Source organism: Podarcis raffonei, chromosome 6 (genome assembly GCF_027172205.1).
Source record: "Podarcis raffonei isolate rPodRaf1 chromosome 6, rPodRaf1.pri, whole genome shotgun sequence".
NCBI classification, from domain to species: Eukaryota; Metazoa; Chordata; class Lepidosauria; order Squamata; family Lacertidae; genus Podarcis; species Podarcis raffonei.
In genome coordinates this window covers 78,387,251-79,401,346 of record NC_070607.1, presented here as the reverse complement: position 1 = coordinate 79,401,346, position 1,014,096 = coordinate 78,387,251, and the positions used below count along the sequence as shown (strand labels likewise).

The window sequence follows — 1,014,096 nt, the reverse complement described above, 5'->3', positions numbered from 1 at the left end:
CCTCCTGGCTTGGTCCATTCATTCATCATCAATGAGCAGCTTTTATATTCAACACGTCCTGCCAAATGTTCTATCAACATAATAGGTACTGCCAAACATAATAGATACTGCCAAAAAGAAACCTTTCAAACCCCTGCCCCTTCTTGGATGCCCAATTGTACAGAGGAGATGCCCTGCAAAATTTCATTTTTATTTGCTAACCAGGTGATGGCAGCAGTTGATTAATGATCATAGGATTTACTCGAGAAATAGGTTCGTTTTCCTGATGGAGAAAGAGTGGAGTTGAAAGGAAGGCTCCAAATCCATTTCATCATGGCATTGCAGCCTTTCCTGGGAAATTGCTCTTTAACGCCATCAGTGCAGATACAGAGCTGCCTTAATGTAGACAAATTAATTTGAGGCCACAAAAGCAAGTATGACAACACTCTGCTCTGGATCCAAATGCCTGAGTGTGCTCTAATCAAACAAGATGTTGCACTCCAGTAAAATGTGTTTACATTGTACTGCATGTTTAAATAACAGCAACTTATAAATATTTCTGTTGTTAGTTGCTTGATAGGTAAAGGTAATGGTCTGTAGGCAATTCACAACGATTTCAAAAGCATGCAAAATTTTAAAATACGAAACATCATTATAACAGTAAGGAAAAGAATATTATCAGCAGCTCATATCTGCAATAATTAAGATATATCAACCAGCTGTCAAATGCCTGGGAGAAGAGGATAGTTTTAACCTGGTGCCAAAAGGATATTAATGTTGGCGCCAGGTGGACTTCATAGCACGCCTTCCAGATTCCACACACCCCTCCCTTGCCTTGGGCCCCCTCTGTCTTTCCTTAGACTATCAGAAGCCTAGTTTTGGGTTTTTTATTAAAGGGAGGCTACTGAGAGGCTGCATGCAACCCTGTTAAATAAGTGCATTTGTTACCAACACTCGGAACCCAATAAATCAGAAATGGGGAACCATCTTCAGCCCAAGGACCTCATTCCCTCCTTGGCAATTTTCTGGGGGTCCTGTGCGAGTGGCAGGTGGAGCCAGAGAGAAAAGTGGGCAAGGCAACAAAGGTGAATTTTACCTTTGTATTGTAGGCTAGTTTCTGCACATGCTTACACAGCTCCTTTCTATTCTCCATCCAGGCAAGAAAGGAGTGTTATATATACAGTGGTACCTCGGGTTACAGACGCTTCAGGTTACAGACTCCACTGACCCAGAAATAGTACCTCAGGTTAAGAACTTTGCTTCAGGATGAGAACAGAAATCGCGTGGTGGCGGTGTGGCAGCAGCGGGAGGCCCCATTAGCTGAATTGGTGCTTCAGGTTAAGAACAGTTTCAGATTAAGAATGGACCTCTGGAACGAATTAAGTTCTTAACCTGAGGTACCTCTCTCTCTCTCTCTCTCTCTCTCTCTCTCTCTCTCCCTCCCCCCCCTCTCTGTGTGTGTGTACATATTCTTGGGTTACAAAAAAACATGCATTGTCTCTATTTTCAGGCCGTAGAGTCTTTTCTACAAATAAGTTACGTTTGATATGAGGCATTAATGTTGTACACAGCATGAGCGTAGCCAGGATTTTTGTGTGTGGGGGTGGTGGGGGTGGTGGTGGTAAACTTGCATTCTTTTACTTAGTGTATGTGTGGGTTTTTTGTGTCAGTGTCACTTCGGTAGGTTCTATTTCTATTTATTTATTATATTTCCTTGGTAGTGAGAGAGATGGGGGGGGTAGGGCATGGTTGGTTGTCTTTAGTTGGCCGCAGTGATATTTGTTTGTATGTGTGAGAGGGGAGATTATTGGGTCAACTTAGCCATATTGTTTTGTATGCTGTTGGTGGTTTCTTGTTGTTGTCTTGTTGGGCTGTGTATGTAATAAAGGGGAGACATACCAGGGTGAAGGCGTCCTCTTTTATTTGACCCCGTGTCAGTTTCAGTCTGCCGGTTAGCTTTTCTAGTAAGGCTGTTTCCCATATGATTTGGTACCAGCGGTCCATGTTCACTCATGATAGGTCTCTCCAGTGTCCGGCTACGATGCTGAAAGAATCATTCTTGAAGACCAAGGGCATATTCCAGCCAGGCAAAAACCCTCAAGGAGGATGTCAAGCAAAACTAGTGAGGGGTGTAGCCTGGGGAGAGGGGGGCATGGCTGGGGAGTAGCTCAACAGACAGACAGAGAGCTTTGGAGGGCCACACCTGGTCTCTGGTCCTGAGATTTCCTGTCCCTGTCAAGAGACTACCTCTTGTTCTGACACATATTGCAATCATGACTCTCTCACACACAAGCCAACCCCCACTTCTTGCTCAATGGATATTTTGACATTTCTCCAGGATATGGTTGCTTGCAATCTCAACAACTGATAAAACATAACAATGCAGGCCACTGTGTCAAAGAAACTGACCTGGGCGAGGTTTTGCCGCAGTTCCACCCTGCAAGAAAAGGATAAGAAAAGGAAAGTTCCCTTATTCTGTCATACTTCCTACGTACTCGCCTGGCAACTCTGCAGCCACACAGCTTCCAAGAAATTATTGTGGTGTTCCCGCCCACTGAGAAATTATTCCTCTTTGAGCTCCTTCTGCCCTAATTTGAATTCTGTTTTGTGCAGACACCCTCCATGTAACTTCTGTTTTCAAAGAGCTTCACGAACAGTGCACTAATGAAAGAGAATTTATAGTGTTTATAGGGCTACAGTATAAATGGAATTTAATAGCCAAATGTCGGCAGGGAACTATCTAACCTTTATCAAGCACTCATTAGCGGCCAAGGATTTCTGGTGGAATAATGAGCTCCTGTCTGGCTTCTTTCCAGTTTTTTGACAGTGGCACCCATGTAAATCTGCTAACAGCTAGAGGAATACATGCATTAACTCAACTGCAGCTAATTAGTGGCATTTTTCTAACTGAGGAAGTTTGTGTCTTTGAAATGGGCAAAAACATCCAAATCAAGAATGACCACAGGCATTCAGGGAGTACCCAGAGCTTCACTGTGCTAATAAATTGAGGTGGGGGACACACACACTCGACTAAAAAGTGAGACCACCTGGCCTGAATTTCAGTATGTTAGATTAAGGGTAGCCAATGTGGTCGTCCCCCTCCCCCTGGTGTTGCTGGACTGAAATTCTCACCATCCCTGACCATTGGCCAAGCAAACTTGGGCTGAAGTCCAACAGATCTGGAGGGCATCATGTTTTCTACCCCTGCCTTAGATTTTTGGTATAGTGCCGTCCTGTGAATGAGAGAGGCTTGTTCCTGTTCTATATTTGCAAAATGGCTCCTATAATTTCCTGTGTCTCCCAAAATATAGTCATTTTCTTTGAGTTAGGGGCTCATCTAGCCATGGCCGAACCTTCCATTGGAAAAGCTGAGCATTTGTCCTGGGTTCTGAAATTAGGAATCTGGTATGCCACAAATGTGGCACTTCACAGCGAAGCAACTGAACTACCATTGTGTTTGCTTTAATGGAACTGACATGGTGATTGCAAAAGTCAGCAAGAATGGCATAGGCATGTGTCAGATAGCCTATGGACTGGGGAAGATGGAGATGGTGCACTGGGGATAATGGGAACCAAGGCTGACTCCAATGGATGGAAATGGTTGGGTGGATATTTGCCAGGCCCCCAAGATCAGCAGAGAGTCTATTGCCCTCACAGTCCTACAATTTCCACTTGGCACAGAGTATCCAAGAAGACCAGATGCAGCCTAAGAGAATTCTCAGTTTACATTACCCACCTCTTCCTGCTGTGCCCAAGGCCCCCCAAATCTTAGAGACAGGGCTGCCAGCATTAGTAGGTACCTTCAGACAACCTTGAGAATACCTGCAATTACCCTAATAGGGAGGAATTTGGAGACCACACTAGCTGCTTTCTTGAGAAGCATGCCTCTCTCTCTCCCTCTCCCCATATTGACAGCCACCTTTTGGAGTTTTATTCAGTAGACATCTTTCTTGCACCAGTTCTTGCAATCATTGTCATTACGATGGTAGAAATCCTAGTTCGTTTCTTCTGTCCATAACACCAGCCAAGAAAATGATTCTGGGCTTCCTGCATTTCTTTTCCTTTGCAGAGCAGTGTGATGGGAGACTCTTTTGAAGCTAGATCGAAAATAACCAATTATTTTTATGCCCTGAAATATATTCTTCCAAGGTTCACAGTGGAATTTAGCTCTCATAAATGCAGATCCCCTGAAACCCAAGCTGGAGTTCAGAAGGCGTCTGCATAAATTCATCCTCTTCTTTTTTTTAAACCGTTTAGTCATATACAACGTGTGCTCCAGGCACACATGAATATACATTGGTCATGCAGCACATATCTAACAAATTATTTTGAATGAGTTGATTTATGCATGAGTTCAGTTGGCAAGGTGCGCAGCGCTGAGTTGTCTCACTTTCTCTGTGTGTTTTTAAAAGTATTATCTGATTAGTGTTCCTCTGGCTACTCAGAATTTTAGAATATGAATATATATATATATATATATATATGAGAGAGATAAGGGACTTAACATAAAATATAACTGACTATGACTTTTTTAAAGAGCCAGAATGTGATAAAACCCTCCTTTATTAGCTTAGCAAAATGTCCACCATTACTGTGTGAGAGACGGGGGGGAGGGGGGATAGATAGATAGATAGACAGAGAGAGAGAGAGAGAGAGAGAGAGAGAGAGAGAGAGAGAGAGAGAGAGAGATGATTGCAAGGGCCCATGCAAGAGTACATTTCGCTCTACTTTATACTCGTGTTTCTGGAGAACTTTGCTAGACTCAGGCCCTGATGGGCTTGATTGTAACCAAAGGTTTGCAATCTGAGCCGCAGAAGAATTTCTGGCTCACCCTTCCTTTGAAGTGCTGCCCATGGGGAAACTGGATCTGGGTGCAAATGCCGACCCTCTCATCCCACAGGCTGTGCATAAAATGGTGGCCTTTTCCACCACGGTTTTCCTGGGGTGGAGAAACATCTCTCTTGTCCTCCCTAAGGAGATGCTTGTGATTCTAACTGGCTTGGCAACTAACTGAGTGATTTCCTGACTTTGGGGGGGGCAGTGAGAATAGTCTGGCGGGGTTCATTTCCAAGGTGGCCTTGGAGGTGCTCACTCAACACAGAGATGCACACACACTGCATGTGCCCTACAGAAACACCACCAATGAGAGCCAGGCCATCCAGCACACACAAATGCAGTCCTTTATTTTTCCCTATAAAAATGAACAGAAATCACTCTTTTTGTGGGAGGAAGCAAAAAGAAAGACAAGAGGACATAAACAGGGTGGAGGCCACTGAATGAATAAAGCCTCCCTCCCTCTGTGCAGTTCCATCCTGAGTTGTGTTGCTTCATTATGCTGTTATGTGATGAAAAGTTGGGAGCTGGATTTATTTTTTTCTCTCCTTCCTAGATGCACCTGTTTAATTTCAGCCTAGGCATTTACATGGTATGATAGGGAGCACTGTGCAGTTTATGGATGTGCTAGGCAAAAATCCATTAGGCGTGTATGCAGCAAGTGTTTGGCACTGCCGTATCTGTTGAGTTTCTGCCTCCATATGTCCTCCCCTCCCCACTAAATGATGAACTGCAAAATGAAGGCAAAATGTGAGTGCAAGGAGTCTAATTTGTAAGTAGTGTTATATGTGAACCTGTCAAAAGTCTTTATGATGTGGAGGTGTCTTAACTTACATTCCTTGTTTTCTGAAGCATGGGTGAAATTAAAAGCACCTTAATTCCTTTATGATATTGAAGGTTTTAAAATAATAGAATACATTTAGAATTCTCCTTTTTGCATTCTGAATAATTTACTCTGATGGTCTGGCTGGGCAGTTCAAACATCGTTACGATGGCAATGCTGTTATTTTAGTAACCTTGGTTGCTGCTGAGTGGGCTGGCCTGCTCACTTGAGGTCACAAGGGTGATTCAGAATCTTTCTGCATTTTTGGGGATGTCTGATCCACCCAGTGTTTTTTTCCAAGAACAAAGAAGCACAGCTGCAGACAAGAACTAAGTCCTCTTATTAAGAAAAGGAAGGAGGGTATTAAGGAAGAGGGAAAGAATGGATGGGAAAATATTCAGTTGCATTTAAAGGTTCCTGCCACAATGAGTCACTTTGGGCTGATCCAAACAATCTGAATTCAGCCCTAACCCTAAGACGAATTCCAAGCATGTTACAGCTGGGGCAGGGATGAGCAATTCAGTCCATTTTTCTTTCTCTTAGTTTCCTATTTTCCAGGTTTTTTAAACTTTTTAAATCCTCTTGAAATTTCATCAGCATCTTAGTACGAATTTCTCTTGACATACACATTTCTGTAGGCAATTTTGCACGATATTTGCATTTTTATACACATTTCTAGGCTGGAGAACTGCATTGCAAAAATTGAAGAAGTGTAAACTTCAAAGACTGGCTTTGCTTCATTGTGTGTATTGTTTTGGAAAGGGCAAATTGGGCAGGTTCACCTTTAAATGGGAATCGAATTTCTCCTGAACCTCTAAGCTGGACACAAGCAAAACAAGCAATAGGATATCTTATCATGTAGATTCACTGTGCAGTGCGCAGTCTTGTCCTCTAAGTATTGGTCTACTCCTCTTTTAAAGCCATCCAAGTTGGTGGACACCATTGCCTTCTGTGGGAGAGAATTCCATAGTTTAACTACAAGCTGTGTGAAAAAGTACTTTTAAAAACCTATATTTCCAACATTCAGCTTCATTGGACCTCCACAAGTTCCAGTGTTTTGTGTGAGAGAGAAAAGAGGTCAGTACCCTCAGCAAAAAACAGTCCCCAGGATTATCCATAACTGTTAAAGTGGTATAAGGGTGCTTTAAATGTGGTATGGATGTGATCTCTAAATGGGCCTCTCTTCTAGGCCTCTGCTACTCTCCCTTCCTAGAGTCATTTATCTTTAAATGGAACTTGGACCAGACACTCCTTCAAACAGAGGACCCCTTCTAATAAAGGACTCCTTCAAATAGAGGACTGGTGTCTACAAAAGAGGACACAAGGCCACCCTATTTGCTATACGTAGTAAAACACTTCTGTTTCGCCCAAGCTACAGGGTGTGAGGGCCTGTTGGTGTCTGAAACAGTTTGATTGCCAATGACATCTGCTCCTTGGCACAGTCTTTTCATTGGCAACCAACGTTGGTCATGAGCCATGGCGTACCTAACTAGCTCTGCAAGGAGTTTGAAGGCTCTTTGCCAACCTGAGTCATACCTTTGGGTATACCTTACACCTAATCAAACCAACTCAATGCATTCATGGCAAGGTTGCTTTCCATCAGTGCTGAGTGAAAGCTATGTGCCAAGAACATGGAAAAATGTGTGTAATACAGTGGAGCAACAGAGATGTTTCAAACTGGACTTTTTGGTAATGGAACATTGGAAGCCAACTGTGTTACTCATGCCACTAGGAACAGTTTGGTGTTGTCCAAATTAAGGAGTTTCTGGCGGCAACTGGAGTGGTGTTTCTCTTCATGGCACCTCTTAGAGCTTCTGCGAGACTCCAGATCACCTGTTGATTGCCGGACCTTGCTGTCGGACAACCTGTTGGTCCATTCCTGACTTTTCACCCTCCCACTTCTTCTTCGGTGCCCACTTAGCTCTCAGGCCACGACAATGCTAATTGCACATTTCATTTCTGATTCAGTAGCTGCATTTCCTTGTCTATACAACTTTCCCTTTATTCAGCAGGAATTTATTCTTAGTGTGGCACCAGGAGCCCATAGAGCATCTTGTGCTCATTGATTATTTGACATGAGAAGGATTTCAGTCAATTGCACGCCGGGGGTGAGTTGTGGTGGCCATAGCAGAGCTGAAAAACTTCATTAGCATTTGGCTGGTAGCATTATTATAAATTCTTCTTTTCTCCTCTTTTCTTTTTGCAGCCATCACTGGGATGAATGCAACTTGTTTTCTGTGGTCACAGGGTGGCTAGATGGCAGCTCATTTTAGAAACTGGGAGGTGGAGTTATGACAAAAGTAGATGGCACCCCTCTTCCCTTCTCTCCTCTCCTCTCTGCCCCCATCTATACTAGACATTTAAAGCAGCATTGTTCCATTTTAAAGAGCCATGTTGCTGTTGCTTAGTCGTTTAGTCGTGTCCAACTCTTCATGACCCCATGGACCAGAGCACGCCAGGCACTTCTGTCTTCCACTGCCTCCCGCAGTTTTTAAAGAGCCATGGCTTTTCTCAAAGAATTCTGGGAACTGTGGTTTGTTGAAAATGCTGAGAGTTGTTAGGAGATTGCTGTTCTTCCCCACAGCTGTATTTCTGAGAGAAACTCTGAGAAGAGGGTTTAACAATTGAGCCACTGTGAGAATGGTACCAGATCCTCAGGGTCCCTTTCAACTCTGCAATTCTAGGATTCTGTGAGGGTAATAGGCCATGAATGACTATGCTGACTGGGGCTGAAGGGAGTTGGAATCCTCAACATCTGGAGCAAGGTACAAGAAAGGAGATTCTGGCTAAACATCAGGAAAATGTTCTGATCGTAAGAGCTCATTTGACAGTGGAACGGTCTCCCTTGGGAGGTTGTGGACTCTCCTTCCTTGGAGGATATATAATGAAGATGTATAATGAAGGTGCCAGGAGGGTCTTGCTGGGGAGAGCATTCCACAAATAAGAAGCCACCACAGAAAAGGCCTGTTCTTGTGTTGACATGCATGTATAACATCCTCAGTTGAATCCATGTTATTTAGTCATTTAGTTGTGTCCGACTCTTTGTGACCCCATGGACCAGAGCACGCCAGGCACTCCTGTCTTCAGTTGAATCCATAGCCACTCCAGTTAAAGATTATTGGGTAGTTGCAAGGTTTGGCACAACCTCTGGCTCTGGATAGGGAACCTGTGGACCTCCAGAGCTTGTTGGACTCCAACTGCCATCAGCTCCAGTCAGTATGGCCAATGGTCAGACTTTCCCAATAAGTGTTGAGCTCAAAGCGGCCTGATGGGAGTTGTAGTCCAGCAGCTTCTGAACGTCCACTGGCTGCCCCACCCCACTCTGCTCTGCAGAGTCCTAAATGAAAAACCAAGGGCCAGAAAGACAAATGGTGTGATTCCAAATAAGGTAGCTTCATATTTTTGTTCCTCCATGCAAAGAGTTCCACAGATACATGAGGGGGCATAAAACCCAAATTTGTTTGCCTCTCTCCCCCCTTCCACTTTTATTAAGCAATGAGACACTTAGCATCTTGTCCTGTACAGCCAAGTGCATTCCTGTCTTTCTTCCTTTATTTGATTAATGCAAATGAGTTGCCTGGAGCAATCAGACTCTGTTTGCCAAGATAGTCATTATACGGTGACAGAGATTAGTGTGGTACCTAATCAAAAGAAGCAGTGATTGATACTCTGTCAGCTTTGGTCTTTAATCAGGGAAGCTTTCTTCCAATCATCAGCTATTAAAGAGCCTCATTTATCTGATTACTTTTGGGGCACTGCGCATGGGAAAGGGTGCTAAATTAAAATATTCTGAAACACGTTCTGCAGTGACTAATATTATACTTTACTATGCTGTTTGTTGGGAAGTCCTTGTGTACATGTACAGGTGTGTACACAAGTGTGTGGAAGAGGGAGGGAAAAGGAGACTCCTTCTTGCTGACACACCCAGTCTTCCACTGCCATCCTTCCAGTGAAAAGGAGCTGAATGGGGTTTGGAGCCCTTGTCATGGGAAATTCTGCTCCCACCCCTGAGATGTTACAAACCATTGCCCAAATTCTTTCGCAGCCTCAAGAGTAATAAAGTGGCTGATCTGTCAAATGGAAGCCACAAGAAAACTGAGTTCTGTGACCAGTGTAAATTTCTGCACTTCCACGGTGAAATATGAAAAGCCCTAAAAGTGTCATTCATTACTTTATCAAGGCACCTGAGCATCCCAAGTCTGTTAAGGAAAAGACAGCTTGGAGCCCACATTGCCGAACAGGAGAGAGAGAGAGATATATATATATATATGGTGACAGTGTTGTCTTATTGTGCAGACTTCTACCAGACCCTCCAAGTGTCCCTATTTTCCAGGGTTGTCCCTGATTTAGAAAAGCCGTCCCAGTTTCTGATTTGATTCCAGAATGTGCCACTTTTCCTTAAAGGTAAAGGGTAAAGGGACCCCTGACCATTAGGTCCATTCGTGGCCGACTCTGGGGTTGTGGCTCTCATCTCGCTTTACTGGCCGAGGGAGCTGGCGTACAGCTTCCAGCTCATGTGGCCAGCATGACTAAGCCGCTTCTGGCGAACCAGAGCAGCGCACGGAAACGCCGTTTACCTTCCCGCCAGAGTGGTACCTATTTATTTACTTGCACTTTGACATGCTTTCAAACTGCTAGGTTGGCAGGAGCAGGGACCGAGCAACGGGAGCTCACCCCATCACGGGGATTTGAACCGCCAACCTTATGATCGGCAAGCCCTAGGCTCTGTGGTTTAACTCACAGCACCACCTGCATCCCGCTCCTTTTTCTTAGGATGTCTATATTTTCATTGGAGAAATGCTGGAGGGTATGGAGTTATCCAACCCTGGAGCTGTCTGAAGGTGATTCTCTATAGCAGGGGTCAGCAAAATTTTTGTGGCTTGGGCCAGTTTACGGTGGGCTGGGGTGTGTGTGTGCGCGTGCATGCACGCATGTGCAAACGCTGTTTCCGTGCTCCTTCCAGCACGGAGGAGGCATGCACAGCTTTCCATTGGCTGCAGGAGGCATCTCTGCTGGAACCGGCCCAGGCGAGGTAAACCTTGCCAACCCCTGGGCTAAAATGTTTTAAAATGTTTCAAACAGTTCTAATTTTGGTTCCTTTCTTTCATTTTTGTCAGGTTGGTGTTGGTTAAATGTTTACTTGGGGTTGGCGGTTACTTTAATTTGGGTATAACTGTAAACTGTTTATTGTTGTTGTTATTATCATTATTATTATTATTATTGCTATTATTGGTTTTTATTGATTTATTGGTTTGTTTGTTGCTTGTATATGATATCTTTTTTTTAATGTTTGATGTTTTGTTGTGTTTTTTATGTTGTAAGCAGCCCAAAGTGGCTGGGGCAACCCAGTAAGATGTGTGGGGTATAAATTATCATTATGGAATGGGACATCCCTATTTTCATCAGAGAAATGTTGGAGATTTGCTCAGAGTTCCTACAGTTTGCAAAGGATTGTGAATGTAGAGATGATAAGAGAACAGATTCCCATTCAAATGCTTTGTTTGTTTCCTTGCCTGTGGGACCAGTTCATTTCACAGACCCAATGGAGATGGCCTTCTCAGTAGTGATCCCACAACTGTGGGACTCTGTTTATGTAATGATGCATCAGGCACCATCACACTTGTACGAATCTGGCAATGCAGTTCTCCAACCTAAAGTGTTAGAGTATATGCAACAGAACACATATAGTAAAGTCTTCATTAATAGCACACATTATTGAAAATAACATACACAAATTGTTTGGGGAAATTTCTTTTTGAAAAATGTGCATATTAGTCAAAATTGCATAAAAATGTGTATATTCGGAGATTAGTGTGCTAAAAAAAACCTGATGAATTTTCATGAGCATATTTTTTATTGCAAATTGATGTGGAAATGTTGATAACTAAAGTTAAGACTGAAAAAACTGAGAAATGGAGAGAAACCAAACCTGAAAGATTCAGTCATCCTTAGTTAATTCCTGATCATTAGTAAAAATAAAAAGAACCTGTTTTATTTCTAGTCCTTTGAGGCAATTATACTCTGGAACATCCTTTCCTACTAATATTCTTCTCGATTTCTTGATGCTATTGTAGAAGAGCCCATGAACAAAACCTTTACTCTGTTAGAGGCCACTAACTAAATCTGCGAATTCACCACAAGCAGAATAAATTATGCAAATGGCACACATTATGGAAATCCTATTTGGTTATGTGTTCTAATAGAACCAGTCAAATCTGATTTAAAACACACACAAACTCCAATCAGTGTATGGTCACAGCACGTTCAAGGTTGTGGAAAGGAGTTTGCGGTTAAAGCAGGGAGGGCTAGGTTTCAAGATAGACAGATGAACAGGAGGCAGCAGAAACTGGCAAGTCTGGGACTGGGATCCGTGAGTGATTCAAAGAGTGGCTTGAAATGCAGATATCTTGCTACCTGAAAGTCACCAAGGGAGTCTCTAGCCTGTTTTCAGCACCTTATGCTTTTTTTACCACCAGTACTCTGGTTCCTCAGGAGATCGTGCAACCATGAATGTGCCCCAGAGGACGCTGGACCTGTAGTCACAAACATCCTCCTTTTATGGCACTGGTGGCATGCACCCATTGGGCAAGTGGGGAAGAAGGCACGGAAAGTAGCCATTGGTGGAGCCACAGCCAATGATAGGCAGGGTCAACCAATTCTAGTTTTGTCCCCCATCTCACCTTCCCAACAAGGGCAACACTGAGACTGAAGAGGAGAAAGCTCACAGTCAGTGCACTGGTTGTAAGCAGGAAAACAGGCAGGTGAGGGATAGCTAAGGGCAGACTGCGGTTGGTTTGGGCAGAGTCCTGTTTGCCCTAAACACAGAATCATAGAATTTTAGATGGAGCCACCTGCACTGTTTGAAGGTCTTATCAACCTTTGCTTTTCTTATCTCCTGATGGTTTCCAATGGGATACAGTCTAGAGGAATAAGGGCCAGTGCAAAAATTGTGGTTTTGTGTTTGTTCCTGAATGAGCTTTGATGAATTACTGCATCACGCTGGTCTAAATTAGATTGTCAGGCAAGGGAGAATAATTACATAGAAGAGCCTAATGCTCAATCTGAAGCACTGAAACTGGTTAAGAAGAAGAAGAAGTAGGAAGTAATTCTGCAAAGGGTCAAGTGACTGGAGAGGGCAGAAAAAGAATCAGAAGCAAATAAGCTAAAGAGCAGAGTCTCTGCTCTTTCTCTTGCTTTTCATACTTGCATTTCTGTTTCACATACCTGCGCATAGGGACACTCTTGTGCACTTGCAATGCACCTATTCTAACACCAAGGATATTGAACCTCTAACACATTATTACCCACTGCACAAACCAGTGGTGGCTGGTATCTATTGGGACCGGTGGAGTGGAAGGCAGGGAGACCAACAGAACGTGCAACTAGAGCCAACTAATTCTAGCTTTGTCCCTGTCATCCTCCCTGCTGAGTTCTACAAGGGTCTTATCCCATGGTTACCAGATGTTCCTGTTTCCCAGGGACAAATATAGTTTTTTAGGTTTCAGCCTGGCTGGCTAGAACCCTGAATACAACCACTCTACGCTGTAGGTCACCTTTGTACGCACCATATACACTTGACAGGGGAATGACAACAGATGCATGGGAGGAAGAGGCTGGAACAGCGTGACTTCAGTTATGTTATACATGCCTGGCCTTCAACAGCAGATGAGAATTAAGGCTTTTTGCCAAAAGCTTTGGTCTCCATTCATGTAGAACAGAGGAAGCTGCTTTAAACTGATTAGGATCATTGCTCCATTTAGCTCAGCAATTTATATACTGATTTGGCAGTGGCTCACCAGAGTTTCGGGCAGGTAATTTCTCCAGCCCTACACCAACAGACCAGAGACATTTCTACACAGGTTGTTCACAGTAAACTAAGATAAGTTAGAAAGTCTGGTTTAACAATCTATGGGCTGTTAAACTGTAACTGTGATGGTGTTGTTTTTGTTTTATTTTGTTATTATGTTATGCAGTGCTTTTTTCTGGGGGTACGCATACCCCTAAACATTTTGTGAATCTAAGTTTGGCCTCATTGAGGGGCAGTATTTTTTAAGAAAAAAAGCACTGATGTTATGTACTTTTGTGTTTTTATATTGTAAACCACCCTGTGAACCTTGGATGAAGGGCAATACAGTGGTACCTCAGGTTACAAACATTTTGGGTTACAAACTCCACTAACCTGGAAGTAATACCTCAGGTTGAGAACTTTGCCCCAGGATGAGAATGGAAATCGTGTGCTGGCGGCGCAGCGGCAGGCCCCATTAGTGAAAGCGTGCCTCAGGTTAAGAATGGTTTGGGTTAAGAACGGACCTCCGGAATGAATTAAGTTCGTAACCTGAGGTACCACTGTATAGAGTTTTAGCAAATAAATAAAAGTGAATAGAAACTTGATGTTCTTGGATGGTTTTAAAAGAGGATTGGGAAAACTAATGGAAGATACAGCTATCAATGGCTACTAGCAATGATGCCTATCTCCACAACCAGAGGCTATAATGCTTCTGAACACCAGTTGCTGGAAGCCACAGATGGGGAGGCTCTTCTTGTGCTCTGGTCCCGCTTGCTGGTTACCCACAAGCATCTGATTGGCTATGGTGAGAACAGGAAGTCGGACTAGATGGGATGTTAGCCCAATCAAACAAGTTCTTCTTATGTTCTACCAATGAGCTGTGGCCCTTATCCTTGCTGTGCAACTTCACTACTCTCACAACAATTTGAGGCCACCTGCCATGTTCCTGTTGTGGAGAAGGTGCCTTACTCTGGGGCTATTTCTTGGCCAAGCGTAAGCTCCTGCACTGGAAAATGTGGCAAAGAATCCTGAGACAGGTGAAACATTTCAGTTCTACAAAGGAGGGAGGGAGGGAGGGAGAGAAGACTTGATGGCTGACAGGTCGAAATGAGACAATCAGAGCCAATAATTTTGAGTTGATGTATTATAGATAGCAGAATTTATTCACACCAATTATAGTCCCACGGTTGGGATAAAAAGGTGATTCTATTTGGAGGGGAAAACATGATGGTCCCATCATTACAGTCCCTCCAAGACAATGAATATAAATTGCCTTGAAGAAACCCGCAATATTTTCCCTAACTCGATCAGAAAAAATAATACAGGGCTATGTGAGTTTCCCTCGGCCCTGTCATATGGAATTAAGCAGAGCCACAACAAAGACTGAAAGGAGCTCTGATGAATGGTTATGGAGAAGGAGGCACAGAGACTGGTAGTTTGCTGTGCAAAAAAACCCCTAAAAACCACCCCAGCCTGAAGGGAAGAATGACTAATGTCTGTTTCCGCTTAACGCCTGAAAGAAAGCATTGCTGGGAATGAGTTCAGGGGAAGCCTGCAGCAATGGAGAAAATTCTGCATTAAGAATCAGCCTCATGCTGTATTATAAGATATTCAACATAAAATATTTTGCTATTAATTTCCTTAGCAAATCTAAACCAACCAGCAGAATTGGCTTACTGTGCCGGCGTTAGTGTGAAAGGTCTCTTCCTTCTTTCTTTTCTTGTCTTCTTCCAAGGAGCCTAGGATAACATACCTGAAAATTATCCGATTTCACCCTCAGGAAACCTGAGAGATCTATCTTGAGTATTACAGAAACTTAGGAAGGTGCCTCACATGGGTTCCACGTAGCTCAGAATAATATACAATGGCTGGCAGAAGATCACCAGAATTTCAGGCAGGGAATTTCTTCCAGACTTCTCTGGATATGCCAGAGACTGCAGCTGGGACCTTGTACATAGAAAGCAGGTGCTCTAACACTAACTATAGCCGATCTATGAATTGATTCAAATGTGCAAATGCATCATTTGATAACACCTTGATGACTTTCTTTTCTTTTCTTTTTGAAATTTTTTTATTAATAACTTTTAACAAATCAATTTATAAATCAATATAACCAATTACATTTCCCCCCTCCCTCCCTCTCCCACCACCCAGAGACTTCCCTCAGCTCCTCTCTCTGATTTGTTTATACATATTTTTCTCTGCATGTTGTAAAATTGTACACATCATTGCCTTATCTATCATGTTCTACTAATAAATTTGTGGATGTTTATGCAAAACTTGCCAAGGAGTCCAAATCCTTTTGTTGTCTTTTTAGATAGCTTGTAAATAGTTCCCATTCTTCCTTGACATCACGATTGTCCTTCTCACGCAATTTATATGTCAACTTTGCCAACTCCGCATAGCTCATCGGTTTTTCTTGCCATTGTTCTTTTGGTGGGATTTCCTCATTCTTCCATCCTTGTGCTAACAAGACTCTTGCCGCTGTTGTAGCATACATAAATAAGTTATTTATTTTCTTTGGCAGGTCTTGTCCTAAAATCCCTAGCAAAAATGTTTCGGGTTTTTTTTTTTACAAATGTCAATTTAATTTTTTTTCCAATTCATTATATATCATCTCCCAATTTTTTTTGACTTCTGTACATTCCCACCACATATGATACAAAGTACCTTCTTTTTCTTTACACTTCCAACATGTATTGGACCCGGCTTTATACATTTTTGCCATTTTTACTGGTGTAATGTACCATCTATACATCATTTTCATATAATTTTCTTTCAAAAGAGAACAGTTTGTAAATTTCAAATCTACCTTCCACAACTTTCCCCAGTCCTCAAATTGTATATTATGTCCTACATCTTGTGCCCATTTGATCATAACTGATTTGACCTCCTCATCTTTCGTTTCCCATTCTAGCAGAATACTATAGGCTTTCTTCAACAGCTTTGCTTCTTCTTCTATAACCTCCTTTTGAAATCTTGAGGTTGTATAACTAAACCCTTTTTTGTTGTCTTCCTTGTACATCTCATATAACTTTCTATAATGCAACCAACTCTGGACATGATCTTTGATTTCCTCGTAATCTTTTAATTTCCATTTTCCTTCTTAACCCCTCAGTAAATCTCTGTATTTACACTTTGATGATTTTCAGTGTGTGAACAGTTTCCTTTGAAAACTGTTGCATTTGATGAACTTGGGATGAAAGCTCTTGTCTGTGGCAGCTGTTTTGTGGCAGCTGTTTCACTCATGCAAACCATCACCTATGTATTTATAAAGAACCCCAGGATCATGCGGTTTGTACCACTTCTGCAGTCAAAGTGCACATGCAATCAAAGTGCCAAATAATTGGTTAGGTGGTATGGTAAACTGAGGTGAGACTTGAATTTTGGACTTCTATTTCCAGACTTTATTTGGACTGCATTTGATGATGATGATGATTGACTCATATTATTTGTATAGGTTCCTTAGTTCACCTTCCCTGTTCTACCTCCCCTGTCAGAGGCAGTATGCTTCTGAATACCAGTTGCTGGAAATCGCAGGAAAGGAAAGTGTTGTTGTGCTCAGGTCCTAGTTACAATTTTTGTGAGGGTATGCGCTATGCCAGTAAGTAAGTCTAACTGTATTCAACAGGGTTTCCTCCAAGGTAACTGTACATAGGATTGTGCTTTGCTTCCTTTCTCTCACAACATTGGTCCCCATTCACAAAGGAGAAAAAGGAGGATGAGAAAAGCTGGAACCTCCAAGGCAAGGTAGACAATAGACAATAGATGACCCACTAATTTCATTTTCAACAATACTCTTACTAAGGCTGCAATCCTTTGTGTACTCAGAATTAAGCCCCATTGAATTTGATGCGACTTACTCTGCTGGTAAGTGGGGTTACAATTGCAGCCTAAGTCTGGACCCAAGCCTTTGTCTCCTGAATAAGAATGGCTCTTCTGATACACTTGAAACACAGATATATCTTTATAAAAAACGACCTTGATGAAACAAAGGTTCCAACAAATCATATGAATAATAAATTTTAAAAGTTTTTTTTACATTTAAAAATGAATACTTTGCCTTCGTGTAAAGCCAAGGCACATAAACATAAAACAGAGTCTCTAACATCTTTGATCCTACATAATAAGAGTCACAGTGTTGGTTGAGAACAGTAGAGACCGCATCCATTTGGGTGAATGGTGACCTGCCTCACCAACCTCAGTCTGCCCTCCTTGCTAGTCAGCTTCCTCTTCCTTTATCTTGGTGTTGCCCTTCTAGAAGTCAGCAGAGAAAAGAGTGGGAATTAAACTAGAATGAGTTGGCTCCACCTACCATTGGGGTCCCTGCATTCAGCCTCTACCAAACTTATTGGGGACCTGGTCCTTGCAAGTGATGAGTGTCGAGAGAAACTGAGCAAACATAGAGGCAGCAAGAAACAAAGAGAAGTTATCAGCATGCTCTGGGATACCTCAAGGTAAGGGGGCAACCCCCAACATGCCCAGTAGCCACTGAATGCTAAGTGTTAGTTGGAAAAGGAAATTGCAGGTAATAGAATGACCAGCTGGAGGATGTCAGGTGTGCGGGAGCTATTCCATTAGGAAGCTCATATTATTGGCACAAAAATGGAAGCAAGAAGAATTACTGACGAAAGAAGAATGGCGGATGAAATTGATGGACTATGCAGAATTGGATAAATTAACATGAAGAATTCGAAACCTGCGGGACCAGAGATTCTTAGAAGACTGGAGTAAATATATGAACTATTTGAAAAGCAATTGTAATGAGCAGAGTATGCTAGTAGGACTACAAGAAGTTCTGTAAGGAGGACTATTTGAAATATTGCAAGAAAGACTATGAGGAGAATTATTAGTTAATGATAATTAGGAGTAATAGAGAAGTTAAGAAATGCAGAATAAGTGATAAAGAACAAAAAATCATCAGAGGTGTTGACGGAAATTTAAAACATTGTATAAGATAAGAAGTTATGTTGGAAATGATATGTTAAAAACCCCAATAAAAATGTGTATAAAAAAAGGACGTGAGAAAGCTCTGTGACATCTTGTTGCATGTCTCATTTGTCTCTATGTAAAAGGCACCTTGCCTTGCCGTCCCCTGTCCCAGCAAGTGAAAATGACACTGCTGTTTGGAAGGTGGTGGCCCCACCCAGCCAGACACTGCTGGCAATATGTCTCTGAATGCAGTATAACAGAGATGCACTGCCTTCCACTGGTCCTCAATGACCTTCCATTCACACCTGGCCTTTCCTAATGACAGCATTTTGTTAGTTGTGTATAAGAAAGGTTGTGTCTTAATTAAGGAGTGGATCAGAAATTATGGTTTGCTTCTTACACTCCAGTAGTTGCTAGAGGTTCCTGTAAGATAAGGGTATATATCTGAGCGATCTTCACACCCTGAAGATTCACTGCATACCATTAGCTACCATGTGAGTAGGATTTACGGATCACCAGTAATGTGCCATTTGCAATGCTGCACAAAAAAGAAGGAGGGTTTTGCCTAGGCGAGGCTCCTTCTCATTCATGAATTCAAGACCATGCTCAGAGCCTAACACCTCAATATGTGCCAGTCTGAAGAAGTACAGCCTCAGCATATTTCTTCAGGCATTAAATATAAGGAACTCCAGGAGAAAAATCAGTTGCTCAGAATCTCTGCAAAGCAGATAAATTATAACAGGATGGGAGAAATTGTAACTTAAAGGAAAAGGGGGAAAAATACAGAACTCTCTGTGACATACACTGAGCAGACAAGAGTGTCTGTCATATTTAAGCAAATAAAAATGTGCATGCAAGCTCAAGCATGCAAGCATGAGAGATGCAATAACGTGTCTAAAACATAGATATACAGAAGCTTTGTGAAATGCATTAATGAACCATAGTTTCCTGTTACATCCAAACCAGAAAACTAAAGTTATTAACATCTGCACAAGTAAGTATTTTTATTTACTCTTTTAAAAGTTAAAAAAATCACCCCCATATTCCATGCCATCTAGTCATTAAAGAGATAATAATAATAATAATAATAATAATAATAAAAAACAACTATACTTTTTCATCATTGTGTAATGCAGTCTACAAAATGCCCATGGCTATAATTCATGAATAAGATTTCATGAATCACCTCACAGGGGCACCAAGGCAAGGATGTTGCATGAGACATATTGTACCCGAAGGGGCTCCCATTACCACGCAACATAGAGAGCAAGTACGTCTTCCTCCCACAAGGTGCGTCCCTTCACATTTCCACAGATGGGATAAATGGCAGGTTGAATGGACTGAAGAAAAAGCAGGTAAGGGAACGGGGCCATCTTCTTTACACAGCCAGACCTAAGGACAGGGGTAGATAAATCTGTTTCAGCCCAAGAGGTGCATACATTCCATTCTGGTCAACCACATGGAAGTAGGACCAGAGGTGAAAGTGGTCAGAGCAACAAATGTGGGTTTTACCAATGTACAATAAACTAGTTTCGACACATTCTCCTCTCTGTCTTCCATCCAGGCATGCCATAGGCATGGTCGGAATTCAAGGACACACACATTCCTGCCAGGGAAAAACACTTCAGGAAGTTGCAAAGCAGGGTTGGTGAGGGGATTTGTCATTTGCCCAAGCAGGGGATGTTGTCAACCAGTTGATTGATTTCCAATTCAGTGAAGCTTTCATCTGCGCATATGCTACCACCTGCGTGTGCCTGAATGGCATTCCCACCTCCATGAGGAGGTGAACAGCAGCAGAAGAAAGCGTCTTCGAAATACGGCAAAGCAAAATGGCCTTGCACAGTTTCAAGCTGCTATTGTGAACATAACCCAAGTTTCACCTCCTTTTATCCCACCTTTTCCCTTGTTTTGGAGATTGTGAGCCTGCACACAGGCATTGTTTTCACATTCAGTGCCTATTGTATGCAGAGCAATTTTAATAAACGATGGTGGTGGTGAAAGGTGATGGAATTAATTAATTTCCCCCCTGAGTTTTGTTTCCCACAAATACATTCCTTAAGTGCACACTCCCTTGTTATGAACAATAGCAGGCATGGAAGAATCAAGGTTACGCGAGAGGCTTTTGGCATGAATGAAATGTCAAAAAGTGGTGTGTGTGTGTGTGTGTGTGTGTGTGTGTGGAAAGGCGAGGCGACCTAATGGATTAAAACTGTGTAAACATGATAGAAGAGACTAATACTGAGAAGGGAAGGAAGCCAGTGTATTCGCACACAGATGTGAACTCTTTGGCATTTGTCAAGGGTGTTAAGAATGAAATGTCAGTGAAGGGAGAGGGAATACTTAAGAGCAGGTAATTTATTGGCACAACAGGAAGATACTTAAAAAAATAATGTGTGGCTGCAATCCTGTCCAGAGTTACACATTATTCACAGGAGGGGGGCAGAATGCCAAAGGCCAGGGGTCTGAATGTGGCTTCTCTATCTGGCCCGAGGGAGTCTATCCAGGCAAACACCTCCTCCTCTGCATAGGCCACACCCGCTCCTGCCCTGCTTCAGACATCTGTGCATTTTTCCCTTGCTGGAATGCGCCCTTGAAGTCTGATAATGCCTTCTGTTTGTCTGGATGGAGGGTAGAGAGGTTTGTCTAAATAAAACTAGCCTAATGTTCACTTGGGACACAGGTGGCGCTGTGGGTTAAACCACAGAGCCTAGGACTTGCCGATCAGAAGGTTGGCGGTTCGAATCCCCGGGACGGGGTTTAGCTCCCGTTGCTCGGTCCCTGCTCCTGCCAACCTAGCAGTTCGAAAACACGTCAACGTGCAAGTAGATAAATAGGTACCGCTCCGGCGGGAAGGTAAACGGCGTTTCCGTGCGCTGCTCTGGTTTGCCAGAAGTGGCTTAGTCCTGCTGGCCACATGACCCGGAAGCTGTATGCTGGCTCCCTCGGACAATAAAGCGAGATGAGCACCACAACCCCAGAGTTGGCCATGACTGGACCAAATGGTCAGGGGTCCCTTTAACTTTAATGTTCACTTAGGTAAAGTTTACACTTGTTGCCCCACCCACTTTTTTCTGGCCCCACCCACCACTGGCATGTGTCGCTCAGACGGGCACATATTTACACGACTGCTGGTGTCTGTTTTGTACTGCTGTAAAAGCTGCCCCGTCGCGCTATCTCCAGTTACACCGCAGTGAAGGGAAGTAACGAAATGCTAATTTTGTGTTGTTACAAGAGGCGCTAGATAAACTATGATGGCTGCAATCAGAATGATAAGAGGATATTATATTTGGCTGGGGTTTCTTCCCCTCCCGTTACCACCCAAACACTTTGCACCACTTAGTCTGCAGGAAGATAGCTGTTACTTATCAGGTTGGGCTTTCAAGACTTGTCATACTCTCCTCTGTTGTCCACCCCCCCCCTGGATGTAAATAAATGCAGTATTTTCCCATCAACCTGCTGCTTTCTGCCCCACTGACTAGCGGATTGTAAAAGCTTTATTCTTCTGCCCTCCTCACCTTCTCCATTATTGAAAAACCTATATAGGACGCCCAGAAAACAGGACACTCCTCTTCATTAGAAAGCACAACGTTCGGAGTGAATGGGAAAGTCAGCAAGCAAAGGCTGTCCCCTCTGGCAAGGAGAACTCCTCAAATGCATCTCAGTAGGGAATGGAACATCTTTGACCTTCAACTGTCCAATGCTGCTTTGATGAGAACTCTGGCTCTGCCAAATGATCAAAAGATGACAATTAATGCAAGGAGCTGAATGGGCTGCCTCTTTATTAATAGATCGTTCACTTTCATTGAGATCCTAGTCAGGTGAATGCACACAGAATCAAGATAAGAGAACCTGTCTCTTGACTCTGAAACTCTGTTTTATGGAAAACACACTATGCCAATTTTATGCTACAATTATGTTTTATATTCTATTCCTCTTATATCTCTAGACCAGCAGCGGGGAACTTGCGGCCCTCCATGTATTGTTGAGGTACCACTCTCATAATCCCTGACCCTCTGGAATGCCCTCCCATCACATGATAAATAACTATACAACTATTAGAAGACATCTGAAGGCAGCCCTGGACAGGGAAGTTTTTAATGTTTGATGTTTTATTACGATTTATATCTGTTGGAAGTCACTCAGAGTGGCTGGGGCAATCCAGTCAGATGGGTGGGGTACAAATAATAAAATTGTTATTATTCTTGGCCATGCTGGCTGGGGCTGATGGCAGTTGGAGTCCAATAGCAACTGGAAGGTCACAGACTTCCTTTCCCTGCTCTAGATCTTACTTGACCATGCTAAAAATAGTTCATACTTGGTCCACTAACTGGATGTATTAGTTTATAATTGCAAAGATTGACACCAGTAGCTAGCAATGTCAGGGCTTTGCTCTTAATTTTTTTTACAAAGTTGAAGGGGGGAGGGGAAAAGATGAAAAATTTAGACCCATTCTTAGCGTGTTTAAAAGCATGTTTTAAGACAAAACAGTGTTGTCTCTTCTATTGCAAAGTTAATCTATTTGAATGGAACTTGTCAAGGCTTTGAATGAGGAAAAGATAATTGACCAATTCAGATAATCAGAGATCCTGAATTGGAATTACTTTGCTGTCCATTTAACCATTATAAATAACTCTCCCTTTAATACTTAATTAATAAGTGCATCTAGTGTGGTATATTGATCTTTCCCTTTCTGTTTTACCAGAGTTACTTTTTGCCTTTCGCAAACTGAGAAGGGAGGCCAGCTTGATATGTGAGCCTTTCTCCAGGGTAGCTCTGAGGCAGTACATCTTTTTCACCTTGCCAAAATGAACTGAGGAAAGTCTGTAAATCCAGCATGCTCTTAGGTTACAGGGACAATGATACAGATGAATCTCATGGGGCTGAATGTTTCGCCCACCATAGCGCCTAGAGCTTCTGCGTAGGTGATATGTGGAAACACTGATGGGAAATGGAGGACCATATTTCTCCAGGGAGAAGTCTAGCTAATCATCTCATTTTACCTACCCAGCGAGATTATTATTCAGTACCAGTAGCATACTAGGTGTTGAAAAGAACATAGAGGAAATGCTATCTCTAACCAGAGAGGTTATGTTGTATTTAATACAGACAGGCAAAATAGGGACAGCGTGATTTGCAAATAGGTGCACTATCAAGCAGCGAATGTCTCTCTCTTTCTTTGGGTATAAGAGAGAGAGAACAATCTGTTCACACAATGTTTCTCAATATCTCAGTGGTGAGCAAGGAAGTGAAGCTGGCTAGCTTTGGAGGTGCAAGTAGCATCTTAGAATTGTAACGTTGGAAGGGATCATGAGGGTCCTCTCTAGTGATGTCTGGTTACATCATCATGCTGAACACTAGAACTTGGGGTTATCCCATAAAGCTGAATGGTGGGAGACAGACACTTTTTCACACAGGGCGTAGTGAAATACAGAATCAGCTTCCACAAGATGTGGTAGTGGCCCCCAACAGAAATGGCTTTCTAAGGGGATTATCATGAACACCTTCGTGACAAAAATATGGGGCTACCTTCCTGTTTGTTACAACTCTTTGTTTTGAGATTTGAGATAATACCTTTTAGATTTCATTTTGGAAATGAAGCATGAAACTGTTTCTCGCAACTTCCTGGACAACTGATATCATGAGCCAGTAGCACAGGAGGCTCCCACCATTACACATTTTTTTTTTTGCCATTTTAAAATAAATAATCCATTCCACTTTAACTTTGATTACCATTAATAGCCCCTTCATTTACACATAGCCCACATATGCCTACTTTGAATAAGAACACAGTACTGAAATGTTGGCTTCCTCTAAATATTGGAGGGGTATTTTTGGTCTTTAAGAAAATGACTTGAGTTGCCAATGTCTTGAATAATTAGATAGTGTCAGCCGGCAGTGGAGAAGCAGGCAAGGTAAGGTGAATGTGTCTCACAAAAGGCTTTGCCAAAGAAGTGGGTTTGAAGAAGGACTCACAAGGGGGAAAGAAATAGTTACAAGAACCCGTTGATGAATTTACCAGTGGAAATGTCTATTATCAAAACCACTATAGCACCACTATGTGCGATATACAATATGTGCAACCACAGAGCCTAGGACTTGCCGATCAGAAGGTCGGAAGTTTGAATTCCCGCGACAGGGTGAGCTCCTGTTGTTCGGTCCCTGCTCCTGCCAACCTAGCAGTTCGAAAGCATGTCAAAGTGCAAGTAGATAAATAGGTACCGCTCTGGCAGGAAGGTAAACAGCATTTCCGTGTGCTGCTCTGGTACACCAGAAGCGGCTTAGTCATGCTGGCCACATGACCCGGAAGCTGTACGCCGGCTCCCTTGGCCAATAAAGCGAGATGAGCGCCACAACCCCAGAGTTGGTCATGACTGGACCTAATGGTCAGGGGTCCCTTTACCTTTACTTTATTTGCTTAACATTGGTGTAAATGAGTGAAGAAAAAAATCGACTGGGTGATATCCAGCTAAGTCATACTCAGAGTAGACTCAGTGGATTTAAGCCCATTGATTTCAATGAGTGTAGTTTGACTTTAAGCTGGATATCATTCGCAGAGACTGTTAGCAGGTGAAAGTACACTCTGGTGCCCAAGTCATAATTTCATCATAATTAAGTCAAGATGAAGTGGGTACTTTCATCAGAATACATTTGTTTCATGAATCTGTAATTGCACCTGATGCATAGGGTAGTTCTCTCTGGGGGGGGGGTCTACTTGCAACCCCCCCCCCCCAGTAAAGACACTAGAATACTCAATGATCCATGTATGCAAACATTACAGTGCTAAACTGTAGTGCAATTTAGAAGTGAATGGAGCTTTGGCTTGGGCAAATGAGAAATCTGGAGAGCTGGTTCATGCAAGTAAGGAAAGGCATGGGTGCGTTTGTTTGTGTGTGCGTGTGTGTGTGTGTGTGTGTGTGTGTGTGCATGCACATGCTAGACAGCAGTGGTTCCTGAATACTGTTCCACAAAACTAAGGCTTAAAAGTCTCATGCACACAACTGCAAGCCTCAGATCTCCAAAGGACTTTGCACACTGAAAAGAGTGATTGCAATCCTACAGTATTATTTTTTTAGTATATCCATCCATCGTCAGTTCCTAAACTGCTTAGCTGGCCTGTGTTGGGAAAGGGAGGTTAATGGTCTATGACCTCTGCCTGCGAGAAGCATCTCAAATATATCTCTTCTCACAGAGGAGAAAACCATAACAAATCTACGTAGGCAAGCTTGAAATACCTTTGTGATAACTGCAGCCCGTATACAATCCCTTCTCCCCTTTCCAGCTCCTTGTATGTTTACTAGTCCCATCAATAATTGACAAGCACCTACAGTGCACAACGTGATGCTACGTTGAAAGTTTGCCTAGCAACTGACTGGCCCCCACTTCTCAGAAGAAATTACTCTGTGCTGTGGCCTTTGGCCAATTCTGCATCAGTACAGAAATTATGTGCCCTGAACTGCTGACATTCTGATAACAAACACATTGAAACCAAAAAAGTGATTGCCAGTCAATGAGGCAAAGAAATCACAGAGAGAGAAACAGGAAAACAAACATATCTCCTAAGAGGGGTATGAGGAAGGGTCGATTGAGGGTGGGGAAACTGAATCCTGCTGAGTATTTAGTAACCACTGCTCTCTATGCCATGTTTCTTTTTTTCTTTTTTTCTGAAATCATTTTTGTTTGATTTTACAAATATGAATTTATAGCAATCCAAATGCATATCCATATATAGAGATTACTCTGAATCTCGCGGCTTCCCCCCACCCCCATGGGCCTTATTATCAACATTTACGACTGCATATTATTCCATACTCTATTTGTTGTTGTTTAGTCATTTAGTCATGTCCGACTCTTCGTGACCCCATGGACCAGAGCACGCCAGGCACTCCTGTCTTCCACTGCTTCCCACAGTTTGGTCAAACTCATGCTGGTAGCTTCGAGAACACTGTCCAACCATCTCATCCTCTGTCGTCCCCTTCTCCTTGTGCCCTCCATCTTTCCCAACATCAGGGCCTTTTCCAGGGAGTCTTCTCTTCTCATGATGTGGCCAAAGTATTGGACTCTCAGCTTCACAATCTGTCCTTCCAGTGAGCACTCAGGGCTGATTTCCTTAAGAATGGAGAGGTTTGATCTTCTTGCAGTCCATGGGACTCTCAAGAGTCTCCTCCAACACCATTATTCAAAAGCATCAATTCTTCGGCGATCAGCCTTCTTTATGGTCCATACTCTATATTTTATATCAATCCAAATCATCTATGGTATTTGTTACATTACAAGTGGGATTAAAATCCTGCTAATGTTTCCATCTGCTTGCAGTGGTTTCCTAGATAAGTGATAATTTCCCACCCATTCTTTTTTAAAGTTTTTGTTCTCTTGGTTCCTGAGTTCTCCAGTCAGCTTTGCCATTTCAGCATATTCCATCAGCTTAGCTTGCCATTCCTCTCTTGTGGGGACTTTGTCTTCTTTCCATCTTTGGGCTAGTAGCATCCGAGTGGCTGTTGAAAACATTAGCAGGATTTTAACAACACTTGTAATGTAACAAATACAATGGATAACATGGAAAGGTATAAGATATGGATTAGGTAATAGTATGTACGTGAAAATGCTGACAATAGGACCCATGAAGGGGATATTGGGAAGTCAAGGGATTCAGAGAAATCCCTACATATGGTTATGTATTTGGTAATGTGATAACTTTTTTTACTTATAAAATCAAATAAAAATCTTTTTTTTAAAAAAAAAGACATGTAAAACCCAACAGGTTTTGGCCCCGATTGTGCAGGTAATATTCTGGGTAAAATTCAGGAATACAGGGCATGCTAGGAAGCTACGTGATGCGGATTTTACATGCACAAAGAACATGGGAAGTTTCCTTATCCCAAAGCAGACTATTCCTTCCCAACCAGTCAGTACTATTTATTCCAGTGGTGGGTCCAAATTAAGCCTAGCAGGAGTCTTGATGCAGCCCACAAGGGCAAGTTTCTCAAATGTCCACCTGCTCTGCCCCCACATCTGACAGCATGCGTGAAGTCAGGTGTGGGGCAGGTAAAGATGTGGATGCAAAGGAACAGTCAGGAGCCTCGGAACACACTTCAGATTGTTGCTTGGCAAGTGATACTTCCTATCAGCACCAAGCAGGAACTCTGCATTGCAGCTGATACTTGCCTAAAGCAGGGCTTGCTCTCAGTGCGGATCAGTCAACCTTTGAAGGTCCAAAATATATCCATATTCATATGTATGTTTATGTCTTTCTAAAATATATGCATCCATTCCCAATGTATGGCCGGAAGCAAATGTTGTTTATCAGGATGGTATGGAAAGGTGGCAATGTTTGCAAGCACATTGAAGCACAGCACTTATCTTTGGGGGCTGGGGTTAATATCTGGGGGCAAGGTATGTTGCTTATTATTCTTGTTTCTCTTATTCCATTTGTAATTTGAAAGAAATTGGGGTGGGCAAGGAAGATCAACTCACCACCATTCAGCTCAGTGGAGTCTCTGGCCTTGTAGATAAAGAAAAAAACAAATAATTCTGTAGTATCAATATCTCAAATGTATACCCATTCCTAAGGGGAAGCTTAGGCAGTATTTTGAGCCCTAATATTTTGGATTCATGTATATGATATTTTGAAACCATACAAACAGCCATTATCAGCTAATATTGTGTCATGGCATATTAGTATTGGCGTATTAAGTGACAGTGTTATATATAATATCTACATTGCTGTTTTCTTCAAACATTTATCGTTAGCTCAGTTTCTTGAGGGAGGCGTTACTTGATAGTTTGAAATGAACAAACCACCCATGTCCTTGCTTCCAGCTTCATCTGCAAAGAGTAATGAGATCCTAGCAAGGTGACCCTTCAGTCACATCCACACCAAGTACATTTGTAGCAGTTTAAACAGCCATGGTTTCCCTCAAAGAATCCTGGGAACTCTCATTTACCTCTAACAGAGCTACAATTCCCAGCACCCTTAACAAACTACAGGTCCCATGTTATCATTTTGGGCTGTATGCATTTGTGTGTAAACGCCAGAGAGTTCAGTGCAACACTAGGAACGGACAGTGACGATGACGTTAGCCTAGAGCTCAAAAACAATGTTAGAGCATCTTTCAACGGAAATGTGATTCTCTCCAAGTAACAATAATAATGTTATTTTGTTTTATTTACAAAAACATTCTGTCCCATGGCACAGTCTTTTTAAGATGTGAGTTTTAAGCCACGGAGTCAAGAACTACAGCTGGGCAATGGGCACACTGAAAACTTTGCATTTTTTCTTAGCAAGTAGCTGAACTTGTATAGAAATACAGTACCGGCCTTAGTTACCATGTAAGGATTTTTCCTCATGATGCAGTATTTCAAAATGAAGGGATTAACATCCAGGAAAAACACCTAATAAATCAACAGTGTTATGAAGAGAGGGGGAGGGAAACCCCTCTCCTTTTTACTATACTGTGCTTTGTACACTAATAACATTAATTTATTAGAGTTGAACGTCAGAATGTGTTTTTGCAAAGAACTGACACATACAGTCTATATTGCACTCAGGAGATGAAGTTTTCATTACTTGAGCTCCCATTTTTTCCCCTTATAACAGCAGGCTTGAAAGACTAGCGCTGGAGTTCTGAAGTTGCAGCGAGCCGGCGAATGAATGAGGTAACTCCTTTAAAGTTTTAGCACACTGGAGCAATCCAAAGGGATTTAAACGTCAGCCGTATACTTATGGCGCTGGCAGTCGTAAACCTCTGGAATGAGATCTGAGGTTCACAGAGAGAGGCAGGCTGTGGGAAAATTTTATACTGTACAAATCCCACGAAGGTATTGTTGGGAAGGAAGGCCCCCAAAAATACAGAGTTTCAGGAGGCCCCATTCAGTGAGTGGCAGCTCCAAAGAGCTGCGCATCAGATCAATGTGCACCGTTCTGGTTCTGTTGAAATGGATATAGCTTGGGGTGGAGGAATCTGTCAAATGCCGTTCCTCTGTGTTTCTCATTTTTCAAGTCTTAAGTTTAGTTGCTCTGATTTATGCAGTGTGATTTAAAATATATATATATAAAAAGTATGCATTTTCATGTGCATGTCTCTTAATATGTACTATTACTGGCCACCCCGATCTCTGAGGTGCATGAGATTCCAAAGGGACTTGGCACTCAACTAGGGTTTGTGTTCTTCTGGGGAAAAGGAGGCACAACGGATTCTGCTGCGCCTTTGAAATATAATTTATTTACCCTGGAAGATTTCAGTGGAGAGAGATTTCACAGCATTCGCATCTCAGGATCAGCCCATCCTTCACAGCTGTTTGACGTGGAACATACTCCCTTGAGACTCGGTGGTGGACTCTCCTATCTTGGAGGTTTTTAAGCAGAGGTTGGATGGCCATCTGTCATGGATGCTTTAGCTGAGATTCCTGCATTGCAGGGGGTTGGACGAGATGATCCTCAGGATACCTTCCAACTCTACATTTCCATGATTCTAAGTAGATGAGATGGTTGGACAGTGTTCTCGAAGCTACCAACATGAGTTTGCCCAAACTGCAGGAGGCAGTGGAAGGCAGGAGTGCCTGGTGTGCTCTGGTCCATGGGGTCACGAAGAGTCGGACACAACTAAACGACTAAACAACAACAACAACAACAAAGTAGCTTAGGGCAGGACAACTCTGCTGTAATCAGTAAGATGCTTCTCTAGTGATAGCTATGGTCTTAGATTGCTGGTTGTCTTGAACCCATGATCATCAGATTCCTTGACTCCTTGACTGTCTGACCCCACAGATTGCTGTTCATGGTCTTAGATTGCAGCAAGTAGGTCTGATCCATAAGACTAGGTTGGATCCATTGGAACCAATTGAAATAACATGTTTTGCATACTAACCAATGTACTGGTTCACAGTGAGGGCACTAGGGTTCCAGTCAATGTCTAGGCAGCCCTGTGTAAAAGAGAAGTCATTGTTAGACTCAGCTTTATAAAATCCACATTTCCCAGCAACATTCATGCATCTATGCAACCAGAATTTTTTTTATTATTATTTTAAGAACAAAGTAGCATTTTGTTTTTTGTAGCATGCATTGCAATAATCCAGTCTGGAAGTTACCACAGCATGAAGTGCATTGGCCAAATCATCCCTATCCCAAAGGGACTGTAGTTGGTAAACTGGGTGACCTACATCAACCAATGACCTACCTGGGCATAAGGTCCTAACTTGGTACAAGGCAACTTCCAATTTCCATATCCATTCTGAAGGCACGTCAATGTTTCATCAAGAAAGGTCATAGTGTGATAGATTGCTGTGCTATAAAATACTTGCATCATTAATAAAGAAATATAACTCTGCTTTGTGTGCTGGAAAAGAGAAATAATTCCCCTTGCCTCTCACCAGTACATTCAGCCACATCTGCAGAATTAATTGCAGCTTAATACAGATACATGAAGAAAGGAGCTTTAAGAGCTCCAAGCTGGCTTTCTGTTAAATCCATACAGAAATAATATCAGATATTGTTGGATACAATTTCACTGGCTTCCCAAAGTCTAATGGTCCTCAGACTGATAATCAAAGAAGGAACACCAGCTGCCGTGCTATTAATAGTGCTCTAATATCTGCTGAAGTCATGCACAATTGTTATCAATGCACTTGTCTAAGGCTGCATGCGCACCATACACTGAATGCACATCTCCCCAGAAAAGATTCATGGAAACTGTAGTCTATTAAGGGTGCTGGAAATTTTACACTGTGGAGAGTAAACTATAGTTCTCAGGATTCGTTGGGCGTGTGTGTTTGAAATACTGTACTTTTCCGTCTACAGTGGTACCTCGGGTTACATACGCTTCAGGTTACAGACTCCACTAACCCAGAAATAGTGCTTCAGGTTAAGAACTTTGCTTCAGGATGAGAACAGAAATCGTGCTCCGGCGACGCAGCAGCAGCAGGAGGCCCCATTAGCTAAAGTGGTGCTTCAGGTTAAGAACAGTTTTGGGTTAAGAACGGACCTCCAGAATGAATTAAGTACTTAACCCGAGGTACCACTGTATTAGACGCCCCCATGTATAAGACCCCCCTCTATTTTGGGGGACTCAGTTTTAAGAAAATGAGGGGAGATGGCCCAAAATTGTTGAGCCTCTCCCCCCATGCAGCTGTGGGCAGAAAACACTCCCTAGATAATTTCCTGTGTGCAAGTAGGGAGTGATTCCCTCGTGCAGCAGCATCGAGGGAAGTTGCGCTCCAGCCAGCCAGCTGGTTGGCTGGAGGGCACCTTTCCCCATGCTGCTGTGCGCAGGAGATGATCCAGGGAGTGCTTCCCGTGCGCAGCGGCATCGGGAGAAGCTGTGCGCCACTAGCCAGCGCCCCCAGATCACTCCCTGCACGCAGTGGCATCTTCCCCCCATGCCACTATCCGTCTATTGGATGACCCCAGTTTTTTGACATGATCAAAACCTTGTCCAATATATGGGGGAAAAATGGGATATAGCATGTAAGGAAGCCTGACTGTGCCACAAGCAGGTTTAAAAGGTAATGCAAAGTTTACGTTTTTTGAATAGCGGTGGTGAGAGGGAGACAAATAGATCAAGCAGAACAGCCTGGACTGTCCCAAGATATGGGGCCACCTGATGCAGAGAAGCAAATGCTGCCACCTCCTCTTCCACCTGCACAGTGGTCTCTACTGCTTGCTGCTTCTATCCCCACCCCAGCTTTAATGGCACAGCTATCCTACAGCACAATGGCTTGCAATAATCTTTCCTCACAGCAGGGCAACTGGACAAGATCAGACCCTCCAAGTGTCCCTATTTTCCAGAGACATCCCTGATGTAGACATCTCACCCCACCACTGTTGGAGTGTTGTGGTTATCAAGCAGCTAACATTGTGTATTAGTTGGGAATGCTGACTCATGAAGTATGAGTCAGCAACATGAGTGGTTGGGAGTTGGCTAATTAGTCTGTAGCCAGTTAGTACGAAGAGGTATGATTGACTCCCTTCCCGCTGTCTTCTCCCCTGTATGTGATCTCTCCTGTGTACTGTATGCTGGTATTGTAAGAAGACTGCCATATGTACCAAGACTGCAATGGGAATAAAGCTCTTCTTGGAACAAGTTTTGACTCCCGAGTGCTTCATGGGGGTACTTTCCAGCATTCACAGTCTCCAACAATTATGCCTAGCTCCAAAGAAGGAATCCATGTGGCACTTGGGGGAAAACAGTGAGTTGGCCTTGGAGAGCTTTCAAGGAGGACCACGGGCCACTGCTAAACTTCAAACAGTTTTATTACTGCATCCCAGAGAAAGCAGTACAGATGCTCCCCATTGTCACTGTGGCGATCACACAGGGTCCCTGGACGTTTGACGGTCTATTGATCCCTGTGCCACCACTGTGATTGCTTCCCCGCTGCCACCAACCCGTTTCTCTCGGGTACACACTAAGTCCAGACAGTTGTTAACATTAAACCAAATAAACAAGTTTATTTTATAAGCATTAACAAGTTTATGGTTTCAGATAATTTTACTTGTCAGTTTCTTAACCTTGGTTTCTTTACCGGCCTATACCGGCCTAATACCTTCTAAATGATTATCCCAACTGTTTAACTGACTCTTAACAGATTCTCTCACTCTCTCACATCAAACTAGCCCAACCCACAGACTTATCCTCCCTCTCTCTTCTCCAACTCCAGACAGACTTCTTAACAATTCTAACTCTAACTCCTCCCCTTGGGTTCCTATTGGTTAATCATTTTGCACTTAGTTAACCCTTTCCTTATGACCCAGTATGATGTCACACACCTAGGAGGGCAAACACCACAGTCACCTCACCCACAATGCCTCACTCTGGTCACGACTCACTAGTTCCCACCCATTTGCACCCCTTCATTTGCTTTTCATTTCATGGAGGAAGAAGAGTTCCCAGCTGATTGTGCCCTAGATTCTTTGGTGCTAGTGCTTCTGACAATCTCTGCAGTTACCGTATTTTTCGCTCTATAACACGCACCCGACCATAACACGCACATAGTTTTTAGAGGAGGAAAATCCGTAGGCATGCCACCCGTAGGCATTCCCTCCATAACACGCACAGACATTTCCCCTTACATTTTAGGAGGGAAAAAGTGAGTGTTATGGTGCAAAAAATACGGTATATTGTGTAGGCAGTGTGGATGTCTGGGTACATGGGAAGTGTGCTGTTGTGGCCAAACCTTCTTTTCTCCCTCTTGTGAGTCATTTTCTTTCCTTTGGAGCCATTTCCCTTATCCTCACTAATAATCAGGACTACACCCCTGTCATTAGGACTGCTGAGTAGGGCTTCTCCTTTCAGATCTGCAGTATTTCCAGAAGTGCTCTCAATTTGTTGCCATCTGATAAAGGGGAAATTAACAAGCAGTTCTATAAAGGCGTTGTTAGGCATCTTTTCATCTTTGGTGCCCGTGGAAATGTTTTCCCACCTGAGGGAACCTGAATCACGCCCTCCGTCAAAGGATTAAAACAACCTCACGATAATAGCACTCTGGTGCCAAGCAGATTGAATCCTACCCTACCTGCAAACAACAATTAAACCAGAATAGCATTTTTACATAGCAATTTCCTTCTCACTCAGACAAAGGGGATAGTGGGGAAATATTTTGCCACGAGACAAGCCTGGACATCTTTGGAATTAGCAGATATGGTGCTACATACTCCCCTACCCACTTCCAGGCACTCAGACAATAGCTAACTTTCATCACAATGAAACATTTGTATATTACATGTAGGACAATGCATAATCTTCACCACTCAGCAAATGAAGCTGAATAGTAGGCGGTTTTGGAGTCACAGCACATATTTACAGCTATGGAATTTGATTCCACAAGATGTGGTACTGGCCACCCACTTAGATAGCTCTTAGAGGGGATTAGACAAATCCATGGAAAAGAAGGCTGCACGAAACTATCATCATGCTAGCTTCAGGATACGAAGGAAGGTCACTCTGAATATCAGATGCTGGAAAGGGCTGTTGTACTCATGTCGTCCTTGTGGGCTTCCCTAGGGATCTGGCTGGCCACTGTGGAAAACAGGATGCTGGAATAGACAGAGCTTGACTCCAGGGGAGAGGGTGTTCCAGTACCATCAACAGCTTGCCCGCCCCGGGCACTGGCAAACCACGCTATGCCGCTGAGTGGGAGGACTTGCACTGCCTTCTGTTAACAGGGGCTAGTTAATCAAATCTGCCCCACTGTTTCTAATTTAAGAAACAATGTTCTACAAAGGCTAAAGGTTGCAGTTCACTTAGTGGCAAGGAGCAGCAGTTCCTGGGATGAAAAATCGAATTCTGTATTTGCTTCTGTGGCAGAGAGGTGTCAGCGAGCACAACTTTTGCTATTTGCAGTTGAGGGCAACAACAGACCTCACTGTATACTTGCAGGAAAACTTGGCTATGTACTATCGAAGGGGCATAATGAGATCCAGGAAGACCGATCAATAGACCAGGTAAATTTAGGCATGTCCTAGGAGGACTATCTGGGATGATTTACCCGTGTCTAGGGTTAGCAGAACAGGCAAGCGAAAGACAATACATGTCCATAATGATTTGCTAGTATCTGGGGACCAGCAGCAAACAATTGCTTCATGCAGCCTGGCCCATTAGAAAGAGTTACTCTGGTCTATATATGCACGGATATAACAGAAGGGTATATTATGACTACTATTGCTACTACTACACTACTTGTTACACAAAGGTATCCAAGTGACTTACAGCAGATGTTAAAAAATAAACACAAATGCGTTATAGTATTAATTCATATAAAAAGGCATGCAATTCATAAAAAATGTTTTTAATACAGATTTATTTATTTGATTGCTAGGCTCTTGTTGGACATACAAAGCTCTGAACAACTTGGGTCCAGCATATATTAAAGACCACTTGAGCCCTTATATCCCAGCCTAAAAGCCTCTCCCAGCAGAGATTTGGCAGGCATCCTCACTTTTGACTACCACTTTTGGCTCTTGAAGACTTTTTTTTTGTGCTGACAGGCCTGTGCCTGTCCCTTCAGCAGCCAGTTATTGTAATGATTGCTTTGTGTTGCTTTTAAATGTTTTTATAATGTTGCACACTGCCCTGACATTTTGCGAGAGGGCAATGTTGAAGATTCCAATATGATTAAAACTTTTGTTTAAGAGCTTGTAATGAATAGCTTTGCTAAAATGTTGAGCATCTTGCACTGGCGGAGGAACAGGAGTGTGGAGGGAGCGAACTGCCCCTGGCACCACTATTCCGGTAAGGTGCCATTGCGGCGCCCCCCGACACACGCCACGCACCCCTGCACGCCGGGCACCACGCCCCCTCAGGCGGCTCACCATGCCCCCAGAACACGTGCCACACCCCTGTGAGCATACCACGCTCCCGCGATGCGCATCACCCCCCTTAGGGCCTGCGTCACACACCCCGGGGGTGCCAGCCATGCCCCCGCCTGCTCTCCGCCCCCGGTAGTGGAGCATGCAATTTCTCCACTGGCATCTTGTACTGTTTGGAAAATCCTTCTTCACATGATGTCCAGTTGATCATATTATTAAAAAAAAAAGTTTTGTGTTGGGTAGTTGCAGCTCAGCTTGCTAGTGCCGGAAGCTTTATCTGTAGATAAAGGGCAGTCAGAAATAAAACAGTTCGACTGCAAATTGAGGAGCTTCAGAGGACCTTGAGAACCTGCAGCTGCACCATCAGGCCAGAGGTTCAGTCTGGTCTAGCATTCTGCCTCCTCTGGGAAGGACAAACAGGAAGGAATGTGGGTACCAGGGAATGTTTGTATCATGCAGGTCCATAGAACCAAAATTGTCTGCCTTTCTCTCTCCTTTAGGAAGATAGGAAGTTGCCTTATATTGAGTAAGACAAGCTTAGTATTGTCTACAGTGATTGGCAGTGACTCACCAGAGTTTCAGACTAGGGACATTCCAAGCCCTACCTAGAGATGCCGTGAAATGAACCTGGGACCTTGTGTGTTCAGATCAGATGCTCCACCACTGAGCTATGGTCTGGCATTGATTGTGCACTTGGTGGCAACCCCAGGTGTGCTGCTGGGTACTAATGTGTGAAATGTTTGCTTTTAGTGACCATGATTAAGCTGGTACTGGCAATGGAGGCATGGTGGTGATAAGGCACGCAGGGATTAGAAGGGAATTTAATTTTGTTAGCATTATTGATTCACCCTTTTCTCCCGCTCTCTATATAATTGCATGGCTAAGCAATGGCTGAATAATAAATCTCCTTAAACAACATACAATGCAGCAGCAAATCCTACCAAGGTAGAATTGTTGAAGCTGTAAGCACCTATGAAGAAAGGACGAAATCCTCCAACATTATGACAGTATCCCCTTGAAATCCCTAATGAAATGTGTGAGGAAACTTAAAGGCAAACCATTGAAGTAGAAATCCTTCATGAGAAGTGTTTTGCATATCTGCCAAATGAGCTTTGCAGGGTTAGACTGCTCCAGGCTTCCCTCTGTTCCCAGCAATTTCACTTGCACAAAAATCAGAATACAGGCATGTCATGCTGAAAGACGCACCAGAGAGCAAGGCTACTGTCCTCAGAACTTGTTGCTCTGTCATGTTGCATTGCTGGGTGGATGGGGGAGAAAAATAGGCCAGGGCCAAGTGACAGCTATTCAGCTGTGAGGCAGAGGTTTCAAGGTCTTGCCAATGGGATTGCAAATATTTGCTTCTGTATTGCAAATATGTTTCCTGATGTTGCAGAACATTGAACCGACCTGCATCACTGATCACAGAGTCTTGCTTCTCTTCTCCTCTGCATTCCATCTCTTAACTGATAGGTGCTGTGAGAAGCTCTGTTCCAAAGGACTTCTGTTTCTAGACTGGAGTCCGTGGAGATATTTCAATCTGCTGTGATGACCTGCAGGTCAGGCAGCTGAGAGTCAGGACCACAGAGAGCTCTCTGTGGAACAGGCTTTAGGATCAGGTGGAAGTCTACAACAGCCTTCTTCAACTTGGTGCACTTCAGATGTTTTGGTCCACAGATCCCATCGTCTCTGACCATTGGTTATGCTGACTGGGGCTGATGGGAGCTGCAGTGCAGAATATCTGCACTCGAGAAGCAGGGAGCATTGGTCTTGCAATGTATGGTTTTCCCAGTAGTGATGTATGGAAGTGAGAGCTGGACCATAAAGAAGGCTGATTGCCGAAGAATTGATGCTTTTGAATTATGGTGCTCACTGGAAGGACAGATCCTGAAGCTGAGGCTCCAATACTTTGGCCACCTCATGAAAAGAGAAGACTCCCTGGAAAAGACCCTGATGTTGGGAAAGATGGAGGGCACAAGGAGAAGGGGATGACAGAGGATAAGATGGTTGGACAGTGTTCTCGAAGTTACCAACATGAGTTTGACCAACTCCTGGCGTGCTCTGGTCCATGGGGTAACGAAGAGTCGGACATGACTAAACGACTAAACAACAACAACAACATAATGCATGAATGCAGGGCTAGCCTCTTATACGAACATAAGAACCAGGTGCCTATGGGAAGCTCGCAAACATCATCTGAGTACAAAAGTACTCTCCTAATTCAAATCTGTTTTGACTTTGCCCTCTAGCCAGTTATGCCCAGTTCACTAGCTGGTTGGCAGATGCAGGGGACAACAGTGAAGAACATCTACCCTTCCGAATCTTACAGTCTTGTCTTGATAGGGGGAAATGAGTTTGATTTCAACATAGGGTCCCAGATCCAAATCCCTGCTCAGCCATCTCATTATACCCTTGCTTACCTTGCCTTTCAAAGGAAGTGGGATGACAAATGAGCAAGGACTCTGCACTTTCCCCATAAACATGATTAGTAATATTTCAGATCTGCTGCTCTAATGTCAATCTTTCTTCCTATCAGGCCAGTGCTTCAACTATTTCCTTTCTGTCAGTTGGAATTAAATTTACAGTCTCTTCCAGTCAGCTGTCTTGCTTGTTCCTCCATAATGGAAATAGAAATTTCAAGACATTAGTTTTTTAGTTCAAAGATGGTGTCAGGTGGCGTCAGGTGAGCCTCCTGCATTTTGCTGCCTAGATATTTCTGCCTATATTTTTCCAGCATTGCTGGATGGAAGACTGTGACTCTCCATGAGTATCTGTTCCACACTGAGTCCTTCCTGGTAGCTCACATGCTGTTTTGTTAAGGGCAGAGGTTCTTAACCTGTGTTCCCCTAGGGGGTCTATGGATGGTCTTCAGGGAGTCTGTGGAACAGGTGCCCTTTTCTTTTTGGCCCAATGTAATTAAATAAATTATATGGAAAGTTTTGTGTTTATGTGTTAATATTTTTTTTCTGGGAAGTGGGTCAATAGCTTTCATTAGCTTCTCAAAGGGGTATTTGCCCTCCAAAAGGTGAATAATCATTGACTATGGGGCACAGCAGCTATGTCTTTCGGAGAGTTTTAACTCCAGTAACTTGTGCTTTTATCTATAAATAAAATTGCTTGCATCCACCAAAAACTTGACTCTGCTGTTATAGCAGATGAATATCGTGGGGTGTCCAGAACATAGTCTAGTCTTGTTGTGTTGGATGAGTTTCAGTTGGTAAGGCTCAAGGATGTGGACTAGGTGCTTAGATCTGTTCAGGGCGACCACTTGCACTCTAGACCTGTGCCCCTCTTGGCTGATAAAATCCAGCAGGGAGGGAACAGCTGGCTGGGCCAGGAAGGTGATCGGTGCCTCTTTACGAGAGGGGGTGGTCCCTGCCTGTTTGAAGGAGGCAGTGGTAAAATCACTCCTTATAAAACCTTCTCTGGATTCAGAAAACCTAACAAACTACCGGCCAGTTGCTAAACTCCCTTTCTTGGGCAAGGTTCTGGAGCAAGTGGTTACAGACCAGATCCAGGTGCTCTTGGAAGAAGCTGATTTTCTGGATCCATTTCAATTGAGGTTTAGGCCTGGTTTTGGCACAGAAACTGCCTTGGTCGCCCTGTACTATGACCTCTGTTGAGAGAGAGACAAGGGAAACATGTCCCTGTTAATTCTTCTCAACCTCTCAGCAGCTTTCGATACCTTGGATGAGAGCTAACAAACTGAAGCTTGGTTAGTGGGTGGTTCCTCAGACCAGATGGCTGGGAGGTTGCCTGTTCTTTATGGGGTTACGCTGCCCCTGAAGGAGCAGGTTCGTAGTTTGGGGGTACTCCTGGATCCTTTGCTGTCGCTTGAGGCTCAGGTGGCCTCAGTGGCCTGGAGTGCCTTCCGTCAGCTTTGGTTGGTAGCCCAACTACATCCTTATCTGGACAGGGATAGCCCAACTACGGTTGTCTATGCTCTGGTAACCTCCAGGTTAGATTATTGCAATGTGTTATACGCAGGGCTGCCTCTGAAAACAGTTCAGAAACTTCAGCTAGTGCAGAATTTGGCGGCCAGGTTGCTCACCGGAGCAAGACGGTTTGAGCATATTACACCGTTCCTGGTTCAACTGCACTGGCTACCAATTAGCTTCCTGGCCCCATTCAAAGTGCTGGTTTTGACCTACAAAGCCTTAAATGGCTCAGGACCACAATACTTCAAGGACCGCCTCTTCCCATATGAACCTACCCGGACCCTGAGATCATTTTCTGAGGCCCTCCTTCGTGTGCCTCCTCTTTGAGGGGTCAGGAGGGGGGCAACATGAGAACGGGGCCTTCTCTGCAGTGGCTCCCCATCTGTGGAATGCTCTCCCCAGGGAAGTTCACCTGGTGCCTTCACTATACACCACTAGGCACCAGGCAAAAAGGTTCCTTTTTAACCAGGCCTTTGCCTGACCTGATCTACATCCTATACCCTTTTTAAAATGCTGGCTCTTTTAAGGGTTTTTTTTAATTGGGTTGTTGTTTGTATTTTGATTTTATGTATGTGATCCTTTATGTGAACTGCCCTGAGACCTTTGGGTATAGGGCGGTACAGAAATAAAATAAATAAGAAGAAGAAGAAATGAAGTTCTTGCCATTACTTCTTCCATAGATATTTAGGTTCTTAAACTATGCTATGAATATTCAGGATGCTGTTGATGATCCTGATTGGAGCACCTCCAGAGGAGGGCCAACAGAGCGGTGAGAGAAGATCAAGGGGAAATGTGAGAGCTGCCTCCAGTTATAAGAAGGGCTATCATGCAGCAGGTGGAATCCAATTTTTCCCTGTTTTGCTGGAGGGCAAGATTAGAAGCAGCTGGTGGCAACTGCAGGGAAGCAGATTTTGGCTAAACATCAGGGGACGCTTCCTTAATGGCAAGAGCTGTTTCACAGTGGAACAGACTTTCCACAGTGGAAAGTGGTGGGCTATTCTTTGCTGGAGGTATTTAATCAGAGGCTGAATGGCCATCTGTCTGGGATGCTGCAGTTGCAAGATTCCTATACTTGACCAGATGAACTCTCAGGCCCTATCAGCACTATACATGTAAAGCAGTATCATGCCACTTCTAACAGTCATAGCTTCCCCTGGTCTCCTTACAACTCCCAGCACCCTTAACAAACTGCCGTTCCCAATATGCTTTAGTGGTATGATACTACCTTAGGACCTTAAATATTATGATTTTGCGATATGTTCCAACACTGCATAATGCGCAAGGTTTAAATATGGTGGTCAAAATGTCACATCATCTCCACACTTTAGAGTTTATTCAGCACCTTTGTAATTATCCAGGTTACAAAGCAATTGTAGTCCTATGGACCGAAAGGTGATACTACTCACCTATCAATCTTCAGAGTTTCACAACTTAATGAATAAAGATTTAATCATGCATCTGCGAACAGCTGCGAAGACCAGACACTGGAGATCTCTCGACATGCACCTTTTTGACACTTGGAACTTGACCTGGAACTTGATCCTCATGGAGACGACCACCTTTCAACGTAAACACATTGTACAGGAAAGAGGAGCAACCACCTTCTATGCCACATGGTTTGATTTTATTCAACACGCACCATCCATTGAACACGGCTTTTGCCCACCAAGAACACAGCGGACGCTGTGGAATGTCACTTTCAATTAATTACTTTATTGACGCTTGTGAAAACTTAGAGCTGGACAGAGGCTATATCTTACTTAGGGGCAAAATCTGCACTCTGGGAGAGGAGGGCCAGAGGGTGTTTTATTTGCTGTTGTTATTATGTCATTCTGTTTTAAGTCTGAAAAGATCAATAAAATGTGTTTAAAATAAAAGCAAGGCTAATAACAGTTCCAGACTAGAATCCCAAGTGGTCCTTGCATGGAGAGGAATCTGATACATCCATCCAGCAGCTCTTCGCCAAAGTGATCTTTCAGCTGCATCGTTCCCTCCCTCCCACCCGCTTTGCTCAACATGGTAACTGCAGATGATGCTGTTGTGCTTGGCCAATCATGCATCAGCCCCTGCAGAGAGACACTCAGACCCAGAGTGCATTTCCTTATGTAGAGCGACATCCATATTTTAAGAAATTGACTTTTTCTTCTGCTTGGAAAAGGGGAGTGAAATGATTATGATGTGAATGGTAATGGAGCACAGGAAATAAATGAAGCCACAGAAATGAGGAGGTGACACTTTTTAAAAAGCATTTCCTTGCCAGGGCAGGAATGTAATCATCAGGGAGTAGAACTGAAAGAGAGAAAAAACAAACGGAAATAAATATCATTTCACACCTGAATAGGTGGAAGAGAAAGTTCTGCTTTCATCACACCGAAACCAGTGGGAGCTTTGGTGCGGACTTGTTTATGAGAGCTGGAATGGCCGTCATAGGGAAAGGAGTTATGTGATATGCAAAATGATCAAAGCACTGAATATTGAGGAAGCTCCTGGGTCCTTTAAAGGGTGATATAGTAAGAAAAACACAAGCAAGTCAGACATGGCAGAAATATTACCTCTTCATTGTTATAATCTTTTAATGCTGGAAATAATATGGCCTCCTGTCCTTCATTGTACAGGATAATTCAGAAGTGGGGAACCTTTTTCAGCCCAAGGGTGCCATTATCTCATGAGCAACTTTGTAAATCTCTCATGAGCAACCTTCTGGGGACAACAAACCAGTGGTGTGTAAGGCCAGAGGCTAAAATGGGCAGGGCAACAGATGTAACTTGCCCTCTTGTGTAATAGGTTACAGTTCACCCATGCAAAAGTTAGAGGTTTACACACACACACACACCTCTAGGCATGGACAAATCTGTCCATTTCAGTTACTCTCAGTTTCTAACAGTCCCAATCTTAAATTCAGTAGTCCATATTTCCACAACAGCTTGTATTACCCCCCCCGCCCACAAAAAAAGCCTTTGTGAAAATTAATTTGCACTTTACTGTGGATTTCTCCCCGTAGACACATTTATATGTTATTTCATGAACATATGCATTTGTAAGCACCTTAGCATATGCACTTTTATATCCATTACCTGGTTTGGAGAAATGCAGATTTCTAAGGATGCTTGTGTTTGGTTTCTCATATTGTTTGGGGCCATCTCTGTATGTTTTTAATAGATTGTCCTGTCAGGGGAAAAGGCAGGGTGTAAATATGATGATGATGATAAATGGAAGTTAAGTGGGTTCACCTTTAAATGCAAATGAAATTGATTTTCTCCTGCATCCCTAGCCCTCTCTCCATCCTCCATTCAGGCAAGTAGGAGACATTTTCACTGTGCAAAGACAAATCCCAGCCAGGCAAAAGCATCTGAAGAAGCAGAACAGCAGAGCTGAAGTGAGGGTGTGCTCTGGGGACAGGAACCCAAAAGACCTGGAAGACCAGATCTGAATAGATCCATTCAGTCCAGCTGCCTGGTATGGAGAAAAACAAAGGATGAAATGTTTTGCACAGCGCTGGTCAAAATGCATCCAGCATGTGATAATTCTTCAAAGCTTCACCGAACGAATCTGTATGCACATTGTTTTCCAATATCTTTATTAAGAAATTGTGGCCTGCATCCAGGCATTGATCTAACTATTGTTTCTTTCGAAACACTGTTTGATTTACTGAAGGTGAATGGGAGAGGGGGAAGGGGAAGGGGAGAAAGAGACTTCCACTGATGTTAGATCAAATATGAACGCAAGTATAAGCATGACCATACCAACTTGCTCAGAAGCTCCTGTACAATGTTGGCTCCGGCTGGATGGTAAAAAATAATATGGTGGACAGGGAGTGCTTGATATCAGCAAATGACCTTCTGGTCTACTGCAGCAGTATCTATTGCCTAGTTCAACCACTACCTACTGAAATGTGACGTTCAGTAGATGACCTTGGGCCATTCACTCTCTCTCAACCTAGCCTACCTCACATGGTTGTTGAGAGTATAAAATGTGGTGGAAAGGCATGAGAACCAAGTATATGACCTTTAGAGAAAAGGTGGGATATAAATGTACAGTGCTGCCTCGGGTTACATATGTGTCAGGTTACATATGCTTCAGGTTGCAGACTCTGCTAACCCAGAAATAGTGCTTCAGGTTAAGAACTTTGCTTCAGGATGAGAACAGAAATCGTGCTCCAGTGGCACAGTGGCAGCAGGAGGCCCCATTAGCTAAAGTGGTGCTTCAGGTTAAGAACAGTTTCAGGTTAAGAAGGGACCTCCAGAACAAATTAAGTACTTAACCCAAGGTACCACTGTAATAAATGCAATAATTCCTGAAGCTAGAGACCTAAAATAGCTGTGCTGGTGTAGCTGCTGATCCCGAATGCAGCGGGACTTACTTTTAAGTAAACTCGCATAGGGTTGGACTGCGTTACACACACACCTCTTTTAAAATGTCACTTGCATTGAACCCGAGTGGGCTATAATTGTAAATTAAAATGGAACAAACGGGCAATATGAGGTGCTGGCAAAGTATTGCCACATATGGATTCTCTTTTAAATCATCTCTCCCCGTCTCCCAGAAGAAGTAAGACAGCTGTAACAGCAGCCTACGATTTTCATTGCACAGACTACTGGAGGGGAAATTTCTGTCAGTCACCAGCTCTCAAGATAAAAATCAATACGTCATTAGTCCCCAGCCATAGCAACCAGCTCTCTCTATTGAAGGTGACCTGCTAAGGGAACTTTTTTTCCTCCTTTTTTTTATAAAAAAAGAAGAAAATGGCTTATATTGTATTTTGCTCCAGTCTGATGGATGCAAGATGTGAAAGCAATGGAATCTGGAAAGAAGTCACCACTGAAATGTATTTTGTGAATGATACCCACACAAACACACGTGAAGAGCTAGTCACAGGCATTAAGCCCTTATCCAGGAAATGCTTATATGGGTCAGGAATTCTGATGCACACCTGTGGATGTACAATCCTGCTTTAAACCTGCCAAGCTTTATATGGTTCAGGACCACAATACCTGATTGGCTGCCTCTCCTGATAAGAACTTATCCAGACTTTATGAACATCATTTAAAGTCCTTCCTCTTAGAGCATGGATAGGCAAACTAAGGCCCAGGGGCCAGATCCAGCCCAATCGCCTTCTAAATGCAGCCTGCGGATGGTCCAGGAATCAGCGTGTTTTTTACATGAGTAGAATGTATCCTTTTATTTAAAATGCATCTCTGGGTTATTTGTGGGGTATAGGAATTCATTCACACCCCCCAATATAGTCTGGCCCCCCACAAGGTCTGAGGGACAGTGGACTGGGCCCCTGCTGAAAATGTTTGCTCACCCCTGTCTTAGAGGGTGGTCCCAAGGGAGATGACCTTTTAAGTTGTTGCTTCCTGCCTAGGGAATGTTCTCCTGAGTGAGACCCAAGTGGACACCCTTTGGGTTGCCAGGTTAATACCTTCCTTGATGGAATTTGAAAGGTGTTTTTATACTGGATTGCAAATAGCTTAGATACTGCCCTGAGCTAGGCAACAGATAAAGCAAATCACTCATTTCTGCGTGCCTTTTGGGTTTAAACAGATTAATTTCTAGCCAGGAATTCTTATTTGTAGATCTGGTAAACCCTACATCTGGGCTCCTGGTAGACTCCAGTTAACGTTATCTGCAGAACAGTATGTTCTTCTGGGAATGGAATCTGGAATGTGATTCTGGTTTGTGGAACAGAAGTCAAGAGAAGACTAGGGACCAGATTCAAGCTATGAAATCAGACAGGAGAATAAATTAGATCTAGACTGATAGATTATGGGAAGCAGTAGTGGAGGTGTCAAGACCATGGACAAAAAAGGTCTCAGGATGGAGATGGGTCGTGTTGTTCAGACAAAGTATATGGGTAAGTAGATGAGGTTAAGGATTTAGATGTGTGCATCACTCAGATCAAGGTGCTGACCATTCATGTGGCAGGGGGAGGAATGAAGTGGTTATGGGGGAAGAGAATTATATGTATTAGTAACACGTGAAAAATATTATATTCATCAATTGCAGAAATTTTTAACTTCAGCTACCTGACATTTTGCCATTTAATTTTCCAATAAATAATTCAAAAGCATACCTTAGATGGATGTTGCCACAAATGCAACTCGGGTGTAACAAATTGCTCTGAGGTCCAATTGATTATGGATGAGAAGAGAAGTACAATCCGATAAAACAGATTCTAGCTTACTACTTGTGGCAATTGTCTCTCTTTTCCTGTAAAGTGAAAGACAAAATCATATTCGTCCAGTAATTGACATATGATTGAGAAGCGAGAGAAAGATATTCTGGGCGGTGTGGATTGGAGGGACAGGAACAGGGAAAGATCAGCAAGGGACTTTCTGTCTGGAATAACAGAGAAACTCCTGAAATGGAAAAAGGTAATAAGTACATAAAGGGACCCCTGACCATTAGGTCCAGTCATGGCCAACTCTAGGGTTGCGGCGCTCATCTCGCTTTATTGGCCGAGGGAGCCGGCGTACAGCTTCCGGGTCATGTGGCCAGCATGACTAGGCCGCTTCTGGTGAACCAGAGCAGCGCACAGAAACACCGTTTACCTTCCCACTGGAGTGGTACCTATTTATCTACTTGCACTTTGACGTGCTTTCAAACTGCTAGGTTGGCAGGAGCAGGGACCGAGCAACGGGAGCTCACCCCATCGTGGGGATTCGAACCGCAACCTTCTGATCGGCAAGCCCTAGGCTCTGTGGTTTAACCCGCAGCGCCACCCGCGTCCCACAATAAGTACATAGCCAGGCCTTTCTCTTATCTAGCTTAGTATTGTCCACACTGACTGACAGAGGCTCTCTAAGGTTTCAGAAAGGAAGCATTCCCAATCCTGCTTGGAGATACCAGAGATTGAACCTGCACTTTCTGCAAGCAATGCAGATGTTCTACCACTGAGCTATATGGCCCTTCCTTTACACCACATGATATTGCAGTATAAACAGCTTATTAAAGTTTTATTTGTGGAACAAGGGACACTATTGCAAAACAAAAGTGATATTAATATCAGGAGACCTGTGTTTCCTTGTCTAATGTGGCTTCATAGATTCCCATTAAGTTAAATGCTTCTGTTTGTGCTCAGTTTTTATGGTTTTAGAAACAGCATTTGCTTTGCTTTGCTTCTTAATTGCATTAAATGGCTCAAAGGCTGAGGTCAGAGTCAATGCTGTTGTAATGGCGATCTTAAAAATGGATAGGAAAAAGCCACCGTGTTCAGCAGGACTTTCCAGTGTGAAAAAGCCAAAGCATAGTAGCGCGGAGTGCAATGACTCTGGCACTTCTCTGATGGGAGACATTTCACTGCCAGCATGTAAATCACTCTTGATTTGTGGTGACTTACTGTCAGTGCAGTTTTAATTACAATGCAGAGAAACATGCAACCCTGGAACGATCCTTGCTTACGGTCAAGAAATGATGCACAGCTTACTCATTGCTTGCTGCTGAAACTATGAAAAGAGAGGGGAGGAATTTATTATTTGAACCTATTTGGGACGTTTCAGTTTACAGAGGTGACATGATGAAAGTATATAAAGCTATGCATGCCATCGAGAAAAGTTTTTTCTCCATCTTTCATAACACTAGGACCCAGGGACAGACGTTTAGATAGATTCACAGAGGCCATTAGAGGCAGTATTTAAACCTCAATAAAAGAGGTTTAAATACTCTCTCAAGGCAAAACAAAACAAAATGTAGCATAAACAGCAACAACTGGGAAACACTGGCCTGCGAGCCCTCTGATTGGAGAACAGCCTGTACCAAAGGTGCCATGGGCTTTGAAGATGCTCGAACTCAAGACGAAAGGGAGAAATGTGCTAAGAGGAAGGCACACTTGGCAAACCCTCATTGTGATCAGTTCCCACCCAGAAACCTATGTCCCCACTGTCAGTGGCGGAGGAAGGGGGATGCAGTGGGGGCGGGTCGCACTGAGTGTCACCACTGAGAGGGGTGACAAAATGCCAGGTGGCACTCACCGCGAGGCCTGCAGCGCGCCCGAGCCACGCGTCTCTCCTGGGAGTGACATAGTGGCTTGAGCACCTGCGGGTTCCGCGCTGCCCCAAACGGTCTGCCCGCCGCCTCCCTCTCAGCTGTAGGGCGGCTGAGTGGGAGGAGGCAGGCAGACTCCAGAGGCCCCGTGGAGCATCCTGCCCCGGCTTGCCCCGCCCTGCGGGCAGCTGGCCCCGTCTCTGTGGGCGGCTGGCCCCGCCCCTGGGCACAGAGCATGCACACCGCCCCAGTTGCCTGATCGGCTTGCTCCACCGCTGCCCACTGTGGAAGGACGTGTGGATCCAGAATTTGCCTCCTTACGGACTCACTGTTAAAACTGTGCTCATAGAAGACAACCTTATTTGGCCACGAGTGATCGCCAAAGAAGAAGAAGAGGCAGTATGTTTCTGAATACCAGTTGCTGGAAACTGCAAGAGGGGAGAGTGCTCTTGTGCTCAGTTCCTCCTTGTGGGCTTCCCACAGACATCTGGTTGGCCACTGTGAGAACAGGATGCTGGACTAGATAGGCCAGTGGCCTGATTCAGCAGGCTTTTCTTATGTTCTTAGGTCCTCAGTAAGCTTCTGTTGTATAGCAATCTTGTAATGGTGCCCATAACTTTTGGATGACCCGAAGGAGTTTTCTAATAACACCCACACCATTCTTTAATAATTCAATTGCACCTTATATTACTGGCAGGTTTTCTAAGCTTTATTCAGCTGCAGAGACAGTTCTTTTTTTTCTTTTTTTAAAATCCAATTATTTGTTAAACTAAAATGTCTAGCCTGTCCTATCCCATAGGCTTGGCTCAGTAATGATAGATTAAACCTCCTACGAAGTTTCCAATAAAATCAGATTAAAGCAGATTGGTTCTGACCCAACTGTGTGCAAGTGATGAGATGCAAAACTTGCCTCTATGAATATATGGATCGGCGTGTCTGTCCTGACCATGAAAAATTAGAAGGCATTTTATTAAAAAATAGAATTCATCACCATACACTTTGTATTAAGGGCAATACTTCATGGTTTTCATTCACACCATATCAAATTGCATTTCATCTTCAGAGTTCCTATGCGAAATCAGGGTTGACAGAGGGTCAGTTTTAACCTGGCCTGGGTTGTTTTTTTTACCTTTGCTTCATAATGTAAATTTGCTCAGGATCAATTCTAGGTAATAACCAATTTAAAAACTGCACATATGTAAACGAATAACACCCATGCACCCCCCCAGATTCCCCCCCCTTATTGAGGGTGATGGTGTGATCTTAGCTGAGGTCAGGAAGCATTATCAATGTTTTACTCAAAGATTAAAGACCAGGGAGACAAGTTGGCTTGAATATATTTAAAATATCAAGTATATTCCAATGTCAGATTCTGAAACTCTCTATTGGAAAAAGAAAAGTGATATACAAATCAGAAATCAGGTCACTTAAGTCATTATCTTTATTTTTAGGCTAAAATTTAATGTACTGTTAAATGCCACCCAAATCTCCACAGCAGTACAAGATTCCAGGGGTTCCAGAAGATTATCCAGGGTTTGTGTTTCCTTTGGAAAAGAGGCACGGGGAGACCGTGGTGTCTTTATGATATATGGTTTATCTACACATATATGCAACTTGGGCCTACGATGGAGGGGCTTCCAGAATTATACTCCAGGAGGGTTCCATTTCTCCCACTGCTGCCAGCAGTTTGATGCCCCTTTCTCCAGCTTGATGCTGCTTGCAAACCTTAACTAACATTTCCTCCAGCTTACATCAGGCAAATTGCAGTCCTCCAAACAACTGCTCTCCTTCAAAGACTTTTGGCATTCTCATTAATTGTGAGTTGGGGTGGGGGCTCTTATTTGCTCTGGCACTGACCCACTTCCTTTATCCCAGCTAATAGGCTACCAACTCCCTTTATCAGCAGGCTGGCTCCTGGGTTGATTTTTAAACATGCTAAATTCAATGTCTGGAACCCTGGAATTGGAAAAGGGGTTCAGGAATTAAGAGTGGGAGTCCAGGCATCCCACAAACTTCAAGCAGTACTTCTGTTCCTCTTCCAAAATGCAAACAACACTGAACTGAAGTCTGCGTAGCAGGGGAATATAAAAGTTCCTCCTGCCCTTTAAAAACAAAAACCCACAATACAAAAGCTACAGTCTGTTTTACTATTTATCTCTCCGTTTTGTTAAAATCTTGCAATACAGCAAAAGATTTGGTTGCAAACATCCGAACAGATGCTTCTTCCCACCCTAAGGTTAGCAGCAGTTGTGGAACATGGTGTGTTGCCTTGAGAGATTTAAGGATGGCCTCCCCAGGAGATTGTGTTTTACACACACACACACACCAACTTCTGGCAGGTGTGCTTTGAAATGTAGGGAAACGTGCCATTTGTAGCAGGTGGGAGTGGGAAACCATCTTATTAGTTGCACTTGATTCTCAATGAAATTCAGTTTGTTAGCCATCATTGGTGCTGCCAAGTTTGAGGAAGGCCCTGGGCAAGATGCTCTCTGGGGGTTCCTGCTGTACCACCGCACTGCTGCTTCTCCTCTCCTCTCTTCTCCTGTCCCTAAGAGAGCCAGTGTGGTGTAGTGGTTAAGAGCGGTAGTCTCGTAATCTGGTGAACTGGGTTTGATTCCCCGCTCCTCCACATGCAGCTGCTGGGTGACCTTGGGCTAGTCATACTTCTCTGAAGTCTCTCAGCCTCACTCACCTCACAGAGTGTTTGTTGTGGGGGAGGAAGGGAAAGGAGAATGTTAGCTGCTTTGGGACTGCTTCGGTTAGTGATAAGGCGGGATATCAAATCCAAACTCTTCTTCTTCTTCTAAGAATGCAAGGAAGTGCCTGCTGCATCAGGCCAATGGTACTAGTTCACCATCCTGTTCTCACAGTGGCCAACCAGATCTCTGTGGGAAGCCTGTAAGCAGGACATGAGCGCTATTCAGAGGGATATTGCCTCTGACAGTGGAGGAGGAACAGCCCAAGCTCCCCGCTCAGTTACCAGGTATCAAAGCTTTCGAGGCTGCTGTGCTACTGTCTCTCTCAGGCCCTCATGCATCTTTGCTAAATGGAAGTGGGCAGGGAATGAATAAGAAGAAGCCCACCCCACCCGCAAGCTTGCTTTCCAAGCCACAGGAAATGGCCTTTATTTTATTTTCTCAAAACTTTTAACACAGTGTTGGGTGTGCTGTTTCCAGGATCCATTGGCTTCCCACCACCTGATCAGTCTCCGTCTCCTGCCCCCTGCACCTTTCCCAGCAGCCATGGAACATGTGGCCCCAGAGGAACTCAGAGCAATGAAGGAATCTTTGCTCCGCAACAACGGAGTCTTAAAAACTCTGGAGTTGTGCTCCAGAGTCCAGACCACTGTTAGCCAGAATACATCTCAATTCAGAGGGCAGCAAAAGGCGAAAGATTTATACGATCTGAAGAGAAACCAGGGCTAGCTGGCTGAATTGGTCCTACTTGGGCCAGCGAGGAGGCCAGGGGAGAATTAGCTGTGAGGTCTCAGAGCGGGTAAGCTTCATAAAAGGGGAGGGGGAGGGAAGAGAAGGGAAGGGAAATAAAATGTTCCTTTGCCTTGAGGAAAGAGAAACTACTATCAAACCCAGCACTGCAGGATACACATGTGATATTCTTGCGCCCCACAGGCACTGCTGAACAAACCAGGCAACAGTTCCTCCTCCTCTTTCAAGAAGCTACGTACATGGGAAAGCAATAAAATGGGCACTCTTACCCATCCATTCAAGTCTGAAGTGATACAGTTAATTCTACCACTTCAGGATTCCACCACCTCATTCTACTGCTTGTCTAGAGGAAGCCTGAGGCAACAGCAGAGGAAAGAGCAGAACCAGGTGCTGGCCAAATTTCAGCCAGTTGCTTATGCAGGTGGGCAGGGCCAGCCCACCCATGAGGCAGGTGAGGCAACTGCCCCCAAGGAATGCTTCATTGCTGACATGGTGGCAGTGACATGCTCCTTGGAGGCCGGATCTGCCACCTGCTTGGCAGGTACCCCCAATGCCACCTCTACAGTGGCCACAGTGTAGAGGTGCTGTTGGTCTCCTCCCACCCCCATGGAGGAAATAGTGGGGGTTTCCCTCTGGGATCACCTGGGCTCTGTGTCTGCCTGGCATGATTCAGAGTTTGTCCCACCCCCCACAATAGCCTATGATTTCCACTTCAACCATTGGGTAACGTTGATTTGATTTCCCCCACTGTTCCCAATGGAAATCTTCACTCACCCTTTTTTCCATGGGGGGCGGGGACACCATTTTGTGGTTCGCCTCAGATGCCAAAATGTCTTGGACTGGCCTTGCATGTGGGACCTCAGTTTCCAGTTCTGGGAAGGGCTGAACCCTGACATCCTCCCAACCGTCAGCACCCACTGAGCATGCTCAGTTTCCTTTGTACCATCTGGGGTCCAACCTTGAGGGTCTTTCCCCCTGAAGAGTTCTTGAAGATGGGTGGATAGTACTGTTTTGGCTGCGTAAAGACAGGCTCTCAGAATTGAGATCCCTATCAATCTACATTATGATACAATGGAAAATGAAACAATTTAATTCTTCAGGATGGCATGAAGCAAGATGAATGGGAACGGCAGGCTCACATCAGATACAAAAGCACATCTATTTATCTGCTCCCCCCAAGGTATTTTTCCTCCATTTTGTACAGAAAGTAACTCAAGAATCCAGAGATTGACATTCAGATCAATATTGCTGTCTAGGATTGAAGCTTACTGGCAATGCAAAACATTTCCTTGAACAAGAATCTTTAAAACGTATTATCATCAATGAGACACTATGGCACAGTTTTAATCTTGTCTGGTACCCCAGGCTATATTGATTGTATGTAAACACCCTAATGGATCATTCAAAAATATTCTGATAAATAAAAAAGGCCAATACTGCATAAATAGCTATAGGAATAGAATCACTCCATTCTTTCATTCCTTCAAAAGAAAAAGAAAATGGTTATTCTTTGCAGTGTGTGCATAAATCTCCGCTCTTCTGCCTTTTGGCTATCTAATACAGATGGGATTAATAAAGAGAGCCAAGAAATATACCAGAATACCTACAACCTTAGAAGATCAGCCTCCCCCAGGTGCTCTCGAAATGTTTTGGAATACAGCTCCCAATATCCCTGGTTATTGGCCATGCTGTCTGGTGCTGATGGGAGTTGTAATCCAAAACGGTTGAAGAGTACCACTTTGGAGAAGTATGAGCTAACACTTGTTGTCATATCATGCTAGTCAGGTTTGATGAGACTGCCATTACACGAATGCAGTGTCATTGTTTTGATCAGGGCAGCAGCAATTTTAAGGAAGGAACCATATTACATAGATTGGTCAAATAGCATGAATTAGCTTTGGTCAAAACATACAAAATGGAGTTGAATTACTAAGTAAGTCATATTGCATAACGTATTTTAGGTCACTTAGCGCACTTGTGTATTGAAAAAAATGTATGCAAAAAAACTTTTCAAGGTAGAAAGCTGGGGACATTATTTGTATTTATTGCTGAATGCTGTTTCATTGATTTTATCACTCAACACAATGTTGCAGAATGAAGTGTTACTGATCAGGGTACCCAGTTTCATTCCTTCTCCCTCCCAGTTTCCTCTTCCCACTGTTGCTAACATTCAGCCTGGCCACCAAGTGGCCACCAAGCACACTCAGTCCTTGTCCTCACTGAGCTGTTTATGGAGTTCCCGTCATTAGAATTTTTATTTTTATTTGCTAAACTTGTTTTTCTACATCTGCAAAGCCTTAATGGTTTCCCCAGTCCTGCTCTTTATGCATGAGTGATACTGTTTAGGCTATATAAGCAGCCTCTGAACACCCAACAGAGAGAGGGATATTGACCCATCTATTGCAGATGCACTTTTTTTCCTGAGTTTTAGAAATACTGACTTGCTCTCTCATTTCTTACTCTCCTCTCAACTATGCACCGTATCACAAATATCTGGATAACCAGCTTCATCATTTCTTGTAGTGAATGTAACATCCCATGCTAGCCTCGGTTTGGTTCGATTTAGTTTTTATGTGTTTGTCTCATGAATTTCTATTTTGTTATTTGAGTTACATGGATAATTTTAAAAAAATACTCAATTTTTTTTAAAAAAATAAATAAATAGTAGCTTGCATAAGACCACACAGGGATGCTGTGCACAATTTACCACTTATAATGGATCCAACTGCTGGCGTTTGAAGGCGAGTCCACCCATGGTAGCCACAATTCATATGTATCCTGTAGTTTCTCAAGAAATACTGCTGTTGGCTGCATTTTCCCTCAAATCATCTGCCATCTGATTTGAAAATGTAAGCCATGGTTAAGCTGAGGTATGCAGGTATGCCCATTTGAAGTATCCATTGCACATGTGCAGATGACAGCTTCACTCAATGGGAGTTTGGGATGTATGTGTTGCAAGTAATGTGCATCAGATGACAATATCCCTGCCTCCTCTCTGCTGTGTACAAAAATGTAAAGATGCAACCTAAAACACTGGGGCAGGGGGTGCAAGGGAGACAACCTTGCTGTGTTTTAAGCTGCTAATGTACATGTAGCCCTAAGTTTATGGCACAGGCGAGATTTGAATCTTCCTGGTGCAGTTAGTCTACCAACCATAACTTTGCAGAAGAAATAAAACTTTGGGGGTAACCTTGCTTACCCTCAACTGTGGGATGTGAAACACAAGAGTAGTCAAGTACAACATTCCTAGAGTGAACATGTTTACACATGGGGAGGAATATTTGTCCAGCCAGCAGGTAAACTTCCTCTTTCCTTCTGGGCTGGAACAGACTTCCTCTGCATGTGACTAGAAGTGGGTGTGGCCTCACCTGTGCAGGTAACGACAAAAGCACAAGGCAGGGCAGCCATCTCTCTCTCTTCTGACTACATGCATCGAAAAAGCAAAATCTGCTTAGCCAAAGATGCCCTCTTGGCTTCCAGCCAAGAGAGGACAAAGGGACTGTCTTCTTATGAGATAGTTTCTAGGTATATGTTACTTTTCTAAGCTAAGTCTGCCTTCTGGGATCCTACTGTGAACAGAATGATATGTGAGTAAATCTTTTTATACTTTTGTAGAAGACTGTGTTGTGTCTTAACTTTTATGAGGGAATAAGGGGAAAATATCAGGACAGTTATTATAGAGGCTTTAGCAAGCCTGAGCAAACGCATCCACTGCAAGTTTTAAAGGGGGAATGTTACTCTGCTAAATTGTGGAACTTGTTAACACAAGTTGGAAAAGGATATAATCAGACAATATATCCTCTCCTGCATCTCTGAACATTCCCACATCAACTCCCCTCCTAAAGGAAGCAACCAGCTACTGCCAGATGAAAACATCAACAGAGAAGGTTCCACCAGAACATTTCTTGGGAGTATTACTTAGGGTGGAGCTACACACAGGGTGGGGGGGGGCCCACTATAAATAAGTCAGAAATTAAATCATTATAACAAAAGAAAAAAAACGCTATGTAAAAATCACTTATAATGTTTTTTGCTCTCCATCGCCATCTGGTGTTGCATGTTTAAAACACATTCAAAACATTGTGTTGTTGTTGTTTTTACTAATGTAGCTGAATCCTGTGTAATTCACTGACTTAGGCCTGAAGAACATTCATATTGAAATCTCCCTTGAACAACTGAGTGAAGCGACTATGCCAAAGCAAGGTTTTGATGGCTCGCTGTGTAATATCTATCTACGTGACTCACTGTTTAGACCAGGACCATTTATTCAGCCATATAAAAAAAGAGGCTCCTGATTTCTTCTCCTGCTACACTGCTTTTATATGCAGTCAACTGCATTTTTATTGCAGCACCAGGAAGTTAAAAGAAACACCGGCAGGCTCTGTGTGATCATTTAGTACAGTGGCTGTCTAAAATGAGTTTTGTCCTTAGGCCTACAGTTATTTCTCTACGTACACAATCAGTTCACCAGTCTGAGTCTCCTGGATATCTGTACAAAAATCATTTACAAAATGCAGTTCAGCACCAGCTTGATGATTCCCGGAGGGAACCTCTATTATGCATAGCATTGTGTGTGCGTGGTGCATTAACTTCCTGAGATACTGTGGAACATCTATGCATGCTCCTGAAAGGCTAGCGCCAGTCTGGAATCAGCCAAACTAGGGTGGTTAACTCAGAGTAATGCATTTAATTATCTGTCAGGAAGTTGTTAGATCGCCTTCGTTATCTGAAACGCACAAACAGAACTACCAGCATCACTGCCGCTTCGGCAGACGTTTATCTGCTGGACATTTCAATAGCATTTTCCTTGGGCCAATTGCCTAAAAACCAATTACTGTGTCTCACTGGACATGATGGGCAGGTCCCACATGCCAGCCTCAAGTTCACTGTTTTATAAAAGGGGGGCGGGTGGTGATGAACTACTGCTTTTCATCTGGGCAGCTTTGTTGTGGAAGGACTTTGATGACTTTGATCTCTACCTGTAATGAGTAGAGAACTTCTGACCTGACACCACAATACATGTAGCAAATGTATTATATTTCTAAGGAGATAGTGGACTTTGTAGACTTAGACGCCTTGCCGTACGCTATAAATCTCTTCAGGTATTCCTTTCCCACAGGCCCGGCGCTGTCATTTTTATTATTACTTATTCCATTTCTATCCAGCACCCTTCCTCCCGAAGGGGTTTCAGGCCGCAAAACCCAAAATGTTAAAACAGTACAGTCAGAAGTTAAATACAAAATGTATTTTTAAACATGTAGAAAAAATTAGAAACATCTAAAGACATGTTAAAGCAATCACCTACCCTCACAGCTAATATTTCCTAGGTTGCCAGGAACAGTGTCTTTCAGCCATTAAATGCCTGGATGAACAGGAATGTTATTAAATTCCTCCTGAACATTAATAATGAGGAGACCTCGATGAGGGAATTTCACAAATGAGATCAGGCATCCTGAGACATGTGTCTTAGGCAGTGGATGGTCAGAGGTGCAGGATCAGTGCCCCATCTCCTCTCAGTAGCGGACTTTGGGCTCTCATATTTCAGCAGCACTCTGTGCAACACTAAAATTTGGTGCACCCTACCTCTCACACTCTCTTCCATAGCACTGTTATGGTGCCCTCCTGCAGCGTTGATACCCAGTACAGCTGAACTGGACCTGCTACCCTAAAACTGTGTATTCTCGCTGATAGATTCATTCATATGCATACAGTGGTACCTCAGGTTAAGTACTTAATTCATTCCGGAGGTTCATTCTTAACCTGAAACTGTTCTTAACCTGAAGCACCACTTTAGATAATCGGGCCTCCTGCTGCCGCTGCGCTGCCAGAGCATGATTTCTGTTCTCATCCTGAAGCAAAGTTCTTAACCTGAGGTACTATTTCTGGGTTAGCAGAGTCTGTAACCTGAAGCGTCTGTAACCCGAGGTACCACTGTACTTTCCCATAATGTCTCATTGTAATCATCATGCTCATTTTTTAAAATCAGCTTCTATACAACCGTCTTGAGATGTTCACAATAAAAACCAACTAAAAACAGGTGAACACATTTAAAACAAAACTAAAACCATACAAACTAGACACTTGTTGCAAAGACCCATTTATCCAGCTGGGAAAGCTTGCCAGAACAAATTGCTGGAAACAAATTGCCCAAAATGTATATCTTGGTCATTGTTGTTTAGCTGTGGTACTGCATCACAAAATTAGCATAAGTGCAAATGTCAAAGGTTTGCTGTGTTTTGGTTCTGATGTTGTTTCAGAAAGTGCAGAATTAATTATTCACTTTTAAATGCGAACTGAATAAAATTTCTCCTCCATCTCTACCCTTAATTGAGATAATGGGGTGACTTTGCACCTTTTCAGTACCCTCCTTTGCCGCATTCTGAAAGACTGGCTGCTGCTAAGTAGGGATGAGATAGAAATTCAATGTTCTTTGCATTTTAATGAGAACCTACTTATCAAATCAAATGCACAAACTGGAACAGAATTATCCTTTCAGAAATTTGCACTTTTCTGAATTTTGCAGTGGAGTTAGAATCGTACAATTCCAGAGTCGGAAGGGACCCCGAGGATCATCTAGTCCAACCCTCTTTAATGCAGGAATCCCAACTAAAGCATCCATGACAGGTGTCCATTCAACAGTTCACTAACTGAACAACGCATACAAAAAATGCAAAAAGGGGCAAAGTGTGCAAAACATAATAATAATACGCACAAGTTTGTGAAAATAACAAACAAAATTGCATGATGTTTGGGGCAATTGCTTGCAAAAATGTGTACACAACACTGTATACAAAAATGAGTACTTTAGAAGAATTTCACACTAAAATATTGATGCATTTTTATGAGGATATTTTTCTTAAAAGATTAGTAAGTCACAACTTGGAGCAAAAATGTGAACTGGATTTAGGAGTTATACTCTGTTAAGTTATACAGTGGTACCTTGGGTTAAGAGCTTAATTCGTTCCGGAGGTCCATTCTTAACCAGAAACCTGAAGCACCACTTTAGCTAATGGGGCCTCCCGCTGCTGCCGCGCCGCTGGAGCACGATTTCTATTCTCATCCTGAAGCAAAGTTCTTAATCCGAGGTACTATTTCTGGGTTAGCAGGGTCTGTAACCTGAAGCATCTGTAACCTGAAGCATCTGTAACCCAAGGTACCACTGTACTAAGAGGAGACACACTGAAATTAATGCACTGAAGTGAGTCATGTCCATTCTTTCAGTGGGTCTACTCTGACCAAGACTAATGTTAGGCACAACTCTTAAGAATGGAAAAACTTGAAATTGAAATCGAAAGGTTTGTGCATCTCTACTGCTTGGTGACAGCAGAGATGTCACCTTCAGGTGTCCTTGGTTCAACAACCAGGTGGCCCATTCTGAATAATGATGTTTTGTTTTGTTGTTTCTGTTTTGCTCCACTCCTTCCTTTGTCGACCCCCCCCCCACTTTTTGCACCCATCTTATGCTTCACTGATATACGTCATTGTGCTTGCTTCATTAGAACTTCTGTGGTATTTCTTCCCTGAGTCATCCAGATGGAATTTGCTCTTTCGTGAGTTTTGCACATTTTGGGGAAGTGACTTTTATTAAGAGGAAAGGAATTTATTCTTTTTATACCCCCACATCTCATTACTTGAGAGCTTTTATTAATTTAAAAGGTTATGAAAGAGATGAAATAAAATTCTGGAGGAAACTAAGGAGCCTAACTACAACGGCATGAATATTTCTCAGTGGGGAGGGAGAGAAAGAAGACATCCTGTCAGTCAGGAGTGATCCATCCTTGACAGGAGAGTTTTAGCTGGCACCAGCGCCGTGGGGACAGAAGGCTGCTTATTGGCATTTCACACACACACACACACACACACACACACACAGTCATTTGATAGCTGGACCCGCAACAGATAATATGACTGGTGAGGTGTAAAACCTGCAGAAGGAATCCTATTTAGAATTCCATTTTCTGAGTCCCAAGCAGTAGATCTTTGTGTAAAATCTGCCTACCTATTTGCATTTTATCCGGCTCCTTTTGCCTCGTCGGGACTTCAGTATTGTCAATCACTCTCTTCAATTAAAGATCAGATGTTCTCAAGCATGTGCTTCCATTTGCAAGGGCAATGCATCACAGAGTTTGAGATCTGAAGGCTGCATGTGCGCAGGTGTGTATTTCACAATGTCAGCTTCACTGACATTGCAGAATTTGGGGCCACCTCATGAATTACAGCAGAAGTGTAGGTGCTGTTTCAAAATGTTCCTGCATGGCAGTTCCATACACTGGTGTAATAATAATAATAATAATAATAATAATAATAATAATAATAATTTTTTATTTATACCCCGCCCTTCCCGGTTCAGAAAACCGGGCTCAGGGCAGCTAACAACAAGTTTAAAACACTTAATTGTAGAAGCAGCATAAAATACAGTATAAAAACATGGATAACAATAAAATTCAAAGTTTGGGGAAATCAGTTTGGGGAAAATCCATCTAATAAGCATTAAGATAGTCACCAGGGCTAGCTGGCTGAATTAGTCCTACTTGGGCCAGCGAGGAGGCCAGGGGAGAATTAGCTGTGGGGTCTCAGAGCGGGTAATCTTCATAAAAGGGGAGGGGGAGGGAAGAAAGGGGAAATAAAAGATCAGGCTAAATTCAAATTAAAGGCCAGGTGGAATAGCTCTGTCTTACAGGCCTGACGGAAGGAGGTTAAATCCTGAAGGGCCCTAGTCTCATGGGACAGAGCATTCCACCAGGTTGGAGCCATCACTGAAAAAGCCCTGGCCCTGGTGGAGAATAGTCTGACTTCCTTAGGGCCCGGGACCTCTAAACTATGGTTATTCATGGACCTTAAGGTCCTCTGTGGGGCATACCAGGAGAGGCGGTCCTGTAAATACGAGGGCCCTAAGCCACAAAGGGCTTTAAAGGTCAAAACCAGCACCTTGAACCTGACCCTGTACTCCACCGGGAGCCAGTGCAACTTGTAAAGCACTGGGTGAATATACTCCCATGGCAGGGACCCTGTGAGGAGCCTCGCTGAAGCATTCTGCACCTGCTGGAGTTTGTGGGACAGTTTCAAGGACAGCCCTGCGTAGAGCAAATTACAGTAGTCAAGCCTGGAAGTGACGGTCGCATGGCTCACTGTGGCCAGGTCGGGGTGGGAAAGGTTAAGGGACCAACTGCTTAATGCGGCGAAGATGGAAAAATGTCACCTTAGCTGTTGCTGTAACTTGCGCCTCCTTGGAAAGGGAGGCGTCAAGGATTACACCCAAACTCTTCACTCATGACAGGGACACAGATGGATTGCTGAGGTGTAACAAGAAGTTGACCAGGTTGGCCCTTGCTAAGGGTGCAGGCCCAGGCCCACCAACCCCACCCCCAAATTCCACCTCTCCATTCTGGTGTGGAGTGGCGAGGCATGCAAGCTCTTCTGGGTGCCTCAGCGAAGGAATGTGGTCGGTGACATGGTCTGTTGCATGGGCCTCTTCTCAGTGAAAGTCTTGAGTTTCTGGTCCATGGTCTCTCCCGGCTTCAGAGGTGTCGATACAGCTCCTTGCCAAGGGCGCAAGGGAGCCTAGGTACACCTCTGGTCCCATCTACCCTGGTTCCCCTCTGCACCACACAATTCCCAGAGTTCCCAGGGGCCCCTCTTGTAAATTACTCTGAAAATTGTAGCTCTCTGAGGGGAATTGAGGTCTCTTAACTCTCAGCACCCTTAACAAACTACAGTTCCCAGTATTCTTCAGCAGAAGCCATGATTGTTGTGGCATGATACTGCTTTAAATGTGCAGTGCAGGTGGGTCTGCCATACATTTAAAGCACTTTTATGCCACACTAACAGTCACAGCTTTGTTACAGGTGCCGAGAGTTGTTAGGGGACCCCTCACAGAGCTAGAATTCTCAGCACCTTTAGCAAACTACAGTTTCCAGGATTTGGGGTGGGAAGCCATGGCTGTTAAAGTGGTACAAAGGTCCTTCCAATGGATGGTGTGGATGTGACTCCAGTATCTGGGGCCATCAGTCTCTTAGGGCCTCCCTCAATCCCCAAAACATCAGATCCATTGGTAGGGAGCAGCAAGGAGGCAGCAAGGAGTTAAGAAGTGAAAACATGAAACCAAACAGGGAACCTGTCATGTACTTACACACCATGCATTCAATGTACACCATATGCTTAAAGCACATGGAAACACATTTAAAGCACATGGTCCCCGCCCCAGTTCTTGGGAACCATAGTTTACAGAGCTACAATACTCAACATCTGTGATAAACCATAGTTGCCAGGATTTGGAGGTGAGGGATGTGTTTTAATTGTGGATGTGGTCTTAGATGTTGCTCCAACCCTGGCTATTAACTTAATAAGGACTGAAAAGCTACTGCAAGGAAGTGTGGGGTCTTGGCCATGTAACCAACAGGACATGTGCTCTCAGTTAAAGCGGTAGCACCCATCCTGAACCATGCCCTTCAGCAATGCTGGTAAGCTCCCTGACATGTCTATGGGACATCATGGGAACCACCATAGGAACCACATGGTGGCAAAGGTAAGATGATGATGATGATGATGATGATGATGATGATGATGATTTTAATTTCTATACAGCCCTTTATCTGAAGAACACAGGGCAGTTTACAATATAAAAAACACAAAAATACATACATAAGGTGCTTAGGAGCTGAGGAACCCTCTGGATAAGAACTCTGAAGGAAGAAGGACTTTCTCCTGGGCATGGTCGGCCAATTGGTGCTAAAGAAGGACAGAACTTTCTTTATGTATGCTACAACAGCAGCAAGAATACTTATTGCAAAGCACTGGAAGACACAAGATTTACCCACTCTGGAAGAATGGCAGATGAAGGTGATGGACTATATGGAATTGGCGGAAATGACTGGCAGAATCCGAGACCAGGGAGAAGAGTCGGTGGAGGAAGATTGGAAGAAATTCAAAGATTATTTACAGAAGCATTGTAAGATTAATGAATGTTAGAATGATGTTGGAATGAATTCATGTGATTTTAGCAGAAATGTTACAAAGATTTAGAAAAAACAGACTGTTAATTGGTGAAAGGAGGGAAAGTAAATTTATATCAATATCAAGATAAATTTACAGGACAAAAATTTGAAAAGAGGGAAAGGATTTGCTGAAATGGATAACTGACATAGAATACAAAAAAGGGAGGTGTGAGGAGGTCAGGGAAATAAGCTAATGAAAGAAAACAAATGGGAAGATTTGCTGTATTTTTCTTGATTTTTCTTTTTGCTTAAGGGATTTTAATTCTTTTTTCTTTCTTTTTGATCTTTCTTTTTTCTTTTTTGTATTTCATCTTTTTTTGTTTAAAATGATGTTTTTCTTGATTTTTCTTTTCGTACCTTTAAAAACTTTAATAAATATTTTATATATAAAAAAAGAACTCTGAAGGAAGACTTTCTATGAACTGTAGTTAGTTGGAGATTCTTATTCCCCTCACAGAGTGACAGTTCCAAGGGTGGTTTGACAGTGAACCCTTGATGCAGGTGGCGTGGTGGTCTAAACCCTCTTGGGCTTGCCGATCAGAAGGTTGGCGGTTCAAATCCCCGCAACGGGATGAGCTCCCGTTGCCCTGCCCCAGCTCCTGCCAACCTAGCAGTTCGAAAGCACACCAGTGCAAGTAGATAAATAGGTACAGCTGTGGCGGGAAGGTATACGGTGTTTCCGTGCTCTCTGGCTTCCGTCATGGTGTTCCATTGCGCCAGTAGTGATTTAGTCATGCTGGCCACATGACCCGGAAAGCTGTCTGTGGACAAACAATGGCTTCCTCGGCCTGAAAGCGAGATGAGCGCCGTAACCCCATAGTCACCTTTGATTGGACTTAACTGTCCAGGGTCCTTTATTTTTTACCTTCCCAGGGAACTCTGAAAACTGTAGCTCTGTGAGCGAAATAGAGGGTGTCCTGACAACTCTCAGCACCCTTAACAAACTACACTCTCCAGGATTATTGGGGGGGAAGACATATCCATTTTAAGTGCTATGAAACTGCTTTAATGAATCCCAAGCCGGAATTAAGATTGCCAGAAGAAATATCAACAACCTCAGATATGCAGATGACACAACCTTGATGGCAGAAAGTGAGGAGGAATTAAAGAACCTTTTAATGAGGGTGAAAGAGGAGAGCGCAAAATATGGTTTGAAGCTCAACATCAAAAAAACGAAGATCATGGCCACTGGTCCCATCACCTCCTGGCAAATAGAAGGGGAAGAAATGGAGGCAGTGAGAGATTTTACTTTCTTGGGCTCCATGATCACTGCAGCCACGAAATTAAAAGACGCCTGCTTCTTGGGAGGAAAGCGATGACAAACCTAGACAGCATCTTAAAAAGCAGAGACATCACCTTGCCAACAAACATCCGTATAGTTAAAGCTATGGTTTTCCCAGTAGTGATGTATGGAAGTGAGAGCTGGACCATAAAGAAGGCTGATCACTGACGAATTGATGCTTTTGAATTATGGTGCTGGAGGAGACTCTTGAGAGTCCTATGGATTGCAAGAAGACCAAACCTATCCATTCTTAAGGAAATCAGCCCTGAGTGCTCACTGGAAGGACAGATCCTGAAGTTGAGACTCCAATACTTTGGCCACCTCATGAGAAGGGAAGACTCCCTGGAAAAGACCCTGATGTTGGGAAAGATGGAGGGCACAAGGAGAAGGGGACGACAGAGGACGAGATGGTTGGACAGTGTTCTTGAAGCCACAAACATGAGTCTGACCAAACTGCGGGAGGCAGTGGAAGACAGGAGTGCCTGGCGTGCTCTGGTCCATGGGGTGACGAAGAGTCGGACACGACTAAACAACAACAACAACATTACATTTCAGAAAGGGAAGAGGGAAGTAGAGGTAGGAGCTTGAGCTGCTTCTGAAGCACCTTTGAGAGATTTCTGGTTGCTTGCAATGTGTGCATAGCTCTGTCCCCTTCCAGTGCAAACAAAGGGATGCTCATGCATTACTAAGTTCTATTATCGCTGCTTCTTAAAAGATGGAGGCTACCTTCTTCCCCAGTGCAATCAAAATGAAAATAAATTAGTAGACAAAGGGTGTGAGCATACGGAGGCCTTAATTTTCATGTCTCGGTTTGGGTGACTAATCAGCAGGAAGAATGCATTTTCAGAATTAGTCTGAAAACATTAAGAAATGGGGAAAGTGGATGGCAGCCAGTGCTGCTGTTTCCCATTTTGTTTCCATTACTCTTGAATCAATACGTCCAGGGGTTGCTAGGAATCCTTAATTACCATTCCACTTCTGTGTCACATTCCACTGCCGTACATGCTTTAAAGCTCACTCCGTGCGCATCCTTTCGGCAAGATTTCCCCACAGATGTGTTTTCGTTGCATTCATGTAATTTGTGCAGCTGTGCCGCTTCCGAGAAGATGAGCCCAGTAAAATAAAAAAAGGATTTCAGAATGAAATGCTGAAGGATGAGAAATGTGAAGCCTCAATTAGAAAATAGCTTCCAGGTCAATACTTATGTCACCTGTCAAGTCCACACAGAGGAGACACGGAAAAGGGAATCACTGACAGTTTGGCAAAAACAAGAGGGGGTTTCTTTGGGGGGGGGATTAAAGGCAAAGGAGCAGATTTTTCATGATATTACATTTCTGCATGTGCATGTGGGACACTCGCTCATAAAATGAGCATGGTTAATGATGCCAAAGAAGATGCATGCTCTGTGAGTTGATCAAAGTTCCAGTAAATCTTTTGCCATAAATTATTTCAGATTATCACTACTATCTTAAATTCATTTATTTGTCTGGCCTATGGAATTAGAGATGGGAAACCGGGGAAAAACCTGGAAAAATTGGGAAAAAACCCAGCCCCCCGTTTTTTCTAAAGCCTTTTTTCCCCAGAAAAAAATGGGAAAAAACAGTTAGAATATTCCACACACTTTTTTTTCCAGGGGAAAAATGACTTGGGGGGGGGGAAGGTGAAAACCTGCCCCCCCATTTCCCCCCGGTTTTTTCCCAGCCTTCCCATCTCTATATGGCATAGTTCACCTTCTGTTGTCGGATATATCGGTTTTTATGTCTCTGTGTTTTTATGTTTGTACATATTTTATGGGCTAATAGCCATAAATAAATAAATAAAAAATATGGGATAGTCAATACATTTACAGAATTCCTGGTTCAACTGTGTAGGAATGCTATTTAGCACAGGGTTTCACTGATATGAATTAAGTCAGAAAAGTACACAAAGAGCGGTTTCACAGTAATCATTTCAAAGCTTACTGACTGTAGCAATAATGATGATTTGTATGTATGAGTGGACATCAACCCCCAAATGGCAAGTGAACTTTATTACCCGATATCAATTCGAACCAAATAATAATAATAATAATAATAATAATAATAATAATAATAATAATTTATTTATACCCCACCCATCTGGGTGCCACTCTGGGCGGCTTCCAACCAAATATTAAAAACAATACAGCGTCAGACATTAAAAACTTCCCTAAACTGGGCCGCCTTCAGTTGTCTTTTAAAAGTAAAATAGTTGTTTATTGCCTTGACTGTGTAGGGCAACATGTTCAACATCTTTTAAGATATGAAGAGTAGGGGTTGCTTTCTGGCCAAGTTTGATTCTTTTCAGAATGCGGCTGAGAAGCAGAGAGCTTTGGACACTGCACAGTCAGACCCTTGGCTGCTCAGGACTGCAAGCAGCATACATGTTAGTTATTTCAATTCCTTTTTCTGCTGCTTAGAGTGAAAGGTGAGCATCTGGGCAGATAACAAATTAAAGAATAAAGCTCTGAGGAAGCTGTGAGCCAAAGTAATCCCCGGCTTCAAATCACTAGTTAGCTCAAGCCACCTCAGAGATCAGCTTGGCACTCACAGTAGGTGCGCAGATGGTTGCAAAGGTTCCAAGACAAATATATTAGGAGGAGGAATTGGGTTCTCTCTCTCTCTCTCTCTCTCTCTCTCTCTCTCTCTCTCTCTCTCTCTCTCTCTCTCTCTCTGAGCAAAGGAGGAGCTGTCCAGGCTTTCTGAGAAAAGAAGAGATGATTTCCTAGTTCCCACTCGACCCTTAAAATGAGCCACACTGATGTTGCCATTGTTGTGGCAAAAATGTAATTCTCCGCACAAGTCTCAGAGTTATCTGAGCAGAGGGCGACCTTATCCTGAATGTCAGCTCATCAAGGCCTTATATACGATAGGCTTTCGCATTAAAATTTAATGGAGATGACCGTTCAGATAGGAAACAAAAAGCTTCTAACGGGAGCCAAGCAAAGAGCAGACCTGCCAAGACAAATCAGGTACATCTGAAAGGATGGAAAAGAAAATTGCTTCTGACTCTGTTAATATCCTTTCCGATCATTAGAACAAACAAAATTCTTGGTCACCTCCAGACACTGGGTATTTTGCTGGGGGAGCAGCACCTAAATTTCTACAGGTCAGGCAGATCAAGTGCATGGCTGCCCTAGCACAACAACAACAACACACACACACACACACCTTTTAAAACAACAACATTGGCAACACAGACTTTTTGCTGTTAGGATATGCAAGGGAAAGTGCACTTACAAATGAATGAATGTCCCTCCTTATGTTGTACTCTTCCAACTGTCACATTAAAATCTTCAGCTTAAGAGGGCCGCGCAGTCACTGAAGACCCACAAGGGGTACATTTCCAATGAGTTTCTAGACAGCTGTAATGCTGCATTTAGACTTGGACAGGATCCTAGTTGTGGGGAGCAATAGTTTGGAGGATCTCACATTAAAGCGTGTTCTCATTAATAGAGAGCACATGTTGCGGTGGGGTCTGGAAGGCCACTCCTCTGTTGCTGGGCTGGTTAGTTTGGATGACCATCCACAGTGATTGGGCAGTTGGGTTGTTGGGCAAATTTTGGTGTTGCCATTTAGGGGGTTGGACCAAAGGTTATAAAATGAAGTCACCCAGCTCTGACTAGGCACTTTTGCTGTGTGCATCGGATCACCCGCCCACCCTCCCTAATTTTAGGAATCTTGGTTGACCTTGCTATGCCTGTCATGGGGTCGCCTGCTTTTGGGGCAGGGGCCTGGTAGGAATTTTGTCCAAATGGCTGATTGGCTGGTGCCATTTGGTTTTTGCCTACTGCGTAGCAAATCGTCACAACTTGTAAGGTTGCGTTTAGGCATTGGTTAAAAAATTGGTTGGTGGAGGGGCATGGATTGGCAATGCCTGCCCCTCCAATGCTGCTGCGGAAAGGCAATTCAATTAAAGGAATCCAGGGGCTTGCCATTCTTTCGTCTGTACCCCTGAAGGGGGCTTAGGGCTGTGGAAGCCCCAGGGAGCATGGGGGGGGTGAGGGTCTGGTGCCTGGCTCCATGCTCTCCCCAATATTGTTTTCCCTTACTGGCTTTCACTGGAATCTGGAAGTCAGTTCTGTCCCTAGGCGTGGGGATAGATAGTCATAACCAATGCCTAATTTATGTATTTTAATAAAGTTGTGGCCAAAATTATGCCAAAAACCTTAAACAAAAATTATGTGTGAAGCGTGAATCATTTGGGGGTGGATTGGAAGACCTCGACACGCAATTGCTTTTGACCACAGTGCTGCAGCTTCACTAGTGGGGAAAGTGACAAACTCAAGATGGAACACGAATCCTTCCTTGGAGGTTTTTAGGCAGAGGCTGGATGGTCATCTGTCATGGATGCCTTAGCTGAGATTCCTGCATTGCAGCAGGTTGGACTAGATGGCCGTTGCATCCCACGCAGCTGTATGATTCTATGTTACCTAAAGAAATTATTTGATGCAGCAGACAACACTGAAGCGTTCCAAAGTCAAAGCAAAAACAGCGAAATTAAGCAGCAACATGTGGCAGTCACTGGCTCCCTCCCGCCTGCAGCAGGATGTTCCCGACCTGGCAGCTAAGTGAAACACAACTGTTCTTTTCACTGGGCCTTCCATTAGCTATCTTCCTAAAAGGCTTTCTGGGTGCCTCTGCCTGAGCATCAAAATAAATTGGCCTCACTGCTTTTAAGCAGCCTGGAAGAGGATGCGGCACAGGAGATGTTCCCAGTCTCCATCATGGCACACACCACACAGAAAAAGAGGGGATATTGATTGCAGTCAGTTAAGGGTGGTTCCCAGTGCGCTTGCAGAGCCTCCTAGCCAAACCGAGGAAGGATTGCAGCTGACGCCCAATTTCAGACATTGACTTCATTTGCATGTGAAAGGTCACAAATTCCAGTTAATTATAATGGGGACACAGAGCCAAGGTATGGCTATTTATTTCTGATTAGGAAACTCACTTCTATCCCTGCTCTCCACTCCCAGTCTTATTTTCAGTAGCATCTGTGCAGCTGAAGCAAGGCATGCACAGTGCTGCTTAAATACACAGATAAAATGATGACACACTTTGTCATCAAAGTAACTCTGAGGCGAATGGTCCTAGGGTGCATTCAGTCGTGGGGAACGTGGTGTGAGTTTTCCTGATTACAATGTTCCATTTTCTGCTGTTCCTTTCACACTGCAGTACCTGTTGTGTTATGGATGGATATACCAGCAGGTCTCGCTAAATTTCGTTCACACTGGTGGATGCAGTGCAACACGATGAATGGCATTGGGCAACGTCGTTACTCCCCTGCCTTTTCTGGATGTGTGTGCATGACCCCCCCCCCCAAAGCAGCAGAAAAGAACTATATGCCCTCAATCCCATGCCAAATTTTGTCACTTTGCTCTCAAGGTTTTCCAGCGCTGCGAACAGATTTTGGAACCAAGGAACATGGAAATTACCAGTAAATATGCACTACATTCCATTAGATTTCCGGAAGTGGCTTTTATGCCATATGAAAACTCAAATATAATGTGGAAATTAACAGATCGAGAAATGGAATAAACTGATGTGTGAATGCAGCCTTGCTTATGGGATCCATTCCGAGTAGGGGTGCTTATGTGCACTTAAACCTCACTGAGAATCTTGGACTTGGACTTCTGCTTGTGCAGTGGGGCTCCCCCCACCCTCCCTCCATGCACCCCCAAAACTGACTCCCAAAATAGTGGGTGGGTGGAGAGGGGCTATTGTTCTGTCTGCCAAGCTTATGTCTTCCCAGCTGAAATCTCTTTGTCAACGTCTCCCCTCAAAGCTGAAATGGTGCCTCTCTGACTTTTGTTACTCCTTCTGGAATAATAATAATAATAATAATAATAATAATAATAATAATAATAATTTTATACCCCACCCATCTGGCTGGGTTTACAGCACATAAAATATTGTAAAACGTTACACATTAAAAATTTCCCAATACAGGGTTGTCTTCTAAAAGTCAGATAGTTGTTTATTTCTTTGACATCTGATGGGAGGGCATTCCACAGGGTGGGCGCCACTACCGAGAAGGCCCTCTGCTTAGTTCCCTGTAACCTCACTTCTTGCAGTGAGGGAATCGCCAGAAGGACCTCAGAGCTGGAGCTGTGTGTCTTCTTTTTCTCTCTGCTATATGCTCATGAAATTTCCCTCAAGCTATTGTAACTATGCATAAAGAAGCCCTTTTATCCCCAATTTACACGGAAATCAATAGTACCTAGATAAATTAACATACATTTTACAGGAAATGCTTGACAGCAGCCCATTACCTCCATCCTCTCCTCTAGTCCCACCCTTCATTTTGGTAACAAAAGTATTGAGCTATCACTGAGTCTTCATAATACCATCTGCTCTGGCTGTCATATTCCCCACATTTATTCATTCCTGCAGACCTGTCCGTGTCTGATGGGCATCTCCAAGGCATGATATAGTGATCAAGGCACTTCTGCTGATCTCACAGGGTTTCATAGAAACATCATAAAACTTTCCTCTTCCTCTACTTGGGTATTTAAGTCACACACACTCATTTTGAATGCCTCAGGAAAGCTTTAGGCCTCTGCCATCTGTTCCTATCCAGCAGTCACTCTCGACAAGGGAGGCAAGCTAAGAAAACGCATCCATTGTTTTATAAAACAGAAAGCAAAATATTGGTTACCCAATCTCTATGAAGGTTTCCAAACAATGTTTTGTAATAATAAATTAAGAAGTTTAGAGCAGACAACCATTCACTTTTTGGGGAGAGCCCAAGATTTTAGGCCTGTGAGGTGTTGTCGTTAAAGTGTTAGATTAAGAGCTGGAGAGTTCAATGACAAGAGTTCCTGATTAGCATCTTCTCCTCAAAAAAAAAATTAAAAAAAGTTCAGGCATTAAGGCTGGGAAAGGCCTGAGACCTTGGACATCTGCTGCCAGTCAATGCATCCCCTTCCTGTATTGATGAGGCCCAGTCCAGCCTTCCATTTTGAATTGCCCACATTACCTCAGAGAGATGCCAATGCTGGAGCATCTGTGGGGAAACTTTGGCTTGCAGGTGTTTCTGAATTATATCTCCCATCAGCCCCAGCAAGCATGTGCAACGACCAAGGAGTTGTAGTTCAGCAACACCTGGGGATCCTAAGTTTCCCCACAACTCTATTAGAGAGCCATGGGAAATTGAACATGGTGGCTGCTGCCAGACCCAACCAACTGATCTGGGGGCTCTTGGGGCAGCATTAGCAGTGAGCTCTGCTGCAGTACATGGGCTTTGGTAGTTACCCAAGAGCATTTGGTGTTGACTCTGCCGCTATTGCCCCCACCCATGTCACCTCTATGCCCATATCTTCTTCTTCTTTGGCAATCACTCATAGCCGAGTAAGATTGCCTTCCATAAACACGGTTTTAACAATGAGTCCGTAAGTGACTGTGGAGGCCAATTCTGGATCCACATGTCCTTCCACAGTGGGGACATTGGTTTCTGGGCGGGAGTTGATCATGGTGTGGATTTGCCAAACATGCCTTCCTCTTACCACATTTCTGCCCTGTGTCCTGAGTTTGAGTGTCTTCAAAGCCCATGACACCTTTTGTAGAGGCTGTTCTCCAACTGGAGCGCTCGCAGGCCAGTGTTTCCCAGTTGTTAGTGTTTATACTACATTTTTTTAGATTTGCCTTGAGACAGTCTTTAAACCTCTTTTATTGACCACCAGCATTACGCTTTCCATTTTTAAGTTCGGAATAGAGTAGTTGGAAGACGATCATCAGGCATCCGCACAACATGACCAGTCCAACGAAGTTGATGTTGAAGAATCATTGCTTCAACACTGGTGATCTTTGCTTCTTCCAATACACTGATATTAGTTCGCCTGTCTTCCCAAGTGATGTGTAAAATTTTTCGGAGACACCTTTGATGGAATCTGTCGAGGAGCTGGAGATGGCGTTTATAAGTGGTCCATGTTTCACAAGCATGTTCTGCCATTGAGGACTTCTTGAATCATTCTTTGTATAGCTCCTTCCCTTTGACCTTACCGCCTTGGGTGAACCTGCTGGGAGTACAAGATTCCTGATGGCTTCGCTCACAAGGGTCATAGGAACATGCAAGCCCACTCACCATGACAAGGTGATGATCCAGCAAGTGGGATGTCCATATAGCCTGTAAAGAGTCTGTGAGTGAAGTGCTTCACAGAGGGATTGTGCTATGGCTGTCCACGTTGTAGGACCTTGGGGGTTCTTTTCCACTCTTATTATGATGGGCCTTGTTGTTGTTGTTGTTAAACTGATTCCTGCCGCTTCCCCAATTTTTCAGCAGTGCTCAGATCATTCACCGCACATCAGGAGCTGCAATTCCCATCCCATCCTGCCTTCTTCAAGCTGTTGAGGTTGCATTCCATGTCACTTGCTGCAAACAAACCCTAAATTCTCCATCATACTCTGCCCCTTTCTTAGGAGGAGATCTCATCACCACGGCACTAGGAACAGAAAACATGTTGAAAACGTAGGGGAAACGGAGTGGGAATAAAACCTGAAATATCCAGCCCGTTGAGAGCTAAATGCGATTTGCATTATGCTCTGCCATTTCGACACAGCCTTAGTCATTTCCCACCTCTTCAGGAGGTGGCGAAAATTACATTCCTTGAAATTATCACAATGAAAGCTCTAATGCAAAAAGGCCCTTGTGCTGCATTATGCTGTTCTGTTGCATGCTGATTTGCTAAGTTCCACAAATCCTGAGTCAAAATGTGCATCAGAAAGCCGAAGGAAAAGATGCATCTGATGTAGCACTGATATCTTAAATCTGAGAAGGGAGAGGAGGTGCAGCCCCCCTCCCTCCCACAAATGATGAGAAGTCCCAGTTAACCTTTTCCTGTGTTGGCATCATTTCCCTTGGGACTGGAACGGAGTCTATCACAATTAGAGCTTTCATCCAGCACTGTTGATCTCGTGCTGGCTGGCAAAGGTTCTTCGTTGGCAATTAATTCCATGTTTTATTCATCCCAGACTTCTTTAAAGCTGCAAATCAAAATGCCACCCTGTGCATTGCTAACTACTTTAGGAAGCACCAAGATTGCAAATAAAGGTGCCTTTTGCATACCAATCAGGTTAGCTCTTTTCAGAGAAGATGAATTTAGCTCCGTATTTATCTCACTAATTGTATTTGCAGCATTGCAGTCAAAAGCATCTTCTGCCTCCAATTTACATTATGCAAAGCAATTCATCTTTTCAAGTTGCAAATCCAAAAAGTGAACCATACGCTGCCTCCTGAGAGTAGAAAATACATTGTTTGAGCTGCCAATCCATATAAATTAGATTTATCCAGGGTGGGGGGTGGGGTGGGGTGGGAGAAAAGCTTAGATACTATAAACCATCCAGAGAATAATCACCCCAGAGCATGTGGGCACTGTAAATTCACTACTTAAAAGACAAATGTGACAGCTGACCAAGCACATGTTGCTTAATTTATGTCCACAAAATAATTATAAAAATGAAGAGATAGTGGATTTTCCCCTCCCCCACAAGCCGGGCTTAATTGACTAAATACGGTCATATTCTGAATTGTGGGTTACCTAGGCCACCCGAGTATCACTTTAAATGTACCATCATAACTAGCAAACTTTCATTGTCCCAAATACAAGCATGACAAATGAAAATATGTAGAAAGGTACCAATGTTATTGTAGTCTAAAGCAGAAGATGGGCTAAGGTTAAGAGATGCTTGAGAATTCAGTCTTCTTGAACTCTGATATAAACTGAACTGATCCACACACTCATACACCCTCAGCTTAGAATTTTGGGGTAAACTCAACATAGCGCTAAGGCGAATGTTCCATCAGCCCAAGGATTTCTCCTTGCACAACAGAACATTTTCCCCCTCCTCTGGTCTACACCCATCCTAAACATTTTCTGAGTTTTCTCCCCAACCCTCCAGAGCAGATTTGGGGACAGCATGGAGTGTGTAAGGGGGAGGGGTTCCCTTTGCATGAGTGTAGAAAGGTAGTTGAAAACTGCACTTACAGTTGAAGCCTAACCATATTTACTCAGAATGAAGCCATATTGACTGCAACAGTGAGGTCTCTTTATTAATTTATTTTCAACAGTTTCTATTCCGCTTGACGTTTTAGTCTCTAAGCATTGCTTAAAAAGATTGCTTCTTGCGTTGCCCACCCATTCTCATGCTTCCCAAATATTTTGACACAAAAAGTACCATATTTAGAAAGAAAACACACACACACACACACGCACATTTCAAATATGTATTTAAAAATGAATTTGTTGTGTGGATGTTAAATAATTTGCACGTTAGTATGGAAAACAGGACAAACTGGACTCGTAGGCGAATGTACGTGAAAGTGATATCGGCAGGAAAGAGACAGATTCCCCCACGCCCTGCTGGCTGTTGTGTGCTGATGAACAAAGCAAGGCTTGCAAACCTTGCAGGGATTTCCATCGGTGTTGTGGTTCCCAGGGGCATCTTTACCCTTTGGCGTAGTGGCACAGTGAACCAGGGCGCCAAGCTGTGGAGGGTGCCAGGAGGAGAGTCTGGGGAGGGGAGAGCGGGGAGGCAAGGCTGAGAGAGAACAGCTGGTCCAAGGTCATGCAATGAGCTTCTTGGCTGAGTGGGGATTTGACCCTGGGTCATTGGTCGTAGCCCAACATTCTTAACTGCTATATTTCCCTGGCTCTCTTATTTGCTTAATCCTATTTTTTTCCATAAAGGAGAATCCTCCCCCTGTCCGTTATATAGGACAACCTCCTCCACAATGCCAGTTTAACACATGACCTGAGGAAATGAAATATTACTTTGATAGAAGGATAACTTAACCAGAGTTGGATCACTGGCCTACCTAGCTCCATAGTGTCTACACGTTGATTTGATTTGAGTTACCCTTGAAATGAAGCTGTATTTTAATGTTTTAATGTTTTAATGTTGCATTTTAATCTTGTTTTTAAGTTGTATTACAATCAATTTGTTTTTATATTGGGTGTTAGCCACCCTGAGCCCGGCCTTGGCTGGGGAGGGCAGGGTATGAATAAAATTTATTATTATTATTATTATTATTATTATTATTATTATTATTACACTGACTGACAACAGCCCTCTGGGATTTTTACACAGTCCTATCCCAGCATACCTGGAGATGCCAGGGACTGAACCAGGGACCTTCCACATATGAAGCAGATGCTCAGCCGCTGACACCAGTTCTAGACCACACATTTAAAGCACGTGGCTTCCTCTAGAGAATCCTGGGAACTATAGCTCAGTGAATGGGAAGCTACAGTTTCTAGGATTCTCTAGGGGAAATCATCTGCTTTAAATGTGTGTTGAATGTATGATCATAGCTGTCAAATTACAGATTGAAAATAAGGGACCAGCAGCCTCGGAAATAAGGGATCAGCAGCCAAAATAAGGGATTTTCTGGGCACAGGTATGTTCAACTTCTGAGCCCCTCCGAGCCAAAGGCAGAAAGCCCAGCCAGCAGCCAAACAAAACCTCAAGCGGTGGTTCCCACAGTGCAGCAACCCGGCAAAGGGGATGGATGCAGCAAGGAAAACCACCGTCACCTCTCCGCTGGGAAGCGCTGAGCAAAGGCGAGTCCCCAGGCAACACGGCTGATTTGATCGGCACAAGGCATGCAAGCCCCACCCCCCGTCGTTCTTAGACTTCGTATTGGGTGAGCAACGCAGCCAAGCAATACAGTTGGATCCTCCCTCCTCCCTGGCCAGTAGGGAGGGAGGGAGAGGAGCTGCTTCCTTTGAAACCTGGGAAATTTAAGGGACATCATCAATAAGGGACAGCAGCGGGACACGGCGCTGGGATAAGGGAGTTTCCTGTCAAATAAGGGACAGTTGACAGCTATGTGTATGATGTGGGAAATGGGGGGTGGGTGCCGGAGGGATCTTTGTACCCCGGCGCTGGATATGCTTAAGACAGCCCTGCACCTGACCTTACTACGCCTCTGGTTATTGTCCCCTGCATCACGGGAGTCCTGGGCCCGCATCATGCCACCCTGCCAGCCAAAAGGTCGACAACTCTGGGAAATGGGTGGCGGTGGCACTGGAGGGATCTTTGCACCACAGCGCCGGCTATGCTTAAGATGGCCCTGGTGGTTCCTTACAGTATTTTTCAGCGGCATAACCTTACGGAAGGTAGTTTGCGTTAGCACATGATACAGCGGCTTCATGCAACCCAAGGCTCAAGGCAAAGTTACTTAACTGCATGCAGGCCTGCCCTTCACTATGCACTCTCAGCGTGCATATAACTTCAATCAATAAGTCGTTTTCGGTAGTTGTGATGAGTGGCCAGACCTTTGGCTTTGGATGATTGGAGCACCATGCGACTAATGAGGGCAACCTTTGGCTTAGTGCAGGGCACTCTCCAGGTATTGGCACTCTCCAGATATTGTTGGCTTACAGGTTCCATCAGACTCAATCGTTGTGGCCAATGATCAGGGATGGCAGGAGTTTTGCTGCAACATCTGGAGGGCACAACAATGGCACCATCTGGTGTCAGTGCGTAGGGCTGGCAGGTGGGTTCCAAATAGCATTACCAGTGATAAAATAGGTCCCTTTTCTTAACAAATATTTGGGTTTCCATGGTGTTTTATTTGGCACTGCTATAGTGAATGAGAACTTGCATACACTTAGGCAAGCATAGTCCTAAGCCAGCCTTTGGGAACCTGGCTCCCCCCAGATGTTTGGGTCTACAATTCCCTTCAGCCCTGGCCAGAACCAGATGTTCTGGGAGGGGCGGATGGTCCAGAAAATCTGGAAGGAAGCTAGTATGCTGAAGGCTGACCTAGAGGATTTGCTCTTGAGTTCGGGTTCCTTGCAGCTAGTGGCTTAAACTAGACCAAGCAAAGTTTGACCAAGCAAAGTTCAAGCTCCTAATATTATACCAAGTCTAGCCTATCCAGTGGTCTCATAATATATATGACAATAGTAGAAGACATTGCCGCACATTCTTGCCCCTGAAGAAGATTCTGAGGCCAATAGCTTGTTAGGGAATGTCCCAGTCTCAAAGGTTCCTTACTTTTCTTTCAGGTGAAAGCTGGGGTTGTCATGATGTTTCCTAGTGAGCCAGATTTCACAACCCAGATGTTACATATTTCGTCCTGTGTTATGTGACTGCAGCCATGGAACTTTCAAAAGATCCTGTTACCAGATCTTAAGAAGCTACAGAGTTTTTATGCATAAATAGATGCCGTCACTGAAACAAATGAGTGTTCTTTTATCATAGTGCAAACCTGTCCTCTGATTCTGCCCCCCTTCATTTTGAATGTAAAATAACAGACTCTAAAGGAGTTATATGGAATCCACCACTGAGCCAGAAAACCTGGACAAAAACAAAAGAAAACACATTTTGGATTTTGGACAATGGTGTGTAGTACATGCCTGTTTTGTTTTGTTTTTTTAAATCTCTTTGTAAGTTTATTCCTGCTCTGCTCTTTTGAGCAAACAGTGCTTATTCTTTCTCATTAATGATTCCAATGAAGTTATAGGACTTTTCTGCTTGGGATGTCACTCAGAATGGGCATGCCAAATGGATTAGAATCCATAGCCGCAAACATTCCACTGCAAAGCCAAAATGAGCCCAGCTCTTCCAATGTGAAATTAATGTCTTTAATCACCTCTGGCATTTGCAGAAGTAAAGACCATTGAGCAAGAAATTTATCACGCAGTCCATTTGCTTTAGAATCCAAGGGAAACATTACGAACATTGGGCCGTTTACCTACGATAAGCTAATTAATGCAAATGCCACACATGTATTCCGTCCCATCTCTGTCGCTTTAGCTTGTTTGTTTTATGGGATTGAAATCCCACTTAATATGCATTTGCCTTGACAGTAAAACAACAGAGGTGGTGAAAGAAATGGAGGCACACTACCTGTTCCAAATCAACTTCGCAATGCCTGCTCCAGCACCTCTTATTTACAGCCAATTTTGAGCAGCTCATTAGTTATGCTGCATTGAGCTCCAAATGTCATCTCGGAATATGCAAACACTCTGCAATCTACAGAGGAAATGGTTTTGTGCCATGCAATCTCCCCCACCTCCCTGTTTTGGGAAGCACTTAGGAAATCCTTATCAAGGGCAGGAACAGTAAAATTTGGACGGGAGAGCAATAATCATTTGTACACCGGTGTCATGAACAAGAGTTGTCAAGCTTTAGAGAAGAACATTTTCTTGTTGTCCTAGGAGGTATAATTAGATATCCGGCTCATGGGATTATAGGGATGAAAATGTGGAGCAGGTATTTTTAAAAATAATCATTCGTCTTTTCCCCTCTTAATCATACACAACTCTACTTCTATGTGATTATAACATTAAAAATAACTTAATATGCTATTAAGAATGATTTTCCAAAGCACTTTTACATAGCCTAAGTTTTGCCTGGGTTGAACTGAGGGCAATGTATTCTGCTTTCTTTAGCCTATAGCAGCTTTTGCCAACCCGATGCCCTCTCAATATTTTGGAACACAACTCCCATCAACCTTGACCATTTGGAGGGCACCAGGTTGGCAAAGACTGACCTATGGGGTTTTGCAAATTTGTTTCTCCTGAGTTGCTTCAACTGCAGCAGCAAAAAAATACATTTGGGGCACCTGTGGCCAACTATAATTCAAAGCTTTGGACCTGAACAGTATTTCTCTCCTCCCGCTGGTTAGCTGCTAGAGCTTGCTATTAGACTGTTTTGTAGTTTCTTTCCCCTGCACAGCACCTGGCACAAAAACACTGAGAGATCAAGGGGGGAAGTAAATGACGAGGACTGTAGTGTAGGATGGGAGAAAATTATTCCGCTAGGGTGACAGCTGGAAGCTTATTGTAATTTTTTTCTCTAAAGAATGGCACATTAATTAGACATTAGTAGAAACCAGCACTAAATGAAACTAAATGGATCATATAAGTATTAATAAAAGAACGTCCTGAAGATTAAGAGCTCACATTTTCAGAGATTACAAGAACATTACACAATGGGAAAAAAGAATTATGCTTTTAAATGCAAACTTGCAAAGCACACATTTCTCTTTTTTTCCGTGGAAGAAGAGTGCCACTTTTTCTGTGATCATGCATTTTTTAATTGGAGTATAGTATCTTTTTACACACGCCCCACAACTTACCCTAATCACGCTTCAGCTCCATTTATGCACTTCACACAATATCCAATCTCTGTATGTGTGTGTGTCTCTGTGTGTCTCTCTCCAACTCACCCACCCACCCCTCACAAACCCCATTCAGATAAACATACACAATACGTTCATATAAACACTGGAATCTGCCTTATGCCCAACAGACCTTTGGTCCAACTAGTCCAGTATTGTCCATACTCACTGGTAATGGCTCTCCAGGATTCCAGGCTCTGGGGTATTTACAACCCTCCCTGGAGATGCCAGGACTGAACATGGGGCCTTCTGCATGCAAAACAAATGCTCTTACATTCAAAACAGATGCTCTTACACTTAGCCCTTCCCCAAATTTGTATTCACACAAATATAAACTCCATTCATTTGTTGCTTTGAATACTAGGGAAGAGCAGGAAGGAATTCTACAGTCAGGTAAGCTGTTGATGGGAGGAGCAGAGAATCTGGGGAAAGGAGCAGAGAATCATAGCTGTCGACCGTCCCTTATTTGGCGGGAAAGTCCCTTATCCCAGCGCCATGTCCCGCTGCTGTCCCTTATTGATGATGTCCCTTAAATTTCCCGGGTTTCAAAGGAAGCAGCTCCTCTCCCTCCCTCCCTACTGGCCAGGGAGGAGGGAGGCTCCAACTGTGTTGCTTGGCTGCATTGCTCACCCAATAAGGAGCCTAAGAACGACTGGGGGGTGAGCTTGCATGCCTTGTGCTGATCAAATCGGCCGCGTTGCCTGGGGACTCGCCTTTGCTCAGCGCTTCCCAGCGGAGAGGTGACGGTGGTTTTCCGTGCTGCATCGCCTTTGCCGTGTTGCTGCGCTGTGGGAACCACTACTTGAGGCTTCGTTTGGCTGCTGACTGGGCTTTCTGCCTTTGGCTCAGAGGGGCTCAGAAGTTGAACATACCTGTGCCCCGAAAATCCCTTATTTTCGCTGCTGATCCGTTATTTTCGAGGCTGCTGGTCCTTTATTTTCAAATCTGTAAGTTGACAGCTATGCAGAGAATCTGGGGAAACCAGGCCACTCTGCAAAAACTTGTTGTTGCCAAGAACTCAGGTAGAGAACAAGACCACTGCCCCTTAATGATTTTTCTGCTGGCATAGACTTCTTCTACGTTCATTAGACTTCATTTGCATGCATACTTCAATGGCAACCCAGCAAGATGAACAGTGCTGCAGACAGTCTGCAACTGCTGATGCATGCCCCTTGTGGCTGCATTGTCTTCTAAAACCAAAGCATATTTTTCCGCAGATGAGGATAGTGCACCTGTACCTTGACATTTCCTATCATACAAGTAAAGCTAAGTGCAGTTTCCCCTCTTCTGCACACTCAGAGAAAGGAGCTGAGAAATAGGAGAAAGGTTGCTGCGCACTCCAACCACCCTGGCACTCTTCTTTTAAAGGTAAAGGACCCCTGGACGGTTAAGTCCAGTCAAAGGCGACTATGGGGTTGTGGTGCTCATCTCGCTTTCAGGCCGAGGGAGCCGCCGTTTGTCCACAGACAGCTTTCTGGGTCAGGTGGCCGGCATGACTATACTGCTTCTGGTGCAACAGAACAGCATGAAGGAAACCAGAGTGCAAGGAAACACCGTTTGCCTTCCTGCCGGAGTGGTATCTATTTATCTACTCACACTGGTGTGCTTTCGAACTGCTAGGTTGGCAGGAGCTGGGACAGAGCAATGGGAGCTCACCCCATTGCGGGGATTCAAACCACCAACTTTCCGATCAGCAAGTCCAAGAGGCTCAGTGGTTTAGACCACAGCGCCACCCATGACCCTCTGCTTTTAGCTGGATGCGCGCACACACACACAGACATACACACACACACACAGAGAGAGAGAGAGAGAGAGAGAGAGAGAGAGAGAGAGAGAGAAAGAGAGACCCGGCACCCTGGCCACCTAGCCCTTTTTAGACAACCAATCTGAATAGTTCATGCATGGGAAGAGGCAAGGTCTTGGTAGTAGCTCCATCCTGCCTATGTGTGTACAGTTGTTCACATATAGAGGACTCTTTCCACATGATCAAGAAGCCCAAAGATGCATGTTGTAGGAGCCCTACACTCATACAGTTGTATGCACACAGACCCTACACCAATATGTTATTGAACTACAGCTCCCATCATCCATGGCCCATTGGCCATGCCAGCTAAGGCTGATTAAAGTGGAAGTCTAGCAACATCAGGAGGGTCACAGGCTAGCCGCCTCTGTTCTATACAGACCTTCAAGTAAACACATATAAATCGGGGGAAGCATCAGCAGCTGTGACCCCTCCACACTTGTGAATGTTGGAAAATTCAGGCCAGATAAAAGAATGCAGAGTGGTAGGTGAAATGCTGGAGGAACTTTAGGCACAGCACTATCCTGATCTTTCTGGTCTTTCTGGGGGGATTTCTTCAGATCTGATCAGGCAAGAGCAAGTTGTGTGCAGAGGCTGCCCCGTGACATGCGCACACATTAATTCAAAACACAAAAGAACATGGGAGAAGATTTTAAGAGTGCCCACATTAGAAGATTAAAAATGTGGCCTTCATTTTCCTCTTTTTAACAGCCTCCCTTCTGTCACTCAAGCAAGCCATTAATGGCATGACAGCCTGCGTTTTAAGATGTTTGGAGTAGCATGAGATGAGGGAAGAGAATTCATGTTTAAGGTGACTTTCAGCAAAAGACACGGCAACTCTGGATCCAGAATCGGCTCTGCAGCAAATGGCTGCTGACTATCTGCTTGCACTGTGCAGATTTTGCATTCCTGCTCCATTGTGAGGCAGAACCAGATGGTTCCATCAATCACAGCCTGGCAGGTGGACTTACTTACAAAACCGGGGGAAATGCCAACCGCCCTGACAGTACTGATGTTGTCCCATTTTCCTCACCCCCGGCTTAAAATCTATCACAGGTGAGAGTGATCAAAATCACATGCGAAGTCTGTATGCAACAAGCAGATCTGGCTGTGCATAACAAATTAAGGAAAATAGCTAGCGCAAAGCTCTGAATCGCCATTTCTTTTGCTGCAGGTATTTCTCCTTTTTGTTTGTGAAACAAATAAAATTAAATCAGAGGTTCTTATTCCGGGCAACTCCTTCCTTCCCCAAAGGTTCTTCTCTTGTGTAAAACATAAACACAGAAAGGCTTTATGTTACATAATATTGCTATTAATACATTAATTTTCTGAGCTTTACATGCAATAAAACTTGAAGCAATGTTCCAGTTTTCCTAAAATTAGAGATATTTATGTACTCTTCTTTTCCTGGTGATGATGATGTAGTACGTGTCAGAAGACTCACAAACTAAACCTGCCACCCCCAACCTGGTACCCTTCAGGTATTTGGGGCTATAATTTCCATATGCCTCAGCCAGGATGGTAACAGCTGTATTTAAATGGGGGCTCTTTTTAGTGCAAATGCAAGTTGTGTCTAGATCGTGCTGTGAAGCCACAGTACACATGTCTACACACATTAATTGAACATGCAGAAAGGGTTGAAGAGCAAGACAGAAGTGTATGAAATGATAAATCTGGAGCACAGAGAGGTTTGCTAGTCACTCCCCTTTATGCAAAGAATCCTGGGGTCTGCAAGTGAGGGAAGCTGGAAATCCCTAAGAAAGAAATCCTATGACCCATACCTTCCAAGTGCCCTAGAAAGAAATGGGACATTGAGTTTTTTCATGCAAGATCTCAGCAGCCACACTCCTGCTCTGAAAAAGTGCTTTTGGGGGGCCCGTGATCTTGCACAGTGCCCAAAAATGTGTGTTTGGGAAGCAAAACATTCAGCAGTATGGAACTCCTGCCAAACTGCAATAACCAAGATTCTCTGTGGGAGCCATGACAGTTACACTGATATAAATGAATGTAAATTGGTAGATTATGAATGTAAATTGGTAGATAGCAGAGACATCACCTTGCCAACAAAGGTCTGTATAGTTAAAGCTATGGTTTTCCCAGCAGTGATGTATGGAAGTGAGAGCTGGTCCATAAAGAAGGCTGATCGCCGAAGAATTGATGCTTTTGAATTATGGTGTTGGAGGAGACCCATGGGCTGCAAGAAGATCAAACCTATCCATTCTTAAGGAAATCAGCCCTGAGTGTTCACTGGAAGGACAGATTGTGAAGCTGAGGCTCCAATACTTTGGCTACCTCATGAGAAGAGAAGACTCCCTGGAAAATCCCCTGATGTTGGGAAAGATTGAGGGCACAAGGAGAAGGGGACGACAGAGGACGAGATGGTTGGACGGTGTTCTCGAAGCTACCAGCATGAGTTTGACCAAACTGCAGGAGGCAGTGGAAGACAGGAGTGTCTGGCGTGCTCTGGTCCATGGGGTCACGAAGAGTTGGACACAACTAAACGACTAAACAACAGCAAATTGGTAGATACTCAAAGAAGAGTCCCGTGAACATAAATCAGGGCAAAGTGTTTTCAGGATTGTCTTTGTTATTTTTCTATGATCACCACTATGGCCACTTCTACAGGGATAAACATGTACTGTGACTTAGGAGCAAAACATTTACTCATCCAGGTCCTCTGAGGGAGCGCTGCCAAAGTCAACTTGCAATGAACACTGGCCATTTTGTCTCCCCATCCATGACCAAGTAGGCTCACACCTCTGGATGTTCCATCCAGAAATTATGCTCTTGGCTTCAGCTGTCCCCTTCAGGAAAAATATATTAGCATCGAAGTGTTGATCTAAAGGCCTGACAACTCTTTTAGGTGTGAAGGTGGAACTTTGCCAACCCAAATTTTCTGTTTCTTCTTTAACATAAACAGTTGCCTTGAAGTGCTCCAGGCTCATTCAATGAACAAATGGACCTGTTTATATAAAACAGGCTCCGTGAAAATTTCCACATGATTCAAAAGACCTTTTTTTTAAAAAGCCTTTAACTTTTGCTCACAGATTCAGAAATATGAAGGCAAGACATAGGGTTTGGTTTAATTTAGGGTCACATATTGAGTAATCACTAGATCAGCCTTTGCTAACCTGGAAGGCTCCAGATTGTTTTGGACAGCAAGTCCCCTCAGCCCCAGCCAGAAGAGAAATGGACTCTTATTGACCAGAGGCCTTATTGATAAGCCCTCTTCACAGAGTTGACTTTGTGAAAGGGAAGCAGGACCACATCTGTTGGCCATACCTGCTGCAGCCCATGATGCTGCCAGATATCTAAATGCTGCATATGAGTTCTGAAAGGCCTATGAACCATCTTCCTCCAACCTGGAGCTCTCCGTATCAGTTATCATTGGCAGTGCTGAGTGGGGCTGATAGGAGGCGCAATCCAAAACATCTTGAGATGATCAAGCTGTCAGGAGCTCATCCTACTCTCGAGTAGGACCCTGGCAGAGACACATGCCCAAATGGCATGTTCCCTCCCTCCTGGTCGATCGGGAGCTTCAAAAGCTTTCTTCTGCCCAAACATCACATTGACCGATGCCAACAGACATAGGCACACTTAGGGATCCGCAGAGTCTTCGCAGCTTGTGCAACAGACCTCAGCAACTCAGCATTTTGGCTAATCTACTTTATTTACATATAAAAACACACAGAGCACTGCAACATGGCTCCCTCTCTCTCTAGCATCAGACAGCAAAGAGAAAAAGAACAAAGGACAATAGTCCCACTTCACGGAACACAGTAACACAAACATCCTGTCTCCATCGCTTCCCACTTTGGGGAGTCAAAACATACACCATCATGTGAAAGACACCAATCCCATGACTGCAATCATGGAGCAGGAATTCTAACGCAAGCTGGGGGAGGCTGGCTAATCACATACACATGTACCCAGGTAGGTGGCCTCCACAGTCACTTGCAGACTCACTGTTAAGACCATGCTCATGGAAGACAATCTTACTCGGCTAAGAGTGATCGCCAAAGAAGGAAGACGTGGCCAGGAGCTAGGATTTCCACCTTTGGTTGGGCAAAATACGGGCAGGTCGGGCAAAATAAAAGACAGGTTTAGGAGGGGATGGGGGACACACACACTTTCATGACACCAAATCCTCCTGCCCTTTGTGGAGGGGGGTTCCCCACATTCGGCATCCCGCCTCCCTCACCACGCTGGCTCCGCTATTCCCCTCGTCTCATGTAGACGGGCAGGAGCCAGGGGTAGATGGCTGGCTCCCATGGGTGACTTGAGCTGCAGCTCCAGCCTCTTGCCCATGCTAGCATTGGAAGAGCCTCAAGCACGGAGGAGGGAGGAGTAGAGGGCAGGGAGGGCAGTGGAGGGGGCCAAGCAACAGCGAACCTACACCATGCTAGACCAGCAGGAAGCAGCTGAGAAGGAGCACCAGCAAAAGGGCAGGAAGGATGGCTGAGGGAGTGAGTGAGAGGAAGTCGCTCCTTCTTCCTTCTCTCTACTGTCACCTATGCCAGGCTAGGCTGAAGTCTTGTGTATGTAGCAACATTGCACATAAGTTCCCCTTCCCAGTCATTGTGCTGAATTCACAGATGTTGGAGCTGCAGCTGAAAGAATCAGCAGGTGTGGTCAGCCCTTCAGGTACTGAAGCATGTAAAGGTGACTTTTTGAAGGGGGCTTTACTGTTTCAAAAAGCACTTCTACTGAAAGAAGATGAAGTTCCCGCAAAACGTGTTCTCCTTCATGGAGAGCACGTGTTGTAGTGGGGGCTGGCAAGACACCCCATAGTTGTGGGGCCAGCTAATTATGTCATTGGCCACTGTTGTGATTGGGCTTCCCTTGTTGTTGGGGAGAAGTTAATGTTGCCATTTTGTGATTGACAGCCAGCAATGTTAAAAGTCCCAGCAGCATTGAGCTTCCTCTTTTCGCTGCGAGCATCAGATTGCCCGCCCTCCCTCCCTATATTTAGGGCTGTTCGTGTTGACCTTGCTATGCCTGTCATGGGGTCGTCTGCTCTTGGGGCAGGGGCCCAGTAGGAATTTTGTCCATTTGGCTGATTGGCTGGTGCCATTTGGTTTTCGCCTACTGCATAGCAAATCGTCACAACTTGTAAGGTTGCCGTTAGGCATTGGTTTTTGGTTTGGTTGGTCGAGAGGCATGGATTGGCTGTGCCTGCCCCTCTAATGCTGCTGCTGCAAGGGTATTCTGTTAAAGGAATACAGGGGCTCACCATTGCTTTTGTCCGAACCCTGTCAAGGGGCTAGGGCCACGCAAGAGCCCCTGGGTGCATTTGGGGAGGGCTGAGGGCAGGTTCCCTGCTCCGTCGCTATCCCCAAAATGTATTCCCCTTTCTGACTTTCGTGGGCGTGCGAAATGTCAGTCTGACCCCACCGGCGTCAGATAGTCGCAACCAATGCCTAAGCAACCATTCACATTTTTTGTATTTTAATAAAGTTGTGGCCAAAATTATACCAAAAACCTTAAACAAAAATCCTGTGTGAAGTGTGTGTTATTTGGGGTGGCTTGGGGACCTCGACACGCAACCAAGCATCTTGGCGACAAACAAATGGTAGCAAAAAAATAAATAAAAAATAGTGAAATATCATTTAGGCAGTATTTTGGGGGAATCCCTTTAACCGTGAACAGCGGGCTGAAATGAAATTATTTCATTGTTTCACACCTGTACCTTTTTGTATCATGTGTACTATTATTTGGGGGGAAAGTATTACCACTAATCTAAAACCTGTGTGCTGCTTTTCAGCAACAGTATTCTCATCTAGCTCATCTAGCTAAGAAACATATCTTGAAACCAAGCACTCTCCAGCGTATAACATAAAGCCCACCATGATAAGGCCTTGTCCACAGGCCTTTGTCAAAAAACTCATGTGGAAAAAGAGATGAAGAAGGTCTAAAGAAAGACAACGGGGGGAAAATTCCAGAGCAAATGTCAGTGACTTAGAGAAGCACAGGGAAAAGTTCTGAGGCAGTTCTTAAAGTGTAGGCGGGACAAAATCATGCAAATATCTGGAGGCGATGAGTTCCAAAGATAAGGGGCTGCCAAAGAAAAATGACGGAGGCAAAAAAATATATCAGATGTAATCTTCAGTCTAATTCAGAGATTGGTATCAGAAGAATGCAGAGTTCTGGAAGAAGAATAAAGAGAAATTAAAGAATGAACATTCAGGGAAATAACCAGCTGGGTTCATGCTGCGCGTCCTAAACTGAATCCACTCGCTCTATTTTGGGTTGTTGCTATGTGATTCTATTTTAAGTAAGGGGTAAAAATATTGGAATTCTATTTTGGTCAGCAAACCCTTGTGTTTACATATAAGAGTTTACATGGCCGACAAATAGAGATGGGGATAGATTCAATTCATTTTGCTTTTAAAGGCAAACTTACTAAATATGTACATTTCAAAACAATATGCAAACTGAGACACAGCCATCGTTTGAAATCCACACCTCCCTGAATTTTGCAGTTCAGTTTTCCACCCAAGCAATGTGTTCAAAAATGCATATACTAGAGCAAAGGGTGCATATATTGTAAGTGCATATATGCATGAGACCAAAATACAAAAACACATTATATAAGGGGAAATTGCTTTTCCAAAATGTCCATATTAGGAAAAATTGCTTAGGAAAATGTGTGTGTTACAAGAACATCACACCAAAATGCTGATGAAATTTCATGAGTACAGTGGTGCCTCGGGTTACATATGCTTCAGGTTACAGACTCTGCTAACCAAGAAATAGTACCTCAGGTTAAGAACTTTGCTTCAGTATGAGAACAGGATGAGAAATCATGCTCTGGCGGCGTGGCAGCAGCAGCAGGAGGAGGCCACATTAGCTAAAGTGGTGCTTCAGGTTAAGAACAGTTTCAGGTTAAGAACAGACCTCTGGAACGAATTAAGTACTTAATCTGAGGTACCATTGTACTTCTAAAAAGAAAATCGCTAGCTGTTGTGAAAATGTGGAAAACAACTACTCAGAAGTAAGTGCCGCTGAGTTCAATGGGACTTACTCCTAGGAAATGATGTATAGGATTGCAGACTTACTAATTCATAAGCATTGTGTAAGTTCATTAGAAGGATGAGATGATCAATCAATTTCTAGTCCCCTGCAGTGTGTTTCATCTCCAAGGGATGATACACAATGGGAGCAGAGAATTTAAGAAAGAGCATACACTGGGACTAGGCAAGAATCCATGTTCCCGAACCAGATTTTTTGCTGATTCTATTAGAAAATGTAGAATATATGAAAGATGCACTCAGTGCAAGATTAAACCAGAAAGGCCTTCACCCTCAATGAATGTCAAACTATGTCCCTTGATGGAACTTCTGTGAATAGGCTTTATAAAGGAGGACTCAGACAACAAGGCTACTATTCTAATGGTCACAGAACATTTCTCCCAGTATACTCAAGCATGCATCCAACAAAGCAAGAACTAAGCTGGCATTTTATGGGGAAATGTTATTAGTCACTGTGAATTTCATCAGAGAATACACAGTGATGGAGTAGCCAGGCTTACTGACTCAGAGCTTAAGGAAGAACTGCGCAATCTGTGTGGAACTAGGGCTGTGCTCACTCACTGCATATCCAGTGCTGAGTTATTAATGTGTTCACACAATGTTATCCAAAATACATATATATTGTTCACTTTGTTTAAAAAAACCCCAACACTATTGTTTGATGGATTATTCCTCAAACCAGCTTCACACCAACTGGAGTCCTTAAAGCTGTTCCTAATGTGTCTCTAGCCAAGGTGTGAACATCCGCACCAACAGAAGAAACAGGCCCGAGCAGCTCAGTTGATGGACCATCAGACTCTTAATCACACTGTCATGGATTTGAGCCCCATGTTGGGCGAAAGATTCCTGCAATGCAAGGGGTTGGGTGAGATGAACCTTGTGGTCCCTTCCAACTCTACAATTGTATGATTCTGTGAAGTATGTGGTGGGGCAGGGGGAGGAGGAGAAGGAAATGATGGTTGGAGCAGAAAGATGTTTAGAGGAATTAGGGTAGGAAGAAGACCCTAGGAAGGAGTCTGAGAGACGAAGGCAAACCGACAGAGAAAGAGGGAAAGGAAATAAGGAGAGGCTGCAGAAACTTGGCCCTCCAGATGTTTTGGGACTACAATTCCCATCATCCCTGACCACTGGTCCTGTTAGCTAGGGATGATGGGAGTTGTAGTCCCAAAACATCTGGAGGGCCAAGTAGACAGTGCAGAGATGAAGCCCCAAACTCATATACTGATTTGAAATACCCAAATATTTGATGACATGCTTCTGATATATAGACACACTCACTTGCATGTCAGGGTGGCTTAGAGATCAAATACTCAGGACACTGAAGCATATAAATGACACCCAGCTTTACTTACATTCAGTAAAGAACACATTGAGCTTTCGAGTTTGTGTGCTCTGGCCATTACCTTAATTTTTATGACTGCAGCACATGGTGTGTGTGTGTGTGTGTGCACGCCCGTGTGTGCGTGCAGCTTCTGTTTATTTTGTGCTAATTAGGTAATTCAGGTTGTACTTGGCAATCACTCATGGGCAAAATCTTCACACGTGAGCAAAATTTATGAAATGCCCCCCCCCCTTTCCTCTCCTTTTTAACAATTCTGGGAACAAGGCAGCCCAAAAGGTCTAGGCAAAACCACACTAGAGACCTTACAGGATATGAGCTAAGCAAAGCTATTAAAAATTATTTCTCTGTATCTGGTGGTTTGAGCAAGCCAAACTTTCGGTAGAAGACAGGTCTATTCATGGAACGTTAAAGACAAACTCTCAAGGCAACTTTCTTTTGCAAAAGACTCCTGTATTATTAAAATACATAAATCAGCAGATAGACTAGATCAGCTACTGTGTGGGCCTCCTTTTACTGTGAAATGCTGCAGGAAAGGATCACAGACTAAAAGAGCAGAGATGGCCTGATTACACAGTGACTTATTTTCTTGCACATTCCATGAAGCAAGGTAGAGATGGAAAAGGAAACTTTTTACTTCACACATGGAAGGTGGCATCCAGCCAGACTTGGAGTCTCTCCAAGGTGTGAGAAAGTAGACAGAAAGGAGTCCCTTAAAAGAGAAGAGGGAGGAAAGGACCCTCCTAAGCAAGCTAGGAATTGGCAGCTGCTTTGTCTTTTTCCTAGCAGCTTAACACTTGCATTATTCCCTACCATGATAACTATTTCTCAGCAAATGACTTGCACGGATTAGCGCTATATCAGAAACTCAGTGTCCAATGAAGGTCATTGTCAGGGAACTGCCATCGGAACTAGAGGAGGAGGCGAGGCTCCACAGTGATGCTGGAGAGGGGCCAAGCAGGGAGAGAGGCAAGTCTCCGGCTGGGGAAGAAAATCAGCGCAACACCAGGGATAGAGGGGGGCCGATGGGGGAAGCAGAGAGGAGGCTCCAGGACTCTTCGCAGGAGACCAGCGAGGAGAGCACAGGTCCTCCGCTGCCCACACCCGCCCTGCGCAGAAGACTTCCGCGCAGGGAAAGTAGGCGGCGACTTGGCGTCAAAGAACTTCTTTGCTGGAAGAGGTTCAAGAAACGCCCACTGACGGATTCTGCTAGCGACTGAACAGCCACGGAGTGGATGGCTGTCCAGAGAGAAATGGTTTAACCAGGCAACCTAGCCCAGAGTGGCGGTAACTTACGCACAAGCAACCCCTAAAGCCATTACAGTCATCTTTGGGGGCCTTTGCACAACTGTAATAGTTGTAGGAGAATAATTGCTCTTCAGCCTTTAATTCTGTGGACTGCTGAAAAATGGCTGAGGATCTTAGCATTTTTGTTTTGTTATGTTTAACAAAGGACGAGTGTAGCTCATATTTTAACAGTGGCTATCCTATTTACAGTGGCACCTCAGGTTACAGGCGCTTCAGGTTACAGACTCCACTAACGCAGAAATAGTACCTCGGGTTAAGAACTTTACCTCAGGATGAGAACAGAAATTGAGTGGCGGTGGCAGTGGGGGGCCGCATTAGCTAAAGTGGTACCTCAGGTTAAGAACAGTTTCAGGTTAAGAACGGACCTCCAGAATGAATTAAGTTCTTAACCCAAGGTACCACTGTATTTTATTGATTTGCTTTGTTGTTCTCTTGCTTTTCAGACAATTTTTGCCATGTGGCTCATATCAATTAAAAAGGAGAAGGATTCACACACTAGAAAGATGGATTGACACAGGCACATGCAAGTCACAGATGCATCAGGAGAACAAAGGGGAAGGGAAGCATTTAAACTGAGGGACAGGCTAGGCTAATTCCTGTCACATTTAAGCATAGTCTACCATGATGGCTGAATGCATCCATTTTTATTTATTACAATAAATACCAGAAACTAAGTGAATGTTTTCCAGGAATCCTTACATTCACAAACAAAACATTCGTCATTCAAAGTTGAAGGCTACTCAACACAATGTCAAATCAGTCTGTCCTGTAGTCCAACATACACAATCACCCTTTGGGGCCTTTGAGAGGATATGAAAATATAAACATAAATCAAAATGCTATTGAACTTCTGGGAGAAGTAAATCAACATCCCAGGTTCCTCTACTCCACTTACCCAAAGTCAAATAAAAGTGACATCAGCTCAAAAGCGAAGCACAAGAAAACCAACTCTACCTTTCTCCTTTTGTATTCTGTTTATTTATTTAGCCATCCGATTGCTCTCACTAGATCCTGCCACTGCTTGATGGTCTCAACAAGCATCACCCAGAGGCTCTTGGATCTCACCACTGAGGAAGTCAGTTCCCATTATCTTGCTTCAGCAAGATTTAAGGCCCTGCTGCTAAGGCTTGCTGCCAAGGCTTAACGTTGCCACGAAGGGTACGTAAATTGTATTCGGTTGAAACGTAGGTGTGCGGTCTCCCAAGAAGCCCTGGGGTCTTGCCTGTTTAAGAACTTGGAAGTTGGTAAGGAGTCAATCGCTCAGGTATTTTCTGCCTTGGAGCCCAGAGGTAGATATATGTGTGTATTTCTCTGACTATATACAGTAGAGTCAGTCCCCCAAACCAGAGAAAGTGTAGGGAAGGAGGACTAGCACTGAGGCAGCTGCTAAAACCAGAACCTTAAAAGTGTGAGGGGAAAGAAATATAAATATAATTTTTAAACATCACTCACTTAGGTGTCATTTGTTATTACTATTATTTACTTCCTGGTCTCTGAAGCTATAGGCTAAAATACAGTTACAGTGGTACCTCGGGTTACATACGCTTCAGGTTACAGACTCTGCTAACCCAGAAATAGTACCTCAGGTTAAGAACTTTGCTTCAGGATGAGAACAGAAATCATGCAGCTTGGTGCAGTGGCAGCAGAAGGCTCCATTAGCTAAAGTGGTGCTTCAGGTTAAGAACAGTTTCAGGTTAAGAACAGACCTCCAGAACAAATTAAGTTCTTAACTTGAGGTACCACTGTATATTGTGATTGACAAAAGGGTTCCAACAAAGCCATTATTCAAGTAAAAAAACTTCCCACCCCTCTTTTCTCCCTGCAACCCCCTGCAGCCCACCCCAAATCTGCACCCAGAGGGTTGGGGGATTGAGTAGAGCAAATTTGGGAGATGTGCGAGGGAAGGAAACCTCCATTGCCCAAGTGGAAGTTGTTTCAGTCATTCAGTGACTTAGCTGGACAAAACTGCAGTCCTAACCCCAAGGTTGGGGCTGTGCTAGTGTGCCTCTTGAAGAACCAGTTTGGCCCCACTGCTCCATCACACACCAGCCCCATTGTGTTGAACCAAAGGTGAAACATTCCGGAAGGTCTGCAAACGCCACCTTGGTAGTCAAGATAACCCCCAAAATAATGGGTAGTTGCTGCAAGAATGAGCTCCTATATGTTCACATTTCCTTGCTTTGATATATGCTAATTGGCTTGCTTTGATGCTTTGCTTATCTTTGGACCTTGGGATGCTGGGCTCTAGGTCCAGCAAGAGGAGAAGCTTGGGATAGCTGCCACCTATGGCCTCACTGGCCAGGTGTGATGGGAGGTTCTGGACAAACTGCCGTATGCTGCTTTGTGCCTAAAAGTTATTTGCTTCAACACAGACAAGTCATGACAACCTCACACTGCTGTAGCGTCCATCGCACGTCGGTAACAGCAGCGAAGCCCGGCAGATTGATTTACTGTAAGCTTACTCTTTCTTATAATAAAGCACTAGAGCTGATCACTGTGACTTTTTTTGCATCCTTCTTTGGTATCCCTGCAGCAAACCACTCCCACGAGTTCACCTTTGGGCCGGTGGGATCAGGACACACATCCAGGTAAGCTAGAGTTATGCCAGTGTCAGGAAGTTAGCTCTGTCCCTATACACCATGCATAGGCAAACTTGGCCCTCCAGATGTTCTGGGACTACAATTCCCATCATCCCTGACCACTGGTCCTGTTAGCTAGGGATCATGGGAGTTGTAGTCCCAAAACATCTGGAGGGCCAAGTTTGCCTATGCCTGCTATATACTATATATATATATATATATATATATATATATATATATATATATATATGTATGTCCCAACACAGATGTTGTTGACTTTTTAGGATGGTGTGTTGGTTTTTCCCCACTAGCAGAAATGGCTACAGAAGGACCCCACCATGACGGAGGCCCCAGCTTCGCACTAGCAGATGTTCCCCCACCAGTGGTAGCCAGCAGTAAGCCCCCAAACTGCTCCTCAGCCTCATTTAGGTGTCATTAATTCTACTCAAACTGATCCAGAGCAGATTCCAACATATAGTTCGCAGAGTAAAAACTTAAACACGTTGTAGGATCCCCCCCAAAATAGACCAGAGGCAATCAATATTTCATCCAGCAGAGCTTTACTGCTACTGAAGGCAAATGAGCATAATGGCCACAAATCCAATACATTCAGGATTGGCACTGTCCATAAGAAATCTAGTTGCAGCAAACTTAACTTAAACTTACAATAAGACTAACACCTTAACACTAAGCATACTATGCACAGAACACCACACCAGAAGGAGAGAGAGAGAGAAAGTGAAGCCCAGGCTCCTTCTGGCCTTATTATTATAGTCAGCATGAACTTGACAGAAAGAGATAACAGAACCAGTTTAAGACAGCTGTATTCAGCTTCTCTGAAGGAATAACTCAAACATCATGAACCTTCTGCTTGTTCCTAGGCAGAATAGAAACTTACATGTCAGCTAGAAATTTCCAGCTTGCACCAGTTTCTTTCACACAGAGAAGCTTCCAGAACCCTCTAGAATTAATTAGAATAGGAAAAATCTCAACACATCAGACCAATGCTTTCTGTACCAACTGACATTAGGATCACACTTCTCATCTGCCATAGCTGACATGATGTTTTCTAGATGCTTTTGGACTACAACTCTCATCATTCCTGACCGTTGGCCATGCTGACGGGATGGAAGGGAGTTGGCGTCCCATAACATCTGGCTTCTCCTACTGTACACACTTGCCTAGAAGTGGGTCCCCTTGAATAGGGGTGGACTGGTAGTATGGCATTCTGAGAAAGGACAAAATTTGGCGCCCCACCCCTAAGTATTTCTTATCTTCATAATAATTCCTTTTGGTATGGTTGCTTTTTTATGAATCTTCTTAGTAGGTACCCATATAAATGTAGTTTTTATATAGGTGGTTGTTGTTGTTGCATACTCTCCAACATTTCTCTGATGAAAATAGGGATGTCCTATTACATGATCATCACCATAATCATCATTTTTTATTATTTATGCCCCACCTATCTGACTGGGTCGCCCCAGGCACTCTGGACGGCTTCCAACATACATAAAAACATAATAAAACATTAAACAACTTCCCTATACAGGGCTGCCTTCAGATGTCTTCTAAAGGTTTTGTATGTGTGTGTGTAGTTGCATAACTCCATACTCTCCAACATTTCTCCGATGAAAATAGGGACGTCCTAGGAAAAAGCAGGACATTCTGGGATTGAATCAGAAACTGGGATAGCTTCTGTAAATCCAGGACTGTCCCTGGAAAATAGGGACACTTGGAGGGTCTGTAGTAATAGTATTAATAGTAGTTGTTGTTGTTTTGTGCCCCCTTGGCTCAAAACTACCCATACTGCCCTAAATTTGGCTCCGCCCTTGAATTCTGTAGAGTATAAGTAGACATGTATAGAATTGTGCTGTCATTCTAGATAAAATAATCTGTATTTGTGTGTGTGTTTCCATGATTACAGTTGGCTGTTATATCTTACCTAGGAGGAGACTAGGCCCACAGCCCAAATCATTCTAGAAACAGATTTTATTTCCTGACCTTGAGGAATAGAAACTCGTTGTTGATGATGATGAATGAAAAATCAGATAGCCATAAGAGCACAAATGACACACAAAATGTCTTCTATTGCTCGGTTCACTCCAGTGGAATTATATATTTGACTTCAGCTTGAAATGATAGTACAGCCTGTGATAATATTTATCTTCTCCTTAGATTTGGATTTATTTATTTTCATTTTTCTTTAACTTGTTCAGACTGTGCACAATACACAAATGACTGGAATTGCATGGAAAAACTGGAAGTATTAAATAAACAGACTCATCCTTCTGAATGAAAGGTCTCTTTGGCCACATCTCAGCCGTGCTCTGTTTGTTAGAAACTCCCTTCTTGCATGCATTTTCCTTCCTCTTAAATAAATTAACTGTTTCCCCCTTAGAGCTGGCAACAACTGACATAAATTGTGCAGCTAACCTTAATGCACCTTCTCTCCCCACAGAAGAGAGCAATTCATCAGAGTCACAAAGACAAGAAGCATACATGGGTCAGGTCGCGGTCACTATCAGCAGAGGAAATGCTGTAACGTATACAAGCCCTGGTTGAATTACCACCCAGTTGTGACTGTCTTTCCTATTATGCCATTTGGCATCAAAAGATGAGTAGCGGATGGAAGCACTTTTTTTTTTTACCTCTCCATTGCATCACAGCTATTAATGATCAGTAGGAATGGACATATCTGGCAATTTCACTTTCTCCCAGTTTCTCATTTTTCTAATCTTAAATTAAGGCAATCACATTTCTGCATCAGTTTGAGCACGGAGGGGGTGTGATTAAGTCATTGCAAAAAATTACCATCATTTTATGGTGCATTGCTACTAATAGAAACATTTCTGCAAGCCATTTGGTTCAAATCCCTGCTCAGCCATGAAACTCACTGGGTGACCTTGGGGCAGTCTGTGGTTTAAACCACAGAACCTAGGACTTGCCGATCAGAAGGTCGGTGGTTCAAATCCCTGCAATGGGGTGAGCTCCCGTTGCTCGGTCCCTGCTCCTGCCAACCTAGAAGTTTGGAAGCACGTCAAAGTGCAAGCAGATAAATAGGTACCACTCTGGCGGGAAGGTAAATGGCATTTCTGTGCGCTGCACTGGTTCGCCAGAAGCGGCTTAGTCATGCTGGCCACATGACCCAGAAGCTGTCTGCGGACAAACACTGACTCCCTCAGCTAGTAAAGCGAGATGAGCGCCACAACCCCAGAGTTGTCCGTGACTGGACTTAATGGTTTGGGGTACCTTTACCTTTACCTTTACCTTACCTCATAGAGTTGTTCACACATTGTTAAGAGAAGTGCAGATCAGGTGGGTTTTCAGTAAGGTGTGAACCAAGTTGAAGTTCTCATCCTGCTTTCAATTTCCATAGAAGACCCACATTGCCTATGGTGTCTTTCCTCAATGTGGAATATTTAGGAGAACTCCTTTCCACAGTCTCTCAAGGGGTGCCAGTCCTATGGTAACCGAGAAGGTGTCCCAGGGTCCATGGGAAGTTGTGGGTACCTTGGACCTCCCTAGAATATTGTGACCCTCCTGCTCTGCAAGTAGAGAAGGAGGTGTCTGCAAAATATGCCAGCCCTGGAGGTTGCACACTTTATTTTATCTTTATGGCCCTTGGCAGTGCTTCTGCCCCATATTCTCCCTTCCTTGTTCCCACTGTACTGTTTAAATAAATCCCATTAAACAAATCCTCAAAATGTTAAAGTTGTACTGCTGATTCACAGCAATGGTTCATCAAGCCATTCAGATGGTTCATCATTGTATAATCTGCCTTGAAACAGATGCCATAGCACTAACCATTCCATGTTAAATTGAGTTTTTTTCTATTAACTACCATGATTAGTAATCACTGATAGACTCATCCTCTATGTACTTACATTTGTTGTTGTTTAGTCGTTTAGTTGTGTCAGACTCTTCATGACCCCATGGACCAGAGCACGCCAGGCCCTCCTATCTTCCACTGCCTCCCGCAGTTTGGTCAAATTCATGTTAGTATGTATATACATAGCTCCCTCTTTTTTAAAAAAGTAAAGTATGTGTATAATATCTTATGGCACTGAGTTAGGACTTCCTTTTATGCTGCAGTTCTGGGCCTCTTACCTGAGAGGTACATATCAGTGAAATCAACACAACTTACACAACTTGCTTATGATTGCACAGTTGTGGTAGCTTAACTCTGACACTAATTAATCATCTCTCCCTTTCACTGCCCATCCATATCATGGTGGGCTGTTTTCCAGCTCATGGGATATACTTTGCTTTTTAGTAGAAGCCTGTGATCCATCAATCAGCGATGCAAGGTGTAAAATAGCATCAGGAGCACTTATTTTGAAAGTATAAATGATGTGACATGTCATTTGGCCTGCTGCGTACCCCAGATTTTTCTGCTTTCAGCACTAAAATTGAGCACGTAGACCTTCCCCATTCCTGCTTGGCCCCACCCAGGCTTTCTTCATTTCCGCAGCCTAGTTTTAAAGAACCCCTTTTTGGTGCTGCTATTGTGAAACAACTGGGAGTCAGGAATTCTTGCCAGTCTGCAGCAAACCTCTTGGAGAGCAAGCAGTAAATCCTGATCTGCATTCTGTCACCTTGATACATGATTTTATAAGGACCATAGCAGTCCCCCTCCATTGAATCCTTTGTTTAAGCTTAAAAGGAGCAACTGTTCATACAGAAACTGATTCCCCCCTCCCACATCATTCTAATTGCCATTTCTGTACTTTCCTTTTCCCCCTTAAAGGTTCTTTACTCTGTCTTTTCAAACCTACATCAGTGAGAATGTGTAAGACAGCCCCTCTGCGAAGGTTTCCCTACCCACAGTTCATTTGGTCAATTGTGTCACAAATTGCTACGAACTTTCAGCGTTTCTTTTCTCAGACTGAATACAGACTATGTCAGCAAGTCATGGTGTCGCAGCTTGTGGGCTCAGAAGTCAACAGAAAGATTGATTACGGGGGTCTTTCAGTGCTTTGTATTCAGAATCTCCGATTCCTTTAAATGTGTGATATCTGCTGCATACACATTTGCACATTTGACAAAACAATGTCGGGTCTCCCCACCTGAATCTGAAATTATTCATGCTCTTCCTCAACCTATGGCTGAATCTAAATCCCACCATCTTCGAAGGAGGGTGTGGGCAGGGGCGGAGGAAGGGGGGTGCAGTGGGGGCAGGCCGCCCCGGGTGTCACCACTGAGGGGGGTGACAAAATGCTGGGCGGCACTCACCGTGGGGCCTGCAGCGCACCTGAACCACATGTCTGTCCTGGATGTGACACAGTGGCTTGGGTGCCTGCAGGCCCCATGCTGCCCCAATCGGTCCACCCACCGCTTCCCCCTCAACTGTAGGGCAGCTGAGTGGGAGGAGGCAGGCAGACTCCAGAGGCCCCATGGAGCGTCCTGCCACGTGGGCGGCTCGCCCCACCCCTGGGCGCAGGGCACACCCGCCGCCCCAGGCACCCAATCGGCTTGCTCCACCGCTGGGTGTGGATACTTGATACCCATTTGAAAAGCCTCCCTTTGATCAGGTTATCCATGCCTTTTCATCCCTACACATGCCCCACATGAATGAAGAATGAACTGCTGCTTGCAGTCTTGGTATATGCCTACCCACAATATCAACGAGCAGGTGTGGCTACATCCCACATTGCCAGGACCACTATACCTATTTTCAAATGTACACAAAGTGGGATATTATTATTATTATTATTATTATTAATTGTATACCCACTATACCTGCAGGTCTCATGGGGTTCACAGGATAAAATCACACTATAAAAACACAAAATACATAATAAAAACAAAAACAACCCCTGGGTAATGCAGAATCATTCTGCAATGAGTTTTTAATTTCCTGAGTGAACCCAGTTTCTCAAGAGGTGCTTTTCAGAGGCAAGAAAAATGCAGCAGATCTATATCGTGGGTGGACTACAAGTATGTGGTCTCCGTTGATTCTAGAATAAAATGTCATCTGTATGCAGCCATTGGCTGGATCTAGACACATCAAAGAAGCGCGTCAGTTAAATGTGTTGCTAACTTTGTATGATAAATCGGTTTAGCAAAAACGGAACTCCACAGCGCCATCTGGTGTCACTGTGTTAGAATGCATAAACAGTGCGTGTAAAGCGCTTTTTCTTTGCCATTGTAGCTGAGTCCATAGTGCCTAAGACAAATATAGCTGTTCATAGAAAGATGCAAGTGTTGCAACAGCTTGCCTTGAGAATTCATCCAGCATTTGCATGGAATCGCCTGCAAATTTGCTCATTATTTTGGCCTTGACTTTAGCGATTGCTGTCAATTTACATATTGCTTGGAATTTATTGCATATAGCATTGTGTATAAGAGAATGCATTTTAAAGTGGACCTGATTCACAGTCCATGGGCTTATACACAGATCAGAACACAGCAACTGGATTGTACGCTTCTTCCACTTTTGGTTCAAAAAGATGCATACAAAAACGTGTAATTTAGTAGGGGGGGGCATGCAAAAAAGTGCCCATGTTAGGGAGGGAATGTGTACAAATTATATGCCAAGAAGTCAGGATGGAGTGAATGTATTTTAGGACTGTGAAATTGACAGGGAACAGTACAGCTTATCTGTCCATCCTGTGAGGAACATGTTGAGTTTCTACCTTCTTTCTTCACAATACCAGCATGCACAAACACACACACACTCACACACACACACACTCACACTCACACACACGCATGCACATGCAACCCCCCCCCGCTCCCCTCAGCTTTCACCAGTCTGACTTGAAGCTCAACAGAAGGCTGAATTGTTCAGGCTCCATAAAGCATTCAGTGCTTGACCTCTATACTACAACTGTCACTCCAGGTGTCAACTAGCGGCAAGGCAGTTGTGCAGGCGGTTTTTGTGGGTGACCCAGGGGTGAGAGGCTCTGTATTCTAACTAGACCTTCCCCATCAATGTGAAACGGTTGTTAAATCACCACCATGTAAGCAAGTTCCTTGCTTTTTTATGATCTGTTAGGCATTTCATTTTCCACTGATACTACACAAATTGAGTCAGGGATGGGCTTCACATACCCGATGGATAAGGTGCTATTCTATGAAATAGTAAATCCATGGCTATGTGTTGGCACTTAGTGTTGGATTACAGGACTGGGTTTTTAAAGTTGTTCACAGAGAATATGGATATGTTAGCTCCACTGATTTTAGTGGGAGAGAATTAAGCAGATGCTTAAGTATCCCATAGGAATCAATGAGATGGGGTAGCAGATATTCAGCTGAGGTACTGAATTGCAAAATCAGGGCCCATTCATAGAGGAGGAGGAGAAGGAGGAGGAGGAGGAGGAGGAGGAGGAGGAGGAGGAGGAGAAGAAGAAGAAGAAGAAGAAACCATTTATAGTGGCTTGACGGCTTTAAAAACTACCACATTTTAACAATGTATGTTCATGAAATCTTTGTGGATCTTCACCAGCCAATCTTATTTTTGACTATGTTTTGGGCAAATTGGGTGAGTGGTTGACTCAGTGCACAACCAAATATAACACTGACAGCTCAATCCTATGCATGTTTACTCAGAATGGAAGTTCTTCTCAATATGTCCATTGGGACTAATACTGTGCCATTAGCTTTAGGTTGAACGTTCTAGGAATCTAGGATTCTATGACTCTTCTGAAATGATCTGCTGAACGATCCTTCAATGTACACACAATCCAATATTTGATGGATTCTCAATTATAGGAAGAACCAACACTAAAGGATAAAATAAATAAATCAGCATAATTACAAATCGTTAGCTGTTTCAAACCAGTTATCTCTTTGGTAACTTTGTGGTTGGTTTCTCCTATCATAATTACTAACAGCTGGAACATTTCTTACCAGTCCCCTAAATCCTGGCTACGTTTACTTTGTCAAGCTGTAAAATCATTTTCAGGTCTTTTCTATGACAAGCTACAGCAATACCTACATTATATCTAGATTAAAGATTGCATCACACGGTCAAAGTGGCCAAAGTAAGATATTGTTATGAGTTTGTGGATCCCAGACTCCCCTAATGACAGCATTCTAGCATCTACACCAGGGATCAGCAACCTAAGGCACATGGGCCAGAAGCAGCCCGTGGAGGTCATTTGACTGGCACATGAGCTGCCCCCAAACCGAGTCACCCACTCTTGCACTGTACTAAACCAGCATGGCACAGCGTGGGGACTCACTTCTGCGGCATATGCGCAGAGGCTGAAAATTGCATAGACGCCGAAAATCGTGGGTGAGTGCGTGCACACATGCATGCATGCAATCTGGCCCACAGAGTGATCTCTGCGGGACCGATCTGGCCCAGGCAAGATAAACCTTACTGACCCCTGATCTACACCCAATGACAAAATGACAACAATGTCATAATGAGATGCACTTCACAAGGGAGATCATTCCAGGGTCATGGGGCCACCACCAAGAAGGCCTGCCCACTGGTCCCAACCACAAAGATCTCACTGAGTGAGGGGGCCACTATCAGGGCTTCTTCAGCAGAAATTAGCAGATGGGAGGAGATTTTCTTTCAGCTCAGTTAGGGCTTTGAATATTAACTTAAGGAACTTAAGTCTGGCCTGGAAGACAATAGGCAAGCAATGTAGTTGTTTCAAGATTGGTGCTACATGTGAGCACCCTTGGGTGCTTTGGCAGTCACATTTTGCGCTAGTTTTAACTTCCAGACAATCTTCAAGGGCAGCCCTACATAGAGCGCATTGCAGTAGCTCAGCCTGGAAGTTACCAGGGCATGGATAATTGTAAAGATGGGCTGCTGTAAGAATGAACCAGGTTAGCAGACCCATGGCAACAATTTCAGACAAACAATCCATAAGCCCAAATGCAGGAGAGTGGGTGAGGGGGGCGCTAGACAGCCAGTGCTAAGATAGCTGTTGACCAGCCAAAGATCCTGATTCCTTAAAGGTGCTGGGATCTGTAGCTCTGTGAGGGGAAAACTACAGTTCCCATGATGCTTTGGGGGAAGTCGTGTGCTTTAAATGTACACTGGGTGGGCAACTACTCTATTCCAAACTTAAAAATGGAAAGCGTAATGCTGGTGGTCAACAAAAGAGTTTAAAGACTCTCTCAAAGCAAATCTTAAAAAATGTAGTATAAACACTGACAACTGGGAAACACTGGCCTGCGAGCGCTCCAGTTGGAGAAAAGCCTTTACCAAAGGTGCCATGGACTTTGAAGAGACTCGAACTCAGGATGAAAGGGAGAAACGTGCTAAGAGGAAGGCACACTTGGCAAACCCTCAACATCCCTCTGGAAATCTATGTCCCCACTGTGGAAGGACATGTGAATCCAGAACTGGCCCCCACAGTCACTTATGGAATCACTGTTAAAACCATGTTTATGGAAGACAATCATACCCAGCTAGGAGTGATCGCCAAAGAAGAAGTGTGGGCTTTAAATACAGTAGTACCTCAGGTTACAGACGCTTCAGGTTACAGACTCCGCTAACCCAGAAATAGCACTTCGGGTTAAGAACTTTGCTTCAGGATGAGAACAGAAAATCGCGCAGCAGCGGCGTTAACTAAATGAATTAACTAAATGCGGCGGCGCAGCATTAACTAAAGTGGTACCTCAGGTTAAGAACAGACCACCAGAACTAATTAAGTTCTTAACCCGAGGTACCACTGTATATGGAGTGGATCTGTCTCCAATCCTCCAGGCAGGGTACTTCTCCCAGAATTTATTTGCAAAACATTACCCACCTCATCAGGAATATTCACTCTGAAATTACATGCTGTTGGGTGGAGGAGAAAGAGAGAGAAGGGTGGAAGGAGGAGGGCAGAGTCTGTTTCGTTTGCATGCCTGGAAATCTGCCAGAGAGAGCAGGGCTTAAAGTGATTCATTTCATACCTGAAATATTTTATGATGTGGAGAATCTTTCTGTTTCTGAAATAGATTAAAAAGTTTATTTCCCTTTGGGTCTTTCTGCTCACACTGCTGTGTGCCTGGGAAGTGATTTAGATGGATGGGTGGGATAAACAGATCCCCCCTTTCCTTATGAACAGGGAGCGATTTTAATGCACTTAAGAACACAGAGGAGTATATTGTTCCCATATATTTTAGCAGCAGCTGGGGAAGCCTTTCCCTAGATTTGACATTAGTAAAACAGTGCAGTGCTCACAAAGTGTTGCAATGCTGCAACGCAGCGATGTTACTGTTGTGTTTCACCTCTCGGCAATTATTTCTAATTGCCTCATGTCCCCATATATTTCTTTTGATGCCCTGCATGCCAGCTACACTCCTCGCTTTCACATTCTGCCTACTAATGTGGCCTTCCAATTACCCTCATTAGCAGGTAAGCAAAATATTGTGTAAGCAAAATCTCTAGCTCCACATGACAACATAGAAGAGGAAGGAGAAGAAGTGGGGAGGGGAGCTTGTCAGGCTGACACAATTTCCCTGTCGTAGGTAGGTTCATTTCCATAAGGTTTGAGCTGACATCCTTAGGTTTACGACTGACATCAAAGGTAATCACTGGGAAAAAAACGAAAAGAAAAAGAAATCAGGTCTCTTTCAGGATTCAGACAGCTTGAATCCCTAGCCAAACAGAGCAGTCTGCTTGGCAACAAGAAAGGATTGTTGACTTCAGAGGAAAGAGTGTGGGGTCTTGCAAACACAGAATAAGCCAGGTGGCAGGACAGCTGTGTCCCTTTCTCTGCTCAGCATAATATGAAATAAAATTACTTAGCCTAACTCATGGGAGCATCATAGGGTTTAATTAATTGATATTCACAAAGCAAGCAGATATAAGGCCTGGCCAACCTGTCTGTATAAATTCCACTTCTCTTATTGAAGCTTTGTGCTTCCCACAGGTTCTGTAGACATTTCACCAGCTAACAGGAAGGAGACGTTATAGAAAAGCTTTTCAGGGCTGGGATCAGCCACAGTAGAGAGGGGTGGCACAAGGCAAAGAGGTCACAAAGCTATAGGCCCAAGAAGGGCTATGTTTTCTCATAAAGCTTCACTGATGGAAAGAGCAGGCCTCCTGTATATTCTCTGGTTTTCACCTACCTATGACTGATAACTCTCACCAAGGCCAACCCAATACATTGCCTGAGATGAAGGCCAAGATGGCGCCCCCACCACCATTCAATATACCGAAGCCACCTGGATGAATGACTGAATCTTATTTCAGAGGCTGTCTTGTCCCCTTGCTGAATGATAATTCGCCTACTTCTAGAATTCCATTGCGCTTGAGGGCAACAAGGTAGCTGAAGGGGCTCAGTACAGGTTATGTGCCATGCATCCCTCTGTTCTTCAACAATGGAAAAAACAAGGGGTTGAGGAAGGGTAGCCAAGAAGACAGCCACTGCTAGACCACTCTCTCTCTTCTTAAAGGGCCTGTTGGATCAGGCTAATGGTCGACCTAGTCCAGCATCCTGTTCCCTCCGTTGCCAACCAGATTCCTCTGGGAAAACCTTCAGCAGGACACGAGCACAAGAGCACTGTGGCGTTTGCCCTCCTATGTGTGTGACATCATACTGGGTTCATAGGGAAAGGGTTAACTAATTGTAAAATGACTAACCAATGGGAACCCAGGGGGCAGAGTTAACTGTGTATAAGGTTTAAGCACAGAGGTTTTTTGTGAGTGAGTTAGAGTTAGAGTCGTTGAGAAGACAGTCTGGAGTTAGGAGAGACAGAGAAGATAAGTCTGTGGGTTGGGCTAGTCTGGTGTGAGAGAGGGAGAGAATTTGTTAAGAGGAGTCAGTCAAACAGTTGAGATAATCAGTCAGAAGGTATTAGGAAGGTATAGGCTGGTAAAGAAACTAAAATTAAGATACTGACAGGAATATTATCTGAGAAACCATAAACTTGTTTTTTGGTTCACTTTTAACAACTGACTGGACTCAGTGTTTTACCAGAGAGTAACTGGTTGGTGGCAACAGGGAAGCGAGCACAGTGGTGGCACAGGGATCAATAGACAGTTAAACATCTGGGGACCCTGTGTGATCGCCACAAGCACTCTCTCCTCATATGGTTTGCAGCAACTGGTATTCAGAAGCATTACTGCCTCCAACCATTGAGGGGCAGCATAGCCATCATGGCTAGGAGCCACCGGTAGCCTTGTCTTCTGTGCATTTGTCGAATTCTCTTTTAAAACCATCCATGTTGGTGGCCATCACTGCCTTCTGTAGGAGGAAATTCCATAGTTTAACTAGTTGCTGCATGAAGTAATACATTCTTTTAGTCTTTCCTGAATTCTCCAACATTCAGCTTCATTGAATGTCCATGAGTTATCGTGTTATGAGCGAGGGAAGAAAACTTCTCACCATCCACTATCTCCATGTCATGCCACTCTTCTCCATGCTACTGTTTTATGGAGAGCTCATGAACTGCCCAGAGTCTAGAATTACCTGTAAACTGATTGATTCTGCACAAAAGCTTTCCTGCATTTCCCCTCTCTAGTAGGACTGATGGACTGAGCAGCTAATTCCATTACATTTGGGTCTCACTGTTGCATGCCATTCTGTCTGATTCCATCCCATGGTCTGCATGTTGTGTGTAATTTTTAAAAGTAAAATACACCCTTTTAATATAAAATACTCCTGTTTCAATGCTTTTCAATGCATACACCCATAAAGCACATATTGTGTATAGATCATAATGTGTGTGTGTGTGTCATAGCTGTCAACTTACAGATTTGAAAATAAGGGACCAGCAGCCTCAAAAATAAGGATCAGCAGCCAAAATAAGGGAATTTCCAAGCACAGGTATGTTCAGCTTCTGAGCCCCTCCGGGCCAAAGGCAGAAAGCCCAGCCAGCAGCCAAACGAAGCCTCAAGTGGTGGTTCCCACAGCGCAGCAACCCAGTAAAGGGGATGCAGCAATGAAATCTCCGTCACCTCTCTGCTGGGAAGCGCTGAGCAAAGGCGAGTCCCCAGGCAACACGGCCAATTTGATCGGCACAAGGCATGCAAGCTCCACCCCCCAGTCATTCTTAGACTCCTTATTGGGTGAGCAACGCAGCCAAGCAACACAGTTGGAGCCTCCCTCCTCCCTGGCCGGCAGGGAGGGAGGGAGAGGAGCTGCTTCCTTTGAAACCCGGGAAATTTAAGGGACATCATCAATAAAGGGCAGCAGCGGGACACGGCGCTGGGATAAGGGAGTTTCCCACCAAATAAGGGATGGTTGACAGCTATGGTGTGTGTGTGTTGTGTACACATTTTACACACGGGTGGCACTGTGGTCTAAACCACTAAGCCTTTTGGGCTTGCTGATCAGAATGTCGGCAGTTCGAATCCCCACAATGGGGTGAGCTCCTGTTGCTCGGTCCCAGCTCCTGCCAACCTAGCAGTTCAAAGCATTCCAGTGCAAGTAGATAAATATGTACTGCTGCGGCAGGAAAGTAAACAACGTTTCCGTGCATTCTATGAAAAATGGATCAAATTTCTCCCTCACCCCTATTCTCTAACCAGTTTCAATGCCTGAAGCTGAAGTTGCTTTTCTCTCTCCAAAATGCTTCTTCAAGGCATTGAAATTTGATCATCATGATTACAAAACAGAGTATTTTTAAGCCTCCTTAACTCTTATCATTTAATTGTTTACACCGCTCAATTTATGCTAGCTATTCATAAATTGAATATGCATTCAGTTGATCGATTGCCTTCCTTCCAGTGAGGAGTCATATCTATATGCTCACTTAAGTGCCTCATTCATTTCCTTGCAGGATGTTGGAATAGATGGTTGTGTAACTATGAACCTTCTCTATAGAAATAACTCCCTTTAAGAAGCTCTCCCTTATGTAATTGCTGCATCCCACACTATGAACAAGTAACCTGTTATGCTTTGCAAAGAATGAATGATCCACTTGAGGAGCTGATATGCCAATCATATATCATGCTATAGGGATAAGTTTCCAAATGCACATATATATTACATTATTTGCAACTATTTATCAGTTAAGCTGGGCCTTACAGCATGTGTAATATTGTTCAGTCATGTCAAACATTAAGAACTGCTAGACCACACTGGCAAATTGAGGTTCTGTGGGACTGTGATTTGATTACTGGAGGATATAATGTGATATAAAGTCAATTACAATTTGTATATCAATGCTACGTCTTCTGTATTTTCTCCATCTAAGGGCTGGTCCACAAATTCAGGTACATTTCTGAAAAAAATTAGTCATTAACACTGTGAAGAACATGTGCTTATGCTTCTAATATAATGAATTATCTCTGTTGGTCAGATCTTACACCTGGTTTTGATCTATGGTTCAAAGTTCAGACCACTTTTGAAACTGTATTTTGCACCCAAGAATAATCTACATATGCTCTCATTGCTGCTGCATGGAACAATGCATGAAGCAGACAATTGGATTTAGTAAGTAAAGCTTTTAAACTTACTTAAGATTGTGTGGTCTGTTCATTGCTAGAGAGGTAGAGAGAGGGCACAAGCGTTTTAAAGCAGACTAAAGGGGATATGCAAAAGGGTTTAACAACCTATATTCCATACTATACAGCTTGATAATTTTGTTTTTAACTCTCCTGGGGGCTCTCTCCCACTTGAGAGTGTGTAAAGCCCCACGCTTTGAATCTAGGCGCCAAGCTGATTCTTTAGTTAATTATCCATATGTGGGTCAGCTCTATTTTCCATCCACCAAATCTCCCTGCTCCAGAAAAATGATGCATGAAGAAGATTCAGACACTGACACCACCCATGCACATCATAGTCCCAGTCTTGGAGCAGGGTTCCCATGGCTGCCATTTCTTTAACAGAAAAGAACAGGAAAATGAGTCCAGGACAGATGATCATATGGCAAACATATTGACTATTCCAGGTTTAACTCAAGAATAGTGTTTGTGTGTTGGGGGTGGGGGGTGGCGGGGGGGGGTGTAAAACCAATTCGCAATGCTAGTCTTGGAATTTCTTTATGCAAGGTAACATCTGTTTAGTATAGTGCAATTTTGCGTAGTCAGAATAGCAATGTTTGGTATTTCCTTTTCTAAACCAATGTTCCTGTTCTTTTGGTATTGTAATGGAATTCTTTAGCTATTGACACTTTGAATGCTGACCCCAAAATGGTTGCTTTGGGATTGCTTACTCAAGCTCTACAACTATCCTATATAAATGTAGAGGTTGGGGAATTTTTTTTTTAGTTCAAGAACTGCATTCCAGGGGCCAGGGGCCAGTGGCAGGAGTAAGGTAAAGGTAAAGGGACCCCTGACTATTAGGTCCAGTTGTGGCTGACTCTGGGGTTGCGGCGTTCATCTCACTTTATTGGTCAAGGGAGCAGGCATACAGCTTCTGGGTCATGTGGCCAGCATGACTAAGCTGCTTCTGGCGAACCAGAGCAGCGCACAGAAACGCCGTGTACCTTCCCGCCAGAGCGGTACCTATTTATCTACTTGCACTTGACGTGCTTTTGAACTGCTAGGTTGGCAGGAGCAGGGACTGAGCAACGGGTGCTCATCCCGTCGTGGTGATTCGAACTGCCGACCTTCTGATCGGCAAGTCCTAGGCTCTGTGGTTTAGCCCACGGCGCCACCAGAGGCAAAATGAGCAGAGCAACACATGTACATTTTACCTTTGTGCAGTAGTAATAATAATAATAATAAATTTTATTTATATCCCGCCCTCCCCAGCCGAAGCTGGGCTCAGGGCGGCTAACAACAATAAACAGTAGGCTAGTTTCTACATGCACTCACATGCACGTTCGTCCAAGTACCTCTATTATTGCTCTTTTAATGGGGGAGCACCTGATAAGCTTCCATGGAAGTCCAGGGTTCCATGGAACACTGTTTAAAAGCCACTGCTCTGGATAGACCTTCTTAAACCATCGGACCAGTGTTGCCTGCAATACACAAAACTGGTTTACAGAGAAACACCATATTTATGGTTGCCCAGGGACCCTGCTATCCAGTCCTCTGTTTCAAGGCATCATTTGTTTGAAGAGCTGTTTGATGTTGAGTCTGGTTTAAAGATCTGGAACCCTAAAGGAAGGTTTTCCACCAAGAGCTGGCACTCAACAAACTGAGCAGGCATGTGTACGCCACCTGGTCAGAGTTCTTCCTTCCTGTGGTGAGATGTACAGTGGTACCTCAGGTTACATACGCTTCAGGTTACATATGCTTCAGGTTACAGACTCCGCTAACCCAGAAATAGTGCTTCAGGTTAAGAACTTTGCTTCAGGATGAGAACAGAAATTGTGCTCCAGTGGCGCTGCAGCAGCAGGAGTCCCCATTAGCTAAAGTGGTGCTTCAGGTTAAGAACAGTTTCAGGTTAAGAATGGACCTCCAGAACGAATTAAGTACTTAACCCAAGGTACCACTGTACTATATTTATACAGGCAACTCTGTTTGTGTGGCGGTTGTGTTCTGGGTCATTGTGCATGCTGGCAGAATGCGCGAAAGTCCACCTCGTTCGGCCCTGTTCGGCCCCTGTCTGCCCACTTCCAGGGCTAAAAATTGTGTACGTTCGCCAATCGAATGCGTGCAAAATGGTCACCACCTGTATTTATTAATAAATTTTATTAGAGTTGGGGGAAAGGGATGCAAAGATTATTGTTAGGAGAGGCTCAGAACTTACAGGGTTAAGAGTTCTGAGTGATGACGCCTCACATTCTGAGGGCGGGTTTAGAACACTGAAGGGAGTGGTTTTCTGTGTCTTTCAGTGTGCGTGTTTGCTCCGAGAAGAGAGCAGCGATGTGCGAACTGTCGCCAGGAGATTTATAGATGTTGTGTTTTGCTAAGGAATAAAGACTTTAAAGATAAGGAGACTGCTGCGTCCAGCCTGAGTTATTACCACACGACAGAACGTTCCTGCTTCTGCTTCCGCTGTGTTTACGCTCTGCTGAGTCAAAGGTCCCAGGGGGGAAGACCAGAGCCGAGCAGGAAGTGTGCCGGACCCCCCGGACGCCATTGGCCTCCAAAGGTTATGGGAGATCAGCAATAAAGATAAGCAACGTTCGTGCGTGTGAGAGGCCAGCAGCCAAAGGCCAGCTAAGGAGTAGCTGGAGCCAGCTAGAGCGAAGGGAGCTCGCTGGGAAGGATCTGCCGGACCGGGAGGTGCTACTGTACCTGTAAGTAGGCTGGGCCCCCGGGGGAGAGATGGCAGACAGCCAGACGTCGACAATCCCTTTTGATAAGGTGGACGGGAGCAAGCCCTGGGCCGAGAGAAGGCAGGCACTGAAGAAGACAGTGGGAGCCAGGCCAGAGGGGGCTGAGAATTGCTCTGAGGAAGCACCAAGCCCAGGAGGGGCTGAGAGCTACTCAAAGGAGGCACCAAGCCCAGGAGGGGCTGAGGGACGCCCAAAAGGCCCAGAGGGGGCTGGAAGCCCAGCAGGGGCTGAGGGACGCCCAGAAGGCCCAGAGGGGGCTGGGACTGTGTTGGAGGGCTGCCGGAATGCCCCTACATATGAGCTGCATGCTGGAGAGCGGCTGAGAGAGGAGAAGAGAATGGCAGTGGCTATCTCTTCCACTGAGAACTTTGCACCAGAGAATGGGGGTGCAGGCCATTCCAAGAGTCTTAAGAGTGCCCAGGCTGTTTGGCAGGAGCTGGAGGGGGTTTGCAGAGAAACCACAGCAGAAGCCAAAGGCCACGTCCCCAACAGCAGAAAAGCCTCGAGGAGGAGTGCTGCTGGAAAGGTTGGGGGGGCAGAGAAGACCAAAGGCAAGTTTGCAAAGTTTTCCACTCGGCGATGTTTTGTTTGTGCTTCGGCTGAACATCTGCGTCGCAACTGCCCACAGAAAGCAAGGGAGCCAGGGCAGGATGTTTCCAAGGTCGCTTCCCATGGGAACCAGCCGGGTTTCCATGGCAACTGGGCCTGCAGAGGGAGCAGGCGTGGGAAAGCTTATCAGCTGACTGCGTCGATGGCTGTTTTGGAGAACACCTGCAGCGAGTGCCCCAAGGTCGGGGGCAGCAGAAAGTCGGTTGCTAAGGCAACAAAGAAGGACAACTCCGGAGGGGGGAGGGTCCTACGTTGGGTTGTTGACTCGGCTGCTAATGGCCATTTGGTCACAGCGCCACCTGATGGACAAATGTGGAAATGCAAGGCTGTTTCAACTGAGAAAACAGTTAAATTTGCTACAGGTTCACAGGACGTGTAACCCATGTTGCTAACATGTTTATCTCTTTCTTGCAGGATGAACTGAAGGTCTATGTTCTCCCTGAGATAAAACACTGCCTATTGTCTGTACCGTGTCTTTTACAGGAGGGATATTCAGTGAGTTTTGAAAAAAATGTTTGCACAATTTCCAGAGATGGAAAGAAGCTCATAAGTGTTGAAAAAGATCAGAACAACCTCTTTGTTCTGGAAACACCTCTGGAGGGTGAGGGGAATGCTGGGAAAGCCACTGATCACACTCATGTGTCGTGTGCTTGCGTGTGGCACAAGAGAATGTCACATGGGTCCTGTGAGGACGTTCAGATGTTATCAGAGTGCACCAAAGGGTGCAGGGTAAAAGAATGTGGTCAACCTTTGAATTGCAAAGCTTGCAGAAAAGCAAGGAACAAGGGATTTAATGATCCCAGGGTGGAGAGAGTAACCACAAAGCCTTTTGAGCTTGTGCATGCAGACCTTTCTGATATGCCACAGCCAAGTCTGGGCAAGGCCAAGTGGCTGGCGGTGCTGACAGATGATTATACGCGGAACGCATGGGCTTTCACGCTGAAAACTAAGGAGGAGGCAACACAACTTATCAAAGATTGGGTTGCTGAGGTGGAACTAAGGTTCTCCACCAAGGTGCAAGGGTTCAAGTGTGACCGAGGTTCAGAGGTCACTGGGTCTGCTCTAAAGGGTTTCTTTCGCCAGAGGGGGATACGTCACAAGGTGACTTCTCCTCAGGACAGTGGCGTGGCAGAGCTTAGGAGTAAAGCTCTGGTTCAAGCATCAGAGATTCTACTGGATGACTCTGGTTTGCCTCAAAGTTTCTGGGGGGAGGCGGTAAAGACAGCCAATTTCACGATGAACAGGTGCTACAATGCAGTGGTAGGTGACACCCCGTATTTCCTGCTTCATCGGCAGAAGCCGCTTGTGCATTTATTTCGCACTTTTGGTAGCAGAGCCATGGTGCCTGTACCAAAGTTTCTGCAGCAGGAGGGTGGCCCAAGGTACCAGGAAATGATCTTCTGTGGATATGAGCCTGCGACAAAAGGGTGGAGATTCGCATACCCAGAAGGTGATCAGACCAAGCTTCTGGTCAGTAAACAGGCTGAGTTCTTTGAGCAGGATGGTTGGGCAAGGCGCAAAGCGCGCTCTGACGTTCACTCAGATTGTTTGTCTGACTCTGAGGAGGAAGGAGAGCCAGAGCCTGAACCTGCTGGTGGAGACCAGGTCCCTGAACAGAGTAGGGCGTCTCCACAGGTTGTTAAGGGAGTGTCCAAGAGTGAGCCCTCATCTCCTGTGCGCATAATGGAGAAAGCTCACAGACGTGTCAAGTCAGAGGGGGAGTCTTCTGATGAGGAAGACGCACATGCTGGCCCCAGTGGGTCAAGAGGAGCACCCCAGTTTGTGCCCAGGCGGTCATCGCGGGCTACAAAGGGAATTCCACCTGAGAGATTTCAGGTCACAAATGCGTGGGTTGGTTTTGCACAGTGCGAACCTAAGGTTTGTGAGGTTCAACAGGTGCCTAACAACGATGCCAGGAAGGGGCGGAAGGCAATGGGGAAGGTGTTGAACACTCAGAAGTCCTCTCAGAACGTGATTCGAGAGGGGGTGTTAGGAGAGGCTCAGAACTTACAGGGTTAAGAGTTCTGAGTGATGACGCCTCACATTCTGAGGGCGGGTTTAGAACACTGAAGGGAGTGGTTTTCTGTGTCTTTCAGTGTGCGTGTTTGCTCCGAGAAGAGAGCAGCGATGTGCGAACTGTCGCCAGGAGATTTATAGATGTTGTGTTTTGCTAAGGAATAAAGACTTTAAAGATAAGGAGACTGCTGCGTCCAGCCTGAGTTATTACCACACGACAGAACGTTCCTGCTTCTGCTTCCACTGTGTTTACGCTCTGCTGAGTCAAAGGTCCCAGGGGGGAAGACCAGAGCCAAGCAGGAAGTGTGCCGGACCCCCCGGACGCCATTGGCCTCCAAATGCAAAGATTATTGTCTTTTAGCTTTTTTAAAAAAATCAAAACTAAAATATTAGCCTTCTCCCTTATATGCCTGTATTTAAATTATTGCAAGGATTTCTAAGTTTGCAGCTATACATATATACAGTGGTACCTTGGGTTACATACGCTTCAGTTTACAGACTCCGCTAACCCAGAAATAGTACCTCAGGTTAAGAACTTTGCTTCAGGATGAGAACAGAAATTGTGCTCTGGCGGCGCGGTGGCAGCAGGAGGCCCCATTAGCTAAAGTGGTGCTTCAGGTTAAGAACTGTTGCAGGTTAAGAACGGACCTCCGGAACGAATTAAGTACTTAACCCAAGGTACTGCTGTATATATTACCCTATGCAAGTTTTATGGAAGCCTGTGTCCCTTTCTGTCCTCTTTTTCGATGACACGTGAGTCCTCCACCCTACCATATTGCTTTTGGCAAAACATACTCATAAACTGGTTGGCTTACAAGGAGCTTTCCAAAGCAAAACTTGACCCCACAACTTACTGGAGTAGTGGAAAGTATCCTTATTCTGCTTGGGCTTTTATGCTTCGTGAAGGACAAAACTAATCTAAATGCAGCATAAAGGTGCCCCTGAGGACTTGGCTAATGGCCAGCACAAATCACTTGATATTTAACTCCACCCCCACCCAGAGGTCTTTCCCCCTTCTTTCTTTTGGTCTTTTTCAAGCAACACACTGACAATATAATCCTCATGACAGTCTGTGTCTGTCTAGGTTCCTTTTTTTCCGCTGGAAACTACCGAACATATAATTGTATTTTGGTGAGTTATGAGGAGAGAAGAGACACAAAGGAGAGCAAGAAGAAAATAAGTTAAAATAGCTTCACTGTAAGAATTAAAGCAGAATATCTGAATTGATGTTCCAGTTAAATCGCTGTAGCGATTTGGAAACTTGGAAACAGAAGACAAACCCAAACTGATAAGATGAAATGTGTTCTAAAGGCCAAAGAGGTTTTTAAAACAACAACAAGAAGAAGAAATGCAAGATTTGTTTATCCCATAAACAAAAAATGGGAATTCTTCCATTTCTTTTTTCTTTTTGCACCAGTAAAAAAGACTTGACCGTAAAACTTAAGGGAACACATTTATAGCAAACAAGTGACGTCCAGGAAAGAAAGAAAGTTAACAGTACTTTGGCCATATAATATTGACTGTAACATTTTGAAAATGTCACGAGAAGTTCTTTTCACATTCTCAGATAAATCAGAAATACACACTTGCTCCAAAACTCTCCACAAGTTGGCCTCAGAATTTATGGTTAAATGAGCTAGATGATAAGTTAAATACATGCTTGTTTTTAGCATGATTGGAATCAAGGTGTCCAAAACATATTCTCATAATAATACATTTCTATACTGGAATTTTCTCTGTGTTAAATGTTAATATTAAGGTTTTCTTTTATTATTAAAGATTTTCTTGTTTTACAGAAGTGTGTATAATGTCTCTTGTATTTTTTCCATGTAACATTTTTACAAATCAGTTTCATTTGTTGAGACATTCGGGGGGAGGGGGAGGGGGGAAGATGGGTGGGGTGGGGTTGGGTGGCGATGTTTCTATTATGCTTAATGTATGTAGGGTTTGGTGTCAGCGTTGCTCGTGCAGGTTCTCTGCTGTTCACTTGTGTTCCTTTGGTGGTGAGAGAGGTTGGGGTTGGCCTAGGGTATGGTTGTTTGTTTGTGGTTGGCTGTGGTGATCTTTGTTTTCGTGTGTGAGTGGGGTGGGTGGGTGTTTTGGATCAGGTTAGCCATATTGATTTGTATGCTGTTGGTGGATTATTGTCATTGTCTTATTGGGCTGTGTATGTTAATATCAAGGTTGATAACCTGCAAGAGAATCTCTTCACAGACTCTTATTAAGTCTATTCCAATGTTGTTCACAAAAGCCACACAAACTTCGCTGAATCATAACGAGGATTCACAAAATGTACACCTGCTTGTGGAGGGAGCAGCAATAAAGGGTAAAAGTGATTGCTTATTCAGAGCAAGGCCATGAAACATTGCCCAGTCTCTGAACTGGCATTATGACATCATCAGTAACCAAATCTGATTGCCTGTGTGATCACTAACAGGTCATGATTACATGAACAGAAATACTAAAAGGGGAAAAAATGACACCAAAGTAGTAGGTGAGAGAAACTGCCATAAAAATTTGCTCCACAGATGATATGCACAACGAGAAAGGGAAGTTTTCAGGAAACATTTCAATTCCCCCCTCAAAAACCCTAGTTTGGCGCAGGAAAATGTTTGCAACATTAACATTCAATATAGCTCTAATGAAAACACACCTTTTAAATGAGATCTTCCAATGCATTTAGTAAACTGCCATAATAGCTCACTGTTTTCTTATTAGTTGTCAGCTTTAAATGAGATGAAATTGCCGAAGTATTCCTGTCATTCAGTGTCATTTAAATGAACAATGCTTCGTTGATAATATACAAGAAACATTGGAACAAAAGATATTGGCGTGGAAATTTAACAAACTGTGCTATCCATGAGAACAAGCTCTTAATTAAAGTCCTGGCTGCGTGCAGCTTCATTCTTTGAGCGCAGTGAGTGAATCTGCTAGGCACTTAAAAATCTATTTCAACTTGATTTAACTGTTTTCAAGGGGAGTAGTGGAGTGTGAATTCCAAAATGTTAATTTGGTTAAACAATTGACTCAGACCTGAAAAGTATCCTAGTGTTATGAGTTTTTGGGGGGGATGGATAGGCTGTATGTCTCAACCCCCTTCTAATTCCTGGATCCAGCATGGATACAATTCCTAGACTAGCTAGGTTAGTTTCCTGGGGAGTTAATGGCCATTAAGACAACAAAAGTAATGGCTCTGTGCCAGATAGCAAATGGGTGGGCCTCCTCCCTCAACTCCCTGGTAGGTAGAAAGATAGAGGTCAGAGTTGAAAGTTGATTTATGGGAGCTAGAAGCTAGAAGCTGGCAGGCTGCAGGCTGGGCAGTGGGGAGACCGAGCTATGCCTAATTTTGTTGGCATCCAAGGCTGTAGGTATGGGAGAAACAAGACCCTCTTGCAGTGTTAACAACAACAACAACAACATTTTATTTATATCCTGCCCTCCCCAGCTGAAGCCGGGCTCAGAGCGGCTAACAACAGTAAAAATAACACAGTTTACATAAAATCACAATCAATTAATTGTAATACATTCTTATATCAATTCATTCTAAAATCAATTCAGAGTCAAATTAATGGCAACCATTGGGCTAGAGTTCTATGAGGATTACAGAAGGAGGGGGCCAGACTGTCCCTTGGCCAAAGGCCTGGTGGAACAGCTCTGTCATGCAGGCCCTGCGGAAAGATGTCAAGTCCTGCAGGGCCCTAGTCTCTTGTGACAGAGTGTTCCACCAGATCGGGGCCACGGCCAAAAAAGCCCTGGCTCTGGTTGAGGCCAGCCTAACCTCCCTGTGGCCCAGGATCTCCAAGATGTTTTTATTTGAGGACTGTAAGGTCCTCCATAATGCTGTGAATCCCTCCATCATAGACTCAGGTTGTATACATGTGTAAATAAACAATATATCACAAAGATCCCACAGTCTCCGCTATCCCTCATTCCCAAGGAAACATGGGTAAGCACCTGGAATAGGGTCGCCATGCGTCCGGATTTCCATGGACATATCCAGAATATTGCAGTCAACAGCAGTGTTTGGGCGGAAATAGGTCAAATCTCTGGGGAAATGGTAGCCCATTTGTTGGCAGTGCCATTTTTGACGGTTTCCCATAAAAACAGCTCAAAACAGGCATTTTCTCTGTCCATATTTTCACTGTTTCAAACATGGCAACCCTGGAACCCCTGGAATCCCACACCATTCAGTGATTTTTGGGAGGTGGGGCAACACCAGGTTTTCGTGGAACAGCAAGCCTGTATGAGTCCACAGGGTGGTGCTTGAGAAATTTTGGGCAAGCTTTGGGGAAGTAATCAGTAGGGGGAAGGAAACTTAAGAGTAACAAGTGATGGTTGGTCATACTGTGCCTGGACATGCATGTGTTAGTGAAAATAGTGTATAAAATTCATTATATAAGGGCAAATTGCCTTTCAAAAATATATTTATTAGGAAAAATCGCATATAAATATGTGATGTGGAAATGTTGAGGACCAAACTTAGGACTGGGGAAATCAGCATCTGAAGGAAACAAACAAACAAAGAAACAAAAACCCAACCATATGCCTATCCCTAACCATAAGTCGGTTTGGGGTTTGCTTATTTTAGAAAAGCTGGCCACCCTGCATAAGTGGAAATAATGGGCGGCATCCAATATTAGTTATACTCAAAGTAGACTCATTAAAATGATTCAACATGGCCAACTTAGGTTCATAAATTCCTATGGTTCTTTCATACCTAACCTCAATGTCGCAGTCTGTTGGTTTTCTTGAAGCTGATACACCACACATCCCTGACATCAGAGCAACATTTGGTTCTTTTCCATAGGGCTCTGTAAGACCACAGCAATGATGATATTATCAGCAGAAGTTAAGTGCTTTGTTCTGTTAGTCACACACATAACATTTCTTGGGTAGCATGAGCACACCATGGGTGAAAGAAAGGTGATGGCCACAATGAATTCCATGAATAGTTGTTGTGGTTCCTACAGCAGACTAGAAGACTTGTTTGCTTGAGTTTCTTATTCCATCAACATCAATTGCTTACATACCATGTTGTAGTGTCATTCGTCATGATGGACAATCTTGCCTGCCTTTATTAACTTTCCCCTGCGGTCTGGATCTGCCTGAAACTGTTGGATGTCCTTAGGTTACGCTCTCATTTCACATAGAACAGAGACAGCCAACGTGGCGCTGTCCAAAGGTCATTGGACTACAATTCCCATCAGCCCCAGCCAGCATGGCCAATGGTTAGGGATGGTGGTAGTTGTATTCCTACATCTGGAGTGTACCATCTTGACTACTCCTGGTATAGACTGACAATGAGATCCAGACAATCTGGTCAGTGCTTCAGTGAATAGAGCAGACACCCTACCCCGCCCCCCAAAAAATTCACAAATCACCTGCAACATACGTGGGTTATTTAGCAGGAGAACTCATGCCAAAAGTGTTCGCTGAAGGTAGAAAGTTTGAAAAACATTATTCCACACTGCCAGGCACAATATGCTGTGCAGAATAAAAGAATAAATTTTTGATAACCTGAAAAACAGTGTCGCGAGGCACCAGAAAGTCATCTTTTGACATTAGCCAGTGGCAAAGTGGATAGTTAATGGGTAGTTGTGACACCAGGGGAAGCAATTAATGTACTAATAAAGATGCCATTAGTGGGCATAATTTTCTGTGTCATGAGTATTATAACAGCAATATTTCACATCCATCGGGTTTTTATAGGACCAATAATAGATTAGAAAGGTAAGCAGTATGGTTATAGAATACTGGGCTGCACAATGTTTCAGCCAACAAGATACAGGTAATGACCTATTTTTTCCCCTATCCATAAGAATGTGTTATTCTAGCTTTAATAATTCATACACAGGGGGGTTTAAGTTTTATTTTACCATATTTCTGCAATTAAACTCTTCACATTCCAGCAGAGCTTAGCTGAGAAAAGCACATTTAATATTTTTTAAGAGCACATTTGAATAGGAGTCTAATTCTGCTGCTGAAGGACTTTCAACTAATAACTAGTTATTGATAATTCATTCAATGTGCTGCAGTAAATTGAACAATTTATAATGCTTCCTACACGCTTGCATGGCAGAAATAACCACTAAAGGAAGAAGCAGTCTGCTTCCCTACAAGGTAGCTCCTGGTTCTGTATAATCATTGCTCTTTCTTTGCAGGCTGCAAGCAGAATTTCAGGAGTTTTGCATTTTCCCATGTGTACATCCTACTTTGTTCCATCCACACCAGGGGGTATGGCATAATTCTATGTGGGGTTGCCCCTCAGGTTGGCCAGGAAGCAACAGCTAGTGCAAAAAAACCCCAACAACAACCAGTGGCTTGACCGTTACTGGGGCAGAATATTCTCCACCATGTTGCACCATTGCTGAAGGACTTGCAATCGCTGCCAACTAGCTACTGGGCTAAGTTCAAAGCCATGGATAGGCAAACTAAGGCCCGGGGGCCGGATCTGGCCCAATCGCTTTCTAAATCCGGCCTGCTGATGGTCTGGGAATCAGCATTTTTTTACATGAGTAGAATGTGTCCTTTTATTTAAAATGCACCTCCGGGTTATTTGTGGGGCCTGCCTGGTGTTTTTACATGAGTAGAATGTGTCCTTTTATTTAAAATGCATCTCTGGGTTATTTGTGGGGCATAGGAATTTGTTCATTTTTTTTTTCTTCAAAATATAGTCCGCCTGCCCCCACAAAGTCTGAGGGACAGTGGACTGGCCCCCTGCTGAAAATGTTTGCTGACCCCTGTTCAAAGCCTTATACAGTTCAAGATCAGGATACCTAAACGATTGATGGCTCCAATAAAAGCCCTTCCACCTACTTTAATGCCACATCTACACTATACATTTAAAGCTATATTATAGTACAGTGGTACCTTGGGTTATGAACTTAATTTGTTCCGGAGGTCCATTCATAACCCGAAACCGTTCTTAACCTGAGGCGCACCTTCGCTATTGGGGCCTCCCGCTGCCACTGCGCCGCTGCCACATGATTTCCGTTCTCATCCTGAGACAAAGTTCGCAACCCGAGGTTCTACTTCCGGGTTAGCAGAGTTTGTAACCCGAAGTGTTTGTAATCCTGAGGTACCACTGTACTTCAGCCATCATGGCTTTCCCCAAAGAATCCTGGGAATTGTAGTTTGTTAAGGGTGCTGAGAGTTGCTTAGAGACCCTTGTTAGCATGACAGAGCTACAACTCCTTGGGTACAGCTATAGATTGCTCAACCACTAGAAGCTGTCTTTTCTGTGAGGAGAATACATGTCTCCTAAAAACCCTCAACACTGTCAACAAAAAACTAGAACTATGGAAGGCACCACATTGAGCCGCATGAAATGGAAGTCCATCAACCTCACCAAGAAACTTGGACAGGTACAGACTGACATCTTCTTTCTGACTAAATGCAAGAACCTGGACATTATACCTAAGGGTCTTAGAATTAAGATCCCTCTACAATCCACTTACCCTACTGCTTATTTGGTCTCTAAGGTGCTACTGGAAGGAATTTTTAAATTTAATTTTATTTATTTTGTTTTGTTTCAACAAAAAACAGTTTCTGGGATTCTTTTATCATTTTGGGGGGGGGCATGACTGTTGAAAGTTGCATCAAAGTACTTTAAATGTAGCAAGATATGTGGCCTCTGCATGATTTCTATTATTTACAATTATACACCTATTGGTACCTTTTAACCTTCGCACGATGCAAACATTGCAAATTTGCTTTTTTTTCTTGAAGTCAATATCAATTTGGCGGGGCAGCACGGTAAGCAGAGACATGTGTGCATCACCTAAGTATCAAGATGTAACAAAATAAATTACCCATATCAATTTAAACTAACTGGTTATGGACCCTCCAAATTACACACACGACAGCTGTTCGATTTGACTTGAGCTAGCAAACTTGCATAATAGCAGGGAAGAACTGGGCTTGCTCTCAGTCTCTGGAGCTTTTGTCCTGACACTGTGACATCTGTAATGACCTTTTGCAAACCAACTTGAGGATACAGAAATGTCACATAACTGATATCAAGGGCTGCGTGCAGAGAACCAAAATGTTATAACTGTGCAACTTGGATGGCGCCAGGTGACCATGATGCTACAAATAAATTATATGCTCTTTGGGTTTAAAATTTACTTTCCCCCTCAGGACCAGTTCTCACGGGACATTTGCCAACACAAAAAGGGCTGCAATATTTAACTCAGTTAGAGATTAAGCAACTGAAACTTCAGTTGAATAGTTTGGTGGTAGGTAATTTTAATTGTGTGTGGGGGGGAATTGAAGGCACACTCATAAATGTTCTTCGAGTGAGTGGTGTGGCTGTGATATTAGGTAGGTATCACAAAAATCTTAGTTCAGGGAACAGGCAGTCAGACATTTTGTGGAAATGCAAATTATGCCCCTCTCCTCCTAATTAATGGGGCATAAGCCATGAGGGAGTTCTTCCTATATAATCTCAATTGAAAGCAGCACCACACCCATTCATTCGGTGGGGCTGTCACAGGATAGTTTCCTGATGGATTTTGCCCCATATGTTAGGGCTCTCTCTCTTGGCTACCTCACCTTGCCTGTAGGTAGACTTTCCTAAAAGATGTCAGGCAAATGTCTACATACTTTTTTCACAATCTGTTCAGTTCCTCTAAGGGTGATTGGGTTAAAATATATGTATATAAACATATAGGCTAGGCTTCCTCCACTCTGCCCTTACCTCCTTGGACAAGTTGCAACAATGGGGCATTTTGCTCTGTAACTGCATGCTCCTGGAAATAAGGTTTAATTTATGCGGACACAGGCCAAAAGGTCACCCATCAGACAATGGCAACCAAACAACAGCACAGCCTTCACATCCCTCAAATGCTTTGGGTGGGGGGATTTCACCCCAAAGTGGGAGGAATATTTTGCTGGACATTCCCTGGAGTGCTAACCAAAAAGGGTGAAAGCTCAGATGGAGGGAAGCAGGCCCCTAATTTATTTTCTCTTCTTAAGTAAACACATAAGTCTGCCAACTCCTACATGGCCTTAAATGTCTCAAATGATAATATAGGAGATCTAAAAGCAGCATTACAAAATTAAAATTAAGTTCAAATGGAGATGACCTGATTACAGCCTCTTCTCCTTGCTTGTTTATAAACCGGCCACACTCATGGAGGAAGTGGAGTAAGTGTCCTTTTTCTTCCTCTCTTATAATACTACAACCCAATAAAGTCATCCAATGAAGACAAATAGCAGAAGATTCGGGAGGGACAAGAGGTAGTATTTTTTGCACATAGTTGAACTGCGATATTTGCTATCACACAAGGCGGTGCTGGCTATCAAAGTAGACAGCCTTTTTAAAAAGATACGGTAAGTCAAATTCATGGAGGAAATGTCTGTCAGTGATCATGATGGCTGCATGCTACATACAAGATCCGAGGCAGCATGCTCCCTTGCTGGGGGATACCAGCAGGAGAGGGGTATTGCCATCATGCCAAGCTTGTGAGCCTCCCAAAGTCATCCGGCTGGCCACTGTGGGGAACAGGACGCTGGACAAGACAGGCCTTGCTCTGGTCTAGCAGGGATCTTATTATGGAAGGAGAAAGTGTTTGTAGGATTCAGGAGGGCTGTTGGACCAGGCTGGACAGAAGACAGGTATACTGCTTAGAATTTAATCTGAGATGGAAACAGATTTTAGGGAATAATAAATAATAATAATAATAATAATAATAATAATAATACCCCGCCCATCTGCACAGCTCCCAACAGAATATCAAAAACATGATAAAACATCAAACATTAAAAACTTCCCTAAAAAGGGCTGCCTTCAGATGTCTTCTGAAAGTCAGAGTATCATTTATTTCCATGGCATCTGTGTTAGTATTTTATGCCTCCGATACTGCAGATGAGATTGTTGTAAATCACATGCCTGTCTGAGAAGAGTGTGAGAAACGGAAGACAGTCTTATTTCTTCCGCTGTAATGTACTTTCACTTTTACTTGTTCTGTTTTGTTCTTTCAGAGCTGGAGAGAACAGACACCATTATGCCTTTGTCTGTACACAGTGTGTAAATAAATAGTAGATTAGATCTACAATGTCTCACTTTTGTTGCTGTGTTTTGCCAGAAGATTAGTGTGCATACACCAGCTGGTATATGTCTCTGAGTACACTGGAGAAGAGGGGAAATGCCTTTTCCAGGGCTGTGTGTACCAGAGGACGCTCAGAGTTTCAGGGGCTTGCATGCACTCCCAAGGAGTTTTCCCAACAATCTGCTGGGAGGGCGTTCCACAGGGCAGGTGCCACTGCCGAGAAGGCCCTCTACTTGGTTCCCTGTAACCTCACTTCTTGCAGCGAGGGAACTGCCAGAAGGCCCTCAGAGCTGGACCTCAGTATCCGGGCTGAATGATGAGGGTGGAGACACTCCTTCAGGTATACTTACAAATATTGTCTTGTTCTTAAATTCCATTGTATGCTGACACAATCACCATCACCACACCGGATAATAATGATAGCAAATTTGAGATTGGTTTTTCCCACCCCCAATATTGCTTTAAGTTCTCTTACGTTGGTCCTCAAGGAAGATTGTCTTATCAATGGCTATTAACGATAGCAGCCAAATGGAATCAGGTAGTACACTCTAGTACCAGACGATCAGAATGACTTGGGCTTTCATTCTTTGATTGTAAGCATAAGAGTGTTAAGTTGTGGGTGAACATATCAGACGACACAGCAATTCTTCAAACAGCTCTTGTTTATTCACAGGCCAGAACAGAACTGAACTCAAGGGTTCAGCCAGCATGCTTATATAGAGCTCCGCTACAATGCAACAGTAACCACTTTCTGTAACTATCCAATCCCTGAATGTCACTTTCAATCCCTTATTTGCATATGTGGACCTGAGTGAAAACTATCTACAGTATCCCCCTGCTGGCCCAGGGTGAGAACTTCAGTACATAACAAAGAGCATAAGAAAAGCCATGCAGGATCAGACCAAAGGCTTATCCAGTCCAGTATCCTGTCACCCACAGTGGCCTATGGGTAACTCAACCGTATGTCATAGTGCCCTTCCTCTGTTATTCCACAGAAACACCTTGTGGCACAGAGGAATGTATCCAATGCAGCACTAAGTGCCCCATCAGCACAAGGATTCCAGTTTACATAAAAGGACTAACAATGAAACGCAGCGCCGGGCTAAGGGATAACCCTGGCCTTTCAGAGCGAAACAGGGTCCTAGCACCTCCGACGGGTGCTGGAGGCACGCAGGCACCAAGCCCCTGCTGCGCCTCGCTTACCTCCCCGCTCTCCCCTCCCCAGACTCTTCTCCTGGCGCCCTCCACAGCTTGGCGCCCTGGTTCACTGTGCCACTATGCCAAATGCTAAAGACTCCCCTGCATGAAGCTACATGGCAATTCACAGGACGAGAGGGCAAAGGATTAAGACATCAATGTCCCATTAATGCCTCCATTAATATTACCATTTTCTGCTTTTTGTTGTCAAGATTGAATGGCCTACATCAGGTATTTCTGAGCACAACATCTATTCTCTGGTAATGATATTGTGTTTGTACCATGCTTTGATACAACATGAAATATTAGTGCTTCAGCCAGATGCATCAGACACATTTATCTGAAGCGAGACCATGACAGGTGTGATAATTAACAAATTAATAACGCCAAGTTATTTATCCTATTGCGAAACGAGAGTAAAGAGGTAACATTCATGGAGTGCACCCAATTAATGCAAATTTTCCCATTGGCTCAAAGAAGAATGGGACTGTATCTTTTGATTGTGTTTCAATAGCGATATATTAAGATACAGAAATTTAAAAATCTCTTTATAAAAAAACAAAAATAATTGTTGTGAGATCTCAGGGTGGCTCACAACATAAAAATGCAAGATAAAAACACAAAATACATAATAAAAACAAGAACAAGAACAACAAAACACAAATCCATAATCCCCCCAGCCCCTCCCAAAAACACATTTAAAAGGGTATAGACCAGTATCCTGTTACAGTGGTACCTCGGGTTAAGTACTTAATTCATTCCGGAGGTCCGTTCTTAACCTGAAACTGTTCTTAACCTGAAGCACCACTTTAGCTAATGGGACCTCCTGCTGCCGCTGCGCCGCTGGAGCACGATTTCTGTTCTCATCCTGAAGCAAAGTTCTTAACCTATTTCTGGATTAGCGGAGTCTGTAACCTGAAGCGTATGTAACCTGAAGTGTATGTAACCTGAGGTACCACTTTATTTATACTGAAGAGATGTCTTCCCAAGGTGAGAAGAGTGCTGGAGTTCTTCCTCATTCCAGTGCTGTTATTAGGGATGCTGCAGGGCTGGACCGATATATTTTGGCCCCTAAAATGAACTACAAAATAGCACCTCTATTCCTGCCAGTGAAGAAAGGTTTAGTGAAGATCTGCATCAGGAACAGGTGGGGGAATAGAGATTAACTTTGGGATCTGCTGCCCCTGTGGACCCTGCTGCCCAAGGCAGTTGCCTCACCTGGCCTCACAGGTGGGCTGGTTCGGAGAATTCAAATGAAAAAAGGAACGGGGGCTAAAATTGCTGATGATCCTGTCTGGAATGGAAATCAATTGAACAAATACAATTGGTATTCATTGCTGTTGTTGCTTTCAGTCTGCAAACAAGACCTAACTGAGAATGATTTCCCCTGCATTTGCATTACGTTTCCTTTGCATTGAACTGAACAGAGTTGAATAATATAATGACAATGTATTTTAGTGAATTAATCACATAAATTACATAAGATATGTAATTTTGCCACAGCGTACAGTGAATTAAATAATGTAGGATTTTGGGTTTTTTTGCTGAAGACGAACTGCAGTGGAAGAGAGACAGTGCTGCGCACAATGGTGGAACAGAAAATGATGCCTTCTTACATTCCTAGCTGTGATGGGTAGGAAATTTGCTCTCTCTCCTCTCCTCTCCTCCCAGCCAAGCTCTGTGATGGTAGGGAAGGGAAGCTGGAATGTGTGTGGAGGAGGAAGACCAGTCTGGAAACCAAGCCGTATGAGGAACAGTTGAGGGAGTTGGGAGAAGAGAAGACTGAGCAGTGATATGAAAGCCATCTTCAAATATCTGATAGGCTGTCACATGGAAGATGGAGCAAGCTTATTTTCGGCTGCTCCAGAGGGTAGCACGCTAACCAATGGATTCAAGGTAATAGAAAGGAGATTCTGTCTAAACATCAGGAAGAGCTTTCTGATGGGCAGAACTGTTTTGACAGAGGAATAGTCTCCCTTGGAAGGCGGTAGACTCTCCTTAATTGAAGGTTTTTAAACAGAGGTTGGCCGGTCAACTGTCAGGGATTCTTTAGCTGTGATTCCTACATTACAGAGGGTTGGATCCAAGTGATTCTAAGACACTTCAGGCCTCTTTGCCCTCTTGTGCACTAACAGCGCTAGTAGTTTGGAGTGCTCCATAAACAGGAAGAATGGTGCAAAAGAAGAAGAGATGTTTTCCCAATGCGAACAAGATAAAATCAGTCTAGGGAGCTGTCATGCCACTGAGAATAGCTTGGTGAGGAGCCTGGTCCAGACTGCAGACTTGCCACCCCGTATTAGCTTGTATTTACTTGTATTCTGTTAGACTATTCCATAGAATCCTTGAATTTCAAAGGAAGAAGGGATCTCGGAGGTCCCCTGGTCTAACTACACCATCCCTGACAGGTGGCTATCCAGACTCTGCTTAAATAGATCCATCAAAGGAGACCAACCAAGGCAGCCTGGTCTACTGTCGAACATCTCCTGCCTCCCCCATTTAGCTAAAGCCTCCTTCCTCTTCTAACCCTGTTCTACAGAGAAAGAGGCAGCAAGTCTGTTCTGTCTTCTATGTGGCAGCCTTTCTATTTCTTTTTTGTGAGAATTCTGTAAAAGATCCTTATTCCACCCCTCATAGAATTGCAATTCCCAAGATGCGAAGAGGAAAATAGCATGAATATCACTTCATCTCAATAGACATTTGAGACGTGCAGAATTAATAGAATTCTGGAAACAAACTGCTCAGGCTATTGAGATTGATAAAATGTACTTCAACAGCTTGTTTCCATGATTTCCAATACATCTAAGGCAATTTTTTTTTTTAAAAAAGATGCCTTTTAATGGCTGAAGATATTTGGCATATCTCCATTGCAAGAACTATTTGCATATGAAATTAATGGTTGGATGGGCCAACCATGTAGAGTATAAATGTCATCTCTTGTAAATTCTCCCTGATGTGATACTCATTAACGACTCTCACTTTCATGTGGGTTGAGTGGTTGGGTGATTAGGGATGGAGCTAAGGGTTGGCACCCAGAGAACTTTAAACTTTGAGCTTATATGGGAAATTATTACTCTCTCCACAGGGAAAAAAGAATAAACAGCACATGTTTTTAATTGGTTTCACATTTCTGAAAAGCAAATCACTGAGAAGATTCAGAAACAATGTGGCTACATAGTTGGACAGTGGAAAATCTCACCATAGAAGTAATAATAATCCATGTGGGTTTCTTGTTCCTATCTACCTCCTATATAGAAAATACACAATGGGAGGATGCTCCATTAAAAATTAAAAAGAGGTGGTACGAATATCACTCTAACCATACAAGGTTCTGAGTAGACATACATTCATAGTACAGTGGTACTTCGGGTGAGAGACACTTCAGCTTACATACGCTTCAGGTTACAGACTCCGCTAACCCAGAAATAGTACCTCGGGTTAAGAACTTTGCTTCAGGATGAGAACAGAAATCGTGCTCTGGCGGCGCAGCAGCAGCAGGAGGCCCTATTAGCTACAGTGGTGCTTCAGGTTAAGAACAGTTTCAGGTTAAGAACCTCTTTTTCTAGCAAAATAGCACTGGTGGTAAGCAACGGTGTAAACAAAAAACATTCGACCACACAAACACATACAAAAATCCAGCCCAATTTCATTTGTTCCGTTGATCTCATATCCACTGTATTGGGTTGATACACAACAAATCATTGATGGATATGTAGAACATAGTTCTGATTCTGCGTTAAGTATGCTTAGCATGTTCTGCTTTGCAGAGTTCTTACTTGGAGGCCTGAGGTTACACTGAAAATCATCAGGGCAAATTAAGTCCACGTAGGGCTCTAGATCACAAGCCCTTACCACATCAAACGTTTGACAACAGAAGATAAATCAAGCAAAGGGTCAGGCTGTAATAGCAGCTCAAAGAGCGGACAGGTCTTTATTGCTTTGAAATCCAATACTTATAAATTTTCATTCCCCCAAACATATGCCTTTGGAAGATTTTATATAGATCCCTTTTAACAACAACAAAAAAACTCAAAGCGGAACTGCTCAAAGGTCAAACTGCACAAAGTATTCACAAATGAACAATATTTTCTATGCAAGTATATTGGGAAACAGAGCCCCCTCAAATCAAAAGAAAGAACAGACACCCTCTGAACTGAGTTGGGGTTGAAATCAAACCCTGTTTGCAAAAGAGTCCTGGCTGATGTCACCGCTTGCTTATTCGTTTTTATGTCAATTTCCGTTCTGCCATTTCCAAACACAGAGCAGCTATAAATCCACTTTATATAATCTCTTCACATAATGCGACTTCTGGCCTCTCGCATGCTGCTCGTGAGGGGCGTTGATCACTTCGGCAAGCCGCTCTCACTAGAATGCTTGCAATCGGGAATAAAGGAGACAAGGCTCTGCACGCAGAGATGCTTTTACCTCAGTCCTCCAAGGGGCTTGCCTCCCCGCTTTTCATGCCAAGGCCAGGAAACTTAGATCATGGTAGCAGCAAGCATTCAAAGGCTGGCGGAGCTTCTTCTCCTACCAGGAACTGGGATTAGGACTACAAGTGCCAGCATCACAGGCTGAAAACTGATAACTGTTGTTTCCACCAAGGAGGTCCTCAAGCTACTGGGAGTGTTTGACTGGAATCTTTATAAAGTGTTTGACTGGAATCTTTATAAATCTTTATCTATATAAATGCTGGTTGCACGTAGATCCCCAGTGTCTGTACCCATTCTTTGTTTTGCAGATCTCTTTACATCTCTGTTCATAGTATCAGGAGCTGCCAGAGCTGGAACCAGGAAGCCTTGATCTTGGGAACTTGATGCAGGAGTTCCAGAGATAGACCAGCCCCAACAAATGGGCTGCCTAGCCTCTGCTTGAAGACCCCGAATGAGGCCCATCACCCCTCTAGGCAATTGGTTGCATTGTTGAGCTTTTACCATGAAGAGGTTTCCTCAAAGGCTCAGCTGAAATCTACTTCAGGCATGTTAGATCCAATCCTGACTCTGGGGCAGAAGAAAACAAGACTCTGCCTTCTTCCATGTGACAGCCAGGGATGGACGAATCTGTCAACTTTGATTTCTCTCATTCCAACCCCTGACCCCTTGCACATATCCACATCAGTATGCAACATTATTATTTTTTAAATGTTGACATCAGCATTTTAGTGTGAATTTCCCCTAATGCTGGCAAAGCGTGTTCTCCTTCATGGACAGCACGTGTTGCGGTGGGGGCCGCCAGGACACTCCAAAGTTGGGGGCGGGCTAATTGATCGTTGGCCACTGATGCGATTGGGGCTTCCCTTGTTGTTGGGAAGAAGTTAATGTTGCCATTTGTTGATTGACAGCCAGAAATGCTAAAACTCCTTGCACGAGGCTAGGGCTTCCTCTTTTCGACCATGCATCGGATTGCCTGTCCCCCCCTCCCTAGAATTAGGGTTGTTCGCTTTGACCTTGCTATGCCTGTCATGGGGTCGTCTGCTCTTGGGGCAGGGGCCCGGTAGGAATTTTGTCCATCTGGCTGATTGGCTGGGGCCATTTGGTTTTTGCCTACTGCGTAGCAAATCGTCACAACTTGTAAGGTTGCAGTTAGGCATTGGTTTATGGTTTGGTTGGTTGAGGGGCAGTGGTTGAGTGCCTGCTCTTGGTAGGTTGAGTGCTTGCCCCTCTAATGCTGCTGCTGCAAGGGATTCCGTTAAAGGAATTGGGGGCTAACTATTGCTTGTCCACTCTGTCAAGGGGGCTCGGGCCATAGCAATGAGCTCCTGGTTGCATTTGGGGTGAGGGCAGGTTCCCTGCTCCGTCGCTACCCCCAAGTGTATTCCCCTATTTTGACTTTCGCATCGTGCGGAATGTCAGTCTGTCCCCCATGGTGGGGGCAGATAGTCGCAACCAATGCCTAAGCAACCACTCACAAATTTGTATTTTAATAAAGTTGTGGCCAAAATTATGCCAAAAATCTTAAACAAAAAATTCTGTGTGGTGTGTGAGTTATTGGGGTTGCCCTGGGGACCTCGACACGCAATTGCATTTTTGTGTACATGGAGTTGTCCAGTTCTTGAGTTCTTCCTCAGCCTGGAGATAGTGTAGCAAAAAAGAAAATAGGAAGCTGGCTCCCTGCCACCCACCTCTGTCTTGGGTTGGCACAAACTGGCAGGGCATTAGATATGGTGGTGGGTGAATGCCACTCCCATCCTTTGAGGACCCAGGTAAGAATTACTCTGCCAGTCCTTCGCCTGTAATGGATAAATTATATGCAGCATAGCAACATTTAAAGCAGTCAAGAAATTTCTGGAAAAAAATAATAATTCTGAATCATGAAACACCCTTTAGCATTTATAGAAAGACTAAACATAATGTAAAAAGATGAAAAGATAATGCAAGACCCCTAATTATTTGCTTGAAGCTCTTCACTGGGCCCCTGCTGTGAACAATTTTTCATTCGTTGCATTAATTCTCATTCCCAGAACTATTTTTTTACACACTGCCAAACCTGCACTGTTCCTTAGGGCTGCAAATTATCCGCTCAGAGGTGAAGAATGCAGGCCTTGTGTATATAACCCACAATGAAATTGACAGATTTCATGTATGTTTCCAAAGGGAAGTCATGTCCCTTGGCTCCTTCAGGGAGTCTGAGTAATTGACATGAAAAGCAGTCTTTGGGTTAAGGCTCTAAGCAGATTGTGAAACAGCCTCTGGTTGTTTTCAGGATGTCAGCCAGCTTTCTGAACACTTACCTCATGTTGTCCAGCCTTTTATCACCTATCCCTGACACAGTAGGTATACTAAGAGATATGAATCACAGTGGGGGAGGGGGAACGCTTTAATGTCTAAAAGCCTCCTCACATCCACTTCTCGTTTTGCACCAACAATATAAATTCCTAATTAATTTAAGAACAGATTGACCCTGCTGAGAAAACATATGGAAGGGGGAAAGGTATTTCTTATATTTATTTAGTTTTATTTATTTATACAAAGTGTGGGTCGTCCCTCAATTTAAAACAACACCCTGAAGCTGATGTGCAATCTATAAAATATAGATGCCATAACTGCATTCATTAAAACAACATAATAACATGGGAGCAACAGCGGCAGAATATGTACGTGTATAAATTCAGTTACATTTCCATCAGGCTCCCATACCCTTTAAAGGACAGCATGATACATCATTTTGCGAGGGGCTAGAGGCTCACAGGGATTTTAAAAACTATCTATGGTCTTGATCTCATTTTGAAGATGGTAATGATGACCATGATAAATGGAGTGCCTCAAAATCTAGGCACTGTAGAATTACAGGATTTTATTTTTTCAACTACCCGCAGGCTTGCAATCTACGAAAAGCAAGACCGTAAAGAAAAGGGAAGGATTATGAAAGGAAGTGAGAAGACGAGGCAGAGATCAGAGGATCAGAAGGTGATGCATTTTAGGTGCTGTTTAAACTGCTGCAAGGAGCGAAGGAGGAAAGTAAGGATGCTGAAAAGTCCAGAGATGAGGTCTAGAGCCAAGGGGATGGAGGCACAAAGCACAAGATGTAACCAGGGAGGTTTAATATATATAAAAAGGTGACACTTGGCAGTTTGAAGATGATGAGAGGAGAAATGATATGATACAAAAGGGCCAAATAGGAAATATATTTGAAGTGGGGTTGAAAATGGTGGCATATTCCTCAATGCCATTGGGTGCATGTGGAAAGACAAACTTAAGCAGTGAGCAACTCACATCAGGGGATTTAGAACAAGAGAAATATTTGGCACAATGCAGGGAGGAGATTTTAACCCTTCTCTTCCCAGACACAATCCCTGTGAAAATGCCCACCCACATGTAGCAATTAATCCTCAAAAGAATGCTCTCATTGGCACCAACAGGAGCTCCCCGTCCCCCAGATAGAAGGCTAATTGTTGCACAAGCAATTCTTTGTTAGGAGTTTGCCTGCCCTTGTACTCATGTCCTGATGAAAGGGGGGGGGGCTAGTATTAAAACAACAACAACAGCAACAACAACAACACAGCATCTGATGCAGTTGGTAGCTACACAATTAAAGTAACTTCTCCTTTGACCCTGAGGTCTAGAGGCTACAAAACCGTCCCAGTGCCTATCAGTCCAGACCAAACACAGCTTAACCTTTTGCCATTTGCATTTGACTATGGTAATGCCCCTGCCTGGAAAAAACCCCTTCCCTAACCCTGCTTGAGGTGCCACATCTGTCAGAAATTAGTTTCCCTGGTCTGTGCTAAAGCACATTGTTTTCCCTTCCACTGAGTTGTGCAACTCACTTGTTTGTATTCATGCATTGATTTATAGAGAGATTTATGAGTCATCCTTGTACAATGTATTCAGTAAAATGTGAATAAAAAAACATTAAAATGGCACCCAACAGGCTTTAAAGGAGGCTAGCTCAGGTACAGCAACAACTCTTCTGCCAAACCCTTTGGGGGAATATCTAGCTGATACCGGCTTTCGATGGATTTGCTGCCGCTATTATCGTGCTACTGTGTATTATAGTATCTGTTTTTATTGCCGTGTTTTATTATTTTTATGGTTTCTATTTTGTATTTTTATTGTTCACTGCTTTGGGTATTCCTAAATAGAAAAGTGATTTATTAAACAAATAGTTAAGTAAATAAATAAATGGCTTGCTGCGGTGGTGTGGGAAGTACTATGAAAATGGCCTGCTATGCTGTTTTAGCGAGAAGATGCGTTCAAAGTTCATCCGTACAATAAACACACAAGCCAAACTCATGCAAAGTGTCACAAACAGCATTACTTCTCTGCCACATCTCTGAAGAAACATGGCCAGAGTAAGGTTAAAGGGAGCTTTCTATTTTTTCTCCCTCATCCCTGGAAGAAGAGAAGAAGAGAAGAGTTTGGATTTGATATCCCGCTTTATCACTACCCAAAGGAGTCTCAAAGCGGCTAACATTCTCCTTTCCCTTCCTCCCCCACAACAAACACTCTGTGAGGTGAGTGGGGCTGAGAGACTTCAGAGGAGTGTGACTAACCCAAGGTCACCCAGCAGCTGCATGTGGAGGAGTGGAGACTCGAACCCGGTTCACGAGATTACGAGACTACCACTCTTAACCACTACACCACATTGTGGAAACACAATATGGACCTTTGATCTGTTGAGTTAGATCAGTGTTTTCCGGACTTGGGATGCCAGGTGTTTTTGGACTACAAATCCGATCATCCCTAGCTAGGAGGACCAGTGGTCAGGGATGATGGGAACTGTAGTCCAAAAACAGCTGGCAACCTAAGTTTGGGAAACACTGGGTTAGAGCAAAGGTCCATCTAGTATAGCCCCCACCCAGCCTCCCACAGTAGCCAACCAGTTGCCTCCAGGAAGTTTACAATCAGGGTGTGGAGGAAGTAGACTCCCCTACTACTACTGGCCTATGATAACTGGGATTCAGTAGCATGAAGATGGAGAGTCTATAAAGCGATATACTAACCCTTAGGAATGGGAGAGAAATTCACTTGCTTTGCAATACCGAATTTTCACTTCTGCTTTCTCAAAGCTTTGTTTTCTTTTGTGTTCTGTTAGGGGGGAATTGCATGCAAAAATGCACATATTGGGGAATAACTTTAGGAGAAATGCATGAGATGTGTATATATTTCATACAGACTTTTTAAAAACAACAGCACATACATACATTTATGCAGAAATGGGGCGAACAAAACATAAGATTGGAAAAAATGAGAAATGAGTGCTATCAATGGTTATGAGTTTTACTCTGCCTCCACAACTGGAGACAGCAATGTTTCTGAATACCAGCTGGATGGAAAATAATAATAATAATAATAATAATAATAATAATAATAATAATAATTTATTTGTACCCCGCCCATCTGCCTGGGTTTCCCCAGCCACTCTGGGCCGCTTCCAACAAAGATTAAAAATACAAGTGTTCTTGTCTTCCAATTCTGCTCGCTGGTTTCCCATAGGCAACCGTTCAGCCACTGTGAGAACAGGACCCTGGACTAGAAGGTTCTGCAACAGGTTCTTCTTATGAGAGAACACCTCTCTCTGTCTCTCTTTTTTTTAAAAAAAATATTTATTGAAATTTTACAGACAAAAGAGAATTACAGAATAAGAGAAGAAAAAGAAAAAGAAAAAGAAAAAAGACACAAAAAGAAAAATACAAAATACATGAAGAAATAAAAAACAATTAAAAAACAAATCAATCTTTTCATATCTTATATTTCAATTACTTGTTTCCTGACCTCCTCACACCTCCCTTTTTTGTATTCCAATTCACATAGTTAATTCAGCAAATCCTTTCCCTCTTTGTATTTATCTTAATTCTATATCTTAACATATTATAACTTTATATTTTCATCTAATTATCAGTCCATTTTTACATATTCTTTTTAACCTTATTGCTAAAGCCACTTCATTTCAATCCAACATCATTTTAGCATTCATTAATTTTACAATGTTTCTGCAAATAGTCTTTAAACTTCTTCCAATCTTCTTCCACCAACTCTTCTCCTTGGTCTTGGATTCTGCCAGTCATTTCCGCCAATTCCATATAGTCTATCACTTTCATCTGCCATTCTTCCAAGGTGGGTAGATCTTGTGTCTTCCAATACTTTGCGATGAGAATTCTTGCTGCTGTTGTTGCATACATAAAGAAAGTTCTGTCCTTCTTTGGCACCAATTGGCCGACCATGCCCAGGAGAAAGGCCTCTGGTTTCTTCAGGAAGGTATATTTAAATACCTTTTTCATTTCATTATAGATCATCTCCCAGAAAGCCTTAATCCTTGGGCACATCCACCAAAGGTGAAAGAATGTACCTTCATTTTCTTTACATTTCCAACACTTATTATCAGGCAAATGATATATTTTTGCAAGCTTGACTGGTGTCATGTACCACCTATATATCATTTTCATAATATTCTCTCTTAAGGCATTACATGCCATAAATTTCATACCGGTGGTCCACAACTGTTCCCAGTCAGCAAACATAATTGTCAGGGAACTGCCGTCTGAGACTAAGGAGGTGAAAGGGCTCATGGAGGGTGAGAGAGACCATTCAGCGGAGGAGGGGACCAGCAGGGGGAGAAGTGGAGCTCCAAGGGAAAGTGAGTCGGAGGGAGGGCTCAGAGACACTTCAAGCGGGAGCAGCGGGGAGATTTCAGGACCTCCTGTAGGGACACCCACTCCTCGGCGGAAACTGTCACGCCGAGAGTCCAGAAGACGCGTTTCCGTTAAGGAGCTTTTATGCTGGAAGAAGTTCCGTAAACGCCCACTGTCCGATTCAACGAGCGATTGATGGAGTCATGTTTAAGGAGCTCCATCACAGACAGAGGTTTGGGGACTTAGCCAAACTCTGAGGGATTAGGATTTTACGCACAAGCAGCTCATCATCCCATCACAGCAATCGGACAGTCCCTGAAAGCAGCTTGTGCAGAGAGGCATCATGAGTAACCCAGCCGGAGCCGGAGGAGCAGCAGGAGCTGGAGAGGGTCCAAGCCTGGAAGAAAGGTACAGAGTGTTGGAACTCCAGCTAGCAATGCAAACGGCGAGGCTAGAAGAAAGGAGGGCGCAGGATGCAGAAAAGGCAAAAGGCGCTACACTAGCAAGAAAGATGCCAGGAATGGTGCAGAAGTTTGGGGGGGACCCCAGGAACTACCAAGCCTTTAGGACAGAGATGCAGTATGCTCTTGAACTGCAGTTTAATGACTTTCCCGACGAGGCATCGAGAGTGGCGTTTGTGATTGGCCATCTCGAAGGAGGGGCGAGAGATTGGGTCAGACCCCTGATGGCAGGGAATAGTGACATGCTGAAGGACGCGAGGAAGTTTTTTCGCGCCATGGATTTGATGTTTTCCAGCGAGATTGAACAGGGGCTGGTGCGCAGACAATTGATGGCGTGCAAACAGGGGAGCCGATCGGTTCGTGAGTACTGGACTGAGTTTACAATGTTGATACATAGATTGGGGTGGGACCTTTCGGCGGAACCCATTCAAATGCTCTTTGAAGAGGGGCTTTCTTCGGCGGTGAAAGATGAACTTTCCCGGGCGCCCAGGGCGGAGTCTATGGACCAGCTGACCAAATCAGCGCTGACCATTGGAGCACGCCAGGAGGCAAGAGCCTTGGAGAAGCGGGAGGGGAAAGGAGAGCGTTGGAGGGATTTCCGCATTCCAGAGATTCCAGAACCAAGTTTCCCGCCAGGAGAGCCGATGGAAGTTGGAACAGCGCGCGCGCGCGCAGTTTCAAATCCCAGTGAAGGGAGGAAGAAGGAGGGAAAGAGCGCCAAGAAATGTTATCTCTGCCAGCAGCCAGGTCACTTTGCCAGAGTCTGCCCGCAAAGAAAGGAATGGCAAGGGATGGCGGGAGCTGTTGGGGGGAAGGAGGAGGAAGTCCAGGAGCCAGTAAAAGCCAACGCCTGTCTGCCTCTGTCAGGGCACTGCAGACAGGCCAAGGAGCAGTAAAAGTGCCCACTCCGGAACCTCCAAGACCAGCCCTAGTAATAGAGGTGTTGCTAGAGCTGGCAAACGGATACCCACTAAAGACTAAGGCGCTGCTGGACTCAGGCAGCTCCTGTAATTTTATGAGCAAGGAGTTTGCAGCTGAACACCAGATACAGACACTCCCTTTAAGCAACCCCCTGCAGGTCACCACGATCGATGGGAGGGAGCTGCTGGGAGGAGAAGTCAGCCTACAAACCGTCCCAATGGTTATGAGGGTGGCCAGGCACACTGAGAGGATAGCGTTCAATGTAGCCACCCTGGGAGGGGCTCCAGTCATTTTGGGAATGAGCTGGCTAGCGTTGCATGACCCGCTAGTGGGCTGGCATCAGAGAGTGGTCTCCTTGGGGTCAGCACATTGTCTGGAACACTGCAGAGAGGGAAAGGTGCCAGAAGGGGCAAAAGCCTCTCTAGCAGGGACGGAAGTGGCGGACAAAGGGAAGGTGCCCAAACAATACGCTGACCTGAGCAAGGTCTTCAGTGAAAGGGAAGCAGATAAATTACCACCGCACAGAGACTTTGACTGCCAAATTAATCTGGTCCCTGGGGCCCAGCTCCCCGTGGGCAAGCTGTACGCCATGTCAGACAGGGAAATGCAGGAGTTAAGGGAGTTTATTGATAAAAACCTGAAGAGGGGCTTCATCAGAGAGTCCAGAGCGGTGGGGGGGAGCCCAGTGTTTTTTGTGGACAAAAAAAACACGGATAAACCGAGATTGGTCGTGGACTACCGGGCCCTAAATGCCGTGTCAGAACCAGTGACTTTCCCCATGCCCAGGATTGATGACATTTTGACCAGGGTGAGGAAGGGAAAGATATTCACGAAACTGGACCTGAGAGGAGCATACAACCTGATACGAATAAAGAAGGGGGATGAATGGAAAACCACCATGTTCACCCCTTTGGGGGCGTTTGAATATCTCGTTATGCCATTCGGATTACAATCAGGCTCCGCCTGTTTTCAATCGCTCATGAACCACGTACTGGGACCTTTGCTCTACAAGAATTGCGTGGCCTTCCTCGATGACGTGCTGATATATTCAGAGAATGAGGAGCAGCATGTAAAGGATGTCAGGGAAGTGCTGAGCCAGCTGCAAGCAAACCAGTTGTGGGTGAAATTGGAGAAGTGTCAGTTCCACACCAAGGAGGTGGAATTCCTGGGGTACCGCTTATCAGACAAGGGATTAGCCATGGATCCAGGCAAGGTCCAGGCGGTGCTGGAATGGAAGACACCGAAAACGAAAAAAGATGTGCAAAGGTTCTTAGGGTTTGGGAACTTTTACCGTAAATTCATCAAGAACTTTGCCCACTTAACGGCTCCCATCACGGACTGTCTAAGCAGCAAGAAGAAATTCGTTTGGACGGCGGAGGCGGAGCATGCTTTTGAGGAATTGAAAAGGGCATTCGCTTCGGAAGAACAGCTCCTGCATGTGGATTTACAAAAACCCATGAGAGTGGAAACTGATGCCTCAGACCGGGCGGTGGGGGCGGTGCTGCTTCAGCCAGGGAGCAATAAGTCGGAATGGAGACCGTGTGCCTTCTTTTCGCGTAAGCTGAACAAATCCGAGAGGAACTACACGGTATATGACCGAGAACTACTCGCCATTCACGAAGCGTTCTGGAGATGGAGACACTTACTAATTGGCGCACAACATAAGGTGCAAGTGTGTACGGACCACAAGAATTTGGAGTATTGGAGAATGGCACGGGTGCTCAACCAACGACAAGTGAGATGGGCCCAGGAGTTCTCCAAATTCCATTTTGAAATTTGCTATGTGCCAGGTCCAGAAAACATCAGAGCGGACGCTCTCTCTCGCAAACCTGAATATTTGGAGGGGGAGGGAGCGCCGGAAGAGAGACATATTATCCCAGAGGACCACTGGGTGTGTGGTGCGGCCTGGGTGGGGCAAAGAGAGCTGGTAGAGGGAACGGTAAATGATGAGTACGCCCAGGACAAGCTCAGAGGTCTAAGGAGAGAGGGAGAAGACCCCGGGGGTTTTGAAGAAAGAAACGGGGCATTGTATTACAGAGGGGCGCTATATATACCCGAAGGGGAATTGAGGGGGAGAGTACTCAAACAGCTGCACGACAATCCCACAGCGGGGCATTTTGGGCAACACAAGACCATGTGGTTGGTGACCAGGGAGTTTTGGTGGCCCAAGGTGAGGGAGGATGTACGGGAGTATGTGAGAAGGTGTGACCAATGCCAGAGAGCCAAAGGAGAAAGGCGGGCATCAGCGGGGTTATTAGAACCGTTACCCACACCAGAACGACCGTGGGAGGCGGTGTCGATAGATTTTATGACTGATCTGCCCAAATCCCAGGGGAAAACCGCCATACTAGTCGTAGTAGACCTGTTAACTAAGATGGGTCACTTTGTAGCTTGCTCACATGCAGTCACGGCGGAAGAAACAGCGAAATTGTTTGTAGAACATATTTTCAGACTGCATGGCGCCCCCTTGAGGGTGGTTTCCGACAGAGGGAAACAGTTCACGTCCAGATTCTGGAGGAAACTTATGAGCTTATTGCACGTAGAGGTCAACTTTTCGACTGCCAGGCACCCTGAGACCAATGGGCAGGCGGAGAGAGCAAACGGTATTCTCCAACAATACCTGAGGTGTTATGTCAATGACAGAGAGAACGATTGGGTCGAAAAGTTGGCACTAGCGGAATTTGCTTACAATAATGCTGAGAATGTGTCCACCGGGATGAGCCCCTTTTTGGCTAATTATGGGTGCCACCCCAGGGCGTTTCCAGGGGAAGGAGGGGAAAGATGGAGTGTTCCGGCCGCGGAACTTTTTGTAGAAGAAATGGAAGCGATCCATCGTCAACTCCAACTCAACTTAGAAAGGGCCAAGGAAGAATATAAGAGGCAGGCAGACAAGAGCAGAAGGGAAGGTGAAACAATTAGGGTGGGGAGTCGGGTCTGGCTATCAACCCAAGGGTTGCCGTTCAAGGGGGGTTGCAAGAAATTGAGACCCAAAAGATTGGGACCATTTGAGGTCATCCAACAGGTCAACCCAGTGGCGTTCAGACTCGGGTTACCGAACCACATGAAACTGCACCCAGTATTCCACAGGTCATTACTGTCACCATACAGGGGGGAAGGTGAAGGGGTATCCACACGGGGGCCAGCCATAGAAGAAAGGGAAAGCCGCAACCATGTGGCGGAAATCATCGACTCCAGGTGGAAGGGTAATCAGGTGGAGTATTTGGTCGCGTGGGAAGGGGAACCGGAGTCGGAAAACACCTGGGTGAAGGCAGAGGAGGTCCGTGACGAGATCTTGATCGAAACGTTCCACCAAAGGTTCCCCAGGAAACCTCAGCCAGTAGCGAGGTTTCGGAGGGAGTACTTTGGCACCACCGACGATGAGGAGGAACTGGAGGGATTCAGGGAATCGGAGTTGGAAGGAGGAACAGACTCCGATGAGGAGGAGTACTTGGAAACCGGAGACAGCAAAAGGTGGAGGGAAGTGTTCGAAACTTCGGAAGATGAGGGAGGTTCCTTCAGGGGTTTTGCTCCCTCGCCTCCCGCAGAGGAGGGGAGGGAAGGGGGTGAAGGGGGCCCTGGAGGGGAGGTGGATGTCAGGGAACTGCCATCTGAGACTAAGGAGGTGAAAGGGCTCATGGAGGGTGAGAGAGACCATTCAGCGGAGGAGGGGACCAGCAGGGGGAGAAGTGGAGCTCCAAGGGAAAGTGAGTCGGAGGGAGGGCTCAGAGACACTTCAAGCGGGAGCAGCGGGGAGATTTCAGGACCTCCTGTAGGGACACCCACTCCTCGGCGGAAACTGTCACGCCGAGAGTCCAGAAGACGCGTTTCCGTTAAGGAGCTTTTATGCTGGAAGAAGTTCCGTAAACGCCCACTGTCCGATTCAACGAGCGATTGATGGAGTCATGTTTAAGGAGCTCCATCACAGACAGAGGTTTGGGGACTTAGCCAAACTCTGAGGGATTAGGATTTTACGCACAAGCAGCTCATCATCCCATCACAATAATGTTATGACCAATATCTTGTGCCCATTTAATCATTGCAGATTTAACCGTTTCATCCTGCGTGTTCCATTTTAACAGCAAGTTATACATTCTTGAAAGTATCTTAGTTTTGGGATCTAACAGTTCTGTTTCCAATTTTGATTTTTCCACCTGGAAGCCAATTTTTTTGTCCAAATTATAGGCCTCTCTTATTTAATAATAATGAAGCCAGTCTCGCACTTTATCTTTTAATTTCTCAAAACTCTGCAATTTCAATTTCTCTCCTTCTTGTTCCAATATTTCCCAATATTTTGGCCATTTGGCCTCCATATTGAGCTTTTTCTGAGCCTTCGCTTCCATTGGTGACAACCACCTTGGGGTTTTATTTTCCAATAAGTCTTTGTATCTTATCCAGACATTGAACAATGCTTTCCTGACAATATGGTTTTTAAATGCTTTATGTGCTTTAACCTTGTCGTACCACAAATATGCATGCCACCCAAAAACATTATTAAAACCTTCCAAATCCAAAATGTCTGTGTTCTCAAGAAGCAGCCAGTCTTTCAACCAGCAGAATGCTGCTGATTCACAGTAAAGTTTAAGGTCTGGCAGGGCAAATCCGCCTCTTTCCTTTGCATCAGTTAATATTTTAAATTTTATTCTGGGCTTCTTGCCCTGCCAGACAAATCTAGAAATGTCTCTCTGCCACTTCTTGAAACAGTCCATCTTGTCCAAAATTTGCAATGATTGAAACAGAAATAACATTTTTGGCAATACATTCATCTTTATAGCTGCAATTCGACCCAACAAGGAAAGCTTCAAATTTGACCATATTTCTAAATCTTTTTTCACTTCTGTCCAACATTTCTCATAGTTATCTTTAAATAAATTTAAGTTCTTAGCAGTCATATTAACCCCCAGATATTTTACTTTCTTAACTAATGTTAAACCTGTCTCCTTCTGAAACCTCTCTTTCTCAATCGGTGTTAAATTTTTCTCAAGGACTTTAGTTTTTGACTTGTTCAGCTTAAATCCTGCCACACGACCAAATTCTTGAATCAGTTCTAATACTCTTTTCGTACTAGATTCTGGCTCCTGTAACGTCAAAACTAGGTCATCTGCAAAAGCTTTCAATTTGTATTGTTTGGCTCCGACCTGGATACCATTAATCAGACGGTCCCTTCTAATCATATTTAGCAAAACCTCCAGGACCGAAATAAAAAGCAATGGGGAAATTGGGCAGCCTTGTCGTGTACCTTTCTCTATCTTAAATTCCTCTGTCATCACATTATTGACTATTAGCTTAGCCTTTTGTTCTGAGTAAATTGCACTTATACCATTTTCAAACCCTTGACCCACCCCCACCCCTGGAGATTTTTCTTCATAAAATTCCAAGAAATATTATCAAAGGCTTTCTCCGCATCTATGAAAATTAAAACTGCTTTAGTATTAATATTCATTTGCAACTTCTCCAAAATGTTGATTATGTTCCTCGTGTTGTCAGACAAGTGCCTACCTGGGAGAAAGCCAGCTTGGTCCTTATGTATCTCTTCCACTAATACTTTTTTTAATCTATTAGCCAAAATATCAGCAAATATTTTGTAATCCACATTGAGCAGGGATATGGGGCGGTAGTTCTTAAGTTGTGTCTTTTCCGACTCAGTTTTCGGTATAAGTGTAATATAAGCTTCCTTCCACGACTCCAGCGCTTTTTCCCCCTCCAAAATTTCATTACAAACCTCCTTTAGTGGCTGAATTAACCAATCCTTCAAAGATCTATAATATTTTGAGGTTAAACCATCCAGCCCTGGAGATTTACCCAACTGCATATTCTGAATGGCACCTTCTACCTCCTGTTCTGTAATTTTATGGTTCAGCATTATCTTGTTTTCCTGAGAGATTTTTTGTAATCCATTTGTTTTTAAAAATTGGTCTATATCAAACTCTTTCTGTGGCCCTTGTGTATATAACTTTTTAAAATACCTCTGGAAGCATTTTCTAATCTCCACTGGATTCTGAATGTTCTTTCCTTCCACTTCCAAATTAGTGATAGTATTGAGCTTTTGTCTTTTTTTCATTTGCCAAGCTAACAATTTTCCACATTTATTAGCCGATTCAAATGTCTTTTGTCTCGTTTGTTTAATTTTCCATTCAATTTCCTGGTTCATCATCTTCATATATTGCACTTGATATAACTTTATATCTCTCAGAATCTCTTGTGACTTTAGTTTCGTCTTAGTTTCTTCTCACCCTCTTTTATTTTTTCCAAAATTTTATCTTTTTTTTCATTTTGGGCTCTCATCTTTATTGTATTCTGTTGGATCAGAAACCCCCTCATAACTGCTTTACTTGCGTCCCAGATTATTCTTTTTTCAATACTAGTATTCAAATTTATCTCAAAATAGTCTCTCAAGGTTTTTGGGGCCTTCTTAACAACCTCTTGATCTCTAAATAAGGTGTCATTCATCCTCCATCTGAAGGAACCGATTGGTGTTAGTTTCATCTCCATTTTCACAGCATTATGGTCGGAGCAAGTTTTTGGGCAAATTTCCACTTTTTGAGTCTTAGGTGCCAGTCCTCTAGTTATCCATATTTGGTCAATTCTAGTCCATGTTATTTTAGCTTCAGAGAAGAATGTTCCCTCTCTTCCTAAGGGGTTCTTAATTCTCCAAATATCAATCAAGTCCATATTGTCAGTCAGTTCAAAAAAGGTTTTTGGTAGTCTGCCATCTTTAGTTACAATCTGTCTCTGCGACTTGTCCATATTTGTAGATACCACTCCATTCATATCTCCCATCATAATAATGTTGTAATCCATGTAGTCTAACAATGTCTCATGCAATTTTTTTAAAAATTCAGATTTCCCTTCATTTGGTGCATAAACTCCTACTATTAAAATTTTTTCTCCTTGTGATTGAATTTCGATTGCCACAAATCTTCCTTGATCATCTTTAAAAACAAATTTCGGTGATAGGCTCTCTTTGGCATAGATTACAACTCCTCTCTTTTTGACCTTATCCGATGAAATAAACTCTTGACCCAATCTTTTATTAATCAATACTTTCCTGTGTAGCCTTATGACATGTGTTTCCTGTAAACACATTAAGTCCAACTGTTCCTTTTTCAATAAATGAAAAACTTTCCTCCTCTTCTCCGGGGAGTTAAATCCATGAATGTTCCAACTTAGCAATTGTAGAGACATTGTGTAATCATTCTACTTTCCTCCAACTGCTCCCAGTAATTCCTCTTGTTCTGACGGTGGTATCACTTTTGCTGGTTTGTCCAATCCCAAAGATGGTGGTGCTATGTCTAATACTCCTGGTTTTAAGGCTCTTAACTCTTCTAAAGCTTCTTTCTGCAGGTCTTCTTCGTGGTCTCTCAGAAATTTTCCCTTGTCTTCCACTGATCTTATTTTAATTTTTTTCCCTTTAAATGTAAAGGATAGGCCCTGGGGGAATTCCCACCTAAAAACAATTCTGTTTCTTCTCAGCAGGGCCACCAAGTCTCTGTAGTTAGTTCTAAGATCCAGTAAATATTTCAGAATATCCTTAAAAATCTCCACTCTTGAATCGTTTATTTCCAAGCTTTTCTGGTAGTGCAGACTCAGTATTTTATCTCTCTCTTCTTTCGTTCGGAGGGTGACCAAATAGTCTCTCACCCTGTTCTTTCTCCCTCCTCTTCCAAGTCTGAAAGCACTCACTATCTTGAAGTCTTGATTAGCATCCAGATTCCAAAATTTTGCAAATTCCTGCTCAAGGTAGTCACATAGGTTATCTTTTTCAAATTCCGGTACCGCCCTGATCCTCAAATTAGTCTGTTTCTCCCTCAGTTCAATCATAGACAGAAGCGACTGATGGTCCCCGAGCTGTTTGCGCATCGGTTTTATTTCTTCCTCTACTGCTGCTGCTTTTTCTTTTGCTTCCTCAGCTGTCTTTCGATTAGAGGCAGATTCTTGCAACAATTTTTCAATAGATTCTGTATTGGAATTCACCTTCTGTCCCAAGCTATTAATGCTAACAGTATTCTGGTCAATTTTAGTTGTTTGTTCAGTAACTTGTTTACTTAGGCTTTCCAATTTTTCATAAATTTTGCTTAGTACTGAAGTGAATCCCTCTTCTGAGGCCATTCCTTTTAACCCAGCTTGTGCAGTATCTTCCCCCTGTGTCACAGGAGGGCCAGGAACAGATGGTCTACGCTGCTGGGATGCTGCACTAGGCTGCTGCACTCTAACCTTGCCGGATCTTGTTGTTTTTTCATTCATCACCCTTTGTCTATGAGTCAAGGTCAATCCCACGGTAAAAGCTTGCAATGGAAATTCCCCAGAGTTAAAAGTTAAGAGTGGAAAAATCCCCCAGCTGGGTGTATAGTTCCAATGTTCCTCTAGGGGGACACTGTAGCAGTCATTAAAGTTACAATAAAATGTCTTTTCCAACTTTCCAAAGTCCCCCTCAGCAAAGCAGGCAACAGTTTCAAATCCAGAGAAGACCTTTAACAAATATCTCCTTTGCAGAGTTAACCATTAAAAAGTTACATTGTCCATAAGTAGTGCGACTCTCAGTGCAACAATTCTAACAATCCTTGCAGTCCGTTCCCAGGAATTAGGTGGTGGTCTCTATTCCCTTTTCCTTTCTTTTGCAGGCAAAAAAGTCACTTTCCCCTCCTCCCCCCCTCTCCTGCAACCTGGGGAGGGAGTTCTTTTGCTTTAATGTTCAGATTTGGAACTTTGAAGCACCACTCTCCAGGTATTAGCTCAGAGAGTCTTTGCTTTGATCTGTATACAGAAAGGAAGGCAGACTTCCTGTTTACACCTTCCCGCTTCAGTGCCGAATCAATCCCTTTTTTCTCCTTTTAGTCCCAGATCTTAAGCTTCACCTACTCACGGGTAGTTGTTTAGCAGCCGAATTGTCACAGGAAAAAGGTCAGCGCTCTCCGGCAACAGCTGTGCAGCTTCACCCCACGGAAAGAGCAATTGACTCTCAGCACCGCACCAAGCTCCCGTTACGCTCCGGAGCCCCTTGCGGGGTTCCTTCGCAAATCCGGGGGGCGCTAAAGGCGCCCCCCGAGTCCCATGTTCACAGGCTTCTCCTGCCTGTGGTTTTTGAAAAGGTCTCCGCTTCGCCGTAGCGGACAGACCCGATTTCCGCAGAGCTTCCCCCTCCAGACTAGAAGGAGACCGCCATTGCCGTTGGCGCCGCCTCCGGAAGCCCCCACCTCTCTCTGTCTCTCCCTCCACCCATTGTCTTTGTGCAACTGATGGTAGTTACTGTGGCTTTTTTTTTTTAATGTGAGCCATCCACATAGGGAGAAGTGTCAGCCGACCCAAGGGAAAGCCAAGGTATTAGAATGCCTGCAAAGAAAGCACAGAATCATCAAATTGTAGAGTTAAAAGGGACCCAGAGGATCTTCAGTCCAATCCCCTGCAGTGCAGGAATCTCAACTAGTAGTAGTAATAATAATAATAATTTATTATTTATACCCCACCCATATGGCTGGGTTTCCCCAGCCACTCTGGGCAGCTAGATCATCCACCCAAACACAGTCAAATGGGGACTGAATGTGCTCAGTGGTTATGGAGTGTGGAGTGTGTGTTTAGGGCAGGAAGTAGAAAACCAGAGAAGGGAAATGGAATGGAGTGTCCTGGAAGAGGTCCAGTGTCTGGCTGGATCCTGAACTGGAGCACTCCATTCTTCACCCACTTGTTATGACTAATAGCCATTAATACAATGAATGTGAAGAATTCCCCGCTCACCCACATTAGAAGAACAATTAGCAGCTACTTTGGACCATTGCTGAGCATTCAGGAGGGATCCTGTCACTTATCCAGGCACAGCAGATGACAATGAGTCATAGCATAGAAGCCCTAGTTGGCATGACCCAGAGCTTCTTGCTTCTGCCGTCTGTTAGAGGACCACAATTAGGACACTGGGGATAGAGATGCTACAAATTCATGCCAGGCAGCATTTAGACATGAACAACAGGGGAGAAGAAGACAGCAGGCTCTGCATTGTGCACAGGAAGGGAAAGATGAAGCAGGAGTGCATTTTATTTTCCTTTAAAGCTACAGATCCAAACCACACCCCTTAATGAACAACAGGAACATGCATATGTAATAATAACAAAACAAATCAGGAAATCGGGGAGGTTGGATGATAAAATGCACAACACATATCAAAGGAAGCAATATTTTTAAATGTGCCTTTTAATTACTGTATTTTTCGCTCCATAAGACTCACTTTTTTCCTCCTGTAAAGTAAGAGGAAATGTGAGTGCGTCTTATGGAGTGAATGGCGCTGAGCAGAGAGGTAGAGCTGCGCAGCACCCCTTCAGCGAAGCGGGAGGAAAAACGGAGCCCCTTCTGTTCCTCCTCCCAGCTTCGCTTGAAGGGGCGCTGCGCAGTTCTCCCTCTCTGTGCAGCGCCTCTCCTGCGAAGGAGAGGCACTGCGCAAAGAGGGAGAACTGCGCAGCGCCCCTTCAGCGAGGCGCCTGTCCTGGCTTCTGCCTTAGCCTCTTCCGGGCAGGGGGAGCCTTCATCCCGCTGCCCTGAAGAGGCTTGGCGCTGTTATCCCAGAACAGCCACACAGTATCCCAGAAGCCAGATCCCTCTTGCTGTTCTGGCTTCTGGGATTCAAATTTTTTCCCCTTGTTTTCCTCCCCCCAAAACTAGGTGTGTCTTATCGTCTGGGGCATTCTATAGAGCGAAAAATACAGTATATCAAGGGGTGGGTGCTGCTTTTAGCTGTTTAGTTATCATCTTGTCCCTGGGACACTTCACATACACTGCAGCCTGAAATGAAGAGTGAATTCTTGCTTTTCCATTTAAGTGCTATCTGAGTTGTGGGTGCTATTATTTGTGGGTGCAAGTAATAAGCACCTTGAACTGGGCTCAGGGGCTGGGAGACTGCTTGTCAGTCTAGAGACTTAGGAGCTTGCCATGCACAGGCTAGATCCTCTTTGTAAGCATAGCAAGCTCAGGTTGCTCTTTATAATACATTTCCATGCCATAAAGAACTCAGTTTCAAATTTCACACCAGGGACATCCTGGTTACTTGGGTAAACTCTTTTTTCCACACTGATAATAAAGAAGGGAGTGTGGAGATCATAGGCATTTGTCACAATGAGGAGACATATGTGTATATTCATACACATATATTCATACACATATGCATAAAAACATATGAAGAGCCTTTCTGGATCAGGCCAGGCCAAGTGCCCATCTAGTCCACCATATTGTTCTCACATGGCCAACCAGATGCCTATGGGAAGTTTGTGAGTGGGACCTGAACACAACAGCACAGCCCTACACTTGTGACTTCCTGCAACTGGTATTCAGAGGCATACTGCCTCTGAAAGTGTGGTGCAACACTGTCATCATGGAGAACATCCACTGATGAGTTTGTCAAAACCTCTTTTAAAAGCATCTAGCTAGTGGCCATCACTAGGTATATTCAGAGCCTGTATAGTCCATAAAGTAAAATGCAATTGTGTGTACCCATGGTTACCCACACACAATAATACAAAGTTTGATGCAATTCTACTAACACTGAAATATGTTTTACGATTAGTTTTAACAGGAGTAATATTGTACCCATGAAGTATCTGAGACTTGGTGTACTAGTGAATGTTTTCCCAGGAGCCTTAGTGCAATGATCCAATATTATTATATCGCTGTCTCTGTGCTCTCTAGAATATGGACAGTTCATTTCTTAATGTCTGCAGCCTGTACTTTTGCAACAAAGGTAGACATCATTGTACATGCCTGGCAGTTCTTAACAACAGATGAAATCACAAACACTGCAGACTATCATCTATTGCAAAACCTATTTCGAGCCATTTGATTGCACTGGAACACAATCTTCCAAAGATCTGCCACAGCAATGATCTTATATGTATGGCAATATTAAACGCACATACGCATGCAGAGGCAGCAATGTCTGCTCAGAGTTTAATATCCAGAATGCATTGCTGGCATGAGATATAACTTAACCTTGCATTATGAAGTCCTGCTTTCCCTTTCGCCCCCTAACACCACTCTTTCTGGTGTAAATAAATTGAGATGTCCCCATGGAACAGGAGTCAAATATTTTAGAAAAGCTCTTTGGATGCCAATGGCATTTTGATTGTTTGGAATTTGTATTGATTTTCATGACTAAAGGAGGAGAGAGAATGTGAGAGCTGCACAGCAAGTAGATACCTGGTTTTGGGTGCTTTATTTCAAAGGGTAATGGAAATATTGCTGCATTGGGGTTTCTTGTTGCTTATTCTGCAGGCAGGGATTTAGTTATTGGTTTTGTATTTCTATGCAAGACAGGAAACAACATGTTCTCCTGCAATCAATGGATCAGGGAGGTCACTTGCCCCTGGCTTCTACATTCCAATTCTGGGGAGAGAAAAACCCACTGGCCTCTAAATAAAAACGGGAAAGTACTCGATTTCTGACCTTGCTGATAGCCATTGCTACATAAAAGAAAGAGCTGGGGGCTTCCATCAAAGGTCAGAAACAGAATGTGTATATTTAATGGAGCCATTATCCGCAGTGTAACCAAACAGATCCTAAGTTTAGCCACTACAGCAAAATCATGAAGTTTATTTTCCCATTTGCTAAAAAATGGTGCTTTTGACATTTTCCAATACATTGTCCAACAAAGATGAGCAGCTGTTGAGGATGAAATTAATTCCAGTTTCTGTGAAAAGGCTGCTATGAGTTTGTGGGGTGTCGTTCCTGGGTCTAATAAAAGAAGAGTTAGAATTAATCAATGTTTGGAGGGTTAAACGGAAAGCTTTCAGTGTCCAGGAAACCGCCTGGCAGTGGATCCATCAAGGGGAACCACCAAGAGGTAATAACTGGAATGGCTGAATCATTGACCTAACAAAAGACAGGGGAAGAAGTCTCCAGTAAGACTAAGACTGTGTGCTCTGGGTTGTTAGCAAAAGACAATGCCAGCAAGTGGTTTGGCAAGCTGGAAGAAAGTGGGTCAAAGCACCATGTGGGTTGACTGTGATTGGTTGGAACAAAGAGGCAGAGAGCATGGCTGATTTCTCTGCTTCTGAGACCCAAGACTGCTGCACCTATGAGAGAAGCAAGAGACCCTCTTGGAATGTGAACGGAACTCTTTCCATCTAGACCCAGGTCGTGTATATATTGTATATATGTGCACGTAAACCAGATATCATAGAGACACCATAGACTCCACTGTGCCTCATCATCCAAAGGGAAACACAGACCATGGATAAAATGTGCCTGGAATCTCACACCACTCCTGGAGTGGCGTGTAACAATACCTTTCATGGATTGGTATCAAAATGTCCTCTCAGAGATGTCCTCATGTAGTCAAATCTGACTGAGTATATTTCTGGGATGTTATCCACTGGATTCATCCGTTAGGGTCAACCATGTAACTAAGCCATCAGCAGCGGGGTGGGGGGCAGGGGGAGGAATTGATGGCAAAGTAGTAGCAGTCAGGAGTAGCAACTAGGATAAAAAGTTGAACATCCACTTTTGGGCAGAATTCCAATCATACCAAAATTACCAGATTCTACCTGGGAATCAAAACAGGAGAGTATTCACTGCAGCTCTTAATTTTCACAATCTTATTCAGATGTGCTCTCTTTCCCACCCCACCATTTGCTCTGGAATTCCAGAGAAGCCACCAAATTTGGAGCTGATTCATATGATCAGCTGGAGAAGTGCTGGCAGCTTGAAAATTGGTTGTGTTGGATTAGGCAGCGCCAGAGCTGACTTGTAGCTTGTAGGCAGTTCTCCACATTTCCACATCAGTCTGTGATTCCTTTTTTTAAGTCTGCATGAACATTCACAAGCATTTTAGTGCAAATTTCTTCTAATACGTGCAAGTTTGTATGCAACTTTGCCAGATTTACACCCTTTTGCAAAGCAATTTCTCCTAACATGATGAATTTTTTTGTATGCTATCTTTACTAATGTATGCATTCCAGTGCCCATGTTACCCTTGCATATGGATTTTTGTACACATTACTCGACTGGAGAACTGTGTTGTAAAATCTGGAGGAGTGTGAATTTTGAAGGTTGCCTGTATTTCAGTTTGTGTATCATTTCAGAAAGTGAAAATTAGGTAGGTGCACTTCTAAGCGCAAACTGAATTGGATTTATTCTTCATCCCTATCACCACAGGTGGCAATGAAGGGGGGGCACCTGTTTCCTTGCAGTTTTGGTGCCAGCAATTGGAGCCATAAAGTGATTTGGGGAAAGGGAGTGGCCTTAAAATTGTGTCTGGAGGCTTCTTAACCCTTCTCTCTCTTTTCCTGATTTTTCAAAAAATAAATAAAAATTAAACTGCTAGTGGCAGAGCAGCAACGATGGAGCTCTGCTGCTACCACAACCATTCTCCATCCCCCTAAACTCCTCTGGGAAGAGTGCTCAGAAAGGAACAATGCTAGTGGTGGCAGCAGTCAAAAGAGCTTTAAAAAGTGTTTTAAAGAGAAAAATAAAACAGTAAAGGAAAGGTAGGAAGCCTTTCTGCAATAAGTAATTCCTTTTGCACTGCCACCAGTTCTCTCCTTTTGTTTTGAGAGTTTGTCCTCAAATGCCCCACAAATTCAGGAACAGCCCCTCTCCCCACCCCCAGCCAAGGAACACCTTGTTGCTTTGGCAAAACCCCAGCCCAGACAGGAAGCATCTCAGTCTGAATGGGTGGAGCCAGACCAGAGACTACTGTGTCACTGCCTGGGAAATGTCTCACATTAATACTGATTGTCACCATGCAGGGCAGCTGCTTAGAGAGCCAGAGCCTCTTGCTCCTAGTCAACAGCATCTGAAGGGCCAAATCCCTGCATTAGTACAACACTGCTGGTTCATATTTCAGGTTGTGCTGTTTCATAAGTGCCAGTTCACTTGCCTCTAGCCAGCTCACAACAGAAAGGGGACTAATACATGCAGGAACTTCAGGTAGATTCTAAGAGCTGTCATGTGTCAACCTTAGTGATTTCTCCGTGAAGGTTTCTATAGGCCATTACCAGATTGCTTTAAATATCTAAGTCCATCCGCCATCTAACACCGCAAACAATACAGAGAGCTCACACCTTGCAACCGCTCATCGTGGCTGTATTGTGTCATACACAAAGCCAGATAATACCCCACGTTTCCAAGATCATATTGATCTGGAGTGCAAGGCTGAAGCAAATTCTTTTCATTCCCCGCCCCCCTCTTCAAAAATAGACTGTGCAAGTTTGCAGGGGAAGCTGTAGGAAATAAAATCACACACCAACCCCCTTTTGTGCAACCATTTGAAACTTGTATGAAAAAACAGTGGGAGACCTATTGAAAACCTGATGGGAAATAACTGTGAGATGATAGAAAAGCTTTCCAAATCACATCCTTTCCTTTTGTAAGGGCCCTTCGTTTCCACTCTGATTAGGGATTGCACCAGAACAGAGAAGACAACTTCAAGCTAAACTCTCCCTCTCTTTCTTCTTGGAGTGAGTACGAAGCACAGAAAGTCAATCTATTATATAAGGGAAACTTGCCAAGCATGTGATTTATTCTTGCCATAGTCCCTAATTTCCAAAGGAAAAAAAAGGAGAGACAAATAAAGTAGAGATAATATTCCAGCCAATGGCCTGAACAGGCATGCGAAAACATAGACATGGCGATGCTAGGAGATGGCAGAAGAATTACAACCAGCATAACTGTGAAGAAGGGGAACTGCAGACTGAATACACACATACGGCCATTTCACACCTTCTGCAGTGACACACTTGGGATTTACATCCCAGTATATGTTTCATAGGAAACCACAGCCAAGCTTAGCTCTGTGACAAGCCTGGTGCACTTGCACTCAAAGTATGCCCAATTCTCATGCTCACGCTTTGCGCTTAAAGAAATACAATTTTAAAAGCATGGTTTGTGTCCAATGTTGCCCATAGTCAGAGAAGACCTATTGAAATTAATTGGCACATCTAACTTAGTTCCATTAATTTCAGTGCATCAACTCTGGGTGGAAGTTTGCTGGACAAAATCCCCATAATTGCATGCCTAGTAAAAATGCAATGAGTTGTACCCAATGAGTTGCACTTGCACAAGTGCACTTGAAATCCCCCACCCACTCTGCCTGACTGCAGCCCACTGTGCTGCCCCCACCCCATGCAATCTTTCTCTGACTAGTTTTCAGCAATTTCCCCCTCCTGCTGTAGCCTACATCCTAGGGTTTTCTTGGAGGCCACTCAATCTTCATGAGATGCTTTGGAGAAGGGATGAGCATGCAAGGGACTGCAGTGAGGAGGAATTCCTCTTGCACTAGCACAACGTGAGATGCAACCAAAAGCATGAAGAGACCTTTGGAGCACAAGCAAACCTAGCCTGCTTTTTGCTATTACATTTGTTTCATGTAACAGTAAAATCACCCTGTCGTGCTCTAGTAACATTACCCATTAAGAATTCATCCATATGTTACATACAGGATGGGGGAAAGAAACTGTAAGTGTCTCTCATTTTGTCTGAAGTCTAAAGATTCACAGATGCAATCCATAGTAGTATTACTGACCGAACACCTCCCTCCCAAAGGCCTGGGACTTGGAATTGTCATTGTCAGTGAGATAATGGGCAAGAATGGTCATCATATGTTCCTCTCAACAGTAGCGGAGCTTCATGCTCTGACACCGGGGGGGGCAGAGAGCAAGTGGGGGCATGGCTGGCATGTGTCCTGGGGTGTGGCATGCACCCGGAGGGCGTGGCATGCCACCCGCAGGGGCATGGCGTGCGTCCTGGGGGTGTGGCGCCCCCACGGGCGGGGGGCAGTCACAATGGCACCCCACCGGGATCGCATTGCACTCCCCCCGCCCCCTCTTCCTCTGCCAGTGCCTCCCAACATGGTGGGGACAGAGACTGCTCCAACCCTGGTGTCAGCACACACTCTGAATTTTGTAATGTGTATAAAAATGAATATACTAGAGTCCAGTGTACGTATAGGTGCATATATTAGTGAAAATAGCATATAAAAGTACGCTGTGTTATTGGAAACTGCTTAACAACAACAACAACAACAACAACAATTCATTATTTGTACCCCATCCATCCAGCTGGGCTTCCCCAGCCACTCTGGGAGGTTTCCAACAAAGATTAAAAATACATTAAAATGTCACACATTAAAAACTTCTCTAAACAAGGCTGCCTTGAGATGTTTTCTAAATGTCAGATAGTTGTTTATCTCTTTGACATCTGATGGGAGGGCGTTCCACAGGGCGGGCGCCACTACCGAGAAGGCCCTCTGCCTGGTTCCCTGTATCTTTGCTTCTCGCAGTAAGGGAACTGCCAGAAGGCCCTCGGCGCTGGACCTCAGGGTCCGGGCAGAATGATGGGGGTGGAGACACTCCTTCAGGTATAAGCATAGGGGAGAAGATGGAACCCTGAGGCACCCCACAAGTCAGGGCCCAAGTGTGTATTAAGATAAATTCACACTAGGTTTTGTTTTAAATTTTCACAAGGACTTTAAAAATATAGATATTCTCCAAGCAGGGTAGACAGTCGAAGTTAAGATTAGAAAAATGACAAACCAAGAGCAACGGAAATTGACAGATTTGCCCATCTCTAGAGGGAGGTAATAAAAAGGCTAGCGTAACTGGCGCATATGTTTTCTGAGGATAGCTGGAAGACAGTTTTCAGGCAGAGACTGCATCAAGGGGATTGTTCCACACTTGATGAAGGATGTAAGCTGTTTGAGAATCTCTTTTGAGATAAAAATTGCAGGATATAAAAACAAAGAACATTCTTCAGATTAAAACAGGTTAGCTTAACAATGGATGTGATCATACATGTTTGCAAAAACACAGGTATATCATGTAAATTCAGTGGATCAGAACCGGCTGCTCCTTTCTGCTAAGCAGTGAGCATACACTAAATGCAATAAGTCGTGGAATTCCCACAGAGGTGTGCCTGGCTTCTTCACTATATACTGGTAAGAGAGAGGCCATTGCATTGCAAATAAATAATAATAATAATAATAATAATAATAATAATAATAATAATTTAACTTGCATATATGATGATGGTAGTAGTATGAACATTTGCATGAACTGGCCTGTAAGCTTGATAACTTAAAAAGCCCTCAAGAGCTTTGATAATGAATTGGTAAGCACAACTATCAGACATCTACACCTAAGTTCTTCACAAAGTATCCCCTCAGTGAAAAGAAAATGAGGATGGCAAATCTCTGAAGGATGCTGCCTAGTTTCTATTCAACATTCTTTCTCCTATCATCTCTCGTCTCCCCCCCCCCCCCACTTTGGAAGAGAGGGGGATCTTAGTGTGAAATACACTCTTTGCTTTGTGTCTCCATGGAGACAATATAAACACATCTGCTTTTTCTTGGGCTGTGATGAAAGCACCCTGCGCAGAATTTATAATCGAAGGGAATGAAAAACATTATTTCATGCTAGAACATTTTGGTGACAGAAGTCAGACATGGAGAGAATTCAGCTGTGCACTGAATGGGCCGGTTGCAATACATCTCCTTTCAGCCATCGTTTTTTTTTTATCAGAGAGTGAGGAAGGGACTCAAATACCCAAGCTGCAACTTCCAAATATTGTTACTTCAAGAGAGGCTACACAGAATGTACACAATACAGTGGTACCTCGGGTTACAGATGCTTCAGGTTACAGACGCTTCAGGTTACAGACTCCGCTAACCCAGTTCTTATTTTGGGGTAAGAACTTTACCTCAGGATGAGAACAGAAATCGTGCGGCAGCGGCAGCGGGAGGCCCCATTAGCTAAAGTGGTACTTCAGGTTAAGAACAGTTTTAGGTTAAGAACAGACATCCAGAACAAATTAAGTTCTTAACCCGAGGTACCACTGTATTAAGGAGAAAACAGGGTCCAAGACTCATTACTTTTTACCCTTTGTTGACACACCTTTAGTTTCCAATGTTTCAATGATCTCCTTTTTCTTCCTCTGAGGATAAATGATCATAATTATATTCATATCAGTGTCTAAATAACCCTTTAAAAATGTACATCTCCATGTTGCCATTGAAAATGTGCGCTCTCTCTCTCTCTCTCTCTCTCTCTCTCTCACACACACACACACACATTTTTCAAGACTATACTGAGTGTTTCGATTCTTTCTGAATCCAGAGTCTGTGAAGTTACAGCATGAGCCTACTCTCAAAGTAAATATATATACTGTAGGTGTCCACTTTGGAATCTCTCGAACACTTGGGAACCTTCGACAAAGGTGAAGCCATTGCATTGCCTCCTGCTCTTTTCCCCCTTGCGCTACTACTCTCATATTAAGTATTGGATCCAAAAGTAAAACATCATTCATTTCTCTGTGTGTGGGTATTAATCAGTGCCTAGCTTCATCCAGAGAACTGGGGAAAGATGGTGCAGAGAGCTCCTTAGGTCAAAGTGGAGCAGGTTAAATTCCTGACATCTCCAGTTGGAGCATAGAGGTAGCAGATGATGGGAAAGCCCAAGACAGTGGGGAACTGTATGCCAACCAAAATAGGCAATAGCATGCTAGATGGACAATTAGTCATATAGGGTATAAGGCAGCTTCCTGTGTGCATCAGATCCACACTTTCCTACTCTCTTCTCATGCTGAAATGAACCATGTTTCCATCTGTAAAGATTACCTATTCATACTGTCACAGAACTGTAGAGTTGGAAGGGACCCCAAGGCACACCCCTGCCATTTTTGTGTGATGTATTTCTTCCTATATTTCAGGCTATACAAGCCCTTCATGTCATCATGCAGGCACATTTTACCAAAAAGTAGGTGGCAATATGTACAGTAGATCAGAAAGTCCATTTTCCAACGCTGCTGTGAGTGAAGTGGGCAGGTGTGATAACGCCTGCTTCTTCTGTAGGAATAACATTAGGAAGGGGTGGCAGCAAACATGGGAATAGACAGGATCTGCAAGAGGAATGCAGATGTGTAGGTCCTCTATTCTGGCATACAGTTTAGCTCAATCCCATTTGGGTGGAATTCAGTGGCAATTCAGCTGATACAAGCAAACATGCTTTCCAGCATGTAAATTATCCTATCACCAGCTTCGAATAGGCATCAGGTAGCTTCAGCCAGCAGCAGACATCAATTCACCTTTATAAATAAATAAAATGCATAAATAAAACACTTGAACTTTCCTCCACACAGAGCTTTGAGCCACAAGATCAGAGACCTGCTGGACTCGTGTGAAAAGAGCATGCAAAGATATAATCCACATTTTTGTTTCTTTTAGTCTGAATGAGAGGAGGAAGAATCAGCATGCTCTCTTTCTACTCCTAGAGTTGGGCTTACCATTTGCAAAAACAACCCATGTATTAAGAAATCTCCCCAGCTCTTTAAAAAAAAAACAGGGCATAAATCTTATTTTTAAAAATCAATTAATGAAGCTATACAATAAAAAATTTAAAAAACAGAATTTTTTAAAAACAAAATGTTCAGGTGTATCTTTATATCCAGAATTGCAAAAATCATTCATTTTTAGATCTCTGCCACAAGAACATGAGGAGAGCTCTTCTGGGTCCTTTTAAAGGCCCATCTAGTCCTTAGTCTGTTTTCACTGTGGCCAACCAGAAGCCCGCAAGCAGAATCTGAGCACAACAGCATTCTGCCTGCTTGTGATTCCCAGCAAATGATATTCAAAGGAGAGGCAGCCATTGTAGTTAGTAGTAGCCACTGATAGCGACAAGTGTGTATATTTCCTCATCCACATGCAGACTTCCTAAGAGCAATTTTGACTTAGTTGCTTGTAAAGTTCCGTTCAAGGCATTGCACAATTATATTTACAGAACTCTTGGCTTCTCTGGTAAGAATGAAATGCTGGAAAGTCAGGCAGGCTAAGGAACGTAATATATCACTCCAATGTGAAGCACACTTCCTTCTTCACTGGAAGCTGCTTTCTAGGCTGTGTCATATAATTAAGATAATAAAACTTGTCGTCCAACATAGCTGAGAAAGTGATAAACAATATTGAAGCTGTGACTCTGGACAGCAATAATAGACAGCAAGGGTTGATAGTAATAAACTGTTTCTGTAGATGACTTCAAGCATGAAAAGCAAGGCAAGTGTGGGAATCGCTTGCATGCCCTGAGCTGGATTTCCATATATTTTGAGTGATGGCCTCTCACTCCATACCCATCAGGGAAGATAAGATTATATTGAGTGGTAAAATAACATATTTGAATACCAAAGGGATGAGAAACTCGTGTCATCTGAAATCAGGGCTGGATTGGAGACAAAAAGAGAAGCTTGTGTTGGGTTTTGTGAGATGTCTCTGCTGCACCTGAGCACAAGCTAGGGCCAGTAAAGATCTTTTAATATCAGTGAGATCTAGTCCACTTGATTAGTCCAAATATGTAAACCATCTCGATGCCCTACTCTAAATTACTTGGAGTTTCAAAATAATATTCAAAGGCAGTCCCCCATACAACACATTGCAGTTATCCAGCCTGGCTGTTACCAAAGCCTGCTAGCGGGGATAGCCACCTCTTGTAAAACTCCTTTTGCTGAAATTTTAGTAACCAATTTTATAACCACTGCTTTGCTTCTGGAACACAGGGAGCCGGCTTATCCACATTTCTGCTTCTCCCGCCACTTTCCCCCAGGAAAACCCACTATTTACCACTGAATTAGAACAACTGATTTTTCTGTGGATTGATGTTTGTTCCGATTCAGTGGTAAATGGCAGATTTTCCTAGGGAAAGCAGCAGGACAAATGAAAAACCACTTTCATTTGGCACTGGACAAACAAAAGTGTAGACATGCCCTAAAAACCACTAAGTCCTTCCAAGGTAATTGTCAGCAGTCCAGGTTCCCAGCTCGATAACACTGTAAGCGTAGGTAATTAAAAAGGAAGGTTTATTGCAAAAACAAACAATAGTTCTGGACAGCTCTAATGCAGCCACCATCATTATCACTCAAGATGACCCTTCTGAAAAGTCCTTCCGGCGCCTCCAGCAGATATTGAATTTACGACCATTAATTCTCTTGTTCTGCTTCCTATCTAAAAGCCCTCCCCTTTTCTGACTCCTTGGACATTGGATCAGTTCGAACCTCTTCCGGGTCTAAGAGGGGCTTCTTTGCACCTGATTGTGTTTCCAGCGAGCTATGGCTGTGTTCCAGCCTGCTCCCAGCTACTGCCTCATCATCCTGCTTGTCAAGGTCAGGAAGAGCCAAAGGCTGCAGCTGCTGCTGGCTCTGCCCTGTCTCACTCACATCAAAGCCTCCCTGTTCCTGGCTGCTTTCTGTGATTGGCTGCAAACCTTCACTTGGAGCTGGCTCATGCCTGACAGTAATGGAACTTTCCAAGGTTTGGATCAGGCTTAATCAAAGACACTTGCATACAAAAGTAAAATTGCTGAATAGACTTATTACAGTTACTGTGCTTTAATGTTCACCTTGCTAAAATGATTATTAATACTGAAGAAGTTAGCATCAAAACTGTGGGAATGTTGTGGATAGTTGTGGATATATTGATATTATCCTTCCTCGCTCATGCTAGTCAGATCAGGGACTCCCTAAAGTTCCAAGTTGCTCTTTGTGTACTTTGGGGCCAGAACTTGCACTGCATTTCACCATTAAAATAAAGCAAGTGCTGCATTTAAAAAAGAAAGAAAGAGGAAAATCCAGCTGACTAGGAAAATGCCTTCAGTTTGAGTGAAGAGGAGGTGGAGAGGTGGAGAGGATTTTTCGTTTTGACTGGCAGGTCTGGGCTTTAATCACATGGAATTATTTCCCCAGGGCACTCCAATCACAGTGATTTAGGGGACGGATGTTTGCAAACTTTTAGGAAAGCTCAGTGGGGTCATTCCATTTTCCCTCTCCCTCAGTTCAATTGTTGTATGGCTTTTCGGGTGATTTATTTGTTCCTTTTTATTCTAACCCCTTCCTGTTTTCCAACAAGCAAGACTAATTTAATTATTTGTCTTTCGTTCTCGTAGTTTTCTCTTATTTTTCCTTAGATTTGTGCAAACTTCTCTTAGAGTTCTCCCCCATGTTTCTGTGTGTGGATTGTTGCTCTTTTATTGATTTCCAATTGTTCCCCCTCCAATTTTAGTTTGCTGGGTCAAAGTTTTGTCCCTCAACTCCATGAAGTCTGCTTGTTCTTTAAGCAAGTTCCCAGTTGTGCTGCTCTGTTGCCTGCCTGTTATTATCCACAAACACAGGGGCACCTCCCTCATGTCATCAGTATTCAGACTGTCCATGAAACCTGAGGGGTGGCTAAGTGGTTTCTATTACCTACCTCAAATTGGTGAAGTTTGCCCTTGTGGGGAAACCGCTGCACCTGGTCTCCTGAAAATTGGCAAACTTCATCATCTCAGAAGAGGCAAGCATGCCTACAAATTGCATTTGAATCTAGCCAAAAATAAAGACATTAGAGATTTGTGTTTCTTCAAAAAGGAAATGTTGAAAGTTCCCCACATGAAAACGCCTGGCTGGATCTGTCTGCAATTTAGCAGAACTTTGGACAGATGTTCAGATTTTGCAGATCCCGCATAACAGTCAAATATGAAAGACACAGCATGGCTCTAAAACAGATTGAATTGCTTTCCAAAGCTACAGATATAAGGTGAATCTTCTGGGTTGTGAATGTAGCCTCTGATCTTACTTTGTTCTCTACTAATTTCTCTGTTTAACAAGATGCACATTTAGGTTTCCCCAAACAAGCTGGTAATTACTACTGCCACATCATGTTGAGAAATTAAAATATATTTAAATATATTCCAGGTAAAAAGGGAAAATAATTTCTGGTAAGGAAAATTCATCCCACATTTTGCTTTTTGGGTGGGATTCAACATAGCAGTAAGTGGGCAATGTGTCTGAGGAATGAGGTCCAGTTGCCCAACAGGACTCCCCTACCCAACCCCAAATCCTCCAGAATAGATTTTTTGGGAGTAGAGAGATGTGGGTGGGGGAAATTCCAATGCACAATCCAATCTTGTTCTGTGCTCTCAACAACTTAGTTGAATCCCACCTGTTATTTTTAAGTGCCTGGAAACTTAGGGCCTAATCCATTTCTGATACCTACATGTGCACAGATGCACATGTGAGAATCAAGAGAAAGACTCCCCTGCCGTTGTCCCTAGCAGTGCGCACAGAATGGGATTCCTATGTCCTTATCCAGTCATCTCTGTCCCCTGCAAGGCCCAAGCTGCAAGTTACCAATGCTTAGAGCATGGATATATTTCTTATTGTGGCTCTGAGAAGGCCATATGTGCCTAGTTAAGTATATGGGACACACAGCCTCCTGTTGCATTTTGGATATTGTAGGAACATAGGAATTGGGGGGCGGGGCAAGGAAGAAGGCTAGTCCTTCTTGCACACTATTTGGTGACCGTGAGAAAAATCAGTCTGTGGTTGATGCGGCAATAAACTTGGGCCATTTAAGGCATTTGGGTAAGACAGAGAAGACGCAGTGCAAGTAATGGCGTGAAGTAGCTGGCTGAGCTTTGAAGTCCTTACATTCATCTCTAGCTCTGTCAGTGGTATTTTGGCCACAAATATTTGATGATCCACATTTTTTCTTTCCTGCTGCCTTGCACAAGCCTTCCAAAGTCTGGATCTGATGACACACCCTGAAATATTTCACTGTCCTCATTGCACCCTTGAAAGCTGCTTTGTTAATGGATTGTTGTTTATTTCTTATTCCAAGCTGATCAGGACATTTTCCTCTGCCATACACTGAATTTGACTGCTACCATTACAGTAGCACCTCAGCTTATATAACTCTCAGGTTACGCAAACTTCATGTTACAAAAGCAGCAAACCCGGAAGTATCAGATTGGATTTCACCGTGCGCGCATGCGCAGAACAGTGATCCTCAGGTTGTGGAAACCTCAGGATCCAGCCAGACCTCCGGAATGGATCCTGTTCGCAACCGGAGGTACCACTGTACTTGCAATGTCACACTTTCATCGTTTTACTGTTTAAAGACTTCTACTGCTTATTTCCAGCCTAAGCTGGTGTCTCCTTCAGATATTGTTGGTTTCAACATGAGAAAGGAAACCTGTGCTTTTCTAGATTTATTTGGACTATGATTCCCATCATCTCTGAACCTTGGTCATGCTGGTTGGGCTGATGAGAGCTGGGATCCAATCACAGCTACACTTGTCATGACTTCAAATCACCACACAGAGCCAGCCCCCCAGGCTTTGGCTAAACCATTCATCAGCTAATGGCTATTGGAGCCAAAGTCTTATGAATCAGGTACACAAGAGAGTTCACTGCATGCCCAATGCCTGCAGAGGGCAGACTTCTCTTCTACCACCCGTCAGTTTAGTGTTTCCCTCTAAGGGAGGACAAGAATATCACAGGTTTAGTCACTGGCATCTATCATTAAAAGGATGAGGAAGCAGGTAATAGGGGACATCTCTACTGCATAGCCACTACTAGTTACAGCAGAGAAAATTAAGGTAGATGAGTGAATAGTCTCACCTGGTATATGGTTGTGTCCTATGTTTCTAAGTAGACTGAAATGTGACGGCGATGTGCTGAAATGCTTGTGTGTATGTTGAAGTTGAAAAGCACCCATTCATTCAAATGGAACCAATTCTTTTTTTTTTTTATAAAATTTTTATTGGCTTTTCAACATATATGTTGAAATATATAATATATGTTCAAATGGAACCAATTCTTGACTTGCATGAAACTGATGCAATGAACAGCAGCTATGTATGAATTCAACCTCAACTGAAGGTTTAAACTACAATCCCATTGCACGAATAATCCATTGAAGACATTTTCACATTTATGCACACATGGGAACCATTTCAGAATCCATTATGTAGTTGCAAAATGTTATATTACAACTGGTCCAGGTAATTCAGAAATACATTAGGCTTTTTTTCTTTTGCCTTTTTTGCTTGCTCTTCCTTCGATGTTTCATTTGAGCTTTTGCTAATGTCTAATGAAAGCAGGGGCAAGGGGTGAGACTGCTAGCCCTCCATTTTTATTTTCATATCTTTTAAAGCCGTGGGTCTAGAGCAAAGATAATGAGACACCTCAGTATATCTTGTACATCTTGAGACAGGCAGACAATGAGATGTCCAGGCTCAGGCAGGCAGCAAGTCGAGAAAAATGTACAAGAAGAAAACTAATGAGGAGAACCCCTTCGGTAAAGATAAGAAAGGTATCAAATTTGCTATTTACCTTTTTGCAGCTACTCAGTTCTTGAAAAGAGGTTTGTACAGCTTTAAAAAAAATCTGTCCTTATCAAAGACTGCAAATGATTGTGTGTATAGGCTGAACAAATTCCGGTCTCATTCTTATCATCAGCATGTAAAAAAAGAGAAAAGAGTGGATCTTCTTCCTACCTGCCTGCTCCATCTTCTGTACTTAAAGTACATTATTTTTCCAAGAGCACACAAAGGGAGCCTAGTGAGGAATGTATATGCTTGTGCAAATGCTCTTTTTAGCCTAAGTGGGAATTCAAACACAGGTCTCCTGGCTCCTAGTGGTTTGCTCTGAATGATCTCACTTGTCATGCAAGTGAAGTACACTAGTGGTGTAAGTAAACTGCATTTAATTTGCGAAAGCAATGCAAGCGCTCAGACATAATATGAATGTGTGGAGAAAAGAGAGAGAGATCATATGCATCTAGGAATGAACAAATCTGCCAGTTTTGTTTTCTCTCATTTGTGGGAGAAACACAAATCTCTCATTTTTCCAGACTTCAGTTCTCCAAATTTCCACATCTGTTTGCAATTATTAAGATTTTAAAATCCTAATGCAAATTCATCTGGGAAGTTCTCCTATGCTGTTTTTTGCTAATATGTGTGTTTTAATGTACACATTGCCCTAGTATATAGGCTATTCATGGCTGGGGAACTGTACTGCAAAATTCAGAGAAGTGCGAATTTTGAAGTTTCAGTTTGCACATTGCTAGGGACGCAGGTGGCGCTGTGGGTTAAACCACAGAGCCTAGGGTTTGCCGATCAGAAGGTCAGCGGTTCGAATCCCTGTGACAGGGTGAGCTCCTGTTGCTCAGTCCCTGCTCCTGCCAACCTAGCAGTTCGAAAGCATGTCAAAGTTCAAGTAGATAAATAGGTACCGCTCCGGCGGGAAGGTAAACGGCGTTTCCGTGCACTGCTCTGCTTCGCCAGAAGCGGCTTAGTCATGCTGGCCACATGACCCAGAAGCTGTACGCCAGCTCCCTTGGCTAATAAAGCGAGATGAGCGCCACAACCCCAGAGTCGGTCACGACTGGACCTAATGGTCAGGGGTCCCTTTACCTTTACCTTGGAAGCTGCAAATTAAATGAGAACTGAATTAAATTTCTCTCCCATCCCTACATGCACCAAACCTTGATAATGTTTGCAAACATGCATATACAAAAGTAGAACTGCAAAAACAGAGTTCCCAATTATGTAGAAGTACATGGCTTCAGCTGTACATGTGGGGATCTTGCTGACATTATGCTGAACAGAGGGGGCAGGGTTTCTGTTGAGGCAGGTGATTAGCTGTGGGAGGAGTTTGATCCATCTTTTAGATTTAGGGGAGCTAGTCTCAAACGTTTGTTGGGGGAGACCTAGGTTTTTTTGGGGGGGATTTATTTGTCCTGTCTTCACGCTTTTTATGATGGAGGACTGCTGTAGTCACCCCCAACGACACATTCTCAAGATGGAGGGTGAGGGAATAGCCGCAGTCGCCTGCGGTTCCTGCGCAATGTTTGCCATCTTGCCAAAGGTTGCAGGCAGCTTTACCTGCAGCAATTGCATGTTGATTGCCCTCTTAAAAGACAAAGTCCAGCAACTGGAGGAACGTGTAGCTACGCTCCAAAGAATTAGAGAGCTGGAGCTCTTCTTGGAAGCAACAGAGCACACCGTCTCCACCAAGGAGGAGACAGGGGACTCCCCTGAGAAGGAGGCTAGTTCACCAACACAGGAGCCAGATATATGGAGAAACGTGACTCAAAGAAGTAGGAGGCCCAGGGTTCGCTCTGATTGTTTAGAAATACACAATTGCTTTGAGGTCCTCTCCCCTAGCATGGAAGACGAAGAGCAGACTCCATTTGAGGATCTCTCCCTCATTACTGTCGATCAGGTATATGAAGACGAGCAGCAAAGTCAGTCCTCAGGGAATGTGCAGGTGACCTTGGAACGGACAGCTCACGGAAGAACCCCGACCAGACCTAAGAGGAGGCATGTAGTGGTGATAGGGGATTCCCTACTGGGAGGAACAGAAGCAGTGATCTGTGGGCCTGACAAGATGTCTTGGGAAGTGTGCTGTCTCCCCGGGGCTAAGATCCAAGATGTAACTGAACGACTGCAAGGAATCATAAAACCCACTGACAAATACCCCTTCCTCTTGGTTCATGTGGGAACCAATGACACTGCAAACAATAGCCTCCAGAAGATCAAAAGAGATTACGAGGCTCTGGGCAGGAAATTAAAGCAATTAAATGCACAAATTGTCATCTCATCTGTCCTCCCAGTTGAACGACGTGGCCCAGGGAGAGAGGGAAAATAGTGGAAGTGAACAACTGGCTTCGCAAATGGTGTAAACAGGAACGGTTTGGATTCTTAGATCACGGACTGCAGTTTCTTGAAGATGGACTTCTGGCAAGCAATGGGCTGCACCTCACAACGGTTGGGAGGAATGTTTTTGCCAAAAATCTCAGAAACCTCATCAGGAGGGCTTTAAACTGACTAATGTGGGGGAGGGAGACAGTGCTCCTGAAGGTAGGAGTCTATCAATTGATGAAGATGATCATCCAAATATCATAGACCGAATGGAGCAAACAGCACACAGACCTAGTGGTGGGAGGAAAAAATCCTTAAATAAGAGACACGGGGGAATGATTAATGGACTTCAATGTCTGTACACCAATGCGCAAAGCATGGGAAATAAACAAGATGAGCTTGAGCTCTTGGTACAGCAAACTAAATATGACATAATAGGCATCACTGAAACCTGGTGGGATAAGTCCCACGATTGGAATGTAATAATGGAGGGATACAATCTATTTCAGAGAAACAGACCAGACAAGAAAGGAGGAGGAGTGGCGTTATATGTCAGGGATGTGTATACCTGTGAAGAGATCCAAGATTTAGAACCTCAAAGCCAAAGTGAGAGCATTTGGGTCAAAATTAATGGAGAGAAGAATAACAGTGACCTCATTGTGGGAGTTTACTATAGATCCCCAAGCCAAACGGAGGACATAGATGATGCCTTCCTGGAACAGATGGCCAAGCATGCAAAAGGAAGGGAGATAGTAGTAATGGGGGACTTCAATTACCCGGATATTTGTTGGATGTCAAACTCAGCCAAGAGCATAAGGTCAAACAGATTCCTCACTGGCCTTGCATACAACTTCATTGTCCAGAAAGTGGGAGAAGCAACAAGAGGAACAGCCATTTTAGATCTGGTCCTAACCAATGTTGATGACCTGGTTAGTGGGATAGAAGTGGAAGGATCATTAGGCACGAGTGATCATGCTCTTCTGAAGTTTACTATACAGCGGAAAGGAGCAGCCAAGCATACTAGGACTCAATTTCTTGACTTTAAGAAAGCCGACTTCATAAAACTTAGGGAAGTGCTGGGTGAGATCCCATGGACAGTAATACTAAAAGGAAAGGGAGTTCATGATGGCTGGGAGTTTGTTAAGAGGGAGATAGTAAAAGCACAACTTCAGGCAATACCAATGAGACGGAAACATGGAAGGTGCCTAAAGAAGCCAGGGTGGCTATCTAAAGAACTTTTAAGTGAGTTAAGATTAAAAAAGGATGTGTACACAAAATGGAAAAGGGGGGAAACCACCAAAGAGGAATTCAAACAAATAGCCAGCACGTGTAGACACAAAGTCAGAAAAGCTAAAGCACAGAATGAACTCAAGCTTGCTAGAGAGGTTAAAAGCAACAAAAAAGGCTTTTATGGGTATGTTCGTAGCAAAAGGAAGAACAAAGAAACAGTGGGGTCACTCAGAGGAGAAGATGGTGAAATGCAAACAGGGGACACAGAAAGGGCTGAACTCCTCAATGTCTTCTTTGCCTCAGTCTTCTCCGATAAAGAAAACAATGCCCGACCTGAAGAATTTGGAGCAAATGATTCAGCAGAGGAAACACAGCCCAGAATAACTAAGGAGATAATACAAGAATACTTGGCTAGTCTAGATGTATTCAAGTCTCCAGGGCCAGATGAACTACATCCAAGAGTATTAAGAGAACTGGCAGATGTGATCTCAGAACCACTGGCAGTCATCTTTGAGAATTCCTGGAGAACAGGCGAAGTCCCGGCAGACTGGAGGAGGGCAAATGTTGTCCCTATTTTCAAAAAGGGGAAAAGAGAGGACCCAAATAATTACCGCCCAGTCAGTCTGACATCAATACCAGGGAAGATTCTGGAGCAGATCATTAAGCAAACAGTCTGTGAGCACCTAGAAAGGAATGCTGTGATCACCAATAGTCAGCATGGATTTCTGAAAAATAAGTCATGTCAGACTAACCTGATCTCGTTTTTTGACAGAATTACAAGCCTGGTAGAGGAAGGGAATGCAGTGGATGTAGCCTACCTTGATTTCAGCAAGGCATTTGACAAGGTGCCCCATGATATTCTTGTAAAGAAGCTGGTAAAATGCGGTCTTGACTATGCTACCACTCAGTGGATTTGTAACTGGCTGACTGACCGAACCCAAAGGGTGCTCATCAATGGTTCCTCTTCATCCTGGAGAAGAGTGACTAGTGGGGTGCCACAGGGTTCTGTCTTGGGCCCGGTCTTATTCAACATCTTTATCAACGACTTGGATGATGGACTCAAGGGCATCCTGATCAAATTTGCAGATGACACCAAACTGGGAGGGGTGGCTAACACCCCAGAGGACAGAATCACACTTCAAAACAACCTTGACAGATTAGAGAACTGGGCCAAAACAAACAAGATGAATTTTAACAGGGAGAAATGTAAAGTATTGCACTTGGGCAAAAAAAATGAGAGGCACAAATACAAGATGGGTGACACCTGGCTTGAGAGCAGTACATGTGAAAAGGATCTAGGAGTCTTGGTTGACCACAAACTTGACATGAGCCAACAGTGTGACGCGGCAGCTAAAAAAGCCAATGCAATTCTGGGCTGCATCAATAGGAGTATAGCATCTAGATCAAGGGAAGTAATAGTGCCACTGTATTCTGCTCTGGTCAGACCTCACCTGGAGTACTGTGTCCAGTTCTGGGCACCACAGTTCAAGAAGGACACTGACAAACTGGAACGTGTCCAGAGGAGGGCAACCAAAATGGTCAAAGGCCTGGAAACGATGCCTTATGAGGAACGGCTAAGGGAGCTGCGCATGTTTAGCCTGGAGAAGAGGAGGCTAAGGGGTGATATGATAGCCATGTTCAAATATATAAAAGGATGTCACATAGAGGAGGGAGAAAGGTTGTTTTCTGCTGCTCCAGAGAAGCGGACACGGAGCAATGGATCCAAACTGCAGGAAAGACGATTCCACCTAAACATTAGGAAGAACTTCCTGACAGTAAGAGCTGTTCGACAGTGGAATTTGCTGCCAAGGAGTATGGTGGAGTCTCCTTCTTTGGAGGTCTTTAAGCAGAGGCTTGACAACCATATGTCAGGAGTGCTCTGATGGTGTTTCCTGCTTGGCAGGGGGTTGGACTCGATGGCCCTTGTGGTCTCTTCCAACTCTATGATTCTATGATTCTATGTGAAGGTTAGGCCATTATACTCTGTATGTTCAGCTAGCAGTATGGATTGCAATTGCTGGATAATGCAAGGAAATAGTAAAAACGGGGGGGGGGAGGAATAAGGTGAAGGAAGTGTTTCCTTAACTATGTCTTTATTTTTTTTAACATGAACTGAGGAAGCTGCCTTCCTTACACTGAATTACACCAATGGTCCATCTAGTTCATTATTGTCTACACAGACTGGCATCAATTCTCCAGCATTTCAGAATAGATAATTTGTGGAATACCGTAAGCGTGGATCTTACATGTGGGTTACGTTATAGGGATCACACCAAAAGCCAAAATTGTGTTCAGTGGGTTCAATGGTGGGTGGGATTGCCAAAATCATTTTTTCCCCATCCCTTTCCCACCCCTTTTTAATTTTATATAAAAAGTTGCCCCACATGTAAGGCTGAATGTGCACAAGTTAAATGCGTGTAAACTGTGGGCTTGCTGTATTGGGTTCCTTGCTAAATTATATCATCTAGAAGAGGGAAGTCCAACTCCTAAGAGACTGCGATCTACTCCTGGAATAAAAAAGTGATCTACCCACTTTTTCGTGTTGTTGAGGTTTTTTTAGGGGGGCAGGCCAAAACTGTTGAGCTTTCTTTTAGGGGGGCAGGCCAAAGTCGCAGTGAAGCCAAGGATGGGCACCAGGAATGATCTACCAATGCCCAATCACATTCAGGGATCCGCGAAGCCTCTTGTTGGAGTGAACTTGACACAACCTGCCAGCAGGGGCTTCTGACATGCTGGTGTAGCAGGGCGGCAACACCAGTGGCAGATTGAAGACAGACTCTCACCACGTCAGGACGGCACGTGGGTGGATGCTCTTTTTCCCCCGCGGAGGAAAATGAGTCCGTGATCTACTGGTATCACCCAGGGATCGACCTGTCGATTGTGGTCAACTGGTTGGACATCCCAGATATAGAATCTCTCCTTATCCTAGCAGCAGCATCCTATGTGTGCTTATTCAGAGCCCAGTTGAGTTCAATGAGATTTAACTCCCAGGAAAATGTGTATAGGACCAAAGCTTAAAGCTAATTAAAAATAGATATTGTGATGCATATTAACATGATTATTAATGAGGAACTCATTTGGGGGGATTCATTCATCCATCCATTTTGTTTTTTTTATGTTGCAGGTCCTAGAGTGGGTCAGATTTTCTCTCTGATGTGTCACCAAGCTGCAGCGACAGGGCTGCTCCCTGGGAGACAGGGCAAGTGATTAAAGCCAAAGATGTTAGTCATTTCACAGCTTCTTTGGGTCACCCGGTGCCATTTGATGCCTTTCAGAATATTGATCAGAGGAATTTCATGACAGGCCAATACTTTACATGAAAAGGGCACCATAATTAGTTCAAGTCACAGAAGGAGTTTAATTTCTTAATGCTGACATATTTTAAAATACATTATTTAAAAGGGCCAGTATTCTTTGGTTTAATGAAACTGCAGTTGTGATGTTAGGCAACATTGTAACTGGGAAGCGGGGAGAGCCCAAGGGTTGCTTATTTTAGAAAAACAATTCTGTGTAGACTAAATGTACAAGCAACAATTAGGAATCAGAGAGAAGGAACAGTAAACTTGTATTTTATAATGCTTGCAAATCAAGCTGTCCTAAATGTGGGATAACCAACGGCATATAACCAACATGCTTAAGTCTAATTAAAGCATGAATGGGTTAATATCATGGAGTAAGCTGTCCTGCCAGGCTTAGCTATATCCACTTTCCTTACACTGGGAGAAACCTTTGTTCCTCCACTACCCCTTTTACCTGAGGAGCTCAGCTTGTGAAGAGGTTTGAGCTGGTTGCTCCAGCTCAACTGCATGGCTTTCACAAGCCATTCCTGTGTTTCTATACCAAGATCACTGCTTTCTGATTCCTTCTGTATTCCTGCTTGATATGGACCTTCTCTTTCCAACCTCCTTGTTCTTGGGGGTGAGACCTTAGGAGCATAGGAAATGAGTTCTACAAAACAGGTCAATGTATATACACTTGCTGAAAGTTAGGACTTTTTGAGGAATTCAATATTTTGTGAATTCTGGTATAAACTGACTCGATCACTTCCTGGATTGATGTGTGAACTGGAACATAATTACCCACCAGTTGTCACACTTCACAAATGTTCCAATACAATTTTTACCTTTTTTTAAAAAAAAACCATCAACATAAATAGCAATTGCTGTTAAGAGCAAAGGCATGCTTTGAGAGAAAAATACATTTAAACATATTTATTTAAATGCAAAATTGCAGACACAGGACAAAACAGACTCATGAGTGAATACATGCAGAAAATAACAGGGATCAGAGACAGACTAATTCACCCATTCACGCTGAAAACTGTGTAGGTACCTAAAAGTGTGCCTCTCCCAATATCAACTACATCAGGGTCTATGATAGGCAGAGAAGGGCTCATTGGTGGTGGCGCTGGGTGCTACCTGATGCATGTTGACAGGACCTTCTTGGCAGCAGTTTCCCACTTATGGAATGCCCTCTCTAGAGAGGTGTGTTTATCTCCCCCATCACTAACATTTAGCAGGAATTTGAAAATTCACCAAGGCATTTAATAGCTGAAAGATACTGTTCCTGGAATTCTTGGAATTATTAGCTGTGAGGATATGTGATTTTTTTTAAAAAAAAAGAATTGTACTGGGTTGCAGCAGTTCTACTCAGAGTAGAACCGTTGAAATTAATAGGAACATCACTAATTTGGGTTTATTAATTTCAGTGAGTCTACTCTGAATTTGATGGTTTTGCCACTTCATTGTTTGGTGCCCTGGGCTCCTTTAGGAAGAGGGGTGTGATAGAAATTTAATAAGCAAGCAAATGCATAACTGAAATGTACAGTGAGTGCTACAGCAGATTCTTGAAAATTTCAAACACATACACCCCATTTTACAATCCCAATCAGATAGCAAAAAAGAACTGAACTGAGCCCCTGGTGAGTCATCACTGCTATACAGGGCTGATGAGATGAGATTGGCTTGATTGGTCGCAAGTTAGGCCTGCCTGCCTTCCGAGCTGGCACAGCAAGTTTGGGGGTCAGCGTAGTACCCACCAGTGCAATATCTTGCAGCAAGAAGTGAAGTATGCATTGAATGAGCCAAACATTTCCTCCCTGCTTTGGTTCTAAAATTGTTGTCGTCCAATTTTGTTTATGTCCCTTGGTTCTTTTGTGTATGTGCTTCGGCTCCCTTTTCAATTTAGACACACCATTCTTGAAAAGCGATGAGCTTTTGCCACGCGGTGCTCATTTTCTAAAATATTGCTTTAAAAGTTCTTACGGCTTTAGCCGCATAGCACAGGGCTGCGCTTGGCAACGTGAAAACACGGGAGGCAGCAGGAACTTGGTAAAGCAGAAATACACTGGTACAAATACTGATGCAGAGAAAGCACTGCTTTGCCTTTGCCCTTCTCCAGAGGTGATTCCACAGCTGCAAGTTGCCAGATGCTGTCTACATGAATCCTCCCTAATGCAGCTTTTAAGCAAGTGTGATCCATCTGGCAGCTTCCACTATATTATTATAATTCCATTCTTGTTAAGACAGGGAGTTCCTGTTCAGAATTCAGAGCTGCCACAGCAATGACAATTTCAAAGCACAGGGGGTGGGAGTGGGGAGCAGATTTTGCTCTTCTCTATGCTGTGTACCCAGCATCCGAAGAGTGAGATTTCCAGCAGAGATAAATGTGCATCCATCATATATCTGGTCCCCAAAGTCCATAGACACAACGCCATCCCATGCAAGGGACAGATCCACACTATGCACTTAAAGCACATGCAATGCACATTTAAAGCACATGGTGGCCCCCAAAGAATCCTGGGAGCTGTAGTTCATTAAAGGAGCTGAGAGCTGTATCTCTGTGCGGGGGAAACTACACTCCCCAGGATTCATTGGGGGGAATTCATGTGCTTTAAATGTATGGTGCAGATCTGCTTACTGAAACAGTCCCTACCTGTCCACACCACAAATGGTGACTGCAAGACAGGAGTGAGGAACCGCAGACCCCAGAGGCCAAACATGTCCCTCTAGACATCTCTGTCTGGCCTTCAAATCTACCCCAATCCCACACTCCCTCCACAAACACACTCCTCTCCCCAGACCACATTCCTTGATGAACCTGATTTGCACCTTCCTTGTGTGTCTCTCCTTGGCTGCAATGTAATCATACCTTGTCTTGGTGGGTGGGTTAGAAGGGACAGTAGTGTGTGTAGAAACTAGCCTATGTTTTTTGCATCTGGCCCCATCTACCACTGGCAGGGGGCCCTTGAAAGGGAATCCAGAAAAGAATGTGGCTTTGAACCACCCGGGGTTCCCCCTCTCACTCTGTAGGAGAAGTGAGGACTGCACGGTCTTGCTTTCTCAGGTGGCTGCTCTTCTGTTTTAGCATGCAAAGCTGTTGTTGTCAGCCCATCCTCAAGGGGATGACAAAATAGAAAGGGGTAATAAGAAGAACAACAATTCGTATTAATATTTATCAATATGCATTATTTATAAAGTGCTTAAGCACCACACAAAGCATATTACAGAACATATAAAACTGTGAGCTGTCTAGAGAGAATACGCAGAGAGATATTCTTTTCCCTTTCTCATAATACTAGAAGTCAGGATTTGCCAAATGAAATTGACCAACAGTAAGTTCTTGAATAAGAAAAGATTAGTATGGAAACTGCTGTCATATGATGTGCGGGGAATGCCCAGGATTCTTGGATGGGGTGAGTGGGTAAATGTGCTTCCACAGAATCACAGACTTGCAAGGGATTCCGAGGGTCATCTATTCCAACCCCCTGCAATGCAGGAATCTCAGCTAAAGCTTCCATGACAGATGGCCACCCAACCTCTGATTAAAAAATCTCCAATGAAGTCCACAACCTCCCGAGAGAGTCCATTCCACTGTCAAATAGCTCTTACTGTCCAATTCCCCCCCCCCCCCGTATGTTTAGCTGGAATCTCCTTTCTTGCAACTTGAAGCCATTGGTTCTAGTCCTAGGAGAATACAAGCTTTTCCATGTGGCAGCCCTTAAGTTATTTGAAGATGGCTATCATATCTCTTCTTACTCTCCTCTTTTCCAGGCTAAACATACCCAGCTCCTTCAACCGTTCCTCATGAGGCTTGGTTTCCAGACTCTTGATCATATTGGTTGCCCTCCTCTGCACACGTCCCAGCTTGTCAACATCCTTCTTAAACTGTGGCTTTAAGTATATGGTGTGCATGCAGCCCCAGTTGCTGGTGATGATGAGAAGAAAGACTGCAATCATACCCTGTTTGTGAGTTTTTCATGGATGGTTGGCCACCATTAGAACCAAATGCCAGATTGCTTGGGTCTGGGCCTTTGGTCTGATCCAACTTGGCTCTTCTTGTGTTATTATGGAAGTGAGTGTCATTTGGAGGACTGGGGAGGGCTGATGGAGAGATTTGTAGAGAAACCAAGAATGCTTCGAATTTAATTGAAGCAAAAGGGGAATTTAGAGGGATTTGCAATGCTTGTTTGGTCTTAGAGGAAAATTTTACAAGCACCCAGAACTCAAACCTGCACCCAAGCTTGGGAAGTTTTGCTAGTATCTCCACACCAGCTGCTAGTATCCAAAGAGGTCAGGGGCTTCTCCTCATCTGAGCAGACATCACCATACTTACGGTGACTGGCTGCTGTTGGAAACAGATTTCTGAACTTTCTGAGCTTCCAATCTGGCAGGGCTCTACTTTGCCTTGCAATTTCAATGCAGTTTTAACATTTTGTAGTGGTGCAAGCATAGCTGCTGTTACACCTCATTCCTAAACTCTTCCATATGAATTCAGCAAACCTCAGGGTTGGACCATTAATACGATTCTGCACTTTCAAATTGGAGTCGCAACAAAATGTAGCTTCTAAAAATATTTGTAAAGTAACTGTACAATAAGGTGCTATTAAGGATCATTATCTCTTGTCATGCTCCACTGAGGATGGCTTGAACCCACTCAGTGTTATTAAAGAGCCAGATAATGAAAGATGATTATAAAAGTTGTAAGCAGGCACCAATGGCCAATGACAGGAGGAAGCCCCCTGGAGCTGAGAAATTCCTTCTTTTCCCTTTAATGGATTTTACTTAAACTATGTTTAACCAGTAAATTACATTTAAAAACTAGAGTGCATAGAAACAATGCCTTAAATTGCATTCATCTCCTTTCATTCGAAAGAAACAAATGCAACATTTGATGGGAAAGAATATTTAGCAGCACAGAGCTATATTTAATGCAATGGAACAGTATGTCTCCAACCTGATCAAAGGAAGCTTCATTTTATTATGCAGTTAATGTGTCATTTAGGTAAACTCATAAAGAAATTGGCATGAAAATTACTTATGCCAAGAAAAAACATGAATCAGTCCTCGCTTGCTAATTTACATTCTCATCGAGAAAATCCACGGTACTTGAGATCGCATCTGGGCTATTGGTCTGGAGGGAAGAAGCTAAGCTAGGGATTGGAGAAGTCTCAGTCTGGGCCAAAGTAGTGAGTTCTTTGAGTGAAGAACCCACGACAACATTAGCAGCTTAATAGGGGCAAATGAAACCTGATGTGCCCTTGTGTCACCTGATATTGGTTGAGTTACAATGCCACCTATAGCCATTTACACTGGTGCTGCAGAGCTGCAGAAGGTACACAAGCAACATACCCTCCAACATTTCTCCAATGAAAACAGAGATGTCCCCTCTAATATCTCTTCAATGAAAATAGGGATGTCCTACCATACCGTCCACCATTTCTCCAGTGAAGATGATGATAATAATAATAATAATAATAATAATAATAATAATAATAATAATAATACAGTGGTGCCCCGCAAGACGAATGCCTCGCTAAACGAAAAACCCACAAGACGAAAGGGTTTTCCAATTTTTAGCGGCTTTGCAAGACGAATTTCCCTATGGGCTTGCTTCGCAAGACGAAAGCCCATAGGGAAATCTCCGGGGACAGCGGGGAAGCGCAGCGCGCCTTCTCCTCTGTTCCCGGGGCTTGCGGTGGGAGGAGGGTTTTTCCTCCCCACCGCCAACATTCAGAACAGCTACCCCTATTCGCAGCTTGGAGAGCCCTGCGGGGAAGTCCTGCAGGGCTCCCCAAGCTGCAAATGTCTGCCCCGCGCGAGGGGCGCTCTGCTTAAGAGCGCCGCTCGTGCAGGGCAGCAGGCTGCTATCCGCAGCTTGGAGAGCCCTGCGGGGAAGTCCTGCAGGGCTCCCCAGCTGCGAATGTCTGCCCCGCGCGAGGGGCGCTCTGCTTAAGAGCGCCCCTTGTGCGGGGCAGCAGGCTGCTATCCGCAGCTTGGAGAGCCCTGCGGGGAAGTCCTGCAGGGCTCCCCAAGCTGCGAATGTCTGCCCCACGGGAGGGGCGCTCTGAAGCAGAGCGCCTCTCGCGCGGGGCAGCAGGCTGCTATCCGCAGCTTGGAGAGCCCTGCGGGGATCTCCTGCAGGGCTCCCCAAGCTGCAGATGTCTGCCCCACGCGAGGGGCGCTCTGCTTAAGAGCGCCCCTTGTGCGGGGCAGCAGGCTGCTATCCGCAGCTTGGAGAGCCCTGCGGGGAAGTCCTGCAGGGCTCCCCAAGCTGCGAATGTCTGCCCCGCGCGAGGGGCGCTCTGAAGCAGAGCGCCCCTCGCGCCGGGCAGCAGGCTGCTATCCTCAGCCTAGGCAGCCCTGGGGAACTCTTCTGAAGGCTGGCGGCGGGAGAAGGGCTTTTCTTCCCACCGCCAGCCTTCAGAAGGCTGTTCTGAAGGCTGGCGGTGGGGAGAAAAGTCCTTCTCCCCCCGCCAGCCTTCAGAAGAGGTCCGGGGACAGACTGTCCCCGGACCTGGTCTGAAGGCGGTCTCCATAGGAACGCATTAATTGATTTTCAATGCATTCCTATGGGAAACCGTGCTTCGCAAGACGAAAAACTCGCAAGAAGAAAAAACTTGCGGAACGAATTAATTTCGTCTTGCGAGGCACCACTGTATATTATTTATACCCCGCCCATCTGGCTGAGTTTCCCCAGCCACTCTGGGCGGCTTCCAATCAAGTGTTAAAAACAATACAGCATTAAATATTAAAAACTTTCCTAAACAGGGCTGCCTTCAGATGTCCTTTAAAGACAGGATAGCTGCTTATTTCCTTCACATCTGAAGGGAGAGTGTTCCACAGGGTGGGTGCCACTACCGAGAAGGCCCTCTGCCTGGTTCCCTATAACCTCACTTCTCGCAATGAGGGAACCACCAGAAGGCCCTCGGCGCTGGATCGCAGTGTCTGGGCTGAACGTTGGGGGTGGAGATGCTCCTTCATGTATACAGGACCGAGGCCATTTAGGGCTTTAAAGGTCAGCACCAACACTTGTGCTTGGAAACGTACTGAGAGCCAATGCAGATCTCTCAGGACCAGTGTTATGTGGTCCCGGCGGCTACTCCCAGTCACCAGTCTAGCTGCCGCATTCTGGATTAATTGCAGTTTCCAGGTCACCTTCAAAGGTAGCCCCACGTACAGCGTGTTGCAGTAGTCCAAGCGAGAGATAACTAGAGCATGCACCACTCTGGCGAGACACTCTGCGGGCAGGTAGGGTCTCAGCCTGTGTACCAGGTGGAGCTGGTAGACAGCCGCCCTGGACACAGAATTAACCTGTGCCTCCATGGACAGCTGTGAGTCCAAAATGACTCCCAGGCAGTGCACCTGGTCCTTCAGGGGCACAGTTACCTCAGATAGGGACGTCCTAAGGAAAAGCGGGATATTCTGGGATCAAATCAGAAATTGACACAGCTTCTGTAAATCCGGGACTGTCCCCGGAAAATAGGGACACTGGAGGGTCAGACAACCTGCCATGGAAATAGAGGAAGTAAAGCAAAACATTGGTGGTTTGGGCCCATTGGACTGGAAGGGTAGAAGGCAGGGAGACCAGCAGTAGGTGGGGCTAGAGCCAGCAACAGGCAGAGCCAACTAATGCTAGTTTCCTTCCCATCCTCCTCCCTTCTGAGTCAAGAACAAGAAGAGTCCAGCTGAGTCAGGCCAGTGATCCGTCTTGTCCAGCATCTTGTTCTTACAGCAGTCAACCTGATGCCTATGGGAAGCTCAAAGCAGGACCTGAGCCCAACAGCCCTCTCTCCACTTGTGATTCCCAACTATAGGTAGATTCCCAAGTAAGGTATTCAGGTGCATGCTCCTCTGACAGTGGAGGTGGGACATGGCTATCACATCATAGACAGTAGTTTTACAAAGACAACACTGGGATTAAGGAAGAGGAAACTGACAGCCAGTCCTAGCCCCTGGACTGGTTGTAAGAAGGCAGGCAGGCAGGTGGGGAGCTACCCAGTGGCGTAGGAAGGGGGGCGGGCCACCCGGGTGCCACTCTGGGAGGGGTGACAAGATGGCCCCTGCCTCCCCCAGCTGTAGAGCGGCCGAGGGCGCCTACAGTCCGTATGGGCGCCAATCTCGCACTGTGGCAGTATGGGCTGCTGCGCGTGCACAGTCTGTATGGGATGCCACGCGTGAGCAGTAGCCCGTACGGACCGCGCATATGTGGCATTCCATACAGAGTGTGCACACATGGCATGCCGCACATGCACAGTCCGTACAGGCTGTGGCGCCCCGAGTGCCAAGAGGGTTCCTCCGCCACTGGGGCTACTCAGTGCCGGCCCACCCATAAGGCAAGGTGAGGTGATTGTCCCAGACAGCAGGATCCACAGGGGAAGCAGATCCAGCCTTCAAGGAATGCATTGCCTGTTGCCACAGTGGCAGCAACAACTGCAGCATGCTCCTTGGAGGCCAGATCTGTCACTTCCTTGGCAGGCCCCCATCAAAACCACTTCTACAGCGGCTTCTTGGAAAATAGGAGGCAATGCTAGTCTCCTCATACCCTTGTTCCTGATGTAGAACTTCACACCCTCCTTCTTCCTTGGCAGGAAGCAGCACCAGTTTGTGGTTCACCTCAGGTGCCAAAATGTTTTGGGCCAGCCTGGGGCTACCTCTCCCAAGATTCTTGGATGCTAAAATTGCCACCTCCGATCTGGTCCCAAAACTCTCCTTGCCAGCTTGCCTGCCTTTTTAAATGATTCCAATAATAGTTACCCTAGCAACTTGCTGCACAACTGAGTAACATGTTTTGTGTGTTCCTACTTGAAGGGGGGAAATGACACACTTTTCTCCATGCATATTAAACAAAATGGTTCTGGGGAAGAGGGATGGAATAAGAGCAGTGTCTCTAACATTCAGATGATTGGCAAGCCCCTCAACCCCAACAACATGTTTAAAACAGAGATGGTGGTGGAATTTGCAAGCATCAAACTGGCCCCTAGCCTGCTCTCTCTTTGCAAAGTGGTCGTGTTTGCAGGGACCTCTGGCAGATTTCCCCAATAATCATTATAGATATAGATAATTTTTTTTAATATGATGACATTTCATCCAGTACAATTTGGTCAGCTACCATTACCATCAAACATTTTATCTTAAGTGTCTGCACACTGGGTACTGCTGAAATGTGTATTCACTTTAACTTCTGTCTCATTGATTCATTATTGAGGTGATTGTGTTAGCCATTAGCCACCATTAATATTCATAGTTTTATTGCTAACCTTTCTTTCGCTTTTTGGCCTCCTGTGACTTAGCCAAATGCACAAAGAAAGTACAGTCATTGTCTTACGTCTTAATGTACACTCTATTGTAAATTATATATTATATTTTTAATAAATTATATTTATTAATGTAACTAAAATGGTCTTTACTTGTGAGTGTTAAAATTTATGCCTGATACATCTATATTTGTAATAACATTATTACATTATTTATTATAACATTATGACACCACTTAATTTTTCTATCATCCTGATTGTTCCTATTACTTCTCGTTATTAACCCATGCAAAGAATACAAACTCTATATTTTTTTCTGGGTGGGTTAGGGGGTGGAATCACAAGCACACATCCTCACTTGAACCTTGAGGCAAGATACATACTTCAGTGGGCAATTACTAGCTCTTTGAGTTTTTATCGAGCTCTGAAATTGCAATTAAAAATGTTAACAATGACATTGTTTTCCAAAAGATAAAAGACCGAATCATAATAACAAAACGAGAACTGAAGTGATGAACCCGTCAAATCATAATCTGAACTACTAGTACCAAGAATCGGATTACAGCCCTAGTTTATAATCCTCTACATCACAGCAAGAAACAGAGACAGTTCAAGACTCTCCTTTGATGACCTTTTCGTGTTTTCAGGATCTGCATCAGCATTCTCAAAGCTTCTCTGCTAACAAGTGGTTGCATTTCCTGCCAAAGAAGTAGGAGAGGAAAAGTAATCCAAGAACAACATCTAGGAATCCAGGCTTCAACCTTGAAATGTGTGGTGTCTAAACTGCTAAACTCCCACAGCAGAGCTAGCCTGGAAAATAGACACAGGAAACAGATGGAGCTCTAGACTGATTGAGTAGCAGCTTCCAAAGACTACCAGCTGCAATGCATGTAATACGAGCCAGCATCTGCCCAGTGTGCTTTGAAGGTTGGTTAAATTGGGCATGTTAAGCTAGAGAGGGCGGGGGAAGGCTCTCTCTCTCTCTTTCTTCGTTGTGATTGGCTAGTGCCTAAATTAACAATCCTGATCAGAGCAGGTTGCTACTAGGATACAGCAAAGCAATGTATTGTTCCTGCAGCAGGTGAGGTCCTGAAGCAATGAAAAGTATTATTTAGTCCCAAAATAGACATGGTGTTTATGGCACAGCAAGCCCTTGTGTAACTGGTTTGTTTGTTTGTTTGTTTTGTTTTAAGCCACTGCCTGAGCTTCAGAGTTCAAGGACACTTTCTAACCAGGCAAAAATATCCAAGGAGGGTGTGAAGCAAGGCTGGTGGCTTGGGCAAAGAGAGCATAGTTGAGAATGGCATGTGGCTGGAGGAGAGTCTCAAGGGCCAGATAGAGAGCTCAGAAGGGCCTGAGGTTCCCCACTTTGGTCCTAGAGGCTCTGTGACACTGACCTCTTCATGTTGAATTTGGAAAGAGTGAATGTAATAAGGAAGCACATGGGGAGGCCAGATTTTCCTCTAGATATGTGAAGGTTTATTTATAAGCAGTTATAAACCGCTTGGTATTTTATACATCTCTAAGCACAGGTGTCTAAACCACAGAAGCTAGGGCTTGCCAATCAGAAGGTCAGCAGTTCGAATCCCCGCCACGGGGTGAGCTCCCATTGCTCAGTCCCTGTTCCTGCCCACCTAGCAGTTCAAAAGCATGTCAAAGTGCAAGTAGATAAATAGGTACCACTCTGGTGGGAAGGTAAACAGAATTTCTGTGCACTGCTCTGCTTCACCAGAAGCGGCTTAGTCATGCTGGTCACATGACCCGGAAGCTGTCTGTGGACAAATGCCGGCTCCCTTGGCCTATAGAGCAAGATGAGCGCCAACCCCCGAGTCATCCGCGACTGGACCTAATGGTCAGGGGTACCTTTACCTTTAGCTTTAAGCGGTGCACAATCTAGCAGTGCTACCATATTCAGTTTGAAAGCACGCCAGTGCAAGTATATAAATAGGTACCACTGTGGCAGGAAGGTAAATGGCATTTCGGTGCACTCCAGTTTCCATCACGGTGTCCCGTTGCACCAGAAGCAATTTAATCATGCTGGCCACATGACCCAGAAATCTGTCTGTGGGCAAGCAGCAGCTCCCTCGGCTTGAAAGCAAGATGAGCGCCGCAGCCCCACAGTCGCCTTTGACTGGACTTAACCATCCAGGGGTCCTTTACCTTTACCTTAATCTACCTGGTATCTTCCCCAGATCTGCATTGGATAGAAACCTGAATGGTGGGCTGGTCCACTCCTTAACCTCCTGGAATCAATGCAGTCTCAAGGCTTCAGCCTTTTCTGCTTCCTCCCTTGCCTATTAGCCTTCTCTCCCTTTGGCACCAAATGAAGAACTGGGGTACAAAAAGAGATGTTTGGGGTTGCTGATACAGCATTGCTGGCGACGTTAGTAAAACTTAATGTGCCTGATTCGAGTTAACAACTATGCCATCTAGGCTTTAACACTTCATTTCACTTTAATCGTAATACAAGGCAGGCTCCGGGCTTCCAAAATGGTTTCGCATTTTCCCTTCTCACTATGTGCCTGAAGAACTGCTATTCCTGGAAGAATTCAGCTCTATAAGATAAGGGATAATACTTTTTACCCCCCTTTCTTTTTCACCGGTCTCCAAGGCCTGGCGTTTGAATTTAATGTGAATTGAATAAAATCATTTGCTTTTTATCAGCATGGTCCATGAACCATGGTTCGAGGCCAATATGCGACTCCGAGGGAAATGAGTTCAGCTCCAAACCCCTAATCCCCACGCAGGATCATAAAATTGCCGCACATCACTCAGCACTGCTTAGCGAAAAATGACTGCCTCTGTGGTGGTGCTAAAAGGAAAAGATGAATTATAGCCAGTTTCCTCCATAGCTGACAGTTCCTGCAGCTTCAGGTAAGCTATTTGTAATCACACCTAGATGGACTGGAGCAGAGGTGGGCAACCCTGTTGACCCAGGGCCCACATACCTGAGGTTGGATGGCCGTCTGTCATGGATGCTTACGTTGAGATTCCAGCTTTACAGGGGGTTGGACTAGATGACCCTTGGGGTCCCTTCCAACTCTACTGTTCTATGATTCTTTGATTCCAGAGGCCTCGTGCCAGTGGTGGGTGGGGCCAGAGGATTGAATGCAATTTTTACCTTTGTACTACCTATTATTAATAATAATAAATTTTATTTATACCCCTCCCACCCCGGCCAGAGCTGGGCTCAGGGCGGCTAACACCAATAAAATCACAGTAAAAAAATAATAGGGGGGAAAGAGGGGGGGGACCCAATTTAAAATACAGGTTAAAATGCAATTTAAAATGCAGCCTCATTTTAAAGTAGCAGATAAATCAAGACCATAAGGAGAGGGAAACATAAGGGTCAGACCGAGTCCAAACCAAAGGCCAGGCAGAACAGCTGTCTTGCAGGCCCTGCAGAAAGATGTCAAGTCCCGCAGGGCCCTAGTCTCTTGTGACAGAGCATTCCACCACGTCGGGGCCAGGGCTGAAAAGGCCCTGGCCCTTGTTGAAACCAATCTAACCTCCTTGAGGCTCAGGATCTGCAAAGTGTTGTTATTTGTGGACCTTAAGGTCCTCTGTGGGGCATGCCAGGAGAGGCGGTCCCGTTTCTACATTCGAATAGTTTCTACATTGGAATAGTTTCTACATTGTTATTGTTTAGTTGATTAGTCGTGTCCGACTCTTCATGACCCATGGACCAGAGCACGCCAGGCACTTCTGTCTTCCACTGCCTCCTGGAGTTTCGTCAAATTCATGTTGGTCTCTTCTATAACACTGTCCAACCATCTCATCCTCTGTCGTCCCCTTCTCCTTGTGCCCTCCATCTTACCCAGCATCCCTGTTGTTATTGTCCATGGAGTTTTCCTGGCAGGGATACTGGGGTGGATTGCCAGTTACTTCTCCAGGTGGATCACTATGACCTGTTGTCTTGGGTGGCCCTGTACAGCGTAGCTCATAGCTTCTCTGAGTCATTCAAGCCCCTTTGCCACAACAAGGCAGTGATCCATGAAGGGATTTCTACATACACTTGCACAAACATCTCTATCTCTAAGCAAGAAGCAGGATCAGAGTTCAAGGACCAATTCCATCCAAGTAAAATCACTCCCAGGCAGGGCTTTAAAGGAGAAGTAGACAAATTTACGGAGGAGGAGGCTATTGGTGGCTACCACCAGCCATTATGGCTATGCTCTGTCTTCACAGCTGGAGGCAGTAATGCTTCTGAACATCAACCACAGGAGGGGGACATGCTTGAGGGTTTCCCATAGACATCTGGTTGGCCACTGGGAGAACAGGATGCTAAACTCAATGGGCCATTGGCCAGATCCAGCAAAGCTCTTCTTATGTTCCTTACAGCAGATCCTTCCATTCCCAGGTGAGGCTGCCTACTTTTTCTGAGGGGGAAGAAATGGGTAGAGGCGAGTGTAAGTATCTCACCGGTGTAGAGAAGACTGGGGGATTCCTCCCCTCCCACACCCCAAAACCCCCTCCCCCTCTGTATGAATGGTATTGATGCGATAAAGGTGTTAAGTGGCAGAGTCTGTTCTTCTGCTGCTCTTTGCCTTCCCCAGACTAAGCTGATCTTCACAACCTCCCTGTCAGGAAGACTACACCAAGGCATACAAAAGACATTCATTTCAGCACAATAATTCATTTCTGGCAGATGGAAAATTCCACCAGGCATTAGAAAAATAAAGATGACAATGCCTGACTCATTGCAAAACTTGATAACAATCTTGGCGAAAGAAAGGGATTTCCCTCCTCCCTCCCCTCCTTTTCAAATGTAAATTCAAAAGCAGGTAGGATTTCAGATTATGTTTTCCCTGTTCCATTCAGAGCACGTTGCATATAACAAATAGGTAATCTTCCTCCATTCCCTTTTGGGACAATTTGATTTTATATTAGTAAACATAAGGAGAGAATGTGCCATTGCTGCTTCTGTCGACAAAGCTACTTTGCCCTGTGATTTTAAACTGTATGCAAGCAACAAAGAAAAGGGAAATTCAGAAATGGTTTATCCATGTACCTCGCTAATACATAGGAGCATCGTTTTATGGCTGCTCATATGCGGGAGCTGGGGGTTAAGAAGCAAAGGGTCAAAGTGGTAAGGAATCATATTGGGCTGGGAAGAAGACAAAAAGAAGATCTAGGAAAGCATAGGTTGTTAAAGCACTCAATAAGCCATATTTTTCTAGAGCACTATTACAGTACAATCTGATACATGCCTACGCAGAAGCAAGTCTGGCAGAGTTCAGTGGGGCTTTCTCTCAGGTAAGTGGGTATAGTACAGATGCATTGAATTAGCTTGTTTCACTCTTGTTTTTCCATGACACTCAGTATATGGTCTGGTACACCTAGACAGGTTAGGCTAAGAAAGAGTAGCAGGCCCAAGGTCACCTAAAAGGGGGTTTGAGCCCAGGTTTTGTCAGTCCTAATCTAGCATTCTATTTTCCACACTTTGGGGGGGGAAAACACAGGAAAAAACAACCCTATAAGCGAGTCAGAAATTAGATTGTTATAAGAACAATCCCCCTATGGAAAAACGGGTATAAAAATTTCATGCTCTCTGGCGCCATCTGGTGTTGCATGTTTATAGCTCATTCAAATTGTTTCTTTACCGAGTCCTCAGTCTGCTAAAAAGTGATGCTGAACTAGCTCAGTGCCTTCTTGCCTTTTTTCTTTTTCTTTCTTTTTGGGGAGATTAAGAATGCGAGTTATACGTTTAGTCTGCTGTTCTGCCATATTGCGCTTCAAGGCAATTAAAAGCCAATACAAATATAAAAGCGAATTCAAAATATACAATGCAGAAACAATTTTTTAAAAAAACAGTCACACTGAACAGATGAAAACCAATAGTGATCCACAATTAAAACCTGCCAAAGGCTTTGTTAAGCAAAACAGCTTTCACATGGCATTTCAAAGAAATAAAAGAAGGTACCAGAGAAATGTGTTTTGGGAGAGCGTTCCATAGGGACCCACCACAGAAAAGACCCTGTTCTAGGTAGCTCCTTCCTTAACTTTTGCAGACACCAGTATCAGCACCTCAGCAAATAATCTCAGTAGCCCCTTTCATGTGTTCAACTCGAATCAATTGAATGTACATTTCTGGTCTAGAGGACCTTACTGCTTCCAACCCAGCCTTCTATGGGAGCTCAGGCGAGCAGTGGGTGTGGCCACCCCACAGTCTCATACTCTCACAAACATGCACACAGGGCACATAACATGTACCCCTCTTCCCACCCTAGCACTGTATATACTTTGGGGTCCTTTTCCCCACCACTGTCCAAATCACTGTGGTTCTCAGGCCACAGTCCTGCTTGGGGAGAAGGGCAGATGAAGCCATTGGACCAGGGATTAACCACTCCTGGTCTACAGCATGGGCCGGTTCATACAGGAGAGGACAGATCTTTAGTTCCTTTGGTGCCAGACTGTTTAGTGCTTTATTGTTCAATGTCATTACTGTTTACCTCAGTGCACATGGCACTGTATCCTGTGGAAGACCACAGAGGTAGAGGAGGAATAGATAAGAGTAGCAAAGAACAATGGTCAGCAAATGCAGTTACGCACAATTTAGCTCCCAATTTTGTTTCCCACAGATTTTTATAAGTCATATTGAGAATCTTAGAGTGCCTGCTGCATCTTAAAGGTAAAGGTAAAGGGACCCCTGACCATTAGGTCCAGTCGTGGCTGACTCTGGGGTTGCGGCACTCATCTCGGTTTATTGGCCAAGGGAGCTGGCGTACAGCTTCCGGGTCATGTGGCCAGCATGACTAAGCCACTACTGGTGAACCAGAGCAGCGCATGGAAATGCCATTTACCTTCCCACTGGAGTGGTACCTGTTTATCTACTTGCACTTTGACGTGCTTTCGAACTGCTAGGTTGGCAGGAGCTGGGACTGAGCAACGGGAGCTCACCCCATCGTGAGGATTCGAACCGCCGACCTTCTGATCGGCAAGTCCTGGGCTCTGTGGTTTAACCCACAGCGCCACCTGCGTCCCTTTCTGCTGCACCTTAACCCTTGCTTATGTGATCCTCAGCACCCAAAGAAGAAAGTCACACGATAGATTTCTGCTTTTCCATGCTGTTGTGGACAGGAGAGGCCTCTTGAAGAAAACAATGGCTACAACTGGGTTAGGGTTAGAATGGGCTAAGCATCAGGACGCATAAAACTCCCTTGCTACTGCCCTCCTATGCAGAACTGACTTTAAAATGGCGTTTCCAAATGTGCAGCTTCGCAAATGTTCTTTGCAAGAGCTTGCTCGTGCATTTACCACAATGCCATGCTCAGATCCCACAAATCACCCATGCAAATGCGCTCAATTAGCTGTTTGCACATGAAGTTAACCAATTTGCACACAGAAACGTAGAAATCTTGAGTAGATAAATGAAGTGCATCATTGTGATTATAGTCACAGCGCAATTGTCTTGATTACCCTTGCTTAATGTAAAGATTACAGATTTATGGTGTGAACAAAAGTGAATAACGGCCTTGGGCTCTTTATAAGCAAACCATGATCTACAAGGAGAACTAAGGTGCTCAGTAAGAAGATACGGATTCACTGGTATTCACTCCCTTTGGAATTTCCACGGGAAATCCAATTTTAAAAACCATGGAAATTATAAATCTGGATTATAAATAGGGGGAAGGAATATGGCATGGCATTTTGATGAGATTGTCATCATGTAGGTGCTGTGAAAAACTTGCATGCATGAGGAGCACAATAAACTGCTATGTGGAAGTGCCCTTTATAAAGGAAGCTAAGGTACTCTGTGCAAGCTAAAGTACTCTGAAACCACCTATTGCAAGTGCACCCATGGTGTATCATACGCTGTGGCAGCCAAGGGCAGATTAACCATAACACTAATGGTTATAGCCTTAAAGGTAAAGGGACCCCTGACCGTTAGGTCCAGTCGCGGACAACTCTGGGGTTGCGGCGCTCATCGTGCTTTATTGCCCAAGGGAGCCGGCGTACAGCTTCCGAGTCATGTGGCCAGCATGACTAAGCCGCTTCTGGTGAAACCAGAGCAGTGCACGGAAATGTCGTCTACCTTCCCGCCAGAGCGGTACCTATTTATCTACTTGCACTTTGATGTGCTTTCAAACTGCTAGGTGGGCAGAAGCAGAGACAGAGCAATGGCAGCTCATCTGTCGCAGGGATTCGAACCACCAACCTTCTGATCAGCAAGCCCTGGGCCTTAGGCACTCATAATTTTGGGGGGGGCTCAATTTCCCAGCTTAGTCATGAAGCTCACTGGGTGAATCTGGTGTTGGACGAGCAGCAGCAGAGACCATTCAGTGTACAACTTAAGGGTTTCATTCTGTTAGTGTTAAAGCCAGCTAGCCAAGAAGGGAACCAGTGGAGGTGTTGCTTAGCAACCAAGCAGAGTAACATGATATTCACTGGGGTAGCACATACTTTGATTGGCTGCGTAGATCTGAAGGAGTTTTCCTATGTACGTTTGGTTGAATGTCTCCCTGATATTTACAAGGTCTGAACTAAGAAAGGCAAAACCTCTCTTAACCTTTCTCTTCAAATTATACACTGTTTGTTTTCAGTTTCCTCAGTAAAGCGTTATCGGGATTTCTCTCTCTCTCTCTCTCTCTCTCTCTCTCTCTCTCTCTCAACTCTGTTATTTAAGTGACTTTCCTGAACACCTAGACAGTCTGGAACCAGGATAATTAAGAAACTGCTTGCTCCCATATGATATTGACCAGTCACAATATTCTACCATCAGAGGCATGGCTGGTGGAACATATGAGAGAGGTGCTTAAAAAAAATATCCCTGTCTTAGGAGAGCCATATGACACCCTCTCTCATGGTATTTCTCCACCTCCGGAAAACTTTTTTTGTTTCAGCCAAGTCTTTTGCTTGCATGTTGGTTCATGCCTTTCCGTTCTCTTTGTTTTATAATCTCTGTGGTTTTGTCTGATATTTTATCTGTCTGTCATCTGTTGCTTTAAAATATTTTACATGGTTGTGATATTCTTTTTTATTTAATTAATTTTATTTGGGGTTTATGTTAGCTGCCTTAAACAGTTCAGTTTCGAAGTAGAAAGGTGGGGTAAAAATATGCTTAATAAATAATATGTGCATAAAGACAGGAGCCTAGCAATCCAACATGAAGATGAACATATACACAATAAATCAATATGAAAATGGTTTCTGAGTTGTAAAATGATTGTGTATACATAATCATTTAGCAAGAGATAGATGATAGATAGATAGATAGATAGATGATAGATAGATGATAGATAGACAGACATATTATTATATATATATATATATATATATATATATATATATATATTATATATAATATAACATATTACATATTATTATTATTATTAATATAGTTGATAGAGAAATGATAGATGATAGATTGATAGATAGAGGGATAGATAGATACATAGATAGATAGATAGATAGATGATAGATAGATAGATAGATAGATAGATGCAGTGTTTTTTTTTCTAAAAAAATGTTTAGGGGTACTCTCATTTTCCTACTCAAGTTGAAATACTGCCCCTCAATGAGGCCAAACTTAGATTCACAAAATGTTTAGGGGTATGCGTCCCCCAGAAAAAAGCACTAGATAGATGATAGATAGATAGATAGATAGATAGATAGATATAGATAGATAGATATAGATAGATGATAGATAGATAGATAGATAGATGATAGATAGATAGATAGATAGATAGATAGATAGATAGATAGATAGATGGTAGAAAGGTAAAGGACCCTTGGACAGTTATGTCCAGTCAAATTTGACTATGGGGTGCAGCGCTCATCTCCACTTTCAGGTTGTAGGAGTCGGTGTTTGTCGACAGACAGCTTTCCAGGTCATGTGGCCAGCATGACTAAACAGCTTCTGGTGCAATGGGACACCGTGTCAGAAACCAGAACGCATGGAAATGCCATTACCTTCCTGCCACAGTGGTACCTATTTATCTACTCACACGGGTATGCTTTCAAACTGGAGCTGGGACAAAGCAATGGGAACTCACCCCGTTGATATCCTTCTGGGGCAGTTTGTCTGCCTTTGGTCCCCACCCTGCACTCAGCTCTCACTTGTGGCTCCTAGAAGCTGTCAGCATGCATGAAAAGACAGGTTCCAGTGGATGGAGCAGGCGAGGCCAATAATGGGTCCAACAGTCAAGAAGGCCGTTTCTGCACATGCTATAGAGGGAAGAGAGGGGCAGATGGGTCTCTTCAACCCGTCTAAGAGAAGGAACACTCTGATCCTAAACCTCTGCTGCTTTGCAGAATATCTTTGGGAGAATCATAGAATCATAGAGTTGGAAGAGACCACAAGGGCCATCGAGTCCAACCCCCTGCCAAGCAGGGGACTTTCCAGACCTATTGTGGGGGAGGAACATGAAGAAGGGCTTCCTATGGTGATCGCAGACTAACAGATTTTATAATACTAAGTCTGATGAAGTCCACAAAAAGTTTTATGTCAGTCTTTTTAAGGTGCTGCAAGACTTTCCATTGGTTTTGCTGCAACAGATGGCTACTTCTCTGGAAATGAGCGGAGTTGTGGCATTTTGGTTCCTAAAACCGAGAGAACTGAGCTTGCCAAATAGGTCCAATTAGCAGCTCAGTACCAACATAGTGTCAACACTCATTTTTATCAGCAACCAATAATGAGGCCATAGATACTGGAGCAGAATTCCCAAAGCAGGTTGCTCTCCAGATGTTGTGGACTACCACTCCCATCATCTGCAGCCAGCAAGGCCATTAGTCTGAAATGATGGGAGTTACAGTCCAGACCATATGGAGGTCTGGGGAAAGACTGCACTAGGGGATATGCAGTCTGCCAAGAAAGGAATCAAGACAAGCAACATAGACTAGAATTAGAGAGTAAAGCTTCAGTGGCCAAGTACAACACATGAAGTTTCATCAACTGCTTGAAAAGAGTCAATATATTCGCAAGCTGGGAAAATTCCATCAGGTCCGATATTTAAAACCCCAATGAATATTTATTTCCAAAGGGGATGCTAATCTCCACAGCTTGAACACCAAAAACACCCGTCTGACCATATAAGCAGATAAATATTTTGCTTGGGATAGAGAGGGTGCAAATGTCTCTCCCTCCTTTTCACTACAAATAGGCTGTAAAAGCAATAGGAACTAAGTACCGAATTTTTTCCTGGTAATTAATGACTGGTTCTGCTTAATGACAGTTGCCTGTACTTTGGATCATCAACTCTCCTAGCTGGTGGTCATCAATTGCAGGGAAATGCCTTGTGACTCTGTCATTATTACCTAATTGATAGGAGAGCCTTAGCATAATGCAGAGCAGCGAATCCACTTCATAAATTAGTAACAGAAACTGGCGCATCCACCCTGGAGGCTCAGAGAGTGGCCTCGAAGCACCTGATGCAATGCTTTTGTTGAGGCTAAGCAGGCCAGTGTCTACGTGAGAGGCCACTGGGACCTTCACATAAGCGGCTCTCAGCTTTCTAGAGGAGGGACAGAATAAATATATTTGCATAATCAATCTAATATGCAATCGTGCCTAAGAACTATTCTCTGCCTTATTTTTAAGACCATTCTTACCATGCAGGTCTCTGACTGACTGCCATCCTTCCTCATTTCAGGCCATTTGTAATTTTTCATTGTTTTCAGGAGCAGCCAAAATAAGTCAGGAGAGACAAAACCGCCCCCCCTTCCAGTGTCAAGCCAGCAGGTCCTAAGTAAACAGCCCTCTCCACCCCCTTTCCTCCCTCCTTGCCAAGCACTTCTGTTACGTCTCTTTAAAAGGGGAAAAAAAGAAACCATTACTCAGCCTAACATGAATCCTAATTAAAATTTTACACAGTATGTCTTTTAATTAGCCGTGGCTGGAGTGGTGAAAGCTATCAATATGTACCAGGATAATTGTATGAAATGACTTTTCAAAAATGAACAGCAGGCATGAATCCACTTGACAGCAGGGGGTTATTGGAGAGACACACAGCGCAAGACGGGGCGCCTCAGATAATGTGGGCGAGATAATAATGCGCGCAGCAAAACGACACACGCCACCATCTTTTACGCTCTGCTGGCTCCCCTGCGAACAAAAGTTGGCTCTGGCTGCACCCCGGACATCAGGAGGCACACGAGAGGCAAGTGCATTTGCACACAAGAGCCGTGATTTCTAGTTTCCCTAGCTGTTGATTTATTTCAGCTTAAATACAGGGGTATGTTTAATAACAGCAGTCACGCAGAGTCGTGCACAAAAGCTGAGATAATGGCTACGTGCATAGAGAGAACAATGAGCCATTCAGTCCCATAGGGGTGGCGAGAGGGCGTTTGCTGCTTTTAGATTCCTTACACGTAGACGTCAAAGCGGGAACATCAGGAACAAAAGTTTGACCACAGACTACCTTCTGACTTCATTTCAGATCTGCCCAATAAATGTCAATTTCATGCACACCCTCCTCATGTTGAGTTTATCATTTCTTGAGAGACAGAACAGGTTCAGATGATTAAAAAATATATATCCAAGAGGTAGTTCATATGGGCATGCTCATCACACGATAACTACAGCAATTTCTTTTTTTATTTACTATTTAATTTTTACTCTACCCTTCCTCCAAGGAGCTCAGTGTGGTGAACATAGTTCTCTTCCTCCCCATTTCTTTCTAGTCTCACAACAACCCTGTGACATAGCCTTGGCTGAGAGACTATGACTGGCCCAAGGTTGCCCAGTGAGCTTTATGGGTGGAACAGGATTTGGACCCTGGTCTCCCAAATCCTAGTCAGCACACTACACCTCATTGATCCTCAGTAAATGTATGCATTTTCCCCTCCTTCCATGTTGTCCAGTTCTCAGCTGTTTTTTCCCCCAGTTTCAAAATCCATGGGTTGCTCCATCAAACTTCTGACACCATGTGTTGTCTGTTCACATAGAAACTCACTACAAGTGGAGTTAGTCATTAATAAACTTTAACTCATTCCAGATGAGTCCTGGGAACCTGCACAGAGTAGTAACGAACCTCTCTGGCTAGGCCACATTTCTGCCTCAGCTGTCCTGGTGCCAGGGGCCCATCTCTTAAAGGGGAAATTTAGTTGCTACATCACACACTTCTCATATAAAAACACTACTAAGAAAGGCTTAAGACATGAAACAATTCATAAAATTATATAAAACAATCAAAAAGATTTTATTTCCCCACAGGCAGAAAGATGGTAAAATAATCAGCTAGGTGGACCCCATTTAGTTTGAGAGACCCCAGACAAAGTGCCTTCTGGTGGGACCAATCTTGCATTGACCCATCAGGCATACTCAGCGATGGCAGTAGCTGTGCAGTACAGTTGGTTGGGTACCTGCATTTTAATGTCTCACACTGCCCAAAAGAACCCAATGCAGAGTCTCTCCAGGACATTTTAACAACATCTATAGGACCTACGGGACGTGGGTGGTGATGTGGGTTAAACCACAGAGCCTAGGACTTGCCAATCAGAAGGTCAGCGGTTCGAATCCCTGCAACGGGGTGAGCTCCCATTGCTCGGTCCCTGCTCCTGCCAACCTAGCAGTTCGAAAGCACGTCAAAGTGCAAGTAGATAAATAGGAACCACTCCGATGGGAAGGTAAACGGCTTTTCCGTGCGCTGCTCTGGTTCGCCAGAAGAGACTTAGTCATGCTGGCCACATGACCCGGAAGCTTTATGCCGGCTCCCTCGGCCAAAAAGCGAGATGAGCGCTGCAACCCCAGAGTCAGCCTTTATAGGACGTAAGGTCAAGCTATTCATTCGCAAACTATGCATGTAGCATGCAGCTATGTGTATTATTTCTCTTGTTTAGTATTTGGTTTTAGCATCAAAGGGGTTTCTCTACCCCACCCCTGCCCCAGTCTCCAAGCAGTGGAGTGGAGTAGGGAAATCTCTTTTCCAATCACAGTAGGGGAGTAAAGAGATAAGTCGCTGATTTCCCAGTAAGAAAAGATCCCTTCTGCATGTAATTATCTGAGTGGGGTGGGAAGCAAGATAAATAGCTGCATGCCACATATTAAGCAAACATCCAGTTTGGCCCTTATCCCTTGCCCTTTCAACACAGTGGGAATTTATTCTGAGTAAACATGCAGAGGATTGCATTTCACATTGGTTAATCCCTGAAATCAGAAAACCACAATTTAACCTTAGTGATTCAGTTAAACAGCATGTAGAGAGACTGTTCTAGTTTTGGGATCGAAAGTGCTCTGTAAACTCAGGGCTAAAACATTTGAATTTGGGGGCAGCCTCACCATCTTCACAAACATCTTGAATGCCACATCCTTCTCACATTTAAAGTAGTCTAGTGACATGCATCACACAGTCCCGTTGCTGCTGCTATGATGGAGTTCATTGGTGTCATCAACACTCCCATCAACACCACCTCAGATTGCCATTCAATATTGCGCAGCTTTTCTGTATTTCCTGGAAATGAAAGAGAACGGATATTTGCTTTATTCTGCTCCATGTGTTCACTGCTGCCCATGCATTCATAGTTAGCTCTTGATGTACCAGAAAATAATATTCCCAGCAAAAATGAATTGAGTCTGTGCTCCAGTATTATTTCCTGATGGAGATATCGATTAGCTCCACAAAATACATTGGTTTGTCTTGTTTCTTTGAGAGATATTTTTCTTTTCATTCCCAGCTCTCCATTCATAACTGGGCAGGTATTGTGGCTTGTAAACGATTGTGGCTGTATTTTATTTTTCTGTTGTACACTGGCAAGGGTTCACAGTGGAAGGGGATAAGCAGCAGTGGTGAGCAAAAGACAAACATCAGCACCCAAGTTTTTTTTTTAAAAAAAGCTGCAGTGTTGCAATCAAAGTGAACAGGTGTGGTTTTGCACCCAGGGCAACCGCCCCTGTGGTTTCCCTGTGCTATGCCACCTGTATTTTTCACTCTCTGGTTTAACTTTACATTTGTTGCTTCCTGCAGTGATGGCAGCAGAGCTGTCATGCGTGGAGCATCTGCCTCCCCTTCAGTAACTTCACAGATAAGAATTAACGAGCAGTTTATATTTTATAGTCCTATTTATTCAGGCATCAAGTTGCAAGCAAAAATCCACATCCCTCCCCAAGGGGAGCAGTTGGCTACTCTAAATCATCTCCCTTCTTCTGCAACATCCCTGGCACCAACAGCTAGTCCTTCCTCCTCTCTGCATCAGAGCCGTCTTTCCCATTGGTGTTAGTGGTTCATTGTGCCAGGGCACCGGCCTCTCAGGGGCGCCCCAGCGAGTGGGACAGCTGTGCAGCTTTGCCGGCAGCCTCCCCTTTCTCTGCATGCCAACCAGCTGCGCCCTGCCAACTATATGGCTGGCGGGCATGCAGCTTCCTTCCCAAGACTCCACAGGAAGAGAGCGATCCCCGCAGAGGCTTAGGATGGAAGCTGATTACAGCTTCCCTCCCAAGCTTCTGCACCTGCTAAAGTTGTTGTCCTCCTCCTGCTTCCTGGCGAAAGGTGATGCGCAGCGTTCCCGGGCTGCCTTCTTGGGCGCACCGACACCAGAGAGCATGTCTGCCAGCACATTTTCCTGCTTGATTGCCACCACCCCGCCAGGGATCGGGGCAATGGGGTAGGCAGAGGACATTTTCCACTGCCCCCTCCCTTGTTTTGGAGCACGCCAGAGGGATCTTTGCACCACGACGGATATGCTTAAGACGGCCCTGCTCTGCATCCTTTGTTCTCTAATACGTTTGGATCTCCTAGTTAATGACGTCTCTGCTATCTGTCCCCTCCCTTCTGTTTCTCTTGTCATTATCTCATAGCTAGGTAACTCCTGTCTAATCTGCTATGTCTCTGTGTCTCTCCTTGCTTCTGAGACTGCTGGAAATGAGGAGGGTGAATTATCCCCTTCAGCTCCTCTTCTGAGGAAAGCTGATCTGTCTGCGAATGCTTTCTCCCATACTCTGCTTCAGACCATTCCCTGACAAGAGCTCTTTATGGCTACTGCTGTTACTCTCCCCACCCATGGCCCTAAACAAAGTTACATTCTGACCTGGCATCATTCAGGGCATTTTGGGAAGGGAAGAATGATGGCCTGTGGTCAGCATCCATCGAGTGGAGTGCTACAACCGCCACAACCAATGGCAGTGGCTAAAATAAATTTAAAAAATTAAGTGAGGGGAATTTTTTTCTTGGTCATGTTCAGTTGCTTCTGAAGAAATGTTTCGTGTTTGCTTGGTTCCAGCTTTTGAAACTTCATTAATTCAGTGATGCTACAATGCTACTTGATCTATCTTTTATGTTCTCTGGGACCAATATGGCTAGAAGATTCCACTGCAGACGCTTCTGATGGATGCCTCTGATCTTATTGTCCCCCTTAACGTTGATCCCAGGCAATGGAATGGAATTTGTTCACTGCTGCTACCTGTCGGTACCAATTATATCTCCTACAGTGATTTACCCTCAAGCCTAACATTGGTTCTGTTTCCCTTGAAGCTCATAGGTTAGAAAAACGTATCTGTCGTGCCCAAGTATAATATGTATAGGATGAGTCATTCTGGTGATCATGTTACATATTCACCTCCTTCATCAGGCATTAATCTTAATGTCAGTAAAATTAATTGCTAGAGAATTAACTAGGGATTTCTAGAAGGCACTTTGCCCTTTTTTAAGTAAACAAATGTGTTGTTGTATTGGATGAGCCCTGTGGAAAAATACTGAAAATAAAAAGGGCATGTAGCCTAAATCTCAACAGAACAATGGACCCATAAGGAAAATAAAAACTCTTCTGCAAGGGGACATCTCAAAATATAAAGAACCCAGTTTTCCTGAATCTTGCTTATTTCAAACCACCAACACTTGTCCAAATTCTCTTCACTTAGTTCCATTATGTAAGCAATATGGTGCAAGCAATGCATTAGCTTTTTCTACATTTCTCTTCATTTGGGTGATGTTAGTGTGGCAAGTGGGATCCCATTCTAGCACCCATTGTTGCCTAGCTGTCAGATAAGAGGATTATAGTCACTTTTATAAGTGTCACAGTATTAAAAAAAATACTGTGCACCATCTGAGGAGAATAGATGAACTTCTATTTCTGTCATCCAGATACGTCAAGTGGCTTTGATATTTTTTTAAAAAAATAATAATAATGTTCCACACCTTTTCTGCTAAACCCTTTGTTTCCAAACTTCAGTATTTTCTATCAGTAAGAGTTATATAAGACTGGCCCTTTTATGAGGGGGTTCTTCTGAAATAAGAAACATGAATCACAAGTATTCCAGGCACATTTTCGATCATTATTATGTGGAACAGGCATGAGAGGGAGCAAAGGGAATCCCATTAACATGTGCGCCCACCCCCTTTCCCTTCTGTGTGCATAAATTCTTGAAGCCCTGGCTTCAGGAATGGTTGGGCAGTGGCCTGTGAAAAGACGACATCAGGCTGGACCTGAGAGAATGGACCACAGGGAATAGCAAGCAGCTAAACCCATTCACCGGCATGTCATCTGGAGCACCCACTGGGGAATCCGGGAGAGCTGTGGGCCAAGGCAGAATTACAAAGCACTGAAGAACAGTGGAGAATCTTAACTAGGAAAGAAGAAAAGCTTTTGATAGCAAGTAAACCAGCTGGACGCACAGTCAACACCCTCATGTTTTGTGGTTTTGTTTCAAACACAAGGCCCTTAAGCTTCTCTTAAGAGAACCAATGGGGCAACTGTGCCCTCGAAACAAGAAGAAAATTGTGGGAGCTTGCATGCCACCTGTGCTTTGCTAATCTAAGAGAAACAACAAGGAGAGCAATAATATACATCCATTTTGCACCATGAGTGAAAGAGACTTGCCAGTGCTTGGATAATGAACAGCTCTATATACATGCTGAAAGCCAGAGATGTCCAAATGAGCTCAGTGTGGCTGAACAATCTTGGTGTACTGCTGGTTGTGATGATTTCTAGATACCACTTCTAGTCTAGGGCTCCAACCCAGTGCAAATCTCAGCTGCTTTGATCCTTTCATTTTTATGAATACAGATAAACTCACAATGAGTCAGACCACTGTTCCATCCCACCCAGGTAGCTCTCCAAGGCCGTAAGAAGAGGGTCTCCTGTCTCCAATATGCTATCCTATTTTTAACTGGAGATGCCAGGAATTAAACGTGGTGCCTTCTGATGCAAAACATACATTGTACCACAGAGCTATAAGATCCCTGGGGGAAGGTTCCAAACAGAACTGGAAATCCTAACAGAACTAGGAATCCTTACTTCAGAGGAGGCACAGTGAGTCCCTTACTGCAGAGTAGGACATCTGGGCACCCTTCACATCACACATCTCATCTTTTCCCCTCTGCAACTTGAGAATGTGCATTAAATGCTAACAGTTTTTCATGGTCTTTTTAATCATCTGCACAGAATCATAAAATCACAAACTGATGCAGAAGTATACCAAAACTGAGAAAATGAAATTGACAGATTTACCCATCCTTAGTTCCTTATCCTAAACTTGCCCGCTTCAGTATAGCAAGTCCAATTAGGTGAAAACTTTCCCCCCCTTACAACTTCATGGCAGCTTTAAAGTTAATGTTCAGTAAAGATCTCAAGAGCACTCTAAATCTAAATCACTGCCCTGTCCACCAGATATTCATGCCAATCATAGCCAATTGCAAAAGTTTATCAGACAGAATTTCTGGGTCGCATCCAACTCAATTCCATTCAGAGTTGACTCATTGAATTTCATGGAGCTAATTTCATGGATGCTGTTTAATTTCATTGGGTCTGCTCGGAGAATGACAAATGTTGGATACGACAGGATGATTAACCACCAGTAATGCCTAAAAGCCCATGTGGCTCTCCATTATAAAGGATTTCAGCATGGCACAGTTGTGAAGCATGACACGCATATGACTGATCAATAGCAAGCCTGTATTAATGCCACTGCAGATCTCAGTCAAATATATATACATGTGCAACGATAATTGTTTCAGACTTTTCATTTAATGATGTCACTTCCTAGGTGGGATGTTGCTTCTACATTGAGGAGCAAAGTTGCTTCATATACATGTCTGCGTCCGTGCATGTCTGCTGTGTCATGGTACGCTAACCAGCTTAATTGGGTCTAACGTTGTGTACTAAACAGCTGGCTGGTACTCCAGCCACAGGGAGAAAAGCTAATCCCAGTCAGCCTCTGGCAACAGGAATGGCTTTGGAAACCTTTTAAATAACAGGGAATAAGATATCCAGCCATCGCAGCCTAAACTGTGGAGGAAAAGAGGAATCGTTCCATAGTCTTTTCTGTGCACCTGCTTTTTTGCTACTGGCAGGAGATTTTCGTTGTTGATTTCTGTTACATTCACCATTGAGATAAAACTATCACTACATGGGTTTCACATGCCCAGATGGGGTGGTGGGGCTGTGGGGGCAGCCCCACCACCTGCCAACATCACATTCCTCCAACATTTGCACAGACTTAATCCAGAGTTGTATTTGCATATCAAAGTGTACTTTTAGACCAGGGTATCTCAGGTGGGATGCGGGTGGCACTGTGGGTAAAACCTCAGCGCCTAGGGCTTGCCGATCGCATGGTCGGCGGTTCGAATCCCCGCGGCGGGGTGAGCTCCCATCTTTCGGTCCCAGCTCCTGCCCACCTAGCAGTTCGAAAACACCCTTAAGTGCAAGTAGATAAATAGGTACCGCTTTGTAGCGGGAAGGTAAATAGCGTTTCCGTGTGGTGCGCTGGTGCTGGCTCTCCAGAGCAGCTTCGTCACGCTGGCCACGTGACCCGGAAGTGTCTCTGGACAGCGCTGGCCCCCGGCCTCTTAAGTGAGATGGGCGCACAACCCTAGAGTCGGACACGACTGGCCCGTACGGGCAGGGGTACCTTTACCTTTACCTATCTCAGGTGGTGCCCTCCAGATGTTGTTGGACTACAACTCCCATCATCCTTGACCATTGGCCATGCTAGCGGGGTTATTAGAGTTGCAGCCCATCAAGATCTGCAGGGCACCACATTGGCTACTCCTGGGCGCAGACCTTCTCATGCAAGGAAGGACCTTGATTGGGCCAGCATTCCTCCTTGCATGGAGGAGCTGGACATGCACACATCGGTATGTGAGAATTCCTTCTTCTGGCATAGTTTGAGTGTACAGGCATCAGGGGAGTATGGTGATAGCACACAGGTTAGGGGGCAGGCCTTTGCATGGAGCCCCACTTCTGTGAGCAGCGGCGTAGCTAGCTGCTTGGGCACCTGGGAGTAGGGTGAGGTGCCAGGGGGCAGGGGACTCATGGGGCAGGGCAGGGCACACCAGAATCCCAGTGCCTGAGCCCTGTTCCACTCCAGTGCCCTGCAGGCCTGGGTTGCTTTTTCGAGCAGTGTGGAGCTTGCAGGTGTCCGAACCACCGCATCACTCCCAGGAGAGACGCGTGGCTTGGGCGCGGTAAGTGCCGCCCCCATAGTGTGGTGCCCCCTGCGCCCCCTAGCTATGCCTGTGAGATCCATAAATGAAGTGAGGTATAAATGCATCGTGAATGCACCAACCACCGCAGGAGATGGTGAATTTGGATGGCCATCTCCCAAGTGACAGCTCAACCTGGGGTGCGCAGAATCACTTCAGAAGACAGTTCTCTGTGGTCCCCTTCGGATCAGGTTGCATGGGTGTATTCCATTATTGCAAAATGGCTTCCAAAATGACTTTTTTAAAAAAACAAATTCAACTTAGTTTTCCTGCTAACATTTCATTATTACACACACACACACACACACACACACACACACACACACCAAAAAAGCTACTGGATGAGCAATTGTCAGTTTGCAGATTGTGCCTAACTCCCACCATCTGTAGCTACATGAAACCTTTGTTGGTAATGCTTACATTACAATATGCTCTCCCAGCATGCAGTTTCCCAAACCTAGCTAAAGATTCTTCCTGGAGGTACAGAAGCTGCGCCAAATGCTCTTCTGCTAAACCTTCAGGGCATTCAAGCGAGAGATCGCTTGCTTACAGTTCCTGGCTGCCAACTGGATGGCAATGTTGGTTCTTCATCTCATTTCCATGCCAGAAACAGAGAGTTAGACAAAAGTAATTGCTGTGTCATTACTCCTTTCTGGCACGTATTGCCTGGCTGTGTAACTTTCATTTGCTGTAGGCATAGAAAGACCACACAGCTACACTGGGCTTAAAGACCATATGAGTTTGATTCTACTGCTCATTTATTAATGACTGCTGTCTTTTCTCTAGCCGAAACCAAAATACAACCTTTAACCCTCAAGTCGCCATCACCCTTCTTTCTAGCCTTCCTTTTAGCCTGGAACTCTGGATTGAACAGTAGTATGGATTAGATATTAGGTTAGCTGCCATGCAGGAGCTTGCCCTAAAAGGCATGTAATACATACATGGATGCATCCATAGGCATATGAAATCCAGTTTTATAGATTCTACTCTGGATTTTCAGGTTCTGTTTTGGGACTTGGCTGGAATTTGTTTCACATTAGGAACTTGATTTGGGAGCTCCTTCAGACAACCTATTTATCCTGATTTGCTTGTCCAAAGCTTACATGGAGATTATACCTGGTCTTTGCTGAGCATTCATTCTGATTTGTTTTCAGGGAGGTTATACAACAACAGGTGTGTTGTTGGAAGCTGGGGAGAACTCAGAGCCATGGCCTGGGGTGGCTGAACAGAATTCAGAGCAGGAGAGAGAGATAGCATTGTCTTCCAGGGCTAAGCAATGCCTCTGCTGGTGGAAACAGATGCAGCCCCCTTAGCAGAGTTTGCACACGCAGGCTAGACATTCTCACAAGTAAGGTGTGTGCCCTACCTTGGCTATAGAGCTTACCAAGTGGGTGTGACAACTTATTGGGACAGCTGCACTGCTCACATACAATTTTGAATTTTATGCCCAGATCTTGGCTTTTGCAATTCTGACCTTGCTCCTAGCTCAGTTAACTCTTCCATCCCATTTGTAGGAGCTCTGGAACTGAGTTAGCTTTTGCCTATTGCTGCACCTACATTGTGCTCTGGTTTAATAAAGGTCCTTCTCCTACTCTCAAGTAAGAGCCTTTGCAGTTGTGTCTGGGGTGGAAGCTACAGCACCATGGTCATTCAAGAATTCAGACTTCTGATGGGCATTATTTCAAGTCACCCCAGAACCAGAGGTGCCAGCATCTTGAAATAATATGGGAAGGAACTGAGGGGATCCATCTATCCCTGTATGCTGATTGCTGAGGTGGCTGTATTCTGAAATCTGTGTAATCAGAAAGGGTCTAGTCTGCCATACTGCTGGATACCCATCAACTATTCCTGCAGACTTATGTGATGGGATATTAAAATGTGTCCACACTATGTCATTCCTATGTCATTCCAAGAGAAGAGGCCAGGAGAAAGGCAGGCATGAACAGGGTGATATTGATGCTGGGTCTCCATACACTTTTTAGAAAGTTGTGTGTTATATTGCATCCTTAGTCATGGGGCAGAGGGCAGCAGTGGAAAGAAGCTGTGCGCTAGGCTTCCAATCCTCTGAGGGCATAAAAATATCAGAGATCAGGAAAAAAAAATGTGTTCTGTTGAAAAATGGAATGGCTGCTAAATGCATGGCCGGAGGTTTTGGGGTGGGGGGTATAAGGCAAAGCCCCACTTACTGGAGGCCAACAGTTGGAGCACTGTAAGCTCAGTGGTAGTAGTAGTAGTTGTTGTTTAGTCATTTAGTCATGTCCGACTCTTCATGACCTCATGGACCAGAGCACACCAGGCCCTCCTGTCTTCCACTGCCTCCCGCAGTTTGGTCAAACTCATGCTGGTAGCTTCAAGAACACTGTCCAACCATCTCATCCTCTGTCGTCCCCTTCTCCTTGTGCCCTCCATCTTTCCCAACATCAGGGTCTTTTCCAGGGAGTCTTCTCTTTTCATGAGGTGGCCAAAGTATTGGAGCATCAGCTTCACGATCTGTCCTTCCAGTGAGCAGCACCCAGGGCTGATTTCCTTAAGAATGGATAGGTTTGATCTTCTTGCAGTCCATGGGACTCTCAAGAGTCTCCTCCAGCACCATAATTCAAAAGCATCAATTCTTCGGCGATCAGCCTTCTTTATGGTCCAGCTTTCACTTCCATACATCACTACTGGGAAAACCATAGCTTTTACTATATGGACCTTTGTTGGCAAGGTGATGTCTACTTTTTAAGATGCTGTATACTTTTTAAGATGCTGTCAGTAGTTAGCCCACTCTAAGCTGTGGAAATGGAGGAAAAAGACATCCCTCTGGAACATTGGAGAGCTGCTGCCAGCCAGCGTAGATAATATGGAGCTAGACAGACCAATGGGAGCTTCTGATGCTCTTATCAGCTATCATCCCAGGTAGGAAGGCACCTCATTATTAAAGTAGTCATTTGTCCACGGACAGCTAAGATAGGGCCTATCTTCTTAAAGCGTTTCTATTCACACCCAAGGCAAAGGCAGACAAACTGAATGGTCAGACACAGAATAAGCCTTCACTGACATGAACTGAAATTTCTAGCAGTTCTGAATTCTCCTGGTTTAATGAGGAGAGGGCAGGAAGCCAGGTAGGTGGTGCCTCTCATCAATGAGTTACCCCTTTGCCAAATCCTTTCTGCAAGTGCAGGCCCATTTGGAAACTTGTGTGCCAGGAATGGCATTCACAGTGAGCCTGCTACCTAAAGTAGCAGGTGGTGATTCAGTTGCTCTTTCCCTGTCCATACGGTGACTCAGCTGACAGTAAGTGAGATTTGCAGATGCTTATTGAATTTTGAGTTAGTCAACTCAGTTGGTATTCACTCAAATTAATTTTGCAATACAGCCTTTCCTCCCCTCCCACTCTCCTCTCTCCTGGATGTACAAACTACAGTTTTGGAGAGGTTTATTTTTCCTGGTTGTTTGCCAAGGAGACTGCTTCAAAGACTCACTAAAAAGCACTGCAGAAGCCTTTCTTGCATAAACACACATTGTAAACTAATGATATTTTTTATGAACAATTAGCAACTAAGACCTACGTTTCACTTGCTTTAATTGCATTCTTTATGTTCTATTTTCAGTCTTTATACCTTTCCTCCTTAGTTTCCTGCAGGTGAAATTTGTAAGGCAATTCAGTGCAATCATGCAACCTGTCTGGGAACATTAGCAAACTTTGCCAGTAAGTGAACGCCACTGTATATTATATACTGGTTGCAGGGTAATTAAAAAGCTCTTGTATTAGAGTTCTGTTTAAAGGATTTTTGATTTGTATTCAGGCCCTTGGTTTACAGCATTCTCATTGCAGAGACGTATGGCTTGGAGGACAACTGTGCAGGCCTGCAAGCACTGCATGTGAAGATGCTAATGCAGGGGTCCAAAATGTGGTGCTCATAGATGCCATTGTGCCTACAAGTACTTCTTGTGTTGTCCACAAAAGGTCTCCGTAAATATCCCCTTGATAAACCCACAATGTTCAGTCCCTGTTTGCACTGGTTCAGCCTCTCATATACTGGACATTTCCCCTTAAACATGCCCACATTAATTGTATGTCAAGACTGAACACCCACCAGAGCTTCTCCCTGTGGCTGATGTAGATGCCTTCTCCCCATTGTCAAGGAAGATGACATAGGGCATAGCCATAACATATCCATCAACCATCCTAATTTGACCAGGGTATCCCAGAATTAAAGGAGCCATCCCTGTTTCTGACTGGATCCTGGAATGTCCTGGTTCCCACTAAAGTTGCTAAAATTTCCTCTTCTACACCACTCTCAAAAGTGCAGGAGCTCCCTGACCTCTTGTTTTCCTGGTCCGCGTAAACTGCTCAGATATCCAGGTCAGCTGGATGCATTAGGTGTGACTTTGCAACCTTAAACCAAATAAAATCTGTACCTCCAATCTCCAGGGACTTATCCTCCACTCACTCTCCTAAGGATAAAAAGAATAAAAAGTTGGGCACCCAAACTCTATAGAAATTTATTCATGCATGCAACTACAGCGGCAAGAATGTTACTTGCCCCCAAAACGGAAAGATGTAGAAGTCCCAGCAAAGCAAGAATGGATACAAAAACTTATGGAATATGCAGAAATGGTGATCTTGCTGAAAAAATAAGAAATCAAGACAACAAACTTTTATAGAAGAATGGAAATGAATAAATTAGATGAATAAATGAGTAAATCAAGTTCATTTGGAATATGCAGGAAAAAAAGTTAAAAAAATTTTTATTCAGAATTATAACAAGACATATTATAAAAAACATATCATCCTTGTCCCCCCCCATTTTTCCTCCCCCCCTCCCGCACAGAACCCACCCACCCCCACCCACCCCCGACTTCCCTCTGCATGTTACAAAGTTGTATAGATCCTCAAACTATTTAGCTGATTATTATCAATAAAAGGTTTGTGAATGTTTATTCAAAACCTGCCAAGGAGTCCAGTTCGCTTTGTTGCGTCTTCAGATACTTTGTAAAGAGTTCTCATTCATCCTTGAGTTATCCTTGTCCCTAGCTTATATGTCAGTTTTGCCAGTTCTGCATAGTCCATCAATTTTTCTTGCCATGATTCTTTAGTTGGGGTTTCTTCAGTCTTCCATCCTTGTGCTACCAAAACTCTCGCAGCCGTTGTCGCATACATGAAGATGTTTTTCAACTTTTTTGGCAGGTCTTTCCCTACAATCCCCAACAAAAATGCCTCGGGTTTTTAAACAAATGTTAAATGGAACATTTTCTTCAATTCGTTGTAAATCATTTCCCAAAATTTTTTAATTACCTTACAATCCCACCATATATGATAAAATGTCCCCTCCTTTTCCTTACACTTCCAACATATATTTGAACTAGTTTTGTATATTTTCCCTAACTGCACTGGTGTTGTGTACCATCTGTACATCATATTCATATAATTCTCCTTCAATAGGGAACAATCTGTAAAAATATGCAGAAAATATATAAAAAATAAATTTAAGGGACCGCAGAAAGAGGGAGAAGGAAGTCAGTTTCAAAATGTTAAAATGATTGTAAAATTATTGCAATGCATACAATTGAAAATCATAAATAAAATTAAATTTTAAAAAAAGAATAAAAAGTTCATAACAACAATACAAAGTCCAATGCATTCTGACTTTTATTTTCTCTTAATGGAGCTTGTATATTTTATTAGTCAGTACTTTTTTCCATCACAAACTAAGCACAGAACAAAGTGTCTGCTAGTACAACCACCAGCACCTTAACTCTTAACAGCTTGTTTTTTAAAAATATGCTAATTGCGACAGCTTTGCTGTTGCCAAAACAAGTGAACTAAGTGCCTAGTAAAGGTAAACAGAGACATTATAAAATGCAGGGGGGTAATTTTCCAAGTTTCTATTTAGGATTCATTTATATGCATACTTAGGCATGTGTGAGGCACCGTAGGCTGCCAGACTTTAAAATAATCACGCTGAATAGCCTGATGGCACAGAACTGTGTGATGCATCAGTAACTACCCTAACACATATGGGCTCCTAAAACAAGGAACTTATGCAATGGTCCTATGCGAACTTGGAATTAAACTTTGTTCATTGCGGTGGAGCAGGGATAGCAATATAGAGTGGTACGCAATTAAATATTTGCACTAGCAGAAGGATTAGAGCTTGTGCGATGGGATTTCCCCCTCCCCCACCCCCTCGTGCACACCCCAAATCTGCTCAGGAGGGTAGAAGGAACCCTCACAACAGTTTTAGGGGTGCGTGGGAGGAGGAGGAGGAGAGGGCAAGATCATTCCATGATGCAAGCTTAGATTCCTGTGCTAATGGAATGTTCACCTTTAGCCCTACAGAGCACATAATCTGTAAATTCCAGTTGGTTTCTATGGCAGATTCCACAGACGGACCATTTTCCTGCCTCCGCTCTCCATCTTTGTTCATTGCTGTGGGAGCTGGGCTGCCATCTTTGTAAGCTTTTGTAAGCTTTAGCTCTGAAAACACCTGGAACCACAATAGAACATAATTCCAAAAGCGGGTTTATGATGGCAACCCTCAAATTGGATCATACAGACTGTAAAATAAAGTTTATAAACACTTTTTGAAGAGGCAGAGAGAAAGCTTCTGGCTGCATGAACACAGACTGTTTGAAACAGAGTGACAATAAACAGAATTTCATCTGCGCACACAGAACTGGCATGTACCAAGTCGGGCCTTTGACCCATCTAATTCAGTGCCTACTCAAAATGGAATCAAGTTTATGAGACTGTGGAAAGTGTGAAGAAGCCTAAGATGGGTGTGAAAAGATAGACTGCCATTTTTACAGAGGAACAGATACTGTCAACAGGTTAATGGCTGCCTGTCAGACCGGAGAATCGGATCCCTCCCCTGGTGGCAATAAATAAGCAGATCAAATGAAAGAAGCATTCTTACCAGACAAGCTCTTTAATAATCACAGCGAGAGACAAAGGAATGCATATCTCTCTAAAAAATGGCATTGCTCCCAGTAAAGGTTCACCCTCTCCATCCCCATTAATCTACAGCACTCCTACATTGGGTAATCTGAGTTTGTTGCCATTGCGCTTTCTGTTCTATCACTTTCCAAGCCCGCCTAGTTTTAGACAAAGGGGTGTGGGTGGGTGTCAGGAATGCTGTCCAAGGACACTGAATCTGCCAGCTGTCTCTCTCCTGGTATTTCCTCTTCTAGCTGTTCCTCACCCAGTATTTCACAGCTTTCCCCTTCAGGACTATGCCCTTCTGCAAACCACTGTTCTAAATGAATACTGTCCTCCTGCCCTTGGGAAGGTTCAGAAAAAGCAGGGGGCAGTTCCTACCATTCCTCCTCTGTCCAGTCCCTGACACTGCCATTCCAGACATTTCTAGTGTCCCTATTTTCCAGGGACAGTCCCAGATTTACAGAAGCCATCCTGGTTTCTGATTTGATCCTGGAATGTCCCTCTTTTCCTTAGGAAATCCCTATTTTCATCTGAGAAATGTTTGAGGGTATGGAGTTACATGACCCCTGAGCCAAGGAGATCAGTAAGTATACAACCTTCAGGAAACATCTGAAGGCAGCTGTCAGAGGCTCAGGAGCAGAAGCGCAGGGGAGAGAGCAAATAGAGAGCGGAGGAGAGGAATCAGAAGGGAGCGTAGGGGAATATGACAGTGGCCCGAGAGATTCCATGAGCTTCTCCAGCGAATCAGAAGATTCCCAGAAGGGGGCGCCTTTGGTAAGGGCGAGGGGGGTCCCAGGGGGGACGCTCCAGAAACAAGGGACCAGCGGGGACTCCCAAGGGAGCAGCGGAGGATCAGGACCAGTTCCCGCACCAGAGCACAGTGGGGGGGAAGAGTCACATGAGCCAGGATCAGCCTCTCCTCCAGCGGGGAGAGAAGATGAGTCAGGGGTAACCACGCCCCCATCGGGAAGTGGGGGAACGGAGGGAAGGCCAGGTCCAGCTAGCCTCCCCGAAAGAGGGAGCAGTGACACAAGTGTAATGGTCAGAAGGAAAGTGGGAGGCTGCGCGCGCGCGCCAAGTTCAAATGTGGAGGAGCGCGGGACAGCAGAAAACCCGGATTGGGAGCCAGGTCCAAAGGCCCAAAGGAGGGAGGGAGAAGAGTCAGGGGACTCAGCGTCAGAGGAGTCTAGGAGGGCTGAGACTCCGACTAGCAGGCGGACCCAGAGAAGGAAGGAACAGAGGAAGAGGTGGAGTAAGGCTAGAATCTTAAACTGGTGTCAGGGGGGAGGAGATTCAGATGGAACTTCGACGGTCTAAGGTATAGACGTAGCGTTGCGCGCTGCGCGTCTGGAAGTGAAACTGAACTTCAATAAAGACTTTTATACTAGAGAAAGAAGCAGCGTTGGTCTTGTGTGAGCTGGGACCTTGGGCAGCGCTGACAGCAGCCCTGTTTAGGGAAGTATTTTTTAATTTTAAATTTTTATTATGTTGTTATATTTGTTGGAAGCCACCCAGAGTGGCTGGGACAACCCAGTCAGATGGGTGGGGAATCAATAATAAAATTATGATTTATGATTAATATTGTGGAATAGGATGTCCCTATTTTCATCGGAGAAATATTGGAGAGTATGCCATTCCTCTGAATTGGAAAGAGGTAGGAAGGTCAGGAGGTAGGGCTGGTGACAGATTACACTGGGCAACAATTTTTTACTTTTTGAATGTTGTCTAGATTTCTACAACTGATTTAGGGTATTTTTGCACTGCTGAATCAGGAAATGGCATCCGTTTCTCTCCATCAGGTCAGGTTTTCTGTAAACTGAATGGTGGGCATTGATAAAGGTAAGTACACGTAAATTGCATGTTGCTTCACCATTTTTCAAACTTCAGGGCTTGAACATCTGTTTCTTGGAACTCCTGGAATGCTCAGTGGCACGGAGGTCTCTCTTCAGAGTCCAACAGTAGTCAGCCATCACGACTGCATCCCAGCGACCCTGATACCTGGTCTCCATCTCTTTCATGTCCTGATGGAATCTCTCCCCCTGCTCGTCACTCATTGAACCCAGGTTCTCAGGAAACCGGTCCATATGTGAAAATAGGTAGTGCATCTTGACGCTCATGTTGCAGCCCAGGTTTCTGAAAGCAGTCAGCATGTTGTTGACAAGTTCTGCGTAGTTTCTGGCCTTACTGTTGCCAAGAAAGTTCTTCACTACCAGAACAAATGCCTTCCACACTTCCAGTTCCACTTCGTTCATTGAGTTTCCGAACTCTGGATCTCTGATGAGCTGACGGATCTGAGGACCGTCAAAGATGCCAGCTTTCAACTTCTCCATGGTCAATCCTGGAAAAGCCTGGCACAAGTAAATGAAGCAGTCACCATCCTTGTCCAGAGCCTTGGTGAACTGCTTGATTAAGCCGAGCTTGATGTGCAGCAGTGGGAAGAGTATTTTTTCTCTGTCCACCAGAGGGTCATTGATGACGTTCCTTTCTTTGCAAGGCACCAATTCCTCCCGCACAGGCCAGTCCTTCTTCATGTAATGCTGAGCACGGTCCCTACTATCCCACATGCACAGAAAACATGGGTACTTGGTGAAGCCAGACTGTTGTCCCAACAAAAAGTTCACCATCTTCAGGTCAACACAAATAAGCCACTTATGCTGATCATAACCAATTTTCTCCAGCACATAGTTCACCGCTTCATAGTTCTCCTTCAGTGTACTTGAGTGAGCCAGGGGTATAGAGGCAAACTAGTTGCCATGGTGTAGCAGAACACATTTCAGTGATCGCTTGCTGCTGTCAATGAACAGTCTCCAATCTTTGGGTTTGTACTGTGGCACTCCAAGCTTGAGCAGAAGCTGCGCAATATCTGCACAGTACACCAAGTCCTTCTCTTCCGAGAAAAAACGGAGGTACTCTTGATGCCTGTTGCGGAAGAAGCTGATGCGAGCACTGTCAGAGAGGAGGTTTTTTTCCTTCAATCTGGATGCCAACAGTTCGGCAGAGTCCTTTGACAATCTGAGGTCGCAAACTAGATCATTCAACTCCTTTTGGGAAAATGGATGTGGAGCATCATCTTCAAGAACCACTTCTTCTTCTTCATGTCCTTCAACACTGGAGGCATCTTCGTCACTAATGTCAGGAAGTTCTCCAAAGATAGGCACTGGAATTTCATCACAATGAGCTACAGGACGACGTGCTGATTGAAGATCAGGATACTTCGTGGGGTGGCTGCCCCATTAACTTAGTTTTGATCCCCCAACTTTATGCTTTGATGCCCCAATTTATGGAAGATTTCGAGGTTTTATGACTTCAAACTGATCCCTTTTCGACATAATCACCCAGAACTATCGGACCTGAATACTTCTTGTCATTAAAATAATCATTTCCAATCAAAACAATTATTTGACAAGGCATTTTACCCCCACCAACTTCTTCTAAAATGCTCCACACAAGCGTACATGTGAACAAAAACGTAAAAAAAGACATGTGGCCATAGCTCAAAAACTTGACCTGATTGAGCAAAACCAATGTGATTTTGGGATTCAGCGCATCAGATTCGCCCTAAATCAGCTGAAAAAACACAGACAACAAATTTGTTGTTGACCAGTGTTATCTGTGCACCATGAAAAAAGTCATCTCAGCAACCACAAGTCTCAGCAACACCCATGCAAACTGATATACTTAATATCCAGTAGCAAGCTGTGTAGAGGAACTGATGTGAAAGCAGTGGGAGATGTTCGTGTTTGCCTCCCACTGGATGCCAACACAATTATACTGGCATATGTTGGCCTTTGCACCATCACAGCTCTGTCTGTCTGTGGACACTGGGTTCCAGAGAGCATGATGAGGGAAGTGCCGTGATAGCAGAAGACACCTTAGCAAACCTTCTTAACAGATTTGTTACAGCCAAGGGATGTTTTGTGCAAGTGCTTGACCTGTCACAAGAAGGACATTTAAATTTGCTTTCACTTCAGATAATAGGCAATGGTTAGAAGTACTTACGTAGTAAATATGGAAAGTGAAGACTTTGATGATACCACACAAGTCAAGTTGTTAGTGATTGAGTTCAGAATACTGAACTGGAATGGCCAAGTGGCAGTTTGCAGGTCACATCTAGCCTCCAATGTGATTTTGTCAGTCCTCCAGGAGCCCAGGAGTCTGAGCAACAGTATTTAGCTCCTTCATGAGGAATCATTTCCTCTGCCCTCTTAAAGATATAAGGTTAATATGCATAAAATGGTATTGTTTGAATGCATTGTATATAAAATGCTATGCAGAAAGGTTTGCCTTAGGCAGGAAGTTTAACTTATAGCAAATGCAGCAGAAAAGGTTGGATGTTTCCATTAACTGATGACTCATCCTGGAAACCCCAGCAGAGATCTCTCTCAGCATGAAATGAAACCTGATAACTCAATGTCTAAATCAGTTGTTAAAGCTCCATGATGATGATGGTGGTGATGATACAAGCAAGTTGCTTGTATGTGATCTCTCTCTGGGACCAGAGGGGCAAAAGTTATTAAACTTTAACGGTAAAGGTACCCCTGCCCGTACTGGCCAGTCATGTCCGACTCTAGGGTTGTGCGCCCATCTCACTTAAGAGACCGGGGGCCAGCGCTGTCCGGAGACACTTTCGGGTCATGTGACAAAGCTCCTCTGGCGAGCCAGCACCAGCGCAGCACACGGAAACGCCGTTTACCTTCCCGCTATAAAGCGGTACCTATTTATCTACTTGCACTTAGGGGTGCTTTCGAACTGCTAGGTGGGCAGGAGCTGGGACCGAAAGATGGGAGCTCACCCCGCCGCGGGGATTCGAACCGCCGACCATGCGATCGGCAAGCCCTAGGCACTGAGGTTTTACCCGCAGCGCCACCCGCGTCCCTGTATTAAACTGTATTAAGAACTAAAAAGAGGACTGGAAGACTTCCGGGTTAGCGCCATCGGCGGATTCCCTCCGAGCTCCGGAGGGAATCGGCTCCGCAGAATCCGGGTCTTGCTGCTGCGGCAACGCGGGGACCCTCAGAAATCACAGGCGCTGAAGCCTGTGAACTTGGTGACTCGGCGGGCACCATTTGCGCCCCCCCGACCCGCGAAGGAGCCTTTTTAAAGGCTTCGGAACGGGGGACGGGGTGAGCGGCGCGGTGCTGAGAGTCGACTGCTTCTCCTGTGGAGTGAAGCCGCATGCCATGGTCGGAGAGCGCTGACTTCTTCTTGTGAACAATTGGACTCTAAAAGCAATAACCCGTGAGTAATACGGAAATTGGATTTGTAAAGAAAAAATTTTTTTTGAATTAGGCACGATCAGGGAAGGCGCAAACAGGAAGTCCGTCTCCCCGTCTTATAAATAATCTAAAGCAAGGACTAGCTAACTAAGGTCGAGAGAATTTATTCTTCTTTATTGGGTAAAAGACATTAATTTCACGATTTGGCAGTATAAGTAATTTTACTGGAGGATAAGAGCTAATTTTGAGAGCTGAAGTGCCACCCCCCCCCCCGGACCCGGGAGTGATCCACGAGAGAGCCTGTTGAGGAGATATAGAAGAGTTAATGATATGGTTATGAGAAGTTGGCAAAAATAAGATTTAAGTTTTAAGTATTAAGGTTTGCTATAAGACAAGATGAAAATAGATTAAGGTAATGTAAGGACAAAATATTATGAACTATGGAAAGGATTTGCTGTGATAATTATTAACCAGGATACAAGAAAGGGGAGGAGGAGGAGGTCAAAGAAAGAAGGTAATGAAAGTTGAAAATTTGAGAATGATGGATGTATTTTTTCTTTCTATTTTTCTGTTTTGTCTTTTTTCTTTTTTATATATTTTTTTAAAAAATTAATAAATATTATTTTAAAAAAAGCAGAATAGATGAAGAATGAAAGCATGAGGCAAAAGATGGAAGATGGAAAATGTATCTTTCATTGAGATGCCTCGATAGCCCTAGTATTTGTAGAATATATTCAGAATATTTATCCAACACTCCAAATCAGCAGTTGTTGATATCTGCTTACAATGAAACTGAGTTGCTAAATAGGAATAGTAAACATTCCTGGTCAAGGTCTGAATAGTGTTAATTTCCCTTTCATACAAAGAAATAAAGGTGCAGTTTTTTGCTGCAAAGGCTTTTGCTTGCAAGCCGTTTTAAACCCATCCCCTTATCAACACAAGCTATAGTTTCTAGCTATGATGCTGAGATGGAAACATTGTTTATCCTAGCATATGCTCTTTCAAACAGCACTGGCCCAAAAAATTAAAAATAAATAACAATTCCTTTTTCAAAAGGAAGCTTTATATTCCTCTCACAATTTCTAACAGTATTGACACTTCATAAACAAACAAAGCAGGAAACACAATGATCTCTTGTTGAATGAGTGTGATAACAACATTATGAAAATGAGATATCTTCACAGAACATACTGTTTAAATGCTTATCTTTTGGAAGCAGGACACAAAGCAGACCTTAAAGGGGTACAATCTTCCTTTTGTGAAAGTGTGGCTGGGTCATGGGATGGATGCACATATCAGCTGTTGAAAGCAAGGAAACTTGAAAACTACGATATTCATGCATTCTGATACAAACTGACCTGAAATACACCTCCCAGACTAGTGTGCAGAATCACAGAATCACAGAGTTGGAAGGGACCCCAATGATCATCTAGTCCAACCACAAGCAATGCAGGAATTTGCACCCATATAGGGATCAAGCCCATAGACAGCTATTCTTCAGATGTTTGTTCTCTCTGGATTTTCCAGTGCAGTTTTTGGCTCAAAACATACACCTAAAGGCATCTTTTGAGAGAAAATATGTTCAGAAATGAGTATTTTGTGAAGAATTTCATCATGAGCTTTTCTCTAGTTTTGAAGTAAACCCCAATTTTCTATTGAAAAGACTATCACAAACATTTTCACATTTTTCTGTGAAATCCTAAGCATGGCATACATGTTTTCTTTTCTCAGACGATGCACACCAATTGGTCTAGGGGAGGGGAGGGCAGGGAGATGGTTTTGCCAGTTTCAAGCTTACTATTTTTGGTTCCTGACATGTTATGACTATTGGATGTACCTAAATTTTTTGTATCAGCACAAATGCCTGTGGTATTTGAACTCAAAAACCCACAAATAAACATTTTTATAAATTATAAATTCTATACAGTGGTACCTTGGGTTACATACACTTCAGGTTACATACACTTCAGGTTACAGACTCCGCTAACCCAGAAATAGTACCTCGGGTTAAGAACTTCTCTTCAGGATGAGAACAGAAATCGTGCTCCGGCAGCAGGGCGGCAGTGGGAGGCCCCATTAGCTAAAGTGGTGCTTCAGGTTAAGAACATTTTCAGGTTAAGAACAGACCTCCGGAACGAATTAAGTACTTAACCCGAGGTACCACTGTATATCTATTTAAATGTGCATTTTCATGTGGATTTTTAAAAAATGCAGCTTTACATGAAAACAGGATGGGATAGACTTATGAATGAGCACGTGTGAAAGTGACTTGGACTCAAACTAGACTGATCCCCAACTCTAGATGAAAGTTCACTTCTAGTTTCAGGAGCAATTTCATCACAATTGCTAACTGTATCATTTGCAGCTTCCACAGTTAGTCCAGTCTGTATCCAATGAAGTTATCCTATTATCGCAGTGACATTTGCCTGTGCAATGGGACTTCCAATCCCCTCCTTGCAGGCCCCTAAGTTTTCCCCATCCTGCTCTGGGGGGTTGGGGGGAAAACCCAGAACGGATATCAAGTGTGTGAAAGTACATGAGAAAAGGCAAAGGAAATCCAGTTGTGCAGCCTGAAATCTCTGCACTAACAGGATGACTTTGTTGGGTATAACCCAAGGACTGAAGGCTTCTCAAGCAGTGAATTTTGAGTGCAAATGGTGGAAAATGTTATCCAATACACTGTCTCTGGTGTCACTGGGTTGTTAGGGAGAAAGTATCAGTGGCAGCACTTTCAATATGGTAGCTGCACCATAAGAATATTTTGTTAGAGAAGCATATATTCAGACATCCATAAGGAACCGTGCCCAGCTGCCCTCTTATAGAAAGTGCCTTGGAATAGTAAGTTCTTTCTCAGAAAGCAAAAGCAACAGGCATCCCAACATTGTGTTCTGTGATATTTAACACTGTGTCACTTTTAACATCACAGCAATGCTACACTAGAGATGTGCAATGTCAAGTAACACATTTAAGTGTTACTTCACAGATCGATATCCAAAGTTTCCCCCCTCTCTTTGCAGGTTTGCTTTCCCTCACTGTAGGACAGATCATACACAAAAAAGCAGTTGCGTTCTACGTGTCTAAACACCACATCAAAGGAACAATCCTCATTATTCTTTTTGCACACCAAAGGGAGACAGTAGGAAGTGAGAAGAAAAGACCAAAGGTGACTTGCAAACTCCTCTGTCTTTTTCAGCAAAGTTTTGTTGTATATTATTAGGCAACCCAGAAATGTTGTGGGTAATTAGAACTGCACAATCTGGTAGAACAAAGCAATTATGTTTAATGCTAAAATAAAAATACTGATAAGAAATAGGAGTCGTTCTTACAGGCTTCTTCAAAGATGATTCCTTGTTCCCCACAGATATCAATAGCTCGCCTTTTCTAAAGCCTTGAGTTGTAATCTCACCATCGATCCATATTGGGTAAAGCTATACAGTGGTACCTCTGGATGTGAATGGGATCCATTCCGGAGCCCCATTCGCATCCAGAGCAGAACGCAACCTGCGTCTGTGTGTCTGTGCATGCATGAGTCACGATTCGCCACTTCTGTGCATGCGCATGGCATCATTTTGAGCATCTGTGTGGTGTAGATGTGGTGTAGATCTGTGTGGTGTAGATCTGTGTGGTGTAGAGAGCCAGTGTGGTGTAGTGGTTAAGAGTGGTAGACTCATAATCTGGTGAACCGGGTTCGATTCCCCACTCCTCCACATGCAGCTGCTGGGTGACCTTGGGCCAGTCACACTTCTCTGAAGTCTCAGCCCCACTCACCTCACAGAGTGTTTGTTGTGGGGGAAGAAGGGAAAGGAGAATGTTAGCCGCTTTGAGACTCCTTCGGGTAGTGATAAAGTGGGATATCAAATCCAAACTCCTCCATCTGTGCATGTGCAAGTGGCGAAACCTGGAAGTAACCTGTTCCGTTACTTCTGGGTCGCCGCAGAGCGCATCCTGAAAACACTCAACCTGAAGCTACTTCAACCCGAGGTATGACTGTATACGCTAAAGGGTGCATGCAAGAACTCTATTTTAAATGCTTTTGCAACTGTACTGAACTGCAGCATAATCCTGGGACTTACTTTGTTAGCGCATGGGATGCTGTCTAACTACAACAGCATCACCATAAATGCAATGAACTTTGAAGTTGCACCAGCACAACTGGTTACAATTAGAAGACCCATCACAGAAGCAGCGCAGAGATAAACATGGGTAAACAATCAGTCAGGAAAATGACTCAGACTTCGGCAGGCTTAGTTGCTTCTTTGCTCAGTGGATGCCCCTAATGAGAATTCCCTGCTCCCAATATATGAAATAAAATATGATCTGGGGAGGCTGTGTCAGGGATAAAGCTAATAATGGTGTGCCAGAGGGAGGTGGTTTTGTATTTGCAATGTCAGGACAAAGACCTCAGCCAAGCAAAATTTGGCATAGGTCGGAGTCTGGAAAGAAGCAGAGCAGAAAGCTGTGCCACAATGAGTCCAAGGCAGGAGGTAAGTAGCAATAACAAAGTTTCAGGACCTAGAAAATGAAGCCAAAATGTTGCAGAAAGCAGCTGGTTTGTCTCCCTTTCCTCCTTACGTTCAGAGGATAGGTGTATACTTTAGTATATCAATCTGTATTCTCCTCTCCACCCCATCACTTATTAAATAGCATACGTCATATATTACAAATATTATATGTTACCAGTGCAATATTTATGGGATTACCTTCATTACTCTAACACGGTTTGCTGGACAGTTGGTTGAAAATAACTCCCACAGTGTTCAGTGAAACATATTCCCAAGACTTTTATCTGTTAAAACTGTTGAGTTGGGCTTAACTAAGCATATCGGCCTTTAATTATGTTAATTGGCCAGTTTACAATGGTCCAAAAAACCATTAATGCTTACAAGAAGAGTTGTCTGATGCTTGTGTTTAGAAAGCACCCCTTGATCCAAGCATGCATAAACACATTAACAACACCAATACAGCATTTCTTGAAGAGAAGAACAATGGAAAGATTATCCTGTTTAACAAAATCAGATTTGTGGTTTTGTCCTGCAGCTAATGTGATTCATCATACACACAGGTACATGTAGAGTCCAGGACAGGGGTAGGCAAAGTTTTTGTGGATTGGGCCAGTTCACAGCCCCGCAGACGCCACAGTAGGCTGGAGTGCATGCACACACACGCATGCATGCACAAACGCTATTTCCGGTGCTCCTTCCGGTGCAGAGGAGGCATGTGCAGCTTCCCATTGGCTGCAGGAGCTTCCTGCAGCCAATGGGAAGCCAGCCAGTGTCGCGGAAGGCGATCCCCACTCTGCTCTGCGCCGCTTTAGCATGGTGCATGGGAGGCAACCGAGCGGGTGTTGGGGGTCCCCAAGCGGGTGACAGGGGTCCATGGGCCAGTTAAATGACCCCCATGGGCCACTTGTGGCCCATGAGCCTTAGATTGCTGACCCCTGGTCCAGGACATTACAAAGTTTCCTTTTTGATGGGGAGACTTATCTAATAGCCAAGGTGCCTTTGACTATGTGTATCAAATGACGAGATGTACAAATATGCCATTTTTAGATTGGTCAAGTAATTGGGGCATCGTGGACTGTATGTGTAGCAAATATCATATCTCTGTCTCATAGCACAGCACCCAGAAATGGCAGTAGTCCCACATGTCATTGTGGGATTAAGTCATTGGAGGAGTAGATAAATTAATGGTGGAGAAGGATATCAGTGGCTACTAACTGTGTTCTACCTCCATGGACAAAAGCAGCATGCCTCTGAATACCAGTTACTGAGAATCGTAAGTGGGGGGGGGCACACTGTGGCCCCCAGGTCATGCAGGTGGGCTTCCCATAGGCATTTGGTCAGCTGTGATGAGAACCTATTTTGGACAAGGTGGGCTTTGGCCTGACCCAGCAAGGCTCTTCTTAGGTTCTTAGGCAAGTCCATGAGTGAGGACCAAACATCTTTACAGTGCCATTCTAAGCCTGTCTACTCAGAAATAAGTTCCCCTGAATTCACGGTGGCTTCGCCTTACAGAAGCAAAATTGTCCAGTAGCACCTTAGAGACCAACTAAGTTTGTTCTTGGTATAAGCTTTCATGTGCATGCACACTTCTTGGGAGAGTGGGGTGGGGTTTTTCTCAGAAGGGTAGTAGGAGATGGGTGATTGATTCAATTGGATTCCTCTCTCATTATATATGCTAATCATCTGCATACTATCCCTTGCTTTTTCCTGTAGGACTAATTGCAGTCGTCAACAGTTTTACTATACCCATTGAGTCAATCACCCATCTCCTACTACCCTCCTGAGAAAAAACCCCACCCCACCCTCCCACTATATATAAGGGTCTGATGACTTCTGTTTCAGTGTATCTGAATAAGTGTGCATGCACACGAAAGCTTATACAAAGAACAAACTTAGTTGGTCTCTAAGGTGCTGCTGGATAATTTTTTTATTTTTATATATATTTCGACTGCGTCAGACCAACACAGCTACCTACCTAAATAAGGTGGAAAGTCTCCCGGAAACAGCACAAGGTTTAAATCTGTATGAACTATTTACAGAGGCCTAATTGTTCAACCATGGATGAGGAGGCATCTCCTGCAATACACTCATCAGGTATTTTTGAATTCTGCTTTAACTTCAAACGTCTGTTGCTATCATAGCCTTGGGTGTTCTTTTACTGTGTACACCATATCAGGCCACTTACGCAGGCTGCCGTTGTATAATATTGCGATGTCTTTAAATCTCTGTTGACAGCAGAGCCTTGGCAGATAAAAGGCAAGATATGATTTCCCCCTTTAAGGGGTGATTAGCTTGAGCAATGCTAATAGGTATTCTCAGTCTCCAGTCTAACGTCGTCAGCCCTTAACCCACTGTGTCAGTTTGCTATATTTCTATCCCTGGGCGAAATAAAGCATCAGCATCATCAGATACTGTTCAGTGCAACAGAACAGCAGGAAGCCTCGTTGCTCAGTCCCCCCAAAAGCCTTGGCATATATTAAGCTTAGATTAGAACAAACACTGGAGACCGAGTCTTTCACCGGCATTTCCTGTGCCCATTTTGCCAAGTCTACAGGAGTGCAGAGCAACACATGGAATCTGCCTTGTGGCTTTTCATCTGAGCATTCCGTTTGGTCTCACTGATGCATATACATTATCCACAAACAAAACAGATGAGCTATGGTGGATGCATTGTGGTTTCCCTATCCAGGTACCAGAGTCACTGTACACCAACAAAGGAGAGCTGCCTTGAAGGGCCAATTGGATTTATTTATTTATTTATTTAGTGAGCAATTTGAAGGTGTTTCATGGAATTCTTTATCCCTCAACTAAGTGAGATAAATATGGGACGCGGGTGGTGCTGTGGGTTAAACCACAGAGCCTAGGACTTGCCGATAAGAAGGTGGGCGGTTTGAATCCCCGTGACGGGGTGAGCTCCCGTTGCTCAGTCCCTGCTCCTGCCAACCTAGCAATTTGAAAGCACCTCAAAGTGCAAGTAGATAAATAGGTACCGCTCCAGCAGGAAGGTAAACGGCATTTCCGTGCGCTGCTCTGGTTAACCAGAAGCAGCTTAGTCATGCTGGCCACGTGACCTGGAAGCTGTACGCTGGCTCCCTCGGCCAATAAAGCGAGATGAGCGTCGCAACCCCAGAGTCAGCCACGACTGGACCTAATGGTCAGGGGCCCCTTTACCTTTACCTTTAAGTGGGATAAACTTGGCACGCATAAATATAAAAGTTAATATGAGTAAAATCAGCTTGAGCAATTGAAACTTCGGGGAGGTGGGTGCTTTGGAAATTTACTTACCATCATTGCCTTTCCCAGCAGTATGTCCCTTTTGCTGCTATCAGCCCCTTCTGGAGGAGTGATGAGGAAGCCAGTTTTGAATCATAAGAACACAGAATGCTCCTTATACTGCATGGAGCTCAGTATTGTCTACCCTGATTGACAGTGGCTCTTCTGAATTCCAGGCAGGGGACATCCCCAGTCCTACCTGGAGATGCTGGGGAATCAGGATTGTACCTGGAAGCTTTTGAATGCAAAGCATATACTATACTATTGAGCTATTGACTTTCCCCATGCCTGGTGAAAAGATCCTGTCCCCTCCTGAACTATATTTACTTATTTGTGTCCAATAAATGTTTTGTGTTCTGATAATAAGTGGATGCCCATCATGCATCTGAGGTTGAGCAACCATTGGCACTGTACTGTCATGTACCATGACCTTCCTTTCAGGACCCATCTGGAACTAGTTGAGGCTTCCTCAAAGGAGGCAGAGCCCAGCCCCAGCCCATATCAGGACCAAGATGAGTCAATGGCCCCTGATAAACACCCCCAAACTGCCACACACACACTTAAGCAGTCTGGAGAATGGGGGGACCTAACATATCCAACTAGTCACACAGCCCAGCTGCAGACTCACCACAATAATCCACAGGAATCCAGGAGCATAGACAGTGGTCAGTCTGAGCCAAAGTGCAGACCAGTGTACTGTGCATTATATATTTCGTAGCAGAAGGCCTGCTGTCTCTTGAGCCTGAATTGGGAAGAAGAATAATGAAACAAAGTATATCCTGGATCACAAATGCTTCAGGAAAGGGTGGGGCAGACAAATGAGCTGTGAAACCTTTCACTTGTTTCCTGGCTGTTGCAAAAGTTCATTGGATTAGGTCCTTGATGTGAGGTTTCTGGTCTATTTACCCGCTTGGTGAATTCCCCTGCTGTGTCAGCAACCTTGCCCTGTTGGATAGATCCCTTGCCTCAATGATAAATGAAGAATCAGTACAGGAAACATACCCAAGACTCTTGGGTGCCCACTGATTATCAGTCAAAGACCATTATCAGTAGTACCACAGCCCACTGACACTACTAATAATTCAATCATATTCTGGTTGGGAACCATAAAGATCTGCCAACAGCCACATGTGGGAACTTTCACAAAACCTTTTGACTCGGAAGACAAAACACTTTGGAACAAGCAGGCTGAGGTTCACTGGAGACCCAAAATGGTGCTCTGAGTTACATGCAAACTATTTTTTCACAGCTTGTGCTATTGATGAACTGTCAGTTTACCAGGTAGAGCTGTTATAACCTAAAGTGCTTTGTCAAAACAATTCAGGGGCATTTGGAATTCAGGGGCTGCCATTGCATCACAATGAAACGAAGACATGTACACACATATTTATTATGTATTATAAAGCACTTTAAAGGATGAAAAACAAACAAACTATGCTGCATGTAGATTGAATAAATAATCACGCTTCCCTAAAGCTAGCCTTTTCCCCCTGCATTCTTTCCCTTTGAAATTTCTTTTTGTAGGCTTGTCCGCATCCTTCCATATTAAAAGTTGATGCTGTGTTTCCTGGAGCAATATTTGTGGTTGTTGTGAGGGTTTGCTTAGTGTTTAAATAAGCTATTGATTTTATTTTCAGCGTAATTTAAGGTGGTAATACAGTTCTTATTTGATAACTACCAGCCTAATGTGCTCTGTGTAAACAAACACTATACCTCCAATTTGTTATTTTTGTCATCAAAATCGACCAAGCAGCAACTAGCATTGATGTGGGTGGATTCAAGAACTAAATGTTGTGTGAAGCAATAAGCAACATTAATAATGTACAGAAGTGCTACCAAAGGCTATGTAATTACCTGAGATGGGAGGGGGGAGGTGTTATATCCTGCAGTGAGAGAAGTTCAAGATAACTTATCATTATATTTTATCTTAAGAAGAGGAATAAAATTTCTGCCCTGCTCCATCTTTCACTTCAGGATATAATGTGCATTTTAAAACCATATAAAATATCAAATGAAGCCAAGAGAAACAAAATAGAAATATATGCATTAAAGCCATACCCAAAGAGAGACATCTCGTTTACAATCACCACCATTCTCCTCATTCTCTCTTTCCCCCCAATTTTTTAAAATTAATTTTCCAAATTTATAACAAACATAAATCCTAACTGTAATAGTTCCACTTTTGTTAACATTGTTAAATGACTTTCTCGAATCCCCCTGGCTGAGTTTCAATGTATATCATTGTAACAGTTTTCCAAAACTAATTTCCCATAAAATTTACTTAGTCAAGTAACATCTTTCTTTCTTTTCATATCAACTTTAAACATATTTTTCTATAACATCACGTATTTAAATCCTAAGCCAATCTGGTACTTGCAAATATTTCTATTTAAATTATCTTAACATATTTAACTAAATAATCTTAAAATTTCATCCATTCCTCCTGGTGCTCCTCCTCCTTCTGGTCGCGGACTCCTCCGGTCAGGTTGGCTAGCTCCCAAAAGTCCATCATCTTCATCTGCCATTCCTCCACTGTTGGCACTTCTTGTGTTTTCCAGTTCTTGGCCAACAAAATCCTTATGGTATATATAAATAGTATAAATACTATAAAATAAATAAATAAATGAAATACATACTATTGGAGGGATTAGAGTTAAAGCAGCTCCTCTCTATTGGCATGACTGCAGCTGTGCCAACAGTCTTGAACTTGCTTCTTCATCTAGACGAAGAGCAATCAACATCCTGAGCACATGGATTGCTGATGAGTTGTTCTTTACGAGGATGCCAACCACTCGCAAAACAGTATACCAGGAGCAAGTGCCCACTTGTAATTGCAACTGGGCAATAGAAACATTGCACCCTGAGGAACTTTTCTATCTCCTTCCCAATAAATGCTAGAGAACACTGGAAAGGAAACTGGCAGTCAGGACTAACATCCAGAGAATACTTTTCACTGCAGATTGTTGGACAAGTTGGCTCAGGAAAATCCCTTCCAAATCCTCCAATTTCATAATGCAAAAATAGCATTGAATAGATTTTGCATGCTCTCATTCAGTATATATAAATTAATGAAATACGATTCCTTTGCTACTTGTAAAGGAAGGTCAAGCAGGCAATGCTTGTGGCTTTTGCATGAAAATAATAAGGCAAGCATCTGGAGGTGAAAGACATAAAATATAAGCTTTGTGTTCCACAATGGATGTCATTAAGCTTTTAATCCCACTATTGACACAGAAGGACATCAGTAACACAATAATAAGAGCTGGTAGAAACTTTCCAGCAGATTTATACAGGTTGTAGTCCTTGGCAATTGTGTCTCCTGAAGACATTTGACAAAGGGCAGTGGTTCCTACATTAGAATTTATTAGCCAGTCATATTCACTAAGCAAACTAACACATGAACCCAGACCACAGTTCACAGATGCATGCACACACAAAGATCTGGAGTGGATTTCCTAATTTACAGAAGCAGGACAGCAGTGGGCTTATCCATACCTAATGTGCATACTGTAGTGTATCAATCTATATACTGTGGCCATTGGAGATGAGACATGGGTGTGCTGAGATGTATATTTTCCTCCAAACCTCAGTCATTAGACTGAGGGAGAGTGGTGTTTGTGCCAGCTCCACCTTATGGTGGACCCTTGGGCAAGAGGACTTCAGTAGGGCCTTCCCACCTCACTCTTGTAACCACTGGCCTCCTTCACTGAACCCAGTAAGTGCCAGTATGCAGAGGCAGAGGCAAAGGCAGGTGCAGGCTGCTGCCTCCCCTTGCTCCTGTTGCTGCTGGCTCACTCAAAACAAGGGAATAGGCAGTGGCAGCAAGGAACAAGAACAGCAAAGCCAGTTGTTGTCGCAACAGAAGAGGGAGACTCCCTGGATTCTTCTGCAGTCTCTTGACCCCACCTCTGCTTCAGCCTCAGAGTCTGAGCTGTTCCCTGTCACAGGCTCTTCCTGCTCACTAAACCCTGCTGCCCCTTCAGTATCCGGCACCTCCTCCCAATCTTCTCCCTCTGACCTCTCGTCAGTGTCAACCCCCTGGCTCTGAGTCTTCCTCCTCTGGGGTTTCCCTTGGGGTTTCCCCGGCTGCTGCTTCCTATGACTCCCCTTCATCTGGCCAGTCCCTGACACCCAAGTACATGTGAGAGCATAGAGTGTGCAGGAATGCTGGGTCACGTGTGCTGGCTCCGCCTCTAGCATTCCTGCCCATGCCCACTCTGTCCCAGACGTTACTGAAGGGCCCTGAAGGCTAGTATTTGCATGGGACTGAGTGGACTTGGAAGCTTCCTCACAAATGAGATCTTTGCCCTATCAGGACTCCAACTCCATAGAAGACTTCTAAGCACACTCAGCAGAATGTACTTACAAGCTTTCCTCTGACCTTCCTGCTGAATGTAGGGAGGGAAGGGATAGAGCAGGCCGGGACACCAATATTGTGGGCAGGGCCAGCACATGTGCCTCATGCCCGTTACACATTTTATCCCATCACACACTATTGAACACCTGAGCGGGGCTCTTGTTAAGTGATAACAGAGGGCTCTATAACATCAGCATTGGGTTTTTTGATAAACAGGAACAAGGGCTCACACACACAAGCACAATGCTATGGTGTTTTTTTAAAAAAACAAGCCGTTACAGCGTACTCCCCTTGGAGCATTTCATAAAAAGCTTCCAAAAGCTGAGGAAAAATCTTTGCTTAGGTATAGATTTATTCTTTTATCCTCATATCCATACTTGACACTTGCCAAGGACGATACAGGAATTTATGTGCCTGGAGCATAAGTAAATCAGTAATGCGTGAGTGTTCTTCTTTCCAGCCAATATATTTCAGTCTGCTGCATCTCTTTTACTTTAGGAAGAATGATAGTAGTAGAAGTATTTTTTTTTTTTACCACATGCAAAGATTTTCAAACTACATCAATAATTATTTGGAAGTTTTCTTGTTTTGTAAAAAAGCAAAACAAAAAAACACCATCAGCCTTGCCCCAAACTAGAAGAAGGAGGAAAGGAAAGAGAGGTACCTAAATCGCGTGAAGTGGGTCACATGCAGACTATTGGAGCTGGTAGGGTGGCTACATGTGATACTTTTATAGAGGAGGGTCCTCTATATTTGAATTCCTTTATTGAACTTGGATCGAAGTCCAGTTTAAAGGTAAAGAACCCTAAGAAGGGAGAGCAGGAGGGGCCTCAAAGCTGCCCATCAACAGTTTGTGCCAGGACAGTACACTGAGCAGACATGCACATTTCACCAGGTCACTATGGTGGAATGTACTGTACAGTGGTACCTCAGGGTACATAAACTTCAGGTTACATATGCTTCAGGTTACAGACTCCGCTAACCCAGAAATATTACCTTGGGTTAAGAACTTTGCTTCAGGATGAAAACAGAAATCATGCTCCGGCGGCACGGCAGCAGCAGGAGGCCCCATTAGCTAAAGTGGTGCTTCAGTTTAAGAACTGTTTCAGGTTAAAAATGGACCTGCAGAACGAATTAAGTACTTAACCCGAGGTATCACTGTATTTCTGTTTGATTATAGTAATTGTTTTTAAATCTGCATCTATACACATAAATTGGTACATGGCTCATCTTTTGCCCTCTCTTTTGGTAGTGCATTTCCTCTCTTCTTTGGCACCCTAGAGGGTCCATGAGTTCTAGTGTTATGAGAAAGGGGGGAACAGGACATTTCTCTATCCCTATGCATAATGTTGCACGCCTCTATCATATCTCCTCTTACTTGCCTTTTCTCTAAACTAAAAAGCCCTAAATGGAGTTGCTACATCCACATGATCCTTTCGGTTGTCCTTTTCTGAGCATTTTCTAGCTCTGTATTACCTTGTTTGCAGTGAGGCACAAGGTGCAACCACATTGCTGAAGCCAAGCAGGCTTGATTCTGGTCTATGCCTGGATGGAAGACCACCTGAGAACCTTGCCAACTTCAATGGCAGAAGAAAGTGAGGACATACCATAAATGTTCCAAATAAAGCAACAGAAAATCATTTTTTGTGTGTGTATAAAGAGGTAATTAGCACCGTTATAAACTTTAAATAGCTATCATGGGGTTCCCAAATGGGCTTGGGACATGGCCTCACAGGGAGCTTAAACACCCCTCTGCCACAGTCCAGTCAAAAGCTACCCCATGAAACTGTTATTAGCTGCAAGATAGAAATTCCCATCAGTAGCCATTTGACATAAGGTTGACACTTTTGGTAGCAGCCCCATGACTCCTGCAACATGTGGTTCTACCCTAGTAGAATGACCCAGCCAAAGTTGAGCAATCATATGGATCCCTTGGTTTCAATGGGAAGGTTTAATAGGAATTCAGTGGGAAAGTACATTGAGAAGAATCCTGGATGTGAATCTGTATGACTTGCATTTTGATACCTGCATAGCTCCAGAATAATGACTTCTCATTCTCAATTGTCCATGCATAAAACAGGAAATACAGTGGTACCTCGGGTTAAGTACTTAATTCGTTCTGGAGGTCTGTTCTTAACCTGAAACTGTTCTTAACCTGAAGCACCACTTTAGCTAATGGAGTCTCCTGCTACTGCCACACTGCCGGAGCACAATTTCTGTTCTTATCCTGAAGCAAAGTTCTTAACCCAAAGTAATATTTCTGGGTTAGCTGAGTCTGTAACCTGAAGCGTATGTAACCTGAAGCATATGTAACCTGAAGCGTATGTAACCCGAGGTACCACTGTAATGTACCATTTCCTGTTTGAAACATAAACCACTTTCCACATTAAACATGCTGCATCAACCCTAATTAGTTGCAAACTCATCACTTTTTCTTTCTGAGGTCTAATAAACTAACTCCAGAGCTCCCAAGGACCTTCAAAAGTCTGGGCCAACCACCAACTTCCTTTCATTCTTCTCTCTCTCCCTCACCCCACCCTCCCTTATCAGAGCTTCCCCAAATCCCATTCTCAGGTTTGGCAAGAAATCCTACAGCACTTGCCAACAATAAGACTATGGTGTTTGTTACTTGCTATAAACAATACTTTCATCCAAATGGCCAATCGCCCACAAAGCTGATAAAGACAGAATATGCAATTCATTAAGGTCATTAAAGCTGGCAAAATGCTAGTTAAGCCAAAGGCCAGCCCATTCCAGATAATCTGTAACAGGCGTCAGCAATGTCTTAATGCACATCTGTATTCGCACTAATCAGCTAGTCTTAAATCATGCTTAAATGAAACCTTTTGTCTGTGTGGCCAATCAGGCAAACCATTCACGTGGGAATAGATGTTTGTTGCTGATAGTCGTCTCAGTATTGATTAGACAGCCCTCTTAATTCTTAATGCACCAGCAGCAGAAATTGCCTAGCTCATCCTATTTAGTCCTTATTATTGCAAGCAGTTTTAAGCTCAGCCAGTTGTTTATAAATTAACCAGTTCAAAGGTCTTCAGGGTTAAGTGGGATCTGATTGGCAAAGTCACGATCAAAGTCTCTCTGGAAGCAACCCCAGTGACAGGTTCTTGAAGAAAGCCATACTCATTTTGTAACATTGTTTTCTCTTCTTTTTACTGCATCACTGCAAACTATCACAAATGTTTTAAAAAATAGGTCTCTTGCTGAAATTAGCATGATGGACGCCAGTTCTGCTGTCCATTCTCTGCTATCTATCTAGCAAAATGATTCATGGTCATTTTGGGCTGTGTCTGTGGAGAGGAGTCCAAAGGACATTTATTACTCCTTGACCATGTACACAGATTTTGGGAACAGTCAGCAAGCAGACCAGCCACAGGTAAAAAGTTACTATTCTGCCCAAACTGATAACTCATATCTGATCCTGTTGTACAGCTGTAGACCTCATATGATATCTAGGCCTCCAAAACGTACTAAATACAATTTATTACATTGCATTTGGTAAAGGTAAAGGGACCCCTGACCATTAGGTCCAGTCATGGCCGACTCTGGGGTTGCGGCACTCATCTCGCTTTATTGGCTGAGGGAGCTGGCGTACAGCTTCCGGGTCATGTGGCCAGCATGACTAAGCCACTTCTGGTGAACCAGAGCAGTGCACGGAAACACCATTTACCTTCCCGCCAGAGCGGTACCTATTTATCTACTTGCACTTTGACATGCTTTTGAACTGCTAGGTTGGCAGGAGCAGGGGCCGAGCAACGGGAGCTCACCCCGTCGCGGGGATTCGAACCACCGACCTTCTGATCAGCAAGTCCTAGGCTTTGTGGTTTAACCCACAGTACCACCCACGTCCCTTTACATTGCATTAATTCATATTAAATTATATTATATATCACGCACACATCACACACATGTGTAGGAGATGGGGGAGAAAGAGAGAATACATTTGGTGTAATAAATAGTTAATGAAGAGCATTGTGATAGCTCTTTAATGCAATTTGGTGAGCTGCTAAATGCTTTAACATGTGCAGCTGGCATATTTTGAACAGTCTGTTTGTCCCCTAGGATAGCAATTATGGAACACAGCTCATCTCAGGAGTAATTTTTGGAAGTTTTGCATAAAACTTTTGCTAATCCAATTTGGTTCCCCTGGTGGCATGCTAGATGGAAGATAAGGTATTGCCCTAAGACTGGTGCTATGAAAAAGAGAGAGAGAAACTAAAATATGGATTTCTGCTGTAGGCATATTTTGCATCAGATCAAAATTATATGCAACTGCACTGTGTGTGTGTGCACACGAGCGCATGCGCTGCACTAAACAGCATCTAAATAGCAGTTGCTACTGTGCACCTGCATTAAGTAGCACAGTAATAAATCCCATGTCTATCAACACTCAGCTCTTACTCATGACAACTAAATGTAACCTCCAGATCCAGAGGCACTAGACTTCTAAATGCCAATTGCTGGGGAGAAGATGCAGGGGAGAAATATTGCCTAAATGCCCTGCTTGTAGCTTCCTTGCAGTATCTGTCTGGCAGCTGTTGGGGACAAGATCAGGTATCCAATATGGTTGCTCTCCAGATATTTGGGACTGTGGCTCCCATCATCTCCAATCATTGACCATGCTGGGACAAATGAGGGTTGGAGTGCACAACATCTGCAGGACATTGTGATGGGTAAAAAGGTAAAGGGACCCCTGACTATTAGGTCCAGTCGCGGACGACTCTGGGGTTGGGGCACTCATCTCACGTTACTGGCCGAGGGAGCCGGTGTACAGCTTCTGGGTCATGTGGCCAGTATGACTAAACTGCATCTGGCGAGCCAGCGCAGCACACGGAATGCCGTTTACCTTCCCGCTGGTAAGCAGTCCCTATTTATCTACTTGCACCCGGGGGTGCTTTCGAACTGCTAGGTTGGCAGGTGCTGGGACCGAACGACGGGAGCGCACCCCGCCGCGGGGATTTGAACCGCCGACCATGCGATCGGCAAGTCCTAGGCGCTGAGGTTTTACCCACAGCGCCACCCGCGTCCCCTAAAGTAAGTTCTATTGCACAGCTAAAGGTTATTGTGCTACTTAATACTGTAATTACATGAATACTACCATAGGCATATCCACACCAGGCATTTAAAGCATGCCATTTTAACAGTTGTGGCTTTCCCAAAGGAACCCTGGGAACTGTAGTTTATTATTAAAATGCGTGGAATTCTGTGCTCATACTTCCCTTATCACATCAAGACCCCATCTGAACTATGAATTTAAAGCACTATTATACTACTTTGAACAGTCATGGCTTCTCCCAGAGAATCTTGGGAACTGCAGATTGTTAAGAGTGCTGAGAGCTGCTATGAGACCCCTATTCGTGGAGCAGTTTAATGGTCAATCTCGCTTCTCAGGGGATTCTGGGAAATGCAACTCTTTGGGGGATAGGAGCCTCCTAACAAGTCTTAGCACCATTAACAAACTACCATTCACAAGACTCTTGGCAGGAAGCTATGGCTGTTTAAAGTGGTATGGTACTTCTTTAAATATATATACTGCAGATGCGGCCCTAGTTTGACCCTCCCTTATAGAGAAACCTGGCTTTGTAGGAACCCGACTTTTGTAGGAACATGTTTGGCATTATAATTCATAAGCAAAGCTATTCTTGTAATTCTTTTGAACAGTGGACACAGAAAGTACAGAATACAAATGCGAGAAACCAAAACTGTATGCTCCAGATAAGATTTTAATACACAGGTCTTGAAGGCAAAATATATTTTTGTTGTCAAAATAGTGTATTATGAATTACTCACAAGTGTCAAATGACCAACAGGAAATCTATTATCTTTATCACCATTACTATATGGAGAATCACTCTCCTGCTCTACCGAATGAGCTACACAAGTCAAGAAAAATAACACTTGGAATTTTGAACTGATTCTCCAATATACAGTTCATTTCACTTCACTTTAATACAAATGTGAATAGCAGAATTAGTGGAATAGCAGACTAAAGTGTAAAGCATTTTATATGGGTAGTAGACTAACTGGAATCAGTGACACTGAATTTCTCATGCAACAGAGGCTATTTACAGAATCCATATGAGAAATGAGCAGCAACTTACATTATTCAGAGTGCAACAATTATTCCAAGTTCATTGAAATCAATTACGCATTTGCAGGTTTGCAATGTAGATAACTGAAAGGGGCTTATTCTCAAGAAAATGTGGTTAGGATTGGACCCAATTCAAAGTCTGGGCAGATCAGTTTATTGCTAGTTCATTAAATTCACTCCAGTTAGAAGTATTGATGGCTGTCTTCAAGGAGGTTGTGACAAATTCATGGAGTATCAGTGGCTACTAATTTCAAAGGCTATGTTCTACTTCCACTGTCAGAAGAAATATGCATCTAAATACCAGTTGCTAGGACTCACAAATGGGGAGGGGGCTATTGCACAGGTCCTGTGAAACAAAATGCTGGATTAAATGGACCACTGGTCTGATCCAGCAGTGCTCTTATGGTGTTAATTTAGCATAAATTCATTCAGAAATCCATTCTGTTACATTTCCGCATTACCATTAATGTGGGCATTTTGATTTTAAAATCCATATGAAAATTTGTATTTAAATAAGGTGGTATGCACCTAAGCTTTACTTAGAGTTGACCTTTTGAAATAAATGGACCTATTGAAAAGAATTGGTTTCAATGGGTCTACTCTGAGTAAAATCTAGCTGACTACTACTCATATTTTATCTCAATGTACATATTTATCCTAGAATGTGTATTATTAATGCATCTTGGCGCTTTATTTTTTAGTCAAGAACTGTATCGGAAAATTCAAAGACACATGAAATCTGAAGTCTAATTTCATTCTAACCAATGTATTAGTCTGGGAGGTGTAGTTTGAATTTTAAAAATGCAAAGCAAACAAAATTTTCCTGACTGCCTGAACCCCACAGCTGATTTTCAGTTAAAATGAAAAGAACAGGAGATCCAGTTATTGATTTTCCACATCTTACGTGGTTTGGCCTGAAGATCCTGACAAGACCTTCGACAGCAACAGTACTTCCATCAGCTTAAAAGATCTACAGCCTCCATCTGTTGCTACTGTACTGGAAGAAGCAAAGATCATGAGTGTCCAATCAATGATTCTTCAACATCAACTTCGGTGGACTGGTCATGGTGTTCGGATGCCTGATTATCATCTTCCAAAGCAACTACTCTATTCCGAACTTTAAAATGGAAAGTGTAATGCTGGTGGTCAACAAAAGAGGTTTAAAGACTATCTCAAGGCAAATCTAAAAAACAGTAGTATAAACACCGACAATTGAGAAACACTGGCCTGCAAGTGCTCCAATTGGAGAACAACCTTTACCAAAGGTATCATGGACTTTGAAGATGTTCAAACTAAGGACAAAAGGGAGAAACGTACTAAGAGGAAGGGACATTTGGCAAACCCTCGTTGTGATCAACTCCCATCCAGAAACCTATGTCCTCACTGTGGAAGGACATGTGGATCCAGAATTGGCCTCTGCAGTCACTTACGGACTCACTGTTAAGACCATGTTCATGGAAGACAATCTTACTTGGCTTTGAGTGATCACCAAAGAAGAAGACTGTCTTTCTCCACTGTGCTTCCACTACTACCTTTTCCATCAATAAATTAATAACATGCATGCTTTGGTCATGCAAGATTTAGCGATCTGCCTCATTCACTCAGAGTCATGGGCCTACACACAAAAAGAACATGGATACTGTCTCCTGCACAGGAAGCAGAAGCAGTTATTAAGGAAGGCTACCAAGAACAGACTTTCTTAAGCACTCTCAGTATGAAAGCCTTTTGATGGTGGAGGAAAGAAAACAACTGCACCCAAATTTTGCAATTTGAAAAGCTTGGATGTGCCACATAAAAAAATTCAAACCCATTTTGTTCCAAAATTCATTAAAAATGTTTAGACAAGGTTAAATTCTCTAAGAACTCTGTGCTGAATTATTTTGGATTCCATAAAGTGCTATTAAGAATAGATAAAATTGAATCTACTGAAGAGCTTGCAAAAAAGTTCAGCTTGCACTGGGAATTGTCTAGGTGTACAAAATACATCAGTTAAAATAATTGAATGATGTTGCATTTAGGCAAGCCAGTTTTATGGTAGGCTGTGGAGAGAGTACAACGGCAAGTGAGCTGCCTGTGTATGATAATTTCCTTTGGATTTTTTGGGGAACTAAGAATATCACCACAAATTTATGGACAGAGAATAGCTTTATGGTTCTTTTGAGAGAAAAATAAGCATGAGTCAAAACACATGTTAAGCTTGAACTAGCGATTAGGTAGTGTTGACATTATCTCGAGAGTTTTACTCTAACAGAGAAAAATGGAACAAACATATTGCCTATGAGATGAAAGGCTATTTATCACACTTCATCGAAACCTTTCAATAACAGATAATGTTTACTTGCATCTGCTGCAATTTGAAGAGTCGTATTTTTGCATATGATACCTAAAATGTTAAACTATCAAAGGGATAGTAAATACAGTGAGCATGCAGTGAGAAAATATTGTAGTGCTTCCCATTTCAATTACATATTCATATTATGCATAGGAGCTTACACTTGGCAGCTAATTTCTAGAAAGAGAATTGCTGGGCCATATAATTATGAGGAAGCAACATGTTCTAATTCCAGGTATTTGGTGATGGGACCATAGCTCCTCACTGGTGAATTAAACACACTGTGTGCCTGTGATAATACTGGTGATATCTCTCTATCCGGCCCTCCATTCACCTGGAACATTTAAAAACTTTCCCTCCATTGTACTGGATGTTCTTTTTCCTTTCCTTTTCCCTTTTCAATATTTATTTTTCTCTGGAAATATGTACTCATATTCAATAACATTTTTTTAACAATAACAATAATATTTGGAGTGAAATTGAGTAGACCAAAAAAACTCTTTGCAAGCTGGTCTAATCAATTCTACCTTTCCACTGACAGGGAGAAGCAGAGGTAGTTAGCAAACAGGAAAACTGTGTAAACTGTCATCCCCTTTCCTCAGTTATATTCCCCACTCTGCTGTTAGGTCTGCGTAGCTACTAACCAACTAGTACTGGATCAGAGTTAGTGTCATGTTAGTGATAAGGTGTAAGTCAGACCCCTGCAACCAGCAGGATTGAAGCCTGTGCAGAATTGGGCAGAGGGTTCAGTCCTGCGTAGTTTGGCTTTGCATGTTTCCCCTCTTGAAAACAGGCACATACAGCCAAAGTGCAGTGCAGGGCTATTTTAAAGTCCTCTTGCAAAGAGTCCAGTGCTGCTCTTTGCAGAAGTTGCCTGCCTCTCCTTCTCCACCACCCTTTGACAGACTGGATCACCCCAGGTGGGGTCAAGTCAGTCAACGCCCAGCGTTGCCCAAATCAGCTCAATTCTGGATTCTGGCTTTGGGCATGCCAATTTGGCTCACGATATCTTAAGAGGCAACCAAATCAGTGCAGTTTGCAATAGGCCAGTCCTCTTGAGTCAAAAGGGCATCTGACTGTTGAAAAACAAATGAAAGCTGGCTCCTCCATCTCTGGAACTGTCACACCAAATTAGGCAATGATATCTCAAGAGGTGTCTAAATGCATAGAGAACAGACTGACAGACAACTTTTCGAAATATTTAATAGATGAGGCCACTAAAAGATACAATAACTAAAATAAATACCATGTAATGTCTAGTTTGGCCTTACTCAGATGAGCTACAAAATCCAAATTCTGCTGTGTATGAGTAACACAAAACTACAATAAAAGTGCTCCTTGTCTCCAAGCATTGATTTGGGAATATGCTCATAAGCCAGCATTCAGCACAATGATTCAAGGAACAGAAAAGATGCCTCAGGCTCCCATTCAACCTATAAGTTACAATCAGAAATACCTGCTCTATCTCAGGCTGGAGGTGATTTGCAGCTTAACCTAAAGGAAGAGCAAAGGCAGTGTTAAAGTGATCTTTATCAAGCATTCTTTTCTGGGCTGTACCTCCTGTTTTATATTCTTTTGAAATGGAAAAAAGACACCTCCCCTCGCCCCCTTCCCCAAAGATCTAACTTGAAATTGGGATCACCAAATGGGAGGATGGTGTGAGAAAGCTTAAAATGAGAAAGCAGAAAGGACTCAAAATCGAAAGAAGAAAAATAACCCTGTGATGAAAAGGACAAGTCCCCGAAGACAGAGCAATAGCCAAGTGAGATGTGAGAATTTGGAAAGCAGCACACAAAGTATGTAGTTAAAAAGCTCAATAAGATACATTTTCAAATATAAAACAGATGATCTAGGCAGAACATCCCTCTCTAGCATGTGGAGGCTTGAAAGAGTTTCTCCCCACATGCACAAAGCTATAGGGTGCCAGGATTAAAATATATTGCTTTATTTGGGGGTGGGGGGAAGATGACTGCATTCCCTCCGTCATTTGCAACACAAACTATGAGTTGTATGCGTCAGGTTTTCTTCCAATGAAGCAAGTCAATGGTCATTGAAAAGGAGCCAAGGGACTTTCCAGCCACTCTTTCAAATAAAAACAAACAGTGCTAGTCACAGGCGAAGCTTACTTTGGCAGCATTTGTGGACCAGTGATGAAATCTTTCTTTTACCACCCACACTTGACAGAGATCAAATTGTGGGAAGAAAGTGTATAGGGCTCACCCTGAACCTTGTGGTCATACCCTCTCATTCACATCTGCAACAATAAGCCTCTGTGTGCAGATATTTTCCAACTCAAATAACCAATAGCAGTAGAGTGTCCATCTTGCGATGCAGGTGGAACACAACAATCTGTGCACTTTTCTTTCATATTGTCAGGGCAAACCACAAGCCAAATGAGGAAGGTCCTCACCTGACCAATGGTGCCCCTCAGGAGCATGGAATGGAGGTGAAATGTTTGGCCCTCCCAGGTGCCTCTGCTGTCTCACCACCCCAAGCTTCACTTTGATTTTCCGGGCCTGGCCTGGGTTGGCTTTAAATATATCTGGTTCACAGTGAGACTCTGACCTTGCTTGTGTAGCCCTGTAGCCTTGTTGGCTCCTGGAGTCTCTGTCTGGTTCCTTCCTCTTGATCCCCTTCCCCAGAATATCCTGTCCCCATTAACTTCCCTGTGTACATGCTCATGCCATTCTGCTTTAGGCAAGAATTTCAGCTTAGGTCTGATAGATGGTTCTCCCCTGTCCTTCCCCTCTGCACCCCCTTCTGGAGGTTCTCCTGACCTTCCCAAGAAGACCTGAGGGAGGTGTGGTGTTGTAGGGATGCTGTGTAAGCACTATTGCAGTAGCACAGGGGTCAGCAAACTTTTTCAGCAGGGGGCCGGTCCACTGTCCCTCAGAGCTTGTGGGGGGCCACACTATTTTTTTGGGGGGGATGAACAAATTCTTATGCCCCACAAATAACCCAGAGATGCATTTTAAATAAAAGCACACATTCTACTCATGTAAAAACACACTAATTCCTGGACCGTCCACGGGCCGGATTTAGAAGGCGATTGGGCCAGATCCGGCCCCCGGGCCTTAGTTTGCCTACTGTGCTGGTCCTGGGGGCTAACCGAGAGGCAAGGTCCAAGTCCAGTCCGAGGTCGATGGTGCGGTATGGAGGCTGTCCGTTAAAGCTCCAAGGCAGGGAGTTGGGTGGGGTCAGGAACTCTGGCAGAAGAGCAGGACAGGGTCCAGGCAGGAACAAGCTAGCAACAATGTTGCTCCCGCAACCAGGGACTGGGGTTGACTGGCTTTTATCTGCCCTGAGGCATAGGGCGGCCCAGTCCACAGGTGACTTGCCTCTCCTGGCCTGGAGGCGAGCACTCCTCCTGCAGGAACTTAGTTCCCTCCGCCTCTCTGCCCTGAGCCTCTGCAGCTCAGGAGAGGTTGGAGGGTTACTGGACCCAGAGGCAACCTCACCTTCCCCTGACGGGCTGAGAGTGGAGCACCTGCAGGCAATGGATCCTCCATCACCTCAGGGGCCAGAGCAAACTCAGCTGGTGCCTGCACCTGAGGATCCAGCACAGGTGAGGACCCTTCAGGCTCAGGCCCCAGCCCCGGCTCAGCTGGTTCTGGAGGCGGGGACTCCTGTGCAGGCTGGGATTCCTCAGGTTCAGCCTCTGAGTCCGAATCCCAGGCCATCACACCTACCCATGCACTAGCAGGAGACTTCTTTCTGGTGTCTGCTAGCATGCTGAGTTTGTTGAATTGGTCCATTATTCACAGCTGGCTGTGAGAGACAGCCTTAAGAGGGGAGGGCACTCAGAGCAGCTGTGTTTTAAGTTGCTAAAAAGAAATTGCCTGGTCAATTTATGGGGAATACTGGAAAGAGACTCATGGGGAGTGTCTGGCATTTTTCTGATGTTTATGTGTTCTAGCCAGGGATGGGGAACTTACAGCCCTCCAAATGCTGTTGGACTCCAGCTCCCATCAGCCTCAGCCAGCATGGCCAATGGTCATGGATGATGGGTGTGGGAGTCCAAAAAATATCTGGTGGGTCCTGCTTAGGTCCTCCCAAGCTTTCAGAACGGGCTGGGCTGACTTCAATAGCTTTATCCCATGCCAAAGCTACCTGATGATCAGCCTTCTCCACTCACACTTGCTTTTTCCTGCACAGGTCTTCCATACTTTTAATAAAAGATTCTGATTCATTCTACCTAGCTCTCATTAGTATGGAAGCACCTCATTCCCAGCAATATTTACTGTAGAGTTTTATTATTTGCAAATCTCTCTTTGGTGCTGGGCATCCTAAATTATGAAAGCACTTCTGCTTCCTCAACAGGAAATTCCTACCCTGTTTTTCCTATAATGCAATGCAAATCGGAATATGATTAGCTGAGCTATTTGTTCTTTTCGTGGTAGATAAGCGGGAGGCCTCATTCTGTTTGTAAAGATAAGCCACTAATTGTCATGTCTGCTATCAAAATCTGTTAGCAACTTCAAGCTCATTAGTAAATCTTCTTGTGCTCCATCTGTAAGTGAAAAGGCATTTACAAATGTACAAAAGCTCATCTAAATTTTTAATAATGCATTGCATTTGTATTTTTGGCAATCAAAGCAGAATTAGCTTGATACTTGAGAACACTGCATAACAAGGAGAGCAAATAGCTGTAATATTTACCTAATGAAAAATTTAGAGGTGCAAGATAAAGATTTAAATACTAAGAACTATAAACTGGTGGTAGCATTTAATCAGAAGGTGCCTTAGTATTAGCATTTCCCTCCGAGACATACATGCAAAATTCTGTCAACCACAACACAGATAATTGGACGAGGAATGAAAGTGTCTGTAATTAAAGTTATTTAAGGTCGGGGGAATTATGTGTCCTACAAAGTCTATAGATGATGAGATCTCAACTTTGTACTTACCAGGCCCAAAGGCAGACATTACCCTGGAAGAAAACCTTCTTCCATACAATAAACCCTTTTCCAAAGGAATCTCTTCAAGTGCCTTACAGTTCAATTACTATGCAATTTCAGTATAAATCTGACAAACAAAGGAAAGGGACCGTGAGGAGGGGAAAGCAGAGAGGCAGCTTTCCAGTATTGTTTTGAATAGCTATCCAGTTTAACACAGGCAAACTATCACTAATGATGGGCAATTCTCATTGTCTCAATTTGACATTCGGTTCGCATCTGCTTTCTCTCCCGGTTTGTAAACCTTGATGCATAAGCCACACACATGCACAGACGCAATATCATTTTGGCCTCTGGGAATTTTAGCTCTCAGTATTAGCCATGTCTAGGAACCGCTGAGAAATTCAAGTCTCTCTCCCCACCCACCACTGCACCACCTATGCAAAATACTAGTGTTTGTTTTATATATATATATATCCCACCCTGATTTTTGAATTTAATTTATTCTTAGTTAATTAATCCACCTTATAGCCAGCCTTTCCTCATCAAACAAAAGACTGCTTGGTTGAATGTTCTGGTCACTTCACATTCAACCAGAGTTTTGGCAAGGGTAAAAGGCTTAAAATTAAGACTACCATGGGGAAAGAACCGTAGCTCAGCGGAGAGACATGCTTTGCATGCAAAAGGTTCCAGGTTCAATCCGTGGTGTCTCATAAGAACATTAAAAAGAGCCCTGCTGGATAAGACCAATGGCCCATTTAGATCAGCATCCGATTTTCACAGTGCCCAACCACATGCTTCTGGGAAGCCTGAAAGCAAGATCTGGATTTGTCTAATCTTCTTTAAAAGCCATCCAGTTTGATGGCTGCCGCTACTTCTTGTGGGAGTGAATTTCATAGTTTAGCTGTGTACAATACGAAGAAGTACTTTCACTTGTCTGTTCTGAATCTCCCACTATTCAGCTTCAGTGGATGTCTTTGAATTCTAACGCTATGGGAGAGGAAGGAAAATTTCCCCCCATCCATTTTCTCTGCACCATGCATGAAATTAGACACCTCTACCACATCACCTCTTCCTGACTTTTCCTCTAAACTAAAAAAAGCACTAAATGTTGCAGCCTTTCCATTTAGGGGAGTTGCACCATCTCAGTGATCGTTTTCGTTGCCCTTTCCTGAATTTCCTCCAGTGGTAGAGTATCCTTTTTGAGGTGAGGTGGTCAGAACTGTACATAATATTCCAAGTGTGATCACACCATAGATTTGTAGAATGGCATTATGATATTTGCAGCTCTATTTTCAATTCCTTTCCTAATGATCAGTAGCATGGAATTCACATTTTTCACAGCAGCCACACCATGGCTGAGAGAGACTGAACGCTGGTGAGCCATTGTCAACAATAGTGAGCTCAGTGGACTAATTCTGAGCTATTTTCCTGAGTCATGGGGAATGATGCAGTGGTTTGACCCTCAAAGTCTTAGTGATGAGTAGACTCCACACACAAGACTTTGAAGATGACCCTTTACTTGCAGGATGGCAACTATTAACAAGCAGCATTATTTACGCATATGAAGTCCAATACGATGCACTTCTCTCCCTTGAGCTTCCAAAACTCCTTTGTAGCAGTGCATAAACTATCAGTCCATTGCTTGTCTGTCCTCACAAATTCTGAACACAGCATCTGCTTGAAGTTTCCACATTACCACATTCTTGGTCAATGGAACAACTACAAGACAACCACCCCTCTTATCTAAGACACACTTTCAAAGGGAGTCAACAAATGATCAAGGTAATGATTCAACGCTTCTGTGACCTTGATTGGAGTCATAAGATTTTGCAGCTGTTACATTACATATGCTTAGATTTTCTTTTCCTTGGTACAATTTATTCTTTGTAAAACACATTTTCTAACAACAACAAAAAACCCTAGTACAAATACTAACAGCTTTCTATATCTGCTATCCGTAACAAATTTACCAGGGAGTCAACTCCACATAACACAATGGTATTTGTGTAGATGTTTGTATCTACACAAAATGAATTGGATCACACTGCATTTTGGTGTGCCCACCTATGAAAGCAGCAGGCTGTGGCAGAGAAGAAACCTTCTGAATGAAGCACAGCTCCTTGAAGTACAGGCACTTCTCTGAAGAAGCAGAATTTCAGGCATCCACATTTCTGCAGGGGGATTTCAGCTTCAGAGTGCTTAATATATGTAACTCTAAACTTGTTTGCATGTCTCTGTGTTCTTCTAGAGCAGCCTTTGCCAACCTGGTGCCCTCCAGATGCTTTGGACTACAACTCCCACCGGCTCCACCCAGCATGGTTGTGTTGCTGTCCAAAAACTTCTGGAGGGCACCAAGTTGGCAAACTCTGCTCCAGAAGAACTTGTAGGTGTTTAAACACTCTAGAATTATCTACAAAGGTGTTCAGCATTCTGAAACTGACCCAGTACCTGTTAGTTTCTGTTTCCTCACTGTGCAGCTGCTTGCAGTCACAGGACTCTGTTTACATTCCACAGAATCCAGATACTGTTGGAGTCTCATGGGAAAGGGAGACGGGATGTGACGTTACTGCTTTCCTGTTTCCTTTGTTCTGTTGTTTCCTTTGTTCAGTTGCTCTCTGCTCTGATAGAGAGAAGGTGTATATTTCTTTGCTCTGCATAGCTTAGTAATAAAGTATAGCAATGTAGCCCATACTATCTCATCCTTCCGCTGTGGTGTTGTTTTAATGCTCTGCTGGGAGGGCTTGAAGGAAAATGAGCCTTATCAATGCTCATCACCTCAATGCTAACATGCAGAATACAACCCACTTTTTTACTGTGCTTTTAATCCACGCTATCATTTTCTTGTCCCCTCACTGTCTTGCAATCTTCTCTTAAAAGGAAATATTAAAAAAGCAGTAGCAGGGCCAAAACTGTTATCCACCTAAGGTCAGGGTGCAGTCCACCTGCGAATCCACTTCCAGCGGTTGAAGACGAATAGTGCTTCCTGTTTCTTAAAATGAGGCACTGCTGTGATGATAACCCAAACCCCTTCAAACAAACTGCTTCTTTGTCTCTGCACCAAGCACCACTTTTGTCGCATTATTTTTCTCCAGTCTCGCAAACTGCTTAAGCACCATTTCATATTTCAAACTCAATACCAGTAAGTATCAAAAGGGTCCCTAGTATAATGTAATAGGAATTGGATCCTTTGATATAAATTCTAAGAGAATTTGAAACTGTATAGCACCGTGCCGAGAAATTTCTTCTCCAGACAGTTAACTGTCTACCCAATATGATTTACATCCAAACATGCCTTTTATGTTGCAAAATATGCTTACTGCTTACCTTCTCACTGGTATGAGCTGTCTGTTTTGCATTTTGCAGTTAATTTCAGGCCCAAGATCGATTGGGGGTTCAGCTGCTGAGTCACTAGAAAAGAAGCAGCTATTAGGTTGCAAGTATTTGGTCTTGAAATCATTGCTTAAAGAAGGTCATATTCCTTAAATCAGGGATGGGGAACATATAGCCCTCCAGATGTTGCTGGACTCCATTTCCCATCAGCCTCAGCCAGTAGGGCCAATGGTCAGGAGTGCCGTGAGTTGTGGGTCCAGCAGTATCTGAAGTGCCATGGGGCCCTGTGGCAATCCCTGCAGTCCTGAGTGACTCAGGGCTAGGGTAGCAGCTTGTTTGTTTGTTTTGAAATTGAATTGAAATATTTTATTGTCACTTGTATACAGCGAGATAAGGGATGCGGGTGGTGCTGTGGGTTAAACCACAGAGCCTAGGACTTGCCGATAAGAAGGTTGGCAGTTCGAATCCCCGCGACAGGGTGAGCTCCCGTCGCTCGGTCCCTGCTCCAGCCAACCTAGCAGTTCAAAAGCACCTCAAAGTGCAAGTAGATAAATAGGTACCGCTCTGGCGGGAAGGTAAACGGCGTTCCCGTGCACTGCTCTGTTTCGCCAGAAGCGGCTTAGTCATGCTGGTCACATGACCTTGAAGTTGTACACCAGCTCCCTCGGCCAATAAAGCGAGATGAGCGCCACAGCCCCAGAGTCGGTCACGACTGGACCTAATGGTCAGGGGTCCCTTTACCTTTACCTTATACAGTGAGATTACACAAGCACCCCCCACTCAGCTCTCTTAGTCTTAATTCCCCTCCTCTACTGTCACACACTCACCAAACCTGAAAGTCAGTTGCCCTGTTGTTATCTTTTCATTCAGCAACCTAACAGCCCATGGATAGAAGCTGTTCTTTACCCTGTTGGTGCGACTAATCATGCCTCTATATCTTCTGCCAGAGGGCAGGAGATCAAGAAAGTGCCAGCCAGGGTGTGAATCATTCCTGAGAATTTCCCTCACTCTCCTGAGGCAATGTTCTTTCGCTATTTCATCCAGTGGATTCACGGGACAGCCCATAGTATCTTGTGCTGTATTCACCACCCTCTGTAGGCACTTCCTATCAGATGATATCAAACCAGCGTACCACACCATGATGCAGTATGCTGTCAGATGGGGAAGAAGGGAAGACGTGCACAGACAGTGCTGTTGGCAAGGAGTAACCCAGGAGGGAGGATTATTTTGTCTTTAGAGGCCAGGGGAAGAGAGGCAGTCCTGCTGGCTCCCTGACCTAAAGAGCGGAAAGATTCCCTAGTAACAGGGGAGGGTGTTGACCAGCCAGGGGATCAGGGCTGGACAGTCAGAGTAGAAGGAGCTATAGGAGATGACCCCCTACCCATTGATGAGAACTCAGTGTCGCCTCTGCCATTGGCAACAGACCACACCTCTTGGTCAGGGCAGGGGGAAAAGAGTCTTGTGAGTGAGCATGCCACATCTTGCCTCTAAAAGCTGGTGGGAGGGGTTTGACCATTTGCGGAGACAACTTTGCAGCTTTCACCAGGTCTCAGGAGATCTAATGCTGATCTCTCCAGCTGTGCCTTGGATTAATTGTACTTGTAGCCTGATCTGTACTGCTGCAAGCCTTGAATAAAGCTTCTTTCTTGCTCTCCCATAAGAGTTGGGATGGAGCCTGGACAGTCCCTGTCTGTCCCTTAAGTATTCACATGCCTTATATGCCACCTGCCTATAAGATTTATAAGGTATCAGCCCAGAAATCCTACCTGCCCAGTGCCCTGAAATGGAGGAGTGATCTATGGAAAAATCTCCCATTCTTGTTCCTCCACCATACCATACCGTTCTCCCACACTCCTTATTGGTGTCTTACAGTAGCAGGTGCCAGAGGAGGAAAAGGGCAGATCAGCAACAGCACCTATGGCAGGGTAGGGTTGTGGAGCAGTATGAAGCTGGCCAAAGCTCAGGGGTAGAGAAGCTGGTTTGCTTGCAGAAAATCCCAGGTTCTCTCCCTAGCATCTCCGGGTAAGACTGGGAATGTCCCCTGCCTGAACTGCTGGAAAGTTGCTGATAGAGTTAGGTGGTGGCACTGTGGTCTAAACCACTGAGTCTCTTGGGCTTGCCGATCAGAAGGTTGGTGGTTCGAATCCCCACAACGGGGTGAGCTCCTGTTGCTCTGTCCCAGCTCCTGCCAACCTAGCAGTTCGAAAGCACACATGGTGCAAGGTACCGCTGTGGCGGGAAGGTAAATGGTATTTCCATGCACTCTGGTTTCCGTCATAGTATTCCATTGCACCAGAAGCAGTTTAGTCATGCTGGCCACATAATAATAATAATAATAATAATAATAATAATAATAATAATATATTTATACCCTGCCACTCTGGGCAGCTCCCAATCGAGTGTTAAAAACAATGCAGCATTAAATATTAAAAACTTCCCTAAACATGACCCAGAAAGCTGCCTGTGGACAAACGCTGGCTCCCTCGGCCTGAAAGCGTCATGAGCGCCGCAACCCCATAGTCTCCTTTGACTGGATATAACCATCCAGATGTCCTTTACCTTTAGTTTTCACGTAGATGGACCCATTGTCTGATGCAGAGCCATATATTTAAAAGCACATCCAGCATACACTTATTGGAGTGATTGTGTTGAACTTCCAAAAAACGTTTTACAGAAACTGTAGTTCCCATGATTCTTTCAGGAAAGTCACACGTGCTTTCATTGTGTTTTGGATGTGCTTCACATGTATGGTGTATATCTGCTTTCAGTAGATGCATTAGATGGCAGTCACGTTTCTCAGTTTTATCAGCCTCCTTCCCAATTCATCCAACATCTCCAGTTGCTCTTAAGTGCAAACTGTACTTCAACATGTCCTATGCTAATTAAACTGATATGCAAATTAAGTGGTGCTGTCATACACAAGCAGGCCTGAAACTGGTGCTCTATTTGCAGTACAACCTTCATTCTTCAAAAAGTTACCTCACCCTACCTTGACCCCATTACAAGAACAATTTTTAAAATATATACATACATGATGTGTGGAAATACAGGGTCGGTATTAATTTAGAATTTTAATGTTTCCCCCCTTTTTTTCATCTCCCAGTAAACAGCTCTGCAAAAGCAATATAAAATGCTTCCAACTGGGTAATTGTGAAGAATAATACACTGTATATAAAAAAAAAACTGACAAAGACAAAATGCGCCATAAAGTCTAGGACTGCTAGACAGCACTTTGAAGTAGTTTAATCAAAAAGATGGTTATTTGGTTTAAATGAGAATGATAAATTATTTAATGGATTGGGACCCATTAGCAAGTGCCTCGTACCTGCAAATATTTCTTTAACTCGGAAGACAGATCAGAGAAGGAGGGAAGAGAGAGATACTGAAAAGTAGGTCATGCGGTCCTTCGAAAAGGGGAAAGCGTCATATGGGCGAGATGTGCTAACGTTTCATTTTATGATTCCAGCAGCTCTTGATTGCTTTATTAAAAGGTGATTGTCTAAGCACCTGTGAATAATACACTAAGACATTTCTTACCTATTTGGCTCCATACAAGGACAGTTCAAGATAATGAAGTACATATACATACACTTTAGAGTCAGCGATTAATTAATTATTTATTAATTATTATTTTTGCAATCTCGCGATAAAAGACACAAGTACATCACACGTGTGGGGACACGGGTGGCGCTGTGGGTAAAACCTCAGCGCCTAGTACTTGCCGATCGTCAGGTCCGGCGGTTTGAATCCCCGCGGCGGGGTGCGCTCCCACTGCTCGGTCCCAGCGCCTGCCAACCTAGCAGTCTGAAAGCAGCCCCGGGTGCAAGTAGATAAATAGGGACCGCTTACTAGCGGGAAGGTAAACGGAGTTTCCGTGTGCTGCACTGGCTCGCCAGATGCAGCTTGTCACGCTGGCCACGTGACCCGGAAGTGTCTTCAGATAGCGCTGGCCCCTGGCCTCTTAAGCGAGATGGGTGCGCAACCTCAGAGTCGGACACGACTGGCCCGTACGGGCAGGGGTACCTTTACCTTTACATCACTCCCATATGTACTTTTAGGTAGAATTGTGACACACTCTGACTGCTAATAAGGCAGGAACCAGACTGTTCAGGGTTGTTAATCCCATGCTCCAATATTTTATTGAGACTTGTTTTTCGAAGAAGACTCAGGAAAGAACAACTGTCCCTTTTGCTTGCCATGAAGTAAGGTAGCTGGAGTGTTAAGATGTGGGGCTAGTTTTTTGTACAATGATCTGAGTTGCTAACTTTTGACCTGGCCCAATATCCATCCTTACATTCTTTGTAAGGTTAACAGCCAATAATGTTTGTCTTTGTTTCTTCATAGAGGCACAAGATCAGGAAGACTTTTATCCTGATTAGTTGGCCACTTGGAATTTGGGAGAAATTCAATTTAGTCCATGCTTAAAAGGCAAAGCTACCTATTTTCACATTCCAAAATGATACGCAAACCAAATCAGTCATCCTTCAAAATTCACATGTCTCCAAATTGTGCAATGCAGTTCTCCAGCCACGTGTACAAAAATGCATATAATAAAGTGTACATTAAAATGCATATTATTAGTTTAACAACAACAACAAAATGCATTACATTAGGGAAAGCCGCTTTGCAAAAATGTGCATATTGGCCAAAATCATATACAAAAAAATGTATATTAGGAGAAATTTGCATTAAAATGCTGGATTTTCATGAGAACCTTTTAAAGATAAATTTCAAACTGAAGTGGATATATGATGGGCCAGAATCAACTAAGCCAGTGCAATAGGTTCCACTAGTGCAATAGGACTTCCCCCCCATGTTCCCCAGTGCCTCTCAATATCTGCTCAAGAGGATCAGGTGAACCCCCAGAAGAATGTGGATGTGGGGGGGGCGGAGAGAGAAGGAAGACCCTTCCATCTGGCAAACAGAAATGCTTGCACTGGTGGAAGCATCTCCTTAGCACAACATTGAATTCTACCTGAAGAACTGGTAAGTTCAGGAAATCAGAAACTGATAGAAATTAACAGATTAGTGTTGTTGTCCACCCTTGTTGGCAACACTAATCAGTTTAAAGTGCTTCATTTACTTCTAGGGAACCTCAACGTTATCTCTTAAGCAAGAGTGGCTAGAGATAGCTAGAACAATGGTGGGGAACTTGCGGTTGTTGGACTCCGGCAACCATCATCTTTCTCCATTAGACTGGGGCTGAAGAGAGTTGGGAGTCCAGCAGCTTCTTGAGGGCCACAAGTTCCCCATCCCTGAACTAGGAGAAAAATACATTTTTCACAGTAACTGCATCCTATTACTGGTGTAACATGCAGACAGACAGCAGCTATCCTGAGATTAAACTGACTAATTCCTGGATAGAAGTAGTGTACTATATACCCCAAGTCATACTCAAAACTTTAGGACAGGCAATCTTAAATTTGATCATTCAGAAGTAACACACATTAACTGTTTTCCCAGGATATATTCTTTAATGCTTAGGACTTGAGCTAGTAGCTGAATTCTGGATGCGTATACCCAAAAGTAAACCTTACTGGGTTGAATGGGATTTAATTCCAGGCCAGAGCCATAATTTTAATGATCCAAAATATTGGATTATGGACATTTTTATTTGAGTTACATTTTTAGAATCACCCCAACCCATTTTATGTAAGCCATATTGGATATTAACTTAATGGAAGTGTGGGATATAAACTGAAGCAAATCTAGGAACTTGCTTACCCATACATTTATTCACAAAACCCTCCCTCACTTGCTACAACTTCGTGCTGTTATAAGGCATTTTGGTCCTTGCATTGCTTCTCAGTTTAGTCACTTCACTTCTTTTTGTTCTCTCATCTTTAATTAAAGCAGTTCATTGAAACAGAGTAAGAAATAGAGCTGTTTACTGATTAGTCAATTAACTATTCTGTTTATTAGCTGATTGATTATTCAGCTAATTAGCAAGATCAAAACCTTCCTGCTACTTCACTTGCCATGCAGGAGAACTACAGGAGGGGTGATGATGGTTCTGTGTTTGCTCCCCACCCTGTTAACCTTGTGCTGGTGCTTCCACTACGTAGAAGCTTCTACAGGAGAAAGGCAGGTAGGACTGGTTTTATATCCACAAGGCAGAATTCCTTTAACTTTGATAGAGGAGGGACCATAGCTCAGTGGTAGAGCATCTGCCTTGTGTGCAAGAAGGTCCTAGATTCAAACCCTGGTAGGGCTAGGAAAGTATGAGAACCACTTCCAGCCCATGTAGACAGTACTGTGCTAGATGGACCAATGGTCTTGTTTGTTTAGTCGTTTAGTCGTGTCCGACTCTTCATGACCCCATGGACCAGAGCACGCCAGGCACTCCTGTCTTCCACTGCCTCCCGCAGTTTGGTCAAACTCATGCTGGTAGCTTCGAGAACACTATCCAACCATCTCGTCCTCTGTTGTCCCCTTCTCCTTGTGCCCTCCATCTTTCTCAACATCAGGGTCTTTTCCAGGGAGTCTTCTCATGAGGTGGCCAAAGTATTAGAGTCTCAGCTTCAGGATCTGACCTTCCAGTGAACACTCAGGGCTGATTTCCTTCAGAATGGATAGGTTTGATCTTCTTGCAGTCCATGGGACTCTCAAGCGTCTCCTCCAGCACCATAATTCAAAAGCATCAATTCTTTGGCGATCAGCCTTCTCTATGGTCCAGCTCTCACTTGGCAAGATGATGTCTCTGCTTATAAAGCAGGCTTCTTCAACCTTGGCCCTCCAGATATTTTGAGACTACAATTCCCATAATCCCTGACCACTGGTCCTGCTAGCTAGGGATCGTGGGAGTTGTAGGCCAAAAACATCTGGAGGGCCAAGGTTGAGGAAGCCTGGTATAAGGCAGCATTCTTGTTGTGTAAAGCAAGGTTGGAAAAACTCAGCTTCAGGGGCAAATGCAGCTCCGAAGGCCTCTCTGACTCTCCCCAGGTGGCCACACCTCACAGTGGTTCTTCTACTCTGTGTCCTCCTTGAATGCTTGAAGGTGTCGTGGAACTGTGACAATGCCTATTGTTTGCCTGAATGAAGGATGGAGAGATGTAGAGTGGAAGTGTAAAAGCCACATCTATTACTCCATCCACTTTTTGCCTCTGATCCAACACACTCTGGAAGGTTGCCTTTCAGGGAATGTGGCACTCAGGATGAAAAGTCTCCCCACCTCAGTGCAAAATTTTCTATATAAAGGAATTGAAGGGAAGAGGAGAAAATAATGGGCACTTCGGAATGAAAAGTAGCTAATATATTGACACTAGCTGTAAGTTACAATAATTGCTTTGGCTATGATTATTCAATATGTATTTTTATGTTTGGCCTGCAGCAAAAACTTATAGGCCCCAATATGATACAGCAAATTAAGGCAGTGGGGCAGGGGTGGGTTCTGGAGACAAAGAACTCTTGATGATTGACTAGGATTTGCTGCAGTACCAAGGAGAGGGGGGGGGAATTGAATTTTCAGTTCTTCGGAGTTGAAAGATCAAATGCTCTTGGCCCTTGTGGGAATTCTCTTATCGCCTGATTTTCTCATGTAAAGAAATTGATGTTAGTACAAGAAATAAACTGAATAGAAGCAGCTGGGTCAAGGCTTGGATTGACCCAAGGAGCCTCTGACATTTTAAAACTGTGGTTGCTTGGAATAAGACTAGTAGCACTTTGTTATATAGGAAAAGAATAATGTTGCTATAATGTAAGTGAAAAGCAATGCATATGCGTGTGTTTTTAGGGCCATAGAATTCTTCTCTGGAGAATTGTGAAGAGGGTACATCTGTAAGCAAAGCCACTGATTATGTATATATGGGATTAGATACTGGGTTTGCTTCACAGAATGAAAGAGTTAGAAGGAACCTGCCTGGTTAGGCAGGTTTCTGAAATGAAAATGATCAGAATTTCTTCCCAGTGGGACACAGATGCCAAATACATTTGGATAAACGCACACAAAGAAAGAGAGATTGAGATACTTGTGTACTGTGTGGTTTATTTATCCTTTGAGATTTCCCATCATAAAATGGGCGTAGATATGCGCAGCTCATGGTTTTTTTATGTACCAAAATGTTCCAGAAGGATTCTCAAGACTGAATGAGGTCTCCGGTGACCAGAGTCTGCATTTATCTTCTTTAAAAGACAAGTGGGGAAAACCTAGATAGAGCTGTCAAGTTGTTCTTTATCTACCAGGTCTCACAGACACAGTGCCTACTTTAACCCTGACAAGAAGGGTTTTTTTGGTTTGTCATCAAATTACTCCTAAAAACTGTGAATTTGTTTTTAGTTTTTTAAAAAAAAATAATTAAAACTTTCCAAGCACTCATTAGGAATAACAAGAACATCATGAGATGCTTGTACATGTATAAAAGTTAAAAATAACTCATGCCAAAGTACCCTAGGGAAAGCAATAACACAATACACCTTAATACCTTATATCCAACAGACTCAGATTGTTTAATGAAGGCGTGACTCTCTTCCAGTGATTTTCCTTTATTAAACTAAAACGAAAAGCCTATCAACTTGAATGGAAAGAAACTCCTTTTATAACAAATATTGTCCTGCTAAAGAATAGTGTCCCTATTTGAAACAGTGATTGGCTAGAAGATGATGCATAGATTAATTTTGTCTCTTGCCAATGTGTACTTTAACACAGAGATTTATCAATTAACTGGAATTAATCACTTGCTGTGATCGCTTGGCTTTTTATCCACCAAAGGATGTTGTTCAGTTTGATGGAGTGAAAAGATCAAAAGCAGTTAGGTAAAGGTAAAGGGACCCCTGACCATTAGGTCCAGTCGTGACTGACTCTGGGGTTGCGGCGTTCATCTCGCTTTACTGGCCGAGGGAGCCGGCGTACAGCTTCCGGGTCATGTGGCCAGCATGACTAAGCCGCTTTTGGCGAACTAGAGCAGTGCACGGAAATGCCGTTTACCTTTCCGCCAGAGCGGTACCTATTTATCTACTTGCACTTTGACGTGCTTTCAAACTGCTAGGTTGGCAGGAGCAGGGACCGAGCAATGGGAGCTCACCCCGTCGTGGGGATTCGAACCACCGACCTTCTGATCAGCAAGCCCTAGGCTCTGTGGTTTAACCCACAGCGCCACCCGTGTCCCTCAAAAGCAGTTACTTTTCTTTAAATATATTTTTATTGATTTTCCAATATCGTTCCAATAACAGCCTTATTATAACAATACCAATTTTATCCAGTTAATACAATTATTAATGCCAATTATTCAAATGTCAAATTATACAATTTAATTAAACTGGCCCACTCACATGCTATAGTTGATGAGTTCAATCTTCTAATTTTTTTCTGCATGCCAGAATTTTAATAATTTCCATTACATTCCATGCAGATATAATAATCCCTTATATAACAGCTACAATCTTGTGATTTCAATTCGTGTTGGTATAATTGGTAATTTATAAAGTTTCAAGTGAGAAACTTTAGCTGTAATCCTTATTCTTTCCTGCGAGTGACATTTTCCCGCATGATGCTTTCCCATCCATATATAGTGTTGTATCCTTTATTCCTGCAACTGTTGATGGTTCCCATCATGTCTCAGGAGAATCTCACAGTTTCCAAAAGTTACTGCATTGCTTTGTCCTGTGATTTGGCTTCCAGTAAACAAGCCGTGTTCACCAATTTTCCAGCCTAGGAAGAACGATCTGAAACCAGACTGCAGATAGTTCATCCAAAAACTTCTATTCTCAAAGCTGATAGACTCTTTCCCTCCCTGCCCATCATTTATGGCCATTTATCCTTATCTCAAGGGACGTGGGTGGCGCTGTGGGTAAAAGCCTCAGCGCCTAGGACTTGCCGATCAAAAGGTCGGCGGTTCGAATCCCCACGGCGGGGTGCGCTCCCGTCGCTCGGTCCCAGCGCCTGCCAACCTAGCAGTTCGAAAGCACCCCCGGGTGCAAGTAGATAAATAGGGACCGCTTGCCAGCAGGAAGGTAAACGGCGTTTCCGTGTGCTGCGCTGGCTCGCCAGATGCAGCTTGTCATGCTGGCCACCTGACCCGGAAGTGTGCGGACAGCGCTGGCTCCCGGCCTCTAGAGTGAGATGAGCGCACAACCCTAGAGTCTGTCGAGACTGGCCCGTACGGGCAGGGGTACCTTTACCTTTACCTTTATCCTTATCTCAAACACATTCCTCTGTGGATAAAGGAGGTTAGGAAGGATTTTGCTCCATATTTTCAAAGAATAGCATTTCTTCCCCCCTTCCCTCTCAGTTCCTTTCTCTCTCACAAATAGTTCCAATTTTGTTAAATTCATTTTATATTCCAATTTCCTCCATCTTCACTTGTGCATATTTTTTAAAATAAAACTTGCATTCTGCCATATCATAAATGTAGAACAAAACTTTAAGTAAGCAAATCGTGGGCTCCCCTCTCCCCATTGTCTCTTTCACCAAATGAAATCTGCTGTCAATCCAAACCTTTTACATCCTTGTAGCTGGGTTGTTTTTGCAGTTTCTTATCTCGTTGTCTCTGGCACGCACCTTTAGTTTACTCCAATTAAAGTCCAATTAACAGGATAACCTGTGCTTCCAGGAATAGGGGGGGTCATGGCAGCTGGAATGCTCCGTGCACCCAGTGCCTTTGTCTGCCCTCTCATTCCATGGAAAGGGAGTGCCAGGCCGCAAGGGAAATTGTGGATGAGAGCCTGGTTCCTCTTCCAACCGAAGAGGAATGCAGATAATGAATTTCCCCCATCGTAATCTGATTGTCTCTGTCTGTCTCTCTCCCTAGGTGTTGGAAGTGACTCCATTCCTGGCACACAGGAAACAGGAAGCCCCAAAGCAGCTATTTTTCTTGGCTTATGATTATTTCCAACTTCCATGGCCAAGCAGCAGCTGATGGAAGAAACCTTAAAACTGGAGGGACAGTAAATGACCTTTGAACAGGTGTAGTGTTGCAGCAGGTACACCAGCAGAATTGTGCCCTTGGTCATGCTCTCATAGACTGTGTGTACATGGTGCACCAGTTGTTGTTTTTTCCTAGAGGGAGAAGCTGCAGTAAGGCAGCCCTGATTACTCATTGGCTTGAACTGTTGGGGACCCTTCTCAACCAGCAACAAGGCCTTCGTAAGCACTGTTATCTTCTTCAATTGGGTTTTTCCATGACAGATCACTTTTTAAAAAACCAAACTACTACATCTCAGATTTTGATTAAAATTGCTGTACTGAATTAATTCACAGGTCAGTCACTGGTGTGAATAAAAAAAATCCTATGCCTTATAGTTTTTAAGTTACTGTGACACTCCACCTTTACAACATTGGTGCTGCTGATTCTCAAACTTTAGGATTGTTGAAATATATACAACAACAAAAACCAATCAGTTTCAAGACTGATCTCAGTCCACAGATCCACTCCCCATAATTTCTGTTCCAAATCTTACGTTACAATCCTATGCACACTTTCCTGGGAGTAAAGTTCAATGAACACAATGTGCAGAAGTGTGGATTTTAGCTGGTGACACAAATACTACTTAAAAATCATCACACTCAGGGAAGGAGAGCATGTGATGTCACTGCAATCGCAGCAGAACTGTATTTTGCTACCATGAGAGGAGAAAGCTGTTAAAATATTTGATGGTCTCAAATGTTCTCCATCAACATGTCAAGCAGCAACCAGAGCCTGGTGTGGATATCTGTCTCTGCATTGTAAAGGCAGCACTTGCAAAAGGGGGCCATACTGCTACAGCTCACGCATGCCACTATTCATTTAATACTTGGCAATCTGAGCTGTATCAAAGACACTAACTGATTTAAAGCCAATACTCGCCATATATTTTGGAAAGAAATGCATAAATTAAGATAAATAATGGTGCCATATAACGGCTCAAGACATATGGACGAAAAAAGTGAACTCCTTCACGTAATGTGTAATTCATTTATGGGAGTCAGTGCCACAATATGTGGTGATGGTCACTAACTGAGTTGGCTTTTTTTCTTCAGAAAAAATGCGTGACGTCCATTTGTCATGATAGCTAAGTACGCAAAGTTTTAAGCACAATGTGCACTTGGAACACCTCTTGTACATTAATATTTCATTTACCTGTGTATCCTGGGAAATGTTCAATAGATTTGGGTTCATGCAGGGGTTGAAATGGTGCATGAGATCTGCAGTTGTAAGTGCAAGTAGAGCAACAACCAGCGGTGCAATGGTAAATTGTCATTTGCAGGAGATAATCACAACAACCCTCATAGTTGTACCTTCAACTATACACACGCAAAAATACAGACAGTTGTGGTGCTCATGTGTATGTGTGTGAGTGTACACACACACACATGCATATATGCACAAATGCAGCAGCAGTGGTATTGAGGGAACGTGGTTTAACCCTTTGCCCTGGACCATGAAATCGCTCTGCTACATCATCTTATTTTTCTCGACTCACAATTAAATAATCACACATATCTCAGGAGTCTTCTGGTTTTCCCCCCTGGTGACTTACACAATAACATCAGTTAAGGAATGCTGTTGTGCTATATTCAGGAAACTCCTGCCCACCAATACTTGCACAAAGAAATTATATGTGGCTTCTCCTTCTCCTTCATGGCTCTGGCAAAATTTTCAGGTGGTTCACAATTTAGCGGAACCACCTGCAACATCGGGGCCCAGTATGGGCCACATGTTCTCCTGCAATGATTTTGCAAAGTTTTTTGCAGATAAAGTCGCTCAGATTCGGGAAGAAGTAGACTCCACCGTGGGAGCAGGGCCGGGGCGGGAGAGTGCTAGAGTTCTGTCTAGTCAAGTTGAGTGGGATCAATTCCAATCTGTTACCTCCGAGGATGTGGACAGGCTGCTTGGACGAGTGAGACCAACCACCTGTCTCCTGGATCCTTGCCCATCCTGGCTTATAAAAGCTAGCCGGGAAGGACTGGGCGATGGGCTTCATGGGGTGGTGAATGCTTCCCTCCGTGAGGGAGCCTTCCCAGACCCGCTGAAAGAGGCGGTTATTAAACCGCTTCTTAAAAAACCATCTTTAGATGCGGCCACGATGGCCAACTATCGCCCAGTCTCAAATCTTCCATTCTTGGGCAAGGTGATTGAGCGAGCGGTTGCCGAACAACTCCAGGCACGCCTGGAAGAAGCGGACCATTTGGATCCCTTCCAGTCGGGATTCAGGCCTCATCATGGGACTGAAACTGCCTTGGTCGCACTGGTTGATGATCTCCGGCGGGCTAGAGACAAAGGTGAGAGCTGTTTCCTAGTTCTGCTGGATCTCTCAGCGGCGTTTGATACCATCGACCATAACATCCTTCTGGACCGTCTTGAGGGGCTGGGAGCTGGGGGCACTGTCATACAGTGGTTCCGCTCCTTCCTCCTGGGCCGTGTTCAGAAAGTGGTGGTGGGGGATGAGTGTTCAGACCCCTGGGCTCTCACTTGTGGGGTGCCTCAGGGTTCTGTCCTCTCCCCCATGCTTTTCAACATTTACATGCAGCCGCTGGGAGAGATCATCAGGAGGTTTGGGCTGGGTGTTCATCAGTATGCGGATGATACCCAGCTCTACCTCTCTTTTAAATCAGAACCAGTGAGGGTGGTGAAGGTCCTGTGTGAGTGTCTGGAGGCGGTTGGAGGATGGATGGCGGCTAACAGATTGAGGCTGAATCCTGACAAGACAGAAGTACTGTTTTTGGGGGACAGGAGGCGGGCAGGTGTGGAGGATTCCCTGGTCCTGAATGGGGTAACTGTGCCCCTGAAGGACCAGGTGCGCAGCCTGGGAGTCATTTTGGACTCACAGCTGTCCATGGAGGCACAGGTCAAATCTGTGTCCAGGGCAGCTGTTTACCAGCTCCATCTGGTACGTAGGCTGAGACCCTATCTGCCTGCGGACTGTCTCGCCAGAGTGGTGCATGCTCTGGTTATCTCCCGCTTGGATTACTGCAATGCGCTCTACGTGGGGCTACCTTTGAAGGTGACTCGGAAACTACAACTAATCCAGAATGCAGCAGCTAGACTGGTGACTGGGGGCGGCCGCCGAGACCATATAACACCGGTCTTGAAAGACCTACATTGGCTCCCAGTACGTTTCCGAGCACAATTCAAAGTGTTGGTGCTGACCTTTAAAGCCCTAAACGGCCTCGGTCCAGTATACCTGAAGGAGCGTCTCCACCCCCATCATTCTGCCCGGACGCTGAGGTCTAGCGCCGAGGGCCTTCTGGCGGTTCCCTCATTGCGAGAAGCAAAGCTACAGGGAACCAGGCAGAGGGCCTTCTCGGTAGTGGCGCCCGCCCTGTGGAATGCCCTTCCAGCAGATGTCAAAGAGATAAACAACTACCTGGCATTCAGAAGACATCTTAAGGCAGCCCTGTTCAGGGAAGTTTTTAACGTGTGATATTTTACTGTATTTTTGGTTTTTATGGAAGCCGCCCAGAGTGGCTGGGGAGGCCCAGCCAGATGGGCGGGGTATAAATAATAAATAATAAATTATTATTATTATTATTATTATTATTATTATTATTATAGGGGCATCAGTTGAAAAGACAGAAATGGAGAAGTGCTGGCAGGCTTTCCTTGGATCTTATTAGGGTTGTTGTGCTGCAATTTTGTCTTGACATTGGGAAGGGAAGTGCCTGAGCACAGTAGCACAATAACACTGAGGGTATTAACTTTGCTTTCTCTTTTCCTGGGTTGAAATGCCAGCCAGGGAGTCCCCACCATTGCTGTTAGGCAGGCAGGCAGGCAGCCAATGATTTCACAGCAAATAACACAAATCCCATGCTGCAGAATAAGGCTGAGCACCAAGAAAGATTAAAAAGCAACACATTTCAAAAGGTCTGGATGGAAGGGAATGAAGCCCTTGTTAGTAACATGGAAGTTCCAGGAGGGCAGCATAAAAGCACACATGGACAACATACTTGGGGCTCAGAAGGGCCCAACACAATCCCGGCTGCTTCCCACAATTGGGCACTTGTCAGCCCCACTACCACCCTTAGAAGCTCATCAGGTGGAAACCCAGGCTTCCCAAGGTGGAAACCCAGGAGAAGGAATTCTCTGCAGCTGCTCCTAAACTGTGGGATTCCCTCCACAGATTTGAATCTGGCACCTTCATTGCACAATTTTTTGTATGCTAAAGATGCACCTCTTTACCAGAGTTCGACACCCAAGATATGGCAGAGGTTTCTGCCCTATTCTTCTGTTTCTAAATTGTTTTAGCTGATTTTAATATTGTACGTTTATACTGTTGTATGTCACCTTGAGACCTTTTGGTGGTGACTGAGCAGGAAATCCAAATAACAACAATAGTGTATCCCTGGCTGGCGCTTGGCTTTCACAATATGCAGTGTTTGATGTCAAGCATTACGTTTTGGCAATGTGAGCTGGTAGGCAGCAGAGGTTGATTTAGGGGAGTGCAACCAGTTTGCACACACTGGGTGCTGATCCGAGAGGGTGCCACAGTGGACACCGAAACATTGCTGAACAAACAAAGGTCAGAGGCGAGGGGCACTGAATTTTGGCATCGCACAGGGAGCTGCTGAAATTTCAAAGCCCTAAGTCTGCCACTGTAGGCAGTCACTTCTCATCTACCAGCTCCATCTGGTACACAGGCTGAGACCCTACCTGCCCGCGGACTGTCTCGCCGGAGTGGTGCATGCTCTAGTTATCTCCTGCTTGGACTACTGCAATGCGCTCTGCGTGGGGCTACCTTTGAAGGTGACCTTGAAACTACAATTAATCCAGAACACGGCAGCTAGATTGGTGACTGGGAATGGCCACTGAGACCACATAACACCGGTCTTGAAAGACCTACATTGGCTCCCAGTATGTTTCCAAGCACAATTCAAAGTGTTGCTGCTGACCTTTAAAGCCCTAAACGTCCTTGGCCCAGTATACCTGAAGGAGCATCTCCACCTCCATCGTTTGGCCCGGACACTGAGGTCCAGCGCCAAGGGCCTTCTGGTGGTTCCCTCACTGTGAGAAGCATAGCTATAGGGAACCAGGCAGAGGGCCTTCTCAGTAGTGGCTCCCGCCCTGTGGAACGCCCTCCCATCAGATGTCAAAGGAATAAACAACTGTCTGATGTTTAGAAAACATCTGAAGGCAGCCCTATTTAGGGAAGTTTTTAAATGACTGATGTTTTAATGTATTTTTAATCTCCTGTTGGGAGCCAACCCAGAGTGGCTGGGGAGACCCAGCCAGATGCACGGGGTATAAGTAATAAATTATTGTATCATCAGAGCAGACCACCAGCTTGGTTCCCTTTACAAAGTGCTGCTGCTGCTGCTCACCACAAGACACATCTGGGCCTGAAGAGAGATGGGAAAGGGAATGACTGGAAGCAGTAGTGCCCACCCCAGCTGCACTGGGAATGGGACAGTCAGGGCCCATGGTGGCACTGGCCAGGTGTCCATCATGTAGACTCATGTAGTTCAGTGCTGTACCCCACTGAAAGTAGGAGGGCTCTGCTGAGGAAAAAAAGTTCTCAACACTGCAATGTAGCCACTGTTAACACTGCAGGACAGAGGTAAGGCTGATGTTTCATTGTGCTTTTAATATTTTGTTGGGAGCTGTCCAGAGTGGCTGGGGCAACCCAGTGAGATGGCAGGCATATAACTATCATAATCATCACCATCATTATTAAAATTGGCCCCTCATGCCTTCTCCCAGGCTAAATCAAGCACTTGATCGCAGATGCCTTATGGTCCATTGACCTGCATACAGTCTGGTTGCATTATTTGAATGTTCAAACCTGTGCACATGAAGTAATAAGCCAGTTATAGCACAGATACCAATCTTCGATGCTTACGTTTGGTTTTGCTTTTCAACTCCCGCCCTGCTCAGGTAACACATGATAGTGATGTACTGCAACATTTTGTTGCAGGATCTCACATGGCTATTCCATTTCTAAATTTCACCTGTCTAACTTCTCTGTTTTCCCATTTGACTTATATATAATATTTTCACTCCTCCATCCAACCTTTTAGCCTATCAGAAGGACAGTAGAATCCTGGGTAAGTTTCTATTTCTGCTTAATTGCCAGATTCCTAGGCTGAAACTCTGATCCTCCTTTGCAGAAGTTGTTCCTCAGTAGTTTTGATCCTCTTGTGAAACTCTGACCTTTCTGTGCAGACGAATCTTTAAATTATGAAGGAACGATATTATTTAAAAGTATGGAGCATAAATTGGTGGAACAGGTCCCTTTATTCACAAATTCCATAAGGAATCAAAGGCAAAGTATACTTAGAAACAGGAAGAAAAAAAACACTGATAAGTGAATGGGAGGGAGAATGGAATGGAATTGCAGGAAAGAGAGGAAGGGACACACAGAGATAAAAAGGGAGCAGAAAGAACCATCTATTCTGGATAGGTCATTTCCTGCTTCACAGAAGCTACTTTCAAATGCCTGGATGGAACTGAGAACCTCCCATAGAAAATAATAGAGAGTTATATAAATTGCATTTCAGGTTGAACTCCAGTTTGTCCGTCAGCGCGTGCGCGTGCATGTGCGTGCGTGCATGCACACACACACACACGGCAGAAACAAAGATAAGTGTTCCTGCTCTTTCTACCTTACCTAGTGTGAATATGTTGGCAGGAAATTTGCTACTGCAAATGGCCATGCAAACCTATCCCATTCTTAGCCCCTTCCTGAATGTAGCAACTGTGCCTATCTCTGGACCATCAAGTCCCCTATGCCCATGAACTGTGATCTGTTAGCAGCTCCATACCTTTAGTAATAATAATTTTATAATAATTTATTATTTATACCCCGCCCAACTGGCTGGGTTTCCCCCAGCCACTCTGAGCAGCTCCCAAAAGAATATTAAAAACAGAATGAAACATCAAACATTAAAAACTTCCCTAAACAGGGCTGCCTTTTAGGTTGTTGTTGTTTTCAATTTTTCTTTCTTTCTTTCTTTCTTTCTTTCTTTCTCTCTTTCGACATGAATTTTTATTGCTTTTCACAGGTTTTACAAATCTACCTCTATTTCAATAGTTGTTTTTTTTATAAAAAAATGACTTCCCATCCTTACTTCCACAATTTCCTTCCTACCTTATTCCTACTGCTTTATATGACATACTTTAATCTATTACAACTATCCTCTATTTCACTTATCATGGTTTTCATTCTGCTGCTCATAATTTGAACCTCTCCATGTTTTCATTTGACTATAATAGTTCTTCAAATACTCCAAAAAGGGTCTTCACCCTTCCATGAACAGTTCATCTTTTATCTCTTATTTTTGCTGTCAACTTCGCCATTTCCTCATAGCCCATTAACTTTTGAAGCCATTTCTCCTTAGTTGGTACTTCTCCTTCTTTCCATTTCTGTGGGTACAGGATTCTGGTTGCTGCTGTTGCATGCATAAATAGTTTAAATATCTTTTTTCAGGACCTCCCTCTAGGAGAAAAACTTCAGGACTTTTGGGAAGTTTTAAATCAATTTCCATAACAAATGCAACAGTTCCACACAGGAAGACAGAATCAGGTAGCTTAAAATGCACCAGTTAGTTATCAGAGAGCTACAATAGGTATTTTAACATGGTTTTCTATTATTTTGCAGGCAAGTCTGTTAATTGCATCACATATAACTGTTTTCCCACATCCATCAAGGAGGTCCAAATATTTTGACCGTCATATAACAAGCTCTGGATCTTTGAGATTCAGTGCTGTGCCTTCCAGTTTCTATAAGAGCTTGGTGCAAAACACAAAGTTCTATTTAAGGTTGGAATTCAGGGTGCCTCAAAGCTGGCAAGTGAAGAAGTTTCTAATTTCATTTAACAATGTTGTAGGTGTCTGGGGAAAGGAAATTGGCAACCACAATACAATGTGATCAATTGATTTAAGGAAAATGGAACCTTCTGTGGCATAATGACCTTTGCAAAGCCCTGGATTATCATGCCTGATGGATATAATTAACTCTTTGGAAATCTGCAAAAAGTCATGACCAATGTATTTTAAACATTATTTATGAGCCACTGGTGGTGAATTAATGCAGTATAATGATTTCTGCAAAACCCACAGAACTGTTGATTTTGTTCCATTAAAACTCAAATTGTGGTTGCATATTATAGCAACACAAAAGTGGTTTTTCCACCTGTATTGCACTTAAGAAGGTTGTACTGCCAAGCATAGACATATAATTGAAATATTAGTTACTTGACTTAGTTTTCCTTAGAGAATGTTGGCTCTCTTCTCTATTTAGTGTTAATATAATTGGGGGTACTGAACTCTTTTGTCCAAATTTTTCTTAGCCAAAAAGTAAAAGTTGTGTACGGCAGTGTTTAATTGTGTGTTGCTTTAACAGAGTGCAAATGTATTACTTGGTTAACAAGTACAATTCTGCAATTAATTTTTCTCTCTGAAACAGATCACAAGCAATATTTCTCTTCATTCTTGCTGTTTAAAGATGCTTATACTAGGTTTTTTTTCTTTAAAAAGAAAAGCACAGTGCTTCTATGATGTCTTTGACATGAATCCTGTTCACACATACCTGGGACTAAGTCCCATTGAAATAAAATATTGTAGCTTTTTGCACTGACACCATCATTAATAAATCGAGTGTAAAGAATTTACTGCCAAGAATGAATTGTGAGATAATACAGTAGCTGCAATCATTTGCTGGAATTAATGCCAGAGAATAGTATATGAGCACATGTTATTTCCCTCTAAACAAATTAAAAGTAATTATTTCCATTAGTTTCAACTTTTTCTTAAAATATTGCTTCTCACATTTTAGTCCAGGAGCTATGTAAAGATTTAAGGAGTCTGAGTCAAGCTAGAAAAACGGGGGAAATGAAATACCCTAAATAATATGGTTACTTGGTAAAACAGTACATTGCGCTTGGATCAGCAGAATATTATAGGTGACACATTTTTCATGTTTCTTTTATTGAATTTGTAGCCTAGTTCATCCAAAAGCTTCAGAGTTGATAGCAATATTGTGTTGGGAAGCTGAAGTACAAGCCAGTTATAAGAAACAAATTAAATTTATTAAATGGGATACCAGCTTCATAGAAGAATTGGGCTTTGAGGAGGCATTGTTCATATTAATTTGTGGTTTTCACTGCCCCAAGCTGTGGTGAAGGTCATTCACTTAGGCTGCAATCCTGTACACACCTGCCTGGGAATAAGTACCATTGAACTCAGTGGGACTTCCTTCTTAATTGAATTTCACTGTTTGGTGGCTTTAAAAAGGGACCAGACAATGCATCGGACAATTATTAACAGATATTGGCCAGGATAGCTATATAGAACCTCTATGTTCTCTGAATAGCAAATTCTGGAGAAAAGCAATGGGGTGCGTGTCTGTGACAAGAGCGATGCCTTCAGGCCTTAGAATCACAGAGCTGTAGAGTTGGAAGAGACCCTGAGGATCATCTAGTCCAACTCGCTGCAATGCAGGAATATGCAGCTGACCCACAGGAATAGAACCTGCAACCTTGGTGTTATCAGCACCATGCTCTAGCCAACTGAGCTATCCAGGCTTCACAAGAAAATTATCTTGTTCGCTTTTCATTGGGCAACAGTGTTGGACCAGATGGACTCTTGGGTCTGATCCAACCATAGCTCAGCAGAAGGGCGACTGTTTTGTGTGCAGAAGGTCCCAAGTCCAATCCCTGGCATCTCCTGGTAAGGAAGGGTATGCCACCTGTCTGAAAGCTTGGAGAACTGCTGTCAGTCATTGTAGGCCAGTGGTTGCCACTGAATATGTTGCACTGTGCTTGTTCCTCTAGTCTGCGAATGGGCCCATGGGCCACAAAATGTCAGCAAACTCTGGTGCAGACAACCTTGAGCTAGCTAGGTAGACCAATGGTCAGCCTCAGTACAAGGAGGAGAAAGATGACACCACACAGGTATTAAGTTCCAGGCATAGGAGGCAGCAAGATAAATGGGGTAAACAGGCCCTTTATCATCTGGAGGTAATACAATAGTTGACCAGCACACCAAGCAGGCCAGCAGGAACCTTCAGTTACTTAACATGATGGGATTTCATGTTGACATGTTCAACCTCTTCCTTCGTCACCATTGCACTAGGATAAAACTCAGGTTAGCTGGGCACACCAGAAGGCCCAGTGCATGAAATAATTCTTAATCACCACTGGCTAAAATGACCTTATCATGTGGACAAATCCATTCTGTAACCTTGGAGAGTGGTATGAAATTAGCCCACCAGGTCAAAGCTTTTCAATCTCTGCTAGTTGAAAGCTACTCCTGGCTCCCATCCATCCCAACCAACATGGCCAATGGTCAGGGATGACGGGAGTTATCACCTACTAACATCCACAGGCTCCCCATCCATATTTTTTAAAATTCATTTGATGACGTTTTGTATGAGAAAAGTATTTATATATATATAATTTGCTTGGCTGAGAGGCAAAGTGTTACATTTTGAGAAATAAATAAATAAAATGTAGCCACTGGCTGAGGGCAAACTGAAATCGGTGGAGCAGGGCCCATCTGCCCTAATGGACCAACCTCCATTGCCTTGGTACTTTCCTGGGCCAGTAGCCTCTCACCCTTGCTCTCCAAATCAAAAGCCACAATTAACCTCCCTTCTTGTAAACGTCATTAAAGCTCAGGAAGTTAGCACACACACTCTGAGTAACTTCAGAAGACCCGGCTATACCTCTAAACTTTGTTTAAAGCACATTGGAAGCATGTTCCTTCCCTCAAAGAATTCCAGGCGCCCCTAAGCCTTTCTTTTAGGAATTCTAGGTGCCGAAATCCCAATGGAGCAGAAAAGATTGTTTATGTATGCTGTGCATATGTTATTGGCCCAGAGATGGAAAGAAGATAAAGTCCCTACCAGAGAAGAACGGCAGATTAAATTGATGGATTATGCCGAAATGGCAAAAATGACTAGAAGAATTGGAAATCAGGAAGACCAAAATTTTAATAAGGAATGGGGGGAAATTATACTTTATCTTAAAAATAATTGTAAACAGTTAAAATCGTTAGTAGGATTGGAGTAACACCTGTAGTTTAATGGTGAATTTTGGATATAATTGAGATGTAAAGATCTGGATTATTATAAAAGATGCAGGAGAAGTCCAGGAGATTCTATGGAATCTTGTTTTTATGACGTATGTTAGCTATGTGATTGTAAAACTTTAAACTGAAAAACCAAATAAATAAATTTACAAAAATAAAATAAATAAAAATCCGGGCGCTGCACATGGCAGAGTAAACAATTCCCAGTCACCCACAACAACCCAGTTCACTTCCCAGAAATCTCCTGCAACCAATAAGGCCCGGAATTCTTGGAGGGGAAGAATGTGCTTTGAGGTCAGACGTGCAAGAAACGTACACGCAGCTGGACAACGAAAAGGGCTGATAAAAGAGGCGCTGGATATACGTGCCTGGCTTGCCTTCTCGTTAGGTGTGGGGGGGTTTTTTGACTAATTTTAAACTGCTGCTGAGCGCGTGAGGAAAAGGCTATATATATTAGGATGTGGATCGTGGCAGGAAGAAGAGGCACAACAGTTCCCTCTCCTTTCCCCGTTTGGCAAGACCGGCGACCCCGAAGCTCCAAACCCACGCGGTTTGGGGCAGGGGTTGGGGGGCTGGGAGAGCAGGCTGGACTTAGCAGGTGGATACAAAAGTTGGGAAGAGGGGGGAGGAGGGCGCGAAACGTGACTGTGCTCAGCGAGTCCGGCATCTGCAGATAATCCCGCTTCTCCCGGCGTCCCTCCCTCCCCACCCCCGTTGATTGGATGGGTCCGCGGGGCGACGGCGTGGGGGGGGCGGAGAGGGAGTCGGACGTGGAGGCCCCTCTGCAGCCCCGGAGGAAAGGAGGCGCTTTGCAACAGATGGTTCAAGGTATTCTCTCCTCCGGCGCGTCCCGCGCGCGCTCTCTGGCTGGCTGGCTGGCCGGGAGCCCCCTGCGCAGCGCAGGCCGCCAGGGAGGGCGGGAGCGAATCCAAGAAGCAGCTGTGTGGTCCTGCAGGGCGCGAGCGCCGCTTCGCATTGCCTGCCCCGCGCCTCGGCTGGCGCGGACCTTCGCTTCGGGCTGAGGGGGCGCCCATGCCGCTCGCTCGGGCTCTGTCGCCGGGCCAAGCGCCGCCGGCCCCGCCTCCGTCTCCGCTCGCGTCCACTTAAGTCGGCGAGTCAAACAAGCGCCGCCTTGGCCCGGCTGCGAGAAGAACTCGCCCGCTCGCCGGCGGGGAGGGGGCCGCCTGAGGTAAGTTCATTGGCTCGGCTGGATGGGAGGAAGCCCCGCGCCCTCGCTTCGGAAATATGACCTTGTTTCTGCGCTTGAGGCACCGAGGCCGGGATAGGCGCGCTGCTGCCGCTGCTGCCTTCTCTCACAGTGGGGTGAGAGAAGGCCAAATCTTCGCTTCCCGCCTCTCGGCACGCTGTGGTGCCTTTTTAGACGAGGTTCAGGAGAAATGCTGAGAAAGACCTGGCTTTTCCTGGCCAGCTCTCCTCCAGGCAGGTTCCCCTTCGAGGTCTTGTTGTTTAGTCGTGTCTGACTCTTCGTGACCCCATGGACCAGAGCACGCCAGGCACTCCTGTCTTCCATTGCCTCCTGCAGTTTGGTCAAACTCATGTTAGTAGCTTCAGAACACTGTCCAACCATCTCGTCCTCTGTCGTCCCCTTCTCCTTGTGCCCTCCATCTTTCCCAACATCAGGGTCTTTTCCAGGGAGTCTTCTCTTCTCATAAGATGGCCAAAGTACTGGAGCCTCAGCTTCAGGATCTGTCCTTCCAGTGAGCACTCAGGGCTGATTTCCTTCAGAATGGATAGGTCTGATCTTCTTGCAGTCCATGGGACTCTCAGGAGTCTCCTCCAGCACCATAATTCAAAAGCATCAATTCTTCGGCGATCAGCCTTCTTTATGGTCCAGCTCTCACTTCCATACATCACTACTGGGAAAACCATAGCTTTAACTATACGGGCCTTTGTTGGCAAGATGATGTCTCTGCTTTTTAAGATGCTGTCTAGGTTTATCATCGCTTTTCTCCCAAGAAGCAGGCGTCTTTTAATCTCGTGACTGCTGTCACCATCTGAAGTGATCATGGAACCCAAGAAAGTAAAAACTCTCACAGCCTCTATTTCTTCCCCTTCTATTTGCCAGGAGGTGATGGGCCCAGTGGCCATGATCTTAGTTTTTTTGATGTTGAGCTTCAACATGTTGAGCTTCAGCCCATATTTTGCGCTCTCCTCTTTCACTCGCATTAAAAGGTTCTTTAATTCCTCCTCACTTTCTGCAATCAAGGTTGTGTCATCTGCATATCTGAGGTTGTTGATATTTCTTCTGGCAATCTTAATTCCGGTTTGGGATTTATCCAGCCCAGCCTTTCGCATGATGAATTCTGCATATAAGTTAAATAAGCAGGGAGACAATATACAGCCTTCGAGGTCTTAAGCAGCAGAAATCCATCAATGCTTCCTCAGAAGTCAGACCCATTGCTTTCTGTCTTCCTCTCCAGTCAGGAGAGTATAGGATTGCAGCCTTGGTTGACACCGCCCCCCAACTGTTGTATCAGGACATTGTAGGCAGGTCTCCACCCTCCTCATTGTCTTAGTAATGTGAGGGACATCTGAATTAATATTAAAAAAAAGATATGCAGAAGCCCATGCAGAGTGCTTTTTGCCTGCCTCCTGTCATGTCAGTATTTGGCAGGTTTGAATCCTGGTTGCAGCCCGTACACCATATCATTTGAGATGTTGTTCTGTCACAATCTATTGAGACTTGTATATATGCTGCAGACTGCATCAACAGGTGCAGGTAAATTCATTGCGATTGTGGTTGTTCCCTGTGAGCTGACACTAAGTGTTGGGGTGGGGGAACCCAGTGCGCTCGAGATAGAGAAATGGCTTTCAGCCAGCAGGGATTGAAAAGCATTGACCCAGCACACAGGCTAGTTTCATATACCCTCCAAGGTTGCTGAATGGATTTGCCTATGTGATAAGGTAATTTTAGCCAGTGATGATTAAGGGTAGATTGTGAGCATCAGGTTTGTCTAGCTAACCTGAGTTGCATCCTAGTGTGTTGTATGGAGTCAAGACATTGAGCATGTCAATATGACATTGTTCCACCAAGTCAAGAAACCTATGGGTTCCCACAGATCTGGGTGTGATTAAAGGCCTGTTTGGACATGCATGTGCATCACCTGATGACTGCAACGTCAAGAAGTGATGCAAAAGTGGGAAGGAGCCACCCAGATCAAAACATCAAAGACAAAGCTTCCATATCACTTCTTCATAAACTGTTTCACTGCAGTTGGTTCATACATTTCAGTTGAGGATTACCAGTTGTGGAATTACAAAGTGGAACAGATGAATGTGTAGCACACCTACGAAATGTTTGTTATTTCTAGTAATTTTGTTTTGTTTTTGTTTCAATATATACAATTTTCTACTCGAGGTGCATAAAACAATGTACACTTATGGTAAGAATCACATAGAATTGTAGAGTTAGATGGGTCTTCTTGTCCAACCCTTTGTTGAGGCAGATAATTCACTGCTGTATCCAGCCCCTGTTTTAAAAACACTGATGAAGGTTTGTCCACCATCTTCCTGTGCAGTTTGTCTAAAAACAGGCATAAAACCAAAATACTAAAGAAAGTAAAAAACAAAAACAAAATATGAGTTAAGCATCCTTGGTTCGCAGCCTGACAATGCAAAGCTATGCAGGTCTACTCAAAAGTAAATCTCAAACAGTACAATAGGGTTTATTTCTCAGGTAAGCCTGAATTTCTTGGACACAGCATACTCACATGAACGTCCAAGTATTCTGAGACTTTTGTGTGAAGAACAAGCAATGAGGGAGGGATAAAAGTACACTTTGCCACATGTGTTTGCAGAACGTATTTAGTAGGGCTTTTTATGTTCAGCATTTCTGTTGAGTTGTTGTATATGACCTATAGGAACAATATAGAATTACTTTATTAGACTATAACTGAAGGATCTCTTGTACTCTTGTGCTGATTGGGATATTCCAGTGCATATACAGTGGCAGAGCTTTCTTGTTTTTCCCAATGTACATCCTATCTATATCACTGGTCTCTTATCCTATACATATCCCATAAAATTCAGCAGGACTTAACTCTCAGTACACATACACTGGATTGCACTGTTATACTCCAGAGGAAAGTGGAGGGTGAGGGACTTGCCAAGGGATTGTTCTGCGTATAGAAATACACTGAAAAAAATTCTTGCATGCTTTGTTTGGTGTGAAGCCATGGGTGGAGAACTGTGATTGACAGCTCTGTTGGTTCACCCCCTCTAACAACTTGCGCTTTCCACCTGTTCTAGGGAATTAACACCAGATAGAGAAATCCACCGCTACAGAGTCCAGTTGCTAGTACTGTAGAAGAATAAGTCCCTTAAAGAAAGAGAGAGAGAAAGTGGAATTGAAACATTGTTTTTCACCCTTGCTGTGTACATTGTTCCACTGACATATTTAAAGACAAAGCAAACAACTTATAAAGTGCAATATTTAATCCTTTTAGTCACTTCCTGGGCCAGGAGGCTACGTTTTAAAGTAGTCCAAGCTGGAAGTCACAAGTGATCTAGGAATATGACCTAAGATAATGAGCATACATATTTGGCTGAGTCAGCCTGTGTTGCCTTGCCAGTGTAGATAGTGGGTTGATGGTTTCAGGGTTACAAACTTGGGTATCTCATTGTGTAACTAGAAATGATACTTTTCCAGGATGTCATCACTTTTCAGGCAATGTGTAAACAAGCCTGTGAATTACATCAGGTGGGTTGCACATGGCTGAATCTGAAGTACTATTTTAATGTGTTACTTAAAACATTTCTGTACTGCCCTTCAGTCCAGGATTTTTGTGATGATTTGCAGTTGCTAAAAAGCACAATAAAAACTGTAAAAAAAAAAAACCAAACCAATTATAGCAGGAAAATATACATGGGGAATTTTAAGCCTGAAAAAATTAAAAGGAGGTTACATGATGCCAGGTTTGAGTGGGGTCTGGGCAAGATTCTCTGGTGACCCTCCATCATCACTATAGTGGCTAATGCACCCCCCTGGCAAGCTTACTAATAAGCAGTAGGTGTCAGTACTTAAAAAAAATAATGACCCAGCATTGATAGGAGAAGTGCAGAGCTGAATTCCTGCAGTTGCTACCATCGTGAGTTGCCCTGCAATGCTTCTGGATGTAGCATGATTGGTGGCAGAGCCCAGAAGCATGGTTGGAAAATAAGGTGGAAGCTGCAGCCACCTGGCTTGGCTTCCTTTTAGCACTGGGCCATTTAAGAAGTTTTTAAAGCACACACACAGACACACACACACACACTGGAAGACAGTGCCTACCTCACAGGCACTAAGGCACCACTATTCCTCTCAGATTTATCTGGACTGGACTGGACTTTATCTGGACTGGGGAAATGGATATATTTTTTTTTCTTTTATCTATGTTGCCACAAGCCTCTGGGTTGAGACCAGTGTTATTTCACTCATACAGAAAGCTTTCACGCCAGTGCCTGCCAGCTGCCACTAGAAACAAGTGGCACCAATTTGGAAATGCTTCCCAGATTTGAAAAGCACATGGTGTAAGGACTTCTAAATGTTGCCTCCCTCTTCTTGGATTGCTGCCACGTGGAAGCACTTTTTAGAAGCTTCCATATGTTTGAAGCCAGCCATTCAGAACTGTAGGATGTCCTGAAGTGGGTTGAATTATCTGGGGGAAGCTTCCATCCCTTTTAATGTTCTCTGTGGTTCAGAATGTCATATATTCTTTCATTATGTCGCAGAGAAATTGTGAGGTCTCCTTCTACTTAACATTTGGTAACAGTACTGGGTTTATACAACACAGAGCATCAATGTTATGCATCTCTGACCCAGAGAACTTGCTATCTAGTTTCCACCAAGGGTGGGGAAGGAGGGAACTGGGGAAGGGAGGAATGGGGAAAGTGGTTGGAAATTGCCAGTGAATAGTAGGGGTGTAGAGAGAAACTTCATTAAAGCAATAAAAGTGAGTCCAAAGTGGTTCAGTGATTCTTTGGTTGAAGAAACTGGTCTAATAGAGAATGGGAGGAGGAACTTGATACATGGTGGCAGGCTTTGACAGACACAGTGCTGTGGTCTGTATGCCAACCACAGATTAAAAATGGGTGGGGAACATTCCCCCTCAGGCCGGCGTTTGTGGGCAACAGGTAGGTGGAGCCAGAGTCAGAAACTAGTCTTCGTGCCATAGACAATTTTCTACACACACTCACACACCCCTCTCTATCCTCTACCCAGTCAAGCACAATACATTATCGGACACATTCCAGCTATGCAGAATTACTAGATGAGCAAAGCAGGGTGGGAGAGGAGGGTGTCCTGGGGAGAGCTCCAAGGGCCAAAGAGAGAACCCTGGAGGGTCACATTTAACCCCTAGTGCCCCTAGAGCCTGCTGCTCCCAAGCCATGGACAAAACAAGGCATTGGTGCAACAAGGCTTTTCATGTCATCTGAACCCAGGCTTGTCATTGGTTTCTTCCAAACAAACCATGAATGGTAACCAAGGTTTGCTTCCTACCTACAGGTTATTTGGAGATAAGAAGTCACAAACTTCAGAGAACTATGGTGTGTTACATCAGTGGTGCAGCAAGAATGGGGGAGGTGTGCCATGGGTGCTTTTGAGCTGCATGTCCTAGCATGCTGTCCATCCAGTACAACCCTTGCCTGTGGCCTATGTTTCTCCAGATTTTTTGCCCTCATCTACTCTAAAGATCTCTTCCTTAAAAGTGCTTTGTCTCTTTTATGCTTACGATTCCTTTCCAGAACATCAAAATGATGCCACTTTTCTTGTGTCTTTCAAATCCCTCTTCAAAAACCATGTCTTCTGTGGCTTAACCCCCTTACTAGCCTGATATGTGTTAGGCATATCTTATCTCATAGAAAGCAGTGCACTAAAACCCACTGGGTTTAATCTCTTAGTTCACACACCCAACTGAATTTAATTCATTGCATTTACCACCTGTTGTGTTGTGTTGTGTTTAAATTTATACTGCAGTCAACTTGAATCAGGGACCAGACTTGTTTTGGCTTAGGCTGTTCAGTGTTGATATTAATATACCACGTCCCAAAGTTAACACATGCTTGTTTTTTCCTACTCTGAAGGGTAGAATTCAAACCTGTGGCTTCAATTTACAAGAAAGGAGATTCTGCCTAAACATAACGGAAAAACTTTCTGACAGTAAGAGCTGTTCAACAGTGGAACAGTCTCCCTTGGGAGGTTGTGGACTCCCCTTGGAGGTATTTCATCAGAGGCTGGGTGGTCCTCTGCCTTGGATGCTTTAGCGGAGATTCCTGCATTGCAGGGGATTGGACTAGATCATGGGTAGGCAAACTAAGGCCTGGGGGCCAGATCCGGCCCAATCGCCTTCTAAATCCAGCCTGTGGATGGTCCAGGAATCAGCATGTTTTTACCTGAGTGGAATGTGTCCTTTTATTTAAAATGCATCTCTGGGTTATTTGTGGGGCATAGGAATTAATTCACCCCCCCAAAATATAGTCCGGCCCCCCACAAGGTCTGAGGAACAGTGGACCATCCCCTGCTGAAAAAGTTTGCTGACCCCTGGACTAGATGACCCTTGGATCCCTTCGAAACCTACGATTCTGTGATTAACTATGATTAAACAACTTCACCTGTACACAAGCTGTGTGTTTGTGCATGCCGCCCAAACTCTCATGCTTTGCTTTTTTGAGGGGGGGGGGGGAGTGAGCCACAGAGCATCTGGCTTAGTATTACATCTGGACTTGTAGTGTGTTTCTCTCCAGACAAGCCACCATCTGAAGCCAAGGTGTGTCGCATGCGTGAAAGCTACTCGAGCCATTTAAATTATGGTTAGTGACTTCACATTGCAACTGAATGTGATCATATGGGGAGTGGCCAGGAATGGTGGGGATGGTAGCCCAGCCATAGGTTCCCCACCGTATATCAGCTGTAATATATGCAGAGCTCAAAGCTGTAGTCATCTCATCATCTGGGGTATTCCAGAAAATAAACAGTGACATAGAAAGCCTAGTAAAAATGTACTGCTTAGAGACAGAATAGCTTGTAGATCAGAGACATGCAAGGTCCCATTGTATGTTAGGTGTATTTAATGTAGTCTCTGCCTCTTATCCTGTTTCTGATCTGTCAGTGGTAGGTAAGCTTTTAATCCTATGTAGCAACAAAAGTGTTTTAATCACTTTTAGGATTATGATACATTTTTGTGCAGAGTGGAATCAGTAAATATTGCACTTTGTAGTAGACTCCTGGATTGCTTTTCTTTTAATTCTTGCTTTGCTGCTGTCTTGTTCCTCTGTAAAATTCAGGGACTGAGCAATTCTTTGCTTGTGGAATATTAAGAGGCCTCTCAAAATGCAGATGAGTTTTTGCATTGCACTATGTAATAGGCAGATTGTTGTTGTGCTTTCATTAGACTGTGACTAAGAATCCTCTTATTACTTTCAGATCTCCATATCTCACTGTGCCAGGTGCACACTATGTGCAGCTTGAGGTTCTGTTGTTCAGAAGATGCTTTTTGTTTCTGGAGACTTGTTAAGGTGAAGAAAAGTGAGACATTATTTTGCATACAGGCTAAATTGCGGGGAGGGAAAGATAATAAAAAACTTATATAAAACAAGAATGGTTACCCACTGGCGTGCTAACTTCCTTTGGCTAGAACTTTAGTGTTGGTTGTTTGAAAACAGCTGTTCAAATGAACTTTTCTTGCCACATGGTTCCTTGTAAGCTGGTCTGTAAATCTGTACCGGAAAATTGCAAAGTGTAATCTACGTGACAAAAATAATGACTCCACTGAAACTGTAATCCGCATGGATTTTTACAGGCGAAGAATATACTTGGAAATATAATACATGGATACAAAATATGCAAATAGAAATCTAAATGCATTAATCTTCTCCCACTGTCAAATTGTCAGTTGCAACCCAAAACAGAAGGTGGGGAAACACTGGTGGAGCAGCTGTAGCTTCTCAGAGTGAACTTTCCACTGCTAGGATACCTCGATCTGAACATCCTCAGCAAGTGTGTGGCACCCTCTGTCAAGCTGCTGCTACACTGAGCTTCTCCTTCTTTCTTTCCCCATTCTTTTAACATTTCAGTTTGAAATCTGCCTGTCTTTGGCACAGTGGGCATCTGACCTTCACACTTTGCTTCCTCTGCTTGCCACTGGTGCCTCCTCTGCATTTTGGTGGAATATGCCAGCTGTAACCTTGGAACACTTTTCTGTCCCAGTTTTCTGCCTCTGCACTGATACCAGGACCGGTAATGGTGTGCACCTTACATGATTAGGTGGCAGTGTCTGCTGCTAGTAAAGGTGTATGTACATTAATACCAGTTAATGTATGTGCATTAACTGGTATTTCTGCTTTAGGTAAGGGTGTTTTGCTGCCACGAACACAAGCACAATATAGATTTGCTAAGCCTAAAGGGACTGAAGGAGCCCCCCACCTCTCTTTAATGTAAAGAAGCCTCACTGAATCAAGTTTGAAAATGTCAATAAAAAAGATTAGTAAAAAAATAATGAAAATGTGTGCACTACAGGAAATGTTTTAACAGATTTGCTCCAAGTTGAGAAAAACAACAACCACTAAATGGTAACACAAACACTTTGCAGAGTACTCTTCAGTGTCAGGTATGTATTCTTATCCTTCTTGTTGAAGGAAAAAATATATTGCATGAATTAAGTTTGTATCATACGACCAGATACGTTGTGCTTTTGGGGGTTGGTTTGTCGCCAGCATATTTTCTTCAGAGAAATCCCTAGTTACTTGTGCTGTTTTGCTCCTAAAGTGAAGTGGTGATGCGCAAGAACCACATCTTTTTGGAAAACAACAGCAAAGAGTCTTACACCATCTAAAAGAATAACAAATTTATTGTGACTTTTGTAGACTACAATCTGCTTCATCAGATTCATGAAAAGTTATCCTAAGTTACAGGTACACATGGTTTTGCAAGGGGGAGAACAGTTAGCAGTGAGGTCAGAGGAAAATGAAACAGAGAAAAGCACAGTGATGATTATGTAATAATTAATTACACTCTCTGACCTGCAACTCCAAGCTGGGCTTTTATGTGTTGAACACCTGCGTGAAATAACCTCTAAAGCAGGTGTGGGGAACCTTTGGCCCTCCAGATGTCCTCCCTGGATCCCATTAATGTGTTCCTCTCCACAAGAGGGAGGAGGGCTGGCAAGAATCCTGCTTCCCCATCCAGAGCAGATGTATCTTGAGAGAGAGAGAGAGGCACACACCTCCTCCAGCCTGTTTCCTGGTCTCACCTCCACCCCCATGTCTTCCTCTTGTTCTCTAACCCACATCCATCTCTGCCTGCCACTCCATGCCTGAACATGTTAACGCGTCTGGACTCTCAACCATTTGCATCACAATCACCTGCTAAATGTCATCTCCCACCTCCATCAATTTAGCAGAGTTTTCCATGCAAACCTGGATGGAAACTGCTACTAAAAAAAAAGACACCTCCATTTAAACAGGTTTAACATTTTAACATGCAAACATTCCTAAAACAAGAAGGGATGGGTAACTGATTCTTCTGCTAAAATGGATCCCCTCTAATCATCTTAGCAGGGTATTCCATTCAGAGCTGTATGGAAACCCCTATTCACATGATGGGGAAATTCAATTCTGAGTGTGAGTGGGGATTTTGATGTATACCACTCCTTCCTTGAGAAAGGGGTATGCATCATAATTTTCTACTAAAAGAGAGATTCCTCCATCTTTTTTTGCAGGGGATTCCATGGAAGCCCCTTCTAAAATGAAGGGGAAAACCCCTCCTTGGGGTTCCTTGTAAGGTGCTTTGAAGTCCCAGCTTAAGAACCTTACACACAATATCTTTGTGTCATCATGAGACTGACAGATCAAATGTGTCCCACAAGGTCAGTCCAGATTAAGATGTTTCTGTGGAGCCAAAATGGTTCACTACTCATGCTCCAAGGAGAGTGGGAAGTTGCTGAGGTCTAAGGGGAGTTGGTGGAATGGGTGGGGTTGGTAAAGAGATGGGAGGGAGCGTGATGAGGAACACGAGCAGGGGTGCAGTCGCTAGCAAGGCTGGATTAGCTTGAAGCACTATCACTCAATAGAGCAACAACTGGAGATTAATTCTAGCACCAGGTGAGATGGTTCAGGAAAGACATTGTACATCCTTTAGGCTTCCTGTGGCACATGTATGTCTTGATTTGAGAGCTGCATAATAGTTTGCAGCTTGTACAAAATGAGTATTTTATTTTTATGACTCACTTTTCTTCCTCTTTCATTCAGAACTTTTCTTCAGAACTCAAACTGGTTAACACATTCTTTTAAACCAATAGGTAAAAGGTAAAGCACCACTGACAGTTAAGTCCAGTCATGAACAACTCTGGGGGTGTGGCGCTCATCTCACTTTACTGGCTGAGGGTGCCGATGTTTGTCCGCAGACAGTTTTTCCGGGTCATGTGGCCAGCATGACTAAGCCACTTCTGGTGAAACCAGAGCAGCACACGGAAACGCCGTTTACCTTCCCGCCGGATTTATCTACTTGCACTGACGTGCTTTCAAACTGCTAGGTGGGCAGGAGCTGGGACCTAGCAATGGGAGCTCACCCCGTTAAACTAATAGAAGAAAAATAAAATACATTGAAGCAAACAGCAGGCACAAAATACAAATACCAGTCAAGAAACCTTCCCCATCTCAGTAACACTAGTAATTTCTAGCTGTACCTTTCAAATGCTCCATGCATTCCTGCATGGGAGAATTCATATAGTGATAGGACCAAATAGTAAAGGTCATCCCAATGTCTCAGCATCATACATCTCTTCACCTACATCTCAGTTCCTATGGGGACAGCAGAGCAGATGATCTTACCAGAAGCTGCTACCACTTCATCTCCTTGCTTCTCTGGCAGCACAGCAGGCCCATGGGATTCTGCTGCCTGAGGCAGCTGCCTTATTCTGCCTCATGGGCAGGCTGGGCCTGCATTGGAAGGTGTTTTGTACCAAGTCAGATTATTGGTCCATCTAGTCATTATTGTCAACACTAACTTGCAGTAGAGTCTCCAGGGTTTCAGGCAGGAGTCCTTCCCAGTCCTACCTGGAGATGTCAGGTGTTGATTGAGGGACCTTTTCTATGCAGAGTTTGTGCTCTGCTACTGAGCTGTGGTCTTTCCCCATCCTTTTACGTCTTTTCTATATTAGCTTGTGTACTGTGTTTCATTGTGTGACCCTGATCCTCTAACTTGGAACAAGTATCACAAATGGGAGGTTTCTTCTCCATAACTTGTGGCAGGATTTGTTTGTTTCACTTAAATCCTTCCTCAAAATTGCTGAGAATGGTGTGCACATACCGTAGTTCTCAGGTGGTCTCCTATCCAGGCAGCTAACATGGCCAGATCTGCTTGGCTTATGCAGTTGTAACATCTTGTGCCTTCACGCCATTATCCAGGCCTGTGTAAATCAGAGACGTGGTGTGATATTAATGGATCTAAAGTAGCAGCATCAGCAATATTAACTAATTTCCTCATTTGCATCTGAGGCATTTGTTTGGTAAAAGGATCATTAAGCATATGCAAACATTCCACACACTGCGTAAGTTCTTCAGGCTCTGGCAAATGATGAATGGGAAAATTAGAGGTTGCAGGAAAATGTAAATATCATCCTTTGTAAACCTGTCCCCTGGCAAGAATGAAATATTCTCCCTTTGAGCAATGAAGCATTCGTTATATTCTTTTCACATCAGTGAAGAATGCCCAAGACTATTTTACATACTTGATTTGTCCCTTTTACCTTTTTTTTCCTGAGCACTCCTGTTGAATTGGGATTTGTCTTGGTTTTGTTGAACAAGCGCTCCAGCACTGCGCTGCAGAAAGAAGTGCCATAACTCCAATTAACTCCCATGCTATAATCTCTTGAACAATTCTGGACCCGTCTCTTCATGTTTTTCATATTAACAGCCATGGGTCATTTACCAAATGTTTGGTTAAATAATTGCACAGTGGATTAAACTGCAAGCTCACATCATGGTTGCTATTAAATAATTTATGTGTAACAGCAAACCTACCTGAGGAAGACTGGCGTCATTGGGCAATCCAATTAAATCTTAGCTCCAATGGGAAAAGCTTCCCTCCAGTTCTCACTGGAGATAAAAGGATCTGCAACAGATCACAACATTCAGCAAGACTACATTTTCATTTACTGGCTTTCTCTCTGTGGAATAACTGCTTAAGGTCAGTGAAATCACTGTGTTTTATCAAGAACCAGATTTGTCCATACACTGTGAGAACAACCCAGACAACTTCAAAGGACTGGCAGTATGAAAACTCTGTCTTTTATGGTGTGGACAGTGTTGCTAGATCTGGCAGAGTGTCAGAAAACATATGAACATGTACACATGTCTTACATGTGGGAAAGCTAACATTTAAGGAATGTTTCCTGGAGAAAGCAGTATGCACAAAGGTGGAATAACATTAGCTTGGATAACCTGTGAGCCTTGGGCTTGCTGATCGGAAGGTCAGCGGTTCAAATCCCCGGGATGGGGTGAGCTCCTGTTGCTCGGTCCCAGCTCCTGCCAACCTAGCAGTTTGAAAGCACGTCAAAGTGCAAGTAGATAAATAGGTACCGCTCTGGTGGGAAGGTAAATGGCGTTTCTGTGTGCTGCTCTGGTTTCACCAGAAGCTGACTTTGTCATGCTCGCCTGAAAAAATGTCGGCAGACAAACACCAGCTCCCTTGGCCAGTAAAGTGAGATGAGCACCGCAACACCAGAGTCGTTCACGACTGGACTTAACTGTCAGGTCCTTTACCTTTTAGTATTACTGAGCCACTTTTAGGGAGCTGACAATAATCACATTGTTGCAGAAATTCAGGTGTTTTTAAAAAGATTTAAAGGCAATAATAAGCCAGTATGAAATTATTTGGAAGAAATGAAATGGCTTTGTGGTCACTACAGAATAGAAAGGGATAATAATGCATGTATTACCTGGACCAAACTTAGTTACTAAAGCAGAGATAGAGCTTTCCTCCTGGAGCAAGTAACAGTTTGGGACAGGAGTGTGTGGGATATATTGGGACTATAGTGCAGGGGGAAATGGTTAATCCATTCATGGCGTGATACTGACAGGGAACAGGGCTGTCATCGTTTGCTTAAAAAGAAATGAAACAAACAAATGCAAAACAATGTTTTGATGTAACCTCAAATGTGAACAAATTTCATTACTTTTCGGAAACCTCATTTGCCACAGACTGTATCTGCTTCAAGATGCTTGTTAAAATGGCTTTGCAATAGTGAGGGGACTGTAAATGATTACTTTGCAAAAGCATTATGAATCAGTGGTAGAGCACTTGTGTGGGGGAGGATTCCCCTCCCAAGTGTTCTCCAAAGATGCACTTGAAAATGCTAACTTAATTCCAAATCAAGTTGAGAGGAGTATGCTCATCACTGAGCCGAAGTGTTTGGGCGGGTGATTGATGGGTGCAGGCAGTGCTTTGACACCTCAATATTGCATGTGGCTAGCAGAATTGCACGGCACCAAATCAGCCAAGAATAGTCCTGTTCTGGCTTGATCTGAACAGACTTTTACCGTATGAAAATACTTAACTGTGATTACTGTCTCGATGTCTGCCTGATGGTTGGGTGTCCATCCTGTGCGCATACCACTCTCGGGTTTATTTTTGAGCTTCTTCCACCAGACACTAATTAATGGGAAGGCGTTTCATATTGTGGTTCCCAAGTTACTACATTCCTATAGCGAACTCTCATTATTTGTTTCCATTAAGACAGAATACAAAATGCACTCAACATTCGAGAATCCTGTGTACTTTTGTCATTTTGACACTTTCTCTGTTTCATTTACTTGGTCCCTTCATTTGGTCAGTTCTGAACAGGACTCTGGCAGATTTAGAACCATGTGCTTTATTACAGATACCTGATTTTGATTCAGTACTGCACTTTGTGGGCTGCACAAATGAAACCATAGTATATTAAGTTCCCATTTTGACCTCCATCCCCTCCCATAAGCTACTTCATTTTGTCAATGAGCTTTTTCACACATAGCACCAAAATTCGGTTTGATGCTGTGTGAAAAAGCCTTATGCTGCCTTCTCCCATCTTTAAACCCTCCCCAAGTTTGACCAATTGCTTTTCAACAGAGGGCAGTCCAGTGGTGATACCTATTTAGGCATCTTATCTGTTCTCTCTCTCTCTCTCTCTCTCTCTCTCTCTCTCTCTCTCTCTGTGTGTGTGTGTGTGTGTCTGTGTGTGTGATGCTGGGTCCCAAAGTGATATACATAAAGCAGCTTGCCCTAGACAAAAAAATGAGTAGTTGTGGCACAGGTATAAGCATAGTAACAAGCAGAGATTAGTCCATTAGGGCAAATGGGTCCCCACCAATTTTAGCCTGCCTTCAACCAGCTCCCACCTGCCTGTCTTCTTCCTTGTATCCTGTTCCAGGGTTTCCTCTTCCTTAGTCTCAGTGTTGCTCCTTGCAGAACACAGCCCAGGGAAAGATAGGGACAAAACCAGAATTAGCTGACTCTGCTTGTCATTGACTCCGGCTCTACCTGCTGTTGATCTCTGCCCAACTTGTCCCACTGGGCACCAGCTACCACTGATAGTAACTCAGGAAGCTGCCTAAGTCAGACCAGTAATCCATGTAGCTCAGTACTGCCAACATTGAGTGGCAGAAGCTCTGCAGGGTGTCAGACCAGATGGGAACTTTTTTTAGCTCTACTAGGAGATGTCAGGGATTGGACTTGGGGCCTTTTCCAAACAAGGAACATATCATTTTCAGCATGCAGAAATAAGCAAATTGATTTCTTGCATCATCTAATGAGCTTCAGCAGTCCGATAATTAAGTATCATGTTGGTTTAGTTCTTTACATTACTTTTTTCTTTTGTCCTCTCCAAGCTCCTGTGTTATAGATCTGTTGCTTTTGTCTGTACCTGCCTAGACTTTGCTTCTGGGTAGCATTCTATTTCATGGCAGCACATGCCATTATTACAGGACACTTGTGTCTTAGAGGGACAAAGAGATGATATACATCTTTCAGTCCCATTTTTTCCTCCAGGAGCATTTTCAGACAGGACTATACAAAAGTTTAAAACTCAACTGCACTAAGTCGGTCATCTATAGGGGTTCTCAAACATTCTGTCCTCAGGCCCCACCTTGGATGACTGTAAATTACTGAGGCTCACTAGTCACAAAATAGCATCATAGTTTGGCGTAATTGACTGCAACCTAGTGACATCATTTTATAGTGATAACTAATCCCCCCTTTAGCAATTTCTAGGCATTTCACACAGGGATTTCCTTGTAGCTTGGAGTTTACTTTTCCTCAAGTATAGACTTTGGCTCTGGAAATACTGTGACTCTGCTTTACTATTTCAATAAGAATTTGCTGATTCAATGCCTCTAAGTGAAGCATCTTAAGGGGAAAGGTATGATGCAAATGTCATCAATTGGCTACTGATGGAAGGAGAATGCTGAACTAGATGGACCCTTGGTTTGATCCAGCAAAGCAGTTTTTATGTTCTTAGCACAAATCTGCTCAAACTAATGAGAGGATTTAGAGTTTGCACACCACAGCTTGTATCTTAATGCAGCTGAAACCTTGTATTTTTAAAAAAGTGGTAATGGTACCCTTTTTTGTTTTTCATGCATCTCTTCTTTCAAAATCACTTTGGTCCATAGGAAATTGCTCCTCACATTCCCTAAGCATACATGGTTATGTTGGTGACTTCATCAAACTTTACAAGATAACTAATATTTTTAAAACAATGATTTCATGAGAAGTGGTTTACCAGTGTTTCAGTTAATTGTGACCACTGAGAAAAGGGCAGGCAGTTAGATGAGAACTGTAGAGGGGGCTGATTTTTCCTTAAAGAATTAATCTTTGCAGTCCCACACCCCATATTTGAGTGATTCCTTAGTTGGCTCTGGAACATAGTTCATTCGCTGATACTCCCACACAGTTGCTAATCTCATCATTGCCTGGTTCTTTTCTTCTCAAGAGATTCAGAAATTGGTGCTAAGCGTTGGTCTCTGCTTACTCCTGCTGTTGCCCAATTGAATAATCTCTTCCCATGCCTCAGGCAAATAATAGTGATGGATGGCTAAAGCAGGCCACTGAGGGCTACTTTGTACAACTACTGCTGTGCTGTCCTTGTGGCTTAACTGAATTTTATGGTTACCTGAATTTTTCTTCATAAGCACAAAATACAATTTTGCAGTCTGCCTAGTATGGGTTGAGCAGCATGGTGTGCCACCCTAAATATGACATTCTTATTTTTCTTCCCAGATTTTCTTCCCAACACTCGAAGACAATTGGCCACCTGACTAATTCATTGGCCATGTTCACTTATAAGGATAAACCAGATTTTCTCCTTTCTTGTGGTTTAGCTAGTACACACTGCCTTGTCACTGCTCCTTCCTCTCTTGGTCCAAGTGGGAAAAGCAATCCTGGAAGTAGGGATGGAAGGAGCCATCAGTTTTGGTTCTGTCCGTTTCTTGTCCGTCCACCCCCCACCCCATATTAAATTCAGTTTTCCATATTTCTGCAGTGATTTGCAATTTCTTCTTAAAATCCTTATGAAAACCCTTTTCTTCTGTTAGCTTCACTCTGGGTTCTGCACAAGGCACAGATGGAGGAGAAGTAATGCAGAGAGAGGAGTCACTGAGCATGTGCTGCAGCACACCAGACTTATTCCTCTCTCTCCTGCATATGTGTCGTCATCAGAGGCATGGCAGCATGCTGTTTAAAAGGTAAAGGGACCCCTGACAATTAGGTCCAGTCGTGGCCAACTCTGGCGTTGCGGCGCTCATCTCGCTTTATTGGCCGAGGGAGCCGGCCTACAGCTTCCGGGTCATATGGCCAGCATGACTAAGCCGCTTCTGGCGAACCAGAGCAGCGCACGGAAACGTCGTTTACCTTCCCGCCAGAGTAGTACCTATTTATCTACTTGCACTCTGACGTGCTTTCGAACTGCTAGGTTGGCAGGAAGCATGCTGTTTACTGCCCCGCTAACCTGCCACCCAGGCCACTTGCCACCCCTACCCCGCATCCAGGTACTGGGTATTTATTAGAATTGGCTGCAACTTCTTCTGAGTCTGCATTTGACAGCAAACAATGGAATATGTGAAAAGGGTGTGTGGCTGCTAATCCTAAGCATGCTTAGCAGGAGGTGAGTTTTCTGCAGACTCAGCACTTCTCAAGTTGGGCTGTAGTTTAGGAATGATTGTTTATATAATACGTCTGAATATTTAGCTTGAAAAGACAAATAGTCCTTAATAGCTTCCAGCAAAGCAGGAGCAGCCGATCTCAAATTGTGGAACATTAGCACAAGCAACGATAGAAGGCAGTATATCAAATGTGTGTAGACGAGAGAACCCATCAGACATACTGTACTCTGACAGCTTTCTTTATTTTTATTTTTAGGTCAGTATCTACCAGGTAGCTGCTCTGAGAATAGAAATGGCACGATGAGGTGGATATTGCATGTTTTCCTCCCAAGTAAGTGATATATTGTTTTGAACACACCCCACCCTCCTGTAGGTATAGCCAATATATTTTTTCACCACAAAGCAGAAATGTTGGAAGTAGGCTATACTTTTATGGTGTGATTAAGGAGATAATGAAACACTCAGTTGCTTTCTAAACTTGTTGGATATTTGCTGCCAGAATTCTGTAGCCTGGGCAAAACATTAGTGTCTCCTACATGATCTTTTAAAAAGCAGATCCTGAAGACTATTTGTTCTGTAATAGAATGATGCATTGTCTTGACTACATTTTAAATTAAGAAAAATACTTGCATTGGCTCAACTCCACTACAAATTTATTTGTGCTAGGCCTACTTTTTTAATAAAGTATTCTAGCAATAAGTGTGCTACTTGTTTATACAGTGGTACCTCTGGTTACGAATTTAATTCGTTCTGAAGGTCCGTTCTTAAGCTGAAACCATTCTTATCCTAAGGCGCACTTTCGCTAATGGGGCCTCCCGCTGCGCGTGTGCCTCTGGCGCACAATTTTTGTTCGCATCCTGGAGCAAAGTTCACAACCAGGAGCAGCTACTTCTGGGTTAGCGGAGCTTGTAACCTGAAGCATTCATAACCAGAAGTAACATTGTATATGGGTGTGTTTTCTAAGCAAATTCCTTGTGCTGGTGGCAATTCTATCAAGGTTTATTTAGATTGCTCCTGCCTTCTGCTTGTGATACTCTTTTTGATCTGTTAAGGCAGTTGACCTTAACCCCTTCCAGCCTCTTTGTTCCATTGTTCCACATTTAGAAACAAAAGTGAAACCTGCAGTGCACAGTGGTTATTTCCAGGTTTCTGCCCATCATACCCTTTCCAAGGAACTCTGTTTCCTTCTTCTCCTGGTTGGTTTCCATCCATCCCAAACAGGCACTCAGTGTTACATGACTACTGAGCATGTTCTATCCTTATTGAACTATTCTAAGGGATTTCCCCGCCGTGCCAATCAGGGTTCCCCTCCCCTTAAAAAAACGTACTTCTGCAAATCTTGAATTTCCCACAATCCTGATGATGCCTCCTTCTTGTATGTGGATGGTGTTGGTTTGACTCATTCAGAAAATGAATTTGTACATGAAAATTAAATAGCAGGTGATTTCTTTGTGACCCATTTGAAGTAAAACGGTGAGCTCTGAGAATTGAATAATAAGTGTGGCACTTTGGTGTAAGTGCCTTCTCTTGCAAATATGCTAAACTGAGTTAGGACAACATCATATAATAATAAAAAAGATCGTATTTCAACCAGTTTCTTTCAGTTAGGCACAGTATGCATTTAGCTGTTTTAGGGAAGGGCCCTGGTTCAGTTACAGAGCACATGCTTTGTATGCCAATAATAATAATAATAATAATAATAATAATAATAATAATAATATATTTATTATTTATACCCCGCTCATTTGGCTGGGTTTCCCCAGCCACTCTTTGATGGCCCAGGTTTGATGGTTTGCTTTACCTTAAAGGTAATGGTAAAGGGACCCCTGACCATTAGGTCCAGTCGGGGCCGACTCTGGGGTTGCAGCGCTCATCTCGCTTTACTGGCCGATGGAGCCGGCGTATAGCTTCCGGGTCATGTGGCCAGCATGACTAAGCCACTTCTGGCAAACCAGAGCAGTGCACGGAAACGCCGTTTACTTTCCCGCCGGAGCGGTACCTATTTATCTACTTGCACTTTGATGTGCTTTCGAACTGCTAGGTTGGTGGAAGCAGGGACCGAGCAACGGGAGCTCACCCCATCGCGGGGATTTGAACCGTCAACCTACTGATCGGCAAGTCCTAGGCTCTGTGGTTTAACCCACAGCGCCACCCGCGTCCCTTGCTTTAGCTTAAGATACCATTATTACAAAGCCGCCAACAAACCTGGGCAGCAAAGGCTGGGCAGCAATCCATGGTTGGTTGGAGGAAAAGAAACAACCATCCTTGATTTAGAAAGAATATTAAGCCAACCCCTTGCCTTGTGTAAAGAGGGTTCTCTGGCTTTGTGCGCCGGTACACATTGTGGTTTAATTAAGCTTAGTGTGGCATGTGAACATTTTATGCTCCCTGTCTCCAGCACACTCAAGAAAATTGTGCTTTCTGTGTTCTAAAATGTTTCCTCTAAGAATAAAATAGATTAAACCAGATGTTTCAGAACTCCAGTATCCATGTGGGATTGCACACACACACATACCACTTTTCATCTCATCTGGTTCTCGAATAAAGACATACAAAATTTAGAACATGAATAAAACATCAGAACAGCATCCATGGTGAAAAGGCTTCCTGAATTAATTTTCTTTTCACCTGGCATCTGAAACTTAGTAGGGACAGTGCCTGCCTGCTTCCTGATGGGAGGGAGTTCTGTAGTGTTGGGTCCACTACACTGATTGCATGACTCAGTAGCATAAGTTGTGTGTGTTTCTGGTCTGTGGGGGACAACTAATAGTGCTTCCCCAAATAACCTCAATGACTGAGCTGGGACATACCAGGTAAGGCAAGTACCTTCAGCCTAGTCCAGTAGCAGATGGGAAGTCACTTCAGTTCTTTTGATGGTATCATGTGATGGTGGTAACCACATGGAGTACATTGCAGTAATCCAGTATTAAGGTTACCAGTGCATGGACTACAGTAGTAAAGTATATAAAGTAAGTGGAATCAGGAGAGATGCATTTCCTACTGCAACTCCATCATCTTTGTTAGTATAGTAATAAATCTACTTTTGTCAGCTCAGAGCTAGTTCTGTAACAACAGTAAGGGGAAAGTCTCCTTTCTTGTTCCATTGAAATGATAGCTTGTGTACAGTTAAGAATTCTCCATATTTTAGTTGTACATAGGTATCTATAGTTGGTTTCTTTCTGGTGATTTTTTAATGGGTATTTGATCTTTGCAATCAGTTTGAGAGAGAACTCAAGATGAAGATGTTATGCTGAGTGGTTGTTATCCTAAGGAGACTTCCTATCAGTTTGAACAAACAATAATTTTAGCATATTTGGCTTAGTAAAATTAAGCTTTTCTCTCTCTCTCTTTTTACCATCAATTGTTGGATTTTCGTTTTTATTTAATAAGCAAGAATTGTTCCATTTAGCGCACAATAAATGACACAGAAATGAGCAGGAAGCAGCTAATGTTGACTAATAGAGAAAGGTTTATAAGTGCACATAGCCCCTCTTAGAGTTCAGATGAATGTGCCAAGACAGATTTTCAGTTGAGACTTAGCACAAACAAATCATCACCCCTAATCCAACAGGAGAATATGTATATGCAAAATGGGTACTTTATGTGTGTTCCCTGGGCTGGGAAGTCTGATCCAGAAGACTGCATTGGAACAGCTCCAGACAGATAGTTTGCAATCACAGCAATCATTTGTTCAGGGAAGAGAGTGATGCTGTCTGGCAAAATACCAAGAATAAGAGTGTTTGCCTGTATGAATGCAGGTGACTATTTTACCAAGTGGTAACTTCCCATGAGCTGACTGGCTGTTTGGCATTGTCTCTGAACCTGTGTGGGTGACCAGACGACGTCTTGACTGATGGCCTCATCTAGCCAGACATAGTAAGAAGGGCATTACCACATATTAATAGAAGATGTATGATAACATGGTAATTGTGTCTACTCAATGTAGTATTCTGCCAAGTAGTAAAGAGAATTTCATTACACTCTTGTGCGTGATCAGAAATCTGGGGAAACAGAGTAAAACTGACATGATGATACCATTAACCAAAATTTTGTAGTGTTAGAGAACACACACCAGGGGTAATTTGGCTACAGTGGTACCTCCAGTTATTAACTTAATTTGTTCCAGAGGTCCGTTCTTAACCTGAAACCGTTCTTAACACGAGGCGCGCTTTCGCTAATGGGGCCTCCCAGTGCCGCCACACTGCTGGTGCGCAACTTTCGCTCACTTCCTGCAGCAAAATTCGCTACCAGGAGCATCTACTTCCGGGTTAGCAGAGCTCGTTACCTGAAGCGTTCATAAGGAGGATGGTACGTAACCCGAGGTTCCACTGTATTTATATGTACTGAGATGACTGTTTTACTGTGACTTCATGCACACCCTTGTAAGAATTTTACTAGCTGGTAAATTGTATTCACACTGAGTCATGTGCCTTAAATAAATTATTATTTACACTGTAATCCCAGCCTTTCTCCTAGGAACTCAGGGTAGCTTGCAATATGTTTTAGAGGCAGCGTCCTCTCATTATATAGTGGCTGGGTATTTATACCCCAGATGGGTGGGGTATGAATAAATTATTATTATTATTATTATTATTATTATTATTATTGCAACAAAAACCCTGTGAGGTTGATCAAGCTGAAATAGTGTGAATAGATCATCCAGAGTGCATTCACACCAATATCTCTCCAGTTCTAGTCTGGCACTGTAACCGTTAAATCACAATAGCTTTCAAGTCAAATAAGCAGCAGTTAAGCAGGCAAGGTAGAGCAGGTAGCAGGTAAGAACAGGAATTGGGCTTTATTTAATATTAGCAGAAATCCCAGGAAAGAAATGTGAGGTGTGCGTAATCTTAAGAGTGCAGGTAAGAGAGGAGGGAACTGCAGTGCCATGGGATTTTACCACATAGCTTTGCAAAGAGATCAACCTCAAGAGTCAGTGAGTCTGAACAGCAACCAGCCTTGAGATTCTCATCTTAGACAAGTAAGTTCTATAAAGATATGCTTACACAATTCCCCAATGCTGCTGAGTTGTGGTGTCAACCTTTCACTACTGTAACAGTTTTCCTCATATAATGATAGCTGATTTTCCTATTGGATCTTGGAGCTTGAGAATATTTATTTGTTTGTTTGTTTATGTATGCATATGTATCCCATCTTTCCTCAAAGACATGCTTCTGCCCCTCCCCATTTTATCCTCACAACAACCCTATGAGGCTGAGAAACTGGGCCTGGCGCAAGGTCACCCAAGTGAGTTTCATGTTTGAGTGGGGATTTCAGCACTGGTCTCCCAGTTAGTAGTTTCTTGAATCAGGTGGCACACCTCTCCTCAAAGCCTGGCACTTTCTGTCATGAGAGTGAATATTTACCTCTTAAAGCCCATGATAGTATGAGTATCTGGTTATATATCTCATTCCAACCAAAAGACTAGATCAACAATTGCTCTGTGTAGAACATGCTCCTCTCTGTTTCAGGAGACTTGTTCCAAATTGGTTGCTGACAATATCGAAATGTTTAAAGGTCAAGCATTCTCTGGCTAGGTGGAGTCTTTGAAAGCTAGTCTCCTCTGTGCAGAAGTTGTTTTGGTTCTGTGAAGAGGGAAAAGGTTTAGTCCAGAGTCTGTTGCCTTAAATGGGGTTGTGTCAGATTCGTGACTTCTCTTGAAGACAATCCTTTCTTCTGACAAATGGTCCCAATCAATAATAATTCCACTATTTCACAATCTTACACATGCTCTGGTTTTAACTTTCTCCTTTTTGTGGTAAGATGACTTTGCTTTAAGTTCCAGAGTCTTCATCTGAGCATGCTATCTATTTATATCTCTCTGAAGATTATTAAAACAACCAGATATATGAAATGCCCTGGTGCGTGTTCCTGGAATTAATTTTCCTGGAGTGTCGCAAATAACATTTTAAGCAACTTGGATAATGAGGGTGTGTTGCTTTCCCCATTCCACTGGAATGAAAACAGTGATAAATTCAAAGCCTTTGTTTCATGCTAAAGATTTTGCAAGGAATAGTTGTCATTTGGAAGGTAGTGCCAACGTGGATTTTTTTGCAGCACTTTTTAAAATTGAATGTTCATAAGTATTTTCATCAGCACTGGCACTAAAAATGCTTTGGAAAAATTGAACCCTGTTTTCCTCCTTCCTGATTCATGAAACTTGATAGGGGTTTGCTTTCAAAATAAGACAAAGGGAACTCTTAGAAAACAAAGTTACAAACTGACATGGAAATGCAGAGAATTTGAGATTGGAAAAATGTGAAACGGAGAAACTGAAATTGACACATTCTCTTCTCTGTACTTCATAGGACTGGTATCCAAACAAGAGATATAAGCATGTGGTAGAGAACTTTGCACATAGCCAGACCTTTGATCCTTGGTTTTTCCAGCTACAGTTTCCACTGTTGAAGAGGCAGGCAGCTTTTTAAACTGCACAGCAGCTTGTCTAGTTGTGGTTCAAATTGCTGCAGCGAAATTGGGAATGAAAGCTTGGGCTTTCTGCCTCTCTCCCCACCCCTGCCCCTGCCACCATGTACATACAACCTCTTTTGTATCTTGTTCATTAGATAGGGAGGTTGCAAATAGAGAGACTGTCCTATCAGATTCTGCTTCCTCTGGAAAAACAAAGCTGGCTTCAGATGTGTTCTGATATTTGCATCTGTTCCCTCAATGGGGTGATATCATTAATACAGACGTGCAGATGATACAGCGTTGGAGCTGGATCAAAATGATTTCATACACAATATGGTTCACTGCAAGTTCATTTGAAACATTAGCATTTGGGCTTTGACTAGTGTCTAAACCACTTCACTCTGCTTTGATCTTTTATAACAGTTTTTGTCTGCTTGTAGCTGATTATCTTTTTATTCTGCCACAGAATGGAAGAGGGGTCTGGTGGGAGGGAGCTAGAACAGTAGCTAGGCACTAAGCTTCCAGAATGGGTTCTCCCTTTTTAAAAGAAGCCTAGCTGTTAGACACTTAACCTTAGCGAGAAGAAATGTCTTCTGTGTTAGATAGCTTGTGAAATTCCATATCCAAGCCACATTGTAACACATAAGTATTGCGCAGGTGCCTGGGAGATTGCCTAGCTTTATCTCCAAGGTTGCCTCGGGAAGTTCAGAGAAGATTGGTAGCACTCAGTGTTCCACCAATTTTGTGCACGCCACGCTAGCCTTTTCTGCATCGCTGTAGAAATAAATCAATAAGGAAGGGATTGTCTGTTAGGGCCATATCATTAGCATAATTAATGTTGCATATATTGGCTTAATTGGCATCAGACATAGAGCAGCATTGTGCATCTGCAATATGCAAAGTGCAGATGGTGCTTCTCATACTGATTGCTTTGGGGAATATCACTAGGAAATTGTTTGTAATGACTTAAAATGTTACCAGACCTTGTGACTGTTTTGTTTCTTCACTGGGAAACAGCTCCTGACGCACACACACCCCGCGAAAAAAAAAGTGCATTAACAATGGGTTGGATCCAGAGTAACCTGTTAGTTAACTGAAGTTCCATTGATTTCATTGGAAACAAAGTTCAACTAGCTTACTTTGAAACTAATGCCCTTTTGTTCCTCCAGCCTGTTACATGTTACTTTGGTGGGAATCAGTGTTGCCCTTTTGCTCCCCATCTCACTTGCCAATGGTGCAGTTTGAAACACATTTTGAAGCCAGTACTTACAATGAGAGATCCTTTGTACATTTATAAATAATTTTTAAGCAGTCCTGCCTTTCTTCAGGGCCACTCACATTGGCTACTTGTGCTTGGAGTAACAAAGTTCAGGGCAACTGGAAGACAGTATGAACCAGCATTTGATATGACCCCCTCTCTATTCAGAAGCAAGCCCTATTGGATCCATTGGTGCTTACTCCCATGTAATAGGTGTTAGGAATGCAGCTTTGCTTAGTCACACTTTTCTTTTATTGAAATCATTGGGACTAAATCATAGTTTAGGGTGTATTCAACTAAGTCACACTCAAGCATATAGGCGCAGATTTCAAGTGATCTAATTCGAGTGTGATTTAGTTGGATACAACTGTATATCAGGAATCAACTTGTGATACTCAGAAACCAATGACTGAACTTCAAAGCAAGGAACATTCATAGTTTATTTTTTTCTTCAGTGGGTGAAAGTGTGGCAGAAAGTGATGAAGGATAAATACAGATTTTTAGCAGTCCAAAATGAGATTAGCTAAATCAGCTTGTATTGCACAAGATGTATCTATTACAAACTTGTTTCCTGAGCTAAGAAACTGATGTGGTGCATGCATGTTCATATTGCAGTCAATTCACCTGGAAATAATCAAAATATGCTTTGGGTACTCCCTTTGTGGTTTGCTCAATTTGCATCTTGTACTCTTGGCACCACTACATATTCCAAAAGGTTTGGAACTTCACATTATGAGGAAGCATAAATTTAATTCAAGACTCCAAAAAGGGTGGCATGGAATTTCACTGGCATCAAAATATATAATTTCACTTTGGAAATGTCTCAGCTCCCTCAACTGTTCCTCATATGGCTTGGTTTCCAGCCCCTTGATCATATTGGTTGCCCTCCTCTGCAAGATGACGAGGAAGCATTAGTGAGAAATAGTGAAATGAGATTCATCTGACATGACTTGGTTTCGAGAAACCTATGCTGGGTCTAAGTATTCACAACATCCTTTTCTAAGTGCTCACAGACCGACTACAGGCAACAACTGATTAATGCGTGTCTGAAATACATGGGATTGAGCATGCACACATGGCACTAAACTCGGAAGTGACCTGAAAAGTCACTCAACACATCACAAAAAGGGTGGAATGGGGGCGGGGGGTGGAACAGGGCAGAATGGGTGGGGCAACCTTATATGTGCACGGGGTCTAGAAATGGAACCCCCACACAGAATAGTTGTCAACTGTATTTCATTATGTGTTCCATGACCTTTCCTAGCATTGACATAAAGCTCACCAGTTGGTGGTTAACCTGGGTCTTCTCCCCACCCCCTCCCTTTTGAAGATGGGCAAAACTGCCTTGGTGGTCCCTTTGTGATCACAGGAAAGTTTTAAATAGAAGCTGCCATTTGTATCCTTCATGAATCATGCATTCATCTCTCTCTCTCTCTGTATGTGTGTTACATTATTAATCTCTTTTCTGAGTAATTCAAGTGCTGCCACTAAATGCAAAACTAAAGTCAGCTTTTAAAATATCATGGTCTTTTTCTCTTCTCTCTTTCCCTGATATAAGCAGAAATAAAACTACTAGTTCATGTGCATATAAAGAATTATTTCCTAAGATCCAAACAAATTAATAATAATAATATTTAGCATGATGAAATAAAGCTAGCAGCATGACTTCACTGCTGTTAGGTAAAAAATATTTTCTAGAATTGCTGCCGACATAGCAAGTATTTTATCTTCAGATTAATGATCAAAGTTGGTTTTTTTTACTTGGCATATAGTATCGCTCAGGGGTAGCTGTTCTGGAAGGCACAAAATAGGCTGCAGTCCTTACACATGTATCACAATGCTTACCTGCATTTACACAGCCAATAGGAAGGATGTTAATAAGAGAAAAAATAAAACTCTGGAAGGATCTTATCTGGAGTGTTTCTGTATGACCAGTCACCACATTATCAGCAATGGTCATCACTATTGGGATATGAGGAAAGTGAGGGGCTTCCTGTGTTTTTGGACTATAATGCCCATCATCCCTGGCCACTGGTCGTGCTGGCTGAGGCTGATGGGATTGTAATCGAACAACACCTGAGGGCCCACAGTCACTCCTTCATAATGCCCTCTCCAAATCTGGTCTGGAATCCCAGAACAGATTTTGGGGATGCACAAGGGGAGGAGAGTCTTGTTGCAGAAATCCTTTTGCTGATCGGCTGGTTACTTAGCACTACACTGGATGCAAGCCATTTTACTCTTCCAGGTGAGCAGTTGCCCTTTCCAACTGAAACCCTCTCAGGGCTGATTTCACTCATTTATGTTCTTCAGCTGATCTCTAACATTTCAATGGCTCACAGGTGAATAGCTTCCACTTGAAAGCATCGCGTCTGGGTTGGTATGAAATGTTGGACTATGAAATTTGATCTGCAGCACCTGACGTTCCAGTAACCACATGATGAATATCAATGGATGAACTGAACTTCCTTCATATCCTTTCCACATAATCAGGGTGACACAACCACATTTTATCCTGGCATGATAAAATGAGTTGCCCTGGGACAGCAGAAATGAGAAGAGGCACACTCTCGCCCTTACTGCCTGTCCAAGGGACAACGGACAATAGGAGGTTTAGCCTCTAGGAAGAACACTACGGCAAGGGGAAGATCATTGAGATAGAGAAGAAGTAGCTGCAGGGAGTGTGCTTTGCCTTCCAGAAAGAACTTTGCCCAAATTGGCCATTGCCCTAGGAGTATAAAAGCAAAAGGAGCAATGCCCTGGCAACTGCTAGCAACCAGATGAACAAGACCTTTGAGCAGTTCTTTGCATTGCTTTGATGTATTGAAAACTGCTATGGAGATCATTTGGTCAAAAGGCATGGTGTGAATTGGGTCAGGGTGAGTGGTCCACCAGATGTTGCTTGGTTCTAGCTACTGTCTTTTCTGCCCATTGCCCATGGCTCTTGGGGCTGGTGAGAGTTGGGAGTCCAATAATTACTGGTGCAGGGCATATGTTCCCCACCCACTAATATAATGCATTTTTGCATGTTATATATCTTCATTCTTATGCACATTCCCCCCCCCATATGATTTTTGTGTGAACATTGGTTGGATAGCTACATCACAAAATTCAGATAAGTGTCATTTTTTTCAAGGGATTGTTGTGCTTCAGAACACGAACACACACACACATACAGAGAGAGAGAGCGAGAGAGAGAGAGAGAGGAAAGTGTGAATTTGATAGATTCGGCTTTAAATGTGTCCTGAATTGAATTTCTCCTCCAGCCCTAGCTGTGATTAATATAACCTGTAGGTACAATAACACTGATTTACATTGACATGTAGTGCAAAGCACACTGAAGTGCTGTAATGTGAAAATCATGATTGTAGTAGTAAATTATTTACATGAAAATAAATATAATAAAGCACTTAAAACCAAGCCCAGTACAAGTAATTTGGTGTGGATATATAGCTTAGTGGTGATAAGGCCTTTTGCTTGTGAAACTCTTGAGTTCCATCCCTGCCATCTTCTAGGTTGGGCAGGGGAAAGACCCTGGAGAGCTACTTCCAGTCAGTGTAGAAAATGCTATGCTCCTGTGATTGAATTTTTGATTCAGTCATTCAGGCAAATGTTCAAATCTTCAGCCACAAACTTAAGAGCAGTTGTACATCAGATTAACAAAATGCAGCATACAAATATGTGAGATCCCACAAGGTGCCCTAAGTCTCTCCTTCAAAGAAAACTGAATATTGCATTTTGCCCTGTTCTCTGGTTCACAGTCATAAGACAAGGAAGAAACAAAAGAGGGAAAAGGTTATGAATATAGTTCAATTGTATGCTTCCTTTAAAGAGTATGGAGAAAGCCATAAATCATGTTACCAAAAAATGGCACTTTTTTCTTTTTCTCTCAGTGTATAAATAAAAAAAATAAGAAACAATTAAGAATAATAAAACAAGGGGATATTGTTGCTTTTACTTTAAGAAGGGAGTAAAAAACAGAAGACCGGTGGGGACAGACTTCCAGATACATTGAATGACTAGAGTTCATGGGTGCAGATGTTTGACAAATGAAAAATCTAATGCCTAATAAGAGTGAAGAAACGAACAAAAAGATAAAGTACAAGGGGTCTAGTTAATTCAGAATGTAAAAGCTGGAGTTTAAATTTAAAAGGCAAAATAATCTGAACACAGTTAAATAAATTATAGTGAGAACATAAATAAAGTCATATGCAAGACAAATAATGTTTGTGTGGGGAGAATTCTTAAGAGAAATCAATGGTTTACTGAAGACGTAGGAAGGCCAGCAAACAAACCAGTAATCTAGAGATCCTAAAATTTGCTTGTTCGTGTTCAAGATTAAAAACCTCTGTGGTCAATTTAGCCTTCCCACTGCACAAGTAAAAATTAATGAGTACAGTGGTACCTCAGGTTACAGACGCTTCAGGTTACAGACTCCGCTAACCCAGAAATAATACCTCGGGTTAAGAACTTTGCTTCAGGATGAGAACAGAAATCGTGTGGCGGTGGCGGGGTGGATGTGGGAGGCCCCATTAGCTAAAGTGGTGCTTCAGGTTAAAAACAGTTTCAGGTTAAGAACGGACCTCCGGAACGAATTAAGTTCTTAACCCGAGGTACCACTGTAAATCCTTACATTTCGGAAGGTAAGGAAAGTAACGTGCAGTAGAAGACCCGTTCGAGATCATTTGCAGCCATGGATTGTTGGACTTGTAGTAAAGCCCCATGATTCCTGGCAGCGAAAAACACTCTTTCGGTTATTTTCAGCTGAGACGTCCAGTTAACCTTACCTTGGAAAAGCAGGTGATGGTTTAGGGAGATGTAACAGGGAAAGTGGGGAGTGGCAAGCAGCAGCTAAATTGAGCATTTTGATTGTGCTTGTTGAACACTTGGAGAGGTGGAAACCCAACTTTAGATGTATGGCTTTGGGAAGAAGGGTGATAGCTGGCCCAGGGCATTGTGGGAGTGTGGTGTACTCCCGATTTGAATTGGGCTAAACTTAAATGGGGGTTTAGGTCTTTACCCAGCTAAGATTTGAGCTGCCTTATTGGAGAGGGGGTGCATTTTAAGCTCTTCCCCTCTTCAATATCTGCCCATTCAGTAATGTTAAGGGAAAGAGTAGGGGAGTTTAAGTACAGAGTCTGTATAGTTGAAGCTTTATTGCCAGCTAGTACATGCACCCTGAAACAATTAGTCTTAAAACTTTTAGTGTATTTGGGGGCCTAGCCTCCTAATATGCGGCTCTTTTGGGGGAAATATTTTGCTGCGGATACCCACTTATCCCTTTCCATTGTCCTCTTCCATATTTTTGGCAAATGAATTATTTATTGTAAAAAAACCAAACAATGTTCCCCAAGTAACGTTTCTTAGCTGGGCCCCTGATTAATCAATGTGTCTATAAAACTATAATTAGCGACAATAAAAAAGGATTTAGCATTGTAATTTTCATTAATTTTGTTCTCTTGAAGAGCATTCATATCCCTGAAATTTAGACTGGACATTTATATTGGCAAAATCTAGTATGGTATGCATGTGCTAGATACTGACCCAATGCTGTTGAGCTGTGGTGTCAATCCTTTGCTATGGTAACAGCTTTCCTCATATATTGATAACTGGTTTTCCTATTGGGCCTTGGAGCTTGAGAATATTTATTTATTTGTTTATATATGTATATGTATCCCTTCTTTCCTCCAAAGACTTCTGCCCCTCCCCATTTTATCCTCACAACAACCCTATGAAGCTGAGAAACTGGGCCTGGTGCAAGGTCACCCAAGTGAGTTTCATGGGAAACCCATGGGAATTTCAGCACTGGTCTCCTAGTCCAGAACTCTTAAGTGCTATCACACACTGATGTATTCACTGTGTTGAACAGAGGCCCTGTGAATTGGTCGGGAACCATCTTATGCAGTACAATTGTTGGGCCTCAGTTTAGAACTGGATGGTCCCTTGTATGGGAATTTAACGCAAAACTGTGTTATGATGGTAATTTTTAAAAATAGTGTTGAATTGAGATTCACAGTTGGTATTTACCAGGAGCCACTGGTGGTTTTCAGGGACAAAACGCCAATCTAGTCAGTTTTTCTTCTTTGATATTAAAGAAAATATCCTTAGTTCATAGATTATGGGTACGTACAAATATGCCTGATTTCTCTGTAGGGCTGAGATAAGAAGAAATGAGTTCTGCTAATTTCTAGGTAAGACTGACTGAGCACAGGGCAGGCTGACTGGCCAGCCAGCCCATGCAAGAAAGAGACAGAGGACTTTGGTGTTCAAGCAAACTTTTTTTGCATTACTGAGAAGCAAGACATAAGAAAGCGGAGCTCATTGTACCTCAGGAAAACAACCTCTACCAAATCCTGTGTGTAGATTATTCCGGCAATGACTCATGAGATGTGGTTTGCTAAAGGCTACCATTATCCACTGCTGAGTTCCAGTGCTTGGGAAATGCAGCTCAGCACCCTTTCTGGATGACATTGCAAAGCAATGGTGGAGGCATAGAAGGCATGATCTAGTTCAGTATTGTGTGCACTGATTGGCAATTGGTCTCCAGGGTTTCAGGCAGGAGACATTCCTATTCTACCTGAAGATGACGGTGATTCTGCATTCAAAGCAGGATTCACCGAACAAACCCCACCAGTGGGAGGCCTGTGCAAGGACTTCTACTTTCTCAATGGAGCTTTCCCCCTTCTCCTCCCCGTGTGTCCCCTGAAATTGGCTTGTGGGGGTAGAGTCAGGAGAACCACCAGAACAGCCTGTGGAGGGCGGGGGGTGGATTTTTCTGTTTAGCAAGCTGTGGTGCTTGTGGATAGGGAATGATTGTAATAGCATGACATTGAATTCCACCCTTTAAATGTATGCCATGGTCAATCAGGAATTACTACAAAGCTGATTTGAACCTCACTTTTGAAACCATAAACGGCTGTTTCTGAAAGAGTAATCAATGTAAGAATGATAATGGCTTTGCTTAAAATCCTTATCTTGGCTAGAATACACCCCCCTCCCCCATACTAACTAAAACTATTCACATATCTATGTAACTAGCAATACAGTACCTAAAAAGAATAAATCAAAGCAACAGTGAAAATAAAATCAGCCCCTTTAAATGTTATTATTTTACTTTATGAATCACCTTTCATGTAAATCTTAGGGCAATTTACAATATTACAGTACAAACAACTAAAAACAATATAAATAAAACCAGCTGTAAACTTGTTGAAACAAATGCCTCCAATTGTTTCTGGCAAGGAGATATTGTGTGTACCTGTCATATCTCAGGGATGCGGTTCCATAAAGCACTTGAGCTCTATCAGCTAGCCAGATGCTTTTTTAATAAAAAACCAAGAACAAAAACCTGGCCTCACATAATTTCCTAAAACCAAAAGGGAAAGGAGCATAGCTGAACCTCATAGGGAGGTTATTTCAAATTTCTAGGACAGCCACTGCCAAGGGTTCTGAAAGGTGAGGATGTCTGAACTAGGGAGCAAACAGGGGATCCAGGGCTTGCCCAGGAATGATCACATTAGTAGACAGATGTGTTTGTGCTCATAATTGACTCAGAGTAGACCCATTAAAATCAACGAGCTTTATTAATTTCAGTAAAACTTAGCTGAATGATACCCAGAATAATTAACTTGGCTATGTTAATTCTTCAAATCTTAACATATCACAATTTCAGAAAATATAATATAATTTACCTGCTTATAAATCACTAGTCCTGCTATTATCAGTTTAAAACTTGGTTTCAATCAATTGGGGTTGTAATTGTGTCATATTAATTTTAGAAGCAGATTCCCACCCCCCATTTCTGCCCTACATCAGACTTCATTTAGCCACTTCTATGCAATGCAATAGAATCCTAAACAGGTTTACACAGAAGTACATTATACCGAGACTAATAAATTTTATTCCCAAATTAATACGAATTGGAGCCTCTTTGTTGGAACTGTGTTGTTTACAGTGTTTTGCTTCCATGATTTTTACAAATGCTAATAAAAATGTTACTTTTCAACCTTTGTGGTCCCTTTGGTAAGCCAAATGGAATGACTACTGGTTCCCTTGCTATTTTTTATGTGTGTTATTTTGCAAGCTGTTTCAAGACATTATCTAATCAAAAACATTTCAGTCTGCCAGAAACACGCAGAAAAATCTATATTGCTCAAATAGGTAATATTTCATATAGTCTGTTTTCTTAAATATTTGAAGAAAGCATATCAAATTAGGAAATATCATTCCAACTTTTCTAATGGGAGTTCTGTGCATAAATCTATAAACATGTCTTTTTTTTAATCACCTAAAATTTATTTGGCATTTAAATCTTCCAATAAATTATAGAGGCACATACTGGAAACCAGTCGGCAGCAGGAAGTGTGTCTTATAGTTTGCTGCAGGTTTCCCAAGCCCAGTGCTGTGCAGGTGCTTTCAGTTCCCAACTTCCGTCAGCCCCAGCCACCATGACCAATAGTCAGTGATGCTAGGAGATGTAGTCAAAAATACCTGGAGGGCATCAGGTTGAAAAGAACTGGTTAGGTGTAATGTATAACAAGCCTCAGGCTCATAAGATACACCAACTCTCCCTACAGCATAGCTACAAGCTTTCATTTTCAGCTAATTGTAGTTTGTTGTTATTTTCAAACAGTGAACTGTGGCTAGTGTTAGCTATGGCTTACTGAAGGAGTAGGGAACTGAGACCTAGAGGTTAAATGTGGACCTCCAGGCCTCTCTCTCTCTGACCCTTGGGATCCTCCCCAGGCTACACTCCCTCATCAGCCTGAATCCCCTGGCCACAACCCTCACTTGCCCTGCTTCACACCTTCCTCAAGTGGCCTGAATGCGTCATTGAATTCTGATCATGCTTCTGGTTTGCCTGGTTGGAGGATAAAGAGGTGTGTGCAGCAATCAGCCTAGTGTACAACCACCTCTGGCCCCAACTGCCATTGGAAGGTTGCACGGGAGTGTTGGCAAAGTAGCTAAACTGCAGTTAGGAAGCCAAATTGTGTGCAATACACTTCTTGAAATTAATACAATGTCCAAACACTTTTTACTTGCAGAACATATAGCTCAAGAAGAATATATGCAAAGTATTTACATTCACATGCTTATCTAAGCATGGGCTTAGTTTTTCTTAGCTGAAGATTACAGCTTCTTCCTTAAACATGCAAACAAAGTGTGTCTTTCTCTCTTTTCAGTACATGCACTCAGCCTTTTGTACATTACTCAGCTGCAGAGCGGGTGGCGCTATGGTATAAACCACTGAGCCTCTTGGGGTTGCTGATCAGAAGGTTGGTGGTTCGAATCTGCACGATGGTGATGAGCTCCCATTGCTCTGTCCCTGCTTCTGCCAACCTAGCAGTTCAAAAGCATGCCAGCGCAAGTAGATCAGTACAATAGGTACCGCTGTGGCGGGAAGGTAAACGGTGTTTCCGTGCGCTCTGGTTTCCGTCATGGTGTTCCGTTGCGCCAGAAGCGGTTTAGTCATGCTGGCCACATAACCTGGAAAGCTGTCTGTGGACAAACACCGGCTCCCTTGGCCTGAAAGCAAGATGACCGCCACAACCCCAGAGTCGCCTTTGATTGGACTTAACCATCCGGTGGCCCTTTACCTTTACTTTTTTACCTTACATTACTCAGCTAAGCTCTCCTTCTGAGAGGTTCCCACTTTCTCCTTCCAAAAGACTTCTCTTTACTGCTTCTTTGGGAGAACTTCAGCTTCTGTACTTCTTTCTGTCACATATATTCACAAAGAAACTTTAGCAATCCTCTCCTCTATCGCATTTAGAGAGAGAGTTATCTAACACTGTCTCTTCTTCGGTGTCCATGGACATGCAGCCATTCCAGTCAAGTCACTCACACAAAAAACAAAATGGAGAATGGAATAAGATACCTCCCATGTGACCAGAGTTAACCAATCACATGAGAGTTACTGGGGAACATTCCAGAATTTAACACACAGTAATGCATTTAAGCATTCCCACTTTCAGTAAATCAAATCACTATACTTAACAAGGAGGACCTGCACTCCTTTAGCTGAATTTGGTTCCCCATTCCTGATCTAAGTAAACCAGCCCATTTGATTAGTTAACCAAGTTCTATCTACGTGGGCGAAAGCCCCAATCCTTATTATGTAGTATGGATTATCAGGAGTAAACTTGCATATTGAGCCTACAAAGGCTCCTGTCTTTCTTCCCCTGTGCCAGTTATCAGATGCACTATCATTTCCTTAAGGAGAGTCAAGCTACGTGTGTTACCTCACTTGGAGCATTTTCCTATTCCCACTGGAGAGTTACATTACTTCTGGTTAGACAGACCTTCCATCTACCAAGGACAACATTGTTATTTTGCAATTATCCTCCCATTTGTTTTCGTACCAGCTATGTCAAGGATAAAAAGTGCATTGTGGCTGCAGCTTTCCTTGCCAACATATGTGTATGTGCGCCTTTGGTATAATTTGTATTATAAAACTTGTGAAGAAACTAGCTGGCAAGCTGCCAACAGTAATGCCCTACCCACTAAGCAAAACGGTTTGTTTCCTCCCCAGGAGACAGATCAATAATCAAGAAACAAAAAGGGGGAAAGGGGGGGAAATTAAAAGGCAAAAAGCTTAAGTCATGTAAATTAGGGTGAAGGAGAACAGAGAAAAAGCCCCTCATTGGGATTCAGCAACTTCTTCAGACCCCCATGGTTCATTAGCTAATTTCTATTAAAACACACAGCTCCAGAATAAAGAAATGCCAGTGGCTCGTTTCTAAAGGTTTGTCACAACCGAAGTAAACATCTCCCTGTTCCCAGGACACCAGGAGACAAAAAATTAACCAGAGGTTAACTGGGTCATTAGCTGAAGCACAATATAGGTCACTGCAGTTTTAATTTAGCTTGCCTTCAACCAAGGAATCAAATGCAGCAACCAGTTCTCACAGCTGGGAAACAAGTAACTTATCAGCATGTTAACGTATCTTGGATACCAGGCATCAAGCCTGTCATGATGATACATGCCACCCTGTTTTGCTGCCATGTTGTCTGGTGCGCACACAGTGAAAAGGTTTGGTACATGCCAGCATGCAAATATGTTGTACAGTATTCACTATTTGGCTTAATTTGTTTTGTTTTTCCCATTCAGGCTTTTGCAGGTGGGTAGCTGTGCATCAGGTGCAGGTGTGGTTCACATATGTATATTTAGTACAGTCAATGGAGCATTGCCTGCCGAATGTAATGTTTTTAGTAATGGTTAGATCTTACTGTTGTATTTTGTGAAGTGTAGCATTTGGGGGGAGGGGTGTTGTGAACTTCCCTGGGGTCTTGATCGATAAATGGCTGGATAAAAATAAAATATAAATAAATAAATAAATGTTCGTGTGTTTTGCAAACAGTATGCCTCGTTAGTCAGTTTTAGACAAATGATGTTGTTTTGCCACTTTCCCTAAATGTAAGGAATATAAATTAAGCTTCTTATAGCAATGTTAATACTCAGGCCACATTTGGGTGACCATATCTCAGTTTATTAAGCAAGAGTTATAAACGTGCCTTTTTCCCACACCAGTAACCCTTCTCTCCTATTCTTTATCCATCTTGTTCTGTAGCAACAAAGTAAAACCATTCTCTTGGAGAATGTTCTATCCGAGTCAGCTGAGTAGTTTTTGAGTATTTGATGGGAGCAAATGGTATTTGGCAAGGACTCCAGAAGCTAGTGTGCTGTGTAGATCTCCCCCTCTCTTCTGGCAAAGGACAGCAGCCTTATCCTACACCTGAACTCACAGCTGGGGAGAAGGGGTGGGAAGTATTCTTAAACTTACTAGACTTCAGAGGTGCGCTGAGCATCACCAAAGCCCAACATTGACATTGGAAACAACACCCTCCCGCTTCCTTTTAAGTAGGAAAGGAGACCACAAATTTTGACTGGTTACCAAGGACCCCTGCACTTGGTTTTTATAGTTTTTGATGCTTGCAGAAGAAGTGTGTAGTGATTTCTTCCCCCTTTTATTTATTATTACATTTTTATCCCACCTTTCTTCCAAGGAGCTCAAGGTGGTACACTCAGTTCTTTCCAATCCCTCAAAACAACTTTGTGAGGGAAACGTTGACTGGCACAAGATCACCCAGTGGGCATTGTGGCTGAACCTGGATTTGAACTCCGGTCTCCCTGGTTCTAGACCAGCACTCTTAACTACATTACATTCAAAACCTGGCAAAGAATGATTTAAACAAGACTCTTGACTTAAAATTAATAGCACAGCATAATCCTGTGCATCTTTATTGAGAAGTGAGACCTAATGTGTTCAATGTGACTTACTTCCAAGTGTGATAGGACACCTGCCTTGATTACCTCATTCTTAATCTGAGAGATAAAGCTATTTAACGAAGCTGAATTTGTTTCTGAATTTTAACTAAATACCCGCATCAAAAAGATTAAATAATATGTTTTGAATGCTGAAGGAATTTTAAATTCTCCATCCTAAGCGCTTCCACTTTTATCAGCTGCAGCAGATTTTCAAATGGGAACTTCTTTTGTCAGCCATCGGAGAACAGGGAATTCTGCATATGGAAAAACAGCTCCAGTATCTTGCATTAATTTCATGCCTCCCTGCCCCCCTTCATTCCCCCACCTACAGTTTATGAGCTTATTCTGTCAGGGTCTGTTAGTTTTGGTATTGTTAAAGGGTTTAACAGGATTTCATACTTGGTGGTGGTCCTCCCGGGTCTTCACTCCTCTTTTCACCTCAGAACGTTCCTTCTGCTGGGGTGCGCTGGGGGAGGACTGTGAGTGAGAAGATTGCAATGGCAAAGTGTAATTCCTTTGTACATGACTCTAGGGCACTTCCATTCATACTGACCAGAGCAGTGATTGAGAAGTTGCCAACTTTCATTCTTTCTTTGCAGTGCTTGAATAATTTATTTATCATTTCAACAATTTATATACAGTGGTACCTCGGTTTTCGAACATAATCCATTCCAGAAGTCCGTTTGAGTTCCGAAATGTTCAGAGACCAAGGCGCAGAGGGCAGCCTGCAAATTTAATAGAGAAAACTGGGGGGGGGGGGCATATACACTAAGCAGAAGCCATTCGGCTTCCGAGGTGCATTCGAAAATGAAAGCATTTACAAAACGTTCGTCCATGGAGACGTTCGAAAACCGATGTACCAGCATACTTCTGTATTATTATTAATATTTATTAAATTTGTATACCGCCCTTCATCCAAAGTTCACAGGACAGTTCACAACATACAAATACAAAATAAGAACCCAAAATTCATAATGAAAGCAAAAGCAAAAACAAGAACAAAAAACAAAAAACCAACCACTCCCCTACCAAAATTCTATGCATGGCTACTTATTGAGTTCAAAGGGACTTATTCCTAGCTAAGTGTGTGTCTAGGTTTTGAAATACAGATAATCATTACAGCATCTGTTGTAACCATTCTCTAAGTGTTCTCTAAGTGGTGTGCATGCCAGATGTTAAGAACAGATCCAGTTGTTCAGTATTATACATAGTTCAATCCAACAAAAAATGGTAGCGCTAAAGAAAGGAAGAGAGGGAAAATTGTATTACCGTAATTGTTGGAGTCCATATCCCTTCAGACCAAATGAAGGAGCCTCGATTCCTTCATTAACAAAGCTAAGAAAATCACACCATGTCAAATAAATAAAAAAAAGTTTGTGTGTTGTGCATCTTTTGGCTTAACTTTTCAGATGGAGTTAAAAACCAGATAGTATTGTAAAGGTAAAGGTAAAGGACCCCTGACAGTTACTGTAAGTCCAGTCGTGAATGACTCTGGGGTTGCGGCGCTCATCATGCTTTACGGGCCGAGGGAGCTGATGTTTGTCCAGGTCATGTGGCAAAACCAGAGCAGCGCACAGAAATGCCATTTACCTTCCCGCTGGAGCGATACCTATTCATTTATTTGCACATTGACATGCTTTTGAACTGCTAGGTTGGCAGGAGCAGGGACCGAGCAACACCGAGGAGCTCACCCCATCGCAGGGATTCAAACCGCCGACCTTCCAATCGGCAATCCCAAGGTTCAGTGGTTTACACCACAGCGCCACCCACGTCTGATAGTATTATACCAATATTTAAAAGTGGCATTTTCCAAATATTTCCAGAATTTTGTAATAGTTAATATAGCTGATAATAAAAGAGAACTGATTTGCACACACACACAAAATTAAAAGTGCTAGAGACAGAATAGTAAGAACATTTTGGTGAGTAATCTTATGCATATTCTCAGAAACCTGGAATCAGAATCCTTCCACAGTGGGAGAAGTACATGTGGAAGTAAGTAGCTTCTGAGGCCCTGCATCTTCAACAACTTGCGGAGGATGTATGTGTTATATGCAACAATCTAATAGGAGTCAGGTACCATCTATTTATTTATTTTAAGGCTTGTTAGCTGATGCCAAAATCAAACAGATAGGTTAAACTAGATGTAGCCTCTTCTTTGACTGGGTAACTAAAATCTTGTTCCCAGCATTATTTCAGTCTTTGAAGGAAACCCACATCAGTTGCAATCAGTTTGACAATAAATGGGAGTGATCAAGCCATTTGTATCATTTCTTTCAGACAGTGCCATAGTTTCAAATTCAGTCAAATTTCTGGCGGCCTCTAAAATGCTATATTTTGTCAATCCTGTTGTATTCCACAGAAATGAATGTATCCTGAAACAAGTGCCCTTTCTCACTTTGCCTCTCCATTTCAGTGTAAATCATGAAGCCTTTGCATGCCTCTTTCCTCCCTGCCCTTGAAATATTCCATTCTGTTTTTATTATAAATCTGGGGGATGAAACAGGATGGGAGTAAGAGGGAACTGCACAGTAGCCAAAGCTTTCTTTTGGATCTTCCAGATTCTGAGTGTTGTTTTAAAATATAGTTCAGGCATAGGCAAACTCGGCCCTACAGATGTTTGGAGACTACAACTCCCATCATCCCTGACCTCTGGTCCTGTTAGCTAGGGATGATAGGAGTTGTAGTCCCAAAACATCTGGAGGGCCGAGTTTGCCTGTGCCTGATATAGATTAACAGCCCAATCAAAAGTTTTAAGATATGTATCTTAAATAGGTAAAGGTAAAGGTACCCCTGCCCATACGGGCCAGTCATGTCCGACTCTAGGGTTGTGCGCCCATCTCACTTAAGAGGCCAGGGGCCAGCACCGTCTGGAGACACTTCCGGGTCACGTGGCCAGCGTGACGAAGCTGCTCTGGTGAGCCGGCACCAGCGCAGCACACGGAAACGCTGTTTACCTTCCCGCTATAAAGCGGTACCTATTTATCTACTTGCACTTAAGAGTGCTTTCGAACTGCTAGGTGGGCAGGAGCTGGGACCGAAAGACGGGAGCTCACCCCGCCGCGGGGATTTGAACCGCCGACCATGCGATCGGCAAGCCCTAGGCGCTGAGGTTTTACCCACAGCGCCACCCACGTCCCAGGGGTATCTTAAATACATGGTATTAAATACATGGTGGGGTGGTATTAAGATTAAGCACCTTCTAGTTCAAACTAGGACCGTGATATATCTTTCTTAGGAAAAAAGAATGATTTGTCTTAATTGGTTCACCTGAAAATAAAATTTGAGGTTAGCAATTTCCCAGCCACCAGAGGATGCTGGCCTATTCATATACATTATTATTATTATTATTATTATTATTATTATTATTATTATTATTATCATGGACCTTTTGACACAAAATAGAAAGGCTTCAATGGCGCTTTCTGATATGCTCTGTAAAAGTAGGGATTAAAATTAAGGGGCACTTTTTTTCATGACCATGGTACATGAAGTGGGAAGTTTTTAACTTCCCTGCCAAGAGTGCTATGATGGTAATGAAAATCATTCTGAATGGTGAAAGGGGGCAGCTTTATTCCTGATCATAGCATGGGGGGCATGAATGTTTTGGCTTCCGACTAATTGTATCATGATGGTAAGGAAAGTACCCTGATCAGTTGAGGATTGAGGAGAGGTGTGGTTCAAGGGATGAGCTGTGGTCTAAGGGAAGTGTTGGGCATCAGTTGAAGAGGTGAGGTGTACCAGAGGTGCTCAGAGCCTGGTATAAGCCTTTCCCAACTCCAGCACAATTCCTTGTTCCAGGAAGTGCAGCTGCCAAATAACTTTGTACAATGCAGCAAGTATCCTCCTTTTTTTAACATGAGGGCTCCTCTTTTTTAAATGTCAGTGACGCCTAAAGATTTTACTAAATTGCAATAAGAGCTTATTTCAGATACGATCTGGCACTAGCTAAAGTATTAGTGTGGTGAACAGAAAAGAGGACTATGCTCAGTCAGATTATTAAAAAAAAACCCTTTAGACACTTCTGATTATCTGTTGCCTTGCATGAATAACTCCAGCAGCTCAAAGATAGGAAACATTTGGCACAGAGATGGAAAAACTGCAAATCCTTTTGCAACAGGACAGTGCTCAGATTAAGTTTCTGTGAAACCTTTTCTCCATCGCTAATTTCACACTTGAGAGATGGAACTATGAGCAGTTTACAGCACATAAATCTCATTTTAATAACTGCTTCCTTGAGCCCTAAACAGCCTTTTTTTCTTGCCTGCCCTTGTTGCCTTTTTTCCAAATGAAAAAAAGCTTTAAATTCTTTAATGGTTAAGTGCTGTGGATTTGATATTCTCTTTTACTTTTATACCTGTAGATGGGTAGTTGAAGAACAGAGTCAGTATTTGTGACATACATCAATCTTTAATGCATAGTATAATTGGGGTAGAATGCTTGGCTGCAGTTAATTTGCTTGTTTCCCTTGAAGACAGTTTGAGCACCATGAAAACCATTCAGAATCTGGAGCCAGGGTGGATGATGTTAACCTTCCACTCAGTCACTGGATGCATATTATACCAGTGGTTTCTTGAATTATAGAATCAACTTGAATGGCTGGATAAAAATAAAATTATTTTAGATTTAGCTCAGAGTTTAAAGAGACATACTTTGGAGAGTTCTTTACAAGGAGCCTTGCTGGTTGGATGCCAACATCTGTAGTGGCTAATGTAACAAGTGATCAGGGTTCCCAAGAGGCACTAATCCACCACCTATGTCAATTGCCTCAATTTGCCTCATGAAATCATCAGCCCTGACTTGACCCATGATCTTTTTCATGGCATTTGAAGTTTAAATGCTCAACAGAAGTTAACTTGATGCAGAATTTCTGCTGGAGGAGCACATTTTACCCTGGATACAATCACACTGAGACTCATGAGTTTGTAAATTAAGAAAGCTGTGTTTCTTGCTGGAAATACATAGTTGATAGAAAAGATCCCTAGTTCTATCTAAGCGGAGATGCCGTAAGCTATTCTTGCTTTAGCACCTCAGATGAAGAGAGATTCAAGTGTGTCTCCTTTAATGAGGGAGGCATGGAGGAGGAGGAAAATGAAGTGAGGTCAGGTCAGCAACCCTAAGAATATCAGTCTATTGCTGAAGGGAGATCAAGAGGTGAGCACAAGGACAGTCTAGGAAGCCTGGAGATTGCGCTCTACTCTTCATATGCAGGTATGTCAGCCTACAGTGCAAGCAGAGTTGCACCAGATGCTTTCAACCTGTGAAGGAGCTTTTCCTATTCATGGTCCTTTGATGGATAAGACAGTTTTTCTCACAAATCAAAATATATTTTTGGGGCTCAGATTGGATTCAGAGAAACCATTCTAAATGCTGTTCTTCCTCTAGAACATGGGTAGGCAAACTAAGGCCTCTATAAATCTGTCCAATACTCATAAAGTCATGGGTCAGCAAACTAAGGCCCGTGGGCCAGATCAGGCCCAATTGCCTTCTGGATCTGGCACGCGGACGGTCCAGGAATCGCCGCATGGATCGCCAGCATGCGCGTTCTTTCCCTCTCCCTCCCTCTCCCTTACACGGCACCAGCGCCTCCTCCCTCCCTCCTCCTGGCTTCTCCCCGCCCTGCCTAGAGGAGGAAGGGGACTGGGCTTTGTTGGTACCAGCAGCAGCAGAGCTCGAGCAGCCGCCATTTTAAGCAGACCCTCTCCAGAGCCCTTTTGTGCACTGCTCATTGTCCCTCCGCCACCGCCAGCCCCTGCCGCTCACAAGACACAGGTAAGCAGCCACTGGGGTTCGTGCATCATTTCCCCCCCCCCCAATATAGTCCAGCCCCTCGCAAGCTCTGAGGGACAGCGGACTGGCCCCCCTGCTGAAAAAGTTTGCTGACCCCTGCTTAAAGCCAATCAAGATTGTGGCCAACACAACCATAACTTCCAAGTCTAAGGGGGAAAGACTCACTGCTCTCTGCTGCCAGTGTTTGCCAGTACATGTGTTTGGCTCTTGGCTGTCATTTGGGGGAAAGATCTGCATTTAAAAAGAAAAGAAAAGAAAAGTTGTTTTCTGAGTACTTCATGCTCCTTCCTGTGTCCTTTCAGCTGTTCTGGTGCCCAGAACATCCATACATGGAACATTTGCTCCTCAAATTGGTGATTGATTATTACTTCAGGGCTTACTGCAGAGAACTATAACCAAAGAAACTTCATTTGCAAATGCTCAGAGCGTTTATTGGATGCAGTTGTAAAATCTTCACTTTGGTGTGATGCATGGTTGATAAACTTTAATGACAGGCTCTATTAGCAGTTGTTAAACAGGGAAGGATGTCATGGAAAATAGCACATTGTAGTGGAAGAAGCATGAGTTTTCATGGATTTTCATTCATAGACCTGCTCTTCTAAGTGAACAAAGTGATGATGACAACATTCACAATACTGATAATTAACCAGAAAGGAATTGCAATCAGTAAGTTCTTACTTGTGTGCTTAAAATCCTTCAGAAAAGTATATAACATTAAGTCAGAGGTGGATATCCTTTCATTTTATTGGGGCTGCATACTGGTGATAGGAGAGCCAGGAAGGACTAACAAAATTTCACTGATAAGTTTTGCAAATCCATAGTTCTAGTTATATGGAGTATCAGTCAGACTTTGTATAAGGCACCTCCTTTTATTTTCCCATTTGTGTGTTCATGTTTCCTGACATCAGTTTTATTTTTCCTATTTGAATAATTTGGTGTTAGCTTGAGGAGACTGCAAAGCGATTTTTTCCTAATGAGTATTTTTAATTAGTAGTCTGTTGAAGTTTCTGTGTGCAACATGTCTTTGCAATTGCAGGCAATATGCTTGGTCGTATTGGGTTTATTTGCTTATAAAGTAGTGATTTGCGGTTGTGATGTTAAAATGCTCACTGCACTGGGAACTTTGATACCAATGCTATCCTGGGACAGGATGTGTAACAGATGTGCAGCATTAATTGCAGTGTTTACTGCTGGGCAGAGCACTTTATGTAATGAAAAATCAATAAAAGATAATCAAACTGTATTCTCTTGACATCAGAAAAGGCATTGTGCATTTAAGGTGATGATTTAAAAAATGTGTTATGCAAGTCCCATGTTTTCTTTATGAGCCTACCTGTGGTGAACCTCATTTTGCTTCTGTATTCTGCCAACAAACATTTTTACCTTTCAGATTTTCTCAGAGGCAAAGGCTAATAAAGATTTTTTTTAAAAAAGCAAAGCTCTTTAAGTTGTTGCAAAAATGGAAAAGGTGAACTGTAACCTTGGGATGTTCATAGTTAGAGTGTTGGACCAAGCCCTGGGAGAGCAGGGTTCAAATCCCCACTCAGTCATGAAGCTCACTGGGTGACCTTGGGCCACTCACTGTCAGTATTTCACTCTTCCGTTGCTGGATGTGTGATTGCTATATCACATTTCTGTGTTTACTTTCCAGGCTTGGAAAGTGTGAGAATGGAAGCCAGTCTTATCTCTTCCGCTTGTACTGTACAGAGCTTGTCCTCAAAGGATGCTGAGCCATGGCTAAAGGCCAGGAAGGCTGAACTTGATTCCTTAGAAAGGAACAAGCCTTGGGAACTTGTCCCAATAAAGCCAGGTATGAAGCTTCTTGATAGTCGTTGGGTCTATAAAGCCAAGACTGATCAGAAGGGCAAGATAGTCAGCCACAAGGCCAGACCAATTGCATGTAGTCCCATAGTTGGGAAAAACACTACAGGAGTCTGTTATGGGTATGACAACTGTATGTTTGATTGTGTACGGCTGCATTAGCAAATGCAACAATGGTTACCTGAAAAGGGGGAGGATGTCAGCATTTCACTCCTCCGTTGCTGGGTGTGTGATTGCTACATCACATGTCTGTGTTTACTTTCCAAGCTTGGAAAGTGTGAGAACGGAAGCCAGTCTTATCTCTTACGCTTGTACTGTACTTTTGTACTTCTTTACTCTCGGAGGAGATGTGAGAGGACACCATGGTTGCTTTGTCCTGTATATATTGCTTACTAAATCACTTAGAATGCTACACTCATGCTCCACAATCGTTTCTGCTATACTCTGCTAATTGAGCGTGCACATGTCTTTTGATATGTGTTGCTGGTGTGCACCGGGACTGATTTGTGAACGTCCCGGGCTGTGCTTCATCAGGAAGACGCCTCGAGAAGTCTATCCTCATTCTGGGGGCTGCGTGTGTCCCCCATGGGTGTTCTGACAGTCACTGCCTCTCAGCCTACCCTACTTCACAGGGTTGTTGTGTGGATAAAATGCAGAAGGGGAGGTCCTTGTACACTACATTGAGCTCTTGGAGAAAATGTGGAATATAAATGTAAGAAAGAAAGAAAGAAAGAGAGAAAAAGAAAGAAAGACGTTTGGAGACAAGATGGGCAATACCAGAACTAGGAGACAAATGTCCAGTACAGGAACATTGCAGCTGTGAAGAGAGTGTTCAGCTGATTAGCCAATACAACGCCTAGTGGAACCATACTTGATCATCAAAATGCATTTTGAATTAGAAAAAGGGGTCTTTGCCTAATAGGTTTCAATTTTTCCTGTGAGTCCTATAGAGTTATTTACATGTCATCTACATGGTGAGCCCAGAAAAAGTAGCCTTGCTGTGAAGTGGGGGTGTTAAGTATAATTGGTTTAATTGACACTGAAATGGGAATGTCTGTGCATTTGTGAAAAGGTTTAACATGGGGAGATTACATTGAAGCTATAAAAAAGCAAGAAGAGATCTCTCTGAGCTCTTGCTGAGCTGAGAATTAACTAATTGTTGTTTTCTGCTAGCTAACGTGAGTGTTGTAACCTTAGATCAGATGACAAAGGTACGGCGTTGCAAATTCGCCATCTTGGAAGGTTGGTAGCTGGTTCTTCATTCTCTCTCAAACTCTTTGGAGTGAGGATGTAAATGAAACTCTCCAGGAAAACAACTCCAGGCAGAATGGATGCTGAAGGAGAGAGATATTGTCTTATAGGTCTGTTTGGATTATTTCATATTTTATAAGATGCTGAGCCTGTGCTGGACAGCACAGGATATTGTATGGATATATTTGGATGTATCATTCGATGTTCCTGTTTTGTTTTGAAGAGTTCTGCAAGTAAAAGTAAGGGAAAATATTTATTATTATTATTATTTAATCTATTACCCACGCTTCACCAAGCATATTCCAGGGCAGGTTGCAATGATTTAAAATTCAGTATTTAAAATTGTTTTAAAACATATTGTAGGAATAGGGTCACAGAATATGAACTGCCTGTGAAATACTTTGCCATCTTAGCTTATCTCCTAATATGCGCATCTCTATCTACTTCTTGAATTATATATGATAAATATGTTGACATACAGTCTGAGAAGACATGTACAGAGTTGTGTTGTGTTAACATTCAGACATGATGAGGAATACAGATCTGATACCTTACACACACTTGGAAGTAAGTGCCACTGGACTCAAGGGGCTTACTTCTGAATAGACATACAGTGGACTCTCGGGTTGCGAATGTGATCCGTGCGGGAGGCACATTCGCAACCCGCAGCGCCGCATCTGTTCATGTGTGGGTTGTGATTTGGCACTTCTGAGCATGCGCAAAGCACGATTTAGCGCTTCTGTGCATGTGCAAGCGATGAAACCCAGAAGTAACCCGTTCCGGTACTTCCGGGTTTGGCGCGGTGCGCAACCCGAAAACGCACAACCTGAAGCGTCTGTAATCCAAGGTATGACTGTACATAGGTCCATACTGCTGCTGTTGTTGTTGGTCCATACTGTTGTTGTTGTTGTTGTTGTTGTTGTTGTTGTATATTTATTTATACCCCACCTTTTCCCCTGGCATACCAATAATTACAATAAAAACAGCATGGTGCCAGCTCTTTAATTAAAAGCAACTCCAAAATGCCTGTTGGGACAAGAAAGTCTTCTCCTGCTGGCAGAAAGATAGCAAGGAGGGAGCCAGTCTAGCTTTTCTAGGGAGGGAGTTCCACAGTCTCACACAAGGGGCAGACTGACTTCCAGAAGAAGTAGAGCATTCTACTGCTGCAGCTTCGCATCTTGGAGTGCCCTGTACCAGAAGATTGATCTGGTCCTTCCTTGCTATCTTACTTAGAGCAGGTCAAGTCCTTTATTGTCTAAAGAACATTTGGAATGTGTTGCTCTTTTTTTGCTATTTTGTTCTTGTCCTCATGGCTTGTATTGGTTTTGATTGTGTGGGTTGAAGGTTTTATCTTGCTTTGTGTGCTGTGATGATAATGATGATGATGATGATGATAAACTGTATAGAATTATAAACCGACCAATGGCATAATTAGAATGATGTTTGCATGCATCTCTATTTAATCTCTCTTTTAAAACATGCTCGTCTTAAAATAGACAGATTTTTAAAATCTTGTGTGCTACTTCAGTGTTGACAGAGCATCAGTATTCAGCAGGAAACTGCAAATGTACACAGGCAGCTTCATATCTAGCTGGCCACCTGTTAGCAGCAGCTGCTGTCATGTTGTGCACTCAAATGTTCATGAAAATCCTGTTAAAACCTACTTGAGTGTGTTTTGGTGGAATATGACTTTGATAGCAGTTTTGCCCTACTTTACCAAAGTAGAGATAAAAATATTTGCTTCAGAGATAAAACTTGTGAACCAACATCTTTCTTTTTTTCAGATTTCTTTTTCTTTATTTCAAAATTCAAAGTTACACTTTATTTCTCAACAGTTATAATTCTATAATATTAATGGCTTCCTGCTCACCAAACCTTGATGTTTATAATAATGATTGCATACAATTGTGTCTTAAAATTTAATCACATCCTGTTTCATCCTCTTTAACATGTTTCTTCTGCTATTTTTTTCTTAAACTTCAAACTCAGCTGTGGACTTCGCCTATCAAAAAATATTTTTTAAATAGACTACAAAAAGTTTTCAGTCCTTGAATGATTCTAAATTTGTGTCTCTTGTCAGAGCCATCAGTTTTGCCATCTCTGCCATCTCTTTCTTTCTTGATATGCTTCCCAGGTTGATGACTCCAAAATCCTTTTCTCATCCCAAATTTATTTTATTAGGTCCACCCCACTAGGTTTTTAGAGGGGTGTACCCTAAGGATTCTAGGACAGTTCCTTCCAAGCCTTTAAATGCCATTTCTTCCTTCATAAGGTTCCAAAATCAAACCCTCCAGTTCTATGGTGTGTGGTAAAGTAAAGGTAAAGGGACCCCTGACAATTAGGTCCAGTTGTGACCAACTCTGGGGTTGTGGCGCTCATCCCGCTTTATTGGCCAAGGGAGCCGGCGTACAGCTTCTGGGTCATGTGGCCAGCATGACTAAGCCGCTTCTGGTGAACCAGAGCAGTGCACGGAAACACTGTTTACCTTCCCGCCGGAGCGGTTCCTATTTATCTACTTGCATTTTGACATGCTTTCAAACTGCTAGGTTGGCAGGAGCAGGGACCGAGCAACGGGAGCTCACCCCGTCGCGGGGATTCGAACTGCCGACCTTCTTATCAGCAAGTCCTAGGCTCTGTGGTTTAACCCACAGCGCCACCTGCGTCCATGGTGTGTGGTAGTTATGAGCTAAAAAGAGCGGGGATTTTGACACCATGGGTGTCACTCTGGTTTAATTCTGATTAGAAATTCTGGTTCTGGAATGTAGCTGGCGTAACTCTGCATATGTACCATGTATCAAAAATTAATTCTGGAATGAGGAATTTGTGCAATGACTTGAGCCACTGCCATAGTTTTCACTATGGGAAATGTGCAGCAGTCATTCACTTGCCAAGAGCAAGGAAGGTCCATTATTTATCTTGGCAGTTGACATCTTTGCTCCTGCTGTGAAAACCATTTCAGATCTGCATTCCCCCTCCACTACATCACTGCATATCATCAAAAGAAAGTGGCTTGCTCACTAAACCTTATTCACTTAATGAAAATGAAAAACAAGCTGTGTGAAATGTTGGAGGCTACATAAAACATGGCTTTGAGAAAAATAAATCTACCATTGTCCCCTTCCTCTGATATTGACACATTTATGAGAGCATGAGTTTCCCACACCCTCTGGAAGGTTTCAAAAACAATCCTATTGAGCTCCCAGAAGGCCCAACAAAAACATCTCTCAACTGTAGGAAAAATGAATATGTCATTGATACGAAGAATATCTGTGATCAAAATGAATGTATTACCAAAAATGTTATTTTTGTTCCAATCAACAATATGAAATATTCCGATCAACAATATGAAATGTTTCAAAGAATGGCAAAGAGATATTTCAAGATTCATCTGGAGAGTGAAGAAGCCAAGAATAAAATACAAATTGTTAACAGATTAAAGAAAGAGGAGGCTTCTCCCCTCCAGACTTAAAATTGTATCATGAAGCGTCTTGGATCTGTTGGATCCGGGAGTGGATAAGTTTAAAAAATACAGATCTATTGGATCTGGAAGGTCATGACAATTGATTCGGATGGCATGCGTATTTAGGGTATGAAAAGGCTAAAATACATAAGAGTTTTTACAACCATATAATAAGAAAGTATGGGGAAAATATAAGGATTTATTAGAACAAAAAACACCTTGGTGGATCTCACCAATCGAAGAAATATCAGTAAAAAAACCAAATATGGGAACAAAATGGGTAACATATAGAGAATTATTAATCGAAGTAGATAACCATTTAAAATTGAAAGAATATAATGAAGTAAGAGGAGAAGTAAATGATTAGTTACAACATTTCCAGATAAATGAACTATTGAAAAATGACAAAAAGAAAGGATTTGCTCATGAAATCTCTGAATTCCAGAGAGAAATAATAGAATGAGACACTAGAGTGAATGTACAGCTTGTTGTTGGACTGGGAAACGATGAAAAGGTCAAAAGCGTAATGATAAAGTGGGCCCAAGATGTGGGGCATAACATCCAAATGTCAGATTGGGAAAAACTGTGGAAAAACTATTTGAAATTTACAGCTTGCGTATTGTTAAAAGAAAATTATATGAAAATGATGTATAGGTGGTATTTAACACCAGTAAAATTATCGCAGATGTACAAATCAGAAGAAAAGACATGTTGGAAATGTAAAGAAGTCGATGGTAAATTTTATCATATGTGGTGGCAATGTAAAGTTATTTTAAAAATTTGGAAATGATATGTAATGAATGGAAGAATATGTATAAAATAACCTTTCTCAAAAAGCCCAAAGTCTTTTTATTAGGAATTATAGGAAGGGAAATACAAAACAAACAAAAACAAACATCTATTTATGTATGTGACCAGCCGCACAAATATTGACAGCCCAATGCTGGAAAGAGGAAAAAAAATACCCACGAAAAAAGATTGGCAAATTAAGTTAATGGAATATGCAGAAATGGCTAAATTAACAGGAAGACTCAGAAATCAGGACAATAACAAATGTAAAAATGAATGGGAATTTTTATTGCATATATATATATATATATATATATATATATATCAAATCATTGTATACAAGCTGATACATCAGCAGGATTCTAAAAAACATTTGCAGTATTATGATAACAGATAGAATCAGATATGTATAGATGGAAAACAAGATATGGACATGCATGCATGAATAAGAAATATAATGGAACCATGGAGGGGGTAGAGGGAAGTCAAGGGATTGGAGAAATCTCACATCATGATATTGTATTGATGTTTATTTATATTTGTGGCTTAGGGCCCTTGTATTTATGGGAACGCCTCTCCTGGTATGCCCTGCAGAGGACCTTAAGGTCCATGAATAATCATAGTTTAGAGGTCCTAGGCCCTAAGGAAGACAGATTATCCTCCACCAGGGCCAGGGCCTTCTCAGTGATGGCTCCGACCTGGTGGAATGCTTTGTCCCATGAGAATAGGGCCCTTCAGGATTTAACCTGCTTCCGCAGGGCCTGTAAGACAGAGCTATTCCTGGCTTTAAATTTGAATTTAGCCTGATCTTTTATTCCCCTTCCTTCCCTCCCCCTCCCCTTTTTATGAAGATTACCCGCTCTGAGATCCCACAGCTAATTCTCCCCTGGCCTCCTTGCTGGTCCAAATAGGACTAATTTAGCCAGCTAGCCCTGGTGATCATCTAATGTTTATTGGATGGATTTTCCCCTAAATTGATTTTAGAATTTATTGTTATTCACGCTTTTATACTGTATTTTATGCTGTTTTTTTGTTGTATCACAATTAAGTGTTTTAAATTTGTTGTTAGCTGCCCTGAGCCCAGTTTTCTGAATGGGGAAGGGCAGGGTATAAATAAAAAAATATTATTTATTCTTATATTGTTTGTTGCGAATAAAGCAAAGCATATATCTATCTATCTATCTATCTATCTATCTATCTATACACACACACACACACACACACACACACACACATATATTTATACAAACACACAGTGGTACCTCGGGTTACATATGCTTCAGGTTACATACGCTTCAGGTTACAGACTCTGCTAACCCAGAAACAGTACCTCAGGTTAAGAACTTTGCTTCAGAATGAGAACAGAAATCGTGCTCCGGTGGCGCGGCAGCAGCAGGAGGCCCCATTAGCTAAAGTGGTGCTTCAGGTTAAGAACAGTCTCAGGTTAAGAACGGACCTCTGGAATGAATTAAGTACTTAACCTGAGGTACCACTGTATATCTCAAGTGTTATCCTGTGTAACAAACTAATTCTAAACATTTTTTTAACTTTTTTTAAAAAAAAACATTTAAAAAAACATTTTTAAAGAAACAACAGCATTTTTATTTAAAAAAACACACAAAAACACACACATCTAAATACTGGTTGATAACCTAGAGGCTAGCCTCTAAGATGCTCTCAAGGAAAATCTAAAATCTAAAAAAAATAATATTTAAAATGCAGTATAAGCACGGAAAATTGGGAAACACTGGCCTGCGAGCGTCCCAATTGGAGAACAGCCTTTAGCAAAGGTGTCATGGACTTTGAAGAAGCACAAACTCAGGGAGAAACAGGAAGGCACATTCGGCAAATCCTCACCATGACCAACTCCCACCCAGAAACCTATGTCCCCACTGTGGAAGGACGTGGGTCCAGAATTGGCCTCCACACACTCTTACAGACACACTGTTAAGACTGTGTTCATGGAAGACAATCTTACTCAGCCATGAGTAATTGCTGAAGCAGAAGAGAGAGGCCAGCCTAAAAGAAGATATCAGTCCATGGTACAGTGGTACCTCGGGTTAAATACTTAATTCGTTCTGAAGGTCCGTACTTAACCTGAAGCTGTTCTTAACCTGAAGCACCACTTTAACTAATGGGGCCTTCTGCTGCTGCCGCGCCGCCGGAGCATGATTTCTGTTCTCATCCTGAAGCAAAGTTCTTAACCTGAAGCACTATTTCTGGGTTAGTGGAGTCTGTAACCTGAAGCGTATGTAACCTGAAGCACATGTAACCTGAGGTACCACTGTATATTGCTGTAGGCTGGAATAGAGCTTGGAATATTCCTCTTATTTATTTGGAAAAGTTAGAAAATTAAAACCTGATCCTATGCATGTTTACTCAAAGTAAGTTCCAAAGATGGAGAGAAACCACAGTTGACATATTTGCTCATGCCTAGCTAAGCCAGTGCACTACCATCTACAGCCAGGGTTCTGTGACAGGTTGAAGGATATACAGTAGGTACACACAGTTCTTGGTCTTGGAGTAATTTTGAGGCAGGTTTAATGTAAACATACTTTCCCTGTGTATGTGGGGGTTTCCCCTGGTATACAGGAACTTCCTTGTGCTTTCTCCTTCTCTGACACTCCAGACCACCCAGAGCATAGCCATTTTACAATTTATTGGGAATGATAATATAAAGTCCATAAGAAATGTTTAGTCATTTATTGCTATATGAATTTACTTCTAAATAAAGCATGAGAACTATATTTACACTGACAGCAATGTGTTCATTGCGTGCATAAGCAGATTTACACAAGGGCATAATGGGTGCGATACAGAAAAGCGATCTGTTGTGCTGATGATGTCTTCCTCTCCCCTGTGGAAGTGCAGGCATCTGAGAATGGAAGCTGGGAACAAGATCACAGAATTTGCAAGTGCTTCTGTTGATTTCCTTTGGCAAGTAGCATCTGGTCCTATTCATCACAAAGGGTGGTATGCAACATAGGGTTAAACTGAATGTCAATGTTATCATCAGGGTTTCTGCTTGTGCAATGGGACATTCTATCCCTCTCCTCCCTCTGCATCCCCCAGACCTGTTCTGGGGTCCCCCAACTCTCTGGAGCAGATTTGGGACCAGGCATTCTTAGAGGTATGAGGGGAGGGATCCCATAGCATTATTCCAGCTATTTGGTTGCATACTAATCAAGGTGGCTTACAATGTAATATTATTAAATATTACAATGTAATAATTAAAATACTATTTAAAAGATACCTTGAAATAAACTGAAAACAGAGCCAGTGTGGTGTAGTGGTTAAGAGCAGTAAACTCGTAATCTGGTGAACCGGGTTCGCTTCCCTGCTCCTCCACATGCAGCTGCTGGGTGACCTTGGGCTAGTCACACTTCTCTGAAGTCTCTCAGCCCCACTCACCTCACAGAGTGTTCGTTGTGGGGGAGGAAGGGAAAGGAGATGGTTAGCCACTTTGAGACTCCTTAGGGTAGTGATATCAAATCCAATATCAAATCCGGGATATCAAATCCAAACTCCTCTTCTTCTTCTTAAAGGAAGCAGAAAAGTAATCCAAGTTAAACAGTATCAATAGTGCAAGTTTATCTAAACTTAAATAGGGTACTCCTGAAATGGCCCTCCCTTTTCACTGCTCAATTTGCAGGTGGTGAAATGGGCCTATTGTGGATATTCTTTTTGAGGTTGGGGCGATATTAGCGGGAGACCATGAAACATAGCTGAGCTCGGGGTGGCCATGAAATTGCTTGTTCTCCAGAACCCCCCTCAGGATGTTATTACACCAGGACATAACATTACTCAAAGGGTTTTCTGGGAAATGAAACTGGAAGCTGTCGAGGGGAGCTACTGATTCCATGGAAAACCCAGAGAGGGTGAGGGTGAGGTGAAAGGAAAATCTATTTTGCCCCCCCCATCCCCCCAAAAACACCACATTTGCACCAAACATTATTATGAGAAAACTTTCAGATCAGCCCTTACATATTTCTTCTGTGGATAACACACATTTTGGTTTTTATCTATAACTGAATTTGAACTTATGGTACCAATATAACATGCTGGCCAGAGAGGATGGGCGAACATTGATTTTTTAAAAAAGAAAACTTTCTGGGTGTATATTTGGGGGGGAAACAAGCTGGTTTGGGTTTTATACATGTAATGTTTTGCACCGCTGTTAAAAAATATATATATCAAAGCACCATAATAAAGCAAGTGCATTTAGCCTTTTACACAACAATTTTAATTAAGACTGTTCCTATGTTCACTTTTGCTGCAAGGAAGTTAGTGACAGTGCTGTAGCCTTTTGAGGAAATAAATGATTCCTGCTAGTTCGCTATCCTCGTGTCCTCTCCCTAACCTTTCCCTCTTCAGTCCTGTTATGGATGGAGGACCAATGGTTCCACAAGCAAAATGTTTTGCTGCCTAGAGCAGGGTGCGAGCATTTTGAGAATGTACCAGCTGTTTCAGGTCACTTATGGCTTAAGTAACTCATTCCTTCTGAATGATTTATTCGGCTGGTGGCTCATTGAGTTGCCAAAGTTTTACAGACACTATGTGAGGCAAAGATTTATCAGCTCGAGACAAAGGGAGCCATTTGTTAGTCACAGGAAAGGGTAATTAGTCCATTTACAGGGCTTGACATATTGTGTCTCCAGCTTCAAAGAAGGGATGGTGAGCCTCAGCCACATATTCCTGTTCTGAGGTGAGACAATGGAAGGAAGACTTAGAGGGTGGCTAAGTGAGTCTAGAGAACGTGACACAGAGAGGTGCAATATGTTTGTGCACTTAAGACATGACACAATACATGGCTGTACATCTTTCTGCCCAATTAGGAGTTGTTATACCTTATACGTATTTAGTTAGTGCTCATGTATCTGCAATCAGTAAATGGTGTATGGTTTTGTTTATATGTTTATTGGCTGCCCTATACTCAAAGTAATCTAGGCAGTTTACAGAATTAAACAAAACTTGTAGTAAAGCAACAGAATACAATCAGTGCAATACCATAATAAAATCCTCTTTTAAACAGAGAGGATTGTCCGGACTTATGAAACCTGGTATCCTCCAGATGTTTTGGGCTACAACTTCCATCCATGCTGACTATGGCTGATGGGAGTTGTAGTCCAAAACAACTGAAGGGCACCAGCTTGCTGAAAACTGGGATAGTCAAGTAATCCAGATTTAATCTCATCCTCACTTCATTACTTAAACATCAAGTGGTGCCATCTCACATCACAGACAGAAGCCTTATATCACCTCATTGTTTCCCATTTTAGTCAGTCTAGGCACTCTACCACAAGTTCTCAAGTGTTGAGTAATCAAGCTGAGAAGGCAGAAATGGTCCCTAGTGCAAAAAATCAGTATCTTGCATAACATGTCCACAATAACATCCAGTGGCTCTGTCACAAAACCAGATACATACAGACAATTCCCCTTCACACAATCCTACACGTAATCATATACACAGTCCATTTATCAATAATGCACATATTTGACTTCCCATGCACTCATATATGCCTGTACCACATCAGCATTTTTTCCTGGGAGCTCCGGACTTGAGGTCACCTTCCACGTTGAAATGATATTTGAACTTCTCCTCTGAGCTGATTTATAAATTATTTGACTACAAAGATAATACAGCATCCAAAATGAAAAAGATTGTTTCAGACAATTCTCCAAACCCTCCCCACTCTCCACAGTCTGAAATGAGTTTTCAGTTCTAGTTTGAAGCCCAAACCAGTTTAATGAGAAAGAAGCAGATAATACATGAGGAGAGATGGAGGGGGCAGACACAAGGTTTGTTACCAATGTGGTTTTGAGGATCATCCAGACCAAGCCATGCTTTCATGGGGGAGTTATCCAGAACAGTGTGTGTTTGTTTTTGTGTGTGTGTGTGTGTAAAATATTAGAGTTCATCCATTACCCAACAAAATGCATTGAAGGCATGTAATATTAAGATTAATGCCAGTAGAATGAGAAATGCAAATACCTCTTTCATTTTATTGTAGACTTCCCATTGTCTAGAAATTCATGATTGTAGGAGAAGTTAGCAAGGCACATAATGGTCCTGACTTTTTAAAAATTAGGTTATTTTATGACCATTGATAACACTGTGGCTAATTTATGACAAATCTCATGCTTCGCAGCGTAAGATGCTCATTTGCAGGGATTGCAAGAGATGAGAAAAGAAAGGGAAGCCTCCTGATATAATTACTTTTTCAGTTGACTAAATTCATTGTCAGGGGGCAGGGGTAACTTGGCCTCTGGGAGAGGCAAGATAGAGAAATGGCCAGGAACACTAATGCTATGTTGTTTGGGTTTTATAAAATAAAGTTACTATAAAATGAGCACATCTCACACCTTCATGAAAGTGGATTCTGAGAGTCAGACAGTGCTTAGAATTTGCAAAATTAGATTGGAAAGGAACACTTGGCTATATCTATATTGTGACTGAGGAGTCCTAAGGTGAAAGGCTGAGGAGGGGGGGGCGGGAGAGACCTTGAGAAGAGACCTTGTCATTTCCTAGGTCCTACTAATTTGCTCCTGTCATGGCGGAAGGTATGGGAATGGCTTTTTCATTTGTTTTGTCTCCATTTTCCTCCCCTCCCATTTCTCCTTCCATTGACATCAGCAGAAGGAAAAATCACAACACCAGCTGCAGTGTTTTGCCCTTTGGCAGGGCATATTGGGGGTGCAAGGAGCCTTCTGCCATTCACCAACAATGCACACCACCAGTAGTATACACCTAGAGCTGTAGAGCTTTCAGCAGGTGTACTTGAAGATCCTCTGTGGGTGTATGTGGAGCTGGTGGAGCAGCCACATCCTAAGACAAGCATAAGCAAACTCAGCTCTCCAGATGTTTTGGGACTACAACTCACATCATCCCTGACCACTGGTCCTGTTAGCTAGGGATGATGGGAGTTGTAGTCCCGAAACATCTGGAGGGCCGAGTTTGCCTATGCCTGTCCTAAGAGCTTTCAGCCAGCCTTTGGCTGACTTTAGAATAGCAGCCTAGATTTGCTCAATAGTTTTATTGATGGCATTAGATATCAGTGGCTTTACTGCAGGTAGTTTATGGTGACCTCTTCTTTGTCTAGTTCGTAAGTGATCAGGGACTGATTAATTAAGACGATGCCTGCTGAGCATCCAAAAATTAATCTGACCTTAAAAATAATAATCAGCTGTGAACTGACATATTTTCTCTTAGGACTTTTGCATACTGTATGCCATTCATTTCATAAAGTGCTTTAGAAGCATCTGTGTTTGCTGTTCCCCTTACTAATGTTTATGTGCATGCATATTGCTCCATTATTGTTTTGTTCTGTGTAGGTGCTTTTATTTGGGTTTTGTGAGTCATTTTGGAGATGTTGTTCAGCAGAATAGCATGGTAAAAACTGAATAAAAATTTTAAGGCTTGGTGTACAGAGGGTTTGATTTGAAAGATCATGGGCTGGATTCACCTACCCTGTTCTGCTAGTGGCAGGCAGAGCAAGGACTTTTGCTAGTTAGGGTTGCCACCTTTGTTCTGACAAAATACAAGACAAGACTGAGGAGGGGGATAGTGGGGTGATTTTTTTTCCACCTGGCATTGAAGTGACTTCAAAGCAATCCATTACAATTCATTGCAGCCTAACAGGATGGCCCCTCTGGAATTTGACACACACACACACACACACACACACACACACACACACACACATTTGTAAATCTGTCTGTGCTTTGCTACCCAGAGCTTAAATGCATTACCTTATCATTGATTTTGATTATTCTTAAATGGTTGTTTTTAACTGTTTCTACCAATAATTTTGTTGTTCTTTTAGTGAAATGCTTTGAGGTTGTTGTTGTTTTCAATCAAGTGGTATATAAATTTTAATAAATAAGATTCCATATCCTAGTTCCAGTGGAAAGGGGGAGGATAAAGAAATGGTGAATCATCTGCTGATATTGATGACACCAAATTCCATGCTTTAGTATCATCTCACCCCACATCCTCATATTGAATGCGAGGCTTTTAGCTTGGCACTTAATAGGCTGATGGGCAGGTTGTTAATTAGAATTGACTGAAATATTCCCTCTGGCTGATATTTCCACTGTGGTCCTCTATGCTGTGCATCTTGCCTGCCTATGTGTATAATTAACAATTAATGTAATGAAGTGATGGGAACCTTTACACTTTTAATATTTCTAAATACGTTGTCTTCATACGCATGAAAAATATCTTGCCTACAGAGTCTTTCCTGGAAGATCCATACAGATATTTTAAGACTCTGATTACAAAAAAAAACCCCAAACCATCTCTCTCTCCCCCCCCTCTCGGTCTCCCCCCCCCTTTCTTGTTTGACCTTCTGGGTCATGGACAGCATTATGTAAGAACTGGCTGTATCAAAGTTAAGGTTTTTGTTGTCGTAGCTTCCCCACACTCTCAGAATTTCTAACTTTTGGGCTATTTTTTCCACATGGAGGCAGTGTGCATCCGTATGGCCTTCATCCTTGGATGAAGAGCCTTTTCCCAGATATGGACTACAACCCTTTCCCTCCCATGTCCAGTACTGGCTCCAGGCTTTAGTGGTCCATTGAGCAAGGTGTCTTCAGTGGACCCAACTCCTTTCTCATGGTGTTGCTACCGCCCAGTTGCTTGCCTTCTTCCTGTGGACCCAACCCACACCATCACCACTGGGAGGGAAGGAGTGAAACAAGTAGAAGGCACTCCTCCCTTTTTTGTTGTTGTCACCCCTCCTTTACTTAGGACAATGACAGCAAGGAGAAGGAATGATAGGGCCCCAGGTTTTGTGGGTTGGCAGTGGGCTCCCTGCTCATATATGCTAGTCCTGTTGAAGCCTATGCATATGGAATCCCTATTCACAACTCAGTTTCCCACCCACCCCCAAAAAGGTGGAGGGGCAGAGAAAATGAAAAAGGTATTTCTTCCTCCCCAAAGAATTCCCAAATGCCCACTGTCCTAACCCTTCCAAAATGGCCAACAGGTAGTTGTTGACAGTGCTCCATGTATGCTTATCTCCGTGTGTATACCCTTGGGGTATAGCCTGCAACCTGCTTGTACAAATGTGTTAACTTTTAGCTGGAGCTATAGTCAAAAGCCAAATGCAAGAAGCCCGTACATAACATCCGGTAACTATACATATTCGCTGAAGGAATTTTAAGATAGCTGTCAAGGAAGAAGATCTCACTCTGTGTGTGTGTGTTTCTGTAAGCAATCTTTCCACACCTCACAGGGGAAACCTGTCATCATTTCAAATGTAGTGTTACTAATGGGAAGCCACGTTCAAAAGTACCCTGTGGGTAACAAAACAAACCTTGTTTTTAAAATAAACTTTAAGGACATATTTAGCTTATCATATGGAATGCTGATGCATCAAAATGCTTTGGCATCTGTGTGTGTGTGTGTGTGTAGTTGCTTCTTATGGCACTTCCAGACAGTTGTTATTTGGGGGTGGGATTCAAACACATGCCAGTAAATTCAAATCGTGCAATTATGGTTGAGTGGGAGGTCTTGCACAACAAACACACTTCTCCAAAAGATCAGACTTCTTTGTGATAACAAAAGTGATGGGAAAATGTGCAGAATAGTGTGGGATAATACTTACTCTGATGCAACAGCATCTAACCTCTCTGCAAACAAAAAGGAATTAATGCTCAATGAACAGGTTGGTCAGAAGCACCCTTAGAAACAAGCAAAATGCAAGAGCGATTAATTTGTTGCTGTGCTCTATTTCATACTGTAGGTGAAAAGCGAATACACACACATTAAAAAAAAAATAATCTGCCTACTTATACAGATGAAAACTGGACAAAACCCTTTTACTGATCCGTCATATTATTGCATCATAATTTGCATACAGACCTCATAATTTTACAATTCTGGTTATTTATTCCACACCTGTTGTTGCCCATCTAGTGCTTAGCTTTTATTCTACATTATCTGTTTATTCTACACAACTTGTTTTAGTAAATGATCTGCACATGGCGGATAAAGTTCCGTCACTGTTGTTGTTTTCTTAAAGAAATGTAAGAGTTCCACAAAGAAGCCCTGGAGGCCCTAATTAATGGGTATTTTTTTGGCTTGTAACAAAGATATATTGCCTAATATTACATTCCTTGCAGTCATATGCTAATTAAAAGGCGTAGTATATACAATTGCTCTCCATCAAAGTGATTGAAAGCTTACAAAGATGCTTTCTTTTGCCTGTGGGGAGGATAGAAGACACCATCAGTCACCATGACTGTGCCTTAGGAATGAATGCTCCTGTTTTGGATGTAAACTTTTCTTAGGCATTTAAAAGGCTTGAAGGTGTTTCATTTCCTAATTCTGTATGCAGTCATCATGTACCGTATCTTCTTATAACAAGCTATTATGGTGACAAGGAAGGTCTCAACGGACTAATATCCGCATTGTTTTAAATGAATACATAAATGCATACCTGATGTTCTTGATGACGGCATTGTTGACTCTGCCAAGAATCCAAGAGGCCATGTAGACAAGATTTGGCTTCTGTGGTCTGCCTTTCTGTCTGTCTTTCAATATATGCTGATGCAGCTCTCTGTTAATCTGCTTTCAAAAGTAAAATGGGTGAGGTTAGAAAGACTCATTCATAACAATGTTAGGACTCAGAAACCTAATGGCATGCTGTCAAGTTCTAAAGCTCAAGTTGTTGTGGACATACAATAACCTTGTATGATTGCCACCCCTTATTTTTTTTCATATCATTTTTATTAGTTTTACAATAATACTTTCCATTGCAATATCTCCTCTTATATTATACGTTTTGGCATTTTAGGGCCCTGACTTCCTTCAAACCTTCCTTACGATTTTCTATCTTTTATTTCAAATTTCTCATTTTCACTATTTAACCATTGCTTTAAAATCAAAAACATTAAAACATCATACATTCTTATTCTTATCTGCAGTGGTTTTTGTCGGTAATTCCTCTTGTTTCCACTTCTGTGCTAATAAAATTCTTGCTGCCGTTGTTGCGTATAGGAAAAGCTTAATATCTTGTCTGTTAATTTCTGTACCTACAATTCCCAGTAAAAATGCTTTTGGTTTTTTAAAATATATATACTTCAACATTTTCTTAATCTCGTTATATATCATATCCCAGAAGCCTTTCACTTTCTTACATTCCTACCACATATGTTAAAAGTTATGTTCTTTTTCTGCCACCCCTTATAATTTGATATTTTGTGCCTTAATGGAGAGTAACCTTATTTGCAACACAGAGTGTTCTATCTGTGATACAATATGCTTCTATGTGTAATAGCTGAGGAATTCTCTCTCTGCACCTTAAATTATTTTCCCAAACCACAGTCAAAACCAACATGGAGGGCAGTATTCACCAAATGAATCCTGTCAGCAGAAGGTGTATTTGGGGGTGGGGGGCACATATCAGCCTGTGCACTAGGCTGAGACCTTGTAGTGGCACCCCAATGGCCATTAAGTGGATTATCCATGGGAACAGAGGAGCCTCCCCACCCACATATGCCTGCTATGGATCTTGTCTAGTACCTTCAGCATCTGCTATGAGAACCTGCCAGCGAAATATAACAAAATGCAAGCACAAATTACAAGCCACAGATATTGCAAAAGCTCCACATCACAGAGGCCAGTCATGACTGGGTAGAATTCTTATCCAGCCCTGTCAACCAGCAGCTAATCTTTGTGCATAACCAGGTAACAGAGGAGGTAGCATGCTTCTGAATACCTGTTGCTGGAAACAACAGAAGGGGGGGTGCTCTTGTGCTCAGGTCCTGCTTGCATGCTTCCCATGAGCCACTGTGAGAACAGGATGCTGAAGAATTTGGGACACTGACCTGTTCCATTAGGGGTCTTCTTCTGCTCTGTTCTTAAGTGTGGGAAGAATGCCCAGTGATGGATCTCCCAACAGACTGACTAAATATATCCATCTATTGTAAATTAAACACTGTAAAACCCTAGTTCCTTGATCAATCTTGCATGAGCTAACTTAAGGATTTAATGGATGGGCTAATTGATGGTTTTTGTCACATAATGGAATAATGGTAGCTTGATTCATTTAAGCATTATCTTTGTTAAAAACAGTATTTTTGCCCCCAGGCCACTTGATTTAACACACCTGGCACTTAAGCGCTGCAGACATACTTTGTCAACTAATTGCTATATATAATGTTTTCCCTTCTGTACTAATTTTAAAGACAGCAAAACATGTTGCCAAATTACAGGTTAGTTTTATGTGCTACTGCTATTAATGTGCATGATTAGGCATGATTAATAGAAGGTGTGTTAACTTTTTTTGTGGGCCAATGGAAAATTATAGAGACATGGTACACTTTATAATATCATTGCATTCCTTTGATGCACTGCAGAATGGCAGGGTGGCTCTGAGTTGTAAAACCTATGCATCCTTTTAATGGAATGCTTTTATGAGAAGTTGTTCATCTGCTCTACTGGCCTACTTGTAGTTTAACACAACCCAGGTGTTTATATTATACACAATGGTGTTTTGGTTTACAAATTTATTTTTTAAAAAAGATTTTTATTAAAGTTTCAAAAATTATATAAAAGCAGAACGATACAAAACAAAAACAAAAAAAAGGAATACACACAAACAAAAATATGAACAAGTATACTTTCAATCCCTTGTTTTCTTATAACTTACTTCCCCGACTTCCTCATACCTCCCCTTTCTGTATTCCAATTTCTAATATATTTGATTCAACAAATCCTTTCCCTTCATTCTCATTCAATTTTGACCTTTCTTTTTCTTTTACTTATCCATTACAGCTGAAAACCACATAAATTCTAAACCAGCGTCTTTCTAACATTCAATAATTTTACAATAATTACAATATTTCTTAAGATAGTCCTTAAATTTCTTCCAATCTTCTTCCGCTGTCTCTCTTGGTTTACAAATTTAGTTCCTAAATTATTGTGCCTTTTGCTAAGCTTCTACAAAGCAAACACTTAGATTAAGTGTTTACATTTGATGCTCATCAGATTTGCAGATGACACCAAACTGGGAGGAGTAGCCAGTGCTGCTGAAGACAGAACCAGGATTCAAAATTACCTAAACAGATTGGAGAACTGTGCCCAAACTAATTAAATGGATTTCAGTAGGGACAAATGTAAGGTTCTGCACTTAGGCTGTAAGAACCAGCTGCACATATATAAGATGGGGGGGACACCTGGCTTGCCAGTAGTACATGTGGGAAGGATCTAGGTGTCTTCGTAGACCACAAGCTTAACATGAATCAACAGTGTGATGCAGCAGCAGCAGCAAAAAAAGAAAAAAGCTAATGCTCCTCTTGACTGCATCAACAAAAGTATAGTGTCCAGATCTGTCTTCTCCTGACTGCTGTGGTCATCAACTGAGATCCTCTTAGGTATTTCATTAATGCAGTTCCTCTGTCTTGTCATGTCTTCAGACAGGACCTTCTTGGTGATTGTGCCTCACCTTCAGAACTCCCTCCCAAAAGGAGGGTCATCCTGCTCTTAATTACCTTTCGTTGAAGGTGAAGACCTTCCTTTTAGAAAGAGCATTTAATAAGACACATGTAAGCCCTCTTTTATGCTATGGTTAATTATGCTAGAAATAGTTTTGCTGCTACTTTTAAGGATTTTTTTTTATGTCATTGCTTTTATGCTATCAGTTGAACTCTCTTGTTTTAATTATACACCTTTAGGTGCAAGGCAAAAACATTCCTTTTTAACCAGGCCTTGGGTTGATCTGATTTACATCTCCTATACCCTTTTAAAATGTGTTTTTTTGGGGGGGGGGCTGTTGGGTTATTGCTTATATTTTTATTATGTATTTTGTGGTTTTATAGCTTGGTTTAATTCTGTGAACTGCCCTGAGATCCCTGGGTATAGGGCGGTATATAAATTTAATAAAAATAATAAAATAATAATAATATATATTGTTAGCTGCCTTGGACTATTTTTAGGAATGGTGGGCTAAACCTATGAATGAATGAATGAATGAGTAAATAAATAAATAAATAAAGCCTTTGCTAAGTGCATTATCATTAATCTTATTTCCTTTCTACCTATTGCTGCAACCTGAGAGTCCAATCACTTCACTGAATTCACATGCATTTGGAGATTGTAAGCTGAGTGATAACAAAAGTCTGAACTCACGCTCTATCCAGGTCACAGAGTCTGCTAAACCTTACTCCTTTTCTATTCATGCACTCAGCTTCCTTCTCAGTTGCTGTAAAAGCATCAAGTTTCAAAACACAGTGAGAACTCCTTTACATTTGTTTACAAAATTCACCTGAGTTGGTAGCAATCACTTTCATAAAGCCACTGCCTTAGGTGTTGAAGAAAGCAATACAATTTTTGCAACTTCAATTTTGTCTGTAAAAGGGAATCCATATCCTGTTCCAGGTAAGTCCAGCACCAAAGAAGGGAATTGCGCTAAATCCCTGGCAGAACAACAGTAGCATAGCTTTGCTGAATGCAGCAGAGCTGCTGTCAAACATGTCCACAAGGATATAACACAGTCTCTACTGTGCTCTCCTTCAAACATACAGTGACTCCTTTACTGATATTTCTGCATGGTTTGCCCCACCCACACCCCATATTCTTTTTTTTTTTAAGCTTACATTTCATTTTAGATATATCCCATTAATACTCCATTGCTAGGGATGGGTGCAGATTCTATCTTGTCTTGAGGTCAAGTCTGCCTGCCATAATAGAAATTGGGTCCTTAGAGTTGTGGCACCTACGCTTTGGAATTCCCTCCTGTTAAATATCAGACAGGCTTCATCTTTGTTGCCTTTTCAGTGCCTACTGCAAAACTTCCTTTCCCAACAAGCAAAACAGGTCAGTACGAAGAGAAAGTGGGCAAAGTGAACAATAAAACAATCTGAAGTAACATATTTACAGTTCACAATATCTGAAAATCAGTTAGCCTAACATTGTCTTTTCTTATTTTATCTTCTTGTAAGCCACTTTGAGGGTTTTTTGTTTTCATTTTTACAATCAAGCAGTGTATAACTTTTATGAAATAAATGAATAAAGGCTTTTCCAGGATTTGTGGGGACCCAAGAATAACTCCACCTGTGTAAGCTTTTTTAAAAAAACTAAGGCTACCATTTCGGTTTGCAGTGCAAATAATTCAAGCTGCAGCATGAGAAGTCATGGGTTAATTGCGTTCCCTGATCACCTAGCTGTCAGCTAATGCTCAGTTATTATGCACAACTACAGAAGTTAAAAACGGCACGAAAATTGCTACCTTACCTATTAAATAGGTGGAGTCGGAAGCAAGTGGTTCCTTCCGAATAATTCATCTGACAGGCTTCTACAGCATTGAGAGATGTGTGGAGCCGTCATTGCCCCAAGCTTCCATTGCCTGGATTTACTAAATTGCTAATATTGTTCTAAGCAGTAGAGATTATGACAACTTATTATTTTCTTTGAGAATTCAACCCGGTGGCGTTATACTTGGCATTGAAGGGATCACTTTGAAAAGCTTGCGTGTTTGTCCCTTAATAGTTGGTAAGCTATTATCATCCTCCTAACTTTTCATTATAATGTAAATAAAGACTTTAACCATGTTGCTACAAATTTGGTTTCATTAGAGTCCTGTGATAGTTGGGTAAGAGCTGTGCATCTGCTGCTGTTACATCAAACCCCCACATATATATAGGAAAATAGGACACTTCCCTTTCTTTAGGCCCTGTTGTGCACCTGTGATGATGATGTAGTCTGCACAGCAGACCCGCTAAGGTACCTCTGTGTGAAATGCTTCACACAGCACATTGTTGGATTATGGAATTCGCTTAAACAAGTTGTGGTGATGGCCACCAATTTAAGCTTTAAAAGGAGATTAGACAAATTCATGGAGGATAAGGTTACCAATGGCTGCAACTGAACACAAGTTCTAGGATCAGATGTACCCTGTTACTGATACCAGGAGAGTTCTATTGCACTCATCTCCTGCTTGTGGGCTTCCCTTAGGCATATGGTGGGTCCCCTGTGGGAGACAGTAAGCTGGGCTAGATAGGTCTTTGGTCTGATCCATCTGGGCTCATGTTGACTCAACTTTGTGGTCCTTCCCACATGTACTACTGGCAAAGCAGGTGTCTCCCATCCTATATTTGTTCATTTAATTACTCCTGCCCAATATTATTCCTACCTTACATTTATCCTTACTGAAATTCAAGCTGTTAGTTCTGGCCCAGTTCTCAAATCTGTTTAGGTCATATTGAATCCTAATAGCCATCCAAAGTTGTATAGACACTTTCTGGTCCTAGGGTAGCTCCAGGGCCCAGGACCATGAAGTTTCTCCACTTACATTTCTCTGTTTAGCTGTCTCCAACTTGTCTGCCTTTTCTCTGCTTTCTTTGCTGCCTCTGAGGTTGTGGTAAGGTTGCCGCTAAACCTCGGTTATCTGCTGGTGCTGCATTTGTTGATACCACTGCTTGCCTCTCTCCGTGCATCCCGCCTTAAGCTTTTTATGTGTTTATGCCCAGCTGTGTTAGATCTTGCGAGAGGCAGTGGTTAGGGCTTCACCAAGTTGCTCTAAGTATCCTTTCACTGGTCATTGTGCATTACACAGAAGCTACCTTATCTGAGATTGCTCAGGCAAAGGTGCTTTTAGAGAACAAAAAGAGTCCATTCCACAGGGCTACTTCCTGAATAACTGATATGCCTTTTAAAATGGCAATTAAAGCTTTAGTCAATTTTAATTACACCAATTAATCTGTTAAAGCTTGTAGCCTACAGAATATTTATTCCAATGACATGAACTCTAATATGCCTGCCACAGTAGTGCAAGAGAACGGAGGAGCACATTGACTGCCTCTTAGATCTGGAAAATCACAGTATTGTCAGGACACAAGGTCACAAACATGTATCTAAAGAAATTGCAAAACAAATCAAAGGAAAGATATGGAAACTATGTAGCCACCTTTTTTCATCCCATTTGAATGTGCTTTTCAACAAGTTAATTGTTGCTGTATTTTAACTATAGTGTGTTTGTTTTACTTAGCATGTATATCCTCTGATGTTGCATATGGAGTGAGTCATGCATGCAAGGGGGAAATGTTTTAAAATCCAATTTAATGCAATGTTTCTTTTAGTGTTTCCTTCCTTTTCCTTCTTCATTTAAAATTTAACTAATTCTTGCCCAAGTAGACAAACAGCCAGCAAATGAAAAGTTTTCATTCCATTTCCATCAAAGATTTAGCAACAGATGGGTTAGAGGGATGCCTTGTTGCTAGGGCATGTGTGCCTTTGCAAAACCAAACAATAACATTTCTAGTGATGTACAGCATGCTGAGTTGTGATCATAAATAATTGAAACAAAACAGCTGTTCTCCAACGCAAGACATTCCATGAGGAAAGCAGCACTGCTATCCTTTACAATGGGGGTTATTTACTTACCCATTTGTGGTGAGATTTTCTGTCATTTGGCCTAAGATACTATACTATAGATATAGATATAGCTTTTGATATTGCTGTATTTACCCAAAATACTTGTTTGGAAGAAAAAAAAAATTGAAAGCCATTCCTGAAATTGTACTGAGCAAAATTATTTGTATAATTATGCAAAACTATTATGTATAATTGCAAAATTATAAATTTTGCAAAGGTATAAGAATTATCAACACTTAACAACAGTAGGAAATAAACTAGCTCAGGGATGACCTACTGAAATGCCAAATCTAGCCACTAGAGTGATTTTATCTGGTCCCTGGTGACTGTCAAATTTGAATCCAGTATGTTTACCCACAGCTTGAAATGAAAGATGCATTTAGGTTGTAGGAATATATTTTCACACTTTAATGCCCCATCTCTCTCTTGCATTTTATATGTAATGTGTAGATAACATATAAACGTTTGTATTTGAATGCTAATGCTATACCTGAGGATGTGCACTACAGTACTGCGAAATTCTTGCCGCTACACAAAAACAGCTTTATTATGGAGTCTGGAAACTTCTAAGGCAACCATAAATGTACTTCTGGCCCCCAGAATCATAAGTAGCTCCCAAGAATGTAAAGAGGCTAGCATTCTTGGCCATGAAGGCAGGGGTGTGCGTTAGTGTGAAAGAGAGAGAATATTATCATAGATGAGTTATCAGTTTGGCCACATGTCATAAATGGAGCATGAATGTAATAATTGTTCTCCATAGTAAAGGCAATTTATTGCTGAGGATTAATTTCCTAGAGAGAGGTTCTGAATATGAATTTCATGGCTGCTTGTTAGACAGGAGTAGCTTCTTGCCAAATATTTCAGAAGATGACAAATTAATTGCTACTGGGTTTTTAATCTCAGAAAGGTGATTCACAGATAATAAATCTGAACGATACCTTAACCATGGATGGCAAAAATCTGTCAAGTTCAGCCTTATTTACATACAGACTAAATATGTAGGTTGGGATGGGAAAGCACAATGAATTTTCTTCTCCTGCTTCTCCACCCCTAGTATGAGTTGCATGGAGGGCCCTTGCTTGAGGAAGGCATCTGTAGGAATGTTTTAAAACATGCATAAAACAATATAAACATACTTGGAATCTCATCAATAAAGATTAGTGGGCGAGATTCACCTAAAAAGGGCTTCTGCTTGAGAAATGGGGTTTCTCCTCTTCTTTCCCATATGTACCCCCTGAAATTGGTTTGGGGAGGGGGTTGGGAAAAACCCCAGAACATTGTGCAGGGGGAGGAAGATACAGTGGTACCTCAGGTTACAGATGCTTCAGGTTACAGACTCTGCTAACCCAGAAATAGTACCTCGGGTTAAGAACTTTGCTTCAGGATGAGAACAGAAATCGTGTGGCGTTGGTGCAGCGGCAGTGGGAGGCCCCATTAGCTAAAGTGGTACCTCAGGTTAAGAACAGTTTCAGGTTAAGAACGGACCTCCAGAACGAATTAAGTTCTTAACCCAAGGTACCACTGTAATTCTATGTGGCAAGCTGCAGTGCAGGACATTTGTAATAGTCTGATATTTAATTCAGTTGAGTGAAATTGGTTGCGGGGTCCACATTTCTGTGTATTATCACTGAAATTTCTGTATATTTGTTAGCAAATTTGCATTAGCCCTGCATTCCCTTCCTCCAGTTTGTGAATGTGTTATTGTCTCTCCTGGTGGATGGGTGCTGCCTTTTTTTTTTTTTAATCGGAGCATAGTACTTTCTAATATACATAGTCAATAATCACTGAGCAGCCCCCTCTGGCATCATATTATTTATCTTTGACCTGGAATTCCATTTGCTTGTGGTGAACCAGGTATGTGAGGGCTGTTTGAGGGGGCCCTCAGCAAAGTGCCTCCTGGGATGGGGTCACTTCCAAGTTGGTATCCTCTAGGTCAGGTTCAAATTCAGGTAAATGGGCAGAGATACGAAGGTACAGTTTACCTTTGTTCACTAGTTTCTGTGCAGAGAAACAAGAGGCATAGGAATTCAAGAACACATTCCAGTGAGGCATAAACATTTGGGGTATGAAGCAGGCCCTGTAAGTGGTGATACTAAGGGGGTGTGGTGTGGCCATATTTCACCACTGGGCACACACACACAAAGAAGAGCAAGTATACCTATGCACATCCGTCAAATGCTGGGCAATTACAGTGCATCTTCATTACAAGATGGTGTCAGTATGCAGTGGCGTAGCATGGGTTGTCAGCACCCGGGGCAAGGCAAGTAATTTGCGCCCCCTAACCCGTGGATTTGCGCCCCCTAACCCGTGGATTTGCCCTAACCCCCAGATGTTGCGCCCGGTGCGGCCGGCCCCCCTGCACCCCCCACGCTACGCCACTGTCAGTATGAAGCTGTCTAGTACCTGGTGAAATAAAGGAACTGAAGCACATAATCACTGATTCGCTCCACCCCTGGTTCAAATAAACAAATGAAATAAATACATATTACTTTTGAGAGAAGAACACCCACATTTATTTTAGTGACAGAGTTTTGCATTCATTACTATGTTATCTGGGAGATTTAATCAAGCTGCAAAATTTAGTGTCGTTCTTGTTCATCACGAACGCAATTTCGACAGGCAATTTGCAATGACTCTTCATATAATAAATCTTTTGAGATTTATATGCAGAGATAAATGGCTACTGCACTTCTTTTACTCTTTGGGAAAATGGTACCAGAAAAGAAGAAAGCAATCTCAGCAATATATTTAAAATTCCTGAGTGGCTGTAGCTGACTAGCGTAGCTCTGGGCATGCTCAGTGAAATAAAACAAGATTACCTTTGTAAATTTCAGAGCTTCTTTACATTTTGTAAAGAGATATTAAACAAGACTACATTTCCATGGAGACAAGGTGGACAAGTGCCAGTTTTTTACCCTTAGAAGGACTCACAGTGTTGCTCTGATTATCTAGATTAATATGGGGCTCATCTGCAAGACAGAAGTGCTGACCTTCCTGCTGCCAAGTTTGACATTTTAATGATACCTGCATTTTCATTTTGGTTTATCAAAAACTGTATTGAAATTATGCTCTGGCAACTACATTGCTCAGCAGAAATATTAGGATACCCTAAGTATGAAGTATATTTCAGCATAACCTGAAAGGGGGCATAGGGAGACAGATGGAAAACAATCAGAAAGCTTGTACAGATAACTAAAATACATTGATTTGGCTTTCCTACTTCTGCAACTCAAATGAAAGAGATTGACTAATGAGGTGGAGCATTATCCATATGGAGGAAGGTTCGAGAGGCTGGAGTTTCTTAAATTAGAAAACATTAAGCCTAAAGAGGAACATGATGATAGTGCCTTATCAATGGCGAGGTGAGAGTGAATAGTGGAGATGTTATCAAAGTTGGATCTAGGGGAGTGCAACTGGTGTCATCGCACCAGGTGCAGAGCTTCTGGGGCACTGCAGCTATGACATCCAACGGAAGGCAAGAGGTAGGGGGAGGATGCCAAATTTTGACATCACACAGGGCTCCACTGAAGTATGAGACACCAAGGTCCACCATTGAGGTTATTCTATTTCGTTTCAAATGCAAAAGCACCTAGTGGTACAATATGGTGGTAGGTTTAGGAGAAACAAAGGGACCTACTACATAATTAATAGATAGATTATGTATATTGGATACCTTAAGTAAACAGATAAATAGGTAAAATAGAAGACAACCTCTGTTTTTTGCTCCACCACATTATTGCCAGGTTTATTGCCTCTGAACATTCCATGAGATATTCTAGAAGCATCTAGTTGGCCACTTTCGAGAAAGAGTGTTAGAATGTATTTATATTCTCGTGTATATGTATGCAACCCACTGTCTTCGTTCTCTAAAATGCACACCCTATATGCATTTTAAGCAAAAAATTTAATGCCTTGAGAAGTGATGTGAATCTGCAATATGGAAAAGGCAGGGAGAGAGAGATTGGGAAAATGCCAGTGATATTACTTCTCTCTAACTTTTCAGGCACGTGTAAATGTAATCTCTCTTCCTTGCTTTTTTCAGGTTCTGCACTTTTCATCCAGCTTCCATACCTATTCAGGCACCTTGGGGAAAATCTGTTGCCTTTCCCTGCTTGTATGTCCATTACAGACTATTCACTTCCTTAGGAATGAATTGAAGGTAAGTCTTTAAATGAGTTGCTCATGTTTAATGCAGGATTACATGAACTGTGAGTGATAGGAAATAAAAGGCAAAATCTGTATAAAGATGCTTTTGCAATGCTTTTCACCTGCTGTACCTCATGTTGCTTGCATGCACACACACACAAATGGAATCAGTTAAAGAATGAAAATTGAAGAGTGTGCCAACAAGTAAAAAATAGATGTGATCTAATCTCACATTTTGCAATGTCAAAGAGATGTCACAGAGTCAACTATATAAATTTTTGTAGGCATCTAAAGGCAGCCCTGTTTCAGGAAGCTGTTAATATTTGATTTGTTTGTTTTGTTTGTATTCTTGTTGGAAGCCACCCAGAATGGCTGGGGCAACCCAGTCAGATGGGCAAGGTATAAGAAATATTATTATTATTATTAAGAAGGTAATTATTACTGCATGCAAATGCTTCCAATGGTGCTTGTTAAATGTGTAAATTGGTATTTAATACTGCATTTGCAGAATTTCTTTTTGAATCTAACTTACATACAAATTATGTTACCATGTTTCATGGCCTTAAAGAGCCAGATTTTGCAATCTCTGAAGAAATGAACTGTTAAACAAATACAGTTAGCATCCAAATACACAAGTCACGAGTCAAATGACCTAGTTTGCTCTGTTGCTCGGTATCATCCTAGCTTCTTGGCTTCAGTAGTCACCTTTCCTGTATGTTCCCTCTGACCTCTCACTTTAATGTATCTTCAGTGTTAATGTATCTTCAGCTGACCCTAGTAAAAGCAATTAAAAGACTGCCAGTTAATGTTATTTCAGAGGGTGAAGGCAAATAATCCTAGAAGACTTATAGCAAGAAAAGAGCTTGGGCTGAGGCTGTTTTCTGTATGGAAGACATATAACAAGAACTTTCAATTGGAAATGCTAGTTCTGTCCGTGGCATCTTCAGTTTACCTCAGACCTTGGTCATGAATAGAGAAAATTCTATGGTAATTCAATGACTCATTATGGTGTGAATCAGCTACCACTTAGATCCTGGACATAAACTAATAAGCGTGCCAATTAGACTTACTCTCACTAAAGTCCTTCTGGAATGAGGATGTAGTTTTCTAAAACATAGTTTTCATACTGTGTTCTTTCCACTTTCTTAGATGAACATTTATGTGGCACTGCACCAAGTGAAGATCTCTCATGTTTGCCTCGGTTCCAAGTACAGGTTTTCTCTTAAACAGGATTTAGCCTAGAGTGTACATTTCTTCCAGTAACAAAAAGCATCTCCAAAAATGAGTCATACTCTTTGGCTGAGCCTAATATTAGACGCTTGAGAAAGCATCTGATTGTTCACTGTGGGAACAGGATGCTGGACTATATTGTAGATGGGCCATTGGCCTGAACCAGGTTCTTCTTATGTTCAGCCACACTGCGTACATGTTGCTGTTTCTGAACCACCTTCAAAGGCAGACCCACATGGAACCTTGTTGGCCTACTTAACTTAATTAGGAACTATAGCTCTGGTAGATTACAAGCTTCAGATGCAGAAGATCCCCTTTTCTGTCCCTCATGTATTCCCTTAAAGAGTAGTAGGATGATGCGAAAGATGCCATCTCCTGAGACCCTGGAGAGCTACAGTCAGCTAGACAATGCCAAGCTAAATGGACAAACACTTTGACTTTGTATAGGGCAGCGTCCTATCCCTGTTTCCTCTGCCTAAGGAGTATTGTATCTGGGCAGCCAGGCAGATGCTTCCTGTCATGTGTTGGAGTTCTAAAATGATGCTCCCAATATGCTGCAAGGATAAATAAATAAAATGGCCTGCCAGATCCCCTTTTGGTTTTTGCACAAGATGTGCAACCTCTTATTCTTTTTTTACAGAGGTCAAGTTTAGTACAATGTTTTAGAAAAAAGCGAAAGCTTCACATACATCCTCTTTGGATGATCTACATCATTTTTTATTTTTATAATCATAGATATTGTGTTTTTGGGTTGCTGTGTCAGTTGCAATCCTACTTGTACTTGCATAATTTGTGCTTCTCTAACTCCAAGGGCAAAAAGGAATAGGTTGCTCATCTGTGCTTCAAAATCAAGTCTATTTAGACCTCCGTATGCCCTTGAAGCTATGATTAAAGAAAGCTGGATTAAAAGAAATGGAGGCCATGTGCAAATTCCTATTTTGGTGCTTCATATGCCTCAGACCTATAAAACTATTGTAAGTCAACTCCCCCCCCCCTAGTGTAATAGAAGTCAGGGCTTTGAAATGAGGTGCTGCCAATCTTGTTTGTGTGTATTATGGAGCTCCAAGAGCTTTGGAGCACTTTTGCCTCTAGTGTAGAACACTGAGCTGGAGAGCAAGCGGTAGTACAGCATGAAACGCAAGCAGGTTTGCTGACCTAACTCATTGCCCTGACCAAGCGTGCATTCCCATCTTGCCTCTTTCCAGCAGATTCACAAACCTAGTTACATGTGTTCATTGCAGTGCCTATGCAAAGGTTGGTCATCCATCCATTATTATCATTTTCAACATGCCCATGCCCATACAAACAAGCCTACAAAAATGCATCCATAAAAATGCTTCTTTCTTGTGCACTCCATCCTGCCCTATCCCTGAAATATTTTGCAATACCTACAATGCTACCCATCTTCTCCTCTGTCTTGTACTATCCAGTCTGATTTATGGGTATTTCACGATTTTGCAGTTTTATATTATTTTGATTGATCAATTGCATTTATTGGGGTGTTCGCTTATAAGTTTCAATAAACTTTCTCCATAGTGTGGAAAATATGATAACATATTTTGCATAACAAACTTGTAGGTTATTGGAAATGCCCTGGGCCTTTACACAGCATGACACTCAATGGTTGGCAATAGGGACATAAATTAATGGCCTTTAATGATCAGGAGTTACACAAAGCTTCTAGAAATGGTGGTGAGTGCAAACCAATCATGATTGAATAAGCAGTATGGATAGAATTTTCTGATAATTTCAATGTTGAGTGCATCCAAACTGATTTTTTTTTTTTCTAATTCCCATCTTGGAATTAGAAGATTGGAAGTGAGGGGTTTGGGCTTTTCTACTACTACTTTTAAAAATATGAACAATTATTGCATATAATGTGTATTATTATACACATTACTATATGTATAATGTAAGCCTACAGACTCCAGGTTTCCTAAAGTAACTGACACATTAAAAATACATATAACCATGCATATATATTTAAATGCTTATGTATTAATACTTATAGAATTATGCTGAAATTCAGAAAGAATAAATCTGTATAGTTAACCAGATTTCATTGTGCATTGCAATAATATTTGAATAGGGCACATTTTTTGCATTCTTGTGAATATCAGGAAAACTGAAGAGAAAATTGTTGGAGCTTTAAAAGTTTTGCATGCATATATCATTCCAGGCAACTTGGATAAAAGAAGTCAATGAAAACCAATTAACTACAGACTGATTAAAAGGCATTCCCCTACCTCCACCAGAGAATTATAAAGTCTAGTAGTCATTCGGTAAATCTTAAGTGCATCTATCAAGCATCCACTGCAAACTAAGCAAATAGACACCAGTATTTTGTTAATTTTTACTCCAGTTCTGTAGCATCATATTTCTTTTTTGTATTTACTGAAATGTGCATAATTCAAAAGGGTACTTTTGAAGCTGGTTCATAGGTGCATTGTCATCACTTAATGATTGTATTCCTTTGTAATTTGCATGAGTCAATGATCCGCACAGATCCATACTGTGTACAGAACTTTCCTATTACTTCCTGTGCTCTCAAACATAATGATGGAGTCAGTTGCGAGTGACCAAGGGATGAGAAACAGAGGAATATATATGCTGGTGATGACCTTCAAACCTTTAAATCAGGGGTGGGGAACATCCAGTTTTGTGAGCTAATATCCAGATGATACACATCTTTGTTTCTTTGTAATGTTTGAATCAAGAGAGGCTTTGCTTTTCCTAAACTGGTGCCTGGATACTGCCATGGGTTGGATGAAGGATAATAAACTGTGATTGAATCTTGACAAGATGGAGGCCCTGTGGATGGCTAATTCCCAAGTCTGGGAATTAGATTGTGTACCAGCTCTAGATGGGGTCACACTGCATTTGAAGTAGCATACTTTGGGGGTGATCCTAGATCTCTCCTAGACTGTCATTAGAATCCCTGGTGATGTCAGTGTCCTGGGGTGCCCATAATTAATTTGTGTTGGTGTGCCAACTAGGATCATTCCTAGACAGCATAGTCTTGCCATGGTGATTCATGCATTGGTAACCTCCCAATTAGATTACTTTAATGCACTGCCATTGGCTCTACTCCTGTGCCTGATTCGGTAGTTGCAAACAGCATAAAATGCAGCTACTGAGGCAACCAGATTTGCACATAATCACACCTGTGTGAAAAGTTCTGCGCTGGGCACCTATTAGCTACCAAGTCAAGTCTGAGATTATTTTATTGATACTTAGTCCTAAACAACTTGGGACCAGGATACCTTCTCCAGTACAGTCCAGGCTAGTCATATGATCTTTGAGGAAATCTTGCTGATCGTTCCATAATACCACATGTGACAAAGCAGTAACAGGTCTTCTTGGTGTTAGCACCCACCCTCTGAAACACGTTCCCAATTTTGTACACTGCTCAGTTTTATTTGTGATGTACAGTAGCATTTCTATCCAGTTTTTGAGGTAATTGGATGTTGTTCATATTTTTTTAAATTGAATTCTTATTGTAAAGTGTTTAAGAATTTTTGTATTTAATGGTAAGTGTTATAAAAAGAATGAATTTCAAATTAGTGAAACAAGTCAAGTTATTTGGAGAAACACTGGCTTAATCAGAAGTCAATGCCACACTTGTTAACAAAGAACAGTGGTTAGAAATTGAAGGTTTCCCATCTGTATAAATCTGTTTTCTGTTATCTTTAGAAGTGTGTGTGTGTGTGTGAACGTGTACGGGCTTAAATAAACCCTGCTTATCTCACAGGACTTTAGTAACAAAAGAGGATATTTAGAATGAGAATTAATTACATTAATGATGCTGTTTGAATGTTAATACATCAGTGTCTTTCAGATTGCATTTTACATCCTTTGATAAAGCATGCTCCTAAGAATTAACATTTTTATCTTCATCAGCTTCCTAGTGCAATTAAACTATTGGATTTCAGTGGCTGGAAAGCATCTTTAATAAAGTACACCTTGTCAGAAAATGTATTCAGGTGTTAATGCTGAGGATTTTTTTTGCCAGTAAACTCTGCTTACCTGAGCTTATCCATGCTGTCTTGCACTGCTCTAAATGTTAAAGTAGCTTTTCTTTATTTCCCTTTGGCAGAATGATTTAGCTCATACGCAGCAGACGGTGTTCAATGCATGTTTATTTATGTTTATCTACACTTTGTTCTTCCATGCAGCAAACTATTAATCTTCTAGGGAGATGGTCCCTTTTTTCCTTGTCCTGCACCAGCTGCAGTTCTTGTAGATAAGATGGCAGTGTACCAAAAAATTGTAAACCTCATGCATCATCCCACAATTTTGCTTGTCTGTTGCTTTAACTCCATGGACGTAAGAATGTACTGAACTCCCTGAGAAGGCTATGGTAAATTATTTCTATTTAAAAGGTTTTGCTGCAGACTTTGTCTTTTTTTTCTGGTTGCTTCATCGAAAACATTGGGGAAACCATACATTACAAGCTACTGCTGCCTTCTTCCAGGTTTTCAAAGTTGCTGTGCCCTATACCTGTGGCATCAGCTCCTGCTTATGGACAGTGTTGCTTTTTCTGCAATGTTCAAATCTGGTTGAAGAGTATGTAGTACTTGCAGGTCTTCCTTTCTTTGATATAGGTCTGATTAAACAGGATGGGGAGTGCTGGATATTAAAGCAGAAGCCTGGTCAAAAAGTGTTCTATTATTATAAAATAAAAACAATTGGACCCATCTTGGGGAAGTTTGACATGGAGTACCTGTGTTATGACTAATATAAACTGGCAAAATCCTAGCAAAAATCCATTAAGGAATGGCTAAGATGCAGCAGTTCAGATATGTCCCCTTGAAGAGCAAAGTTCTCCTGGTTGTGACCATATAGCACACACCCATACCATAGCATACGTTGTGTTTTTCCTTTTGACAATTTGGAGTCCCTGAAAAGGTAAAGGAAATTGCTGGAACCTTGACCTTCCTGACTTACTGAAAATCCATTGTGTACTCATAAAAATATGAGGTCTTTGTTTGCATCTGTCTGTCTCAAGACACAATCGAGTATGCCTCCTGGGGTGAAGTCAGACCACAGAAGAATCACAGTGCCTGCTGTGGCTGCAGAGACCAGTAACTACTGCCTTCCTCATTGCTTTTGCTGTACTAGCAGCACTGAAGTGACCTCTCCAGGGTGCAAGCCTGGGCAGTGTGTATGGAGGTCCTCGGCTGCCCAGACAACAAGACCGCCTCCCCTCTCAGCCTCGCTGATGTGGTCCAAAGGAAAGCAGAGCAATACATTTGGCACTAGCTTGGCTGCAAGAGTTGCTACAAGGAGGAATACAAGTCTCCATCCAGCTGTCTTAGGGACTCTACTCTGGATTTGTGTAGGGTTTGCTCCTTAGCCTTCTCTTCTCCCGAAGATATCCCGCATGGTAGCAGATAATGGATTTCTCACAAATGAGTATAGCCAAAAGTCAGTGGAGGTTTAGGATCAGAGTTTTGCATCTCCTAGGTCAGGCTTCCTCAACCTCGACCCTCCAGATGTTTTGAGACTACAGTTCCCAGCATCCCTGGCCACTGGTCCTAGCTAGGGTTCATGGGAGTTGTAGGCCAAAAACATCTGGAGGGCCGAGGTTGAGGAAGCCTGTCCTAGGTGGACTACCTTCCCAGGTTGACCAGCCCCATCTGACCCTCACTTCCTTCTACAGCATGTGCAGAAACCACCACCTTGACCATTGGACCCACTTTTAGTCTTGTCCATTCAATCCATCATAGTTCCTAACTCACTGAGGGTTTGAGACCCACTGTCTACCCTCACCTGCTTTAGCTGTCCAATCGAAGCTGTTCCTGAGGGGTGGCTGCTGTTGCACGCTGACAGCTTCTAGGAGCCACAGGTGATAGCTGAATGCAACAGAGGAAACCAACACAACAGTTGTGCTAGCGGAAACTCATTACACAACAGATTGTGCAATCTATTGTGCAATAATGTAACCAGCAAACAGCTTATGCATTCTCGTGTACAACAACATTTTGCAGCAGAACAAGCATACTGCTAATGATTTTAAGTGAGCACTGCTGTGGAGGTAGGGGGTGATTAACAAAATCATTCCTCCTGGCAAACTGGGAATATCCTCCCACACACCCAAGTTTAGGATATTCCGCCATTCTTCAGTAGAGATTCTTTTTCTTTGAGAAAAGTAAGTGGCTCACGTTAATGTGAACAAGCTTCAGTAATAAACAGAGAAAACTGTAACAAAATAACATGATGAAAGAAACTAAATAAAGCAACATGAGGCAAGTCTGAGGCAAGAAGCAAGAAGAGGCAGTTGGTCCCTCTTAACTGACATTCTTAATGGAACACACATTGAAGGGAGGGGCTTATTCCGAAACATAACACACAAGCCCCGCCCACCAGATACAAAGTACTTTACTATTCAAATCCCCCAGTGTTTTTCTTACATGCACTACATTGGCTACAACATAATTTTATTTATTTGAATTTTTCAGTGTACAATTTTGTACACTCATTTTCCCATCAAGCATGCTGGGGGTTTTTAACACTGAAACTGCAGAACTTCAGAGAGGTACAAAATCCTATTGATATAAGTCTGAGATCAGCAAAGTTCACATTAAAATATGAACCAAACTTTATTTCTCCTTGATATTTCATACTAATTAGTAAGCTGGTGGTTTCAGGCTCTGACGTGAAGTCAAAGTTCAATATGGAATAGAATAGTAAGGAAACACATTCTCATGCCCCTTTAGCTTTTCCAGATTTTTTGCCAGATATGTTCCAGATAAAATACCCAGGTTTCTTTATTTCGGGAAATATTTTAATCCAACTAGAAGGAAGCTATTCGGTACGCTAAGCATGTACCTGAACTAAAGCATGACTTTTTTGTTTCAGATTAATTGAATAATATCTATCAGGAATAGGGAAAATATGCTTAACATTTATTTCTGGTGACTATTAACCTTTAAAAGGTTACTTTGTGATCCCAGGCTAATTCTTCTCCACAAGAAAAGTATAATGGAGGCTATAAACCGTCTTGTTCTGAGAACTGGAGAATCTGTGAATACTAAAAATCTAGTCATAACACTAGTAAGGACCATCAGCTCGCTCCATAGAGCAAAGCACACTTTGTGATATACCAGATAATTGTTCTCCTTTTAAAATGCTAATTGTGCAACTTTCAAGAGCTCTTAATAGGCTTATGCTCTGAGAAGTTGATTTGAATGTTACTTAGCTGTTGAGAGTAATAGAAATGATACCCCTCGAGTCCCGGGCAATACAACAGCTGCGGTTTGTACTTTAGGAAGCAACCAAGCAACCTATTCTGGTTAGTTCAAATCAGGTCAACTGTTCCTCTGGCTTAGTACTGTCTAGGGTCAAAGTTTTTTCCTAGCTCTCCAACATAATGCCCTTTAACTGGTGCATAATCAGTATGCAGGGTGCTTTAATGAATTTCCTGAGCAAAAAATGACAAGTCCTTACTGCAATGAATTTGCATTTTAAGGGGATAACTCTTCTCCCTCTCCATGCCCCCCCCAAGTAGGCTCTGAGGGGGTCGAGAACCCTCAGAACAGTGTGCAGAGGGAAGGAGGGTAGCATCATTGCTTGCACAGATGAAACTGTTGGAAGAGCACTACACTGAATTGCACTCTAGATGTAACCTGCATCCTTTAAACATGCCAACATCTTTTGCATTAGCAGAGAACTATGATCTCTTCTGCTCTGGTCAGACCTCACCTGGAGTACTGTGTCCAGTTCTGGGCACCACAGTTCAAGAAGGACACTGACAAACTGGAACGTGTCCAGAGGAGGGCAACCAAAATGGTCAAAGGCCTGGAAACGATGCCTTATGAGGAATGGCTAAGGGAGCTGGGCATGTTTAGCCTGGAGAAGAGGAGGTTAAGGGGTGATATGATAGCCATGTTCAAATATATAAAAGGATGTCACATAGAGGAGGGAGAAAGGTTGTTTTCTGCTGCTCCAGAGAAGCGGACACGGAGCAATGGTTCCAAACTACAAGAAAGAAGATTCCACCTAAACATTAGGAAGAACTTCCTGACAGTAAGAGCTGTTCGACAGTGGAATTTGCTGCCAAGGAGTGTGGTGGAGTCTCCTTCTTTGGAGGTCTTTAAGCAGAGGCTTGACAACCATATGTCAGGAGTGCTCTGATGGTGTTTCCTGCTTGGCAGGGGGTTGGACTCGATGGCCCTTGTGGTCTCTTCCAACTCTATGATTCTATGATTCTTCTCTCATCCCAGAATAGCATATAAGAAATTTTTGAAATTACTGAAACCCAGAACACCATCTGCTTTTACACAGACTGTGTACACACCATACACTTAAAGCATATTTCCCCAGCTGCCCAGAGCCTGTTTGGGGGTGGGGCAAGCCTCACCTAGTGCAAAGCAAACTCTCATGTGGATTGGCTCCACTGCTTCTGAACTGCTGGCACAAAGTCAACTAGATCTCAGTCCTAGTCTGCAGGCTTGTAATTTATTCAGGTCACATCCCAGTGCTGCTTCATCTGATGCTGCTGTTCCTTGCCACAGTATGTTCAAGGTGCTTTTTATAATCCCCATCAGGAACAAAGCAGAATTGCCAGTCTCATTCTTATACAATCCTGTGCTCCCCCCATTCCCCCCCTTTTCTTTTCAGTCCTATCCTCCTTTATCTACAGATTTTGTAAAAAAAATTAAATGCACAAGTAAATTATCTTTACTGCTGCCCCTTCCAATATTCCCCTGGCCTTTGCATGCAATGCATTTTGTTGTGGGTTTCTTTTGTAAGGCCAGTAAGGTGGGGTGTGTTTTTTTAAGGTACCCCTTTTGAGAGTCTTTCTCTCCTTTTGTAGGTGGGTGTGTAGGAAAAGAACTTTGCTTAAACATTCAGAGTGTCCATGAGAGCCAAGGGGATAAAAACGCTTTGAGGAAATTGATGCATTAATTATCCATCTGCCCTATCCTGCTCCTATATAGAAAAGATTATCCTATTTCAATTCCTGGCATGCTAGGGTGGTAGTGTAACTCAATTAGCAAATCATGATTTGATTAACGGAGCTTGCAAGTTTAAGGGTGCTTCCAAATGACCTGTTTATTGAGCATTCATCCTGATTTGTTTGGAGGGAGATTAGACAACATTGGCTGTTTAATGAGTATTCATTCTGATTTGTTTATGGGGATATTAGATGATGTTGCAGCAAAGCAACTGTTATCCCATACTTTCCAATGCATTTTCATCACTTTCCTTATGGCAAAAAGTCATTTCTTTTGGGAAAGTGGGTTTGTTGCCTAAGACATCTGAATCAACTATAATTGCACAACCTGAATGTGCAGGTATGTGATTGAAACACACTTGAAAGGAGTGATAGTCTGGAAGTGCTCAGTCTGTTTAGCTAATGTTATTGAGTTATTTAAATATTTTTGGTTTGTTGCTTTAAGTGTACAAATGCAGCATAGGCTCTAAAATATATAAAGGAAAGAATTTGCTAATATATGTATATGCAAATCAATTTATTAAAGGTTATCTTTCAGTTGAGACTATTGCTTGCTGAGTTCTAAAGTATAGATTCTTCAAAACCAAAACAAGGAAGGCATGATTATAGATGTAGATGGCGAAAGTTGGGATAGAAGAAGAAAAGTACAAGCTCAGGAAAGCAGTAGGCCATTAACATCTTAAGTGGTTTTACTTAAAGCCTCAGCGCCTAGGACTTGCCGATCGAAAGGTCGGCGGTTCGAATCCCCGCAGCGGGGTGCGCTCCTGTCGCTCGGTCCCAGCGCCTGCCAACCTAGCAGTTCGAAAGCACCGCCGGGTGCAAGTAGATAAATAGGGACCGCTTACTAGCGGGAAGGTAAACGGCGTTCCGTGTGCTGCGCTGGCTCGCCAGATGCAGCTTGTCACGCTGGCCACGTGACCCGGAAGTGTCTCCGGACAGCGCTGGCTCCCGGCCTATAGAGTGAGATGAGCGCACAACCCTAGAGTCTGTCAAGACTGGCCTGTATGGGCAGGGGTACCTTTACCTTTACCTTAATCTCTAGAGCAGTTTTAACTTTCTATGACACGATACCACAGTATGTTATCTCAGAGGTTCTTCCCAAGTTTCCTTTGACAAACACAGATGCACAGTCTTACCTTAAGCTGCCTAAAAAATTAATGCTGGGGAATGCACCTGTCTGTTTTGGGAAGGAAACATGAGGACATGGACCTTTAAAAGATGGGCATGCAGTCACATTTCTAAATACATAATCTTGTTGAATGGTCACTTTAAAATGTGAAGGTTCATTATTGTTTCACAAGTTGTGTATGTCTTTAAGGGCCAGGGCAAATAATGAGACCCAGTCTTACAGCTGTGAAACATAGCAGGTGCTGCTAGGTTGTGTTAATTAAGCTGTGTCAGCAATTGGGTAGAGTATATAAAGAGCAGCACCTAGCGCTCTCATCACACTGGGGGATGGGTTGGTGGTTGGGTCATGTTTTTTGTTGTTGTTATCTTTAGTGTAAAAGGAGTTTTTGTTTTTGTTATTAAAACCTTTTTAAAGTTATTTTGAGTTCCTTGTTATGTATGGTCTCCCCAGCAAGCTCTCTGCTGCGCTACTAAACTGCAAATAGCCAACAAATCTGCCTCCTGAAAATTTAAGCACATATCTAATTTTGCCCTGTCCTCTCAGGAAGGGAGCAAAGCATTGGAAGAGGAGTCAGGCTCAAGGAAGATAAGTTTAAGCAAAGTGTATGCTTGGAGCTATGTAATACCTGCCTTCTCTACGTCTGCAGCCCTGTTGAGCACACCAACCAGGGCAGAAGGGGAAGCAAGCAAGAAAATCACTATGCCAGTTTGGAACTGACATAGTGATCAAGCCCAATGCATGATGGTAAAGGGGCTGGCTCAGGGTCCAATGGATACTGGGCTATCTCTACTCCTCCTTGCCCTTGGGGAGAGCAAACTGGCAGTTTTTCCACATTCAGTTTCAGCAGGTGGAATAGAGAGCGACATACTGGTGGAGTTCCACTAGTGCCATTCTGTAGGCAGAGGCTGGAAGGACTGGTTAGGAGGACATCTGCACCCAGTCTAACCCCCAAGCCAACCTGGTACAAAGGGAGTTTGGATTGTGCCCTGATGCCTGAAGTTTATGTCACATCTCATGAACTTCACTTGTCTTCAGGACAGGACACATTGGCAGTTAAAAAGAAAATGAACTTTCATGAGACTAAAAATCTGAGTGCATTTCTTCTTGCTTCATTCTTCTGCCCAGAAAAATATATAGGAGAAAAGATAGATCTATATCTTCTCCTCCTCTCTGATAACACCCCCACCCACAAAGCAGTAGAGGGATTTTCAGCAAAAATGCAGATAATTGGGGAAGTATGAAGCACCCTCTCCCAATCTTGCTGGCCACTTGATCAAATTCTCAGTTTGCAGAGGCTACTTTAGGTTTAAAAAATAAACAAAAAATATTAGGAGAAAAGTACACAGGACTATGTTATGTCTAGTGTGGCCTCAGGCTGCCCAGCTGTATCTCTCTTACTGTGCCCATGAGAGAGCACTAAGGAGTTGTCAGCATGCTAGATTGCGGGGGGAAATAGATGAAATAGAGAACTCATATCACTATAAGTGAAATACTCTGCTGATTAACTTAAATAGTTGTCATCAGCTGTTTGATGTGGTTAGAGCTGGTGAGATTTAGCTGTATGAAGTGACTAATAAAATGTTTTCCTTGCTGTTGTAGAGCATGGTTTGCATGTAAGCTGCTCAAAACTCATCTTAGAGTGTTAAAATTGACGTGGTTATTACCCTTTTCACAAAGCATTTTCATCTATCTCTGTGGCTTTAGATGTAAATGCAAATAGTACAGAGGTTTATGACTCTGAGGTACTTGCCTTATTCAGTATGGTCCTTTACTTGTGATGGCAGAAACTAGAAAGGAAGTCTTTTCTTTGCAAATTTGATTTTTTTTTTCATAACTTCAGAATTGCAAACCTCCTCTGAGAGAGGTCTGGAAGATGGCAAAACAAGACTAAGCCTTTTCTGCAGTGGCTTCCCACTTGTGGAATGCTCTCCCTAAAGAGACTCTCCTGGCCCCTTCGTCACATATTATTTAGGTGCCAGGCAAAAACATTTATTTTCTCCCCACTTTTGCCTAATTAAACAATCTATGGCAATTTAATCGTGTTTGTGCGTGGGGTTTTGTTTTTGTTTGTTACAATGTTAGGCATCTTTGTGTTTTAATATTGTAAACTGTGATCTTTGGACTGAAGGGTGGTATAGAAATTTAATATAATAATAATAATAATAATAATAATAATAATAATAATAATAATAATAATAAATAATAATAAATAATGAAAAAGTTTTAAATTTCACTTGAGAAATTCAAATTCAAATGATATTTTATTGAAATATCCTGGGCGTAGCCATGTTAGTCTGTTGTAGAAGAAACGAACAAACCCCAGTGCCATAAGCCTTTTAGTTGTTTTGTCTCTTTAAATCCTGCACAGGAATTTTAGGGCCATAATTAAATCAAGTTGCCAAACATTGTGCTTTATACCTTGGTCTGGCTGGGTGTTTGTGTGTGTGTATGTCTGTGTGTGTATGTGTGTTTTAACTGATCCTTATTAGGGAATATTTCTTTTTTAAAAGAAAAATTAAATAAGAAGTACATACTGTTAATTTTTATTTCCATGCCCCCCCCCAAATAATTTCAATCCAGCAGAATTTTCTAGAGAATTTCATTCTCCCAATTATTGCAGCTTTGACACAAACTCTTGTTTGGACTTCAACAGCTAAACTAGTCTCCAAACTTGCCTGCCTGGTTCTTCTCACACAGAACTTTTATGTCAGTTGGATTCCATGTTCTACCTTCGTCTCTGCAAAACTGATTGCTGTTTGCCCAGTGTTTATGAAAGCGGGATTCTAGGATGCTATGGGGATAACATTGTCTGTGAGGAACGGAAGAGAATATATTACTTTTGCTATATATTACTTTTGCACTGTCTGATGGATCACAAACTAAATGCATAGTTAGTTTTACCACTACTGTGGTGAAATCCACCTAGTTACTTTTTATAGCACACTGGAATTCTTTCTTAAGTTAAAAATTGATCCCCCCCCCCTTTCCAAGCATTAAAATCGAGTAGGTATCTACTGCACATCTTGCTGAATCGTTTTAAGAGGCAACATAAATTTATGGCTCTATACAGAAACATCATGATTTAATCAGGATGACAAAATATGACTTACACAGGAAGCATGCTTTTTTATATATATAGTTTTTTGGATACTTACATTGACTTTAGTCCCTTGTGAATTAAACCATTTAAAACACGAAATGGAAAAAGTCCCCCTAATCTTCCTTTTGAATGAGCCGTGAAATAGGATCCATGAACTGCCTGAAGTGTGAAGAGGTTAGCATGGCTGGGTTCCAAGATCTTTGTGTGAGATATTAGGAGATTTATTCTCTGCTGAAAAGCTATGGGGGAAATGGTCATAATTTTTTATAAAACCATAAAGTATATCTAAAAATACCTGCAAATGTTCCCTGCGGAAAGTCTTAGAAACTTAAATCCTCCTAGCAAATGTGTGTAAAATAAAAAAAACTAATTTGCAGGTGTATCATATACTTGGTTATAAATTTCTTTTATCAGCGTAAAAACGAATGGCAGTTTAATTGACTGGGTTTAATTCTAGAAATTGTGGCATTGCAGTTGTTTTCTTTCTCATCCAAGATTAAGAAATCTCCGGCAGACTTTTGAACTAGTGTCTACAGTAGATTGCGTCCTATGGAAAAAGCGTTGCTTTTTACTTACTTTAAGGCACAGCTCATCTCCAGATTCTACATTAAATGTTACAGCTGATCCAATAGGATGATACACATTCATGAAAGGGGTGTTGTATGTGCATTTCACAGGATGAAAATCTGATTCAAAAGCTATAAAGATTTAGTTGGTACCACCAAATCCTCTGCTTGGGAGTGAAAAATAGAGAACAGCAGGCTGGATTAAGCCTTCCACCTTCTGTCCTCCTCCTGAACAGAAGTGGCACTGGACACAATTTGATAGCTCATAGATTGGACTTTCAGCCAGGGAAAATACAAACCCTTTTCTTCCAACTGGATTAGAAGCATTTTTTTAAAAAAATCTCTCCCACTCTTCAGTCTAATAGGCTCTCGGAATGGCTTACATAGATCAGTTGACAAACAAGGCAGTTCCTGCCTGTAGATTTGCAGTCTAAAAGACACAACACAAAATGATGAAGGGAAGAGGTCAGTAAGCAGATTCAGGTCCAAATATCCACTGGCTCACAGGTAGGTAAATTGTTCTTCAGTTCTTGGATCCAAAACATGCTTTGGTCCAATAATATGTTTTCACATTTACAAACTATTGGCATTTCAAGCACAAAAGATCAGCTAAGTAAAATTGAATTTATTATATTGGGCATAAGATGTGACAAACTACAATCCGCAACTTGTCAGTTGTGCTTGATTTGATGTGTGTTGACTTGCACAGATTTAACAGTGTTTCCTGTTACCTGTGAAGTATATTTCTCTTAGCAGATTTGGTATCTCTCATAAAGATTTCTTATCCCAACATCATCAAATTACAGCATTCAGAATTACTAGAGGGAAATCACTGGTGTAAAATTGTTATAATTCTTGCTTAATTCTCCAAGGACACTAAGCTAGACTCGAAACACTATACATTTCAGTAGGATAAAGGTCTGTCAAGTTTTCCTCTGTATTTTGCTGCTGAATAATTGAGCAGAGCCAAGAACTATTAATGTCCAGGCAATAATGGTAGACTGCCTAATTTAGTTGTCTTTGCAACCTATTGCTGTGTGTGTAACTTTGTGCAAACGTTTTAAAGCTCTGGAGACTGGCAGCAATTATATGCCCTAATTTCCATTTAGACAATCAGGATTTTTCTCCATAAAAGTTTTGTTTCTTTTCAAAAGTATGAGAGGGATTGACTATTTCCAGTGATCCTAGGATAACAACACATTGATTCATTTCAACTAGTGGATTTGTATCTGTGTTCTAAATTTATTTATTTATTTATACATACATACATACATACATACATACATACATACATACGTACCCCATCCATCTGACTGGGTTTCCCCAGCCACTCTGGGAGGCTTCCAACTAAAGATTAAAAATACATTAAAACATCAGTCATTAAAAACTTCCCTAAACAGGGCTGCCTTCAGATGTCTTCTAAACGTCAGATCGTTGTTTATTTCCTTGACATCTGATGGGAGGGCATTCCACAGGGCAGGCACCACTACTGAGAAGGCCCTCTGCCTTGTTCCCTGTAACTTCACTTCTCACGATGGGGATGGAGACGCTCCTTCAGGTATACTGGGCCAAGGCCGTTTAGGGCTTTAAAGGTCAGCATCAACACTTTGAATTGTGCTTGGAAACGTACTGGGAGCCAATGTAGGTCTTTCAAGACCGGTCTTATGTGGTCTCAGTGGCCGCTCCCAGTCACCAGTCTAGCTGCCGCATACTGGAAAGGGGGAAACTGGAGGTTAAAGTGTTTGAATGAGGGAGAAAACCCCATAATAAATTAGGAACCCTACATTGATTCATCTGTCTGTCTTCAGGTGGAAAAATGTTTACTCTTTTCTGCCTAGCATGTAAAAATGGATGTAATAAAAGTGCAGAGTAATTTAGCGGCCATGATACTATTTTTTCATATGAAAAGCACAGAAAACTTCTTTCCAGGATAACAACTTTAAAAATAAAGTCAGAAATGACATTTGACTTTGTAGTTGTCTTCCACATCTAACTTGATTCAAAGCATAATTGCCATTGTATGGAATCTGTGTAAAGGTGAAAAGTACATTGAAATCCTCCTAAATAAAATTCTGCATGTAAGCAGAACTAAAATAATTTGCAGACATGTCTGCATTTTATATTTAATCTTTTGCTGCTGATTATTTTTAGCTTTGTTTTATAAGAACTGACATTAGGCCTCATAGTGATTACACTCCATGGCATTAATTTATAAATGGCAAGTCACTGACCTTGTCAGTCTTGTGCAATGCTGGGTAGTCTCTAAGAGCACTTAGGCACATCAAAACACTACCTATGAGATCTCCAGATATATTTCTTTATTAGTGATTGGATTTGCTTATAAACACACACATTTCAAATTGATTTGTTTAAAACTGCAAGAACTGTTTTTATTTGGGTAAATAGAACTAGACAAGGGAATGCTAATCTTGCCTCTCTGACTGCCACAACATCTAGCTCCATCATGAATAATACAAAATAGGCTTTCGACATTCCATCTATTTCTGAAGTTTTGAGGCAAGGGCTGATCCATATGTAGCCAAAAGGACACTGATATACACATTAGGGAGGCAGGTTTGTGGGGATCGCAAACAGATTTCAGAGATGCAAAATAACTTTCGGTTAGAAAAAAAATAACTAAGGGAAGAACCTCCAAAACACAGTCCAGCGAGGATTTGGGTGGAGTCAGTGGTCATGGCAGCCTGAGTGAGTTGGGGGTTTATTAGTGAAAAACTGGTGGAAGGAGAAATGGAATTGACTATCGTGGAAAAAGAGCATGGCTGACTGCCTGGAACACTAGACCGGGATGCAATATTTTGTGCAATATTTCACAATGTGGTATTCCACAGTGCAATATTTTGTTGTGGGCACCTCTTATTATCCTTTTAGTCTTGCATTCACATTCATGTTTAAATGAGGCATGTTCAAGATCCTATGTGCACTTTATCAGCTGCCTGTTCTGTAACAGGTGTATATTTGTCTTCTAGCTGGATAAGATATCTGAACTGATCAGACTGTTTGTGTTACACTTCAAATCTTTGTTACCACAACCCAGTTATGAGACTTTCCCCTCCCATGGACACTATAATAGGTGTTTGTTTTGTTTTTTGGGACTTGGGGGTTTGGTTTGGATGATACCTTGTGGCCCCTCCAAGCCTGTGGTTTTATATCTGTAGGATGGGAATCTGATAGCAAAAGGAACTGCTGAAGTGGTCATACCAGTCAGTTTGTTAAGTTAATGGACCTAACCATGCCTGTTAAACATCCTTTTTACATGTCTAAATAGTTGAACAAGCACACATGAGTTGCCATAGAAACAACTAGCTAATGAAGCTTCCAGAAGGAGGGGGAAGGCTTTCCCTAGATTGGGGGTCATTGTCATCCAATGGGTAGGAGAGCAATAGACCAGGGGGCTACTCTTTCCTAGTGTCATCTGGAACTGGGAAGACACAGTAGCTTGACAATCTCTTTCTTCTGGGTCCAAATCTAAGGCTTTGGCAACCCCCCTAAAAACATAAAGGAGGGGAATAAGATTAGTAGGAATATTAGTTCTGTGAGCCCTTCCATATTGGGTTCAGGCTGTATATATGTGTATGTAAAAAGATATAGACACCACGGCTTCCAGTGACCTTCATTCCTGAAGGGAACTTGACACTGAGTTATGTGCTGGAACCTCTGAAATCTCTCGCCACTCAGAGATTGGGGTGCACATTATAGTAATAGTTAAGGCACATTGACATAAGACAGCACAGTGAATTCACTATACTATCACACCATGGATTTATGTTGGTATAGGGGATTTAGTTGCAATTCACTTCAGTCAGCCCAATTCATTTGACTGTAAGCAGGAGGGTTAGTGTCAGTGTGTCAGGCTGCAATCCTATGCACACAGTTGGTCATACCTCTGACCTGCATAGGATTACCTTGTGAAAGACCCCAAAATCTACAGACATAAGAGAAGCTGTAATCTGTCCCTTTTGCTGTATTTTGTGTACTGTGAAATCCGTCAGGCGAGAATTAAATTTCAGCTCACACAGCAGCTTGGTTCATGACTGAAAGCACAACCAAAATGGAAAATATTTATAAATTAGATCTGGTATCTTGCTTGAAATCTTAAGCTTCATGTCAAGGACAGTTACTGACAAGGTGGTTTCAACCAATGAATCATTTAATACTGTCCCCTTTTTCTCTCTTTACCTTGGTTTTTCATCTTTTTTATATAAACAGAATGTTATTCTGCTACACTAATATAATATCCTTCCAAAATGTGCCAGAATCAATTAGCTGGAGTGGCCAGAAGCAGGCCACACATCTGTGGGGGGAAAGGGAACATGGATGGGTTTTTGATTTATAAGATTTCTTAATGCTGTCCTAATGGATTTTAAATGTTTTAAGACAGACTGCTAAATACAGCCAATTCTTCACTCCTTTGTGAGTGTTTTTATTGACAAATTAACTTGAAATAAATAATAGGTTTTGACCAGTTTTGTTCAGAAGGTTTTTCAAAAAATGTTTTGATTCTTAAAACAACATAAAATTATGTGTATTTATTTTTGCATATTCCAAAATACTTTCTTGTACATTGATGCTGTATGTCTCCTTTTCCTTCCCCCATCCCCTGCCACCCCAACGGTGGTTGGTCACTGATCTAGGAAAGCAAATTCAAATTTTAGTTTACACACATTATGTTAACAATTTAGATCTGCCACCTTGGAAACAGCGTCATTTTTTCTCAGAGCAACTGATGAAGGCGGAAGCCAAACTGTTTTGCTAAAAGAATTTAAAATTCTGTTGTATGTAATAATAATATATATTAGCAATTACCGATTCGTTTTTGAACTGTAACTATATGGGCTAGATTCTGATGCAGCAATGTGTGAAATTGCCATTTTTTAATTCCTTTCGAATTCTAGAGCTGCTTTCTGACAGGGGCTTTATATTGCAAACAGTCATTCAGGTGTTATTCTTTTTGGGAACAAAGCTTATGCGTACTCTGTTTTGCTTTATACAGTCATGGATAAGCATTTTTATTATGCCACATGCCAAGCACAGTGAGCAGAGCTTGATGGAATGTATCCAGACTTACGTTTGTTTGTTTTGTTCCTTCAGTCATTCCTGGCCTGCCCACCACTACCTTTTCATGTACCTGTATGCATGCACCATTTTTAAAAATCACTAAAAGTACACAACTGCAAATGTTACCAGGCCTTTTGCAGTGGGCAGAATGGAGGTTTTTGCTCCATATTAATTTGCTTATTTTTTAATCCTATGTATGTTTTGCAATGTGAGGTATTCCTCACATTTACTGTGTGGAGAACTGAAGAGATTAACTCCTCTGAACTGGGTTGTTGAAATTCAGGGGTGCCTACAGAATGTGGTGATAGGTGTAGGCTTTTGGTTTCAGGAGGTCAGTAGAAAGAAAATTACTAGATTGTGCTCAGGAGAGGAGCAAACAAAAGTAGTGCTGTGGCAACAGACACCACCTGCCGAAACAACACCATACACATGACAAACCACCCACTCAAAAAAACGTGTTGAAGAGTGCTTTCACACCAGCAGTGATGGCAGATGTGTAACAGGTTATTTTTACTTATTGAATTTTCCATCATAAGCGGAAATCTGGGCTACGTGTAAAACAAAGTACAGGCTGGCATTTTGAAGAAGATGTTTAGATGCTGCGAAAAAACTTGTGCTCATCAGCAGCACCAATTCCACAATAAACTCCCACGTGGAAACATTGTAGTTTGCCCTGTAGTTATTGAGGCCGCAGCTTAAAACTATGCACCCCAAAAACAGGTCTTTCTTCTTTACTATCTTAATAAATCCAACTTTGGAAATCCAAGATTAGACATGTGCTTATTTCCTGTAGAACCTTAAATCATAAAACGCTATTTTCTAGTTGTCTTCCCTGGTCTGTACTTCTTTCATTGTCTAAAACTATTGCACAAAAGCAACAAAGTGCAATAAACTCTCCACATAGTATACATCTTTTTTATTTATTCCCCTTCCTATATATTTCCATGGTGCATATCCTCAGGCTGATGTTAAGTATGCCAAAGGGCCTATGTATTTCCCAGTGGGATTTTTTTACTTTGGTTGTTGTTGTTAGGAATTCTTCTCTCTTTTAAAAGTGATTTGTCATGTAGCACAAACGGCTCCTTTTCAGAAAACTCAGTTCCAAAGCTCCTTTAGTTGTACAGAACTAGCTGGGTGGTTATTTGGATCCTGCCATATGTATTAAGCATTCTGGTTTTTTAAAAAGAAGAAGCTTCTGCTCTGGAAGCCTTCTTGGTTGCGGATAAAATCTCTCTCTTACTCTCTCAATGTATACACTGGAATCTTTAGCTCACCCCATTAAAAAGGGTAGTAAAACACTTAAACATATTTAAAACAATTGCGTAAACATTGATGTAATTGAAAACTGCAGCCCAAAGAAGGAGGCACATTTGAAGTGTAGACATTTGAAACAGGAAACCCCCAAAATGCTCCCACTTACACATGCAGTGGGAACCTGGTACACAGATGGCATATTTGAGTAGAGCATTTGTGGTCAGTCTTATATCCTAGATTTCTTTTTTTAAAATGAAAGGGGAAAAGAAAGAATGCCACAAGCTTTTCCTACAGAAGGTCTCATGTTGAACCCTCAGCATCTCCAGGTAGGAGACAAGATGAGAGAGGCTCTTGTTTGAAGCCCTGGAGAGCAGTTGCCAGTAAGGTTAGGCAATGCTGAGCTAGATAGACCAATGGGAGATTTCTGTGATCCAGATCTTTCTACAAATCCCATCTTACTATTAAACTATTTTAAATAAGTGCAAAAATGTAATAGCATTACCATATGCATGGGCTCACATTCCTGGGTTGTTTGCACACCTGTTATGAAGTCTGTGTTCCGTGCAACTACAATCACAATATTTGTGTTGGCATTATGTATTTAGTCAACTTATACACTGCTTTCCCCTTCTTTCCTGTTGTTCCCCGGTGGCTTACAAACAATAAACATATAAAGTAATTCCGTAAAACCAAACAGCCTAATTGCAACAAATTTACCCCATAAGAGCGGTGTGGTTACCTAGTATTTGTCTTATACTTTTAAGTAGATAGGTGTGGGAGGAATGTCGCCATAGCTTCTCTGGTTTGTTGGGCCTGTAGGGAATTGTAAACAGCTGTTAAAACAGCTGTTCATCTTACTACCAATTTAAAGAAAAATAGTTCCTTTTAGATGATCAGCTAAATAATTATTGCATTGCACTGCAAGCCACTGCTCTGCATGCCCCAGTGTACAGATCACCATTTGTCTGGTGGCGCAATGGCTCTGGGCAGTCAGGAGGAGAAGTTCACCTGGGAAGATCGCTAATGCATGGTCTGCACCACTGGTCATCTCACATGGCTGTGCTGAATGGGCGCTTCCCATCCAAGTGGAAATAACATTCCAACAGCAAGGGCTATGGCTATGGCCATCACCAACCCTGCTTACCTTTTGTATAAACCCAATAAAATGCCTCTTTTCAACCTGTAGACAGTGCTTTGCTAGCTCTGCTCAATGCTTCCCAAGCACCGAGCATAGGATTGGCAAAGCACTTTGTGCAATGGGTCAATTGATTGCCAGCGCCTGCAAAGCCCCACTGTGTAGCATTCCCAAGCGCCTGGCAATCTGATTGGCCTGCAGGCCAGAGGTTCCCTACTCTTGATGAAAAAGTTGAGAGTGGAAGAACTGTGCCTGGTGACATTGGATATGGAGTCACTGCACACTTTCTGGCTTTTTACACACTTGTGTCTAGACTGAGCAGGGATAGAGTACTCCAGAATGAAGATTATTGAGGCATGAATGGTGTTTGCTAGTTGTGAACTGAAAGGAGTTATAGCAGCCTTTTTATCACGTGGGGAAATGTGAAGCACCCAGGACCAGAAAATACCATTATTATTGCTTCTCTTTATGTTCTAAAATTAAATTCTGAATTCAGTTATGCAGCAGAACTCAAAAAGTTCTCTGCACTTCAAATATACTTGGAGATAACTATTTTGTTTGTTTGTCACTTACCGGTAGATGCCAAAAATACCTGTAGTCAATTATAAGCCTACAGCACTCACTCGGATCTGCTTGCATTGATTAACTGGCAAAGGCCTTGTGAACATCATTAAAATAGTTGCGAACTGAATTTTAAGGGAATTCTACACAAGTTTGAAATTTTTAGCAGGAGTATGAACAATATTTTTTTGTTTGTTTTCTACTATATAAATCTGGCATCTGTTTTGTTTCTTAAATGTCCCCTGGTGCTGGATAATCCCCAAAAGTGACGTCCTCTCAAGGTCTTTAGCTCTTCAAAGCTTCCCAGTAAATAAGATACTTTACAGTATTTTTGGACAGAAACTAGGCAAGATGTAACAAACACCATTTTCTTTTTCCTTTCTCACTGGCAAACATAATTCTCCCCCACAGTTGTTCCTTCACAGTTGTCACAGAAGCAGGTCAAAGAAGAGCAGCTAACCATCCACTGAGCTCATTCATAATCAATCACTTGGCAAGTTGCAAAGCTTGGTGATTAATATGAAATTATTTACAATGCCAGCTGCTGCTTGTCTGAGATGCTGTGGATTCCTTTATAGCTTAGTGACAGGAATGTGGGGTGGGTAGGATTTAGATGTTCTACTTGCAAGCCGTTGGCAGCAATGCAAAGGCCACATTACTCTAGGTTTTAGAGCAAATTCAATAAAAGCAAAAGTGTTGATCCTTGGGCTTTATTGCGAGAAAGCAAATGTGTGCTTAAATTTTATATATATTCAGAGACATATTGTAGCTGACCTTGCTGTGTGTTGCAGGTGACTTAAAACGAAATTATATTTTGTATTTTTTCCAGGGGCATGGTTCCCTCATTCTAGGGTCTGCCAGGGGAATTTTGGGGTCCACAGCCTTTGACTTAGCTTGGTAGCCAGCCATTATTTGTGGTTGCCCTTTCTGTCCTCCAAATCATTTAACACACTTGAAGGACTGAGGAGAGGAGAAGGCTTCTTTCTTTGCACTAGAACTGGGAGGCATTCGGAAGCTGTGATAATGTTCCTTGCCCTTTCTGAAGAAATTTTTTCTGAGGTGAAGTTTTTTCATTTTAAAACATATAAAGATTTTTATACTGAGTGGAATGTAAGGGCAAACAGTTATGTAAACTTTGCCTTGCATTCCTGCTAGGAGCTGTGGAGCTTCTGTGTTTCAGCTGGAGGCCAGTAGTTTGCCTGAGTGACAGTTAAACTGCCATTGTTTTCATTGTTTCAAACAAAGATCATTTTGTGAGGGAGGCTTCTTGTCTTTATATAAAGGATTCAAAGCATCAGAAGCTGGTAAATTCTAACTGATCAGCTGGTGGGCATTCTGCTTTATCCTACTTGAACTTAGTTATATGGCAATGAGGGGGTAGAATAGTAACAAAATTGAAATTATTGGCCCAGCGAACAGGGAGAGTTGTCAGGAGTGTATAAAAGGAGTTGTCAGGCGTGTATAAAATTGATGTGCAGCTGTTAGTTAGCTGAAGAGCTGGAAATTGGAGTTCTAAAGTTAAGACACCAAGTGCCAGATTTAGCCAAACAGTTGTGTTAGCAAGACCCAGCTCAAATATATAATAAAATAATAATAATAATAATAATAATAATAATAATAATAATAATAATAATAATTTATTTGTACCCTGCCCATCTGGCTGAGTTTCCCCAGCCACTCTGGGTGGCTTCCAACAAAGACCAAAAATACACTAAAATGTCACACATTAAAAACTTCCCTGAACAGGGCTGCCTTCAGATGTCTTCTGAATGTCAGGTAGTTGTTTATCTCTTTGACATCTGATGGGAGTCATAGAATAATAGAATTGTAGAGTTGGAAGGGACCTCCAAGGATCATCTAGTTCAACCTTCTGCAATGCAAGATTCTCATCCAATTCGAAACAATACCGGATCCTGCTTTGCCTTGCAAATGTGCTTTATTCCTGCACCACAAGGAGGATCTTCTTACTGTTATAGCGGAGCTTTGCTCCCTCTCCACCTGTGCACACATATATACCCCAACACAACCCCCTGAAATCCCCAGGAATAGCACAGGGATGAGGAGATTGCTCCTTCTGGTAAGCAGAAATGCTTGCACTGATAGAACAATCAGAGCAATGTGAATTAAGAAGTGGCTCAAAGAGGCTTGAGGAGCCAAGAGCTAGGTTCCTTGGGCTAGAACTGAAGATGTTTGTGGGGAAGAGATTACAATTCTAGATGGAGCCTTCAGGTGAGTTCTCCACCCAAGTGTCAGAAGGGCTGCTGAGAACCTGAGGCATCAGTGGGGACTAATGGACCGGGGACAAGACTGCAGCAGAAGTCCGGAGAGGGACTCTGGAGGGGAATGGCTGTGAAGCTGATTGAAATCAGTTCCTAGTTGAGAGGTGTTAACTAGGAGTACTATAGCAGGCACATCCAACAGGTAGATTGTGATCTACTGGTAGATCACGGAATGTCTGTGGTAGATCACTGGCTGCCCCCAAAGAAGCTCAACAACTTTGGGTTCCCCCACAAAAAGCTCAACACTTTCTGCCCCACAAAAATGGGGCTTTCCTCCTCCCTAGAAAAAACCCAACAACTTTGACCTGAAGGGAGTTGATCACTGCCAGTTTTTACCTCTGTGAGTAGATCGCATTCTCTTGGGAGTTGGCCACCCCTGTACTATAGGAACAATATATGTTTGAGGTTTTATGGTGCTTTTAATATTTTGTTGAGAGCTGTCCAGGGTGGCTGAGGCAACTCAGTCAGATGGGTGGCATATAAATAAAATTACCATCGTCGTTATGGTTTGGATAGAGAGAGGAACTAAAGCTCACATAACTACCCTCTTAAAGTGTCAGGGACCATATTTTGTGTTTGCTACGCCTTTTAAAATGGCAGTAATCTAATAGTGTGCATTCTCATTTAAAGTAACTATAACAAAGTAAAGCTAACCACCTGTTTTATTAAGTAACCATACATACCTATCTTTTTATATTAAATATGTTGCACGTCATTTTTACTTTATATTTGAACCTCTGTGCGGTTTGCCCTATTTCTAACCATAGCTTCTGTGGATAAAATGTGGAAGTAGATAAAACGGTTCTGAGATACATGATGGCAACACTCGCAGAGGGTTAAGAAAAATAAGCAATAGGTCATAGCAGGGAAAACTACCTCATTATCATTGAGGGGATCCCCACACCCCTTAAGAGCCAAAGCACAATGCAAGGTGAGTTACGATCTTGCCCTTTCCCCTAAGAACTGCTTCATCCTCTCAAGTTGTGCTGGGGTTTGGGGGCAATTAGGAGCATCTGCTTCTAGTTGTCTTCACAGCTGAAGCCAAATTGACAGAATGACCTTGTAATTTTCCCCAAGTCCTCTGGATGTTGGGAGAAAGGATGGGATCATGTGTTGGAGCCACTTCAAAGCAGCAATTAATGCTTCTTATTCTGAGCCTGTATGAACCCTCCTTTTTCTCCGAGTCTTCCATATATGCCAGTGGACTTATGGAAAGGTTGGGGTCTGTCACTCATCTCCAGCATGAAATTAAAGACTCCTTCCCCTCCCAAGTTTTCACAATGTGCCAAGATCATGTTCCTGAAGCCCTGGTGTAATTCACAGGATTTGAGTTTATTTCTTCAGCTTGCAGTCTTGGTTACAGGAGTGTCTAGAGTACACCATTAATTAATCTATTTATGAATTTGATGTTTTGTTATTTACTGAGATGTGGGGTGGGGTGGGGAATCAAGCACTGTGCAAAGCAGATGGTTTTGGTTTAAATGTTAAGGCTGAATAATTGTTCCTGTGTGTGTATATATTATTATTAATATTATTTTGTATTGCTTAGAAATCTACCAAGTCCCATTTCATTTTCGTTCCTTTGAAAACCTCCCCAGATGTAAACAAATGTTTTTGTTTTGCTTTACAAGAAAATAGCCCTGGTACATGTTACTCTAATATAACAGAACACTATTTAAGAGGAATTCTAGAATAAATCTATAACAAAGAAAACAACTTTCTTCCACCTCAGACTCATGGTAATTTATGTATAACCAATCTTTGCTATTATCTTCGTTTCTTCTTTGAATCCAATTGTCTTCTTTCTTTAGTTTTCTCTCCTTTGTTGTTTTCCTGTTTCTAACTTTACATTGTGTCCTTGACCTTGCATTAATTGTATTTTAACTTACCTATAATATTTTATTTCTGTTTTTGTTTGTTTGTTTATAAAACTTAATAAATACAATTAAAAATAAGAGAAAATAAATCTGTGTTTGGGTCAGTTTGCATATTGCTATTCCATTAATGATTCCCCATCTGTGCTCCTCTCCTAGTTATTTACAAACCAAGATATCAAACCATGGTGTGATCAGGGTTTGTTCTAACTAATTAGAGTTTCAATGAACCAGAGTTTCCCAAGATCGTAATAGGAAAACAGGAAAGTGAAACAGAAGCTTTCACTCTTCCTCTTTACATGGAGAGGAGAAGACGCTATCCTTAGGGTCATTGCTACTCATTGGTGAATCATAAACCAGAAGTGGGAAACTTCTGCCATGTGGCCTAATTTTATCCAGCACTCAACCTAATTTAATGACAGTAGCAGAGAGAGGGGGGGGAGGAGATTGCAGGGAGACAAAAGGGCTGTCCTGTGGGATCCATCCCACCCAAAACTTTCCACCCCAACAAATTGCACTGAGAGAATGGGACCCACACTTCTGCTCCAACCTACTTAGATGGACCTCCTTCCAGGATTGAATCCAAGTTTTAATTCTGGGTATGTTTTATTTTTGCTGTTATTGATATTATGTTTTTGTAACTTTATTGCTAGACCTTATTATGAATTATGTGCTGATAGTTCTATTTTATTGTATACTTACTGTGGTATTTTTTATTTATTGTTCACGACTACTTAAATGTTATATTTTTGTAACTGTTAGAGTAAATCACATATTTTATTATTATTAACTATTTTGATGTTGTAAGCTGCCTTGAGCATATTTTAACCATCATAGAAATAAATGGTGGTGGCAGTGATGGAAATGTGGGCTGACGAATCCCTCATCCATCAACTACTCCTGATGGGCTTATCTGATGGTAGCACCAACAGCAAACTGAGCAGTGCCAGGCAATTGTGTCTAACACCAATTTTAATTTTCCATAGCAGTCCTGACATAGCATTGATCTGGGGCATTGTGGAAAACTTAAATGGTGGCTAGACCCAGTCCCCAACACTGCTTGGTGCTCCAGGGCAGATTATCTTCTTCTTCTTCTTCTTCTTCTTCTTCTTCTTCTTCTTCTTCTTGGAACTCAGGGCAAGTATTGCCAATGGGTCCTCCTGTAGTGTTGGGGCTCCAGCAGATGCCTGAGGATATCAGGATAAATGGTGGTCTGATCTGAGCCACAGACTGTTAGTCATGATTCTTTCACGTTGTTTCCCTTTCAGCATTTTTACTCAACCCTATACAGTGGTACCTTGGGTTAAGTATTTAATTCGTTCCGGAGGTCCGTACTTAACCTGAAACTGTTCTTAACCTGAAGCACCACTTTAGCTAATGGGGCCTCCAGCTGCTGCCGTGCCACTGGAGCACGTTTTCTGTTCTCATCCTGAAGCAAAGTTCTTAACCTGAAGCACTATTTCTGGGTTCGCAGAGTCTGTAACCTGAAGCGAATGTAACCTGAAGCGTATGTAACCCGAGGTACCACTGTATTTGAGTCATTATATGCTTTTAAATGATCTTCTCCATCACTATTCATATGCTCAAAACTATAGGCTCCCAAAGCTGCCTTTGTTTTTGTTTGTTTTTTAAAAAAACTGTGGAAAGATGTACATAGCTGCATGCCATATCTCGTTCGGCCTGTATTTTGTTCTGCTACCTTCAGAACAAATCTGCAGTGTTCCTTACATAAAATGATGCAGAGCTATAACATCACACTTATTGAAACTGTTTGAACTCTTCCAGCAGGAGTGAGGCATTGGTTTCTTAGGTCCTTAATCACCCCAATAATGTAATTCCATGCATGTGTGCATGCATTATAATAAACACTTTTCAAACTGTAATATCCATGGGAATAAGATAAGCATTGTGCGACATGTCACATTCATGCTAATGCAAGCTTCCTGTTTTTTAAGAGCTATTAATGTGGTTCAGATTCTTTGTTATAAAGGACAATACATTCAAAAATATTATTCTGTATGCTCCAAAGGCAAGACTTCCTAAACATTTCTTTATTCAGATCACCTCTTCTCCCTAACCTATTGTATTCATTGCCTACCTACCCAAAACAGTTGACCTAGATATTCTGCTACCAAATACATGTAATATGTGAAGGGTTACATGTCCTTTCCATCCACTGCTTCAAGAAATAAAAAAGGGTTATTGGGCCACATTGCATGCTTTTTCATATAGTTTGGTGCTCTTAATCTTTATTTTCTGAGTTATCTCCCCAGCTCCACATATTTTCAGTCACATATTTGTAATTCTGTACTATGTTGCATCCAACTTAACAGTGTGGACCCCGGCTGCACTTAAATAACATTTGGGGAGCATTCATCTTATAACCAGGATAAAGCAGAGCAGTCAAAACTTTTACGGAAAGCCAGCAGATTCGTAGATGTCATTCTTGGATCAGTCTGCTAGGTAATGCTAGTCTGCCATTTTGGGAAGCACTTAAGCTACAAAAAAAAAAAAAAAGGAAGCAGTTTCCCTTCTTGGGCCTGCATATTATTATTCTGCTCAGCAGCAAATATGTCAGGAAGGTGAGCCAGTCTGATGCAGCGACTAGCGTGCTGGGCTTGAATCTAGGAAACACAGCTTTACATACAGTACCTTCTTGCCTTTGGTCTGGCTCTACCCAAGCCACTATTGCTCAAATTGATCAACTTCATAAGGTTGCTTGTGGGATGAAATGTAACTCAAAGGCAGGCAACAGTGATCCAGTAATTGCAAAATGTTAATATAATGTGTGTATAGATCTTCAGTATAGCTCCTTGCCCCAGTGCCGTGGTTTAGAGCAGAGGTAGCCCTCCATATGTCATTAGACTCTAGTTCCTATCAGCCCTGCCCAGAATGGCCAGTGGTCAGGGATGATATCAGCTGTAATGCAACAATATATGGAGGGCAGTATGCTGGCTGCTCTGGTCTGGATACAGTCTTGGGTGATAGTCCATGTTTGTCTTCAGAGTTGCACTTAGGTGACCTTTATACCATGCATGAGCAAAACTAGGCTAACTGACTGTCACCATCTCACTTCTTTCTTTATGCCCAATTGGTAGTGGATCTACACAGTTGCAACATGTTGTGGATATATCTGTCTTATTTTACTGAACCTGCTGCATTGCTCTTACATGCATTATACTAGTTCAGCTAGATATAATCATAGAATTGTAGAAGCTGGAAGGAACCACAAGGGTCATCTAGTCCAACCCCCTGCAATGCAGGAATCTTTTGCCCAACGTGGAGCTCAAACCTATGACCCTGAGATTAAGAGTCTCCTGCTCTACCAACTGAGCTATTGGACAAGCAAAATGATTAAACCAAAGATAAATGTAGTAAGAAGAGCAAAAAAAGTCAGGAAAGCAATTTGCCTGGATCATTAATACATACGTGGTGGCTCTGTCCAATAATTATTCCCTTCTGGAATGCAACCAATTAAGACTTTATCCTCCATTTACCAACAGCAGCTGAATTAGTGGTAGCAAAAAAATGGGAGAGCTCTAGATGTCTCTGAAATTAGCCTGTAGGAAGATGACAACCTTAGCTTCAGGAGGGGGAAAAATCACATCTAATGGACAGGAAATAAAGACTTCACAATCCTATATGGGTTTTAAAAAGTGCTTTGGAAACCCAGTCTTATTAATGTACAACATGCAGCAAAATCCTGTGTGCATTTATTCAGAAATAAGTCTTGCTATGTTCAATGGGGCTTCCTCCTGAGTAAGTATGTGTTTACCATTGTGCCACTGTGCAGTACAATTCTATATATGCTTACTCAAAATTAAGCCTCAATGAGATCAGAGAGACTTACTTCCGAGTAAGTGAATATAGATTTGCAGCCATTAATCTAGAGGAGAAAGCAGAACCATGAGTCGATGGTTTGAGAATTTTATTTTCAAAAGTAGTCAGTTTTGCCAAAGCTTATACAGAGAGTTAACAGGGAGAGGTAAATTGGGTTCAATTGAAAGGAAAAGCACAGTAATATATATTCAGGAACAAAAGACAGCAGAGTCTGTGGAGCTTGATTTTAGCTTAGGCAGGTTTTACCACAAATATAGCTAAACCTTAATAGATAGTTCAGGCATGTTCCAGTTTCCATAATGCCAATAAAAATGAATAAAATCCAACCAAGCCAAAACAGTACAGCTGTCTTCTTCTCACCTCTCAGTCCCCTCTTGATCAATAAGGAGATAACTTGAGCAATCTAATGGGCACAACGAAGGAGGAAAGTAATGAGTGGTTTGCTGTTCTGCTTAGCCAGCTTCTGTCCCAGACAACTTCCCTCTTCTCCCATTTTCTACTTTTAAGGGAGGAGGAAGTGGAGGAAAAAGCTACATGAGAAGAAAGTGAATTGATAAAACAATTCTATGGCCAGCACTGCTTGCCTTCCTGTGACTCCATCTGCTCCCCTGGCCATGCCCCAGCCCCCCAAAATGTACGGAGCTGTGGTGATCTATCCATCTATAAGCATAGCATGATACCCATTTTACTGGGGTTGTTTTAACTGCAGGCACCTGGGTTCGAATTCCTGCCCAGCTTGGTGAGCTGGAGCCACTCACTATCTTAAGTCTACTCTACCCATTGAAGGGACCATGTGCCAGGCCAGGCCGGTTCCTGCAATCACCAGGCTTGCAACTTTTGCAGATATCACCCCAGCAGATGACATCATTGCTCCTCCTGTGAAGAGAGCTTCAGAGCTTCTTGTGCTGCTTCTCCACTACACCAGGACTCAATGTCACCTCCTCTTGTTTTGAATGTGGGAGACGATGGAAGCTAAATGCCTACAAAGATTGCATGGGAGAGGAAAGCAAATAAATGCTTGGAGAGGAAGAGGACTTGCTCAAGGGGTGAGGCACTAGTGGAGGAAAATCTAGTGGAGGGAACCTTGATATCCTATGGAACTCACAGGCCACTAGATATTGATATAGATATAGATTATAGATATAGGTTACAATACTGTCTACTAGTGGAATCAACTTTTGAAGATAATCTTGGACAATAAATATGTTTAGTTGCTTATTCTGGTTTGTATCGAATGTAGCACTAAATAACTGGCCCACCAGCATAAGGGTTTTGATTGATTGATTTTGATTTATTATATTTCTATGCCTCTTTTCATCCAAATGAATCTCAAAGCGACTTACAACCAATAAATAACCGTAACATAATAAAACATAATAGCACATCACAAATACAGCATACATCATATAAAATAATTAACAAAATAACAATAAAGCAGTAGCAATAATAATAATAAAAGCTTGACAAAACAGCAGCTAAAGAATAAGCCAAACCTCGCAATTATGGCAAGTCATATGATTAACGAATCAATGCGGCATTTAGAATCTATAAAACGATATTAAAAACATTAACAAAATAGCAACTAAAAATATAAGCTAAGCACTAAGTTCATTCACACACTCTCTGCACCCCCATGATTCATACCCTCTTCCCTTTAAAACAAAATAAAACTATACAGCAAAGCAAACCAACAAGACAATAAATACTTATTGAAATAATAAGGAGTACATTTATACTTGGGATGCGGGTGGCGCTGTGGGTTAAACCACAGAGCCTAGGACTTGCCAATCAGAAGGTCGGTGGTTTGAATCCCCGCAACGGGGTGAGCTCCCGTTGCTCGGTCCCTGCTCCTGCCAACCTAGCAGTTCAAAAGCATGTCTAAGTGCAAGTAGATAAATAGGTACCGCTCCGGCAGGAAGGTAAACAGTGTTTCCATGCGCTGCTCTGGTTCACCAGAAGCGGCTTAGTCATGCTGACCACATGACCCAGAAGCTGTACACCGGCTCCCTCAGCCAATAAAGTGAGATGAGCGCTGCAACCCCAGAGTCGGTCATGACTGGACCTAATGGTCAGGGGTCCCTTTACCTTTACATTTATACTAAAACTAAACTAATCCTCAGCCCCATCAAACGTTCATCTCTCTCACAACAGTGAAAAACAACAACAACATTTAAAGCATCATAGATTAACAAGTGTTTTAAACATTTTTAAAAAAACATTTTTGACATACTCAGAGTAAGTGTGGGCCCCACCCCCTAGGCAAGGTAGAAATGGGCCTTGCAGCGGGGAGCGATCTTCCCTTCACACTCAGAGCAGTGCGTGGGGGACTTTTGCCCAATGTGACTTTCTCCCTTCTCCCCCCCTAAATCTGTTCTGAATCTCTCTCCCCCCCCCCCCCACTCTCTGGAACAGATCTGGGATGCACAGAGAGGAGTAGGAGAGGTAGGAAGTAATGCAAATCCTTGCACTGATGGGAAAGATACTTAGCACTAAATTGGACACAACTCCAAATGTTGCTTTCTTTCCCCCCATTAAGTTATTGGATTATTATTAGATGTAGACCTTTTATCAGGCAAGCGCTGTCTCTGTAGCTCTGACATTCTTGGAATTAGCTGTCAAAGCTCTAATGAATGGTTCTTGCTCTGTTTCCAGGGTGTAGCTGTGTTACCTGTAATGCCACAACTTGTTTGCATATAACAGTAATTGATGTCAATTGCAGATGGTGTCCGTGAACTTAGAAATTGGTTTGTTTACTTGCTAGGGACCTTGTGTGTGTGGTCTCCTACTCTCCTGGCTTGTCACAGTGGTATAGATTACATGTGCAGTCTGAGTATTTTCAAGGGACATAAATTAGAGCAATTAAAATGAGCTAGAGGGTGGGGAGAGAGAGAGAAAGATGTATTATTAATTGGTATAGTCATTAAAGAGCTGCAAAGAGCCTTAAAGAGATACAGTGTCAATACTCAAGCACCAGAAGTGACATAGTGTTCTCAGTAACCCAGGATGGTCTTCAGTGCCTCAATCCACTGCGGACGCCGGCAATTATACAGATCCTTATGACTCTGCAGGTGGAGTCAAACTTGTTCCAACTTAGTGACAATATGCTAAATCAGAAGGTTTTTTTAAAACATAATTTTGAAGGAACAATACTTTTCAAATGACCATGGCAGAATTTATGTCATTCTGAGAGCTGTAAGCGTTCGTTTAAGGGTAGAATAGATACTTGCAAAAATAGCTAGCCCTGCATTCTAGTTAATGCAAGGAGGAAATGAATGTTTGTCTTTACTATCCCTACAGAGGGCAAAACATTGCAGAGTGTTATGATTACCTACAGCCTGCTGCATCTCTGTCATTTTTCCTACATGGAGATAATCTCAGTGCACCAGCTGCCCAGTCTGTCTGCTTGTGCCAAAATAAACTTTCATGTTGCAATTTTTCTGTGATGGTGCACACACTTTTCCCTGCATGGAGATTATATTGGTGTGGGAGAAGTGTTGTATACAGAGCCTTTTCCGGATATTTTGCAGGGGGTTCATTTACATGAAGACCCATGAACTCTGAGGCACTTATGTGCAAATTGTCAGGGATCTTGTTTTTGAGAAGCCCCACACTTTAAATGTGGTTTAAATGTATGGTGTGTGTGTGATCTTAGCCTCAGAGCTTTTATCTTGCTTTTGAAAATCATGAGACAGCCAGTATGAGCAGGCTACAGTTTTATTTGCACAGCAATCTTTTTTTCACGAGGGAGCATAGGCAGAGATCTTCTGCGCATTCAAAATGGTAAGAGGGGTGACTATCACCCAGGTGAGTCTCCTTCCACTTTGAGAAGCTTTCCCAGGTTCCTGCTCCTCCATCCCACCTGTTGGGGGTTTCTTCTCAGCCTTGTCATCTTCCTCTTTCAGTTCCCTTTCTTGGGTGCTCAGGAATTACAGGGTTCTCCTTGATTCTCATTATCCTCTCTCCATTTCCCTAAGCCTGGAATTTCCTAGTGCAGTCTTCTAAACTTTTCTCGCCATTCTGTAAATAGGACTCTTATCAGCTCATTAACCCTGTTTTGTATCCTGGATGTCATTAAGTGTCTGATCTCCTAGAAACCCAACAATATTTTCAGCCAACTATTCCCTAACTAGAGCCAGGCAGACTCACACTCATTCCTTCCCAGGCAGCATCTGGACTGTTGCCATGCCCTCCCATTCCCCAAGAAATCTCTCAGTCTTAAATTCTATTCCATGCTATGAGTTCTCTGTTCACTGTCCTTTCTTTCGAAGTCAATTTAATTTTCCATAGAAAAGTACTTAGTAATCCTTCCATCAACGCATATTACAGTAATTCCCCAATCCATAGATAATTATCTTCCGTTTCTTCCATTTCCAGTTGTGATGCAGGAACAGCTAATAGTTCTGTTCAATTCCACATACTCACCTCCCAAATTTTCCTATGAACTGCTTTTATTCTCTCTCTTTTTGAAGAACAAGTTCACTGGAGCTGTGCTTTTAAGAACAGTTTGTGCCTGTATTATTGTATTTACAGCCTTTCAGGATGAATTTTTAACCAAAGTCCAGTATTTCAGTTTGAACCAAAGCTCAAAGTTTCCACTGTTGTCCCATAGTTGCTGGAAGTGGTTAGTATCTAACAATCTCATTTTAAAGAAGTGAATACAAAAACATACTTGAAATAATCATAGCAAAAGGAGGAAATAATTGGAAACAAGGACATTAAACACCTTTCATGGTTTCCATTTTATCAGGATAGATCTACAGGCTCAAGTTTTCTCAAATTTCAGGGTAGGCTAGGCATTTTAGACAAACACAAAGAAGTGGGGTATATCTATCAACTGCAGCTTAGCATGAGTGAGATTTTAGAACATGATACACAACCTAGATTATATGCATCAAAAATATGCAGATTTGCTGCAGTCTTCCAGCTTGTGATATATTTCTAGTGGTGCCTATGGTGCAATTTCCACCCCTGGTCTCAGTGCACAGAATTAAGTAAATAGTCTTTGCTGTGTTGAAAACGAGCACTTTAGAAAATCTTTATTCAGGGCAATCAAATGATTGCAAGTATAATGTTATCAAGGAAGGTAAAAGGAGCTATCTACCCAGGACTCTAACTGTTTAGCTTATATTCTTGTATAGATCTTCATACAGGCTTGCACGCTGAAGAGAAGCAATAGTTCCCTATCCCCCCCCCAAAAAAAAAAGTTTGAAAGAGGACTTGCTGTTTATAATGTGTACAGTTTTGCTTTTAGTAACCAGATTCTGTAGGAGGTTGCATTAAAAAAAACACACACAACCTACCCAACCTGTTAAAATTATTCTGATGCAACAATCTCAGTCCACTAAACCATGGTTCATTAATTGGATTCAGGACAAGCATTTGTGGCCATGTGTTCTTTCCCTGTGGAGGCTGATCCATTAGGGCAAGTGGGACGCTGCCCCAATCAGACTGCCCTCAGCCAGCCTCCACCTTACTTCCAAGCAATCTACTGTGTGGCACTGGCTGTCAACCTCCACCCTTAGTGAAGAACTCGGCAAGAAGGAGTTTGGGGCCAAAACCATAAATAGTTGGCTGACTACAGTTGATTCTGGCTCCGCCAGCCATTTGCTCTGACTCCACCTACTGCTTGCCTCCCTGCCTTAACATCCTACCAGTCCCAAAGGGAACCAACATCCATTCTTTCCTCTTTCCTCTCATGTGTCTTAATGCAAGCATTTCCTGTTATGCCTGAGTGGGAAACTCTGGTTTTAGCACTGACTAGAAACTAGGATTGCAAACTAGGATGAAAATATGCTTTGCAGTCCTGGTTTGTAGATAGCTTTACCCAGAGTTTCCTGGTTGAGACATACAGTATTGAGAAATGTTGGTTTAACCAACTCCAGAAGTATTGTAATGTACTAAGCTATGTTAAGGGAAAGGAGTGGCACGGCTAATATTGTTATGTCTGAACTAGGCCAGTGATACTAAGGAAGTAGCAGGCCTCTTTCAGCTCACCTTCAACTCTTTTAATACTTTTAATACTTTTTAATACCGTCTGTATGCAGTATTAGGACTTATCAAGGCAGTGTGCCTCATGCTGCGCTTGGAGAAAGCATGAGTATAAGAAATGATGCTGGTCTAGGTTTTCAAAAGCAGTCAGGGGTACTTGCAGGCACTGACATATAAAGGTGAAATGGCAGGGGGCCGGGTAGCATGTGCTGCAAGCCAGATTCATTCACTTTAGAGCTTTCAGGAGTCTTCTATGTGTCAGCCCATGTATTAATCCCATTCCGTTATTACATCACCAGTAGAAAGCAAGGGACAAATAAGGTGGCCCCTGCCAATGAATCTGTGGTTGCCTGCACAGTTCAAGGAACACTCTGTTTCCACCTCATCAGAAGTGGTGCCATCAATACACGAAAAAAATGTCAACAAGATTCCTCCTTTAATTAACAGATTCTCAGAACACAAAAGCTATTACCAGTAAGCAGTTACCTTTGTCTGATGAAAATTTTGACACTAAATGTAAAGATGCAGCTTTAAACCCAAAGAATAAGAATTCCTAAATGATTCTTGTTGCCTCCCATTGCTTACAAAACATTTAGCCATTACTGTTTCCAGGAACTCAGATTTCCAGTATCTCTTCTCCTGCCTTCTCCAGATTTTTCAACATTGCTTGTGATTAGCTTTGCTGTACACTTGCCAAAATGAATATTCTCTGTTGCTTTAGAGAAGCTGAGTGGTGTCAAAGTTCAGTTGCTGTTCTTCTGCAGAGGCCTCTTCCTGCCAAATAGGATTCCTCTGAGTCCCTCTGCCTTTAGAAAAAAATAAATTACAGGCCAGATTCTGAATCAGCGTGCAGTTGCCCTTAGACTGGGCAGATGTGCACAGAAGCTGTGAAAGGAACATTCATAAAGATGAACTATTAGAACCAATCCCTTCTACCTAAAGTCAAATTGAAGTGCTCTGTTTTGCATAATACTCTGATTTGTGGTTTGCTAATGAGTGTTTGCTTAACTGTGTGGTTTTCAAGCTGTAGCCCAGAGAACCCTGGGGTTCCTCAGAAGCTTATTAGGACTGCCTCAGTTTGAAGGTCTGAAACTGACTGCATGCTTCCCTGAAAGAAAGATCCCCCTACAATGCCAGACACACTAGTTGTCCTGGAGGGCATACTTGGTTCATGTAGGGTGACCATGAAGCACAGGAGGATGGCCAGCACTCCACGCAAGAATCATAGAATTGTAGAGTTGGGATCTCAAGGGTCATCTAGTCCAACCTCCTGCAATGCAGGAATCACAACTAGAGCATCCATGACAGATGGCAAATCCACATGAACAGGCCTATAAATGAAAACAGAATATTTTGCATCCTGCAGCAAGTTCCACAGTACACAAGCCAATGCAAAGGAGTCCCCGAAGGTAGAAATTTAGAAGTGTGTATAGGATTTTGATAAGTCTCAGACTGAAGCAGAATGCTCTGGACAGATATTGGGCTTTTCCCAGTTGTAGCAGGAACTTTTCGGAGTACTTCAAGATTGAAGTGGGGACCTCCAAATCGATTTGGAATTATTCTGAGATAAAATGAACTTTATAAAGGTGCCCAACACACACACAAAAATACCTCGTCCCATTTTATGTAATTTGGAAGGTTTTACCCACTTAGAAGTGGTGCTATACCAGAAAATCTCATAAAATTATGTAAAAAAATGTTACAATTTTTGTTTAAAAAATCCCACAATAGCAAATGAGGGAGGCATGAAGCTTCATTTTTCTGAATCAGGATTTAGAGTCACAGCTGAGTCCAATCAGGCAGCCTGTGAAGTCATTTGGACTGAACTGAGTTGTTTTTAAAAGTGCCAATTTGGGGTGAGTAACAAATCTGGTGGTCAGTGAACATCCATTGAAAGCTAATAGCTTAGCTATTCAGCTCTGGACAAACCAGTGCCCTGCAATGTGAATATTTTAGATTGATGAATACATTTTACGAAGAAAAAAGAAGAAGAAGGTGGCACTTGCAGGTTGCTTCTGTATTTTGCTAACTGTAGTCCTACATCCACAAGACTGTTTGGAAACCCAGATGTATGTTTTGGAGTCAATGGAGACAGTTTTATTGACTGCCTCAAACCAATGACCAGGTTTCCACAGACACCCTAAAAAACATGCTCCCCGTGGATGTTGCTGTATGTTTTAAAGATTTCTGGGTTGGAGAGGAAGCATTTTATAAAAAAAATGTGTGCAGAAATGAGGATGTGACAAGTGAATAAGGATATGTAGGTTAGATAGTGATGGTCAAATGTTTTTGACTTTGGAGATTGGCAGCATGCCATGATAAACGTCTGCAATATTAATGGGCAACAGTTTCTCAAGTATTTTCACAAGTGAGCTGCCATTAATAAATAAATAAAAACCTTGCAAAACTAACAGTATTTTAACAAAGGAAAAAAATGGTTGGATAGACTTTATGTAGGTTAAGACCCGTATGCTCATATCATATCCGTAGTTCACTCTGATTCCTTCTGCTCATGGGTTGCAAAGGGAAACCAAGACTTCACAAACTTCCATTGACATCACTTGTATTTCCACATGTGTAATTGGGTTTAATATCACAATCTTAAAGGGTGGAATAAAAGTTCTGTCCCCCTTTCTTCAGAGTGAACTGGATGCAGTGGTCTTCACTGAGGTCCGTTACTGCACATTTCCCCACCTATCCAACTTAATTAAAGAAATATCAAGGTAATAGTGTTCTGCCTTGAAAAATCGTGTTACTTGTGGTGACCCACAACTACAATGAATGCGCAGAACAGTGCTAGGAGGGATCGGGATAATAGCACTCAGTCAATTAGATTTTCTAATGTTGCCCTTTCTGCTACTGAGAAGAATTCATTTTATTTAGGTCATAATGAAATGGGGTCATGAAATATAGGACTTGTAACAGCACAGCCAAATAATTCAAAAAGCCACAACTCAACCATTTAAAACTATGGCAGGTTAGAAAACTTTAGAAGAGCCCTAATGGATCAGAAGTATTAGTCCATCTAATCTAGCATTCATTTTCCAACATGGTCAACTGTGTTCCTAGGAAACCTGCAAGCAGAGTTTGAAGGTAATAGACCTCCCTTGCTGTTGTCCCCAGGAACTAGCATTCAGTAGTATTCACATCAGAAATGGGAGGTGGTTCCATTAATCTAATTCCCCTTTAAGGCTGTCTATGCTATTAGCCGTAACCAGATTTTGCGGCCTTGAATTCCATAGGGTGGGATTCAGTGTTGAGCTGTTGCAGATGTTTCATCTGCACAAGGATTTCAGATTGATGAGTCAGTATGGTGTAGTGGTTAAGAGCGGTAGTCTCATTATCTGGGGAACCAGGTTCGCGTCTCCGCTCCTCCACATGCAGCTGCTGGGTGACCTTGGGCCAGTCACACTTCTTTGAAGTCTCTCAGCCCCACTCACCTCACAGAGTGTTTGTTGTGGGGAAGGAAGGGAAAGGAGAATGTTAGCCGCTTTGAGATTCCTTAAAGGGAGTGAAAGGCAGGATATCAAATCCAAACTCTTCTTCTTCTTCTGATGGGCAGAACAGTACCCTGCTCTCATCCCCTGCCCTGTTCGGGGAGGGGGAGTCTCCTGAAACCACCACCCCGAACCCATTTCATTAGTGGGGGAAGGAAAGTGGAGAAAGCTCCATTGTTCAAGCAGAAGTCAACAGGGCTCCTTAGGTGAGTCCTGCCCATTTAGGGTTGTATCCCATGTTAGTTCTACTCAAGGCAGACCCAGTGAAATTAATCGGTAAGGCTAACTTAGGGCCACTAAGTTCACTGGGTTTACCCTGAGTAGAACTTAGTGAGGTACGGTCCACCATGTTTGTTTTAAAGAATTGGTTTATTTTGTCTGCCACAAATACATTATTTTATTATACTCTTCTCTCATTTGATGGGAATGGAAGGGGGAAATAAGTTTTCTCTCTGGTTATGCCATCTTAGTATATCTAATCAAATTTAATTATTCATTATCTGCCTTTTACCCAATTCAAATTTTTAAGTGTCCATCAAAGTATATGTTATTAAAGGAAATGTGAGTTAATTTGCAACTCATTGTGCTACCATTCATAAAAAACCCTCAACATTTGCAAGCACCTGTAATCGGGATCAAGCCAAAAGTCAGAGCCTCCAGCTCTGCTCTCAGTCCAGAGGAATTTGGCCACCCTCCAGGTGCCCGGCTTGATTCCTTATGACCTCCCGTCTGCGACTCCCGGCAAGATCAAAGGAGGTCTCTTCGGCGATTCTCCTCAACGTGAAAAGAACACACCACTCCTCCCCCAGGGAGGGGGAAAGAGACAGACAGAAATATATCTACATGTCTTTATTCCTGTCTTTCAGCAGTACAGAGAAACATGTCTGTACACTCTGCTTCCCACTGCAGAGAGAGAATAAACTCCACCCATGTACTTCCAGTACAGGGTCATGTGCTGCTCTGAGGTAACATCCGGCTCTCAGAGCACTTTACAGACAGTCCCAGTTTCCCACGGGACAATCCAATAACATCCATATCCTGTTTACCATTCCAGCCACCTGGAGCTTGCTTCTGCATTGCTCCTTTTTCGTAACATCCTCCCCCAAAAGAATCAATGCGTGTTGCAGCAAGCAAAGCGTGATCCAGAGAAGAAAACAAACAGTTGTTATACACATAACACTCCCCTGTTGTTTCAGTTCCACCCTTGGAACTCCCCGCCACTGGTTTCCCCAGTGTACCTCTCTGGTTGTCTGGTTTCCAAGGAATGAGTGCATCTGCATTACCTTGGCTAGCAACTCTCTGTTGTGTCTTTGTCTCTGACTTAGACACGGCTCCAACCTGTCCTCGGTTGTTTACAACAGCAACACATGCAACAGCTAAGTTAGCAAACTCTTTTGAGTACCTCTTGGGTGGTTGACCCTTTGTAACTCTCTCAGACCTACGTATGAGGTGCTGATCCTCTCTGCTCACTGGTCCAGTCTCAGGACTCTTTGGACTCTTTGGAGAACCAGTTCCAATGGTAAACAGTGGTTCATCCTTCAGTTGTGAAGGCCTATCTATTGTGTGAGACTTCCTCTCAATGACTGTGACAACTGAGCTCTCCGAGCTATCAGTGTCATCACTTTCTGTACAGCTGATATCAGTGAAATCATCATCATCTGAATCGTCCTCAGTGGGAAATGTGTGTACTATCACTCTCTCCTGTTCAGGAGCACTCTCTAGAAATTTTGTGAGAATCACCTGACCAGATTCAGACAAAATTACTCTGTAGAGACCCTTTTCATACCCCACAAAAATGCCTCTGGCATTTTTTACTCCACCTGGAGCTTCTGTTCTCACATGAGACCCAAAAACCTTGAAATGGGCAACAGAAGGTTTTCTGTGGAACAGTTTCTCAAAAGGAGAACTTCCCAACTCTTTTGAAACCTTTCTCACTTTCGTATAACAGAACGACATTAGAGACTCGGCCCAGTACTCATGTGGCAGATGTGAACTAAGCAATTGCGCTTCCATCCCCTTTTGCAATTCTTTGTTCACCCGTACACAGACACCCCTGTTCCACGCTTCCGCTGAAACAGCAATCTTGTGTCTTATCCCCTTCTTCCGCAGGAACCGCTGGAAATCCTGTAAAAGAAAAATCTGCTTCTCATCTGTGAATAGACAATCAATGTTAGCATCATGCATACTCTTAACTTTGTCACAAAACTCCTGAAACCTCTCCAAGGCTTCCTTTGGCTTTCTCAACACATAAACCCAGACATAGTTAGAGAAATGATCCACACACACAAGATAATATCTTGCTTTGCCTCTAGATGGTTCTAGAGGACCAATCACATCAGCATACACCCGCTGAAATGCCCTGTTGACTCCGGTCTTCTTCTTGCTCACACCTGCAAGAGAAACTAGGTTAGACACAGATGAATTACATTCCATGTAATCACTTTGGTCAAAAGTCAACAAATAAAGTCCATCCTTCTGTTTGGCAGAAAGATAAAGCTCTCCATCTTTGTAGATCTCGCAGCTCTCAGCATCGTAGGACAGTTTCAGTCCTCTCTTTGCAATCTGCGAAACACTCAGCAGATTGAACTTCAATTCAGGAACCAAGTAAACATTGTTTATTGTCAAGTTCAGACTCTTTAGATAGACAGTCCCCACGCCGGCCGCTTCTAGCTCCTGACCATTGGCCTGTGTCACAGTGAAGCTTTGCTTCTTAAACGATGAAAAGAGTTCTTTGTGTGGGGACATATGGACGGTCGCTGCAGTGTCGATAATAAACGCGTTCCCAACATCTGGCGTGGTTCCTTTCGCCATCAAAGCCTTTGCAGGTTCCACCATAGGCTTGGTACGACCTTTGCCTGACGCCTCAGGCTTTGCTGAGCGGCCCTTCGCTCCTTTAGGCTGACGTGGCTTCTTGCAGCTCCGCTGAAGATGCCCAGCCTGTCCGCAAGTGTAACACTGCACAGCATTCAAAGCTACAGCATCCTTTCCAGTAGCCTCATCGGTGGGGGAATTAGAACTCCGTTCCTCCCTCCCCCTGTGCTTTACTTCCAGTGCAGCATGCCGGCTGTGTTCTTCTAGAACCACGGCACCCAGGGGCACTCCCCCCTTCTTGGCATCCATGCTGAATCCAAGGGTCAGCTTTACACTCAATCTCAAGCCAGCTTTCACTTTCCAAGCCAGTAAACTCCAAAAGTTCTCCTTTGTTTACTGCTTCACTGGCAGGCAAAACTTTTGGCTGTTTTTTCAAAACCCTTGCACAGCTGCGCAGATACACTTTCGATTTCCCAGGCTCTTTTTAGCCATTCTTTAACTGGCAGACGTTGCCTAGCAACCTGCTCAGGACGGAACTCCTTATCTAAACCACAGGAATTCCTGGTATGCAAGCTTGCCCTCAGAGCTTGTTTTTTTCAAACGCAGCTCTTCCTTGTGAACCAGAAAATAAGCCTTTCTGCGTTCATTTTTCTCTACCTCAAAAAGCAGCATACCTTCTCCGTTGCCTTGAAACACACTCCTCTCGGTGTCCAGCTGTCTGTTTCAGCTTCTGGCTGCAGGCAGACGCTTTCTTTATCTCCTTAGGTGCAGAGGATGGCAACGATTCATCGACCTCTCACCTCTCATGCAGATTCTCATAGATCAGATATCCATCGGTCTGCTACCAGTTGTCGGGATCAAGCCAAAAGTCAGAGCCTCCAGCTCTGCTCTCAGTCCAGAGGAATTTGGCCACCCTCCAGGTGCCCGGCTTGATTCCTTATGACCTCCCGTCTGCGACTCCCGGCAAGATCAAAGGAGGTCTCTTCGGCGATTCTCCTCAACGTGAAAAGAACACACCACTCCTCCCCCAGGGAGGGGGAAAGAGACAGACAGAAATATATCTACATGTCTTTATTCCTGTCTTTCAGCAGTACAGAGAAACATGTCTGTACACTCTGCTTCCCACTGCAGAGAGAGAATAAACTCCACCCATGTACTTCCAGTACAGGGTCATGTGCTGCTCTGAGGTAACATCCGGCTCTCAGAGCACTTTACAGACAGTCCCAGTTTCCCACGGGACAATCCAATAACATCCATATCCTGTTTACCATTCCAGCCACCTGGAGCTTGCTTCTGCATTGCTCCTTTTTCGTAACAGTGGCATTGTTCACTGTTCATGTGTGTTCTGGTGTATGGGTATAGGGCTCTTCCACATAAGGGGGAATCCTGCATCCTGTGACCCGGTTACACATTCATTCAATATGTGGGGTGGTTTGTACTTTCAATATGAGAAAGATTGTGTGACTGTCTTCTCTGTTACAGTAAGGTCCTGCTTTTATCCAGGGTTTTCTGTGCAAGCTGTAATTAAAATCATTTGTTTTTAATTAGTTTAGGATGTCAACTGTATTCATTGTTTCCTACAGTCAAAGGGAGTCTTGAAGTGACTTTTTTAAAAAATGTGGTTGTTTAGTCATTTAGTCATGTCCAACTCTTCATGACCCCATGGACCAGAGCACGCCAGGCACTCCTGTCTTCCACTGCCTCCCGCAGTTTGGTCAAACTCATGTTGGTAGCTTCGAGAACACTGTCCAGCCATCTCATCCTCTGTCGTCCCCTTCTCCTTGTGCCCTCCATCTTTCCCAACATCAGGGTCTTTTCCAGGGAGTCTTCTCTTCTCATGAGCTGGCCAAAGTATTGGAGCCTCAGCTTCACGATCTGTCCTTCCAGTGAGCACTCAGGGCTGATTTCCTTCAGAATGGATTGGTTTGATCTTCTTGCAGTCCATGGGGCTCTCAAGAGTCTCCTTTAGCACCATAATTCAAAAGCATCAATTCTTCGGTGATCAGCCTTCTTTATGGTCTAGCTCTCACTTCCATACATCAGTACTGGGAAAACCATAGCTTTAACTATATGGACCTTTATTAAAAAAATAAAAATACCAAAATCCAATATATAGAAATGCACCCCAAAACAATACAAGTATACCAAAAGTGCTTGTTCAAAACATCATTTAAAAACTAAAATCCAACACAAGAGCATGAAAGACAGATAAAGAGTATATGGTTTAAAATTGTAACAACTGGAAGAACAAGCAAATAGTAGGTCCTCTGTGTGGAGAAGACAGAGAAATGCTGTTGGGTGACAGAGAAGGCGGAACTGCTTAACACCTCAGCAGCCAGGCTGGTTCCTTTCATGTAAATTGATTAGAAGATTGCCTGCACATTTTACTTCATAATTTTGTGTCTGAGAGGTTCAGACGCCTACTTAAAATGAAAAAAAATGAATCCTGAGAGTCTGGGGGCCCCACTGAACATCACTGTGGACTCCACAGGCAGCAGGCTGGTTATGGCCCCTCCTTTAAGCCATTGGGTCTCAAACTATGTTTTATTGAAGTGTTGGTTTTAAATAGATAAATAAAGCTTGCATGAAGCTCTTTACACAGGGAAGCATTTAAAAATGTCATCTCCCACCTTCGTCCTGAAGTGATATATCTGATTCCACCACCTTAGGATTCTGCCACCCCCTTCCTGCTGCATGTGTAGCTCTTGCCTGTATCATATCTAACACCAGATTATCACCAGGTTGCTATTTGTCAACTCTGCGTTAACAGGAATGCTTACAGTTGTTACTTTCAGTGGTACAGCATTAACATGAAGGGACATGTTTAAAAACTATTATCTTATTGCTTAGGAACATCAAAAACCTTCCGACCTGCACTGTTTCATTTGTTCTTTTTATCTTCTTTTCATTTCTGAGCCAAATTTTCACGGAGGCTAACCCACCTTTAGTTACTTGCCTCCAACTTGAATATGGGAACCGAGTCAAAAAAACATTTTGTCATGCTAAATAATTTGCTGTTGGACTCTGCCAAAACGTCTAGCTTTAATCTCCAGATGGAGACATCAGGGTAAGCCAGGGCAAATGACATGAATTTCCTCCTGCATTCTAGTTCTATCATAAACAGCCATTTGACAGGTGATAACTTTAGGCTGAGAACACCTGATTGTTAACAGCGTCAGTGAAAGCTAGTTAGTCACACTCACTTTGCAATACCTAGTGGAATTTTTCTCGTCATTTTTTGTTTGATTTTGGCAGTCTGGGAATTAAAGATCCTCAGGGGATCTGATGCGTTTTTTGATTGTAATATTAATGGCAGTCCATGAGAAAAAAATGAACCGCTATATCACATATGTTGATAGGTAAAACACAGTTATTAAGACTTATAATCATAGCAGCAGCAATTTACATTGCATTTTTCCGGGTAGCATAAAAGGAGAGGTAGTGGATCCCTGCCCCGCTGAGATTAAAATGTAAAATTTATTCAGGAGGAGACAACAGGGGAAAGGGAGGATGACAGAGGAAAGTGTAACTGGGAGAATTTGTATAAATGCATTTACACACACTTACGTTTGAGTAGGGAATGAAGGCTAAGTGGTGGAGCCAAAGGCTTCATAAAATTGTTAATGCCCAGTTTAGGCTGATTCGCCAGCTGTGGCCATTTCTGGACAGGTCACTTCACGCTCTAGTTAACTCCATTCTGGACACTGTAGTGTGCTGTGTGAGGGACTGCCCTGCCAGGATCCATCCTACTCTCGAGTAGGACCCTGGCAGAGACACATGCCCAACTGGCATGTTCTCTCCCTCCTGGTCAATCGTTCGGGAGCTTCAAAAGCTTTCTTCTGCCCAAACATCACAGCGAATGATGCCAACAGACATCAGCACACTCAGGGATCCACAGAGTATTTGCAGTTTGCGTAACAGAACTCAGCATTTTGGCTAATCTACTTTATTTACATATAAACACACACGGAGCACTGCAACAAGGCTCCCTCTCTCTCTAGCATCAGACAGCAAAGAGAAAGGACAAAGGACAATACTCCCACTTCACGGAACACAGCAATACGAAACATCCTGTCTCCGTCACTTCCCACTCTGTGGAGTCAAAACATACACCGCCATGTGATAGACAACAATCCCATGACTGCAGACATGGGGAATGAATCTTCAACATGCCCTTGGACAGTCCAGAGGCTGCCGCTATTGTAGAATGTGGCTGGTAAGTGTGGCAGTCCAATTGGTCAATTGGACCATGTGTCACCAGCCCTGAAAGCGCTGCACTGGCTGCCAATGAACTACCAGAGCCAATTCAAGATACTACCATACAAGGCCCTAAGTGGCTTGGGACTCCAAGTACCTAAACTTCCCCCACATCAACAGGTGAAGTCTTGCTGGTGGTGTTGTCACTTGGGACTGCCTGGCTGGTGTTGACCTGTGACAGGGCACCACGTCTAGGGCTACCCCAGCTTGGGGTGGGCACCTCACCCAGCCTCATCCGTAGTCCGGGCCTGTTGCCGTTCTGGACTCACATCAGGGAAGAAAGGTTGGATATACTTTTAATTAATTAATAAAAGTGTTTGTTTTGATGAGTGATTTGAAGGAAAGAGACTTTAACAGCTATAGAGATAAAATAAGTGTAATGCTCTGGCAAACCCCACCGATCAATTTCACAAAGCTATTTGCACCTTGGGAAAAAGGTGCTTGTTCTTCTGTTGCATCAAGCGGTATGAGCAGAATTAAAGGTGCACCATCTGATTTTGGAACACAGCTTCTTTTACTGTAATGTAATATTTCAGAATTTTAAAACCATGAATTAGAAAAAAGAAAAAGCAGTGTACATAAAAGCTAACTGAAGTTCCTAGCCCTCGTGGTTTTAGGAACAATGCCTAATTCCTGTTCAATGGATCTTATCATGTCTAATTTCCTCTGGGTCACAGTAATTATTTTCAGACTTGGGACTATGACATTCAAAATGTTATGGTTTTAGATTTCATTATTTGCAGTCATGATTGTAAGGAGCTTGTTGCTCTCCCCGACGTATACCACAAATGTGCTTTCTGAAAGCTGTCATGCCGGTTCCAGTTAACGTCACTCTTGTGGTCAAACATTGTCACTGCTGAGCATTAAACTGTGAACCGAGATCTGAGATGCTCGTTTTTGAATTGTGATAAGAATTCAAAGACACTGAATGGCAAAATCCACCATATTAAGCAAATTGTGTTAATTTCTGAATGGAACATCTACTTTTAGCTTATGAACGTACAGCTGATTGCACCTTGCAAATATGGTGACTTTTGCTGAACATGTCACTCTCAAAGAAAACAATTCCATGATGTTTGATTTGTTCTTTTTGAATGCTGATTATGGCCATAATTGCCGGTCGTTATTAATTTTTATCAGAAATTTGCAGCAAGCTTGTATTTCTGGCTTTTCTTTGCAAAGACCCAAGGCATGGTAGCAGAATCCTAATTATATTGGACATTATATCACATTCATCAGTTACACTGCAAGAGATTTCCAGTGTTGTTACCTTTGTTCACTGACATTGCAAGTAGAACCTGAAACAAAATGCTGCAGTGTGATTAGTCTTTCCTGGTTAGTATTTCAGCCAGGATATGCCATGCCATTTTGCCCCCACCCCATCCCCCACAAAAAATGGTATCACAGGCAAAAATGACTTCCATAAGCAAAATAGCATCCCCATTTCTAATTGTAGAATTGTAAAACAACACAGAATTATTGAACAAACTTTTCATAGAATCATAGAACTGTAGAGTTGGAAAGGACCCTGAGGATCATCTAGTCCAATTTCATGCAATGCAGGAATATGCAGCTTTCCCATACAAGGACTGGAACCTGCAATCTTGGTATTATCAGCACCATGCTCTAACCAACTGAGCTATTCAGGCTTCACAGCACCTGGAATATTGCTTTAGATTCACAATGCCTGGAATATTGTAAGCATAAAAAGTGGTTTGGTGGCTACTTGATTTTAGGATGTGTGTTGGTCTATAAAGTGAGCATGTGGGAGATTATGGAACGTGTAACTAGCCACATGCTTCCAAGTCTGATCTGAACTTCAGAAGTTCAGCTAGCAATCTCCTCATTCCCTGAAATATTTTTCAACTGGTCAAATATGCTGCTTCATTTTCTAACTGTCAGGAAACCAGGCAAGAACTTTATTGCCTCTGTTAAAGAAGGCAGAACAGTAACAGGAAGCTCCTGGCTCCACCCACATACAACTAAATCCAGTGCCACCTAATGGCTAAACTATATTATGACACTATCCACATAGAGGATGTGTGCTTTAATTAGCAGTATATGATAATTTTCTCTTGAAGACCCTTAATTCTATTCCATCATAACTGAGTACATCATCTATTTTTCAGGATTTGCAACACCCCTTTCCTCTCCCCTCATTTACCCATAGTATGTCACTTTTGATTAAGCATTCATAAAGCCTTTCCCCCAGCTTCTAAAGGGTAAAAGTCAAAAATCAATAATGTGCCAGTCCTCCCTGAGTGCAGTAGCAGTCAGAGGTAAATGAATGATTAAACATGATGAATAACGGTGTAATGGAAGACGCAAAGTAGGGGAAAGTGCTCACTTTAGCCTAAACTCTTAGATTTATTGCTGAGTACTACAAATAATGGAATCATCAATCTTCCAAGGACTAAAAAAGGCATCCACTGCAGTAACTTTAAAAAGCGGTAAAAGAAATCTTACCACCTCATCCTTGATAGTTGTCACTGCCCATTTAGTATTGCCACAGTATCCAATTAAAACGTAAATGGGAAGAGTGTTTGTTAACTTGGTGTTGAAAAGAGGGTGTTGATATGGTGGATACTGGTGAGCTAAAGTAGTCACACCTACCACAAAAACAGCCTGGCTAAATTCAAAACTGTCCTGAGTATGTTTGCCATTTAATTCTTACAGAGCAAAAATCTTGATATTGGAAAATGTCTATTAAAATGTTGCACCAATCAAATTAGCTGATATATAATACCTCTGCATTGAAACCTCTTAAAATCATCCTACAGTAACTTTAATTGAAATGGGGGACTGAGACAACTGGTATCATGCAAGATGGATGAGGTGTGCATTTAAAAAAAATAATCATATTGCATTGTGAACCATTTGAGGAGTTATCTCCTTGGCTTAGGGATGGCCACTGGGATAAAAGTTTGAAAATGTCTGTTTCAAATGCAGGAGTGTTTGAAGACATAATACCTTTAAGCCTGATCTAGAAAAGGGACTTAATTTACAGCACGCTAAGACAACTCACAACCTTGAGTGAGAAGCCAGTGTGTTTAAACTTAGCCTCACACAGCAGTTTCATATTTACTCTTAAATTTATTTCATTTCAATTAGAGCATGTTTATGAGTTTGTGCACTTGAGAAATGATTCTCCTCATTTCCAAAGAGATGGCTTAGACTGTTTCAGCGAAAACAACAGCTCATGGCAACTTAAAGAACTAACAAATATCACAGAAGCTATTCACTTCATTCAATGTTATCCCAAGTCCAGTGGACTATAATAAGTGAAAGTTTATGCCATAATAAATGTTTTAATCTTTAAGGTGTCACAATACTCTTTGTTTAGGCTTCTACTAGGCAATAGTAGGAGTACAAGGCTACCTACCACATATTTTCACTGTGCAATCAATATGATAATCTGTATTTATAAGAGCTCATTGTTTAGAAGTGTCCATTTCACCTCTGGGAAATATAGTTTGCCCATGGGCAGAGTAGCTGGAACATTACTATAGTAATGTTCTTCAGCATAGTAGAGATGCAGTACCAACCCTTTTTGTCAGAAGTCCCACACATGTTACCTCTACACCCAGGAAAGCTTTTTGTTAAGGGGAGGTATAGGGGCTCAAGGAGGTTAGGGAAGACTTTCACATTATGTGGGCCCAGACTTCTAATTTCTTCAGAAAATAATTTGTTGCAAAAAAAGTAAATCTATAATCCTATAATCCACTGTATCTTCCAGTCCCCGGCAATGTAGCCTTGCTACTTAAATAAAAAAGAGTGTTTCAATATGGGGTTTGCACAGCAAGGGAATGCACACTCACTGAAGGAATAAAAATTAAGTTCTTATAAATGGTACAGATGTTAGATAATGGGAAGTTGTGTTATTACTTCCAATGATGATACAGAGCGTATGGGGTTTTGCATTCTTCCAGGTATAGAATATAGTGTATCCGGTGATAAAATTGTAAAAGTTATTTTGCAACAATAGAAGTGCAGCTTGCAGCAAAGGAGTATAGTTCAATGAGTAATACAGGGAACACATGGAATATTCCAGCAGATAGGAAAGGTCAAGTCACAGATTGTTCGTGTTTTAGGATATGTGTTTTGTGGGGTCTTAAGGATATGTAAAGGAAAGATAATCATTAAAAGCCAGAATAGCATCTGGGAGACAGAAGGAACAATTTAAGGATAGCAGTGCTGGACTTTGCTGCTGCACACTTAATTCTTGGGCTGACTGTTCAAGACAGAGGATAAAAGTCAGAGGCCAGAAAGTTAGTTCTTTGCCTTAAAGAGGACAGTGTGCCAGAAGTAAATGAGACTGGGAAGCTTGATAAGACAATAGTAAACCTACAGCTCAGGCTCTTTGTCTCTTCTAACCTTGAGTAACAAGAAACGCTTGTACAGTGATGGGAATCTTCCAACAAAAAACTAGATGTAAATAGTTTTAGGGTATTTAATGCCTTCTGTCTAACAGTGAGTAACTGGAATGGTTGTTAAAAGGGAAGATTGCAAAGGTTTCCCCACAAATCCCGAAACCATAGGTGTGATTAAAGGGTGTGCCTAATGTCTAATGTCTTTAAAAAGTGCATTTGCAAGACCTTGCAGAGCTTTAGTAGAGCACTAGTTCCACCATGGTGACCCAGCTGCTGCCCCACGTCTTCCAAAGAGTTGTGCCCTGTGCCCCTGAGTGAGTTGTGGTGCCCATCTCCATCCAAACCATGAATGCCTGCAGTTTATATAGGCTGAGGAGGGATAGGCAAGAGTGGGGGTGTATTTTAATTGGCTTCCAAGGATCTTACCTCTTTTGTGGAGGATTTGTTAGGTGAGTTTCCAGGTTAGACAGGAAGGTGAGAAGATATCATAGAGCAAACTTGTCAGAGTAACTTACGTTTTCCTGCTTCCCAAAAGGTAGCAAGCAGATTTATCTGAATGATTCTTTTATGCTTTCATGCCTTTCTGACTTTATTGCAATTTGGGGTCAAAGAACTAGCACATCAATGCCCTATGGGCTGTTCCTTCCTAACCAGCCAGCCATTTATTGTACAAACAATTAATTTGCCTTGGGATGATGGTATTGATCTTGCATCTCCATTATAGTCAGGTTTGTTCCTGTTGCTGGATCCTGAAATGCTACTGCCTGATCCACGCATTCTGTCTTGTTGCTGGAAAAGAGGACATCCAGATCAGAGCATTGTAGTGTTTTGAAAGGAATGTGCACTACAGTCAGGTCATGGCTAGAATCCTTCATTGATGGGTGCTGGTGCTGGAAAAGAGTGTGAGTAAATTAGTTTTCCCATTAACACTCCTTTGACTGTGACCCTGGACTAAAGGGAAATATTGATGCCATCAGACAGACTGTGCCATGGGAAGTTCAGATCTCTTTAGCCAGTTTCTCCTGCCTTGATTTAGGCTACACAGCATCTGCTGTTACTTGCTGCTTTTCATTCTGTTGCTAACATTTCCTTCTGGTTTTAAATGCAGTCTCCCTCCTTCCCTTTCTTTCGTTCTTTTTTGGACAGTGTATATTTAATGGGGGGGGTTCCCCTCCTTGGGGCTAAAAATGGAGGTTTTCACATGCATTTTTCATGACTCAATTCTGCAGTCAAAAAACATTTTCCTTTATATCTTCAAACACATTTTTTGCCTTTGTAACAACGGAAACTATCTCAAACTCCCTTGTTCATTTTATGAATTCAAGCTAAGAGCGTAAGAGTTGTTGGTTCTTCCAGGGGCTAGGAAAAGCCCATTAATTATTTGCATATATTTACTTGAATTATGCATATTTGAAATTGCCCACTGAGAAGCATGAACACTTAAGCTAGAGAAAGCTGGTTGGTCAGGGAATAATGCTGCATAACCAATTCCATTTTTTAAAAGCTTCAGGATTTTCCTTTATCTGCAAAGAAGTTTATACTTCTGTTTTCGTGGAAACTAGGATGTGCAATCATCCTGAGAGCAGTTCTAGTGGTCTCTTACTTTCATATCATCCTATACAACTGAACCAGTGTCGCTGAGCTACTACTACACATAATCCCAGCTTCTAGTAGTTTTCAGCTACAGCTTGTAGTCTTTCTTTCTTCCTAAGAGGTATAAGTGGAAATCTGATGCTGCCACAACCAGCACATTAGGAGAGAGATGCCAAATTTAGCCTTTTCTCTTGAGAAAATGAGAAAATCCCCCCTTTTTCTTGAGACTTGTACAGGTAGAGGGGAACTTCTATACATTTGTAACTTTAGAAAGTCTTTCGAAAGAGGCCTTATTTCAGTGAATTGACCTTCATTTAATGTGGATATACTGTGGAGAGCCCACATGACTGCTCTGTTGTTAGAGAAGCAGTGGACACCCTTGCTGGCATGCAGAGTGTACACAGAAGTCTACACAGGCATGTGAGGAACCGTCTCATCTTCCAGGCTACCCTGGGAAATGAAAAGCACATTTTCTTCTCCTGTGATGTTTTGAGGTCTTCAATTAAGAGGCAGGGTGGATGGGAGAATCTTCTCAGGAAGGAGACAGGACAACGGTATGATTTCAGCCTTGCTGAAACTAGATCTGAGTCTAGTCCAGGGGTTGTCAACCTGGTCCCTACCACCCACTAGTGGGCATTTCAGGGTTCTAGGTGGGTGGTAGGGGGTAGGGGGTAGCCAGTGTGGTGTAGTGGTTAAGAGCGATAGACTTGTAATCTGGGGAACCAGGTTCGCGTCTCCGCTCCTCCACATGCAGCTGCTGGGTGACCTTGGGCTAGTCACACTTCTTTGAAGTCTCTCAGCCCCACTCACCTCACAGAGTGTTTGTTGTGGGGGAGGAAGGGAAAGGAGAATGTTAGCCGCTTTGAGACTCCTTCGGGTAGTGATAAAGCGGGATATCAAATCCAAACTCCTCCTCCTCCTCTTCTTCTTCTTCTTCTTCTTCTTCTTCTTCTTCTTCTTCTTCTTCTTCTACGGCACAAGCTGAATCCTCCTTCTATTGAGTACTGGTGGGCCGTAAGGCAATTTTACCATCAAGAAAGATGCATTAGTGGGTGGTAGGTATAAAAAGGTTGACTACCCCTGGTCTAGTCAGTGTGGGGATGGGAGACTCACCAAAAAACCAAGTACGCTGCCACCCTGAGAAGCCTATAAGAAGGCAGAATATAAATGTAATACATAATAAATACTTAGCACCCGGCATGGTCATGGCTACTGGATGTTGTATCGTCTTGAAATATAATGCAAATTTGTAGGGAGCGGTTTAATAGTGGCTATAATCTATAACTGCTAAGTGGAACTTCCATGGATAGGGACATTATATCTCTGAATACTTAATGCAGAGAATGAACAGCAGCGGGTGGCCATTATTTCAGGCCTTGCATATAACCTTCCATAGGCCGGACTGCTGGCGGGGTTATAGGGGGCACATGTGTACTCAGTGCCTTTTTTCTGAAGGGACACATGGCCTCATTGAGGGGCAGTATTTCAATATGAGTAGGAAAATGAGAGTACCCCTAAGCATTGTTTTTAGGGGGGAAAGCACTGCATGTACTGAACCCTGAGCCAGCAGGGGGCCCAGACCCTTAGCTTAAAAAAAATGTCTATCAGACTTCTATAAAAAAGGGTTAGAAAGCAAAACATGGAGGCAATGTTCTAAGACAGATACAGAGAAGCTGCCATTGCTAAGGATGCTTAATCAATTAATCACTATTTTTAAGTGTCAGGGACTGACAGGATGTTGACGAGTTTGCATCAGAGGAAGAGGGGCTGGAGTGGGGGGCAGTGATTTGATGGGTTCTGTACCAGCCAGGAGGCAAGTCAGAGGCAGGGGAAATTTCAGAGCTGGAGGGTGGGGCACAGGATGGGTCAGAAGAAGAGGAGGAAGAGGCTAGTCAGGCAAGTGAAGGGACAAGTGCTTCCCCCCAGCCCCACCCCTGCACCACTGTTTCCCAGAACCAGGAGGGGACTGAAGAGGGAAGAACGGAGGAAGCTTGCACACAGGTTTAGTCTCTGGCTGCATGATTTTGGCGTGATCCCTGAAATGTAGCCCCTGTGTAAATTGCGGGTTTACTGTACCCCACTATCGTGTCTCCTCTTTCCTTTTTCCTAAACTAAAAAGTCACAATTGTTGTAATCTTTCCTCACAGGGCAGCTGCTCCATCCCCTTAATCATTTTCATCGTCCTTTTCTGAACCCTTTTCTGCTCTAGTACAAATGTTCTTTTTGAGGTGATGTGACACAGCCTTCCAAGTGCAGCCACACCATAAATTTGGTATAATGGCCTTATGATATTGACAGCTTTATTTTGAATCCTTTTCCTAATGAAAGGCATTTGGCTTTTCCCATCAAACAGTAGAGAAAAGGGTGTCTTTTAAAAGAAAAAAGAAAATCTCAACAGTTCCTCATATGATACACATGATATACCTGCCCAGTGAACTGGGGGGGGGGGGGAGGCTCCATATCAAACTTCCTTTGAAATACACATATTCAGTGAAGTGTTCCTTTTTACAGGAAAAAAAGCTTGGCATCTGGGTTGCTGGTTTATTTGTAAGTTGGTTGTGATGTTAGTTTGGCAGGTTTTATTACCCTTGAAAGAGCAAATTATTGTTGCTATTTTGTTTACCTGTGTTATGATCCAGTGAGCATTTTCAATTAATATTTTAATTTGTGTTAAGCTGCATTAAAATAATGTTTCCAAGGGCTTAAATAATTAAGGAAATGTCATTTTTAAAGGCATGTCAGTTGACTGTCCTGTTACACTAACAGATGACTTGAAATAAATAAATCATTAAAGATGACTGATACTTCACAGCAAAGCACATGTTTTGATGGGCAGGCCACGAGTTGATTCAATTAGGGTAGCAGCAAGCTGTGTTGGTCTTGACAGCTTTGTGTAAAAATGCAGCCCTGTCATGTTGTGGAATTTGCCAAACTGAACTATCAGTTTATTTCAAAGGCTATTTGACATGGACTCCCCCACTGCTCACAGGACAGGTACATCATTCTGAAGAGCTCTTGAGAGTGAGGTGGGTTTTTTATATTAAAACAATCCCTTTCTCCAAACACTGGTGATTATTTGTACAGCAGAACTGTATTGCTGGAAGAACACTGAACATTGAAAGTGGGCCTGTTCAGCTTCAGTCTAAACATCTGGGATGCAGTATAAAATGAATTATGAATAGTGAAGCTGGTCCTGTTCAGCTTCAGCCTAACATGGCAATAAGGAACAGCTTTTACCTTTTAAAAATGCTTTTTAAATGTAGGAGATTTGGGGGTGCTTTGAGGAAGGAATGCTCACAAAGATCAGAGTGAGCACTCAGGGGGTGAGGCTTGGGCGGGGAGTAGTTTGCTAATAGTTACAAGGTGACCTGGGATTTCTTCTTCAGTTTTCTTCTTCCTTAAACATTTGTAAAGGTAAAGGTCGCACCAGCAATACTGCTCCATCCAGCACATTTCATAATTCTCTCAAGGGTTCCTGAAAACTGCAGCTTATCTGTTGCAGAGCCACAATTCCTTGCAACCTTAACAAACCACAGTTCCCAGAATTCTTTAGGCGAAGCAGTGTGCTTTGAATGTAAGGCGTGTATGCAGGCTGGGTCAAATGATTTTCCCCACACCACATTAATGTTCCTGAAGCCCTCTCCCAACTGTCATTGGGTGGAAAATGTCCAATGGGGGTACTTTGCACAGCCCAAGCTATTACTAGCTCTCTCTTTTTGCAGACGGGCTCTCCAGGTAGCACCTGAGTTTTCATTCTTGAACCCTTAAATTCATTGCAGATACTTCATTACATGTGAATTCTATCTGGTCATAGCCCAAAAGACCACTTATGCATATCACTGCAGACTGTGCAGCCTTTACAGCTGGTTCATATGATTGAGCTCAATCCTAAATGGCCGTTCTGATTCCTGCCAAGCCAGGATGCAACAGAAAGGCTGAGTTGAGTTTTGCTAAAAACTACAGAGCAAGTTGACCTGTAAACTTTAACAGAAATGTGCCTTCCCTATTCTTTCCTTTGCTGTCTAAAAGCTAGTCTGGCTAGTTACCAGGTAATGTCTACAGTTTAGGGAACTGCTGTGGGCTCAAATCTTGACAGGTCAGGGATGAACTCAGTAGGTATCCCAGTCTAAACATCCACCTCCATCATTAATATGGAGGAAATATTTGTCCATCTATAAGGGTTGGTATAAGGGTGGCTAAGATAATGCGCATGCAGCATTTTGTGCACTTAGGAAAAAGTGTAGTCTATATAATAATAAATTAGTTTTCATTGTGAAATGAAAAGGGTGTGAACAAGACCACAGCTAAAGTGGAAATTATTCTCATTTTAAAGTGATCACATCAATATACAACCCCTACATCTTCAACCAAAATTTCCTTGACTAGCCTTGCCATACTTAGGAAAGAATTTGTTGTTTATATATGCCAGAGGGGAAGCTACCTGAAATCTGGATATCTAAGGTACATGACACACAGTTCTTGTTTTACTTGTATCTGGAGAATTGATCACCCTATTAGGTTTCTCAGATGTTGCTTAAAAATAAATTCCAGTGCAGACATGATACTCTGCCTGATTTCCAGCACCACTATGACTATAAACCAACAATTATAGTCTCTATAAAATGACTGCCAGGTCCTTGCTTTACAGATCCCAGGATAAAAATGCAACATCAGGCACATTTCTTAATGAAAAATTCTGGAACTCATCTGGTGCTGTTTGCAGTTAAAATCTTCTTTTTCTTAAGTGGGCTTTATGAATAAAGGATAGTTTGGGGTTTTTTTAAAAAAAAAAACCCTTTAGCAGCTGTTTTTCCTAAGCAAGTTCTTCCAAATTCTTCTGTGGTCCTTGCCTTTTATACTTGCCTACATTGTGCCTTTGTTTAGAAATCAGCGGCCTTGCTTAGTGGCTTTATATTCTCTGTGGCTAATGCTCAATCATTTGAAGGTGGAAATACAAATTTTTAATCAATTTCGCTCATAGAAGAACGTAATTTAAAATGTAACCAATATTCTGAGCATAACTTGAATGAAACCCTGCTCCCGAGCAGAAATCACACAAGAATTGCTCTCTACAAAGTGCAGTAGGAAGATAGCAAATGTCACTATGATTCTAAATGTTACTACAGCAAGAAACAAACAACAATAAGTTCCACAAAGTGGCACACTGAGGTGGTGACATTATATCATTCATTTTCTTATTTGTATACATTACAATGTCAAACCATCCTGATCCAAAAGTGCTGCTCTTTTTAGACCCGTCCCTCAGCCTATTTTATTTTGTCAGCTTTTCAACCAGAATTGTATTCCAACGCTTTACTTTTCAAATTCTTGTTGCTGTTTGAGAAAATATTTAATAAAGCTAAATAATGATCTGGTTCTATCTGTTGCTTAGTTATATTTAATAGGTTTCTTACTTCTTTTTCAGGATAAACACCTCTCTCTCTCTCTCTCTCTCTCTCTCTCTCTCTCTCACACACACACACACACACACACACACACACACACAAAAACTTGCTTATTGAGCTTGCCAGGACATATTTCTTTGGAGAACTCAGAATGGACTTCAGATACTGTATTTCTCTCTGACAGTGCAGGGTAGACTGACATTTGCTTATGCAGAAGTTCACAAATCAAGCTATGACTCACTTTTTATAATATCCTAACTTTTCTGCTACTTGCAAATGGGAAAATAAAGTTTCTAGATTTATTCTCCTAAGCCTCGTTTTTTAGATCAGTCCCAGAAATGTGCCATATTGCTTCAAAATTATTTGTTTATTTGGCATATTTGTAGCCTACCATACAACATGGTAGATTTCAGGCAATACTTGAATTACTCAAACTACAATTTGCATAAAATCAGCTTTCAACCCTCACCCCCACCCCGATTAAACAACTGGCACTCTAGGTTATGACAAATAAAAGCAGCAAAGATAAAAAGCTGAAACTACAAAGCTAATAAACAGCAGAGCTAGCATTCACTATCCCAGGAAAGATATGCTGTTAAGTCTGCCACAGGAGGAAAGAAAAAAGAACACCAAAAACATTTGTGGCTCCTAAAAGATTTGGATGAAAATATTATGGCATAAGCTTCCATGGGCTGTGCTTTGTTTATCTGATGTTTTTAATATTATTTTCAAAAGGGTGTTATGTCTGCAGTGGTTAGCTGTTCCTCTGAAATTAGAAAAGAGGAACTAATTAGAGATTCCAGCAGCAGTATATTGTGCTCTGCTCCTTCTTATAGACACAGATGGAGCCCTTTTGGTCCCATACATCACCATGTGCCCCTCTGCTGAGGTAGCTGCAATGCATCCTCTAGTCTAGCCCATGGGTAGGCAAACCAGCGTGTTTTTACATGAGTAGAATGTGTCCTTTTATTTAAAATGCATCTCTGGGTTATATGTGGGGCATAGGAATTCGTTCATTTATTTATTTTTTCAAAATATAGTCCGGCCCCCCACAAGGTCTGAGGGACAGTGGACCGGCCCCCTGCTGAAAAAGTTTGCTGACCCCTGCTCTAGCCACCCCAATCAGTGTTACCAGAAGCAGCAGAGGACAAACCAGGCATTTCCCTGCTTCTGACAAGCTACCACTGTGACATAAGTATGGAACCTGGGAATCTAGTTTGGAGATTTAAGTTACCCTACAACTACTCTTTTGTTTTGATTAGGCTTTCTGTGCATTCTTGTGTGGGGGCTAGTGATTATAGCAGGTGTGGAGGAGCAATGTGGAGGACACTGATACATCTTTGCGCATGTGACATCACACGCTCAGCTTCACCTGTATGCTCGCAATGAAAGTGGAAAGTGGACCCATTTGATCAAATGGACCCAAGACTTTGGCCACAACATAAAGATGTGTCAATGGGAAAGTCTATGGAAAGTGAATTGGAGATTCACAGCATGTTATACTTTAAGGAAGAACTTTCAAAAGATGTTTACTGTTGGTATCTGATTCCTTTTAAGCTTGCTAAAATGTTTAAAGACGTCCCAAATACATGCTGGAGATATGGAGAACCAGGGACCAGAATGTTCCATACGTGGTGGGTATGCAAAAAGATCAAACCCTATTGGAACGACATCTATCTTGAGCTTTAAAAAATGCTAAATATAACCCTTCTCAAAAAACCAGAGTCATTATTACTCAGCATAATAGGCTCAGACATCCCTAGAAATGTAAGGAAAATCTTATTACATGCTACGGTTGCGGCGAGGACACTTGTAGCAAAACATTGGAAGAGTGATAAAATTCCAACTAGAACTGAATGGATAGTGAAGTTAGTAGAATACGCTGAGCTAGCTAATCTCTCTGAAAAGTTTAAAGATAAGTCTAAACAAGAGTTTATTTCAAACTGGGAACATTTTAAGAAATATTTTAAAAAGAATAGTTGCCAAGACTTGAACACAGTTGTAGCCTTTGAGTAACATTTGTAAATAACTATGTTAAAGGAAATTGCAGAGGAACTTTAATACTTTATTATTAAATAGGTAGTCAAATTTATGTAACAAGTTTATTAAAATGTAAGAAATATGGAAAGGACGGGAAGTCACTGGTTGATGGAGAAAATTTATTGTTAAAGAGTTTGTATTTTTCTTTGGGTTTTTTGACAACCTTGATTCATGGATAACAATGAATGTAAGTTTATGTTGTACAGATGTGATTATGAATAATAAAGCATAAAACAGAAAGAAGAAGAAAAGAAAATGGAAAGTGCATCCTGCTTCTGCAACACAGACAGAGCAACAGAGTGATTTAAAGTTTTTGAATAATCAGTCTATATTATTGGGAGTATGTGCATCTGAACTGTTGCTGGGATTCAGTAGTTTTGCTGGTTGCTGATTAAGTTTCCTCCTGAATCTTAGCATGTGGAATTTGCAAAGAAAATGAAGCTGCATTCCATTCCTAGGACCTTTCTTCTTCTTCTTCTTCTTCTTCTTCTTCTTCTTCTTCTTCTTCTTCTTCCTCCTCCTCCTCCTCCTCCTCCTCCTCCTCTTCCTCTTGCAACACTAGGAACAAGTGAAAACTAGGATTTTGATTGGGATATGGATTTTTTAAAAAAACAAAAATATAAACAGCAGGGCTGTGCCAGACAGAGAATTCCTGGGCAAACCAGTCTGGCTGGCTGAGGGAAGAGCAGGGCTGTTAGCATGACGATAGAGAGCCTTCAGGGTCCTCAACAACTCCTTGCCCCAGGTGTGACCATAGACTGGAGATTTGGAAGGTTGTCAAGGTAACTACTCTGGGGGAGGGGCTTCTGGGAAGAAGGAGGAGGAAGAAGAAGGGGATGATCCATCTTGGTGAGGAAGAAGGAAAGACTGCCTGCAATGCTCTGGGCCATGCTGTAAGATCTGGATCTGCTCTATGAAGGGGTAAATAGGTGAATAAACCCTATTTCTTAAAGCACGACAGTCTCCGCCATGTTTTCTTTTCTCCAAAGGAACACAGACCCTGTGTGAGTGCCTGAGATCCTATGTGCTCTAGCCACAGCTTAGCAGAGAGAGGGACAGACGTCGGGTTTCTGTAACAATATTGTTGTTTTTGTGGTCCAGTAGACGAAATATCTGACTCGGACCTCACCTGAACACATGTAGGCTGGGAAAGCAGTTGCACTGTACTTCCTGCCATTCTGCAAAACTTTGCTTTCAGCTCACATATGGATTGCAACAGTAGTTCCCTTTCAGTAAAAGAAAGTTTACTATTCTGATAATGGATTAAATAAAAATTGCCAAGCGTTGTGTATATGAAGAGCTACGACATAAATAGTGAATAATGACAATAATAATATTTAAGAAAGCCTGGCCTTTTTGCCTCTTTCTTTACATTGGTTTGATTATTGGGTGACGTATCCTTGAAGCAGCAGATGTTTAGATGAACAGATTTGTAGCTGTAGTCACTCGTCATTCTGCTGCACAGTGCTTAGAATAAAATACTAATTATAGCCTTAGTGCATGCAATCTGTTTTGTACTAAAAATATTCTGTCTCGCATTCTTTCCTCCACAGGTGCTACTTAGCTTGAAAATAAATGGGAGTCGCATTTTAATATATATGTGCTTTTTATCATTACCATTGCCTCCTTTCAAGAATAGTAGAGAGAGATTTCAGGAAACTATAGCTATTAAGAAAAGGGGTGGGCTGGTGTTTGAGTAATTACTAATGCAATTAGCTGACAAAGAAGTGTTTTGTACTTTTATAATCATAAAGAGGTGTTTTATAACGGGAAGGGGTGGTTACAGTAGCAAATGGACTAGAGTCTCAAATAGTTAGCAACCAGTAATTTGAAATATCTGTGACTGCACTGCTTGTGGAATGAGAAATAAAAGTTACAAGTTTAGAGAAGCAAAACTTTTGCTTTAAATATTGCTTTTCTTATGGGTATCATACTGTTATAGCTGCTTGCAGACTATTCCTTTCTTAGGTCACAGATGGGGAACCTATATGCCTCCATTAATTGCTATCCTCCCATCAGCCCCAGACAGCTTGGGCAATGGTAAAGGACAACGGGAGTTGTCGTCCAAAATGGGCCACAGGTTCTCAATCCCTGTCTTGGACTCAGCGGTGGATGGTGCCCATTGGGACTGGTAGGGCAGAAGGCAAAGAGGCCAACAGTAGGTGGAACCAGAGCCAATAGCAGACAGAGTCAATCATGGGCTTAGCCAAGGGGAGGCAATAAAAATACATAGCTAACTGAGGTTCTGCCCCTCCTAAGAAAAGGCCTCCACCCCCTGGCTATGCCCATGGAGTCAATTAATTCTCCTTTTGCCGCCATTCTTCTCCAGGCTGAGATGCACAAGGGCAAAACGGGAACTAAGGAAGAGGAAGCTGACAGCCAGTGTCAGCCCCTTGGCTGCTGATAAGCAAGGAGGCAGGCAGCTAGGGGCTGGCTGAGAGCAGACTAGGGTTGCTAGGGCAGTGTACCATTTGTCCTAATCGAAAAGTCTCCACTGCTTGGGTGAAAAGTGCAGAATGATTGGCTGATGGGATTTATTGGTTTCGAACTGGGGAGGGCAGGATTGTTTGGTGCATTTGAATGAGTTTAGAGTTTAGCAGAGATGACATCCCTCCAGCTTGGGACTACGGTAAGCTTAGGGGTAGGTGAGTGTGAAAGTGGAAAGAAACATTTTTGAAGATAGATAGATGATAGATAGATAGATAGATAGATGATAGATAGATAGATAGATAGATAGATAGATAGATGCCCCAGGACTGGAAGTCCCCACACCAGCTGCCTGGGTTTCTAGCTGGTTCTCAGACATGCACACGCATGTACATAAACACTTGTCTCCTGCTGTGATGCCATGATGCTAAAAAAAATTTGGTGTGGCCACCTAAGACCCCTTCAAACCTTTTCCATTTAAATAAAAAACAAGTAGGGTTGTAAGGGTTGTGATTGGAGCCATACATTCCTGGCTCCAATAAAAGTTAGAATTTATCAAGGTTTGGAGGAGTTAAACTGCAAAACACTGGACCCCCCCCCCAAGCTTCTGTTAACATGCCAAGCCAGCCTGGTGATAGCTTGCTGAATGCGGGTCATTAGGGGGACAAAGACTGGTAATGACCGATGGAAAGCTATCAGGAGGGTGGAGATTGCGCAAGACAAGGAGGGGTGGGGACCTCCCTCCAGCTGTTTGTTAGTTTGCAGAGACAAAAGGATGTAGGAAGGAAGGGAAGAGTTTCACAGGGCTAGGGGGGACAAGGAAGAGGAAGGGAGCTGTGTAGGCTGACCGTGACAGGCTGTAACCAATAGACAGAGAGCATGGCTGATGATGCATTTTTTTCTCATTAATAAATGGAGAATGGTGGTTTTTTTTTAAATGGGAAGCTTTTGGCACAGCACTAATCAAATTATTCACTTAAGAGTGACTATAGTTGATATTATCCCAGTCTATCTTTGATAATTGAGCTTAGGAAGAAGAAGAAAAGAAATGTGCAGACAATCTATGTTCGTTCAGACACGGCTTAATGACCTTCAGTTCAATATTTGAGCATCAGTATATTTATTAAGAAGCTAAAATTGCAGGACCCAAGGGTTTAATCATTAACAAGAAACTGGATCCGCTGACTGTATCTTCGTCCTCCGTGATTGCTACAGTCAGCGGATCTTGGTTTCTACCTTGTAGATGCCAGCATGCAGTTCTGGCAGCATGCCAGCAAGTTCATTCCAGGTAAATGGAGCATCACTGAAGATGTGTCCTAGTCTATGTACCTAATGCCTTAAAACAATTATTCTGGTGGTGCAGGTAAACACGAGTTATAAATACCAATACAAAATTTGTTTATAATACCTTCAGCATACTGCCCAGTGTATAGGTAAAGGGACCCCTGACTGTTAGGTCCAGTCACGGATGACTCTGGGGTCGAAGCACTCATCTCGCTTTACTGGCCAAGGGTGCCGGCGTTAAGCTTTCGGGTAATGTGGCCAGCATAACGAAGCTGCTTCTGGCAAACCAGAGCAGCACACAGAAACACTGTTTACTTTCCTGCCGGAGTGGTACCTATTTATCTACACGCCCTTGATGTGCTTTTGAACTGCTAGGTGGGCAGGAGCAGGGACTGAGCAACAGGAGCTCACCCCGTTGCGGGGATTCGAACCGCCGACCTTCTGATCGGCAAGCCCTAGGCTCTGTGGTTTAACCAACAGCGCCACCCGCGTCCCTCATGCCCAGTGTATACCAAAGGTTTAAAAGGCACTGGCCCCTATTCTATTCAAGAGTGTTAGTTCTCTAAACCTCATCTGTTAACTGAGAATGTAAACCTGCCTCATGGAGGAGAGAGCTATCAGTGGCAGCTAGACATGGTGGAAATGTTCTGCCTCAACAGTTGCAAGCAGCAATGCTTCTGAGCCATGGGCGTAGCCAAGGGGGGCGGGCAGGGAGGGGCAGCCCCCCCAAATCAATAAAATACATAGCAAACTGAGGTCCACTCCCTAACTAAAGGCCTGCCCCCCAACAAAAATCCTGGCTACGCCCATATTCTGAACAGCGGTTGTTGGAGACCACAGGAGCAGAGAGTGCTCTAGTGCTCAGGTCCTCCTTGCTAGTTTTCCACAGGCATCTGTTTGGCCACTGTGAGAACAGGATGCTGGACTCGATGGGCCACTATCTTGATCCACCAGACTCTTCTTATGCTCTAATTCCTGGCATACACACATACGTTTTGTCTATGAAGCAGGATGGCACTTTTGGCCGCCGTCTTTAGGGTGGCCTAACCAAAAGAGAACAGGACTTGTGCGCCATGTGTCTCCCATCAAGCTGCACCTACTGAAATCTTCTCTTCTGCACAACCAACATGTGGGGCCTTGGTCCTCTTTTGCATTTTCTGATTATTATCCATGACAAAGGGCTTCGCAAAATGCAGAAAGAAAATATTTCACACAGCTGAAACCAGCAGCAATGGGATTTGCATATACCGGTACACATATTTCATAGCTTGTTTCAGTTGCCTGAAATATTATCAGCGTTTTGCTGAAGTGTTGAAGCAGGAAGACAAACTTGTAAGTAGTGCTTGAAATAATAAGGCAGTGGTTTAAATTTTTGGTAGTTTTAAGGGAAGAACAAATTCTAGTACAGTATGCTTTTTGTTGGAAACGACAAGACTTGCTAAGAGCCTGAACATAATAAAAGAGAAGAGTCAAGAAGGACTTCAAGACTTAAGGAGAAGAACAAACAACCACATTCTCAGAAATGAGATATGATGTTGAAAGGGGCTGAGAAGCAGTCAGGGGGCTAAAGCTGTGTTTAAGCAGAGTCATGTTTGAGAAAACATAAAGCACCCTTAAATATAAACAAAAGTGGTCTCTAGATGTGGTGTAACAGGATAGGTGCTGTTTTTCAAAAATATGGGGTAATATTTTTCTTTTTAGGGAAAGGGGTTGTATTTGTTTCCAATAGTTTGCACTTTTCTTTCTTTCCTTCCTCCCTCCCTTCCTTTGCTTCCTTTTGGAACCATAACTGGACTTCATTTATTTGCCATTTATCTTCAGGATCTTTTGTGAAGTTTGCAAATGATCAGTGCATCCAGCCCTTTGCTTTGCAGGAAGCAAATGGGTGGGGGCAGTTTAAGTCCGAATGATAACACCAGTAACACCTGGACTATCCTAAACTTGTTAACCTTCCAGGTATGCTGCAATTCTGGAATTTTTTTGTTTTGTTTGGTTTTGTTTTAGGAGGAAACACAGTTACCAAATAGAATCATTCACAGTGAATGTGAATTCTCCAGTTCTCTATGGAAGGGACAAAATGTTCTAACTGATAACAAAACCCCCCCAAAAACTTGTTGTGGACATAGGAGAAGAAATCAAGTTCAAGTTTGTCCAGCAGGGAGCCTCCAGCTGGAGAGTTGTTACCATTCTCAGTACACAGATGATGGTCAGAACTACGGCTCTTCATTCTAGCCAGGACCATGTGACTTTGAGGTATCAATAGGTGGGAATCATAACAGGAGTCATAGCTAAGTGTTTGTCTGCAATCATACCATAGGAAGTATACAAATCACACTTAAGCCCAAGGCTATGGGGGAAATACTGAATAGGCAAAAGTTTCAATGTATGCTAACCAGATGTCCAGCTAAGGATGTGTACACACCATATACTTAAAGCACATTATTCCCCCCAATGGATTCTGGGATCTGTAGTTTACCCCTCGCAGAGCTACAATTCCCAACACCCTTAACAAGCTCCAGGTGCCGGAGCTTGTTCGGTCAGTCCCCATCCAAGAATGCCCAGTCCAGATGTCACACAAGGTTTTCTTAACATACAATGAGTTGGGGTGGCCCAATACATGTTGCTGCTTGAGACACAGCAGCAAATGGCACCCCTGCCCCTCCTCCCAAGTCAAGGTGCATTGTACTCAGGTTACTTAGGCACCTGAGATAGAAAATCCCCACTCCTCCTCCTGAGTAGTAAAAATATACTAATACCTATGTATGTTCTGCCCTTTTGTGAAATCCAAAATCAACTGCCTCCCTCTGCCTAATGGTAGGACTGGTAGGTCCAGGTCCAGAAGCAAGTGTTGCAGTAATTCTGATTCCCTCACGTAGGGTTTGATGGCTGAGCCACTAAGGTAGCATGAGGATTAGATTGCATAATGTCCAAAGGTCTTCCCCAGATGGCTGGACACTTTAACCAATGTTCTTCTGACCTTATCTCCTCTTAGCAGTCCTGAAAGAACCCCTGCAGGCTTCTCTCATCTTCTTTTCCACCCAGTGAAAGCAGAGGCGCAAGTCAGCACTTGGACCTGCCCTTTTCTGTGGTTATCATTGGTGGGTTGTTTTCTCTGCTATAGTCATCAGCAAGTAGCAGCAGTAGTGGAGCAGGACTACATCTGAAATGGTGTGTGTTGTGGTATGGGGAAGGGCAGGATGGCTTAGTCCAGGTGGCCTAAGCCACAGGTCTTTTTCAATGGGCCCTGGAACTCCTTCCGCTCTTAAAAAAATATCCTTTGCTTACCGAACAGCTGGGAATGCAGCAAAGTGCAGTGCCACTGAGATCCCAGTCACCCTCCAGCTTAATTTGCTCAGAGAGCTAAATAAGCATACATGCACGTAATTAGCATGTCCTAATTTTATGCAAATTTGTGTCACAGACTTCTCTTTTAAGTACTTAGCTTTCCTTCAGTCCCACTGTTTCTCTTTTATTGTGAGCTTACTTGAAGCTATCAATATCTCTTACCGTGTGAGAGTCAGGTGCTGCATGCTACTCTATAAAAAATCCTAGGAAACTGATGTAATTTCATTGATAAGCAAATGCTTGGAAATGTTTCAGACGTGTTTCAGTCCTTGGAGCAAGCCATTCTGTTCTTGCTTCATCCAGCTTTCCCTGAACAGAAGTTAACTTAATAACACACTTGACCTTTAATCTCCTGGTAAGAACATTCCCATGTGTACAATTAAGCTAAGGGAGATAAAGAGAAATATTAATGAAGCTGCAGATATCAAAGGTGTTGGGGAAGCTTTTGAAGATTCATCACAACAGATTTACTACACTGTTTAAAAGTCAGCACTTTGTGGTGTATATGCACTGCGGTGTTGTCAGTCTGTGAAAATCATAGTCTTGTGGATGTGCGGGGGAGCAAGAGAAATAATGGCTATTCACACTCATGCTGGAAAACTTTATTTTAATATGTTATTCTTTATAACAGTGTAGTGTTCCAGTGCACTTGTAAGCAGAAAAGTGCTGTTAAAAATAACAATTTCTGTGGGGTTTGTAGTGGCATATGAAATGCAGCAAGGAAGTTTTCAGTGCACTTATATAACATGACTTTGATGGGACTTACTCCCAGAAGCGGCTCACTGGGTGAGGCGGAGCTATTATGCTAGCTTCCCAGCAGGTGGGTTGCTGTTGCTTACCAAGAGGAAAGGTGGTCCTGCTAGTGCATTTGCTCCACACCAACCTCCCTGGCTACCTTCCCCCGTCCCTCCCCTTCATGCCAGAAAGTTTGTGTAGTGGCCCCATCCCAAATGGTGAGTTGCTTACTGCTTACTACCAGGAAAGTGTTTGAAGGATTGTAGTCCTAACTGGGTCCTAACTGGGCAATAGCCATTCTCTGCCAGGAAGTTATGCTGCACAAATCTCATTGAAATTAATGGGAGTTGCCCCCAGACTGTGCTCTTGCACTGCTGTGGTTCATTTTCAGTTGGGTTTGCAGAGAGAATCTCCCAACGCTCCCAAGTTTTCACTTGTGAGCCATATCTCCATCTCCTAAGTTTTCTGTAGCTATTCAAGCCATCAATTATTTATTTTTAAAGCAAAGGGCCTGCAAGATGATTGCTAATATCCCTGCTATTGCAGAGAAAGAGACATTATACTTCGTTGTAGCTGCCCACCATCAATCTCTTATGTAGCCAGAATTATGCCTCTAGGAATAACTGTTCAAGCCATAATCCTTAGGCTTTATGATAATGTGTGAGTGTGAGTGTGAAATACTTCAGAGATTAAATTACAGAAGTAGCCACCTTCATACAAACACAGATGTAGCAGAGTGACCCATGAGACCATTTTTAAAAAGCAATACATTTCAAGTTGTAAAAGCTACTGAGCCTGGTTATTCTTATCTTAACGTTTATTACACCATTAAACATAACCCAGCATTTCACAAGCACTACCGCAGACCAGTGTAAATGCATTCTGTTTGATTTCACAACCTGAGGGGAGGAAAGACAGTGTGCGTGTGGGTGGGTGGCTATAAAATGTCAGATAAATGGACTTCTCCAGTGACGTAGACATTTATGAGACTTGCGAATGGAAAATGTGGATAGGTGTCCAGCAGATAAACATATGCACAAATATGCAACCTTTGTGGTCAAAATGCAAGTGCTGTTTAGCAAGGCTAGATCCCTGCCGTAACAGCTTTGCCCAAACATTTTAGGTGGTTCCCTACTACCACACTCAATTTTAATAGCCTGAGAAACCCCAGGAAGCTCAAGCTCTTAATACACCTTCTTCCAGCTCAATTGGAATCCTTAGAGCAGTTCTAATGAACTTCCTCTTGGGAGTTCTGTAGATCATAAACTCATACTGGGAGGCACAACAGGGCTTAATTAGCCAATCCACAACCACAGGATTTAAAAACCAATTTGGTGAATTAATTCAAAGCATATGACCCTGCCTAGAAGAATGACCTTCTGCTCCCCTCCCCCTCCATCTAAGTTTAGCAGGAGAGGTGGGAGAGAGAACAAGAGCTCTTGCACTGGAGAACTTGGCCCAGGTGGCATGCAACCTTTCCCTTCACCAGCAGCAGAGGGTGGAACAGTGTCACCTTCCTCTTGGCTGCCATTTTTATTTTGCTTTTGTGGTTGAATAGTGGGGTATGATTTGTGTGTACGAAAGCACCCTGTGATCCTCGGCTAAATGAATGAATGAATGAATGCATCCAAAATAGCATTAGAACAACACAGCAGTTAAGAACTAAGAACTAGGGGACAACTAAATAAATATAAAGGTGCACAATGAGAAGGTGCTTTGGTGATTGGAGGTTTAATCTGAAATCCAGCTGGATTTAATATTGTTGGTGTGTCTTCTGTCTCTTACATCATGGATGCTGGCTTATTTTATGGATGGATGTTCTGTATTGTTTTATTAATACTATTGCTACAAGTTTGTCATCACCTTCATCTAGAACAATTTACTTATGAACTATGCTAGTCATGAGAAAACTTTCTTGAAGTTTTGTATTGTGGAAGGAGGAATTGCTTTGAGCATTTTTTTCTGAAGGGAGGTGGTTTAATAATACAGCTAGAATCCATTCTTGATTACATTGCCATTTAGGAAAAGTCAGGAATCATTGTAATTTAGTGAAGTGCACATTTCTACTTTTCATTTTACCACATTTTCTAACTTCGTAGGGTTTTAATGCCATTTGTGCACATAGTATTAACAGGAAAATATTTATTTTGCTATTAGTTTTCTTTTGGTGTTTGGGAGAAGGGAATACTAAAAAACATGGGGGTGGAAATGACAGGTAAAATTCTGAATAGAGTTTTAGGTTACAAATTATGATGTGGGAAAGGCTACTTTTGAAAGACCCTTAAACTTGCCCAATTGATCTCTCCTGTTTATTTTTTTCTTATTTTAATGTGGCCAGAGGATAGCAAAAAAAAATTACTCTTCTTACTTCACTCTATTATGTTCAGAAGCTGCTGTGACATCATGCTAATTTAGTGTTTTCATACCCACTAAGGATATGTCTGCTTCTGACACATGAATCCCAGAATCCCTAGGAACATACCCTGGTTCCATATTCTGCAGATCAGAAATTACTATACAGTTTGCTATACAATACCAGCTGTTAGAAAATGTGTTGCAATTTCAAAGCCTGCCCATTCCATCATTTTAAGCTAGTGGTTTGGTGCAAAACAGTAGTAATGCCATGCTAACATTATCTTGGTGATCTGTTGGTTGGTTGACAGCACTACATTAAATGTGGTACAAGCTTTATGCATGTAGTTCATAATTGCATTGGCAGGCAAGTAAGTACTCGTCACAGCTGTGTCAGCTCTTAGAAAGATTCTGTCTTGGCCTAATTTGCACATTTAGCAATATTGTACAAGAGCAATATTACAGTGTTTAACTTGGAACTGCATCTTAGACAACTTCAGGGTTGCTTTATTATGTAATCAGAGGGTGTAACTGTCATGCAAGCACAAACAATTATATCACAAAACTTTATCTATCTGGAAATTATTCTTATACATCAGGAAGGAACCTGGAATCTCTGCTTTAGGGTCATCATTGGCCTGGGGTTCACATAACGCTAAACTATGGTTTGTTTAAGCCAGGGGTTGGCAACCTGCGGCCCACGGGGGTCATTTAAACGGCCCATGAGCTGCCCCTGAACCAAGCCGTCTGCTTGGTGACTCCCCCCGTGCTGTGCTAAACCGGTGCAGCGCGGAGTGGGGACTCACTTCTGCGACACCGGAAATCGCGTCTGCGCAGATGCGATCCAGCCTACGGAGCAATCTCCGCGGGAGTGAACCAGACCAGGCAAGGTAAACCTTGCTGACCCCTGGTTTAAGCCATGGTTTGTTTGAACCTTACACAAGATAACCACAAGTTGTATCACAGACAATCAAGCAAACCATCTCCTGTCTCTCCAAACTTTGGTTGTTTTCAAGATGTTCTTGCCATGTGCCTTTATAGCTTGGTGAGGGTCATGGATGGCTAAAGAAGCTATAGTTAAGGAAGTGGGCTGGATTCACATGTAACACTTCACTATAGTTGAAATAAGCAAAGGTTTGTAAGCTCACAAAAACCATGGCTCCATGGTTTAATAATAAATGACTTAGTGCTATGTGAGAACCAGGCATCCACTGCCACAGATTAATCTATATGATTTTAATCATTTGTTTTCTTGCATTTATATCCTGCCTCTCTTTCATGATGGAACCCAAGGCAGCATTCATTTGATTTCCAGGCACTGACCAGACCTAGACTGTTTAGCTTCAGCAAGCAGGTGGGCTCATGTGACTTCAGACCATACCATGGTTTGTGCCTCCACACTATGTGCTACAATGTGCAGAGAAAAGGAACAAAGTTTACCACAGTGATGTGCCTTGGTAGCCCAGAATGTTTCAAATACGATTCTATGAAATAAGTGAGCCAATTCAGGCACTACACTATTGGGAAATCTTTTGTATTTGTACCCCTTTCGGATGAGGATCAAAGGAGGTACAGTGCAAGTTGCAGCCCCAAACCACACAGTGTTTTTTTCATGTACATGTGGCTACAGGTGAGATGCTACATGTCAGAGAAGAGTCTTGTATGCTCTGCAGTAAATGCTCCAATATTTTCTGTGTCCTCATTATGTTCCTTTGCCAAGAAGAAACCAAGCCATTCTTTGCTGCCCAATACTTACTAAAACATAAACATAAAACAATATTTCATCAATGTACATATAACGATACAATAATACATCATTTCAGAGTTTGTGGCTTTCTGGTATGATGAATTGCACAGTGGGTGAAGTTTTCACGCTTAAGCTTTGCTGTTTTCTCTGAAAACCAAATGGGCAGGAATTTTCGCTTCGCATTCTAAACATGCGTCTGTGATTGTCTCTGCCATTATCTGGGTCTACAGATAGGATGAAAAATTAGGTCAGGTTTGAAGATGACTTACTCCAACCATGATTACTAAGTCATCAAGGCTTTTCAGCAACAAGAGAGCAACTCCCAAGTAAAACTTGGCAGAATGCCTAGGCTACCTCATCAGTGTGTGCAGAATATATAGTCCCTTATTTTGGAAGGAATCTGTTTCACATGAAGCTGCTGGTATTAATGAAATCATTAATAGACTCCTAGGGTTGTTAATTCTCCCAGCAATGCAGCAAAGGTGAATGTGGTTTACTATTTATATAGGACCATAAATGTCTGTGGCACTTTACAAACTATTTGAGGACGGTTCCTGCAAAAAGAAAAAGAAAAAAAGGAATTTGCAATGTAGCATTTGCTATGGGGGAGACCACAGAGTAAGAGGACTAGGACAAGATTATATATATATTTTTTTGGTTGCGCATAATTAGGCTTAGGGCCTAACTTCATGTGATGTTTATCGTGTTTGTCCTTAAATGCAAGTTCAGCCCAGATTGGGACTCTCAGTTGGTGGTGGTGTATTTTTAACCATGTGCCCTCTGCTGTGAGTTTTCTGGCTGGGGCAGCTTCCTCGTTTCTGCCAAACTGCAGCTGCTCAATAGCACTAGGCCCAGGGAGACAGGACCAGAAACAGGCATCAGCACTGGTGGACCCTCTTCCCCCGACAGTTCTCTGAGGATGCCTGGTACTACTTGTAGGCTTGCAATCTGGGCGACAATGATTTTTAAATGGAATGATGTGTCCTACTATCTGCTGATCACTGGCTCCTGATGCTTGCCCAGTTGCTTCAGAGAATTTTGAAGGAGAAATGGTGTCCTGGAAAGGCTGCTGCAGCAGGGAGCTTTCTAGATTACATGCCCCCTCTCTTTTTAAAGAAACCATCTGCAACCTGCATTCCCAAGGAGATTCTATTCTCAGATTCACCTTTTCTCTCTCTCTCTCTGTTTATTTTCTCTGCTCCATGCTTTGCCCCTGCTATTATCGAACTCAGTGGTGAAATTGTCATTGATTTTTATAATCACATTCTGTGTGGCCTTTATGCATTGAAACAGAGCTGGAAATTTTCAAATCGTGTCTTAAAAGCAGGAACAGCAGCATGGGCGTGCCATTAAAAACCCAGAAATCAGCAAAATCATCATTTTAAAAGGTCCAATCGGTCTCAATCTGCTTTTGCTTAATATAGTTTCTGTCTCTAATGATGATTACTTTTTTCCTAAAAGGACAAATCAAGTAAGGGGAAGCTTATGCATGTAGAGAAAATGGTGAGAACTTGACACCTCTTCAAGTGAGGAGAGAAATTAAAGCTCCTAATAACTCAGAGACAATGTTGAATAACAAAGAGGACCAGTTGGAATCTGCAGAGCAGTTCGCATTAATAAAAGCAAGTGAGATATAAATCACCCAAATGGGTAATTATGTGATATTTATAACTGGTTGAAACGAAGATAATTAATTATTTTGAAGGCCCCAAATGCCACTGAAGTCAGGATAGTGAAGTAATTATCTCCAGCTTCTGTCAAACATGAAGCTGGAAATAAAATAAAAAAGTAAATAAAAATAAAAAAACCAGGACCACAAAGGAAAGGTAGCTGTTGAAATGTAGTTCAGAGTTTTGGATTTGTTTGAATTGTATTCTTCATTTTGTATAACGCTGGGAACAGGGACAGACTTTGGTCTTTCAGATTTCAGCGGCCCCCTGTGCAAGACCAAAATTCGGCACCCCCACTGCCTCTTGCCTTCCATTCTGCGTGTGCCCTACGTCATACTTGCAGCACCCTATGGTGCCCCCCTCAGTTCAATGCCCAGTGCTGGGGGGATCCAGTTGTGCTGCCCTAAATCTCCCTCTGCTGGGGACCAAAACTTGCATCCAATGTAGTCCTAAGCAACTCTCCCATCGGCATAAGGATTTGTTCTTGTGCAACACCAGAAATCCCCTGCTCCTCCTATGCAGACCCAATACAGTGGTACCTCGGGTTACATATGCTTCAGGTTACATACACTTCAGGTTACAGACTCCGCTAACCCAGAAATAGTGCTTCACGTTAAGAAATTTGCTTCAGGATAAGAACAGAAAGCGTGCTCAGCAGGAAGCCCCATTAGCTAAAGTGGTGCTTCAGGTTAAGAACAGTTTCAGGTTAAGAACAGACCTCCGGAATGAATTAAGTACTTAACCCGAGGTACCACTGTATATGTTATGGGGGGAAACCTGAGACCCACACAAGGGGAGGGGAGAAGGGAAGGTCCCATTGCACAAGTGGAATTCTTTGTGCTCACAGGACAAGGGAGTTGGATATCACCCAAAGGGCAACCCTGATCTGTGGAGGAGAAGGAGATGGGGATGTTCTGAGGTCCACACTCATGTGACATTACATCAATGAATGCAGAGAGCAGCTACTCTGTAATGGTGCTGCAATTCCCTGCACAGAAATATTTTACATTACAGATTTAGGGACATGCAGCACAATCTGGTACATGTTTACACCGTGTTCAATGGTGCCTAATATATAAGTGTACATATTGCAGTCATACGCTGCAATTCTGTACCCGCCTACTGGGATTAGGCCCCACTGAACTTAATGGAACTTTCCCCTGAGTAGACATGAGTAAAATTGGATTGATATTTGAAATCAAGGTGCACCCATAGGTGGAAGTAGAGGGAGGTGAGGAGACACGCCCACCCCCTGACAAGTAGCTTGCCCCCTACCACTTGCCCCTTTCATTCCTGCACCTGTGCTGTAAATTGATGGAGAGGCACTTTTTACATTCAGATGACCACTGAACTGGAAATTAAATTAAGACTGCTATCCTAAGCATAACTGCTTCATTACTCCATGAAAATCAATATGACTTCCTTTAGAGGGGCAGAAAAATGTTATTCCTCCTGAGAAAAATTAATATGTAGGACAAAGCTTCCTCTCCTGAAATGCACTGTGTGTCCCTTATGTACCTCTGCTGCCTGCACTACATTTCATCCTCAAAGATTTTTCATGAGGCAGTAAGCTTTCGATGAGTGCAAAACATCCCATTTGCCTTCCTCTTGCTGGTCTCTATTTGCATCCATTTTGCTGCATTTTGCTGCTACGTTGGCACCATTTTTTTAAAAAAGGGTGTGTGTTTCTCTTCACTGTGTAATCCCATCCAACTGGGGAATCACATAGTGGATGCAATGGTGCCACACGACCAGTTGGCTTCATGGTGACCTCAGTGCAGGCAGACAAAACCGTGCTGCTTTCATTCATCATAAGGTGCATTTGAGCATTCATCTCCATCGAGTGTAATAAAGTGCAGGTAGGCAATATCATCCTGATGCACATCTAAATGTGCATCCATGCTGCTGTCTCTCTGGTCTGCAGTACTGCAGTGTGGTGGTTTCATTACCAAAATGCAGAGCAGAAAAGAATGACGATATAGCAAAAAAACAACAACAGAGGGGTGCTAAAGTGTTACTAAAGCTCCCAGTTTGGCTCAGGTCTAGTTTGAAGGCAAGTAGCCACTAAAAGTATGAGCTATGACCTGGGAAATCCCTGAGTTCAACTCCTTCTTCTGCACTATGGGGATAATAATACCGACCAACGTTATAGGGGACAATGTAAGGAGTAGTAAGATTACATATGCAAGGTACTAGGAACACTCAAAAAGCACAATAATATTAGTTACTGCTAGGCATTTGGGAATCCAGGTGAGTTATTGTTTCGGGAAACTCTTAAGTGCTTCAGTTGAATGTCTTTTTTCCAGTGGTATAGGTTTATTGCTTCTATTTTTATAGTTGGTTCTATTGAATGTCTTATGATGATTATGTTTGTCTTGTCATTCACTGCTTATGGATTAGTTAGAGGAAGAGTGATGTAAAAGTTTTGAAATAAAGTAATAAAAACAGAGTTATAGGAATATGTGTGTGTTTCTGTTCCCGCAGCATTTATTTTAAACAAACCACACAGAGACAATAGCCAATGTTCATGCCCAGTGTCTAGGTCAGGAGTGACAGACCTATTCTGACCTGAGGACTACACTTGCCCTTGATGAAGCCTCTTGGAGCAGCATTGGGGGGCGGTTGCTTGTATTGTCTGATTCACACACCCTGGCCTAGATTATCACTCCCTGCACTGCTGGTTTCCAACAATAAGATCATGAAGAAGGAATCTGAAAAAAGAAGAAACAGGTTATGTGTGTGTGCTTATAGTCCATGTCATGGGCCCCATGGTTCTGTCAGAATCTGGCATACATAGTTTGGCAGCCCCAGAAAGGAAGAAGAGGAAGAAGTAGTAGTAGTGGGGGGCTTGGAGACTAGCAGCTAGAGGTGGAGGTTCTCCCATTATGACTCTAGGTGTTGGCAAGGAGGCATCAGATCTACTGGCTGTCCCTACTTTCCCTCCTGCAGAGTCAGAGGGACAGGACACAGGCTTGTCTCTGAGAACCAGGCACCTCTCCCATGGGTGTTGATCAGACACACCAGCCCAGACAGAGCATGTGTTTGCATGCACAGCAGTCTCATAAGATAAGAGATCCTCATAAGTGAGCTCTTACCACCTCATAAGTGAGTTCACACCACCTCATCTTTAGAAGCTTGGTGGGATGGGCATGACAACTGTTGGGACATCTTCATTGATTCTCTTCAGTTCGACATCCCTTGCTTTGCTTGTGTGCCTTGGAATCATGACTTCTGAACCCTGTGCTTGCTGCTGAGCCTGTTCCATTATTATCCTGAACAAATATCTCTTCATTACTCTCGAGTAAGAGCTTCTGAAGATGTATTTTGAAACAGTATTTTGACAATGCAGGTAGTCCTTCACATACGATGATCCTTCTAATCTTCTGGTCAGCTGTTTCAAAATCTAGAAACGTTCCTAATAGCATAATCACAGGCTATTAAAGGGACAGTCCCTCAACGTTACTAGCACAGAAATACATTTCAGTATTGCTAATGTAAGTACTTAGTAATTTCATTCATTTCAGTCATAGCAGATGCAAAAGACTGTCTGTAGTGCTCCTAAGTTAGGTACAATGTGATCTGTCAAAACAGTTGCAGTGGTGAATCCATGTAATAATTTAAACCCATCAAAGAGGAATTAATTGCTTCAAGGATACGGTGACCTGAAAACTGGGTAACTTTCTCTGTGTCCTGACTGATCAGATAGATGGCAATCTCAAGAAGACAAGCATTCGAACAAGCCTCCTATAAGAAATGCTGTGTAGAGTGGCTGTGACAGCAGTGTGGATGTTGTGCAGATTTGTTCCCCTCATCCAGAGAAAGCAATAAGTAGTAAGACAGTAAACTATGAAGTGATGGAAAACTCTCTGATTTAATGCAGCTGGTGAGTCCAGAATTTCCAAATAGGCAAAGTATTCAAAAAGGTAAGAAACCACATTCAGAAGAAACAACAGCAACATAGAATCCTATGGCGTATGGGTCTGACAAGTTCATTGCAGAATAAGCTTTCATTGGCAAAAGCCCACTTCATCAGATGTAAGTTTGGGATCAGCTGTATAAATAAATTCAACAAGCCCATCTATGCTTAGCTGAAATTAATGCTTATTCTTCTCCTTTGTATCTTGTATTTCATTTCCTTCCCACTCCCCGTGTCAAATTCTAGATTGTAGATCCTTGGGAAAGGAAACTGCCCTCATACTTTGCAACCCACTACGCATACTGGCTGTGCTACCAACATGTGTTGTTCAGTGACCTGTGGGACCAGGCTTCAAATCTCCACTCAGGCTTGAGATAAAGATACAGTGGTACCTCTGGTTAAGTACTTAATTTGTTCCGGAGGTCCATTCTTAACCTGAAGCACCACTTTAGCTAATGGGGCCTCCTGCTGCCGCCGCGCCACCAGAGCATGATTTCTGTTCTCATCCTGAAGTAAAGTTCTTAACCTGAAGCACTATTTCTGGGTTAGCGGAGTCTGTAACCTGAAGTGTATGTAACCTGAGGTACCACTGTAATATAATATAATCTTGCTGTTGTTACTTAAAATACAGCAGTGATTAAGTTTCACCATACCGATGTTCCTGCATCAAATTATTTCTGAAAGCGCTGGTGTGCACACATGTACATCTATCATTGTGTGTGCAAATGCACTGCATGTGTCCATACACACATAGGTCAGCTAATGGCAGCAGCAAAATGCAAAACATCCCTCTCAGCAGTGTGAGGAGTTGAGTGGGGAATGCATAACGTTTGAGAGAGGGCAATGCTTCAGGAAGCAGGTTCATGCCCTGTGGTGCAGCCCTGTGTAGCTGGTGACACAGGACAAGAAAATGAAGGCGGGAGGCCATCCTTAATTATCCACACTGTTGCCACCAAAAGCCTGACAGGGGCTGTTGGTTGCTAGGAACAAGTATACAGAATACATTGTGTGGGTTGGATTTACAGAACTGCTGAGGCAAGCGATCAAGCTAGAATTAATTGTGTAATTATCATGATTGTGAGTACAGTTAGGGTAATGATACATGCAAAAGATTATTTTCATTTGCATTTGTCTATACATGCTCATGGTTTTGCATGCAGTTCCATCCCCAAAGAATCCTTTGCATGGGAAAGGGGGGTGGAGCAGACTGTTAATCTGGATTAGAAGAACACGAAGGGCTACAGTTTTATATTCCAACTCAAAGCTCCAAAGAGGTAGCTGTGCTAGTCTGTTGTAAACAAATCCACAAAGATCCTTGGGGCACCATGAAAACGAACAGCAATCTTGTGATATCCACTTTTTTTAACTTAGTGATTTAAGAAGCACATTTCAGGAACTAATATGAGAGAAAAGGGCAAAATAGAATATTATGGGACATCTGATATATATAGGTTGTAAGGAAGCAGTATTAATAATTTTTGTAAAAAATATAATAAGGGTTAGGGACTCAGGTGGCGCTGTGGGTTAAACCACAGAGCCTAGGACTTGCCGATCAGAAGGTTGGCGGTTCAAATCCCCGTGACGGGGTGAGCTCCCGTTGCTCGGTCCCTGCTCCTGCCAACCTAGCAGTTCTAAAGTACGTCAAAGTGCAAGTAGATAAATAGGTACCGCTCCAGCGGGAAGGTAAACGGCGTTTCCGTGTGCTGCTCTGGTTCGCCAGAAGCAGCTTAGTCATGTTGGCCACATGACCCGGAAGCTGGACGCTGGCTCCCTCGGCCAGTAAAGCGAGATGAGCACCGCAACCCCAGAGTCGTCCACGACTGGACCTAATGGTCAGGGGTCCCTTTACCTTTATAATAAGGGTTATTCATACTAGTATGAAGATTAGGAATCAAGGGGCAGGATTAATAAGTGCATTTTACATTAATAAGTGTATTTTACAGGACATCTGCTTAATACGTTTTAACATATGTATATGTATATATGAAGAGCCTGGTGCATTAGGCTAGCCCTGCAGCCTGTTCTCACAGTAGCCAACCTGCAGGACTTGAGCACAACACCAGTCTTACCCTCCTGCAGTTTTCAGCAGCCGGTATTCAGAACCTTATTGCCTCCAACAGTGGATGCATACCATAGACATCAGAGTTTGCTGCCATGGATAGGCTTATTAATTCCTCTGTGAATTTGACTAATCCTCTTTCAAAGCCAACCCTCCCCCCCATGTTGGTGGACATCACTGCCTCTTGTGGAAGCATAAGTCCATAACTTGACTTAGCACTGTGTGAAGAAGTTCTTTCTATTGTATGTCCTGAATATTCTGGCGTTCAGCATCTTAGGATGCCCATGAGTTCTCGTGTTATGATAGATGGAGAAAAGCTTTTCTCTACCCACTTTTTTCCCCATACTGCCACACTAAATGATCCAAGTTCTTACAAATGTGGAATTGGTATTATGTGGCACCTGTAATTGTGCCAATTCTGCTGATTGAAGGGGTCAAGTGGGCACATGTGGGGTATGATGATCTTGTAGGTAAACTGGTCCCAAGCTGTTAAGGGCTATAGTGACATCTTGAACTTGGCCTGGGAGCAGATTGGCAACCAGTGCAGATCTCTGAGCACAGATGTTTATACTCTGACAAGGTCTCACTCCTGTCAGTCGTTGTGAAAACAGAAGAGCTGAAATATTACATTCAGCAGTGTACCTATCTGGGTTTGTTTTTTTTAAGCAATGCATTGTGCACCATGATATTCACAAAGCTGAGATTCTTAATTTAGTTTTAGTTTCTAACAAATACACATGTTTAGGAATAGTCAAGGATTTCTCTACCAGACTCATGCTAACCTGCACGGTTTGCCCCTCACCTTAGTCCTTAATACAAAATATAGTGTTGTGCCACCAAGTGCCAAAGCAAAGATCTGCACATTTAGTTTGCCGTTGTTTGTTATTTTAAGTTCTTAAACTGACGGCTGCGGCATTCCTCTCCTCACCCCTCATCCCTTTAGCCTCTCTTTGTCCCAGCACATTCCTTTGCTGCAGTTTGCAGTAGCATAGGAACTACTTGTAGGAGCCCCAGACTTTGAAATCAGACAACAAAGTGAGGTTGTTGTTGTTTTTCCCCTCATTATCAGATCTACTGGCCATGAGGGCTCCAGGCTGCTCCCTGGATCCTTCTTGGCATACATTTGGCCCAATCAGTTTCACTTCTCTAAGGGGAGGGGGGAGAACTAGAGGAACCAAATATTTTTTGCTTATGAGTGAAATTGACAAGAACCTAGTTCCTCACATAGCTTCTTAAATGGCAAGCTGTGTTGCCTAGAATGAGGAGGTTACTCTCAAGAAAGCATGCTAAATATAGTAATTTAATTCGCAGAAATGGTAAATGCTTGTTTGCCTTACTACGTGTTTAAATTTGATTGATTGGTAACTGAATTCTAGAGAGTTCTCCAGTAGTTCTCATGTGATTGGCTAATGTTGGTCACATGGGAGCTATCTAATGAAGGAGACATTCCGTTTTGTGTGAAGCAAGATGACTGTGTGTTAGAATCCACTGTGAACACTGCTAAGTTGAATAGAGTGTTGGGGTGCTACTTCTCTGCTTGAAAGAAAGGGAGCAAAGATACAGGAGAATATAAAAATGGAAATCTCTCATAGGAGCTGCAAGGCATGCAAGGCATGACCTAACTGAGATACAGAAGGCTGAGTGCTGAGCTCTGGAAAGAGAGGAAAATACAGTTGCTTGGAAGTTAGAAGAAGGGACTGTAAACCCATGCTTGGAGAAGCATGTGACTGTAAATATTTTGTTTTAATTCATCTATACGTTTCTGCAAGTAAAGTCTGGGCATTGGTTTAATTTCCAAAGAAGGGTATCAGTCATATATATTTGATTTTTTTGCTTCTTAGCTGCGTTTTCACTACCCTTATTTCAACGAAAGCATACTGCCATCTCAAGTGACTAACAGGCAGAGAGCAATGCCCTCACCACAGACTTAAGGCAAACATAACAAGAATATACTGAGGAGGAAGCAAAGACTTCTTTAATGAGTTATGCCTGCTCCCAATGGAAATAAGAGAGGCTACTGAGAGCGGTTGTCAACAGAACAGACAAAAAGACTTGTGCTTTCAACAACAACTTTATCAGCAAAAATCAGCAACAGCAGCTTTTCACAGCATGGAGATAAACATTACCTGCTAACTGGTGTTAATCCAACCATTGTTAAAAGCACAACTACACAAGCTGTAAAAGCTCAAATGATGGCCGCCCTACATACTATTCAATGGTGCTACTGGTGCAATCTCCAGATGCTGTTCCTGAGCCAAGTCTTTGGGAATACAGACACTGCAAACATGCCTTTAATCTGCTGCTATGGAGCTGTGTGTGTGTGTGTGTGTGTGTGTGTGTGTGTGTGTGTGTGTGTGTGTGAAAGAGGCTGTAACTAAGAGATGCAAGTGATTTCCCCCCACATAGCTTTTTGGTTCATTTTTATTTAACTTGTTTCCTTTTCCTTTTCTTGAAATTGCATTAATTAATTTACTAGATTCCCCCCCCCCCGCAGAGTACATCAGGAGGCCAAACCATTCATCTGCTGTCTGTAACTTCCAGGTTTTCTATCCAAACGGCATGAAACTTGCATGGACTGTACCAGCTTCCAAAGACATCAGGCTCCTCAAATTTCAGATAAGGGCCACTGATTTACATTATTTTGAAAGGCGCACCGGCCAAAATAAAAAATAAAATGTTAATTTCACATATGTGCTCATGGGATCTGAATTGGAGGAACCTTGGGGTCATAGTAGATAGCTCAATGAAGTGTGTGGCAGCTGTGAATAAGTCACATTTCATGTTAGGGATCATTAGGAAAGGAATTGAAAATAAAACTGCCAGTTTCTTAATGCCGTTATACAAATCTATACTGTAAATTTCTCTGTGCCTAATTGTGCGGGGGCTGAGATACCAGGGGAGGGGGTAGTAGCTGAGAGACCTATGGTATGGAGAAAAAGCAAATATTATCATGTTTTTTCTCTCTGCATCCACTGTGCACACACACTCTCCTTTTGGTAAGCATTGCTCTGCAGCCTTTAAGATCCCAAAGTGGCATTGGCACACACTCTAATAGATGGACAATCTTGTTCTGTTCTCGTTGAGAAGTTATGACAAGCAAAGAGACACACATACCTTAACCCTTGAAGTGCTTGCTTGAGAAAAGAGCCTGCTCCATCACAAAGGTGACTCTGTGTTAGAAAGAATAGAGACAGAAAGACTATTAACTTTGTCCAGAGCAGGGGGTCAGCAAACTTTTTCAGCAGGGGGCCAGTCCACTGTCCCTCAGCCCTTGTGGGGGGCCGGACTATATTTTGAAGGGGGGAAATGAACAAATTCCTATGCCCCACAAATAACCCAGAGACGCATTTCAAATAAAAGGACACATTCTACTCATGTAAAAACACGCTGATTCCTGGACTATCCGTGGTCCGGATTTAGAAGGCGATTGGGCCTGATCTGGCCTGTAGGCCTTAGTTTGCCTACCCATGCTCCAGAGGGATAGCCGTGCTAGTCGGGTGCAGCAAAAACAACAAGGAGTCTTGTGGCACCTTGAAGACTCTTGAATGGCGCACAGCAAAAGCTTTAATGGTCCCCTTGATCAGATGCACCAAGTATTATCAAGAGAGAATGAGAGGGGGTAGCAATTAGTTCAAATTACCATATGTTGATACTTACTAAGGGGCAATAAACAAACAATCTCATTTGTTCCATTTTCCCACTTCTTTTCAAAATAAATTGCAATCCCCTGGCAGAGAAGACTTATTGTGAAACTGTGCATGTAGAGTTAGAAAATAAATGTAGAATGTTGCAGTCCTATGCATATCACTTCTGAATGAATAAACATACAGTGGTACCTCGGGTTAACTACTTAATTCATTCTGGAGGTCCGTTCTTAACCTGAAACTGTTCTTAACCTGAAGCACCATTTTAGCTAATGGGGCCTCCTGCTGCCACCGCGCCGCCAGAGCACGATATCTGTTCTCATCCTGAAGCAAAGTTCTTAACCTGAAGCACTATTTCTGGGTTAGCAGAGTCTGTAACATGAAGCATATGTAACCTGAAGCATATGTAACCTGAGGTACCACTGTACATAGGAACTGGCTGTAGTCTTTCCTGATCATTCTCAAATCTTTGCAGTTCCTCCTCCTAAACTGCATGCGGATCTTAAAGAGGCTACTTGTAGAAGACGAATAAAAGAATGTGAGATTGGTACTACCTCAGATATTACTTCTTTGTTGTATACAGTCTCCTTTATTAATTCAAACGGTCATTTAATCTGCATCTTCTGTATGGATTTGCACTTGCTCCTGTCAGCCATATTAATCATTTTAATACCTCAATTATACATTTATTAATCTAGCCTATGTCTTTTCATTTCATTGTAGTAATAAGATCTTGTATGTTAATCATATTGGGGGGGGGGGGGTTGTGACCGGACACTAGAGAAAGACAGATTACTATTTTGCTAAGCAGCCAGAAGTGTTGTCATATTAATCAATATTATCTCAGTAATTTAATACCACTTTTGCTATGCATCTTCCCAATCTAATTATTACTAGCCAAGAGTGTGCTGCTAAACAATGGAAATGTATCTTTGTGAGTTATCAGCAGCATTTATATTGAGGCATTTTAACTTGCAAAACCAAGCTCCTGTGCAACTATGCTCACAACTATTGAGTTCAGTAGGTTCTATAGCCTATAGCATAGGATTGAAGCCTTGGTATCACTTTTAAATTCCATCATACAACTAATTTGCAATTCGATAAACATTATACTGTGGTTATTTTGTTCAAAGTGTGAGGCACAAATCCGGAGTGAAGTCCCTAAGGCAGTTGGATGGCGCCTTGCATGCCTCCTGGCAACTCCTGCAGCCAAGCTGGTGCCAAACATATTACTCTGCTTTCCTTTGGACCACATCAGCAAGGCTGAAAGTGGGGGCTTGTCATCTGGGCAGTCTGGGACCTCCATACACACACCCAGGCTGTGCTCTGGAGAGGTCACTTTGGTTCTGCTAGTGGAGCGGCTTGACTTCACCCCTGGAGGTGCACTCCATTGTCTCTTGACACAGACAGATGCCAGCAAGTATGATGTAGAATGGCTAAAGTATTCCTAATTAAGAAGAGATTGTGCGCTGCATTTTCTATAATTCTTAATGGCAAACATAACTACAGTCATACCTTGGGTTACAGACGCTTCAAGTTGCATTTTTTCGGGTTGCGGGCCGCCAAAACCAGGAAGTACTGGAACAGGTTACTTCCAGGTTTCAGTGATCGGGTATGCACAGAAGCGCTAAATCGCGCTTTGTGCATGAGCGCCAAGTCGCAACCCGCGCATGCGCAGACAAGGGTTGCGAATGCTGCAGGTTGCGAACGTGCATCCCGCATGGATCACGTTCGCAACCCGAGCGTCCACTGTATATTTCTGCAGGCAATTTAACTAGATTCTAAATATTGGGCACTGTAATGCTAACCAATGCTAACCAATGCTAAATAGGTACCGCTCCAGTGGGAAGGTAAACGGCGTTTCCGTGCGTTGCTCTGGTTCGCCAGAAGTGGCTTAGTCATGCTGGCCACATGACCCGGAAGCTGTCTGCGGACAAACGCCGGCTCCCTCGGCCAATAAAGCAAGATGAGCACCGCATCCCCAGAGTCGGTCACGACTGGACCTAATGGTCAGGGGTCCCTTTACCTTTTTAATGCTAACCATGAAATTCAGTTTGATACAATGATCCAACAGTCATCCATCTAAATCACATTGTAAGACCAAGGCACAACAAAACTTGGATGCACCATATCCTATAGTGGTTGTTGTACTACTTGCAGAAGATTCCAGTTCACTCTCCAGCGTCTCAAACTAAAAGGATGTTCGCATCAGGATTGGGAAAGATTTCTGCTTGGAATGCCACCATTAGTTACAGTGGCAGAAGCTGTGTAAGGCAGCTTTATAACTTGGATTTCAGCTCATTTCCCCCCTCTTCTCATTTGCCAGACCTTTGATTTATTATACATGTTCACACTTTCAGTTCTCATTTTATTCCACAACTTTATAACTTCCTTTTCTTTCTTTTGCGTTGCGATGCAAAAGCACAAAGGACAAAATTGGCTGGACTTCAAATAATACTTGTGAACATGCAACCAGTTTTGTACGCAGGGAATTCAAAAGTGAAGAAAAGCTCTAATAGTTGGTTCTCTTTCGCAGCTGAAGAAGGCGGTAGTGAAGAAGCAGTAATTAGGAAAAGCAAAATTAGTATTTTTACACTGTGCTCTTCCCACTGGTTGCTCTGCCTTTGCTCCTTTGGTACCATGTACCACTACCACATACACTTTAACACCTTCCCCCCCTCCAACTCTTAGTTTATTAATCAGACACACAAAACGGTCATTACTTAACATATTTGTTTTTCTCCCTGCAAGTGGTGTATGCCTAGAGAGATGTCTAGGAAGATAAGCCAAGCTCAAATATCTGAGCTCCATTGCCCATAAATGAGACTTCAATCTGTGCTAGTACCTTACCATCTGCACTGTATATGGGGCATTTAGACACCAGAACAATGTTTGCACTGAATATATAGCAAGCAGGGGTGGACTTTGGTACTGTGGCACTCAGACTAGACCCAAATTAGGCATACATGCCCCATGTTGTGGGGGGTGGACTTCGGGGAAAGAGACGTGAGGGCTCTGGCAGGGTCCTAGAGTCCTCCCAGCTACTGCCCAAAGCTGGGCAAGTGCTAACTAGGCATTGGAAAAGAGAACTTTAGGACTCTGTAAGAGTCCTCATGCCTCCTTCCCATAGCTGGGAAGCTGCCCTAAGTGCCTCTGGAACAAGTATATACAATGTATATACAGTGGTACATCGGGTTACATACGCTTCAGGTTACATACGCTTCAGGTTACAGACTCCGCTAACCCAGAAATAGTACCTCGGGTTAAGAACTTTGCTTCAGGATGAGAACAGAAATCGTGCTCTGGCAGCACGGCAGCAGCAGGAGGCCCCATTAGCTAAAGTGGTGCTTTAGGTTAAGAACAGTTTCAAGTTAAGAACGGACCTCCGGAACGAATTAAGTACTTAACCTGAGGTACCACTGTATACAGGGACACGGGTGGCGCTGTGGGTAAAACCTCAGTGCCTAGGACTTGCGGATCGTATGGTCGGCGGTTCGAATCCCCACGGCGGGGTGAGCTCACGTCGTTCGGTCCCAGCTCCTGCCCACCTAGCAGTTCGAAAGCACTCTTAAGTGCAAGTAGATAAATAGGTACCGTTTTATAGCGGGAAGGTAAACGGCGTTTCCATGTGCTGCGCTGGTGCTGGCTCGTCAGCTGCAGCTTCGTCACGCTGGCCACGTGACCCGGAAGTGTCTTCGGACGTCGCCGGCTGGCCCATACGGGCAGGGGTACCTTTACCTTTACCACTGTATACAGTGTTTGTGAGAAGATGGCATGGTAGGAAAAAATATTCTGCTTTTTCTCAGGGCTGCTTCACAAAGTTTATTGTTTACTAGGATAGAGGCTGACCTTAGAACACTGGGATTTGGCAAGTTGACACACCAGTGTGTCATTTGCTTTACAGCTCAGGCTGTATACACATTACCTCTGGCTCCAGTATGCTCCCCCTGCTGATCCTTGAAGCTGAATACACACGACAAGAGCCACAATCCACAGGTACCCTGAAGCTTCTTGAGAAGTACTCCTGTTTTGATGCTGTTTCCCTAAAAACTGATTTGAAAAGAGAAGCAGAGGTTAAGCTGGGGTGTGTACATTTCAGGCAGCCATTTGTACATGCACAGATGACCAAACATGAATTGGAGCTCAGTGCAGGGAAACAAATAAGGTAATAGGCGTTGGGTGGAGACATCCCTGCCCCCTCTCTGGTCTGTACAGCAATGTAAGAATGTGGCTTGAAACAGAGCCGGTGGAAGGCGGGGAGAAACAACCTTGGTGGGTTTCAAGCCGCTAATTTGTGCACAACCTCAGTCTGCCTATACGAACATGGTAGTGAAGCATTGTACTACTTCACTGTAAACAAAACTCATCCAAATCTGGTCAACTTGCATGTCCATTATACCAATCTGGTTTAATTGTTTTCCTTCTATTTTCCTCTCAGCTGAATATTTATGGCGTTTATACTTTGTTCTTTACCCAAAAAGTGGCTTCCATACTAAAAATCCACACTAAGACTCAGGTTCGCAATCGAAAAAGACACAGCGGGTGAGGGAAAGGGACTAAGAGGGAGGAGAGAAAAGCGAGCTCAAACACAAGTTTTTCAAGTTACAGTTCTTAGTATAACACAGTTACTGGTATGTGCAGATTTTGGCTGTCTAGAAAAGCAGTAACTCCCCATTGATGTCAGAAGTATTACAGAACTATTTACATTATTAAAATGGAATTGTGGGTATCTCTCCCCCCACCCCACCCCGGTTTTACAGTTTGGGAGCAAAAGCTGTTAGATAATAGCTTATTCTATCCTATCATTAAAATTTGAATTTGGAATACCAGTTGTCTTGCACTGGAATGAAATGAGGGGTGTGTTCTCGGACTTGGGGGTGGGAGGAGGTAACAGGTCAGATCCAGTTTAGTAAGCGAAATACAAAGCAAGTTGAGAGAAATTGTCAGGTGCAATCTGAAAACATAATCGCACTAACTAGTAGGTTGAAAGAAGCTATTTCACTTACCAAGTATATATCCTTTTCGAGTGCATAATAAGGAAAGCAACTGCCATCACTTCAGTTTTACAGTTAGGGAACAGAAAAGGCAAGGAAAGAGAGATGGAAAGCAACTTTCCTAAAGTCTGTTGGTTATTCAACAGGGTGTTAGCATGTTTCCAAAGTCACTGGAGGTACACATTTTGCATATGAATTAGTATGTGTTCGGCATAAACTTCATAGTTTATGAAGTTTCATAGAACTTTATTTTCTCAAAGTTTGTTTCCGATGCAGTTTAGATCCCCAAGGCTGCAGTCCTTTTCAGACTTACCTGGGAGTAAATTTCAATGAACTCAATGGTGCTGACTTCTAAGTATTTACTTAAGAGTGTGTGTGTAGAGAGAGAGAGATGTATAAACTGCTGAAGCAGCCTGACAAAATACTGCCCGAGTGAAGTAATTCTGAAAACCTGCCAAATGCACAGCTTTCCATGGCTTTTTGTTTTCTTGCCAGCAAGCCAGCTCCTTTTGACATATGAATTAGAAGATCCTTTCCCTTCAATGGGAAGCCCTATTTATTTTGCAAGCTTGTTACCAACCAGGGGGTACATTATTCTTTAATGCATCTGTGTAACTTCCATTAACATTGATTGGAATTACGTGTACTTGCTGAGAAAATCTGTACCTTTTGTTAAAATGGAAGCTCTGTTGTGACTTATTTTTTGATGGCATTGGTGATTATGCCATTGCTATATAAGATTTTAGACTGTTTTGTTTACTGTTTGATGCTTATTTATTTATTTATTTTAATTAAGCAGAAATCCAGCATTTAAATACACCTTCCCTTTCTTCCCATAAGAAGCACACTTTTCAGAGTATGATTGGAAGAGGGAAAGAAATAATTTAGCTGAGCCCCTCTGTCCAAAGGCAGGACCATTTGCCATCCATCTCAACTATCCTTTATCCATCTCACAATTCAGTCATTTGGTTTTGAGGAAAGTACACACAGTGGTTAAGACCGAGTTAGGCAGACACACTAATTCTGTTTCCTTTGGGGAAGATTTTCCTGCGGTTTTAGTCGAGTTTTGGGGTGACATGTAGCTTGGCTCTAAAAATGGAAAAATAATATTTCACTATCCCCTTGTGGGCTATTTTCACATGACACTGACTCCATTTTTTGCATTTCCTGTGCCTGTAATTGGATTGTAAAACCCCATATTGGCTAGAATGTAGATCCAGTTTTTAAATGGCTCACTTCCATTTTGCCCTACTTCAGGAGCATCCTTATTGTACAAGCACACCCATTCCTCTGCAAGCATTTCCACTACTTCAGCCACTTATAAGTGAAAAATGCCCTTTGTGTTGTTTATGAGCTCGATCTTTGAATTACCCAGTTTATCCACAAACTATTCAGCGTGAACTGGGAGATGGGGGAAGCAAAGTATATTAAAACGGAAGAAGCTTATTTTGGGGAGGAGAAACTACAAAGCTTTCTTTACTCTAAAAAGTTTGCCAGGTAGGAGTTCAGCAGTAGTAGTTAAAACTGGATCCGAGAAACAATGCCATGAACCATTCTGGATCTTCCAGTGCCATGTCCCATTATTATTTTTTATCTTCAGGACCAAACCTGCTCTACTGTTTTATGTTTATTCCTGTTGCCAGAGCCCAGAGGCTTCAGTCAGGATCAGGCCCAGTCTTGTATTATTGCATCTCTCTACCCAGAGGAGCCTTATGCTCATGCTGTATAATTAGGTACCACATCTGGCAACACCGTAAAGAGAGCCTAATTTTTCCAATCCATCCCATTCTTGGAGAAAGTTCAGATTCCCTTCTTTAACGACCTGCTGCCACCACCCTGGCCCTTTAACAAGAGAGGAGCCAGCCTGCTGTCAATTAAACAATTTGCAGCTTGCCTCCTTGAGCTTCGCCTTCATTTGCTACTTCGGGTGCAGTTCCAAAGCGAATCCGCGGAAACTGGCAAGAAGCAAGCCGCACTAGTGCTTTGCATATCTTAATAGCTATTTTCGTCCAACAACAGGAGGGAAACTCCCTCCCTTCTTGTCGTCAAGGTAAGATTATGGGCTGCCGACAGCCAAGCTCTGTTCAGGGCGCTTTCTCTCTTCCAGCTATCTTCCCCACCCTTAAAGTGAGAGAGTTAGGTAGGTGCGCAGGTGTATAGCGGGTTGCCTAGTTAGCCAGAAAGACCCAACTTCGCTTCCGGTGGCAGAAAGAAGCTTCTTTTGTTGAATCTCTGTGTCTCTGACATCGTTCTTTGGTGTGGGTGTGTGCGCGCTCACACACACACACACACACACAGCTTTGCAAAGCAGTCTGCGGGTCAGTGTGTCAATGTGCATATGAATGGGTTGCGATGGGATGTATATACCCAAGCATTTATTTGGGGTAAGGTGAAGCGCTGCGTGGTGATGACTTGCCGCCGCCGCGGCTTTACTTGGACTTTGAACAAATGGTGGGGGCCGGTGGAACAGGTTTCCAAGCCCCCCCCCCTCCAAACCGCTCGGGGATTGCGTCAAGGCTGGGGAGGAGGATCCTCCAGGAAAGAAATTAACTTACAAAAAACACACACACACACATACAACACCATAAAGGCCGCCCCACACGTCTCTCCCTTCCCTCCCCGCTCGCCCCTCCCTCCGCGCTCTGATTTGAAATGGGATCCAGCCGCAGCCTTTCGCCGGGGCTTAGTCGCCTCCTGCCCGGCTCGGAATCGCACCGGCAGCAGGAGAGAGAGGAGAAGCAAGAAGGAAGAAGAGCGCCCAGCTCTTGCGCGCGCCAAGGACTTGGCCCCGCGTTGCACAGCTAAGCCCAGCTGCTATTGCTGCTGCTGCCGCCGCCTGGCGCAGCCCGCGCAATAGTCGAGGGCAGCCAGAGAGCTCCTCTGCTCCGGCAAAGCAGAGCGAGCAGCCGAGCCGCTGCCGCCGCTTCGTGCTCCGCCTCCCGGCGAGGGCAGGAGAGCCGAGCGACCCCAGAAGCGCCACGGAGGGCGCCCACTCCGTCTCCGGCAGGGACGCGGCGCGCGGGGAGCCTCCGCCTGGGCTGCAGACGAGGCGATGCCGGGGCGTCCGGCCGAGCTCCGCGGCGCCTGCAGCCGCACTTGCTGCTGCTTCTGGAAGGGCGAGCTGCTCCTGACGCGGGGAGAACCAGGGACATGCTGCCGATGCACCTCCGGCCCCGGCCAGGTGAGCTGGCGGGCAGGTTGGGCGGCCGAGCGGGGTTGGTTGGGGGAGCAGGCGGGCGCGCAGCGCGGGGCCACGGAGCCACCCAACGGGAGAGCCGAGCGCAGCCGCTGCAGGAGGACAGCGGGGCGCCGCCCATGGAGAGCCCCGCCGGCTGCCCCCCCCCCTCGGGGCTGCCTGGCGTTGTGCGTCCGGCTGCCCCTCTTTTCCTGGAGGCGGTGCAGGCTGCGAAGGAAGGGGGGTTCCCCGATCTCTGCCCGGTACAGCGGGCCTGAGTCCCCGACGCAGCTGAGCTGGGGTGGGCGGCGGGAGGCGCCGGGGAGGGAAGCCGGAGAGGTTCGGGAGGGATCTCCCAACTTATGTTCGGAGCGCTGCGGAGGGAGGGGGACTTGCGCGCTCAAGGCGGCAGAGAGCCGCTTGCAAAAGAACCGCTGATGTTTCGGCGCTTCGCGTTAGCAGAGGGGGTGGCGAGGGGAAGCATCTGCCCAAGGAGCGGCGGGAGCGGAGGCATTGCTTGTTCTTGTGTCGTTAGCCTTCCGGATTTCCCTGCTTCTGGCGGCGCTTTGGGGCTGCTCGCCGCGCGCCTGCTTATCACTTGTGGACTTGTCGCTTGGAGACGCCTGGCTCCGGCTGTGCTAACTTTCTCCGCTGAAGTGCAGTGCGCCTGAGTCGGCTTCGGAGCAGACGAAGAGTTCTGCTTGCCGCCGGTGACTCGCCCGGATGGCTCATTCAGACATGCGCGGCGTTCCTCGGAAGCCACGGGCAAGTCACTGCGAAAAAACGGGGATATGCCTTCTTAGCCCCGCCGGAGTACTTTTTAAAAGGCAGTGAGCCTTAAGGCTAGAGAGGTAAAGGAAGCAACACCCCAAGTGACTTCTTTGCCTTTGCAAATGCATCATTTGTCAGACTTCTGAAATGTCAGTTTGTGCATCACTTTGGCTATGGTGCGGACCCCTCCCCAAGTTTTTATAAATAACACGAAGTGCTTGGTTGTCAGGGTGCCGCCTCATTTTCAGGGACTCTCTTAATTTTGGACATCACTGCCCCATAAGGAGCATGGTCCCATATTCACAACTGCTAGGCACTGTAGAGACTTCTTAGGATGGAAACCTTATCAGTGCTGGTTGTGTATAAACTTTCTGAGCAGTCAGTTATTTGTAGCGAAGCTGTGCTTTTTTAAAAAGGGGTTAAACTTAAGACTCTGTAAAAGGAAGGTTTTACCTGTGGGTTCTGAGATCTTTGGAACGCATACTGGAAAAATGACGAAGTGTTAACATGAGAATGGCTAGCTTTTCCTGCTCTGCTGAAATGCCAGCTATGGGTTGATGCATTTGGTGTGTAACAGCCAAAGTCATGCAACTTGGGTCTAAGAAACAGTTATGATCGTTTATTTCTGTGAAGGTGCTTCCAGGTAACACTTAAGATTTCTGTCAGCATTATTAAAATACATTCTTGTGTTTCTTTACAAGGTTGGATAGTATAGATTCTGATTGCAGTCATTTCTGGTTGCAATGTTCACTGCTTGGAGTATTCAGTGGGGAAGGTATTTCTGATGAAAAGTTAGACATTTGCACAAAAGGTATACTCGCCCCCCAATAGCTCAGCTACGTAAAATTGGACTGCTTGAAAGAACTTCAGCTGTCATCATTAGCAGTGACTTGAGATTTCGGTCTGTTGTCATACTTTAGAATTTGACTCACCAAATGGGAGGTGGGGGAAAATCCACTATAGTAGTGTTACAGTCTAAATAAGAGGTTCAGAAATACTAATCTTAACGTCTGTTTGTATGCACACAATGAACTATTAAATGAAATGGTGAAGTGAACTTTTCAGTTGATGTAATATGTAGTGTAATATTGGGGGGAAATGTTGGCCAACCCAGCTTCCATTGAGATTCGCAAAGCTACCTTTTGTTTTTTCTGGGGCCATGTGCGAAACCAAAGATCCTCACTCTGAAAACATCTGTATTAGAGTAGAGGTACTGAGGGGCTGGGGTGAGAGGCAAATGCACAAGCTCCAGCAGAAATTGCAGAACTGGCAATGCAACAATCAGTGTACCTGTTTCATTGGGATGGTTGCTAAGGAATGAATTTGGTGTACGGATTTATTTTCATGATTTTTAAAACCTGACAAATTCTGCATTTTTTGATCAGTTAACGCATCTGGCATAATCAACAGCTGTGCCAAACCCAGCAGGGGCAAGCTGTTGCCTATTGGCCTATATTTGGAGATGTCCTGCTGCCTTGTATTCTGCCTATATTTAGGCTATAGTTTGAGGAGATGTTTCCATGCACCCCAATCCTAATTTTTTTTTACCAAAGAGTTAAATGAGACTTGCCTCCCAGTAAAGATGCTTACTATTTAAAAACAGGGAAAGTCTTTGTTTTTATGCAGTATGTGTGTGAAATGGGTCTTAAAAGGGAATTCAAGATTGATCTTTCCTTTTAGACTTTTTCAAGATCAGCTGCATTACTGAGTCAAAACAATCTCAATATTTGTTTCCTGTGGTACTCATGCTATAAAGCATCACAAAATTCACCTTGAGTGCTAACAGTGAAGAAGAAGTGTGAGAGTGAGAAAGAACGTGCTTTCCAAAACTTGAATTTGGGGAGGAACAATAGTAACTCAGATTCAGTTGGATATGTGATTATTTTCTGCTAACATGCTGCTGCTTTTATGCAGTTCTGATCCACCTAACCAATATATTTGACCTGGTCCTCCCAGCTTGATCTTCTATCACATTATTTGTCATGCCTTATTCCTTATCTACCTGCCCAGGTATTTTTCCTCCCGTTAATGTAAGAGTGCTTCTGGATCAGACCAAAAGTCTTCTAGTTCAGCATCATTTTCCCCCCACAGGGGCAACCCAGATGCCAATGGGAAGCCCATAAGAAGGGCATGGTGGCATTAGCCCCTGCCTTATCATGGAGGTACTATTTAACCACCGTAGCTTGTGGCCATTGATACGTAGATTTATCCTGCATTAATTTGCTAGCTTCCCTGGATGGCCCTGGGTTCTAGTTTCATGTTCTTCATAATTTTATACACCTCTGTTACATTGCCCCATATCTTATTTTTATTTGGAACTAAATAGCCCCAGATGTTGTAACCTTTCCTCACTGAGTTGTTTCAGTTCCTGCTAATTTTGATTGCCCTTTTCTTAGAATTGCAGAATTGTAGACCTGAAAGGGACCATGAGGGTCATCTAGTCCAACCCCCTGCGATGCAGGAATCTTTCACCTAATGTGGGGATCAAATCCACCACCCCTGAGATTAAGAGTCTCATGCGCTACCAACTGAGCTATCCCAGCACTTGCACGTTCATATACAGCATTTAACTCTTCATCCTTCTGCCTAGGCTTTATTTCTGCTACTAACCCTCCATTAGGCAATCTGAAACATCTCATAACAGATTGCTCATATTCCAGTAACTGCAGTTGTTTTGTCTCTTGGGCAACATGGAAACAGGGCCAGACTTCTTCCAGCAAAGTTGCTAGTACATAGTTGAGAAGCTGAAATGATGGAAGAGGCTGCAGCAGCTGTTTGGGGCACTGGGGGTGGAGACATTCTGAAAACAGTTTGGTTTTGTGGAACAAACACTTGCATTATAAATAAGATTGCATGATACATAATTATAGCAGCGCCAGATATACCCGATCTTGATATTTGGCTATAAACTGAAGGTCGGGGTAGAAGATATTTCAAATATTGCTTTGATTGTGCGTCTATTTGCATTTTCTTCAATCCTTTGGCAGTGGTATTTCCCATATTTATTACTGCCATTCCCCTCCCCGCTCCTTGCTGCTGCTTCCTGGATTGCTTACATAGGTGGCTCAGGCAAGTCTGACTGGCTATGTCATGTTGTGATGTCATCCCATTTACTACATGATCCCTGATTGGGTTTGTGATGGTTTCGCTCCAGGCAACTGAAGTGTGAGAAACAGGAGTGTGCAAGAAAATAGCAATCTAAATGAAAAGGCAAGTGTGTTTTTTGCAGGCACTTGTTTTTATTTTATTGCCTAAGTAGGGAACACTTTGACACTCAAATGGCATCAGTCACCCCCACACCCCAAAAGAGAGTACAATAAGCTTACAACTTACACAGATTTAACATGTGCACATTCAGTTATACATGCTTGGCAAAATAATACTAATAATAATAAATAATAAAAAAAATTAAAAGGTGGCAGGTGTCGGGGGGGGGGGCTTTGGCACCCAGTGTGTTTTGACTATACATGTTTTTGGCTTTAGGCGTTGTCCCCGGAAGGTAACTCCTACATAAATTGCAGGCTTACTGTAGTTTCAGGGTGACCTTTAGAAATGAAGGTTCTTTGCTATGCATAGTACAGAATAATATAATCAACAGGGACTCAGTAAACCCCCAGTTCAGCAGTCTTTGGACTGTTCCTAAAAACACTTGTATTCCTTGGAAGCTTATTGGGCTTTTTGATGAGAAGATCCACTGTGGATGGCAAAGTTCATGGAAGACAAAAGCTTTCCGCAATTACTGGCCTCTCATTGCAGTGCAATGATGATAGTGGGATATTGGAGATGTTCTAGGTCCATTCTCTGTATTAGCACAGGGCAATGGGGATAGTGGACACCCCACAATCAGTATCACTCAGATTCCTCAGCAAGAAGAAAGGATTCTGTAAAAGTAGGGAATTTAAATGAATCCAGTCCAGTTGTCTGTTCCTAAAGAGTTATTGACATAGTTTTCCAAACTCCTCCTAAAAACATATAAGCGCTGTTTCTACATTGGTTGATTTGTTTGTTGATCTTCTATCCTGTCCTCCTGCTGCAAAGGGAGCATGCAGTGGCTGACAAAATATAATAATACAACAATCTAAACCAATGATTTCTTTCTGGTGTTCAATTTGGGTCTACCTCCCTGCAGTTTAAATATATCAATTGTTCGCCTTATCTTACCCCACCCTACATACACACTCTTCATGTATCCAGTTTCTTGAGCCTTTGGGCCTAGGATTTGTCATCCGAACACAGATGTGTTCTAGCTGTTTTCTGTTTTCTTCTGTGAGCTGGACAAACAATTGCATCTAGTTCAAGCCTATGGTGCTGTTTCACTCTGCATAAAACTCTTTCCAGAAAGAGGCCATAGGTTCCCAAACCACCCATCTTTACTACATTACAGCAACTTTCAGACTGGGCTCAGTCCATTCTGTCTCCCAATGGGGCTTGTATGTTAAGTGGGGATAATCAAGCTTGTATCCTTAATTTGCAAGAGACTGTGGGTCTTGCTTTATTCTCATAAAATGGAGCAGATTATTCTTTTCCCTTGGACAATATAAGCCTGGTCTGTGGAAACCTTCAGGGCACAGGATGCTGAGCATCCTGTTCACTTATTGCACTATATTAAATGTGAAGAGAAGTTGCTATTCATTCTGTTTGGGTATTTCCTTGGCTTCTTTCTATGTAATGGCCAATAGAGAAATACAATGAAAATTCAGAGAAACAACCAATGTTCACAGCAGACATGGGGAGCCTGTGACACACACACCCAATGTTGTGGGACTCCAACTCTCACCAGCTTTCACCAGCATGGCTAATGATGAGGGATAATGGGAGCTGGAGTCCAGCAACTCTTGGAGGTTCACATGTTCCCCTTCCCTAGTTTATGGAATCAAATTGAGAATGTGGTTCAAGTGGGTAAATGCTTCACTTGGCATTGTCACACAGTTCCTGCATAATGATGTCCAGCTTGCGGCATAAACCACAATTAACCATGCCATACAAGTGCACTGATGCTGCTGTTTCTGCTGGCTTTAGACTACATGGCATGCATAAGAACTAGTCATAGTCCATTATGAATTGGGCTTTTCAACTGTCTTGCCAAAGTTTCATTGTCTGTAGTTGATTTTTGTGCATTTCCACCTCTGCACACATCACAGGGCAACTCCTACGAGGCTGGTGATGGTCATTGTCAATTGGTGTACCAGAAACAGGTCAGACTTTGACACAATAAATGTGAATTGAGTAGGCAAGTTGAACATATAATGGAGCAATTATGCAACCATGTTGCCACTTGCCAAGGGCTGTATAGATCTGTTCAGTTCACATTATATTATTATTATTATTATTATTATTATTATTATTATTATTATTACTATCATTATTAAAAAATATATACCACCCTTCATCTGTAGATCTTAGGACGGCTCACATTCTCAGCATACCAGTTTAGTAGTGTGAATTAGCCCATGGTCTTCTGACTTGACATGCTGCTGTTTTTGTCAATTCAATAATACATGGGGGGTGGGGAATCTGTACTATATAATTCTGTGCTGAATAGTACTGCAGCTCTAGAATGACATCTTGACCACTCTGAATGTGGAAACATCTTCCAGTGTCATGTTTATGAGAGGTTTGAAACTGTTAATTAGATTTTACAACCAACATGGAGTTGACAGTTGGCTGCCTCTGTCAAATTCAAACACATATTTCAGGAGCAAATAGGTTATTTCATTAAAAAAAAACCACCCTAAGTTTTCTTGCCTAGTTATTACAACCAAAACACATTTTGCAAAACACATTTTGATTGCAGGCTTTTAGTTGGTTGTAAAGGATACTTAGAGAGTACTTATTTTGATAATGACAGTGATGTAATGTGTGAAAATAGTTTAAACATCTGTGTAGGGAAGGTAAGCAGAAAAGTAATTATTTTGGTAAAAGATGTTTGAAAGCAAGCATGCTGCTTTATGCTTTCGCAAATAACTGTAATTTAACAGCTGTAAATACACATAAGAAACTGTAAGTTAAAACCATTTGAGTAATACCTATGTTTGCTTCTCTTGGTCTCGAACAAGAAATTCTACAGACAGGCATTTTATCAAAACCATGAGAGCTGTCTCAACAAGCTCACAATTTAATTTTAAATGCAGCAAAAGTGTACAGCAAAGTACGATAGTGATGATGGGTTGAAGGAAGAAAAATGATCTGGCAACTGGGGTTGCATAACATAATGGGGACTCAATATTTTGTTTGGAAGAATAATCAGGACAAACCTGCTTCCCAGGAAATGTTTGAGGGGGAAAGAAGTGTGGTCAAAAACAACAATGATGAAGAGGCTGAAACTTTAACTCAGTGGTTGGTAAGAAATGTCATTCAAAGAAGCAGCCAGCTACTTGAGAGCTAAAAGAGAAAGTAATTCCTCTTTGTACTCACCAAGGGTATATTAATCATACAGATGCACTCAGTTGCAAATTCTATAAAGAAAAAGGTTGATTTATACCCTAAATTCCCTAGGTGGGTATCACTTCTCAATAAGAAATAGTGCCAGCAAACTCCGTGAACCTGACATGGTAACTTTCTGCTTGCCATAGCATAGATATGTGTTGTCTGTAAAGTCTTATTGGATGGTGTCCAATCAAATTCCATAACAGAAGTGATATGCATGCAGGCAATACTTTTGAAGCAGCCATGACTCATTGGGAAAGTCCAGAAAGCATTTTCAAAGAGGAAATTCTCTGCTGTTTTCAGTACACTGGTCACAGTGCATATTTGAAAAAATTGTCAATCTCCTGCTGGGCCATATGTGACAGGCTCCTGAGACTCAAGCCTGGAGCAAGTTCTGAACATGGGACATGAAGGAATCAAGGCTAGGATTTAAAAAAAGAAAGAAGAAGAATTAGGAGAAGGCCAACAGAGCAATAAGGGATCTTCTTGACAGCAACAGGACAAAACAGGTCATGTGATACTTCTGGTAAGCTCTTCTGAGAGCCTGGGGGGTGCTAAAGGCAGAGTATAAGTGACTTAAATAAATTAATGACTACTTCCTGCCACCCACAAAAGCTTTTCCTGCTTAGCTTAGCCCTAATCTCTGGTTTGAGCAGCACAGGAAACTGCTGGTATGTTTTGTGAAAACTGGCCTCATCTAATTGTGTTTTCCAGCACCTCGCCAGGTGCCAGATGAAAACATTTTGAGGCCAACGTGTTGTGTTTCCTTGGAGTGCTAATATACATTCTGAATTGTCAAATGGAAATGGAAAACTGCTATCTGGAATTGCCTTTAAAGACTGCGTCAAAGGCTGTATCCACATACATAAAGTCTGAGGTGTTGAGTACCTACTGGGAGAAAAGTGAAACAGAATAATAAGGCTACATTCATTAAACAGGAGAGGATACCAACCTCTTATTCTGGTTTTTGGGGAATGTGAGGGAGGGGGAACACATAGCCGTAGACTTACCATGGAGTCCTTATCTGGCGTGTTGCAGAGGTGGTAACTTTTGCTCCCTTTCCAGTATACAGTGCAAATCAGCTGGCTAGTAACTTGCAATCAAGTCACTGTGAAGATCGGGGAACATAGGTGTGTGCCCAAACCTCATATCTCCCAGCTGTTGGCCTTCTCTTGAAGTGCAGATGACCACAAACCCTGTCTGTGAACCATTCAGTAGGGTTATAGCTGCTGGTTCAATCCTTGCTGTTGCCCAGGTATGCTTAATACCTGGGTATGATGTCTTGGCAGCCACTGGAATATTTTGCAGTCTAGGCTGGAGGCCAGGAATTCCCCTCTCCAGTTACCGGTACATCCAACGTCTCTGGAGTGCTTTATAGCTCGTAGCTCTCCCAATGTCTCTTGCCTCCCAAACTCACAGGACCCTGGCTGCTGGAGCCTGCTTTTAAGGACTGCACCCATTATAGGGACTGGTCGCCATGCCACAAGATCATCTTGGGGCATTCCGGGGGCAAAATCATTGTTTGTGTGGGGTATCTTGCTCCATTTAGCAGGAGCCAGCTTCCCTTCAGGCTTCTCTTGTGGATGCACACAAGCCTCAATCTGCTCCTGTGTGTTGTCCACACAGGAAAACACCATCTTTCCCGCAGGTGCTAGCTTCTCTTCCACTTTCTTCTGCTCCCGCTTTTCCACAGCAGGCTCCCAGGGAGCAGAGAAATCAATCAACAGCAGCTCTTGCATGCTCACAGGCACCTCCAATTCCTCCTTTTCCACAGCAGGCTCACAGGGAGTAGAGAAGTCAATTAGCGGCAGCTCCTCTGCTCCATCCAGAGTGCGCGCGTGCGCACGCACACACACACACACACACACACAAACAAACAAACAAACGCCTTCAGCTACAGATTGCATCTCTTCACATTCCAAGCCGTTTAGCTGCCCATCCACACTCTGGATCTCTCTCTTTCCTTTTAGGTCAGGGGTCGGCAAACTAAGGTCCGCAGGCCGGATCAGGCCCAATTGCCTTCAGGATTCGGCCTGCGGACTGTCCATGGATCGGCGTGGGGATTGTGTACATTCGGGTGGCACCATTCCCCCCCCTGCACAATTCCATTCCCCCCCACACACACACCGCGGCAGCAGCGCCTCCTCCCTCCCTCCTCCTAGCTTCTCCCCACCCTGCCTAGAGGAGGAAGTGGGCTGGGCTGAGCTGGCTGGGCACCATTTTAAGCAGCCCCTATCTGGAGCCAGCCCTTTTGCGCAGCTCATCTTCCCGCTGCCCCCGCCACCACCCTGGTGCTCCTGTGAGCTGGAGAGCGGAGCGGACGAGCTCCCTCTGCCTACCCACGAGAAGCAGTGGCAGCGGCAGCCCCTGAGAAGGTACGTGCTGGGGCTGGGGAGGAGGACTACTTGCCCCCCTCGCCTCTTCTTCCAGCTCCCCCCTCCTGGTGCCACTTCTCCAGCCCGCCACAAGGTCTGAGGGACAGTGGACCGGCCCACAGCTAAAATTTTTTGCCGACGCCTGTTTTAGGTGCTATTCAGCTCAGCTCCTGGGTCACTTTTAACCCCTTGTGGCATCTCACCAGGCAAGGCTCTCACATCACATGGAGTCACACTTTTCTCTCCATGCAGACTTCTCATGCACTCTGCTTGCAGCTGCTTCATTTCATTGAACAACTGGTTCTGCTGCTCCATCCACTGCTCAAACAGTTGGCCTCGCTGCAGGGTTATTTTGCAAACATCTGGCTTTACCATCCCATCTGTTGCTGAAGCATCAACTTGAAATGCTCCATGAATGCCTTTCCTCCCTCCATCATGAATCCAGGCACACCTTGTCCACAGGGGTTTCCTCCAGGAAACACAAATCCTACTTTTAACACCAGTGGTACCTGCCATCCCAATCTCTGAGCATTCTTTGAGATTCCAGGCATTTCCAGGCATCTGGGTTCGCTTTTGGAAATGAGGCACAGTGGAGACTGTGGTGCCTTGATGATATAAGGTTTATTTACACACACAGACAATCCGAGCCTACAATGGAGGGCTTCACAGCATTAACACCCCAAAAGGGTCTTGTTTCTCTCATAGCTGCAGTCTTGGATCAAAACAAAAATCAGCCATGGCTCGCTGACCCTCTGATTCAGCCTTTTACAGCCTGCAACATCACTGCCAAAACCTCATCTTAAACTCAGCTCTAAAATTCTGCCTCAAAACTCTCCTTTGTCTTTCAAACTAACTGAGTTGAGGGAGGGACCCTTCCCATTTTCCGTCTGGCAGAGCATCCCCTCTCTCTGACTTTGCTGATGGTCTGGTAGCCCATTTTAACATTCCAAGCATGCATTAAATTCTAAGACCTATCAGGAATTTAGGGCAATATGGCACTCACAAACCCTAGCACCAATAATAATAATAATAATAATAATAATAATAATAATAATAATAATTTATTTATATCCCGCCCTCCCCAGCCGAAGCCGGGCTCAGGGCGGCTAACAACAATAAAATAATACAACATACTATAATAATACAATACTATGTTGGTGCAGATGCGGCCTTATTATTTAAGACAGCAGCCTGAAAGCAGCAACATTCCTTCCTTGTGATGTCTTTCAGTTACAGGAAAGCTAGGAGTGATGTTAAACAGTAAAAATAAATAAATCAGAAGCAGCAGTCAAGTGCACTATCTGGGATGAGGTGCAGTTGTACTAGCTGTTCTTGTAATGTTCTTGTGAAAACAGCTGGTATGGCTTTCTGCACAGTGAGACCAGAAGCTCTCCCCCACCCCCTTCTGAATTTAGCCACGCTCTAGCAATTTTATTTTTCATTAACATTGAACTACTGTTCTACTATCACCCCTTAAATTAAATCTAAGGTTGTACAGACACTGGTGTCATTGAATTATCAAACCCCCCCAAGGGAACCTGCTCAAGGTAAGTGATGTTTCTCTTACTGCCCTGTCACATCACAGGTCCTTCCTATGTGCTCATGCCAGAAAGACATGGCAGCAGAATCGTATGCCTGTTTACTCAGAAGTAAGCCTCTCCTTGTTCACTGTGGTTAAGAGATATGCAGCTCCCAGTTCACTATTGCAATTCAGTTTTGCTATTGCTGCTGCAAACTTGGTCATAATTTCTCAGACCAATAGCTTTGTCACAGCTTCAGAACCCTTTTAATCAAGGCTTTTCAGTGCAAAAGGAATCTGTAGCAAAGATGTGCAGATATATTTACTTAGAAATGACCTACCAAGAAAAGGTGAGAGCTTGTTGTTATTGCTTTATGAACATAATGCTAACTTAATTTCACAAAGCAAAGATTGCTGTGCTAGGGTTTTTTCCCCTTCTGCTCAGCCACTTCTGGTCTTCAGAAAAAAACAGATTCTCCTTGCGTCACTTTTAATTGATTCCCATCGCATTAGATCTTGTTGTCAGCCCTTATAAAGGCAGTGTGCAAGGAATTTTATCAAAAATTGACTCATTGATTCCTTGAACTGATGAAATAATTGGAACTTGATATGCCCAGTGCAGCTTCTTTATAATTTTACCTTCCATTATAATAAGAAAAATCCTCTAGGTCAGAAGACTACGAATTATAATTATCACATTCGCCTAAGTCTTAAAGCATGAGAACTGCTAAAAGTAATAAGTGAACCTCCATAAGAATGAATTTGCTTTGGATCATATCCAAGCTGTTTTTTTATTTATAGAACAGCTTGTATTCCCCATTTCTGCTCCAGAAAGGAGTTGCTGGTTATATACAACCACAAAAATAAAAACAGGAGCAACTCATCACTAGAACCATCAGCAAAACAAAGCAAGACTAAAAGCAGCATCAAAACGCCCAAAAGGCACCAAGAGCACAGAAAGCCAGAGCTAACAATAGATAAGATTAAGCAACAGCAGGATCAAAAGGTTGTTTAAGAAGAAATGTCTTCAAAGGCTGGCAGAACAGCAAATAGAAACAAAGTCAACCTAACTTCTTGAGGAATAGAGTTCTACCTATGGGGCACTGCCACAGAAAAAGCCCCCTTGCACACTGCCACCAATTTAGCCCTAGAGGGCAGTGGCACGCGTGAGATCCATCTAGTTCAGCTTTTGGTTTTCAAGTATCTGGAGTTACTTGGGATTGAGCCTAGGGCCTTCTGCACACAAAGTTTATGCTCTTCCACTGAGCTACAATTTCTCCCGAAGCTTGCAAGCAAGGTGCAAATATTATTGCTCGTCTCTATAACCTGTTGTCAGAATTTAGCTATCAAGGCTATTGGCCACTGGGAGATTTATCATCCATGAAGCTGTGTGGTCCCCATTTAAAGCTATCTACGCAAGTGATTCAGGAAGTCTTCCAATTTTTATGCACGATTGCTAGGGCTGCACCATCATCTGTGTGCTCACCCTAAAACAACTTGATCCTTTCTGCTGTGATTCAGTGCACCCTCTGATCCAGGAATATGTGTGCAAAACTATAACATGCAGGAGTTCTTAAAACATTTAATTCTTCAGTCTATTATAGAAGGATCCCGTCTATTATTGTGATATTATGTTGGCTATAAGCCGTGAGAGAGCAGTTAGCTTGCCCTTTCTGGTTGGTAATGCTTCTCCACCACAGCCAAAACAGGACTTTGTATCTGAGCACTAGCCTAGTAGCCACAGGCAAAAAGGAGTGGCTTTCAAAGAGGGTTAGACAAATCCATGCAGGAAAAGGCTATGATCTACATCCATTGGAGGCAGTTTGCCTCTGAATGCTGGTTGCTGGGAATCACAAGTGGGGAGACTGTTGCTGTTCTCAGGTCTGGCTTGTGGGCTTCCCAGAAGAGGCATCTGGTTGGCCACTGTGAGAACAGGATGCTGGACTAGGTGGACCATTGACCTGATCCAACAGTCTCTTCTTATGTTCTTAATCACATGCATGCATAGGAGCAGGTGGAGGAAAGAGGAATGAAGGCTCCATCCCTCCTCTGTGCTCACCATGGCAACCAAGCAGATAAGCCCTCTCCTCTGCACCAGCATAGAAATTCAGTGGACTGCTGCAATAAGGACCCAGTTCCCCATCCCATCTTCTGCCCCCACATCCCTGTCAGCTAGTAGTTTTTGATACACTAGTAACCTTTGTGGGCGTACTTAAAAGGCTGTGGGAAAGTGATAGGATAGGGTCAAATCAGCACATGCACACACCCAGTCTGGACCCTTGCAATTGTTCTGTGACACCTTCCTTTAATTTGGACTGCCCTGCTTTTTATCTGGCCCTAAACTCATCTCTGTTTCTCATGTCTCATCCAGGAACTGGGTTACTAAAGGAAATGGGAAAGGACGGATCCACCAGGATTTTGTGCAGGAAGTGAAACCCTGCCTTCCCATTCTTTACAGCAACTTCTCTCATACATATGTCTCAGCCAAGCTTGTGCTTGATAGTAAAAAGCAACCACCATGTATATACACATTCGTATATTGATGGGGGACAATATGCATCAGAGTTTTTAATTGTAGCCCAAAATTAGTCTTGTGGCTTGGAGGCAAAAACAATGGTTTCCAGTTTCTACTATAATGCATTTGGAAGCGGTAGAATGGAGCATTTCCTGTTCTATTAAAGCTGTTGTAGTTTTTACTCCTGCATCCTGAAATGCTTTCTATTTGCATATTATTATAAGCCCATAGATTCTCCTTGATTGACCTTATAGGGCAGGGGTATAAAAACCCAACCAAGCTGAGCAGGTGAATTCCCTACCCATCATCAGCCTTCCGGCTGCTTCTGTAATTTTTAGGAGTGCCACTTGATTAAACAAACCTTAGCGTGAGTTTAAGCAACTAATTGATTTCCTTGGATCGGTTTCCATATTAGGAACAACAACAACAACAACAAAAAGAGTTCAGAAATAAGAAAGCATCCTTTGAAGCTCTGGGTTAAGATGGAATGCAAAAAGACTGAAGGGGAGAGAAACAGAATATAGGGCACAACCTTACGCTGAATCAGATAATAGGTCCATCAAGCTCAGTACTGTCTATTCTGCATTGACTGGCAGCAGCAGTTCTTTTGGGGTGTTTCCAAGCCCACCCTGGATATGCTAGGGACGCGAGACCTTCTACATGTAAAGTATGTGCTCTGCCATTCACCTCTTGCCACCCCGTCCCCCCAAAAAAGAGAGGGTAGTGGGGAGAGAAAGATAAAAGGACACTTGTTGGGCCAGGAAAGAACAAAGGGCATAAAGGTGAGACTGAGCGGCAGACAAGTGTAGTAAAGGGTGACAAGAATGGGGGGAAAGAACCAGCTGCCATGGGGTGCATAGAGAAAAGGTGGATAACTAGGAAATGTGGCGGTAGAGAGGCCTGGGGGAACTGAAAGAGAGCGTGTAGAAAGAGAGTACGTACACATTACAGAGTGGAATGGAATTCAGAACCTCTGAGAAAAATTATAACAAGCATACTTCTCCCTCCATACTCTGCAGGGAGGTGGGACCAATTCGGATGGTCCGCCCCCGCCACTTAATGGATCCAAATGGTTTCCAGAGAGTGGTAGGGGATGCTTTATCCCATGTTGATGGCCTTTCAGCTGATTCCCTGGTGGCCCGCTGAAATGTGGAGTTAACCAGGGCTATTGACTGTTTGGCTCCGAAGTGCCCTCTCTGATTGCATGGAGCCCGGACAGCCCCATGGTTTTCCACGGATCTGAGGGCAATGAAACAATCGTTGAGACGGCTAGAGCGCCGGTGGCGGATAACTCATTCCGAATCTGACCAGACACAGGTTAGAGCTCAACGTCGAGCCTACCAAGTGGTGATAGCGACGGCGAAGAAGAATTTCTTCACCGCCTCTATCGCATCTGCAGAAAACAGCAGCAGGAGACTTTTTCAGGTGGTTCACAATTTAGCGGAACCACCTGCAACATCGGGGCCTAGTACGGGCCACATGTTCTCCTGCAATGATTTTGCAAAGTTTTTTGCAGATAAAATCGCTCAGATTCGGGAAGAAGTAGACTCCACCGTGGGAGCAGGTCCGGGGCGGGAGAGTGCTAGAGTTTTGTCTAGTCAAGTTGAGTGGGATCAATTCCAATCTGTTACCTCCGAGGATGTGGACAGGCTGCTTGGACGAGTGAAACCAACCACCTGTCTGCTGGATCCTTGCCCATCCTGGCTTATAAAAGCTAGCCGGGAAGGACTGGGCGATGGGCTTCGTGGGGTGGTGAATGCTTCCCTCCGTGAGGGAGCCTTCCCAGACCTGCTGAAAGAGGCGGTTATTAAACCGCTTCTTAAATAACCATCTTTAGATGCGGCCACAATGGCCAACTATCGCCCAGTCTCAAATCTTCCATTCTTGGGCAAGGTGATTGAGCGAGCGGTTGCTGAACAACTCCAGGCACGCCTGGAAGAAGCGGACCATTTAGATCCCTTCCAGTCGGGATTCAGGCCTCATCATGGGACTGAAACTGCCTTGGTTGCACTGGTTGATTATCTCCGGCAGGCTAGGGACAAAGGTGAGAGCTGTTTCCTAGTTCTGCTGGATCTCTCAGCGGCATTTGATACCATCGACCATAACATCCTTCTGGACCGTCTTGAGGGGCTGGGAGCTGGGGGCACTGTCATACAGTGGTTCCGCTCCTTCCTCCTGGGCCGTGTCCAGAAAGTGGTGGTGGGGGATGAATGTTCAGACCCCTGGGCTCTCACTTGTGGGGTGCCTCAGGGTTCTGTCCTCTCCCCCCATGCTTTTCAACATTTACATGCAGCCGCTGGAAGAGATCATCAGGAGGTTTGGGCTGGGTGTTCATCAGTATGCGGATGATACCCAGCTCTACCTCTCTTTTAAATCAGAACCAGTGAAGGCGGTGAAGGTCCTGTGTGAGTGTCTGGAGGTGGTTGGAGGATGGATGGCGGCTAACAGATTGAGGTTGAATCCTGACAAGACAGAAGTACTGTTTTGGGGGGACAGGAGGCGGGCAGGTGTGGAGGATTCCCTGGTCCTGAATGGGGTAACTGTGCCCCTGAAGGACCAGGTGCGCAGCCTGGGAGTCATTTTGGACTCACAGCTGTCCATGGAGGCACAGGTCAAATCTGTGTCCAGGGCAGCTGTTTACCAGCTCCATCTGGTACGTAGGCTGAGACCCTATCTGCCTGCGGACTGTCTCGCCAGAGTGGTGCATGCTCTGGTTATCTCCCGCTTGGACTACTGCAATGCACTCTACGTGGGGCTACCTTTGAAGGTGACCCGGAAACTACAACTAATCCAGAATGCGGCAGCTAGACTGGTGACTGGGGGCGGCCGCCGAGACCATATAACACCGGTCTTGAAAGACCTACATTGGCTCCCAGTACGTTTCCGAGCACAATTCAAAGTGTTGGTGCTGAACTTTAAATCCCTAAACGGTCTTGGTCCAGTATACCTGAAGGAGCGTCTCCACCACCATCGTTCTGCCCGGACGCTGAGGTCCACCGCCGAGGGCCTTCTGGCGGTTCCCTCATTGCGAGAAGCAAAGCTACAGGGAACCAGGCAGAGGGCCTTCTCAGTAGTGGCGCCCGCCCTGTGGAACGCCCTTCCAGCAGATGTCAAAGCGATAAACAACTACCTGACATTCAGAAGACATCTTAAGGCAGCCCTGTTCAGGGAAGTTTTTAACGTGTGATATTTTACTGTATTTTTGGTTTCTATGGAAGCCGCCCAGAGTGGCTGGGGAGGCCCAGCCAGATGGGCGGGGTATAAATAATAAATTATTATTATTATTATTTGCACAGTAAATAACTGTCTTTGGCAGTTAGTGTGTGTGTTTTCAGTCTGTTTTTAGCATGAGACCTCTGCGTTTTGTCTCCTCCTTTCAAAATGGACCCATTGCCCTGTGAAAACCCAGATCTTGGGTGATATAGCATGAAACACCCGTCCACAGAATTGTTCAGAATTGTGTTTGCAATGCTTTCCTAAATAATTTGTATTTTTCGGGACAGATGGAAACAAATCTAGTTGTGGTATAAGTAGGCACGCTTTCATTCCACCAGGGTGAAGTTGAGCATGAGGCTGGTGTTCCCTGTAAAGTCACGAGATTAACTTGAGTATAGACAATTTTATAATATACTGATGTGGGAAATAAGAAACTTGGCTGTTGTGTAAACCATGAGAGTCTTAATTCTTGCTCTGGACTAACACTTGCTTATAAACCCCATTCAACATTTCAGGTTATTTTTCTGCTTCTTAGATATGACTAAATGTGTGGATCGGTTTTTATATTTAAAAAAATGTTGTGTGTGTGTGTGTGTGTGTGTGTGTGTGTGTACATGGATGTGGAGAAAAAATATACTGAAGGCATTTTTTTGTTTAACTGGTGAACTCTGTGTTGTGTTTGCTGTGTACTGCACAGTTGTTCTATTACAGTGATCAGCTAAAGCATGAAGGGAAGATGCATGCCTTCAAAATAGAGGACATTCTAGAGGGCATGTGCTGGGAAATTACTGTAGACAATTACTTTTTCATGGGTGTCCACTGCCTTTTTACAGAAAGCTCTTTTCCTACCACTTGATCAATGTTAATTGGCCCTGTGTTCTAGCAGATACAAGTGGTGTGGTTAGGGTGCAGATGGTGTGGGGTTATTTATAGGCCTTTTAAAGTTTTCATCCTTAAAAGAAGGAAATAACTCTTAATGTGTTGTTGGTTTTTTTGCATTAGAAATAATGATTTATATATTCTGTTGAGACTTTCACCACATCCATACTCACCTGCTTTCTCTCCTTTTTTTTTTGTCCTTCTCTTAGATCTGCCTTTGAAGAAGAAATAGACAACCTCCCCTCACCTTTATTTGCATGTTCTTCAAAATTGGTGCAATATGGCACAGCGTAGCATCGCCGTGGGATTATTAGCAATGACTCTCTTATCCTTGCTGGGTGACAGTTCAGCTTTCCTGCTAAATCAGCGTCTGAAGGGAAGGTTTCAAAGGGACCGCAGGAATATCCGTCCAAACATCATCCTTGTCCTCACTGATGATCAGGATGTAGAACTTGGTAAGAGCCAGAGAGGTTTGATTAACAGTAAAAGCTTTGATTAACAGTAATTGATACATGTGCAATGGGTTTCACTTTTGCCTACATCGGTGCAGAATTTCATCTACAGTAGATCCATACCTGAGCTATAACAGCCAAACTTCCAGCCTATGAACAAACTGTTGCAAAAAGGGTCCGAGTACAAAGGATCATCAAACTGTTCCTAATCCTTTTTTATTTTATTTTTTTGGTAAGAAAACTGCCAATATCGACATTTAAATAAAAGTCCTTTGCTCTATTGTTCATTAGTAACCAGCTGTTCTAGAGTTGTTTAAGCTGAAACTCAGGTACACCTGACATTGCACGTGACATGTATATTCACTTTGTGCATGCTTTGTTCATTTTCGGATACGGGTAATTCACAGATATGCAGGGTTATTTCCCACACACATATGCAAAAATTCACAAAGCCAGGAACATCTGGAGCTGGGTCCACTGCTTACCTGACTTTAGGAACACAGTGCAAAGGCTCTGGCAGGGTCCTAGAGCCCTCCCACCTCCTCTCCAAAGTCCTGTAAGCATATGTTAAATAAGCATAAGATGCGAGTTACCTGTATCCAACACTCTTAACTACTACACCATGCTCTCACTATCCAGTGTTTGCCATCATGGACTATAAGTCTCGTAAAGATAAGGGTGGAGTCTACTACTGATGCAATTCCATTGTCTACAATCAGAGTAGGGCTGTGTGCAGTGTGTCTTTGCTGAGTCAGCTGATGCACTGTATGGAACAATGGAGAAGGAGGGATGAGCTGCAGTTGTCCTTTTGATGGTCAAAATTGAGTTAATTATGTCTCTCTTACAGATAATAACATGGATTCATATCGCACAACAAACATACAGACCCCAGCCCCACACACAAATAAAGGGATAAATTGGAAGTAGTAGAATGAAGAGAAAATATAAAAAACCATTTATATTAATTAAAAGGTGACCGCAAGGCTCTTCCTCCTCAATTTTGTTGCGTTCATTTTATCTTTTTAAAAATAATTTAATTTTTGTTTGCTAATTTTACAAAGGAAGGAGAATTAAAAAGAACTGAAGACAATAAAATAAGTAATCTGTATGGAATACTATTAATAAAACACACACACACACACACACACGAGTCACCAGTACATATACCTGAAGTTAAACATGCAAGTTAAGCTTTCCAGATGTCCAGATAGGTAACCACACAAAACCTGATAACTATACGAAATATATATTTCAAACGTAGCCAGGGTGGTGAAGCCCTCAGACCATTGCATAATGGATGGGAGTAGAAGTCTCTTAGCAACCATAAGGACTTGCAAAACCCACTTTTGTTGTCTGGCTCATAATCCATATACTATAGAAATATAATTTAAAAGTACATGAACATCTGCAAATATCAACCATTTCAGCAATACAAGATTGATTTAAAACAAAAACAAAAAAACCACTTCTTGTCTTTTGCGTACCTGATTTGTAATTGCTCAAGAAATACTGAATTCAAGACTTCACCTTCATTTCTGATGCTGATGGCCTATTTCGCAAGTGGAAGGCGTAACTGTTGATAACAAAGATCAAACAAGGCTTTTGGTCTTGCAATAACAATTTGGAGCAGTGGTTAAAGTGATTGGGATTTTCTTTCCTAAACTAATATTTGGGAAGTGGTGTAAGTAACTGAGATTGGGTGGGCTGGGTTTAATGTCAGGTCATTCCATATTAGATAGAGAGCTACTTTGTTCCAGTTAAGTTCCTCATAGACTATTTCACATATGATGACTACATGGAGGGAGCAAACAGCAATATGCGGACAGTTGATTGCTCTGGCGTCCCATGCATTCAGCTGAATGTCTGAATGCTGCAGCATGCAGTGATGGCAAGGGGATGCCTTGGGCAGTGACCCATAGCTTGAGAGGTTACAAGCATGCCCTTATTTTGAACTATGAAATGTTGGAATTGGTACACATGGTTTAAAAAGTGGCTGCTAGCTTGAACATATATTTTGTAGCTGACAGTGCAGTTTTCCACATGCCCATTGAGTTCAGTTGGACGTCTAGGTATACAGTCATACCTCGGGTTACAGACGCTTCAGGTTGCTTTTTTTCGGGTTACGGACCGCCGAAACCCAGAAGTACCAGAAGGGGTTACTTCCAGGTTTTGGTGGTCATGCATGCGCAGAAACGCCGAATTGCAACCTGTGCGTGCACAGATGCACCGCTGTGGGTTGCGGATTCTGCGGCTTGCGAACATGCGTCCCGCATGGATCACATTCGCAACCCAAGCGTCCACTGTATTTGTACAGTATAGGACTGCAGCACAGCCTGCAAGTGTTGGGAGATTTCATTGCTGTTAATTGTATGCTGTTGCAGCCTCTAATGGATAAGAAATACATATCCTGCTGGTGAGCATGTTCTTCTGTTTTTCTTTAAGGGCATTAAAATAGAATTTCCATGTTGCACAACATATTTTTGTGGAAGAGAAATCCAAAGAAGCAACTCTCAGCTCCTGCAGCTATAGGCATTAACAAAGGAAACATCATTTTTATGATGCTCCTCATTTTTTTTCCAATTTTTTTTAATCACAAATGACATTTAGATGTATTTTTAAATTCGTAAAGTGACTAGAGCATCTCTACTGCAGTTGGGGGGGTGGAAGAATTGCATCATGGTTTAAATTCAGCAAGGTTAGGGAAGGTTTTTATCTCACCGTTTTGGTGAGAATGTGGTATGTTTTAGAGCTAGACAGACCCGTTTCAATAATGCATATTCCAAAAAGCTGTGCACATTATCTCAGTCTCCTGTGACTAAAATCCAGAGGGTGGTCCTTAAAAATTTATCACGATCTGTTTTATGCCAGCCTGCTTGTCTCTGATGCAATTGTCAAAGTCCTCTGGGCGGTGTACTTCCTTTCTCCAGATGATCTGTTGTCTCTCGCCAATTTCAAGCACAATGGCCCATGTGTCCACACACATTAAGATCTGGCCAGAGAGAATGCATTTCGTGGAGCCAGGGGGTGGTCTTCCTCAGGCCTCATTAGACGATCCATGAGACCACATATTAGCTTGAAATAAGATTTTTCCTTAAATCTTGCCTAAAGCTTTAGGCAAATGTGTCCAACTAGATCAGTCAGAATGGACGCACTGAGTTAAAGTGTTGTGATAGATGCAATGTGCCCGTTGCAGTTTGTATCTCTTATCAAATGGAAGTGAACTTGGTTTTTGGAAGAGCTTGTTCATGCTTTGCTGCAGTGATAGGAATTATGAGACATTAATGGAGCACTTTCGGAGGGCCATGTGGTGTGCAGGTGGGGCACAAATTTAACAAGTGAATATGTGCTTGTTCTCAAGTTCCTTAACAAGACTTTGGAAAATATTGAGGACTTCAATGCTCTTAAAAAGTCAGGTTCTAGATTCTGGAGGCATCTAAACATGAAAAGAAAGAAAAAAATTGCAGAACCAATGGCTCCTGAAATGCAGAAATCCAGACACTTGAGAGAAATTTGCATTGTTATGTGTGAATATAAGGGAACTTATATACTTTATTGCAAACTTCAGTGGCTACTAGCCATGATGGTTTTGTTCTACCTCCACTGTCAGAGGCAGTTTATCTGTGGACATGTAGGTGGGCAGAGTGCTGCTACAATTACCGTCCTGCTTGTAGGCTTCCCATAGGCATTTGGTTGGTCACTGTGAGAGGAGGATACTGGACTAAATGGGACATTAGCCTGATCTAGCAGAACTCTTCTTATGCCCTTGTACTGCAATCCTAAACACATTTACTAGGAAACAAGCCCCACTGAACTAGGTGGGACTTGATTATAAGTAAGCATGCTTATAATTGTACTGGTATTGATGTCTATGAGCTTTGCATGACAAAATACAAAGGAGAAGCTGAAAAAATGTGCAGAAATGTCAGAATTACAAAGGCTATCAAGCAATATCTAATTCACAACATTTTTAATTTTTGTGTGCTTTCAAACTGTCTTCAGTTATTGGTTTCATTCCCCAGTTGTTCTGGAGATGAGGACACGCAGTTCTTTCCTAATGATATTTTTATTTATTTGAACCATTTAAAGACCAACATTCCTCCAAAACCAAGAACAGGGTTGCTTACAACGATAATAAAATGCTATTATCATATTGAAACAATTCTTAAAACCAACAAATAAAATAAAATAGAATGCGCAGGAATGAGAAATAGTTACTTGAAAATAAGACCCATTCATTTAGGTGGGACTTTCTTCCAAATAAGCATTATTAGCCATGCAGGTTTAATCCAAGTCTGCTTTCCCTGAATGCAACCTGCTGCCTTTTTGTCTACATGTCCATATCAGTAAAGAACAATAGGCACCTGTCTCCTTTTTTGGGGGGGAGCCTTTTAAATAGTTGGAGATTGATATCAAATTCCTTTTAATCTTTCCTCATATTGCATGCTTTAAAGCTTGGTTGGCCTCCAATTTGCTATACCCTTGTTAAATTAAGGCTACTAAAGAGACCAATTTCTCCAGCAGTGGCCAGCTCCCATGCTATTATTACTTCCTATGGGCCAAAGTAGACAATAAATTGGAGACGCTTGAATGATCTCTTGATTTTTTTTTAATAGAAAGCCGCCACTGGAGGCTGCCTGCTTAACCAGACCTTAACCCTTCCCATCCTCATTTTGTCCTTTCAAAATTGTCTTTCTCAAGCTGCTTGGGCAGGCAGGCAGGCAGGCAAGAGGGTTAAACTGCCCCTAGCTGATGCTCTTCTCTTCTCGATTGCAATCTCAGAGGCTGCTTCTCAGTGTGTGTGTGTGTGTGTGTGTGTGTGTGTATGCTAGTAATAATCAGGCAGTTGCTATATAATACATTGATCCTTTGATAGTGGAAAAAAGAGGTCTGGTATGCATGAAAATTTATGGACTTATGTGATGATAGGCCACCTGCATGGTTGAATTTCTAGCATCACAATTTGGCTGTGTTTGGATATAATGCTCAGCCAAACTGTGGTTTACCACAAGGGCACTGGTGGATATGGTAAGTGCTTTGTACTTTCCTGTTCCTTTTAGCTTCACGTGGCAATTAAGACTTGGCTTAGCATGTGTCAAAAACCCAGATTTCATGGTTAAGTGCTCTCCTCCTGGCTACAGATCGTGGTTAAAGAGGAAAGAGTTCAAGCACCACCACACATTTGGATGACATATTTAGCTGCTACAGCAAGCTTAGCTAAAAGGAACTGTTGTGGCCGGGGGAAGGGGGTGTAGCTTGTTGACGGACCAAACCCCAAGAGTGCTCATTCATGGTACCTCATCATCCTGGAAAAAAGTGACAAGTGGGGTGTCACGGGGTTCTGTCCTGGGCCTGTTGTTGTTTAATGTCTTTATAAATGACATGGATGAAGGAATTGAGGGGATGCTCATCAAAGCTGCTGGTGGGTGAGTAGCTAATGCTGCAGAAGACAGAAGTGGGCTTCAGGATGACCTTCACAGATTGGAGAATTGGGCCCAAACTAACAACATGAATATCCACAGGGACAAATATAAGGTTCGGCACTTAGGCAGAAATAACCAGCTGCACAAATATAAGATGGGGGACACCTGGCTTGCCAGTAGTACATGTGGAAAAGATCCAGGGCTCTTAGTAGACCACAAGCTTAACATGAGTCAATAGTGTGATGCCGCAGGAAAAAAAGCTAATGCTTTTCTGTGCTGCATCCACAGAAGTATAGTGTCCAGATCAGGGGAAGTAATAGTACTGCTCTGTCAGACCACACCTGGAGTAGTCTAGATGTGTCCAGTTCCAGGTGCCTCAATTTAAGGAGGATATTGACAAGCTGGAATGTGCCCAGAGGGGTACGGCCAAGATGATCAAGGGTCTGGAAACCAAGCCTTATGAGGGAGTTGGGCATGTTTAGCCTGGAAAAGAGGAGGCTAAAAGGGATCAAGCTTGCTTAGTCCTGCTCTGGAGGGTAGGACTCAAACCAATGGATTCAACTTACAAGACAATAGAATCCAACTAAGCACCAGGAAGAACTTTCTGATGACAAGAGCTGTTTAATAGTAGAACGAACTCTCTTGGAAGGTGGTGGACACTCCTTCCTTGGAGGTTTTTAAGCAGAGGTTTCGTTGAGATTCTTGCATTACAGATGGTTAGACTAGATGACCCTTGGGATCCCTTCAAACTCTACAGTTCTATTATTCTATGAACAGGGAGGCTAAGCAGGTTTGTGCGGTCCTGGTAAGCCATAGTTGGCTTACCGTGACATGCAAACTAGGCCTTTGTATGGATCAGATACAGGGTTGTTGCTGCTTTAGTATGAAGTAAATTAATGAAGACCTAGTTCTCAGTGGTAATTCTGGGTTGTACCGCTTGAGAATGAGTGGTACAAGTGGTTGTACTACTAAATTCACTTGAGAATTAAGTTCACATGAGTTTAATTGCATGCTCCTTCCTACAAAACATTCATTCCACACAAAGCAGTAGCATATCAGGGAGAATACTATGGTGACATGCTAATTTTTGAACTAGAGGGAATATTTTCTATGGTTGATCCTGTATTCTGAAGCTGTACAGCCCAGTCACATATTTACTGTACCAATGAAAGCTGGACTGGTGTTAGCTTGCATGATTACTTCTCTTAATAGCTTTGGCTACTGGGTGCTAGAGTGTTCTTTATCCTGTAGATCCCTGATCAGTAACTCGTTCTGCTGGTGGGATATTTTCAACGAAAGATGAGCCAGACCTGCACAGCCACCCACCATAGACAGCTGAAAAGTTCCAAAGCCAGAGCCACCATAACCTCCATAGGTTCATTTGCCTTCTGGCTTAGGAGTTACCAGTTGATGTTAAAAAAGGACAAGTTAACACTGCAGCAAGTTGTCTATAATCTTATTCAGCAGCTCAATATGTGGCATGGAAGATTAATGTTTAGTCTTAATGTGCAGCAAGAAATGGCAATTTTTTAAAAACCTGGATGACAATATATTTACAGAAAAGTTTCAATTAGAAAGTATTTATGACAAGATTTTTAATTAAAGTTTCAGAGGCTGAGCTGACTTTGCCACCCGCAGTTACCACTCCCCAAATTTCACTCACTCGGAGCATTTGGATTTAATTCTAGCTCTTCGGTAATTGAAGTTGTCAGACTTGGCATTAATGGTGTGATTTCTGACAATGTGATACTAGCTGGTGAAAATTTCAATATTGCGTCTGCTAAATTAGCATTGCAACTTTTTGTTAAGGAGCCCATCTCTGTTGAGAGTTGTAACACACAACCATTATTTTTTCTTACAGTGCTGGACAACTTCACATTTTGCTTCTCCCCGCCCCCACCACTTTAGCTCAGTTGGTAGAGCATGAGACTCTTCATCTCAGGGTCAAGGGTTCGAGCCCCACATTGGGCAAAAAGATTCAACACATTCAGTTGAGATTCCTGCATTGCTTGGGGTTGGACGAGAAGACCCTCAGAATCCCTTCCAACTCTACCATTCTATTATTTATGTATGATTCTATGAAATATTAAAACATTATTTTAGTAAGTGACTGTGCAGGAACACTGCATGGCAATATATTTTGCAATGTTATGGAGCAGTTTTCCTTTATTTGATGTGTGTGTTTCCCCCAGTCATTTCTGCAGATCCCTTGTAATGTGTGAAATGCTTTAGTGTCCTCATAAGTCCAGCCTGATGAAGCAGGCCATTAATGTTCTCATGTTACATGTTTGGAGAGGGAGAGACTGAGAGAACTTGATTTGCCCAAGGCTGTCCTAGGAGTCTCTTGCTGAACTCAAATTGAACTTTAGTCTCCCAGGCCCAAATCCAGGCAGTACTGTCTATTGGACCATACTTGATGAGAAAACTGACAAGCTCCTTGTATGTTAGTCCAGGAGAATAAAGAGCTCCTGTGTTGAATTATCATACTGATTGGTTGGTGCTGTTGCAAAGCATGTCTTTGATACTGACAGCATGTGGCATCATTGTGTGGAAACATAGCAGCTGAATCATATAACCATAGAATTGTAGAGTTGGAAGGGACTGCAAGGTTTGTCTAATCCAACCCCATGCTATGAAGGAATCTCAACCAAATGTGCTGAACGTTTTCTGTGGCCATGCCATACCATAGAAATAGGTGTTGGCTTATTGTAGGGTTTATCATCTTGGGATTCTTAACTTTCTTTTTACAGCAAAACCAAACAAAGTTTCTTGCCCGCAGAAGTGGTGCTCAGCAGAATTTTGCTGTGGATACTGGCTGGAGGCTTCAGTGCCTTAACTCTTGCCTTTTTCTGGGACTTGCAATTGCAGAATAAGCTATACAAATCTGTGTAATGTGCATCATGTAGAATTCCAGTTGCAGGATACAGCGCAGCATGTTTTTCAAGTAAGCACCAAACATACACTGGTCTCCTCTGTATATGTCAAACAAAAAAATTCCAAGAGTTCAGAATTCTTAGAAAGACTTTATCTCTGGGTCAACTAAAAATGTCTGATCTTACGCCATGCCCTTTCAACATGAGTTTGCAAACATAAACAGGGCTTAGTTATTTGCAATGGAGACCACCTTCTGAAGAGGATGCTCACATTTTCAAAGCAGCAGCATTACTAAGTAACATCAGAACCGAATTGGTGACAGCCTGGAAGCTTTTCCTACTCCAGAGGCAGCTGTTTTGCTTAGATTACAACAACCGATTAACACCCATCCAATGTCCTACAAAAGGAAGGAATCCAATTTCTTCCGCCTCTCCAAAGTTTGTGTTGGGAGGCAGTATGAAGTGAATTTTTGTTGGATGGCTTCGCGCTGTTGTAAAATATTTAAAGCTGGCCTATTTAAGATTGCATGGAAGGGTTACCCTGGATTTTTACCTTCCACTGATCTGTCACTTCACATCAGCTCTCAAGCTGTGGAAGTAGATTAGATCATATGTTTCTGTATTAAAGACTGTTGATATATAGGGCCTTGTCATTACAGTGGTTTTATTAAAGGAGGTTAGTGTCCCCAAGGGGGGAGTTAACATGTAGTGTTATTTCTGCACAGATGCCTCTGCCATTTAAAGGGGTTGTTTAAAATTGCGTTTTAATAGCAGAATGACAAAACAGTGATTCAACCTGGGTTTTGAGGGAAGGGAGAGAGGGTTCGCTTCACAAGATGGAGAGGAAAAAGCTGGTATCTGTGTCTTCCAAACTGTGTTCAGAGTTACATTTGGCCCACAAATGGCCATGCATTTAAAAAAAAAAATGGGTGGTGAAGAGCGTTAACATTAGAGGAAGTAGGATGTGCAACAAAATGTTGCAGTGTATCCCCACACCCTAAAAGGAGTGCACCTGCTTGGGGCTCCAGAGAGCTTTGTCATGCTCTTCTGGACTCATTTTTTTTGTGGGGGGTGAAGTGTCATCTTCTATAATGACTTCCCATGTTGTGAGATATAGCATTAGAGGGCTGGATGCCCAAATCTGAGTATTTTATAGTTATCAGGGAGGATGGAGATGCAGTTATGGAGTGTGGGCAAAAGAACACACCCCTTTTTCATTCAGTCTGCATCAAAACAGCTTGATCTAGTGCAGGGGTGAACATAAGAAGACCCTGCTGGATTAGGCCCATGGTCCATCTCATCCAGCATCCTGTTATCACAGTGGCCAATCAGGTGCCTGTGGGAAAACTCTCAGGCAGGATCTGAGCACAAGAGCACTCTTCCCCATGCCTGGTGTTGAGAAGCATTACTGCTTTCGTCCATGCAGGCAGAGCACAGCCATTGTGGCTAGTAGCCATTGATAATTCAGTCATCCTTTAAAGCCTTCCAGTTTGGTGGCCATCACTGCCTCGTGCACAAGTGAGTTCCGTAGATAACTATGTGCTACATGAAGAAATACTTTTTTTATGTGTCCTGAATCTTCCAACATTCATTCCCATTGAATGCCCATGAATTCTAGCATTATGGGAGATGGAGAAAAGTTTTTCTCTATCACATTTTTCCATGCCATGTGCGTCTTCCTACCCACTTATTTATTTGTTCATCACATGTATAATATCTCTCTTCTTTCTGCCATAGGGTGGTTAGCCAAATATCCCTACATAGTTGGAAAAGCTAGCTCTCTCGATCCACTTTTTATTATCCTTTTAGTTTCATCTACTTTGGGGGGGGGGTTGGCCTTCAGAGTGTAGACTTTAAAGCATCTTTGGGCTGTCATCTCTCTCTTAGGGACTAGGTTGTGATGCCATTTTACCACAGACTGGCCTAGAGCCACTTAGGTAATTGAGCACACCTGACCTTTGCTAACTTTGAATGGCTGATGGAGAGATAAAAGGAAATCCCAGTGCCGTGAGCCAGCTAAATATTCTCTAACGTGAGCCTCTTGTCTTGAAAATACATTGGTGCAGGCTTTAGTCAAGTTAAAACTCAGCATGCTATAGCCTGCGGCTGCTCTCACTGGACACCTTTGTACCGGTTCAGGGGCTTAAGGGCACACAGGTGTGGGACTGGCATCCCCCCAAACATGAAGGCATCTCTTCAATGGCAGGAGAAGGTTGATGGCAACTTGACCTTGTGGCTACTAGAGAGAACTCTTCATCAAGAGAGGCCTGTTCTGCTTCAGTCTTGCATAACAAATCTTATAATTGCTGCAGATATGATACAGAGCCATTTTTGTCTGTTCCAAAATGGCTTAGGAGAGCCCCACTCAAATGCAAACATGTCCATCTCTTTAGAATCTTCCCATATCCTGTAAAAGCTTAAGTCTCTCTCTCCCTCCCTCCCCCAGTCTGCCCATTCTTCAAGAAATTTTGCATGCTATTCTAACGATAGAAACCATTATGGGGTGCATAGATTTGTGAAAAGCCTTTGAAGGACAAATTGAAATCTGCTTGTGGCATAAATTCCCGAGGGGGTGGCATTCCCAAGTGGAAAGAGTAACAATGGCAACCGGTCAGAATATTTATAGGGTGTTCCTGTTAAAGTCTGATCACTTCCTACTAAGAGTACACATTCCTTTCATAATGAAGTATTGAAACATATGGAGCCCATTTGTTCTGTTCACGACTATCATAAATTGTGCTACTCACCCTTCACCAGCAGGTCCCAGGGCAGGCTGCAACAATTTAAAATTTAAAATGGTTGAAACAGGTTACAATCACAGAAATAGGGTGGGCCCTGAAAAAAAGACACCTCAGGTGTCAAAGGCAAGGGTAAAGAGATGCATCTTCATCATTCAGTATACCTGAAGGAGCGTCTCCACCCCCATCGTTCTGCCCAGACACTGAGGTCCATCACCAAGGGCCTTCTGGCAGTTCCCTCACTGCGAGAAGTGAGGCTACAGGGAACCAGGCAGAGGGCCTTCTCAGTAGTGGCACCAGCCCTGTGGAACGCCCTCCCATCAGATGTCAAAGATATAAACAACTACCTGACATTCAGAAGACATCTTAAGGCAGCCCTGTTCAGGGAAGTTTTTAATGTATGACATTTTAGTGTATTTTTGGTCTTTGTGGAAGCCGCCCAGAGTGGCTTGGGAAAGCCAGCCAGATGGGCGGGGTACAAATAATAAATTATTATTATTATTATTCACAGAAGGCTTCATGGTGAAGAAGCCAGATGGAGAAGCTCTGTGGAGAAGGAATTCCACAACATGGGGGCTGCCACAAAGAATGCTCTCTCTTGTGAACATGTGAGCAGAGCTTATTTTCCAGCTGGAATTCACCGGAACTGAGTTCCGGCACCTCTCTTTGCACCAAAGGCTGTGGTCAGCACGGCAAGTTCTGGCACCTCTTTTTCTAGAACAAAAAAGGTCCTGCTTGTGAGTGAGGTGGAACTATTAAGATCAGGAGTAGGGACCCTCTTAACACTTGGGAGAGTTAGGTGGGAAGTCAGCCATCTTTCAGATATTTGGGGGCTAAGTCGTTTTAAACACTAACTTAAGAAACTTGAATTGGGCCCAGAAAAGCATTTTTAATCCAGTCCACACTGTCTCCCCACCTTCCCCATTTCCTTGTACTTAACTTATTTTTAGGAGAGAGAGAGAGAGAGAGAGAGAGAGAGAGAGAGAGAGAGAGAGAGACAGAGAGAGACTAGTATATGGAGTGATCTGTGGATCAGCCTGTGAGTATTTTTAAAGCAGCCTACAAAACGAGGACTCCCCCCCCCCCCATCTAAAGTTTAGCAGGTCTTAATCTGTTGGATGGATAGAAAATACATAGAATCCCTGGCAATTTCATGCCTGTTGGATGGAAAACACAGAAGTGACAAGCAGCAGAAGAGTCGCTCCCATTGGAAGCAAAACAGATGCTAATAACTAAAACTAGTTCAATAACAATGAGAATGGCTGAGATGATGAATAATTAAATAAAGTGAATGGAATGGCTGGGTTAAGTAGGGAGAGGACGCAAGGACTTATACGCCAAGAGGAGGCAGTATCTCACTTAGGGTATGGATAAACACTCTATTGCACTGATTCCTATATTCTTCCCTCCATGAGGATGGGGCGCATGGAAGCATAAGACTCGCCCTCCCTCTCCTTTCAGGTTGCATGAGCAAGACCTGTATGTTCATTGTGATCGCCTTTGCTTGTGCACCCACCTTATGCATTTTCTCTTATGTGCTAAAAGTCAATAAAGTTGTGTGATTTAAAAACCTAGGAAGCTGCCGTATATCAGGTCAGGCTGTTGGTCCCTCTAACCCAGTTTGTGTTTTTTGACTGGCTGAGTTCTACAGAGTCTTGGGCACAGATTTTCCCCATCACCAGCTACTTGAACCTTCCCCAAGTAAAAGTGGATTGAAAGTGGTGCCTTCAGCATGCAAAGCATTACAGCTGAGTTTTGGCCCTTTCCCTGATTGCATTAGAAGAGGATTAGAACAGTACATCTCTTGAGTCTTTCCTTAATCCACTCACAGAGCAATGATTATCAGAACAAAGTGATAGTTTTGAAGTTCCTTTGCACCAAATTGTTTTCTTTGCTGGTCCACTGTGATACAGAATTTGTTTTCATCGTTGTTATTTTTTTAAAAACCACCGAAAATTGTTCGGCTTAAAAACAAACAAACGCACACACAAAATGTAGCTAACAATCTGCCGCAGGGGTAGCATGAGAGCCATACTGAGCAGTAGCAGATTCCCTCAGCAGACCTTGGATTCTATATATACACAGTATGAGGCAATTAAGTCCTAAAACTGAAAGGTTAAAAAGATCTTTTTAAAAAAGTTGAGGGATTTAATTCCAAAGCTACTTACACTACTGTGAAGATGTAACCAGCAGGAGATATTTGGCACAGCCTTCTCCGCCCTCGCTGGTTAAAACAACTATGCTCGTTTTATCATAAAGTGGCTTCTTTTGTCTTACGTGCAATGAAACTTTCTGACAAAGCAGAGCAATGAGCTTTCAGCTCTCTATCTCTTTTTTATGACACGGTGGTGCTTTTTCTTTCCTCAGGTTCAATGCAAGTGATGAATAAGACAAGGAGGATCATGGAACAGGGAGGTGCTCACTTCATCAATGCCTTTGTGACGACACCTATGTGCTGCCCGTCCCGCTCCTCAATTCTCACAGGGAAGTACGTCCACAATCACAACACCTACACCAACAATGAAAACTGCTCCTCTCCGTCTTGGCAGGCCCAGCATGAAATTCGCACGTTTGCAGTGTACCTCAATAACACAGGCTACAGAACAGGTAAGACCGAAATAGGTGAGCTGCTTCCCTGGTAGGTTTTTCAGCCTATGGCTCACCCCTGAGGCTATCAACTTTGGCACTTGAAGAAATACAATGCATAACTTCTCCTAGTCTCTTGTCATCTGCCCGACAAACCCAGATTTCATTTATGCAGAGACAGATCTCCATTAAACTCATTGGATATCGCTGGCGTTGGGATGCGGAATATGACAGAAGATATTTTATGTGTCTTACTATGAAATAAGGTGAAATAGGCACTGGGCACATGATCAAGGGAGCTGTGTGACAGGTGTGACCCATGCAACAGTCCACCAGCCAGACGGATGGCAGAGGAATTTGGTCTGGTTAGCATTTTAATGCCAACCTACCTAACAGACACTTCCTGAAACTATATGTGAGCCAAAACATAACTTTCATTTGAAATTCACACTTCTCTGAATTTTCTTATGCATTCTCCAGGTGTGTACAAAATGCATATATTAGGGGAGCAGGTGCAAAAATTAGTGAAAGTAACATACGAAAGGGGAAATTGCTTGTAAGAAATGTGTCTATTTGGAGAAATGAGTACTTACGTAAATGCTATCGAAATTTGCAAACAGATGTGGAATGTGATTAGATGAAAATAAGATTGGGGGGGGGGTGAGAGGAACTGAAAGAAACCAAAATGGACAGATTCATCCATCATTACTACCAGGAAGTGCTTCTGCTCAAGTCCTGTTTGAAAGGAGTGAGAATTGCACAAGATCAAACGAATGTTGTTACGCAACTCCTGTTCCTTTCAACGCCACTTGGGCAGTTGTGTGTGTAGAAAGTGACAGCATTTAGACTTCTGTCTTGGGATTCAAACTATCTTGGCCCAGTCTTGATTACTTTAAAACAGAGGTGCTACCTCAGATGGGCTAGAGGCTCATATTGTTTACCCAGCACCTGTCTCTCATCCATTCTTTATTCACTCATTTTGATGGTGGAGGAACACATGTTTAGTCGTTTAGTCGTGTCCGACTCTTCGTGACCCCATGGACCAGAGCACGCCAGCTACTCCTGTCTTCCACCGCCTCCCGCAGCTTGGTCAGACTCATGTTTGTTTGTTCATTGGATTATATATAAATATATTATATATTATAAATATATAATCCAATTCCATACTGCCTCATCTTGCCTGCTCAAACAGCACATCTCTAATCACCAGCTTCCCCTCCCCTGGGCCTGAACGCTATCCTTGCAAATCCAAAATCCCTATCATCTAAGCCCCTAAGAAAAACACTATGGAAAATCGCATAGAATTTTTTTTTTGCTCTCCAGCACTATCTGGTGTTGCATGTTTATAGCACATTCAGAACACTGTTTTTTAACTAATGTAGCTGAGCCTCCAGTCTAGTGGTCTCAGAGCCATTGTTGCACTTCTGCAGCATTGAGAATTACAACATTCAAGGCTTGAGCTAATATCCACAGCTACTTTGGAGCAAACTCTGGATCCACATTTCTGTCTTGCAGGCTGGCAGGAGACCTTGTGATTAACGTAGTGTAATCATTGCCATCTTATGGCAAGTCAAGCGGGTGTGTTTTCATACCATTCTTGTGTCTGAATGCTATTTTGGGAGGTGAAGAGCAATAATTAATACTTATGCTCTATGGAACAATAGAGTTGCCTGTCTAGACAGAAGCCTTGAGGTGTTACTGCAATTTAAAAGTTGACTAGTAAACATAGTAACATTACTTTCTAGCTTCTCATGTTGCTTCTACTCAGCAGCCAGGCTAGGAACGTGTCTTTGAACAAATTAGATAATTTCCTTGCTTTGTTCTGCTCAAATAAAGACCCTGAATTAGTCTGCGATGGAATAAATTGAGGGAAGTGTGGACACCCTATTACTCTGTAGCTGTTTCCTTTTGTTTTATTAATAAGGGTATTAATGTTTTGGGGCCTACAAAATGTGCCACAGACAAAAGTTAACACCTGCTTTTGTCCTTTCTGTCCGTACTGGATTTGTTGTTGTTTGATCATGCCAATCCCAGCTGTCTGAGCGTTCTGGAGCCAAATTGTGAAAAACTGTGTCATGCTCACTCCAATGAATTCCTATCATTGATTCTAGGTGAATAAGTTCAGGTACAAGTTAAGTTGAATATGCAGTGAAAACTCACTGGATATTGAGCTGCACCTAGTGAGTGCACCTTGCAAACCATTGTTTTAATTTGAATATGCTTTTATCCCTTTGTTTATGTCAAAGGTGCAAATGAGCTGCGCAAAGTGGCTTTTTGCAAACCTTCCTGTGCTGCTTTTGGAGATTGAGAGAGAGAGGAACAGCACTGACTGGGTGGGGGAAGCGGTTTCCATTGAATGAAAACTGCTTTCTGCTCCATGAGCAAGGTGTGTTCCTACCATCCATCAGATGATGGGGCGTTTGAAACACCCCTTGCTACACACCTTGCTCCGGCAAAGAAACAATTGGGAGACCACCCTCAGCTCCTGGTTGTACCTTTAAAGCCCTACCCTTATCCACCCCATGTTGTTGTTTAGTCGTTTAGTCGTGTCCGACTCTTCAAGACCCCATGGACCAGAGCATGCCAGGCACTCCTGTCTTCCACTGCCTCCCACAGTTTGGTCAAATTCATGCTGGTAGCTTCGAGAACACTGTCCAACCAACTCGTCCTCTGTCGTCCCCTTCTCCTTGTGCCCTCAATCTTTCCCAGCATCAGGGTCTTTTCCAGGGAGTCTTCTCTTCTCATGAGGTGGTCAAAGTACTAGAACCTAAACTTCACGATCTGTCCTTCCAGTGAGCACTCAGGGCTGATTTCCTTCAGAATGGAGAGATTTGCAGTCCATGGAACTCTCAAGAGTCTCCTCCAACACCATAATTCAAAAGCATCAATTCTTCGGCGATCAGCCTTCTTTATGGTCCAGCTCTCACTTCCATACATCACTCTTGGGAAAACCATGGCTTTAACTATATGGACCTTTGTTGGCAAGGTGATGTCTCTGCTTTTTAAGATGCTGTCTAGGTTTGTCATTGCTATCCACCCCATACCTGGTGCCATGTATTATTATTTATTTTAAGTTGTTTTAAGCTGTTTTTAATATTGTGTAATATTTTAATAGTAATGTTGTGTTTCACTTGTAACTCGTCCTGGGTAAAGAGTGGGTTGTTGATTATGATGATGCACACTATATCAAACTTGGCATGGTGGGCCAAGTTAGGTCTGCAAACTGGTGGTTTCCACACCTAGATTTTGGAACATATAAACAAAATCTATCACAAACCTCAGGCTAATTCCAAACTAATAAAAAACAAAATTGAGACGTACCAAACACCTGATTAAAAACACAATATCTATCATAATCCATAACATAATACACAAACTGAGTATCCAATAGTACAATAGTGCAAAGAAACCTTATATCTTATCAGTTAAAGCAGAACAATAACATGACTGTACCATGTCAAAATGCTCCAAATAGAGGATATTTTGTTATTGTTGTTTAAAAGGTTATGAGCTATCTGTTTCATTTCTTCTTTCTCCTTCGATCACTGTAGAGTAAATAAAGTTCACTGTAAGCTTTTCTGATTTCTTTTTCTCTGTGGTCCCTGTAGAGCACAGAGTGCATTTAGGGTTTCATCAGGGAATTCTCACGCAGGCAGACTCATTCTCAGCAATGGGCAATCATTCTGTCACCACCAGCTTAAAAAACATCTGCACAGCCACCAAAAATCAATGGATGATGTCATTGGACTGCTGTGTTCCACTTAGCCAGAGGATCAGAAAGCACTCTCTGAATGCATGTTTTGCATTCTTTCAGAGCGGGCCTTCACCACTTCTTTTACTCATCTCCAGCGTTTGAAACTCCCATTGTTCTAGGCACCTTTTGCAACAAGGAATATCATTAGCGCAAGCAGTTTCTGAGCTCTGGGTGCATTGCTGCGCCTAACATTTCAGATTAAAACTGCAGAGTGGAAGGAAAGGAGGACCTTTTTCTGCCTCCTCACTTCCAGCCACTCTCTGAAGACTGGAGAAGAGACCCTCTTAAGAATATTGGGGGGGGGCAGGCAGGGGAAGCATGGCTTTGTTTTTTGCAGTCTCCAGATGAGGACTAGGCCATGTGAAAAATGAACATAAGATTCTAGCTGCAGTTCATTCATTTTCAGCTTTGAAGTCTTCTTATTAAAAAAGTGCACCTAGACATTCTGTTGTTGCACCCATAACCTAGGTCAGGCTTCCTCAACCTCGGCCCTCCAGATGTTTTGAGACTATGGTTCCCATCATCCCTGACCACTGGTCCTGCTAGCTAGGGATCGTGGGAGTTGTAGGCCAAAAACACATGGAGGGCCGAGGTTGAGGAAGCCTGACCTAGGTTTAAGGTGCCATTTAGCTCCTAGCTTTCATATCTCAGTTTCTAACACTGCTCATCTCACTTGGGTTTCCACTGCAGCAAGTTTTGTAGTCACTTGGAAATGGGGAGAGTTGTGGGGAAAGACATTGTGACTGTTTCTTGCCCCCTGACTCAGACTCCATTGCCGTCACTTCCTGCTCCACTACTATCACCAGCTGGTTGAGGTCCATCTCCCTCCACGGTGGCTCTGCAGGAAGGGTAGTGGAAAATGCTGCCAGACTACCTTCTCCCTCTCTCACACTCAGGGATTGAAAGGTGGGGAGCTCTGTCCTCCATCCCTGAGTGCTAGCCTTCAACCACCCCCTCTGCTTCATCTCCTTCATCAACCTCCACTCAAGAATGCTAAACCATGCCAGATCAATTCCAAATCCTTGCCAGATCCTGACTAAACCATGCCAGATCCTGACAGAGGGGCACACGACACCTTTTGCATCTGGCTCTTTCATCCCACAGCCACCATTTTGCATTTGATTCCAGTCGGTGGGCCTTGAGTTTCTAGTAAACAAACTGTTCTGTAGCTCTCCTCCTTGGTACAGCCCTGGTCAGAGATCCTGGAATCTGATATTCTGTTCCCTGCCCCACACTGTCTTGTCATAATCCTTCTGTGCTGAATTGTTTTTCAAAAATTCAGTTCAACACTCAACTTAGATTCATAATGCTTAAAAAATCTTTGAATGAACTTCTGCATGGACTATTGTCTTTAGCCACTTCTCCTAGCTTTGAACACTGTATTTATTTTTACTTTTCTGTGGTCAGCATCGCAGCCAGATACTAACAAGGAAGCGCTTCTTCCATCATAAGTTGTCTTGCAGGTTTTCCAATTCTGCTTTCCATTTGCTATCCCTGGCTCCACCCGAGTGGATGACTGTAGATGAATTTTGTCCACAGTGATCATCTTTTAACCTGTTCCTTTATTTGCACTGTGGCATTTCTTTTCCCCATAGCAATAGCAGCAGAGGTTTCGAAAGAGGAATAAAATCCAGGCAGATGCAGATGTAAAGGTAAAGGTATCCCTGCCCGTACGGGCCAGTCTTGCCAGACTCTAGGGTTGTGCGCTCATCTCACTCTATAGGCCGGGAACCAGCGCTGTCCGCAGACACTTCTGGGTCACGTGGCCAACGTGACAAGCTGCATCTGGCGAGCCAGCGCAGCACACGGAACGCTGTTTACCTTCCTGCAGATGCAGATGTAGCCAGGTTTAATATTGCTACTGCTACCAGCAGTGGAGAAATGCTACTTTGTGCGGTCAGGTAAATCAGCAGAAATTGGGATTCGTCCATACTTTGGAGAATGGGAGTAAGCAAGCATAGCATGTGGACAGCATTTCATTTTCTAGACCTGTGGGTGGATGGGTGTTTGAGAGAGCAAAGCTGTGTGTGTGATTACATTTATATCCCACCTTTCCTCCACGGAGCTCAAAATGGTGCATGTGGTTCCCCACCTCCCCATGTTATTCTCACAACCCTGTGAGATAAGTTAGGCTGAGAGACAATGACTGTCCCAAGGTCACCCTGTGAGGCTGAGTAAAATGTTGGCCACTGGCCCTGGTCCAACCACTACACCAAATTAGTATACAAATATGTACCCACTTGTTGCATTCATAAAAATTAAAAAATTGCAACTGGCAACGTGCTGGACATGATTGGGAAAAATAGGTTTTGTTGAAGACTAGAGAATACTTTGCCAGGACCCTTTCTGCATGAATATTGACTGCTGTCTTTTAGAAAAATGCCTGTGTGATAAGAGGCAGCCAAATATTAAGGCCGTAAGGTCATATCTCCATATTTGATATATACAGACAGTGAGGAGTTGTTCTTGTGTGCCAAAGGACCCTACCCATATAGAGAGGTCCCTGTATTTTCTTGTGTGCTTCTGGAAGTTGGGCAGGAAAGCAACTTAAGTAAACATTTCAAGTTAAAAGTTGAAGGTTTAGTCTATGGAAGATCTACCACTTGCAGGCTGAGTCATCGGTGCATTAAAGCATGGCCACTCTTGAACAGGGTGTGGCAAAAGAAGATTGAAGGAGGAAACAAAGGACTCATTGCAGTGAGGATTTATTGGTGTCAAAAAACTGTTTCTGCTAAAGTCTCCTTATGTAAACATTTACAAAAGGAATGATCTGCTTGGGTTTTTCTTTCTTTCTTGTTGGCTGTATCTCCTTCCAGGAGATAGCATTTAAAAGAAAGAATGTGACTTGGGAAGATAGGTCTGTTCCTTGTTCCTGGAGTCAAGAGTAACATGGCGTTCAAGTGGGAGCAAGGGCATAGCTGATAAGGAAGCAGGATCTTGGCATGAAGGGAAAGAGGTCAGGGGTTAGTAGGTCATTAGGGGGCTGGCAAGATGTTCATGGGGACAGGTTAACTCAGCTTCTTCAGAATTTCCAACTGGCTTATTTTATTTTATTACTTTATTTTATTCATAAAATTTGTACACCTTTTGATTGTAAAGAACCACAAAGTGGTTTAGGTGCATTATATATCCATTCCCACAGCAAAAAGCCTTAACAGCCAACAAAAAGATTCAGTAATAAAAATTGCATAGGCATGTTAACACACTTAGAATTCAACAACATAAATCATCGGTGTTCTCCAAATGCATGGGGAAACAAAAACAGCTGCACAGTGTTCCCTCAAGCTGGTCTAGCTTTGCGCGAAGCCTCCTCAGGGCACAGGGAGTCTTCATCCCCGTGCTCTACGGAGGCTTCTGGGACAGCCCGCGAAGCCTCCGGAGGGCAGCGGGGTGAAGGCACCCTGCTGCCCTGCGCAGGCTTTGCGCCGCTAATCCAGAAGCTATTACAGCGAGACGGAGTGCTGCGCAGCGCTCCATCTCGCTGTTCTGGCTTCTGGGACAGCCCGTGAAGCCTCTGGAGGGCAGCGGGGTGCCTTCATCCCGCTGCCCTCCGGAGGCTTTGTGCAGCAAAGCCTGAAGCTAGAACAGCGAGATGGAGCGCATATTTTTAACCTTTTTAGAAACAGTTGTTATCTGTATTCATTTTTGTCAGGGCATGACTGAACCCCCCACCCCATCCTGGCTTCAGCACAATGGGGAGCATTTTAGGAAGAGGGATGCAAATAGTTTTTGCCCCACATACTAGCTGTAGGTTTTATTTTCCTTACTGCTATATGCCACAGATGCAAATATGCATAAGTTTACTATAAAATCAATTAAGAACAAAATGCAATCAATTAAACACAATGTGTTGTTCCTGTGAAATACTTTCTATAGGACCATGGGTTTTTTTTAAGTTCACCAGCCACTGCTAATGTATCTAACAGCGGATAATATTGCTAGAATAATAACTGAATGGTAACCTTTTGCAAATAAGTGGTTGATTGTAAAGGGAAGAAAATTGGTCAAAGAGACAAAAGGGCAAATAACGGAAGTATATTATTGAAGGTTGCAGAATAAGTCAGAGCCAGGAATAGGGACTCTGGTTTCTGAGTCACAGTTCTCTGTGCTGACTCCTAACCACTGAAACCAGATCTAATCCCACTGGGACGTCCCTGTTTATGCTGTATGCATTACAGCCGAGGTAAAAAAGAAGGCCTGAATTCAACATTGAACCAAGAAAGGGGTGTTTTATTCTGCAGCAAATAGTCCTAGAATGATTATAAATGATACCTGGAAGGTAGCTTCTGAAGCATGCAACATCAGAATTGTGCTGAGGAGGTCCTAATGGCAAGAATCTAACCTGTACAGCTCATTTCATGTGTATACTTGCAAAAAGTGGAACCTACAGGGTGGAATTCAACATAGTTCTAAGGGAAATGTTCCGTCAGCAGAAGGATTTGTATTTGCAGAATAAGATTTCCCCACGTGTCCTTCATGCCCCCTAAATCTGATCTAGGGGATCCTACAACCCTCTGGAGATTTTGGGAGGATGTGAGGTGCACATGGGGGAGGGGAATGGGAAAGTCTGTTGCAGAAATCCTTGCACTGATGGGAAGCCATAGTAGAATGCTAGCCTTTAATCCAGACTTGCTATGCATCCAAACCAAAAATCTTGTCATTCTTGTTCATTGCCTCATAACTAATATTGACATATTTTCCATGCATGTGTTTCTTCCTTTACATTCTCTTCCCCCACACCCCATGTTAATTTCTATTTTTCCAGCGTTTTATAATAACTAACAAAACATGCTAGAGATACCCTCTCTGCATGGGGGGCGGGGAGTCCCATCAAATAAATTGTTCAGAAAGCAGGTTTCCAAAATCCATGGAAAAGAAATCAATAACAATATCCGATGGGAAACCCATTCAAGAAAAGGGGGATATGTGGAATATATTATCATTCCTTACCCAACAGCAGTAAATTGCTTCATTAAAGCCTGACCCTTACCCAGTGTGTGTTAAGATAAATGGTTTGACCTTTTGTAGAAAACAATTGATCAGAATGGGAATTCTCAACTAATAGCCTATATCTTCCTACCGAAAAGTAGCAACAATAGATTTAAGTATCCTCCACTGACTCAGAATCCTTGGGGAGAGATCCACTAAAAGCTATACAGCTGATTGATTTATTGCTAAACTTGATTTTTACCATTGATGTGTATTGAAACACTTTCGTTAACATCATAGAACTGCATGAAAACTTAATCTAAAAGCCTTTTTAGATCTAGTTTGGTTTCTGTCTTTAATAATTGTAAAGATGTCAACCATTCTTCACTGTAAGAAGCCAGCTGCTAGCCCTCCACACCTTCAGGTACCCCATTAACGATCAGATTCTTGTGAGGAATTAACATGGTTGGTCCCTCACGTGCCTCAGTATATTTGATGATGTATCCTGAAAAAAAGGGAGACAGCTTGGATGTATCCATATCTATAAAAATGAAGCTAAAGAATCAATACAAACATTTAATGCTCCCTTGCCACACTGCAAACCATTATAAGTCTATTTTCTTTCTCTTCCCCCCTTCTCCCTTTATTTTTACCTGAATATATCTTTGCTCAGTGTATTTTTAAATTGTCTTAAGAGGCTTCTCCTTTCATTTTTCCTCCATTGCTAATGTATTGTTCTGAAGGGATGCCAGCACCTGCCTTTAAAGAATAATGCTTTCTCATATTGATTTATCATTTCAGCCAAGAAGTAATATTTAGTTTGGTATTTGCAAAGAAATGGGATTCTTATCTTGAAGCCGTCAGAACAGTAAAAACCTAAGCAGGGTATTTGCCCGTTTGTCAAAGGCTTTCTGCAATCCATGTTAGATTTAGATCTTATGGAGACTGCATTACTAAAATAAAGAAACAGAAAAGGCTTTGTTGCATTATTGAACCCATGACTTTTTCGGAAAGATGATATAATTCCCTTGAGAATACGAGCAATTTATAGAAGCCTAAGAATATACTCTGGCCCTGGTGTATAAGCCACATTCCCAGCTTTGATCTTGTTCTGCCATTAACATGCGGAACTGCTGTTGAAAATTTGGAAGGTGGAGCTACACGTTCCATGTCATTCTGTGGTGTGTGTTTTTGCCGGAGTTTCTTCTTGCGGCTGTTGCGAAATGCAGCTGTTGAAGATACAGTTTGAAGAGGGAAGCTGTCATACGATGAGAGCTGTCATTTCCCCCACAAAATAATCACTGCCATCCTTCTGATTTTACCTCGTCAGGGAAAAGCTGCAGTTCCTCATGGTTCCTTTTCTCCACCCCACAGTTTGAGAGCTATTTTGAGTGGTGAAAAGCCATTGGAAAAATAGGAAACCCCTCTCCTCCAGCATTCCTCTTCCCCTTCAAATTCGATTTTTGTAACACAAAATTAAGAATCATGGGAACTACATTGGACACACCATTGTTCTGCGCTCACAATGACCCACTTTGCATGTAATGCTAAGCTAAACTGTGGCTTAGCATGAACCTGTGAGGTCATGGCTGCTGCGCTCCTTCCCCAGTCCTCTTGTTATGCTACCCAGGACTAAGCCATGGTTTAGTGTAGCATGTCATTTGAACCTGAGCTCCTGGTTTGTCCTGCTCAAGACACATCAGAAGCTGTAACCAAGGATTATTCTTCAATTTACTGCTCACAGTTTGTCTGGATCAGACAAACCAGGAGCCCCAGGTTCAGACAAGCCAAACCATGGCTTAGCTGCAGGCAGCTTGGCAGCTGGGCGACCAAGGAAGGAGTGCAACTGCTGCCGTGATCTCCTTTCCAGGAACCTCCACACTAATGCATCCACACTAAGCTTGGTATTATGTATGAACTGAGCCAGGAGTAACTCAGTGAACTCAGCAAGACCCAGTGGGACAACAAGGAGAAGGGCCTTTTTGGTTGTGCCCTTGGCTTATTGGTTGTGCCCTTGGCTTATTGTGATTCATTAGTTGTATTTGAAAATTTATTGTTTGCTGATGATGTATTAATAAGCGTGGTGCTGTGTTAGCACAACCTTGGTTGTGTCACGTTTGGAGGCAAAGCTGGCAAGTTGCAAGGCTTCCTTATAGAAAGTGTAGCTATATAGCAGCTTACTCTGTTTTATTGAAGAAAATCAGGGTATTTTAATGCCATCATCACCACAGAGGTGTCTGTGGAAGGGATATATTGATTGAAAATGTTTAGCCAACCAGATTGGTAGTTGGATTCCTATTGAGGATATTTGGTGAGCCAACATGACAGTGATGTGGAATTGAGGACTGGAGTGATCATCCTGTGATACTATGGCTGTGGACAAAGCTCTATTGAATAAATGTTTTTTTATTTATAAATAAAATTTATAATTTATAAAATTTATAAATAAAATTTATAAATAAATGCAAGAACTTGAACAAAACCCTGGTTAAGCATACTCAGCCTTCTCAAGCCAGCGTGGTGTAGTGGTTAAGAGCGGCAGAGTCGTAATCTGGTGAACCGGGTTCGCTTCCCCGCTCCTCCACATGCAGTTGCTGGGTGACCTTGGGCTAGTCACATTTCTCTGAAGTCTCTCAGCCTCACTCACCTCACAGAGTGTTTGTTGTGGGGAAGGAAGGGAAAGGAGATTGTTAGCCACTTTGAGACTCCTTAAGGGGAGTGAAAGGCAGGATATAAAGTCCAAACTCTTCTTCTTCTTCTTCAATGAACTATGCCTACTGCTGTTTCCAATCTGGAGACAAGAGCGTTCTGGGAACTAACATGGAACTGGCTCTACATATCCTGTTTGGCTTCTCCAAACCTCTTAATTTCTTTGCAGGAACAACTTTCCTTGAGTAATACACCCCCAGGCACTCCCTAGTTACATTTTGTTTCATCCCTGTTGCCCTTGCTTCAGATGCTACTCTAAGCTCCAGGGTTTGAAACTGGAATGAAATTTCAACTAAATCCTGTTCCTCATGAATCCCGTAATCAGTAAATACCCTTTAGCATACATTTATGGAAAGGAAAGGGAAACTTGGAGCAGTGTTAGGTTTTCATACCTTAACTCACAGAGAAACATCAACCAACATTTATAAAAACATAGACGTCTGTGCTTCTTGCCAAAGTTTCTCCAGAAAGAAGCTACTTTAAAATGTCATGGTATCTTACAGTTCCTTGTGTCTGAAAGCGACTTCTGGGAGGGTGGAATGTTTGTGGTCAGAAGAACCAGTCAGACTCTTAATGGGTGGGAGGTTTCTCTTAATTGAGTTCATTAAGACTATACTGTCTCCTTTGTCTATTTATTTATAAACCCATGTTTTTCCTAGTGCGTCTTCCAACTTTATTGCTAAATGGAACAAAACCAATTCTGTTTATAAAGGTACTTTTTACATAACATAAGCTGGGACCTTTCCAGAGTTAAGCAATCTTGTAAAATAAATAAATATTGTGGGCAAAATTATACATACATACATTTATTATTATTATTATTTTATTTTTAAAAAATAGCCCTGAGGTCTGAATGTGGCACTGTAAGTTTGTGAAAAATCTTATCAGCAGACACAGAACATAATGTAAAGGTTTCTCTGCTCACTGTAGGTAAGAGTCTGCGTAAATGGATTACATTTCCAGGACTCAGATAAATTATAAATTGTGGATTTTTATCCCACTGTTACATTGGACAGAGCTAACAAATTTAGAATAGCAGTATCAAGTATATTAAATGAATGAAACATGCAGCCCAAGGCACAGCACTCTGCAGAAATAATTCACAGCACTGGGGATCCACAAAGCTTGAACTGGCCTTGGTAGCCAACGACAATTTGTACTTGCCAACATTCCTTCTCTGCTGCTGGGGGAAGTGTTCAGGTCTGTGCCATCTTACTGAGCCTTGTGGGCAATGTGAGCCTACAACCTCCATCCTGAGCACTAAGCTGGGGTTAGCAGGCTTGTCCCTGTCCTGCTGAGCCCTGGAGCCATTTGGAAACCAGTGAGGCATTCATATTGCATTGTGCTGAGAGCCTCTTCCCTTCCGCAGGCTCTAGAGATAGGGAGCGTGTTTTGCCAGATTTAAAAAGGCATCTGCCAGTAGTCAGCTGAAAAGTATGTTAGTGGACCTCTGTGCAGAGCCAAATGTAATTTTACATGACTAGCCTATCAAGAGGTGAAAAGTGTAAGGATGTTTTGGATAGTATCATGGCATCAGGTGCAAAATCTGCTTAGTATTTTGAAACTTAAAAAACAAAAACAAAAACCCACCGTGTACAAGCAGTGGCAGTATACGGGACATCATGCTAACTTGGGCTAAAATGCTGTTGAAAAGAATTGCTTTGTTTTGCCATTTGGAGATGTTCTGTTCTCCTGTGCCCAACAGCTGCTCCGGCTAGAAGCTTAGAGTTGCAGCTCAGTCATTTATGGAATATTAATTCTCCATCTGTAAAAAATGGTTTTATTGGGTTTTGGTTTTTGGTAGGAAAGGTTTTAATTAGTTTTAGAATGGTTACTTTAGTTTTGTATTTTATCTCTTTTTTTTATCTTGTTGCGTGCTGCTTCGATGGCTTCAGGCTGTGAAGTGGTTTATACATTTGTTAAATAAATAAATGAATGGCAAGGAGAGGAGCAGGAATAGTGCCAGATGCAGCTGTGTTTAGTTGTGATATAATGGCGAGGCACGGAAAGCTTCAGATGGCTGTGTTCCAACCTTTCACTGTGGACAAGGATCAATATCCCAATCCATCATCCCTAGATACTGAGGCAAGGAGAAGAAATCTACTCCACTATTCAATTACCCACACATTACTGTGGATTGCACTTAACTCTCTAAATATTGGAAGTGCCTCAGGAAGCAGAGTAACCCGAGAAAGTGTTTGATTCCACAGTCCTTTCTTGGGGAAGCATGGCTGTCCATTTATTGTTTTGCTCCAGTATTCACCCACCTGATGCCCTCCAGATGTTTTAGGCTGCAATTTCCATCAGCCCCGGCTGAGACTGATGAGTGTTGTCATCTTAAACATCTGTAGGGCACCAGGTAGGTGAACGCTGCTTGACACCTTGGCATTTACTTTGCATGTTGCTGTTGTTTTAGTCTGGTTGATGCAGATGAACTAATTTAAGGCAAAGGCCGTGTGACTAACGGTCAGAGTGATGAACTGGAATTTGTTAGCACTGTTCTGGCTTTGCATGAACTTGGATACAAACTAGCTGTTAGGTACCTGTGCAAAATTCCTATGCCTGCCTGTGCAAGGTGACTGGAATTCTTGCATGGTATTTTAATGTATATTAGCTCTTTGCTGGCTGGCTGGCTTCCTTCTTCCTCTTTGCTGCTGGGAAAAGAAGTTGAGCATTGTCATGGAGTGGATGAGGAGCTCTGCAGCAGCACCAGGAGTGCCAACTTAACCCCACAACTGTGGGTGCCTGGGGCCATGGGTGCCATGAAGCATGCATGGCTCCGGCATCAAAATTTGATGGGTGTTTGGGCACCAGGGCCCCAGGGAGTTGGCACCTATGACCAGCACTGAGGGGGTTGGAAGGAAGCTCTCTGCAGTAGCAGCTGTCAGAGCTGATAGCTGCTGCAGTCACTCTGGGACACTGAACACATACAGTTACAAAACCAAAGTATTTTATTAGGGAGATTTAATCATACATTAAAAACAATGTGCGTAAACAGCACATTGTTTTGTATATCTACTATCTCTTTAGGACTGAGGTGGAAGGAAACCAGTTTTGCTGCTTTGAAGCACCAAGAATGGTGCAGAGTACTGTTTGGTGATGCACTTGTGACATCACAAAGCACACACACCCTTCTCTTTGGGAAAAAATGGTGCTTGGATATCTGGAGGCAAGAATATGTGGCATGAAGATGAAGGGAAGCTAGGCTTGGCAAGCTATCTGTCTAGCAGGCCCTTGTTTTTAGCTACACCTGTATGCATCTTTATAGAGACTATAGCAATAAAATAGTAACATATAAAACATAGTGGAGCAAAGGCTAGTGCATTCCTTGCTCACTCTTGGCTAAGATAGATTTATTAAGCAGCTCATAAAAAAACAGGTTTCAAAAGTCTCTTCAACAATTTCTGATTTGTTGGTGTTGATTTCATGACCTCTTGCCCATAATTGTCTGGAGCAGCCCATTTCTCTCTAAGAATACACAAAGAGGACCAAGAGTGGTTTTCTGATCCCACCTCTTTTGTACAATTGTAGTAACCAGACCAGATCTGCATCTGGCCAAACAGAGTTGGGCAAGTCATGAATGAGATAACTGCCAGGAGTCCATTCCAGTGGCGTAGCGTGGGTTGTCAGCACCCGGGGCAAGGCAAGTAATTCGCGCCCCCTAACCCGTGGATTTGCGCCCCCTAACCCGTGGATTTGCGCCCCTAACCCTAACCCCCAGATTTTGCGCCCTGTGCAGCCGGCCCCCCTGCACCCCCCACGCTACGCCACTGGCCCATTCACATTTAAGGGAGCAGCCCTAAACCACCTTCTCTGGCAGTATCAGTAGGTTGGGAGGCAGGATGATCAGGCCAGATGCTGTTGCTTAGGGTTTCAGCCCTAAGTGTCCGGTGGAAATGGCTGAAATGTCTGGGCCTGGGCTGACTCAGCCCCTCTCCCTCCCCACTTCTGGAGCACCTTTCTTCAGGGTCTATGTTAAGTTGTGGGTGAACATATCAGACGACACAGCGATTCTTCAAACAGCTCTTGTTTATTCACAGGCCAGAACAGAACTGAACTGCAGGGTTCAGTCAGCCTGCTTATATAGAGCTCCAGTACAATGTAACTGTAACAATTTTCTAAAACTATCCAATCACTGAACGTCACTTTCGATCCCTTATTTGCATAACTATCTACAGTATCCCCCTGCTGGCCCAGGGTGAGAACTTCAGTACATAACAGTCTACATCCTGTAGCTGGAAGGGAGAGTGCCACACCAACAGGAGTTGCCTTATCTGGGCTCAGAGACCCCTCCACCTAATCCAACTCCCCCACTGACTCAAGTCTGGAGTCACTGGGTGTTGAATTACTCTGTAAACACCAAGTCCCAGGAAGGACAGGCAGACTAGACAGAATATGCCTCTTAAGAGGCTCTGGTCATTGAAAAGGTGTCACAAGTCATTTGCTGTGTGGCAGACAGGATTGTACAGAATGAATGCAATTTACATGCCCATCATCACCTGAAAGGCGAAAAATGTAACTTTCCTTTTGGTAAAGTATTCCTTCCCAGTTGTTAGGAAGGGATCCTTAATCACTTGTTATAGGTGAGCAAGCCAATGGCCATTTGCAGCCCTTGCTGTAAATTTTCTGGGCAAGCTCTGAGTCCCTTCCCTATTCTGTTTCATGCTTAATGCACTGTTAGCGCTAAGTAAGTGTTAAAGCATCTGCTTTAAAATAAAATATTAAAATAAAATATGATTGGATAGGGAAAATATTATCACTTTGTCTGCAAGAGCTGAAAACTAAATAGATCTATACTGTAGCATGATTATCTTCTATACATTTATATGTATTGCTTTCTCCTCACAATGTCTCTTCTCTCTCTTTTGCTTCCAGCTTTCTTTGGGAAATACCTGAATGAATATAATGGTTCCTATGTGCCTCCTGGCTGGAAGGAATGGGTTGGATTGCTCAAGAATTCTCGTTTTTACAACTACACGCTCTGTAGAAATGGAGTGAAGGAAAAGCATGGATTTGACTACTCTAGGGTAGGCCTTACTGATTTATTTTCATTTCCCTCCCCTGGCCACAACTGTGGGAACAATACGGATGCTTTATGATTTCAGTCTAATTAAAGTATTTGTTTCATATTTGAAAGCTACTGCTGGTAATATAAACTGCAATCCATAAACCTGCTCCCTTAGACTGCACATTATCGTTTTACTTCTGGAGGGATGTATAATTTAAAATTTATTTAGTGACAGCAAGCAGTTCTTAAGCCGGTAAGCACTTCAGTATGTCCTACCAGCTGGGAAATGGATTTGATCGTAGTTTGACTCATGTTCTATTGATTGGTGTTCCCTGCTTTAATTAACACAGAGAGACATACTCTTGATCTGCTGCATGCATGTGATTAATTCTCTTTATTGCAAAATTGCTGTTTCCATGGTGGTAGTATTCAGATTTTGAGGGAGTCCTAAATCTGTCAGTAGTCCACAAACTCAGATAGTGTTTGTCTGCAGTGTTATGAAATGGAGATCAGATGTTCAGGTTCTGTTATTCTAATTAGAAATCTGTTGGGTGGGTGGGTTGGGGGAAGCGAATGAGTAACTTTAAAAACACCTGATTTTTTAACGTATTCCTATAGGGTTACCTTCCATTATTTACAGAAAAGGATATAGCGGAATAAAGATATTTGACACCTGCTTTTTATCCAACTAGTCAGAACTAAAGCAGTTAATAAACTTGAATTTAAATCAGGGTTGTTAAAAGGTATGCTTCTGAATCTAAAATATCTGATTAAGAGCAAGGCAACTGCCTTTTAATGCATAATTCATTTCAAAGATTTTTCAGTCACATCGCAGCAGAGCGTGACAAAGAGACAGAATTCGGGATCTAGCATTTCTTCTTCCCACGTTCCTTCTCACAAAGGCACAGTATATGTTTTAAATGAATTACTCACAACTATCTCTGAGCCTTGTGTTGTCCATCTGTGAAATGGACATCTTTCCAAAAATTGTTTTCACTGCAGGTAAATAAATATGATGATGTCTGAGTTTGAGATTAGGTGGTAAGATAGGAATGGGGCACATACTCAGACCAAGATGTTTTGTGCATCTAATTGGGCTTTCAGCAGCTGCGTGGTTAAATTGCTGTGCATAATAACAAGAAGTATCTGTATGCTTGATGTGACTAAGTGTCCAAAAGTGGAACCCCTTGCTATCTTCTCCAAATACGTCTTTTCATTAAGTGTATTTCCTACTACCAGTGCAATAACATGACTTTTGAGAGATTAGTTTAATGAACCTTCATTTTGGTAGCAGCAAGTATATTTCTGTTTCCAAAAATATCTTCCCCGCTGGCAGTAGAATTAGCAACCCCTTGGTTGCCCTTTTTGTGATCTCAGGTATCTTGGTGCCAAGTGACGTCTAATCAAAATATAACGCAACATTCGTGTTCACTGACCGTCTCTGTCAAGCAAGTCTCTCCAGCATTTTATTACCATTACATTTAAGAATACTTGTTCCATATAATACACACACACACAGGAATGTCTCAGATTAGTTTGATTCAATTCAGGGCTCAACAAATAACAGTAAGACTGGCCCTCCCATTAGGCAGAGTGAGGTGGCCACCTCAGCTGGGTGCTGGGCAAGGCCAAATTTAGTTTGATGAGGCCCTAAGCTACTAAAGGTAATAGGGCCCTTTATATGTCCAGCTGTCATTTGTCAACAACAAATTGTTGCTGTTTTTTGTGTTGAATATATGCTATATCATAATTTATAGATCTAATGGGTATCTAAAGTCATTTGCACATAACAAAATATGTATTTTATCAAAGTAATTGTTGAACTGAAATACAATTAAGAAGAAGTATATTAATAGTGAAATAATTATTAAGCTCTAACTTAAAATGATTTTTTATTCATAACAAACTTAATAATGCAAACACATTGGCATTTGGCAATAACAAAAGTTCCTTTAGAAACACAATTTACAAAGACTCATAATTTTTTTTGGGGGGGGACCAAGAGAGTGGGGCCCTAAGCTATAGCTTGTTTAGCTTATACGTAAATCCAGCACTGGTGCTGGAAGTTGGGGAGCAGCAAAGTTCTGGAAGGACAGAGCTGTCTGATTCTTTTTTAGGGGGAAGTCTTGATTCTTATGGGATGCGGGTGGCACTGTGGGTTAAACCACAGAGCCTAGGACTTGCCGATCAGAAGGTCGGCGGTTCGAATCCCCACAACGGGGTGAGCCCCTATTGTTCGGTCCCTGCTCCTGCCAACCTAGCAGTTCAAAAGCACGTCAAAGTGCAAGTAGATAAATAGGTACCACTCCAGCGGGAAGGTAAATGGCATTTCCGTGCGCTGCTCTGGTTTCGCCAGAAGCAGCTTAGTCATGCCGGCCACATGACCTGGAAGCTGTACGCCGGCTCCCTCGGCCAGTATAGCGAGATGAGCGCCGCAACCCCAGAGTTGTCCACGGCTGGACCTAATGGTCAGGGGTCCCTTTACCTTTACCTTTACTTGACTCTTATAGTGGAATTGAAATGCTTTAAATGGAGGTGTGGATGTGAGCTTGGTAACACTATAGGGAATTGTAAAAAACAAATTAAAAAAGCATGTTTAAAAACATACCAGCCCTTTACATTTCCAATTATTAAAAAAGTGAATAAATCAGGATTTCTCTTCCCACCTCTAAAATGATTGCAGTGTCCCCTCTAGGCTCATTGATTACTTTTGATGTCATTTTGCTGATTTTTCTTCTCTTCCTCACTCTTTTCAGGATTATCTGACTGACTTGATCACCAATGACAGTATTAGCTTCTTCCGAATCTCAAAGAAGATGTATCCTCACAGGCCAGTTTTGATGGTTCTCAGCCATGCAGCTCCTCACGGTCCTGAAGACTCAGCCCCTCAGTATTCTCATCTCTTTCCCAATGCTTCTCAGCACATGTAAGGAAAAGGCAACAAAGCACCAAACCAATTATCTGCATTTCCAAGCAAAGGCATAGCATTCCTGGGAAATCATTTCTGGATCATTTGTGCTTTGGCATAAGTTTATCGCAGGTAGCAGAAATGGAACAGCTTGGCACTTTTCAATTTATAACTTGTAGAAATCTACACAATAAAATGAACAATCCCGTCATTTTCCATTTGCAAATTTATGCAAATTTATTCCTTTTTGGGAAAGGCTTTGTAAAGAGAGTAAGGGGGAAAGAGAGACTGGGACTTGGGTAAATAAATATGATGAGGTCTGAGTTTGAGATCAGGTGGTAGGATAGGAATGAGGCACATACTCAGATCATATGCACAATTACCTGGGTTCATGTGAACTCAGTGAGACTTATTTTTGAGCAGACACACATAAGATTTGTCCATCAGGTGCTTTACCTTCACATGTTTAAGCTTTTCTCCAGAACCTTGAAAACTAGGGACATGTGGTTGCACAATATTGCACCCTTTTAATCTAGGTTTCTTGATGCAATCTCTCCTCCTCTCCTCCTTCTGCTAACACAGAAAAACCAAAATGAGTGGTGTGAAATAATATCACCCCTTTCCTTCACTTGACTTCATTGGATGCCCCTTACTGAAGGTGTGTAAGAGGGTGTGGTCAAGTTATGACCTCCTCTGAACATTTCATTTCTCTACATGTTGTACCAGGGAGAAGAGGAAGAGCAGACATGGAGTTGTCCCTTGCAGTGGCAGCCACATGTCCCTCTTGTTATCTAATCTTGCCCTCCACAAGGTCTTTCTTCTCCTTTAAACTTAGTTGTATGTTGATGATATGCAACACAAACTTAGCTTGTGTGTTAAGAGCTTCTTTTAATGCACTGCTCTGTGTGCCTCTGCTGTGTGAAGAAATCAAGGGAGCAGGGATGTGGGACAGAGCCTTCTTTGCAGTGGCACCCAAACTGTGGAATCCCCTCCCTGGGTTGTCTCTCTCTGTGTGTGTCGAGGATTTTAAATCAAAAGGCAGGTAATAAATGCTCTGTAAATGCCAAAAAGAGAAATGCCTATATAGACCCAATAGCAGTCACTGAAAAATTTGACTTTGGTAGGAGAGAGGAAATAGTTTTCAGTAAGTAGTCCTGAGTCTGCTCCAGCATATGTAAAACAATCACTTTTGGATATATAAAAAATAGGCTCACATTTTATTTTATATCTGCAGGTTCATATCGCCAACATGTATCATTCTTTGCTTAATATCTTTGCTGTTTAATAGGCATTTATCTATGATTGTTGGATAGTGGGGGTTTTTTCCAGAGACAACCACGACTGTTGTCTCTGTAAGCATTTTATTCTCTCTCTCTCTCTCTCTCTCTCTCTCTCTCTCTCTCTCTCTCTCTTTCCAAGGTCAAATACAATCAGGATTTGTAGTGCAGCCCCCACCTCCAACTTCTGAATGAATTTGAAGTGGTTATTTTTGTTCAGTTTCCAGAATTGTTGTGCTTTGTGTATTTGGCCATAAGACGGACAAATCTGTTAAGTATAAGAGGGTTACGTTTGTAGTAATCAAAGAAGATCGTGGATGTCGAGTGGATTAAGCAGCAGGAGGTTTCAGATGAGCCAGGAAATCACAAAGCATACTGGAAAAGGAATTTGCCAAGCATTTTAGATTCGTTCAGGGCATTACATAGCAACAGTTTCCATAACCATCAGCATTTTCAAAGCCGCAATGTCATTATCCTGCCACAATAACATTCTGAAATCAGAGAGAACATTAACAATGTGGAGAGAATAATAAGCAACCTCTCCTCCCTGAAAGAAAAATACTCTCTTTCCCATCACAAAGCACTTTTTGGACTACAGCCTTGATATCAAAGCTTCCCACTTGTTAAAACACAATGCAATTCACTTTAGCATGTCTTTCACACACACACACTCAGCACATGGGGCAACCCTGAATATGAGTAATGTTACGGTAAGAGCGCAGTGTTACAATAGGAGTTGTGCTCCCCTCTCGCAGCATGTTCACAACAGCCTCACCTGCCAGCTTCATTCTGCACAGACCCACAAGTACACGCTAAATATGCGTGCGTAATTATGGATGATACTGCTCAAGCTAACTTCCCAAGGCCATAAATACAGCACCACTGTAAAACTCTGCTGATTAATTAAAAAAAAACCTGTGGAAACTGGAGCCCGAAATACAGAAGCCCTTGCTCTGTTGACTAGGCAAGGGCAGAAGGCCAGGTATTTACACTAGACCCTGTCAATTCAGAGGCTGAAGTCTGGTTGCCAGTGACTGGTGCCAATGATGCACATATCTATTCCCCCTTTGCACCTAAAGAAGTCTTTGAGGTCTGAGTTATAGTAGGAGTTGTGTAGCTCACTAAGATGTAGGACCCATTCTCTGGTCAAGGGAAGCCCAAAGCCCTTGCCTATCTGACCAGACCAATCTCCAAGATTCTGCAGAACCAGACTCTGGAGCTAGTTTGCTGTTTCAGATGCCCTAGCTTTTTGCTGTTGTCAAGTGGGATGGGAATTCCCTTTTATAGCTCCTGGGGTGGGAAGATCCCTACCTCAAGGCTACTTGTTCAAGCAAAGGAAATTGTAATAGCACCATCCAGCTTTTTTTCTTTTTAAAGACTAGTAAAGAGTAGAACATCATTTTAAAAGCTGGCTATTGGACTGAAGTTATAATAAGCATTTTAATGCCCATAGTTTCCTGCTAAATGCTCAGGTAGTCAAGCTTAAATTCACCACAGATGCTAAATAACATAGTAGAGACTCTCCAGCAATCTGGATAGTTATTGTTAAGGAACCTGCGTGAGCCACAATCATCCGTGCAGAATGAAATTGGAATAGCTATGTCATTCTCATGCTCCCCAGTTAGAATGTTAGCTGCCTAATGCTAAGCTGCTACAGTTGAAATATATTCTCATTTACTCTGAATGATACTTGCTATTTCAATAGGCTTCAGTTTGAGCAGAGCAATTTTCCCGTTCCCGGCTTTTAGATAAATCATAAAAGAGATTTATAATGTTTCGCTGTCTACCATGGAGAATGTAATCCTACCATGGAGGGTTATTCCCAACAGGGAAAATTGCCACCCCTGTGTGCCTCAAACATGCTTAAAGATACTAGAAGCCAGATCCCTTTTCAGGGAATTAACTGTATTTGCATTAACTTGGGTGTGGCAAGATAGCAGCTGGGCTCCTTAGCTTGGACCCTAACTTCTTCCATTCAGAATTCCATTCACAAAATGAGGCCTTATTGCCTTCACTCTACAGTCACTTGGGCTCCCCAAAGGTTGGGCCATCCTTAGGAACAGTATGGCATACAGTGTAAAAAGCTGTAGATGGAGAGGGAGCATCTTTTAAGATTGGCCTCCTGGCTAAGTAAACAAAAGCCCCCAAACCTTCTTTTGAAAGTGGAAGCTGTTGTTCTCAGGATGCTGAAATTGTCAGGACAGAATGCTCAATGCAATGGATAGAATTCAACATCATGTTCTTCCAGTCCCATCTGTGCAAGCATTCCAGTTTACCAGATGGCACAATACCCTTCTCTTCTCCTTCATGCGCCATTCTGGGGGTTCTTTCAACCCCCAGAGCCATTTTGGGGGGGTGCAAGGGGAGGAGACAGGGGAGTCCTATTTCACAAATGGAAGTCCTTGCATGGGTCTTCTGCTAATGGGACTGGTTACATGAATTCTGCCCTACGTTTGTGTGGAACTTGTGCAGAAACTCAGAATACACATTTTAGGATGGGTGGCATGCCATGTTTATTTTACTGACTGTTAATTGTTTCTCTCTCTTTCTAGCACACCCAGTTATAATTATGCTCCAAACCCAGACAAGCACTGGATAATGAGGTATACTGGCCCCATGAAACCTATTCACATGGAATTCACCAATATGCTGCAGCAGAAGCGCCTTCAGACTCTCATGTCTGTGGATGACTCTATGGAGGCGGTAAGATTTATTGCAGGCTTCCTCAACCTCGGCCCTCCAGATGTTTTGAGGCTACAATTCCCATCACCCTGACCACTGGTCCTGCTAGCTAGGGATCATGGGAGTTGTAGGCCAAAAACATCTGCAGGGCCGAAGTTGAGGAAGCCTGATTTATTGTTCCGTTCCCCGAGTTCTGCATACGCGCCCTACTTTTCTATCCTATCCAAAACATGAGTTTAAGTGTTGCCAATATAAGCACAGATGCACTTCATCACAGGGCCTCAACTTCCCCATTTGGTTTATAAGGTTTGAATTGCTCTGGGCAGAATGGTAGCACCAAGTCTCCATCCCAACTTCTCTTCTTGGGTGTTAAGAGGGAGCCCATTTGGTAGGTAGTTTTGTCTCCCTTGAAAGTTCAGGAGTGGAAACTCAGGAGAGGGCATACTCTGACATTGCCTTAGCTGTGGAATTCCCTCCCCACAGAGGTGTGTCTGGCATTTTCATTGTATGGCTTTCATCATGTGTTGAAGGTGCATCTCTTTAGCCTCTTTTTACACCTTAGGACTCACCCTATTCTTCTGACTGTAAATTGTAATAAGTTATTTTAACATTATTTATCTAGGTTTTAAAAAATGTGTTTATATGCTGCTTTTTTGGCACTGGTTTAGAACAAATTGGAATCACAAGTAGAGTGGGTTCCAATGTATCTCAAATTTCAAAGGTGCATCTTCAGCTGTGAAGTGAAGGTCCTGGGTGCACCTTTGTGTGGAAGGAATTCCATAATTTGGGGGCTGCCTCCGAGAATGCTGTCTCCTGGGTCATGCCCCCCACCAAGCCACTGAGGGTAGCAGAACTACCAAGAGGGGGCCCCCTGCTGATGTGACACCCAAGAGGGTCTGCAGGAAAAGAGGTGGTCTTGTGGTTCAGGGCAGGTAAGAAATCAATTTTATAATAATGATAGCGCTATAAAATATTACAAGTAGCAAAACATCCTAAGTTGCCTGCTATAGTTGCAAACAGTTCATAAAGGGGAAATTGTACCAAAAGCCTTGCTTTCTGTCTTCAATAGTTCTCTGTTAAGTAATATGTACTTAACATACCACTGTTTTTCCTGGTCAGTGTGATGTGCCAGAAATGTGCAGACAATGCTTAGGCTAGATGCCCATGTCAGCCATAAGTTTCTTGAGTAGGAAATGAATGTAAAATAAATGGACTCAAATCCCCCTTTTATGTGGGTGATGGTCCAACAATGACAACTGAGCCAAACAATATCCATAGTCTGCAAGAATATATGGCAAACTTGGCACACTTTTTATGGGGCAAACTTTTGGAAATAGCTCTGTGATAGACCACATGTGGTCTCAGGTTCAGTCACTGGTATGTGCAGTTAAAAAGAGCATGAGCTGGATGTCTAGGAAGGACTTTGCCTGCTGCAGATTTGGAGGAGGATCCGAAGCTTTGTGTGAGAAAGGTCCCAGATTTATTCCCTGTCATTGCCACGGGAAAGACCCCTGTTTGGAAACACTAGAGGGTTCCTGTAGACAGCACTATTTTCAGGAGATAGTATTGTAGATAGTACTGAGCTTGGTTGACCAATGGTCTGGCTTGTCATAACAAAGCCTGCTATGATCCACCATCAGGTTGCTTCATAAGTCCAGTTATCTTCTATAACACACCTCTTATTGGCATCTTGTTTGCCCTTAAGCCTGTGATATTAGAACAAAGTAAAATGAACTGTTTCATCAAGGCCGGGTTAAGACATTTTGGCACCTCAGGCAGACCCCAAAATGGCGCCCTTCTTCACACCAGGGAATAAGGAGTGAGGGAAGATCTACATCAGGAACAAAGGAGGGAATAAAAACCAACCTTGGGATCTGCTGCCCCTGTGGATCCTGCCGCCTGAGGTGATCGTCTCACTTTGCCTCAAGGGTGGGCCGGCTAGTTGTGCTTCTGTGCTCTGGCAATATTCATCCTGACTGGCACCTTCTGTGAAAATTGATGGGCTTGTTTTCAAGCCTGCAAAGCTGCCAGTCTAACATGGAGGCAAAACAGTTTATTGCTGCTTATCTCCCAGCATTCCTGCATTTTGTTTGTGATTTAAGTATAATGCAGGCACCCTGAGAAGACAAGGTTAAGATTATAGGTAGGCCCTGCATCGGCCTGTTTGTGATTATGGTGATTACTATTACTGCTGATTGGTGGTTTGCTCTGGGAAGATATAATCTCTCTCAAGTGCTACTACATACACTTGGAGAGGCTTGCCATCAGTGTTGCAGCTTGCTCAAATTGATGGCTTGCTTTATTTTTAACTTCCAGTCAGCAAGCTGGGATTGAAATTGTAATTATAAAGAGGCTCAATGAATTTTAAAATGCATTCAGCTATTCAAGCCTAACCTTATGCTTTGTCACAAGTGCATTCCAAAAATAGTTGTGGCTTGACCTGCTTTTCTAAAACAAACAAGGAGGTATCTGGGTCATCATAATACGTCTCGGTTTCCCCTCTCTATTTCCCATAGACAGACAGTGCTTGAAGGAAAGCAACTTTGGAGGAAGATGTGTTAACACAGGGTACACAAAACTCCATAAAATTCGGGACTGTAGATGGAGTGGCTTTAACCCTTTACTTCCCCTGCAGTACTTCTACTGTGGTTATTGCCTTAACTGCTCGTGGTTTGCTGAGAGCAAAACAAATCATGGTGCCTAGTTTTGATGTAAAGCTAAGCCCAGCTATTGTGGTTTATTTTCTCCCAATTCAAGCCAGGAGGAGTGGGGAGGAACCAAGCAGCTGCTCATGCTCAGTAAACAATGGTTTATGACAATGTAACTTGCAAATATGGCCAAACTATATGTCATGATTTCTGACTCATTGCAGTTCCAAAATTTGATTTCAGATCATTCATGTTGCCTTTTCAAAAAACAAATGCAGTTGCTATCTCAGTAGGGCCACAATAATTTCATGTTTGTTTTTATTTATTTTTATTCCGCCCCCCTTCTCTTCAGCTGAAAGGGAGCAGCTTGCACAAAGAGCCAATATATACCAAGCTTTTCACTGCCCTTGTGTCTATATACAAGATTATTGTGTAATACCATACTGTTTTGTTCAATCCAAAATGTTCTGCTTCTCTTTCATTTCAGATTTACAATGCATTGGTTGAAACAGGTGAACTGGATAATACATATGTAATATATACGGCAGACCACGGCTATCATATAGGGCAATTTGGGCTGGTGAAAGGAAAATCCATGCCGTATGAATTTGACATCAGAGTCCCCTTCTATATCCGCGGTCCAAATGTGGAGGCTGGATCCTTGTAAGTTCATGGGGCTTTGTGGCATTGGAGTAATTAAGAGAATCCTGCTCTGGTTGGTTCTGTGTGGCCTTTTGTAAGATGCTCTGGAGTTGGCTTAGTTTCAGCAGTAAATCTCATCAATCTTTTTTCTCCTCTCCACCCTCTACACATCTGTTTACAGATAATTTTAAATGCAAACTCTTAAATGTCTTTTTTTTTTAATGATAAGGAAAAAAGCAAAAAAAAAAAAAGAGCGAAGAGACAGGGATCATCTTTCTCCAAAACATTTATGGAGCAAAGTATGTTTCTCTAAGGTTTTGCTCATCTCTTTGGGGAAAAGGACTTGATTTCTCATAACCAGTTGTGTTCCTCTCTCCATCACACTCTTTAGTGCAGGATGAAGAGCAAATTTTCAGTGTCAATTTTTATTCCTGCATACAATTATGTGCTGTTAAGGTGTGATGTCTAACATTGCCCAAGCAGTCATCAATCATGCAGTGAGGCCTTCCCTTCCTCTGCAACTCCCCTGCTCCAAATTCAGAGCAGTTTTTGGGTGGAGGGGACAGGAGAGAGGAAAGGAAGGGGAAGTCCTGTTGTGGGAGTGGAAGTCTGTTCCACTCATGGATGCATATCACCCAAAGTATTTGCATTTCAGTGGAATTATCTGTATCAAGGCTAAAGGTGCAGCCAAAACACCCCCAATCCCAGATCCATTCCCAATGTCTTCCTAGCACTAGACAGCTCGCATACATGCTACCTCTTGCACTGAGAAAGGGGGGATTTAGACTCGTGTGAAATTCTGTATGATCTTCTGAAGAAATGCAAAGTCATTTCCTTTTGTTTAAGTTTGACGGTGCAGTCTGTGAGGCTTCCAAATAATAACATTGCGTAATGTTCACAGCCTAAGTGCATAGCTGTCATTAGAGGTTAATTAAATAATACAATGGAATCACTGTTAAGAAAATGAATGCAATTTTCTATATGTTCCTCTTCCCTTGCAAAAAAAGAAAAGAAAAGAAAAGATGACTCATCTCCTTGGTTTACCCTTTGTCAGTGACAGACAAGAGTACAGAGTGTGACTGTTAATTAAAAATTGTAACTTTGATCAGCTAAGAAATTATGTAAATATACCTTCTAAGTAATTATTTTAATAGCTAATATTTGCACCAAAGCAATTATTTTGGACACAGTGCCACAATATGCGTGCTTTAATGTATACCATTATGTATATATTAGCATAATTAGTTCTTGTACTTTTCCACCCATAATACTTTCCTCCTTTTAATATAGAAAAAGTAATGCAAGCCAACAACAATATTGCGAACATAGCAGAGCAGCAACAATCCCATTTTAAAATAATAAAAAAAGAATATTCACTGGGTTTTGAATTTAAATGAATTTCAACCATCGAAGCAGAAAAAGGGAAGAATTCTTTCGTTCTGAAAAAAACACCACTGGTATTTCCAGTGCAGCAGGACAGCTAAAAGAGAACCCTACAAAACAAACATGGGCAGCCTGAAGAATCAGGTGATGTTATAAACTCTATGCTATAAGGAGATTATCAGAAGTGGTCTGCAATGACATATTTCAACGATTATATGATTATTGCAACGACAGCTGAGATTTTCCTACCTATATCAGGGACAGACTTTGCTCTTTCAAATTTCAACAACGCCCTCTACAAGGCAAAAATTCGGCACCCTGAACCTCTCGCCTTGCATTTTGCTCAATTCACTGTGCCATAGTTGCAACACCCTGCAGCGCCCCCTGGGCTTGGCACCCAGTGTGGCAGAACCAGTTGCACTGCCATAAATCAGCCACTGCCTGTAGGCTTCCCAGGACAATTTTGTCATCTTTTGCAAAGCACACAGTAGGTTTGAAGGATGTGCATGTATATCCAAGCAGCTCTTGTCTCCCACAACTCATCCTTCCCTGTGGTTTCACACCCTTCCCTGTCTACAATGACAGGTTCCTATGCATAGGAACATAGGAAACTGCCTTATATCAAGTCAGATCATTGGTTGACCTGTCTCTGTATGGTTGACACCAAGTGGCAGTAGCTGTCTAGGGTTTCGGGCAAAAGTCTTTCCCAGCCCTACTTAGAGACATTGGGGATGGATAACTGGGTCCTTTTGTACACAAAGCAAGCGCTCTTCCACTGAGCCCCTCCTGGCTAGAGTTGCACCCACTTTTTGTAGTCGCTCAGTTTCTTGTAACTCTTCCATTTCTGTTTAGTGCACAAGCACCAGGCAAAAACGCAGGGAGTTGCTATCTTGGCATGCCCATAGCCAGTGCTTTTTTTCTAAAAAAAAATGTTTAGGGGTACTCTCATTTTCCTACCCATATTGAAATACTGCCCCTCAATGAGGCCAAACTTAGATTCACAAAATGTTTAGGGGTATGCGTACCCCTGCATCCCCCCAGAAAAAAAACACTGCCCCTAGCCCTGAAAGCAACCTGTTCTTCATAGCTTCTTTTTAGATCCTGAAGCACCCCATCATTTTAAATTGCCAGCAAATTATGTTCTGCGGGAGCCTCCTCGTTCAGGGCCTTCTGAGTGTCAAAACCAATTTCTAAAGACTCAGTAAGTCAGAGCTTATCCCCGTAGAGAAACTGGTTCACACACACTCCAAAAGGTGATGTATGAACTGTAAACTTGGTACAAACATGGCATTTCTGTTTCCGTAAGGAGGGAAACGCCCACTTCAGTATCAGCTTTGCTAATGTGAGCTGCACCTTCTATTTTTCATATAAACTAATCATTGGCTGTCCCCGCTTATCAACCCTGATTTAATAGCAGTTGCTGTAGTGAGGTCTCATTACCATAGGTTCATTACTTTTACCCTGATGCGCTACACTGCATTAACTAGTAATTAAAATTAAGCTGCACTTGTCAAGCAGATGAACAAATGTATTATCTTCAGTTCTTGTCATTGTTTGTTTGCTTTCAAATCCAGTAATTCACAAGCGGTCTCATTCATTGCTGCAAATTAGAATGCTGCTGCCTTGCTGTGCTGTGTTTCTGAGCTGGAAATTTGCGCAGAAGCAGAAAACTATCCATATGGCTCCGTCTTTGAACTGTAATTTCTCCTTGTAAATTATGGCAAGTGTGTTCTTGTCCTCAAAGATCCGTATAATTTATTATTATTATTATTTTAATGCTTAGTTTCTTTATTTGTTCTTCTGCTTGTATTGTTTTTGTAAGTACCTTAATTGGAGCTAGTATCAGTTATTGATTTAAGGACTGGTTTATGAATCAGGCCCTGGTTTTGAACTTTGATTCTGTTGTGAACTCAGCTAGGTGGCCTAATACAAGGCACCCATGTTCTTTCAACCCCAAGCCCTCTGCCTCCCCCAATTTGCAGTATGGACATGATAATACTGAGCTGCCCTACAGGATGGATTTGAGGAATATAGGATAATGTATGTAAAGTGTAGCACTCTCAGATGAAAAAAAATAAATGCCAAAATGTATTATTTTTGTGATGGCCAACCAGTGGTTTTTGACAAAGAAGTCTGCTGGCTAAAAATGCAAACAAACAAACAACCCCCAAAACAAACAAGGGCCGAAAGAGGACAATTTATACTGCCTTTTGCTCCTTAGAAGAAAGGCGGTAGATAAACCTAATAATGAAAAATGTGCAGAATGCCATGACTAAGTAAGCATACCATTGGAATATCCACTTAAATCCCCACCCTTAATGACAAGGAGATAAAGTGTGGATCTCACAGGTTTGGAGAAACTGGTGAGGAAGCTATGGCCTTATCTGAGTGTTAAGGAATGCTCAAACTTAGTGATTTGTTAAGAACTGAATAAACACAACCACCAATCCCACCTTGCAGATGTTTGGTGCTAGGAGGGAAATTTTCCAGGGTGTGACTCTTCTATTCATTTGCACCCTAGGGGGATTTCCTTTTAAAATTTATGCAAATCTGATTTCCTGGATACTGAGTACTAAGCATTATTGCAAAATGAGCTTCCCTTACTATTAGTTCTGTTTTTGTTTTTTCACCTTTGCTTGCCTGGTGTCTGTTACCATCCCCCTGCTGCCATCTACCCTTCAACTGTCTTCTAAATCTATCCCCAGTGGGTAGTGGGATGGGCCATTTGAACCTTTGACCCTCCAGATGTTGGACTACAACTCCCATAATCCCTCACCATTGGTCATGCTGGTTGTATGTGATGGGAGCTGGCCTCCCAGCCACATCTGGACAGCCAAAGATTCCCTGTTCCAAGTGATGGTGCCATAGCTCAGTGGTGAGACACATGTTTTGTTTGCATGCATACCTCTTGGGTTCAATCTTTGGCATCTCCAGTTGAAAGGATCAGGTGGCAGATGATGGGAATGGCCTCTCTCTGCCTCTGCCTGAGACCCTGGAGAGCCACAAGCAGTGGGAACAGACAATATTGCACTAACGTAGAAGGACCAATAGTCTAATGTAATACAGTATCTGCTGTTGCTTACACAACCCCACTTCAGTGAGTGCCAATATTATCTTTTACACTGGGTTATCCAGTGCTAGTCCTACTCAGAGGAGACCCATAGAAATTAATAAAGCCAAGTTATTAATGTCCATTAACTTAGAACAACCCACTGTTTCCTAAAACTGCCAGAGCAAGATTTCCTCTTCAGTAAAACCTCAACTACAAGACAAGGATTGATTCTCAAAATGGTGGAGAACTTTAGGTCACAAGCTTTTTCACTTCCTTCTTTTTCATAGAATTGTAGAGTTGGAAGGGACCCCAAGGGTCATCCAGTCTAGCCCCCTGCAGTGCAGGAATCTCAGCTAAGGAATCATTGACCAATGGCCATCCAAGCTCTGCTTAAAAATCTCCAGTGAGGGAGAGTCCACCACTTTCCGAGGTAGTCTCCCCTGACCTTTCTTTAGCTTGTAAATGGCTTCTCATATTCAGCTTCAATGTGTAATTGTGCTTTCTTTCCAACTATTTGATGTTAACCCATGGGTGCCTTTCTGGTATTCTGTGTCTTCTGTGGTCTTACGTTGGGGTTACCGTTGCAGATGTTTGATAAAGGTTTTGTGAATATGTTTCTTTTCAGGAATCCTCACATTGTATTGAACATCGATCTTGCTCCTACAATTCTAGACATTGCTGGCCTGGACATTCCACCTGACATGGATGGGAAATCCATTCTAAAGTTGCTGGATTCTGAAAGACCGGTCAATAGGTAAGGATGGGAAATGCATTAAACAGAGCCCAACATTTCCTGCAGATCGCCAAGTACTTTAAGCAATTGTGATTAAAAAATATGTCTGCAATAGGTCTGTGAATCAGTGGTACTTTTCTCTCCCATTCTGTGGAACTTATACAGGCCTTGCCGTAGTGAACAAAAAAAGTTGCCGTATCATCTCATAGCTGAGGCTGAAAATGCATGTTTGCCATTTGCTTTCTAATCACACATCTTCAAGGGAGAAGCCAAATCCTGTCCCCAGATCCAGTTCGACTTTCAAATAAAGTTTGTTTTTTTCCAGATTCCATTTGAAAAAGAAGATGAAGGTCTGGAGGGACTCCTTCTTGGTGGAAAGAGGGTAAGTGATAGGTGGTGATTGTGTTTTGTTCTGGAGAGTTCTGACCTCCTAAAGCAGGCTTCCTCAACTTCAGCCCCCCAGATGTTTTGAGACTACAGTTCCCATCATCCCTGACCACTGGTCCTGCTAGCTAGGGATCATGGGAGTTGTAGGCCAAAAACATCTGGAGGGCCGAGGTTGAGGAAGCCTGACTTAAAGGAATCATTGCAGCAAAAGAAGAGTTGTACCTGTACAACTTTCCTTGGCAAGATCATTAATTAGTCTTTTCCATTTGGCATTTGTGAAATTACTTAATTCATCAAAAAGGCAAAGTCGTATTAGTAGTTTCAATGTTTTGTTGTTGGCATTTTTCATTTTCATTGGAACTGCTGTAAAATCTATGAGAGACACATGAAATAGGCAGTCTACTTTCCTGCTTAATGAAAATGCATTTTTTAATTATTTCTTGCCTATATATCCTGCCTTTTTTCCAAGGAGCTTAAAGCAGATAACATGATGTCCCAACTATCCATTTTAATCTTGCAAATACCCTGTGTGATTGGTAAAGCTTCAGGGAGTGTGACTGGTCACCCAGTAAGCTTCTTTGGATTGTATCCTATACTGTCCTGTGCACGGGCATACTGTTGGGGGAACAGGGGATGTGTGGTCCCAGGAACACAATTTTGAGGGGGTGTGAACTAGGCACCCCCAGACAGGTGCCAGCTTCCATGGAGATCCCCGTCCTGCCCAGACGCGTCCTGGTGGGCCCAACTCCTGGCTCCGCATCCTTCGCTGCCTGGGGTCTCTGGGCCCCGGAAACCAGCCTGGCCTTGCTGCCATGTCCTTGGCCCTCCTCACTGAATGGCCATGTGGCTAGCGCTCAATCGCTCCTCACTCATTATTCCATGAAATATGGTAGAGATGGCACTCACTCTTCATGAACAAAGATTATGTGAACAACTTCTTGGATGAGGATGCAGCCTTTACAGAGCTGTGCATGTTCTTCCCTTTTCAGGAAACTGTTACACAAGAGAGAGAATGAGAAAATGGATGCTCAAGAAGAAAATTTCCTCCCCAAGTACCAACGGGTGAAAGACCTCTGCCAGCGAGCTGAGTATCAAAGTGCTTGTGAACAGCTTGGGCAGGTGAGCATCTGCACCACAAGTCTAAGGCATAGCAAGGATTTATGAGGTTCCTTTACTTTGTTATCCACCTTACAACAGATGGACTGAATATTTTAGAGCTAGCTTTCCTTTCTGTTGCTCTTCCAGCAGTAAATGTATCTGCAGAGCAAGAGGCCAAGATTTCCCCTGGAATCTTAGTCAAACAAGGAGAAACATTTCAGAGCTGAATTACGTCTCTATTTCAATTCTTTCTCAAATTTAGCTTAGTGGACCTTCATGTTCTCTTCCTTTTTCATATTAATATTCATTTCCTATTTTAAAAGTCTAGATGTACAGAAAAGGGTCAGTAAATGAAGTTATTGCTGTATGGCTTTGGTACAAGCTCTTCAAGTTTACTATTCAGGCTATTCAGGATTACTTACGGTAAACAGCCTTCCATCCAAGCATTGCACATGTCACCTTGCCTGTTCCCTTTCTTTTTCTTTTAAGGATAATAAAATGTTTATCTGATGTCTGTGGATAGTGAGTAAAAATAACCCTACTGCTGGCAAAGAGGGAAATGATAAAAAATGCTGTCATCTATGTATTAGTCGTCAAGGAATGGAAGGATTGTTTTAAGGCTTTTCAGTGTGAATTGATTTGGGCAGTTCAGCCTGGGATGGAATTGAGCAACATAGACATCAACAGAACCTGCAGCAATCAAGTTGATTAGAGTCAGGGCTGATTTTCAAATAGTCACCCCTGCCCATCATATATCAAGCCCCTCTTCTACACCTGTAGCTCTATCTAGGCAAAAAAACAAGTCTCTTTGTGGGGTGTGGAGAATGTGTCTGAAAGATAAAACTGCTCTTACCTCTCTGTATAGCTAACCTTTTATGGTGGGTTTTTTATATACTGTAGCTCACCCAAAAAATCATTATTATTTTTTCTTTTTCTTTTTTTAATAAAAATTTTTATTGGTTTTTCCACATATAATATAAGACAATACAAAAGACAGACACAAACAAACACACATATAAACATGTAAAATTTCATAGATTTTTTCATATACCCAATTTCAGCGACTTCCCCATGCCCCCCTTTTCTGCATCTCTATTTTGAACTTTTTTTTTTCCAGCAACCCCTGGTCCAAATTATTATTAATTCCTATCTTTAACTCTTATCCAATCATTTATCGCTGCAAATCTGTTATACTTTACCCATGACATTTTAACACTCAATAGTTTTGCAAGTATTTTTAAGATAAAGTTTAAATTTCTTCCAATCTTCTTCCGCCGTCTCTTTCCCTTGGTCACGGATTCTGCTCGTCATCTCTGCTAGTCCCATGTAATCGATCACCTTCGTCTGCCACAATCATTATTATTTTTTCACATTGCTTAGTTTCACAAAGATATGCATATTTATATGATCTGTGTAGCTATGCATCAGAATGTAGGGAGCTTCCTTTATACGGAATAAGATATTTGGTCTTGACTAACCCTATCTGCCCGTTCAGTAAGCCCATATAGATCAGGTGTAGCAGTGCTCCCAATTCATGGGCATCAGACATCTGTAAAGGGCACCCATGCATAAAGCTGTTTCTTGATTGTGTGGTTCCCAGTTGTACATGCAACACAAACAGTTCCCAAACACGTGCACAGAGCCATCCATGCAAGGACTCTTTATAGACATCTGGATGAATGCATATCAGCTGGAGGTAGAACTTGCCATGCCAGATCCACCTGCATTCCATACCCATGGATACTGTACATCTGGGAAGCTGTTGCGTATGCATTTTCCTCCAGGGATTCCCACCACTACTTAAATCCTATAATCTAGAGGGGCAGGCCAGTTCTAGGTGGAAAGGCTCTTAAATCCTTTTCTCATCCAGCAGTTATTCTAATCATAACCACCATGACCCCACAGCTTTCCCATGTTAAGGGGTAGGTTGGAGAAGGGAAGAAACAGAGTTACCTGAAAAACAGCTGGTGCTGAGCAGAAAAATCAGCAGAGGAAAAAAAGAGCAGTTCTCTCTCACTTCACCATGCAGGTGTTTTGCTCAGAATTGCAGTCTCCTGTGACTGCTTTTGATTTAAAATAACAACAACACTCACCCACCCACCCCTAGACAAGCAAACCTTGAGGTGTAATGTACATGCAATTGTCTTGTCTAGCTTTATCCTGACTGGCAACAGCGCTCTAAAGCCTTAGGAACAAGATCTTTCTCAGCCCTGCATCCTGAAACAGACACTTCTGTCTGCTTAGTAAGCTCTTTTAAGAGCCAGTTACGGTAACATCTCTCATCTGTACAGCATTCCCAGAAGCTGTAGTGTAACATCATCATAACAGTTGAGTGAAAACTCTGTTCCAATAATTTTGCAAAGTTTATACAGATTTTGTTTCTGTGGTTTCATCCACTTGACTGGAAGGCTTTCAGGGTGAATTCATTCTTGTATTGAATTTGGATGATGGTCAGTTTACTGGCCACTTGACGCTTAAGGGGTCTCTAAGCAACCTACACAATTTTAAGAGCATAAAGCATAGAATAGATTTTTTAAAACACATTACCATGCAATAAGCCCATAAAACTTATAAAAGAGCAGCAAAAGCATATAACCAATAAACATCAAAGTAATCATAATCTATCAAATGCCTGGGAGATAAGATAGGTTTCTACTTGGTGCCAAAAGGATGTTCATGATGGCACCAGGTAGACCTCACCGTCTGAGAACACCCTCTCAGAGGGGGCACCTGGGGACAGGGCCTCTGGTGAAGACCAAAGGGTCTGAGTAAGCTCATATTGGGGTCATGGGACTTTCTGGGCCAAAACCAGCACTTTGAACTCAGCTTTATACTTTTGTCATTTTAATAAATCAGGCAGGCACTGCATAGGAAGGATGAGATGACTTGAAGATGTGCAACTCCTGTATAAGATCTCAAGAACAGTTTCACTGTGTCAGATGAACAGTTGTTTTAGGTCCATACTCCAGTCTTTGACACCTCTCTGTCTTTGGCATTCTGGAAACTTTGTGAAAGCTTCCATAACTGTTTTTGAACACCTCTTCCTCACTGCTGGTCTACAAACGCTTCTTTGAAACTTCTACATCTTCCATTGTCTGTCAAGCACTAGAGAACACTTTCCAATGAGATAAGTACCTGCTGGTGATAAGTGGCAGATAACCAACAGAGTTCCATCCTTGAAAACTTGTGAACTCCACCTGTAAGACTCTTCATTTTAAACAACTAATTAACCATCTGATTTTCGAGTCTGGTATGAGACTGGGGATCATATTTCCAGAGTATACTTCTTAACTGTTCCTGATTGTTCCTGTGACTGATTGAAGCTAATATTTGAAGCTGTCCCTTGATATATCGTTGAAGAATCCCTGAAGCTCACCTTATGCTTCCCTGAAACTTGCTTGCAGCTGTGGATAGTTTCAGGCAGCAACTCACTTCCTCCACCACAAAGTGTTTTTTTACAAGGTGCTAAGCATATTCAGAGTAGTATAAAGAGAGCAGCGTCTCTCCCCCCCCCCCCCCCGGAGGGAGAGAGTAGGATCAAAATTGCCCTTGAGGATGAGTGGCTTACACGAAACACTCTGGTTATTTCTTAAGTGATTCCCCGCCGCCCCTGTTCCTCAAATAAATTATTCACTGCACTTTGGAGGTTTGTCTTTTGGGTTAGTTTTTCAAAACACTTTTGAAAAGGGAAAAAAAGAATAGTGGCAACTTAAAGCCAACAAGTTCATTGTGGCAGAAGCTTATCGGTACTAGAGTCCATTTTGTGAAACACATTAAGTGCTGTCTTCAGCTGCAAGGCTTACATACGTGATAAAGGACACGTTCGTACTCATAAGTGCATTCAAGCACAGAGAAGGAGAATTGTAAATCTGAGGTGCAAGAGGTTTAATATGTGACATTTTTATGCTGAGTGGCATACAACTCCATGCCTTTGCTATGTTAAGAACTGGATCATACCAAAGGCCCATCTGGACCAGCGGCCTGTTGCGTGCCAAAGTGGCATGAAACTGCCCCTCCACCTGAGATCATAGGACCACACATGACAACATTCTTTTGCACTGAATTTGACCCCAGCTTTATTGATTACAGATGTAAGGGGATGAGGCTTAGGCATTGGGCATATCCGATATCAACCAGCCCGCTTGTTAGAAGTTTTCTAGGGGTCAATCCAAAGTTGGGGAAGCCCTATAACGTACATCAAGTTAGGTGTCTTCTTGCCTGCATTGAGTGCTATGGCTTTAGTCTCTGCCTGGGCATCTGGACAGAAGCACTTCTTCCTTGATCCCTTTAATGGGATACCCCGTTTCCCCAGAGGGGCAGGCAGAAACTTGCAACCTCTCCTCCTACCATGACTAGAGGCTTTACCCAATGCCTAACCCACCAAAGTTGTGACGATTGCTATGAGGAAGACAAAACCTTCAGATGAAGCCAATTAGGCTGATGGGAAAGTTCTCCCAGGGCCCTGAATATGGTGGCCAAGATCATCCATACCAAGCGACTACCCCCAGAACGGGTAGGCACAAGCTGAACCCACGGTGGGGGGGAGGGAGAGAATGGGAGAAACAGAAAATAACTGTGGTGCCAGTAAATGGGCAAGCTGTACTTTTTATTTCTGGGGAGGAGACCAGAGCAAAGTCCTCCTTTGGACCCAGTCCATGTGGTGTTCCATGTGTTTAAATTTAGGCTGGCTATGCTGATTAACAAAGCAATGACAAACCTAGATAGCATCTTAAAAAGGAGAGACATCACCTTGCCAACAAAGGTCTGTATAGTTAAAGCTATGGTTTTCCCAGTAGTGATGTAGGGAAGTGAGAGCTGGACCCCATAAAGAAGGCTGATCACCAAAGAATTGATGCTTTTGAATTATGGTGCTGGAGGAGACTCTTGAGAGTCCCATGGACTGCAAGAAGATCCAACCTATCCATTCTTAAGGAAATCAGCCCTGAGTGCTCACTGGAAGGACAGATCCTGAAGCTGAGGCTCCAATACTTTGGCCACCTCATGAGAAGAGAAGACTCCCTGGAAAAGACCCTGATGTTAGGAAAGATTGATGGCACAAGGAGAAGGGGATGACAGAGGACGAGATGGTTGGATGGCGTTCTTGAAGCTACCAGCATGAGTTTGACCAAACTGCGGGAGGCAGTGGAAGACAGGAGTGCCTGGCGTGCTCTGGTCCATGGGGTCACGAAGAGTCAGACACGACTAAATGACTAAGCAAAAGCATACTGATTAACAGCACAATCCCGTGCATGTATGCTCACGAAAAAGCCCTACTGAGTTCAGTGGGACTTACTTCTGGATAAATGTGTTTAGGATTGTATTCTTTGTTTCTGTGCCTTTTTATTGATGTAACAGTGTTCTAAGATTAAGACTGTGTGTCGAGTTACCGAAACAAGCAAACTGCATCCAGTAATAGAAAAATCCTTCCAGGAAGGTCACAGCTATTTATCCCTGATTGGAGTCCCGAGTAATGAGTTTGAGTTAACATCTGTAATTGCTGCAGTTGCAGGAAAGCTGTGAAGGGCAGCGATGCAAAGCCACTTGGTGTGGAGGCAGGGGATTTGGAAGGAGGTCAAGGCTTCTCAACAGAAATACAAAATCTGGTGTGTGTCTGGCAGGACTCGCTAAGGAAATTAGGTGACGTAATGGCATGCGAGCTTATGGGAAAAGGAGGATTTCTTCCTACGATACTCTGGCATTGGTAGTTTATGCAAACTTTAACCAAAATGGGCATCCACACTTAAATGGAAGGTATGAATTGCAATATTAAATCACAAAACTAGTATCTTCCTACGCAAGACAGTTTTCAGATATTTGTAGAAATGTTTTGGCAAAATACACATAATATTCTTCAGACATGTAAACCAGGATCACTTAAGTCAAGCCTAACTGTTCATATTGTCAAAATCGAATTTTGGTCCTCTTTAAGTTCTCTTGACCTTTTGTCATAATATTATGGCCAGTGCCACATTCTTTCCAGAAAGAAAACAAAATTAATACCATATGCCATTGAAGTCTGAAACAGTATTGGTTTTTAAAAGAAGAGTTAAAATAGCATGCAAATTCTGGCTAAATACGTTTGCCTAGTAGCCAGCTGTTGCTTCCTCCCATTTTGGGGCAAATTCTGGCTGCCGTTACTAGAATAAAGACTGAGTGCTATTTGGGATTTTAGACCACAAACTTCCATATACTCATCTGTATAAGTCAGTGATGTGAGGGATGACATTAATAACACTTTCTTAGAAATAGTTTTATTGGGGGGTGTTAGCAACAGTTGCAATTTCCTGCAGTTCGCTGGACTCTCTTCAGCTATTAATATTATCATGCTGCATCTGTTGAGTTGCTTAAATGAATGTGTTATTGGAATGAAGTGGAGGAGTTAGAAGCTTACATGCACTTACAGAGGAACATAGTTGCTTACAGCTAATAACAGTGAGGCATTACTACAAAAGGCCAAATTCCCTTTTAATTGCATTTAAATAAACCTTACTTGCATTAAGAATTTAGCAGAGCTGAGCAAAGGAATTGGTTTAATCAGTGGAAGAAACTGACTGACATATCCCAGTGTATTATCTGCAGCCTCTAGGCCTATCCCTTTACCCTTGCTAGGACCTGATTGACTGCTTCCTTCTTAAGTTATGCCCTCCTGACTGCTGAAGGTGTCAGAGTGCGAATATAGGGCCTGTTTGATGTCACCAAAGTAATATACTAGTTTTGTGATTTTCCTCTACTATATAGGAATTCTTCATGCATGACACAGCAGAAATGACTGAGACCTTTGACTTGCATACTTTATAGGGTAATAAAGTAGGAATTTACTGGGGCTCTCACGCAGGTGACAAAACTGACACAGTGTGTAAAATACTTTAAGAAGGGCTATAGCTATTTTGCATGTATTAATTGGCACTTTGGGGAGAGGCATGTGGCACATGTTCAGTACTGCACTGTTCCTATTCAGAAATTGATACTAGGGGCCGTTTGAAAAATCTCTATGATTGCAGAAACGATTTAGACTTTCTTCCTTGATTCTGATCGATCTTTCTGGGTTGGTTCATATGGGGGTTCATAAGCTGTTTAAAAGGCTTTATAGGTCAAAACCAGCAATTTGAATTGGTGGCATATTGATTATAATAGGGCATAGGCAGGCAAACTAAGGCCCGGGGGCCGGATCCAGCCCAATCGCCTTCTAAATCCGGCCCGCGAATCAGCGTGTTTTTACATGCGTAGAATGTGTGCTTTTATTTAAAATGCATCTCTGGGTTATTTGTGGGGCATAGGAATTCATTCTTTTTTCTTTCAAAATATAGTCTGCCCCCCCCCCAAGGTCTGAGGGACAGTGGACCGGCCCCCTGCTGAAAAAGTTTGCTGACCCCTGTAATAGGAAGTGCCAGCCTAATACATTTTGCTGTCTGAGGCAACAGCAAAGATGATGTCCCCCGTTTTGTGTACAGAAGCTGACCGGACAGGCTGCTTAATTTTGCCTCAGCACTAGTGATGAGACAACATCCTCACTGCAGCTGAGGCAGATGGCTAGTGTAGGGAGTGTAGGAGGAACAGCTCTGCCTTTCAGTGGAGGGGAATGGCCAGGGAAGGAATGCTACCATCCAACTGTGTCTGCTGCCTGAGGCGTTTGCCTCACTCTGCCTAATGGTAGGGCTGGCTCTGCTCAAAGGGCCTATTCTCCATACCCTTGACTGTCTTTTCTTATTCTCCTTTGAATCCATTCCAAATGACAGTGGCTTCACTTGTCTTCTTCAAGTATGGTTTGCCCAGACCCAAGGACACAGTGTTCCATATGTGGCTGAACTAGCGCAGAACAAAGTGAAACTTAACTCTTCTTGTGAACTGGAAACTGTGGTTCAGTTAATGCCGCCTAAAAATTGCATTAGTTGCACGAACACTCAGACATTGCTGCAGAAAAGCACTCCAGAAGATCTTTTTTTTAAAAAAAGAGAAAAGAAAAGAAAAGCAGAACAAGTTAGTTTTAAATAACTCAGTTTTAAAATGCTTACATTAGTGTAAGTGTAGAGCATTAGGAAGGATTTGCCCTCAGTGGTATAACAAGAACTACCCAAGCAGGTGTTTGAGCCAGTAACACAACCATTTTGCAGCCAGTAGTGACTGGAGGTAACCGGTTTCAGCAAGAACTGGCAGCAGAAAAAATATATTTATTCTTTGCAACTAAAAGGTAGCAGGGGAAAGCTGTTGCCAAAAAATAAAATAAAAAATGTTTTGCTTTAATTAAAGAAATCGTATGCAGTCTCACTTTAGCTCAAAGCTATGACCAGCTGTAAACAGTTGCTTCAAGTAAGAGCTGTGTCCCTGTCTTCGGAAAACAAGAACAAGAAGTTTGGAAAATCCTTCCCAATGGTACAGAGTCATAAATCCAGAAATTTGTAACAGAATAATTGGGATCGAGAGGGTAATATTTTTAGACTACAGCATAACTTGGAACACCAACAGAGACAGCCTTTAATATTTAAAACTGAAATATGTCTGTTTTATTGCATATTTAGTTTATTGAATCCAATCTCAAGATTTTTGCACACACACCCCCAACAAATCATCTTCAGAGGTTAAATAGCAACAGACTTGGATGAAAGAAAAAAGCACAGACATGGTCATTATTGCCCTTCCCATCAAGATTTTTCCCTGATTCTACTCAGTAGTTGTACATTTGATGTGTATCACCTACAGACAATCTTTTCTTCAGGAAGCAAGATGGATCTGCAACAAAAAGTTGCAGTTAAGAGAGCGCCTGTGTTTCAGTCAGTTGGTTTTGCCCTCCTTCATCCACCATGATATTCCATTCCCCACACCCACCCAATTTTCTCCCTGCCCCGCCTCCAACACATACACACGAACCAATCAGCATTCCGCATCCACTGATACTTATGTGAATTCTGTTTGTGTATCTGTGCCTTCAGTGCTAGGTCCATGTTGCCTTTGTGAGTGTAAGACTTTACTTCTGTTACTTCTTTGCCCTTGAAGACAGTTCACAGACTGCTACTGATGCAGAATGAAGACATTAGCTTGTTTTAAAGAGATGGACCATCAGGCGCCAGTTATATAGGGGTTTAGAGTGCGAGTTCATAGTGGTTCATTGTAGCTTCTTGGCCACAAACTAAGGAGCTGGTCTTGTCTATAAAAACCTAGATTATATGGAAGCTAGGTACTTTAGAAACAACCTCTATCTCCTTGTCTTATATTTGAAAACAATATTGGCCTTATTTATCTTGTTCGTCTTGTTTAATGTTCAGTAGCAGCATTATCTTAAAAGCTTTTAATATTACAAATAGAATTTGTTGCTCTACTTAAAAACAACAGTACCACCACAATTCAATCTGTTTCCATACTTGTTGAACCTGGCTTCATTTCACATCATGCTTTAAATTTATTTCCACTCTGTATTGCCTCCGTCACAATTAGCTGGAATAGTTGTTAACAATCCTTTTGAACTTGTACTGATAATAATCAATTTCAGGCAGAGATGCTCATTAAAGTTTGTGATTTCACTGTTCATGTAACTTCTCAGTTGAAAATATTAGATGTTGCAAATTCTGACCATTGAAGTCCCTCTTAAATTCATTAAATCTCATACAGCGTCAATGTTTTAAAGCACCTTAGAAGTCTTAACCACTTCATACCTAAAATTTCAGATTACTTTGCTATGCTTAACATTTCATTTTAACTAAAAAAACCCATTGCAGATATTGATGGATTTAAGTATCTTTTAAGCATATCCCAAGTTTTCATAGCAGCTGAAATGGGGAGATTTTCACTTCTCCTTCATATCACCAAGGCATAGGAATATGAGCTATCAACAACTGTCTTGATTGAGGAAGGGGGACTTCAACAAAATAATAATGTCTACTGAAAAGTATTTCCTACCGAGTTCAGTAGACTTTACTCTCAGAAAAGTAGATACAGAGTTTCACACTAAGGCATCAAACCAGAACACACTTACTAGGAAGTCAGGCCCGTAAATACAGTGGATGTTGCTTTTGAGTAAACATGCATAATATTGCACAAGACAATATTCAGTGTTGCATTTTGATGAGTTGGTTAAACCTGGACATGCAACATTATTTTTAGTCTTTGGAAAATTGATAAAATGTCCTTTTGTTTATGTATAAAAGTCTGGAAATGTATACTTCAGGCATAGGCAACCTTCAGCCCTCCAGATGTTTTGGACTACAATGCCCATCATCCCTGACCACTGGTCCTGTTAGCTAGGGATCATGGGAGTTGTAGGCCAAAACATCTGGAGGGCCGAAGGTTGCCTATGCCTTGATTCTAACCCAACTAAGCCTCTGGTAAATGAGCCACCATAGTCACTGGAGGGCCGTGAAAATTTGTGTCCCTGGCTTTTTAGACTCATCTATCCATGTACTAACTGAAAGCAAAGGGGGCGCATTGGTTGCCAAATGTGACACACACACCCCGTAGCTCTTCTACACCACTATCATGTTTCTGTCAAATTAACAACATCTGCTATGGGACAGATAATTGTGATTTGATCTTCTGAGAATACTACCAACCAACTTTGAATGTCCAAAGTACGTAGAAGAACATTTGCCTCTATCATGCCATTTTGGGAACATTTCCCTTCCGTTTCAGAAATGGCAGTGCATGGAAGATGCCAGCGGGAGGCTCAAGCTGCACAAATGCAAAGGGATGGCCAGCCTTACAGCTCCAGGAAGCAGCAAAGGTGTCTCCAACCTCATGCCCAAGTACTACAGCAGGAACAGTGAGGACTGCAACTGCGAGGAGAATGAATACAAGCTGAGCCCCATCGGGCGGCGAAAGAAGCTCTTCTCCAAGAAGAGTAAGTAAACGGTCAAGCTTCTTGTCTCTTTGCATGATGGAGAAAAACCTGACCTGAATAATTAAACTACACACACACACACACAGAGTCATACCTTGGTTTTCAAACAGCTTAGTTCTCAAACATTTTGGCTCCCAAACGCCACAAACCCAGAAGTGACTGTTCTGGTTTGCGAACTATTTTTGGAAGCCAAACGTCCGATGGGGTTTCTGCAAGTTCTGTGGCTTCCTGCAGCCAATCACAAGCCACGCTTTGGTTTCTGAACGTTTTGGAAGTCGAATGGACTTCCAGAATGGATTTCGTTCAACTTCCAAGATACGACTGGGTGTGGGTGGGTGTATGCATTCAAATCCCATATTTTTAAATAAAGTGCTTAAGGTAGCTTATGACACATTGAAAAATCAGAAATGACATCTCAACAATAAGAAATATTACAAGTTAAAATGGAAGAATACAAGTGCAATGGAACTTAAACTTAACTGGCCAAGACCCTGCCCAGAAAGGGAAGGTCTTTGCAAAATTGCCGAAGGCCATCAAAACTGGAAGGGGTGGCAAGATGAGCCTCATTGAACAGGGAGTTGCACAACAAAGTGCAGCCACTGAGAAGGCTCCAATGTCTTTACCAGCTGCACCTGTGCTGCCAAGGAGAACCTATTTGGTAGTCAGGCTTGCATGGAAGGAGAAAGTCCTTTAGGTATCCTGGTCCAGAATTGTTCATGCACTTCAAATGCCTGTGTGAACCTTGCTCAACTTTTAAAACCATATTTCAAATTTACATGCCTGTTATGTATATACTGTGTGTTTATTTGAAAGGCGTTACTCAAACTTCCCATCAAATTCAAGACACCTTACAGTAACCAAAACACAGTATGAAATTCAGAACAAACTAAAGTTAAAATCCAATAGGAAAGAAAAGTATGATCAGATAAGTATGAAAGAGCGTGGGATAATTTCCAAGCATTTCCCGAGCTTTAAATAAAATTAAAGAAAACCCCGGAGTTAATTAGAAGCCCAACGTTACTTCTGGGCTATGACAAGCACAACTGAGGTCACACCCAAATGCTTGTTGTGCCTGCTTCAAAAGTAGCAGTACAGCAGCTGGCAGGCTGCACAAAAGCTGACTTGGGGATCTACTTTGCAGGCTGCACAGGTCATTCTAGTCCTGTGAGGTCAAGTTCCTTTTGAGCAACAGAATAATAGCCTTCCAAGTGCAGCTGCGTATCAAAGAGGTAACCCAAAGCTACATGTGTAGAAATGGTTTATTCCTCTGGTCCTGCTTCCACCAACATGGAGATCATCCTAGCTGTGCCTGACATGGCCCAACTCTCATTCAGGAAGGTCTGTAGCACAGAGCCTGTTCTTTGTGAACTGCGCTATTTAGAATCGTGCATGATCAAGAGCCTTAGAGCCGTTCCCTCTTTCAGATCTCTTCAACTAATGTGCAGAAGGGACATGATGCCAGGGAACTTGTCCCCACTTTCCCCTCTGTGTGCTGATGGGAGAACAAGCAAGCAGAGCTTGGGTGTTACAGCATCATTAATTACGTTGGGTGGACTTGCTTGTTCTCAAAACTGCTTGCTTGTAATATTCTCTTCTTGGGTTGAACTACAGGTGCCACTGTTGACATTGAACCAGAGTTGCCTCCCAAACAGATTGACTTTCCTTGTCAAAGCCCAGGTGCTTTTTTGACATAGCCTATTCCACAGGCTCTCCTTTTAAACTTGAGTCAGGTTAATATCTATATTTGAAGTGCATAGTCTAATTATAGATTAAAAGAGCCAAAACAGCAGCTCAGAATTATTATTCGTCTGTAAAGTTTCCTTCGCCTCGCTCCACAAATGCAGAGCCTTAATTATTCAGCAGATTAGGCTTTCTCGGTAATGACCTGGCACAAGCTTCAAACAGGGAGTTTAAATTGATTTTCTTCCTTTATATTTGCCTTGCAAGCTGATTAGTAACTGCTAAGCTAATTTTTAGGTGAATAAAATCATTGGTTCTCAGGTGAAATCGCCAGCTACTCTTGCTGCTTGGAATTTGTGGCACTACAGATAATCTTTAAATAATGCTTGAGCTGTAGTTCAATTAACTTGTTCTTGAATGAAGATGCCCTGGAACAGTGAGCACAGTTGCATGGACTCACTAGTGACTTCTGGAGAATCAGGAGGCACTTAATTTGACAAAGTTACGCTCAAAGTGGGGGGCAGACTATACCGAAAAAGTTATCCTTAAGTGTGGCAGAATATCATCACTTATGGTACTTTACACAGATCAAGCATAGGCAAATAATTTATTGGAACCTTTCCAAATCCTCACAACACCCCAGTTAACGGTGTGCTTATCTCAGTTTACAGGTGTCAGAAACCCAAGTGCCTTTCCAAACAATATTTCGTTCATGCAGTAAATGCACAGTAGTTCATTGGTTTGTCGTACAACAAGGAGGGTTGATATTTTCAGCCCCGAAAGCCTCATTCGAGATTGGCCAACTCTTGGAGGGCGACATGTTAACGGCCCGTTGCTGCTCGTTTAGCACACACACATTTGTCAGATATGCACACCACATAGTCATACCTGCAGAAACACAGCAGCAGGACAGCAGAGCACCATGGGACATGTTTTTATCTTATTTTTAATTGGATTGTTTCTGCTACCTGGTTGTGGCTGCTTAAGGAGGGCAGGATAGAAATTTAATAACAAGAATAATAGTGGCCAGATTTTATTTATTTATTTTTTTAAAAAAGCAAACTACTGCCAACAGCAGATTGTTGTTGTTGTTGTTGTTTGTTGTTGTGTTTTTTGGGGGGCAGAGGTTTTGTGGGCCACAAACTTTTTCTTGTTCCAGCAATGTTGGGATTTTCATCAGCACCGGGAGAAAGCTTAAACTAGCTTCCGGAGAACAGTCAGCACTGCTGACTATTTGATTGGGTGGTTAATTAATTATTGACTAATGCTTAGTCAAATTAATGTGATTTGGAATAATAACATACGGAAGTAATTTTTCCTCTTTGGAGGGAACTATGATGTTTCAATATTTACTGAGAATAAGTTATGTTGCAGGCATGAGGTATGGCTGACTTGTGCTAATATGTTAATTTTTGCGGTGTGTGGAAGAGGTTTTTTAATTTAGTTTAAAAAATAAATTATAATAGTTCTGAAGTGTCCACTGCTTGATCCAACCTAGTCATTCAGTGGTGAGAAATGGGACGGCTCTTCCATTGTTCATCAGAAATTCAAACCTTTCTGCTTTATGCAGAAAGAACGTTGCGGGGGAAATCCTAGGATAAGGAAACTGGGGGATTTATTTCAGTCCCTCTGCTTTTTCCTGAGAGAACCATCATTTACCCATGTTTTGAGATACAAGCAATTGGCTTGGCAGGTGCATTCTAGTAATCAGGTGTGAATGATGAGTACTTAAAGAACAGTTAATAGCAACCTGAATGCTGATCATGCTTGTGCCAGATGCAAAGTTTATCTTTTCCTTATAAAGCATTGCCTCCTTTTCCACTGCAATTATTGTAATTATTCCAGGTGTTGTTGCTGGAATCTCATCACACAACACAGAAACAACAGCTCATCTCCCTATTTTGCTACTACACTATTGGCTAGTTGTGGGGAACCTTTGGCCCTCCAGGTGTTCCTGGAACATCAACGCCCATCATCCCATGCCACTTGCCATGCTTTCTAGAGCTGATGGATGTTACAGTTCAGCAACATCTGGAGAACCAGTTTCCCCACATATGACCAGATGACAGTGTGTGTGTGTAAAAGACAGAGAAAGAAAGAAATACATTGGCTCCTGGATCTAAAAAGGGACCCAAAAGCCAGTTGGATTTACCAACTAACCAGTGTGGTGTAGTGGTTAAGAGCAGTAGTCTCGTAATCTGGTGAACCGGGTTCGCTTCCCTGCTCCTCCACATGCAGCTGCTGGGTGACCTTGGGCTAGTCACACTTCTTTGAAGTCTCTCAGCCCCACTCACCTCATAGAGTGTTGTGGGGGAGGAAGGGAAAGGAGAATGTTAGCCGCTTTGAGACTCCTTAAAGGTAAAGGTAAAGGTACCCCTGACCATTAGGTCCAGTCGTGGCCGACTCTGGGGTTGCGGCGCTCATCTCGCTTTATTGACTGAGGGAGCCGGCGTACAGCTTCCGGGTCATGTGGCCAGCATGACTTAAGCCACTTCTGGCGAACCAGAGCAGTGCACGGAAACGCCGTTTACCTTCCCACCGGAGCAGTACCTATTTATCTACTTGCACTTTGATGTGCTTTCGAACTCCTAGGTGGGCAGGAGCTGGGACTGAGCAACGGGAGCTCACCCCATCGCGGGGATTTGAACTGCCGACCTTCTGATCGCCAAGCCCTAGGCTCTGTGGTTTAGACCACAGCTCCGCCCGCGTCCCTTAGGGTAGTGATAAAGCGGGATATCAAATCCAAACTCTTCTTCTTCTTCTTCTAGCTTAGATATAGGCATTCATAGCAGTTTGAAGCTGAAAATGAAGCCATCATTTAAATATATATATATATATATTCAAATACCCTCTCCTCCATTCAACTTGTGCAAATATTTACACGTGTATCTCCCATTGGTTGTTGGATTTTTTAAAAATAACATTTTGTTCAGTATTGACATATTTGGAAGAAAAGAAAAGTTGGCAGCTCATGCATACAGAGAAGAAGGTCAACAACAAAAGGAAGTTGGTTCTTGCTAAGAAAGCCTCCCTTTGTTTCTTATAACTATTTGGGTGTAGCTCCTTGGGACTTCCTCTATGTATTGAAAAGGAAGGGAGTTCCCACATTTTAGTCAAATGTTCCATAAATTAGAACCTATTTCTTCCCCTTGAGCTATGATTCACCTGGCTGAACCTCAGGTGGAAAGCCTGAGTCCCAGGTGGTGAAAAAGCTCAAGTGAACTCATCAGCTCAGTGTGCTGAAAACAGTGTGAAATGATGATTCAGTGTGAGGAGTAATTAGGACAGGGGTTGAAATAATTGCGATAATAAGTACTTCAGATATAAATTTGTATTTATGTAGCATTTCTCATATACTCCCTTCAGTAGGCCTTGGCATAATCCTTAAAGGTAGGTCAGTATTATTATTATTATTATTATTATTATTATTATTATTATTATTAGTTGTAGTAGTAGTAGTAGTAGTATCTCAGTGCTGCTGATAAAGGGAGGGTGATGGAGACTGGGAAAGAGTAGCTTGTGTAAAGCCATCTGGCGAGAGTCAAATTAAACGTTACTAAAAATGAGAGGGGCCAACACTGAAAGGTTTGTCAAACTTTTCCCTCCACCTTCGTAATGTCCAATATACTGGGTTACTCCAGCCACTCTGATGTCATTTTGCTTTGCCTTTCCCCCTAAAACAGGGGTAGGCAACTTAAGGCCTGGGGGCCAGATGCAGCCCAATCGCCTTCTCAATCTGGTCTGTGGACGGTCCGGGAATCAGCGTGTTTTACATGAGTAGAATGTGTCCTTTTATTTAAAATGCATCTCTGGGTTATTTGTGAGGCACAGGAATTTGTTCAACCCCCCCCCCAAAAAAAAATATATAGCCCAGCCCAGCACATGGTCTGAGGGACCGTGGACCAGCCCCCTGCTGGAAAAGGTTGCTGACCCCTGCCCTAAAACAATGCCAGGAACAGCTATTGATCAGGAGTGTGACCACAGTAAACTTCATCATACTGATGCAACCCACTGGTTCATCATCTTTATACTGATTGGCAGCAGCTCTCCAGAATTTCAAACTGGTTTCTCCCAGCCCTGCCTGGAAGTGCCACAGGGATTGAACCTGGTATCTTCTGCATGCAAAGCAGATGGCTCTGCTATTGAACCACACAACTCTTTTGTTAAGAGAGGTGAAAGCAGACACAGCCTACAATGAGTTTGCAAGGGTAAAGGTAAAGGTAAAGGGACCCCTGACCATTAGGTCCAGTCGTGGCCGACTCTGGGGTTGCGGCGCTCATCTCGCTTTATTGGCCAAGGGAGCCAGCATACAGCTTCCGGGACATGTGGCCAGCATGACTAAGCCACTTTTGGTGAACCAGAGCAGCGCACGGAAACACCGTTTACCTTCCCACTGGAGCGGTACCTCTTTATCTACTTGCACTTTGACGTGCTTTCGAACTGCTAGGTTGGCAGGAGCAGGGACCGAGCAACGGGAGCTCACCCCATTGTAGGGATTTAAACCGCTGACCTTCTGATCAGCAAATCCTAGGCTCTGTGGTTTAACCCACAGCGCCACCCAGCAGTATTCAAGCCTGCTGAGTTGATTGGGCTTTCTGTGCCTAGAGGAAAGAGCTTTTGCAGCCCAGACTATGCAGAGCTTCACTTAGGAAGTTTGCTTGTCTGAATGGGAGAGGAAATACAAGCAGCAGATGAATATTGAATCATGGCCCTGGACCTGGAGCTTAAAGATATGAAGTTTAAAACCTGCTTGATTTTTAGAATGGAGTTGAAATCAAGAGGGACCAGGTAGAGAGGATAAATGAGAAAACCATGTTCTTTAACTCAGGTGTGTCTCTGATTTGTCTCCATGGGGAAAGTTAAGGATTCTGTATCTGAGGAAATTTTAAGGAAAGGCCACCGGCAACTCCCAAAAGGGTTCTTAAAGAGTTGTTATTCGGCATTCTTGGGAAGTTGGCAACGGACATAATTCTCATATCTTCCTTTCGGTATTCTGGGTGTCTACTGCCACCTCGTGGCTGTAAGTAAATTATTAGACAGAAATTCTTTACAGCATTATTGCATGCAGAGAAATGAAGGCATGTTTGGCAAATCCTCACCATGATCAACATGGAAACCTATGACCCCCTGTGGAAGGACATGTGGATCCAGAATTGGCCTCCACAGTCACTTACGGGCACACCGTTAAGACCGTGCTCATGCAAAACAATCTTATTCGGCCATGATGGATTGCCAAAGAAGAAGATGCATAGAAACATTCTGCTTTTAAAAATCCACACACACCCAAAATACTACTGCTTATGCTGCTGCTATTCTTCCTGCTGCTGATACTCATGTATATAACACAATTTTACAAAGTTCTTGCCCATCTTTATTTTTGCTTTCTCATGGGAACCTACTTAGGGTTTATTATTCTCAAATTGCAGGTGGGAAATTTAGCAGGCAAGAGGTTTGCTCAGTTCCTCAAGATGATTCCATAGCAAAGGTGGGACTTAACTGATTCCAATACTTTAACTAATGGACTGATACTGGTTGTGTATAAAAATGCAACCTAGAGGTTTGTCTAATCCCACACCAGCAGAAAGATAATCTCAGCCTGGGAGGTCCAACAGGCATCTTGTGGGCATCTAGCCCAGGGTTTCCTAAATTTGGGTCTCCAGCTGTTTTTGGACTAAAATTCCCATCATCCCCGATCACTGGTCCTGCTAGCTAGGGAAGATGGGAGTTGTAGTCCAAAAACAACTGGAGATCCAAGTTTGAGAAACCCTGCTCTCGTCCACTAAAGGAATTGTCTGGCTTCTATCAACCCTGTCAAATGTTATTGTGGTAGGAGATAGATGAGTTTTACTTGTAAGGAAGACAACGTTGTTTGCTGGAGTTGTAGGATAAGAGAGATGTTTCCATATTTCCATGTTGATTTTCATGTGATGTCCTGAGCATACTGAATGGCATGTGCCCCATAACCTCAAAGACTTCCACAGCAATGCTGATTTTATTATAAAACCTGACCACATCTGTAGGGGCTGGTCTCTTACCTCTGGAACCAGACTGCAATCTGAAGAATAAGTGTGTTCCCCAGGGTCAGAGAACTTGGCCGTTTCTGACTTAACCTCTGAGTCACTTTTCCAAGCACTGTCCTGCATGTCAAACCCACATATGCTGTATTAAGACAGAGAAAGGCAAGCTCTGTTTTGTCCTCCTTTCCGCAGAATACAAGGCAAGCTATATTCGGAGTCGCTCAATTCGTTCGGTGGCTGTTGAGCTTGATGGGGAAGTGTACAACTTGGATTTGGAGGATGGCTACCAGCCCGTCTTGCCCAGAAATATCACAGCTAAGAACAAATATGATAAAGATGCTGAAGGAGAAGATGATGATAAGGATGCGGAGGAATACAGTGGAACAGGCAGCATTTCGGAGAATGCAGCCCCTAACTTAATAAAAGTGACACATAGGTGAGTCCTACCGAAGCATAGTTGAAATTACCATTACAGCAGTATATGTGCCACTTTGCAGAGTGGCCCCATCTGCACTGTACATTTAAAGCACTCTTAAACCTGTTTAAACTGTCATGGCTTCTCCTAAAGCATCCTGTGAAGTGTAGTCTGTTAAGAGTGCTGAGATTTGTTTTTAATTATTTTGGGGATTTCACCTGTTTTATTTTTATTAGTACGCTGCTTGGAGAACCTTTTGATCAAGTTGTTTATACATTTTATTTTATTTTAAAAAGTGAAATGCAAAATACAAGACAGTGGGCAGAATTCATCTAACCAGGCCCTGAACAAGGTCTTCTGCTTGCACAATGGGGCGTCCCCCACCCCCACCCCCCAAAAATAGCTATGGGAGAGTCCCCAGAACAGAATGCAGGAGGAGAGGGGGGATGGTTCCATCTGGCAAGCTGCAGTGTTTGTGCTGATGGAACAAATGAAAGAACAGGGTGTTAAATTCTACCCGCTGCTCTAATCCAAGAGAGTTTATGGGCATGTTGAGGACCACATCTGTCCAATTTAACTCTCAAATCAGTTTTCAAGATGATTGGGAAATATAAGCTACTATGTAGTGGAAGCTCTATCACGAGCACTGAAATACTACAATGTATGCACATTAAGGACAACATTGTGAATTCCAAGGGCTAAAAGAATGGCTTGATCGCAGCTCCTGTTTCCAAAGTAGGGGAAAATAGATTGCGATGCTTCTTAACACATTTGACAGTGGTCAAATGCTGTATGTCACCTTTGGGGAGCCATTTTGCACCCCTGCTCATGAACTTGATGCTTTCTTCTAGAGTAAGTATGTTGCATAGCTGTCAACCTTCCCTTTTTTTGCGGGAAATTCCCTCATTCCATCGCCGCTTCCCACTGCTATCCCGGATTGTTAGATATCCCGTAGACTGTCCCCGGGACAGGTGAGGCTGCTGATCCCTTATTTTCGAGGCTGCTGATCCTTTATTTTCAAATCTGAAAGTTGACAGCTATGGTATGTTGCCTTTTCCAGTCCTTGCTCTGCTGGCCAGTCCAGTGACCTTTTTCCCCTCTTCCCAGATGTTACATCTTAGAGAATGACACCGTTCAGTGTGACACAGATCTGTACAAATCACTGCAAGCTTGGAAGGACCATAAGCTTCATATAGACCATGAGGTGAGTGGTTTTGACAGCTGCATATATACTGGCACACATGGGAAACGCCACTTGTATTTGCATTCCTAGACACTAGCAAATCTTGATGCCTTAACAAAACTGGGAGGCTGCAGACCCTTAGCCAGACTTTGCATAACATCTCAGGCAGACTCGCCTGACAAGGTTGTAGGTTCCAGCCCCCCAGAATCTACCTCTTCTAAATTATGTGCTGTCCGCATTCTTTTTAACAAAGGGTGACAGTGTGATCAAAGGTATCAAGGGGAAGCAATAACTGGACAGCTGTCAGCTTTTGAGTGAGTGTCGCTTGGTCAGCTGCAAAATGTTTAGAGGCAATGGATGCTGCTGGTCTCTTGAAATGTTTGGTAGAATGGGACCAGCTGCTAAGCCTCTTCACTGTGTTAATTGATCTGTTTTCTTTTTAAGCAAATGAAGATGGATAGTATTGACAGTATATCCCCCCCCCACACACACACACACTTTCCCATCATCTCCAGGTCAGAGTCTTCAGACAGTTTCGCCTTCGAAGGCAGAGACTGGTAGCTCCTTCCTGCCAAGAGAAATTGTTGCTGCTATACAGAAATTCCTTTGAAATAGTGCTACATTATAGCTTTTCTCACTGTTTTGTGCATGGTGGTTTACCACTTTGTTGAGTGTATTTTTGTAAAAGGGATGCACCTAAGGGTTTCCCTTGGTCCATGGAAGGGCTTTTGATCTGAATCGTTGTCGTAGTGATTTCTGAACAGTATTGACCGATATGCCCAGTGTTAGAAAATCAATGACAGCCACTTTGAAAATAGAAGTAATCAACCATGGAAAATGAAAAGGAAGGTTGTATCGTGCTTAGAAATAGCAGAGACACATTCAATATTATCATGCAAAAATGAGGAAACCCACCTTGTGTTTCTGTTAAAAATGTTTAGAGAGTAACATCCCTATAATATAATCAGCATAAATGCCACCCCAAGAGGGTGCAGAAAAATGTATGAATACATCCTCTTCTTTCTGATCTCTCCCCTCCTGCAACCTTTGCATTCAGACTAAAGATTTATTCTAAACCAGTGCCGTGTATTCTGCCTAGCAGTAGCTTTCGAAAATATTTCCTATCCCTCCAGTTTGATGTGATTTAATTGGAGATCCCACAGTTCAAACAGGGACCTTACGCCCCAAAATGTGTGCTCTGCCATGTCTAGATCCAGTGTGGTGGTGTGGTTAGAGTGTCAGACTAGGACCTGGGAGACCAGGGTTCTGGTCCTCACTAAACCATGAAGCACACTTGATGACCTTGGGCCAGTCACAGTCTCTCAGCCTAACATCTGCCTTACAGGGTTGTTGGGAGAATAAAATGGAGGGGAAGGCAGGACTATGTATGCCACCTTGAGCTCCTTGGAGGAAAGGTGAGATATAAATGTAATAAATAACTAATAAGAACTTGTGTAGCCCCATCACTCTGTAATGAGAGACAAGATACTTCTCTCATTACAACTTCAGACATAGGCATAGCTTCGTGCCTGTTCTTATCTTTTTAAAACAAGGCAAAGAAAAAACATTACCATCAGCCCTTGTCTTTAAAGAGACTCCCAATCTATTCCAATATTTTGAAGAAATTACTGTAAGAGCTGGTGTTAGTTTGTCTACTTAGTGCCTGACATATTGCATCTTTTGAGGATTAGGAAGGTTTCTTGCAAATAATAGAAATGCAGCTCTCCCCTCCGCAGTGCAATGATGCAAGTACGACGATCTTCCTGAGGGAAAGCAATTGCCAATTCAAGCTAATAGCTAGCTAGAAATTGCTCTTATTTCTTCTGCAGTTCCAAATGTCCGTCACTTAATGAAAGGGTTAATCTCAATACTATCTGCACCTAAGCTAACTTCTGCTTTTGTGGTTAAGCAGCTAGCAAAAACCGCAATTGCAAGCTGTGAGCTACTTCCTCTTTGCAATTACTTGAGCTCTGCAAACCAGGAACTACTCTCTGCACATGCTCTTTGCTGCAGTAACGCAAGAGAAGAACACACGAACAAGGGAAGGAGGGGCGTTTAGCTAGCCATATGCCATATAAGGAAATAAGCTTAACCTTGCCAGCTGATTGGAGAATTTGAAGAGGTGGGAAGAGATGGGCAGACTCTCAGGTATAAAGATGCTTGTTTATTTGTATCTATGGGCCAGTCTTTTGGGAACGATCCCACTGGCCACCTCTGTGCACAGATTTCAATAAAACTTTTTTCTCCAAAGAAGAATCTTTCCTGGTGCTTTTTGCTCTCTCTTCGGCCCTGGGGACGCAGGCAAACGATTCCCTGGCAAGGATAAGGCTTCAGCCTTCATTTTGGTGCGTTGGCCGGGAATTGCCCCACCCCAGGGGGCCGGGGAGGGCCAGGCCCGACCTCGGTGAACAGCCCCGGACCGGCGTTCGCGGCTCCAAGTGCGCACCCCTGCCTGTTCGTGGGGGGAGCCGGCCACACCGCTCCGGAGTGAGACACCTGGTCGAGGGAGAAAAGAGGACGGCCGAAGGAGGGGTCCGCAGCGGAACAGGTAAGCCCAAGGGAAAGGGCGTGGTAGGAAGCCTGATCAGCTTCCCCTGGCTGTGAGCAGTAGAGTGCCGCCAGAAAAGGGATAAAGGGTCTGGCCATGGCAATAAGGTGCTGCCCCGCCAGACAGGGACGGGAAAAGGGAAAAGGGGAAACAGGTGGCAGTGGAGTGCCGCCAGTAAGGTTGGGGAAAGGGGAAACAGAGGGAAAATTATTTTGGTGTGTTTTGTGTGTTGCATGTTGGAATTATGTTAGGGTGTGTTTTGTATGTTGCATGTCAGATACTCCAGTGGCTGAATTGTCAAGTGTGGGCCGGGGCTTAGCGTCCCCTTGGCCGAGCGATTGCAGGGCTGTGCATTTCTTAGCAACGCGAGTTCGCCAAGTCACAGTCTGTAGTGGTTGGTGTGTGAAAGGATCTTAAGCCTGGTTAGGAGCGGAGTATCTGAAAAAAAATGGGGTCTGGGGCAAGCTAACGTAGTCCTCTGAAATGTTTTTTAACCAACTGGAAAGCAGCTACGAAGCATGATGATTGGGTTCAAATTGAGAAGAGAGAGGATGTGAGGTTGATTGGCCCACCCAAGGAACTAATTGGCCCTCGGAGGGCAGTTTTAATTTGCAACTAATCAACCCACTATATCAAAATATCTTGAACGTCCACCCAGACCAGATCCCTTATATTTCTACCTGGAAAATCAATGTAGAAAAGAATCCACCGTGGCTGAAAGCCTGCCGAGGCGACGCCCCACAAAATACAATATGTGCAGTCCGACCGGCAGGGAAGTCAGAAAGGCCCCCCCGGTGATACCAGAACCGGAAGGAGAAGAGGGGGAAGTCATTAAACCGCCGCCACCCTATGCTCCACCAGCTGCCCCTCTAGCGAATCCCCCAGGCCCAGGGCCCCAGGACCAGGGAGGAGCCGGCCCTCAGCCTGAACCCTCCAAGGTTGATGAATTAGAGAGCGAAGAGGAAGAGAATGATGAGGAGTTTATGAAGGGACTAATTGAGTTAGCAAAGAAAGGAAAAATGTGGACACATTATCAGACATTGAGATTGCAACAGTATGTACAACCCTATGCGAAAGAAGTGGATGTTAGTTCCCATTTGTTGGCACAGAAGGAATGGATAGAAGCAGAAACCAGGGCGTCCCTCCATAAGTCCCATAAGGCACAGAAAAAGGGTGGGACTGCAATGATGCCTCTACGCAGAGTGTATGACCCACCAGCCCCCCAGGACAGGGTGGGGAAGCACCACCATGCACTTATACAGTCCAACATGTGCCTTTTTCAAGTGCTGATGTGTGCAATTGGAGAAATTAGAACCCTACCTTTGAGGAGAACCCAGATGATATTGCCAACGCCCCATTATAAAGACTGCCTTTGTAGCTCAGGCAGCGTCCGATATTCGCCAAAAAATAATAATCCAGAAGCCTGAGGGGTGCATCGTCCATGGGCTGGAATAGATGTTGGAAATAGCTCAAACCACTTGCAATCAGAGAGATGAGGAAGCCCAGAGAAAAAAGGAGAAGTATCAAACAAGGAAGTTGATGGCATTACAGGCAGCCACACCCACCCCTCAGGAAAGAGGAAGTGCCCGGGGAGGAGGGCGAAGCCGTCTGGGGAGGAATCAGTGCGCCATCTGCCGACAGGAAGGGCACTGGAAGAGAGAATGCCCTATTCTATTATTAGGAAGAGATTTGTTGGTAAAGTTGCAAGCCCAAATTACTTTTAAAGCCATGGGGAGAAGCCACAATGTCCATTATGTCACTTGGGGAACTGGTTGTGGAGGCACCCCTGAGGGAGTACTGGCGCCTCATGATGGTAAAAGAAGAGGAGGGACCCATCCCCGCCAGTATTCTGGAACAAGTGAACCCCCCAGGAATGGCAAAGAATATCCCACCAATAATTGTGAAGCCCAATCCATTTGTCAATCCTGTTGCAGTAAATAAGTATCCCATCCCACGAAGGGCGACTGAAGGAGTGTGGGTGCATCTAGAGCGACTGCTCCAACATAGGATCTTGAGGCAATGCCAATCATAGTGGAACACCCTTTTGTTACCAGTGAAGAAAGGAAGCAGGCTATTATCCTGATACCAGAACCAAAGAACTCCGTGGCTTTCTGGGGTCTGCAGGATTTTGTAGGATATGGATATTTAATTACAGCATCATTGCCAAGCCTCTACATGAGTCAACCAGAGGAACTGAGAGAGACCCCTTTGTTTGAGGCACAGAACAACAGCAAGCCTTCGTGGATTTGAAGAGGGCACTACAGCAAGCCCCAGCGCTTGGCATCCCAAACCCTGAGAAACCCTTTACTCTATTCGTGGATGAGGACCAAGGGACGGCGAAAGGGGTTTTGTGCCAAAAATTGGGAAGCTGGCAACAGCCAGTGGCATACCTATCTGAGCGCCTGACGCCTACAGAACAAGGCTTACCGCCGTGCATGAGAGCAGTTGTGGCAGTAGCCACCCTACTGAACAAAGCAGACAAATTTATTTTTGGCCAAGACACTGTTTGTGTGACCCCGCATGCAGTCCCAGCTCTGCTTGGCATGAAGGGTACCTATTTCCTCTCCCAAGCAAAGATGATGAAGAATATTTTAGCAGGCCTGACCTCAAAGATGAAGCAAACCCCCACTGGCCTTCATGGTTTGTGGATGGAAGCAGCTTTGTTAAGGCTGGACAGCGGAAGGCAGGCTATGCAGTGGTAGCCTTGGAAGACCAAGTGATCGAAGTGCAGCCACTCCCGCCTGGAACGTCGGCCCAGCTGGCATAAATAACAGCGCTCACCAGAGCCCTGACCCTAGCAAAGGGACACTGCAGATGCTCAGGAGCTGACATTGTCCGAAGAAGGATGGTACCTTACTCATGATGACAGAATATGGATCCCAGAGTCCCTTTCTCGGCAGATTGCTCAGAGATACCATGAGTCCACCCACATGGGACCAGATGCCACAACCAGACAGCTGAAGCAGTGCTTCTACATAGCCCACCTTTATCAACTGGCAGCCCAGATTTCCAGGAAGTGCCCGCTATGTCAAAAGAATAATCCCAGAACCGGACCCTTGGCTCCCCCGGGGATTCAGCATAGTGGAACTGCACCCATGGAAGACCTTGTTGTGGACTTCACTGAATTGCCCCGCTATGGACTACCTAGGTCAATAGGATCTGACAATGGACCAACCTTTGTCCACTCAGTTCTGCAATAACCCCCCATGCTAGTCAAAATGTGCAGTTTAATAATTATGTGCAGTAATTCTCCCGAGATTTTGTCTCTTTCTTAACAGGTGGACCCAGGCCCACTGCTGTTAAAAGTTGCTGACCTCACCCCTTGGGTCCACCACACTTAAGTGAAGAAGGCTATTTTAGATTGGACAGTTACACCAAATCCTGATGATCCTCTGAAGCTAACCATCTCCAGAAGAGCGCCAGACAACCGCCCTGCTGGACAAGTGGATGGGAGGGACGCCCGCAGGCAGCGTCCCCAACGTAGAGACTTTTTTTCCCCAGCAAATTTTAAGGCACCGCCAGGACTTTTGATATTGGGGCCAGAACTCTTTGATATAGTCACTCTGTGTGTCAGGTCTCTGCAAGGGTGGATATATATTCCTGTGGGTATATGTTAATATATGTAGAGGGAGAAGCCCCTTTCGGATACAGTATGTTGGGAAGAAATCATGAGAGTATTAAGCATCCACAAGGACAGGTGGGAAAATTGGTTAAGATAATAGGCTCCTCCTCACGTGGGACACAACCTCCCAAGAAGCAAGGCAGCTGATAGAGCACGAGTATCAGTGGGCCCTTCAGCAATAAAATAGATATGTCCCAGATAATAATGTCAGCATTTCAGCCACCATTGATCACATGGAAACAATGATAGCCAGGAACCCGCTGAAAACTACAGGAGGTGATCTATGGGGTTGGTTATATTTCTGGCTGCCTCATGGCAGTTGGCTCAGGCATATTGTGGTATTATTAGCAGGGCCGCTGTTAATCCTTCTGCTTTTTTGCTTCTGTATATCCTGCTTCGTGCAATGCTTACAAGGTGTGATGCAAAAAGAATCATGGCCCTTATTGCTCTCCCCCAGGATTATAAACCCGAGAGACCAGGACGAACCTAGGAGATAGGTTGTCCAAAAGAAGAGGAGGGAATTGAAAGGGTTAATCTCAATACTATCTGCACCTAAGCTAACTTCTGCTTTTGTGGTTAAGCAGCTAGCAAAAACCGCAATTGCAAGCTGTGAGCTACTTCCTCTTTGCAATTACTTGAGCTCTGCAAACCAGGAACTACTCTCTGCACATGCTCTTTGCTGCAGTAACGCAAGAGAAGAACACACGAACAAGGGAAGGAGGGGCGTTTAGCTAGCCATATGCCATATAAGGAAATAAGCTTAACCTTGCCAGCTGATTGGAGAATTTGAAGAGGTGGGAAGAGATGGGCAGACTCTCAGGTATAAAGATGCTTGTTTATTTGTATCTATGGGCCAGTCTTTTGGGAACGATCCCACTGGCCACCTCTGTGCACAGATTTCAATAAAACTTTTTTCTCCAAAGAAGAATCTTTCCTGGTGCTTTTTGCTCTCTCTTCGGCCCTGGGGACGCAGGCAAACGATTCCCTGGCAAGGATAAGGCTTCAGCCTTCATTAACAGACTGAAGAATGCAGCTGTCAAGCTTGGCTTCTGGCTAGAGAGGAAAATTTGGTACAGCAGCTTAAATCTCTTGGTTTTTCAAAGAGGGGTGAAAGTGCAACAAGAGACTGAGAACCCATCTGCACCATACAATTAAAGCAGTATTGTACCACTTTAAACCAGGCATGTCCAAAGTCCGTTTTGGGGGCGTAATCCGGTCCTAAAAAAAGGTCAACAACTTTGGTCGGCCCTCATGCATGTTCACTGCATCAAATCTGGCCCTCTTTGGGAAAAGTTTGGACACCCCTGGCTTTAAACAGTCGTGCCATCCCCCAAAGGATCATGGGAACTGTAGTTTATTAAGGATGCGGAGAGCTGTTAGGACTCCTCTGCTCTGCTCACAGAGCTACGATTCCCAGTGTTTTCTGGGAAGACAGGTTGAGTGTTAAAACTCTCCAAGAACTATAGCTGTGTGAGAATAGGGGTCTTCTAACAGGTCTCAAACACCCATAACAAACCAAAGCTCCCAGGATTCATTGGGGAAAGCCATGTTTGTTTAAAGTGGTACAATACTGCTTTAAATGTGTAGCTCTTATGGGGCCTTACTGGGGTTGTGTTTATGAAGATGTTAAAAGGGTGCGTGTGTGTGTTATTGACACCAATTGGGTGAGAGGATAGTAGAACTCTAACCAATGCATCTTACATCTTTCCCTTGTGTCCTTACTTTCTGCTGTTGCTAGATTGAAACTCTACAAAATAAAATTAAAAACCTAAGGGAGGTGAGAGGTCATTTGAAGAAGAAGCGGCCAGAGGAATGTGACTGTAACAAGATAAGGTACTCCTCCACCTATACTGGATTCGCAAACCTTAAGAAGTAGTTTCTGGGGTGGGGTGGGGGTGGGGTTATTATTATTAGCTTGGGCAATTTGGCCATGCAAACTATGAGGCTGTTGGAAATTCTTAGCAGTGCAAAGAGATGCTTTCTCTTGCCTACCACATTATTTGGGATTCCCACAGTAATGTTTTCCCAACCCATATCTTGAGCACCAATAATTCTCTAAGGGAATTATTGCATGTTTCATTATTGCCCTGCTTTGGAATATTTAAAGATGTGGGCCTCGTTGTCAAAACCAGCTGATGGTACAGTGAACTTGTGCCTGGACTGTACCACTTCAACCTACAGCTGGGCAGAATATTCCTGTTCCATAACTAACAGCAACAAAACCCATAAATAAATAAATCCCGACATTTAGAAAACGGGCGTGCCATTGGCACAGCTAGGATAGAGCCCTTCTCTGTTACATTCTCGCTTTTTGTTCATGGGAATTGCTAGGAATGCTTGCCCTGCAGTCCGAAGTAGTAAAACCAAGAAGAAGGTTTCCTTCCTCGTCTACTGTTTCCAAAAACTACAGCTGAAGTAGCTACATGGGTTGTGGGTGGGGAGGACCTCTGCTGCTCTAGTGCTTATGTTATATTTCATTTTTGTTACTGTGTGGAAACAAAAAGTGAGAAACTCTAGAGAGCAAAAAACATGTCAAAAGGGGCCAAAACTTTTTAGTACTTCACATTATACCCATCTTGTTCTTAACCAACAACAAATGTATGTAGAAAGTACAAAGCCCTCCCTTTCCATACTGGCTTTTGGTGGGAATAGTGTGTCTTGCTGATTAGCTTAGTAGGTTAGAGAGTGGTGCTGATGACGGCAAGGTCACAGGTTTGAACCCTGTATGGGTCCATATTCCTGCATTGCAGGGGCTTGGACTATTAGATGATCCACGGGGTCCCTTTCAACTCCATTATTCTGTATTGTGGGGGGTAAGTTCTCTCTCCTCCTCCTCTGTCTCTTGCCGCTACTTCAATTCTGCTTTCCTTTTAGTGAACCTTAATGCCTTTGTTTTATATTTTAATATTGTTTTTGTCACGTTTCATAAGCTGCCTATAGCTTACGGAGAAGTGAAAGTATAAAAAACATAAACGGAGGAGAGATCGTTGTTATGTACTGAAGTTCTCACCTGGGCCAGCAGGGGGATACTGTAGATAGTTCAGGTCCACATATGCAAATAAGGGATTGAAAGTGACGTTCAGTGATTGGATAGTTACAGAAAGTGGTTACTGTTGCGTTGTAGTGGAGCTCTATATAAGCAGGCTGGCTGAACCCTTCAGTTCTGTTCTGTTCTGGCCTGTGAATAAACAAGAGCTGTTTGAAGAATCGCTGTGTCGTCTGATATGTTCACCCACAACTTAACAATCGTCTCTTAGATAATTGTACATCTGGGTTTTTTGTCTTGCAGCTTCCATACTAAGCACAAAGGCAAACTGAGGCACAAAGGTTCTGGTGTCCACCCTTTCAAGTAAGTGCAAGCAGGCATCACTAGACGAGCAGCAAATGTGAAATGCTCCGAAATTCAGTTCTGCTGCAGTAGTTCCAAACAAAAAAATCTAACCAGAAGCATAAGGAAATGATAGGGATTCAACCTCTGCCTCTAGGACTCACATGCACATCTTGGTCATAGTTAACAATTGGTAAGGGTTGGAGGGCAAGGATTGTGGGAAGTGGGTGTGCTTCACATGCAGTGTGGAAACATTTGGGATTGCAGCTATTGGTTGTGCTGTTCCAGCAAAAACAATCCACCACCTGGATTTCTGTGCCATTTCAGAGTATAGAGAAAAGTGCACTCTCTTTGAAGGTGCCCTCATCTGCCTTCCTCTTGACTGTACCAGACACAGGAAATGAATGAAGAGCATAGCCATTCTGATCAGTAGCGACTGATAAGCCTCATTTTCCATGAATTTGCTGGTATAAGGTATGCAACGAGCTATTAGTTCACCCTGCACCCTTGTCTCTGTGCTGTAGGAAAGCCCTGCAAGAGAAGGACAAGCTGTGGCTCCTCCGAGAGCAGAGGCGGAAGAAGAAGCTGAGGAAGCTGCTCAAGAGGATTAAAAACAACGACACGTGCAGTATGCCCGGCCTGACTTGCTTCACCCATGACAACCAGCACTGGCAGACTGCCCCCTTGTGGACACGTAAGATATTCCCCCGATACTAACTCACAAGGCTGCATGCACTTCACCATGACTGTTGAGTTGCCTGCCAAGGCACAAGAGTGCATTAGCTTATGCACTCTTCTTCCAAAACAAGCAAGCATGCAATTGCGTCCCCCAAATAGAACTGAATTGCCTCTGAGAAGTGCTGTCTCCTATATCCCTGAGAGACCCATCATCACCCAGTGTCTTTAGTGCAGATTGGAGAGAACGAAACAAACCTGAGGCTGGTTTCCATGATGAGAGGCATTCGTGCTAATAACTTTCTGAACCCCACCCTTTTTGGAGCTGGGAGGCCTGCCCCTTTTATCTCAGAGGTGGTGGTGGGGAACTGGCTGCAGAGACTCAGTTGTGAGGGAGAGGCATCCACAGGGAAGCTCCCTGACATTACAATGCCATCTGCAGCGCTGATGTTTCAGAGATAATATGAGACTGCTAAGCATGGGGTCCAGAGTGCTATGCACAGTGTCTTGCATTCCTTTCAACAGAACAAGAGTGGGAAACCACAGATGAGGAATCTGAATGAGACTGCCCCTGCCAACTGTGGTTCATGCCCACCTTGAGTTCTCTGACCTAGCTGGAATGTATCAGTAAATCATATTTCCTCTGCTGCCTTGCTTGAAATGGGCAGGAGAGCCCAGTGTGGTCATGCATTTGTAGGAACTACCTTGATTTATGGGTTATCTCACAACACACAATACTTTACTATAGACTTTCAGCTTTAACTATTGTTACTGTTGTATTTGCAGTGGGTCCATTCTGTGCCTGTACCAGTGCAAACAACAACACGTACTGGTGTATGAGGACAATCAACGAGACTCACAACTTCCTGTTCTGTGAATTTGCTACCGGCTTCCTTGAATATTTTGATCTCAACACAGATCCGTACCAGGTATCCTTTTATATTTTTGTAAAGCTAGTAACAAGAGTGGCAGGATTTGCAGGGGGGGGGGGAACATTTCTGCAAATTCAGGCTTGTGCAGAGCTCAGAATAGAAGCTGAAACTCATATTTAACTTAGTTTTCTTGACAATTGCCTTAAAAGTAACAGCCATGTTTGTTATGCAGTAGGCTAGGTAAACGCTTGAGGCCATGCATTGTAAAATATATCCACTTTCTATTTGGAGATACATCCCTCCTCTACTCAAGTCCACCCAAGATGCTCTTAAACATAAACAAATAGAAGAGATGGATGAATTTTATTGGGAATATAGGTCACATCCCCAGAGTCAGGCTATTGAGCAGGCTTCCTCAACCTCAGCCCTCCAGATGTTTTTTGGCCTACAACTCCCATGATCCCTAGCTAGCAGGACCAGTGGTCAGGGATGATGGGAATTGTAGTCTCAAAACATCTGGAGGGCTGAGGCTGAGGAAGCCTGCTATAGAGCCATACAGCTCTGTATTGTCAACACCAGGGAAAGTGAACCTGCGGCTTTCCAGATGGTTGTTGGATACCAACTCTCATTGACCCCAGGCAACATAGTAGAGGATAAAGGGAGTTGTAGTCCAGCAACATCTGGAGGGCCATAGACTCCCCATCCGTGATCTACACAGACTGGCAATGGCACTCTAGGGTTTTGAACCAGTCTTTCCCAGCCCCTTTACAAGAAGAGAGATGTGCTCTGCTAATGGATCTATGACCCTTCCTCTGTTAGGCAACTGTCTACATTATCAAATGCAACTGATATATCTGGTGATGCAGATTCTTTTCCATGAAAGGCCCACAAAACATTTCCATTCGCTGTTGGCCAAAATGCATGCCTGCAATGGTGATGCATAGTTCAGACTTACGGCTGCATTTATTGTGTATGTAAAGATCTTCATTGATGGCCAATAGGTTTTTGCTTGTGAAGGTCTGTCTGTAGAGATACTGTGAAGACTCTAATAAGGTTGTTTCCTTGTGAGGAAGTGTGGGCCAAGTAGTCTGCACTCCAGTGCATGTATCCACTACCATCTTTGCCTTCCCTTCCTTCCCCCAAAAACCAACTAGGCAGAAGGGGGAGGCAGCTGCAGGAGTTTTTACCATCGTTCTCCCTCTATTATAATCCCCCTTTTTACAGTTAATCTGTGGCTGTAGAGTTTTGTAGCCAATACATCAAGTTTACTAATTTAACACATAGCATAGTCATTTGCTTGGGAATGCCAATTTGGCCTTGGAGGTTGTGATTGGAGCCTCTACATGTTGTAATATATGGTATCTGGTTGCTAATAATGTACCTCTTGGTGAGCATCCAAAAGATGTTACCACAATGTCCTCTGAATAAATGGTATGACTTTAACAAAAACAAAACTTTTTAATCTGCAGCTAATTAATGCAGTGAACACACTAGACAGAGATGTCCTCAATCAACTGCATGTGCAGCTTATGGAACTAAGAAGCTGCAAAGGGTATAAGCAATGTAACCCAAGGACTCGGAACATGGAACTCGGTGAGGGGTCTCTTATCTTCGCCTTTTTTAGAGTGTTTAAAGTAACTGAGGTGGCACTTTTGCAAAAGACTTGTAGATGAACCATGAAGTATATTAAACAGGAAAACTAGATGAGGGTATACTGTAATCAGAAGTTGAACATTACCTTATAGAAGTATTTTCTGATAAACAAAATAATGAGGTGCACGGATCACATGGAAAGGTCTCTACCTTCTGCTAAATTTATTGTCCTGCATTGATACAATCACTGGGAATCAAGAAGTCATAGTAAGATTTTGAAAACCAGAGACCAGTTTAAGGGGTACATATGCTTTGTTTGTTAACTTTCTAAGTGCATTTGCAACGGAGAACAGCAGCAATCAGGGAAAGTGTTGGGGGCTTAACCCAGTGGCCACAAGTGTAAGTTTAATTGTTCCATTAATTTGTTTCTGTTCCAAACAACTTGTCTTAACTGACCAGATGCTGCAATAGCAGGGAGACAATGTAAATTTAAAACAAGGAGCTTGACTTTTAACCTCTCCTCCAAGGGGGTGGAACCAAAATCTTCACTCAGAGTGCAGATCCTTAAATCTCTCTGCTTGGAAACTTTCACAGACAGCAATGTGTTTTCTTTTAATAAGATGCCTTTCCCCTTTTTAAATTGTGCCTTACAATGTTCTTTCCCCCACTCCTGTGATCATTGCTGTATAACCAATAATATTTTCTCCCCCTTTAGGCCTTAAAGATGGAAGTTATGAGCAATACAGGTACTACTAAAAATATAATTATTTTCTCCCCAGTGAGCAATAGGTTATGGGAAGATATGGGCAAGAAGACTTAGGCTGTGGGGTTAGAACTAGGATACTCTCTCTGGGTGGCTCCAGAAGTTTGGGTCCCTCTAGCTATTTCATTGGTAAATAGGTTTCATTTTATAGTATAATTCTACAGTATAAGAGGGAAGCGGCAACTTGGGTATAATATGAGTGTAGTCAAGTTGGGTGAGGGAGACAAAAGACTCTGCTACAGAAGATCACTGTCAAGGTGCTGGGCACAGGCCTAAGCATGCAGCCCCGCTATACCTACCTTATACCTACCTTAACTCTTCCCTCCTGTAACAATACTTGTGTAGCATATGAAACATACTAAAACCCTTCTCCCCTCCCCATTCTTCTGTGCTGTAGTGCTGGTGGTTTTCTTGACATGGTTAACTTTTTTCTCTTTTTGTGGCTCGGACATAAGGCAATTTCAACGTCGAAAGTGGCCAGACATGAAGAAACCATCTTCCAAGTCACTGTGAGTTGGGAGCCTTGACATTGCTCTCTCTCTTTTGCATGCAGTCCATATTTGTAGTTTCATCTATTCTTGCTCTTAAATCCTACTCTTCCTAATGAAGCGTCAGGGAGAGTGATGACTCTAACCTCTTTAACTGCAGCCAATTAAGGTTTAAATGAGTTTGTGTTGTCCTGCTCTGTAGCAAGGTAGGGTTCAGGCTGGAGGCAAGGCTCAGTTGGTGCTAGAAGAAGGCAGAACTCTAGTAGTTGCTTCAGCAACAAACTGAGACTGAGCCCTGAAAAATGGCAACAGCTGCACCCCAGTTGATAGTCCTATCTGCAGTGCAAGGTGTTTGCTCCAGTAGCCTCAGACTGCGACTGCAGAAGTGAGACCTGGGTGCTCTGTTCAATGCAGTTCTCAGCGGTTTAGGACAGCACAATGGCTCATCTGCTAGAAGCACTAGGAGCTCATCTTGCATGCCCTTCTGGTTCATTGTTGTTGTTTAGTCGTTTTGTCGTGTCTGACTCTTCGTGACCCCATGGACCAGAGCACGCCAGGCATTGTAGGGGAATCCAACTCCAGGTTTCTAAAGGGCTAGAGAAGCCCGTCTTCTCCAGATCTGGTAGACTTCCCTTCCCTCCAGGAGTTATTGGAACTGTAGTCCAAAACATTTGGGAGGCGCAGTCTACTTTTAAGGTTGCTATTGCATAGAAGTGTAGGTATACGACTACAGAGGTAGGCCCTCATTATTATAAGACAGTATTTGTTCCTCTGTCAGCTGCACCTGTAGAATCAACCTTTCTTTGTTGTGCTAAACGAAAGCTGTAGCATATGTTGAAATATGGTGACTCCAACACTGTTACTTTGAGAAAAATCTTTGGTAAGAAAGACAAGCAGTCCATTACACAATTAGGAGGTCAAAATCATTGAGCAGAAATCACGGCAGTGATTTCAGAATTTTGTACAATGCTTGCAAGAAATGTGAGATCATTTAAATGACCCACATACAGTGCAATGAAAATAGTGTAGACATAGTTCTCAACACTGAAGATTCATCTAAAAGTCCAACTGCTGTTAAGAAAGGTAGTTAGTGAATGAATGAATGAATGAATGAATGTATCCTTTGCTTCTGTGTTGTGGGTGATGCACAGTGGAAAAGTATGCCCTTTGCATGGCTCTGCTGTGAGAACAGATTGCTTTGCTCTTCAGAGAGTGAATTAATTAAATGTGTGTTCTTTTTCAGAGGACAACTTTGGGAAGGCTGGGAAGGCTAATTTCCTGCAACTGCTGGACCTCAATGAGGATATAAACTGGCCAGAACTTGAATCTTTGTACAGACTTAATGAAAGTGCGTATGATTTCAGACTGAATTATAACATTAGCCTGGAGGACTGGATAAACTTTGATGCTAAGGTAGATAGGATGTTTGCACTGTTATGCAATCTAAATAGACACAGTGACCTTCTGGGGAGTACTTTCATCCAACATACGGTATCCCTTCTTGAAGCCCACTGGTTTACCTGCTTTTGCTTTGGGTTATACCTCACTTGCTTCACAAGCTATTTTACTTCCACCAATCACTGCAGATACTGTTTCAAGAAATGGCAGCAGAGAAAACAAGGGTGACCCATTGAGAGACTTGGAATCCTAAGGGGCAAAACTACATCGACTATTTCAGTGGAAGCCAAATAGCCCCTCTGCAACTTCATCTACAGCTTTAAATGGCATTTGAAAGGACAGACAAATGGAAAAGGATCTCTTTCCCCACCTACAGATTAGGCAAGTCAAAATTAGACACAGTGGTAGAAAATTGCTACTGAGGCACGCAGGATATCGTGGATATTACTGAACAGATGCACAGACTCGGCACTAACAGTCTTCAGGTGTTTGTCTACCACAGAAGCCAGTTTAGTTCACAGTTCACACATCTACCTTGGCTCATGAGGAAATTGAAATCTTCACTCAGTGAAACCAGGTTTCCAGCATGGTACTGTAAATATTCAGTGTCCTGTTTCAAAAGAAATCCAAGTTCAGAAGAATTGTTACTAAAGTGTTGGCATGCCCCAATTCCATTTCTGAAAAGTCACTCCATTGCATAATAAAAATTCAGAATTTAGCCATTTTTAAAAGCACTGCAAAATTAAAAGCAGTTTGTGTTATGTCTTGAATTTTAACAAAGTTGGATTTGTATTAAGTCTTTGTGGTTATATTGTATGTTCAAAAACCAAAATTACTACTATAAAAGAAAGCACTTGTTTACTTTTATATTTGTTTGTTTTAAACAATGGTTATTATTTTGTGACCAATAAAAATGCAGGTTTCAAAAAAGAAAGAAAAAAGCACTTATGGGCACAGTTCAGCGGACAAGTAGGCACACTTTACCCAACGCAGTGCTGCGTTTTGTGCCTCCTTAGAAAAAAGAAAAGAACATACTATTTGGAAGCAGTTTTAGGAACAGACTATCCAAACTCAAACTTACAAGTTTTCCTACAGCATACATCACCTGTCCAAATTCACAAGCTGACCTCAATTTTCAACTTACTTGTTTTTCTTCCAATGTACTGCAGCATTCAATCACAGAGAGAAATTGGTGTTTGAGATATTTGCAATGTAATGAATCTTCAGGTAGTGTACCTACACTTAGGCAGGAAATACCAGCTGGCCAAATACAAGATGGGGGACACCTGGTTTGCCAGTAGTGCATGTGAAAAGGAAACAGGAGCTACTGGACCACAAGCTTAACATGAGTCAACAGTGGGATGCAGCAGCAAAAAAAGCTAATGCTCTTCTAGGCTGCATCAACAGAAGTCTAGTGTCCGGATCAAGGGAAGTAATAGTCCCACTCTATTCTGCCTTGATCAGACCACACTCAGAATACTGTGTCCAGTTCTGGGCGCCACAATTTAAGGAGGATGTTGACAAGCTGGAACATGTGCAGAGGAAGGAAGAAAAGATGATCAAGGGTCTGGAAACAAAGCAGGTGAAATTCCCTATCTCTTGCATGCAGTGGCTGCATTCAGTTGGTTTTTACCTTTTTCATGGTGCTCTAATTTTAAAAGAAGTCTGAGGGTGGCAATAGCAACTGTTGTGTGGAGGGGGTAAAAATTTGTGTTAGTTAAGAATACAAATTTTTCCACCCCTTTGGAAGTGAAGTAAGCCTTTACTTCTCCCATTTGGTTGTGTCTTGGAAAAGAGGACATCTTAAACATCTTACCAGCACTTGTAGATGAGTTTTGGTAACTGGAATGTAGCCTGTGTTAAGGCATAATGGGAACTTTTATCTCTTTGATTACCAAGAAGCTTATTAAGCCACAAAAACTCCCGTTTCAAATAGAAACCTTTATTTACATTATTAACAACATCCAAACAAAACAAAAACACAGAAAAACAAGACCATATGACCTACCCTTTTTTTTTAATGCCAGCCCACAGGAGGCTTTTTTTGTTATGTAAAGATCAATTATTACAAGCAATATTTAATGTAAACTAACTTTGGAGTCAATTCTCAATACTGTATGCCTTTCTCCTGAGATATTAAGAAATATTGCTCTCAGTTGAATGGTTTCATAATTGCTGCATTGCTGTCACATGACAGTCTGCTACTAAATTCGATGTGCTGACCTGTGCAACATTCAAATAGATTGTTTCTGTTGAAAAATGCTCCTCACTTATTAAGGCAGCCTTCCCCAGCTTGGAGCTGATGGGAGTTGTTAGTCTAAAACATCTGGATTGCACCAGGTTGGGGAAGGCTGAATTACAGGAAAAATCATGAAGACTGAAATTATGTATTTATCTCAACACACAAACTGGTTGGATAATCCATACAAAGGTGGGAAGAATGGATTCACTACAAAGACAATTAGGTCAGAAGGCACAAATACCAAACTAAGCTTATTGCCCCATTCAGCCATGTTTACTGTACTTATCATACAAGCCCCCACCCCATATAATCACTCTTGGTACTAGAGATTGCATTGCAACAGAATGAGAGTTTTTAATCATGCACTTCTGATTCCAGGTATCATTTGAATCAGCACTGCTGAGAACGTTCCCAACAATGCAAATTCAAAACGCATTTTTATATATATTAAAAAAGGTGTGAATACTTTTATCAAGTCTGAACTAATATCTTTGGATTCAGCCAAAAAAAAAAATCAACTGGGGAAAGGAGTAACATTCTAAATAGCAGATTAACCAATGAACAGCAGGTACCACCACATTTCAAAAACACAAACAGAATCAATCAAAATGAAAAGGAGGAGGGCAATAAGTAGTTTATAAAAAGAGAGGTCACACTTCGCCAAAGTAATCAGAGCTATCATGATTATCATATTCGCCTATAAAAGTTAAAAGTCTACTCCCATTTTATAGGCTTGTGGGTCTTTTACTATGAGGTTGTTACTGGTAGTATCAGAAAGAGGCTTCTGAGAAGCGGAAAATATTTTGTCACACTTTAATGGCAGACCTACAAAACCAAAAGATCTGATGTGCACAAAGGTGTGCATGTGTACAAAATACTCCCCTGCTGACTTTAATGTGTGAGCAAACTACACAACCATATGTGGAGGTTTGGAAGGACGTATACTTCAAACAACAACAACTCAAAGCTATTTTAAAACAATATGTAAATGGAAAAAATGCTTTAAAAAAGCAACCCTAAAGGACGAGGAAGCACTTGTAACATGTGAGGCACACTATGTGCAAATCAGAACACAATTCCAGACCAGAGCCCAAATGTGTTTTAAGTACAAATAAGCTTTAGTGAAGTTAAATAAATAGATGGTGGACTACACAGAACTGGCAATATTTATACCTGTACTCCGCATACTAGCAGTTTTGGGGGTAATCACAGACTGCTTGCCTTAGAACAAAATCTCACAGAATTACATGCTTCTGCAAAGTGGAGCTCAAATTTCATTACTAATCAAAATCACCAGTTCACATATTCAAGAGAACTATATTGAATGTGCAATGGGAATAGAAAAAAAAACTCACACACCACTTCAGACATTTTAGTCTACCTTTCTTAGAAAGATCCTGTTCTGAATCACTACAACTTGTTTAAAACTGGGAGGAATCAGTATGTATCTGCATTATTTGACACAGAGATGATTATGGTGTTTCTGACCTCCAGCTATTAAAAATTGCTTAGAAAATAAATATATTTGTTACCAGCAGAGCAATAAAATGTGATAACCAAAATCATTTGTGCCAATTAATCAGATGTATCATCAGGTGTGCTTTCTGATAGACACTTAACACAAAAAACATGTTCAGAACACCACTGAGGCTTTCTTAAAAGTTAACCAAATGTCCTAGAGCAGAGGCTCTTTCATTTAAAAGACAGGTTATATTAAAAATTCCACAAATTGATTTGACAGCTAAAAAGAGCCTGTTTGTCATCAAATTGCCATCTATAAGAAAAAAGTAACAAAGTGCACACATAAGGTGTAGAGAAAATATTAAAAGACTGCTAAAATATGAACAAATGTTCTTTTAAAAAACCAATAAATGAAGTTCTAAATAAACTGTCGGAGACCAATGAAAATAAGATAAAGGCCATAGTTACCCAACTCCAAAACCATTTAAATTAAAAAAAAAAAAATCCTATCTGGACAACTTGGACTAAACTCGAGTTTACAGAAATTATATTTGTTAAATATTTAGCTTCACGAACTCTGCAAAAATGAGTTAGTGGCCTACAAAAGTCATATATATATATAGTACAACATCTTAAGATCATATTTACAAAATGTATTCACAAAGAGAATCTCTCTTCAAACTGCAATGCCTTGCCTTACGTTTTATGACATTTAATGGCAAAAAAGATGTATGATTATTGCTCAAATGCCCATATTGGAGATATTATGTAACAGTAATTCAGACTGGGCTTGAAAGGGGGCAAGAACTTGCCTACTTTAATATCCATTGATTCATTATTATAGGTATTGCAGTAACCCACTACATACAGCATTTTATAAAGTGCACAAAACTGCACATCAATATGGAAATCTTTTATCATGATTATACATATTTAATCTCTGCATACCCCTTTGGCGCCAAAGAGCGTGATTCAGAGGCTGCAACAGCTCATTTGCATTGCCACTTGCACATCAGAGTTCCGACACCTGGGAGTGAGATTGAACAGCAGCATGAATGTTCAGAGCATTGTTTTGTTTTTAAATCAAGGCCAGAAACTACATTCTATCAGAGGCTCTTACTAGAGAACTCAAGACTATTACCAAGTATTTTCCAGGCACTTTGGTCTGCCTGTAGTTAAAGGGCTTTGGATAGCTACAGTAAATAGAACTGGTACAGACCGTGTCTATCCAACACATTTACTCAAATGGCATTGCCAAACACACGTTGCTAAAGGCAGAGTGCCAAAAAAAAATCACCCTTTCTCTTTTCTTTTTGTACATTATACAGTGATACTTTGCTTCTACTCCTCCTCCTATCCCTCACCACCCAAAGGTCCATAACTCATGAAGTCACTTAGGACATCTTCACGGTAAAAAGAAGTGGTATTTCCATAAGGCTACATGTTGCCATGAAGTTCACGTGCACTTTTTTTTTGTAATACTTAGTTCACCATCATCTATGGCATCAGCCTGTTAGGAGATCATAGCTGGAGATGTCAGCAGTATTTCTGCAGGAAAAAACACAACACACCAGTGAACAAACAACAGTGTAAGAGAGGCAAACTTTGTAATCAAGCAAAATTTTCGCTGACATTTCTGAAGGTTAAGGAAAGAAGTATAAATAAATACTGAACTGGTACTGAAAATGCTTTTAAAAATATAGATTCATTTTAGGGGGAGGGAGATTGGGAGGAAATGGCCTGGTGTTGAGCTTAAGTTACTCTAAGGCTAGGATTGCAGAGCCTTGTGTATTCCGTGAGTAAATCTATTTCAACAATGAACCTGGGATGTTCACAGGCAATAGCTGTTCCACAGTAGCCTTACCGTTTTATGTAAAACCACCAAGAGAGAACCCAGTGGAGAAATAGGGGTTTGGGCGTTTGGGAGAAATATGAAAGGGTGCAGAGTGAGCAAAAATTACAACCATGCAAGTCAAACCTTATTTTCTGAGCCAGGGAAATGTTGAGAAGTTTCTGTTAATGTTCGCTAGGCGCTGGCACTGGCAATTTTAGGGGCTGATATGCATATGGAGATCTAAAGAGCTGCATGTGGAGAACCAACAGTTATAGCCATCTTACCTGGTCTGGACCCATGGGCATTCCTGACATAGGCATAGTATTAATATTCATTTGTCCCATGTGACCACCGTTGCTGTTCATGTGCATCATGTTGTAAGTTGCAGGGTTCCCTGAATGGCTGAACTGTTGCTGTGGAAAAGAACTAGGACACAAGAAAAAAAAGTGTTCTCAGATTCATTCAGCCACTGGCATGTTACGTCATTGGCATTACAACTATAAAACCTCGTAATCCCTTCCATAATCAGTTGCAGAGACAGTTGTCTCACCACAATGTCTTCAAGATCAGATGTGGCTATATGTAAGGAGTTCACACCAACCTGTGGCTCTAGAGATTGACTAGTGCTATAAACGAATGAGCCTATGATCAACAAATGAATAAATCCTTTGCTTTAATAAAAAAGAAAGGAAATGCAAAAATGATGGATCAGTGTAAATCACTCCCATCCTAGGATCTCTTCATCCATTGTCAGAAAATGTTTTGTTAACTTAAGCCTACCTCATTGAGTTTTTAGCCCTGCACATAACCAATCTGGGGGAAAATAGTTCAACATACATAGATTTGGACACTTTCATGTTCCTTTAATTTTTTTTAACAACACATCCTGTCTTGATCAGCTTGTTTAACTTTGTGAAACAAAAATAGGCCCCATATCTTTGTGAAATATGCAAAATTTAAAAATTTGAACAAATATTTTGAAATCTTCTATGAAACAAATTATTTTAGGGTTGTTGTTTTTTAAAGAATCTGGGTGCAAGAGTGAAGACTGTCTAGATTGCATGTTTTTTAAAAATCACACAATTCAGTCTGCTAAAAGCTATGTTCTTCAGTTCTCCACAGCCACAGGCTCCCCTTTCAAAACACTAGTTGAGATATCTGACTCTCACCTGCTCCTGGCCATATTTCCTGATGGCCAGCCCTTCATTTCAGGAGTTGGATACATTGGTGCAGCCTGAGGATGCTGCATCATGGGATTTTGTGTGGGTCCAATTCTTTGAGCCATCATGGAATTGGGTGGGCTTGATACCCTGCTAAAGGCAGGGTCTGGTTGCTGGGTCATTCCTTACAAAATAAATAAGATAACAGTTTGGTGGTTATGACACTTAGCTATTTTTTGCTGAAGGCACATGTGTCCTCTAATATTTACAGAATTTCACTCTTGTGGTTGCACAATTTCTCTTACCTGATTCAATCAAAAAAGCCCTGAAGAAAGGTACCTTTGGAGCATGGTACAAATGAAAGGCCAGAAGGGAATAATTCTCATGGAGAAGCAATGGTGCTCAGGAGAACTGCACTTTGATTCCCAAGTTAATGGTAAATTTCCACCCTTAGTGTTACCAGCTTGCATTCACTCAAGACTCCCTCTCCTTGAAGGGGCCATAGCTCTGTAGTAGAGCATCTGCTTTGCATGAAGAAGGTCCTAGGTTCAATCACCAGCATCTCCAGGTAGAGTTGTGAGAGAACTCCACCTGACCTCATGGAGAGCCACTGTTAGCCAGTGTGAACATTAATGAGCTACTTGGACCAATGGTGCGACTCGGTATATAAAGTAGCATCTTATGTTCCCCCATCATGCAAGTTTGCTTTTCTCAGTTTCACTTGGTCCCTAAACATGGTTACAAGGTACTATAACTTACTAATGTTTCATTGTTTGTTGTTGTAATTTCAGATCTAGCAAAGCAGAATAAAAAAACATCAAATGCTTGCTTTTTGTTGCCAGACCCTTCCTGTACAAAAAAGTTTTCTTGCAGAATTAAGTAATGACTAAGACATAATTCAAATCAAAATTGAGAGAACCAATGAGCTGTGAAATTACTGTATAAAGATCATGAATTTTACAACATTTCTGCACTGTGGCTGTTCTATTTTAGATCATTCGGCTACAGAATATGTCAAATCCCTCAAAACCCCACTTTCTCCCTCATTCCAAAATATTGTGCTTATACTCTTCTATAAAAATATTCTAGCTTTAATAAGTTTTTTTGTAATTTACTAAGCCCAACAGCAGCCACAGGAAATAGAAGCAAGTAAGATACAAATGAAGTAAGTACCATAATTGGCTGGGTATGAAAATTGCTGGGATGGGACTGGAGCCATCGGAGGGCCTGTAACAGCACCATCCATGCTTCCTGAGGTGGTCACATTTGGAGGAGGACTGAAGGCTTGAGACTGCTGCTGTTGCTGCTGTATCATCATGGCCATTCTTTGTTGTCGGATGTGGTGACTTATTATCTCCCTGTTTCGCTGCGCCACCATCTGAGCATTAAGGAAGCCTTGCTGCTAGCACCCAAAGAGGATTGACAAAAAGCACATTAAAGAATACAAAGCAAGAATTATTAAGTTGACAAGGGGGAAAAAACATATCTTAAGAGTTTTATGTCCATGAGCAGCACCGGCATTTATATTAAAAAAGCACAATACAGTCTATTTTTCTCCCATTAATGAAACAGTAGAATGGAACAGTAAGAAAATACACATTTATTCTGCAGTAATAAGTAGCACAGTGTACAGTAACTGTGGGGAACCACCTTCGGCCCTCCAGATGGTGCCCCATTGGCCTTGCTTGCAGTAACATTTGCAGGGTCAAAGTTTTCCCACATCTGGTCTACAGCCTATATACCAATAGCAAGCTTATTCTCTTTGGGTATACCCTTACGCAGATATCCATGCACAAGTTATCAGCAGCTTGGGGAATCCCCAAAGTTTGTCTAAGTTAAAAAGAAAAGGTAAAAGGAGGGAACCAAAAATGACGTAGCAAACAGAATGCTGGCTTGATGACTACTGGAGTGTTGAAGGTGGTGGAATGGAAAACAGGAAAACGGAGGTGGCATGGAAGGGAATGGAGCATCCTGGAACAGATACTAACTGGGTGGCTAAAACCCCAAACAGCAGCACTCCACACTGAAACATTTTGTTGCAGGTCTCACTTTGTGTAGCTTGAACATTCAGCAGGCACTGTGGCTTATATCCAATGTGGCACTAAGCAACTTTTCTGTCAGTGCAAAAATTTATGATTGCACAATGAGACCTTCTCTCCACCCCCCCCCTCACCCTGAATGTGTCCTTCCCAAATCTTCTCCAAATGGTTGGGGAAACCAGCAGAAAATATTAAGGGGGTCACAAAAGGAAAGTCCCATTGCACAGGCATAATAAATATTTGTACTGACAGGACGGTTACTTAAAGCTAAATTAGATACAAGTAACTGAATCCATACTTGCCAGACTAGCATTCCTCAACAGTTTCAATCCCCAGATTGGTTCTGGAATACAATGGTACCTCGGGTTAACAACTTAATTCGTTCTGGAGGTCTGTTCTTAACCTGAGGTACCACTTTAGCTAATGGGGCCTCCTGCTGCTGCCGCCGCGCTGCCACTGCGCGATTTCTGTTCTCAGCCTGAAGCAAAGTTCTTAACCCGAGGTACTATTTCTGGGTAAGTGGAGTCTGTAACCTGAAGCGTATGTAACCCGAGGTACCACTGTACTTTTCGATGATTGCATTTGAGATCCAATGCCTCACCCATGTGAACAGGAATGGCAACAATGGTAAAACAGATTATTGTAACTCCAAAACAAAAATACTGACATTATTTAGGGTGACATATATAGTGTTACTTCACCAGTCATATGCCCCAACTGATGTATGTCTAATGATGACATGATTCATGTAGAATCGTCTTCTGGTTTATGGTTATGTTCTATTGGACTTTGATCCATTAAATAAAAATGTGTGTGTCTGCTTTAGTGTTTTAAAAGATGTATGAAGGAGGAGGAAAAGAGAAGTAACAGAAAGCAGAACTGGTAGAGGTAAAATAACAGCAGAAAGTGGGAGGCTACTGTATAACCTGATTAGTAATACTTACTTGTGATCCCATTTGTGGGGGCATAACAGGTCTCATCACTGATGCACTACCAGGGTTGGGGTTCTCCATTTTTATATCAAGTGCTTGACGAGTCTGATTCAAAAACTTCAGAAACAGAAAGCAACAGTGTGTAACAGAACCATGTCAAAATACATCAAACAGGTTTCTATAAAACCCATGCTACACTACAAACCTAGGCAAGAGTAATAATTAAAAAGAAGCTTCACTCAGTGTGGCTTATTAAGTGTGCTGAAAACACGTTTGACTTCATGCCCAAAGGCGCACTCCTCCATTGTCTCCAAGGCAGAAGGATGCCAACAAGGGCCATAAATATACAAACCTAATCATTAACTTAAAAGGGACGCGGGTGGCGCTGTGGGTAAAACCTCAGCACCTAGGACTTGCCGATCGCATGGTCGGCGGTTCGAATGCCCGCAGCGGGGTGCGCTCCCATCGTTCAGTCCCAGCGTCTGCCAACCTAGCAGTTCGAAAGCACCCCCGGGTGCAAGTAGATAAATAGGGACCGCTTACCAGCGGGAAGGTAAACAGCGTTCCGTGTGCTGCGCTGGCTCGCCAGATGCAGCTTGTCACGCTGGCCACGTGACCCGGAAGTGTCTGTGCCTATAGAGTGAGATGAGCGCACAACCCTAGAGTCTGTCGAGACTGGCCCGTATGGGCAGGGGTACCTTTACCTTTACCTTTTAATCATTAACTTTCATACTGATACTTAATAGTGCAATTCAGAAAATGCCACTGTTTTCATCAACCAAATCCTCCAGCAGTATATAATCTCAGAAATGATTATTACCAAACTGAAAATAAAGAGTACAATGATGAGGAATTGCAGGCCTGGTTCACATGTCATGGCAAGCCAAATTATGGCCTATCAGAACCATGCAAACATGTGGATCCTTGTGGAGCTCACAGCACCTTTCCTCCTCTCTTGTATTTTTTATTCCTGCATTATCATTAGCCAAGGTTTGGCCTCCGCTCTAACCATGAGCTGTAGCCAAAGCTGTAGCTCCATTTTAGGAGCCCTAATGGTTGCATAGCACCTGTTAAGTCATAGTTTAGGCAACATCTTGACATGTAAGCTAAGTCTCTGTGTGTACAGAATATCAGGACAGGATAAAATAAATGAATGTATGTGTTAATGGGTAAGAGATATATTTCGTTTTCCTGCCCTTAGCAAAGCCAAAAAGTCTCCCTCTTCAGAAGGGAACTGAAAAATTATAATTGTTTACCTGTTGCCCTTGAAGTCTCTGTTGGAGCTGCATCCGAAGTTGCTTTGGTGTGTTAGTTCTGGGCCTCATGACATTTGCTCGGGGATGCATACTTTGCATTGGAAAACTGCCCTGCTGATTCATCTGATTCATCACAGAATTAAAGGCTGCCTGTTGGCCTTGCACGCTACTAAAACCCCCTGGCAGGGGAGCTCCCTGGCCCTGGTATGGCTGACCGTATACTGGAGGCTTCTGGTCAATCATTACAGTAGATTCTTGGCCATGAAATGATTCTTGCTTGGGTTCCAAAGCTTGCCCCTTAAAAAGAATATAGAACGTGCCAATATTTCACACTCTGCAACAGTATATTAAGAATATTTTATACAAATTTTATATTTGAAAATCTGAGCTTTGTGTGTGTGTGTGTGTGTGTGTGTGTGTGTGTGTGTGTGTGGCCAGCAGTGTAAAAAACATGGTAAATGTTCAGGAGACACACTAGTAAGCACATGGTAAACAGTTATGGGGCCCTATTTCAGCATTTAACAGTTTAGGGATACACACAGGATTATCCAATAATCCAATGAAAATTGCCCAATTCAAAATTACATTGACAAAATCCATCTCCTATGAGCAAGTTCTGAGTCAGGTCTATTAAGACTTCATTACTATAATATTCAACAATTACTGTACAACTACTTTTCTAAAGAAGATGCCTGCACACATTAATTACAATGTAGTATGGAAAATAAACAATTTTTAGATCAGAAGGCTGCTCTTGATATGTTATAGGCAAACATTTTCTCACTATGATTTTTTTAAAGGGGCACTGCAATATCATGTTTATAATCACATCAGGTCTGCATAATTTGTAATCCAGCAAATGTAACGCAGGTCACCAGCAGTTGGATAAATCTTCTGTTTTTACAGCCTTTTTAAGACTGCAAGAATACTTGGCAGGCCACAATACAGAGAAGGTGGGCTATGTTCAGCTTGAGTTGACTAGCAAGTTCTGGAGTTCTTCTCACCCAAAAGAAGAATGTACAAAGTACTGAGGAAGAAATGTACTAGGGTTTTTATCCTCCCCCCCCCACAAAAATACATTTTAAGAGCAAACAGCAAACTGAAAAATCTGCACTTCAAGAGCACTGGCAACTTACTTGATTTACAAGATCAGGAATTCCTAAGGCCCTATCAATTTCTTCAAGGCTTGTGACATCTGTGTTACTCAGCAATGTATGCAATTGATCTAGAAGAGCCCTTTCATCACTTTGGCCATCAACATTTGGAGCAGCATACAGAAGATCATCCAAAGAATTCCTAACTAGTTGCCTAGGAAAACCAAGATGTAGCAACAATTAAGAATACTGGTCAAAGAGTAGATAAATTCTCATACCACACATAAATTGAAGTCTCCAGATAAGAATCATATTTTCCCAGTATACCTAAGTGCAAAAATGAGATATGCCCAGTGTCATTTCACAAATGAGCAGGATTCTGGAAACTGAAAGGAGGACCCTCCATGACAAAACTTTTATCACCTTTGATAGATCATTACTATCCAACAAATCCCCAATAGAATGTCAAAGACTAAGATGGTAAACAAATTACAAATATGATGTAAGCATTTTCTTTGATGAATCACAAACAAACAAATAATCTGTCTAGTCCAGCATTCTAGTTCAGATAGGGGAAGTCATATTCATAGCAGAGCCATTGAAATCAATGGACTTAACTAATTCTGTATTTAAATGAGTGTTTTTCCTGAATGATCAGAATGTTCTGATACCATTTGTAGATGAAAAATAGGCTGTCAGTTAAATAGCATATTACATTCTAAACCTTATTGTACCTGTTTTGTGAACCTCGAGGTCCTTGCTCCATGGACAGCATGTTGTCAGGCCATGCATTTGGATGGTTAGACGGCCCTTGATGTGCATAAGGATTCCCTCCCATACCAATATTCATTTCATTTGGCCCTACAAAATGAAACAAAACTAAATTTACTTTTAGAAAAGAGGTGAATTTTTGCAGCAGCAATCCAACAACACAGGGCAGTGTACAAAAGCAATGTATCACTATTATAAAACACAATGATAAAATATCTCAAAAAAACCCACCATACAACTATTTTTAATATCAAAATCATTGGTCTTACTCTCACTTGAAGCCTAAGTAAAAATGTATGGCATTACTTTCAGAATGTAAGGTTTCTATTCAAATGGGATGTAAAAGGGGAGAAAGCTTCTTAACAGGGTGTTAATAATAATAATAATAATAATAATAATAATAATAATAATAATAATAATAATAATAATAAATTTTATTTATATCCCGCCCTCCCCAGCCGAAGCCGGGCTCAGGGCGGCTAACAACAATAAAACAATACAAAAGTACAACACAAACAACACTCTAAAATCATTCATTATAAAATTAATTATGTGTGTTCAACTAATAGCAGTTCCTTCCACATCTTTGAACTGTTGTAGACATGACAGCACCAGGATGCCCCCCCCCATTAAACTCAAATAGCAGTAACAAGGCAGCTGAGATAGGGTTGCCATACGTCCAGATTTCCCCAAACATGTCCAGGAATCAAATGGCAAAAGCAGTGCCCATGAGGAATTTTGAAAGATCGGCAAAATGGCCAGGGGTTTTGTTAACAGAACCAGGAATTGTGTCTGTTTTAGGATCGCTATCTGTGTTTTCTGGGTGAATTCTTGAAATATGGCAACCCTAAGCTGAGAGGTAGTGGTCTAAATTGTTTATCACTATCACTGAATTTAAATGCTTTGCTTCCTTTAAGTCTACCAGTATCCAGCAACCCACACTGGAGCACTAGCTGCTCAGAACACGGTACAGATCACTGTGCAAACAGCCCAAAGCCTAAATGCTTCAAACTTTATTGCCAGTCAGTAGAGCATGATACTCTTAACCCCAGGGTTGTGGGTTTGAGCCCCATGTTGGGTGAAAGCTTCCTGCATTGCAGGAGGTTGAACTAGACGACCCTTATAAAGGTAAAGGTACCCCTGCCCGTACGGGCCAGTCGTGACCGACTCTAGGGTTGTGCGCTCATCTCACTCAAGAGGCCGGGAGCCGGCGCTGTCCGAAGACACTTCCGGGTCACGTGGCCAGCGTGACGAAGCTGCACTGGTGAGCCAGCACCCGTGCCGCACACGGAAACGCCGTTTACCTTCCCGCTATAAAGCGGTACCTATTTATCTACTTGCACTTAGGGGTGCTTTCGAACTGCTAGGTGGGCAGGAGCTGGGACCGAAAGACGGGAGCTCACCCCGCCGCGGGGATTCGAAGCGCCGACCTTACGATCAGCAAGTCCTAGGCACTGAGGTTTTACCCACAGCGCCACCTGCGTCCCAACAGACGACCCTTGTAGTCCCTTCCAAATCTACGGTTCTATGATTCTATTATCTTACCTATGTGCAGTGAATAAGACACAAATTATTGTGGTGTCCAATTAAAAAAGCATAGTAAGAACTCACTCATATGGATCATCTGCTGTTGGAGCATGGATCTCGTGCCAGGCATACTATTTGACCTCATGGGTAAACCAGGCATGGGACCACCAACTGAAGATCTGGCAAGGGCTGGGTTGCAGTCTGGCCCTGGTCTTGGCATTGAACCAGAACTAATAGGTTCCATCCTGCTCACTTTTGAGTTTTGTAGGCTCCAGTCACTTGCTGAATGCTGATTCATAGCCATATTTCTGTTAGGTCCACCTAGAAAATTAATGTATTTAAATACATATTGCTTTCCCTACAGAAAACTATAGAATACAATACAATTTGCTACAGTTGGCATTTTTATATCCACCCACTCCAAATCAGTTTTAGCCAGGACCCAAAGGGCTGCATATATCAGGACTTTTCAGCCACCATTCACTGTAACATCTCAAATATAATCTAGTTGTCAGGTTCAACTGAGATATAAAACATTGCAAACAACAAAGATGGGTTGTTGTTATCACTGTGTATTTTTTGTGACAATGGTTCAATTCAAACAGAATGTTTGCTGTTTGCTGAAGTTTGCACTCACCAAAGTTTAAAAGCCAAAACATGAAGCTCTTGACTGCCCCAAGGTCCCCTGGAGAGCTTCATGACTGAGCAAAGATTTTAACCTGGGTCTCAGAGACCTTAGTCTGGTACTCTAACCACGTCAACAAAGAGACGTGAACTTCTGAATGTACAGGAAACCCATGCTTCAGGGATGCTTGTCTGCTTCTATTTTCTATCTGCTCAGCACTCCAGACCCTAGGTGTGGTGGCAATGGAGGTAAGGGAACAGCCACAACAATGATTTGTCAATTCAGACACCACGCTCACCACACTTGGTGCAAGCAAATTTGCTAGCTCCTCACAAACCATGATTTGTTAATTCAGACATCACAACTAAACCCAACCCTACAAATGTTTTTGGTGAGATATGTGAATTGAGCCAAAAGGTCTAAAAAGCTTAGCTAGAATAAGCTAGTATAATACAATTTTAACAATTTTTCTCGTAGTTAATAATTTACTCCAATAAACCTTTGGGATATTGTTCATCATTTTTTTAAAAGTATGAGGAAATCAACAAACCCATATTGGCTCCAAAATTTTCCTGATTTTCCATCATTCTTGGACTCCCACCCATCATGTTTTGCTTCTGTAGCATGGAGAATGTATTAACACTCCTCACAGATGGACTTGATCCCACTGATATGGGGCTGTCTAAAGACAAGGCTCTGTTGAAAGGAGGACGGGTGGCCTGCATAGACTGGGGACTTCTCATACCTGTTGAATAATTAAAATATAATTGTAACTGTACCATCTTTAAACTGGGTATTGATCTACCATGACAGATGTTTAGCATCCACTATAAGGTTATCTAATGTAAATTTAATAAAACCAAAGAAATTGTATGCCATGCACGAGTCACTGATGTAGACTAATACAGAAAAAATGGGGGGAAATGCTTCAGAAATTATTCATCTGGATTGTTTGGTCTATAATATTTCAGACTGAGAAGTTACACTGTCAACTTCCTATAACTACTATAATTATTAAAAGATATGGTGTATCTCTTTGGATCTGTACAGTCTCTGTTAATTTCAAGTCTCTTATAACTATATACAGAATACTATAAAATTTTAGAAAATAATCAAAACCCTAACTAGAAGGGCAGGGGCGGAATCAGAAGCCTAATAAATTAGCTCTAATATGGTATGAGTACAGTTAAATACATATTAAGTTAACTGCTATACTTAAAATGTAGTAACACATTATATTTAAAAAAAAGAATTGGGAATTTCAAGACAGATTGGATTACAGTGGTACCTCAGGTTACATACACTTCAGGTTACATACACTTCAGGTTACAGACTCCGCTAACCCAGAAATAGTACCTCGGGTTAAGAACTTTGCTTCAGGATGAAAACAGAAATCGTGCGGTGGTGGCGCAGTAGCAGCAGGAAGCCCCATTAGCTAAAGTGGTGCTTCAGGTTAAGAACAGTTTCAGGTTAAGAACGGACCTCCGGAATGAATTAAGTACTTAACCTGAGGTACCACTGTATATATATTTATGAATACAAAAAAGTAATGCACTTTGCAAAAGGTCAAAAGTTTTAAACAAAAAGGAAAACAAGTTAGACAACAGTTGAAGTATCTTCCCCTTTCATTAAGTATTTTTTCTGCTCATGGTATTTATTCTAGCTCTGTAATAACACAAAAATCTGAATAAACAACATGTTAAATACTGATGTTCTCAACACTTTTGAATTGCATTCTGATTTTTTTTAAAAAAACATTTTTTTCATACAGTTCAGAAAATACTAGATCTCTCTCTTTCTCTCTCTCTCTCTCTCTCACGCATGCATGCATGCATGCATGAAGGAAAACCATGATTCCCTTTCTCATCATAAAGTAGTACCTAGCTGTATGCTCCCAATACCACTTCTGATTTAGTTTACCTTTCTCAAATTATTTAACTAATCAAAGCTGAACTTTCTGACCTATTGATTCATCTTATTGTGCACTATGGAATGCATTGTTATTTGATTTAATAAGCATGAACAGCCTCCAGGAACAGCAGAAAGTGGTAGTATCAGGCCTGTTGATCTGCAGGCTCCCCAGTGTTCGACAGTTGGTTTCTATCAAATCTATGCTTGCAACTTTAAACTCAAGGTTTTCTTGTGTTAGGTCTCAATGTTTATAAAGCTCACTATCAGACATTACAGAGGGTATATACAAGGAAATTCTAGTCTACTTGTAGACAACAATAAAAACCATTTTTAAAAAGGCTAAACTGGGAAATTAAGAACAAACAGAAAGAACGGCTTGAATGCCTTTAATCAACACAATGACTGTTAAGTAAAGTGGAATATTATGTCAAATAAACTTTACCCAGTGGTGCATTTCCTTGGCACAATGGTTGCTTATTCCCCATGTTATTTCCATTTGCAGACATTGGATTACTGCAAAAATCTGAGCTAGTTAGATCACCCAAAATGGCATCTAAATTATCCACCAAATCTCCACTCATCTGAAAAGAAAAGAAAATATTTAAAAACAAACTTAGTTGTTTAGATTTCTACTGAAAAAAATCAGAAGCTGGTATGCGCTCAAAACTATGATGTCTTCGAAACTTACTACAAATTCTTAAGAGAACCAGCTAGAAGTCATGTAAATATTTGATCAGAGATAACTTTACTGATTTGGGGAGAAAGAAAAAGATAAAAACTTCATTTGCATATTCTGTAATCATCTGAGTATGGAATATTCAGAAAATATGGTGGATTAATTTTCCAAAGTATCACTTAAGGCTAGGCCTGCAATGTTTAATTGATTAACCAATTTATTTATTTATTTTAATCTCCTGAAAAAGATGTCTTCAGTTAACTTAGTGGCAGGTCTTTTTTTTTTAAGGTTAATTATTAAAAGTGGTCACCGACTAAGTCATGCTTAGTAGCAGTACATGTACTGAAATCAAATAATTTATTTCAGTCATGATTCTCATACGCCTATAAGTTTCAACAGGCTGTTCCTGAGAATAGCTTGGGCTGCAGTTGTAACTGCATCTACTCAGAAGTAAATCCTATTTAATTCAATGAGGCTCACTTCCAGGTACACAGGATTAGGATTGCAGCCTCAGTCAGCTATATTAATTATTTAAGGTGGTAAATGCTTAAAATACATGGGGGGCAGGTTCCTTCTTAAAAGAGGCATTCCATGTTCTCTCACGTATTGAGTGGAATACCTGCATCATCTATAATCAGTGGAAAATTAAACTGGCACAATGTGAAATAATTTTTAAAAGCAACGTTTTAAAGATTACTTTGATACATCATAGTTGGGACTTCAGGTTAGCTGTGGTTTTCAGACTTACAAAAAGAAAGTGCAGGGTTCCATTCCAGGGGCTTATTTAGAAAACAAAAGTATACTGAGTCTTTTAACAGGGATTTTGCTAAACATTAGAATACTCTACCTCTTCAGTGGGTTCTGTTTTTATTTTCATCTCTTTTTCTTGACTTGAAGTAGTTATGGCAGAACTACAGCACTGTCCCATCTTGCTGTCCAAATTTTCTATTTTAGGTTTAATGTCTTTCGAAAGAGGATCTTTTACATCATCCTTGTCAAGCAAGTATCTAAGGAGGGCATGGTTTTCCTTCTTTTTAGGACTCATTTGTTCCTGCTTGACTGTTCCTTCGCCACAGGAAACAGCACTACTGTCATGGTATGTGTCTTTACCAGTAGCTTCAGCTGTGATTTTTGCCACTTCTGCTGGAGAATTACCATTCCGCAGCAATTTATGCAAAATCCTATGCTTCTCTTGCATGTTTGATGAAGAAGAGACCCCTCCAGATGTAGAAGATGAGACTCCAGATGAAGGGCTTGTGGCATTGGCAGTTGGTTCTTTGCAACTGGAGTCCAAAGGGGAGTTTGACAGTGTAGGGTGTCCCCTGTCCTCTGAGGAACAAGTTAGCAACTGGAGAAGTTTTTTATGCCCTTTGCTTTCAGGTAGTCCCCTCTGATCAGAGCCTTCAAGGCCCTCTTCTTTGATCTCTTTGTTACTAAGGGAGTCCCTGCTGTTTGACTGACACATGGAACTCTCCACTTGATTTTGCTCACAAAACAAGCCAGGGGGGCTCTTTGAATCCTGGTTACCCATTTTACTTTGCTGAGAAACATTCATATTTGGAGAATTGTCTAGTTTTGGACCTGGCGAAGAAAGGGTAGACAGAAGGGAAGTTCCAACTCCCTCACTAATCGCTTGAAGAGCACTAAGTGAGCTGCTTGAAAAATTGTTGCTGCTAGTGTTGCTGGCAGTTCCCATTGGAGAGTTCACACCTATATAAAAAAAGGAGAAACACTAAGTGAGGTATTACATATTAACGAATCACTTAATTAAAAATACTTTGAAACATTACAGCAGAAAATATATACAGAGAAAGTTTTAAAACTGCCTCCCATAATTTCTGCATAACAATATTTTTCATAGTATTCACAGTAAGTCTGATTGCATTATATTGTTTTTTATGTTTATGCTGTAAGCTGCTCTGGGAATGATAGCTGAAGAGTGGATTATAAACAATGATAATCATTGCCATTTCTGGCCAACTGAATAAATAGTATCTGATTTCAGATGCTGAAACAAAAAAACAAAACACACTTTAAAAAGATACTAGAAATAATTACCTGCTACAGGAGAAAATTGATGTGAATTCACTTTTGGACTCCCACGATTCCTAGGGGATATCATTAAATTCTGTTGACTGGAAGTCATGCCTGGGCTCCCATGTGGTGGGCTGCTCATATTTAATCCATAGTTACTCTGATAAGGAGAAGACTGTATTCCTTGTCCAGAGTTCACAGGTCCCATGTTTCCAGGACCTCCATATCTAGCACCACTCATCTGCCCCATTAAGTTAGGATCTCCCATACCATAGTTCCTGTTCTGCAAAGGTATATTTTGCCCAGATGACATGTTCATGACTCCACTGACTGAATTTGTACTTGCAGTTGTAGATGTTCTGATGTTCTGTCCCACTGCACTGGGATTTGGTCGATATCCATTTTGTTCTCTGAAACACACAGCATTGGCAATCAAGCTTGGCACAGTGGATTAGTAATATCCATGTTTTAAAAGATCTTATATGTTCTTCTAGGAATCAATGTACAATACTGGGTTGCAACAGCAGAACACAGGAGCACTGCCATATACACTCATCGAGCTCATAGAAATTTATGATGAAATTTAAAATTCTTCCTTAGCCCATTGTATTAATCTTTTTATCAACATCAACAAGGCACAGGAAGAGCACAAACTGTATTTCCAAGTTGTATATTCTACTAATTTTCTTGATAAGAATAGAAAATATTCCACCCTTAATGAGAACTTTATAGAAATTGTGATACAGTGGGCAGAGGTCAGTTGCTGTTACATAATGAGGCTTACTGTTTTATCTCAAAAAGACATAAAAATGAATAAGCTCAAAACCTCTTTTTCAAAAGTTCAACGTGTGAAAGCTGCCCAAAGTGGCTGGGGCAACCCAGTCACATGGGCAGGGTACAAAATTATTATTAGTAGTAGTAGGATTTACCCTAGTAATGTTTAAAATCATTATTGTGAGAGAAATCGGCTTCTTTGATCCTTCCCAACTTCTCAGTGAAGTAGGTAATATTGGAATTGGAGTCTAACTCAATAAAAGGTGTATTCATAAGTTTCAATATAAACACAATGTACCATGAGATGATGTGCCATCTTGTCCTTGTCCAAAGAGATAAAAAAGGGTAGTGGGCATTTGCATGAAATTTGTATGAACTGAAAATTAACATTCAGCAATTTTATCTTCCTGTTATATCTGACCAAATAAAATTTAACAATGTTCATGGGTTAAAATTCTGCATCTATTGTCTCTTATAAGGTACCCCCTGCCCGTACGGGCCAGTCTTGACAGACTCTAGGGTTGTGCGCCCATCTCACTCAAGAGGCCGGGGGCCAGCGCTGTCCGGAGACACTTCCGGGTCACGGAAGCTGCACACGGAAACGCCGTTTACCTTCCCGCTAGTAAGTGGTCCCTATTTATCTACTTGCACCCGGGGGTGCTTTCAAACTGCTAGGTTGGCAGGCGCTGGGATCGAGCAACGGGAGCGCACCCCGTCGCGGGGATTCGAACCGCCGACCTTTCGATCGGCAAGCCCTAGGCGCTGAGGCTTTTACCCACAGCGCCACCTGCGTCCCATTGTCTCTTATACTGCCCTCTAAATGTTTTCATTATGTTGGTTCACATTAGACACATATGATTTTGGAGCTGCTAAAACAGATTATTGATTTCACCTTTGAAGAAAGTGAGTGGAGATAAACCCATGCCGGTCATTGGTAACAGGGTTCCGGAACAATTTACTTTTTGTTTGTGCTGTCACTATTGTTCCATCAGCTAAGGAGAACCGATAGAGTGGCGTTTCAGCAAGACCTTGCATATAAGCTGTTAGGAAGAGTAGAAACTATTAGTATTGAAGCAATCTGCTTACATTTCCCATTCTAGAAACAGAAATAAAACTCACACTACTTCATTAACTACTTTAACAAAATGGTCACTTAAAAAATAAAACATACACTTTGGAAAACCCAAAGCTTCGTGAAATTCTATTATCAAACTTGTGTTTGAGTAAAATTTATATTCAAATGTGTCCTGTCTTAATATAATAGTTCCAGAGACTTTAGTAATTCAAGAGTGTATGAGTTTTTAGATAATCACCTGTCTCAAAGCAATGAAAACGTGAAAACTTTCTCCCAGGTACTTTTACATGTCACAAAAATCAAACCAACAGAATTTCCAGGGCTGATTGGGCTAAATGTAAGGCTGTATGCTGGGAAAGTGACCCAGTTCTCACTCCTCACCGCAAAAGAAACCACAGCTAACCATGAACCTGATGCTAACCCCATGTTCATGTGTTATAAACACCAAACTAGCTGCAAGTGGCAATATTTTGTATTGCAGAGCCTAGGGTTTCATTAAAGAGTAGGGGAATTACATTTTCATGTAATATTTTGGGCTGTTCAGATACATTCAACTATTTCTCTCTCACACTTTTTCTCAGTAAAACAACAGCCCAAAATATTGTATGAAAATGGAATTCGCATACTCTTTAATGAAACCCTAGGCTCTGCAATACAAAGCCTTCACCTTTTTCTCACTTGTTTTACTAAGATAAGTGTGAGATAAATAGGTGAATGAATCTGAACAGCCCAAATTTAGTGTTTTACTAACACTAAATAGTGTAACAAATTAGTTATAATTATTAATGAGCCTAATATAACCAAATGGTGTATACAATTTAATTTTTTACTGTAAAAGCATTTCCTAAGAGATATATTCATTGTGTTGATTTTAATATGGTCCTACATGTAGAAGCAAGCATGAAACAACTTTGTACAAATTAAATAAATTAGCATTTAGAAATGTGTGGTGTTACCTTCATGATAGTGGCGTTTGTTCGACCAGGGCTGTCCTTCATTTTGACATAAAAATCTCTGAATACAACGACGAATTGTATCTTCAAAGCCAGGTCTCATGGACCTTAGAGAATTTGTATCTATGTTAACAAGTTTACCTGTCAATCAGAAAAATGTTTACTTGATATAAAATATGTAAAACATAAAAGCTAACAACAATAAAATGAGCATAGCATGGTTAGCAATGTTCTTTGGCATTAATGTGAAAGAAAGAGTAAGAAAAAAGAAAGACTAGGCTGCAAACACAGTAATTTCAGATATGCACACAAATCCATTCTTTGAATCCTACTCACGATTCAACCTTTTTGCTTTGCATACAGAACCGAATATGTCAAGGTCTCAGCTTGAAAGACCATGTACATGTGAGTGGTCAGTTCTTTACGCAAGGTAAGAAGGATGAACTATTTAAAGGAGCACCTGGAGACTCGAAAACAGTCTTCCCCAGATAATCTGGATCCTCATTAATAGTCAACATACCTCCTGGAACTAAATACCAATGAGATATATCCAACCTAAACCGCCCTGAGACCTCCGGGTATAGGGTTGTATATAAATTCAATGAATAAATAAAAAGAATAGATAAACCCAAAACTGTTCCCACAAACAACACATAGCTATATTACTAGGTAAACATTTTATGTATTTTGTACTTTTCATTGCTTTAGAATTGTCTGGTTTTACATTGTTTTACTTATTTTATTTGATCTTGTTATGTTGCTTTGAGACTCTTTGTTTTGTATAAAGCAAATGAAAAATGCTGATAATGATAATCACCAACTAGGAAAAATTATAGCAGACTAAATACAGCCAGAGTAGCTTTATGTTGCCAACTCAATATCTTTTGCTGGTTAAGATGGAAAATTCAATTGGCAGTTTTAGCTCTACGCTCCAGATTTAGCCCAGTTCAGATTATTTTCTCCCTTACCTTCTTCCTAGGCTGGTGAGAATAAGATTGTTCATACCTACAATTACCACCAGGCACACTTTTCCTGTGAATACCCATGTGTGGGCGTTATATTTGAACTGGGTGTTACCTGTGTAAAATCCCAAACCATGTGCTGAATCCCAAGATTTGGGAGAAAGGGAATTGACTCTTTGTATATTGGATTTTACAACACAATCCTATTTATAACTTGGTTTTCAACTACATGTCTCTGTAATGTATTCAAATATTACATCCATGCATGGATATTCAGGGTGTACAACTGCACATGCCCAGCCTCACATGCCCCTGTCCTGGGAAGCTGCAATCTCCATCTACTTACGCATGAAGGGACAATGTGGGGGCTGAGTATCATCCAAACCAGGCCTTTATTTTGTAGAGAACAAGTATAGCTAAAATAAACAAACTAGGGGCGGGAGTGATTAAGAAAAATACAAGTAAAACCTACTGAAATATGAGCTGCCTTGGAGGCTCTAATTCTAAATATATATATTTTTAAAAACTCTAGGCAAGCAATTGTAAAATAACTGCACAAAACATGCTTGTGATCATTTACATTGAATAGAGTTCATTAGTTATTTATATAGCTTACTTACCTGAAAGGTCATGTCTAGTAACAAAGCTCTCTGTATTTGGTGAAAATACCCTTTCTACTGCCGAGATACGGCGTGCCACACATATCATACAGGACTGCAAATCTGCAATTCAAAACATTTTATGTTACATTTATAGATAGCTTGAGATTTAAAGAAAACAAAAGCTTTCTGTTTTATTAAGAAATACAAATACTGACATCTATGTATTGCTAAGTTATTTTACAAAAGGCACTGACTGAACACAGCTCATCACATTATAAATAAAGTTGTACTTAAGAGATAAAAAAATCAACAGCCACATCAGCTGCATGCCATTACCTTCACCTTCTTCCAGCATGGCTCTTGGTTGTGATAAAGCAAAACATTGCATGGTTTCAAATCTTTGATGTGTATCTTGGTTGTTCCCTACATCTTCCAGAAGATCATGTACAGTGTTAACCATCATGCGACAATTAAATGTATGACTCTTCTGTCTAGGTGCTTCATTGGTCCAAGAAACTCCATTCACTAGTGTACACACAAATTTAAGAAATATATTATGTTTGAGCAGAATAAGACTTTACACAAGTTATTAGGTAAGACTGCATTCCTAAGCATGCTTGGAAGAAGTTTCACTAAACTCAATGGATGCCTCTCCTATGCCAGAAATGTTTTTTTTAAGTGCTACTGAAGAGGGAACACGTTCTACTTTCTCACATATCAATAACAAAGAAGCAAACACTAGAAAGAAAGCAATGGTGCTAGCTATATAGCAGCTACATTTAAGGTATGAGAATTTAATAGTAGATTTCTGTTAATTAAAACAGTAAATGGAATAGTAGCTTATATTAAATTAAACTGTTTTGAAAGATATTTTTGTATGCCTTTAAAGAAAATTGGCAGTTATATACAAGAGGGCAAATGTAACAGTGAGACATAACGCTAGTATTTTCTTGAAAACTTAAAATAATTCGACAGAAAAGCAGCATATAAATGCAATAAATAAATTAAAATGTTTTTAAAAACAGTGGAAACTAATTCTAATATAAAAAGGAATACTTTGCTTAATACTCAATCATCATCATCACTTTTAATTTGTATACCGTCTTTCTAGCTTACAATACCTAAGGCAGTTTACAAGCTGAAGAAACAAAGAATGTACACCTTATAACAATCTAATGCAATACAAAAATGCAATAATAAAACATAACTTTAAAATAAGCAACCTACATCAAATAAAGTAACATTCAACGATCATTAGACTAGTATAGAATAATATTAAATATCAGCATATAAAAATTAAACAGAAATCCACTCTTAACAATTAACAATAAATAATTTCGAAACTACAATCAATAAAACAACGGCAAGCCACAATGCATAAAATAATACAATACAAACTGAGAAGCAGAGACTGGAGGGTGGGGCAAGGCAGGTGGAAGAAGGTCTTGCCTGATGAAGTCTCTCCCCTCACCACTTAAGGACTTAAAAGCTATATTCCTATTTAAAATGGATATCTACACAGTAACAAACCCAAGTTTTAACAAGCTTATTACCTGTAGATTTTGGTAAATTTTTAAGAAAATCCTTCCGGTCCTCTTCATGCAAGATACTGTAAACACTTGTATTAACCAGGTCCTCTTGTTTATATTGCAAATACTGAGTGACATTTTCGGATACAAATACAATGTTCCCATCTCGATTTACTACGAATAAGAAGCCATCTAATGCCTAAAAACAAAATCATAGCAAATTATCCAAGTATACAGACTTTTATATATGTGAAAGATACAGAAAATAAAGGCACACCAATCTCAGACAGCAATCTTTTTTTGGGGGGGTCCTACATGTCTTTTCAGAAACAAATCATACTTAGTTCAATGGGGCATACTCCCAGGTATGTGTGTACAGCGTTGCAGCTGGAATGGGGAATAATGCATAGATACATGTAACAATGGACACACATACATGTAGTATGCATGCCTAAGTATAGACACATCTCTGCTGAGTAACCTGGAAGAAAACTCTTCTTCAGAAGAACATGAATGAAACAACAAAAAGTCTAAGGATTAGAACTTAAAATTGTGCCTGGAAACATACAGCAAACATAAATATTTAAGGATCAATCTTACGTTGTCCCTGCAATCTGCACCCAAAATTCTAGCACTGTTTATGCACCAACTGAAGTTTCTGAACCGTCTTCAAAGGCAATCCCATGCAGACGATATGACAGTAATCCAATCTGGAGATTACCCAATTTGTTAGACTGAGAATCCAGTTTTGGTTACAAGAAAGGAGATTCCAACTAAACATCAGGAAGAACTTTTGACAGTAAGAGTTGTTCAATGGACTCCTTCAGGATGTTGTAGACTCTCCTTCATTGGAAGTTATTAAGCAAAGGTTGGATGGCCATCTGTCATGGATGCTTTAGTTGAGATTCTTGCATTGCAGGGTGTTGGACTAGATGACTCTTGGGGTCCCTTCCAACTCTATGATTCTATGAATGTTGCTGTTTTGGTTGAAGACAGTGCATCACTTTCCAAAAAAGAAAGAAAGGATGCATTGCTTACTTGTCTACCAATCCCTCCAGGCTTCTGCTCATGCAGCGAGCATACCAGGCCATTATAATAAAAAATAAATCCATGGCCTTTTAAACCGTGTGGAGGGTGAGGTGGTTATTACGTCTGATTGTTATTGTGTTATTATACTGTAAACCATTCTGTGATCTTCAGATGGAAGGCAGTATAGAGATTTAACAAATAAATTTAATAAATAATAAATGGGAAATGGGAAGCCTGTGTGTGCCTCCCATATTCCTGCTCTGTCCATGGACCTTATGCTCTGCCTTGACTGAACGGACTGCTGTAGCCAAAGGATGGGGAACCTGTGGTGCTGTTGGACTCTAACTCCCATTAGCCCCAGCCAAAATGACCAAAGACCAAAGATTATGTAAGTTGTAGCCCTGCAGCTTCTGGAGTACCACAGGTTTCCCATCGCTGCTTTAATGTTTAAAGTTTTTTAAAACATGTGTATCAATTACCTTCGCAAGAAACTCTGAAGTATTTGATTGCAAAGGTTTGTTTTGTTTCTTCTGAAGCCTATGTGAGACTATTAGTATTTATCAAGTGAGGGGGGGAAATGTTGCTGTAATATATACTGTTCAGTACTACAATGTAATAGCCTATAGACTTGCCTGTAACAGAAGAGGTCCCAATGAATCCTTATCAATAACCCCTTGACCTGTCGAAGATACGTCAGCCTTCTGTACATCGTCATCAGTGGAAGCTGTTTTTCCTAAAAAAACATAGAGCAAATTTTGAAACCTGTACTGCATGTAAGTATTTTTGTAAACGTCTGTCATATACACCATGCATTCTTTTAAGATTTGCAATGAAAATCTAATGCGATTGTAGAATTAATGGCTGTTATTTTCACAATATTTATATCTCAGAATGTTTCTATTTCTCCTTGCTATGGGAAAAACACACCCAGTGCAACACTCAAATCCTTTTGTTGTTATTGGCATCTGTTTTGAGACAATGAAATGCGCGTCCAGGGGTGAAGTCAAATCACTGTGTTAGCAGCACCAAAGTGACCTCCCAGGGGCGCAAGCATGGACAGTGTGTATGGAGGTCCTGGGCTGCCCAGATGACAACCCCCCACCCCGGACTCGCTGATGTGGTCCAAAGGAAAGCACCAGCTTGGCTGCAGGAGTTGCTGGAAGGAGGGGTATATGGAGCTATTAATCTAGCATCCAGGATTGTATCATGCCTTGGATTCACATGCTCCCTCCACCATCCCTTCTGTATTCTTTACTTGCTCATCTAACAAATGCAATGTGACTGAGCAGAGGATAGACATTTCTTTGAACATGGGAAGTGCCTAACCCTGCAGGATAGAACTTTTGTTCCTGTGCCTTCTAACCAGTTCAATAATTGAAGAAAGGGATCTATTAGCCTGAAACCTCCCTTCTGAATTCATTGTGAAGACACTTTTGGATCCTCAGTACCATTCTGACCTTTTATTCTACAGTGACTTGCCCAACACCATGAATGTAAAACTAGAATTCAGTTTAGGAAAATTTGTCAATCATTACTTCATTTCCCCCCATTATAGTTCAATAATATTCTATTTGCAGAAAACTTCGTTAAGGTAAACTCACAGTCAACATTCAAGCAGTTAATGCAGAAGAGAAATGTAACAAAATTTTAAAGCCTTATTTAAAAGCTAGATTTAAACATCCATATGTGATAACCTGAAAATAGAATATAATTTCTCCCTTGTAATATAAGAAGTCAGGACTTGCCTTGCTCCTTTATCTGCCGTATCTGTCTAACAGTTTCCTTTAAAATTGCACATTTATCCGGCTTGACATTGAAATTGTCAATGTCACTCAGATTAGCAGAAATCAGCTCAGCCAGTTCTTCAATATATTTACTTTCCTGTTCACGTCGACGTTTCTCTCCACTGCAGATCAGACTAGAAAAAAGAGACAACATTTTAAAGTAGTTAAGCCTAATTATTATAGGGTCTTCTTTCAAACAATTTATTTATTCTCAAATTGCTAAATGTTCTGGTATGCACTTCTCATTCTAAGTTTAAATCACTCTGACTGTGACTTTTGTGTCACAGTAAGCCATATTTAATGGTTTGCCATCAATGTGCAAATTCGCTCCAGCTTCTCTCCACCTTGCTAGTGAGCAGGGACAACAAACTATGATGCACAATATGAAGCTAAGGTTTGTTCTTGGCTTCCTATTGCGGTTTGTTTGTTTGGTGAGCCTGGATAGCTCAGTTGGTTAGACCATGGTGCTGATAACGCCAAGGTTGCAGGTTTGATCCCTGTATGGACCAGCTGCATATTCCTGCATTGCAGGGGGTTGGACTAGATGATCCTCAGGTTCCCTTCCAACTCTACGGTGCTATGTGCTATGATCCAGTTTGGATGTAATGGTAAGAAAAATATTGTGGGTTTTTTTGCTCTCGCTAACTAGCTGTAAGTGAAGTGGGAGCACTCTTTGAATTCATGTTAAACCATTAACCATGGCTTACCACGATGTGCAAATGCAGCCAACCTATGCACAGAAAGGTGAGTTACAAATGTAATACATCATAGATAGCCAACATGGTGCCCTCCAGACTATCAGCATGGCTAATAATCAAGGATGATAGGAGATGTACTCTAACAACATATGGAGGGCACCATGTTTGCTACCCACTATACATATTTATATGGTCAGCAACTGGAGCTCACTAAGTAAAATCCACCAACCTTAGAAATGCCAACTTCCCTCCCTCTTTCCATTTGTCAATCTTGGGCAAGTATCTTCCAACAGCCACTATGTGTGTGGGGAGAGGCTGAGTTACTAGTCCATTACCCCTCACTCACTTTTCAAAGTAATCCACTAGGAAAATTAGTGGCTGAGTAGGGATATACACCAATGTTGTTGAAATTTCACATCAATAGGAAATCAATAGAAGAAGGGCAGTAAGATATAGTGGGGTAAATATATGCAATGAAATTTATGAGAAAAAACTTCTATCAGGAAGACATCAGAATAGGATAACTACTCAAAAACGCCCAGCATTGCAAGGGACATCTTGCATTTGGAAAATGTTGAGTGGTACAGGCACACAAGAACAGAAGGTGAATACTGAAGGGAGAAGAAAAACATGTTATTGTACCACTATTACTTTTTGATTTAAGCAATATACACCAAATTACATATTTATGCTTTTCTAGGGCCCCTTTTTAAAAAGTATGTATTCCCCTCTCCAAATTAAAAATTAATTAACAAATCCTGCCTCTAAAATTGTTTATACAACTTATTTTTCCTGCAATAATATTATTTGACTGTTTCACATACACCAATATCAGAATGTTAGGCATGTCACCAACTACAATCTGGCACTAAATGCCAACACATCAGTTTTAAATACTGAAAAAACCCCATTCACTATTTGTAAACAACCCATAATAAAATAAAAAAATTAATACTCTCTACCCTGGTCCCGGGGTATCACAGGGCAATGGCTTGCGTTTTCTTGAATCACTGGTCATGCTGTCCAAGGAGTTCTCCCCTAATCCACTCATTCTGATCACACATCAGCAACTGAAACAGTCAAGGAGTAACCAAGTTGAAATTTTCTCATGAACTAAAAAACAAAGGTGTTCAAAAACAATAAAGTTAGGAACTTAAACTTTTGTAATGTTGGGGTTGCAAGTGACCCAAAGATCATCTAGTTCAATGGTTTTCAAACTTCATTCCAGGGCGTATTAGGCATCTTCAATGAAAATGGATTTCAAATATGTCCATCAGTGAACATGAACAGTATCCTATAAAATAGCATAACCACCAACTTCCTATTATTTCTGTTTAGATCTCATGTTCACAGAAGGATTGTGTCACATACCAACTGGTTGGCTGAACAGACTGTCCAAGAATAGCACTGCCATTTGCCCGGCACGTGCTGCTTTTAGGATGCCCTCCCCACCACCTTGCCACTGAGTAATGAGAAGGTGCCTAAGAGCCACCAGAGATACCAGCGTCCTCCTGGATGTTCTGTCATTTTGGATGTAGTGCTTGGTAGGTTCAAAGCAGAAGCTATATTCAAAGGCCATTGTAGTGCCCCCGTCAAATTACAGGGGTTGTGGGGCATCAGCAAGTTGGCATGGACACTCCAAAATTAGTTACCAAAGGCAGGGTCAATTGAAGGCTTTCTTCCAAGCTTACTTACTAAAGCAAAGGGCAGGGGGAGTTGGTGGAAATACACAGGGAAGAGCTGGGATGTTCCATTTGGCCACTGCTGTTAAACTGTCTACTCTTAGATCATGATAGGCAACAGTGAGCCCAAACAGACCAGGCCTTTGTGAACTGTGCACACACCCCAAATCCTCAGCAACATACAGGGCTCTGTGTTAAGATACTTGGCATTGCAGACATGTTTATACCAAATATGTTCCCTGAAGGAAAAAAAGTTTGAAAATCACTTGTACAATTCAATCTTAAAGTAGGCTGCCAACTATCTTTTTTAAAAGCTGATGAAATTCTGTAATAATACTAGATATCTGTGTGCTTGCTTGTTTACGTAAAAACTACATTTCTAACCTTTAAGGCAAAAATTGCATTGCAACTGCAGCAGTGTAATGACCACTACAGTCTACAACATTAAATACGTTTTTCACTCCCATTTGTTTTAACCTCCTCCAAATCTGCAACAGGCATGGCCTCCTTCCCATATTAAACCATATCATCCAGATGTTGTAACATCCAAATTAAGAAGGAAGATACACCATGTAGAAAGCATGCACAGACTTAGTATACTTAAAATATAAAAAATGTATAAAATAATTCAGATGGCTCAAGAGAAAAGAGTATATGAGTTTGCAGTGGGGGCACTTCATCATAGTTCCTCTATGAATTCTGTTGTGTCTGTATTCAACCTGATGCATCAGAGATTATTATGGTTTAAGAAACAGGTTGATTTAAATATTTAAAAGGAGTCCTTTCTAATAAAACATTATTAACTGGGAGTGGAATATTAAAGTGACAGATCATGATACAGATCAGATAGCACTGTGCTGAAATTTTAGCATATTGGCCACAGGACAACTTTATCCATGAAAGTTTAGCTACATTCATTTCTAATACTCTTTTTCCTGAAAGCAATAATTTTGGCAGACCTTGGTTTTTCCAAAGAAAAGGAGTCATCTTGCCACTTTTGGGGCCACAATATTTCCAAAGATTATCAGGGTTGCCAGTCAAAACATTGTTGTAAAGCCTGTATTATTTGGAGGGTTATTTTTTTCTAGATACATGGATATCTTGCTTAACAGAGAGATAGTGTCCAAGTCAAGGGAAGTAATAGTACTGCTCTATTCTGTCTTCGTCAGAAAACACACGGAGTATTATGTCTAGTTCTGGGTGCCACAATTTTAAAATGATATTCACATGCTGGAACGTGTGCAGACAAGGGCAGCCAAGATGATCAAGAGTCTGCCAAACAAGGCTTGTGAGGAACTCTTGAGACAGATGGGTATGTTTAGCCAGGAAAAGAGGAGACTGAAAGGAGACAACAGCCATCTTCAAATATTGAAAAGGCTGTCAAATAGAAGATGGAGCTGGCTTGTTTCCTCCTGCTCCAGAGGGCAGGACTTAAACCAATGGCTTCAAGTTACAAGAAAAGAGTTTCTGACTAAACATCAGGAAAAACTTTGTGGCAGTAGGAGCTGTTTGACAGTGGAACCAACTCCCTTGGGAAATGGTGGACTCTCCTTCCTTGGGGGTTTTAAAGCAGAGATTGGATTATCAACTGTCATGGATGCTTTGGTTGCGATTCCTGCATTGCAGGAAGTTGGACTAGATAATCCTCAGGCTACCTTCCAACTCTACAGTTCTATGATTTTATGATTCTATGGAAGCAGTTGCACATCACAAACTACAGGACACCAGTTAATGTTAGATTAAGAGTTAGCTAAACTAAATTTCGATTAAACGGCTGTTTTTCATGTCATATCTAGAAGGCAGCTATCATAAAGAACAACTATTTCTTCAACTTCTTTTTTTAAATTTAGAAATTGCAGACACCCATGTCATTGTGGAAGACAGTTTCCACCTATTGTATTGGGAGAGTCATCATTTTTCATGTGCGATGAATGCCCCAAGAAAAATAAAGTTTTTTTAAAGAATAAATTTGCATGACAATAGGAAAACCCAGAGAAAAACAAATTGTGAGTTGCATGCTTGCCACAAGATGGCAGGGTAGTATCAAACACTAGGACCTGGCATTTAAAGGACAACAAAATCATCACACACACAAAAGGGAAGCTTTTTAACAGAGAAAGCAAGACCAAGCTCTGCTCTGTCATGCAAAAGGCACAGTGCAGACTCATTCAGACAGCTGCTTTCAACAGTTATGTGGTTTGTATGATTTTTTTTTGGGGGGGGGGGAGTTCCAAACCCCGAAGTAGTATTGTGTAGATACTGCATGCAGATTACAGTATTTGGTTGCCTCTGCTCTCATAGCAACTGCATTCCTAAACAGACACACAGTTTTGTGGCACTAGAAGCTGCCACAGAAAGAGACAGGAAGTAAATAAAACAAGATAAAGAGTTGGAGAGAAGCTCAGGAAGGGTAGGGGTACAGCAGACAAGACAGAAACCCAGGAAAAAAGTTCCTGTACTTAAAACAAACTGTACAATGCCTTCAAAGGTCAAGCTGTTTTGTAACTAATTTGGATATGAAGTAATATTAAAAGGAGAGTTGGGTGTCTGTGTATAAATAAGGTTTGATTAAAAAAAATCCTCTTTCAGCTTTGATAAATTATGCTCAAAAGTATCTTGTTGCACTAGGAAAAAAATTATACTGAATACTGTATTTTAAAAACTTGTATTGTTCACTCAACTTACAGGTATCCATTATTTCTTTCAGTTATACTTCAATGATAACAGTATCCACAAAGTTGTCAAAACAGGGTTTGCTTGGTTGTTGTTTTTTTAAGGGGCTATCTTATTTACTTATTATTTGAATTTATAGCAAAGCCTTCACCACAAGGTCTGTTCAGGGCTGGATACATACAATTCTTTAATACTGTTTAAAATAGCAATTAGAAATTCAGTTAAAAGATTATCATTAACAGCTATATTTTACCACTTCTTTTATTACCACTGTAGTTGTATTCTGAAGTAAATAGCATCTTATAAGGAAATGGAGTAGCTCTGAAACAAGGACACTGCCTTAAAATGAGACTAGCTGGTAAGTCTATTTCCCTAGCAACAGTGTTCTAATATACCCTACGCAGACCTCCATCATTTCTCCATAATATTATTGCTTCTGCAATGTAGAAAGCAATGCAATACCGCAGCCAATTTGCAAGGAAGCCCAGAGGGGCTGCGCTCTTGCTGCTTAGGGTCCTACAGTGAATATGCTTAGTGATAGCGATTTTTATGCAGTAAGAGACTTTCACAATTGAGCCAATTATTAATGCAAATACCACCTATTAAAATATAGCAGCAATGCTGATCAATCTGATGTGAGAGCATAGTAACTATAGTTCCTATGTTTTTCTGCAATTGCTTGAAATTATTTTTACTGAAAGTACAGTCACTCTCTGACAAGTCAAGTCACAATGCGGCTTTAGAGCTCAGAGATCAACAGTCAACAGGATTTTCAATGCGCCAGCTGCAAATGACAATGAGGTTGTGCATCCATAGCAGTGACCAGAGGAGGAATGGCCACTGGGAAGAGCACAGAGAAGAGACACCATGGTGCATCTGCAGCAGCACAACTGGACACCTTCATTTTCCCCAGTTGCAACAAAGCATGTCTCTCTCCCAAAGCTGGATAACCTTCCCATAGTTCCCATAGTTTGACTCTACCCCCAAAAGGTGCACTCCTCCAATGTCTCCAAAGACCGATGTATGCCAACAACAGCACTCTTGAATGCGTCTCTACAGTGTAATAGTATATCAAGTACTCTGCATACAGATTAAGAAAAGTGTGCTGTTGCCCTCTCTAAGTGTTCCAGTATTTCCCAATAATATGAAATTGTTACTTCCATTTGTTACCGATTTTCAAAGAACTTCACTAAACAAAAAACTTCATTAGAATCATTCCAGAGCACAATGCTCTCGTATTTATTAAGCAGTGTGATAGCTGTCAAAGCTGTTAACAAAGTTCCAGCCAAAACAGTGCTAGGATGTTGTTGGGCTACAACTCCCACCATCCCTAGCCAGCAGGAGTATCAGTCAGGAATGATGGGAGTTATAGTCTGACATCTGGGGGACCCAGGGTTGGAAAATGCTGGCCTAAGTACCTGTCTCAAAAAGGAATAGGTTTAACTTATTGTGCAGACTTTAGATGGTACTGATCCAGGGATTAACCACTGAACAGCTGGGGAGGGGGCTTACAGATAAATAAATAAATAAATAAATAACATGAATTTCTGTTGCCTGTTTGTGGAGGGCAACAAACAATGGCTAGTTTAGCCATTGCCAATATGGTGCCCCTCCAGGCCTGACCCAGCCCACTGATGATGCATGAGAGGCAACCACCTCAAACAGCAGGCTCTGGACTATTGGGAGGTGACAGATCCACGTGTGCAACCACCCACTCCCCTCTGGGAGCCTGATCTGTAGCTACTCATTAGAGAGGTAAGACAGAACAACACTCTGCACATGAGCAAGGAATAACTCTCCTCTATTACTAGGCAAGTTACAGGGCTGGGTTCTGAAGTCAGCAGGTTCTAGCTTAGCTGCTCACTGAAATAGAAAACAAGGCAAGCTAAAGTTGAGCATGTCCAGCTGAGATTTATTTGCTATTTGGTGAGCCCAGCCAGGGGGACAGTGTCATTCTACTCTCCATCTCCCAAGCCAGCATGCCTTCCAGAAAGATGCTGTGGGGGGAGTAAAGAAGCCCCCATTGAAGACTCCTTGCTCTCCCAGAAAAAGAAGTGCTTTTTCCACAGAGCTCCATAAAAAAGTTCATTGGGTGGTGCGGAGTCTGGTGGAGAGCTGTTGCTTACTAAGAGGTAGGAGGGTGAGGTGGGGAAGCAGTTGGCATAATTAACAAACACCTACAGGAGCACCATGTTGGATCCAGCACTACATTTGTATCATGTTGACCTTGTTAGCAAGCCTCCTTGGAAGACGTGTGTTTCACATACACACGTTCCAGGTATTTAGTCAGTGGCAATAGCGCATCTTGGCAGATTTACCCAGTAATTTACACAGGTTATGAGGATCCTTATTGGACAGAAAAAGAAAGAAAATCTACACATTTCCATTTCAGTGGGGCTCAGCAACAATGCATATCTACTCTGACAGTGGGGATCGCTAAGTGCATTTTCTTTGGTATGCGAGAATTAGTTAATTCTAACCATGACTAAACTATCACACACAAACACACAAAGCAAACAAACACAGAAGGTATAAGAGAAGGGGAGGAGAGGTGCTCAGAGCTGCTTAGAAAGCCACACTAGCCTGCTCTTCCTCTCTAGGTGTACCTTGAAGACTAGGTCTCAGCAATGCACAACTGAATTGGTGAGGACCCAGGCATGCAGACACTCCAAGGTAGGATGTTAAAAATAGATCTAAAAACATAGGAAGGGGAAGCAGATGTGGAGGCTACAATTTATAGGGAAAGGACCTCCAGAAGACAGAAAAGCAAACAAATTTTACCTTTCCAACACTGTTGGCAATCCTGAAGAAAGAGGACTATGTGTGTTGAATCTTCCAGGTAAGGCAGGAAAAAGTGAGACAGGGAGGTAGGCAGGAGGCCTGAAAAGGACCTCTGAGCAGTTGGAACCAAGATCTCTGATTCAGCAAGCAGGGATCCAGAGAAGAAGGAACTGAAGTAAATTCCTGAAAAGGGCTTCTGAAGCAGCTGCACTTGAAGCAGCAAGTGACCATCCACAGGTGCAGGAACCAGTGTTAGTGAGGGAAAAGCGGAGGAGGATAATGGAGTTAGATCTCCATTTAAGGGATTTTCAGCAAGCGATTTCAAGGAGAGTGGAACTGAGCAATCAGAAGAAGTAGTGGGATCAGGACCTCAGCTTTTGTACCTTTTTGGACAAAAGCTTCAAAGCAAATTCAAAAATTGATTGGATCAGGGAGGTGCCATTCCTGACCAGCCTTGCTTAATATAGCTCTGAAGCACTTGGCAAGATGGGGTGGGTCTTTTTCTTTTGCAGATATAAAGCGGCATTCTTCACTAGTCTGATTAGATTTTAGTCTTGAACAATGGTCACATTTCCTGAGGGAGGAGACAGTAATTATACTTGGATTGCATTGACTGGATTACATTTCCCAAAGCTATGACTTGTGACATCGCTTCCATTGAGGTGACCAATATTCCTTAGGCAGGCCTTTTTCCTTTTACTGCAAAGTGAACCAAACTGAAACCATAAAAAAGAACACTTATAGGCAATACTGGAGTGAAGCACCTCCCAGGCTCCTGAGCAAGCAGCCTGCCAAAATGCCCTTCCCAGTAAGCAACCACCTACTGGGAAGCTTTGGAGCAGAACAGCTGTCAGCCAGTTACCTTTGGGTGGAAGGTGGTAGAGAGTGCCATGGTGGGGAAGCTGCAGGCGTTCTCCACCCAGACAGCTCTTACGAGCATGAGCACTCCTGTGTATGCCAATCACACACACTCTCTCGGTTTTGACTACAATTGTGTCACCACTTACTAGTTGAGTTTGCTGTTAAAGGCACTATATCATGCCCAAGCATGAGAAAGACCCAAAATGTGAAAACACTATATATTTTAATTTTTTTGGCCATTGATGCATATGAAGAATTGGAACACTTTCCCCTAAGAAGTTTGTTGAAACTATTTTCCCCCAAGGACTCAAGATCACTGGGGCATGTTGGGAAAACACTCACTTGTAATAACCAGTGTACCATTATGCATATACTATTCATGGTCTTATGAATCTTATGGTCTTATGAGTCACATTGTTTATTCCATTTAATATATACGGTTCTTGCATACAACAGAATATTTGTTCACATTTGGTACTTGACTATTACTATATATGAACTCTTATTGTAGAGTACTTTATCCATGACAACATGTCCAGGATCTGAGGAAGTATGCTGTGGAACAGCAATGGGAAAGGGCTATTGCCTTCATGTCCCCAACTGAGCGAAACAGAATGCTGAACTAAATGGACATTTGATCAGAGCCAGAAAGCCTCCTCTTATGTAGTTTGTGCCAATGGTATTACTAATCGGGCTGATGATTATCAAGAGGTCAACCCAGATAAAGACAGGTTTTCTTGCAATCTGTAAAGGAACTTACTATTTAGAGCCAACTCTCAGCCAAAGCAGCTAAGCTGAAGCACAGATTTTGAAACTGCAAAGCTAGAAAAATAATTACAGTGACTGCACAGATTGTGCACATGAAACCAGACAACATACCACCCATTCACTGCTGTTAAAAAGTAATACATACGTAGTTAAATTTCTTATTTTTGATCATATATGGGGAATTAAAACACCTATTATCTGATGTCAGAGAAAGGCCACTAACTAGTAAAACAAAGTGCCACACTTCTTTTCCTGATACCTTGTTAATATGAGTTACTTTAAAAGCTTGCTATTTAAACAATAGTCTTCACTGGTGATATTCTGAACACAAAACAACCCAATGTCAGACCATATCACAGCGCTTAAGTAGTTGCACTCAGCAGTTGTATCAGGAGTGACTTCCAGAAGAGGCACAATACAGGTGCAATATTTCTAGCTCTTATTGCTGCATCTGATACAATCAGATACACAGGCCTATTTGTACTGTGTCATTGTCTTGCTCAAGTGGTTTGCTATGCTTGCAAGAGCTCTTTAAATGTTCCTGGATTCTTTAAGGTCAAATACAATCTCTGCATAGGAGATACTGTTTTGGGACTTGTCCTTTAACACTAATATTAATTAATACTCCAATTGAAGGGCAACATGTTGCATCTATAACCCACATAAAAAAGATTCTCAGCTTCTAATTTCTAGGTTTATTTGAGGGACACAAGCATGGAATGACATCATGGGCTTCTCAGAGGAAAGACATGGAATTGAGAGGGGCTTTTGCCACCTGAAGAGATTAAGAAGCAGCTGGCCAAACCCTGCTACTAAGATAAAACCCTGGGTTCTCAAAGCTAAGGTTCAATAGCTGAGAAGTGTTTTTCCCAGCACAAGCAGCTGGCAAACCTTGCTACTAAGATAAAACCCCAGTTCTCAAAGCTAAGTTTCAATAGCTGATAAGTGTTTTTCCTAAACAATACTGTCAGAGGATAGAAATTCAGGAAGAGTTGGTCTGATAAAACAAATGAGTCTTGTGGCAATTTAAAGATGAGCTACATTATTGTTAGTGTGAGGGTTCACTGGCTAAAGCCTGCTTCATCAGATGCATGAATTGTACTAGTGAGATGATTAGATTAGAAATATATGCAGTGAAGGAAAAAAATTGTTAAGTGAAACTTTAAAGCAGGGATGGCCAAACCAAATGGCCATGCTGGTTGGGGCTGGAGTTGGAGTCCAAAACATCTAAAGGCTCTGTATTCCTGTTGTAATGTCTTGTGGGCTAGGAAGTCTCTCAAATCTCTCTTCAGCCATCAGCTTGCCAGGTGGTCTAAAGCAACACACTATCTCACAGCTTCAAGGATGCATCTTGAGCTAATGTATGTGGAACACTTTTGACCACCGAAAAAAATACATAACCAAAAAAAAGCATGGGAACATTAGGGAAAACACTCAAATAGTAGAAAAAAATGTATTTTAGGAATGTCCAGATATTATTCTAATCTTTATTTACATTTATGATTGGCCCTAGAACTTTTTTCAGGGCTTGTTCATATTATTGCCACTATTATTTATTAACTTTAATTAGCTGTGCCTATAGTCTTTAAGGAACATATCACATATTACAATTGCAATAACAGGATGCTCCTTGTGGTCTCACCAAATATGTTAAAATTAGGAGCGAGTTTTTGGTTTGCAACACTTTTCCTCTCATCATACATTTAATTAATTAATTAATTAATGTCTATACTGCCCTTAGGGACGCGGGTGGCGCTGTGGGTAAAAGCCTCAGCGCCTAGGGCTTGCCGATCGAAAGGTCGGCGGTTCGAATCCCCGCTGCGGGGTGCGCTCCCGCTGCTCGGTCCCAGCGCCTGCCAACCTGGCAGTTCGAAAGCACCCCCGGGTGCAAGTAGATAAATAGGGACCGCTTACTGGTGGGAAGGTAAACGCCGTTTCCGTGTGCTGCGCTGGCTCGCCAGATGCAGCTTTGTCACGCTGGCCACGTGACCCGGAAGTGTCTCCGGACAGCGCTGGCCCCCGGCCTCTTGAGTGAGATGGGCGCACAACCCCAGAGTCTGTCAAGACTGGCCCGTACGGGCAGGGGTACTTTTACCTTTTTATACTGCCCTTCATCTGAAGATCATATGGTGGTTTACAATATAATTTTATTTGTCAAAGACTTACAGTGGTGCCCCGCAAGACGAATGCCCCGCAAAACGAAAAACGCGCAAGACGAAAGGGTTTTTCGGTTTTTGCGTCGCTTCACAAGACGATTTTCCCTATGGGCTTGCTTCGCAAGTCGAAACGTCTTGCGAGTTCTTGCGAGTTGTTTCCTTTTTCTTAAAGCTGCTAAGCCGTTAATAGCCGCTAATAGCCGCTAATAGCCGTGCTTTGCAAGACGAAAAAAACCGCAAGAGGAAGAGACTCGCGGAACGGATTAATTTCATCTTGCGAGGCACCACTGTATTAGAACTATACAACAGTGCACAACTTTAAGAAAAAGAAAAAATCAAGCCCCACCCAAGAGCTGTTAAAAACTTTTTTATTTCTGTCCTCGTTTAGGAAAACAGCTGCTGAAATGTAATCAAAAGATTAACATTTTACTAACATAGGACACAGTCCATCTACATTAAATCTTATTGATTTCAGTGAGAAACTTTCAAGCATATTGGTGCATCTCCTATCGATGGGACTTTGGCTAGAGTGCACCCAGAATCTATGTTTATAATGGAAACTTAAGGAAAATAAGTAACAATCTCTAAAACTTACTTTTAAAATATTTTCACTTACATGTCCTTAAAACTCAAACATGCACAGATGATTTTTCAATGGCAGGCATCAGGATTAGTAGGCATTGTGTGTCACGTTCTGTCAAAGAAAATTTTAAAACTTCATGTAAGTATCATTGTGTTCCCCAACTTCATTTTCAGTAAAGCTTAATATGAGATATTAAATAAATCAGCCCTGAGTGCTCACTGGAAGGACAGACCCTAAAGGTTAGGCTCCAATACTTTGGCCACCTAATGAGAAGAGAAGACTCCCTGGAAAAGAACCTGATGTTGGAAAAGATGGAGGACACAAGGAGAAGGGGATGGCAGAGGACGAGATGGTTGGATAGTGTTCTAGAAGCTACCAGCATGAATTTGACCAAACTGCGGGAGGCAGTGGAAGACAGGAGTGCCTGGCGTGCTCTGGTCCATGGGGTCACAAAGAGTCGGACACGAGTAAACAACAACAATATGAGATATTCCAATAATTTAGTCAATGACTACTTTTATTTTCACCTGTTTTACTTCCTTGTCTTTTATATTTTATTATTCCTAGTAATGATTTATGATAAATAAATGTTGATTATATATTGATATTTGTTGACTATTTTATTTACATTCTTAAGAATTTGGGTTGGGGTTGATGACAAATTTTCGAACCACATCAAGAGGTCAAGGCAAACCCTGCTTCAAACAAAAGGCTACTCAGCTACCACCCTCACATCCAGGCTGCTCATGCATGGAGGAAATAGGCAGGAATGGTTATTCTGGTTACCTCTGTTACTTTAAAAGAAAGAAGGAGATGACAACAGTGGAGCAGTAGAATAAATTTTCCAACTAGCTTCAACCTGTATAGGCTGAGAAGCTGATAATCTTCTGTAGCTGCTGAAGGCCTAGCAACCCTGCACATAATTCAGCTCATCTCCCCCCCCCACCCCAAAGCATAAGGTTATCAGACCAGTTATCTGACCACTTCTATTACTTTGGCCAAGGACACCCCCACCTTGATTTACAAAAGTAGAGGACTTTGCTTGAGACTACAGGCAGCTTTCTGCAGCTCATATTCTACCTAGCGGAAGCAGGTTGTTGATCCTGTTCACCAGCACAGAAAGAAGTCCATGTTCTGCAATTGTGTCTGTCATAGTCTCAGCACTCTGAGCATTTTGAGATTACACATCTATATCTGGGCCCTTTAAAACACACATTTTATTAAAGACATCCACACAAACCTATGACGTGAAGGTAAATAATTCTGGCTGGGCATATTTTCTGCTGCTCATGATGGTATACCTAAGATTACCAAGTGGTCTCCTATCCAGGCATTGACCAGATCTGCTTAGCATCAGCAAGGTTGCTAAAACATGGGCCTTCACACCATGCCCAATAACATTGTTGAAGCTATTTAAAAAATCTGCTCCTCTTTTTAACATTTATATTCTTTTATCCTCCTAAATGGTATGTTTCAGAAAACTGACAAGAGTAATTTCTTAGTATAAGTTATATTCTGAATAAGCCATGAATATTGCAGTGTCTATTATCAAAACAAGCAGAGACCCTGACAATTTCCCTTTCTCTATTTTATCCATTAAGTTTAGAGACTGGTTTAATTTATTTTATGACCATGTTGTAAATGGTATTATTAAATCGACTAGTTAGGAAGCATTCCTAATAAGCTATTCAGAATTACAGCAACTTAAGTGAAGTTTTGAACAACAGCTGTGTGTTTGAATTTATTCAAAACTGCTTGAAGCAATGTGTAAAAAAAAAAGTGAGACTCTTCCAGCTAATTAGAAAAATAAATTGCTCTTGGGAAATATTTATGAGGCATTCATATGTAGAAGCACACATTATAGTACTATCCAGAATTCAGAATTTCAAAATTGATACTTCTACTCAGACTACTTATAGATAATTACTAGTAGTCAGGTGAAGAGCTTTGTACAGGCAGATAATTTCTTAAGAAATTTAACTAGGGCCTTTTCATATCAACCAGTTGCATATGCATTTGCATGCAAGTTTAACCACTCAGTTGACAACATTGACAGTAGCTGTATTCAGATGAACTCACATTACCAATTAGAGGAGTGATTGGCAATATGGTCACGTAAAGATAAGCATCAAGACTCAACTGCCTCCTAATTACACACCTTTGTAAAGCTTTCTCTGTAAGAAACCCCCACTAGTCAGGGTGGAAAGAATGAAAATATATTTTCAAAATCTGAAGTACTATTGTGGAAATTCTTATGGCAGAATCATAATTTATTCTAACCATGTGAACAAACAAATCATTTCCCAATTAATCCTATATGGCAGCACTTTTCTCCTCATATGCTATAGAGGTGGGGAAAATTTAATTCCCAGTTATGTGACTATTAAAGGCACAGCAGCCTTGTACTTCAAAGAACCTGGCAATCACTGTCAGAGAAACCAAGGGTGGAATTCAATGTCACACTATTACCAACATTCCATCTGCATTAGCATTGCAGCTTGCCAGATGGAATGATCCCCTCTCTCCCTTCTCAGCATGCTATTCTGGGGGTTCTCCTGCAGGCCCCAAGCCAATTTCAGAAGGCACAGGGAAGGATAGGGGGGAAAGCCCTGTTGTGCAAGCAGAATTCCTTGCTCAGGTCTTCGGATGATGGAAGGTATTAGGTGAATCCCACCCCAAGAGAACATACATTGCTGCAAATTGCAGAGTATCAACCTGAGTGCAGTAAATAAAAATAAAATGTCCACCCCAACCATCTCTGCTTAGTGGGTAGGTAGCATTATACTGGTGAGAGCATTCCAGGCCCTGCATCCAAAGGGCTCCAAGTCTACCCCCCTTAATAGAATCTGAGTGGAATAGAGTAAGGGGAGATTGAGAATCAACAAAATTTTTTGAAAGTTCTTAAAAAATAAAAATCAAGATCTCATACTTTGCACCACTGGTCACATATAGTAGAATACAGGATCTATCATTAACACATCCGCAACTGTAATCTCAATTTCAACCTCTCAAAACAATGCATCAGACTTTCAAATCAGACTTATATGCTAGTGGAAAACTGAAGGAAATCCAGGCCAGGCGTATTTCCTTTCAGGACAGGGCAAGCATCAGCATCCTCAAGCAGCTGTCAGGAGCCCAACAGTGCTGATAGGTCCCCTGTACAAAGCAACTGATTACATTCCCTACAGTGCCCTGGAATGTTCAACCTGATGTTGCTCCAGAGAATTGTGGGCAATTTAAGTGGTGGTTTGATTCAACTTACCAGTGCAGCTAGGTAAGCCTGCAAGCTGGAATTCCTGGAACGTAGAACAGATTCTACAGAGTGAATTTTGTAGATGGCTCTACTTCAGAAAATATGGTCATTATTTGAAACCACTGCAATGGGTTTTAAATATTGCATATAAAACACCTAAGGAAGGACAGGGACACACAAGCAAGTCCAAAAGGATGAAATCATGGGTGACTGGCAGAGTCAAAGAAAATGTTTAAAAAACCCCCACCAAAAAACAGGTTTCTTTTTAAAACTGGGGGTCTTGAATAAAGAGAATATTGGAAACATGAACCCAACCAGAAAAACTATAACAAAGGAGTAAGCAGGGAGATGGAATATTTCCACCGGTCTTCACTGCAGCAGATATTGGGAGTATATCTTCATAATTAGGTGACAAAAATGAGCTTTAGAAGCAATGAATATTAAAAAGAAACAAGTTACCAAAATTGGCATCTAGCTAAGTGTTCGTAAAAATATTCAAATGTGAAAATTATCTGTGGACTAAAATATGTGGCTTATTGCTAAAACCAGCCTCTTTACTACAGAATTGGAATACATTGATGTAACATCAATATTCTAAAAAGGGTTCCAGGAATTCACATTTGCCAAGTAGCTGAACTGGATAATTTGAAGGCTGAAATCTTTAAAAGTAAAAACTAACCAAAACAAACAAACAAACAAACAAAATCCACTACTCAGGAAGAACCATTACTGGAGGGTTTTAAGTGGAAAGCCCTACCTCATCTACCTCTAAATATAGGCATATGTGATCATATTATAAACTTCATCTGTCAAAAAGTTTGACAATGGTTAAAACAAGAAGCATAACTTAACAACAAATGAACAGTGCTTAAAGTAAACAAACAGTGAAGTCCATCAAGGAACTCTATGATGTTGCTGTTGGTCAAATTATCAGGAATCTGAGCTGAATAGAAATAGACATCAAAGAATGTGTGGTGACAATGCAAAATGGACTAAAAACTTGCCTCCTGGGCTGTAGCAAGAAATCACATAAGAACTGTAAACAGTTTCATTCATAAGATAAATACTATGTTACGAGCGCGTTCCGTATCTCTGGTCCAAGTTGGCTTTCTGGTACCCACAAAGTAAATTAGTTTGCAGCTCTTGGTTACTTCCTTCTGGGTGCCCTCAGATGCTATGAGCTGCAAGTAAGCATCTCTTAGGCCTTTATCAACCCAGTAAACACTTCTGGGGAACTCTACCAGGAAGTGACTAAGCAGCATTTTGTGTTGAATTAAATAAATTTGAGAAAGCTGCAAGCTCTTGGAAAGCTGATGTGTCTTTCTCAAGCTCATCACTCATTGAGTGCTCATCCAAGATGAACAAAACTGTGATAACCAAGTACTGCTATTTTTACCAGCAATAACCTATTGCTCCCAGCCCCAAACTTCTTGTCAATCATTCTATTTTCTCCCATTCTGTCAAGTCAGGCGGTAAGAGTGTGGATTTAGACAATGGACTAGTTCAAGGCTTTCCCCCTTGATACCATTTCTGCAGGAGTTATGTTCTGGTCCCCCATGCACATAAGTGAAATCATGCTTTCCACGCTCTCCAGCTCGCTCTCTCCACATAACTATCTCTTCAACCAGAGCTCTAAGCTCTGGGGTCAGCTAGAGACTGGAGGACGAGTGAGGAAGCAGCTGGTGCTGTTGCCCTACCCCACACGTCAGCTGTTAAGACAGGGATGCTGAGCAGTCTAAACAAAGCACCACTGTGCCTCAGGTCTCTTTGGGGCTTCCTCCGCTCTCATTGGCATCCTCTTTGGGCTCATGAGTCACAAGAAGTCTCCAGCTCTCTCCCACCGTTTCCTGGTAAGATTTAATTTTATTTATTTGCTTGCTTACACATTCATTCATTTTTCATTTCATTCCCCAGCGCAGCATGTATACATGGTTGCACAAGAGTAGAACACGCATAAGTGGAAGGATGCCTGGATATATAATGTAACCCTATTAAAAGCAACACTGAAAGCCATTTAAGTTACAAGGTCGAAAGAGAGAGAAAATGCACAGCACTCATGCTTGGAAGACCCTACCACAACACCCAGTGGAAGGGAGGGCCACACTTTGGGAGCAGCCACCGAGATGGCCCTCTGTAAATGTGAGTCCTCATGTGCCAATTAAGGTCCTGTCTGTCTTTTGGAATGTTAGCTTGTGGGCAGAGACTGTCTTGCTTTTATTTAGAGACTTCTCAACTGATAAAAATGCTTTAAAACAATACTTTTACTTATCTCAACTAAGATATTTATTTTGTCTTCAGCATGGAACGTCTAAAAAGGCTTATAAAATACATGCAGGGGGGAAACTATTGTCTATAAAATATGCACAATGAAGTGCCAAAACTGCATATTTCACATAGTTTTATCTTACTGTGACCTTTTACATGCCTCCAAGCCCAGTTCATATAATGCCTTGTATTTCAGGAAAATGATACCTATTTGCTTCACTGCAAATTCTCATGAACAATTTTCAAAAGTAGGATTTTAACTTTTGTTTACAATTAAATCAGGGTCTATTCATTTTGGTGAATAACACTGTAGGGCTGAAGCTGCACCTGAAAAAAGTGAGGGTTAAAAGCCTCAGTGTTCATAGGAGTCCACAGAACAGATGTTTCTGCTAGCTTGTTTTCTGCCTAGTTTCTTCGCGCCCAAGTTGTGTCTCCTCTTTGGTGTTTTCATAAGTTTTGATTCTTTCCTTTTGAATGTTGTATGGATTTTAGGAAGTTTGGTCAGTCTTCTAGATCATAAGGCATGATATAAAATGTTTCAAACCCCAATTTTGCACAAAGAAAACCAAATTTCTATGCCAAATTTGAAAATTTGCTGGATCCTCTTCACTGTCTTTCAAGTTCAATGTGGGAATATACTCTTAGGTATATACTATACAATGGGGCGGATTAGGGAAATTGGACATGATTTATTAACTGTGTAAAAGTTATACAATACATCTAATATACAATATGGTTTTTGACATTTTAGTTTAATAATTTACACAAAGGAATCGGCTAGAGAGTAGAAGAAACATAGCGACAGGTGAGGCAGCTGGCCCCGGAGCCTCACAAACAACACAATTTTATAATCATGTTTTAACGAGCTTTTTAAAGGAGTTTTTAAAGGTGTTTTTAAAACCAATTATTTTATCAATTTACCCAATGAAATTAAGGTAACTGTATCTAGGAAAGTGTAAAAACTGATTATTGTCTTTATAACCCTGTCACTTGTAGTTAAAAATGAGCAGGTCACACTATACATGTTAAGAGAAATGTTAACTTATATTTAAGATATACTTGAGATAAAATATTAGCTGTTGTCCAGTGTAGGGCAAGTAAGGGTGGGACTTCAAAGGAACAATCAGGAACTTAAAGCTCCCAGATTTTTCTTTCATTGAGCTACACATCTTCAACTCCTTCAAACCACTGTAGATTGAAGAAATGGGGAGCATTTGAAGGTGTGTTCCCACCCATCAACTGATGGGTAAGTGGGAGCATACCTTACTTAAAGCTTTCAAGAAGAAAGGAGACTTTTGAGAGGGTATTTTTGCTGTAATATTCCCACACTGAACTATTGCAATATTGGAATTAAGGGTGAATGGTGTGATGGGAGGACAGGATTTTGTCCGACGAAGTGGTTAGTTGTGAGAGGGAGGGGTAATAAGGAGGGATTAAAAGAAGTGAAAATAAATCCTAAGCATGTGGGATAATTTATTTTGATACTGCCATTTTTCAAATTTCCCTTGCCTTTGAATGTTAAAACTATTAAAAACTAAGGTTTAATTTAATGGGGCCACATGAATCTGAGAAATATTCCAATTACAGCTTTTACAACTAATAAAACAAGGCACACAAAGACTTATCTACAATTTTAACAAATTTGGCATACATTTGCTTTGTACATTTAACACATGCACTATGACAAAAGCTGCACACTGCAAACACCAATAATGTAATATGCTAAGTAATATAATAAAAGCTGCCTTATGAAAATTTGATTATTTTCACAGCTACACTGCCTTTCCAAATGACAATAGTTCTTGCAAAGCATTATTCCTGACAGTTTTTTCACAAACTAGCTGATGCAGATATAAGAGCATTTATCTATTAACTGACCAGCCATGAAAATATTTCCCCTTAAAAGGGAGATGTTCCAAACACACACCTCTGGTATTCAGTTTCAGAGCAGCAATATGTCAGTTCCTTGCTGCAATAACTATTCCTTTCATCCATAAGACAGAACACATCATTCTAACACTTTCAGAACTGGTATCACTCAAGGTCTTGATGAAAACAGGACATAAAATTAACTAAAAACACACAACTTGCATCATAAAAACAAAACAAAACAGGCTTTTCCTGTCAGAGTATCAGCTTAGTTGGGTAGTTCCATTCACATCCCAAAGGAAATATTTAAAAGTGCCCCAGAAAAATTTGCAGATCTTCTAAGTATGACATTTTTAGTACTACTAAGGCACTGCAATTTGCATGAACTTCCTCTTTTGTCCTCTTACATTTTTAATAAGTGAATCAGGTTTTAAAAGAGCACATTCTGACTCATTAATCTCAGAACAATGTTGTACTAGTATAGCCTGTTGTACTAGTATAGCCACAGATTCTTCAACTGATCTCATTCAGAGTCCCCCCCCCCCATTTTAGTTTGGATTATTTAAAAAAAATTAAAATTAATCTGTTTCAAGCAATTAAGCTTTTTAAAGCTGACATTTTTTTCCCAAACTTCACAATGGCAACACTACTATTGTTGTCAGGAAGCTAAAGGATTCCAGAAAGATTGGGGGTGGGGGATGTGATAGGAATTTCATGGTCTTAGATATATGGCAATGTTCATAACCACACGTACATAGATTAGCACAGGAAAGCCAACCTGGAACCATTTTGATTCCTAAACTGAGCAAATGTTTCTCTGCATGGTCAAAATGGAAAAGCCTCCCCATTGTCTCTTCCTTCACAAATCCTGTCTTAATCTGTGTTTGAATAAGGGTGTGAGCCTTATCATTACAAAAGACTGCCCAGGCTCCCCAAGAAATCCAATCAAGTAACCTGCCAGACAGGAAATAAACAAAGCGACAGGAGAAAACAACATGCAAATATTCTGTTTTAGACCGCCTTATCTGAGGGGTGGTCTTAGGTTACACCCCTTCTGTGATGAATGCATAATGTTTCTGGGGGTGGTCTTGATCTAGAGGATGGGAATTTCAAAAGTCTTTATAAGCCCTTGCACAGCATTTTTGGGGGTCCTCTTCCTCTCCTGCGTGTGAGGGGAGTACCCTGTTGCAACAGATCAATAAAGATCAAGCTTACTAGCTGCTTTGCTTCTCAATATTCTCTGGTTGACCTCTGTTATTTTCTCCTACCAAAAGGGAACCTATGTAAGGACTCTAAATGGGCTCTTGGATACCCCATAAGGGAAAAGGGCATATTTTTATTTACAACAGGGAGAACCCCCAAATGACATAATGGCATAAATTACTGATTGCTATGCTGCACCCGCAAAGGTTTTTCTTGATACCTTCTGGGTCGCCCCCCCCATGGCCCTTCCCCCACTAAAATTAGGTTTGAAAGAAGACTTCTGCTGTGGACCACAGAATGCCTTTTCCCAAGTTTACTTGCAGTGCAAAGGGACATTTTTTGGTGCATGAAGTTTCACAGCTGCAGAGAGCCAGCACCACGATTAGGCTTCAGATAAGCCTTTTGCTGGCGACAATAGAAAGCCTTATTACAATGGAGGTGGGTGATAGCAGGCAGTTGCAGCTTGGAAGGTAAGGGTTACCACTCCCTTCCCAGCTAGACAGCACTCCCAAAATTTCCCCTCTGCTGCTGCAATTAGACTTGGAAAGAGTTTTCTCTTGTTGAAGGGTGGGGCAGTGATCTTCCTGGAGATTGCAACTGCAGAGGGAAGGTTAATTCTTGTTTCCCTAGCTGCACAGTCCAGGAAGCTCACCTTTTCCCCATTAAGCTTTATAAAAAAGTGAACACCTCATAATATGTTGGTTCGTCTCAGCTTTCTCAGAAAAAGCTTTATCTTTGCAGAGCCCTCATACTTAAAGGTAAAGGTAAAGGGACCCCTGACCATTAGGTCCAGTCGTGGCCGACTCTGGGGTTGTGAAGATCATCTCGCTTTATTGGCCAAGGGAGCTGGTGTATAGCTTCCGGGTAATGTGGCCAGCATGACTAAGCCGCTTCTGGCGAACCAGACCAGCACACGGAAACACCGTTTACCTTCCTGCCGGAGCGGTACCTATTTATCTATTTGCACTTTGACGTGCTTTCGAACTGCTAGGTTGGTAGCAGCCATCATACTTAGGGCCTGATAATTTCATAATGCTGCCCAGCTCAATCAACCATCCAGGCTCCCTAGGGAAATGGACACTTCCAACACATGTTCAGCAAGTTCATAAAGAGGCTCCTGTGGTTGCTGAAGCCATTTCCACCTCCAGAGTTGGTGGCAATTCAGTTTCAACTAAAGATTCAACCAACCAGCTCACTTCAGTTAAAAGTAATACCTGACTTCCACCAGCTACTGCTGACCGGTTCAGTGCTGGTAGCTTAGTTCCTTTAAGAGTAGATTACTTACTGCTACAAAACCCACATGCTTTTACTTCAATACTATGCAGGACAAAAATGATGTGACAACAATATGAATACAGATGTGAAGTCATATGGGGGGGGGGTGGAGAGCAAGGAACAGGAGGACATCCACCCATATAGCTAAATTACATGTTTCTCCCAAAGAACCCTGAAAGTCTACCCCTCACACAGCTACAATTCGCAGCACTCATAACAAACTGTAGTTCTTGGAATTCCTTGGGGGAGCCATGTGCTTTAAATGTATGGTGTGAATGTGTCCAAAGACAGTGACTGTGGTAGTGTAGCTACACCCATGCAACAGGGCCCCTTGCAGTTTGGTCAAAGTCTCTGTCCCAGCCAATTGCTTCACCCACAACAGCAAAAGTCTCTCTGGCTGCCAAGACAGCAGCTGAAATATTACTGCAGAACTAAACAAGTCAGCAGCTCTCCCTTCCCCACATGATTTTTATTTAGTCATCAACAAGTTTTGAAAAAGTTAGCTTTTGAAAAACTATTCCAAGAAATACATGAACATGTTCTAGTGATAAACCTTCCATCTAGTGTTACTGAAAGCAGGAAGCTTAAACCATGGTCTGTGATAATATCTTTGAACTTTGCAAAAATGTGCAGCTTGGGCACTTAAGCAAGCATTTTTAAGTCTTATAATTTAAAAAAGGTACTTCCGTCAAAAATCTTCTATTTTTTATTATAATTAGGTATTTTTAAAATAAATATAATTGTGAGAACTGATAAAAGCTCATTACATCCTGTAAACATATGTGTCATTAATCTTTTCATGCATTTGGTCCACCAGTTTAATCCTACAATGCTTAGGAGCTGAATACCTGCAAATAGATATACAGTCGTACCTTGGTTTGCAAACGCCTTGCAACTCAAACATTTTGGCTCCTGAACACCACCAACCTGGAAGTGAGTGTTCCGGTTTGCAAACGTTCTTTGAAACCCAAATGTCCGACAGGGCTTCTGATTGGCTGAGAAGCTGCGATTGGGTTTTGAACATTTTTGGAAGTTGAACGGACTTCCAGAACGGATTCCGCTCGAGAACCAAGGTACGGCTGTATATAGCGTTAGCAGCTGGAAACTATTGCAAAGACCTACAAGTTTCTGTATTTGCATAAATTAGAAAATCCCCTAAAATAAAATCTTCTATTTCTAATTTGCCAAGTAGCAATATCAAGTGGGTGTAGTTTTCCTTTCCTTTACGATGAAGTTTGGCTTTTAATAGCCAAAATATTTTCTGAAGTTACCTTAATTTTTGCACTGTACCAGCTTCAAGTTTTGGGGGGGCTTTCAAGCAAGATTCTCTACGTGTGTTTCTTAAAATGTGAGGGGCAGGGTGAGACCTTCACACAGGGCACAGCGTGTGGCCTGTATTGTTATATCCCACATATCTTACCACTTCATCTCTTCCCTTGCATTTGCCTTTCTTCCCTTTGTAAAAGAGGTAAAATACAAGACACACACTCATGAGAGGGCTTTTTCCTTCTTGCTTTGTAGCAAGTTGCAGATAGGAGGTATTCTGTTTGTTTGGTTGTTCATACCTTCCCAGGCTTACTGGAAACAAGAGAGCCCCAAAAGTAGCTTTCAGGATGCTGTTCAGTTGGGGATTTGAGTATTATGAGCATCACATCCAGCAAAGCGCTCATGGTTGCTATAACAAAATGTACATTTTGTATCCATATCAATAGGTCAAAATGTACTAATTCCTTTTTTACATTAACTTATCAGAACTGCTTATTGTATAACTGTAATTTATTTCATTTTACATATACGACTTTAAGTAGCCTAAATTTCAGCTACCTTGACTGCTAAAATCTTGTCTTGACTGATAAAATTAAAGGAAGAAAAAGCTTTTATTGTATTCAATAGTATTTTTAAGTATTAAAATGGGTGAGACTCAGGAGTGGATTGAGGTCCCTTATAATAGCCTGGACAGCAAACCATTATAAGACACCTGACTTTTACTAACTTTAATGCTTAGAATTCCTCCACCCGCAATAGCCATTATACACTTTTTCTTCCCTCTTCCCCACAACAGTTACCCATTTGCCAATAAGTAGGAGAGCCTTCAGTTTCCAGACTGTCTTCAAATCATGAGTTGGAAATAATGATACAGTCTGACATTTTAATTTGCCTACTGGTTTATTATTAGTCAGCAGTTCATGTTATTCAGTCAAGAATCATCATATGTAAATGCATACAGTCATACCTCATGTTACGTTTGCTCCATGTTACGTTCTTTCAAGTTATGTCCTGCGGTGACCCGGAAGTACCGGAAAGGGTTACTTCCAGGTTTCGCCGCTCACGCATGTGCAGAACCATTAAATTGCGCTTTGCGCATAAGTGCCAAATCGTGCCGCGCATCTGCGCAGATACGGCGCTTCAGGCTGCGCTCTTTTCATGTTGCGAACAGGCTTCTCGAACGGATCCCGTTCTCAACCAGAGGTACCACTGCAATTCATTTCTGCAGTGCCAGACAGACAGTTAACAGTAAACCTGTAGTCAACATCCCATCAGGTTCTGGTTCAGTAAAATTAATAGCCAGTTGGCAACAAAATAATCCAAGAATAGATACCCATGATATATAAATGCCTGATACTGCTTCCAAGATGTAGTAAATACTATACCTTAGGACAAAGCTTAGCTATTAAAATATAACAGAAGAGGCCAAACAACTGGTGCTCATTGTAGAGCACAAATAGAATACAAATACAGGTTACTTACACTTATTTAAAATATGTGCTCACAGCTTTACATGTTGCAGAATTTTTTAAAAAAATGATGAAAAATTGCACCCAAAATGAGAAATTAAGAAAATGGTGCAAAAGTGGCACACGGGGTGGGGTGGGGTGGGGAGCGGAGAGGGTGCAAGAGCATAAAAAATGGCCAGCAATCCCAAAAGTCTTCATGAAAGTGCTTGGCTGTGGAAGAAGCAGATGAAGAGGAAGAGGGTGACTGGAGGAGGCCACAGAGATTTGTGGAGGTGTTTGGAGAGATTCAGACCACAGAATGGACCCAAAACACAAGGCATTACCATCATCAGCTGATGGGAAACCCAAGAAGCGGAGGGTGGATCCCACACTGGAAGAGAAGTCGGCTCTACTGGACTGCTTCAGAGATGGCACGTCTGTGTGTACTGTAGCACTCAGATGCGGCTGTAATTAGTCCATCATCCATGCCATCAATGTGCATGAGAAGGAGATCTGTGAGGCTGTGGCAGCAAGCACACCACTGACTGCAAAGGTGACCAGCCAGGTGCAGGACAAGGCTTTGGTGAATATGGGAGAAAGCACTGGACTTGTGGCTAGAAGGCATAAACTGGAAACGTGCTCCTATGGATGGCAGCATCTTGCATCAACAATTTCTGAGCCTATATGACCACTTCAAACTTTCCACCACAAATGAGGACTGGCTTACCAAGGGATTTAAAGCCAACCCAAGTTGGCTTAACAGTTTTAAGATCTGCTTCAACCTGAAGAATATCTGAACGACAGGGGAGGCTGCATCTGCAGACTAAGAGGCTGCAAAAACATACCTTGTGTAACAAAAGCAGTTACTGGACGATAAGGCATACCTTCCAGAGCAAGTCTTCAACACAGACAAGACAGGGCTTTTCTGGAAGCAAACGCCTGAGTGGACTTGCTTTGTCAAAGCTGGAAAAAGAACCCCTGGATAGAGCAACTGTGCTGCTCTGTGGCAATATGGCTGGACACTTAATACATTGGTCTGGTTTCTTTTTAGACAATGATAGCTTCATAACACACAGAGTGGCCCCCTATGCACTAGCTGCAAATAAGCAAATAAGCAAATAAGCAAATAAATAAATAAATAAATAAATAAATAAATAAATAAATAAAAATAATGGAGTTAGATAAAGCCTCTAAGTTGTTTTGGTGATTTAATCTGAAATCAAGCTGGATTTAAGCTTATTAGTTCTCTGGTAACTTCTCTCTTTTTCATTGTGGGTGTTGGTTTATTTATGGATGGATGTTCTGTATTATTTTATTAATGCTACTGCTACAAGTCTGTCATGACTTTTGGCTAGAATAATAATCTTATGAATTTGAAACTTAATAAAGCTAGGCTTGCTAAACAGGTCTCAAAAAAACCCATGCCCTAAATCAAGAATCTGCTTCCTGTGCTTTGGCAATCCAATAAAAAGGTCTGGGTGACTTCTTCATTTCTGCACTGGTTCCACAACTGCTTCATTTCAACAGTGATGAGGAGAAACATTCTCTAACATCAAACTTAAATCCTCTAATAGTGCAAACTCATTTCCAGTTATGAGGAACTTTTAAAGCAAATTATTTGCAACTAAAGAAGAGAATTAGATGAGTGAGCAATTCTTATAAAAAAAGAACTGAAGGCACTTTATCATAGAAAATGAATATTCAACATAAAAGCTTAACAGTCATTTATAAAAGGGTGTGAGTTTAATACATAGTTCAGGGCTGCTAAGGAAGGATACACAAAAGGATTTCCTGTTTTTGTGGATATCTGCCTTTGCTTTGCTTTAGTCGGTTTGAAGCTTTGTGCATAAAGCTATTTGAAACTGGCTACCATACCTAACATTTTTATTTCAAGGATTCAAGTTTACTCGCAGGGTATTACAATGTTATTTTAAATGCGTAACTATTGTTTTTAGTTGTGCAGCTAGAACTAGTATTTATATATTTAAAATATTCAATGGTAACAAAATATGCAATAAGCAGGTCTTTAAAATAAGTTGCCAATTAAAGATATTTCAAGTAGTTTTAATTGAAAAATAAAGTGTTATACTCATTTATATTAAAACAAGATGAACCACTGCAATTAAAAATTACTTTCATTTTTACTCAGACTTGGCTGGAATCCAAAAACCACAAAACTATTGCTATGCACCCAAGAGGGCTCTGAGTTTATGCTTCTAAAATGGCAGACCATTTTTGAAACTGAGGAAGCAGTTTGAGCTAAGCTATAACATGGGGCTTTGCAGAGACCCTCTAGAGAAACATAAGATGCCAAAATAGTATGAAATACAGTGGCCACATTAAGACATTAACACTAAAGATGTCCACAAGCCTACATCCTACCCTTCTCTAGTGCAGTCATGAGGCGATCCAAAGAACTTGCTTCCATTTTCAACTAACCACAGTTTGTTATAGCCAAACCAGACAAACTGTTGTTACCTTTAACTATAGTTTGTCTGAACAAATTAATTGTGCTTGAGCCCGGAATATTTGGATATGCCATAGTTATAATCTTCCATGGTCCTAATGTTTGCAAATTTAACAAATCAACTGAGGTTAGCCATTTCTAATGTGTCTGTTATGTATCATACAACTTGGAAACATTTAAATTGTCAAAAGTTAGGTAGGGTACTTACCACAGGAAATCTTGCCCTCCAGGACATAAACATATGTTTAAAACACTTTCTGAAAGAAAGCAGTGAACACAGCGTGTAAGAACTTTACAATTTTGATACAGCATTGAACACAGATTGTGTATATCTTACTTTGAGTTACTCTGTCCCAACTAAAATTATAGTTGCAGAATTGCAAAAGGTCTCATGCATATGCAGGACAGCCCCCACCCCCAAATTCCAACAATGTCCGATACTTGCTGCAGTCCCCCCACACCCCATCCCATTTATCTGAAGAATGTATCTGAAGAATACATTCTTGTATCTGAAGAAGTGTGCATGCACACGAAAGCTCATACCAAGAACTAACTTAGTTGGTCTTTAAGGTGCTACTGGAAGGAAAAAAATTTTTTTGTTTTGACTATGGCAGACCAACACGGCTACCTTTCTGTAACCCATCCCATTTGTTTATTTATAAAAGTATTTCTAGACCACCTATCATAAAAATATCAGGGCAGTAAACAACAATTAAGCATTATTACAAACAATATAATCATAGAAGTAAATGCCTAATCAATTTTAAAAGCGGCAAAGACCTCCTGGTATAAAAGAGGAACCTGAAAGTCAAAAGAAGGGAACTTGCTGATTCTCTGCTGTAATAATATTGTGCAACAGGCGACTGGTGACGCTAGATGCCCGAATTATAGAAGCCAGTCAGGCCTCTGTAACATGGGGGGCTCCTCCAGTTGATCTCAGTGATCAAGTTGGGTTATAAGAGCTCAGGTCATCTTTATTGTACCCTGGTCCCAAGTTGATCAGAACTCTGAATATTGGCATAAGAACATGGGCTGATTATCACACATGTGCGGAGTTCTGTTGCACTCATGCCCTGCTTGTGAGTTTCCAATAGGCATCTGGCTGGTCACTTTGAGAACATGACACTGTACATGATGGGCCTATGGTCAGATCTAGCTGAGCTCATCTAACATTCTTAGGAAATATTCAAAATTAATTATGTTATTGTTGTATACCGCCAGTATCAACTTACATATGAAATGTTTCAACAGGTTTAGTAGACCTAATTATAATCACTGTGACATGAGAGGGATTTTTCATGGTCATAATTCACTGATGGTTTAGACTCTCTACTGGTTTCTCCTTTCCCAAGTTGTAACAACATATTGTTCAATAAGGTACAAGAGGCATTTAACTATTTAAGATGCTTTCAGAAAGTTCAAATGCCTGAAGAGCACCAATTGCAATTTTTTATTTCTTAAACATATTTCTGCAATGTAATTAAAAAGTTAACAGCCAAGGGTCACAGCGACAAAATACAATATCCATTTGCTAGTGAAATACATTTTAAATTAGAGAGACAAGAGCTCACTTTGAGAAAAAGTCTGAAGCCTCAAAGCAGTCTTGCAAAACATTCCAAAGCCTTAGCCTTTGGTTCAAGACAAACATATTTCAGCTGAAAATAAATGCCAGACGACTTCTGCCTTCAGATTCAGCAGACAGTCTTGGAATAAATCCTATAACTCAAATGTTGCTCTGGTGTGAGCAATGTGGAAGACAGGAGGAGAAACAGCGGCAAAGAAAAGAACCTGATTTAAGTCTGATCCAGTGTTTTAATAGCACATTTCATCTATTTATGCAGACTAACTTGGCAACATAGATTTTATCTGGCAGTATCAAGGAGTAAAGAGTGAAGCTACCACATATATTATGAGTTTGAGAAAAAGTACACATTAACAGTGGAATTCAGTTTTGTGCTATCATGAACATGCTGTCTGCACAAGCACTGCAGCTTGCCAAATGGAAGGATTCCTCCACTCACGTCCCTGTGCGCTCTTCTGCTGCTCTCTTGACCCACACAGAACAAATTTCAGGGGGCATTGGGGGGGGGGGAAAGAGGAGACAGGGAAAATCCCTTGGGGTGGCAGAAACTTCCCTAAAGGCTTGGAGCTTAGAAAACAATTTCCTCTTCCAACAGCAGGAGCAAAAGGGTGGGAATTTAACTTGCTAAATCACCCTTGCATACTGGCAATATTTCCTCTTAGAAATTACAACAAAAATATGTTTAGAATATATGGGAGGATCTGGACTACATACTGAATTAATTTATGGTGCTACTTGGATCTAGCTATCCTCTGTGTCCTCTCATAGCCACATGACATTTACACATTGAAATTGCTTGTTAAGACCCTGCTGGACTGGCTCTGACCTGAGTGTACAATGAACTGACTGACTGAGGGTGTCCTTTGCAAACGCACCACAAAGCAACACAAGGCTGAATCCTGAATCCTAACTCACACCTAGCCAATCACAATGAAAGAGGTGCAAATGGAGAGGGTGGTTTGGGCTGTCCTGCTCAAAGGCTATTTCTGTTTGGGAAGAGCACTTGAAAAACAAGGTGTGGCATGGGGAACAGTGTTTGAAAAGCAAAAGCCCAAATACCCCTTGGGCATCCAGACCCAGTTATGAGATTCTTTTGATTCCGGCCATTAATAAATAAATTAATCCAGGAAGACCCATCAAGCTATCATCAACTGGTATTTTATACGTTAGATCTGCCCTCCTCACAAAACCACCTGGAGAAGGGTTTCCGGCCTATTAACAGGGAAGGTGGAAATCGGAATACAGAATACAATTACAGTGGTACCTCGGGTTAAGTACTTAATTCGTTCCGTAGGTCCGTTCTTAACCTGAAACTGTTCTTAACCTGAAGCACCACTTTAGCTAATGGGGCCTCCTGCTGCCACCGCGCCGCTGGAGCACAATTTCTGTTCTCATCCTGAAGCAAAGTTCTTAACCAGAGGTACTATTTCTGGGTTAGGGGAGTCTGTAACCTGAAGCGTATGTAACCCGAGGTACCACTGTATACCTATCAGTTACAAAAGATGAGTAAGAATCAGAGGGCTACAAAATTGCTATGGTGCTGCACTGCACAGGAGAAAATGGTTTAGAAATATACAGTGTTCCTAATATCTATGCAGAGCCAACGAACAGGAAAGTAACAGAAGCCCTTAGTGCAGGAATAGTGCATGGTGCCCTTCAAATTTTGATGGACTACAACTCCCATCAACTCCAACTATCACATCCAATTGTCAAGTATGATGAGAGCTGTAGTCCAGCAAAAAATGTGATCCCAGGAGAAACCCTGTTTTGAGTTGTTCTGGTTCTGGGAACTTCCTTGCGATGAGGCAGCAGGCGTAGAGTCTTGTCACAACATTTGTGAATTTGGGGTATCTACAGTTCTAATGCTCAGCTGCAGCATTGTTTTCAGTATTTTCAACAGGAAGCTCAAAAAGAAGTTCTTGGAAAACCCTAACTTGTCTCTAGCACAAATAATTAACATCTGCAAAGTAAAGGTCCTTATCAGGGCTCAGAGAACAGCAATGACTGCAGAAATAATTATTTTGCCATTCAGCACAAGAGCCCAGAACTTCTTGAGGAAGAAGAAAGTCCCTGAGGCAGGCCTCTGCAGCAGACAGCCTGGTAGCTGCAAAAGACAATTTCCTGCTGAAGATATAGGTGTGTCCACAAGCCCAGGCAGTGCAAAGATTCTGGTGAAACCTGTAATGAGTGTGCAGAGGGCAACTACTTCACTAAACGGTGCAAGACACAACTTACATGTTCTTACCTCACCAGAAAGGAATGCCTCACTTATGGAAGCAATTATTACATGCCAGCGAGCAAAGCAAACACTAACCAATGTGCCTGGTATAGCAGTTATTGTATTATTATTATTATTATCATCATCATCATCATCATCATCATCATCATCATCATCATCATTATTAACAACTGAATTTATATGCAGCCCTATAACTGGAGGTCTGTAGCTAACATCCCAGATGCTTTTAAGCCAGACATGGAGCTAATGCCAACACAATTCCATGGGACATTGCACAATGCTTGCAAGATGATTTATACTCAGCAAAACAAATGTGACACCAGTTTTATTTGTGGGGGCAACAGTCAAACTAAGAAGCACTATCATTGCTCCTGTGCGCATGGTTCCAACACATAAAATTTAACCTTCTATATCAAAGACACTGGAAATCCACCACTTGGCAGACTGGCCTGACGTGCCTTGACTTGGTTCAATGCATTCATGGTATAGCCCTGCATTCCTCAACCAAGACAGAGGACCTCTTCAAATATTTTTGAGGACTGCGGCACATTCCATGTGTGCATCACATTTATTATGATGAACAGCGGACAACAGATTCGATGCTGAACCCCAACAAGACAAAAATATTGTTTCTGTGGAAAAGGGGGCAGGCAGGTTTGACCCACTCCCTGGTCCTGAATGGGGTAATTGTGCTCCTAAAGGACTAGGTGTGTGCTTCCTTGGGGTCATTTTGGACTCACAGCTGTATATGGAAGTGCAGGTTTATTCTGTGTCCTGGGAAGTTGTTTACCAGCTCGATCTGGTACGTCGGCTGAGACCCGACCTGGCTGTGCACTGTCTTGCCAGAGTGGCACATGCTCTGGTTATCTCCTGCAAAGACTACTACAATGTGCTACCTTTGAAGGTGACTCAGAAACTACAACTAATCCAGAATGTGGCTGCTAGACTGGTGACTAGGAATGATCACTGGAACAATATAACACTAGTCCTAAAAGAATTACATTGGATCCCAGTACGCTTTTTGAGTACAATTCAAAATGTTGGAGCTGACCTTTAAAACCCTAATTGGCCTTGGCCCTGCTGCCGCTACTGCCTCTGCTCTGCAGAGATCTTGCATGCCACATCTGCCTCCTGTGCCACCCCCCACTCCCAGAACCATCCTTGCTTCTCCTTGGCAGCAGCCAAGCGGAAGCCCCCGACTCTCGTGTGTGTGTGTTTCCGGTGCTTTTTTCTACTAAAAGGGTGGTGGTATTCTTAATCTTAAAAGAGGTGTATTAACTTTGCTGAACATCTTTAGAGTTTGTGAATTTGTGAGCAATCCTCTTAATGCTAAATCTAAAGATAATTTATGATTATCAAATGATATCACCTCAACCATTCTAAGAGCTTCTTGCCTCATCCTACCTCTACCCTTACATAAAAATCTTTAGAAATAGTATTGCAAATATGATCTGTTCCCTAGCTGCGTAGTTTGTCAACAATGTTCATCTCTGGGTTATTTGTGGGGCGTAGGAATTCGTTCTCCCCCCCAAAAAAAATATAGCCCAGCTCTCCACAAAGTCTGAGGGACAGTGGACCGGCCCCCTGCTGGAAAAGTTTGCTGACCCCTGCTTTAGAATGGTGTGGGAGCTGGCACAGCAGACTGCAAGGAAAAGGGGACATTTGAGGAAATCACCTCCACCCATTTTGGCTCATGGAAGCCTTTGCTATATGAAACAGCCCTACTGTCAGTGAAGGGGCACAACTGGATGCAACTCAATGCACTGTTAAGGGAATCCACATTGTAATGTTTTTATGCTTAAACGTTAAACAAAAAACATTTCCCCTATTATCCTTGAAACAGTCTGGTTTGAAACATGCTGCCACATCCTTGTTCATTCATCTGACATATGGTAAATTATAAAGGACGTTATTAAACAAAAAATATTTTGGAGCAGTCTCTTGGCATTTGCTTAACACTTGCAGCTTTCTCTTAGAAGGAGGGATACCACCACATATTGTTGATTGATTCCTAAGACACATTTTAACACACTAGTCTAGGATAGCAATTGCATTTATCTACACCAGTCACCTAGGGACGCGGGTGGCGCTGTGGGTAAAACCTCAGCGCCTAGGACTTGCCGATCGCATGGTCGGCGGTTCGAATCCCCGCAGCGGGGTGCGCTCCCATCGTTCGGTCCCAGCGCCTGCCAACCTAGCAGTTCAAAAGCACCTCCAGGTGCAAGTAGATAAATAGGGACCGCTTACCAGCGGGAAGGTAAACGGCGTTCCGTGTGCTGCGCTGGCTTGCCAGATGCAGCTTTGTCACACTGGCCACGTGACCTGGAAGTGTCTCCAGACAGCGCTGGCTCCCGGCCTATAGAGTGAGATGAGCGCACAACCCTAGAGTCTGGCAAGACTGGCCCGTACGGGCAGGGGTACCTTTACCTTTACACCAGTCACCTAGAGCCTTCTGTTACCTTGCTGCAAGTCAGTGTGATCTGCATATCAATATATTGAGTTACCACAGTAACAGGAAGAAACTAACTCAAAAACAGCAATGTGTAAAAATAGAAATGAAGAGGAGCAATTCAATCCACAACCCAGGTAAAAACCTTAATCACAATTAACACCAAGTTGCATAAATTGGAGAATTAGAATGTGAAAGTTATTCTATCAGTTTAAATCTCTGCTAGAATGTGTGTCCCCGAGAGCCCTTATTTCAGCCTTAGGGCCACTGAGAGGATCTCTCTCAAAGTTTTTCATATGAGCATTTTGAACTATCAGTTGATAAAAATAACTTTTCCAAGGCCAGATATATTTAAAGCTTTGAACATACCACATACTTCTCAATTTTATGTGTCGTATTACATAATAATATTGCTATGCAGAAGTTTGATGTATGAGGCTTATTAAAGTTTTATACTTTGCACTCTTGAGCTAATGAGAGCCAATGCACTTCAAAACAAAATGTTCAAAGCTCAGACACATATGCTGAACATGTGTGCATACAAAAAGGTTTCAAAATTTTGTTAAAAATGTGAAAATGAGTAAAGCTCCTGTTACCCTTGATAAATATCAGCTGTCCTGCAATTCAGGCCAATATGTACAAATTTTCATAAACCACAGAACTTGAAAAGGAAATTTTGACTTCAATAGCTGTATGTAATGCATTCTACATGGCAATTCCAAGTCAAGGTCAAGAGTTCAAAGGTTTCACTTCAATATGGGAAAAGCTACCTTTTAAGAATAAGCCACTGCTATCCCTTTACTAGTAGAAGTAAAATCACTAATGTCAATAAAGTGAGCAAAGACTGAAATAATTCATTCAGCTTGACCTTTCTTTTATTTAGATTCTTTGTACCAAAATATGTGCTAGCCTATGAAAGGACATATCCTTCAAAAATGATAATACAGTAAGTCCACAACTTACACGGGAGTTACATTCCAGGGATCACACCTAAAGCCAAAATTGGGTTTAGTCAAAATTAGGTACAGTGGCAGGTGGGATTGCACCTAAATTGCAGTCTTACTGTATAACAATGAAAGACAGCTACTGAACTTATTTATTCTTCACGTTTACTTTCATGGCAATCTATTTTTGTTTCTAGTTTTAAACTAAACAACATGACCTGTAGGGAGCAAGCTACATGAAAAGAAGCCACTATTACAATACAAAGTGACATTAACCTACCCTTCTTACTTTCAAGTTTCAAGTTAGTGTTTTCATACTAAGCCCCAGCACTACTTTTTGCAAACAATATTTCTCAGTGAAATAAAAGTATTATTTGCATATCACCACTTATAACTATTGGGAGCTTTACCAGGCAAAAATCAAGCAGGGCATGTACAGAGATTTAATGTTCCTGATCTTTCCACAGCTAAGAGCTCCAAGAAAATATGGCAAAATCAAAGCTACAACCTCCAAAGAACTGTTGTGGTGGATGCCAGAACATTATTTTTCCATAACAGAAAAGCAGGCAACATGAGTTGGTCGAAAAGAAAGACTGCTCCCAATCTGTATCTTAGACCAATTAAAAGTGCTGTCTTTAACTCTTAAAGCTGTAAACAGTTTGAAACCAGGTTGCATGAAAAGTTCTCCCTCCTCCCAAATATTCCTAACCAAGATACCTTTTTCAGTGGTGGCCTGAAACTCTCTCCCTAGAGAGGCTTGTCTGGCACAGTTTCTATGGCCTTTTCAATGGCAGGTGAAGACACTCTTTGTTCATCCAGGATTGTTTTATATTGTGCTTAAATTAATATTGGGCTGTTGAGGTGGTCCTAAGCTTCATACCTGGATAATTAACAGATATCTCAAGTCTGGGCAAGGCCTTTGTATTGAAAACAAGGAGGGCCACTAGCCCATCTAAAACAATGTTGGTCTGGATGAACCAATATTCAGTGGAAGACAGGAAGATATTAGAAATACATAAGACTATTTCTGCCCAATAACAAAGGTTCTCTGTGTGATTTAAGCCATACAAACTATTCCACTATACAGTATTTCCCTCTAGGAAATAGTGCTACAGCATGGAACACAAATATGCTTAGTACAATCAAGCATTTACAATACAAGCCTGAACTACAGAAGCGATTGTGTCCCTGAAGTGATGTCTCATGGCTGAGAATAACAATAATAAAAGTCAGCAGCATTTTTATGATGAATGTATAGCAAGGGAAGTTCTGGATTGTAGAATGTATAGAAATGGAGAAATTATATTTCTGGGAAAGTTTTAGCAAACCAAGTTTTGAGTTGGGAATTGAGTTGGTGTGACAACTGAACAAAGGTACAGGTCTCAAAATGAAATATTGGGTGAAGAAACCAAAGAACACCTAAAAAGTAGATGAATTTGCTCAGAGTAAAAAAATTGTGATTTGTAAGGGGTGGGAAGAAACCAGGAGCCAAAGTGGATTTTGCATTCAGGACAAACTGCAGACCAGCAAAAAAAATGACATATATTCAAGTTTATTAAACTGTCTGGCACGCTTCATTTAAAGACAAACAGAATACTCATTGCATAGCTTAGATTTGCAATGGGAATAAACAGCAGTTAGCTCTCAATTTTCAGCAGTGAAAATGTTAAGTGCCATAAACTATGAATGAGATCATGTCTTTGGGTACTAAAAGGCTATGGCCCCTGGAATTCCACAGTACTAAATTGCTACTTTAACTGGAGTAGAATGACAAACTTTCTCAAGCATTTTAAGGGATCCATACAAAGTCTATTACAATTTTGAGTCATAAATAAAATAATTCTTTTAACTAAAACTTAATTTTAGTACATTTCTGTACCGTAAGGTAGTATATTTAGTAGTTTTCTATTACTGCAGCTAAAGATACCACTATGTATGACAAATTACAGTGTACAATAGTAAACAGCCACAAAACTGGTAAATCCAGCTCAGAAACAAGGGGTTACTAGTATTATAAGATTCAATATTTTTGGTAGTTAATACTGCAAACCATAGGGACGCGGGTGGCGCTGTGGGTAAAACTTCAGCGCCTAGGGCTTGCCAATCGCATGGTCGGTGGTTCGAATCCCCGCGGCGGGGTGAGCTCTCCTCTTTCGTTCCCAGCTCCTGCCCACCTAGCAGTTCGAAAGCACCCCTAAGTGCAAGTAGATAAATAGGTACCGCTTTCTAGCGGGAAGGTAAATGGCGTTTCCGTGTGCTGCGCTGGTGCCGGCTCGCCACAGCAGCTTTGTTACGCTGGCCACGTGACCCGGAAGTGTCTTCGGACAGCGCTGGCCCCCGGCCTCTTAAGTGAGATGGGTGCACAACCCTAGAGTCGGACACGACTGGCCCGTACGGGCAGGGGTACCTTTATCTTTACTGCAAACCATACAATAAAAAGACATCTTACTAAAACATTGGGGGAGGGTCCTTAGAATCACAGAGTTGGAAAGGACCCTGAGGGTCATCTAGTCCAACCCCCTGAAATGCAGGAATATGCAGCTGTCCCTTAAGGTGACTGAAGCTGCAGCCTTGGCGTTAACAGTACCACACTCTAACCAACTGAGCAATTCAACTTCTTGTGGCCTGCCACACACAGAGTTTGACACACACACACTCTTAGTGGCATTTCAAAAGTTTGTATGGGGTTGGGCTACAGTAGTAAAAATTCTGACAAATAGAATACTTCTGCATGGTTGCTGAGAGGTTCTTTATATCAACAGAGAATATAGTCTAGAACTACTTTCTGTGGAGCACCCAACTGAATAGGTTACACAATAGATGAGGTATTATGTGATCACAGGTAAAGCAAATGCTAGCAGATATATGGAGGACAGTTTTCAAATTTCATAACCGAATGCCATGTGATTTTAAAATATTAATCCTTTAAGACTCTATTGGACCATTAATACTAGAGGGAAATTCAAATGATTTTGGAAAAGGCTATGGATTTGATAAAAGACAATTGCTTCACAGAGACATTCTTAAGTAACTTATTTGTGCCAACCATTAGTTAATTATTCCTAATTAAATGTTTGGTCAAGATATAATAAAACACCAACTCATCTCACCAAAAAAAGTCTGGTTTGTAATATGATTTCCTGTATCAAAATACATGCACAGCAAATCCAAAGATATCTTGCATGAGAAATAAAAATAGCCTGTGTGCAGTGTAAAACGACGCTAGACAAAAGACTGCGGGTGGCGAGGAGAGTCAAACTACAATATCTGTTACTTGGGAACACTGATTAGAACAGAGGCCACAGAGTATCATTATGAATGCATTTTGCTATTACTGTTTCGAGGTGAACTGCACCCAAGGGGGGCGGGGTAAAGAGAATTTGCTATTAATCATATTAAATTCATTGTTCCTTTGATGCTAAAGGCAAGGCTATATACAAGGATTCTACCTCTACTGTACCTCAGATCAAACTGTATAATAGAAACAATAACCACCAAAAATTAGCAGTTTGCAGTCATAAGCCTTACATGTGCTACACTTCTTTCAAACATGAGCTGTTACAAAATGATTACGCAAAATGTTTTTAAATAATCACTCTGACATAGTAATAGTCCACTGGAATTATTGCACACAAGCCCTGTCTAGATAATATGCCTCAAGTTAAAACACAAGATTTCAACTGTTGCCTCAGTACTTTCTCTGAGTCCAGAGGAAAGAAAAAATTACCAATTTCAGAAAATTGAAAATGGCTAAAATGTTTATCATGTCAATTACGTTCTTAGAATACTAAGCTAAGCACCTCCATTTATTAGTAGAGTCAGTCAGATAATGAATCTATTGTCACAGTAGCAAGTAAATTTTAAAAATAAACAATTCTATGTCTAAATGCTTAAATACAGTTTAGGCTGGCTACTTTCAACTCCTTTTTTATATTACAGAACTGTGCTGTTGTTCACATCTAATTTGTGAAACAACATTAAAGGTTTTCTAATTTGAAAATCCAAACTATTTTCCTCCATGGCAATACTTGCAATTTGACTGAGTTTTAAAAAATCTTATTATCAAAATAAACTTAGGAAAATTTAAGAATAAAGACATGTAAACATTGAACTAATACAAGCAATTACCCATTTGCACAGGGGTTGCATTCCAAGGCACATGTGTCGGCGGGAAAGGGAAAAGCCCACCCCACCCTGTTCCGTCCCCTTCCAGGGCCGAAAACAGCACACATTTTGGCAGTTGTGTGTGTGTTGAACATGTGCAAATGGGGAGTTGCCTGCATCAGAAACCATTTAATAAACAAAACCTGAAGCATAAAACCTTGATAGCATCAAGAATGCAATACTAAACCCAAATAATTAACAGCAAATTTGGTTGAAAACAGTGCCACTAATTATTTTTTAGTTTAAAAAATTGCTTACGATTGGGATGCTACAAGATGATTTAACTGGGATTTCTCAAATACAAAGGTCTTGGGCACAAACCACCACTTAGTTTTGCTGTATGCACCAATGAAACCAAATACAGTGGTACCCCCAGTTGTGAACGGGATCTGTTCCGGAGGCCCGACCGCATCCCAGAAACTTCATAACCAGAGGCGCCCTTCTGCGTGCGCACGCGGCGTGATTAAGCGCTTCTGTGCATGTGTACGTGGCGAAACCCAGAAGGTAACGCAACCTAAGGGTCCACTGTAGAGTTGCATGAGAGGACAACTGTGTTTCATCATTCACTACACAAAGCATTGAGATTTTCACACACACACCCCTTATGCCAAGTCGGACCATTGGTCCACCTAGTTCCGTATCATCCACATTGACAGTGTTGTACAGGCAGCAGCTCTCCAGTGTGGTGTAGTGGTTAAGAGCGGTAGTCACGTAATCTGGGGAACCGGGTTCGCGTCTCCGCTCCTCCACATGCAGGTGCTGGGTGACCTTGGGCCAGTCACACTTCTCTGAAGTCTCTCAGCCCCACTCACCTCACAGAGTGTTTGTTGTGGGGGAGGAAGGGAAAGGAGATTGTTAGCCGCTTTGAGACTCCTGAAGGGGAGTGAAAGGCGGGATATCAAATCCAAACTCTTCTTCTTCTTCTTCCAGGATTTCAGAGAAAAGGCCTCTCACAGCCCTATCTGGAGATGACAGGGATTGTACATGGTCTACCACTGAGCTATGACCCTTCCCCAGGTTAAATGGAATGCAAACAAAATCACTGTCTGACTACTAAAGCAAATCAAAAAAACTTTGTTTATTAGCTGCATGTCAGCTGACTTTTTGTGCTGACATTAAAAGCCTCCAAGAATTCCCAATGTTTACCACCACTTACTTCCAAACCAAAAGAACCTAATATTTTGGGATGCAAATGTTCATTAGACAAATAATCTCAAATTGTCTGCCTTTTATATTGTCAGTATCCATAACGTTTGCACAGAAAGAGAATCCAGCAAATTAAGGGGAGAGAGTCTACTTATTTGTCAGGTTGTTTTAATTGTGGGTGTTACTAAGTAGAGGGAAAATGCCAACTCTGCTGTTACTGGAACATGGAAGCTACTTGCTTGTACTTGTTCTTTATCTCCCTCCACCCCCACCTCAAAAGATTGCATGCGGAGCTGCACGATCACACAGAATAAATACAGGAAAGGAGGCAAAAAACCCCACCCTCTTTCTCTGCAAGTGGTAGGCGTTCCACAAGAACTGCTATGGGGTCAAAAGTTCACCATGATTTCAATTTCACCTTTTAGCAACCAATCAGAAAACAGCAACTGAAGACAGAACTTTCAGCCGCAAATGAAAAGTTAACTCACTGAGTACCAGATTCCATAGGAAGGCTAACTTTTTTGAAGCTCGTTACAGCTACTGTTTTTCTAGGAATCCGACAGTGAAAAATAGATTCCATAAAGTTTTCTTACCAAGTGTTTGTTTAGAGATATTTATAGCTTCACAACATTTGCACGATTTCCAACAAGCAAGTTATGAGGAGTAGCAAGATTTAACTGTAGCAATAGTATATTATTAATACCAATTGAAGGTGACATAGTGTGTTAGCTTTTGCATTTAAACATCCAGCTTGATGAACAGTTCTGTGAATTAAATACTCCTTCATTTACTTTACAGAAAAGTAAGTCTGCATATTTTGTAACTGGGTTTATTCCCCTGGTAGTTTTGAAACTGCTCTGAAGATGAAGGGTGACCTTCAAAACTATTTCTGCCCTGCTCTATAAAAGTGTCCAGAGAATGATGATAAAGGGCATGTCAGGTTTTTTCTAACTCCTCTTCCACCTAACCTGAAAAAACTTTGGGAAACCTGAAAGTTGTATGTTGCTGTTACAAGAGTTTAGAAGTCTTCTAAAGAACCAATACAGTTGCCTGCATTTTTTTCTTAATTCCACTGGAATAACTATGAAATTTATGTGGTTCCTTTGTAAAATCTCAATTATCCAGATTTTTTTCTCTCTCAAGTAAATTTACTCCGAGTAGACCTACTGAAATAAATGAACATGACCATACTTCCTGACAGTAAGAGCTGTTCGACAGTGGAATTTGCTGCCAAGGAGTGTGGTAGAGTCTCCTTCTTTGGAGGTCTTTAAGCAGAGGCTTGACAACCATATGTCAGGAGTGCTCTGATGGTGTTTCCTGCTTGGCAGGGGGTTGGACTCGATGGCCTTTGTGGTCTCTTCCAACTCTATGATTCTAAGTTAGGTCCATTAATATAAATAGGTCTACTCTGCCACCCACTATTTTTCTACACACGTTAGGTCTTTTAAGTCCATCCCTCTTCATATCAGAATACCAGAGACAATTGAAGCTTTCTGTACTTCACCCAAACAAGTTTCATGACATATTCTTAAATTCTACAAAATCATTCACACACGATTGGGCCGGTTCCACCCCCCGGGCCTTAGTTTGCCTACCCATGGGAACCTAGACATAATTAGGCATAACTGCATCTTTAAATCTCAGCAATACCTCAAGGACTGCCTCTTGCCAGCCTCTCCCCATATAAACTGCCTTGGACCCCACAATCATATTCTGAGCCCTTCTTTGTGTCCCTCCTCCACTAGAGGCTTGGAAGGCAGCAACACAAGATCAAGTCGTTTCTGTGGTGGCTCCCCACTTGTGGAATGCACTCCCCAGGCTTGCCTGGCACTTTCACTACATATCTTTAGGTGCCAAGCAAAAATATTTTTATTCTCCCAGTACTTTGGGTTAATTAAATAACGCATGGCCTTTTAAACTAGGTTTAATTAGATTTTAATTTGACCCTGACTTGTTTTTAGGAGGTAATTTAATTATTGTTTGATTTTATACCAATGTTATATATTTGATGTTAGCCGCCCTGAGCCCGGTTTTGGCCAGGGAGGGCAGGATACAAATAAAAGTTTATTATTATTATTATTATTATTATTATTATTATTATTATTATTATTATTATTATTTGGTTTTGTTTATTACTGTGTTACACATTTTTGTGTTTTTATATTGTAAACCACCTTGTGATCTTCAGATGAAGGGCAGTATAGAAATTTATTTAACAACAACTGGTCCTCCATGTCGGCCTGCTCAAGGGCCTCCAGTCCACCGGTCCACCATCCCTCATACCATGTGGTGGGCCGGATTATATTTTGGAAAAAAAATAATGAACGAATTCTTATACCCCACAAATAACCCAGAGATGCATTTTAAATAAAAGGACACATTCTACTCATGTAAAAACACGCTGATTCCCGGACTATCCATGGGCCGGATTGAGAAGGCGATTGGGCCGTATCTAGTCCACGGGTCTTAGGTTTCCTATGCCTGCTCTATACTGTTTGCGCACCAAACCATTTTTTCACACGAGAAGACCAAATACTTTACCATCACTATACTTAAAGTGACAGGAGACTTTAGACTGAAACAGAACAGCAAGCCATTTTGGGACAACTGGGTTTGTTGTTGTTTTTTAAAAAATGTTCACCAGGTGGAGCAGGTTGTGATGAAGGAGGTCCATTTGCAGCAACTAAAAGTTTTATCTCAACAATATCTGCGCACGATGGTACTACTGGTATATGATTGCATTGCTGAAATGCTCTCTTGCTTAAAGAAACCACCCTGCCTACAGTGAGTACATTAATGTAACATCTCCCATATGAGAAACTTAAAGGTCACATAAAGGTAAAGGTACCCCTGACCGTTAGGTCCAGTCGTGGATGACTCTGGGGTTGCGTGCTCATCTCACTCTATAGGCTGAGGGAACCGATGTTTGTCTGCAGACATCTTCCAGGTCATGTGGCCAGCATGACTAAGCCACTTCTGGCAAACCGGAGCAGCGCATGGAAACGGTGTTTACCTTTCCGCCGGAGCGGTACCTACTTATCTACTTGCACTTTGACGTGCTTTTGAAATGCTAGGTGGGCAGGAGCTGGGACCAAACAATGGGAACTCACCCCGTAGCGGGGATTTGATATTTTGATATTTAGATATTTTTTTCCCCTGACCAAAGGTTTCAAGAGCAGGTTACAATGTAGGTGCCTCCTGACATGTACATTATCAGGGTTTTGTATGCAATTGGTAAAATTTCTCAGCAGCATATCTAACCACCTGGGACGGTACATGCCTGGGTGCGGGGCAAAGTGCCCATGGGGGCAAGGCAAGCTACCCACAGAGTGGGGCAAGTTGGGGCAGGGTGCATTACATGGAGCCTCCACGGAGTCCGCCACCAGCTCCCTCTCAGCTGTAGGGTGGCTAAGGGAGAGGCAGTGGGAAGACACAAGCCCCACACTGCTGTTTTGGGCAGCACGGAACCTGCAGGTGCCCGAGCCACTGTGTCAGGAGAGACCCATGGCATGGGCGCATTGCAGGCCAGGTCCCACGGTAAGTGCAGTGTGGCACTCGGTGAGCTCTCCTCCTCCAGCTACGCCTCTGACTTACCCATTTGTATTAAGTGGGCAAGAGATCTCTGCAACTAGGGATATGTAATAACTGATAAAACCTTGAACATCTCCCTTTTCCTGAATGTACCTCTAATCATTTGGAACACCAACACTGTTCAGATGCAACTCTGAATGTGTTGAGGGGCAGGGAGAAAAATCACAGCTGTTCATCTCTGCACTCTGCATCCATACAAAAACTGGAAGGTCTATCCATTTTGAGCAGGGATTCTTGACTATGCAGATTCTTCCAGTTGAAGACACAACCTACAGATGTACAGAGTTTCAGACATTACTATACAAACTGCGGGAGGCAGTGGAAGACAGGAGCGCCTGGCATGTTCTGGTCCATGGGGTCATGAAGAGTTGGACACGACTAAACAACAACAACAACAATACACACATGCAAATGTCCAGTGTCCGTGGACAGGTGTGATTTGCCTCCACACACACATACTACTCCATCTAGAGCTGTAGTGCTACGATAGAAAGCCATTCAGGGAAGACATTTAAAATAAAGTTGGCAGAAAACATATTTGAAGCAATCAACCTCCTGGTAAGCAGCAGCAACACAACAGACCAGGGGTCAGCTAAGCAGTAGCATGTCATCACACTGTCCACTATTAGGGGTCACAGTGATACAATGCTCCCACTCCTATATGCAGGGCCATCACCAGGGAGTAGAACAAGGTTACTTCTGCCCCACCCCCCACAAATGATTTCCTATTGTCCCCAATGCTATTTCACATTTATATGAAGCTGCTGGGTACAGTGATCAGGGGGTTTGGGTTATGGTGTCATGTATGCTGAGGACACCCAACTCTGTATCTCTACTCCATTAGAACATGAATTGGTTCTTGGAAGTGGTAACGTGCTGCATGGCAGTCAATAACCTGAAGCTGAATCCTGATAAATTGGAGGCACTATTCTTGTGTTTAGGAACTTGGTATTCAACCTGTGGAGTCACACTCTCACTGAAGGAGCAGGTGTGTAGTATGGCAGTGCTTCTTGACCCACCTTTGTCATTTGAAATAGCACTGGGGACAACATATAGCGCTACACAATGCCATGTACATGCAATGCAGCAGATGGGCAGTGTTCCAACACCACTTTCTGGAAATGATACCCATGCAGGAAAAGAGAAGTGCAGTGCACACAATCTCCATCCTGGGTGACAACCATGATATGCCTAAGAGTTCTCTGCTGTCTGTATCTGTTTTACCACCATGCTCTTAAAAGCAGAATGGTGTGGTATGCATATAAAGTAGGGCTGCCATATTTCAAAGGTTTTTAGCTTTTCCCAAAGCTTTTTTGGCAAATTTGCTTTGAAAAAATGAAGATTTTGAGCTGTTTTTAAGGGAAATCACAAAAAAACTGACATAGGTTGCCATATGTCTGGATTTCCCCGGCATTTTTAGCGATTTCAGCCCAAACACTGCTTCTGACTGCAGTATTCTGGATATGTCCAGGAAATTTTGGACATATGGCAACCCTATATAAAGACAGACAAAGCAGGGCCAAATCTAAAAGCTTCAGAAAAAACCCCACATACACATAAAACCCACAGAACTTTAAAATAATTACACCCCCTGTGCTAGAATTGATACAGTCAGTCTATTACAGATAGCCAAACTTTCCAAATAATCAAGGGTTTGCTTCCAGTCATTCGCCACAAGGGTGATGTTTTGGCAGAAAGACAAGAAAAACTGGTAGGATGTCATGTTACCCTGGATCCGTAAGAAGAGAGATTTAACAAGCTATTAAATAGGAGGTAGCTTGACAATGTCAACAATGTTGAAGGGAAAAGCTTTTTTGTCTATTTGATTTGCAACATCAAAAACTGACCTGCAGGATCCCCCAAGACTCCAAATATGGCACTAATTACAGTGTGAGTACTAAAGCCAAACAAAATCCACTCAAAGGAGAGGGGGGGGGAGAATGAATATACCCTCTCCTTTATAACTACATAATGTACGGTACCTCTGTTAAAGGAAGTACTCTGAGAAGAGTCTCTACAGAAGTTCTTAAGACATGGATGGATTCTAAGGAAATTCTGCAAAACTGTTGAAACTTCAACATCTTTTGTACACCTATTCCATTTGTGATGCCACAACAATGCAAGCTGTCTTCAGTGAAATTTAAAGATTGTAATGCTTTGCTTATATTTATTGGTTATAGGCAACAGATTAAAAATTTCCCATGTCCCTCCTTGTCATAAATATGCTCAAACGGTTGCTTTGTTGTCTTCTTTTCAGAGGGATTTCTCATCTTACCATTCTTAACCTTGTTGAATCTCCATCATTAAGGTTCTGATTTCAGGCCTCATTTTCTGCAGTGGTACCCTGAGTTTCAAATGCTCTGTCTAAGGATGCCTATCTAGCATTAACCTTACAACATTCATGGCACAATATTTTAGTCTAAGCTGCTTGATTTCCTTAGTTTTATTCTTTTTAGCTTGCTTTCGATTGATTGATTGATTGATTGATTGATGGTGGTAGTGGTGGTACTAGATATTGTACTTCTTGTTAGCTGAATTATTTCACACCTCCCTAGAATCTTCAAATGAAGGGGAGTGAAAATATTTTAAATGCGTGGCTTGTTCCTGCTTTATACCTCAGTGCTATGCCTATGGCCCTGTTTCCCCCTTTGCCCCAGCCACAAGGAGATTAGAAGCCACCACTTCAGATAAACCACAGTTTAGTGTTACATGCAACCAAAATTGACTTATTATTGACTGTAGTGTGGGTTGCATTCAATGATGTTGTTTTAATTGTGCAACAGACTTTTCCCTGTAACCCAAGGATACTATCTCATGGATATACAGTGGTGCCTCGGGTTCAGAACTTAATTCATTCTGGAGGTATGTTCTTAACCTGAAACTGTTCTTAACCTGAAGCACCACTTTAGCTAATGGGGCCTCCTGCTGCTGCTGTGCCGCTGGAGCACGATTTGTGTTCTCATCCTGAAGCAAAGTTCTTAACCCGAGGTAATATTTCTGGGTTAGCGGAATCTGTAACCTGAAGCGTATGTAACGCGAGGTACCACTGTACATATAATTTGTTAAATGAATAATTAGAGTTAAACCTTATCTGATGTTCTGTTTGATTTTGAAGATTTAATGGTCTGGTCCTAAAAGATTTCAACAAGTGGATTTCTACATAAGACAGCAGACAGCAATAATTTCTATGTAAGACAGTGCATAATGGCAATATCACAAATGACTATTATTCTATTCCTGCAGGCAAGATGCCCTACACAAAATAGTAGGATCTTTCATGTCTGTGCTGCCTCAGTGCATGTTCCAACAATGACACTCTATTGAGATAGATGAAGAAGAGCAAGACCATTTGTGGCAGCATTGTATAAAAATCCTTGCTAGATGAACATGGGGCCTTCCTGCAAGGAGCAATTATTATGGAAGTCATTCACTTGGCTACTTGTTCAGATGCATCGGTCCTTAGCATGCAATATTTATCAACAATGCTGATCAACTTTTAAAGAGGAAATTATACAGATTGGTTATTAGTTAAATGTTATGCTGTGCTTAACTTTAAATGCCAATTGTTCCCTAATACATTCTTAGATCACAGATACTGCTTAGAAAAGGCAACCACTAAATTATTTTAACACAGGCTTTATATTTCAATAACCCTCACTGTAGGCAACTTCTCTGTCCTTTCTACATACTGAAAAGTCGTCTAAATGGAGATATTATTTAAGAACTCCCCTTATTTCCCTCATGGCCTCATTTTAAAAGAAAATGTCTGCTCTAACATTTTATATCAAGTCAGCATGTTAGCAAGCAGCTTTTCTGTGTCCTGAATTTGATTAATACAAGCCAAGGTCACTTCCTGAAAGATGTCTAGCACTGCAGCTGCAAGCAAACTAGGTTTCTCTGCACTCTGAAGCTGGGGGAAGGGAGTGGGCATTGGCAGTTGCTAATACCATGTTAATAGCTAACATAAACCTTGCCTGATATCAAGGGGAAAGGGAAGGGAACAAATATTCTAAATGTATTCATAAATGTACACAACTACACATTTATTTATTTTTAAAGGAAACTTCAGGATGATGTTGCCGTTCCCCTGCACACACAGAAACAGTGGCAATTACATTCTTAAGACAGAGGCATTTGGGTTGTTTTCCAGTGTCCCAGAAGTGGGGACCCTACAGCCCTTATCCTAATTATCATGTGATTCTCATATGGCAAGGAGACGGAAAAAGGAGGGAAATGGGTTGCAGAGAGTGAAAAGATGATAGTTTGCCCATGTTCTGGCTCCACACCAACCCACCAGCAGCCTGTGGCCTCCCACACACCCCTCCAAAGGAATGCGGTCCTCAGCAAAAAAAGGGCTCCTCAACTCTGCTGTATTTGTGGTTTTTTTTTTTGAGCAAGCCCCACTGAGACTGAATTCTGAATAGACACACCGAGAATAGCACTGTAAGTAAACAATACATAATGTTACCTATCTGAATTCCATTTTCCCTCAAAGCTGTTGAATTACACTCCGCTTTAATACAGATTTTATAATGCAATTCCTATAAATCAATTGGTTTCACTTTGCATTAAAAATGTTTCAAATACAATACTCCAAGAAACCATCCTTAAATCTTTTTACTGGCTCAATAAGCATGTTTTGGCAGTCATGCAATTTTGGCATTAACCCCTTAATATGCTTTCAACATCACACATTATGATGTTCCTGATTAATGCCAAACTTTGTCATACCAAGATCAAATGGTGCTCCCCTTTAAAAACTTCCAGAAATAAGCAACAATAATTTTCATATTTGACCTCCTGGTTTGCAGAAGCCCAGGAATTCAAGAACAACAAAGAAGGTATAGGCAATCATGCAACAAATTCTAATGAAAACATGGTAACTCCCAAATTAAGACCAACTGTACTTAATGTGGATTACTCTCAAGGAAATGAGCAAAGGATCGCAGCCCAATTCAAGCAGAAAGTTTGCTGAAAAGCATCACATGCCTTTGTGACCCATGTTTAATAATCACACATAAGATGAAAAATAAAAATATTTCCTGAGATTTGAAAGCTAAAGCATTCAGTATTTGTGATGTGTTATAGAGCGAGGAACTGGACCATGACACAAAGAAACAAACAGCTTAAGAACACCACAATATGCCATGGAACAAGCAAAGCTAACAATTGAATGCCACAAAGATAAAAAGTTACAGAGGTAGTGGAAAAGGCCACAAAGTTAAAATGGACATATACAGGGCATGTGGCAAGAGATGACTCAGGTTGATAGAATAAAGCAATGCTAGTGTGGAGACCCCACAGTTTTAAAAGACCAAGGGAATGACCACTAACAGCAGAGCTTATGTGGATGGATGGAGGAAGCAAACAACAGAAAGCTATGGAGAGAACCTGAAGAGGTGCATATCCAAAGGTAGATATTAGACTGTAAAGATTTAAAAAACCACATGGAAAATGAAGTACGGTTCAACAGATTCCACCCCCACCCCCCACTTCCAATAGCTTTAAAAAACTATGTAAGAGTTCCTGTGCTTAAACTGGCTTTATTCCACCAACTTCAATGGGACCAGATAATTAATTGTATTCTAAGTTGACTGTTAAACACTTACTTGGAAATGTATTCCTCTCAGCACTCACACAGCATCTCTACCTAGAGGTTGAAAAATGGCAGGATACTAGTTAGCCAGAGAAATAAAACTATTTATCTAATCTGAAAGCAAAGAAGTGTGTGTGAATACATGTCTATGGAAGTTACGGAAACAACCTAACCCTTAAATGAGAATGGGGGATCTAATGAACTGAACTGCAATTCTGCTGTCTACAGACCTCCATTTACCCAGGCACAAAGAGCCAGTTCAAACATTAAGTTGCTGAAGTTGTACAATCCTCTCATATGACTGTACCACCACAAAATGATTTTATTTTAATTTAAAAAGTTATTGCGCTAGCCAAAGGCCATGGTGTCATCCAAATAAAGGAAAAGGGGAGGGTGAACACAACAGTCACTACATATGCAGTAAAACCATGATCAAATCCACCAAAATTCCTTGTTACACAGAATAAAAAGTAATTCTCAAGTAAAATGTGCAAATTAGATCTCAGAGTCCCCTTTGCAGTTGACTGCTAGCCTATCCAGTTGTTTCTTCCTAACCTTCCTAACCATGTTCCAAAGCAAACCTACCATCTTACACATTAGATTAAATTGGGAATCTTCTCACATTAGAATAGTTTGTGTGGAGTTTTCTTATTAGAGTGGTTTGAATGGAAGTGTCTTCTATCTAAAACAAACAGATGATACAATCAAGTGGAAAGCCCCAGAAGCTCAACATTCGTATTGTTCCTCAACTGCAATGTAAAATATGTACACATTGACATAAATAGCAACACGCTGCAACTTAAAGGGTTCCAGTTTGCAGCCTACACAAGGGGGTTACCCTAGGAAACAGAAGCACAAAGCAAAGATAAAAAGATAGGAAAAAGTTATACTGTGAGTTGCTTCACACATTACAAGGTTAAAAAATGAATTCCTATATAACTGAATGTTCCAGGGAGTTACTACAAATCAAGTGTTTTCCATACTAAACAAATGCTGCATTTCAATATGCACAAATCAAGGGGGGGGTGTATCTTTTGGTAATACACGATACTATCATTTTGTATAAAATACTCAATATTTCCCGAATGAAAGGGGGTCCTTGGGGCCACAGCATAGAGCAGATCGTAACCACAAAAGGGGTGTTCCAAGGGCCAAATCCAAAGCCCTTCCATTTACCAGAAACAGAGCTGGCGGACTTCTTTCCCATTCTAAGGGCAGTTGAGAACAATATACTCCCATACTAACACTGAAGACGTAAGACTGAAATCTGAACAATACTGGCACCATATGGACACAATGTTATTTCCGTTCCTGATACTACAGTTGAATTTGATTGCAATGTGCACATTTTTATAAGCCCCTCTTGGGGCTATAAAAGCAGGCTGTAAGTATTCCAAACTTGTAAATAAATATAAAATCTGGGAGTTTAGTGTTTCAAAAAGTTAATTCTATCAGGGTCAAGTTGTATCAAGTAAAATGGGTGCATGAACAGTATCTAGAATACACAGTGTGCATGAAGCTAAATCCAGATATGAAAAACTTAAAATAAATTTTTAATGCCTATGCATATCAGAACCTGTAACATTTAAGATTCAGCTCGCCTCCTGTCTAGAGGTTATGTAATTTAGGGAAGTACTGCATATTATAATTGGTGCAGGAAATACCAGAGTTAGACCAGTGTTTTTTATGCCAAATGAGTACATAATGGAAGCAAAAATGAGTATATACTAGTTTGTAGAACCTGAGCCTTTAAAGTTTCCTAAATGAAGTTTAAACACACATGTACACACACTAATTACTCCTACACTTTTTCTGTTAAATGCTGGCTCAGGGTAAATGGAATTTGTCTTTTACTGAAATAATTTTATTTCCGTATCAATGGCAGTGCTTTAATAGAGTTAGTGAAGTTGTTAAATGCTACAATATGAAACATTTTTATTTTGGGAGTTTCTAGTCCACCATTCTAGTGTCAAGAAACAACATACAAAATTAATCAAATGCATCAAGTATTTAACATCACAGGGAGACTAGAGTATAGTATATAATTATTTTTGTTTTTTCTCAAATTTATATGTCACTATCCTGGCCCAGAGAAGTTCTCAATTCAGTTTGCATCAAGGCAGCTTACATCAAGTACCAAAATGTAGCTTCCCTTCACCACTGGCTATTGAAAGCAACCAAAAATTAAAAAGTGGTGGGTAATCTCTAAAATGAAAAAAGTGCAGGCACAAGTGGGCTTTCAGTGGAGAGTCTTTCCTAAACTGAACACTGCACCTACAGACTTGTCAAACTGTGGGTTGGCACTACAAGAACAGAACAGCTTTCAAAAAGTCATTGGACTTGTGCACTTCTTCCCTTCAGACCCTTTCAGGCCCTTACCAGAGTATTAAGTAATCAGTCCCTAAACCACCAGCAGGGGTTAACACTTTACTGAGAAATTCTTGCATAAATTGAAGGCTTTAAATAGAATCAGTGTTTGTAGATGTTTCTTTACTTCTCTCTCTCTCTGTCTGAAATACAGGCAAGAAATGTGATCTGTGAACATGTTATGTTAGAATTGTAGGTCTTACAAATACATTTACTAATAAATGATAGATGTAGGAAGTAAATGGTGGAGCATATGGGAGGGTTCAGATAATTTTTCTGGAGAGCTCCATCAAAAGTTCTGGGTCTCAAAATGCAACCGGAAGACAGTGGAATATGATTTCAAGAGGGGAGAAGAAGCCATTTTCAGTAGGTGGGACTAGGGACAAGGCTGAAAATGGAAGAGTACTGGGAACAAGTTGTGATGAATTTGATTTTACTCTTGATATCCAAGAGTCAGAAAAATTCCTGGTGACAATAACCTGAATAAAGCCGGTCAAACATACTGAACTCTCTAGTGCTTATTATTTTATTTCCATTTGCAATATTATTTTGACAGATCTCTATCATATATGTATGTACCTTTCAATTTATTGGTATTTCTCTACAGCAACATGTGGGCAATCTATTGGCCCAGAGAACACAAGTGGCCCCCATTGGATTCACTTGAATGTTCCTCACTTATGACTTTACCACCTCTAAAAAGATTGCCACCAATTTTGCATGACTGGTTCCCATCCTTGTATTAGAAACTTTACAGAGGAGTAAGGCAACCCCCTTCAGAGTAACACTGTTGATGCATTGGGTGGAGGAAATTGCCTGACACTTGTTGGAATCCATCTATCTCGAGAGACAATGGAATACGCCTTCGGGGGTGAATTAAAACTGCTCCATTAGCAGCACCAACATGACCTCCCCAGGGTGAAAAAGCCTGGGCAGTGTGTATGGAGGTCCTGGGCTGCCCAGATGTCAAGACCCCCTTTCAGCCTCACTGATGTGGTCCAAAGGAAAACAGAGCAATATCTTTGGCACCAGCCTGGCTGCAGGAGTCACCTGGAGGCGTACAGGACGCCATCCAACCATCTTAGGAACTTCACTCCAGATTTGTGCCTGACACTTAGAATCATAGAATTGTAAAGCTCTAAGGATCATCTAGTCCAACCCACTGCAATGCAACAATCCCAGCGATCACAGACTTGACCTGCCCAGGGAGAGAGCTTCTTTTATAGTCTCAGGAGGCATTTTATGCTTCTGATCCTGATTCAGTGCCTAAAGAATAATTTGCTAAACAAACTGACCTCTTCAAAAAGGCTCCTGCTCTGTACAGAAGCTGGTACCATCTTGCAGTAAGGATTTTACAATTAAAGCACATGTGTTCAGACAGCAATTTTCCCCCTTAACAAAACCCCTGCATTCCCCCCCCCCAATGTTTCAATTAAGATCTACCAAAAGCCAAAGCAGGTCTAATGAATAATAAATGCTTATTGACCACCACTTACTGCAATCAGAACAGTGAACTAGGAATAATAATAATAATAATAATAATAATAATAATAATAATAATAATGAACAAAGTACTGTACTCCCTTTTGGGGGGAAAACAGTTTGGAATCATGTTGTAGAGTATGACTACCCCAACACTTTTGTCTCATACCTCCAAGCACTGGTTCAACATTTGTACAGTTTTAAATGTGAAAATGGTCAGTCACACTGCTTAGGATATTGGATATCATCAATTAAACTTGAATCACAGTTTAAACTTAGAAGTTCAGCAAACATTCAGAAACCTCAATACTGCCAGAGAATCTTATCAGCTGGAGGATACGGAGGAAGAAAACAACCACCCCCTGAACTATTACTCAAACAGGATGAATATTAAAAATTGCACCCTGAATTAGATATTTATAGTCTGCCCTTCTGTTCAATAAAAATCCCTAAGGAAAAAATATTCTCATCAAATAATAAATAAATAAGTAAGCCAACAATACAATAGCAGAAAAAGAAAAAACAAAAAATTGACGACCAGTAAAACACACATTCAATAAATACTGAGCTGTATCCTACTAAGTTTTACTCAAAGTAAACCAAGTGAAATTGATGGACCTATAGTAGTCATGCCCAATAATCACAAGTCTACTTCAAGTATGACCACTGGTACCAAACAGTATGGGAAACAGCCCTTCTAGAAAAGCTAACCAACAAACTCAAATGAACCCAGGGACAAACAGAAGTGGATGCATTCACCCTGGTGTGGTTCCCCTTTATTAAATACCGGTACACATCCCAACAAGACAACAACAACAACAACAAAACCCGACAGATACAAATCAATATGGCTAATTTGACCCAACAACCCCCTCTCCTTCACACACACAAACTAAACTCACTGTTGTCAACTGAAGGAAACTAACCATGCCCTAGGCCCCCCAATCTCTCTCACTGCCAATGAAAACTAGTAAATGAATGGAAAAAAGAACCTACCCACAAAAAAACTCTCACATACACTTTGTAAAAGAATGGAGGTTTACTATCCCCCCTTCTCTCTATCCCCATCTCGTAGTCTATAACATTAGTGTCTCACGTCAAATGTACCATATTTTTCGTCCCATAGGACGCACCGGCCCATAGGACGCACCTAGTTTTTTGGGGGGGAAATAAAGGAAATTTTTTCCCCTTTATTTCCCCCCCCCCAAAACCAGGTCGGGGAATCCAAACCAGGTCAAATTGTAGTGTCTAAAACATAGCACAGAGGGAACCAAACAGCACCACAAAGGAAGGAATTACAGAAAGGCCTCAACTTCCAAGGACACCTACTATATTTCAGATAATCCAAGAGAGACAAAACAAGGCCTGTTTTGATGACCTCAGCAAGTAGGCAAGTTAATTTTATCAGACCAGTGTTCAGACAGATATCTGAGTAACCTATCTTCTACAACCCTTTTCAGCGTCTGCTTAAAACATTTCTTGTTTAGGCAACCCTATACAGACATGCCATTCAAACTGGACACCTGAAGAGAGCTTGAGAAGATGAAAAATATTGACAACTGAGAGGGAGAGGGATTAGAATGGAGTGCCTTGAACAGGAGGGCCAGGATCACTTCCTAGTTTGCACAAGGTGCTACAGTTCAATGTACCACGTGACAGAAGAGAGAACAGCTCACAGATATCAATAGGGAAGTTAAAGAACTAATGAAATATAAGTGTTTTTGCACACACAAACATTTGTGGAATTGTTACATAACACTCGTTCATAATACTCATCGCACACTTTCAGAAAACTAATCTTTTGTAGGTGTGGCAGCACTTATACTTTGGAACTCCCTCCCTCCCTATTTATACTAGGCAGGGGTGCACTGTACTCTTTTTGGCATCTGCTAAAAATATTTTAGTTCAGGCAAGTCTACCCAGACATGTAGAAGTCTTCATGTATTTTAATCTGTTGTTAGCTTGTTGTAGATATTTTTAAATTTTAATTCTTCTTTTTAACTCTGTGAAAAATTATAAGTTTAACATTTTCTTTATTTTTTTGTAAAGTGCTTAGAGGTTCAATTTACTATCAAAGCAGTATCTATTAAAATAAATAAATAAATTTAAATGGAAAAGGGAAATTCAAATGGAGAGGAGAAAACAAGCTGAATGATGTCTGTTGGGAAAGATATAGCTGTTTTGAGGTTCAAAATCCTGTACAGGAGGTACTTAGTTTGATCAGAAAACATATTCCACAAAGTGTTCCAGTGAAACATTTAGGAGGAAACTGCACTTTGCACATGTTCAAAGATAATTTTTCCACACACACACACACACACACACACACAGAGAGAGAGAGAGAGAGAGAGAGAGAGAGAGAGAGAGAGCTTTAAATTTTGTTTCACCCACCTGCAAAGAGCCAGCGATCTGGACTTAAATACATATTTATATCATACATGAAATTTGGCTCTTACCCAGCATTAAATAACACTTCTCGTGATTTTTTTTTTGGAAGAGTTTAAGTAATTCAGGTAGACAATTTCTAAATAACCAGAATGGGCCACAAACAGCAAACAGTTGAAGAACAAAAAATAAAACAAAATATTAAAAGCAAAATTTTGGTTGTTTGCCACATGATATGGGAGTGAACAGAGTTGCAAGCCCCCTAAATGTATTTCCTACAGCTCCTTGTAATTGCTGAGTGTCAGTCTTGCTTCTACTACTGGAGGTCTTTTCAGATTTAGAAGAAAAATCATCATCATTGTTTGAAAAGACATTTAAAAGAATTCTTTAAATTGTAGTTTAAGTACACATGCTTGCTACTAGTAACTACCAACTTTCTTTTATGTAATTTGAAGATTTTTTAAACCATATACATACACTTATATATAATTGTTAAGAGTCTGTCCTTGTGTCCGTTACCCTTTGTATAAAAATGTCACTTAAAATTAATTAACATGTAAGTATTGTGAATCCATTAGTATTCCTCATAATATTTAATGCAACAGTAGAAGACTGAAAAAAGAACAACAGGAACTGCTAGGTGCTTCTTATTTTGCGTAAAATCCAAGCACTCTGGGCTATGGCTGATGAGTGACCTTGAGGCAGCTCTCAGAAGGTAGTTGCCATAGCAACACTATCACAAAAGTGGCTCATCCTTTGCAACACACACCAACCTGGTGCATCATGTTGCTAGATATAATACCATTGCTATTCTGTAGCTCTGCTGAAGCTGTAATATACATTGCAAACGTGGGTAGATTTAAAAAAAAAATAGTATATTGCTCATAAAATTATCTCTTCTAAAATGCAATTGATAGACATTACTTCCAGAAAAGATATTTGGATAACATAGTACTGACACGTTTATACTTTAAGGAGAACTGAAACCAATAATCAGAAAATTAGTATTTACCAGAAAATTATTATTTTAACACAAGTATTTGCAATAACCATGGGTGATGGACAGCATGTTAGAGGAAGTTTCTTCTAAGATGGCTCCCACGGCAACACAAGCACATAACATTTAAATACAAATATATAAAGCTTTTTATTCCTTTAGGGCTAGAGGTGGTCAATAGTTAAATTTTGGTTCATAATCCCAGTAAAATAATCCAGAAGCATCTTTAGCATAACAACCTGTGGTGAAGAACTCACCAGATCTTAAGCAAATAGAATCCTATTAAGCTGGTCTGCAACATTTATCAATTTAATAACTTTGATTAAATAATAAAAATATTTTATAGAAAAGGTGCCCCAATTAACTGGACACACACACACATTAAAATACAATTTAACTATTAATACAAGTCATTATAAAAGCTACAGAGGATAAGCACCCTTGAAAGTGATACAGTGGTACCTCGGGTTACAGAAGCTTCAGGTTACAGACTCCACTAACCCAGAAATAGTACCTCGGGTTAAGAACTTTGCTTCAGGATGAGAACAGAAATTGTGCGGCGGTGGTGCAGCAGCAGCAGCAGCGGGAGACCCCATTAGCTAAAGTGGTACCTCAGGTTAAGAACAGTTTCATGTTAAGAACGGACCTCCAGAACGAATTAAGTTCTTAACCCGAGGTACCACTGTACTCTCTTCTGTCAAAAAGAATTGAAATACAAGCAAACTCATTAAAAAAAAATAGATATATACCAGGTTTGGGGCAGATAAAAGTCAAGGCCGGGCCAAAAATGGGTTTGCAAAGCACCACAAGATTTATATCCTGTTCTTCACCTAATGGCCTGAATGAGTTACACCTGGATCAGCATCCAAAACACCCCAGGTGCCAGGCATGTTTTGCAACTTGGCATGGTCCATTTGCAACCAATTTTACAATTACTATTAGAAAATAACAACTTTTGAACAATAATTCCATCCTAACTCCATTACTTGATTTGCATTTGATCTAGAATGCTAGTATCAATGATTCATGAGACCCATCATGGGCTGGTTTCAGGTACTCTTCCTTGTAAATCAGAATTGAGGTTTCCTGAACCTCTATTGATAATGCTATGGATCTGCTCCTTCCAGGAGAATGCAATCCCATCCACACCAGACCAGCTTCCCATCTCCCAGACTCAAGAACTCAGAATACATAATACATTTGTCTGTTCAGGTTTCAGTCTCAATTTATTGGCCCACATCCGGCCCATCAATGCCTTGAAGCTATAGTCTAGCACCACCTGATTCAGATGAGACAGAGAGCTGGGTAGATGAGCTGAAAAAAAGGTACAGATACTTACCCAAAATATGTTAAGTTATATTCTAAACAGCAAGCTAACATGGACTCATTTTACTTACTTACACTCATTAACTGAATTACTAAATACTTTCTGTAGCAAGTGTTTTTCTGCTCTAAAATGCTGGCTAGTTGTCTGTTTATTGCAGATTGAATAACTAAAAATTCCATTCAGAGTCAAGTCTATTGTTCAAAATACCAGCAGCACAAGCATGCCTCCATGTTACTAGTGAATATAGTGGAAAGTTTCACAGGCCCATATCCAAAAAGTATGCAGCTTATTTTTACCTTTCTTCCTGCAAAGCAGTCATTAGACTATGACTTTGGCTTTTACTTTGTAAATCCTGGAAGTTGCTCTTCCTTTTAAAAGGTTTATATTTCACTTATAATACAGTTTAGAAACTGGCATTTGTGCAACAAACTTTTGAAGAAAGGCTAACTTGATCTTTTAATAATAAAATGATTCTAACTAGATGAAAAGGCTAGGTGAAGATAATAATTTCTTGCATCCGGCCATTAAGTAAAACTACTTTGTGAGGTTTTGAAGCAGAAGGCAAGCTTTTAAGTGTTATTAAAAAATGTTGAGGGTATTTTCCCTGTTAGCACTTGCTATTCTGTAATATTTTATAACATTTTGTATCTAAGCTTACAATGAAAAGTACATGAATTCTCATAGACTTTTCCATGAGTGAGAAATGCTGAAATGCTCTCAAAAGGAAATATTGTGTCAACACAATTAAATGTGCAGGACAATATCCACAAAACATCTATCTTTCATGGTGTTGGAACAATTTTCAAAGAAGTGTGCAGCTTTTCAGAGCAATTAACCATGGTTAAATTTCATTTCAAATCGACCTGTTTCACTAATCATATGACAGCAGCTTGTAATTAGACACTTTGCCTGCTCACCTGTGGCAAGTGAGAATTTCCTTCAGGCAGCCAGCAAGGGCAGATGGTTTTAATACAGAGGATACCCAATATGTTTTTTTCTGCCATGAAATCAATGTGCAACAAATAACTAACATGGGTATATTTTGTGAAGCAGGTAAGTAAATGTTCTGGCCATATTTACAGAATTCTACAACAAAGTCTAATAGTTAAGCACACAGTTGGCAGAACTATACTACTATATAGGGAGTAGCTTAATGTAGAATATTCATAGCTAACATACTGCCCTCCAAATATTTATTGAACTACAGTGCCCATCGGCCCCAACTAGCATAGCCAATAGCCAGAGATGGAAGTTGCAGCCCAGCAACATCTAGAGCAGGCATGGCCAAAATTGGCCTTCCAGATGTTTTGGGACTACAATTCCCATCATCCCTGATCACTGGTCCTGTTAGCTAGAGATGATGGGGACTTGTAGTCCCAAAACATCTGGAGGCCCAAGTTTGGCCATGCCTGATCTAGAGGGTACAAACAATAGCTACCCCTAATTAACAAAAACAATTGGCACCAATAAAGTGTTGCTATGGGGAATGCTCTTGTTGAGTGTTGCAGAATACCATTGCCCTCCCCCATCCAGTTTTTCCATTTCTCCCCCCTCCAATAGCATTCCATGCCCACTAAACACATTCAGTCTTCATTGGGCTATTTGGGTGGCTTCCCCTTGAGGTTTAGTTTCCTAAATATTTTCCATACTTCTGCAAGCCAAAGAAGCCTCTTGTGTATGGATGGTGCTATTTGAGCATATCCCTGGAAACAAAATGTGTGGAGTGTCCCTGCTCAAGGTTCCAGACACACCATCCCCAGTTTTCCATTCTCTCTTCCACAATAGTCACTCAGCACTCTGAGTCCACTGAGCATGCTCAGCATCATCACACTATGTTTTCTATGGGGGAAATATAATGGGTAGGCTTGTCTAAACAAGAATGTTTTTAGCGGGCAACAAGAGTACAGAGAAGGTGCCTGCTTGATCTCAACAGGGAGGGAGTTCCCAAGTGTAGGCACTGCAGTTGAGTGGGCATTTGTGGGGTAAGGCAATCTCATAGGTAAATTGGTCCCAAGTTGCTAAGGGCTTTAAATACAGTGGTACCTTGGGTTAAGTACTTAATTCGTTCCGGAGGTCCGTTCTTAACCTGAAACTGTTCTTAACCTGAAGCACCACTTTAGCTAATGGGGCCTCCTGCTGCTGCTATGCCGCCAGAGCATGATTTCTGTTCTCATCTTGAAGCAAAGTTCTTAACCTGAAGCACTATTTCTGGGTTACCGGAGTCTGTAATCTGAAGCGTATGCAACCTGAAGCATATGTAACCTGAGGTACCACTGTACTAATCGTAAGACCTTGAACTTGGCCAGTAGAAAACTGGTAACCAGTGCTGATCTCTGAGCAGAGGTGTTATATGCGACAAGGCCTCACTCCTGTTAGCAATTGTGCTGCTGCATTCGGCACTAACTGCAGATTCTGGATCAAGTGTGAAGAAAGCCTTACGTAAGAGTGGAATGAAGTTATCCTTTCTTGAAGTAACCAAAGCAGTAAATACATACGCATACACACACACGGATCTTCTGAACACACTATTAGAACTTCAAGTTAAAGGTGCTCAATGTGAAAAATGGTACAATTTTCTGGGTGGAATTCAACACTGTATTATGGTGAATATACCATCTGCATAAGCATTGCAGCAGCTTGCCAAAATGCATATAATGTACTGTATTTTCTAATACATTTTAAGTACTTTTAGCATCAATTTCAGGCTTTGCCTCCTTTTGTTTTTTCTTGGCGGCTTCCAGTCCCCTTTATGCAAAATCAGTAACGGTTGTATTCAGCTAGACACATTGAAACTAATGGACTTTAGTTAATCATTGCTATTAATTCAATGGGTCCAAGTAAAAGTTAATTGAATACAAACTTATGTATCTGAATACGTAGCAGAGGCTTTCAAGTGTAGTATGCTTGGAGGACAGTTTGGGGAGGCTGATAGGGATATTGCTGGAAACACACATGGGAAGGCTTCTGGTATGCATGCATGTCCCTGGGTTGTGGCCTTTACTGTAAATGGTGTCTTTGGGCAGCATTATAGTTATATATGTGCTGTGGTAGTATAGGCAGTCCCATAGGTATAGAATACTTAAATGAGCAATCAACCACAAAGCTACTAGAATGAAATCTTAGTAGCAGAATCTACTGAATTACACTGGATTTCCCCCCCAGGAAAGTATTTATAAGATTGAAGCATGGAGACCTAAAGAACTCCCAGTGCCTCAATCCTAAAATACTTTGTTAATTCCAACAAATTTCAATGGAACTTATTTTCACATATTGTATCTACAGTTAGATATAAATCAATTTAACATGAAATCCTCAATCTTATAAGTAGTTGTAGACATGCTTAGTTTTTCCCCAAGGGAGCTTTACACCTATGGCTAATATGATTAGTTAAAATGCAGACATTTTACCATTTCCGCATTCTGTAAAAGTCCAGAGCACTAAAATTACTGAAGCTATAAATCTCTGCAGACTATTCATCTGACTCAAAGTTTGGCTGAATGAAAGACAAATGCCTTTGAGTCTGCCTGAATAACCATATCCCCTTCCAACATGTTAGCTCATAAGCCATTTTGTAACCAGATGTTTCATGCCAAATCATCATCAGAAACCACACTTGACTCACATTAGCTGCCAAACTTCTTGGGACTTTCAGTGTTTTGCCAAAACAGGGGTTGCACAGATTTTTGGTATATTGGGTGGGGACTCTGTCTAAAAACTTGAAGTCAAGAGAGTTCAGTTTAATTGTACTGGATCCAGCTCCAGTGAATATTATTACTATAGTTTCAGAGGTCAGCTTGCAAGCTGCTACTCAGCCTGTCTCAATTTGCTTTTTGCAATGATAGATTTATTCTAATTCATGATTATTTAGGCTCATTTCTAAACATTTCTAAAAACCAGTAAGCGCCATGTACACCTACCATTGCTGATCTTCATATTTCAGTCTAGTGTTCCTCCATCTTTTTAACTTTGGCCCTGTTCCTCTCTGAACTTACTCTGTCTCATGCCAATACCAAAAGTCTGCTCAACTGATGAAAAAGCAGAATTCTTACATATCCAAGGTTGGGAACCTTTTTCAGCCTGAGGGTCACACTCCCTTCTGGGCAACCCTCCAGGGGCTGCATACCAGTGGCAGGCAAAGCAATGAATGTAAATTTTGCCTTGTACTGCAGGAAAGTTTCTAAACACATTGGAACATGCCCCTCTAGCCTATATCCAAAAAAACAAAGACACTATCAGTGTTCAAGGACGTATTCCAGCCAAACAAAAATACTCAAGAAGGGAAAAGCAGAGCCAGTAGGGGGTATGGCTTGGGAAGAGTGCTAAGGGCCAGATAGGTGTGGAGGTCTGCATTTGGCCCTTGGGCCAGAGATTCCCCTGTTATATACAAATCTATGAGTCTGTAGCTGCATGCAAGGATCCTTAGACTCGGACACCAATTCAACACCTAAAATTCTACATGCCCATCAGTTTTGATAATGCAATCCAACTTGTATGTTGATGAAACGTGGCTATTCTTGTGGTCTCTATCTTTTGGGGTGGGGGTGGGAAGCACCTAGCTTGCCAATGTTATAAATGGAATGTTGTAATGTGAGTGTGCATGTGAACGCTGGGAGTGAAACAGGTGTATCAGCATCTTCTATGCCCTTCCTTCATGTGACCCTTCCTTCCCCATCAAAGGTGGAAGAGGATAGAATGTTGCACTATATGCACCTTTGCTATGATCCAGAAAGACACTTTTCATCATAAGCAATATAAATAATATATATAGAAATAGTATGCATTATGAATACTTGAGGTAAGAAAGAAACAGAATTATGTCCATTATTCCTTAAATCTGCCTTGACAATCATTTCACAGTATATGAAGACTGTATTACCATATGTAACTTGATAGTATATGTATACACAAGTTAAAAACAGTGAAGAGTTTCATGGAATCTTTAAGACATAGGGCAACATCCAAGGTCATGTGAGCAAACTTTCATTTGAGCAAAGGGACTTATTCTAAGTTATCTTTATTCTACTTCCCTGCCACCAGACCCTCCTCAAATGTGCTGCGGAAAGTTCGCTGGCCTAACCCTTCAGAGTTAGGGAAGTGTACTGGGGTTGCAAGGGCAAGGAGCAAAAGGCAAAGACCCCTGTTGTCTAAGCAGACATTCACTCCACTTGCAAATAGGTATCACTGGATGTGATCCTAATAAATTTATTATGGCAAAGGTTTTCATGGACTACACCTCATCAGGTAACACTGTAGTATTATCCTGAATTGCATGAGGTTTTTTGAGTGGTGAGGTTGAGGAGTGTTACTAGAGGAAAAAGAAATGCAGAAAAATACAGTGATAATTTATAATTAATTGTGGTCACTCACAAAACAGTTGTCAATACTACAGGAATTCTGGTATTAGTGAGCCAATTAACACATGCAGTGTGTCTTAATAATAATAATAATAATAATTTATTATTTATACCCCGCCCATCTGGCTGGGCCTCCCCAGCCACTCTGGGCGGCTTCCATAAAAACCAAAAATACAGTAAAATATCACACGTTAAAAACTTCCCTGAACAGGGCTGCCTTAAGATGTCTTCTGAATGTCAGGTAGTTGTTTATCTCTTTGACATCTGCTGGAAGGGCATTCCACAGGGCGGGCGCCACTACCGAGAAGGCCCTCTGCCTGGTTCCCTGTAGCTTTGCTTCTCGCAATGAGGGAACCGCCAGAAGGCCCTCGGCGCTGGACCTCAGCGTCCGGGCAGAATGATGGGGGTGGAGACGCTCCTTCAGGTATACTGGACCGAGGCCGTTTAGGGCTTTAAAGGTCAGCACCAACACTTTGAATTGTGCTCGGAAACGTACTGGGAGCCAATGTAGGTCTTTCAAGACCGGTGTTATATGGTCTCGGCGGCCGCCCCCAGTCACCAGTCTAGCTGCTGCATTCTGGATTAATTGTAGTTTCCGAGTCACCTTCAAAGGTAGCCCCACGTAGAGCGCATTGCAGTAATCCAAGCGGGAGATAACCAGAGCATGCACCACTCTGGCGAGACAGTCCGCAGGCAGATAGGGTCTCAGCCTACGTACCAGATGGAGCTGGTAAACAGCTGCCCTGGACACAGATTTGACCTGTGCCTCCATGGACAGCTGTGAGTCCAAAATGACTCCCAGGCTGCGCACCTGGTCCTTCAGGGGCACAGTTACCCCATTCAGGACCAGGGAATCCTCCACACCTGCCCGCCTCCTGTCCCCCAAAAACAGTACTTCTGTCTTGTCAGGATTCAACCTCAATCTGTTAGCCGCCATCCATCCTCCAACCGCCTCCAGACACTCACACAGGACCTTCACCGCCCTCACTGGTTCTGATTTAAAAGAGAGGTAGAGCTGGGTATCATCCGCATACTGATGAACACCCAGCCCAAACCTCCTGATGATCTCTCCCAGCGGCTGCATGTAAATGTTGAAAAGCATGGGGGAGAGGACAGAACCCTGAGGCACCCCACAAGTGAGAGCCCAGGGCTCTGAACACTCATCCCCCACCACCACTTTCTGAACACGGCCCAGGAGGAAGGAGCGGAACCACTGTATGACAGTGCCCCCAGCTCCCAGCCCCTCAAGACGGTCCAGAAGGATGTTATGGTCGATGGTATCAAACGCCGCTGAGAGATCCAGCAGAACTAGGAAACAGCTCTCACCTTTGTCTCTAGCCCGCCGGAGATCATCAACCAGTGCGACCAAGGCAGTTTCAGTCCCATGATGAGGCCTGAATCCCGACTGGAAGGGATCCAAATGGTCCGCTTCTTCCAGGCGTGCCTGGAGTTGTTCGGCAACCGCTCGCTCAATCACCTTGCCCAAGAATGGAAGATTTGAGACTGGGCGATAGTTGGCCATCGTGGCCGCATCTAAAGATGGTTTTTTAAGAAGCGGTTTAATAACCGCCTCTTTCAGCGGGTCTGGGAAGGCTCCCTCACGGAGGGAAGCATTCACCACCCCACGAAGCCCATCGCCCAGTCCTTCCCGGCTAGCTTTTATAAGCCAGGATGGGCAAGGATCCAGGAGACAGGTGGTTGGTTTCACTCGTCCAAGCAGCCTGTCCACATCCTCGGAGGTAACAGATTGGAATTGATCCCACTCAACTTGACTAGACAGAACTCTAGCACTCTCCCGCCCCGGCCCTGCTCCCACGGTGGAGTCTACTTCTTCCCGAATCTGAGCGATTTTATCTGCAAAAAACTTTGCAAAATCATTGCAGGAGAACATGTGGCCCATACTGGGCCCCGATGTTGCAGGTGGTTCCGCTAAATTGTGAACCACCTGAAAAAGTCTCCTGCTGCTGTTTTCTGCAGATGCAATAGAGGCGGTGAAGAAATTCTTCTTCGCCGTCGCTATCGCCACTTGGTAGGCTCGATGTTGAGCTCTAACCTGTGTCCGGTCAGATTCGGAATGAGTTATCCGCCACCGGCGCTCTAGCCGTCTCAACGATTGTTTCATTGCCCTCAGATCCGTGGAAAACCACGGGGCTGTCCGGGCTCCATGCAATCGGAGAGGGCGCTTCGGAGCCAAACAGTCAATAGCCCTGGTTAACGCCACATTCCAGCGGGCCACCAGGGAATCAGCTGAAAGGCCATCAACATGGGATAAAGCATCCCCTACCACTCTCTGGAAACCATTTGGATCCATTAAGTGGCGGGGGCGGACCATCCGAATTGGTCCCACCTCCCTGCAGAGGGGATGGGTTGCAGAGAAGTCCAGTTGCACCAGGAAGTGATCTGACCATGGCACTTCTTTCGTTTCGCTTTTACTTAGTGTCAGATCACCAACATCCATAGAGGTAAACACCAGGTCCAAGGCATGTCCGCGGCTATGGGTTGGGCCAGACTTATTCAGGGACAGCCCCATGGAGGCCATGCTTTCCACGAAGTCCCGAGCGGCCCCTTGTAAGGTCGTGTCGGCATGGATGTTAAAATCCCCTAGGACGACCAAGCTAGGTGTCTCCAGGAGAACATCCGCCACGACCTGAAGCAGCTCGGGCAGGGAATCCTTGGTGCAGCGGGGAGGTCGGTACACCAAAAGGAATCCTCACCTTGGCCTGTTTATCATCTGGCCATTTTATCCATGAGTAATAAGCATTTGTATCACACCACTGGATTTCCACAATTATTTCTGCAAAACTGACCATGCTGTTATTGAAATCAGTCATCAATTTCAGCAAGCCAAAGGAAAGATAGGTGTGTGCTCTTTTTAAACTATTATGGTATGAATTCTGAGTCACCTGAGCAATGACGCTCAAGTCACATCTCCATCTTTTACCTTAAATACTCAAACTCTGATTTAGTCACCTGCCCTGCAAAATCTAATCTGTTTGCACAACATCCCTTATTCCTCTTCTCCATCCGTTTCACTTCATTTTGTTGCTTTCCAATATACATTAAAAATGGAAAATAGAAAGTTAGAAATGTAGACTGTAATTTGTTTTAAATTTAGTTTTTTAAAAAAAATCCTACACTGTATTTAACTGCAATGCACTGTTGCCAGATAACCTGAAGGCACAATGAGCAAATTCCAGAAGCAAAGGAGGCACACTGCAATGCCTTATAAGTTTTAGATATATAGTGTCTCAGATTCCGATAAAGTGAGCATGCATTTCAGAAATGGAAGTCTAGCATTTACCAGAAAATGTTTAAAATATTTTGTATTAACCCTGCATTAGGTTACATTTCCCTGATATAACACCCAATGTGTTACTTGCATACTCTTCTACATAGCCGCAACATTGCCTAATATAGTAAACCTATTTTAAGCTGCTAATCAGAATAGCTTTTTAAAGACTACTACTGGGAGAATGGAAAAGGCCAAGAACTAAATGTTTTATTGTGCTATTATTAAACAGTTGGGGGTTTTTTTCTTAAGCATGGATGTATAAGGAAGCCAAATAAAGAACAACTAGGCTACAATCCTATCCAAATTTACCTAGAATTAGGGCTCACTGAACATAATCAGACTTATTTCTTAAGAAAACTACAGATGGCAGGTACAGTGGACATTTGGCACTCCAAATGCTCCAGAATTACAACTCCCATCAGCCCCAGCATGGTCAATACTTAGGAATGATAGGAACTGTAATTCACCAACATCTGGAGGACCATAGCTTCCCCAGACCTGGTATGCGGTGTAAAGAGAAACCCTTGTAATTCAGATAAAAGGACCAACTAGGCCAGTGGCCAATCAGGGCCTTCTGGCGGTTCCCTCATTGCGAGAAGCAAAGCTACAGGGAACCAGGCAGAGGGCCTTCTCGGTAGTGGCGCCCGCCCTGTGGAACGCCCTTCCAGCAGATGTCAAAGCGTAAACAACTACCTGACATTCAGAAGGCATCTTAAGGCAGCCCTGTTCAGGGAAGTTTTTAACGTGTGATATTTTACTGTATTTTTGGTTTTTATGGAAGCCGCCCAGAGTGGCTGGGGAGGCCCAGCCAGATGGGCGGGGTATAAATAATAAATTATTATTATTATTATTATTATCATCATCATCATCATCATCATCATCATCATCATCATCATCATATGACTCTAGAAAGTCCACAAACAGGGCTTGGAAGCCCACTGCAGAGCTCAACAACTCTCACAACAGAGGTTCCATATAGATATCATAATGAATAGCTGTTAATCTAATACAGTACGGTAGTGAGCAACCTCTGCCCAGGCTGTTTTCCCCAAACTACGGTATGCCTGCCAACACATCAGCTGATGGTGGGGAGGCCAGGGTTTAATCTTACATTGGCTGTGCTGCCATGTTTCCAAGCAGAAAACAGGGTTGTTGTTAAATAATAATAATAATAATAATAATAATAATAATAATAATAATAATAGTTTATTATTTATACCCCGCCTATCTGGTTGAGTTTCCCCAGCCACTCTAAGCGGCTTCCAATCAAGTGTTTTGCAAAGTCACAGAAGGGATTTTGACAGGTGGGAGGCCCTGTACACTTGTCCAATTTGGCCCATAAGGCAGATCCTGATAAGTATCTGATTCGTGGAGCCAAAAAGGTTTCCCAGCCCTGAAACATGTCATTCAAGGTTCATGCTATAAATTTTATTCATCCATAAAATGGGAAACCTAACCAGCACTGTTTAACAGACTCTGAACTATCCAAGCAAAAATTGGGTAATGATTCTACCTTTTATGCTGGGCATCCACTAGACACTTTGATAGCACTTAATTTAAATCAGTTAACTGGTAATGCTTTGCTACAAAGAAAACTCTGAATTGTAGTTTTGGAAAGAATTAGATCTTGCTAAAACTATTCTAAGCACACTCATAAATTTTACAATATATATTTCAGGAAAGGTCACAACAGAATTTCATAAACAATAAAAAAGAAAGCTCACACAAAACAGCATAAGTACTTAAAGCAACAGAGTAAAAATAAGTAAGTAAAACTGAAAAATAGTTAAAAAGCTTGGGAGAACAGAAGTGGCTTTGCCAGGTTTTGTTTTTAAAAGAAAATAACATAACAGAGTAGGTGCCAAATGCGATACTTTGGGGATGAAGTTTAATATCTAGGGTGGCACAAATGGAAAGGCCCTCTCTTCCTGCTCACTGCTTGCTTTTTGTCCAACAGCAGAACACCCACATCAACATCAACATGGGAGAAGGTGTTCCTTAACATAAGGCTTCAATAACCTTGCTAACCGCCCTTCACAAGTGAGAGGGGCACCAGGCTCTGGCAAGCAAGATGAGCACAAACTTGGAGCTATAGGGAAAGGCAAGGCAGCATGCCTCCAACCAGTGATTGAAACTAGCCAGGAGCATTTTGCACCTGGCTATCAGCTACTTGCAAACAAGTGAACATGCCTGGGCACTAGGATGGTGCCTGACATCTCCACCATCTAGAGGTACATGCCTGGGGATCATTGGATCTTGACTGTTTTCATACACTAATACCACTTCCTGTCAAATTCTATCAGTTACATTTTATCTGCCCAATCAGAATGAACTTCAAGAACCAAATTGCTTTTGCTGTGCAGTCTGAACAGGAGCAGTGAAGTCCTAAGCTATGTCCAGCTTTAAAATTCAAAATCAATGCCTTGGATTGGGCTCAGGAATTAACTGTTAGCCAACAAATCTCTTTCAAAACTAGAAATATATGCTCCCAACAAGACTGGTTAAAATCCTAACAGCCACATTTTAAAGTAGTTTCCAGACTGTTGTCAAGGGCAGACAACACATTACAGTAGTCTAAACAAGACACTACCAGTGCATTGGTCATTGCAACTATACTATGCCCATCCAAGATCATTCATGGGTGACATAAAAACTTAAGCTGGTTAAAAAGATCTCTGCATCACTATGTGTCCTGCAACAAATTTCTGAACACTTAAAAAGTTTTCAAATGCCTGTTGCCTCAATCTTTGGATTGATGAGACCATACCAACATTACTATTAAGCACAATTCTTTCTATATTACAAGGTTACTGTATTTTTAGAAGGAATTTTATCTTAAAGTTAAGTAAAAGTCTTAAGGTATCTCATATAACAAGACCATATGGCAGAAGACATTAAACTTAGCATCAGAAATGTATTTTTGTTTCCATTTCTAATGGTGTAGACACTCAGGCTTGCATATTAAGTGCCCCTGATTAGTCATATTTCAAGATGTTCTTTACTACAGCTTTTGGCAATAGGTTCTCCATGAGTTACTTACTATCCTTGTTGCTTTCTTAAAACTTAAGAATGACCCAGCTTTTCCAAAACTTCTAGTTCTATCAAAAAGCTTTCAGTGATTCGGGTGTAATCAAAAGACTGAGAAAACAAGGAAGAGCTGGAGAGAAGAACGGAAGCAAGTTGCATGATTACACAATTTAAAATAGCATTCCTGGTCGCATCCATTATATACATGCTTGCCTGAAATATTATTTACCTCCTACCAAGTTAAATTTGGAAGTTATTAATGTTATCAGATAGTTGAATCCATATTCATTTACTTAAGATTAATGGCATCACCCCCTTCACACCATCTGCTTTAAGAAATAAGTTTTATGAAGCTTTTCAGTGTAGTTCTTCAACAGTGAAAGGTTGAAAACAGACTACAACTTACACATTGCAGCAAAACAAGCTGACAAATTCTAGGTTTACAAAATAAACAAGTTGCAATATAGGAGCAACTGGATCGAAATGGCTTTGTCATGTGTCCAATCATAATTTGTCCTAGGACAATGTGTACTTCTCTGGGTGTGCTTGGTTGTTTTCTTTTCGGGGGGGGGGGTTCAGAATGCAAGTACAACTCAATTTGTAGCCCTATACCGACTTACATGGAAGTAAATTCCATTGGACACAGTGGAACTTAATTCCAAATAAATATGCACAGGATTACACTACACACAGTATATATTTTAAGGTGAAGTGCAATTCAGTTTGGGACAATGCAGTTTCTGCAAGTGAATCCTTCATTATATAGCTGTCAGATTAATTCCAAAATGATTTAAGCAAGCTTTGACTGACTATGTCTCCTCATTAAAACAGCAGTGTTTGTAGGAGGAGGTGGGGGAGGGGATTAAAAAATAATAATACGTATATATGTTGTGTTTTCATCTTGTGAACTCTTGTGAATTGTATGAAGGGTGGTATACCAATTTAATTGATGGTGATGACGATAACCAAGATTTAGAACTGGGATGGGAGTGATTGGCACTGATGAAATGGTTGTGCCAAATGTTGGGGCAGTAAGTCATTTGACCATCTATTCTACACACTGGAATTTTCTATAGCTTGCAGGCATCCAGTTGCCCGCTCCAGCCTTGAGAGATTGATCCTCAAGTTTCTGAGAAGAGGAACATCCTTCAAAATCTTTTGAAATGCACTTCAACCACACTAAATTGTCTAGCTGAGCATCAGTTAAAAGGAAGAATATTAAGACTATCATAAGAGTCTTCTTTGGATTGCTGACTTACCAGCAAATATATAAAAAAATTGTCCAGTACCACCTTAGAGTCCAACTAAGTTTGTTCTTGGTATAAGCTTTTGTGTGCAGGCACACTTCTTCAGATACACTTGTGTGCATGCACACGAAAGCTTATACCAAGAACAAACTTAGTTGGTCTCTAAGGTGCTACTGGACAATTTTTTTATATATTTCGACTGCGTCAGACCAACACGGCTACCTACCTGAATCTTACCAGAAAATGTAGTGTTTCCTAAAGAGAGGGCTTTGGTCAGCTTCTGAGCACCTGGACTTCCTAAAAAGGGACCTCCATCACTCACTCCTCTTGCTTACACCAATAGCCATACAGCCCAATCCTATACTTGTTTACTTAGATGTCCCAATAAGTTTAGTGGAAATTACTCCCACGTGGGTGGCGCTGTGGGTTAAACCACAGAGCCTAGGACTTGCCGATCAGAAGGTCGGCGGTTCGAATCCCCACGACGGGGTGAGCTCCCGTTGTTCGGTCCCTGCTCCTGCCAACCTAGCAGTTTGAAAGCACCTCAAAGTGCAAGTAGATAAATAGGTACCGCTCCAACGGGAAGGTAAATGGCGTTTCCGTGTGCTGCTCTGGTTCGCCAGTAGCGGCTTAGTCATGTTGGCCACATGACCCGGAAGGTGTACGCCGGCTCCCTCAGCCAATAAAGTGAGATAAGCGCCGCAACCTGAGTCAGCCATGACTAGACCTAATGGTCAGGGGTCCCTTTACCTTTTAAGTATAGATAATGTAGCCTTGATTACACACATTAGAGGTTTTTAATGTATTATTAAAGATTACACACTTTAACATACTATTGGCAATTCATTTTCTAACGTTTCATCCCTGAATAAATCTTTAAATTCTGATTTAGACTAATGCATTCAAATTTTTTTTTGTTTGACTGTACAGATTACTACTATTTTACTTGTGCCATATTTCTCAATTACTGGGAAAGCTCTTACATTTCATACTAAGAACATATAGTTTTTAGTTATTTCTCCTACTTGATAAAAAATTTAAAAGCCATTTTGTGCACACACCCATTTTTTGCCGTTAAAAATTCTAACTGAACATCTCGCAATGCATAATAATACAATCTGAGAGGCTCATAGGTAGCTGTCACTTGTAAGCAACTGTCTCAATGCCAAAAAAAATGTTCACTCATTCTTAAAATTACATACAAAAACTAGAATGAAATAGTATTTGGCATGCTAAAGATAGTATTTTCTCTTTTTATATTCAGAATAATCATATCAGCATGTCAAGTGCTATGTGAACACAATGCAAAAATAAGATATTCGATTACTGCTCATATTGCTCATTTATATGCAAGACCTGAAGCAACCTCAATGTCAGACTAGTGTCCAATATCATTTTAGACATCGAGTTCAATGCCTTCCTTTCCTCAAGTGTCTCAGTAAGTGTATTTTGGGTTTCCCCTCCAATATCTACAAAAAGTCAGGCTTTTTTGTTCCCATTTTATACACCATCTGTGTTATTAAGCTCTGTACAACCTAAGAATACTGTTCCTTTTTATTCTATTGTGATCAGGGGCTTTCCCCTTCTCGTCTGCATTTTGGCTCAGCTATTTGGTGCATATCTGATAAGCAACTGCACACAGAGCACAAATTACATTACAACGACAACTTCCCAGTTAAAGGCATACAAAATAGCTTTAATTAATTTATAAGACTTAAACAGATATTAAATATTTTAAAAACTTAAAGACCAAACCTAGCTTGAAACAGCAATTTAACAGCTTGTTCTAATGCAGACTGAGCATTTGTGTGTTCAAAACCATGACTCCCTCTACATCACCACACTCACCAATGTATTACCTCATTATAGCTATTATTTGCATGCAACTTCTTTATTTTGACCAGAAAACGTAAAGTGACATAACAACATTTCAAAAAGAGACAACGCAAAAATACATCTTTTTAAAATAAAGGACCATATTTAAGCATTAAACATTCAGAATCCCAAATCCTATAGCCAAAATACTTTGGGAAGATATGCCTCCCCATCTCCAACAACCATTAAGGGTGGTTTTGCCATTTAAAGTGCTCAAACCGGGCACACGCTACGTCTGTATGCTGGACAGTGGGCACAATACACTCTCCCATATATGAAAGACTAGGCTCGTCCAATTTTTCTTCAATGTTATTATCGGGAGTGCCAATATTTATCGGAGCTTGTCATACAGTCAGTACCTGTTATATTTACATGTTCTACATGCTTTAATCATTTGAAGTCAGAGGCAAAGTATCTGGAAGAGCAACCCTATCCTTTAAAACAACACGATTAAGCTGCGCTACAAGAAAAGGGGGCTGGGAAGCAAATGTCTTCTTTTCCCCCAAGCAACTTGGCAAAGCAAAGAGACACAACACAGGAACCGCAGCCAAGGCAGCAGCAGCACCTTGCACAGGACAGCGAGGCAAAACTTTAAAACAAATAAATAAATCGCTGGGTTGCTTCAGCGTTGGGCAGTTATCCCAAGCGCTCTGCCCTTCCTACCCAGCCAGTTGGTAACAAGCAGGAAGACGGAAGCTGCTGCTGCTTCTCGCTTCCAAAAAAAGAAAAAGAAAAGAAAAGAGCCACCTCGCCATGGCTGAGAGACGCACCACAAACGGCCAACAGAGGCAGACACCAGGCATCCATCCTCTCACCCGGGTCCCGACCAAAGCACAAGAGCGTCTCCCGCTCGCCCTCGTGTTAACGAAGCAGGAGACTTACCCGCTTGAAACTTACCAAGCCGGCAGGGGAAAGAGGGACGGAGGGTGGCGATGCTGGCGGCGAGTTTCCCCCACCCACCGGTCCCCAAATTTACCTGAAGTTAACTCGCTGCCCCCGCCCCTCGCCTTCCTTTCCCACCCAGACTCAACAGCAACAGATCTTGAGCAAGGGAGGAGGAGCAGAAACCACCGCACGGGTTTGGTTTGCGTCCCTCCAAAACGCGTCTGCTCCCGAGTGCCCGTGGAAAGGCGTGCAAGGCGAAATACACGTGAAAAGGGAATCAAGTTCCCTCCCTCGCGACGCACGCCGAGGGGGAATCAAATCCCACCCACACCCCCACCAACAAACCAGGCAAAGCCGCCTTCTCAAAGTCCCCTCTTCTCTTCCCTCCGGGCACCTTAAAAGTCCTGTGAAGATGAGGAGACGCGCGAAGAAGAGACCCGCAGAAACGCAGCGCCCCGAGGCAAGGATAATAATAACCTCTTCTTGCACTTTCCTCCTCTCCGCTCGCTCGCTTGCTCTCTCAACCGCCACCCGAGCCCCACGACGCCCCCCTGTGGAAGAGGCGCCCGAGAGAGAGGGCTGCCCCCTCGGCTGGCCGGTCTCCCGAGGCGGGGAATGGAAAAGAGGGAGAAAAGCAGGCGTCCCTCCTCACCCGTTTCACCCTCGCCGGCATATGCGGCAGTTGTTTCGCCTCCCGCCCCACGTCTGAACGCAACTCACCTGAGAATTTGTGAGGGGAGGGGGGCGGAGAGAAAAAGGAGAAGGAGAAGGAGAGCCGAGCGTTGCCTTCTGCCCAGCGCCCCCCTCTCGCTCTCGCTCTCTCCTCCCCGCCTCACGCTCAGCTCGCGTCCGCCATTTTGATCTCTTGACTGGATCTCCTCAGAAGCAGCCGCCAGATACAGCCGGAGCCAGCCCGGCAAGCGCGTGGGCAGCTGGGATTTGTAGTTCAGCATCCGCCGCCTAAGGGACATCAGGGTCGTGTGTTACTCCGCGGCTGTACGTGGCCGCGCGGCGCCTCGTTCCGCAAAGCCCTCTGGGATTTGTAGTCCCATCCGTGAAGGCATCTTCGCGTTCCTTCTGCCGCTCCCTTCAACCGAAGCGCTTCGCTTCTGCCTTGAAAGGAGCGAGCGTTACTTTTAACCACAGCGTGAATCAGAACAGAGCCGTTGTGATTCTGGATTTCTGCCCAATGTGAATAAAGTGGAGATCCAAATGTAGTGGGACAAATATAAAATACATCCAGGCCCAGCAAACCTCCCGCTGGAAGCTGTGTCCACTCAAATAAACAACCTGCACACCGACTTTTTAAAAAGAAATTGGCAAGGCTTTAAATTCCTGGAGAATAAAATAACTGATTTGGCAGGGAAGGTGGGGGGAGTAGAGAAGCAGTCACTGTGTCACTGGATTTGAGTTTATGCCACTGTGGCAAAATTTTGAATGTTTCAACATCCCAAAATGATTTACAATTAAGGCTTCAACTAGTTTCCGAACTGATTGGTGGAAGGAAGTATTTACTGAAATACAAATTATATGTACAGATATGAAAAGGGCCCACTGCAGCTTGAGACCAAAGCCAAAAGAAAGTGCCCCACCAAGGGATATAATAATAGCTTTTGCTAATTATATGATCAAAGAAGAATTAATGAAAGCAGAGAGGAGGATCAAAGAACAAATTACTTAGGAAGAAAAGCGGATAACATTGCTACAGGATCCAAGTTCTGGAACTTTAAAGAAACAGCTGAAGTACTCAGAGGAGCAGGGGGGAAATATAAACGGGGGGTCAACTTTGCCTTGAACCTAGAAGTTGATGGGGTGCTGCATGCATGCATTGGATAGTTCAATATTGGATTACTGCAATGTAGTCTATGTGGGGCTTCCCTTGCGCTTGACCCAGAAACTCTGTAATGCAGATGGTGCCTAAGAAGCAAGTTATTCAGGTATTCCCCCTTGCTTCTACTATTGACCACCCAGAGCTAAAAGAGGAGGATAGCTTCTTCTTTTACCCATTTGAGGAACAGAAGGACTTTTCGTATTATAGACATACCAGGCAAAAGTCAATGTATTCCCTCTGAACTGCTTGAGGCTAAATCAGTTGCAGCTAATTGCTTCCAGTGGATTTAAGTTCTGTCTGCATGGACCATGTTTTTAATCCAGTTACATATTATTACTGATTTTGAGCAAATTACTTGCCGCATGTCATTCTGTAAGGCAGTGGTTTTCAAACTTTTTTCTTCGTGCTACACTTCCAGAATAAAAATTTGCTCATGCCACACCAATTTTTTTATTGATGAGAAATACAATGGAAGACAAAAAAAAAAAGTCCTAGCAGTGCTGCATTTTGAAAATATATCTATCCATATTCTGCAAATAAAAAAAGTTATTTTGATACTATACTCTACAGTGGAACCTCGGGTTGCGAACGTGATCCATATGGGAGGCACGTTTGCAACCCGCAGCGTTTGCAACCCGCAGCACCGTGTCTGTGCAAGCACGGGCTGCGATTCAGCACTTCTGCGCATGCGCAAAGCACAATTTAGTACTTCCGCACATGTACAAGCGCCGAAACCCAGAAGTAACCTGTTCCAGTTCTTCCAGGTTTGGCGTGGTGCACAACCCGAAAACACGTAACCTGAAGCGTCTGTAACCTGAGGTACCACTGTACACTAAAGTGTTTAAATGTTTCTTTGATTGTCCTTGAATCTTCTTGTCACACTTGCCATCCTCTCTTGCCACACCAGTGTGGCATACTACACGTGACCGTAAGGCAAGCATAAGTCCCACTATTTATAACTTACTGATTGGAAATACAGTTACTTGTTAAGTATCATGGTGTGTTAAGGAGAAGTTATAGGCAGAAAGATGGTCACATGCAAGAAGAAACTAAATCATCTTCAAGATCAAATAAACAAATAAGCACCAAAATTCAGAAGTTGTTTTTAAGACTGTCAGATAGCATCCTGTGCTGCTTACAACCAAAAAGTTATGCTTGCTCTTTGGCAAGTGAGACAAGTTATCTTATTCACATGTGATGGCTTTGTCAGTATTCGAGTTTTAACAGATATTTACTGGCCAGCTTCTAACAATGTACCCTGGAATAGCACTCTTGGACATTCGTCCAGAACTAGAACAAATTACATTACGTAAAGTTTTTTCCTCACTTCCTATCTGTTGCTAAGACACAGCTGGGAGCACACTGGAAAGAATAAACTTGCTCCACAATAACAAATAATGTGATACAGAAGAATATGAGAGCACTTACTTATGGAAAAAGATCCATCTAGGATCCTATTTGTGAAACTTTAGGACCACAACAAATTGCAAAACAAGCAGCACTTAGTACCCAACACCCTTTTATATCCCACACGAAAAATGCCCCTGACCATGTTCACCTAATAATTACTGAAACTATATTGCTAGCATCTTCTGTTTGGGGGTGCATTCCTTATATTTTAGAGATTTGAAGCTGAATTTTCTGTTTCCTTGCTTTGTTCTTGTTATTGTTGCTGCAATCCATCTGTCTCAGGACACAATGGAATAGTGTGCCTTTGTGGGGGGCAGTTACAGCACCTGCTGTGGCTGTGTAGACCAATACAGGAGAGACATGTTTTATTGCAGGTGTGGCGGGGGATGATGGCACCTGGTTTTGCTGCTACAGGTGCATTATGGTGTGTCTTCTCTCTGCATTCCTCCCAGTGATCATTTCTCCTCTGGTCACTCCAAAATGGGCTCCCTGAAAATGCTTGCATGTAGAAAGCAAGGGAAGCCCATACCCACTCCCCACCCCCAACCAAGCTCCCAAAATCCAGCAGCAAGAAGGGCTACAGTAGTTATCTCCCACTTGGACTACTGCAATGCACTCTACGTGGGGCTACCTTTGAAGGTGACCCAGAAACTCCAACTAATCCAGAATGCGGCAGCTAGACTGGTGACTGGGAGCAGCCGCTGAGACCACATAACACCGGTCTTGAAAGACCTACACTGGCTCCTAGTATGTTTCCAAGCACAATTCAAAGTGTTGGTGCTGACCTTTAAAGCCCTAAACAGTCTCAGCCCAGTATAGCTGAAGGGACGTCTCCACCCCCATTGTTCAGCCTGGACACTGAGGTCCAGCTCCAAGAGCCTTCTGCGAGAAGCAAAGTTACAGGGAACCAGGCAGGCCTTCTCGGCTGTGGCACCTGCACTGTAGAACACCCTCCCATCAGATGTCAAGGAAATAAACTGTCTGATTTTAGAAGACATCTGAAGGCAGCCCTGTTTAGGGGAGTTTTTAAAGTCTGATGTTTTATTGTATTTTTAATATTTTGTTGGAAGCTGCCCAGAGTGGCTGGGGAAACCCAGCCAGATAGGCGGGGTAACAACAACAACAACAACAACAACAACAACAACAGTGAGGCTCAGACTGAAAAATGAACCACACCAGCACCAAAAAAATTCTCCCTCCGATAGGATTCTTTACGTGCGCAGAGTAGCGTCGCTGTATCCGGGAGCAACACGATGACGATGATATTTTTAAAAATCCTAAATTATTAGCAGACACAAGTTAAGTGAAAGCAGCTCAACCGTGGACGGAAGTAGCGCCAAAGGACAGCGCTTGCTTGTGACAATAGCTTTTCTCTCTGAATCACGACACGAGGAGGGGAAAGGGAGGGGTTTCCCTCCAAACCTCCCCCACCCCACAACCCGAGAGCCCCCTCTCCTAAGGATGATAAGAGGGGAAATTTCCCGCTCGGTTTAGACGGGAGAGTCCGGCGTGGCCCCGCCCCTCTCTCCTCGCTCTGCCACCCAGGCAACGCCCGGAATGATGGACAGGAAGGCGGGCGGGCGGGCGGAGCATGCGCGCTTGTGGGAACAACTCTTGACACAAGGCCCGCCCTACGCCCCGGTCACTCCACGCCGTCTCGCTCTCCCATAGGTCACACGGCACACGTTGCCGTGGTAGCCGGGTGGGGGCGGGCTGGTTGTTGGAAGGAGGCCGAGGGACGCGCGACGACGCTGCTAGGAAGTGTCCAGGGCAGCACGCGGCGGGGTGGTGGGATTTGGGGGGGGGGTGTTAGAACAAGCCGAGTCAAGGCAGCTGTGCGAAATAGATTGCCGAGTTTAGGACAGGCAGGGTGAGGCGGCCGCCTCGAGCATCAGGATCCACATAGTCAAAACAAAAAATTTTTTTCCTTCCAGTAGCACCTTAAAGACCAACTGAACTCAGTTGGTCTTTAAGGTGCTACTGGAAGGAAAAAAAAATTTTGTTTTGACTATGGCAGACCAACACGGCTACCTTTCTGTAACAGGATCCACATAGAGAGCCTTGTGGTGACAGGAAAATAGTGAACCCCATTCCCTCTGCATGCTGTTCTGGGGTTTTTCCCTCCATTGGTTTTGGGGGAGGAGAGAAAGGGAAAGTCCCATTCTGCTAGCAGGAGCCCTTCTTGTTGTTTAGTCGTTTAGTCATGTCCGACTCTTCGTGACCCCATGGATCAGAGCATGCCAGGCACTCCTGTCTTCCACTGCCTCCCGCAGTTTGGTCAAACTCATGCTGGTAGCTTCAAGAACACTGTCCAACCATCTCGTCCTCTGTCGTCCCCTTCTCCTTGTGCCCTCCATCTTTCCCAACATCAGGGTCTTTTCCAGGGAGGCTTCTCTTCTCATGAGGAGCAGGAGCCTTAGCAAACTGCATTAGTTGGATCCATCCCATTTCAGTGGTACCTCAGGTTAAGTACTTAATTCGCTCCGGAGGTCCACTCTTAACCTGAAACTGTTCTTAACCTGAAGCACCACTTTAGCTAACTGGGCCTCCTGCTGCTGCCGCGCTGCTGGAGCACGATTTCTGTTCTCATCCTGAAGCAAAGTTCTTAACCCGAGGTACTATTTCTGGGTTAGCGGAGTCTGTAACCTGAAGTGTATGTAACCCGAGGTATCACTGTAGTTGGCTGGGGAAACCCAGCCAGATGGGCGGGGTATAAATAATAAATTATTATTATTCTGGGTATAAGCTTTCGTGTGCATGCACACTTCTTCAGATAACAAAGCTTATACCCAAGCTTATGGGAAAGCATATACCCAGAACAAACTTACTTGGTCTCTAACCCTGATGTTGGGAAAGATGGAGGGCACAAGGAGAAGGGGACGACAGAGGACGAGATGGTTGGACAGTGTTCTCGAAGCTAAACAACAAGGTGCTACTGGACAATTTTTTTAAAAAAAATATATTATTTCAACTGCGTCAGACCCAACACGGCTACCTACCTGAATCTATCATCATCATCATCATCCAATGCTACACCAGTGGGGTTTCTCTGGGGCAATGGAACTTGCATTTCCTCCCATCTTCTTATGTACTCCCAAAATCATCTCTGCAGGGGTCCCTTTCCAGTGCCATTTTTTTCTAGAAAAAGAGGTGCAGGGACTCACCATGGAATGCCTCCCTTGTTTTCTTAGAATGGCAATGGTGCCCACCTGAGAGGTCCAGGAATTCCAGCAAGTTCCAGCTGGGGGAAAAAAGGCCCTGCCTTCAACCGCAGGTCTCACAGGTTGAAGATCAGAGAGAAATGTTGGCTGCTTTTTGACAGTTTACTGTCTGAGCATGCAGAGATTTATCCCAAAGTTAGCACTAAGCGCCACAGAGGTAAAAGCAGAGATAAGCTTGTCTCTGGCCTTAGTGCATAAGTTGCCAACTTTCTAAGCCAGTAAGGTATATTTGGAATTTTGAGAAATGAGTTCCCTGGTGGTGTGGGAAGGCACAAAATTCTTGCCACAGGCAAAAGAGCAGAAAAGAGACATGGCCGCAAAATGGTGGGTGTCCAGTGAAATGTGGGCTTGTTCAGTGTAAAAGAGGCAGAGCCAGTGCCTTGTGAATTTGAGGAGATACCGTATTTTTCGCCCCATAGGACGCACCAAGTTTATTGGGGGGGAATAAAAAAAATATATTCCCCCCCCAGCCGCGGCTTCAGCGCACCCCACGCTCCGGTTAGCAGGCTGCTATCCGCAGCCTAGGGAGCCTTGCGGAAACTCCCGCGGGCTCCCCAGGCTTGCTGATAGCTTCCTGAAGCCTGGAGAGCGAGAGGGGTCGGTGCGCTCCGACCCCTCTCGCTCTTCAAGCTTCAGTGAAAGCCTGCATTCGCCCCATAGGACGCACACAGATTTCCCCTTCATTTTTGGAGGGGAAAAAGTGCGTCCTATAGGGCAAAAAATACGGTATTTACTGAGACTTCATGGGCACCATAGGAGGTATTGGCAACTTCTGTGTTAGTGCTTGGATCTCCACATCTGACATGACAACAGGTGAGTGTATAGCGTGGCAGGCCTATTTGGAACATGGGCTCAAGGTTCCTTCCCCACAACTAATATGTAGTTTTCTTTTGCTTTCTTTTAAAAACTTTGTAGTTATATAGACTTTATTATAGATTGTGTAAAATCATTTAAGTGATATATAGATAAGAGGTATATATCTAACACTTAAATGATTTTACACAATATATATATAGCTATCTATAGTCAATTCGTTTTCCTGCATTTTTGACCTGCCTTTCTTCCATCATAGAATGCAAGGCAACACATGTGCTCCTTAAGTGGTGTTGCATCCAGGTGCTGGCCTGACTGATTTGCATAGCTCCAGCAAAGTGGTATCCTCATGTGCTTTTGACAGTTTCCAGAAAGGTTTACAATCCTTGTTGTTGTTTAGTCATGTCCAACTCTTCGTGACCCCATGGACCAGAGCACACCAGGCACTCCTGTCTTCCACTGCCTCCCGCAGTTTGGTCAAACGCACGCTGGTAGCTTTGAGAACACTGTCCAACCATCTTCTAATTGGAAATAATGCCCCTTGAACTCAGTGTGGCTCATTTCTCATTACTGAAGCACAGGATCATCCTTCCAAATGTTAAGTACGTCTGAGCATGGGGAAAACCAAAACTGGTTATTATGGTTAACAACAGGTAACACATCTGCCAGCTGTAAATAATTTTTGCACATTTGTTCCACTTTGAACATTTTGTTACAATTGAAGAGTAAGTTTATTAATGTGTTAGTTCTTAGTTTATTGTTTTGTTTTGAATAATTTACAGAATTTTTATGGTATTTTTATTGATACATTTGTTGTTTTATACTTTGAGTTTATTTTAAACAATCAAGTGGTGTATAAAATTTATGAAATAAATAAATAACAGTCAACATACAGTGTAGCAGTTTTCCAAAATGGAAAGACTAATTTTCTGTTATCACTCACTTGCAGGTGTCTGTAACTACCATCACTTTTAGGCCTTTATTCTGTATTTGTACCAAGAATAAGGTGGTACCTTACTGGTGGGCAAGAAACATTTTCCTGTACCAGTCTTGTATAGGGTATGAGAAGTAATCATGTTATAGACTGGTTTCTTGCTCCCTTGTAAACTGCAGTTATGTATTTTTAGTTCATTTATATCCTGCCACAAACATTTGTTCAGAAGTATACAGAAACATCAGCACAGGTTGCTAGATTTGCAGCCAATCTCCAGTTTTGCCCAAGCCCCCTTTCCAATCTTAAAAACATTCAGCTCTTGTGCACACACAAATGAATAACATTCATATGCATCATACAGGACTGAATAGGCATTACACAAGTGTTGGGTTGTGTGCTCATTTAACACAACTTACCACTTTGCAGCAATGCAGCTGTTTGCAGACTGCACTAATTCAGATATACAAGTTGGAGTGCTCAATGTTTTAAAAAACAGAAGCCCACATATACACCAGACACAGATTTCTCAAACACGAATTTCTCCATCATCTCTCAACTGGCAGTAAATCAGTGCCAAGCCACCTGTGCATCAAGTTCTCCCACAGCAATACTTCAACAGACTAAGTTTCAAAACTCAACAAAAGTATCCTAAGGCAAAGGCACACATTTTATTTAATGCATCTGATAGTACATAAAACATCAATCAGTGTGGTGCAATGACACAGGGCAGTATGATACTCAATTTTCAATTCCTTTCATGCTGCAACAGAATGACATTTTCTTTCCATTATACAGATATCCGGTGTACACGCACACAACTATCCACACACATTTAAGGTAACATTCAGTTAAAACTGTATAACCAAAAAGTTTGGCTTTCTGGAAAAAAAATGAGACAAATCTGTCAGTGTAGAGGCTTAGAAGATTTATAGGTGCATGTTTGCAATTTATTTCTGGCCACTATGCAGTTACTGAACCATATTTTTTCACGAATATGAAACATAGTTCCCAATATGGAACAGTGGATAGACTCCACAAATTCAAATGCCATAGCCACTACCTTTTCCATACAGTACATACATATTCTGTTAAAGTTCTAGGTTTGCCATTTATTTAAGAAAGCTGTTTGAAATTAGCTAACATAAAACATTTTAGACAGTACAGACTTCAACCTGTAAACCCACAGTGTCCACAGCTATCATCCTTAGGATGTAATAGTGTAACTGGCCTTTGGCCTCCCCTGTTACATAATAGTCCAGAACTATAAGCAAGTTGTTCAAAAAAACATAGTATTGCAAGCAGCACTGAACACTAAAATCAGGAAACAATATTTTCATCAAAACTGCTTAGAAGTTACTTTTATCAAATGAGGCATTCATCATTATACAAACAAGTTTTATTAAAATCATAAAAAAATATATTCTAGTTCAATGGTAAACATCTTCAGTAGAAATATACAGGATTGTGAGAAGTCAGACAAATTCCTATAATCTGCACACAGAAACAAGTTGGGAAACAAGAAAAAATGGGCTCAAATCCTGAATAGCATTTGCATACAGATGATGACTATGTTTATATAACATACCAAAAAATCTCCTATTGAATGATTTTATCTATGTAGCAACATCAAAGAACATGTGACAATGGTTTAATTGACTGTTAATGAGAAATAAAGAATGATTTGTCACTTGTTTGTCACAGAAGCGTGGTCAGAAGTGAGGTTTGATTTCATCACAGGACTGATGCAGACTGATTTCTGAACCAATCATAAGAAAATGGTTTGCCAATGTCACAGTAGATGGTTCTCCTGATATATAGCACATGGTAGCAAACCTTGCTTATTAAATATGTGTTTGTGTGAACATTAAAAACAACTCAGTAAGCTGTAATAGCTAACTTGTGATTTAATTTATCATACAGTTTGTGTATGAAACAGGGACATCCCTGCTATCTGATGACCCTGCCATTGTGTTTCTAATGAAGGTACTTGAGGCATCTGTTTTAAGCATTTTTCCCCATCAAAGGCTTTAAGTGTAGTTGCTTTAAATAAGCACAGAGCTTTTGTGCATGTGATAGCTTCCCATCTGAGTGCAGTGTTAAGACAGCTCCATGCACTCTGGGAATGAACCAAGTAGGGGAAAAATTGTGCTTATGGCAATGTCTGCCGGTTGGTATGGGGCTACTAGATACAAACTATGTTTGTAATCAGCAAGACTTTCAATAGTATATGGATCAATTTTTTATAGTGTCTTACAGACTTTCATCAGCTTGGACCATTTAAGCAAATTGTGAATGCTTTTACAGAATCCAAATGAATAGTAGGAAAAACCACACTTAAATATTAATATAATTATATAGATTTCACAAAATTCCTATATAGCACAACCAACAGCACATAATAAAGGGCAGAGGCTCTTACTGCTACTTGCTCACTCTAAAGTATGGAGCTTAGAATGTGCTTTCAGGATTGCAGTCTATGTTTCCATTTGTCTCATTTACAGAAAATATTTCATTTCCTACTTCTCTAGAAGATAGCCTGGGAAAGCAGAAAGGGAAGAAGTTTCTAAATGGAAGCCTGAAAACAGTGCCCTGAAAGCAGTTCAATGAACCCAGTGGGGCTTCAAAATTATTTTTACTCAAGCTGCAACTGCCCTCCATGCTGCATGACAAAGATACTTCAATCAGTAAGGAGTTTAAAAACCTGCATGATGACATAAAATTCAGCTTGGTCAAAGTAAAAGAAGTAACACTGGACTTCTGGAAGCCAGCTGCAAGAGTCTAGTAAGCTCTTTGGGTTTTACAATGCTTCTCTTGAAAGGTTAGCCATTTTTCTAAACCTTAATTATAATTGGATATTTTATCACACAGCTGTGCTATTTAGTGATTATGCACATCTGTTATACTAACCACTGATGAAGTGTCTGTTTATGACATTGAAGAGCCAGGTTCAGCTTGTTTTGAAATAAGAAAAAAATATTGGTTGTTTGTTATACTACATAATACAAGAAATCTGACTTAAATCTGAAATGATATGCGGCTCTGCTCGTTAAGCATTCATTTTTAGATTCATGAAACAGTTAATTGTATCTAAACCAACATAAATCAAACTTAAGCACCATGTGAAGAAGATTTAGTTTTGAAACTTACTTTTCAGGACTTCAAGAAGCCATGTGTATTTATATATAAATAAAGCCAGCTATGTGGGGTTTCGTATTAGGTAATTCAGGAGACCAATTCAGCAAAATCTGCCTTAATAGACTGCCTTCACAGTCATTTTCAAATACACAGTGTGGCCTCAAATGAACTAGCAGTTTTCCAAGATGAAGATATTCATTGATTTTATTCTCTTTCCTTAAACACTGTGTTTAACCATAGTTATCCAAATTATGAACTTTTAAAATAGGAAAACCATCTGAAATTACTTCTGAATAGACATTTCAGACAGTTTGGGAATAGTGTGCAAAACATTTTCTTAAAAAACAAAATGAAAAACCCCTAACACAACTTCCCGCCCAAGTCCAGAAATTAAAGTTTCTAAAAGCTTTATACTTAAATGAAATATTAATTATATTTTAAAGCTTCAAATAAAAGCAATGTCTGATTTATAAGCCTTCCATAGCATTGAAGGATTTGTACTTACATTCAAGAGTAAGACAAATAATTTTTCAAAGACTGAAATTAATAGTGGAGATTGAGCATCTAGGTTAAATAAACTAAAACTCATGTTGAAGTACAGTGTTCTCACCATAACTTTGTTTTGATGAATTTTTAAAATATATTATTTCAACCAGAGTCCTTTAGTGAACACAACTCTGGTAATGGAGCATTTTCATTAATCACCAAAGTCTTCAATTAAAAGGTTGCTTTCACGTTCTATGCTCCTCATAACATTTTTGATTTTCTTTTTCTAGGTGATGTACCCTCTTCAAATTTTACTGCTCCATTGACCAAGTTAGCTGCAATAAAAAGAGAAGATTAATGCAACACCAATTTGTATAAACACAATATTGTAATCTCCTAAATTGTCAGGATTAGACTTGGATTATTACTTAAACATCCAAGTTTTATACTGGGTACCTTCTATTACATATGTCATAAATAATCTCAGTTCCTTTGTCACTTTCTTCTGCTACCTACCTCTGCAACTTATTGAAAATTCTCCCCTCTGAACATGTCATGGCATAGTCCTTTGAAGAACCATTCTTCCAGCAAATATCCCAAGCTTCACCTTACCAAACTGCTAGACTCCCCATCTCCAACTCAAGGATAAATTTGGAAGAAAGGTAGGTGGATATTCCTATTTCCCCATACAGCTTCCCTGTTCCCCCAATATTTGCTCCGAAACATTCTGATAGTTGGGAGGCAGCACCCGGGGCTGCAGGAGGGAGGAGGAGAATAACCAAAGAGCGTGTGAATCCCTTTTCTGCTCACAAGAGGACTCCACTGGAGTCATCAAAGGTACACAACCCGAGTTAAATCAGGGATTTAAAAACAACTAATAGTGCAATCCAATACAAATCAGTATACTCAGAAATAAGCTTCATTCAGTCCACTTAACATGTTAAGCATACACCACGCTGCAGCCCTAGATGAAGTTTGCTTTAGACTTAGCCAACAAGGTATACTCTGTCTCTACAGCAAGATGAATGGACTGAGCAAATTACATTCTAAAGGTAAAGGTAAAGGTAAAGGTACCCCTGCCCGTACGGGCCAGTCTTGACAGACTCTAGGGTTGTGCGCTCATCTCACTCTATAGGCCGGGAGCCAGCGCTGTCCGCAGACACTTCTGGGTTACGTGGCCAGTGTGACAAGCTGCATCTGGCGAGCCAGCGCAGCGCACGGAAACACCGTTTACCTTCCCGCTAGTAAGCGGTCCCTATTTTATCTACTTGCACCCGGGGGTGCTTTCGAACTGCTAGGTTGGCAGGTGCTGGGACCGAGCAACGGGAGCGCACCCCGCCGCGGGGATTCGAACCGCCAACCTGACGATCAGCAAGTCCTAGGCGCTGAGGTTTTACCCACAGCGCCACCCGCGTCCCTAAATTACATTCTATAACACACCAACTCCAGTGCTAAGAAACCAAGCAAGTAACATGCTTTTCACTGGAAGTTGCCACTATAATATTGCACATTCAGCCATCAATTGCTACATATACAAATCATGCTAAACTTTAGCTGTTAAGCAATGGTTTAGTGCAGGTGTGGCCAACCTTTTTCAGCCTGAGGGCTTCAATGAGGATTGAAGCCTTCATGTCAGTAGTGGGCATGGCAAAGACACACTTAAACAGACCATACAGGTAGCACACTTATGTTCACCAGATGATCACACAGGCACTCAGCAGAGGAGAGAAGGAGATTTCACTCCATTAAAGCACTGGGGCAAAAAGATGGGGGAAATGAAGGAGTTTCAAAGATCTTACTTCTGAAAAGTCCCACTTCTTCCTCTGGTACAGTGTCTTTGTTAGGAGCTATAAGAGAGAAGGAACACTCCTGTTTCCCAAGCCTCTCCCATAACTTTGAACAGTGGCACTGTGCACTTTTCAGAAGTAAAATAAGCCACCGAATTTGGGAAGAGGTCACGCCTTCAGGAGGCAGGGTGGGATAAAAATTTAATAATAATTATTGGATCATATGTTTATTGCAATGTGCATGAGCTGAATGAGCCCAAGCTCTCCCCCCACCTTAATTTCAAAACAAGCCAACTTTGAACCAAGAGTTATGAAGCTTGTCTAAACCAACCATACTTGAGTTAAACCTTGATAGTGGACTTTCCCACAACAAATTGAGATTAAGGAATATGATGTCAAACACTGCCAAACTGGAAAAGTAAATGAAGTCAAATGTTCTACCAGGAAAGGGTGAGGGGAAGCACATGAGCCAGACACTCACTCCAGCTCATGTTTATCACAGTAAACCATGGTTTAGAACAACATGCCAATGTGGCAGTTATATTTTGTGACTGATAGCAGTATATCAGTATGATGAATATACCTACCTTTGGATGATTCTTTCCTTGTTGGTTTAACCTTTATGTTTGTTGTTTTCTTAGGAATTTGATTCTGAATATGCTCCCTCCATTTCTTTAATTGGAAATTAATGAATTTCCACATCATCCAAGCTTGGGTCAAACAGATTGCAGCCAGACAGCTAATTCTAGTAAGTTGAAAAATGTTATATGGAAATTAATACAACTACAAGCACTGAACAATAAATATGAAAAGTTTAGAAATAATGCATTAAATTGGCTCAAGTTATGTTGGAGGCAAGCATGTTTGAAATTATCTACATTTATGGAGTACTGAAAGAAAAAAAATTACTCAAGACATGCAACCGCACCTTTGTTAAGAGGGATGCCACTTTCCTGTGCTTTTAGAAGCAACCTGATGTTTCTGAGTGATATGGCTAATAACTATTAATAGACCTAACAAATATGGAGCAATATCCCTCCTGTTTCCAAATACAAGTTCAAGCAGAGGATGAACTTGTCAGAGACCCCAGGCTGGTCACTGCTGGAGACAGAATGCTGAAATGGCTGGAACTTATTTCAAAACAGAAATTCATATATAGTTTTGCTATTTGAGCTATCTAACACTATTCCATGTACTTCTGATTTATATCTTTCTGCGCTTGCACAAGAAGAAGCTACCAGCAAACTCCAAATAAAGAGAATATTCCCAATGTTCTGGGACAGAAGCAACAGCTGCCTATATATCAAAGGGCATATTCCATAATTTACCATAGCTGGCATTGAGTACTGTTGTGTTTCTCCTTCCCACCCTGAACCCAGGAGGGACCAAAAATAAAGGGGGATGTTTGAGTACACTTAGTGGGCATTGAATGCTGGCTATCTACTGGGGAGGGAAAGAACAGAAAAAGAATGGAGTGGATGAAATCCTGAACAGAAGAACTCAAGATTGCAACATTTTCGTGCAAGGTCCCGCTTGATCAATTAAGATAGATTTCAGATATCTCACACAAATTACCTATCAACTTAATAAATGTAATATTTAAAGGAGCAATAATAAAAAACCAACAGTACATTTTCCTGCAAGAATAGCTAGTTCTTTGCCATTTGTTAAATTCACTATACCTAAGAGTTAGTATGTTGAAGTTTCCTTCTGCTATGGAAAAGCCAGGATTTTCTGCTCTTGCTAGACCAAATCCAAATGTGAGAACTGACAAAGTTAGAGTCAGAAGGCGAGCCAATATGAACAGTAGAGCCCAGAGGGTAAATCTGAAAAGAAATTCACAGTAAGTATTTCCCCCCAAATCAGTTGCTTCATGAACGCCTTAAATTACCAATTTTTTTTAAAAAACTGGGTCTTATAAACAAGAATAATGTTATACAAACAAGTATACAGAGTTTTCTCACATCATTTGTATATCACAAAAATAGCATAATACAGTGGTACCTCGCAAGACGAATGCCTTGCAAGACAAAAAACGCGCAAGACGAAAGAGTTTTCCGTTTTTTGAGTCGTTCCGCAAGACGAATTTCCCTATGGGCTTGCTTCCCAAGACGAAACGTCTTGCGAGTTCTTGCGAGTTTGTTTCCTTTTTCTTACAGCCGCTAAGCCGTTAATAGCCGCTAAGCCGCTAATAGCCGTGCTTCGCAAGACGAAAAAACCGCAAGACGAAGAGACTCGCGGAACAGATTTTGTCTTGCGAGGCACCACTGTAAACATGGTAAAATATTTAAAACATGTGTTTCATTATTAGTGGTCAATGTACAAGTTCTTGGTTCATGAATTGGTTTATAGAAGATGCATTCACCATGGTATGTTTCCCCTTTATCACATATACAGCACAACAAAACAATGACAAGAATCCGCCGACAGCATACGAATCAATCTGGCTAACCTGATTCATAAATACACACTCAATCCCCCCCCCCCAAATTCTCACTACAGCCAACCAAAGACAACCAACCACACCCTAAGCCACCCCAACCACTTTCACCACCAAAGAAATACAACTAGTGAATATTAAGAAAACCCATACAAGTAACGCTGTCACACACCCCCACTAAGTAGAAGAATAGAAGCATAACCACCTGACCCCACCCCCTCCCCTTTTTTCTTCCTAATTGTTTTTGTCCCCATGTCAGTTTCAGTTTATTGGTTAGTTTTTCTAATAAGGCTGTTTCCCATACTATTTGATACCATTGGCCCATGCTTACTCCTGACAGGTCTCAAATCCAAATTACCAGATTTTAAGTTTCCTGAATACTGTACTGATAATTATCCTAAATAGCTGCTTAGAAAGGGCATCTAACAGATCCCATCATCGGAAGCCCCCGCAAGGACTTCCACTTGTGCAATGGGGCTTTCCTCCATCCTCCATGCACTCCAGCAAATTGAATCTAGGGGTAAGACTAGAGAAACCTAGAACAGCACAAGGGGGATGGAAGAGGGGGATTGTTCCATCTGGCAAGCTGAAAAACTTGAGCTGATTGAACAATCAATATAGCATGACATTGAATTATTCTCAAGGAATAGCAGTGTTTTCCACTGAGTGGCGCTTTCCACATCATATTACTTCTGCAATAAAAGTTTCAAAAACTTGCATCATGTGGCACAGGGCAACCCTGCTGTACACATGCAATATTTTAAGGCTGCAAAAGACAGCTCATTGTGTAAGACAGGAAGTAGAGGAACATAGAAGTCCTGAGATTCCTTTGAATCTTGGAGGAAGAAATTCTATAGATACGGGACTACCACTGAAAAAGGCCTTCACCTAGTAACTACCAACCTGCTCTTTCCCAGTGGCAAACTAGAGAACTGCTCCAAGGCTTCTCTTAAGACCCAGGAAGCCCAAATAGATGCACACAACTAGTGAAATAACCTGGTCCCAAATCAAATGCTATTATGCTGGTAACAAAAGAGGTGAGGGGTAAAAGAAAGGGGTAGAGGGAGAAAATTAAAAGTTAATTTCATAATAGTAACAGTAATAATAAATAGAAATTACCCTTTTTGCTTATTCTCATCGCTGAAGTAGAAAAGGCGTGAGGCATGAAAAATAAGTTCCACAAGGTAATGTGGTACCAGCAAAATTAAGCCCAAGCGATGCAGACTGAAATATTAAAAATAAATATCTTCATCAATATATTAACACAGTTCAAGATATCAGTAACTATTAGGCCAATGCATGGTCTAGTTACAGTACGGTTTGTTTTGCTACAGAAAAATCTGTTTTCAAATCCCAGCTCAGCTAAGATCAAATTATCTAACCATTTTCCCCCAATTGTGTCATTATCCTTACACAACATATAGGTAGTAGGGTTTAGACACATTTACTGAACATTTAATTTGCATGCTATAAAATACAAAGTTTATAGATACAGGCACCCCCCCACTTAAGCACACCCCACTCAAGCACAACTGTTTTTACATGGGTCACTGCTAAATAAAGTGGGCTTTCCCTTGCTCGGGGCTACTACCCGAACAAGGGAAAGACCACAGCAAATTTGAACCCTTGAAGCAGCTGAAGGGGAGCAGACTGCATAGAGTCCTCCCAGCGTGCAGGGAGCTGATCGCCTGCTTGTTTGCTCACCTGACTGCTTGCTTGCCTGCCTTTTGGCTGGGCCAACACAAACACTCAGCCTCCTGGGACTGTCCACCTGCCTCCCTGTCTGGGCTGCAGCACAGCAGCACTGGAACATGGAGGCAGCACAGGTGGTGGGAAGACAACATGCCCAGTGGCAGTTGCTCTCAGCTGCCCTTCTCACCCCTTTGCCTGGTTTGCAGCCAGATGCCACAGCCAGGATGGCTCGGCAGTCTTGGGATGGAGCCTGCACATACTGAGTGCCCCAACCCCCCACTGGGGAATGAGGTGCCTGCTTTTTCTCTTCTAGACCTTGCTTGCATTTTGGATTGGGCAGCAGGAGGAGGGGAGGAAGCCAACTTGCCTAGCCCAGCCTTGTTCCCCTGATGCTCACCCAGTCCACCTCACTACTGCCTCTCCATGGGGGAGAGTGCCAACTTCCAAGCCTCCTTACTCTGGAGTCACTTCACCCACTCTCTCTCTCTCTGTCCCTCCCTTTCTATTAAAGTGGGGTGCTCCCCACTTTACCCGATTTCAATTATGCATGCGGGGCCCCGGAACGTAACCCCCGCGTAAGTGGGGGGACGCCTGTACTTACTTCAAAATGTAGGCACCGGATATGTGAACAATATAAAGACAGATGTAGTACAACTGTCTAGGAATATCTTCCTAGAATTATATGAAAGAGGAAAAGGAGACATGTTACACTTTAAAAAGACAAAAGAAACAACTCTGCGCAAGCTGTGTGATCTTTCATTGTTCTTCATACTTAAATTAAGAAATGCAGATTGAGTTGCAGGCATTAACTGCGTCATTTTGTCTTCACAATTTCTTCCAGTGCTATTTTCTTGGGTTCTGGAAAGGGAGGGCAGCAACGTTAAGTTTTCCCCATTTCATTCAAACTTCTCCTTGTTTGGAACACCCACCATTCTCTTTGTACCCAAGATCTAGTTTGCTGTTTTTTGGCCTAAAGTTTTTATATGGTAGAATATTAACAATAAAAATATGGTGAAATTGCAACTCATACCTTTCGAATCTTTTGGAAGTACAGTTCTGGCAGTGAATGAAGCCAATAGGCAATTTGGCAGATATAGAAGAATTTAACCTGAAAACTAAACACACACACAAAATAATCAAAAATTCAAAAACGGTGTTAACCTAACTCATTCAACCATTACACTCACCAGGGCAATTTTGACTCTGCTATCTAGTGAACAATGTGCCTTCTTCCTAACTTTCATGTTATGGGGGAGAGATGGGGGATAATCCAAACAGTTTCAGTAACCTTCCAGTTCTCATGCTGGGAGGAAGGCAGGGCAGGGATTGCCTGGGACAACATGGCATGAGCGAGCTGGCAGTAAAGCACACCATGCAAGTTGGAGCTAACTCTTTATTAGCAATAACACAATCTGTACAGACTTGGCAAAGTGTCAGGCCTAATGAGTACAGCAGCTCATCCCTGGTAAATCTTGCCCCATGGATCAGTTGCTGAGACTGAAAGTCTCCGCCTCCCTTTGCCCCTTTCATGCTTCATCTGGTTCTGGGAGACCGGGGGGAACAGAGCTTGTCACAGCAGGAGAGGGAGACACCTGTGACTCTTCACCAGCCTGGCTCATCTCTGCCTCTTCACCTCCTTCCTCCCATGCTTCAGCTGCTGCCTCTGATTCTGGATGGACTTCCCTCTGCCACAGACTCTCCTAGCTCACTAAGCCATGTTACCTCTTCAGCTTCCAACACCTTCTCTTCCTAGCATTCTCCCTCTGACTGCTCATTGTCCCACCAATGGTTATTCCCACCATTCCTCTGCATCCAGCCAGTCCATGACATCACCCTTACCAGGCTCCAGGGCAAAGAAAGTTCCATAGGAGTTTTTTGCCTGCCACTACCCAGCTGAAGTTGATATACTCTCCAAAAGAGAAATATGTGGGGAGAAGGAAGCTTCTTCAGCTGTTGCTGAGCAAAGGGGTTTTATTTCCTATAACCAAGCATCAGCTTAAGCTGGAATGCTCCTTTGCTGTAGGGGAAAGGCACTTGCCCCCAAGGCAGAAAGGGAGAGAAATCTTGCAACCGTATTTTTTGGCTTTGTTAGCAAAATCAGTCAAGAATGTAGACCTTGCTCATACAATTTGACTTTCTCGATTAAATTAATCTGCAACACTCAACATTCATAGAAAAACTCCCTAATATTTTATTTTAATGAATGTTTAAATATTATGTATACAAGTGAAAGATAGCAAGGGCACTCTACCACATACTGTAGCCTGACAAATGCAATCTCAATATGAAGACAGCACTTAATTGGCATAGTCTTTCAAATGTTCCTGAAAAAGCATACCATTGGATAAGAAGATCCCTCCTCTTATGGACAAGGAATTGGGGACAGGGTGTTGGCAACCAAAAATAGCTGTCACTACACTGGCAGTAGATCCCACTTGGATCTACATTTGTACTGGGGTTTTTTTTTAATAAACTATCAAGATATGGGTGTGAAACAGACAATGAAATAGGAAGGGCAGTAAAATCCCAAGCCCCTCTGAAGAGCTTCACAGTTGACTGGACAATGGAACAGCAGACTAAATTCAGCCTAAATGAAAACTAATGTACAATCCCACATACATAATGGAGTCTAAACTGCTTGCATTAGGAAAGATCTTGGTTGACTGCAAATAGATTCTATTTGCAAAGTCAAACATAATTTCAAATACTGGTAAATATATCATCAAATATTGTAAACTATTATATAAATCTAGGATGAATATTCAGATATTCAAAAGAATGCATGATGACACAGATTGTATAGGGGAAAATTTTAAGTGTATTATGGGGAAGGGGACATTGCAGATGGGACTTGTATACCTACTGTCCTCTTCATACATTCAAAATGAATGGTTGAAGAGGGTTAGTCTTATCCCCTGTCCCCCAATTCAAGAGAATATAACAGAGTCACAAGAGATGCAACTAAAGTAGACCAGCGACTGTTACAATTTCTTATGAAGGGAAGTTAAAAAAAATTCAGATATATATTAGCTTCTGGAGAGAGAAATGCAACTGAGGGGGATGTGACAACATAAATGTATAAAACTATGATTGGAGATTAGACAATGCAGAGATGTATTCAACCTGAAGAACATCAGAAAGTTAATTGAACAAGTAAAGCAAGATCCACTAAAATCAGATGAAGGAACACAAGAACAACACTTACAACATTCGAGAATGAGGGTAATCTTTCCACAACAAAGTTGGATTGGTTGTGAATTCTTCCTAATGGGGAGAAATATACAGGTAAAAGAAGTGATCATATATTTTGTGCTAACATGTATGTTGAAGAAATTCTAGAAAGATAACTTGACTTACTTACTGCAGACAAAATACTGGCTCCCCAGACAAATGAAAACAAGTAGAAAACTGCTAGTTGCCCTGATTCGTTGAATTTGCTATGCTTTGTTTTTGACAAGTGGAGACGTCTATTAATTTTCTAGAAATTAAAAAACAAAAACAGGAGCAAGAGTTTACATGAGTTAGGAAGTGGGTGTTTTTCTGTACTGATTACGCTATCTGGATAATCTAATATCAGCACAATGTCAGTGCTTCTCTTCTCTATTTGTATTCCATCTTCTCTATTTGTATTCCAATGCAATAAGGCTATAAATTGGACTTTTAGCCTTATTAGCCAGGTCAGTAATATGACTATCATCCACAGCAATTCTACCCTATCAGAGTAGCCCTAATACTCAAGTGTTTGTAAAAATGTAACACACGGTGCCCCATACTGGCTACTGAACCTCACACTGTGCAGAGCCCAAGATGTACAGTTTATGACATACTGTATAGCTAACAAGGGTAATAGGCAAGTTCCACCGGAATGGTGGCCAAGCATGCATACAATATGGTTACTGGTACTAGTATCTCTTCTTGACTGACAGAGAATCAATTTTCTGGCTCAGCAATGAGAGGACAGTAAGAGAAGTCTCTAACACAGAGACAGGGAAGCTGTGGGCTTCCAGGTGTTGATGGACTCCAACTCCCCTCATCCTTGGCCATGCTGGCGAGGCCTTATAGGAGTCAGATTCTGACGAGCCACAGATCCCCAACCCCTGCTCTAGCAAGCCTTGCAGTGACTCACTGAATGAACAGTTTGTTGATTTCTGGCACCGAATATCAAGTACTTCATGACAAGTACTAGATGTATTATTTAGAAAGCCATCTTAAGAGCTAAGAACTTATCAAACCCAAAATATGTACACCCATCTAATAATGGTCAACTTACATCTAGTATGTATTCCTGAATCACTGCATGAAGAATAATGGCTATAAGCATGTAGAAAAAGATGGTGGCCACGTCTTTTGGACCGTACTCATAGAAATGTACCAGCTCAGGCCTCTCATCTGAAATGCATAACATCTTATTACAACAGAATCCAGCTGTATAGAGTGCACTTGGAAAACCATTAGGCAATAAAAGAAAACAAAAATGGTTTTCATCAATGTTGCTTATCTTAGATCAGTTTTAGAAACTCATAAGCCAATCTCCAAATGGCACTTTTAGCCTAGGTTGTGGTCACCACAACAATATCTAGGCACTATTTCTCTCGGTGGTGTTTGTTGTTTATCCTTCATTTTATTATTATTTTCAGTTCAATACCGCTTTATATTTTAAAGAAAAAATCTCAGATTGATTTACAACACATTAAAACATCAAACAATCCAGAATAAAACAAATTCAAGCTTCAAGGAAAGTATTTCAGATCCTTCTGTAAGTGACATTTTACTTTCCTTTTTATTTCCAGACGTAATTTATATAGCTTCCCCTTAGCAGAAGTACTCTAGGAAGTCAGTATGGTATAGTGGTTAGTGTTGGACTAGGACCTGGGAGATTAGGGTTCAAATCGCCACTTAGTCAGGAAGCTCACTAGGTAACCTTGGGCCAGTCACAGTCTCTTAACCTACCTAAAAGGGTCGTTGCAGGGATTAACTGAGGAGGGGGGTGAATTAACCATGTACTCCTTGGAGAAAAAGGTGGGATATAAATGCAATAAATAAGCTCTTCTGCTTACCTGTTAAGAAAGCTGGAGGGGCCAGCCAGATGGAGATATCAGTTGCTAACCTGGCATCCAGAGATCTCCACGTGGTCACAATTGGACCCGCACCAGTTGCAAAGCGCGCCCAGTGTCTGGCTAATTTCTAATGTCTTAGATTTCTATGATGAATTCTTCAAGAAATAACTGGATAACAATTCAAGACTTAGGAGTATGGGCTATCTAGGATTAAAGGAATTTAAAAGAAAGTCTTCTCTCTTGCATTTTTAAGTCAGTGAACTTGTTAATTTTTTACAGCCTCAAAGACATATACATGCATAGGATCAGGCTGTACTGCAGACTCAAAAAGATTATAAATGAAGGCTGCAATCCTATACAAACTAAGGAGTAAGACCCACTGCACTCAACAGAACTTACTTCTGAGTAAGCATGCACAGGATTGCACTGTAAATAATTGGCATGAGATGTATCAGTGTTTTATTGCTTAAATCAATGGCCAGCCATGCAGATGATTTTGTTTTACTCTTACCTGTGGTGTATGTAACATTGTACTGAACAGTAATAAACATAATGGCATATTTGGCTGTAACCTAAAATTTAAAACAGAAGGCAAATTAGCAAGCGCTTACATCACTTACATGTTTCCTAAAAGCTGCCACCGTAAAGTTTTTATCCTTTGTTTTAACACACAACTTTCTGGCTTTCAGTCTTATTATATTTATATGCATCAGAGATGGTAAACATTCACTGGTTTTAAATTGGGCCATACCAAGGGCTGACACTGATGTAACACTGACAGTCCCTTAAGAGATCAGAGTCACAAGATTGTGTTCTCTGATGTGCAAATCCTCCCTCCTGTGAGTTTTACTCACAGTTAGTCATTATGTCTACAACTGATGTAAAACGTGGTTAACACACTAAGCTGGGTTTGATCATGAGGAGGACCCAAAGCTAAGTTTTGACGTTGGCTCCTAAGTTCTTGTTATGAACAAAGCCAGCTTAGCATTAGTCATGCTTAACATGTGCAGGCATCAATAACAAACAAACAAACAAACAAACAAATAAATAAGAGTAACCATAGGATAAACCAGGGCCTAAAATGATAGGAAACATGAGAGTCCAACCCCAGAACCATGGTTAAGGGACAAAAAGTGTTAAATTGGCAAAGGATCCCCAAAATACACATTAATACAATGTTTACATGCTTGCCATTTTATTTTTAATACACAGAAGCATGGACATTACATTCAGGCCCAAATCTCCTTCATGATGCAGGCACAGTTGTTCAGAGGATAGTTCAAGAAACAGGGATGGAAATTATTTCCTCAAGAGAGACCAAAACAGCATGGAAGCAAAGGTAAGTATCCTTTCCTGGTCTACCTTCAGCAACAGGCAGCTAACCAACACAGGCTTCTTTTAAAACTTTCCTGGATTGAATATTGCAAATGGAATCTTCTATGCCAGGACACATGCAATGATTTACAGCCAATGACAATGGTAGGATTTTTCTTAGTGTTTTTAAAGCCATATTCATTCCACTCAAATAAATAGGGAGACTACAAACACAAAATGCTTCTCTCTAAAGGCAGAATACAATTCCACATTCAAAAAAAAACCAACTACCTACAGGAATGAGGATCATCTTATGGTCACAGTCCACCAAGGAATTAAGTGCTACCCAATTAAGTCAACACCTCCCTAACTCTCTGCTAGTTTGTAGCCCAAATATTTAAGGAAACAAATCATTTTATTACTATGTAGCACTTGGTTGTTTGAGGAAACCATACACTCCATAAGGAAATGCATTTTAAGGCATCAGATGTGTTAAAAGAACAAGTATATGGATGTATAATATAAGGCAATATCTGCAGCTAGAATGTCACTGAGGATCTTTGCACCTTCACCATTAGCAGAAATAAAGAAAAGTATATAAATTGAATTAGAATGCTTATATTGCTACTGTAAATCCAACATCAAGTTCCATCTGGAAGATATTCACAACTTGAAAAACTGAAATTCCAGTCATAAACATAAGTCTATTATACACTTGTACTTAATGTATTGCAGCCTGATTATATTAACAGTCTGCTACAATTCTCCTCATACTAGCACTACATTGAGTTGTATTGATGAGCATAATTATGCCAAATCTTCTGGTTCTATTTTACTCTAAGACCAATTCAAACACCTTGCTGAGTGAAGGTAGAAACTGATTTCCCTATTGTAACTTTCCCGTTTTTACAATGGTCTTAGATTTTAAAAAAGCACCACTTCATTTTCAGACCATCACCTTAGCCATTGCAATTCTTTTGTCATATAACAGTGCTGTGCAATACCCAGATTACATGCAAACAGAGCAGTGAAGGTAAACCCTCCAAATGTTACTGGTCTTCAACATCCATGTAGAGAACCAGAGTTCCCTATCCCTGGGCTAAAGTTATGTCTAGATCCACATGTCTTTATGACTACAGTAAAAACTGTAGTGGAGAGGAAGTTGCTGGATCTGATCAACTCTTCCCTAACCCCCAATTGGTTGACCTTCCCCTGCTGCTCCCTGTGAACTTCCTCTGTATCCTTCAACATTCATATTTGTATGTTGTTCCAGGATCATAGCATTGCTCTTTCTCCCGATTTACTCCCCCGATCTGTTTACTAATTCCTTTGCTGTTAAGACTGCCTCAGACTGAGCTGGGATTCTTGAAAAGCACATGGGAGGCTTTTCAACCCTACATATCCCTCCCTCTCTTTACTGTTCATTGATTTGCCTGCCCACCTCTACTTAACATCATGTTTGATGGCATTTTTTGAAAACAGGGCACAACTGTGACACAGTCATTTTATATCAAATCTAAGGTGTGCAAAAGTAATTCTGAGTCTTTTTCCAAATTCCATTTTGCAGGTTTATGAGTCAGTGATGAACATGCTTATGTAAATTTGGCCACTCTTGAGACTTGACTGCTTAAAAGGCATGTTAAGTTGTTTATATTAACAGTATCCCATGTGGAAAGAACAAACATACACATCTTACACCTTTTTATCACAATTAGTTTACCTGCTGCTTGAACCAAATGGGGCAAAAAGCATTCTTTAAGCAATCAACCAACCACATTAACACAGCTTTCCATAACTTTTACACACCTCATTCCTTCTGAATAGCGTGCACCCTATTAGCTTTCTAATGTTGGTTGGCATCCATCTGTTTTGAGAGACAATGGAGTGCACCAAACTCTGCAGGAGTTTGGTGCTGCAGGAGTTGCCAGATGGAGGTGTACAAGGCACCATCCAACCATCTTAGGAATTCCACTCCGGATTTGTGTAGGGCTTACTCCTTAGCCTTTTGTTCTCCCAGCAAAATCCCACAAGGCAATGGAGCTTTAGGATCAGAGTTTTCCTTCTTCTAGATGGCCTACCTTCCCAGGTTAATAAGCCTCATGTGCCCCTCACTTCCCTCTACAGCACATGCAGAAACCGCCTTCTTGACTGTTGAACCCACTATTGGTCTCATCTGCTCTATGTGCTGGAGCCTAACTTACTGAGGGTTTGAGACCAATCGGATACCCACACCTGGTTTAGCTGCCAGCTGAAGCCATTTCTGGGGTGTATTTACATGCTGACAGCTTCTAGGAGCCACAGGTGACAGCTGAGCCCATTGCGCACAAACTATCACAGGAGCGCATGTCCCCTACCAAAGGTACTACGGCTCCCCTAACACTCCATACACCCTTTCTAATGTAGCATAGGGTGTATACTTGAATTAAGAACGCTGCAAACCCGGAAGTAGGTGTTTTTTTGCCTTGGAATGAGAACAGGTTTCGTTTCCTGTCAAGTATGATCCATTTGTAAATTGAGTCCCCTGTGTATACAACAGTTATACTTATGTTATAATCAATGCTACAATAATAGGTGTCATGCCAAATATACACCTAATAGCTGCATTTGGCATACCACACGATTGCCAACTCACATAAACATATGACAGTCCCTCAAAATGTACACATACAAACAATGCTTAACACAGAAAATGAGATACTGTACTGAGTTCTGGTCCTCCTCAAACTGGTGGCCCTCCAGATGTTTTGTACTACAACTCCCATCAGCACTGGCTGACTGGAAGAGAGACAACCAGATTGGAAAAGGCTAGTCTAGAAATACTAACCTTCAAATCTAGTTTCTCATTAAAGTTTAGTAACCAATGAAACTTGAGATTCCTTATACTGACTGAGGTCTGTTCTTATCGTACACCGTAGAACTGAGCTTCAGTGCTGAAAATAGATGCCAAGGCTGGGATTGCAACACTGTGTGACCAGCTCTAGAGAGCAGCCAAGCAGATTATACACACACACACTCTCTCTCTCTCTCTGGCCTTGAAAATGGAGGATGGGGCAATTTCGAATACAGTGGTAACTCGGGTTACAGACGCTTCAGGTTACAGACTCCGCTACCCAGAAATAGTACCTCCAGTTAAGAACTTTGCTTCAGGATGAGAACAGAAATTGCGTGGCGGCAGCAGCAGGAGGCCCCATTAGCTAAAGTGATACCTCAGGTTAAGAACAATTTCAGGTTAAGAACGGAGCTCCAGAACGAATTAAGTTCTTAACCCGAGGTACCACTGTTTTATGAACTTAACCCGTTCCGGAAGTCCGTTCTTAAACCAAAGCATTCTTAAACCAAGGCGTGCTTTCCCATAGCAGTAGGGGACTCAATTTACAAATGGATCATACTTGACAGGAAACGAAACCTGTTCTCATTCCAAGGCAAAAAAAACACCTACTTCCGGGTTTGCAGCGTTCTTAATTCAAGTTGTTCATAAACTAAGCTGTTCTTAAACCAAGGTACCACTGTATTAGTAGAGACAAGACAAAACATTCAGGGAAGGGGGGTGGGCTTTGCCTTCCACTTTGCCTTATCTAGCGCTACATTAACCCAAAGGCATCGATCGCTGCTATGCCGAGAAATCATTTAGTTGTGGGGTGTTGTTGCTCTTCTTATCAGTTCGACCACCGATAATTTATATCCCACCTCACCCCACCCCTCCCTCTCCCGACAGAGGGTCTCTAACATGTGGCTTGGCTTGCTTTCACGAGTCATCTGAGCAAAAGACTCCGTGCGGGGGAAGGGAGGGAGGAGCGGTAGGCGAAGCCGGCCTCGGCAGGGATCACGTCGCCTCCCTTTGCACAGAGGAAGAACGTGAACGGGCACACGTAGAGGGGGCTGGTGAGAATCGCCAAGGAAAAGGAAGTGCCCGAGCCGAGATTTCGGAAAAGGGCGGGGCCGCGCGCGGAGGAGGGGGGAGGAAAGGGGTGTGTGCCTCAGCCGAGAAGCCCGCGCTCCGCTACTACGCTGACCACCCTACCCGCCCCCCGCCCTCCTCCCGGCCTCGCTCGCCCCCAGGCCCTACACAGCGCTGATACCTCGAACATAAGCCCCAAGAGGAGGCCCATGGCCAGGCAGGACACGGCGTCCGCGTGGTTCTGGATAACGAACTCATGGCTCAGGACTGGCGGGCTCTTATTCTTCTTCCGCAGCCCCATTGCTGAGGAGGCTTGTGAGGCTGGGGAAGCTCCAGGCCCCAAAGTGGAGGGGAAAGAGAGAAAGAGAGAGATGAAGGATGAAGAACACCCGGCAGTCCTTTAAAATAAATAAAAAAACAACTCCTCAACAATCCCCCCCCTCACCTCACGCCTAGTAAACACCAACGACTTTCACCCCTTCCACAACTCTGGCCCGCCTCCTCCCTCCGGGGGTCGTCCAATCGCCGCGCAGGGTGAACGTGATTGTCGGCTTCGGCGGCTAATCGCTTGTCTCGGCTGCAGTTTGCCAGGGGCGGGGACTCGGGAATCGGGGAGGGAGGGAGGGAGGGAGAGGGGCGGTTGAGGAAGGCTGCCCGACGCTCGAAACGGCTGTTTGAGGAGGAAGGCGGGGTTCGCGTGAGTGACACCTGAGTGCGGCCACTCGTTGGCCCCCGGAGGTGGAGCCTGCGCCGGGTCCAGCCACCTGTATCACTTGCTCTGAGCTTTCGGGAGCGGAGGCAACATCCTGCGAGGAGTTTTTAAGTGAGAAGAAAGAGCGTCAGGTACCGGTTGTGGGTGGCGGGGCGGGCTTGTTCTTGTTTTTTTGTTTCCCTTATGTGGTAAAAATTCTCAAAATATGCGTCCTGGGCTTTATCACATAAAAAAATCCGAAGCGAGCCACTTTCTGAAAATAAGAAGGACGTGCAGACCCCAATCCTGAGAGGAAGCTTTTTCGGGGTTCTTTTCTTTCGTCAGAAATTTAGCCCTGTTGAACTTAGTGGGCTTTACGTCGGCCTGAATCCGGCTCCCAAGGCAGGGCCCCGCAGCTGGAGGAGTAGCAGAGCACGTGTTTCCCTTGGGAAAGTTCCCAGGTTTCATCCCAAGCATCTCCCTCAGAAACGTCAGGGGGCTTTGGGGGACGGGGGGGAATGGGTCATGGTAGATCTTGGCCCCCAAACCCTGGAAGGTCGGAGAAATAAACCGCCACAATGCTCAGCGTGGAGCAGTGGGGCTGCTATGAGGAGGCTGCTTTCCTTCCTTCACGCATCTTATCTGTGTATGGCCTGCTTTGTTGTGTTTGCTTCTTTCCAGAGCCTTTCTAGTCTTGCTTTTAAATCTGGATTTCCGCAGCAGCTCACAGAATGCTAAAACTCATATAAATAGCGCAGGCGAGAAAGGCGTCAGTTAATGAGGATTTCCACTTAAGATTTTGTTGACTTCTAAACGGGGCCTGCAACAAAATGTTGCAGTGTGAAGCACACTTCAGATTTCCAACCAGCCCCATCATTAGGCTGAGTGCGGAAGAAAGAAGCTGGGGGTGGGGAAACCCCCTCCCCTGCTTCTGCAGATCCTCCTGAGCCACCTGGCCATTCCATTCTGTTGGAGATCAGAGCTATGTGTGCCACAATTTGTTGTGTTTCCCTCAGTCGAACTTTTGCTATCTTCAGGTGTACTGGAGGGTAAGCAGTAAAGATATGTCAGAAATTTTCTGTATGACATTTCATTGTTTGTTTAATAAACTTAAAGTTCTGGTTAAAAGAAAAAATGCCTACCAGACTCTTAAGACCTTATTAGCTCCATATAAGAAAGGATGAAATTAATGAGGAACCAAAACCAAAAAAAGAACATAGGAACAAATGCTGTGGTTGTCTTCTGTTTTGCAGATGACAATATTTTGTGTTTCTCTACCAGTAGCTTAGTTTAATTGAACATTGGTGTGTAAGACTTTATCATAAACCAAACATGGGGGGGGGGAGTAATGTTGATTTGTTTTCTCCTGCATCTTAAATCTAAAATCAAATTCATCTGGTTTGTTTTTCAGAGTTGTAAAAGAAACCCACACAAGAACTTGGTTGTCATGATGGGGTAAGTGTAGTCAACCTCAAATGGCCAGGTCTAATACATGGAAGTTGGTGTGACACAGATTAACAAGGTCTGGCAGCCAAACTGAAGGGCTGCCAACTGTTTTAGGACACAGACTGGAAGGTGAAGCTTTTCTAAGCGTGGTGACAGGGCCAGCCCAGTACATTTTGGTGCCTAAGGTAAACCACAAAATGGTGCTCCCCTCCCAGTGAGGGAAGAGGGCTTGATATACATTAGGAACAAGGGGGCGGGGAATAAAGATCTACACCAGGATCTGCTGCCTCTGTGGATCCTGCCTCCTCGTAAGGTAGTTACCTACCATGTGTCATGCATGGGTGGGTTGGTCCTGCATATAGATAAGCAATGTAGCCAGTGTTTGTAGATCACACTGCTGTTAAAAAACTCATAACAGGCCAGGCAGAAGTCTGGCAAGCCAAAATCCCTAAGGCGTTTTACCAAATAATTTTATTGAAATGAATCAGGTTCTATAATACCATTGTTTAGTCGTGTCCGACTCTTCGTGACCCCATGGACCAGAGCACGCCATTAGGAATTTGCATAACTTAATAAAAAACTTGCCAAATTTGCATCTTAGTAAACTTTCTCTTGTAACTTGCTGGCCTATGAAACCTGTAGTAGTGTTATTATGTTTGCATGGACATAGGTTCAATGTAAGCTTTAACACTTGATTTTTAAAAAATGTATTGATTAAACATGTATCTCCCAATATTCAGTTTTTGTTCTGATCATATATTCAGCAGTGTACATAAAGTCAACATGCAGTAGGAAAGCAGAATCACACCTCTGCATCCTCCCTTGGGATTGGTACAGTCTAAAAGTTACATACATGTATTTGTTCCTAAGTACATGTCCTATATATGTGCATTTTTAGCAAGTCTCTCCTGTGTTGAGCTTTAAAGTTTGTGCATTTCTGATAGGCGCATATTGAACTGCATATGTTATGCTGACATGTGAAGTGGAGACAGGAAGGAAGTGTGTGGATATGATTCCAATGTTGCTCCATGTGTTGATAATTTCTTCATTCTTTTTATATACTTTGACCAGTGAGTGACTAGAGCCTCTGTGTGATCTGAACAAACTAGTTATTTTGTCCTCTTGTTGGGAGAAGGTCAGATATAACCAATGTAGTAAAAGGTTTGATAGATAATAGTAAAAGAGCTTTGCATGTTAAAACAATCTGTAATCTTTGCTGGAGGGAGCATGTGTACCTGCCATGTGATGCCTCATTTCAGTCATCCTATTGGCATACCTTAATGGTGATGGCCAAACTTGGCCCTCCAGCTGTTTTAGGACTACAATTCCCATCATCCCTGATCATTGGTCCTGTTAGCTAGGGGATGATGGAAGTTGGAGTCCCAAAACACTGGAGGGCCAAGTTTGGCCATCACTACCTTAAAGGTTGCAATAGCTGCTCCTGAAGATTGTTTTGTTGACGTTTCTGAATTGAGTTTGTTTTGTTTTGTTTGTACAGCTTTTTATTCCTTTTTATAATGTATATAAAACAGATAAAACAATTATAACAGATGAAAATCAAAAGATGAAAAACAAAACTATAAGACAGACATGGAGAATGTGTAGTTACATATGAGTTAAAATAATAACATCCAAGTAAAAACTACCAACTTTAGCAGATCATGAAGTACCGGTATATTTCCAGATTTGTCAGCTTGTGACGAAGTTTGTCTTGAAAATGGTAGTTAGACTGTATATGTCATAAAGGAATCCCAAATCACATTAAAATTGTCTGAAGGTTCTAGTCCTTGCTGAAATCTCAAATTATGGATGATTTTCTCCATTATAGCTATATTCCAGAGTGAGTGGTACCAAGTGTCCAGTGTAATATTTTAGGCTGTTTCTCATTAAGCTGCAGTTACTATTCGTGCTGCCAAGATTTCTGTGCTACTGATAGTCATTTACTTAGTGGGTCTAAAAAAAAGAGTGGTATTCAGAAGTGAATGACATTTTCTACAGAGCGGTATAGTAGGAACTTGCTTTTCCTGTAGGGAACAGTGAACGTGATCTGTCAGAGTGTCAGTTACTAAATAATATGTTTAGCGCTTGATAAACTTTCCCTCTGAAGGGTACTTAAAGTAACACTTTTCATACTAGCTAACCAATGACAGAAATTTCACACAAATGTGTTAATCTGTGACAGACATTTCAGAGATAAATATGGTCTGGTTGAACCCAGGGGAAAAGACTCTTCGTTAGGAAACTAATTAAGGGCCTTTCCACATTTACCATTGATAGAGGTATAATTTATTGGGGATTTTTGGATTTTTTTGCTATACTGTCACATTATATTGTCTTTATTCAGCTAGTATTCCACTGTACTAATACAATGTTTTTTTCTTTGAAAGATCTGGAATGGATTCTCAATATTTTCATTTGTGCGGCATGCGTACAAGCGTCATCCAAGTTTCTGTGTGGAAGGGGAGGTGGCTATTGAGCGTGATTTGGGAGGCATCTGTTTTATGCCACTTTCTCTGACCAGTATGAGAAAGATGTGACTGGTAGAGATGATGATATTGAGTCAAAGTACAGGCACACACACCCCTTACACATGTTCTATTCACGTGCTACCCCATATATGTGTGACGCTGGGAAATAAATAAATAGAACCATCCCAGGAAATGGCGGGAGAGAGCTAGAGAGTCATTGTGATTCCTGAGGAGACTCTTCCTGGAGCCCAAAGAGGGCATCATTGAGTGAAGCAGTCCCGAAAACACCTGGGGCAGAGCAGAGATTTGTTTAGGCTGCTCAGCCTCCCCGCCTGGCAGCTGACATGCAAAATAGTGTAGCAGCAGCTGCTTTGCCACATAGCCTCCAGCTTGCCCCAGGACTTCAGCTCTTTTTGAAGAGAGAGTTGTGTGGAAAGCGAGGGGGAGAGAGAGCTGGAGAACAGGAAAAAATGAGTGTTCAGAGGCTTTCTAGAGGGTGTTCCCCCTTCATATGATTTCACTTATGTGCGCTGGGGCCCAGAACGTAACCCCTGCATAAGGCGGGGTGGGGGGGAGCTCCTGTCATTGGCAGCAATTATTGGCTGTGGACAATATTTCATCACAATAACCAGGTTTGTCATTGTTCAGCTAGACATGTAGTTCCTCTTTTAATCTCCTATATTTCCACAAGATTAGAATTCTGGAATACTAGACCTTCCCCCCCAACATGCAATGGAAAGGGGACAGGTTTTTCATGAGGTTATTCTGGCCTCTCCGTACTGCAGACCATCTTGGTAAGATCATCAGTGCACCTCACATCACCAAAAAGCATCAGTTGCTAAAAAAGACACCTCTTAGATGTTTTCGATCTCTTGTAATTGAATACAGGTGTTAAGAACTGCTATGAGCTTATATTTGGCTGAACTTACTGAAGAAACTGCTTCCATTTCATTTTCTAAATATCCTGCATCTTATTCAGTTGAGTTCTTTATTTAAATGAACTATAAGGCTTACAAAATCAAAATCATTTTGTTTGTCTGTAATAGTTATTTTATATAGTTGTATGTTCACGTACTCAAGAATGTAATACTAATGGGTATTGATAAGAGTGTGTGCCTCAAGGCCTAGAAGAACCAGGTTCCTTGAGAGCTCTCAGAAGCAAGGAACCTTGAAAGTTGGGCTAACAAGATGAAGCTAGGTCTGGACGACTATAAACTACATCACGCTCCATTTGAAGACTGTTAGTTGTGGAACAATATTGATTCTCAGCTGTGTGCAACCCAGTTTCTGGTTGCTTCCCTGGCTGTTGCCTACTAATACCTTGCTCTTGGACTACAGTACTCTGCTGTGTTTGACCTTGGCTTTGTTTCATGATTCTGCTATTGGACCATGCCCACTTTTGGGCTGCCTCACTGTGAACTGCTCAACCTTGACTCATTCTTAAGACCTTGTGTATTTGAATTGCTTTGTTACCCAACTGCTACCTTGAACCTCCAGAGTTTGGCCAGCCCTTGTCCTGGGAATGTAACATCCCTGGGCTTTTTTGGCTCGGCGGCCAAGTCAGGACCAGACCATTACATGTGGATGGGTACATAATCTTAACTGAATTGAAACTTGGAGGAGTGTCACACAAAGGCTGAATTGCAGTGTTGTTGTTGTTGTTTAGTCGTTTAGTCGTGTCCGACTCTTCGTGACCCCATGGACCAGAGCACGCCAGGCACCTCTGTCTTTCACTGCCTCCCGCAGTTTGGACAGACTCATGTTTGTAGCTTCGAGAACACTGTCCAACCATCTCGTCCTCTGTCGCCCCCTTCTCCTTGTGCCCTCCATCTTTCCCAGCATCAGTGTCTTCTCCAGGGAGTCTTCTCTTCTCATGAGGTGGCCAAAGTACTGGAGCCTCAGCTTCACGATCTGTCCTTCCAGTGAGCACTCAGGGCTGATTTCCTTAAGAATGGATGCGTTTGATCTTCTTGCAGTCCATGGGACTCTCAAGAGTCTTCTCCAGCACCATAATTCAAAAGCATCAATTCTTCGGCGATCAGCCTTCTTTATGGTCCAGCTCTCACTTCCATACATCACTACTGGGAAAACCATGGCTTTAACTATACGGACCTTTGTTGGCAAGGTGACGTCTCTACTTCTCAAGATGCTGTCTAGGCCTGTCATTGCCCTTCTCCCAAGAAGCAGGCGTCTTTTAATTTCGTGGCTGCTGTCACCATCTGCAGTGATCATGGAGCCCAAGAAAGTAAAATCTCTCACTGCCTCCATTTCTTCCCCTTCTATTTGCCAGGAGGTGATGGGACCAGTGGCCATGATCTTCGTTTTTTTGATGTTGAGCCTCAGACCATATTTTGCGCTCTCCTCTTTCACCCTCATTAAAAGGTTCTTTAATTCCTCCTCACTTTCTGCCATCAAGGTTGTGTCATCTGCATATCTGAGGTTGTTGATATTTCTTCCGGCAATCTTAATTCCAGCTTGGGATTCATCCAGCCCAGCCTTTCGCATGATGTATTCTGCATATAAATTAAATAAGCAGGGAGATAAAATACAGCCTTGTCGTACTCCTTTCCCAATTTTGAACCAATCAGTTGTTCCATATCCAGTTCTAACTGTAGCTTCTTGTCCCACATAGAGATTTCTCAGGAGACAGATGAGGTGATCAGGCACTCCCATTTCTTTAAGAACTTGCCATAGTTTGCTGTGGTCGACACAGTCAAAGGCTTTTGCATAGTCAATGAAGCAGAAGTAGATGTCTTTCTGGAACTCTCTAGCTTTCTCCATAATCCAGCGCATGTTTGCAATTTGGTCTCTGGTTCCTCTGCCTCTTCTAAATCCAGCTTGCACTTCTGGGAGTTCTCGATCCACATACTGTTTGAGCCTTCCTTGTAGAATTTTAAGCATAACCTTGCTAGCGTGTGAAATGAGTGCAATTGTGCGGTAGTTGGAGCATTCTTTGGCACTGCCCTTCTTTGGGATTGGGATGTAGACTGATCTTCTCCAATCTTCTGGCCACTGCTGAGTTTTCCAAATTTGCTGGCATATTGAGTGTAGCACCTTAACAGCATCATCTTTTAAAATTTTAAATAGTTCAGCTGGAATACCGTCACTTCCACTGGCCTTGTTATTTGCAATGCTTTCTAAGGCCCATTTGACTTCACTTTCCAGGATGTCTGGCTCAAGGTCAGCAACCACACTACCTGGGGTGTACGAGACATCCATATCTTTCTGGTATAATTCCTCTGTGTATTCTTGCCACCTCTTCTTGATGTCTTCTGCTTCTGTTAGGTCATTACCACTTTTGTCCTTTATTATGGTAATCTTTGTACGAAATGTTCCTTTCATATCTCCAATTTTCTTGAACAGATCTCTGGTTCTTCCCATTCTGTTGTTTTCCTCTATTTGTTTGCATTGCTCGTTTAAGAAGGCCTTCTTGTCTCTCCTTGCTATTCTTTGGAAATCTGCATTCAATTTCCTGTATCTTTCACTATCTCCCTCACATTTTGCTTGCCTTCTCTCCTCCGCTATTTGTAAGGCCTCGTTGGACAGCCACTTTGCTTTCTTGCATTTCCTTTTCATTGGGATGGTTTTCGTTGCTGCCTCCTGTACGATGTTACGAGCCTCCATCCATAGTTCTTCAGGCACTCTGTCCACCAAATCTAAATCCTTAAACCTGTTCGTCACTTCCACTGTGTATTCATAAGGGATTTGACTTAGATTGTATCTTACCGGCCCAGTGGTTTTTCCTACTTTCTTCAGTTTAAGCTTGAATTTTGCTATAAGAAGCTGATGATCTGAGCCACAGTCAGCTCCAGGTCTTGTTTTTGCTGACTGTATAGAGCTTCTCCATCTTTGGCTGCAGAGAATATAATCAATCTGATTACGATACTGCCCATTTGGTGATGTCCATGTGTAGAGTCGTCTCTTGTGTTGTTGGAAAAGCGTGTTTGTGATGACCAGCTTGTTCTCTTGACAGAACTCTATTAGCCTTTGCCCTGCTTCGTTTTGATCTCCAAGGCCAAACTTGCCAGTTGTTCCTTTTATCTCTTTATTCCCTACTTTAGCATTCCAATCCCCTATAATGAGAAGAACATCCTTCTTTGGTGTCACTTCTATAAGGTCTTGTAAGTCTTCATAGAATTGGTCAATTTCAGTTTCTTCAGCATCAGTAGTTGGTGCATAAACTTGGATTACTGTGATGTTAAAAGGTCTGCCTTGGATTCGTATCGAGATCATTCTATCATTTTTGAGATTGCATCCCAGTACAGCTTTCGCCACTCTTTTGTTGACTATGAGGGCCACTCCATTTCTTTTACGAGTTTCTTGCCCACAGTAGTAGATGTGATGGTCATCCGAACTGAATTCGCCCATTCCCGTCCATTTTAGTTCACTGATGCCCAGGATGTCAATATTTATTCTTGCCATCTCATTTTTGACCACCTACAACTTACCTAGGTTCATGGTTCTTACATTCCAGGTTCCTATGCAATATTTTTCTTTACAGCATTGGACTTTCCTTTCGCTTCCAGGCATATCCGCAACTGAGCGTCCTTTCGGCTTTGGCCCAGCCGCTTCATCAGCTCTGGATCTACTTGTACTTGCCCTCCGCTCTTCCCCAGTAGCATGTTGGACGCCTTCCGACCTGAGGGGCTCATCTTCCAGCGTCATAACTTTTATATGCCTGTTGTCTTTGTCCATGGAGTTTTCTTGGCAAGGATACTGGAGTGGCTTGCCGGTTCCTCCTCCAGGTGGATCACGTTTGGTCAAAACTCTCCACTATGACCTGTTCATCTTGTGTGCCCTGCTCGGCGTAGTTCATAGCTTCTCTGAGTTCTTCAAGCCCCTTCGCCACGGCAAGGCAGTGATCCATGAAGTAGTAGGTGCATTCATTGAGCTGGTTACTTGAACAAGGTCTAAAATAATTTCATTTTCCCCATTCACCTTGGAATATGGTATTTCCCTGTCTTATGATTCAGTAGGGGTACACTCTCTACCATGGGAATCTTCTTAACAATTGCAGGAAGACTGCTGTGTGTGTGTGTGCATGTGCATTTGCATGCATGCGTTGCCAATGACATATTTGTTTAACTGTACACATTTAAGTTCATTACATTTTGTGTGGCTATGCAACTCTTGCTTCAGACTGATACTTCAGAGATGTTTAAATCTACAACCCTTGCTCTTTTTTAATGAAACTTTTTCATGACTCTAGAGTAAGGCAACACAAGAGGGTGCTATATTTCTATTAACGCAAGAGGAGGAAGCAGAAGCAGTTATTAACACCCTTCATTACTCCTTTCCTCCAAGTCACTCTCTTATTTATTTATTTTTTAGTTAAGTAGGTGATACACTAGGTAACTTGGAGTATGGAGTACATTAAGGTAGAAGATGACACAAGCAGAGCAACCATTTAACAGTTGTTTATGGTAAAAGTATCTGGGTGATTAAGTCATATATGATTAAGTCATATATGGAATGGACTTAAAGGTCAGTCATGACTATCTTAAGTCCATTGATTTCAGTGGATCTACTCAGAGTATGACGTAGTTGGCTATAGCTGGCTGTACTTGGAAATGATTTAAGACTACAGCTAGAATTTAATTTAAATTTAAGCAATACATAGAGTAACTCCAAAAGGCCCTATCACAAAAAAATATTATATGTAAGGGTGAATTTGCGGGTTCTCAACCCAACTTGGATGAACAGCATTTTTAATTTCTGTCCTAAGTATACTTTATTGGAAGCAAATACTTGATTTACAGTTACAATCAAAATTATTCAACCCCCATTGCAAATCAGCTTTATTATCAAATTTTACAGACTTTCAGCTCCTTGCAATGAGCAAATCAAACCAAAGCAATTGAAATAGCTCAACACAATGGATACTTAAAGTGATTCCCCCAAAATCAGCTGAAAATGCAACTTATACTGCCTTCTCCAGTCCCACTATTATTTCACCCCCTGAACAGAATCCTTCACAGCAGCACAAATACAGCAGGTGTTCTCTCAAGCACACTTGACGCAACTAATCAAGGGCTTCGTTAGTTGCAACAGGTGTGCCTGAGGTGGAACACAGCAAACCTCTAGCTAGCTCAGGTATTTCATGAGTGTCAAATTTGGCTGCATGTTAGAAATATGACTAAGTCAAGAGAATGGTCCAGGAAGGTAAGAGAAGAGATAATTGCCCTTCACAAACAAGGAGCAGGATACAAAAAGATAGTAAAGGCACTGAATGTTCCTAGAGACACCATTGGAAGCATAGTTCGCAAGTTCAAAGTTCAAGGAACAGTGGTTACACTACCTCAGGCATAGGCAAGCTCGGCCCTCCAGATGTTTTGGGACTACAATTCCCATCATCCCTGGCCACTGGTCCTGTTAACTAGTGATCATGGGTTTCCTAGTTAACATCCCAAAACATCTGGATCCCTAGTTAACATGGGATCCCAAAACATCTGGAGGGCTGAGTTTGCCTATGCCTGCACTACCTGGACAGGGCAGAAAAAGGAAGCTACTGTAAGTGCAGCCAACTTACTTCCAGATAAATGTATTCAGGGCTGAGATGTTTTGACAAACTTCACAAGATAGATAATAGCCAAAAGATGCAATCCTAACCTGTCCCCGCAAGGGGGTGAGCTCCTTTTGCTTGGTCCCTGCTCCTGCCAACCTAGCAGTTCGAAAGCACACAGTGCAAGTAGATAAATAGGTACCACTCCGGCAGGAAGGTAAACGGAGTTTCCATGTGCTGCGCTGGTTCTCCAGAAGCGGCTTAGTCATGCTGGCCACATGATCCGGAAGCTGTACGGCGGCTCCCTCGGCCAGTAAAGCGAGATGAGTGCCGCAACCCCAGAGTCGGCCATGACTGGACCTAATGGTCAGGGGTCCCTTTACCTTTTTACTTTTGAGTAGACACGGCTAGGATTGCAGCCTAATCTACAACATTGGGTACCCATAACTAGGACCAACACAAACTTAGGGAATGGGAATTTGGGATAAAGAGAAGAAGACACTTGAGCTGAATGAATTACTGTTGCTAGGCATCTTTTTTTTGTAGAGGTTCTTTTGCTCAGACAGACGAATACTGAAGTATAAAGGTAAAGGTACCCCTGCCCATACGGGCCAGTCATGTCCGACTCTAGGGTTGTGCGCCCATCTCACTTAAGAGGCCGGGGGCCAGCGCTGTCCGGAGACACTTCCGGGTCACGTGACCAGCGTGACGAAGCTGCTCTGGCGAGCCAGCACCAGCGCAGCACACGGAAACGCTGTTTACCTTCCCGCTATAAAGCGGTACCTATTTATCTACTTGCACTTAAGGGTGCTTTCGAACTGCTAGGTGGGCAGGAGCTGGGACCGAAAGACGGGAGCTCACCCCGCCGCGGGGATTCGAACCGCCGACCATGCGATCGGCAAGTCCTAGGCACTGAGGTTTTACCCACAGCGCCACCCGCGTCCCAATATACTGAAGTATAGCAACCCACAAATATTCTAGTAAGCCATCCAGCCTGTATATACATAGTGTTGCAGGGTGACAGCAGGGGGCCTTGCAAGGTTTTCACTTGGAAGAAATTATTACTACTTATAGACTAGCAGACAACTAAAATCATACGTTAACCAATGCCACACATTTGAAGTTTAAGCTGATGGATTTTTCCTTTCCTTGAAGCTTAAGTGGCTAATTTGGTCTGACAATTCTCAGCTTAGTGTTTTTTTTGTTGTTGTTGTTATTTTCATAGTATAATTATAAAGAAAATTTGTGGTCATACACATTTTCATTGTTGGGTAGTAATCACCATCAGTGTTTTCCATCATCACATCTGCATCCCACCTCTTTATCTCTTTCTAGAGAACTAATCTCTTGAACAAGCATTTGCCTTTTTGCATTTCACATCAGGACAGCTAATAACATTATACAAATTATGTAACTGAGGGCATCCCCACAGCCACAAGAAGTATATGTGTTCACAAAGAACAAAACCAGGAACATGAATCAAGCTGAAATGGATTTCTTTTATTATTAAAACAAGAAAAATAGCAAGCAGTTTGTTATGTGGGTCAATTGGTTCTAAATTTCTTCCTTCCAGTAGAGTTAACTGGCATTTTGGGTTATGGCAGTGGCAGCAGGAGCTTCTTGTCAGCAGCAGTTGTCATGTACTTGCAGACTTCAGTAGCAACACCCATTAGTTAGCACTTGCCTGGTTCAAGCATGTGTGCCTAGAACTGCACTACACAGAATGTCTGCAAACCAGTGTCTTGGAATGCTGATTAGGGTGAATTCTTCTGCACCACAATTTCTCACCCAAATTGCCTCCCCCCCCAGCAGTTGGATTTATTTCTGATCTTGATGCCAAGCAGGAGTAATGTGAGGGGAAAGCAGTGAGAGGCAGAAAGGTTTGACACCCCTTACTTGACTTATAATCACTTCTCTGTCTTGCCACTTTACTCTTACCATAACCTGTGCTCTAAGACATGGGTCATAAATGTTATGTTTGACTTTGGCACCCATATAATTGGTCATGAGCAGTGTAGTAGCATTACACCTGTTGTCTCCAGTGTTGCCTGCTCATCCTTTAAAAAATACTAAATATCAAAACGCTTATGAAGCTGACATCATCCCACAATTGCATGCAGGAGTCTGCCTTTATCCTCTTAACCCCACCTCTCTTTGTTCTGAGGTCTTTGGAAATTACCGTATTTTTCTCTCTATAAGACGCACCACACCATAAGACGCACCTAGTTTTTGGAGGAGGAAAACAAGAAATAAAATATTCTGAATCTCAGATGCCAGAACAACAAGAAGGACCGCTTCGCAGCGAAAGCAGCGATCCCTCTTGCTGCTCTGGCTTCTGTGATAGCTGCGCAGCCTGCATTCGCTCCATAAGACGCACACGTTGTTGTTGTTGTTGTTGTTGTTGTTGTTGTTTAGTCGTGTCCGACTCTTCGTGACCCCATGGACCAGAGCATGCCAGGCACTTCTGTCCTCCACTGCCTCCCACAGTTTGATCAAACTCATGCTGGTAGCTTCAAGAACACCATCCAACCATCTCATCCTCTGTCGTCCCCTTCTGCTTGTGCCCTCCATCTTTCCCAACATCAGGGTCTTTTCCAGGGAGTCTTCTCTTCTCATGAGGTGGCCAAAGTATTGGAGCCTCAGCTTCACGATCTGTCCTTCCAGTGAGCACTCAGGCCTGATTTCCTTAAGAATGGATACGTTTGATCTTCTTGCAGTCCATGGGACTCTCAAGAGTCTCCTCCAGCACCATAATTCAAAAGCATCAATTCTTCGGCGATCAGCCTTTTTTATGGTCCAGCTCTCACTTCCATACATCACTACTGGGAAAACCATAGCTTTAACTATACGGACCTTTGTTGGCAAGGTGATGTCTCTACTTTTTTAGATGCTGTCTAGAAGACGCACACACATTTCCCCTTTTTAGGAGGGAAAAAAGTGAGTCTTATAGAGCAAAAAATACGGTAAGTCATGCCAGTAGCCTTTTGAGTCTCAATAAGAGAGTCTATGGTCTTTGGCTAAGTTAGGAGTAAACATTCCTTCTGACCTTGAATGCATTTAATAGTAACAGACTTCACCATGGCTAAATCATATCTTATTGTTTCCTTTAAAAGTATTTTCTTCTTTGTCTGAAATTAACACCACATTAAGGTGGAATAATATATGAAAAATTGCATTACATGAAAAACCTCCCTTGTACCCTCACTTTTCGAAAGAAAAAATCAAGGGTAACAACTTTTGGTGGGATTTTATTGAATATATATAAAGGGAAATTTACATTGGCCTTTTCCACAAGTCTCTCAAGAAATTTGGGATAAGTAATGTCTAATTGGTTGAAAATATTTCATAATGTAATATAGAGCCTTTTATTTTTGGTACTCCTTGTGCCTCTGATAGTTTCAGTTATAGATTTATGTTTCTGTATATCTTGTAAGTCATGTGTGCCACACCTCTTGTTCTCCCATTTCTTATGATTATACCCTCCACTTACCTGTCTGTATCTTATCACAAGCATCCAGATAATCTGCTTTATTATTTTTTCTTGTGTTTGTAACATCTCATGCCAGCCTTGGTTTGGTTTAGTTTTTGTGTTTGTCTCAGGAAGTTCTATTTTGTTAGTATAGTAATATGCATAACATTTAATAAAACTAGAAAGATGTTGATGAGTAAAGCTGTTGTATTTGAGCTCTGCAGTATATTCTAATTCTAGAGTGTTTATGTTTTGAATAGTTTTAAAGTCAGTTGGCTCAGCAGTGTTAATTGCAACATGCAGGCATGTAGCATATCTTTATTATCTGTTTTACTTTCATGTGCCCTTAAAAGCCAAATAGAATCATAGAATGGTAGCGTTGGAAGGGACCACAAGGACCATCTAGTCCAACCCTTGCAATGCAATAATATTTTTCCCAACATAGGGTTTGATCCCATGACCCTGAGATTAAGAGTCTCATGATCTACCAACTGAGCTATGCCAGCTGCATATTTTAATTGGAGAACAGACGCTGGGAAAGTAGTTGTTTTGGCTCAGCATTTAGCTGATAAGGAATGCTTAGCTGCCTCATCTTGCCTGAAGTACGGTGATAGACCATGAGGATTCCCTGGGAACTTTTGTTGTTTTTAATTTATTTTTGCTTTCAACTTTTTAATTTTTAAAAATGATTTTACTCTGTAGTTTTATGTTTTTATATAAACTGCTGGAACATATTTTTGATACAGTGGTATATAAATAATTTTTATAAATAATAATTCAAAAAAACAAAATGCTGATGGTCCAGAAAAGCTGAAAAGTGATCAGTAAGGAAATTCTTTCCAAATGTAACTCTGCTGCATGCTTGTCCACCAGAATATGAATTTCTAAAATAGTATATTACTGCACATCACGCAGCATATGAAAAAAGGAATTGTGCCAGTTTTGAGTATTAGCATTGCCCTTTTAATCTCCCCACACCCCCATACACAGGCATCATTGGGCCAGTATTCCTCAGAATTCTTGCGACTAACTGCTTTAATACTGCCTTGGTGCAAAAGAGGCCATTATACTCTTTAGTACCTAAGGAGTATCCTGCAGCTGAAGTATGGGGGAAGGTTGCCTATCTGAAGGTGTCTGTCTGCCTACTCATGAAAATAATGATTTTGATGTGGAGTGTTTTTAAACAAGCTACCTCCCAAGTGAAGTTGACATGGTACAAGAAGTGAGAGGACTTCACCATGTAGCCTCAGTGGATAGAAGTGCCTTTTACTGACTGACTGGTTCAACAGCTATGGTCATTCCTGGACTTTTTCAGTACTTGCCACAGTAGCTGCTTTTAGTACTGTGCAGTACATTGCAACATGATTGCTCCAGGAGTGAGACTTTTGTTAGAATATAACACCTGTGCTCGGAGATCTGCACCGGCTGCCAATTTGCTCCTAGGCCAAGTTCAAGGTGTTACTATTAGTATATAAAGCCCTTAACAACTTGGGACATGTTTATTTATGGGATCGCCTTACCTTACATGTCTCCACTCAACCACTTTCATCAGCAGAATTGGCACTACCTACAGGTGCCGCAGGGGACGTGGGTGGCGCTGTGGGTTAAACCACAGAGCCTAGGACTTGCCGATCAGAAGGTCGGCGGTTCGAATCCCCGCGACGGGACGAGCTCCTGTTGTTCGGTCCCTGCTCCTGCCACCCTAGCAGTTCGAAAGCACATCAAAGTGCAAGTAGATAAATAGGTACAGCTCCGGTGGGAAGGTAAATGGAGTTTCCGTGTGCTGCTCTGGTTTGCCAGAAGCAGTTTAGTCATGCTGGCCACATGACCTGGAAGTTGTCTGCAGACAAACGCTGGCTCCCTCGGCCTATAGAGCGAGATGAGCATGCAACCCCAGAGTCGGTCACGACTGGACCTAATGGTCAGGATTCCCATTACCTTTACAGGTGCCACATAATACCTGTTTTGCATTTGTAAGAACTTGATAATTTAGTGTAGCAGTTCCTGAACTTTGGAACTCCCTGTCTGTTGAGATCAAGCAGGCAGCCTTCACTGTACTGTACTATTTTTGACACCTGCTAAAAACATTTATGTTTAGACAGACCTACCCAGATGCTTAGAAAGTTGGGATAATTTTAATCTGTTTTAGTATTTTAACTTTTGAATGTTTTAAAGTATGGTTGTGAATCTTTCTTGATTTTACTGTTTTATCTTTTGTAAACTGCTTTGAGGTTTTTTTACAATCAAGCAGTGTATAAATTTTATCAAGTAAATATAGTCAATTTATGCACGTTACAACTTGCCATTAGTACACTGGATCACAAGCCAAGATAGAACCAGAGCAGTCCTTTACTGATGACATCAGCTTTGTTAGAACACTTGAGAGTTAACAAGTTTAATCAGAAAGGCTTTCACACCATGTCAAGATCCTGTTGCAAGCAATGTGAGTTTACTTGCTGTTTTTCAAGTTGCCTGTAGGAAGATGAGGAATGTGCAATCTTTGCTAGAAGAAATATCCCAAGCTACAAAAATGGAAAAAGAAATTGTTCAAATAGGCAAAAAACAATGCACAGATATGACCTCCAGCTTTTCTGCATGCTAGAAAACTGGTTCATCTTACTCAAGTGTTTCAGGCAGCTGGTTTGCTGAGCTCTAGATCAAAATATCAGTCTTTTAAGGCAGGGTTAATAGTTTGACTGGGAACAATTCCCGAAATGCAAAACCTCTAACCCAGCCATTTATCTATTTGAAACATGAGATTCTATGGGTGGAGTCTAGCTTTCTTTTAAATAGTCTGCTGTATAATTCAAGGCAACCATATAGCTGTCTGTAGGCAATTGCATCAGACACTGCAACCGAATGTTATTAAAATGGAGATGAAGGAGTTTGTGCTAATGGAAGACAAGAAGTATTCAGAACCCACACAAAAACGTGGGAAACATGCTTTTGTTTAAAAACAAGTATATACTTGCAAATCCTATTTCACTAGAGCTAACACAGCAATGGGTTGAATGTTTGCATGCGGAAGGATAAGGCACAGTAGAACATGGCTGCTTAAGGCAGAAGTTCTTTCAAACTTTCTACTCACAGGGCCCACTTGAGATGGCTAAAATTTATTAAGGCCCATTAGTCTCAAAATGGTGGTGCAGAGGTAGAGCACAAAATGGAGATAAAATTTGACATAATCAGGTAGCAATTGCTGACATTACTTTCTAATGATATCTGTTCCATCTTTGGAAATTGCTAAGTTCTTCATCACAAATTTTGCTTGTGTCAAGGAGTTCCATAGTTCAGCTTTCCTCAAGCTAAGTACAGAGGTTTCCTGTAGAGGTATATATCCAGATATTTTTACTCATGTCCTGTAATTTCTTCCATACCCTTTTCAAACTAAATTTGTACCTAATTCCCACCCCAAATTTATTTCATCCATCATCATTGGTCCTTTTGCATTCACTTGTTCCTCCTATAAAAGCTTTTACACTATCTGGCTGGGTCACTTTCCAGTTCACATGAGGAAGCTGTTTTTCCATGTTCCTAGGGTCAGAAAAGAGACATCTGCCCATAGATATCAATGGAAATTAAATAGTTTTATGTATATGGAATTAAAGAATTTAATGTAGTGTTCCCACATCCACAGTCTCCCCCCATGCTGACGGACTATTGGGGAGTGGGAAGAATTAGGGCTGTGGAATGGGGAGTTTGGGACCTTCAATAGAAGCATTGCAACATTTTGTTGCAAGAGCTCACTTGCCTATATAGTAGTAGCTGTATGTTGTCCATGGTTTGAGCAGATTTGGCTACAAAAGTAAGGGAAAGCTTGAATTAGTATTGGCAGACTCAAGGTTAGTTTGTTATTTTTAAGTGTCCTAAGGTACAGCTTCCCAAATACATCCATACGTTAAATTGTTTAATTTCTGCATCTGGGAATGACATAGAAACCCCTCAAAATGTTGATTGACTGTTAGAGGAGGGTGAGAAAAATGGTGGGCAGGGTGTGGAACGGTGTTATTCATTTTTAAATATTTTTCTATTGCCTTTCATTTAAAAACCACAAAGTGATGTACAGCACAAGGTAAAATCCGGAATATTAGCATCTATACAATAATCTTTTAAAAAAGGGAAAACAGGAAAAACAGTAATCAAAAGCAAACAGATTAAGAAGATATTGGTATTAACTGCCAGCAAAGGCTTGGAAGAATAAATGAGATTTCAGCAGGTGCATAAATATAATCAGTGTGAGTGCCTGCCATAATTCAGAGGAGAGATGATTCCATTAAGAGGCCACCACAGTAGAAAAGCCCCACCTCGTTACTACAAGATGGATCCCTGCTGACGACTGTGCAACCATACTGTCCATACTACTTCACTACTTTTATTAGCTGTGTGAGATTACTACACTAATAGATAGATTCCCAAAAAGAACAGTAGCAATAATTTCCATACATACAGGTGTAGAATAGATGCTTGGTTGGGAAGCCCCAGGTTTTTTAGAAAGGGAGGTCAGAGATTCTCCAACTTCTTACCACAAGGGTGAGACTGCTGAAAATTACTGGGAGTCACAAAATGGTGAAGGGGCAGAGCCAATCACAAAATGGTGGTACATGGAGGCAGAGTTTGGCATAATTAGCTGCCAATTACTGACATATTCTACTAATATATAATTCATAACTGGGAATTGCTAAATTCATTGTCAAAATGTTTTGCTTGTGGCAAGGAGTTCCATAGCTTAGCTTTCCTCAACCTAAGTATAAAATTTGCTCTGGAGGTATTGTGAGTCAGCACCTACATTTTAGGCAAAATATTCTAATCCAGAGGTTCCAAGTGCAGAAGCCTTTTAAAAATATTTTTTCTCTTTCCGGCACCACATAGCTCTGAATGCCCCCCCCCCAACATTCTTCTTTCTCAGTCAACTTGTGCCTTATTCCTACTCCCCTGCCCCCCACCCAGCCCTTGCTTGTTTCTTTTATCCTTTCTCACTGGGCCTTTTTATATTCACTTATAACAGGTTCCCTCTCTTTTCCCATTCATTTCTTTTCCCTGTTTATTATTATTAATAATATATTATTTCATTTTTAAATTTGCTTCAACACCACCTCTTGCCCTTTCCTCTCAGAGGAGGGAGACCTTACTTCCCTTCCCCTCTTTACCAGGCAACCTTTACTCAGCATGCAGGAAGATGCTGTTGCTGGCATTGCTCCTACTAGAAGGCTATAGCATGACTGGAAGGCATGGCAGACAAATAAGGAGGCACAGCCTTGGCACAGAAGCCCATCTGAAAGTCTTGGCCCAAGGTCCACTCTTTGAAAAACACTGGTCTAAATTGCTTGAGAAACACTGAAGGAGAGATAACAGGATGCATCCTGATCCTTGTCATATCACCTAACAGTACCCTTGCAGCTATAGGCTAGAAAGGCTATTATTACCCCTCAAGGTGATTTGCATAGCTGAAGGCTAGTTGGCATTGTTATTCTATTTACCCATTATTACCCCCCAGTTCACTAGCCTGGATGGTTTGCCAACATCCTCCATATACCCTTTGCTTGCTTGTTAATTCATATGTTTAGAAAACTTTAACCAGAAGGTAAGCTTTCAATACTAGGTAAGACTGTTTTGTATCTCATGTTTTATTTCTAATTTCTGTTATGCAAATTACTTGTTTCATATAGTACCTGAGCACCTTCTCTTTGGGGATTTTTTTTTTATTACTTGCATGATGCTAAAAAAAATATTCTGAACTACTTTACTAATGTAGACCCTTGAAATGTGCATAGGCCAATAATACTACCAGTGAAGTCATATATCTTTTTCCAGTTACTTTTGAAATACAGTCTTCTGTCTATCAATCTTGTGGACATATTCTTCTCTCCCCCCATTTCAGAAACATGTATGCTGCTTCAGTCTCCTATCTGGTACAGTGAACCATCTGCAACAGCTCTCTGACTCCTTTGTACTATGCATAGTTGAGCAGCTTACTTCTGTATGCATCTATTTTTCCTTTTCATATAGCTCATGTTGCCTGTTTTCTTCTACACAGCTTTTTCCTTTCTGCCTGAACATGTCTCAGCAATTACTGTTTTCATGTCTTGTGATCAGAAAAGCATCTTCTTTTGTCTGTGTCAGGCACTGGCTGCTCTTTAGGGAGAGCTCTTATTTGTAGTGTTGTGGGCCATAAGTACCATGTGTGGCATTTTCTGGGAGCGACTCTCCCTCCCTTCTGCCTTATGGGTAATAATGCACTCTCTCTGAGGCAATCTGTAAAGAGAAGAATTGAGGGAAAGTGCCATGTTTCTAGAGTTTTCTACTGGCTTGTGGTTGATTAAAAAAACAACAACTCTTCTCCCACATCCTTCTGTTTCTTTCTAGGCTTTGTTTTCATGGTTTCCAACCCCCACTTCATCTTTTACCACTTGGGTTCTTCAGACTGCTACTGATTAACATCTCTGACTTTAGCCCTCTATTTCCGCCTTCCTGCCTGTCCTTCCCATTTCATTGTTGTTTTTCTACAGCCTACACTCTCAAATAGCCACACCCCAGGAAAAGCAATTGGCTAATCCTGCAGTAGGCCATGCATTTTAATGGCCTTTTATTACAGGATAAGACACTTCATTCACTGATTGCAGCAGGGGTTTTTTCAGTTGCCTTAGCTTGAAGCATGAAAAGCTCCCTTGCTTTCAACAACATATATTGTTCCAATAAAATGTACTTTTGCCTCTCATTCTTTTTGGGACTTAGCATGCAAGATCATTCCAAATGGGGGAAGATCAAGCTCCAATATTTCTTCCACTTTCCTAATTTAAAATACTTAAAGGATATGTTTACCATAGTGAGATAAATCTGCTGTTTGCCTTTGAGTTCAAAACAACATGAACTACCTGAGAGGGCTCCCCAATTAGTCTTTGTTTTTACTGGCACTTAAAAGCCCTTTGCTTTAGCTCAGCAAAGCATTTTGTTGTTTTAGAAGAGCAGAACTTGAGGCCTCATCTAGCTATTGCTGCTATTAAATTACTAGCTGATATGTGACCAAATCCTCCCTCCAGGGACTAAATGTGTCACTTTGGCTATGTGCCCAGCCACCATCAGCGCCATTGCACTCCCAGAGCCAGGATGTCTTTCCCACAGAGAATCAAACTGTATACCAGTTGTATTTGTTTGGGAATGTTGTTCTTGATATGAATAACACTGAAGCAGAGCTGCCAGTGAAATAAAGCCACATGGGCAGCCTTCATAGTGGACTCACTCTCTCTCTTTCTTGGCTTCTGAATCATTAAAACTTTAAAGCACCAAGAGTAAATAAGAGCTACATGTGCAGTTTGCAAAATGCTCCTCTGTATTAGACAGGGCAAGGCAAAAGAAGCTTTGTCTACAGCACTGACACTGCTGCTAGCAGCCATTTTGGTGTTAATATGGGTGTGCAGTCCGCTGGGGGCAATTGTGCTTGGAACGTGTGTCCAGTCCAGTACAAATTAAATATCTGTTTAAAGTTCATAAAATGAATTCATGGTGCAAAAAATAGCCACATTCCCATAATAATCTTTCCCCCTCAGGATGTAATAATTCAAGTAAATATTAGTTGCTCATTTCTCATTGTTAGAAAAGCACCATTGCAGTTTTACAAGTGGTGATTACATATAAATGCTAAGCCAAAGCTATGTTTTAGTAAGCCACACTGTGCATGTAGCTTGGGCACTTTCTGTTTCACCCCTTCCTTTGTGCAAGTGGGTAAACAAACCACCAAGGGCTTAGTGTGACGTCTGTTCGCCAGAACAAACCCTGATCTCCAGCTGTGTGTTTTTAGGGCAAAAGCTACCCTAGGTACAGGTTTATACATGATGCTAAACAAACCCCCGTCAAACCCCGTCATGGTTTGTTGACTTCCTAGTGGTGCATCAATAAAACTGCTAGCACATTTGCAAAACTAAACAGGGTCTGGTATGAATTTAAATTGGATGGGGGATAGTGTGTGGAGATTCCTGCAACCTTAAGTATTCTTTCCAACTCTACAATTATATGATTCATACAAAGGGGAGGAGCAAAGCACTCAGAACGCACAGCTCATGCACCAAGTGGCTTACAAAACTATTGTTTATGGCAGAGGTGGAAAACCTGTTGCCTTCAGGCATTGTTGGAATACACCTCACACAATCATCCCTGACCACTGGCTTTGCTGGCAGAAGCTGATGGGACTTGTAATCCAGTAGCAACTGGAAGGCCACAGGTTCCCCACATGCCTAGTATGTGGCTTAGCATTCCATGTTAGCATCAGACTTCAAAGACATTTGCCTATTGATTCTTGCCCCCCCCATTCTTGAAATGTCATATATTATTGAAACAACTGCACACTAAAGCTGTAGCTAAGTATTTACAAGAAATGTGTTATACTACATGAGCAGCATTGTCTTGTACTGCAGAACTAAAGGAATATTCTTTCCTTTCTCTACCTGCAATGATTTGATCCCTTTGGTTTGCATGTTTTACTGTTTGGATTCCTTCCCCCCCCCCCCGCCCCCCATCTACCACCAGGTAGCACACTTTATAATTGTCCATTACTGTACAGTGTTGGTTGTCTAACGTCTATGTTCAGGCTCTCCCATTACATGGATAGAACGTTACTGTGCTTTCAGTCTCTCCCTATCTAAGAGCTAGTGTATTTATTTGTTTATTATTTACATTTATATTCCTCCTTTCTTCTAACATGGAACACAAGGAAGCATACACATAGTTCCCTGGAGGCCTCCCAGGCAGGCATTGATCAGACCCAGTCCTGCTTAGCTTTAGCAAGGTGGTGCCCTCCTATTCCTTCAGACCATAACCATACCTTCAAACTTCAGTCCTGTACTCTCCAGTATAGCAGCCATTTGAAAACGTGACAGCTCTATGTGTTATATGTTGATTGTGGGAAGAGGCTGGTTGTGCTTTTTTGTCCTTTTTAGTGATCTTCACTGTCACAACACTCGTACCAGTTGACCATGTTGGGAAGAGGAGGTGAGGTAGAGCTAAAGCGGTTTTGGCAGGCTCTTCTTACGTTCTTGATTCTTATCTTAAAGTGTTTTTCTTAAGGTAGTGTTCTAAAACACGACCAGATTTCTAACTATCTGATATAAACTCCTATTGGATTATTGTTTGATCTATAAAACCACTGAATACAAAGAATTACCAGAATAATAATAAAGAATTCAGATTAAGTGTGTGGTCTTTTATTATTCAGTAGTTTCAAATACTGAATAATATCCCATAGATTAGCAGTACTATCTGGTGATTCCTTCTTTCTCCTGTAGGGAATGAATTTGATCCTGTGTAGGTTGTCACCGCCCATTCCTTTGCATTTAGATTAGAAACATAGGTTTCTGTACTTTTATCAGGAGTTGCCAACAAGGTGCCCTCCAGATGTTGCTAGACTAATCATGATTCCGACTAGCTTGGATTAATGAAAGTTGGGGTCCAGGAACCTCTGAAGGGCACCACATTTGGTATCCTAAAATTATAAAAACTGTCTCTGAGACTCCTGGATATAAACATGCACAGAATCATAAAATTGCAGTGTTGGAAGGGATCCAAGGGTCATCTAGTCCAACCCCATGCAATGTAGGGATATCAACCAAAGAATCCAAGACAGATGGCCATCCAATCTGCTTAAAAACATCCAAAGAGGGAGAGTCTACAGTCTTCCAAGGGAGTCCCTTCCATTGTCAAACAGATTTTACTGTCAGAAAGTTCTTCCTGATGTTTAGTTGAAATCTTCCTTGTAACTTGAAGCCATTGGTTCGAGTCCTAACCTCAAGAGCAGGAGAAAACAAGCTTGCTCCATCTTCCATGTGACAGCCCCTAAGCTACATGGCTTTCATATCTCCTGTCTCCTCTTTTCCAGGCTAAAAATACCCAGCTCTGTCAACTGTTCCTCATAAGACCTGGTTTCCAGACCCTTTATTGGATCGGTTGCCCTCCCGCCCACACGTTTCACCTTACCGACACCCTCCTTAAATTGTGGAGCCCAGAACAGGACACAGCATTCCAGGAGTATTCTGCTCTCAGATAGTAGAAAACCTAGTAGATTTGCTATTTCCAGCTCCCTCTTGCTGCAAAAATGAGGTTAAAAATTCCACCCCCACTGGTGTACAGCAAACCCACAATTTACGCACATTTAACTTGGCAAAAAAGGGGGTTAAAAAGGAGGTGGGGTTCCAGGAAAAATGACTTTAGCAATCCCACCCACCATTGAACCTAGTGTGTTTTAACTATATGGAATTTTGACTTTAGACACAATCCCTGGAACATAACCCCCACATAAGCTGTAGGCTTACTTTACTTCTCATTGTTGAATTTGCACATATGTAGACCTATTTCTAATATATTGTCACCTACAGAGTAGTAAACAATGTCCCCAAGTTTTAGCCACAATTTTTTTTAATGTTCACAAAAGATTTCACAAACAAAAAGATTCAATGAAATCTGTAGATTTTTGGCATTTGGGGGCCTTTTTGTTTCAGGCAATTGTGGTTTAAAAATGTCATATATGAATGACACAGGGAAGCAGATAATGTGCCCTTCTGACACAATACACATGGCTTCATTGGGGGACATTTTACTGCCCTTAAACACTTTAGGATTTTGCTTGGGTTAGCAAAATTGCTCAGAAATTGCCTATCTTAGTTTCCACTGAAGATGGTTAAGTGGCATATATATTTCCCCTTTATTATATTGTTCAGTTCCTGCTGCATTTTGAAAATGGACAAAAACTGTGAAGGTACAGTTTTGCTGCTCACCATCCTGAAAAACAGTGATTAGATTTTGAAAGGCAAAAAGCTTCTGCCTCGCAGAAACTAGAATTTTGTATATCAAATCAGTATTAAACATAATTTGCTGGTATAGCCTGAAAAACAGCCTTGGTGAAGGACATACATCTTCTTAGTGGCATAAGCACTGAGTTTTCCTGTGAAGTGTAAAGATGATGGTTATCTTAGAAAAGCATGGCCACAGCATGAGGCAAGAGAGCCTAGGATTATTTCTTTGCCTTGGATTATGCACATGTGATTTAGTGAAATCCACAATCAAAAGGGGTGTGTGTGTGTGTGTGTGTCCGTGTCCGTTCATCCCTCGGTCTTAACTTTGATTACATTACTGAGTGTTGAGATTGGGGCAGTTAAGAAATAGATTTAATTTGGTTGCTAGCCTTTCTATTTTGCAGCCACAGAATGCTGTTGCTTGCTTGTGTACCTACCCACCTTTGCTTATCGGTTCCCTGCTCCCATGGCTTTTCTATATATTATTTGAGGTTTATACTCAGAACTCTTTATTTTCTTTACTAATTGCTTTCAGCAAACTCACACTTCCTTATTTTGGTCTGTTCATATACAAGGTTGCTAATATGCCTTTCTCTTTTCGTATACACGTTTCTTTGCATGGTAATTTGTAGGTGCAGCTGGGGCTTTTTGTTTTCTTAACTGTTTTAGCTGTGAATACAAAAAAAGGTCAGCATAAACGTAAGCATTTACTGGAGAACCTGTGTGAAAACCTGTTCTTTGAAATGTTTCATCTAGAACTATTTCCTTTCCCTCAGCATAACAACATCTTTTAAGGCCTATCGTAGCAAAACTGAAATACTGGCTGTTTTGGAAAAGAATGAAGCCTAGGTGTGTGTCTTTTTCACACACATAGAAGTGCTTAAGAACTGGCCCCAAATCAGGCTATCCAGTTTTGGCTACAGTGTCCCACAACAGTGGTTACTTATTAGTAGTTACGTTCGGGATTGCACTGTAAATAAATTATCTTTTAAAACAACCTTTTAAAATTGCTTCCCATTTTTAGAGACCTAGTTTAAATGAGGGCTGTACATGAAATGTTTCTAAATTCAGACTGCACTCCCATTGTTCCTCCCTGCTCTGAAAGCAGCTCTGGTATTTTTCCACACACTGAAACTCAACTCTTCACAAGGCCTGCATCTTAAAAAGAGCCGAATGTGATAGGGTTAATGGACAGGAAGCTGCAGCTGCAGCAGACTAATAGGCAAGCGAGATTTTTGTTTAACTGACAACTTTAGAAGGCCTTAGGGATGAGGGAAGGGCAGTTTGTGAAAACAGCATGCAGCATACTACTGAAAAACGTAGCTATTTTCTGCATCCTTTATATTTAATTAGGAAAGGGACATTGTAAGTGATTAGGAAATCAGAATCCTGGTTAATAATCCAACTTTTGTTAGGCACTGCAACGTATGTTGGGTAAAAATCCAGAATGTGGGTTCTTACAGCTCACGGCAATCGTGTGTGTGTGTGTTCTGTGTGTGTGTAGGAGAGAGAATCATATTTGCTTTTTGAGCTGTGTAGATGTTATATAATAGATGAACTACAGCACTAACCTTGATCCTTTATTATATGTTTGTGTATCTGACTGTATCTGTGTCTGTGTGTTCTGCTTCAAAACATTTTCCTTCCTTATGTAGTGTGCTTTTCACAGTGTTATTCAGGATCGCTGTTTCTCTGTAGCAAAAACAGCTTTTGTGACCTGGGGAAACCTCCATGTTTAGAAAACCTCAAGCAGAAGCAACAGATGTGGTTTGAGAAATTCTTTATTTAGACTAGCACTTAGTGTTCACTTTATTCTTCTTGAAAATCTGCTTTCTGCAAGGAGTTTGTATGTGTGTGGCTCTTTTTTTAAGTTTCTTTTGCTGAAACAGGCCTAGTTTAGCCTGTCTTCTCTGTGCACAGGATGGCTCCTGCTTGCCAGAGCTGCACAAAGATAATAGCTCAGGAAGTGTTTCAGCCAATCCCCTGAAGCTTTACATTCAGATTTTCCAAAGTAGCCAATCCAGGATTAGCTTTTATTAGGAAGACAGATCATCAAGCTGAAGTGCCAAGCCCTTTCTGTCTGAGTACTGAGAGCCTGTCCTCCATGTTTTATAAGTATTGACATAACACTGTGTTAACAATGCATCCACAGAGGTAAGCTTTACTTTTTTACATTTTTTTCCTCTAAAACCTATGAGTTGTGGTTTAACAGTGTGATTCTCTGTGATTTGTCGCGCAAAACTCACCCCACAGCACTTTATTAAGTTGAAAATGTTTAAATTTGCTTTCTTGGGTCACATGGTTTAGTAGCCATTAGCCATAGCTTTATTTTACAGACTGGCAAAACGTTTGCATACATACCTCTTCACAAGGGGATGGTGGTTTTTAGAGTTTGTCAAGATACTGTTCTTCCAAAGCAGCTTTCTGTATCTGAGCAGTTTGCCTGCACTATTGTCTGTTGTGTCACATGCCTGCTGAAGAGAAAATGGAAGCTAGGGAGCAGATGCATTTAACTGCCCTACAGGGAGACAAGCAGGGATAATGGCAGACAGCAGAACAGGCAAGTTTACCTTTTCAAACAGTGAAAAGAAGAGCTATGCTAAGTTATCCCTGATAAAATATGGGATTTTTAGCAGCCTAGACTGCAGTAAATAGTGCTAATGGTAGATTGAAGATACTGGGCCTAACTGGTGGATTGCTATTGCATCATGTTTTTTGTGCAGTTTTGCCTTAACTTAAAATGGATATTTAACACTCTCTTTTTTAACAGGATCCTTAGAAGCAGTGTGTGCATTTTTCTGGATGAGAATATATAGCTTACAAGCTGTCTCTTTAAAAATGACTTTCTTATTGTAGGTTTTAGAAACAGTTAAGGTCTAGGTCTGAATCCACCAGGCATAGCTATGCATCTCTTCCAGTGTCTTACTTATTTAAAGACAATTCAATTTTTAACTATTATATACCTTTTATTTAGTACAGATAAAATGATTTGACTTTTTAACTGTGCTTTTCTCTTCTGTAAAAAATCAGGCACAGTTCTCAGAGGTGGAGTGATATAAAATCATGTGTGGTTCATGAGAGCATTACATGTTCATTTTTTTCCTCCTTTTCGGGCTTTTCTGGTTTTTGGCATGATGCTACGTAATTATTTCAAAAATTTCCTTTTGGTCAAATCCCAAATCTGCCAGCTTCTTGTATCCTATTTACTGGGAAAAATGAGATGGTTGCTTGAACACTTGGTAAGTAAACTTGTATACTATTCTTTGATAATTTTAAACAGTTCTCAATCTTTTGCTTTTAACAGGGCAAAATTAATCCAGCCAGTGAATTTTTGTGGATAGCTAGTTCAGTAAAAATAAATATTATTGTATTCTCAAAATTCTGTTCATTCAAACAGAGTGCTTTTCACAATGTTCTGCCACACATGAAATGTATACTTCCTGTTTTCCTCTGAAAACAAAATTCTGCTTACTCTTTGTTCCTAGACCCCCTTAATTAATGCATTTGCAGGTTAAAGCTCAATTCAGACTTTCCTCAGGCTTTTGAAGTGTGATGAATGTGCTAGTTCTCAGCAAAGTAATTTACTACATTGTTATAAGGCTATCCTTCAGTAACTCTATGCTTTTGTTATCCTATGATATATCATCCAGCATGAAATTTGGTTTTAGAACCACTTTTGAGTATCTTGTGCTTTTAAAATAATCTGGAACTGAGACATTTTGTATGCATGTCTCAACAAGCAGCTTTTCATTTAACATTTTCTCACAGCATTACACTCTGCTGTGTGTTCAGTTTGTGCATAGTTTTGTAACAGTGCAATTCACAATATTATACAAATGTATCTTCTGAAAGAATGCCTTGTCACCATTTGTGCAGGGGCCTCATGATGATTATAAACTGCTATCTAGTATCCCTTTTACTATGATTTTGTCCTTAAGCTCTATCGCTTGTTGAAAAGCTCCAAAGTATGTACCATTAAGAATACCTAATTCAGATTATTCTCTTCCCCTCCCCCCATTTCTAAAGAAGCTGACATTTATTATCGGGCTTTTATGCTATTTTAGAATTTATTACCAATATACCTTAAATGTTTAGTTCCAGTGGTTGTCAAAACTGTGCTCAGATGTATTTTTCTTGCAGCACTTTATTACACGTTAGCAGCTGGGTGTGGAATCTTAACATTACACAATATGATCTTATGAAGAAGCTGGAGAAAATGAGCTTGAATTAAAATGGCTCCCCTAGGTTTTGTTGAAGAAGGATGTGTCTCAAATCTGCACCTTCAGAGGTATTGTTGACAGGGGGAGGCATATTTGCATGGACTACCCTTGTGCACATAATGAAACACAGCATCACAAGTCCCCTGAAGTTCACCCTTTTAAATGTTCAAATGCTAATTCTTTCATAGTTCACAAAATATAAATGTCTGCATTGCAGCAAGATGTCTGAGGCAAGGAGAGACAGCAGTGTTGTTTCCAGATCAGACCAATCATGCTGCTCTTTCGAGAGCCTGAGCCAATAGAAACAGAGGATAGGTTAAAGATTGGCAAATACTGTAGCAAGGCTAAGAGAGGCCTTCTGGAAATTTCTCCCATCTTTGTTCCATCAAAGTAAAGCAAATTCAGCCAAACTGAGGAATTCCAATTAAAAAGAAATGTTTTTGCAAAGTATAACAGTCACTTTTATGGATGTCATATCCTTAGAAGCACGGTGTGCCAACGCATCTCACCCTTTTTGAGCCAGGTGATGTTTTTGTCTTTAAACAACAGAGGGTGGGTAGATGAATACTTAAATCTTTTTGCCCAGACTGTACTGAATCTTGAAAGTTTTGTTGTTGACTGTAGTTTGTATGAAGCAACATAGCTGTGATTTGGTCTTCTGATAGAAAACAATAGTTTTGGCAATAAGGAAGTATTATAATACCAATTTATTTTTAGCAGCTACATATTTTTTAGCTTGGCCAGTATGAATATAATTCACCACCATTATTTAGACATCATTCGGTTACTTTTGTAATTGACTCTGCAGAGAACAGAACCGAAAAACAAAGCATTCTGGTTTAGAAAATAAAATAAAAACATTAGCTTTAAAAAGACCACATGCCTTTCATTCTGAGTAGCAGTATTATTATAGTTTTGAGCTAAATGGAAGTGGGTAAGCTTATTGATAGCATTTGACATCGCAGGGAAAGGAAAGGGTTCCTTAGGTAAAGTGTCCAAAAAGGAATGCTGCTCCCCGCCCCCCCCTTCAGCAGCTGCTTTGCTGACATTGGAAGAACCATATGCAAAACAGTCCCTAGGATTTCCAACACATTTGTAAATTTAACATCCGTGTACATGAGCTTCTCTGTATAATGGCCACTCCCCCCCCTCGTTCAGAAAAGCAGCCATGTTTGTTTTATACCTGGCAAGAAATAAAAGAAATTCAATCCTCCGTAAGACAGGTGCTACTTTGTAGTCATCCGCTCTAGAGTGATAAGTCTCAGTGCCAGCTATGCCCTAGATTCTGTTCAGCCAAGAGTATCAACTTAAAGAGCCCCAGATGGCATCTTGGCATTCTGGGAGCTGTGCTTGTACCAAATTCTCTACATAGCACCACAAAATAGGTGCACTAGGCCTTAAGATTGGACTTTCAAAACCTGTTGTTAGAAACCAGGGCCCAATGTATTTTCCCCCACAGAATCTGTTACATATAAGCTGAGGTTAACATATTTTGCTACAATCAGACATGTTTTTTCCCTTCAGTGATAACAATTTATTGTCAGAGCCCATGACGTTGAGTGATTCAAAATATGATAAAAAGAAACCTTTATCCTGAGGTAATATTCACAGCACAAATCGAGTGTTGGTTGTGCACAAAGGAATATACTCAGTTACGTTTCCATATTTTGGAGGTGTTCAGCCAGAGTTGGCTTAGGCATGTCAGCTTCTCCATTGGATTGAGCTGTTAGTATTATAAGAAACCTATTATGCCATATAAGTCTTAATTAAACAGTTGCTTGCAAGATCCTGTAATATGTGAACATTATTACCACTTTCTCATGCTTTTAAGGGAAAAGCACATTTAAAATGTATGTATGCATCTGGATTTAAACTGCTTAATTTGTCTTGTACGTATTGTCAGTATTATTTAAATTTAATACACATTAGGCTTTTTGCAGGGTAGCTGGAGAAACATTTTCAGTGCTTGCACATGCAAACTGAAGCCAGCATCTAAAATGGAAGGATTTCCTTAGTAACCTGTGACTTCATAGAGCTCCCTGTCTTCTGAATTTTAGTTACACATTAGGTTGTCAGATATCACTGTGTCATCTTTTACCATTTTTTCTGCTACCGAGATGATTGCTTTGAATACAGTACTGCTGTTTAAACAAGGGACATAGTTATTGAATAAATTGCTACCATTTTAGCTTTCAGTATAGGAATGAGGCAATGCAGTGCTGCCAGACGCCATTTTAAGAATCCCTGCATAAATAGCATAGCTACCGATGAGTAAGAGACTGTTATAGGTGAGTGCTTATACACAGATGCTATTTATTCAGTAATGGCATGCAAAATACTTTGTCCAATTTCTTATTAAATGCAATTTCTGGACATTTTATTTTATGATTGCTGCTCACAATCTGAGAGCAGCAATAATTACTTTGAAGCTAAAAATGAATTTAAATGTTTATGATGTTAAAACATTGTTTTTCATTTAAATGAAATAGCTTCCAGAAATGTATAGTGCTTGAGATTAACTTAAATACAGTAATTTCCATAACTGATACTATTATATATGTGGGCAATATCTTGTAGGTAGATTTCCATATCAGATTTCCTGGTTTAAATGTCAAGGTGCAGCAGTTCATCTACAACTTTTGATTGCTGTCTATAGTTAACCTAGGATAAGGGAAAATGCAGATGTTTCTACATTCATATTTTTATTATTCAGGGTGTAATGAAATGATACTCTCTGAAGGATATATCTTATTTGTATAAATAAAAAAAACCTATAATACCTTATGGAGGCAAATTGGAAATATGATTCTTTTTTTAGTTGTGATAAAGATAGATATGCCTCAAACCCATAGGGTATGTTTGTGCTCATTTATAACCCTCCTTTTTACTTTCCATCTCCCAGCTTCCCTGTAAAAATAAAGGAGGGGGTGAGCTCCCATTTGCAAATCATCTCTGTCATGCAAGTTAAAAAGTGTATGAGGAACAACTTAGTTTTGTTTTAACATTTGAGACGTAATTGAGTGTGTGTTACTGAACCTGATAAATGCTGTAGTTAATATAAATTTTAGTCAGTTATGTTGTTGGCAAAGATTTCCTCACAGAAGTGCTCTCTTCAGTGTCTTTTTCTAAGAAAAGAATTCCCTCACAGAATATATATATTTGTGGTGGTAGAAACTTCAATACTATTTGTGGTACACAACTCTAGACTAGTATCTTCTTAAATGCACAGTAAAAGGCAAGAAATATCAGATTACTAAAATGAGCTGAATGAATTGTTGGTGAATGTGGTAGGAAAGATGTTGTATATTTACCCCTCAGTTTTTTACTGGTTTTCTTTAACATTATCTTTAATATTTTCTTTCTGGTTACATTTCATTTGATGTCAAAGTGCACCTCCATTTTTTAAAAAGCAAAAGAATAGAAAGGAATATTGGGGAAAGAAAAGGCATTGCAAAAGTACTGAATCACAGCTGTTTGGGAAATGTTTTCTTTTGAGATTGCCTCTTTAAATCTTTTATTTAAACTGCTGGTGAGATGAATGAGATATTGTATTTAAACAGCCTGCAAACAATTCTTCTGGAGAATTAAAGGCTAGAACCTTAATTTTTTTTAATAAAAACATAGGAAGCTGCAGTGTACAGAGACAGATCATTGGTCTGTCCAGTTCATTGGTCCATTTAGCTCAGTATTGTCTGCACTGACTGGCAGTGATTCTCCAGGGTGTCAAAGTCTTTGCCAGCTCTACCTGGAGAGGCAAGTGATTGAATTTGGGACCTTTTCCATGCACAGTATGTTCTCCTGTATGAAGTTTTGGCCCCTCCCCAGGTATTTAGGATTTGGAAAGCTGCTATAATTCAGAAGAGTATCACAAAAATCCTGACTTCAAGAAGCCAGCATAATTTACACTGTCTTAAGTTAAAACAGTGTAAATTACCCCATTCCTAACTGTGTTCAAGAGCAGGGCTACTGCCAGCTGAGCTGGCCTAAGACTGGCAGTGGGAAAACAGAAATAGAATTTGACTTACACCAGTATGCCACCCCTTTTGATGTTATAGGTTTGGCACGGTCACCAGCTCTTGTGACCAAGCGCAACGGTGTTAAGATTCTGCCCACCGCACCCCAAAACACCCATTTTAAAGGGCTTATGCTCGTGGAAGATATACCAGTCTCAGTTCAGCCAGCATAGTCAGTTTGAGGGAGTTATGCCAGTGTATCTCTGGCTAAACCAGAATGTGGGGCATATGCCGACATGGCCTGGTTGAGCTGGAGATCCTCTGGATCCTCACTTGGCCATCCCAGCGAACCTTGGGTTTGGAACGTTCCTTAAATTACATATAGTGTGATTAAAATTAAAATGGAAGGTTATTCTCTATGTACAAAATTTCACTGCTATAACCCCAGTTGATAAGTGGAACGAGTGTGTGTTTATAGCTGTCAGAAAATGCAGGGATATTCTAGCCCCATAATGCAAAACCATTGTGACAATTGGTAAACGTATATCTGTATAATGTTTTGCTGATCTTGGGATCCTGATAGAGTAGTGTATATAACAGAGATGTGAAGTCAAATCTATGGTCCTATCCTTAATCTATTTACAAAAAAGTATTCTGTTTTCGATGTAATTAATTACCACTAAAATGTGTTAACTGTTGTCTTGCACAATTTTAGAAAATTTAGAAATTTCAGAACTGTGGGGCATTTGGAAGAGCAGCAGAGAAGAGGCAGAAGTAATTTATTGTATCTATTTCTGTCATGCCTGCAAAGAGAATATTATCTTATCTGCAAATATGTAGATAGAAATTAGCTCAGAATATTCTAAACACCGTATTTTTCGCCCTATAGGACGCACTTTCCCCCCTCCAAAAATGAAGGGGAAATGTGTGTGCGTCCTATGGGGCAAATGCAGGCTTTCGATGAAGCCTGGAGAGTGAGAGGGGTCGGTGCGCACTGACCCCTCTCGCTCTCCAGGCTTCATGCAGCTATCCGCAAGCCATGGGAGCCCGGCGCGAAGTCGCGCAGCTCTCCCACGGCTTGCGGAGAGCTGCCTGCATCCTGAAGCCTGGGGCGCGCTGAGTTCAGCGCGCCCCAGGCTTCGAGCTTCACGCAGCTCTCGGCAAACCATGGGAGAGCTGCGCGACTTTGGGCAGATATCCACAAGCCTGGGGACACCGGCGCGACTTCCCGCCGGGCTCCCTAGGCTTGCGGATAGCAGCCTGTTCTGGGGGCTGGGGTTGGGGGAAGCTTGGGCTTCCCCCGCCCCAACCCTGCGCCTGGGGGGGGGGAATAAATTTTTTCCCCTTTATTTCCCCCCCAAAAAACTAGGTGCGCCCTATGGGCCAGTGCGCCCTATGGGGTGAAAAATACGGTACTTTGAAAAAGATTTTTGACAGTTGACTCCTAAAGAATTAATTAGGGCATTGTACGCGGGTGGCGCTGTGGGTTAAACCACAGAGCCTAGGACTTGCCGATCAGAAGGTTGGCGGTTCGAATTGCCGTGACGTGGTGAGCTCCCGTTGCTCGGATCCTGCTCCTGCCAACCTAGCAGTTCGAAAGCACGTCAAAGTGCAAGCAGATAAATAGGTACCACTCCGGCGGGAAGGTAAACAGTGTTTCTGTGCGCTGCTCTGGTTCTCCAGAAGCGGCTTAGTCATGCTGGCCACATGACCTGGAAGCTGTATGTTGGCTCCCTCAGCCAATAAAGCAAGATGAGCACCACAACCCCAGACTCGGCCACGACTGGACCTAATGGTCAGGGATCCCTTTACCTTTACCCTACAGATCATTAGTTGCTTAAAAATAAGGAGCAGATGGGCATAGTGGGCTTCCCCAAGATTTGTTACGGAATTTGTATAATTTAAGCTATGCATAAATGATCTAGTCGTGGATAAAGAACCAGGTTCTCAAATTTAACAATGACTACCAAGTTATTCTGGATACCAAGCAACCAGCAAAGATTCCTAAAGCAAGCTCTGTATGCTGTTACTGTGTTCTCCTTGTCATGTCGGCTCTTCTAGAGCTGGAGCTGGTGTAGACCAGGCATAGGCAAACTCGGCCCTCCAGATGTTTTTGAGACTACAACTCCCATCATCCCTAGCTAACAGGACCGGTGGTCAGGGATGATGGGTGTTGTAGCCCCAAAACATCTGGAGGGCCAAGTTTCCCTATGCCTGGTGTAGACAATAGCAAATGGAATAATAAAGACACAGTCTTAGTTGTAAGGAAGGCTAAAGAGGATGAACTGCCCTGAGACCTCCAGGCATAGGGTGGTATATAAATTCAATAAATAAATAAATAAAATAAAATAGAGCATTTGCATAGTTCCTTACACCAGATGGATGTGAAACTGCCAGCTCTGGATGGGGTTACACTCTCTCTAAAGGAGCAGTCACATAGCTTGGGGATACTTCTGGTTCCATCACTGTTGCTTGAGGCTTAAGTGACTTTGGTGGCGTGGAGTGGCCCACCTATGCTCCAATGTGGACCTAGTTTCTGTTTTCTACACTCTGATAATCTCTATGTTAATTACTTCAATCTATTGCACTTGGGGCTGCCTTTGAAGATCGTTTGGGAACTGCAGGTAGTATAGAATTCAGCTTCCTGGATGCTCACCAGGACAATATGTATGGTCTGAGAACATAACACTAATCTTGATCTGTCTGCACTGGCTTCCAATTAGTTTCTCGGCCAATTTCAAAGTGCTGGTTTTGACCTATAGAATGTTGTGTAGCTCAGGACCTCAAGGACCAGCTGTCTCCATATAAACCAACCCAGACCCTGCAATTGTCATCTGAGACCCTTCTCCATGTGCCACCTCCACAGGAGGCCCATAAAGTGGCAACACAAGAATTAACCTTTTTAGTAGCTGCTCTCTTATGGAATGTTCTTCCTAGGGCACCATCATTAAAAGATTACACAATTTCAACAGGACAGATTTGATAGCCATTAGACATGATAGTTAATAATGGGAACTTCCAGTTCATATGTGGTATATATTGATTACTAAGTGCAAGAGGTGATCAAAGAGAGAATGACTATTGCCATCATGCCTTCAGTGGCCACCTTTAGGCATTTGTCTTTAGGCATGGTTTACATGGTTTATAAAGCCATGGGTGCAAAGACTTCTCTCACTCCTCTTTTCCCCACTGTGCACTAGGTTCAATGTGGAAATCCATTAAGCCAGAGTTACCCATTTTGCCTGAAACTGGGAACTCTGGCTTAATGTCATTTAACACACTGGGCTAATAAGGCATGAATTATGAAGCCATGGATGATTGCCTTTTGTGAGCTTCCCAGAGACATATGGCCAACTGTTTTTAGAAACAGAATGCAGGGCCTTGAATTCATGTTATTTCATGACCTTAAGTATTCCTGCTGTGTCCTATTTGAACCTCTGCCATCTAATCATTTATATTCCATATTATTCTGGTTGGTGGCAACTGGGCAGGTTTCACAGGTATTGGCAGCTCTTATGAGTCTCAGACATTTGGAGAGCCATAAGACAATTTCCTGCTTTTTGACTGAAGCATATTGCAGTAAGAATAAACTCCCATGTTTCCCCTCAGCTATGGAGACAAACTGGACTTGTATAACCAAAGCCTGGAAAGCAGGGAAGGGGTGGTTTTTCCAAGTTGTGTCTGCCAGGGTTTTTAGTTCATCACCAGAGCAGATCTAAGGCTTGAGGAAGTTGTCCGTATAAATTGATACTTCTGTTTCTGGTTTCTGTTTCTGAGTTCCTGGTGTTGTGCCTGGCACTGGATGAACAGGACAGATTAGGGATTGCGTTTGCTCCTTGCTCCCGACAGTCTCCCCGCCTGAGCATCTGGGACGTGGTGTTGAGATTCTCCAGGCTGTCAGTCCTGAGGTATTTTAACATCCAGGCTGAGGCTGCTGTTTCTGGGGCAGCTCAAGACTTCACAGGGTTGTCCCAACTTGTCTTCAGCCCAACACACCGGACCTGATTTTCTTGGTGGGGTAGGAAGAGAGTGATCTGAAGGTGATCACTTTTGATACCATTTCCTTGGCATGATCAGCTCACCTGTTGAGGTTCAGATTAACAGTAACTTTCCCCCTCTGTTAGAATGGTCTGCCCTAATGTATCCTATTAGTTTTCTGTTGGCTCTGGGGTCTTCTTCAGATGACAGGGTCTTGCGACCATATCAAAGATCTGGTCAGTCTGACGGATATAGAAATGATTCAGGCAGATGACATGATTGCTCCTGAGTATTTTCTTCCATTTAGCCAAGCCTGGGGTGGCACTGTGATATACCACAAAGCAGAAGGCAGTGATACCAGTTGGAAAACAGCTAGAATGCAAGTGGAGAAAGTCTCCAAGCAATATAATTGAACTCAAGTGCATGCTCGTATAGTGTTAGAAACTGAGATATGAAATCTAGGAGCTAAATGGCACCCTAAACCTAGGTTATGGGCACAAAAACAAAATGTCTAGACACACATGTTTATAAGAACACCACAAAGCTGAAAATGAATGAACCACAGCTAAAATATGCATTTTTCACATGGTCTAATCTTTTCCCTGATTACCCTCCTAATATTCTTAAGAGGGGTCTCTTCTCCAGTCATCAGAGACTAGCTAGGAGTGGGGAGACAGAAAAAGGTCCTACTTTCCTTCCACTCTGCAGTTTTAATCTGAAATCTTAGGTGCAGTGTTGTGCCCAGAGCTCAGAAACTGCTCGCACTTAGGAAATTCCCTGTTGAGCCTGCTTTGTGGTGGAAAGCATCAAGGAAGAGTTGCTTCTCTGCCTCCATTGCACCCTTGGTGTCATGTTCAGTGGAGCTTTATAGAGTAGTACAGTATGGAGCTTTTACACACTGGCTGAAAGGAAGTGGTAGAACACATAGTAGTCTGCATTGACTTTTTGCAAGGCTTTTGAGAATAAAATTGCTTGTATTCATGGGGACCTAGACTCTAATATTGTAGTGGATCAGTAGTACCTTGTGCTATCAGGTCAGTTGTTGGAAAATTTGTTTCAATTGATAAGGTTCAAGGATGTGGATGGGAGTGGTTGACCATTTGTGTTCTTGGCCCTTGACCCTTGTGGTTGATAACATATGACAGGGAGAGGACTGCTAGCTGACCAAGGAGATATACCGTATTTTTCGCACCATAGGACACACTTTTCCCCTCCTAAAAAGCAAGGGAAAATGTGTGTGCGTCCTATGGAGCGAATGCAGGGGGGGAGGCAGGCGGGAAAAGCCCCCAAGAGCTGCACACAAGCTCCGTGCGCTCTTGCGGGCTTTTCCACAGGAGGGAGAAGGGACTGACTGGCCGCATCAGTCCCTTCTCCTACCTCCCAGAAAAGCCAGGAGAAGCCACGATCTCTTTAAAGGAGTTGCGCGGCTTCTGCCGGTTTTGCGGGAGGTGGGTGAATCCCCCCACCTCCCAGTAAAGCCAGGAAAACCCTGCGCAGCGTCTCCCGGCAAGGAGAGGCTGCACGGGGCTATGGAGTCTTTAGCCCCACGCAGCCTCTCCCGGGAGGGAGAGGCTGCGTGGGGCTAAAGGGGAAGGCAAAACAGTGAGCGGGATCCATCCCGCTTGCTGCTTTGGCTTGCTCCATAGCTGCGCGCAACCCCTCCGGCAAGGAGAGGCTGCATGGGGCTATGGAGTCTTTAGCCCCATGCAGCCTCTCCTGGCAAGGAGAGGCTGCACGGGGCTAAAGGGGAAGCCAAAACAGCGAGCAGGATCCATCCTGCTCGCTGCCTTGGCTTGTGCCATAGCCGCGCGCAACCCCTCCAGCAGGGAGAGGTTGTGCGCAGCCTGTACGCTGCTCTTTGGGGCTGGGGGGGATTTTTTTTCTTGATTTCCCCCCCCCCTAAAAACTGGGTGCGCCCTATGGTCCGGTGCGCCCTATGGTGCGAAAAATACGGTATTAGTCCCTCTCTAAAAGAAGGAGTGGTCCCAGGCTGCCTGAAAGAAGTGAGAGTTAGACCACCCCTTAAGAAAGCTTTCTTGTTACCACATGATCTTAATAACTAATGGCCAGTAAGCTCTAATGGTTTTAATCACGTTATAAATTACTTTAAAAAAAAAATCACAAATAGTTTCCATGGAAAATGTGTGCATTAAGATTCACTGAACTTCATTCTGTGTCTCAGGGTTAGGGTTCACCATGGCAATTTGTTTTCTGTGGGCAACTCATTTATTCTCATTTTGTTTCAGGTTTAAAAAATATATTTAATATGGTGCTGCAATGGTATTTTAGAAAACAAATTTCCAGAGTAGACTAAGAAGTGTAGTCACCATAGTCCCTTGAATATTATCTCTTAGAAGTCTGTATATTTGTCATTTACAGATTTGCAATAGAAACCCATACAACTCTTACCTTCTCTGCTTTCTACCATCTTTCTTAGAATGATCTATCTATCTATCTATCTATCTATCTATCTATTTATTTATTTATTGGATTTATATACCATATTTCTTCCAAAGTGCCCAAGACGGTTTACAATTTAAACACTAAAACAAATACATTATATGAATAATGAAATGTGCACTTGCAATCTTCTGATAATGAAAAAAGGATATTGGAACAGGTTCTTAGGCATTTTATCCAACTTACAGGTCTATCCTTCCAAAATCAAACACCAATGTAATTTATTGTATCAATACTTCTGAAATGTACCTAATACATCTTTGTATTCAACATTTCTTATAGGAGTTGACATTACTACTACTCAGAACTGTCAATTCTTGATCAGTAACATAAATTATTTCTTGCAAAGGTGGATTCAGGATCTTAGTCAAGCTCAGAACTATTTTGACCCCTCCTCTTTCCTGTCCCCATTGCTCAGTACCCTTGGTATGTGTAGGTGATAGCATACCAGAGATCCTTATGAGGTTGGTGTGTACTCTAGTGTTGAAATTTGGATGAGAGTATTAACTCCGCTGTTGCCACAATACCGATGCACTGCAGTAGCACATGGAAGTGAGAATCAGGCTGCTAGTCAGCTTCCCTTCCTCTTTAAGGCCGCAATATGTAAACTACAGTGTGAAAATAATAATCTTAAGTATCTCTTTGCTTTCTTAGCTTGGCTGAAGAAGAAATAAAGGCAGAGCAGGAGGTGGTGGAAGGGATGGATATCTCCACTCGATCCAAAGGTGAGTTCAAACAGTGTTTCTGTTCCTCAGAGCATAAGGAGAAAACTGGCTAACTGGCTAAAGGGGTACCTTTACCTTTACCTTTACCTTTACCTGCTCCTATGAATACTGTGGCATAACTATTTTACAAGTGCCATTCTTTTGGTTCCTGCCCAGGCACTTAAAATCTTATTTTGTCCTGTATCTCAGTGAATGGACATCATTAACAAGGTCACCACCCACTCTTTAAATACTGTAGTTTTATCGTTGTTTCCCATATTCATTATATTGCCACCATGCTCTTTCTCCCAAACCGTCTGCTCAGCTAAAGCTCTGTGTTATGCTCTGGTCATATTCTGCTATGACTCACATGGAGTTGTTTTTCATCTTATCTAACACAAATCTGGCGAAATCATTCATCTTTCTCAGTGTTCAGGCCATGTGACAACTTTTCTCAAATTCTTATGCTGGCATCCCCTTTCCCTTCTACATCCAGGACAAACTACTTGCTTTTTAAAATCTCCACTCACAAAGCTTTGCTTTCATAACCCAATATTTCTGTCAATGACCATCACTTCTCCAGCTCTACCATCCTGAGTTGCCTTAAAGTCTCTTTTTCTTGTAAAAGCTCTACCCAGTCTCCCTTGCTGCCTCTTAGGTATAACTACCTCCAAGAATACCTATAGGTTTCTACCTTCATTTGCCCCCATTCATCCCTTGTTGTGGTCCCCCTGCCCCTCCCATGATCTAAATTAAGGTTGTGTATGAGTTCCTTAGGGCACACATTATTCCCTTAAGCACTTTATACTCTGGTGGTGGTGTATACTAATACACCTAATGTATATAACAGTCCTTCTGTGCCTCTCTTGGGATATTGAGGAGAAGACTTCCATTTGGGAGCCCTCTTAGTTATACCAAGTCATAGCCAGCCAGACTCGCACTCTCAGTTTCTCCTTTCTGGCATTGGAGAGTATGGCTCCATGACTTGGAATGGAGGAAATAGACTGCAGCATTAATCCCTTTTTAGTCTTGCTCTTTCTGTGACTTGTTCACCCTTTGTGCAAAGAAATGCAATTTTAGTTTTGCTAGTTGCACTGTGGTGCACTTACTGTTGTTACACTGTATTTGCAAATAATTGGGGAAAGGGGCACCTAAAGCCTCTTCTTTTGGCAAATTTGGACATTATACTTGCATCAATAAGCATCTATTTAGCACTTTTCCTTGTTGTTCAAAGTGCTTTACATACTGAGAGGATATGTTTTTCACAACAGCTCCGAAAGGCAAGCCAAAATTATTGTTTTTGTTATCAGTTGTGGGTGCTGTAACTAAGATACACAGTGGCTTGTCTACTACCTTATGAATTTATTGATGAGGTAAGATTTGAACTGCAGACTTTGCTGCTCATTCTTGGTTGGTACATCATGTCATGTCAACACAGCTCAGTTATGCCTTTGTTAATGGGAAAATTAAACGAGTTCCCATCTCCTCTGAATTTAAATAGTTCCAAAGCAGCAAATCTCTAATTATAGGCCACAACAAGTGCAAAGTATACATTGAATTCTCTCATATTTTTTGCTCCTGAGTTATTCATTTTTCATATAACAAAATATAATATTGAAAACCTATGGGATTGTTTACATTTTCCTTCATGCAGAATATTTTGCTGGAATCCAAGATCATGAATGATGGCTGTTTATAAATAAGTTGTGACACTACATAAAGTTGCATTTTATTTTTGTCATTTGGGTAATTATTTTGGGTAAAAAAGCACGGACTGGCAAAATGTCCAGGTGTTGTTGTTGTTGTTCGCTGTCACCATGGGTGGAGAGGGGGTTTGTGACTGAAGCACAAATAAGAGGAAAGGGAAGTCCCATTCCACGAGCAGAAGACAAATCTGACAGTGTTGGATGAAAATCAATTGCATCTGGACTTCTGGCAAGGCAAGATGGTAACCGCCACAGGATTGGCAAGCTGCTAGGAAAAATACAATACCAGTGGGAGCATCTGGCTGGTCCTTGCGCCTCCAAAGCCGTTGCTGCAACTGTTGCTGCAGGCAGAGAGGAGCCCAGTGGGAGTGAGGGAACTGGAGAGTTCATGGAGAAATGTGTCTCCCTGGGTGCCTCTCATCCTGGTATGGAGACAGACCCAACTGGTGGCCTGATAGAACCTGGAGGCCCAGGAGAACCGTGTGGTAGGACAGGCACAACAGGAGCCTCTCCCTTGTACTGAGTGGCCGCTGAGCTGCTGCTACTGCCACCTTTACAGAGGAGAGGCCGAGAGGGATCAGAGACGGGTGGAGCAGCCACCAGGTGGAGGCGTGCCACCGGGACTGACCTGCTGAGGAGGAACGCAGTAGCCTGGGGGACTGTGTGGGAAGTGGAGGAAGAGACTGTTCAGGCAAGGGACAGGCTGATCAAATTCCTGCTATCCACTACCCCACTGTTTCCTGGGACCTGGAGCAGATGGAAGAGGCAAATGCAGCAGCAACTTCCTTGTGTAGGAGAAGTGACTGTTACTTGTCCACACTCCATAATATGAGGATACTTAAGCACACGGTGGGGGCGTGGTCCCACTTTAAATGTGTGGTTTTGTCATTACAGAATTTAACTACCAACCATTTGTTCTCTTTGGTTGGGTGTGCTCGGGACAAACTGGTATTCAGAAGCATTATTGTCACACATAACAGTAAATCATGGTGTAACAGTTTAGTGCTACATGAACGAGTCTGCATGTGCAAAGCATTGGGCTTGCATGCTCCCCCTTTCCCTATCCTCTTTCCAGTGTTACAGAATCCTTATGAGGAAAGATTGCAGCATTTGAGACTGTTTAGTTTAGAGAAAAGGTAAGAGAGAGAAATTTATAAAATTATGTATGCCATGGAGAAAGTGGATAGAGAACTCCCCCCCCCCAATAACACTAGAACTCATGGTCACCCAATGAAACTCAATGCTGGAATATTCATAACAGATAAAATGAAATATTTCTTCACACAGCACATAGTTAGACTATGGAACTCCCTCCCACAGGAGGCAGTGATGGCCACCAACCTAGATGGCTTTAAAAGAGTTTTGGACAAATTCATGGAGCAGAGGACTATCAATGGCTTCTAGCCATGATGCCTATGCTCTACCTCCACAGTTGAAGGAACCAATGCTCTTGAAAACAAATTGCTGGAGGGGAGAGTGCTCTTGTGCTTGAATCCATCTTGCAGGTTTCCCACAAACATCTGGTTGACCACTGGGAGAACAGGATGCTGGACTGGATGTGCCATTGACCTGATCCATCAGGCTCTTATATGCTTATGTTTTGTTTTAGACCATGATCCTTGGTTCAAATATAACAGTAAACTGGGATTCTGTAAAAGTGAAACTAAACTTAGCTGAAGTCACTTTCCTAGCCATGCTGGAGGAAGAGGAGACAGGAGCTTGCATGCTCAGCATTTTGCTGGAGTTTAAGGCTCATCCACAGATCATGAATTATGGTTTAGCAATGGATTACATGCAAACATGACCATTGAGTTTGTATTGTCACTTGGAAGTATTCATAGTCCTTGTCTCCTTTAGACAGATTTTGTATTGATGAATTTGGTGTTTGTGTTCTATGATTTTTGACTGTGAACACAATATGGGTTGGTTTAATGGCTTTTTAATATTTTTATTGACACTGTAAGCTGCCTAAAGTCTGTTGGTTGAGTAGAGTATAATGTAAATAAGAAATATTTAAGAGGGCATAATTATGAGGGTGTGGAAAATGTTCTCCCTTACTAAGCAATTGAATTAGGATACATAATTTGGTAGGATTTTAATGGGAAAGTGACTGTTACTAATATAATGCAATTAGCTCCAAGCTGTGTTGGCAAGCTGAACTTTATTTTAGCAGTTCTGCCAAGGGATCTTCAACAAGGCTATTTTTTTCTTGTGTTCTTGACTTTGCTGTACCTCAGTTTTTCAGGCTCCTAAACTGGAAAGGCAAAAACGTCAATATATTTACAAGTGGCTTGAGTGGGGAACTGAGAATGTTCCTTTTTGCACATCAGGAAGGATGTGGAAGTGAGATATTTCTCTAAAAATAACGTAGCTAGTCCTGCCATCATCACAAAGGCTGACTTTGAACATTGCCGCAGTGCACAGTCACATTATACTAGTTTTTTGAATCTGGTTGTTATAACCTCATTTCCATAGTGGATTCAGATATTTTGCTGCTTCCTTGCAGTTATATAGTTAGTCAACATAGAGCTATATTGTACTTTCAAGGAGATTTGCCGTGGCTGGTTCTGAGCTAGATAATCTGGGTGCAAGGAGCAATGACTCTATTCTCATGCGTGCACTAGAGTGTGGTGTTGCCACTTTGTGTATACCGTATTTTTCGCTCGATAACACGCACCTGACCATAACACGCACATAGTTTTTAGAGGAGGAAAACAAGAAAAAAAAATTCTGAATGAAACAGTGGATGTATCATTTTTGTGCTTCATGCTGCGGCCACAGACATGTGATTTGACGGTGAGTTTGGGGTAGCCCAATGCAAAGATCCTGAGGATCCATGTGGATCCATGCTTTGTAACCACGTTTTTGCACCATTGCAGCCCCAGGCAACAGTGGGTGCGTGATTTTTTTGGTGCAGGCTGTAGCCATGGACATGCTATGTGATCTGATGGTGAATTTGGGGTGACCCAATGCAAAGATCCTGAGGATCCATGTGGATCCGTGCTTTGTAACCACGTTTTTGCACCATTGCAGCCCCAGGCAACAGTGGGTGCGTGATTTTTTTGGTGCAGGCTGTAGCCATGGACATGCTATGTGATCTGATGGTGAATTTGGGGTGACCCAATGCAAAGATCCTGAGGATCCATGTGGATCCATGCTTTGTAACCATGTTTTTGTACCATTGCAGCCCCAGGCAACAGTGGGTGCGTGATTTTTTTGGTGCAGGCTGTAGCCATGGACATGCTATGTGATCTGATGGTGAATTTGGGGTGACCCAATGCAAAGATCCTGAGGATCCATGTGGATCCGTGCTTTGTAACCATGTTTTTGCACCATTGCAGCCCTGTTTTTGCATCAGATCATTGCTATGTGATCTGATGGTGAATTTGGGGTGACTCAATGCAAAGATCCTGAGGATGCATGTGGATCCGTGATTGGAACCACGTTTTAAGTAGGGAGGGAAGGAAAAACATAGAAGCGACAAGGAGAGGGGTGTGCAGAGAAGCAGCTGGCTAAGAATGCAGGAGAGGGGTTTTACCGGAGGGAGGAAAGGAAGGCAAAAGTCCCCCCCCACAAGCCAGCCAGCTCTCTCTCTCTCCCCCCCCCCAACCTGCATGTTGCCTTCGAGTCCCAGACGCACGGAGAGGAATTAGAAGGAAGGACCCTCTGCTTTCCACTCTGCTTGCCTGGAGGGGAGGGGTTTTCTCTGCTCTTTGTTCCGTTTGAGCAAACACAGTAAGGAAACAGAAGCGGGTGGGCAGTAAGACCCTGAGGCAGAATGCAGGAAAGCAGCAGCTTCCTCTTTTCCTCCCTTCTCCGGACGATTTGATATTTGCCTGATTTTTGCCTTCACTCGCGCTTGTCAGCTCCAGGGACCACACATTCGCTCAATAACACGCACAGACATTTCCCCTTACTTTTTAGGAGAAAAAATCTGCGTGTAATAGAGGGAAAAATACGGTATTTTTCTTCGTACTGGGGAGTGCTCTCTGTTTTAGATTGCAATAACATCAGTGTGTGGGAAGAGAATCAATAGTGTGTGAACTCCACAATCAGGGCCAACAGGACATAGGTGACTTCCCAAGGCAAGCAGGAGCTTGTCCAGGGGACAATGGGGAATACAACAACAGCTGTACTTTAATTTTGTGTTATGCCATGCCCCCATGGCCACCATTTTGTGATAGTGCCCATAGCAGTTTCTCAAAATTCAAAATGTGTCCATTGGTTGAAATTGATTAGTAAATCCTGGTATTCAAAATACCAAGCGAGCTGGGCCTATGATATGATTTGGTAGAAGGCAACTTTCATGCTCATCATGTTTTGCTTTTGATCCAATATATTTGTGCTGTGGTTGCTCTTAGTGGGTGATTATAGGAACTTTGATTACATTTGATAACGCACAACTTTCTAGGACATATTTGAATACAAATGTGAAGTGACATAAAAAAAAATTCTACCACAGAAAGTACATTTTGTAACCCTGTCACCCGACAGTACATTTTGTGTGCTGTCAAATATCTTAAACCCAAAGTATGTTAATTTTCATGCTAATTTTTAAAAAAGTACAGCAAAATACATAAATACATTATTTTTTCTTGCTGATTCAGAAAGGTCATGTTGCATACAGTGGTCAAAACAGCATCATTGAATATTACATGTATGGGAAACAATAGCTTTCACCATATCATTGTTTTATTTTTATTCAATAATCAATATAACTTAATTTTAAAAATATATCAGATGACATTGTAACATAAGAGGGTACAATTTTAACTATTCTCATGAATGTGTGATACCAAAATAAGCCCAATCGGTTGAAAAATAAGCAAAATAGGAGGTTTTTTCTAAAGACGCAGAAATTTCATTGGCCTAAATCACGTGAAAATAGAAATCTTCAAAAAATTATCCTGCGCCCAATTTTGGACCAAAAAATCTTAAAAAAATAATTTGAGGTTATCTCATAGGTATCTACATATTAAAAAAATTTTTGAAGAAAATCTGAGTTGTGAGAGCACATGGCATCAGGTGATTTGGCATGGAATGACCCACAAATAAGTAATACAATGGTAGGGAAATTGTCATGTGAAGATTAAAAATTTGAGTAGCTACATTCCAAACTGAATTTCTACTTGGTGTGTTTTTCTCTGGGTATTTATATAGTATGCAATATTAAAATAAATTTATTTTCCAAAGGCATGCTTTGGAACCCTTCTGGAACCCTTTCTAGTTATGCTTAATCAGTAGAATTAAATCACATCATCCTCTCAGCATTTACTGTTCTTAAGCTGTTGACTTTTCACAGTTGTGCCCAGCAGTATTGTTTAGGTTCTGTATAACCATTTCACAAGACCAATGACCAAGAGTGATGCTAGGTAATAATCATTCTGGAACTTTCCAAGGTGTGTAATATTTGCCTGCTTGGCCTCAGTTTCATACTTTCTTGTCTAGACTGATTCTTCATGGCTTGGTGGTGATAGTTATGTAGCTGAGTAAGTGGAGAGCTAGATTATACATATAGAAATTACTTGCATGTAGTATTTGATACTTGCTGGCTATATCTTAAATAAAATACTTTTAAATTTGTGGCAAGGGGAAATTGGTGGAATTGTTCACAATACTGTACAAGAAAAAGTAGTTCTGAGAGTCCACAGAGAGCCTTCCTGGCATTCTGTCTCTTTACTGCATTATTACCTGTATTATTATGTCCTGTTCACTGAAATACTAAAAAGTGCTAGTACATTAGTGGTATGCTAGGGGTGCTTAATGTTGGTATAATTTTTGTTATAGATCCTGGCTCTGCTGAACGTACAGCACAAAAAAGGAAGTTTCCAAGTCCTCCACACTCTTCCAATGGCCACTCCCCGGAGGACGCATCATCAAGCCCTATTAAAAAGAAAAAGAAACCTGGCTTATTGAACAGTAATAATAAAGAGCAGGTAATAGAAGTCGTGGATTTGATGCAGTGTTTTATATGAAACCATTGGAGATTACTAGGTGCTCTACTCTTTCCTTGGTCCAGTATCTGTACTTATGGTAATAGTTCTGCATTGGCTGTAGGGTCTACTGAAGATGGAGATTACTGTTTTATTTCTAGTTTCTACAGCAGCCAAGATTTATCTGAAACTAAGAAGTGAAGTCTAAATGAGTGCTATTTTTGTAAGTAAACAGAATTCTGGTTAAACAGACTCTAATGTCAGTCAAATTTTCTTGCCCCTTATATTGAATAGACCTCCCCCCCCCGTACTTCCAGGGTTTGACCAACCTAAACAAAGGGAATCGTTTATTCTTTATTTATTTAAAATAATGAATTCACATAACGTATGAAGAGGTCTACTGAATCAAGCCAAAAGCTTATCTAGTTCAGAATCTTACTTCCAGACATGGCCAACCAGTGTTTCTCCATCACTTTGGGCCTGAAGCTCTGGTAGCCAGTCCTGCTCCTCTCTTCTCAGTTCCCACACTCAACAAAAGTATAGGTGCAGATCAAGGGAAATAATAGTACCACTCTATTCTGCATTGGTCAGACCACACCTGGAATACTGTGTCCACTTCTGGGCTCTACGCGTGCAGAGAAGGGGCAACCAAAATGATCAGGGATCTGGAAACTAAGCCTTATGAGGAGCGCTTGAAGGAGCTGGGTATGTTTAGTGTGGAAAAGAGGAGACTGAGGGAAGATGTGATAGATGTGATACCTTAAAGGATGTCACATGGAAGAGGGAACAAGCTTGTTTTCTCCTGCTCTGGAGGGTAGGACTCAAAACAATGGCTTCAAGTTGCAAGAAAGGAGATTCCAACTAAACATTTGAAAAACCTTTCTGACAGTAAGAGATGTTTGGCAGTGCAACAGACTCTCACTAGAGGTGGTGGACTCTCCTTGCTTGGAGGTTTTTAAGCAGAGGTTGGATGGCCATCTGTCGTGGGTGCTTTAGCTGAGATTCCTGCAATGCAGGGGTTTGGACTAGATGACTCTTGGGTCCCTTCCAACTCTAAGATTCTATGGTTCTAGGACTCCTATGCTAAGCACCACTTACTTGCTGTTTGCTGGGTGTTCTGCTGGCTTTTACCTTGGAGAAACCCAAGTAACTGAAGCGGATGAAAACAGCCTCATGTGGCTGTTGTTCAAGAACTCTGGAGATGGACTTAGCACAGAGCAGCAATTAGCAATTTCAGTGGAACAGGCTATCGTGAGGAGGGGCTGTTATATTGCTCTGTCTACCATTTGCCCCACTCTGCTTGTTGCGCTCTTTATAACACATTAAATGGCAGTGTCTCCCAAAGTGTGCTTCTGCCAGCCCTAATGGCAACGGCCTCCCAAAGTGCCATTATGTAAGTAAACAGAATTCTGGTTAAATAGACTCTAATGTCAGTCAAATTTTCTTGCCCCTTATATTGAATAGACCTCCCCCCCCCATACTTCCAGGGTTTGACCAACCTAAACAAAGGGAATCGTTTATTCTTTATTTATTTAAAATAATGAATTCACATAACGTATGAAGAGATCTAATGAACCAAGCCAAAAGCTTATCTAGTTCAGCATCTTACTTCCAGACATGGCCAACCAGTGTTTCTCCATCACTTTGGGCCTGAAGCTCTGGTAGGCAGTCCTGCTCCTCTCTTCTCAGTTCCCACACTCAACAAAAGTATAGGTGCAGATCAAGGGAAATAATAGTACCACTCTATTCTGCGTTGGTCAGACCACACCTGGAATACTGCACCCTTCATGGGTGCCTTGCCAGCAGGCTACTTAGCTCTTTTGCAAGTAAACTGGGCAGGGCTGGGAAGTTCTGGAGCTGTATGTTTTGAGAGAAATACAATGCTGGAGTGCTAAAGTGCTGCTGATCATTCATTTGCTGAAATATCCTACTCAGAGAGTGTTTTGTCTGTGATGGCAAAATACCTTCTACATTGCTACTCCAGTTGCTACTTTTGTATCTGTATTGCTAAAATGAAACAACAAATGCACCACTAACAACTAATGCTACTTAGTAAATAAATATAGCAAGAGAATATCCAAGAGATAATTTTAGATTGCTGATATTTAGATTGCTAAATAGTTCCAGGGAAACTAGGAAATTTTTCTACATTATCATGCTCTATTGATCACTATGTAAGCACACTAAAAGCAACTTTTCCCTAGTAATAATGATTTCAAGTAAATGAGTCAAAGCCCAGGTATACTTAAGCAAATGTAATATTTATGCATTTTATTTGTATACCACACTTCAACCAAAGTTCTCAGAATACATAGAGAATATCTATTACAGATTAATCCTAACCGGCTAATCATTGGATGCTTACTGTGTTAAACAGTTTCTCCATGCCTTGGAGAAACTCCATGTTTAACTGTGGTATTAGTTTCTCTGATGCTGTAGCATTTGTTGAAAAATGGTATCTCCTAATGGAGATTTCCTATTTTCTGCATACTCATCTCCTAGTCTGTCTTCTATTAATAGAAAATAATTAGGGCATCATGTGGCGCTGCCCAAATTTTTGAGGTGGCAATTGAAGACAATGAGTATGTGGTTGCTATATTTGTATGATTGCAATAATCATCTTCTTGTGATTGTAGAATTCATAATGTAACTACAACCACTAAAGCACTTTCAGATTAAGTATAACTAAGCAGTGATTATTTCTGGTAGGCTAAGCAACCACAACAAAAAGTGAACAAAGCATTCTTGGAAAATACTGTAAAATTCTTCATACATTTTACAGTAAAAAAGAAAGATCTACATTTGAATTTTTGCAGTAATTCTTAAAAGCACTAATCTTGCTTAAATAACAGCAGTGCTATTGTTCTTTTGAAGCAACTGCAAAGTCATTCTAAACTATCAGTACCACATTTGTCATTTTTAGTATTCTAGTTTTTGATACAGTAAGAACTGAAACTAAGTCTTCCTATCCTGAAGCTGCTGAGAGAGAACATAACCAAATGCCTCTTTTGGTATTTCTGATACATGTGTTCTTTCTCTATTTCTATGGGAGTAAATCAGGGGAGTGTAACATTTTTGGTATTGGCATATAGTTGGTGATAATATGACACACTATTTGTTGGCACACTTCTCAATGTAAAAGTTAATACTGTAAGTGGGAACAGCAGCAGTAGCAATTTGGATATGGCAATCATAACGTGTTACCTATAGTGTTGAAGTAGGTTTTGTAATGGGAAGTCTCTCTCAAACAGCAATGTAGTTAGGACTATTTATGTATTAAATATTTCTATCTTACTTTTCTATGGATCATGCCTAAGGCAGCTGCCAACAACTGGTACAAAAACATGAGTAAAACTATCTTATATTTTAGAACTAAATACATTAAAGAAGTGGAATAAAATATAATGAAAGAGCAGAACAAATATAATGACAATAACATGCCAGAGAGAATGGAAAGGAGAGTAAAAGTTGTCTTGTTATTAGCATGCTGATGGTACAACATTTAAATCTCCAAACAGCCTCGCCCAGTGATTTTGTGCAGATGTTGAAAAGCTTAGATGACAAGATGGAACACTCTGAGTTACCATAGCCTAATTGCAAGCAGTAATTTTCAGCATTGTGTTCTGGAACAGACCCTCCAGGAAAGACTGGAGCCACTATTAAAACAATGTCCCCAAGTCCCATCCTGGCCAGGCTATGCAAATGGATACCGTGCCTGATTCTATCAGAAGCGACTGAATGGATGTAGAAAATCTACCTCATCCAGGAAAACCTGGAATTGTCAGCTTAACCAGGAATGGAATGTTGGAGACTGGCTAGAAATGATCAATGAGAGTTTTTTCCAAGAAACGTTTTACTACCACTTCCTTAAGACCATATTGGACCATGCAAGAAAGACATTTACCACTCTTCTGACCTACTTGGCTTGCTTTTATCTGGCAATCTTAATAAATTGTATGTGGTAGGCCCTAGCCTTCAAAGAATCTTGTCCATGTCCTCAGGTTCTACAAAATGAAAAATATCCATAACAGTTAGGTAAGCAGTTATTTAGAGGTGTATCCTGCAGTACATACTAAGCGTGCAGCATCTAAGTTGGAGCACGTCCAAGCAACTTTTAACTGAAGTGTCTCAGGTGTCACCTAGTGGTCATAACTATTACTAACCTATTGCAGCAAAAAGAAAAAAGTCACATTTAGTTATGTTACTGTTTCTAGAATTGAATTAATATTGATAGAGTATCTCTAGTGTTACAGCTATTTTCAAGTTGCTGTGAAAATAAGGAAAGGAACCTTTTTTGAGCTGAAAAGTTTTTGCAGCAAGCTGTCCAACAGGATGTGAAATCCAGGATGATTACTGTCCTAGATTGCAAGCAACATATTTCATGCCTTCATAGAACTCTATAAACTTCATCTCCAGCAGCAGCCAAATAATTGTTTGAACTTCAGAGTCACTGATTTCTATATGAAGCAATAGTTACTTCCAAGAACTACTGATTTCCCAGTGGCAAACTGAACTTCAGTTTTTGATTGAATACTGTAAATGAGTTTGAGGTTGCAGTAATGTTCAGTTGTGTAACATTTAAAAATATATAAAGAAGGCTAAAATTGTATAGAGTAGCCTTTCTCAACCATTGGTCCTGAGATGTTGTTGGACTACAACTCTCATCATCCCTAGCTAGCAGGATTAGTGGTCAGGGATGATGAGAATTGTAGCCCAACAGCATCTGAGAACTGAAGGTTGAGAGAGGCTGGTATAGAGAGTTCAAAGACTGAAACTATATAAGAGTTTTAAGTTTCTCCTTGGGTCTGTTTATTTGGTTTTCTAACTTTGGAAATATTGGGAATGTCAGGTCTCAAGTGTGGTCTTTTTGTTTTGCTGAAGGTGTTCCTTGGAGGCTCAAGGAATGTGAATGAGGAGCACTCTCAGGACAAATCTCGTCTGCGCTAAAGAATTGCTCCTAATTGGAGCAGTGGGGCCACTTTAGTTTTAGTAATAATGTTTGGCATTTGCCCTCTGTCTTTGCTTATTTTGTCCATCAGTGTTGTGTATTCATTATCCTTTTGACACACTACTGCAGTTTATGTTGCAGCATATTTTATGATACCTACTGGACCACATTTAGAATTGTACACTAGGAAATGATGATAGGTTGGGTCATATTAGTGACCTCTTTTCACATTGACATGCCTTATTGTAATAACTAGATTAGAATGTATGTTTGGTGCATTTTGGTGTGAGCAAAACACCTAGCCACCCAGAGTGGCTGGGGAAACCCAGCCAGATGGGCAGGGTATAAATAATAAATTATTATTATTACTATTATTGTTGTTGTTGTTGTTGTTGTTGTTGTTTATTATAACATATTTTGAACACACGCTGCTGGAACTGCAGAGGTGTTGGAATCATGTGTTTCTTTGGAGTTGACATGGGTTTAGCTATTTTAAGTGTTTTTTATTCCTGCAGGATTACTTCCTTTGCAAAGATATTAAAGGCAGAAAAAGTACAAAATTAATTTCTATTGTGAACAAACATGTCCTGTTTCTTTTGGGCTTTTATTTCATTTTCCTATACAGAATGGCTAAAGACCAAAATATGCTTTGCTTTGAAGCCAACTTCCACTGTTAATTAATTTAGAATCAATGTTTTCTGAAGTCATAGCTGAGCAACTATTGAGTTGGCCCAGTTGTCTTTTAAAAATATGTTAATGGTTTTGAGCAAGAAGGGTAAAGGGTCAACATATATTTAAAGCATTTTATCTGAGCTGAAATGACTCCCTAAACTTCTGGAAGCTAAATGACAAAGAAGTCTGCCCTCAGACTTGTAATCTAAAAGAAAAGTCATGTAAAGGGAAATAAGCTAACACAAGCATTTATTTTTAAAGGTACAAAGTTCTTGTAACAACAAATTTGAATAGAAGCAGAGCAGGAAGATATTCTTTTCCATGTCTCTCGCTTGGCTATAGCCTGATGGAATGGCACATTTATTTCCAGACAGATACTTGTAAAGAGAGGTATACAGTGGTACCTTGGTTTGCATACGTTTTGGAATACAAACATGTCAAACCCGGAAGTGCGTGTCCTGGTTTGCAACCTATTTTTGGAATACAACCCATCTTTTTTGGATTGTGAACAATTATTTTTTTTTGAGCCCCCATTGGCAAAAGCGCACCTTGGGTTACAACCTGTTTTGGTTTACAAACGGACCTCCGGAACGGATTATGGTTGTAAACCAAGGTACCACTGTATGTCCTCTCCCTTCCCCTTCTAATTTTTTCACAAATGTGCACATGGTTTACTACTGTCCTGCACCTTTCTGTTCAAACATTCACACATTTAAAGCACATGAAATGTCGGGAAGCTTATGTTTATATAACTATTGATTGTATAAATACAAATAAGTTAAATTCGGATTTTTCTGGTGAAGGTTGTCCGATAGAGTCATCTGCCCAATAAATATAGTTAATTATGCTTATCTATGTACCATTGCAGCTAATGCAAGTTTCTTTCCCAATGCAAGTATTGGATGTGGTGTAGGGTGTCTGATATATTTCTGGACAATGGGTTGATTCTCCCCTCAACCCACCCATGGTATTTGCTTAAAAAACACACACAAGTATACAGTTACTAACTGCATCTAGTTTGGTCCTAATTAAAGTACATTAAAGTACATCTAAGTTGAGACAACTGTACTTGCCTGAGGGAGATATATGTTGCTCTGGTTTCAAATGCTTATTATGTACTGATTGAGAGAAGTCATCTGAATTAATATTAGGTGGGCTGTATCAAATGCTGGTGGGGGCTGGTTGGTCATGTTTGATCATCATATTTATTTTAAAATACAAATTTGTTTTGAAACCAAACCTGTCTTTCTTGCCTACATTTCAGTCAGAACTAAGACATGGTCCGTTTTACTATATGAAGCAGCCACTCACCACAGACCCTGTTGATGTTGTACCGCAGGATGGACGGAATGATTTCTATTGCTGGGTTTGTCATCGGGAAGGCCAAGTCCTCTGCTGTGAACTCTGCCCTCGGGTTTATCATGCTAAGTGTCTGAAACTGACAGCGGAGCCAGAGGGGGATTGGTTTTGCCCAGAATGTGAGGTTAGTCTATCTGAGGTGAATATGTGTCTCATTGCTACTGGTTTTCACCTCTCAGAACCATGTTTTTTTCTTTCCAGTGTGACTTCCTGGTCACTTTTTGGAAAGGCAGAGAAGCAATGCAAAGTTGCATCCAAAATAAGGCTTTTGCCAATATTTACCATTCTGTTTGTTTTTCTTTGATTAATGTTTCTCCCCATCCTTATCACCTACATCCTCTTTGTTCATTGTGTCTTGTACCACTGTATGGGGATGGCAGGGGCATTTGTGTCCATTTGCACCTCCTGAGCGACACTTAGCATGTTGTGGTAAAAGCAGAAGTAATACTGTACAGGATAGATACCAGCAATCATTCTAGGTATGGCAAGACTGCTAGCCTTGCACACCAACAGGTAGATGCCTCAGTATAATGAAAAATGGTACACTTCATTTAGAAAGAGCGTAATTATAGTCCTCTACATTTGGAAGCATTTTCAGTTTTATTTGTTAGGGGGAAAATAGAGGACCTAAATAGGTTATTTGGAGTGATTATTGCCACTCACACAGATTCCATTATCCTCTATGGCACCATGATTCTTTCCTGTTAACCACGATTCTCTGGTTCACAATCTTCCTTCCTGTCCAAGACAAGTGGTGCAAAATCCTAAGCTCCTTGGGCATAATGTTGGAAATAAGGAAGATTTGGGCAAGTGCCCAGCCACATTTAACTTCAGGATTCATAATTCAGTAGCATTTGGGGGGGTCAGTCAGAAACTGCCAGCAAAGCCAGCCTGTCTTCATCCTCCCCCATCCCCACATGAATCTTTTTAGGGTACCATTTCTGAACCAATAGGACATTTTCATGAACACAGGAATGTTGCAATATTCATTGCACCACTTAAGGGAAAATTAATTATCAACATCCATGTCTGCATGTGGCATCAAACTTCATGATCCACAATAATGAAGGGGTGATGGGGTGCTCATCTGCACACATTTTGCATTTTTTTCAGTATTTTCAATCTTTACTTTTAGAAAATTACTGTAGCGGAATGCATAGAAACACAGAGTAAAGCTATGACAATGCTCACTATTGAACAGCTATCCTACTTGCTCAAGTTTGCACTACAGAAAATGAAACAGCCAGGGGTAAGAATAATATGTGTTACTATTTCACTCCACTGGATATTGTCGTTCAGCCTTTAGATTTCTGACTACATGTAAAGCTCCCCAGAATTGTCTTACCCTATCTAATGTATAGTGGAAAAAAATTGGTTTCCTGCCACCATGGGAGGTGGGGGGGGGGAGGGAGAAGGCATTTACTATTAAGACCAGCAGACTGCCATCTATAATTTCATGGCAGATGTTTGTTCACAAGATGTTGGTTTATGTCTAACTTGCACAATCACTTTTGAACAAATCTTTAGCCAATTATATAAAAGAGTTTAGATGATTTGATATCTATAAATTTAAAAGAGTAAAAACAATAGTTCTGAAGTGAAAGGCAAGCTTTCTTTGTTTTAGATTATTTATCTCTCTGTCATAGCATGTAAAATTTTAAAGGTGGTATTCCCCTATTCCCCCATTTCTCTCACTGGAGGCACTTAGTTGTATCCAACTGGCTTAAGTTAGTCTATTGATTTCAGTGGTCTGTTCAGAGCACGATTGAATTGGATGCAACCCGATGGTTCTAAAATATCATTGCCACTTGCTGTTTTTACGAGGACTTGTACTACTGTTGCTTTTGCTTCGGCTAAATAATATTAGATAATGTGTCATCAGCCTGTTTGGGCAATTTTTTACTTTGACAAAAGTTTTAATTGATTAGTTGAAACCAGTTTTAATGCAATAAATGTTGCAGTCCTGACTCTCTATTTTTGCTTTTATTTAAACAGACAGAGCCATTTCAAAAGCCAGTTTCACTTGATCAGCATCCAGATTATGCAGAATACATATTTCATCCAATGGACCTTTGTACATTAGAAAAGGTTGGTTGATAGCAAGGAGAAAAATCCTATTTAATTCTACTAGATTGTTGTTACTGTGCTCATAACTATATGTATTGTCTCATTCTAAAATCCACGCAGTTTTCCCTTTAGATGATGAGCAAGCTTGCCCAATAGCTATACTGGAAATATTGGCCTTTATTATCCTTTGTGCTAGTATTATTATTATTATTATTATTATTATTATTATTATTATTTTACCCACCCTTAACCACAAGGTCCCAGGACAGGTTATAGCAATTTAAAACATTAATATTAAAACACAATATTAAAAACAGCTTAAAACAACTTAAAATTACAAAAATAAGGTGGGTGTTGGTCTTGCTGCTGTGCTAACTTCTCTATTATTTTATCTCTTTGTTGTCAGTAACTATTTTCTTTTCGAACACAACAAACCTGTTTCCCCCTCTTTTTATATGGGTGAAAATTCGCATCACAATAATTTTTTTAAGAGTTTGTTTTGCCCCCATCTTACTGGGGTTTCCTTCTTTGTGTTACAACTTTTATCCTGTATTATATGTATACCATTTAGAGGTTTAGTGAATAAACGATATATAAATCCGTTTAAATAAATAAATATATCCAGATATAACTATTATTTCCCACAGCCTATAAGAGCCATGCTCTTTCTAGATGTATTCTCGCATGACAGCAAACCATGATTAATGGTTTGCTATGAATGCACAGATAGCTCTTCCTTCACCCTGGCTTGCTAGTATTTGAGTGAAACAACCACAATTTTTGTCTTAGTATTTATGTCTGAACCAGGGGCTGTGGTTTGTTTCACTCCCAACAGCTATGATTGATAAGCCAAGAAAAAAACTTTGCTTCAGATTGTGGTTTTGTTTGGGGGTTGCAATTGTTCCACTCCAATTTGTAGGTAATGCCAATCCAGGCACTGTGGTTCTTGCTCCCATTCTCTAGTAAGGAGGAGTGAAGCAGGAGTGAACAGCTTGTCCATGGTGAACTGTTGTCATTATTTATTTGTTTGTTTGTTTATCCATGTTAACCATGGCTTACTGTGACACATGGACACAACTTCTGTTTCTCCCATATCTGTCATGTGCCTCAACAGTTACAAACTATTAAGGTTCATTTGATGGAATTTAGGAGAATATGGCAGATTCTGGAAACAGGCATAAACGGCCCCGTTGTAGATGAATTTTCTCTATTTTTAAAATGGCTGCAAACTGCACTAGAATGTCCAGTTTACAAAATGTTGACAATTTTGAGGATGGCTTTCTTAACTATTAATACCAATTTTATTGCCAACATTTTAAAAATTGTGATCCTACTCCACCAATATTTTGTTGAGCTGTCTTTTACCTGATTTTGTATATGAAACAGAAATTACCTTAGCAACAATTGTTTTGAGTATCTTGGGACTTCTAAAACTCTTAGTCATAGTATGCTATTTTGATATGCAAATAAATTACATTTGTGTCAAATTAGGGCAAAGTTGATTATGTCAACTAAGTTCTTGACTATGAACAAACTAAAACACTTTTGACAGTAATCTCACTTTTGGTAAAATCTAGGCACAGCTTTTCATTAATATGTATGGAATAAAATGTGAACTTAGTTTCTGGATTTTCAAATTCCAATACATTTTTTATATTTTCTTTTGCAGAATGTTAAAAAGAAGATGTATGGATGCACAGAAGCTTTTTTGGCTGATGCCAAATGGATTTTGCACAATTGCATTATTTACAATGGAGGTAAGTATGTGTAAGATGATAAACTGTATCATTTGATCATGAGGCCACATTATGGTAATGCCACAACAAATGGCAGGCGAAGCATCCATAAATAAGAACTTGAAATCTAAATAAGTTGAGGGATTTAAACTCCAAGAAAGAAGATATTTCTAGTTGATTTTTTCATACTGGCATGACTTAAAATATATGTTAAGTTGGTTTGCTTTGTATGAGGCTAAGTTAAAAAATGTGGTTCTGAAATGCAGAATGCTAACACTAAAAGGGACTTCTATCCAATAATTACTATTTAAAGAGAGGATTCTTTCCAAAATGCTGTGGCCATGTTATGCCTGGGTTCAGGAAAGGATGAAAGCCTTATTTTTGCAAACCGTTCTTTGTTCTGTTAGTTTTCAATATACCAATAATTTCCCTTTAATAAATATTTTGAATACCAACCAATAGAAATATTTATTATAGATTGTAGTACAAATAACATGTCTTTACAATGGAGATTTTATTAGACATCTCTGCTTATCTGTTTCCTCAGGAAATCACAAATTAACACAAACAGCAAAAGTCATAATCAAAATCTGTGAGCATGAGGTATGTATTACCTAGTTAGTTTTCATACTGTATACATATTTTCACAGTAGTAAGTTCCAATGAAACTTGCTCTCACATTAATCAGGATTGCAGCCTTAGTATGCTTAGTATGCTTAAATTTCAGAATTCACAGACTGGCAGAATGAATTATTCTCTGCAGTAGAAAATTATGAATGACTGCTCTTCTTACTCTGGATTCCTTCTAATAGAACAGTTGGAATAATTAAAATTGAATAACACACTCCCAACTCCTACAGTAGCTGATGTTTCTCTTCACAGATGAATGAAATCGAAGTATGTCCAGAATGTTATTTAGCTGCTTGCCAAAAACGAGAGAATTGGTTTTGTGAGCCTTGTGTAAGTAAAATCTTTTTTTAAAGTCCACACTTAATCCAGTTTAAGTTTGGAGTTATTCTTTTGCTTCTTACTTTAAATCTGTAAGTGACCTAGAGAAATCTACTTTAGTATGCATTTTAAAGCTACATTTGACGTGTAAATCCAAAAGTTGAATTTGTTCATGGTCCTCCTCCTCCTTGGCAGACCCAAGCACTCCAGCCTTTTGTGAAAAACAGGAATTTTGCTAAAACATCCAGTCCTTAAAATCAGTCTTCAGTTTTGCACTTGAGTTCAGTTTTAATTTATGTGAATTAAATGTCAAATATATGGTTTGATTGTCAATGTGCAAACTACTTCAACAGGTAACAGAAACTTAATGTAGTGGCCAAGAGTACAAGCACAGTTCAAATTCTCAGCCACTGTCTCTTGTAGGGACTTTGGTAAGCAAGCAACCGAGAATCAAAAACAGCCATAAAGAAAAAGTTTTTGGGTTCCTAACAAATTTTGAGATAGGGCATTTCTTTCAGTACATATCTGCTTTGGTGAACTGAAATTTCCCCAAGCAGTCCTATTAAGAAGCATTGAAAGAAATTCATTTTAACACCTTGAAAAGCCCCTGTTCTCCGTCTCTTTAATTCTCCTGCCCTCTAATATGCAATACATGGATAATGGAAAAGCCTACTTTAAATGACTGTTGTAATAGAGACTGAAGTAAAGGCCTCAGTTCTGCGTCACATAGTCTGAAATAAATAATGGTTCACTGTACCCTCATTCTCATGTAACTCAAGCCAAACCTTGACTTAGCACAAACAAGTATGCTCCTGAAACAGAGATCATACCTGCTTTACTCCTCTCCAGTCATTTTGCTGTTGTCCGGAGCTAAGCCATCGCTTTGCTCGGCATCTTGTCTGAATTCAGGCTTGTGGTTTAATGCTCTCCATACAAACCATGAGCGTTGTTCGTCTTGTTTTCATGGAGATTCAGCAAACCCCATTCCAAGTAACTTCCAGAAGTGATGCAAAACTTTCAATGTTGGGTGAGTTTTGCTAGCTATAGAAATGAAATAATTTCTAGGGCAAGCCTTCTGAATTTCCCTCATTACCACCACAAACAGGACTGAGATTTCAAGGAAAGGCAAGACAAGCATTTCTCTTCATAACATACAAAGAATGGGAAAACTTAAAACTGTTCAATTATCTGGACAAACACTACCCTTTCTGCATAAGGAAGCTACATTGCAATATCTGAAATATGCAATCCATATCATATCTTAAAGTATTGTCTTGCATGCCAATAATTAGAAAGTACTACATGTCTTAAATAGTTTCTCACTGTGTGGTCTCTGTGCACTTTCCTCTAGAGCAATCCACACCCGTTGGTCTGGGCTAAGCTCAAAGGTTTCCCATTCTGGCCTGCTAAAGCACTGAGGGATAAAGACGGTCAAGTTGATGCTCGTTTCTTTGGTCAGCATGACAGGTGGGAGTTCAGTCAAAAGGTGGTTGAATGGTTCAATGACTCTTCTTTTTCAAATATATATCTATTACCACACAGTGGTTGCTATTGCATAGTTCACATGTTATTATTCTGCTTTGTAGTGCTTCATATTAGTAGCATGTATAGTACATTCCATTTCCCCATTAATTATCATATTTTTATGTCTCATACCAACTGGTTGCCACCATGGCAATGTAAGCTTACTAAACATATTTTGAATATGTAAAGTTAACCAAGATGTTGTTTTTGTATACACAACATTGAGGCAATGTTTTACTCCAGTAGCATTTACTCTCTGGGACATTATAAAGCCTATACTAAATTTTGTGGCGGGGTAACGGATCATCATTAGATCAAACTATGTTTTTATGCCTTATACACATTATGTAGTTACTCTAACATTTTAGCATCACTGTAATGTTGTTAATAGAGGGGGGGTCACAAAAAAGAAACTTCGTAACATATAAACTTGAAAGACAAATATGTTGATGCTCCATGAGAATTTGTGTGATGTGGGGGCTCAGCCTTCATTTCCCCTTGAAACAGGAGCATAAAATTGATGGTGTGTGAATGGTGGAAGCAGCTGCTAAACTGAGTGCTGCAGCACTACAGAGCAAAGTTTCAAGGATGGCTATATTAGAACCCCTAAATTTGAAGAGACAGGTAGGGATACATGTTACATTGAGGAGAGTTACTTTTCCCCATTGCTTTCATTGAACTTGGGTTGGGACCCTGGCTTCCCCAATGACAAATTTTCACCCACCAACTATTTATCATGCTCTATACCTGCAGAAATGCTTTGTGTATGTGCTACTCTCTCAGAAGGAGGTATGGCAACATTCTTTCAAAAAAGAAAGTAATACTATTAGTATTTTACTGTGTACCTGGGGAATCCCCCTACCCCCCACCCCACAAAGCATGCAGGAATTCCTACACTTCCTGTAGATGCCTGCTCTCACTGCCCTTTTGGTTACCATGGGGCCACCAAGTTTGCCAGTCAAAGAACTGATTGTGTGATAGTGTGGTATTCATGGTTTGTCATATGAACAGGTCTTAACAATCTAGTCCTACGACGTCATGTAAGTGCTTGTGGTGAGGTGTTTAATAAGTACAATATAATAGTGCAGCGTTGCAAAAGACATGCCAACACTACAGGAAAATTACAGCCTGCTGGATAATAATTTCCTGTTTAATTGTGACTGAAAGTTCAGTGAGAAAGTGTTTTGAATGGCTCAGTGTCCCCTTTTTTTATTCTGTCAGTGTTGAATTTACTTAATCAAATTGTTTTACAAAGCAAAACATACACCTGGAATGGTTTTGTCTAAACTGCAGTATGTATTGCATAGACTGGAAGTATCCTTAAGTTTGTCCTAAATGAAGGTTTCAATCTCAAACAGGCATAATTTTATGTAATTCATTCATAGGATTGTTATTCAGATTCTAAACATACTTGAAAGTAAGACTTTGACACAATCTACATGAAATATCATGTCATGTCCCCTCATTATTTTACTGTCTTATATGCAGGGCCTGGGTTCCAGTAAATAATTGCTACCTCATGTCTAAAGAAATTCCTTTTTCCGTGAAAAAGACTAAAAGCATATTCAACAGTGCAATGCAAGAGATGGAGGTTTATGTGGAGAATATTCGCAGAAAGTTTGGAGTATTTAATTATGCACCTTTCCGGACACCATATACTCCCAACAACCAATACCAAATGTTGTTAGACCCTTCAAATCCTGGTGCTGGAACTGCTAAGACTGACAAACAAGAGAAAATTAAACTTAACTTTGATATGACAGCATCACCCAAGATTTTAATGAGCAAGCCAATGCTGAGTACCGGTACTGGGCGAAGGATTTCCTTAACAGACATGCCACGTTCCCCAATGAGTACAAATTCATCTGTTCATACGGGATCTGATGTTGAACAGGATGCAGAGAAAAAGGCAACCTCCAGTCACTTTAGCGCAAGTGAAGAGTCCATGGACTTTATTGATAAGAATACAGGTAAGGAGGGCAGGGGGGGGGGAAGATGCTTCTTCAATGGCTATATTCAAACTTTATCATCATGCAGAACAAGGAAGGTCAGAAAACTGGAAGGAAATAATCTGGTGTTCATTATCAAAATACTTGTAGGAGGCATTGTTGGACTCAGGTGCAGCTCTGCTCCTAAGCATCTGCACAGCTACCTTGGGAATAATTAAAAGATTGGGTCAGAGCCAGGAAGGTTGTTGCCCATGCTAATAGCAGAGGATTTGTGTTAACTTCAAGGTGGGTCAAAGGCACCTGGGAAGAGTATCATTTAGGAAAGAATCCAGAGCAATTGTTCAACAAAGGATGTCAGGTCAGACTGGCATTGCACTGGAGAACTAAGAACCAGGGAGGTGGGGCATGATCTGAGCATCTGGATCAGCAGGAACAGGTAGAAATGTGTTTCTGATACTTTGGTGTGTTGATGGGATGAAAAGAAGGATGCGTTTTTTGGTCCAGAGGGTCAGGTTTTCATACTACCTTCTCTAGGTGCAATGGGGAATATGATGTCTTGGTGTCTCCTTGGATAGGAGCTATTGTTTAAAGTTACTGGAAGTGTCATTGCAAGGAACACATCAGTGGGACTGCGTAACTTTGGGAGGGGGTGTCTGCCCCAGTATCAGCAGTGGTTTGCAAGGAAGGCACCTACAATTCACAGAATACTGAATTTTGAAAGGTAGTGCAGAGTGACAAGTTAGGGACTATAATACAAAGACCATTTTGCCATGGTGTTCTTTTATTTTTAGCCAGCTTTTAAAAATCTCTTCTAGAATTTAGCTTTACATGCTTACCATTAAGAGGCAAGGAAGCAACAATATCTAGCACTATAAGCTAAAAAAAAATGCAAAAATAGATTGTGTATAACACAAGTTGTTTACAGACTCTTCATTTACCCCCCAGGGCTTTTTATGTGTAGTGTCAGCACAGTACTTTACAAAAAAGCTGTATTAGATCCAATATTGGTATCCTAATTTGTTCATTCATGAATGTCTTCTCTCTTCATTAGGCATGGCTGAATTTTCTATTTGTTATGTTAATAACATCAGGAAGTTTTCTTAACATTTACTATTGTGCTAGGCTCTTGCATATTTGCTTAATTCTTTGCAAGAGTGACTGCTTCCCATTTTTAAAATATTACACAACTTCTTTTCATTTGAACATATAATATGAAGAATCTTGCTCTGCATTTAAAATTTGAACTGGAGGAGAATCAGATAATTTTTGAAGTTTATGATCATCTTCCTTTTTGGAATGTAGACCAAGTACCCAGTAATCTCTAATCTGCTGCCACCACCTACCAAGTTACAGAGAGCAATAGGAATCTTCCTTTATTTGCTTAATTGTGCACACCAAAGTAAGCCTAAGGGGGAAATGTATTATTTCTAGAATCGACCTAGACCAGAACACATAGATAAATTTAAGAACCAGTAAACTTTATAAAATAAACAAGAAAAAATAGTTACTTAGTTATGAATAACATGTATTACTTCTAAGTCCCTTTTTCAACATCTACCCTAACTGCCAGCCTTTCACCTATGCCTTTCCTCTCTGATCTTAACCTGCTCACCATATTCTCTTAACTGTCCTTTCTCAGAACTCCTTCACTTGTAACTCGGATTCCTATCACTCATCTTTCCACTCATTACTCTATTACAGAAACACTCTGAACTTGAGATCTTTACCTGGGGAGCAAATTATCTTGGACTTGGTATTGTGCAGTGTATCGGTGGCATGCATTTTCAAACATAAGGGCACGCCTGGCTTTTAATTTGATTCATATATTAGGTATACTATGATGCACTGGACAAAATGGAATTTTGAGCCTGAATGTGCCATTATTTGTTCTGGTAATGAAATCCGGGTTCTGGAAAGGCATATTTTAGGCAGCAGTCCAAACCTCCGTAACTCTAGGATGAGGAGGCACCCCTCTACTTGCTTCTGCTGGCTCAACCAGTCTCCTGATAGAGGGACACATGTGCTATTCTTGCCACCAACAGGGGTTGGACCTGATCTGTTGCCCTCCCCACCTTCTGCCACCATTGTAAGTGGGTGGGTTGCAGATACGTTGGGACTTCCAGAGAGCTGCAGCAGCAGGTTTGGATTGCAGTCTTAATGCTTTAAAATAGTCTCTTGCTCTGTGTTTGTGAGGTTTATGAAGGAAATTTGGGTTTGCCTCCAATTTTCAAGTTCCATGGACATTCAGTTCCCACTAACTCATCCTCACTATTTCATATAAAGGCAAGAAAACTGGTGCAGATATTTCTATTGATGTGTATTCAGGACTGTGACCTGAAAGAATACAAACTTGGACCTGCAACACACTGCACAATTTTGTCCTTCCACATAAAAGAAGCTCCTGCTCGGGTTCCAGCCAGCCATTCTCTCCAAACAAGGCATTTCTCCCTTCTCTCCCAGCCCATTGTTCCATTTTTCTTTTTCAGATGTCATTCTTTATTCTATAAGTACTAAGCATGCTCAGTCCTCATTGGACTATTCATTTTGTTGCCACTTTAGTTTGCTTTTTTTAAAAAAAAATACTTCTTCAGACCATGGCATTCTTCCAAGCATGCTGATATCTCCTTGTTTCTCTGTGACCCTGTTTTGGCTACAGTCTTGTTGCTATTCTCCACCTGAGTTTGCTATTAGAAGAAGTGATGACATGAAGCATCTTAAATTTGAAGGCTAAATAGTATAATGAAAGATTTCTCTGCTTTGCAAATATTAATCTAGGGTTCTTTGGCTTAACTTGCTGGCAAAGGAGCATGTTAGAATTTGATAAATACTTGTTTGCAAGACATTCAATTTAAACTATCTTAATAAGTAAGTAAGCAAGCAAGCAAGCAAGCTGTAAAGCCTGTAGAGAAGCTCAGTCATGTTTCAAAATAGTTCATTTTGATTTAGCAAGTTGGAACAGTGTCTTGAGAATAATATGGTATAGGAAATCCACATGCAGGTGAAATTTACCAGAATCTAAGGTGGGCAGAGATAAATGGGGAAGTAGTCCTAAAACTGGGTATTTCCTTTCCAAAGTGAAAGCTGGTAAGTTGATGGTATCTGAAAGCATTCCTAACTAATTAGTTATCTATGTTAATCAACACATCATTGGTATAATTAATCTTCTTACTTGACATAATAAAAGAGAATTTTACTCTCAGTTGAAATTGTTTAAATAAATTCACAATTCTTGCACTCTTTTTATTCCAGTGCAGCTACTTAATAAGGGCCCTCATATTTTCCAATGCTTATGCTGTGGAAGGATTAGGGATGAATCAAGCAGCCTCCTGCTTTCCTGTTTCATTTCATTTTCACTGGCACTCCTGTCCTGTCCTACTGACTTTTCTGAAAGAACATGCAAAGTCTGCATTTAATTAGTACACATTTTGTATAAAATAAACATTTTCAGTGTATTTTCTCATAAAATGTATTTTTAATGTAAAATACTGGTTTTTTGTGCTCTTTGCACACCTAATCTGCAATGCAAAATCCAGTAAGTGCAAACCACAACCGGGGTGGGGGGTGGGTTCCTGTTCAAAGCAAAAATGCTACAAATCCCACAGAGTGGACCCAAGACCTTGGTCATACTTGAATAAGGGGTTTCAGTCATATTTTGAAATGGCAGTTATGTCAATTGTCTACTTTTGTTAGCTTCTCCAGCACCAACAAGGACAGGCCAAGCAGGGAGCTTATCTGGCAGCCCCAAACCTTTCTCTCCTCAAGTCTCAACGCCTGCTAAACAGGAAAGAACATCCACTCCAGGAAGCATTCTGAATCTTAATCTTGGTGAGTTAAAATTGTCAGTACCAACTTTCATTTTATCAATGCTATTTGCTATATGAGAAGTTTCAAGGTGATTCTATGAGTGCAGAATCATAAATGTGGACAGGCACACTTTCTGTTTCCCAATTGAAGCAATTTCATTCAATTGAAGGATATTTTAAATGCTTTAAAAATATCTGGGAAAATACATAGTTAAGCAGATACAGGATTCTGAGAACTAAATGATATTTGCTTACCTGCTCTACTACCAAAAACCATAGTTCCTTATTCTTGTATAAAACTAAATATTTCTGACAAAATCCTCTGGTCCTTGGATACCAGTGGTTTTCCCAATCAGCCTCACTTCAGAAAAGCCCCCTGGCATATTTGGGCAATTTGTATAACTTTGATGGATAGGTTTTGTGAGAGCCCTGACTAGGGCTTGACAAAGCATTATGCTAAGTATGCGACAGTATAAGGTTTTCACATCAGCATAATCAAGGATCAGAGCTGGACTCTTAATTCTCACTCAGTACAGCTTTGATTATAGAAGGAGTTTATACTCAATTGTACTCCTTGACTGCAAACCTTCACATCAACTTCAGTGAAAATTAAATCTGAAATTGAAATCTGATCAACTTCTGTGAAATTTAAGCAGCCTAATTGTTTTTGGGATTGCAGACATGCTTCCAAATAGTCGTTCAGCATTTATTTTGAAATGTTGTAATATATGTTATAAATATTACCAAGTATTAATACTGAATGTGGACTGATTGAATTAGGTTTTTTCCTTGACATAAACAATTTCTGTTTAAGCTGTGTTACGTAATGAAAACACTTTTATTTAATATTCTAGATCGTAGTAAAGCTGAGATGGATCTGAAAGAGTTGAGTGAATCAGTCCAGCAGCAATCCACACCTGCGCCACTGATTTCCCCAAAGCGGCAAATTCGCAGCAGGTTCCAGCTTAATCTTGACAAGACAATAGAGAGCTGTAAAGCACAGTTAGGTATGCACATGGTAATATCAAATTTTCATTGAAGGCATTAGAGTTGAAACATTGTTCATTTTAACATAAATGGGGGGAAATCTTAAATATGGTGTGTTGTCCATTGTGCAGAGAGTTTGGCTTGCATCTTAGCAAACCAGGGTTCAAATCTTCTTTATTTGGGGAGGCAAATGAACCTTGCTTGCAAAACTAATACCTGAACAACCTACTTCACAGAATTATTATAAGTATCGTATATAATTAGTCTGTTACAATGTATGTGTGTTCATTATTTTATATCTATGGCTTAATTCTTAAGTTTTATAAGCCTCAATAATTGTAAAGATGTGTGGTAGAAATATATGAATAAATAAATAGTCTTCTTTTATTCTTAGGGATCAATGAAATATCTGAAGATGTTGCAGTAGAACATAGCGACTCAGAGGACTCTGAAAAGTCAGATTCTAGTGATAGTGAATATATCAGTGATGATGAACAGAAATCCAAGAACGATCAGGAAGAAGAAGAAAAAGAAGGTGCAAGAAGTGACAAAGAATCTTTGGCCATGAAAAAAAAACCAAAACCACCAACGCCAACTGAAGAAAAAGAAGAAATTAAAAGTACAGTCTCAGAAGTGGAGAAAACAGATACCCCTGTCAAAGAAAAGGCAAATGTAGACTCTGATAAAGAAGTTTCTGAAAAGGGGAAAAGTTTGTCACATCCTACAAAAGAGAAGTTGAAAGGTAAAGATGAGACTGACTCGCCAACAGTACATCTTGGTCTGGACTCTGACTCAGAAAGTGAACTTGTTATTGACCTAGGTGAAGATCAGTGTGGGCGTGAGGGACGCAAAAATAAAAAAGAACCCAAGGAATCTCCTCCTAAGCAAGAAGGTAAGAAAATATACTTTTTCCTGTTATGCATATTGGCAATCTAAGATTAAGCACTTTGCTGTCCGTGGTGTTCAGTCCCAGAAATCCTGATACCTTATGTGGTGTGTGTGTGTGAACGTGTGCTTCTAGAATGGGGTGGAAATAATTTTATTTTCCTTAAAAATCTAACTGCAGCTATTTTGAGGATTACTTCTCAAATAATATTTGCTCAATGTTGTCAAACATGCACATATAGATATCGATTTTGAAACCTTTATTGAACAAGGTTCAAATGCTGTCTTTGTATTTTCTCACTGTTTGAGCATTGAGGAAATACCATATTTTTCGCCCTATAGGACGCACTTTTCCCCCTCCAAAAATGAAGGGGAAATGTGTGTGCATCCTATGGGGCGAATGCAGGCTTTCGCTGAAGCCTGGAGAGCGAGAGGGGTCGGTGCGCACCGACCCCTCTTGCTCTCCAGGCTTCAGGAAGCTATCCCCCCAGCCCGGCAAGCTCCCAGAGCGATGCCAAAGCTGTGTGCAGCTTCGCCATTGCTCTGGGACCCGTTCTGGGGGCTGGGGTCGGGGGAAGCTCCGGCTTCCACCACTTGCAGCCTCGCAAGCTCCGAGAGCGATGGCGAACGTGCGCGCACCTTCGCCATCGCTCTCCAACCTGTTCTGGGGTCTGGGGAAGCTCCGGCTTCCCCCGCCCGCAGCCTCGCAAGCTCTGGGAGCGATGGCGAAGGTGCGCTCACCTTTGCCAGCGCTCTCCGACCCGTTCTGGGGGCTGGGGTCGGGGGAAGCTCTGGCTTCCCCCGCCCACAGCCTCGCAAGCTCCGAGAGCGATGGCGAACGTGCGCGCACCATCGCCATCGCTCTCCGACCTGTTCTGGGGGCTGGGGGCGGGGGAAGCTTGGGATTCCCCCACCCCCAGCCCCGCAAGCTGCGGGAGCCACTCTGGCTCCCGTTCTGAGGGCTGGGGGAGGGGGGGAATAATTTTTTCCCTTTTATTCCCCCCCCCAAAAAAAAATCTAGGTGCGTCCTATGGGCCGGTGCGTCCTATAGGGCGAAAAATACGGTACTTGTGCTTACAGTAAAAACAGAAAGGGATCAAAGGACCACAAAGCCCCACTGTAGGACCATTAACAAATCAGCTTCTAACCCATGAATATAGCTCATGCATTCCACAAGATGCCAGAAATAGAGGCCTGCAAAGCGAATTGTTCTGCATGTTAAAATGAGCCTAACCATACTAACACAGGCGAACAGCATGTTTAGGTTTAGCAGACTGTGATCAGTCTGATTTCAACATAAGATACTGATGTGCTTTTCTCTAAAAGTCTCAAAAAGAAGTGTAGAGTTGAAAGGGATCCCAAGGATCATCTAGTCCAATCCCCTGTAATGCAGCCATCTCAGCTAAAGCATCCATGACAGATGGCCATCCAACCTCTGCTTAAAAACCTCCAAGGAAGGAGAGTCCACCACCTTCCAAGGGAGTCCATTCCACTGTCAAACAGCTCTTACTATGAGAAAGTTCCTTCTCAACAAATATTTTGAAGAATAAGGTTAGAATTATCAGAGTTTTGAATATTTTAAAATAATCAAAGTAGACTGTTTCACTTGCATGCACAGACATGTGATGAGTGCTGCTGGAATGAATAGGGCTAGGGATGCACAACTGAGTCCTAAACTGCAGCCCAGGAAGCAGGGCTGCTAGGGGCAGTTCACGCAGCCGCAAATGGGAAATGGGTGTGCATAGTGGGGAAGCAGCCCACCCCCATGTGCCACTGTATGCACTGTGTGTACTTTGAATATACCTGAAGTCATCCCACTGTGCTGTACAGAGCCAGGTGGCCTGTGCCCCTGTAGTGTGCTTCTACAACTGGGGGGGGGGGGCAAGGGTGAGGTAGGAGAGATGAAGGAATCACCCTGCTGAAAAAAGCAAGGCATTAGTATACAGTGGTACCTCCGCTTGCGGACGGGATCCATTCCAGAGGTCCGGTCGGATCCCAAGGTTTCCGCAACCTGAGGACCACTTCTGTGCATGTGTGCGCAGCGAAACCCGGTAAAATACTTCTGGGTTTGCCGCACGCATCCCGAAATTTACGTAACCAGAGGATTATGTAAATGGAGGTTCAACTGTATCTTCCAAAAATGTATCTTTGCTACAGTGGCTTGAAAACATGCAGCTGTACTATAGATTGCACTAGCTTTTGTCATTATGTACAGAGTATTAGTATCTTGTCACTCTTCAGATGTTGGACTCCCATAAGCCCCTACCAGTCTGGCCAATGGTCTTGGATGATGGGAGTTTGAGTTCAACAACATCTGGAGGGACCATTGGTTCCCAATCCATGATCTGTATTCTGCAATGCTCAGACAAGGCAGATGGTAGATAGAAAGGTTAGAAACACTTCAAGAAGTTTTTTGGGGTTTTTTGAGATTATTTCAAACCTTTCGGTATTTAATGTGAGAGAGGGAGAGTTGAATTTGTGTCACTGTTGCTGGTGTTATTTGTAAGCGAATTCTGTGTTTTGTTCTATTGTTTCTGAGTTTTATTTAATTTTTGGTTTGGACTGCATATATTACAATTAGTTTAAATAAACAAATGAATACATTCTTACTTAAATTTCATCTTCCCTGGCTTTCGGCAGCATGTATATGACTTGTGTTCTTTATACAGTGGTACCTTGTCTAGCGTCCGCCTCGTCGCACACCCGTTCCGTCAAACGTCCACAGCAAACCTGGAAGTACTGGAATGGGTTACTTCCGGGTTCGCTGCTCGCGCATGTGCAGAAGCACAAACTACTCCGCGCACGTGCACAGACGCGGTGCTTTGTCCAGCGTCCTTTTCAGCCCGCGACTGGGGCTCCGGAACAGATCCTGGTCGCAAAACGAGGTACTACTGTAGTAGTATCCAATCACCAGGGAACGTGTGATCATGACAGTCTTGAAATCTTGGTGTGTTTGCTGCCTATAGTAGCAAATTCCTGAAACTTCTGCTGAGAATGCAATAATTAAGGGTGGTTTTATAATCTGAATGAAGACGTTTCAAAACCTAATATATGTCAGTGTAAAACAAGGATAAATAGTAGCTCTGAGGCATCATCTATATGATGTGAGGGACTAAAAATAGTTCCAGAGTAGATGATGGAAGGGTCAAAATGAAAGTTTAGAGGCTCCTAGAGTGACAAACATATACCCCACAGAACTTGGTTTACTTTCTTTTACTTCATCACATTTTCTCTACAGGCAAAAAGATGGCATTTGTAGGTCTGTGATGTGTCAATTGCTTTTGAAAGTCGGCTGGCAATGAACAATGCAACTTTCACCCACTGAAAAATAATTATGTGCATCGATATCTGTTGTACTATGTTCCTCACAATAGTTTTGTTTTGTATTACCTGAATTGTCAGTAAAAAATATCATGTTTTTTTTCTACCCACTTAGCTGCAGCTAAAACCCCACCTTCTTCAACAGTAAGTAGTCAGCCTCCAGCTGAAACTCAGGTGCTTACTCGATCCGCATCCCAGACTCCTCCAGCTGGTGTCACAGCTACAACAAGCACTACTTCTGCTGCCAGTACTCCAGCTGCAGCCACCGGGAGCCCAGTGAAGAAGCAGAGGCCGCTTCTACCAAAGGAAACTGCCCCAGCAGTCCAACGGGTTGTATGGAATTCTTCAAACAAATTTCAGACTTCTTCTCAGAAATGGCATATGCAGAAGGTGCAAAGGCAACAGCAGCAGCAACAGAGTCAGCAGCAGCAACCTCAGTCCTCCCAAGGAACAAGATATCAGACAAGACAGGCCGTGAAAGGTATGTATCACCTTTCCCATTTTGTTTTCACTGCTGTATTTTTGCTGTGGTCATTGTGCTCAAGTACTTCAAACTATTCTTCCATAAATTTGTCCTGTAAAGATATGAAAATGCAAAATCGCTCCACCAGTGTGGTCCTTAAGTGTACAGTGGTACCTCGGAAGTCCATTCAACTTCCAAAATGCTCGGAAACCAAGGCGCGGCTTCCGATTGGCTGCAGGAAGCTCCTGCAGCCAATCAGAAGCTGTGGAACCAGACATTCGGGTTCCAAAGAACGTTTGCAAATCAGAACACTCACTTCTGGGTTTGTGGCGTTTGGGAGCCAAGGCATTTGGGAGCCAAGGTACAACAGTACTTAGAATAATTTGTTTATCTGCAGCATTTTAGTTGGAATGTGAACTGCAATATCAATATCAGTATCAATATGGAGATGCACAATATACCGTATTTTCCCCTCTATAACACACAGATTTTTTTCTCCTAAAAAGTAAGGGGAAATGTCTGTGCGTGTTATTGAGCGAATGTGTGGTCCCTGGAGCTGACAGGCGCAAGTGAAGGCAAAAATCAGGCAAATGTCAAATCGTCTGGAGAAGGGAAGCCTTGAAAAGAGGAAGCTGCTGCTTTCCTGCATTCTGCCTCAGGGTCTTACTGCCCACCCGCTTCTGTTTCCTTACTGTGTTTGCCCAAACGGAACAAAGAGCAGAGAAAACCCCTCCCCTCCAGGCAAGCAGAGGGGAAAGCAGAGCGTCCTTCCTTCTAATTCCTCTCCGTGCGTCTAGGGACTCGCAGGCAACATGCAGGTGGGGGGGGGGGAGAGAGAGAGAGCTGGCTGGCTTGGGTGGGTGGGGGGAACTTTTGCCTTCCTTTCCTCCCTCCGGTAAAACCCCTCTCCTGCATTCTTAGCCAGCTGCTTCTCCGCACACCCCTCTCGGTGCTCCTTGTCCCTTCTATGTTTTTCCTTCCCTCCCCACTTAAAACGTGGTTCCAATCACGGATCCACATGGATCCTCAGGATCTTTGCATTGGGCTACCCCAAATTCACCATCAGATCACATAGCAATGATCTGATGCAAAAACAGGGCTGCAATGGTGCAAAAACGTGGCTACAAAGCACGGATCCACATGGATCCTCAGGATCTTTGCATTGGGTCACCCCAAATTCACCATCAGATCACATAGCAATGATCTGATGCAAAAACAGGGCTGCAATGGTGCAAAAACGTGGTTACAAAGCATGGATCCACATGGATCCTCAGGATCTTTGCATTGGGCTACCCCAAACTCACCGTCAAATCACATGTCTGTGGCCGCAGCATCAGGCACAAAAATGATACATCCACTGTTTCATTCAGAATTTTTTTTCTTGTTTTCCTCCTCTAAAAACTATGTGCATGTTATGGTCAGGTGCGTGTTATCGAGCGAAAAATACGGTAGGTTGTATCTAATGCTGTCTGTGCTTGAGTCCCTTCCTCTATAACCCCCCCCCCCACACACACACACACTTAAAATCTGCTCTGGAGAGTTAGCAAACCCTCCCGTGCAAATTGTTTGTGTGACTGGGTACTAGGGCATGGCTGCAATGAAGAGGTGAGGAAAATGAAGTCCCATTGTGCAATGTTAGATTCCATCATATAATTTTGATTGGTTATAAAGTGTCCTTAAAAACATGTTGATCCCTTTTTATGTGATGACAGAAGGTTTTTTATTTTCTGTGAAACATGGTTATGAAAATGAAGAGTGCCAACCTTTTAAGAGGATAGATCCAAGTAATTTCTAGATTTCTTATTTTCCAAAAATGGGGAAACAGCCATTATTATCATTGTCCAATCAGTTCTTAATCTCATTAATTCTGAAATTTAATTTGCACCTAACAGATACTAATCTAATTAAATCTTCCTAATATCTTTAGACAGATGCAATCTGTAGATTTTGGGGTATCAACCTAATTTGCAGACCCCCCTTCCTCCCTGCCCCATTTTGCTTAATATCATACTGGAACAGTTCCTAATAACTCAACAGCTTGCTCACTACTTTGTGACATTTTACTTGGCCATAATCAAGGTATTATCCCACTATGGTACATTTTAAGGAGTATTTTCCAGTGGCTGGTGAAACCAGCATAGACAGTCACTAAAAGTTGCCCTAAGAATCCTTGCCTTGTTTTCTGCCCTGGTTTACACAGTTATGCAAGCATAATGTCACAGAATAAGGTATGTCACCACTGCAAGAAGTATTATGGGAGCATCACACACCAATCCACCAACACAAATGTTCTAGACTGAGATGTGAAAGGCTATTGAACAGAATTTATTTAGCATTGGTTTGCCTGTTTTTTGACATTTCAAACACACTGAAATCTGCAGTGATTCACTTGTGGGTTTGTTTTGTGTCCTTAGCTGTACAGCAAAAAGAAATTACTCAGAGTACTTCAACGTCAACCATTACCTTGGTTACAAGCACTCAACCTGTTTCCATAGTAACCAGTTCTGGATCAGCAAGTACACTTTCATCTTCAGTTAATACAGACTTGCCAATAGCAACAGCTTCAGCAGATGTGGCTGCAGATATTGCTAAGTATACTAATAAAGTAAGTTTTTTGTTTTTGTTTTAAAAAAGCACTACATTCTTACAAGTTTTACTTTGAAGTTCATGCAGTTGCTGATGTGCAACAAAGCAGGTTATCCACTTGCCTGAACATTTTTCCTCATCCTGTGATGTGGATAAGTTTAACCTTTGAACACGTGGAAGAACCTTAACAGCAATATTTTAAACTGGCTGCTGGTGTGTAGCTAGAAGCACTGCAACTTTTCCTGCCATAGTTCTCCAAAAACAGAAGCTTGGGTTTTGGGGTCAGGGATGGAGGGAAGAGACAAAAACAGCCCAAATGTATGCATGGTTAACATACATTTATGGATAAATTTTATTAACCCAACATGTGTGGATATATGTATGCACATCATAATTTTATTAGTACTTATCAGACTTATCTGTAATGTTTGACAAAGCTTTTTTTTCTACTTCGTGCGTGTTTCTTTTAGCACAGACAACCATCTGTATGGTGCATTAAAATAATAATGGGAAAACAAATGCAAGTGCTTGCCTCAAAGAGCCTAAATCTATATTTAAGCAGTAGGAGAAAAGTAGAGAAAAATTAATACAAGGAAATATAGTTTCATGTCCTTAAACTTTGCTCCAATTGGAGATGAGGATCTAAAGATTAAGCCTGAGGCTTAATAGAAAAGGTGGCCTTTGTGGAGGAATTTGAAGGAAGACTCTGAGATGGCACCATGTAGGTGTTCTAGCATAAAGGCTACAAAAGAGAATTTTTGATATTCTGTTCAGGGGAAAATGGTATTCTGAGCTGAGTATTTTCCACTTCAGTGTACAGAGCAATGATGTCACAGCAATAGCTTTAAGCCCTGCACTTCTTGGGACAGAGTAGTCTTACAGATATGTAAAGCTATCTCTATAGAAGCTATTGGTACAGGAGCCCATTGGATACAGCTGTATGGGAGTAGCTGAACTATATGAGTTTCTGGCAGCCGAGGAATATGATGCCTTTGCTTGGCCTATCTGGGCAAGTGGTATGCCACAGTGACCAATTGGGTCTTGCTCGGGAAAGCCAGCATCTTTGGACAAGCACTTTCAGCTATGGTTACCAAACATGGCTGCCAAACAGATATGGGGGCTTTGATGGTGGAGTGGGGATAGAGGATGAACTGTCCTGTAATTAGTGTGTGCAAGGTGTGACACAACAGTTCCAAAGGCTTTAGGCTCTGGTACACATGTGGTAGATAAAGGACTGTATATGAAGGGTTGACATTTTTATTTTTAGGCAGGGCTGTAAAGCCTAGTCTTGCATACCTTCTCCCTGAAAAACTTGCTACACATTCTGTGTATGCAAGAGAGAAATAGTAGATTTCAAATCACTTGTAAGTCATAAAGTTCATCGGTTGGCCTTGGGCAAGTCAGCATCTTTCAGCCATACTTTCTTGCCTGGGTAAACTAGCCTTGTGTACTACCTGGACTCCTTCAAGGAAGACAAAGGAGAAGTGGCCAGAATGAGAACTGAGCAGGCAAGGCTGTAAACAGGTGCTTCATTGAACATCAAGCTTAAGTGCATAGCTGGCCAGTTTAAAATACTGCTGTGAAAGTTTCCCCGTGTGTTACAGCTGGCGTACCTTAACACCACTAGTGAGACCACACAGGGGCAGCACAACTGGAAGAACAATTAATGACAAGTAAGTAATTCCATTTTTGTTCAGGTACCAAAATCATGAAGTAAAAACAACTCCTGCTTCTTATGTGAAGTGGTTCTTCTAAAATGTGTTCATTTAAACATAATGAGAAGTTTTAGAATGATGAAAAATGAGCCATCCAAGGGTGGTGCTTTAAATGTTTACAAAGTGCATTTGCCCTCTCCATTGTCTTTATTTTAAGAAGCCATTCTAGTTTCTATTGATGTAACTTTATTTAAATAAGAAATTTAGGCAGAGAGCTAAATTGAACCTTACTTTTAAAAAAACATAGACGTGAAAAGCAAAAATGAGGAATTCCTCACATCATGTTCCAATGTAGCCATTTGCCTGAAGTGGAGAGAAACACAGGCATCTGCCCTGTTTATCTAAACTGCTCAGTGAGTTGATGCCATGTATAAGGTCACAAATGATGTTTAGAAAGTTCATGCAGTTTCTTTCTCCCATCTCAGTCCTGTAGGTATCTTGATCCATTTTGCTACCTCATGAATATTGACATCTGATCCTGCATCAGCAACTTGCATGGTAGACTGTGAACAGATTCCCAGAGTACTGCATTTCAGACTCTCAATGCATAAATTAGGACTAAAATTAAAAGTAAACGGCTCCAGAATGCTTTCTTGGTGTCTGATGGATGCAAGCAAATAGAGTTGGATTCTGATTGTCATTTTGACATCTAACTGCTATAATAATGCCAACATGGAATTCTGTGTTTTGACATGGTGATTGGTGATTTGAATGCTCTGATGGCATTACAGATACATGGCAATATTGTAATTTAACACCATCTAGAGAGAACCTATGGCATTCAGATTGAACAAGTAAATAATGAACTATGAACTCGCCACATGTCTGAGAGTCCAGTTGTCTGGCTACCAAACTAAACATACTCTGAAGTGATTTAATCATAGCACGTGGCACCCCACATTGTAGTCTGAGGCACACACAGATACATCCCCCCCCCCGGCAGGTATGCAATCATGTTGCATGCAATCATTTATCATGGCTCTGTATAATCACTTGTTATTTGATTCCTGAGATTTTACTCATAGTGAGATTAGAAACCGATATCAAAAGAACTAAATGGAGAGGTGATATTTTTATTCACACACAGAAACCCACCCAAGTTCATAGAATCATAGAAATATAGTGTGAAGCAACCCAAAGGGCCATCTAGCCCAACCCCTTGCAATGCAGGAATCATTGCTAAAGAATCCCTGACAGATGGCCATCTAACCTCTGTGTAAAAACCTCCAGTCAGGGAGAGTCCGCAACCCTTCAAGGTAGTTCGTTCCACTATTGAGCAGCATTTATTGCAGAAAGTTCTTCCTAAAGCTCAGTTGTTCACTTCTATTCATTGTGTGTGTGGAGTGGATGAATCTCAGAGGTCAAGAGGTATCAATACGACCTAAGATACAGTGGTTGCTGGATTTCTTTTATATTATTGATATGATTTACAAAATCCACTCAAAGAAAAATGTGTTAGTAGTTTTTATAATATCCTACGTAAGAAATTATGGAATGTTCCCGGGATAAAGAAATTTAAAAAGCAAGATCATTTTTAATACCTTAATAAACTTTTTTTTTAACAGATGATGGATGCCATAAAAGGAACAATGACAGAAATATACAATGACCTTTCAAAAAATACCACTGGAAGCACAATAGCTGAGGTCAGTGTCTTTTGCCATCAGCAAGTCACATTTTTTTCTTTAAAAAATAAAATGTGAAACACTTTAAAAATAAGTAGAAATCTGCCTTTTAAATATTCTGCAGATATGTATTTGAGTTCTGGCCTCTTTCTGATCTAATACCAACTATTGTGAAAACTACTGGTTGCATACTGTGAGAGAGAGGAGCTCATTAAAGTTTATAACATAAAATTTTAACTAGGTTGCTCTTGCTAAAAGCTGCTACTACTGCGCAGGACAATGACAATATAATAGTACTACAGTGGTACCTCAGGTTACAGACACTTCAGGTTACAGACTCCACTAACCCAGAAATAGTACCTCAGGTTAAGAACTTTGCTTCAGGATGAGAACAGAAATCACGTGGTGGCGGCGCAGCGGCAGCGGGAGGCCCCATTAGCTAAAGTGGTACCTCAGGTTAAGAACAGTTTCAGGTTAAGAATGGACCTCCAGAATGAATTAAGTTCTTAACCAGAGGTACCATTGTACTTCCTTAAATGCATGGCAGACTAGCTATTCCAGGATTGTCCTTCAGGCCTTCTAAATCTAACTTGTTTACACAAGCAAAATATCTTAGGTCCAGTTTACAATTTGAAATACTCAATTGACAGGGAGCTTATTCTGGCTTGCACACATAGGGCTAAACCATTGTTTAGTAGTACATAGGAGTACAGCCAGTGTCACCACCTCAATTTGTTTAGTGAATATATTGTTTTCATGGAGGAAGGAAAGGATGAGGGAAAATGAGTTTCAGTATCTTATCTTTTTTCTTTCCTGTGATTCAGGCACATTAACTAACCCTTCTCTTTTTCATGCCACATAGCAAGGGAGGGGAGAGAGTGACTGTGCGATGCCCATGTTACTCAGAGTTCTGTAGGCAACTAATGATTTACAGAAGCATGCTGATCGTGACATTGCATTAAAAAACAGCCTTGACTCTTTTTTTTTAAAAAAAAGACAGTTATTTTTCTTTAAAGTCAATTTTTCTGAATGTTTATTTATTTACTAACTACCTTTATAGCCTGTGTTATAACAAAACTTTTTCAGAGCAGCTTACAACATAAAACAAGCAAAACTTTTAATAGCAGTAAAATGAAAATTAAATCAGTTGGGGCACTTTTGTCACTCACTATGGTGCTAACAATATTAATCCTGGTCCATATACCTCAGACTGTACGAAACATTAAAAAAAAATTGAGTTCTTCATGTAGAACCTTTCTTTTAAATTCTGCTGGATACATATTTAATATATGTAGGTTCCTCTTAAGGACTCTCATTTTTTTGTGTACAGATTCCCTAGCAGTATTATTAGAGAAAAATTGCTCCATTTGCTATCCATTTTGCTGATGAATTTTGCTAAAATCTCTTATTATGAGTGTGAAAGTTGTTTTTTTGATCGGTCTCCTAGTTTCCTCTCTGTTTACTGTTTGAAATACCAGAAGGACAAAATTTGCCATGTTTTAAGCTCTTGTTTCTCATCACTCTTGGCATAAATTCCAGTGCTCTTTTTGAATCACGCAATAACTGGTTAAAACCAGCAAACTAAGCACATCTATTTATGTATTGTTGTGTGTGCGTGTGTGTTTTTTACTTTATTTTATTTGAAATTTTATTTAGAAGAAGGGCAAGTATGAATCATGAACTCTAAAGTCCATATTTTTTTCTGGGGCTCATTTAGTCAATTTAAATATACCCTTCATTAGTTGAGCCATGGGTTATAAAAAATGTTAGTTATTTGTAATAGTATATAGATACAAATCCATAGGAATCTTTCCTCCCTTTTTACACACAGGTTGGAATGCCTTTTTTGATATGGTGATTATTGGAAAACAGAAATGTATCATCTAAAAACCAAGAGAGGGTGCTTTTTTCCCTTCAGAATCATTTTGTTCATATGCAAACTTATGCAAATTAAATCCAAAACTCATAGGGTTGATAAAGACTTTTTTAAAATCAAGTGACCTAATTATTTCTTTGATATTCCAGATTCGTCGTTTGAGAATTGAAATAGAAAAGCTTCAGTGGTTACATCAGCAGGAACTTTCAGAAATGAAACACAATCTGGGTATAAAAAATGCAGTTCAAAATAATGATGTTGCCACTTATTTTTTAAAAGGCCATGGCAGTATCTCAGCTGCAACTCTGTGATAGTACAAATTGTCCTCCCTAGAAAGAGTAGAAAATGTGATGGAACATGCCATTCTAGACTGTTCCTCACATGTACGGTCAGTTAGAGTGGGCCAGTTCAGACGTCTGAACCAGCTCAATATAGTATTTCCTGAACCACAATTTAAATATGTACTGTTTTGAGAATGGAAATATGCTTACTCTTTTTGAAATCCAGAAAGCAAGTTAAACTGCAAATTGGATAGTAATTGTTCATTTATAGTTCATTCATGGGAACCAATAATCAGTAGTGTGGTAGATACGTTGCCTAATGCTGCACTTGCAGTTACAGAATGAAGCTGTTGTTTTTCATCTAAAAGTCACTAATGCATCTAGAGCTAAAACTTAAATTTCTAAATTACCATTTGGACCCACGGTTGACTATATGCTGTCTGTCTGTTGACTAGAACTCACAATGGCTGAAATGCGTCAGAGTTTGGAACAGGAAAGAGATCGTTTGATTGCCGAAGTGAAGAAGCAGCTGGAACTGGAAAAGCAGCAAGCTGTGGATGAAACCAAAAAGAAGCAGTGGTGTGCCAACTGCAAAAAAGAAGCGATTTTCTACTGTTGTTGGAATACCAGTTACTGCGACTACCCTTGCCAGCAAGCCCATTGGCCGGAACACATGAAGTCCTGCACACAGTCAGGTAAACAATATCTTTTTAACCCAAGTGTGGGAAACCTTTGACCTTCTAGATGTTGCCACGCTACAATTCCCATGAGTTCCATGAAGCCTGGCCAATACCCAGGGATGGTGAGAGTTGTAGTTCAGCAACATCTGGAGGGCCAAAGGTTCCTCACAACTGTTTTAACTTATTTGTGAGTGAACATCATCCAGTTACATAATTTAGAAATCCTTTTGTTTTCATTTTAGCAACTGCAACACAGCAAGAAACGGATACTGAAATTAGCACAGAAACATTAAATAAATCATCCCAGCCTACCTCCAGTGCACAGCCGGCACCTACAGAAACTGCCAGTACTCCAAAAGAAAAAGAGGCAGCTGTTGAAAAGAGCAAGGAGAGTGTTACAGTAAGTATTTCAGTCAGTCATTTTACTTGTATGCCGCCTTTCTAAAGTTAAAACAATGCTTGAGGTGGCTTATGACATACTTCTTTACTTAACCACAACCCCCTTCATGTAAAATTTGTGAGAATGTATAAACACTGAATTCTGGTTTCCTGTTAACATTCTTGAGGGTTCATAAGAATTAAAACACATTTTGGAGATTTGTCTTTAATCTTACAAAGTTATTTCTTCAGGGAAGGGACCAAAATGTATCTAGGCTCTCTCATATTTCATTTCATTTATTTGTGTCCAATCTTCCTTCCTTTAAGAGGGCCCAGGGCAGTTGACAACATGAAATTTTATAAGACCAATTCCAAAATCAGTAATTAAAATGACAGTGCCCAAATAATCTTATCTCCTTCCAAAGGCCTGGGCAAATAAAAATGTGTTTTACATTCTAGCTGTACTACCACAGGGGAAACCCCTCTCATACTTTTTCACCCTCCTTGGTATCCACAGTGTTGGTACTGCAAGAAGGCCCCCTCCCATTGTAAACTGTGTGCTTAGACATATGGCAGAAGACACTCCTTCAAGTACTTTAGGGCTTTGTATACTAGTACCAACGCTTTGAATTGGACCCTGAAGCTCACTGGCAACCCGTGTAGTGCTCTCAGAACCTGGAGTGATACGCACTCTTCTGGCTACTCACAATACTAGTTGCAGCCTCCAGACTGTTATTAAGGACTCATGTAAAGCACATTGCATTAATGTTATGGTTATCAGAGCATGGATTACTGAGGCCAAACTATCTCAGTCCTGGAACAGCCACAGCTGATGAACCAGCCAGAGCTGGATATAGGCCCCACCAAAGCCACCTGTATATTCAGTGACACTTTGGCCTGTAGGAGTACCCCAGACTTCGAAGCTGCTCCATCAAGGGGGGGGGGAGATGCCACCCCATCCAGAACAAGCCAACCCCTTAATTCCTGGACCAGAGACCACCCACCCACAGGACCTCCATCTTAACTAGATTCAATTTCCATTTATCAGCCCTAGTCCAGCCCATCACTGTATCCAAACACTGACCCAGTGCCTGCACAGCCTCTCCAGGTGGTGCTGTAGATATTGAACAGCATGAGGGATAAGATGGAGCCCTGTGGGACTCCATAACATAAATCCATGGGTCCAGCCAGTGCTGTTTTCTGGAAGTGACTCTGCAGGTAGGAGTAGTTAATCGTGCCCGTTTCTCAGTGAAATTCTAGGAGAAACAACAGCACTTTGCTATATAGTTTTGTCCTTCACCATGCCATGCCCTAATGAAATTTCATGCAATATTCTGCCACTCTCATTGAGTCTCATACTCTGGGTGCATGAATGCCCACCAACCTTTCTCTATTCTAGCCCCTTTGAATCGCAGATTGTACATGCCCTGTAGATACACTCATATAGCATGCCCCGGCAATTCTACCATGCGCCCAAAACTCAGGTTTGAAACTGTTGCTCAAATTACCATATCCTCAAATAATTCTGTACCCTAACACTGAAATGGCAGGCAGTGGAATACATAAGCTGTCATTGGCTACATAAGCCTTGTATATCCTTGTATATATCAATTAACATTCTTCTGATGGTGTGGATTAGGATATGATTTCTAATCAGAGATGTTAATAACCATTGTCGCACTGACAATATCTTTATGAAGAGCTGGAATTGCATATTTATTCCTTCATTCCCAAACCCTGTGTGTTTAGTAAAATAACAATATATTATTTACTTCACCAATATTTAATTGCATCATGTCTCATTTGAACTATTATTGGAGAACAGGACTCAAGGTATACTCATGAGCTCACACTTTCTGTGAACCTACTTCATAAAACTTTATAAGTTTTTCTCTAGATTTTAAGTTTTTTCATTGAGGGGGATGCTTGAAATGCATTGGAAATTGGTGATGAGCCTTACAAAAAACCTTGACTGATTAATTAGGTACACACATGTTTAGGGTATTTTTAAAAGAGCAGTCTCTTGTGCTTGTAGCAGTGCTGTGTTTTGCTATGATCTGGCATTATTTGCAAAGAAAATGTTGGGTGCCTACAATTTCTACCATGGAACATTTTGCTTGAAAATCTCAAATTGCTTTCACATAATTGTTACACCTTTTTGAAACATCAAGCTGTATACATTGCTCACATTCATATTTTGAATTTTGGTTTCATTAACAAAAAAGTAACCTGTGAATTCATTGAGATGCAAATTTTAACGCAAGCCAAACATCTGACAAATTTCTATGATAATAATAAATAGGTGGCATTTATGTAAAAGCTGAACCTTTTGCTGAGGTTGCCTGTGCTGTCTCTGCAGATAGCAACAGGTGTGACAAGCAGCCAGCCTATAAAACTGGTCCAGGTCCCGCAGACCACCACCTATATACCAACTACTCAACCCACAATTGTAAGTACTGCTTTTGGCATTGAAACAGCTCATTATCTATTGTGGGGGGCGGGGTTTTCTCCTGTGTTATCAGGACATGAATTCACCGGTCCCAAGTCTATATTTGCAGTGTAAAACTCCTTATTTTGCCGTACAACATCTCCATTTCCCTCATGCCATATAATTTCATCATAGAGCCAACCAAGGATTCAAAGACTAGCCAACATTCACACATAGTTACAGCTGCATTTTTGGGGGGGAGGGGGGGTAAACATTACTGCAGATATGGTGAGCTCTGCCTTTGTGCAATGTGAACAAGTTTTATTTTAGCACTATCCAGGTTATGCCAAACAAACCAAGCCCTAACAATATTGCATATATGTTCCGTGTTTCTGGAATTGTCGCATTGCCATTGTACGTCATGATCTTTTGCTGCTGAGATAGGAAATGTTGGCTGTGATGTAAGAATTAGGCCACTGTTCCACATCCATTTAATCCCTCAGGCTTCTTAATTTCCTTTGTGCAATCACCATGTGGTAAGCAAAAGTTAGACACATTTAACTATTCATCCAGTGCTCTTCAGGCCCAAAAATGCTCAACAGAGAGACTGAGCTAGAGTTCTTCATAACAAAGTGAACTTGGAGCTTCTTGTTTCAAAAAATCTTTCCGCCACAATTAGAAGATGGAGGGTGGTGTTGGGATTTACTTGTGCCTGAAATAATTTTACCTTAGAAAGTTCTGCTGGTTGAATTTTACCTTGCTTTGCTGACCATGATTGATCCCTCCAGAGCGGTATGTTTTCCTCAAAATCAGATGTCCTGGTGATCCTGTTTTAATTTTTGACAATACTGCCTTAAAGCAGAAGGGAGAGCCTTGGTGATTTTTTGCCCTACTTGACATTTAATTCTATAATTTACAATGGTCAGTACCAAATGTTCTGTTTGGCCATACCAAATGTTCCATGTACATTTACTGACCTACTGTGGTCATAATGGTAATGATCCTACTGTTCCAAGGCACAGTGCCCAAATCCACTAATTCTCTTACTATGTGAGTATTAGACATGTTTTATTAGCAACAGCTGGCCTAATGCTATTGTGGAATGCATATATGAGTTTAGTAATAAATCCTAATGCCTTAAAAGGGCTCAACACATCAAGGTTCAAGGTTCATCCTACAGTTTGTGTAAAGAAAGCACTGGTTCAGTTCCTGGTACATGTGATGGAAGTCTCCAGGTTACTACATTTTGAAAACAACACAATCATGGTTTGTTTTTTTAGCTGTTGTGCCCATTGTCTCCTGTAAATTGTTGGTTTGTGAACACTTTGAAGACCAGGATTTACCATCTGATTTGAGTGAACACACTTTGTTTAAACAATACATAGAGTTTGTTTTCTAGTGACTAGACAGAATATTTGTGTAATACAGAAACTGTAAACACTTTTAATCAGATTTCTACTGTTTAAGGGATTGCTTGCAATTATATTGAGAGGAAAGTTACACACAGGTCTGAGGCTGTATAGCAAGGAATAGGAAAACTCATTTTTTTGACTTGGTACTGAATATCTTGCACACGGCTCAGAGTGCTTATTATGTACAGTAGTGTATTATTATGTATTACGCCCTTTATTTCCCTGGTAGTATCATGCTGAGGCTTTCTCATGACAGGCAATCCTACGTTTCTGTGCTTGTGGTTGCTGACATGTGTGTTTTGGTTTTAATCCACAGACCATTCCTGTAGTAGTAAGCCCTACAGCTGGGACCGTGGCAATGAGAACAGGAGTTCAATATGTTCAGACCACAATGCCTGTCCAAGTACGGAGAGTCTAACTGCTAACAAAGGATTCCAGGCAGCTGTTGGAGTATATAATCGTCTCTGTAATAGAAATGTTTTTTAAAAAATCCCTGCAGTTCATTGGATTAACCTCAAAGGTTCAGACTTTTAGCTTTGTACAGGTGTACAAAGCATTTATTACACTACATTAATGTAAAGCATTAGCGCTGGCTTTAAAAAGCTTGAGGACTGGTAAAATTCATGGTAAATCTATGCTTCTGTTGTAAATTATGTACATTTTGTGGATGATGTTAGAGTACCATCTCCTTTTTATATTTGTATTGACTTCGACGTATAAGGAGTGTTGGAAGCTGGTGAAGGAAAGGTTAAATCAGACTTGCCACAAACACCACCAAGAGAAATGGTTTTCTGGGAACTGCAGTTGCACACATAAATCAAGAATGAGAAGACTGAACCACTTGCCTTGCCTTTGGAGACGGAAAAAAACACACGCCTGCACATTGGTTTGTGCAACTGAAGCTGGAACTTGCCGTTTTAAATTTGTTAAATCAAGCATTTCCAATCTTAAGGCTCCTCGTACATTAAAGGACATATTTTGTGTTTCATATTTAAAATGAGAGAGATTGTTTACAAAAAGGGGGGGTTAAATTTCATTCATGCTAAGAGAAAAGGAAAGTCGGAAGCTAAATATCAGATCAATAGTTCCAGAGATAATGAAAATGGATTTTGGGGCGTATGCTTCCTACTAGGTTATGTTTCAGTTGTATTGCTGCTGCTTCTTTTTTTAAGTGTCCAAAGGACTTTGAAATTGTTTTCAAAGGGAACAAGATGGAGAAGACTCTTTACCAGGAAACGAGGGCAAAGGACATTGATGCTGGAATAGAGCATGTATTATGGGATTTTTATGTTTTTATGTAAGCATGAAACAGTACAGTATGAGAGAGAAAGTAACCCATGAAAACACTGTCTGTTACACTTAAACTGTAGTACCATTTTGTATGTTGTGTAAACAAAGCATTGAACAAAGCAAGGTGATGTATGTATATGAGCAAATTAATTGTATTATATCATTCCAGTACATTTTGTTGTACATTTTAGTCATATTGATTTCTCCCATTGTTTATAAAGGATGCAGTTTGTACAGTCTCCAGCTAGTACACACATTAGAAGAAAGAAGAAGAAAAAAGCTAGAAGGAAAAAAAAATCAGGAGCAGAATATTTGTGAATTGCATTGTGTCAAAGATAGCCTAGCTGGCCTTATTTGTGAAGCATAATTGCTTTTAGCATATGGAAGTATTTTTTCACATTTTCTTTGTATAAAATTTGTATTAAACTAAATATCTTTTTTGATTATTGTGTTTCTTTTACTAAAGCAGGTGACGCACAATATGCTTTGGGATTTCCCAATTTTTTCAGGGCTCTTTAAGTTTCTTTAATTCTTCTTTTTTTAATTAAACTGTTTTAGAAAAAAAATGGGTCATGTTGGGTTTCCATTTTCCTTCTGAAAGCCAGGTTACATTTACATGTGTCCTTTAAAAACAAGAACTCCATTCTGATCCAGCTGTATTTCTCTGGTAGTTGATACTTAACTGCATCACTACTTGGCATGCTTACTTACAATTTTATATTATTCTCTTCACTTGTTCTGCTTAGCAATGGAAACTGTTCTGAGAGCCCTGCAGCCTTCCTATTCAACATTAGCAAATATGCAGATGTTTTCTTGTTTTCATGTGCTTCTTGGACATTGAACAGACACAGAAGAGTAAGAGGTATTTTACTTTTTATTTATTTTAGAATTTGTCAGCTGCTTGCTTTTCCGCACAGCTATAAGTTTTGTCTGTTTGATGCTTAAATAGGGCTAAGTACATCAAATTATCTTAGGTCCCAAAACTGAGGTGCCACTGAGGAGGACTGAGTCCCAGCCAACCTAACCTCAAACAAATGAGGCGCAGAGAGGCTGAAGAATTTTTGCTGCTTACTAATACCACCTTTACTAGTTTGGTTTCTCTTTTTCTTTGTTCGCTTGTTTCTTTTCTTTTAACAAAATAAAAATCTACTGTCAGTATTTCACTCTTGCTTTCTCATAGCTTTGGCTGGCAAGTCAAATGCTGAAAAAGAGAGAGAGGAGAAAAAACAAACCAATTTCAGGGTTGTCAAAGTCATCAAAACTGACTTCCAGCATCTTGGGGTCTCCTAATGTGAACCTTCACCATGGCATTTGCCACCAGAGAGTCAAGCCTATTTCACATCTCACATCACAGTAGCTCAGACTCTTAATCTCAGCGTTGTGGGTTTGAGCCCCATGCTGGGCAAATGATTCCTGCATTTCAGGGGGTTGGACTAGATGACACTCATTGTCCCTTCCAACTCTACAATTCTGTGATTTATGCCAGCAGCTACCACCACAGTCCTGTCAACAATAAAGCCCATCTTAAGACACTGAGCCCTTCTGTTCTGTAGACCATTGTACTGTGAGGCCCCAAGACAGAGAAGAACAATCACTTGAGAGTGAACCTCTAGTCTTTGGGGAAAGTTGTTCACCAAAGTCCAGTGTCCTTTCAAAATGTAGACTATCACTCATGCAGGAAAATGGACAAGTTTACATATTATGCACAGTTTGGACTTGATCAGTTTCAAGAGACACAGGCTCTTTAAAAACCATTGCTGCTTGCCAGTCTATTCAAAGCACACTGTGTTCTGACTAATAACGTATTGACACTTCTCTCAAATAATCATGATGATCCTGATCACAAGCAGGCCACTACTGCGTCACTTCATCTGACATTTAACACCAAGAAGCAGGCAGCTTGTGGGCAAAAGTAGACATGATAAGAGATGTGGGATCTATGGTCTCATTAAACTTGTCACCCAAAACAGCTGCTTTGGTGGTGGGCAGGAAGCAGAGCCCACCATTAGGACCACAGGGTTGCATCCCACTTATGTCATACTCAAGAGTAGACCCACTGAAATGAGTGGACTTAATGGGCGCTGTTCACTGCTTCAGAATAAAAGAAGTCAGCCCTTGTAAGCTACTGCCACTTTTTTAAAACAACAAACAAGAACGAAAACTGCTAAAGCAAGTTTTGGAAAAGTAGCTTGTAAGAACAAGACTGAAGTTAGGAACTTGATTTAAGGGACTTTTTAAAGGGTGGATATGGCAGGGCAGTCCCAAGAACATGCCTGTTTCTTCGGTAACCTCTTGTTCACTCTAGATATGATTACTGGGGAGGAAGTCCCTTGGCACTCAGTGAAGCTTAAAGGGTAAAGGGACCCCTGACCATTAGGTCCAGTCATGGCCGACTCTGGGGTTGCGGTGCTCATCTCGCTTTACTGGCCGAGGGAGCCGGCGTACAGCTTCCGGGTCATGTGGCCAGCATGACTAAGCCGCTTCTGGCAAACCGGAAACGCCATTTACCTTCCCGCCGGAGAGTTACCTATTTATCTACTTGCACTTTGACATGCTTTCGAACTGCTAGGTTGGCAAGAGCAGGGACTGAGCAATGGGAGCTCACCCTGTTGCGGGGATTCGAACCGCCAACCTTCTGATCGGCAAGTCCTAGGCTCTGTGGTTTAGACCACAGCGCCACTTACTTCTACATAAAAGTGCCTAAGACAGAATTGATCATTAAGGACTGCAAGCTGGGCTTTCCTTTATAGATTTGTAATATTACCAGTAGCTGAGTTTAGTGTTTGCTTGCTTGTCTGTCACGGGGGAGGGGGATCATTGTGAGGGAGTGACAGATACCCCTTTTCCAAACAACACTTTAGCGCACCAGCAAGACCAAAGGCCCATTTTCTTTCCTTACTGCTTCAGCTTGCAAAAGCAGCCTGTATTTTTTTTTACTCTTATTCCTTCCCTACAGTTGGTGTGCTTAACTAGGCTTGCTTTTTCCATTTTTGCTTAAATTATGCTGAACAACTTGCATGAAACTACATTTGTGCTTTCCATAGAGAGAGGCAATAGTATGGTGACAGTTGGAATAACCATTCCCATGGCACCAGGGCATTATCAATCCAGTTTAGAAAAAAATTCTATTGTTTCTATCTTGCAAGCAGGAAAATTGTTTTTTCTTTGTCCCATGGCAAGCTGTTACTGAGGGTTTGCTGCCATCGTGTGCCTGTGTCTAGAAACTACACACACAAAATAAAATGGCTGATAGTAGAAAAAAGAGTGTCTATGGGATACGGGTTTATTTGTAAGATTGTGATAGAAGAAGAAACCTATATGTCTTTTCTCAGTGAAACCACACAATAGGGCTATCCTCTGACCACAATATTTATCAATGGGATTGTGTGAGTTTCAGCTCCCAGCCCAGATAACAGTGATTTTGACAGTTTCTGAGCTTTAGGCTACTACTTGTTATAAAGTCTTCCCCTTACCTTCCTAATGCCTATGTCATTTTTTTATTTTATTTTTGTTACTAGTTAAAAATGACTTTTTCTCAAACACCATGACCTTTTTTGCAGCAGCACTTCTGTAGCCCTTTTGGAAGCCCAGCCACTAAATAGAGGTGTATGAAATTATGCATGGTGTCGAGAAAATGTCCAGAGAGGGGTTTTCCTCATCTAATACTGAAGCCTCATGCGGTTAACCCATGTTGGAAGATTTGAAACAGACCAAAGAAAATGCCTCTACAAGTGCCACATAATTAAACTCTGGGATTCACTGCTGCAGATGGTTTTGGCTGCCAATTTGGACGGCCTTAAAGGGTATAAGGCTATATCCGTGACTCTTTGTCATGATGGCAGTGTTCAGCCTGCACTGTTGGAGGCAGAATGCCTCTGAATACCTGTGCTGCGAAACACAACTAGGGAGAATGCGGTTACACGCAGGGCCTGATTGCAGGCTTCCCAAAAGCATCTCGTTGGCTGCCATGGGAACAGGATGCTGGTCTAGATAGATCTTCAACCTGATCCAACAGGGCTTCTTACTGACAGTTGAATGTTACCAGTTATTTTGATCATTTGTATGCTGTACGTTTTCTCTCATCCAGGGCTGGCATATGCATGGTCCCTTGGGTTTTCTTGTTTAGAAGTGGCACAGATGATATTTCTTGTGAGGCCAGGCTAATCTCCCTCTTGTGAGTAGATGAATAAAACTGCTGGTGGGTAAAAAATCTGCAAGAGTCTTGTAGCAAGGCTTTACCGTCTTGCTTGCTTGCTTTGGCCATGTAGAAGAGCCCTACAATGGGGCAGAGCCACATTGGGAGCGCAGGGCTACTGCTGAGAATGGCAGCCTCATGTTGAGCTTCCCTTTTGCCCTCTGCAGCATGGCATTCAGTACAGTGCATGGCATTAAGTTGCATGTTTCCCACACCTGCTAGTGGCAGCGAATAACATGCAATGGCAGTGGGGATGTGCTTGGCATCGCAGAATCGAATATGTTGCAGAGGGATAATATGGGGTGTTAGGTATAGTTAAGGCTATGGTTTTCCCAGTAGTGATGTATGGAAGTGAGAGCTGGACCCTAAAGAAGCCTGATCGCCGAAGAATTGATGCTTTTGAATTATGGTGCTGGAGGAGACTCTTGAGAGTCCCATGGACTGCAAGAAGATCAAAGCTCACCATTCTGAAGGAAATCAGCCCTGAGTGCTCACTGGAAGGACAGATCGTGAAGCTGAGGCTCCAATACTTTGGCCACCTCATGAGAAGAGAAGACTCCCTGGAAGAGACCCTGATGTTGGGAAAGACGGAGGGCAGAAGGAGAAGGGGACGACAGAGGACGAGATGGTTGGACAGTGTTCTTGAAGCTACCAGCATGAGTTTGACCAAACTGCAGGAGGCAGTGGAAGACAGGAGTGCCTGGTGTGCTCTGGTCCACGGGGTCACGAAGAGTCGGACACAACTGAACAACAACAGTACCTCTGGTGGCAGTCATGCCATGGGGTAGTCCATCCACCTTTGGTCCCTACCAAGAACTCTCAGCTCTCAGCTGTGGCTCGTAGAAGCTGTCAGCATACGACAGCAGACACATTCCAGGAAATGACTTCAAGTGGACGGCTAAAGCATAGCTTGGCAACAGTGCATCTGCACTGCATGCAGGAGGTCCAGGTTCAATCTCTGGCATCTTCAGGCAGGTCTGGGAATGTTCCCTGCCTGAAATCCTGGGAAGCCACTGCTAATCATTGTGCACAATACTGAGCTAGATCCTGGGCCACTGGTCTGATTTGGTATAAGATAGCTTCCTGCCTCTTCCCTTCCATGCATTAAAAGAACTTGGCATCTTAATGGTCAGATTAACAACCATATGTTGTTTGCCTATTGCTTTCTCTTTGTTTTATGATCTTATTGTCAGCATCATTTATGAATCATTACATTTCAAAATCCTTATAACCTTTTATATTCAAAACAGTACTTTTTAAAAAAGCAAGCAAGCTGAATTGTGCTTTTGTAATGGCATTTTATTTATATTCAAATAAGTATCTGAAACGGGCCTCTGAATGGGGTGGGGGGATATGATAGCAAAAATGTTATAGCTGGGAGTGGGGCTGCTGATTGTATCCTGCCCTCCAAGAGGTAAGTGGCACTGCTTTTCCTTCTTGAAAATCAGCGGTAGTACAATCCAGCCAAAGTTGAGCATTTTCATTTAAACCTCATTTAAACAGGAGGTTTAAGTACATCTCTTGGGTGGTATTTATACTCAAGAGTAGACCTACTGAAATCAACAAACATGACTTAAGTTAGGTCCGTTGATTTCAGTAGGTTTACTCTGAATGAGTGAGTACCACCGCTCCTGATGTAATAACTTGGTTTAAAACATATTTTATGAGTTTTAGAACACACCCATGTACCCAATACTTCAGTATGTATTAGCTGTAATACTAGATACATGTTGTTTTTGCCCTGAAGCACAATCACAGAGGGGAATACATGTGGAAGAGTCCTATAGTAAGTAGGGAAGGGGCTAGCAGCAGTGATGCAGAATGCTTCATTAGACCAAAAAGTGAAACAGCTTAACATATCTTTCCCTTGGAAACAGCCTCTCTCTCAGTATGTCAAGCCACATTTTCTCAAAAAAATAATAATCCTTTTTATAATGATAATTACAGCTTTCCTTTTTTCCCCTTTGGCAAATGGCTGATGTGGATGCAGCAACAATCCTGCAACAAATAAACATTTACAATCTTTCTGCCGCCCCCATCATGTAACAAGTGAATTATAGCTATGATAAACACCCACACACACCTAAACTAGCTTCTTAGGATTTCTCCCATGCAGGTTCATGGATTCGGAAATACGTTGATCCTGGAATAGTATTTGGAGTCTGAGATGACAGGGCTCTGTGAAGCTCCTTGGAAAGGTATTTTCTTTCTTTGTGACAAAGGATTTGTGATGACAACAGCTGCTGCATACTGATGAAAACAAAAGTGGATATTTGCTGCAAACTTTCCTTCAGTGGATTTCACAACAGATACAGGCTGTGTAAACAAACTCATTTTTACCCCTTCCTAAAACGAAAACAATGACTGCAAACTCCCATACAGTTAGGCCAAAGTAATCTAAAATCTAAATAATGGGATATAATTGGTCCAGCCTAAATGGCTTCAAATGTGAATCAAACAGCATATTTGTTTCAGCTCTGCTGTACACCTGCCACCAGAGAGACTTCCATTCAACTCTCTGAGGGGATCCTGATGATGATCTCCTACACAAAATAATATTTTGATTTCCATTCCAGGAGCCAAGACTGGCCTGGCTAAGATCCAGGAAGAGTGCAAATCCTATGTAAACAGAGCAGGGACTGACTAGCAAAAATCCCACAATAGCAGTGCCAACAGTGATCTCCATATATTCCCCCACCTAGGACTTGGGAGGGGTGTGGGCTAAAATAATTGAATCCATGCACACCATGTGTGTGCTCCCATGGCTTCATTAGAGCCATAATTGAGGACGTTAAGATGTTTGGACTATTGCTTTTTTAACCTGGTAACAAAAAATAAACTATCCATGGTTGTGCTTGTCCAAACTCCATAGTAGTTCTCTGAAGGGGATAACAAACCACTGCTGCAAAAAGAGTTCCTGACCTGACTGGCTAGTCTAGTTTGTTGCTGGAAGCTGACCATGTTCACCGCATCTGAGAATGGATTATTTTCCAGATACTGTCCTGATATGCTACCTGAGCATTGTGGGAGCCACTGCTTGGTCCATCTGAAGGAGGAAATGGGTACCATAGGAGCTCTGTTGACAGTGTAGCTCAACAGCCAAATCCAATAGGTATCTTAATACTTCTGAAAGATGCTGTGCAACTCTTAACCCAAATTGCACTGTTACTGTGGATCTCACCCTTTTTAAAATTTAAACCACACTCAGATGTAAAAGATGGCGTGCAATAGGTTTTAGCTATCCACTACAGTAGCTCATTCCAGGCATGGAGAAAGTGGATAGAGAAAGGGTTTTTTCCATGTCTCATTAATGCTAAAATTTGTGGGCATTCAACGAAATTGAATGTTGGGCAGTTCAGGATAGACAAAAGAAAGCACTTCTTCATACAGCTCCCAGATGGCTCCCACCAGCTTGGATGGCTTTTTAAGGTTACATAAATTCATGGAGGACAAGGCTATCCATGATGACCAGCCACAATGGCTATGCTCTGTTGCTACTGTCAGAGACTTGTCTCTGTCTCTGAAGACACAGGCATCTGGTTGGCCATCATGAGGAAAGGATGCTGGGCTTGATGGGCCAATGGCCTGATCCAGCACAGCTTGTTCTAGGTTCTTCTTCTAAGAGTGGCCTTCTTACAGGTGGCCTTTTCCTCATTGCTGGGCTGAGTGGTGAGTATACGTTCAATAGCAAAGCACTGGCTTTATCGGTGTAGATCAGAAGTGAGCACCCTGTTATTCTAGGGCTTTATGTATGTGTTGGGGGAAGGGGGTTAGGAGGAAGGGGGGCAAGAAAGATGCAGAGTGAGGGAGAGAAGCAGAAAGAGAAAAAGGGAAAAGGATGGCCCTGCCCACCTCTGGCCTCACCCACTTTTAACTAAGGTCCTTTTGACTCCAGCCTCAGCCAACTCTGAGATGCCATCAACTGATTACCACCAAGGGACTATGAATCTCAGTGGAAAGAGTTGCCCACCCCTAGCACAGATGTTTACTAGTTGCAACACAGAAAGGTAGCAAGGCTGAGAGAAGCTTCTTTGTCCATCAATAAAACAGCCCCATGCTTAGTTCACTGCCCCCTCCCCAGCCACGTATTTGGCCACTTCCCATGTCTCTTTGGCCGTGTAGTGTGGCTTTGCACCTGGGTGTGCATTATGGCTCTGGCTCTAGCAAAGTCTTCGGTCTCCAGTGCATCTAGGTGGTTGTTCAGTTTGTGCACAGCAATTAATCTGTTCAGAGCACCACAGGGAATTATCCCATGATGGCCCGCAGCAGGACAACACTGGATAAATGCTAAAATAAATTATCAGACACGCTAACCAGGGTGACTCTGACAGAAGCTGCCAAATCTCCCTCAGTATGTCCCTTCAGCATAGTGTCATGAAGTATTTTCGTAATTCCCACAAAACAGGATGTGCTATTAGAGAGAATGTGGCAGACTAATACAGCAACCTCAAGATTCCAGGCAAAAGCAATGCTTTCTTGATTGACAAGTGCTAAAAGATTCAGTTTTGCTGTCTATCAAGGCTCTGGCTTTCAGCTGGCCCTGCATCCCGCGAGACTTCCTGTCTTTAATTCAATTTGTTCCTCTCTTGGAAGCCTCAAAGTTGTCTTCCTTTTCCTTCCTTTTGGTTTCCTGTCCTGGCCTTGCGGCCAAATGTATGTCTGTTTTTAAGAATAATTCAGCAGCCAACACTAGAGCCAGAAAAGCATGCTTTGTCCCATTCTTGTCTTCTCCCTCTAGACTCCAAAGGCTAGGACATCCACGGAGGTGCATGGGAGCCTACCTCTTCCCGATATTTCAAGGCTCCCTCGAGGGATAAGTTTTAGGGCTAACTATTGCAAAGCCTCGTTACCATAAAAACCATCCTCCTTGTTGCAAAACCCCAATAAACATCAAGTCAGCGTTGCCCTGATACGTTGCCCTGTCTTTCCCCTTTTCTTTCCCCTAGGTGGTAGTGGTTTGCAGGGTGAGGCAGTAGTGCTCACCTGACCTCCCGCTCACCAGCATCTCTGTAGCTCACTGGGGCAAAGTGGGGTGGGGTGGGGGGTGGCAAGGTGCAAACACACAAGGAGGAGTGTTTGGTACGTAACTGCACTGCGCCAACCTTCCCCCTTTCCCACTTGGTAAGTCACAGCAATGCCACCAGCCACTACCACCCCTGCTACCCCATGACATGGTGCGAGTGGTGAAAATGCAAGAGGTCTCTCAAATTTAATCATCTCCGCAAAATCCATGAATGCACAGGAGCCATCTCTGGATATGGACCTTAATGCCTCCTGGCTTTGTGTTGGCGTTTACGCAGCCGTCAGCAGGGGACTATGAAGCAAAACTTTGCAGCAGGGATAGAGAACCTGTAGCCCTCTGGATGTTGCTGTACTACAACTCCCCTCACCATGGGCCGTGCTGGCTGGGACTGATGGGAGCTGGAGTGCCACAGGACCAACGCCCCTGCTTTACAAGATCCAGATAAGCAGGAAGCGAGGCAACGAGCTCAATCTACGTCAGTAAGCAATCACGTTAGCCCTAAAATTGTAAACATAGTTTTATTGCCATTCACTCATCACAAGGTAACTCTTTCTCCTGACCATGCGAAAACAAGATGGCAGCCTACAGAGACATGGGTGCAGCCCACATGCCACAGTTTCCAAAAACTAGCTATAGTTTTTACACCAAGAGTCCCACATGTGCTCATTTCAAATGGACATGATAATGATTGTTCCCCACAGTTAACCTTGGAGAAGAGAGCTATTAAATTAGAATGGGCCAAGTCCATCCAACTCAGCAGATACAAACACAGGTACTGAGCTTAATATCAGAGTAATAGGATTAGTTCATAAATTAAAAAAATACCAAAAAAATCATCTATTTCAATCTTTCCCCTCCCCACCTCAGAAACTCCTCTGAATTGATAAAACTGTCCAGCAAATATGCCTAGAAACTCCATGTCACATCTTCCCACCCTATTCCCATTTATTAAAAGCAAGAAAGAAGAAGGGGGGAAAAAACCCTAATGAATTAAACCAGGACTGATCTTCCTGCATGCCTGGAAGTAATTTACATGGCAAATGTCCCACTTCAGTTTTAAGCATCCAGTTATTAAGGTCATTTAAAGGTTTCTTCTCCATCCAAAAAAAGAAAGAAAAGAGGAACTTGGTTACGCTGTGCTCCTGGTGCAGATTCTCTTTAAAAGACTTTCATACAAAAGAGCTCCACCCCAAGAGAAAATGCCAGGAAAATAGATCTGTGTCTTCGGGAGTGATGGCGAAGCCCACCGTGGAGACTTCTGGGTCTGCTACAAGTATTCCAGCTCCAGTGCGTGTCGCAGAGCCTCAAGATCGGCGTGGCAGGAGATCCTCCAGAAAGGCATGTTGTGCTAGGAGGAGATGTTTTAAAAGAGGAAAAGGGTCATAAGACGTTCCCTGAATCACCACCCAAACAGTGGTAATTGAGTAATGTGACCAGTTTCATTTATACAGAATCTAAAAAAGACATGGATAATCATTGTATGCGGGTGGGGCAGTGATCAAAAGAGAGACAACCGTTACTCATCAGCCTCAGCCAGCAGGGCTGATACCTAAGGATGATGGGAGTTGTAGTCCACAACATCTAAGGGGCCACATTTTCCTCATCCCTGATATACAACTGGCTTGCTCTATAGTTTACATCTCATTTATAACATTTATATTCCACCTTTCATCCAAGGAGCTCAAGCCACCATTATTATTATTATTATTACTACTACTACTGCTACTGCTACTACTACCACCATGGGCATAGCCAGGATTTTTGTTGGGAGGGGGGCAGGAATTTGTTAGGAGGGGCAGGAATTTGGGGGGAGGCAGAAACAATGTGACTGGTCAGTTACGTTTTTCTATTGTTTTACTATGCCCATGATTTATACCCCACCCATTTAGCTGGGTTTCCCCAGCCACTCTGGGCGGCTTCCAACACATATAAACGCATAAGAATACATCAAACATTAAAAATACAGGGCTGCCTTCAGATGTCTTCTAAAAGTTGTGTAGTTCTTTATCTCCTTGACATCTGATGGGAGGGTGTTCCACAGGGAGGGTGCCACTGCCAAGAAGGCCCTGTGCCTGGTTCCCTGTAACTTTACTTCTTGCAGGGAGGAAACTGCCAGAAGGCCCTTGGTTCTTCCCTCTCTCCATTTTACTCTCACAACAACCCTGTGAGGTAGGTTAGGCTGAGAGACTGTGATTAGTCAAGGTCACCCAGTGAGGTTTATGGCTGAGTGGGGATTTGTGCCCTGGTCCCTCAGGTCCTAACAGATGGCTTTTGTTCAGATCTGTCTGCAGTGCATTTGACATCTTTTCACCCCACCTTAAAAAAACGGTGCAGGAGCCAAGCTTGAGTCCTTTGATGTAGAATAATGCACTGAATGTGCATACCAACTTTCATTTTGGTATTTCAGACTTCAAGGCAAAAATCTCATTGTGGTATTATTGTGGGTCTTATTTTAAAATCTGAGTGGACTATATGAAATATATATGCAAAAGGTGTGAGTGCTATTCATATCTCCATTATGCAGAGATTTACTCTCTCCCACTGTTAAAATGCAACTCAATCTGCTGCTGAGTAATTATTATCAACCACCCATTTCAAGTAATCTGCTATTTCCCCCATTTCACCAACAAATGAATAATCACTGCCTTAGAAATATCTAGGAATTATCTGAAGAGTACAGTGGCTGTGCTCAGATTGGAAACCAGGTCTGCCAGATGTAAATCCAACCTCATACACGCAATTATAACTGATTTATCACCGTTTTCTTCCCATACTCAAGACACGCAGTAAAGGTGTTACAACTGAGAAATCGGGTGGTTTCATGAACCATCCGAAATTTGGATTTGGGACTGGGGAGAGGTGTGCTGAAATCCTTGCTCAGCTCTCTGGATGGACAAATTATTCTCCCCTAGCCTAGCCTACCTTTATTCTGGGAGGATAAAACGGAATGCTGATTCCACATATGGTGATCAAACTTGGGAGGACTGGCGGAATACGTGCGTGATTAAAGTAATGTAAAAACATATTATTGGCACAAAAATGGAAACAAGAAGACTTACCAATGAAAGAAGAGTGGCAAATGAAATTAATGGACTACCGTATTTTTCACTCTATAGGACGCACCCGATCATAGGACGCACCTTGTTTTAGAGGGGGAGAACAAGAACAAAAAATCCCCCCCCCTGCTCAGCGCCCCTTCAGCGAAGTGGCAGGAGAAACGGAGCCCCTTCCATTTCTCCTTCCGCTTTGCTGAAGGGGCGCTGCGCAGCTCTCCCTCTCTGTGCAGCGCCAGGCTTCAGGGATAGCCACTGACCCCTCTTGCTCTCCAGGCTTCAGCGAAAGGAACCCGAAGCCTCCGGAGCACAGCGGGAGCACTCCCACTGCGCTTCAAAGGCTTTGGGTTCCTTTCGCTGAAGCCATGGAGCCTGCATTCGCTCCATAAGACGCACACACATTTCCCCTTAGTTTTTGGAGAGGAAAAAGTGTGTCTTATAGACCAAAAAATATGGTATGCAGAACTAGACAAATTGACAGGAAGGATTCAAAACCTGCGGGACTGGAGGACTGGAGTAAATATTTGAATTATCTGAAAGTAAATATTTGAATTATCTGAAAAGCAATTGTAACAAACAGATTACGCTAGTAGGATTGCAAGAAGTTTTATAAGGAGGATTCTGCGAAATATTGCCAGGAAGATTATGAAGAGAATATCAGTTAAGGATAAATAATAGAGAAATTAAGAAATGCAGATTAAGTGATAAAGAATGTAAAATCTTCAGAGGTAGTTGACGGAAGTCTAAAATAATGTATAAGATAAGAAGTTATGTTAAATGACTGCTGGAAATGATGTGTTAAAATTAATAAAAATGTATTTATTTATTTTTTAAAAGAAAGTAATGTAAAAACAAATCCGAAGTCAGCCGCCTGCCCTTGAAGAAGAAAATGCCACTACTTCCACCTCATTCATTCCTCCTCTGCTTTCCCCACATGGCTCTGCTTCCATTTAAATGATCTGTTTTTCTTTCTCTGAAGAGATGAGATGTTGGCAGCGCAGCCACGCCTGCTGCTCAGCTCCCATCCATTCATCACTCGCCCCGACAGGTGAAGAGAAATGACCCACTCAGGCCGAGAGATATCATCAGGACTGCCCTCCCCATGGGTTTATAGAGCTCAGGTGTGTAGTCACCCTTGCTAATGATCATCATCAATCAGAGGCCCTGACAGCTCCGGGCAAAGAATGTGCGCCCATTAAGGGGGAAGAGGCTTAAAGCAGGAGACACCAGCAAAGGGGGCCCCCTCTTCTTGCGGCACAGTTTGTAAAAGGTATTGCTTAACCCCACTGTCAGGGAGCCGGTGGCCTTTGATGCACCTCTGTGCACTGACCCTGTTACCTTTGAAGTTCGCGGGAGCCCTGTCTGAAGCTTCGCGCTATTATTATGACTTCTTCACTTTCTTCCTAATGCATTTCTGGCGTTAACTTTTTAACTCCTGGAGAACCGACACATTTGCTGGGCAGCTGCTCAGCTTAAATCAGCCCAACAGAAGAAGTGCATGCACACAGGGGAAAAGAGAGGCGTACAGCCTAATGAGGCAAAGAGTAGCTTTCTGCAGTGTGTGGGTGGATGGATTTTCATTTGGAAAACAGCACTGGGAGAAAGAGATGGGGGGCCATAGGTCTGTGGTAAGAACAGATACCTTCCACGCAGCAGAAGGTGCCAAGTTCAGTTCTCGGCATCTTCAAGTTGGGCTGTGAAAGACCCTGTCTGAAATCCCAGGGACTCCCTGCCATAGATCAATGGACGCACTAGCAAAGCAACTTTGTGTGCTCCACCCCACACACAGTAGAAATGAAGAACAGCAGATCTCGACGCACTCACTGACTCGCTCTTACTCCTTATTTATGTACCTAACTAACAGTTGTTAATCAAGAGCAGTTTCTGTAGCAAGTGGGAAACTGTTGGAAATTCTTCAACGGCTGAGAGGGGTGGAGAGAGGATTTACAGTAGGAAATTGCTCACAGTGCTTTATGAACTTTCAGGCCAGGGAAAAAATAATGAGCTAATTTCTGTCCATGATTCAGGTAAAAGGTGAGAATGCTTTCTGAGCTATTCTTTTAAAAGTGGGGTTGCGAACCTGAAAACCGTACCTTTTTTGCCCCCTGTTCCTCTTCAACACCATCTCCTATTACGATGTACACAGCTTTCCGTCCAAACCTCTGCATTATCCTTTCGAAACAGCTCTCTTTCCCTGCATAACAAAAAGGAGTCATTATTTTTTCTGGGCAAAGGTGATAAAGGAACTGAGAGTCATTTGTTCTTTGTATGTGGGTTTAGGGGTGCATTCATCTAGCCCAGGGGTGGGGAACTTCAGGCTCCCCTGGCCTGTCTCTCTGGTCCTTGAAACTCTCCCTGGGCCACACTCAAGGGCTTTTGCTCGGCGGGCACACTTTATGCTGGTCTGGATGGAGGAGAGAGAGGATTGTGTGCAGAAACTAGCCCTGCCTGGCCAGCCCCTGCCTTTGAGAACCTCCAGGGGTAAAGTCAAGCCACTGTGTTAGCAGCACCGAAGTGGCCCCACAAGCCTGGACAGTGTGTATGGAGGTCATGGACTGCCCAGACAACCAGACCCCCACTCTCAGCACCATACTAAATTCTACTCATGGGGTTTATATCCAACACTATTCATACTCACAGCAGACCCACTAATATTAGTGGACATGAGCAACAGGCCCATTAAATCAACAGGTCAACCCTGGATGCAACCAATTGTTCTTACCTGTCTTTGTTGCACTATAAATATTTTCAATTGGGAAGACAGTGCCTAGTCCATAAAGCAGGACTTTTGCAAGGGCTGGTATGAGCTGGGTTGTAGTCACCAAAACATTTACACAGTTAGGCCTGCAAGACAGAAAGCAGCGACAGAATTAAAGTCAATGGGGACCCCTCCCTTTCCACCCTCCCCCCCCCCCCGAGATCTTTGCTTTTCTGCTCTATTAGGCTAAACTGGAAGCAGGATATAAGGTTTGCCAGCAACGAGTCCCTTGAAATCAGTGATTAACACAGTCAGCAGTGGCTAGACTCTTAAAACGTTTTTCTCCCTCCATAATTTATTATAACTCAAAACTAGCCTGAAAGAGGAGTACGTCACAAGTAATCACACACTGGGGATATAAATGGTGTAAAACTCCAATAGCATTTACACTGCGCCCCCCTTGGGCAGCTGACTCCCTTTATTGCTTTCCTGCTTTCTGCACAAAACTATTATATCTGGGAGCCAGGATTGTTCTGGTTTTAGATCTAGTTCCCCATCACATGTCCAGATGTGGCCCCCCACAAATTTGGCCAAAGGTGTCCTATAAATAAACGTGCCTCGGTTTGTTTGGAGAACACAAGAGGAAAGTAAAACTTCTTGCAGCCTGGAGACGACTCCTTAAGCCGTTCTTACCGGGAATGTATCAAATCCAGAGCTTTCAAAGCATGTGTTAGCCAGAGATCAGTCAGCGCTTCCAGTTCTGCTCTTAACTGCAGCCAGGTTTCCCTCTTAGGAGCTCCTATTAAACCTGTGGATAGAGAAAGCAGCGTTTGTAGCTGGTTCCAAGGGGAAGGCGCGGAATAGCTTGCACATGGCTTTTGCAAAGCCATAGAATCATTGAGTTGGAATGAGCCAGAAATCCAACTAGTACAACCTGATGCCCAAAAGGCAGGGCCATCCATCCACCAGCCGCCTACAGCCCCCCCCCCCGCGCAGTTGATAATCACCATGTGCCAAAGAGCTGGGAGCAAAACCGTATTGCAGAAAGGTGCTTGTAACGAAATGAAGCAGCACATCGCTGGTTGGTTTTCCATGCTAAGCCACTTGTGGTAGAGCTTTCCTCCCCACATCCCATCCCACCCCCAGCAGACCCCAAGTCTCAATGCTGCAGTCTCACACGGTTTCTCCTTTGACTGACTGCAGCAACCTTTGCCAACCGGGTGCCCCCCAAGTTCTTCTTTCAGTAGCTGTGCTGGCTAGGGCTGATGGGGAGTTGGAGTGCAGCCGTTTGGCCAAGGATGCGCTACAGCCTCATCCAGTCCTGAACAGCCCTCCTGTTCTTCCGACTGCACAGAGCTGGCTTCAGTTTCTCTGGGGTGTCCTCAGGCAAGACTCCCTCAGTGGGCTACCTTAAATGGGAGCATCCAATTTAAGTGCTTTGGTTTTTTAAATTTAAATAGCACCTTGCTGGGGCTTCATCAAATGGCCTTTTCCCTTCCGACAGCTTTGGTGGGGCAGGGATTTCATGTGAAATTGCAGCATGGGAAATCTACCCACAAATTACAGTCCTGATAATGACCCCCCCCCCCGCTTGTACCTGCAATTTAAAGATTTAAAAACTAGACACGTTCATTGCATTCGTGCAATTAGTGTCATGTCTCATTTGACCTGTGATGCTCAAATTGTGTGCATGTTTCCCCTGAGTTCTCTTCTCCTACCCCTCTCTGCACATGCACACTTCCTTTACGGTCGTGGGATACTGCATTCTGAATCAGAGGGTCACAGCGAGGGGCTTTTCTCTTTCCCTATGAGCTATTTTCCTTATCGCACTCGCCCTGTCCAAGCTGCTTGACGCTTGCAGGGCGAAAGATGCAGGTGCTGGGCGCCATGTTTTCTCCTGCAGGAGGTCAAGCAACACTGGAATTTTGGTAAGAAAAATAATCCTTGGGGAAAGAGGTAAGAGCCTTTGGCTCACTCACTTCCCTACATACCTTGGGCAGAACATTCCTACAACTGAGCACCATGTGTAGTTAGAGGCTTATGCTGCCTTGGAGCAGTCTTGGAAAAAGTTGTGTTGATGAAGTCAAAACTGGCCCAGAGTGGGTTTGGATTTTTATTGTTATTTTTTTACATTTATCAGCTGTTAAATGTTTTATGTGTGCCTTTAAAAACATATTCAGCAGAACATGCACCATGAACTTAAACAATAACCATTAAAGGTGCAGGCCATTTCCTGCAGATTAGTGACTGTCTGAAAGGAGCCAATGGTCTGAGCTGAAGCAGACAGCTAGATAAGCCCAACCAGTTATTATTTCTTCAATCCCCCTGAAAAGCTGTGTGCCAAGGTCATTATTCTGGATAATAATGGCAGACAATGCAAGTTTAAAATACCTGGAGGAGCAATTGCCATTTCTCCCTCCCTCCTTTCCAACCCCTTCCTGCCTTTTTGGTGTTAGTTCTAGCTATGTGACGGATGTGAAGATGCAATGCTGAGCAGGTTCTACTATGAACGATGCTGGGGCTGCACTGTGGGGCTCCACAATGTTGTGTAATGGAATTGTGAAGGTGAATGGCAGGCTTTCTGGTGAAGCTCCCCCACTCCTCTGCCCAACCTGGACTAACTGGGCAAGCTGGCCTCAGCACCTTAGCTACAGATCATAGAGTTGGAAGGACCCTGAAGAACATCTAGCCCAAATAACTAAAATGCATGAATATGCAGCTATCGAACCTGCAACCTTGGTGCTATCAGCACCACGCGCTAACGGACTGAGCTAACCTGAAGTCGTTAGGCAGTTTTTGGAGCCCCAGCACCCCAGGAGAGTTTCTATTAACCACGTTTAGTATTATATTAGCCTGATTAACAAGGTGATTTCCCTAACTTCAAGTGTTAGCCTGGGTCCATGACAGTGGGCTGCTGCTGCTGAGGCAGATAACTGCTTTTCTGTATGAATTGGAAAACACCAATGACTAAAAGCAGTATAATGAAAACATTCCCCACTAGCAGATTCCCCTCTGGAGCTGCTCCGCGAAGATCCCAAGCAAGTTGGTGCTGATGGAGGAAGGGAATACATCTGTGTGTGCATGTCTGTGTATGAGTGTGAAACCCAAGACCAGTTCTCTAAGATCTTAAGTAGAAGTCTTTCCTAGCGCTCACACTCACAGAATCATAGATCATAGAATTGTAGCGTTGGAAGAGACCACAACCCTCTGCAATGCAGAAATATTTTGCCCAACGTGGGGCTTCAACCCATGACCCTGAGATGAAGAGTCTCATGCTCTATCAACTGAGCTATCTCAAGAATTCAGGCCCTTTAAACTGCAGATCAGCGAAAGTGGTTCACTTTCCAACTTAAACCAGGCAAAGTGGACCTAGCAATAGTATCTCTCCACCTTCAACATATAATAAAAGCAGGACTGGGAGTGGGGTCAAGAGCAATAACAACCCCAGTATTTTGCTCCAATGACAAGACTACCCTTATAAGATCAGGCCATTGTGTAACCCAGCTGCCCCCAACCTAAAGGTAAAGGTAAAGGTACCCCTGCCCGTACGGGCCAGTCTTGCCAGACTCTGGGGTTGTGCGCCCATCTCACTCAAGAGGCTGGGGGCCAGCGCTGTCCGAAGACACTTCTGGGTCACGTGGCCAGCGTGACATCGCTGCTCTGGTGAGCCAGAGCCGCACACGGAAACGCCGTTTACCTACCCTCTAGAAAGCGGTCCCTATTTATCTACTTGCACCCGGGGGTGCTTTCGAACTGCTAGGTTGGCAGGCGCTGGGACCGAGCAACGGGAGCGCACCCCGCCGCAGGGATTCGAACCGCCGACCTTTCGATCGGCAAGCCCTAGGCGCTGAGGCTTTTACCCACAGCGCCACCCGTGTCCCTCAACCTACTGCCCTTCAAATGCTGTTGGACTACAAACCCCATCAGCCTCAGCCAGCATGTCCAATGGTGGGATCCATTGTACAAAACATCTGGAAGGTACCAGGTCAGGGGAAGGTTGCCGTGATCTCTCACCAAATTTGTTAGGAGAACTGGAAAATAAACAACGTCATCGTCCCCCACTTTTTTTTGGCACTTCCACTTCTCTAAATTGCAAAATATGCATGCTGTTCTCTGCATCTGCTCTGAAGAACAGGAAGGCAAGAGTCTTAACAAGGATGCAAAGGAGCCTTCCCTGATGGGTTGGGGAGACACTTACCGCCGACATTGTTTTTGTAGGTGTTGTAAAGTTCTTTCACCCGCCGGTAGCGGAATGCTAATTTCCTCATCCAATCAACTCCCCCGTGAACTCCTGAGCCCAGACAAAGATTTGCTCCAGCGGTTGAACTGTGAAAGCCATCTGCTGAGAAATTATATGTGCTGTGGCAAAGGAAGGAGGAGAGGGGGAAGGAGTGAAATTATAACCTACGCTTCCCATTAGGACGGATAAACTAGACAAGAGGAAGACATGCTCCAGACTTCTGGCTAAACTAGAGTCAGTGGACGATGAAAAGAAAGTGCCCTTCTCCATTTGCCCTGTAATTTTGTCCTCTCTGCCTATGGTATAGGTATCAGTTGATGTACATTCGCTCACTGAAAAGGGTCATCTATTGACTCAAACTCTCAGCTAGTTACCATATGCTTTTATCAACATGCTGATGAAACGAAACCTAAGATAAAGGCAATGAACGGTCCACCTGGAAGTCGGCCTTTGCAAGTCCTCACAGGATTAAGGGTGTCTGAATAAGCAGATTGTGAAAGCAGGGAACAACTGTACTGCAGTTCTGAGGCTACTGCATATATGGTCCTAAATCAGATTTAAATCAGATTGGTGGCCCCATCAATGGGTTGGCCCCAATGACAAATATTCCCTAAATTCCCTTTGCCCAATGGGAACTTGGGCCCCACTTGGGATCACAAGTTTGATTGTTGAAAAATTAATTTGAAGATAAGAGATGCACCCCTTTGTCAAGTGTCAGGTGCATTTAACTCTCCTCTGAAACTTCTGGTACTAGATAACTGCTTGAAAATCCAATAATGAGACAACTGCACTCTCCCCATAGAGCAGAAAAACTGGCCAGTTCAAAGAAAAAATGGCTAAATCAAACAGCCTACAGTATATGCCATTGGCTATTCTCAAAGTATCCATAAATAGCTGGGGGACTAGTTACATTGCATGCTGCAACACAGTTGCCTTACCTTAAATCTTGCCCATTGTCGTCTGATGATACATCATCTATGTGTATCTGGTCACAATCCTGAAAACCATTTCCAAAAACAATCAGCCAGGAAATGAGTAATGCTTTGTAAAAACAACAGTGGAGAGATTTTGTGCAACAAAAACCATGCTGAGGAAAGATTCCCCCAACAATTTCTGGTCAATTATAATAATCACATTACAAGCAACATTTCAGTCAGATACCACATTCCCAGAACACGAGTTATATGCGGTTAAACACAGCAATTCTCACAGACAATAAGGTCACTCATACAACTCGGTTACCCGCCTAAGGGTAAATTGTTTCCTATTCATTCCAGGCAGTGTTGAAACATGCAAAGAAACATCATTGTCTTTCAGGAGGACAGCATCATTAATCGTTTCTATGCCTAAACCTACAAACTTCCTTCTTTAGAGAGAACAAGGTTCCAAGGAAAAGGAGACCAACACCAACATATATATCTTGTTCCAATAATGGTATTGTTGCATGTGTCTCACTTCTGAACATGGTGAGAAGTTTCAGGGGGAATGTTACCTGGACTTGGCTTACTCAGTATAAGAAAACACAGGAGGGCAATGTACACAACATACATTTTAAAGCACCCCACCCCAATAGCAACTGTAGTATGTTAAGGGATCTAGGAATGATAGCTTTGTGAGGGGTAAACCACAGCTGCCAGGACTCTTGACATGAATGACTGTTGAAATGTATGATGTATACACAGCCAAGGTCTGTGGCATTTTTATAGCATTTGCTTTCAGTAAAGGTACCCCTGACCATTAGGTCCAGTCGCGGATGACTCTGGGGTTGCGCGTTCATCTTGCTCTATAGGCTGAGGGAGCTGGCGTTTGTCCGCAGACAGCTTCCGGCCAGAATGACTAAGCCATTTCTGATGAACCAGAGCAGCGCATAGAAACAACAATTTCCTTACAAAAATATACCGTATTTTTCGCTCCATAAGACACACTTCCCCCCTCTTAGAATCTAAGGGGAAATGTCTGTGCGTCTTATGGAGCGGTAATTGAAAGCAAACAGCAGGCACTCCTACAAGGCAGCTGATCTGCTACTCCACACTAGATGATGATGATGATGATAATGATGATGATTTATTAAATTTATATACTGCCCTATACCCAAAGGTCTCAGGGCGGTTCACAGAACAAAATCAGAATATAAGACCACAAAATATATAATCAAAATAAAAACAACAACCCAACAGCCCCCATCCCCCCAAAAAAACACATTTTAAAAGGGCACAGGATGTCTCAAATCAACCAAAGGCCTGGTTAAAAAGGAATGTTTTTGTCTGGTACCTAAAGGCAAAAGTTTGCCAGGCAAACTTCAGAGGGGAGAGAATTCCACAGATGGGGAAACACTGCAGAGAAGGCATGTTCTCAAGTTGCCACCCTCCGGACCTCTCAGGCAGGAGGCACATGAAGGAGGGCCTCAGAAGATGATCTCAGGGTTCAGGTACCTTCATATGGATAGAAGATGATCTCAGGGTCTGGGTAGGTTCATATGGATAGATCTGGGGCCTTGTAATGCACATGCACGAACAGCCAACAGCAAACAGGTGCATACTCTGTATCCCACCTTATTAGCTTTTGCGCCATATTTCCCAATCTCTGGTGGCTATTATCTTCAAAACAATCAAACAAACTCCATCTCCTAACCTACTGATAAAGAACCACTAATTCATCAGTGTTGTTGCGCTCAGGTTCTGCTTTGGGCTTCCTATAGACATGTGGTTCACCACTATGAGAACAGGATGCTGGACTAGATGGGCCACTGGTTGGATCCAGCTGGTTCTTATGTTCTTATCACCAAGCTGTTAGTTAGCAATCTGCCTAAGAGAGGAATGCTCAGCCACAATAATTTTTACACCACTAAACAAATGTGCTGATATGTCATTCATAGCTTTGGCTGTTGTATATCAATGACTGGAAGAAGAAGAAAAACAGGGTAGTGATTATAAGTGCAGAACTTGAGGATGATGATTATTCCATGCTAATTAGCAGAGTTCAGCACCTTCGAACTGTCAATACAGAAAATCTTAAGGAACCAGGGACAGTCGCCTGCCAAGAACTCTTAGGGGATGATCATTTCTACTTGCTGAGCACAGAGGAAATTCTGACAGGAAAACACTACAGCTATCAACCTTATTATTTGTGCATGCCTATAAAGTTATACAAAAACTTTGGAGGAGAGAAGCAACCAAAGCCCATCTTGGTAGATAACGGACTTGGAGTTCAGCCACTGTGAAATATGCACTCTAAAACCTTATCTTCCAAGTTCTTTATTGTCTGAGTGGAGGAGGCCTCAACCTCAAAAACTTTAACTATGTTATTTTAATGGTTTCTTTATTTGGTTTGACATTCCAAATTCCTAAAGAGTCAGGAAGCTTCCTTCCGTGACCCTCGCAGGGCAGAAACAAAAAAACCATGCTGCAGTGAGTGTACATGCAAATCAGAAAGTTGCTTCCGCTGCCCCCCCTTACCCCACCCCAAAACTATCACATTGACTTGGTATTTTCACAGAGTTGCAAAAGCTTCAAGGGAGGAAGACATTTTACTTAGTAACATTTGAATGAGTAGGGTGGGTGATGGCAAAACTACACACTATGCTAACTGCATTTAAGGTGACCAGTTTTTAAATAAAAACACTGATAAGCATTTGGAGCAGAGCAGGTGAAGAAATATTAACTTTTCTTGACGGAAATAGCCCTGTGAAGCTGTTGCTTGCATCAGGAGGGAAGCTCATTGAGTTGTAGAGTTGGAAGGGTCACCCAACGGTCATCTAGTCAACCCCCATGCCAGAGTTGGGCCTTACGTAAAGGATCCAATGGTCCAGCATAGTTATAGGTGAGCGACGAGATTATGGCTATATACTACATCTCCAGGATCAGAGGCAAGACGCTTCTAAATCTCAGGTGCTAGGGATCATGAGTGCAAGAGGGCTATTTCCCTTATGTCCAACTTGTGGACTTCACAGAGACATTTGATTGGCTGCTGTGGGAGACATGACTCTGCACTAGATAGGCCTTTGGTGTGATCCAATAGGGCTCTTTGTACGCTGTTCTGTTTTGGAAAGACAGATCAGGATCTGAGGGGCCAAAGGCAAGGGCACAGAAGAAGGCCACAGGCAGAGTCCAGAGAAGACAGTGAGATGGGCAGGGCAAGATGGGTGAGGTGAAGCCAGGGGCGGAGGAAGGGGTGTGTGGTGGGTGGGATACTGCAGCTTACGCAGTACCCCTCATACCCAGAGGTTGGCCATGGTTGCAAAAAAACCCAGCACACTACCTTATTGAGGTTCCTGATTGAGACCTGTCCCAACCCCAGGCCCCTTATACGATACAAACATGGGATTCAACCCATGCACATTTACAGGCGTGTTTCTTTAAGCTTCCTTGACATTCCTTAAAAAGTCAAGGACCATCACAGCAGACACACAGATCCTGCTTTCGCTCGCTTGTGTGCGTTACAAGCCAGACTTTTGCTGAAGGCGAATCTGATATGCCAATTCCATGCTGATAGTAATATCTATAGTTCCTTCCTTCCTTAGTCACTTTTCAGCCTGCATTTTAAGTGAGGGCTGACTCTACAAACATGGCCCGAGAAAACAAAATTAAAAGCACATTTCTGCTGGCACACTCGCATGCCTTTCCAAAATGATAAAAACATTCTCAGCCGTGCATGCGGATTGTGAAAAGCCACGCTGGAATAATATTGTCGCAGCCCACTCAACTTGAGTTGCACTGCGCAGCGCAATTATGTCAGGGGAAAGGCATTTGTCGGGGGGGAATCTGCTTTTCTCATTTGTGAATGAATTGTTCTGTATGCTAAAGTTTGACAACAGTAGCGATCACATTTCTGACTTAATAAAATACCATGACACTTAGTGAGACACTACCTCATAGTCCGTTGCCGACCGACACTATCATGTTACTGGGTAAAACACAGCAAAGCTGGACAAGGCAAGAATGTAGACCATATTTTACTACAGTACTTGGTTACCAGACTAATTTTTCATTCTTGCAGATTTTGCTTTTGAGACCTTGGTGAGCAACGAGGAGGATGTGAACATCTGGGTGGCTCAACATGAGGCTCCAGTTTGGCTTGAATAAAGTTTGGTAATGAGGACATTTCCAAGACCAGGCTCCACATCTGTTGGCTTTAACTGATACGCTGAGATCTCATAGGGATCTGTGATTGCTGTGCCTCTTACAGGCCATGTGGGTAATTAAAATATACCACAAGCACTACTTGTAGTCTCCAAGAGCAATTGCTATGGTGCTGTAATGTTTAGATCATCTCTCTCTCTGGTGATCAAATGCGAATCGGTGTCTATAAATAAGCCAACAGGAGATGGCAGGCTCGCAAGGGAAATTCTGGATTTTATGGGCTCCAGAAGTTAGAAGATAGGATTGTGATTTTGTAAGTTGTCAAAAAAAGAAGAAGAAGCCAAAATTCTTGTATTCTGCCCCTTAGGACTTATGCTTGCAAATGACACTGCAGTTTCATTCCTAGTATTGTAATTTTCTAGCCAGTATGGAATTTGAATGCATACACACCCACACCCATGCATACCCACCCTGATACTACAGACATTTGGAAATAGAAATAAAAGTAATTTACAAAGTTACTTCGATGCTCTGGTTAAAATGTATGTGTTCCTTGTTCAAATACAGTTTTTTATTTCTTTTCTGGACATCTCAGCCTTAGACAGAATTACTGTTCCCTCCCCCCCTCAAAAGCCCATATCTTACAATATGAACATTGGTTGGCTCTCCTAGAAATATGATTTCACTGTCCAAGTAAACTTTACTCTAATAGATCAACATGTTAATGTGCTTGAGAATTTGGGCTGGTAATTTAAAGCACTGTTTTGGATATGCAGTTCTTTAAACGCTTCTCCAACAGGGCAAACGGACCTAAGTTTCAGAATGCCCAGTTGATATAATTCCATGAACATGGATGTGAAAAGTGCCAATACAATTGCACAACCAGGAGCAAAGCACATCAAAGCATCCACAATGTGTTCAGGGATTACATCACCCTCGGTAGAACTTCCCACTTTCCATAGGAATGGAAAAGCAAGAGGTTAGCTTGAACCAGGGACTAACGTGAACAAAATTTACACCTCCCTGACCCTCATGGTCTCGCCACTCCTCCAGCCTCATGAATGCATCTTATTTACATGCTAACCTACAAATGAGCCTGCTGGACCAATTCAGTTTTGGGTTATCTAGTCTTGCTTACCTCCTCATATACCACTTGATGGTGCTACAACATACTGCAACTCTGGCAGATCAAACAGGGCACAATTCCCTCTGCTAGCTTTTCTACATCCCTCTCTTTCACTGACTCTCTGTCCCTGCATTTCTTTAGGCCAGCTAGACTAGATGACAAAGATGCAGTCCTGGCATTGTCTTTCTACACAGAAGCTACAAACTTGACTGCATCTGTGGCAGAGGAGGGGCTGCTCGGACCTTTCTCTATTACCTGTTTTTCTCCTCGGATCTAAGTCCCTCTCCCAGGGACATTTCTTCCTGCACAGGAAACATATTTATTTCCTTTAAGCAGAGAAAAAGCACCAGGAAGGAGCAGTGTTGATCAAGAAAAAGTGGCTCCATACCTGCCACTGTTCTGTTCTGCGCAACTGGAACTTTTACAAGTGCCACTTAATGTTTGTTCTGCGCTAGCAAGGAACCGATCCTTTAGTGTAGCAGCACCTACACTCTAATATTAGCCAGGTGTGTCTGTTTTTCCTGTTACTGGTGCCTTCTAAAAACTGCTTTGTTCAGGAAAGCCTACCCAGAAGACATGTCACTTTATGACATGTATTTGTTATTAAAATTGTAGATATTTTGATAATTGCACCTATTATTTATTTTATTAGCATTTTCTTCTGAACATTTTATATCATTTCATGTTAAATGCTTAAAGGGACCCCTGACCATGAGGTCCAGTTGCAGACGACTCTGGGGTTGCAGCACTCATCTCGCTTTACTGGCCGAGGGAGCTGGCGTACAGCTTCTGGGTCATGTGGCCAGCATGACTAAGCCGCTTCTGGCGAACCAGAGCAGCGCACGGAAACGCCGTTTACCTTCCTCACGGAGCAGTACCTATTTATCTACATGCACTCTGATGTGCTTTTGAACTGCTAGGTTTGCAGGAGCAGGGACCGAGCAACGGGAGCTCACCCCGTCGCGGGGATTTGAACCGCCGACCTTCTGATTGGCAAGTCCTAGGTTCTGTGGTTTAACCCACAGTGCCACCCGCGTCCCTGGTTAAATGCTTAAGAGCGCTGTTTCTCTAAAAATGGACTTAGGGACTTTGGACCACTTTCAAGCCTGGTCCAGTGCCTCCTGGCTTGCCTGTTGCTCCCACTAGCTGCACCCTTTGACTGGCCCAGTCAGTTCCAGCACCAGCAATTCCTAGCATGCCTAGTGAAGACAGAGATGTTCAAGGGTAGAGGAGGGAAAGGTAAGGGCCAGGGGTGATTTTCAAGGACATTAGAAATCAATTATGATTACAAGCAAAAACAAAATCTCAAAGCAGGAATGGAAAGGAAAGGGGATAAGAGAAGAATGTTATTAGATGAAGTAAATGTAGGAGTCCAAGTGAGGAGGGATGTGAGTGAACTGCTGAATGGAGTGGCTGGGGAGAATAGGTACAAGTTGACAACAATGGGCCAGGGTCTTTCACAACGATTTAGGGGGATAACTCTCTTCTTCTGTGCAAAATCAGTAGGGATGACTGATAGAAGGCCATTCAGTTGGAATGAAGCTGCTATTTAGCATCATATGGGAGCTTCCTGCAGCAAAAAGGAAGTTTTCCCCCACTCCTCTGAACAAGCTACATTTTCCAGGGTTCTCGGGGGGACGCTATGACTGTTAAAGTGGTATAATGGTTCTTCAAAGGTATAGATGACTTGCTTTCTGAAACTCCATGGCAATGGATGTTATTTAAAGAAAGAGTAGCTGTGATCTCTCTTCGATGTACAAGCATTTTGTCTTCCAACACAGCACTGCTTTGGACGTACCAAACTCCACCTTGCATGAGAAATTCTCTCAGTGAGCAAGCAGGGGGATTGACTCAAAGAGTTAAGGGGGGGGGAAGGGCTTGTAAGTCGGTTACTTTCTCTGTCCCCTGCCTGCCTCACCTTCCCTGAGAATTTTTCAGTGTGAAGTATCATCATGTGCTCTGGGGAGCAAATGGCAATGTTGAACACACAAATCAGAAGCACCTGAACACTCCTTCAGCATTTATGTATATTTAACTTTGCACAACTGCCACCTTTGACACTCTCAGAAATCAGACTCCAATTCTTATAACACAGGGTTTGCTCAGGCAAATAACCATTCTATCATGAGAAGAGAGAGTTGTGGTTTGTTTTTTTTCTATACTAGCCTCCTAGAGCCAGTGCTGTGTTGTCTAAGGACATCTCAGCCACAAACTAATGCAAACTGCTCTGTCTAGCTGGCTAAACTAAGCATATTTTTAGCACTGCAATTGCTGGTTTGCCATGGGGCAATACACACTTTCCTTAGTCAGGGTCCATTCTGTAATCAAATTGCAAACAGAATTTGGATCCTTGCACCAAACAGATTTCAAGCTTTTGGTTTGCTTGAAGTATACTTAAAAAGACAAATCCTTAAAAAACAGCCTTAAAAAGATGAAGGCTGTAACTGCTAAGATCTCAGACTACAATCCTATACACATTTACCTGAGAGCAAGTCCCAATGAACTCAGTAGGACTTACTTCTGAGTAGACAGTCAGTCCCAAATGCCTTCCAGAATCCCAAGGGCATCTTTTGCCCTCCACATTTTTATAAAGTAGGACATAGTATTGTTCTGTTTTCTGCAAGGTGACACCGGACCCATTTACTCAGATCAATAATGTTACATAATTTATGCCATTCACATGCTGTTACTTAAATTTATGCAATTCACATGGCTTTGGTTCTTTGGGTTGTAGAATTCTTGCTTTTTGAACTGCAGCAGGACAAGAAACCCAAAATTACTGTTCTCTTATGTGGGATGGGAAGTAAAGAGGTACAAATGTTCAGGTGGTTAGGTAGAAGTTTTCCCTCCCAGATTTGGGGCAGACAATAAGAAGTACACCTTCACACGGCATGCAGTTAATTTGCGGAACTCGATGCCACAAGACGTGGTAATGTCCTCTAGCTTATGAAGTCTATCAATGGCTGTGGCCTCCAGGTTCAGAGTCAATACGCCACTGAATCCTACTTGGTGGGAGCAGCCACGGGAGAGAGTTATTGCCTTCATGTCTCGCTTGCAGGCTTCCCAGAGGCATGTGATTGGCCACTGTGGAAAAAGGGATCCTGAGATGGATGGGCCAATGGTCTGATCCACCAGGGCTTTACTTCTGCCCTCCCTGCTTGCAATGGTGTGTCTTCTAATATGAAACAAGCCCTTGCCTCGTGGTGAGGAACTGACAGCACATATGCTAATCTTCAGATGCTTTTGGGTGGTCTGTAGCATCTTGTTAGAATCACAAGAGGCCCAGATTTCTGGCTGCAGCATTGCAGAAGGCCCAGTAGATTGTAGTTTCCATGATTTGGTGATGCCTAGTCCCTTTTCATTCCTCCTGACGGACGAGTGGTTTTTTGTAATTGGGTCTAGCCATTATTGAACAAGTATATCTCAGAGGCAAGTGCCACATGCTCATGAGACATGGCTTCTCTTTCACCACAGCATGTATGAAAACAAGAACCGCATGCAGCTGAGATGAGTGCATTAGCTGCAGCTCATGATGTGCTTCCAAGTGGTCCCCACTCAGTAGAAACCCATGGGTCTCAAATGGGCGAAACTTTGTAGAAAACAGAGAACAAAAAAGATTGGCTTCTTTTCTGAATGAGCAAAAAGTGATGGCGGCTGTTCAGAAGGAGTCAGGCTGACCCTTCTTTAATGCTTTCCCCCTTTTACTTTCATCCCTAATAAATAAGACTGCCGGCAGAGCCTGTATTATTTATTATTGTCACTGCTTTTTTCTGGGGGGAAGGGAATGCAGGGGTACGGATACCCCTAAACAGTTTGTGAATCTAAGTTTGGCTTCATTGAGGGGCAGTATTTCAATATGGGTAGGAAATTGAGAGTACGCCTAAACATTTTTTTTAGAGAGAGAAAGCACTGATTATTGTCATACAGTGCCCAGCTATTTCAGATGCTGTGATAACGATGAAGATGATGGGGAGGGAGGGAGGGGAAAATAATAGGGGATACTGATTTGCATCTATTTAGCTCTTGCTATGTGGGCTCAAAGCTAGTTTGATACATGGCCCTTGGCTCTGCAGGTAATTTAGCTTCACCAATTTATTAATGTTATGCTGATGATGATTTGGGTTTACCTGCTGCAACTTGAGTGTCGCTTTTGTATTATTGAGTCTTGATCACATGAAGGAGCCAGCTTATTTCCATCCCTAACTAACTAATGAATAACCAATAAAACAGGAAGCCCCAGGAGGCACAGGTAGCAAAGGCTTCATTCTTGAAATTTAGCAATACAGACACACAAAATGGTGACCATAACCCTCCTTTCACTGCCAAATAACCAGGGAGGAAAAAAGTAAAGAAGACAGATTCAAATACTCTCAAAATATAATTTTACCTGCAATTATGTGCAATCCTATACAGACTTACCCAGGAGTTAAGTTCTACTGAACTCACTGGGCCTTACATCTGAGTAGACCTGAACAGGACTGCACTGTAACAAAACTTTGGTTATAGAAGGACAAATGTTTCCAAAATGGGTAGATAAAAAAGGACATATAAATTGAAATGAAACCAATACGTACCTCGAGGTCATTAAAAAACAGGTGCGTATCTGCAAGGTTGAAGATCATTTCTTCCATCATAAGGCCTATCCGGACGGATGTGGTGGTGTCCTGTTAGAAAGGAAAAGCTGTCAACCATTAAAATATCTTTGGATTTGGGGATTAAATTTTGAGAAAACATATGATACTGAAACTCTTCACTGGAAAAACAAACAAAAAAGTAAGAACTTGCACCAGAATTAGGATATGTAATGCTATTCCCTCCTCTGTTCCTGTCTATCTTAACTTTATATATATAAGGATACCCCTACATCTCTCTCTCTCTGTCTCCTATAAACCATGGCAGCACAATACAGATTTCTATAAGCCTTGCCCTAATTTTTTGCAGATTTCTGTGGAGGCATGTAATTGAATGGTGAGGTTAATCAAACAAATCCATCTGGGAGAACCTACAAAGCGGCAAAATGCACAGACAAGAGTGTATTTCTGTCAACCTTTGCGGCAAATAGTGTTGACAACGGTTGATGTATATACGCATGAACCTAAATTATTATACATTCTTGATGTAGCTGTTAATTAAAGAAGAATGGCTGCGGTTCCAGCCACATGGGTAACTTATGGGGGGCTGCACTGAAGGAAAAGGAAAGCTCTGATAACTTGATTGCATTTGAACATGAAAGGTAAGGGCCATCATCATTTCTTTTACTCAAAAGGTTTTTGTTTCAGTATTCCCCCCTCTGAAAACCTTTGCCAACAATAAACAGAACAGGACAGAGATTACAGAAACAGCAACTGGCTACTCAAAACATTCTAAATCCGTTTCCCCACTATAAGTTGCTGGATTGCATCTACCTTTTTCTTATATATTTGAGTACAGGCCCCTGCCTCTTTCCAAAGGCTGTATGTGCAGATCACATGGGTAAAGATTTCACCAGGTACGGTCCATGAGTGCAGCCAGACAGGGGAGTAATTGTTTGTCCAAACAGTGTTACATGAGCCTACAGTGATGTAAAAGTAAGTATGGGAAATCTCTTGTAGGTGCTGTTAGTTTTAGCAGAATGGCCTCACATCATCTCCTTTGTCGACACTCACTCAATATCACCCTCTCCCATCTTTCTGCCATGTCGCACCTTCCTTTTTAAAAATAATTTTCATTTTTCATTTTAAAAAAACCAACCACAACACAATAGCCATTTTTTATTTATTTGTTCACTTGAGATAACCAAATTTACATACTGTTTGACAGTACTAATACTTCTAAGCGATTTTCTTTTCCAAGCGGTTTATGTGCTCCTGCCAACCTAGCAGTTCAAAAAGCACGTCAAAGTGCAAGTAGATAAATAGGTACCGCTCCGGCGGGAAGGTAAACGGCGTTTCCGTGCGCTGCTCTGGTTCGCCAGAAGCGGCTTAGTCATGCTGGCCACATGACCCGGAAGCTGGACGCTGGCTCCCTCGGCCAATAAAGCGAGATGAACGCCACAACCCCAGAGTCGGTCACGACTGGACCTAATGGTCAGGGGTCCCTTTACCTTTATATATATTCTTTTTTCTAATATTTTTATTGGTTTTCATGATAACAAATATCTTATAACAATAAACATTAAGAAATAAAAAAATAAAAATTTGAACAACTGTATCATTTTGCATGTTTGTATTCAATACAGTGACAAAATATGGAATTTCTCCCATCCCCCAACTCCCCTCTACCCCCTCCATGGTTCCATTATTTCATTGTTAAGTTGTGCATGTCCAAATCATATTTCCATCCATTCATAACTATTTTTATCTATTATGATAGTATTGCAAGTGTTTTTTAGAATCCTGCTGATGTATTTACTTGTACACAATGCTTTGTCATATATGCAATAAAAGTTTCCCATTCATTTTTAAATTTGTTATCATCCTGATTTCTAAGTCTACCAATTAGTTTGGCCATCTCTGCATATTCCATTAACTTAATTTGCCAATCTTTTTTTGTGGGAATTTTTTCCTCTTTCCAGCATTGGGCTATCAATATTCGTGCAGCATAGTTAGTCGCATCCATGAAAAAAAATATATATATTTTTGGTATTTTTCTTCCTATAATTCCTAATAGGAAGACTTCTGGTTTTTTTAACGAAGGTTATTTTAAACAATATATATGTATTATTTCAAATATCTCAATAAAATTATAAAAAAATAAAAAGAGAACCAACCACATCTTCCCATTCTTGCATTGGAGGCAAAAAGGCAAATGTATCAGCGTTAATGGACAGAAAGAGATTTAGATGCTTGTTAGCTAAACCTTGTGAAGCCCCATGCCTAAATATTTTATTAATTTATCTGATTTGGTCTGCCATAGAGGGCATAGTCCTCTCTCTCTCTCTCTCTCTCTCTCTCTCTCTCTCTCTCTCTCTGTGGGATTCCTGTTGACTGGTTTGAAAAGCAGCCTGCACATGATGTTAGCCACAATCCACATATATCCTGCTTTTTTTCTTGGGAAAATGCTGCATTTTGATGCGTTCTCCCCCAAACCAGCTTCAATCTGAATGGAGAAAAGGAATGATCTGGCTGCGTTTTAAGCGAGTGATGTGTACAAAGTCTCTGACTACACGGGGAGACTTCAGTGCATGCAGCTGTATGCAGCGGGGCTCTCTGCAGATACTCTATGACAGGGGTCAGGAAACTTTTTCAGCAGGGGGCCAGTCCACTGTCCCTCAAACCTTGTGGGGGGCCGGACTATTTTTTTTGGGGGGGGGAATGAACGAATTCCTATGCCCCACAAATAACCCAGAGGTGCATTTCAAATAAAAGGACACATTCTACTCATGTAAAAACACGCCGATTCCCGGACTGTCTGCGGGCCGGATTGAGAAGGCGATTGGGCCAGATCCGGCCCCCAGGCCTTAGTTGGCCTACCAATGCTCTATGAATTAACTGTATATGAAAGAGGGGCTGTGCCTGCCACTATAGGGCCATGTCACTTCACTGAATGCATGGTTAAAATTTATTTAAAGGGTCTTGTGTCTCTCTATTAAAGGGGTAGAGATTTTCCAAGGAGAATTATTGCAGCTGGAAGATTTCAGCAGCGTGTTTGATGATGAGTTAACTTGCTCATTCCTTGTATGTTTGGAGCATCTTCAAAATGCCTTGAACAGAAAACATGCTTGGAACTAAGTTATTTTTTAAAGAGAAAACTCTACCCACAATATTCAAGCTTTTGGCAAAAAGTAATAGTATATTTTCAGTGTTCACACTTACAATTTTTAGACGTTTTGTGCCAAGTAGAGGTTGTATTCAACACAGTGCTAAGGCTGAGGATCTGTCAGTTGGAAGGATTTTCCTTGCATAGCAGAACCTTCTCCCCCTCTCGACTCTCTCCACATCTGTTCTGAGGTTCCCCCTCCCTTGCAATGCAGGAATCTCTTGCCCAACGTGGGGCTCAAACCCACAGCCCCAAGTTCCCTGTTGCACTAGAGGGAATCCTGGCTTTTGCTAGTGAAACTACATAATTGAATAAGATATAGTTGAATTCTGATATCCTGAAGTACTCTCAACTTTTCTCATAACTTTGGTACTCTGCCTACCTATGCTTGCTCTGCCCATATGGCTACCCAAGTTTTTGTTTAATTATTTCCCCTGATTCTGCTAGGCTTGTGTTTTTGTTTTCTTGAGGTTAAGGCATCCTATTCAACATTAGGTAAAGGTAAAGGGACCCCTGACCATTAGGTCCAGTCGTGACACTCTCTGGGGTTGCGGCGCTCATCTCACTTTATTGGCCGAGGGAGCCGGCGTACAGCTTCCGGGTCATGTGGCCAGCATGACTAAGCTGCTTCTGGTGAACCAGAGCAGCGCACGGAAACGCCGTTTACCTTCCCACCGGAGTGGTACCTATTTATCTACTTGCACCTTGACGTGCTTTCGAACTGCTAGGTTTGGCAGGGACATTAAGGTGTCCCTAATGACAGTATGAAAAAAAGCAGGTGGCGGCACATTTCATGTTTTAGACCTCATGAATGTCCACAAAAGACCAGGAAAGCTGGTCAAGAGGTTAAGGATTATTCTTTAGCATTTCTCCCATCATGTTTACAAACTTCTTTCCATGGCCTTGAGGGCTAGCAACGTTTTTATTTAAAGAAAAGCTGGGCTTGCTAAAGAGCTTTCAACTATGGGGCAAATCCTACAAGGAAAGTCCACATTCTTCTTCAGACTAAGGAAACAACTCACCAAAAAAAAAGTTTTTTTACTTCTCCCCTATTAAACCCAAGACTTCACATCATTACATCTATTGTTAGTTTGCCTTTTAAGCTTCTTTTTCATTACCTTCATACCGGACCTGCACTGGGGAGCTTTTTATTTTAATTTCCTTTTGCTTTTCCAGCTATTCTTTGGTCCCAACACACCATTTCTTTATAATTTATTACATCACCACAGGCACTTCTATCAAAATGTTCTTGTAAATTTGTTTTAAGTCGTCTCTATTGAATTTAGTTTGATTTTCTTTCATAACCTTTCTCAGACTGAATAAATATATTTACATGGGAATTTTCCTATATCAAGTGTAAGAGGGAGGAGGACGTTCTGTAATTCGTAATTAGTGGCTTAAATTAAAACTCAATATATGCATGCCAATCAAAACTTGATCACCCAGGTGCAGGATCGGGGCAACAGTGTGTGTGTGTGTGTGTGTGTGTGTGTGTGTGTGTAAGTGCAGAATCCCAACACACTGAAGACTCCACCAAGCAAGCTAAACTTGGCTTAGCATCCATGCTTGGTCTCATCTTTCTGACAGGGCTATGGGGAAGGGTTATAGCTTGGTGGAAGAACATCTGCTCTGCATCCAGAAGGTCCTGGGTTCAATCCCTCATATGTCCAGGTGGCGCTGGAAGAGAACATTGTATGAAACCCTAGAGAACTGGTGCTAATCAGTGAAGGCAGTGCTTAGCTAGTGTCCAGGCTAGGAGAGTTACTCTGATGAGGAATGGGGGGGCCTCCCCCTCCCCCTGCTCCTGACCAGGATCCTGAAGCTGCCCAGGAGCTGTGGAGCGGTATAGATTTGGAGCAGTGGTTTGCAGAGGGACATAGTTCAAAAGACAACAGCTGGGCAGAACTGACTGGGGAACAGCTAGGAGAAGAAGAACAGGGAGGGAGAGAATTAGCAGACTCCCTTTCGCTGGAAAGTGTCCAACCGATCAGTCTAAGATCATGGAGAGCAAATAAGGTAGCTACACAGAAGGTCCAATGATTGTGAGATCAGGTTGCCAGACAAAGGAAGTGACAGGGGTGGCTCGGGGGGAAAGGGGGTGGAAACCTTAATTGGCAGCACCTTCCCTCCGAGAATAGAGTCTTTGTTCTTTCGCTGTGAACATCAAAAATATCTTTAACTGGTAAGAGACTATTTTCGCTTTGTTCTGCTTATCCATGGCCAAAGGGAGAGAGGAAGCCATTTCTCTGAAGCCTGACAGCTAGGTGGACCAACTTATCAGAATAAGGCAGCTTTTTTATGACAGATTGGGCCATCTGTAAGAGCTGTTCGACAGTGGAATTTGCTGCCAAGGAGTGTGGTGGAGTCTCCTTCTTTGGAGGTCTTTAAGCAGAGGCTTGACAACCATATGTCAGGAGTGCTCTGATGGTGTTTCCTGCTTGGCAGGGGGTTGGACTCGATGGCCCTTGTGGTCTCTTCCAACTCTATGATTCTATGATTCTATTATCTTTTTCTCACTGCTGCAACTGAGAGCCAAACAACATGTTCCAATAAAAATACACATATTGTGTTGTAAGCATTTATGTTTAACTCCATCCACCCTTCTGTAATGGCTAGTAGAGCTTACCAACTTCCTGATGCTTGGTGTTTTCCCCACCCTCTGAGGATGGCAGTCAGTGATGTGGAGTGGGGACTGGGAAATGTGGAACACGATGTCAGTAGTTGGCCAAGTTCCACTAGCCGCTTTAGAGGTGGCACATTTATCAAACACTGAATATTTGGCCCTGATTGGTCAGGCCAACAGTGGGAACAAAGCATTGCATCAACTCTTGAAAGCGTTACAATGCATGTTCCGACGGCAAAACAGTACATCTTTAATAACCCAAGGTAGGTCGAAGCAAGATGAAACCTAAGTGGATATGTGCTAGAACACCCATAAGTTAAATACTGTGGCTGCTACCACCAATTATGTAACATGTTGTGCAACCTCTGGTGTATTCATTCCCATAACATTCCCTAAGTCCATTATTATTCCCATTTTCCAGAGGAAGGATGTAAGATGAAGATGAAGCTACACCGGTATGGTAAATCATTCAGCTCAGATAAGGGAAGCAAGCATGCAAATCCCTTTTCAGCTCTGAAGCTCACAAGATCTTGGGCAAGTGGCACTTAATCTCAGCCTAGTCTATAACTTAGGGTTGCCGTAATGCTGAAATGGCACTCAAGATCTTCTTGGAAGGGAAGTATATAAATATTATTGCCCAAGGCCACCCAATGGACCTCCCCAGGGACCTGAACCAGGGTCTCTCCCAGATCAGCGCCCAGTTCTCCATCCCTGCTATCTCCAACCTCATGTCCTCCAGATGCATTGAACTAAAATTCTCATCATTCCAAAACAGCTAGGATGTACCTGGTTAGGGAAGGCTGTTCCTTCTTATCGTTCCACAGTAGCTTTATAAACATCAATGTGAAACGTAAAAGTCAAGAAATGGCGACTATGTGAATCCGCTTGTGGAGGGAAAGGAACAGGAAGAATTACTTCTCTCTAGCTGACAGAGGCTTACAGGTATGGCACCACCACCCAGCTTATCATCCTAAAGTGTATTTTTTAATCCCTCTTCCATGTCTTCACATCTCAACCCAATAGGTATTGAGGAAGGGAAAACACTGTTCTATTGATTTTCACTTTCCCAATTCCATTGGCTTCTAAAGTTTCTATACCAAGCAACTGCTTTCTGTATTGAATAGTTAGTGAAGAACCCCACCTTCCCCTTGTCTACCATGAAACCGCTGCATCTTGCAATGGATTATGGGAAGACTTTTGCCTTCATGCCCTGCTTGTGGGCTTCCTAGTGGTAGTTATTTGGTCACTGAAGGGAAAAGGATGCTGAACTTGATGCATCATCAAACTGATCCTGCAGGCCTCTTCTGTGTATTCTAGGCTTCTCTGAGTCTAGGGTGAATCCTAGAACAACACTCAGCACCTTCCTATGGTTACACTTTGCTAATGGCAATTGACTTTTCAAAAAAATCTTGTTATTACTGGTCTTCTAACTGGGGAGCCCCAGATAAACACGTCCCTGCAACACTGTTAGAAAAATCACTGCTCCAAGCCAACCTTCTAATTTATCTGTGTGTTCCTTTTCAGCAACTGAATGGACAAACCTGCCATACTCCGAGCCTTATCACTGGTCCATCTAGCTCAGTATTGTCTACTTTGACTGGCAGTGACTCTCCAGGGCCTCAAACACAGACTTTTCCTAGGTATGCAGCTCATGAGCCTTTTAACTGAAAAAAATACCGTATTTTTTGCTCTATAAGACTCACTTTTTCCCTCCTAAAAAGTAAGGGGAAATGTGTGTGCGTCTTATGGAGTGAATGCAGGCTGCGCAGCTATCCCAGAAGCCAGAACAGCAAGAGGGATTGCTGCTTTCACTGCACAGCAATCCCTCTTGCTATTCTGGCTTCTGAGATTCGGAATATTTTTTTTCTTGTTTTCCTCCTCCAAAAACTAGGTGCGTCTTGTGGTCTGGTGCGTCTTATAGAGCGAAAAATACGGTAATAATCTGAAATCAAGCCAACCTTGGTTAAAGCAAAGCAACTACCCTACCTCTGAGCCACAGCCTCTCCCAACTGACAGTTGAGATGGAGTTGCTCCAACATCCAGCAAGCACATTGCAAATCTGTCTCAAATGCTAATCTTTGGATGGGTGTGCAGGCCATGTTTGTGGAAGGAACAGAATTAGCAGGCTTCTGCCCAACTAAAAGCACCAGGCGTGCCAATATTTTGGCACTGGTTATTACTCTGATTCAGGAGTCGGCCAATATTTTGCTGGAATCCAGCTACCATCATCTCCAGCCATTGGGCATGTTAGCTAGGCCTGCTGGGAATGAAGAGTCCAGCAACATAGAGAGGGCACTATATTAGCAGCTGCTATTCTTATTGGTTTGAGGCACTTGCATTCACAGGTTTCTTCTTACACTTCGACTTCTGTAAAGTGTTGTGTACATGTGTGCATACACAATGCTAGCTTGAATGACAATATCTCTCAAGTTCCCCTGCCTTTTATCTTAGGGGAAAAGGATATTGGCTGTACCACGGTGGTTGTAGCCATACACTTTCCTCATACAAAGAAGGAGGAAATTTCTTATGTGTGTCTCTATGAAATAAGTGCCAGTGTTCTTCAGTTCAGAAGAACATGTGAACTAAAGAACGCATGTGTTTTGTACAGTGGTACCTCGGGTCAAGAACTTAATTCGTTCCAGAGGTCCGTTCTCATCCTGAAGCAAAGTTCTTAACCTGAGGTACTATTTCTGGGTTAGCGGAGTCTGTAACCTGAAGCGTCTGTAACCCGAGGTACCACTGTACATGAATTTGTCAGGGTGCATGTTTCACATTGCTGGACTTTAATGTGCAATTATTTATATGGGGAGAGCTTGAGTGTGAAGCTTCAGGGGTAGATGCCCCTGTATTTCCGAAAATACAGAGTTCAGCCTCTGATGCCATGGCTTTTAGTTTACTTTCATCAAAAAAACAAACATTTGCTTATACTTGTTTTTGAAGTGCGCACTAAGCCACACATTGCATTTTTTTTAACCACCTGCAGCTACTCCTGATCCACTTGGCAGGTCCCCTGCATTCAGTTCCTCTCTTCTCCTGTAGCTGTTGCTGAAAATGTAAGGGAAGTTGGAGACCGACTTATCTTTGGCAATCTCTCAAGCGCAAGTCACTCTTTCTTACTTCAGTTTCTGGTTCCAAATTACTCAAAGTCCCAGACTTACGTCTTAACTGGTAAACTGTTAAGACTTGCATGCCATTTGTGAAAGGGCAGAGAATGAGTGCCCTTCCATTTTACCTATGTGCCAATTCAACTGACATTCCAAGTGTTTGCGTAATGTGTTTCTACATCTCTATCTACGTTTTGCTTTTTCAAAAACAAGGAGCGCACTGCACAAAATCTCTTCTCCCCCCCCCCCATACACAAACTCCTCTTTTATAGAAACTATCAGACTTCCTAAGCTCCTGCCAAGTACTTGCTTATGCAGTGAACAAATAATGACTTTTCCACCAGGAAGAAAGCATTAATTAAGTGTATTTGTCAGACTTCTATTCTAAAGGGAAGGGAAGGGGGGGTTATCTTTTGGAGGTGTCAGCCAGAGGTGAAAGGCAGATTAGTATGCAATTGAGGGCCTTCCAAGTTAAATCTCATCTTTGCGGTTAGCTGTTAATAATGAAGTTGTCAGTAAAGAAAGAGTTTAATGGTTTTAATTTGGTTTAATTACTTGGAAATGCTTGGAAATGGGACTAGTTTGTTTGCTTGTATTAACTAGAAAAAAAGAAGCAGAGCTTGTGAAAAGGGGAGAGAGCAAGAGGGAGGGAGAAAAGGCTGAGCCACATGCCTGAACGAGGGCAAGTTATAATCTATTCTTTGGTTGCTGAGTTTCATGCCTTGCTGAGAAAGAATACACATATAAATTAACATGGCTTAGTAGTTAAGCAAGCAACAGAGGGGAACATTTTTCCCCAACTCCAGAACTCCATTATAACTTTCCTCAAAACCTATTGCTTCATTCTTCTCTTATTTTATTTTTTAAAATCACCTTAGGTAATAATTTGTGTCAATATAAAACTAAAAACTTGGGTCGCTTTACACAGCTTTTCTTATAAGCATTTACTAATACTTTCCCATAACTCCATTAATGGCTGCTAGAGGTTCAAATATAGTCAGATGTGACTGCCCAGGCTGCTTGTCCAGCTGGTGACTGTCAGTGAGCAACCTCAAGGTCCCTTCTCTCTCTTCTTATGGTTCTTTGTTGTTCAATTGGACTTGACAGTCCTTCAGATAGTGAATGCTTTCAAATAGAGGGCTATCCTCTGTAAAATAGGACATTTGGCCATCCTGTGAGCTGGGGACGGACTGGACACGGCTCAAGAAAGAGGAGAGGTGCAAATCAGAAACTCCATGGGGTGATGTGCACCTGGGCTGAGTATTTAGAAGATTCCAGTTAGTGCAGACATAACAGCTTTTCTAACAGCAGTGGTTTGCACTCCCTACAGTCATGTCGAGCCATGAGAACTTCAGCACACTCAAACTTCCCCTTGTTTTTTCTCTTTTAAACACAATCCTGCCTTGCACAGCTCTACTAACAAACGATATAGTGGCACGTCTAAAACAGTCTTAAGATTGCCTACAATGACTGAATGCTTTTATTATTTAACCTAAAAGGGCACTGAACACAAGATTCAGCCTCTAGTAGGTTAAGCAAAATATTTCCTACTTCCTCAGAAAATCCTTCCCAAATTGTATTCATCTTGAGTTAATCCACCATCTACTGAGCGAATTACAGCGTATTTGTTTTGAAAATCTATTTTATAGAATTCTAAAGGGCTGTGTTTTCCTTAGGAAGGGCTTATTCTGCCTTTTCTCCACTTTCCCCTCTTTTTCCCCTTCTTGCTTTTTAAAGAGGGATGCCTGCTAAAAGGCCACGGCGGGTTTTTAATATCCCAAGGTGCCCAGCCCATATGAGTAACAAAATGTAAATAAACACAGCTGAACCAGGAAGAAGATGGAAGGTTTTCTCATTATAGAAATAAAATAAACAGATGTCCTTAAGCACTTTGGCTTATGTTTGTCAAAGGAATGGAGAACTCTTAGATGTCTGAACAGCAGCAGCAACGGTACATACTTATTAGGCCAATTCTCAAACAAAGCAAAGAATACATGCCATTCTGAATTAGCTAATAGAGCTCAAGGGGAAAGTCTATGTATCTGAGTTGAACCCTCACAATACAGATTTTCACAAACCAACAACAACAAAAAATCTTTGCAAAGCAAGTAGATTTGAACTTCTACAATTAATTTTGCAGTTCTTACTTTTTTCTTTCTTTCTTTTTTACAGTGCAGAGAATGATAAAAAGCATCATCGGGCTAACCAGCAGAGCCATGAATCAACATGATTCCATTTCAAAGAAGATACTAATTTTAAGGGAAATTAATATGACTACCGCAACCATACGATAAACTAAAGTTCTATTCTGATAGAAGTTCCCCTCCTTGAAATAATTAATATACAATTGAACTCTGTTCTGTTCAAGCTTGAGAATACCATAAGAAGACCTGAAGTTAGGAGAGCTGAAATATACTCAGAGTCGCAAAGTGATTTCATGCTCTTTATTCAGCTCGTGGTGGTGAGGAGGAATGAATGAAAGTCCCCTCAAAGCATCTGCTTTATATACATTATTTACACAATGGGCTGCACATGATTGGCTAATTCCGGAATTCTACTGTAAGCCAATCAGGTTATGGATTCACTTCTATCTGGAGCATGATTGGGTGGTTCCTGCCAACCAATCATACTGCTGCATTGTTCTAGGAACAATCAGACTGCTGCATTCTGAATCCTATTGTTCTAGGACCAATCAGACTGCTGCAGTTTGGATCCTATTCAACTCAGTACATAACAAGAGTGTTTAAGAGATTTGTTGCTCATAATAGGCGTATTCAGACATTCTTCATATATAGTAAGGGGGCTGTGCTAGCTGACTTCTCTCCCTTTATCCTGTCCCTGTTGCATGACTACCCTCCATGTGCTGGACAATCAGGGTTCTAAATCATGTGCAGAGTCCCCATGCATACAGCAAAACTTGCCACTACATATCTTTGCCCCTCAGTGTGTGGAGGGTGGCAGAGCAGGCGATGGGGAAATGAAAGAGGGTCGAGCTGTTAACAAGAGAAGGATCATGCCTCAATAGGGCTAATGTAAACTCTTTTCTTAAAGGTAAAGGTAAAGGGACCCCTCACCATTAGGTCCAGTCATGACTGACTCTGGGGTTGCGGCGCTCATCTCGCTTTATTGGCCGAGGGAGCCGGCGTACAGCTTCCAGGTCATGTGGCCAGCATGACTAAGCCACTTCTGGTGAACCAGAGCAGCGCACGGAAACGCAGTTTACCTTCCCGCTGGAGCAGTACCCATTTATCTACTTACACTGGTGTGCTTTCGAACCGCTAGGTTGGCAGGAGCAGGGACCGAGCAATGGGAGCTCACCCCATCGCGGGGATTCGAACTGCCAACCTTCTGATCGGCAAGCCCTAGGTTCTGTGGTTTAGCTGGTGTGCTAAAGGATAGGGCCTGCACATCCTGCCATTTGCTTACGCTCACAGCATGTATGCGATAAAACATGATAAACTGTTGATTTTCATCCCTGTAATTTTGCTAGGTATCAGGTTCATTGGACTACACTTGCACAAGTGTAAGTGAGCCAACTCCATTAAGCAAGCAGACAATTCCATGGGGCCACCACAAGCTGAATAAGCCAAAGTAGAATAAGTCAAAAAGAGCAGATTCAACCTTTCCATGCATCAGCGGATGCACTGTGAAATCATTCCTGCTTTCTGTATGGACAGAGTATGCCTGCTAGTTCTCCACAAGGACCTAGTGCACACAACCTAGCTGGCCAAGATTAGCGCACTGGTCAGAGGTTCCCCACCCCTGCTGCCCATCTTAGGTGAATAAACAGCTTCTGTACTGAGCTCTGCCCCTGGATCTAACACATAACCACTGGGCCTTGCCTAGTTCCATTATGGGCTCTACCCACTCAGACCCTGCCCAGGGTCTGCAGTATTGGCAAGATCACTTAACCTAGACTTACCAACCTGGTGCCCTCCAGGTATTTTGGACTGCAAGACCCATCATCCCTAGCTAACAGGACCAGTGGTCAGGGATGATGGGAGTTGTAGTCCCAAAACATCTGGAGGGCCAACTTTGCCTATGCCTGGTCCAAAACATGTAGACATTTCCAGGTTGGGAAAGACTAACTGAACCAATAGTCTGCAGGTGGATACAGCGACTGAGTTCTAATTTTGTGCTTTTATCTTGTAAACTGCCGAGATGAAGGGTGGCATAGACATTTAATAATAATAAAATAATAATTACTATTTTCATGGCCTTTGGTTACTTTGTGAATGTGCCCCCCCCCCCCCAATTCTCAACACAGCATTGACATGCGTTGTGCCTGTGGATCACCTGAAATGAAATACCTGAAATGTGAGTTGAGCTGCAAAGTTCAGAATAGCTGAACAAACTAATGTGAATAAAGAGTTTGGCTTCAGAATGTGTATGAAGGCAATTAAACAGGCATCCCCAGGCTTCAAAGTTATTATCCAAATCTTGTAGGGTGATCTACCTCCCTTAAATGGAAGCAGTGAGTTTTGACCCCATTGTGTCTCCTCTTCTACTGACACTCCTTCCCCTTCTTACCAATAAAGGGCATTAGCATGATGTAATTTCATGTTTTTAGCCCACCTGTTTTTACCCGAAAGCCATAATAGGAAGAAAAGAAAAAAAGCTGGAACTGCTCACCTCAGTTGTTCAGAGATTTGGTTCTATACAGGTTTTGTGATTGTGGAATTAATGCCTGTCATGGGTAATTAATGATGGATTATGTTGCAAGATTTGCATGGGAAACCTACTGACTACAAAAAAGATCAGAGCTAACACAACTAGGATTACTTGAACTTGGTCAAGGGAAAGTAAGCTCATGCAATAATTTGTGCAGGAAAACCCCACTGCAAAATGGTTTTTTGGTGTCATTCTTTTGCGTAAGATTTTCCTTCCCACTATATATCCCAAGATGTTAAAATAATGACGATAAAAATAATATTTATCATTGTAATAACAGCAACAAGAACAATGATTATTAGACCATCCTCCCTTCAAAGCTCCTAGGAACTTCCATGAACAAAAACTACAATAAAATACAATGTTTTAAAAATAAACACTGAAACCATAAAATTATCAAAGCTCACAAAATTCCAGCAGCACATGACTCACAATGAACACAGCTGGCCAACTATTACATCAGCCCCAATGCCAAAAAAACAACAACCAAAAAACAAATATGTATTTATCAGTCATCCAAAGGACGGAAATGAAGGGAGGGGGACACAAATGCACTTCTAGTAGAAGAGAATTCTACAGCCATGGTGCCATAACAGAGAAGGCCCTGCTATGAGTCACCATGGAACAAGCCATGGCTGTAGATTAAACTATGATCTGGACTGTTGGAGTGGATCTCAAGGGATGGTTTGGCAAATAATGAGAGAGACACTTATATTTAACCTTTGCCTATGGAATCTGACAGTGCAATCCAATACACATCTACTCAGAATTCTCACTGTGTTCAATGTGGCTTTTTCTCAGATAAGTAAGCACAGGATTGCAGCACTACTTTATAAATATAGTTATCCTATTAGCATAGCCATTTCCTCTAGACCATCTTTTTACACTTTGAGACCAAAGACAAGACTACTTTGTGAAGTATCATGTGCTCATGAAAACAACAGGTTCAAAGGTTCTATTGGCAGATGCTGAAGGATGCAGAATTCTTAAATTGTTCAACCGCAAATCAGCAATTGTAATCAGTAGATTAGTCCCCAAGGGAAAAAAATAAGGACAGTGCCATGATTAGGAACTGTTGTGCTGATTGAATTAGGCAAAGGTTCCTTCCACACCAGCTGCTTCATCTGGAATTGCTATCCTTTGTTCATTCACATTTTACAGAAAATCTAGACAACGTTACAGCCAATCTATTGCATTCCAATGTTTTCAGTTTTGTCCCCGTCTTTTTTCCAGACCCAATTGGTAGCAATTTCCCTCACATACAATGAAACTGAAGTGGCAGCCTATCCATCCAATTTAGCAAAAATGTGGTACAGTGGTACCTTCGTTCACGAACTTAATCCGTTCCGGAAGTCCATTCTTAAACTGAAACTGTTTGGCGCGCTTTCCCTAATGAGGTCTCCTGCTGTCAGTGCCCTTCCAATATTTGGATTCCGTTCTTAGACAGAGGTAAAGTTTGCAAACTGGAACACTACTTCCGGTTTTGCAGAGTTCATAAACCGAATCATTTGTAAACAGGACTGTTCTTAAACTAAGGTACCACTGCACTCTGGGAAAGAGAAGAGATCCCAGCAGACTTTAGGGATGCCAAAATTATCAATCTCTTTAAAAAAGGTGACAGAACTGATTGTGGAAACTATCAAGGCATCTCTCTATTAGCTGCGGCCGGCAAAATTCTTGCAAGAATCTTGGCAAACAGTCTCTTAACAATATCCGAGGTGACCCTTCCTGAATCCCAAAATGGTTTTTGGCCTTCTAGGGGGACAGTGGACATGATTTTCACCACTTGACAGCTTCAAGAAAAATGCAGAGCGCAAAAGCAACCCCTGTTTATTGACCTGACTAAGCCTTTTGACACTGTAAATCGTAATTGGCTGCCCAGATAAATTTGTAAACATCATTCAGCTCCTCCATGATAATATGACAGCAACAATCGCAGATAACAATGGCTCTCAAAGTGAACCATTCACAGTGGGATCAGGTGTTAAACAGGGTTGTGTTATTGCCCCAACTCTATTCATTATTTTCATTGCCATAATCCTACACTTTGTCGAAGGGAAAGTCCCCACTGGAGTAGAAATCATATATTGAACAGATGGAAAGCTCTTCAATCTGAGCAGGCTGAAAGCAAAGAGTAAGGTTACCGTAACTTCCGTCATAGAGCTTCAGTATGCTGATGACAACATAGTGTGCACACGCTCAGAGGATGACCTCCAAACCATCCTAAATATATTTGCAGAAGCTTACGAAAAGCTTGGCCTATCACTCAACATCTAAAAAACCAAAATGCTGTACCAACAAGTACAAAATAACCCCTCTGCAGCGCCACAAATCCAACTCAACGGTGTGACGTTGGAAAATGTCGATCACTTCTACCTAGGCAATTATCTTTCCACAAGGGCCAACATTGATGCCGAAATCCAGCATTGCCTGAGCTCTGCGAGTGCAGCTTTCTCCCAATTGAAGTGCAGAGTGTTGGAGGACCGGGACATTTGCAGGGAAACCAAAATGCTTGTTTACAAAGCTATTGTACTACCAACCTTACTATATGCTTGTGAAACATGGATCACTTATAAATGCCATCTCCAACTCCTCAAAAGATTCCACCAACGGTGTCTCCAAATTTTTTTACACATCACTTGGGAAGAAAGGCAAACTAATATCAGTGTACTGGAAGAAGCAAAGATCACCAGTGTTGAAGCAATGATTCTTCAACATCAACTTCGGTGGACTGGTCATGTTGTGCGGATGCCTGATGATCGTCTTCCAAAGCAACTACTCTATTCCGAACTTAAAATGGAAAGTGTAATGCTGGTGGTCAACAAAAGAGGTTTAAAGACTGTCTCAAGGCAAATCTAAAAAAAACATGTAGTATACACACTGACAACTTGGAAACACTGTCCTACGAGCGCTCCAGTTGGAAAACAGCCTTTACCAAAGGTGTCATGGGCTTTGAAGACACTCGAACTCAGGACACAAGGTAGAAAAGTGCTAGGAGGAAGGCACGCTTGGCAAATCCACACTGTGATCACCTCCCACCCAGAAACCAATGTCCCCACTATGGAAGGACGTGTGGATCCAGAATTGGCTTCCACAGTCACTTACAAACTCATTGTTAAAACCGTGTTTATGGAAGACAATGTTACTCGGCTACGAGTGATCTCCAAAGAAGAAGAAGATTATGTGCCTCATCGTCAGTCAGTTCCCATTTCCTGTGGATGATCTCTTCATCCTCTTTTTAAAGTTGCAAAGTAATGCTTTTCTACACATGCACACACACTAATAACAACAACAACAACAACAACAACAACAACAACAACAACAACACTTTATTTGTACCCCCCCATCTGGCTAGGTTTCCCCAGCCACTCTGGGCGGCTTCCAACAAAGATTAACAATACATTAAACTGTCACACATTAAAAACTTCCCTAAACAGGGCTTCCTTCAGATGGGAAGGAAACTTGCAATTGAAGCACCCTATACCCAGCAGGGGTCATAAACTGACTGACTGAGGTTCAGTTCATCAATTGCTGTTGCCATCCTGAACAGGAAACTATTACAGAGGCAAAAGCCACAGAGAGAAAGATTCTAATTATACTTACAGGGGACCTTTGATGAAAACTAGGCTCAATTCTGAGCAAACATTATAGAACAATATTGACCACAGTACAGTGCTATATTAAGTGTTGTGAGGAATCACCATTTAAATTCTGCTTCCTGCTGGTTGTCAAATGCCTCAGGAGCGCTAAAAGGCACTAGTATAGAGTTTCCTCTTCAATCACATGGACTTTCCTTTCACAAGGAGATACCAGAAACCTTCCAAACACTTTAGCAGGTTTCTACATGATGAACAATGTTTTAGGACTTTTTACATTTGCCCACATCTAAAGGCAGACAATAAATCCATCTTGCTAATTATACATCCGGCTTGTTATAACCATCATAAAACAAGCCCAGCTGGTAGAATCATAAAATGATGTCAAATTATATTCCCGCAGCCATAGCAGCAGTGTTCAAGGCTGTTCAAACAACTGCCAAATTGGTCATCTCAATCTAATAAATAGCAAACACAGCCTCTTCCACTCCATATTAAAGTACTTAAGCATGTTCTAACTCAAAGAGGTTTCGAATTCATTTGTCATTATCAGTAAAAAAGAAAAAGAGAAAAGAGAAACTGTAATTAGAAAACAAATAAAATGATGACCACCTGCTTTAGAGTTCTGTTGTGGTTATTAATTATTGCTCCACAATAATTGCAAATGATAAAGTTATGTGAATAAATGCATCTTTTGCTACTTGCAGACATGACCTCTGACGAAATGTCATATGACACGATAGGTGGGGACGAAAAATGAAATTACGTTTTGGTATGAAGTTAGGGCTCAGTTCTCTACCTGGAGGAGGGAAAATGGCTGACGTTGCATGTCTCTGCTCTTCCACAGTACCAGTTTCCCAGAGTTCCTTGGTACAGAGTCATGAAAGTCAAACAGTTTTGAAACTGGGCTCTATATTTTTGTACAGGGCTCTGTCACTTTAGCACAACAAATCCGCTTTTTAAAATAATCACAGTTTTCGCAGTTTGGAAAGCAAGAGGGAAATGCATTGAAAAGTGTGGGATGAATGAAGAGTTTGCTGAATCAGGCCAGTGGCCCATTAAGTCCAGCATTCTGTTCTCACAGTGGCCAACCAGATGCCTGAGCACAAGAGCACTCTGCCCACCTGCGATTCCCAGCAACTGGTATTGAGAGGGAAATCACCTTTGACAACAGAAGTCAGATATCACAACCAGGTATAATCTAACCTCCATGTAAGCTTCCTGCAAGCAAATCAGGATGAATGCTCAATAAATAACTCATCCACCCTTAGAGACATGCTGCCTCTGATAGAAGAGGCAGCAAACAGACTTTATGACTAGTTGCAAATGCTAATTTTGAATTTTGATGGAGGTATGGTCCTGTGGTTTTTAGCTTGAGGAAACATTCAAACCCCACCTGCAGTCCGAAATGGCACAGTCCAGTACCACATACATCACACAAAGCCTGCTATTTGTGTTTGTCTCTTTTACACAAGCCTTATCTGAGGAAAACCCCAACCAAGTGCTGGGCAGAGGGGAGTCTATCTAAAATAATTGGTACCTTGATCAAGCAGGAGTTCTTGTATCATGTCTGCTGAATAAATTGTTTTTCTTTTCTTTTTTGAGAGCGAAAAACCTTGACAAGAAAAACAGCTCATTGTCCTATTTTGGAGAAGTCGAACAATACTCTTTTGAAGAACTTGAGTCTCTTGGCCGTGTGATGGGATGTTAATTAAATTTTCACATGTTTGAGGGAAATACCACTGGACTTAGTTATATTAAATATATTCTGAAGAAAAATGAGCAACATCTGCTAGAAAAGCTGGCGTATTAAGCTGCCCTTATAATTTTCAATGTGTTCTGGGTGGACAAGCAGCAACGGGGGCGGCTGGAGGGGGGAGGGAGAAGACAAATTCCACAGTACCTTCCCATATCTGGATGCAAACGTTCCCGTGAGTAAGGAGTGAAAAATAATTATCGTCTCGTCCAAGTCCCACACAAAAACACGCTGTGGTGAAAGACAGAGGGGTGGGGGAAGACAAAAATCATACCATATTAGTTGCAGGAATATATTCATTTGGGATCCAGCCTTCCTCAAACCAGTGCTCTCCAGATATCTTAGACTACATATATATCATCAACACATTATTGTTATCTTCACTCATCCAGTTCCATCACCTTAGCCAGCTGAACGTTGGCTGCTTCCTGAAACAGCTCCATATTTTCTCTCCTTATGACACCTGTCTATCATACAAATCCTTCATAAGATCTCTTCTTTTACATAAAGGTTGGGGGACTTGATCTGGCCACAGTGTGCCAGATCCTTATCTCCTCCACCACCAGTGGTGGTGGTGGAGAGCCAGTGTGGTGTAGTGGTTAAGAGCGGTATACTCGTAATCTGGGGAACCGGGTTCGCATCTCCGCTCCTCCACATGCAGCTGCTGGGTGACCTTGGGCCAGTCACACTTCTTTGAAGTCTCTCAGCCCCACTCACCTCACAGAGTGTTTGTTGTGGGGGAGGAAGGGAAAGGAGAATGTTAGCCGCTTAGAGACTCCTTCAGGTAGTGATAAAGTGGGATATCAAATCCAAACTCCTCCTCTTCTTCTTCTTCTTCTTCTTCTTCTTCTTCTTCTTCTTCTTCTTCTTCTGGCCCAAGTTTGAAAGGAATGTCAGGACCACCTACCTGTCAATCACCTGAGATTGCCTCAAAATCAGCTGATTATCTTTGGGACTTCAAATCAGCGGGCTTAAAGTCACCACCCATCCAGCTGGCTTTCTGCAGGGATCAGCTGTGCCATCAAGTTTCCCACAGGAAACCCAGCTGAATCCGCCAGCACAGACGTGTGCCTTGAGCCCTTGCCAAAGGTTTACCTGGTGGTGGCAGTAGCAAGCAACCATTTTGATTTCCCACAATTCCCCTGATGTAGCATCACTCTAGGGCATTGTGGGAAATTAAAACAGGCCGCCACCAGATAAGCTTACACCAATGCTGAGAGGGAGCCTAACAGAAGACACTTGGCCAAGGGTCCCTTCAAACCTGAAGCCAGACCGGGTATTTTATGAACCTCCCTGGGTTACATCATATGAAGAAAAACAGAATCAAGAAACCACAATAAGGGCGAAAGGTTACATCTGCATAGTTTTTCTACCAGATGTACATGTAACAATAATCTGTTTTGAAATATATTCTACTCATAAGTCAAAATAACAGCAAGGACTTTAAAAACTTGGGGAGGAAACAAGTTATCTGGTAACTATATTATTTAATTTCAGTAGGGAAGAACCTAGTTACAGGTTGGGAAGCCTAAGTTTTACTCAGTGTAGTGCCATTGAAACTAATGAAATTGACTAGGTCCATTAATTTCAATAGGTCTACTGCCCTGGATTTAGTCAAATACAAATGAAATAGGGTTGGGGTGAAAGAAACCCTCTAGACATCTCACCTCAATTTCAGTGTCAGCTGATGGGGAGGGATCATTGTTTCTTTTTGATCGCCCTCGTAGCTTTCCATCCGTCCCTCTGTGCTGCCTGTCTGTATCTGTGTCTTTTACAGGTGTTGTATATTCACCTACAGGTATATATAGAAAATAATTCTACTCAAAGCCAACTTCCTATGTTATGGTTCTTGAGCTTGTTGAAAAACTACACAACAGTGTTCCACTTATCATCAAAGAAGAAGAAATGACAATTGTAAGATCCTTCAGGAAATCACCATTTGCTAACATCTTAGCACAGGCATAGGCAAACTCATCCCTCCAGATTTTTTGGGACTACAACTCCCATCATCCCTAGCTAACACCACCAGTGGTCAGGGATGATGGGAGTTGTAGTCCCAAAACATCTGGAGGGCCGAGTTTGCCTATGCCTGTTTAGCAAATCTTCAGACCAAATCAGTAAGCCACACACCTTGCTAAAGCTGCATTTGCTGGTTTGGTTGCTTAGTAGGGGGAACAAGGGCTTGTCTGCTAAGTTGTGGGAAACCAATTTCCCCCCGTCTCTTGCCTTATCTCAGCTGATTCTGTTCAGATCTTGATCATTTGAATACAGCAATGCAAAAGGACAGGGCTATTAGTAACCCTGAGATTTTTTAGGACACCAAGGGGGTAAAATTACTCTTTTGTAGTAGTACAACTCGCCTTTTTTTTTAAAAAAAAAAAGAAAATTATTCTACAGAATTAATCCAGCACTACAGATCTGTATCTATCTATCTATCTCACCCGAAGAGGTATTAAATGTTTCAAAAAAGGTTTAGAAGCATCTTTAGAGCAAAAATTATCAAAAACCTTTTAACATTCCATCACACCTGTTTCACATTTTAACCCAGAAAAGAATACCCCCCCCCCAACATCTCAATCAATGAAAACTGGGATATTTTATAAGTTGAATTACATTTTTTAATTAAAATTGCAAAAAATGAAAATGTAACACAATTTTAACAGCTTGCAACATAGTCTGAAGAAAATGTTTGCCCAATTTCGAATAACGTTCCACTTAAAATCAATAGAGCTTTTATTTATTTGTCAAACAAACATGCTTAGAACGGAAGTTTTAATTCAGCCAAACAGCTTAACAGAGTTCCGAAATTTTTGAAATAATCAAATAATTGTTACTTGCCTTGGGTCTTTAAGTGGTGTTTATTGTGGCCAAGGCCAATGTTAATGTTGATAAGAGACCACATTTTAAATAACCTTTTTGAATACCACTGACTTCAATTTTCTTTTCCTTTTATATGGAGCTCTCCAATCCCTCTAGCAATTCAGATGTAGCATTTTAAACAGGAATCTGGTTCAATTTTTTCATGGGAAGGATTTTGAAATCTCAGGCTGAGATCAAATCTAACGAGGGGGAAATACTCCAAAGTAATTTTGCAGTAATCTGCGTTAGCATTTTGTTTTGTTTTAATTTACTATATTTTTTTCTGTTTGACTAACAACAGATGTGCAGGGTTGTTCCTTAAGTGAGCAAACCCCACTTTGGGTTGTACATACAGAGATTATCCACAAATGACGTGGTGCTTTATAAAAATGATATAGCCTGCCAATGAAAATTTCGCTGGGGAAGTGATATATTGACTGCATTCCAACAAAACACTGGAAGATCATGACATTTAAGCCCATAATTGATAGTTAAAAACTAAGCACTCCAATAGATCACGGATCACTTCAAGAAGTACGGAAGGGCATTTATTTAAAAGAAATAAAATAAACATGGAGCTCATTGTTTACTTAGCCTGCTATCTGTAGCTTGATTTAAAAGGCCCTCAATCAGTATGAATGCTTGTTAAACTAAGAACTTATAAGTGGTTGCTAAAAAAATGTTTTGTTTCTAGAAAATAATATGAGAGCAGTGGTATTTGCTGCTATTGTTGATGATGATTATGTGCCCTCTTCCTACAGACAGCTATTTAATGACAGAATTTCAGTTTCAGTCACTTGTCTTGCTTTCTTCTCTGTCTGATCTTGACTTGTTGCATCTAACTAAAGCTGCACTGGGACTAATGCTTTCTAGATATGAAATAATTTCCCTTCCATTAGCCTTCTTTCAACATTTCACCAGCCTTTTCTAAATTTAATATCATTATTTTGAGCCCCTAATTAATACAGTATTATATTTGGCTTTTTTGGGGGGCGGCGGGAATTGTACTGCCCTAATGATTTGATGCCAATATGCACACTCTTATGGCAAATAACAAAGTTTGCTCTATTGCACTAATATTGAAAGAGCTTCATTGACTTGCACTATGTTTTCGGACACCAATTGAAGTTATGGTTCTTACTTTTCAAGCCCTGTCCTAAACCGTCTGAGTTCAGAGTAGATGAAGGACTAACTTATTCCATATGAAACTGCCTCTCAGTTAAGATCAGCAGCTGACATCCTTCTCTGGATCCCCTGGCACTTCAAGCCAGGAAAGTGATTACTGGAGAAGGTCTTTTTGGGGGTGGCACCCTTGGGATATGAGCCTGACAATAACCACCCTGATTGTTGCTTAGGACACAGAACAACATGTTATTATTATCTGTTCTATTTCTGAGACCTTTTAAGTTAACAGCAATGTGCTTTTTAAAGGCTTTATTTTAAACTGCCTATTTATTTTCAATTCATTATTTTTATATTATTATTATTTATTATTATTATTATTAGTTTAAAGCTGCATTTACTTAGGAGCAAGCCCTACTGAATCCAACTGCACTGTTAATCTATTATTGTATTAAGTATATCATAAGAAAGTCTTGTATTTTCTTTAACACACGTGAAATCTAAACATATCTCCCAATACATGCGTAGTTTCTGCTGCAAGGATTGGGGGGTTGCGGGAAAAGAAGCATCACAACTGAAGCTTAGCTGGAAGCAGGAGCAGATAGCACAGGGGTAGCGGTGCTGTGGGGCCACTCTCCCAATAGCAGCATCCCTGCTGCTCACCTGTACAGCCCGAGGATGGAGCAACAAGGTTGTGGCTGTGTGGGTGCAATGCTGGGCTCCACCAGTGTGCTCAAGCAGCCTTGACTTCACCCCTGCCCTGCAACCATCAAAGAAAGTTGCGATGGCTCTACCGCCAGGAGGGAAGCTCTGGAACACAGCCGCACCCTGCCAACTGTTCCTGCCTAGAAGTTACACCGTTTGGTTTGGGATCCCACCCCTCACCCCATATTCTTAGATTTGTAGGATCTGGCTTTCTATATTTAGTACTAAAATAAAGATACTCTGCACTCACCTTGAGCCATTGCCATTCATATTTTACTGGTCCCGAAATATCCTAAAAACAGGATCCTGCACCCTGGCTAAAATTTAAGCCCTGCACTTAGTTGTACTTGTAAGTTCATTTTAAACAGGGGAGGGATTTCCAATCATTAAAGTCACCTACCAGAAAGTGATTCGGTGCTCTGACTGTTGTTAATGTTGTGCGAAGACTCTTGGAGCGAGTAGGTCGATGTTGGGATAGCTGATGGACTGATGCTATTTGCAGACATGTAAGAAGAGTTGTAGGAAGAGCTGTAATACTGCGAATATTGGCTTTGGGTGAAGCTGGGATATGAAGAATACTCCTTTGAAAGAAGAGACAGCAACGCTAATCATCCTCCAAATGTTTGAAAAACAGCACACCTAATTAAGAGTTATGCACTTTGCAGGCTAAATATAACCAGGCTTGCAAATATTTCCCCATTATTCTTGCCATTATCATATTCCCTGCTTCTGTGCACAACTATGTTTTGCAGAAGTAGCATCACCTTTGAATTTGCTGCATTTGCCAGGAAGCGCTGACGGTAACTTGCTTATTTCATGAAATCTAGTGCCAGGAATCAAGCAAGCCACTTCATGGGACTGCATGCATGTAATAGCACTTCTTCATTTTTTTCTAAATAGCTGCACCACAACGTCAATGTGAAAATGTGATAAAAGAAAACTATTTCACATTTAAAAAGCATGTAGTCTTGCCCCACTTGTTTTTCCTCTTGCACACTGCATTTATACAGCAGTGAGTCCCATCTACCAGGTGGTTGTTAAAACACTTTTAGGGGATGGACATTAAAAAAATCAACACCTGCTATATACCTGTGAAATGCAAAGCCAGTACATGACTAAATTATACAATGGCTCAGATCTATGATCCGGCACTATAGCTATAAAAGCTTTGTGCTTAATCAACTCCTCAACCTGATCCCCTTCCACTGAATTACTTCCTGCTTTCATCAAACCATGGTTTGCTCTTATCCCATCAAGCAATATGCCTTTGAATACCACTTACTGGAGGGTGATGTTACACTAAGGTTCTGCTTGGGATTTCCCATGGGCTCTTGTGAGAGCAGAGAGCTGCACTAGATGGCTTTCTCCAGCATGGTTCGTCTTACGTTCTTAAATCAAGACCGCTGTTTTCTGCAACCCTGGTTTGGGGAGTGAGCTCAAGCCATAGCTTGTCATTTCAAATTTCACATATACCAGAAAACTATGGTTTCATGAAACCAGGAACAAATTCACTGAAGTGGGGCATGGGAGTGGAGGGGGAATATGGAGAGCATGGCTTGTTCTCATAGTGCCAAACCATATTCAAATGTCATGTGTGAACCACTTCTATGTATATACCACAAGACAACACTGCAAAATGTGGCTCTTGGCAGCATGTATTCATTCATATTGCACACTCAGAGAAATGTGCACATCCTCCTTTAATGTGTACCTCCTAACAGTGTACTGGGCAAAGAAGCCTGGAAGAAATTACCTTTCCATGAAATTCATTAGGCTGTGCCATAGCTCACATCCAACAACCTCAGTTATGTTCTCTGACAAGTCCAGCAGTCCTACAGACCAGCAACAAGCAGCTGACGGCTAGAAAGTTTAGCTCAGCAGCAACTGCACAAGACTCTGTTGTGATGCCATGCATTCCCAATCTCACAGTGAAACCATGGTTTAGCTTGCTGAGCTAAGATCTATTCCCAAGCAGCATGCAAGAAGGAAACAGCATAAAAACCAGTTTCTCACTTGCATGCAGAGGTTACAGAGGCAGACAAACTTAAACTTAACCATGGTCATCAAACAAATCCATGATTTCACGTTCTGGTTTGCTGCAACCTTCTAATATAGGGGCAGCCAACACCATGTATTTCAGATGTTGGACTGCAACTTCCATCAGCCCCGGCCAGCATGATCAATGATCAGGTGTGATGGAAACTGTAGTCCAACATCTGGAGGCACCAAATTGGCTATGCCTACTGGAACCATCTAAAAGTATGTGCCTTTATCACTGGCGTGGGGCCTGTCGTCCCAACAGCCCCAAAACAGGAAGTTCTTTCAAAGCTTATGGGAAACTGAATTTAGGATGTAATTCTTTAAGATACTTGTATGCCCCATAGCCTCAGTGATTTCAGTTTAACTTCGAATGCTTATATTTCAGCCTTTGCACAAACAAAAGAAGCATAGTGACTTCATACTTGGTCTACACAAATCTTTATGAGCAAGCATTCTCATATAGTGTTTCTGCATGTAATGTTATCCACATCATATATTTATACACATGCTTTATATTTAAAGGTGCTAACTTATGCAAAGCATGAAGTTCATCAACAGGTGTACGTCCAAATTAGGAAGAGTGCAAACAGGCTCCGATGGCTTCATATTCGCAAGCGTCTCTGAGTGATGCTTTAGAATGTTGATTTACATCTGTTACTGAAAGCCAAGAAAGAAGCCGGCACTCTTTGCAAGATGATGGAAACTGCTAATTTTCAAAAAAAGATGTTCATGTGATACTGTGGTGTCCCCATTGTGACATGTTTTCAGCGTCACACCCAAAGTGCTGAGATTGGGCCGGGACTGGTTAGAGGAAGAAGGGGGGGGGGAGGAGGTGGAGGAAGGAGTGTTTGGTTGATTTCGAAAGCATTTGGTTTCCAAGTCCCTTGTCAAGCCGTTGAGATCTGTGAGCGTCCATAGAGACGTACGCTTTTTGTCCCTTAAGAATGAGACGTTATGTATGATAATCAGAGATAGGTATCAAGGAAGTTACTAATGTCCATGTGGCTGAAATATGAACCACCTCCTTTTCAGGATATTTTTTTAAAAAATGGTTAAAGTTGTACCTGGTGCACTGTGCTGAACCCTGCAGAACTCGTCAGGCTGTTGGGCCCCTGGTAAATCCCTGAGGTGCCTAAGAGAATAGAAGAAGAAACAAGATAGGTAATAGAATTCCATTAAGCCCAATACAAATGGCCAAATTATCCTCAGAGGGCGGGTCCTCACCCTGCCTTTACTTGATCTTCTGTATAACCTGTCAATGGGTAACGAAGATTTTAGGAGCTTAAGGATTTCAGAACATAAGATGACACTGCTGGATCAGGCCAAAGTCCCACCTAGTCAAGCATCCAGTTCCCACGGTGGTCAACATATGAAACTGCTTTGGAGCAGGTCAGAAGTATTTGCCCACCCTAGGTCAGGATTCCTGCAAGACTATGCTAAGATTCTGAAACCTCACCTTTTTAGGTACCTGCCTTATGAAAACATCCTGTTACTCTGCATTTCTTAAGCTCCAATTAAAATAACAAAAATAATTCCTTCTTATATCACTACTGTATCTTTCTGAGGAATGTCTTATTTTAGGAAGGGGTATGTTAAAAACAACAACTAAACTTTCATTTTGCAGGCAGAGTGTCAGGCACAAGAGAAATGGCCTTTTCTGTGGTAGCCCCCATGCTTCTGGAACTTCTAACTGGTTGAAATCCAGAAGTGCACCACATTCCAATATATTTGGAAAGCTGGTTTCAAGTGGCTTTGAGATAGGCATGAGATGTTATTCTTTTACAGCTGAACTGATGAACTAAGGTCACATCCATGCCACACATTTGACATATCCCTGGCAAAATGGCCCTGGATTGAACAGAAAGTAGCTTACCTCCTCTGTAGTTGTCCTCTACCATCACCCCCCCCAAAAGAATCCCAAGCAACTTTCTATTTAAGAAGAACTTGATGAACCAACTCCTTGACACAGTTTCTCATTGTAGGAATTGCCAGCATCATTAGCCGTAAAGCACAGACTCGGTACATGGGACCAGTGGAGTGCTGTTTTAGCCAAAGCACAGGAACAAATGCCTCTCAGTGTCTCCATGCTGCGTCCTTTCTCCGAATATCCGCTTGTTTGTTTTTATTTTAAGACCCTAGATTAGGCAGGGGAATGGACAGCTGAACAAACTGCAGCTCGCCAAGTGCAGTCAGTCACAAAAGCACATGCAGAGAGAAATAAATCTCATGCCAAAAAAAGAAAGAAAGAAAACCACCCCACTCTAGGAGGAGAATCTGCTTCCAGAACTAATTTGCCATCACATTTGGCCTTTAAAAAACATTTTGCACAAGGGGAGGGGAGGGGGGAATTAAAAGCACAGGAAAGGTCAAGAGCTAATGATCTCTCAATGATGTGGAGCTTGCCTTAAGGGTGCCAGTGTGGGACACTGCTTCATTTGGGTATTCGCCACCCAGCCCTGCCCTGGGCTCAGCTTGGGAGCATTCATGCCAAGGGGATAAATCATAGAAGCAGCTATGTGTCAACAGCTTTGCATTTCCAAGCCAAAAAAAAATTAAAATCTCTCTAGACTCAGCACTTCAGATTCACGCATGTTCAGAGACCAGGGCTGGATGAATCGAAGGCAAAGCAACAGAAGTGAGTTGTTTGTTTGCCCCCACCAGAGAAACTCTAGGCAAAAGCCCTTGCTGAAGTGGAAGAGGAAGGAAGTTTTCAAACTGTAAGAGGTGTAAAATTCTGTAACACTCACCTTGCAACAACTGGAGGATCAAAGAGATCACTTAACACAGAACTAGATATATTTATGAAGGGCTGATTACTTGGGGGGGGGGGGAGCCTCAATTATGGCCTGTTAGTATCAGCATGAATCCTCTTCCTAGACTATGATATTCTGAAGTATTTTTCCATGTCTGCTCAGTATCAGAGACTGCTTTGACAGAAATAAGAGAATTTTCAATTGAGAGTTTTGCTGACATTCAATGGCTTAAAAAGGTAAAGGGACTCCTGACCGTTAGGTCCAGTCGCGGACGACTCTGGGGTTGTGGCACTCATCTCGCTTTATTGACTAAGGGAGCCGGCGTACAGCTTCCGGGTCATGTGGCCAGCATGACTAAGACGCTTCTGGCGAACCAGAGCAGCGCACGGAAACGCCGTTTACCTTCCTGCCGGAGTGGTACCTATTTATCTACTTGCACTTTGATGTGCTTTTGAACTGCTAGGTTGGCAGGAGCAGGGACTGAGCAACGGGAGCTCAGTCCCATTCAATGGCTTACTGATGCACTTAAGTGATACATAATGCACTCATTTATTTATCTGTGTTTGCCACTTTATCATAAAAAACAAAGCCATTTACAGCAACATCTTTATAAAAATAAAAACCATGAAAAATAAAACAAAATCATAGACTTTCAACTAACTATTAAGGAAAGAGGTTTTCTTAATTGCCTGTGTTTGGTGGCACAGAAAATTGTCCTGCAGGCTCTAAAAGGTTAGAACGTACGGTGTATGCTGAATCTCTATCAGCAGAGCATTCCACTTATTTGCCACAACAAAGGTGAAAAACTTTACTTGCAGTTGGCTGTTAGGGGGGACAGGTAAATTTCCTTCCCTAGCTTGATCACTTAGGGCCCAATAAGAGTCCATCGCAAAGTAAACATGCCAATAAGTACCAGAAAGGCAGGTGGGAAACAGCAGTGACTGGTGCTGAAGAAAAGTTCTTTCTAAAACCACTCAGGTGTTATTGCTGCCTTGCTTGTCCACCAGGGCAGGTGGCGTGCTACCCTACCAACCTCAGACTGCCCTTAGTCACCCCCACCTGTCAACTTCCTCTTCTTTAGTCTCAGGGTTGCCCCATTACAGATCCCAGGGCAGATTGTGATAGCCAGAACAAAGAATAGCACTCATCAAACAGAATAAACAAGAACAGGTAAAATAACATAATTAAAACTGCAGAATGACACATACACCCCGGCAGACTAAATCAACATCTCACAAATGCCAGAGCAAATAAATGTGTTTTAAGTTGATGCCAAACTGGAAAATGAATGGGCTGTGGAACTCCTTGCTACAAGGAAGACACTATGTCAAAGAAGTTAGCAATTTCTGAAGATGAATTAGGTATCAGTAGAAAACTATGCCAAACTGCCACCATTTTGTGACTGGTTCTGTCCATGCAACACCATTTTCTGACAGGTGGGGCTAGTAATTTTCAAGGCATCTCAGGGGGGCCCTATTCTACACTGGTTGGCAGTGGCTCTCCAGTCTTTCCCAGCCCTGCCTGGAAGTGCCAAGGTTTGAACCAGAGACCTGTTCCACATGGGAAATGGGCTTTTCCACTGAGCTATGACTGGGCGCGGGTGGCGCTGTGGGTAAAACCTCAGTGCCTAGGACTTGCCGATTGTATGGTCGGCGGTTCGAATCCCCGCGGCGGGGTGAGCTCCCGTCATTCGTTTTTTTTTATTATTTTTTTTATTTTGTACCAATTTAATCTAAGAGCACTTCTTTTTTTTTTTTTTAATTTTTATTGGTTTTTTCCACACATAATACAAGACAATACAACACAATACAAGACATACAAACACGTAAACACGTATAATTTCTTAACCTTTCATTTCTTAAGCCTTCTTTCAGCGACTTCCCCATACCTCCCCTTTCTGCATCCCTGTTATCAATCTTTTCAGCATCCCCTAATTTCAATATAATTACTTTCTTTAGATCTTATTTCTCATATCCAATTGCTAATCGCTGCAATTCTATTTTGCATTACCCAAAACATTTTAGCATTCGTTAATTTTACAACAGTTCTTAAGATAAATTTTAAACTTCTTCCAATCTTCTTCCACCGTCTCTTTCCCTTGGTCACGGATTCTGCCGGTCATCTCAGCCAGTCCCATATAGTCTATTACCTTAGTCTGCCATTCTTCCAGTGTGGGTAGTTCTTGTGTCTTCCAATACTTCGCTAATAGTACTCTTGCTGCTGTTGTAGCGTACATAAAAAATGTCCTATCTTTCCTTGACACCAATTGGCCTACCATGCCCAGGAGGAAGGCTTCTGGTTTCTTCACGAACGTGCATTTAAGCACCTTTTTCATTTCATTATAAATCATTTCCCAGAATACCTTGATCCTTGGGCACGTCCACCAAAGGTGGTAGAAAGTACCTTCAGTTTCCTTACATTTCCAACATTTATTATCGGGCATGTGATAAATTTTTGCAAGCTTGACTGGGGTCATGTACCACCTGTAAATCATTTTCATAATGTTCTCTCTCAAGGCATTACATGCCGTAAACTTTATACCGGTGGTCCATAACTGTTCCCAGTCAGCAAACATAATGTTATGACCAATGTCTTGTGCCCATTTAATCATAGCTGATTTAACCGTCTCATCCTGTGTATTCCATTTCAACAGCAGGTTATACATTCTTGACAAGTTCTTAGTATTGGGTTCCAATAGCTCTGTTTCTAATTTTGACCTCTCCACCTGGAAGCCAATTTTCCTGTCCTGTTTGAAGACTTCATTTATCTGATAGTAATGAAGCCAGTCTCTTACTTTTGACTTCAGTTTCTCATAGCTCTGCAATTTCACTTTTCCCTCCTCCTGTTCTATAATTTCCCAGTACTTTGGCCATTTGGATTCCATATTAAGTTTTTTCACTTCCTTAGCCTCCATTGGTGACAGCCACCTGGGGGTTTTGTTTTCCAACAAATCTTTATATCGAATCCAAACCTTATACAATGCTTTCCTAACAATATGGTTCTTGAAACCTTGATGAATTTTTACCTTGTCGTACCATATATATGCATGCCAGCCAAATCTGTTGTTAAACCCTTCCAAATCCAAAATGTCTGTGTTTTCAAGAAGCAGCCAGCTTTTCAGCCAGCAAAACGCCGCTGATTCATAGTACAACTTTAAGTCCGGCAGGGCAAACCCCCCTCTTTCTTTTGCATCAGTTAATATCTTAAATTTTATTCTGGGCTTTTTGCCCTGCCAGACAAATCTAGATATGTCTTTTTGCCACTTCTTGAAACAATCCACTTTGTCTAAAATCTGCAATGTTTGAAATAAAAACAACATTCTAGGCAAGACATTCATCTTAATAACAGCAATACGGCCTAACAAGGAAAGTCTCAAATTTGACCATACTTCTAGATCTTTCTTAATTTCTGACCAGCATTTCTCATAGTTATCTTTAAATAAATTCACATTCTTAGATGTCAAATTAATCCCCAAGTATTTCACCTTCTTTGCTACCATTAACCCCGTTTCGCTCTGAAACTTTTCCCTTTCAACAGCTGTTAAATTTTTGTCCAGTACTTTCGTTTTCTGTTTGTTCAACTTAAAACCTGCTACTTGACCAAATACTTGTATTAGTTCTAAAACTCTTTTCGTACTAGTGTCTGGCTCTTGTAAAGTTAAAACTAAATCATCTGCAAATGCTCTCAATTTGTACTGTTTAGCTCCGACCTGAATCCCTTTAACCAGCTGGTCCTCTCTAATCATGTTTAGTAAAACCTCCAGGACAGATATAAAAAGTAGTGAGCTCCCGTCATTCGGTCCCAGCTCCTGCCCACCTAGCAGTTCAAAAGCACCCTTAAGTGCAAGTAGATAAATAGGTACCGCTTTATAGCGGGAAGGTAAACGGCGTTTCCGTGTGCTGCGCTGGTGCAGGCTCGCCAGAGCAGCTTTGTTACGCTGGCCACGTGACCCGGAAGTGTCTTCGGACAGCGCTGGCCCCCGGCATCTTAAGCGAGATGGGTGCGCAACCCCAGAGTCAGTCACGACTGGCCAGTACGGGCAGGGGTACCTTTACCTTTTTATGACTGCCCTCCACCTGCCTTTCAGCTATTGTGATTGTGGGCCTGTGTCATCCAGCTATCGTCCGATCGCATGCGCTCCTTTAAAATCAGAAGCACAAGTCAAGATCTTTTCCTTTTGGATCCTCTCCACATGGAGCATAGTTCACATCTGTGTTCAATCAAATCAGCTGCTAAAATGTCACAATGCTCTCATTCACAGGTAACACAGAGAACATTTAGCTGGTAATAAAACAACCTAGGTATTAGAGGGGAACAGCCGTTCAGATATACAGTACTGGAAAGTACTTGGTAGGAAAACTCTAAATTGACCCCGTGCCACGGGCTTTCCTAATGATGGATTGTGAAATGAGAACATCTGAGCACATAAGGGCAACACTCAAACTGAAACCATTAGGAAACCCATGAGTGAAATAGCCTGCGTCCTTTCATGACAAGCTGATTCCATTTGCCATTCCTTTAATGTTTCTTTAATAAATGTGTGCCACACTTTAACACAATTGCATCTGTGCCTGAGCCAGGCGATGCAGCGTGTCTCAACCTTGGTGGGCCACATGCCTGGAGGGCCTGTAACTTTTGTAAGCTTGTGATGCGCAGTATATATATTTTTAAGAAAGGGTTCCCACTGCACTGCACATAATTAACAAGACTTATTGGTGATATCTATATAATATCCCTGCAGTGTTTGCCAAGCATTTCCATGCTGGCAAATTGCAACAGATATATATATATATATATATATATTGGCAGGCCAGAATAGGACCAGCTAATGCACATTTCTACAGTCTATTGCACAACTAATTTAATCAAGACAATTTTTGCCATCACAAATACAAGCAATTTCACAATTATTGAAGATAGTTATTCATGGTTTGTAAAGCCCCAGGTTGAATGTACTAAAGTTCTACTTGAATCAACAGGAAAATAATTTTAAAAACCAAAGGCCAGGGGTCACCATTTTATCTTACGTATTAAATCCAGCCTCTTTATAGAGAGATGATGGGAGTTGTAGTCCAATTACATTAGGGGCAGCCAAGGATTCCCTTCCCAGTCCTTTTTTAGCGTATATTGATAGGTAAAAGAACTAGATGTTTGTTTTAAGACCACCACAGATTATAAACCCCCATTCCTCACTGTCCACTTTAGCAAATAAAACACCTTGATCCCTCTGCTCCACCCCAACATCGCAGCTGAAATGCATAAATTCTGGGGACAAGATTTCCATTTCTACCCAGTGAAATCCCATTGGAAGGGAATTTCCAGGGCAACAAAAGCCATGATCAATAAAAACCACTGGCAGCATTGCTCATTTTCACAAGTGGCAGTCATTGCCAGTGCCCCGTGTGGAGGCAGTAAAATAACTTCATGAAAAAGCAGCTATGCCAAATGTAGGTAGAAAGTCGGGTCTTGGAAAGTAAGTGTACACTGAGGCAAGTTTAAGATTTTTTAATATGTTTCAGTATTTAGGGTATGCTATAACCTAAGTACTTATATACGGGTGCCAGTAAAGTTTGGGCAACTACCAGCAATTTAACCTTCTTCTTTTTTCAAACTGGCAACCCTGGTGGCTACGTAGGCAAAGTGTTAAATTCGCAATCCACAGAAGGTTGTTCCAAAGTCAATGCTTTTCTTTCCAGTACCAGTGTATATTGGAACAAGCAAGGACTGCAAAAATGTGTAGCTTTTCATGACCAAATCTGAAACAATATCAGATCGTTCTTCACAGCGACCACTATTTTAGAACACTTGGTGACAGCTTTTTAAGATATTTGCACAATGTGTGGGTTTTTAGCTCTGCTGGGCTTGTATGGAGAGACCCTGAGGTACTGACTGGAGTACTAGAATTAGGACTGGAGATACCCAAGTTCAAACTCCCCCTCAGCAATGGAGCTTCCTGGGTGACCTTTAGCCAGTCCCTGTCTAAGCCTAGCTTACCTCACAGGCTTGGTGTGAGGGTTAAAATATGGGGCTTAGGTGTGGGGGGACTGCACACACTGCTCTCAATTCCTTGGAGGAAAGGCGTGATACAAATGGCGCCTGTTGAGTGGAAGGACAAAATGGCACCCCTTTCCCCATTCAGCACGCAAAATAATAGACGTTAACTATGACTTCAACAGCTTCCTTCGCTGTTCTGACGCTTCTTTAGAGGACACAGAACAGGCCATGTGGCTCTCAAAGCTCTGTCTTGCCACATCTGTAAAGGTAAAGGTAAAGGGATCCCTGACCATTTGGTCCAGTCGTGGCCGACTCTGGGGTTGCGGTGCTCATCTCGCTTTGTTGGCCGAGGGAGCCGGCGTACAGCTTCTGGGTCATGTGGCCAGCATGACTAAGCTGCTTCTGGCGAACCAGAGTAGCGCACGGAAACGCCGTTTACCTTCCCGCCAGGGCGGTACCTATTTATCTACTTGCACTTTGACGTGCTTTTGAACTGCTAGGTTGGCAGGAGCAGGGACCGAACAACGGGAGCTCACCCCGTCGCGGGGATTCGAACCGCCGACCTTCTGATCGGCAAGCCCTAGGCCAGGGGTCTGCAACCTTTAAGACAAAAAGAGCCACTTGGACCCGTTTCCGAAGAGAAAAAAACTGGGAGCCGCAAAACCATTGCAACATTTAAAACAAATATATCTCCGGAGCCGCGATCTGATAGTGGGCGGGACGGTGACGTCCCGACGGTGCGTGACTAACGCACGCACCGCCCCCATGCGATGTCACAGCCAGTACAGAGCCCGCCACAGTGGGGAGTGTCGGGGCGCACAATGCGCCTCCTCCCCTCGCTAGTATCTGCCCCGGAGCCGCGGCAAAGGTGTAAAAGAGCCACATGCGGCTCTGGAGCCGCGGGTTGCTGACCCCTGCCCTAGGCTCTGTGGTTTAACCCACAGCGCCACCCGCGTCCCTGTACCTTACATTTAAAGCACTGTTATACCATATTAAAAGTCATGACTTCCCCCCAAAGCATCCTGGGAACTGTAGTTTGCTAGGAATGCTGCGCGGTTAGGAGACCCCTATTTCCCTTGCAGAGCTACACTTTCCAAAGTGTTTGAGCGATCCGTCTCTCTTCCCAGGGGACTTCCCAGGTACCCACGCTGCCTCACACCTGAGGCAACCACGTTGCTCTGCCTAATCGCAGGCCCTGAACCTCATATCCCCAGTGAAATGAAAATCAACCTGACTACTTTCACTAAGCACTGAACAGCAGTGAACAGCCACTTCTGTTACTCTCTGTCACCACGACCAATTTGCCTTGGTACCTATTTCCTGTGGGAAATCTCAAGCCACTGCAGTAACCTCTGTTATGGCTTTAAAACAGTTATTTTTGTATTAATTATTTTCTACATTTATATCCCATCTTTCTTCTAGCAAGGTGGCATATAATTGGTTCCCAGAAGGTCTCTCATTCGGGCACCCACTTTATTTTAGAGTGTGCAAATTTATATCCCATTACCTAGACAGGGACCCAAAGGTAAAAGGGTAGGTAAGAAAACTAACTAGATACATGTTATTACATTTTACATATTGTTACATGCATCTCTCAGCTTTCTCACATGATGGAACTCTGTGGCCTACATCTGGCAACAGCACTTTACTTCAGCCTAGATGCTGTTTCAAGGTCATGCCTTGGGATTTCTGCTCAGTTACTCCCCTACAGAAGTCAGGCCTTACCTGTTTATTTAGATTCATTTTAGGGCTGGCATGCACATGCATTTACATAACTTTTATATGAAATAGTTTCAGTTTATTTTGCCTACAGACCATAAACATAAAATACAGTACAGAGTTATTTAAACAAATGCAGCTGAGAGAAAACAAAATATACATGCACATAAATTGTGCCTTTTAAAATAAAGCCAAGAATAATCAGAAACAGTACGTACACACACACACACACAATTTTTTTGGCTCAGAATTCATCTTCCCTTTAATAATTGTGGTCTAGTCTTGATGTTTACAGCAAGGAATTTGACAATATTTTCTGTAATCTCAGGGTTGGGGCCTACCATTCACTACTGAAACAAGTAAGTCAACTGAGTTCCCATGTACATAACTTGATTTTTCATCACTCACAGCTCAGCATGTGAATGAACTACAAAGAAAAGCATTGGTGTTTGAGTTGTAACAGGTGATAGGAACATTCTGTCTGATGGCTTGTTTATGCACCCAACTAATCTCTTGATGGTTCAGAGGTTATGAATGTACTGCAAGGGAGAGATTGCCTTAAGTCTTCCTGATTACAATGCTAGAACTTCTATCCCACATTCTACTGTTCTGTTTACACTGCATTACCTGTTGCATTCTGGAACTGGTTTTTTTTTAAAATCAACATACCATCACGTTGTGCTAAATTACAAATGACGAGAAAGAACTGTATGACAGAATTGCAGCTCCAAATTTCATCCTATGAAATCACGATGCTAAAAACGCCTGTAAACAGATTTATTCCGGAAGCAAATGAACATGGAAATGAGAGCCAAGCTTCCAACAGTTTTCCAGAAGTGGCATTCAAATCATGTGACAGATCATATAAAATGTGGAAATTAATGTATAAGCAGAATAAAGTCCTTTCTGAATGCAGCCTGAGTCGGACCTAGAACAATATTGTCTGCTTCAACTGGCTGAGGATCTCAAGCAAATAAGTTTCCCAGCCTGCCACCTGAGATCCTTGCAAGAAGGGAAGCCATGGATTGAACTTCATGGACTTTTCTCCAAGCCACACATGTGTTCTGCTTTAGAATCATGAACCAACCACAAACCTATATAGCCTTTTTCTTTCATGCCAGGAGTCAACACCATTTTTCTCATCTGCCGTTGGTAATTGTTCTAACATAGTAGATCATTTCTATCTTTTTTAAAAATAAAAAAATAACATTTCATTATATTTTCATGCTACAAATACAACAACGTGCCAATTTTGCTGAGCAAAGCACACACCTTCCTTCTGAGTTACTGTGAAGGTACATCAAATCTGACATTCCTGCTGCGTGGTTTAAAGATATTCTATGTTAAATCACATCCTGAAAATGTCAGAACTGATGTACCTTCACAGTAACATCAGTTACTATCCTACCCCCAACAACACTGACTAGTTTCCTGTACTTGTCATATCTCGCCATTTATTCATAAGGACATTCGAAAGGTTCTTCGCTATACTTAAAATGCCTGGCAGGCAAATGTTTCCAGCAGTGTAAATATATTCTATGAGATGATGCTACGAGATCGAGAGGTTAAGAGCTCAACAAAATAACCTACCACCAACAATACTCTGGTGGCTTGTTAAGGTTCAGAATCATGCAGCAATGCCTCCATTTACTGAGCAAGGAAGAACATAAAATGTTATGTGGCTGTCAGTGGGGGAAACTTCAACTTGAAAGCAACCTGCGAAAGCAGAAGGTAACTGAACCCATATGCAGGGCATGCCTTGTCATATTGCTCGACTGTCTGCCATTTGGCATAATGATCCCTTCCAATAAGCCCAGCATGTATTCCTGTCTGGAAGGGTTTGAAAACTGCTGTAAAGGGCACCTTATAAAAAAAGAAAGATCTAGATAGAACAAAGGGCTTTGCTGCTGCTGCTGCTGCACTGAATTATGGTGCAGTGTGCTTTAACTTCCACAGAAGAACATTGTGCATTAATGTCTCTCAAACCCTGCACTCAAAAGACCTGCCCTCCCCACCCCAAAAAACAATACTTAAAAGCTGGCAGCACATAAAAGCAGCTGTAAATTTGTACAATCTTGCCCAGGAAGCACCTCTCCATGGCTGACCCCTTGTTTGTTTTTTAATTTGTGGCTGAGTGACTAGTAACAATAACAAAAGCAATTCACCGTGTTATTATTTATATTTATTACTCTGCATGGTGCACTGCAAACGAGAACTGGACGCTGTATTGAGGAACTTACACTCCAAGGTTTTTAAACAGGGGAGGCAAAAGAGGAAGGAGATGGAAGCAGGGATAAACAGAAGGAGAATATGGTTAATTTCACAGTCAGGCATCATTCATTCATTCATTCATTTAAAGTATTTTCACCCCACTCTTCAGCTGAGTAGGCTCTCACTGTGGCTTATATAGCATAACATCAATAAAAACAAGACAGTCTCTGCCTGCATAATCTAAAAGGCATGGCACAAAAGGAAAAAGGGATGTTGAGGGAAGAGGCGTCAGGAGCTGGAGCCAAGTGTAGATCAGAAATCAAAGAAAAACACAGTGTCAGTGAAGTTAACTCTTTATTCAAGAAACCGAAACAGTGCAGGCCTGGTGACCCCAGCAACTCTTCCCAGTAGGTCTTGCTCCAACATGGCAGTTGCGAGGCCGAAGCTCCCTGCCTTCCCACCACTTCCTAAGGCTCCTCCTCTCCAGTGTCTTTCCCAAACAGTCGCAAACTGTGCCAGCACACAACCCCGCTCTGCTCTGCTCATTTCTCTGCATGTTCTAGGAGACTGGGGTGAGGGGAGCTGTTTGCAGCAGGAGGGGGAGACTGCCTGGCTTCTTGAGCAGCCTGCCTCTTTGTCTCCTGTCTCCCCTCCCCTCCAGCTTCTGCCCTGGAGTCTGAACTGCCCTCTGTGACAGACTCTTCCTGCTCACCAAATCCTGTTACCTCATCTGCTTCCAACACCTCCTCCTCCCAGCCTGCTCCTCCTCCTCCTTCTGAGCACCACTAACACTGTAATTACTAATTACTAAGCTATGGTGTGGGACGTGGGTGGCGCTGTGGGTTAAACCACAGAGCATAGGGCTTGCCGATCAGAAGGTCAGCGGTTCGAATCCCTGTGACGGGATGAGCTCCCATTGCTCAGTCCCTGCTCCTGCCAACCTAGCAGTTCAAAAGCATGTCAAAGTTCAAGTAGATAAATAGGTACCACTCCGGCGGGAAGGTAAACGGCGTTTCTGTGCGCTGCTCTGGTTCGCCAGAAGCGGTTTAGTCATGCTGGCCACATGACCCGGAAGCTGTACGCCGGCTCCCTCGGCCAATAAAGTGAGATGAGCGCCGCAACCTCAGAGTCGGTCACGACTGGACCTAATGGTCAGGGGTCCCTTTACCTTTACCTAATCTATGGTGCAGCCACACTTGGATTGCTATGTTCAGTTCTGGTGGCCACACCTCAAAAAGGAGAATCAAATTGATCAGAGGGCTGGAGTAACTTCTCTATGAGGAACATTTGCAGTGTTTGGGTCTACTTGGTTTAGGAGGGAAATGAGTAAAATAGGAGTGCATGCAATTATGTACCGTGAACAGAAAGCAGATAGAGAGATACGTACAAGAACCCGGAGTCACGAAATGAATTTGAAGGGTTGGAGATTCAGTGAAGATAAAAGGACGTACCTCTTCTTCACACAGTTCATTGTTTAAACTATAGAATTTGCATCCTCAACATATCGTGATGGCAAGAGCAAAAGGCCCATGACCCTGAATACCAGTTCCTGAGAATTACAAATGGACTTGCCCCCAAGTCCCGCTTATGGGTTTGCCAGAAGCACCCAGTTGGAGACCGTGGGAAAAAGAACCAGAGGGACTTTTTCATCTGATCCAGCAGGACTTTTTATATGCACACATAAAGCCAGTTCTGCTGAACTGTGGCCATAATTCATAACTGCAGGCTGCAGAGTGGAAGTGTGCCCTGTTATATCCTTGCTTGTTTTTAAAACTGATTAAAGGCAGTTTGAACGGGCGGTGGCAAGAAAACTGCAACACAAGTTTTTAGATGTATATTTCCCTTGTATATTTGGAATGTTATGTCTCTGGATTTACTTTTGCTGCAGCTGCCAGCTTGGAAGCCATTGTGGGTAATTCAATTCTGCTAATGGAAATTGGTTCCCGTCCCATAATGTATTGATTCAAGGTTCTTGGTGTTTAAAAGAGAAAGATGAATTTCACGTGTGAGAAGTTTTACGCATGTATCTTTCTCTTGGCTATCACGTTTCCAGTGCACTCCATTCCGGCCATATGTGCGAATAAGAGACAGCTGCTCACTACAGACAGAATCTAGAATTCCATTTTCTCTTATAAGGGGAGCTACTGCTTTCTGCTTTGTTGTTGTGGTTGGTGAGCTAGCTTGGTCCAATACAAAAAACAGAAGGCGTGTGCTCCAAATCGACTCTTTCGCAAGAGAAATGGCAAACACTTTAAAATGCTGGTTTGCTTGTGTGAAATTTGCTAAGGACCGACAGGCCTGTCTCTGCGCAAAGGAACACAAATACAATCAGAAATGGCAATGGAAACCAGCAGAACATTACCAGGTCATTCTTCAAATGTGAAAACTTCAGAAGGGGAACTGATGAGAAAGTGCTGAATTACAGTTTATCAGGCAGTGTGACATAGTGGTTGGAGTGTTGGCCTGTGAGACCAGGGTTCCAATCCCCACAGAGCCATGAAGTTTGCTGGGAGATCTTGGCCCAGTCACAGTTTCTAGCCTAACTTACCTCATAGAGTTGTTATGAGGATAAAATTGGGGCAGGCCAAGGGGGTGGGGGAAGAGAAGAACCATGTATATGACCTTGAGCTCCTTGGAGAGAACGTGGGATATAAATCAATGTAACAAAAATATAAACAAAACTGTCAATTGTGGCTTTAATTAATATTATGGTTTGTTTTCAAAATCACACTATGCGTCTGAGTTAGCCTACCAGCACAAGGGCGTTTTCGTTAGTACTGATACGGCCTTGTTAACTGGTCACTGTAGTGTCATTTTGATCTCAGATAATCATCACTGTCCATTCGTTTTGCATTTTATTTCCCCGTGAATTAACTCTTTGATATTCTGCCTCCCCACCGAGCTTGCCAATTCAGAATTGCACTTCCTGGATTTGATGAAGTGTCCAGCACCGTCCGTTAAGAGTTTGGGTGTAATCTTCGACACCTCCCTTTCCATGGAGGCGCAGATTGCAGCTATAACAAAGTCGGCATTTTTCCATCTCCGCCAAGCTAAGCAGTTGGCTCCTTACCTCTCTCGCCCTGACCTAGCCATTGTGATCCACGCGACGGTCACCTCCAGACTGGATTATTGTAACTCGCTCTACGTGGGGCTGCCTTTGAGACTGACCCAGAAACTCCAGCGGGTGCAGAATGCTGCAGCGAGACTCCTTACGAGGTCTTCGCTGCAAGATCACATTCACCCGGTGCTATACCAGCTGCACTGGCTCCCAGTGGAGTACAGGATCAGGTTTAAGGTGCTGGTTTTAACCTTTAAAGCCCTATACGGCCTAGGACCCTCGTACCTACAGGACTGCCTCTCCTGGTATGCCCCACAGAGAAACTTACGGTCTTCAAATAAAAACATCTTGAAGGTCCCAGGCCACAGAGAAGTTAGGCTGGCCTCAACTAGAGCCAGGGCTTTTTCGGCTGTGGCTCCGACCTGGTGGAACACTCTGTCACAAGAGACTAGGGCCCTGCGGGACTTGACATCTTTCCGCAGGGCCCGCAAGACAGAGCTGTTCTGCCAGGCCTTTGGCCAGGGCACAGCCTGACTCCCTCCTTTGGCAATCTTCGTGGAGCTCTGGCCCAATGGTGGCCAGTGGCTTGAATTTAATTAATTTTATAATGAATGATTTTAGAGTGTTGTTTGTGCTGTACTTTTGTACTGTTTTATTGTTGTTAGCCACCCTGAGCCCGGCTTCGGCTGGGGAGGGCGGGATATAAATAAAATTTATTATTATTATTATTATTATTATTATCTTCCGACATCTGATGAAGTCGTTACTCTGTGAGATGCCACAAGACTCTTATTCCTGCTAAGGGCTAGTCCTCACTTGTATTATTGATGTGGTAATTATAGTTATCATTTAATAGCTTGAGGGTGTTACAAATAGCAGGGGAGCAAAAATCCCCATATCAACCAAGGGTAAATAAACCTCATGCATCAGCCTCTTACATTAACTATACATACATGTGAACTTAACTCTACTTCTAAGGCAATGAAGTACATATAAAACTTAACATTGTTTTGGATTAGGAAGGCAGAGCATCCGGATTCCTTGCAAATGAGACCAGTGTGTGAAAGTTTAAGGTAACTAAGAAGAGCTGAAACATATACCTGTGCAGTACAAGCTGATGAATGCTTCAGAACTAGCATTGCTCCAAGCTTTACTCATAATACCAAAGATGTGAAGAATTTTAATCTATTTTTAATGCTAAAGGACAAATGCCAACTTAGGTTATCAATATAGTGTCAACAGGAGCAAAACACTGATTGGTTCAATGAAGTAAGACTGCACCTTACATACAAACCATTGTCAGACACAATGCTAAACCATTGTTTAGTGTGACATAAAGAGCAAAGGTGAGCAGGGGCTGGTACACAACACTTTCTCCCCTATTCATAGGAGCAATGGACTGCTGAGGGATGTAATGGTTTGTATGCTGAGAGAGGTAGTGTACTTTTTTGTGAAGCAGGGCTTTGTAGCCCCTCTATCACATGCCCCCTTTGCAGTTTAACAAAACTTCCTCCTACTTTGTTTTTGACCAGGTTGAAGACACGATTTGACCCCCTCCCAATGTTTCTGGGGAAAAACCTTACATAGCTTTATATGCTGTAGGAAAGAATTAACAATGCGAAGTCAGAGAGGGCTGCAAAGAGGTCCCAGGGGGCAGGAAAGGTGAGCTAAGCTACACAGTCCCAGTAGACAGAACTGAAGGCCGGTCGGCTAAAAAGCAGCCTATAAATAGCAATGTAAATAATGTAAATTCAGCAAGAAAGAATGCCAAAAGCGGCTCAGAGGTGCAGCAGAAGGCTGAGGGAAAGAATGTGTCAGTAAACTGAGAAAAGGAGGGATCAATAAGAAAAGACCCCAGGGACCAGAAGATGTGTGGTGCTGGTTGGAACATAAAGCAGCCTGGGGACAATAGACCGGGGCAGTAAGGCGGCTGGTTGTGGATTTACGTCCACAAACGGAATTGAAATAAATCAACAGCGCCTTTTGTTTATCACCACGTCCTCAGTTTGGTTTCTCAAATGGAAGGCTATTTGAACAATGGAATACCCGTACAACAAAAATGTTTGCATACGATGCAGATGTTAAGCATGTTCACAGATTTCAGATACATGCTGTTAGTTTAGGCCTCATGTTTGCTGTGGTCTTTTGTCCTCCTCATTCAATGGCTGCCCACCCTCCTCCCGTCAGCCTAAGGCAGATCCCAACCACATGTCCAAATCTTCACTCTTGGGTGACATCCAATTACAACTAAGGCAGTGCCGACAACACTGCTACTACAACGGCCAACGCAGCAGTATGTAAGCCCCACTCCCTCGGTAGACACAGCAACATAATGCTGCTGACCAACCTTTGTGTTCTCTGCCCTGCAGGTCTCCCTTACCCCAGTGCCTCTTCACACTGGCTTTTAAACCAAAGTGCATTTTGCACAGGCAGCCCTGTGTTCTGTAGTCCTTGAAGAAAGGGGCCTTTGCTTTTCAAGAGGAACTGATATTTATATTGTTTAAAATGTGAGGTCTGCGCCATTCTGAGAGGGGGAAGGCCTTTCCCAGCCCGACTGAGTTCTCTGTGGTACAGAGCACAGTCCTGCCACCACAGTTTTAGACTGAAACTAATGCAAACCAGCTGTGAGAGGGAATCTCCGGGGAAAAAGGGGACAACTAATTTTCTATGGAGGTTTTAGTTTTATGAAGCTTAAGCATCTCGGTGACAGTAAGCCAAGCACAGCCTCTCCGTCTCCTGCACTTTCCACGATATTAGAGGAATCTAATGTTTATAATGTGCAGGGGTAATTTACATTTCTCAAGGAAGTGCTGGGAATTATACCACCAGAGCACATAAGCAAGTTTCAGAGGCAAGAACCTCAAGGGAATGCATGTAACGATATACCAAAGCCTGTGTCAGTGAAACATCCAGTCATTACTGCTAATGTGTGCAATAAATATTGGGAGACGTTCTTAAACATGTACAAGTAGATTTATGCTGAATGTTCACATTAAGCAATGCGCACCCCACAAACCCCCAGCATGGATTTATGCGTGTGATAGATGTTTCTTCACCTATGATCTTCCTTACCGCCCCCCCTCACCTCACAAACCATGCCAAAAAGCTAGGTACTTTGTGCCAATGGCCACAGGCCAACATGCTACAACAGTGAAACTTTTGTTGAGGTGAGGCACAGACTCAAGTTATCAACCTGCCAGCATTAGCTGAGCTTTTCAAGAGTGGTCCACCTGAAACATGCACTGAATGTGGTTAGGGAGCATGCTTGAACCTCGCTATCAGGGTTAGTAGCGTTACGGTTTCAAAACATGCCACCATACTTCTACAATGGGCTTCCTAAGTTTCCCATTGGTGCTAGAAGTTCAGGGTCTGGTTTTATCGTCATCATTTTCTTAGTCTCTATGCTCCCCACTCCACTGAAGCTATTTTTAAAAGGGGGGATTGAATAAGACTGACCACTCTAACAATGTGATGACAAAGAAAAGAAAGGCTTTCCCTAACTTTTATTACCCTGTTCACAAACAACCACACACAAATAACTATCACAGAGAATGGCATGCGGCTTTCCACCTTCCATTTTGCTATTAATGTCACCTTCCACAAACATCCTTTTTGAAAACGAAATTGTTGAACCAAAGTACTAGACCCAGAGGTGCCCTCCCATTCGGAGAAGAGCAGTTTGTATGCCACAGATGAGAGAAAAGTTAAAACTAAATTCAAATATGTTCGGCGTGTGCAACTGGCTGCGGAACTTCCTGTACAAGCAGAATCATGAGAACTGTTTCATAATTTCTTACAGTCCTGTGAGAATTCTTAAAAGCTTGCTGGATAGTGCTAGTGGCTAGTATTTTCCCGCTGCTCACAACCCTGTTTGGATCCAAAGCACAGGGGCCCCTTCCAGACGTCCTATTTATGGTGATTTCATGATTATTTGTGCCCATGATGGTATCAGTACAGTTATACATAACCCCACTTTCAATACTTTGTGTGCCTACATCAGTTTTGTGAGGGTACATACTGCTTCAGTCTCAACCAGTGCATGTCCTGTAGCTTCCAACTAAAATCCTGTAACTTTTTGCATCACATTATTTTCTATGGTGCTGAACAGCACTTCTGTTGTGCTATAAAGTAAAAATACAATAATGCAGTAACACTGGAGAAGTACTGCAGAACAACAACTGATAAAGTGGAATCAGCCAGCAAAACACAACACCATAAAACAAACAGCACGAAGGGGTTCAGAGCTGAAAAGCAGCAAAAGAGCATAAAGTCCTTGTTAGTAAAGTCATTTAAATAATGCAGACAGAGGCCAGAGAGAAAAGAAATCCAGATAATACTTTACTGAGGAAAGTGAACAATGAAGTGTATAATTTTGAGGAGAAAGGAGCAGAGAAGCTTTGTCTTTCTTATTTCAGGCTTGTTCATAGGAGGCAAACATTCAACCAAAGATACAAAGGAAAACTTCCTCAGAACTTCACATCCAATCAGGCCATGTGCTACCTCAGCAAACATCATGCCACTATGCCTGGTTGCTGAGCAACACCACCTGCACCCCTCCGAGCTAGCTGACTTTAGCGCTAATCAAATTAACTCTTCAGTTTAGCACTAATCAAATTAACTCTTCAGTTTCACACAAAATGATCTCTGCTGTTGCGCATCCAGCCGCCCCACATCCCTCAACTGGATAGGGCTAGCCACTTCTTGGCCCTAAGCCATATACAGTGGTACCTCAGGTTACAAACACCTCGGGGTTACAAACACTTTGGCTTACAGACTCCACTAACCTGGAAGTAGTACCTCAGGTTAAGAACTTTACCTCAGGATGAGAACAGAAATTGTGTGGCGGCGGCGCAGCAGGCCCCATTAGCTAAAGTGGTACCTCAGGTTAAGAACGGACCTCCAGAATGAATTAAAGTTCGTAACCAGAGGTACCACTGTACAAACTCTGGACCACCATAAGACGCGTGCAGAAAGCATCTGCGTTAAGTTAAGGAGTCAGCGGTATAAAGAAGCACAGGCAACTTGAGCAAGCGTGCCAAGCTACATGCTACAGGGAACACCAAAATACCCAAGGCAATTCATGCCTTTCCTTGGTTTTAGAGGTCAAGTTTAAGGAGCACCTCAAATTGATTAGATGGGCACAGGGGATTGCTACTGCTTTCACAGCTGTTCCAGCACGTCACATGAAGACTCTCTGCTGGGTGGCCGACAAGACCAATCAAAATAAAGCAACGGGGCCCTAAAAGGTGTCACTAAATCCATGCATGGGAAACGAGTCCTTGCTTTCCGTTTAAGTGGCTTACGGAAGGCGGGGTGAGAGAAAGAATCTCGGCCCCCCCCCCCAGGTGAACTAAGTGTGGGAAAGTTCTAAGAACACATTCCTCAGTAGCAACTAAGGAAGGAAGGTCCCAAGCATCCCATGCAGAGCTTTCACCAGCACTTTGGAAAGGTAAATAAACCCCAGAGATGAAGAGCTAGTTAAAAAAACGGGGAGGGACAGCTTTCTCCTCTCTTGAACAGCTAAAGGAAACTTGTTTTTGATCGGAAAAGAAGCTGGGAGTCTCTGGACAGTGTTCCAAGCTTAAAAGGAGCTGCCTCATTTATTTATTTTTTAAAAATTACAAGCACCAATGAAATAACATTCAGCGAGTGCCTATAATCCCAAGGGAGAGACAAAACTGACATTGAAGGTTACTTGCCTGCACGGAGCTCTTTGAATGCATACATCTTAAATATAAAGTGCACAGAGGCAGGGAGGAATAGCAACATAAGCATTTTTCAAGCATCAGCATTGCGTACGAAGAAGAAAAAGTCCCTCGAGTAAACAGAACAGACATCTTCCACCCCAAATTGGCAGAGAAAGTTGACGTAAGAGATTAGATATGAAAGCATTTTGAAAATAAGCACACCAATGTGCAATTTCTCAAAATGATGTAGGAAATCCAGAAACTGAGAGTTGCTTGTGTCTATTTCAAGGCTTGGAGTAGCACTAGAAGGTAGGAAGGAAACACAACTCATTAGGGATGGGTGGCAGGAGGCAAATAACCTTTCCTCTGCCCAACAAAGGACCCTGCCACTCTCGCCACAGTATGCTGCTTTGATTTATGTGCTCGCCTGCTGGATTTAGAAACCAAAGGTAAGCCTAGTAGGTAGGATGGGGGAGGTGGCACACATGGTTTCAGGAATACATATCTGCCAAGGTAACATCTGAAGGATGAGGATAAACAATATTAAAAGTAGTCTTCGCTAGAAAAGTAAGAAGGAAATTTTACATGCTACAGGGAACACCAAAAGCGAGTAAAATAAATTCTGCCAGGTATATCATCTAGTTCTTACTTATTACCTTTTCTAGCATCTCTTCCTGTGCTGAGTTAGGTACACTTAAGTCTACTCATTTCAATTAATAGCCTGTTCTGCTGTGAACTCACCTAATTCTGCAACTATTAGGGCAGATTACAATATCAGTAAAATACAGCATCAAGACACAATTGGGGGGAGGGGAGGAAATGGTCTTGTCCCAAACACAGAGACCATAGCTTGCAAAATAAACCATCAGTACATGACAAAAATTGGAACTGTTTGATGCTGCAACAAACTGCACAGCTACGTAAAGCCATACTGACCATGCATCTGGTAAGTGTAGGGGGCCTGTCCTGACGTTGCGGTGCTGAAGCTAGAGCCATAGCTAAGGAACCCACTCTGCCCCGGCGAATGGCTCAGGCTGTCTTCTGTCTTGATGCCTTAGGAGGGCAGAGGAAAACACAACAACAAAGTTACTACTATGAAGCTACTGTCAAAACACACACAAGCATTCAGTGCATTAAGGATTTCTTTTCTCTGACTGGGCTGTATTGCGAAAATACAAGGTAGTGGTTGCATTTCCATCTTACTCTTCTTGTAGAGAAGTCAGGGCTGCATAACACATTTTATACTACAAACTTTGTGTGGTAGGTGATGTTGATTGGACAAGGTCACCCAAGGGGATCCACGACTGAAAGGGGGAACTGAATCCTTCTCACTCCAAATCCAACACTCCAGCCCCACCTTCCGCAGTCTGGCAGGGGCTGATGGGAGTGTAGTCTAAATTAACATGTACAGGGCACCATGTTGGCCTCCCCAGGTCTAGCCACTATATCACACTGACACTTCCAGTGCAAGAGCATCTTCTTGCAAATTTCTGGGTGTCTTTTCCCCCACATGCTCCCACATGTATTTGCACGGAACAAATACATGGTGACAAAACAAAGGCTAAACAAGTATTCTACTGAAAGTCCCATGCTCCTGTTTCAAAGTTATTTTCACAGCCTGAGTATTTGTTTCTAGAAAGCAATAGTCCTGTGATGCAAATGTTGGGCAGATTTACCTACGAGCCTGGCTGAATAACACTGTTTACATTTTTTATACTTACTTTTTGTCTAATGTAAAGGGAAAGATGTTGTTTATTTTTTTACATTTGTATCCCACCTTTTCTCTAAAGGGCTCTCAGAGCAACCTATGTGCTTTCCCCCTAACCCAAATAATCCTCTCAACAAGCCTGCGAGGTTGGTTAGATAGGGAGACGGCAGCTAGTCTAAGGTCAGCTTCATGGCTGACCAGGGAGTAGAAGGTTCTTAATAGACTTCTGCATCAGTCCCATAACTGCATTCTATGACATACACAATAGCTAGGTGAACAAGAACGGTCATGCCATAGACTATTACAGTTCTCAAGAAAATGTACTTTAACATTTGTCTAGTGAAGACTGAAACTGTTCTCAATTTGCTGACAGAGTTATGGCATCACAGTTTACTTTCCCCAGCTACAGCTGAAGAAGTTAGTGCTTTTTTTCCTTTAATTTATTTTTTTTAGGGGTACTCTCATTTTTCTACTCATATTGAAATGCTGCCCCTCAATGAGACCAAACTTAAGATTCACAAAATATTTAGGGGTATGTGTACACCTGCGTCCCCCCTCCAGAAAAAAAGCATGGGAAGAAGTGAACATCTTTTGAACTTGGTTTTCACCCTCTCTTGCCTTTTTCAAAAACTGCTGCTGAAACCTGGGAGCCCCTCAAATCCTGTCAGGATATAAATTGATCAACCTGATGGCTTTTAAGAGGAATAAAGAGCCAGGGGCTCTGTTTCTCCACTTACTTTTCCTGAGCTGGAATTTCACTGTGTCTCTTTCCTGATCAATCCTCTGCCACACAACACAGTAGCTTTTTGAGGACGAGAACCTTCCAGTCTTCCATTTGGATGACAGATGAGGGAGATCGCTGAGGCATTCCACAGGTGGATTAAGCCCCCATAGCCCACTTGACTGCTTCGATCAGCAGAACTGTCACTACTACAGGTAGCACATAAGATTACCCCATATGTGGCCACTCACCTGCTTCAATCGGCAGAATTGGCACTACTGCCAGGTGCCACATAGTACCTGTTCCACATTTGTAATAATTTGATTGCTTAGTGTGGAAGCTCCTACACTTTGGAACCCCTTGCTTAATGAGATCAAGCAGGCATCTTCACGGTACCCTTTTTCGGTGTCTGCTAAAACATTCCTGTTTAGACAAGCCTACCCGGATGTATAGAAAGTTTAGGTAGTTTTGATCTGTTTTAGTAAGTTGACTTTTGTATGTTAGGGTTATGAATTGTTCTTGGTTTTACTGTTTTGTCTTTTGTAAACTGCTTTAAGACTTGTTTTTTGTTTTTACAATCAAGCGGTGTATAAACTTTATAAAATAAATAAGCAAATTCCAACCTGGATTTCTATGACTGTCCAAGAGCTGAGGAGGGTGTATGTGTTGGTGTTGGGAGAAATGTGTGTATGTCTCTTGATAAGTTGTGAGGTTTTTGACAGTTCGAGTCCCTGGGTGTCCTGATGAATGACTTTGATCGGGAAAGGGATGGGGTTAGTGATCTTGCTTCATTTGAGACTTTCCAATACCATCAGCCATGGCATCTCAAATGGGTTAGGAGTGGTGGGTACAGTACTGTCTTACAGAGGTTCTGCTGCTCCCTGGAGTACATGTTTTAGAGCAGGCATGGCCAAACTTGGCCCTCCAGCTGTCTTGGGACTACAGTTCCCATCATCCCTGTCAGGGAACTGTCATCTGAGACGAAGGAGGTGAAAGGGCTCATGGAGGGTGAGAGAGACCACTCAGCGGAGGAGGGGACCAGCAGGGGGAGAAGTGGAGTTCCAAGGGAAAGTGAGTCGGAGGGAGAGCTCAGAGATACTTCAAGCGAGAACAGTGGGGAGGTTTCAGGACCTCCCATAGGAACACCCACTCCTCGGCGGAAACTGTCACGCCGAGAGTCCAGAAGACGTGTTTCCGTTAAGGAGCTTTTATGCTGGAAGAAGTTCCGTAAACGCCCACTGTCCGATTCAACGAGCGATTGATGGAGCCATGCTTAAGGAGCTCCGTCACAGACAGAGGTTTGGGAACTTAGCCAAACTCTGAGGGATCAGGATTTTACGCACAAGCAGCTCACCATCCCATCACAGCAATCGGACAGTCCCTGAAAGCAGCTTGTGCAGAGAGGCATCATGAGCAACCCAGCCGGAGCCGGAGGAGCAGCAGGAGCTGGAGAAGGTCCAACTCTGGAAGAAAGGTACAGAGTGTTGGAACTCCAGCTAGCAATGCAAACGGCGAGGCTAGAAGAAAGGAGGGCGCAGGATGCAGAAAAGGCAAAAGGCGCTACACTAGCAAGAAAGATGCCAGGAATGGTGCAGAAGTTTGGGGGGGACCCCAGGAACTACCAAGCCTTTAGGACAGAGATGCAGTATGCTCTTGAACTGCAGTTTAATGACTTTCCCGATGAGGCATCGCGAGTGGCGTTTGTGATTGGCCATCTCGAAGGAGGGGCGAGAGACTGGGTCAGGCCCCTGATGGCAGGGAATAGTGACATGCTGAAGGACGCGAGGAAGTTTTTTCGCGCCATGGATTTGATGTTTTCCAGCGAGATTGAACAGGGACTGGTACGCAGACAATTGATGGCTTGCAAACAGGGGAGCCGATCGGTTCGTGAGTACTGGACTGAGTTTACAATGTTGATACATAGATTGGGGTGGGACCTATCGGCGGAACCCATTCAAATGCTATTTGAAGAGGGGCTTTCTTCGGCGGTGAAAGACGAACTTTCCCGGGCGCCCAGGGCGGAGTCTATGGACCAGCTGACCAAATCAGCGCTGACCATTGGAGCGCGCCAGGAGGCAAGAGCCTTGGAGAAGCGGGAGGGGAAAGGAGAGCGTTGGAGGGATTTCCGCATTCCAGAGATTCCAGAGCCAAGTTTCCCGCCCGGAGAGCCGATGGAAGTTGGAACAGCGCGCGCGCGCGCAGTTTCAAATCCCAGTGAAGGGAGGAAGAAGGAGGGAAAGAGCGCCAAGAAATGTTACCTCTGCCAGCAGCCAGGTCACTTTGCCAGAGTCTGCCCGCAAAGAAAGGAATGGCAAGGGATGGCGGGGGCTGTTGGGGGGAAGGAGGAGGAAGTCCAGGAGCCAGTAAAAGCCAACGCCTGTCTGCCTCTGTCAGGGCACTGCAGACAGGCCAAGGAGCAGTAAAAGTGCCCACTCCGGAACCTCCAAGACCAGCCCTAGTAATAGAGGTGTTGCTAGAGCTGGCAAACGGATACCCACTAAAGACCAAGGCGCTGTTAGACTCAGGCAGCTCCTGTAATTTTATGAGCAAGGAGTTTGCAGCTGAACACCAGATACAGACACTCCCTTTAAGCAACCCCCTGCAGGTCACCACGATCGATGGGAGGGAGCTGTTGGGGGGAGAAGTTAGCCTACAGACCGTCCCAATGGTTATGAGGGTGGCAAGGCACACCGAAAGGATAGCGTTCAATGTAGCCACCCTGGGAGGGGCGCCAGTCATTTTGGGAATGAGCTGGCTAGCGTTGCATGACCCGCTAGTGGGCTGGCATCAGAGAGTGGTCTCCTTTGGGTCAGGACATTGCCTGGAACACTGCAAAGAGGGAAAGGTGCCAGAAGGGGCAAAAGCCTCCCTAGCAGGGACGGAAGTGGCGAACAAAGGGAAGGTGCCCAAACAATACGCTGACCTGAGCAAGGTCTTCAGCGAAAGGGAAGCAGATAAACTACCACCGCATAGAGACTTTGACTGCCAGATTAACCTGGTCCCTGGGGCCCAGCTCCCCGTGGGCAAGCTGTACGCCATGTCAGACAGGGAAATGCAGGAGTTGAGGGAGTTTATTGACAAAAACCTGAAGAGAGGTTTCATCAGAGAGTCCAGAGCGGTGGGGGGCAGTCCAGTGTTTTTTGTGGACAAAAAAAACACGGATAAACCGAGATTGGTCGTGGACTACCGGCGGTTAAATGCCGTGTCAGAACCAGTGACTTTCCCCATGCCCAGGATTGATGACATTTTGACCAGGGTGAGGAAGGGAAAGATATTCACGAAACTGGACTTGAGAGGAGCGTACAACCTGATACGAATAAAGAAGGGGGATGAATGGAAGACAACGATGTTCACCCCCCTAGGGGCTTTCGAATATCTCGTTATGCCCTTTGGATTACAAGCAGGCTCCGCCTGTTTTCAATCGCTCATGAACCATGTACTGGGACCTTTGCTCTACAAGAATTGCGTGGCCTTCCTCGATGACGTGCTGATATATTCGGAGAATGAGGAGCAGCATGTGAAGGAAGTGCTGAGCCAGCTGCAAGCAAACCAGTTGTGGGTGAAATTGGAGAAGTGTCAGTTCCACACCAAGGAGGTGGAATTCCTGGGGTACCGCTTATCAGACAAGGGATTAGCCATGGATCCAGGCAAGGTCCAGGCGGTGCTGGAATGGAAGACACCGAAAACCAAAAAAGATGTGCAAAGGTTCTTAGGGTTTGGGAACTTTTACCGTAAATTCATCAAGAACTTTGCCCACTTAACGGCTCCCATCACGGACTGTCTAAGCAGCAAGAAGAAATTCGTTTGGACGGCAGAGGCGGAGCACGCTTTTGAGGAATTGAAAAAGGCATTCGCTTCGGAAGAACAGCTCCTGCATGTGGATTTACAAAAACCCATGAGAGTGGAAACTGATGCCTCAGACCGGGCGGTGGGGGCAGTGCTGCTTCAGCCAGGGAGCAATAAGTCGGAATGGAGACCGTGTGCCTTCTTTTCGCGTAAGCTGAACAAATCCGAGAGGAACTACACGGTATATGACCGAGAACTACTCGCCATTCACGAAGCGTTCCGGAGATGGAGACACTTACTAATTGGCGCACAGCATAAGGTGCAAGTGTGTACGGACCACAAGAATTTGGAGTATTGGAGAACAGCACGAGTGCTCAACCAACGACAAGTGAGATGGGCCCAGGAGTTCTCCAAATTCCATTTTGAAATCTGCTACGTGCCAGGTCCAGAAAACATCAGAGCGGACGCTCTCTCTCGCAAACCTGAATATTTGGAGGGGGAGGGAGCGCCAGAAGAGAGACATATTATCCCAGAGGACCACTGGGTGTGTGGTGCGGCCTGGGTGGGGCAAAGAGAACTGGTAGAGGGGACGGTAAATGATGAGTACGCCCAGGATAAGCTCAGAGGTTTAAGGAGAGAGGGAGAAGACCCCGGAGGTTTTGAAGAAAGAAACGGGGCATTGTATTACAAAGGGGCACTATATATACCCGAAGGGGAATTGAGGGGGAGAGTACTCAAACAGTTGCACGACAATCCCACAGCGGGGCATTTTGGGCAACACAAGACCATGTGGTTGGTGACCAGGGAGTTTTGGTGGCCCAAGGTGAGGGAGGATGTACGGGAGTATGTGAGAAGGTGTGACCAATGCCAGAGAGCCAAAGGAGAAAGGCGGGCACCAGCGGGGTTATTAGAACCGTTACCCACACCAGAACGACCGTGGGAGGCGGTGTCGATAGATTTTATGACTGATCTGCCCAAATCCCAGGGGAAAACCGCCATACTAGTCGTAGTAGACCAGTTAACTAAGATGGGTCACTTTGTAGCTTGCTCACATGCAGTCACGGCGGAAGAGACAGCGAAATTGTTTGTAGAACATATTTTTAGGCTGCATGGCGCCCCCTTGAGGCTGGTGTCCGACAGAGGGAAACAGTTCACGTCCAGATTCTGGAGGAAGCTTATGAGCTTGTTGCACGTAGAGGTCAACTTTTCGACTGCCAGGCACCCTGAGACCAATGGGCAGGCGGAGAGGGCAAACGGTATCCTTCAACAATACCTGAGGTGCTATGTCAATGACAGAGAAAACGATTGGGTCGAAAAGTTGGCACTAGCGGAATTTGCTTACAATAATGCAGAGAATGTGTCCACCGGGATGAGCCCCTTTTTGGCTAATTATGGGTGCCACCCCAGGGCGTTTCCAGGGGAAGGGGGAGAGAGATGGAGTGTTCCGGCCGCTGAACTTTTTGTAGAAGAAATGGAAGCGATCCATCGTCAACTCCAACACAACTTAGAAAGGGCCAAAGAAGAATATAAGAGGCAGGCAGACAAGAGCAGAAGGGAAGGTGAAACAATTAGGGTGGGGAGTCGGGTCTGGCTATCAACCCAAGGATTGCCGTACAAGGGGGGTTGCAAGAAATTGAGACCCAAAAGATTGGGACCATTTGATTTTTTTTTTTAATAATATTTTTATTGAACAATTTTTAATATAACAAAAACAAAACATACATAAACAAACATCAGACAATAATAAAACATAAAAACAAGTACCATTTCATAACCCAATTTGTAAACCTTACTTCCTCGACCTCCCCTTACTTCCCGTTTCTGTATTCCAAATTCTTACAGTTATTCAGCGAAATCTTGCCTTATTTTATTATAAATTTATAATATTCACCCTTATTCTCTTTATCATAACCCTTACTGATAGTAACCATTTATTTTAATCCAACATCATTCTAACTGTCACCAATTTTATAATGTTTCTTTAAATACTCCTTAAACTTTTTCCATTCTTCTTCCGCCGCTTCTCTTCCCTGGTCTCGGATTCTGCTCGTCATCTCCGCCAAATTCATATAGTCCATCACCTTCATCTGCCATTCTTCCAGTGTGGGTAGATCCTGTGTCTTCCAGTACTTTGCAATGAGTATTCTAGCTGCTGTTGTAGCATACATAAAAAAGGTTGTATCTGTCTTTAACACCCCCTGGCCGACAATACCCAAGAGAAAGGCCTCTGGTTTCTTGGTGAAAGTATATTTAAATACCTTTTTCAGTTCATTGTAAATCATTTCCCAGAATGCCTTAATCTTCGGGCACGTCCACCAGAGGTGAAAAAAAGTACCTTCCTTTTCTTTACATTTCCAACATTTATTATCAGGCAAATGGTAAATTTTTGCAAGCTTGACTGGGGTTATGTACCACCTATAAATCATTTTCATTATATTTTCCCTTAAGGCGTTACACGCCGTAAACTTCAGCCCGGTGGTCCACAACTTTTCCCAGTCAGCAAACATAATGTTATGACCAATGTCCTGAGCCCATTTAATCATAGTTGATTTAACCATTTCATCTTGTGTGTTCCATTTCAGCAGCAGATTATACATTTTTGACAAATTCTTAGTACTGGATTCTAACAGTTCAGTCTCTAATTTTGATTTTTCCACCTGGAAGCCTGTTTTTCTGTCTAGTTTAAACATTTCATTTATTTGGTGATAATGTAACCAATCTCTCACCTTCCCTTTTAATTTTTCGAAACTCTGCAATCTCAGTTTGTCCCCTTCCTTTTCCAAGATTTCCCAATATCTTGGCCATTTCGACTCCATATTTAGCTTTTTAACTGCCTTAGCTTCCATTGGTGATAACCATCTTGGAGTCTTATTTTCCAGCAAGTCCTTGTATCTAACCCAGACATTCAATAGTGCTTTTCTGACAATATGATTTTTAAAACTTTTATGCGCTTTAACCTTGTCATACCACAAATATGCATGCCACCCAAAAATATTGTTAAATCCTTCCAGATCCAAAATGTCTGTGTTTTCAAGAAGCAGCCATTCTTTTAGCCAGCAGAAAGCTGCCGCTTCATAGTACAATTTAAAGTCTGGCAGGGCAAACCCCCCTCTTTCCTTTGAGTCCGTTAATATCTTAAATTTTATTCTGGGCTTCTTGCCCTGCCAGACAAATTTAGATATATCTTTCTGCCACTTCTTGAAACAGTCCATTTTATCCATTATTTGTAATGCTTGAAACAAAAATAACATTCTTGGCAATACATTCATTTTTATCACTGCAATTCGACCTAACAAGGAAAGCTTCAAGTTTGACCAAATCTCTAAATCTTTTTTCACTTCTGTCCACGTTTTTTCATAATTGTCTTTAAATAAGTTCACATTCTTAGCTGTCATGTTCACACCCAGATATTTCACTTTTTTAACCACAGCCAGCCCCGTCTCATTCTGAAACCTTTCTTTTTCAAACTGTGTTAAATTTTTCTCCAATACCTTAGTCTTTAACTTATTCAATTTAAATCCTGCCAGTTGACCAAACTCTTGAATTATTTCCAAAACTCTTTTCGTGCTAGCTTCTGGGTCTTGCAGTGTAAGTACTAGGTCATCTGCAAATGCTCTCAATTTGTATTGTTTAACTCCGACCTGAATCCCTTTAACCAACTGGTCCCTCCTGATCATATTAAGCAAAACCTCCAGGACCAATATAAAAAGTAAGGGGGAGATAGGGCACCCCTGTCGTGTCCCTTTTTCAATCTTAAACTCTTCTGTTACAACATTATTTACAATTAATTTTGCTTTCTGTTCAGAATATATTGCACCTATACCATTTTCAAACCCTTGGCCTACCCCCATCCCCCGGAGGTTCTTCAGCATAAAACTCCAAGAAATGTTGTCAAAGGCTTTCTCGGCATCCACAAATATCAAAACGGCCTTAGTGTTTATATTCACTTCCAACTTCTCCAAAATGTCAATTATATTCCTTACATTGTCCGACAAATGCCTTTTCGGGAGAAAGCCCGCCTGGTCCCCATGAATCTCCTCCATCAAAACTCTTTTCAGTCTCTTTGCTAAAACATCAGCAAAGATTTTGTAATCCACATTTAGTAAGGAGATGGGTCGGTAGTTCTTAAGTTGGGTCTTTTCAGTCTCTGTCTTTGGTATAAGTGTAATATAGGCCTCTCTCCACGTATCAGGTGCCCTTTTCCCCTTCATGATCTCATTACAGACTTCCTTCAAAGGTTGTGTAAGTCCTTCCTTCAAAACTTTGTAATATTTGGAAGTCAGTCCATCTGGTCCAGGTGATTTGCCCAACGTCATGTTTTGGATGGCATCTTCTATTTCCTGTATTGATATCTCCTGATTCAAAATTGTCTTACTTTCCTGCGAAATCTTTTTCAACCCATTTTTCTCGAGGAATTGTTGTATATCTGTTTCATTCTGCGGCCCTTGTGTATACAATTGTCTAAAGTAGTTCTGAAAGCAATTTCTAATTTCTGCTGGGTTGCATATGTTCTTTCCTTCCACTTCTAAGTTTGTTACCGTGTTGAGTTTTTGTCTCTTCTTTATTTGCCAAGCCAATAACTTACCACATTTATCTGCAGATTCAAAAGACTTCTGTCTCATTTGTTTAATTTTCCATTCTATTTCTTGATTCATCAGTTCCATATATTGTGTTTGGTACAATTTAATTTCTCTTAGAATCTCTTGCGATTTTGGCTTCAATCTTAATTTCCTTTCCCCTTCTTTTATCTTATCCAGAATTTTCTCCTTCCTCTCATTTTGCTTTCTTCTCTTTAATGTATTTTGTTGTATCAAAAACCCTCTCATCACGGCTTTGCTTGCGTCCCATACTATTCTTTTTTCTACTTTAGTCCTTAGATTAATTTCAAAGTAATCTTTCAGGGTTTTTTGGGCCTTTTTACAGATCTCCTCGTCTCTAAATAAAGTGTCATTCATTCTCCATCTGAAAGAGCCAGTTGTCGTTTGCTTCATCACCATCTTTACTGCATTATGGTCGGAGAGAGTTTTTGGGCAGATTTCCACTTTTTTTATAATTGACGCCATACTGCTAGTCACCCAGATTTGGTCGATCCGAGTCCATGTCATTTTGGCTTCAGAAAAGAAGGTTCCCTCTCTCTCTAATGGGTGTTTTGTTCTCCAAATGTCAATCAAGTCCATATTGTCAGTCATTTCAAAGAAAGTTTTTGGTAGTCTTCCATCTTTTGTAACTACCTGTCTTTGTGCTTTATCCATATTTGTTGAAACTACTCCATTCATATCTCCCATCATGATTAGTTTATAATCCATATAGTCCATTAAAGTCTCATGCAGCTTCTTAAAAAATTCTGCTTTCCCTTCATTTGGTGCATATATTCCCACTATCAAAAATTTTTCTCCTTGGAATTGAATTTCAATTGCCAAATATCTTCCTTGGTCATCCTTAAAGATTTGTTTCGGTTGCAGATTTTCCTTTACATAGATCACCACTCCTCTTTTTTTTACTCTGTCTGAAGATATAAATTCTTGTCCCAATCTCTTATTTATTAATAATTTTCTGTGTGTTCTTGTCACATGAGTCTCTTGTAGACAAATCAAGTCCAATTGGTCTTTCTTTAAAGCATGAAATATATTTTTCCTTTTTCGGGGGTTGTTTAGACCATTACAGTTCCAGGTTAGAAGTTGCAGAGCCATGATGAGGTTATTTACTCTTTCCTCCTACAGCTCCCAATTTTTGTTCCTCGTTCGTCGGTAGTTCCGTGTCCGTGTCTAATGAAGGATGCCCTTGCCCTGGATGCGTCTCTTTCTGTAGGTCTTCTTCGTGTTCTTCCAAGAACTTGTCTTTATCACTCACTGTCTTTATTCTTCTTTTCTTCCCCTTATATTTAAAAGACAAGCCTTGGGGGAACTCCCACCTGAATGGTATGTAGTTCCTTCTCAGCAAAATCACCAGGTCCTTGTAGTGTCCTCTTGCGTCCAAAATATTTTTCGGGATATCCTTAAAAATCTCAATGTGAGAATCTTCAATTCGAAGGGTTGTTTGGTAATGCAGGTTCAATATCTTGTCCCGTTCCTCCTTTGATCTCAGAGTTATTAAACAGTCTCTGGGTCTGTTCTTCTTCTGCCTTGCTCCCAATCTGAATGCACTTTCTATTTTAAATTGTTCTTTATCCAGCTCCTGCTTCCAAAAGTCAGAAAATTCTTTTGTCAAATAGTCCACCAGGTTGTCTTCTTCCTTTTCCGGCACAAGCCTGATCCTTAGGTTCCTCTCCTTGCGTTGCATATCTTGCATTGAGAGTGCCAGTTCATATTCATTGAGTTTCTTAAACACTGGTGGAAATTTTCCCTCCGCAGCAGTCGCAATTTCTTTAGCTTCCTCAGCTATCTTTCTTGTTGTAGATGATTCTTCCAATAATTTCCCAATTGCTTCTGCGTTTGAATTCACTTTGTTCCCAAGGTCAGTTATACTTTTTGTATTTGAATCAATTTTCCCAGAGATTTCTTCAATTTTTTTATTTGTTTCAGCAACTTGTACTTTAGTTTCTGCACCTTGCTTTTTTAATTCCTCTAAAGAGTCACTTATCTTCTCCAGTACCTTAGCAAAGGATTCTTCTGAAGACATTATTTTCACTTTTGCCTTTGGTATAGCTGTAATTCCCGAGGCTCCTGATACAGAAGCCCTTCTTTGCATGGAAGAGTCAACTTTGTATTGTCTGCCAGATCTCAAGGTTGTTTCTTGTAAATCCTCTTTCTTGTGAAGTTTCTCTTTACCATCTGCCATAACAAAGTCTTTTACTCAAGGTCATTCCCACACTCTAGAGCTGTCAGACAAAAAGTTCTCAGATTTAAAATTCCACTTGTTGCTGAAACAATTTATAAGTCCTCTAGAGGGCGTACAGTCAAATCCTTACTTTCAAATTAGTCTCCCACTCTCCATAAGTCAAGCAAAAGTCCTACTAGTTCTTTCCAATTGTTCTTTCTCTTTCTGAAAAATCCAAGTCAGTAAAATCCTGCAGAATAGCTTTACTATGCAACAAAGTAAATGTTTCAAGTTGAGAGTAACCAAAGTCAGTTAGTTAAAGATACTTTTTTTACCTTCTTGTATCAACAGTCCTAAGCCGGTTCCTTTTCTCCGGCAGTCCGATCCCAGGTACAGGAGCAGCGGTAAATAACTCGAATTCTTTTAAAAAGGCAGGAAAGCACTTTAAAATCTTCTTCCCTCCCCCTCCTGCCTTCGGGGAGGGAGTTCTTTACTTGGTGGTGGATTTATTAGCTCTCGCAGCTCCCCTTTCAATCGGTTACGGCTGAAATGTCTTTCGCTTTGATCTTTCTGCAGGACGGAAAGCAGACTTCCTTTTTGGTGCTTGTCCGTCTCGGTATCCAATTTCTTCAATTTTAGTGTCAAATTATATTTTAACGGTCAATCCTACTCACGGATAGACGTTCCTTTTAATCCAAATTCACTGGAAGAAGTCAGCGCTCTCCGCTAATGGCGACGCGGCTTCGCTTCGCAGGCTGGGTGAAGACGACTCTCAGCACCGCTCCAACACTCCCTCCGCTGATCCGCAGCCTTTAAAAAGGCTATTTCACAGCGTCGGGGGGGCGCAAAGGTGCCCGCCGAGTCTCCAGTTCACAGGCTATGTGCCTGTGATTTTTTAGGGTCCCCGCTCCGCCGTAGCTGACAGGACCCGAACCCACGAAGCAGATCTCTCCCGGAGCTCCGGGAGAAATCCGCCATTAAGCGCTGGCGCTAACCCGGAAGTAAGATTGGGACCATTTGAGGTCATCCAACAGATCAACCCAGTGGCTTTCAGACTCCGGTTACCGAACCACATGAAACTGCACCCAGTATTCCACAGGTCATTACTGTCACCATACAGGGGGGAAGGTGAAGGGGTATCCACACGGGGGCCAGCCATAGAAGAAAGGGAAAGCCGCAACTATGTGGCGGAAATCATCGACTCCAGGTGGAAGGGGAATCAGGTGGAGTATTTGGTCGCGTGGGAAGGGGAACCGGAGTCAGAAAACACCTGGGTGAAGGCAGAGGAGGTCCATGACGAGGTCTTGATCGAAACGTTCCACCAAAGGTTTCCCAGGAAACCTCAGCCAGTAGCGAGGTTCCGGAGGGAGTACTTTGGCACCACCGACGATGAGGAGGAACTGGAGGGATTCAGGGAATCGGAGTTGGAAGGAGGTACCGACTCCGAGGAGGAGGAGTACTTGGAAAACGGGAACAGCAAAAGGTGGAGGGAAGTGTTCGAAACTTCGGAAGATGAGGGAGGTTCCTTCAGGGGTTTTGCTCCCTCGCCTCCCGCAGAGGAGGGGAGGGAAGGGGGTGAAGGGGGCCCTGGAGGGGAGGTGGATGTCAGGGAACTGTCATCTGAGACGAAGGAGGTGAAAGGGCTCATGGAGGGTGAGAGAGACCACTCAGCGGAGGAGGGGACCAGCAGGGGGAGAAGTGGAGTTCCAAGGGAAAGTGAGTCGGAGGGAGAGCTCAGAGATACTTCAAGCGAGAACAGTGGGGAGGTTTCAGGACCTCCCATAGGAACACCCACTCCTCGGCGGAAACTGTCACGCCGAGAGTCCAGAAGACGTGTTTCCGTTAAGGAGCTTTTATGCTGGAAGAAGTTCCGTAAACGCCCACTGTCCGATTCAACGAGCGATTGATGGAGCCATGCTTAAGGAGCTCCGTCACAGACAGAGGTTTGGGAACTTAGCCAAACTCTGAGGGATCAGGATTTTACGCACAAGCAGCTCACCATCCCATCACAATCCCTGACCACTGGTCCTGTCAGCTAGGGATGATGGGAGTTGGTAGTCCCAAAACAGCTGGAGGGCCAAGTATGGCCATGCCTGTTTTAGAGGGTAGCCCTGGGTGACTAGACCTCAGCACTCTGGCTGTTAAGCTGCATTGAGCTACAGAATTTAATTCTATCCCCAATCCTGTTCAATATATTTAGGAATCCATTTGAAGCAGTCACCAGGGGATAGGGAGTGCACCATCATCAATATGTTGATGGGACCCAACTCTACTTCTGTTTCTGCTGCATCTGGTGTGGCTGCGCATGTGCTGAGTCAGTGCCTGGATGCCATGGTCATGGTGGGCTGGATGTGGACCAGTAAGTTTAAGCTGAATCCTGACAAGGCAGAAATCTTTCCTAAAGAATGCTCTGATTGCAGACACTATACGTGGCGCCGCTGAGAAACACCAAAATGCAGGGGCTCATAACACAGTCTTCTCTACCTTCAGTCCTACCCACCAGTAATCTGGCAGGGGAGCACATGCCACAGTAACCTCTTAAGTTTAAAAACGGCTGGTGGTCTGTCATGCCCCAGGGTGCAGTTCAGATCCTCTACATTCTCTAGGAAGGAAAGTGAGTTCATACTCCATGCAGCTGGATGTTTACATGTTGCAGAGAAGTTCACACTCATTATCTGGGGGGGGGGGTCAACCTGCACCTCTCTCGTGCAAACTGCATTTTGCCTTGGAATCGGTGAGAGTGGGGCACATCTCACTGGGAGCCACGTATGAGCTCAGAGCTAGTAGTAAAATTGTCCCTCTTAGCTTTTTTGCAGCCATTTGGAAATTAGAGAAAGAACTTCAACAGAATTCCCAGAGGTGCATTATCTTAACAGTAACACCCCATGCCAAAAGCAAGCCAATTTGTTTGGGCAGCTAGGAGTGATTATATGCTATTATGTCAGGCTCCATTGCTGCTGTCCGATTTTAATTTTCATGGGTACACACGCAGAGAAACGGCTTCTCCTGACATTTGTATTCTGATTACAATCAGCAACATGCATGCAAGCACTCAACCCGTTGCAGCCCTGGCCATGGTTAATCTTCAGTGACATGCTTTTTCAGGAAGTCTGTTGTCAGACAGAGAAATAACTTGGCACCAAATTAATTTCCACGTACTTCTCCGTTTTGTCTACGAACTTCGGATAGTTTTATTTTCGAGCCAGAAAAACAATAGTACTTCATTGTTCTTGGTTGACTGCCAGGTGGGATTTTTCAAAATCTAGAGTATCAACATGCAGAACTAGCCAGCCTACGGGGGAGGGGGAGGGGGGAAGAGGGGAGACCATTGTTCGGAAGATGCAAAATAGGTAATCTACAGGATTTATAAACAGCATGTGGGGCTGACTCATGTATGCCCTGAAGACAGCAGCCAGTAGCCAATGGCCTGGTTTTCACCTGCTGCTAACAATGGCAACTGTTCAGCATTTGTCTTGGCTTCTAACCAGCTGATACAACACATAAACGAGATCTAGGAAACCAAACCTAAAGATTTCTCTGCTTGCCTTGTTAGAGTTTAGTGTTATAAAGGCAGGACTCTATGCCTGGAGATGTTCACGTACTAGTTTTATGGAAATCCATTCAATATGCTTGTTCATCCAGCAAATCAGGCATTTTTATTTTTTTTAAGTAAGGGGTGGTGATATAAAATTGACATTTACCCCAAACATTCTTTAAGTCGTGAGATGCAATGGATGATAAAGGAATTAAGACTCCGAGAAAGACTTGCAAAAACAAGCCTCAAAGATTAAGTTTCTCTTATCTGATGTGGACTGTGATGGCCTTCTCACAAACAATACTCAAAAGAACTAGACTTTAATTTTTGGTGTTGTTGTTAATAAACAGATCACCCTTATCAGAAGAGACATTGAAGGACTCCTGCATTCCGCATCCTATTCAGGATGCATCAGGAACGAAATTCATTCCTTACATCATTCGTGAAAGCACTCTTATGCTTTCAAAAGCATCAGAGAGAGATTCAGGGGCCTAGAATATATAATACATTTTGAATTTCTGAATGAGTTACTGCTTCCCACGATGCCCTACAGAAACTGTCCTGCGAAAGCCACGCAGGGAATTTGCCTCAGAAGTTAAATCTGAATTCAGATATCTGGGACCTATGCGTAATACTTGGTACCAGTTGCTGGAAACCAAAGGAGAGGAAAATGCTCCTGTGCTCAAGTCCTGTTTGCAGGCTTCCCACTGACATCTGGTTAGCCACTGTGAAAGATAGATGGGTCATTGGCCTCATTCAGCAGACCCTTCTTATGTTCTTATGACTTAACGTAGTCCAATGGAGCCTGGATCGTTTAGTTGGTTAGAGCGTGGTGCTGATAATGCCAAGGTTGCAGGTTCAATCCCTGCGTAGTCCTGCATTGCAGGAGAGTTGGACTAGACGATTCTTCTAGGTCCCTTCCAATTCTGCAATTCTGTGATTCTATGTACATAGTAAATGGAATTTGCTTGGCTCACACGCAATATGTCGGGTTCACGTGTTTTTTTAGACCCGATCCTGGCTCCAGTTCCCAATAAGCAAAAAATAAGTATCTTTCTGGTGAAGCCGTAAATAAAAGCCCACTTCGTTCAAATGTTCTTCTAAACCATGGTTTCGACCGATCACAAATGAGCTGCAGTAAGCCTCGGGGTTATGTACACCACCTCCCCTTCTCTTCCTTTCTGCATTCAAGAAGTCAAAAGCCTTTGTGTTCACTTTTGACTGAAGTACGATTTCCCCCTAGGAACACTGTTTTATTCCAACTCTCTTTAGTTTAAAGTTAACCAAAATATCAAAACCATGGTTCGGGCTCTTTCAAAATACCAAAATATTATCTAATTAAAAACATCTAAGTTGGAAACAGTGAGACTGTACACAGAGGAAAACAAAGGATGATGTATTTGCTTTAAAAAAAAACCTATAAAAAAGTGAAAGCAGAAGCTTTTGCCTCTCTTCCTCTCTCAGTCAAAAGAGACAAGTAGAAGATTGTGTGTACCAGAGGCACCGCAGTTTGGAGATGGTCCAAGTGGGGTCCAAGTCTTTTGAGCTTCTAAGTAAGTAAAGCTCAGGTGTCTTTCATGTGTTAAGTGAAGCATGTTGTCCAGCACTAACCCCCAGCACCCAGTGAGCACGCAGGAACCTTGCCTGTTATTATCGCATGTGTGTGTGCTAGTCCTCCCATGTACTCATTTACAGTGGTACCTTGGGTTACATACACTTCAGGTTACAGATTCCGCTAACCCAGAAATAGCACCTCAGGTTAAGAACTTTGCTTCAGGATGAGAACAGAAATTGTACTCTGGTGGCACAGCAGCAGTGGGAGGCCCCATTAGCTAAAGTGGTGCTTCAGGTTAAGAACAGTTTCAGGTTAAGAACGGACCTTTGGAACGAATTAAGTCCTTAACCCAAGGTACCACTGTATTGTTTTTATTATGTCATGCATCTTGTGTTTTTATGTTGTAAAAACCACCCGTGGATGAAGCTTGTTATACAGGCAGCGACTATTTTAGGCGCGTCTGATATGTGCATGACTGTGAATGAGCGCATTGCACCAAACCAGGAAGTGACCCCGAAACATCACAGAAATGGTCAGGGCAGGGGCAGAACGGTGTGCCTGAAGCTTTTTTCCAATGGTGTTTCACTAATACGTGTGGTGCCTTGAAACGTAAGCCCTGCATAAATTGGGAGTTGCCTGCATAAATTTACTAAATAATAATAATAATACTCATCTCCCCCCCCCCACTTTGGTTCTTTCCCACTGTTAGACTGCATAATGCATTATGACCCAGAATCCTCATTCTGAGTCCTCTGGTTGCTCAGGTATTGCACCAGTTCTCCTGCATGGTAATCTCCAATTATTCAGTACCAGCCAAGTTCTGATCTACTCTAACTTTGTGCGCTTGGATCAGATCATGCAAATGCTACTTCCAGCTATGACAACAAACAGCAAAAGTCTACAAGAAGTGTTTCAGATGCTGGTTCAGTGTTTTGTCTTCCATTTCCACTCTTCTGAACTGCTACTGCAAGTACTAATTCTACTACACCCGAAGTTATTTTATCATGCAGTGCATTGCACATTCCAGCTTTTTGGCCGTTTCTGTGATTTTGTCTTAACCCCTCACACTATGCCCTTTACACGCTGAAAAAATCATGCACATTACTCCACGAACGGGAAGTTCCACTGAGAAAACAAAAGGAGATCTCAGCCTTCCAAATACATCTAACACGATCTCTGTTTGTACAGGATGAAGCGTGGCTGTTCTATGCTGTGAGCACACAGGCTCTCAGCTGCTGAAAACAGTAAGGCAGGGTCTCAAAACAAACATCTGCTCTCTATTAATTTTGCTACAGTGTATGTCTGAAAATGCACACCGCATGTGTATGTAAAATATAAGTAGTGCCATCATCTAGACTAGAGTTTGCTGTGCTTTATATAGCATCTCTATATAGAATCATATAATTGTAGAGTTGGAAGGGACCTTGGGGGATCATCCAGCCCAACCCTCTGCAATGCTGGAATATGCAAGTGTCCCATACCAGGCACAGATCTCTTGGTTTCCCCAGCCACTCTGGGCAGCTTCCAACAAAATATTAAAATACAGTGATCTGTTAAACATTAAAAACTGGGCTGCCTTCAGATGTCTTCTAAAAGTCTGGTAGTTGTTCTTCTCTTTGACATCTGGTGGGAGGGCTTCCACAGGGCGGGTGCCACTACCAAGAAGGCCCTCTGCCTGGTTACCTGTAACTTCTCGCAGTGAGGGAACCGCCAGAAGGCCCTTGGAGCTGGACCTCAGTGTCCAGGCAGAACGATGGGGGTGGAGACGCTCCTTCAGGTATACTGGACCGAGGCCGTTTAGGGCTTTAAAGGTCAGCACCAACACTTTGAATTGTGCTCGGAATACGTCCCCCAGTAACTCAGATTACAAATATTCCATGCCACCAGTATCCCATACCACCCATAACAGGGAATGGGGACCAATTTGTCTAACCCTACCCTCTTAACATGCAAGAACGTCTTCCTTAAATAAGCTGATCGACCACCTATGCTTCAGAGCATATGTGTTGACAAAGTCAGAAGATACTGTCTGCTTCCCCCTTCAGCTTAATAGCAGTAACTGATGGCACCCTGCATTTTTATTTTTCTTCTCCTAGTCCTTATACTATGATACTATGACCCACTGTTTGTTCTGTGTCTCTTTTCAGATGATCTGACCCATGCATTCAGTGAAAGGGGAAAGGGATCTAACCAATGGCCATGCTTCAAACGTCACTCACAGCACCCTCTGGCAATGCGACTAGTGTTCATGCATGCACACACAAGGTACAGTACAGTGGTACTTTGGGTTACATACGCTTCAGGTTACAGACTCTGCTAACCCAGAAATATTACCTCAGGTTAAGAGCTTTGCTTCAGGATGAAGTGGTGCTTCAGGTTAAGAACAGTTTCAGGTTAAGAACGAACCTCCGGAACGAATTAAGTACTTAACCTGAGGTACCACTGTACAGCTGAATGTGTTTCTCTGCTCTACTGAACGACAAAGACTTATGCACTTCAACCAATGAAACAGCCACCCTAACAGCTGCTGATACTCTTGAAAAATTACAGTTGTTGTCCGGACATTTGTAAAATGAAGCAAGTGCCTATAAACCAGAGGTGAGGAACACACAGTGGTGCCAACTAACATCTAGGCAGCCACAACTCCCATTAGGTTTCCAACCCAGCTCTACACAACATGTACTGTAGTTTCTTATTACTGAAAATAAAAATGAAACAGCTAGCACACTACTCACTGTAGGAAGGTATTCCATAAGGTTGGCCAGGCGGTGGATATGCAGTATAACCAGAGGTTTGCTGGATTCCTGCACTATACTGAGTCTGTCCATATGTGGCCATCGTTGGAAAAGATGGGACTGTTACTATATGGGGATAATGCCTATTCAAAAGAAAGAGGGAGAAATTAGGACAAACCATGGATGACTTCGACAGTGAACTTCTAGTTGACTTGAAAAATTATATATAGTATTCTGCTAAAGCATGCTTTTAAACGATTATTTCAAATCACTCCTTTCTGAACAATCAAAGGAACTGCAGCAAGCCTATGGGGTATGTCCCCCTTGCCTGAAACCACGGGGGAACTGTTTCTAGTCAGTATAAGACTGTACTGAGCTAAATAGTTGTGATATAATGCAACCCTGCTTTTTTGCAGGACACGTTCATGCTTGCTTTTTGCAAAATTTGACGCGATTGTTATTGTAACACTAAAAACAGCTCAGCTCAGACATCATGCAAAACCATGGTTTGTGACTGCTAACCATGGTTTGGATTCCAAACCATGAATTGGGCTTCCAAGCACACCCCTTGGCTTTCATGCAAACATCATGACTGCCGAGTAACACAGGAGCATCAATTTAGAGGAATTCTCTTCTATGTGAACGAGAAGAAAGGGGAATGTTTCTTCTAATCTGGTGTTGGCTATAATGTGCCAGCAATATTGAAAAACAAAAGTATTATTTTTCAGAGTTATTATGCAGATTTGTACACATGTTTAAGGCTGCAAGCTTAACCTCACTTACCTGGGAGCAAGCCCCACTGAATTAAATAGAGCTTAGGTAAAGGTAAAGGTACCCCTGCCCGTACGGGCCAGTCTTGACAGACTCTAGGGTTGTGCACTCATCTCACTCTAGAGGCCGGGAGCCAGCGCTGTCCGCAGACACTTCCGGGTCACGTGGCCAGCGTGACGAAGCTGCTCTGGCGAACCGGCACCAGAGCAGCACACGGAAACGCCGTTTACCTTCCCGCTACAAAGCAGTACCTATTTATCTACTTGCACTTAAGGGTGCTTTCGAACTGCTAGGTGGGCAGGAGCTGGGACCGAACGACAGGAGCTCACCCCGCTGCGGGGATTAAAACCGCCAACCATGCGATCGGCAAGTCCTAGGCGCTGAGGTTTTACCCACAGCGCCACCCGCGTCCCGGTACTTACTTTTGAGTAAACATGGTTAGGGTTGTGCTGTAATCAACTAGCAGCACAAACCTAGGCATGTCTACTCAGAAGCAAGTCCTGCTGAGTTCAGTTGGACTTACTTCAACGTAAGCTTAAGATTACAGCCTAAGAGTTCTTGTTCTTGGTGAAAACCCTAGAAATAATACACATATTTTGACAGCAATCACAGATTCAGTCAGGCACTCTTACTTTGTAGTGTAGAGGTGCAGAGAACGCTGAGGCACAGCTTTGGAGTTGCCTACAAAAGAAAATTAACACAATAAATAATATCAACTATACTTTCCAGTGGAACAGCCACCTTAGTCTGCAGCAATTAAAACAACAGAGAGTCTTGCAGCACATTATAAACAAGTGGCATAAATTTTTATTGACTACAGTCTACTTCATCAAATCCATGAAGAGCAGATATCTGTGGATATATATCACTGTGCTTCATGCACTGTGTGGGCTCAGGGAGTGGGGACTCTAAATTGTGGTTAGAAGGGAAGGGAAGAAAGCTACATTGACCTGAGTTATTTTCATGTGGAGTGACTGCAGCAGCCTATGCCACGAAAGCAATGCGACGCATGAAAGACTTCAAATTCTGGATGATTGGTCCCGAAATAAAGGAAGTACCAAAAGCTAGTATGAAAGTGAAGGATATCCTGGGTCCATGCTCCTTTCAAGAAGGTGACACACTGATAGAAAATCAACATTTGGCAAGCCATTTGGCAAAACCAGAAAGGAGAAAGTGCCAGGATAACAAAGAATCATTTTCAAGGGAAGCAGAACTTCACTGGGTCACTGGTGTCCGATGACCTTCATCCAAGGACCACAAAGAACCTCGCACGGGAAACCTCAGAACCCCTAGTTTACCTATTTTACAACTCATGGGGGCCTGGTATGGCCATACCACCCCTCTCCAGCGACTGTATTCATGACTACTAGTATTTGTAGTTCAAAAGCCAAATATATTTATTAGGACGCGTATGTTCAGATTGATTTTTGGTTTCTAGCCTTTAGCATCCATTGCCACATTGATTTGCATCTTTACTATGGAATGTAAGGGCTAGAAGCTAAGGAAACCCAGCCAGATGGGTGGGGTATAAATAATAAATTATTATTATTATTATTATTATTATTATTATTATTATGCATTTACAATATATTCCTTTAAAATCTAGATACTTTCACAATGAGCAACAGCACCACCTAATACTGGATCCATAGCAACCTATTATTATTATTATTAAAAATGTGCCTTCTTCTCTTCTTTGGGGATCACTCCTAGCCGAGTATGATTGTCTTCCATAAACATGGTTTTAACAATGAAACAATAAAAATAACAATTATAACGTGTATACTGCCCTATGCCCGTACATCTCAGGGCGGATCACAATATAAAAATACAATACTGCAAGCTACTGCATGGAAGCAGGAGTCTTACGAAGTGTCAGTCAAGGCCAGAAATCAAATTTTGCATTCTTCGCCTTGCGTGAGGAGAGAGTGGGAATGTGACAGCTGAGTCCCCTTCATTGTGTTGTCAGTTCCACCACCCACTACATGTTGGAGGAAGAACACTGGCAGTGGGGAGGGAGCCTGGTGTACCTGTGAAAGTCCTTGGTGCAATGTAGAACTCTGCGCAATGAACGGTTGTAGATGTTTGCGCAATTCTAATCGCATGGTGGAACTGAACACCAAAACAGCCTTAGGAGGGGAAGACATTCCCACGCTGTGTGAGGTCCAGAGAACCCCCATCAAACAGAGTCATTCCAGAAGGTGTTATGTGGAACACAGCATTGTAACATATCTGAAAACAGAAGGTTCTGACCTTCTTGCACACATTAAAGGAAAAATATGTACACATTACTGTGCTCTCAATAGTACGAGGCGAGTGAACAACGACCGAGCAGGATGTGCCCCCATAGCCAGAAGAGGACTGTCCTCATTAGGAAGTCGTCTAAGATGAGACAACCTTCAGTTTATTCAGCAATTCATAAGATAGTGAATTAAACATCTCCGGCATGTTTTATTTAATGAAATATGCAAATACATTGAAAATATAAAGAAAGAATCCTATGGGCTCACGTAATATTGTTATTCTGTAAAGCCTGCGAGAACATTTCCAAAATATCTGGCGCATGTTTCTGCAGAAGATTTCTGTATACTTTGCTCATTCTGACATGAAAATTATTCTCTGAGTATGATTTCATTCCCCTTTGATGCTTTAATGTCTTTTTATCATTACTTGGAATTAAACAGAGCCTCACCTATAGAAATCCATCAGTTATCAGTTAGCCTTTCATTTCTCAGTGTGAGAGCAAAGTTCCTGGACTGAATGACCAGAATATACTAAAATTTCACATCCATTAGTCCTCTTCAGGCATTCAAGGTGGGGGCACATGGGCTTAAAGAGGGGAGGGGTCAGGGACATGCATACAAGCACCGACCCAACAGCCCCACATGTGCAAGCTCAACTTCAGGCCTTAATGTATTGAGAGGAAAGGTCTGAAAGAATGTTCCAAATGCCTTATTAGGGTTCCCAGCACCTTAACCTCATCGTACTTTGAATCCTTTTTCAGGCACTGATATCAGATAGGCCGGAGTGGAGCTGTTGTGAATGGGGAAATTGAGGCTTGTGTGCACACCCCTGTGTTTGATTCACACAATACAGAATCCAATGTCATGAATAGGCTCTTGCCTTATTCGCTCTCTATTCTCTGCGCTCACCTTTTGTTTAACTTTATTAATTATAAAAGAAAAATACAACTTCAGTAACCGATAGAGATACATCCCCTTAACCAAGAAGTATAATATTTTTTTTTAAAAAAATGTTTCATATGGAAAACCAGTAAGATAAAGCCCAGAATACGAAATAAAAGCTTACAATCTTACTAAATATGTGGATTTAAATTGTAAATGTTCTAGTCAATTTACTGATCAAGCCCATTTAGCAATAGCATGGATCAATTTTCGATGTTATTTAAATTGGCAATTCCTTCATCTTTTTATACCAGATCAGCCTCTGATTTTTGTTGTTGTTGCCATATCCATCTTTATTTATTCATAATCCCTTTCAGCTATTTTAATTTCAACAAAACATTTCTAAAAAGTTTTTTAAAATAATATTATTTTTTTACTCCATAGCACTGTTTAGCAGTTCAATACCTCATGCAATTAAAATTCTGCAAGGTTGATTGTCTTTTTTAGGGGGCAGAATAAATCTGTGATTGCTGCCACACACCCTTGTTGTGTCCCTGAGGGTCTGGGTCTGCATAGGCTCTGCCTGTACGATTTAGAACCCTGATCATGCCGAGTTCTAAAACCACATGGGGAACCCACACAAATACAGCAAGCAGCCCGCTTCAGACATTCCACCCCAGTGCATGGATGGCATCAGGGTTGGGTACTGGGGACTACAATGGCGGGGGTGGGGGTGGGAGTGGGTATACCTTTGCTTTCCTGGTCCACACAATTGTGGACTGGAACAGTGAAAGGCAGAGGTAGGTGGGCGGAAAGATTAAAATGTTCCATTTCCTGGTCCTGCACCAGTTTGGGGCTCTGCACTAACCTCTGAGCAAGACAAAAAAGCAAACACAACACCCCCAGGCTATGCATTAAATGCAACGGTGTAGTTTGACCCTCAGACAACCCATGGGGTCCTGCTGGGAGGCACAGCTTCTCCAGCTCACATCCTAGCATCTGGCAAGGTTTGCCTCTGGCACCTCCAAGAGCCTGCCTGCTAAGCGTCCCAGAAGCCCCAAGAAAGATGCTGCAAGTGAAGGGTTAATCACTACAGTTAATAAGCTAGTGCCTTCTGCCAGCCGTGCTCCAACAGGAAGATTGCCGAGGCCGGACCACAGCAAACAATAGCTGGAATTGTACTAGCGAAAACTAGTTCAGCGGCATCATCCGCCAATAATTTTAAAAACAGATTTAAACATTCTCTCCCCACCCCCCCTTCTTCTTCATACTGTCCAAGTGAAGGGAGAAGATGGGAATTGGGAAAGGCAGATAAGTTTCCATCCCCTAACCTCAACTACCAAAAGAATGCACCCCTTAGTACCTGCCAAGTTGGAAACTTCAGACCACAGATTTGACAGTGTGTGAGAGGGGTGGGGGGGTGGGGAATAAGCATTCTGCAATGATAACAGTGTCAGCATCTGCTTTTCGCTCTTTAAAACACCAAAGCAGCGACAGCAGCACACCCTCCAACACTTCACGGATGAAAAGAAGGGGACCACTCCTTGCATGAATTGTGCGTTCCCCACTCCCTAATTACACACTGCGAGAAAGGCAGCGGCGAGCAGGTATAGGGATGTTTAAGCCAACAATGGATCCAGCTACACACAACAGGACAGATGAAAACTGAAACACTTTCATCAATGTTTTACAAGCTGGAAAGAAGAGGAAGGTGTGGATAGCAATGAAGCAGTGCACTCATATTTTGTGTTTAGGCGCATCTGTCTTTGCATGCATGTGAACACACTGAGATTTAACATTTAGAGACCTGCAGTAAGGGAACTAAAACTGAGGAACCACTAGTGCATGGAGGTCAACATGCCTTTTCCAAAAAGGCATGCAAACGTGTCCCCCAAAATAAAAGTTAGGACCTGTGTATTACCAGGGGAAAGAGAACTACAAAATTGGAACCATTCCTTGTAAATAGGGACATTTGGAGAGGGTGGTGCTGTGGTCTAAACCACTGAGCCTCTTGGGCTTGTCAATCGCAAGGTCAGTGGTTTGAATCTCTGCAACGGGGTGAGCTCCCGTTGCTCTGTCCCAGCTCCTGCCAATCCTAGTAGTTTGAAAGCATGCCAGTGTGAGTAGATAAATAGGTACCACTGTGGTGGGAAGGTAAACAACGTGTCCATGCGCTCTGGCTTCCATCACAGTGTTCGGTTGCACCAGTAGCGATTTAGTCATGCTGGCCACATGACCCGGAAAGCTGTCTGTGGACAAATGCTGGCTCCCTCGGCCTGAAAGCGAGATGAGTGCCGCACCCATAGTCACCTTTGACTGGACTTAACCATCCAGGGTTCCTTTAAAGGTAAAGGGACCCCTGCCCATTAGGTCCAGTTGTGGTGCTCATCTCGCTTTATTGGCCGAGGGAGCCGGCGTACAGCTTCCGGGTCATGTGGCCAGCATGACTAAGCCGCTTCTGGCGAACCAAAGCAGCACAGAGAAACGCCGTTTACCTTCCCACCGGAGTGGTACCTATTTATCTACTTGCACTTTGTGATTTCGAACTGCCAGGTTGGCAGGAGCAGGGACCGAACAATGGAAGCTCACCCTGTCATGGGGATTCAAACCGCTGACCTTCTGATCAGCAAGTCCTAGGCTCTGTGGTTTAACCCACAGCGCCACCCGCGTCATCCAGGGGTCCTTACCTTATAAAGCCCAAGGCCCAAATTGGAAAGATTAGGACCAAGGTGAGCAAAATACACTCTTCAAACCCATTTCCTTTCTAAGTTCAATTAGAAAATATAAAAGAATCTAGGTGGCAATCCTGTCATTAAAGATGCAAGTAGGTCAGATAGGAGAAAACGGCGACAAGCCAGGGTAGTATCAAAATAGTCAGACCCACACCTAGCATGTGCAACCAGGAAAGCACTTTGAAGCTGGTCTATCGATTGCTCACATCCACGCTGACTATTCTGACACTGCTGTTTTCTCTAAGTGCTTCAAAAGGTACAAGGAAACAAAAGCAATATCGAAAATAATCCTTATTGGACCAATGGTTCATCTTGGCGCACTGTTGTCAACCCCAAATGTTAGCACCACTGCAGTACCTGGGCTGATTTCCTTCCCTTCCTCGTATTTTAAAAGGAAATGCTATAGGGAAAGAGGAGAAAATTGAACCTGGATGCATGCAAATCTTACATCCCATCATTAAGCTGCAGCACCGTCCGAACATCTTCCTCATCCAAAACGGAATCACAAAACTGAAATCACTGCCAATGCAATCAATATGAAATCCAGTAGGTTTGGACTGATGCATTTAAGGGCAAAAGAAGTCCAAGCCCTGATTCATACAAGCCAAGGCCATATGTCTGTTTGCCCTGATTCCACCCCCCTACTCTACACACACACACCCATGGCTAGGCGTCTAAAGTTAATAAACCATGAACAAGAACTGTCAGCTTACCTTCTATGTCATCTGGAACCGTGGCATAAGTGTTAGAAAGGTTAAGCTTCAGAATGTCAGGGTGTTCTCTATTTACAGTCAAGCTGGGTGATGTCACTAGATCTAGCATTTCCTTATACCTGGAGGAAAACAAAGGGTGGGGGAAAACTCAGATAATTTATTCATTAATTATGCATGCTCGCTAATGATTCCAATTTTTTCTCTCCCTAGGAGTAAATATTAAAGCTGATTTCCAAAACCCTGGCTTCATATAAATTCTACATAAACAACATTCACGCAAAAAGTTTTCGGCGAAGGGAAAATGCGGAATTAAAAACCAAGCAGTCGCTTCCCTTGGAGATTACGCCCATCTGATTAAATGCTTTCCCGCTCATCCTCGATGTTGCCATCAGAAGATTACATTTATGTGTTTCTTAAAACACCATGAAGAACAAGCAACGTGTTTTAGGATTGTCATTGCCGTCCAATGCGCACAGTGGCTCTGGATAAGATTCTGAGTCCCAGAAATTTTTTGCAGCAAGAATGGAAATAGGAGACATTCAACAGCATTACACAGTTATGGAATATTGAAGGGGAAGAAGCTGTTACATGGGGTAGGTCCTCGTTAATCTTAATGTCAGCAATACTGCACACAGAGTGCTTAAATATCGTAGAAATCAACGGGATTTAAGGAGACTTTAGCTTTCGCAGGATTGCAGCCAAATGCATTAAGAGACTCGCTTGCTGAAAGTCGTTGCATTTCTGTGATTGGTTTGCTTGATGGCAAATCATACAGAAGAGACTTGTAAAGTTAGCTGATTTGGAGCAAGCTGGCGCCTCACATATTCTTTGCTAAGGAAAACTGAAATCTTCAGATGAAGCTAACTGCACACCAGCCCCCTAGTTAACAATTACGTTTACTTGCAGGTGCACTTTGAGGATGGAGTGGAGAATGATTGGGGAGTAGTTGTTGTATCCTGGACCAAGTTGGTTCTCTGAATTCTCAAGGTCTCACTGATTGCTATCCCTCTCTCCTGCTTCCTCTATTAAAATTAGCAAATTAGTATGTCCACTTATGGTTCTCCCCAAAAGAGGAAACACATCACCAATTAATGAGGGCACAAATTTATCATATGCACAGAGGCAGATTCAGAAATAATTACTATAATTTAAACAGAAATGCTTTGTGGAGAAAGCTGTGATTGCATGACCTATGTGCCTGATCGATCTGCTGTTCGGGTGCTGTTAACAGGCAACTTCAAAACTCTCTCCCCTCTTACGATTCTTTGTCTTTAAACTGGGCTTAGAATGGAAGGCCTTTTAAATAGAGGATCATCCTTTGGAAAGCAGAACACATGACTACCCCTATAGGAAATAGGAGCAGATGGTACTACCTGGTACCAACTGAGGGCTGGATTTGGACTAGGGAATGGCACCAAACACTGTACGAAGCTTTGAGTAAGGTAAAAGGCAAAGGTAAAGGACCCTGGACGGTTAAGTCCAGTCAAAGGCGACTATGGGGTTGCAGCACTCATCTCGTTTCAGGCCGAGGGAGCTGGCGTTTAGTCCACAGACAGCTTTCTGGGTCATATGGATCATGACTAAATCGCTACTGGCGCAATGGGACACCGTGATGGAAGCCAGAGCGCATGGAAACGCCATTCACCTTCCAGCCACAATGGTACCTATTTATCTACTTGCACTGGTGTGCTTTTGAACTGCTAGGTTGGCAGAAGCTGGGACAGAGCAATGGGAGCTCAGTACTGTCACATGGATTCGAACCGCCGAACTTCCGATCGGCAAGCCCAAGAGGCTCAGTGGTTTAGACCACAGTGCCACCCGCGTTCCTGAAGCTGTGAGTACAGTTACTGTTGAGTGAGTCCATTTAGCGAAGTCCAAAGACCTTGAATTGGTTTGTTGGTTTTAGTCATCCAGTTTAGCATGATTATTGCAGGTCTAAAAATGGTAACCAACTTATTATTTTCATTTATGAATCACTTCCCGTGGGGCATCCCAAAGCAATTTACAATAATATGAATACCCAGAGCTACCAAAGCTCGAAATATTAGGAAAAGATGGGAGCAAGACCTTCTGATCTCCTCCTGACTTCCAACTTAAAGAAATTCACAAGTCCGCATCCCCAATCTCCCCCAAGTGTTAGCCAAATCATGGCCCCTCTAATCAGGATCTCCTAAAACAGTAGTTAAGGGTGACCACTGTGAAAAGTTGAAGTCTCCTTGTAATCCACAAATTTATTTTAAATCCTCATTTAAAAGGTGTCAATAGTATTCATGGGATTTCCCCAGACTACTGTTACTCTTAATAGCTTGACATTTTCAAGATCTCATGTTATGCTGCCCATTCAAGGTGGTTGCTTTTTCTTTCTTTCTTTCTCTTTCTTTCTTTCTCTCTTTTTACAAAAAAAGCTTTGATGAAAGGTGATCAATGCAAAGTTCACCAGGAAACTCGTTGATTCTGCTGCTACAACAATAAGCGGAGGGTTTTGTATGGAATAAAGGATTGTTTAGTGATGCCAGCAGACATCAGGAATAGAGAAACTTATTCTTACAAGGTCATTGCAAAAAAATAAATAAACAAGTGCCAGTTAGGTTCTGAGCACTGAGGATGTCAATACGATTGCAGAACATTCTAGAAATAAAGCACTAGGAAAAGCCTAGTGAAACTTCAGTGGTGGTGGTGGTGAGCTCTGAAGAACTAGTAAAATTGTGTCAGTTCAACACATGAACTGGCTCACATCCAACACTCTTTCCCTGTTACGCCATATTGGCTCTCTTAAGGTAAACATCAGTTGTGTTATGGACTGCAGTTATAACACTGATTGTATTGTCCACAGACCCAGATATATTTGCTATATCATTTTATATTTGCTTACCGTATTTTTCGCTCTATAACACGCACCCGACCATAACACGCACATAGTTTTTAGAGGAGGAAAATCCGTAGGCATGCCACCCGTAGGCATTCCCTCCATAACACGCACAGACATTTCCCCTTACTTTTTAGGAGGAAAAAAGTGAGTGTTATGGTGCAAAAAATACGGTATATTATGGACAGCATTGGTACATGCCTGAATTCTTCACCATACGAACAGGGCCTACTGGATTTATGTAGCTTAATATTAAAAGGACAACTGAGGTTCCATTGACCCTGTTCTTGAAAAGGTAAGTCAGGGATGAACGTAAAGAAGAAGCAAAGTGCAGAGATTCAAGTCTGTGTGACAGGACACATCCACTGCTTTGGAAATCCTGCCCCCCCCCCGGTCTCAGAAATACACAGAGTTCTGCAGTTATTTACATTTTGCTTTGTTTATCCTGTTTCCTTAGTTCTACAAGTACAAAACTTAAAACCTTGAAAATATCTTGCTCCCTCCTGGACAAACAACCAAGTTCTCCCGTGACACTTAAACTGAGAAATCTGAAGAACAATGGCGGCTCATTCATAGCTTTTAGAAAGGCAGAATGGACCATCACATCACTAAATCAGGCAAGCAGGTACCAAAGTCCAATTATGCTTTTGAGCATTCCAAATGAAGGCATTATTGTGACAAGGGTCCAATGTCATTACTCCTGTTGTCGCAGCAGGTATTAAAACCATATCATGGCACTGCAAAATTGTCCATTCTTGTATGTCCACATAGAAATCCTGAGTTGGGAAGTCTGAGAGTGCAATATCGCAAACTTTGCCATACCAATATGAAATTGTTGCCCCTGTGAAGCAGCGACGAAGAGAACATAGGGACTTAGGAAGCAGCCTTATACTGAGTCAGGTCATTGCTCCATCTAGCTCAGTATTGTCTATACTGACCAGCAGATGATCTCCAGGGTTTCAGGCAAGAAACTCACCCAGCCTAACCTGCAGATGCTGGGAACTGAACCTGGGATCTTCTGCATGCACAGTGGATAATCTGCTACTGAGCTATGGCCCTTCCCCAAAAGAAATCTGTCTGCACATTGCTAAGAAGCATTCCACATCTAACTCTGCATTTTTCTGGCTTTCAGCGCTGGACAGTTTTTTCCATGGCTCTGCAGTAAGTCATCCCCTCACTATGCACAGTCGCAAATAAAACGAACCATATATCGTGGATCTCTTTGCTTTGCATTGCTGGGCTATGCCAGAGTCTGCTGTGTAACAACAGAGATGGGCCCAATGCAAGCTGCACAGGAAAAGATCTAGACATGCATTGTCTCCCCCAATTCTGCTTTCCTTTTCGCAGCTGTACAGAGCAGATTGCACCATTTGTTAGCCCTGTCGTCACTCCCCGTCCCCCGAGGCTACAGCATTAAGGCAAAAGCATGACTGTGCTTTCAGAAGAGTGCTCTGCAGCAGTGTCAGGGAGCAGAACTTGGGAGATGACAGCTGGGCAGTAGGGGAAGTGGAAGAGGGGAGGAGGGAAGACTTCAAAAGGCTCCCACTGCTGCTAACGGATTAAAAGCATATGGAAGGTTCCAAGTCAGGGCCTGAACCAGCTCACCTTTCTATTTACCCCTGTGAGCTTTTGTTCAGCTACCTAAGCTGCAGACAACTACCTACTCAGAGATAAAGATCTAACATTCAAAACAGAAAGGTAGCAGCTGGCATAGCAGCAGCCATGGAGAATGCAGACAGAGACAGAGGGTAAGTTAGCAATAACTAAGCCTGCTTCTTGGGAGAAAAGCAATGACAAACCTAGACAGCATCTTAAAAAGCAGAGACATCACCTTGCCAACAAAGGTCCGTATAGTTAAAGCCATGGTTTTCCCAGTAGTGATGTATGGAAGTGAGAGCTGGACCATAAAGAAAGCTGTTCGCCAAAGAATTGATGCTTTTGAATTATGGTGCTGGAGGAGACTCTTGAGAGTCCCATGGACTGCAAGAAGATCAAACCCATTCATTCTTAAGGAAATCAGCCCTGAGTACTCACTGGAAGGACAGATCGTGAAGCTGAGGCTCCAATACTTTGGCCACCTGATGAGAAGAGAAGACTCCCTGGAAGAGACCCTGATGTTGGGAAAGATGGAGGGCACAAGGAGAAGGGGACGGCAGAGGACGAGATGGCTGGACAGTGTTCTTGAAGCTACCAGCATGAGTTTGACCAAACTGCGGGAAGCAGTGGAAGACAGGAGGGCCTGGCGTGCTCTGGTCCATGGGGTTACGAAAAGTTGGACACAACTAAACGACTAAACAACAACAAATTTCAAATGCTGATGTTCAGGTATGGTGGGACTTGTAAGATCTGGAGGGCCACAGGTAGCCACCCCAGCCTAGTCAATGCAGGACAGGGTGGGCCATGGGGAAAGCCATTTCCTATGGAAGCTTTCCGTACATTCCAGGAGAAATTTAAATGTGCACTCACTCTCACACTGGCCCTGCAGCAGAAGCACTGTAGTTTGGTGGCAGGAAGAGAATATGCCTTGCGTCTCTGCTTCAATCCCAGCATCTTCAGCTTAGGCTGTAAAAGACTGAAACCTTGGAGGACCACTGCCAGTCACTAGAGACCGTTCTTCCACTCTGGGTCCCCAGATGCTTTTGGACTACAACTCCCACCATTCCTTGCTAACTTGGCCAATGGCCATGGATGATGGGAGCTGTCGTCCAACAAACGTTTAGTGACCCAAGGTTGAAGAATGCTGCTGTCAACAAAACTGAGCTAGCAAGCACAATGAAGATGCCTTTGTGATTGATACCCAATGTTAACAAACACATGGTTTGTGTATGGTCAAACGAGAGGCAACACATCTCTGAATCACAACTTGCAACTGGCCAAACATCTTCATTTACAAAAATAATAATAATAAATAAAAATAAAAATTATGGGGAGAAAAATCTGGATTGGAACCACACCATGGGGAAAATGTAGTCGTACCTTCTCCCTGTGCTGTTTCCCACCCCAAAAGCTGATGTTTGCCTCAATTTAGTGGAATGGAGATGTGAAGCAAGCACTTTCTATTATTATCTTTTATTTATTAAATTTGTATACTGCCCTTCAGCCAAGGATCACAGAGTGGTTCACAACATAAAAATACAAGATGAGAACACAAAATACACAATAAAACAAAAGCAAAAGCAAATTAATAACCCCCCTCCCACCAACACATTCAATGAATGTTAATCAGCCCAAAGCCTGGTTATAGAGAAACGTGGAGTGGCTTTTGACTGAAAAGGATAAGATTCCAATGTGAAATCAGAGACCCATTAGCAGAATCAGGCGTACTGATGAAAACCTGTGACTGAGAAAATGAGTCAAAGCAGGAACTTCGATGATTTAAGCAAACATGGAAACTACCATTGAATAGGCAGAAGTTATATAAATTTAAAATGGCAGGTACGAGCACATCCCATTGCAAACAATTTTGTCTGCAGATAATTGAATTCAGATGCACTTTGCTATCTAGTTTCATTTATATTCACTAAGCTACATAATTTATATGCAAGTACAAAGTCATTAGCCTCTGGCTCTGGAATTATGTATTGAAGTACCTTGTCCCAGGTCACACAGCAAGTCAACAGCAGAACTGGAAATTAAACCCAAGAGCCCCAAACTTTGTGACTCCCCAGAACATTTTTCATTTAAATGCTATAAAAGCAAACTTTGCAGGACTAGTAAAACATCCTGTCATTTCATAATTAAAAGTCATCCTGCGATACACAACAGGAGATTTTATTTGCCTTATAGTAAATTACCTGACTTGTACTAATAAACACACAGGATTTTTTCATATATTGGAATCCAGATCAAGTTGCCTTGGGATTCAACTGCTTGTGTTGACCATGCCAAACCCACAGCTAGGGCTACTGCAGGTACCATAGTATCAGAAAACAGAGTCTGGATTGAACATCTCACAAGTCCCAAGGCTAGATAAATGCAATGCAAATTTACAGCAGTAAATTTCACTGCTGAATGCAACCAGTACAAAGTTTCTCCATGCCTAAAAAAAAAAAAAAAAAAAGCTTCACCAGCTGAATTTCAGCCCTTTTTTTGCAGCTATTCAATGGTATGCTTTGCTCAGTAGATCAGTCAAATGAAGCTATTTTTTGGAGGCTACTTTACTCTTTGCCATTGTTTACAAGCTACTTTACTTTTTGATGCCACTTTAGCTCTGCCTACTGTGTGATGCCCACCCACCCCAAGCACATAAATGAAAACCCAGAGTTTATATAAAACAGCATTGGGTACCATCTCTCTGTTAGCTGTAATGAAAGTTCTCTAGTACATGCTGAAATATATGTATTCTCTCCAAGATTTCATGCCGGAGTCTTCCCCAGGCTTACCTGGAAGCATCAGGGAATCGAATTTGGGATCTTCTGCATGCCAAGCATGTGATCTACCACTGAGATGCAGCCTTGTTGTACAAACAACAAACATATCTGCTATGTGAACACTGTGTAGAAGCTATTCTTTTCGGAATGTTTTTCCAAAAAAAAAAACCCCAAACCTGAACTGGAGTAAATGCTCATTTTGCAAAACTAACCATTTATCACAATGACAATGACCCCCCCTTCCTCCAAGGTGACCCCCCGGGCACAGTTCCACAGACTGTTTATACTCCTGAGCACTAGCTGTCTACTGCTGACATGACCAAACTTAAAACCCCATCAGATTTTTGGGTTTGATAAGTTCTTTGTTAATGCTGTGTTCAGGCCTCAGGGTAAGAAGCAGATGCTGATTCTCTTAAGCATTCAGTAAGTCAGATCCTTCCATGGTAAGGAGGAGGAAAAGAAAGGATCGTGGGGGGGGGGCATCTAAAACTTTAAAACACTGAGTGGCAATCGTATTAGTAAGGTGAGATAATAAATATGGACAGGCTAGGGGAAAAGACACGGTTTCCCTCCCCAAGAACATCTAGCTCAGGAAAATAAAATGAAGTCCGTTACAAGGGGGAAGATCCGGTGGTGTGAATATCCATCAATGACAAAAAAAAGGACACGAGAAAGACATTGTATTTGTGACTATATTAAAAAAAGATGTGAATGCTAAAACTACCAAAATAAGTTCAGTTTCTTTATTCTAAAAGCAACATTTGGTGATTCAATTTAGAAAATAGTCCTCAGCTTTCTGATGCATTCTCCAGAGGTAAATGAAATTGTGCCCTCAGGTCCCATTACAGTCCAGCCATCATGGTTGATAGTCAGGGATGATGGGACTTGTAGTCCTGCAACATGCAACGTTCACTGTGCTTAGCTACACCTGCCATAGTTTATTAGGGGCCATATGGTTATGCTTTTAATGTTACTGTTGTGAATCACCTAGATCAGCCTTTGCCAAGCTGGCGCCCTCCAGATGTTTTGGATTACAACTCCTATCAGCCCCAGATCAGTGCTGATTGGAGGTTGTAGTTTAGAGCAGATATAGTCCTGATTTGTTTGCCATTCTTTTTTCCCCCATGGTAAAAAAATCAATCCCATGGTGCATCACTAAGCTTCAACTCGCCTTCCTCCTCAACCCTCCCTGCTTTTTCAAAATATGGCATTTTATTCCATTCCTTCAAACAACTAAGCTGGAAGTGGGTAGAAGAGGAGGAAATGGCACTCCCATTTAGCACATCCCACCTTAGCAGGGCCTCTCTTGGTTTTCACACACTCACCTCACCTGTCATCAGAAGAGCCCCATAACAATTGATTCTATGGAGCAATTGGGAAGACCACAGAGGTGAAAGGGACTATTGGCATGGTGACACAACTGTCAGTAATGAGTAGAGATGGGAAGGCCTGGGGAAAAACCTGGGGAAAATGGGGGGGAAACCAGTTTTGTGTGTTTTTTCGTCCCCCCCCAAAGCCGTCCCCCCTTTTTTTACAAAAAAAACAAACGGAAAAAGCCCTGGTTCCCCCCCCCACCATTTTTCTGGTTTTTTTCTAGGCCTTCACATCTCTAATAATGAGACTGATTTTGCCCCAATTTCAGCTGTTTCCCCAACTGTAGTCTCTTTAGGTAAAGGGGACCCCTGACCGTGGCCGACTCTGGGGTTGTGGCACTCATCTCGCTTTATTGGCCGAGGGAGCCGGCGTACAGCTTCCAGGTCATGTGGCCAGCATTACTAAGCCACTTCTGGCGAACCAGAGCAGTGCACGGAAATACTGTTTACCTTCCCACTGGAGCGGTACCTATTTATCTACTTGCACTCTGAAGTGCTTTCGAACTGCTAGGTGGGCAGGAGTAGGGACCAACCAACAGGAGCTCATCCCAGCGCGGGGATTCAAACTGCCAACCTTCTGATTGGCAAGTCCTAGGCTCTGTGGTTTAACCCACAGCACCACCTGCGTCCTGTAGACTCTTTAACTTTCTTCTAAAACATGCAATGGAAGAAATTAAAGCAGTTTGCTTGTAAACAAGTTATTAACGTTTCAGCTTCTGCTTTCTGAATGCCTAGGGTTCCATATTTATTGATAGGTTAACATTATATTTCACAGTTTTAAACTAGACCTAGGGAAGGTTGTTATATTAAAGGAGACAAATGCCTGTCCCAAAAGAATAACCAATTATAGTCCAGACATTTCTACCAGCCACTTTCTTTGGCTGATATCTCTCTCTCTCTCTCTCTCTCTCTCTCTCTCTCTCTCTCTCTCTCTCTCTCTCACACACACACACACTCACACACACACACACACACACTCCCAGCCATTCCCAATCTACACCATACTTAATTTTGTAAAAGATCTCCCTTAATTGTTCATTAGAACAGAAATCTACTGTATAGGTAGCATTATATGCCGGGGGGTGGGGATGATTAAATATCCCTGGAGAAACACAAAAGTAGCGTAAAACGCAAACAGTAAAACTTCAAAAGTAGCGAGTTGCTTTTAAGTTTGGTATAGAAATATACTGTCATTAAATAGGGCATCCCTTATGTTTTAATGAGCAGTGGTATTTAGACATCCAAAGTTTACAAGGAATGGACACCTGCAAACCTTACTTATCATCGACAAACCAACTAATTAGACCCAAAATACCTAGAAGTAGACAGTAGACATCGAATGGAGGTTTTACGTGCAAGCAGAATTTTAATAATTATGTTGCACCTCCTCTCCTGTCCAGGTGTCTTTGGAATATTTGCTTTCAAACTCAACAATACCAGTGGCCTTAATTTTTCTTTAATTATTAAGTCATTAGGAGGAGAAGGAAGAGACGGAAAAGTTTCTTAGCACCAAGAGGAATGAAGAACGAGTAACTCAGTAAACTAGGTCCATTAGCTAGAACAATAAGCCAAGGTAAAACATTTTCCAGGAAGCCTGGTGCTGAAATGTTTTGCACTCAGGAGAAGAGAGGCCTGGCTGTGAGTAATGATGTCAAACCATCCAGGTGAATGGCTTAAGATAATTGTACAGTGGTACTTCGGGTTACATATGCTTCAGGTTACATACGCTTCAGGTTACAGAATCTGCTAACCCAGAAATATTACCTCGGGTTAAGAACTTTGCTTCAGAATGAGAACAGAAATCGTGCAGCAGCAGGAGGCTCCATTAGCTAAAGTGGTGCTTCAGGTTAAGAACAGTTTCAGGTTAAGAACAGACCTCCAGAACGAATTAAGTTCTTAACCCGAGGTACCACTGTACTTAAGATGAACCCATAAAAATTATGCCAGCCATTTACTGCGGAACAAGTTTCAACTTATGTGGCATGATGGACCATTTATACAAAATTTTCCCATGGCAATTTTCACAGTGGGGAAAAAGAGTGTTGTCAGAGAGATGAATGCAAGATAAGGATCGCCTATCTTGGACCTGGCCCTCAGCAACAGGGAAGGAATTGGTTGACAAAGTGGAAGCACTGGGAGCCTTGGGAGGAAGTGGTCATGTCCTCCTGGGTTTCATGATACAGAGGCAAGGGGAAGCTGAGTGTAGTCAAATGTGCATTCTGGACTTGAAGAAGGCCGAATTCAAAAAATTTAATGAACTACTGGGTGAGATCCCACAGTGAGATACTGAAGGCACAAATGCAGGCAATTCCAACAAGAAAGAAAAGTGGGAGGCGTCTATAGAAACTGGTATGGCTGCATAAGGAGTTTACAGATAAGCTGAGATTTAAAAAGGGCATGTATTGATGTATGGAAGTGAGAGCTGGACCATAAAGAAGACTGATCGCTGAAGAATTGATGCTTTTGAATTATGTTGCTGGAGGAGACTCTTGACAGTCCCATGGACTGCAAGAAGATCAAACCTCTCCATTCTGAAGGAAATCAGCCCTGAGTGCTCACTGGAAGGACAGATCCTGAAGCTGAGGCTCCAATACTTTGGCCACCTCATGAGAAGAGAAGACTCCCTGGAAAAGACCCTGATGTTGGGAAACATTGAGGGCAGAAGGAGACGAGGACGACAGAGGACAAGATGGTTGGACAGTGTTCTCAAAGCTACTAACGTGAGTTTGACCAAACTGGGGGAGGCAGTGGAAGACAGGAGTGCCTGGTGTGCTCTGGTCCATGGGGTCACAAAGAGTTGGACATGACTAAACGACTAAACAACAACAAGAAATGGAAGAAAGGGGAAATAATGATGGAAGCATATACACGAGTAGCCAAAAGTGGCCAGGAAGGAGGTCAGGCAGGCTAAAACTCAGAATGAGCTCAGGCTTGCAAGAGAGGTTAAAAACAATAAAAGCGATTTCTTCGGTTATGTTTGAAGTAAGAGAAAGAACAAGCAATAATATGCCCTATGCATGGAGTAGACAGAGAAATGCTGTTGGGTGACAGAGAGAAGGCGAACTCACCTACTTTACCCAAAAGGAAAGCAGTGCCCAACCTGGTGATAACAGAATAAACAATGCAAGGAAGGAGTTTGCAGCCCAAGGCAGGAAAAGAGGTGGTAAGGGCTACTTTAAATGAATTCAGATCTTCAGGGCCTGGTGAGGGCACTAGAGGAGCTTGTGGGTGTAATAAAGGTAAAGGTACCCCTGCCCGTACGGGCCAGTCGTGTCCGACTCTAGGGTTGTGTGCCCATCTCACTTAAGAGGCTGGGGGCCAGCGCTGTCCGGAGACACTTCCGGGTCACGTGGCCAGCGTGACGAAGCTCCTCTGGCGAGCCGGCACCAGCGTAGCACACGGAAACGCCGTTTACCTTCCCGCTATAAAGCGGTACCTATTTATCTACTTGCACTTAAGAGTGCTTTTGAACTGCTAGGTGGGCAGGAGCTGGGACCAAACGACGGGAGCTCACCCCGCCGCGGGGATTCGAACCACCGACCATGCGATCGGCAAGCCCTATGAGCTGAGGTTTTACCCACAGCGCCACCCACGTCCTAATCTTTGAGAATTCTGGGAGAACAGGTGAGCTCCCTGCAGACTGGAGGTGGGCAAATGAGCCTGACTCTGAAGAACCACCCAAAAGGTTTACAGTGCCCTCAGGACCCAAAGAGACCAAAAGTGTTTGAATCAAAATTACATTTGGAAACAAAGAAGCATGACACAGCAGTTGGATTCCCCACCACAAAACAACAACAAAATCTTCTGAGGGTTTGGTTTTGTCTCTTACTTCTTTTGGTATATTAAGTAGTCAGAATTTAAATATTTATTTGGGCACCTAGAACTTTAATCATGCATATTTATTTATTTAAAATGTGCTATAAGCCATCTCGTTTTGAGATTTGGCAAAGTTTCCAACGTTGTGGGAAGCATCCCATTGCCAAAATGACAGAGAATTGCACAAGAAATTTCACTCCGCCTTCAACAGGAAAAGTGGCTGCTTGGCACCTTCCTCCATATTAAGCTGGCATGGAAGAGCTTACTAATTACACACACACACGCACACACACACACACACACACTGCTGTGAGGCTCTTCGAGGGCTAACTATTCTGCAAGGAACAGAATGACTAAAACAACGCACCGTCAAAATTCTGGTACAGACACATGACACGTGGCACTGGTACACCTTACAAAATCACAGGGGACATGTTATCTGAATCCATCCCACAATCGTCCTGGAAGCCAAAACGCCCTTCTTTTGCCCAAGGAAGATTATGTGCACAAGCCTACAGACGCATTTCCATCCCAAAGAGATAAGAGGAAGACTTGCAGTGCCTACCAATGAATTAGGCTACTAAAAGCACAACTTTCAGGGCACAAACATCTTTTGAACTACTCGGTGAAAGATGCCACACAGAGAACTGCTGGATATTAAGACATTGCGCTTTAAGTCACTATCCTGTATTTGCTCAGCTTGAGAGTCTGAAATGCATGCAATCATCCATCAAATCTTAATGTGAAAAGTCTGTGGGAGTCCATTACTACATGAGGGAACAAGCAGGAGAGACTGCAAGCTCCTGGTTCTCCTACTTACTCATCACCATCTATTAATAGTTTTGTCCTTCTTAAGGGATTCTCTTTCTGCGGGTTTGTTTTAAAGCTTTCCTAAACCAAACGCCTGGTTGCTATGCACACCGTTAACTGCCAATTGAGCATATTTATGGTTGCAATGGAATCTGAAGCTTTTTCCGTTGCCTGAAGATAGCACAGTGCGCAGAGTGAGGGACTCTCCTGAGGTACAAGTTTGTTCCATTTTTGGAAATAATTTCTCCCTACTCTTTAGTCAAGTTTTAAGCAGCTGCATAACCTGGTTGCTTAAGCTTCATTTCCCTTCCTTTCTTGGCATAGAAGGGCATCTGAAAAAGTATTATGACTGCTTAAGAATCGCTTATGAACTGATTTAATGAGCATAAATTTACGTATAAAAGAAACCATTTCTGAAGGGAAAGAAACACCGTTTCTCTTTCACTGGAGAGAAAAGGGGATGTTTCTTAATGCTGGCACCTTCACAGCTATTGCAACCACCTGTATATACCGTACTTTTTTGTGTATAAGACTAGGATTTTTTCTTTAAAAGTTATTTTAAAAATTGGGGGTTGTCTTATACACAGAGATTGTATCCCCACCATTTTCTTAATTTGGAGTCCCCCCAAAAGGGGGTGTCTTATACACAGGGGCATGTTATACACAGAAAAATACGGTATATAAAAACTAAGAATGCTACCTCCCATGATGGTAGTGTTTCATATAATCAAGGATAACTATTTGTTAAAATTTATTATAATTACCTTACTGTTAGCTGCTAGAATTGTCTGGAGTCATCAGTGGCAAAACTGTATCTCCTTTTGATCAGACAACAGCTATTGAAATATTTGGTTAAGCCAACTGATAAAGGGTACCAGAAAAGTGGATCTGTTGAGGTTTCAAACTTAGAGAAAATCACCTTTACTTTTATATTGAATATAAAGTTACATACAATATGCACACATAAGGTCAGCTAGACATTCTGGCAAAGAGGTTAGTTGTCCCCGTCATCCCCAAATCTGTATTGATTTACATTTTTCAAAAAAACAACCTGCAAGTAAACCTGTTTATTAACTAAGCGTTGCAGCCCTATAGAAATGTTTCACCATTTGCACCTCAATCCTAAGCCCCACTTGCATGCAAGTCCCACCATCTGCAAGTAAACTTATGTAGGCTTTGGAGCACCGTTGCTCTAGCCAAATGCTGGTCTTAGCCAGCTATTCAAGTGAAGGAGCCCAGAAAGTCTTGGCATTTGATTCCACTAAGCAGCAGCAACAGTAGCAGCAGCAACTTTTCCTCCACTGCTGATTACTTTCATTACATAGTGGGCAAAGACTGGCTTGCTAGAGGGAGAGGGAGAGATGGCACAGCAGAGCAGGTATTCTACCATTTTCTTGCTCTCTCAGGCCCAAAGTGGACATAAGGGCAGAGATGCTTTAATGTGTATCTCCCATCTAAAAATTTGCAAACAGTGCACATCTTTTTCCTAAAAGGGCAAATAGGAGCTTTGGGAAATGTCATTGGGAAAACAGCACAGGGGAAAGAGTTAACCCCCCCATCTATCGTATTTTTTGCTCTATAAGACTCACTTTTCCCCTCCTAAAAAGTAAGGGGAAATGTGTATGCGTCTTATGGAGCGAATGCAGGCTGCACAGCTATCCCAGAAGCCAGAACAGCAAGAGGGATTGCTGCTTTCACTGCGCAGCGATCCCTCTTGCTGTTCTGGCTTCTGAGATTCAGAATATTTGTTTTCTTGTTTTCCTCCTCCAAAAACTAGGTGAGTCTTGTGGTCTGGTGTGTCTTATAGAGCGAAAAATACTGTATTTGCTAAAATTTGAAAGAGAGCAGCATTGCATTCACGCAGTGAGTAAAATTGCAGCCAGCCTTGCTTATTAATCCTATGGTTACCCCACCCCTTCTTGGGTCCAGCTGTAACCACATCCTTGATGCCCACCTGAAGTTGTAAAACTGGTGTTAAAAGCCCTCAATTATGTATTAACGTCTCTCTTTCATTGCCATGGCCTACTTTCCCCCTGTGTTTCCAACCCTTATAATTTAAAATGCACACAATGGTGTGGAACTTTCCCATGCCACAAAAGAAGCAGAGTCATGGGTTTTTTTATTTTCTTTAAATGATAATAATTTATGAAGCATGACAAGATTTGGTTTCCAGCTCAGCTCTAGGAAAGCCTGGCCAGTGTGCCGCATGAAACATTAGGTGCCGAAGTCAGTGGCATCTCTAGGTATACAGCAAAAGGAACGAGAAGTAAAAAATTTAACAGCTGGCTGAGAGCACAGTGGATTTATGCAGTGGGTTTATAGAGAGTTATCCGACTTCTGCCAGAACATAAAAGTGAGTGCTGGAGGTCTTAAAGTTAGAACAAATACACAGCAGCACCTGAAATACTCCCTGGTTTCTGATCATATTCTGGCTGTCAAATCATTAAAAAAAGTTTGGTGTTATTTTTTTAAGTATGTAGATTTTTGTACATTTAAAATACCGTCCAACGAGGTTGATTACTGCTTCAAGATTATGATAATTAACTACATTAATTTTAATTGTATGCTACAGAATCTCCTATACACCAGCCTCTCTGATATCCTCGAGAGGCAGTGGAGAATAGTAGCTAAAAGCGTGAGCTGTGAACCTGGCTAAAAGCTTGTCTGGGTCATAAACTCACCAGGTGGTCTTGGACAAACTAATCTCTCTCAGCCTCAGAGCTGAAGCAGGGGAATAATAATACCCAACATAATTTACAGGGTCGTAGCAAAGATTATAAGAGACAGCATAACTGAAGTGCTTTGAACACTCCTAGTTCATCTATAAAGCATTATTATTATTGTGGACTTACGTATGCGAACCAAAATGAAGTTATTCCGAGTATGCTCATTCATATGGAGCTGTTTTTATCCTATGTGAAGTCCCCCTGCTGCTGCATCCTTTTACATTTCTTTGTTTATTTAAATAATTTTTTATTAAAAATTTCTTTAGAGATTTTTCACAAATTGTTTATTAGAGAAATTTGTTGGTGTACACTTTCAGCTTCAAAAGAACTCACAGTCTGGGTATAAAAAAAATCCAGTGTGACCAAAAAATGAATTACTGCAACACAGCAACAGTGGAAATAAAAATTAGGTGAATGTGTGTGTAAAACTATGTCACCAAGTCTTTTTTAGCTGGCTGGAATAGTGTCCTGATAAAGCCTTTTGCTTGTCCAGGTGGAAGATCTCTCTGTGTTGTGTGAGTGATGGAGGGATGTGGATAAGCAATGATACAAAGTAGCCTGCTGTACACAAGAGGAAACCTCACATTTTGTTATTTGAATTATGGATTCTTCTTTCGTTGCTCCTGAGAAAGGTTTCCACTGAAATGTACTGAGCAATTTTTCTACTTCGTTAAGGTTCCCTCTTCTTTTTCTGCACCATTTTGAGCCCTTGTCTCATCTACTTATTAAATGTATAGACTTAAAGCTTTGCAAAACGATGCCAACAACTCAAACTTAGCCAAATAGGTAATTGGCAGCTCTTTTGTATTTGGTGCTGCTTATCAGTTTTCACTTTCACAGGAGTTTTCTAAACAAGATCCCTGGCCGTTGTCCAGCAGCTGAGCTTGCTAGATCACAACAAAGCTGAAAACTGCTTTGCTTCATTCTTCACAAGCTCACCTCTTAAGACTTTCGATAATATTTGCACAACCTGCTCTGATATATCAACATGAAGTTCTTCTCAAAGCCCTGGGGGTTTTCTGCCAGTTTTAAATCCTTGCTAGATTCCAGTTTCTCGTTAATTCAGACCTGAAGTCTTGCAACGCCTAGTTTACATTTTATAGAATACTAAAAAACCAGCATTCAGCATTGACGTATGCCAGCTTGAAGCATCGTGAAATTCTCAGCCGTGGGAACAAAATCCGAACAATGCAAATAAAATAGCTTCCACTGTTTTGAGAGTTGCATAAAAGTGCAACAGGAAGCAGAAGTAAGTGGTGGTCAAGGCCACAAAAGACATATTGCAGCCTAAAGTGAAGGAGATGATGCCTCGCCCATTCCACATACAGAAGCCAGCTGAGCTGGCAGGTGAATCTTACATCAGCACTGACAATGGGACCATATACTCCTCTCTAAGGACACCAGACAGGCCACCTAGCACACAAAGCTCTGTCCTCCAACACCTTGCCACTACATGCTCACTGCTCTGCATGGCTGCTTTGTCCATGCAAACAAATTCTGCAATCTGACGGCAGCAGTGCCAGTCTGAGTCATGCAAGCAAAATAACCCACGCAATGCCTGCTGGAGTGCATAGCCTCTCTACCTCCCCGCTCAGTCAAAGGACTTTCTCATGGGTGCTGCCCGTGAGTCACTGGAAGAAAGTGACTGGGTCAGGAAGCTCAGCCCAGCTACAGGCAAACACTGCGGCTGCCAGGGTGCCAGCTCTGGAGTAACAGAGCCATTGCCTCTATCAGACTAATGGCAGAACCATTCAAAGATCATGACACACAGACAGCAACTCTCTTTCCTGGGCTTGTATTAGCTGGCATGATTGCAGCAACGTCTAAAGGATCTGGTTCTCCAGCAAAGCAGATGAAATGAGCCCTGCTTCCCATCTCTCCTACTAAGGCAGTCAGACGGAATGGCTGCTCCCAGATCTGTTGATTTGTAAAAAGATATTTATATGCTGCTCTACCGTAGAAATATATCACAGTGATTTGCAACAACATGACAGCTGAAGGGCGAGGAGGCCTAATGGAGTTGGCCTAGTCAGTTAGTTCTGCCTGCTGTTGGGTATGACTCCACCTACTGTTGGCCTCCCAGACTTCTACCCTACCAGTTGCAAAGGGGACTAGCTATCAGTGGAACTGGTACCTCCACAATGAGGTCAGTACTTGGTACCACTGCAATGTATAAAATTATGATAGCCTATTTGTTGAGCTGCCATGATTATACAAGCGCTGGTGGCCATTTGTATGGGACCTACTTGGAGGCAACGGTCTGTACAAATTGGCATCTCTACAACAGCTCCACTGGACTGATAAGGCCCTGTGTACTTCCCCAGGCAATTACAGGGCGCCATTTTAACAAGGGAGATCCCACAAACATCCTCCTTCAGGCAATACTTAAAATACCCAGTTTTCTTTCTTGGTTAATAAGCAGCAAATGCACAGTGCAGCTAAAGAATGAGGAATAATTACTTATTCGGCCACATTTTAATATACCTTGCAAATAACTTTAAGGAGTTCATGTTCTTTTAAAGAGCAAATTAAAAGCCTATTAGTCAGTACTCAAATATGCTGTTAAAATTCCAATAAAATGTCAACCTGCAATTTAATAAAATAACATGTTATGGTGCAGGTAAGTGACCAGCCATTATAATGCTTGTGGGGCAGGAGGTGATTATTTACTCAAAGGAGGGAAGCTAAGACCCAGGGAAACCCAGATCGCCCTGTGGCATCATGGTGACGGGGGTGGCCTATGTTATTCCATATAAAGATGATTTGCAGCCCTGCTTGAAAGGATGAAAGAGCTATACCTGCAGGCCGACTCCCACAAAGACTATTCCCTCTTCTTGCCTTTTGGAGGGCTGGAAACCTTGCAATACACGTATTATCATTGTCATCATCCAAGGACAACAGGCAAAATTAAATGCAGACTACTTCCTGCTATGAAGATGGACATGTAGCAGAACAGATATTGAAATTATCCGCCTCTCTTAAACATGCCTCGGCTGTATCCTTTCCGAAAGGTAATGCAATGTGTTTGCCAACCCTTCTGGAAATTAACCAGCCCTAGAGAGAACTCCACCCCCACCTAGGCTCTTTGACTGCTTTGTTGTTTTCTAGCTGTAACTTGGGAACCATTCTAGCCAGGTTGAGAGATGCTGCTTTGTCAGCAATGCTTGCCGACAGTGATCTGCACTGGGGGCCCCCATGCATAAAACAGTTTGTGCAAAGTGTCCTCCTCTAAGGACTATTTTCTAAAGTGTCGAAATTATAGCCACAATGATCCTCTTGATTAAAATGTCATCAGGACCGCAACGCTGAATTGACTGGCTGGCGGGGAGGGGGGTAGTTTTGTTCCTGCCCCCTCCCTGCCACGAATGCACAGAATATGACAGCAGAGGAAAATATCCGGTACCAGGGAGCCAAAGAACAGTAAGCAATTACAGGGAGTGAAATCTGGAAAACGATTACCGTGTTAAAGAAGTTTGCCTCTAACAGCGTGTTAGTACCTGTGTCATGATTTATGAAATGTCAGTTATAGCTCTTTCACCAGGGCTAAGCTTTGCAAGCTGTTTTGGCACCCGTTCTCGGGATCATTAAGAACGGCATGTTCTGGTTGCTTCACCATTCCTGGTCAGCAAGAAAAGGGAAAAGAAAATACAAAACTTTACAGCCATTTTAGAGTTTTTATTTAATGAACTGCTGGTTAAGCGCACACACAGAGAGACAAATAAAAGGCGGAGAGTTTTCCGAACTTATGCATCTAATCTTGGGAGTTTGTCTTGGAACATCTACAAGATTGTAGAAGGGAAACAGAGAACAATGTCGGCGGTGTTTTCTTCCCAACCCCTGCAAACCCCCTTCTCAGTTCCAGGGGGTTCTAGCATCTCTTAAATGGGCTCTAATATTAATTGCTCAGATCTTGACCATTTGTATAAACAAACCCACCACCAAGTACATACATTTAGTTATCCTGGGCAAGAAGAGTGTAGTGCTATCAGATGGAATCGGCAGCTAAGCAACAGTTAAGTTGGAGCAGCTTTGCAATCAATGAATTCCAATCGCTCCCATTCCCCAAGCAACAGAAAGTTCAGGAGCAACTTTTTACAGTCAAGAACCTTAAAGCATTTTTGTGAAAGTGAAGCAGGCCATTTGGGAAGAGGCAAACATTCAAGCAGACAGTGACAGTCTTTAACAGGCATAGGCAAACTCGGCCATCCCTGACCACTGGTCCTGCTAGCTAGGGATGATGGGAGTTGTAGTCCCAAAACATCTGGAGGGCCGAGTTTGCCTATGACTGGTCTTTAAAGTAGCACCAGGTCTTTAGGAGCGACAACACATCCTTGGAGCCGCCCCAGTAGTCCTTGTCGACTGCCAGCTACAAAGCAGCTTATTTGCTGGTTTTCTATCTTTGTTTTCTTTAGTCCCAAACCTATTCAGTAGCTAGCAGCCACCAACCTTTCCTTACACACCTCATTTACACCTATAGAGGAAACCTACTTCTCTGTCTGCAATGAAACTGTTAGGTGGACCTGGTGGCATTTGCATTGTGCTTTGCAACATACACGTCCACCACAGTCAGCCTTGCTCTGGTTCCCTCTATATTAAACTACTTAATACACCGTACATGGGGCTGCCCTTGAAGTCTGAATGGAAGCTTCAAACAATTCAGAAGGTGGCTGCCACAGCTTTGACTCACTGGAGCCAGTTCACCAGATCAGAAGACACCCGTCTTATACAAAATTCAGTGGTTGCCTCGCTTTAATGCCCCAAACCAGGACCAGAGTACTGCAAAAACTGCCCTCCTTCATACAAACCTGCCTGCCAACATTGTTCATCTTTTTGAGGACCAGTTGTGGAACGCTTCCCTCAATAGAAGTGAGGGGGGGAGGCAAGTGGGTACACCCAAGACAGGGCTTTTTTAGTTGTGGCTCCCAAGTTTTGAAACCCGTGTGGTCTGCCTGGCCATATCACTACTTCAGAGAAACCTCGCTGAAATAAAACAGTATTTGCCGCTTGCCTAAAGTACCGTATTTTTTGCTCTATAAGACGCACCAGACCATAAGACACGCCTAGTTTTTGGAGGAGGAAAACAAGAAAAAAATATTTTGAATCTCAGAAGCCAGAACAGCAAAAGGGATCGCTGCGCAGTGAAAGCAGCAATCCCTCTTGCTGTTCTGGCTTCCGGGATAGCTGCGCAGCCTGCATTCGCTCCATAAGACGCACACACATTTCCCCTTCCTTTTTAGGAGGGAAAAAGTGAGTCTTATAGAGCAAAAAATACGGTACTTTAGGCAAGCGGCAAATACTGTTTTATTTCAGCGAGGTTTTGCAGAGTATCGCTTTATAATTATTTACACTACAACTGCCTTTTAGTCCTTTTGAACTGCCATCAACGTATTTGCTATTATTGTGTATTGTTTTTATCCTGGTGAGTAGTTTTGTTTGTTTGTTGCATTTATATCTCACCTTTCCCCCAAGGAGGCATACAGGGTTCTCTTCCTCCTATATTGCGTAATATAAAATGTTTATGCCTGTTTACATTTAACAAGCTTCTATCTGCAGCAGCTATGGGCAAATCAGATTACCAGCAAGACTTGGGAAATCCTGAGGTTGCTCCATTATCATTATTGCCGCTTCCCCCTCCTCCACCATTTCCTGCTCCCCCAGGTTGATTTGAAACTTCATTCACAAAAGCAAGCTCTGAAGACTCTGTTTGGGGAAAGGGTAACATCTGAGCCAAGGTGAAGAGGTCGAACGAGGGCAGAGTCCAAAATAGTTTTAAGTGCTTGAGCTAAGTACTGAGGAGGCTAATGGAAGCTGTTTTAATTTATTACAGTCTTCCCCTGTGGATATAAAGACAACATTTTTCTACAGCAGCTTGATTAAAAAGTCTGTAATTCCCATTGTGGATATAAAAAACAAAACCGCTACAGACAGCACAGATCAAGCATCAGAAAAAGGACTTCTTTCCGCTCTAGTTGTGAATAAATGTTTTAGGGCTGGGAACTTGTTTATACCTGCCCATTTTGCAATTCATTTCTCTCTGCAGGTTTCTAGCCTGGTTATATTCTACAGAAGGTACATTCAGACAACAGCTTCATTCCAGCTTCATGTTTCCTTCCGTACAGTGGTACCTCAGGTTAAGTACTTTATCCGTTCCAGAGGTCCGTTCTTAACCTGAAACTGTTCTTAACCTGAAACACCACTTTAGCTAATGGGGCCTCCTGCTGCTGCCACACAATTTCTGTTATTATCCTGAAGCAAAGTTCTTAACCTGAAGCACTATTTCTGGGTTAGCGGAGTGTGTAACCTAAAGCGTATGTAACCTGAAGCATATGTAACCCGAGGTACCACTGTATTCGCTTTTGCATTTCATGTGAGCTTCCACCGATATAAAAGGCACCTCTGGAAATCTAGTGGAACCGAGCAGAAGTTTAGCACTTGTTTCCATGCCCAATGTTCCCAGAAAAAACAAAAACAAAATCTGTTTGCAAGCCTGTTGACTCAGAAGTTCAGCACAGATGAGATTTAGGGTGCTATATCTTTCCCTCCGTTTAAAATTTAGCAAGCACGGTGGTATATCAGTTTGAAAATTCAGTTCTATAACACCACAAGGTATTGCAATGTAAAAGCAATGTTATAAATCAGGACATAAGCACTAGCATTATAACCAGTAAAACTAACACGACAAACCCCTCAACTGAATGCAGCTATAGCCACATCACTTCCACCTTTCCCAAAACAGTTTACTACTATCCATTGATCATTTCTTCACCTAAAAAGCAGTGGTTTCTCTCCCACAAATCACTTGAAAACTGCTTAAGGTGTTGCTGGCGGACCACTTAACACTTTTTCTGACCAACTGCAGTGTGCTGTGCTAGATGCTATATGACTTTAATTGTACTTTTATTGCTTCTTTTCTTAAATGCCACAAAATTCAAACTGGAATGAAACAAAGCACAATACATGAAAGAAGCACTTAAATTTATAATCAAAGTTAGTCTTTAATGCAATGGCTGTGCCATCCACCATCTTCAACCACAGCTCCAAGGACATTTTGTGCTAAGTTCGCAGACCACTAGTAGCCTCCGGACCAGAGTTTGGGAATACCCTTCTCTGGGGATATTATTGGCAAGACAATGAAAGCCCAATATATTTTAATGAACACATTAGTTATGTTTGCTTTTTTTCCACAGAGCTGGCCATGGAAATATAGTCAGGGTTCTCACTATTGGCAGTAGCAGAATGTATGGAAACTGCCGTACATGGCTGGGAGCTGATTGGTCTCTTATTAGTGTGAGAAACAACCTAAAGTAACATATGAATTTTTAGATTTTTAGGCGATCACCTCCCCTCTTCTGCCCACCATAGTGAAAGTGGAATGTAGTTGTTCCCCACAGAAGGTGTAGAGAACAGGTGTTGGATCTACCAGAGCAGAAAGCAGGAAGCTGTGTTGCTTACTATCGAAGCTCAGGCTTCAGGAACAAGAAGTAGAAATTTCTGGGTTGACACATGGCAAACTCAAATTATCCAGATCCTCAGTGGTTCTCTCACTGCAATCAATTATAAGCAAAGTGCCTATTTGTGGCGGACATTTTCATGAGTGCTAAAAATCAGCTTAAAAGTTATCTCTGAGTTACCTTTCTATCTATGAGGAGTTTTCTCTCCCATATGTGCTCATCACGGCTCAATATATATGCACAGCCAAATGCCCTACCTCAGAATTTAAACCTATCTTCCCACCCATCAGCTGATATCAACAGTTTAGGGCAGTGGTTTTCAACCAGTGTGCCGTGGCACCCTGGGGTGCCTTGAATGATAGTCCGGGGTGCCATGGGCAACACTGTCCTCTGTCCCTCTTTCCCTCCTCTGAGGTCCTCTTGCATCTCTGTCTCCCAAAGGCTTGCCCAGTGTTTGTTGCAGCAGTCCTGGCTATAAGCTCCACAAGCAAATGGTGCCTCTTGGAGCCACCTCTCTTTGGTGTGGGGTGGGGGGCAGCTCAGAGACCAGGGATGGAAGCAGCAGCTGCCCAGAGGACTCCCAAGGGGAGGGGAGACGAGACTATGGGTGTTCCACAAGGGAGGGTGTTACAAAAAAGGGTGAGAGGCTGCCAGCTCTGAGGGCAAGCTCCTAGGCCCCACAGAATTGCCGCAGACAGAAGGTTGTCGGTTAAGAGAGCCGTGGACTCAAAAAGATTGAAAACCTTTGATTTAGGGGAAATGGCTTCAAACTAGACCCCCATGGTTTCCCACCCCTGCAGGGAGTGGTAGAACTGTCTTCAATATTTCACATTGCAGGCGGAGAGCAGAATTCTGAATATGCTATTACAGTGGTACCTCGGGTTAAGAACTTAATTCGTTCTGGAGGTCCGTTCTTAACCCGAAACTGTTCTTAACCTGAAGCACCACTTTAGCTAATGGGGCCTCCCACTGCCGCCGCGTGATTTCTGTTCTTATCCTGAAGCAAAGTTCTTAACCTGAGGTACTATTTCTGGGTTAGCAGAGTCTGTAACCTGAGGTACCACTGTAATTACAACAACAAGAAGAATGTCTCTAAATAAAGAAAAGGGATGCAGGAAGAAGAGGGATGAGCCAGTTTGTTGTTCCTGATGTGCCAAGTTTTGGGTTAGGGTTTTAAAGAAAACATGCAGGAATCACTCCACCCCAATATTTGGGAGGATTGAAAATGGTACGCCCCCCTTGCTGCAGAGTGAAACATCACTGCTCACTATCACTTCATGGAATTAGCACCACATTCTGCTGCCTGCATAGGCTCGGTCAGTGGTCATCTTGCCTTCTTCCCTCATCACTTCATTCTGTTGGCTATTTGCAGTTTAGTAGCGCAGAGAGCTTGCTGGGGAGACCATGCATTAAAAAGGGACTCAAAAATAACTTAAACAAGCTTTTAATTACAAAAACAAAAACTCCTTTTACACTAAATACATCAACAAACAAACATGACCCAACCACCAACCCATCCCCCAGGGTAATGGGAGAGCTAGGTGCTGCTCCTTATATACTACACCCAAATGCTGACACACCTTAATCAAATACAACTCAGCAGCACCTGCTATGTTTCACAGCTGTAAAGCTGGGTCTCGTTATCTTGCTCTGGCCCCTTAAAGACATACACATCGAGTGGAACAATGATGAACCTTTACATTTAAAGAAACCATTCAACACATTTGACATCCAAGGCTTTGTTCCAGATTCCTTCACCAACTGAAACTGAGGATCTAAAACAGAGATGGGGCACCTGTGGCCCTCCAGATGTTGTTGAGAAGCCCCTCGCTCCCATCAGCCTCAAGCGGCAGGGCCAATGGCCACAAATTTTGAGAGTTGCAGTCCAGCGACATCAGGAGGGTCTTAGGTGCCCTGTTCCTGATCTCATAGGTCCAGAGGTCCTTTCAGTTGCCATGCTCATCCTGTAGAATGCCTCACCCTCCTGGCCATAGCACCTTTACATAGCAAGTTAAGGTTTTGGCTTTTCAGGGAACCCTTTCCCAAGCGCTGCCAAATATTCCTGGGTGGGCTAAAAAAATAATAATCCATTTGGATTAACAGCCAGTTTGGAAGTCAAGGCAGATCAAATGTCATTACCTCAAGCGCCAAAGTTTTCTCACCCACCAGGCTAAATATTTTTAAGGGATGAACTATTGGCCTGACAGTATCCAACAACACCTTATACGTTGTAAGGCGTTCCACAAACACAACAACCAGAAATCTCCTTCTGGCAATCGTAAGACTCCTGCAGTGAACTTCCAGGGGAAGGGACCTCTTTCTTTGTGTGCCAGAAGGAGAAAGAAGTCCCCTTCCCTCTGCCACACACAGAAGTCTATGGGAAGGGACAGGTCACTCATTAACCATGTGAAGGGTTGCGAGACACTCGGGAATATTCTGCTTCCAAACCCAGCATGGGCCTTGAAACACACTGAAACCAACGCAACTGTTTCAAGACAAGGTTTATGTGCAATCTAAATGGAACTCTGGCCATTAACCTGGCTGCTACATTTTGGACCAACTGAAGTTTCCAAGTCATCTTCAAAGGCGGTTGCAACAATCCATTATGAAAGATGAAGTACCGTGTCCAAGTTATTTCTGTGCAAAACAGGCCATAGGTGGTGAAGCACCCCCAAACTGTGGACCCACTTCTTTCAAGAGAGTGCAACTCTGTCCAAAACAGGTCACCTCCCCACTTCCTGGATGTGAGAATTCAGAACACCTCTGTCTTTTCAGGATTTGGCTTCAATTTGTTTTGGGTCCACATCCAGCCCCTCACTGCCTTGAAGCACCAAGCTAACACCTCAGCTGGCCTCTCTTGATTCTGAATGCCATCTGCAGATTGAAGAAGAAGAAGAAGAAGAGTTTGGATTTGATACCCCGCCTTTCACTCCCCTTCAGGAGTCTCAAAGCGGCTAACATTCTCCTTTCCCTTCCTCCCCTACAACAAACACTCTGTGAGGTGAGTGGGGCTGAGAGACTTCAAAGAAGTGTGACTGGCCCAAGATCACCCAGCAGCTGCATGTGGAGGAGCGGAGACGCAAACCCGGTTCCCCAGATTACGAGACTACCGCTCTTAACCACTACACCACACTGGCTCTCAGTGGACACTTGGCTCCAGATCTTCTGGTGAGAGTTCCTAGCAGCTACATGTAGATGTTTAATGGCGTGGGGAACAAGATGGAACCCAGTGGGACACCACAGGACAATTCCCATGGTACAGAACAGTAGCCTCTACTGTCTAGAAATGACTCCAGAGGCGGGAGTGGAAGCACTGAAGCACATTGTCCCCAACCCCCACCCCTGAGACACTGCAGAAGTGTGATGGCTATGTTCTATTTCGTGAGGCAATATGCCTCTGAACGCCAGTTGCTGAAAACCACTAGTGAGGACAGAACTGTTTCACACATGACCTGCTTGTGGTTTTCTCGTAGGTGTCTGGCTGGCGACTGTGAAAGCAGAACGTAGAACTAGATGTGCCTTTGGCTCTTGTGTTCTTAGTAAACACAACAATTGTGTAAAAATGCGAAGTAGCTCCACAGTCAAACAGAACAAGCTGAACATTTCTCTCCTCTATAAAGCCAATGAACACTGTATTCCTAGTTGCCAAAAGAGAAGATGATAACACGCTTATCCTGTTATCTTCATCGCAGAGTTATCTAATGTTCCTCTATCTACTGGCATCCACTCTAAGCCCATGCATTGATTACTACCACAGTCTGGAGCAATTACTGTCTTTGTTATGGCAGCAAGGTGAAGCCTCTGGGCACTATTTCAATAGCATTAATTAATAATACGGCCAGTAATTACCTAGTCTGCCCAGAACAGAAGAGCTGTTAAGGCCATTTATTCAGTTGTCATTTAGTCAACATTTGATCTCCCCTAAAAACTCACAATCTTCTTTGCCTAAAGCTTTCTGTGTGGTATATAGCACCTATCCACCTGTTCATCTTTTTGCATAATATATTTTAAGGATGGAGTGCCTGCTGTGTGCAACAGAAATATAGATAGATATAGACACAGATATATATGAGTAAGGGAGGAGGTAGCCTTAAACAAAACAAAAACATGTTTAGAAAAGCAAGTTGCAAAAAGAAAAACTGTATGCCAGTCTGTAAACATTCAAGCATCTGTTAACGTTTGAGTATCTTATCTGAAACATAACTTTGTTTTTACTTTGAGTAAGACTTCAATTTTGACTGTGTCTGGAGGCTTTTCCTTCTTACGTTGAACATGTTCTTTGGCCTGTAAATAAAATTTCTTCTGGCCACGTGCACCCTTGACAATAGCAGAACTACAAACATTAATTTATTGTCTAGAGTCACAATGAATTTCGCACCATGAAATTGGGGTGGGAGAAGTGGAAGTTAGATAATTCTTCTCCGAGATGCAGCTGGGGTTGCCCCTTATGGGATTTCGGGGCTAGCTGAAGACCCATTTAGTCAAACAAGCCTTCATAGTATAAAGTTAATAGGATATTGTTGCTTGACCAAGTTGTAAAAACTTTATAGCATAAAATTTATAGGATACTGATATATAGATATAGATATATGGCAGGGTTGTGGTATTGCTGTTGCCATTGCTTCTGCTGTCATTTTTATCTGTTCCTGTTCTTATGATCTGTTGCTGGTATCTTTGGATTTAATTCAATTTTATTATAACCCATCCTGGGATTGCTTATAAGATGATGGGCATATTAAAAATATTTTTGAAACAAAACAAATAAAGTTTCTGGTGTTAAAATGGTTCATTTGCCTGTTTGCTATGATTTGAACAACTCTGAAGATATTGTAACCCAAATTCGCACGATGGTTCCTGAGATCAGGGAGGTTTTCAGCCGTGTCTGGATACAACTGGATGCCATTTTGAATCAAGATGGCGGACAGAACCTTTCAAAACTATAAACTATAAGTCAGTACAGCATCCCTCGGTTTCCTTGCATAGCATATTATGTTTTTTAAAAATATAAAGAAAAATACAGAAGCCTCTCACAATCTTGAGAGGATGAAATATGGAGGAATGGAATATACAGGAAGAATAGGATTAGGACATCGTGGGACGAGGAACATGCATTAAGAACTGCAGCAAAGAACGCAAGAGTAGACACACTGCGTTCTTGAAATCTACTGCCCACTAAAAACATTTAATCCCACTGAAGTCAGGACTGATTTAAGAGTGATGCTAGGCATGACAGAGAAACTTACCCGTGCGGGGTTACAGGCAGCTGACATCATGTTTACATTTTTATTATTTTTATCCCGCCCTTTCTCCAAGGATCTCAAGATGGAATACATTGGATGGCTGGTTCCTGTGAATGCAGTTTTAGCACACCAGGTGCCGTCCATGCTGGTTTGCTAATGGTGCATGCATAAGAATTGGCACCCGATTTAAATGTGACACCAGCTGTTTCTTTTACATGCCTAGCATCACATTTGAAATCAGGCCTCGAAGGGACAAGGCTTGTATCGTTACCCCTGGAGCCTGGAGAACAAAATAGCAAGGTCCCAATAAACAAGAACTATTGCAGATGTTATATTTTAGCCACAGTTCAAGCCTGACTAGGAAATACCTGAACTATAACAACAAGAGTAATAACCCCTGCACACTGCACACCAGTGTGGTGTAGTGGTTAGAGTGTTGGACTGAGACCTGGGAAACCAGGGTTATAATCTCCTCTCAGCTATGAACCTCACTGGGCAGCCTTGGCCAATCACCTTTTCTCAGCCTAATCTACTTCACAGTGTTGTTGTGAGGATAAAATGGGGTGAGGGAAAACCATGTCCATCACCTAGAGCTCCCTGGAGTGGAGGTGAGATATACACGTAATACATTACTAAATGAGGCAGTGGAAAAATTAAGAGGAATGTTGTTCCTATTGAAATCAGGCACCTAGAATTCGAATATTGAATTAAAACACTTTTTGCTTCACTGAGCTTTTATGGAAAATAGATTTTATCCAGTGTTCATTTGTTCTACATTTTATGATTTTCAGAATGTTATTACGTTTTAATGATTTTTCTGTACACCACCATGCTATTTTTTGTCATGACTTGAAGGTTCATAAATATTCTTTAAAGTTCAAAATGACTGGTGGCGAAAGTAATTTCCCAGTCCTGTTTGGGCCATTGAACTTCAGTAACTTTTCCTCTATGAGTAAAATTCACTAACAAAAATGTTAGTTGTAAGGTTGAGTTAGGGATAGGTGCTGCTGGCGGTTTGTCTGTAGTCTGTGTAACACAGGTTAGATAGACCCCATTAGATCAAACCATGGTGGGATAACCTGGGTTGCTTTAACTAGCCAAAGTTTAGCCATTGCAGTAAGCTTCAATTAGATCTAAAGCAGCAGTGGGCAAACAGCAGCTCTCATCCTGATTTTATGTGGTTAGCAAGGAGGGGCGAAATGGGTGGCAGGGGTAGCAAGCAGCGGCATAGCTAGTCTGCAGCCAGGGGCGGGGCGAACCACAAATGGGGGTGGGGGGGCGCTGCATGGAGCCTCTTTGCCACCTCTCCCTCAACTGTAGGGTGGCTGAGGGAGAGGTGGAGGACAGACACAAGTCCCACGCTGCCATTTCAGGCAGTGCAAAACCTGCAGGTGCCCACGTCACTCCCAGGAGAGACACGTGGCTTGGGCACGCTGCAGGCCCTGCGGTAAGAGCCAGCCCCCACGGTATGGCGTCCAGTGCCAGCTGCGTTACATTTGTTGACTGAACTAAAAAGTTTCGTAAGCCAAATTAAAAAACAACAAAAAACTCATTATTTTTGTCATTTTGTCACCCCCCTCAGTGATGACACCCGGGGCGGAACACATCCCGCTTCCTCTGCCACTGGTAGCAAGGAGAATCAGAGAGCGCAAAGGAAGAGGCAGAGAGGGAGGCTGATAGAGAAAAGTCCCTGCCCACCCTGGCCCTGATAGTTTACCCCTGGGGGTAAACTCCAGTTCTAAAGCAAAACCAGTCTTTTGATGTCCTCATTGTCCACAGAGGAGAAGAGGAAGGCAGCAAGCAACCCTGAGGCTTTATGGAGTCTTCAATGCTAAACCATGGTTTAGTGTGATGTCTGAACTGGGACGCTATTTATTCTTATGCAAAGACGTATTCTTTATGAAAAGAGCACAAGATCTACCAAAGTCTAGTGAGGGGCAACCATATTAGAAATCACTTTACAAACAAGCAAATAATTTAAGCATTTCCAGTCAGGACAATGTGGAGTTTTAGCAATGCCCCATCAAACTGGCTGATCTCCCTTTAAACTGGGCTTTGGACCAAGTTTTGCAATAGGAGATGCTGGGCAAAGGGAGGAAGAGCAGTTTTCTGTCATGAAGAAGCAGGTGTAAAATGTCAACTCGGCGTGGGTGGAAGACCGATGAGGCGCAAATACCAGCCAAAAGAGACCAGCTTACCATAGAGAGGGGGACTGCTGTCACAAAGCACCCTGTACCACAAAAAGGTACAGGCAGAAAGCAAGTCATCTGGTTTAAACAGGGCTGCATGCTTACACACGTGTGTGTGTGTGTGTGTGTGTGTGTGTGTGTGTGTAACTCATACACAAAGGTCATTTTTAGCACAGAACACCACACGGGCTTTCTTTAATGAGCTGAAGTCCTGCAAGGAACGCACATAACTAAGATACTTGTAATTAAAATACCTGGAATATTATTTTCATGAACATGACAGGTGCCAATCTACAGTTGCTTGGCAGATTGCATGACCATACAATATCCTCCACGATGAGCATAAGATAAGCATTCTCAATTTAGGGACCCAGAATTTTTTTTAAAAAAACAAGAGCTGGATCCAGAGAAGCACAAATGGGACTCAGCTCGCCCAACAGTACTTCACAGGCTCCTCCTGCCCACTGCATCTGCCTTGGTCTTCCAAAAGCTACTTCTGAGGATCAAGGGACTTTCATGAACAGTGTGGGGACATTACAGGGCTTTAGCAAAATGGAGAGTGGGAAAATCAGCAGAATTCGGAGGGTTACTTTGTGTGAATGCAAGCATATTTCTTCTCATGAAGTACCGTATTTTTTGCTCTATAAGACACACTTTTCCCCTCCTAAAAAGTAAGGGGAAATGTGTGTGCGTCTTATGGAGCGAATGCAGGCTATGCAGCTATCCCAGAAGCCAGAACAGCAAGAGGGATCACTGTGCAGCGATCCCTCTTGCTGTTCTGGCTTCTGGGATAGCTGTGTGAAGCCTTCCTTCCGCTGCCCTGAAGAGGCTTCGCGTTGCTTTCGCTGAAGCCAGAACAGCAAGAGGGATCACTGCGCAGCGATCCCTCTTGCTGTTCTGCCTTCTGGTATTCAGAATATTTTTTTTCTTGTTTTCTTCCTCCAAAAACTAGATGCGTCTTATGGAGCAAAAAATACAGTACACCTTTGGATCCATGTCATAATGAAAAAGGGCTGCTTTCCACCTTATGTCTGATTCTTCGTCATTCCTGCTTTAACTCCCCCCTCCCTGCGCAACCAATGAGGGACAGAAACTCCCCCACTTCCCCCCAAAGTGGAAAAATATGTTATTACAATTCTTAAGTGTCTGAGATAAATGAGACACCATACAGTCTTATGCCAACTTCTGCTTCAGTAAACGTGCCTTAATATTCACTCCTGAGAAAGTTCAGCGAGGGTGGTATGTACACACTCAGAATCTTTGATTGTTTGTTGTGCACAAGGCCTGGCTTCTCCTCACACACCTGTACTCCAGGGTTAAAATCATGCCCTGTGTGGTTACAGGAACTTGAGTTTCCCTGGTCCTTGAGCTATCAGGCGTAAAACCTGCCACGCAGTCAAAGGAGTGAGTATCCAAAGAACACCAGATTGGCCCTTGTCCCTATAAAACTGTCATTCTGGTCACACCACTGTATTGCTCAGGCTCACACTGCACATAAGTATCTTGGAGTGCTGAACTCAGGCCATGGCCATGCTCACAGGCAGGCAGTGTGCATGTGAAGTGGTGCTTGCATATGCTAGGATTTGCACATTCTCAGTGACTTCACAAAAATACCACTGTGAGCGTACAGGCCTATGATATAGGTTCCCCAGGAGCTCAACTCAGCTACAAATCTGGTACAGCCATACCTCGGGTTGAAGTAGCTTTGGGATGAATATTTTCGGGTTGCGCTCCATGGTGACCCGGAAGTAATGGAGCGTGTTACTTCTGGGTTTCGCCGCTCGCGCATGCACACACGCTCAAAATGACATCATGCGCATGAGCGGAAGTGGTGAAACACGACCCGTGCACACGCAGTCGCGTCTTGCATTTACTTCAGGATGCAAACGGGGCTCCAGAATGGATCCCGTTCGTATCCAGAGGTACCACTGTAATGAGTTTGCACCCGGTCAAGTTCTGTCTGTCCGAACAACTCCCTTCGTGATACTCAAATCACCACCACACATCTAAACAAGCCCATCCAACTGTAGTGCACTGATTTTTTCTTGCCACCCGAAACACTTTTGAGCATAATTCCTCTTTTCCAGGTGTGAAAGGGAAGACGGAAAGTTTGCTAAGTACCATCCAGAGAATCTATGGTTGTGAACACAGGAAGATGCCTTATATAGTGTCAGAGCGTTGGTCCATCGAGATCAATACCGTCTCCATTGACTGGCTGCAGCTCTCCGGGGATTTCAGCGAAGGATTTCTACCAGCCCCATCCAGACATATCAGGAATTGAACCTGAGACTTCTGCATCTAAAACAAACACTTTGCCACTGAGCTATGACCCTTCTCTATTCAACTGTGGTTCTAAGATTCTAGGAATAACTGGATTTCTGTTTGGATTTGAAGAAACGAGAATGCAGGAGTAGCTTCAACGTGATATTGAAAAATACTGATCAATATACATAGACTGCCCAATGAATTTTATTTTTTTTAAAAACATCTCAGAGGCATTTTGCTATAGAAGGTTTTTTGTTTTTTGTTTAAGTATAACAGATGTCAACTCACTGGTCTCCCGCAAGCAAGGTGGAAAGAGCAAGAAAATGGTATGTTTACTGTATTCCTGTCTAGACTTGGGTTTGTGATGAGTAGTGAAGACCTCAATTTAAAGTTATAGTGACCTCCCTTGATCATTATGATGTCAGGTGACTCCCACTCAGGTGGTCCCACTCCCCTGTAAAAGTTGGCCCAATAAGGAGAAGGTCATGGTTCAAATTCCTATTCAGATTGCAAACTGACTAGGTAACCCGGGGTAAATCATACTCCCTGAGGTTCAGCTCCCCATCTGTAAGATGAGAATTGACCTCAAAAAGAAGCTGAAGTATGAAACTCAAAGTTGCAGAGTTGGAAGAGACCCTGAGGATCATCTAGTCCAACCCTCTGCAATGCAGCTGTCCCATACAGGGATCAAACCCGCAACCCTGCTGTTATCAGCACCACACTCTAACCAACTCCAGGTTCCAGGGTCTCTAAGACACTTTTGCTATTTTAATATGTAGTGATTCATAAAATGCTAAGAATCATGGCAAACCAAACAACCTAAAACCCAAGTCGCTCTGATTTACGCAACCAACACAACCCCTTTACACAAAAACAGAAGTATTTTGCAGGTGTCTTAGAGTAAGAACAGGAGAGCCTTGTATTCTGTCCTGAGCTTCTTGGGGCAAAGCCAATCACTATCTCAAAGCTTCTTGAAGAGGTGCTCAGTGGCTGGTGAGCAGAGCAAGCAGAAGGGCCTGTGAATTTCTGTCTTGAAATTCTGTGGTCCAGTTGTGGTCCAATACATCTGGAGGGCACTTCGTTGGGAAAGGCCATCTAGCGGGGCAGAAGGGGCCGGTGGGCAGCTAGATCAATATGGTTTGGCCTATGTGACAGAAAAATCCGTGCTTGTGGTTTCCTACTTGTGTCTTATCTGCTTCGTTCTGAAGTCAACCACCCAGTGAATTGCAGTTAGACTAGGTAGCGAGTGCAGAAGTTTTAAACTTTCCCAATTATGAAGGGTGGTATACAAATACCGTATATAAAAACTAACAAACAAGCTCCAAGCAGACAAGGAGAGAGATTTGTGCTCCAAGTTAAGCGACTCATTATAAAACCACATTGGAGCAAAACACAAATATTATTCATGAATGTTCTGAACAGTTTAGCTGCTTTAGGAAAATACTTTGGGATAATTCTAACACCACTCTAGAAACAATAAGCTCCCTTTTTCATCCTTTATGGTTGTTGTTTTTTTACCAGCTTTCTCAGAGCATGCAACCACTACCCCCTCTTCCCATATTGGTTCAATTTATTGTGGATGCATGAGAGACTTTACCTCTTCTTCCAAGTTTAAACTAATTTTCTCAATAATAATTTTCTCCCCTCCACTTCTCTGAACACAGAAACTAACTGCACACCTCTGAATTCTCTGCTGCCATACATACTTTAAGAAGGTTTAGTTTCACCTACTCACGTCTGAAGTTGCTGACCAGACCACCTTATTAAAGAGCAGATTGCTATTTTAAAAAATTAAATGTATGTATTGCCTTTCTGTGCATACCACAACCAGACGCCGGCTCACGAAACAGTTGAAGCATAACAACAAAATTGCATCACGTTGACGGTAAAATGAACACGCAGACATGCCTTATACATTTATTTTACCCAATTTTGTCCTGCAAGGCAATGATGAAAACTCAGGACAGCTTACATATCAATATGAAAGTAATCATTAAAACTAACAACAACAACAAAGAACAAGACAAGAACAACAATATCCAGTGTGTTGCAGAGGTTAGAGCGTTGGACTAGGACTAGGGAGACCCAGGTTCAAGAGTGCCACAAAGCTCACTGGGTGAACAGGCAACAGGCACTAATAACAAATAGATCAGTTTCTCATTTTTGTGCATAAATACACACAGCCTCCCTCATCACATGTAGTTTGGCCCTAACACAGAGGCCTTTTTTTCAACCCTTCTACTGCAGATACTTTCAAGTCCTTTCAAGCCCTACAGCCTAAGGGCCACACGAGGCCTAAATTCATAAGGTTGCCAAAGGGGGGGGAGGGGGGCAGCAGAAAGAGAGAGAAAGTGCCCACCCACTTTTGGCCACGTGAACATCCAACCCATTTTGGATTAGGTACTTAATTCTTATAACCTTCCCTACACTTTTTAAAAATTATTTCTATAAATGACACAAAAGGGTCTCAAATTTTCAATATATTCATCTACTTTAAATGTAAAGGTAAAGGGACCTCTGACCATTAGGTCCAGTCGTGACCGACTCTGGGGTTGCGGCGCTCATCTCGCTTTATTGTCCGAGGGAGCTGGCGTACAGCTTCCGGGTCATGTGGCCAGCATGACTAAGCCGCTTCTGGCGAACCAGAGCAGTGCACAGAAATGCTGTTTACCTTCCCGCCGGAGCGGTACCTATTTATCTACTTGCACTTTGAACTGCTAGGTTGGCAGGAGCAGGGACCGAGCAACGGGAGCTCATCCTGTCGCAGGGATTCGAGCCGTCCTTCTGATCGGCAAGCCCTAGGCTCTGTGATTTAACCCACAGCACCACCCACATCCCCTCATCTACTTTACTCCATTCCAAAATACGGCATCAATTCTGCCGATTCAAAATTTAAATACTTGGGGTAGAATTCAACATAGTGCTTAAAAGATCATTCCATAATTGCAAGCATTTGCATCCCACATGGCACAATCTCCCATCTCCTCTCACCGACGTCCTTCTAATCAGATTTGGGGAGCGAACAGGGGCATGCAGCAGAAGGAGGAAAGGGAAGGTCTTGTTGTGTTAGTGGGGCTCATGGTCTCTGCTAGTGCAACTACTTAGTTGAAAATGGCCTTTGAAATATTCCTGTTTTTTTCTGAAAGCAGACACAGGAGAAACAATGCCACTTGAACATGGGGGGGGGGGGATGCATACAAAAGAAGTGGTAAAGAAACAAATGGCTTTTTTTGTTCGTAGAGGGTGCAATCCCACACTCACCTAAGAATTCAATAACCTGAACTCAGTCGGGCTTACTTCTGAGCAAACCTATGTGGAACTATAGTTTATATTATTCATTTTCAAGCCAGTTGTAGCTATAGGAATTAAGTAAGTATTCTCTTTCTTAGGTGAGTTTGTATATGGTTCCTTGTGGTATAGCTAAAAAAAACATGAAACAGCTCGACACACACAGACCCTACCCCATTCAAGACAAGAACAAACTGCATTTGATGTCAAGAATGTGACGTTAGATCTGAGAATAAAACAGAAGCCCATTTGTTTTAAATATTAATATCCTGCCTTATTTTCAACAACAACAAATCCAAACCATAAAGATATCATGGTTGAACCATTTTACAATTGACATCCCAATATTTTAGCATTTCAGGTTTAATATCGTTCGAAGAATAGTTGTAAAACTGAGTTTTGATGGGTCTCATTATGTAACTGGTACTAGACATTTGTTTCTGGATTTTGTTTTTACAAATATGAATTAATAAAGCAATAAGCAAGCCAAATATAAACAGCAATAGAACACTTACTGTCCCACCCACTTAACATCATTTCTTTGTTGCCAAAAGGCAGATTCTACAAGAACAGTGAAAGTATGCCATTACTTTAAGGATTAAAATCCAATTATTTTGTATGCTGTAACATAATATTACTTTTCTTAAAATCTCGTTTTCTCTGATGTACTAGTTCAAATGGGTTGTAGTAAAATGAAGTACATAATTTTATTGCCTTCAGGAAGAGTAAAAAAAACCACACCTCGTAGGCTGCAATCCTATACTCATTTACCTCACTGAACTCAATGTTGCTTACTTCTGAGTAAGGATTGTACTCCCTTTGGAAGAGGTGAGGGAGGAAAAAAATACTGATTTCAAAAGACTGCCAATCTCAAATGTGTTTTTTCTTTACCTATATTGATGAACACACCACGTCCTCTTTTGTTTTAAGGAAACACACTGGCTTTTTTGGAAAAACAACAACTCTAACCTTACCTAATGGTCACATCAGTCCTATGACTCTAGAAGTAAGTTCCAAGTACATTCAAAGCCAGGCCGTTAAGCCTTTAAAAGAAGGGGGAAAGGATTATACCCAACTATGTTGTTGATTCTCAGAGTCCTTGTTTCGTGTTCTCCCAATTATCAACATTTTTCAGGAGAGACTTATCGGGGGATCTTTGATGTTTTATACCAGATACTTGGTACATTTAACAGGGAACCTGCACATTCATAATTCTCTCTAATACCACAACTGAACAGCATGTCATGGGTGACATGAGTAGCTGTTATCTTGACTCATCCATTCAGATTTAATGTCAGACAGGGATATATATCTAAATATGTGTCTGCCTTAACATGCCCAATGTCAAGCTTAGAATTTCAAGGAACATTTAGGGGACTGGTCCGTGGCAATCAAAGACCGTTGCAGTCTCATTAATACCAAAGCCATCCAAATGATGTTTCTACTCCGCAGATGTTTTGATGGTATTTTAAATTGTTTATTTGTTAAATTTATATCCCACCTTTCTGTGTGGAGTGCCCATGGGGTTGATGCCAAAGGGAATCTCATTAAAAACAACCACCAAAAGATTTGCATCATAAACACAAAACAAATCCTTACATGTTACAGCAACATTTAAGCTCAGGCTTTCAGAATACAAAATGCAGAAGAACTACCAAATATGGTGTTCTCCGATGGCCCGATCCAACAGGAAGTAGCTCTACGCAATTCCTACTGAAATAAATGGAACTCGCTCAATTGCTCGGGAACTTCTGGTAGATTATCCCATGCCATATCACTGGGTGTTTTCCCAGCATGCATGCATGCATGAATAGGAAAGAAAACCGGCTTAGCCATTTAGATCAGCCAGCATGTAAAGTTAATGGGCCAGAAGCGATAAACGGAGACATATCTCATAGCCTCGCACACTCTGTGTGTGCACTGCTAAACTGAAAGGATTACTTCTGTGCTAGCAGTCAGAACATGTTCAATTTGAAACGGTAGCACCGTCCATATTAAATGAAAGTGTTCACATAGAACCCTCTGAGAGTAAAAGCTGTACACCAGTAATTTAATCACCAGGGCCAGAGCCTGTTCATTTGTTGCTCTCGACAAAAAGGTGATGCCAGGTGTTTCATACTTGCCTGGCTATTATTTTGCTAGACTAATAAGTAAATTGCAACAGCCTCATTTGAATTTAGTATTTAAAAATGCAGGCCACCATCTGGCACACTGTTAATGGACATTTAAGAACAAGTAAATTCAGGCTTTAGGGGAACACAACCCTGGACTGGGTTTGTGGCACAGTAAGCCCTAATTTGCATGTGATGGTAAAGCAAATCATGGTTTAGCACAAATTAGCAAACGTGCAGGCTACCGGCGGGGAGATAATGTCTGCTTTGTTTGCCCCTGGTCATTCTCCTGCTATGTTAAGCCACGGTTTTGCTTAGTGTGTCATCTAAACCCAGGCTTGTGGTTTAGTTCTTCTGGACAAACCACACGCCATAAAACACAGGGCAAACCTTGGTTACAGCTCTTCAGTAGTCTGCAGAGAAGTAAACCACGAGTCAAGGTTTGGCTTAGCTCCCCAAGAGTTTGCACATTTGCTCATTCGTGTTGTCATGGTTTGCTTGCTCACGAGTTGTAGCATTTCAAACACATGTACCCTATACAATATAGCTTTGGCTCAGCAAAGGCATGTTAAACGTACTCTATAAAGTCCCATTGATTTCAGTGGAAGAATTAAGCAAATTCTTAAGAGGGATTATTTTAAAGTTCTATTAACTGTAGTTGGTTTGCACCCATTTTTTAAATATTACAGCTTAAGAACGGAACGTTGCTTAACATGCCCTCTCTGTGGCAAAAACTTACTGATAGAAGACTCTTTCAAGATTCTAGAATGTTTTGAAATTATGGGAGAAACATGTCCATCTGTAATGTTGTACAATGTTGCTCTGGTTACACTCTTTAAAAACCCCCAACTCTTTTCTTCCTCCCTGTAGACTTCTTACAAGGCCATGAATAAGAACAGAACATATGACTGTGCAACAGAAACAAAGAAACAAATCACAGCTTTTTACATACACTGAGTCGACTACATCTATGCTATCCATACGACACAATTAATGTGATAACGGATAGAATAGTTGTCCACAAAAGACGACACTTTTAGGGTTGTTGTTGTTTTAAAAAAATATCAAAACAAAACCATGCACTTCTTCGGTTATTAGCACAAACCATGACAAAGAGTGGCAGTACAATGCTATAACTACAACTATAACTAAAGGAAACATCTGCCATATGCCTAGAAGAAGCAGGTTCTCTCTCTTATTATGTACCAGTATTTTGCTCATTGCCCTCTGCATATTGCTACTTTTTTCACGAAAAGTACGGGAGAAGAAGCCTCACTTTCTAGTTTATCCCCCAAACCGTTCTAGAAGGGAGAGGAGGCAAATAGTACTCATCTACGTATATCATTCACACTCAGAAGTGAACACTCAGCTCTTCTTTCCATCAGTGCAACAGAAACCAGTCGTGTTCTCCTTGCAGGAACGAACAAAAACTTTTCAGAAACATTGCTTTTAGAACTGTTCCGTGCAAAGTTGTTCTTCCTCTATTTATTTAATTGATTTCACCCTGCTTTCAGGATATAAATCCTTTCTAATATTTCCCCTGTAAAATTACAGCAAGAATCCCACCAGACCTCTCTTGCAACAGCCTGCTGACCTAAGCTCCCATGGTACAGTCGCTGAAATGCAGCTCTCTCGTTATTCCTCCAGCCACCTAATTGTGGGATTTATCTTCACCCGATATTAACAGGGTGTTTGTTAAACACCATTAGAACAGTTAAGATCTATAAATAAAGATTAGGCATTGTCTTCATCCGTTTTGGTGGCCCTCTGTTCGGGTGTTTTCTGAACTGACTTATGAGATAAATGTAACTGAAAAGGGATAAACTCACTTGGGGTGGCTTTTCTGCCAGAAAAGAAAGTAAAGAGAAGACCAAGAAAAGGCAATTTCTTCTCTCTTAATCACTCTCTGTTTGTTTAGCTCTTATTCCTGTTCGCATCTGGCTGAGTTTGCAATACTTTGCTTTACAGAATGGTGAGTGGGAGCCACAGACACACTTAAAGAAGGGAAATTATTGCTGGACTGAATTATGCATATAAAGACTGGGTTTTTTTTGAAGCTGCTTGTGATAATTTCAGATTTAGTTACAAGGCGATTGTAGCCACAAGAGGTAACAAAAGTTGGAAAAACCACCGCAGCTGAAATAATTTATACCTGGCAATGAATCTGTTGTGATCCTTTTATGGTTTCATAAGGCAAAATATAACAGTAACTACGTTCTCTATTGCATCTATGCAGATTTATTTTATTTTATTCTTATTTTAAAGTTATAAACTGATAAAACCAAAAAGCCTCCAGGTATCCCCCCCCCGCCCCGCCAGCACAACTCTTCATTTATCCACACAGTGTAGTCAGAGGCATCTGAAACATTCCTTTACAACCAACCAAATTACCTCAAGGGTAAATCTCTTGTTAGTGTTTTTCCTTTTCTAAATAAATAAGATTTTTATCTGGCTACAGTTTACACTCTGTGCATTAAAACCGAGAGCATGATCTAACCAAAGCTACGCATTTTTAAGTCCCGCTGATCTCAACGGCAAGTTAATTATCCCATTGACTTCAATGGCACAGAAATGTGCTTATTTTGGCTGAGTTTCACCCAGCATATGTAAACTGACTATTTCATTTTAACCTTAATTGTTTTAATTTATTTCGGGAGAGGGAAGGAGTCACTTTCTCATAAATGCAATTATGTTTTCTGGTTTACATAAATCTCCAAAACACAGTTCCTTAAAAAAAAAAAATAATAATTCTGGTAAAAATTTTCTCATTAAGTGGCACAGCATATGAATTTGCTACACGGGGAGATTATAGGAAAGATTAGTAATTAGTACCTTTCAGCTTCACCAGCTAGAGACAGCATGAATTGACATGTCAATACCAAAATTTATCAGAGAAAATGAGATTGAGTATGCCACAGCAACTCAGCCCAATAACAATACAAGTATTTATTAATGACAGTAAGCAGAGAGATGGACACTATCAATGTCTAAGGCTGTGATCCTATACAAGCTTACCTGGAAATAAGCCGCATTGAATTCAATGGGATTTACTTTGGTTCAGGACTGTACTATTTATGTAGGCAAAATATGAGTAGATAGACCAAAAACAAAACAAAACAAACCCATACAATTCTGCACTTATATGCGTATTATTTTTAAATACTTCATTATGAAAAGTAAAGCCCTCAGATAAAAAGCTTCTAGAACAAAGTTAATGCAGCAAGGCCTGATACCACATTAAACTAATGTCTAAAATGCCAATCACCAGTGAGATGTGTTCCTTTTCCAGCCACAGTTACACGTTCAGGTGGGAATATGGAGTCATCAGAATAGAACCCTCCAGAAGGCGGGCACAGATTCTTACTGGTAATTTTCTTTATCACCATTATTAACAAAGCAGCTCCAAATTTAGCTTTATACGGGTCTTCATCTTTACCACAACTACAGGTCCAGAGCATTTCACCCATGTGGTGATGTTACAGATCCATGTAGCCAGAATCACCATGCAAATGCTTAAAGCAAAAGGAGAAAAATAACGATATGAAAAGTACACCACCTTCCAGAACGCAGAAGTCCTTAGGACCTGTGACACAGTGTTGATTTATGATACTTCTGAAGCTATGTTCTGGCACTGTCCTGGGTGTGTGGAGTGCTTCTTCTGAACCAACGCTATTGTTTCGTTGCCAGCTTTGAAAATCTCGTTTCAAGACTGTCCTTGGGATATAGTTGGTGCTGTCAAAAAACGGCTGTGCTCTGAGATTCTTACGTTTCATTTACAGCGTATTAAGAGAGAGGAAACCCCACATAATTTGGATGGCTTGTGTCGAAGCAAATATGAACCGAGCTGTGTGTTAAAAAGAAGAAAAAGCTTCAGGGGTGCAGTCCAACTTAAAGAAAATCTATGTGCTACAGTAAAATGGGAAACCATCAGGGGGAAAACAGGACTAGTATTTAACTATCCTCATCTTCAGCTATGCCTCCTCTCTTGTCAGGATCAGCACCCAGAAGCTTATGGAAGTCAAATGTAAGTTAGTAGCCCTGCTTAGGAAAGAAATACTGTAACTTCCTTGAGATATTCAAAATGCTGTTTCCTGTAAACCTTTGCATCAAGATGATTGAACCCACAACCTGGCCCATTGCTTTAAGAATGTTAAGGAATGCATACACCTGACACCTGCCTCCAAGAAAACAAATACGGAACAATAGAAAACTGGTTCACCACATGTATTTTGAAAGTTCAGTAATTAATCCAAAAGGAGCATATCAATCTAATAAAGATTGGCCGAGAAACACAGCAATCTGTACACTATAAACTTCCTTCAAGGGCATTTCTCAGAGCGCAAATATCAATTTCACACTTAAATGCTTATTTAATATGTATAAATCACATTAACTTTTCTTCTTGAAACAAAAAGTCAATTCTACTTTTTCGTAATAAAGACTATTTTTTTTTACACTCTCCCTCTTAAAGTCTTGCCATCATATTAAACTTGAATGTTGATAGAACATACAAATCTAGACATACCTTGTATGCCTGGGATTATTATCATTATCTTAAAATGAATTAAAATATTCAACCCTAAAGCAAAATGGCATCCATAGCTTATATTACAAATGCCGTATTTAAAGATTATACTATTCTCATTGGTAAAAACACCAGGACATTATACGGGCAAATTCCCATTCACTTGCAACTTTATTTTCGTTTTTAAAACAGAGAACTTTTGCTCACTGGTGTTCCTCTGTGTGGCGATTGCTAAATAACGCACACATTAAAAACTTGAAACAGATGTAAGCTATGATTGATGCCACATTTACAGGATCAATAACATTCATTACATGCACCTTTTCAATTATAGTGGCGTTACTAAGGTCTTAATATCTGGGGTGTTTAAAACATTCCATCTAGAACATATAAAAACAGGAGCGCTGATCTCTCTAATGACAGCTAAATAAATATAGTTATCCATGGTGTAACAAACAGTGTTTTTCCTTCGTTTCCATGTTAATTTCTTGAAATAAACATTTTCTATCATCACTGGTGGGTTACCTATACACAATTTTCACACACAACTGAAACTCTCTTATGCCTACATTATATTCACTCCACTTGATGAAATGCCCGAAACTATGCACTAATACTCAACTAGTGATTAAGACAGAGAATCAGCATTCACCTACTCGAAATAAGGCAAGAGGTTTGATAAGGCTCTTGCAGATCCATTCAACACGCAGGGAAATCTCGCCATATGTTGTGAAACAAAAATTACTCAGCAAACGTTTGACAAAATAATAATAATCCTTTTGCAAAGTATCCCCAAAGCAATGCTGTTAGTAGAGAGAGAAAGGATCTGTCAAGATTCCACAGCAAGTGGATAGATATGTAAATTAATAAAAAAACCACTCCTCGCTGAATAGTAAACAAGGTGCGGGGGAGAGAGATAAATCCTTATACACATCAGCCACTCACTTTTTTGAGCTACAACGGCATAAAACATATTTGGAGCCTTTTACCCCGCTTCCCAAAGCCACCTGGGACACGTATGTATAGACACACGCACACGCGCGTGGATTTTAAGTTCTGAAATACTTGGAATGCGTAAAAGGAGAGAGAACACGAGGTGATGTATGAAGAAGGGGCGCGTTTTTATCCTTTCACCAAGAATAGGGAGAGATGTCATCCAACCTTTAAGATCTAAGGCAGCAGTCCCCCCCCCCCCACAAAGAAGCCTCCATGAAAAGAAATGTCCCACTGGGGAGGTTCAAGAACCGTTCCCAGCCCCGGGAACCTCCACCCCACCCGGCCCGGGCAAGTGAATGCGCTTGGGGATCTCCAAGCGCGCAAAGCATCGCTTGCCTCCACCCGGCGCCCCTTTGCCAAAATCATGAACCGGGGGGGGGTGCGCGATGGAGAGAAGAGGGAGGAGGGCACTGCATCGGGGCGGGGGTCCCGTCCACTCACCGCAAGCTGCCGCAGAGCGTCTGGCGCCGCCGGGCTCCTGTCCCCGCAGCCGCCTGCGCGCCAGGAGAAGAAGGAGCGCGCGAGGCCGCCTGCGCTCCGGACAGCCGCTGCCGCTCCGAGCTGGAGAAGTCCGCAGCAGCCGGGAAAGCGCGCACCGTCCGCTCCCCTTCGAGCAACGTGCCCAGCAAACTCCTCACGCCGCCGCGCCAGTGAGCATGTGCGCGCGAGGTCTGCACATGCCCACTCAGGAGCAAGGATGCTGCCGCTCTGCCCTTACCTTGCCCTTTACCTAAAGTTCAGCGGCTCCTTCGCACACGCGCGCCCAGGAGTCCTCGGTGGGTGGGTGGGGAGAGGCGGCCGGCGAGGGTGCGCGCGTCCAGGAAAGAGCGAATGAGTGATCGAGGGAGGGAGGGACGGAGAGGGCGGGAGGCGAGGGAAAGAGAGACACACCGGCGAGTTGTTATATTCTAACCAAGGAGGTCTGGGAGGAGGGAGAATAGGAAAACTTTCTACCTTCTTTCTACCTACACTTGGTAAAGTTGCTTGCAAACAGAACATCTCCCGTTACCTTGCGCCGAATTGTAACCCGAGGAGTGATTTCCAGGAGCCTGCGGTTGGTTACATGGCGCAAGAGACAGGCGATCGTCGAAGAATGGGCTTAGCGCGCGGACTCGCCAGCTCGACTCACTTGCAGATTTGTTCTACTAGTTTCCCCCTCACCGCGCCACCCGCTTTTAAAATGGTATCGTTCCACGTTAAGTCGTCAGCGCAGGTCGCTTTCTTTAAAATGAACTCTTATTTATTTCAGCAGGACTTGCAGTGCGCGCGCAACGCTCGGCAATGTTCCTTGATTCCAACGAGGCTTACTTACTCCCTAGGAACCGTACTTAGGTTTGCAACCCTGAAGTTTTAAAGTCAGGGTATGTTGCCCAGTATACCTTAACAATCCTAATCACGTTGTAAGCTGTTCAGCTTTCAGTTAAGAGTTTCGTGGGGTTTGCTGCGGAGTAAGTGTGCACACGACTGCAGCCTTACTTGGAAATATCTCCCGTTGACTTCAGGACGGCTGCTGAGCCTGAGCAAGGCGTTCTTAGTTTGGGAAGACTGCATCTTGGTTCTTGCCTTGTGTGGCCGCCGACACACCACCAACCACCACACCAGAGAGAGCCTGAAGTGACTACAACACTCTGCAAGACGCGTCAAATAATAAGTTTAGAGATGGTAGGGACCTTGTGGGCCATCTAAGTCTTAGCTCCCCACCCAGTGTAGAATCTGGATGCTTCTAGAGAAGAGCTTAATTGGCAAACAGTGTCATTCAGACCCATCTGTGACAGGTTTTTGTTTTCCCACTCAAGATTTCCCCTGCAAATGAGAAATATGGGGAAAGCATATAGGTTGGCATTTTGATGCCAATGGTATCCTATGGACAAAATTACATGCACAAGGAGCACTGATGCAACAATGAGAGCCCATCACCTCCCAAGGCAGTCTGTGTTCCACTGATGAACAGCTCTTAACCATTAGAAACTTTCTTCTAATGTTCAACCAAAATCTGCTTCCCTGCAGTTTCCACACCCCCCCCCTTCTATAGCAACAGAGAACAGGTCTGCAACAACAAGGGCAGGTGTGATGGGATATATACTGAGAAACAATGGACAACTTGGTTCTGGCTTCATTATATCAGTGTTTACCTCCTAGAGAGGAAGAGAATGAGATATATTGTCGATTATGAGCTCAGTTGTTTTGACCAAGTAGAATATATATGTACATGCAAATACCTGTGCTCAGAATACAGGTGGTTTCCTGCGTCATAAGCCCAAATGTGTCCATAATAAACATACAAGAACACTGGGGGTTTGGGTGGGGCAGAAATTATTGGTTTTCCATAGTGCTTGATCAGGGGTATGGCAACTGCCACTGATGTGTGTTGCATTACAGGACAGGCTAAGAGTTGTTCGGGTGTGTTAGGAACATGTTCAGATCTATCCTCAGTGCTGATCAGCACGTCTTCCCCCAGTTCTTAAATATGTTAGACTTTATGGGAATTGGTCCAAGGGTGATGACATTTCTCTGTGGTGTGGTATTCTTTCATTTCCTTTCTAATTGATGTAAACTTGTCTGAGGAGACATGTTGCCTGTGAAAAATAACTATTTGTTTAGAAGGAAAACAACATCCGTTTTATAGTTTTATCCCAGATGATATTGCAGAACTTTTTTTTTTTTTGCTGAAACCTCAGGGACCACAGAAAAGCAGATGAATGCAATGTTTTAATATCATGCAGCCAACTGTAAGGTTTTGTTCCAGCCTCTGACAATGCAACCCAAGCCTTATGGTAACTGGGCAGCTGGTTTTGCTATATCAAGTCCTATCAGAACAAGTTGAATGCCAAATGTGTCCAAAAGGAGACAAAGGCCCCCAGCACCATCATTTAAGAACTGGCTAGCATTTCTTAATGACTTACCTTCTGGCATAATCCTACCTGTGTGACCTTCACATCATTTCTCTGAAGATTGGGGGTCTCTTCATGCAATGAGATATGGTGGGTTGTGTGATCTGTATCCTAGTAAGCTGCAGTTTGTAGCACAGGGCCACCACTGATTTCTTTTTTCCCCCTTTTTTGGCAGGAGGAGAAAGAGATGGATGGACAGAGCAGACATGCAATACAAAAATAAAACTGGGTCCCTGTGTGTGTGATTTCTTATCTGCCCTTCACCATAGGGTCCCAGAGCATAGTACTAATATTAACCATACTACCAATATACCGTATTTTTCGCTCTATAACACGCACCCAACCATAACACGCACGTAGTTTTTAGAGGAGGAAAATCCGTAGGCATGCCACCCATAGGCATTTCCTCCATAACACGCACAGACATTTCCCCTTACTTTCTAGGAGGAAAAAAGTGAGTGTTATGGTGCAAAAAATACGGTAACCATATCATCTTAATTCTGTGATAGTATTTATAGATGTTTATAATATTGTGTTTAAATTGTTGTAACAAGCCCTGCATCCTTGAGGTGAAGGGTGAGGAGTAATAATAATAATAATAATAATAATAATAATAATAAGTTTATACAATTATGCAAACAAGTAAAAAAAGCAATTCTCAAAATAGTAGCAAGTATAGCTTAAAAACTATTAATGTATTAAGCTTTTTTGGCTTTTAGATCTGTAGCAGACAGGTTAATGAATATGGAAGACAGTGGCCTGACTTGCACATAACATTATGCCAAGCTATGGATTACTGTGAAGGAGCAAGGCTTCACGGAGGGAAATACCAGCTGTTTTGCTCCTTCTTGACTCCTGATGCGCTACCAGGACATCTGGTAAGCCAGGACATGGCTAAGCCATGGTTTGGCTTAGCATTACGTCTGTAGTTTATCTTGCTCCAAACAAACCATGATCTATAACGAAGGTTGTTCTTAGCTTGCTGCTCATTGTTTCTTAGGAGGAAGTAAATCACAAGCCTGGGTTCAGATGTAGCACTAAGCCAAACCATGGCTTAGCTCTTGGTAGCCCAGCAGCAGTGGGAACTGAAAAGGAGCAAAGTGGTCACGATATTCTGCCATTTGACCACCACTCTCTCTAAAATTATTCTTAGGATAAGAGTAGAGTTGCCACAAGTACACCTTTCTTTTCATCTGTAGCTGCTACCATCTACAATGGGTTTTTAGGGAAAAACTGCTACCGTGATGGGCCTTTGGTGACCTTACCAAAGCACCAGGACATAGAAGAACACTATCGGACCACAGGGCTAGCTGCTCACTTGGTAGAATAGAATAGCATGAGCCTAGTCCACAATGACATTAGAAGAAGAAGAAGAGTTTGGATTTGATATCCCGCCTTTCACTCCCTTTAAGGAGTCTCAAAGCGGCTAACATTCTCCTTTCCCTTCCTCCCCCACAACAAACACTCTGTGAGGTGAGTGGGGCTGAGAGACTTCAGAGAAGTGTGACTGGCCCAAGATCACCCAGCAGCTGCATGTGGAGGAGTGGAGACGCGAACCTGGTTCCCCAGATTACGAGACTACCGCTCTTAACCACTACACCACACTGGCCACAAGGAAACACCAGAAGCACCCAAAGATTCAAGAGGCAAATATATGCAGGCCATGTATACTGGGGGAGGGAACCCAGGGTTATAAATTTATGTGACTTAATGAAAAAAATGGTTTCTAATGCCAAATATGGAGATCTATTAGTTTCTGCGAGTAAAAGCCAACCCCCCCACCACTCCCATTCCCCTTTTCCTGTACCCTCCCCCTCTTTTTAGAATTTTAGCACTAATCCACTCACTCTCAGGTTGACTTGCATCTGGATCTCAGCCATCTGCTTCTATTTTCTCAACACTTGGCTGCTTGAGGGTTTCAAAAGGCTCAACTGTAATTCCAGGCTATAGGCAACGATATAATTGCATGTATTTTAAATGAATTAACGCATGCAAATTAGCAGTGGCCAAAGGAGACATCGCAGTTGCAACCCAATCCAACTCCTCATTCATTATTTCGGCAAGGTTAGCTTACTCATGGGGGCTGTTCAGCTTTAATTCCGGACCATGGGCAATTGTAGATTTGCATACATTTAAATTAATTGCCATATGCAAATGATCAGCTGCCTCGTGAGATGCCATAACTTAATCCAATATCGCAACTATAATTGAGGCTTCATCCATAGAGAATGCTTCGAGATCCTTTGGAGTAGCCTTCTCCAACTTCCAGATGTCATTGGGCTCTAACTCCCTTCAGCCCCAGCCAGGATAGCCAATCATTAGTGATGGAAGTTGTAGTCCAGAACATTTGACCATTTTATTTGATGGTCTTTAATTTATTCTTCTGTGTTTCAGGAAACTTCCTTTGTTTTCAGTACTTTTACTATTATTTTTGTGGTTGTGAGCTGCCTTCAGTTCCTTCTGCGACCAGCCTTGAGAAGAAGAAGAGTTTGGATTTGATATCCCGCTTTATCACTACCCAAAGGAGTCTCAAAGCGGCTAATATTCTCCTTTCCCTTCCTCCCCCATAACAAACACTCTGTGAGATGAGTGGGGTTGAGAGACTTCAGAGAAGTGTAACTAGCCCAAAGTCACCCAGCAGCTGCATGTGGAGGAGCGGAGATGCGAACCCTGTTCCCCAGATTACGAATCTACCGCTCTTAACCACCACACCACACTGGCTCTCCTTACTGCCACTTGACATCACAGGAAGTAGCTCCTTTCACACCTGTTTTCAGTTGGTTCCTCTGGACTGAAATTTGCAGTACCCAAATCAGTGCTTTGGTTTCTCCTGTCCAGAGGAGACTTTAGGATAGTGTGACAGGTTTGTCCGCACTGGGGCCACACTGCAGGGGACGCCACAAAAATGCTCTAGAACTGGGCGCAAGAGGCAGGGACGGCGGCAAATTTTAGCATCACACAGGACACTGCTGAAATTTGAGAGCCGAAAGTCCACCACTGCCTTGCCCTTGTGGAAAGGGAAGGTAAATATTGAGAAGGTGTGGGAAGCTGGGACACAGGCCTTCAGCTTTGAGGATGGTGGTGGAATTCCTTACCCACCCAACAGGTCACAGCTAAGGCATCGGATTAAAATAATCACCGTGCCGTAATCCTTTGTAGCAGTTATGTCTTCAGCAGGTTGGCTCGGCGATTCTCCCTTTCCCCTTCAGTAACATATTTGAAGTGGGAGGCCTCAGCAAGTATGTTTTGAGGATTTAAAAACAGGTTTATACGCCAGTCATTAACCACTTTGACAAAAGGCTGCTAAAGTGCACTGAGAGGTAACTAATCCATGCTCAGGGATCCCAAATACATGCTTCAACAGCCTGCGGCTACTTTTACCTTCATCTTTTGTGGAGCCCGGGGGGGCGGGGGGCAGGGGACAGTGGACAGAAATGTGGGGTTCTCTCCACAGTGTTGTATGTCTCAGTTGCTTCAAACAGGCACACCAGAGCCTCCCCAAGGGCCATCAAGGGGGTGTTCTTGTTTTTCTTGAATGCTTCCCCATCATGTGAACAGAGACAGAGGTTTGAAAACAAGGTGACAAAGCATCAGCCTTAAATCTGCATTCCTCAGATGCTCAGTCCTGCTACGCTCATTTCCGTAGGCCCTACTGCCTCTCATTAAACATCAGATTCAAGTTGTGTGCATGAGGTGTACATGTGTGAAAGCATTCAAAACAGTCATATAGATCTCTCTCACAATATCCTGGATGGGTCATATATCCGCCACGCTGGCGCTTTATTTACTCCTGGGGGGGAAAGAAGGAAGGAAGACCAATCCCTTGGTACTGTTGCGCCTGAAAGAACATGCTGTCTAAAGGAGATTCTAGATGCCAGGGAGAGAAATGCATATGGCGAAGTACCACGCGGGAAAATGATTAGGTGCAGAGTACTTGCAAGCATTCCGTTCGGTTAGTGCATCCTGTAGCGACTTCCACCATTCACCACACATTTTCGCTGGTGTTATTTGTAGTGCAAATTAAGTAACAACGAAACTATGCAACATGGACAACCTTATGCATGTCTGGATTGTGTTTGTGTGCATGTTGGTTTTCCCCCAACAAATATGCAAAACGTCTGGGAAGACCTTTTGTGGATATCTTATGATGCGTGTGGCATCCAGTTTGAAAGAAGCATTCCCTCTTCTAGAATTTAAAGCTCACTCAGTGCTTGAATTACACGGGGGCAGGGTGACTTCCTTACTGCTGTGCTGCTCCTTTACGTGCTACTTTTAGAAGGCTTGCGGGCATAGTTTAGCTAAAATTGGAGGCATCGGGGGATAAGGATGCTAGATTAAATTAAGTCCCCCGCTTTCTCCCACTGCCATAATTTGAGCACCTTGCTGGGTTTAAAAAAGAAAAGCAAAGAAAGATAGCCATAGCTCAGTGGGTGAGCATCTGCCTTGCATGCAGAAGAATATACCAGGTTCAATCTCTGGAATTTCCATGGATGGAAAGTCTGTTGCCAGGAATCCTGTTCAGCTACTGTCAATCAACAGAGACAATACTGTGCTATGTGGACCAATGGGTCTGATTCAACTTCCTATGTTCCTATAAGAGCACCACATATGTTTGTTCAGTTTTCTTGTTCTCAGTAAATCCCTCCACATGTATAACAAACACAAGGAGGAAGTAGTGGGATGGCCCCAGCTCTTTCCAATCCTCAAGGTCCATATTCCTCATGGACCCAACACTGAGTGGACCATCAGAGTGGGCCAGTAGGTGTGGACTTGCTGTGCCCTTCCCATGATGGTTTTGTGCAACAGAGTGGGCTGTTGTAAACAACCCTCTTTTTGAGATTGTGTGTTGGTTTTAGCCGTTTTCATCCTACCCTTTGAATGCTGCTTCCCTTGGATTGGCTAACAAATCCAGAGGATCTCCTCCACCCCTTTTGTCTTCACAACAATGAGGTCAGCTAGGCCGAGTGTGTGTGTGACTGGTGCAAGGTCATCTGGTGAGCTTCATAGCTGAGTGGAGGTTTGAAGCCCATTCACCCTGTTTGGAGTCCAGGACTCTTACCATTACACCCCACTGGCTATCTCCACCAGGGAGGAAAAGGAAGACATTTCTTAAGTGCTTGTGGCCTCCATGTGCAGACTGTCTGAGAGGCCAAACAGGCCCAAAGGGAAAGAAGAAGAGGATCTCTACCAAGTAGAGACTCCCATCAAAGAGAACATTATGGGGTGTCAAAACAACCCCTTGTCTTCTTCCAAAACTGGCTGCTCATTTCTGTTGGAAGTCCAAAGCTACAATATATGCCTCATGTGTCCTGCACCCTTTTAGCTGGCCTGCTGTTCTCAGGTGTTGTGAACAATGTCATTGTGTTGCCAGGATTGAAGTAAGAGTAATGGCCATTCTGGCTGACTTCTCTATGTGGAATGTGTGGAGGGAGGTACCATCTTGCATTTCACCCCAGGCAGCAGAATGTATTGGGCTGATCTGGGTTGAAGTCCTCTGTTCACTTCCAAAGCAACCATGGCAGGGAGGGAACTCTACCATAAATATCACAGGGTTCTCACATAACTCTTTCCCACTACAAACAAATAATACACAAACACACACACACACAAATGATCTGGTTATAAGAACATAATGCTACACACGAACTGTGAACTGATTCCTCAGTGCAGAGGAAGAGAGACTAAATATTTTGTTGCTTTGCTTTTTTGCTGTCGTCAAATTCAGAACATTTGTAACTCATAAACAAAATGCATGTTAGCCATTAAAGCTCAAAATTAGGCAGGCAGTAAAAAGTAATCCGAGAGGAGAACTGTAGCTACTGATACTATTGATGCTGTTCTTAAAACATATGGCTCCCAATCATTAACACAACACGCAAAAAAGAAAAAGTTTTTAAAAATCCCTGCATCCGATGGATGTTTGAGCTTTTCATCACTAACTGATCAAATATGCTCTCTCTTTCTTTGGATACTTTCACACGGCACAAATTGCCCCTGGGCCAGCTTAAAATGAAACCAGCCCAGGGCCAATTTCATGGTATGCATGTTCTGTAAATATGTGGCATAATGGCTATCAGGTAGTGGTCAGATGTGGTGAAAGTGCTGCAGGAATACAGAGGGATAATACACATTATCATCTGATAATTTAGTCAAGGGCTTAGACAGAAAACACACAGCAAACAAGTATGTGTATTTATCCTTCCCCTTGCATCCTACTGCTTCCAGACAGAGTTGGGGTAGTGGTGCATTTTTCTAGCTCAGTCCTAAACTCATTTATAATCAATACATCTGAGAGAAAACTAGATGTGATGTTCATCATGGGATTACAACTACACAACTTCCCAAAGACATCTGAAGGCGGCTCTGTATCGGGAAGTTTTTAAAAAAATGTTTGGTGTTTGGTGTGCTTTAATTATGTTGTAAGCTGCCCAGAGTGGCTAGGGCAACCTAGAAACATATAAGAAAAGTTGTGAAAATGCTTTTTAAAAAAAGCTTTGAAAAATATGGATCAAATTTGCCATAGCTCGCCATCGCCATCTAGTGTCACATTTTTATAATTTACTTTACTACACACTTAAAATGTTTGTTTGCAGCTGTATAGCTAAGTCCTATATGAGGGATGCGAGCAGTGGCGTAGCGTGGGGGGGTGCAGGGGGGCCGGCCGCACCGGGCACAACATCTGGGGGGGGCGCTCGCACTCGCAGCTCTCTAGTGGAAGAGACTCGAGTGCTAAAATCCACGGGTTAGGGGGCGCAAATTACTTGCCTTGCCCCGGGTGCTGACAACCCACGCTACGCCACTGGATGCGAGTGGTGCTGTGGGTTAAACCACAGAGTCTAGGACTTGCCGATAAGAAGGTTGGTGGTTCGAATTCCCGCAACGGGGTGAGCTCCTGTCCCTGCTCCTGCCAACCTAGCAGTTCTAAAGCATGTCAAAGTGCAAGTAGATAAATAGGTACTTCTCCTGTGGGAAGGTAAATGGCGTTTCCATGTGCTGCTCTGGTTCGCCAGAAGCGGCTTAGTCATGCTGGCCACATGACCCGGAAGCTGTACACCGGCTCCCTCGGCCAATAAAGCGAGATGAGCGCCGCAACCCCAGAGTCGGTCACAACTGGACCTAATGGTCAGGGGTCCCTTTACCTTTTTAGTCAGATGGGTGGGGTAGAAATTGTTGTTGTTGTTGTTGTTGTTCCCCTGACTAAATAGCAGCTGTGAGTGTATCTGGATCAGTGCTATGGAATATGGAGAGAAGGGTTTAAGCACTTAGCCCCGCTACACTCCCATTCCGGATCCCACTCTCCCAAAACTCTCCTGTACATTTACATTGGGAGGGAAACTCGTAGTGATGCCAATAGTTACTTTCCTTCTGGGAAATAGCAACTGTAGTGGGGATGGCCTGATCTGGATTTCTGAAGGGCCACAGCTCAGTGGTAGAGCATCTGTCTTACATGAGGAAGTCCCCAAATTCTATCCTTGGCATTTCCAGGTAAAGGTGAGGGAACTTGCTTGAAACACTGGAGTCCCACTACCAGCCTGGGTATTAAACTAAATGAACGCATGGTCTGACTCAATATAAGGCAGACTCCTCTGTCCCTCTGTCTGAAGGGCTGTTTGGTTCAAATCTGAATACTTCTCGCCTATAATATTGACTCTCAAGTTTCACTGCAGTATTAGACTCAGACTACTGTCTGTGGAACGGAATTCTTAATAACCTTCCTATCAGATTTCTTTTCTGTGAGTAGGGGCTATGCTTGTGGATTGCCCTGAGGCAATACCTGGCCAGCACCTCGGATCTGACAAAGGAGTGTTGACAGTCAGTCGTGTTCCAACAATGTGTTTCCATATGAGCGAAGGAGGCCTAGTGCCGGTCAGAGTAGGTGAGTTGCCCTGCCGCAAAAGGTTGGGCCAGGCTATCTGGGAGAAGAGGAGTATGGATTGCAGTTGGAGTCAGAGACTCAAAGAGTTCCAGAGACAGAGGGAGATGAGAAAACTGCATTGGGCCACCTCTTTCTAGACATCTGATGTGGGTGCAATAGACTTTGGCTATCTGTTGGTGCATTTGAGCTGTGCCTCCACCTATGTCCAACCTGTGCATTAGTAAATAAACAAAAATGCTTTGTAGACATATACTTCCAGAGACCTCCTTCCAAAGGAACCCAATCGTGGGAAGGAGCTACACCCCTGGAACTTCTTATTACTCAGAAAAGTGGAACAAGTGCCACAGTCTTGTGAGGAGAAACGAGATAGGAAAAATCATTTTCTATGCTGTGGTTTTTTTGTAACAGGATAGGTTCTATTCAAATCATGTTCTGAAAAATTGACTTCCGGGTTGGCGCCTCCAGGCAATGGCAGAGTTCCTCCGATCGGGAGGAATTTGCTCCGTGGAAATCAGGGTCTGACTGCCACGGCGAAGGCGGAGACCCACTGAAATCACAGGTGGGAGAAGCTTGTGAACCTGGGATTCGTCTGGCACCTTTTGCGCCTCTCCTACTTGCGGGGAAACCCTGATTTGGGGATCCGGAGCAAAGTGGGGTGAGCGGCGCGGTGCTTCGAATTGACTGCTTCTTTCACGGAGTGAAGCTGCATTGCTGTTGCCGGAGAGCGCTGACTTTTTCCTGTGGACAATTTGACTTTAAACAACTACCCGTGAGTAGAACGGAAAATTGGATCTTTAAATTTATTAATTTGGCATCGAAACGGGAAGGTTTTAAACAGGAAGTCCGCCTTCCTCTTTTGTAAATAGATTGAAGCAAAGACGTTGCAAGTTAAAGCCTTGGAAAGTCTTTTGTAAAGGATTAAATCTCCATCGGTTAAAACTATTAAACCCCCCTTGGAAGCAGGAGAAGAGGGGGAAAATTTTGGACCTAGCGAGCCTGCAGGAGAGAGTGAAAAATCAAATTACCACTGCTCTGAACCTGGAAACGGGCTGCCAGTAATATTGACGTCTTGGGAGAGTTCATTGACTGTGAACAGAAAGTATGTTGACAGTTGGCTAAATAAGAGAAATACATTGTTTCCATGGTCCCCTTCTGCGTTTAAAAAAGGAGGAAAAGTAACTGAAAATTGAAACTAACTTTATAATTTAAATTGTGTTTGAAAGGATTGATACAAGTGGAGACTGTTTCCCTCTAGAGGGAGCTTTTGAAACTGTTACAAGAGTGGAGCTGGGGGTTTTCCAGCTGCAAGATAAGAACTGTGAGAATCAGAGATTGACCTTGGATTTTAAGAATGTTGACAGAAGGAGCCTTAGTGACTGTATTATGTAAGATAAGCTATTCGTTGGAACAGCTCCACAAGAAGACGGATGTTATGACTACTAAACTTGAGAACTTGGGACAAAAAGTGATCATCAATACAGAAATTGTTCAGGACTTGACACAGGAACCTACTTTGACAAGACAAACTGGGGAGAAAATGAAGGAGAAAGTTGTTGTTGTCGAACCTATAGTAATACAAGTGGGAGCCCCAGCCTTAGAGAGGCAAATCGAGGACTATAAATGGAGGCCTTTTATGAATGAATATAGAAAAAGTCAGAATTTGAAGATTGGAGCCCTGCTTGGACTGGAGAAGGAAGGTTGGATAGACTCTTTCATGCAGGGATTTACTGACCTTTGGGTCCTGAATCTGGGTCAGGAGGTGATTGGAGTTGTGGGGGCCTTTGGATCTGGAGGAGCTTTGAAACATGATTTGAGATATTGTATGGACCTTGGTTCTAGCTGTGGAGAGTTGACTGGTCTGTCGAGAGGGAATAGGGGCATGGTTGGGTCGGGGCCCCCCCGAGACCTGCTCTTCAGCATCTTCAGCATCAAAGAATATGGAGAAAAACTGCAGAAGGGACTTGGAAAAGATTTAAGAGCCTCGGACAGAAGATCTCCAGGTTGATGAACTATATGGAATGGATGGAAATGACTGGCAGAATCCGAGACCAGGGAGAAGAGATGGTGGAAGAAGATTGGGAAAGTTTAAAGTTTATATATAGAAATATTGTAAAATTAATGAGTGTTAGAAAATTGTTGGAATGAAATTTTATGGCTTTAGTAGAAATGTTATAAGGAGTTAAGTATAAATAAGTACTTTAGTATTAATGGAAATTAAGGTTAAAATATGTTAAGATATTCATAATGATAAAAATAGAGAAAGATGGAAAGGAATTGCTGAAACAAGTAACAGAAGTGGAATACAAAAAGGGAGGTGTGAGGAGGTCGATGAAATAAGGGAATGAAAGATAGAGTAATGAAATGGTATGGTATATGTTTTTAAATTGTTGTTGTTTTGTTTTGTTTAGTTTAGTGTGTTAAGGTTGTGTTTTGTATTGTTTATATATTGTATTGTATTGTTTCTTCTTTTTTTCTTTTTTCTTCTTTGTTCTATTTTGTCTTTCTCTCTCGCTTTTTTCTTCTTCTTTTTCTTCTTGTAAGTCTTAAAAGTAATAAAGATTATTTTTTTAAAAATGAAAAATTTACAAAACTCAAAGCACTGCTTCTCAGAAAACATAACGGAGAATATTAACGCAATTGCTCCAATTATTTTATGCAGCAATCGTTTCAATCGGTTAATTTTATGTCGGTCTCCCCTGCCCCCTCCCCTGTTGTCTACTTGCAGTGGACCATAATGTAAATATAATACAGGTCACAACTACTGAGTACATTACAAGTAGCAGGTTACACTTCAAAACCTTTGGTTCACAGAGCTCAAGACTATTCATCATTTTTATTATTCTAAAGGACTGGAAAGTCTTTAGAAACTTTGCCTAGGAAGCAATATAGATTCTGAACAGCTGGACATAGTTCCTGCTCGTATTACCACAGCTTAAATATGGAGCACTCTTTTGTAGCACGTAGTCTGGGCACATTGGATTTTTTTTTAATGGGAATCTGTTTCTCACAAAACTCTTTAAAAAAAAAAGGCGAACTTCTTGGTCACTCTAATTCAAATAATACTCAATGGGGTGCTTGCGTAGTTTCCTGCTTTACAATGTGGTTATCGATAGGGACCTGGGAACGAAGGACTGTGAATTTGGATGTTTGCTGCACTGAAGTGGTTTTGTGACGGTTCCTGCATGTGTCCAACTTGCCCCTGAAGCCATGGGATGAACATACCACAGCAAATGAGTTGAGCAGTAATTGTGGACTGAGTCATGCATTTAAGAACATAAGGATATAAGGATGTATTACAGTGCAAGTTCATGTGAAATACAAATGTTTGTAACCAGAAAACCAGTGATTGATATACACTCCTTTGGCAGCTTTGAAAAGGCACGGTCAATTTTCTGTAAAATGGCAATGCAGCGAGTGAATAATATAGCCTCAGCATGGAAGCAGCAATGAGGGAATTATAATAGCTTAGACATGGAAGGTTTAATCAACAGGATTGATTGAGAGAGGATATAGCTGGAGATAAAATGCAAAAACTAACACTATATGGTAAAAATTGGGAGTGAAGGGAGAGGGAAGCCCTGTCCCACAAAACATATTTTTAACATGCCATAGGTAAAGGTAAAGGGACCCCTGATCATTAGGTCCAGTCACGGACGACTCTGGGGTTGCGGTGCTCATCTCGCTTTATTGGCCGAGGGAGCTGGCATTTGTCTGCAGACAGCTTCCGGGTCATGTGGCCAGCATGACTAAGCCACTTCTGGCGAACCAGAGCAGCGCATGGAAATGCCATTTACCTTCCTGCCTGAGCGGTACCTATTTATCTACTTGCACTTTGACGTGCTTTCGAACTGCTAGGTTGGCAGGAGCAGGGACCGAGCAACGGGAGCTCACCCCATCACAGGGATTCGAACTGCCAACCTTATGATCGGCAAGCCCTAGGCTCTGTGGTTTAACCCACAGGGCCACAGCAATTTACAGTGCAACCCTAACCATGTCTAATCAGAAGTAAGAGAAAGAGCCATTTCACTGCGGAACAGACGCCCACAAGAGGTGGTGGACTCTCCTTCCTTAAAAGTTTTTAAGCGGAGGTTGGATGGCCATCTGTCAAGTATGATCTAGTCGAGATTCCTTCATTGCAGGGGGTTGGACTAGATGACCCTTGGGGTTCCTTCCAACCCTGCAATTCTATGATTCTACTGTATTTAGTGTGGCTTACTCATTGGCAAGTGGGGTGAAGATTGCAGCCTAAATATATGAGAATCCAAGGCATTTCCACTGACCAAATTTATCCTATTCAATCTGTGAGTTGAGTTCTCAGACATGGTCTCCTGAGGATCACTTTTATTTCTTGCTCGGAGACTGAAGCAAGCAAGGAAGCGTCTTTTGGATACTGAATGAGTGTGAGTGCACCTCGTTTTATTTCTCTGTGTTGACTCGTCATTTTTAATATGGGTTAGGGGCCTCAGAGACTGGAAGTGGCCTGGGCCTCTCTGGACCCTGAGAGGCCCTGCAGAGCAGAAACTGTTTTCTGGGGTTATAGTGGTTTTGGTTTTTGGAAGACCAAGGTGTTTGTCCGTGTTATGGAAAAACAATTCTTTTGTTAAAGTGCTGGTTCTGAAAGTCAGCTCCAGTCCTGATCGTTTTCCATCGAGGCTTGCAAGCTTCCCCACTTGCTTTCCCCCCTCTTTGCTCTTAAGATGAACTTTACTCAAATCACCGTATCTTTCCCCTCTTGTTTTCAAAATGCCTCCCCACACCACCCACCCAGCAAAGTGTTGTTTAATTCTCTCACCACCACCACCCTCCAGACTCTTCCTCTGAAAGCACTGAAGCATGTTGAATACAGGCAAGTAATTTGTCCCCTCAGGCTGTCTGTGTCTTTATTAAAAATTACAAGGTGGGAATCCGCGGCTAGGCTGAGAGAGAACATATGTTGGAAATGTGAAGTGGGAAGACAATGGGCTGTAGCTAATCTCATTCACTCGCTGCTGATAATGGAGCTTCCCCCCCCCTCAACCCCCAACCCTCTCTGGTAGACTCAGATCCTATCTGCCATGACAAGCAACCTCATTTAAATCAGAGGACAATTTGATGAAGGGGATAAGACTGGATTTTTCTGGTAGGACAAAAGTGCAGTGAAGAGTTTGAGCCTGTGGGATTCTGTAGAAAAGGCTCTCCTTGTCACAGACTAGGTTTAGAGGTTCGAATATGTCCCTCCTGGCCTCACAATGTGACCCTAGGGACTCTTTCCAGTCCACACGCCCTATTTCATGCAAAAGAGGCGCGTCTTTCAGTGCTGAGCTCTCATGGGAGGCAGGTGATTTGCACGAGAGCTCGGCGCCGAAAACAGAACATCCAATCAGGGGCTGGGATGGCTTCTGTAATTCCGGGATGTTCTGGTCAAATTGAGATGGTCGATGGACAGTTGAACTGTGGTAATTTATGTTGCTTGCCTGGAGGGGTGGGGTTGTGGGACACCTACATAGACACCTCTGACTTTTACTGTAAAAAGGTAAGAGTCACACATGTACAGTGGTACCTCAGGTTACATACGCTTCAGGTTACATACGCTTCAGGTTAAGAACTTTGCTTCAGGATAAGAACAGAAATTGGGCTCCGGTGATGCGGCAGCAGCGGGAGGCCCCATTAGCTAAAGTGGTGCTTCAGGTTAAGAACAGTTTCATGTTAAGAACAGACCTCCGGAACGAATTAAATACTTAACCTGAGGTACCACTGTACCTCAACCCACTTTGACCTCTGGCCCCTCACATCATTGGCATGCAGCCTTCAAAAGGTTGTCCATAAAGTGGCCCTCAGTTTGAAAAATATCCCCCCTCCCTGAACTGAATAATGAGCTTTCTGCTTGAACTGGTATTAGAATAGTTCGAAATGTAGCGTGAAGAAGCCAACAATGTTGTAAAAACGTGGTGCCTTGGCACTTCAATCCAATTTTAATGAGGTAATGCTGGAACGTTAATATACCGGTATGTAGATCCTATCTTCCAAACAATACTGTCTTTGTTAAGTGTGAAGTTTTTTCTTTTTAATGATATATATGCTTGAAGACATCTCAGCCCATACCTCCCTCCCTCCCTTCTCTGTTTCTGAGCATCTCACATCACACATAATATCTCTAACTTGGCTATATAAATTTATCTCTCAAGAAATTCAAAAGGGCAGGGTGCAGTTGAAAAGCTGCTGTTTCCTCTCAAAGATGGAAAGAAACGTTTCCAAATGACAAACTCGTGAAAGTATTGTGGAGCAGGCAGTGTAAACTACCTCACTTGATGTCACCTATGGTTTGTTTCCTGACAGTTGGTTGCATCCATACCATCCATTTAAACCACCTTTAAAGGACACGGGACGCCCCAACGAATCCTGTGAACTGTAGTTTGCCCCTCACAAAGTTACCATTCTCAGCCTACAGCTGTGTGATTTCTGTTCTCATCCTGAAGCAAAGTTCTTAACCTGAGGTACTATTTCTGGGTTAGTGGAGTCTGTAACCTGAAGCATCTGTGACCCGAGGTACCACTGTATATTTTTAAGATGGAAGACTCAAATCTGTGATTCCCTCACCTGCAACCTGAAGTGGTACAATCAGGAAATGTCCTTCTGAGTGATTCTGCTAATTGAATAAACCAGCCTTGAGTCTCTGAAATGAAATTAAACATGAATGTGTTGTTTAATAAAATGTTTAGTATGTCAAGGGTCATTTGGGACCAAGAAGGGAATTACAGCTGCTTTTCTGCTTTTGCAGCCAAATTCCTGTCACAGACTCAGAAGGCGAAGAAACAGCCTCTTGAAATGTGAAATCCAGTGTGGTCACTCTGGTGGCAGCTACGCGTGCAGATATAAAAAACTGTCACAGGGTAGGTGATTATTAGTAGCTTCCTAAAAGTTTTAAAACTTAGTCTCAGAAAAAATATGGAGGATGTGTCTTCGGGGGTGAAGTTAAACCATTGGAGAGTTACAGTGCCTGCTGTGGCTGTAGAGACCAATATGGGAGAGACATGTTTTGTTGCAGCCAGGCTGGTGAAGGCAGTGGTGTAGGAAGGGGGTGCGGTGGGTACGGTCCGCCTCAGGTGTCACCACTGAGGGGGGTGACAAAATGGAAAAAAATATGAGTTTTTAAAATAATTTTTTTAAAAATTGGGCTCACGAAACTTTTTAGTTCAGTCAACAAACGCAACGAAACACGGCTGGCACTGGGCACCACACCGAGGGGCCTGGCACTTACTGCAGTGCCTGCAGCATGCCTGTGCCACGTGTCTCTCCAGGGAGTGACGTGGTGGTTTGGGCACCTGCAGGCTCTCCGTTGCCTGAAATGGCAGCATGGGGTTTGCATCTGCCCACCACCTCTCCCTCAGCTGCCCTATAGCTGAGGGGGAAGCGGCAGAGAGGCTTTGCACAGTGTGCTCTGCCCTGGCTCACCCCACCCACATGCGTGGCTCGTTCTGCCCCCAGGTGTGCTGCTCCGGGCACCCGAGCAACTAGCTACGCTGTCGGGTGAAGGTATCCAGTTGTGCCTCTGCAGTTTCTGGCATTTATGCTCTCTGCACTCGTCCTAGCTGTCATTTCTCCTCTACTATGAATACACGCAATGACAAACCTAGACAGCATCTTAAAAAGCAGAGACATCACCTTGCCAACAAAGGTCCGTATAGTCAAAGCAATGGTTTTCCCAGTAGTGATGTATGGAAGTGAGAGCTGGACCATAAAGAAGGCTGATTGCCGAAGAATTGATGCTTTTGAATTATGGTGCTGGAGGAGACTCTTGAGAGTCCCATGGACTGCAAGAAGATCAAACCTACCCATTCTTAAGGAAATCAGCCCCGAGTGCTCACTGGAAGGACAGATCCTGAAGCTGAGGCTCCAATACTTTGGCCACGTCATGAGAAGAGAAGACTCCCTGGAAAAGACCCTGATGTTGGGAAAGATGGAGGGCACAATGAGAAGGGGACGACAGAGGGCGAGATGGTTGGACAGTGTTCTCGAAGCTACCAGCATGAGTTTGACCAAACTGCGGGAGGCAGTGGAAGACAGGAGTGCCTGGCGTGCTCTGGTCCATGGGGTCACGAAGAGTCGGACACGACTAAACGGCTAAACAACAACAATAACAACAACAACAATGAATACATGACTAGACTGCCTCTCTCCAGGCGCTGTGGTCGTCTGCAAGGGATTCTCATACGGTGCAGTTAATGCTGCCGGCCTTCATGCCACGCTTTGCAGACATCTTTGTAACACAGGGTTGGTCTGCCAATGGGCCTGGCACCTGAAGCCAGTTCCTTGTAGAGCACATCCTTGGGGATCCTGCCATTTTGTGGACATGACCAGGCAAATCACGATGAATGCTAAGTAAACGGGTCTTCTGGAGGAGCCATAAGAAAAGATACAGTCACTGTGGTCACATCCTCATAGATTTAGGAGCAGTTGGTGCTCAGAAACTGTAACAATTGGGATAAAAGCTAACACATTTTAAATTAATCACACCAAAAAGTATTTATTTTATTTAACAGTACAGTGGTACCTCGGGTTACATACGCTTCAGGTTACAGACTCCACTAACCCAGAAATAGTGCTTCAGATTAAGAACTTTGCTTCAGGATAAGAACAGAAATCGGGGTCCGGCAGCGCAGCAGCAGCAAGAGGCCCCATTAGCTAAAGTGGTGCTTCAGGTTAAGAACAGTTTCAGGTTAAGAATGGACCTCCAGAATGAATTAAGTACTTAACCCGAGGTACCACTGTATTTGTGTACCGCTTAGTTGTAAATAAAACCTCTAAGTTGTGTGCAAAGAGTATAAAATTGTCAATAAATGTCAGGGTTACAACCGCGTGTGTGTGTGTGTGTGTGTGTGTGTGTGTGTGTGTGTGTGTAAAATCAGCAATTAAAATATACACCATAAACTAAACTTATCAACATCATCAGGAGGTTCACAGGTTTCCCATCCCTGCTGTATAATGTCCACCAAATGGCCCAATTGATGGAGAATGCAAGCAGGTGAGCGCTTCCTGACTCAGGTCCTGTTTTTGGGCTCCTCAGAATCATCCCTACCCCCAAACTGTGCCAGCTGGCCATTAGAGCAACAACTACTTAAAAACTGGTGCTTGAGTTTTGATTTTCTTCTTCCCTTCATGTCCCCTTTCCCTTGTGTGTTGTGCTTTTTTTTTTTTTTTTTTTAGATTGCAAAGGTCTTGTTTTGGTTGTACAGTGGTTCCTCAGGTTAAGTACTTAATTCATTCCGGAGGTCCGTACTTAACCTGAAACTGTTCTTAACCTGAAGCACCACTTTAGCTAATGGGGTCTCCTGCTGCTGCCCCGCTGCCGGAGCATGATTTCTGTTCTCATCCTGAAGCAAAGTTCTTAACCTGAAGCACTATTTCTGGGTTAGCGGAGTCTGTAACCTGAAGCGTATGTAACCTGAAGCATATGTAACCTGAGGTACCACTGTATTAGAGCCGTCCTGGGAGCCTTTTTGGCTGAAGAGCAGGGTACAAATGCTTTATGTAATGATAATAATAGTAATACACGGGGTAAGGTGATTTTTCAAGTAAACTCAAGCTCTACATACTAGTAGTAAAGTAAAGGTAAAGGTACCCCTGCCCATACGGGCCAGTCTTGCCAGACTCTGGGGTTGTGCGCCCATCTCACTCTATAGGCCGGGAGCCAGCGCTGTCCGCAGACACTTCCGGGTCACGTGGCCAGCGTGACAAGCTGCATCTGGCAAGCCAGCGCAGCACACGGAAACGCCGTTTACCTTCCCGCTAGTAAGCGGCCCCTATTTATCTACTTGCACCCGGGGGTGCTTTCGAACTGCTAGGTTGGCAGGCGCTGGGACCGAGCAACGGGAGCGCACCCCGCTGCAGGGATTCGAACCGCCGACCTTTCGATCGGCAAGTCCTAGGCTAATAGGACTAATAGTAGCACCTCGAAATTGGCCTGGTGCAGATCTCTGAGATTATTATGGTGGCTGGCTGAGTCAACCATTATGAGGTAGAATTGACTGACCTTGTCAGAATAATGCTCTCCCTGTAGGATTATATTTGCAGTTTAGGGGTTCTGTTGGTTGCTGTGAGGGGCGCTTCCTCAAGTTACATCAGATTCGTTCATTGTGCCCTCTCCTGGAAGACCAAGACATTGCTTTTTCACCCATGCCTTGAAAAATCTTACAAATTTCTTGCTGCAGCCTCATGGAGTTTGGAAGCTGTTTGAAAACTATGGAGACTAGTGTCTGTGAAACTCCTGAGAACCCACTGCACATTTTAATTATAGTGCCAGCTAATGCGCTGTCACATGTTCTCAGGAACAAAAGAGAGCCATTTGCTCAGAAAATGCAAACACTCTCCAGAAGGAAGCCTCGCAGAGGATTCTGTGCTGTATGTTGTAAACGAAGAAAGGAACGTTGCACTGCAAACAAGATACAAACACACTTTTAATGTGCAACAAATGGATGGTGCAGAAAGACACTCAGGCAAGGAGTGTGTGTTGCTCACATGAGAGCCAGCTGTACAGCACAGAAACGAAGAATGCATGGAGTCTTATCACACTAAAGCAATTTATGCAAGATGTGCCATAAAGTTTTGCACCCCTCCGCAGGCCTTGGAAAGCTCTGCTGGGATATAAAAGTTGTGCTTCAAAGAAAGCTACAAACATTGTTCTTGGTTCACTAAGGCCATCATTCTCTGCATGAAACAGAAGCAGGATTCTCACCTGTATACACAGTTTAATGCCTTTGCCAAACATTTTGACCTTCTCTCCTACTGTGATCCATCACCTGATGGTACAAACCACTTGCACCACACCTTTTTTTAATATAACTGGCAAATAAAATCCACACCTCCGGTTATGCTTGAGAAACTGCTGGAAAGAGTTTGATTTGTCTCTGAAAGTGTTCTGGATTAGTGTTTTAATGGGCAAACTCAAGGCTTTTGTTTTTGGAGATTTTTGCACTACAGTATGTGCAGTGCCTGCTCCCTATAGATGTGCACAGAGGATGGATAATAGACTTTCGGTGGTGCTTATTAGCAACATGAATTACTTACTTCTGCCCCAAAACAAGCAAGCAAGCAAGCAAGCAAGCAAACAAACAAATAATACCACACACTTACATAACACCTAAATCCTCAGCTGAAAACTCTGGCTAAATAGCCAGACAAGTAAATGCATACCTGTTCCAAAGTAAAATAGAAGGCAGTGGAGAAAAATAGCACAAACTCCTGCCTGCTGCTGCTTTGTAACCCTTTCATGGGAATTAATGCAGAAGTCAACAATCAACATGGAATGAAACCCTGTGCTGTTCATTAGTAAAAGAAAAGCTGGATCTCATTCTGTGTGTTTGCATGTGTTCTATTCTACTAAGTATGGCAGAGTTGTTGTGTGTTTCACTAGTGACGCTGAACTTGTCCGCCAATGCTCTTTGGAGGTACGGATGATTTTGCCATTTTACAATCACTCTTCCCTGATTTTTCCTCATATGGTTGACAAGTATCCAAGAGAGGGATGCTTGTCTGGCTCTTCAGGAAGTTCAAGATGAGCATCCAGCGACTCTCGTCGCATCAGAGCTAGCAGCCTCCAGCGAGACCCCAGTTTGCCCAGTCTCTTTCTCCCTCTCACCCCCTTCTCACAACAATAAAACAATCTGAGAAAAAGAATGGAAAGAGGACCAGCAAAGGATGTCTGGACAAGCTGAAGGCAAACCCAGCCACCGTCCAGCCACCCATCTGTTAATGTCTTTCGGAAAACTGCTAAGTCCTAAGAAATCATATGCATAACTCTGCGGAGCTGAAACAGAAAGGCAGGAAATTATGGCTGAGCATGTGTTTTTCTAAGGGAGTTTGTGCTTGATGCTGGACAAGTCCGTGCCAGCTATTGTGCAACTGAGTGAGAAGCAGTCTGCCCCACTCCCACGCCACTGCAGCCATGGCTGCTTCTTAGACTCAGACAAATTACAGAGGGAGGAAAACCTCCAAAACAAATAACCTGTCGGAAGATTCCGCTTGGCCTCCAACAACCCCATGAGCATCCTCAGCTAGTGCTATCCTGGTGACAGCATTCCAACTCACTTCTAAGATGACTCAGGCAACCTGTTGCCCTCCAGATGTCAGTGGACTCCAATTCCCATCAGCTCCAGCTGACACATCCCGTGGCCAGAGATGATGGGGATTGTAGTCCAACAACATCTGGAGGTCCACAGGTTCCCCCGTCCCTGACATACAGGATTTGCCAAATAGTGTTGGCACACGTGTGATGCATGTCCTCTTTTTTGACAATGTGTAAGTTTCCATTCTAAGCAGAGATGCTCCACCCATACCCTTAAAACAACCTTCATGTAAGGGAAGATGGTGCATCTACCCATTTTGATCAATGTGCAATTAGGTTCATTTAGCTCAGTATTATCTCCATTGACTGGCTCTTCAGGATTTCAGGTACAGATCTCTCCTAGCCCTACCTGGAGATGCTCAGCAGATGCTCTAGCACTGAGCTATGGCACTGATCTCAACTATGTCCCCATCCTGCCGTGAAATGATGCCCCTGGCCGTCAGCTGCGATCCAGGTTACACACAATGTTATGGGAGTGCTATTCATATCCAGCTATGACTGCAGATGAGGAACATGCAGCAGTAACAAGTCACTTTAGGTAAAAGGGAATGTTGCATAACCAAGGGGACAGTGGGATTTGAGTACTCTGTTAGATTTGTGGTCTTAGAAGAAAGCACAAGTGCCATGGTTGTCAGGACTCAGCAACAGAAGAAAGTACATGCAAACTGTTTCTTTTCTTGAAAGAACAATAAGAACAGGAAGAGAGAGAGGGAGGGTCTCTCTCCCCCCCCCACTTTTTTGCATCTGCCAAAAGTTAAGTCATTACTGATACAAACAGCATCTCAAGTTTCTGTTTGGGTTTAGAAACATTTATGAATTGCAATCGATTGAACTTCTCAACTCTGAACTTCAACCTCCATCTTTTTCCCTGACTGGCACAAAAAGGCTGGCTTTCATTTTGTTTCATATCGCAACAGGAATGAGTGTGTGTGTGTGTGTGTGTGTGTGTGAGAGAGAGAGAGAGAGAGAGAGAGAGAGAGAGAGAGAGCAGGCGAGGGCACATTGTTAAATTTCTTGTGAGGAATATTATAAGAATAAAACTTTTATTTGAAACCACAACAGTTTTTCAGAGCTTGGCTTCTTTTGGTTCCATAGGTTGAGGTTTCTAAGCAAACATCCAAATACACATGGTAAGAATTTAATTACACGCCAAATATATATGGGGAGAGCTATTATGCCTTCATGCACCAAATAGACATAGTTCAGTATATTTATGTTTATTTCAGATACTTTCCTTTAAACTCAGTCGAGTATTTTACTGCTAGTATATCTTAAAGGGGGGGGGGGAATGGAAGGAAATGAAGCTTTTTCTGGTATGTACATAATTACTTGCACAGGATAGGCAATCTCCTCCGTCTATTACACCTAACAGCTTCATAGTTGAATACTAGAAGCTTAGAGCCAAGGAAATATCTGATTAGTACAAATCAGTAGATGGAATTCAGTCCTCACCACTCCCTGCTCCCTGGCTGTTCTTGGCCTCTTAGGGGTGTACTGTCACAACAGTCACAACCCTACAGTGATGGTAGAAGCCACCACTGAGAAAGTTCCTCTTCTTTGCAACTCCCTGTGCCCCCGTGGCGATTTGACCCACAGTCCCATATAGTCAAATCCTCCCTTGATAGGTCCAACCCCTTCCTGCAAGATCAATACCTCCTATTTCTAAGTCATGTGTGACTCTTTTTTTTTGCTTTAGTCATACTTTCTTCCTGGCTCCTGTTTTCTTCAACAGCAGCCATGGTTTCCTAAGGTCCAAGGTTGTCACAAGCACCCAACACAGTCCCCACTGGTGCTTGAGTTGAGCCTTTCCAATTCACCTCACTCTTTGCTTCAGATTAGCCAGGATTCAGCAGCAGGTGAGGAGGAAGCCACCATTTTGATGGTCAAGCACTTTGGGGTTATTTTATAGGAACATCAGCAGCAACATCAGCATCTCAACATACTAGGCAGAGTGCAGGCTCCTGCTGCAGATTTCAGCAATGCTGCTGTTACTGCTTCCCAGTGGTAAGCCCACTGGATATTGCTGAGGTAGACCACCTGGATGACACATTGCTCTGAGCTCCTTCACACCTGGTGCTCACCTTGCTCAGGTTCACACAGTTTAGGAACGAAAAATTAACTAAGCTAAACATGCAGATAAGATCAAATGTACCAAAGGAAAACCATTAGTCATATCCCACATGTGTTTTATCTGAGCAAAGGTTGTTCTATCAGGGCTGAAGTTAAACTACTGGTTTCATCCCTCTATCCACTTTCTCCCAGTTCCTTTAGCTAACCTCTCTTTTAGGCAAACTCCTTATCACTCCTGCCTGGAAGTCATATATATAACTCCTGTTTGGGATATTTGTGAATTGCAGTGTTTATACGAACAAAGCCAGTCAGAGGCTTCGCTTCCATGACGGCAATGCAGTGTACATATTGTCTGTTGTAGCGATGGCTCATCCAAGCAAATGCACACAGAAATGGAGCACAGACGATGCCCAATAACAGCATGCCAAAGATCTCCCCGGTTGCCATGGATATTTAAGAGAGTATGTCATGGAAATGATGACTGACCCCAATTGTATGGAAACAGAGAGATTAGCTGCTAATATGGAAATTTACCTGGCCAGATTTTTAGATCACCCATAAGGGAGGAGAGGAGATTGGAGATGGAGGGGGAACTCCCTGAGTTGTGAGGTAATTTAGCCACTGATGAAAGCTGGAGGAGTTAATAGTACCACAGGACCAAGTGGGAACTGGGTTTTCTGTAGCCAAGAGCGTATGTCATAAAAATGGCCGGATGACTGTTTTACATTTGCTACAATGCTTCATCTTTTTTTTTTTTTACACAAATAGCAAAGCAGGGGGAGGGAGAAACCAAGCCTGATGGATATGTTTCCTGAAGCGCTGTGGCCTGTATCCAGCTCCTGTGCTCAGGTAGCAGAAGAAACCAGTGCTGCTGTATGATGGGATAGGTTGAAGGGATCATATTCTCTGACCAGGGCTGGCTCACTCATGATGCAACATGAGGTGACTGCCTCAAACGACAGGATCCACAGGCGCAGCAGATCCCAATACTGATATTTCTCTCCCCGCCCTGTTCCTGATGTAGATCTTCACTCACCTCTTCTTCCCTGGTGAGGAGCATAGAGTGCCATTTGGTCGTTCGCCTCAGGAGCCATTTTGTTTTGCGGTGGTGGTGGTGGGGACATTAGGAGACACAAGAGGTGGAAATTTGTGCAGAAGATAGAGCAAAAAGAGTTGTACCAAAAGAAGGATTTCACACCAGAAACATGGCAACTCCGGATGTTGTTGTCACACTCTCTCCACCACCTACTTTTTTACACTACGTGTTTTCCTGCACTGCATTTATAAAAACAAGGACATTGGGAGAGAGAGAGTTCGGATGGGAGCGCTTCACCCCACACCCCACTATTTTCTCATCCTTGATTTGTGCAGCATGTGTAATAGACCTGGCCAGGAGCCTATACGCACTAGGAACGCACTGCAACATTTGATTGCAATTCTCACTTTTCTGCTATGAGCAGCATCCAACATGCATGCAGTGCTGTAGTCCACAGATTTTGCAAATTATTCTGTTGTCTGTATTATAATTAACCCAAGAAGAACACAGGAAAAGAGATGCCTAATTTAAGGCCTGATCAAGGGTTTAATAGAAGTGCATTGCACCTACAGCTAGGTGTACATTTTTAAAAAATGGCAAACAGATGCAAAAAGCTATTATACCAAAGCTTTTGCGCTCACAGAAAGGTGAATTTAAATTTCGCCACGTACGTTAACAAGAAAGGCAATAACAGACACATTAAAAGCAGGCCTCTATCTGGAACTCTTAATTTCTACTTATGCACATAAGCAATAGATTGTAACCTCTAATTGTTTGTATATTGTTTTACGTTTATTATTGTTGGGTTACTGAGATTATGCAAAAGAAAATATTATTTTCTTAAGGGAAAAGATGAATTTAAGTAGGTATTTGAGTTTCTCTAAACCCAGCACAAAAGGTTAATGCTTATATAAAATAGATTTTGCAGTGCTACTTGATGTGGTCGTTTAAAGATGTAACTCTGATCTGAACCCAGGTCATGGCCAAACAGGAAAGATCGAGATAAAGGCAGGAGAAGGAAAAGAGGAAACATGATAGACTGGGTTGCATGGAATCTTGGAAAGTCATATTAACAGACAGGGCACTCAGTGCATAAAAGTAAAACAACAATGCTGCGGTGTACTAGGCAGTCTAGATAGAAAATGCCAAAACAGACAGAGAAGAAAAAGTATTTGTCCCACACTGGGGTAACATTGTCAGTATTAGGATGCTTCTAGCTATTAGTAGCTATCACAAGCTTGGGTACAACCCTCCTATTGCAGTGGCTAGACGTTAATCTAGAAGTCTGTACTCAGCTCCAACATTTTGTTAATTAATACGTAAAGCACAGTCCAGGGCTATTGTTTGCAGTAAGAAGGCAGTTGTTTTAATAAATGTTTCATTTCATCCTATCTTAACCCTAGGGTTCGGGCCAGACTGCAGCTATATATAGATACATTTCATAATCGCAAGCATAAAAATAATGTTTAAAATATGTTCCATATAAAAGAGCAAATTTGAAAAAACACACACCAAATGACCACAAGATTAAAATCTCATGTATCAGGTTTAATCCCCAGCCACTATAGCCAAGCTCAGTGAAAACATCTTTCAATGCACATAGAAGAATAGGATGGAAAAAAAGCAATTTCTGGAAATGGATTTTAATTTTTTTGCCAGAAGGTGTTGTGATGGCCAATAGTTTAGAGGTACACAATACACAATAAACAGAATTGCACAGCAAAACTACTCCTCAAATATACTGCTGGCGATCTGTATAACAGAATATCCTCCGATATATAAGCCTCCTCCTCGTATAAATGGAAAAGTAAATTCCAGCAAGAACTGAACTATTCAATACTGCTGGTTTTTACTACTTTTTATTTATATATTGTTAATCCTGTCCTCCCTCCAGGTAACACAGGGCAGGGCACATGGTGCATTGAGAGTGTGCCCAGCATGTTCAGGGCAATTGTCATGGACTGGTTGGACACAGAGGATGTTAGAATATTGATGTTCCGTTCCACCTTAAAACAGATGTGTGGATTGTTGTATGTCACATGTCTGTTTACACTCCAGCACAGCTTGCCGGGAACTTCCGTTTGTGTGTATAGCTATTGCTTTTGCTGCTTGCTTGGACACGAAAGGGAGAAGACATGTTTTTCCTTTGTCCTGACATATGCTGAATAAACTGCATGTAAATATGCTTTCTCAGCCGTTCCTTGCCACTTCTGTTTGCGCAGTGTTATTTACTCTGCTGATTAGAGCATGCTCCAGCTTCTGGAGGCTTCTGAAGCTGCGGGTTGCTGTTTTATGCTGAGCCAAGGACCGGAGATCGCCCGGCTACTGGCCGGTGGGTTGGAGCCAGCTGGGGGCTTGCAAATTGCCCTGTTCCCTTGGAAGCATCCCAACAGAGGAATGGTGGGAGGAACCAGCTGGGGAGCCACCAAGGGAAGAAGGCTCAGAGCCCAGGGAGTGGTGGTGGGACAACGATGAGTGGTCACAGGGAGAAGAGGAAGAAGACTGGGAAGAGACGCCAGAACAGGGCTTAGTGAGCGGGTAGAGTCTGTGGCAGACAGAAGTCCAGAATCAGAGGGGAAAGCTGAAGCAAAGGAGGAGGGAGACCAAGAAGCAGATATGAGTCAGACTGGTGAAGAGTCACAGGTGTCTCCTCCTGCTGCTGTGACAAGCTCCCTTCCTGCCATCTCCCAAAACCAGAAGCGTCATGAAAAGGGAGGCGGAGGGATTGGCTACAGGCAGACATAGTCTCTGATTGCTTAGGGGGAAAACCCTGGAGAGAAGGGGAGTTAGGCATCTGTGGGGAGGTGGGAAGTTTCATCTCAGCAATGGTTTCATGCTACCAGGGATAAGTTGCTGCGCTCATTAGGCCTAACATGCCGCCAAGTATGTGCAGATCATGTTTTTGCTAACTCCAACTTGCATGGTGTGATTTATTGCTGGCTCGCTCCTGACAGGAATGGAGCTTGCCCCACTCATTCCTCTTCACCCTTTTGTGCTTTCTGTCTTAACAACTGAACAGATCTAGCAGTTAGCAGGCCTGTCTACATGCAGGGACCTGTCCTTTGCTTATTGTTCTATTAGTGACATGTGCAGCAAAGGTGCTTTATTAATAATAAGAATAATTCTGATTTATTATTGTTATCATTTCTAACTGTTTATGCTACTAAGGGAATCCTTTTGACAATTAAAGTAGTGGCCAGTATGGTAGATAAATGGAAGGAAGACGGAATATGCTAAAGTAGTGTTTATAATCCTGACTGTGCAGCAACCAGCCTGGTGCACAGATCACCACACTGGAGTGTGGTGTTCAAGAGAAAGGAAATTTAAGCAAAAGGCTGCATAGAATGAAAGGCAAGATGACTTCTCTGCTCTTTACGAACTTGAAAGACACTGCCAAAATATCTCTATCAAGTGTGCTTTGATGGAACTTTTATAAACGGAAGCTAGAAAGAAAGGGAATTTATAGTGAAGTTAAATAAAATCCCATTGTCTCCTAAATACGATGCAGAAAGCAGGGCATCCTAACGTAAAACAGATTCTGAGAATTTGTATCAGTGTGCAGTAACGGTTTCCTTTCTTTCAGTCTTTTTATAAGGATGGGCAACTGCACTTGAGACCCGGAGGCAGCCATAAACATGTCTAACTCCAAAATACTAGATCAGTTCTCTGGCCTAAAGGACAGCATTCACCTCCATGACATTAATTCCACCAGGCTGCTGCAGACTGGGAGAAAGGGAAGTTGCTCCAAGTAAACAGTAATACTTTACATGCAAGTAATAAATGAATAGTGTCATCTTCTCCCCTAATGTAACTGTAAGCACTTGGCAATCATTTTTATTGATTTCCATGCAATTTAAAACACATTTGACTTACCAAGCAAAAGTAAATTATATTAATTTAAACCAAAATATCTTCTGAATTTGCAAGTCATGTTACATGGTTGCAGAGGAACTCCAGGACACGAAGAACATCAGCTTGGGCTTCATGCATTAAAAGACCACTACATTTTCCAGGGACCCAATATATAGCTTTGGTTGATGTCACGATGCTCGTTCCCCCTGCAGTACCTTCACAGCGGGTGGCGCTGTGGGTTAAACCACAGAGCCTAGGGCTTGCCGATCAGAAGGTCGGCAGTTCTAATCCCCACAACAGGGTGAGCTCCTGTTGCTTGGTCCCTTCTCCTGCCAACCTAGCAGTTCGAAAGCACATCAAAGTGCAAGTAGATAAATAGGTACCACTCCGGCGGGAAGGTAAACGGCGTTTCCGTGCGCTGCTCTGGTTCGCCAGAAGTGGCTTAGTCATGCTGGCCACATGACCTGGAAGCTGTCTGCGGACAAACGCCGGCTCCCTCGGCCAGTAAAGCAAGACGAGGGCCACAACCCCAGAGTCGTCCGTGACGGGACCTAATGGTCAGGGGTTCCTTTACCTTTACCTTCTGAATACTTGCATCGTTCCAACCTACATTCATGCGTACTCTGCAAATGGCCAGTCTCATGTAGTTTGCCTTTATGTTTTTGATAGTTTGTGCAATAATACGTCGTCACAAGACAGCCGTCTATTTCCCCTCTAGTGTCTAGCCTGTATGGCTTGGAAGTTTCTTTTCAGTGTCATAAAACCTCAGGTTGTAAAATTCATAATGTAACTTTAACAACCACATCTGTTTTAAACATTTTTGCTGTAACAACCCAATGCGAATTTAATGGCACAGCTATAAAAGTAAAAGTTGAAGGAAATTATCACAGATTTGTAAAGCTGTAAGATAGGGCTCCATGCTTAGGTGAGAAATCATATTACAAAGCAACAACCTGTTTGCATTTATAGCAGTGAATTCTCTCATTTAAACATATCATTTTAATTTCCAGTGGTTTGCATAAACATATTATTTCACATTGCCTGTGATAACAGCTCTATCACACACTTGAAGAACAGTGTTGTGTTTTGATTTTTCTTCATCTTCACTTGATGAAATAATGAGCAGAAATGGCCCGGTCCCTCCGAGTGCTTCTGTTGTGCGTGTGTTATTTTGCATTTGTTAATATCACCTCATAAATTAATAGATAACTTCATAGGAAGTGGGAAAGGCTTTCCTTGCAAGAAAGCACATTTTAAACTCAAGAAGTCTATCTTGAGTTTCCTCCTCGAAAAAGCAATTAACAAGTCAATTAATAGAAGCTTTCTTACAACTTACGGACTGTTACTATTTCCCAGTGGGATTCAGGCACATACTGGCAAATTCAGGTTTGGCAAATAATCTCTTGCAGAAAAGCTCTCCCATCCCCTGCTGCTGTTGAGCAGACTTTTTGCAATAAGGAAAGTGACAGGAAAACTGTGGGATAAAAAAATAAAATCATCCCTGGGGGGTAATTAATAAAAGACTTGGCTAGATCCCTAGGTCCAGAGCATGGAGCTAAACACATTTTCCCTTAAGAGAATCCCAGCAGAGTTTAAAAGTCGTATAAGTAAGCAGCGACAAAGCGAGGGAATATAGGCTGTTAAAGTGTCCTAGTCACTTGCAGTGCTCCCTTTTCTAACCCCTTTTGCAATGAACAGCCCGCACAATTTGACAATTTTAAATGGCTTTACTTACAAAACTTCCAAAGGTCAGGTTCATGCATCTTTCCATACAGCAATAAAGAAAAAACACAGGTAGAAATCATGGGATACAAAACAGAATAATACTTCTGAGAACTTGTTCTGGGCTTGAAGTGCTCATACTCAGATGCATTGCCTGGTCAGCTTCACATGGTGGAAGGTAATGAACAAAAGAAGTTTCACTTCCTTCTTCGCTTGCTAGTTATATTTGACTGCAATTTCCCACGAAGACACATTGAGAAGTGTAGTATAACAATTGCTAGATGCAACATCTTACAATTCCCCCATATACAAATCAGAATGAATAGTCAATAAATAGCTAGTGCTAATTCTGTTTGAACAAATCAGGTTGTATGTTTAATAAACTGGAATTCTTCTTCAGCACTTCTTCAGGGATAGAGGGGGCAGGATTTCTCTACTAATTAACCTCAAACTGGTTAGTGAGAAGAGAGAGAGAGAGGGGGGGGGGAGGGAGGGAGGGAGGGAGGGAGAGAGATAGAGAGAAACATTGGGCCAGTGGCAATATAAAAGCTCATATCTGGCTCCTGCTCATCCTATTTCTAACATAGAAAAAGTTCTGAATGTGAGCTTGTTAAAGCTGTTAAGTCCACTGAAATGCAAAGCAGAAGGTAGGTCTTGGTGAATTCTTCTAAGACAGACCCATTTCAATAGCTGCACTTTTGTGCATACTTTCCCCGATATACAATTTTTGTTTTGACGACGGTTTGCAATATTTGGAGAACTGCGAATTCTGAAGGTTATTTGTGTTTCGGTTCACGCATCATTTTGTTGTGTGCAAATTAGAGGTAGTTTTGCATTTAAATGTAAATTGAACTCCTTTTCCTCCCCCATACCTAGCCTCCCCTAGCCCTTCTCACTACTGCCAAACACAAGGCTGCATAGGAGTATTCCAGTGAGGTCACTGGTGTGGCTGGTTACGACGGTTGGTGGCATGCTTGACGTACTGGTGAAAGGGCAAGAAACCTACTGATGACTGAACCCACTGAGAATTCTCTTTTTACCTCACATCTTCTCCACTAGCCTCAGAGACATTGACTCACCTGAAAGGGTAGCCCCTTTTAGTAATAAAATAAAAAAATAAAAATAAAAATATTATTTATATCCCGCCCTCCCCAGCCAAAGCCAGGCTCAGAGTGGCTAACAACAATAAAAATAGCACAGTTTACATAAAATCACAGTCAATTAATTGAAATACATTCTAAAATCAATTCAGAATCAAATTAATGGCAACCATTGGGCTAGAGTTCTATGAGGATTACAGAAGGAGAGAGGAGGTCAGACTGTGCCCTGGCCAAAGGCCTGGTGGAACAGCCCTGTCTTGCAGGCCCTGCGGAAAGATGTCAAGTCCCGCAGGGCCCTAGTCTCTTGTGACAGAGTGTTCCACCAGATCGGGGCCACGTCCAAAAAAGCCCTGGCTCTGGTTGAGGCCAGCCTAACCTCCCTGTGGCCCGGGATCTCCAAGATGTCTTTATTTGAAGACCGTAAGGTCCTCCGTGGGACATACCAGGAGAGGCGGTCCCGCAGGTATGAGGGTCCTAGGCCATATAGGGCTTTAAAGGTTAAAACCAGCACCTTAAACCTGATCCTGTACTCCACCGGGAGCCAGTGCAGCTGGTATAGCACTGGGTGAATGTGATCTTGCAGCGAGGACCCCATAAGGAGTCTCGCCGCGACATTCTGCACCCGCTGGAGTTTCTGGGTCAGTCTCAAGGGCAGCCCCACATAGAGTGAGTTACAATAATCCAGTCTGGAGGTGACCGTCGCGTGGATCACAGTGGCTAGGTCAGGGCGAGAGAGGTAATCAGACCAATAAAGTACAATCAGGCAACAAGAGCAATGGCTTTATGTGAGCTCTTTGTTCACATTCATATTTCCTGCTCTGTGCCCCTGCTTTTTCTGCTGAAAAAACAACTCATATTACGAAAGCAAGTGAAGAAGAAACTGTTGTGCAAGCTTACGTGGCCTTTCCTTTCAAAAACCACCTAATTGTGCTCTGAACATTTTGCACATTTTCTCTTAATACCCTTCAACGCAGATCTCTGACAAATGCAAAATAGAACAGTTTCCCTCCCCTCTGCCCACTGCCAGACAGCGAAGCATCTGAGAGCTAAAAACACTTTTTGCCATCTGTACAGCACAGGTGTAGGGCTCTGCGTAAGCCCCGTGCACAACCTGATAGACTTAGCACACTGCATGCATTGTTCTGCTTATGGTCCACTAATTCAGGGGACAGCTGCTGTGAAGCAGCCATCTGCATAGGGCTGGGTAAGGAGGGGCAGCGACAGTCGCTGAGGGACAGGCTCTTGAGTTTGAGTAGCAGCTGACATCAGCTAATTTATTAGGCGGATATATTAGCAGGTGCTAACCTGTCTCAGGCTGGACCTAATGAGATATTCGCTCCAGGGATTTGGCCCAAAGGCCATTAAAGAAAACAAAAAACATCTATCCAGTTTGCTAAACAACATGACTGTTGTACTGCTGTTAGGGTGTACCCAACTGTGGTCTAATCTGACTGCATGATTTATTTGAGATCAGGGGTGAGGAATTTGTGGAGTTTTAGATGTTGGTGGACTACAACTCCCAGCATTCTTGAGCATTGGACATGCTGACTGGGGCTAATGGGAACTGGAGTCCAACAGATCTGCAGGGATACAGGTTTCCCACCCTTGTTTTAGATTTTGTTTTTTGTTTTGAGCAGGTGAAACTTAGCTCTGGGACTTGTTTTTTCAGAGCAGGGGTTATGACACCATATGCATGAGTGCCATGGTGGACCCTGGCAAATGGATGAGGTGATAACAAGGCTTTCAAGTTTCACAGTTGTTGGTGACAAATGAACAAAGAGGAAGTCAGAGAATGTGGGAAACAAGCTGGGACTGGATTCTTCCTTTCTTTGACGGGGCTCCTACTCCTTGCTAGCAGTTTGAACTGTAACACTTCATTGGAAGACTGTTTCCATTTCTAATTAAAGCTAAAGGGATACAAATTTAGGGACATGAATCCATGGCCACTTCACTTCCTGACTGTTGTTATTTTTGAATGGAATTCAGTCACATGCTGGTAAATTATGCAATTTCTTTAGTGCTGTTGTGCAACAAACCAAATTCCCTCCAACATCAGACTTAAGGGAAGTCATGGAAAAATGCATTGGAAAGTGTGGGATAGCAATTGCAACATCATATAAGCTCTCTACAAACAAATCAGAATGAATGCTAAACGAACAGGTCTGGAAGTGACCCAGGTTTCCCCAGCTAAAGTTCAACATGCCAGTATTGGTAATGTGAACTGATGAAGTTTTCTTCTTCCTCTTCTTCTTCTTCTTCCTCTTCTTCTTCTCCTCCTCCTCCTCCTCCTCCTCCTCCTCCTCCTCCTTCTCCTTCTCCTTCTCCTCTCTGTCTCTGTTTGTCTCTCTCTCCCCCCTCTCCTTTTCTCTCCCCCCCATTATTTTTCTGTTTCCCTTTCTGTTTTCTATCTCTTTCTTTCGTTTTTCTTTCAAACTTAATAAGTTTGCAATAAAATAAAGTTTTATTTAAATGCCAACCACCCATTGGCACACTATTATATCTCAGCTTCTTAGGTCCATTTGCAATATAAGCATTTCGATACTGCTCAATATTGTTAAAGTTTTTTGGGGGGGAGGGGTCAGCCTGGATGATGCCTATAGGTACCTTCCAGATCTGTGAGCCTCTGTATGTGATGTTATAATCCATGAGAGGAAACCTGCTGAAGCAGTCGGAATAGACTCTTTGCATTAGCTGACCGGTTAAGTGTTCTCATCAGCATCTCAAAAGTAAGCTAAGTTGCCATAGCAACAGCTAAAAGGGAAGAAGGGGGTAGGCATTCCCTGCCCTCAGCAGGTTGGGTGCCACATAATCCTAGAATGGAGAACAATAGGTTAAGGGGCACTGTGTGTGCTGGAAGCTGGAGACACAGGAGCAAGACTTGCTCTGTGCCCCATGTGCCCCATGTGGTTTGGGGCTTCCCTGTAAACCTAATGCAGAAGCAAGATCGATTGGGGTGTTAATGCTGTGAGCCTCTCCATCCTATGCTTGGGTTGCATATGTGTGTGTGTATATAAAATCTATACTCAAAAGTCTCTATTGACCTTCATTCCAAGGAAACTGAATCTGGGTAAGTGTCGGAACTTCTGAAGTCTCTTGCTGCTCGGAGATTGGAGTTCACACACCAATATTACAAAATCTCTAAGTGGTGTATAGTCTTAAAAGCTAACAGTATACAGTATACTGCCCTACCTTCAGGGGTGCTGTTAGGATCCCTGAAACGATGCATTTGAAGTGTTTTGAGCAATTAGGAATAGTACTCCAATGATAATATTGATCATATTAATTATATCAATGATAATATTGATCATATTAATTATATGTCAGCACTAAGCACTATCTTATCCTCATCCTTATTAATGCATCTTCAGCTGAGATCCAGGAGATAAGAACTTGCATGTTTTGGGAGGTGTCGATTTTAAGGTTCAATAGCACTAGAACATAGAGCAGGGGTCAGCAACCTTTTTCAGCTGTGGGCCGGCCCACCGTCCCTCAGACCATGTGAACGAATTCCTATGCCCCACAAATAACCCAGAGATGCATTTAAATAAAAGCACACATTCTACTCATGTAAAAACACCAGGCAGGCCCCACAAATAACTCAGAGATGCATTTTTAAATAAAAGGACACTTTCTACTCATGTAAAAACATGCTGATTCCCGGACCGTCCGCGGGCCAGATTGAGAAGGTGATTGGGCCGCATCTGGCCAACGGGCCTTAGGTTGCCTACCCCTGACATAGAGGCTCAAATGCATTTCTTCACAAATGTCAATTTCTCCCACCCACCCCGGCTCAGACCAGACTAGATTCTCTTTCTTCACAGTGTAAACAAATCTTTCTGTCTGCCTCAGACGTATTAATTTTCCTGTGATACCCCCAATCTTCCATTCCCTTATGTGAGATGACTTTTCTGCTATCGATGTGGGATCACTTGCATGCAAGGTCCTTCCTCTTGTCCACATGTGCAAGTCACTTAATAAGATGAGGAGCAATGTGTAAAATAACAAGAATGTTGATGTAAAGTTCTCAGATAGCCAGTCCTTCAATGAATAGTTAATAGCATTATTGACATATGTTGGGTATTGATGATGGCCGATGGAACGGCTCCAGTAACAGCCATAGAGTTGGAGTCATTTCCAATGGCTGTGGCCTCTTAAAAAAAAAAAAGGCTTGCCATCTTGTTAAGACAAGTTAACAGTTACACAGGCATGCCAATGCTTCCTATAACTTTGGGGTAACAGACTATTAATGTTAGGACTGATGTTACTCCCTGTTACTTTTGTGTGTTGCTGTCTATTGCTTTATTTATAACAACACAACACAACACAACACAACACAACACAACACAACACAACATAACATAACATAACATAACATAACATAACATGTCCAACCATTGTAACTAAGTAGACAAAATATCCACTAGGAGTATTAATTTAAAATATAAATACAGCGTATTGTACTGCCAATTTCCTTCTGGCTCCTGAAAACCACCTTTTCCAAGAATCTTGAGATATTCACAGATGCTGCAACCAGAGTCGCCATTTTCAGCCACATCAATGCTGACATCTAGCTGCGTAGTCATGCACTCTTATATCAGAAAGATCTTGCCTCTAGTGGCTGGCAGGTGCTGATGCCTGGGCAAGGGTATGGTACCGTCCAGGAATAAGAGTTTTTCTTTGCTTGTAACCCATTCCCATGCTCTGTTGGTGAAAATTCAGGGTTATTTATATTGTTATGGGAAGCAAATCGAGAGATTTCTGCAGAGCAACAGCTGCTCAAGTGGCAGGGTGTAGCAACTCTGGAAGGCGGGGAAAGTTCCATCCATGCAATAGTGGGCAGGAGGAATTTGATTGCAAATTACACTTTTTAGAAACCACAAAATAACATAAAATTATGGCAGGGAAGCTACTGTTCTGTTGTGATTTGTAGAGGGAACATTTCCCTCACTCAGAGCCAGTTCCCTGAGCCCTCTCACACTAGAGCTTAACGTTCTCTAGCACGGCCAAGAAACAAAATCTCAGGTGAGCCAAACCAATACAGTGGTACCTCGGGTTAAGTACTTAATTCATTCTGGAGGTCCATTCTTAACCTGAAACTGTTCTTAACCTGAAGCACCACTTTAGCTAATGGGGCCTCCTGCTGCTGTCGTGCCGCCGGAGCACGATTTCTGTTCTCATCCTGAAGCAAAGTTCTTATTTCTGGGTTAGCGGAGCCTGTAACCTGAAGCGTATGTAACCTGAAGCATACGTAACCCGAGGTACCACTGTAAATAGGTAGGTTGGGATCTGCAAATAGGGACTGCTCATCTCTCAATGGGTCACACTGAATTCTGCAGGGCAAATTCAACAGGCTGCATCCTGAGGCATGGAAGACCAGTACTGGCGAAGCTCTGGACCACAAGCCTAATTAGGCCCACAATGTCTCAGAGGTTGGCCCACCAGCCTGTTCAGGTTAAATTGCACCCACCTGCTCTGTGCCTGACATCATATGATATCTGGGAAGGTTCAAGCCACAGCTGCAAAGGAAGACTCTGGAGTCCACATTAAGGGTTCTCCTGATTCTTCCTTGGCAGCCAAAATTCAGCGTTGTTTGAATTTGAATTCCAGCCTGCATTGGTGATAGAGAAAGACACCAAATACAAAATGCACCGGCTGCAAAGGTGCTAGTTTGCCACCCCTGCAGCAGACAAAGGAGGCAGGGATGGGGGACTTGTGCCCTCCAGATGTGGTTGGATTCCAGCTCCCACCAGCCCCAGCCAACATGGTCAGAGATGATGACCAATAACATCTGGAAGGCTCTGGTTCCACACTCCAGTCTAATGTAATCTTGGACTGGGGGGGGGCACCAAAGGGAGGCATAGCTCCACTGCCACATCACCATCAAGTGCTCCTATTTAATTTCTTTTCTAAGGAGTGTTCATCTATATCTATCTATTTCATCTCTATCATCTATCATCTATCTATCATCTATCTATCTATCTATCTATCTATCTATCTATCATCTATCTATCTATCATCTATCTATCTATATCTATCTATCTATCTATCTATCTATCTATCTATCTATCTATCTATCATCTATCTATCTATCATCTATCTATCTATCTATCTATCTATCTATCTATCATCTATCTATCTATCTATCTATCTATCTATCTATCTATCATCTATCTATCTATCTATCTATCTATCATCTATCTATCTATCTATATCTATCATGTATCTATCTATCTATCTATCTATCTATCTATCTATCATCTATCTATCTATCTATCTATCTATCTATCTATCTATATCTATCTATCATCTATCTATCTATATCTATCTATCATCTATCATCTATCTATCATCATCTATCTATCTATATCATCTATCTACAGTATCTATGGCATACACACAGAGACATGGATCTTGAGTTGCTCCTCCATTCACATACGAGGGTAGGGATTTTTGCCAACTTCCACTCCATCTGTATCCTCTTGCACCAAACTCCACACTGTTCCAAGGGCCTCAAAGGGCCCAGGAGCAGATTTTGCATGGCTTCAAGGGGTGGCAGAGGGAAGCCCTGTTCTGTGAATGCGGTTCCATATGCAGAAGCACATCCAAGGATCCAAGCCATAAAATGTATCTCCAGAGGCTGAAGATAGACACAGAAGCAATTCTCTTGCAGATATATTTCTGGTGCCAATTTCTCTCTGCCAATTTTTTAACTTTGAGGTAGTAATACGCAACGTGAAAGTATTCTAAATTGCTGACAGGGTTGGCATCTACAGACTTTCTGCTAATTTGTCTGCCAACCTAGCAGTTCAAAAGCAATCAGTGCAAGTAGATAAATAGGTACCGCTGCAGCAGGAAGGTAAACAGCATTTCCATACTCTCTGGTTTCCGTCACGGTGTTCCATCATGCCAGAAGAGGTTTAGTCATGCTGGCCACATGATCCGGAAAGATGTCTGTGGATAAACGCCGATTCCCTCGGTCTGAAAGTGAGATGAGCGCCGCAACCCCATAGTCGCCTTTGACTGGACTTAACCATCCAGGGGTCCTTTACCTTTTCCCTTTTCCCTTTTTTACTAATTGGTACCTTTACTTCATGGGACGTGGGTGGAGCTGTGGGTTAAACCACAGAGCCTAGGGCTTGATGATCAGAAGGTTGGCGGTTCGAATCCCCACGACGGGGTGAGCTCCTGTTGCTTGGTCCCTGCTCCTGCCAATCTAGCAGTACAAAAGCACGTCAAAGTGCAAGTAGATAAATAGGTACCGCTCCAGCGGGAAGGTAAACGCCGTTTCCGTGCACTGCTCTGGTTCGCCAGAAGCGGCTTAGTCATGCTGGCCACATGACCCGGAAGCTGTACACCGGCTCCCTTGGCCAATAAAGCGAGATTCATGCCGCAACCCCAGAATCGGCCACGACTGGACCTAATGGTCAGGGGTCCCTTTACCTTTACTTCAGGGATAGAGGACCTCTGATCCTCCAGATGTTGCATTGCTTCAACTCCCACTAAATTCAGGCAGTATTGCCAATGGTCAGAGATGATGTGTCTAGAGGTCCATGAACATCTGGAGGGCCACAGTTTCCCCACCCCTGCTTCACCTGGACATAGATGTAGGCTGCTCACACACCATACATTTAAAGCACATTTAAAACACATGAGTTCCCCCTAAAGAACCCTGGGAACTGTAGTTAATTTTTTGGTTTCACTCATGCAAGGCATTATTTTGCCAGAACTTAATTTTCGATAGACGTTAATGGGACAGGAAAACCTTGATAAACTTTTGAACTGCTGATCAGTATTCCGTAAAATCAGTGAAAATGAGGGCTCCACAACAAACCTGAAAATATTTTCACCAAAATCGGAAAGGAATATATGATAAGATTCCTTAAAAACTTGAAAAAAAAAGAGGAGGGGGTTATAATATCCATGTTCAGAACTTGCTATGTGTTTTTCCATTTTTATCACATCAGTTTAAAATTTGTCACTTTTATAGACCTCATCAGATAGATCGTGTATGCCGGGTTTCAAATTATTAGTCCAACAAATGCCATTTTAAAAGCCTTTTTTCTCTACTCACCTTATCTTCGGGAGCAGTCCTGTGCTCCTGTAATTCTGAACACGTTCTAGACATTATGTTCTCTAAATAAATATCTGTTTACTGGTTTAACATGGTCTGGGTACATTATTAGGCTAGCATTTTGCATCCCGCGTGTCTTGTGGGGATATATTCAAGAAAGCACATAGAGGGAGAGTCTTACTGCTCTCTATAACTCAGTAGGGGGTAGTAGCCAGAATTGTGATGACCATTAAATCTGGACTCAGCAGATCAGCTGACCTAGTGACCTCCAGGAGCGTCTCTACCCCCATCATCCAGTCCAGACACTGAGATCCAGCTCTAAGGACCTTCTGGCGGTTCCCTCCCTGCAAGAAGCAAAGTTACAGGGAACCAGGCAGAGGGCCTTCTTGGTAGTGGCACCCTCCCCGTGGAATGACCTCCCATCAGATGTCAAGGAAATAAACAACTATCTGACTTTTAGAAGACAACTGAAGGCACCCCTCTTTAGGGAAGTTTTTAATGTTTGATGTTTTGATGTGTTTTTAATATTCTGTTGGGAGCCGCCCAGAGTGGCTGGGGAGGCCTGGCCAGATGGGCAGGGTATAAGTAATAAATTATTATTATTACTATTATAAACAGATAAACAGCCATGTGATTTCTAAAAGACATCCGAAGGCAGCCCTATTAAGGGATATTTTTAGTCTGTGATGTTGTATTGTGCCTTTCCTATTTTTTGCTGAGAGCTGCCCAGAGTGGCTGGGTCAACCCAGTCAGATGGGTGGCATATAAATATATTATTATTATTATTATTATTATTATTATTATTATTATTATTATTATGTTTTGTATGGGGCCCCTGCAATCCTACAACAATTAAATGCTTATAAATGGTAGAATGCATGCACACAGACACAGTCAGTTAATAGTTCTCTTCGCATGATGCATCAAGGAACTAACCTTTGATGGTGGACAGTCATGAAGCAAATGATAAATGGAAGGAAGAGAGAGAAAGAGGGAGGGAGGGAGGCAGGGAGGGAGGGAAGCCAAGATGGAAAGTGCTTGGTGTTGTAGCAATCCATAATTGATGAGACTCCTAGCATGGCTTCAGTATCTCATCAATTATTCAGAAGCGACTCATTAGGGAAAGATTTCATTATGGGATAATTAAATTAAATGCTGGACAAAAAGAAGAAGGTGAAGCTGTAAGGTAGCCCGCCCTTCTGTTGGCACTGATGGTTTGAAAAGCAAGAATGGAGAAGGAAACAAGCCCACTGTTACTCGTAGAGGTGCCATGGGGAGCTGGGATTCTTACGTTTTGAGACTCCTTTCGTCGCCCTGATTCCTTGTCCCCATGCCAGTGTTGAAGGCTGATTACTTGCCAATTCTTCAGGCTGTTTTACCAGACCTTTTTTTTTTAAATGGTGTTTGGCACCAGCACCAAGGAGGCTTATTGGAAAGTGCAAGGTGCTGGAGAGGAGGAGTTGGGTGCAAACGCATCAGCAGAAGCCCTGGGTTGATTCTGCCAATGCTTTCACACTGCGCCAACCTCTCTGCAGCCTAGCACCTCTCCCTTTTGGAAAACTGCAGGAGGTAAGGTAAGCTGCATCACCTTGCCCTGCCAACTGCTGTTGCATTTTTTAGTTTTTGCAGTCCTGGTTACAACTGAACATTTGTGTTTGTTGTTGTTGTTTAGTCATTTAGTCATCCTCTGTCATCCCCTTCTCCTTGTGCCCCCAATCTTTCCCAACATCAGGGTCTTTTCCAGGGAGTCTTCTCTTCTCATGAGGTGGCCAAAGTATTGGAGCCTCAGCTTCAGGATCTGTCCTTCCAGTGAGCACTAAGGGATGATTTCCTTAACTGAACATTTAGCTCCACTCTAAGATGGCCAGATGGTGACAGGTCTCCTGCATCTTTCATTTTCAGTCAGCATTGCAGGCCTCACCAAACAATTGCAGGTGGCAAAGATGAAATATTTCACTGCGGATAAAATTTTCATGAAATGCATCTTTCCTTTTCGGCTCAGCCAGCCCTGGCACATTGCAGGTGATTTTTTTTCCTGTGTCACCTGTTACCTCAAAGTTATTGTGTTTTTCCACCCTCCGAAACCATAATTTGATTACTCAACATGGCTTGGCAACCTGATGACAATTCACTGCAAGAGTTTATTGCTATGCCACTGCTGGTTCTCGGCATAATCTCTCTCAATCTTTTTTGGGAATCGCTTGAATGAATGCACATCAATGGAGATTGGCGTTTTTTCAAATCTGTGCTTCCTCGGGACTGTGAACTTGCTGGGCTGGTGACCAGCTGCTCCCTCACAGTAGGCATTTTTCAAGATGAAATAGACAAGGTCAGGTGCATGCAAATCAGAAAATAATAGGAAAGAAACCTTTAAAATGACAAGCATAACCAGACCAGAAAATTCACATTTCTAAGTAGATACTTTAAATATCTTTTTTTACTTTTGCATAGAAGGAAGCATTCAGCTGTTCAGAATTTCTGTTGGCTTTGAATAAAGCTCTGTTCCAGTGGAATCAGCCAGAACTGTAAACATCCGTTGTAGCAGAACAAAAGGCTATGGCCATGGGTCTAGGACAGGGGTGGGCAACCTTTTTTTCCTGGTGACTGCCACGTTTTCTCACGGGTAACAGAAACCCACCAATTTGTTCTCAGGTGCTGGGGAAAGGCTGAGCAAAACAAACAAGCCATCTATTATTATTTTTATCAAATAAAATGCTGTGTATACCAGTTGTTCCTAAAGGTCAGACTCATACCATACATTTAAAGCACATTCAACACACATGATACCCCCCAAAAAGAACCCTGGGAACTGTAGTTCTGCCTCACAGAACTACAATTCCCAGCATCCTAAACAAAATGACATTTCCCAGGATTCTTTGGGGAAAGTAATGTGATTAAAATGTGCTTTGAATCTATGGTGCAGATCCGCCCCACACAGGAAAAGGGTAGAAAGAAAGGCTTTTAAAGGCAGGGAAAACAAGAAGGCAACAAACAGGAAAGGATTATCAGCAGGCTTCAGGGGCTACAAAACATGAGGTTGGGCCACATGCAGTTCCCAGGCATGGCTTGCCAAACTGCAATGTAGGTGGGAGACTGCTCATAGCTGAAGTTGTCATCAGTTGAAGTTTATGGGTCAGTGGCATGGAGCAAGGCATTTTCCACTGTGGCCCCCTGAATGTGGAATCCCCACCCCCACCCCTGAGCAGAGTTGTCCCCGACTCTTATCAGTTTTTAGGTGACAGCTTTGTTTTCTCAGGCTTATGAAAATGACTGACGTAAGACCTAGACCACTGCTGGGTTGTTAGAAGGTCTGATATTCTGATAGTCTGATGCCCTGTCTTTTTTTGATATTCATTTTATATTCTGCTTTGCATTAATTTGTGTGTTTTAATAGATGTTTAGCATCCTGGGAATCTCTGAAGGGTGGAATGTAAGCCTGATAGATAATGGTACAATTTCTTCCTTTGATAGTTGAAGTCCAGCCAGAAAAACAGTTCTGACACTACTGATTCACTATGCTGTCCCTACAGATATTTCCACGACAGTATAGGTAGCCAAGCCACATGTGGCTATGCTCTTTGTTGTTGTTGTTTAGTCGTTTAATCGTGTCTGACTCTTCGTGACCCCATGGACCAGAGCACGCCAGGCACTCCTGTCTTCCACTGCCTCCTGCAGTTTGGTCAAACTCATGCTGGTAGCTTCAAGAACACTGTCCAACCATCTCATCCTCTGTCGTCCCCTTCTCCTTGTGCCCTCAATCTTTCTCAACATCAGGGTCTTTTCCAGGGAGTCTTCTCTTCTCATGAGGTGGCCAAAGTATTGGAGCCTCAAGTTCACGATCTGTCCTTCCAGTGAGCACTCAGGGCTGATTTCCTTCAGAATGGATCCGTTTGATCTTGCACTCCATGGGACTCTCAGGCAGAGTGCATGAAGGCTATTTGTTGTTTTTCCCACCACTAGGTGGCTGCTGTTTTGTGGCTTGCTGCTTCTGAAAACTTTAATTGTATGTTCTAATCAGACTGAGAGCCAAAAAAGTGTGTGATCATCAGGGTCATCACGCAGTGCAGCTCTTAGTGAAGTGTACCTCTATAGAGAGAAGGTATGGGGAAATGCGTAGTTGAATCATATATATCCAGTTCATCCCACCGATTCCCACATGATTCTCTTGACCCCACTAAAAGTGTGGGATCTTGCCCCAGGGAACTGAGGTTGGTTCCCAAAGGCCTGTTTACTGGGAATTCAACCTGATTTGCTTGCCCAAAGTTTGCAAGGAGGTAAGCTGATGTTAGTTATTGCATTCATTCTGATTTGTTTGCAGGGAGGTTAGACTGTGTTGCATCAAGCAATTGCTATCCCACATTTTCCAGTGCACTTCCCCATCACTTTCCTTATTGCAAAAAGTCCAAATTTAGGTTTTGTTGCACAAAAGTGCCAATTCGAATTTAATTAAGCAGCCTGAAAACAACAACTGTCTGTCTAGATCTTTCCTTCTTGCATGGTTCCCACTTTGGATTCCCTGAGTTGTACCCAATGCTAGGACACTCATAATTCCACATTCAGGGATCCATCAAAACGAGTAGACATGTCTAATGTAGCTCCATTAATTTCAGTGGGTCTATTCTGAGTAGGACTAGCATTGGATACAATTCTCTGTCTCTTCTCGCCACACCCAGAGTATAGCATTTGTGATTCTCCCAAAGAGTTCAGTTCCATAGTTTAGCAACTTAGCAGGGCAGGGGTCATATGAGGACGCAATGGTGCCCTTTAAGTCTTCCTCTGGTGACCACAATGACTCTGGGCCCTCCTAACTCACTGTCTCCATGGTCATGAACTAGTCACCTCGTTCTCTGTTTTAAAGTACATGGAGCCGAAGAGGGAAGTTTGTAGAGTGACACACTTTTCCACTTACACTTTCAGTTCTATGTGATTTTCGAGGCTCAGATCAGTTCTACCGGATCCAGCTTTTATCCAGATCTCTTGGGAAAGCAAAGTGTGTGTGCACTTCTCTCCTTCTGTCTTGATGAGCCAGAGAGGTGGGTAGGGGAGGTTGAGGAGACAGGGAAGAGAAGTGACCAGAGGGGATGGCCCATGATGTGATGAGCATTGAAATGTTACTGAACCCCATAGCAGGGACTAATATCACCACTGCAAGCCGATTTGATTTTTGCAATGTGTGGAAGCATTGTTAGCTTGAATTGTTTTCATAATGATGATATTCTCACTTGAAATTACCTCACTTTTACAGGTCAGGCAGTGGAAGAATAAATGAAAGCTAAGGTGGGTAGAAAGAATTTAGACCAAAGCCGGTACATTGCATTCTGGCTCTCTATATTGTTTTCATACCTCCTTTATAGGCAGCGACCTTGCCAGCTCCCTACTTAACTTCTGAAATGATTGCCTATAAGGCCTTCAATAAAATGTGGTCCTTGCTTTACATGTACAGAAGGTGTTGGGTTCAGCGTCGTGGCAACTTGGAGCCAGGGGGCATTATCTAGGTGCTAAAATTGGCTCCTGGATTCTCCTTTCCCAGAACAGAGGAATATTTCTTCCAGGTCTGGTGGGTCACCGCTAACCGTGAATGAGATTTGATTGCTGTGTTAATGAAGTAAAGGTAAAGGGACCCCTGACCGTTAGGTCCAGTCATGGCCGACTCTGGGGTTGTGGCGCTCATCTCGCTTTATTGGCCGAGGGAGCTGGCGTACAGCTTCCGGGTCATGTGGCCAGCATGACTAAGCCGCTTCTGGCGAACCAGAGCAGCTCACGGAAACGCCGTTTACTTTCCCGCTGGAGTGGTACCTATTTATCTACTTGCACTTTGACGTGCTTTTGAACTGCTAGGTTGGCAGGAGCTGGGACTGAGCAATGGGAGCTCACCCTGTTGTGGGGATTCGAACCACCGACTTTCTGATCGGCAAGCCCTAGGCTCTGTGATTTAACCCACAGGGCCACCCGCATCCCTACGAAGTACCAATGGGTTAATACAGACAGTGCTCTCTCTAAAGAACTAAAGAAGCAAAATAAACTTATTTCAAACAAGTTAGAGGTTGCGCCTTGATTGGCTGACCAGCTCAAGTTAGGTCACATATTTAAACTCCTGCGTTTGTGGGTTGGTACAGATGCCTCGTCCCTGCGTAGCAACAGATGCATTTCCAACTCAATTGATCAGCTGTCCTCTTATGGGAAAACTGAATAGGTTTCTGTGGAAATGACTCCTAATTATCCATTAGATTCCCCCCCCCAACTTGAGTTGCAATGCCAATCAATGCTTTCTCTGAAACCTGTCATTATGGCACCAAGCAAATTACTCACAAGTGGAAACCACAGCCTTCCATTGTGCCAAATGTTTCACTTTTGCCATACAGGCAAAAAGTCATGCCACCATCCTTCTCCAGAACGGGGCTCATGAGCTATAGCAACAAGAGAACAATCAACTGCAGCTAGGTATGGTAAGCAGGGAGTTTGGCCAAGGAAGTCAGTAAGTCGTATTGAATGTAATGGGGCTTATCCCCAGGTAAGTGGGGCCAGAACTGCTGTCTGAAACTGTAACCCCGTAACCAGTAAGCCCCACTGAACTCAACAGGACTTATTTCTCAGGAGATATACACAGTATAGGATTGTGCTGATAGTCACTAAAACCTGATTGCAAAGTTCAGCTTCCTTTTAAACATGAGAAACTCTGATAAGTTGTTTCCCTCCCTGAAATCTAATCCCCGGAATTGATTGCAAAATCAATTGCAAATTCAATACCCACCGGACCAAAAACCTTATTTCAATTATTTTATTTCAGAATAAAAGGCGTTTTAAAGTATCAGGTGAGACTAGGACCTCTTTTCTGATATCAGTAAATGCTGGAAATCCTTTTTCTCTCAGAACTAAAATTGTATTTTCAGAGAAGCAATAGAAATTAGAGGTGGAAGAAACTTATTAGGTATACTTACTTGTGCAAGAAATTCCTCCTCTAGTTTCTCCCCATTAGTGGTCTATTTCCCCCCTCCCCCTTACTGCCCTCAGGATTCAATACTTACAGGGTGTGTGTGTGTGTAGCTGCAGCACCGCATTACCAGGCAATGCAGACTCATGTTCTGTGAGGCTGTGCCGCAATGCACAGTGCGTTGGATTCTGAGCTAAAGCAGGCTCAGGTTTAAAGCCACATCTGCTATGAAGTTTACATGAGTGATCTTGGTGAGATGTATTGCACTTCTACATACATTATAGTATTTATTTCTAAATCAGCACCTAGATCTACAAATCAACATGTGCTAATTTTATGCAAATTAATCTTCTCTTTTGTCCTCTTGTCACCCAAATAGAGGAAAAGAGAGGAGATCTATTTGCATTTCCTCTTCCCCTGCAATGCAAAAACGGCCACCTTAGCTAGGCAGTGACTGTTAGGATATTTCCGTTCCACCTTAAAAGGGAGCAGGATGTTTGTATAACAGCCTGCGTAAGTTCCTGTCTCACAGGATGTTTATGTTGTAAGTTCGTTTCGTTTTTGCCTGTCTTGCCTGAGCAGTCGGAGGAGACGGTCATGATTTCTTTGTTCTGACCAATGCCTAATAAACTGTAAATATGCATGTTCTGCTCTCTGCTTGTGCAACTTCCTGCTGTGTGAATTCTGCTGATATAGTGTGCACTAAGCCTGAGGCTTAGTGTCGCTGAATTGCTGATATTGCCTGACTACGGGAGGTCGATGGATCGTCCGGCACCGAGCTTGCGGGCCTCAGATGGACTTTATCTCCCTGGCAGTATCCCAACAACAGGTTATGGGCCCAGATTCACGGCACTTGCAGGAGAGTAAGACTGCGACAGACTGCTGAGGTATGTGTGGGAAAAGCGAAAGTAGAGGCTATTCTGGATGCCGCGGAAAGGCCTTTGATGTCCGGCAAAGCCTAATTGGCCTGGGAGCCGAGCCAGAGGCATCGTGATTTATGGGCTGCCGAGATAAGAAGTCTTAGAAGGCAATAAAGGCTCACGGCTAAAGAAAAAAGCTGGAATGGAGTTTTTCCAAGCCTCTGAAGCTGCTGAGTGTCCTAAATTAAATCGGGACAATTATCAGAGCTGGGCAAAATGGTGTGAGAGTTTGCTGCGTCAGTTTGGAGTCTGGCATACTATATCAGAAGCCGCTCCAGTTCCTCGGACAGAGAAATGGCAGGCCCAGGATTCGAAGGCCGTGGATATCATTGTCTTATCCGTCTCTCTGGAGGAAATAAAGACGCTTGCTGGAAATCTCACGGCACGTGACATGTGGGATGCTTTGAAAAGGGCCCACCAGCCAATAGTCCCAGCCCAGTGTTTGAATGCATCGGAGGTCCTGGCTGTTTCCCAGAATGCTAGAGAATGCACGGATGCCGAGGGCACCGGTTGCAAGCTGCAGGGGGAGCTGGCTGTGATGTCATCCCAGGCAGCATTCCAGCCTCCAGGGGGAGCCAAGGAGTCGGCAGCTGAGAGCTCTGTTTCTCGTGAGAACCAAGGTCAGAGCCTATGCAAAGGCCGGAAGACCAAATGTAAACAGAGCAAGAAGCTTGCAGGTGGCCAGGAGCGGGGGGGCAAGTTGCAACAGCCCACGCCAGTGGAAAACAAGGCTATGTTAGCTGGCACAGCTCCACCAAAGGCTAAAGGCACGTCTGATGGCCAGGAGCAGGGGGGCAAGTTGCAAAAGCCCTCGCCAGTGGAAAACACGGCTATGTTTGCTGGCACAGCTTCACCAAAGGCTAAAGGCAAGCTGCAAAAGCCCACGCTGGTGGAAAACAAGGTTTTGTTTGCCAGCAAATCTGCTTCGAAGGGGAAGGCCAGGTTTATTGTTGACTCTGCGGCCACGCGCCATCTCACCAAAGACCGCCATCTGTTTGTCTCCTTCACACCTCAAGATGGAGAGGTCCAGCTGGCTGATGGAAGGACTTTGCAAGCTACAGGAGTTGGGACTGTGAAACTTGAAAGTCTGCATACTACGATTAGTAATGTTCTTTTTGTTCCAGGAGCTGTGGACAATTTGATAAGTGTACCACAGCTGACTGGGCGTGGTTTTGAGGTATCCTTCAAGAAGACTATCTGTGTCATCAGAAAAGGCAAAGAGGACATGTGGCATGCAAAGTTGATGGATGGTTTGTTCTGTCTAACTTATGATGACAATGGTGTTGCTATGTCTAATGCTGATACTTGTTGTGTTGCACAAACTAACAAGGTTCTTCATGCAGGTTGCATTCATGATGCACATCGAAGGTTTTGTCACCTCTCTTGGCAAGCGCTAGCCAAGATGCCTGGGTTGGTTGAAGGTTTGGACATCAAACCTTGCAAATTTCACATGAAATGTGTATCTTGTGCAGAGAACAAGGTGAAGGTTGCTCCAAAAGGCAAGGAGTCTAGCAGGCAGGCTTCCAAACCCTACCAGCTAGTTCACGCAGACCTGGTAGGTCCTCTAGCGCCCTCTTTAGGAGGAGCAAGGTACTTCATGGTTCTAATTGATTCTTTTTCCAGGTACATTCATGTGTTTATGCTCGAGCAGAAATCGCAAGCATTTCCTAAGTTCAAGGCATTCTGTGCTTGGTTGGAGAATGCTCACGGTAAACGTATTGGTTGTCTGTTTACTGATCGAGGCGGGGAATTCACTTCTCAGCAGTTTGAAGCTTTCCTGACTGAGAAGGGAATCCAGCATGATTTGTCAACGCCTAGATCGCCATGGATGAATGGGCTTGCGGAGAGAGCAAATCAAACGTTGCTGCAAGGGATAAAAACCTTGTTGCATGATGCCAATCTCCCTGAGAAGTTTTGGGGGGAGGCTCTCTCGAATTTTGTTTACAGTTTTAATCGCAGACTGTCATCACCTATTGGCTGCACTCCCTATGAGAAAATGTTTGGTAAGAAACCTAATGTCAAGCACTTGAGAATCTTTGGTTCTGACATGTGGGTACACACCCCACAAAGCAACAAGCTTGGGAAGCGTGGGGCACATGGTTTGTTCATGGGGTACGAAAAAGGTGCATACAGGGTATGGATGACTAACTCAAAATCCATAAAGTTCACGAGGAGTGTTGAGTACAATCCTAAGTGGGGGGAAAATGTGGGAATTTTCCAGAGTTACCCAGAGGAGGATGAAGGTGATGTGAAGAAAGCAGATCATGCTGAGAAAGCTGAGGAAACTGATGATGATGATGATGATGATCAGAGTTCGGATTCCAGTTCAGTGGGCGGCGCTGCTGCTGCTGTCAGTGACAGTGATGACACAGCAGACTACAAGAGCGCAAAGGCCTCAGTCAGACCATCTGATGAGTCTGACAATGAACTGGAAGAACCACTGTTCACCATTGGTCGTTTTTCTCCTAAGAAGGAGGAGATGAGTCCAGAAGACTTGCGTCTGGTTCGCAGGTCTGAAAGGGCGACCAAAGGCAAACCTCCTAAGAGATTTGCTGATGAGTTTGCTAAGATGGCAACTGCTGTTCTTAGTAGCTCAGAGAAGGTGTGGGAACCTTCAAGCTTCAAAGAGGTCCAGGAGTTAACCTCTAAAGATGCTGAGCCTTGGCTTAATGCCATGAAGGCTGAAGTTGATTCCTTAAACAGGAACCAGACTTGGGAACTGGTACCGGTAGTCCCAGGGATGAGACTGGTTGGCAGCAAATGGGTCTTCAAGGCCAAGACAGACCAGAATGGCAAGGTTGTCAGACACAAAGCCAGATTGGTTGCCAGAGGTTTTTCACAGGTACCAGGGCAGGATTACCACGAGACCTACTCACCCACGGTCAAATATGAGAGCATTCGGCTAATGCTCAAGATTGCTGCGGAGGAGAAACTGCATGTTTCCCATCATGACATAAATACAGCTTTTTTGTACGGGATTTTGGGGGAGGAGCTGTACATGCTTCCACCTGACGGGATGCAGATACAGAAGGGAATGGTCTGTAAACTGCGGAAATCCTTGTATGGTCTCAAGCAGAGTGCCAGGTGTTGGAACACAAAACTCACTGAAACGTTGCTTTCTCTAGGTTTTCACCAGGGCAAAGCTGATCCATGTGTGTTTGTCAAGGAGGAGGGGCAAAACAAACTGTATTGTTTATGTTTTGTTGATGATCTTCTGATGTTTTGGAAGAATCAGGCTTTTTACCAAAGCACCCTAGCTCAGCTGAAGGAGCACTTTGACATGAAGGATCTTGGTGAGGTATCCAACTATCTTTCTCTGCAGGTGGAGAGGGACCAAGCAGGTAATTTTCTGGTACACCAAACACAGAAAATTGCTGATGTATTAACCAGGTTGAATTTGGTTGATGCAAACCCAGCAGACACACCGATGGTGACAGGTTACCAGGTAGACAGTACTGCTGAAGCATTTTCTGACACAACGCTGTACAGATGCATTCTAGGCAAGTTGAATTTCATTGCTAGATGTTCGAGACCTGACATTGCTGTAAGCACTAACCTGCTTAGCAGACATGCTAACAATCCTACTGTTCAGGATTGGAAAGCTCTGAAGCGCATAGCCCGGTATTTGAAAGGGACTATGCACTACAGGCTGAGGTTCACCAGTCAGAAGACTGGAGGTCTTGAAATCTTTGCAGATGCAAGTTTTGGAAGTGACACCACGGATGGTACAAGCACTTCTGGAGTATGCTACATGTACAACCACTGCCTGTTTGACTGGTTGTGCAAAAAGCAGACAACAGTTAGCCTAAGTTCCTGTGAAGCAGAACTCAATGCTCTGTCATTTTCACTCATGGATTGTGAATGGTTGATGCAACTGTTTAAGGACATTGGGGTTTCTGTGAAATGTCCTATACAAGTGTATCAAGACAATAGATCTTGTTTGGCTTTGCTGAACTCTGAGAGTTGCAAGCAAAGGACCAAGTACTTGCAGATTAAGCTACATCGTGCAAGAGAGTGTATTCAGAAAGGACTCATTCAGGTGTCCTACATGCCAGGAAATGAAATTCCTGCTGATCTGTTGTCTAAGGTTGTTAACAGAGAACAACTGAAGGTTTACGCACAAAGGTTGCAATTGGGTTGAACCACAGGTACTACTGGTTACACGGAAAGGGGGAGGATGTTAGGATATTTCCGTTCCACCTTAAAAGGGAGCAGGATGTTTGTATAACAGCCTGCGTAAGTTCCTGTCTCACAGGATGTTTATGTTGTAAGTTCGTTTCGTTTTTGCCTGTCTTGCCTGAGCAGTCGGAGGAGACGGTCATGATTTCTTTGTTCTGACCAATGCCTAATAAACTGTAAATATGCATGTTCTGCTCTCTGCTTGTGCAACTTCCTGCTGTGTGAATTCTGCTGATATAGTGTGCACTAAGCCTGAGGCTTAGTGTCGCTGAATTGCTGATATTGCCTGACTACGGGAGGTCGATGGATCGTCCGGCACCGAGCTTGCGGGCCTCAGATGGACTTTATCTCCCTGGCAGTATCCCAACAGTGACAGCTGACTGGGCGTACAGAGTCCTGACATTTGGCCTGGGCCCATATATGCAGTGCCGGATTTAAGTATATGTAAACTAAACAAGCTATAGCTTAGGGGCCCACTCTCTTGGGAGGCCCCCAAAAAATTAAAGAAAAAAAACCTGGATGTACATTTCCAAAATATAAGATAAAAAACAAATAAAATAAAACCTACATACCGCAACAGTGTTTTGTGTTGTGTAGGCTCCTATGATGTAAGTAATGGGCCCCGTCTGCTAGCCTGCTCCCTAAAATATCACTGGTTTGCTCATTTCTATATATAGGGTGCCAACATTCTGCATGGACTGGTTGCATGGCAACATGTGCAAATGGCTTTAGATACCTATTAGGTCAATAAATAGGGATGCAGGTGGCGCTGTGGTCTAAACCACTGAGCCTTGAGCTTTCTGATCGGAAGGTCAGTGGTTGGAATCCCTGCGATGGGGTGAGCTCCTGTTGCTCGGTCCCAGCTCCTGCCAACCTAGCAGTTCTAAAGCACATCAAAGTGCAAATAGATAAATAGGTACCGCTCTGGCGGGAAGGTAAACGGCGCTTCCATGTGCTGCTCTGGTTTTTCCAGAAGCGGCTTAGTCATGCTGGCCACATGACCCGGAAAAACTGTCTGCAGACAAACGTCAGCTCCCTCGGCCAGTAAAACAAGATGAGCGCTGCAACCCCAGAGTCGTTCGCGACTGGACTTAACTGTCAGGGGTCCTTTTCCTTTACCTTTTTAGGTCCATAAATTATCATATAGCATATATTCAACACACAAAAAGCGACAATTTGTTGTTGACAATGGACAGCTAGACATATAAAGGGCCCCATTACCTTCAGTGGCTTAGGGCCTCATCAAACCTAAATCCGGCCCTGCATATACGCTACCCTGAGTTCCTTGGGAGCACACTGGAAGTGTGCTATGCTGCAATTCCTAGGGGGGAGCACGTAAAAAAAAAAATGTATGCACTGCTCACTGGGATGCGGGTGGCGCTCTGGGACGCAGGTGGCGCTGTGGGTTAAACCACAGAGCCTAGGGCTTGCCAATTGGAAGGTTGGCGGTTCGAATCCCCGGGACGGGGTGAGCTCCCGTTGTTTGGTCCCTGCTGCCAACCTAGCAGTTCGAAAGCATGCCAAAATGCAAGTAGATGAATAGGTACCGCTCCAGCGGGAAGGTAAACGGCGTTTCCGTGCGCTGCTCTGGTTCGCCAGAAGTGGCTTAGTCATACTGGCCACATGACCCGGAAGCTGTACGCCGACTTCCTCGGCCAATAAAGCGAGATGAGCGCCGCAACCCCAGAGTCGTCTGCGACTGGACCTAACGGTCAGGGTCCCCTTTACCCCTTATGCACTGCTCAACTGAGAGTCTTGTGCTCATACTGCATCGATGGACACGTAACACATTTGATTAAATGAATTGGAAAGTACAGATAAAGACAAATGGGGAACACCTGAGAGTATGGATGGGAACAAGCTGATTTGATCTTTGATTTCAGCTGCAAATGTTCACACGTGTGGACTAATGAGATCAAGCCTGAATGGTGAAAGGGTGGATTCCAAGTAATGTATAACATGTTCCATGGGCACCAGCTCACTGAGGGCTTGATTCATCTCCAGTTCCTGCTGTCTGCTGGTGGCAAGTACTTAGCCACAATATATTTAGCATTCATTTTGTAGGGTCACAAATTGTGCCGGCCTTGCCTGAAGCTCTCTAAGGCATAAGGAGTAATTGGATCTCATTTTGGGAAGTTGAAAGCTGACAATGCAAACAAGGGGATAGAGCTGAGGAGTCAATAAACATATAACTTTTTATCCCCCTACACATAAACTGAACTGGCATGGGTGTGACATTCCTAGCATTTTAAACCAGGAAAAAGCCTAATCCCTGTTTAATGGTCTTTGAATGGAAGTGGTCAGTAGTTTGGTAAATGTTTAAGTGACAGATTGATAGACACGGAGCTAACACTTTAATCCTGCCTGTAGGCCAAAGGGCTAACAAACAGGTTCTCTCTTTTAAACCCCAGAGAGGGGACATTTCTTTCCAAGTCAGCCTGAGGTAAGAAGGAAAAGCCGAAAGGAGGACAAAATTAGTTTAGGATATTTACAGGTGTGAAGCAGCACCAGCTCTGGTGTCTTGGGGAGTGAAAATGGGGAATTTAATATATGATAACATCTTATATTTAGCTTCTTGTATGGACGTAGATTCTGCTCCAATGTGCTTACAGCAGCTGGACGCAAATATGTGTGTTATGTCTGTCATGTGAGCCAAGGGAGGGTTGAATTAAATATATAACTGTATGCCACATTAGGTTCAGTTAGAAAATACTGCCTGCATAGCCACATGGGCCTGGCCCTACCACAAGGTAGGGTGGATTCTTGGTCTCAGGCTTGAGGGTGTATGTGATGAATTGTGGGGGATATTGCTTTCTCTTCCATCACACCTGTTGCCCATTACCCAGTAAAGGGGGGGGGAGACTACTATTCCTTCTGTGAGAGGATGGAGTCTAACGCATTCCTCTAGAAGACGGGTGGCGGCCCGGTGGCCCTCCAGATATTTTTGGACCCATCTCCTATCAGCCCCAGCCAACATGGCCAAGATCAGTGTTGATGGCTGTTGTAGTTCATCAAAACCTGGAGGGCCACAGTTTCTCTATCTCAGCTCTCTTGAACCGCATAGTAAGTGCAGTAGAAGGTGGTTGTGAAGGAAGTAGTCTTCTCTCTGAGGTCATTGAAGCTGTGCATCTTCCTTTCAATATTGAGAAGCAAATGCAGTGGGTGTTTGTGTGTGCATATTCCTTCCATGGCCTCCATCTCCCTCAGCCAAGGGAGTGCTAAAGGATCACTTCACTTCATTTGGGGCACCTGAGAAGAGAGGGAGCTGAAGTTCATTGCTTCCTCCATACCTGAAAGTAAAAGAATCTCACTCTATGAGTGTGTGTCTATATAGTTTGCAGGACACTGAGGAAGGGGCACGTGGCAAATTCAATTCTTTCACTTTCTGTAGGGCTTCCAGGAAGTGAGAAAGTGGCCTGTGTGTAACAACAACAACAACAACAACAACAACAACAACAACAACAACAACAACAACAACAACAACAACATATTATTTATACCCTGTCCATCTGGCTGGGTCCCCCCAGCCACTCTGGATGGCTTCCAACAAAACACTAAAATACAATAACCTATCAAACATTAGAAGCTTCCCTAAACAGGGCTGCTTTTAGATGTCTTCTAAAAGTTTGGTAGTTATATTTCTCTTTGACAACTGGTGGGAGGGTGTTCCACAGGGCGGGCGCCACTACCGAGAAGGCCCTCTGCCTGGTTCCCTGTAACTTGGCTTCTCGCAGCGAGGGAACCGCCAGAAGGCCCTCGGTGCTGGACCTCAGTGTCTGGGCAGAACGATGGAGGTGGAGACGCTCCTTCAGGTATACTGGACCGAGGCCGTTTAGGGCTTTAAAGGTCAGCACCAATGATATGATTGCATGTGCACAATTTATTTACCTGCTCCCTGGGTGGTGGCAGGGGCTGGGGGGAGAGATTAGATTAGATTTATTATTTTATCCCACTTTTTGGCCCCAGTGACACCCAGATTAGTGACTTTTAAACACAATAGAGCAAATGAAATATAAACATGAAGCGAAGTTGCTGTAGACAGCTTCAAATACAGTAAAACCAAATCCAAAACAGCAGATTAAAAGCCAAGCACGTTCTAATGATAGAGAATTCGAAAACCAAAGGCACACCGAAACAAGGAAGTTTTCAATAAGCATCTGAACACTAAAAGAGAACGGGCCTGGCGGATCTTTATCGGGAGGTATTCCACAATCTTAGTGCCAACACTGAAAAGGCCCTGTTTTCAAGTCTTCGTGCTATCAGAAGTTATGTCAGATGTCAGGAGTCTTATCCACATTAGTGACAAGTACAGACCCATGGGGGATAGTTAACAATTGTGCTGGTAAAAGGTAAAGGTAAAGGGACCCCTGACCATGAGGTCCAGTCGTGGCCGACTCTGGGGTTGCGGTGCTCATCTCGCTTTATTGGCCGAGGGAGCCAGCGTACAGCTTCCGGGTCATGTGGCCAGCATGACTAAGCCGCTTCTGGCAAACCAGAGCAGCGCACAGAAACACTGTTTACCTTCCTGCTGGAGCGGTAGCTATTTATCTACTTGCACTTTTGATGTGTTTTCAAACTGCTAGGTTGGCAGGAGCAGGGACCGAGCAACGGGAGCTCACCCAGTCGTGGGGATTCGAACCACTGACCTTCTGATCAGCAAGCCCTAGGCTAAATATCTAGGAGACAGCATCCCGCAAAAAGAGAGTAGAAGGCATCAATATACTATGCCAACAAAACTACTTGTGCAATAGTAGCTTAGCTGATCTCTTAGCTGTGTTGCTACATATATTACCACTGCCATTTGTGAAGTTGTTGCATGCCACACATTGATTACAATGGTATTGTCTGATTACGTGAATTTTGTATGCCTATACCCAATGGAAGCTGGTCCATTACAGCTAATGGGGCACCACTCCATGCCTGCATCCAGCCAACCACCTGCCTATCTTCATACTCACATGACTCTGTGAGTATGGCAGAGCTCAGGAGGAAGAGAGGATGGGGACAAACCTACAGTTAGTTGGCTCTGCCTGCCATTGGCTCTGGCGCCACCTGCTGTTGGCCCTCCCTGCCTCCTCCACCCCAGTCACAATGGGCACCACTGCCCTGACCTTTCTGAACAGGACTGGAATTGTACATAAGCCTTGTTTTCTTCGCTTAGTGTAATGTCTTAAATTTGTGTGAATTTACATTTAATGGCAGCAGCCTTCCCACTTGTATGTGAAACTTACTTATGCTTACTTGAAAAGAAGAAAATGAGTTCGAATGGACAGTTTAAATAGATTTTAACTACCAAAAGAAACGTGATCTTTTCCAAATTTATGCACCACATTTTAGTCATATATTCCCCTTTCAAACTGGAAATTTTCCTGCCAACATATTTTTGCTGGAAAACATATATGTGTTTGAAATAACCTACTCATCAGGGAATACTTTTTTTAAAAAAGGGTTTCTGCTAATGATTGACAGCTGCACTCAGACCATGAGGATTATAGGGGATCAGTGGGGATTTTCTCATTTACTTTCATTAACCCTTGAGTTTACTTTTCCTATTTTCTTCTGAATGCCACTTACTTCAATCTGAACAGTTTCCTTTAACAGTCAGCTTTGCTGTTCTAAAGTGGTTGGAGGTAAATGGAAACCAGCGATGCTGTCCTGCCTTTGAGGTACACCAACTGGACAAGGGCAGGACTGCTACTAAATGACTCTCAGGAGTGTAACTCCCAAGTTATTCTGGCATAGAGACACTGTTAGACTCTTGTAGCATTAAGTCAGTGCAAATGCTACATCTTTTGTATTCCGTTTCTGTTTCATTTAATATTTATAACCTGCTTCTCTTTACCAAAGGAAACGCAAAGTGGCCAACAATTGTGGTTTCCCACCCACTACTTGGGGCAGGTTCAAGGTTCTTGTAAAAGGTAAAGGACCCCTGGACGGTTAAGTCCAGTCAAAGGCTACTATGGGGTTGTGGTGCTCATCTCGCTTTCAGGCTGAGGGAGCCGGCGTTTGTCCACAGACAGCTTTCCAGGTCATGTGGCCAGCATGACTAAAGAGCTTCTGGTGCAACGGAACACCGTGATGGAAACCAGAGCGCAGGGAAACACCTTCCCACCACAGCAGTACCTATTTACCTACTTGCACTGGTGTGCTTTCGAACTGCTAGGTTGGCAGAAGCTGGGACAGAGCAATGGGAGTTCATCCCATCAGCAGGCCCAATAGGCTCGGTGGTTTAGACCATAGCACCACCCATGTCCCTCAGGGTTCTTGTAGTAGCATACAAATCCCTGGAGGACTTAGACCCAGGATACCTTAAGGGCTGCCTAATACTGTACATCCCAATTTGATCACTGAGATAATCTGGGGGAGCACTGTTAGAAGTCCCCCATGGACCAGAAGCACGATTCAGTTGGTAGAGCATGAGACTCTTGATCCTAGGGTTGTGGGGAACCCCATATTGGACAAAAATATTCCTGAATTGCACAGGGTTGGACTAGATGACCCTTGTGGTTCTTTCCAACTCTACAATTCTATGTTTTACTTATACTTTGCTTTCCCCTTTGGTGAGAAGCCTGAAGTGGTTAACAACACACACAAGATAAAATATTAGTCCCTTGTCTCTTCGCAATGCAGGTTCTTGGAAGGAACCAATTTTGTTGATTTATTTGGTGAAACAGAGCTGAGTGGGCGCCATTTAGCATGTTCCTATTTGCACAGTCCCACTCCTTTGCCATGCTTTGGGGTCCCATTTTCTCTCTCTAGTCACACATACCAAGCCACTGTTAGATATGGCAAATGTCAAAGCTGATTTGGCAATCAGGACATGCTAGTCCTTAATCCCCTTCCCCTCTTTCCTCTTTCGTCTTTCCTTTCTCCTTCTGTGATGGAACTCCTATTTGGGGACTTCCTTGGCTTTTTTTCTGGCCCACATAGGACCAGTCTGGATAGTTGGCCTTGGTGAAGATTTGACGTTTTCATCCCCAAAAAGTTTTTGTTTTGAGTTTCTACTGAAATGAGGCTGCATTTTAATGTTGTATTTTAATCTTGTTTTTAAGTTGTATTTTAATCAATTGTTTTATACCTGGTGTTAGCCACCCTGAGCCCAGTCTTGGCTGGGGAGGGCGGGGTATAAATAGCATTTATTATTATTATTATTATTATTAGTAGTAGTAGTAGTAGTAGTAGTAGTAGTAGTAATAGGTGCCATATGGATATATGCCTTTGCCAAAAACGAGCCCTCGTTCTCGAATGCTCACGTGCTTGGGTCTTTTTGGGTGGGTGTGTTTTAACAGAGTACTCGATTTGCATCTTTTTGTGCAGACGGGACAGAAAAAGCCATTTTTGTGCTTTAGGGTGACACACACTTTGCATCTCTCAGAGCCCTTTCTGCAGAATGCAGCAGGTCTCCCCTTTGGGCAAAGCTGTTCCCTATTTGGCAAGTCAACCAATTAGTGCCAGACATGTCGTTGACATCTGGACCTGATTAGCAGGCATTAGCTGTTCATTGGGATGTTTTGACTGGGGCTCTTCAATGGGATTTATTGTACTTTATAGTTGTTTATTTTCCAATCAAAGTCTGCCTTTAAGTCAGGACTGCTGCTTCAGCTCCTTCTGAATAAAAGGAAACACAAAATAGGTCCTCACTGACCCCTAGGTATAGGGTCCCTCATCAATTACACAAAGACTTAGTGCTCTGAAAGCCAAGTAACATCAGTGGGGGTGGGGAAATACCTCACTCTAAAAAATAAAATAAAATAAAACAGCTCACTCTAATAGAGAAAAGAAGAGGTGTGGATTGAAAGTAGCAGAACCAGGCAGCCTTGGATTTTCACAAGATTCCATGGTGAATGAGGCGAATTTTAAAAGCTGAAATCATGGGCAAGATTAACAGTGAATTACTGGCATGTACGGGACGCGGGTGGCGCTGTGGGTAAAACCTCAGCGCCTAGGACTTGCCGATCGCATGGTCGGCGGTTCGAATCCCCGCGGAGGGTTTGCTCCCGTCGTTCGGTCCCAGCGCCTGCCAACCTAGCAGTTCGAAAGCACCCCCGGGTGCAAGTAGATAAATAGGGACCGCTTTATAGTGGGAAGGTAAACAGCGTTTCGTGTGCTGCGCTGGCTCGCCAGATGCAGCTTGTCACGCTGGCCACGTGACCCGGAAGTGTCTGCGGACAGCGCTGGCTCCCGGCCTCTAGAGTGAGATGAGCGCACAATCCTAGAGTCTGTCAAGACTGGCCCGTACGGGCAGGGGTACCTTTACCTTTACCTTTTACCTATTATTGGCCTTGCCCTGTTCTTAGAACAGCTAGTGCCGGCCCTACCAATGGGCACCATGACCTTGAGGCAATCGCCTTAGATAGCAGATGCTGGAGGATGCTGTGGTGCTAGCTTGCTGCCTTGAGGTGTTGTGGAGGATGCAGTCCCAACACCACGGTTGAAGTAAGAGTCAACTGCAGGCCCAGTTGCCTTCAGTATATGGAATGCAGTGGATAAGAGTACCATCTTTGTCCTTTGCCTCAGTTAGCGAAATGTCTTGGCCTGGCTCCGAGAAGTGGTCTGGGACAAGGCTACTGTTAGTCCACACAGCGGGTGTTAACAGTGATGAGTGACAAAGTGGGTTATGAGTAGGCAATGCCAGCCACCACAGTGGCTGCCCAGAGACCCATGGGAGCTGGTAGTGAAGGCGGGGTGTGTGTGTGGATCACCACTGTGCAGGATTGTGACTGCTGTGCTGAGCCACTTTGCTGATGGCTGCATCCGGACAGGCAAGGGGAGGCAGTGAGACAGAACCACCAACACCTTGATTGTCTCTCTGTGAGGACGGACAGTTCTTATTCACAACTACTTGCTGTGTGGTGAACAGCTGTGAAAGAAACAATCCTGAAAAACAAAGAGCCCATGAAAAGTGACAGGAAATGTGTGTGTGTGTGTGTGTGTGTGTGTGTGTGTAGAAATGGGGATGTATAGCCAAATATTTATGAATTTAGGTGCTCCGCTATCCATCAAAGTGGTCCCTGTTCTAGTACTTTCCTCAGCTCTTCTCCTTTAACCATTTCTGAGAATTGAACAGATCTCAGTCAGCTAAGCTTGGCCACCAGTCTTCATCCTGACTCATTATAAAACTTCACTCCCCAAAATGTGCAGTTGCAGGCTATCTATAGCTATCTACAGTCCTTCAGGATAACACTTCCAATAGCTATTCTTAGGAGCTACATTCTTAGAAAATTTTATTGTATTGTCTGGACTGAAACAGAGCCGCTGTACGTTTTGAGTTTCCATGCTGGCTGAATTTCAGTCCTTAAAATCCTCATTGGGGACTCTAATTTCCCATTTTTATCAGTGTTTCCTTTGGGCTTGCTCCTAGTTGCTTCAGTGATATTCAGGCAAGATTAAATACTTTTGCACTTAGCCTCATTTCTGTGAAAAAATTTCCTTGCTTCCCTCGATAGAAAATTAATCCACAGAGGATCATATGCTCAAACCGTAATTCAGATGGCATTTATTAAATGCTCTGCAATAAACATTCGGGACTAAAAAATATTGGAAGGGTGTTTAGGACCATTTATGATTCCTCTTATTTTAAAGACTTTGGGGGCCACTCATAACATTTAGATAACCAAGAATGTTATTTGCATTCTGGGAGGGGAGGGACCAGATCCCAGAGTGCCTTTGCTGCATGTTCCTGCCAGGTTTTTTTTTAAGAATCAGAACATGTAAATATAGGATTCTGTCTCTGTCCAAAAAGTTCTGACGTTAGATCTAAAAGCTCTCCCCCACCTTATCAAACACACAAACCTCTGGTCTGTCAAAATCCCTGCTCCAAATCTGTACCCTTGCTAAGAGTAAATGATGATAAAGCTCAGATACATTTCTGAAGGTAGGCTAGTACCTAGTACAAAGGGTCGTAGGGTCAACACATTTGCTGACTTTTAACTATGGATCGTTATGATGACTCTACCCAGGAAAAAGAGGACATGTCCTGGAAAAAGAGGACATATGGCAACCCTAAGTGCAGAGAAGTATAGTGGTACCTCAAGTTACATATGCTTCAGGTCACATATGCTTCAGGTTACATACGCTTCAGGTTACAGACTCCGCTAACCCAGAAATAGTACCTCGGGTTAAGAACTTTGCTTCAGGATGAGAACAGAAATCGTGCTCTGGCGGCGCGGCGGCAGCAGGAGGCCCCATTAGCTAAAGTGGTGCTTCAGGTTAAGAACAGTTTCAGATTAAGAACGGACCTCCGGAATGAATTAAGTACTTAACCCGAGGTACCACTGTATATAGAGTATTGGATTTAGACCAGAGAGTCCGAGGTTTTAATTCCCACTCATGAGATTCCTTGAATGGCCTTGGACAAGTAACTATCTCTCAGTCAACCTTACGTGCCTTACAGAGTTGTAAGGGGATGAGTCGATATATGGAGGGAAGTTGGGGGATACAGAAATGATAACGGAAATAAGTTCCTACTCTGTGTGTGTTAGCAAAGTCGCTTAAATAACTCAGACAGAAAAGAAACCCTGACAACACTCTATTGAGCAAAAGTGAACAAATACAGTGCATAATTTGAGAAGGAACAGAGGGGTTTTTTTCTTTCTTACATGAGGCCTTGTATGTAGCAGGGAAACATTTGACCAAACCTACAGTCTTTCTGTCTTTACACAGGGACACCAATGGGAAAGTGAGGCACCCAAGTGCCTTAAGTGACATGTGCAAAATCTGAGAGTGGTAGATCTACCTTTCATTGAGAAAGTGTTGGTCAGTCTGGCTGCACCACTTGTCTGTTATTTCGAGCCTGTTCTCAAAACATCCTTTTCTTTTAAAGCAAAGCCTTAAAAAGCACTCTTTTCTTCCTAGTTCTTGTCCTACCATCTTAACTACATTCTAACAAACCCAATCTTATGCTTCTCAACAACAGCAGTCAAGTAAGAGAGTGCATTTACTTAGAAGTGGGAGGTAAAAAAACACCACATTCTTCTTTTTTTATTATTTATTAAATTTGTATACTGCCCTATACCTACAGGTAAATGCTGATGGAATCATATTGGCTCCCAGTACATTTCCAAGCACTATTCAAAGTGTTGGTGCTGACCTTTAAAGCCCTAAATGGCTTCGGTCCAGGATACCTGAAGGAGCATCTCCACCCCCATCATTCTCCCCGGACACTGAGGTCCAGCTCCAAGGGCCTTCTGGCGGTTCCCTCACTGTGAGAAGCCAAGTTACAAGGAACCAGGCAGAGGGCCTTCTCGGTAGTGGCGCCCGCCCTGTGGAACGCCCTCCCATCAGATGTCAAGGAAATAAACAACTATCTAACTTTTAGAAGACATCTGAAGGCAGCTCCGTTTAGGGAAGCTTTTAATGTTTAATAGACTATTGTATTTTAATATTTTGTTGGAAGCCACCCAGAGTGGCTGGGGAAACCCAGCCAGATGGGTGGGGTATAAATAATAATAATAATAATAATAATAATAATAATAATAATAATATACAGTATAGTAATGGATAATTATGGGGCAATATCTATTAAGATACTGGTGCTTGTGTGTCTGAAAATCAGTACTGAAAGGGGGGAAAGGGGGTGTTGTGTTTTGTTTTGTTTTGTTTTGTTTTGCTTTGCTTTGCTTTGTTTCACCCACACCTCCCTTCATTTCCATTGAAGCCAAATTTATGTGGCTGCTCCAAAGGTTCAGCTATAATTACATTCTGGGAAGGTGGAAAGAGGAGACAAAGGCAGAGGCTACACACCATCTGGACTTAAGCACATGGTTTCAGATAGGACTGCGTCTTGGAAGATGAAGAAAGTACATGGCTGGTATCCAGCAAGTGTCAAGGAGGAAAGAACAGATATGAACTTGCAAGCAAAAATAACTGCAAAAGGGAGAACATCTTTCCCAGAAAGTGGGTATCTGCTTTGCAGGTTAATCCAATCATATCGACCAGAGCGTTCCAGAAAAGAAGGCTGGATCCAGAAGGTCTCTTGTGACTGGGAGAATATTCTACTGATGCAACATTCTTCTAAGTAACAAAATATGCTTCTTATGACTGTCCCTGTGCAGCCACAACCAAGATCAGCAGAGGGTGCTTGTGACATCAGCAACAGAGACAAAAGATGGGCTGGAGCCGCCCCAAACTGCACAGGACAAAGGAAGTGGCCAGCAGGACACAGCAGGTGCTAAGGCCAATGATTTCATTAGACACCTGACAAATGTAGGAAGGTAGGCAATAAAAGTAGTCTAACCACGACATTGTGAAGGTAAAGATTATATTTATGTATAATGCTGATAATTATGACGTATTAAATAACATGAATTAATGATAATTCAAAACAAGGTTAACACCAGCACTGGAACCCAGAAGAGGAAATTAAGCAGTGAGTTGGGATAAGAAGGAGTTGCAGAATGAGTGGATAGCTTAGTAGTAGAGCACTTGCTTCGCATGCAAAAGATCCCAGGTTCAGTTCTCAAAATCTCCAGGTAGGGCTGGGAGAGATCCACTGCCTGAAATCTTGGAGAGCCACTGCCAGTCATTGTAGATAATAACCAGTGAGATGGACCGATCCCAGAAGAAGAACTTCTGTGAAATGATATATAATGAGATGAAAAAGATGTTGAAATATACATTTTTTAAAAAACCAGAAGCATTTTTACTTGGCATTATAGGTCAGGACATTAATAGGCAAGAGGTTAAATTGTTTTTATATGCAACAACTGCGGCAAGAGTATTGTTAGCCCAGAAATGGAAACAAGAAGAAATTCCGACAAAAGAAGAATGGCAGACAAAATTAATCGACTTTGCAGGATTGGACAAAATGACAGGAATGATTCAAAACCTGCGGGACCAGAGATTTACAGAAGATTGGAAGAAATATATGAATTATTTGAAGAGCAACTGTAATCAGCAAATTACGCTAGTAGGACTACAAGAGGGAGAAATATACAAAGTGTTACAAAGTAGAAAAAGATAGAGATATTGGTTATGAGTTTGAAATGTCATAGGGAAGATAAGAAATGCATACTGAGAGATTAGATTGGAAAATTTCCAGACAGGATTGATGGAAGTCAAAAATTTGAATAAGATGTAAAAGTATGTTTAATTACTGTTGAAAATGATATGTTAAAAAAACTAATAAAAATTTATATACATAAAAAGAGATGGGCTGTTGTAACACAGCTTCTTATGTTTCTCTGCACCTGAAAGGTAAGCTATGCTGATATCAGCTGTAGGGAAGCTCTTGGCTAGCAGAGCATCTGTGCATCGTTTGCAATGTTCACCTCCTACTGCAATGTTGATATGGCAGAGCCCATAGAATGCATGTTCCCCTTCTGCCTTCCTGCAATAGGATGCACATGTCCTGCCTTTGTGCTGGCTTGTGGAACTGCTGCTCAGAGACCACATAGAGTGTTTTGCATTACGAGGAAAGGGGGTGATTTTAATTCATTGCGATTAGCTCGTGACGGTGTCTGCAATGTCATTCGGCGCTGCTCAGGGAAACTGCTAACCTTGCAGCCTGTCATTTTTAATGCAGGGAATACTCAGCGCAATCGGCTCATTTGCTATGAACCCAAAAGGCAAATTCGGAAAATGTCTGCGTCACCACTAATTTCTTAGAGCATTGCTGAAGCGTTCCAGTGTTTCATTTGTATGGGAAAGTGTTTCTTGGTCAAAGGACACCCCAAATCAATAGTTTAACCCTGGCTGTCATATAACAAGTTTTCAGCTACTACTCGGAATCAGTTGGCATGCTTTCCTGGTTTCACTACTGGTAAAGATGATAGAATTTGGGCCTCCCCATGTCTCCATGCAGAGGCCAACTGCATGAGCAGCATAAATTTTATATGCTGCTCCTTGGTCTATTTGATTTCAGCTGCCAAAATCTGGAGTTAGTTGTAGTATGTGAACAAAAAGCAGCTCCCATTCCCTGGTTTTCCTGTCTGTGGTAAGCTAAACATTTATATAGGCAATTCAGACATTGTACATTCATGTATTTGATCTCTAGAGTAGTGGTAGTGTAAACAGAGTGAAAACTCATCACTTTTCATGGGATTTCTATGGCAATTTGTAGTTTTGCTTATACTGTGGCATCTTTCAAAAAACCCCAAACAGCTCCCGGTTTGTAAAATTAGATAATACTGAAACTCACGTTTTGCATGGAAAATATTCCTCTTACTTAGAAGAACCTCTAATTCTTGTCAGGTGTCTTCAGTAGCAGAACCAGGATAGGGCAAAAAAAAAAAAAAAGCAATATTGCTAATTTCTATAATTATCTGATTTGGAGTAGATGGGCAAGAGGCCCCTGCAGCACGCAGCTTCCATTGTGCTTACTGTCAGTAGTGTAAACCGGTAACCCTGGGAAACTATGTTTCCCAGACTCCCTGGCACCTAGGACAATGTCCCTGCAGGAGGCCCTGGACAGAGACTTCCCCCGAGACTTCCTCTCCACTGATGCAACATAAACTTGAGAGGTTGGAAGTGGGTGGCAGGCTTTATTACAGGAAGTGTTGTGATTGCAAAGTAAGGGGTAAACATTCAGACGCCGTTGTGATCCGGCTGACATTGGGAGAGCGATAGGATCCATATCTATAACATTCTTATTATATGGGGACCGCTGCAGGTGGGGGAAAGGGCTCATTCTGTTGAACCCAGTTGTGAATTGAGTTGAGGAGCACTCAACCATCGCTAGCACCAAGGACATCCCCTAATGCAAACTGTGTTATTAGAGTGCAACATGAGCCTGAAAGGTAATAAATTTATTACACTACCTTACTTATTACAGGGACAAGGGTGGCGCTGTGGGTTAAACCACAGAGCCTAGGGCTTGCTGATCAGAAGGTCGGCGGTTCGAATCCCCACGACGGGGTGAGCTCCCGTTGCTCAGTCCCTGCTCCTGCCGTAGATAAATAGGTACCGCTCTGGCGGGAAGGTAAACGGCGTTTCCGTGTGCTGCTCTGGTTCGCCAGAAGCAGCTTAGTCATGCTGGCCACATGACCCGGAAGCTGTACGCCGGCTCCCTCGGCCAATAAAGTGAGATGAGCACCGAAACCTCAGAGTCGTCCCCGACTGGACCTAATGGTCAGGGGTACCTTTACCTTTACCTTTACTTATTACATTCCATTACAGTACTCGTTACACTACATTTTTACATTCAGAAATTCATGGAGGATAAAGCTATCAATTGCTACTAGCCATAATGGCTATGCTCTGTCTCCACAATCAGAGATAGCAATACTTCTGAATTCCAGTTGCTGGTGACCATGGCGATGTCAGTGAGAGTCCTGCTTGTGGATTTCTGACATACACCTACTTGGCCAACGTTAGAACAGGATGCTGAACTAGATGGGCCATTCTCCTGATCCAGCAGGCACTTTTTATGTTCTTACATGTGGTTGTTGAAATAATGCAAAGTCTGAATTGTTTTCTTTTAAGTCTGGAATATGCAGCCATATTTTCGAGTTGGTCAGCAGATAGCCATTTCTTGGGAGGCTTAGTGAGGGCAGCAGGACAGGTGCAATGGCATCTCTGAAGATTTAGCATTGCAAACCCCGGTGAACATATGGCAAGCACACTTGTTGTGTAAAGTGCAAATCAGCCCTAAGAGAACCCTTTGAACATCTGCCATCAATAAACGTATGACATCATTGCAACCGAGTGAGGCTTTTGTTGCTCCTTGGTGACATAATATCTGCAAGCACCTTTTAGCTTAGCAACCCATTCAAAGGACGCTGTTATGATGCTGGGCCTTTAATGCCCCTTTGTTCTATGTAATTATAAGGCTGATTCAAGGGGGAGGGCAGCTGCTAGGTAAGGAACAAAAGCTGCTTGCTTTAACAATCAAAGCAAAATGCATGGGATAACAGGGGAGAAAATAATTGCTCCAGTAGACCTGGAAACGTTCATAGCTTAATAAAAATGTAGTTCGCTTCCCACCTCCTCAGACATCTGCCAAGATCAGGCAGTATAAAACGGTTTCCTGAATAGCCTGGATCGTCATTATAGTATTTAGCATTATCACAAATCTGACCATTCCTAGCTTGAGTTTCATAATTTTTCTATTTTTCTTGCATATTCCCTTCTTAGTTTGCCCCAAGAGATCTTTGTCTAGACAGTGACCTGGGAATGGGGGTGGGGGTGGGGGGAGAGGAGAAAGACTGTGGTGGAGGAAGGGAAGTTCCCCTGTACACATGCCTTCATCTGTGTAATTAAGGCACCGAGCCATGTTTTGTCTCATTTTCTTGCTCCTGAACACTATAGTCTCATACAGCTGAAGGCCTTGTTTGTCTCCAACAGCTTCAGTAAAACCGAACTTCTGTAGGAGCTCTTCCTAGATTCCCTGCCAATGCATTCCCAGATTTATTGGTGCATGTTAGTTAAAACAGCGGCAAGATCCTATCCCTCTAAGGATAATGAAACAGGTTGCAGTACTGTAGAAGAGGTTACAGCAGCATGCAAGCTGTAGTAACCATCTTTCTGCTCACTTTTATGGAACAGGGTGGAAAGCAATGTTGAGTTGCCAGGTGGAACAGTTACCTTCCTCTGCATACTATTCTGGGGGTTCTCTCAAGCCAATTATGGGGTGCACAGGGGGAGGGGAGGAGGAAAAGCCCCATTATACAAACAAAAATCCTTGTGTACGGTTTCTGCTGACAGGGAGCATTAGATGAATCCCACCCAAAGTCTAAAAGGTTTTTTTAATTATTATTTAAAGGACTGAGAACTATATTCTGTACTAACAAAGATTACCCTTCACTTGTAAGGTAAGAAAGGACCCCTGGATGGTTAGGTCCAGTCAAAGGCAACTATGGGGCGCGGTGCTCATCTCGTTTTTCAGGCCGAGGGAGCCAGCATTTGTCCACAAACAACTTTCCAGGTCCATGACCAAACCGCTACTGGCACACAGAGGACCATGACGAGTGCCAGAGCACACAGAAATGCTGTTTACCTTCTTGCTGCTGTGGAACCTATTTATTTAGTTGAACTGGTATGCTTTCGAACTGCTATGGTGGCAGAAGCTGGGACAGAGCAATGGGTGCTCACCCCGTCGCGTGGATTCAAACCACCGACCTTCTGATTGGCAAGCCCAAGAGGCTCAGTGGTTCAGACCACAGTGCCACCTGCGCTGTGCAAACTAGTCATTTGTAGCAAACTAGTCACGTGTGTCTACATAGTGTTATGAGTTTGGTGGGGAGGAAGTAGGCTGTATGCAAGACCCTTCTAACCCCTGGATCCAGTTCACGCTAACATATAAGCCAGGCTAGCTTCTTGTGTTGAGGTGATAGCCTGGGTGATGGGCCATTAAGTGAAACAAAGGAAGGGACTCTGTGCAAGATGGCAAGTGAGTGGGGCCCCTCCTCAATTCAGAGATCGTTAGAAGGGCAAAGCCTTAATCTAGACTTGAGTTGCAGCTATTTGACCTAGAAATAAAGCAGCAATCTGGAGAGAGAGAGAGAGTCAGATCATTTTTGAAAGCAATGTTTGATTTCTGCTTAAATACAAGGCTGTAGCTATGAGAGAAACAAGGCCCTTTTGCGGTGTTGATGCTGTGAACTTCTCCATCATAAAGACACCAAAGTCTCCACTGTTCCTCATTCCAAAAGGAAACGTGAACCCTAGGTAAGTGCCTGGACCCCCTGGAATCTCACACCGTTCAGAGATTGGGGTGGTGTGCAACAATGTGATAGTTTACCTGTATAATGCATGCATGCTATGTTGCTTGCTACTGCTTCTGGGCCTCTATATTCATCTGGGGCTCCAGGTAGTATATATAAGTAGCTGGTGATGGGGTAGGACAGCAGCATGCACCTGATCTCTGCTGTGATAACAGGGTAGAGAGGGGGAGAAGCAAGACAGCTGAGAGTTGGGTGTGGTGCAAATGCACCAGCAGAACCAGTCTGGTGCTCCCACTAATGCACATATGCAGTGCTGACTTGCCCCGCTATCCATCCTGGTATTCAGCAGCAGCATAGATAAATGGAGGTCGGGTGAGTGCCACTACTCTGCTTCTGTTATCAGTGCTGAATAATGCAGAATTTGAAAACAAAACAAAGACTGCAACCCTACACACAGTTCTTTAACTGGTCTGTGGCTCGCTCTATCTATCTATCATCTATCTATCTATCATCTATCATTTATCACCTGATAATAAGCACCGTTGAATATAGCAGCCTTCTCCAAACTGCTTTGAACTACAGCTCCCATCCTGACCATTGGCTATGCTGAGGCTGATGGGACTTGTAGTTTAAAACATCTGGATGGCTCTAGGTTGGAGAACATTGGAATGTAGTGTGGACTTATTTCTTAGTAAATGTGCACACTGAACCTGCTTTTCAAGTGCATTGCTATTTTCCTAGCTGAGATCTTCGCTGGGAAAATGCTTCCTTTGCATCCAAAATGGCCGCTGTTGTATACAATTAATAAATTACACCCTAAGGGATAGAGTCAACAATGGACGTGGGAACATCTGGCATAACTCCAGAGATCTTTTCAGTCTACCTTGAAGATATCCAATGCAGTTTATTCAACCAGTTTCAAAGCAAGCCCATGCCTACCTCAGCTTGGCTAGGGATAAGGAATTTATAATTGTGTGGGGTGTTACTCGTATATGAGTACACCAATCAGGAACACTTTTATACCCAAAGCTGCCTTATCTCCTGCCTATCTGGTGCAACATCAAATGGGGCAGACCTTGCTCCTTCAGTCTTTGGTGTTAGCACCTTTTAGGGGGTAACCTTGACCTGTGCCATTAGCCTCTATCAACAGAAGTAAGTAAGCTCAGGAAGTCGCAACCAGGAGCCCCAGATAGGACTGCTGAGCATTCGAGACTTGGTGTATTGATGTCTTGCACAAATATTTATGGGCCTGCTTCCTCCCCAAAGTGGTCAGTGTTGCTTGATAGGAATATACAAGTGTTTCTGTGTTTGGCTAAGAAAACCATAGTAGCTGGGGATCTCAAAAGAGACCCTGTGGCTTAAAAGCAGGAAGGTAAAAGGAGAGCCTTTCAAATCCCCAATTACCCAGAGAGGCTGGTTCTTCAAAAGAGGAAAACAGGATGTTGCAGAAAACCATCAGAACTGAGGGGAAGAGAAAGATAATATTCATGTGTGGATGTAGTTATTTAAGAAAGGGGGAAGCAACTTCTGTTAGATGTGTCCAGAACTGAGGGCTGGGTCCCATCCACAGCATACATTTAAAGCAGTCATACTTTTTTGACCTTCAGGGCTTCTGCCAAAGGATCCTGGGAACCACAGTTTATTAAGGGTGCTGAGAAGTGTGGGACCTCCTAAGAATTCTCAGCACCCTTAATAAACTATAGCTCCTGGGATTCTTTGGGGAGGGGGACATGACTGTTAGTGGAGAGCTTTAAATGTGTAGCACGGGGGGTTTCCTAGGAATAAAGTCCTGTTGGACTTCTTCCTACCTATGTCACTTAACACATTCCATCCTTCTTCCAAGAAGGCCAGAGCACTGTATTATCCTTGCAATAATCCTATGAACCTATGAAACTGCTGCCTTTATGCTGAGTCATAACATGGGTCTATCTAGTTCAATACTGAGTCCAAGGTGTGACCCTGGATTTAATAAAACCATAGGAATTGTTCAACTGGATCACACCAAAGGTCCACCCAGTCTAGCATTCTCTTTTCAACATTACCCAAGTCTAAAGGTGCCTAACAAGCTGAACCTTAAGGATCACAAAACCTGATCTAATATGATTTATTCCCTGTGCTATCCAAAGCTATGACCTCGAGTAGCGCAATATAAATTGGTACAGCATCATCTGCAGACAGCAAGGAGCCACTGTTTTCACAGAAATAGGAAAATGATCATTATGAGAATTCATGTTTCCAGGTAAGAGAGTTAGAGAGCCATACAGACGAATAATGTTCTCCTTGATATTGGGTTCTGTCACATCAAGGCACATTCAGAAGAAAGATAACAGCACATAAACATGGCATGGAAATGACACCTTGTGATGACTTCATCACATAAAAGATTAACAGGAGAATCAGCCAACAGTTTTGAATTCCCAGATGAAATCCGTTGTCTTACTTGATTCTTACTTGAGCCAAGCTTGACTCATTGCTGGCACCAGGATCTTCTGACTACTCCAGAAAAATATCATTGAGTAGACATCATGATCCATCAGTTACTTCCTAGTGATTTGGCAACATCCACCTTGCACAATTGTACCTTTTGTTTCACAGGGTATTTGGTTGAGAAAAATAAATGGTATAGTGATGCCCCAATATACCGGTGCTCCTGAATGGCTTGAGAAAAAGCAATTTGAGGGCACCTTTTTTTGCAAAAATGTTTATGGAGGCAAGAGATTTCACTATCACGATGACAGAATGGTAGCCATTACAGTGCAAGTCTGTGCATTTTGACTCAGAGTCAGAAGCAGGCACCACAACGTTCAATGGGACTTACACCCAAGTAAGTGCATATAGAATTGCACCCTAAGATTGGCAATTGGATGCAGAAGGCAGATGTGGCTGGAGTGTATGTGGTTTCTGTACAATAACCAGTCAGCACAATCCAGTGCAAACTTGGCCATTCCTTCAACTCTGAAAGACATGAACACAAAGCAGCATTTTATTGTGCCAGGCATGGATTTAATAATAAAAAAGCTAAACTTTTGCATCACAGTTAATTTTTTTTTAAAGGAATTCTATTACTCTGTCGCATAAGGAGAGTTTCATTTTTAATTCTGGTTCATTATCTTTCCCCCTTATTAAGAAAGGTAAATCTGTTTTGCGTTTTCATTATTCCATTAGCTCGAGAAACCTCATCAGGAACGCAGAAAGCTGCCAACATAAATAGGGCAATTTTCATATGTGAGATGGTCTAATTTGCTTAACCATCTATTCAGGAGAGGCTGGTGCTAACAATTAGAGAAAGCTGCGTGATTTGAAAATAAGTTACAATTGATTGTGTTTCAGTGGAAATGAAGTTTGGAATGTCTAATTGGATTTGGCCCAAGCATCTGAGCCACAATAAGTTGACGGGAGACTTCAAGATAAAAGAATCTTCCTCAGGAAATCTAAATATATAAAATAGCTTAATGCAATATTTCCAATGCAATTAAAGCGGCATGCTAATGATGACATTGCTTGTGTCATCACTGAATGAGAACCAACAACTTCTGAAGCACCTTTCCACGTTTGTTTGGGGCTCTGAAGGCGCTGAGGGCCAAACTACACAAATAGTGGCAACATCAATCTCCAGCCTCAGGCCAGTGAGGTGTAGTATGGTTCCCACGAGGCAAGACACAGCAATAACAGCAAGAACCTTTACTGAACTACCTAACTGGGAAATGGGGGGCAAAGCAACTGCTTACATACATTCCTGAAAGCCTGGGCCACTCCCCCTCCCAACGTGATTGGCTGTCTAAACTTCCAAGCTGCGAATCACGACTCAGAGTTCAAGGGCCAATGGCAGAGGCCCAAATCCTGAAATGTTCTGTGATTGGACATCATGTATCCAATCAGAACACAGGAGCTCAGAATCCTTAGTCCAGACTAAAGCTCTGGCAAACACAGACCACTGAATACATAACACCCAGAATCTTGCCCAATGTCAGGCGGCTGTGTGTGCTGCCATGCTGCAAAAATATTTTACTGAGCACAGGGCCAGCCCAAGACTTTTTGCTGCTTGAGGTGGTGGGAAAGATGGCGGCTCTTTCCCTGCCACAGAAAAAAGACAGCCAGACTGGTGGGTAATCTTACTTCAACACAGATGATGGGGCAGCACCCTCCACCCCACCTGAGGGCAAGAGGCTGGGGCTTCATATGCACCATACATTTAAAGCAATGCCAACAATAATCCTAGGAACCAGGGACGGCTGCTCTGTTAGGGCAAATGGGGCAGTGCCCTGCCAACCTCAGTCTGCTCCCACCTCCCTGACTTCTTACAGCACCGCTTGTCAGCTTCCTCCTCCACAGCCTGAGGGTTCCTTTGTAGAACTCAGCAGGGAGAAGGATTAAAATTACGTGGCTCTTTCTAGTTACAGGTAGCCATGTTGGTCTGCCGTAGTCGAAACAAAATAAAAAAAATCCTTTCAGTAGCACCTTAGAGAGCAACTAAGTTTGTTATTGGTATGAGCTTTCATGTGCATGCACACTTTCTATCTTTTACCTAAAATACACAAACCAGGAACTCCAAGACGCCCCATCATCTCAGGTATTGGCACTATTACAGTGGGTGTCTCTGGCTATATGGAATCTGTTCTGAAACCATATGCCAACAGTGCTCCCAGCTACGTATGTGACACCACAGATTTTCTGAGGAAGATACAATCTTTGAATAATCCTCCTAACAATACTATACAGTGGTACCTTGGGTTAAGAACTTAATTTGTTCTGGAGGTCCATTCTTAACCTGAAACTGTTCTTAACCTGAGGTACCACTTTAGCTAATGGGGCCTCCCGCTGCCACCGTGTTATTTCTTTTCTCATCCTGAAGTAAAGTTCTTAACTAAAGGCACTATTTCTGGGTTAGCGGAGTTTGTAACCTGAAGCGTCTGTAACCTGAAGCTTCTGTAACCCCAGGTACCACTGTACTAGCCACTATGGATGTGGAATCTCTGTATACCAGTATCCCACACAACAATGGTTTACAAGCCATAAGGAACACCATTTCAGATAAAATCACAGCGGACTTTGCTACCAAACTCTGCCATTTTGTCCTTACTCACAACCACTTCAAAGGTATCTGAATAAGTGTGCATGCACAGGAAAGCTCATACCAATAACAAACTTAGTTGGTCTCAAAGATGCTACTGGAAGGATTTTTAAAATTTTGTTTTGGCTCTTTCTGTCCTTGGCTCTAGATCCATCTACTGTTGGGCTCCCTGCATCTATCCCACCAGTCCCAAAGAGCACCAGCCACCACTTCTAGGAACTGTAGTTTTAAGAGTGCTGGCAAATGTAGTTCTTTGGGGGGTAAACTAAAGTTCCCATGATTCTTGAAGTGGGGAAGATGTGCTTAAAACTGTGTGATGTTTTTGCAGTGCCCCTCTGGGGGTTCAGGCACAGCTCTGTCCTCCAACATCATATCACCACACTCCTCGTCCCCCAGGATCTGCTGCCTGAGATGCCTAGCTCACTTGGCCAAATGGTGACTGCAGTAACATGCAAGACAGAGGGGCCAATTATAGAGGGGCCATTTGGAGTTGCCACCTCAAAGCTCAGGCAGCCATGAGGCTGTAATCCTATACACGTTTACCTGGGAGTAGGGACGGACAAGAAATTAAATTCAGTGCACCCAGATGGAAGGATCTGTGAGTTTTGGTTTCTCATTTTTCCAACCTTAAATTCAGTAGTTAACATTTCCACAGCAATTTGTGTATTGTTCTTTTTCTAAAATAAAAGAACACATAAAATTTCTTCAGCATCTTAATGTGACTTTCTCCTAATAAACATGTGTTTGTATACAGTGTTAACTAATGTGCACACTTTTTGCAAACAATTTTTACTAATACAATGAATTTTTGTGCACATTTTTACATTTCGCAAACCTTGTTTTGAAGCCTTTTACCTTGTCCACTGGAGCACGTACCCCCACGGGGGAGGGGAGACAGAGGAGTCAAAGAACACCAGGGTGTGGTTCACGGAGAAAGAGTTTATTCAGTTCTGCGCAGAGGCGGCCAGCGGAATCGCTTCCAAAGGCTGGCCGGCTTTACAGCAAACAGGCAAGCACTTTTATACCCTTCACATCACCCCATCCCTTGTCATCCCACCTCCTTTGTCCAGTCACATAAACCTTTTCATTTATTCCCTTATATGGCTCGCTCAATGCTCTGTTGGCATTTCCTCATTGGTTCCTGCTTCTCCCTCCTCCACGCATGCTCCCTTAAGCATGGCTCATGCAACATACTTGCATGACTTGTTTCCTCTTTCACTCTCAACCCCTTCCTGTTCTTTCCCCATAACTGCCAGAGGCGTAGTCCTCACAAGGTCCCTTTTACATCCTAATATCCTTCAGTTTTGTTGGAGAACTGCATCACAAAATTTGGATAAGTGCAAATTTCAAAGGGTGGCTGTGTTTTGGTTCTCACATTGTTACAGAATGTGTGAACTTGATAGCTTCACTTTTAAATGTGAACTGAATTGAATTCTCTCCCCCTCCCCCCACCATCTCTAGCCCTACCCTAATGGCACCATGACAAAGCTTAGGCTGAGATATGACTGTGAGCTTCCAGACTAAAGTGAGATTTTTTTAAAAAAAATAATATTTATTAAGTTTAACAATAAAAAAGTAAAACAATAAAAACACAAAGAAGATATAAAACACAACAATACAAACTTTCACGATACATAAAATACAAACATTTAACAAGAAAACAAAAAAAGACAATCAACACTCAAAAAGTAGAATAAGAAAAACACAAATCACTCTTTTCCAATTATTCATCTTCAATTAACTTATTTTCCTGACTTCCTCACGCCTCCCTTTTTTATATCCCTTTTTAACAATTAGTTCAGCAAATTCGTATCCTACTACTTTATCCTTATTTATTTTACCTCCCAAATTTCAAATTTTTATCTCTTATTACTAGAACCCCTTCATTTTAATTCAATGTCATCAGCATTCATACATTTTACAATACTTCTGTAAATAAGTTTTAAATTTCCTCCAATCTTCTTCCACCAACTCTTCTCCCTGGTCTCGGATTCTGCCAGTCATCTCAGCCATTTCCATATAGTCGATTACTTGCATCTGCCATTCATCTAAGGTGGGTAATTCTTGTGTCTTCCAATACTTTGCAATGAGTATTCTTGCTGCTACTGTAGCGTGCATAAAAAAAGTTCTATCCTTCTTTGGCACCAATTGGCCGACTATGCCCAGGAGAAAGGCCTCTGGTTTCTTCACGAAAGTATACTTAAATACCTTTTTCATTTCATTATAAATCATCTCCCAGAAAGCCTTAATCCTCGGGCACGTCCACCAAAGGTGAAAGAATGTACCTTCAATCTCCTTACATTTCCAACATTTATTATCGGGCAAATGGTATATTTTTGCAAGCTTGACTGGGGTCATGTACCACCTATACATCATTTTCATAATATTCTCTCTTAAGGCATTACATGCCGTAAATTTAATCCCAGTGGTCCACAACTGCTCCCAGTCGGCAAACAAAATATTATGACCAATATCTTGTGCCCATTTAATCATAGCAGATTTTACCGTTTCTTCCTCAGTACTCCATTTCAACAGCAAATTATACATTCTTGACAATATCTTAGCATTGGGTTCCAACAATTCTGTTTCCAGCTTTGATTTTTCCACCTGGAAACCAATTTTTTTATCTTGATTATAAACCTCTCTTATTTGAAAATAATGTAACCAGTCTCGCACCTTCCCTTTGAGCTTCTCATAACTCTGCAATTTCAGCTTGTCACAGACTAAAGTGAGATTTTAATACAGGCTTCCACAATCTGAGATCAATATTCTGGCCATTGGCTGGCTACTGAAGGACCAGCTGCCCAAATCAATCCATTCTGCTTCAACTGAAAGCCTATGGGGTGCATAAGATTCCTCTTCCTGTGGCAGCCATTTCTTAATTGTTTATTTTTGCTCAGTGGTCAAAGATTCTCTCAGCTTCAGTGCCAAGTAATGTTTATCCCCCAAATTTCTGCTTCCGTCTTCTCCTTTTCACACTTTTGTCTGTCTTCATCTTATACGTATGCCTCTGCATTTCTTCAGAAACACCATAGTTCTTCCTGTTGGCTTTCGTCCCAGAAATTACTCCCCTTTTCCTGATTCCATGTGTGATACAAGGATCAGTGATGAAATCTATAGCAAAAGTATCACTGTTTTTGTGGCATTAACAGGGACAGGGGATAATTCACAAACACAATTGTCCAAGTTATGCACAAACCTGAAAAGACAATGGAGTATGGTTCACACTTGGTTTGAATTTAAGAAATTTACATATATATTTTAATGAGATGTTGGATTCCATGTTCGAAAACCCTTATACATTTACTAAAACTGGGTGTGTTCATTTTATTTGCTAAGCAGGATAAACTCAGACTTTGAAGATATATGTGTTTTCTCAGGAGTCTGGGAGTCAAAGTACAAGTTACTTCAGAGATCTGTGGGTTGGCTATTCGGCCTTTTTCTTTTTGAATAAAGTGTGGTTGTGTGTGTGGGGGGGAGAATGATCAGTGTAGCACCAGGGCAGGGGGAAGTTAACCCATAAGCTTTTCTCTTCAGAAATATGGGATCAGAGTTACCTAAATAATATAGAAATTTATTTATGTATGCAATCGCTGCCACAAGAATGATATTCGCCCAAAAATGAAAAGAAGTCCCAACGAAAGGAAAATGCTTACAGAAAGTAATGGACTATGCAGAAATGGCAAAACTTACCAGAAGAATAAGAAATCAAGACAGCAGACTTTTTATATATATCAAGGAATGGAAATTGTTTATGGAATATTTCCAAACAAATCGTAAACAAATTAAGACATTAGCTTCTCACTATATAGAAGGATCTGGCAACTTCTGTTTCAGTGTATCTGAAGAAGTGTGCATGCACACGAAAGCTCATACCAAGAACTAACTTAGTTGGTCTTTAAGGTGCTACTGGAAGGAAAAAAAATTTTTTGTTTAGACATTAGCAGGATTATTGTAAAAACTTGCAGTTTCTAAAACATATACGAACTAGATGAGGAAAAGAATAAATAAAGTTAATTGGGAAAAAAGAGGGTAAATTCATGGAACCGCTGAAAGAGGGGGAGGAAAGTTGAAGTTTGATATGTGGGAATTTTAAAAATTTCTTTGTTGAAATGTTTGTTTGATATAAATGAAAATTATAAATAGACCTATTAAAAAAGACTGGCTTTGACTCCTTCCGTTGTGAATGCAGTGTGCACATTTAAAAGGCCTGGAAGCAGCAACCAAACAATTTAAACTCAAAAGTGTTTGTGTAACTGGCTCTTGCATTGTCTATGCCCAGGGTTGGGGAAACTAGGGCTTCCCATGGTAATGATTGTGTTACCTTTTTGTCCTGACCTAAGTAAGACCCAGATCATCTGCACCATATCAACTGAACACAGCAATGTATTTGGTGCTCCTACTACTGAAAGGAAATTACTACTACTACTACTACTACTACTACTACTACTACTACTACTAAGACTACTAAGACTACTACTACTATTTGCCTGCCCTAAGATGCCAGGGCAGGTTACAACAATTACCGTATTTTTCGCTCTATAACACGCACCCGACCATAACACGCACGTAGTTTTTAGAGGAGGAAAATCCGTAGGCATGCCACCCGTAGGCATTCCCTCTATAACACGCACAGACATTTCCCCTTACTTTTTAGGAAGAAAAAAGTGAGTGTTATGGTGCAAAAAATACGGTAATTTAAACAAATTGCAATCACAGAGATAAGGTGGGTCTTAAAAATATATGTGCAAGTGTGAAAAGCCAGGGTAAAGATATGTGTCTTCGGCATTTGCTGAAAGCTGTGTAAGGAAGATGCCATATGCAACTCTGAACTTATTTATTGAGAAAAACCCCGTTGGGTTGCCATATGTCCTCTTTTTCCAGGACATGTCCTCTTTTTCATGGGTAGAGTCATTATAGCGATCCATTGTTAAAAGTAGAAGCAAATGTGTCCTATTTTTTGCTCTCCAAAATATGGCAACCCTAAATGTATAATCCACAAAATTTCAAAAAGTTTCTTTGCGGGTTAAATAGGAACATAGGAAGCTGCCTTATACTGATTCATTGGTTCGTCTAGCTGACTGGGAGCAGTTCTCAAGGGTTTCAGACAGGAGACTACTTGGAGACACTGGGGATTGAACTGAAGACCTTTCCATGCAAAGTTTACCAGCTTTTGATACTTGCAAATGCATCACCTCACAGGACTTACCCCAAAATCTCAATAATGAAACAATATGAGAACTGAAATACAGTTGTACCTCTAGTTGCGGACTTAATCTGTTTTTGGGTGCCGTTCTTAAGGCTGGAAGGACAGATCCTGAAGCTGAGATTCCAATACTTTGGCCACCTCATGAGAAGAGAAGACTCCCTGGAAAAGACCCTGATGTTGGGAAAGATGGAGGGCACAAGGAAAAGGGGACGACAGAGGACGAGATGGTTGGACAGTGTTCTCGAAGCTACCAGCATGAGTTTGACTAAACTGGGGGAGGCAGTGGAAGACAGGAGTGCCTGGCGTGCTCTGGTCCGAAGAGTCAGACACGACTAAATGACTAAACAACAACAATCACACCCCAAAAAATCCGCAACTAGAGCGCCTCTTCTGCGCCTGTGCGAAGTGCACAGATTGCTCCTGCACATGCGCGGGCGGTGAACACTTCTGGGTTTGCCGTGCTCGTAAGCTGAAAGTCCACAACAAGAGTGGAATGCAACACAAAGTATGACAGTACAGTCGTCCTCTGAAATTTGCACTTCTCTGAATTTTGCAATGTGGTTCTCCAACCAAGTGATAGATGCCGAAATACTTGTATACATAAAAGGCATACATAAAACTGCATGTATCAGTGAGGATAGCCTACAGAAATTGATTTTATTAGGGAAAGTTGCTTGCAAATATATGCGTTTTAGGTAAAACTGCATAGAAAAGTATGTGTATTGGAAGAAATATGCACTACAGTGCCGATGAGGACTTCTTAAAGAAAAGGAATTTGCAAACTGATATCGAAACTGAAGATTGGAAAAACGATAAACTGAGAGCAACTGAAATTGACAGATTCAGTCATCCCTATGATGAGGTCACACAGCTATAAATGATTTTGGTAAGAAATGGTGTTTTCATACTGAGAACAGAACTACACGTTATGCTTAGTTCCATAATTACTTTTACAGAGGTATTTTTTTCTTTTAGAGAAATGCAGCTGCTCAAGCAAAAAGTTTGAATGGGGAGGCAGATCCAGTGGGAAGGAGCTTGTAATCCTTTTCCTTTCTGTGTCTTTTCTTGCAGAACATGGCAACCCCCTCCCTGCTTTTACCCCTGCAAAGGAAAATATACCAGCAGCTGCATTTGGTAAAACTATGTAAAAAGAATCACGAAACTCTGTGCAATGTATATTTCTGCCCTGAGAAAATATATATATAGCAGGGCAAAGAGCAACTGTTCACTTTATTGCCCCCAATCAAGCAGCTGTATTTCAATAGGGCTATGCTGAGTTTCCTGTTACTCCACAGTTATACGTAGTTGGTCTTGCTTCATGCATCCTGACACCATCACACTGAGCATTTCTCCTGTGACCATATTTAGGGGTGGGTACTCCAGGCAATTGTGTGCCAAGGGTGGGGGGATGCCCAGGGCGGACTTGTCATGGGCCATTTACCCAGGATCCTCCCATTATTCACCAGAACAGACTTGCTGCTTGCTAAATACATTCCTCTTTCAACAAGCCTTCTAAATGGATACCTTTATCCCAACGGGCATCTGAAGTGTATTTGGATTGATTTTATGCATGTGCTTTTGTTGTTTTATACATGTATGTATATATGCGTATGGGTGTGTGTATATGGGCAGTGGCGTAGCGTGGGTTGTCAGCACCCGGGGCAAGGCAAGTAATTTGCGCCCCCTAACCTGTGGATTTGCGCCCCCTAACCCTAACCCCCAGATGTTGCGCCCGGTGCGCCCGGCCCCCCTGCACCCCCACGCTACGCCACTGTATATGGGTGTGTGTATACACACACACACACACACACACACACACACACTACTGTTTTTACTGTTTGTAAAAAAAATTATTATATTGCAAGTTGCTTTGGGATGCCCCATGAAAAGCAATTAAGGGAATAAATAAACAAATAACATCTGAAATAAACACTACTAACAGTTTGTGTGCCAGAGGCTCACCCTAGTCCAACTCCTTGCAATGCAGGAATCACAACCACATTTTTGTCAGACAATAGCATGTAAATATATTCTTAACTGCGGGGGATAATCCATTGGAAGCCCAAAAGGAGGATCTGAGTGCAAAGCTTCTCTCTCCACTTGTGATTCCCAGTAGCTGACATTCAGAGGCATACTGCCTCCTACTGTGAAGGCAGAGCATAGTCACCCTGGCTAGTAGCCACTGATAGGCTTATCTTCCATGGATTTGTCTTTTTAAAGTCATCCAAATTGGTGGCCGCCACTGCCTCCTGCCGGAGCAAGTTCCAGAGTTTAGCTATGAGCTGGGAGAAGAAGTTCTTTCTTTTATCTGTCCTGAATCTTCCAACATTCAGTTTCACTGGCTGTCTGCAAGTACTAGTTCTTAGGTACTGGACTTAGGAGGAATGGTGGGGATCACCCTCCCTCTTCCTGCACCTTCCCGAGAAGAGGAGAACAGTATAGATTTAGAACAGTGGTCTGCAGAGGGTCACAGTTCAGAGGCTGCAGAGGGGAGAAGCTGGGAAATATTGGGAGAGGAGCAGCAGGAAGAAGAAGCACCAGGAGAGAGACAGCTGACGGACTCAGTGTCTTTGGAAAGCATTCCTGACCCCCCTTTCTCCCAGGACCCGGCGTGCATTGAGGGTAGTGGAACAGAAAGCTCAGAGGCAGAAAGCACAGATCAGCCAGCGCAGGAATGATGTAGAATAGGAGAGATGGAGAGGTGGGGTTTTACTCAGAGCAACGCCATTATCTGAGAGTTGGCACCATCCGTCTCTCTCTGTGTATTATTGAATAAAATACCATGGTAAGAACTTGTTTTCCCATTTCTGGCTGCCAGCTGTGAGGGAGGGGGAGTGGATTCCCAGAAGCCTGACACTAGTACTATGAGGGAGAAAAACTTCTTTGTATAGCCACTTTCACCATACCATGCATAATTCTGTCATGTTACTTCTTACTTTACTCACCTTTTCTCTAACCTAAAAAGTCCCAAGTGCTCTGTCCTTTCCTCATAAGGGAATTGCTCTATCCCTTTAATCATTTTGGTTGCCTTTCCTGAACCTTTTCTGGACCCACAATATCCTTTGTGAGGTGAGGTGGCCTGGACTTTACACAGTATTCCAAATGAGACTGAACCATAGATTTGTACCACTTTGATATTGGCAGTTTTATTTTCAGGTTCCTTCCTAATAACCCCTGGCAGGGAAAGTGGGGAGGTTGAAACAAGGTTGATGTTCTCAGCAACAGCTCTCTGTGTGTTTGCTGCTGTTTCTGTGGGTTGGTAGGTGAGCCAAGACACGGGAAAATGTCAGAAGTGTAGAAGGGGAAGTTCTCCAGAAGGCTCTCTTGCTATTGACACTGAGTAAGAGACCTTTATGTTTCAGAGCTGTGCTTGGAACCAGATGGGAACCCCTGAGGGACTGGATTAAGCCCCCAGGTTGCCAACTCTCTAGCCACCCCTGCTTTGCAGTTGTGAGCTCATGAACACTTCCTAATTCTCACAAGCAGAGTCTGTAAAAGTTAGCAGCTATTATACGCTCAGGAGAAAACCATCCAGTAACCCAGAGACCACCCACAACTCATTGTTTTGAGCACTGTAACTATATAACTGTATTCCCCGTTCCCCCCGGTAGAGCAGACACCATCATAACATATGGTCTTTGGCAAGTTCTTATATGCTAAATATATAGACGGAAACCTAAAGACTAAGTTGGCTCAGCCATTTTACAAACATCTGAAGTTTTAAAAAACATGCCCTGGATTTTTTTTGGTGGAAACTTCCAAGGATCTATTTCATAGGAATGTACCGTCTTTTAACATTCATACACAAAGTGTGTGTGTGTGTATAAAATCTGGCACAAGACTTTTATGTACGTTTTCTCAATACCAGTATTACTAGTAATACAAATGACATGGTCCAGCCAAGATGTACAGTAAGCCCTTGAAACTGGTTGACTTCAATGGGAGATATCTAAGCAAGTGCTTAACTCCCCCCGCTGAAATCAGTGGGACTCAGGAGTTCTTCCCATTGGCTGGACAGGGCCCAAAATATACATAAAGCTCTAAGCTTCTTTCAACAGGCCTCATCAAAGGGTAGAGCTGTGATGTGGCAGGATGTGGCAATGACTCCTGTGTCCAAATCTTCACCCCATCTTTCCATTTATAAACAGAAATAAGAGCTTGAGGAATTCTTAAGCAGCCATAAGGATTTGTGGCACTGCAGATACGGACCGCAGCAATGGTGGGGGAAAGTCTCAAAAAATTTGGTACATGATGCAGCAACTTTGTTATAGCTAAGCAGGTCTGAGTCTTATCACTGCCAGGATGCAAGGCCATTTGGAAACCCGACACATGTCTCATGAAAGAAGAATAAACGATAGTTTACTCGTTAATAATAACAGCAAACATTTGATTTGGGAACAGAAAATAATTCAATTATAAAGTGCAGGCTCTGAATACAGAAGTTCTTAAATCTGATTGTTGTGAAACACCACACACAATAACCTGATGGACAAGGGTGTGTGTGTTATTGTTTTCTTTTTCTCTTTATTGTGTATTTTGTGTTTTTATATTGCGATTTTATGTTGTGGCTGCTCTGAGACCTATGGGTATAGGGTGGTATACAAATTTAATAAATACTAATAATGATGATGATGATGATGAACATGTGGTTTGGACTTTAGTTAGGGAGGAACATAGGAAGCTGACTTATACCAAGTCTGGCCATGGTCCACCTAGCCCAGGGCTGTCTATGCTGATGTATGCTGGCTCCAGAGGCGGACCTAGGGTTCCTTGCAATCTTGGCAAGGAACTGCATAGCAATCTCACCACATTTGTTGCAGATATTTACACACGGGGGGGGGGAGGGAGAGAGAGGGGGGGAGGGAGACACTCTTGCTTCCACAACTCTATTGCTCAACATAAACTTTCCGGTCATGAAGAGACAAACCACTTCGGGCAAGGTCTTGTCTTCTCCAAACCTCAACAGTTAGGATCAATCCTGTTCCGAAACAACAGATTCCCTCATCTCCACACCTTCCCATCTCCTCCTCCTCTTTTAGGAGATTGGGAATCCATCCCTTTGACCCTCTCCAAAGCACTCTTTTCTAAAGGATTCCTGCCAATCCCTGTGTTTCCATGCAAACACACTCGCACATGGCTCCCCTTTCTGCACCTTTACAAGGCAGCTCTGCCTATGTGCTCCATCAGCCTGGAAGCAGCTTTGATTCTGTCTGTCAGTGTTTGTAAAAAGAAGAAGAAGGAAAGGGTTCTGACCTCCCTTTGTCTCCTCAGCCTGGTCCTCAGACCCTTGTCGGCATAAAAGAGTCCATGAGAATATCCTTGCAGTTTTATTCTTAAAAGTCTTTGTGCAAAAGCAACTGACCAACTGAAGGGAGAGGGAAGGTATTCCCTGTATTTTATATTTAAGTAAATTGCTCTGCTCTGATAAATTGTTTTCTAAATTGCTCTGTTAAAATTGCTTACTATCCTGCTTTGCTGAATTTGGAAGAGGCCCACTTCCTCTTTCTGCCGGCTAGCAGAGAGCGAGCAGCGGCTTTGCAAAAAGGCCAACTTCCTCTTTCTGCCGGCTAGCAGGGAGGCCCATTTCCTTTTTTTCTCTCAGCTAAGCAGAAACTGCAGTTGCTTTCTGCACATGCTCTCTGCTGCAGTAACGCAAGAGAGGAGCACACGAACAAGGGAAGGAGGTGGGCTTAGCTAGTCAGATAGCCATATGCCGTATAAGGAAATAAGCTTAACCTTGCCAGCTGATTGGAGGGAATTGGGGAGATGGACATGCTCTCAGGTATAAAAATGCTTGTTTACTTGTATCGTTGTAGCCAGTCTTTGGAGAGGACTCCACTGGCTGCCTCTGCGCAGATCTCAATAAATCTCTTTTCTCTGACCAAGAAGTCTCTGGAATTGTTTTTCCCCTCTGGCCACGGGGTTGGCGGACCGCTGGACCTCCGGGTACTGCTAATCTAAGGCTTCATTTTGGGGGCTCGTCCGGGATGGGTCCCCACCCCACGAAAGGTGGACCGAGGGGCCAGACTCGACCGGGTGAGCAACCAGGACCAGCGCTCGCAATCTCCAGCGCGCACCCTGCCAGTTCGTAGGGGGAGATCGCCACGCTGTGCCTGAGCCGAGACACCCAGTCGGGAGAGAAAAGAGGACGGCCGAAGGAGGGGTCCGCAGCGGAGCAGGTAAGCCCTAAGGGAAGGGCAAGGGACGAAGCCTAATCAGCTTCACCTGGCTGTGAGCAGTAAAGTGCCGCCAGGAAAGGGTCTGGCTGTGAGCAGCAGGCTGCCGCCAGAAGGAGGACAAACAGGGGAAGGGGAAGGGGAAGGGATCTGTGTTTTGTATGTTGCATGTCAGATACTCCAGTGGCTGAATTGTCAAGTGTGGGCCGGGGCTTAGCGTCCCCTTGGCCGAGCGATTGCAGGGCTGTGCATTTCTTGGCAACGCGAGTTCGCCAAGTCACAGTCTGTAGTGTGTGGTGTGTGAAAGGATCTTAAGCCCGGTTAGGAGCGGAGTATCTGAAAAATGGGGTCTGGGGCAAGCCAACGTAGTCCTCTGAAATGCTTTTTAACCAACTGGAAAGCAGCTACGAAGCATGATGATTGGGTTCAAATTGAGAAGAGAGAGGATGAGGACATTATGTGAGGTTGATTGGCCCACCCAAGGAACTAATTGGCCCTCGGAGGGCAGATTTAATTTGCAACTAATCAACCCACTATATCAAAATATCTTGAACGTCCACCCAGACCAGATCCCTTATATTTCTACCTGGAAAATCAATGTAGAAAATAATCCACCGTGGCTGAAAGCCTGCCGAGGCGACGCCCCACAAAATACAATTTGTGCAGTCCAACCGGCAGGGAAGTCAGAAAAGCCCCCGGTGATATCAGAGCCGGAAGGAGAGGAAGGAGAAGAGGGGGAAGTCATTAAACCGCCGCCACCCTATGCTCCACCAACTGCCCCTCTAGCGAATCCCCCAGGCCCAGGGCCCCAGGACCAGGGAGGAGCCGGCCCTCAGCCTGAACCCTCCAAGGTTGATGAATTAGAGAGCAAAGAGGAAGAGGATGATGAGGAGTTTATGAAGGGACTAATTGAGTTAGCAAAGAAAGGAAAAATGTGGACACAGTATCAGACAATTGAGATTGCAACAGTATGTACAACCCTATGCGAAAGAAGTGGATGTTAGTTCCCATTTGTTGGCAGCAGCAGGATGTTCCCCAACACAAGGGAAGAAATGGCAGAAGGAATGGATAGAAGCAGCAACCAGGGCGTCCCTCCATAAGTCCCATAAGGCACAGAAAAAGGTGGGACTGCAATGATGCCTCTACGCAGAGTGTATGACCCACCAGGCCCCCCAGGACAGGGTGGGGAAGCACCACCACGCACTTATACAGTCCAACATGTGCCTTTTTCAAGTGCTGATGTGTGCAATTGGAGAATTTAGAACCCTACCTTTGAGGAGAACCCAGATGATATTGCCAACGCCCCATTATAAAGGCTGCCTTTGTAGCTCAGGCAGCGTCCGATATTCGCCAAAAAAAAAAAAAATCCAGAAGCATAAGGGGTTCATCGGCCATGGGCTGGAATAGATGTTGGAAATAGCTCAAACCACTTACAATCAGAGAGATGAGGAGGCCCAGAGAAAAAAGGAGAAGTATCAAACAAGGAAGTTGATGGCATTACAGGCTACCACACCCACCCCTCAGGAAAGAGGAAGTGCCCGGGGAGGAGGGCGAAGCCGCCTGGGGAGGAATCAGTGCGCCATCTGCCGACAGGAAGGGCACTGGAAGAGAGAATGCCCTATTCTATTATTAGGAAGAGATTTGTTGGTAAAGTTGCAAGCCCAAATTACTTTTAAGCCATCGGGAGAAGCCACATTGTCCACTATGTCACTTGGGGAACTGGTTGTGGAGGCACCCCTGAGGGAGTACTGGCGCCTCATGATGGTAAAAGAAGAGGAGGGACCCATCCCCGCCAGTATTCTGGAACAAGTGAACCCCACGGTATGGGCTGAAGGCAACCCCCCAGGAATGGCAAAGAATGTCCCACCAATAATCGTGAAGCCCAAGCCATTTGTCAATCCTGTTGCAGTAAATAAGTATCCCATCCCACGAAGGGCGGCTGAAGGAGTGTAGGTGCATCTAGAGCGACTGCTCCAACATAGGATCTTGAGGCAATGCCAATCACAGTGGAACACCCTTTTGTTACCAGTGAAGAAAGGAAGCAGGCTATTATCCTGATACCAGAGCCAAAGAACCGTAGGGAACTCTGTGGCTTTCTGGGGTCTGCAGGATTTTGTAGGATATGGATACCTAATTGCAGCATCATTGCCAAGTCTCTACATGAGTCAACCAGAGGAACTGAGAGAGACCCCTTTGTTTGAGGCACAGAACAACAGCAAGCCTTCGTGAATTTGAAGAAGGCACTACAGCAAGCCCCAGCGCTTGGCATCCCAAATCCTGAGAAACCCTTTACTCTATTCGTGGATGAGGACCAAGGGACGGCGAAAGGGGTCTTGTGCCAAAAATTGGGAAGCTGGCAACAGCCAGTGGCATACCTATCTGAGCGCCTGACGCCTACAGAACAAGGCTTACCGCCGTGCATGAGAGCAGTTGTGGCAGTAGCCACCCTACTGAACAAAGCAGACAAATTTACTTTTGGCCAAGACACTGTTTGTGTGACCCTGCATGCAGTCCCAGCTTTGCTTGACATGAAGGGTACCTATTTTCTCTCCCAGGCTAAAATGAGAAAATGTCAAATGTTATTGCTGCACCCGCGTTTGAAGTTTCAGGTCACCACCGCCCTCAACCCAGCTACCCTGTTGCCGGTAGGAGAAGGTGAGGAGCAGATGCACGATTGCATTGAAGTAATGGATGAAGAATATTTTAGCAGGCCTGACCTCAAAGAGGAGGCAAACCCCCATTGGCCTTCATGGTTTGTGGATGGAAGCAGCTTTGTTAAGGCTGGACAGCGAAAAGCAGGCTATGCAGTGGTAGCCTTGGAAGACCAAGTGATCGAAGTGCAGCCACTCCCGCCTGGAACGTCGGCCCGGCTGGCATAAATAACAGCGCTCACCAGAGCCTTGTGCTTGGCAAAGGGACAAAGGATAAACATTTATACTGATTCCAAGTATGCATTTCTGACTTTACATGCCCATGGAGCCTTCTGGAAGGAAAGAGGTTTGCTTACCTCCAGAGGTAACCAGGTGCCTGTTATAGAAGATCATTCCCCGCTATGGACTACCTAGGTCAATAGGATCTGACAATGGACCAGCCTTTGTCCACTCAGTTTTGCAATAACCCCCCATGCTAGTCAAAATGTGCAGTTTGATAATTATGTGCAGTCATTCTCCCGAGATTTTCTCTCTTTTTTTTAACAGGTGGACCCAGGCCCACTGCTGTTAAAGTTGCTGACCTCACCCCTTGGGTCCACCACACTTAAGTGAAGAAGGCTATTTTAGATTGGACAGTTACACCAAATCCTGATGATCCTCTGAAGCTAACCATCTCCAGAAGAGCGCCAGACAACTGCCCTGCTGGTGTCACTCCGGACGCTGACACTTCTATGCACGGCTGGACAAGTGGATGGGAGGGACGCCCGCGGGCAGCGTCCCCAACGTAGAGACTTTTTTCCCCAGCAAATTTTAAGGCACCGCCAGGACTTTTGATATTGGGGCCAGAACTCTTTGATATGGTCACTCCGTGTGTCAGGCCTCTGCAAGGGTGGATATATATTCCTGTGGGTATATGTTAATATATGTAGAGGGAGAAGCCCCTTTCGGATACAGTGTGTTGGGAAGAAATCATGAGAGTATTAAGCATCCACAAGGACAGGTGGGAAAATTGGTTAAGATAATAGGCTCCTCCTTAGAGAGGTGGGACACAACCTCCCAAGAAGCAAGGCAGCTGATAGAATACGAATATCAGTGGGCCCTTCAGCAATAAAACAAATATGTCCCAGATAATAATGTGAGCATTTCAGCCACCATTGACCACATGGAAACAATGATAGCTGGAAACCCGCTGAAAACTACAGGAGGTGATCCATGCGGTTGGGTATATTCTTGGCTGCCTCATGGCAGTTGGCTCAGGCATATTGTGGTATTATTAGCAGGGCCGCTGTTAATCCTTCTGCTTCTTTGCCTCTGTATACCCTGCTTCGTGCAATGCTTACAAGGTGTGATGCAAAAAGAATCATGGCCCTTATTGCTCTTCCCCAGGATTATAAACCCGAGAGACCAGGACGAACCTAGGAGATAGGTTGTCCCAAAAGAAGAGGAGGGAGTGAAGGGAGAGGGAAGGTATTCCCTGTATTTTATATTTAAGTAAATTGCTCTGCTCTGATAAATTGTTTTCTAAATTGCTCTGTTAAAATTGCTTACTATCCTGCTTTGCTGAATTTGGAAGAGGCCCACTTCCTCTTTCTGCCGGCTAGCAGAGAGCGAGCAGCGGCTTTGCAAAAAGGCCAACTTCCTCTTTCTGCCGGCTAGCAGGGAGGCCCATTTCCTTTTTTTTCTCTCAGCTAAGCAGAAACTGCAGTTGCTTTCTGCACATGCTCTCTGCTGCAGTAACGCAAGAGAGGAGCACACGAACAAGGGAAGGAGGTGGGCTTAGCTAGTCAGATAGCCATATGCCATATAAGGAAATAAGCTTAACCTTGCCAGCTGATTGGAGGGAATTGGGGAGATGGACATGCTCTCAGGTATAAAAATGCTTGTTTACTTGTATCGTTGTAGCCAGTCTTTGGAGAGGACTCCACTGGCTGCCTCTGCGCAGATCTCAATAAATCTCTTTTCTCTGACCAAGAAGTCTCTGGAATTGTTTTTCCCCTCTGGCCACGGGGTTGGCGGACCGCTGGACCTCCGGGTACTGCTAATCTAAGGCTTCACAACTATACACACCAACACTAACTAACCAACCAACCCAAACACCAGCAGCAAACTAACATTTCTCACTCTATATATACAACCCAGTGCAGGCCGCTGACTCATGCATTAAAGAAACAGCGGCCATTTTAGCCGTGACGCTGTCTCCACCTCCTTCCGCCTCCTGTCTTGAGGCCTGCTATTCCCTGTGTTCAGGAACACGCCAAGCTTGCTTCCGGCTAGCAGGGAAGCGCCACACAGCCACCTGCTTGGCTCTCTCGCCAAGGCAGTGGTGTGATTTTCTGCCCTGCTGGGAACAACCTGTCTAATGGCTAGGTATGCCCTTGGCCAGCTTTCCAGGGTTTCAGACAATGGCCTTTCACAGTCCTACCTGGAGAATCTGGCAACTGAACCTGGGACTTTCTGCATGCAAAACTGGTGCTCTGCTACTAGGGATAAATGAATCTGGCAGTTTTGGTATCACTCGGTCTCTCATTCTTCCAGGGTTAAATTCAGTTTTCCACATTATTTTGCCTTTTTAAAAAAGAAAAAAAAGAAAAGTTCCTTCCTGTAAACTCATCAACATTTTAGTGCATTCCCCCCCAATACACACATTTTTGTATGTGGCTTTGCATACAAAACACACAGATGTTTTGCAAGCAATTTCCCCTATCTTAATGTATTTTGGCTCAAGTCCCCTAACTCAAGATTTTCTCTTTATGTGGTGTTCTGCAGAGTTATTTCCCGTGTAAATTCAAAGGATGCCCTCAAATAGCAACCCCCATTTCCCCCATTTCTCTTTGGCATAACTCATACAAGGAAGCTGGCAAATCAATGGAGATTAAATAGAAAGATTCTGAATTCAATTTGAGGTGTCAATATGTAACTTCATAACAAACGAAACCTTTTTCAATTAGTGGTAACATGAAACAAAATAGTGGAAATAGAAAAGGCAATCTCTTTAGGTAACCTGAAGGCCCTTTCCAACAAGCAGTGTGCATTAAGAAAACAGTGAAGTGTTTTCCCCACTTAAAAAAACAAAAACCTTCACTGTGCTCCCCTCCCACCCCAGTCCATAACAGCATAAAATAAAAAGATTTTAGATAAGATTTCATCCAGTGAATCAATTGCAAAGCCACACAGTGCCTTAGTGGGCATTCTGTCCTCAATCTAATGGAAATTTTTATGAGGATGTCAATGCTAAGTTGATTCCTATAGCAGAAAGCACATACAAAGGATCCGATTACAGCTGCAAACCTCTTGAAGCCTAAAAGACATTATTAACCCACAAAACTCCGAATGTTTAAGAGTTAGAGGAAAAGGGCAGCACTGCTGACTTTTTAATGGATAAGATTCCACCCCCCTTTGGGTCCATGTTTTCTTTTGTGCATGTGAGTCGGAGTGACACCCCTCCCTTTGGGTGTGCGATTTATTTATTGTGAAGCTGAACAGAAAGCAAACGATTAAGCTGTGATGTCGTCGTTTATTCACAATGCCGCCTGCAAAACTGCATTAGGAAGCAATCGCATTGGGGATCTACTTATCAATTAACTGGTTTAAAATAGTTTTTAAAAGTCTGCGATGTTTAATCAGTTAATCAGTCAGATGGAGTGACTGACCGTGCAATCCTATACGTCTACTCAAAAGAAGGTCCCACTGGGTTTGCTAGGCTATACTCTCAAGTAAATGTGTACAGCAGAGGAGACTGAATAACATTTTTGCTTAACTAAAAATGTACCAACACTAAATCAAGCATCAGAATTTAAAAAACCCATATTTTAAAAAGAAATTATTATTGTTGTTGTTGTTAAATTAATTCATGAATCACGTGGATACCTTTTGTTTATTTTTATAACAATTTAATAGAGAAAAGGAGAAAAGCTAAGAAAGAAAGGAGGAGGAAAGACAGAGGGGGGAAAGGAGAAAGCACATACCATCAGCTAACATTAAGATACAATACACGCATTTTAATTTAAACATATAATTTAATATAAGCCCTAAAAATGACCAGATAAATATCTGCAGGAGAGGCAGTGCATGATGTTGTGAAGAGCTGGGTGAGGACCAATAAACTGGGACCGAATCCTGCTAAAATGGTGACTCTGTGTTTCCTGGCTCCAGGAATTGGGGAGTTTAACTGCTCTGGATGGGGTTGCACTCCCCCTAAAACAGCAGGGATATAATCTTGGGGTGCTCCTAGATCTGATGTCATTAGAAGCTTAGGTGGCAACGAGCGCCTACTACCAACTTTGGTTAGCATGTCGGTTACACCCTTTCTTCGACAGGGATACTGTGATTCATGCATGGGTAACTGCAAAACTAGACTACTGAAATGCACTCTGCATGGGGCTGCCCTTGAAGACTGGTCTGGAAGCCGCAGCTGGTGCAGAATGTGCTGGTGCTGAGTGTGAGTGCTTGGCTGTGCACATATTACACCTCTGCTGAAACAGCCATGTTCAAGGTCTTCTTATTAACTTATAAAGCCCCAACAACTCAGGACAAGCTTACCTGAAGGACAACATGCCTCTTTATAGACCCATCTGATCCTTATGGTATGTGTGGATAATCTGTGGAAGAGAACTTGTTGGTTGTGTCATCTAGTGACAGTACTTTGGCATACACTCCCCGCTTTATAGAATCATAGAATTGTAGAGTTGGAAGGGATGACAAGGATCATCTACTCCAACCCCCTGCAATGCAGGAATCTTTCACCCAACATGGGGCTCAAACCCTCAACCCTGAGACAGGAGACTTCAATTGTAGTGTGCTTCTGATGTGTATGAAAAGCACACCGCTTTGCTTGGGTACTTCCCAACTACTAAAGCTGGATCCAACAGTTGAAAACTTTGGGGAATTCCCCCCCCCCAAGCTAATGGCCACAGAGAAGAAGTGCAACAATTTATCAGGAGATCCCTCACAGAGTTCCATTTCCCAGCACCTTTAACAAATTATAGTCACCGGGTTTCTTTGAGGGAAGCCATGACTGTTAAAGTGGTATAAGAGTGGTTTAAATGCATGATATGAATATGGCCCAAATGTTAATATGTGATTTAGATTGGACTCAGGAATGTGGATTTTGGCCTTCCACTACTAGAAAGAAGCCAAGAGATTGTGTTGGGCCCATCTCACAATAGTTTGTGCAATCAGAAGGCTGAACTAGTTAAAAACTACAGCCCCCCCCCAACATTGGCTTTTCTCAGTATTGCCAATGTTGCAGCTATGAAGAGAAGTCCTTCTGTGCCCTAAGTAGTCTGGCCAGAGTCCAAGAGAAGGTGACCTCATGAAGAGAGAGGGAGAGAGGGAGCACAAAACCAGATTTCTACTGGTGGTTTCTTGCTCCTTTGTTTTGAACAAAGACAAGAAGACTATGGGGTCTGGGATCTTTTAATCTCCACTGATTTTGTTTATGCTTAAGCTGTGGACATTTGAGACACGTGGGAATGTAAAAAATGTCTCGTGGAAGCCAAACGTTCTCACTTCAGCCTTGTACATTGTTTTGCAGATTTCTATCTACACTTCCAAAGCAAAACAAAAAGAACTAAAAAAAAAATTCTCCTAACCTCGTTCCCAGTCAGGATAAGGAACTGAACCAGTCGCTGCTTGTCCTCCGTTCCTCAAGCAGGCTACTTTCATAAATAGTTTCTACTGGCAGAATGCCGAAGGGCAGCCCCAAATGAGGATTAAGAGCTAAGCATTGCACTAGGTGCTGTGAGAGATAATGGCACTCCTTCTTTCCTCGGTGAATGTGCAGACTATGTCATCATATCTCTCTCGCCTGTCGTCTTGTGCTTGAGCCAGCCTGGCAAGGCACCAGACACCATACCTTGTTCCAGAAAAATACTTAAGTACATATTTATTTAGCACATTTGTATCCTGTCCTTCCTCTAAGATGCTCAGCAGACATGGGATTTTCTCATCTTATCCTCACAATAACCCTATGTGGATACATTAAGATGAGAGGTAGCGATTAGCTCAAGGTTACCCAGTGAGTTTCTGGATGGTGTTGGGGTGGGGCAGGATCCTAGGATTGGTCACAATTGTGTGGCACACCAGTCAAACTAATCCAGCACTTGATTTCACCACTGCCCTGCTCCATCCCAACCCCATCAGGGTAGTCTGTGTTGGTGACTTGTGGAAGAAGTCACTTGCTAGTTCACCACACCTCAACTAGTGTGATATAGCAACAGTGTGTTCAGAGCCCCAGCAAAGTCTTCAGAGATTTCCTGCTTCTTCTAGAGTCCCCAGTTAAGGGGAAAACTACTCTCCCATACAGTTCAAATTAGCAAAGCATTTATTGTCTCTAGACACAGGAAAGAGCTAAAAACTACTATATTCAGTTCTCCTGGTCTTTGAAGCAAATATAAATCTGTACAGAGAGATTCACTAACACCAGTGCTTTTTTTTCTGCGGGGACACAGAGGTACTCATACCCCTAAATGTTTTGTGAATCTAAGTTTGGCCTCATTGAGGGGCAGTATTTCAATATGAGAAGGAAAATGAGAGTACCCCTAAATCTTTTTTTAAAGAAAAAAAGCACTGGCTAACATTATCACCATGCTAGCTAATGCTGTTGTGTAAAACCCAACAAGGTGTTCCCCTGACTCTCACAGATTCAGAGTCGGACCCGGACAGCAAAATAAGACAGCATCAGGACAGGATCGGACATCAGGGCATATTGAAAGCAATACCCTTGAGCAGAAGGTTCCCAAACTTGCATGAATAGCTCAGTTGGTTAGAGCATGGTGCTGATAACGCCAAGGTTGCAAGTTCGATCCTCGTATGGGACAGTCGCATATTCCTGCATTGCAGGAGGCTGGATTAGATGATCCTCAGGGTCACTTCCAACTCTATGATTCTGTAATTGTATAATGAATGCACAGAGAAAAGACCTTTCACAACAATAAAGAAAAACAGAATTAAAAAGCTTTGTGCTCCATTATGAGAGGGGAACATTAACATGTTAGTCACTATCCCACTATCACTATCCCACAGGGTGTTTAGGATTTTCACATTTTCTTTGCTCCAGTTCTTTGCTTTCATTTGAAAATAAAATTAATATAAAACAAAACAAGATGTTGTGATTGTAGTTCTGCACTGTAAACAATGCAGATCTTGCAATCCCAGGATTGGTGGGTGTGCATGTTACCCCCTATTTCCATTTTTGTAGAACAACTTGCTTGTAATATATAGGAAAAAGATAAAATTATTTTTGAATAATTTAAATTCGCAGGTTTCCCAAAAATGTATATAAAAATCACTTCCAAAAAGGCTTACGATGTGCAGAACTAATAACCACATTAGACTAGGTAATAAATGGCTACAGTTTTGAATATTATTTTCATACCAAACTAACCCTAACTCAGCATACTGCAGACATGAGGTCGTCACTGTCATGCTGTTAGATCCTGCTGGTACTTTGTTATTGTGCTGGTTCTCCTGTTTATTTAAGGTGATGTACAGTATCCCTGCGTGTAAAAGGAAGACTTCTTGCTCCACAATTTGCTATATTTAGAAGACAAGGAGACTGCAGTGGCCTGTAGGGAATGTTGACTTTGGGCAGTAACTGATATCCCTGAAACAGAGGTCAATAACCTGACCTTTCTGCCTGCCAATGAAACAGCTGAGCTTTTTGTTATTCTTAAGGGCAATTGAACCAGCAGATGGTTGTGCAGTATCTAACTGCTTTTAAAGCCTTTATGATAAACGCCTTGATGATTAGTAGACCAACCCAATATGGGTAAAACCAATTGTGTCTTCATTCTGAGTGACTCTGAAATACTACAGTGTTGGATTAAGGGTAGTGTCATCCAGGGGTGTCAGTTCTAGGGAACCAAGCACTTTTGGAGGGCCCCTATGTTTCTGGGGTCGGGGCCAACCCCCCCCCCCACCATGTCTGAAAAGCACAGAGGCTTCTTCTCCTTCTCCTCCTGCTGTGGAGGGGAAGGAGGGTTGAAGTAGCCTCCCACCAGTGGCAGTGTCAAAAGGAGGCAGAGTAGGACCCCCTGGCCATTGAAGCCACATGGCTAATGCATTTGGCTTTGCCCAATGTCTGGACATCACACATGTGACATTGGGAAATCAACATCACACATGCACCGTTGGGCCCTCCAGTCGCCCTCATAAACTGGTGCCTCTGGTATCCTCTATTAGGCAAATGAGACGTTTGTCCCAGATGCATGTCAACAGGAGATCCGAGCAGCTAGCTCTGAAGTCCTGCTACCAAGTCATTGGAATATGGAACACAGAATTTGAAAATTGGCTGGGATCTTGGAAATCAGGTGTCTTCCAATCGCATCTGGTGCTGGTATCTTGCAATGTCAGCAAGCATCCCTGATGGCCATAGAGCCACTGCTTCCTTTCTTCCACAAAGAAGAGCCCAGCCACCACCTCCTGAGGAAATCTGTTCCACTGTCGGCCAGCTCTTACTTTTAGGAATCTCCTAAAAGTCTCCTTCCTTGCAATTTCCACCCATCCTGCCATCTGCAGCAACAGAGAACAAGTCGGTTTTGTCTTCTTTGTGACAACAGCCCTCCAGCTATTTGAAAACAGTTATTGTGTCTTCCATTGATCGTCTTTTCTCTAGGCTAAACATATGCAGCTTTTTCAACTATTTCACATCAGACCTTGTTTTCATAGAAAGCTGCCTTGTACTAAGTCAGACCATTGATCCATCTAGCTCAATATTGTCAACACGGACTGGCAGGGGCTCTCCAAGGGTTCAGGCAGGGGTCTTTCCTAACCCTAGTTGGAGATACTGGGAATTGAATCTGGCACTTCCTGCTTGCAAAACAGATGTTGTACCACTGAGCTATAGCCCTTCCCCTATTACCAGACCCTTACCATCCTGGACACACCCCAGAGTGTGAACACTCCCCATATAGTTCTCTCTGCAAAATGCAGCCCAATCTACTTCCTTTTTCTTTCCCTGTTTTAACATCCCACGCTCCACAGACTGCAGGACCTTAGAAAATGTTGTGCAAAACCACTGCGACCATGGAAATAAATCACTCCCTTTCAACATTGGTTTCCCAACCTGTAAAGCGGAAATGGGAGTGACCTACCTCACAGATGTGCTGCAATGCTACCTGACATGAACCCCGAGGATCAGAAAGGCTGTAAATATAAATGAATCCCAAACTCTGCAATCAGACAAACTAGATACAGCTGTGGTGTGTACGGTTGTTGTTTTCCCCTTCAGAGAGAGAGAGAGAGAGAGAGAGAGAGAGAGAGAGAGAGATTGATTGGAACCATAAAAAATATCTTTCCTCCATGGAACACCACCAAAACTCCTTTTAACTCACAGGCTGACCTTTGGTTTTGCCCCAAGTGCGGATATTGTGGGCAATAAAATAACATTTTGCAAGCATCTTTGTCAAACCAAGCACACCGCAGGGTCTCCTAATGTTGAGAGACAACTAGCTTCATAGATGCGAAACAACAATGCAACGCCTGAGGTCCCTCATTTCGATTTAGTCAGCTGGCATTTTTAGCTGAAACTTGGAATAAGAAGCTGCTGCACCATTGATCCCAGGGAACGAGCGATTCAAATCAGAGACAGTGAAATCGCCGTCTATCATTTCTATCAGCTTCTGTTAGCGGTACAGAACTTGCAAGCCTTTTGGCTCTGCCCCCAGATTTTGCTAATGCAAGACAGGCTTTCATTTTATGGCATTGCTTATTTATAAAACTTTCCCATCAATTAAATTATTCAATGTGACATACAATTCAAAGCACCATTAAACACACACAGACGCACAAAATCGGGTTTAAAGGCAATGCAGTCCAACATAAAAATAGGCTGAAGATGCTAAACTTGACCCAGAGCTTACCAAAACAGAGTCCCATAACTTGCCAGTGCAATTTGGGAACCTATCTTAGTGCCATAGCTCAGTGCTGGAGTGTGTTGATGCATATAATAAAACAGATGGGACTGGTCCATCTGGGAAAACAGCACTGCCCCTAACAAATTCAGTTTGCTCTCGGCTACCCCCTACCTGAGGGAGGCGGATGGCGCTATGGGTTAAACCACAGAGCCTAGGACTTGCCGATCAGAAGGTCGGTGGTTCGAATCCCCATGACAGTGTGAGCTCCTGTTGTTCGGTCCCTGCTGCTGCCAACCTAGCAGTTCGAAAGCACCTCAAAGTGCAAGTAGGTAAATAGGTACCGCTCCGGCGGGAAGGTAAATGGTGTTTACGTGCGCTGCTCTGGTTCACCAGAAGCGGCTTAGTCATGCTGGCCACATGACCCGGAAGCTGTACGCTGGCTCCCTCGGCCAGTAAAGCGAGATGAGCACCGCAACCCCAGAGTCGGCCACGACTGGACCTAATGGTCAGGGGTACCTTTACCTTTACCATTACCCCCTACCTGCCTGCCTACTTACATCCACTGACTGTCAACATTTTTCTCCTTAGTTCAAGACAGGTGGGGAGAAAGATGCGCAGAAAACTAGGACTCAGCTACATTCATCAAAATAAAAGGTAAAAGGTAAAGGTACCCCTGCCCATACGGGCCAGTCTTGCCAGACTCTAGGGTTGTGCGCCCATCTCACTCAAGAGGCCGGGGGCCAGCGCTGTCCGCAGACACTTCCGGGCCACGTGGCCAGCGTGACAAGCTGCATCTGGCGAGTCAGCACAGCGCACGGAACGCCGTTTACCTTCCCGCTAGTAAGCGGTCCCTATTTATCTACTTGCACCCGAGGGTGGTTTCGAACTGCTAGGTTGGCAGGCACTGGGACCGAGCGACAGGAGCGCACCCCACAGCGGGGATTCGAACCGCCGACCTTTCGATCGGCAAGTCCTAGGCGCTGAGGCTTTAACCCACAGCGCCACCCGCGTCCCTATTCATCAAATTACAGCGTTTTAAATGCGTTACAACACTGTGACACCAGATAGTGCTATAGAGTTTGATCTTCGGCAATGTGATTTAGCATTATGAGCTTTATAATGTGTTTTCATGAAACTTTTTTTTTCATGTGTCAAGATCCAGCCCTAGAATTATTTGGCCTCTTCTGTCATTGGTCATGGTTCTAGCTGTCATTGGCTCTGGCTCCGCCTACAGTTGGGCTCCTTGCCTCCGGCTCTACCGGTCCCATTGGGCACAAGCTACCACTGAGAGAAAAATGCTTCTGAGCTACCGCAGAGCACATTTTTCTTCCTTTTAAGTAAGCACAGTGGTTCTCAATGCATACCAAAAACACACTCCAGAGTAGCATAATATACAGTTTGATAGGATTGGCTGATAGTGATAGAACAGTGAGCTGGTAGATACAAGTGAGCGGTCAAGGGTTAGCATGTTGGAATTTGGCTGGGGAGACCTGGGTTCATGTATGTGATTTCTAAGGTTTAGCGGGTCCTTCCAAAATCTATAGCAATATGATAAACGGTGAAAGATAATCCAAGCTCATAAATAAGGTGAGAACTAAATACAGTGCACCAGAGCTTTCAATATATTAAAATATATCCTGCACATTTTCTAGACATAGAGTGATAAAGAAATAATTTCCTAGACACTGTAGTTGCATTGCTGGGTTCTTAACATAGGGACCCAGGCTGTGTCAGCATGGGCTCTGCTTTGAAACCATTTTCCTGCACTATACTTCTTTGCTGTGATATGCTTGGATTGTCTTCTTGTTTGTGTATTTACTTTGGCCCCAGCTACAGTGTTGGTGTTGTAATATTTTTTTTTAAAAAAAGTATTTAATTAACATACAGAAATAAAGAGTGTAACATTTATTGTAAAAATAAAACTCCAGCAAACCACTCATGCAAATAGTTCCCCGAGGGGTTGCTAAGCTGGAGAAAGCTGGAAAAATATAATCACATCTGTATCAGTCTTTCTTGGGGTACAAAAGGCTAAAATAATAAAACCCACCACTGGATGTAGTCAAGAATCTCTCTGAAGGCACTCAAACAGAGGTAGAGAACCTGTGGCCCTCCAGAAGTTACTGAACTACAATTCCCATCAGCCCTAGCCAGCAAGGCCAGTGGTTAGGGATGATGGGAACTGCGGGCCAACAACCTGAGGAGGCTGAAGGTTCCTCAGCCCTACACAGTAAGAAGGGAAGTGGGTAAATAAAGCTTAGTTCCTAAGCCCTGTATAAAGAGGCTTCCACTAACCACCTCATGGCAGAAGAACGGTCAGCTAGCCATGGATTGCCAACTGTTTTCAAACTACAGTTCCCATCATCCCTGACTACTGGTCTTGCTAGCTAGGGATGATGGGGGTTGTAGTTCAAAAACAGCTGGAGACCCAAGGTTGGGAAATACTGGAAGAATAGTGTCTGTATCCCTTGATGGACCAGAGCATAGATTTCTAGACTCTCTGCTCCAGTATTGCCACAAAAATATCAATTTCACATTGAGACACTAGGATCCAACTGTCTAGACAGAACCACATTTGACTTAATGTTTCTAACTGTTCACCAAGAATTGTTAACAAAAACACTAACATGAAAGCATTTCAATAAAGAAACGTAAGAGGATAAAAATGTGGGCAGTAGTAACAAAACAGATATATAAAATAAGCAGGACATAAAATCTACGGCACAGACAATAAAGCGGGTGTCATACATGTAAAGAAGGCAAGTTGTGAGCCAATAGCGAATGAGCACAGCCTGGCGAAAACTTTGGCTAGCTTGGCATCTGCATAAAGTCCTTCTTTAGGAAAAGGCAGATTGAAAAAAGATGGCTTTCTATGACCCGTTTTGAAATCCATAGCATAGAGGTCATGTGTGAGAAGGGAGAGAGTCCTGCAGCCTGAAAGCCACCACAGAAAGGGCCCTGTCTCTTGTGCCTGCCAGATTACAAATTGAGTGTACCGAGCTGTAGGCTCCGTGGATTTCAGTAGATAGCTCAGTTGGTAGAGCATGAGACTCTTTATCTCAGAGTCGTGGGTTTGAGCCCTGCTTTGGGCAAACGATTCCTGCATTGCAGGGGGTTGGACTAGATGATCCACGGGGTCTCTTCCAACTCTACAGTTCTGTGATTCTAACTAAGTATGACAATCTTCCATTGAAATCAATTAGTCAAAAGCAGGGCTGGCACCACAGTTAGGCAGAGTGAGTTGCCTGATGCAGGCAGGAGCAATGGTATGCAAGATAACATAAGGACATACCCTCCAACATTTCTCCGATGAAAATAGGGACGTCCCAGTCCATAATGATAATTTTACTATTTATACCCCACACACCTTACTGGGCCGCCCCAGCCACTCTGGGCAGCTTCCAACATATATAAAAACATAATAAAACATTAAACTTTTTTTTTACACTTCCCCATACAGGATTGTCCATATATTCCAACATTTCTCCAATGAAAATAGGGACATCCTAAGGAAATGTAGGACATTCCGGGATCAAATCAGAAACCGGGATAGCTTTTCTCAATCAGGGACGTCCCTGGAAAATAGGGACACTTGGAGGGTCTGGAAGGAGAGCCTTGCTGGATTAGGTCAAAGGCCCATCTCGTTCCTCATTCTGTTTTTACAGTGGCCAGTGTCCTAGGGAAACCTAGGACTCAGCTATACAGTTGCAAATAAAATGTTTTAAGTGCAATATACAAATATGACACTAGATGGCGACCGTGAGCTATGGCAAATCCAATATATTTTTCAAAACTTTTTTTTTTAAAAAAAGCATTTTCACAGTGTTTTTCATATGTGTGTAGATTCCACCCTAGATGCAGCCCCTGTGTGCAATAGCACTTTCCACCCTTGGAATTCCCAGCTACTCAGGCATAGCTGTAGCACTTGCAGCAGCAGGTACAACTCACCCAGGGTGAAATCTTGCTTAGCGCAGGCAATCTGCTTTCCAAGCATGTTCCCCAAAGGGTGAAGTGGGACTGAACCCTCCTGCTCCAGTTTCTTGTAATGAATTGGGTCAGGGGATGTAACCTCTGGCCCATGGGGCTAATCAGGCCTGACCAGCCTCCTCATTCAGTCTGTGAGATGATTTTGGGCTGCGAGATGATTTAATAGGCTGAAAGTTGAAACCGCTGGCTCCCCCTGAATGTTCCTTGTAGAGAAAGAGAGATATATAATACAGGAAGATATGGGCTGAAAATTAATGAAAGACAATCCGAGGTTCTCCTGAACGTTCCTCAAGTCTTCCCAGGGGACCACGGTACATTGGTTGACAACCAGTGCCCTATGACATCAGGTGATGGACAGGTGGACACAGCCTGCCCACTTCTGCCATGTCCACGTCTGCTTTTGGCCTCACCCATCAATATTTAGTCCACTTCAAGATGGCCGCATTCCACTTCGGCCTTTGCCCTTGCTTTTTGTAAACATCCACAATGACTAATCAAGAAAGCCACCAAGCCAAGGAGTGTCCACAGAGAAGCTCTGGGGTGCCTAATTGCTGAGTTTAATTGTCCGCATTGGAGTCATTTGTCAGCCTTGAATTTCACTCCTACTTCCACCCTTATGACACTTCACAGATGACAATGCTCTTTCCGCAGAGGCATTGAATTTGGTTGTCACATTTCAACTACCAGATAACTTAATACATGAACTCTGTTCTTCAATGATACATGCCATTTTCTTCTGGCCCTGATGTTTTGAAAGGGAATGGACTTTAAAACAGCTGCAATCTTTTACTCTGGAGCGTCAACATACCCTGGAAGCTAAAGAACTGCTGCACTATTTAAGCTTCTGATAAATAGCTGCTGTCTGTGCTCCTTGCATTTGGATTTCTATATTCTTCCCTTGCCACTGAAACCTCCCTTCATTCAAGCTGTTCACAAACCATTTTGGGATTTCTGCAGCCATTTCTCCCGCACATATATTTTTGAACACATACAACCTTGGCTCGGCTTTTATAATTATAACGTTATTAATGTGTTTTTATTATTGTTAATTATTTTTACATGCCGAAATTGATTCAATATGTGCTGGGCTGCCACGCTAGAACATGCTTTGACTTCCTGCCAACTTGGAGCCCTCACACGCCAAAGGCGAAAGTGTTCCAAAAGTTTTAAATCACCCGAACATTCACTGAGTGATTTAAATGATATTGGAGGGCATTCAAGTTTTTACAAGCGCTTGAATGTGAACCCTGTTTGGACTGCGAGGAGGTGCAATGCATCAGGATTTAAAATGATTTGAGTGCTTGGCATTTTTTTGCTAAATCCCTGTACGCTTGGGAAATAAAACCGTGCTTGTCCAGCACTACTCAAGATGCAGAGGTTCTGCAGGATTTCTGCCACATTTTAAAGATGCCACCAATTCTTGCAAAAACAGTGACATCCAGCGTAGCCTATCAGACTCCCCAAGTGTCCCTATTTTCCAGGGACAGTCCCAGATTTACAGAAGCCATCCTGGTTTCTGATTTGATCCTAGGATATCCTTCTGTTCCTTAGGCTGTCCCTATTTCCCTCGGAGAAATGTCAGAGGGTATGGAATAGGACATCCCTTATTTTCATTGGAGAAATGTTAAAGGGGAAGTATCTATTTTCATTGGAGAAATGTTGGAGGGTATGGTAGGATGTCCCTATTTTCCTCAAATAAATGCCAGAGGGTATGGAATGTTGTTGTTTAGTCGTTTAGTTGTGTCCGACTCTTCGTGACCCCATGGACCAGAGCACACCAGGCCCTCCTGTCTTCCACTGCCTCCCGCAGTTTGGTCAAACTCATGCTGGTAGCTTCGAGAACACTGTCCAACCATCTCGTCCTCTGTCGTCCCCTTCTCCTTGTGCCCTCCATCTTTCCCAACATCAGGGTCTTTTCCAGGGAGTCTTCTCTTCTCATGAGGTGGCCAAAATATTGGAGCCTCAGCTTCACAATCTGTCCTTCCAGTGAGCACTCAGGGCTGATTTCCTTAAGAATGGAGAGGTTTGATCTTTTTGCAGTCCATGGGACTCTCAATAGTCTCCTCCAGCACCATAATTCAAAAGCATCAATTCTTCAGCGATCAGCCTTCTTTATGGTCCAGCTTTTACTTCCATACATCACTACTGGGAAAACCATGGCTTTTACTATACGGACCTTTGTTGGCAAGGTGACGTCTCTACTTTTTAAGATGCTGTCTAGGTTTGTCATTGCTTTTCTCCCAAGAAGCAGGCATCTTTTCATTTCATGGGTGCTGTCACCATCTGCAGTGATCATGGAGCCCAAGAAAGTAAAATCTCTCACTGCCTCCATTTCTTTCCCTTCTATTTGCCAGGAGGTGATGGGACCAGTGGCCATGATCTTCCTTTTTTGGGGGTATGGAATAGGACACCCCTATTTTCATCAGAGAAATGTTGGAGGTTTTGCTATAAGTCCCTTCCACTGTTATTGTTTCTGTTTGATGAAGATCATAATTCTGCTCCATCCTCATGGTAGCTGATGAGGCATTTGCTGGGCAGCAATAGGCAGCGTTCTACAGTGGTTAGAGTTTCAGACTCCATGTGTGTCCGCTAACCTTGATTGTACTTTGATTTTGACTGGTCCAAGCTTCCGATCTCCCTTCCAACCCCAATTGCTTTTCTCTACCAGCTATCAGCTACTGACTCCCTCCAGTCTTCTGACCACAACTCAGTCCTGAGTTCAGAGCACCGTATGGGATGTGGAGTTCAGATGAATAATCCAGTTCCAGAGGTGGGTGGGGCCAACACTCATGCAGCCAACGGTCTTTCTTGGCAGCCAATGATAGCAGGTTAAAGGTAAAGGGACCCCTGAGCATTAGGTCCAGTCGTGGCCGACTCTGGGGTTGTGGTGCTCATCTCACTTTATTGGCTGAGGGAGCCGGCGTACAGCTTCTGGGTCATGTGGCCAGCATGACTAAGCTGCTTCTGGCGAACCAGAGCAGCACACAGAAACGCTGTTTACCTTCCCACTGGAGCGGTACCTATTTATCTACTTGCACTTTGACGTGCTTTCGAACTGCTAGGTTGGCAGGAGCAGGGACTGAGCAACGGGAGCTCACCCCGTCACGGGGATTTGAACCACCGACCTTCTGATCGGCAAGTCCTAGGCTCTGTGGGCTCTGTGGTTTAACCCACACCGCCACTCGCGTCCTGATAGCAGGTTAACATGCTGCAACTCTCAGGCCTGAAAGTGCCCACCTGTGAGCATGGCAACCCACCATCTAAAGAAGCCCATATCAGTTTCTTTCTGCCCCGCTCCTGCCTTTTCCCCTCCCCTTGTTCCCCACCTTCCCAGCCCTTGTTAAGAAATACATAACCTCCAGGCTATTTGATAGCACAAATCTTGGGAGCAGAATAAACTGTGTGCAATGCAAATCAACATTATTTAGCATGATTTATTCAACAGCAAACTTACGCTTCCTAACATTGAACTTGGGGGGGGGGGGACAAAATAAGCAGAAGGCTGCCTGCAAAATCTTTAAGAATTGAGAGAATCAAGTACAGGGTATATGTGGGCTCTCTCTCTCTCTCTCTCTCTCTCTCTCTCTGAAAGCTTTATTACTTGGCTATTAATAGTAAAGGAGATTCCAAAAGGCACCTTACGTTTGTAATATTTAAGGCATCACTATTCTTAAGACCCCTTTTATTAAAAAGTTCTTAAAGCAATATCCAATATATAAACAGCCATGTTAATTAGATTACATGGTTAGAGTAAAATGGTACTCTGTATTCTTATTGCAGAGTTATTGACCAAGTAAATGCATATTCATCATTCCGGTCTGTAATCCCCTCTTAATCCATCCCAAGTCTGTCAATCAACAGAATACAATCAGGACAGTTATGATCCCATCAGATGAAAGATTAAGAAAGAATTTAGCAACTTTGCAAAGCGGATTTGAGAGGAGTTGGGAGGGAAAGAAGAATAAGAAAATCCAAGTTGCAAAATGAACCATTGTCAAGAAAAACATAGCTGTTGAATTTCCCAACAGAGCTGAATTTTGTTGTTGGGGTTAAGCTACAAACTAGAAATGGGTAGCTCAGTCCTGTGGCTCAGCTAAGAGAAAATGTTTGGGATCTTTAACTGGAACATTACTGGCTGTTTATACTAGATCCATCACATTTTCTCAAAGTTTGAAACTGGGTGGTTTTTTGCAAAGAAATTCAGTACAAATTGAATGGTGCCCAAAAAGGGGGGAGGTTTGTAACAGCACTGATTTATTTTCCATACCAAAGCAATGCTGTACAAGACCTCCAACAGATTTATTTATTTTTCAAAAAGAAGAAAAAGTTACTGTCAACATTTTAAAAATATTATAGCAGTGAACAACCTAAAATAAAATTACATTCATAAAGCAAAACAGTAGATCACCTTAATACATCACCTTAGCTGGATCACACTCAGAGAAAGTTCAGGTGAACAGATGAGTAATAAGCAGGCACCTAAATGCCACTTCTGTAGGTACTTGACTAATGTTCATTGGAAGCACATTATTATTATTATTATTATTATTATTATTATTACTACTACTATTAAATATTTCTCTAAAACCCTACATCCAAGGAACACAGGGTGGTTTACAAGATAAAAACACAAAAATACATAACATAATAACAAAGCCACATAGTAAGAAAGTCACTTCTTTGTCATACTTAGGGACATTATGACCCTTGGCTGGCTAATTCAACAATGGTATCTGCCATTAGATTTTTAACCCTTGCTGGATACAGGAATTAGAAGGGACTCAGGCATCATACAGCCTTGCCTCCCCATGTGAACTCACAGCAATATGATCAAAACAAGAACGAGGGAAATATATTTAAGCTCGGCTAAATCAAATACATATTTGTACATACAGTTATTCCCCTTCCCCGAAAGCATCATCTTCGGCAAAACAAAACAAAAATCATCATGGTTGGACTTCTGTTTTGGCCCGTTTTAAACCCACTAGAATGCACGTCAGCAAATTGCATATCATTACCCTGCAGTCGGGACGTGGGTGGCGCTGTGGGTTAAACCACAGAGCCTAGGACTTGCCGATCAGAAGGTCGGCGGTTCGAATCCCTGCAACAGGGTGAGCTCCTGTTGTTCAGTCCCTGCTCCTGCCAACCTAGCAGTTCGAAAGCACGTCAAAATGCAAGTAGATAAATAGGTACCGCTCCTGCGGGAAGGTAAACAGCATTTCCGTGCGCTGCTCTGGTTCGCCAGAAGCAGCTTAGTCATGCTGGCCACATGACCTGGAAGCTGTACGCCAGCTCCCTGAGCCAATAAAGCAAGATGAGCGCCGCAACCCCAGAGTCAGTCACGACTGGACCTAATGGTCAGGGGTCCCTTTACCTTTACCTTTACCTTTACCCTGCAGTCACAATGAACAACAGCTAGAAGGCTTTGGTGAAGACCTATTGTGCGATCAGATAGCAAGAGCATTCTTGGACCGAGGCTCTATTGCCGGATTAGGTCTCTTCTCCTTGCAAAAGAAATACTTTGGCTGTTCCTTGGTGGCAGGAACTATTACCATGTTGACAACGTTCTGTTTTCTTCCATACTATCTTCTCTGACCTCCAAACATCCGCATGACAGTTGACTCCCTGAAGCTTTATTTGACAATGATCATTATTTTACAAAATGCAAATGCATTTTTATTGAAATTTTAAGAATGCATAATAAAAACGGAAAAAGCAAACATAAGAAATTTGTGAATGGATAAAGTAGAAAAGATAAACAATGAGATCTGTGTGAAGGCAGATCATATAGGAATATAGCAATTGATAAAAGACATAAAAGGATTGAAAATATAAAAATATATGGAATATGCCTGTCTAAGGAAACTAATATTTTTCTCCTTTCCCCCCAGGAAGGGTTATTAAAATTATTGGAATATTGCCTTTCCAGAAAAGTCACAAGAGATCTATGAGGGGAAATGTAGTTATCTACCTTTGGTGTTGTTGTTTTAAAATGAAACATCTTTCTTTCAACCTTCCTGTGGTGGGCAAGCAGCGCTGAAGAGTTATGTAGATATGAATATTATGGCATTATAATTTAATCTAGCTATGCATTCTCTCTCTTCTCAAATATTTTTTTCCTACTTGAAGCTTAGAGTTAGAGATTGTTTCTGCCTATGTTGCACTTCTTCCCCAGGTCTCCAGTGGGCCATGGTTCATTCTTACCAACAATGTAATTCCTTGCATTTTTGAGCTTTCCCCCAAATGTCACTCCTTCGTTTATTCTGTCCCTCTCTTGAAAAATTCTAAATAATGGCACAAATGAAGTGCAGTCAGAGATCTTCATGGAAAGCAGATGTGAGTGGAAGCCTAGACTCCTTGCGAAGCTTTACGGGACTTCAAAGCCTGAAAAGAAGGAGCTGAACAAAATACTCAACTGTGCCAAATTTTCGCTGGCCTTGATAAAAGAGCAAAACCAAGGAAGAGGGAGGGGGGGAGAACCAAGGGAGGAATCTTGGCTCCTTGTATTAATTTCTCTCGGCCCAAGGCAAGATTTTTTGGATGGAATAAATTGCAGGCAAACATGTGATGTAGAAATTGAGTGACAAGGCAAAGAACAGCCAGGTTGGCACTGAATAAAGGGAATGCTGTCCGGCCCCTGTTTTAAGCGAATCTTCAGGTTGGTCTGGTTTTCAAAAGGCCTGCTATTTGCCTACATAGTTGCCACAGATAGCCTCAATGTGTGTGCTTATGTGTCTTTGGAACATCTTCATCTTCATCCAGAAGTACTGCATCCACATTGCATCCCATAATTCATAGATTGCATCCACACAGATGCACATGTAGCGCTTTCCCAAATAGCCCCAATGTGTGCTCTTCTGTGTTTTTGGAGCATCTTCAGCTGCACCTCCACATCAGTTGGCATGCATCTTCCTTCACTTACAAACCTATGTGTAGCATTCGAAATGCACCATTACTCAACACAGCACTTCCCATGCACACTAGAGACTGGTACACATGTTTATGTGAAGGATGTGGGCTGAGGGAACTTTGATAACTTGGCCCTAAGAATGACCACAGTGAAACAAATAACAAGGCTGGTGCCAGCATGGGCTCATGTTGCAGAAAATGGTATTTAAGAAAGAAGTCCCTAGCTTATTACATTCCAGCCTACACTTTCCTGGGATATGTGTCCATCACTTTCTTCGTAAATCATATCCTCCCTAAAAGGGGGCACGTGTTGTGGTGAGACCTGGAGACTGACCTCCTGTGTTGTGGGTGGCTAAGATTGGTCAGCCACAACATCCGATTGGTAGGTCCCTCGATGTTGGGTTCAATCTGGCCAATGGGGCGCAGTCCAAAAGGATCAAGGGACCTATATATACCCCTGCATGTGTCCCAGAGCTTCCTCTTTCGGCGAGTGCATTCGGAACACCCCCCCCACACACACCTTTCCCTACTTTTAGGGCTTTTGCGCTTGACCTTGCTATGCCGCCGTGTGTCGTTTGTCATTGGGACAGGGGCACAGCAGGAATTTTCCCCACTTGGCTGATTGGCTGCTGCCATTTGGGTTTCGCCTGCCACATAGCAAATCATCACAACTTGTAAGGTTGTGGATAGGCTCTGGTTCAGGTGATAGGGATGGGAGAATGCTTTCGCCATCCCTATGTGAAGGATATTCCATTAAAGGAATCCAGGAACTCAAATGGTTTGGTCAATCCCTGAGAGGGGGTTGTGCCCATGCCTGAGTCCAGGGGGACATCTGGGTGGCGGACATAGTCTGATCCCGGCTTTCCTCCTATCCGGGTGTTCACCCTTGGCTGACCTATGCTGGTGCCCTGGGTCAGCGCTATCTGCAAGGATGCAGGGAACTAGTCGAACCAGAGCCTATGCAACCACTCACTTTTTGTAATCAATGAAGATGTGGCCTAAGTTCTGCCAAAAACCAAACTAACATTTGAGTCAATTGTGAATTTATTTAGGGGGGAGGTCTCTAGGTCTGAACACGCAATAGGATTCAGACACAACATGCTGAGATTTTCTTTAAGAACATAAGGAGAGCCCTACGAAATAAGACTGAGATAGATAGGGTATGGTGGTATGGTATCGTGTGGTGTGACCTCCTTGCCAATGTAAGTTGTGCAAGGTTTCTTGGAAAACAAACATTTGGGGCCACAGGTGTAGATAGGCTTGGGTTGAGGGACATCATAAGCCTTGCTGTAATGAGTTTCCTCAAAGGCAAAGCTTCTGTTGTTGTTGGCATCCATTTGTTTCAGGAGACAATGGAGTGCACCTCCAGGGATGAAGTCAAGCCACTGGAGAATCACAGCGCCTGCTGTGGCTGCAGAGACTCATAACTGCTTCCTCCCATGTTGTTTTTGCTATGTTAGCAGCACCGAAGTGACCTCCCAAGAGTGCAAGCCTGGTCAGTGTGTATGGAGGCCCTGGGCTGCCCAGATGACAAGACCACCACCCCCTTTGGCCTCACTGATGTGGTCAAAAAGGAAAGGAATACGCTTGGCACCAGCTTGGCTGCAGGAGTTGCCGGAAGGAGGCGTACAAGGTGCCATCCAACTGTCTTAGGTACTCCACTCCAGATTTGTGTAGGGCTTACAACTTAGTCCTTTCTTCTCTAGGAGAAAGGCAGAAAATGCAAGGCAAGGTGTCACAACCCACAGCCATTCCCTCCCTTTGCCTGCCTGTCTTGGCAAGGCCCAGCTCAAGTCATTTATGTGTCAACGTCTCTGTAATCAAGGCTGGGGCTGGGAGATCCATTGCTGCCCCTTGCTTCTCTGTGTTAGGTTTCAGCTGCTTGCCATACAGGATCTATTAAGGAAGTGGTGAAATGTAAATAGCTCCTGAGCTGCAGCCAGGAGGAAATGGAAATAGCTCAAAAGTGGGCACATTTCTGACCGGTCACCCAGTGATGGATATTCATGGCCTGGTTTGCTGGAGAGCACTAGGGAGCAGACTGAACTGTAAGATCATTTCAACGGGCATGTGTGCAATTTTAGAGAAAGGAGCATTCTCTAAGGATCGGGTTGTTTCCCACATTTGCCATGTGAGCTGAGAACCTGCACCCTTCTTTTCCCCTCAAGGTTGCAAATGTTTTGAAAACTTGAACAATGGAAGTGGGATAAATGGTGTAATAGTCTGCTGATCCGTCACATTCACAAACATTAAGTAAAGAACAGGATGACAGCTGCAGTCCATTGGGGAAGGGCTGCAGGCAACTCAGCAGTAGAGCACATGTTTTACATGCCAGAGGTCCCATGTTTGATTCCCAGCATCTCCAGGTGGGGTTAGGGAAGACCCCTGCCTGTACAACTACTGCCAGTCAGTGTAGACAGTCCTAAGCTAGATGGAGAAATGGTCAGACGCAGCTTCCTATGTTGCAAAGCTGACACATAGCATCACCACCATCTTTGTTTAGTCATGTCCCATAGATCGGATGCCAACACTGTGTGTGCATCTCCATAATCTTCATTGTAGGATTGATTTATTGATTGATGCAATGGGGGGCTGGTGACAGTTGGCCACACAATTAAACTGAAACATTATGCTTGGCAGCCGAGTGCTGCAATTATATACAGTTGTGTTATAACCCATACAGTGGTACCTTGGTTCTCAAACGCCTTGGTACTCAAACAACTTCAAACCCAAACACTGCAAACCCAGAAGTGTGTGTTCCAGTTTGTGAACTTTCTTTGGAAGCCAAACGTACTCCGTTTTGAGTGCCACACTTCCGTTTTGAGTGTTACACTGAGGTCTGTCTGTTTTTGCTATTTTGTGTTTTTGTGGCTCTTTTTTGTTTTTGTGACTTTGTGGAATCCAGTTCAGCTATTGATTGTGTAACTGCAGTACGTTCTTTATTGCTTTCCATTTATGGATCAATAGTCACGTTAAGATAGTAAAATTCATGTTAAATTGCTGTTTTAGGGGTTGTTTTTAAAATTCTGGAACGAATTAATCCATTTTGCATTACTTTCTATGGGAAAGCGTGCCTTGGCTTTGGAATGCTTTGGTTTTGGAACAGACTTCCGAAACGGATTGAGTTTGAGAACCAAGGTACCACTGCATTTAAAGGAGCCTTCATCTAAGATCTAACTCTGTCATTTAAATTGCATCTGAAGCTGCCTAAAGCAGCCTTGAACTCCAGTATAACTTTATTTTACCAGTCTGGACCAGAGAAAGAGAGGAGAGAGAGAGAGAGAGAGAGAGAGAGAGAGAGAGAGAGAGAGAGAGAGAGAGAAGTGCATAATTCATGTATCTATCACAGCTGCTTTTCATGATAACTTCTTAGAAATCTATTGTTTTATTAGCTGTTAATGCAGCATAAAAGAACTGGGTCTCTAAAGAAACTGAGCTGAACATGTAGCAGTTGTGTGAATGCATCTGTATGGCAGTGTGGTCCATTTGGGATATTGTTATATTACCCCCGGAAAGCTCCAAAATTAAGGGCTGAAACTATTCTATTAAACTCAGTAGGAGTGATGTGGGATTGTACCCTGGTGGCCATGCACCCCATTTGCCAAAATGAATGTTGGCCATCACAAGCACCATCAATGCGCACGATGGCCGGATCCCACACCGGCCACATGTAGCTAGTGAGGGCATGGGTTTCATGTGCATCAGCATCAAGGGATGTTGCCCACTGGGTGCAACTCGCTCTTCCCATCAAAGCATTAGATTCCTACTGAGATTCCTGAATGGGAATTGGCTAAAACATCAGAGAAAGTTTTTTTCAGTGGCATGCTAGAGCTAAATGTGAAACAGCATGATTTCCTGATACGTTTTAAAGGGTGGGGTGAAACTTACTGTGCAGTACTCAGGATATTTACTCAGAAGGTAAACTCACTGAGTTCACTGGGGCTTTCTTCCAGGATTACATGCATAATTTTTGAACTTTTAAAGTGGACCAGCAAGTTCCTGGTTCAGTAGCTTCAGTTTAATGTTGACTTTTCCTAATAATTCTTAAGATTTTATCAGAAAATGCCAGAATCTCTCCAAAATGAGCCTCAAGAGGCCAACCAAAATGTGCCTTTTGTAAATGGTAACAATTTTTGTAAACGATGTTTTATCTTTGTTTTATCTTCTAATGGAAACATTTCTGACATTTACTGGTAAATCTCAAGCTGACTACCTTTGGTAAATGGACCAAAACAAACCCCTGTGTTGCAATAAGAACCAATCACAACAATACAAACACAACACGTAGGCTAATAGTTAGTAGAGAATATATAAAAGAATAATGATATCATTCAAATTGTAGGAATGAGCCAATCAAAGTTCATATGTACAATATAACAGAGTGGTAGCAAGGACCGTCAAGCAGTGTGTTCAAAACAGATGTCTAAGGACAGTCTCACAACAGTCTTTAAAAGTTTCAACGGAAGACGTCTCAAAAGCCTCAAAAGGACAGTGTCTCCAGAATGATACTACTGTTTCGTAATAGTCTTCATCAGCTGGAAATAAGATACAAGGCGTACAGCCGATGAATGATAACAAAACTGAGTTGCCTGCATACACATTGTAGAATAAATCAGAATATACAAAACAGAATATATGAAAAAGGTACATACCCAATATTTTTCAACAGAATAGTAAGATTCATGCTGAAGATCAGTGCTCACTAGATAGCGTAGCTGCTGATACTTGCAACACAATTCCATAGGACATATGAAGCAAGCCACAGGTGTTTCCAATAACAATATACTTAAAGGAACAGTATGGCATATACAGCACACAAAAACAAAAACAAAGAAGACCCATGAAAAACAAATATACGGAGGAATAGTATTAAATGGTTTAAACATACAACAAATGATGTGTGCAGCAATTTTTAAATGAAACAAAGTCAAGTTCAGAATTTAGCACACACACAGATGAATTGATTTGAACAGAAAAATAAAACAAGTTTCTTGTTGATGTAGCCGCTGTTCAAAATCTTGCCTAATCCCAAATTTCTTTTGATTTACCCATAATACTGTAAATAATAAATCTGTGTCCGAATGTTTATTGGAAATGAAATGTTCGACCAAAGGTCCTCCATAATGGCATTTCGTATGCAGGAACGATGTTCCCCAATGCAAACCCCAACTGCTTGTGTGATGGAACCTATATATAATAAATTACATGGACATCGAATAAGGTAAACCACATCTTTAGTTTGAAATGTGCTGAATTGATGTATGGGAAATCTAAAATTAGACTAGTTGTGATGATTTCCCTTTAATTGGCCTTCAGAGGACCAAATCTATCAGGGACATGTTGGTTCACACTGATATGACTCTTACTGGGTCCATCGGCAGCTTTGGCCCCACTGGCCATTACAAGTGTGGCAGATGTTCATCCTGCCCGTTTTCACTACTGATCAAAGAGATCTATGATGATAAGTCTAAGATGATAAAATGAAATGGACTTATGAGTGAATGCCTGAATAGGGTTGAAACATCTGTCTCTAGTAGCCATTGGAATTGGTTTCATTTGTGTTCTTTCTGTTAATTGTTAGATATTTTTAATTAACTGGCTGTGTTGCTTATTTAAATAAATAGGCTTCCCCCCCAATGAAGCTATACTCAAAATACACTATACATTGAATACTCAGAATACATTGAAATTAATCACACCCATTAATTTCAGTAGGACTACTCTGAGCAGGACTAACATTGGCTGCAACCTACAGAATAGAAATATTGTTAATAACCAGTCTATTAAGACTGATTCCCTGCCTGCTTTTCCTCATATGCAGTTGAGGATGGTGCAATACCTGTGTCTTGACTGCTTATAATATGGATGAATAGATTGCCCTTTGCTAATACACAGTCAGTGTTTTGAATATACATATATATATATATATATATATACACACACACACACACACACACACACACACATATATATATATATATACCACAGTAAGTACATCTATAAAATGTACAGAATTCAAGAGGGGATTGGAGAAGGATCCTTTGAGAATGGGAATTCAAGGTCGTCTTGCCCTTGCAGTGTGTGATCTGACAAGCTGAAGAACCTCTTCTTAACAGTATGATTCATTGATAATCGGAAGTATTTTGAACTGCAGGCTTCTCAACACTGGGGTCCGGCTCTTCTTGCTTTTTAAAATGCCCATCACATTGTCAGCAAACGACATACAAATCCCTTGTAATAAATCACAGCACTTTAACAGCTCTGGTGTCATCCTGCACAACTGAAAAGAGGTAGATGCTTCCCCCCTCCCTTTTCTTTTTCTTTTTCGTAAAAGATGAAGTCTCTAAATGACAAGTCTGGATCTTCCGGAGGCATACACTTACGTGCTGTGCTGCAGACAGAATTAATGTGGTCTGTCCTGTTTGCTTTGTCCCGAGGCTGAAATGGCAAGCTAAAAAGGGTTAGGCGAGGTCATTCCCTGGGAAAGAAGACAACACAAAAATACTGCCATGATTATGAACATTCACTAGATAGCATTTCCCTGTCTCTCTCCCCTCACCCAGGTCTCGTTTCTGAGTTTTTGACCCAGGCCAGCTGTGCTGCTTCAGCTGCCAGATTTTAAATAAAATGTGGAACTAGACACTTGGCCACCATCACCTGCAAAGATCTGAGGAAGCTTTACTGGAGTGTTGGCAGCTACACAGGGCTGCGTTTAAGGGGAGCTTCCTCCAGCTCTTGAGCCCTAAAACTCAAACTGGTGGGAAAGTCACAGTCAGAATATCTGGCCCAAGGAACTGTGCTATGATTGCTGATGTAGACTATGCCATCTACACCATTGAGAGCCAGTGTGGTGTAGTGGTTAAGAGCAGTGGCGTAGCGTGGGTTGTCAGCACCCGGGGCAAGGCAAGTAATTTGCACCCCCTAACCTGTGGATTTTAGCAGGGGGCAGAGAGCTGTGAGTGCGAGCGCGCCTCCCCCAGATGTTGCGCCCGGTGCGGCTGGCCCCCCCTGCACCCCCACGCTACGCCACCGGTTAAGAGCGGTAGGCCCATAATCTGGGGAACCAGGTTCATGTCTCCACTCCTCCACATGCAGCTGCTGGGTGACCTTGGGCTAGTCACACTTCTTTGAAGTCTCTCAGCCCCACTCACCTCACAGAGTGTTTGTTGTGGGGGAGGAAGGGAAAGGAGAATGTTAGCCGTTTTGAGATTCCTTTGGGTAGTGAGAAAGCAGGATATCAAATCCAAACTCTTCTTCTTCTACACAGATTCATCACACCTGGGCAGTGACACGTTCACCATAAGAGCACTGCAGAAAAGTGGAACCTATTAAACTTTTGCCTCTTCTTTTTTGAAATCTATCTTTGCCGGAAATCAGTGCCTGCTGATGGATGTTTATCACTGAGCTGCGCTGGCAGACATCAGGCATTTCACCAGAAGCCATCTGTCACCAAACCCTGCCGCTTGGCAAGACCACAATGCAGTCAGTGGTGGGAGAGAGAGGCATCTTCATAAACACAAACAGGAAGACCAGGCCAGCCGAATGAAAGATCTTTGGTGTTTTCTGCAGGGCAACTATTTCTGTTTACTTAGCTTCTGTTTAATTTGCTTCTCGCTACTACATGGCTTGATCAGTCTATCATTATGGCATTCCTCTCTTGTCTGCCTTTCCCAGCTCGGCATTTTTCAAGTTTAGTCAAGAAACTGAGTAAACAGAAACTCAACGCTTCTGTTTCACACAACTGAAAAGCTGAATGCATCGGCTGCAGAAAGCCCTTGGCCAAAATAACTTGGAGGATTACAGAAAAGAGATAAATACCCTGCCAAAGGGTGCTGTGCCATGAAATATTCGGCTGTTAATTTGATCGCCGTTCTACTTTCTTTTTCCCTGACGTTAAGCTACTGGTGTTTGGTCCTAAAAAGCAGGATAACTCTCTTGATGTTTTCCAGAGGCATGCATGCAAAGGGAGTCTCATAAGGTCACGGTATGCTTGTTCACTAACACCCATAGCACAGCAGCTTGCAATTGATTTGCTGCACTGTGCCCTCTCCTGCGGTATCCATATCACGCAGTCATGGGCCCAGGCGGAGGGGAAAGCAAGGCGGCCAGAGAGGCATAAAGGAGAGTTTAGAATCTTGACTTTCTGAGGCACCATTTAAATCTCAGAGAGGGAACTGTATCGTTTTACAAAGCAAAGTGCGAAGAGTAAGATATGGAGGTAGGTAGGCTCCCTTTAGTGGTTTCAGAGATCACTTTATCCTCTTTGATTCATACAACGCTGGCTGTTTGCGCAGATTAAAAAGTGGTAATTGATTTTATATATGTAGGGAGAAGAGGAGAGGCATGTATCAATTGTTTATAGACTTTGGCTGCTCTCCAAAGGATGGCTCAGTGGCAGAGCATGGACTCTGCATGCAGACAAGTCCCAGATTCAATCTGCGATGGCATCTCCAGTTACAAGGATCTCAGGTCCCAGGGCAGGGAAAGTCGTCTGCTGAGGACCTCAAAGTGCTGCTGGCAGTCAGAGCAGACAGTGCTGGGACAGGTTGACCAAAGAGGCATATTAGTGTATTTTTGGTTTCTGTGGAAGCCGCCCAGAGTGGCTGGGGAAACCCAGCCAGATGGGCGGGGTACAAATAATAAATTATTATTATTATTATATTTGCGAGATTCTAAAGCATCCGCAAAGAACAAGTAAATCATCCCTCCGCATCTGTGGCTGAGAGTACCCTGACTACAGGACCAATTTATTTATTTAATGATTAAGATGGATAGAAAGAAAGGCTTCTTTTATGAAACCTGTAAATTTGAAAAAGAGCTGTTAGAAAACAAGACTAAATTGCTTTCTGAAACGTATAAATTAATATTAGAATGGCATACAAAGGATGAACAGGTTAAATCAGTTATGATTCACTGGGCGGCTTTGGATATAATATACAACCGACAACATGGGAGAAGCTATGGAACTGGGATTTGAAGTTTACAGCATGTTATACGTTGAAAGAAAATTATATGAAAATGATGTATCATTGACATTTAACCCCTAGTAAACTAGCTAAAATGTATAAAACAAGGTCAAATACATGCTGGAAATGTAAGGAAAAAGAAGGCATATTTTATCATATGTGATGGGTATGTAAAGTAGTAAAAGAATTCTGAGAGAAGATATATAAGGAACTGAAAAAAGTGTTTAAAAGAACTTTTTCTTAAAAAACCCCAAAGCTTTTCTTTTAGGAATTCTATGTGCCGAAATTCCAACGGATCAGAAAATACTATTTATGTACACGACCACTGATGCTTGGATGTTACCAGTCCAGAGATGGAAAGAAGACAGAGTTCCTACCAGAGAAGAGTGGCAGATTAAGTTGATTGACTATGCCGAAACGGCAAAAATGACCGGAAGAATCAGAAATCAGGACCAAAATTTTAATAAGGAATGGGGAAAATATATAATTTACCTTAAAAACCATTGTAAACAATTAAAATTATTCGTAGGATTGGAACAACACTTGTAGTTTAATGTTGAATTTTGGTGCCAACAGAGATTTAATAGATTTGGATTAATAGACAAGATGCAGGAGGAAAAGGTTAATATAAGGACCCACAAAGGGGAGGAGGGAAGTCTGGGGTATTCTTCGGAATTCTCTTTATTTCTTGGTTGCTTGATCATTGTTTGTAAATTTCAAAATCTGAAAAAAAAAACTTAAAAGTTTTTTTAAAAATGTTTATTTAATGAAATTTATATACAGCTTGAATTTTAAAGGGGGGGAGGGAGACACCCTCAAAGCAGTTAATGAAAATAATAAAGCAATGGAATTATCAGTTTAAAAAAAGTTAAAATAACTATTTAAATCCTTCAAAAAGAATTTTGATCAAACCAGATTAAACACATGACAACATTCTACATATCTGGGATGGCTTCCATAAATAAAAAAGTAAAGGTGTCTGCCTGATGCGAATAGGCAGGGATTTCCAAAGTATGGCTGGCTGGCGAACTAAAAGACATATTTCTTGCAAATGTGGAAGGAGTATCTTTGTGGGACCTATAACAGCCCCAGTTCTGTATATTGAAGTGGTTGAGTGAGCACATATCGTGTATTCTACAAGTACTGTATACTGATCCCAAGCAGTTAAGGGTGTTATATCCTTATAATAACACCTTGAATTTGGCCTGGTTATAAACAGGCAACCAGTATGAATGCTATTTTTTTAAAAAAAAACAACCAATATATTATGGGTTGTTTTCCATTCCTCAAGGGAACTGTATTGTATTCAAAGCACGGTGGCCCAAATTCAGCAATTCCTTACGCAGGAACTCTGATGTGCATGTTTAACTTCCTGCCCATTTATTTCAGCGAAGAGGTCAGTTCCATTGCATAAGCAATACATGCACCTAGAACTCTCAGCTGTAGGCACTGAGTTTTTGTATTTTAAACTCTGATATCTTGAGATGTTGCTACAATAGCAAGTAATGCGAAACATATTGTTGAACCAGGTGGAGAGTTTACAAGTTTTCAGCTTGCAATCAATTTATAACAGTAGAAAGTAATTAAGTCTCTGGAATACAGAGAAAGACCAGAGAATGCTGACAGCTTATTATCAATTTAACCTTGTGATAAATTTTAGGACATGAGGAATCCCCCACCCCCCCAGTGATGGTATGTGAAACATATTTTTTTATTTTTCATGCTTTGTCTATTGAAACATAAAGCCACTTTTTAGAAAGCGTATTTGAATTCACAGTGGAAACATTTTGCAAAAATGTGAAAGAAAATAATTTCCCCCGTCATTTTAAGATGAAACTTTTAGAAGACACATTTGTCTATAGATCAAGTCATGTCAAGAAATGACGGAAGAATGGATTTAATTCAGCTGCGTTTACAAATTTGGCTCCAAGTATAATCTCCCCCTGAAGAATAAATGATTCACCACAGTCTCAGGTTTCTTTGAAAATGGTTCACAACAGTGTTTTAAGTTCTGTGCCTACTGCTGAGGGTATGTAAAGAGAACGGAAGACAAGGCCACGTATTTCAAAGCGGAAGACTAGGTATCAAATAAGGTGGTTGGATAGACTCTCAATGGTCAACAGCTCTTGATTCTAACTGCACCAAAAGCAAGCTTTCTCCATGGAGGTAAAGGGTAAAGGGACCCCTGACAATTAAGTCCAGTCGCAAACGACTCTGGGGTTGCGGCGCTCATCTCGCTTTACAGGCCGAGGGAGCCGGCGTTTGTCCGCTTCCACAGACAGACTAAGCTGCT

At 42.6% G+C, this 1,014,096-nt stretch overlaps 5 protein-coding genes and 1 long non-coding RNA gene across 39 annotated transcripts; 2 read left to right on the top strand and 4 right to left on the bottom strand.

Annotated features, from left to right (window-relative positions):
* Positions 1-314,508: 314,508 nt before the first annotated feature.
* Positions 314,509-462,396, bottom strand: LOC128416437 (uncharacterized). Of its 3 annotated transcripts, none has more exons than XR_008331216.1 (4): positions 462,297-462,396; positions 339,253-340,253; positions 322,916-323,043; positions 314,509-315,427 (listed from the first exon to the last, which is right to left on the bottom strand). It is a non-coding gene; the product is annotated as an uncharacterized LOC128416437 (long non-coding RNA). The 3 variants fall into 3 exon arrangements; XR_008331215.1 differs by lacking the exons at positions 314,509-315,427; positions 322,916-323,043 and adding exons at positions 334,006-334,770; positions 337,473-337,546 and having other exon boundaries at positions 462,297-462,395; XR_008331214.1 differs by lacking the exons at positions 314,509-315,427; positions 322,916-323,043 and adding an exon at positions 334,006-334,770 and having other exon boundaries at positions 462,297-462,395.
* SULF2 (sulfatase 2) lies at positions 333,899-527,565 on the top strand. 3 transcript variants are annotated; one of them, XM_053394190.1, is made up of 21 exons: positions 333,899-334,009; positions 444,219-444,464; positions 457,860-458,099; positions 474,346-474,497; positions 477,235-477,404; positions 481,216-481,366; positions 484,481-484,656; positions 489,696-489,824; positions 490,129-490,185; positions 491,180-491,309; positions 501,909-502,116; positions 510,006-510,249; positions 511,336-511,432; positions 519,320-519,414; positions 520,871-520,930; positions 521,434-521,603; positions 522,371-522,513; positions 523,926-524,049; positions 524,765-524,795; positions 525,268-525,321; positions 526,544-527,565. In XM_053394190.1, the coding sequence occupies exons 2-21, from the start codon at positions 444,290-444,292 to the stop codon at positions 526,572-526,574; spliced, it is 2,637 nt and encodes an 878-aa protein (XP_053250165.1). In that variant the 5' UTR covers positions 333,899-334,009; positions 444,219-444,289; the 3' UTR covers positions 526,575-527,565. The 3 variants fall into 3 exon arrangements, with proteins under 3 accessions (XP_053250165.1, XP_053250166.1, XP_053250167.1); XM_053394191.1 differs by lacking the exon at positions 333,899-334,009 and adding an exon at positions 425,807-426,314; XM_053394192.1 differs by lacking the exon at positions 333,899-334,009 and adding an exon at positions 427,000-427,159.
* Positions 527,566-528,624: 1,059 nt separating this feature from the next.
* On the bottom strand, positions 528,625-629,034 carry NCOA3 (nuclear receptor coactivator 3). Of its 11 annotated transcripts, none has more exons than XM_053394181.1 (25): positions 628,886-629,034; positions 603,941-603,981; positions 582,425-582,473; positions 567,204-567,281; positions 556,629-556,779; positions 554,923-555,102; positions 553,817-553,910; positions 552,180-552,354; positions 550,963-551,151; positions 550,645-550,746; positions 549,066-549,203; positions 547,927-548,074; positions 546,285-546,670; positions 545,074-545,936; positions 543,993-544,131; positions 542,190-542,384; positions 541,099-541,335; positions 539,451-539,577; positions 538,759-538,930; positions 537,623-537,919; positions 536,379-536,483; positions 534,569-534,797; positions 533,405-533,579; positions 532,520-532,661; positions 528,625-531,949 (listed from the first exon to the last, which is right to left on the bottom strand). In XM_053394181.1, exons 5-25 carry the CDS (start codon positions 556,715-556,717, stop codon positions 531,938-531,940), a joined length of 4,194 nt encoding a protein of 1,397 aa, XP_053250156.1. In that variant the 5' UTR covers positions 556,718-556,779; positions 567,204-567,281; positions 582,425-582,473; positions 603,941-603,981; positions 628,886-629,034; the 3' UTR covers positions 528,625-531,937. The 11 variants fall into 11 exon arrangements, with proteins under 11 accessions (XP_053250156.1, XP_053250155.1, XP_053250162.1 ...); XM_053394180.1 differs by having other exon boundaries at positions 556,629-556,736; XM_053394187.1 differs by lacking the exon at positions 567,204-567,281 and having other exon boundaries at positions 556,629-556,736.
* A 7,986-nt stretch (positions 629,035-637,020) lies between these two features.
* Positions 637,021-656,748, bottom strand: LOC128416435 (translocating chain-associated membrane protein 1-like 1). Of its 7 annotated transcripts, XM_053394195.1 has the most exons (13): positions 656,629-656,748; positions 656,365-656,513; positions 654,989-655,052; positions 651,483-651,543; positions 650,185-650,303; positions 649,276-649,392; positions 649,120-649,178; positions 646,945-647,029; positions 646,516-646,586; positions 645,342-645,446; positions 643,465-643,608; positions 642,370-642,527; positions 637,021-640,330 (listed from the first exon to the last, which is right to left on the bottom strand). In XM_053394195.1, the coding sequence occupies exons 2-13, from the start codon at positions 656,439-656,441 to the stop codon at positions 640,257-640,259; spliced, it is 1,134 nt and encodes a 377-aa protein (XP_053250170.1). In that variant the 5' UTR covers positions 656,442-656,513; positions 656,629-656,748; the 3' UTR covers positions 637,021-640,256. The 7 variants fall into 7 exon arrangements, with proteins under 7 accessions (XP_053250170.1, XP_053250172.1, XP_053250169.1 ...); XM_053394197.1 differs by lacking the exon at positions 654,989-655,052 and having other exon boundaries at positions 656,629-656,746; XM_053394194.1 differs by lacking the exon at positions 656,629-656,748 and having other exon boundaries at positions 656,365-656,622.
* Positions 656,749-658,304: 1,556 nt separating this feature from the next.
* On the top strand, positions 658,305-743,867 carry ZMYND8 (zinc finger MYND-type containing 8). 11 transcript variants are annotated; one of them, XM_053394168.1, is made up of 22 exons: positions 658,305-658,329; positions 696,803-696,873; positions 704,346-704,494; positions 711,376-711,609; positions 712,606-712,719; positions 713,466-713,558; positions 715,207-715,294; positions 715,821-715,876; positions 716,156-716,233; positions 717,573-717,688; positions 719,234-719,715; positions 723,385-723,519; positions 724,352-724,504; positions 724,879-725,376; positions 728,806-729,171; positions 731,568-731,758; positions 735,020-735,100; positions 737,105-737,183; positions 737,692-737,931; positions 738,159-738,316; positions 740,654-740,743; positions 742,451-743,867. In XM_053394168.1, the coding sequence occupies exons 1-22, from the start codon at positions 658,322-658,324 to the stop codon at positions 742,550-742,552; spliced, it is 3,582 nt and encodes a 1,193-aa protein (XP_053250143.1). In that variant the 5' UTR covers positions 658,305-658,321; the 3' UTR covers positions 742,553-743,867. The 11 variants fall into 11 exon arrangements, with proteins under 11 accessions (XP_053250143.1, XP_053250142.1, XP_053250150.1 ...); XM_053394167.1 differs by lacking the exon at positions 658,305-658,329 and adding an exon at positions 682,883-683,691; XM_053394175.1 differs by lacking the exon at positions 658,305-658,329 and adding an exon at positions 683,719-684,097.
* Positions 743,868-753,141: 9,274 nt separating this feature from the next.
* EYA2 (EYA transcriptional coactivator and phosphatase 2) lies at positions 753,142-893,765 on the bottom strand. 4 transcript variants are annotated; one of them, XM_053394162.1, is made up of 16 exons: positions 893,605-893,765; positions 848,610-848,728; positions 842,672-842,720; positions 841,269-841,411; positions 821,409-821,525; positions 800,115-800,182; positions 797,411-797,591; positions 793,992-794,116; positions 792,472-792,555; positions 773,412-773,501; positions 763,572-763,630; positions 762,592-762,752; positions 759,087-759,201; positions 758,418-758,539; positions 757,789-757,889; positions 753,142-753,990 (listed from the first exon to the last, which is right to left on the bottom strand). In XM_053394162.1, exons 2-16 carry the CDS (start codon positions 848,716-848,718, stop codon positions 753,910-753,912), a joined length of 1,605 nt encoding a protein of 534 aa, XP_053250137.1. In that variant the 5' UTR covers positions 848,719-848,728; positions 893,605-893,765; the 3' UTR covers positions 753,142-753,909. The 4 variants fall into 4 exon arrangements, with proteins under 4 accessions (XP_053250137.1, XP_053250140.1, XP_053250138.1 ...); XM_053394165.1 differs by having other exon boundaries at positions 893,645-893,765; XM_053394163.1 differs by lacking the exon at positions 893,605-893,765 and adding an exon at positions 893,354-893,517.
* Positions 893,766-1,014,096: the final 120,331 nt, after the last annotated feature.

Excerpts from the sequence above, each read along its gene's own strand:
- ZMYND8 (XM_053394167.1), top strand. Across the intron at positions 716,234-717,572 it reads ATTGGTTTTGTGAGCCTTGT|AGCAATCCACACCCGTTGGT; the intron begins GTAAGTAAAATC and ends ACTTTCCTCTAG. Across the intron at positions 723,520-724,351 it reads CATTCTGAATCTTAATCTTG|ATCGTAGTAAAGCTGAGATG; the intron begins GTGAGTTAAAAT and ends TTAATATTCTAG.
- LOC128416435 (XM_053394193.1), bottom strand. The coding sequence starts at position 654,235 with ATGGTGCCTTGTACACCTCCATCTGGCAACTCCTGCAGCACCAAACTC. Across the intron at positions 647,030-649,119 it reads TACCCTCATTCTCGAATGTT|TTTTCAGGTTAAATTCTTCT; the intron begins GTAAGTGTTGTT and ends GTGTGTGTTTAG. Across the intron at positions 643,609-645,341 it reads GATGAGAATAAGCAAAAAGG|ATTTACCCTCTGGGCTCTAC; the intron begins GTAATTTCTATT and ends ATTTCTTTTCAG.
- SULF2 (XM_053394190.1), top strand. The coding sequence starts at position 444,290 with ATGGCACAGCGTAGCATCGCCGTGGGATTATTAGCAATGACTCTCTTA. Across the intron at positions 481,367-484,480 it reads TGGATGACTCTATGGAGGCG|ATTTACAATGCATTGGTTGA; the intron begins GTAAGATTTATT and ends CTTTCATTTCAG. Across the intron at positions 502,117-510,005 it reads GAAGCTCTTCTCCAAGAAGA|AATACAAGGCAAGCTATATT; the intron begins GTAAGTAAACGG and ends TCCTTTCCGCAG.
- NCOA3 (XM_053394178.1), bottom strand. The coding sequence starts at position 556,298 with ATGTTTTTCTTCTCCCTTCAGTATTCACCTTCTGTTCTTGTGTGCCTG. Across the intron at positions 545,937-546,284 it reads TCAATTTTCTCCTGTAGCAG|GTGTGAACTCTCCAATGGGA; the intron begins GTAATTATTTCT and ends TTTTTTATATAG. Across the intron at positions 541,336-542,189 it reads AAATTTTGGAGCCAATATGG|GTGGACCTAACAGAAATATG; the intron begins GTTTGTTGATTT and ends TTAATTTTCTAG.
- EYA2 (XM_053394162.1), bottom strand. The coding sequence starts at position 848,718 with ATGCTAGATCTAGTGACATCACCCAGCTTGACTGTAAATAGAGAACAC. Across the intron at positions 821,526-841,268 it reads TTATGGAATACCTTCCTACA|GCATCAAGACAGAAGACAGC; the intron begins GTGAGTAGTGTG and ends TGCCCTCCTAAG. Across the intron at positions 794,117-797,410 it reads GAGCACCGAATCACTTTCTG|GTGAATATACAACACCTGTA; the intron begins GTAGGTGACTTT and ends ATATACCTGTAG.